This window comes from Bos mutus, chromosome 10 (assembly GCF_027580195.1).
Source record: "Bos mutus isolate GX-2022 chromosome 10, NWIPB_WYAK_1.1, whole genome shotgun sequence".
Lineage (NCBI taxonomy): Eukaryota > Metazoa > Chordata > Mammalia > Artiodactyla > Bovidae > Bos > Bos mutus.
In genome coordinates this window covers 24,341,466-25,448,912 of record NC_091626.1, presented here as the reverse complement: position 1 = coordinate 25,448,912, position 1,107,447 = coordinate 24,341,466, and the positions used below count along the sequence as shown (strand labels likewise).

General features: G+C 44.0%; 2 protein-coding genes and 3 non-coding genes across 19 annotated transcripts; 4 read left to right on the top strand and 1 right to left on the bottom strand.

Annotated features, from left to right (window-relative positions):
• Positions 1 to 163,745: 163,745 nt before the first annotated feature.
• Positions 163,746 to 782,137, top strand: RGS6 (regulator of G protein signaling 6). 15 transcript variants are annotated; one of them, XM_070377599.1, is made up of 19 exons: positions 163,746 to 163,881; positions 191,000 to 191,103; positions 580,149 to 580,248; positions 667,963 to 668,013; positions 671,828 to 671,934; positions 673,540 to 673,591; positions 682,045 to 682,109; positions 685,893 to 685,969; positions 688,521 to 688,602; positions 690,156 to 690,230; positions 692,115 to 692,213; positions 693,272 to 693,333; positions 705,795 to 705,905; positions 718,284 to 718,409; positions 726,787 to 726,973; positions 744,042 to 744,131; positions 748,232 to 748,285; positions 761,442 to 761,508; positions 770,633 to 782,131. In XM_070377599.1, the coding sequence occupies exons 2-19, from the start codon at positions 191,020 to 191,022 to the stop codon at positions 770,797 to 770,799; spliced, it is 1,656 nt and encodes a 551-aa protein (XP_070233700.1). In that variant the 5' UTR covers positions 163,746 to 163,881; positions 191,000 to 191,019; the 3' UTR covers positions 770,800 to 782,131. The 15 variants fall into 15 exon arrangements, with proteins under 15 accessions (XP_070233700.1, XP_070233702.1, XP_070233699.1 ...); XM_070377601.1 differs by lacking the exon at positions 163,746 to 163,881 and adding an exon at positions 164,437 to 164,873 and having other exon boundaries at positions 690,156 to 690,221; positions 770,633 to 782,137; XM_070377598.1 differs by lacking the exon at positions 163,746 to 163,881 and adding an exon at positions 164,437 to 164,873.
• Positions 167,575 to 167,647, top strand: TRNAC-ACA (transfer RNA cysteine (anticodon ACA)). The gene has a single exon. It is a non-coding gene; the product is annotated as a tRNA-Cys (tRNA).
• TRNAE-UUC (transfer RNA glutamic acid (anticodon UUC)) lies at positions 647,632 to 647,703 on the top strand. The gene has a single exon. It is a non-coding gene; the product is annotated as a tRNA-Glu (tRNA).
• A 48,403-nt stretch (positions 782,138 to 830,540) lies between the features above and the next one.
• Positions 830,541 to 1,103,175, bottom strand: DPF3 (double PHD fingers 3). Its single transcript, XM_070377597.1, has 11 exons — positions 1,102,554 to 1,103,175; positions 998,232 to 998,396; positions 978,460 to 978,566; positions 959,217 to 959,344; positions 952,301 to 952,396; positions 942,402 to 942,480; positions 916,480 to 916,617; positions 895,043 to 895,171; positions 840,306 to 840,418; positions 831,793 to 831,874; positions 830,541 to 831,262 (listed from the first exon to the last, which is right to left on the bottom strand). Exons 1-11 carry the CDS (start codon positions 1,102,577 to 1,102,579, stop codon positions 831,192 to 831,194), a joined length of 1,134 nt encoding a protein of 377 aa, XP_070233698.1. The 5' UTR covers positions 1,102,580 to 1,103,175; the 3' UTR covers positions 830,541 to 831,191.
• LOC102283862 (small ribosomal subunit protein uS8) lies at positions 1,011,915 to 1,012,342 on the top strand. The gene has a single exon (XR_001351396.2). It is a non-coding gene; the product is annotated as a small ribosomal subunit protein uS8 (transcript).
• Positions 1,103,176 to 1,107,447: the final 4,272 nt, after the last annotated feature.

Genomic DNA, 1,107,447 nt, shown 5'->3' with positions numbered 1-1,107,447 from the left:
AAGCAAGCAAGAGAAAAAGAAAGGAACAGGAATTACAAAACAGCCAGAAGACAATTAGCAAAATGATAATAGGTACATACATGTCAATGATTACTTTTAACATAGATGGACTAAATTCTCCAAGAAAATACAAGCCCCAACTATATGCTGCCTCCAAGACTCTCACTTCAGATGTAATGAAACAGACAGAATAGGAAGGGATAGAAAAAGATACTCCATGCAAATGGAAGCCAAAAGAAAGCTGGGTTGGGTATCAGACAAAGTGGGTTTTAAAACAAACTTTAATATGAGACAAAGAAGATCCTGACTTAACTCTAAAGGAATCAATTCAACAAAAACATTTCTAAATACTTATGCACCCAACCTGGGAACACTTAAATATATAAGGCAAATACTAAACAGACCCAAAAAGCAAAATGGATAGCAATAAAATAATAGAAAATTTAAAACCCCACTTATATCATTGGGTAGATCATCTAGACAGAAAACTAATATGAAAATCCAAACCTTAAGTGTTGCATTAGACAAGATGGACTTAACAGATACATAAGAATTCATTCAAAAGCAAAAGAATACATGTTCTCTCAAGTGAACATGGAACATTTCTCCAGGATAGGTATGTTGGGCCACAAAGCAAGTCAATAAATTTAAGAAATAGTGAGATCATATCAAGCATCTGTTTCAACTACAAAACTAGAAATCAGTTACAAGAAGAAAATTAGAAAATTTAAATAGATGGAGATTAAACAACATGTTCATAAACAACCAAAGTGCCTAAGAAGAAATCAAATGAGAAATTTTTAAAAATGCTTTGAGACAAGTGAAAATGGGAACATAACATACCAAAATTTGTAGGATGCAACAAATGCAATTCCAAGAGGGAAATTCACAGCCATTAGGGCTATGTCAAAAAAAAAAAAAAGATCTCAAATAAACAACCTCACTTTACATTGCAAGGGACTAGAAAAAGAAGAAATGATGATCAAAGTTTGTAGAAGGAAGGAAATAAATCAGAGCAGAAATAAATGAAATAGAGGCTAAAAAGACAACCAGCAGAAAAGATGCTTCTTTGAAAAGAAACATAATTGACAAACCTATAGCCAGACACATAAAAAAAAAAAAAAAGAGAGAGGACTGAAATAAAATCAGAAATGAAAGAAGAAACTTTACAACTGATACCACAGAAATACAAAGGTTCATAAAAGACTACAATGAGAAATTATACGCTCCAAAAACTGGACACCTAGAAGAAATGGATAAATTCTTAAAAACAAACCACCTACCAAGACTGAATCATCCAAGAAAGAGAAAATGAACAGATCTATTGCTAGTAATGAGACTGAATCAGCAACCACCAACCTCCTAACATATAAAAGTCCAGAACCAGGCAGCTTCCTTCTCAATAATCCCCAAAATAGATGTTCATCAATATCCCTGATGAACATAGATACAAAAAGTCCTCAACAAAACATTAGAAAACAGAATCCAACATTACATTTAAAGGATCATACATCATGATCAAGTGGGATTTATGCCAGGGATGTAAAGACGATTCAACAACGTGATACACCCACAATCTGTCAATCATTGTTATACACCACATTAGCAAAAGGCAGGACAAAAATCATATGATTAACTTAACATATGCAGAGAAAGTCCTTGGAGTTTTCCATGTTCATTAATGATAACTTTCAGCAATGTGATATGGAGGGAACATGCCTCAACATATTAAAGGCCACATATGACAAGCCCACAGTTTGCATACTCAACTTTGAAAAGCTGAAAGTGTCTCCACTAGGATCAGGAACAAGACAAGGATGCCCACTCTCACCACTCATATTTATTATAGTATTGCAAGTTCTTGTTAGATCAATTAGGCAATAAAAAGAAACAAAAGGCATCCAAATTGGAAAGGAAGAAGTAAAACTATCACCATATGAAAATGACATATTACATATAGAAAACACTAAAGACTTCACCAAAAAACTATTAAAACTAATTTAAAAATTTAGTAAAGTTGCAGGACACAAATCAACACACAAAAATTTTGTGGTTCTAATAACACCAACAAATTATCAAAAGATATTAAGAAGACAATCCCACACACAGTTACATAAAAAAAGAATAAAATGTCTCAGAATAAATTTAACCAAGGAGATAAAAGACATGTACACTGGAAAATACAAGATGTTAATGAAAGAAATTGAAGACACAATTGAAAAGATGTTCAATGCTTATGGATTAGAAGAGTATTGTTAAAATTTCCATACCAGCCAAAGCAGTCAACAAATTCAAAGGAATCCCTGTCAAAATTCCAATGGCATTTTTCACAGGAATAGAATAAACAATCCTAAAATTTGTATGGTATCATAAGAGACCCTGAATAGGCAAATCAGGGTTGCTAAAGAATCAAAAAACTGGAGGCATCATGCTGATTTCAAATTTTATTACAGAGCTACAATAACACAGTATGGTATTGGCATAAAACACAAGACACATCAATGAAAAAGAATAAATAGCCCAGAAATAAACCCACACATATATGGTTAACTTATAATAAAGGAGGCAAGAATACACAATGGGGAATGGATAGTTTCTTTAATAGCTGGTGTTAGGAAAACTAATAATCACATGCAAAAGAATGAATCTGTGCCACTATTTTACATCATACACAAAAGTTAACTCATAATGGATAAAAGACTTGAATATAAGACCTGAAACCATAAAACTCCTAGAAGAAAACATACAGGGTAAGCTCCTTGACATCAGTCTCAGTGATGATTTTTTTGGATCTGACGCCAGAAGCAACACTAAGCAAGTGGCACTCTAAACTAAAAAGCTTCTGTACAGCAAAGGAAACCACCTAAAAGTGAAAAGACCACTTCTGAAGCAGAGAAGATATTTGTAAATCATATATCTGATAAGGGATTAATATCCAAAGTATATAAAGAACTCATAAAACTCAATGGGGCTTCCCTTGTAGCTCGGTTGGTAAAGAATCTGCCTGCAACGCAGGAGACCTGGGTTCGATCCCTGGGTCGAGAAGATCCCCTGGAGAAGGAAATGGTAATCCACTCCAGTATTTTTGTCTGGAGAATCCCCTTGGACAGAGGTGCCTGGTGGGTTACAGTTCATGGGGTTGCAAAGAGTCGGACATGACTGAGCGATTAAGCACATCACATCATATACAACTTAACAACAACAAACAAACCAATTAAAAAATGGGCAGAGAATCTTCTGAATAGAAAATTTTCCAAAAAATAATACAGATGGCCAACAGACACATGGATATAATGTTCATCACCACTAATTATTAGAAAAATGCAAATTGAAATCATGAGCTATCACCTCATGTCTGCTTGAACAGCTATTACCAAAAAGTCAAGAAATAACAAGTATTGATGACAATGTGGCAAAAAGGCAACCCTTGTACACTGTTGGTGAGAAGCAACACCAAGAAGAAATCGGTAAAGCCACTATGGAAAACAGTAGGCAGGTTCCCCAAAAAGTAATAGATTAGCACATGATCCAGTTGCCCCACTGCTGGGTTTTTATCCAAAGAGCATGAAAACACCAGTCTGAAAAGATATCTGCACTCCCATGTTTATCATTATTTACAGCCAAGCTGTGGAAACAACCTAAGCACCCATCAATGGGAGAATGGATAAAGGTGGGTGGGGGTGGGGGTGGGTGGGTGGGGGTGGGTGGGTGTGTGTAAAAGTGAAGTTGCTCAGTCATGTCCGACTCTTTGCGACCCCATGGACTATACAGTCTATGGAATTCTCCAGGCCAGAATACTGGAGTGGGTAGCCTTTCCCTTCCCCAGGGATCCTCCCAACCAAAGGATCAAACTCAGGTCTCCCACATTGCAAGCAGATTCTTTACCAGCTGAGCCACAAGGGAAGCCCAAGAATACTGGAGTGGGTAGCTTATCCCTTCTCCAGCGGATCTTCCCAACCCAGGAATCAAACTGGAGTCTCCTGCATTACAGGCAGATTCTTAACCAACTGAGCTATCAGGGAAGCCCCAATATATATATATAGTAATGGAATATTAGCCATAAAAGGATGAAATCTTGCCATTTGCAGCAACACGGATGGACCTCAAGGGTATTATGCTAAGTAAACCAAGATGGAGAAAGACAAATTTTGTATGATTTCACTCATACATGGGATATAAAAAAGTAAAATAAATGAACAAGCCAAACAAACACAAACATGTAGATACAGAAGACAGTAGTGGTTAGCAGAGGGTATGGGTGAAATGGCTAAAAGGGATCAACTGTATGGTGATGAATGGAAACTAAATTTTTGGTGTGATCTGCTCTAGTGTATACAGATATAGAACCATAATGTTATACACATGAAACATAAAACGTTATATACAAATGCTATCTCAACTTTAAAAAATGGGCAGAGGATCTTAATAGACAACTCCCCAAAGAAGATGTACCGATGGTCTACAGGTACATGAAAAGTGCTCAACACCACTAATCAAAGAAATGTAAATCAAAGTGATGAGGTATCGCCTCGCACCTGTTAGAATGGCTATTATCAAAAAGACAACAAACAACAAATATTGACAAGAGTGTCCCACTGTTGGTAGGAGTGTAAACTGGCACAACCACTACGGAAAACAGTATGGAAACTCCTCAAAATACTAAAGATAGAACTACCATATGATCCAGCAATTCTAGTTTTTGGTATTGATTCCAAGGATTTGAAAACAACTCACTTGAAAAGATATACACATCCCCTGCAGCATTATTTACAATAGCCAAGATGCAGAAGCAACCCAAGTGTCCATGGATGGATGAATGGACAAAGAAAAAGTGGTATGTGTGTGCGCACGCATATGGGAATATTCAGTTCAGTTGCTCAGTCATGTCCGGCTCTGCAACCCCATGAATTGCAGCACACCAGGCCTCCTCATCCATCACCAACTCCCAGAGTTTATCCAAACTCATGTCCATCGAGTCAGTGACGCCATCCAGCCATCTCATCCTCTGTCATCCCCTTCTCCTCCTGCCCCAATCCCTCCCAGCGTCAGGGTCTTTTCCAATGAGTCAACTGTTCGCATGTGGTGGCCAAAGTATTGGAGTTTCAAGAATATTACTAGGCCATAAAAAGGAAGGAAATCTTGCCATTGGAGACGAGATGGATGGACCTCTGAAGACATTATGCTGAGTGAAATAAGTCATAAAGAGAAGGAAAAAATAAGATCTATTGATACGTAGAACCTAAAAAAGCAACAAAAAGCCCCCTCCCCCTAAACCTAAACATACAGATACAGAGAACACTTGATGGTTGTCAGATGTGGAGGCTTGTGGGTGGGTGAAAAGGGTCGAGGGGTCAACAGAAATCCCCACTTTCAGTTATGTAATAAATAATATATAATAAATAAGTCATGGGGATGTAGTGTACAGCTTGATAACAGTTAATACTCCCTTACGTATCTGAAAGTTGCTAACAGTAGACCTTAAAAGTTCTTATGACGAGAAAAAAATGTTTAACTCTATGCAGTGATGCCTGTTAACTAGACTTATTGGTAGAGATCATTTTGTAATATACAAATATTGGAACATTATAGTGTATACCCGAACTTAACATAATGTTATATGGTCACTTATTTCTCAATTTAAGTGACCATAAGAAGTTTCATTAGGAGCTGTAAAAAAATAAAAACACGAATACAGACTTCACCTGTGGACAATTCCCTCCCTCCCTCATGTGGTCATGGGGACAAAGGCAGGCCTTTTTCAGTGTCTTTGCTGGACAGAGAGGCCCCATTGCTCCTTCACCACTCTCTCACCACCCCCATCCACATGACTTAGGTTCACCAGTTGATAAACACTGTTTTTTATCCCCAGCTTGGTCCAAGTGCCATGGTGTGCCATCAGAAGAGACTGGCAGAAGATGAGGCTGTCAACCATCACCTCAGCCCCCTTCCCGCTAAGTCCAAGAATCTCCACCCAAACACCCCAGCAAAGTTTGACAGATTGTTGCAGGTCCTAGACTCTGAAGCACCGCGAAAGAGTAGGCTTCCTTGGTCATCCTCATTCCAAGAATGCAGGATTTGCTATATATTTGTGGTAGCCCTTACTTTCATGCGGCTTTCCCATGCGGCTCAGGGGTAAAGAATCCTCCAGCCAAGGCAGGAGATGTAGGAGACTCAGGTTCGATCCCTGGGTTGGGAAGATGCTCTGGAGAAGGAAATGGCCACCCATTCCAGTATTCTTGCCTGGAAAATTCCACAGACAGAGAAGCCTGCAGCCCACGGGGGCCGCAAAGAGTCAGACCCGACAGAGCACGCACGCACGCACACATGAGGATTCAACCTCGAAAAGGCCATCGGAGGACCACCAGAAGGACAAGAGTAAGCAGGGCGGTCAGGAGGTGGCTGACAGGGAAGTGGCACAGTACGGTAAACCCCAGCCAGCAGGCAGCCTGTCTGCCGAGACAGGGAGCCAGTGCCCAGGGCTCCAGGGGAAGTCCCCTAGCTGCCTCTGCAGCACCCGTGACAGCCTCCCTTCTGTTGCCAGGGAAGCGATGCACCAGAATTCCAGTTTGCGGGGCTGCGACACCCTCTGCCTGCTGTCTAGAGGTATGGGAGGCAGCCTGGAGGCCCTGCCTCCTGTGCTTCAAGCCCCGGTGAATTCTGTGTGGGAGATTTGTCAGCTTAATCCCCTAAGTGGTTTCCTCCTGCAAGTCACACGGCCTGTCCGCTGGGCCCCAGTGCTTAACTTGCCAGAGAACTGCCCAGAAGCAGCAGCAGGAAGTGGCATTGAGGGAAGTCCTCAGCTGGGGTGTGGTGAGCCCCCCATCCCAGAGACACACCCCCCAACACGTGACTCTTTATGAAAGAGGCCCTCAGAGGGCACATCCAGGGACATCCACCTCCCCCTGATACCTACATGCCTTTCAACTTCCCAGCCATGTCCATGGTCTCTACCTTCATGGCCGTTAAGCCTCCCTTAGTGGGGGTACCAGGAACCACTGAACTAAGTTCAGGACAGCTTTCCAGGTCCAGCCGTCACCTGTGACTGGCTGTTCTGCAGTGCAGTGGCAGGAGGGACCAAACACAGGTCTTCTCTCAAAGGCAGGGCTAAAGTCTCCCTTGAGGCCAAGAGCGAGACTTGGCATCAGTCTCGCCGGGGCGGCAAAGTACTCAAGAGCATTCCATTCTCAGTACTATAAGCTGCCTGAATGTCCGTAACCTGCCCAAACTGCATTCTGTAGAAGGGATGCTCCCAGGGCTAGAGGATTCTTTTGCATGAAACCCCAAATTGTCCCCCTTGAACTACTACCTAATAGTAAACAAGAAGTACACCCTTTGCAGCCCTTACAATGCTTCTGGTGCTCTGCTGAGCACTTTGTGGCTGTAGTTTGATCCTGTGGGCAGTTCTGGAGCAGAGACAGACCAGCGTCCCTGCTGTACAGCTGAGGTTCAAGGTTCAGAGGGCTAAGGTGATTGCCAGGTCACTCAGCTGGGTTTGCACACAGGTCTGTGGGATGCCCTGCACTGACTCTCCTGCCAGCCTCTTGGGCCTGGCTCTGTCCTCTGAAGCCCCAACGGAAAGCACCACCCCGCTTTCTCTAGGTCTCTCCACACTCCAGTCTTTTCTCCTGGACCAAGCATCCTTGGCCTTCTCATTGCCAGTTACCAACCTTGGCCTCAGTCCCCGTGAGGACATCCTGGCCGCTTGCTTGCCTGGGCTCCCTTCAGGGCAATAGGCGGAAATGGACGCAGTGTTCAGCACTGTAACCACTTCTTCACTCCTGGGTCCCAAATGCCCTGTGATGCAACCTGTGCTATGTACTCAGACACTCAGTTGTGTCTGACTCTTTGCGACCCCCTGGATTGTAGCCTGCCAGGCTCCTCTGTCTATGGGATTCTCCCAGGAAGAATACTGAAGTGGGGTACCATTTCCTCCTCCAGGGGACCCTTCCGTCCCAGGGATTGAACCCGCTTCTGTCTCCTGCTTTGTTTGGCAGGAGGGTTCTTTACACTAGCGTCACCTAGGAAGCCCAATGATACAACCTAAGATTACTCTTTTTTTTGGTCTCTATCCCACGTGAGCACAGAAGCAACTCCAACATCCGATACTTATTCACATGCAGTATTTTAGGTGTTCCTTCTGCATTCAAAATTTTACATTTATCTCAATCACATTTCATCTCATTAGATTTGATTGTTTCAGTCTGTTGAAAACTTTTACAGTGCTGATTCTGTCACTTAGCACAAACGCCATCCCTCAAAGTGTTACCACTCAATGTGGCCTCACGAAGGACAGTGATGACAATGCTGACTGGCTGAGGACAGGGCCTTGGCCACCACATACCATAGTCAGACTGGAGTCCATTGCTTTTCAACAGGGTCCCTTGGGAAGCACCGTTCAGCCGCATGAATCCATCACTGTATTCCACCCGAGTACTCACCCCCTTCCTTCCTGGTTTCCTCCTGGTCTCCGCTGCTGGCTCTGGTTTCTTTGTTAAATATCTGTTGATGTCTGCCCCACATCATGAAGCTGTGTTTTTTTTTTTTTTTTTTACCTGCAGTCTCCCAACAGGAGTTGAAAGTTGTGGAGCAAAGTTGTGGAGTAATGCCCCGGAGAGGATCAGGGTGCAGGTGACTGAGACCTGGATAAACAGCCAAGTTTTTCATCCACCGCCGTGGCTGAAGCAGAGGAAGGGGAGGCAGCTGTCTTGGAAGGTGAAAGCAGAGGCGCTTTTGAAACCCAGAGTCGAACTGCAAGTCCTGATCTCAAAAACTTACAGCACCCTCTGGGAGAGCTCTGTGGGGACCCTGATGGGAGAGGCAAGGAATTCTCAGCGGAGGGAAGGAGGGAAGCGTCCTGGCCCGGCAGAGCCTACAGGCTTCTGGTGGATGGACGCTGCCTCCGCTTCTTTTCTTTACATTTTCCTCCAGAGGCATTTCACCTGGGCTTCGCCGATTGGGTTCAGCCCCTCTTTAAAATGATGTTACTGCATCACAAAGCATAGGGGTCTCACCTGAAGAACATCTTATGCTGCTTAATACTCTGTAACAGCCTAACTGGGAAAAGAATTTGAAAAAGAATAGATACACATGGATGTATAACTGAATTGCTTTCTGTACCCTTGAAATGAATACAACATTGTTAATCCACTATACTCCAATGGAAAATAAAAAGTTTAAAAAGCCAGATAGTTGCCTAAGGGGTTGATTAGCTTCATTACCACAAGGTGTGTCTTCTAGATGATTCAGGGTCCTCAGAGCAAGTTCCCCTGACGCCTTTCCAGGTGTCTATACAGGTTAGCCATTCAAAGAGGACCAGGGGAAAAGAGCCAAATATTTAAGTTCCAGGGGGAGGGAAGGGATTGCCTAATGCACGAGAGTCATAAACGAAGGTAAGTTCCCTCCATAAATCTGAGGGAAAACTAGCCTTAATAGACGAAAGCTGTATTTCTATCTGCTAATAACACAGCAACTGTGAAAAGATGGGTTGAGTTGGGAGAATGACACAGGTGATGAATTTGGAAGGAAACCACGGTGGATCCTCGGGAGGCATTCACTTAAGTCAGCGTGTATTTTCCGGGCGCTCTGGTTCCCAGGGAAAGAGCCAATAAACCCTTGGAATACTTAGCACTCTTCAGAAGCCGGGCCTGGATGCCAACAGCAGGCTGCTGACTCCCTCTGCTGGACAATTTGGAGTTTTGTTCCCAGGGAAGACGAGAGTATCAGCAGAAAATCTGAAGGCACGGACTTGGCCTGGACCCTGGGGCTTTCCCAGGGCTGGTATAGCCCCTGTTCTGGATTTGAGCAGGACCCACAGTCCTGTCAGTGTCTGGACTCATGGGAAGGCTGGGAGTGGCCCACTCATTGACCAGGTGACCCCCAGAGCACAGATTCTTTCAAAACTTTTCTGGGTACCTGGGATGGTGGTGAAGTGGCTGTCTCTGAAAGCAAAGATATCCACAGAGCAAATGATAAAGACATTGCCTCAACCTGAATAGGTTTATTTTTACAAAGCATATGGTTTTGTACATTACATTCGGATGGCTGACAGGCACGTGAAAAGATACTCAGCGTCACTAGCCATCGGAGAAATGTGAATTAAAACCACAGAGGTCACCTCACACCTGTCAGAATGGCCATCATCAAAAAGTCTACAACACATTCTGGCAAGGGTGTGGAGAAAAGGGAACCCTGTACACTGCTGGTGGGAATATAAGTTGGTGCAGCCTCTGTGGAGAACAGTAAGGGAGGTTTCTCAAAAAACTATGGTAGAACTACCATAGGACCTAGAAATACCACTCCTGGGTATATATCCAAAATGACCCAAAACACTAAGTAAAAAAGATACATGCTCCCCAGTGTTAACGGCAGCATTATTTACAACTGCCAGGATATGGAAGAAACCTAAGTGTCCCTCAACAGATGAATAAAGAAGATGTTGTGTACACACACACACACACAATGCAATACTACTCAGCCATAAAAAACAAAATTTTACCATTTGCAACAGCATGAATAGACTTGGAAGGTATTATGCTAAGTGAAATAAGTCAGACAAACACTATATTTATATTATACCACTTGTATGTGGTATCTAAAGTTTTTTAAATGAACCTAACAAATATTATGAAAAAGAAATTGACTCACAGGTATAAAAGAATAAGCTAGTGGTTACTGGAGGGGAGAAGGAGAGATAAGACAGGGGTAAGGGATTAAGGCATACAGACTACTATGTAAAATAAATAAGCTACCAGGATATATTATACAACACAGGGAATATAGTCTGTATTTTGCAATAACTATAAACGGAGTATAAGCTTTAAAATTTTTGGATCACTGTGTTGTATGCCTGAAACTTATTTGGTATTGTACATCAACTGTACCTCAATTTCAAGGAAGACGTAGCTTCAGCCCAGAAGGTGTTCAGAAGACAGAGAACTTCTGCTGATGGCTTTACATACTTTCCTGCCCAGAGTCTCCATTTTCCTCCCTTTTCCCTAGTGGGAAAGCCTCCCTCTCTCCACCAACATCTACAAGGTCGGGGGGATCCAGAGCAACTCTGGGAAGGACAAGGGAGTGAGGCAGGGATGAGTGGCCAGGGCACTGATTTCTCTGGCCAGGAGTTCTCCACAAAGTGGTCTGCTAAGTACCCAGATGCAAAAACACAGATTGCTTTTCCCTGGAAGTAAGTTCCAGAAACATCAAGGGTAGTCCAGCAGGGAAGGCCCTGGAAGCCACCCTTCCCCAGATTCTGAGGTCCCCCCACTTCAAGAGAGAAAATGATGTGAAGAGCGTCAGGATTCACCAAACTTATTCATGATTTTATCGAACAAAATGATGTGTAAGAAATGTCACATTTCTTTCCTTTCTTCTTGATCCAAATCTAGCCTCTCTGCCTTAATCTGGTTATGTTGAAATGGAATTTCAGCTTGGTAATGATCAAGTCTCTCTCCTGTACTCCCAGCATCATATAAGGTCCTAGGGGTCCCACCAGGGAGGTCCCAGGTCTTCTGGTCACCATATCACATTTTTTTTTTAGTAATTTAATTTATGTATTTGTGGCTGTGCTATAAATAGCTTCTAGTCAAAGCTGTGGGTTTTCCAGTGGTCATGAATGGATGTGAGAGTTGGATATAAAGAAAGCTGAGCACCGAAGAATTGATGCTTTTGAACTGTGGTTTTGGAGAAGACTCTTGAGAGTCCCTTGGACTGCAAGGAGATCCAACAAGTCAGTCCTAAAGGAGATCAGTCCTGAACATTCATTGGAAGGCCTGATGCTGAAGCTGAAACTCCAATACTTTGGCCCCCTGATGCGAAGAGCTGAGTCATGGAAAAGACCCTGATGCTGGGAAAGATTGAAAGTGGGAGGAGAAGGGGACGAGGATGAGATGGTTGGATGGCATCACCGACTCGATGGACATGAGTCAGAGTAAGCTCCGGGAGTTGGTGATGGGCAGCGAAGCCTGGCGTGCACGCGTCCATGAGGTCGCAAAGAGTCGGACACGACTGAGCGACTGACCTGAACTGATGGCCGTGCTGGGTCTTCCTTGTTGCATGGATTTCTCTCTGTGCTGAGCTGGGGCTGCTCTTTGTTGCGGTGTGCACGCTTCTCATTGCAGCGTCCTCTCGCTGCGGAGCGTGGGCTCTAGGGTGCACGGCCTTGGTAGTTGCAGCGCGGGGGCTCAGTAGTTTCGGCTCCCAGGCTCTAGAGGACAGGCTCAGTAGTTGTAGTTGTAATGCACGGCCTAGCTGCTCTGCGACATGTGGGATCTTCCCGGATCAGGGATTGAACCCATGTCTCCTGCATTGGCAGGCAGATTCTTTACCACTGAGCCACCAGGGAAGCCCCATATCCTGGTTTGATATGCTCCCTGTTGTCACCTGCTGAGCCAGGGCCTGGAGGTCACTTCCCAGCCAGCAGATACTTCCCCTCAAGGTCCTGCCACATCCCCAGGATGCTCTGCTCAGAGCCTAAGGACTCCTGTCCCCCTCTGGGCCTAGGGGAAGCTCTCAGAATTTCATTCTAGTCTTCCTGTTTCTTCATGCTCAGCATAGCTTGAGGCAGGGGCACCCCCCAAATGGTCCTTCACTCTCAGCACCACCCTTTAAACCTGGGCAAGAAGGGCATCATGCTATATAGGGCCCACAAGTCTTGCATGTATGCACACTACACACACATTCACATACACACATTCACACACACACACTCGATTTGCAATCCCCAGTGCTGGCGCAGAGTCTCCTGTAAACCCTAAACACTCACCTTACTAAAAGCCATCAGGCCTCAGAGAAATGCCTGCCCTTGTCTTTCACTCTATGGCTTCAAAACAAAAGGTGGTGGTGACAGAATGCTTGAAGGGAGCTGGGTGTGTCTGTGACACGGGAAGGAGTTGAGCACTGCGAGTCTGGGGTGGAAAAACACATTGGACTTGCCAAATATGTCCTCTATAGTAGCATCAAAGGAATAGTATGCACAGCAAAGAGTTACTTCTTGGTAGTGCAAAGTGTCCGTCTTCTAGCTTCTCTTCATGATCCGGTTCATGGTTCCAATTCTGCAACATTCACAACAGGTGTGTATGGCAACTGAGGACCATTTTGCACTATTAAACAACTCATATTACTCTTCAGTGTGTGTATGTCAAGGTCTAGGGGTAACACATTTGAAGTAATATACTAAATTCTTTTCATCTTTACATTCATGGTACTTTAAAGTTTTGATAGATATTAAAATTGTGTGCATTTGAGGTTCAATTCCTTTCAATTTTTCTAGATCCTTGAAAATAAGAGAATGAACAAGGATGATGAAAAAATAGAAAATCTGACAGAGGAACTCAGGAAGAGAAAGGAAATAGAAAATCTTTAGAGAAATGGACAGCTTAAATTTTTTAAAAAGCTGGAAACATTGAAGATGAGTAGGTTTTCAGGTCAAAATGTACTCGGGCCATTGTGAAAACAGACAGAAGACTGGATAAGCAGTCAACAGTCAAGGTATTCGACAATGACAAGGAAACAGGTGTCAAGCTTTGAAATATTATAGTCCAATATTTAGCCAAATTGAATGATGCTTTTGATGGCAAGTATAGTGCAATATTTATGGAAAACAAGTTTAATAGAGATGATTTTGAAATGTGATGCTAGAATAGCCAAAACATTCTAGCATTACCTGGGAAGCCCAAAAAGACCCATACATGTATTCAATTCAACTAGATTGAACTGGGGAGGGACGAAATCATGATGCATAACACTTTTATATATATCACTGAGCCACCAGAAGAGAGGGACTTCCCAAGTGGCGCTAGTGGTAAAGAACGCACCTGCCGATGCTGGCAGACGTAAGACATGCGGGTTCGATTCCTGGGTCAGGAAGATCCCCTTGAGGAGGGCATGGCAACCCACTCCAGTATTCATACCTGGAGATTCCCATGAACAGGGGAGCCTGGTGGGCTACAGTTCATAGTGTCACAAAGAGTCGGACACAACCGAAGTGACTTAAGCATGCATCAGAAGAAAAAAAGGAAGTTGAAGTTAACGCTTTTCATTGATTTTGCAAACATTGTAAAAGATAATACTCTTGTTCTAAGAGAAGAGCTAAAAAAGTTTAAGTTTTAGGCACCCATTGAAAGCATAGTTCCACAAACTTTTGATGTAAAGGGCTAGATCATAAATATTTTAGTCTCTCTAGGCTAGATTGTACTTCCAATCCTTCCAACTCTTTCAAGCATAAAGCACAGGTTCCAGTATAAAACTGGGGTCAGCCAGTCCCAGAGGAAAAGCTGTAGGAAATGCTGAAAGAGATCACAGAGTTCCTAACCCAGGATGCCTGGCACAGTTCCTGTTTACAAATGAGCCCCGCTAAGGGACTCCTGCAGACTCAGAGACCCCAATCTCAATTTCTCAACATCCTGTTTACCATCTGCCACTGGAAGGACAAAATTAGACATGTCTGTGGTGCATAATATTTAATAATTTCTTACTAATGCTGCATATTTTCTTTGTGGCTATTTTAGGACTTTTATCATTTAACTGGATTCACATATCTTCTAAGGAATCCCAAGTTATTTGATCGATGAAGTTGTCTTTACATTGCAAATTCAATGTAGAAGAGTTTCCTAGTTCTTTTACATTTTTTAGCTTTCTTTAGGTGGTCCAACCCAGCACTTTCATATTTCTAGAAGAAGGAACATGAAAAAGAAAAAAGCCCTTACAACTTCATAGAGATTTCTAGCAGCACAGCATGCTTAAAGAAAGAAGATAGCAGAGTTCCAGATAAAACTTTAAAAGTTTAGACCATATTTCACTCCATGTTAATAAACAATTTTGTTTTTTTTTTTTCCTCTAACAATACATGCAAAATCTCCTTTGAAGTTATGGAAGGGACTGTGTGTGTGTGTCCTTGCCATTTTTATTTTTCTTAAAGTTCTGATAGGCTGGCCTGGGCTGGGATTGGATCGAGAACTTCAGAGAGCAAGAGTAGAAACCACTGTCTCTTGAAGTTTGCCTGCTGGCCTCCTAGCAATTGCCTTCTTGTTGGAGGTGCAGTCGAGCTGTGTGGGGACTTGGAGCACTGTGAAGGGACGCAGATTTGTTGTTATACTGTGTAATGACATTGTTTGTAATTAACACAAACATTCCATTTAAGACGTCATGAAGGAAAGAGGGAGAGTTTTCAGAATGAGCCTTCTCTTTCTTTCTTTAAATTCTTTTCTATTATGGTTTATTGCAAGATAGAGTTCCTTGTGCTATACAGTATGTCCTTATTAGTGATCTATTTTACATACAGCAGTGTGTGTATGTTATCCTACTTTATCCCTCCTCCTTTCCTCTTTGGTAACCAAAAGTTTGTTTTCTATGTTTATGTTTCTATTTTGTAAATAAGTTGATTTGTTTCATATTTTAGATTCCATATACAAGTGATATCACGTGGATATTTGTCTTTGACTTTTTTTTTCAAAAAAGCATATTTATTTACAAAGAAATATGAGTATACTAAGGAGCAAAGTAAATAAAAAGGTGGGTGTATATATTTACATAGCAAATAGAGGCAAAACTTATCAAGAAGTTTCTTTAAATACTTCTACAATATAACATTTAATGGTGAAATCAGCTTCTAAAAATAATTCTTTATCACTTCAAGAAGCTTTATTAGGAGGTTCAATTTATGATTCACAGTATTACTATCTTAGTGAAAAAATTGTAGTTTTATATTCTTTGGAAATCTCCAAGTTGCTAGAGGCCAAGTAAACCAGATTAGTACCAGTTTTTAAAAGATTCAAAGGTTCTTAAATTCAGAAGTCATAATTGCTTTAAGAAATTGTTTCTTACAACCCAAATGTGCTATCATCAGCTGAGCAGTATAATACAGACTTAGTATGATAAGGTCCATCCATGCCCTTCTTCTGAAGTCTTTATAGAACTGAAGAGTCCAGGGAGGACACAGACTGCAGAGGAAGGGCATATTGAGGGTTTTCACTGGGAGAGGGGAGCGGGGCAGAGTGAGCAGTGGTTTAACCCAGGGCACAAGCAGACTTGTAAAGCTGAGTTCTGCTTCTGAGTGGGCTAGAGTAGGTCATGGTACACCAACTCACTTACTGACAAAGAGCAGAAAAAAACTGGATAAATAACAAAAGTTATACTTTTAATGGCATTAGAAAGTTGAGGAAGCTACAAGGATCAATGGACTAAAATTTCAGAAAGGGGAGAACTGTCTGGAGGTGAGTGGATAACTGGCTGCCCCATGTGTTCCTGGGCCATTTTCTGATTCTGGGCTGAGCTCCATGCCAGGGAGGGAGCAACGAAACTCAGTGGCCCTGTGGGCTGCACTGCTCAAAGCAGGGGTTTTAGGAGTCTTGAACTCACGGCTACAAAAAGCTTTTCTGAATCTGAGGCAGTGGGAGTGATAAATGAGTCAGGTGACATGTTTTAAAAGACAGAATGAAATATCCTATGGTCTGGAGGTCCTGAAGAAACTAAAATGGCCAAGTGGAAATGAACGGAAAACAAAAAAGCCACAGATGAAAGCTATAGGGAGAGGAATATGCTGACACTCCATAGGTCCTTTTAACCCAGGGTCACTTATTAATTCTGGAAGCTACTAGAGCCTGCGAGTCAAGACTTGTCCCTAAGTCTGCTGCTGGAGAGCAAAGAGTGTATGATATTCATGAGAAATTGGAGGGGGGTGGGTGATACAACTGAAGACCAGAGGAACCTCACAAGGACGGCTGGGCGCTCTCTGAGGAAATGTACTAAACTTTGAATTTGTACACTACGAGATGGTACAAAGCTAAGTGGCAAACCTGTGAAGGGCAGAGTTGAATCTCCTTTCGTCTCTGGGCTTGATAGATGGGCTCCAGGCTGGGGATTTACAGCTAGCTTCCTGTTTGCGCTTGGAAATAGAAATAACAACACAAACAGTAAATAGCCAATCTTTGTCTCCTAAGGACACTTTAGGATAACAGTCGTGGCAAAAACAGAGAGGGGCTAAACCTTATTTGAGTAAAAGATCAAGAGGTCATATATTTCCCATCCTTGGGGAAAGGGAGACAGTGCACATGTACATAAAGGCTCCTTGAGGTCAAAAGTGGGGGACACCACCCCAGAATATGCGATGCCAAGGCCACCCCATAGGCCTCTGGACTGGAGTCCATCTTGGAAAACTTTGCACACGTGTATCCAGAAGGATCCTAGGGTAGGTCAGGTGTGGAAAAAGACACCAGATAATTGGCCACAGGTAAATAAAGGCCTGGCAGAACTGTCCTACATGAATTATTTAGCCACCTCTTTACCATGCTTCTCATTAGGGAGGATGCCCACACCCTTCCTCTCTGGGTGTGCATCTCTGCCTGGCTTCGGGTCAACGAGAAGTTTCTCTGTGTGCTCGCTCACTTGTTGTTGTCCTGTGTTTCTAATAATAAACTTTGTACCTGTTTTTTTTTTTTTTTTTTTTTAATAGATTTTACCTCCTTGGGAAATGTAGTTTTCATTGAGAGCAAAAATCCAGGGAAAATTTGCCTCTAGCCTTTAGGCCTTGATGCTCTGGTGGTTAGGATTCCTGATTTTCATCCAGGCTACCCAGGTTCAGTTCCTGAGGAGGAAACGAGAATCCTGGCTCATGCCACCGCTTACTGGTGGCTCTCCAAGAACAGGCTCTAACTGAAAACTTTTCAGAGTTACACCCTTGGCACAGGGGTAAGCTGGAGGTAGACTGAGTCTAACCAAAACAGCTTCCAAAATCACATCCAAGCCCTGATTCAGCTCAATCTGTGATGGACAATCTCCTGCCTGATACCTAGCGGAGGAAAAGGGGAAGCTAACATCATTTGGTGTCTTTCATCAAAATGTCTGGCATAGGATAAAAAATTACCAAATATGTGAAAACCAAGATTGTATCTCAGGTAAGATATTAAAAACTTAGACAATAGAAATAAGCCCATAGATGGTTCAGATATTAGCAAATAAGAATTTTAAAATACCTATGATGAACATATTCAAGAAAGTAGAGGAAAGAGATGACAATTTTACCAGATATTTGGGACATAATCTATAAAAAGAAGAATCAAATGGATATTCTACAATAGGAAAATACAATAGCTAAAAATAAGAACTCAATGAATCAGTTTAGTGGTAGATTGTGAACATAGTTTGCCAACTAGTTGGAAGACAGGCTATTAAAAATGTTTAGTACAAATTATCAGAAGAAAAAATATGAAAAACAAACATTAACAGCATGACAAGTGGGGTCATTGGAATCTCAGAAGAAGCAGAGAGAGGGAATGGAGAGAAGCAATAAAGGGGTTATGCTGGAAATTTCCCCAAAATGATGAAAGACGGATTCCCAGAGATTCAGAAAGCTTAGCAAACCCCGAGCAAGATAAATACAAGCTTGTGGAGCATTTATGTGCTGTTTTTAGATCCTGGACTGAGTACAATAAGAAATAAGGACTTTGACTTAGAGAAAGAGATTTATTCTAGACCATAGACCATCTTTCAGAGAAGGCAATGGCGCCCCACTCCAGTACTCTTGCCTGGAAAATCCCATGGATGGAGGAGCCTGGTGGGCTGCAGTCCATGGGGTCGCTAAGAGTCGGAAACGACTGAGTGACTTCACTTTCACTTTTCACTTTCATGCATTGGAGAAGGAAATGGCAACCCACTCCAGTGTTCTTGCCTGGAGAATCCCAGGGACGGGGAAGTCTGGTAGGCTGCCATCCATGGGGTCGCACAGAGTCGGACACGACTGAAGCGACTTAGCAGCAGCAGCATAGATCATCTTTGGTTAGAAAACTGACATATTTCATAAACTTGAATGATTACTCTCTATTTCCTGTGGCACTTTGAACACTGAAATCTCCCTGCTTGGCTGTTGCTTTGGTCTCTACTTTGAATGGGCTTCCCTAATAGCTCAGTTGGTAAAGAATCTGCCTGCAAGGCAGGAGACCCCAGTTTGATTCCTGGGTTGGGAAGATCTGCTCGGAGAAGGGAAAGGCTACCCACTCCAGTATTCTGGCCTGGAGAATTCCACGGACTGTACAGTCCCTGGGGTCACACAGAGCTGGACACGACTGAGTGACTTTCACTTTTCTACTTGGAATGCTCCCTCTCACCCACCTGTTGAACCTCTGGCCTTCAAGCCCTGTGGCGTGTGATGCTTATCCCTGCGGATCATTTTGGGTTCAAGGGGAGGGCACTCCTGTGGCCTTTGCCAGAGGGAAACTGTGTTGCAGGAAGACAGCTGGCCCTTCTCTTTTCCTTTTGGCTGTATCTCCTATAGAAGGAGGCATGATTCATTTGCCTGGAGAAATTAGACACCCTCCTCCACAGTTATATTTCTCTGTTTGATGAGGCTAACAGGTTAAAATAGTCCCCACCCATGGCCTTTCTCTTTCTTCTGCGCTCATCTTGTGGGTTGCAGTTCACCAGCCCGCCTGCTGCTGGCTCAATCTGCCCTGCTCACCTGGTTTTCTCACGAACTCCCTGTGTGCAGGTCCCAAAGTCTAGACTATGAGAGAAATGTGAAGGTTTTTTTTTTTTCACCCAAAGGCCCACACCTCATTCTCAAATCCAGTTTTACATGCAACATTTCACTCCCTATTCTATGTCTTAATTGGTTCAAACTCCAAGGGGATGAATAAGGTTTATTATCACCCTTAAAACCCCAATAAAACACATCTCAAAAGTTCCACCTTGTTTTAAGCTTTTCTCATCCTTTCTAAGCAGAACACACTACTCCCTTTATGGCTCTGAGGCACTTAACCAGAGTACCATATTGCATGGCAATTATTTCTTAATCTAGTGTCCTTCTCACTGGGCGCAGCCTCTGATTTCCATATCCAATTTCCTCATATCACCTTACACCCCAGGTATTCCACATTTGTTTAAAGAACACAAGTCTGCAACTTCACCAAAGATTCCTCTGTGAGAATCGCTATCATTAGAACTTTGTTCTGCCGTTGTTTTCTGTCTTAGGTTCATTTTATTAATTCAGAGTAACCAGTAATTGGCTGTTTAAAAAGGCTAACTCTTAAATACAATATTTTCTTCTCTAAATGCCAATGTTTAAATTTCTTTTTACCTGTTTGAATGAAACTTTTTCATATATACATAAATATATAATTATTATATTATTTCTCTGCTCTTTGAAATAGAATATCCTGAGGATAACATACTCTTTCCAAGTCTCAGGGCCATGATTTGGAATAGGAATTCTGTTTCTATAGAACAAACTCCCAAGTGCCTATTGAGATATGTTTCTTTGCATCTGCGTTTTTTTAAGTGATAGCTAGGATAGATTAATTAAGTGATAGCTATGATTTTCAAGTTTAGGTTTTCCTACCTTCTCCCTTTCCATTACCAGACGCTTGTAATCTCTGATGGGAGCTTACCTCCATCAATGAGTTAGCTACTTCTAGTATTGTGGTCGGAGAAGGCAATGGCACCCCACTCCAGTACTCTTGCCTGGAAAATCCCATGGACAGAGGAGCCTGGTAGGCTGCAATCCATGGGGTCGCTAAGAGTCGGACATGACTGAGCGACTTCACTTTCACTTTCATGCATTGGAGAAGGAAATGGCAACCCACTCCAGTATTCTTGCCTGGAGAATCCCAGGGACAGAGGAGCCTGGTGGGCTGCAGTCTATGGGGTTGCATAGAGTCGGACACGACTGAAGCAACTTAGCAGCAGCAGCAGCAGTGTTGTGGTGGTGAGAAAACTACATAACTATGTGTTAAAAACAGAGGTTAAAAAAAAAAAACTTTGATTAAGAAGCTCTTTTAAAGAATCAAGAGTCTGCCTTTAGAGCACAGACATGATAGCCACGCACACATAGTGATCTGCTCTGCAGGGTGACTCCTGTCTCTGTTACCAGCCCTCCACCCAAACCAACACCACCCTCCCCACTCCCTTGGAAGGTGAAACTCCTGGCTCTGGAGTAAGCTGATTTCTTAAAGAGATAATAGGTGTGCAGGAAGGGAAGCAGAGAGGGTGAAAAGACAGGTGTTGAAACCACTTCCAGGAGAAAAATTGGATTTGTTTTGCTTTTATTGATGAGCTCACACTTAGCAGCGACTCTGAATTAATTGGAGAAGGAAATGGCAACCCACTCCAGTGTTCTTGCCTGGAGAATCCCAGGGTCGGGGGAGCCTGGTGGTGAATTAACTTACCTTAAACATTTAAAATACAGCACGACAATATAGTTTAGCACCATGAACTGAGCAATCAGCCTTTCCAGCCTGAGCTGGCTTGGGAATTAAGATAGAGTCCTCTAGGGCATTTAATACAGAAGACATTTGTCTTATGCTGTAAAGCAACACAATTTTTAAATTTAGCACTTCTTACTAATTACTAGGGAAATGAAGTATCAGCTTTGGAATCACTCAGGTCGTTTGGGCCAACATCAAATATACACAGATTCCCACCCTGGATTATACGTGCTTTGGGAAAGATGTACACAGGCACTTCCTATCAACAGTGTTAACATACAAAGCAGGGAAATTCGGGAATGATATACAAGATTTATTTCACCTTTATACTTATATAAAAAATGTTTTTTGTTTCATATAAAACTGTTATAGTTTTCTTTGGGATTTTTATTGACAGTGTATTGACAAGTGTAGCTTAATGTGTTTTCATTTGACTGAGAGAAATCATTCTCTTGTGAATCCGTCTTTGTTGTTAAATTATAGAGAAGGTTGGCCTCGTGCATCTAGATTTAGGGACAACAAGATTCCTGAGTTTTTTGAAAGTCGTAGAAAAAGCTACCTTATCCCATGTTAATCAGAGTGGATTTCCAAGGAGGAAATGAACTGATGTAATCATCCTTGTGTTTGCCTTCTTTCTTTCTTTTTTAAAAAATCTATATTGTGATAAGATCACATGCCATATGTTAGTCTGCTCGGGCTGTTATAACAAGATAGATGGGTGGCTTAAACAGCAGATATTTATTTCTCAAAATCCTTGAAGCTAGGAAGAATAATATCAAGGTGCCGAAAGATTTAACTCTTGGTGAAGGCCTCCTCCTGGCTTGTAGACAGCACCTTCTCACCACGTTTGCCCAAGTCCTTTCCTGAGTGAATGCGTGTGTAGCGAGGACCTCGCCGTCTTCCTTATAAGTGCACCAGTCCCATCACAAGGGTCCACCCTCATAACCCAACATAAACCTAATTTTTTCCCAAAGGCCCCACCTCCAAACACTGTTAGGTTGGGGTTAGAATTTCAACATATAAATTTGGGGAAAGATACAAGCATTCACCCCAGAACACCATGCAATTAACCCATCTAGAGTATACAACTGGAGAAGGAAATGGCAACCCATTCCAGTATTCTTGCCTGGGAAATCCCATGGATGGAGGAGGCTGGTGGGCTATAGTCCATGGGGTCACAAAAGAGTCAGACATGCCTTAGCGACTAAACGACAGCAAAGTATAGTATACAACTCAATGAAGTTTCAAATATGCACTGATATGCCCAACCGTTGCTACAGTCAACTGGAACATTTTCCTTATCTCAAAAAGAAACCCAAGGACTTCCCTGGTGGTCCTGCAGTAAAGAATCACCTGCTGATGCAGGGGACACAGGTTCAATCCCTGGTCTGAGAAGATTCCACAGACCATGGGGCAACGAAGCCCACGCACCACAACCACTGAGCCACACTCTGGAGCACAAGTACCACACCTACCGAGGCCCACGCACCCCAGAGCTCGTGCTCCACAATGAGAGAAGCCACCGCAACGAGAAGCCTGCACGCAGCTAGAGAGCAACCCCTGCTTGCTGCAACTAGAGAAAGCCTTCCGAAGCAAAGACCCAGCGCGGCCAAAAGTAAAATAAATACACTGTATACCACCAACGAAGAAAAGGTTATTTTAAAAAAGATAAAATAAAAAGAGACCCCTTCTCTCTAGTTTCCACCCCATTCTCTTCCAATCCCCAGTCCTAAAGCAACTTTCTGTCTCTATGAAAAGTGAAAGTTGCTCAGTCATGTTCAATTCTTTGGGACCCCACGGACCCATTGAATTCTCCAGGCCAGAATACTGGAGTGGGTAGCCTTTCCCTTCTCCAGGGGATCTTCCCAGCCCAGGGATCCAACCCAGGTCTCCCACACTGCAGGTGGATTCTTTACCAACTGAGCTATCAGGGAAGCCCATAAGTTTACCTTCTATACGAATGGACTCCTATAATACGTGGTCACTGGTGACTTAGATGAACGATCTGGTTGAGGGTCTCTCATGAAAGTGCAGTCAAGATGTTGTTGGGGTCTACAGTTATGTGAAGACTTGTTTGTACCTGTCTTGTAGAATGGCTGTCTCACGTGATCACTGGCAGAGGGCCTCCGTTCCTCCTCACGCAGACCTCTCCACAGCCTGCTGGCGTGTCCTCACAGTATGGTAGTTGGGTCCTCCTACAGCAAATGCCCTGAAAGAAAACAGAGGAAACTGAATTCCATTTTAGGACTTAAAGTCTCAGAAGTCACAGCCCATCACTTTCACCTCATTCTATTTGTTAAACAGGGTCATTAAATCTACACTCAAGGGGAGAGGAGTAGGCTGTAATTCTTGAAAGAAGCAGGATTAAAGAATGCGTGTCTGCTAGTCATTCAGTTGTCTCCGACTTTTTGCGACCCCATGGACTGCAGCCCATCAGGCTCCTCTGTCTATGAGATTCTCCAGGCAAGAATACTGGAGTGGATTGCCATTTCCTCCTCCAGGATGATCAAGAAATATGTAGATATATTTATAAATCACCACAGATATATTACTGGGTTAACAATTTAAAAAACTAGCACCATTTTTTATGCCAGCAACAATTAACTAGAAAATGTAAGAACAAAACATGCTATTTACCATAATATCAAAAATAAAAAGTTTCTAAAAATTAATCAAGAATACCAAGTCTGCAACAAGGGTTTATAGAGAAAGATCTGATAAATGGAGAGATATTCTATGTTATAGGATGAAAGTGGTTAATGTAAGCTCCCCTGATGCCAAATGAATTGTCTAGAACCAGTCTAATTCCTGAATTAGTTGCCAGGGGACTCAGCTCCACAAACCTGCACAAAGGAGACTCTCTCTGAGACCTTCCATGTGATGTGGAATCCTACTAATGTAGCCATGGCCATCTGAAATAGTTTGCAATCTGCCAGATGAGTTAACAGAGAGGTTTCCAAGGAGAAGACATCCCTAGCCTTGTTCCATACCTGGATCAGGGTGGGGTGGGCAGGTTTGGTGAGAGGTGGGATAAGGATTTTAGCTGCTGATATACACCATATACCATCTACCATGTCTCCAGGGAAAAGATGGAGCTAAGGGACCATGTCTGGCAGCTATGGAAAGCAACGGGGTGGGAGAGAAATTAAGTGAGTGTTAGTCAATCAGTGGTGTCCAATTCTTTGTGATCCCATGGATTGTAGCCAGCCAGGCTCCTCTGTCCATGGGATTCCCGGTGCAAGAATACTGGAGTGGGTACCCATTCCTTTCTCCAGAAGATATTCCTAACCCAGGGATTGAACCTGGGTCTCTGGCATTGCAGGTGGATTCTTTTCATCAAAGAAGACCTGCGCTTCCCTGGTTGTCTGAGCCATCAGACGTCATTCCCAGGATGCCTGTCATAGCTGGAGTGATCTTCATGATGGACAAGTTCTGATCTATGCTGGGAAGGTCTCCCAGCATGGGCTTTGTTACACTGGGAAATGACAACAGTGATAACAGCAACCGTGATAGCTAAGCTTGACTGAGTACTCTCTAGATGTGAGGCCCTGTTCTAAGGACTAACTCATTAACCCTCCCAATCCCTCCATAATTATCTCTGAATATCTCCACTTTACACAAGAGGAGACAGACACAGACAAGACAGTAACTAGTCCAGGGCAACACAGCTAGTGAGGAGCCTCTGGTTACGTGGACGGACAAACACGGGAAGGACACACAGACTTCAGATTACAGCACCCATGCTGCTTCCACATCTCCCCTCTGCTGGTTGTTAGAAGGGCTGGGGCAGTGAACAGTGTAGTCTGGGGTGAATGAAAGCAAACCGTGGAGCCAGATGGCCTGAGTTCCAGTCCTGGATCTACCACTCATGAGTTGGTCTACCACAAGTTAGGTCCACAGCAACTTAGGCTCTTCAGGCCTCAGCTTCCTCGTCCTTAAAAAGCAGCTGGTTATACTAGCATCTATCTCTTAGGTTGTTATCAGTATTAAACAAGATAATGTGTTAGTTCATTCCAATGATACTGGATATTGGAGCTATAACCCACACGTTGTTTGACTATATTCTATCCATATATCCCTTTATATCCAGACAGCAGGAAGAAGGAAGGTAGGAAGGACTAAAGATGCCTTCTCTTTTTAAAGGAACCCTTCAAGAAGTCCTCCACGACTTGCCTGCTTCCATCTCCTAGGGCAGGTCTTAGCCCCATGGCCACTCTAGGTGCAAAGGAGATTGGGAAATACATCACAGCCCTGGACCCAGGTTCTGAGTCCCAGGAGGAGGGGGATGGATGATGAGTAGGGAGACAGCCATCTCTGCCACACTCTTCCAGATGTGTAAGTTCTCAGAAGAGAATTCATCATGCAAGTGGTGATACATTTGATCTTACATTCGTAATAGAAACTTCTGGTTGCTTACTCAATGACCATTCTCACTGTCTCCCTTTCTAGCAGAATCCCATTTTGCAGGGAGGGGGATGCAATCGTGAGTAAAAAAGGCTGTTTTCTTTACTTCATATGACTCAATCTGATCTACGAGGCATAAGCCAACATCTTCTTAGTATTTCTGGGAAACCCTTTGGTTCTTAGACAGAAATTCTGGAGCTTCCTTTCCTTCTTCCTGCTCAGAATACGGACTTGATGGCTAAAGGCAAAGCACAACCTTGAGACCAAAAGGGAAAGGTCCAGTGAAGAGAGGAGGCCTTAGTTCTAAAATCCTGAAGCCTCTCACCTAACGCTGGTGACCATGCACGCAGACTCCTTGTGTAAGCAGAGAAACCTAAGCCACTGCTGGCTGGCTTTCCATTTCACGCAGGTCATAATACCCTCATAGACACACTTTATCTAGGAAAGAACCAGCCATTGTCAGTTTCATCCATGGGACCAGAACCCTCATCAACAGACACCAAGGCACAAATTTATTCCAAATGCTGTTGCCCTGCTAGTATTCGGTGGAGGGGAAAAAATAAGACTGAGGTGCAAATATTTGCAAGGCACAGAAAGGACTGATAAGATCAAAATGGATGATTTTGGTAGGGAGTCTCGATTTTTGGAAGAAAGAGGGGAAAGGTCAGGGAAGAAGACAACACAGGGTAAAGCACTATAGAGAGATTCACCCTCTGTCTCCTCCTTTCTTTCTACCTTTTTGTCATCTCTGTTTTTCATACCTCCAACCTCTTTCTAGCTGCCATTCTCCTAGTACAGAATTCCTGTAACTTTCTCAAGCCGAGTGTTTTAAATTCATCCCTTAGCCCATTTTTATAAATGGTTTAAATTGCTGTAATATACAAAGGGCCAAATAGTCCAGGTGATTAAGGCAAAGTGCAAAGGAATACATTTAAGAAACTTAAAAATTCCTCTGTGGGGACATGTATAAGACTTGAACAAATGGAAAAGACAAAATATCTCCACAGAAGAAAATTAAGGACATCAATTTTATCTAAAGTCATTTATGCCACCATCCTTGGTTTCAAAAGATATGTTAACTGGATATTATTGAGAAATAGGCAAGCTGGTGACAAAATTCTTTTGGAAAAATAAAAGGGTCATGGAGTTGGACAGGGTTAGGGGAGGAGCCTGGTGGGATACAGTCCATAGAGTCCCAAAGAGTTGGACATGACTGAGCATCTAACATTTTTTTCCTAGACTCCTTCCTGAGGTTTAAGCAGGTTAAGTAACTTTCCCCAATTCATATTAGTTACTATCAGGGCTGGGAATCAAACTAGGCAGCAAGGCATCCCAAGCCTAAGCTCTTTTCTCCACAGCAAGTTACATAATAGAGCTGGGAGGGAACTTAGACCTGACCTAGTTTTACCCTCGACCGTGAAAGGCTTGCAGGCTTTTCCTGGACCAGGCATTGGTCTCTGCTCAATTACATGTACTGCCTCCCTGACAAATGGACTGGCTGATTGTCCTCCATATGAGCAAACTGAAGTCCCAGGCCTCTGAGTAACATGCCTGAGGTCCTGTCCTAGTCAACCGCAGACGTGGAAGGGGCCTGTGTCAGTTTATCGCTCTGTCTCCTAGGCCACCCTGCCACGATCCTCTTCTCTCCTTGATGTGAACTTATACCAAGCCATGAAATCCCTCTTGTCAGAGGGTAAGTCCTTTATCCTTCACTGTGAGGGTTAAATATGACTGGTGGGCAGTTTTACAAGTAGTAGTAACTTCACAGAAAAGTCTGGCTTCTCATAAGAAGTCGTAACTTCTGAAGCCTGACCAGCTACACTTTCTTGTCTTTTTTTTTGTTTTTTTTTTTCACAATATAGACACATTTTTGAAAAAAAAAATTTTTTTTTGGCTACAAGGCATGTGGGATCTTAATTTCCCCCACCAGGGATTGAACCTGAAACCCCCCACCTTGCAAAGACAGCATCTTATCCGCTGGACCACCGAGGAAGTCCTATACTTCCTTCTTGATTACCCCCACTCTAGACAAGAACAAAGTTTTCTCTGGCTTTCCTTCCTCCTGGAATTCAGTTTGGAAACTGCCCTTTTCTCCCAACTCCTCACATCTGGAACTGGTTTCTCTCTCAGCTACTTCTCTCCAAATCTGGACTTTCTCTCTCTCTTTTTTTTTTTTTCAATTAATTATTTCTATTGTGACTGCACTGGGTCTTCATGGCTGCATGTGGGGTGTCTCTTGTTGCAGCGAGCGGGCGCTACTCAATGTTTCTGTGAATGGACTGCTCATTGCAGCGGCTTCTCCTATTGTGGCCCCCAAGCTCTCGGTATGTGGGCTTAGCAGCTGCGGCACACAGGCTTAGTTGCCCCGTGGCATGTGGAATCTTCCCAGACCAAGGACTGAACTTGTGTCCGCTTCACTGACAGGCAGATTCTTAATCACGGGACCACCAGGGAAGTCCTGGGCCCTCTTAAATGGTCATTTCCTTGCACTCCTAATCTGAGGCCAGACCCACTTTTGGAGTAATTCCAAATACCTTCTGCCTGGTAACTAGCCCTTGCCTTCCCTGGCAGTCATGGGGACAATCTGACATTGGGCCAGCTGCGTCGTGAGCTTTCCTGCAGGGCTTTGCCTCCTACGAGAAAACTCTTACCTATTGCTAATTTGCAGCTGTAGAACACCAGCAAACCCCTTACAGACCCCCTACCTCCTTCCTATTTCTGTGGGTTTGTTCTTACCTGCCCCTTAAGACAGATACTTTTATAACACCCCCAGAACCAGAGGGTTCTTCATCACAGCAGACTGAAGCTGGCTTCACTTTCGCCTGTTGGGAATGATTCTCCTGAGGCACAGGACGGAATAGGTTGGTATCAATCATTAGATACAAGAACCAAACCAAAACAACTCATAACCGGAGGCACTGGAGAGCTCTAATTAAAACCTCTTTAAACAGAGTTTTGAGAGGTAATAATTATCTCGCTAAGTAACCTCTATTTAAGGTGGCCTCCAGAGTAGGAAAGTTTTTGTCTGAATAGGCCAACAGCCTTTAAATTTTATATGGATGAAACAAAAGTTATAGAAATGAATAAAAATGGTTCCTCCCACTCATATATTTGACTCTGAAAATAATATCTTTCATTGCAAGTAATATTATGTGATGTCTTAAGGCTCTGGAGTTGGACATTTGGTAGTATAATTATCGATATGTATTGGTATTCACTTTTGTGCGCTCAAATCTTATTTTTGAGAAAAATACTGTATATCCAATTAATCACAATGTAATTAGGCCCTAAAAAAATCTCAATGAACCAGCAACAAACACTGTAACACTTACTATCCAGGATCACATCTTTAGTTAAGCCCTGAAAACAGATCGTAGGCCCGAAAGGACAACCCCTGCTAAAGACTGCAGCTCTCTTTCTACCAGAGGGATGATTAGGGGCCACAGAGCAGCCTTGAAGCCAAATCCAACATCTATGAATTTCCCATCCCAAGCCCTCTGATTATTCCTCTTCCCAGGAAGGAAAGGAAAGTCAGATGTCCTCTTGACAGGAAGTTGGGATGTGAAATTCACCCAAGGTGAGCAGTCAGGGAGGAAGCTCTGTGGTGGGCAGAGAAGATGGAAGAGGCAGAAATCAAAGGTGCTCCCTGGACTCGTGATCAGGGCAAGGTGGCCATGCCAACAACCTGTCATCTGTCTGGAGGCCACTCTCCAGGTGTGAGGGACCAAGGAGAAGAGATAGAAATGCAGGACATGTGGAGGGTGTGTGGCACCTGGCTTGGGAACAGCAATTCCGGGATAGATCACAAGTATGGGGCCAGCACAATGAGGATATGCTGTATTGGAGAAAGAGGCAGGGATAGAGGCAGAGTGAGTGCTGGCTCACTATTTTATTGCAATAAAATAGTGAGTGGAGAAGCCTTTTATAAAAAGGTAGTGTAGTCATGTTCGCGGATTTCCAGCAGCTCCTTGGACAAGCAAGTGCAGTGGGGTGATGGTTTTCATTTCCATAACTTCTCTTGGTCCTTAACCCTCCTGTTAGCATTGATCAGACTTTGTTCTTAGGATAGAGTTGTTAGAGTGATGGGCAAAGGAAAAACCCACCTATTTCTTGGGTTTTTAATCCAAAGGGACATTTACATTTCCAGTTGGAAGCAAACCCAGCTTTTGAGTACCAAAGCCAGTGTTTGTGCCATCCACGATAGGCGTGGGAAGGTGGCCCGAGGCTGTAACAGCCAGTCCTCCTATCCTAGGTCTGAGCTGGGGAGAGAGATAAGAGCCAAGGTGCTGGTATGTGGCCCTGTACTCTTGCCCTGTCCCTGCCCTCTGAGGGCTGAGTCCAGGGGAAAGACCACTTGCAGGTTAGGCATCTAGAAAGAGAGCGGACGCATGTCTTGCTATCCATCTGGTGCTCTACTCGCCTCACAAATGTGTGTGGGGAGGCCACAGGAGGGCTGGATCCTGGCCAACCCTGACAACCCTTCGGACAGCTCTGAAGTGAGTTTCCTTGTGCAGAGACAAAGGGATGGACTCAGAGTGTTAGCAGGAGAAATGGCAATAGAAAGATGCCTAAGGCTGTTCATCTATGCAGGGGTCCGAGTGTGGGCGACAAAAGATGAAAACCCTTTGGGGATTTACTCTTTTCATATCTTCCCGGGATCAGGAATTTTGCAAGTTCATCCGTTCATTGGTGTGATAGTTTGCCTGTTATTATTTCAATTCTTCACTTGTTCTCACAGGTTTTAGCATCTACTATATTTCTAGAATTTAAATCTTGTAGCTCCCAAACCAGCTCTTTCCAGCTTTAAGGCATGTTCCCTTATCTCATCCCGGGAAATGGTGATCAGTTCTGAATGGCCCTGCCCAGACTCTTCATTGGGTTTGGATACTCTGAGCAGACTGACTTTCAGCCTGAAAGGTAAAGTTTCAGAAATCTTAAACAATGGAACAGAACCTTTGCGAGGGCACACTGAAGAGAAGGAAAACACACATTCGCTCTCTTTAGAGTTCTCTACAGCTCTGGAATGACTTCACTTACAAAAAAATAGGAAGGAACATCTAATTTTCAGAAGTCAAAGACATTTAAACTCTTACCTGTCAGGAAGGCAGACATTTAACTTCTTTGTGCGTCTCAAGGTCATACAGGCTCAGAGAAAATCCAAACTTCCTTTTAACTCCAAGCCCCCTGACTTGCTATTAATCCCTTGGCACTGAGATTTTGGAGCAAATAAAGTGGTGGCTATGTTCCAAGCATATGTGAGGAATAAAGTCTTTACAAATGTTGGCGATGCAGTCAGTAAGCTATAGAAATGTAAGTGATCTAGGGACAAAAGTGTAACCCTTCCCGGAGACTGTCAAGAACTGTTTACCTCAAGCTCCCTTTATTCTTAGGATTCTCTGGGAGAAGAATGGGTGGCAGGTGTATTTATAGACCACACCTTGGATGGATCCTCAACCTTGCTATTTCCAGAAGAATCCATTAACATGGCATTAGATACTGCATATATCCTGCCTCCTGTGTGTAGGATAGAAGGCTATTTTCTACACATTTCCAAAGGAGAGTTTGTATTTTTCAATACCTACTTCCTTACTGTAAAGGAAAAGAAAAATAGGGACTTCCCTGGTGGTTCAGTGGTTAAGACTTTGCCTTTCAATGCAGGGGTTTGTGAATGTGATCCCTGGTGGGGAGCTAAGATCTCACATGCCTCAGGGCCCAAAAACCAAAATAAATAAATAAATAAATAAATAAACAATATTGTAACAAATTCAGTAAAGATTTTAAAAATGGTCCACATAAAAATATCTTTAAAAAAGCAAAAGAAGAGTGACTGAGGGGTATTTGTTTTGTCTGTGAAAGGCCATGGATGTCCAGCTAGTTACTGCAGTCATTGGAACAGCAGGAATGAAACCAGCGGTTTGGCCCATACTTCAGCCTGTTAGTTTCGACATCTGACCACAAATCATTCTTCTCACATGATTTGCAAATGCCCCATACTGGTCATGAGAACTGATTAAGAAGTACAGATGGCTCAGTGTGTATCCATCACCCCCAGTGGGAAAGTAATGCCAAGTGCATGCTGTTAGCTCATTCCAGGCAGCAACAAATGGCTTCCTTTCCAGTTATACTGAAAGCCAAAGGTTTTTCTTATTATAAAACAATGCTATTTAAATTATTGTTTGCTTTTGGTCTGACGTGAAGAGAGAGAGGAAAAAAGTGTGGGATTGCAAAGACCTTTTTCCTGCTGAGATGAAATGGAGAGGGATAGGCTGCAAACTGAGAGGGCATATGTGGTCTCTGTTTGGCTCTAGATCCTGGGGTAGCAGAAAGACACCTTCATTCCATTGGAGGGGTGATGCAGATTCAGAAGGGAAGTGCAAAAACCTCCAAGGTCATGGGCTTTCTCTGAGAGGAAAGAAGAGCTAATGAAGGAAGCCACAAAGTGATGGCAAGGGAACCGAGAAGGAATGAATCCGTCAATAGTAATTTGCCATCTGCTTTTGTTATACACAAGACAATTAGGTGACATCTAAGGCTGAGTTCTTCAAGGGCGGTCATAAACAAACAGAGCTTCTTCAAGCATCTGTAGTAGGCGCACAGATTAACTTGGGCAGTGATTTATTTGCAACTCAACTGGTGATCTATGGTCTGGCAGCTGGCTCTCTGGGCTTTGAGGAATTCTTAAAGATATTTAGTAAGTTGAAGAATGATGTTCAGAGAATAGTTGGTGTCAGTTAAGGCAGGGCCCCTCGGCAGAATCTGAGCTTTACCCTGAGCAAATCCACACATTTGATTTTGGTATGTGTGTTCCAAAGTGAGCTGACCCAAGGGACTGACTTATACTAACCAAATGCATAAGCTGCTAAGTTGCTTCTGTGCGACTTAGTGTGACTAAGTCCGACTCTGTGTGACCCCATAGACGGCAGCCCACCAGGCTCCCCTGTCCCTGGGATTCTCCAGGCAAGAATACTGGAGTGGGTTGCCATTTCCTTCTCCAAAATGCATAAGAGGCAGATACAAAAGCCCAGCTGATAATTCATTAATCTTTAGCAAGAAACGTAACAGTTGACATACTGTGCCAATTGGTCAGCATATTGGCTCTCTGGAGGGATGCGAAACTCCAATGTTCATGGGACCAGGCAGGTAAAGAAATGAATTGACCAGGTGTGAGGTAAAAAAAGGGGACATAGGAATTGTGTTGAACAGAGGACCCTATTCCTCTTCTAAACAATGCAGCCAGTATGATCTCCACCCAAAGGCTGCTGTTCAAGCGGTGGTGTGTACAGAACTTCTGATTTTTAAAGAAGATTCAGAGTTATATAAGAAATTTCCTGATTTATAAATATTAGTAATTAATGTTTAAAAGTTTTAAAACCCACGGTATAAGCCAAATATGCCTACACGCTTCTCATTTGTAACTGCTCATTAAATTATAACCAGAATTCTGCTTTGAGAGCCAATTTCAGGTCAAGGGAGTTAGTTGGTTGAGCTCGGTATTTAACATCATCAAACTGTAAAAGCCTGGTGTGTCTGTTTCTATTCAATGCTCAGGCCAAGAAGGGTTTAAGTCTTCTGTGGTCCAGAAATACATATGTCTCATATGTCTCAACTTCACAGGTTTCATTAAAACCATCAACCCCTGTGCTAGCAACATGTGCTTTATTTACACTATGGTGTTTGCCAAGTAAGACCCCACATTTCTGGACATCTTCTGGGTTTACCCCCATCATCTAGAGTTTACCAAGCCCTGCTTTTACCTAAGGATCCAGGAGCACTTTGTCCAAGAGGATACACAATCCTATCCACTAGGTATTGATTTTTTGGTTTAATTTTCCAAAGGAAACAATGATAGTAATAATAGTATTATTTTATTCAACAAGTGTTTACTGAACTCCTGCATTGAACCAAACATTGAGCTGGATACTAGGGAGGGTTGCATGAGCATACAAAAGAGAACTCAAGGAGCTTACATTCTAATTATTGCCAACACTTATCAAGACCTTTCAATGTACCAGGCTCTGCGGGAGACACTTTATGTAATTATCTCATTCAATCTTTAGGTCAACTCAAAAGCCTGTATTATAAATATTTCTGTTTTATGGTTAAGAAATTGTGGCTAATCAAGATCTAATGACCCCACCTCCACTATCCAGAGAGGTAATGTGGGTCCCCATCTGTCAATCTTAGTGGCTTCCTAGGCACTGAGACTCAACTTTCCCCACCATGCTGTCTTGGGACTAGACTTGGTAGATGTGAAGTGGGCAGGGTTTTCTGATGGGAATTCCATGTTATGTGTTAAGTTCAGCTCAGTCGCTCAGTCGTGTCTGACTCTTTGTTGACGCCATGAACCGCAGCATGCCAGGCCTCCCTGTCCATCACCAAATCCCAGAGTCCACCCAAACCCATGTCCATTGAGTTGGTGATGCCATCCAACCATCTTATCCTCTGTCGTCCCCTTCTCCTCCTACCCCCTATCTTTCCCAGCATCAGGGTCTTTTCAAATGAGTCAGCTCTTTGCATCAGGTGGCCAAAGTATTGGAGTTTCAGCTTCAACATCAGTGCTTCCAATGAACACCCAGGACTGATCTCCTTTAGGATGGACTGGTTGAACCTCCTTGCAGTCCAAGGGACTCTCAAGAGTCTTCTCCAATACCACAGTTCAAAAGCATCAATTCTTCGGCGCTCAGCTTTCTTTATAGTTCAACTCTCATATCCATACATGACTACTGGAAAAACCATAGCCTTGACTAGATGGACCTTTGTTGACAAAGTAATGTCTCTGCTTTTGAATATGCTATCTATGTTGGTCATAACTTTCCTTCCAAGGAGTAAGTGTCTTTTAATTTCATGGCTGCAGTCACCATCTGCAGTGATTTGGGAGCCCAGAAAAATAAAGTCAGCCACTGTTTCCACTGTTTCCCCATCTATTTGCCATGAAGTGATGGGCCTGGATGCCGTGATCTTAGTTTTCTGAATGTTGAGCTTTAAGCCAACTTTTTCACTCTCCTCTTTCACTTTCATCAAGAGGCTCTTTAGTTCTTCTTTAGTTTCTGCCAGAAGGGTGGTATCATCTGCATATCTGAGGTTATTGATATTTCTCCCGGCAATCTTGATTCCAGCTTGTGCTTCTTCCAGCCCAGCGTTTCTCATGATGTACTCTGCATATAAGTTAAATAAGCAGGGTGACAATATACAGCCTTGATGAACTCCTTTTCCTATTTGGAACCAGTCTGTTGTTCCATGTCCAGTTCTAACTGTTGCTTCCTGATCTGTATACAAGTTTCTCAAGAGGCAGATCAGGTGGTCTGGTATTCCCATGTCTTTCAGAATTTTCCACAGTTTATTGTGATCCACACAGTCAAGGCTTTGGCATAGTCAATAAAGCAGAAAGGTCTTTCCAATTTAGGAGCTCTGAATACTCATTATTAGAAGAGATACCATTTTCTAGGTGCTTACTTTGTGCTAGGCTCCATGCTAAGTATTTTACATATATTCTTTAAATACTCAAAGATATCCACAAAGTAGGTATTATTGTACCTTTTTTACAGATGAAGAAATGGGAGCTCAGAGAAGTCAATAACCTGTCCAAGGTTACATGGAGGGTAGCTGCACATCGCTGGGCACTGACATTGTAGACTGTGGAGTTAGGCAATACATGACCTAGTCAGTTGTTCACAGAGCTCACAAATGATGGTGATGAGCACTGACCCAGAACAAATACAGTCAGATTGAAACACAGGTGAAGGGACAAGTGGAAAGGAAAGAGAATTCCAGGAGGAATTTGAGAGAAACCCCCAAAAGAAGTGGGAGATGCCACCCACATGTGAGAACAACCTCTCCAACTTCACAGTTTTGCTTGTGGTCAATCCAACCTATTGGAACAGTTGGCTTAACTAATTGGCTAAAAAGACAAGCAACTGGTTTCTTCACTTATAAGAGAGTCTTGCAAAACTGTTGGACTTGTTCGGTTTCTCTGATCTTACCAATCTGGGAATGGAATTGACCTCCTTGACAGATATTTTGGCATTATGTGGACAAGGCGGAATAAACAATCAACCTAAGATCCAAAATGTCTACGTCAAGATAGAGTTAAGAAGAGTCAGAGTGTTTGTAGATCGTGAAGCTTTCCGTTTATGGTTTGTCCTATTGTCCTAGCTGGCTTGAGGAAGGAAACATTCTCCTAAGGTTTAAAAATAAATAAGTAGGAGGCTATCAAAAGTCATCAACTAAAAGAATCCTTGGAGAACAGCCAACAACAGGACTGTTATCAAACAGGGGCAGCTTTCCTGAGCAACTCGTCAGATCCTTGGCATGTCAAAATGGATTGCAAATGGAACTAGTAGTCTTGGAATTCTAGAATGTTAGATCTGGAACAGGCTTTAGGGGCCAGCTAAGCCATCTCTCTTATTTTCTAAATGAGGAAAAACTTAAGGACCACAGAGACAGAATGTCTTACTCAAGGTCACAAAGCCGATGATGGAGGAGCATTAGAGTGAAGGCTTCCTAAAGCTCCAGCATATCCAAATCAACAATTCTTCTTCTTTGAGGACTACTTAGGGTTATTTGGGGAGGGGTCTTTAAATAAATAGTTTATTTATAATGTCACAAATTCAAAAGCCTCTCTAAACTTTTACATTCAATTTACTTATATTTTTACTTATCAAATAGCCCAATTTAACCCAGTTAAAATTCTTTTAAATCTATTCAACATTAATGTAAAGGTAAGATAATTCATTTTCATTTTTAAAGGTTTTTAAGTGCATAACTATATATAAGCAATTTTCTTAAATATTTAACCCTAACAAATCTTATCCAAGAGAACACATCTTTGCCAAGAGATTGCACTGGTCATAGCAAACACTCCCTTCCAACAACACAAGAGAAGACTCTACACATGGACATCACCAGATAGTCAATACCTAAATCATATGGATTACATTCTTTGCAGCCAAAGATGGAGAAACTCTATACAGTCAGCAAAAACAAGACGAGGAGCTGACTGTGGCTCAGACCATGAACTCCTTATTGCCAAATTCAGACTTAAATTGAAGAAAGTAGTGAAAACCACTAGACCATTCAGGTATGACCTAAATCAAATCCCTTATGATTATATAGTGAAAGTGACAAATAGATTCAAGGGATTAGATCTGATAGACAGAGTGCCTGAAGAACTATGGACAGAGGTTCATAACACTGTACAAGACGCAGTGATCAAAAACATCCCCAAGAAAAAGAAATGCAACAAGGCAAAATGGTTGCCTGAGGATGCCTTACAAATAGCTGAGAAAAGAATAGAAGTTAAAGGCAAAGGAGAAAAGAAAAGATATACCCATTTGAATGCAGATTTCCAAAGAATAGCAAGGAAAGATAAGAAATCCTTCCTCAGTGATGAGTTTAAAGAAATAGAGGAAAATAATAGAATGGGAAAGACTAGAGATCTCTTCAAGAAAATTAGATACCAAGGGAATGTTTCATGCAATAATGGACACAATAAAGGACAGAAGAGGTATTGACCTAAAAGAAGCAGAAGATATTAACAAGAGGTGGCAAGAATACACCAAAGAACTATACAAAAAAAGATCTTCATGACCCAGATAACCACGATGGGATGATCACTCCCCTAGAGCCAGGCATCCTGGAATGCAAAGTCAAGTGAACCTTAGGAAGCAACACTATGAACAAAGCTAGTGGAGGTGATGGAATTACAGTTGAGCTATTTCAAATCCTAAAAGATAATGCTGTGAAAGTGCTGCACTCAATATGTCAGCAAATTTGGAAAACTCAGCAGTGGCCACAGGGCTGGAAAAGGTCAGTTTTCATTCTAATCCCAAAAAAAGGTAATGCCAAAGAATGCTCAAACTACCACACAATTGCACTCATCTCACACGCTAGTAAAGTAATGCTCAAAATTCTCCAAGCCAGGCTTCAACAGTACTTGAACCTTCCAGATGTTCAAGCTGGTTTTAGAAAAGGCAGAGGAACCAGAGATCAAATTGCCAACATCTGTTGGATCATCAAAAAAGCAAGAGAGTTCCAGAAAAACATCTACTTCTGTTTTACTGACTACGCCAAAACCTTTGACTGTGTGGATCACAATAAACTGTGGAAAATTCTGAAAGAGATAGGAATACCTTTGTGCTCAGGAGGCAGGTCAGACCACCTGACCTGAGAAATCAGTATGCAGGTCAAGAAGTAACAGTTAAAACTGAACATGGAACAACAGACTCTTTCCAAATTGGGAAAGAAGTCCTTCAAGGCTGTATATCGTCACCCTGCTTATTTAGCTTATATGCAGAGTACATCATGTAAAATGCTGGGTTGGATGAAGCACAAGCTGGAATCAAGATTGCTGGGAGAAATATCAATAACCTCAGATATGCAGATGACACCACCCTTATGGCAGAAAGTGAAGAAGAACTAAAGAGCCTCTTGATGAAAGTGAAAGAGGAGAGTGAAAAAGTTGGCTTAAAACTCAACATTCAGAAAACTAAGATCATGGCATCTGGTCCTATCACTTCATGGCATATAGATGGGGAAACGATGGAAACAGTGACGTTATTTTTCTGAGCTCCAAAATCACTGCAGATGGTGACTGCAGCCTTGAAATTAAAAGACGCCTGCTCTTTGGAAGAAAAGCTATGACCAACCTAGACAGCCTATTAAAAAGCAGAGACATTACTTTGTCAACAAAGGTCCATCTAGTCAAAGCTATGGTTTTTCCAGTAGTCATGTATGGATGTGAGAGTTGGACTATAAAGAAAGCTGAGCACTGAAGAACTGATGCTTTTGAACTGTGTTCTTTGGAGAAAACTCTTGAGAGTTCCTTGGACTGCAAGGAGATCCAACCAGTCAGCCCTAAAGGAAATAAGTCCTGAATATTCATTGGAAGGACTGATTTGAAGCTGAAATTCCAATACTTTGGCTACCTGATACAAATAACTGATTCATTGGAAAAGACCCTGACTCTGGGAAAGATTCAAGGTGGGAGGAGAAGGGACAATAGAAGATGAGATGGTTGGATGGATCCACTGACTCGATGGACATGAGTTTGAGTAAGCTCTGGGAGTTGGTGATGGACAAGGAAGCCTGGCATGCTGCAGTCCATGGGGTCGCAAAGAGTCAGACACAACTGAATGACTGAACTGAACTGGACAAATCTTATAAATCTAGTAGAATCATCAGTGATTATGAATCTTAAATGCTCCATAAAATTGTAAAATTCTCTTAACAACTATGAACTTAAAAAATCACAACCTAAAATTAACTACTCCATTCTTATCTTTTTATTATTTTTTGGCTGCACCATGCGCCATCCAGGGATTGAAACTGTGCTCCCTGCAGTGGAAGCTCGGAGTCCTATCCACTGGACCTCCAGGAAATTCCCATTCCATCTTACTTTTTAAACTGGAATCCCAATGCAGTGTCTTATTCCTTAATATTCCAAATTCTCTTAAACATTTTATCATCAAATATACAAGTTTTTCCAATATTCACAAAATCTACTCTTAAACTGAATCAGATCAGATCAGATCAGTCGCTCAGTCGTGTCTGACTCTTTGCGACCCCATGAATTGCAGCACACCAGGCCTCCCTGTCCATCACCAACTCCTGGAGTTCACTGAGACTCACTTCCATCGAGTCAGTGATGCCATCCAGCCATCTCATCCTCTGTCGTCCCCTTCTCCTCCTGCCCCCAATCCCTCCCAGCATCAGAGTCTTTTCCAATGAGTCAAGTCTTCACATGAGGTGGCCAAAGTACTGGAGTTTCAGCTTTAGCATCATTCCTTCCAAAGAAATCCCAGGGCTGATCTCGTTCAGAATGGACTTGTTGGATCTCCTTGCAGTCCAAGGGTTGATTCTATGAAATGGATGGACTTCACCATCTCCTTAAGACTAAATCTTTTCCAGGCTACGGTTATCATTTCAATGAACTGAGGTTGCTAACTAAGGGCCATGAAGGATTCGGCTGTGATGAGCAGTCTAGACCAGCAGGTATGCAGGGGAGTCATCCCTGGATATGCACTACATTTTGGACTCTTTAAAACTGTTGCACCGATAGATAACGTGGTCTTGTAGCCCAAGGTTCTCTGGTTTGAAATAATTAATTCTCTCTTTTCACTTACATCTTCATTCCCTTTCCACTGTACAAGTGCACTTTGCAGCTTGATTGGATTCTGTTCATCTGTTTACTGCCTTATCGTGTTCCAAAGCTTGTTTCCCTTTGTTCCTGTTTCTCCTTGCCTAGGCCACAACTCTTAGAGATGCTTAATGACATCTGTTTGGATTCTGTATGGATTTCTCAGAGCTTTGTCAGGTTCTGTGGTCACTTAATCCAGTGACAGCTCAGAGGTCTTTCCATCACTTGGCTTTCTCCTGTAACAAGGAGGTCAGCCACTAGGCAGGATGTGGGAGTGGCTTCAGTCTCTCCTTCCTCTCTTCCAGGAAAAATACCCCTACTATATGCTAAAGTGTCTTATAGACCTCTGAGACAGAGCCTGATTCTCCCCAGGGCTCTGGGTCTCAGTTGGATAAAGCCAGACTTATTATGGCAGTACTCTTCTATGGGAGAGATTTCAATGCTGAACTTTTTAAGATAATGAGAGTTCAAGTGTCTCCTAATACTTCATTTGAATATAAAATTTAGTGGGTATGCTTGGGTGACTTAAAAATAAAATAAAAGGGGAATGGTGGGAGGGATGGATAAATTAGGAGTTTGGGATTAACATATATAAACACTGCTGCTGCTAAGTTGCTTCAGTCTTGTCCAACTCTGTGTGACCCCATAGACGGCAGCCCACCAGGCTCCCCCATCTCTGGGATTCTCCAGGCAAGAACACTGGAGTGGGTTGCCATTTCCTTCTCCAATGCAGGAAAGTGAAAAGTGAAAGTGAAGCTGCTCAGTTGTGCCGACTCTTAGCGACCCCATGGACTGCGGCCCACCAGGCTCCTCTGTCCATGGGATTTTCCAGGCAAGAGTACTGGAGTGGGGTGCCATCGCCTTCTCCCTATATACACACTATTATACATAAAATAGATAAACACCAAAGACCTACTGTAAAGCACAGAGAACTCTACTCAATATTCAGTAATAACCCATATGGGAAAGAATCTGAAAAAGAATGGATATATGTATAGTTGAATCACGTTGCTGTATACCTGAAACAAACACTGTAAATCAATTACATTCCAATATGAGACAAAAATTAAATTTTAAAAATAAAAGTTATGTGATTTGTTCCAATTTTACTTTGAAAGGTCCGGGGATGTCCAAAGTGAATGGAAATCAGACTTCAAAGAAGCAGAAACTCGGATATTACTGGAAGCCCAAATAGATTTCTGGTCAGGATTAATCTATGCATTAAGATTCTGTAAACAGAGAAAACAAGCAAGGATTTCAAATAAAAATTCACCTTGAATGACAGGTGTCAGTTTTCAATGAGCTGCTTTTCTCCTGAGCATATGCCTGGGTACAGGGTGACTGGAGAAGAAAGATTAAATACAGCTTTACTGATTCTCCAGCATGATACTGGGTTAGCCTGAATTTATTTTCTGTATATGTGATTATGCATATACACGCCACAGGTATACGTATATATCTTTCAAATTAAAGAAAAGAATTAAACAGAAGTTCCTTAAATTTTTATTTATTTACAAAATATTTAGCTGAGTTTGACAAAACTTCCGAGTGTGTGCAACAGATGTTGTCAAATTGTTCTACTCCGGCAAAGTCCAGCCTGTAGATGGGATTCATTCAGCCTATCAGCAAGAGCTCATGTGGTGTAAGAAAAAAAAGAATCAACATTTAGGCGTAGGCAGGTAGCAGATAAATATCTGGATTTCTTGGCAGTAGGAATGCCTGGATGCACAGCCAGGGTTCCCATGTGGTGACCGTTCTCTCCCCACTGGATAGGGCTTGTACTCTCCTGGCCACGGTCCCCATCTACCCCTATGTCTACCTGACACTGAGTGTCAGTTGCTATTTATCCTCACACCTGCCTTGTTATTTTTCTGAGAGTAGCATTAAGAAGCAGCAGCATCCTTCTAGCAAAAATAGAAAAAGAAAAGACCAAGAGAGTGGCATGTTTCAAGAAAGAAAAGCAGGCATATTTCTATGCAGAAATAAAGGCTTTTCCTATGTTTTTTCACATGCAGGGTTTTCTTAGACCTGGACAGCATGAGGCATTGACTTGGCCTCTGGGGTTCCTACTCGCTTGTGAATATGCAACCCCTGATTCAGCTGTGGTTGCGAGTCCCTGACAAGTGTCACCATGCTGTAACCCACTGAAATACTCATGGCCGGGAGGGTGGGTGAACTTTATAAACTTTAGCAGTTCTCTCTTTAGCTTTTTCCCTAAGGACCTCCTTTCTCACCAAACTTTCAAGCCCGTCACACTAACTCCACTTCACGCAAACATAATTGTCTTCACTGGTACCTTTTCCCTTTCCAATCTCCCTCGAAATAATTGGGTTATAGCACTAGACGTGTTCATGGTCACGAGAGACTTAAAAGCTAATAGAGATATGTAACACAGAAGACTCAGCTCTCCCTTAGGAAATTATTGTGAAGTATAGTTGAAAGGAGAAGATATTAAAATCAAGATTATGTTGAATAAGATTGAAAAGGAAACACTGTAATTGGGGAGAGGGGAAAAGAGGGTAGTTGAAGGGATTTCTTGATTTTAAAATTCATTCTATTAAAAAGGTATTGTCAGTTTAGAATAGGCCCTACGCTTAGCTTTTGATTAAAAGGTCAGGAGAAGAAATGAATATTTCAAACTTTCATATGGGCAGAAATAGCATTACAGATCACTCATTTCAAAGGGGAAAGAAGAATGAATGTTTTCTTGGAGTGGTCCAATGAATGCTAGAAAAGAGGCAATTTTTCAGACAACGAATCTACTTAAATTCAGGGTCTGGAGAAGCATGAAAACATAAAGTCTTAGGGAGTCACTCTTATCATGATCTCCTTTCTTTCCTATACAAGACTTCTATAGGGAATGATAACCTTCCATAACCAATGCTATGAACACAAAGGATTGACCTTTTAAGTTGCAGCCCCAAATAACTTTAGTGGCCCCCCCACCTCCAGGTCCTGGCTCAGATCTGCTCTGTGCAGCTCCTTTCCCTGACTTTGGGATGAGAGCTAGGGTGGGCCAGCCTGTCTTGGTCACCCAAAGATAAGGAAAAACCTTCTGGTCACCTGAAGTCACAAAATCAGGCTCATCTCAGAAATTAGGATATTTGATTCCACGAAGTAGTTAACACTACAAGTACATTTTGAGTTACAAGTTCCTTTCTCCTTGAAGTCAGGCCTGTGCTGTGCTGTGTGTTGTGCTTAACTGCTCAGTCCTGTCCAACTCTCTGCGACCCCATGGACAGTAGCCCAACAGGCTCCTCTGTCCATGGGGATTCTCCAGGCAAGAATACTGGAGTGGTATACTCCCCTGCTCCAGGAGATGGTCCCAACCCAGGGATTGAACCCAGGTCTCCCGCATTGCAAGCATATTCTTTAACATCTGAGCCACCAGGGAAGTCAGGCCTGCCCCGGGAAAAGCAGACCTGATTGGATTCCCCAACCTAGCACTTATACCATCCTCCTTTCTCAGTGTGCTGACCACAGAGTTTGTAATCATTCCAGGAAGTAGAGGAGAAGAGAATTAAGATGCAGGAGAGGTCTCACCTGACATGTATCGATATGGCTGTCATGAAGGCTGGGATTAGGACATAAAATTAAATAGGCTCCCCAAATTAGAAATTGAGATAAATAACATTTTAATCCAACATGTTAAAGAACTAAATACAAAAATCCCTGGTGAACAAAATGTCAATGTTTTAAATACAGAATAAGATTAATTTTAAAATTATTTCAAATAATCACACAAAAGAAATTGCCAAACATAGCAATTCTCTCAAGTGAAAATAAGTTTAAAAAAAAAGCTGATTTTGAAAATATTATTGATGAGTTTGTGTCCATTAAAGCCAGGAAATTAAAATAATAGCAAATCTGTTGGGGGTATAAATAAAATATTTGAATTTAAAGTAATGTGGTTTCAAAACACTCTTCCATTTCTCAATATTTTTTTCAACTATGCTAATGTTCTGGGGAAAATTAACCATTAAAAAGATATATTAAAAATGTATGTATAGGACACACGTCTTTCCTTTCACCTCTGGCTCTAATATGGCTTGCTGCAACACTGTTACCAATTCTGCCTTAATTTAAAATATTAATACTTTGTTCATCATGAGTGCTTTCCCACTAATTTTGATTTTAAAAAATATTATGTCATTGGGGAATGTAAATTAAATCAACAATGAGCGACCACTACATCTTTTTATGTGCTTATTTGCCATCTGTATTTCTACTTTGATGACATATCTGTCAAGTATGACTTCTGGCCCATTTTTTAAGTGGATAGATCATTTTCCTATTGTTGAGTTTAAAGAGTTTTTGGCATGGTTTGGCTAACAGTCCTTTATCAGATATGTCTTCGAAAATATTTTCTCCCACTCTGTGATTTGCCTTCTTGTTCTCTTGACCTAATGTCCTTTTCTTGTTCTAGGCTCCCATCTAGATTACTACATTATATTTGTCATTTCTCCTTAAGCTCCTCTTGGCTATGACAGTTTCTCAGACGTTCCTTTTGGTGATCTTGACTGTTTTGAGGTGTACTGATCAGGTATGTTGTAGGATGTCCCACTACTGGAACTTGTGTTATGTTTTGGTCATGATCACACTGGGGCTATAAATTTTTAGGAGGAATGTAAAAGAGGTAGAATGTCATTTTTATCACAGCATATTAAGGGTATAGATTACCAACATGATTTATGACTGTTGATTTTGAACTTGAACACCTGACTGAAGCAGTGTTTGGCAGATTTATCTACTGTAAAATTACTCTTGCTTATCTTCTTCCCATACTGTACTCTTTGGAAGGCAGTCGTTATATGCAGCCCATACTTAAGGAACAGGGAGTTATGCTTTCCCAGCCACTGCTCCACTTTAGAGTGAAGTATCTACATAATTTATTTAAAATTTTCTACATAGAATATCCGTGATTCACTAATTTATTCAGTAACTTAATTGTATCAGTAGGACTCATGTATATTTATTTATTTATTGTTATATTTTTATTTTTTTAACTTTTTATTTTATATTGGAATATAGCCAATTAACAATGTTGTAATAATTTCGGGTGCACAGCAGAGTGACTCAGCCATACATACACATGTATCCATTTTTCTTTAAAATCCCCTCCCATCCAGGCTGCCACATAACATTGGGCAGAGTTCCCTGTGCTATATAGTAGGTCCTTGTTAGTTATGTGTTTTAAATTAGCAGTGTGTTCATGTATATAATATTTATTTTATTTTTCTTTTGTAATGTAGATGTTTATAGCCATGGATTTCCTTTAAGCACTACTTAACTGCATTCTAAGTGCAAAACTAGTTTTTAACCAACTCCTGAGCAAGTCCTTTAGAGTGACTATTTGCTAGCCATGTCTTGGGGCTGAGCTAAAACTGGACTGAGTGTCTTTTTAACATCCTGGTACACTTACGACAAGGTTCTTTGGCACTTTACGAACAAACTCTTCCTTTTTGAAGTCCATAATAGATTTACATCTATTTTAATTTCTATTATATTGAGCAAAGTCCCAGGGCAAGAAGTATTGTGGGGTTGAGGATTGCCATAGCAGAAAGAATTCTAATGTTCACAAGGGTTACCCTTAGTATGATTTGGGCATATCCTTAGACCAACTGCACAGCTGCAATTAAAAGTTAAGCAGAGTAAACAGACATATTTCTTCTAGATCATCTGGTTAACTTAGACCAGCTTGTGTGTTTACATGTGGAGGAAATATGGATAGAGGGATGGAGAAGTGGAGAAAGTAAATATTTGCAATCACTGAGGTCTGGCTCATAATTCAGAGAGGAGCCCAGACTACAACCAAGGGGCAAAACTCTCAGGCAGTCATAGTGACCTCAGGAGCACGATTGCTTGAAAACTCTCACTGGTACAAAACCAAACGAGTAGCTTATTTGAAATAGGATTATCCTGGTCCACTTCCTTGTGCCTTGGCTCTGAAATAAACCAAGGTTACCCTTGGTTCTTAGAAGACTGACTTCCCAGGAGTAACTCCTGAGAAAGCTGGTATCCCATGGGGAGTGTATTGCCTTTGAGGCTTCCCTGGGCTGTGATATGATCGTGCCATCCGTGGCTGCTCCATAACTTGCTGTGTGACCTTGGGCAAGCCCCCTTAACATCTCTGAGTCTCACTTTCCTTACATAGAAAAATGAGACTGGAAAGATAGAGGAAATGATTATCTAGAGTCTCTTCCAGCTCTAACATTCTATATCAGATTTCCTGGCTGGTGTTGGCCCATCTTCCATGATAAAATGACCCCCAGAGAAACAGAGGACTAGTCCATATTTTCCTCCCCTCCCTTTTTTCTCTCCTCACCCTTGCCCAAACTATTCTTCCCTGTATTTTTCCAAATACCAAAATTTCCCTTGAACTTGAAACTGGGATGGAATTGACAAAAGATGTGATGTTTCCCATATATGTTTAATAAGCTAGAATGACTGCTTCAGTTAGGGAGATAAGACCTCGGCAAGCACAGCACAGCACCAGAAACCCAGTTCCTAAAGGGCACGTCCTCATTATGTTTTCATTCAGCGCTTTTTCAATGAACGAAAGATAGTTAACAATGAAATAGAAGCAAAGCAAATCCATTTGTGCCCATCTGCATCCTCTTCACAGGACAATGTCTAATTCTGGAAGCAATGGTAAAAAATTACAGCAAAGAATGCTGTTGTGATTCAACAGGGAGACAGCACAAGTGAGTTTCTTTCAATATGCAAAAGGTTGAAGCAGGGGTCGAATATGATTAGGTTGCAAGAGGTTTGTTCTGCAAAAGCTCAGGGAACTTTTCATCCATGTTGTAGCTGGGGTTCCTGAAATTCCCTGAAGTATCTATTCTGCTAAAAATGTTTCAGAGAATGTTTTGGGGGGCACAGGGGAGGAGGAGAAGGCAAAAGAGAAACAGTGTCAAGGAAAGGCTCAACAATCTGGTTTATGCCAGAGAAGGCTCGGAATTAGATGTTTCTCAAGGACGACAGTACAGTGTAGTGAGAAGCACATTGGATTTGGAGTCCAAGTCAGAACCTGAGCCTCCTCACTCGCACAGAACTCCACCTAACACTTGCTCACGTGTCTGTTGTAAAGGTCAAAAAGAGATCTGTTTAAGGGCTTGGAAAACAGCAGCTACTCACATTGGCCATTGTCATGAAAAGGTCATGCTCTTTGGAAAGAGAAATGCATTTTAAACTAAGCAGGGTTTGTTGTAAAGGAGGCTATATTTGGGGATGAAGAGGGCTTCAGGGATCTGCACCTGCTCTTTTCCATAGGTGTCTCTTCCTACAGGGACAGATTGCTTGTGGCTGGTGAGGCAGGGCCCTGCGGGGAATTATGCTGGGAGGGCAGGGGAAGCAGCCATGTGGACTCAGGCTGGGGAGTTATCTGGGGACCTTGAGAGGTGCTTGAGAGAAGGGCTAGTGCACCACAGGGAATGGCTGCAGCCCACGTGCTGAGGGCCAGCTCACCCCTCCTTCTAGCTACACCTGTTAGATGGATGATTATCATGATGTGATTTCTTTTGTGCTATGATTCCTACCTCATCTTATGTGAAGCTTGCATGATTTCAACTATATTAAGATATGTTAAATAGTTAAAAATGGAGTCCCAGTGGCCAATGTGAACTTCCATATTTGTTATTTTGAAACATCTGCTCTAGGACTGCACATTTCTTAGGGTGTAAATAAGAGAATTATTTTAGATAAAAAGTACGATGGGCAATGTACGTGCCTGGAACAGAAAGAGGGACTGATAGCCAAGACCCCTTCCCTAGGGTAATGGTTACTCCTTAAAAAGAAACCACTCAGCTGAGGCACTCGATGGCTCTTTGCTGGGGACCTGACTCCACACTGCTGAGAGTTGTTGCAGGCAAAGTCACCCAGGGACCTGCTTAGAAGGTGACTTGCAGCTCACACATCACCAGACCTGCTGCCACAGCAGAGACTGCTGGTCTTGCTGAGATGCCTCCTTCTGGACTCTCCTTGGGGTGGTGCATTACCCTCTTTTTCCTACTTTAACTAACACGTGTGGTGGGCTAATTGTCTATAATGAATCAAGTGATTCATGAGTGGAACGATGGCTTCTGTTCCATCCATCTCCAATTCCAGTAATTTTTACCTGCTCTTCCTGCAATGAGCATTAAACCTTCCCTCTCTGAAGGGTTCAAGTAATCCTCCCATGGAACTACAGATTCAGAGGTCTAGGGGCTGCTGTTCCTCTCAGTTAACTCATTTCCTTCCACTATCTGATGGTCTTGTCTCTTAGCCTTCCAGTATGCTTCAGTTCAGTTCAGTCACTCAGTCATGTCCGACTCTTTGTGACCCCATGAATTGCAGCACACCAGGCTTTCCTGTCCATCACCGACTCCCGGAGTTTACCCAAATTCAAGTCCATTGAGTTGGTGATGCCATCCAGCCATCTCATCCTCTGTCGTCCCCTTCTCCTCCTGCCCCCAATCCCTCCCAGCATCAGGGTCTTTTCTAATGAGTCAACTCTTTGCATGAGGTGGCCAAAGTATTGGAGTTTCAGCTTTAGCATCAGTCCTTCCAAGGAATACCCAGGACTGATCTCCTTTAGGATGGACTGGTTGGATCTCCTTGCAGTCCAAGGGACTCTCAAGAGTCTTCTTCAACACTACAGTTCAAAAACATCAATTCTTTGGCAATCAGCTTTCTTTATAGTCCAACTCTCACATCCATACATGACCACTGGAAAAACCATAGCCTTGACTAGGCGGACATTTGTTGGCAAAGTAGTGTCTCTGCTTTTGAATATGCTATCTAGGTTGGTCATAACTTTCCTTCCAAGGAGTAAGCTTAACTCCTCCCAAATTCATTGCCCTCTATCTCTTTCTTGTTTCAGGTCCTTCCTGTAGGTTCTCTGTCTCTCTTACACACACACATACTGTCATTCCCCAGTCCTTCCTTTTGGGCAGTCTTCCAACCCTCCTAGAGAGCTTCATTCCTTCCTACATAATAAAGAAGTCCTGACCCCATATTCTTGTGTCCTGCAAACTCTGACCACTTGGATTTCAACAGGAGGCTAGTGGATGCTTGCCTGTGTTGACCCTACGTGTGTTGGTAGGTAGGTGGGGGGCAGCAGAAGGGCCAACTGGATATGGAAAGAAAATGTTACATAGTTATGGGATAAGATGTGGTTTTCTAATCCAGTTCTGCTTAGATGCTGCACCAAAGGTGGGCTGAGTCCCCTCCTAAATCAACCCACAAGGAAATACATACCTTGGTATTTCCAGACAAAAGTAGAGAAAGTTGTGAACGTGTGTGTTTGTGTGTGTGTGTAAAAGAGAGAGTGGGGGAGAGAGGAAGAAGGAGAGAGAGAAGGCGAGGGGTTTTAATGACATTCTATTTTTAAGTGGAATACTTTTAAATTTTAATTTTCAAATTTTCAACTTGGAGCCTGGATAGATGGCTAAAAACCATTTAAGATCTTGTAAGCTTTAATGTCCACGTGATAATGAAGGACAGTCAGAGCAAACTGAAGTAAATGATAATTACAGCAGATTTGATATGATCTTGAGGTTTCATAGTGAATCTCCATAATGACTAGCAAAGACAGCAGTACCAAGTATCTATAGCAAGTATTCCACATAGCTCATTAAAAATTTAACTTGACCAAAAAAAGTTTTCAAAACAACACGCTTTCATCCACGTATCATTTAAAATGGAGCAAAACAAGTACACTAAAATGTCAGATTCATTAATGGCTTTAGTTTAATGAGAAGTAAAAACGTGTTGACTTTATTTTAGTCTTTCAGTCAGAGTTCAGGTACGTCTTTTGAACGTATAAAAATGCATCATTTCAGCTTGGCCGTTTCTTCTTGAGCCTAAACCCAGATCCACAATCCACGTCTCTAACAAGTTTTCTCCTATTCAGTGATTCTGAAACTTTGAAAGACACTTCGAGCAATTTTCTTTGTTCCCATCATCTTATTTTTAGCCCAGATGTGTTTTTTGTTAGCCACAAGAATTCTTGAGACTCATTCAAAATTGCATAATTGATTTTTCAATGTTACTATAACAATAGTTCTTTATTGATCAGTTTTATGTGTGACAAAAACTCCTGTGTAGGAGTTTAATTATATAAAAGTTTGTGCTCATTTGCATCTCTACAATTATAAAGCGTAGGTTTAACATAAGCATCTGAGTACCTCCTACACTTTAAAAACTGTCCACAGCTTACTTGTTATGGTTTTGGAAGCACCATCTTCTTTTTCATAAGATTGTACCTAAGAGGTAGTGAGCATGCATTCAACTAGCATATATGTCTACTCACGTCCACATGCAGGCAACACTCAGGAGAATCAGCCCATGCTGAAGCCACTACCATGCACCAACAGTTACACCACAGTGGTTTAGATCATCTTTCCTCAAAGGGTCGGTTTTAGGGTTTTCCAGACAAAAGACCAATAGGAAATACACAGATACATAGAATGAGATTTATTGTTAGGAATTGGCTCAGGCAATTACAGAGGCTGAGAAGTTCCATCTGCTGCCTGCAAGCTGAAGTCCTAGGAAAGCCAGTGGTGTATAGTTCTAGACTGAACCTGAAGATCTGAGAACCAATGGAGCTGATCTAAGTCCCCATCAGAGTCCAAAAGCCTGAGAGTGAGGAGTGCTGATGTCTAAGGGCAGATATCCTGGTGTAGGCAGAGAGCAAATTCACTGTTCCTCTTTTTCTTCTATTCAGACCCTCAACAGATTGGATGACACCCACCTGCGTGGCTGAGGATGCTCTTTCTTATTCAGTCTACTGATAGATACTGGATTCTGTCCAGTGTTAATCTCTCCGGAAACACCCTCACAGACACACTCGGAAATAGTGTTTCACCAGCCATCTGGGCATCCCTTACCCGAGTCAAGTTGACACAGAAAACTAATCATCTCAGGGTCTGAATCTTGATCTTCTCAGTGGCGTCTGTGTTCCCAGTTTCCTCACTGGTAAAAATAGTATGTAAACTCTGTAAAGATTGGTGGTTTGAATACTGACTTTTCCAGAGGAAGTTGAAAGCTAATACCTTCATAAAGACATAGCACATGTCTATATGTCTTTTCAGCTGGGAGAAGGTGCTCATTAAAATTTTCAGGCAAAGAATTAAATGGTTGTTTGTCTTTGTGGCGAAAACGTGACCTTGAGGCAAAGGTAAAAGTGTGACTAGCAAATGACTTTGTCGTTGACCTTGACGATGAAAAGTAACTTGCAAAGTTGCCTTTTTGTGCCAGATACTGTTTTTCATGGCTGACTGAGCATGCTCATTCAACACAAAGGCAAAAATAAATATTTTAAATTGCACTTGATCACAAGTAAAAATGTAGGTTGAGAGTTGGATAAAGGCAGTTGGTTGTAAGGACTATGATCATTTAAGACTGTTTACCGGGCATCAAAAATTACAGCCCTGTTGGTAAAATAAACAACAACATTGGTAGCGATCTTTTATAAAAAGCCACTTAATGATTATTTTCTGGGGTTGTTAAGCCTGATAGAGGCTCCTTCAGAACAAAATGTGACATGAGCGACTTGACCGCTTTAAGATATATTTAAGTTTGCATCAGCTGAGTTTCAGTATCCTGAGAACATTGTCCTGTGTACCTCTCAGTACAATAGCATCTTTCCTCAGAAGTTACTGTGATGTTTAAGTTGTAAAAAAAAAAAAATTGTATCCATCCTGTTTATGTAAATCTGTATTTATAAATATTATGACACAAAGAGAGAGGGGAGAAATTGCAGCGATGGTGAATCTGCTATGTGTCTCTCTCTTGCACCCTAGCCCGCTGTCCTGCCCAGGCAGCTGGTGGTTTTCACTGCTCAGCTCCATTTCCCCTCTGTCTCCTCTTTCTTTCAAACCCCTGGGTAAGCAGGTCGTGTGATGACCACTTCCTCTTTGTGCTGTAGTCAAAGGACTTCTTGACCCAGGGATCTTTGCAAAGTGCCTGTTAAAATCTTTGGGCTCAATTCTCAGTTTATCTGGTAGATACTGTTGAACGTTTGCTGTTGAATGTTGTTCAGCTGTGTTTTGTGGGCTTTCCCATTCGGGGTACTTGGGCTCTCACGCCAGTGTTTGAAAGCATTCTTTTCATTATGGCACTCTCTTTGACTTTGCTGGTTTTGAGTGCCCGGTATTTTTGGTCTTTGGCTCAGTCTTTTTCCTGGGTTTCTAATAAGTGGCTTTTTAAATAGTCTCTAGGCTTCCTGTGGGTTTGCTTGCCTGATTTTTTTTGTTTGTTTTAATTTGTCTTGTAACTCTTCCTTTACAATTTTTTCCCTAACTATCATCCACTAGTGTCAAATTTTCCCTTTTTGACACTGGATATCTATGCAATGGACATGCTTTATTTTCTCTCTCCCTCTGGATAGTAGGAGAGGGTTAGAGTTGGAAATGAAAAGAGAGGACATGTATTATATACACAGTATATATAATTACATGTAATTTTATTTAATCCTCACAAATGCTTATGCCCAAGATTATTTATAATAACTGCCAATATTTACTGAGGATTTAGCACCTTACTAGAGATCAAGCTTTTGTTAAATTGTGTGTATTATCTTACGTGATTCTCATGACAACAATATGAGGTAGATTATATTATTCTCACCATTTTAAGTATAAGGAAGCTGAGGATCAGAAAGTACAAGTGACCTGCCCAAGGTTACACAGCTAGTAAGGGGCAGAAGTGGGCTTCACATTCAGTCCAGAGCTTAGGCAGCTGTGCACCTGAGTACTCTCTTAACCCGTGTTGAAGCTGGGGTTCTCCACCAGAGTTCACAACCAGGTAGGACTAGTTATGATGGCCTTGTTCCTTCTACTACAGCACCCCTGCCTCCTTTGGTATTATTTGCTATTAAATTTAACTCCAGAGTGTGTAATTTAATAGCCTCATGATTTCTGGCCCATTGTGGAAGGTAATATCCCAATGTTGTCTCTAAAGATGTTTGAAACTATGATAAGGCTAAAGCTATGACAAAACTAGACAGCATTATAAAAAAGCAGAGCTTAGCCCACTTAGCCCACAAAGGTCCGTCTAGTCAAAGCTATGGTTTTTCCAGTAGTCACATACAGATGTAAGAGTTGGACTCTAAAGAAGGCTGAGCACCAAAGAATTGATCCTTTCAAACTGTGGTGTTAGAGACAACTCTCGAGAGTCCCTGGGACTGCAAGGAGATCAAACAAGTCTACCCTAAAGGAAATCAGTCCTGAATATTCATTGGAAGGACTGATGCTGAAGCTGAAGCTCCAATACTCTGGCCACCTGATGCAAATGGGGGACCCACTGGCAAAGACCCTGTTGCTGGGAAAGATTGAGGGCAGGAAGAGAAGGGGGTTATAAAGGATGAGATGGTTGGATGGCATCACCTATTCGATGTACACTGAGTTTGAGCAAACTCCAGGAGATAGTGAAGGACAGGGAAGCCTGGCGTACTGCAGCCCATGGGGTCACAAAGAGACATAACTGAATGACTGAAAAACAAAAATGTGCTGTCTTACTTCTCCACGTCTTCCTGCCTAAGTCTGTGATGTGGTAATAGTAATAGTCAATACTTCTCTTGGATCACGGGAGCTGGAAACACTTCTAAGCTTTACTATCTCATCTCATCAATCCTTGTAACAATCCCTCTGCAGTGGGGTCTTCAGTCACATCCTGGTCTAGGTAAGGTGAGCCCCACTTCTGTGCTGGACCTCTGAAGCACCCCGAGCAATCCTCTGTAAGTTTTCACTGAACAAGGTGTGAGAGGAAGTTCAAAATCACGAGAGGAGAAAGCCTCCCAGTTCCTGAACCATTTAGATCATATCACCTGGGTGCATCGATGCCAAACACTTCCCCGTGGACCCTCCTATTTCTGCCCTACTTGATCATGTCTCCTTTTGGGTCTTTTAGTATCTTTATTTTATAACATTTAAAAAATTGAAGTAAAGTTGATTTACAATGTGCTAATTTCTGCTGTACAGCAAAGTGTCTCAGTTATATGCATATATACATTCTTTTTTATATTCTTTTCCATTATGGTTTATCCCAGGATATTGACTCTAGCTCCCTGTGCTATACAGCAAAAACTTGTTTATCCATCCAATATGCAGTCTTTTGGTAACTTTTAAACATTTTCTAGGAGAAGGCAATGGCACCCCACTCCAGTACTCTTGCCTGGAAAATCCTATGAGCTGAGGAGCCTGGTAGGCTGCAGTCCATGGGGTCGCTAAGAGTCAGACACAACTGAGCGACTTCACTTTGACTTTTCACTTTCATGCTTTGGAGAAGGAAATGGCAACCCACTCCAGTGTTTTTGCCTGGAGAATCCCAGGGACAGGGGAGCCTGGTGGGCTGCCGTCTATGGGATTGCACACAGTGGGACACGACTGAAGTGACTTAGCAGCAGCAGCAGCAAACATTTTCTTCATATATCCTTGTATACTTTTTGACCAGAATATTGCTTGTACTATTTCTACTATTTGAAATTTATTGAGGTTTCCTTTGTGGATTTAATATATGATCAATTTTTGTGAAAGTTCCATAGGTACTTGAAAAGAAGGCATATTTTAAATTATTTTTAGGATGCACAGTTTGATATATATCACTTTAGACATATCATTAATTATTTAGGTACTTTATATCTTATTTATTCTTTGCTTTACTTAGTGCTTTTTGGCTTAAATTTTTGCTTACCTTGTATTTAAGACCACAACCTCTGCTTTGTTTGGTTTATTTGTGTTTGCCTAATATGTCTTAGCATAAAGACATCTCTTTGCTGTATAACTCTTTTTTTCAGGTGTGAACTTTGTGTGCTGCATAGAGATAATTTTTGCTTTGTGATCCAACCTGAAAATCTTTTTATCTTAATAGATAAATTAAATCATTTGTATTAATTGATGTGACAAATATGTTTGGCTTAAGTTCTATTATTTTAATTTATGTTTCCTGAATTTGGAAAAGTTGTGTGTTGTTCCCTGGGTAGTATTTCTGATATATAGAAAGGAATCTATTTTCTGTTTTTTTTTTTTTTTTTTAAGAAACAACAACTTATAATTTCTTTTAATGCCCTTAGTTCTTTGTTTCTTTAGGAAATATCCATTTCTTGATGAGAGAAGTGATAAAGTCAACACTCTTCCTTTTACTTCTTCTTTCCTTCTTTTCCTTCATCACCTGATGTTTGCCAATATTTCTCAGCTTTTCTTTTGAATCATTATGTATACTTATACTTTGATTACTTATTAATTTATTTTAAGTGATATCTTTGGCTCTTGTTTTTACAAATGAGACCACCTCTGAACTTTCTCTATTACCTAACAACTTTCCCCCTTTCTCTCCCATTTTTTATTGCATGCTTTTTACACTGTCAGGAATAAAATAAGAGTTTCCCTGACATACAGTGTATCATTTTAACATGTGGATTTAAGAAGGATCAATTTCTTGAATTTTATCTTTGAATGTTCTTCTCTTTCATTGTCTTGATTGTCTTCCTTCTTTCAACTAAAGGTATATTGGTTTTTTTCAACCATTCTCCATGTTTATCACTGTTCTCTTTAATCCTTTTTAGTTATTCTTTTGTTGCTTTTTCATTTCAGTCTTTATTTTTATTTCTACCTTGTGTCTCTTATTATGTTTTTCTGAAATGTCTATGTTTTTTGTGTGCCTTCCAAATGTTATGGCTTTTTTCTTTTATATTTTGAGTTTTTCTTTTTTAAAAAATGGAAGTAAAATTGATTTACAATGTTGTGTTAGTTTTCCTGAGTTTTTATCGTTCATGGTTTTTTTTTTTTAATTGAAGTATGGTTGATGTACTTTTTTTTTTTTTTAATTGAGGCATTTCAGTTCAAGTTTTTGGAGAAGGCAATGGCACCCCACTCCAGTAGTCTTGCCTGGAAAATCCCATGGATGGAGGAGCCTGGTAGGCTGCAGTCCATGGGGTTGCTAAGAGTCGGACACGACTGAGCGAATTCATTTTCACTTTTCACTTTCATGCATTGGAGAAGGAAATGGCAACCCACTCCAGTGTTCTTGCCTGGAGAATCCCAGGGGTGGGGGAGCCTGGTGGGCTGCAGTCCATGGGGTCGCACAGAGTCGGACACGACTGAAGTGACTTAGCAGCAGCAGCAGCAGCAGCAGTTCAAGTTTTATCCCCTCTTGAAGTTTGCTAGCTCTTCCTTGATTTCTTATACCTGTGCTCTGTATTTTCCTTTGTAGAAGCGTTTTTCTGGTGGCAATTATATCTGTTGATAGGTTTTACTGCTCTTTTCCACCATGTTTTTTTTCTTATAGTATCTTTGTATCAATATTGTGTCAGCTTCTTTAAGATTACTTACCTTTGAGTGAAAAGAATTTGGAGGAAGCTCTTTGCAGGAGATTTCTTTGGGGGTAGGGCAGCAGTAACTTTTAAGGCTTCATAATTCAAAGGTTCTCTGCTCTCAGCTGCAATTTTCTGCAAATTTGGCTCATCTGGTGATTCCTTGAACAGTCCGTCTCCACTGCTTCTCTGATGCAGCCAGACCAAGGGGGTCACCTGTCACCAGTGCTGCTCATCTCAGTTTCCATATTTCTAAAGAGAGAGTTTTGCACCTTGGGTGAACCCGTCACTTTCAGGAAGATTATTTGATGACATTTTCAGAGATATGATACCATTGAACCTTCTTGCAATTCTTTATATTTCCTGTCTTCACTTTCTACTCTTAGGTGCTTTGGGGGCATCTTTTAGCATATTTTGAAGGCTGTAAATTGTATTTGTCTCCTAGTATAACTGAAACTGAATTTGTGGGTTTTCTTTTTCATTTTCTCTTTGGTTCTGTATATTTTTCAGGAGAAAGGAAAAGATACTGATTTGCATAACTTTGTTTATATCAGAAGTTCTGAAGAATGATTTTTTTTTTAATTGAAGTATGTGATAGTCGCTCAGTCATGTCTGACTCTCTGTGAACATCATGGATTGTAGCCTGTCAGGCTCCTGTGTCCATGGAATTCTCCAGGCAAGAATACTGGATTACGTAGCCATTCCATTCTCCAGGGGATCTTTCCAACCCAGGGACTGACCCTGGGTCTCCCGCATTGCAGAAGATTCTTTACCATCTGAAGTAAAGCTGATTTATAATGTTGTGTTAGTATCAGTTGTTCTGCAAAGTGATTCAATTATGTATATCTTCTTTAGATTCTTTTCCATTATAGGTTGTCACGAGATATTGAATACAGTTTCCTGTTTTGTAGAGTAGGTCTTTGTTTATCTATTTTATATAAAGTAGTGTTTAAGGAATGAGCTTCTTAGAATAAAAACCAGATCCTGTCATTCCTAGCTTAAAAATTTTTGGTGGTTTCACATTTCACATAGAATAGAATCCAAATTCCTTTGTATTAATAAGTCTCAGGTGATGGTCTAGTCTCTGTTTAGCTTTCCAGACTCACCTGAAGTCTCTCTCCTGCACACCATACTCCAGTCATGCTGATTTTTTCGGGCTCCTTAGAACATGCCAGGTTCTTGCTCGCTAAGGGTTTTGTCCATTAAACACTCCCTTTGCCCTGCCCTCTCTGGCCTCAGCATTCTTTACTTTATTAACAACCTTCTCATTTTATAGGTCCGAGCTTAAATAACACATTTTCAGAGATGCCTTCCTCGGCCATCCTGTTCTAGCCCCTAGCTTGTGAAGGGGAGCAGAACACGTCACGCCCAAACAGACCATTTCTGTTGGTTATGTTGAGCTTTAAATTCCTGAAAAGCAGTTGAGGCAGGCAGACACTTTCTCAGAACTCCCCCTATTTGTCAAATGACAGATCCTCCAAAAGGAACTCACTTGTCCTAGATCGCCTCCCTGGGGTGGGGATGGGGCTTCATTAACTGGGGAAGAGTGACTCTTACCACAGAGGGGACACTGGAGACGGACTGCACACCCAGACAGATTTTATCACAAACGATCATACCTCACATCTATCCTGCTAAGGGCCCTTCATCTTTCCTTAAAACCATTCACCCTCCCCTAAGAGGCCTACATATTCCCTCTCCCTCTTAAGATGCTATTTAATTCTGCTATTTAATCCTGAATTTGAAGTCATTTTGGGGAGTTACTCGGTTTTCCTGGGGGTATCACCCTTGTCTACAAGAGGTATACCTGATAATAAACTTTTGATTATCCTTTTTAAAAATTTTTATTTCATTTTTCAGAAAGTTATCTGACTTCTCCAGGTCTTGGTTGCAGCATGCAGGGTCTTCAGGTGCAGCGTGTAACCTCTTGGTTGCAGCATGCGGAATCTAGTTCTCTGAGCATGGAATCTTAGCCCCTGGAGCACCAGGGAAGTCCCTGTTTTTCTCTTCTTAATCTGTCTTTTACTACAGGAGTCTCAGCTAAGAACTCAGAAAAGTAGAGGGAAAATTATTTTTCCTTCCCTAAACTTTTTCCTTTCATAGTACCTCATATATTTTGTATTTTGTCTCTTTCCTTTTGATGAAATAAAATTCGTAATTTATGGCAAGACAAGAAAAATTTAAATGTACAGTGTTTCTCTGCTTGTTTGGGCCTCCTCCCTCCCCTTCAGTGTGTATGAAGCATCTGCATTAACCAGATCTCTTTAGGAGATACCTTCCTTCTTAATCTTTGGGCATACAGGCCTCAATTGTGAAAACTGTCAACACATCATCTGATGTATAACCCTTTGTCTCGAAGACGTATATTACTGTACTTTGGTGTCAAATGGGTGGAATAGTCTTCAGAGCTTTCTAAAAGACTGTCTCCAGGTTATCAATCCTCAGCTTGACTCGAATAAAATTTTCTAATTCTTTCTTAGATTGACTATTGATCAATTTTTCATTGACACCTTCTTCCCTTCTCTCTCTCTTTCCCTTCTTCCTTCTTTTCCTTATTTCTTCCTCCTTCCTTTATCCTTCTCTCTCTCTTTCTATAACCTTTAGGAATAAAGGAACTGTGATTATCTCATTCTTTACATTCACCACAGTGCCTGTCATTAATATGCGCTCAACAAACACTTGTCAAGAGAGTAAATACATTAGGCAGTGCAGATTGTTTTCACACATGCTGTCATATTTGAATAGGGAAATCAATAGGGTCTGTTGTTTGCCCTGGAGAACAAACAGCTTGGGTGGCGGTCTGGAGAATGATTCTTAGAAGGTTTGATGCTTAGACGGTCTGGTTACAGGAACAAAGGATATTTCATTTTGGAAAAGAGAAAAAAAAATTGAGACAGAAACTAACAGCCTTCAAATATAGGCAGTTTAATCTTGTAGAAAAGTACTTTTCATCAAAAGAATCACCCGAGGAGATTGTTGAAAACATGGAACCCCCGGCTCTTCCCTGATCTTTGAGACATGGGATAGGGAGTAGTGCTAGAAAATCTGGTTTCGTTGTTTTGTTTTTATTTCATTTTTAGGACAAGCGCCTCAGGAAGTTCTTTATATCAGAAAATGTTGGGAAATGCTACTTTATAAGAGGCAGCATTGTCACTGTGGGAAAAACTAGGACTCATGGGCTAAGTTATAGAAAAGCAGACGTTGACTCAACACACGGAAATTGTTTCAAGCTAGAAGGGCACCCAAATGGATGAGGCTGCCTCTCTGGATGAACCCAGTAGAGACTGTCAACCCTCCAGGGGCTAGTCTTGCCGTGGGTCTTGCAGGGTGTGAGTGAGATACAGGCTGAAGTGACTGAAATCTAGGGTTCAAGGAGATGCCAAGTGCTTTAAATACTTGGGGCTAGCAGTTATTCTAAAAGTGAGGAAAAGGAGGAAACAAAAATAACAACAACAAAAAAACCACCACACACACAAAACCATGGGAGATTTCAAAGAAGGAAAAAGGAAGGAAAAGAGTGGATATAATTAAAACCTCAAAGGTCTGGAAGACCAGAGGAAATCTGACATTTATATATATATTTAGACCCACAGTACAAAGAATGAGAACAAAGTGAACTGTATCTTGGTTATTAACTAGATTATCTCCAAGTGCAAGGCCCTCAGCAATGACCATACTGAATCATCACGCTTTTGCAAATGAAAAATTAGGAGGAAATGGACTGTGGACCAGTGGGTTCCAGGCTGCAGAAAGATGAACTTGCTAGAAATTGTTAATCTGTGGTCAGTAATTCCCAGGTAGCCCTGGAGCAGGAGGAAGGTATGTGGCCACTGACTTCCTGCAATGACAAATCAGAAGTCAGAAGCCACCTGATACGTTTCTGGGTGGTGGTGGAGACTGCTATAGAAACAGGGACGAGTTATAGAAACTCACTCTCAACTGGCCTGATGGAGACTCAGAAAAACAGAGGTGAGCATCTTCACTGTTTTTTTTTTTTTTTAATATTTACGGTTTCTCATCTATTGTTATTGTATATAATTTAGTTCTCATAAAAATTAAAATGACAAACTTACTCATCTCCATTTTATGATGAGGAAGTGAAGGCTCTGAGAATTGCGCAACTTGCCCAAATGGACATAGCTATTCCCTTAACAAAAGCTTGTTGAGTATTTTCTAGGGGTAAGTGGAGGAGATTCTAGATTTTTAACTCCTCTAACTCCAAAGCCTACACTTTCTGTCCTTTATAACAAAGGGTGAGTTTTAATAACAAAGTGTTATTACAAACCTATAAGTAAAATCCCAATAATCCAAAAGAAAAATTGGCAAACAACCCCAAAAAATGAACTGTCCATGACCCAATAACGGTCAGGTCACCAAAAAATTAATACCAGTAAGTTTAAAGGACATGAATGAGGACATCGCAGTGAAATGAACGCAGGGAACAAGCGTGGGCATATTTATTGGGGGGTGGGGTGTAAACTAGTGAAGCTAGTTTTGTGAAGCTTTTTAGAGGACAGCCTGGCTATAACCATGAGGATTTTAAATGTACATTCCCTTTGGCCGAGCAGTTCCATTTTAGGATTGTATTGTATATATATGAATTTATATATGTACTCTTGCCTGGAAAATCCCATGGACGGAGGAGCCTGGTGGGCTGCAGTCCATGGGGTTGCTAAGAGTTGGACACGACTGAGTGACTTCACTTTCACTTTTCACTTTCATGCATTGGAGAAGGAAATGGCAACCCACTCCAGTGTTCTTGCCTGGAGAATCCCAGGGACGGGGGAGCCTGGTGGGCTGCCGTCTATGGGGTCGCACAGAGTCGGACACGACTTAAGCGACTTAGCAGCAGCAGCATATATGTTATCTATATATATCTATATATATACACACACAGATACATATAAAGACGTATCTGAAGACACTTAGTGTTGTTTGTAAGACCAAAAGACCAGAAGCAACTCAAATAACCTTTAGTTGAGGATGTGCTAAATACATCATGATAAAACCTAAAATCAAATTTACAAAGCCCACACTTAATTACTGGGTGATTCAGCTCCTTGATAACAACTAGGAGACTCAGAGATAGTCACTGCACCTTCTAGAGAGATGTTAAATTTTGTGATACTTATAGATCACTTGCAAGCAGACTTTATTTTGAGCCTTTCAGCAACCCCAGGAAGCACACAGAGCAGGTATTATCCCATCCTGTGGATGGACAAGGAGACAGAGGCTCTGCGGGGTTAGTTGTTCAATATATTGGTGAGAAATAGCAGAGGCCTGGAAGGCAGATTTTCAGACTCTTTGCTGGGTGGTTTTCCCAACACCTAGTATGTAGACAGTAGGCATCTGTAGAGGAAGAGCCACCATCCTCTAGGAGAAGGGACAAGATGAGTTATGTTTAGAGTTGATGTGGAGAGGGCCCCCTTGGAATGGAGCATGTTTTGCTCTGCTAACAGAATGGTTTCTCCAGTCCCTGGTGAAGCCTGCCCTCCTGTCCCATCCAGGACGTGGACAGCTCTGAACACTCTCACCTGTGGGCTGAATATCCAAAGAAGAGGCCATTTTGGGACAGATACCCTCAAATGTGGAACTTGCCCCTCTGCAAATCCATAGAGGCTTTTCTAGCTTAAGAGCAAACACAAGGAGGAAAGGGAAGTAAAGCTGAGTCAACTCAGAGCAACAGAATCACATCCCGCTTTTCTCTATGTTAGGGCTTCCAACCCTGGCAGCGTATTGGACCCATATCGGAGAAGTGATGCTTTGGAATTGGTATATATTAGCTCACGAAAACCAATTCAGAAAATTTCAGAAATTTTGTGAGCCACTTGTTGGATACACCTGTTATTAAAACTGAATTATATGCAGAACTTCCCTGGTGGTCCAGTGGTTAATAATCTGCCTGCCAATGCAGAAGACACAAGTTCAGTCTCTGGTCTGGGAAGATCTCGCATGTTCCAGAGCAACTAAGCCTGTGCACTGCAACGACTTAGCCTGCACACTGCAAGTACTGAAGCCCGTGTGCCTAGAGCCCGGCTCAGCAACAAGAGAAGCCACCGCAATGAGAAGCCCATGCACCGCCACTGGAGAATAGCCCCTGCTTGCCACAGCTACAGAAAGCCTGTGCAAAGCAACGAAGATTCAGTGGAGCCAAAAATAAACAAATTTTAAAAATTAACTATATGAATGATAATTAACGATATTATATTGAAAATAAAGCCCATCACTTCCTAATTTTTTTACTCTTCTCTGTGCTCTTAAGGTTATTTGTGTCTATTGTACCTATTGAACCTTTTTGCAGGTTGGAAGTACTACATAATTGTTTGCAAGCACTCATCGCTTCCCAACTCCTGTGCTCAGTGATGTCACACTGTTACCTTAAAAGTGACCATTAAGGGAATATTCACACCACGAAAACTGGCAAATACTATAAGCAGTTCTTGATCTACTTTCGTGTTGATTGTCTAGACTTAAGGAAATGATAGGAAAAAAAGTCAATAATGCAGATTAAATGTAAAGGTATGTCCTGTTTATATCTGTTACATTGTGAATAATACAAAAAAATTGTACATTCCTCCAACATTCCAAATTATTATCTGATTAAAGAAGTTACTCATATTATTGACAATTGAGGAAAATTCTGACCTACATCTACATGTTTCATTTTCCTCATTAGCATGAATGAAAATATCAATCAACATTCATGTCCGAACTGTACTCATTTGTCAATTGTAGCAAACACAATTTGCTGAATACAAGAGTTCAGGAAAAATAAATACAAGAGTTCAATAAAAATAAATTAAAGCATTTTGTGAGAATCAAAGGCTAAGTAAAATAGAGTCTTGTGTTTTATTTTTACATGTAAGTGGTGTGCTAGACAGGTTTATGTCATGAAAATTTATAAGCTTCCCAGGTGGTGTAGTTAGTAAAGAATCTGCATGCCAGTGCAGCAGACACAAGAGATGTGGGTTCTATCCCTGGATGGGAAGATCCCCTGGAGGTGGAAATGGTAACCCACTCCGGTATTCTTGCTTGGAAAATTCCATGGACAGAGGAGCCTGGCAGGCTACAGTCCATGGGGTGATAAAAAGTCGGGCATGGCTGAACACACACACACATATGTAAGTATATAGTGACTTTTTTCTATTGGAGAGCTTGTTGTTAAACATTACCACCACACCACTACTGCCTGGGAGCTTTAAAAAAAATCACTATTACCTAGAAAGGTGTCATCAACAAGATGGTGGAGTAGAAGATAGCAGCCTTCAGTCCTCCCATATAAAACCACAGTTAGACAGATAACCATGAACAAAAACAGCTCTGGGAGGGCTCAAGTCCAATTAAGAACATGTGGCAACACAATGGAACATCAACAACATCACATCATCTTCAACAACAACACATGAAGAATAAGTGCACAGAAAGGATTGTTGGGGAGATTTGCATAGCTGAGATGTCTGGAGATGGTCAAGAACAAAGCAGCAGCCTGGAGGCTATCAGTGATACCCACTGACATGGTGGTTCCTAGTGGCCTGCTCTGCTCTGTGATGGACCCCAGCATCCTTTGCCGAAAGAGACTTCAATAGCCCCAGCAACAGCTACAGGCTCCCTGCAGCTTTCACAGCAGAGGAAGGTCTGCTGGCACACACCCCAGTGGCTTGTTCCACAGAGGACTCTTTATTGTAACCTCCACTTTTCTAGGTAACCGACAGTCACCGCAGGCATGGACCCCCGCTGGAGAGGGAGTTGCTACTGCGCTCCTATCACAAGAAGGAGCCACTGTTGTCCCTCCCGGGGTCAGGGCCGACACCCACCTCCCACTCTCATACATGCCCTGGACTCAGGAGCCATGGTTGCACTAGTTCTGGACCCCAGGTTGCGGCCCCTCTGTGAGCACTGTGGAAACCAGGGCGCCGATGCAACAGGTGTGCCGCACCCTGGCCCACAGAGCCACAGGCACTCTGCTCACCCCTGTGCCCTAGATTCTGCCTTCAAAGCCACTCTGTGAGGGCCTGGTGCCACCACCACTGGGAGTACATCCAAAAGCCAGACTTGGTACCAAGGTTCATTCCTTGGCCATAACTTCCCTTGTGGGAGAGAAGAGATCCAGAAAAGCCCAGAAGCCTTTGCCATGAAAGACCCCAATAGCCCTCACTACCGCTCTGGCCACTTACCACACTGACTGCAGAGGATCCCTGTAGTCTTTGCAAAGGCTGACCTCAGCTGATGGACAAGCACAGAGACTACAGCCCTGTGCCCTCCCTGGAGTAGCAGCTGCCACATCCCACCCAGCCAGTGCCCATGCCCATTACCCATCAGCAAAGTCTTTCCCCATTGAAACCAGTCCACAGAGTCTGGTAGAAGTAAATGCCCCATTCAATGCATACATTAACACAAGGATACAATAAATCTGAAAAATCAAGGTAATAGGACACCACCAAGGGAACACAATACTATTCCAGTAAATGACTCCAGAGAAATGAAGATCTACATATTGGTAGACAAATAATTCAAAAGAACTGTTTTCAGGAAGCTCAATGAACTATAAGACAACATAGACAACTCAATGAAATCAAGAAAACAATATAAGGACAAAATAAAAAGTTCAGCAAAGAGGTAGAATCACGAAGGAGAAACAAACAGGAATTCTGGAGTTGAGGGAAACAATGAATGAAATAAAAAGTATGAAAGACAGCATCGGTAGCATACTTGATCAGGCAAAAGAAACAATCTTCAAACTAAATGGTAGGTCATTTGAAATCACCCAGTTAAGAGGAACAAAAAGACAAAAATGAAAAAGAGAGGGAAAAGCCCATGGAGCGTGGGGTACCAGTAAACACCCAACAAAATGAAAAGGCAACTTATAGAATGGAGAAAGTATTTGTAAACCATATATCTGATAATGAATTAATATCCAAATCATCTGGTTTGCAAATGCTATCTCTCATTCTATAAGCTGCCTCTGGTTTTATTCTTCCTTTACACTCTATTTTTTCCGTATCAGTTTCTTTCTTTGATTTTATATGACATCTTACTCATTATTGTGGAAAAGAATCAGAGTAACTACATGTTCTTCCCGAGTCTCCTCAGGGCCAGCAGAATGTCAACAAGCTGGCCAATTATCTCAGGTTGAGGTTCTCAGCCAGGCAGGAAACCAGAGATAGAGGTCTCAAGGAAACAAAAGGGAAAAAGAGTGTTAAAGGGCCAGCCTATGCCAACATCTTCTTATAATCAAACTCAAGTGAAATCCAAAGAGATGTGCAGATTGACTGAAGCCTGTGGGAGATGGGTGGGAGGGATATTGAAAAAAGTCCTGTTCTTTGACTCACAAACCTCAGGGTACTGCAGAGAGCCTAGCAGAAAAATGCAGAGCAGCCTGGATTATTCAACAATAATCCTCTGTCTTCTATAATTCAGTTAGACTTGACTTCAGTTCTGTGTATCTTTAGACATACTTAAGAGATGAGGATCGGAGAAGGCAATGGCACCTCACTCCAGTACTCTTGCCTGGAAAATCCCATGGACAGAGGAGCCTGGTAGGCTGCAGTCCATGGGGTCACAAAGAGTCGGACACGACTGAGCGACTTCACTTTCACTTTTCACTTTCATGCATTGGAGAAGGAAATGGCAACCCACTCCAGTGTTCTTGCCTGGAGAATCCCAGGGACGGAGGAGCCTGGTGGGCTGCCATCTATAGGGTCGCCCAGAGTCGGACACGACTGAAGCGACTTAGCAGCAAGAGATGAGGATTAGAAGAGGAAATTGGAAAGAACTAAAACCAGCTGCTTCAAACAGCGACTGCTACTTATTCCCCAATTTATTAATTCTTGATTCCTTTTTAATACAGACACCATTTCTCATGTAAGCAAATGGCTACCTAAAACAAAACCCCCTCTGTGGTTTGTTGAGAACTTAACGGCAAAGTTCTAAGGGCACGTGAGATTCTAGGGAGTGTCCTTGAAGAGAGGGCATGCGTTCTTTGTCTCTTCCTCCTTCACGTTGGAAATGACTGGAATGTTGGTAGCCATCCCGGACTCCTGAGGAAGGTGAAGAGGAAGAAGGAAGGGGCTGGAGTTCCAGTTTCTGGTAAGATGGAGTAGACACTGTACCTTGTCTCTCCCCCTGAATGCAGCTACATAACCTGGGAAGAATCCTTAGAACTGACATCTGAGGACTCTAAAAAGTAAATGATACCAAGAAGACAAGAATTCGAATAATCACCAAATCACTGATGAACCCCTCCCCACTTTTCCTGCATTATCCCCCAGCCTAGACTCAAGGCAGCCTGAAACCAGTCCATAGGCACCGAGGCAGGAGAAGCCCTCTAGTTCTGGCTTGAAGTGTGGGAAAGGGGAGTCCTAACATATTAAGAAATGCGCCATGTCTCTGTTTTCTCAGTCCTCTTGCACCCTAGCCCCGACAATCCTGTCAGGGTGGGGCAATGGCAATGCAGAGGCAGCAGTGGGGCCCGCAGGCACCGCAGCCTGAGGGATGCGAGGTCACAGGTGCTGTGATCCAAGAGGGTAGGATGCACCTCTATTTTGGTTTGTTTCTCTTTCTACCATTTGTGGCCTCTGTGATAGGTGCGGTTGTGGGAAATACACAACAGGGACCAACGAAAAAGTCCCAGTTTTCTGGCCAAACGACCATAAAGGCCCTAGAGGATTGGAAAGTACCAGAAATGTAACAGAGAGGAAGTGAGTGGGGGAAAAAAATCTATAAGGCTCCTGGGTTCACCTGCATTTTGTGTATCCATAGACCTGACTCTACACAGCACACTATAAGCTTGAAAACGAAGTACCAGACAGACTACCGCCTGAGTCCCTGACTGGCCACTGGGTGGCGCACATGACAGACAGATATGAAAAGCACAGGCAAGACTGAAATCAGAATTGACACTGGAATTACATTCTACAGAAGACTGGTCAGAACTCAAATGCCTGAACCCAAACAGGTCTCTGTCCTGCCACAACAGAAATGTCAACATTCTCTATAGGATTTAAACAAGACTTGGAGTCTCACGACACCATATCCAAAATGTCCAGGACACAATCTAAAATAATTTGACATATTAACAACAAGAAAAATCTCAATTTGTATAGAAAAAGACAATCAACAAATACCATCTGTCGAAACGACGCAGATATGGAGATTATCTGATTAGAATTTTAAAGTAGCTATTACAAATTGCTTCAAGAAGTAAGGGTGAATATTCTTGGAAAGATAGAAAGTTTCAGCGAAAACAAAAACCCAGAAGATATAAGGAAAATATGAATGGAAATTTTAGAACTGAAAAATACAAAATGTGAAATAAAAATTTCAAGGGATGGATTCAATAGCTGAATGATGATGACAAAGGTAAGAGTCAGTAAAGTTGCAGATAAACCAATAGAAATTATCCAACATAGATTAGAAAGAGAAAAAGATTGGGAGAAAAATTAACAGAGCCTCTGGGACCTAGAGGACAATACTAAAAGTGTAACATTTGTGGCATCGGAGTCCTAGAACATGCAGAGGAAGAGTGTGGTACAGAAAAAAATAAGTGAAATAGTGGCTGAAAACGTAGCACACTTCTCAGAAGACATAAAGCTATAGACTCAAGAAGCTCAGTGAACCTCAAAAAAGATATAGGAAAGAAATCTATGTCCAAAGAGGTCATAATTAAACTGCTGAAAAGTGAAGACAAGGGGAAAAGATCTTAAAAGCAGCCTGAGAAAAACAGCACATACTTTCAGTGGGAAACAAGTGGCTATGGATTTTGCAACAGGAGTCATGGGCAGGAGTAAGAAGTGAAACTGCTTTTCAAAGTGCTGAAAGAAAATGTGTCAACCCAGAACTGTACTCCTGGAGTAAACCTAACTTGTTTATGAAGTGGTCTTGATTTTAGGCTTTGCTGGATTTGGTTTGGGAGTATTTTGATTTTTTTCCCATTTGTTCGTGAGAAAGATTGGCTTGTAATTTTCCTTTCTTGTATTTTTCATGTCAAGTTTGGGTTTCAAGATTCTTTTTTCTATACTTGGCAACAGCTTGCATAAGATTGTTATTTTATTCATACTTAAATATCCTTAGTAGAACTAGCTAGGAAGCCATCTGGGACTCAAGTTTTTTTTTTTATGGGATTCAAAAAATTGATTAATTTTCAAAATGGTTTTAGAATATTCAGATTTTCTATTTCTTCTTGAGTCAATTTTGGTAAGTTATTTTTTTCTAAATGTTTACTCATCTAAAGTTTCATATGTATTAGCACAGTTGTTTATAATACCTTGCTATCTTTTAAATGACTGCATCATCTAGAGTTGATGTCTCCCTCTTTATTCCTAACATTATTGATTTTGCCTTTTCTTTCTTTTTTCAGGAATCTTTCTCGAGGGTTTTTTCAATCATGAAGTTTCAAGAAATCAGCTTCTGATTTTGATCCTATTTGCTATTCCATCAATTTCTGTTTGTTTGTTTTCCTTCTTTTGGCCACACCACATGGCATAGGGAATCTTATTTACCTAACCAGGGATTGAGCTCACATCCCCTGGAGTGGAAGCTCGGTGTCTTAAGCACAGGACCACCAGGGAAGTACCAATTCGTGTTTTTTTTTTTTTCCTGTGTTCCATTTCCTTTGAAATGCTAACCTTTTTCTAAATCTTTATCTCATTTTCTAACTATATATATATATATATATATAAGCATGTAAAGTTAAATATCCCTGTAAGTTCTGTTTTGCCCTACACCTTAAGTTTTAATATGTAGTGTTATTTTTATGATTATCCAACTTTAAATAGCTCTAATTTCTTTTACGATGAGAAAGTGTAGAATTTTGATTGTTTGTGGAATACAGGGATTTACTGATTGACGGCAGCACTCCAGGTTGTATGAACTTGGGTAAATCACTTCACTCCTTGGGAGTATTGATTTCTTTGTTTGTAGAAATGAGAGAAAATAATGGCTACCTAAGGTGGATTTTTGTGCAGATTAAATAGAACCTGGCACACAGTAGGAGCAATGTATGTGAAAGCTGTTATGCGTTAGCTGTTATTATTTCTTTGAATCGTTTGTTATCATTCCTTAATTTCCAAATGTTTTTCCTAGGTATCCTTTATAATTTATTTCTAGTTTTATTGCATTGTGATTGGAGAACATTTTCTGTATGATTTCAACTACTGTATGACCCAGTAAATGGTCAAGGCCAGAAAAGCGTGTGCTTGAAAATAAAAATGCATTCTGCAATGTGGAGTGCAGTGCTATCATTTTGTCATTTAGCATCCTCTCAGGGAGATGGAAACCAGGTTAGGTATTTTAAACAGAAAATTTAATACAGTGAATTGATCACAAATTAGTTAGAAGTGCTGCTGCTGCTGCTGCTGCTAAGTCGCTTCAGTCGTGTCTGACTCTGTGTGACCCCATAGACGGCAGCCCACCAGGCCCCGCCGTCCCTGGGATTCTCCAGGCAAGAACACTGGAGTGGGTTGCCATTTCCTTCTCCAATGCAGGAAAGTGAAAAGTGAAAGTGAAGTCGCTCAGTCGTGTCCGACTCTTAGCGACCCCGTGGACTGCAGCCTACCAGGCTCCTCTGTCCATGGGATTTTCCAGGCAAGAGTACTGGAGTGGGGTGCCATTGCCTTCTCTGTAGAAGTGCTAGAAGAAAAAAAAAAAAAAAAAGGGCAGGGGATGGGGCGGGGCGGGAACAGGGAGCTTAGCAAATGCAGAAAACAATTAGCAACCTACCGCCTCAAGGAGAAAAAGTTAGAATGACTATGTCCAGAGCCAGGATCCCTGCACAACTCAGGGTGCTAAAGCACCACTTTGCCATTAGAACCATTGCTGTTCTTTTGTGCAAAGCACGTGACAGATGTTGCAGGAGCCCACCAACCGGAAGTCACGTGGATTGCTGCTGCTGTTGCTGAAGGTGCCATCAGAAACAGAAAACATAAAGGGGCTTCTTTTCTTCTTCTGCCTTATAATCTCTGTCAAGTGCCTCTCATTGGAAGCATATAAATTGAAGCAACTGACCAAGCAGTATGAAGAATGTACTTTTTTTAAGGATTTAAGCCTGTTTTGAGACAAAGTAGTGCTTAGAGCAACTGGAACAAGGCAAGAACAGAAGGTGAATGACTGACCAACCAAAGCGTGTTGTTGAAATCTTCTGTATATTTAGTGATTTTTTTTTTTTTGGTACTGCTGTTTTTTAATCAATTATTGAGATAAGTGGATCATTATATGTCTTCTTACAGTTCTGTCCATTTTTCCTTAATTATTTTGAGGCAGTATTATTGGATGCATACAAATTTAATATTTTCAGAGCTTCCTGGTAAATCGGATCTTTTAAAAAATGATGAACTGACTCTCTTTATCTCAAGTAAGCATTTTTGTCTTAAAGTCCATTAATGTGATATTATTATAGTTTATCTTAGGTTGGGTTCTCTAAGAGCAGAGCAGAGATAGGGATTCTCTGCAAAGTTTACCATTTTCCCATTTGTAAGTGTGTATCTACTGGCGTTAGCATTCACATTGTTGTGTAACCATCATTCTATAGATTTTTTGTAGATGCCCACCGTAACACTAAGGGACTTCACATTTTTTCCCCGGTTTGTGAGAGTTGTTATCATAAATGGGTTTCCCTGATGGATCAGTGGGTAAAGAATCTGCCTGCAAGGCAGGAGACACAGGAGATGTGAGTTTGATTTCTGGGTTGGGAAGGTCCCCCTGGAGAAGGAAATGGCAACCCCCTCCAGTATTCATGCCTGAAAAAATCCCACAGACAGAGGAGCATGGTGGGCTACAGACCAAAGGGTCACAAAGAGTTGGACACAACTGAGTATGGTAAATAATAGTAGGTTATCATAAATGCATGATGAATTTTGTCAAATGTTACTTTTTCTATATCTGTGAGATAATTATGTTTTTCTGTTAGTCTATTAATTTGCTAATTCATACTGCTTTGTTTTAAAATGTTCCATCAAGCTATTTTGGTTAAAACCCACTTGTTCATAGAGGATTACCATTTCACTATATTGACATTCAGGTATTGCTCTGTGGTTTCTCTTTCTTTTAATATCTTTGTTAGTTTTGCTATAGCTATGTTGGTCTCAAAAAACAAGTTGGGGAATATTTCTTCTATTATGTGAGAACTTTTTGCAGTTAAAAACCTTTTCATAAAAATATACTAGGTGTACATGGATTTACTGATGCACTCTATCAAACATTTAAAGAAAAAATATTTCTAATCTTACTAAGAACCAACTTTTGACTTTAAAAATTTTCATTGCTGTTTTTTATTCTCCATTTTAAAATTATTGCTCTTTATCATTTTCTTCCTGTTGCTTGATTTGGGCTTAATTTGTTCTTCTGCATCTAACTCTTAATCTTAGATCATTATATTAAATCTTCCTTTTCTTTTAAAAATCTGCATTTATAAATTTTCCTCTAAGCAGTGCTTAAGCTGCATCTTACAAATTTTGTTGTATTTTCAGTATTCTTCCAGTTAAAATATTTTCTAGTTTAAGATTCCTTCTTTGACTCATGGGTCATTAAGAAGTACATTGTATAATTTTTTAAAATGTAGAGCTTTTATAATAGTTTATTGATTTCTAATTGAACTCCATGTGCTTAGAACACATACTCTGTATGATTTCAATATTATGAATATTTTTATTATTTTATGGCCCAGAAGGTAGTCTCTTTTGGAGGATGTTTCATGCACACTTCAGAGAATATTCTACCATTTTTGGTCATTGTGATCTATAAATATTAATTAGGTTGCATTATTGATAGTGTTTATATTTTCTGTATTCTTACTGATTTTTAAAAATCTACTTGACCTATCGTTGAAAGACGGTGCTAACATTTTCAGCTATGATTGAAAATTTGACTATTTCTACTTTTAGTTATGTCAAATTTTGCATCCTCTGTTTTGAAACTCTATTATGAGGTACAAAACAATTTAGAATTACTATATCTTCCTGGCGAACTAATCCTTTTGTCTTTACAAAATATCCCTGGTCATAGTCCTTGTGATCTTTCCCTGATCCAAGACAGTTGATTTTCCTTATGGTCTCCTCCTTGGGGCAGGATGGCTTAATCTTATACTAACAGTGTAGTTATCTGGGGTTCTGGCTCTACAAGTGGTATAATAGATGCCACTTCTTTTGAGATGAAAAAAGCTAAAATAGAAAAACAGCATTTTGGTGGGAGCAGGGAACAGAGCTCAGATGTAGATATTTTGTGTTTGAATTTTCTAAGAGCTATCCCAGGGACGGGGGAGCCTGGTGAGCTGCCGTCTATGGGGTCGCACAGAGTCGGACACGATTGAAGCGACTTAGCAGCAGCAGCAGCATACAGATACGAGCAGAGATAAATTTTTGAACCTTCTCTATATGACAAGCACAATCATAATCTTACTTTACATGTACTAAGAGATTTAATATTTGTAGCAGCCCTGTGAGGAGGATAACATTGTTATTCTCTTTTTATAGATGGGAAAATGAGACTCAGAGAAATTAAATTGCTTGCAGAGCTAATATAGAAGAAAGAGGTAGAATGTGGACCCAGGCAGTGATGCTCAGGAACCCACCTCTGAACCATGATGGCCATGGGTTCCTTTGTTGTTCAGTTGCTCAGTCATGTCCAACTCTTTGCAACCCCACGGACTGCAACACACCAGGCTTCCCTGTCCTTCACCATCTCCCAGAACTTGATCAAACTCATGTCCATTGAGTCAGTGATGTCATCCAACCATCTCGCCCTCTGTCATCCCCTTCTCCTGCCTCCAGTATTTCCCAGCATCAGGGTCTTTTCTAAAGAGTCAGCTCTTCGCATCAGGTGGCCAAAGGATTGGAGCTCCAGCTTCAGCATCAGTGGGTTCCTATTGCTCAAGAAAGGGCTTGACACATAATGTGCTGGTGCTCACTCAGTTGTATCCGACTCTTTGTGACCCCATGGACTGTAGCCCACCAGACTCCTCTGTCCATGAGATTTTCCAGTCAAGAATACTGGAGTGGATTGCCATTTCCTCCTCCAGGGGATCTTCCTGACTGAGTCTCCCGCATCTCTTGCAGTGGCAGGTAAGTTCTTTACTACTGAGCTTCCTGGGAAGGCCTTGACACATAATAGTCCTACAATAAATATCTTTCAACTGTTTCAGTCCCAGAAGGTAAACTGGCATCTTAGAGACATAGTTCTCTCTCTAGGCACAGATCAGATCAGTCGCTCAGTCGTGTCCGACTCTTTGCGACCCCGTGAATCACAGCACGCCAGGGTCTCTGAGAATTTGGAATATCTTACAAACACTTCAGGCACTATGTAGGGCTCACATCCATTATTTAATTCACTGTCTGAGAGTTTGGTTTGCGTTCTCCTGGGACCAAGCCTCTGAAGATGAGATTTCTGAAACTTCTTGCTTTATGAAGTTAGGGAAGCATTTCTTGTGGTATTTTGACCTCATAGATTCCAGTAACATCTGGAAACAACAAATGCAAAGTCATGTATATTTATGAGAGATAAAAATGGCCAAAGCTATGAAATAATCCTTTTTACAGATTCTAAATAAATTTGTTTTAACCAATGAGAAGAGGGCATAGGGAATATTATTTATACAGAGATTGCCTTAAAGTATGAAATGGATGCCAGCAAATCCCTGGTACCCCAAAGTATTTCCTTGATGCTGCCTCAAATTCCACTTACAGCATTTTGTATAAAGGCAATTGCCTCTTTTGAAATGCAAATATCATCAGGGGTTGAGGGAGGCAGAGCTAAAGGAGATAGCATGATGAGCTGCTTTTAATGTCCATTTGTTCAATTTTCTTTTCACCATTTTGTGTGAATTAGTAAATCATCTCCTTCCCAAACTGGCAGATAAGTTGGGAATAGGCTCTAGGAGGAGTAAAAGAGAAAAAGACAAGAGAAGGAGTTACTGAAGTGCGATCCCTTTTGGAAGTGGGATGGAGAATCCTGAGTACCAAGCAAGCAGGGAATACCATAGAATGCCAGGGAAGGAGAAACACAGCCCTGTAGAGGCAGGAAGGAAGGCTTCAAAGAAGTTGCATCTAGTTCACTGTGTTTCCAGGGACAAGTTTATCAATTTCATTCAGCTTTGTTTAATGACCTGCACATAGCCCTATCTATCTGTGTATTAACTTGAAAAAAGGGATTTGTTTTTTTGAGAAGAGACAGCTTTATTGAAGTATAATTAGCACATGATCAACTGTACATGTGCACTTTAAATTTTATTAAAATAAAGTTTGATATACAAATACACCTATGAAATTATCACCACAATCAAGATACTGAGCATAACCATCACCCGCTAAAGTTACTTCACTCCTCTTTCTAAATCCTTCCTTTTGGCCCTTGCCCCTGTAGAAAACTGATTTTTCTTCTTTTTTGGGGGGTGTTTATCTCTTTTAAAAAATTTTATATTGACGTATAGTTGATTTGCCAACCAAGGTCCATCTAGTCAAAGCTATGGCTTTTCCATTAGTCATGTATGGATGTGAGAGTTGGGCTATAAAAAAAAACTGACTCCCAAAGTATGACTCCTGACACAGTTTTGAATTGTGGTGTTGGAGAAGACTCTAAAGAGTCCCTTGGACTGCAAGGAGATCAAACCTGTCAGTCCTAAAGGAAACCAGTCCTGAATAGTCATTGGAAGGGCTGATGAGGAAGCTGAAATTCCAATACATTGTCCACCTGATGCGAAGAACTGACTCCTTGGAAAAGACCCTGATGCTGGGAAAGATTGAAGGTGGGAGGAGAAGGGGACGACAGAGAATGAGATGGTTGGATGACATCACTGACTCGATGGACGTGAGTTTGAGCAAGCTCCGGGAGTTGGAGCATGTACAGGGAGGCTTGGCATGCTGCAGTCCATGGGGTCGCAAAGAACTGGACATGACTGAGCCACTGGGCTGAACTAAATTGACAGTTGATTTACAGTATTGTGTTAGATGATTTGCTTTCTATCACTATTTATTGAATTTTTCTATAAATAGAATTATACTATGTGTATATACAAATGTGTATTCCTTTCATTTGGCATAATTATTATGAGACTCATCCACGTTGTTTACATTAATACTTTATTGCTTTTTTCATTGTATAGATGTGCTACCATTTGTTTATTCATTTACCTGCTGATGTGCATTTGTATTGCTTCCCAGTTTGATCTATTACAAATAAAGCTGCTATGGACATTCATGGATAATTCTGTATAAGTCTCGTGTGGACGTGTGCTTTTAGTTCTTTTGGGTAAATACAAAGGACTAGAATGACTGAGTGATACATTAGGTATATTTTAACTTTTTAAAGAAACTGCCAAACTCTTTCCAAAGTGATCATATGATTAAGTTCCCATCAGGAGTATAGGAGAGTTCCAGTTTCTCTCCACTCGTGTCACATTTGGAATGGTCACACTTTTTAATTCCAGTCATTCTAACACTGAGCAGTAGTATTTCCTTGAGGTTTTAATTTGTATTTCCTTAAAGACTGATGATGTTGAGCATCTTTTCATGTGCTTATTTGCCATCTGTATATCTTCTCTGGTGATATGCCTATTCAAATTCTTTTCTCATAAAAATTGGATTGTTTTCTTATTTTTGAGTTTTAAGAGTCCTTTATATATCCTAGGTATAAGCCTTTTATAAAATATACTCTGCAAATATTTTCTCAGTCTTTCAGTAGTCTTTTGTTCTCTTAACAGTGTCTTCTAGAGAACAGAAGTTTTAACTCTGATGAAGTGCAATTTACAATTTTTGCTATTATGGACTATGCTTGGGGTATCATGTCTATGAAAGCTTTGAACCAAAGTCACAAAGATTTTCTCCTATGTTTTCTTCTAGAAATGTTATAGTTTGTTTTTGTATTTGGGTCTGTAATCCATTCGAGTTAATTTTTGTGTACGGTAGAGGACTGGACAGGAGCTCTACATTTTGGTTATGGTATCCAGTGGTTCCAGTACCATTTGTTGAAAAGATTAGCCATTCTCCACCTAATTTTCTTAGTAATTTTGTCAAAATATAGCTGTCCATATATGTGTAGGCCTATTTCTGAACTCTATTCTCTGCCATTCATTTATTTTCCCAGTATTTATGCTAATAGCTTATTGTCTTGATTACTGAAGCTTTATCATGTCTTGAAATCAGGTAGTATTAGCCTTCCAAACTTGTCTTTTTCAAAGTTATTTTTGGCTAGTCTAGAACCTTTGCATTACCATGTCAAATTTAAAATCAGCTTGTGAATTTCAACAACAAAAAATCCCTGCCGGGATTTGAATAGGAATTGCATTGAATCTATAGAACAACCTGGGGAAGACTGAAATCTTAACAATTTTGAGTCTTTTCAACCTATGAACAAAGCATATTTCTTTATTCATTTATGGCAAATTTTCCTCAGCTGATTTTATAGCTTCCAATGTACATGTTTTTAATATCTTTTGTCAGATTTATTCCTAGATATTTCACATGTTTGATACTATTATAAATGATAATTTTTTTTAAATTTCAGTTTTTGAATGTTCATTTCTAGGGAATAGAAACATTATTATTTTTAATATGGCTCTACATACTGCAATCTTGCTAAATTCACTTATTAATTCTAGTAGCTTTTAAAAATAGATTCTAACAGATTTTCTAAACAATTGTACCGAATGTTGTCTATAAATAAAGATAATTTTACTTCTCTTTTCTCAGCCTGGATGCCTTTTATTTCCTATTCCTCCCCTGCTATACTGACTTGAATAAACTTACACAATAGTACAATGTTGAAAAGACTTTACAAGAACAGATATGTTTGTTTGTTCTAGATCTTAGGAGAAAAACATTCAGTCTTTCATTATTAAGAATAATATTACCAGTAAGTTCTTCTGGATTACCAATATCTGGCTGAGAAAATTCAATTTTCAATTTGCTGAAGATTTCTTTTTTAAAAATAATAGACTTTAATAATAGACTTTTTAAAAAATAATCGACTTTGTCAGTGCTTTTTCTGCATCTATTTAAATGATCATGTAGTTTTTCTTTTCAAACTAACTTTTTAAAAATTTGCTAATAGGCTGAATTACATCAATTAATTTTCCAGTGTTAAGCCAATCTTTCATTCACGGAGTGAATTCTATTTGGTCATGATGTATTATACTTTTTGTGTCTTGTTGGCTTCAGTTTGATAACATTTTGTTTAGAATATTCGCAAGCATGTTCATAAGAGATTTTGATCTGTAGATTTTTTTTTTTATTGTAATCTGAGTTTTGGTGTCAGAGTAATGCTGACCTTGTAGAATGAGTTGGGATATATTCCTTCCTCTTCTTTTATGGAAGGAAGAGTTTGTATAGAATTGATATTATTTCTTCCTCAAGTATTAAGTAGAACTTCCTTAAATATTCCATGAAGCCACCTGGGCTTTGGATTTTTCTTTGTGAGAAGGTATTTAATTACAAAGTCAAGTTTTCTTTTTTTTTAATAGATAAACAGCTATTCAGTTTGTCTATGTCTTTTTGAGTAGGTTTCGTATTGGTCCATTTTATCTAAATTACTAAATTTATTATCACAAAGTTGTTTATTTCTTTATTAGTTGTTTACTATCTGTAGAATGTTTAATGAAGTAGCTACTCTCACTCTTGATATTGGTAATTTGTGTTTTCTTTTGCAGATCAGTCTTGCTAGATGTTTATCAGTTTTATTGATCATCTCATAGAATTAGCTTTTAGCTTTACAGATTTTCTTTATTGTGTTTCTGTTATCTATTTCACTGATTTTAATATTTGTTTCATTTCTACTAATATTTTTTTCTAGTTTCTTGAGCTGAAAATCAGTCATTGGTATGATACCTTTATTCTTTTCTAACTTAGGCATTTAAAGCTATAAATTTCCCCCTAAGTGACACTTTTGTGACAGTCCCCAAATTTAGGTATGCTGTATTTTCATTTTTGTTCAAACTACTTTTTAGTTTTTCTTTGATTTCTTCTCTGACTCATGGATTATTTAGAAGTATTTAACTTTCAAATAATTGAAGATTTTCCAGAGATCTTGGTAATTTATTCTATTTATGCTACTTTGTTTTCAAAGAGCATCTTTATATGACTTGGATGCTTTTAAATTTATTGAGACATATTTTATGGCCCAGAATTTGGTCTAGCATGGTAGATTTTCCTTGTGCACTTGAAAAGGATGTGAATTCTATTGCTGGGGGCGTGTCAATCAGGTCAAATTGGGGATTGTGTTGTTCAAAGTCTTTACTATTTTTACTGATTTTTATCTCTATTTGTTCTACTAGTTATTGACAAAGGGGCTTTAAGATCTCTGACTATAGTTATGGATTTGTCTATTTCTCCTTGAAGTTCTAACAGTTAAAATCATCATTTACTTATTTATTTTGGGTGGGCCACGCAGTTCATGGGATTTTAGTTTCCCAGTCAGGGATTGAATCTGGGCCCTTGGCAGTGAGAGTTCAGAGTCCTAACCACTTTACTTCCAGGGAATTGCCTCTACAAACTTTTATTTCATGTATTTTGAAGCTCTTTTATTAGATTATGATGCCTTTTTGATGAAATGATCCTTTCATCACTATGAATTGACCTTCTTTACCACTGGTAATATGCTTTGCTGTGAATATTACCGATATTAATCTAGTCACTCAGTTTTCTTTTGATTAGTACAACATGATAAATATTTTCCATCTTTTTACTTTTAACTTTATAGTGGATGTTTTTTATAGGTAGCATATATGCACCTTACTTTTTCCAACCCATCTGACAATTTCTACCTTTTGATTTGAGTTGCATGATGGTTAGTTTAGTCAAGGCTTTCTCACAGCTCATTTTTAAAATTCACTTTTTCTATTTCATTGGTAGCTTCTACTGTTATGCTCAAGTTCAGTCTTTTCTTCTGAAATGTCTAATATGCCATCAATTTCATCCAGCTTTTTTTTTTTTACCATATACATTACAGGGTTTTTTTTGTATTATAGTTCAGTTTGGGCCATTTTATTTCTTCCATATGTCTACCTAACTCTTTGAACATATGGGATGTAGTTATGACTGTTTTAATATCCTTGTTGGCTAATTCTTACTTCTGTGTCAGTTTGGGGTCAGTTTTGATGCACTGATGATTCTTCTTACTATGGATCATATTTCCTGCTTCTTTGTAAAGCTGTTAATTTTTGACTGGATGTTAGACAGTGTGAATTTTACATTGAGTGTGGGATATTTTTGTCTCTCTAAAAATATCCTTGAACTTAGTTTTTAGATGCAAATTACTTGGAAACACTTTGATCCTTTAAGGTTTAGCTTTTAAAATTCTTTAGGTGGGATCAGAGGGGCCCAAGATCCTTCTGAGTAATCAGTCTATTTCCTTATCAGTGCTGAGGTTCTTCACTCTTTCATCTAAGCAGTTCTTTCCCTGGCCTTTAATAGTTTGCTCACATGAATGTGCTGAGTTCTGAAGGCAGACCCTTTGAAGAGCTGCAGGGTTCTGTCTCTCTATAGCTCTCTCCTGTTTGGTTTTGGTACTGTCCTGCAAGCTCTAACTGATCTGGTCTCATCACATGATCAGCTCCATCTCTTCAAATCTGGAGTCTCTGCCAGGCTCTGTTTGGGTTCCCTCTCACTGAGCCACAGCTTGGGAACTCTTTTAGGACGATAATCTGGGGTGACTATAGGGCTCAGCATCTCTTGGGATGACTGTCATTTTCTGATGTACAGTGCCTTGAATATATTTTTTTATATTTGTGTCCATTTTTCTGGTTGTTTTAGGTTGGAGGATTATTCTAGTCCCTGCTACTCTATCTTGTCTGAAGTGAAAGTCCAAGGGATTCCTTTTTAACCTATAACATTAGGTCTTCATACTTGCCTCCTCACGGAGTTCCTAGAGAACAAACTCAAGACAGTCAGATTTAATCGCAAGGAGGTCCTTACATAGGATTGTTTCCAGACCTCAGCTCCTTCATTGTCAAACCTTAGATTTCTGATGGAGATTAGTATTTAGAATCACAAAACAGATTTCTCTACAAGGTCAGGGAAATGCTTTATTTAAATGGGAGTTTTGAGATGAGATGTCAGGGTTATTCCTCAGATTAAGATTAGGAATAATTTTTTTTACTGTTATCCGTTTATTATAAAGGCACGGGAACAGCCAATGGAAGAGATGTGTAAGGAAGGGGATGGGGACGGATGGGGTGTTGGGGGGCTTCCTGCCATCTCTGGACACATCGCCCTCCTGCTCCTGGTGAAATTGAGGTTCTCATTACAGAAATAATGAAAGGGAAAGTGATAGGTAAGAAGTGGATTTATTTAGAGAGAAAAACAGTCCTCAGATAGATAGAGTGGGCCATCTCAGAAGGAGAGTGCAGGAATAAATTTTTAAATGACAGTTTCTTTAGTTATTATAGTTGATTCAAGAGTTTCCTTAATGTATACTTCAGGTTTTCTTTTTAAAATAAGATCCCAAAACTCTTAACAAATTTAGCAATCAATATACAAATTAGGATCACAATCAAAGGTTTTTTTCCTCTCAGTTCTTCTCTGCTAGGCTATTATCTATCTCACACACATTTTTCTCTTTTCGCTCACCCTTCCCTGTGTTTATCTCTAATCCTTTCTCTTTCTTATGACCTTGGGACGCAAGACATATACACTCTATTCCTAGAATTATTACTATGTCCAGGAAACACTGGCTAAGTCACTTCAACCCACGGGCTATTTTTTAAACATTCATTTATTTATTTGGCCATCCGGGATACAGGATCTTAGTTCTCTGACCAGGGATTGAACATGTGCCCCTGCAGTGGAAGCATGGAGTCTTAACCACTGGACCGCCAGGGAAGTCCCTTAATCCATTGGCTTTTAACAAAATAATAAAGGTTAAATTAGTTGCCACCCCTCTATCTGTAGGAATCCTGGTGCTAGGTGATGTAGATAAAGATAGAGGTTCTCAAGTTTAACAGATTTTATGTGTTTAATCCTTCTAGGTAACTGTCTCTTATTAAAAATGCTGACAGGGGCTTAGGGCTGGGGAAGGTGCTACTGGGGTAGTTTTGGGTGGTTCGTAGAAAGAACTATGAAGGGAAAGACACCTCCAGGCGGTTTTTGATCTCATAATGCTATCCTCTTAAGTGCCGATTTTGTTTTGGGCTCTTAGAAGAGTTAGGGCCCATTATAATTGAGTAGTCTTTATTACAAAGAAGGTGCTTTTGTGTGTTTGTGTGTATGTGCAACTGACCTAACATATGTGCATGTAGACACTAAGGAGGTTTTGAATTTTTAGCCAGTCCCTTTGTAGCCATTATACAGAGATTGACCCAGGCTGTCCCAAATGGGTCCAGGATAAATATCTTTGCCTGGCTTTCTGCAGCCACCATTTTCAATTGTTTCTTTCAAATGTAGCAGTCAGATTACATTGGTTTGTTGGTGCTTTAAACTCGGGCAGGGCAAGAACCTCTAAGCTTTTGTTTCTTCTTCTGAAATGTGAGAACATTCTATTTCCTACACAGGGTTGTTGTGGGAATTAAATGAGATGCTGCATGTAAAGCATTTAGGACAGTGCCTGGCATATGGCAAACTCTCAGTTACTGTCAGCTACTACTGTTATTCATGACTGAGTAACAAGTAAGTATGAAGCCCTGGGCTGGGTTCTCAGATGTTCGAGTGAAAAACCATCACCTCTGCACTACAGTCCAGAGCAAGGTCAGGAAAGTTTTCATGAAGGGCCAGAAGGTAAGTATTTTAGGCTTTTGGGGACATACTATCTCTCTCACAACTCCTCAAGTTTGCTGTTATACCTTGAAAGCAGCCATATATAAGATATAAACAAAAGGGCATGGTTGTGTCCCCAAATCTCCAGTAGTTTGCCCACCCCTGGTCTAGAGGGAACACAGATATTCAAAGAGGCCATTACTATACAGTGTGATAAGCGCTCTGACAAAGGAAGCAGGGAATACTGTAATCTCTTACTACTCAGAGAATGGTCCTTAGACCAGCAACATTGCTATAACTACAGAGCTTGTTAGAAATGCAAAATCTCAGGACTTCCCTGCTGGTCATGTGGTTAAAACTCCACACTTCCACTGCAGGGGGCACAGGTTCAATTCCTGTTTGGGGAACTAAGATCCCACATACTGTATGGCACAGCCAGAAAGAAAAAGAAACAAAGGAAAAAAATAGAAATTCAGGATCTCATTCCATGCCCCAGAAGTGTTAAATCAGACTCTGCATTTAATAAGAGAAGCTCTGGTAGGGGCCCACTACATAGAAGGAAGAACATCTGACCTGAAAGCTGGACAAGGTTGGGAACACATTTCAGGCAGAAAGCACTGTAAATGCAAAAGCTTAGAAATGAGAGAGAACATGTTTGAGGAGCTAAAGAAGTTGAAGTCAAACCTTGCTGACGTTGTTTAGATGCTAACATTACTCTTGCTTAGAAGAGATTTAAGCAACCTAATAGTCAAAAGCAGTGACTCGATTTTGTTTAGATCCCGTTTTGAAGAAACCAATGATTAAAAGATTTTTGAGACAATTGGAAATTTGAATATAGCGTGGGTGTTAATACCACTGCTTGTGAAAATGGTTGTGTGTTTATCAAAGAAAATGCCTACTTACTAGGCATACATATAGAAAGATTTAGGGGCAAAATGACCTGATCAGGGGAATCAGAAAAATATTCACAAAAAAGAAGACAGATAAAAAGAAATGGATGAAGCAAGTGGCACAAAAAGTGAGTAACTGTTGAATCAGAGGATGGGCACATGGATTCATTATATTATTCTCTCTTCTTTTGTGTACTTTTGACAACTTTTATAATAAAATGTTAAAAAAAGAATTTTGGACCTTACCAGATCTCTTATCTTTGCTTTTATGTGCAGTTCATGACTAAACCATCCCAAGAGCTGTACACAAAGCAATATTTTCTTTCTTTGAAGACAATTCGGAGGCCCTTGACAGAAGGTCACTTTGAGCCCCAGTGGATCTACATGCATTTTCTTTTGTTGGAAAGATCAGAAAAACAATCACTTTATAGAGGTTTTGACTCCATTTCTTTAAGCCGATGTGCCTGGGCACAGGAGCCTTTGCCCAGAGGTAGCACAGACCTTTACCCAGAGGGTGCTGGTGTAGACACAGATAGAACAGCAGCCTGGTGGGCAGCATTCTGCAATGACCACAAGAATAATGTGCACTTCTGTGTGCCTGGGTTCGGAATCATGTATATATAATAGTGGGTTTCGATGGGAAGGATTATAGATTTTTCAATGAGGGACATTTACTGTATCTCAGAGCAGATCACTAATAAGGAAATGAGAGCAGCTAAAGGGGATGGCTTTGGAGCCACCATTTATCAGCTCTGTAGCCTTGAGACAGCTATTAGGTTTCTCAAGGTCTCATTTCATCATCTGTAAAATTATTTCACCTACTCAATTGGGTTGCTGTGAAGATTTAATGAGATAATTTGTATAAAGGCCTGGTTTTATTTGGAGCTGTAAGAAGTAATCAATAAAAGCATGTTTTTTTTTTTTTTTTTCCTGAGTTGGACTTCTTGGTACTCTCCCTTATTTCTTATGTGGTTTGGAAAGCCTATTTTTGGACCCCAAATTTTACTGTTCCCCTGGTACCCTGTCTTCATCTCTAATGCAAAAAGTGGCCTATTAGCATGCATCTCTTTACCTGGATCTTCTTCCTGCCCGAATGTTGACATGATTCCTAGAAGTGCGGCACCCATCTTGCCATCCTGAGGGTTAGCTTACAACCGAGGGGTGTCAGAGCAGAAGGATCGAAACCGGGGTCCTCCAGGGCAATGTGGGACTGCACCAGGGCGGCACTATCCACAGAATCTCACCTCTAGAACACATGTCCTGGAATTTTAAACTCCAGTTGTCTCTAACATAAGAAAGAAAGAAAATAGGTGTAGGTAAGGAAGTGTGGCAGAATTTTGATAAATGATGAATCCGGAGAATAGATACATGTGTTCACAATGTTTTTCTCTCTACTTTGTGTGTGTGTACACATTTGTGAAAATCTTCATAATAGAAATGTTTTTTAAAAATATGAACTTCAAGAAAATTCCCACCTTTTTGTGACATTTTGTGAAGCTCCAGCTCATAGTTAAGGTCTTCCCAGAGCAGAGCGCAATGGTTTCCTGTTGGTAGAGTTTCCGCTGGCCTCATCCTCTCCAGGCCTGCCTCCATATTCCTGCCACACTGCTGCCCTCTGCAGGCCCTTACCATCATGTGTGCCTGAGGTTAAGCTTTCCTCCATGTCCAGCGGGTCCTGGTTGTAAGCTGTCTCTGCTGAACCTTTTCAGGGAGAGATCGGTCTCTTGATTTCAGATGACATTTAATAAGTGAGTGTTCCTTCTATTCTAAAATTCTTAATGCCTGCTTTTGGCAAGGCAACATGAGTCCCCCAAAATGGCATGTAGGGAGATACAAGAGACATAAAACCCTGCCTTTGAGGTTCATGTTATGGGGACGAGGATTCATAGCTTCCCAATGGAGCTGATGCTCTCCTTTTCATTCTCACTTCTCTGACTTCTTCAATTTTCTACTCATAGAGATGCTCTGGGATATATTTCTGAAACCCCATCCTTTTTATTTACTCTTAGGTTTCATGAATGTGATAGTGGTGAAACATTTGAGAACAAAATGGCTATTTAAGATGGACCAGCTCAAGAAGCAACAGTTAGAACCAGACATGGAACCACGGACTGGTTCTGAATTGGGAAAGGAGTACGTCAAGGCTGTATATTATCACCCTGCTTATTTAACTTATATGCAGAGTACATCATGAGAAATGCTGGGCTGGATGAAGCACAAGCTGGAATCAAAATTGCTGGGAGAATATCAATAACGTCAGATATGCAGATGACACCACCCTTGCGGCAGAAAGTGAAGAAGAACTAAAAAGCCTCTTGATAAAAGTGAAAGAGGAGAGTGAAAAAGCTGGCTTAAAAATCAACATTCAGAAAATGAAGATCATGGCATCCGGTCCCATTACTTCATGGCAAATAGATGGGGAAACAATGGAAACAGTGACAGACTTTATTTTTGGGGGCTCCAAAATCACTGCAGATGGTGACTGCAGCCATGAAATTAAAAGATGCTTGCTCCTTGGAAGAAAAGCTATGACAGACTTAGACAGCATATTAAAAAGCAGAGACATTACTGACAAAGATCCATATAGTCAAAGCTATGGTTTTTCCAGTAGTCATGTATGGATGCGAATTGTACCATAAAGAAAGCCGAGTGCCAAAGAATTGATGCTTTTGAACTGTGGTGTTGGAGAAGACTCTTGAGAGTCCCTTGGACTGCGAGGAGATCCAACCAGTCAATCCTAAAGGAAATCAGTCCTAAATATTCACAGGAAGGACTGATGCTGAAACTGAAGTTCCAATACTTTAGCTACCTGATGTGAAGAGACACCTCATTAGAAAAGAAGGCAGGAGGAAAAGGGGACAACAGAGGATAAGATGGTTGGATGGCATCACCAACTCGATGGACATGAGTTTGAGAAAGCTCCGGGAGTTGGTGATGGACAGGGAAGCCTGGCGTGCTGCAGTCCTTGGGGTTGCAGAGTCAGCCATGACTGAGTGAGCTGAACTGAAAATGGACCAGGAAGAGATAAAGGGCTGGGTATATGTTGCTTCACAAAGAGGCAATGGAATAATTTCTATGATTCCAGAACAAAATAGAAATTGTACCACTAGGTTGACTGGCAAGAGAATGAGGAAGTTTCACTTTCTAGATGAAGAATAAATGGACAAATTCATATCTCCTTAACATTATTAGGTTGTGGAAATTGCCTTGTAGAAAGGAATTTTTGATATGCACTTCATCAAATTTCCCATGGCTTCTGGGTAACTAAAGGGCTTTATGAGCAGGTTGTATTTTCTATGTCCATTCATTCAGGAACAGGTAAAAATACAATTGTTCTGTTATTCATGGCAGATAGAAGCTATCTAATCACTGGAAAAGGTGAGTTTTCATTCCAATCCCAAAGAAAGGCAATGCCAAAGAATGCTCAAACTACTGCACAATTGCACTCATCTCACATATTAGTAAAGTAATGCTCAAAATTCTCCAAGCCAGGCTTCAGCAATACATGAACTGTGAACTTCCAGATGTTCAAGCTGGTTTTAGAAAAGGCAGAGGAACCAGAGATCAAATTGCCAACATCTGCTGGATCACCAAAAAAGCAAGAGAGCTCCAGAAAAACATCTATTTCTGCTTTATTGACTATGCCAAAGCCTTTGACTGTGTGCATCACAAAAATCTGTGGAAAATTCTGAAAGAGATAGAATATCAGACCACCTAACCTGCCTCTTGAGAAACCTGTATGTAGGTCAGGAAGCAACAGTTAGAACTGGACATGGAACAACAGACTGGTTCCAAATAGGAAAAGGAGTACATCAAGGCTGTATATTGTCACCCTGCTTATTTAACTTTTATGCAGAGTACATCATGAGAAACGCTGGGCTGGAAGAAGCACAAGCTGGAATCAAGATTGCTGGGAGAAATATCAATAACCTCAGATATGCAGATGACACTACCCTTATGGCAGAAAGTGAAGAAGAACTAAAGAGCCTTTTGATGAAAGTGAAAGAAGAGAGTGAAAAAGTTGGTTTAAAGCTCAACATTCAGAAAACTAAGATCATGACATCTGGTCCTATCACTTCATGGGAAATAGATGGGGAAACAGTGGAAACAGTGGCTGACTTTATTTTTCTGGGCTCCAAAATCACTGCAGATGGTGACTGCAGCCATGAAATTAAAAGACGCTTACTCCTTGGAAGGAAAGTTATGACCAACCTAGATAGCATATTCAAAAGCAGAGACATTACTTTGCCAACAAAGGTTCGTCTAGTCAAGGCTATGGTTTTTCCTGTGGTCATGTATGGATGTGAGAGTTGGGCTATAAAGAAAGCTGAACGCCGAAGAATTGATGCTTTTGAACTGTGGTGTTGGAGAAGACTCTTGAGAGTCCCTTGGACTGCAAGGAGGTCCAACCAGTCCATCCTAAAGGAGATCAGTCCTGGGTGTTCATTGGTAGGACTGATTTTAAAGCTGAAACTCCAATACTTTGGCCACCTGATGAAAAGACCTGACTCATTTGAAAAGACCCTGATGCTGGGAAAGATTGAGGGCAGGAAGAGAAGGGGATGACAGAGGATGAGATGGTTGGATGGCATCACCGACTCAATGACATGTGTTTGAGTGAACTCCGGGAGTTGGTGATGGACAGGGAGGCCTGGCATGCTGCACTTCATGGGGGCGCAAAGAGTTGGACACGACTGAGCGACTGAACTGAACTGAATTCCTTTTTACTTATGGAAGTGAGGGGGTACATGTTAAAGATAGAGGGGAACTTTCAGAGATGATCTAATTTACAGTTCTCATTTTATAGACATGAAAACAGAGGTCCTTGTCAGAGTGGGGATTTACCAGATGTCCCATTGCTAATTCAGTTTTAGGCAGGCACTGGAGTTTAGCTATCTTTATAAGTACACTTGAAACATTTTCCAGGATAGATTATGTTTTGGATCATAAAAGATACCCTAACCAGATTAAACGGAGAAGGCAATGGCACCCCACTCCAGTACTCTTGCCTGGAAAATCCCATGGACAGAGGAGCCTGGTAGGCTGCAGTCCATGGGGTCGCTAAGAGTCAGATACGACTGAGCGACTTCACTTTCACTTTTCACTTTCATGCATTGGAGAAGGAAATGGCAACCCACTCCAGTGTTCTTGCCTGGAGAATCCCAAGGACGGGGAAGCCTGGTGGGCTGCCATCTCTGGGGTTGCACAGAGTCAGACACAACTGAAGCGACTTAGCAGCGGCAGCAGCAACCAGATTAAAAGAATTGAAATCATACAAGTACATTCTCTAATCATAATGGGTTTAAAGTAGAAATCAATAATAAAAATTTGAAAAATCCCCAAACATTTGAAAAATCAAACCCTTCTGAATAATCCATGTATCAAGGAACGTCTTAAAGTAGGAAATATTTTAAACTGAATAAAAATGAAAATATAACATATTGAGATTTGTTTAATGCCACTAAAGCAGGAGATAAAGGGAAATTTATAGCATTAAATGCTTATATTAGAAAATAAGTGTTTCAGATGAATAATCTCGACTCCTATCTTAAGGAACTGGGAAAACAACAACAAAATAAACCCAAAGCAAGCATAAGGAAAGAAAGAAAGATAAAAGTAGAAGTTACCTGAAAACAGGACAAAACGAAAAATCAATAAAATAAAAAACCTGGTTTTGATAAATATTCATAAACTTGTGGACAAAGAATGTCACCTGCCATATCAGTAAACAAAAGATATGAGGCCATCAAGCCATCAGCCACTGCAGCCACCCTCAGTCATGCAGCGTGAGGATACTCAGATGGAAGAGCATAGGCTACTGGCCCCAGATAGCTAAGGTGCATTCAAGGGAATAATTTCAATAAATCCAGACTCTTGCTGGGTTTATTTCCCATATAAAGACATTGAGTTCATTAATGTGAGATGTCTGATTTTCCTTAATTAAAAGTAAATGTTTGGACTACCTGGTTTCTGTGCAAAAGCTTCAATATATCCTGATACCTCTCTCACCACTTTGAAACAATACCTCTCAGAGCTATCCGAGAGGCTGTCTCCATCACTTAAGACCTCAGTAAATCCATTGAGTAACACATTAATTTTCAACTTTTATATTGCACATTTTTTTTTTCCCATCGACAATCTTACAGTAAGACTGCCAAAAGTGATGGGGAAAAAAGAGGATAATAATCGCTGCCTTTCAGATTTAGCAGTGAAAGTCCTGCATCCCAGGAAACTCCCCATTCATGAGCAATTTGGGATGGTGGGTCACCCTACAACATATTACCTAGGGATGAAAAAGATATCACTGCAGACCCTGCAAAGAATAAGGGAATACTAAAACAACTCTAGAGATAGAAACTCAACCAATTCAGATGAAATGGACTTTTAATAGTTCTTTGAAAATCACAAATTATAAAAACTCACCCAAAATAAAACAACTTGAATAGCCTGATAAGTACTAAATAGATTGAATTTATAGATAATGAATGACCTTCTGGTAAAAGAAATCTCCAGGCCTAAATAGTTTCACTGGCAAATTTTATCAATCATTTAGAGAAGAAATAGCACCAATTTTATACTCTCTCTTTCAAAAAAAAAAAAATTGGAAGGAATATTTCCCATCAATTGTATGATTATTTAATTACTCTGATTTCAAAGCTAGGAAAGAGATTAGAAGAAAACTATAGACCAATATCCCTTATGAACATAGGTGCAAAATTTTCCAGTGAGGTATTATAGAATTAAATCCAGCACATTCTATCTATCCACCACCCATCTGGCTATTTATCTGTCTCATTATGACCAAGTGGATTTTATCCTGGTAATGCAAGAAGACTGATTCAATTTTCAAACAGCAATCAATGTAATCCACCATATTAAAAATATAAAGAAGAAAAACCATATGATCATACAGTCTTTTTTCTTATTGCACTAGCTGAATTTCAGTACCATGTTGACTAGGAATGAGGAGAGTAGATATCCCAGTCTTAGTTCTGATCTTAGAAGGAAAACATTCATTTTTTCACAAGTATGATGTTAGCAGTACAGTTTTTTTCTTATAGCTTTTTCTTATCAGGTTGAAAATATTACTTTCTATTTCTAGTTGATCAAGAATTTGTATCATGATTGAATGCTGCATTTTGTTAAAGTTTTTTTCTTTACCAATTGGTATGATTGTGACTCTTTGTGAGTTCATGGACTGTAGCCTGCCAGGGTCCTCTGTCCATGGAATTTTCCAGGCATGTATACAGGAGCAGATTGCCATGAGCAGGTTGCCATTTCATACTCCAAGGGATCTTCCTGGCCTGGGGATCATACCACATCTCTTGTGCCTCCTACTCTGGTAGGCAGATTCTTTACCACTGTGCCATGACTCCCCGCCAAAAGACAAAGACAGAAAGAAATATTGGTGTACAAATCTAACAAAACATGTAGAGATTTTGTACACTGAAAAACTACAAAACTCATGAAAGAAAAGACCTAAAAAAATGCAGATATAAACCTCAACATAGTAAAAATGTTAGCTCTCTACAAATTAATGTACAAATATAATTCCAATACAAATTTCATATGAACATTTTGTAGATATGGACAGCTTATTCTAAAACTTATATAGAATGCAAAGAAACTAGTCTAACCAAAACAATTTTTCAAAAGAAATAGTTCAACCCTAAAGACTTCACACAAAAACTACTAGAACTGATCAATGATTTCAGCAAGGTAGCAGGATACAAGATTTCTATAAATCTGTCACATTTCTTAACACTAACAATGAAATATGAGAAAGGGAAAGTTAAAAAAAACTTTTAAAATCACAACCAAAAAAAAAAATATTTAGGAATAAGCCTAACCTAAGAGGTAACAGAACACAGGCATAACTATAAAACACTGATAAAGGAAACTGAAGATTATCCAAAGATGGAAAGATATTTCATGCTTTTGGATTGGAAAAGTATTGTTAAAATGGCCATACCACACAAAGCAATCTACAGATTTAATACAATCCTTATCAAGTTACCCATGAAATTTTTCACAGAACTAGAACACATAATCTTAAAATTTATATGGAGCCACAAAAGACCCAGAATTGCCAAAGAAATGCTGAGGAAAATGACAAAACCTGGCAGCATGCCCTCCCAGGCTTCAGGCAGTGCTACAAAACTTCTGTAACCAAACAGCATAGTACTGGCCAAAACCAGATGGGATTCAATGCAAGAGAAGGGAGAGACTGGAAACAAACCCATATACCTACAGTTAATTAGTCTTTGACACAAGAAGCAAGAATATACAATGAAGAAAGACAGTCTCTTCAGCAAGTGGTGTTGGGAAAGCTGGACAGCTGCATGTAAATCAATGAAGTTAGAACACTCCCTCACACCATACACAAAAATAAACTCAAAATGACTTAAAGACTTAAATATAAGACATGATACCATAAAACTCCTAGAAAAGAACTTAGGCAAAACATTCTCTGACATAAATCATGGAAAAAGCAAGAGAGTTCCAGAAAAGCATCTATTTCTGTTTTATTGACTATGCCAACGCCTTTGACTATGTGGATCACAATAAACTGTGGAAAATTCTGAAAGACATTGGAATACCAGACCACCTGATCTGCCTCTTGAGAAACCTATATGCAGGTCAGGAAGCAACAGTTAGAACTAGACATGGAACAACAGACTGGTTCCAAATAGGAAAAGGAATATATCAAGGCTGTATATTGTCACTCTGCTTATTTAACTTCTATGCAGAGTACATCATGAGAAATGCTGGGCTGGAAGAAGCACAGCTGGAATCAAGATTGCTGGGAGAAATATCAATAATCTCAGATATGCAGATGACACCACCCTTATGGCAGAAATTGAAGAGGAACTAAAAAGCCTCTTTGCCGGGGTCCAGCCCGGTGGATCCAGGGAATTCCAAGTGGGGATGGCATCGGTGAACTGGATACAATAGCTTTAATTAAATATTAATTAGAGATATAAAGAGTAATAGAATAAGGATAGCTCAGCAGGAAAATTCAGTGGAGAAAAGAGGCTGAATAACTTGGTTTATGTGGAAAGTTAATAAAATTCCAAGGCAAGGAATTTATGTCACCTAGGTAGGCCGCAGGCATCCTCCCATCCTCCCGAAGGAGAGGAGACACTAAGGCCTCCCTGGTCAGATCTTAGAAGCCCAGGCATAATTAGTAGGCTTGACGAGCCTCCATGCTCCAGATGGGAATTTAGCCAGAAGGTGAGAGAAAGAACAACATGGGGAGACCAAGTTTCAGTGAACAAGGCCCGCACTTTATTTTCCAAAGTAGTTTTTATACCTTAAGTTGTACATAGAGGATAATGGGGAAGGGGTAGAGTCATGCAAGGACAGCAGTCCTTGATCCTAATCAAAGCCAGGCTATCTTCCCGCAAACTTATCATATGCAAAAGTTTAGGTGATTTACATCATCTTCTGGCCAGGGGGCCTGTCAACATTTTAAGATCCTTTCTTCAGAAAACTTATTTTTCTCTAAAGGTGATTATTCTAAAGTCAGGCACCACCCTCGGAAAGCATTAGATGAAGTTGCATTCCTATAGGGCAAAGGTGTGGTGGGCTATAACAAGAAAAAGAATTAACTCAAGGGTCCAAGGTTACAAACATTAAAGCTACTACTTACATTCCTATACACCAATTATATTAATCAATACACTGTCAGGGACACAGTAGGTAAGGGATATGGAAACGTAGCAGCAAACATTGGCCCAACAAGTGCAAAACCCTTCACCAATACAATTTCTAATCAATCTTTTAACTGCTCAAAGGAATCTGTATTTAGACAGTTTAGAACATCTCATGCCTCTCACGGTTGGGAGGCTCTGAACAATCACATGTGGCCAGAAGAACCTATTCAGGCAGGCTAGAGGACTTCCAAAGGAGTTTGTAGGTTGAAACACTCTTGTCACGCCCAGGAACTTTATTAACTGGAGTTATAAGTTAACTCTTTTTCAGAGAGAGGTGGTGGGGGACAGCCCCCCATAAAGTCAGAGGTGTAGGTGAGAGCACAAAGCAGTAAAGTAGGCAGACTCTGGTTTTGGGGGTAGATGCTCGAGAATTTCCAGGGGACTCCTGAGGCTCGATCCCACCTTTGTGTATGCCGAGCCTCCTTCCTCATGACCTTTGCCACAGGCGGAGTTCCTCACGCTGGCTCCCGGCACCTCTTGATGAAAGTGAAAGAGGAGAGTGAAAAAGTTGGCTTAGAGCTCAACATTCAGAAAACTAAGATCATGGCACCTGGTTCCATGACTTCATGGGAAATAGATGGGGAAACAGTGGAAACAGTGGCTGACTTTATTTTTCTGGGCTTCAAAATCACTGCAGATGGTGACTGCAGCCATGAAATTAAAAGACGCTTACTCCTTGGAAGGAAAGTTTTGACCAACCTAGATAGTATATTGAAAAGCAGAGACATTACTTTGCCAACAAAGGTCTGTCTAGTCAAAGGTATGGTTTTTCCTGTGGTCATATATGGATGTGAGAGTTGGACTGTGAAGAAAGCTGAGCGCTGAAGAATTGATGCTTTTGAACTGTGGTGTTGGAGAAGACTCCTGAGAGTCCCTTGGACTGCAAGGAGATCCAACCAGTCCATTCTAAAGAAGATCAGTCCTGGGTGTTCCTTGGAAGGAATGATGCTAAAGCTGAAACTCCAGTACTTTGGTCACCTCATGCGAAGAGTTGACTCATTGGAAAAGACTCTGATGCTGGGAAGGATTGGGGGCAGGAGGAGAAGGGGACGACGGAAGATGAGATGGCTGGATGGCATCACCGACTCGACGGACATGAGTTTGAGTGAACTCCGGGAGTTGGTGATGGACAGGGAGGCCTGGTGTGCTGTGATTCATGGGGTTGCAAAGAGTCGGACACGACTGAGAAACTGAACTGAACTGAATGTTTTCTTATGTCAGTCTCCCAAGGCAATAAAAATAAAAGCAGAAATAAATCAATGGGACCTAAGCAACCTTATAAACAAAGGAAACCACAAATAGAAAAACAACCTATGGACTGGGAGAAAATACTTTTAAGTATTTTTTCTGACAAGGGATTAATTTCCAAAATATACAAACAGCTCATATGGCTCAATAACCAAAAATAAATAAATAAATAAAATAAACAACCTAATCAAAACATGGGCAGAAGACCTAAATAGACAGTTAGATCTCCAAAGACATCCAGATGACCAACAGGCACATGAAAAGATATTCAATACTGCTAATTAGAGCAATGCAAATCAAAACTACAACAAGATACCGTCTCACGTGGGTCAGAATGGTCATCATCAAAATGTCTACAGATAACAAATCCTAGAGAGGGTGTGGAGAAAAGGGAACCTTCCTACACTGTTGGTGGGGAAGTAAATTGATGAAGCCACTATGGAAAACAGTATAGAGGTTACTCAAAAAAACTAAAAATAGAGTTATCATAAGATCCAGCAATCCCATTCCTGGGCATATATCCAGAGAAAACTGTAATTTGAAAATACATGCACCCCAGTGTTCACAGCTACACTATTTACAACAGCCAAGACATGGAGACAAACCACCAACAGATGAATCTATAAGGAAGATGTGGTATACATATACCACAAACAAGAGTCAAGTAATGCCATTTGAAACAACATCAATGGACCTAGAGATTATCATGCTAAGTCAAACAGAGAAAAAAAATATCATATCATTACATGTGGAATCTAAAAAAATGTTACAAATGAACTTATATACAAAACAGAAGCAGACTCACAGACATAGGAATACACTTATGGTTACTAAAGGGGAAAGGTTAAGGGAAAGGAATAATTAAGGGAAAGGATAAATTAGTAGTTTCAGATTAGCAGAAGCAAAATACTCTATACAAAATGAGAAAAACAACAAGGTCCTACTACATAACACAGAAAACTAGTATATAATATTATAAACTATAGTGGAAAAGAATCTGAAAAATAATATATCTCTGTAACTGAGTCAACTTTGTTCTATACCATATACTACACAACATTGTAAATAAACTATACTTCAGTAAAAGTAAATAAAGTTTGAGGAATCACACTATATTATTCTAAGACTTACTATACAGCTATAGAAATCAAGATAGTGTAGTACTGGTGAAGAGGCGCACAACAGAGCAGTGAGACAGCATAGAGAGACCAGAAATAGATTTACGCAAATATGATCCACTGATGTTTGAAGAGGTTCAAAGGCAATACTAAGGAGAAAACATCTTGTCAGCAAATAGTGTTGGAACAACTGGATGTCTATGTGCAAAAAAAAAAAAAAAAAAAATCAAACCTTCACACTTGTATGTGTGTGCTCAGTCATTTAGTTGTGTCCGTCACTTTGTGACCCCATGGATTGTAGCCTGCCAAGCTCCTCTCTCCATGGGATTTTTCCAGGCAAGAATACTGGAGTGGGTTGCCATTTCCTACTCCAGGGGTCTTCCTGACCCTGGGATTGAACCCAACTCTCTTACATCTCCTGCACTGGCAGACGGATTCTTTCCCACTGCACCACATGTGAAGCTCCATAACCTTCACACCTACACAACAATTAAGTCAAATTGATCACAGATCTAAGTGTGAAACATAAAACCATAGAACTTTTATAGGAAAACATTGGAGAAAGTCTTCATGACCTGGGATAGGCAAAGAATCCTGATGTAACACCCAACGCATATACACAATAGAAAATAATGATAAATTAGACTTCAACCAAAATTTAAAAGTTTTGCTCTAATGTTAACAGAATGAAAATACATACCACACACTAGGGTAAAATATTTGTAAATCACATATAAAGGTCTTGTATGCACAGTGTATAAAAAACAGTCACCATCATAGGTATTTTCCCTAGAGAAATAAAAACTTTTGTTCATGCAGCTCTATTGAAAGTTGACCAAAGCTGGAAATAACCCATTAAAAGATGGATCACTAACAAACTATGGTATGTCCACACAATTGAATTTTACTCAGCAACAAAAAAGAACTGAATCTACTGATACATGTAACAACCTGCATATTCTTCAAGACATCATGTTAAATCAAAAAAGCCACTATGAAAAGATTATCCATTGTATTATTCCATTATACGATATTCTTGAAAGGAGTAAAGCATAGTGACAGAACAGATTACAGGTGGTGTGAAGGTGTGATTACAAAGATAACAGAAGCCACTGTTTTGAGGGTGACAGAACTATTCTGTATCTAGACTGTGGTAGCAGCTACTGAAATCAATATATATGTTAAAATCCATAGAACTGTACATACATGTTAATTTGAAAAAATAAACATAATAGACATTATTTAATTGCTTCCAATATATAAATTTGGGTAAAACTCAATCTCAAATGCTGAAAAGATTATAGGATTATTAGAGAGGATCGTGGCATCCAGTCCCATCACTTCATGGTAAACAATGGAAACAGTGACAGACTTTATTTCTGGCTCCAAAATCACTGCAGATGGTGACTATTGTCATGAAATTAAAAGACCCTTGCTCCTTGGAAGAAAAGCTACGATCAACCTAGACAGCATATTAAAAAGCAGAGACATTACTTTGCCAACAAAGGTCCATCTAGTCAAGGCTATGGTTTTTCCAGTGGTCATGTATGGATGTGAGAGTTGGACTGTGAAGAAAGCTGAGCACTGAAGAATTGATGCTTTTGAACTGTGGTGTTGGAGGAGACTCTTGAGAGTCCCTTGGACTGCAAGGAGATCCAACCAGTCCATTCTGAAGGAAATCAGTCCTGAATATTCATTGGAAGGGCTGATGCTGAAGCTGAAACTCCAATACTTTGGCCACCTGATGTGAAGAACTGACTCCTTGGAAAAGACCTTGATGCTGGGAAAGACTGAGGCAGGAGGAGAAGGGGATGACAGGAGGAGATGGTTAGATGGCATCACCAACTCGATAGACATGAGTTTGAGCAAGCTCTGGGAGTTGATGATGGACAGAGAAGCCTGGTGTGCTGCAGTCCATGGGGTCTCAAAGAGTCGGACGTGACTGAGTGACGTAACTGAACTGAGAGAAGAAAGTAGGTGTTAATCACTGTTCAGTTCAGTCACTCAGTCGTGTCCGACTCTTTGCGACCCCATGAATCGCAGCACTCCAGGCCTCCCTGTCCATCACCAACTCCCGGAGTTCACTCAGACTCACGTCCATTGGGTCAGTGATGCCATCCAGCCATCTCATCCTCTGTTGTCCCCTTCCCCTCCTGCCCCCAATCCCTCCCAGCATCAGAGTCTTTTCCAATGAGTCAACTCTTCGCATGAGGTGGCCAAAGTACTGGAGTTTCAGCTTTAGCATCATTCCTTCCAAAGAAATCCCAGGGCTGATCTCCTTCAGAATGGACTGGTTGGATCTCCTTGCAGTCCAAGGGACTCCAACACCACAGTTCAAAAGCATCAGTTCTTCGGTGCTCAGCCTTCTTCACAGTCCAACTCTCACATCCATACATGACCACAGGAAAAACCGTTAACACCTGTTAAAACAGCCATTTTCTTTAACACATGACACAAGAAAAAGATGGAAAAGAGTAAAGAGTCATTCTAAACTTATTAGAACTCATTGGCATTTTAGTTAGGAGCTGTTTTGACCACCATCATTTAAACACAATAAGGACCTCAGCCTTCTATTTTTCTACTCCTTCATCCTTAGCGTACAGTATACATCCTTAGGGTCACCTCCCGGGTCTTAGCTGATGGACTTCCAACCAGTTTGTTTACCTTCCAAAGGAACAAGAACGATGAAGGGGAGGATTTGCAAAAACCTTTCAACTGAATCAAGTCCTTTTAATGAGTTTTCTTTGGGAATGCATATATGCTTCCTCTCATTGGCCAGATCTTAGTCACATGGGTAGCCAAATCTGCAAGGAAAGTTGGGAAATGTAGTTTTTTAGCTGGGCCCAATGCAGCCCAGGGTAAGATTAGAGTTGTCACTAGTGAAGGAGGGGAATGGATGTTGGGTAGCCTCTGCCCTGGTGTAGCAGTAGGTTCTCCCCATGGGAGTGAGGGTTAATTTGATCATGAGGAAGGGTGGGCAGAAAGGCAGTCTGCAATAGCCCAGAGAAGAAATCATCTTTCAGGGGGATTATCTGTTTGAACATGCGGCAGAGAACAATGGTGCCTCAGTAAAAATCCCTTTACTGGGAGGACTGTCAAATGACCAAGAGAAGATCCTCTTCAATCTGTCAGAATTTTAGAATAAGAACAGTCTTCTGTTTCTGAAAGCTTCCAGGAAGAATTACAAGTTGTAGCCCCATGTGACTAGGTCTTGCTTGAGTCAAGGACACATGAGGTCACCTCCTGCCTCGCAGATGAGGTAGGACAACCTAGCAGTCAGGACTAAAGGCTGGGTGGTCACTCAGGATTTGCACACACCAGGGCGAGCATGGGCTTCCAGTAGCTCTTCACTGACCCACTTCTGTGGAATTTGGAACTTCTCTATCATTTCCTCTCCTCTGTGGTGACGCAGCTGGCCTTAGGGAGGGACACAGGCATTTACAGTACTGAACTTTGTTGCTACCTTCCAGGACTCCATTCTTGGGAGTCTGTTAATGCTGTTTCCTGGAAAAGCTGTGTCTCCTGTTTGCATTCTCTTCTCTTCCCCAACTCAGCCTCTCCTTTTCAGTTGTGTCTTTACTTCTAATCTTTTCCCTCCCACTATGCTTTTGTGATGGCAAGTAAAATATGGAAAAATACATGTGTAGTAGGCAGGGTTCTCCAGAGAAACAGAACCAATAGGATATTTATAAATAAATACATATAAATAAATAAATATATTTTAATGTATATACAATTAGACTTCCCTGGTTGTCATTGGTTAAGAATCCACCTACCAAGGCAGGTGACATGGGTTCAAGCCCTGGTCTGGAAGATTCCACATACTTTGGGGCACTAAGCCGTGTGCCTCAACTACTGAACCTGAGCTCTAGAGCCTGTACTCCACAGGAGAAGCCACCGCAATGAGAAGCCCACACGCCACACCTAGCCAGTAGCCTCTGCTTGCTACAACTAGAGAAAGGCTGTGCACAGCAACAGGGACCCAGTGCAGGCAGAATAAAAAAATATTTAAAAAATCTATATATATTAGAAATTGACTCACATGATTATGCAGGCAAGGAGTCCCATAGCTTGCCATCTGGAAGACAAGGGAAGCCAGTGGTGGACATCAGTCCAAGTCTGAAGGCCTGAGAACCAGGAGCACTGACCTCCAAAAGGGGAAAGAGAGAAATATCTGGGCTCAGGCAGAGAGCGAACTCACCCCTCCTCCACCTTTTGGTCTTTTTCAGGTCCTTAAGAGAATTGATGATGCCCAGCTGTGCTGACGAGGCTACCGGTCTGCCAATTCAGATACTAATCTCTTTCAGAAACACCCTCAAGGATGCACAGAGAAATAGTTTTCCCAGCACGCATGGTTACTGCTACCCATAGAAGATGGGGGCCATTAGTTTAGGACAAGCAGCACTGCACACTTCAGGTGGCCCAAGTGCCTCAGTGTTTATAAAATTGTAGACAAACTGTTCTAACTTCGAGATCTTTCTTCTTCATCTGATCTGCTAATCCACTGCCCACTACTGTTGCCCAGGTGTAAACCCTTCTTACTCCTTGCTGGGATCATCAGTAACCATTTATCAGGCCTCTTTAGCATCAGGTTTACCAGTCTTTAATTCGTCCCCACTGCTGTTGCCAGCGGAGAAGGCAATGGCACCCCACTCCAATACTCTCGCCTGGAAAATCCCATGGACAGAGGAGCCTGGTGGGCTGCAGTCAATGGGGTCGCTAGAGTTGGACATGACTGAGCGACTTCACTTTCACTTTTCACTTTCACACATTAGAGAAGGAAATGGCAACCCACTCCAGTGTTCTTGCCTGGAGAATCCCAGGGACGGGGAAGCCAGGTGGGCTGCCGTCTATGGGGTCGCACAGAGTCAGACACGACTGAAGCGACTTAGCAGCAGCAGCGGCAGTTACACTCTTTAATTCGTCCCCACTGCTGTTGCCAGTGGTGAAGGCAATGGCACCCCACTCCAATACTCTCACCTGGAAAATCCCATGGACAGAGGAGCCTGGTAGGCTGCAGTCCATGGGGTCACTAAGAGTCAGACACAACTGAGCGACTTCACTTTCACTTTTCACTTTCGTGCATTGGAGAAGGAAACGGCAACCCACTCCAGTGTTCTTGCCTGGAGAATCCCAAGGACAGGGGAGCCTGGTAGGCTGCCGTCTATGGGGTCGCAAAGAGTCGGACACAACTGAAGCGACTTAGCAGCAGCAGCAGCTGTTGCCAGAGAGATTTTAACATGCGACCAAATTATGCTTAAAATCGTTCAGTAGCAGTATTTCCCAACCAAGGAATGTTGCAAATGTCCTAGGGGGTTATGCCCTTAAAGAATTTTTATTTCCTGTTTCAGATTCTGTTTTTCTGAACTTGAAATATGAAAGTTAGAATTACTTAATTATTTCCACTTGTGAAAGTAGACACATCTGCTCCCCTCTGAGAGGGTGTGCACTGTGGTTAATAAGATGGGAAGAAGGAAAGCTCTCTTGAAGCTAGTATTCTCTGGGATATCAGGGGACCACGGATAGCCACAGTGGGAGTTTTAGCTGGTACACTATTTTAAGTTGTTTGTATTTTTGGTTATATATTTTAAAATTTATACCCATAATGGATTAATGGCTAAAGATGGGAAAAATTTAGGTTCTCATGTCAAAATGCAACAAATGAATTAAAAAAAAAAAAATAAAAAGACATTCTGTAAATCTCTTCAAGATGATTTCATCAGATATAGAAGTTTCAGTAATATAACAACACTTGTTATATAGCATATCAAAGGTTTTCTGATACTTGTAACTGTTACATGTAATCTCGTGTCTAGTTTACTTGGTATAAAGATCATTAATACCTACAAAGTGTTCTTGGTTAGAAGACCTGGGAAAGGGCAGCCTGAAGCCCTTTCCTAATTTCACCATTTAGAAACAAACATGAATGTTTCAAAAATAAACCAGTTGATTTTTTTTTCATAGCAAAGGCAAGCATTCCAACATTAGGTCATGAAAGCAGTTTTAATCTATTTTTGCTACTGTAAAATGTAGTCAAAATCATTCTATATTAGGTGTGCTCAATCTCAAAATACACCCACAATACAAGATATTAATGGTAAATGTACTGGTCAAGAAATTGTACTTTTACTTACATAATTAACAAGGTAAATTAAGAAGCAGGTGTTGCCTATTAGTGGAACAAAGAAGAAACTTGTCCTCTTAAATATTATTAGACAGTTATTAAAAGTGACTCTTGTAATATAGTCTGTAATCTACTGCCCTAAAACTATTTTTTAACTCAAAAATATTTTTTCTTTATCTTATGCCATGTGTAAATGACATTAGATTTTTAAAATCCGCCAAGAGAATTACAAGCTTATCTATTTGAGAGGCATTCAAGGGTCATAACTAGACCTTTTAGTATGACACACTAGCCTTCTGAGACTTGGTTGATAACATTCCTGCCACTCACCAATGCATACTACCTCTTGGCTAATCTCAAACCATAGGAAGTTCTCCCAAACATGTCCTCAAATTCTGGGTTTTTGCATGTGCTTCTTTCTGCCTGAAATGCTCTTCCATCATTGTTGAACCATTTTTGAACCAAAAGAAGCATTTCTTACCTAATCCTTGAGATCAATTTATCTCTAAACATTTCCCTTTCTGAAAGCCAGGAAGAGTTAGGTGTCACTTTCTGTGTTTCCAAACCGTCCTTTTCATAATTCATATAATTATCAGGAAGTTTTGTAAGTAGTTGAGTAATTTTCTGTCTCTCCCACTAGACTATGAGTTCTTGGTGGTGGGGTTTTTGTCTTATTCATGTTTACATCCCCTGGGCACAAAAATTTGACTCTCAATAAGTGTTTAAAATGATGTTTCATAAGGTGACCCCCATCAAGAAAAGGCTTAACTATATTTTTAAAATAATGTTTAGAAAACTGGAAAGTATAAACTGTATTTTGAAAAAAAAAGTCTCAGGTGACTGAAACAGAAACAAAAATGTTGATATTTACAAAGGTGCCCTCTCAAATCTTCAGGGCACTGAGCTTTTTGCAGCTCAGTCCCTAAGGGATCCTGGGTACACAGGCTGTGCTTAGAATCACCCCTTTTTTTCCCCACATGAGCTCAGCTGTGTCTATCTGATGGATGTGTCCCGGGGTTAGTCCTTTTATCCCTTACACTGGCTTTTACTTTCTTTTGGAGTGGGCCCTATCGCTGCGGTGAATGAGGTAAAGGCAGAAAAGGACAAAGGAGCCGGCTGTTATTGTCATGTTATTTTAGTGTCTCACGAGGAAAGAGGCCCTCAGAGGAGTGAATCCCTGTATGTAAGCACGAGAGATAACACGTAATTTCATTTCAGAGAAATCCTGAGAAAAAACTATAGGAAAGCAGTGGTGTATTCTCTCTTTCTAGGCCAGGAATCAAGAAGATGCACGTGAAAGCCTCCTCATTCCTCATAAATCAGGGCCAGGTGGATCTGCTGGGCGTCCTCTATACCTGAAGACTGTCAGGAAACCTCTAATTAATATTCTGAAGGTGCTCTAATTCTTTTTTGGAATCTTGTTTGAGCAAAACCCGAAGGATGAGGAAACAGAAGTCTTCCGAGTGTACCTTCTCTGTTCGAAAGGGCACCAGTGCATTCTGCCAGCTTCACTCTAACACTTCCCTGAAGGGGTGCAGGTTAAGTGGGGTGCCCTTGTACCTTCCAAGAGAGTTCAATTATTTAACCCAGGGGCAGGTAATTTGGCTTTAGGCAGTTGGAACAAAAGCAATCTGATCGGAGGTAATTTGGCCAGTAAGATAACTTTGGTAAAAAATGAACGCTTCTTGACCATTGGTTTTTCATGTATTAATCATTCTGGCAGACTAGGAGGGAGGTCTTGCAACCCTTAATGTATTGTTGGCGCAGTTTTTTGGTCTCCTCTCCCTGTCTTTTTTAAGTGCAGTAAGTTTTTTTTTTCTTATTCTTTGGATATTTTATTTTGGAATTAATTTTCAAAAATTTATTCCAGCTTTGCACTGTATATGATAATGAAAAATTAGAAACATTTTAAACGCCTAGTGAAAGAAAATTAGTTGAAATAAACTCCATGTCCAACAATAGGTGGATTGCTTAAACATGTTACAGTATATTTCAAAGGAGTATGAAAATCCCCAATGATCCCCCAAATTAGCTATTTTTCAGGACTCAGATTCTTATAAAAAAGACATATGGACACACACAGGAAAAAATCTGAAAGTTGTATGCTTTGGTGATTGCTTCTAATAGGTAGATTTATATGGGAATACTTTACAGTTGCCTTTCTATTTTTTCTTTTTAATGAATGGCTGTTGCCTTTTTAATATGAAAAATAATTTGAGAAACTTTCTTAATAAAATAAACTATAAGGATGACCCGGAATTTTTGTGCTTTGGGGGTGTGATGGAGACTTGCAGCTGGCTACATCGTCATCAGGTTATTTGAGGCAGCAGTGCACTCAGCCAGCGGGCTGCCTCTCCCAGCCTCCCCTGTAGCTGCACGGGCCTTGGGACTGGGTTTTGACCTCAGCAGAGGGCCTACGTGATCTTTCCAGAACATCTCCTTAAAAGGGGTGGAGCGGGCCCTTGGCCTTCCCATCTTCTGTCCTCTGCCTGAACTTGAATATGATGGTTGACACTCCAAGAGCTAAGGCCAGGGATAAAGGACTGAAAATGAACTAAACAATTAAGGAAGAAACAGCAAATTCCCTCACCAAAACATGAAAATATTTAGAAAAACAGAAAATCATAGAGGCTGCAAAATCACCCCCACCAAAAGCACTAGAATTGTTAATATTTTTTTTTAAAGTTAGCAACTGGAGATATTTATGTAACAGGATGAAGATAGGTGCCAAGTGGGAGTGTTTTCTCATATTAGTTGGAACTGATAACTAACTTTACTGCTGAAACAAAACCTCAAGTTTCCCCACAATGTAAGAGCAGAGACTGGCCAGCCACTGGGGATGGCGGCTTTGCAGAATGACTGGCTAAGAGGCAATACTTTCAGCAGGTCCCATACCACCACCAACTCCAACCTCCCAGCATCCCTCTGACCCCATCCCAGACGCACACACCATCTCCTAGTATAGGACTTTGAGGGAAGGAGAAGGTGTTTTAAATAGGAAAATATTATGAAGAATAGAGATGTCTCATTTTCCTTATGCCCCTTGTGGGGACTGGGAGTAAGCTCCAAGACAAGTGGAAGGGGCAGGAACTGGAGAGATTCATTTGTACAACTTGGGAGTGTCTTCAAGAAAGGCAGACTGACATCTCTTCTGATTAGGAAGAAAGAGCCCTGGGAGAGATGATGAGAAGAGATGAATGGACCAAGTGGGAACAAGGGCCATCCCTTTAAATGTCCCACTCCTAGAAGTATAGAAAATAGATTCTGCTTGTGTCGGCAGATTCAAGGGTTATGAGCCTCCTTGAAATGATGAGGTGGGGATAGGGCTCACTGGGGAGCGTCAGAGCAAATAGCAAAAGCCTAGGCCTCACATGAGAATAGCTCAGGTTGCCCATGGGGGTCATCCTGAGGATGGGGTCACTCCTCTTTAGGGATCCTGAGAAACTGTTGCACATTACTAAAGCCTGTTGAGATGGTCACCCAATCACCCATCCATACCCAGACCATAGAAAACTCCTTACAACAAACCATGGCAGATGCATACGCCCGCTAGGCCTTTCTGGAAATAGTGTCATTTTCCTGTTCTCTCCTCCCACCCCAGTACTGGAGGGAAAAAAGGAGTGGGTGTGTCAGGGAGAATTGACCATACCCCCATTACATTTCAACTAGCCTGGGCTTGGTGGGGGATGGGGAGGATGGGGAGCTTTGAATTCAGTGTGAGATGGAATCGCTAAGTTGTGTCCAAATCTTTTGTGACCCCATGAATTGTAGCCCACCAGGCTCCTCTGTCCATGAGACTTCAGGCAGGAATACTGGAGTGGGTTGCCATTTCCTTCTCCAGGGGATCTTCCCAACCCAGGGAAGGAGCCTGCATCTCGTGCATTGCAGGCCGATTCTTTACCGCTGAGCCACCAGGGAAGCCCCATGAAATGGAAAATTTCAAATAAACAAGACTGAACTTCAAGAATTAAAAGGAGATGACTTGGAGAATTGAAAGTAATTGAATAGCTAGAGGCTTTAAAGGAAATGTCAGTAAGGAAGTTCACTCCTCCAGTGGGAAGGGGTGTTCCATAGAGCCCGGTAGAGAGCAGGCATGGAAAAGTAGGCCTATTTCATGTTTCCACTCCAGTGTGGGATTTCCCCTCATTAAACCAATTATACTCCTTTTCAAAAAAAAAAAATCCAAATGACTATATTGTTTCATGCCATCCCGAAGGCTAGACAGGATATTGTAATGAGGTGGTCACACAGCACAGGTATGGAAGAAAGTTCTGGAAAGCCACCATGTGGTATGATGTGCTAGATACACTTTTTGAACCATTTTGGATCCTCTTGATCTCACCTGCCCCAGGGACCCTTGACCACTTGACTGTTCCAGGAAACATTTTCTCAGGGCCTCAGTCACCTTCTGGAGAGCCCAAGCCCATAACCTTGTGGCCTTTTGATCTTCTAGACTCTTAACTCCTGCCATGGGGCATCCCTGCTGGTGGGGAGCCCCAACTCTGCCCTGAGGTTTGCTGGGGTGCCAAGGAATGACCCACAGTGGTCACCTAACAGGAGATGGACACATTCTCCCTTCCTCCAGGGACAGGCTGCCTCGAGCTACAGTTTACAGTACCCCTTGGAGGGGGAACCTTTGTGATTAAGCAGTCACATCTGACACCAACAACCCCCACCTTCCGTGCCTCACCCCTCTTCTCCCCACTCCCACTTCCTGGGGATCGTATTCTTTAATAAGGAGCAGTATATTAGCCTTTGCCTCAGGCCCTGCTTCTGGGCAACTCAGACAGGGATAGGTGTGCAAACCTGCCTGGATTTTCAAAGTATTACTCCTCTGGTTCCTGTGCCACATTTGCCTTGAGAATCGGCTTGAACATTGTGTTAGGGCCAAAGATGCTGCCAGCTAGAGGCAGGCGATGGACCAAGTGCCCACTGTCTGCCAGGAGAAAGTGGAATCAGACACGCTGTCAGACACCAACTCCGGTGTGCTTACCACGACTGGACTGCGGTTCCAGGGGAACCTTCCCAAACGGAGGAAAAAAGCATCCTTCACTTTGCAAATGGAGTGAGATGAAGATGACAGCCATGGGGGAAACAAACATGGCCTCTAGACATTGTAGCTATCTCTGGCCCCGCAGAGACTAAAACTGAGCCTGATAGGCTTTCCCAACAATGGAAAATGACTTATCTTTCCATGCGCTAAATTAAAAGCAAAGTATCCACCTTGAAAGCGAGAACAGTGTTCCAGCTACAGAATGCCTCCTAAGGAAATGAGGCAAACCTTTGGCTAAAACCCCCCAAACCATTGGGTCGCCTATCAAAACTTGACCCAGTGTGGTTTTCCAAAAGAAGGAGCTGCTAAACTCCAGGCCAGGGTTTTGGAGAATCACCCAGTCAGTCGGTTGTGCAAGCATACCATGACCACTCCTGGGTAATGAGAGGCAAAACCATCTCTACAGATTTTTAGCTTTTTTTTTTTTTTCCTCATTCAACTATTTGCCCCTTTGCAAACCAAACTAAAGAAAGCTGGGTACGAGTCAGGATAACAATGACATGAGTCTCATTCACCTCCAACGTGGGAGGAAAATAGAATGGAGAGTCCTCAGTGTTAGTAAGGGGAAGTTAACGTCCTTGCTAGGAGATGGCCAAGGCTGTTGGGGAGCAGGGATAGGGGGTGATGGTTGCTGATGACCCTTTAGCACTATCAGGGTAACCAAAGAAGTAGTTTAAGGGGTTGATGCTAGACATCAGGGGAGTCTCAGAATTCACCCAGAGTGGGGGGCTTCATGCCTTCCTCACTGAGTGAGGCGTCAGATATCTCTGTGTATGATTCTGGCTTGGTGTTCAGAAAGGACCCCAAGGCTGCCGAGAGTCCCCAGAAAAATTCCGAGACAGGGGCCTTGGCTGCTATCACTGCCCAGTTCCTGCGGTCCCCTGGCACAGAACATCTGGAGGGAGGCCACTTGCAGGCAGCAATGCCACCCAGCGGCCCAGGGGAGTGGCAGCCAGGGTCCTGCCCCCTCCAGTATGCTCCCAGGACACCAGGACTGTCCCTGCAGATTGCCCAGCTAAGGGCTGCACGAAGGAAGTGAACTCCATTTAGTGGCCTCAGGCCTCCCACCTGGTTACTGCGTAAGGTGGACGTAGCTGGATGCTTGTACCTCTGTGAGGTGGTACAGGTTGTTTACAAGTCCTCCTGGGAAGAGGGACAATGCAGTAGTGAGGCAGAGGCATGGGAGAAGTCAAGTCATCTGCCCACCGGTTCTGCTAGCTTTCCCATGCCCCAGGCCGCCTGCTGACCTCTGGATGGGAAAAGAACAGTGGAGGGAAAACTTTCTCCGCTGAGACCCGGCTCCTGAGGAACATTCTTCCTCCGGGCTGAGGAGCTGGTTGGTGAGTGAGTCTGGGGGTAACCTGAATGGTTGAACCAGACAATATGCTCTCAAAACAATGATGGGGAAAGGGAATGGAGGGAAAATCCCAAACCAGACCATTTCCCCCAGAATCTTCCACTCCTACAAAAGGAGGCCAACCCAAGCTATAGGAGCGGCTGGTAGAAGCCAGTATGCCTGCCGAAGACTCCAAATTCCTTGTCTAGTTAGTTCTGATGACTTCCGTGTTCTTCCCTCCTATCTGTGCCCATTGCCCACCCTCCTTCACGCCACACGCTGTGTATACCCAAGGTTTACTCCTTAGCTCTTGGCCCTGATGTTTTTCTCTCTGAGAGTAATTCTCAAGAAGCTCACTCCTCCATCACCTCTGTGGACTCCTCTAAACCATCTCTAACTCCTGACCACCTGGGACCATTCCCCCTTGGATGCTCCTGAGACCCAAGTGTCACCAACAAACTCCGAACCTGGATGTGCTGGGCCCTGAACACCATCTGCTCCACCCACCACGTTCGGCTGGCCATCAAGGTCAGACGACTTCCTTCTTCCCCTTCCTCTTTCCTCTTCCTACATCTATTGCACTGACCCAGGTCTCCATCCTCTCACACTTGAGTTACTGTCAGGGGACTTAGCCGGCAGCACTCTTTCCTCTCCAGCTCATTTCTCAGCTCGCCGTTGGATGAATCTTCTGGAGCATCTTTTCCCCTGTGCTCTCAGCCACTTAACATCAAAACGTCCAAGCACCACCATTTCCCCGTGCAGCAGATCTGAGTCTGACCTGTTGGGAGCAGAGGGGTTGGGCAGATGAGCGGGGAGGTGAGGGAGCAGGAAGGCAAGCATTCCTCCTCGACAAGCTTTCCCGGAGCTGCCCGTGGGCAGCCGCCAGCAGGGCTCTGGCTCCGGTTTCAGCTGAGGTTTATTCGATTCTAATTACAAGCGAACACAATACCACCCCCATTCCTTAGCCGCTAACTCCTGTACTCTCGCTCAGAGGAGCTGAAAAACGAGCAGTTTGCCACACTCCCGCCCACAGGATCGGATAAAAGAAGAATCGATTCGGTGACTCAGGGCTTCCTTCTCCCACTGACAGTCCCACCCTCTTGCCCGTGGTGCGCACAATTTCCCGGGATTAGGTTTCCGTGATCCGCGTGGCATGGCTGGATTCTCTGATCAGGAGGGAGCAGGAATGATCCCCTTTCTGCCCTGCGCTATGAAATGCGTCCTTTTCTCCTCCTTGAGTCTAATCTGGTTTAAGGGGTGCTCCCGTTAATGGGTGCTCCCGTTAAGGGGTACTCCGCGACGGACTGTCACGGACCCGGAAGTCTCATCATTTCTTTTGTGTGAAAGTCCCAGGGATTTCTTGGTGTTAAGGGGAGTTTTTAATCTCATGCTGTAAGTGAGTAGAACCTAGCAAAACTGAAGAGAAAGTATGTGTAAATGTAGATAATATATTGCAAAACCTAACAGAAATGAGGTTTTCTTTTTTTTTTTTTTAATTCATCAGTTTGTTTTATCCTGGCCATAGCTCCCTTCCCTGAGGGATGCTGATTCAGAATTCTATTTATTAGAGTCCTACCAAAACTTTGCTTCTGTCTGGGTTTGTACCATTTAATCAGACATTTTGGGAACAGCTGTTCATTTTTCTGGATGTCGTCCACTTCACAGGTTATTCTCTTTTCTGCCCTCCAAAGACGCCTTGTCTGGGTTCTTAATTCTTCAGTGAGCCTGAGGCTTAAGAAAAGGGAGAAAAAACTCACTGAGAGCAGGGCTTCAAAGCTGTCGGAGCTCACAGGGCAAAAATTCACTGTGGATTTACGGCACAATGCTACTTTCATTCCCCCTTTTTGAAAGCACAAAATGAAAGAGCTTGGAGATGTAGCAGGTAATTCTAAAAATTACTTTATTATTCACAAGTGAAAGATCTGTGGGGAAAGAAGAGGCAGTAGAGAGGAGTGGTTATGAGCATAGCCTTTGAACGGAGACAGAACTGGCTCTGCTGTATTTCTTAAGGAAACTGACTTAACCTCTCTGAATCACCATAGCTGATCATAAAATAAGCAGATAATCCCCACAATGCTGTGAAGATTAAATGAGTTGCTTAGCACAGCGCCTGGTACATAGTAGCAGACAAAAGTCACAAACCCCAAAACTAAAGGTGAGTCCAATAATTAAACAGCACTTTTCCCTTTCTTTTCTCCCTTCCTTCCTTTTTTATTATGGTAAAATAATACATACCATAAAATTGCCCATTTAACCCTTTTCAAATGTACCATTCAGTGGCTTTAAGTACATTCACATTATTTTCAACTGTCACCACTATCCGTCTCCAGAACTTTTCATCATCTCATGCAAACTCTGTACCCGTTATATTAACTCCCCACTCCTTTCTCCCCCTAGCCTCTGGTAACCACTATTCCACTTTCTGTCTCTATGAATTTGATTATTCTAAGGACCTTGTATAAGTGGAATCAGACAGTGTTTGTCCTTTGTGTCTGGCTGATTTCAATTAGCATGTTGTCCTCAGGTTTCATCATGTTGTAGCATGCATCAAAATTTCATTCCTTTTCATGGCTGAGCGACATTCCACTGTGTGGATATACCACATTTGTTTATTCGTTCATCTGTCAGTGAATATTTAGGTCTACCTTTTGACTATTATGAGTAAAGCTTCTGTGAATATCAGTGGACAAATATCTGAGTCCTTGCTTTCTGGACAGCACTTTTAAAAGATGTGGTTTGTTATTAAAAATTATTCCAAACTTGGAAACAGGCAAAAGGAACGACTGGATGTCCTTTCAGTACAGTGCTGTGTGCTGTTTAATAGTCTAACCTCTGTGGGGATAATCTGATTTTCTAGGAATGTTTAACTTTGTTTGGTTTCCTATTAATGATTGATTCAGTTATTTTACAGCTCTATAAGAGTAGAGGTTAGTATGTTGAAAATCAGCAGAATTACAACTTTGTTTTTCTTTTTTATTCAATTACAATGCAAACAATTTCTGCCCAGGAAGAAAGAAAGTGAACTCTAGGGTTACAGGTCACACCTTGTGAAATATTTTAGCTGGTTTAACAGGTAATGAAAGAAATAGAAAATCTGTACAACTTTAATAAAGATGGTTTTGGCTTCTTGGTCTGTCTTGCTCAGCTTCCCAAAGAGTCCCCAACAGAGTTTGTCTTCTAGACTCGTTCAGTGCTTCATCTGCCTCCCAAGAAGGGTAGCTAGAGGTTAGGGTTTTTTTCCATCCTCTTGACTACTTTTTTGGTCAAGAACTCTTATCCTTCATTGGAGCCTTAATTTCTTATGGAGAATCCTGCTTTCTCTTTGAACAGTAGAGATGTTATTTCCCATTCTAGTTCATTCTATGACTTGTGCTTGTGTCTTACTTTAGTTTGGCAACAGACAGGGTTGTGGGTCAAAATGACAGGTTGGGTATTTGTAACCAGCACTTTTTCTTGCTTTGGGGAAGTATCTCTCTCTCTTTTAAGCCAAGACACACTTTATTCTTCTCAACCAGAGAATGAGGTCTCTATTTTTTTTTTTTTTTTTTTTAAATTTTATTTTATTTTTAAACTTTACATAATTGTATTAGTTTTGCCAAATATCAAAATGAATCCACCACAGGTATACATGTGTTCCCCATCCTGAACCCTCCTCCCTCCCCATACCATCCCTCTGGGTCATCCCAGTGCACTAGCCCCAAGCATCCAGTATCGTGCATCTATTTTTTTTTTAATTTTAATTTTTCTTTCAGTTTTATTGAGGTATAATTGACATATACCTCTCTCTCTAGCACTGAATAGTTTAAGGTGTAGAGCATAATGATTAGACTTCACATACATCATGAATTACTATCACAATGAATTTAGTAAATGTCCAGAACTGTACAGTTAAATATGGTTAAAATGTATGTTTTATATTTTGTGACTTTTCAGTTCATTTCAGTTCAATCACTCATTGTGTCTGACTCTTTGCGACCCCAGGGACTGCAGGACTCCAGGCTTCCCTGTCCATCATCAACTCTTGGAGCTTATTCAAACTCATGTCCATCACGTCAGTGATGCCATCCAACCATCTCATCCTCTGTTGTCCCCTTCTCCTCCTGCCTTCAATCTTTCCCATCATCAGGTCTTTTCCAATGAGTCAGTTCTTCACATCAGGTAGCCAAAGTATTGGAGTATGTGACTTTTACCACAATAAAAAATTTTTTAAATAATTTTTCAGTTGCAAAATAGAGTCACTGGTATGACATGTACAGTGTGAGGAATACAGTCAATAACTATGTAATGCCTTTATAGTGATGTATTATAACTAGATTTATCCTGCTGGTCATTTTGAAATGTATGTGTGCTAAGTCACTTCAGTCTTGTCTGACTCTGTGCGACCCGATGGACTGCAGCCCACCAGGCTCCTCTGTCCGTGGGATTCTCCAGGCAAGAATACTGGAGTGGGTTGCCATTTCCTTCTCCGATGCATGAAAGTGAAAAGTGAAAGTGAAGTCGCTCAGTCACGTCTGACTCTTCACGACCCCATGGACTGCAACCTGCCAGGCTCCTCCGTCCATGGGATTTTCCAGGCAAGAGTACTGGGGTGGGGTAGTTGTGGCTACTGGGCTCTAAAGCACAGGCTAAGTAGTTGCTCTGAGGCATGTGGATCTTCCCAGATCAGGAATCGAACCGTGTTTTCTGCATTGGCGGGCAGATTCTTAATCACTGAGCCACCAGGGAAGCCCAGGCATTTCTCACTAACATAACTAAGCTAATTTTATTTCCTTCACAAAGTTGCCAAACTAACTCAGAATATAAAGACATGTGATATTAGTTTCTAGGATGCCTGAGCTAGGTGATATTATAGCCTTCTCTGGATTTTAGAAATTAAAGGTATCCTTCACTTCAGTTCTTACAAGGATACATGCTTTAAGAAGCAGCTTGCTCTGTTCTTGAAGCTCACATGGTGGAAAGAAGGCAGAGCCCATGTGGAAAGTCTTAGTGATTCTCCCAGGATTCAGGAGAGGTCACTTAGGGAGTCAGTAACCACATCAGAGAACCAGAGGGGATTTGAGGGGTAACAACGATTAGCCTGTTGGAGGGTTTGAAACACAAACGTGCTGCAAAATTCATAAAGTACATTCTTTTGAGCATAGAAGAGCTCAGAGGCTGTTCTCCTGGGGTATTAGCAGTTCTTTCCAGCACCGTCTACTTTCATAAAAGACCCTCCCCCCAGCCTTGTTTCTCTCCTGTGTAGCATTTCTGTTCGGCCAGGGAAGAGGAAGGCTATTTAACAGGGGGGATAAAATTCCTTCTTCTTGCTCTCTCCCTCCCTCCCTTTCTTTTTCTGCCTTTATTTTCTTCAGAAATACATGTAATCCTCAGACGTAGAGCTCAGACTTGTGGACACAGCCAGGAAAGAAGAGGGTGGGATGAATTAAAAAAGCAGCATTGACATATATACACTGCCATGTGTAAAACAGACAGCTAGTGGGAATCTGCTGTATAACACATGGAGCCCAGCCTGGCGCCTAAAGGGGCAGGAGTGGGTGGGGAGAGAGGTTCAAGAGGGAGAGGATATGTATATATATGCGTGTGTGTGTATATATATAATATATATGTATACATATATATTTATGTATGTATGTGTGTGTTAGTCGCTCAGTTGTGTCTGACACTTTGTGACCCTGTGGACTGTAGCCCACCAGGCTCCTCTGTCCGTGGAATTCTCCAGGCAAGAATACTGGAATGGGTTGCCATTTCCTTCTCCAGGGAATCTTCCCAACCCAGGGATCGAACCAGGGTCTCCCACATTGCAGGCAGATTCTTTACCATCTGAGCCACCAGGGAAGTCCACATATGTGTATAGTTACAACTGATTTATGATGTTATAGGGCAGAAACCAACACAACATTGTAAAGCAATTATCCTCCAATTAAAAATTAATTTTTTTTAAAAATTAAGAAAAAGAAATGCATGTAATAGTAAATTCAAAAAAGGAAATTGACCATCTAATTCCTTGCTAGTCTTTAGAAAACAATTAGTTCTCAGAACTTGGACTGTTTAGATTGATGTGATTATGTTGACATACATGTTGATATACTGTCAATAAACTATACTTACATATGGTCTTCCAGGCTTCCCTGCTGGCTCAGATGGTAAAGAATTTGCCTCCAATTCAGGAAACCCAGGTTAGATCTCTGGGTCAGGAAGATCCCCTGGAGAAGGGAATATCAACCCACTCCAGTATTCTTGCCTGGAGAATTACGTGAACAGAGGAGCCTGGTGGCCTACAGTCCATGGAATTGCAGAGCTGGACACAACTGAACGACTAACATACACACACATATGGTCTTCCAGGAATCCCCCAGGTGAAGAAGCTTCTTTGCCTATTATACTTAGCACTATCTGAATTTTTTGTTTAAGAGCTGATTGTCCCTTCCACTAGAAGTTAAGCTCACTGAGGGCAGTGACTGCCTTATGTGTGGAATAAAGATCCTCACTTACTATCACTATGCCCATTCCAGAATAGGCCATTAATATTGGTTAAATGAATGAATAAAATAAGCGTGTGAATGAGTTGCCTTCCAATAATGAGTCATCTAAGTAAGTAGATAATAGTGGGATTTCATTCTCTCATTTGGTCATCATTCTCTCCAGGACACATTTGTAGACATATGCCAGGCAGTGTGCTGGGCACTGAGGTTAAGGCAGTGAGCAAGAACCCCGTGGATCCTGCCTTTATGGAGTTTGGAGTCTAGCGGGAAACACAAGCAGTAAACTTGGGCTTCCCTGGTGGCTCAGCTCGTAAAGAATCTCCTGCAATATGGAAGACCTGGGTTCGATCCCTGGGTTGGGAAGATGCCCTGGAGAAGGGAAAGGCTACCCACTCCAGTATCCTGGCCTGGAGAATTCCATGGACTGTATAGTCCATGGGGTCACAAAGAGTCGGACACAACAGAGTGACTTTCACTCACTCACTCAAATAAGTAACTTTGGTGCACTGCACTTTTTGTAAGGTAGAATTTAATTTTGTTTGTTTGGGAGAAAAACAACTGAAGTATGACTTGAAGGCTATTGGGTACAGTTTGGCAAAATGCGTGAGAGAAACCCCGAGCTTCTGGTGGGGCATATCCGTTAGAGACTGCTTTTGCCTGCACATGACATAGTCCTGACTGTGGAAGTTTAACCAAACTGGGATTTATTTTTCTCCATATAGCAAACAAGTGGCTCCACGATGTAGTCAGTGTTTCAGGAGGTTTCTATCTTCCTGCTCTGCTATCTCAGGCATCTCCTCTCCTCAAGGTTGCAGAATGGCTGTTCCACCTTCAGTCTGATGCTCGCTCTCCATTTACTAAGAAGGAAAGGGAAGTGACGTGGTACCAAGGGAGGTGCCTGTATTGGGAAATGAGAATCTTCCTTCAAGTTACTTCTTTCAAACCTGTGTCATGTGGGCAGCCTCAGACCCAAGGAGTTAGGGAAGTATAGCTTTTAATTTAACCTTGGGCAAAAGCTGTATTGGGTGGGAGGATGGCAAATGCTACTCCATTACAAAAGCAGGTTTCCATTAGTAAGGAAATGAAGGAGAAAAATATTGGGAAACAAGCAGCAATGAGCAGAGTCTTGCATAGACGACTGATTTCCTCTTGAACTTGTTGAGGTAGACGGAGCTGGCCTCACTATGGGTTCATGACTGGAAACAAGAACTTTGTGAGTCACACAGGAGAATACATCTTCGGAATGCTGACACTTCAGCAGGCGGTGACAGCAGACTTCAGCACCAGCAGCAAAAGCAGTGACATGGTCCATAGAGACATCTCTCAGTATGGTGACAGCAGGATTTCAGAGCAGGCAGAGAAAACAAGGAACAGATTAGGTTATATAATCAAAGAGACTTTAAAATACAGAGGCTTGAGCAAGGTGGAAAAGTTACCCCTCTTATGTAGGCCTTATTCCAGAGATAAGCTATCCAGGGTTATCTGAACAACTCTGTCATTTCCAACTTGTGGTTTCTATCTCAAGACAAGGAAGCTACCACAGATTTCTTCAGCTCTTAGCCAGAATGAAGGAGAAAAGGACAAGAGATACATAAACCAATCCTTTTAAATGCAAGACCTGGAAGTCTTCCAGCCTCGAAGAGCTATCCTGATTTCATTAGTGATTCAGGAATATGCAGATCTGGCTCTCTGTAAATTACTAAGCTTTGGAGTGGATGAGAGGAGAAAGAGTCCAGTAAGATTGGCAGACTTTCTATAAACTGGGAGATGGGAGTTCAAGTCTTGCACTTAGTGATACTCCTGGAAAGCTGTTCTTTGTACTCCATTCTATGAAGTGGAACTCCAGGCCTCAATAAAACAGGCTGATTAAAAAGAGAACTATCTTAGCCTGAGCACTCCAGAGCCTGAGGCAAGGATTAAGGTGCTAACCCCCTTTATAGGGAGATGCAAGCACAAAGCGGGAGAGGAAAAGAAAGAGAGACTTGATTCAGGAAGACGGGAAGTGATGTGATGCAAAGCATTACACACTGGTCACCATCCCACAATGAGCCACAGAGAGACAAGGGACACAGCAGCTGTGTTCACTCAGTACATGCAGCATTTTGCCCATGTGGATGGCAAAGAAGGAACCCCACCTGGAGTAGCTAAAAAGTGGAAGAGAGGAGGAAGCATTGATCAGCCTAGCCGCTCCCATTTCCTATTTCTCATTGATGGAGGTTCACCCCACAGAAAGCAAATGCTCCCTCTCTTCCAGGATCACCAGCTAGCCCCTCAGCTGCTCAGACTAGATCTTAAATGGCCAGATCCCTGGGCTTCCTTGTGGGCTCCGTGGTAAAGAATCTGCCTGCCGATGCAGAAGACACAGGTTTGAGTCCTAGTCTGGGAAGATCCCATATACTGCGGAGCAACCAAGCCCATGTACCACAACTACTGAACCTGTGCCCTAGAGCCCAGGAGCCACAACTACCGAAGCCTGCACACCCTAAAGCCCATACTCTGCAACAAAGAAGCCACCACAATGGGAAGCCCGGGTACTGCAATGAAAAGTAGCTGAAGAAAAGCCCGTGCAGCAGTGAAGACCCAGCACAGTCCCTCCTCCCATAAAAAAGCCAGATCTCGTGCTCTACAACTGGGTGTTTAAGTCCTCAAGTAGAGGAGTAACTTGGCACAGGGAGGATACCCGTAAGGACAGAAAAGGAAGGAGGTGGGCAAGGGAATTTAAGAGAGTGTGTGCAGGTGTCTGAACTAATTACAAGGCCATACAGGCTGTGATGGGAAAGCAAATGTTGAAGATTTACTTTGGTCTAAAGGGTCTAAAGGGTCAGCTGAGCTGCCTTGATATCTGCTCAGTTTGGCTCCTAAGGAGCTATATATATATATATATATCTTCCTTAACATTTATATTGGAGAAGGCAATGGCACCCCACTCCAGTACTCTTGCCTGGAAAATCCCATGGATGGAGGAGCCTAGAAAGCTGCAGTCCATGGGGTCGCTGAGGGTCAGACACGACTGAGCGACTTCACTTTCACTTTTCACTTTCATGCATTGGAGAAGGAAATGGCAACTCACTCCAGTGTTCTTGCCTGGAGAATCCCAGGGACGGGAAGCCTGGTGGGCTGCCGTCTATGGGGTCACACAGAGTCGGACACGACTGAAGTGACTTAGCAATTAGCAATAGCAACATTTATATATATATATAAACATTATTATATATATATATAAACATATATACAAATATTTATATATATAAAAATGTTGATATATATATATAAATATATATACATTTATATAAATATGTATATATATACACATATATACTTATATCTTTACATTTATCCCTGAGAGTTACTGCATTTTTGGAAGCAATGGAAAAAGAAAAACCAGCACCAAACTATATACTTGATACAAACTATATGCTATCTACTTGATACTCTTCTCAAAGCTCCCTGGGAAGAACACTAAGTCAGGAGTTTGTGCTGTAGATTTTCTCTTGACAGCATGCATGTTGTCTGATGTAAGTTGAGTGTGGAGCCTGGCATGTCAGAGGTACCAAAGAGACACAATGCTGTCACTGCCCCACATCGAGAGAGAGAAGCAAGTCATAAACAAATGAGTAGCTCTGTGACACCGCAGGGACTAAGGGCCAAATGAGTGATAAAGAATTCAGAGGCGGACACTAGCACCAGGGCTTGGGTTGGGGGAGAAGGCTTCACAGAAATGGTCCGATTTGATCTGAGTCTTAAAGGAAAGCTGGACTTCAGTATGTTTGGAGTGGGAGGAGGGCATTCTGGGTCAAAGGCAAGGAACAGACAAAGATATGGTATTTTGGGGAAAGTACGTGGTGAACAGCAACCAGAAGATAAAGAAGAAGTGATAAATAGTAACTGCCTTTGTCTGGAGAAGGAAAGCATGAGAAACATAGCCATCAAGAGGGGTTGGATCTTATAAACTGTTACTCTTAAATACCAAGATAATGGAGTTTGAGTTTTTTTCCCCAAAGACCTTGGAGGTGTCAGAGAGGGATTTTAGCATTCAGAGAATGGGAAATTGGAGGGACAACTTTTGGAGGGGGAAGAGGAGTTGGAAAAGTCCCATTGTGAAAATTGTCACTTATCAAGGATGGTCAATCAAATAGGTTACATGTACTTGCTCAGAGAGGGGACAGAGAAGTGTATAGGTCAATGGGGGTAGTGTGCTTCAGGGGGTGTAAAGTACAGAAAGGAAAAGCAGAAGGGTAATGAATGTGATTTTTCTATGTTGTGGTTTTGCCAAGTTTTGGCTGTGAGCTGACCAAGAGATTTGGTCAGCCTGATTCATGTTGGGTCCTTTTAATGTTATGTGGGAGGCAAAATCAGTGCAGGAGGGTCTCCATGAAGAACTATAGTAAACAGAAGTCTGATTTTATGGCCCTAAGATAATTTTCCAAGGAAGAGTGTGTGTGTGTGTGAATGAGAGAGAGATCTTATTTTGAGGCTGAACTAGACTCTGCCGGTACTTCACGCTTCCTTCCAATGCCTTATAATTCCAGGGCATCCATCTTCCTGTTGGGCCAATCATCAGATGCTTTTCTGTGAGCATATACCTTTGTTCTACCCTATTCTTTAAAATGTTATTTTCCAGATTATTCCATTTCTAACCATGTACCTGCTGCTAATCCTCAATGCAGTTAATTCTAGGGCTGCCTGCAGATCCTGCCATGGATGTTTTATAACTGTTACAATGTATTTTTCAAAATCATTTGGGATGTTTTCCCTGGAGTAACTTACCCTTCCAGAAAGTCTTTAGCTGCTACCCACACACCACATGAGTCACAACAGATCTTGATTCAGAGCTGGTGAAACCTTTAAGAATAAAGCTGTTATTAGTGAAAAAGGCTTAGTTCAGGAGCAGCTAAGAAGGATTTGATGCAGTTTGATCTTAAAAACAACAAAATACTTAAAAATTTTTTTTTGTTTTTATATCTCAAAAATATATGTTTTGAGAAAATATTTTAGTACTCAGTGGGATTTTTGACATCAAATATGAGAAAATGGCTTATAGAGTGAAGGATAATTTATTTGAGTTTTATTTAATATCTGGAGAAGAAGGGGACTTTTCTGGATCTGGAAAAAAAAGAAGGTGCTACAGTTATTCAGACAGTTTGCCAGAAAAGCCACTTTGACTTTTTCTTTCTTTTTTTAATTTAAATTTATTTATTTTAATTAGAGGCTAATTACTTTACAATATTGTATTGGTTTTGCCATACATCAACATGAATCCGCCACGGGTGTACACGTGTTCCCAATCCTGAACCCCCCTCCCACCTCCCTCCCCATCCCATCCCTCTGGGTCATCCCAGTGCACCAGCCCCAAGCATCCTGTATCCTGCATTGAACCTGGACTGGCGATCGTTTCTTATATGATATTATACATTTTTCAATGCCTTTTTCTTTTTAAAGTTTGCCTGATGCAGTCCCAGAGTATTCTGTCTGTAAAATTCACACTCAGATCTCCCACAGGTCAAGGAATCAGTCTTTGTTTCGGTTACCATTGCTGTAAGTTAAGTTGCCCCAGGGCCAGAAATTCTGAAGGGCTTAGCTGGGAAGTTCTCACTTAGTTCCTGCATGCAATTGCAGTCAGATGTGTCCTGGGTGACAAACATCCAAAGGTTCGACTGGGCTGGACGTGCAAGATGGACCATCCCGTGGCTGGCAGCTGATGCTCCCTGGTGGCTGATAAGGGTCCACACACAACGTCTCCATTAGTCTTAGAAGAGTCAAGACTCTTACATGGTGGCTGGCTTGCAACACAGAACACACATTGCAACAAAACCAGGTGTAAGTTATATGACCATTTCCAACCCAGCCTCAAAAGTCACGTGGTGACTGTACCGGGTGATGCAGTCATAGGCCCGCCCACACTCACAGGGAGGAGGCAAAGACCCACTTTTAATGAGAGGAATATTGGATATTTTGCTGCCGTTTTAAAAAAGCAAACTGTTACAATCCTTTATTCCCAGCCTTAAGATGTCTCTGAGGATCTTTGTAGGGATTCTGACTAAGTTCATGTCTAAGGCTGTTAGCATCCTGATGTCCTATAGACTGTCTTCTCCAGCTTTTCCCCAGTACCTCCTTGTCATACTTGTCTTCCTTTTCTGTCTATCTACTTGGACAAATCACCGTAGGTCTCTCATCTTCAATTTTAAGGATTTTTCTAACTGAATTGGTTCTGATCGGTTAATGGATTCCTAACTTGCACGTAGAATGCCTGTCATAAAATTTATTTTTATATTAATAGCAAAGCAGAGATTTTAATATAATAGCTCATTTTTTGAACTATCTTTCACATGACTACATTACACAGGAATCATTATAAGACACATCATTTCAGTGAAGAGTGTTTTTCATCTTAACAGCATCTAATCGGCCTTCTATCTCAAACAACACAATGGAATTTCTTTATGATAAATTACTGTGGACAGTCCTTTGGAAATAATTATAATGGGTTGGACCCATGTTAGAAAAGGAAAGCTTCTGGGAGCTGGTTGAATGCCTGAGAAATTGTATTCTGTTGAATATTTTCAAGCAATTAGCCACCAATAAGCCTCATAAAAATAGATTCTTCCCTGCCTAAGAAAACTGGATAATTGCCAGTAATATTCAGCCAGATGGGTACAGCCCTCCTACAATCACCTTAAATTTTCCTTTTCAGTCTTCCTAGGTCAGCCTCAGAATTATGCTCACATTAGCTGTTTAATAATGAATGAACTGAGATTGGCAGGATGGAGCTCACCCACTTCTCCTACCTGAGTGAAGGATGGACAAGTGGCTCCTTCTACTGTAGGGGGAAGTTCTGAAGAAGGATGGTGCCAGTGAAGAGGAAGTGTCAGAGTGTAACCTGAGTATGTCACACTGAGCATGTCCAAGGGTGTGAACACGGATTTGCAAGCTATTTAAACTGTTCTCCAGAGCAAAAGGAAATGGTCAATTTAGAAGGAAGAGCATGCCCCTGAGATGGCAGTTCAGTTCAGTCAGTTCAGTCGCTCAGTCGTGTCAGACTCTTTGCAACCCCATGGACTGCAGCACTCCCAGCCTCCCTGTCCATCACCAACTCACAGAGTTTACTCAAATTCATGTCCATGGAGTCGGTGATACCATCCAACCATCTCATCCTCTGTCATCCCCTTCTCCTCCTGCCTTCAATCTTTCCCAGCATCAAGGTCTTTTCCAAGGAGTCAGTTCTTTGCATCAGGTGGCCAAAGTATTGGAGCTTCAGCTTCAGCATCAGTCCTTCCACTGAACATTCAGGACTGATTTCCTTTAGGATGGACTGGTTGGATCTCTTTGCAGTCCAAGGGACTCTCAAGAGTCTTGTCCAACACCACAGTTCAAAAGCAGTAGGGTTATTCAATAAACTATGAAGGTCTTCTTAGAAATTAAACGCAGTTTATCTAAGACAGTGGATTATTAGGGATTTAAAAATATAATATGGTTTCTGTCATACAATGGCATTTTTATGGCTTTTCATGATGATTTTGTATCAATGTTGAATATGCAGTTTTATGTTATAGATTGAGTGTAACAAGACAGTAAAAACATGCTCTATGTACAGATGAATAAGCGACCTAAGCAGACCTCATGGGATGGCAGCGTTCTGTCCAAGGGAATTTATCTGTCATATTGTTTGTACTTTTAAAACATTTCTGTGTAGACACTGTAAAATCTATATTAGTTGCTTTTTATCTACACTTCAGAGGCTGTTAGTTAATATTTGAAGTACTCTAATCAGAAATTATACACTAAAGGGATGGCTAGTTAGCATTTGAAAGTTCTAAAAAGTCTATACTCCTGAGACAGATGATAATGGAGGGAACTCAGCATTCCTTGTCTGTGATCCTCACTAGAAGCTTTGATGAATATAGCGGATCTTAGAATTCTGTCACCAATGAAATGAGTAGTCTTCAAGTGTGTGGATGTGCTAGAAATACTGTGTGGGTGCTCCTACCTTTATATAAACAGGGATCTAGCAAGGCCAATACATTTCACTAGGATTTGATGACAAACTTGTCTTGGGCCCAGATGCTGATGAGATAATTTTTGTGATCATACTTTGACTTGGCAACTGAATTTGCTGCTACAATATTATGACACTGGCTTTAAGAAAAATTTTCATGGAAGTTTCTTTCCCAGTACCCCAAAGGACAGAAAACTGAGACTTCATCATTTATGGAATAGAATGTGTGACTCTTTTTGTGTTTATGTGTTAAAGTAACTTGTCAGGCAAACTAATTGCAACTATACCTCAAAGGTATTTTTCAAACCCACTCCAGAAGAGGCTTATGAACACACTAACTTACGTATTTCTTAATTGATTCATACATTTAGGGAAAAATAGTTTAGATAATCACTACTAGGCTGCATTTTTAAAAAATGTTTGTGCATATACCCTAATGTTGATTATAGCACTTTTTACAACAGCCGGGACATGGAAGTAACCTAAATGTTCATGGATGGAGGAATGGATAAAGAAGATGTGGTACATTTTTACAATAGAATATCACTCAGCCATAAAAAAAGAACAAAATAATGTCATTTGCAGCAACATGGACAGACCTAGAGATTGTCACACTGAGTGAAGTAAGTCAGACAGAAAAAGACAAATATCATATGATATCACTTATATGTGGCGTCTTAAATGAACTTACCTCCAAAACAGAAGTACAGCCCTAGATGTAGAAAACAAACTTATGGTTACCAAGGGGGGAAAAGAGTGAGGGCAGGAGATACACTGGGAAATTGGAATTGATATATACACATTCCTGTATATAAAATAGATAACTAATAAGGGCCTGTTGTATATAGCCCAGGGAACTCTACTGAATACTTTGTGATGGCCTATATGGGAAAAGAATCTAAGGCGGAGTGGGTATATGATTTGTATACCTAACTCACTTTGCTGTACAGCAGAAACTAACAGCTTTGTAAATCACCTGTGTTGTTGCTGTTGTTCACTCGCTAAGTCATGTCCTGCTCTTTGTGACTCGATGAACTGTAGCCTGCCAGGCTCGTCTGTCCTCCAGTATCACCCGAATTTGCTCAAATTCATGTCTATTGAGTCGGTGATGCTATCTAACATCTCATCCTTTGTCACCCCATTGTCCTCTTGCCCTCAATCTTTCCCATTATCAGTCTTTTCCACTGAGCCAGATGGTCAAAATACTGGAGCTTCAGCTTTGGAACAGTTGCTGTCTATGTTTGTCATAGCTTTTCTTCCAAGGAGCAAGTGTCTTTTAAGTTCATGGCTGCAGTCACTGTCTACAGTGATGCCAGTAAAAATTAATTTAAAAAATAAAAAGAATGTTTAAAGATCGTGATACACTCTGGGAGACTGGTCATAGGTTGCTAGACAACTCAAGAAGTTGATGGTGGTTGTGTTTAGATCTTGGTAGAAAGCAAATGGCTCACTCAAAACAGGTGATGTGAAGACAGTTGGAGAGAGGTTGTTTGTTATGCTATGTGTGGGGTTTGGGGATACTAACAAGGGGTATGCCCCTCAGGGCTGGCAACTGTGGAAGCCTTTGGTACTCTTACTTGAAGGGACAAGGCAAGGGAGCTGGCACTAGAGCAGAAGAAGGGAGCTATACAGAAGGTGCCATCTTCCAGAAGCAGAAGCCTTCAGTAGAGGCGTCTAACCAACCCATGGCATCTCTACAGGGAGAGAGAGCCAGGGAGTAGATATCCAGGCTCACTCTCTTTCTGCCCTTTGCCCTCCAGTCTCCTGCTGGTGCTTCTCACTGGCCAAACCCATCCCAAGCTGGAAAGCCAGGGAGCCCAGGAAGCAGTCCATACAGGCTACCTTCCAGGCTCATGAGTGTGGTGAAAGGTATAGAGTGGAGCTGGAGGGACAAACAGAAGACTCTGTGCACAAAATTTTCTAGGCAGGACGCTTGAGCTCATTGAAGTCCAGCAGAAATAGCCTATGTGATTTATCAGAAATGGTAATTACCTCTCCAGAGGAGTAGCTAACTTACATCAGACTACAGAGTTCTGCCCCTTCAGGAAGAATTTTTCTTAGTATGTGTAGCAAAAATTGGTCTGACCTGACTTTTGTTATCGCTTCATCTACTTATAAGCAGGGGCAGCTGTCGGGCAGAGATTAGCATCGTGATACTGACGTTGTGAAGGGCTGGATTGCATTATGTGAACTCAGTTCAGTTCAGTCACTCAGTCATGTCTGACTCTGCGACCCTGTGGACTGCAGTGCACCAGGTTTCCCTGTCCATCACCAACTCCCAGAGCTTATTCAAACTCATGCCCATCGAGTCGGTGGTGCCATCCAACCATCTCATCCTCTGTCGTCCCCTTCTCCTCCTGCCTTCAGTCTTTCCCAGCTTCAGAATCTTTTCTAATGAGTTAGCTCTTCGCATCAGGTGGCCAAAGTATTGGAACTTCAGCTTCAGCATCAGTCCTTCCAATGAATATTTAGGTAAACTCCCTATATCTCTATACTCTGCAGCCTGTTCTTTTCCCTTATTGTACTTGTTGCCATTCAGATTATACATTTATTAGTTTGTTCATTTGTTTGTTGTCTTTCTGTTATCTCACTTCGGTCTCTGAAGGCCAAAGAATATGTCTCTCTACACTGTCTATCATGATACCAGCCACAGGGTAGGTGCTCAATAATTATGTATTGAATGAATGAATACTCTTGGTGATCTGCTAGTAAGACAGCATTAGTGAAGTGGAGAGGATGCACATTCTGGAATAAGGAAAAACTGGGTTTGAATCTTGGTCTAGTTAAGAGTTGAGAGGTCTTAGCAAATTGCTTAATCTCTCAAAGCTGCAATTCCTTCCTCTATAATGCGGTGATTATAAAATTTACTCATGTGGTTATTAATATCTGAATCAGATACACTGTTAAGTGCCCACAAGGACTGGGAACATGAAGGAAATGGACAAATAGAGTGATATGTGCTTCTGGTCTCATCTACCTATTGTTAGGGTTTGTTAAAGAATGTTTACAGAAAGAGAGGACTCATTTCAAGTGAGTAATGCTCGTTAAAACATTTTTTTTTCCTTGAAGGAGGAACCACGGGCTTAGGATATAATATAAAGGCTTTATCTTTTTGAGGGTTTTGGAAATTTCTTTTTAAAATAGTGATAGGTCACTGGGGTTTAGTACAATTTAGTGGATATACTGGAGTTTCCCAGGTGGTGCTAGTGGTAAAGAATCTGCCTGCTAATGGAGGAGCCCCAGGACAAACAGATTCAGTCCCTGGATTGGGAAGATCCCCTGGAGCAGGTGCATGGCAGCCCAGTCAAATATTCTTGCCTGGAGAATCCCATGGACCAAGACTGGCGGGCTATAGTCTGTAGAGTGGCATAGTCAGACACAATTGAAGCAACTTAGCATGCACGCACAGTGGGTATATTGGGTTGGCCAAAAAGTTTGTTTGGGTTTTTCCATAACATCTTACAAAAAAGCCCAAATGAACTTTTTGGCCAATCCAATACTTTCAGTTGAGTCTGAAGCCATTAGCATCTATGAGACAGGGTGTCCTATGGAATTAGCATGGGATAAATGCAATAAAAATGTTCCCCAAAACATGTAAGCATATTTTTGACAATGATGTCATATTTAAATGCATTAGGAATATTTACCCTGTGGAGAATTCTTTTCTAATTCTAAGAGTGGCTCTAATAGTCTTTTTAAAATCCAATTTTCTTTAAGTAATGCTAATGTGGGAAAACCCATATGCTGATGATGTCCTCTAGGCTGACTTTCCAAGTACTTCTCAATAAGGCCCCCTTTTTAAGGTGGCCTTTAAAAAAGTGCTTGGTTTAAGCAACAGAGGCCTCAAACAATCAAAATATGATATTCCCTAGCCACAGAAGTTGACTTGTGGGGGGATCCAATCAGCTTGTATCTTGAGGCTTTTGCTGGGAATTCTGCAAAATAAAGTTTTCTTTTTTGGATATGGAATGTGGGTGTATAATACATTCTAGCCAATACAATATGAGGAAAGCTTTTTTTTTTTTCAGGGCTTCTGGAAAAGAAAACGTTTCTCTTAAAAGGCAAATAGGGATGGAACATTTTGTCCTCTAGCTTTGATGTGTTCATATGTGAACACAGGTGGCTCAGTGGTAAAGAATCTGCCTGTTAGTGCAGGAGATGTGGGTTTAACCCCTGGGTTGAGAAGATTCCCCTGGAGAAGGAAATGATAACCTACTACAGTATTCTTGCCTGGAAAATCCCATGGACAGAGGAGCCTGGTGGGCTACAGCCCATGAGGTTGCAAAAGAGTTGGACACAGCTTAGTGTCTAAACAACAACAGTGTTTGAGGTTACTGCACTCATCTTTCTATTGTAATGTGTCAAGTCCGAGAAGAGAATTAGTGTTCTAAGGAGAAAAGAATCTGGTTTTTGATGGCATTATTGATCTACTGGAAACCAGCCTGCCTCAGACGGCTTGCTGTACAGTTAAGATTAAATCCCTTTATTTTTCAAGCCATTTAGAGATGAGTGTTCTGTTGCTTACATCAATGATTCAACTGTAGAATATGAATAACCTATTTTCTCTTTGTAGATGTTTTTCCTTTTTATTTGGAGAGAAGGAGGCTATGGAAAAACATGAATAGTTCCACTCATTCTGTAGACAAAAAAATTACCAAAGGTTCTTTTGGAAACTATTTTCATATATTCCATATTTTTGAGTGACATCAAGTCTTATTAGGCCTAAAGAAAATGTAAAACCTTTGTTTCCTGTTAGATGTGGAGATTAGGGTACCTCAAAGAGAACTTTGGGTATCTCTTGGGAGGTTTTACTTTACTGGCACAGTTGCAAAATGTCTGAGTGCTCATGAACAATAGTTTTCTTTTGAGGTATGTTCCTCAGGAATAAAATTGTTTGGAAATACAAGATTCAGACAGAGAAAAATCCTCTTCTTAGGGAGAGAAAGAAAAGTTCTTGAAGCTACAACTTCTGGCAAAGTCAATATAGTCAGAGAAATAGAAAGAATAGATGTTTTTGGACCATATTATGACAAAGGAAATAAATCAAATATATAAACTTATTTGCCTTTTGAAAGGAAAGGATTGTGTGGTATTCACTTAAAGGCAGATCAATCCTTCTCCCAGACTAAATGAGGAAGAGATTAATTGAAATCCTAATGAAACATAAAATTGGGCATTGGTGATATTGCCTGCAACCATTGTAGATTGATAAATAATGCAGCCAGTCTGTTTACCTTATTGGAATGAGCCCTGGGGAGGCCATAGATCTGACTCCTAATCTGAGAATCAAATCTTTACTCCTTATTTTCTCTTGACAGGCTAATTTCCTTTCTCACTGGATAAATCAGGTACATTTCCAGCTTCCTTTGTTTCAGCCTAGGGAAGATTTAATGATTTAATGACATTTGTCTACACATGGGGAGGTAAAGTCCAACGCTATGTTAAAAAGAACTGGGGTGCAGGAAAACCTTGCCCTATTAACAGCAGTGCTCCCTTTAAAACAGCAGAAGGGGAATGATGCCTTTTGAATAAAGCCCAAGTTATCACCATCCTCTGCTCTCTACACCAGTCATCTTTACAGTTGCATTGTTGAGCTCTATGAGGGCAAGACTCTTCCCTTGTGAACCTCCTTATCTCCCTCTTCCTGTCATGGTGCTCTGGACATTGTGGATGTTTGAGAAATCCAAGTTGGCTGATAATTGAGCCAACCTGTTCTCCAATCCACAATATGAAGGGTTGGGTTCATTACCACTGAGCCTCTAAATAAAGATGGCTAGGGATTAACAGATTGCACTGATAGGGCCAGACATCCTGGGGTGAAAAAGAAGGTGAGTCTTCTACTTGGATGAGGACAGTTCCTGAGTGAGAAGTCTTGTATCAGATAGTCATAGCATCAGATAGTGAATCTAAAGGGTGCTGAGTGGGAACAAGAGATGGAGCAGAGAATAGGAGGCCAGGAGCCAGAGGAGCAAATGAGCAAGTGGAGTTCACACTCTTCTCTTGAGACCCCTATTACCATTACCATGGAGGTCTGACTTCTGAACTTAGCGAGGGTGTCATTGCCAATCTGTATATCAATACGCAAAATGTTAATAAAGCTTCCTTTTATCCTAAAAAATTAGATAAGAAAAATAACTAAAAAATCTACTATTATCTTCATGCACCACACCTTTTTACACACATCCCACTTTAAGATGGCTTAAAAAGCAAAACAGCTGTCTGGGGAGGCCTTACAAATAGCTGTGAAAAAAAGAGGAGTGAAAAGCAAAGGAGAAAAGGAAAGATATAAGCATCTGAATGCAGAGTTCCAAAGAATAGCAAGGAGAGATAAGAAAGCCTTCCTCAGAGATCAATGCAAAGAAATAGAGGAAAACAATAGAATGGGAAAGACTAGAGATCTCTTCAAGAAAATTAGAGATACCGAGGGAACATTTCATGCAAAGATAGGCTCAATAAAGGACAGAAATGGTATGGACCTAACAGAAGCAGAAGATATTAAGAAAAGATGGCAAGAATACACAGAAGAACTGTACAAAAAAGATCTTCATGACCAAGATAATCACAATGGTGTGATCACTGACCTAGAGCTAGACATCCTGGAATGTGAAGTCAAGTGGGCCTTAGAAAGCATCACTACGAACAAAGCTAGTGGAGGTGATGGATTTTCCAGTTGAGCTATTTCAAATCCCGAAAGATGATGCTATGAAAATGCTGCACTCAATATGCAAGCAAATTTGGAAAGCTTAGCAGTGGCCACAGGACTGGAAAAGGTCAGTTTTCATTCCAATCCCAAAGAAAGGCAATGCCAAAGAATGCTCAAACTACCGCACAATTGCACTCATCTCACATGCTAGTAAAGTAACGCTCAAAATTCTCCAAGCCAGGCTTCAGCAATATGTGAACCGTGAACTTCCAGATGTTCAAGCTGGTTTTAGAAAAGGCAGAGGAACCAGAGATAAAAATGCCAACATCCGCTGGATCATTGAAAAGGCAAGAGAATTTCAGAAAAGCATCTATTTCTGCCTTATTGACTATGCCAAAGCCTTTGACTGTGTGGATCACAATAAACTGTGGAAAATTCTGAACGAGATGGGACTACCAAACCACCTGACCTGCCTCCTGAGAAACCTATATGCAGGTCAGGAAGCAACAGTTAGAACTGGACATGGAACAACAGACTGGTTCCAAATAGGAAAAGAAGTACGTCAAGGCTGTGTTTATTTAACTTATATGCAGAGTACATCATGAGAAACGCTGGGCTGGAAGAAGCCCAAGCTGGAATCAAGATTGCCAGGAGAAATATCAATAACCTCAGATATGCCGATGACACCACCCTTATGGCAGAAAGTGAAAAGGAACTAAAGAGCCTCTTGATGAAAGTGAAAGAGGAGAGTGAAAAAGTTGGCTTAAAGCTCAACATTCAGAATACTAAGATCATGGCATCTGGTCCCATCACTTCATGGCAAATAGATGGGGAAACAGTGGAAACAGTGTCAGGCTTTATTTTTCTGGGCTCCAAAATCACTACAGATGGTGACTGCAGCCATGAAATTAAAAGATGCTTACTCCTTGGAAGAAAAGTTATGACCAACCTAGATAGCATATTGAAAAGCAGAGACATTACTTTGCCAACAAAAGTTCGTCTAGTCAAGGCTATGGTTTTTCCAGTGGTCATGTATGGATGTGAGAGTTGGACTGTGAAGAAAGCTGAGCGCTGAAGAATTGATGCTTTTGAACTGTGGTGTTGGAGAAGACTCTTGAGAGTCCCTTGGACTGCAAGGAGATCCAACCAGTCCATTTTAAAGGAGATCAGTCCTGGGGTTCTTTGGAAGGACTGATGCTAAAGCTGAAACTCCAGTACTTTGGCCACCTCATGCGAAGAGTTGACTCATTGGAAAAGACTCTGATGCTGGGAGGGAGTAGGGGCAGGAGGAGAAGGGGACAACAGAGGATGAGATGGCTGGATGGCATCACTGACTTGACGGACATGAGTTTGAGTGAACTCCAGGAGTTGGTGATGGACAGGGAGGCTTGGCGTGCTGCAATTCATGGGGTCGCAAAGAGTCTGACACAACTGAGTGACTGAAGTGGACTGAATTGTCCACATGGATAAACAAAATAAACATAGTCTCTCCCCTCCTAGGGGTTATAATCCACTGGGGAATATTAATAACAAAACAGATCATTATAATAATAATATAGTACCCATATTCAAATACACACTTTCATATTTTATACGGAGTAATAAGTATGTGAATATTAGCTGATAGTAACATTTTTGTATAGTTAAATAGATGACAATATTTCTCAGCTGCTGTAGTACATAACTGTGACTTCTGCTCCCAACCTCTATTCCCACTTTTTCTGGGAAGAACATCCTAGAGTTTTTTGTTAGGGTAACACCTCCCCTTCCCCATGTACTTAGTCTACCACTCCCTGCCCAGATCTAGGGGTGGAGAAATTATGCAGATCTCAGCAATATGATTTTTTAATCCCTGACCAGAAAGATTGTTTCAGACGTAGTCATGAGATCCATGTAGGCTAGTCCAATCAGAAAAAGTTCTGGGATTTTTTTTTTTTTTTGAGTAACTTAGAGTAGTTCTCTTTTCTAGACTTGGAATCGAGTATGACAGCTTGGGACTCCAGACAGATATCTTCTCCTCAAGAAGAGATATGAAAAGAGAATCAAGACAGAGGAAATGTAACATTCAAGAGGTGAAGGCAGAGGGACTGAGTTTTGATGACATTTGAGCCATGAATCCCTGAAGACCAGATCTACATCTATACCTTCCATTGATGTGAACCAATAGATTCTTGATTTTTTTTTGCTTAATCCAGTTTGAGTTGGGCCTTCTCTCTCCTAACCAAAATTTTACACCAAATTTACAATGTGCAGCTACTTTCAATGACTGCTAAGCTAACCTTGGTCTTATTTGAATGGAGCTCACCTTTTTAACATCCTAATTTTTTCTTGGATTTATACTTTAGCTAATATTTGTCTTTTATCTCTGAGTTTTAACAATGATAATGGCTTCTGAATATCATTATCCTTCCTGGCACCCTCCACTGTGATTTTAGCTGCTTTAGCGCAGTTTTTCCTTCGGCTGCTTTGGAATCATGAGATGCCCATTGAAAAGGCAGATACTGTGAAGGATCTGACAATCAGAATTCTTAAAATGCTCCAAGGTGTGTCCATTATGCACTAGTCTTTGAAACCAAGTTCTAGTACTAGATCCTCATCTATAATTACTTTCTGCTCTCCCTTCCAAACTCTTAGGTGACTCTTTCCCCTTGATCAATTTCTTTTCCCATCCACAGATAGAAAGTGAATGAGAAGCAGAAGAGCTACTTGGACTTCCTATGGGTCAGTGGGACCCTGCCCTTTCTCAGTTGTTCACGTAACTGGGAAAAATTTCCCAGATGAACCATCTCAAAACTCAGCTCTTTGCCCTTTGGAAATCTCAACTTACGTTTCCTAACAAGTGTACTGATTGATGTCTTGTCTTCTGTACTTTTTGCAGCTGTAGTTTTTGCAAGGGGCACAGAATTCCTAAAACTCAGCCCACATCAGAAATGGGAAAACATGTACATAAATAGAACCTAACAAGATATTTAAATTTTTCCATTTTCTTCCCCCTTCTATGAGAGGCAAAAGAGGTCTGAGGCTGAAACCATCCTCTCTTCCGTAAAATGAGCCCGCTTATCTCATGGACTTGTATGGCAGTACCATAACAGGGTCTTTAAACGAAAATATCCAGTGATTTCCTCAAACTTGATGGGACTGTTGATTGTGAAACATGAGGCTGAAGGAAAAGTTATGGGACAGTCATAGAAGCCAACTTTGAACTGGAAGCCTTTCCCATGACCTGTGCCCCCAAAATAGTAGCTCCCTGCCGGTGACCATCTGCAGCCCTGATCTGACCCTGCCCCAAACTTCTGGCATGTGGAAGCTGGCCCAGCTGTCACAGAGCAGGCAGATCCATTTTCCAGTGTTTACAGACTTCCCTTGGCCTTGTGCATATTCTCGCAGTAATCGCTGTTTAAAAACACCCAATAAAACTCGAGAATGTGCCAATAATAACTCCCTCATCACAGGCTGGGCTGAATTTGCAGCGCACCAGATGCTGAATGCTCTTCCTCCAGGAAAGGCCGAGCAGGGGGCTAGTGGTGGTCTCACCCTGGCCCCCATGTCCATCTCACTCTAAACTACAGGCCTGGTCCACTTCAGGTCAGGGAGATGTGGGTGTGGGCAGAGTGGGTGAGGAAGGAAGTCTCAGCTTGTACACCAGCTTTTTTACCCTCCTTTGCCCTGCAGGTCCTATTGCTCATCTCATCATCCCTGTCTCCCCACCTCTCACCCCCTACCATGGAAATAGATGCTTTAAAATCTTCATGTGAGTCACCTCTCCCAACCCTGTAAATTCTCCTTCTGCCCTTCTTCCCTAAATCTCCTCTACAAGTGAGTCCCCAAGACTTTGTCTGCAGTGAGATGTTAAAAGCATGTATTTTTCACTTATGGAGGAAAATGATATGTGAGCTCTACCACTTGAACTGAGAAATTGAGAGAGGCGATGTAAACCACATTTAGGGACCCTTCCTTCAGAAGACCCAGGCAGAAGTCAGCACTTCTGGAAATTCAGGGACCACCTCCTTCCCCATGAATTGTATACAGGAGGTTTCCTGTCAAAAGGACTAAGGTGAGGACAGCAAGGGATAGGAAACCAGGGAGTTCATGGGGGTGGATTGAGGTAAAGGTATAGTTAGATGGGGTGACCCTTTTATTTCTCCTGGGAAGGACCTCTGCAAGAGAGGAAGGCTTGGATCTGCCAGGGTGAACATTTCTATCTTTCAACAAGTATTGATTGTCCCATACTGTGCCAGACAAGGTATTGGATGTGGAGGATACAAGGATGGGTAAAGAGTTGTAGTTCCTGCCTTCACAGAGCTACTGTTGGGAGGGGTAATGCTAGTAATCAATTAATCATTAAATAAACGTGCACATGAGGTAGTGGTAAGTGCTGCTAAGGAGAGGTCTGTTGGGCTAGGAGAGGCAATTTCAGAGAGGATTTGGCCTCTTCTGAGGGGTCAGGGAAAGCTTTCCTAAGAAAGTGCTGACCTGATTGAGAGCTGAATGATGAATAAGAATAAGGCAGCTAAAGAAAGAAGGACGGGGCTGCAGCTGGGGCCCCAAAAGGGGCCTGACAGGCAGGAGGCACCAGAGTGAGGACAGTGGATTGGAGTTAGCAGAGCAGACGGGGTTGGGCTGAGGAGGCCGGAGAGGTTCTCGGGCACGGGTTAGGGAGCACCTCTCTTGTAAACCATGTTGAAGGTTCTTGTCTTTATTATATAAGCAATGAAAAGCCATTGAGCCATTTTTATTGGTGGTGGTGGTGGTGGTGTTCATGGTGTTCATGGTCATGGCAGGGGATGTGTTCAGATTTTGTGTGGGAAAAGGTGGTTTTGGTTACAATGTGATGGGTTGGGGGAGAGGGGATAGATTCAAGATAGAAAGAAGAGGCAGTAGCCAAGGCAAGAGATGACGGTAACTTGGGCTAAGTTGGTGACAGTAATGGCAAGAGAGATTAGAGGCAAAATCAACAGAAATTGGTATGTGTGTGCCCTTATCACCTTCAAGCTTCCTTGAGTGTAAATTTGACAGGAGCCTGAAGGTAGCATGCGCGCTGGTGCATGAGAGAGCAGGTCACAGCTAAATTAGATTTATCTGAACACACAGCTCTGGTGCTGGATCCCAAGGAGTACTTTCCAGCTATCCTGCATCTTCAGCATGAGCAGGCACTGAAAATGAAGTGCTAGCGAAGGAAGCAGGCTCCTGGGTTATTTTTAGCAAGCTCTAGGAAATAGCCAACATTCTCATTTGAATCCCTCTCATTAAAATCCAGAGCCTCACCCCACAGTTCTTGTTGCTAATGTCTGCAAACTTCTCTTTTTTCCAGATAATTGACAATAGGCCCCCATGGAAGTCTTCTCAGCATTTCTGCAAAAATTTAGGAAACATTAGGTTTGACACCATCATCATGTTTGCCAAGACAGCAAAAATCCCAGCCTGCAAAACTTGAAGTGTGATGAAGCGGAAGTACAGGGACAGCACAGAATGACTGATCATCTCAGGATGTTTCCAGTGTTGGCATTTTCCCTTGTCTTTGGAGCAGGAGCAGGAGGCAATCGTGGCTTTGGGGACATGCCGAGGTGACGTAGGTAGGGTTTATCCTCTTCCTTTTCTGCCTTTCCTCTCTGCCCTCAAACAATTCCTGGATTTTAAGTTATCCCCCCACCCCAGATCTGTTTTTTATTAATTGATTTATTTTTTATTGGAGTATAATTGCTTTACAATATTGTGTGGGTTTCTTCCATACATCATCCCCTCTTCATATCTCACTGACTTATTCTATGTAATTTCAACATGTGCGCATGCATGTCGCTTCAGTCATGTCCATCTCTTTGTGATCCTATGGACTGTAACCCGCCAGACTCCTCTGTCCATGGGGATTCTCCAGGCAAGAATACTGGAGTGACTTGCCGTGCCCTTCTCCAGGGGATCGTCCTGAACCAGAGATCAAATCTGCATCTCTCATGTCTCTTGAATGGACAGGCGGGATCTTTACCACTAGCGCTACCTGGGAAGCCCATACTGAATTTTAAAACTGCTTTTACTGTTGTTAAATAAAGCTATTAAAATAACTTTAAGCTAGTTTCAGTTCAGTTCAGTCACTCAGTTGGGTCCAACTCTTTGCGACCCTACGGACTGCAGCACGCCAAGCCTCCCTGTCCATCACCAACTCCTGGAATTTATTCAAATACATGTTCATTGAGTCAGTGATGCCATCCAACCATCTTATCCTCCCCACCTTCAATCTTTCCCAGCATCAGGGTCTTTTTCAAGGAGTTAGCTCTTTGCATCACGTGGCCATAATATTGGAGTTTCAGCTTCAGCATCAGTCCTTCTAATGAATATTCAGGACTGATTTCCTTTAGGATGGACTGGTTGGATCTCCTTGCAGTCTAAGGGACTCTCAAGAATCTTCTCCAACACTCCAACAGTTCAAAAGCATCAATTTTTTGGTGCCCAGCTTTCTTTATAGTCCAACTCTCACATCCATACATGACTGCTGGAAAAACCATAGCTTTGACTAGATGGACCTTTGTTGGCAAAATGTCTCTGCTTTTTAATAAGCTGTCTACTTTGGTCATAAGTTTTCTTCCAAGGAGCAAGTGTCTTTTAATTTCATGGCTGCAGTCACCATCTGCAGTGATTTTGGAGCCCCCCAAAATAAAGTCTATCACTGTTTCCATTTTTTCCCCACCTATTTGCCATGATGGTGGGGAAACAATGGAAACAGTGATAGACTTTATTTTGGGGGGCTCCAAAATAAAGTCTATCACTTTTATCACAATATTTGCCATGAAGTGATGGGACCAGATGCCATGATCTTCGTTTTCTGAATGTTGAAGCCAACTTTTTCACTCTCCTCTTTTACTTTCATCAAGAGGCTCTTTAGTTCTTCTTCACTTTCTGCCATAAGGGTGGTGTCACCTGCATATCTGAGTTTGTTGATATTTCTCCCTGCAATCTTGATTCCAGCTTGTGCTTCTTCCAGCCCAGCGTTCCTCATGATGTACTCTGCATATAAGTTAAATAAGCAGGGTGACAGTTTACAGCCTTGGTGCACTCCTTTCCCAATGTGGAACCAGTCTATTGTTCCATGTCCAGTTCTAACTGTTGTTTCTTGACCTGCATACAGATTTCTCTCGAGGCAGGTCAGGTGGTCTGGTATTCCCATCTCTTTCAGAATTTTCCACATTTTATTGTGATCTACACAAAGGCTTTGGAGTAGTCAATAAAGCAGAAATAGATGTTTTTCTGGAACTCTCTTGCTTTTTCGATCCAACAGATGTTGGCAATTTTATCTCTGGTTCCTCTGCCTTTTCTAAATGCAGTTTGAACATCTGGAAGCTCACAGTTCAAGTACTGTTGAAGCCTGGCTTGGAGAATTTTGAGCATTACTTTGCTAGTGTGTAAGATGAGTGCAATTGTGCAGTAGTTTGAGCATTCTTTGACATTGTTTTTCTTTGGGGTTGGAATGAAAATTGACCTTTTCCAGTCCTGTGGCCACTGCTGAGTTTTCCAAATTTGCTGGCATATTGAGTGCAGCGCTTTCACAGCATCATCTTTTAGGATTTGAAATAGCTCAACTGGAACTCCATCACCTCCACTAGCTTTGTTCATAGTAATGCTTCCTAAGGCCCATTTGACTTTACATTCCAGGATGTCTGACTGTAGGTGAGTGATCATATGATCATGATTATCTGGGTCATGAATATCTTTTTTGTATAGTTCTTCTGTGTATTCTTGCCACCTCTTCTTAATATCTTCTGCTTCTGTTAGGTCCATACCATTTCTGTCCTTCATTGTGCCCATCTTTTCACGACAAGTTCCCTTGGTATCTCTAATAAGTTATTTTAGAACACTTTATTTAAGTTTCTTTTAGAATGGTTAGCACCTGATTCTTACGTTTGCCTTCCAGGCCGTCCATGGGTGTGACCTGTGTTCTTTAGCTTCTTTGGGTCTTAATTCCTTTGCTGGAGATGTGAAGAGCTGCTGCTCCAGGTTGGCATTGCTCCACCTTCAGTCATTCAGGCATCATCCTCATCATTGCATGTTGACTTTTCACTTTCATTATTACTTCATTAAGATTTTTCCTCTAAATTGACATTTTTTGTTTATGTAAATATGTTAAAAAAAAAAAGTCTTGACTATAATGTATGTGAAACTGTAGGACCGATCTGATAATGGTTTTTTAAAAATACACATAAATAAGCATATAATTAAAATAAAAATGTTTCAAACAACATTTCACCATGCTGGTATTTAGACACCACTCTGGGAAATTCTGGGTAAGCTGACTTCTCAGCTCTCTTGCAGTACTAACATATTATTGTTCACATCTGGCCTGACTTACCAGCCTTATTTCCCATGGCTTCCTGAAAGAAAACATCAAGTTTGGCCAAATCGGTGTCCTTGGTGCTCCTTGTAGACAGTGTAAGCATGCTGTTCCCTTCATCTAGAATCAATAATTTACTAAGGAAAGAAAAACTTTGGCCTAAGAAGGAAAAACAAGTTAAGAAAGGTCATGATTGCATGGACAAGCTACCCTTGACCAGTTGGTCAAGAAAATCCTTTTGGGCTGGCTGTTGTTAGATGAAGGTCAAGTGTAAAGAGTTGAAGGATCTGTCATCTGTGGGTTATTTTTTCCTTTTAAAAAGAGGGTTACCATTTACTGGGCAAATTTAATGGACAAAGTTTTGAATGCCCCCCAGGGTTCTTCAACTTCAGGTTGGCATTTTCCAACCCTTCTCTAACAGAGAAGAGAAAATCGTATTTGACTGTTAGTGTGAGTAATCATTATTTGCTCTAGAAATTAATTAGTTCACTTATTTACAATGCATGGTGTTTTATTTCATGCAGTCACTGGATATACAAAGATCAGTAAGACATTTATCTACCCCCAGGAGCTCCAATTTAGGAGGAGACAGAAAGTAAATAGGGGAACATGATAATGCATGTTCAGGCCCCAGAGCAGAAATGTGTCCAGGGGACAGTGTGGCCATTGGAGACACAGTGTCAGCTTTATGGAGGCAAAACTTCCTAGGGGTTGTAAAATGATTTATAAGTTGCGTCTTGACTTATTAGCCACTGTTGGTTAGGTGAATGGGTAGTGAGGACAGAATGCCCTCCCAGGGAAAATAAACACTGTTATAAGCTTATCTGGCATACTCAGTAAAACTGAAACGTGAATGCAATTTAATGGGGGTGGAATGTATATTAACCTGTGTGTGTGTGTGTCTAAGTGACAGAGAGAGAGAGAGAGAGAAACAGAGAGAGAGACAGAGAGACAGAGAAGTTGAACTATAGTCTCTATTCAAGAAGGAACTATTGAAGATTTTTAAGCAAGAGGGTGATGCATTCAGAGCTATATACTGAAAGCTCACTCAGGCAGCTGGGTAGTGAATAATTGGGTTGGGAATTGTTTCCAAAGTACAGGCAAAGAGACCAGTTAAAACGCTATGCAGTGTAAAATACGTAGCTAATGGGAAGTTGGCATATGACACAGGGGGCTCATCCTGGTGCTCTGTGACAACCTAGAGGGATGGGATGGGGTGGCAAGTGGAAGAGAGGTTCAGGAGGGAGGAAACATGTGTATCAGTTCAGTTCAGTTCAGTTCAGTGGCTCAGTTGTGTCCGACTCTTTGCGACCCCATGAACTGCAGCACACCAGGCCTCCCTGTCTATCACCAACTCCCAGAGTTCACTCAAACTCACGTCCATTGAGTCAGCGATGCCATCCAGCCATCTCATCCTCTGTCATCCCCTTCTCCTCCTGCCCCCAATCTTTCCCAGCCTCAGAGTCTTTTCCAATGAGTCAACTCTTCGCATGAGGTGGCCAAGGTACTGGAGTTTCAGCTTTAGCATCATTCCTTCCAAAGAAATCCCAGGGCTTATCTCCTTCAGAATGGACTGGTTGGATCTCCTTGCAGTCCAAGGGACTCTCAAGAGTCTTCTCCAACACCACAGTTTAAAAACATCAATTCTTCGGCACTCAGCCTTCTTCACAGTCCAGCTGTCACATCCATACATGACCACAGGAAAAACCATAGCCTTGACTAGAAGGACCTTTGTTGGCAAAGTAATGTCTCTGCTTTTGAATATGCTATCTAGGTTGGTCATAACTTTCCTTCCAAGGAGTAAGCATCTTTTAATTTCATGGCTGCAATCACCATCTACAGTGATTTTGGAGCCCAGAAAAATAAAGTCTGACACTGTTTGCACTGTTTCCGCATCTATTTCCCATGAAGGGATGGGACTGGATGCCATGATCTTAGTTTTCTGAATGTTGAGCTTTTTCACTCTCCTCTTTCACTTTCATCAAGAGGCTTTTTAGTTCCTCTTCACTTTCTGCCATAAGGGTAGTGTCATCTGCATATCTGAGGTTATTGATAATTCTCCCGGCAATCTTGATTCCAGCTTGTGCTTCTTCCAGCCCAGCGTTTCTCACCATGTACTCTGCATATAAGTTAAATAAGCAGGGTGACAATACACAGCCTTGACGTACTTCTTTTCCTATTTGGAACCAGTCTGTTGTTCCATGTCCAGTTCTAAGTGTTGCTTCCTGACTTGCATATAGGTTTCTCAAGAGGCAGGTCAGGTGGTCTGGTATTTCCATCTCTTTCAGAATTTTCCACAGTTTATTGTGATCCACACAGTCAAAGGCTTTGGCATAGTCAATAAAGCATACCTATGGCTAATTCATGTTGATGTATGTATACAACATTGTAAAGCAATTATCCTCCAATTAAAAATAAATTAATTTTAAAAACCTCTATTACCAGGTTCCAGGTAAGAGAGGATGACAGCAGTAACAGTGTGTAAAGAGGGAGGGAAGTGAGGATGAGAGATCGGATGATGTATATGAAGATGCCAAAATTTCCAGCTTGGGCAATTGGGTTGTGGTGCCACTCAAACCCAGGAAGAAAGATGCAATTTGTGGAAACATGAATTTCCTTTCTTTAAACTTTTAATTTTATACTGGAGTGTTTGCGTGTGTGTGTACTAAATCACTTCAGTTATGTCTGACTCTTTGTAACCCTATGGACTGTAGCCTGCCAGGCTCCTCTGGCCATGGAATTCTCCAGGCAAGAATACTGGAGTGGGTTGCCATGTGTTCCTCCAGGGGACTTCCCGACTCAGGGATCGAACCCATATCTCCTGTGGCTCCTGCATTGCCTGTGGATTCTTTACCACTGAGCCACCAGGGAGACCCGTAGTGGAATATAGTCGATTAACAATATTGTGATAGTTTCAGGTAGAAAGCAGAGGGACTTAGGCATATATATGCATGTATCCATTCTCCCCCAAACTTCCCTCCCATCCAGGCTGCCACATTAACTGTGCTATCTAGTAGGACCTTGTTGGTTTTCCACTTTAAATATGTTAATAGCAGTGTGTATGTGTCTATCTGAAAGTCTGTTCTCTAAGAAAACACGAATTTCTTTTGGAATTATATTCCCTGGGGCTTGCATGAACCAAGTGACAGAGTATAGACTAATTACGCCTAAGTTTTATTTTTTTTTTTCCATCTCTGTTGGTATGAGTGTGTCTGACTTCCCAAGGTCTCTTTGTCCATAAAACACACTACCTGCTCTGCTCTGACTTGATCTGAAGTCTCAAAGAAAAGACATGCGAAAGTGCTTTGTAAATGGCTTCGCAAATGTAAATATTTATGTCTTCAGGGAAGTGCAAGGTGTAAAAGGCAGAGTCATCAGCCCATGTAGCTTATAAATGGGCCCAGTGCAGGGCTGCTTTGCATTGTGATCCAGTATCCAGCAGAGATTTCTCTGTGAAATTGCCAATATCACTGCTTGTTGTCCTGACCACGATGGCTTAATTCCTATGAGACTAAAATGTATTACTTTGCCCTGCAACAGCCCAAGGAACATCACACATTTTATTTTTCTAAACCTTATTAAATTGCTTTTCCATTCCTACTTGCTAGGGTGGCCTAAACATCTATCTTCAGTCAGAATTGAGAGTTGCATTGGATTACATAAAATCATATTTTTCATTAGTGAAATGAGTAGGGTGCAGGGTATGTAGGTAGATTAAGAAATATTGCATAGGAAGCCCCCATCCCTTTCCTTGCATGAACAGGGTAAACTAGTTGTCATAGGTTTAGGTAAATGCCTGACACCTATTAATTCAGGCCCAGGCCTTTGAGATCCATTGCCCATAGAGCTGAGAAGAAAAGCCTGAAGACACACCCAAGACATACCCAAGACAGTTCAGCAGCTTTATCATCCAGACCCCCAAACTAAGCATTTACTTTTGGTTGCTTCTGGGTTCACAGTTTGGTGTGAAATAATCATACTTCTTACAAATGAGGAGAGTTGTAATGTCAACGGGGTGAGGAGGGCCACGCTGGTGGAGGAAGCCCCAAAGTGAATCACTGGGGGCAGACACTGCTGAGGAGGGCAGAGGGTTGAGTGCTCATGATGGAGCTGAGTTTACTAAAGAGAAAGAGGAAGGAAATACAGACTTTATCTGAAAAGAGGCCAGAATGGAGAAAAATAAGAATAAGAAAACATTTTGTGTTCATCGAAAACCTTTCTTATAATTCTTGCAAATTGTTAAACTCTCAACTTAGGGACACTTCCCTTAGAATAAACATTTTTGATCAGAGTATTTTAAATGCTAACTTAACTCCTGGGAAGAGAGAAACCCTCTCCCCACTCTTAGAACAGCGTTTCTAGAGTGAGATACATGGACCACTGGTGGCCTATGAGATGATTGTTGGAATTAAACATGGGAATATTCCCTGACAGCTCAGTTGGTAAAGAATCCACCTGCAATGCAGGAGACCCTGGTTCAATTGCTGGGTTGGGAAGATCCCCTGGAGAAGGGATAGGCTACCCACTCCAGTATTCTTGGGCTTCCTCTGTGGCTCAGCTGGTAAAGAATCTGCCTGCAATGAGGGAGACCTGGGTTCGATCCCTGGGTTGGGAAGATTTTCTGGAGAAGGGAAAGGCTACCCACTCCAGTATTCTGGCCTGGAGAATTCCATGGACTGTACAATTCATGGGGTCACAAAGAGTCAGACATGACTGAGTGACTTTCACTTTCATTCTTCTGTATAATAGTTGTATATTTATTTTGATTATCATATCTTTGGTGACTCATGATAGTTTTTTATTTAAAGCAGTGACACTTTAAAATTTTTTTTATTTTATATTGGAGGGAATGGCAACCCACTCCAGTATTCTTGCCTAGAGAATCCCACGAACAGAGGAGCCTGGCAGGCTACAGTCCATAGAGTCGCAAAGAGTCCAACGTAACTGAGCAACCAAGCATGCACGTGCAGATAGTTGATTACAATGTAATAGTTTTAAGTGTGCAGCAAAGTGATTTAGTTACACATGTACATATATAGTCCATAGTGTTGCAGAGTCAGACAGGACTGAGTGACTTCACTTCTTTCTCCTATACATATGGTGGTACTAGAGGTAAAGAACCCACCTGCCAATGCAGAAGACATAAGAGGAGTGAGTTCGATCCCTGGGTTGGGAAAATACCCTAGACAAGGGCATGGCAACCCACTCCAGTATTCCTTCCTGGAGAATCCTATGGAAGAGGAGCCTGGCAGCCTACAGTTCATAAGCAAAGAGTCAGACACGACTGAAACAAGAGCATGCAGGCATGCGTGCATACATCCATTCTTTTTCAGATTCTTTCCCCATATAGATTATTACAGAATATTGAGTAGAGTTCCCTGTGCTAAACTGTAGCTCCTTGTTGACTATTTTACATAGTATGTATACATTAATTCTAAACTCATAATTTATCTCCCCCTCCACCTTTCGACACTTTCTTTTCAAATAAATTTAAGGAAAAAAAGTGAACTGACTTACAGAAGAAAATATAAGTATTTATTAAAATAAACAGGTGATAGTATGGAAAAAAACAGAAAGTAGTACTAGAATGACCAAAGTTTGGGAAACATCAAAAGTTGTGCTACATTTGGGTGGGGAAGCAGGAAGGAAGTAGCTTACACTGTTTGTGATGACCACAGATAATTTCTCGCCAGGTTACTTCATTGCATCAGCTTTTGTCTCCTGGAGATTGTTGTCTAAAAATGCAAATACTCTGAGAGCATCATATTATAACATATAATAAGCACATTCCTATTTATTTATTTTTTGGATGCCTTACTTGGCCTGTGGGAAATCAGTTCCCTAACTAGGGATTGAACCCAGGCCCGCCGTGGCAGTGAAAGCACTGAATCCTTACGACTGGACGGCCAGGGAACTCGATAAGCGTATTTCTCAATGTTCCGCTTTTACACTCTGGCCGGGACAAATCTGGAGGGAGAAAGGCTGGGCTGCAGCAGGGATGGCGTGGAGTGGACTCCAAGGCAGTTTACCAACCTCATGATTTTGTCCAACACTTGAGCAGAGAGAGTCCTTGGATACTGCCTTGAGCAGTGGCTGATAAGTAGATTGAATTCAAATAACATGAGGTTTAATTTCAAAGTGATGATGACCACCCCTTGAGGGTAGACTTGAGGCATTGTGACATTTTTTTTTAAATATGTAGATCCTGCAGTCTCTAGAAGAGTGCTTGGCGCATACTACATAGATGCTTAATAAATAATTGCTAAATCAAAGAGTGAATGGCTGTGAAAAATGCACAATAGTTTATATTCATACCTGTGAATGAGTAGAGAAATGAGTAGAAAGGTTTGCAATGATACGGACCTGAGTTCATATCCCATTTCTGTCCTTTTCTTGCTGTATATCCTTGGGTAAGTTACTTGACCTCTCTGAATCTCATCTATCAGATGGAACTAATCAGTGATACACCGGCAAATGTTTCACAACTGGCTCTCCAAGAAGAAAAGCTCTGCTTTGTAGTGCTTGCTGATTTCTGGGACATAAATATTCCCATCAAGCTAACAACTGTTAAACAGCTAGCCTGCAAAATCCCCGCAAACCTAAAAATCAACTGTCATAAGTGACAGGATACAGTCCACCACTGGAGGCTACCCCATAGGGGTGTCAGTCATTTTTGGAGCACATGCTACCTGGTAGCCCATGCTTAGATTATTTAGTTCTCATAGCAATGCTATGAGGTAGAAACTATTATCCATATTTTAGGGGTAAAGAATACTGTTGGAGTAATTAAGGGATCTGTGTATGGACACATAGCCTGTATTCTCTCTACTAGACCGTCCCTCTGCTCAGTGAATTGAATCCAAAAAGAGCAAGTACCACAAGGCATGTAATAGATACTTAATTAATATTACTTTCCCTTCCTTCTTTACCATTTCTATGAAAAATATATTGGTAGGAAATGTCCCAGACCAGATCCCAGACATCCCTGGAAAGGTCTGGTCATAGAACAATCCCAGAAATATTTTTTAAAAAGGTATTTTTGAGAATATACACTAGATATTGGGGAAGGAAAAAAAAAAAGAACAGAAAAATTGTGAAGATACAATAAAGAGCAGGTGTAGTTTCAAGTACTTCAGGCATCACATTGTTGTCTAATGACCCATTTAACATCCTTCCTCGGTGGTTCAGCAGATAAAGAATCCGCCTGCAACGCAGGAGACACAGGAGACGTGGGTTCAATCCCTGGGTCAGGAAAATCCCCTGGGGAAGGGAAATGGCAACCCACTCCAGTGTTCTTACCTGGAAAATCCCATGGACAGAGGAGCCTGGCACCCTATGCCAGTCACAAATAGGGTCACAAATCGGACACGGCTGAGTGACTGAGCACGCACGACCCATTTAACAAGACAAGGGTTTAAACATGAATGCTTCCTCCCAAGGAGGGCACAGGCTACCTTCACTAACTTCTTGCCCAGTAAGAGGGCTTTGTCATAATTTACCAGCTAAATGAGAGCCTCTTCCTTCCCTGCTGTTGGTGCACCAGGCAACGTGAAATTCACAGGTGTTTCTAAGAGTTTGATACACAGCTATCATTAAATATTTGGATCTAAGCGGATGGATTATTATACATTTTCTGCCGAAAGAGTATGAGCATTTTTCCTCCTGTGGAAAACTGTGAGCATAACTTGGGTTGGAGGAAACTCGGTCGGGAGGATTTAGCTAAGGCGATTGGGTCTCCTACCTGCTGGTCATTCCCTTCCCACCTTCTCCTGCATGAGAGAGTCGTCTCCATAAGATTTTGGAAACGCCAGGGACTTGCTTATTGGAGAAGAAAATGGCAACCCATCCCAGTGTTCTTGCCTGGAGAATCCCAGGGACGGGGGAGCCTGGTGGGCTGCCGTCTATGGGGTCGCACAGAGTCGGACATGACTGAAGCGACTTAGCATAGCATAGCATAGGGGCTTGCTTGAAGGGAAGATGGCCATGTAACCTACTCAGTTCTGACCAATGAGACTTGAGGGGAAATGTGTGAAGCGGCTTCTAGGAACAATTTTCTTTGGTGAGAAAGTTAGAAGCAAGCATGAATGAATTCCATATCTCCTTAGTTGCTTTTGACCTTGTCATCTGAGGGTGACAGATTTGGAGTCTAACTAGGTAGATAGCCTGGAAAATATCTGCCTCCCTATTTCTTGTTAAGCAAGATAAAGAAATATCCTTATTGTTTAAAGCCTTTTGTCATGTATTCTCTACTTTGCAGCCCAAAGCATCCTATACCAATTAAATGGATTATCAAGTTTACCCACTAGAATTTTAGTGTTAGAACCCATGGTCACCAAAATCCTGTGCGTAAGAAAGCATTCTGCTGCAATTAATTCAAAGTCCTGACTCCAGCAGCTTCATATAGGGAAGTTTACCACTTCAAGTGGCAGGAAGCACAGAGTCAGGACAGGCTTTAGGTGGCAGGCATGCCCCAGCTTTACGTCTCTGAGACTCTCCTATTCTGCCCTCCCTCGTGGCTTTGGTCCTCAGACCAGCTGACTGCCAAGTTCTAGGCACCATAGCCCAACAAGACAGTGCCTGGTTGAAGAGGAAGACTTGTCCATTCCTGTGTCTTTTCAGAGCAGTCAGGACAGTTTCTCTGTCAATAATGGTTCATTTTCCATCCTTTCCTAAGTCATTCTCTGGTAATGGGAACATAAGACCCCCATGGGCTACATCTGGGGTAGTGGGAACATAAGACCCCCATGGGCTACATCTGGGGTAATGGGAACATAAGATCCCCATGGGCTACATCTGGGGTGGCATGGATTTAGAGGAACCCACACCAAAGACCAAGTGTCACTTCTCTTCCCTCTGCTTGGAGATCTTTCATGGACCCTGGGGAGCTTGTTTTCTACTTAGAATCTCTGCAAGTCCTAATTGATCTTTTTTTCCCCTTTCTCTTCTAACTTAGTTTTGAGCTTTAGCTTACTCAGATCGCTCCTAACTGACAAGTGGTTTCTCTTAAAAAAATATTGGATCCTTTCTGTTTCTGGGTCCTGAATCTATGCCTGCAAATGGTAAATGGGTATAGTTTTAAAAAAACAATTTGATACCAATTTCTTCAAAGGAAAAAATCTCGATATACGAACTACTATTTTCATGGATAAAAATGTTTTACCTTGATTTGTTCTTCTGAAACTAATCAGGAACCTGTGATCCTTGCCCCCCAGGCCCATGTCCTCTGCCTGTCTTTTGTCTGTGGAAAAACTTTATCCAGTGAATAAAGTTAACCAGAGAAGTGAGAGAATGCAGAAATAAAGGAAAACAGTCAGAGGAGACTGGCTAATAACAGTTTAGTCATTAACCATAGTCAAGGACCTTTAGTTCCCTCTCAAGGGCTATAGATAATATTCTGAGCCATATTCTATGAGCTGTCTTATAGATACTGAAACCCTCACCACGTGGAGACGTTAACTGCATGATGACCAGACTGTAATCATGACATAAGCTGCCACAGTTTCGAGAACTGGCTTCAAAGAAATGGAAACAAACTGACCCTGGAACTGAAGATTAACTGTACCTAAAACAACTAAGATGACACTGGTCAGACCACCGATGACCAATCTGAAGATGACTGTCAGAGCTAACTGTGCTGTTTCTGCATGGAGTGCCCTCCCTCTGTCTACAAAAGCTCTATCCCCTGATTGCTGGGGTTGGAGTGAGTGGCAGTTGGCCTTCAGATACACCGTCCTCCCTACCCCAGCTGGTAGCCGGCATCCAAAACAAAGAAAACTTTCTTTTCCACCCACCTGGCCTCTTTATTGACTTTTGAGCAGCAAGCAGGCAGTCCCTGCTTTCTGTAACACTTCTTAAGCATATTTTTATACTTACCAAGAAAATAGGCACCATGCCTTTAAGAGGAATTGTCTGTCAGATTTCTTAAGTGATATAAAGTTACTGGAGGAGCCTGGTGGGCTGCAGTCCATGGGGTCACGAAGAGTCAGACACGACTGAGCGACTTTCCTTTCACTTTTCACTTTCCTGCATTGGAGAAGGAAATGGCAACCCACTCAAGTGTTCTTGCCTGGAGAATCCCAGGGATGGTGGAACCTGGTGGGCTGCCGTCTATGGGGTGGGACACGACTGAAGCAACTTAGCAGCAGCAGCAGCAAAGAATAAGAAGAATTAGATGTGAAGTGACTTTTATCTGGGGAAAACTTCAAGATTGAATTTGGAGGCAAGAGTGAGTACAGAAGAGAAACTTGTGTGTTGAACGAACCCTTTCCTCTTTGGATGAAAGCCCTGCTGTTTCCATTACCCCTCACGTCTCCTTCGCCTGTGTTCACAGGTAGCCGATTAGCCACCAAAGACTTATTTTGTGCCTGATTTCTACTGCTTTTAACCAGAGGATCCCCTGGGTGAATTTGGGGCTAGCACTAGCTGTTTCGGTGGTCGTTGTAAGACTACCCTGTACCCCGTTCCTCCCTTCCCCCATCCTAAAGGACCCAGGGTCCACCCCACCCCATACAGCCTATGTTATTGGGGGACCCCATGCCTGTCCCCCCAGCTTTGGGGTCGGGGTAAGTCAACTAGGATTCTGCAGTCATTGGCTCCGAGGAAGCCTGTAACAGACATGGCCTAGTCAGGAGAAAGCGAGGATTATTTTGCTTGAAATGTTATGGCAGACACAGTCTCTCTCCCTCTGTGGATATGGAGTTGGGTGTTGCTTACACTCTGCAAGGCAAAGAGAGATTGAAAACAAAACAAAACAAAGCAAAAACATGGAAAGAAACCGAACCAAGACAGGCTTGAGGCCTGCCCTGGCTCTGGACCTTGCGGTGACCCGGGTCAAGAAATCTCTTTATTGTTGATTGAATTTTCCATTAGCAGCCACCCAAAGGGCCACACGGACGGAATGGCTGATGCCATGGGCTGAGGGAGAAGCTGCTTTCAAGACATTCTAGTAAGTAGGCTTATGTGTTTCATAAGTCTAGGTTCCTCAAGGCAAATAGGCGTATTGCTCAAGAAAGGGAGGAAAATGAATCTTTTGTGTTGGAGGGTTGAAAAGAGAATTAGCCTGATTTCAAGCCTACAGCCACCGGCCTGGGAGATAAAAATGGTTTAGGAATTCTTCAGAGGCAGAGCCCACACCCATTCAGAGGCAGCCAAGGTGTAGGGGGGTCTCCAAGGGGACCAGCTGAGCAGGCGCCTGAAAGGACCAGGGCATCCGGGGCTGGGGTGAGCCTGGCAGAATGGCCATGGAAGAGCCTGTTGCCTAATCAGGAGGCTTGTCTGTGTCCCGATTCAGCATGCGGGGCAAAGGGTGGAGGATCAGTGATCCTCAGTTACACTGTTTGTTAAAATGCAGATTCCCAGGACACTCACCAAAGCCACTGAATCAGAACCCCTGGGAGCACAGCCTGGAAACAAGCATTTCCAAAGGCATCCCAGCTGATTTGGGGATGAACACCATTTGAGAAGGGCTTCCCAGGTGGCTCTGTGGGTAAAGAATCCGCCTTCGATGCTGTAGCTGCAGGTTCAATTCCTGGGTCAGGAAGATCCCCTGGAGGAGGGCATGGCAACCCACTCCGGTATTCTTGCCTGGGAAATCCCACGGACAGAGGAGCTTGGTGGGCTACAGTCCATGGGGTCACAAAGAGTCGGACACGACTGAAGTGACTGAGCACATACCATTTGAGAACCCATCTTAGAGTGTGCCGAGGGTTAAGCTGAGGAAACAGCCCAGTTGTCATCAGCCAGCCAGGAGAATGGCTGAAAAGAAGTGGCAGGAAGCCCAGAGTCAGGGTCCTAGCTGACCAGAAATAGAATGCCATCAGTCACTATTTGGGTCAGATCCTGGGACAGGAGAGGTCTTAAAATCCCTTAGAGTTAATTATCTACACTTCTGCTATTAGGACCACCTTTTGTGTCACCAGTGACCTTAGACGCTTGTCCTGACTGGATCCTCTGCCAGCTTTGAGTGTGGAGATGCAGGTGATGGTCATACTGGCTCTGAGCCTGTCAGAGTGTGGAGATGCAGGTGATGGTCATACTGGCTCTGAGCCTGTCAGAGCTCCCTGACTGGTGTCAGGGTCACATGGTCCCCGTGACGGACTTCACTGCAGACTGGCTACAGCGTTGACGTCATGCAGCCTCTTCTGCTGCTGTTTTAAAAGTACACATAGGGCGGTTTGGCAGGGCAAAGGTTTTTACCGCCACTGTTTACAAAGGAAGAGAGAAGCATGGAATTATTATATTTGTCCAAGGTCAAGCAACAGGGAGTCTGGGGGAGGGGTGGATGGGAACCAGAGTGGTGTCTACCTGTGACCTGATGAGCCCTCAAGTTCGAGGGTAGTAGAGGTCACAGCCTAGGCAGCAGACCCCCACATGGGGCAGCCGCTCCCTCTATCATTATTTGAGTCCTGAGTGTTCTTCAGTTAAACAAGCAACACAAATACAAACAACAGGGAAAACTTTTTAACAAGCACCATTAAGAAGAATGCAGGGCTGGAATCCGGAGAAGGCAATGGCACCCCACTCCAGTATTCTTGCCTGGAAAATCCCATGGACAGAGAGGCCTGGTGGGCTGCAGTCCATGGGGTCGCTAAGAGTTGGACACGACTGAGCGACTTCACTTTCACTTTTCACTTTCATGCATTGGAGAAGGAAATGGCAACCCACTCCAGTGTTCTTGCCTGGAGAATCCCAGGGATGGGGGATCCTGGTGGGCTGCCATCTATGGGGTCGCACAGAGTCAGACACGACTGAAGCAACTTAGCAGCAGCAGCAGCAGCAGGGCTGGAATCAGGAGAATGGAGTTCTGCTCCCAGCTGTAATCCTTTCTGCATTTCATGATCCTTTCTGAGCCTCTTCTTTCATCAGCAGAGTAAATAGCAGGAATTCATGGCAAAATTATCATCTAGGACTTCTAATGGTAGGTGTTTCCTTGTCAAATTAAGCTTCTCTAATAGAATCCAGTGGTCATGTATGGATGTGAGAGTTGGACTATAAAGAAAGCTGAGTGCCAAAGAATTGATGCTTTTGAACTGTGGTGTTGGAGAAGACTCTTGAGAGTCCCTTGGACTGCAAGGAGATCCAACCAGTTATCCTAAAGGAGATCAGTCCTGGGTGTTCATTGGAAGGACTGATGCTGAAGCTGAAACTCCAATACTTTGGCCACCTGATGCAAAGAGCTGACTCATTGGAAAAGACCCTGATGCTGGGAGAGATTGAGAGCATGAGGAAAAGGGGATGACAGAGGATAAGATGGTTGGATGGTATCACCGACTCAATGGACATGGGTTTGGGTGGATTCCGGGAGTTGATGATGGACAGGGAGGCCTGGTGTGCTGTGGTTCATGGGGTTGCAAAGAGTCGGACAAGACTGAGTGACTGAAGAACTGAACTGAACTGAATAGAGTAACTTAGAAGAATGCTCTGTGTACATTTTATTCTGGTGGTTTTTAGATTTTTCAGCTTCAGTTAATCTCCTTTGGACCATACTTCTCATATTCATCAGCACAGTGAAATTAAAGAAGGCTTCATTCACCATTTACAGGCTTGTTTTCACTTGGTACATGAAATCAGTTGCTAAACACTTGATCCCATGAAGGGATTAGCTAAGGATAATAGAAGGGATAGACCCCTTCTCTTAATGTTGCATAATTTCAGAGACCTCCCAAGGGAATGAAAATGCATAGTTTATTAGGATTGGAATTTTATTGCTGAAATTCTTCATTAATTGAGAGGAAAGAGATACAAACAGGGATCTAGTTTACCACCAAATAATTTTGTGTTTCCATTTTATTGGATTCAGTAGTTTAAAAAAAAGAAGCCTCCTACTTAAAAATATTCCCTCAGTGTAAATATTTATGTGTGTATATTTTCTTAAACCTTGATCTTTTTCCATTACATGAGATAGTTTTCATTCTTGGTATGTAATTTTGTTTAACAATCTATCATTCTCAAAACTAAGCACTCTAAGAATTTCCTTGGGGATGAGTAGTTTTTCCTTTGCAACAAGTAAGTAAAATATTTATTGATTCCGAGTCACATCAAATTTACTTTCTTGACCAATGATTGTGCTATTTTGGGTATCAATCAGTGCCTAAAGACACTTCCTCTACAATAAACTGATTTGTGAAGTTGTCGAATTCCTGTGGGAATGAATTCCATTTGGTCATATTAAACTTATTAGTACCATAACTACTGGTATATAATAATACTTGAAAAAAATTTTTATTGAGATATAGTTGATGTATACGGAGAAGGCAATGGCACCCCACTCCAGTGCTCTTGCCTGGAAAATCCTATGGATGGAGGAGCCTGGTGGGCTGCAGTCCATGGGGTCACTAAGAGTCGGGCAGGACTGAGCGACTTCACTTTCACTTTCCACTTTCATGCATTGGAGACGGAAATGGCAACCCAGTCCAGTGTTCTTGCCTGGAGAATCCCAGGGACGGGGGAGCCTGGTGGGCTGCCGTCCATGGGGTCACCCAGAGTCGGACACGACTGAAGCGACTTAGCAGCAGCAGCAGCAGCAGTAGCAGCAGTTGATGTATAATATTATATGTTTCAGGTGTACAACATAGTGATTCACAATTTTTAAAAGTTATACTCCGTTTATATTTATTGTAAAATATTGGTTATCCTTCCTATGCTATACAATGTATCCTTAGTAGTTTATTTATTTTATACATAGTAGCCTTTTTGCCTCTAATCCCTTGCGCCTTCCTTGCCCCTCTCCTCTCCCCACTGGTAATCACTAACATCTATGTCTGTGAGTCTGCTTCTCTGTTATATTCACTAGTTTGTTTTATTTTTTAGGTTCCACATATAAGTGATATGTCTTTCTCTGATTCACTTCACTAAGCATAATACCTTCCAAGTCCATCCATGTTATTGCAAATAGCAAAAGTTCGTTCTTTTTTATGGCTGATTAGTGTGTGTGCATATATATATATATATATATATATATACACACACAAATATATATGTGTGTATATATGTACAAATACATATGTACACCATATCTTCTTTATCCATTCATCTGTTGTCGGATACTCTCTGGAGATTAGTTTTTAATCTTCATCTTAGCTGTTCTATTTTTTAGGAATAGTATAATTTTACTGTATTATTTTAAATGTATAATCTGAGGTATAGAATGGGCTTCCCAGGTGGCGCTAGTGGTAAAGAACCCACCTACCAATGCAGAAGTCCTAAGACAAGTGGGTTCAATCCCTGAGTTGAGAAGATCCCCTGGAGAAGGGAATGGCAACCCACCCCAGTACTCTTGCCTGGAGAATCCCATGGACAGAGGAGCCTGGTGGGCTACAGTCCATAGGGTCGCAAAAGAATTGGACACGACTGAATAGACACAGCACAAGGTACTGTACAACCACGGTTTCTAGGCAGTTGCATTTAAAACATTTAATTCTTCTCCTCTTCTTGGTTAAAGAATAATTTTTCATTTTCCCAGAAAGAGATACTCCTAGTCAAGTCATACACGATCCGCCCTCAGGCTGAGGTAAACCAGAAGGGGACCAAGGGCCCATTTCCTTTATGGTAATGTGCTTGGAAAATCCTGGGAAATTCTGGATAAGAAGTGGGTTCTGTCACCTGCAGCTCATAAATCCTCCAGAATTGCTCCTAACTTCTCTATGGCTACTTGTATTAATACAGTCGCAGCCCCTGAAGGGAGGAAGAATGAGGGTGGGTTCCTCCCTTGGCTCAGTTTCCCAGAGCATGTGCAAGTCGGGGGCAGGGCAGGGCCCCCTCCCCTTTCTCTCTGCCGCAGGAATCCTCAAACTCTAGGGGGCATCAGAACCACTTGAATTACCCACAGCGCCTGGTAAATGGCTGACTTTCAGTCCCCATTGCCAGAGTTTCCAATTCATCAGAACTTTGAGGATGAGGAACCTGCCGTTTAACCCACAGGGCAACAAGATTTTTATGTATTAGATGCATAGGTGGACAGAGAAGCAGACAGTTAATATTTGAAATATCCTAGAGGAATGCCTATTCCGGGAGTAGAGAATTCACAGAGACTGTCATTTAAAGCCCACGTGTGTGCATGTGTGTGGGGGGGTGTTGGGTGGGCTTATTAAACACAGCTTCCATTATCTTTATCACCCATTGCAGAGGATTTGTTAATTAGCACAATGCACATTAGAAATATTTATTTCATGGTGTAATGAGAGGGGTTCAAAATATGTAGATAGGCTTAAAAACACAGAGCCTTCCTTTGCATGAACAGGGTACTGATTGTAATAGTTTTAGGCAAACCTGTGTGTGTGTGCTCATGTGCATACGCATGTGTGTGCCCAGTTGTGTCTAATTCTTTGTGACCCCACGGACTAAGGTCCGCCAGGGTCCTCTGTCCAAATACTGGAGCTGCTTGCCATTTCCTTCTCCAGGGGATCTTCCAGGGATCAAACCCATGTCTCTTGCATCTCCTGCATTGGCAGGTGGGATCTTTACCAGCTGGGCCACCAGGGACCTCAAATAAACCCATAACACCTATTAATTCAGACCCAGGTCTTCGAGATCCATTGCCCATAGAGCTGAGAAGAAGACCGGCCTAAGCTACGCATACCCAAGACAGCTCAGCAGCCTTATCATCTGGACCCCAAAACTGAGGATTTATTTTTAATTGCTGTTGGGTTCACAGTTTGCTGTGGAGTAATCATGTTTCTTATAAATGAGGAGAGTTATACTGTAACAGTGTGGGGAGGGCCAAGATGGCAGAGGAAGCCCGAAAGTGAATCACTGGAGGTGGACACGGCTGAGGAGGGTGGAGGGTTGAGTGCTCATGATGGAACTGAGTTTACTAAAGAGAAAGAGGAAGGAAATAAAGACTTTATCTGAAAAGAGGCCAGAATGGAGAAAAATGGGAGTAAGAAAGTATTTGGGGTTAATTAAAATGAACTCAGAAACTTTCTTATAACTCTTCCTTGCAAATTGTGAAAAGATCAACATGGGGCAATCACCCTTAGAATAGCATTTCTGATTAGGGTATTTTAAATGCTAAGTGCCTGCTTCTGTGTATATTAAACCTAATGGACACACTTATATCTTGCTGAAATGCATGTTAAAATGCATTAGTTTCTGATGCCCCAGTTGGACGCCTCATAAGAGAGACAAAAAAGTGATTTTCAGTGGGAAAGGAAGGCCCGTAGGCTTGTATATGTGTATGTGTGTGTGAGGGTAAGTGTAATTAACACAAATTATAAAGTGAAAGAGGAGAGTGAAAAAGTTGGCTTTAATGCTCAACATTCAGAAAACAAAGATCATGGCATCCGGTCCCATCACTTCATGGCAAATAGATGGAGAAACAATGGAAACGGTGGCTGACTTTATTTTTGGGGGCTCCAAAATCACTGCAGATAGTGACTGCAGCCATGAATTTAAAAGACGCTTACTCCTTGGAAGGGAAATTATGACCAACCTAGACAGCATATTAAAAAGCAGAGACATTACTCTGCCAACAAAGGTCCGTCTAGTCAAGACTTCGGTTTTTCCAGAGGTGATGTATGGATGTGAGAGTTGGACTATAAAGAAAGCTGAGCACTGAAGAATTGATGCTTTTGAACTGTGGTGTTGGAGAAGACTCGTGAGAGTCCCTTGGATTGCAAGGAGATCCAACCAGTCCATCCTAAAGGATATCAGTCCTGAATGTTCATTGGAAGGACTGATGTTGAAGCTGAAACTCCAATACTTTGGCCACCTGAGGCGAAGAGCTGACCCATTTGAAAAGACGCTGATGCTGGGAAAGATTGAAGGCAGGAGGAGAAGGGGATGACAGAAGATGAGATGGTTGGATGGCATCACCAACTCAATGGCCATGAGTTTGAGTGAACTCCAGGAGTTGGTGATGGACAGGGAGGCCTGGCGTGCTGCAGTCCATGGGGTGGAAAAGAGTTGGACATGACTGAGCGACTGAACTGGAGAAGGCAATGGCACCCCACTCCAGTACTCTTGCCTGGAAGGTCCCATGGACGGAGGAGCCTGGTGGGCTGCAGTCCATGGGGTCACTAGGAGTCAGACACGACTGAGCGACTTCACTTTCACTTTTCACTTTCATGCATTGGAGAAGGAAATGGCAACCCACTCCAGTGTTCTTACCTGGAGAATCCCAGGGACAGGGGAGCCTGATGGCCTGCAGTCTGTGGGGTCGCACAGAGTCGGACACGACTGAAGTGACTTAGCAGCAGCAGCAGCAGCAGAGCGACTGAACTGACTGATATGCTTTGAGGATTCTCTCAAGCTTTTTGACCCTGTTTTGCTCTCTGTAGATAATGTCACTGCTACAGGAAATTCTCTAAGTTCCATGACTTTAAATCCCATCCATATTACATCTGCAGCCCTCATTCTTCCCCCAAAGGACAGAAATGAACATACAACTTCCCAGCAGACATGTCAGACCAACACGGTCCTAGTCTGTGTGCTGGTGTCCAGCACACCTGTTCTGTCTCACTGTTCACTTTGGTAAATGGTGCTATCCTTTTTCCTAGTTTGTAAGGTTAGAATCATTCATGACTCTCTTTTTCTCATAATCTTTATTCAGTTTATCAGCGAGTCATCAGTTAAATTATATCCTTGAAGTCAATGATTTCTCATTACTTTCACTCTGTCATTCTAAGCTGAGACAAAACACCATCCTCCCTTACCATACTGATTACTACAATAGCTAGTCCTTGGGCTTTCCCCCCAGAGTCTGTTTAAAACACAGCAGCTAGAATTTCAGTAATAATTATGATTGTTGTTCTCCTACTCAAAGGCCTTTCCCCTCCCAGCGGTTTTCCACTGCACTTAAAATAACATCCAAAGTCTTTATCATGGTCTCAAGGTTTGCCATGATCTGAACCCCAGGTATTTCTCTGAACTTTTCTCCTTCTACTCTTTCTTCCTTGTATTTCTGCTCTTCTTTGAACATGCCAAGCTCATTCTCACCCAGAGCCTTTGCAAAAGCTGTTGCTTCTGTCTCACTAGATTTTACCCTAGATATCTACACGGCTTGCCCACCCTCTTCAAGTCTGTGCTCAAATATCACTTATCATCAGAAAGGCCTTCTGTAACCTCTGGCTGTAAAATTACATTATCCAGCTTTATTTTCTTTATGACATTATTGTTACTGACAATATATTTATTTGATTCTTTCTTTCCCTTTTCTTTCTATTTAACCTTCCTTACTACAAGGCAGGTGCTATGAGGACAGGCTTTATGTCTGTTTTGTACATGATATATTTCTAGCACCTAAATTGTGCCTGATGTTTAGTAAGAACTCAATAAATATTTGTTGAATGAATTAATAAACTCTCAAAGCCACCCTGAACAAATTGAGGTGATGCCTTTTAAGCCATAAATCACAAAAGCCTTATAACTTTCAAAATATCCTATGGACTTAAAATTTTTTTGGAATAATTTTAGAGTTATAGAAAAGTTCCATGATGGCACGGAGTATTTCCATAACTGCTTCACCCTAATGTAATGTTTCCATATACACCTTCCCCTAATGCTAACATCTTACATAACCCTGGTACACTTATCAAAGCTAAGAAACTAACACAGGTGCAATACTGTTAACTGAACTACCAGCTTGATTCAGGTGTCATACGTTTTTCCGCTATTGTCCCTTCTGCATTCCAGATGCAATCCAGGACGCTGCATTGCACTTACTCACATGTTTCCTCTGATTTGTGTCAGTTTCTCATTCTTCCTTTGTTTATCGTGATCACGATAGTTTTGAACAGCACTGGTCAGGTATTTTGGAGAATGTTCCACGTTCTTTTTGTTTGCCACAGAAGTCAACGTAATAGGAATTCACCAAAGGGGAACCCCAACACCCATTGAAAAATTTTGCTCTAGCTTACTTCTTGAAGGCTCCTGTGAGAGCAGGAACTCATTCACATATGTAGGAGATTGTGGGGGCTAGGGAGATCAGGAGAACAGGGATTAAAGGCGAAGAAGCTTTTTTTACAGTAGCTCCCAGCAGATTTTCCATCAGGTCCCTTTTGTCATACGGCCACAGAAATGGAATCACCATGACTAGCTTAGTTTAATGAAGATCCACTCTGGATCTAGATCATCCTTGACTCATGTTGCTAGAAGGGGGAGAAGCCAGCAAAGATGAAGGAGGAAGTTGAGGAGCATCAGCGATTGGGATGGGGCAAGGAATGGGTTTGGTAGACAACAAACTTTCTGTTACAGAGTCAATTTATATGTTCTGTGTGCCCATAAGGCTCAGATAGGTTATGGCCTCCTAGGAATAGAACATATCACAAGCGTGGTGCTTATCAACAGATGGCTGGTGTGAACAAACAAACTATGGTATAAATCGTACAAGGAAACACTAGCCAGCACTAAAACTGAATGGGCTGCTGGTACATGGAACATCATGGGTGAATCGCAAAGGCATTATGCCAACCAAAAGAAGCCTGATAGACAAATGTGTACTGTATGCTTTCAATGATATGACTTCTGGAAAATGCAGAACCACAGGGACAGAAAACATCAGTGGCTGCCCAGTGAAGGTGGAGGGAGGTGATTGGATGCAAAGGGGTATGAGGGAACTTTTGGAGGCTCATGAGAATGTTCTCCAGATTAAAGAGAAAATGGCTATTGGGTCTTGGGTGATGGCACGAAAAGGGGCAAAAGAACATTGTCGAACATTTTGAGCATCGGGTACAGTTCTGTTGTCTTGAGAAATAGTCATCTACCTAGGCTTTGGTTTGGGCAAATGGTACAAATTTCATTTCTGTGTTCTTTGGAACGTCAATTAGGAGTTGGCAAACACAAGACTGCAAGGGCTGAGAATACCCTATGAGCTGAGCTCTGGTTCTTAAATATTTGCAAAAGATCTTAAATTAATTAAAATACAGTTCTATTAAGGAGAAAGCTTTGCCACGTCTGGCAGAGGGGGTTTCACGGAGGGTTTTACAGAGGATGGTATGTGTTCAGTTGAGGGAGATGGGGCTAACTGCTTGTGTGTGCATGCACGCTAAGTCGCTTCAGTTGTGTCTGACTCTTTGCGACCCCATAGACCATACCCTGCCAGGCTCCTCATGTCCATGGGATTCTCCAGGCAAGAATACTGGAGTATGTTGCCATGCCCTCCTCCAGGGGATCTCCCCAACCCAGGGATCGAACCCACTTCTCTTATGTCTTCTCCGTTGGCAGGTGGGTTCTTTACTGCTAGTACCACCTGAGAAGCCCAACTGTCAGTAACTGATGGATTTTGCCTCAATAAAGGATCTTTCTAATTGAAATACAACACTATTTATCAAGGTCCTAACCAGATGTACCTGTAACTGCTTATCAAAAACTGTGGGAATCCCAGAAGCTAGCAGCAGGGGGACAGAGTAGAGGTGAGGGACAGATATTTTTGGCTGAGGTGACCAGTGCAATATTTCAGATCACATCACACAAACAGCTGCCTATTCTGTGATGATTCTGGCCACAAGATCCTAGATGGGGGTGCCTGAAATCATGCTTAGGAGGTGATCTGATGAAGAAGCATGGTCCAAACAACTGATGTGAAGAGAATCCCATGGTTTGTTTGGGGCTGGTGTAGGTTTTCAAAAACTTGTTATTGTTGATGTAAATTTTCTCCTCTGTGCATTGGTTGTATACATACATATCCTGACATCTTGATTACTAGACACTGCTGCTGCTGCTGCTGCTACTGCTGCTAAGTTGCTTCAGTCGTGTCCGACTCTGTGCGACCCCATAGACAGCAGCCCACCAGGCTCCCCCATCCCTGGGATTCTCCAGGCAAGAACACTGGAGTGGGTTGCCATTTCCTTCTCCAATGCATGAAAGTGAAAAGTGAAAGTGAAGTTGCTCAGTCGTGTCTGACTCCTAGTGACCTCATGGACTGCAGCCCACCAGGCCCCTCCGTCCATGGGATTTTCCAAGCAAGAGTACTGGAGTGGGTTGCCATTGCCTTCTCCGGCTACTAAACATTGGGACTTTGTAAATATACGTTCCAATCTGACATAACATTACTTCTGAGTTTCAAAACATTACCATTCCAGCCCCATGATATAAACACATTCCCAGACACACGACGTTCAAAGCCACAGACCAAGTACTAAACTGTGTAGTTGTACTGGAAAGAGAGAAAGAAAATCCTCTTCATATCACAATTAGCTTGCTTGCCAGAGACCCCTCCTGAGAAGGAGATTATGCTGTTAGTAGTAACAGAAATGCTGGGCATTCTATGAACGAAGTGACTCACAGGTTGTGGGTTGGTCACAAGTTGTTGGAGGAGGTCACAGTGAGGATGTGACCTCTGGTTGACTTGTGAGCTGAACCTGGGCGATCAGAGGCTCCTCCCCATCTCCCCATCCTTGGAATGAACATCCTGCCCACATTATTACAGTGTTCCAAGAACTGTCACCTTGACAAAGTAAGGTATTGTTGAGGCCATCCGAATGGTATACATGACTAAACCCAGATAAGACCTCTAGGTAAGATTTCAAGATTCTGGCAGGGTATAGAAATCTGCTTGCCTTACAGCCGCCCAAAGACAAGCCTCTCATGTAAATTCCTTTGCTTGTGACAACTGCCAGCTGCCAATCTGGAATGGTCTGCCTCTTTCTTCAGTCTCTCCCTATCCTCTAGGGTCATTTTTCAAACCAACACAAATGTTTTTTCAATGGCAGAGCCCCAGGTCCCATCACTAGAAATTTCTACTTAGCAGGTGTGAGGAGGTACTCTTTACTGCTAAGCTGTAGTACCTCAGGTGATATGGATGCTGTGGCCTTCTAGAAAGACCCTTTTGAGAAAGACCTCTTTTTAAACTATCTAACCAGGAAATTTATTTTCTTTTAGGGTTTGCTGCTGCTGCTGCTAAGTTGCTTCAGTTGTGTCTGACTCTGTGCGATCCCACAGACAGCAGCCCACCAGGCTCCCCCATCCCTGGGATTCTCCAGGCAAGAACACTGGAGTGGGTTGCCATTTCCTTCTCCAATGCATGAACGTGAAAAGTGAAAGTGAAGTCGCTCAGTCGTGTCCAACCCTTAGCGACCCCATGGACTGCAGCCTTCCAGGCTCCTCTGTCCATGGGATTTTCCAGGCAAGAGTACTGGAGTGGGGTGCCATTGTCTTCTCCAGATCTTTCAGGGTTTAACAGGGGGTAAAATTTAACTCAGAATTTTTTTGTCCTTTTATTGCCAAAGTGCAAAGAAAATCTTCAACGTGTTTAATATCTTACCATTTAAAGGAAAACAAATCCATTACATTAATTTCAGTAAGGCCCACAACTACATATAAAAACTGAAGATTATGATCCAAAAGAAAACAGCTATTAATTCTCAGACAAGAAGACTATACTAAAGAGGTGGGGGGAAGATGAGCACTTGAGGAAAAGCAGCATCAGCTGTCAAGTGTCACAAAATCACAGTCCGCGGAAATAGGCCACGTGGTATCAGACTCATTATCCTCGGAAATCCACTGCCATAAACACGTGCCCCAAATGCACTGATCCCACTGTTTTCCTACCTTTGCCTGCCAATGCAGTTGAGACTAAATTGTCAACTCATTTTCATTCTTCTGTGCAATTTATCACCCTGATTGAGGGCTATGCCACAGTCAATTCTATTACATACTTTCCAGCAACTCCTTACTTGTTAATAAAATAATCAAAGGATTCAGGATTTTATCTATACATATATTTTACTTTATACTTGAGTTTGGGGATGACCCAGATAATCACAATGCTGTGATCACTGACCTAGAGCCAGACATCCTGGAATGTGAAGTCAAGTGGGCCTTAGAAAGCATCACTACGAACAAAGCTAGTGGAGGTGATGGAATTCCAGTTGAGCTATTCCAAATCCTGAAAGATGATGCTGTGAAAGTGCTGCACTCAATATGCCAGCAAATTTGGAAAACTCAGCAGTGGCCACAGGACTGGAAAAAGGTCAGTTTTCATTCCAATCCCAAAGAAAGGCAATGCCAAAGAATGCTCAAACTACCGCACAATTGCACTCATCTCACACGCTAGTAAAGTAATACTCAAAATTCTCTAAGCCAGGCTTCAGCAATATGTAAACCGTGAACTTCCTGATGTTCAAGCTGGTTTTAGAAAAGACAGAGGAACCAGAGATCAAATTGCCAACATCCGCTGGATCATGGAAAAAGCAAGAGAGTTCCAGAAAAGCATCTATTTCCGCTTTATTGACTATGCCAAAGCCTTTGACTATGTGGATCACAATAAACTGTGGAAAATTCTGAAAGAGATGGGAATACCAGACCACTTGATCTGCCTCTTGAGAAATGTGTATGCAGGTCAGGAAGCAACAGTTAGGACTGGACATGGAACAACAGACTGGTTCCAAATAGGAAAAGGAGTACGTCAAGGCTGTATATTGTCATCCTGTTTATTTAACATATATGCAGAGTACATCATGAGAAACGCTGGACTGGAAGAAACACAAGCTGGAATCAAGATTGCCGGGAGAAATATCAATAACTTCAGATATGCAGATGACACCATCCTTATGGCAGAAAGTGAAGAGGAACTCAAAAGCCTCTTGATGAAAGTGAAAGTGGAGAGTGAAAAAGTTGGCTTAAAGCTCAACATTCAGAAAACGAAGATCATGGCATCCGGCCCCATCACTTGATGGGAAATAGATGGGGAAACAGTGGAAACAGTGTCAGACTTTATTTTTCTGGGCTCCAAAATCACTGCAGATGGTGACTGCAGCCATGAAATTAAAAGACGCTTACTCCTTGAAAGGAAAGTTATGACCAACCTAGATAGCGTATTCAAAAGCAGAGACATTACTTTGCCAACAAAGGTCCGTCTAGTCAAGGCTATGGTTTTTCCTGTGGTCATGTATGGATGTGAGAGTTGGACTGTGAAGAAGGCTGAGTGCTGAAGAATTGATGCTTTTGAACTGTGGTGTTGGAGAAGACTCTTGAGAGTCCCTTGGACTGCAGGGAGATCCAACCAGTTCATTCTAAAGGAGAGCAGTCCTGGGTGTTCTTTGGAAGGAATGATGCTAAAGCTGAAATTCCAGTACTTTGGCCACCTCATGCGAAGAGTTGACTCATTGGAAAAGACTCTGATGCTGGGAGGGATTGAGGGCAGAAGGAGAAGGGGACAACAGAGGATGAGATGGCTGGATGGCATCACTGACTCGATGGACGTGAGTATGAGTGAACTCGGGGAGTTGGTGATGGACAGGGAGGCCTGGCGTGCTGAGATTCATGGGGTCGAAAAGAGTTGGACATGACTGAGTGACTGATCTGATCTGATCTGAGTTTGGGGAAAGACCATTATGTGCCGTATGCCCTTAAGAAGTTATTGCTGAGTGAGTGAATGAAATGTTGAGCTGAATCACATTATTGTATATATTCCCAAAGTAGTAAATCAAATTATATTTTCAGTACAGTGAACAGTGAGTTGATTCTTAAAGAAAACTCATGGTGAACATTTTTGAAAAGAGATGATTCTGGTGGGGGCGGGGGGAGGAATGTATCTTTTTTGAAAATCTTTTGTTTTGCAATCATTTTAAATTACAAAAAGTTGCAAAAACATTTCAAAGAGCTCCCTTACACCCTTAGAGTTGTAAACATTTCTGAGTCATCTGAAGGTAAGTTGCAGTTGTGATGTCCCCTTTACTCCCTCATAATTCAGAGTGAATTTTCTAAAAACAAGAAAACTGTCTTAAATAAATGCAGTACAATCTCAACATCAGGAAAATAACATTGATCCAATTTAATTCAACAGAATGCATTGAAGTTTTGCTGTTAATATCATTTACAGGTCTTGGATGCCATTCAAGACTCTTGCATTTAGTTGTCCCTTTAGCGTCCCTCAATCTTAAACAATCTTTAAAGATTATACATTATATCAGGAGACAACGCAGGTTGATTTTTCCCATTACTGTTTTTTGTGTAAACTTTTGCCAGTTGATTAAGATGCTAACTCCCAAGTATTATAGCTGTAATGTTAATAAGTATTTCATGCTTGTTAATTAATAATGAATATATATTAATGATAATTAATGAGTTTTTTAGGAACATGCTTTGAGATTATAAATATTGTCTTGCTTATCAAAAGTTTATCCACTATTTCTAGTATCCATTGATGATTCTGGCCTGAATCAATTATGGTGATTGCAAAGTGGTGATTTTTTAATACTGTCTTTCCTTCTTCTATTAATTGTTTTCCACTGGTGGAACTTCCTTTCTCTCTTTCTATTGGCATGGACGCATTGATTCCTATTTCACACAAAGGTTGCAACCTGTTCCTGTCATTATTTATTTTGATGCTTAAATGGTCCTGGATTTGGTCAGCAGGCACCCCTTCAAGCTGCTTCTATAGTCTTTCATTTATTTTTTTTACAGTAGGATCTTGCTGGTTATCTATTTTAACTACAGCAGGGTGTACATGCTCAATCTCAAACTCCCAATCTATCCCTCCCCTCCTCCTATACTCCCCCCCTCCCCCGGCCCTTATTTTTTTTGACATATCTTTGTAACTCTTTATGGAGAAGGAAATGGCAACCCACTCCAGTATTCTTGCTGGGAGAACCCCATGGACAGTGGAGTTTAGTTGGCTACAGTCCATGGGATCGCAGAGAGTCAGACATGACTTAGAGACTGAATAGCATAGCTCTTTAAGTAGCTTATTTTATTGCTCAACAAAGTATTCCAGTTTCATTCCCTACACATGGAGCCATAGTTCCTCTTGGTGGAGAATGGTATTTAGAAAAGGAGTCTGAGTTCCAGGCGTGTTCACTGTAGTAGCGGTGCTATTGCTCTCTCAGTGGACAGAGCTAGGAAATACATGTATGTTCAGTTGTTCAGTCCTGTCCGACTCTTTGCGACCCCGTGCGAACCTGGCAAAAACACTAGAGTGGGTTACCATTTCCCACACCAGGGGATCTTCCTGACCCAGGGATTGAAACCGCCCCGCCCCGCGTCCCCCTTCTTGTGTCTCCTGCATTGCAGGCGGATTCTTTACCCACCGAGGAAGCTCCTTCTAACATCGATATTGCACACCGACCCCATGGTTACCGTGCGGAACAAACAATCTTGTTTTATTTCCACCTGCAGCTTCCTGAATCCTTAACTAAGCATAAAATTTCAAAGCTCCCACATCAAAGAAGGCCCTCAGTTACCCTTTCTCATTTTCTGTCTCCAGCGTTTTCCTTCTTTCTCCGAGATTATTTGCAGACTTAAGTTTTCTTAAAAGTTCTTTCGTGGCGTACTCGAGAAGATTCATACACCTCTCCAAATGCAGCCTGTGGTGTAAGTGGTGAATCATAAAAATGACGAGGTGAGTAAAACACTATCCCTGACGATCGCGGCGGCCCATTTTAATTTAGAGGGTGCCAGCTACACGTCAACGAGGGATTCAAAAGCTACCAGGCAAACCGCTCCGGACCAGGAATCCCTAAGAGAATCCTGGCGCCACCGAAGTTTCCAGTGGTGGCCAGCTCTCGGAATTGCCGGAAGGAGCCTCCGTCTCTCTGAGCCGCTTCACCAGTGTTCTCGCCGGCGCTCGTGTCAGAAATTTCTAGTTTCCCCCCCCCCTTCCTCGGGCATATCTCCGTCTGGACCTTCCGCAGCGCTGGGAGCAGGTGAGCCGGGCGGCGGCGCGCTGCGGACGCGCCCAGGTGCCTCGGCCCCGCCCCGCGCCTGTCGGGGCCCAGGTGCCGGCGCCCAGGTGCGCGCGGCGCGGGCTGCAGCTCCGCCCGACACCCGACAGCGGGCGCCGCTGCAGCAGCTCCCGAGCGGCGGAGCTGAGCGCCTTCGCGACTTGGGGCAGCTCCTGCGCTCGGCCCTGCTCGGCAGCGAGAGCTCCGCCCGGGCGCCGGGTTCCCGGAGCTGCCGGAGCGGGCGGGAGGGCGCCGAGGGGGCGGACCGAGCTCCGCGGACCTCGCCGGCCTGGAGCGGGAGAGGCGGGCGATCCGGGAGCGCCCGGGAGCGCGGAGAGCGGGGCCAGCCCCTGCGCGCTGGAGACACCCGAGCGCCCCGTGCCTTGGCACGATGCGACCCGCCGCGTCTCTGCGCCGGCCTCGGGCTTCGCTTTCTGCTCGCTGAGCCCCGGCGCTCGCCACCGCGGAAACTCAGAAGGACCGGCGAGACGTGGGAGAGCCGCGCGGAGACGCACCCAGACGGACCCAGACGTCCCCTCTGCCCCCAAGAGGCTGCCGACCCCTCGATTCCTGGGCTCCTCTAGCTTTACCATGAACCTGGCGCACGCTTGGCGTTAGGAGAAATTTCTGAAGCCGGAGTGGGAGTCAAGGAAATTCTTTGGTTGCTAAGGTAATTGTAGTTGTGACAAAAAAAAGGGGCAAGACACAAACGGGGGAAAAAGATGTTTTCCAACGCGATGCCCTCCACCCCTCCGGCTCCTGTGTGTTTTCATTTCGTCTCCCGAGTGTGGATGCTTGTCCATTTCAGATGCGTGACAGGTGCTGGGGTGTGTGTGTGTGTGTGCAGTTTGGGACTGTAGAGGCACGAGCTTACATAAGTGGTTAGGCAAGCTGGCGTGTGGAGTTGTGTGGGGTGGGTGCAGGTCTGCACAGAAATCCTGTTCCTGGGTTTCTGGGTGTGAGGCACTCACCGGCCGGGGCGAGCTTGTAGAGGGTACGTGCTTTTAGGGACTTCCAGCCTTCTAATTCCGCGATCTCAGGTGGGGCAGCTTTACCTCAAAAGCAGTCGTTCATTAACTTTTTCTCTGGATAAGCGCACCCATTTGTGGGTTGGAAGAAAAGAAAGCGGGCGGCGAGGTGTGGAGGAGGGATGGGTGGTGAGGTTGGCTGGTTTGGGGACTGCGGCAGGAGGGGCCGCGTGGATAATTTGCTCCGTGAGGATGGCAACTCGGGTTGCGTGAGGGGATCGTGTTTACAGTCACTGCCAGGCTGCGTAAGAAGTGGCCCAGCGAGACGAAAGGACAGTGACCCAGAACATTTAATTTTGTTCAGAATGGAAGCTGCTGAATTTTATTATTATTATTATTTAATTTGATGGAATAGGAACGTTGTTTCTTTGTCTGTTGTTTCGAGGAGTGGCATTTCTGCGCTACAAATTGAAGATATTTTGGGTCTTGTTCTTGGCCTGAAATTGTTCCCTCAGCATTTATCAATGCTCAGCAGCTGGATCTGCAGGTAGTTTCTGATCAATACCTTTTAGCGGTCCCAGAGTAAAACTGCAAAAATAAGCACTCCTAGGTAAAACCTAACATTGGACCTTTTTCTTAGCAGAGGGTGATGAGAGATGGAAGAATAAAAACTGGGCTTATAAGTGTCGGGATGGAGGGATGGAGTTAGAGACTGAGCTACAAGTTTGTGTGTGTTGTCAAAAAAAAAAAAAAAAAAAAGCTAGCCTGAAAGGAAACTGTCAGATTTGACTTAATAGGTAAGGCTTTTCTAGATCACTTTTCACAGGCAGATAAGTAATTATATGGAGTTGGCACTGGGGAGGTTGGTGGGAAACTTTCTCTGAGCGGTATAGTCATTATAGTCTTGCTTCTTTATTAATTTGTTGTTTTTGCAATGGGTGGGGAAAGCAAGCAGAGAACTGAGGGAAATTGGAGATTCTTCAGAGGGTCCTTGTAAGCAAAGGCTCACATGCTGAACAGTGAAAACCAAGATGGTAAATCTGTTCTGAGTTCTCCAATACTAAGCAGAAATGTTGTGCAGATATGGTGATCTTATGTACTGTAAATGTTGGCATATTACTACATATATGTATATATAGCCTAAATAATTTGTCCTTTCCTGAAAGTGTAAGTTCCAGAAATGTCAGCTGTGGTGAGGTATTTGGATGAACTAGGTAGCCACCGGTGTTTCCTTTTCCATAATAATTACATTTGTTCTTAACTTCACTTTCCTGTCTCCTTTAAGAAACTTTAATTAACACGCACTGAATTTATATTGCTGAGAGTTTCAGTGAAACAATGCTAGATCTTCTTCCAGCAACAAATTTGTCTTATCGAGTGAAACTTTACAACAATGCTTTTGTGGCAGAAATGTCTCTTTAAATGAGACAGCCCTTATTTTGTTAATTTATGATTTATGGAATGAGATAGCCAACATAGTTTTTTTTTTTTTTAAACTGAGCAAACATTTCTTGAGAAAGAAAAAAATAAATTTAAAGGATATTTTGGGCAATGAAATGTGCCAGTAATTTTGAATGTCTTAGTGTCCACAAGGACAGAATTTGACGTGACCGTAGGTTCATTCTCCTTCTTATTTCTCTGGTATTCTCCCATGCATTTTATCCCCAGAACTCCCAAGACTTTGCCAGGAATTGCCAGACCTTCTGTGTTGTGCCAGGGGTTAAACATCAGGGAGATATGAGTAAGGAGCTATGTGTCACATCAACATTTTTCAAAAGAGATGCTCTCAGAGATCTCAGTACTGGGATTAGTTTTTCCTTTAGCTGTACAGTCAGCTTGTCTTAATTCATAGTGCTTTGAACCTAGGGAAGCATTTAACCTCTTCATTTTCAGTGCCAGCTGGAAGGAATGTATTTACAGAATTTCATCTTCATTGTAACATATGGCATGATATAAATAATTACTACACACACACTATCCTGCTGTATGGAAAGAAATAGAATTATAAAATAAACCTTCATGTTGAGTGATATGGATGTAACATTTAAAAAAAAAACAGTTTTACTTTTTTCTTGATTACAAAAGAAATAACCATTGGGAGAATTTCAGAAAAATACACACCCATAAAAGATCATTTGTAATTCTCCCACAAAAGGTGAATCACTGTTGACATTTCGGCATACTGTTATGTTCCTGTAGGCTATGTTCTGATCATATTCTGATCACATTATTCCTTGAATTTTTACCGTTCTTCCTATTCTCCCGCCCCCATTTGTAAATTGTAAATGAAACTTGGATGTGTGTTAGAGGTTTGGGAGATTACTACTAGTTTGATAGATGGCTTTGATAGATCAGGTTTTAATTTTTGTTATTGTCTTTATTTTAAAAAGGAGGAAATTGGCTTCCCTGGTGGCTCAGACGGTAAAAGTGTCTGCCTACAATGCAGGAGACCCGGGTTCGATCCCTGGGTGGGGAAGATCCCTGGAGAAGGAAATGGCAACCCACTCCAGTATTCTTGCCTGGAAAATCCCATGGGCGGAGGAGCCTGATAGGCTACAGTCCATGGGGTCACAAAGAGTCGGACACGACTGAGCGAGTTCACTTCACTTATTTTAAAAAAGAGTAGTTTCTCTTTTTTCTGTCGTCTTTGAAAACCAAGGTTTGCATTTTCGATTGGCAATACTCCCTATGAGATTTAGGGTTTAAAGTATCAGAAAAGAAATAGAGCATTGGCCATGCAGAGTGGGGGTAAGGTTGGTGGTGGGAGACCTGAGTTCTGGTTTCAACTCCTCCACCAACTCATGTGACTTTTGGCCTCTGGGCCTGTTTCCTTAGAGGACAAATGACACTTTCAGATTTAGCTCAATAAGCTAACCCCGTATTTGTCAGTTTGACGTTTGATGAGGGTGATCTTTGTTTGAAGCCGGCTTTTTCAAATGCGGATGGCTAGGATCACCCCTTGAGTTTTGGACTTGGTTGGTCTGGGGTGAGGCCTGAGAATTTACATCTCTAACAGGATGATCTGCAGATGATGCTGATTCTGCTGGACCACCCTGAGAACCAGATAGTAAGCTCCTTGGGGGCGAAACACTGTTGCAGCTGTCTTTGCATCCATCTGCCCCATGCCTAGGAATGTACCTGCCGGTAGGTGCCTAGTAAACATTGTTGAATTCTCTTATCAGTTTTCTGCTTGGGGAAACAACTTTCCGAAGCAGTCTAGATAAAAGAGCTCATCACCCATCATTTGGAACCATTAAATCTGTAATAAGAATAATAATAAGTCATGAAACCCCGATCTTCCAAGTGCAGGGAGAGCAAAAACTGTTCACTAGTAGGCAATTAAAATGCACATTAAACCTAATGAGTTACATTAAGTAACAACTCAGAGTACCTGCTTGAGAAACCACAAAGCTCCTCCAGTGCTTCATGGCTGCCTCCCTGAGACCTGTAAAAGGCAATTCATTTTCTACCACATTCAGATTCCAGTAAGGGGAAGGAAGTTCACTATTAATTATCCCAAGTACCAAGGCAGTGGCTAAAGCAAGCAGTGGTCCAGACTCCACCCCTCACCCCCCAAAAGGCAGACCTCCGCTCCTTAGCTCATTTTGACCAGTCTTCGACCACGTAGGTCTCCCTCTTATGACCGAGGAAACAAGAGAGAAGGGTGGTGAGAATGCGTTTATTAGCTAGGAGGTTCCAGCTGGCTGAACCATCCGTCAGAACTTGTTGATCTTCCTTGTGGCTACTTTGTGGGTAAAATAAATGTATCCTTTTCTTCTACTTCCATGTTAGAAACATAGGGTGCAGAGGACACCCATTTTTAAGGATGGAAATGGAAAAATATGTCAATAGTGAAATACAGACAGAGCAGGTGTTCCTGTGAGTGAGGCTTTTCAAGTGAGTTGTGGTGGAGACAGCTGTTCAAGCTTTTGAAATACTTTGGTAAAACCATTAAAGGAAAAAAATCACTTTTGGCACAAAAAACTCCCTTGTCCGCTGCTATCTGCCCTACCCTGGAGGCTATTTTCTTGCACGGGGGTGGGGGGCAGGGAGACACACACTTCCAGGAGAGCATCCTGAGATGAGAGTGTCCTGTGTGAACCTGGACCGGCGGTGGCAGCTCTTGGAGGTCCCCAGATGCCTGTGTTGCTCTCGATATAGGCCAGCCCTGAGCTCACACAGAGCTACGATCCATAGCTCTTCAAGTAGCACAACAGGCTTTTCACACCCCATTCATTGTGTCCTCGTCTGTAAAATAAAAATAAAGAATATACCCCTTGAATATGTGTGGTTGTGATGAGAAAAATAGGATCCTGGGCAGAGGAGGCCCAGTAGCTGGAGAAGATGGGCCCTGTTACGTCATAGTTGTTGGTTTCTGATAATTTTGATAATGAGTTATTCACAACCCTGGTTGTTCCCTAGGCGAGATCTGAAACCAGCCCCCAGACACGGAGGACACGGAGATGGAGGAAAAGAGGAAAACGCAGCAGATTGGTAGGCGGCAAATGTAATAAGCAAGGGAACTTACATAAGAGGCTTGTCTTAGACACTGCAAGAGGGGTAGCTCCTTGCACCCACCCGCCAGTACCTTCAAAATTATGTTTTTTTCAGGCCTGTGTTTCTGTTTTGAGGCTCTAACTGGGATCAGTCACATCTTTAGTCCAGACGGTCTCAGCAACTTACTGTCTCAAGGTTATGGTCCTTGCAAATGGCTCCCTAGGGGAGGGTGGGCAGAGTGTACATTCCAGGCACAAGGAGGGGTGAGAAGCCTCCAAGTGCCCATTCAGCTTGCAGGTCAACTGAAAGCCACGGCCTCTACATGACCTCCTCCCGTGGGAGTCTGGTGGGAAATTGGTATTTCAGGGCAATGGTTTCCGACTCTTCTGTTCCTGTGGACCTGCTCTATCAGCCGAGTATTGGAGGAACTTCTGAGTTCTTTGGAGCAGCAGTCCCCAACTTTTTTTGGCACCAGGGACCAGTTTCGTGGAAGACAATTTTTCCATAGACTGGAGGTAGGGAGATGGTTTGGGGATGATTCAAGCTTGTTACATTTATTGTGCACTTTTTCTATTATTATTAAATCAGTTTCAGTGCAGATCATCAGGCATTAGATCCTGGAGGTTCCCTACCCCTGCCTCGGAGAATGCTGCTCTGTGATTCTGACCCTGGAGGATGTGGCCCAAACATTCAGGGGAAATGTGGAGTGGAGGATGGCCTTCCCTGTGGCAGCCAAAGATTTCCTTGAGCCTAAAGGTCACTGGTCACCAGCAGGAAGAGAAATGAAACACAGGGGCTGCAGCTGCATTGATATCTCTTGTGCCAGACGAGGCCGTGTGCTGTTTTCCTCTATTTCCTTGGTGTCTCTCACAGCACCTGTGCATGGTAGGGGTTTGGTAAATATTTGCTGAATTGTTGACCTGCAGAGTGACAGGTCTGTAGGGGGGCGGGATGGTGAAAATGGAAGGCAGGATGGACTAATAGTAGTGCAGTGTAGACTGGACCCGGTGTGGGGGCAGAGACCTTTTCAAGGGTGGGTGCATGGACTGGTTTGGGTGCGGGTGCATGGGCAGTTACACAGAAGATGCAAGGTACAAGTGGTTATGATCCTTATTCTTATTGCTTGCTTGATTCTGCCTGGCTAGATTCACCTGAGAGCCACAATATAGTGAGGTCCTCCAACCTAGTTTGCAATTGTACATCCATGTTTGTCTCTCCCACTGGTTTTTTCTTGCCCCACTGCAAGGCAAGACACAGGATATGCTTGAGAGAAATTGGATTCCTAAGCCCAAAGTTGCCCAGCATACAAAGCTGTGGAGCTGTCGTATGGCAGGGGACTGACCTTATAACTGTCAGTACATTAAAGAAGGGGACTACAGAGGATGAGATGGTTGGATGGCACCACCGACTCAGTGGAGATGAGTTTGAGTAAACTCTGGGAGTTGGTGATGGACGGGAAGGCCTGGCGTGCTGTGGTCCATGGGGTTGCGAAGAGTCAGACACGACTGAGCGACTGAACTGAACTGAACCTGTAAAGCCATTGGAGAGCAAAGTTTTTGATAAGAATTAGGTGGTATCACTCCCATTTTACAGATGAAGAAACTGAAATTGAAGAAGTGGTTCAGCCACTTGCCCTTGGTCAGATAGTTATTGAGTTATTAAAACCAAGATTTAAATCCAGATCTTTTCTGACCCAAAATCCCGAGTCTTGCGGATATATCACTAGGTCAGGGATAAACAGAGACCCTTCCCTTGAGATCAGTTCAGTTCTTTTGGAGAGAAATAGAAATGAATAGAAAATAAACAATAAAAGATGTTAATTGATGATTTAGGAGCATAATGCATAGAATTTCATGTCAGATTATGTAGCAAGTAGACGATGAAGCCAGTAAGTACCGTTTAGTTCAGAGAGAACACTGTATAATCAGACCTGGAAGAGAGGCTTTGGGAGAGAGGCAAAAATGTCATAGGTGAACAGAGGGGATAACAGCAAGCTTTTCAGGTAAGAGGTATTAATAATAATAATTAAACCAATTGTTAAGCCAATTATTGTTTGCTTTCAGAGTAAGAGCTAATATTGTAAAATCTTCATTATCATGTCCTCCCAGACCATCGTAGCTAAAATAAAACTCCTGCTTCCCTGCAGTGCTCTTTATTGCCTTATCTTCAGCTTTATCACCATGACATTGCACTATATGTTTTTCATTTGTATAATATTGTCTGTCTCCGTCCACTAAAATGTCCACTCCCTGAGAGCAAGAACTCTGTTTTATTCCCTCTTGTTGCTTCACCATTTGTCAGATTCTGGTTTATAGTAATTGCTTGAGAGCTGATTGTAGAATGAATGAAGGGAGGAAAAAGCCTTAGAAAACGGGTTGCAAACTCAAACACAGAGCCAGTTAGGTAAAGCAGATGAATGAAACAAGTGGGGTTTCTTTCACGTAAGCTTAAGTTGTTGCATTTTTTGACCCATCCAAATCATGCTTTATGTGTGAAACATGTAGAAAGTTTTTACTCCCAGAAAGAAATGTACTTATCCTCAGTTTTCTTGAAACCAGGGGCCCTCTGCCACATTTTTGAAAGAGAGATAGGAGCCGGAAAACAATTTTGCTTTTTTTAAAAGCCCAACAGCCATCCATGTGTGATGATGAATGGCATCTGGTGCTAGACCTCAGGGTTGAGAAGTGTTAGGGTAGGTGAGGACTGTGTTAAAGCAAAGGGTGTGTGCTGCTCAGAAAGCTGTTGTCATCCATTTGTTTCATCCAGTTTTAGTCATTGGCAACTAATTCCAGTTAGAAAAATATTATAGGGATCTACACTGCCCAATCCAAATAGAACACTTGTTTGAGCTGGCGGTTGTTTTTTTGTTTTTTTTTCCTTCTGCTTATGACCTCTGTAGAAGAAAGACAACAACTTAAATATCCTATATATCTTTCTCTGAAGCCACTATGTAAGTGTTAACAGTATTTAGATTCCAAACCGAACAGGAAGCTGCCATTATATTATTTTGCTGACCATACATCCTAAAACAAAGACTGATTCAGCAGCTGGTCAAAATAGAAAGGATGCATTCACAAAGAATACATTTATTGATTATATTTGAGTTTTTTTTTTTTTTTTTAAGGGAAGGCACTTTAACTTTCAGAATGGCAGGTAGTTTAGGGGCTTGACTGCTGGTGACATTAGACAAAACCACTTAATGCTACTGATCTGTGTTCTCCCCAGGTGCAGAACAGGGCTGAAAAATTATGATTGCTTTGAGGGCATTCTTGAAAGGGAGAGTATTCCTGGAAATCTGAGGTTTAGTCAATTCTTAGTTGGGGGCTGGGGGAGGATACAGGTCCCTATCCTAAGTCACTGTTGATCTAAAGTCTCTGGTGTTCTTCTCTGCTCCTTGTCTTGCTTGTTCATCGTGTCAGCGGTCCCACTACTGAAGGCCCTTTTGCAGATGATGATTAATCAGATGTGGCTCTGGTGTTTAGGAAGTTTTAAATTCTGTTGAGGGGGAAAAAGATGGATTAACAGGATGTGGTAAGACAGGCATGCTTACATGGGATGGGGGAGGGAGACTTCACTGAAGAGGCTGAGTGGATGAGCTGGGTGTTGGAGGACCAACGGGTTGGGGGCCTGCAGAGATGTGGCAGAAGACGCAGGTGGCCAAAGTGTGCTTCAGGCAGTTCAGTGTAAGTAAAAGATTAGAGGTGACATAGTGTGCAAAGGATTTTTAATACCTCTCTTTTGAGTCAGGTACTTTCAGTCTGGGTAGATGAGCTTAGAACTTAAGGGGAAATAGGGAAAGGTAATTTAGGTTGTAAGGAAAATTGTTGACTATTTATGTTTACTGCAGGTAAAATGAGAAAGCAAGGCAGACTGAGTGACATTTTCCTCACCTGATGTTGGTAATGGAGGATATGTCACAATGAATTTCTAGTTACTTCTCACTGTTATCAAGGAGTTTGGTCCCCTGCAGTGAAACGAGAGAAAATGGGTTTGCTTTATTACAGTCAATGCACAGCTTCCATGCAAATGGGCATTTCTACCCACTGTGTCAGGCTCACTTTCCAAATGTTCAATGCCTTTTTGACTTTCGGACTGAGAGAGTGACCACTGGCTCCCGGATCGTCCTGTGGCTCAAGGGGAGAGTGGATACATCTTGGGATAAACTTAATTTAACTTGCTTGGCATGACCAGTTAGGAAGTTCTCAGATGTCTCACCCTAACACATAGGGTGTTTAGCTTTATGCCAAAGCATATGCTGTCGATTCTAGGTTTTCCCTTCTTTGGCTTCCTTTAGCTTTCAAAAGCTTCTCTGCAAAAACCACTTACCCAGCCTGCCATCTGCCATACTCCCCCACTTAAAAAAATCCATTTCTAATCCCCAGTTTCTTATATTTTCTAATTGTCCTTAACAGGAATGACCAGTTGACTATCAGAAGTGTTATTTGGAAGTAGGCTTTTTTTTAAGTTGAACTTTGCTTATTGAGAATTCTTGGTTGAGGAAAGTTTCCTGTGGTTGAAATTATTCATATTGTTGGTTATACATGGAGAAATAGTGACTGACAAGACAAGAAGTGAAAATTGGGGCCAGTCTATTGAAGGAATTGAATGCCACATGTATATAATAATAATATATAATAAAGGTAACAGTGATAATGATGATTCAGAGTTCTCTTGGATGTAGACAAAAAACAACTGCACTGAAACAAAATTCAAACCAACTGAAGCAAAAAGGAATTACTCGGACTAGTAAATCTTGGAATTCAGGCATGGCTAGATCCAGGGACTTAAATGATACCATTAGCACCTCTTACTGACACCTCATCATCTTGATATCCTCCTTCTGTGCCACACAAAAAAGGTAGTCATTAATCTCCTTCCCTTCATAGGGTTTCAGACTAATCCCTCATGGGGAAGGGGACTTCTTTCTTCCAGTGTTCTTATCTTACCCCTCAGAGAAGGATCTTGATTGGTCCTGATTAGACTCACATGTCTGTCTTGCTCCAATGAGTGTGCCCTGTGGTATGGCATACTTTGCTGAGGACAGTTCACGGGCCCATCTTTCTCCGACAGAAGAAGTAAACTTTACACACACATACACACACACACACACACACACACACACACACACACATATATATATATATATACTGGGCAAAAAATACAGTAACTCAAACTTCTAAACTGGCTGAAAGACTTTGGATATATTTGCTGGGGAGTAATGGGCTTCCTTGAAAGCTCAGTTGGTAAAGAATCCGCCTGCAATGCAGGAGACCCCAGTTTGATTCCTGGGTCAGGAAGATCCACTGGGGAAGGGATAGGCTACCCACTCCAGTGTTCTTGGGCTTCTCTTGTGGCTCAGCTGGTAAAGAATCTGCCTGCAGTGCAGGGAGACCTGGATTCGATCCCTGGGTTGGGAAGATCCCCTGGAGAAGTTGGGCTATACCCAACTCCAGTATTCTGGCCTGGAGAATTCCATGGACTGTATAGTCCATGGGGTCGCAAAAAATAGGACACGACTGAGCGACTTTCACTTTCAGAAAGTTATTAAGAACAAGTGCAGAGTATTTCAACCACTCTTTGGAAGTTCTGAGATATTTTGTAAGAGTTGGAAGACTTTCGTTATCCAAAATAAAGTCTTTGGGTAATGTGAAGCATTCCTTAAGTAGTGTGTTTCTAATCTTGCTTCACTTCTGTATCACTTCTCTAGTTCTGTGATTGTTGCTCCTGGTCTATGCCTACACACAGAGTAATTGAGTATGTATATAGTCGTGGCAGATACAACCTCTAGCTCCTCCAGCATCCCTGCAACCATATCTCTGCAATGTCATCACTTTTTGCATTGCTTTAGATGATGTGAGTGCTACCTTGAGAATCAGAGATGCTATATCCTTTTCCAAGAATATTTGCGTTCTTCCTCGAAAAGTACACAACTCATTTCTCAGTGAATTTTCAAAGAGTAAATACATCTATATTGTCACTCCCAGGTTAAGAGAGAGAATATTACCATTGCCCCCAAAACTACCTCTTGCACCCTCCCAGTGGTACTACATGTTCTCTTTCCCCAGTGGTGACCACTAACCTGATTTCTAACACCATATCTTTCTCATATTTGAAATATGTGAAATATATATGGAATTATATGTATGTACTCTTTTTGTTTCTTCTTAGGCACAATACTGTTTGAGAGATTCATCCACGATGTGGTATGTAGCAATAGTTTATTTTTGCTGCTGTATCGCAACCCACTCAGTTACATTTCACAGTTTATTCATCTGTTGATGTGTATTTGGGACATTTCCAGTTTAGGGTTACTGTGAATAATGCTTCTGTAATTTTTTGTGTGTGTTTTTTGGCACACGTATGAATGGGTTTTTGTTTGTTACACTCCTAAGACTGGATTTCTGGGACATGTATTCAAATTTAGGAGGGCCTTACAAAGAGATTTTCTAAGTGGTTGTACCAGTTTATGCCTCCATCATCAGTTTAGGAGTGTTTCGATTTCTCCAAATGCTTGTCCACACTTGGAACTGTCAGACTTTTAAATTGTAGCCATTATGGTGGGTGGGTAGTTGTGTCTCATTGTGGTCTCAGTTTGCCTTGGTGACTAATGATGTGCCTTGTTAGTATTTTTTTTTTTTGGTCACTTTTATTTAATCTTTTATAGTCCCTCTTCAAGTTTATTGCCTATTTTTCAGTTGGATTATCTGTTTTTATCAATTTGGGTTTTTAAAACAAATTCTGGTTTGTTTTAAATGGTATCTTTTAAAAACATCCTTTTCTGATGATTTGTTGTGGGTATATAGAAACACAGTTGATTTTTATATATCGACCTTATATCCAGTGATTTTGTTAAATTCACTTGTAAATCCTAGTAAGTCTGATCGGTAGATTATTATGACTTTTCCATAAACATAATTAAATTACATGCAAAAAGTTTTTACTCTTTGTTTTGCAGTCATTGTTGGCTTCCCAGATGGCTTAGTGGTAAAGAATCTGCCTGCAGTGCAGGAGATGCAGGTTCAGTTCCTGGGTGGGGAAGATCCCCTGGAGAAGGCAATGGCAACCCACTCGAGTATTCTTGCTTGGGAATTCCCATGGACAGAGGAGCCTGGTGGACCACAGTCCATTGGGTTGCAAAAGAGTTGGATATGACTGAGTGACTAAACAAACAGAATTGCTGCCTTTGTGCCTTTTATGTCTTTTTCTTGTCTGTTGCATTGGCTGAGACCTCTAATATAGTGGTGAATAGGAGTGGTCATAGTGGGCATCCTTGTCTCATTCCTAATCTCGGTGGGAAAATTTTTGAAGAGTCCCTATATGTGTTTTTAATATATCCCTTATCAAATTAAGCAAATTTCCTCACATTTACATTTTGCTCAGAGTATTTTCATGAATGGATGTTGGACTTGACAAGGTACATTACAGCAATGTTGCAGAAATGTCCACTCCCTTCTAAACTTCCCTCTTCTCCATATGACCTCATTGCATTGGGAGCTCTCTTTTCAAAATTTTATCCAACTTTTCTAGTTGTTCTGGGGGGTGTGTGTATGTTCTGCTATAAGACAGACCTCTAGTGTAGGATATGGTACATTCTGATTGTACTATTTTTGTCTTCCATCTACATAATATGAATAAAATCGTACCCTTAGGAATCTATCTTCTTATTTCTTTGACCTATATTTCTCCTGCCTGATGAGCCTTATGAATAGATCTTTCTTTTGTCAAGTCTTGCTGTCTCCAGAAGGGGAAATGTCTGTACACTCCACGTGTATGCACTGCAGAGTCATGAAAGAGATGGATCCCTTATTTTTCAAAAAAAAAAAAATTTATTTAATGTATTTGCTTTTGCCTGTGCTAGGTCTTGTTGCTATGCTTGGGCTTTCTCTAGCTGTGGTCCACACGCGTCTCACTGCGGTGGCTTCTCTAGTTGTAGACGACGGGCTCTATGGGCTAGAGCTTCTGTAGTTGTGGCGCCTGGGCTTAGTTGCTCTGTAGCAGAGGGACTCTTCCCAGACCAGGGACTGAACCCATGTTCCCTGCAATGGCAGGCAGACTCTTAGCCACTGGACTATCAGCGAAGTCCTGGACCCCATATTTAACTGCCTAGTTTTAGAGTATAAAGATACTGACTTTTACCTGTTCTAAAAATTAAAAAAAGAAGAAAGAAAAGACCCAAATCCCAAGGAGTGAAACTGACATCCTCTAAAAAAAGAAGCCAATTGGAGTGCTTTTCTTCTTGGTCCCCTAGGAACATGTCATCCCCTTCATCTCTCAGTCATCCCCTTCTTGTGCATAGAAGCTGGCAAAGCTTCTCTGTAACCCCTGTTTCTCCTCTGGTCGTCACACTATCTTTCATGTGAAATAAGACAATAATAAAATGTTACTTATGCAGTCCCTAGAGTCAGTAGTATTAGTCAGTAGTATTAGACACTACGATCTTAAAATCTGTACTTACAAAATGTAAGTCCTCTTGGGCACTTGGATCTGAAGACTTGCATTTTCACACTGGCTCTGTTAACTGACCAGGAAAGTGACATTCGAGTGTAATTCTGTCTCCCAGGCCTTGCTTCCAGCCTCTGAAAAATGAAGTGATCAGGCTTGTTCAGGGAACAGAAAAAAAGTTATGTGAAGGATCAAAGAGTAAATACTTTGGGCTCTGTGGGCCACTTCAATGCTGCTACAACTTCTCAGCCCCGCCCTTACAGTATGAAAGGAGCCAAGGCAATAAGTAAACAGGTGGGTGTTGGTAAAACTTTGTTTATGGCACAGAATATTGATTTTATGCAGTTTTCATGTGTCACAAAGTATTCTTCTTCTTTTAACTTTTTTCTACCATCTGAAAAGGTGAAAACCATTCTTAGCTCACAGACCATATGAAAACAGGCAGAAGGCTAGGTTTGTCCCAGGGGCCCTTGTTGGCTGACCCTTGAACTAGTTGATTGTCTGGGGAGGGGGCTACTCCCGAGCTCTGTGTTAGGCACTGATAGGCTAATCTTTAAAAAAGTTTTTTTTTTTTATTTTTCTGGCCAAACTAAATAAAAACCTCATGTGGAAGCCCTGGTTACCTCAGTTCCTGTTACCTGATGCATTGTGTTTGGCTTTCAACAAAAAATCACAAGCCATGCTAAGAGGCAATGAAAAAACACAATCTAGAAAGTCTTACTCTCTTCTTCTAGGTCAATTAAGAATAATAAAATACAAGATTTTATTTCCCTTTATTTCTTCCCTGATGCTTGCTCTTTAATTTGGTAGATCCAAGTTTCTGACCAATAACATTTTCCTCTGCCTGAAGAGCTTTTAGCATTTCTTGCCAGCAAGTCAGCTAGTGATGAACTCTCTCGGTATTTATTGTTTGAGAAAGTTTATTTTTCCTTCCCTTCTGAAGGATCATTTCACTAGATGTAGACTTCCAAGTTGGTGTTTTTTTCTCTCCCAATATTTTTAGTATTCAGTTGCACTCATGTTTGTGAGATTTCTGGTGAGAGGCCCCATGTAATTCTTATCCTTGTTTTTCCATAGCTAAGGTTTTTATTCTTGTTTCTCTCAAGATTTTTCCTTTGTCTTTCATCTTCTGCAGTGTGAATATGGTATGTCTCGGGGTACTGTTCTGTTTTAATGTGTGCTGATTGGTCTCTTATCTTTCTGGATCTGCGTTTTGTGTCAATCATTAACTTTGGAAAATTCTGTCAATATCCCTTTAAATATGTCTTCTTTCTCTTTTTTTTCCTCCTGGTACTGCAGTTATACTTATACCTTTTGATGTGTACCATAGTTTTTGTGTATTCTCTTCCATTAAAATTTTCTCTTCCCGCTCCCCCCCTGTTTTTTCCCCCACTTTTGGAAGTTTCTGTTGACCTCAAGCTCACTGAATCTTTCCCTGGCCATATAGAGTCCACTCGTGAGCCCATTGGAGGCATTCTTCACTTGTTGCAGTGTTTTTGACTTTTAGCATTTCCTTTTTAAGGGTTTTTGGAAGCATTTCTACCTCTCTGCTTTCATTATCATCTATTTTTCTGTTAGAACCTTTAGCATATTTGATCATAGTGATTTTAAATTTCTTGTCTGATAATATCAACTTCTGTGTCATATCTGGTTTTCACAACTGCTTGTCTCTCTAGATTGCGTGTTTTCCTTACTTCAGCATGGATCATGATTTTTTTTTTCTTGAAAGCCGAATATGATGAATCAGGTAATAGACACTGAGGTAACCAGGCCTTCCCCGTGAAGTTTTATTTAACTTGGCCAGGAGTTGGGCTATGCTTAATGTTTGTTGTAGTTGTAGCTGCTAGAAGCTTCAAATTCCCCTGGTCTTCTTGTTTTTGATTTCTCTTGACTTAACATTTCCCTATGACTCAATGGACATGAGTTTGAACAAACTCCAGGAGATAGTGAAGGACAGGGAAGCCTAGCTTGCTGCAATTCATGGGGTCGCAAAGCGTTGGACACAACTTAGCAACTGAATAACAGCAACGATGTTGTTGTCTTACACTTCAGAGAGTAAGTGTCTTGGAGGTCTTTGAGGTGTCATCTGCTGTTATCATATTGGAGCCTGTCAGTGTGGTGAGAGGGTGTAGTTGAGAAGCAATGTGCTATCTATCACCTTCCAGTGAAGAGCAAAAGCAGAGCAACTTCCCTTTAGTAAATGCAGCAACGTTTCTATTGCAGTGGAAAGAAGACCAAGAACTTGGTGGCTTAGGTGAGGCTGTCTCAAGATGAGGGACTTGCCTTCTTGTTGTTGTTCAGTCGCTAAGTCATGTCCGACTTTTTGCGACTCCATGGACTGCAGAACACCAGGCTTCTCTGTCCTTCACTGTCTCCTAGAGTTTGCTCAAACTCATCATGTCTGTTGAGTCAGTGATGTCATCCAACCATCTTATCCTCTGTCATCCCCTTCTCCTCCTGCCTTCAATCTTTCCCAGCATCAAGGTCTTTTTCCAGTGAATCAGCTCGTCCCATCAGGTGGCCAGAGTATTGGAACTTCAGCTTCAGTATCAGTCCATCCAATGAATATTCAGCATTGATCTCCTTTAGGACTGACAGGTTTGATCTCCTTGTTGTCCAAGAGACTCTCAAGAGTCTTCTCTGGCACCACAGTCTGAAAGCATCAATTCTTCGGCTCTCAGCCTTCTTTAAGGTTCAACTCACATCTGTACATGACTACTGGAGAAACCATAGCTTTGACTATATGGACCTTTGTTGGCACAGTGCCTTGCCTTCTGCTGGCTTCCATTTCTTCAGTGGATTTCTAACTGAGCCCATCAACTGAGACCATGAATGAAGCTTGAACAAGGAGAAGTTGTAAGATAGCCAATTCAGAAGGCAAGTTTGGCAGGAAAACCTTTTAGGTTTGGTGAGCAGAATTGACTTGCTTTCTTTTCCTTTTTGTTTTTCCTTCCTCCCTCCCTTCCTTCTTTCCTTTCTTCTCATTGAAATTTTGTGGTCATGAATCTAAACTGCAGCTTGTCAGCCTGGTGGTGTGATTTCCTCCCCACCTTACAGTGTTCACCTGCCCGATGTGAGCTTGGATATTCAGATATTGTGTGGCGGAGAGTTGGGTTCCACCAGTGTTGGAGTTTTGTCAGCAAATATGGCACAGAAAGGGGGACGTGAGGAAGTGGAGGCCATTTGCAAGAGAGTGATGACGAGTGAGTGAAATATTGGAGCCAGGGAGAGAAGAACGTGAAGGCAGAGTGAGGAGCAGTAAGGATGGTGCCAAAGGTGTGGTTGAAATGGATGGAATGTCTAAGGATGAGGAATGTTTGCTGGGAATGTAGAGTAGGTGATCTGAAAAGAGGGGCAGTGGGAAGAGGGTGCCCTCTTGGTTTGTACTGGGACTTGAAATGTTACAGTCACCAGGGATGGCAAGATTCAGCATGTGGCCATGTGAGATGGTCACTGAGGAGGAGGAAGGGAAAGAGTTCAGATGAGGGAAGAGAAGGGCAGACAAACCAGCTCTGGCTCTTAACATTAAAGTCGCTGAGTTGACCAAGGGATGGAGAAAACCTCTGAGACCTGCAAGCTGGAATCTTCAGGAAATGCAAAGGCTTAACAGGAGAGGATGGGTGGCCTCACGCCTTAACAATGGCATGGCTGATGGTCTGAGTGTTGCAAGAGAAGTTTGGGTAGAGCGACAGGAGGGAAATCACTGAAGCAAGAGTGGAGAACAAGGAGGATGCTTGCCTTCCTTCCTGGTCTTGAGATAGGTAGGGTGAGGACCACTACGTGCAGGGCAGGGGATGTTTTGAGGGGAGCCAGATTGCCATGAGGGTCACAGAAGGTTCGAGTTCAGAGAGGAGGTGGAAGGACATAGCGGGTATACTGTTAACAGAAGAAAAGTTCAAAAGGCAAGAGGAGTCAGCTAAGAATTGGCAGGGTCTGCACTGTCCAGAGCTGTGTGGAGTTCACAGCCCCTGGTAAGAGAGGATGCCCTCAACTCCAAGCACAGATTATAGTAACAGAACCAGAGGCATGTCACATGGCCAAGCGCAACCTGCTCTGTGAAGAACTTTCCACTTCTCCCTCCCAGCTTTTTAGGACTTGTATTTAATATAAGGAATGCAAAAATATTTTTCTTTATAAGCAGCTTTGGTTGATTAGTTTGTTTAGGCTGTCAGGCAGCTGAGCAATTTAGGATTGTATTTATGTATATGCCTTCAGGTAGGGTTGATAAGGGGACATCCGCTTCACTGATGTCATTAAGAAAGAGCCACTAATTAGTTGGGAACCTGCTATGTACCAGTTGTATCATGTACCAGAAGTACCTGCTACTGAGCATGCTGTAATTAGTCTATGTGTGCTAAATACTGTATATTTAAGTATATACTGAAATTTTGTGTATTTAAAAATTTTTGTTTTCAATACTTTGTATCAGTGATTTCACTGGAGACCAAGCTGACTTGTTGGAGAAAGTTTGTGGGCCTTGAAGTCTGTGGGATTTAAATTCTAGATTCTTGACTGACAGGCTGTTTACCTTTGGGCAAGTGGCCTATGTTCTTGAGCGTCAGTGTTCTCATCTGTAGTGTGGGAGTGATAACATCCACGTGTTAGAGTTGCCGTGAGTCATTGCCTAAGTGATTCTAATGAGCAGGCAAAGTGGAGACCCACTGGTACAGGTGAGATTAGCCCTGCGATTTCTTTGGAAGGAATGATGCTAAAGCTGAAACTCCAGTACTTTGGCCACCTCACTCGAAGAGTTGACTCATTGGAAGACTCTGATGCTGGGAGGGACTGGGGGCAAGAGGAGAAGGGGATGACAGAGGATGAGATGGCTGGATGGCATCGCTGACTCGATGGACGTGGGTCTCAGTGAACTCCGGGAGTTGGTGATGGACAGGGAAGCCTGGCGTGCTGTGATTCATGGGGTCGCAAAGAGTTGGACACGACTGAGCGACTGATCTGATCTGATCTGATGGAAGAGGAAACCAAGGCTCAACGAGGCTAAATAAGCATAGAAATACGTTGTTTATGGTTGCACGGCTCTTAAGTAGTGTGGCCAGGACTGAGAGCCAGTTCTTTGACTCCAGGATCCTAGCTTTATCCATCACAGTGAGTTTCTGGCAGAATTCAAGGGAAGTTAAAGAAGCCCTACCTTAGCATGGCTGCCCAGCGAGTCAGCAGCATGGGGCAGGATGGGAGTGATCAGGTGAAGAGAAGGCAGACTCCATGGGATCTAAGTCACTAGTTCCCAAATCTGACTGTGCCTCCAAATCACCGGAGGGACGTTTTCATTTATAAGTCTCCAGGGACATCCTTTGAGTTGTAGTGCTGGAGAAGACTCTATAGAGAGTCCCTTGGACTGCAAAAAGCTCAAAGCAGTCAATCCTAAAGGAAATCAACGCTGAATATTCATTGGAAGGCTGAAGCTGAAGCTCCAATGTGTTGGCCACCTGATGCAAACAGCTGACTCATTGGAAAAGACCCTGATGCTGGGAACGATCGAGGGCAAGAGGAGAAGCGAGCAGCAGAGATGAAATGGTTAGATAGCATCACCAACTCAGTAAACTCTGGGAGATGGTGAAGGACAGGGAAGCCTGGTGTGCTGCAGTCCGTGGGGTCAGAAAGAGTTGGACACAATTTAGCGACTGAACAACAACAAAGGGACTGTCCTAGGCCTACAGGATTAGAATTTCTGGAGCATGGGAACCAGGAACATGTATCTTTATCACCGCTCTCCCCCCCCCCTCCCCCTCCCAACCTGGTGATTCTGAGGCTGCTTATCTTGTTCAGGTCCTTGAATCAGCTCTTGGGAATCCTTAAGTTCTAACTGAAGCCCTAAAATGACTTCCTTAAAATGAAGTCCCAAGTGACTACAGCCTAGTAAAATCCTGGGTACCTGGCATGCCAGCAAGATTGACCCCTAAGGGTTGAACTATAGCCTATAGCCCCTTGTTTTCAGATCTTTGGTGCATTACTTGAAACAGACACTCAAGCCGTCATGGAGTAGCTGAACTCTGAGTATATAGGAGACATCAAGTTGGCAGACTCTGCAGTAACAGAAAGCGTTGTTTGTTCTTAAGAGCTGTTGCTCTTCCTTCTTCCCCCTTGAGGTTCCTGCCCACTCAGTCAGATTAGAGCTGTATAAACAAGATTGTACTACCGAGCTAGCACACATCTTGTAATTTTTTTTTTTCTCTAAAGTGCTCAACATTGCTGATGTCAGAAAAGAAATCCATTGGATTTTAATGGGCCGAGGCAAACAATATGAATTGGATATAATATGGGGGAGAGGAAATAACATCAACAGGAGTTCTTATTTGGCAGCATAAATATTTAGACTATATCACAAGCAGGGTTTGATGACCTCTTCTACAAGGTCTTTCCCTGAATAGGGCTCTGAGGGCTGGGCGTTTAGGGGTGGTGGGCACCATATTTCAGGCTTCTTGCTGCTTGTGATGCTGGTTTTAGTGGTGGTGCAGTATAAATGGCAGCCCACTCCAGTGCTCTTGCCTGAAGAATCCCAGGAACGGGGGAGCCTGGTGGGCTGCCGTCTATGGGGTCGCACAGAGACGGACACGACTGAGCGACTTGACTTTCACTTTTCACTTTCATGCATTGGAGAAGGAAATGGCAACCCACTCCAGTGTTCTTGCCTGGAGAATCCCAGGGACAGGGGAGCCTGGTGGGCTGCCGTCTATGGGGTCGCACAGAGTGGGACACGACTGAAGCAACTTAGCAGCAGCAGCAGCAGCAGTATAACTGTAGTGGTCTGCTGTTTAGTTGAGCATCAGGATCACCGGAGAAGCTTGGGAGACTGCTGGTGGCTCCATCTCAGATACTCCGAGGACCTGCTGTGGGGGAAGGCTTTCTCCAGCGATTCTGGTGTCATTAGTCGGGCAGTTTCACTTGGCCAAGCACTGGTCAAAAACAAGACTGCTGGTCAGTTGCTACAATTCATTCTTTGCCAAGGAAATTTGTGTGGCTTGTTTTATTCCTTCTTCAATAGCAACCCCTGCAAAGTACAGGATTCTCTGCTTCCAGGCAAAGACCCGAAAGTGTAGGGTGAAGGAATCAATTGCCAAAGGCCACACACACAACAGCCTTGATGTGGCCAGAGCTGAGACGCAATTCCTGGTATGACTTTACAGCTCCTCCCTTTCCCACATCATCGAGGTCCTTCCTACCTGCCCTGCTCAGCATCAGTGTCTGCTGACCCCTAGGCCACGCTTGCTCTAGAGAGGCCAGCGTACAATGGAAAACAGCTGGCACTGGTTGTAACTGAAGCTACAAATGCATTGTATGTTTGGAATGAATTGCAGTCCTGACTTTCAGAAGATTTACTAATTAGAGTTTGAGTCACAGATGTTCAGTTGTTTTATTATTCACAGGGTCTCTCCTCATATACTTTCTACCCTCCCACATATTCCCTCTGATCTAAATTGCGCATGGATTCCAAAAGTGTATTCCTGAGTTAGGGCGGGCCCATATCAATAAGGAGAAGGCAATGGCACCCCACTCCAGTACTCTTGCCTGGAAAATCCCATGGATGGAGGAGCCTGGTAGGCTGCAGTCCATGGGGTTGCTAAGAGTCAGACACGACTGAGCGACTTCACTTTCACTTTTCACTTTCATGCATTGGAGAAGGAAATGGCAACCCACTCCAGTGTTCTTACCTGGAGAATCCCAGGGACGGGGGAGCCTGGTGGGCTGCCGTCTATGGGGTCACACAGAGTCGGACACGACTGAAGTGACTTAGCAGCAGCAGCATATCAATAAACCTTGGGGAAAGTCTTCATGTGTGATTCCATCCATGGGTCTTTGTGGATAAAGAACCTTCTTTGCTGAGCAGTTTTAATGGCTTGTTAACCAGATGAGTGTTCTTGATGGGATATACTGCATCTTAGTGAAATCTTACCAGTGCTGTCATTCATTTAAAAATATTTAAGTACCTTCTAGATGTCAGGAATTAGAGGGGTCAACCCCACTGACAAAGACTCTGCTCAGGCAGAACTGCCTTTCTAGCAGTGGTGATCCTTGATAGACAAGTGAGCAAAGTCATATGAATTCAGATAGTTGCAAATCCCTGTGATTTCAGTCTCCACATTTGACTGACTCCCACTTAATCTCCTTGACATCACATCACCGTTATGTTTTTTTTTTTTTCCTTTCGAGTGTCTGCCAGTTCTGTGGCTTCAGATGTCCATACCTGTGTTGTGACCCAGGCTGGAAGGACCTCTTCTGCCTCCCCGACTCCTCCTGTTCATCCTTCTGATTGTAGTTGTCACCTCTTCCTGGTCTGTGCGGTCGTAACTGAGCACCCACACATTACAATTTCCTACATTTCTGGACATGTCACCCCTCCTGGACTCTGAACATTTTAAAGAGGGACCATTTGTGTCTGATTTATCTTTATATCTCCAGAACGAAGCATGAAATTTTGTGCCATTGGATGGATGCTCAGTGTTTGCGCCAAGATTAAATGTTGAGTCCTACGGCACCTAGTGGCGGGTGCTGGTATTACAGGAATTGCTTCGTGGGGAGGGGAGCTAAGTCTGGGAGAGGGCACGCTAGCCTATCAGTTGGGTGATTTTTTGAGTTCAGCATGAATATGGCCATGATTAGAGGCGACGAGCTAATACATAGGTAGTGGTGATGGAAGAGAGGCAGCATGGGACATTCTGTGAGTCTCTGAAGAAAAGTTAGAAAGTTGAAGTTCTGAGTTTCTAAGGCGGAACTGGAATCCTAAGGACGTGTAGCTGATGTCCGGTTCAGATCAGATCAGATCAGTCGCTCAGTCATGTCCGACTCTTTGCGACCCCATGAATCGCAGCATGCCAGGCCTCCCTGTCCATCACCAACTCCCGGAGTTCACTCCTACTCATGTCTATCGACTCAGTGATGCCATCCGGCCATCTCATCCTCTGTCGTCCCTTTCTCCTCTTGCCCTCAATCCCTCCCAGCATCAGAGTCTTTTCCAATGAGTCAACTCTTCGCATGAGGTGGCCAAAGTACTGGACTTTCAGCTTTAGCATCATTCCTTCCAAAGAAATCCCAGGGCTGATCTCCTTCAGAATGGACTGGTTGGATCTCCTTGCAGTCCAAGGGACTCTCAAGAGTCTTCTCCAACACCACAGTTCAAAGGCATCAATTCTTCGGCGCTCAGCCTTCTTCACAGTCCAACTCTCACATCCATACATGACCACAGGAAAAACCATAGCCTTGACTAGACGAACCTTTGTTGGCAAAGTAATGTCTCTGCTTTTGAATATGCTGTCTAGGTTGGTCATAACTTTCCTTCCAAGGAGTAAGTGTCTTTTAATTTCATGGCTGCAGTCACCATCTGCAGTGATTTTGGAGCCCAGAAAAATAAAGCCTGACACTGTTTCCACTGTTTCCCCATCTATTTCCCATGAAGTGATGGGGCCGGATGCCATGATCTTCGTTTTCTGAATGTTGAGCTTTAAGCCAACTTTTTCACTCTCCGCTTTCACCTTCATCAAGAGGCTTTTTAGTTTGACCTGGTTCCAGCAGCTAGGTAGTTGCAGATCAGGTGAGGCATCCAGGCTTCTCTGTTTAGAGGGCTTTCAACTATGGTGGGGCTGTGGTTTGTGACAGATAAGAAAACAAAGGCACAGAGAGGTAAAATAACTCACCCCAATCACTCAGCTAGGTGTGGAGCCTGGATTCAGACTTAGATCTGTCCAGTGACAGAGGCCAGCTCGTCACCACTAAGCTAGCATGTCTCTCTTTGGAGATCGTGAAGTGCATGGTGGTAACTCATTTGCCCTTTTTCTCTTTTATTAGCTGAAAATGAGTGTAGAAAAATATTATTATTGACATGTTTTCTTTCTATTGCATGTAGTTGGGTTTTTTTTCAGAAAAACATTCACGAATGTTACAAATTGCTGTGTTTATATACGAGTGTATTTAAGTAACATAAAGAAGGTTTTGTTTTTCTCCACCACTAAATTTAAAAGACTCTTACTTCATTTTATTTAAAAGTAAATTTTATGCTATACTGTAATAAATGAGAACCTAGTTCTTTAATTTTAGGAACTCCAGCTCTATAGTCAGCGATTTAATTAGAACATCCTTACCTACACCTTTCACATCTTGTACTGTCTAACATCTGTTGACATATAGACTAGAAAGTGCTTGCATCACTATTTTAGAAATGATTCTTTCTAGACATAGGAAAGTTAAATGACTTGTCTGAATTTTAAAATGAGTTGATAGGGAATCCAAAAATAGAAGCTTTTCTACTACATATTAGACTCACTAAAGTTCCAAACTAGAGGCTATTTGCATTCACTGAGCAGTCTGAAGTCCAGAGCCTGGTTCACCAGCCGGTTTTAATACATAGGGCTGTTGCTGTTGGGGGTAAGGAGTGGCCAGGGAAAGGCGGAAGGAGGGCTGACACCTTTGTTTTCAGGTCATTTCCAATCTTGCTATTATTGCACAGTTTTTTGGGGCAGAGAGAGAGGGAGGGAGATAATATGCTCATCATAGTGAAAGTGTTCATTTTGAAGTAAAGCGATAGAAACCCACGATGGGTCTGTTACATAGGTAAATGAGATACATAAATAGATTTAGTTTTTGTTTTTAATGCTCAGTCATGTTCTGTGTTCAGATAAAAGAGTAAGTAAGTAGTTGTTTAAACATGAAACTGCGTGTTGTTCATTTAACTGTAAGAGTGACTGATTAGAATAATAATGAGTGTTTCCATGTAGTACAATATTCATAGAAATACTGACATTATAGTGGGTAGAGATAATAGAATGATGTTCTTTATCTCTGCTTGTAATCTAACTGTTAAAATGCAGACTAATTCATAAATGAAGAAGAAAACAAGCAACATTATTCAAATGAGATACTTGGGGCAATTAAATTCTTCACATAAATTGCAAATTCCTGTCTCTTCCCCATCTTCTGCCCAAATTTGTTTTTATGGGATGACCTTTGGTACCAACTTATTTTTGTAATAAATGTTTCCTGAGTTTATATTTTAAATTGAAATGGCCTTTTCTGTCAAGTATGGTATTTATAAAAGTTTTCTTTGATGAAAAGCCTATGAATTTTGTGCAAACAACCCAGGCAGGGTCTTAGATTAGCAATAACATTTGTATAGGACTTTTATGGCTTGATACGATACTTTACACTCGATTTATTTGACCCTTACCTGTGAATACGCAGTGAAATTCACATTTTACTGATGAGAGCAATGTAGGGAAGGTGACTTGGCATGCTTCTGGGCACTAGTGGGCATTCAGCATGTTTGCTTTAAAAGAAAGTTAGCAAAGGAAACCAGTAGGGTATTTAACTTGTTCGAAGTCACCCAGTAAATAGTGCATCATACCAAGAACTGAATTTGCTTCTTTAACTAAAAAATTCCATATGCTCTCATTGTCTACTGCTGTCTTTTCAGGCTGTTTAAAAATAAAAAAAAGGCCAAATTAAAAATATTTATTTTTCTTAATTGAGATGAAATTTGCATAACTTAAAATTAATTTTAAGGTGTACATTTCAGTGGCATTAAGTGCATTCACAGGGTTCTGCAGCCCTTGCCTCTATCTAGTTCAAAAATGTTTCCATCATCCCCAAAGAGACCCTACATCCATTAGACATCCAATCCATTTCCTCCTCCCCTCAACTGCTGGTAACAAGAATCTGCTGTCTTTGTGGTTTCCCTATGCTAGATATTTCATGTAAATGAAATAGGGACTGTCTTAGTCCCTTCAGGCTGCTATAATAGAATACCATAGACCCGGTGACCTATGAACAACAGAAATTTATTTCTCACAGTTCTAGAGACTGGGAAGTCCAAGATCAAGGCTTAAGTAGATTTGATGTGTGATGAGAAATCAATTCCCTCTTCATGGATGGCTTTCTTCTGCTTGGGTCCTCACTTAGTGGAAAGGAACACTCTGGGATCTCTTTGATCAGGACACAAATCCCATCACACTCTCTACCTCTTAGTTCTACCAGATTTGGGATTAGGATTTCAGCGTATAAATTTTAGAGGGACATAAATATTCAGTCCATCTCAGTAACCTTTTTTGTCTGATTTCTTTTACTTAGCATAATGTTTTCAAGGCTGTTCTACGTTGTAGACTGTATCAGTACTTTATTACTTTGGATGGCTGAACTATATTCCATTGTAGAGACAGACCATATTTTGTTTAGCCATTCATCAGTTGAGGGATGTAGAGTTGTTTCCATTTTTCAGTGGATAGTGCTGTTCTGAACATACGTGTTCAAATATTGGTTTGAATGCCTGCTTTTAGCTCTTATGAGTGGAATTTCCAGGTTATATGGTAGATTCTATATTAGACTTTTTGAGGAACTAACAAAATGTTTTCCATAGTGACCGAACCATTTTACATTCCTATCAACACTGTACAAGGGTTCTGATTTCCCTACATCCTTGCCAATGCTTGTTTGAGTTAAAAAATTATTATAACCATGCTGGTGTGTGTAAGTAGTATCTCCTAGTGGTGTTGGTTTGCATTTTCTTTGTAAAATATTCATATTTTAATACCTAGAATTAATCATGAGATTTGATAAGACAAAATAAACATCCAAATGATTGACTTCATCTATCTCCAGGAGATTTTTTAAGATTGCTATCTGATCACCCTTAAAATGTATGATTCTGAGCTGAAAACAAAGCACGCAAACCATGTGGCTTTGGAATGAGAAGCATGTATGTGGATAATCAGACAACAATTACCCCTGACTTGAAAAAAATACCAGTTAAACTAAGGAGGAGCCAAAAGCAATTACATCATGTTTCATTTCCATGCCACCTGCCAACAGATACTTAGTTCTTTGTGTGGCAAAGTTTTCTTTACGTAATTCTTTCCTGTCTTAATGATCTATTCATTTATTTTTGCAGTGTGAGTGAAGACACCCAGGATGGCTCAGGGATCCGGGGATCAGAGAGCAGTGGGGATCGCGGACCCAGAGGAGAGTTCTCCAAATATGATAGTCTACCGCAAAGTAAGGCATCTGGTTCAACGCTGGGGGTGCTGCTGCATGTCTGTAATCTGTGGGGTTGATGGTTGATGGGCGGCTCGACAAATGTTTTCTGCCTAAATGGCCTTGACTGATAATTGAACATAATTTCCTTCTCAGACCCTCTGATTCCCCAAGTTTAAAATTCAAGGAAGCTAGGCTGGTATCGAACATTTGAAAAACATTATGTGGCTTAGTTTTCTTTAAACCAAAGAGTACCTAAAAGTGCAGATGGACATGTATTGTCCTTTCGTGTAAAGGCCTTTGTGTAACATTAATTAATCAAATGTTCTTCAAACCTATAGTACTCATAAGATCTGTTCTGAATGCTAAAAATGCTAAAATGCTAAAAGGACACAGAGGTGTGTTTGTATTTGGTGCTTTACAGCTGATAGGAGACGTAAGATGTATGCAGATCACTGTTATAGAGTCTAAGTGTTTATTTCTGAAAGAGAAGTGCAGGTAGAGTGTTCCATAATCTCAGAGGAGGTGGCCAATTACTTCCAACCTCAGAGATCTGGCATGGGCTGTGGAGGAGAGGCCTTTGAACTCAGTTTTAAAGGCTCCACAGGATTCCTTTACGTGGAAAGCAGAAGGGTAGAGCAATATTCTAGGCAATGAATGAAATGCTTTTGCAAAGGCAAAGAGCGGGAGTCAGTGAAGGGCAACCAGAACCGGTTAGCTTGGGCAAAGGATGACTTGCAAGTAATTGGAGTAAATGGAGGTGAGACTTAGAGCAGAGTCTGGATGGAGCCAAATTTTAGAATTTAATCATAAAAACTTTAGTGCCAGGAGTTGTACAAACAATGTTTTTTGGGGGTTATGATCCTTGCCCCGGTGTGGCTCTTATCCCCAAGTGGACTATCATCAAGGGTGGATTGGAGGCTTTCACAGGGGTGGCGGGGTTGCTTCTATATCCCCCCTTGGAAATGAGCAGGACTGAGCAGGAGGTTTAAAGAGTCTGAATTAACAAAAACTTGGAAACAGAATGAATATAAAATCATAAGGTGAATGGAGAGTCAAAGATGACTGGGTTTTTGCCCTTGGGTGATAGAAGGGCATCAGTGCTGTTAATTCAAATAGAAATATTTGGAAGCATATGTTTTAAAAGAAGGAAAGGTGGCACATTGGTTTTACTTGTGCATTGCTGAATTTGAGAAAATAGTTGCTGTTTCTCATATACCATTTTGATGTTTGCATGTTGGTGCAAACTGAGCTGAACTATGTCATATATATTATTAAAAATAAGGAAAATAAGATCATACTCATTCGTTTCACTGAATATTTGAGCTGTCTGCTGGGTTCTGTGTATTCTGCAAGACTCTGTGTTCTATCTATGTTAATCATATGAATAGTGTTGAACTAGATATTCCTGGATGATCAATATGGTGAATTTTTCTCTTCTCCTTGTAAAAATAGAACTCTCAGAGTACTCTTGCTTTTAGTGCTATATTCCTTAATCCTTTGCTTTACAAAAGAATGCTTGGTTAACCCATCTCTAAGAGAGAGGCTTATTAAGTTGTAGTAAAGAAAAAAATTAGTGAGGCTAACCAAGTTGTGAGACATGTAAAATAACATAAAGAAATTTATTCCTTACCTTCTTAACCCACCTCAGACCAGGAGACCCTGTGCCAAACTTGCAGGAACATGGGGTTTGAAGTCAGACCTGGGTTAAAATGGCAACTCCGCCACTTCCAAGCTGTGTGACCTGAAATCGTTAAATAACTTCTGTGAGTCTCTGTTTTTTTAATCTATAAAAGCGGGGGAAACGGTGGGAGGAAAGATGGTACCTCATGAAGTTATTGTGAAGATTCATTTGGATAAAGTCAATGAAGCATCTCACATCCTGCCTGGCACAGAGGTAGTCCATGATGAAGGCTTCTTTTCCTTTTATCTTTTTTCTCTAGAGACGGTGACACTTGGAGAGGAAATAAATTATGAAATTGTATAAATGTTGGTGCTGTTAAAAAGGTATATTCATACAACAAGTTGCCTTATAAGACACAGGAAAACAATGCAAATATTTTTATATTATTCAGGAGATTGCAAATCAATAGATTATTAAAGGTTAATAGGAGATGTAAAGGTCATGCAATCCAAACACCTTTGCACAAGAACGTTTGGTATTATGTGGAAGGGGATAACTCCCTACAGGTTTGTGGGAACTTGATTTTTACTTTTTGAGTGATACCAAGGCAATGGCACCCCACTCCAGTACTCTTGCCTGGAAAATCCATGGACGGAGGAGCCTGGTAGGCTGCAGTCCATGGGGTCGCTGAGAGTCAGACATGACTGAGCGACTTCACTTTCACTTTCCACTTTCATGCATTGGAGAAGGAAATGGCAACCCACTCCAGTGTTCTTGCCTGGAGAATCCCATGGACAGAGAAGCCTGGTAGGCTGCAGTCCATGGGGTCGCAGAGAGTCGGGACACGGCTAAAGCGACTTAGCAGCAGCAGGGGCCTCTTAATTTTTTAGTGTAATTTAGGGATAAAGTTGTAAAATCCTGTAATTTTTCAGAGAAATGACTACTAGTTATTTGGTTTCTACATTGGAAATCTGTCTTGCTTCCTCATGACAAATCTGTGGTGGGTATTTTTGTGTTCATGTTATTTGCTGTGGTCATTAATTGATATAAAAGAGACATTGGATCTATTCAATCTGTTAGAAAGAAACAGATACACTTATCACCCAGTATGGGTCCAGGACCTGGAATCATTTAAATCTAGTTCATTGGACTAACTTAAGCCCTAGTTGTGCTTGACACATGGGATATCCACCTTGTTCTCTGCTGTAGACTGGCCACTGGCTATGACCACGACTTACCCAATGCAGGACACTATCCTCAAGGTGTGGGTAAAGGTGGAATCGTGAAACCAAGGTTGATTAAAAATATTTTCTATGGAAGTCCTCTTATGTAATGATTAATTCAAGGTCAGAGCTATAAAATCAAACGTTTTCTCAGAGGTCTATAACAGAAATTTACATTTAAAAATGCGCAAGTAGTGCTTTCATTTTAATTTTTGTTCTCTTCCTTGTTTGTTTCTTTCTCTTGTCAGATGTTTTCTGTGTGAAATTTTTGCCTGGACTGTGTTTTGTTGATTCAGATGCTGACATTTAAAAAGCTAAATCTAGAGAAATGGAGCTTTTGAGTAAACCTCCGATTAATAAGTGGGGTGATTATGTCCATAGTGTTGTTGTGACTTTTAAATGCCAGTTAGGAGGGTAACCTTCTGACATATGAGTAATGATGGGTGGGTTTCTTAAGCCTACACTTTTCAGAGTACTCTTCATTTTCTTTTCATGTTTTCTATGTCATTAACTGTGAGAAGTTGGACTTTCCCAAGGCATGGTTTATTTATTGACTTGAGCAGGCTTTCTAATTTAGTTTTTTAAATCCTTCATATTCACATTTTGGATAGGAGGTGTTGCATGAAAAATGTATTGGTCACATTAAAAAATCTATTTAAAAGAAAATATTAATTATTAATTAAGTTGCCTAGACCTGTTAACTTTTTTTTTTTTTTTTTTACTGTTCCTGGATCCAAAAGATCCTGGGGGCCATTGAACATGGCTGTATATCGGATCATTTAGGGGTACTTTATAAAAATACTGGTCCCCAAAGGACCCTTGGGCTTCCCTGGTAGCTCAGTTGGTAAAGAATCTGCCTGCAGTGTGGGAGACCTGGGTTGGATCCCTGGGTTGGGAAGATCACCTGGGGAAGGGAATGGCTACCTACTCCACTGTTCTGGCCTGAAGAATTCCATGGACTGTATAGTCCATGGGATTGCAAAGAGTTGGACGTGGCTGAGCGACTTTCACTTTCAAAGGACCCTCAAGTTGTTTTTGTCTGAGCTGTTAGGTCTGAGCTGGATCCTAGGAATCTGAGTTTTAAAGTGTTCTCAAGAGAATGTGATGCCCAGCTAAGTTTGAAACCCATTTATTTAGTGTCTTTTAATATATCCAGGTGGAGTGTGCATTATAAAGTCATGGATAAGTTGGTATCTTGAAGGGGGTTTTTGATTCTGTAATTATTTGCAGATCTTATAAGATGTAGAAAAAGAAGGCTCTTATTGAGTTAGAATCAAGGAATTTTAGTGACTTCATCTTAAGAGATTTTCTAGTCAATATTCTCATTTTAATAGATGGGAAAACTGAAGTTTAGGAAAGATTTATAACTTGCTGAAGGTTACTTGGTAATTTCCCAGTGAACCTGTGATGGGGTCCTGGTAACTTGACAGGCCCAATTGGTGTCCTCTCTCCCATCGACTTATCAACCACTAACTACCATTTCTACATTGTTGGGGCTGAAAGCCATTAGTTAAACTAATGAAAATATCATGTGGCAGATCTTTGATTTTCGAGGTTATTCTCCACGGTGTGACTGGGGTACCTTTGAACATTTGTAATGCTCAAGCTTCATTCTGCTTGCTAGTGCTCTTGTTTCTTGGGTGAAGAAGTTCTGAAATGTTTGCTTTCTTTAATAACTAGTAATTCTTTTGAGTGAGAGTAGGTTGCTTTCTGATTTTATTTGGTTCCGAGTGGTGTTGATAATGTCTCTTGACAAATTTCCACCTGGGTTGGTCATTTGACTTGGTAGAACTCTGGGAAATTAAATGGTAGGTTTTTGTTGTTTAGTTGCTAAGTTGTGTCTGACTCTTTTACAACTCCATGGACTGTAGCCCACCAGGCTCCCCTGTCCATGGGATTTCCCAGGCAAAAATACTGGATTGGGTTGCCATTTCCTTCTCCAGGGGAGCTTCCCGACTCAGAGATTAAACCCACGTCTTCTGCACTGGCAGGCAGATTCTTTACTGCTGAGCCAACCAGAGAAGCCCCCACATGGTCGGTACACAGAGGAAATTGTGGCTTCTTGTGACCCAGGTTGGGAAAGTCATTATGGTACATTATGTTGGAAGATGCCAAACAGGGAGCTGAGAGCTCTGGCTCACTTAATGCTCTGGTTCTCCCGATGAGGAACTTCATCTTCCTGGCTCTGTTTCTTATTTTGCCTTCCTCCTTCCCAACTAAGAAACACTTCTTACCAAAAAAAAAAAAAACAAGAAAAAAAAATAGTCTACATAAAATAGAAGCTTGATAAAATTAACCCTGTTTACCCACAAGATAAACGTAATAAGTAAACTCAAAAAATAAGATACTGTTTGGCTTCATTTCCTCTTATGCAAAGTGATGGGGTTGGACTAGATAATGTGCACAGAAGGTTTCAGCAGTGATTTCGAGAAAGCTAGCAACAGGACATTGCTTCAGAATTCACTGAAGGCAGTTGTAGAGGTTGTACGACTGAGAGTCGGAACCTGCAGACCCTGGTGACCAAGGCGTGATGAGGGTTTTAAACTATTTAGTTAGCAAATATGTATTGAGTGTCATTTGTGTGCCAGACACAGATGCTAGGAAGGCAGGATGGATGCTGTTCCCTGAAAGAACCCTTTGGCCAGTGGGGCAGAGGTGGTGGATAACTAGACAATTGCAGTGCACAGAGAGGTAAGCTGAGGGGTCCGGGAGGAGATAGAAGGGTCAGGAGGCCCATATCAGAAGAGGGGATGATGATGTCATAGAAGGCATCCAGAGAGTTGGGTTCCTGCCTTAATTCTTGAAAGATAAATAAGAATTAACCTCGCAGACAATGGGAGAAGAAGTGTGGAGGCAGAAGGACTAACACGTGCATAGGGACAGAGTTGGGATATTGTATACTGAGTTCTGGAAGCTACAAGTGCCTGCTTTCTTGGTGCTAGGTTTCTGTGATGAAGTGTTGAGAAATAAGGCTGGCTAGTTAAGTTAGGGCCAGATCATAAAAGAGCATATGCATCAGACAAGGAGTGTGGATGCTCTGTCGGGATCTTCTCTTTGTGTCTCTACACCCACGCTCCACTTGGACTATGTCTAAGGGCTCCCAGAACCTCTGACTTTCAACTCAATGGTCAACAGGGGCCTGGAAAGACATGGGAACAGGAAAGAAGAGGAAGGTCAAGGTATTTCTTCCTTTGACTCCCTCTTGACAAAGTTTGCCATGGACTATGTCCCATGACTGAAAGTCACTGTTTGTTTCTAGGCAGACTGCTCTCCTCCTCTGGGTCCAGACACATTTTTCTTCTGCTCATCCTTTTGGGCCTTGAGATGGTTCCAGTTTGTATTAGTATTTTACAGCTGTATAACAGATTACCCCAACCTCAATGGCTTAAACAAAACATTTATTGCCACAGTTTCTTTGGGTCCATAATCCCAAGTGCAGGTTAGGTGGGTCCTCTGGCTCAGGGTATCTTACAAGCTACAGCCAAGATGTAGCAGGTTCATCTGAAGGCTCAACTGGAGAAAGACCCACATCCAAGCTCACTTACATGGTTGTTGGTGGGATTCAGTTCCTCAAGGGCTTTTGAATGATGGCCTAAGTTCCTCACTGTGTGTTGTCTGGAGGTGACTCTCAAGTTCCTTGCCATATGTGTCTCTTCATAGGATGAGTCACAACGTGGAAGCCTGTTTTATCAGAGCGAGCAAAGAAAAGGTGGAAGGGGGTGGGTGGCAGTGGGAGTCACGCAATTTTAGAACCAAATCTTGGACATGACGCTCCATCTCTTTCATTAGGGACAAGTCATGAGGTCTAGCCCTCAATCAAGGTGAGGGGTTTGCGCAGGAGCACAAATACCCAGAAGTGGAAGCCATTTACTACGTGGTTCTACTTCCACAAGTCAGAGGTTTCTGAATGTGCCCTTATGGTTCCCCTGTGCCCTGCCACTTGTTTATACTTAGTCCTTTTGGAAATAAACCTTGCATGAATTGCCTTATATTCTATGTGCCATCTGTTTACAGATAAGCCTCTGACTCATCTGATCCCCAAAGTGAAGGAACCCACTGAGATCCTATTTTTCTTCATGAGGAAATTCTCCACGAAGTTAAATCAGGGAAGTTTTGTGTTCAGTGTGCAGAATGGGATTGTGGAGGGAGGCTGTAAGAGAAACAGTGGGATTAGTAAGCAGAGGAATAGTTTGGTGCTTTTACAGGAGTTCATGGGAGGAAAAAAGATGATGTCCAAATCAGTGGCAGGGATAATGTAGATGAAGGGAAGTGCTTGAGAGCTGTTTAGGAGGTAGAATCTATAGGACTTGGTGGTGGGTAAGATCCAGGGCAGATTTGAGGATAATGAGGGGGAATGAGAGGGGTTTTTCACTAGGTTATACCTGAGAGTTGTCAGAAGGTCTGGGACCAAGAAAATTTGGAACCAAGTAACTGTGGAACTGGTTTGCCTTCCCCCTCCTTGTATGTGAATAAATCAAGAGTGTCATAGAAAGAGTTTGTAACTGGACCAGCTTATCTGGCTCTTTATCGTCACTGCCCCACTGGTTCACTTTTGGCCGTGCACAAATTGCTTCTATGTTTTATTAAGTTAAGTTTTGTCCTTTGTGAAGTGAAAGGTTAACTGGGCTGAATGATCTCCAAAGTCCTTCCAGTTCTAACATTCCAGGGCTTTGATGATCCATATTACAGAAATCCACATTTTATTATGTTTATTCTTTCATAGCCCCCTTTGCTTTCTTTTTCATTTTCTTTAAAAAGTTAACCCAAGTTAAAATTCAAAAACAAGGAAGCCAGTATGTTTAAAACAAATACTTTTTGGCCTCAAACATAGGCTGTCTTTCATCTATTCTTTTTTTTTTTTAGCATTAAATAAAATTCCCAAGGACAAACTACAGAGAGTGTTCTGGGTAACTAATTTAATTGTTCAATCTGCATTTTAAGATTCCTTTCATTAAATATTTTGAAGGTTCTTAATTGCCTTAGGAAAAAACTGTTCTGTTTTCCTTTTCCCCTAGGATTAAACTTGTGAGGGGAGAAGCTTCCCATCACATTATCTTGGTTGGCAGGAGACAGGAGCGCAGGCAAGTCCCAGACCAGTGGTATCAGTGTCCACAGATGAAAGGGATGGTATTTTTAGTCTGGAGAATAGCTCAGTGTGGTTTAATATGATGTATTTCCCTGAGTATAACTTTCTAATTTGAAAGCCTTTGGTGTATTTAAGGTTTCATTTCATTGTTTTCAAAAATTTCCTCTCACTTCGTTTCAAAGAGCCTAAGATTTTACACTTTGGCAGACAGTTTATTACTCTAACTATTGATATTCCTGTATCGTTACACTATGGAGAACCTTAGTGGTCACAGAATAGATTCCCCATTTGCAAGGTTTTGAACAAGAAAAACTAAAAGCTGATAAATACCTGTGAAAGGAAAATGTGTGTATGTGTTAACTTGCTCAGTCGTGTCCAACTCTTTGTGACCCCATGGACTGTAGCTCACTAGGCTTCTCTCTCCATGGGGTTTTCCAAGCAAGAATACTGGAGTGGGTTGTTATTCCCTTCTCCTGGGTTGCTATTCCCTTCTCCAGGGGATTTTCCCGACCCAGGGATTAAACCCAGGTCTCCCGCATTGGAGGCAGATTTTTTACTGTCTGATCCACCAGTGTATTTAAATCATTGCAGGGTAGGAAGGCTATTTTTAAAAAATCTGTTAGCTTGCCATTACAAATCAAAACTGAAAATGGACAATGAAAGAATGGAAAAAATATACAAAGCTATAAATATAGATATTGACATATAATCACTCCAAAAGAATGTCCATACCTCTTTGGTGAATAATAACCAAAGCTGTAAATAAATCAAATGTCTCTTGAAAGGGGGTTAGTTAAATAGTTATTCATATTTGGCATGACCCCACAGTTAGGTTACTGGACTACTTTTCTGGTAGACCTAATAATTGTCTTGAAAGGGAGATGGTTACTGACATCCCGGGATATGGTCAGATTGACTGTTCTTTATTTTTAAAACCCTAAAAGACTTCACCATTTTTGTTCTATTTGCTAAATATAATAGTTATATAGATGTACTAATATGATTGTTTCCAACTTTTAAATTATTTTCTGCACCTCTGTGCTTACATCTGAAGTCCGTTTTCTTTTGTCTGAAGAACTACCCTTTGTATTTTCTTTAGTACAGTTCTGCTGGACATACCTCCTAGGTTTCTGTTTGTCTAAAAATAACTGTTTCATCTTCGTATTTTGGAGGGTGTTTTTCCTAGATATTGGAATTCTAGTTTGTCAGTTATTTTCTTTCTACACTTTGATAACTTTCATTGTTTCTTGGCTTCTATAATTTTTGTCCAAAAGTTGGTTTTCGTTCATAAGTTACCTATCAGTTTTATTGTTACTTTGTTGACTGTAATCTCTTTTGAATTCTTTGACTGCTTTCAAGATTTCTTTCACTTTGGTTTTTAGCAGTTTTACTGTGAGGTATTATTTTCTTTTTATTATTCTTAAAGTTAGTAGCAATTCTTTATATCTGATCGGTGTTTGGAAAAATTCTCAGCCATTAAATTGTCAAGTATTGTTTATGTCTAGTTTCTCTTTTTACTCTTCTTGAGATTTTGTTCATATATTATGACTTTCTCTTTGTGTTTCATATTCCTTATGCTCCTTTCTGTATTTTTTATTCCTCTTTTTTTCAACATGGATATTTTCTAGTGACTTATTCTCCAGTTTTACAAATTCTTTCCTTAACTGTATCTAATCTGTGGTTAAATCCATTCAGTGGAATTTATAAATTTAACTATTGCTATTTAAATTCTAAAATATCCATTAAATTACTGTTGATAGTTTCTAGCTTCCTGCTAAAATTCTGTTTTGTCATTTAATTCCATAAAAATATTAATCATAGTTATTAAGTGAGTATCTGATATGTCAAAATCTATATCTCTTGCTGGATTGTTTCTATTGTCTTTAAATTTTTTCTAGTTATTTTTTATTAAGTTCAAAACATTGTACAACTAACATTGGAGAGGTAATTTTTAAGGCTCGGGGGGAATATTATCTTATTTCCCCAACCAGGGATCGAACTGGCGCCCCCTACAATGGAAACATGGAGTCTTAGCCATTGGACTGCCAGGGAAGTCTTAGATAGGACCTAGTTCTGTTTTTGTTTTTTTCCTTTTCTGTCAGTCAGGCAAGTGGTAGATTACCTTAATCTAACTCCATACAGAGATTGTGTAAAGCTGGATTTTAGTTCTTGTTAGAGCTAGTATATTTCTAGATCACCTTTTCTCTTGGGTGTGAGCTCTTCTGGTCCCAATAAAAACCCAGGATGTTTGCTCATTTCCTCATCCTTGACTCTGACCTTCAGTTATTGTCCCTTAAGCTCCATGAGACTGCTGAAAGCACCGATCAGCTTCTTGGTCATGCCTTTGGCTCAAGAAATTGGCAGTGTCCTGAGAGGAAAAAGAAACTCTAATTGCCAGGCTCATCTTCTTGGCTCTCCTCTTGCAGATCTTGGTTTAAAGTTCTTATTGCCTTGGTAGTGCTCCAGTACCTTCAAACAAATTTAACAAAACGGTTCTCAGTCTTCCTGGTTGCTCTCAGCTGGAGGGTTATTCTGAAGCATTTAGTCATTGACAGAAGTAGAACCTCAGAGCACTGACTTTGAACATTATCTCTGATAGCCTTGGTTTGCTCTTAAAATGTTTTAGAAAAGACGTTTCCTAAGTGGTTCATTGGTCGAGGGTGACAGTGGTAGAGATGAGAAAAATTTTGGTATGTTTAGGAAGTAGAATTGACTTGAAGGGTGAGAGAGAGGATTGGAGGCTGATGACTCGGATATGGGCCTGGGTGTCTGGTGGCACCAGTCACTGGGGTAGGTAGGAGGAGGAGGAGGATTAGGCTAAAGTATAATACCACTGCAGTACCCAAATGGCATTTATTCACCCCAACCCAGTTCTGCAGAACTCTAGGAAGGGGGACTGTGCTAGGCAAATAACTCTAATATGAAATGGTCCTGAAAAGAAGCTTTATCTCAAGGAAATCTTGTTGTTGTTTAGTCACTAAGTGGTGTCCTACTTTTTTGCGACACCTTGAGCCCACCAGGCTCCTCTGTCCATGGGATTTGCCAGGCAAGAATACTGGAATGGGTTGCCATTTCCTTCTCCAGAGGATCTTCATGACCCAGAGATGAAACCCATGTCTTCTGCTTGGCAGGCAGATTCTTTACCACTGAGCTGCCAGGGAAGCCAAACGAAATCCCACCTGGCTCCAAAGACCTTTTTGGTCTAGAAAACAGGACATAGCTTATATCTGTCAGTATGACACTCCTGAATATTTCTGTGTTAATTTCCTAGGGCTGCTCTAACAAATTACCACAAACTGCGTGGCTTAAACTAATAGAAACTTGTGCCGTCACAGTTCAGGAGGCTAAATGTATAAGGTCAAGTTGTCAGCAGGGCCACACTTCCTCTGAATGCTCTAAGGAAGAATCCTTCCTTGCCTCTTCATAGATTCTGGTGGCTGCCGGTAATCCTGGGTGTCCCTTGGATTGTAGCTGCATCAATCCAATTTAGTTTCCATGTTCACGTGGCCTTCTGCTTCTGTGTCTTCACATGGCCTACTTATGAGGACCCACCCTAATCCAGTCCAATTCAGATCTCATATTCACTTAACTAATTACACCTGCAAAGGCCCCATTCCCAAATAAGGTCTCATACACAGGCACCAGGGCTTAAGATGTCAACAGATCTTTTTGGGGGACACGATTCAACCCATAATAGTTTCTAATTTTTCTCTCCCTGAAGCTTAGTGCTCCTTGCAAAAAGAAAAAACCTGATCAACAAGTAGTGTATATATTGAACATCTGCTTCTGGTAAGGCACTGTGCTTTATTCCCCCACACACTTTTGTAGGGGAATAAAAAGTAGGATACCACATGCTCCCTGTCCTAGACAATTGTACAGTCCATTTGGAGAGCCCAGGAGTGGTGCAAAATTAAGGAAGAAACTAAGCATTTACTGGCTCCTCACTGTATACGACATGCTATCCTGAGTGCGGTACATACACTGAATCATTTACTCATTAGAATAGCTTGTTAGGTAGGTGCTGGTCACCCTATACTCCAGATAAGGAAACCGAGTTTCAGAAGGATTAAATAACTGATATGGGTATTTGAATCTGGGCTTGCTTTATTTTAAAGCATGTGTTTTTTTTTTTAAACAAATAAACTGAATTATGTAGAAAAAGAAAAAAGGGAAATCTCAGGACATTTGTACTTATTTACAGGAGAGTTGGCATGCACAAGATGGGCATACAGAGGAAAAGGCATTTGGAGAGAGATCAGTTGACTTACATCTTTAAGAAAGGGAGGAGTTGGTTTGGTAGAAAAAGAGCCAAGAAATGATTCTAGGTGATGGGTGCTGTATGAGATGATAAGAAACCGTAAGATGTATTTAGGAGATAGTATATTTTATAATACTAAATCCAGGAGTTGTACCTGATGTAATAATAGCCTCAGTCTTCATATGGAGACCCTGAAGCAAGAAATCATAAAACATTTTTAGTTCTGAAACCCACATGGCAAGATATCAGTACAGCTGAGCTTTCCGCCAACTGATTTTCTTTCTCCTCTCCCTCTTAAAAAACAACTTGTTTTCCATTTTAAAAGTAATAACTCAATTTGAAAGAATCAAAGCATGAACTATAGAAAAACATCTACCATGCAAATATGTTAATATTTTGTTAATAACATCTACCACACAATTAATATTTTGGTCTGTTTCCTCCCAGCTTTTAAAATTTGTAACAGCAGCATATATATTACATGTTAACCTAATGGATAATCACAGCACATTAACTATTTTATGTTTCCCTACCGTGTCTTAAGCATTAATCTGTGCTACAATATGTTATCATAATTTTAAAGGTTGCTTAATATTCTAAGCGGATAATGTCCCATAATTTAATTACTTAGTCTCTTGTAATTAATAGCAGAAGTTAGAATTGCGAGGTCAAAAGGCATAAAGTGTATTGTAACTCCTGATCCACAAATACATACACATACTTTTCTCTAGAAGAGCGATCTTAGTTTTTGCATGGATAAACTGGGTTTCCCTGGCCACTATCACAATTCTGTTTCAGCAGACTACAGAAGAGAGTGGAGGGATGTCTACTAATCAGGGTCAGTGTTTTCTTCACTCTCAACCTCTAAGCCAGATTCTCCTAGTCCTGGTTCCGGACTAGCTTTGCAGCCCCACCCTTGTCTCGAAGAGCCCTAGTGCTAAGGGGATTCAGAAACTTTCAACCTGGAACCTTTCCAAGCCATTTGCTATTTTGTCCTCTATTTGTTTTTCTTAAGCAACTAACTAAATAAGAATAACATCTCAGCCTCTTTCCATCCCCCACGGCATTTTCCCTGCCTGCGACCCCTCTGCCTACAGTTTAACCATGGGGTTGCTTCTTATATTTTAAAGCTCAATACAAAAGCACAGTCCTGAGAAGCAGCCAAGTTCTGCAGCCAAGTTTGAAGAATAAAACTTTAAAACAGCTCTTCTGTCACACACTGGAGAGGGGAGGCAGGCTTTGCTATAAATAAGTCACATTCCATTTCTATCTCATCCTTTGCAGTCCTCTTGGGTAATGCTTTTCGTATATAACTACAGTGTTCTCAAACTGCCCACTCAGCCTTTCAACTTGCCATCTTATATCTCATTTTATTTAAATGTTCGGTAGTTCTGGAGTTTAAGGACCCTGCATAAGAGGGGATAGAACTTTTCATCCCCCAGGGATAGGTGTCGAGATAAATTGGCCAACTTGTTAGAAACTATAGTTTACCTGGAACACTTTTTAGTAGCTTCCCGAATCAGCTTTCTACTGCTGCTGTAACACATTATCACAAAACTAGCAGCTTGAAGGGGCTTCTCAGGTGGATCAGTGGTAAAGAATCTATCTGCCTCCAATGCAGGAGATGTGGGTTCTATACCTGGTCAGGAAGATCCCCTGGAGAAGCAAATGGCAGTTTTCTAGCCTGGGAAATCCCATGGACAGAGGAGTCTGAAGGGCCACAGTCCATGGGGTTGCTAGGACTTAGCGACTGAATAATAACAACAAAAACCAAGCAGCTTGAAACAAAAAAGATTTATTCTCTTAGAGTTCTGGAGGTCAGAAGGCAAAAATGATTTGGCCGGGCTTCATTCTCTCTGGGGGCTCTGGGGGAGAATCCATTTCCTTCCTTTCTCTGGAGGCTGCCCACATGCCTCTCCTCAGGACCCCTCATCACTCTGACCTCTGCTTCAGTCACTGTGTCTTTCTCTGACTGTCCCTCCTGCCTCCCTCAAATAGGAACCCTTGATTACATGAAACCCACTCAGATACCCCAAGTTGACCTCCCCATCTCAAACCCTTAAGTTTGTCATATTTGCAAAGTCCGTTGTGCCATGGGAGGTAATGTATTCACAGGTTTTGAGGATGAAGACGTGGATATCTTTGGAAGGGGCATTTATTCGGCTGGTCACACTGTCTGAGGAAAGGGAAGGAAAAATAATTTTGGAATTTTATCTTTTTTTCATAGCTAGGGAGAAGATGTGCTGGGAAGGAAGGATTGTTATTCCTTTCAGTGTTTAGCAGATATGTGGTGGGTTAATTAAGTCTGGGATATCCATTTGTATTGGGTCAAGTCCATTAGAGGGCAGATATGAGAAGTCTTTCAGCAATTAGTGAGGATGGGTGGGTGTTTCAGTCAAAGATCTTCCTTCTTCTTCACTGGGTATTCAGGACACAAACAAGCTCTTACTAGTGGAGGTATATGAAGGAGACTTCCCTGGTGGTCCAGTGGTTAAGAATCCCCCTTGTAATGCAGAAGACATGGGTTTGATCCCTGGTTGGGGAACTAAGATCCCACATGGCATGGGGCAACGAAGACCTTGGGCCTAAGTTACTGAGCCTGTGCACTCTGGAGCTGGTGTGCCTCAATAAAAGATCCTGCGTGTGGCAACTAAGACCCAATGCAGCCAAAGATAGAATTTTTTTTTTTTTTTTTAAGGGAAATGACGAAGTAGGTGCATTCAAAATCAATGAAGGAAAACCTCCTTTATTGTAGCCCCAGATGGTGTGACCTCCTTAGAGGACTGTTTGTCTCCAGTTATTTTCTACTTTAGTACGAGACAGCAAAAGAGACACTGATGTATAGAACAGTCTTATGGACTCTGTGGGAGAGGGAGAGGGTGGGAAGATTTGGGAGAATGACATTGAAACATGTAAAATATCATGTAAGAAACGAGTTGCCAGTCCAGGTTCAATGCACGATACTGGATGCTTGGGGCTAGTGCACTGGGACGACCCAGAGGGATGGTATGGGGAGGGAGGAGGGAGGAGGATTCAGGATGGGGAACACATGTATACCTGTGGTGGATTCATTTTGGTATTTGGCAAAACTAATACAATTATGTAAAGTTAAAAAAAAAAAAAGAATCTATAAAAATTAGGGTACTGAGCAATATAGTGAATAAACACTTTCCTCATGGCTGGCCAGCCAGGAAAGTCTGAAGACCATGACCTCACTTAAAAAAAAACAAAACAAAACACAAGAGGAGTGCTGGCAAAATGCACTTGCCTTAGCCTGAGAGGAATGTCAGCCTGCTGGTGGACTTTCCTGAGGCCTCTCTTTGCACCTTTATCTGGTACTGGCAAGGAGCTGTGACAAGTCATGGCCAACAGCCGGCACACAAGTGCTCATGTTGGCAGTAAAACTGCCCATGGAGAGCATGACCCTGGACACTAGAAGGATTCATGGCAGATGAGCCCCTCCAAGGAGCTAGTCGAAGAAGGGGATTATAGAGCCTAACTGTCAGGAAGGGACTGGACTGAGTGAACTTTTTCTTCCTGAAAGAAATAATTAATATCAGTAGCTTCACTGCCTTCCTGGGAAGGAGAGGTCAGTAGCTGGGGAAAAAAAAAAAAAAGCTGCTGCAACTGATAACATGTTACAACTTTAGGACAGTGGTCAGCAAACTAATCCAGGCCACTTTGTATTCTTTTAAAGCTGTGTCAGGGTCTTAGTTGTGGCATGTGGATCTAGTTCCTTGACCAGGGATCAAACCGAGGCCCCCTGCTTTGGGAGCGTGGAGTCCCAACCTCGGGACCACTAGGGGACATCTTGCCAGGCCAGTTTTTGTGTAGCACTTGAGCTAAGGATGATTTTTACATTTTGAAATGGGTGGGAGGAAACAAAACAGGAACAATACGTGATGTGTGAAAATTATGCAAAATTCCTATTTCAGTGTTCATAAATCGCATTTTATGGAAACCAAGCCCCGCCATTGCTCTGCCAATTGTCTGTGGCCATTTCTGTGCCACGGGGGAGGAGTTGAGTGGTTATGACAAGAGACTGACCATATGACGGGCAGAGCCTAAAATATTTACAAACTGGTCCTTTACGGAGCGTTTGCAGCCTCTGTTGGGGGATCTGGAAGAGACTGAAGAAGCATCTGCCAGCGTCCTTGTTGGGACAATATTTCCATAGGAACCAAGACCCAGAGACGCCGCAGAATGTTGGCTGGTTGCCGGGAACCCACGGAGAGTCGAACTGCAGGATGGACACAGGCAAGAACTCGGGGACCAGGGTGCATTCACGTGTCTCAGGAACACACAGGTCCTGCCATTTTCCCCCAGAATCCTATCCTCCACTTTACTGAGGGGTCACAGACTTTAAACCAGGACTTTATTGAAGAGATTTTGTTTGCCTGGTTGTTTGTTTTTTTAAAATGAAAAAGAGCATATTGAGCCGTTGGAAGTGTTGGGCTGTGCGTTCTGAAGTGTCCTGGTAGGAAAAGCATTAGCTACCTACGTTTCAGATGCAGCGTCCAAATGGCTCTCATTCCTCCAGGATCCACTGTGTCTGGGTGTCTGGCCAGGGCTTTGGCGTGTGATTGCTCACAGTGATAGCACCTCACAAGGTGCACTGTTGTTGTTCCCACTCTGCCTGTGAGGAGAGGGGCTTCTAGAAGGTAAGCGCATGCCTGGAGTTCCACTCAAGGTGTGAAGCCACTTCACAGACCAGGCTGTTGTCACAAGACCTGGAAGAAACTGGCCAACCGCCTAGGGAGTTGGGTAATTCTGGCCTTTTCTCGAGGAAAGCAGAGCTACCACGGGTCATAAGCAAAATGTCCTAATCCCTGAGTTATAGTCTTCAGGGATAATAGTAGCTTCCATTAACAGACACTTGGACTTCCCAGGTGGCTCACTGGGAAAGAATCTGCCTGCCGATGTAGGAGGCCTGGGTTCAGTCCCTGGGTTGAGAATATCCCCTGGAGAAGGTATGGCAACCCACTGCAGTAATTCTTGCCTGGAGGAGCCCATGAACAGAGGAGCCTGGTGGGCTACAGTCCCTGGGGTTACAAGAGAGTTGGACACGACTTAGCTAGCGGCTGAGCAACAACAGCAGCATCAACAGGCACTTAGGTTGTTTCCATGTTTTGGCTGTTGTGACGAACGCTGCTGAGATCCTGATTCTGTTTCGTTTGTATATATACCTAGAAGTGGGCTTGCTGGATCATATGGTAGTTCAATTTTTATTTTTTTGAGGAACCTCCATACTGTTTTTTCACATTAGCTGTACCTACTCAAATTCACCAGCAATGAGCAAGGGTTCCCTTTTCTTCCCATTTTCCGCATTTTTGCCAACACTTGTTGTCTCTTATCTTTTCGATAATGGCCATCCTAACAGGTGTGAGCTGATGTTTCATTGTGTGTGTTTTTTTTAAAATAAGATGACTTGTACTTATTTATGGACAGAGGTCCATAATATTGTACAGGAGGTGGTGAACAAAACCATTCCAAAGAAAAACAAAAGCAAGACAGCAAAGCCTCTGAGGAGGCTTTACGAATGGCAGAAGAATAAAGAGAAGTGAAAAGCAAGGGAGAGAGGGAAAGGCACATCCAATTAAATGCAGACTTTCAAAAAAATAGCTAGAAGAGACAAGAAGGCATTCTTCAATGAACGGTGTTTAATAATAGAAGAAAACAGCAAAAGGGGCAAGCCTAGAGATTTCTTTAGGAAAATTGGAAACATCAAGGGAGCTTTCTGCCCAAAGATGGGCACAATAAAAGATAGAAATGGTAGAGGTTAGTAGAAGCTGAAGAGATCAGGAAGAGATGGAAAGAATACAAGGAAGAACTGTATAGAAAAGATCTTAATGAACATTATGTTTCTAACAGTCCTGAGGTGTTATTTGTCTGTACTTTGTAGATGAGGAAACTGAGGCTCAGAGAAGTTAAGAGACTTGTCTAGTATCAACCAGCTTTTAGTTGGAAGAGCCAGACCTTCTGACCCAGGGTCTGGTGTCCTTATACACTAATTCCTGTGGCTTCTCTATGAAGCAGGGCCTGGCCTGACCACGTCACTGAAACTGATCTTAGCCGAGGACCATGCTAGCCATCTAGCTCAACCTCAATGGTGGTCACCAACAGACCTCCAAAGACAGATTTCACATCCTAGGTATTTTTGGACATTACTTTAAAATTGTGGCTCTGTGGCATACAGTGTGCTGCTGAATCCCATTTTTTTCCCTCATCACCAACATCTGTTGCTTGTGTTTTAGCCCAAACAAAACAAAACAGAATAAAACTGAAAATGGACTCCCATTCCTGTGATCCTTACCGAATGGCATAATACACACGTTCTGCTCAGTAAAAGGCTGAAAAATCAAAGGGGAATGCAGCTTCAAAGAAGGTTTGTGTTCTTTAAGACACAAGGATATATCATTAATCAGAACTGCAACTTAACAGCTGAACAAGTTATAAAGACATCTCATCTTAAGCAAATCTTAAATACTGGCACACATAACAAGCCCTCTGTCCTGGTTTTGCCCCAGTCTCGTGCATTCCTCTCAGTAACTTCCTCCACCCATCCCAGGACTCCTCAGCCCCCTTCTTTCCTGCATGTGGTCTGGGGGCAACCTCCTGTACTCGGTATACTGATCTGGGGATCCCCAAATTGCCGTCCCCTCTCCTAACTCCAAAAACCCTACCTCCAGCTACCAGAAGGACACCTCTGAATTTTCCTTGTTTACTGCGGACTCAACTGATAGAACATAAATATATATTTGTTTGCCCTCCTGAAACCTCTCTCTTGGGTTTAGTGTAGCACCATTCACCAATTAATATCAGAGTAAAAACTCGAACCTGATTCTTTAACAAGAACCATCACTCACCCCTCCGTGCCATGTAAACATTTTAATTTTTGTGTGTGTTACGCTGTGTCTTTCTTGCTTTGATACTGTAAAAGCTTGGCACCAAGTAGGCACTAAAAGAACTGGTGAACAGACCTGTTGATTAAACCTTCCTCCATCATATCCCATTATCTTTCCCAGATGAGACTGAAGGCCAAATGACTTCTTTTACTGGGTGGATCCGGTAACTCAGTCTTTGGTTCTAAGATCAGTAGCATCTCTCCAAGCTTTGCAAACTTATTTCTTAGGAATTATGGGATCTGGCTGCTCTCCATGTCATGTAACTATTCTGCGCTCACATTTCCCTCCTTGCTTGCATTCTTCCCTCCCCCTGATCTTTCACATTCCAGTCTGTGAGAGAGAAAAAGAAGAAGAAGAGAGGAAGACAGAAATACAAATCCATATTTTGCTAACCAGTTAAAAATATCTTTCCAGCTTGTTTTACCATTAAATGTGTTGTCTTCTCTCTGTGTCATAATTAAAACAGTTTCTTCTTACTTTTAAAAAATGTTTTATTATTGCAGAAATAGTTCCAGTTTATTGTAAAAAAAATTAAAAAATTATAGATAAAAGCACAAGAAGAAAATAAAATGTGTAAACCCCCATCTCTTACTCAGAGAGCTATAGGTAACCTCTGATGTACCTGCTTCTATACATTTTTTCTGTATGCATACTTGAACAAAAATGGAGACTTTCTATTCTTGCTTTTGAGAAACTTGTCACTCAATAGATTGAGAACATTTCCCCATGATTTAAATACTCTTCTAGATCAGGGTCAGCAAACTTTTTCTGTAAAGAGTGAATATTTTAGGCTTTGTGGGACATAGTGCTTCTGTTTAAACTACTCAACTCTGCTGTTGTAGTGCAAAAGCATAGATAATATGTCAGTAAATAAGTACAACTATCGCTAGTGGTAAAGAACCTGACTGCCAATTCAGGAGATGTCAGAGATGCCGGTTCGATCCTGGGTGGGGAAGACCTCCTGGAGGAGGGCATGGCAACCCACTCCCATATTCCTGCCTGGGAAATCCCATGGACAGAGGAGCCTGGTGGGCTACAGTCTATAGGATGGCAAAGAGTTGAATACAACTGAGCACACACACATGTGTTCCAGTAAAACTTTATTTACAAACCAGGCAATGAGCCAAGTTTGGCTCATAGGTTGGACTGTAATTTGTGCATGTTAGCTCTGCTGCTGCTGCTGCTAAGTCGCTTCAGTCGTGTCCGACTCTGTGCGATCCCATAGACGGCAGCCCACCAGGCTCCTATGTCCCTGGGATTCTCCAGGCAAGAACACTGGAGTGGGTTGCCATTTCCTTCTCCAGTGCATGAAAGTGAAAAGTGAAAGTGAAGTCGCTCAGTCGTGTCCGACTCTTTGGGACCCTGTGGACTGCAGCCCACCAGGCTCCTCCGTCCATGGGATTTTCCAGGCAAGAGTACTGGAGTGGAGTGCCATTGCCTTCTCCGCATGTTAGCTGTAGAATATCATTTTTAATAGCTAAATAGTATTCTACTTTATCAATATATCATGATTTATTTAACCAATCAGAATGATAGCAACTGTTGTTTGAGGCCTTATGCTGACCTTGGCACACTGCTGGGCTTGCTGTATGTACTCTTACTTTTCTTGCCTATAACCCTGTGAAGTGTAGGTATCATCCTTTTTATTTGACAGATGAGGAAACTTGGCCTCACCTTAGATGGCTAGTAGGTTGAAAAGACAGAATTTAAATTCATTTGATTTTGAGAGGCCAAGCTCTTAACCACTCACTATGTTTCTTTGCATATTGGTGGTTATTTCCTTTAGGATAAATTCCTGGAATTAAAATAGCAAGTGCATTTTAAGGCTTTTGATCTATGTTGCTGGGTTGATGTGTAGGCCATTTCCCAGGTTATATATAACAGGGCTGTGTTCTTCACACCCTTGCCTATAGTGGGGACTCTTAAACCTTTCTGCTATCAGACCTCATTGTTTTAAATCACATTAAAAATTATAAACAAAGATAAACACTAATCTTATGCTTATTTCTCATCTATATATTTTTAATTAAAGTATAGTTGATTTACAATGTTGTAAGAGTTTCAGATGTATAGCAAAATGATTCGGTTTTATATATACACACACACACAGAGTATTTCCCCTTATGAGTTATTACAAAATATTGAGTATAGTTCCCTATGCTATACACTAGGTCCTTGTTGGTTACCTGTTTTATACATGAAGTGAAGTGAAAGTTGTTCAGTTGTGTCTGACTCTTTGTGACCCCATGGACTGTGCCGTCCGTGGAATTCTCCAGGCCAGAATACTGGAGTGGGCAGCCTTGCCCTTCTCCAGGGCCTCTTCCCAACCCAGGAATTGAACCCAGGTCTCCCTCATTGCAGGCGGATTCTTTACCAGCGGAGCCACAGGGAAGCCCAAGAATACTGGAGTGGGTAGCCTATCCCTTCTCTAGTTGATCTTCCTGACCTGGGAATCAAACCGGGGTCTGCTGCATTGCAGGCAGGTTTTTTGCCAACTGAGCTGTTAGTGAAGCCCCCATTTTAGTGTGTATATGTTAATGTGTGTGTGTGTGCTTAGTCACTAAGTTGTGTCCAATTCTTTGTGATCCCTTTGACCATAGCCCGCCAGGCTCTTCTCTCCTTGGGATTTTCCAGGCAAGAGTACTGGAGTGGGGTGCCATTTCCTCCTTCAGGGGATCTTCCCAACCCAAGGATCGAACCCGTGTCTTCTGCATTGACAGGTGGATTTTTTACTCCTGAGTCACCTGGGAAGTAGCATATGTTAACCCCAAACTCCTAATTTATCCTTCCCCTCTATATGTCTTCTTAGGTGAATTTTTCATTCATGTCTTTTCCTCATTGTTTTCTAAGATTGTTTGTGTCTTCTATTGATTTGTTGAAGCCTTTCAAATAAGGGACTCCTTTGGTGTTCAAGTAAATGTTACACTGCTTGGTATGAAAATAGCCTGTTTACTTTGAAGAAATATTAACCTTTACAATTGAAAAGAATTAATGAGAAAAGAATACTGCTGTTAACGTAATAGCACCAGTCAGACTTCTGGAATTAAAAAACAAACAAACAAATATCTATAAGTGAAGAGATAACTTCTTTCTTCTGGGGAACTTGTTCTTTAGTCTCTAACTCTTAAGTCACTAAGGTTTGTGTTCTTCAATTGGAACTACTACTTTTCTGTGGCCATGGCAACACATCTTAGCTGCCATGAACAGCATACACCTTGACAAAATATTTTTTTAGAGAGTGGTTTTCATTATCCAGTGTATTCATGGAGAGTCTAAATGAATTAATGGGTGTAGACCCATCATTGTATAATAATAACAGTCATAAAAATAGCAAAATTAACAGTTACTATCTACTGATCACTTACTGTATTCCAACCACAATGCTAAATGCTTTGTATTGCTTTAATCTGATCTTCACAGTAATCCTAGGTTGTAGCTATTGTTATTTTATACACGAAGAAATTGACACAGCAAAGAGTTAGGTGGCTTGTCCTGGGTTATACAGACGGTAAGTGCTGGAGCTTAACTTCAACTCCGATGCTATACTGAGTCTTTTCGGTTTATTCCAAAAGGATGTTGTTGGGGGTTTGTGTTTATTTAAACAGTGTGAGCATGCATGGCAAATAATCTTGATTGTAAAAGCTGGAGTTAACACTACTAGCCTCTGAGACAGCACTAGGTAGGATCACTGGTCACAGTGACTCTGCCAGGATTTCAGAACCGATGCTCTTATAAAAATCAGAGTTTTGATGTTTCATTAGATTTAAAGAGCTCAAAGGGTAGCTGCTCCAATATATTCTACCCTGGGCTTCTCTTGAGGACCATCAATTTGGAAGAGGGTCTCTGATGGGGAAAATGGGGAAAAAATAGACTTGTAAGGCATCCTAGGCACTAAGACAGAAGAACCACTTTTCTTCTTGCAGTTTGATTGAGGTATAATTGATCAAATTGTGTATGTGTATAAAAAACTCAACGTGATCATTTGATTTGGTTGTACAGTGTGAAGTATTTGCCACAGCAAAATTAATTAAACATCTGTCACCTCACATGGTTACTTTTTATGTGTGATGAGAATGCTTGAGATGTATTCTGTGAGCAAATCTCAGGCGTATCATATAATATTATTTAACTATAGTCATTATGCCATACATAGATCTCCAGAACTTAGTTATTTTATAACGGAGAGTTTGTACCCTTTGACCAATATCTCTTCACTTTCCCCCCGACAGCCACTGTTCTATTCTTTTGTTCTGAGTTCAGATTTCACATATAAGTGATGTCATACAATATTTGTCTTTCTGTGTCTGGCTTATTTCACTTAGTGAAATGTCCTCCAGTTCATTTACGTTGTCACCAACGGCAGGGTTTCCTTCTTTTTATGGCTGAATAATATTGTTTTCTATTTATTTGTTTACATTCCTACTAATAATGTACAAAGGTTTCCTTTTCTCCACATCCTCTTCAGTGCTTGTTATCTCTTTCTTTTTTTTTTTTTTTTGATGCGAGCCATTCTGACAGGTGTTAATTGATTCCTCATTGGGATTTTGATTTGCCTTTCCCTGATAATTAGTGATGTCCAGCATCTTTTCATGTATCCATTGGCCACATGAATGTCTTCTTTGAAAAATGTCTATTTAGGCTCATTGTCCATTTTTAAATTGGATTATTATTATTGCTATTAAGTTGTGTGGGTTCCTTGTATAGTTTAGATATTAGTCCCTTATAAGATATAATTTGTAAATAATTTCTCTTGTTCTGTGGGTTACTTTTTCATTTTATTGACTATTTCCCCGTTGTACAGAGGATTTTTAGTTTGTCATAGTCTCACTTATTTATTTTTGCTGCTATTAACTGTGCTTTTGGTGTCATATCCAAAAAAAATAAAATAAAAATCATTGCCTAGAACAATGTCAAAGAGCATTTCCCCTATATTTTCTTCTGGGATTTTTATGGTTTCAGGTTTTACATTTGTCTTTAATCCATTTCCATTTAATTTTTGTGAGCGGTGTAAGAGAGGGATCGGTTTCATTCTTTGGATGTAGATCCCAGTTTTCCCAGTGCCATTTATTGAGGAGATTATCCTTTACCCATTGTATGCTCCTGGTGCCCTTGTCGATGACTAGTTGACTGTATCTGTGTGGGCTTGCTTCTGGGCTCTCTGTTTTGTTTCATTAGTCTGTGTGTTTGTTGCCGGTACCTGTTCTGATTACTATTATTTTTCTAATGCAGGGTAAAATCAAGAATTGTGATGCCTCCAGCTTTTTCTTCTTTCTCAAGATTGCTTTGAGTCTCCTAGGTCTTTTCTGCTTCCATATGAATTTTAGGATTGTTCTTTCCTAATTCTGTGAAAAATACCATTGGAGTTTTGATAAGGATTGCATTGAATCTGTAAATCATTTTGGGTAGTTGTATATTTTCCAATCCATGAACTTGGAATCTTTTCTTTTCCATTTACTCATGTTTTCCTCCATTGCTTTCATTGATGTCTTATAGTCTTCAGTGTACAGGTCTTTTACTTCTTTTGTTAAATTTATTCCTAGATATTTTATTATATGATATAAACCTATCATAAATGGGTTTGTTTTCTTATTTCTCTTCCAAGTAACTTATTTTTAGTGTATGCAAAATGTAACTGATTTTTGTGTGTTGATTTTATATTCAGCAACTTTTCTGAATGTTTTTATTAATTCTGATAGATTTTAGGTGGAGTCTTTAGAGTCTTCTATATATAAGATTGTGTCAACTGCAAACAGAAACAGTTTTACTTTTTCCTCCCCATTGTGAGTTCCTTTTTATTTATTTGTTTATTTTGCTAATTGTTCTGGTTAGAACAATTGAGGTCCTGTTAGGACCTCAAATACTATGTTGAATAGACTTTTTCTTGACCTTGGAAGGAGTCTTTTCAGCTTTTCACTGGTGAGTATGATGTTAGTTGTGGGCTTGTCATACATGTCCTTTATTATGTTGAGATATATTCCTTTTGTACCTACTTTGTTGAGTTTTTTTTTTTTATCATGAATGAATGTTGAATTTTGTTGAATGTGTCTTCTGCATCTATTGAAATGATCCTATGATTTTATTCTTTATTCTGTTAATGTGTTGTAGCATATTTATTGATTTGCATGTGTTTAGCCATCCTTGCCTCCAGTGATAAATCCCACTTGATTGTGGTGTTTGGTTCTTTCAGTGCGCTTTTGAATTCAGTTTGCTAGTATTATGTTGAGGATTTTTGTATCTATGTTTATGAGGAATATTGGCTTGCCATTTTATTTTCTTGCAGTGTCCTTGTCGGCCTTTGATACTAGGGTAATGGTGCCCTTGTAAAACAATTTTGGGAGGGTCCCCTCTTCTTTAATTTTTTAGAAGAATTTAAGAAGCATTGATATAAATTCTTCAAGTATTTGGTAGAATTCACCAGTGAAACCATCTGATTTTGGGCTTTTTTGTTGGGAAATTTTTGATTATTAATTCAATACCCTGACTCATTACTGGTCTGTTCAGATTTTCTGTTTTTTGTTTTTTTTTTTATGACTCAGTCTTGGAAGGTTGTATGTTTCTATGCATTAATCCTTTACTTCTTGGTTATTCAATTTGTTGGTGTATAACTGCTCACAGTAGTCTCTTATGATCCTTTTGTTTTTGTAGTATCAGTTGTAATGTTTCCTCTTTCATCTCTGATTTTGCTTGTTTGTGCCTCTCCTTTTTTTTTTTTCTTAGTGTCACTAAAGTTTGTCTATTTTGTTCATCTTTTCAAAATACCAGCTTTTCATTTTGTTTATCTTTTCTATTAATGCAGTCTCTGTTTCATTTACTTCCATTCTGATCATTGTTATTCCCTGCCTTCTAACTTTGGACTTAGTTGTTCTTTTTCTATTTTCTTGAGGTATAAAGTTAGGTTGTTTATTTTAAATCTTTCTTGTTTCTTAAGACAGTGTTTGTTACTATAACCTTCTCTCTTAGAACTGCTTTTGCTCCATCCCATAGGTTTTGGTATGTAGTATTTCCATTTTTGTTTGTTTCAAGATTTTTTTTTTGATTCCCCTTTTGAGTTCTTTCATGACCCACTGGCAATTCAGAAATGTGTTAATTTCCATATATTCGTGAATTTTCCAGCTTTACTCCTGTTATTGATTTCTAGTTTCATACCATTGATTTTGGAAGAGATACTAGATATGATACTAATCTTCCTAAATTTCTTAAGGCCTGTTTGTTGTCTAAGATATGATTTGCCTTGGATAATATACGCACTTGAGAAGGTTGCGTATTCTGCTGCTGCCGGCTAGAATATGTATGTATTTTAGGTCTATTTTATTAGGTGTAGTTTAAGTTCAGAATTTGCTTATTGATTTCCTGTCTGTATGATCTATCCGTTGCTGAAAGTGGAGTATTGAAGTCTCCTACTATTACTGTATTGTTGTCTATTATTCCCTTCATATCTCTTAGTGTTTGCTTAATATGTTCACGCACTTTATGTTGGGTGCGTATGTACTTACAGTTATTATATACTCTTGATAAATTGATCCCTTTGTTATTAGCTTATGTTATTAACTTCTTTGTCTCTCTTACAATCTTTGACTTAAACTCCATTTTGTCTGTAAGTGGAGCTTAACAAAACCTGCTCCCTTTTGGTTTCCATTTTTGTGGAATATCTTTTTGCTCCCTTCTCTTTCAGCCTATGTGCATTCTTAAAGCTGACATGAGTTCCTGGTAGGCAGAGTATTCAGTTCAGTTCAGTTCAGTCGCTCAGTCGTGTCCGACTCTTTGCGACCCCATGAATCACAGCATGCCAGGCCTCCCTATCCATCACCAATTCCCTGAGTTCACTCAAACTCATGTCCATCGAGTCGGTGATGCCATCCAGCCATCTCATCCTCTGTCGTCCCCTTCTCCTCCTGCCCCCAATCCCTCCCAGCATCGGGGTCTTTTCCAATGAGTCAACTCTTCACATGAGGTGGCCAAAGTACTGGAGTTTCAGCTTTAGCATCATTCCTTCCAAAGAACACCCAGGGCTGATCTCCTTCAGAATGGACTGGTTGGATCTCCTTGCAGGCAGAGTATAGTTGGGTCTTTTTTTTTTTAACCCATTCAGTTACTCTATGTCTTTTGATTGGAGAATTTAATCCATTTACATATAAGCGATTCATGAATTGGTAAGACTTATTGGGCTTTCCCAGTGGCATTAGTGGTAAAGAACTCACCTGCCAATGCAAGAGACTTAAGAGATGTGGGTTTGATCCCTGGGTCAGGAAGATTCTCTGGAGGAGGGCATGGCAACCCACATCAGTATTCTTGCCTGGAGGATCCATGGACAGAGGAGCCTAGCAGAGGATCCACAGTCCATAGGATCACAAAGAGTTGGATACAACTGAATGACTTAGCTTGCAGGCACACATGCAAGGACTTACTATTGCCATCCTGTTATTATTTTCTGAGCATTTAGTAGTTCCTTTGTTCCTCTCTTGCTGTCTTCCCTTGTGATTTAATGATTTTTCTTTAGTGGTGTGTTTATATTTCTGTTTCTACTTTGTGTATCTATAGTAGGAACCTAGAATGTTAGGTCCATGAATCAAGGTAAATTGGAAGTGGTCAGACAGGAGATGGAAAGAGTGAAAATCGACATTTTAGGAATCAGTGAACTAAAATGGACTGGAATGGGCGAATTTAACTCAGATGACCGTTATATCTACTACTGTGGACGAGAATCCCTTAGAAGAAATGGAGTAGCTCTCATAGTCAATACAAGTCCAAAATGCAGTACTTGGGTGCAATCTCAAAAATGACAGAATGATCTCTGTTCATTTCCAAGGCAAACCATTCAATATTACAGTAATCCAAGTTTATGCCCCAACCAGTAATGCTGAAGAAGCTGAAGTTGAACAGTTCTATGATGACCTACAAGACCTTCTAGAACTAAGACCCCAAAAGATATCCTTTTCATTATAGGGAACTGGAATGCAAAAGTAGGAAGCCAAGAAATACCTGGAGTAACAGGCAAATTTGGTGTTGGAGTACAGAATGAAGCAGGGCAAAGGCTAACAGTTTTGCCAAGAGAACGCACTGGTCATAGCAAACACCCTCTTCCAACAACACAAGAAAAGACTCAACACATGGACATCACCAGATAGTCAATACCAAAATCAAATTGATTATAGTCTTTGCAGCCAAAGATGGAGAAGCTCTATACAGTCAGCAAAAACAAGACTGGGAGCTGACTGTGGCTCAGATCATGAACTCCTTATTGCCAAATTCAGACTTAGACTTAAGAAAGTAGGGAAAACCACTAGACCATTCAGGTATGACCTAAATCAAATCCCTTACGATTTTACAGTGGAAGTGACAAATAGATTCAAGGGATTAGATCTGATAGACAGTGTGCCTGAAGAACTATGGATGGAGGTTCATGACATCATACAGGAAGCAGAGATCAAGACCATCCCTAAGAAAAAGAAATGCAAAAAGGCAAAATGGTCGTCTGAGGAGACCTTACAAATAGCTGAGAAAAGAAGAGAAGTGAAAGGCAGTGGAGAAAAGGAAAGATATACCCATTTGAATGCAGAGTTCCAAAGAATAGCAAGGAGAGATAAGGAAGTCTTCCTCATTGATCACTGCAAAGAAATAGAGGAAAACAATAGAATGGGAAAGACTAGAGATCTCTTCAAGAAAATTAGAGATACTAAGGGAACATTTCATGCAAAGGTGGGCACAATAAAGAAATGGTATGGACCTAACAGAAGCAGAAGGTATTAAGAAGAGGTGGCAAGAATACACAGAAGAACTGTACAAAAAAAGATCTTCATGACCAAGATAATCACAATGGTGTGATCACTCACCTAGAGCCAGACATCCTGGAATGTGAAGTCAAGTGGGCCTTAGGAAGCATCACTATGAGCAAAGCTAATGGAGATGATGGAATTCCAGTTGAGCTATTTCAAATCCTAAAAGAGGATGCTGTGAAAGTGCTGCACTCAATATGCCAGCAAATTTGGAAAACTCAGCAGTGACCACAGGACTGGAAAAGGTGAGTTTTCATTCCAATCCCAAAGAAAGGCTATGCCAAATAGTGTTCAAACTACTGCACAATTGCACTCATCTCACACACTAGCAAAGTAATACTCAAAATCCTCAAAGCCAGGCTTCAGCAATACGTGAACTGTGAACTTCCAGATGTTCAAGCTGGTTTTAGAAAAGGCAGAGGAACCAGAGATCAAATTGCCAACATCTGCTGGATCATTGAAAAAGCAAGAGAGTTCCAGAAACACATCTACTTCTGCTTTATTGACTATGCCAAAGCCTTTGAGTGTGTGGATCACCACGAACTGTGGAAAATTCTGAAAGAGATGGGAATACCAGACCACCTGACCTGCCTCCTGAGAAATCTGTATGCAGGCAAAGAATCAACAGTTAGAACCAGACACTGAACAACAGACTGGTTCCAGATCGGGAAAGGAGTACATGAAGGTTGTATATTGTCACCCTGCTTATTTAACTTATATGCAGAGTACATCATGTGAAATGCCAGGCTGGATGAAGCACAAGCTGGAATCAAGATTGCCAGGAGAAACATCAGTAACCTCAGATACACAGATGACACCACCCTTATGGCAGAAAGTGAAGAACTAAAGAGCCTCTTGACAAAAGTGAAAGAGGAGAGTGCAAAGTAGGCTTAAAATTCAACATTCAGAAAACTAAGATCATGGCACCCGGTCCTATCACTTCATGGGAAATAGATGGGGAAACAGTGGAAACAGTGGCTGACTTTATTTTTTGGGGCTCCAAAATCACTGCAGATGGTGACTGCAGCCATGAAATTAAAAGACACTTATTCCTTGGAAGAAAAGCAATGACCAACCTAGACAGCATATTAAAAAGCAGAGATATTACTTTGTCAACAAAGGTCTGTCTAGTCAAAGCTATGGTTTTTCCAGTAGTCACGTATGGATGTGAAAGCTGGACTATAAAGAAAGCTGAGTGCCGAGGAATTGATATTTTTGAACTGTGGTGTTGGAGAAGACTCTTGAGAGTCCCTTGGGTGGCAAGGAGATCCAGCTGGTCGATCCTAAAGGAAATCAGTCCTGAATATTCATTGGCAAGATTGATGTTGAAGCTGAAACTCCAATACTTTGGTCACCTGATTCGTAGAACTGACTCCCTGGAAAAGACCCTGATGCTGAGAAAGATTGAAGGTGGGAGGAGAAACGACAGAGGATCAGATGGTTGGATGGCATCACTGACTCAGTGGACATGAATTTGAGCAAACTCCGGGAGTTGGTGATAGACAGGGAAGCCTGGCATGCTGCAGTCTATGGGGTTGCAAACAGTCAGAAACGACTGAGTGAACTGAACTGAACTGATAATGGTTTTTTGCCTTGAGGTTACTGTAAGACTTACATAAAACGTCTTATAACAGTGTTTTTTAAAATGATCACATACAGAATCTGTACCATTTTACTAACCCCTCTCCATTTTATGTTTTTGATGTCACAATTTACATCTTCTTATATTACAGTGGATACATGTGTATCCGTTAAATCATTGTGCCTATGGTTGTTTTAAATCATTAAAAAAATTTTATACTAGAATTAAGTAATTTACATATCACCTTTACAGTATTAGAGTATTTTGAATTTGACTATATAATTTCTTTTACCAGGGAATTATATGCTTTCATATGTTTTTATGCTATTAACTAACATCTTTTCATTTCTGCTTGAGAACCCTCTTTAGCATTTATCTTAAGGTATTCCCAGTGGTGACCTTATTTGGAAATAGTCTTTGGTAAATATAATTAGTTAAGAGGAGGTTAGTGCAGGAAAGTGGGCCCCTAATCCAATACCACTGGTGTCCTTATAAAAAGGAACACTTGGACACAGACACATACACAGAGCACCATGTAAAGACTGGATTTATGCTGCCACAAGCCAGGGAGCTAGGAGAAGTTAGGAGGATAGCCTGGAGCTGATGGTTCCCTAGAGCATTCAGAGGAAACAGAAGCCTGCTGACTCCTTGATCTCAGACTTCTGGCCTCCAGAACTGTGAGACAGTCCGTTTCTGACCATCCGTTTGTGGCACTCTGTTACGGCAGCCTCAGGAAACTAACAGCAACCTGGTGTTTTCTCCATCCTCAGAACAAACGAGATGGGGTGTTTAAAAGTATTTTTCCTCCTTTTCTATGTGGAATTGAGGCCTGGGGTAGGGGTGGCCAGATAACAAAGTAACCAGAGCCTTCTCTATTATCTGCATCTCGGGTCCGCAGCTCCAGCCTCAGAGATCTTACTGTCTCCTTGGCAGCTTGAACACCAGAAACTCAGCAGGTCCAAACTAGATATGCAGGCTTTCCCTTCCAAATCTCTTCCTCCGTCTTAAGCGCATCTCAGTTATTGTTATTGTACTCCTCTCAGTCCCTCTGGCTAAAGCATCCTGTGATCCCTCCCTTTCCTCATCTCCACTTTAAAAAAAAATCTAGACTTCCACCTTCTTTTGAAAAATAGGAAGATTTGGGAACAGGTCATTACTGCCTGGTGATAACTGGCCAGACTGAGGGGCTGCCCCTTAACAGGGGGAGTGTGTCTGGTCCTGCCCCTAAACCTCCGTCTTCCTGGGAAAGTCAGAAATCAGGGCAGAGCTGCTCACCCTGGGCTCTGAGTCAGCTCACAGCTTTGCCTCCTGCTGCGTCCCTCACTGGCTGGGGGTGGCGGCGGGGCTCCCAAGGGAGGCTCCTTAATCTCACTGGACCTTTGGACACTAATCTGGAGATGAGATAATAATGATCCTTGCCTCCTAGAAACCTTGAGAAGATTAAATGATTTAATGCATATCAAGAGGTTAGACCCGGGTCCCAAACAGGCACTCCACAATCGTTCACTTGTATTTCATAGATTCAAGAAAATCTTATTGGCACTTATCCAACCTGTTTTATTACTTTTCATGAAGGAGGGTGTGGTTTTTCTTTGGTTTTCTCCCCATCCTCCACCTGTTTCACACAGTAACATGGTTCCCAACATTTTTGGCACCACGGACTGGTTTCGTGGAAGACAGCTTTTCCACGGGTCGGGTGTCGGGGCTAGAGGGGATGGTTTCGGGATGATTCAAGGGCATTGCATTCACTGTGCACTTTGTTTCTATTATGGTTACATCAGCTCCACCTCAGAGCGTCAGGCATTAGATCCCAGAGGTTGGGGACCCCAGCAGTAAGAGAGGTGGGGGTAGTTATGCAGGAAGAAGCAGGGAACTTGGAGTAAAGCTCCCAGGCCTCTCCTGGCAGCCGAGCTCCTGGTGCTTACCTGTCTTCTGTTTTGTTCAGCTTCCAGGGACCAAAGGCCCAGCTTGGTGACTGGCCTCCTGAGGCCCCCAGAGTCACAGGGATGGGGGGAGGTGCCTCTAATTGGGTTCACAGTTGAGCACACCGGTATTTACCCTGGAGGCAGGACAGACTGCTGGGAATAGCTGCTTAACACAAAATGCAGCCAGCAAGTCTGGTGTTAGTTAGAAGCCTGTTACTTATGAGTTGAGGAGTTGGCAGAGCCCAGACAAGCAAAAGGTGAGGAACCTCCCCCATCAACAGACACTGCAGTTGTTTCCATTCTGTTTGCCTTATAGGGCCCCTCCTAAGCAGAACTGACTTTTTCAGCTGATATTCATTGACTGAATCTTCATTAATCAATGGGGATTTACTACGGCAGGGGTCTCCAACCTTTTTGGCCCCAGGGACTAGTTCCATGGAAGACAATTTTTCCATCTGTGGACTAGGGGTTGGGGAGGATAGTTTAGGGATGATTCAAGTGCATTATATGTATTGTGCATTTTGTTTCTACTTTGATTACATCAGCCTCACCTCAGATTGTGAAGCGTTAGATCCTGGAGGTTGGGGACCCCGAAACAATTCCTGGATGCTAGATACAGTACCAGCTGTCAATAATAAATAGAGACAGGTAAGACACAGTCCTGCCTACAAAGAGTTTATAGGCAAAGATGGGGAAGATGGATGACACAAAGGCTGGGGGAGCACAGGTGCGGGTTTTGGATCCCAGAGTGGGAGATCCTACAAGCCTGGGATTGACTGCAAGCAGTTGGGAGATCACCATACTGGTCATTGTTGATCTAATGTCCCAATAAGATTAGCTTTGTCAGGACAAGAATAGTGACTGTGTTTTTATTGCTCTGTCTCTAGGGCTAGCCCTGTGGTTGGCATATAATAGAGGCTCAGTAAACATTTGATGAATAAGGGAATTAAATGACATCTAAGCTGAGAATGGAAGGATGAGGGACTCACCAAGCTGGAGCGTGTGTGTGTGTGTGTGTGTGTGTGTGTGTGCAGAGGCAGGAAGAGATGGAGTAGAAGGGAGTGGCAGTAGGAAATAAAAAGGTGAGGAAGGACATTATGAGGAGGAAGTGGCATGAACTCTTTGGAGGAGGGACAAAGACTGGAACTCTGGGAACTGTGGCTCACGTGGTGGGGCGGAATAGAGACATTTCAGGGAGGCATGGGGCAGGCTGATGGTGAGGCTTTAAACAGAGGACAGGCATAATTAAATTTGCTATACATGTTTTAATGGATTGAAGCGGACAGAGTAGAAGCAGAGAGGCCAATTCGATGCCTTCTGCAACAATCTTGATTAGAGATGGGGGTGGCTGGACAAATTACTGATAACTGAGATGGGGATGCAGATAGATTGAAAAGCAATGAGGGATGTATTAGAATCGTCAGAACCTGGTATTTTTCTATGGAGAAGGAAGGAAAGGTGTCTGAATGATGCCCACACCTTTGGGAGATCTAACATCATTTGCTTACATGTAAATAACAGAGAAAGAAGAGCAGCGAAGAGATAAAAGCACAAGGGGACATGTTGAGTTTGGGTTGCTGGTAAGAAGTGCATACATTAGTCCTAACCTGACAGGAACGATCTGGCTTGAGATACAGGTTTGGACATTCATTGGCATATGAAGGCAAAACCTGGAGGTCCAGAGATATAATTCAACAGGCCCATAAGTCTCAGAAATTTCTTTGAAAATTTAGTGGATGAATGTTACACTGGAGAGTTTGTTTTGTATCAACTTTCCAAAGGTCCTTGTCTCCAAGTAAGTTATCCTTTGATCTGTGTGGTTATTGATGCTGGAAGGAGAGATGAAGCTTTTTAAGCACAGTGGGAAGGGAAGAGAGATGACAGTGGTGCTGAAGGCCTGGGAGGCCCTGTGCTAGGTTGGAAGTGAGCGGGGGCAGAATATGGGGAAGGAGATGAAGACTCCCAGAAAGCATTAGCTTGACTGTTTATAAAGCACGCTCACAGAAATGTTATTCATGCGTCAGTAACTCAGCTAGGTATTTATCACTTGGCTCTGGGTCAGTTAGAGGGCAGTAGAAGACACAGAAACTTGGCTGTGAGTTTTAAACAAGAATGGATTTAATACAGAGAGTTAGGTGCTTAAAAAAAAAACACAGGTCAGCCACATGGAAAGGTTTCCAGAACAGTCTGGACCCATGCTCAGACTGCATGTTCTCCTGCAGCTGCCATCCCAGCACGGGGAACCTGGGACCGGAAAGCCACTATGGCCGCCACTGCTGCTGCTTCTGGACATTCAGGAAGCTGGAGAAGGGGTGCTGGGATGCTGCTGAGGATGAAAGGTCTCATGTTTCCATGACCTTCCTTGACAGCAGTGAGCAGTCAAGAAGGAGTCAGAAATGATCCCCGTCTTACTTATACCTTCTAGAACATCTTCCATGAATATATCTAATTAGTGGAACCTAATGAACTCCTTCCCCTCTCCTCCATCCCACCAATTCAGGAAAATCTGGAAAACATTTCTAACAGTTGCTGTTCAGTTGCTAAGTCGTGTCTGACTCTTGGATCTCATGGACTGCAGCACACCAGGCCTCCCCGTCCTCACTGTCCCTAACTATTCCACCTTAAAAGAGAGCAAAATGGAGGTAGAGGTGGGGGCCTTTGTCTCTAAGGGGCTAGATTGCAAATAATTCGGTCTTAGGGGGCCATGTGCTACTCATCTTTATCTTCATAGTGCAAATCAGCCATTGAAAGTACATACCAAGAAATAGGTGAACATGGTTGTGTTCCAATAAAACTTTATTTCTGAAAGCAAGTGGTGGGTTGGTTTTGGCCTGGGGGCCATAATTTGGCCACCCTTGAGGTAAGAAAGCCAATTCACAGTAATTTTCAGAGTTTTTTTTTTTTTTTTTAACAGATGATGGAACTAGAATTGGAGTGATTCAGGGTCATTTAGCCAGTGCCAGTGTACACACACCCCGGTTATTTTAGTTTCAAAGTTCATGCTCTTTTCAGCAAACCATGATGCTGAGTCTCCCTTTGGGAGACTCATGATCTAAAATAGGAGAGAAAATGTGCACTTCATTGTTGCAGACCGTGGTAAAAGCCCCAGGGATGGTGCAGAATATTTTTGCATATGAGACATTTTTTAACAAGAGGATTCAGGACACATTTCATGGTGAAGTAGTTTAAGCTAGGTGCTGGAGAAAGCTGTGACTTTGACAGGTGGACGTGCTGTGAGGGTAGAGAGGTAGGGACCAGAGAGCATTTTAGATGGAGGGAGAAACTTCAAGGCAAGTTTAGGAAGTTCAGTTCAGGTCAGTTGCTCAGTCGTGTCCGACTCTTTGCACCCCATGAACTGCAGCATGCCAGGCCCTCCCTGTCCATCACCAACTCCCAGAGTCCACCCACACCCATGTCCATTGAGTCAGTGATGCCATCCAGCCATCTCATCCTCTGTCGTCCCCTTCTCCTCCTGCCATCAATCTTTTCCAGTATCAGGGTCTTTTCCAATGAGTCAGCTCTTTGCATCAGGTGGCTTCAACATCAGTCCTAATAAACACCCCAGACTGATCTCCTTTAGGATGGACTGGTTGGATCTCCTTGCAGTCCAAGGGACTCTCAAGAGTCTTCTCCAACACCACAGTTCAAAAGCATCAATTCCTTGGCGCCCAGCTTTCTTTATAGTCCAACTCTTACATCCATGTATGACTACTGGAAAAACCATAGCGTTGACTAGATGGACCTTTGTTGACAAAGTAGTGTCTTGCTTTTTAATATGCTGTCTAGGTTGGTCATAATTTTCCTTCCAAAGAGTCTTTCTATTTCATGGCTGCAATCACCATCTGCAGTGATTTTGGAGGCACAAAAAATAAAGTCTGACACTGTTTCCACTGTTTCCCCATCTATTTCCCATGAAATGATGGGACCAGATGCCATGATCTTAGTTTTCTGAATGTTGAGCTTTAAGCCAACTTTTTCACTCTCCTCTTTCACTTTCATCAAGAGGCTTTTTAGTTCCTCTTCACTTTCTGCCATAAGGGTGGTGTCATCTGTATATCTGAGGTTATTGATATTTCTCCCGGCAATCTTGATTCCAGCTTGTGCTTCCTCCAGCCCAGCGTTTCTCATGATGTGCTCTGCATATAAGTTAAATAAGCAGGGTGACAATATACAGCCTTGACGTACTCCTTTTCCTATTTGGAACCAGTCTGTTGTTCCATGTCCAGTTCTAACTGTTGCTTCCTGATCTGCATACAGATTTCTCAAGGGGCAGGTCAGGTGGTCTGGTATTCCCATCTCTTTCAGAATTTTCCACAGTTTATTGTTCAGGAAGTTTAGGAAGACAAGAATCCAAACTCTTCTGAATACTGTGACTGTAGAGGGTTTTAGCAGAGATAAGGCTAGATTATAGAGAAGCTTAGATGTTAGGATTAGGCATCTAGAAAGGAAATTAGGAATTTCCAGATTAGGAATCTGGAAAGCAGAAGCAGTGACAATTTTTGAACAAGGCTGTGGTAACACACATGGTATTCAGTTGCCCAGTTGTGTCCAACTCTTTGTGACCCCATAGACTGCCGCACACCAGGCCTCCCTGTCCCTCAGCATCTCCCAAAGTTTGCCCAAGTTCATGTCACTTGCATCGGTGATGCCATCCAGCTCTCTCATCCTTTGACGCCCTCTTCTCCTTCTGCTCTCAGTCTTTTCCAGCATCAGGGACTTTTCCAATGAATTGACTGTTTTCATCAGATGACCAAAATACTGGAGCTTCAACTTCAGCATCAGTGATTCCAGTGAGTATTCAGGGTTGATTTCCCTTAGGATTGACTGGTTTGATCTCCTTGCTGTCCAAGGAGATCTTTTCAGGAGTCTTCTCCAGCATCACAGTTGGAAGGCATCAATCCTTTGGCGTTCTGTCTTCTTTAGGGTCCATAACCACCCAGTGGTCACGTAACATACATTACTTCAGGAAGAATTATCTGGTACTGTGATGCAGAATTTTTTGAGAGTCAGAAGATCATGGTAACAAGAATCCACATAAGTTACTGCAACATCTTTGCATAAGGATACAAAGGAAGCAGTGAATATGAGGGACATCTTGAGCCATATCTGGGACTTGGAAACTTTTAAGTGTGGTAGGTCTAAAAGGATGGCTTTTATGAAAATGAGAATAATAATAATTCTAAGAAGAATAACTTAGAAGTCTGGGGACAGGAGTCTGGTTTTTGTAGGAAAGGTGTTAGGTTCCACCTTGGATAAAAAGGGCTGAGGAGATAAATGGGAAAATGGAGCAGGCAAGTGGAAATATGGGCTTGATCTTCACAAGAGAGGTGGTGGGGAAATGTCACATACAGCTGAACAGAGAGCACAGAAGAGCGCAGGTGTCTAAGGGCGTGTGGATAGTGGGTGGTGCACAAAGCAGACTTCAGGGGACTTGGGTCCTCGAGACCCAGAAGAGGGAGTGCTAAGTTGCTTCAGTCATGTCCGACCCTTGGCAACTCTGTGGACTGTAGCCTGCCAAGCTCCTCTGTCCATGGGATTCTTCAGGCAGGAATACTGGAGTGGGTTGCCATTCCCTTCTCCAAGTGATCTTCCCTGCGTTGGCAGACAGGTTCTTTACTACTAGTGCCACCTGGGAAGCCCAGGAGAGGGAGGGGAAGATGGAGCAGGAGGGGAGGTGGAATGCCAGGGTGCGTGGGGCATCAGAGGAGTCGAGAGAAGGGGCTGTCTCCAGGGGAAGGACCCACAGGTGGTGTGGCATGCCATAGGGGCAGAGTAGGGTGAGTAAATGGAGACAGAAGGCTGGGTACTGTTCTCATAAAGAATCTGACACAGGAGGAAAAGAGGAGAAAAGCTGGTAGATTGAAATTTTTGTTTTAAAGTTGATTAATTCTGCACTGCCTATACACCACACGTGATTTAGCGTGTCAGAATGTCTCCTGACTTCTCCACTCCCCCACCAAAGTGGGTGGAACGAGGAATATCATCTACATCTGGATTCCAGGCTTCATTCTTGGGCCCCTTGTTTGTGTCTGAATTGACTATGCCTTTGGCTCTGCTGGTGGTCTCTGCTGACAGCCTGTGAGGTCGCACACAATTGTGGGCAGTTGGTAGGCCTCTGCTTAGAGCCGTGAGACCCGGCTAATACATTTGGAACACGTACTGGTTCCTTTCTCAGTCTCCACTCAGTGGGAAGAAATCAGCCCCTGACTTTGAAATTTCGGAGGTTATACATTTGTGGAATACCAAATCAGTGTGTTGATGATTTTTGTCTTACCTCACAGGATTCCTTTTAAGTCGACTAGAGAATGGCTATGCCTGGCTATGAAAATTTAGTCTCCCCAGGGTTTTGTGTTTTTTTTTCCCCTAGAAAAATACAGGTATGCCCAAACCCCAAGAGGAACTAAATATTTTTACATCAGTGCTTTCTGTGATAATAAACAAAAGCAACACACTCAACAACAAAAATGTCAAGCCAGACAAACTCTGTAGAGTTTCACATGGAAGCGATTTCATCAGTCTAAATCAAGGACATTTTCCCTTATTTCCTTTCACACCTCGGTCTTTGGCTTCTACAGCATAATCAGCTTGGTCTCAAATGAGTTATGAAATGGATGTAAGGAGAGGTGACTTGGATTAATATTTTTGCCTCGGAGGAATTCACTTCCTCGCTCTCATATTTAAACAGCTGTGTTATACTTAAATGGCCCTGAGCAATGTTTCTCCAGAGCTCTTTAGAGATTAGAAGTGTTATAGTACTCTTTCCCATGTTTACAGAACTTCAGTTGTTGAAGTGTTTAGACAGCCATTAATCTCATTTGACCTGACAACAATTTATGAGATAGGCAGTGTAAGTATGACCATGAAGCCCATTATTGCAGATAAAGGAACTGAGATTCAGAGTGGTTAATTAACTAGCCCAGGGTCACACAGGTTGGGGGCAGCAGATTCAAGACTGAAGGTCAAGTTTCCCACCTCCCAATTCATTATTTTTTCCTTTGTGCCTCGGGTGGCATTTTTCACATTAGCATTTTCTTTCATTCTTAAGCACTTCAGAATATAAGGTTTGTGTAACATCAGGTTGGTTTCTGGTAGTACATTGATTGTGGAGGGCCAGAAGCAAGAAACCACAGACTTTAAATGACGGGTACTCTTATTGGAGGTTTGGCCTTTATTGAATGGAGGGCTCTTGTTAAGGGAAGGTATGCATTGATATAAAAGGCTGGCCAATCTTTCAAACAATGGAAACTTCTGGGCTCCTTGGGGATGGCTAATGATGATTATGGAGGAGTCTGCCAGTGTGAAGTACTTTATAAACCCTGGAGGAGTGGCAGGGGACTGTGTACTTCTGGGGAGATAGATTTTTACATCTCTTATTCTCTGGGCACTGCTGCCTTTGGCGTGCACGTGTTCTTATAAATAAGCCTGTTTTGCTTCTCTTTTAGAAATGGTCTGTTATCTAGCTCCATGGTGGTTTTCTGTACGTGTGAGCTTGTGGTTCAGTTAAATTAAACACTCATGCTACTGCAAAACTGAATTTAGTGACATTGCAAATATCTTAGCCCTCCAGTAGTCTTTAAACATTCTTAACCCTGGGAGCTGGCCCAAGCAACAGCTTATTATCTTTCCTGTACCACTCAGCACGAATTACTGCTGACCAAAGATATGTAAAGTACAAATCAATGAGCATTTTGTTTCTGTATTTTAGGGAATGAGATAGTGAGTGAAAGAAAGCCCCTCTATGAGGGCTTAAAAATATTGTCATTGTTCTATGGACTCATGGAGCTGAGGCTGCTCTTTTACTCATTTGTTGACCACCTTGTCTTTACATTGCTCTGGAAAGATTTTTTTAACAGCTTTATTGAGATATAATTCACATATCAACAATTCACTCATTGGTTTTTAATTTTTTTTAATTTTTAAAATTTTAAAAGAGATGGGGTCTTATGCTATTGCCCAGGCTGGAGTGCAGTGGCTATTCACAGGCACTATCGCACTACTGATCATCAAGGGAGTTTTTCCTGCTCCATTTCTGACCTGGGCAGTTCGCTCCTCCTTAGGCAACCTGGTGGTCCCCAGCTCCCAGGAGGTCATCATATTGATGCCAAACTTAGTGCAGATGCCCAATTGGCACAGTGCACTACGGCTCAGAACTCCTAGGCTCAAGTGAGCCTCCAGCCTCAGCCGGCCTGAGCAGCTGGGACTACAGACGCACATCACTGTTCCCAGCCATTCATTTATTTTTTAATTCTATTATTATTTTTTTCTGTGTGTGGAGAACAAGTGGTTTGCCTTATTATTATTATTTTTTTTATTGAAGTAAAATTGGCTTGCAGTACAGTATTAGTTTCAGGTATACAAGATAGTGATTTTTTATTTTTGTACATTATGAAATGATCACCATTATAGGCCTAGTTACTGTCATTATACAAGATTGTTTTCATACTATTGACTGTAATCCCTTTGTTGTGCATTATTTCCCCATGAATTGTTTATTTTATAACTGGAAGTTTTGTTTGTCTTAACCCCCTTCATATGTCACCCAGCTCTCCCCAACCCTTACCCCTCTGGCGAATTCCAGTTTTTTCTCTTTATCTATAAGTCTGATTCTGTCTTGATTTATTTGTTCCTTTTTTAAAATTTCACATATAAGTGAAATCATATGTCATATAGCTTTCTTTGGCTTATTTCATTTAGCATAATACCTTCTAGGTCCAGCCACGTTGGCACAAATGGCAAGATTTCATTCTTTTTTAATGGCTGAGTTCAGTTCAGTTCAGTCGCTCAGTCGTGTCCGACTCTTTGCGACCCCATGAACTGCAGCACACCAGGCCTCCCTGTCCATCACGCCAGGCCTGCCTGTCCATCACCAACTCCCAGAGTCCACCCAAACTCATGTCCATTGAGTCAGTGATGCCATTCAACCATCTCATCCTCTGTCATCTCCTTCTCCTCCCGCCTTCAATCTTTCCTAGCATCAGGGTCTTTTCAAATGAGTCAGTTCTTCACATCAGGTGGCCAAAGTATTGCAGTTTCAACTTCAACATCTGTCCTTCCAATGAATACTCAGGACTGATCTCATTTAGGATGGACTGGTTGGATCTCCTTGAAGTCCAAGGGACTCTCAAAAGTCTTCTCCAACACCACAGTTCAAAAGCATCAATTCTTCAGCACTCAGCTTTCTTTACAGTCCAACTCGCACATCCATGCATGACTACTGGAAAAACCATAGCCTTGACTAGATGGAACTTTGCTGGCAAAGTAATGTTTCTGCTTTTTAATATGCTGTCTAGGTTGGTCATAACTTTCCTTCCAAGGAGTAGGAAGTTCTATATTTGGCTAATTTTTTGGTCAGCTTCATGATACTTAAAATCGAGACGATTAAAAACTTTTAAAATTGTGTGACTCTTGCCGATCCCTGGGTTCTCTCCTTGCCCCCCATACATGTCTCCTCTTCTGCCAGAAAGATGACAGGAGTAACCTGCTGAGCAGTTGCAGAGCCTATGAATGGCTGAGTAATATTGCATTATATATTTATTTACATGTGTACATACGTGTGTGTGTCTGTGTCTGTGTGTGTATGTGGGTGCTTAGGTTGCTTGCATATCTTGGCTGTTATAAATAATGCTGTAATGAATGTCGGGGTGCATATATCTTTTTGAATTAGTGTTTTCATTTTCTTTGGATGAATACCCAGAAGTGGAATTAATGAATGATATGGCTTCCTAGGGAGCACAGTGGTTAGGAATCTGCCTGTCAATGCAGGAAGGAGTTGCAAGTTTGATCCCTGGTTTGGGAAGACCCCCTGGAGGAGGAAACAGCATTCCACTCCAGTACGCTTGTCTGGAAAATTCCATGGACAGAGGAGCCTGGTGGGCTACAGTACCTGGGGTCGCAAAGAGTTGGATATGACTGAGCACACACCTTAGGAAGATTTCAACATGGCTTTTTTTTTTTTTTTCAACTCTGAGTTCTTATTTATGTTCTGCTGATAACATTTTGCTTCCAGGGTGTTAGAAATGTAAATGGTGTGCATCTAGTTAGGAGGGCACTTATAAATCAGTAGAAAAACAGTGAACACTTCCATGAAAATTTGGCAAAAAGCATGGATGTGTAATCACAAAGAAGAAGTTCAAATGATCTTTAAACATTTTAAAGGGTATTATCTTAATGTATTGTTTGTTTGATGTTTGATGATATGAAAGTTAAGACTGCATTAGCTTGTAGTACTCAGAAATGCTGAACGTGGTGGCTGGTGACATTTGTACCCTCTTGGTTAGGGTGTTGGTATAACCCTATGTTATTAGGGTATTGGCGTAACATTTATGGTGGAACATGCAGCAATCTGCATAGAAGTTCTTCAAAAGTGAATTTCTTTTGATATAACATACCTAATTCTAGAGGTTTATCTTGATGAAGTAACTGCTAAGTATGTAAAGGTGTGTGCATAAAGGTATCAACACTGAGCTTTGTTGACAATGATGGAAAATTGGGAGCAGCATAAATGCTCATCTGTAGGGATTGGTTATGTAAGTTATGCTACATACCTATTCTGAAACTCCGTAGTCATTCAGAATATTGCCAGTGTACATGTGTCCACAGAGGAAGATAGCCACCGTATACTTTTAAATGAGAGAAGCAGTTAACAAACCAACATGAGCAATTTTTGCATTAAAATCATATTTGCATGTAATGTGCCTATAAGAAAAAGACTTTGTTGCTGGGAAAGAGTGAAGGCAGGAGGAGAAGAGGGCAGCAGATAGAAGGTTGGATGGCATCACTGACTGAATGAACATGAGTTTGAACAAACTCCAGGAGATAGTAAAGGACAGGGAAGCCTGGCTTGCTGCAGTTCATGAGGTCGCAGAGAGTCAGATATAACTTAGCGACTGAACAACAACAATAAGCAGTGTATTTTTTTCCGACTGGACTTCCCAGATGGCTCAGTGGTAAAGAATCTGCCTGCCAATGCAGGAGACACAGGAGATGTGGGTTTTGATCCCTGAGCTGGAAAGACTCTCTGGAGGAAGAAATGCAACTCGCTCCAGTATTCTTGCTTGGAGAATCCCATGGGCAAAGGAGCCTGCTGGGCTACAATCCATAGGGTCACAGAGAGTCAGACATGACTTAGCTAACTGAGCACAAAAGAATTACAGGTGAATTCTGCTTTCTACCTCACACCTTTCTAGCTTATACTCCTCCATAATATTTAGACTATAAAAAGCACTACCTGGACATGAATTTAATATTTGTGTGTTAATTTTATATTCATGAAAAACATAGAGCAATTTCCAAAATGACATATTTCCAAAGTTACACACACACATATATACATATATGCACATCTATACATACATATATGTGTGTGTGGTATGTGTATGTCTCTCTACCTGTCTATCCAGCAGTCTAAAAAGGTACAATCTATAATCCAATTAGTGGTTATCTCTAGAACTTAGTTATAAAGAATCAATTCCTGGGTTGGGAAGATCCGCTGGAGAAAGGGATAGGCTACCCACTCCAGTATTCTTGGGCTTCCCTTGTGGCTTAGCTGGTAAAGAATCCACCTGCAATGCAGGAGACCTGGGTTCAATCCCTGGGTTGGGAAGATATCCTGGAGAAGGAAAAGGCTACCCACTCCAGTATTCTGGGCCTGGAGAATTCCATGGACTACAGTCCATGGGGTTGCAAAGAACTGGACACGACTGAGTGACTTTCATTTTCACTAGACTTTAAGGTCGTGTGTGACTTTCTTATGCTTATTTACAGATTTTTGTAATAAGAGTGTATCACTTATAATGTTAAAAGAAAAAGTAATTGCAAAGAGTCAGAAATGACTGAGCGACCGAACTGAACTGAACTGAAATGATGCGTGCCTGACCTAGTTTTCATCCACTATTTAAATGGTGCTTTGCATCTGTTTCATGTGAAGGGTCCTTTGGTTAGCATTTCTTTCTTCATCTCTGTCTTTTTTCTTGCCTTCTTATTTAAATAATCACTATTATGTGTTGAAAAGTTATGTAGTTTACCAAATTAGGGGCATTTATTCCAATTTTCACACTTGTTATCAAATGGTGTACTTTCCTTTTATTCACCATATTTCCTCCTTAAGTTTGACCTTTACAAGAGGCATTTCCAAGTACAGCATTTGTCATCGACCATTATGCTTTTGAATCATCTGTTAAAAGGTAATGTGTCCTCCAAAAATATTGATAATAAAGTAAGTTGTTCCATAGCTGCTCTTAGGAAGAGCTTTGGGGTTATTGAATTTACCAAGCAGGTGGGATATGCAAAAAGAGAAATGCATAGGAAGCTTCGAGCAGGCTGAGGCCCTTCCATGTGTCTGACAGATCTCAGTCATCCCTTTCGAGCCCGAAATTACGTCCGCATCACCTCCTCTGGCCCAACAACTTGACTCCTGAGGGTAAGCTGGTGGTAACTTCTCCCATGTGTTTTTTAATGGCCCCTATTAATTTTTTTTGTAAGTAGTTGTTGATGGCTGTCATCCCGTTAGACTTCCAGAAGGCAATGTGCTAGCCATCCACCAAGATGGCCCCCAGTGAGCCTCACCTCCTGGTATTCATTATTTGAAAAATAGATTACGACAGAAGTGATAGTTTCTCATGTCCAAGATTAGGTTATAAGTGACTGAGGTTTCCATCTTGGGCTCTTTGTCTTGGACCACTCATTCTATGGAAAGCCAGCTGCCGTGCTGGGAAGATAGGCAGGCAATGGATGGAGACACACTCAGTCATGTGGCAGCAGCTAATAAGAAACAGGGGCTGCAACGACCACCTGAGTGAGTTTAGAAGCAGATCTTGCCCCTGTTGAACCTTTAAATTTTACAGACACTGCCCATCACCTTGACTGCAACTCATGAAGGACCCTGAGCTGACCATCTGTCTAAATTCAGGCTCCCAAGTTCTGACTCTCAGAAAGCATGTGAAGCTACTGAAGCTATAGATGCTTATTGTTTTAATTGAGGTGGCTTATTCACAGCTATAGGTAACCAGTAAGATTCTGGTAGTAGAAGTGGGGTGCTGATGTAAGAGAACACTAAAATGTGGTAGTGGCCGTGAATCTCGGCAGAGTGCAGTGTAAAAAGCTGTAAGGACTTTGAGGAATAGGTTAATAAAAGCTTAACGTGCCTTGAATACATTGTCTATAGAACTTTGGGCTTTGAGGAGGCTGCTAGTAAAGGCTTACAGGAAAATCATACCAGGAACAGGAAAAGGGAGAGCCTCTGTTATGTGGTGGCAAAAAATTTAGCAGTACTTGTGCCTGCAATAATGTGGAAAGTAGAAAATGTACCTAATGAGCTAGGTGATTTGGTTAAGGAGATTTCTAACCGAGTGTTGAAAGTGCCTTCAATTTTTTTTTTTTTTTCCTGTTGCTTATAGTAAAATTGCAAGAAGAAAGAGAAAAGCTGAAAGCAGAAGCAGTCAGCAAAAAAGAGCCAGGACTAGCTGTTTTTGAAGACTAACAGCAAGAATTGGCTTCTAAGCAAAGATCAAATTTAGGCCACTTTTAGGAAAAACAAGTTCCAAAAGTAAAGCCAAGGGTGTGACTGTAAAATCTTTTCTTAAGATCTGAGGAATCAAAGATGATGTCTCACAGTACCAAGCAGCCAGCCAAAAAGCCCTCCAAAGAGATTAAGGTTTTGCCTTCACAGATCCTCTAGATCAAACCACAGCGTTTCTTGTGGCCTCAAGGACGTGGTACCCCAGCAAAAACCCAAGATGAGGAAGGACCCAATGCAAAGTGATTGGTGGGTGGGCTTTGGTCTAATGGAATAAAGCCTAAAAGGAGTCACAGAAGACCTTCTAAGTTTTTGAGTCATACTTGGAGAGATGCCATCAGATTGAAATGAAAGAAGCATAGGGAGAACGAAATGGAGAGGTCTTTGGACGCCCAGGGATCAACAAGTAGGAGTCAAGCTGAGGACGCTACCCAGCTGCAGATGTGTTCTACCCTTCATGAAAATGGAAGGGTGGCAGAGAGGCCAGAACCAAACGTCCAGAGAGTGGGGTCAAGGGTCACAGAGAATTACTCTCAGACCTTAATTCTAGACCTAATCACGGAACTCAAGACATTTGCTTAGGATTCAGAACTGCTACCCCTGTGTGTTCTCCATCCCACCCCCCCACTTTGTGAGCAGGAGTGTTTATAGGGGTTACCTTGTGCTTGTCCCACCATTGCATGTTGAGTGTGTGTTGCTATCGTGACTCATGTCTACAGATTGAGAAGAACCATATGTTAGGGGCTACAGTGAAGGAGTCTCATCTGTACCTGAGTTAGATGACAAGGGTCTGGACTTGGAACTGATGCTGTGATGGGATGAGACTTTTAGGGACTGTGGGAGGGGTGAGTGTATTTTGCAGGTGGGAGGGATGTGAATCATTGGGAGCCAGAGGCCAGGCTGTGGTAGGCAGCCTCCAAGACAGCCCAGCATGACCCCTGACTCTTGGCACCCCCTCTTCCCACATTGTACTAGACTTGGTCTTTGTGACCAGCAGTGGAAGTGATGCTATGTCACTTTGAGATAAGTTCATTAAACTAGGGCTTCCATTTGCCTCAGGTACTTGCTCTCTTGGATGACTCACCACGGGGAATGCCAGCTGCCATAGGTTGAGGATGTGCAGGCAGCCATGAGGATCCCACAAAAGGGAGAACTTCTAGCCTGTAGCCATGTGTGAGAACTTTCTTATGAGCATACCTCTAGCTCCAGTCAAAACTTCAGATGAGGGCACCCAGCTGACACCTTGACTGCAACCTCATGGGATACTGCGTATAAAAGAATTCACACGGCAGACCTGACAGTGCTATCCTTAGAAAGCTCTGTCTGCAAGATCGGCTCTTGGCTGGCATCTGAGAGCTTGGATTTAGGGAGGGTTTCCGCCGTTCTCTGGGGCTTCCCTGGTGGCTCAGCAGTAAAGAATCTGCCTGCAATGGAGGGGACATGGGTTCGATCCTTGGATAGAGAAGATCCCCTGGAGAAGGAAATGGCAACCCACTCCAGTATTCTTGGCAAAATGATCCCAAGGACAAAGGAGGCTTGTGGGCTCCAGACCATGGGGTTGCAAGAGTGAGACATGACTTAGCGACTACACCACCACCACCACCACCCAGCATTTCCTAATTGACGGTGAGAATGGTTTACTGTGCCTGAACTGTGCAAGCACTATTTTTTATTGTAGACACCTGCTTCTATTAATATCTGGGAGCTTGGAATTTTGGTATGTGTTAGACAGACAGTGGGTATGAGAACAGCCACCAATAAAAACCTCGGGCACTAAGTCTCTAATGAGCTGGTGTGGTAGACAGTATTTCACAAATTGTAGTCACGCTACGATGCTGGGGAATTAAGCTTGTTGGTGGAGAGAAGACTCTCAGAAGCTTGCGCCTGGTTTCCTATGGACTTAACTCCAGACCTTTTTTGCTGATTTAGCTGTAATAAATCAGAGCTGAGAATAATACTATATGAGTCCTGTGCATCCTTCTAGTGATCACTGACCCTGGGGGCTGTTTTGGGGACCCCCAACACAGGGCCCTGAGCCAGAGCTACCTCCTCCAAAACTGTGAGATAACAGTTGTTATTTTTAAGCCACTGAGTCTGAGTAGTTTTAATCCCCACAGCCACAGATAAACTAATACAGGAAGCCAGTCATTTCCCTCCCCCAGCATTTAGCTTAGTGTCTGGGACATAGGTGTTAAAGAAATATTTGTTGAGTGAATTGATATTTCTACCTCTGAAGAAATTTATAGCCCATCTGGCTGCTTTGTGGGAGAAATCGCAATCCTGGCATGGTATAAGGAAGCAGGCTTCCCTTCGTTTTCCTTTGTCTGGAAGAACCAGTCTCAGGGGCAGTCGTCCACCTTATAGTTATCACTTCTGATATCTTCCTTTTTGGAGAAGACCCGTATGTATAAGAATTAGTGTGTGGCCATCAGATCGTGCTTCTTCTCTCTTACTTCTTAGGTCCTCTGATTTTTTTCTGTCTCTCCTGTGCCTTGGTGATGATGACTATTCTCACCATTGAAATAAAACCTTCTTCCTTCTAAAGAATTAATTACCAAGGGTTTCAGGGCCTTATGAGATATTAACATTTCTCTATCCAGTCTCACCTATTCCTCATATTATTGCCTCGACAGAAGTTGAGACAAATGAACTTTTCCTGTTTTACATTGTTCCCTCCTCTGCACACTGTCTCAGAATAGAGTTATACACGGAGATAGCAACCATTTAGGCTAAGGAAGGTTTAATGTGGGAGCGGAACCTAAAATATATACTAGAAGTAGACTTCCTTGAGTTATTTATGGTTTCTTAGAGAAGTATTTTAATCGGAGGGTGTGTGTGTGCTCATATGTGGGTACATGCGGGTACACACACACGCACACACACACATACACACACACCCTCTATTGATTCCTGTGGTCATCATCAGAACCTTTTCCTCTCTTTCAAATCTCCTTCAGTCTTGGCAGATGACCTTGATTCCTATTTCCCTGATAATCTCAAGGTGATCAGATAGGATCTCTCTCATTTGATCTCCTTTCTACCTGATTAAAAAATTCCCCCCTTTTTATGAAAACATCATCTATCCTCCTTTTAAAGGGTTCCCTCTCTAGCCTTTCTTTTTTCTTCTAGAACATTATTTTCTGCTTTTCATTCTTGCATTGCTTCCTCTCTCTACCAGTTTCTATAAGGATGTTCAGATTTCTCCAACACTAAATAGAAGAACTGTCGTTTTCCTTAGACTTGCTTTCTCTTGGAGCTGGAGATCTATGTGTTTCCTTTATTTTCCTGCCAAGCCTAAAGTTAGTCCCTTCTGCTGGCTGCCTCCGCTTCCTCATCACCCATCCACTGCTTCCCACAGAAAACCCACTGTTACCCTTGCCACTCTGAAATTCCCCTCCAGGGTATTTTAGTGACCAAGTCTGTTAATCCTCCACCTACCCCCTCGCCTCCGCCATCATCCCATGCGGATTGTTTACCTTCTGAAAACATTTATTGCTTTCCAGTTGTCAGCGTCTGCCATCTTCCTTTCTGCATGAGGTTCATGTGTATAAGGATTTGAGTGTGGTCATCAGATTTTACATCTATCTCTTTTGTCCCTGAGGCAGTTTTATATGTGATGAAGAGCTTGGACCAGAATTTGTTTCATTTATTTTTACTGGCGTATAGTTGCTTTATACTGCTGTAATAGTTTCTACTGTACAGCAAAGTAAATCAGCTACATGTTTACATATATACCCTCTTTTGGGGGATTTATTCCCATTTAGGCTGCCGCAGAGTATTGAGTAGAGTTTTCTGTGCTGTACCACAGGTTTTCATTAGTTATTTATTTTATGCATGCGTGCTAAGTCGCTTCAGTCAAGTCCAACTCTTTGTGACGCTGTGAACTGTAGCCCCTCAGGCTCCTCTGTCCATGGGATTCTCCAGGCAAGAATACTGGAATGAGTTGCCATGCCCTCCTCCAGGGGATCTTCCCCACCCAGGGATGGAACCTGCGTCTCTTATGTCTCCTGCATTGGCAGGCGGCTTCTTCACCACCGGCGCCATCTGGGAAGCCCCTTTTTGTTTTACACATAGTAGCAACATCAATAGTATGTATATTGTCAACCCCAACCTTTCAATTCATCCCACCTTCGCTTCCCCCTTGGTATCCATATGTTTGTTCTCTTTGTTGGACTAGAATTTGAATTGTGACTTAAATAGTTGCTAGCTGTGTAAGTTTGAGCAGGTTCAAAGCACAATTTATCATCTGTAAACTGGGGATAAATCAATACCCACATGGCTGTATCTTGTGAAACTAAATGAGTTATTATGTAGAAATACTTAATAGTGCTTGGCATAGAGTAAGTAAATAAGAAACTTTAGCATTCTTTGTCAGCGTCTGTCCCTTGTGGAGTAACACAAGTTAATCATCCAATAGCTCCTGTAAAGTTAAGGTGGTTACATTCTTCAGTAAGATAAGTTACATATTAAAGACTCGATTTCCCAGGTCTGATGCCCAGGAACCGTGAACATGGCAATCTCAACATGTGGTCGTTTATAGCAATATTGTGTAATCTTGCAGATTTAAAATGTTAATTGGAGCCCTTTTGTAGGCAGGCCTCTGTCATGACAAATGAGGGGAGAACTAAAGCATTCTTGGAAGAAATGTGTCATTGGTTTTGTGAACAGCGTAGTTAATTTACCCCTGCACTTGATGAGGGTAGGGACATGGCTGTTTGATATCACCATTAGTACATCAGCCTAGCACTCAGCATAGTAGGCAGTCAATAAATGGACTTCTTGGTAGTCCAGTGGCTAAGAATCCACCTTGCAATGCAGGGGATGAGGGTTCCATCCCTGGTGGGGGAACCAAGATCCCACATGCTGGGGCAACTAAGCCTCTGTGCCCCAGAGCCCAGGCAACACCACTAGAGAGTCTGCGTCACACTGAGGGGTCCACACGGTATAGGAAGGATCCCGCATGCGGCAACTAACACCCGGCAGACCTAAATGTACATATTGAGAAAAGATACTCCTGAGCTAAATATTCACGAACAAACGTATCTCTGCTTTGTTGAATGTATTGCACTGTATGTTTTCAATAGAATGCAAGGTTTGTGCTGAACTGGTGATGGACACGGGAACTCTTGTCCGCAGAGTGGGATGGGGGCTTGCAGGCTTTTCTCTTGATTTTTACTGGACTTGAGAATGGACAGCTTCAGAAATCATGCAGTTGCTCTTGGTGCATGGTGCATGCCTCCTTCTAAGCTGATCAAGTTCTCTGGTTCCTCTGACATTCCCTCGTTTTCTCGTGGTGTCTCGTCCTTATCGCAGCTGCTGGATCCGATCTAACTGTGAAAATAGTGTTTCCTTTCTACTGACCCATGGGGTTCAGTGTTTGATTAACAACTTTTCCATTTTCTGTGCAAAATGCCTAAGTAAATCCCCCCTCTGGATGCTGCGAGGATCTGCAATAATTCACAACCACTGCGTGAGCTCTGTGTTGAATGGCATGCTCTTTGTAAGGATATGGTGTTGTTTATAATGCTGGCTCCAACGTTACTTCTAGCTGTGTGATGTGTTGACTCCCATGTTAGGTGACATTGACAGTCAGGAGAGGAGTGACTTTAGTTGCTGCTGCTGAGTTTTAAAAAAATCAGATTTGCAGTGTAAATGGATTTTACTCTCTTCAAAGTAGTGACCTTGGGATAGATGTAATCCTTTGATGCTTCCATTGATGTGGCTATTGCCCCAAACATTTCCGGAATCCTGTTTTTTTTAAGTTGTCTTCTGAGCCCGTGGCATATTCTTGGGAGTATTTTCAAGTCTGACAAATAGTCATCCTTTGTAGGAGGCTTTGATTTTTGGAAAAATGAAAGCGTCGTTGGCCTTGAGTCCAGCACCTACAGTGGGTGATGGGGCCAAGGAGCACTGGTTCTGTCCAAAGCAGCATAGGGTTTTAGATGTCTTTTCATCATGTCCTAAGACTGGTATGTTTTTATTTCAGACAGTGTTTCTTTTATTATTTCTGTTGATAAACATATCAAGCCTGTAGAACACAATGGGACTCTTATATGACAGACAGGTATGTTCCCAGCACTGATGTTGAATGAATGCTATTTTCCCCCCAAGCCAATTAGTAGTGTGAGCTTAAGTTTCAGTGATGCAGGTTAATCATTACCAGCTCAGACCACAAACCAGATGTGAAGATGATCCCAACTGTGCCTGGGTCAGTGTTGCACTGGAAGAAGGGAATCCAAGTGGCTGAGTTTGCATTCTCTGGCTTGGCAGGGAGTTTTCTTAAAGACTTGTATGCCTCCCAAACAAGCTGGGCATAAATTTAATTCTTCATTAAAATAAGGGTTGCTGCTACTGCTGCTAAGTTGCTTTAGTCATGTCCAACTCCATAGACGGCAAGCCCACCAGGCTCCCCCGTCCCTGGGATTCTCCAGGCAAGAACACTGGAGTGGGTTGCTATTTCCTTCTCCAGTGCATGAAAGTGAAAAGTGAAAGTGAAGTCGCTCAGTCATGTCCAACTCTTAGCGACCCCATGAACTGCAGCCCACCAGGCTCCTCCATCCATGGGATTTTCCAGGCAAGAGTACCGGAGTGGGGTGCCATTGCCTTCTCCATAAGATAAGGGCAAAAATTTTCAATTTTTACCTAATTTGCCAATTATGTACACTGTAGATATTCCTTTTTGTGATCAGATGCTAACATTTTGCTCTATTTTTTGTGTTCTTTCTTGTTTTTCTGAAAAAAGAAATGTATTTTAGGCATTCTTAAAACCCTCCCCTGCCCCCCGTGCCCATATGTCACCTACCCTCGCTCTGTGGTCACGCCCTGCCAAATGCAGGGTGTGTTCAGGTTTTTTGGAGGTAGTGTTTTAAAATTGACATGAATCATATTTATTATACTGTATGTGGTTTCCCTCTGACTTTTTTTTCCTTTTTTGGAGGCTTATCCGTGTTGATTGGTTTAACTGCTCTGTGGTATTCCACCTTCAGGATTGTTTTGTCACACCAGGCTCTTTCAAATATATTTGAAATATATTTCAGGAATGTGGAAGCCTTATTTTACTTTGTTGAAATTGCTCAGATGTTTTACAGATACATTATGAAAATTTGTCCTCTTATGATAATGTCTTCTCACCCACAAACATGTTATAGCTGTGTTTATTTAGTTCTTTCTTAATGTCCTTCAATAGAATTTCATGGTTTTTGGTATGCTTTTCTTATATATCTTTATTAAATGAATTTTTAAGTATCCTATACTCTGTATTACTATTGTTAACGGCATCTTTTTATTATGTTTTCCTGTTGTTGCTGGTGTATAGGAACATTGGAGAAGGCAATGGCACCCCACTCCGGTACTCTTGCCTGGAAAATCCCATGGACGGAGGAGCCTGGTGGGCTCCAGTCCTTGGGGTTGCTAAGAGTCGGACACAACTGAGCGACTTCACTCTGACTTTTCACTTTCATGCATTGGAGAAGGAAATGGCAACCCACTCCAGTATTCTTGTGTGGACAATCCCAGGGATGGGGGAGCCTGGTGGGCTGCTGTCTATGGGGTTGCACAGAGTCAGACACGACTGAAGTGACTTAGCGGCAGCAGGAACATTATTTGTTTTTGTATATCTCACTAAACTCTCATTTATTTTCATGGTTTATCTGTAGATACTCTTGCATTTCCTATGCATTCAGATATGTTAACTTTTGATAATGATATATATATTATATATATATATGTATTTATACACACACACACACACATATATATATATATATATAGTTTCTGTGATGAAAGGAAAACTGTCTCTCTACTGACAACACATGTGTGGATTTCCCACATATTTCAATTCTCTGATTTTCAGTGGACCAACTGGATATCCTACAATTTAGTTCAATTCTGGCATTAACTACCTGGAGTTAGCACAGACCCCTCAGAACTGCCCTCTCTTCAGATGCCAATTACAAGTCTGGGCCTCCCATACTTTTGACCAGTAGTTTCCAGTGACCCCCCTTCTGAGTTCAATAATTTGCTAGAATGGTGCTTTTTACTTAAAAAATAATGCACAATGTGAGAGTTGTGAGTTAAGTTTTATTTGGGGGCACAATGAGGACTATAGCCCGGAGACAGCACCTCAGCTACCTCTGAGAAAATGCTTCAAAGAGGCAAGGGAGCAGGCCAGTATATATGTGATTTTGATGAAGGGTGAATACATGCAATCAAGCACATATTTTTTTGCAGAAGATTTCTGCTAGTCATGAGGAGCAGTCATCGTCATAAAGGATTTCAGTGCTTTTCTAGATATGTGGATATACAAGAATTGGGCTCATAAAATTGGCTCCTGAAAATATCTAACTGTCTGAAGACTGTTCTGCCAGTTTTTCCCGGAGCACAGAGTGCCTCATTTCTGCTTCCCTCCCTGGACTCCTTTCATGGAAAGATTGAAAATCAGCAGTTATAAGAGCACATGATTTAATGCTTATAGAGGTAGATGGCTAGTGACAATGAGAAGTGTCAGTTTGTACTTGGCAACATGCAAATCTCAGGAAAGCACTGTACTTACTATAACCGGTTTATCCTAGGGATACAACTTAGGAACAGCCAAATGAAAGAGATATAAGGGCAAGGCATGGGGGGAGGGTGTACATGCGGCTTCCAGGCTCTCCTTAGGCACATCACCCTCCCAGAACCTCCATGTGGTCACCTACCCAGAAGCTCTCCAAACCCTATCCTTTGTGGTTTGCGACTCCATGCCACCAAGCTCCTCTGTCCGTGGGATTCTCCAAGAATTCCCTTCTCCAGAAGATCTTCCCAACCCAGGGATCGAACCCAAGTCTCCTGCATTGCATTGCAGGCATATATATATATATATATTTTTTTTTTTACCATCTGAGCCATCAGGGAAGTCCATGTTGAACATCAGGAGTGATAGTAACCTTTCTCGTCTCATTACTGACTTTACATGGAGAGCTTGTAATGTTGTGCCGTTAAGAGTGATGTTATTGAGACTTCCTTGGTGCTCCAGTGGTTAAGACTTCACCTTCCAATGCATGGAGTGCAGGTTTGATCCTGGTCAGGGAGCTAGGATCCCACATGCCACTTGGCCAAAAAACTAAAACATAAAACAGAAGCAATAGTGTAACAAATTCAGTAAAAGCCCTTAAAAATGGTCCACATTGAAAAAAAAAATCTTAAGAGAATTATGCTATCCATAAGTTGGTTAGCATGCAGCCTTTATTGGGTTAAGAAAATGTCCTTCTAATCTTAGATTTGTGAGAAATATTTTCTTGTTTACTAAATTCTGTTTTCTTTAAGAAATCATAAGTGAATGTTGCATTTTATCAAACATGTGTTTGATGTCTGAGATCTTTTTTTTTTTCCCCCTCCTTTTAAACATACCTAAGATGAAAGTGAAAGTGGAGAGTGAAAAAGTTGGCTTAAAGCTCAACATTCAGAAAACGAAGATCATGGCATCCGGTCCCACCACTTCGTGGCACTGCAGATGGTGACTGCAGTGAAATTAAAAGACACTTACTCCTTGGAAGGAAAGTTATGACCAACTAGATAGCATGTTCAAAAGCAGAGACATTACTTTGCCAGCAAAGGTCTGTCTAGTCAAGGTGATGGTTTTTCCAGTGGTCATGTATGGATGTGAGAGTTGGACTGTGAAGAAGGCTGAGCGCCAAAGAATTGATGCTTTTGAACTGTGGTGTTGGAGAAGACTCTTGAGAGTCTCTTGGACTGCAAGGAGATCCAACCAGTCCATTCTGAAGGAGATCAGCCCTGGGATTTCTTTGGAAGGAATGATGCTAAAGCTGAAAGTCCAGTACTTTGGCCACCTCATGCGAAGAGTTGACTCATTGGAAAAGACTCTGATGCTGGGAGGGATTGGGGGCAGGAGGAGAAGGGGACGACAGAGGATGAGATGGCTGGATGGCATCACTGACTCGATGGACGTGAGTCTGGGTGAACTCCAGGAGTTGGTGATGGACAGGGAGGCCTGGCGTGCTGCAATTCATGGGGTCGCAAAGAATTGGACACGACTGAGCGACTGAACTGAACTGAACTGAATTATATTCTCTCAAATTTTTCTATTATTTCCAGTTCTTGGAGCCCCAATCCTCCTGTTCAGTGTGGTTTTCTCACTTGTGAGTCTCCTGAGTCTGACTTTTCTGTGGGAATAGTCTGCAGCACGGGTTGTGGGTGCCTTGCTCTCATTTTTCCCTTGCCCATTATTGGCCCAGGACCAATTTTTATGCTTATTTCTTAGGTTGGGAATTTCCAAACTGTAGCCTAAATTTATACCCCAAATTTCCAGAGGAGAGATATAAGGTTCAAATTTTGCAGGAAGCTTTTAGTTTTCCTCTCCTGAAGCCAGAGATAGACAAATGAGCTGAGCTGTTAGGGAGATTCTTTTCAGCCCCCCTTGCCTGTGATCACAGCTCTTTGCAGGGCCTCATTTTAGGCAGAACTCTTCTCCAGGGGCAGGACTCTTGGGCTTTGCCTCCTGTTCGCAGGTGTGAGTTGACAGCTACACCCTTCCTCACCCTGGTTCATTGCTATTCTGTTCCTTCCTCCGCCTTGTAGTGCCCCTCAGTCCCAGGAGTGGCTGCCCAGTTTGATTCCCATGCTTATTTCTGGTTTTGTTGTTTTGTTTCTGGCACCCGGTTAATTCCTCTTTATTGCAGGTTCAGGTATGCATTAAAAATATTGTATCTGATATCTCTAGGTGTTTATAGCAGGAGTGTTTGAATGTGTACATCATCTTAGCTCAACATCTTGGTGAAATGAGAGATTGCCATATAAATGCAGTTTCAGCATTTAACACCCAAAAGCAAAACAAAACCCAGTGAAACAAAAATCAAAACCCCAAATCAGATCTCTAAATGAACTGATCATGAACTGGGCAGCATACAAAGTCTTCTGATATTAGCTCGTGTAATCCTTACGAAGACACCATAACTCTTTGCAAATGGAGAACTTGAGTAAACTGGCCTAACAGCTTGTCAGGGGGCAGAGCCAGGTAAGGAACTTGGCTTTCTCTGACATTCCCTCCTTTCAGTGGTCTGAACATCAGTAACACTAAGTATGAAGTGTGCCCCTTCTCAAGGTGACTAATCACCTTGAGATCAACACTCTTTCCCATCTCATATTCCTAATATATTTATGCAATCATCTCACCTGGTAATTCAGGAATAGACTCATGATTGTGTCTGTGTATGAGAATTTGCAATTTTGGGTGCATTTAAATGAAAAATCTGAAAATCAGTTGCCTGAGGGCTTTTAACAGTTGCAAAACGGAACATGAAAACACTTCTCTGAGCACAGTAAAGTGCCAGGGAATTAACAGGGGCCTATTGTTTTCCATGTTGACTTTGGAGAAATGTACCTTACTCTAGCCTGTTAAAACATGTTTTAAGGATGTATTGTCATGCATGTGGTGTCTGGAAGGCCACATACAGGTGAATTTTTATATCCCCTTTTGGTTCATTTACTCATCCTCTGAAATCAAGGCCTCAGCAAAGATAGAGTCAATGGTCATCATGTTTTGTGATTAGGGGTTGTCGGTGGCTGACGTTTTAGTCTTGGTTAATGGCTGAGGACTCCAGGGCACTTCAGCTTGTTCACAGTCTAATTTAGCAGCATCTTAATTTGAGTTGAAAAATCACCTTAAGAATTTGTGCTTGGTGCTTGTACAAGCATTTTGGAACACTGCATGTTACCTGATGCTACCTGAGAGGAGGGACTTGGGCAATCATGGCTTGTCTGAGCCCTGATCTCTTGGGGGAGGTTGAGAAGTGGTAGAAGTTCTATCCTAACCAGCAGCATAGACCCATATCACTATGAAATTGTGTTAATGACTTTGCCAGTAATTTTCTCAATGCACAGTAGGCGTATTTGCTGGAGGAGCTGATCTTGCAATCCCCATATATCTGGAGCAGTCAATTATGAATCTGTTAATTAGCTTGATGTTTGGTCTCCCAGCTAAGTGAGCTCTTGTGAACTCTGCCAGAACCTGAATTTACAAATGATCTGACAAGAGAAAAGGGAAAGACTGGGCCAGAGAGGCCATTACAGGTTAACTTCGTATAATCAGAAGTTTACTCAGCACAAGTGCCAGCCTTTTTTTGTAGCCACAAGATACCCGTTCTCCTTTCATAGCTGCTAACCTGTCCCTGGATGAACTGGTTTTGCCTCCCGTTTTTTTGTTGTTGTGTTTCTCAGTATTAACACTTGTAAAAACCTATGGCCACGTGGTCCAAGGCCTCCCCAGGGGCACTTCTCTTCCCTGCTTTCAAAGGCAGCCCAAATTTCTAATCGTGGAGAGTCTGTTAATTCTTCCTCTTCCTGGTAAGAAAACTGGAGGGACTTTTCCAAGGTTCAGCACTTTCCATCTGCCTTTCTCTTTACAACTTTTGAGATGTTCACCAATAAATGCTAGTATTTACTGAACATGTTTTCTGTGCCAGACACTTTTGAAGCACTTTAATAACAATGCTCATATTACTCAAAGAGTCGGCTTCACTTTCATATTACTGAGCATCTATTGTGTGCCAGGCACTGCTCTAGGCCAAGGATGTGGAACAAACAAAACAAAGGTCATCCCTCCGGGATCTTGCATTTTATTGGGTAGACAGCCAGACAGTACAACTCATCAGTAAACAACACATACTATATCAGACAGTTACTCACAGGCCCTGAAGGAGAAACGGGGGCAAGTGACAGTTTATGTGGGGCTAGCTGGGGAAAGCTTCTTGGGTGGGGAGAGAGCAGAATCTCGGAGGAAACGACAGACCAAGCCGCCTGGGCTTCAGGTCTCTTCCCTGAGTCTTGCTGACTCAGAGCCAGTGGGATTGGGAGTCCTTCCCTTCTCTCTCTGCTCACTGCATCACTTACTTTCCAGATCCTAGTCTCTAGGCTTGAGTCCCAGCCCTTCCCTCCTCTTTCCTTATCCAGTCACCACACGTCTTTGACATTCCCTGGAAGTCTTTGTGGCATCCTTTCCCCTGCCTTTGTGGAAAGGAGACCACTGCTTGGCCGAGAGCCTTTCTGGTCCATTTTAGAATGACGGGAAGTAGAAGTTACTCAGTCATATCCAACTCTTTGCGACCCCATGGACTGTAGCCTGCCAGGCTCCCCTGTCTGTGGGATTCTCCAGGCAAGAATACTGGAGTGGGTTGCTATTTCCTTCTCCAAGGGATCTTCCCGACCCAGGGATTGAACCTGGGTCTCCTGCATTGCAGGCGGATTCTTTACTGTCTGAGCCACCAGGGAAGCCCTGAATGACTGTAAGTGATTTTTAAGCATTCTCTCTGGGCTTCTAGGCTGTCTTCTCACCAATCTGTTATCACCCAAATGCTGGAATATACATGCCATTGTTTGTTTATTCCATAGGGCACTGGATCCCCACAGGAAACTTATGATCATGATTATATTATTATCCCCATTTTACAGATGAGGAAACAGACTCCCTCAGAGTCACTCACTGATCAGTAAACAGTTCAATCAGAATTGACCTCAGGTCCAGCTGAATCCATAGGAGTCTTCTAGCCAGGAGCCCAGGCTGCCTCTCCCCTACCCTTGTGTGTGATCAAGACCCTGCTTTGATCTCTCCTTTGCTTAGAATCTTTCGTGCTTCCCATTATCTGTGGGGGGAAGTTCAAATGTTTTGAAATAGTTTTCAAAGTCTTTCACCACTGGGCCAGGTTTCACTTGTCTCCCAGTTTTATCTCTGAGTTCTCTCCTGTGACAGCTTCTGCCAGGCACACACCGGTGTGTCCCATTGGCAAGCACAGCTACACCCGTGCTCACACAGTGGGCACATTTTCAATTTCTCTGTGTTGACTCACCCTCCACGCACCAGCTCAGACTGCCTCCTCTCTTACCTTCATCTGTGTCCGTCTTTATCTCCAGCCTCAGAAGAAGAGTCCTGTTTTAAGCCAATCCAAACATCCAAGGATGCTCTGGGCCATCCTTTGACCACTGGCAGTCTTAGTTCTGATCACCAACTGGCCATTCCCATTGATTTCCTTAGTACTTTTCTGTGTGTGATCCTAAAATACTGAGAAGACTTATATGTCCAAAGTGAGCATAGCTTTCTAAGGAAAGGTCTTGGGAGATACATACTTATTTCACTCAACCTTTTCAGAGCTCAGAGCACATTTGGAGGAGCCCTGTTTGCTAAATTGCCTTCCAGCTACCCAAGAAAGCCAATTTCCTTCTTTTAATAGCTGAAACTCATTTTTGGACCCATGATGACATGAATCCAGTTCACTCACCCATCTGAATCATCAGTAGGGACTCCATTTAAAAATCTGACAATTTCCCTAAATCACATCCTTCCTCCTGAGATTAAAAGTAGATATTCACTAGACTGTGCCGCAGGAAATTCTGAAATAAGGGTTCTGAAAATGTTGGTTTAAAATGCCAGGGGCCGAAACTAGGAGAAAGGCAGGACTGGAATCTTCCTCTTATTCCTTGATTCACTGTTCCTCACTTACCTGCCTCTTGGCGGAAGGCAGAGAAGGAAACATGGAAGGAAAAGGGGAGCTAATCAAGAGACAGTTTGAATCATGGGGACCAGTTAAAACTCACAAAAAAGAAAATGAACAAAATTTTCTGCTGAATCCAAGCCTTCCTCAGGGGAGGAGGGAGCAGGAAATTTAATTTTGAAAATGGAATGAGGACCTGTCCATTGCAATTGGAAAGATGAATGATAGGAGGAATGAGATAGAAAGGCCTGGATACCCTGGGACAGAGGAGTGCCACTTACTTACAAATAATTCTCTACAGATAAAGGAGAGGATTGCCCGTGGGGTGGGGTGGGGGGCTAAGGAAGAGAGGGCTTGGTCCAGTTTGGATCAAGAGCTTGGTCTTCTTCACTCTCCTCGTTATATGCAACACCACTACTCCACAGTCTTCTCTACAATGAACTCGCTGAGAGCTGCCACTGAATTTTATTCTACTGTGTACATGCAGTACTTAGCACTTGTACTGGGCCCTAGTAAGGACTCAGTGCATATTTGCTGAGTGAATAAATACAGAACACTTGGTTACTTACTGGAAGAGGCTGAGAGGCGACTTCTGCGTTATCATTTCTGATAGTGGCCACCAGGTGGTGCCTTCCGAAGTAAAAGTGGCTCAGTTACATCCGACTCCGCGACCCCAGCAGACTCCGCGAGCCTGTAGTCTGCCAGGCTCCTCTGTCCATGGAATTCTCCAGGCAAGAATACTGGAGTGAGTCACCATTCCCTTCTGCAGGGGATCTTCCCAACTCAGGGATTGAACCCAGGTCTCCTGCATTGCAGGTGGATTCTTTTTGTCTGAGCCACCAGGGAAGCCCTTCTAAGCGCAGGAGCAAATGAGATCTTGAATCTCGGGTGGAAGTTTTGTGAGAAGTCTTGGGTCTCACCTGGAACTTGTGTGGAATGTGTGCCCTCTGGCAATTCATCACACTCTCTTAATCCTCTTGTCGGATGTGCCTGCAGAGTTCAGACAAGTGGCTAGCCCTGAATTTCTTTACTTGGAGTCCGTGTCACAGGAGGCCCACAAGAATCCTTCAGAAAGGTTTCATTTATGGCTAACCTTTGGGACATGAGACCCATCCCACCTGAGGCCACTGTGTCCTGTGGGTTCCTTTTGTTTCCCATTACCCTCCCTGCTCACCCAGAGAACATGTACTCCCATGGATGCTGTATTTTCTCTGACCTCTTCCCCCATAGTCATTTATGGCCTTACACCCAGCTCTGACAGCCTGTGGGTTGAAGCACTGGGCACCTCTGCCTACTTTAAGCTGCTGCCTGGTGGATCTCTGCCCTCTGCCTGTGGTTTATACGTTTACAGTCTCAGAACAGTGCCACAAGACAGGCAAAGCAGAGTGACATGGCCAGTCCTTGGGAGAGGAGATTCAAGCCCAGGGCCAGCTGCCCATGGGTCTTAGTGCATTTCACATGCTGTGAATGCAGTGCCTGTATCAGTATCCGCATGTATCAGTTCATGCAGATCGAGGGCCAATAATGACCTAACAACATCCACATCCCGAGAAGCCAAGTCTTCCAGGAGGATAAGTGTATCAGCAGACACCCTCAGCTCTGGTCAGTGCCTCTTAAACAGTGCCAGAGGCATAAATACTCAGTCTCCTTTGCGCCTATAGACCTAATAAAGGTCCTAGAGGTTTTGACTGGCAAGAGCTGGGGATGGAGATGCTGAGCGAGATTGTATGTGTGCTTGTGTGTGAGAGACAGAGAGAACATTAAATTTTATGAAGACCTAGAAAATGATAATTTTTGCCTGGACTTGATTTGGGCAAAGCCACAGAGTACACGGACTTTATCATGACCCTCCAGCCCCATAGAGTCCTCTGCCTACAAAGAGCCAATTTAGTGTCTGAGCACCCCCTTTAAAACTTAATCCGTCCTGTGTCTCACTGTCTCTAGTTTCTGTTACATAAATTGCAATAAATTGTACAAGGTTAATCAAATAAATAGATCAACATATGTGTGCATGCACTCTCAGTCGTGTCCAACTCTTTGTGACCCCATGGACTGTAGCCCGCCAGGCTCCTCTGTCCATGGGATTTCCCAGAGAAGAATACTGGAGTGGGTGGCCATTTCCTTCTCCAGGAAATCTTCCTAACCCAGGATCGAACCTGGGTCTCCTACATTGGCAGGCGGGTTCTTTCCCAGCTGAGCTACAGAGGAAACCTGGATCAACATAAAGCACTTGCTAAATAGTGGCTCTTTGGGGAGAAAATGATTTAGCTTAAACTATCTCCAGGCAGAGGGGAAGCCACTTTTGGGACTATCAGGAGTGATGGGTCTGTGAGGTGACAGGGGAGTTGGGGGAGGAGGAAGAAGGAAGGCAGAAACCCCAGGGTCATGATGGAGGCCGAGGTGAAGGGCAGACCGGAGGGAAGCGGATGGGAGGAGTTGGGGTCAGGAGTGCCTCTTGGAGTCTTTTATTTTAGACCTTACTCTATGCCTTGTATTGGGCCAAGCATGATCCTTCTGGGTTTTTATGGGCTTCAGTATCTACTTTGAGCCTTTCAGGAACTCTCCACATAGTAATATATGTGATTTATGCCTTTGAACAATTAATGTGCTAGAAACTGGGCATTATTTCCACAATCCTTAGAGAAGCCTTGGGGGAGATACTGTTATTCTTTCCTCCTACCCTTCTTTCAGTGAATGAAATGGAGATTCAGGAAGTCCATAAGCTAGTAACTGTTAGAGCCAAAATTCAAAGCCAGGACTGTGTGATTATAAAGCCATGCACTTAACAGCTATATTGTGCTGTGAGAAAAACATGGCAAATCTTAAAATAGTGCTTATTATGAGTTATCTTGCAACCCCCCCACCCCAACTGATTTACTCATTCAACATGAACGTGCCAGGTGTAGTAGGTACTGGGGGTATAAGATGAATGCAATAGGCAAACCTAATTGCATGGAGTTTACTCTCAGAGAATAATAAAAGTTCCCGCCAACTTAGGAAAACTCTGATTGTTCTGTGACCATGGTAACAAGTAGCTAGCAGAACCAATTTTCAGTCTGTTCATTTGGTCAACAACACTTGTCTTTGTGAAAGCTGGTTTTAAAACCAACTGGTGTCAGTCCTCCACTTCTGAAAGTCAGCTAATCACAGACAGATGCTGTCCAGAAAACTTGCCAATCACCATGAACCTTACCTGAATACCCCCCCATGATGTCAACCCAGCCTCTGAGCATCTGTGAATCACACAGTTCCATGCTTCCAAAACCCTCTGTGATATCAGTCACCTGTTCTGCTTGGAGAGACCTTTTGGCCAGCACAGCTCTTCTTGTTATTTGAGCAATAAATTCAACCTTATGGTTCGATTTCAGATCTTGAGCAGTGTTCTCATTGTCCTGTGACAAAACAGATAGGTACCCACATGTCAGGAGATCTGACTGCAGAGGAAACAGCACTGTAAGAGGTTGGAGCATGACGGGGTGGGAGGCTCTGGAGAGCCGATTTGGTGATAGAAGATTTGCAGAGAGTCCAGAATGAATTAAGAACGGTCCGTGCGTGCGTGTCTGGTCACTCAGTTGTGTCCGACTCCTTGCAACCCCGTGGACTGCAGCTCACCAAGCTCCTCTATCCATGGGGATTCTCCAGGCAAGAATACTGGAGTGGGTTGCCATGCCCTCCTCCAGGGGATCTTTCCAACCCTGAGATTGAACCCAGGTCTCCTACATTGCAGGTGGATTCTTCACCAGCTGAGCTGCCAGGGAAGTCCCAAGAAGGGTCCCAGCGTGTGCAGATCTAGACCTAGAGCTTTTAGAAAGAGGCAAGGGCCCCAGAGGAAGAGAGGATGCCCTGTGCATTGGGAAGAAGGAGAAGAGGCTGGAGTGGAAATGGGTGGAGGCTGATTCTCCAGGGCTTCAGGAGTTTGGACTTTGCTCCAAATATAACGGGAAGGCAGGAAACTACCCGAGAACAGACAGTGTCCTCTGCTTTTAAAAGAATGTGCACACACTTGCACGTGTGTCACACACGCGCGTTCGGGATTGGAAGACCCTTTAGGTCTATCATAGTGGTTATGCCCTGGAACGTGTGAGTCAGAAGGTCCTCTACTGCGTGTTGCTGCCTCTGGCCATGCCCTCCCCTTCGAGTGCCAGACATGGGGTGATTTCTCTACCACTGATGGGGTCCAGTGACAGGCGATCAGTGATGTAAAAAGTATGCGTCTGAGAGGTGGTTGACTTCATTGTAAGGCTGCTGTGTTGTGTCAGGTAAGTAGTCTAAGGCCACAGTAAGGCCCCAAACTACTGAAGCCTTCTCAAGTCCAAGCTGAGGTTGGTGTGCTCCTAAATATATTAGCCAGTTGTTTTTCTTAGTCATTACATGAAAAGCTCTTGTCTGTTTCTCAATTAGGATTTATCCAGATGACCATTGTTATAGAGGGAATAGGGGCCCACGGAAGACTGAAATAGGCTTTGTTTTTATTCCTCTTACATAGTTATTCTTCAGAAGATGGTCCCCTGGTCAGTGACAGGTGGGGGGGGGTGGGGTAGCGGTGGGGTGGCACGCCTTTGTTAATTCATGAAGCCTGACGTCAGTTGCTGCAGGATGTGAATGTCACGTGCTCCTTGTTTTTGTTTGGGGACTGCCGCTGCCCTGGAGGACTGCCTGCGGGTGCTGCGGCTCCTGCTGAGGCTGCCATTGGGTTTATGCCGCTGTGTGACGACAAGGCCAATCTGGCAGTTCTGCGGAGATGGGTAGGGTACTCTTTCATTCCTGGCTGCTTTGTTCTTCCAAAAGCATTAACTCCAATTCAGTTGGAAATCATTCTCCTTTTCATCAGCCCCAACTTCTGAACCCATTCCTCCAGCCACACCTCCAGACTGCTTTGGACACTTTGTGGCGGGGGAGCGGGGGCGGGGGGGAGTGTTTTGCTTATTCTTGCTTGAGTTGCAGCCTGGTTTGTGGACACTCTCTCCCTAGATTGTCAGTTGTTTGCAGAATTCCCAAGTACCAGGAAGTACTTTCTGATACTTGGGAAACTTTCCTGCCCAAGTACCTTCATGGAGTGGCAGGAAATAAAAAGACAAGCAAGGAACTAGTAGAGCTGAGAGCATAGCCCTTTATCATTCTTCCTTAGCTAATACATCTAATAGTTATCTTGGAAAGGAGAATTTATTTAAACATAGTAAATACTGTGGAGAGTGACTTTTATGTTTGTCATAGTAATAACACTGCTAATGCTACACTTCAAGGCACAGTGAATAAACCTTTGAAGAAATATCCTCATAATATGGTGTCAGAGGACATGCATCCTTCTGGGACACATTGCTAAAGTAGAGTTGTTGTTTTTAAAATTAGCATGGAGAGACTCTGTTCTAAGGCTGTATCTGTGCTCCACTGTAATTTGTCTGTAATGGGTATAAAGTCTTGTGTGATTCAACACGGATAGCTGAAATAGCTAGAGAAGACTTAATGCTCGTTTGTTTTTGTGGTTCTGGTGAATTTCTCAGGAGATGAGTTGAAAAATCGACAAGGGTTGACCTCTCATTGTTGCTTTTGGTTGAGTCAAAAGGCATGTACTCTTCTTGAAGTCTTTCTGCCAGTTCCTTATTTATAGATCATGTTATAATTGAAAAGAATCTTCCTGCAACGCAGGAGCCCCAGGTTTGATCCCTGGGTTGGGAAGATCCCCTGGAGAAGGAAATGGCAACCCATTTCAGTATTCTTCCCTGAAAAATCCAATAGACAGAGGAGCCTGGCGTGCTATAGTCCGTGGGGTTGCAGAGTCGGACACGACTGAGCGACTAACACCACTTTCCACTAACATTTAAATAGTTGGAGTCATAAAAAGTAGAATTTCTGTGACACGTGAGCCAGTTTCTAGCATCATACTGATTCTTAAAAAAATAAAAATTATTTATTTATTTATCAGGTCCCAGTGGGGCACTTGGCATCTTCCTTGCATCATAGGGGATCCTCCTTTGGGGTGCATGGACTCAGGTTGTGGTACAGGCTTAGTTGCTCCATGGCATGTGGGATCTTAGTTCCCTGACCAGGAACTGAACCTGCGTCCCTTGCACTGCAAGGTGGACTCTGAACCACTGGACCACCAGGAAAGTCCCATACTGACTGTTGATGTTGGGATTCCACTGATAAGTTGGGCAGAATTATACTTTAAGAATCTCATGGGGAACACATGTATACCTGTGGCGGATTCATTTTGATATTTGGCAAAACTAATACAATTATGTAAAGTTTAAAAATAAAATAAAATTAAAAAAAAAAAGAATCTCATATCACTTGGGTGGATAATGTGTTGGATATGGACATTGCTTACAAGTCGCAATGCACTTGTAAACATTTTTAAGTATTACATGTAGCAGGAACCAATTTTTCATGCTCTGTCTTGCAGAGATTACTCGCTGGGTCTCTGTCATGGAGGCCTGCAGTATAGTTTCAAATAAAGCAGCACCTGCATAATCCTTGTCACCCAAAGCTGGCAGGTCTTGCCAGAAGTTGTGTAATAGTGGCCTTGCTGATAACTGATACACATTCATCTGGTCATATGGCCATGTGAAAAACTGAAGCCATCATTGTGTTTTGATATCTCAGACTCTTGTGTCTTCTGAATGTGATTCAACCCCTGGGTTTCTTGGTCGCAGAGGTCACCTGATCAAGCTCACCTGATGCTCCTTGAACTACCATGAAAGTTCCCAGGCTTATTCTGCTGGGTTTCTAAAGTTTCATCCTTACAGAGATCCCTTCCTCTTGCACAGTTTATGTACAGCATCCATAAGTGCTGTCTTTTGCTGCAGGCTCAGGAACTGAATCGAACTGCAGATGTGGTGGGGAATGGTGTCCTAATTCCTGCTAACTAGTGGTATGATGTGATAAATAAGCTCCAGTGCAATGCCTCTTGGAAGGTCCCCCAAACTCATGTGATAAAAAACATTACTCTCTTTTTCTTTGGATAGAGAGAGGCTCTTTGAATAAGAAAAGACCAATGTTCCTGGGACTGCAGATGGGAAGAAGGTCAAGTGTTTTATTTTTTCTGTGATGAGAATCACCTCATTACAAAACTGAAAGTGAATGGTGGATATCAAATTTAAGCTAATGCTTGTGTTGAAGTCTAAGTAGTGATGGATTTTTTTTTTCCCCTTGAAGAGGCCAGCAGTGTGATCCCAATGATAAAGCTACAGACAAAATATCTAGCCTTTTCTTGTCCTCAATCATTCTGCTGCTGCTGTTGCTGCTAAGTCGCATCAGTCGTGTCCGACTCTGTGCGACCCCATAGACAGAAGCCCACCAGGCTCTTCTGTCCCTGGGATTCTCCAGGCAAGAACACTGGAGTGGGTTGCCATTTCCTTCTCCAAAGCATGAAAGTGAAAAGTGAAAGTGAAGTCACTCAGTTGTGTCCAACTCTTAGCGGCCCATGGACTGTAGCCTACCAGGCTCCTCGGTCCATGAGATTTCCCAGGCAAGAGTACTGGAGTGGGGTGCCATTGCCTTCTCTGCTCAATCATTCTAGAGGATTAAAAATAAGGAGTTTCAAGGTCTTTGCATTATCTTGGAAGAAATATAAATATCAATCAATATTAGTCTTTGATAAGTTAATGACACATGTTGTATTGTTAGAATAACCCCTAAAGAGTAGTAAGAGTATATAATTTCCATGCCAATAGGTTGAAAACAAAATAGTCAAAAATAAGCCAATGGGAATGAAGGAGAAAGAGAATTTGAACATTGGGACAAAAGTACTGCACACAATGGTAGATAAAATCCTAATATTTCAGTAATTATATTACATGTAGTGGACTGAATGTTGCAATTGAAAGACAATGACCATGAGAGTTTAAGTTTTGAAAAAGAAAAAGATGGAAAAATATATCATGCAAATACTAACCCAAGGAGAGCAGGTATCATGTTGATCATATCATGGACATGGTTGATGATGGTATAGATTTGTGCTTTATGTTGTATGAGTTTCTTGTAGGTAGAAAAAAGGATGAATTTTATGATTAATAGAAAACATTTCATAATTATAGCTGATTTCTTTTTGTTTTTGATAAAGATGTAGGTTTTGTTTTGCATCTGAAGAGATCTTTCAACCATTATGTAAACTATGTACCATTATGTAAGATAAGTGGAACAGAATATTTGTTTAAGCCATTGTAATTTAATTGGAAACATCTTGTGTTAACAATATCATTATCTTAATGGTGAAGGGGCAGGGAGAATGCAGTAGAAATCAGATTCCCTGGGGCATAGGCTCTACAGCCAAAGTAGAGTCATTTTTTTCCTGACCAGTGACTTAACTTATTTTTTAGTAAAACAACTCAATGGTGTTCTCTAAATAAAGTAAGATTTAATTGGGTTTCTTTATAGCTGATGTGGATTTGGGTGCCTGAATAGAACTTGGGTATTGAGCTAGGAATCTTGAAAGGATAAGAAATAAGACCTTTAGCGACAAAAAATATCTAGGGTTTGAGATTAGTTACCATAGGATACAAGACACACAGAGTTAGGTTGTAAATTTGTAGATAAGCATAAATATATACTCCATAAATTAAAACATCAGCCCAGTAGCTCCCATTTTCCATGGGGGCATGTTGATATGAAGGGATAATCTCTTCCTTCTGGAAAACTTTCAGTTCGCAAATTTTAAATGATAGAGTTCTGTTCTGAACTTTTTTTGTGTGACTTCCATGCTTTTTAAGGAATGTTATTTTACCCATTAGAGATAATCTATGAATGCATGCTATTTAAAAAACAAAGAGGTAGGAAAATTTCCTACCTATCCATCAAAAGATAATCATTATTAATATTTGGGGGTATATGCTTTTAGTCTTTTTTCTAGGAATAAAATGTAACATATAGATATAGCATATATAATTTTATTGTATTCTTTTATACTAACCATTTAGTGTAATTAGCATCTTTCTGATGGAGTAGAGATACTGTATCAGTCTAGATACTGTGGTGACACAACTCCTGAAATCTTTGTGACTTAACAAAGATTTCATTTTTGCTCTTGTTACATATCTAGTGTGGATCAACAGGGAGACTTTACTCATTCAAATTCAGGAATCTCAGGGATACATGATGACTCTGATGGAGGCTCCGTTTGGACACAAGCATTCACAATTACCAAAGCAAAATAAGAGAATGGGGTCACTCTTGCACTGGCTTTTAAAATCTTCCTAGAAAGGAAACATCACTTGCATTTCATTGATCAAAGCAAGTCACATGGTCATGCTAACCTCAGAAAAGGTGAACTAGTGCAATCTTACTATGTGTCCAGGAGGAAGAGCACTGAAATATTTGGGAACAGCTCTAATAAAAACCCCAAATGGCCATTGAAACACTTTTAAAAAAGTGATTGGGATAATATTCCTGTGAACACCTATGCTGTAGTTTACATTGTAGCCCTTCTATCTACATTTCCAACTCTCATACTTTATTAATATTGCTGAAATGAACATTTTGGTATGTCATCATACCGCCATCCTGCCCCTCTTTTGGGGTACTTGAATTAATCCTTATGGATTACAAACTAGATTAATTTCCCTCTTACAGAGTTTAATGGCCAGTTGTATACCTACTTTGTAGTGCTAAATTTCTGCCTCCACGCTGTAAGTCAGGATCCCTAGATAGGGATCATAACTCTTTTTTCTGTGCTATGTCCTCTCATTGGAACGTAATAAATATAGATATTCATCGATGAAGGAAGGAATAAATTAGGAGAGAGGATGAAATTGTATCCTCAAAGCATAAAATAGTAAAGCTATTTTAAAGATTTTTTTCTGGGTATTGTTAAATTGCTTTCCAAAAAATTAAAGCAATGAATGTGTCAGTCAGCCAGGATTAGTCAACTCACTGCCTGTTGCTGTCATTGGTGATTTTTCTTTGCTAGATGGAAAGGCAAGAAAATAGTATTTAAGCATTTTTTTTGACATTTTAATGGGCATGTTTTTGATTACCAATAAGACAGTATTTTTCATACTTTTTTCCTTGTGGGAAAAATCACATAACGTAAAATTTACCATCTTAATGATATACAGTACAATAGTGTTAACTGTATGTACATTGCTGTGCAACAGATCTCTGGAACTTTTTCATCTTGCAGATTTAAAACTCTATATCCATTTAACACTTTTTCTCGCTCTTCCGAGCCCCAGACAACCACCATTTTGCTTTCTGTTTCTAGGAGTTTAACTATTTTAGATACCGTATATAAAGAGAATCATTCAGTAATTGTCTTTTTCAGTTCAGTTCAGTTGCTTGGTCGTGTCCAACTCTTTGCGACTCCATGAACCTCAGCACGCCAGGCCTCCCTGTCCATCACCAACTCCCGGAGTTCACTCAGACCCACATGCATTGAGTTGGTGATGCCATCCAACCATCTCATCCTCTGTCGTCCCCTTCTCCTCCTGCCCTCAATCTTTCCCAGCATCAGGGTCTTTTCCAATGAGTCAGCTCTTTGCATCAGGTGGCCAAAGGTTTGGAGTTTCAGCTTCAACATTAGTCCTCCCAATGAACACCCAGGACTGATCTCCTTTAGGATGGACTGGTTGGGTCTCCTTGCAGTCCAAGGAACTCTCAAGAGTCTTCTCCAACACCACAGTTCAAAAACATCAATTCTTTGGCGCTCAGCTTTCTTCACAGTCCAACTCTCACATCCATACATGACTACTAGAAAAACCATAGCCTTGACTAGACGGACCTTTGTTGACAAAGTTATGTCTCTGCTTTTTAATATGCTGTCTAGGTTGGTCATAACTTTCCTTCCAAGGAGTAAGCGTCTTTTAATTTCATGGCTACTGTCACCATCTGCAGTGATTTTGGAGGCGCAAAAAATAAAGTCAGCCACTGTTTCCACTGTTTCCCCATCTATTTGCCATGAAGTGATGGGACCAGATGCCATGATCTTCGTTTTCTGAATGTTGAGCTTTAAGCCAACTTTTTCCACTCTCCTCTTTCACTTTCATCAAGAGGCTCTTTAGCTCTTCATTTTCTGCCATAAGGGTGGTGTCATCTGCATATCTGAGGTTATTGTTATCTCTCCCAGTAATTGTCTTTTTATGACTGGCTTATTTCACTTAGCATAATGTCCTCAAGGTTCACCTGTATGGTAGCATATAATAGTATTTTCTTCTCTCTTGAAGCTGAATAATATTCCTTTGCATATATATATATATATATATATATTTTTTTTATCAATTCATCCATTGATAGACATTTACTTTGCTTTTGCCTCTAGGCTGTTGTGAATAATCTGTAATGAATACAAGTGTGTAGCTATCTCTTTAAGGTTCTGTTTTCAATTCATTTGAATATATATGCAAAGTATATAGATGTGTGATTGCTGACTCATATGGTAATTCTATTTTTAATTTTTTGAGGAACCTCCATAGCAGCTGTACCATTTTACATTCCCACCAACAATGAACGAGAGTTCCAATTTCTCTATATCCTTGCCAACACTTGTAGTTTTGTTGTTGTTTTTATAGTGGTTATCCTAATGGATTGAGGGGTGGTAATATCTCATTGTAGTTTTGATGCCCTGATGATTAGTAATAGTGAGCATCTTTTCATATTTGTTGTCTATTTTAATATTGTCTCTGGAAAAATGTCTATTCAAGTCCTTTGCCCATTTTTACTTTTTAAAAACCATTTGGCTGTGCCAGCTCTCAGCTGCGGGCATGCGGATCTTTTAGTTGTGGCATGTGGAATCTATTATATTCTAGTTCCCTGATCAGGAATCAAACTCAGCCCCCCTGCACTGGGAATGCAGAGTCTTAGCCACTGGACCACCAGGGAAGGCTCCTTTTCCTCATTTTAAAGATCAAGTTATTTGTTTGTTACTGAGTTTTAGGAATTATTTATATATTCTGGGTATTCTAGATAACCCTTATCAGGTACATGGTTTGCAAATATTTTCTCCCATTTGGTAGGTTGCCTTTGATTCTGTTAATCATTTCCTTTGCTGCACAGAGTTTTATAGTTTGATGTAGTCTTCTTTGTCTATTTTAGCTTTGGTGATGTATGATTTTGGCATCACATCCCAGAAATCATTGTCAAATCCAGTGTCATATAGCTTTCCTTTATGTCTTCTAGGCATTTTATAGTTTCAGGTCTTATATTTAAGTCTTTAATTTACTTTGAATTAATTATTATATGGGCTTCCCTGATAGCTCAGTTGGTAAAGAATCCGCCTGCAGTGCAGGGAACCCCGGTTCGATTCCTGGGTTGGGAAGATTCCCTGGAGAAGGGTTAGGCTACCCACTCCAGTATTCTTGGGCTTCCCCTGTGGCTCAGCTGGTAAAGAATCTGCCTGCATTGTGGGAGACCTGGGTTCAACCCCTGGGTTGGGAAGATCCCCTGGAGAAGGGAAAGGCTACCCACTCTAGTATTCTGGCCTGGAGAATTCCATGGACTTTGTCGTCCATGGGGTTGCAAAGAATCAGACACAACTGAGTGACTTTCACTTTCAATTATTATCTATAGTATAAGGTAATGGCTCAGTTTTTTTCTTTTGCATGTGGATATCCAGTTTTCCTAGCACAATTTGTTGAAAACACTACTCTTTACCATTTGTGTAGTCATGTAACCTGTGTTGGAAATCATTTGACTGTGTACCATAGGGTTTGTTTCTGGCTTGTCTGTTCTCCTACGTCACTCTATATGTCTGTGTTTATGTGACTACCATATTGCTTTGATTACTGCAGCTATGTAAAGTGATTTCGAATTCAGGACGTATGAAGCCTCCAGCTCTGTTTTTCTTTCTCAAGAATGTTTTGGCTATGTCGGTTCCTTTGAAAGTCCATATGAATTTTAGGTTGTTTTTTCTACATCTGCAAAAATAGCCATTGGAGTTTTGATAGAGATTGCTTTGAATCTCTATAGATCTCTTTGGGTCTTACAGACATTTTAACAATATTTTTTTGTTTAGTCACCAAGTCGTGTCCGACTCTTTTGTGAGTCCATGGACTGTAACCTGCCAGGCTCCTCTGTCTATGGTATTTCCCAGGCAAGAATACTGGAGAGGTTTGCCATTTCCTTCTCCAGGGGATCTTTCTCACCCAGAGATTGAACCCACGTCTCCTGCACTGGCAGGCAGATTCTTTACCACCGAACCACTAGGGAATCCCTTTAATAATATTAAGTCTTCTAGTTCATGAATATGGAATGTCTTCCCATTATTTTCATTGTCTTTAATTTCTTTCAGCAATCTTCTTATAGCTTTCAGTGTATACATTTTTTTTTTTTGCTTCCTTGGCAAAATATTTTATTCCTAAATAAAATGTTCCTAAATATTTTATTGCTCTTAATGCTCTTGTAATTGGGATTTCTTTTTTAATTTCCTTTTTAAATTGTTTATTGTTAGTGTATAGACACACAACTAATTTTTTGTATATTGATTTTGGTATCCTGCAACTTTGCTTAATTTGTTTATTCTAATACATTACCATATTATAGCATTCTGTATTTGTTAACGTATTTAGAGAATTTTATATTTCAATAGAAAACTTCATATTTTTATATGCTTCCATGTTGCTGTTTAGTGTCCTTTGATTTCAACGTGAATTAGCATTTTTTTGTATGGCAGGTCTAGCAGTGATAAATTTCCTCAGCTTCATTTACCTGGGAAAGTTTTTGTTTCTTTTTTATTTTTGAACAACAGTTCTGCCAGATACAGTATTCTTGGTTGGCAGTTTATTTTAGCACTTTGAATATATCACCCCATTCTATTCTAGCTTGTAATGTTTCTGCTTAGTCACTGATAATCTTTTAGGAGCTTCCTGGTACATAATGAGTCACTTCTCACTTGCTGTCTTCATTTCTTTTCTGTTTGTTTTTTATTTTTGATAGTTTGATTATAATGTGTCTCAGTGTGGGCTCTTTAGGCTTATTCTAGTTGGAGTCCATTAAGCTTATTGAATTTGGATGTCTATTTTCTTCCTAATGTGGGAAGTTTTGGGCCATTATTTCTTCAAATAATCTCTCTGCCCCTTTCAATTAGCTTCTTCTGGGACTTTTATAATGTGTTTATTGGTACATCTGACATTATTCCATCAGTTCCTTAAATACTCTTTACTTTTCTTCTTTTAAAAAATTTTTATCATTTTGCTCCTCTAATTGGACACTTACAAATGACCTGTTTTCAAGTTCACTGATTCTTTCTTGTACGTGACTGAATCTGCTATTGAAGCCTGGTGGGCTGCCGTCTATGGGGTTGCACAGAGTCGGACACGACTGAAGCAACGCAGCAGCAGCAGCGAAGTTTTCAATTCAGTTACTGTATTTTCATCTTCAGAATTTGTTTTTTTTTTATGGTTTGCATTTTTAAAAATTTTAGTTGGAGGCTAATTACTTTACAATATTGTGGTGGTTTTTGCCATACATTCACATGAATCAGCCATGGGTGTACATGTGTTCCCCATCCTGAACCCCCCTCTCACCTCCCTCCCCATCGCATCCCTCAGGGTCATCCCAGTGCACCAGCCCCCAGCCCTGAGCACCCTGTCTCATGCATCGAACCTGGACTGGAGATCTATTTCACGTATGATAACATACATGTTTAAATGCTATTCTCTCAAATCATCCCACCCTTGCCTTCTCCCACAGAGTCCAAAAGTCTGTTCTTTACCTCTGTGTCTCTTTTGCTGTCTCGCATATGGGGTCATCGTTATCATCTTTCTAAGTAGTTTCTACCTCTTTGCTAGTATTCTCATTTTGTTCATTCATTATTTTCCTATTTCATTTGCTTGTCTATCTGTGTTCTCTTATTGAACTTTTTTTTTTTTTCCACCATGCTAACTTTTGAATTCCTTTTTAGGTAGTCGATATATCTCTATTTCTTTAAGATCAGTTCTGGAGATTTGTTTTGCACGTTTGATTGAGCTATGCTTCCCTGCTTCTTCCTATACCTTGTTTTTGCTGGGATTTGGTCATTAAAAAACAAATACAAAAACAAAAACCACCTGTCCTAGTCTCTACAGACTGGCTTCATACAGGAGATCTTCCCCAGTCATCCTGTCTAGAGAATCTGGAGACCTCTCCAACATTTTCTGGGATGCATCTTCTCTGGATTGATGTATATAATTTCCCAATTAGAGCTGTTGTTTGGTCGTTATGTTGTGTCTGACTCTTTTGAGACGCTATGGACTGTAGCCCACCAGGCTCCTCTGTCCATGGAATTTCCCAGGTGATGCTAGTGGTAAAGAACCAGTCTGCCAGTGCAGGAGACATAAGAGATGTAGGTTCAGTCTCTGGGTTTGGAAGATCCCCTGGAGAAGGAAATGGCAACCCATTCCAGCATTCTTGCCTGGAGAATCCCATGGACAGAGGAGCCTGGGTGAGGTAACAATCCATAGGGTGTCAAACAGTTGGACACACTGAAGTGATTTAGCAATAGCAAATACTAGAGTGCTTTGCCATGTCCTTCTCCAGGGGATCTTCCTGACCCAGGGATTGCACCCACCTCTCCTGCTTGGTAGAGATTCTTTACCACTGAACCACCCGGGAAGCCCCCCCAATTAAAGAGGTTTGCTTATTTATATTTCTAGAGCTCATGATCGCTTGCTCTCTCTGGTGTTTCTTTGCAGGTTCTTTGTTGCAGTGAGAAGCCACCAAGCTCTCCATTGTTCTTGGTAGTCCCCAGGCATCCTGTTCATGCCAGTTCCCCACTAGTGCTCTGAGCTAGGCCCTCAGGTAGCCCCTTGAAAAGTCAGAATGTTGACTCTACATTTTACTCTCCTCTTTCCCTCCTGAACCACAAGTTGGGTGTTTTCTCTTGACCACACTAAGCTGTGCCAGGGAAGACCTGTTGAGGATGAAATGCAATGGCTTTTTCTTACCCATTTTGATGAGACTGTTTCTGGTTTTGTGCTTTCTTGGGAGTACAGGTTTCTGGAGATCTCATAAAGGTTCCTGAATCATTGATAAGTCAGTATCTCATGGAGAAATAATATATGGGGCTTCCTTTTCTGCCATCTTGCTGACATCATCTCTCAAGAAGATAAAATTTTATACCTCTCAATGTAGGGTAGTGGAAAGGTTTTTGTATTGAAAGTTTCCATGTTTATTTCTGTAACTAATGGTAGAATTACTGCTATCTTATAAGACTTTTAAATGGTGCTAGAATAGAATATCATTTTGTTGAAAATAAAATCTGAAGGATTTTATCACTTATTTTTGCCTATTCTCAGAGTTTTAATAGTAAAAAAAAAATTCCTTTGATAATTTTAGTATTTGGGGGACCTCCTTAGTGGTCCAGTCATTAAGACACAGCACTTCTACTGCAGGAGGCATGAGATCAATCCCTGGTCAGTGAACTAAGGTATGGCGTGTATGGCATATGGGAACTTATTATTATTTTATCTTATATTTTACATTGTGTTTATTCATGGTGCTTTTGCCTTCATCTTCTACTACATTTTTATGTAACATAGTGGACCCAAGACTATCTGTATTTGAGATAAGAAGTGAGGAAGATAAACATATACATTACCATAGTTTACATAGATAGCCAGTAGAAATTTCCTATATGACCCAGGGACCTCAAACCTGGTGCTCTGTGACAATCTAGAGGAGTGGGATGGGATGGGAGGTGGGAGGGAGATTCAAGGCAAGGGGACATATATGTACACCTATGGCTGATTCATGTTGATGTATGGCAGAAATCAACACAACATTGTAAAGCAATTACAATGCTTTACTTTCAATTAAAAAAAAAAAAAAACGACTATCAAGAATTGAGGAAGAAGTGAATCAGAGCAGCTGCATGAATAGTGCCCCATGGAGGTGTGCAACATGACAGCCTTGATTGGAATCCATAGTAACCAAAAGAAAAGAATCTCAATATATTTTAAGAGAAAGTCTAAGGGCTAAGATATAGAAGTCCAGGCAGATATGACCTGGTGAGTCCAGATTTTTCAGAGTCAAAGCCTAGGATACACTGGCTTGGCCCTGAACACCAGATTCCATCCTGAAAAGTTTTCTACTTGACGTTCTTGCACACTCCCCGTGCCTGCCACTGAAGCTTCCTGTGCTGCAGGTAGTACATATCGCTATATCTTTGTGCACACAGCCCTGTCGACCTAGAATTCACTTTTCATTGAGATCCTGGGCTTCTTTCAATTCAGTCCGTAAGTCTTCTCCTATCGAAAGACCTTTCTTATTTATTTCCTTCACCCATACCAAACTAACTTGCCATTTTTGGGTCCCTGTGGTACACATTCCCACCATCTACTGCACATGCATGTATGACTGTGTAGAACTGTGGGACATTCCTCAAGAGATGGGAATACCAGACCACCCTAGCTGCCTCCTGAGAAATCTGTATGCAGGTCAAGAAGCAACAGTTAGAACTAGACATGAAACAACAGACTGGTTCAAAATTGGGAAAGGAGTACATCAAGGCTGTATATTGTCACCCTGCTTATTTAACTTATATGCAGAGTACATCATGAGAAACGTGGGGCTGGATGAAGCACAAGCTGGAATCAAGATTGCCGGGAGAAATATCAATAACCTCAGATATGCAGATGACACTACCCTTATGGCATAAAGTGAAGAAGAACTAAAGTAACTCTTGATGAAAGTGAAAGAGGAGAGTGAAAATGTTGGCTTAAAACTCAACATTCAAAAAACAAAGAACATGGCATCTGGTCCCATCACTTCATGGTAAATAGATGGGGAAACAATGGAAACAGCGGCAGACTTTATTTTTTTGGGCTTCGTAATCACTGCAGCTGGTGACTGCAGCCATGAAATTAAAAGACACTTGCTCCTTGGAAGAGAAGTTATGACCAACTTAGACAGCATATTAAATATCAGAGGCATTACTTTGCCAACAAAGTTCCGTCTAGTCAAAGCTATGGTTTTTCCAGTAGTCATGTATGGATGTGATAGTTGGACTATAAAGAAAGCTGAGTGCTGAAGAATTGATTCTTTTGAACTGTGGTGTTTAAGACTCTTGAGAGTCCCTTGGACTGTAAGGAGGTCCAACCAGTCTATCCTAAAGGAAATCAGTCCTGAATATTCATTGGAAGGACTGATGTTGAAGCTGAAACTCCAATGCTTTGGCCAGCTGATGCGAAGAACTGACTCATTGGAAAAGATTCTGATGCTGGGATAGATTGAAGGCAGGAGGAGAAGGGAACAACAGAGGATGAGATGATTGGATGACATCACTGACTCAATGGATATGAGTTTGAGCAAGTTCTGGGAGTTAGTGATGGACAGGGAAGCCTGGTGTGCTGCAGTCCATGGGGTTGCAAAGAGTTGGACACGACTGAGTGACTGAACTGCACATGAGTGTCTGTCTCTTTTTCCATACTAAATCATGAACTGTGTGATGGTCTAGCTCATTACTAGGTTACATGAGCCCAATACAATGGACTTTCAAATAATCAGCATTTGACAATTTATTTATTGAAACCTACAGTGTTTTGGTACTCTTTTAGCCTCTAGGGTGTCACTGTGAGTCAGACAAAGGTCTTGCCTCACGGGGCAATAACCACACACAAAATAGCATCAGAGAGTAGTAAGCACCTTGAAGAAAAATAAATCCAGATATGGAGATTGAAGGTGATGAGGGCAGGAGAGGGGGTGGTTAGCGGGGAGGAAGGAAGCTTTGGGGTAGGGTGGTCAGCAAAAGACTCTCTTAGGACATGATGTTTGGGTACTCACTGGAGAAACATGAAAGGAAAGTTCAGAAAAAAATAAGAGAAAAATGTTAACTATGGGATTTCTTCTTAGGGAGATTTAATCTATTTGTTTGAAAAAATGTGTTGGTCAGCCAGTTTGAAGTAGCAGATGGGGCCTCCAAAGGGCTGACTCAGAAAGATGAAGAGGGGCTGGTTTGGCCCGGAAGCACAGTGGGAGGAGCAGACACAGGGGAAAGAAGGGGGCCTAGCAGGGGGCAAATGACCCTGTGTGTGGCCCCCACCCCTAGTCTTCAGTGAAGTCTCTGGACCCATGAACTGCTTGGTGGGCACACAGAGAAATAGAAACAGCACATGCAGTTGTAGGAGCCCAGAGTCAGACAGACCTTGGCTGAGACTCAGGCAGGCAGGTGGGTAGCAGGTTATAGAAGGCAGGCAGGTTGAGACATAGGCAACCCAGAAGCAGGTCTAGAGAGTAAATGGAAGACCAGAAAGTAGCGGTGGAAGCTGGGAGGAGGGTCCATGGAAAGTCAGCACTGCCCAGCAGCTCCTGAAAGGGCAATTTCTAAATTTAAACCCAGCCACTCTATCTACTGAAAAGTCTGTAACATTAGTACTCAACTCCAACGTGAACTGCCAACATGCTTCTATCTTGGCTTCTCCTTATCCACATAGCATCTTGACATGTTCTCGGAGATCTTGCTGCTCTAGGGAGTGAAAGCAAATGCTGCTGTCTTAATCTGTGGTGACCATGGTTCTGGGCACATCCTGGAACTTGTGGGGTATGTGCCTTTGTGAGCGTGTGTCTGTGTGTTGGTGGGTGGGTATTGGGAAAGTCAAACTGTCCTCCAAAGAGTCAGGTGGCAGTGAAGTTCTTGGATGTGTTAGGTCTCTCTTTATGCCTTAGAATCTCAGTGACATCATCCATTCTTGGTAACACAGATCAAAATGTTAGTTGACGTTTTCTCTGGAGAGTATCTATTTTTTTTTCCCCCCAAATTGCTAGGCTAGTGTGAGAGACAGCTGAGAGTTGTTTTTTTTTAACCCGATTATGGCTGTAATGGTGAAATTTCAGCTTTGACTTTTAGGTATGGACATATGCACATCTCTTATTTTCTTTAATTGCTTTTTAAATTCCCATGTCCAGTGCCTACTTTTCATCTTATATTTGGTAACTTGAAACGTTTTATTTCTAAAACTGCTTCTCTTAATTATATAGCATTTACATGGCTTATGATAAAGACATTATTAGAAAGAGTCTAGGATCCAAGTCCTAGTGTTTTAAGAGTAAGTGACTTATTTTGGCTGATGTGGGTAGAGGAGGTTGACAAGCTTCAGTATGCACTGCATGTGTGTGTGTCTGTGGACAGTTCCTCCATCCCCCTGTATCCTTCTGCTCTTCCTACTTCTATTCCTTATACCCGCCCCCACCAAGGAGTTATACTGGCATTAGAAATACCCCTTAATGACTATACTTTTCAGATATTATCTCAGAACTTGCTACCTGATTACAGAGAGATTCTAGGACAAATGTCATATGGAATCAGACTCTGAGCTCGGACATGGAAGAAATATATTTCTCTATTGAAATCATACTAACTTTCAGCCATGCTGAGCAACTCATTACTCCTGATATTGACAAATAATAAAAATTGACTGTACATAATAACATCTTTATTTACCTAGTCTCATGGCCATCTGATTTTGTTACATGATCCAGTTGCTGAAAAATGCACCAGGATTAATGTTCAAATAGTAAATCCCTGTTTTCTTTACAGTAGATGCTTTCTATCCCAAATACAAGCTCTAGTAGTCATTTGGATAGGCAGCTGTTCCTATGACCTTATGTTATAATGTAAAGCTAGTGCTGTGGCTGCCCCAGATAATACTCTACTTTGGCAAACTCTGGTATCTGCAATTTCTTCCTAGCTGCTTTCAACTGTTAAGCCAGAAACGTCCATGATCAAATTGTGTTGTTTCTGGAAAGAGTGATGGAATCAACAGAAATGGCTGTTATGAAGTGAACACTTACCATGTGCCAGGTCCTGACCAAGGGCTTCATGTGCCTTTTTTTTTTTTTTTTTTTTAAATCCTCACAACAGACTTGGGAGGTATTATCTCCCCTTTGCGTATGAAGACACAAAGATCAAACAGCTTAATAAGTGGAGCTGGTAATAAGCCCTGTTCTAGCCACTGATACTTATTAACTCCATCCTACAGACACTTTTGTTTAAGTTGTCTAGCCAAGTCACATGATTACTGTTGGAATGAGGCAAAGGAGAGGTAAGTGATGACTGAGCACACAGAGCAGAGAAAGATTCTTTTTTTAAAAAATTTATTAAAAAAAAGTTTTTTTTTGATGTGGACCATTTTAAAAATCTTTATTGAATTTGTTACAGTATTGCTTCTGTTCTATGTTTTGGTATTTTGGTCAAGAGGCATGTGGGGTGGGTCTTAGCTCCCTGACCAGGGATCGAGCCCGCATCCCCTGCGTTGGAAAGCAAGGTCTTAACCACTGTGCAGCCAGGAAATTCCCAGAGAAACATGCATTCCTATAGAAGTGTGAATCTGGAGATAATGCCTAACAGATGTGGCAGCGGCAGTGGTTAAAGGCTTATTCCAAGTGTAATATATGACCTTTGCCTTTCCATCATGGTCTGAGTCTGCAGGCTTCAGATGGGGAGGGTATCGCCTTGTATGTGTGAAGCTCACCATTGAACTAAGCTGACACAAATACCTGGACAAGAATCTCAAATGCTACTGAACCAGGAGTTCTTCAGGCAAAGTGATTTGAACTGAGAAAATGTTGATTCAGATTTTTTCCTGTAGTCACACTTCCAACAGGTCATCACAGTATGTCCTAGGGTAAATAATAGCTAAATTATCCCCCAGCTTTAAATGTGTTCACTTTAATGGGGCTACCAGATGGCACTTTAGCCCTGATTTTCCATCAAGCTTCGGAACTACAGACTTTTTTCTTAGTCTCTGTCTTAGGATTATCTAAGTTAGTGAGGCCCTCAAAACATTTCTTCAGTTATCACAACTCCTGCAGTCTTTTCTTTGCCATAAACGCGTCAATACTGCCTTCTCCTCACACCTTTTTAGTGCCTTCTCTGGTGGCTCAGTTGGTAACCAATCTGCCTGCAATGTAGGAGACCCTGGTTTGATCCTTGGGTTGAGAAGATCCCCTGGAGAAGGAAATGGCAACCCACTCCAGTATTCTTGCCTGGGAAATCCCATGGACAGAGGAGCCTGGTGAGCCACAGTCCGTGGGGTTGCAAACAGTCGGACATGACTTGGTGACTAAATGACTACCACCTGTTTCCCCGAGTTCCCTGCTGCCTGCTGCCTCCCCTGCAGTGCCATAGAAAGATAATCATACGGCAGTATGACACAGGGGACTTTTCTGGGCTGATTGTCCTTTTGAATCAAAATGGAGATTTATGATCATCCTACTTCCCATAAAGTATTTACAAGTTTGAGGCGATTGGCGCTTGTATCAGTGGTTCTTGTAGGTAATATTCGGTTAGCCTGTTCTCCACACAGACCGTCCCTTGTTACAGGGACACTTTTTCTTAAGCAGAAGAAAGAGTTGCAAAATAGTTTCCTCAGTCACTAAAATAACAGACAAAACCATCATCATTCCTATTTTGTTAAACTTTTTATTTAATTTCACCAACAATACAGGGCAATTATAGTCATTTTAAAAAAATAGAGAAAAGCTGAAAGAGAAATAAATCCCTATATAACTGCACTACCCAGGGATAAGGGCTGACCTTATTCACTCATAAGTTCTGTGCAACTATTGCATTCTATGTAGCCTACTCATTAAATATTGAGAGACTAATATTATTTTTATTATAATGGTGATTTGTAAATAATTGCCCAGAGTTAATTCACAGAGATTTGAAATTATGGTCACAATAGAAAGTTAGGATTTTTGTTTTCTCAATTGAAAACTAGATAATAAAAACATGTAACCATGAATTGTTTCCCAGCAAACCCCCAAGGGTTTGGGAAAAACCCAAAGGAGAGTGCCACTGCAATAGCAGGAGGAATGGAAAATAGCAAGTTGAAGGACGTTAATTTGGAAACTGCCATCGTTTGGAACACAGAAGAACTGGCCATGGCATTGGGCTCAGGCTTTACCTCTCTTTACCAGGTTCAAAATCAAGGAGGAGCTTCCAACCACAGGCTAGGATGTCGGAAAAGTTCAGCAAAATTGTGTTAGGTCCCTTATGATACCTAAGTATGATACCTACAACCTTCCTTTGGTAAAAACAGATCTAGTCTTTTGCAAACCTCTTAAGTTCCCACCAGTAGAAAATGAAGAAGTTGATGAGTCAGGAACAGTCAGCCAGGAGCGAACAAACAGGTTTGGACGTGACACTCCAGCAGCTGACATTGAGTGGCCTGCTACTAGACTTGCCCTTTGAATGTCCTTGGTGATCACATTTGAATAGAGTCTCAGCTGTGTCTCTGAGCTTTGTCTTCTTGCCTTCATCTGCCTCATTTGCTGGTGGGTTTCTCTTCTTGAAATTCTAAAAGGGAATTCTGTTGACCCATCCTTAGTTTTCAGACAGAAAAGGACTTGAAATTTTATGTGCTATGCGTTGTTTCTGAAAATTTCTTTGAAGACATCCTGTATCAAAAGGAAAAAAAAAAAACAATTTAAGAAAGTGAAATAGATAGCAAGCAAACAAAAAGTGACACGAATTAAAAAAAAACAAAAAACAAAACTCAAACAGCTGAACTGTAGTCATGTCTAAAGCTGACCAGCTAGATGATCTTGGTGATGGAGTAAAGGCATGTTTAGCCTGTCAAAAAGAGAAAAGAAAGGCAACTAGAAATTCTTGGAAAAAAAAAAAATTTGCAAAGGAAATCCCAATTTAACTATGAAGTAAATTAAACTGTGACAGAATTCTGAGTAATTGATGTATAAAGAGAAAAGAATACATTTGAACTTAATGCTTGGAACTGGTGTAGAGACAAAGGATAATGTCTCATTTAACTGGTCTAGTTTCAATATCTGGATCTGTACTGAATGAAAGTACTTACCTAATTGTAATATTGGACTTCCCTGGTAGCTCAGATGGTAAAGCATCTGTCTACCATGCGGGAGACCCGGGTTCGATCCCTGGGCGGGAAGATCCCCTGGAGAAGGAAATGGCACCCCACTCCAGTACTCTTGCCTGGAAAATCCCATGGACAGAGGACCCTGGTGGGCTGCAGTCCATGGGGTCACTAAGAGTCGGGCACAACTGAGCGACTTCACTTTCACTTTTCACTTTCATGCATTGGAGAAGGAAATGGCAACCCACTCCAGTGTTCTTGCCTGGAGAATCCCAGGGACGGGGGAGCCTGGTGGGCTGCTGTCTACGGGGTCGCACAGAGTTGGACATGACTGAAGCGACTTAGCAGCAACAAGGTAGACTGAAGCATAAAGGCACACAGTTTCTCCTACCTCATGATATGTAATGGACTTACCTTTTCTCTTGATAAGCAGAGAAATAAAGATGTAGCTCTATGATTATGTGATTAAGGTAACCAATAAAAGATTATTTGCATATGAAGGAGACAAAAGGAAAAGATGTCTCCTAGAATCTTTTTCTCTCATAGTGGGGAATCAATATAAATTGCTTAAAGTTTATACAGGCTAAGGGGCAAGGAAAACACATACTTTTCATTCTATGTCCTTGTTCAAGTTAAAAAAAAAATAACCCATATGCATCTTACAAAATTAAAAAACAAGATGAATACATTATCTCTAAGAAACTGTGATAGGAGTTGCAGTAGCAAAACTTGGCTAAACTTCCCTATTAGAAGACACAGGGTCTCAGATACAATGCAGCAGCACAGTCTGCCTCCGTGTTGTCTACTGGACAAACGGGCACCGAGTTTGACCAGAGGTTGACAGGCACAGACTTAGACAAGTGCCAGGCAAAAAGAAAGCAGGGACGATATCGAGGCAAAAAGCACTAATGGACAAGAGGGGATGATTTTTTTGATGGTAAGAGTTCCTGGCCACCAAGAAATTGCTTTAGTCATGATCTTTACATATGGAAAAACAGCAGAAAAGCAAAAACTATTAGCAGATAAAACAATTAGTAAGATCGAGAGAATGTTAGCATGCAGAAAATCAGAATAACAACTAAGTGGCTCAATTTCAGATCAGTCTTGTGGACTCTGTGGGAGAGGGAGAGGGCAGGGAGATTTGGGAGAATGGCATTGAAACATGTGTAATATCATGTATGAGATGAGTCGCCAGTCCAGGTTCGATGCACGATGCTGGATGCTTGGGGCTGGTGCACTGGGACAGCCCAGAGGGAGGGTATGGGGAGGGAGGAGGAAGGAGGGTTCAGGATGGGGAGCACAGGTATACCTGTGGCGGATTCATTTCAATGTTGGGCAAAACTAATACAATATTATACAGTTTAAAAATAAAATAAAATTTAAAAAATAAAAAGAAAAAAACTACAAGAGAATAAATGAATGTTGCTTTAAAAAAAAAAACACAAAATCAGAATATACTTTAAAAAAAAAGTCTGCATCTACAAAGGAATCTTGAAGGCAAGCCTCTGGGGAGTGGGAGGTGTCGAAGTACACAGGCAGTTTATCCTACTCATGGGTTGCAGTCACTTTCTAGAAGAAGGAATGAAAAGTTTTATTTCTGTGACATTTTCTCATGGTAAAATTCCATAAAGTTGAAAACTTTGAGATAAAGGTATTATCAGGAGATACTGTCATGATATTTAGTGTGTGAGCTCTAAATTCTGTTATCACCAGGTCACTGAGAAGCAAGACTGCTGATTTCCCCAACTTAGTAAAACAGAATGACCCAATGAAGAAACGATTCTATTGACCTTCATTCTTCTCCATCCAACCCCAGTGCCCTTCCTGCTTCTATAGATTCTAGTCAATATAGAAATTTTAGTGGCATGGCTCGTTTCCTCTAATAGAAGTGAAGGTTGAAAGCAGAAGAAGGTCTGCTTGGTACCTGTGCAAATGTCAGCGGGAGAGGGAGGCAGGCAGGAGACTAAGAAAGATGTACTTTGAGTACCAGGAAAAGCTCTTCTGGCACCAGAGACTTGGAAGAGAAATTTCCATCTAAGCCCAAAGAATACTTAAAAACAAAAACAAAAACAAAACCCTCCTGGCTCATACCTTTTAATCAAATTGCACTGTTATCTTACTATAATCTGTGGACAATAAATGTTTTCTGCACCTTTGGTCCTAAACATAGAATGTGTTAATGTGCCATTTTATCAGAAACCTTTAAAGGGGTTTATTGCTGCTGCTACTGCTGCTGCTAAGTCACTTCAGTCATGTCAGACTCTGTGTGACCCCATAGATGGCAGCCCACCAGGCTCCCCCGTCCCTGGGATTCTCCAGGCAAGAACACTGGAGTGGGTTGCCATTTCCTTCTCCAATGCATAGAAGGAAAACTGAAAGTGAAGTTGCTCAGTCATGTCTGACTCTTAGGGACCCCATGGACTGCAGCCTACCAGGCTCCTTCGTCCATGGGATTTTCCAGGCAAGAGTACTGGAGTGGGGTGCTATTGCCTTCTCCAAAGGGATTTATTAATGGACAACTATTAATAGATATTCATGACAGAAGTTCTTTACCATCACCTACCCTGTACATACTTTTCATAATTTCCTGATTTGAAACACTTGTGAAATCAATACGGACAAATTAGTGAGTGCCTGCTCCCTGGTGTCTGGCTGCAATGATGAGAAGGTTCTCTGTGGATGGACTTGATACCAGGTGGTATTTGTTGTTTAGGCACTAAGTCATGACTGACTCTTGAGGACTGTAGCACTCCAGGCTCCTCTGTCCTCCACTATCTACTGGAGTTTTCTCAGATTCGTGTCCATTGAGTCCATAATGCTATCTAACCATCTTATTCTCTGCCACCCCCTTCTCCAATTGCCTTCAGTCTTTCCCAGCATCAGGTTTTTTCCAGTGAGACAGCTCTTCACATCAGGTGGCTTATTTCAACACATGGACTGAAAATAGGGCAGATCAGTGATTAAAATCTTACCTGTTTCAGTGTCTTAGTCTTTTAAGATGTCAAGGAACTAGATTCCCTAGCATGAGGAATTTTTCTTACTGGATTTTTAAATGCCCTTATTTGGCTGTGATTTTTTTTGAATTCAAACATCAGGAGAGCTAAGAAAATAGCCTTTTCAAGTGATTAAAACTGGCCTAGCTCTGTATTTTTTTTTTTCCTTCTTGTTTAGTCCTTTAAACATTGCTAGCAGGTTATATGCTGCTGCTGCTGCTAAGTCACGTCAGTTGTGTCTGACTGTGTGACCCCATAGACGGCAGCCCACCAGGCTCCTCTGTCCCTGGGAGTCTCCAGGCAAGAATACTGGAGTGGGTTGCCATTTCCTTCTCCAATGCATGAAAGTGAAAATTGAAAGTGAAGTCGCTCAGTCGTGTCCAACTCTTTGCTACCCCATGGACTGCAGCCTACTAGGCTCCTCCATCCATGGGATTCTCCAGGCTAGAGTACTGGAGTGGGTTGCCATTGCCTTCTCCGAGCAGGTTATATAAGTAAGAAAGAAAGCTGAGACATTTTTGCAAGGGCATTAACTCTCAAAGGCCACGAGAGTATCTTTTTAAATGTATTGATAAAATTGAATGGATACCGTATCAGACCCTCAAGGGTTCTTTCCGTGTGTCTGATGTCCAGGACAAACCATGTGTTTGTTTAGATTTATACTGTAAGTTGTAAGATGATGTTTTCTATGAGGTATGGTCCCGGGTCTAGCTTCCTGGTCCCATGACCCAGATTCTGATTCAGTAGGTCAGGTGATACTTTTAGGAATCTGCATTTTCTCATGGTCTCTGGGAAGTTTGTAGGCATCCCAAATTTGAGAATCACTGCTAAGGGCCATTATTTTTCCACAGGCAAACCTATTTTTCTGTTTTCACTTTATGTCACACGTAAGTAGGAGTTTAAGAATTTATTTTTGGTAAAACTGGAACACGGTCTTTAAATTAATAAGAGCCTTGTTGTGTAGGAGAAAGCATCACTTCAAAATTCCTCTATGAAATTGATCTTAAAAAGACCTGCTGACTCAAATGGTAGACAAATCCGTCCTCTCTCCGACTGCTGCCTGTCAAAATTGCTGACCTTAAGCTTATGTATTCAAATGCTTCCTGAAAGTCAAAACATATTTTCCAAAGTTTCTAATGGAAAAGAACTGAGCCTGTCACTCAGTTTAAAAAGAGAGAAATTGAGATAAGACAAAATGGTTCGGATAAACTTTACATCTCAGGAGTAGAGGGAAGAAAAGAATAAAAATCCCTATAACTGCTATCAGTTATCTCTTGATGGAGGGTGTCATAACTCCTCTCTCCCCAGGCCACAATAAATATTAGATATAGCCATCTGCCTAATGATTCCTGCTGTGTCAGAGATTAAACTACATTAATTTCTCATAGAATGATGAAGAATATAGCCCTTAAAAAGTGGGAATTGTTACATTAGAAATTGGGTGTTTTTTTGTTTTTTTTTTGCTATTGTTTGGGAGATTATTTTCCTTCCTAGTTATTCTCAATTAGCTACACCAAAGGCACCTTTTGCTGGCAAGGAGAAGGTGCCACTGTGCTCAAGGGTGACAGCTCAGTACCACGACCTGACAACCTTGAGATTATTGCTTCTAAAGGGAGACAGAACCTGCAAGACAGAGTGATTCTAGCTTGTGAGTATTTGATTTTAGAATCATTGAAAGTCCCTTGAATTTCCTTCTTCCCGGATTGGGTTCTCTTGTCTTTACTGAGAGAATTTTTTTTTTCCTCTGATTCTTTGGAACTCTAGTGCACAGAATTAGAATGACCTTAATTAGTTCATGACATATACCAACTGTCCATGCATGCCTTCTTTCATTTTACTTATTTTAGAAATGAAGACATTTTAAATATGAACACATTGCTTGATCTAAGAATCAGAACATTGTTAGTTGGTTACATTCATCTCTGCAATTCTCCTTTTCTTATTTTTTTGCCTCTCCATCCTTCGGCCACCAGAGGTAACCCCTATTCTGAGCATTGTTGCAGTCTTGCTTTATCCCCTCTTTATCTACCTGTTTGCCAGAGTGACACATTGTTTCATTTTGCCTGGCTTTGGACTTTATGAAGAGGAGTCATCCCTGGCTTATCTAGTCTAGTGAGACTTGCTTTTTTTCACTCTACATCTTGCTTCTGAGATTCATCCACACAGTCCTTGCTGTGTAATATTTTGTTATTATATTACAGTTCATCCATAAATTACAGTGTGATTTATACCATGACTTTTCTATACTCCCGTCACTGGATGTTTAGGGCATTTCCAGGTTTTGCATCCATGACCAGGCTGCTCTCTGGTATGAGCTTTCTCTTCTAAAGGTAGAACAGCAGCCACTGCCAGGTGGCAAGATGTGAGATTGTTCAACTGTGCATGATAACATAAAAGTGGTTTCCAAAGTCATTATATCAGTTTACACTTCCGTTAGTGGTACAGGGAAGCGAAAAGCAAAGGAGAAAAGGAAAGATACAAGCATCTGAATGCAGAGTTCCAAAGAATAGCAAGGAGAGATAAGAAAGCCTTCCTCAGCGATCAATGCAAAGAAATAGAGGAAAACAATAGAATGGGAAAGACTAGAGATCTCTTCAAGAAAATTAGAGAGACCAAGGGAACACTTCATGCAAAGATGGGCTCAATACAGGACAGAAATGGTAGGGACATAACAGAAGCAGAAGATATTAAGAACAGGTGGCAAGAATACACAGAAGAACTGTACAAAAAAGCTCTTCACGACCCAGGTAATCAGGATGGTGTGATCACTCACCTAGAGCCAGACATCCTGGAATGTGAAGTCAAGTGGGCATTAGGAAGCATCACTACGAACAAAGCTAGTGGAGGTGATAGAATTCCAGTTGAGCTATTTCAAATCCTGAAAGATGATGCTGTGAATGTGCTGCACTCAATATGCCAGCAAAAGTGAAGAAGAACTAAAGAGCCTCTTGATGAAAGTGAAAGAGGAGACTGAAAAAGTTGGCTTAAAGCTCAACATTCAGAAAACAAAGATCATGGCATCTGGTCCCATCACTTCATGGCAAATAGATGGGGAAACAGTGGAAACAGTGGCTGACTTTATTTTTCTGGCCTCCAAAATCACTGCAGATGGTGACTGCAGCCATGAAATTAAAAGACACTGACTCCTTGGAAGGAAAGTTATGACCAACCTAGACAGCATATTAAAAAGCAGAGACAGTGCCAACAAAGGTCCATTTAGTCAAGGCTATGGTTTTTTCAGTGGTCATGTATGGATGTGAGAGTTGGACTGTAAAGAAAACTGAGCACTGAAGAATTGATGCTTTTGAACTGTGGTATTGGAGAAGACTCTTGAGAGTCCCTTGGACTGCAAGGAGATCCAACCAGTCCATCCTAAAGGAGATCAGTCCTGGGTGTTCATTGGAAGGACTGATGTTGAAGCTGAAACTCCAATACTTTGGCCACCTGATGGGAAGAGCTGACTCATTTGAAAAGACTCTGATGCTGGGAAAGATTGAGGGCAGGAGGAGAAGGGGATGACGGAGAATGAGATGGCTGGATGGCATCACCAACTCGATGGACATGGGTTTGGGTGGACTCCGGGAGTTGGTGATGGACAGGGAGGCCTGGCGTGCTGCAGTTCATGGGGTCACAAAGAGTCGGACACGACTGAGCAACTGAACTGAACTGAACTAGTGGTACAGAAATGATTTTGATCTTTGATCCAGATCTTTACCAACCCTTTACATTTTCAGACTTATTTGATTTAGCTAATTTTGTGGGTGTGAATCTACTGACATACTTTTAAAGTAGTGTTCAGTATTTTGTCTATCACTTAGAATAAAGTATGGCATACAATTTGATTCCCTTCATGTATAGAGAACATGGCTAGAGAACATTATATGACCATGCCTGCTTAGTTTAATGGCACCCCAATTTTTCTCCCAATTATCTCACTGTATGTAGTTGACATTTTTTCCCTATACTTGCTAAAAAATATTAAAACCTTGGCTGCACAATGGAATCATTTGGGAAATTGTTAAAAGTACTAAAGCCTAGACCCCACCTCCAGAGACTCTGATTTACTTGGGTTGCAGCCTTGAACATGGAGAGTTTTAAAAGCTTCCCAGCTGACCTGAATGTGCCATCAAGGTTAAGAATCACCGCTTTCAATGATATTAATAGAAATCTGGAAAAGTAAGTGTAAGCGCAGGGTAGCCTGATGCTGTTACTTTTTCAGTTTTCTAAAGTATAAATTTTATGTTGCTTTGGAGTGTCCTCTTACTTGTAATTTGAGAGGGGTGTGTGTGTGTGTGTGTGTGTGTGTGTCTGTGTGGCTAGTAGAAGTAAATAGTAGTTGACATTCAGTGAAAGTTTTTATGGGCTGTCAGTTGTGCTTGTCACTTATTTTATGCTTCCAAATCTGGATCTCAAAGTTCACAGTGCATAAGACTCTGCTAAGACATTATTTTGGTTGTTTTTTAGAATGCAGACTTTGATTCCAAGGTCTGGGTTTGAGCCCAGGAATCTGCCTTCTGATTAGCATGTCAGGTGATGATGACACAGGCAGGTCTGGGAGCACCCTTAGAGGAAAGCTACGTTCTCACTACCCTGCAGTGTGCATTGGGTTCTCATTGTAGATGAGGGAATGAATGGGAAGCTCAGAGGAAGTGAGGAAGCTGGACCAGGTCATGCAGCTGCCGAGGGGTCAGCCTTTGCCCTGTTTGTTGTTAGCCTTGCTTCTACAGCATCTCCAACAAGGCTCCCAGCACATGGGGAAATCTGCCTGAGTTTATTTATTTTTTGATTTTAGTTGCTTTTAGGGTTGATTTTTTTTTTAAATTTTAATATTAAAAATTTTTTTTGGCTCTACCAGAAGGCATGTGGGATCTTGCTTCCCCAACCAGGGATCAAACCCGTGTGCCCTGCAGTAGAAGCATTGAGTCCTAACTTCTGGACTGCCAGGGAGTACCCAGTTGGCTAGAGTTTAGAACATGTGTCATCTTCTCTACATTTAATGTTCTTTTTTTTGATCTGGGCACAATTCTCCCTCCCCAGTCCTCAAATAGCATTTAATGTCCTAGGAAAATTCACCTCATTCCTGTGGGCCATTAGGTCAGCCACACTCTGGACATGGCCCTGGGTGCCCTGGGTGCCTCATTCTATAGGTCTGTGTGTGTGTGTGTGTGTTTTGTCTCCCAGTTTCTAACCAAGAGCAGATGTTTCCTTTGAGACTTAGGTGTGTAAGTTTCATTTACCCTTGTGTTTCGATTCTTTTAGGATAGGTTGGATTGCAAGGGAGAGGGTATCAAAGCGAATAGGCAGAGGGGAACTTATGGGTTGTAACACAGAGCCAGGGTGGGGGGACAGCTGGGGCTCAGGGACCTGTTAGCACTAAGGACCCCACGCCTCTCTCCGTGTCTGCACGATGGTGTCCTTCTGTGACTGGCTCCTCCCACTTCGTGACGGATGTGGCTTTTGAGCAGAGTGCCATCTTGTCCTGCACAGCTTCATGGAAAGGGAGTCCCTCGCTTTCCCAGCTCCCGAGTGTTCACCCTGGGAAGGCTCTGGCCTGGTTTTGGCTGCATGTCTGCCCCAGGATCAGTTAACTGCACAGAAGGTGGGGCAGTATGATTATCAACCTTATGGGGTGAACATAGAGAGGAACAGTTTTCCTGTGAATGGGGTAGGGGTGGGTGTCCCAATAAGGGGCTGGGGGCTGGTGGGCAGTCAGAGTGTCGGAGATCTAATTCAGGTGCCTGTGGCTAATTTTGGAGGGGCAGGGTCACTTCATGGCGTTATGGCCCGTGGCTTTTTGATTAGCGATGGTGTTGAGCATGACCTGTGTATAAGTAACTCTCCAGTGTACCTGTCCCCACAGGTAACCGATGATAAGGCTAAAAATGTGTAGTTGCCTGCCATTGGTTCAGGACGCTTGATTTTGATTTTGAGGTGGATTATATTTTCTGAGGAAACTGTACATAGAGACTTTATTAAAAACTGAGGTCGAAAAAGCAAAAATCAATGTGTTAAATTTTTGTTCTTATTAGGCCCTCAGCAATGGCTGTAGTTGATAGTGACTTCCCTGCAACTTTAAGAATTCCTCCTAAACTCATGCACAAGTGGGTGGAAAGATTTCTGTGCACGTTTTAAAACCTTATATTCCGTGCATGCTCTCCTCCCCAAATTGGGACTTTGCCATGAAATCTGGGCCTTTGGCCTGTGTGTTTTAAATTATATTTGTATTGTACTACATCTGCGACTGTCTATAATACAGCTGTGTATTTCCACAAGAAACACGATGTGCATTTAAGTTTCCATTCCATTTGTGAACGGATGGTAGCTGGTCAAGGAAACATCACGAGGCTGTTTTTGGCCATATTTTGCCATGAAAACCTTATAATCACTCTCAATAATTACATCTGCTTGTGTTACCTGTAATAAATGCAGTGCCATCATATATGCTGGCATTGTGATATAGATTCCTAGTGTGCAAAGAATGTTTGCTACTGTAGGCACATTTGTGTCCGGACTGTGTGAGGTATCAAGGGGGTTTTCTAGTTTGCATCTGTAGCCACTTCAAGAAGGATGTCGAAGGGTCCGTGGTTATGCTCTTGCATGAGCCCCTGACTCTGGCAACCCCCAAACTGTTATTTGTTTCTATGACCTTATTTTTTTCTCCTTTTAAGATTTCACATATAATATACAATATTTGCTTTTCTGTCTCCATCTTAGTTCACTTTGCATAATGCCCATTAGGTCCATCCATGTTGTTGCAAATGACAAGATTTCCTTAATTTTTTATGGCTGAATTATGTTCTTTTGTGTACATATACTGTGTCTTCATCTGTTGATGGACACATTGTTTCCATATCTTGGCCTGTGAATAATTCTGCAGTGAACACAGGGTGTATGTATCTTCTCGAGTTACTGTTTTTGTTTTCTTTAGGTAAATTCTCAGAGGTAGAATTGCTAGATCATATGGCACCCCACTCCAGTACTCTTGCCTGGAAAATCCCATGGACGGAGGAGCCTGGTAGGCTGCAGTCCATGGGGTCACTAAGAGTCGGACACGACCGAGCGACTTCACTTTCACTTTTCACTTTCGTGCATTGGAGAAGGAAATAGCAACCCACTCCAGTGTTCTTGCCTGGAGAATCCCAGGGATGGGGGAGCCTGGTGGGCTGCTGTCTATGGGTCGCACAGGGTTGGACACAACTGAAGTGACTTAGCAGCAGCAGTAGCAATGGCAGTTTCAGTTTAAACTTAGTGAGGAACCGCTATACTGTTTTCCACAGTGACTACACCAGTTTACATTCCCACCAACAGTGCACAAGCGTTCCCTTTTCTCCACATCCCCACCAGTATTGGTTTTCTGTTGTCTTTTTGATAAAACCTATTCTAACAGGTGTGAGGTAATGCCTCATTGTGGTTTTGATTTGCATTTCCGTGATGAGTAGAGTCTCTTTTCATGTACCTTTGGCCATCTGTGTGTCTTAGGAAAAATGTCTATTTAGATCTCTTGCCCATTTTTAAATTGCATTGATTTTTTGTTTTTGCCATTGAATTTCACAGGCAGTGAAATCTTTTCAAATGACTTTTTCAAAAGGCTTCATTCATTCCAAGGCCCCTTTGAGGGTCATTTTGTACTTTTTAATGCTCAAATGTGGTACAGTGTCAACTAGTCAAGAAATACTCCTGTCACCCATGATCTCTCAAAGTTCTCAGTATGGTCAAAAACTTAAGAATTTCATTCTTTGTAGAGTTTACATCTGGCTTGGCAATTCATGCTGTATTAGCTCCGTACAGCTCTCTCCAAGTCTCTTGAAGGAGGTGCTAACGTTTTCACTGGATTCTGCTCAGGATCACAGTGACATCTAGGAGTAACTGCCCCTAGATCTGCTGCCATGATAATGTATGCTTATCCTGGTATTTGATGCTGGTTATCATATTGTCAGTGCATGACTTTTTTTTTTGCTTTTCATCTTCATGTATTTCCAGAGCACAGTCATTGATATGCAGAAGACACGGCTGTAATCAATCTAGTTTTCTGAGATGTGCTGAAGCTTCAGCATGAGTCTTAAAAAGTTGTGTTAGAATACCCATCTTCAGAAAATGTTCTTTGAAGCTGAAGCAGTGAAACAACTGCCAACTGAGCCTGTGTTTTGGAGTGGTTTTCCTTTTGTGGGAGTGTATGCTCATCCTCACTCTCTTTCCGGTATCCTTGGCATGAAAATTTTCAGAACTGGTCAGAATTGGTGGAGAGGTCCTTCTTTGGTCATGAAGTGATGATGACACATTCTAAAATCACATGGCTGTTCATCATTAAAAGCATTTTTAAAAATCCATTAACATATTTATTCTTTATAACAGGCTCTGTGAGGTAGATATAAAAATGTTTTTTGTTTTTGTTGCCAAGTGTTATTTAAAAATAATCATAAAACTTAAGGAAGGAAAACCTAATTAGCAATTACTCAGTCTAATTCTCTTACTTTACAAATGAAGAAACTGAATCCCATAGTGGTGAAGTCACTTGCTTGTGACTCCATATCTATTTAGTGACCTAACAAATTATTTTCCACCTCAAATATGGTTTCATGGATAAAAGTACATTGGTTGAGATCTGATTCTCATATTTTTGACTGGATGATTTTTTTCCCCCAGTTGTCTAACATTTCTTGGTCTCTGTTTTTTCATCTGTAAAATGGATTGTTGTGAATATTATATTAGGCTGCATCTGAAAAAGTAGTTAACCCAGTGCCTAGCAACAAGTAAGTAGTTAATTTATGTTAATTGTTCACAACTGGATTTATATTTTCAATATTCTCTCAGGGTCCTCGGGAGCTAGAGCAGTATAGCAAATTTTCAGCTTTTCCATCTTTGGAAGCCTTGCATTTATGCATCGTTTAAAATTTTCCTCATGCATTTTAGAAGGTTTTCCCCTGAAAGAAGAGCAGGGACATTGTTTGGGAGAGTTTGATGAGAACTTGTTATGTGTTTGGTTCATTCAAAAGCTGAGTTTCTTTCTTTTTGCTTGTGTATCTTCATTTAGCTGTGAAGTACCTTGGCACTTAAAATAGGGTACCATATTGTTTGAAACCTGGAAACCCAGTGATGTGTTTTGAACTCATGCTTCAGAGAAGAGTCTGTGTTTCATTATCACCCAGTCATGCCTTGTGTTATCACTTGTTACAGGCTAAGTAAGCCATCCTCACCCCCACATTCCCCTTCCCCCTAACTCCAGTCACCAGTTGATATGTTAAAACTTTAACCCTCAATGTGATGGTATTTGGAGGTGGGGATGTTGGGGGGTAACACACGTTAGGTCAGGTCATGAGGGTGGGGTCTTCATGGTGGGACACGTGGCTTTATAAAGGGGTGACTGAGGTGGAGGGAGAGAGGGAAAGGGAGACTGAACTCTCCATTTGAGCAGAGGATAGACCTTGTGAAGACTCGGTGAGAAGAAAGCCATCTGCCAGCCAGGAAGAGGGCTCTCACCAGAAACTGAACACTGCCATACTTTGATCTGGACTTTCCAGTTTCCTGAGCTGTGAGAAAAGAAATTTCTGTTGTTTAAAGAGTCGAATCTGCGGGATTTTGTTAGGGCAGCCAAAGCAGATTAAGACATTTCTGCAGACGTGCGTGTTATTCAGCCATCTACTTCCTTGTTTACCTATACAAGGTTTTGAATTGGTCTCCATGATGGAAGAAGTACGACTGTTCAGAGGCACTGAGAATTTTCTCTTTATCCACCAGCGTGGATATACGCCACACTGTGAGGGCACACTGGGCCAGACACTCAAAGGAGCATCAGCCATCAAATCCCTTTCCATCAGGTCTTTGATGATTTAAAATTTCCTGTTAGATAAACCAAGCGGTTGGACAAGTGTAAATGTTCAAAGTTGAAGTATAGAGCACGAAAGCTTTGTAATAAAATTATTTTATATATAAATGGTTTCCTGCAAGTATTTACTCTTCATTTCCATAACTGTTTATAATCTTTTCTTTATATTTAATATTCTTTACACCCCTCCCCACCATATACACACATACTTTTTTCTTTAAAACCACGATCCATATGTTTTTATGTAACCTGAGCTATAAAGACTGGAATACTGAAGTTATTCATCCACTTGCATTTTACCTATTGCATCTGTCATTTTCTTAGGAGGAGTACTTTGTCTGTACAAATCTCTGCAGAGACACCAACACTTTTTGGCTATTCATTAATCTTATCTTGTTCCTTTGGCTTCTGTTTCATCTTTAGCTGAATTTGTAATCATCTGAGGTCAGTGCTTGTTTTTATTTAAATAGATAAGGTGCAGCTAAACCTGTATCATAGCCAAGAAAGAGCTTACATAAAATACCTACAAGATTAGAAGTATTACCAAGGAAGCATCAGCAGAGTTTTGTTTACTTGTGTCTTATTCTTAAGTAAATTTTATGCACTGGTGATATAAGTTTTGGGTTACTATTGTGAACCTCCTAGGAATTTCACTTTAAATTTTTGAAACATGAATTGTTTCCTTCCTTTATTCTAGGGATTTCAGCCTGAGGGGCTGGGGCTATTCATTGCAGGCCGCTTGTGAGTTTACACATGTCACTGGGTAGAATGTATGAAGTAAACAGCAGTGTCTCTACTTGCTACTTTTAAAAAGTTATTATTCCTCTGAGGCGAATGTGGCAATCATCAAGGCTGCAGATATTCTGACAGGATTGTAGAATTTCACCTTCCCTCTTCCTTTAAAGATAGGAAGGAATCATGTGACTTTCTTTGGCTGGTGAAATGTTGGACAATGAGCAAAGTATTGGAGGCCTTAAGAAGTAGTGGATGGCAAGTAGATCATACTTGTAAAACCATAAATGGAAAACATACAGTAGATTCACAAGAACCAAAAAGAAGAAAGTACAAGCATAATATAAAGGGAAACAATCAAACCACAAAGAAAAAAACAGAAAGGAACAAAGAAATACAAAGTCAGTTGGAAAAATTAAGATTTAAAATGGTGATGAATACATATCTATCAATGATTACCTTAAATGTTAATGAACTAAATGCTCCCAGTAAAAGACACAGAATGGCAGGTTGGATTAAAAAAAAAAAGAGCCTGCCTACAAGAGACCCACTTTAGGGCAAAGGACACACATAGACTGAAAGTGAGGAGATGGAAGCAGATATTTCAAGCAAATGCAAATGGCAAGGAAATGGGGGTAGCAATAGTCATATGAGACAAAATAGATTTTAAACTAAAGGCTGTAAAGAAAAATAAGGAAGGATACTATATAACGATAAAAGGATCAATACAAGAAGAAGTTCTTATATTCTAACATATATGTACCCAATATAGGAATATCTAGGGCTTCCCCGGTGGCTCAGATGGTAAAGAATCCACTTGCAATGCAGGAGACCTGGGACATCCAAATACATAAAACAAGTTAACAGACATGAAGGGAAAATTGACAAGAATACATCAATGGTATGAGGCATTAACACCCCACTTACCTCAGTGTACAGATTTTTTCAGACAGAAAATCAATATGGCAACAGAATTCCTAAATGATACTATGAAACAGTCAGACCTAATTGATATTTTCAGGATATTAGCTCCCCCACAATAGAATGACAATTTTTTTTTCAAGTGCACATGGAACATTTTCTAGGACAGACCACATACTAGAATACAAAACAAGTCTCAAAAATTTTAAGAGGATAGAAATTATTTCAAGCATCTTTTCTGACCACAATGACAGGAGACTAGAAATCAATGACAGAAAGAGAAATGAAAAAAAAATCGATTACATGGAGATCAAACAGCATGCTACTAAAAAAACCAATACATCAGTGATGAAATCAACAAGGAAATTAAAAAATATCTTGAGGAAAATGACAGTGAAAACACAACCATACAATATCTATGGGATACAGCAAAAGCAGTTATTAAAGGGAAGTTCATAGCAATACAGGTCTTCCTCCAAAAACAAGAAAAATCTCAAATAAACAACCTATCACCCAAAGGAATTAGTAAGAGAAGAACAACCAAAACCTGAAGTTAGCAGAAGGAAGGAAATAATAAAGATCAGAGAGGAAATAAATAAGATAGACATTAAAAAACAGAAAAAATCAATAAAACCAAGAGCTAGTTCTTGGGATAAACAAAATCAACAAACCTCTGGCCAACCCTACGAAGAAGAAGAGAGGGCCTGAATAAACAAAGTACGAAATGAAATAGATGTAACAACCAATATCGCAGAAATACAAAAAACCATAAGAGAGTACTATGAGCAATTATATGCTAATAATTTGGACAACCTAGGAGAGATGGACAAGTTTCTAGAAACATTCAGCCCACCAAAACTGAATCAAGAAGTAATAAATAATTTGAATGGACATCACTAGAAGTGAAATAGAATCTATAATAGAAAAATTCCCTGCAAACAAAAGTCCAAGACTAGCTTGCCTCACTGTAGAATTCTTTCACACATACAAAGAGGAATTTATACTGATTCATCTTAAACTATTCCAAAAGATTGAAGAGGAGGGAACACTCCCAAAGTCGTTATATGAAGCCATCATCACCCTGATACTAAAACCAGAGACAATGCCAAAAGGAAATTACAGGCCAATATTTTTGATGACTGTAGATGCAGGATTTCTCAATGAAATATTAGCAAATTGAATCCAGCAACACATATAAAAGATCATATGCTGTTTCATCTCCATGTAATGTATGTAGTTGGATTCATCTGAGGATCACAAAATACACAAAATTTAACATGCACATAATTCAACAGACACAGATCAATCAATGTGATACATTATATCAATAAAAGAAAAGACAAAAACCACATGATCATCTCAATAGATGTAGAAAAAAAGCATTCAGTAAAATTCAACATCCATTCATGATAAAAATTCTTACCAAAGTGAGTATAGAACATGTTTCAATATGATAAAAGCTGTTTATGACAAATTCACAGCCGACACAATATTTGTCAGTGAAAACCTGAAAGCCTTCTGGCTAAAGTCTGGAATTAGACAAACACACACTCTCTCACAACCTCTACTCAAGATAGTATTGGAAGTCCTAGCCACAACAATTGGTCAAGGAAAAGAAATAAAAGGTATCCAGCTTGGAAGAGAAGAGGTGAAATTGCCATTATATATAGATGACATGTGGAGAAGGCAATGGCACCCCACTCCAGTACTCTTGCCTGGAAAATCTCATGGGCGGAGGATCCTGGTAGGCTGCAGTCCATGGGGTCTCGAAGAGTCGGATACAACTGAGTGACTTCACTTTCACTTTTCACTTTCATGCATTGGAGAAGGAAATGGCAACCTACTCCAGTGTTCTTTCCTGGAGAATCCCAGGGATGGGGGAGCCTGGTGGGCTGCTGTCTATGGGGTCACACAGAGTCAGACTCGACTGAAGCGACTTAGCAGCAGCAGATGACATGATGTTGACACTATATATAGAGAACCCTAAAGACTCCACAGAAAAACTACTAGAACTGATAAACGAATTCAGCAGGGTAGCAGGATACAAGATTGAGTTACAGAAATTACTTGCATTTCTTTACACTAACAGTGAGAGATAAGAAAGGGAAAGTGAAAAATACCCCCTTTTAAAATTGCATTAAAACATAAACCTGACCAAGGAGGTGAAAGACTTTTATGCTGAGAACTATAAAACACTGATAAAGGAAACCAAAGATGGTTCAAAGAAATGGAAGGATATTCCATGCTTTGGATTGGCAGAATTAATATCTTTAAAATGGCCAAAGCGATCTGCAGATTTAATGTGATCTTCGTTTCCCAGGTAGCACAATGGTAAGGAATCCACCAGTCAATTCAGGAGACGCAAGAGACATGAGTTTGATCCTTAGGTCAGAAAGATCCCTTGGAATAGGAAATGGAATAGGAGATAACACTACAGTATTCTTGCCTCGAAAATTCCATGGGCAGAGGAGCCTAGCGAGCTGCAGTCCATAGAGTCACAGAGTTAGACACACATAAGCGACTGAGCACACCAAATGACCCATGACATTTCTCACAGAACTAGAGCAAATAATCCTAAAATTTATATGGAACCATGAAAGACCCAGAATTGCCAAAGAAATCTCCTGAGGAAAAGAACAAAGCTGGAGCTTTAACCCTTCCAGACTCCAAACAATACTGCAAAGCCACAGTAATCAACATATCATGGTAATGGCACAAAAATAGATTGATCATTGAAATAGAAGAGAGAACCCAGAAATAAACCCACACACCTATGGTCAGTGTTTGACAAAAGAGGTATGAATATACAATGGGGAAAAGACAGTCTCTTCAGCTAGTGATGTTGGGAAAGCTGGATAGCTGCATGTTAATCAGTGAATAAGAACACACCCTCACACCATGCACAAGAATAAATTCAAAATGGCTTAAAGACTTAAATATGTTATGACACCATAAAACTCTTAGAACAGAACATAGGCAAAACCTTGTCTGACATAAATGATAGCAATGTTTTCTTATGTCAGTCTTCAAGGCAATAGAAATAAAAGCAAAAATAAACAAATGGGACCTAACCAAACTTATAAGGTTTTGCCCAGCAATGGAAACCACAAAAAATGAAAATATAACCTATGGATTGGGAAGAATATTTTCAAACAATGCAACTGATGAGGGCTTAATCTCCAAAATATATGAACATCTCATACAACTCAGTAACAACAATAAAAGAAACCCAAACAGCTCAATCATGAAATGAACAGAAGACTTGAAAAGGCATTTCTCCAAAGAAGACTTCAGATGGCCAACAGACACATTAAAAGCCACTCAACATCACTAATTATTCAGTTCATTTCAGTTCAGTCGCTCAGTCGTGTCCGACTCTTTGCGACCCCATGAATTGCAGCACGCCAGGCCTCCCTGTCCATCACCAACTCCCGGAGTTCACTCAAACTCATGTCCATCTAGTTGGTGATGCCCTCCAGCCATCTAATCCTCTGTCGTCCCCTTCTCCTCCTGTCCTCAATCCCTCCCAGCATCAGAGTTTTTTGCAATGAGTCAACTCTTCACATGAGATGGCCAAAGTACTGGAGTTTCAGCTTTAGCATCCATCCTTCCAGAGAACACCCAGGACTGATCTCCTTTAGGATGGACTGGTTGGATCTCCTTGCAGTCCAAGGGACTCTCAAGAGTCTTCTGCAACACCACAGTTTAAAAGCATCAATTCTTCAGCGCTCAGCTTTCTTCACAGTTCAATTTTCACATCCATACATGACCACTGGAAAAACCATAACCTTGACTAGACGGACCTTTGTTGGCAAAGTAATGTCTCTGCTTTTGAATATGCTATCTAGGTTGGTCATAACTTTCCTTCCAAGGAGTAAGCGTCTTTTAATTTCATGGCTGCAGTCACCATCTGCAGTGATTTTGGAGCCCCCCAAAATAAAGTCTGACAGTGTTTCCACTGTTTCCCCATCTATTTCCCATGAAGTGATGGGCACTAATTATTAGAGAAATGCAAATTGAAACTACAATGAGGTATCACCTCACAATGGTCAGAATGGCCGTCAACAAAAAGTGTACAAACAACAAATGCTGGAGAGGGTGTAGAGAAAAGGAACCCTTCCACATTGTTGGTAGGGATGTAAATTGTTGCAGCCACTAATGGAAAACCATATAGAGGTTCCTCAAAAATCTAAAAATAGAGTTGCCGTGTGACCCAGCAATCCCATTCCTAGGGGTGTACCTTAAGGAAGCTCTAATTTGAAAACATACATTACCCCAGTGTTCACAGCAGCACTATTTACAATAGCCAAGACAAGGAAGGAACCTGTCTATTGACAGATGAGTGGATCAGGAACATGTGGTGTAGATGTGCAATGGGATATTACTCACCCATAAAGAGCATGAAGTCTTGTCATTTGCAGCAACATGGATGGAGCTAGAGATGGTCATACTAAGGGAAGTCAGAAAGAGAAAGATAAATACCATATGATGCTGCTTACATGTGGAATCGAAGATATGACAGAAATGAACTTATTTATGAAACATAGACTCACGGACGGAGACACAGAATCACTGCACTGTACACCAGGGACTAATACAACACTGTATCAACTATACTTTGAAAAAGAGAGAAGAAATAGAAAAGAACTGGTACATGGTTCACCGCATCGTTGCCACAGTGATTATGAAAGCAAGTGTTGGGATGGAAACTGTATCTTTCTAGGTCCTGAATTGACCACGATAAATTGAATTGTAGCTGACCTGTATTAGACATGTGTCTTCAGCAATATTATTTTGTTGACATTTTGTTAGGATAAGGGACTATGATTTAGCATACCCATCAAAGCCTATCCTATTCTGACTATTACAGGAGGTCAAAGAAGAACCTTACATGCAGGGAGCCTGTGATCTAGTTGGGCAGAGAAAATGCATTTCCACAGTCAAGAAAGAACTAGACACCTAACTATACCTTTTATTTAGCCACATTTATTACTGAACAAGAGGGAAGTTGACTGTAGCATGAATTGAGCCTTTTAGCATATTCCCGAGACCATAGTTTCAACTGGGAAAAATAACTTTTTAAAATGAGACTTTCAGATCATAATTGATCAAAACACCTATCCAGGGGATTAAGATCTACTTTGATTAGCTAATGGATGCATGATATCTTTCATCTGAGACTAGGGATAAGAAGACCAATTATGAGTTATATCTCTATTGCTCTATCTTGATATTATCTACCTAGGAAATAGAATTAAAATCTTTAAACAACAGATTTGCTTTGATGGCATCTATCAATCAAAATTGTACTTAAGCTTTTTGGTATGTGGGGGCAGCCTGCCTGACTGCACATACTAATGGCTAATATTGGTTAAATTGGTAATTTATTTATTGCTTAAATTTGTAATTCATTCAGCAAACAATTTCTGGGTATCTGGTATGAACCAAGCCCAACACTAGATGCTATGGATACAATAAGGAACAAAACAGAGCCTCTAACGTCATGAATCTTACATTTTAGTGAGGAAGTTGGGGAATAAACAGGTAAACAAATAACATGATATCAGTGAGTGACTGCTGTGGATACAAATAAAGCAGGAGGATGGCATCAGGAATGGCAAGGTGCATGATTTTGGATGCAGTGGACAGAAAAGTCCTCTCTGAGAAGGGGACATTTGAGCAAGACATTAAAGGAAGTGAGAGGAAAAAACCCTGTGTATACCCCAGGGAGGAGTATTCCAGGTGACAGCAATAGCAATTGTGAAGGCTCCAAGGTGGGGACATAGTAGAATGTTCGGAGGCTAGCAGGAAGGACCGGAGAAGGCGATGGCACCCCACTCCAGTACTCTTGCCTGGAAAATCCCATGGACGGAGGAGCCTGGTAGGCTGCAATCTATGGGGTTGCACAGAGTCGGACACAACTGAAGTGACTTAGCAGCAGCTTGGCAGCAGCAGGAAGGACAGGATGGTTAGGGAGGGGTGAGAAAGAAAGAGACTGGGAGGAGTTAAAGTCAAATCAGTCTGTCAGCAGCTAGGTAGCCAGGGCCTCTGGATCTTTTCTCCATCTAATGGGAAGCCATAATGGTTTTGAATGTGGGTGAGCCATGATGTACTTTATGTTTTAAACAGATGACCTCAGAGTAGTAGTATGTAGAGAACAAGAAAACAAACAGGAAGATGAGTTAGGAGGCTTAAGTGTGAGTCCCGGTGGGAGACGATGGGGCTTGGATGCAATTGGTAAGTGGTGGTTGTAAGATGTAGCTGGACTCAATACATATTTTGAAAGTTTTGTTGTTAAGATTTGCTGACCAAATTTGGACTTTGGCTTGAGCATCTGGCTGAATGATGATGCCATTTTCCTAGATGAGGAAAATGTTTGAGATGCCGTTACCTGTTCAAGAGAAGGTGACCACTGCATCTATGAGCCTTGAGTTCAGGGGACAGGTTACTGCTGGAGGAATAAGGTTGGGTGTTCAGCTGGTAGGTAGATTTAAGTCCACAAGACTGGATGAGATCCCTAAGGGAGTGGGTCAAGAAAAGATACCTGAAGACTGAGTCCTGGGGTCCAGCATTTAGAGGCTGAGGAGCTGAAGAGGAACTAGTTAAAGGGGACTGAGAAGGAACAGTCACTGAGGATAGGAGGATGGTCAGGCCAGTGAAATGTTGCAAAGCTCCAAGAAGAGAGTGCAAAAAATGAGAGAGGAGTGAAGAACTACAGGAATGCTACAGAGCGGTCAAAGACACGGACCATGACTTGAACACTGCAGGTAGCAGCATGAGGTCACAGTGATGTTGACAATATCAGTGTCAGCAGTTGGTTGGAGGAAAAAGCCTGATTGCAATTGGTTCAGTTGAAGATGAGGATACGTGGTTCTTGAAGATGAGGATACGGAGGGAGTAGGGGAGAATAGCTATAGAGGATGTGAAGTCAGATGTATTTATCTTCTTTATTTTTAAAGATAGGAAATACTATAACATGTTTGAAAATTGATGGGAGTTTTTTAGTATAGAGGAAAGAATTGACAGAGAGTCTCCTTTAATGGACAATGGGGGGATGAAGCTAAGGCATTGCATATTCTAGATTTGTACAGATTCATATAGATGACTACACATAGTTGTGAGAAGATGCAGTGTTATCTTTTGCGTGCTCCTATTTTCTGAGAAAAATAAGAATCAGCATCATCAGTTGAGTGTGAGGAAGAGGCAGAAAGTATTGCTATAAAATAGTTTTCTAGCAGTAACAGGGGTAAGCTAGTCAGGGAAGGGTGGTAAGACCATTAAGGGGAACTGAAAACCTCTTGAGATTTGTGTCCAGTTTTTAAAGCAAAGCCAGCCAGTATAGTTGTTTATTTTCTCTGTATTGAGTTAGTTTCTCTGGGATAGGGAGAGAATCCAAGGATAATTGTATTTAATCAAGGCTGTAGTTTTGCCAGCTGAGTAATATGAAAGCAGAAAGAGGCCAAGGTGGATTGGGGACAAATGCAGGCGAGTGATTATTGTGTAGTGTGATGGGTCAGGTGGATGGCAAGGAAGGTGAAGCCGCAGGGCTTCATGCAGGGCTGTGATTGACCGTGAAGAGGTCGTCAGGTCAGTGGATTGTGGGGCCACTGACATCGAATTGTTGAAATTGGGGCCTTAGAGGAAATGAGCTGGAAATGCATTTGAAATAAAAAATTGGCAATGTTCCTCAGGCCCAATCTCCAAAAGAAACATTAAAAAAATTACTTACATTTAGCTGCATGGCTGGGGAAAACTGTATTTTTCAAATATGACTTCCAACTGATTTTGTATCAGGATATTCACCCTGATATTCTTGGACAAGTTATGAAAATTAGGCAACTATTTCTGTGTCTTCACTCATAAAAGAAGATGAGTGAGAAGGCAGAACTGAATACTTAGTGATTGTTGGATTCTACTGAATTTCACTGCTTTGTTGCAGTTTAACTGACAGGCTAGAATTGCAGAAATGTCATTTCAGTTAAGCCATCGAGCCTCACATAAGAAGATGAAATTGGAATACAAGGTCGTGGTTGGCACAACAAAAGAAGCTTCAGTGTGTCACAAATGAGAGATCATTGGATAGATGTCATCTATTTGATTGTTAAATAAAGCACATAAAGAAATCTCCTTCCCAAAGATTTGTCATGTGTATTTATCTTGTGAAGCATCAGTGAATAGAAAACTTTCTTCGGAAATATAAAAATGTTCTCATCGAAGATATGGCAGTTGTAAAGTTTGTTATATATATGAAAATATATTTAATGTCAGATGAATCTTGCTATTATTTTTTACAGTATCGGCATAGAACTATTACAATAGTCAGATTCATTTCCCATTTATTGAAAGCTTCTGTAAGCATTCTCACATGCATTGTGTTTTTAGGGGAAATTTTAGATGATTAACATATGTTGCCTAGAAGTAGAGCTTTCTGAATTGAAACTGAAATAAGATAATTGCCACTTTTATTAAATATCCAGCTGGCACACTTTGAAAATGTTATCCCCCAAAGAGAGAAAATGTTATCTCAGCATCTAGCATTGGTTTTATTTTGGATTCCAACTTCCCTATTTATTTTATTCTGTTAGGATAGGGGAGTTAGGGTTACAGATTTTGTGTTTTCCCTGTATGACTGATCAAGATTCCTAGGTCTGTCGACTTTATTCCAGAAATACTGACAACAGTTATTTCTTGAGATAGTTTTAGATTGATTCCTACTTTAATATATGTTTTGAGGTGAGTGAGTGCTACGTAATACCTTTGGTCTTAATATGAACACTGGTTTAATTTGTTAGTGTTAGGATGAGGCTACTCATTGCTTTATTTACCCATCTTTGACTGCCCAATAGAATCTCTCCCATTTAGAATTATCTTTGTATTGCCATATTCTTCTTGTCTTTAAAAAAGAATGAGTGAATTGAGAGATTGGGATCGACATATATACCATGTATGAAGTATGTAACTAATGAGAACCGACTGTAGAGCACAGGGAACTCCAACTCAGTGCTGTGTGGTGACCTGTTATGGAAGGGAAGTCCAAAGAGGGGATATGTGTGTAGCTGATTCACTTTGCTGTATAGCAGAAACTAACACACCACTGTAAAGCAACTATACTGGAAAAAAAAAATGACCTCCAGCAGTAACAAACCCTCAAAAGTCACTGGGATCATCAGGGTGTTTCTTTTCTTTTCAAACCTTTGGCACAGAGTCTCCTGATACTGAGGTTTTCAGACTGACTATTTGCAAAGGAGCAGGGAGTGGAAGGCACTTGTGTATCATGTGGCTTTTGAAAGTAGCCCTCGTCATCAACTCATGTCTCTGCTTGTTGATTAGATGTTAACTGTTGACTGTATGGACTGAGGTTAGAGTATCTGCTGTAAATGTTTGGGAGTAGTCTTCTTTTTTTGTGCAGGTTGAGGTTTAAAAGTCCTCCGTGAAATGCACAGGAATCACAAAAGGAACAAATGTGGCCAAGCCTGATGCGACTGCTTTCTTGATGCCTTCCAGGTGTGTACTTTTAACCTCTGAAGGTGTGTGGTTTGATTGTGGGGAAGGAACAGGTCACTGGAGACCTCACCTTTGCTGTCTCGTCTGTCCAGGTTCTGTGCTTTGTGAATACAAGGTAGATCATTTGGCAAAACCCTATATAGGGCCAAAGATTTTTCTACAAATTTTTAGGTCTGTATTTAGTTCTGTATGTTACTACTTCAGGCTCAGCACCTGGCAGTTTTGGTTTCACTGAGATTGTGTTTTCTTTAAATATACAAGATAATAGCACTTTCATACAAACTACATTATATACATTTATTTAATCTCATCAAGAGGTTTTTTTCTTTAACTAGTTTTAAGCCGATTTTTAATCAGTTTTAAGCTGATTTCTTTAACTAGTTTTAAGCTCTTTTCAAAGAGTAGCATATCCAAGGAAACAGCTCTGCTTGGAAGATGCTCAGTGGCTATCTACTTAAAAGTTGAAATAGTTCAGTATTATTTTGTCTTCAGGTAACAAAAGTGAAACCCCAAGTGAGTAATGACTTGGGATTTTCCTTAAGTACTTAATTTCCTGAAGAAAAGATAGTTTGAGATTGAATAATTATTATGCTACTGAATAAGTACATTTTCTTCTCTGCTCCCAGTGTTCCTAGACTTTAGAGACAAATGTTTGGGTTTTTTTTTTTTTATTTTAAAAAGACCAAAAACACTTCTGGGACAGATGTATTCTGGAATTTGGGTTTTTTTTGGATTTTAGGAGGATCTCATGTGGCACTTTTTAATCAAACACACTAGAATTTCTGCAGCGAACTGTGAATACTCACACTAAGTGAGATAAAGCTGACAGTAACCTCACGTTTGTTCAGGGAAGGCTTTGCCCCCTGTAGAGCCTTGGTGTCAAACTTGAAAAATCAACCAACCAAAACTGTTTTTAAGCACTATGTGCCTGACACATTACCAACTCTGACCTTGAACATTAAATGTTCTGCTTCAGGGTTGTCCAGGACCCTGATGACTGTATGAATTTGTGCTACAAATTTGCATGGGCTTTGGTTTCCTATAATGAAATTTTAGGGTTGATTTATTTTCTTCTTCCATCCATGGCCAAGATTTGAAGCAGGTAGGTTTCCTGGTGTCAGGCCTGTGTTGTTTGTGGTGATGGAGCTAGCTGTGCTGTGCTGGGAGGATCTCCTCTACCTGCGAGCACACAGCTGGTCAAGGCTGCACAGGACAGATTTCAGCTCAGCCCTGTTTGCTGTGGCCTTCCTGATGGGTCTTCAGTCAAAGCTCAGGGAGCCTGGAATTAGCCAAGTGACCTCATGGCAAAAGCCAGTTTTGGAGCTTAGCTTATTTCACAGGAACCATATATCCATATACATATGCAGATATATGGGCTTCCCAGATGGTGCTAGCAGTAAAGAACCCACCTGCCAATGTAGGAGATGTAAGGGACGTGGATTCGACCCCTGGGTTGAGACAATCCCCTGGAGGAGGGCATGGCAACCCACTCCAGTATTCTTGCCTGAAGAATCCCATGGACAGAGAAGCCTGGGGGGCTACAGTCTACAGGTTTGTAAAGAGTCAGACATGACTAGTGACTGAGCATGCACACAGTGCTTGGATTCACACATTTGTTCCTTTAATCAAATGTTCATCCCCCATCCCCTCCATTTTGGGGGAAGAAAGTAAATGTAGGTCTGGGAAGCTTGATGTGTTTTAAATTAGGGTGTAGGAGCTCTGTTCTGAGAAAGCAGTGGTTTACTTACAGTCCTTTCAGGTAATCACCTGTCCTCCACTCAATTAGCAACTTAATATATGATTTGCAGATTAAGTTAGTTTCAAATAGGTGTTAATTTTCATGTCAAAATATATTAAGCAGCTTGCCATCAGAGTGAAGGTGAGCCTAGTAATCAGAGCGATATGGAATCGTGCTGTGGTTCTCATATTTGGCTGCACGTTGGATCTATCTGGGGAACTATAAAAACCTGCAACCTGAGTGTCACTCCCAGAAACTGTGATGTACCTGGTCTGGATGTGGCCTGGGGCATCAGCAGTTTTAAAACTCTCCCAGTGCTTCTAATATGTGTTTAAATTTGAAGATTACTTGGCAGTAGTTAATTATATGGGTGCCACATTCAGACTAATTCAGTTCAAATCTTGGCTCTGCGACTCATGAGGTGTGTGACCTTGGCAAGTTTCCCAATGTCATTGTGGCTCAGTTTCTTCATCTGGAAAATAGAGGTGATGAGACGATGATGGTGTCTCCCTCTCAAAGTGTGGTCATGAGGATAAAATGAGTAAATGCATGTAAAATGCTTAGAGTAGTGGCTGGCACAAAGTAAACCTTGATTGTTGTTCTTTTAAATGTACTGCTGATTCAAAATTACTACTATTGTTGGATATTTTCTGTCTCAAAAGTATTTGGAGCGGGGTACTTTGACCACCTCATGAGAAGAGTTGACTCATTGGAAAAGACTCTGATGCGGGGAGAGATTGGGGGCAGGAGGAGAAGGGGACGACAGAGGATGAGATGGCTGGATGGCATCACTGACTTGATGGACATGAGTCTGGGTGAACTCCAGGAGTTGGTGATGGACAGGGAGGCCTGCGTGCTGTGATTCATGGGGTCGCAAAGAGTCGGACATGACTGAGCTACTGAACTGAACTGAAGAAATTAATTCAAATAAAATTTTATGTAGTACCGACCTGAGTGCCTGGAGAAGGCAATGGCACCCCACTGCAGTACTCTTGCCTGGAAAATCCATGGACAGAGGAGCCTGGTAGGCTACAGTCCATGGGGTCTCGAAGAGTCGGGAACGACTGAGCGACTTCACTTTCATTTTCACTTTCATGCATTGGAGAAGGAAATGACAACCCACTCCAGTGTTCTTGCCTGGAGAATCCCAGGGACGGGAAAGCCTGGTGGGCTGCCGTCTGTGGGGTAGCACAGAGTCGGACACGACTGAAGCGACTTAGCAGCAGCAGCAGCAACCTGAGTGCCCAAGAATTGATGCTTTTGAGCTATGCTGTTGGAGAAGACTCTTGAGAGTCTGTTGGACTGCAAGGGGATCCAACCAGTCCATCCTAAAGGAAATCAGTCCTGAATATTCATTGGAAGGACTGATGCTGAAGCTGAAAGTCCAGTACTTTGGCCACCTGATGTGAAGAACTGACTAATTTGAAAAGACCCTGATGCTTGGGAAGAAGGCTGGAGGAGAAAAGGGCGTCAGAGGATGAGATGGTTGGATGGCATCACCGACTCAATGAACATGAGTTTGAGTAAACTCTGGGAGTTGGTGATGGACAAGGAGGCCTGATGTGCTGCAGTCCATGGGGTCGCAAAGAGTCAGACGTGACTGAGCAACTGAACTGAACCTGACAGTCTGATATCTCCAGTTAGATATCATTAAGAAAATTATCTATTTTCTAATAGTATTTAAAAGTAAACCAGGACTTGTGACATTACACTAATCAAAGCATTTATAAAATATTATTTAATTTCTTGGTTCTCATTGTAAAGTCAGTTTTATTAAGTTGTAAATTCATTTATTCATTATTATTTTTCCTAGCTTTTATTAAATGAGCATAAATGTATTGAAATATCTATATTTTAGAATAGCTTTCTTTTTAATTAATGTATTTCTTAATTGAAGGATAATTCTGCTTTACAGAATTATGTAGGTTTCTGCCAAACATCAACGTGAATCAGCCATAAGTATACATATGTCCCCTCCCTCTTGACCCTCCCTCTCACCTCCCTCCCCATGCCACCCCTCTAGGTTGTTACAGAGCCTCCGTTTGAGTTCCCTGAGTCATACAGCAGATTCCCACTGGCTATCTATTTTACGTGGTAATGTAAGTTTCCATTTTACCCTCTCCATGAAGTGAAGTGAAGTGAAAGTTGCTTAGTCATGTCCAACTCATGGACTATACAGTCCTTGGAATTCTCCAGGCTAGGATACTGGAGTGGGTAGCCTTTCTCTTCCCCAGGGGATCTTCCCAACCCAGGGATTGAACCCAGGTCTCCTGCATTGCAGACAGATTCTTTACCAGCTGAGCTACAAAGGAAGCCATACCTCCCACTCTCCATACCTCCCGCCTGTACCCAACAAGATGATGTGATACAGTCTTGTACTTAAGGATTTTAAGGTCTAGGGAAAACACACACACACATACACACAGCACACACCATGTCTGAAGATATGAACAGATATAAGATGAAGATAAAATTCAATTTTTATATTTGTCAACAAATATATTTGTTTTATTTTTGGCTTTTATATTTTGTCTTTCCCATAAACTAGTTTTTGCTTCTTACTTAAGTAGAATAGATTACTTTTTATTATGAACATAATACATGTTCACTGTAAAAGAGAGGTAATTTAGAAAAGTATATAAAAGAGAAAGTTACCTATGGTCCCACCACCTAGAAGTAAGAACTATTGTTAATGTTTTTGTTATTCATTCTTATAAATTTTTCTGTGTATGCACAGGCTGTCACTTTTTTTTTTTTTTACAGACATATTCTCAGTGTATTCTAGGCTGCTACAATTGTTCCAATGCCATACCAGCCTATGCAGGTCATTAGCATGAGTTCCTACCATTTCTCAGTCCTGGGTACCTTGTATATCCTCCAGACATCAGTACAAGTGTTGGAACTGGTAGGCTGATGGGATTATGCGAAACCTAATTTATTATATTTATACATCTGACTGAAATCAATGAGATGAACAAGTTGGTGATCCCCAGGAGTTCTATACTTGACAGGGCTCAAGGTCGCTTGGATGCATTCCTCAAATTCCTCCTTCGAAGACCTTTGGTTTCTTTGGAGGGCAACAAGCTCCCAAACTCCTACCTAGACCTTGTCTCCAAGAGGTCCTGGCGAGGGCACATGGGAATTTACCTCTGTCTTTCTAGCTTTTGCATTTTGCTTCTTCTTTTTATAAAGCCCTTACTAGAAGGAGAGCAGAGTGCTGTCAGAGAAGCTGGAAGTGATGCTTTACTGTGCAGCCTCCACAGACACCTTGCCCCTGCGTGGTTAAATTCTCATCTCTTCACTGCATTGGGGAAAAAACAGGATAAAGTATGCTGGAGCCATACCCTTTCTGTTCTTGTTTTGTCTTCCTCACTCTAACTTTATTGCTTATCTTACTAGGTTTTTAGTAATTAATTTTTATTTTTTATTAAAAATGTTTTTATTGAAGTATAGCTGATTTGCAATGTTGTGTTAGTTTTAGGGATACAGCAGAGTGATTCAGTTATACTTACATATATATCGGGGTTTTTTTTCATATTCTTTTCCCTTACAGGTTTATACAAAATGTGGAATATAGTTTCCTGTGCTCTATAATAGGTCTTTGTTGGTTATCAGTAGTGTGTACATGTTAATTCCAAACTCCTAATTCATCGCTCTCTCCCTTTTCCCCTTTGGTACCCATAAGCTTGTTTTCTTTGTCTGTGGGTCTATTTCTGTTATGTATATAAGTTCATTTGTATTATTATTTTTTTAGATTCCATATGTAAATGATATCATACGATATTTGTCTTTCTCTGGCTTATTCAAATTGACAAACATTAAAGACAAAGAGAAAATATTAAAAGCAACAAATAACATACAAGGAAATCTCCAAAACTATCAGCCGATTTTTTTAGCCAAAACTTCAGTCTAGAAGGGGGTGGCATGATATATTTAAAGTGATGAAAAGGAAAAATTAGTTTTTAATAGTTATAGACATACCCTTATATAATCAACTACTTGTATAACATTTTCATTATTTTTAGTTTTTCAATATTCTATTTAACTCTACAATGAATATTCTTTTACCTGGGACTTGTTTCTAGATAGAGAATTACTGGATTTTAACATGTGCACATGTAACATATGTGTGTGTGTATGTATTTATATATATATATATATATATCTTCAAATTTTCCCACAGAAGAATTGTGCCAATTTATATTCCTGCAGACAGGGCATTATAGTTTCCTTTTCCAAGAGCCTTGCAAGCAGTGGTTATTTACAATCCTTTCAAGCTTTGTAATTCAAATAAATAAAAGTATATTGATACATAATTATTTAATGGTTGAGTTGAGAATCCTCCCACAGTTTTCTTAGACTTATCATTTCCTCCTATTGTCCTCACTTTTTCGCTGAGTTGTTTTCCTTTGTGATTTATAATGGCTCTGTGTATAATAAAATTAGTCTTTGCCCGTTCTACATAGTGCAAATATTCTTCTCAATTTTCCATCAGTTGTTTAACCTAAGTTTGGTTTCATTCGTCCTTTTGGAATGCCAACTTTATGTAATCCTATTTTTCAGTCTTTTTTTTTTTTAATTGTTTCTGACTTTGACGGCATGGATAGAAAGCCCCTTCCCATCCCAAGGTTATAAAACTACTGGAAAGTGATGTTGAAATGCCACTTTTAATATTTATTAGATGCTCTTGCAAAATCTGGTCTAATTCTTCCTTTAACTTGTCTTTTTTCTGTGTCTGTTCCTCACCATTGTGACTACAGCAGGATATCTATTTATATCTACCTATAAAGCCATATGGGTTCCACAAATACACCTGTTACTCTTTAAATTTTTTTTCAGTCTACTCTTGAATGTTTATTCTTTTAAATGAGTGTTAAACATTTTGTAAAGTTCCAAGAACTTTGGTAGCTGTATTTAGACTACATTAAGTGGTTAGCTAGTTCGTGGGAGAATCAGTATCGTTGTAGTATTAAGTCTTTTGGCCGAAGCTAGCCTACAGGCATTACCTGTCTTTATCCCCTCAGGTTCTTTTTTCCCCAAATTCTCAATGAGGGTGTCAAAATTCTCAAATCCCCCTACAGCAGGATTTCTCTCCCCTAGAGCCCTGTGACAATTAGCCCAGTGAAACGAGCCCAGCCCCACAATGTCAGCCTGCCACTACACTGAGACCACCCCCTCACTCTTCTGCATCCATATCTCAAACTTCATACACCTGTTCCAGTTATAGCTCATGTCTTTCATTATTTCCTCCATCTTCTTTTGTATGTAAGTGTTTCTATTTTTTCCTTTTGTACTTTTACTGAATGTATTAGAATTTGTACATTTCCTTTACCCCTAGTGATTCTTAGCTCAATTAAAAACGTCTATTTTGCCAATGCTTATCTTCCTGTTTTTAACAGTCCTATATCAAACCATATTTCTCCACAGATACACCAAAATTAAAGAACATCTTAGATGTTCTACACCAGCTAAGGTGTTTATTATTAGGTTCTAAACCCACATGGATGTGCACTCAGTCACTTCAGTCCCAGCTCTTTGCAACCCTGTGGACTGTAGCCTGCCAGGCTCTTCTTGTCCATGGGATTCTTCAGGCAAGAATACTGGAGTGGGTTGCCGTGCCCTTCTCCAGGGAATCTTCCGAACCCAGGAATTGAACCTGTGTCTCCTGCATTGCTGGCAGATTCTTTACCCCCTGAGCCACCTGGGAAGCCATTTAACCCACATTCTCTGAATTGAGGAAAGGTATGTACAGGCTTCTGTGTCATTATTTTTTTCCCTCTACTCCTTACTTGAAAATTCTGGGGCTAGTTGAATTAATTTAGAATTGTAGTTTTAAGATAATATTAACTTTTTAACTTTTCTGCAGCATGCTTCTATTGTTTAAAGGATCAAAGCTTTTTAAACATATCACTAGTCACATGTATATTATCTACTTTGACTTAGCTATATTATCATATATTTAACCTATTTTCCTAAAAAAGTACTTCTCAGCACTAATTCTTATATTCTTCATCTTCCCCTTGAGATCTTTGCTTTTGTTTAATTTTTATTTGATGGGGATATACTACCTTAGAGCCCAGTGCTTGTATGCTTTCTTGAGCTTGTTTCCAAAAATATCTTTTTTTTCCCTCAAATATGTATTTTCCTGTTTCATTGGTGTCTGTCATCAGTGTTGCAGATGAGAAGTCCAATGTTGAAATTATTTTTCCTTTTTAAATTACTTGCTCTATCTCTATGGAAGAGTGCAGAATTTTCCCCTTTCCCCTTGAAATTTCTCCAGAATATGTACGGATGACTTTTTTTTCTTATTAAGCCTGAGTAGGATTTGTGAGCCCTTTTATTCTCAAAATGCAAGTCTGTCTTCATCTTAGTAAAGCTTTTCAATCTGAAAACTGAAGTTATAAAGTTGGTGAAGTGTTCTCTTTTTAAAAATGATTATTACCACACCTACTTTTTCTTCTTATATTTGTTAACCTTGAAAAAAAGAAAGAAAACAGTTCAGTAAGTTCTCATTTAGCCCAAGCAAGAGTTAAGTATTAACCTCTTGTTATTATTTTTAATCTTTTTTTAAAAAGTATAAACTATGGTGCTGGAGAAGACTCCTGAAAGTCCCTTGGACAGCAAGGAGATCAAACCAGTCAATCTTAAGGGAAATCACCCCTGAATACTCATTGGAAGGACTGATGCTAAAGCTGAAGCTCCAGTGTTCTGGTCAACTGATGTGAACAGACGACTCATTGAAAAAGTCCCTGATGCTGGGAAAGATTGAGGGCAGAAGGAGAAGAGGGCATCAGAGGATGAGATGGCTGGATGGCATCACCAATGCAATGGACACGAACTTGGGCAAATTTTGGAAGATGGTGAGGGACAGGGAGGCCTGTCGTGCTGCAGTCCATGGAGTTGCAAAGAGCTGGACATGACAGGGAGACTGAACAACAACAAACATATTTTAAAATATTGTCTAGAAGACAGGAGTTACAGCCATTCAGTTATTTCCTAATGGTACTTAGACAATTGTTTGTGATTTAGAGGATGATAACAGGAATGCTTCAAGCAGCAGAAGGAAGTTTTAGGGGGGAAATAAGCATAATGATAGTGTTTTGGAACTTGAATCCTGGATGTCAATATGGTTTTATAAGTATTTGTAAAGGATAGTACAATAGGATATTTTATTAAGATGCCTTTGACTGAAAGTTACAAAAATCCCCAACTCAAATTGGCTTAAAGAAACAATTTCATTCCAGTAACAAGAGCTCGTCAGCTTCACCTCAGGCCAGGTCCTCATGCGGTCACCCTATCTGCCCAGGAGTCACGGGTGTGCTGACACCTGGGTACACGCCTCCGGATGTAACAGTGTCTGCCTTTCACATTTCTTTTTGTTGTTTTTCACTCTGTAAGTCGTGTCTGACTCTTTGCTAGCTCATGGACGGCAGCACACCAGGCTTCCCTGTCCTTCAGCATCTCCCAGAGTTTTCTCAGGTTCATGTCCATTGAGTCTATCTAACCATATCGAACCATCTTATCTGCCGCACTCTCTACTTTTTCCTTCAGTCTTTCCCAGCATCAAGGTCTTTTCCAGTGAGTCATCTTTTCACATTAGGTGGCCAAAGTATTGGAGCTTCAGCTTTAGCATCAGTCCCTCCAATGAATATGTAGGGTTGATTTCCTTTAGGATTGACTGGTTTGATCTCCTTGCTGTCCAAGGGACAGTGAAGATACCTTTTCTAGAATCCCCCTAGAAAACTCATTGTAAAACTGGTCCAATGCTTACTTGTACTGAAGGATGTTGAAAGCTTAATGGCAACGTACTCCAGTATTCTTGCCTGGAGAATCCCAGGGACGGGGGAGCCTGGTGGGCTGCCGTCTATGGGGTCGCACAGAGTCGGACACGACTGAAGCGACTTAGCAGTAGCAGTGACCCAACTTCAAACTTGTATTTCAAGGTAGGAGGGTGAATGAATGACGTTCATTGTTTTTTGGGGGGTGGGGCGTTAGAGAAAGGAGCTTCCCTGGCAGTCCAGTGGTTAAGACACCACAGGGGGCACGGGTTTGATTCCTGGTCGGGCTACTAAGAACCTGCCTACTGCACAGTGCAGCTGAAAAACAAAAAATAAAAACTACAAAAAAGCATCCAGAGAAAAATTGAGGCTCAATTCCATCCCTGTCTCCCAGCCACAACATAACTATATAAAAGAAATACTTAGGTTCTCAGTACTCAGAATTCACTCACATGCTTAAACCAACCTTAAGAAAGAACGAAATTCCCGTAACTGGCATAGAACCAGTGATTCCCAAGCACAGCCGATTTCACCCCCAGGTGACACTTGGCTGGGTGTGGAGACAGCTCTGGTGGTCACAGCTGAGGAGTGCTATTGGCATCTATTGGGTGGAGGCCAGGGAAGCTACCAAACACCCTACAGTACCCAGGGCAGGCCCACAAGAGAGAGGCCTGCAACTCAAACTGTCAGGGGCGCTGAGAAACCCTGACAGACAAACCAGAATTTCACCCCTCAGAGCTGAGGAGACAGCTACTTTCTGCTGAAGTACAAGGCTGAAGAAGGGAGGGTTGGGTGTTGTAGAGACCACCAAGAACCCTCTGCCACCCCTGATGCTCCCTTTTATGAGGCTGGTCTCCTGAGGTATCAGAAAGGACAGCTCCAAGCTGTTGAGTTTTAGACTATTACTAAAAATTAACGGATTGCATTGAATTTCATGCTATTCTCTATTTCATTCCCAGTCTTATTGTTGGCCAGACTTTCTGCTAAAGATATTTCTAATGAATGTAAGCAGGTTCTTATTAAAAAAAAAACAAAACAGATCCAAGAGCCTGTGTATTGCTTGAGCAGGAGCCAGAAGTGACACGTGGGAAAATGGCCTGAATTAGACAGGCTTGCCTGTCCATCTTGTACTTGGGGACTGAGCAGCCTGGAAGACAGGGAGGGAGGTCATTCTAGCTTCACAGTGAAGTTCGTTAGCACCGATACTGCAAAGCATCAGGGTTGAGAATTGTCAGTAATGGCAATGGTCATGTGTTGAAATTCCATGTTGCATAGACCTTTGCCTTTTTTTCCTGCTAAAAACACAGTGGTTTTGGAATGAGTCATAGACTAGAATTTTCTGGACTAAGCACTTAAGGTCTCTCTGCAAGTCTGCAAGACTTGACTGGTTGCAGCTTTGGTACTCATCTATAAAATAAAGAAATTGAATTATAAGATCGAACAGATCCTGTAATTCCCCTTGCCTCAGATGAAAAATAGATCCCTTTCTCAGTTCAGGAGAATGCATGATTGTGATGCAGCTACTGTGAGCATTTGCTTCGCTCTTTTATTGTTTTTGGCAATCAGAGGGAGACTCATTAGGTGAACTGTCTCAGGCCTGCCTATATTGGGTCAAAGCCCGTTTATTGATTTTTTTATGCTGAAACTTGCACATACATAAAAAACTGAAAAACCCAAAGTTAATTTTCAGCAACTCCGTGTCTGGATTGTGGTTACTTGTCTCCCCAAAGCCTGGGTTGTTCTCAAATGGTAAACTAGACTGTAAAATCTTTAAAATATCTAAGCAGGTGGAAAGCATTTCTGGAAGGATCTTCAATCTGAAATCCCCTGGCCTCACCCCTGATTCATTTCCTAAAGAAATCTACCGCATAAGAAGCTCAGTACCTTGGACATCATTAGCTTCAAGGTTAACATGAATTATGCTAATTAGGTTGTTAATTAGTGGGCTTTATTTGGACTCCATACATGCAGAATGACTGAGAGTCATTTTCTTTGCAAAATAAGACATGAGGATAAGGAACTAAGAACATAAAAGGGAAAGGAATTAACATTTATCGAATGTTCTCTTCATGACTCCCACACAGATATCTTAATCATTTATTACATGCTCAGTCATATCTGACTCTTTGCGAGCCCATGGACTGTAGCCTGCCAGGCTCTCCTGGCCCATCATTTCTTAAAAAGATTAATTCCAAGAGTGCAGAAATTGGGACTGTATGTGTCTTTTCCCCCTCCTCTTCTTGTAATGCCAGGCCAATTTGATGTATATTTCTGGTCTTTCCCCTTAGAGACATACCAAAGTCATTTTTTTTATTTTTTAAATCTCAGTAATAAAGTACACTGAATGATCACTGTCTTAGAAAAGGCTCAAATGAAGCTGCCTGTGCATCCAGAGAAGCAACAGGGGAACCAGTTTCTACCTCCCGTTCCCTGCTGATAAGATGCTGTGGGAGATAAAACAGTTTCACCCCTGTGTTCTGGATCACAACATCATAATATTTGCTGGAGGACACCTGTGCATTCTTTTGGACTAAAGGCATCATTTTTTTCCCCACAATGTTTGCCTTTGTTATTTTAATTGTATGGGTTCTTCTCTTTGGTTTGTGCCTCACTCTTTACATCCAGAAGGAGCGGTATAGACATTTTACTCTAGGCTGGGCATTGCTGCTTTGTAACTGTGAAAATGTTCCCAGCGACATTTTGCATTTTCTTAAGGCCTTCTCTAGGCTTTCCCAGTGGCTCAGTGGTAAAGAATCTGCTCGCAGTGCAGGAGACACAGGAGATGTGGGTTCGCTCCCTGGATTGGGAAGATCCTTTGGAGAAGGGAATGGCAACCCACTCCAGTATTCTTGCCTGGAGAATCCCATGGACAGAGGAGCCTGGTGGGTTACAGTCTATGGGGTCACAAAGAGTCGGATGCAACTGAAGCACAAGGTCATCTCTCTTTCTTCTTTGCTCTAACATCTTCTCCTTTTACCTTATTGTACTGTATTAGAGCATATTTTTCTCCCTCTCATCTCTCCCCCTCAAAGGGAACCCTCCTACACTGTTGGTAGGAATGTAGGTTGGTGCAGCCACTATGGAAAATGGTATGGAGATTCCCCAGGAAACTAAAAATAGGATTACCATATGATCCAGAAATCCCACTCCTGGACATATATCCAGACAAAGCTATAATCCAAAAAGATATATGCACCCTTATGTTCATAGTAGCACTATTCACAGTGGCTAAGACATGAAAACAACCTAACCATAAACAGATGAATGGATCTGGAATACTACTCAGCCATAAAAAGAACAGCAGCATTTAAGCAACATGAATGCAATGAGAAATTATCATACTAAGTGAACTGAGTCAGAAAAAAAAATACAAATACTGTATGATATCCACTTATATGTGGCATTTAAAACGTCACACAAAATGAACCAATAGATGAAATAAAAATAGACTCACGGAGAACAGACTGGTGGTTGCCAAGGGGGAGGGAGTTGGGGCTAGCAGAAGTAAACTAGGGTATACAGAGTGGATAAACAGCAAGGTCCTACGGTACAGCACAGAAACTGTATTCAGTATCCTATGATAAACCATAATGGAAAAAAATACTAAAAAAAGAATATATAGGTACAGCTGAGTCACTTTGTGATACAGCAAAAATTAACACAATACCGTAAGTCAACTATATGTCAATTAAAAAAATATTTTTTCTCCACCTCAGAAAAATCTGGAGAAGGGAATGCAAACCACTTCAGTATTCTTGCTTTGAGAACCCCATGAATAGTATGAAAACGCAAAAAGATAGGACACTGAAAGATGAACTCCCCAGGTCGCTAGGTGTCCAATATGCTACTGGAGATGAGTGGAGAAATAGCTCAAGAAAGAATGAACAGATGGAGCCAAAGTGAAAACAACGCCCAGTAGTGGATGTGACTGGTGATGGTGTAAAGAACAGTATTGCATAGGAACCTGGAATGTTAGGTCCATAAATCAAGGTAAATTGGAAGTGTCAAACAGGAGATGGCAAGAGTGAACATTGTCATTTTAGGAACTGGTGAACAAAAATGGACTGAAATGGGCGAATTTAATTCAGATGACCATTATACTACTTCTGTGGGCAAGAATCCCTTAGAAGAAATGGAGTAGCCCTCATTGTCAACAGAGTCCAACATGCAGTACTTGGGTGCAGTCTCAAAAATAACACAATGATCTCTGTTTGTTTCCAAGGCAAACCATTCAATATCACAGTAATCCAAGCCTATACCCAACTAGTAATGCTGAAGAAGCTGAAGTTGAATGGTTCTATGAAGACCTACAAGAACTTATAGAACTAACACACAAAAAAAGATGTCCTTTTGGTCATAGGGGACTGGAATGCAAAAGTAGGAAGTCAAGAGATACTTGGAGTAACAGGCAAATTTGGCCTCAGAGTACAAAATGAAGCAGGGCAAAGGCTCACAGACATTTGCCAAGAAAATACAGTGGTCATAGCAGACACCCTCTTCCACCAACACAAGAGAAGACTTTACACATGGACATCACCAGATGGTCAACACCAAAATCAGATTGATTATATTCTTTGCAGCCAAAGGTGGAGACGCTCTATACAGTCAGCAAAAACAAGACCAGGAGCTGACTATGGCTCAGATCATGAACTCCTTATTGCCAAATTTAGACTTAAATTGAAGAAAGTAGGGAAAACCACTAGACCATTCAGGTATGACCTAAAGCAAATTGCTTACAATTATACAATGAAAGTGACAAAAAAAAAAAAAATGAAAGTGACAAATAGATTCAAGGGATTAAATTTGATAGAGTGCCTGAAGAACTATGGATGGAGGTTCATGACATCGTACAGGAGGCAGTGATCAAGACCATCCCCAAGAAAAAGAAATGCAAAAAGGCAAAATAGTTGTCTGAGGAGGTCTTACAAATAGCTGAGAAAAGAAGAGAAGTTAAAGGCAAAGGAGAAAAGAAAAGATATACCCAATTGAATTTAGAGTTCCAAAGAATAGCATGGAGAGATAAGAAAACCTTCCTCAGTGATCAATGCAAAGACGCAGAGGAAAACAATTGGATGGGAAAGACTAGCGATCTCTTCAAGAAAATTAGAGATATCAAGGGAACATTTCATGCAAAGATGAGCACATGGACCTAACAGAAGCAGAAGGTATTAATAAGAGGTGGCTAGAATGCACAGAAGAACTATACAAAAAAGATCTTCATCACCCAGATAATCATGATGGTGTGATCACTCACCTAGAGCCAGACATCCTGGAATGTGAAGTCAAGTGGGTCTTAGGAAGCATCACTATGAACAAAGCTAGTGGAGGTGATGGAATTCGAGTTGAGCTATTTCAAATCCTGAAAGATGATGCTGTGAAAGTGCTGCACTCAATATGCCAGCAAATTTGGAAAACTCAGCAGTGGCCACAGGACTGGAAAAGGTCAGTTTTCATTCCAATCCCAAAGAAAGGCAATGCCAAAGAATGTTCAAACTATCACACAATTGCATTCATCTCACAAACTAGCAAAGTAATGCTCAAAATCCTCCAAGCCAGGTTTCAACAGTATGTGAACAGTGAACTTCCAGATGTTCAAGCTGGCTTTAGAAAAGGCAGAGGAACCAGAGATCAAATTGCCAACATCTGCTAGATCATCAGAAAAGCAAGAGAGTTCCAGAAAAACATCTATTTCTGCTTTATGGACTCACCAAAGCCTTTGAGTGTGTGGATCATGACAAACTATGGAAAATTCTTAAAGAGATGAGAATACCAGACTACCTTACCTGCCTCTTGAGAAATCTGTATGCAGGTAAAGAAGCAACAGTTAGAACCAGACATGAAACAACAGAGTGGTTCCAAGTTGGGAAAGGAGTACGTCAAAGCTTATATTGTCACCCTGCTTATTTAACTTATATTCAGAGTACATCATGAGAAACGCTGGGCTGGAGAAAGCACAAGCTGGAATCAAGATTGCTGGGAGAAATCAATAACCTCAGATATGCAGATGACACCACCCTTATGGCAGGAAGTGAAGAAGAACTTAAGAGCCTCTTGATGAAAGTGAAAGAAGAGAGTGAAAAAGCTGGCTTAAAACTCAACATTCAAAAAACTAAGATCATGGCATCTGATCCCATCACTTCATGGCAAATAGATGGGGAAACAGTGGAAACAGTGGCTGACTATTTTTGGGGGTTCCAAAATCACTGCAGATGATGATTGAAGCCATGAAATTAGAAGATGCTTACTCCTTGGAAGGAAAGTTATGACCAACCTAGACAGCATAGTTAAAAGCAGAGACATTACTTTGCCAACAAAGGTCCGTCTAGTTAAGGCTATGGTTTTTTCAGTAGTCATGTATCAATGTGAGAGTTGGGCTGTGAAGAAAGCTGAGCTCTGAAGAATTGATGCTTTTGAACTGTGGTGTTGGAGAAGACTCTTGAGAGTCGCTTGGACTGCAAGGAGATCCAACAAGTCAATCCTCAAGGAAATCAGTCCTGAATATTCGTTGGAAGGACTGATGCTGAAGCTGAAACTCCAATATTTGTCCACCTGATGTGAAGAACTGATTCAGTGGGAAAGATCCAGATGCTGGTAAAGATTGAAGGCAGGAGGAGAAGGGAACAACAAAGGATGTGATGGCTGGATGGCATCACCGACTTGATGGACATGAGTTTAGGCAAGCTCCGGGAGTTGGTGATGGACAGGGAGGCCTGGCGTGGTGCAGTCCATGGGGTTGCAAAGAGTTGGACACAACTGAGCAAGTGAACTGACTGAAGGTTTCTAACTGGAAGTTAAAAATAAACATTTTCCTCTTGATTTTTTTTCTAATCAGTCAGCTAAATAGTGTCTGAATATCTGCAGCTAATGAACAAAGCCCCAATTACTCTAGCTGCTAAATATCTAAACCCTAGTTTTCCTGAAGTATTATTATTGTGTGTTCTTAGGACCATAATTATGAAATATAAGTTAGATTATTTTGCTCTGAGTATTTTGCCTCCATCAGATAAGATGAAAACATTTAAAAAAATATGTAACTCAGTGTAGGATTATAAAGACATGAAACGTGAGTGAAGTATAGATACTGTCAACATGGATAAATCTTAATAATGACTGGGAGTTTAAAAGGAATTCCAGAAGAATGTAATGAGTATAAAACTCTTTTCGTTAAATTCAGAAACATCCAACTTAACAATACATTTTTTTTTTAAGTAGGAAGCACAAAATTTGAGATAATGGTTATGTTGGGGAGTGGGATAACTAACTATTAGTAATGTTCTAATTTTTTCAAACTTTTTATTTTATATTGGAGCATAGCCTATTAACAATGTTGTGCTACTTTTGGATGGACTGCAGAGGAACTCAGTCATACATATACATGTATCTATGCTAAGTCGCTTTAGTCGTGTTCAACTCTCTGCGACCATATGGACTGTAGCCCACCAGGTTCCTGTGTCCGTGGGATTCTCCAGGCAAGAATACCGGAGTGGGTTGCCATGCCCTCCTCCAGGGGATCTTCCCACCCCAGAGACTGAACCTGCGTCTCTATGTCTCCTGCATTGGCAGACAGGTTCTTTACCACCAGTGTCAGCTGCAAAGCCCATACATGTATCCGTTCTCCCCCAAGCTCCCCTCTCATCCAGCCTGCCACTGTAATGTTCTAATTTTTCAGATTAAGTCCTAGGTTTATGACTCTCCACCGTATTATTATAACTGATTTTTTTTTAGGCACACATGTGGATTAATGATGATGGTTTCTCCTGATTATGAGCAATCAGTTCTCATCATGCAAGATCTTTTGAAATAGGTCCCATGAATGAGCTCATCCATTCCAATTTTGAGATTTTTCAAGTTTCTGCTGTTCTCTATTTTTTTGTATTCATAGCTATTATCTTCATAGAACAGTGAAAGGAAAAATTATTCAGATACTTATTAAAGGTAGTAAGCAGGACCTTATTTAGGGGGTGGGGGCCTACCACAGTGGTTACATAGAGAGGTCATCAGGTCCAACTCTGAATACAGCGAGGTCAAGTGGGGATTTACAGCCAAGGAGCAGAGTGAGGAGGTTGTGGATGGGAAATTATTAAGGACAGCAGTCCCAAATCTCTTTGGCACCAGAGACTGGTTTCATGGAAGACAGTTTTTCCAGGGACAGGGTGGGAAGGGGGATGGTTTCAGAATGATTCAAGTGCCTTACATTTATTTATTGTGCACTTTATTTCTGTTATTACTCAGATCATCAGGCATTAGATCCTGGAGGTTGGGGGCCTCTGATTAAGAGGAAATGACTTAAGGACTCAACTCGGTGACTGAACAACAACAGCTGACTTACAGAGTTGCATCGTTTCAGGCATACAGCAAAGTGACTCAGTTATCCAAGTACAGATATCCATTCTTTTCCAAATTCTTTTCCCATATAAGTTATTACAGAATATTAGGAAAACTGGACAGCTACACATGAGAGAATGAAACCAGGACATTCTCTAACACCAGCCACAAAAATAAACTCAAAATGGATTAAAGATCTAAATGTGAGACTGGATACTATAAAATTCTTAGAGGGGAACATAGGCAGAACACTCTGACATAAATTGCAGCAAGATCTTTTTGGATTCACTTCCTAGAGGAATGAAGGTAAAAGGAGAGAGTCTTTGTTACAGCAAAGCAGCCTGTAGCTACTAACTCTAATGGCAGAGATACAGATCAGAGAAATTTTGGAATCAGGGGCCAGGTGGGAATGGGCAAGCTGGTAGGTAGGAACTTGTGAGGAGGTGTAGGAGCAAAGAGAAGACTGTCATTTTGAACTGCCTAATTCTCTGTATTTAACAGGAAACTTCATTCTTAAAGGCACCAGTCCTCTGAGTTGCCAGCAGCTGAACTTCCTTTGGTCTCAGAGTTTTGATTAAATAGCATGCTTTTGCTCATCGTTGACCCGTGGGGCACATTTTCTTCCTAAGAAATAAATGTGGGTGGCGTTCATTTGAATCAAGGGTGAAACTGCCAGCTGTGATGCACTCCTGTTTCCGTGATCACATCAGTGGTTCTGAGTGACCGGCTCCTGGATTCTGCAGGCGCTCTCCCCTTCCAGGTGCCGGCTGAGAGAGAGGTTATCTCAGCCCAATGCTCACCATGTATCACTGCCTTTCTAGTAAGGCTTCTGCTGTCTTTGGTGAAACAGGAGTGGGACTTCATTTGAAGTGATTCATTGAAAGGCTATAAAGAGGGGAAGGGGACCATCTAATGTAACAGTTATTGACATCAAGTTACCATCATCTTTTGTCTGAACAGTTGTGAGGCTTGCACAGCTCCCCTGTCTGTTTCTGTCCCCAGCCACTGTGATCTTTAGAAGGATTGAAATAGACCAGATCATTCTCTGGCTTAAAAACTCTCCAGTGATGGAATTGTGGGAGGGACAGGATGAATTGGGGGATCGAGACGGATGTATGTGAACTGATGTGTGTATAACAGCTAGTTGTAAAACAGCTGGTGAGAACCTAAGGTATGGCACAGGGCATGTAGGCTCATTCAGTCATGTCTGACTCTTTGCAACCCCAGGGATTGTAGCCCACCAGGCTCCTCTGTCCGTGAAATTCTCCAGGCAAGAATACTGGAGTGGGTTGCCAGTTCCTTCTCCAGGAGATCTTCCCAACCCAGGAATTGAACCTGCGTGTCTTACATCTCTTGCATTGGCAGGTGGACTCTTTACCATCGTCGCCACCTGGGAAGCCCACATAGCTCAGGGAGCTCAGCTCAGCTCTCTGTGGAGGGGATGGGGTGTGCGGGGGAAGAGGTCCAAGAGGGAGGGGTGTGTGTATGCATGTGGCTGGTTGGCTTCGTTGTGCAGCAGAAGCTGCACGTGGCTGTATGCCAATAAAAAAATTAAAAATGAAAACAAATTGATGATAGGGACCAGGATCACAGTTCTGAGTATGTCAGCACTGAATAAATACTCATTTGATTGATGGCAGACAAAAAGTCCTTTCTAGTGGTTTGCCATTGCCCTTAGAATAGCATCCATGATTTCACTACATGCTGGTGGGACCACACTCTGGCCCCTGCCTGTGTTCCCTACCTCATCTTGTGCTGTTTGGCCCTTTGGTCTCTGGGTTCTTGTTGTTCATTCACTGAATCGTGTCCAACTCTATTCCAGCTCCATGGACTGTAGCCCACCAGGCTCCTCTATCCATGGGGTTCTCCAGGCAAGAATACTGGAGTGGATTGCCATTTCCTCTTCCAGGGGATCTTCCTGACCCAGGAATTGAACTTGAGTCTCCTGCTTGGCAGATGAATCTTTTCCACTGAGCCACCTGGGAAGCCCAGGTTTTTGTTATCCTGGCCTTTTCTCTCTTCCTCAGTCACCCTGAGTTCATTCCCTCCTCAAGGCTTTTGCACATTCTGTTCCCTCCCTAGGATGTTCCTCCTCCAGATCTTTGCAACACTGTCATGACTCACAGAAGGGAACCACTGTGTCTAAAGTAGCCCCCATCCCTGCCCCCCGCTTCAGGGTCACTGTCTCACTGCACCTTCATATTATCTTCATCGTCCTTACTGCTCTCTGAGATTATTCTGGTCACATGTATGTTTATGAGTGCCCCAGTCAGGATTAATTTCCATAGGAATCTTGACTGATTCCCCACTGAATTACTGGCACCCAGGATACTGCCTGGCAAATAGAAAGTGTTCAGGACATGAAAGCAGAATTAAAGATGGAAACTCACTGTTATGTGTTCTGTCTCACAGATCACCTCCAGTGAGCATGGGGGAAAACCTTCCCATGTTTCCAGAGTAAAATCACAAAGCACAGAAAAGAAGAGCACACAGCTGAACCACACTTAATAATGCTGTGACCTGCTAGTGTGCATTTGAATAAATATTGCCAAAAGAATTAGGCCAACATCGGATGATCTGAGTTTATATTCCTACACACTGTGTATTTGTTTCCTGATGATCAAAACTGGGTTAATTAGTCTATGCTGTGTCTTTTCTGTTAGGGATATGAAGATGTCTGCTCTATCCAATTTGTTTTTTCTCAGCTGAGGAATCATTGTTGAATTTTAAAAGCGACTTGCTTGGCCCTGTTTCCTGATCTTTTGATGGAAATGGTTTAGTGGGGAAAGAATGTTTACTAGGACCAGATAATTAAATCGTTTTATGTATTTTTCATATGCTAATACTTCATTCCTTTGAGGGACAGCGCTGTCTGTCTCATCCTTTCTCCCAGCCTCCTCCCTGGGCCAGGTCTGGAACTTCCTGTCTTCCTCAGCTTACAGTTCATCGTCTCAGGTTTCCACCAGACAGTTTTTCACCATTGACACCCCCTCGCACTTCACCAACTGCCATCCACACACAAGGGCTCCAATTCCTAAGTGGGCTGATGGGAAAGGAGATTGGAAACAGCTGTATAGTTAACTGGTGATTTTATGAGGCACATTGCAAGATACTTGCATGCATGCTAAGTCACTTCAGTTGTGTCCCACCCTTTGTGACCCCATGGACTGCAGCCCACCAGGCTCTTCTGTCCATGGAATTTTCCAGACAAGAATACTGGAATGGGTTGCCATGGCCTCCTCCAGGAAATCTTCCCAACCCAGGGATCGAACATGTGTCACTTATGTCCCCTGCATAGGCAGGTGGGTTCTTTACCCCTGGCGCTACCAGGGATTGCAAGATGTGCTGAACTGTAATCAGTATCAAAGCTGCAAAGAACAAAGAGCTTTATTTGGGTTGTTAAGGGTTGCATGAATGGATGTGAGAGTTGGACTGTGAAGAAAGCTGAGCGCCGAAGAATTGATGCTTTTGAACTGTGGTGCTGGAGAAGACTCTTGAGAGTCCCTTGAACTGCAAAGAGATCCAACCAGTCCATTCTAAAGGAGATCAGCTGGGATTTCTTTGGAAGGAATGATGCTAAAGCTAAAACTCCAATACTTTGGCCACCTCATGCGAAGAGTTGACTCATTGGAAAAGACTCTGATGCTGGGAGGGATTGGGGACAGGAGGAGAAGGGGACGACAGAGGGTGAGATGGCTGGATGGCGTCACTGACTCGATGGATATGAGTCTGAGTGAACTCTGGGAATTGGTGATGGACAGGGAGGCCTGGCGTGCTGCGATTCACGGGGTCACAAAGAGTCAGACACGACTGAGCGACTGAACTGAACTGAACAGACTGAAGGGTTGCAGTTTGGGAGACACAGAGTCTGGTCAAACCAAACAAGCGTTCTGGGGAAGAAGAGGGATCAGGTGCTTCCAAAGGCAAAAAGCCACATGGTTGTCCAAGAATTCTGGTTGACCCAGATGCAAGAAAGGAAAGATTTGTCCTTAAGGGATAGGTTGTCATGCGTTGTTTTGGGGTGAAAGGGCCCAATAAGTATCTTCAGTTTTTGGAACATTGGGCAGATGTTCTGGAAGCCTGCATTAAGGCAATCACTAGTCAAAAGGTCAGATTCCAGCCGAGCTGAGATGTGCAAGTCACACTTCCTCAACGGCCTCCTGGCTCCGTTTTGTTTATCTATTTTAGTTCAGTTTTGTTTTTGGCTGCATCATGGAGTACCTTATTAGTCCCCTCACCAGGGATTGAACCCTGCCTCCTGCAGTGGAAGCAGAGTCCTAAGCCCTGGCCCACCAGGGGATTCCTCCTGGTTCCATTTTAGAGAGCTCTCTTTTTAGCAAAACCAACTCCATTTTAAAAAATTTATTTTAAATTGGAGGATGATCGCTTGACAATGTTGTGTTGGTTTCTGCCATACGACAGTGTTAATCAGCCATAAGTATACATATATCCCCTCCGTCTTGAATCTCCCTCCCACCTCAACTTCATTCCAGCCCTCTAGGTGTCACAGAGCACTGGGTTGAGCTCCCTATGTTATACAGCAACCTCTCACTAGCTATTTTACATGTGTTAATGATTTTCCTTTCACACATGATAGATAAATGTAACACAGCAAGTTTTATTAACAATAATAATAATTCTTTAAGAAACTTCGTTTCTGGAGAGTAAATATCTTAGATTTTCTTTAAACCAAAATTTAGGTAAATCTAAAAAGGAATAAATAAGTAAATGGCTAGAGTGGCATCTGGTTGATAATTATCAACCTGGAGCCGGATAACTAGAATATGAGTTCTAAGCAGAGAAGCAAGGAAAAGAGAGCTCATGGGTATTAACAGTGTTTGCCAGCATGCTGGGTGTTTGTATATATCCCAGTTCCTCCTCATGTCTCCATAATTATGGAGATATTATGTGTTCCATTAACAGTCATGCAGACAGAGGCCCAGTGGTTTGATGCAACTTGTTCCCAGTCGCAGTGCTAGCATAGACCCCTGAATTTGCAGGCAGAGTCTATCCTCAGTCCATTCCAGCATCCATTCTCCATCACTTAGTTGAACTTTTTACATGTTAGTTTCCTCAAGTGTGGAAGCAGTAACAATGCTGCGTTACCCACTTTCCAAGGTATTCTGAGAATTGCATGGAATGTGAAACTTTAAAACTTAGGTGCAACTCTGCAAACACAGGGATAAACAGAATGATCACTAGGTTTTATTAGCAAGAGAAGTCAGATCCACATCCCCCACAGTTCCTTCTCCTTTTCCTCTTTGCATTGTCTAACCCCTCTCCCCAATTCATCTCTTCCCTCCTCCTTTCTGTCCATTTAAAATTGTCTGATAGGAGGACTGAGCTTAGACCCTAAATGTCCTCTCTTTCTCTCTTGGTTAGTCTTCAACTCACTGCAGTAGGGCTTTGCCTCCTGCACTCCACTGAAACCACCAGTTTCTTCACCAGAACACGTGGTACCTTTGGCCCAATTAGGAAAAATGCCACCATTCCTCAAAGGGGATGCTTTCATGAGCACAATGCAGGCTGGTGTCCTTTTTCAGTCAATAGCTTGTGCAACCATCTTTGGCCAATGAGCACTGCTTTGGCCATGTCCTCAATGATCTCCTGACTCCAGCAGATGAACTTCATCTTACTGAAGTTCTCTTTATATTTGATGTTGTCGAGAATTCCCTTCCCCAGTGAAGCTGATACTGGTGTTGCTTGATACTCCTCCTGAAGATCTCGTATTTTCTTAGTCTCCTTCAGAGGCTCTTCTTCCCGGAGAGTCTTCTAGGTTCTATCTGTCTTGAGTCCTCTTTTTTTCTCACTCCATCTTCCCCCACCCCAATTTTTTGGAAAGGCTTCAAGAGTGGCTGGACATAAATGCTGAATCTCTTTAGAATTCTTGCAGTGCCTTCAGAGTTCCTTTATACTCTGTGGGTCCTTGTTGGCTCTGGGTCCTTGTTCATTGTTTTTTTATAGGCAGCTCCCCTTTAAATGATCAAACTCATGCACAGACCAGTGAAAAAAGAAGGTCTTCTTAGAGAAGATTAAAGGGAAGGGAGGGCAGTTCCCACAAGTTCCTTTTTTGGAGACCTTCAGGCCATGTCCTTGGTAGAACACCTTCTGCACATGTGCATACATTCTACCTTGGGATTTGGGGCAGGAGGATTTCTGGGTGTCAAGTCTTATCTTTGACAAAACAGTGTATTCATTCATTTAATAAATATGGAGTGAGCACCTAAAATGGGTAAGAAACTCAACTTGGCTCTGGAGGTGAACAGAACAAGAATAATCCCTCCTTCCTCATGGGGCTTATAGTATTATTTGGCAAGACAACCACATTAAAGATTTAATTAAAGATACTTATGAAGTATATAAGTGTGTTATAAAAATATAGAACATTAATTAGTGTTGTGTGCCAGAAAAAAAGATAAAGGTTATTGACAGATGGTGAACCTTAACATTTATCTGGATGTTGTAATTTACCGTAAGAATTCCTGACAAGGGGAGTGCTGCTCTCGTTAATCTATGTACTTCCTTTTATCTCACAAGGGAAGCACTGTGAAGCAAAGAGTTTCCTCTTTTTGCCGTAACCACTAGGAATCTCACATCAAAATGCCCAGTAGTGCCCAGCTGCAGTGACTGGCACATCCCAGGACCTTCAGTGTGTTTACATTTTGGCTTTTTAATAAAGGGTTTTCTTTTATTTTTATATGCCTTGTTTTACATACCACATCATTTTGAAAGTAACCAAGGTAGGTATATATCTTAGAGAGGAGATAAGATGTTGACATCCCCATTTTTAGCTTTTTGTAGATGAGATGGCCTTCTCTTTCTGGAGGCTAAAGGTGTTTTTGTAGGGGTCTCACGGTATTGGCATGCTTGCTTGATTCCAATGTGAATTCTCCAAATTAGTTTATTATCCATCAAGAGGCAGTTTGTTCCCTAAATACTTCACTTAGATGATTCTTCTTTTTAATCACCACCAACACGCACACAAACAGAACTCCTTAGCAATTCCTCTTGGCTCTACTGCTATTTTTAGGAACGTTTGTCTTGTCTTAACTACTCTTCTTATAAAGACATCTAGTTTTTCTGTGACATTGTTTACTTTCATTATGCCTTAATTATGGGATTCTGATAACCATGGAGGAGTAGAGAGACAATAAATGGGGTTTTGTGGGTGATTAAATGCTAAATCAAAGCTGAGGTGTTTGATAACCACAACAGTTGTTTCTGCAAGTATATTCCAAAAAACAGGAATATTATGGCTATTACACAGCAAGCAAGGAAAAAGCCTCCCACAGATCACTCTGCTACTTTTCGCAGCCACCGAGCTTTTGAAAGCCTAATGCTCTTTTGTCTGATTTCTTTTTTTTTTTTTTTGATTGTCAGTCTGAGTAGTTGGCTCTTGGCGGCAAAATGCTATTTAAAGAACAAGTTCTCCGTGTGAATGTGTCACTTATCTAAGTGAGTGGTGGAAGTGGGCAAAAATGTACCTCATCATCAACCATGTGGAGCGTAGTATAGTCTGAGGAAACATTATATTTGAGGATCTGTAATTGAATGCAACCTTACAAGGGCTTACTAGGTTTTAATGAATAACTTAGCATTGTCACAAAAAAATGCATGTGACTGCAGGTAATGGAAAATGGAATCAGTGGCAGTTTTAACAAGTAGGGTTTATTTTTCTCACATGACGAATCTCAAGAGATAGGCAATTTCTAAGATTCATTTAGTTGCTTGGCAGTTCCATCAGAGACCAGGGTTCTTTTTTGCTTTCTGTTCTTCTCTTTGTAATGCGCTGGCATTCATCCTTATGCTTATTGCCTCATGATTGCAAAATGGCTGCTGCAGGTGTCACGTCCATAGTAAAGGAAGGAGATGTGAGGTGGTGATGCTGGCCCTAGTCATCCCCTTTTTATCAGGAGAGCCAAGTTTCATCATAACGCCCCCCCACCCCCAGCAGACTTGCTCTTGATTCTAAATGGCAATAAAGGATTCACGTGGGTATTGGAAAGCTCAGAATGCTGGATATTTAACTGAGACATTAAGGTTTCAAACAAAGTGGAAGGTATCGACAAGGAACACAGAGGGAACGGATACTGGCAGGATAGCTGACAATCATCAGCCTATCACATATTGCACCCGAGAGTTTTGCTGTTAAGCATGTAATGTAAAAATGAATGCCATCATTATGAAAATGGAAAACCGGTACATTTTTATGTCATGCCAGTTCCACAGTTAAAACGGAAAGATAGCAAATCTGTCGCACTGCCTGTATCAATGTATTTGCTTGTTGACTTTACAGCATAAAGGTTGCTGGTGGAGACAACCGGATCTGGCTTTGTTTCCGAAGATTTTGCTTTTATTTTTCCTTTTTGTTTCTGACCTTGAAGATAATTAAGAAAGAAACACAGACATGAAATGCAACCTGTTAATTCCGTTTATATTCTTGGGAAATGCATACTTTTATGCCTTGATTGTCTTCAGGTGGCCACTAGGGAAAGGAAGCAAGAGATAATTATTAACTACATTCAATTAAAAAAGTGAAATTGGGCCACAAATTTCAATCTCATTCACCATGTTGCCACAGGTTACAAAAAACCCACTTTTGAAATGTCAGGCTTCCCTTTGCTGCCCTTGGCCTTCCTCTTCTGGTTGTATCTTGCTGTGTAGTTAGCCACAGCTTTGTGGGTTGATGGGGCCAGCCGAGACCTCTCATGCTCAGGCTCTCTAGTGGCAGCTGGGGCTGGCGTCATCTGAAAACTTGGGCTGAGCAGATGTCCAGGATGGCTCATCACATGGCCTCTTCGTGTGGATTTTTCTCACAGTCTAGTGGCTGGATTCTGAAGCTAAAGGTTCCAAGAGATCAAGGCAGATGCTGCAAGCCTTCTGATCTTGGAAGTCAGGCAGCATCCACCTTGTCAGTTATGAAGGACAGCCCAGACAAAGGCAGAGTGTGAGGCATGGTCAACTGGGGACCATCTTTGGAGACACGGTGCCGCAGTCTTCTTCTTTTCTTCCTCTTGGGGATTGAAAGAGCCATCAGAAGCTAGTCAGACAGAGAAGAAAAGGGTGAGGGTACTGCTGCATGTAACAGGCAATGAAGCCAGGATGCTACAATTTGCCATCCTGGTACCCTAGGGTATCCTTTCCATGCCGTTTTGAAATATGACAGTGGTAATTATGAGTGGAGTTAAAATCTTCAGCTTTTATCTTTTAAATTTTCCATCCCGTTCAGAGGAAAAAGAAGCAAATGTTAACCTTGAAAAAATATTTCTTTTAATACTAACAGTTGCAAATAAAACATAAAACTTACGACAAACCTAAGCTCAAGTCAAAACCAACTCTGAACTTTGTTCTGATGTATGATTTCTAGTCTTGATATGTGAATATTTCCTCTTGTATTGGAGGCCTAGCAGAGAAAATTCTAGTCCAAAATAAATGAGCTCAAAATTGATTTTATTAAGAGCATCGTCTTTCTTTGTGTCAAGACCATAGGGATACAGTTAAATATATCTGCATGTAACATAGGCACTTGAAATCATTGTCTTTATGTTGGCCTTTGGTGATTTTTTCATCTTTGCTGCCTTTGCATGTGAATGAATGGCAAAAGCAGAGCAAGTTTAAAAAATCTATAGGGATCCTCAGAGATTCCTATCTTGCTGAGACACAGGAAGGCCATAATTAACAAACAGACCAAGAATGAAGAGGTGGAAAAGAGGGTGGGTATCTTTGCTGCTATAAACTACTAGCTTTCACCATTCTGAGCCTTGCCTGTGTCGCTGCTGCCACCTGGAACAGCTTTTCTCCCCCTTCTTTGCCTGGCAGGCTCCCACTCACTCCCAGATGCAGCCCAGCTGGTGCTTTCCATATGAAGCCATCTCAGCTGCCTGGACAGGGTGCTCCACAGCTCCAGTCCCCACGTCTGTCACCTAGGCTTATCCCTCTTTGGATCGTGGCTTCTTCTGGGCAGGGACCACCTCTTAGCTTAACACTATCAGTCAAGAAAGCAAAGTTTTCAGGGGCTCGGGAAAAGTTTGAAAGCAGACTACACAGTCAACTACACTGATATACAGGTCATTTTTATGGTGACTGGCAGTCATTGCATTAGTTGGCTTATATCCTGCCCTGACCAAAACAAAATCAACAAGCACTAAAACAATAAACTGACCATACACACTTTTCCAAGGTCGAAGATGAGAGTGACGTTAGAATAACCTGAGACAGTTGTGTGGATGCTCATTTGGTCCCTGTTACTAAAGGTCCGTATAGTTACAGCTATGGTTTTTCAAGTAGTCATGTATGGATGTGAGAGTTGGACCATAAAAAAGGCTGAGCTCCGAAGAATTGATGCTTCCTAAGTGTGGTGCTGGAGATGGCTCTTGAGAGTCCCTTGGAATGCAAGGAGATCGAACTAGTCAATCCTAAAGGAAATCAACCCTGAATATTCATTGGAAGGACTGATGCTGATGCTGAAGCTCCAATACTCCTGCCACCTGCTGTGAAGAACTGACTTTTTGGAAAAAGACTCTGATGCTGGGAAAGATAGATGACAGGAGGAAAAGGGGACAGTGGAGTATGAGATGGTTGGATGATATCACTGACTCAGTGGAGATGAGTTTGAGCAAACTCTGGGAGATAGTGAAGGACAGGGAAGCCTGGCATGCTGCAGTCCACGGGGTCACAAAGAGTCAGACACAACTTAGAGACTGAACAATGACTAGAATGTACTCCTCTATCTCCTCCAAAGGCTCCCTATCATCCTCGTCTAGTTCAAGAGACACCTTCCTTGTGGTCCTCTTGGAGCCCCCAGAACCTTGGAGTCTCCCTTCCCCTAGATCCTTGTGGAGTTTTGAATGGACACCACACAATCGAGCAGTTATAGATAGCCTAACGTTTGCTGTCATTTTACTTGCATGTGTCTGGCTTCTCGACTAAGATATAAATGCCCATCCTTACTTTTTTCTGGTCCCTGAAGACTAGGTAGGGTGGATATGCAGCAGGCACTCACTGTAATTGCCCTTGACTGCCTGGAGCCCAAGCTATGCATGGATATGGCTGAGAACTGAGACTTAACACCTTCATACCTCCAGTGTTCTTACCTGGAGAATCCCAGGGACGGGGGAGCCTGGTGGGCTGCCATCTATGGGGTCGCACAGAGTCGGACACGACTGAAGCGACTTAGCAGCAGCAGCAGCAGCAGCCTGGAGCCCAAGCTATGCATGGATATGGCTGAAAATTGATACTTAACACCTTCATATCTCCTTTTAGTGGGAATTGATTCTTTGGAAGATGTGGCCTGGGAGACATTAGTTTGGGGATATGGTTTTTTATGAGGCAGGGGAGTTATATTTTTCCCTTCAAGCTTAAAGCACATAAACTGTAAGCGGGTTCAGCCAAATTTGTCTCGTAGATATAATTTGATTGACCTGCACAGGGTATTTAAAAATAATTGAAGAGTTGTGAACATACCATTGGGAGATTGCACATAAGAATCCAGAATTATAATTTCTCTTGAAAATTTGGAAGATTTGGCAGAATTGGACCTTGATTCCCAGTTAGCAATTATTGCTTCTAACCAAGCAGCGACTGTTCCCTTCAGACAGAAAATGAGCCTCCCTTCTCTCTTTTCCTCTAAAATTGTACCCCATATTCTCTTTCCTATTTGTGTTACCTGCCTTGTTCTTGGATAAATTATTCTGGGAATTGCCTATTATATGTACTGTTGTTGCTCAGTCACTAAATCATGTCTGACTCTTGGTGACCTCGTGGACTGTAGCACACCAGGCTCCTCTGTCGTCCACTATCTCCCAGAGTTTGCCCAAATTCATATCCATTGAGTAGGTGATGCTATCTAACCATCTCATCCTCTGCTGTCTCCTTCTCCTTTTGCCTTCAATCTGTCTCAGCATCAGGGGCTTTTCCAATAAGTCAACTTTACGGATTAAGTGGCCAAAGTATTGGAGCTTCAGCAATAGACCTTCCAATGAATATTCGGGGTTGACTTCTTTAGGATTAACTTGTTTGACTAAGTGCAAAAAGCCCTAATATACACAAGACTACCAAAAGATGTGCGAACAGCTTACATACAGACTTCTTTCTTTTGTATTGTATATATTTTAAGAGGTGTCAAGGTTCCTGTGCATCCCTTAGAATTGTATAGTGTTTACATCAGTTGGCTTATTTAACAGTGATCATAATAACAGCCTTTTTTATTTGAGGACTTACTGTGTACTAGTTACTCTTCTAAGCACATATTAACTCACTAATCTCCCAATGCCCCTGTGAGATAGGAGCTTGATTACTCTCATTTTCTAGATGAGAAACCAATAACTTAAGCCTCCAGGAATTGACCTAGCCAGCTTCAGACTCAGGCACAAGTGGAGAGAGTTATACATGTTTAAGATTGATTTCTGGGACAGTAAAAATTTCTTAGATGGCTGTTTCATGGGCATTTAAATGTGCTCATGAGCCAGAGCAGGACCCTTTGGTCCTTCCGCATCACCCTCTGCCCCGTGTCCTCCATCTGCCCTTTGTAGAAAAAACTTTAGCCAAAGAATACGCTTAATCAGAGAAGTGAGAAATGTAGAAACAAAGGAAAACTGTCAAATGAGACCAAATAATAGTAGTTTAGTCATTGGATAATGTCAAGGACGTTAATTTCCTCCTCAAAGTCTGTAGATAATATTCTGAGCCATATCCTTTGAGCTATCTTGTAGATACTGAAACCCCCACCAGGCAGAAGAGTTAACTAGGATGACCAGACTGTAGCCATAATATAAGCTGCTACAATTCTGAGAACTGGCCTCAAAGAAATGGGAGCAAACTGACTCTAGAACTAAAGATTAATAGTACTAAAAACAGTCAAGGTGACACTGATCAGACCACCACATGACCAATTTCAAGATGACTTCCAGAGCTAACTATGCTGTTTCTGAGTGTAGCCCCTTCCCTCTACCTATACACCACTGAAACTCCCCTTTCAAAGCTCTTGCCCACTGATTATTGGGGACGGAGTGGGGAGGGGTGGTGGCTATCAGTCTTTGGACACAAGTCATCCTCTAACCATCTGGCCTTCAAAATAAAGTGAACTTTTTTTTCCACCAACCTTCAGTTCAGTTCAGTCACTCTGTCGTGTCCGACTCTTTGCGACCCCATGGACTGCAGCACGCCAGGCCTCCCTGTCCATCACCAACTCCCAGAGCTTGCTCAAACTCATGTCCATCAAGTCAGTGATGCCATCCAACCATCTCATCCTCTGTCGTCCCCTTCTCCTCCTGCTCTCAATCTTTCCCGGCAGTAGGGTCTTTTCTAATGAGTCAGTTCTTTGCATCAGGTGGCCAAAGTATTGGAGTTTCAGCTTCAACATCTGTCCTTCCAATGAACATTCAGGACTGACTTCCTTTAGGACTGACTGGTTTGATCTCCTTGCAGTTCAAGGGACTCTCAAGAGTCTTCTCCAACACCACAGTTCAAAGCATCAATTCTTCAGCGCTCAGTTTTCTTTTATAGTCCAACTCTCACATCCAAACATGACTACTGGAAAAACCATAGCCTTGACTAGACGGACCTTTGTTGGCAAAGTAATGTCTCTGCTTTTTAATATGCTGTCTAGGTTGGTCATAACTTTCCTTCCAAGGAGTAAGCGTCTTAATTTCATGGCTGCAGTCACCATCTGCAGTGATTTTGGAGCCCAAAAATATAAAGTCTCTCCACCAAGTTGTCTTCCACCAACCTTACCTCTGTAGTATTAACTTTAGAGTGGTGAGTGGTGAGCCAGACCACACTTTCAGTAACAAAGTTAGATCTGTTTTGTTGTTAAGCAGTCTGCTCTGAAGAAAGTACCATTGAGCATGGAGAGGGTATCCTAATGTTTAAAGTATGCAGTAGAATTGACCCTCAGAAGCCATAATCTTTTTTTGCAAGACTATAAAAGAGAGATTAGTAGTTAGAGAATTATAGAATGAGGGGTTATCTCTTCTTTGAATCTTTTCTCTGAAGCCACTTACTTGTAGTGCAAACTCCCTACATGCTTGAGACTCTGGGTCTTGTTTTCCCTTCTCTCTCCTCCAGGATCTCCTACTTCCTTTGTTCCTTTTTTTATTCTGCTCTTTTACCTTTCTTCTTTATCTCTGCCAAAAATTTTTACTGAGTGCTAATGCGTCAGGGAAAAATATGATGGTTTCTGCTCTCAGAAGACTTAGTTTTGTGGAGGCAGGCAGACATATAAACAAAAAATCACTTTTTTTTGAAACTTCACATTGTAGTGCATCATTTTTCATCAGTTCTGGGCTCAAGAATACAAACAGAAGAAAGTGATTACTAATGTTGGCAAAAACTAAAATAGAATGCGTCTTCTTGTACATTAACAGAACATATTTGAGAATTTGAAAAGTATGTAATTTTTTTATATCATCCAATGTATTATCAATCAAACTTTCAGAGACTTCAAATATACTTTCTAAAACACAGGTAAAAATACGTTAGTTCCGTGAGACATAGACACACAGCTCATCCTTGAGAAAGCTCCGTGAAGAGAAGGGGGACTCCAAGGTACACCTAAGGTACAATTTTTGTGGGGGATCTTGGACCAAGGTAAGATATTCTGGATGTCTTGAGAAAATTGTGTGTTTCTATAGAGTAGATTTTCCACAGGCGGTATGTAGACAGCAAGGAAATTACAGCGAGTGAATTGAATGAATGCTGAGAGTAGACAGAATGACTTGCTTAGAAAATGACAGATGAAAAGGGATACTCATGCATCTATATAAGAATGCACCTACCAGTGCAGGGGCCACTGGAGACCTGGGTTCGATTCCTGGATCAGCAAGATCCCCTGGAGTAGGAAATGGCAACCCACACCAGTATTCTTGCCTGGAAAATTCCATGAGCAGAGGAGCCTGGCGGGCTACAGTCCATGAGGTCACAAAGAGTCGGACCCAACTGAGCAACTAAGCACACGCATGATGTTCTCATCAAAAGAATCTGACAATCTGTCCAGAGCCATCAGTGCTCCTTCTTTCTGATCCAGTAATGCAACTTCTGGGAATCTAATTTTAGGAAATATTTCAAAATATGGAAAAATCCATATGCATGGAAATTATTCACTTTGGTTCTATTTATAATAACCAAAATGCTCTGTGTGTCCCTCAGTAGAGACATGCTTATGTAAGTTAAAAACATTTTCTTCATGGAATGTTATGCAGCAATTAAATGATGATCTTAAAAGACTGTGAAGTAATTTGAAAAATGCTTAAATAATTCAAAAATAGGATAATAATTGTGCACCATGACCAAAACTATGTAAATGTTCTTGGGGACACGAAAAAGATAGGCAGGAAATAGAGCTAAATGTTTATAAGTATTGTGTTAATGCAGGACTATGGGTGTAAAATTATCATACTGCCTGATTGTATGATGAATTTGTGATTACTTTGACTATGGAAATGGTCCATATTTAAACACTGAACAATCGAAGTAGATGTAGGTGCCTTTCTATGATATGTGAGCAGAGTCAGTGGAGGTTTTCCCTGGGACGTATAGCTATAGTCGAGTCAGGCTTAAGTATTTTGCCAGTCAATCCTAAAGGAAATCAGCCCTGAATATTCATTGGAAGGACTGATGCTGAAGATGAGTCAGGTGAAAAGTATGGCTTAAGCCAGTGGTCTAGGAGATGACACAGAAGGGCCGCAGAGGGAGGCAGAGGTCAGACGAGGCGGTCATGCTGATTTGAGAGTGTCAACTTTAACATGTTATTTGTATCCCAGACATCAGAACCCCATCCTGCCACAGCTGGTTTGCCCAGGGAAATAATGATTTTTTTCTCTGCCTTCTTTGGAGACCTTTTGCCCCACTTGATTGGCTCAGTAGTTCTAGGATTTGCTCTCTTCAGGAGCTATTGATGCCCTAGAAAAAGGTTGAGTCAGATGTATTGATGACTCTGCCACTGTTCTTGTGAGGAATTTGCCTCCTCTCTTTCCTGTAGCTTTAGTTAGAATTATTTGTCTTTGGACTCATTCCTTTTTATGGAAATGATAATAGTGTTCATTATGACAGCAGCCATGACTAACTTTATAAGCGCAAATTATGTCAGATGAAGAAAGCACTCACAAACTCCCCATTTTTAGAGGGACACATGAAGGCTTAGATTGTTTAAGTAACTTACTAGGATTATATAACAGGTGAGTGGTAGAAATACAATTAACTTTTAAAGATGTGTTCATTATCTTTTAAATATCTTTATTGGCTAAAAGTTGGTAACTTAATATCAGTCCCTCAATTATTATTTTTCTCCCCTAAAAGTCCACCTGTTCCTGAAATCACTGGGCCTTGGAAACCCTGGATTATTTTTTGAACCCAAAACTCAGGGCCCGTGATTTGACAGTGGAAGAGAATACTTTAAATAGGAAAAGTGCCAGAAAACCCCAACTACAAGATTGCCATTAGGTTCAGAAGAAGAACCAAAGATTCAGCTTGCTGTTCAGAGTTTAACACTGTGTACAAAACATCCTAAGAAGAATTTGAGAGCTCCATTATTTAAGATGTAGGAAATAGACATTTCTCAGGCCTTGTGCAGGAAATGGTAACCCACTCCAGTACTCTTGCCTGGAGAATCCCATGGATAGTGGAGCCTGGCAGGCTACCGTCCATGGGGTCACAAGAGTTGGACACGACTTAGTGACTAAATCAATCAGGCCTGTGCAATCCTGCCTGTCTCTCCATAAGCAAGGCCACTTCACCATGCATTACAGCCAGCGCCGTGCCATCCTTTCCCATCAGGAATCATCTTTCAAAAGTCTCCAAATTGCAAACGTGTGGCTCTGAGTATCAAGTGTGGCATGCACTGTATTTAAGTACCACTTAGGAAGAAATGCAAAAACCTCAGCACTTTTAAGTGATTTTTAAATTATTATTTAGGGGGAATTTCTGTCTTATCTATGCAACTAAACACCTTTTGTGTAATTTTATTCAAGTCCTTGAAAACACGGCATGAAATCCACTTTCCATTGTCTCCTCTTCCCCGATAGCAGCAATCAGCAAGCTAATGTCTACTGTCTGCTCTTCCGGGGAACTTGCATATCTGTGTACATACAACTTAGGGAAAAAATGAGAAGATAATGTTTTCCCTAAAAAAAATTACAGAAAATTTACATTGAGGGGGAAAGAAAATCAAATTTCAATAAAATTATTTTCCAGGTTGAAATGAATATGCCTAGGCTTGTTCCCATTGTAGAGACTTCTGGGAGTGTGCTATAAGCAGGCAAGGCCACTGGAAGCCTAGACTCAGAAATGACACATTCTACTTCTTCTGAGTTCTATTGGTCAAAGCAATTCATCGAGACCTGCCAGATTCAAAGTGTGGAGAATCAGAATCCATCTATGAGTGAAGGAGTGTGGCCGTTTTTACAGTCCATCAAAGGAGTGGCTTTGTCAGAGGTTATTAATAGAGTTAAGTGAGTTAATGTAGGTAAGAGGCTTAAAAGAATGCCTGACATATAGTGTTACCCATCAGGGTTCTTGACCTCCTTAATTAATAGAAATTGATCAGGAGCCAGACTAGAAAATCAGGCAAGGCTTTACTGGGGCCCCTGCTGCAGAGGTGAGAGAACAAACACCAGATTCCCTTGCTTGCCCCCTCCCCTGAGTCAGGCCAAGCTGGTACCTTATATGGGATGAGGGTAGGGGTGCATCTAGGGGTCTGGCCGGAGGGTTGGCTTAAGTGTTTTGCTAGTCAATCCTGAAAGAAATCAACCCTCAGTATTTGTTGGAAGGACTGAAGCTGAAGCTCCAATACTTTAGCCACCTGATGCGAAGAGCTAACTCATTGGAAAAGACTGATTCTGGGAAAGACTGAGGGTGGGAGGAGAAGGGGATGACAGAGGATGAGATGGTTGGATGCCATCACCAACTCACTGGACATGAGTTTGAGCAAACTCTGGGAGATAGTGAAGGACAGTGAAACCTGGCGTGCTGCAGTCCACAGGGTCGATAAAGTTGGACACGACTTAGCAGTTAAACAACAGCTACAATAGATGGTATTGAGTGCAGTGTGCATGCTCAGTACCCTGCCTTTGTTCTGACACCCAGTTTTTGCTCCAGGCTCTTCAAATTGGCAGTAGGGTTTTTGGTCTCTTTGTATCCCTGGAGTCCAGAATTTGCGCCAGCTGAGCAGGCACACAGTTATCTATAGTCCTATACAGTTTATGTATTAATATTTTGTTGCTCAAGGACTCCCCTGGGAGCTCAGCTGGTAAAGAATCCACCTGCGATGCGGGAGACCCCAGTTCAATTCCTGGGTTGGGAAGATCCCCTGGAGAAGGGATAGGCTACCCACTCCAGTATTCTTGGGTTTCCCTGGTAGCTCAGACAGTAATGAATCCACCTGTAATGAGGGAGACCTGGGTTAGTCCCATATAGTTTATTTGTATTAATATTTTGTTGCTCAAGGAGAAGTGTGTCCAGGTGCAAGCACTGTAGCAAAGGGTCCCAGATCCCAGGACTGTCTCAATAGTAATTGCTGTTTTGCTACTTGTTATTTATATTTTACTCCTATTATCTCTAGACATTTCCATGAGAGCTTATTGCTGCTGCTGCTAAGTCGCTTCAGTTGTGTCTGACTCTGTGCAAACCATAGATGGCAGCCCGCCAGGTTCCCCCGAGCCTGGGATTCTCCAGGCAAGAACACTGGAGTGGGTTGCCATTTCCTTCTCCAATGCATGAAAGGAAAGTGAAAGTGAAGTCACTCAGTTGTGTCTGACTCTTAGCAACCCCATGGACGGCAGCCTACCAGGCTCCTGCATCCATGGGATTTTCCAGGCAAGAGTACTGGAGTGGGGTGCCACTGTCTTCTCTGGAGAGCTTATTGAGTATCCTTTAATTTTACTTTTGTTTTGTTGTTTAAAATATGTGGGAGGAGGAACAGCGGTAACTCTTCATCTAGAAAATGTTAGTTAAGGACTGCTATCCTTTGTCACTGGAAGTGAAGATGTGGGGTAGGAGAGATGTTTCTAAATGGAGTGGTTTCCTGACATCCAGGCATCCTGTTTCTTCCAGCTTTTTCCTTTCTTCTCTGTCAAAATTAATTCCTATCCTTTATTTTAACCACTGTATTGTTTACCAAATCTGAGTGATATTTCCTTTTTAAAGGGAAAGTCTTGTGAAGTCAGGTGTGAATTTATATTTTTATTATAATGTTACTTAACTGTGTACAAACATAAAGCTATATGTAAGCTAATTATGTTTGAGTATAGCTTTTACAATGTACAATGTGTTCAGTCGCTCAGTTGTGTTCGACTCTTTGCAACCCCTTGGACTGTAGCCCTTAGGTTCCTCTGTCCATGGAATTGTCTAGGCAAGAATATTGGAGTGGCTTGCCATTCCCTACTCCAGGGGATCTTCCTGACCCAGGGATCGAACCTGAATCTGTTTCATCTCCTGCATTGACAGGCAGGTTCTTTACCACTAGCACCATCTGGGAAGTTTGTGTATAGCTTTTATGCATCCATAGAATAAAAGATACTTTGAAAATGATTTAAAAATTAAAGGCAAAGCAAGGGAGATATACAGTAGGAGTTTGGGATTAAAATATACATGCTACTATATATAAAATAAACAACAAGGACCTACAGTATAGCAAGGGAACTATACTCAGTATTTTGTAATGACCAGTAGTGGAAGAGAATGTAAAAAAAGAAAATATAGATATCTGTATAGCTGAATCACTTTGCTGTACACCTAAAACTAACACAACATTGTAAATCAACTGTATTTCAATAGATTAAAAAAATAAAGGCAAGAAACACTTCAGAATTTCAAAGTAATGGCATTAATCTAATAATGACAACGTTGCTTTTATAAAACCATTCCTAACTTAAAACTGCCTGCAGTAGTAGATATAATGGTTATCTGAGTTAAATTCACCCATTCCAGTCCATTTCAGTTCGCTGATTCCTAGAATGTCGACCATTATATCTACTACTGCGGACAGGAATCCCTTAGAAGAAATGGAGTAGCCGTCATGGTCAACAAAAGAGTCCAAAATGCAGTACTTGGATGCAATCTCAGAAACGACAGAATGATCTCTGTTTGTTTCCAAGGCAAACCATTCAATATCACAGTAATGCAAGTCTATGCCCCAACTAGTAACGCTGAAGAAGCTGACGCTGAATGGTTCTATGAAGACCTACAAGATCTTTTAGAACTAACATCCAAAAAAGATGTCCTTTTCATTAGAGGGGACTGGAATGCAAAAGTAGGAAATCAAGAAACACCTGGAGTAACAGGCAAATTTGGCCTTGGAATACAGAATGAAGCAGGGCAAAGACTAATAGAGTTTTGCCAAGAAAATGCACTGGTCATAGCAAACACCCTCTTCCAACAACACAAGAGAAGACTCTACACATGGACATCACCAGATGGTCAACACCAAAATCAGATTGATTATATTCTTTGCAGCCAAAGATGGAGAAGCTCTATGCAGTCAGCAAAAACAAGACCAGGAGCCAGCTGTGGCTCAGATCATGAACTCCTTGTTGCCAAATTCAGACTGAAATTGAAGAAAGTAGGGAAAACCACTAGACCATACAGGTATGACCTAAATCAAATCCCTTATGATTATACAGTGGAAGTGAGAAATAGATTTAAGGGCCTATATCTGATAGAGTGCCTGATGAACTATGGTATGAGGCTCGTGACATTGTATAGGAGACAGGGATCAAGATCATCCCCATGGAAAAGAAATGCAAAAAAGCAAAATGGCTGTCTGGGGAGGCCTTACAAATAGCTGTGAAAAGAAGTGAAAAGCAAAGGAGAAAAGGAAAGATATAAGCATCTGAATGCAGAATTCCAAAGAATAGCAAGAAGAGATAAGAGAGCTTTCTTCAGCGATCAATGCAAAGAAATAGAGGAAAACAACAGAATGGGAAAGACTAGAGATCTCTTCAAGGAAATTAGAGATACCAAGGGAACATTTCATGCAAAGATGGGCACAATAAAGGACAAAAATGGTATGGACCTAACAGAAGCAGAAGATATTAAGAAGAGATGGCAAGAATACACAGAAGAACTGTACAAAAGAGATCTTCATGACCCAGATAATCGCAATGGTGTGATCACTGACCTAGAGCCAGACATCCTGGAATGTGAAGCCAAGTGGGCCTTAGAACTCATCACTACGAACAAAGCTAGTGGAGGTGATGGAATTCCAGTTGAGCTATTTCAAATCCTGAAAGATGATGCTGTGGAAGTGCTGCACTCAATATGCCAGCAAATTTGGAAAACTCAGCAGTGGCCACAGGACTGGAAAAGGTCAGTTTTCATTCCAATCCCAAAGAAAGGCAATGCCAAAGAATGCTCAAACTAACACACCATTGCACTCATCTCACGCGCTAGTAAAGTAATGCTCAAAATACTCTAAGCCAGGCTTCAGCAATATGTGAACCGTGAACTTCCTGATGTTCAAGCTGGTTTTAAAAAAGGCAGAGGAACCAGAGATCAAATTGCCAATATCCGCTGGATCATGGAAAAAGCAAGAGAGTTCCAGAAAAGCATCTATTTCTGCTTTATTGACTATGCCAAAGCCTTTGACTGTGTGGATCACAATAAACTGTGGAAAATTCTTCAAGAGATGGGAATACCAGACCACCTGATCTGCCTCTTGAGAAACCTGTATGCAGGTCAGGAAGCAACAGTTAGAACTGGACATGGAACGACAGACTGGTTCCAAATAGGAAAAGGAGTACATCAAGGCTGTATATTGTCACCCTGTTTATTTAACTTCTATGCAGAGTACATCATGAGAAACGCTGGACTGGAAGAAACACAAGTTGGAATCAAGATTGCCGGGAGAAATATCAATAACCTCAGATATGCAGATGACACCACCCTTATGGCAGAAAGTGAAGAGGAACTCAAAAGCCTCTTGATGAAAGTGAAAGTGGAGAGTGAAAAAGTTGGCTTAAAGCTCAACATTCAGAAAATGAAGATCATGGCATCTGGTCCCATCACTTCATGGGAAATAGATGGGGAAACAGTGGAAACAGTGTCAGACTTTATTTTGGGGTGCTCCAAAATCACTGTAGATGGTGACTGCAGCCATGAAATTAAAAGACGCTTACTCCTTGGCAGAAAAATTATGACCAACCTAGCATATTCAAAAGCAGAGACATTACTTTGCCAACAAAGGTTTGTCTAGTCAAGGCTATGGTTTTTCCAGTGGTCATGTATGGATGTGAGAGTTGGACTGTGAAGAAGGCTGAGTGCCGAAGAATTGATGCTTTTGAACTGTGGTGTTGGAAAAGACTCTTGAGAGTCCCTTGGACTGCAAGGAGATCCAACCAGTCCATTCTGAAGGAGATCAGCCCTGGGATTTCTTTGGAAGGAATGATGCTAAAGCTGAAAGTCCAGTACTTTGGCCACCTCATGGGAAGAGTTGACTCATTGGAAAAGACTCTGATGCTGGGAGGGATTGGGGGCAGGAGGAGTAGGGGACGACAGAGGATGAGATGGCTGGATGGCATCACTGACTCGATGGACATGAGTCTGAGTGAACTCTGGGAGTTGGTGATGGACAGGGAGGCCTGGTGTGCTGCGATTCATGGGGTCGCGAAGAGTCAGACACGACTGAGCGACTGAACTGAACTGAACTTAAAACTGCAGTCGCCTTTGATGCCTCGGGTCTCCCTTAGTTTTCTCTGTTCAGATGACTGCAAACTCTTCCGTTGCACAGTGTACTGTGACATCATTTGACCTTTGTTTGGCATGAAAACATCCTTTAGATATCAAGTCCCTCTCTCTTCCTTCTCTTTAGCCCATAAAGATTAGAACAGCGCCACTCGGTATCAACTTGACTGTAAACACTGTAATCGGTGAAGTTACCTGGCAGGGCATGGTTATCAGATGACTGCCTAATTTAGTGCCTTTCGAATTTTAATAGGCAGATGAATCACCTGAGAACCTTGGTAAACTGCAGACTGGTTCAGTACGACTGCGGTAGGGCCCAGGATTCTGTATTTCAGTAAGCTCTCAGGCGATGCTTGTGCTGTGGTCCAGGGACAGTGCTTTGAGTACAAGCCTCTGATTATGCCTCAACAATATCTTTTAGATTATTATTTAAACAAAACATGCAAACATTTAAAGGTTAGTAGAAAATTCACTTGTCTGTGGATATGTCCTGGGTCCCCAACCTAAGAATCACTGTGCTGAAACACAAATGCAGTGAGATTATCAGACTATTATACTGGCCCCATAGGAATCAAATCCTAACATAAGTATGAAACTGCGTGTATTGAATACTAGGCATCAGCCAGTAATGTAAGAGGAAATGAGGCTTGAACAAAGCCTCCTCTGGATATTCCAGACATAACTCATAGATGATTCCTCTGCCAATGGGACAGGCCAACTGTGTTTTTGCCTCTAATAAATCAAATCTCTCTTTTTTTTCTTTTGTACCTCTATTATATGACCACTCACGTTTTGCCTGGTCTTAGAGTTTAAAATTGGTGGAGATTTTTCAACTTTAATGTCCTGAGGGCAAGGATTATGTTCTATTCATTTTTGTACTTTCACATAGCAGGCATATAAACAATTGTAGAATTGAATTTATGAGCTAGATAAATCTCGTGAGTGCCCTTTGATATTGCATAACCAAGGCCTGATTTTCTTAAAATTCTAGGAATTTACTCTCGCCTTTGTATTTTAGGACACTTGTTATTTTATTTACTACTCTTTTTTTTTTTTTTTTCTTTCTAGGAAATATTCTTAAAACTTAAATGACTAAAGCTTAGTTTCTGATATTTGAACTTACATCACATTTTTATTCTTGGCTGTCAGGTACACTTTGCCTTTTGTTCTGGTCTGAGGATGAACATTGAGAGGATAAGAAATGCTTTTAGGTATGTACTTGATAATTTGTGAGACCAGGATTTATCTCTTCTAAATAGTTCCGTAGAAGTCTTCTGGGGAAAAGTCCTGTCAGAAGATGCCGTAGAATGAATTTTTTTTAACAATGAAGTGTAAGATGGTAGAGAGATATCCAGATGTAGGCTTTGTATATACGTCTTTTCTATGAGGAAAAAGAAAATAGTGTCTGACCTTATTAGTAAACCATTATAAAATGTCTTCTACACCAAGAACAGTCCAGTTCTTCTTTGGTTTGGAAAACTTTCAGATAATGATTGAGAAAAAACAGTCCAGAAGTCACAGTGTGATACCTAGCAGAAATAAGCTGTAGCACATTACTAAACAGGGAGCGATCAGGCGTATATGAATGGTAAGGCAATCTTCTCAAGGTATTAATATGATTTTTCCTAGTTCCATTGATTTTGTCTGTCTGTCTGCCTGTCTTTACACCCATCGAATCCATCCACACACCCAACCCACCCAACCAATTCAATCTATTCATCCCATCCATCCATCCGTCCCATCCTTCCATCTATATATCCCATGCATCCCACCCAGCCTATACATCTATCCATCGATCCATTATCCATCCCATCCATCCATCCATCCATCCCATCCATCCCACCCAGTCTATCCATCCAGCCCATCCTTCCATTCATTCACTTAACCTTTTCATTGAAAAATAAAACACAAACTGAAAAAAACACATAAAACAAATATGTCTTAATGCAAAGATTCTTATAGTATGGACTACAGAGCTGCAGCATCAGCTTCAGAAATGCACACGTTTGAGTTTCTGTGGAAGCTTATTAGATCATAAACTATGGAGGTGGGGGGTCTTTTAAAACAGGTTTCCCATGAGTTTGAGAACCCCTGGCTTAGTGAACTAGTATATAGTAGACTGTTTTTGTAACTACCATCTAGGTCAAGAAGTAGAACTTTTCTAGTCACTTCAGAAGCCCTTCTATGTGCGCCTTCCCAACCACAGCTCCTTTCTCCTTCCGACAAAACTGCTGTCTTGAGTTTTATAGTAATATTTTCCTTATCTCTCTATAGTTCTATCACTGAGTTGCATATCCCCAGATACTAAAGTCTAGAGTTTTCCCACTGATATTAACTTTTTGTCTTTCAACCTACAAGTTCCCTTCATTGTCACTTTCTTTATCATACAATGTTTCTGTTGAAGAACCTAGATTGTTTGACTGTTGGAACTTCCCAGAATATAGCTTTTGCTGATTGCATACTTGGTTCAATTCAATGCATTCCTCTGCATTTCCTGCATATTGGCAGCTGGGTATAGAGGCTTTAACAAACCCAAGACTATAGGTGGTACTGAGTCCTTTCAACAGGAGGCACATGATGTCTAGTTTTACTGTTGTTTGATGTTGACAACCACAGATGCTCAATATCTAGATCTATTGGGAGGTGCATATTGGCATATTCTTCCATTTAATTATTTATTAGCTAGATTAATTCCTGTGGAATAAATTTATGTCACTAGATGGCTACTCAGTGACAGGTTTCATACATGAAAGCTGATCAAATGTTCATCTTTCCTTTTATATACCTAGTTTCAAGATGGTGAATTGTTTTCCTTGACATGTCTGTCTATAAGATGACCAATTATATTTTTAAAAAACATTATGAAATATTATGTTTAGATATATTGGAAGGGTATCAAATAATGCAAATGTTATCTTTATTAAATCTCCAACTATTCCATTCATTGACCAGTGGGAGTCTCTTCAACCTGGTTCCTGATTCCTTTTGATATGACTCTAGTACTCTGATTCCTTCTGTGTTCCAGGCTCAATTTGTACATTTCTTGCCTGAGACCATTCTTCAAGAAATCTCTGTCACTCTTAATGGGAAAATGGTTTATCAAGCCCACAAATTAGGCACTCACAGCCATTGCCTCTGTCCTGTTTCTTGCATTAATTTCCGTGATGGAGCTAGGAAATACTATCAGACTGATGTACTACCTACTGCACTAATAAGGCACCTGGACCTAGGAAATGTTTAAAAATATATGAGTTTCTTTTTCTATACCTATATATATATATATATATATATATGTTTTATAGTTAAATATATATTTAACTATATGTTTTTATAGTTAAATATATATTTAACTGTATGTTTTTATAGTTTTTATAGTTAAATATGTATGTTTTTTATAGTTAAATATATATTCAGATATATACAAAGTTAAAATACCTCATATGTTTATTCTGAAATTTACACTTGAGCACTGAGAGTTTTTCATTTAACTTCTCCTGTATGGCTTCTGTAATCTCCTTTCCTCTACCTCAAGAATCTTGGTTCTCAAAGATGTGGAGAATACTAGATTAGAACATTTCATAATTACTCAGTTGCTCTATTCTACATTACACATACAATATTGTTGCTGCTGCTGCTAAGTCACTTCAGTCGTGTCCGACTCTGTGCAACCCCATAGACGGCAGCCCATCAGGCTCCCCCATCCCTGGGATTCTCCAGGCAAGAACACTGGAGTGGGTTGCCATTTCCTTCTCCAATAGCACCAATTATGATTACTAAAAAGAGTTTAAAATTTGGGGGCATATGCTAGTTCTATTCCCCCTAATACTTTATGGTAATATCTAATCTATGTTATCAGATAATAATTTTATATGCTATACTCTCTCCCATTCAACCTTCATTTAATGTTAGTTCTTAATTTTGTATATTTAATGCCACTATCTTTATATCAATGACTGTCTAGGTTTTCTGAAGCTTATTTTCTGGTAGATTCCTTAGGAAGGGCTTATGGTTTCATTTTGCTAGATATAAAATCCTTGGCTTATATTTTTTTTCTTGAGTGCCATAAATATGTTACTCAATTTTCTTCTGACATAAAATATTGCCTATAAAAGTTTTACTATAATTCAGTTTTCTTTCTCTTATTAAACATATTCTCTTTTTGGCCTAGAAGCCTGAAGTTTTTTTCTGAAAGTCTTACAATTTCTAGTAACATATGTCTTGGTACTTTTGGGTCATTATCTCACATATGTGAACCTATAAACACTTTCTTGTTTTACTTTCAAAGTGTTCTGGGCAGCAAATAATAGCCTTCTAACCTCTCTCCTCATCACTGTGGACAGCATGGTCTGTGTCCTCAATCCCCTCCGCTTTCTGCCTCCCTAGAGACATGCATGTGTGTCCATGTGCACACGCATGTACAGGAGAGAAGTGTCCTGAATGATTGTCTTGGGAGGGAGTCTATTCTGTCAAATGGGTCTTTAGGAGGGAGGCAGTCCATTTTGCTTTCTTGCCTTTTCCCTTCCCATTTCCCACCCTGCTCAGCAGTTCATTCACTGAGTATCACAGCATAGATGCGGTGTGCATTCCTTACTCATGCCAACAGCACGTTCATTCTTGTGCCGTATCCTAATGTAAAACTTCTGCTTGAACTCTTTACAACCCCTTGCTTTGATGTCTAGGGCTGTAGAATGAGCAATAACTAAACCCAGAAATGCTTAAAGAAAGAACTTTTTGTCTGATCCTTTATGTCTATTGGTCCAAGCCTCACAAGGACCACACGGAGCCGGGGGACGGGAGACATGCACAGGAGCCTGCACATTGCCAGGCCTCCATCTTTTCCAGGGCTCATCACATCCACTAACTTCCTCACTTGTCTTTTTGTCTTGACCTTTATCTTCCTCAACTCCATCAAATACTTGAACCAACCAAGGCCCCCAGATTCTTCTTTCACCCACTGATAATTTTCTCCTTGTTCCCCAAATCAAATGAAAACTGCTTGACTTTCAAGCCTCTCCCATCGTTCTTCACTGAGCTCTTTACTAGGAGGGCTGGAGGGCTAGAGTTATGATGGTCTGTAATCCTTCTCTTCCTTCCAGACTGCCTCTCTCTGCCCCCTTTTGCTTGTAGTGAGTAACATTTTCTTTTCCATAGTTACTGTAAAAAGAGATCGATTCTTTTCAGCTAAAGCAAATGACATCCAACTCCCCTTACATGGAGGAAAAAAGGCACTAAAGTGCTGACAGATACAATCTCGGGAGTGGATGGATGTTTTTGCTGTTTTCCTTCCAGGATGATGAGAAACAAAATTTAACTGGTGAATGGCCATTTCATATGGAGAACAAGTGGTAACTCATGCTAAATTAGTATACCTCCCAGTAGAATACACAGTATTTCTGTATGATTTGCCACTTACAGATTACAAATATAATAGAATCTCAAATGGAAAGACAGGATGAGTCATATACTCTGTCTACATTTCTCTCTTTAAAATACCTTTTGAATAACAGAGCCACAAAAACATGTTAAAAGGCCTGTTAAAATTTCTAGAACATAGAAGAACTTCAAGAATTCCCTTTACCATTATACATTATTCATGGCACCCCCAACAGGGTTTTGATAACATGCCTTTCCCTGACAGAAGACACTGCCAACACAGATCAAGAGACCTGGGGAAGGACCACACTTGCACGTGTGTGGCCAGCAGCATCCATGGGGTGGAGTGAGGGGGTACATGACTGGATGGAGCTTCAAACATCCGTTCACCAGTTGCTTAAATCTTTGTATGCCCATAAAAAGTGGCAGGCGACAGCTTCAACTAGTGACCTGGTAGTTAATCCATGTCTACAGTGTTTCTTAACTAAAAATGTTAAAGGAGCTGTGTGGACCATTCGCTACTGCCAGTTCTGTTTTGCGCTTCTCCTTGACTACACTGCAGCTTGTGTCTTTGGTATAATCCCTCTGAGAGGTCAGAATCCACTGGCAGGGCTCTGGGTCTTAGCTGTCAAAGGCATGAGGTTTATTCTGCTGGTACTTGTGACGGTGGGCAGATGGTGGCATTTACCATGTTGATCAGCAGGGACTGTCTGCACTCCCAGCCAGATGGGCAGGAGGGCCTCCCGGCAAGATCACACCCACCCCCTCTGACACACCACGGCAGGTAGTTAGCTGCTGCCTCTTTTTGTTTCTTTAGCCCTTGTGCTTGTGTTTCTTTCATGTTACCCATTGGTGGTGGTGATGCCAACCTGTCCTGATGGGTACGCCTCTGAGGCTGTCAAGTCTTCAAGGGCAGGGACCTGGCTTCTGCTCCAGGGCTTAAGCAGTTCTGTACTATGCTCAAGGTCACCAAGCAGCTGAGTGGCAGCCGTGCAGGGTCTCAGCCTCATTCATCAATCTCCAAAGCCCAGGCTCTTAATTAGGCCTGTCATGTCATCGAAACAATAATGGTCCTCTGAGGGCAGAATAATGGGTGTGAAATAGTCCACCGTCCAATAATAATTACAATAGTAATTGTTTATTGGGTTCTTAGAAGCTGTACTAATCATTTTGTAGATAATCATTTCAGTTAATCCTTCCAACAGTCCTATGCCTAGGTAGCATAAACACCATTTTCAGTTGGGGAAGAAGTTAAAAGACTTGCCAACCAGGTCACACAACTAGTAAGTAGGTCCTACTTTAATCCGAATTGGTTGGATTCCAAAGTTCTTTTGTTGTCTGCTAAGCTTTAGTGCCTCTTGGCACAAACGTGGGCCTTGGACAGCTGAGAAAAAACTCCAGCCTGGGAGCCCCTCATCTGTATGTGTCTCTCTTGCTTCACCCAAGTCCAGACTCTACGGATCATTTGTTGTTCCCTTGAGCGTGAGAAAACACACAAAGTGATAATAGGCAAATGTTTATAGACAGATAGATATAACGTGTCACGCACCTGAATCTAATTGTAGAAAATAACATTGTGTAATTTTCAGGTGTACAGCAAAGTGACTCAGTTATACATATTCGTGTCTCTGTTTTTTTTTTTTTCAAATTCTTTTTCCATTTAGGTTGTTATATAATATTGAGCAGAGTTCCCTAAATTATGACCCAGTATAAAATAAAAAATAAAATACACCTGAGTCCAATTTAAAAGGTTGTAGAAAATACTTTTTCTTATCTGTCATCCCATGGTTCATTTGAAGTCAGTGGGGAGCTTGGAGGGACCATTGAAAACTCCCAGCTGCAGCCTCTCTTGAGCTCCCGGACGCACCCTTAGATGTGAAGGGAGTGACTCTGGCGATCCCACCCCACCACGTGGGTGATTATGGAGCGACTGACGGTGGAGATGGCAGCAGTGATATCCTGCATCAGCGTGCCCTGTATTTTTACACGTATTCTTATCTGGTCCGCCTCACAGGTTGGTTGACCAAGTATTACGCGTTATTCTTTTTTTCTCACCTAGGAGGAAACTGGGTCTCAAGGGTGGTTAATTGATCTGGAGTTGGATTTGAACTCAGGACTCCTGTTTTCTGATCTAGTGTGGTTTCTGTTGGAGTCCTTGCTTTCAAGCTGTGGTGTGTGAAGACGCTTCAGAAGCTATCGTGATGGGTGGGGGTGGGGGCTGGGGCTCAAGGACCTACGTCCTGCCTCAAATGGAACAGAGCCCCCTTCACGTGCGTGATTTACAGGACTCTGCATGCAATTTTATTTTATAAAAGGGTTCTGGCATTCTCAGTTTGCTATTTGTATAACAAAGCCCTTCCAAAATATAGGCAGGTTGGCAGAGCCTGCCGTACCTCAGGCTGCAGCAGTGGGGCAGCTCTGCCAGGCCTGTGGGTCAGCCAGGGTGGCTCTCATCCCTCCTGGACCAGTGGGCCAGGCAGACTTAGGCTTGGAACTGGCCTGCCATCCCTTACAAAGCAAATCACATGGCCAAGCCCAAAGTCACGGGGTGGGGCGGTTCATGGCTCACAGTGTGGCTGTGAGCAGGTCATGGGTGCAGAGATGGTTGAAGAGTTGGGGCCAGTAATGCAGTCAACCCCAACCACATTTACAAATTGTAGTATCGTTTAGTGTCTAAATATGAAAATGATGAAAGGTCTTCAAGCCACGTGTACCTATAGGAGCCATAGGAGGTGGCTATATAGTAGAGGACGGGAGATTTGGACCCAGAGATTATCAGGCCTGCAGAACGTTGCCTGTGAGTGACTGCCAGTTTTGGCCCTCATCTTTTCATCACTTGCTCAGGTAGGGTGATGTTTGAGTACATACATGCGAGTGTAAGAGACAAGAGACAGAGACGCAAGGTACATGCGTGCCCCGCCTGCCAACCTCGTCTGCTTCCGTCCTTGTTTGACCTGAAAGCTTTATTCTGGGTTTCACCTTCCCTCCCGCCCCTGCTCCTCTCCCAGCATTCACATGTAAGTAGCCTCCTCTGCCTCCCTCTCCTTGGTTAGTGTCAGCCACATGTCTACGTTCTAAGCTTTACCTTCTGAAAGCCAGTCCTGGGTGGTTTGTGCCTTCTGCCCCTCGACTGGCTAATTTGCCTTCATAAACTGTCAGATTCTGTGAATTCATTTAAATCTGTCTTCTTTGTAATGTGGTTCAAGAAAAATGGCCAAGAGGTCACAAACAATGAGAAATCTGCCCTGAACACGACATGCCAGTGGTGTTCCAATCATCATTGAGAAATATGATGCAGGAGTAACCAAGTAGGATATTTATGACAATGGACTCAAGGAGTTTCTAAGAACAGATGCAAAATATTTTAATCACAAAATAAAAATTAATTCTGGAGGATTAGGACAGACAGACTCTCCCCCATCTTCCTACTGCAGTTTTTTTCCCAGTATGTTTAATTACTTGGGTGACAGTCCTTGAATCACACATTATGCATGCCAAGTGATTCAAAGGCTTTTCACCAAACATATGAGTGGGAGGTTGATCACCTTGGGAGACAAGTGATTATGATAAAGGAAAACAAGTAAATCATCAGATGATACAAAAAGACACGTATCCAGTCTGTTTAGACAAAATCAATTTCAATGACGTTTAAAAAATGGAAAGAATCATAACCATAGGCACTGTGTAAGTACGACCACTTTATCTGAGCTAGCAAGTTATTTTCTAATTATCTGGAGTCACACTGAATGTATCTACATGCTAAAATTCATTTCCTTCTAATAAGATCTCATCCACCTGTGTCTCAATAATGTGACAGTCTTGTCAGTGTGGAACATGTCTCTGATTACAGAAGGAGGTGGGAAGGCCACCAAATTGCCAACCCCTGTGTCTCAGCCAGGATGTGATCAGGGAAGCAGTCACCAGACTTTCTGATCTGGATCTCACCGATGCAGTTGGAGGATCTGGTTAAACAGTCAATAGAAGGTTGTTGTCTCTGTATCTGTCCCTGGTGCCTGAGGTCAGCAGAGCAGGCACTGGGAAGGAAAGATGGAGTGAAGTGGAGGAAGCAAAAAAGTGCTGGGATCCTTAAGGATAAACCAGACTCCGGGGGATGGACTGGAACCCACGTTGGTCTCTTGTTGCCTTTGCGCAGCTTCCATGATGGGGACCACTTCCAGGAGCTTACTGACCTTCACCATGGGACTAGGCAAGCACCTGGCCAGGGGTCAGAGAAGGCAAAGGCAAGTTCCTGAAGTGTTGGACAGACCCACATGCTGTGTCTCAGCAGCTGGATGGTCCACAGACAGATGATAACCCTGTGTGCTACAGTGGCCTCTGGCCACCTGCACTGACTTACTTCTCAAATGCAAAGGCCCCCTCGCTGCTGCTCCGCTTCCTTCTTTCAGCTCTCACAGAAAGGATGTCCCTTGTGGCCCATGTCAACTACACAGGAGAGGGAGGTTTGGGGAACAGTTCCCATTTAGCTGGGTCACATGATACAGATCCACCACAATTAGTCTCACAAGCCCATTGGTCTTGTGTGGCCCACCTGCACTGGAATGACCCCTGTTGGTTCACTGTTTTGTAAGGGCCATTTTTCACCCGGTTTGCCTAGTTAGGGCGCTAGAGTATTGGATGCAAACATCAGTTCTGTACTGCCCGTGAAAGATATACTTGTTGGGTGTTTAGTTACTAAGTCATATCTGACTCTCTTGTGACCCCATGGACTATAGCCTGCCAGGCTCCTCTGTCCATGGGATTTGCCAGGCAAGAATATTACTGGAGTGAATTGTCAGTTCCTTCCTCAGGGGATCTTCCTGACCCAGGGATCAAACCCATGTCTCCTGCATTGGCAGGTGGATATTTTACCACTGACCCACCAGGGAAGCCCCATAAGATCTGCTCTCCTGATGGGAATCTTTTTTTTTAATATATTTGAAGTATAGTTGATTTACAATGTGTTAGTTTCAGGTATACAATAAAGTGATTCAGTTACATATATAGATTATATACATGTATATATACTATATATATTATATAGGTTATTACATATACATTATATTAATATTATAGGTAATTATATATATTCTTTTTCAGATTCTTTCTCATTGTAGGATATTGTAAGATGTTGAATATAGTTCCCTGTGCTGTACAATAGGTCCTTGTTGTTTATCTGTTTTATATTTGGTAGTGCTCAGTTGCTCAGTTGTAACTGACTCTTTACAACCCCACAGACTGTAGCCCACTAGGCTCCTTTGTCCATGGGATTTACCAGGCAAAAACACTGCAGTGGGTTGCCGTTTCCTTTTCCAAGGGATCTTCCTGACCCAGGGATTGAACCTGTGTCTCCTGCATTGGCAGGTGGATTCTTTACCACTGGTGCCACCTGGGAAGCCCATATATAGTAGGGTGTATTCATTAATCTCAAACTCCTAATTTATTCCCTCCCCCCGTGGGACCCTTTTAACTCTTGACTTTGGGATGACATCAGAATGGTTATTTGAGAAAAACTGATAATGCAGTGTGACACACTCCACTGATAGTCATACCCGATGGGGAGATATATAAGCATAAATGGATATGAATATTATATACACGTATCTGCTACAAGTAATATACTGCCATTGGTATAACACAGTGTCCTGAAGATGCCTCACCAGCGAAATCCAGGAACAAGGGTAGCTTAGTCCTTAACAAACATTGAATGAGCACCTACTGTGTGTCAGGTAGTGTTAAAGGCACAGGGGATTCAGCAATTAATAGAGCAATGATGGCGCCAAGGTGTTTCAGTTCTTTTTACAAAAAAATATCAATTAATTTGACTGTGTGGTTTCTCAGTTGTGTCACGCAGGATCTTCACTTGCAGCATGTGAACTCTTAGTTGCAGCATGTGGGATCCAGTTCCCTGACCAAGAATCGAACCTGGGCCCCCTGTATTGACAGCACAGAATCTTAGCCACTGGACCACCAGGAAGTCCCAGGGTGCTTAGGTTTTCTCCCAGGGCATCACAGCCAAGGTGCTATTGACTTTGCTGGCTGGGTAATTCTTTGCTGTGGGAGATTGTTCTGTGTATTGCAGAACATTGAACTGCATTGCTGGCCTGTACTTACCAGATGTCAGTATTCCGCTTGCTCCTCTGCCAGGGGAGCCAAGCAAAAATGTCTTTAGACACTGTCAAATGTCCCCAGGGGGATTCACCCCCAGTTGAGAACTGTTGTTTCAGGGAGAAAGGCAGATAATAGATGCCACTGACATACTTTCAGGCCCTACAAGGTACCATTGAGAGTATAAAGTAGCACAGCATGGTTCCTGACCACGTTCAGGGTGGTTGAAAAGGCCTTGCAGGAGGAAGTTGGCATTTGATTTGAGATGCAGGCAGCCCTTCAGAGATCTGGGAGCAAAACACTTCAGGCAGAAGACAGAGCCAGTGCCCGGACCCTGGGGAGAAACATGCTTGGGGTGTTGGCGGGCAGAAATGCCAGGGGACGTGGAACACCTGGGAAGCGGGGAGAGAAGTGCCTGGCGTGGGGGGCTTGACATAGGGGCTTTGTTGCAGGGGTCATGGTACACAGTCTGCATTTAACCTTGGATACTCTGGGAAGTCCTGGGAGAGATTTGATCAGGGGAATGAGGTAATGTAATTTATTCTTAAAAGGACCACGTCACCACTTTGTGGGGGGTGAACAAACGCCTCGTTGTACTGCAGTGTCATGCCCCCAGTGACCTACAGGGATCCACGATAACCCCCTGCAGCTGGCTGTTCCATCTAATAAGCAAATGGTAGTTTTAAATCTCAGAGTCTGCCAGTGATCAAAATTGGACTTGAAAATCTGGCGCTTTCATCATTGACATTTCTTGAATGCTGGCTGCTTCAGTTTCTGGGCCTTGTGTGTACACATCAGCATTCTTGCTCAAGGGCTTGGCTCCACCCTCACCCCCCTTTTAAAAACAGGCCTTCTGCAGCCTTTGGTGAGCATCAACTTTTCCCTAAGGCTGTGATGGTAACAATGCACATAGATTTTGCATTTGGGTAGAATATGAAAATCTCCTATCTGATTATTTCCTATAATATTCTTTTCTTTTTGATCAGAAAACCTTCACCCTGGGTTATTTCTCTCCATCTGTCTCCCTTCCTCTCTTCCCCAATACCCCATACCCTTGCAAGATTTTACTGTTTTTTAAATTAATGAATTGTTTCTGGCTGCACTGAGTTCTTTGTTGCTGCGAGCAGGCTTTCTCTAGTTGCGGCGACTGGGGGCCACTCTGTAGTTGTAGCGCACGGGCTTCTCCTTGTGGGGACTTCTCTTGTTGCAGCACTCTGGCTCTAGAGCAGGAGCTCAGTAGTTGAAGCACGTGGGCTTAGCTGCCCCACCGAATGTGGTGTCTTAGTTTCTGGATCAGGGATTGAACCACGTCCCCTGCATTGCAAGGCAGATTCTTGGTTATTTGAGAAAATCTGATAGAGTAGTGTCACACACTGCACTGATAGTCATACCCGATGGGGAGATACATAAGCATAGATGGATATGAATATTATATACACATATATGCTACAAGTAATATACTGCCATTGATATAACATGGTGTTGTGAAGATGCCCCATTGGTCAAATCCAGGAACCACCAGGGAAATCCTGATTTTACTGGTTTTATGCCCATTTATATTTGAATTACATGGCATGAGATGTTATACTCTTCATTCAGGAGAGGCACTCTGTCCTGCAAAAATGCTTTACTTTGATTTTGGACCCTATTTAAATACATGATTGTCTGAGTAGAAGCAGTGGAGTAAACGGCAAGAAGAGTCGTGTTCCAGGCTGTGGTGAGATATGGAAATCTGACAGCCGGTGAGCAGGACAGGAGACCCAGGATTCAAAGATGTCTTCCTGAGGTCAGTACAGGGTCATTGGCCCTGACACCACCATAACTAAGTCATCTTGAAGCCTCCTTTGTATGATAGTCCAGCATGGCAATGGATTTCCTAATGAAGATCATGAGACATCAAGATGAAATTAATGTCTTTTTAGTGTAGTCTATCTAGCAATGCAGGGAAATGTTACCCTTTTCAGTTACTCTTTAATTTAAATTGATTAAAAAAAAATAGTGGTTCTGATGCTTAAAGAGTTACTTGAGGAGAAAATTGATTACCCAGAGTGCCTCTGTAAAGGTTACTCCTCAAAATTTTATTATTTGGCGTAGCTTTCAGTAGACTCTTCCAAAAGGCAGCAATCCATTCTCTTGCTTCAGTGCATGTTTTCTTGATGGATATTATCTATTTTCTGTTATGTTGTAAGGTTTCCAGGACACATGAAAGTTGCAGGATATATGGTCAATGCAAAATAATTCTGTAGAGTAATGAGATTGATTTGGGGAGGTAATTTAAAGAATACAGATGCCTTTCTTTCAGTTTTCCAGAGAAGATGTAAAATGAAAGGGAAGGAATAGTATCTGAAGCTAAGGAAAGAAACATTTGAGCTGAAGACTAAATAGGAACATATTGAGCTTTTTAACACAGTTCCAAATAGCAGTTGACTTAGACCAATGGCAAAAACGAGCACTGCAGGCACTTGGGAAGCCTTTTAAAAAATATATTATTGGGCTTGGACAGGAAATCAGACCCCAGTTCTCCTAAAAGAAAATCAGCACTAGTTTCCATGGGCCATTTGTGCCAGTGGTAGTTTTGTGGGAGGCATGATTTACAAAATTGACCACGTATTTGAAAGGTCATTGAGGGAGGTAGCTTTGTGAGTGAATGTTCCATGGATGTCCTTTATGATTTCCCCCTCCTGTGAACAGGCTGAATTTTTACTTGGTTTAAAGATTGAGGGAAATAATAGCTATACATACTCACAAATCACATTTGGCCAGTATTGATTTTAGCCTTATATGAGCAAGGACTATTTTTGGTGGTGTACATGAATCAAAGGAGAGTGAGACAGGGAGAGGGGGAGACTCTCTCTGGCTCTTGAGATTTGGAAGTCAGGATTCAGTTACATGTATAAGAGTACACACTCTCTGATTCCATATATGTGACATCTAAGAACTTGTCAAACTAACCAGTGGGGTGAGGAATTAGACGGTGGTGGCCGGCATGGCAGGAAGGGGGACGGACCCAAAATAGGCACAAAGGGACTTTCTGGAGCGTTGGAAATGTTCTGTATCTTGCTTTGTGTAATGGTTACATTTGTGTATTCACTTGTCAAAACTCATCAAACAAGATGCCAAAGATGTATGCATTTTACTCTATGTTCATTGCACCTTAATTAGTAAAAGTTGAGTTACCAAAGGGTCCTTTTTAGGGAAAGCTGCCCGCTTCCCATGTTACCAGAAAGACTAGTGGCTGGAGCTTAGGTTTCCTGGCTTCCTAGTCCGGTGCTTCTCACCATATCCTCTTCCCTCAGACTCATGCATCCTCTTCACCGATGCATCACCACCTACTCAGCATCACCTGCAACCCCCCTGCCCCCAGTTCACAGACTTCACTGTTGCTGAGACGTATTAACTTGACGGTACTGTAAAATTTCTGACTCAGCTTTTAAGATTTTTCTACAGAGAGACCAGAACTGGCAAACACAGCCACATTTTTCTTAAACCATGCTTCATCGGTATTGCCAACCCACTGACAAGCAGTGTTCTATCCCATAGCCTTGGGGGGCTTGTGTGACTTAGCCATTTTTTGCCAGATGGAAAGGAGGAAGGGGGAGAAGGCGCTGGTGGCTTCCACTGAAGACCTGTCTACCCTGGGGGAAGGTTACCTCTCAAGGCACACCTTGCTGTTGCGTATCCAGAGGCTCACCTACAGAGATGTGCAGTTCAGCTGCATTAGTGATCACCAATCAAGGACAACACGCTACTGTGCTAATTGGCCTAAATGTGAAGAGCATTGTTCTAGGAGAAGACGGTGGGAGGTGGTGAGAGTTTATTACTGCCTTCTTTCTCATGGAAACATCGGACAGCCCCAGTGAGTTTCTGACTGCTTTTCAGGAGGATCTACCTTTTTTTGCGCTCCTGAGCCATTGTTCATAGTCTCTGCCTGCAGTGTGCCAGGCTGAATTTCCCATCCACAATATCACACACATTCACTCTACTGAGAACTTTCCAAAGTCTGGGACTGTGTCTTTATCATCTTTGTGTTCCAAGAACCGACAACAGTGCCTTCGTCTGGAAAGATGGGTCTTAACTAAGAGCTCTTTTGTGCCCATCACCCCAGGGGATATTTTGCAATGTCTAGAGGAGATGTTTTTGGTTGTCAAAAACTGGGGCAGGGTGTTACTGGCATCTGCTGGGTAGAGACCAGAGATGGAGCAAATAATCCTATGGTGTACATCACAGATCTCCATATATGGAGTAAAAAATTTACTCAGCTCAAAATGTCAATAGTGCCAAGGTTGAGAAACCATGATTAAGAATATACTTAATTGTACAAAAGATAACAAGTAAACAACATGGTGAAGTCATTGCTTGTAGCTGTGTCAGAGATTTCCATTATGATAAATGTCTCAGCTTCTGTTACCATTCTTGATTCTCTTAGCATCATGGTCGAACTCTTGGAGATGAAGGAGTGTATGACAAAGTCAGGAAGCCACTTTCCAAATTGGAATAACCGGCCCATCTCAGTCTATCTCTCATTAGTGCCTTGACTCTGGTGGTCCAGTGGTTAAGACTCCATGTTCCTACTGCAGGGGGCACAGCCCTGGTCAGGGAACTAAGATCCTTTATGCTATGTGACATGGCCAAAAAAAAATCAATATTACCTTGATTCAGTTTGGGTATTTCATCCATTAATCTGTAGCCTGATAACAGTGATCTTGGCACAAATCTTGGAGATCTGCCTGCTCTGCTTAGATGGGATCTGTGGGCTTAAAAACGTGGGTTAAATTTACTTGCCTAAGGCCACACTCGGAGAAGGCGATGGCACCCCATTCCAGTACTCTCGCCTGGAAAATCCCATGGACGGAGGGGCCTGATGGGCTGCAGTCCATGGGGTCTCTAGGAGTTGGACACGACTGAGCGACTTCACTTTCACTTTGCACTTTCATGCATTGGAGAAGGAAATGGCAACCCACTCCAGTGTTCTTGCCTGGAGAATCCCAGGGACGGGGGAGCCTGGTGGGCTGCCATCTCTAGGGTCGCACAGAGTTGGACACGACTGAAGCAACTTAGCAGCAGCAGCAGCAGCAAGGCCACACAGCTAGTATGTTTTGCCTTCCAAAGTCATCATTTGCTAATATACATGTTTACTTTTTACTTTCTTGAATTTCACTAAATGTTCCCACCTCTCCTTGATAACAGTGATTTCCCTCGTCCCAGACTCTCTGGGAATCTTGGTCTAGGGCTTAGTCTCTTAAATCAGCACAGAGATTCCACCTTGTTTGTTGGAAGTTGTCGTTTCACCTATTCGGTTCCCAATCAGGCCAGCACTCAGGGTTCTAGTTTATCTTGTTCAGTCTGCACATTTCATAAGAATCTTTTTAAATTTAGGGTAAAAGTTAAAATGTGGGGGAAAATGGAATGAAAGGAAAAAACCAAACAATTTTAGTTAGGTTACTAATTTCATATTACTAAGGGCAAGTCATTTACAAATCTCTCATTTTTTAAGTGACAAATAGGATTTCTTTCTAGATCTTAAAATTTATGATGATAAAGCTAGTTTTTTTAAATTATAACATAACTATTTTCCTTTGTTTAAATTTTAAACAAAATCCACTTTTTTTTTTTTGTTTTTTTGAAGGTCAATTTGGATGAATGATGATTTTTTTTCTTTTTTTTTTTCTTTAATTTTATTTTTAAGATTAAAAAAATTTCAGGTATACACGTGCTCCCCATCCTGAACCCTCCTCCCTCCCCCCTCCCATACCATCCCCTGGGTCGTCCCAGCCCACCAGCCCCAAGCATCCAGCATCGTGCACTGAACCTGGACTGGCATCTCGTTTCATACATGACATTTCACATGTTTCAATGCCATTCTCCCAAATCCTCCCACCCTCTCCCTCTCCCACAGAGTCCACAAGACTGTTCTATACATCAGTGTCTCTTTTGCTGTCTCGTATACAGGGTTATCGTTACCATCTTTCTAAATTCCATATATATGCGTTAGTATACTGTATTTATGTTTTTCCTTCTGGCTTACTTCACTCTGTATAATAGGCTCCAGTTTCATCCACCTCATTAGAACTGATTCAAATGTATTCTTTTTAATGGCTGAGTAATACTCCATTGTGTATATGTACCACTGCTTTCTTATCCATTCATCTGCTGATGGACATCTAGGTTGCTTCCATGTCCTGGCTATTATAAACAGTGCTGCGATGAACATTGGGGTACATGTGTCTCTTTCCCTTCTGGTTTCCTCAGTGTGTATGCCAAGCAATGGGATTGCTGGATCATAAGGCAGTTCTATTTCCAGTTTTTTAAGGAATCTCCACACTGTTCTCCATAGTGGCTGTACTAGTTTGCATTCCCACCAACAGTGTAAGAGGGTTCCCTTTTCTCCACACCTTCTCCAGCATTTATTATTTGTAGACTTATGGATCGCAGCCATTCTGACTGGCGTGAAATGGTACCTCATAGTGGTTTTGATTTGCAATTCTCTGATAAGGAGTGATGTTGAGCATCTTTTCATGTGTTTGTTAGCCATCTGTATGTCTTCTTTGGAAATGTCTGTTTAGATCTTTGGCCCATTTTTTGATTGGGTCATTTATTTTTCTGGAGTTGAGCTGTAGGTGTTGCTTGTATATTTTTGAGATTAGTTGTTTGTCGGTTACTACATTTGCTATTATTTTCTCCCATTCTGAAGGCTGTCTTTTCACCTTGCTAATAGTTTCCTTTGATGTGCAGAAGCTTTTAAGTTTAATTAGGTCCCATTTGTTTATTTTTGCTTTTATTTCCAATATTCTGGGAGGTGGGTCATAGAGGATCCTGCTGTGATGTATGTCAGAGAGTGTTTTGCCTATGTTCTCCTCTAGGAGTTTTATAGTTTCTGGTCTTATGTTGAGATCTTTAATCCATTTTGAGTTTATTTTTGTATATGGTGTTAGAAAGTGTTCTAGTTTCATTCTTTTACAAGTGGTTGACCAGATTTCCCAGCACCACTTGTTAAAGAGATTGTCTTTAATCCACTGTATATTCTTGCCTCCTTTGTCAAAGATAAGCTGTCCATATGTGCGTGGATTTATCTCTGGGCTTTCTATTTTGTTCCATTGATCTATATTTCTGTCTTTGTGCCAGTACCATACTGTCTTGATAACTGTGGCTTTGTAGTAGAGCCTGAAGTCAGGTAGGTTGATTCCTCCAGTTCCATTTTTCTTTCTCAAGATCGCTTTGGCTATTCGAGGTTTAAAAACTCTCCAGAAAGCAGGAATAGAAGGAACATACCTCAACATAATAAAAGCTATATATGACAAACCCACAGCAAACATTATCCTCAATGGTGAAAAATTGAAAGCATTTCCTCTAAAGTCAGGAACAAGACAAGGGTGCCCACTTTCACCATTACTATTCAACATAGTTTTGGAAGTTTTGGCTACAGCAATCAGAGCAGAAAAAGAAATAAAAGGAATCCAAATGGGAAAAGAAGAAGTAAAACTCTCACTATTTGCAGATGACATGATCCTCTACATAGAAAACCCTAAAGACTCCACCAGAAAATTACTAGAACTAATCAATGATTATAGTAAAGTTGCAGGATATAAAATCAACACACAGAAATCCCTTGCATTCCTATACACTAATAATGAGAAAACAGAAAGAGAAATTAAGGAAACAATTCCATTCACCATTGCAACGAAAAGAATAAAATACTTAGGAATATATCTACCTAAAGAAACTAAAGACCTATATATAGAAAACTATAAAACACTGGTGAAAGAAATCAAAGAGGACACTAATAGATGGAGAAATATACCATGTTCATGGATTGGAAGAATCAATATAGTGAAAATGAGTATACTACCCAAAGCAATTTATAGATTCAATGCAATCCCTATCAAGCTACCAACAGTATTCTTCACAGAGCTAGAAAAAATAATTTCACAATTTGTATGGAAATACAAAATCCACTTTTTAACAGATTGCTTGCACACGTACATGCTCAGTCGTGTCTGATTCTTTGTGATCTCATGGACTATAGCCTGCCGGGTTCCTCTGTCCATGGGATTTCCCAGGCAAGAATACTGGAGTGGGTTGCCATTTCCTCCTCCAGGGGATCTTCCCAACCCAGGGATTGAATCCAACTCTCCTGTGGTTCCATCATGTCAGGCAGATTCTTTACCACTGAGCCACCTGGGAAACCCATTTAACAGATTTGTTGTTCAGTCGCTCAGCCATGTCTGACTCTTTGTGACCCCATGGACTGCAGCATGCCAGGCTTCCCTGTCCACCATCTTCCAGAGCTTGCTCAAATTCATGTCCATTGAGTCGGTGATACCATCCAACCATTTCATCCTCTGTCGTCCCCTTATCCTCATGCCTTCAATCTTTCCCAGCACCAGGATCTTTTCTAATGAGTTGGCTCTTCGTATCAGGTGGCCAGAATATTGGAGCTTCGGTTTTAGCATCAATCCTTCCAATGAATATTTAGGACTGATTTCCTTTAGAATTGACTGGTTTGATCTGCTTGCCATCCAAGGGACTTTTAAGAGTCTTCTCTAACACTACATTTCAAAAGCATCAGTTCTTTGGTGCTCAGCCTTCTTTACAGTCAAACTCTCACATCCATACATGACTACTGGAAAAACCATAACTTTGATTAGAGGGACCTTTGTTGGCAAAGTCATGTCTCTGTTTTTTTTAATGCACTGTCTAGGTTTGTCATAGCTTTTCTTCTAAGAGGCAAGCATCTTTTAATTTCATGGCTGCTGTCACCATCAGCAGTGAATTTGGAGCCCAAGAAAATAAAGTCTGTCGCTGTTTTCATTGTTTCTCCATCTATTTGTCATGAAGTGATGGGGCCAGATGCCATGATCTTAGTTTTTTGAATGCTGAGTTTTAAACCAGCTTTTTCACTCTCCTCTTTCACTTTTATCAAGAGGCTTTTTAGTTCCTCTTCTCTTTCTGCCATAAGGGTGGTGTTATCTGCATATCTGAGTTATTGATACTTCTCTTGGCAGTCTTGATTCCAGCTTGTTCTTCACCCAGTCCAGAATTTTGCATGATATACTCTGCATATAAGTTAAATAAGCAGGATGACAATATACAGCCTTGACGTACTCCTTTCTCAGTTTTGAACCAGTCCATTGTTCCATGTCCGGTTCTAACTGTTGCTTCTTGACTTGCATACAGGTTTCTCAGGAGACAGGTAAGGTGGTCAGGTATTCCCATCTCCTTAAAAATTTTCCACAGTTTGTTGTGATCCACACAGTCAAAGGCTTTGGCATAGTCAATGAAGCAGAAGTAGATGTTTTTCTGGAATTCTCTTGCTTTTTTTTAAAGATCCAGCAGATATTGGCAATTTGGTGTCTGGTTCCTAAGCTGTAGGAATTAAGAAAGAAAAACTGTGCTAAAGCAGGAAAGGTAAGGTTTCATGCAATTGGTAGAAATCATGAAATTCAGTTTTAAATGTTGAGTGTGGATTGGGAAAGTATTTATTTCTCTAAGGATACTTTGCTTCTCAGATAATCTGCCTCAGTTTCTGCATGCTTTAATGCGAGGACTAAACAGGGAGTATAATCAAGTGTAATGTGCTCATAATGAACATATGACTGGCACTTTGGAAACCTAGTGTGGCAAAAATCACCTAGAATCAGGTAAATTAGGGATCATCTCTTATTCTTGTGATGAGAAAGTGTTTGCAATGGTGAAGAATTAATAAAAAACATTCTTTAAAATGACAGACCCAAATTTGAATTTTAAGCAATGCAGTTTTCAAAAGTTTGACCTGTACCAAGCCTTTCATAAGCACCTTATGTAAAGCAGGGGTTCTGTGTCTCTACTGGGAAAGAAATATTCTTCAAAACTTTGAAAAACATTCAGATGAAAAACATGGAAATGGAAATGCCCTCTTCTTGACTCCATGACAGATATCCTCAGGGCTTGATCTGCTCAAGGACTGACTTGATCCCAAGCTGGCCAGGGCTTCATTCCTGTGGGTAATGATCACAATGACCCTACAATATCAGTAACAGAATATAGGGGATCTCCATAGATAGCAGCCGTTTAAAACTTCCCCTTAAACTGCTAGGTGAAGCACTAATGAAGATCTGCAGTGGAAGCTGGGTGACATGTGCTTTGCGGTCTCCTGGGGCCAGAGCCCAGGACCAAGCTTTTTTTTTCACTCACTGTCTAATGATAATAGCAGGCACGTATGGGGTCGCTAGGAGTAGGACACAACTGAGCGACTTCACTTCCACTTTGCACTTTCATGCATTGGAGAAGAAAATGGCAACCCACTCCAGTGTTCTTGCCTAGAGAATCCCAGGGATGGGGGAGCCTGGTGGGCTGCCGTCTACGGGGTCGCAGAGTTGGACACGACTGAAGTGACTTAGCAGTAGCAGTAGCAATCTCTTTGCTGATCCAGTCTCTTGCTTTCCAATGTTGTTTATTCCATGTGAGCTTTTGATATTAGTTATAAAAATGTCACTGTGTCTGCAGCTGCATTTGTCATCCTGTAAACTCCCAGGGAACTCATCAATTTAACCTGCTTTGTACAGTATGTGCAAACCACTGCAGGCAAGATAGGCTTAATCAAACTTTTTTCTTTATAATGAACACATTACTCTGGAAAGCATAGCAACGAATGAGCCTGGACTTCTAGGTAAAGACTTACTCTATGAAAATCTATATTTAAATTAAGGGCTTTGCAATAGAATTCTTAACTAACTGTATGAGCGAAATCACCATAGGATGCCTCCGTGTCCTAAGCATTTGAAATAGAATTTAATCTATAAACAGTTTACCCTAGGCTTTAAGCAATTCATTGCTGGTGAAAAAAAGTCTGGATTCTTTAAAGTAGAGATATAAAAGCATTTGTAGTAACTGGCCATTGTTGCAGCTACAGAAATATAATTTTCTTTTGTATAATTTTTGGATTATACATTGCTTGTCTTTCTGTAGTAACTCACTATAGAAAGGACTCTTTCTTGCTCAGTTTACATAAAAGTGTCTGGAACAGTTTGGTGACACAGATGTTAGAGGTTAAGGACTTTCTCTGATAGCTCAGTTGGTAAAGAATTTGCCTGCAATGTAGGAGATCTTGGTTTGATTCCTGGGTCAGGAAGATCCACTGGAGAAGGGATAGGCTACCCACGCCAGTATTCTTGGGCTTTCCTTCTGGCTCTGCTGGTAAGGAATCCACCTTCAATGCGGGAGACCTGGGTTTGATCCCTGGGTTGGGAAGAGCCCCTGGAGAAGGGCAAGGCTACCCACTCCAGTATTCTGGCCTGGAGAATTCCATGGACTGTATAGTCTATGGGGTCTCAAGAGTCGGACATGACCGAGCGACTTGCACTTTACTTTCTTCAGACTGAAGCTTTTTCCCCCTTCCCCTCCCCACCTCCCAGACCTTTATCCAATACTAAGTAGTGTAAAGGCCAAAGTCAGATGAAATGATGTAAAAAGAGAAGGTGACCGCACCAGGGACAAGAGTGAGGCTGCCTGATCTAACGGAGAGACACCAGTTGACATTTTCCAAAGAATTTTAATGATAATCATCTTCAAAGGTTCTCTTTCACTAGTCAACAAATATAAACTTTCGTCAACCCCCTCCAGACACCAAATGTTTGTAATAGAATTAACAGTGCTCCAACCTTTGTTTCCTGCCAGGGAGGTCCTTGTGGGCACCTCAGGCTGGACCATCATAATTCTTCGGAGAGCAAGCATTGCCTGGTTTCAAGGGAGGTGTCCAAGGGGATTTACTCCCATCAGGTGCTGGACAGAGCTTTTCCAGACTGCACTAACCTGGCCGGGTAACGACGGAGCCTGGTCTGCCCCCTCAGCCGTGCTGTAGAAGTGCTGAAGCCTCAGTTTTTGAATTAGGTCTGGGCGTCCGGAATTGCTAGGTGTGCGCTGAGAATGTACAGATGGGCTGCCTCCTCACCTTTCCCAGCACTCCCCAGCACCTTGCCGTGCCTCCACCCTGCTTTCATGAATCATAGGTAATCTGGCTGACAAGTACAGTGAATGAGTAGGATCCAACTATTTCTTGAATCCTTTTCTGAGAAGATTGGGGTGAGAACGTTTCTTCCTCTTCGTTTCCCCTTCAGACAGAAATCCTCGTTTTCCTGACTTGTTCATTAGTCTGCAGTTAGTAGAGAGTTTTAGTGGGTGTATCAGAGAAGGGCTGCCTGACCTCCTAGCAGGAGCCACTGTGCAGTAATGTAGCCATGCCCCCTGGCAGCTGTCAGGTGAGGGACCGAGCCCCTTTCTGGTGGCATAGACTGCTGTTCACAGGAACCACTGGCTCCAGAGCACAGGAAGACATCCAGTTAGATTTGCTGTGTACAGTCATGGTTGTCTCAAGCCTTCTCGAAGGCTTCCCTTGCTTACACAGGGCCTTTGGTAAAGGGATGGTGCTCATTTTCCTCACAGGAGACGTGATGATGGTTTTAGGTCCTGCTTATTAGTCTTTGGACATCATGAGCTTTTGTGTTTCCTTATTGTTTGGTCAGCTGATACCTTTGAATTTCTTCAACCTTTTGGGGTAGGTGCTAGTTAGATAATTCTTACTAAGAACTTAGAAAACACTTGGTTCCCTATTTTGCATGTGGTGATCTTTAAATCAGGGCATTGGAACTGACTGATTGACTGTAGCCAATTCCATGAGGCTTTTTTTTTTTTTTTTAAGTGTAGTTGGTCTACAATGTTGTGTTAGTTACTGGTATATAGCAAAGTGAATCAGATCTTTTTCTGACTCTTTTCCATTATAGGTTACTTCAAGACATTGATTATAGTTCCTATGCTATACAGTAAATCCTTGTTTATCTATTTTATATACTGTAGTTTGTGTCTGTTAAATCCAAGCTCCTCATTTATCCCACCCCCACCCTCTTTATCCTTTGGTAACCATAAGCTTGTTTCCTATGTCTGTGAGTCTGTTTCTGGTTTGTAAATAAATCTGTTTCTGTTTTGTAAATAAATTTATTTGTATCATTTTTTCTAGATTCCAGATGTAAGTGATATCATGTGATACTTGTCTTTGTCTGACTTTCTTAGCTTAGTATAATTTCTAGGTCCATCTGTGTTGCTACAAATGGCATTATTTCATTCTTTTTATGCCTGAGTAATATTCTAGCGTGTGTGTGTGTGTATATATATATATATATGTATGTATGTATATATTTTGTTGTTCAGTTACTCAGTCATGTCTGACTCTTTGTGACCCCATGGACTGCAGCACATCAGGCCTCCCTATCCCTCACCATCTCCTGGAGCTTGCTCAAACTCATGTCCATTGAGTTGGTGATGCCATCCAACCATCTCATCCTCTGTTGTCCCCTTTTCCCCCTGCCTTCAATCTTTCCCAGCATCAAGGTCTTTTCCAATGAGTCGTCTCTTCACATCAGGTGGCCAAAGTATTGGAGCTTCAGTTTCATTATCAGTCCTTCCAATGAATATTCAGGATTGATTTCCTTTAGGAGTGACTATTGATCTCCTTGCTCTCAAGAGTCTTCTCCAACACCACAGTTCAAAAGCATCAATTCTTTGGTGCTCAAACTTCTTTATGGTCCAATTCTCAGATCTGTATATGACTACTGGAAAAACCATAGCTTTGACTATATGGACCTTTGTTCACAAAGTAATGTGTGTGTGTGTATGTATGTGTGTGTATATATATACACATACATTGTATTTATATATACACACATATACACACCTTCTTTATTTACTCATGTATCTATGGACACTTGGTTTGCTTCCATGTCTTGGCTCTTGTAGAGACTGTCTGGATTGGGAGGACATTTGGCCTGCCCAGAAGAGGGTCTTGAGAATATGATTTAAGATTAAAGTGAAAAGGAGGTGATAAAAATAGGAAAAAAATGCTTTGGATTTTTTTTTTTCTTTTAAATTTTATTTTATTTTTAAACTTTACATAATTGTATTAGTTTTGCCAAATATCAAAATGAATCCGCCACAGGCATACATGTGTTCCCCATCCTGAACCCTCCTCCCTCCTCCCTCCCCATACCATCCCTCTGGGTCGTCCCAGTGCACCAGCCCCAAGCATCCAGTATCGCGCATCGAACCTGGACTGGCAACTCGTTTCTTACATGATATTCTACATGTTTCAATGTCACTCTCCCAAATCTTCCCACCCTCTCCCTCTCCCACAGAGTCCATAAGACTGTTCTATACATCAGTGTCTCTTTTGCTATCTCGTACACCAGGTTATTGTTACCATCTTTCTAAATTCCATATATATGTGTTAGTATACTGTATTTATGTTTTTCCCTCTGCTTTGGATTTAAAGTCATCAACCTGTTAAGGCACTTTGATAATGGTGGACAGAAACAGCAATATTACTAAAAAATGTAAGACTTATTACCTGAAGGAAAGTTACATGGCTCAAAATAGCCCAGAGTTAAAACTCCCCTCCAGGTCTTCCCCACCACTCTATATAAAACAAAGAACTCTCTCACTCAAAGAAAAAAATGGACATTAAGGTTGATTACACCCAGCTCCCAGCCGGTCCCGGCCTCTGGACGATCTCCAGAATTCCTTGCCCCAGCCGTTTAAGAGATAACTAATCCAGACAACCTTGGAGAAGAACAGGCCCCCTTGACAGTAGCTTTCCACATATATGCCTACATATACTTACTCTTTTCTTGGGTTAGTGCAGCAGCTCACTAATCTGACTGCTGCCCCTTCTCGCCTCATTAAAGGTGATCTAATGGCACCCCACTCCAGTACTCTTGCCTGGAAAATCCCATGGACAGAGGAGCCTGGTAGGCTGTAGTCCATGAGGTCGCTAAGAATCGGACACAACTGAATGACTTCATTTTGATTTTTCACTCTCATGCGTTGGAGAAGGAAATGGCGACCCACTCCAGTGTTCTTGCCTGGAGAATCCCAGGGACAGAGGAGCCTGGTGGGCTGCCGTCTGTGGGGTCTCACAGAGTCGGACACGACTGAAGCGACTTAGCAGTAGTAGCAGCAGTAGCAGTAGCAGTTCTTGTAAAGTGCTCGTCTCGTTCTTTCTCTGAACCTCTCTTTCTCTAATCCACTTACCCTACATTACCTTTACTTTGAAATTAGTATGGAAAGGAACATTTTGTTTACTCCATTATTCTTTATCTTTAATTTTTTTTTCTGTTAGTTTTATTGAGATATAATTGACATACAGTACTGTACACATTTGAAGAGTGGTTTGACTTAATGTACATCATGAAATGACTCTCAAAGTTTAGTGAATATCTATCATCTTGTATAGATATTAAATAAAAAACTGTCTAGTTATTATTTGTCAACATACAGATATCACATACTTATTGGCTATATTTCTCATGTTCTATATTTCATCCCCAGGACTCACTTATTTTGTAGCAGGAAATTGATTCTCCCTCACCTACTTCTCTCACTCCACAAGCCCCTCCCCGTGGTAACCACCTATTTGTTCTGAGTCTATAATTCTGTTTCTGAATTGTTATGTTTGTTCCTTTGTTTTGTTTCTTAGACTCCACATGTAAGTGAGACCCTAAGTTATTTGTCTTTCTCTGCTGACTTTTTTCACTTAGTGTAATACCTTCTGGGTCCATTCATGTTATTGCTAATGGCAAGGTTCCATTCATTTTTTGTGCCCATCCGTGTTATTGCTAATTCCAAGGTTTCGTTCATTTTTTGTGGCTGAGTAATAGCCCATTGTGTACGTGTCTTCCTTATATCCATGGGTATTTAGGTTGCTTCCATATCTTGGCTACTGTAAATATAGTAACGCTGCTATGACCATCAGGGTGCATGTTATCTTTGCAAATTAGCATTTTTGTTTTATTTGGAAAGTGCTACCTAGAAGTGGAATTGCTGGATCTCATGTTCTATTTTTAATATTTTTGAGGAATCTTCATACTGTTTTTTATAGTGGCTGCAACAATTTCCATTCCCACCAACAGTGCATAAAGGTTTCCTTTTCTCTACATCCTTGCCGTCACTTGTTATCTTTGTGATGCCGTTTTGACAGATGTAGGGTGGTATCTCATTGTGGTTTTGATTTGCATTCTTCTGATAATTAGTGATGCTGAGCATCTTTTCATGTGTCCATTGACCATCTCTATGTCTTCTTGAAAAAATGTCTATTCAGGTTCTCTGCCCATTTTAAAATTGAGTTGTTTATTTTTTTGATATTGAGTTGTATGAGTTCTTATATATTTTGGATATTAACCCCTTATCAGACATAATGTTTGCAAATATCTGGTCTTATTCAGTAAGTGGCATTTTCATTTTGCTCATAGTTTCCTTGGCTATGCTAAAGTTTTTAGTTTGAAGAAGTCCCATTTTTTAATTTTTGCTTTTGCCTCCCTTGCCTAAGGTGACAGATCCTAAAAAATATTGGTAAGAATAATGTCAAAGAGCTTATTGCTTATGTTTTCTCCTAGGAGTTTTATGGTTTCAGGTCTTATATTTAAGCCTTTAATCCACTTTGAATTTATTTTTGTATATGGGATAAGAAAGTGATATAATTTCATCTTTTGCCTGCAGGTGTCCAGTGTTCTCAACATCATCTATTAAAGACACTGTCCTTTCCCCATTGATAGTCTTGCCTCCTTTGTTGTAGATTAATTGACTATATAAATGTGGGTTCATTCCTGGCTCTCTGTTTGGTTACATTTGATCTATGCCTTTTTGGGTGCCAGTTCAATACTGTTTTGGTTACAGTAGATTTGTAGTGTAGTCTGAAATCAGGGAATGCAATACCTCTAGCTATGTTCTACTTTGTCAAGATTGTTTTGGCAATCTGAGGTCTTTTTATGGTTTCATACAAATTTTAGGATTATTTTTTTCTAGTTTGTGAAAAATGCCATTGGTATTCTGATGGGGATTGCATTGAATCTGTATATTGCCTTGAGTGGTATGATCAGTTTAATAATATTAATTCTTCCATGAGCTCATTAATCCATGAGCACAGTATATTTTTCCATTCATTTGTGTTGTCTTCAGTTTCTTTCATCAGTGTCTTGCAGTTTTCCAATTCCAGGTATTTTATCTCCTTAAATTTATTCCTAGGTATTTATTCTTTTTGATGGAATTGCAAATGGGATTATTTCCTTAATGCCTCTTTCTAATAGTTTATTGTTGGTATATAAATGCAAGATTTCTTTAAAGCAAAATTTCCTGTAAAATAAAAACAGAGCATGTAAAGGAGCATTTGGTTTACTATACCATTCTTCATCTTTAATTTTTAAATTGTGAGACTTATGTCATCTGAGTACAGCCTGAATACATTCTAATATTTAATTGTTTAATTTCTCCTTAAACTGTGATTTAACAGCAAGTGATAATTCTTAAGCTGGGTTTCATTACTTTGGGAACAGTGTTTGCTCATAGAACACATTAATGGTTTTTAAATGTGAGGTAATGAAAAATTTGTTTTCACTTAAAGTTGCAGCAGAATTCCAGCACGGGATACAATTAACTAGGACTTTTAAAAAAATAAACTTTTAGTTTTGAGATAATTATAGATTCATGTACAGTTGTAAGAAGTCATACATGGAGATCTCATACTTCCCTTTGCCTTGCTTCCCCCACTTGCCATGATAATGTCTCACAAAACTATAGTACAATATCACAACCAGGAGTGATAATCGGACGATTCACATGGATACAGTGACATATAGAATGGTTAGCAGACATTTGATACTGTCTAAAATGTCCAAAATAAAACATTCAAAAGGTCCTTGAAATCTGGTCCTACCTGAAATGTCCATGCCAAATGGTTATGGACAGGACGAAATGTCAAGAACTTTTTGGCATGGACAAATGTCTCCATGGACATTTTGGATAGGACCAAATATAACCAAATATCAGGTACCTTTTTATGTGGACCAAATGTCTTGGACATTTTGGACAGGACCAGCTGCCCTGCAAGGGTACAGAATGGTTCCATTAACACAAGGCTCCTTTAAGTTGTTATTTACAGTCATACCCCCTCCCTCCAATATCTGATCTCTGGAAATCTGTTGTTTCTGTAATTTGTCATTCCAAGAAGGGAATCATACAGCGTGAAACCTTTTGGTGTAGTTTTCTTTCCTTAGCACAATTGCCTCATGGTTTATCCAAGTTGTTGCATGTGTATTTCATTTCTTTTTCTTTCTGAGTATTATTCCATCATGTGGATGTGCCACAATTTGTTTCTGCAACCACTGAAGGATACCTGGGCTGTTTGCAGGTTTTGCCTATTAGAGAAAAATAAGTAGGACTTTCGAAAAACAGAGGTATAGAGATACTTATGACTGTGTTTTATTACAGAGTATTTTTTGGGCTGGAGAGAGTAAGATTAAAAGCATGGAGTCATTTAGGACTAAGACGTACATTAAAAACTATGACAGTCTAACTCAAAGTAGCTTGATTCCATAAATGTAGTTTGCAGTGTTTAATCAAATTTATTATTGGCCAGTGTCCATCAATACAATTTGTGCCCATATTTTCATTTCTGCTCTCAACCTAAGTGATAGCTCAATGTACATTAGAAATATTTGCTTTTATTAAGCGTTGCTTACACATTGCATTGTTTTTGTTCAACCTGGCAACGTGAAAGCACGTGATTGTGTTGATTTTTTGCTGCCAAGCCCAATAGTTAGATGTTTTAAAAGCATTACATACCCTTATGCACTTGGAGTCCCTGATGAAGGGGCTTAATTAAATAAACATTCCATTATGAATAGAAGTGCCAGCCCAGGCTAAATTCATGAAATGCACTGTCTATTGATGGATACTAGGTAGTCAGTCAAGGGACACTCAGGAACGTGGTTACTATGGTAGGAAGTAGAAGGAGCCTGTCTGCGCCCCATCGGATCCTATAAAGGATCTGTGTGCATTTGCTCATGCGCCACGGTAGCCTTCGCAGGGACAGAAAATCAGATAACTGGCGTCTTGTCTGCCCAGCAGATGATTCTTCCCATGGTCATTTGCTGATGTTGCTTTTAATGCAATTCACAGAATTTCTAGGCAGACATACCTTTGAATGGCCAGTAAAATGTAATCTGTTTAGGAAATTTTTCCTACAAGGTATAAGTTGTAAAAAATATGTCTGCTTTAACCTCATAACAATCTTTTGAAAATATTGTTAACTCCCTTTGGACCTTATTTAAAGTTGGAGAAATTGAACCATAGAAACCAGGTGGGTCTGGGAAAACTTCACAGACAAAAGACAATGAGTTGAGTCTTGCTTGCCCTAGAAAGTAGGGAATCTAAAGAAGAAAATAGTTTCAGAGGATAAAAATTGACAGCTTTGTTGAAGAGGGAGAAAAGCGAATGAGATGATTGGGTTGAAAACTCCCTGAAGGCAAGAATCGTCTTTCATCTGTGCACTCATTACCTACTTAGAGCCCAGCTCCTGGAAAGAGTTCAGTAAATGTTTGTGTGATGCATAAATAAACAAAGGGATGAACAAACAGACTGAAATGATTTTTTATGTTGTTACTAAAAAAGCCTTTCTCAGACTATTCGGTATACCTTGCCCTGATTGTCTTGTTTGTGTTAAGTAGCTATGGCTGCATAGGAAACTACTCCAAAACAGAGTGACTTATACTAACAGCGGTTCTAGAGGTTCACTGGGTTCAAATCCTGGTTATCCAGGGTCTCTCTCTTGCAGTGGGAATGGAGTTTCTGGGAGCTCCATTTGGTTACAGAATATCAAGCCTGTCTCCCTCCGTATGGGTCTCAGGGATTCTCTTCTTCATGTGGCCTTTGCCACAGAGAAACTCTACTCCTGAAGGCGGGGCTGAAGTCTCCTGAGTACAAAGCTGAAAGCTACCAGGCCTTTCAAAGTCTTTGGCCTGAAACTGTCACTGTGCTCCTCCTTTAGCTTCATTTCTTTAAACCATCATGGGGTCCAACTCAGCCTTAAAGGAGTGAAATACACTCCACCTCCTCATGGCTCTCTACCTCTTCACGGGGCTCCATTGTGGTTCCCAACAATCTCTAGTACCAACTGGGTGTCCTGCAGTCCACATCAACTCTGATTCTACCTGGAGTTAGCACAGACCCTACAGGTGAAGGGCTCTGTCCCATAAGATCCCCCTCCAACTGTCACCCACTCCAGGCACCAGCCGCAACTGAGAGAGTCCCAGCTACCCACTCTTCCACCCAGCCCACTGTGAATTTGGGGTTCCCCCAACCCACTCCAGGTTTCATAACTCACTAGAATGATTCATAGAACTCAGCAAAGTACTATATTTAGGATTACAGTTGATTGTAAAGGATATAAATAAACAAGCACACAAAGAGAGACATGGGATGAGGGCCAGAGGATTACTGAGTGCAGGGACCTCTGTCCCCTCAGAGTAGCGTGTTCCTCGTACAGCATGTTCACCCATCAGGAAGCTTCCCAAACCTCATTGTTGGGGAGTATTTATCAAGGCTTCATTGCCTAGACGTGTTGATGATGTCATCCACGGTTGGTGGCTGAACTCAATCTCCAGCTCCTCCCTACTCCCCATAAGCGGGGATACAGCTGAAAGTTCTCACCTGTAATCAGGTGTGGCCAGGCCCTTACCTTGAAACTAGCTAAGGGCCTACTTTGAGTCACCTTGATAAGATAAACTCAGGTGTAATCCAAAGGAGTTCATGATCAAACACATCTCCATCACCCAGGAAACTCTTGACACTCTGTGCCGAGAAAGAAGTGGAACAAAGACAAACCGTATATTTTTATTATACCACAGGGGTGATGACAAAGAGCTTGTGGCCACTTTTAGTCCACCGCACGTCCTCCACGAGCTCAAGTTGGCCTGTTACCGGACACAAAACGGATGACATCTTAAAACTGGCTGTTTTCCTCATTGGCTGGAAAATGGCCCTACTGTGGATTTTCGATGTCACTAGGGCAGGCTCCCAGAGAGCTGGTGCTATGCCTCACCGGCATGCATGTCAGATACATACAGGGATTTATCAGAACCAGCGTGTTGAACTGATAGGCGTGGAGGAGAGGACGGTGACGGGAAGTCCTTGTGACAGGTCTCCGTGTTGGATCCTGGATCCTAGTCACGGCTACTTGGCAGCGTGCTCCTTGAGCACCCAGCTCCCTTGTCTGCTAGGCTCTGTCTGGAGGAGATAGCGAATGATTCTGGTTTCCCTGAACTTGACTGTCTCCATCATTTCCCTCCTCACCCTTGTCTTCCAATCACCCAAGCCTGAATCAGGTGTCCTAGTTTTGACCTTGTTTGTCTTCTTCTGCTCACAGATTATTCTCTTGGACTGGATTTCTGGCCTTCCAACTCAGTCATTTTATTCTGGCCTCTCAAATATTTCTTTCTTTTTTAATCCGATCTTGCTAAAAAGCTATTTTGGGGTTTGACTGCAGCTTTGGAGCATCATTACCTTACCAGGTCTAGCTTGGAGGCTCCCCTGGGGTTTTCTGGCTGGAATCTTGTCTTTTGAGAATTTCCTTGTCTGTGTTAGCTATAAATGTATAATAATTGTTTTGTCCTGAGAAGAACCTTATGATCTCCATTCACATATTTAAAAATCCTTAAATATCTGCATCTCTCTGCATCTAGAGTTTTACTTTTTTTTTTTAAGGGACATTTTCTGATAAGCTGCCAGTGGTAACCTGTGACATGGCCCATCTACCTTTTGAGTTTAATAGTAATCTTGGTGAGAAAATTTTATCCCCTTCTGTCTCACTTTGTAACTGAAATCCTCAAGAAACATTTGTATCTCTCCCACATCCCAGAGCTAGCTTGGAGCATGGCCTCAGGCAGCAACCAACAGACAGTGCCTTGAAGATAATTCTCTGGGGAGTTAATTAGGGTTGACTGAATAATTTAAGAAGCAGTTTTGGTGAATCAAATAGAGACGAGAATTTCAGTGTCAAGGGTGAAAGCATCCCCTCCTCCATCATTTCAGGTCTTAACCTCTATTTTCTTAATAAACATTAAAGAAAAGCATCCCAGTTTTATTTATTTATTTTTGTGTGTGTGTGTTTTCTTGGCAAAACTCTATTAGCATTTGCCCTGCTTCATTCCATATTCCAAGGCCAAATTTGCCTGTTACCCCAGGTGTTTCCTTTTTTTTTTTTGAACTGATATATTTTATTTTATTTTTTAAAAAATTTAATATATATTTTTATTAGTTTTTTCATTTTACAATATTGTATTGGTTTTGCCATACATCACCAGTTTTATACATTTGATACTAGTAATTTGTTTGGGTGCTTACTGTGGGCTCACTGTTGGGCTAGGCTCCATGAAAGTTTGAGTTGTGATTATAAAGAAAAAATTTTTTAAATATATAGTAAGATTCTGGGCAATCTTTAAGACCCATCCTAGAAGCCACCATCTCTTAAAAGTCTGACTGGTATTCTCCAGAATTGGTCATTCTCTCATCCTTACTCCTTATAACTCTTTACACAGCCAGACTATAATTTTTCAGGCATCATATTGTAATTGTTTGCAATTATTTGTTTACCAGCCTGTCTTACCCATCAGACCTACTTAACTCAGTGGTGGAAACTGTCAGCATCATCCTTTTATCCAGTCACCTTAATTAAGCACCTGAAATGTGTCAGGACTGAATTTGGTCCATGTTTAAAAGAAGGAAGGCAGTGCTCATTTTGGTTATTTCTCTATGTTGGTTTCATTTGTCAGTCATTTGGCAGCTGTATATCCACCTGACATGCTGTTTGTCTTATCCACAATTAAAGAAATCTAAGCGCTTTGAAGAATTACTTGACTATGATTGTGGGTGAATGTTCTCTAAGCTTTGTTAACACATCTCCAGTCAAAGGTTTCAAAGCTAGACTTGCTATGTTTATAGACTTGTCTCTGTCAGAAATATCCTGCACCAGTGGCTTCTGATGAACATTTTGGGGCCAGAGACATGACTTTGTTGATCTCAGTTTCTTCAGCAATGTTTTGCTCATTGAGCACATTCAGTGCTAAGTAGACATTTCTCCAAAGAAGACATACAGATGGCCAATAAACACACGAAAAGATGCTCAATACTGCTTATTATTAGAGAAATACACATTAAAACTACAATGAGGTATCACCTCACACCAGCCAAAATGGCCATCATTAAAAGACCTACAAACCATAAATGCTGGGGAGAGTATGGAGAAAAGGGAACCTTCTTGCATTGTTGGCGAGAATGTTAAGTTGAAACATCCAGCATGGAGAAGAGTATGGAGATTCCTTGTTATCATTCAGTTGCTTGTGTCTGACTCTTTGTGACCCCATGGACTGCAGCACACCAGGCTTCCCTGTCCATCACCAACTCCCGGAGCTTACTCAAACTCATGTTTTATTGAGGTATAATTGACATATACCTCTCTCTCTAGCACTGAATATTTTAAGGTGTAGAGCATAATGATTAAACTTCACATACATCATGAATTACTATCACAATGAGTTTAGTAAATGTCCAGAACTGTACAGTTAAATATGGTTAAAATGTATGTTTTATATTTTGTGACTTTTCAGTTTAGTTCAGTTCAGTCACTCATTGTGTCTGAATCTTTGCAACCCCAGGGACTGCAGGACTCCAGGCTTCCCTGTCCATCACCAACTCCTGGAGCTGACTCAAACTCATGTCCATCACGTTGGTGATGCCATCCAACCATCTCATCCTCTGTTGTCCCCTTCTCCTCCTGCCTTCAATCTTTCCCAGCATCAGGGTTTTTTCTAATGAGTCAGCTCTTCACATCAGGTGGCGAAGATTCCTTAAAAAAACTAAAATTAGACCACCATTTGACCCAGCAATCCCACTACTGGGCATATACCCTGAGAAACCATAATTCAAAAAGACACATATACGCTAATGTTCTTCTCCTTCCCAGAAGACCACACCTAGTTGTTCTAGGGTTGCCTGGCATGAAATTTTAATACTTCAAAAATGTTGAGGCTTCAGAGTTAATCCTATGGAGGCTTTTCCATTTTCTCTGGTTCTATGGGAACAAACATAATCATTAATTAGATCTCTTGACACAGAAATTAAAGTGGGAATGTGCCATTTAATATGCTTCCCACGTGTTTTTAAAATAGCTTAATTTCTCATCTGTTTCTTGTATGTGTGCAGTGGTTGAGTTACAATCTTATCCTTTGAGTTTGCCAACCACTAGGGCAGGATCAATGTCTTGCTCTGGATGGCATTTAACACAGTTTCACAAAAACCTTGGCCTTAAGCATTTTTAAATGATAAACTTCACCGTGTCTTGGGGTCTTGAACTTCCTGGCCTGTGGGACAGGAGATTGACTTGGCACAGTGCTAACTGGCTGCTACTGTGGGCTTCACCCAAAGACATGGGCGTCAATTGTTTTAGCCGGAAAATATGAGGATGGACTTGAATCATCACCAAGCTCCCTTTCAGCTCTAAACTTCTCAAAGTCCTCCTTTCTCAGGCCCTGTGTCCTCCACATTCTGGCCTTTCATATCTAATATTATGAATTTGTCCCCACTTTTAAAGCTATTTATAGGATGAGGATTTACAGGCTTCCCTGGTGGCTCAGACGGTAAAGCGTCTACCTGCAATGTGGGAGACCCGGGTTCAATTCCTGGGTCGGGGAGATCCCCTGGAGAAGGAAATGGCAATCCACTCCAGCACTCTTGCCTGGAAAATCCCATGGACGGAGGAGCCTGATAGGCTACAGTCCATGGGGTCACATAGAGTTGGACACGACTGAGCGACTTCACTTCACATCATAGGATGAGAAACAGGTGAGGAATAGTTAACAAAATGGATTCTGAGAAGCCTAATTCTTTTTTTTCCTGCCAAACTTCTCTTTCCACCTCTTCCTCCAACACTTTGAGCTGGGGGCTGTAGGTGGTGGTTGGATGGGTGGGTGGCTGTGGGTGACTGTGGTGATGCTGATAATTCAGAGAGGAGTAGGGAATACAGGATTGCAAGGGTTCATAACAGATGGGTATATGGTGTCATTTTAGGAGGGTTATTAAAATAGCATCTATTTTCCTGACTAGTAGAATGTCTTAAGTGTTTTGGCTTAAAACCACTGTGCAAATAGAAAAAGGAGGAGGAGTCAAGGAAACATAACTAGAACATTTTTACATTGTCTCAATTTTCTAATTGTTCCTGAGTAGTAGTGTTCATACCTACCATATAGGGCTGTAGAAAGGATTTTCCAAAAGAACACAGGTAAGGCCCACAGTATTTAATTTAATTTTGACTGCAAGGAAATTTGTTGCACCGTTTTCTGGCAGTCATTATATTTCCCTCTTCTAAATCCTGCTTTGCTGGAGCTCCTTTTGCCCCTTGCCTGAGAGACTTTGTCTGCCCATGTCACAAAAGCAGTGGGTTGGCGCAACCTGTCTCCTGAGGAATTATATCAGACTTGAGATGGATCCAGTTCATGCTCCCAGTATCCCCCAAAGGAGACACTTTCTGTGTTGATAGCTACAGAATAGGAACTGACCTCATACCTCCAATGCGGAGTGAATATATGGCTTACGTTGGATGTTCAATAAAATATTTTTAACTGAGAGAACTGAAGTGTGAGGAAGTGAAACTTATCAAGCTTGTTTAGGAAAGCTGTCTTTGAACTTTTTTTTCCCCTATTCATTGGAGTATACATGCATGCATGCTAAGTCGCTTCAGTCATACCCGACTCTTTGCAACCCTATGGACTGCAACCCACCAGGCTCCTCTGTCCATGAGATTTTCCAGGCAAGAGTGCTGAAGTGGGTTGCCATGCCCTCATCCTCCAGGGGATCTTCCTGACCCAGGGATGGAACCTGCATCTCTTGTGACTCCTGTATTGGCAGGCGGATTCTTTACCAGTAGTGCCACCTGAGAAGCCCTCATTGGAATATGCCATCCAATTGTCACTTTGGTGGATTATCGTGCAAACATTAAGTTACATTGACCTGTTTTCCTTCCTTCCTTCCTTTCGTGTATCTGTTTTCCTTACATGCTAACTTAAGGACCTACTCTCATGAAAGATGTTATCCTGTGTAGTTTCTATGTGAAATGAACAGAGGCTGTCTTAGACTATGACTTCTCTCATTTTTACATTCCAGCTCCTTTGTCTTTCTAACCCCACCCTGCATTCCTTCCAGTGAAGGGCAGTCATTTGGATGGTACTAGCTCATGGCCCTTGGTGAGGGGCCTGCTGAAACTCTAGCTGCTGCTGCTGCTGCTGCTAAGTCGCTTCAGTCGTGTCCGACTCTGTGCGACCCCATAGACGGCAGCTCACCAGGCTCCCCCGTCCCTGGGATTCTCCAGGCAAGAACAGTGGAGTGGGTTGCCATTTCCTTCTCCAATGCATGAAAGTGGAAAGTGAAAGTGAAGTTGCTCAGTTGTGTCCGACTCTTAGCCATCCCATGGACTGCAGCCCACCAGGCTCCTCCATCCATGGGACTCTCCAGGCAAGAGTACTGGAGTGGGGTGCCATTGCCTTCTCCGGCTGAAACTCTAGAGGATCCCCCAATTCTTAAACACTACAAACTGAGGTGCAAACACTGGCTGTGAAGCCAGATTTCCTCACCGGTTTCATTCCCATTTGTACTGGGGCCTTACTTGTGTTCTTTTGTAAAATCCTTCCTACAGTCCTATATGGTAGGTATGAACACTATTGTAAAGCACCACTACAAGTAAAGGTTACACTGTAAGAACAGGAGACACAATATAGAATCTTCAGATGCCAGGGCCTGCTAAATGCTCTAAATGAGATGGTAACTTATGTCACCTGTTACTGAAAACCAGAATAGCAGTGTGAAACTGACCAAGACCTCTGCAGAAGTGGAGAAGGTTGATTTCTTTCCAACAGCATCATGAAAATGGACACCGAGAGTACACCAAGGGGGAGGGTGGTGCCTTCATCACTCTTCCTGTGATCCAATTACATTTGCATCCTGGCTGGTGGAAACACACTTCATTGTGGTAGGTCTTTACTTGGGTTTTCTTCCTTGGAGGGACAACCCTTCTATCTCAGAAGTTCCATCTCCCTGTGTCCTGGTGGCTAGAGCAGGGATCTGTTACCTGGGCTTAGCCCATCAGGGTTCTGATTCTGGACTTTGCCCCTGAGGATGGTGTTGTAGAGGCCAAGGGACACCTGAGAGAGGTTTAAAGGCAGCAGCATTGCTGCGAGAAGCTGCCTGCAGGCCAGTGGGCCAGTGCCAGCTACCACGCTGTAGACAGGTAGATCTTGGGGCAGCCAGCCTTAGTTTCTGCCTGGGTCTCTAACCCTTCTGTCAGTTCTGTTCTTCAGCTCTTCCCACACATCCCTTTTCTGTTGAAGACAGCCGGATAGAACTTCTGTTGCTCACAACCAGTGACCCTGTGTAATTCAGTCTCAATACTGTGTGGTTTGTGTAGTCGCCTGACATAAACAACCTTCTGCTCACGCAATTTAGCAATGTCTCCGGTCCATGTGCATCTCTATTAATTTAACTTTTATGTTGAAAACTAGTCCCTTGTGGGGAAGCAGGGTTATTTTGGTTTGTGTTTAATAAATAGAAAACAGAGAAATACTATTGGCACTGAGCATTGAAATATAAAGCAATGAAGTTGCTGATAGGTAAAGTCTCAGCTAAGCTCCATAGATTTATTTGTTTATAGTTTCTTCCTATCCATTCAACAGTAAGAACTAGGGAAATCCATGAAAAAGAGAAAATAAAGCAACCAAGAGGATAAATGCTTAAATCTTTCACATTCATTATGAGAGTACTTCACATTTCTCAGGCAAATTTTTTTCCATCGCTTGGTATTATCTGCCTACACTTGCATATTTAAGTAATAATTTAAACACCCAAAAAATTGGTCAGGCTTTTCTTCCCCATTTGATTCTCTGTTATTTCAATTCAGTGAGACTTGTTATGGAAAGCATTTAAGAGTTGTAAATGCTACTAATTCATTCCAAAGTAAAGATGAGAAATTCTCTCACCAATTCTAGGTTAAAAGGTCCTGACATTTCTTGATGAAATTGGCCTTGAGTGATCATTTATTAGTAACTATCTTACTCCATACTGAGCTGCTCCCCCTGGAATGGCTTTATAACAAGGTAGAGAGAAGCTTCATGGGCACCAGTGGCCATAACCAGCTTATTGAAAAGCAAATCAAATTCACCTTTAGCTTGAGTGCTGGGTAAGATCTTTGGTAGGTGAAAAAGGAGCTAGAACCCTAATACTGTTTCAGCTATTAGGCATCAAGTCTTCAGAGTTGAAAAAGGCTTTATAATCATTTTCAGTAGTGGTTTCTCTCCAAAGCCCTGGGTGTGACATGACAGGCACCTTTGTCTAAGAACACTGTGGTTAGTGGGCTGGAATTGCCACAGGATGCTAGGTGGTGATGAGCTGGTGAGAGCATCAGAGTGAGCACTTACTCCATAGTGTGGTAAACCCTGTTGTCTTCTTATTTTTAGAGGCCTAGGTGGGATGGAGGAAAGCAGCTGATGAGTATTATTGTTATAATTTAAATGGGCAGAAATGATTTCTAAAAACATCATTACAAATGTTGACAGAAGTCCATTACAGAATTAAAACAGAGTTAGGACTTCCCTGATGGTTTTAAGATTCTGTGCTTCCAATGCAAGGGGCAAGGGTTCGATCCCTGGTCGAGAAACTAAGAGCCCAAGTGCCACACAGCATGACCAAAATATATATAATAATAACAATGGCAACAAAATGAAAGCAGGGTTTCTCAAAACAGTCACGGACAGAAAAGCATCCCTAATGGTAGTCAACCTCTAGCCAGCGACCAGGATCACATTTGGCTTTGCCCCTTTCCAGAATGGCTGTTTGTACAGGCTTCTTGTCTTGACCTGAGAGTTTGCAGCTGGGCTTTTGAGAAGACTGGACTTTGACCCTGCGAAGAGAGCCCTCTTTGTAGTGGGCTCCTGGCAGGCCTGTCTCCATCCTTCACTCATAAGCATGGACTTCACCCCTGGTGCCTGTTCTTTGACTTGAGAATGGTTATTGGACCATTTTAACTCCTGGGTAACCTACAGTGGTCCTGGTCAAGGCATAGCAAACTATCAGAACGTGCTTTCCTGATTACTGTTGTGTGCAGATGGGAAGCTTTATGAGAGCAAAGACTCTGTTCTTCTCTGTTTACATCGTAAGCCAGCATCCAGAGATGTGGGCTTATTCTGAGTCTGTACTGTTGATCAAAGCCCTCACCTGGAGTTTCTGGGGCCATTCTCCCGCTCAGTAGTTGGGGACATTGGCAAAGGTAGGGGGCAACATTTAGTGAAAGAGCCTGAACACAGGTCTCTAGTGCCATATTCCTCATCTTGCTGACTCATCTGTGACACAGGAAGCCCAGTCATCATGCACATCCCATCACCCTGAGGACTGATTTGAGGAATATTACTCCCCCAGCGTTCTCTTTCTTCTCAGCCACAGCTCTGGAACTGCTGCATCCATCCGCCTCTTCAGTGCTGATGTTTCTCAGTCTTCTCTGGCCGATGCCCAGTCACAGTACCCCCGTGGGCCCAGTAGGGCCAGCTCTGAGTTTCCACCGCTCTTTGCAGGAGCTCATTTTCTAGGCACTATCTTAACCGAGGTCTCTAGGGCTGCAGAGAGACAGAAAGCTCTGATAAGTCTCATTTTGTCACCCTGGTGGTTTTCCTAGAGCTTGTCCTCCACTGGACAGTGAGGAAGAGACAGGCCACGTCCTTGACTCCAGGTGACTTCTCTTGTTCCCAAAGATCTTCCTTTCTGATGAAAAGCCCATCACTTCTCATTGGCTGTGTCCCTGCTTGGGTTCCTCCACGCGTGTTGTCAATCCTGAACACATCTTTGAATATTCCTGCATAGGACCTGGGACTCAGAATAAACGTTAGTGCTAGAAGTAAATGTCAGACACCCATGTTCCATAGGGTTCCTTATGGACTCGAATTACATTCCTAGATTACAGATTTTATATTTAAAAAAATTCCCAAAGGATCCAGGAGCACATTGGATCCTTAATAAATGCTTGTTAACAATGGAGAATCCATTAAATATATGTCCAGGTATTTTTTGCCTCCCCTCATTGCCCTCTCTTGATCCTTACTATTAACTTCCCCACTTTGGGGAGTCACTCAGACAGTACTTTCTAAGAGAGAAGAATGGGTATATTTAGTAGTCATCAGATAGTTACTGTTATGGTGCTGAGTTTTTCAAAACCTGTTAATTGTACTTGCTTAAGGCTAAATTACATGTTCCTCTCTTCATACAGTGGTGATGATTTTATAAATGCTGGTTGGATAGCGCTGTAATTAGTGAGCACCAGCTTCTATTTTGGTTGACAATTTATTCTTATACCACATCGAAGAGGTTTCTTTCCTGTGGTCACAAAGAGGTAAAAAAAAAAGGCATCCTTTCTAATAAGGCATCCCAAGCAGTCTAAGTTCGTATGAATCATAAATGAAAACTTTTCAGTGATTAAAATAAAGATCCTGATGCGCCCATTCTGTGTGTCACTGTTTCTCAAGGCCTACATGCAGATGACTCAGGGAAGTCCCGTGGGTCTCTGAGATCACTTCCATCTGTTTCATGCTTTTTTAAAAAATATATTTAATTGATTGATGATTGCTTAACAGTATTTGTTTGATGTCTATCATACATCAGCATGAATTAGGCGTAAGTGCACATACGCCCCTTCCCTCTGGAACTTCTCTCCCACCCTTTCCCAGCCCTCTAGGTTGTTCCAGAGCCCTAGTTATGGAATCTGGAAAGATGGTACTGACGAACCTATTCACAGGGCAGCACTGGAGCTCAGACACAGAGGACAGACTTACGGATAAGAGCAGGGGAGAGAAGGAGAAGCGAGATGACTGGGGAGGGTAGCACGGAAGCATATATTCTAGTATATGTAAAATAGATAGCCAATGGAAATTTGCTGTATGTTTCATGAGTTTTTATGATGTGAATCAACAGGAATCGAGGGCAGTGGCATTTCAGCTGCTTTGAGGAGAGGGGCTTACTCTTCCCAGCAGAATCAGTAGCCAATTACTGATGGTCAGAGAGCGCCCCTGGGTCCCACTCCTCAGTCTTAGAGTCATGGTCCCCTAATAGAACCCAGTCCCTGTTTTCTTTCCCCAAGAATCAATTTACAACATATAATTTTCAAGGATGATCCCATTCCTTATTTTTTCCCCCACAGGTGAGGCTTCATTTAGTAGTGGCAGTGGCAGGTAAGGGCAGGTGCTGGGACAGATGGTTTCAGGCATTGATAGCTGCAAGAGAGGCTCATACACTGAGAAATCTTGAAGACGGTCACTCTGAAGTAAGAGCTGAACACAGTGTCAGATGGACACAAGTCAATATTAATTCATGTCATTTCTAGGAATTCTTCTTTTCCTTCTCTCAGAGCAAAGCTCTCACTGTCACCAGTGGCCATTGTGTAAAAGATTGGTAGCAGAGGAATAGCCCTCAAAGACCATAGGAGGTGCCAGAGAGAAGGGGGAGGCCTGGGTGAAGAGGGAACATTTCCTAGTTCTACTTCTTCTTCCTTGCCCTCCATTTCCCTTTTATTTGATCAGTTTTTGATTAAATAACATTAATTTCGGTTGCAGAATTGTACGTAAGAGATTATTGGCCTTTTGCTGTTCAAACTGGAAATGAAAAGTGATGAGGGTTGCAGGTCATTGGTTCTAAAATGGCCCATTTTGCCAACATGATGAACAGCTTTGGGGGAGCAATTAACGTCAAGGTGAAAGCAGTGAAGCCTTCATCAAAGGGGAGTGAGCCAAGAGAGTATTCACTTAGCCTTCTGTAGACCTTTCTCTTGCCAGAATATGTCTTTTGTAAGGTCCAATGTCTAACATTTTTGACTTCTTAATTCAAAGTTTTAATGTACTTAAAGTTCTTTTGATAGTTTGTTTACTTGATTAAATCTTTCTTAAACAATGTATGTAACAGTAATGCACGAAGTTGAGTTCAGTTCAGTTGCTCAGTCATGTCTGACTCTTTGCGACCCCATGAACTGCAGCACACATGGCCTCTCTGTCCATCACCAACTCCCGGAGTCTACCCAAACCCATTCCATTGAGTCGGTGATGCCATCCAACCATCTCATCCTCTGTCGTCCCCTTCTCCTCCTGCCCCCAATCCCTCCCAGCATCAGAGTCTTTTCCAATGAGTCAACTCTTTGCATCAAGTGGCCAAAGTATTGGAGTTTCAGTTTCAACATCAGTCTTACCAATGAACACCCAGGACTGATCTCCTTTGGGATGGACCGGTTGGATCTCCGTGCAGTCCAAGGGACTCTCAAGAGTCTTCTCCAACACCACAGTTCAAAAGCATCAATTCTTAGGTGCTCAGCTTTCTTTATAGTCCAACTCTCAAATCCATACGTGACCACTGAAAAAACAATAGCCTTGACTAGAGGGACCTTTGTTGACAAAGTAATGTCTCTGCTTTTTAATATGCTGTCTAGGTTGGTCATAACTTTCCTTCCAAGGAGTAAGCATCTTTTAATTTCATGGCCGCAATCACCATCTGCAGTGGTTTTGGAGCCCAGAAAAATAAAGTCAGCCACCGTTTCCATTGTTTCCCATCTATTTGCCATGAAGTGATGGGACTGGATGCCATGATCTTAGTTTTCTGAATGTTGAGCTCTAAGCCAACTTTTTCACTCTTCTCTTTCACTTTCATCAAGAGGCTCTTTAGTTCCTCTTCACTTTCTGCCATAAGGGTGGTGTCATCTGCATATCTGAGGTTATTGATATTTCTCCCTGCAATCTTGATTCCAGCTTGTCCTTCCTCCAGTCCAGCGTTTCTCATGATGTACTCTGCATATAAGTTAAATAAGCAGGATGACAATATACAGCCTTGATGTACTCCTTTTCCTATTTGGAACCAGTCTGTTGTTCCATGTCCAGTTCTAACTGTTGCTTCCTGACCTGCATACAGATTTCTCAAGGGGCTCGTCAGGTGGTCTGGTATTCCCATCTCTTTCAGAATTTTCCACAGTTTATTGTGATCCACAGTCAAAGACTTTGAACATGGTGCTTAATGAAACCTTTAAGTCAATAATATTTATTATCTCCAAATTAGGACCAAGGTAACATCAGATTAGCAAGCTGCATATCAATCACAGACCTTTTAGGGATGTGAAGTAAACAAGACCAAAGAAGTAGAAGAAACCAATGGCTTCATCTTTGGAGAGTTTCAAAACTATCAGTGAGACATGGACAAAACTGGGAAAATTATTTCTGAATCTAGAACCAATGTTGTCCCATGATCAGACCATTTGGCTATCATGTGTTTAGATAGCCATCATGTTTCTTTGCATTTTTAATCTAAAAAACTTTTATCCTAAAAATTAGAGAAAAACTACAACCACAATAAATTGGTCTCATTTGCATGGATTCATGACACCAGTTTCTTTCCATTTCTTTCTGTATAGTATTGTTTACAATACTGCCCACTTAACAAAATAAGAGTCTGTAAGGGACAAAATAAGTGTCTGTAAAGGAGATCAGCCCTGGGTGTTCATTGGAAGGACTGATGCTGAAGCTGAAACTCCAATACTTTGGCCACCTCATGCGAAGAGTTGACTCATTGGAAAAGACTCTGATGCTGGGAGGGATTGGGGGCAGGAGGAGAAGGGGATGACAGAGGATGAGATGGCTGGATGGAATCACGGACTCGATGGACATGATTTTGGGTAAACTCCGGGAGTTGGTGATGGACACGAAGGCCTGGCGTGCTGTGATTCATGGGGTCACAAATTCGGACACGACTGAGCGACTGAACTGAACTTAAGGGACAAAATACTAAAGCTATTAGGCCCTTAAGGAAAAGTGTGCAAGTTACATCTTCTGTTTTTAAGCCGCTTTCCCCCTTGTCATAATCCCTTGGAGTGTTGCCTTTTAAGAATTCATGGATCAAGAGCTGGAAGACGGTTGTATTTCTGAACTTTGAAGTTCAACTCTTTCTCTTCTAAGCTTTATATGCTGCAGGAACTTTTTGGAGTAATTCAAAATAACCTCACCACTCATTGATAATTTATTGAAAATCTATTTGGAGCAAGGTTTTGAGGTAGATTTAAAGATAGAGGACAAATGGTTCATTCACTCAGCATGTAGATGTTGTGCATACATTATGTGGTTAAGAACTAGGAATAGAGTAGAGAGCAAAAGAAGCCACCATTTCTGCTCTCTTGAATTTGAGTCTAGTAGAGGAGGCACCCATGAATCAAAAAACCACACAGATCAATACTAGTGTAGCATGCAGCATGAGATGTAAATGGAGGAATCTCTTGTCTGGGGCAGAGGGCTTCCTTGAAGAAGGGATATTTAAAAGAAGACCAAAAACTGAAGAGAGATTAACTCAGGGAGGAGTGGGGTGCAGAACTGTATGGCAGGTGCTGGTGCTGATGTTCTGTGGTGAGAACAGCAGGTCATTTAAAAAGGGTCTTGGCCATGGTGCTGGAGTCCAGAGAACAAGAGAGGACTCAGGGTGAGATGAATTTGGAGTAGAGGTGGAGACCAGACCATGTAGGACCTTATAACCACTTTAAGGATTGGGGGTTTGATCCTAAGAGCAGCTGGAAGTCACTGAAGGGTTTTAAGCAGGAGGTAAAGGGAACCCATTTGTGGTTTACGGAAACCACTCTAGTGCCATTGAAATGGAGAGGTAGCGTGCTCAGTTAGAGCACTGTTGCATCCAGGTGAGGGATGACAGTATCTCAAGTGGACGTTGTAGAGAAGGGAGCCATGAATGGATTTTGAACACATGGAAGAGTCAGAAGCAATGGAACTTGGGACTGACTGACTGTGGTTGGAGGAGGGTTGTAAGCATGACCCTTAAGTTTCTAGCTTGCTTATAGGGCGAATGGTGGTCCCAGTCACTGAGACAGAAAACTGGGATAAAATAAGGTTTGGGGGAAAGCTGAATTTTACTTTGGACATGTTGGATTTGATCTGTTATATTGTGTTGTAAAGTAGACTTCTGTTATGTAATCTAAAAACAGTGGATTTTAGAAAGATTGAGATGGCTAGAGGTAAAGTGCTCCAGTTATTTAATGTTGTGTGACAAACACCTAACAGTTAATGGTTTCCAACATTTATTTTGCTCATGAGTCTGGAACACTGGTAGGAATTTTGGAGTTACAGATAGCTCATCTCTGCTCCACTTGGTGTCAGCTGGGGTAACCTGAAGGCCAGGGGGCTGGAATCACTAGAGTTTGCTCAGTCTATGGTGGTGGATACTTGCTGTTGGCTGGTAGATGGAATTAGTTCAGGATCTGGAGATGAAATCATCCTGAGTTTAGGGTGGACCTAAGTCCAGTGACTCCTTTGTGAGGAGAAAGGACCCAGGGACAGAGGGAAGAAGGGCATGCACAAATGCAAAGGCAGAAATAGGAGTTATGCACCTACAAACCAAAGGTTGCCAGGAGCCACCAGAAGGTAGAAGAGGCCAGGAAGGATGCTCCTCTAGAGCCTTCAGAGGGAACATAACCCGGTCAACACCCAGTTTCAGACTTCCTGTTCCCTAGAATTGACAGAATAAATTTCTGTTTTTTTTTTTTTTTTTTTTTTAAGTCAGTATGTGATGATTTATTATGGCAACTCTAAGAACCTAATATCAGGATTTGGAGCCAAGCATAGAAAACATTGATGTTAGTTTGCCAAATGCCAAACAATTTTGAATCTGCTCATAATCGGGTATCATTTTATCACGCTTAGCTTCAGGAAATCAGAGAATTGAGCATATTTCTAAATGTGCTGCCTACGTATGGTAGCCTGGAAGTGGGGATATGAAGTGTAAACCATGGGCTCAACCAAAGCACCCTTGTAAACTTCCGCCTGGCCCTGTAACTGCCCTGGTAGATGGTCAGCATGAAGGGAAATGGTCCCAGGAAGACTCACAGGTGGAAGCTGATGCCCTGCGGTCCATTCAGGGCAGGAGTCTCGGTTGTGTACAAGGAGGTAACCTGGTTCTTTGTCTCTATTATGGTAAATAGAGAAGAAAGCAGGCCTTCCTACAGCAGCAAGGGATTGTTAATGAAGTAAAGGAAACAGAAGAAATGTCCCAGTGGAGAAGGAAGTGTGTCAAAAACAGATTGTGCACGTAATTACTTTCTCAGACCTTCCTGACATTATCAGCAGGAGTGGTGTTTTGATGAGAAAACTTAATTAAAACTTAATTTTTTTTAAGTGGAAAATATTCAGCATGGTTACAGGAGGATTGAAATCAGGATATTGTGTAATTTTAATCGCCTTCAAGAGATGTGCCTCACACAGGTGAGTGTGAGGAGAAAGCAGCCAGAGGGACAGAGGTGAGTGGCCCTGTCACATCTCCAGCATTGGCAGGTGGTGGAGGCCGTGTGCTGGGGTGGAGCTTTCCCTATGCAACCTCAGGTTCCATTGTTGGCACATCTGCCCAGAGCAGGGGAAGTCTTGGGTCTGTTCGGGAGTGTACTGGCAAGGCCCCATTTGGATTACACATTGTAGGAAGAATGTTGATTTTTAAAAAAATTTTTAAATGTATTTATTTGGCTGCGTCAGGTCTTAGCCGCATGATGTGGGATCTTTGTTATGTCACCATGGCGCACGAGCTTAGTCACCCCAAGGCATGTGGAATCTTCCCAGACCAGGGATCAAACCGATGTCCCCTGCATTGGAAGGCAGATTCTTAACCACTGGACCACCAGAGAAGTCCCAGAATGTTGATCTTTAAATTATAAGGTTTGTTCTCCCCAAAAAGGGAAGCTAAAAGTTGAGGAGGTTAATGCTCCACCTGAGGCAATAGTTTTTAAATGCTGATCTCTGAATCAGTTCTGTCAGAATCATCTGGTTCCAGTTCACTAAATCTGCTTGAGAACCTATGTATTTCTGTTTTTAAAATAGATCTTCCCAGGGGATTCTGGGAGTCAGGTGTGGGAACCGCAGGTTTGTAATGAGAGGAGCGTGAACTTTGAAACAAGTAAATGTGGACCATGCCCTTTACTTCTTGTGGAGAGTCAAGCTGATTGCTCGGCTTCCTCCATCAAATGGGAGTAATAAACTTACCTGATGGCATTTTGTGATAATCAAAGATCACACCAGTAAGTGACTGAGACACAGTAAGTGATCTCAAGATGATAAAACTGTATAGGAAGAATTGAATCAGGCTCCTTGCTAAATTTGGGGAGATAAGGCAGCTTTCTTCAAATATTTAGAGGACAGCTGTGTGGAAGGGGTAGGCAACTCATATCTTGTGCCCTTTAGAGGTCATACTCAGGTCCAGCAGGTGGAAGTCAGAAGGAGATAAATTTCAATGCAATATAAAGTGGAACTTTCTAGCGAATGGTTCAAGGATGACCCAGGCTTACTTCAGAGAGCAGTACCTTCCTAATCCCTGGAGCAATTATGTTTGTTTGTTGTTTAGTTGCTAAGATGCGTCCAACTGTTTTGGGTCCCCATGGACTGTAGCCCCCCAGGCTCCTCTGTTCATGAGACTCCCCAGGCAAGAATACTAGAATGGGTTGCCATTTCCTTCTCCAGGGGATCTTCCCGATCCAGGAGCTGAACCTGAGTCTCAGGCTGTGGTAGGCAGATTATTTACCACTGAGTCCACCAGGGAAGCCCCAGAGCAGTTATTACAGCTAGCTGCCATATTGGAGCTGTTGCTAGGTAACCACCTGGATCAGTTCTTGGTGGGATCTCTGATTTCATGAGGAGCAATGGCCAGCATTCCATTGTTTTATAAACTAATAACACTTGCCTGAAGGAAGTTTTAGCAGAAACCATGCACAAATAAGATACACACATGTAGAGATGCTCTTTCAAGTGTTCTCTCCCTGGACATTATTGACACCCTTACCCTGGGTCTTTCAGAAAGGAGGCATATTTAGGTTTCTCTAATGACTAGGATTGCAGCCATGAAATTAAAAGACGCTTAATCCTTGGAAGGAAAATTATGACTGACCTAGACAGCATATTAAAAAGCAGAGATATTACTTTGTCAACAAAGGTCTGTCTAGTCAAGGCTATGGTTTTTCCAGTAGTCATGTGTGGATGTGAGAGTTGGACTGTGAAGAAAGCTGAGCGCTGAAGAATTGATGCTTTTGAACTGTGGTGTTGGAGAAGACTCTTGAGAGTCCCTTGGACTGCATGGAGATCCAACCAGTCCATCCTAAAGCAGATCAGTCCTGGGTGTTCACTGGAAGGACTGATTTTGAAACTGAAACTCCAATACTTTGGCCACCTGGTGCAAAGAGCTGACTCATTTGAAAAGACCCTGATGCTGGGAAAGATTGAAGGCAGGAGGAGAAGGGGATGACAGAGGATGGGATAGTTGGATGGCGTCACCGACTCAATGGACATGAGTTTGAGTAAACTCCGGGAGTTGGTGATGGATAGGGAGGCCTGGCGTGCTGTGGTTCATGGGGTCACAAAAAGTCAGACACGACTGAGTGACTGAACTGAGCTGAATGACTAGAAACTCTAGTAGCATTTTAAAAAGTTCTTTAAAGTTTTTTTTTAAAAAGATTTCTTTTGACATGGACCATTTTAAAAGTCTCTATTGAATTTGTTACAACATTGCTTCTGTTCCATGTTTTGGTTTTTTGGCTGTGAGGCATGTGGGATCTTAGTTCCCCAACCAGGGGTCAAACCTGTACCTCCTGCATTGGAAGTCTTAACTGTTGGACCACCAGGGAAGTCCCTCTGCTAGCATTTTACAGGTAGGGATTAGAGCTATAAATGAGCTGAAAAGATTAAGACAGTCCCCAACAGTAAGACATTATCCCATCCCAAATAGCAACATGGTCTATGGGAAAATGACACCTTATTGAAATCCAGTTGGTCCCCCTAAACCAGCCTCTGAGGGTTGTTTTTGGAGCAGAGGGCTTCCCTGGTGGCTCAGACAGTAAAGAATGAACCTGCAATGCAGGAGACCCAGATTTGATCCCTGGGTTGGGAAGATCCCCGGGAAAAGGGAATGGCTACCCGCCCTAGTATTCTTGCCTGGAGGCTTCTACCTACAGAGGAGCCTGGTGGGCTACAGTCCATGGGGTCGCAAAGAGTTGGACATGACTGAGTGACTAACACTTTTACTTTGGAAGCCTCTGGTGTAGAATGGGCTGGGTTACAGGGCCTTCCCTCTTGGCATTCCCTGGGGCCACAAGTTTAAACCCTAGTGACATAAAGAAGGAGGCCTGGGCCTGGCCTAAAGCAAGAATAATGGGGTGTGAAGTGGCTTATCTCCTTTTCACTGGAGCCTTATGCACTGTATGCTGACTCACTTTTGAGAAGCAGACTTAACCGTTTTCCCAGTCTATCCCTCTTGTTATCAACAAGACATTGGGGGAACCGTTTGATGGGGATGAGGGGAGTAGTTTGTGTTCATGAAGTTTGATCTCCATAGTACTGTGTGAGGAATCTGATATCTGACTTTGGCCTTGGCATCAGACTCCAGCCAACTGACATGAGAGCCATTTGTAATCAATTCCATCCCGGCTAACTGAAGTTTCTGAATCTTTCCTTTCTAAATAGCTGTTCCTTCTGCCTGCCTTATTTTATTTACTTATTTATTTTTGCAAATGCCTGTCACCAACTGTTACGTTGTTTGCTGTGATGGCTATTTTCCCAGTAAGTGGGAGGACCTCGTATCCCTTCTCCGTTGGTGTTCCCTGATGAAGCTGGTTGTTGCAGGGGAACCTTGAGGAGTTACAAGGGCATGACCAAGTTACCAAGCAGCACAATGAGAAAAACACTTCTCAGGGGTGCTCCACAAGCCTAGGAGAGGTGACACAGCCCTTGGCGGTAGAAACTAACAAAAGCCCTAAGTGAATTTGAGCTTCCCTAGGACGGTGATCAGAGGCAGGTAAACATCTCTACATGGCACAGTTCACTCTGCAGCCTTCATTGTTGGCTTTCTGGGAAGCCAGGAAGCAAGGCAGAGAAACAAATTATTCCCTTTGGAGCACAAGTGCTCTTCTCACCCACACTGTCTTCCTGGCTGTCACTTGGAGTCACACCCCCGGCTTTCTGGAACCAGAATGATTGTCTCTGGTCAGCTCATGTCTTGCAGTGATGTCAGATCCAACCTGTGACATTGTCTGAACAGCAGGGCATTCTGTTCCTCCTGGCTTCACTCTGCAGAGCAGAGGAGTGGCCCAAGCAGACTGCAGCTCATTCATTTTCTTCCTAGCATTCTCTAGAACCCTCAGGGCTTGTCACCTGAAATCAAAGACTTCTCAGCACTTAAAGGTCATCTCAGTCAATCTCCTGCCCAGGATATGATCTTCCAGAACTAACCACCCACGTGGCACATTAGTGATACTGTATGTGATTCCTCAATGCAGTTGTGTCATTTCAGGAGAAGTGACTTGTCCCCAGGGTGTCATCAGACGCAGTGTAATGAGCTGGGCTGTGACAGAGGTTGACTCTAGTCTCCAACCTTAATTATGAGTGGTTTGGATCCTGTAAGTTTATGATGGGTTTTCTGATTACCAATTATGATGCACTACATGCCATTTTTTGAATATAACATGAGGCTCTGACCCACTTTCAATAGCACAGCAGCAAATGCCCAGCAACTGGCAATTTCCTCCTCTAATATCAGCTGTCTGGATCGTCCCATCTTCTGCAATGGCTGGGGACCAATTTTATTCATTCCCTGGCTTTGGTGTTACTTTCTGATGCTTGTCATTACCTACCTGGGTGCAGCCGTGTGCCATGCTGAGACCTCAGCTCTGTACCAGTGAGGAAATGGTTCCACTGGGGAAATGGCCTAGAGCCATTGTTCTCAGACTTGACTGCAGAGTAGCCACACGTGGGGACCGTTACAGAAATGCTGATGCTTGGGTTTCACTCCTGGAAATTCTCATATAATTGTCTGGGGGCAGCCTGGGTTTCAGGACTTTTATCATCTCCATGGATAATTCCAGCGTGCAGGCAGGCTTGTGAATCTGTGGTTGGAGGGACTGGCCGTCAAGGAGAGCAGTGCATGTTGGTGGATCGGGGGGCTTAAAAATGGACTGGTGATGGGTAAGAGCCTTGTCACCCTGGAGGTCTAATTAGGCGGTAGCGGGGACAGCAGGGAGAATGTTTGCTCATTAGATTGGGTATGCAGTGGACAGGGACAGGATGTGGCTGCTAAGGATTAGAGTGATGCGAGGATGGGGCGGATTGACAATTCGCTAGTAAATAAGATGGATCTGCAGTTCCTGCAAGAAAAGGTCAGGGTTCAGGATGGGGAACACATGTATACCTGTGGCAGATTCATTTTGATATATGGCAAATAAAGATTTAAAAAAAAAAAAAAAAAAAGGAGCTTGGACACTGGGAGGTGGTGTGGGCTGTGTCCCAAACTGTGCTCAGAGGACATGACTGCAGCTTGCTTGTCGTGCTCACCTTGGGCTGGCTCCTCTGACAGACAGCGAGGCTGCCTCCAAGAGTCTGCCTTCTGGCTGGGTGATGGGGCTCTTCATTTATCTCCAGGCTCAAAGCTGAGCCTGTAGGACAACAAAAACTGGAGTTCTTATGTCATCCAAGACAGAGACAGAGAAAAATCAACTTGGAACCAAGGGAGTTCAGGATAAAAAGGTTGCTCTTAGTCTGTTGTAATGACCAGGGTAGTCATTAGGACTCGCAGGAAAGGTGATGTTCTTGGTTGTCTTGTGAAAGTAATTTCCTCTCCCAAACCAGGCTGGTAAAACACCCTTCAGCTCTCGTGTAGGACGTGTTGAATTAGGTAATATCTCTAAAGCTGTTTCCGGATTCCTTAGAAGAAAGATCATTTGAACACATGTCTAGACAGGAAAGAAAATGCAATTTTCCCAAGTACTGCACCATATCAATCTTCACCTATAAATGGACTTCTGGCAACTCGAAGCCAAAGATTTGATATGAGAAGGCTGGATATTTGTCCGAATAGAAACTGGGATGTAGCTCAGGATTTGAAAGCATTAGAAGTCTGAGAATCTTTTGTTTACCAGATGTGTATGTTACCCGCTTGAAACTAGGGACAGTCTCTTGTGTAGAAAATCTTGCTCCTTGTCCCTTGGCAGCACGGGTGGTCTGTGAGGGCGTAGAATTTCCTCCTTGTTCTGGAAGATGACTGCCCAACTTTCCTTCACCACGACGCCTGTGTGCGCCTGCAGGACGATGTTGCCTGTTCAGTAGCTTAAAAATGACAAGGGAGTTTTCAGGACCCCTTGGTAAGATTTTGGGCTTTTGCCTCAAGACAATGGGGGAGCTGCTGGAGGTGTTTGGCCAGGTGGGCAACATGCTGAAAGAAATATTTTAGGAATATGTACTTGGCAGTCATGTGTAGGTGGGGATAATAATACTTAAATGTTGGCTGTTGTGAAGAGAAAATGAAATGACATGACTGAATGTTCAGATGCAGGACTACCATTCTTTCATCCATTCTATTGCTTCCTCTGAGGCCTGGTGCCCCCCAAGGACAGAATAATCTCTTGACTAGTGTATTAGCTTCCTAGGGCTGCCACAGCCAAATCCCACAGATTGGGTGGCTTAAATGACAGGAATTGCTTTTCTCACACTTTTGGGGGCTGGTTGTCTGAGATCCAGGTCTTGGCACAGTTGGTTCCTTCTGTGGGCCATGAGAGAAGGATATGTTCCAGATCGCTCCACTTGGCTTGTTAATGGCCATCTTCTCATTGTCTTCCCTCTGTGTGTGTGTGTCTCTGTCCAAATTTCCTCTTCTTATAAGGACTCTAGTCCTACTGCACTAGAGTTCATCCTAATGACCTCATTTATATTGACTTACCCTAGAAAGACCTTACCTCTCAATATGGTCACGTTGTGGGGAACTGGGGCTTTAGCACTTTAACATACAAACTAGCGGGGGGAAACACCATTCAACCCATAACACCGAGTCTTTTTGGAGACTTTCTTTTTCAGGATCTTACACTTAGGTAATTACTTAGGTAATTAATTACAGGCTATCTTAAGAGGTATTTCAAGATCCAGGTGCCCCCTCCTCCACCCACCATATGCCCCAAATTATGTTCATCTCTTGACTCCTGTTATTCCATCACTAGAATTACTCAGTGAAATAAAGCAGTGATTTAAGATAATTTCTGTAAGCATGCACTCCTTTTATACCAGAGCAGTGAAAATAGCAGCCAATGAACTACTGGGTGAATTTGTTTACCAAATGGCAAACAAGTACTAATATGTGAGAGCTAGTTTGGGAAGCTATGATGTGCTACACAGTACAGCACATTTGGAACATCCCATGGAATGTCGTGGAAGACTGAAGGCTCTGGAGCCAGGCTGCTGGGGTTTGAATCCCAGCTCTGCCCTGTTGTGCCTCTGTGACCTTAGGTGTATTAATCGCTCTGATTTTTATTTCATCTGAGCAATGGGCACAATAATAGCACCTGCCTGGTTGATTAGAAGATAAATAAGATAAATAAGCTAATATACATAAAGTGCCATGTCCAGAGTCAACTTTCAATAAATATTATCTGCTATTATTGTTATAATTTCATATGAATTACAAAGCACAACCCTTCTTGGCTATTTGTTGATAGAGGCAATCTTTGAATGAGGTGGTTTCCTATATCAGATACGTGGAATCCAGTTGCCTCGAATTTCCCCATCCTATGTCGGTTCTGCCAGGTGACCTACTAGTGTGGGTTTTATGATGTTTTCCGTCCTCAGCATATAGCCTGTGATATATTTTCTAGGACCCCCAATGATAAACTCAATACATTAGAACAGAAAAAAGTTCCTCCCTGTTCTCCAAAGTGTGGTTCTCACCAGGGTACTTATTGCATCCTCAAGCATGCAGTGCTTGCTTGAGGGCAACAAAAATAAATGGGGAGAAATCAGCATTCTCCTAGTGATGAGGCAAGGTTGAAGGATGACATCATTAAAATGACCACGTATCGCCAACTTGGAACTTTGCATGTCTGCAAAGATGGCCGATCTTGCTAATTTCAAATTTTAAATTTCAATTTAAAGCACTTTGTAAAATTATTTTTTATCTTATGAAGTAGGTTTAGTTCTTTATGTATATGTCTTTTACCCATTAAATTATGAACCAACTCGTGGGTAAGCACTAAGACCTACTTTGAATCAGAGCTCAATGATGTCTGGGAAATAGTAGGTGTTAATAAATGACAAATGTTCAATTGAATCAAAAGCTTAGGTATAGTCTGTACCACCTCCCTGGGTAACTAGGAATACCTATATTATGCCTCAGAGCACACTGAATTCAGGTACAAGAATAGAACTGATTTTAACAAACCCAGTGTGCTTTAATAAAGGCAGAATTATAGCTATTTCTTTTCTCTTTGATTATCAAAGCAACCTATGAAATTGGAAGTGCATAAATATATAGGAGAGTCATCAAATGCCATAAGAGAGAACTGCTGTTTTACAAATGATTCCTGTCGTTTCATTGTGTGTGGCAAGGATGGATGGAGGTGGTGTTGGGTAGAGAAAGACTTGCCAGTGAATTATTGACCTTGGCTACTGTTATAGTTGATTTGTGTTCCACCGAATTCATATGTTGAAGTCCTAACCCCCAGTACCTCAGCATGTGACTGCATTTGGAGGGCCGTGGAAGAGGTGATTAAGTTATGACAAGCCCTAATCCAATCTAACTGGTGTCCTTATAAGAGGAAAGGACATTTGAGGACTCAGTGAGAAGGCAGCCGTAGCCAAGTAGAGAGGAGTGAGTTAGTGAAAGTCACTCAGTCATGTCTGACTCTTTGCAACCCCATGGACTATAGGAATTCTCCAGGCCAGAATACTGGAATGGGTAGCCATTCCTTTCTCCAGGGGATCTTCCCAAGCCAGGGACTGAATCCAGGTCTCCCACATTGCAGGCGGATTCTTTACCAGCTGAGCCACCAGGAAGGCCCAAGAGTTCTGGAGTGGGTAGCTTATCTCTTCTCCAGTGGCTCTTCCCGACCCAGGAATTGAACTGTGGTCTCCTGCATTGCATTACAGGTGGATTTTTAACCAGCTGAGCTACCAGGGAAGCCCAAGGAGAGAGGAGACGCCTCCAAAGAAACCCAACCTGCTGACACCTTGATCTCAGATTTGCAGTCTCCAAAGCTGTGAAAAATCTGTTTTCATTGTTTAAGCCACTCCGTCTGTGGTATTTTGTAATGGCAGCCCTAGAGAACAAATATGAACCACCTACTTTGCAGCCTTTGCAGGATCCAAGGATGAGAACATGTAAAATAAAAGGGGAGGGGATGGTAATAGATGTAGACCTTTACTTGTTAATGGAAGTTTTGTAAGTATCACAGTGGACAATGAAAGAGTCTATGTGAATTTTGCTTGTTTCTTTCCATTCTGACCCCAAGGCGTCTTGAAGGAGGCCAAATGGGATCTTCCACCCAGATGCCATGGACTGGGGGCTCAGAAAAAAACACTGTGATGAAGTCATTACTGAAATATTCTGTTTCTATCAGGTTTCTGCCTGTCATTCTGGGTCCTCTGCCTCCAACCATAGCAAAACTACAGGAGTGCTGTGCAGTGATGCCTTCCACCTAGAACTGTGTTTGTGGTCAGCTTTGAATTAAACTGTTTGACCATATCCACCGACTAGAGGGCTGGATAATGAATGAGGAAAATGAAATGTGAGTTATTTTTTCCACTGTATGATGGGGCTTCTGTTTTGTTTTCCTCTTGTTCTTCAGTTCTATGGTAAACCCATGGGAAGTAAGAGGTTCTATCCAGGGTATTTGACTTCAAATCACTTCATCTCTTCTGTTCTTTCTCTCATCTATTCCACTGTGTTTCTATAATATACTCAAGGGCAACATTAATAGCAGAGCAGAATTCCGCTATGAAATTTGAGTGACATGAATTCTTTATCAAAATCTCAAGAATCAAAACTGTGACTACAGTCCAGCCCATAAAACCTTGTATGCACTTGATGTTGTAAACAGACATTAACTGGCGGAAAATGCCGAATGAGTGCAGTAGAAAGGGGAAAACGTTATGTGGGGAAGAAGAAGTGATTGCTCTTCTGTTACTCATTGGAACATTCTGTTACTCATTGGAAGGAAGGACTGGATTTATTTCAATTTGTTATTTAGGTAAATATCATTGATGGACTTTCTGGAGTGTGAAAGGGGTAGACGCTGTTCTGCCTCCATTCCCTGCAGTGTTGTCTGGAAGGATGCTGCAGAATAGACATAAGGCTGAATTACTCTGCAAAATGAAGTTGAAGAATTTAATGAGTTCTGGGGAGTGGAGAGAAGAGGGATGACTTATGATGAGAATGTGGGTCTGGGTGACATGATGTCTGGAGCAGCGGACAGAGAGCTCAGCCAGGAGGTGGTCCCTCAGGCAGGGGACAGGACAGCAAGGAACAGAAATGCCTAATATTATTAATATAATACTAAGCTTTGCTATTCTGTAACCTCTGTTCACTATACTCCCCCCAAACCTCCACAAAAGTCTAGTGTACATACCAGGGACTTGTTTCTTGGTAAGTAAAAACTCCAGTGGATTTTTATGCTAGAGTTCGTTTGAGGTGGCAAAAGAGAATGATGACAAGAGATAAAATGCAGGTGAAATTTAATGGGACCCACAAATCAAAGTCAAGAGATGGCAGAGACTGTAAACCCACCAGGAATCCACAGAATTTCCAAGAGGACTCTGGATCCCTGCAAGTATGTGAGACTGGTGAGGGTTTTGTTTGAGCCATTAAAAATAAATGCTTGAATAGTAATGACCAGAAAGCTGGAGATCTTGGGGAAAACCCAGGCGAGAGATTTGGGTTTAAACAAAACTGCAACTGTAGAAGCTTTGAGATCCCTCCCGTGAAGCTAAGGGAAGAGATTGTTTCTGCTAAAGTACTATTTGAGACATGGGCGATTACTCTTTTCCAGGGGAGAAACAGGAGGAAGGAAATTCCCTGGTGGCTCAGACAGTAAAGAATCTGCCTGCAGTGTGAGAGACCCAAGTTTGATCCCTGGGTCGGGAAGATCCCCTAGATGAGGAAATGGCTACCCACCCCAGTATTCTTGCCTGGGAAATCCCACTGGTAGGCTCCTCTGTCCATGGGATCGCAAAGAGACAGGCACAACTGGACGACTAACAATACTGCTACTAGCAGAAGAGGTGCACAGCAGAAGGTAAATAAGATGAAAATATTCCATGTGTTAGTAATTGGTCACCTAAGAAGGTTTTAGGTAAGAAAAAAAAAAAAGATCTGTTCTAACCAGCAAGCTGATTGATCACACCTGCCCTCCCCTATGTCTCCTTGCCTGCCTTTTCATTTGTAGCATTTTGTATTCTTTTAAGCAAAGAGATTTGAGAGGGAAGATGTTATCAGTCTCTGGGCACAGAGTTTTAGAAGGGTACTGCTCTGGGGTCATAAAAAGAAAACTAAGTCTTTGATTTGCAGGTGGTTTGTTTTGCTCCTTGTATCAAGTGAAACAGATGGAATATTTCATCCTGCATCTCTCTGGATGTTCCCTGCAGCCTCTGGTCTGAGCAGCCCCCCGGGGGGAGGGTGCAGAAAAGGAGAGAGGAAGGAGAGAACAGGACCTGGAAGGAGAGAACAGGACCTGGAATTCATTGCTGGAGACCTTCTGTGTGTCAGGTACCTGGAGTGATCAGCTCCTCAAATCTCTAACACAACCATTGGACAGAGGAATGTTGTTCCATTTTATAGATGAGGAGACCAAACCTCAGTTCAGTTTGACTCAGCAAGTAGCTCACAGTTACCAAGTGGCATGGTGCAGTTATGGGACTGAAACCCAGGGCTCTTTGATCAGAGGTGGGGCATTTCATGACTTAACCCTCCTTCCCTCCATTCCTTCTTCATCCCTTTCCTCTTTTCCTTCCTCCATTTCACCTTCCTTCTTTCCTCTTTTTGTTGTCTTGAGACAAATAGTGATACCTCTTAAGCAGTAGAGGTACATTTTGAATAAGTAATGACTTCAATTTGTAACCATCTTTTATTCCAGAATTTTAACAAAGGCAGCATGTTTGAAGTTGTTTTCCAACAGCCCTGATGAGGTGGTGTGTGGCTGTGACTGTTATTTATTTTCTACTGGTAAAGACAATGTGTGTGTGTGTATGTGTGTTAGTCACTCAGTCGTGCTGACTCTCTGTGACCCCATGGACTGCAACCTGCCAGGTACCTCTGTCCATGGGATTCTCCAGGCAAGGACACTGGAGTGGGTTGCCATTTCCTTCTCCAAAAGACAATGTAAATATGAGGTATACTTGCATATGTCTAAAGAGGACAGGCCTGGGGGAGGGCGTGGCAGCCCACTCCAGTATTCTTATCTGGAGAACCCCATGGACAGAGGAGCCTGGAAGGCTACAGTCCATGGGGTCGCAGAGAGTCAGACATGACTGAAGCGACTTAGCACACAGCGAAGAGGACAGGGTGTGAGCAGCCAGCTAGGGCTGGGGTGGAACCAGGAAGGTAAGATCTCCTAGGTACACGTGTTCTGTTAAGGGGCACCTACTTCAGTGATAGTGTTAGTCACTCAGTCGTGTCTGACTCTTGCAACCCCATGGACTGTAGCCCACCAGGCTCCTGTGTCCATGGGATTCTCCAGGCAAGAACACTGGAGTGGGTTGCCATTCCCTTCTCTAGGGGATCTTCCTGACCCAGAGACTGAATTCGGGTGTCCTGCATTGCAGGCAGATTCTTTACCATCTGAGCCACCAGGGAAGCCCAATTCATACTTTGTGAGTTCTGACAAGGAGCCAGGAACATGCTACGGAGAAGCCAGGGCGCTCGCCTTGCATTGCCCACTGAGCCAAGAACATGAGTCAGGCTCAGGTGAGGAAGAATCCCATTACACGTGATTCTCCAACCTGGAGATGCAAGGATGGTGTTGGAAGGACATCGACCTAATGGGTAGATTCACTCATGGAGAACAGTATGAGGAGCAGGAAAGCAGTTTGGGGGTTGCCTCACCATGAGGACTCGTGTAGTTTTTTTCAGTCTGGCCTCACCTGTGGTGAGCAGGATGGTCTCCTAGCACCTCAGCTGTAAGTGTTCTGCTTTACAGCCAATAGCCTTCTGGGCACTCATGATTTAAGAGTGTTGCCGGGTATCCTTCGGGGCCCTGCTTTCATTTGTTGTGGTCTCGTGGTTTGTTCTGGCACAGTGTCCTGCATGGGTTTTTACAGCTTTCTTAGTGCATGGGCATCTTTCCACCCAGGCAGCATGTTTACAAATGCCAGCCCTTCATTTTCTGAAAATACCGCTGAAAAGAACAACTGCACTGGGCTGAGCCGTGTGTTGGAGGCCAGGCTGCCAGCCACCACCGGCGTGGGCTCTTCCTGGTGGCCGGTATGCTCGCAATCACTCCTCATTTTGCCTCAGTCTCTGGGACTCTACAACCCCGAAATGGGCCTGTCGACTGTTGATGTGCTGTTATATTGGAAAATAAAACCCTTTCTGGCAGTTTCTGCTATGCTTAGTGTAATAAGGCCCTGATGTGAATTTGTCAAACATTGTACAAAACCTCTTTGTATAAACTCCATATATATTAGTGAATGTATCCAAACTCCTTAGCATATTTGAAGAGATCCTAGGTTAATGAACAGTAACTAATCTGAATGTTTTAAGATTTGTGTTTTCTGTGCAAGTCCCTTCAAACCACTCCTCCATCTAGCCTCTTTTTTGAAAGATAGGCAGGAAGGCAGTCAGACCCCACCGTACCTTACTGGTTTTTAACTGATGGTCAGAACTTCCTCCCATTATCTTCCTGCTGTCAGAATCTCCACTTCTATTGTAGTTTGCTCTCTCTCTTACAGTATTTCTTACTTTCAGAGACATGTAGGCGAGTGGAATTCAAAGGCTTCCAGTCATTTGTCGTACTTGTGAGCTCTTTTCTCTGTGTATGTATTTCCTCAATGTTACTCCTGAATACAGATTAGTAAATGTATACGGAAGAGAGAAAGCAGGGAGTTAAGGCTTTTCACACACTCAGGAGTTGACCAATTCGGGGATTGTCTGAATGGGAAAGATTTCACTATATGGTGACACTAACCAGCCAAGGGCGTTATGGAAACCTGTCTGTGACAGACTTCAGAAATAGACCAAACACGGAGGGGGTTTTGAGAAATGTTAAGGAAGCATAAACCCATTCTTAAGGTTTGAGGTCAAAACTGATTGGTAGCTATGAGTCTATCTCACAATTTGAAAATGCTGTCAGGGGAAAAAATGCACTATTCTATAGACCTGTTAATTTTATTTTTGTTTTTATTTCCATTATTCTGGGAGCTGGATCGAAAGAGATGTTGCTGTGGTTTATGTCAGAGAGTATTCTGCCTATGTTTTCCCCTAGGAGTTTTAGTATCTGTTCTCACGTTTAGATCTTTAATCTCTTTTGAGCTTACTTTTGTGTATGGAGTTGAAGAATGATCTAATTTCATTTTTTACATGTGGCTGTCCAGTTTTCCCAGCGCCATTTGTCGAAGAGACTTAGACCCGTGAATCTTGGCGGATATCACACAGATGGTGGGCACAGCAGCCACCCTCCAGACCCCCGACATTCTGTGTTCTTCTTTGTCATGGGTTCTCAATTTACTGTGAATGTTTTTTCCTACCTCATTTTTGGTGGCAATATTAGAGGACTGGTAGTTGGGCTGATTTAATTCTTCTTCATTCATTTGTTTATCAAATCAAATGATTTTGTGTGGGTTTTTGCCAGGTGGTATTTCAAATATTGGGCACAGCTCTAGATACAGTAATTTAACTTCTTTCAATTCCTTACCAGCCCCCCTGGCACATTTCAAATGAATAAGTCATTTTTGAAGGGAGAATTCGTTTTAAAGGGAGAATGTTTGTAGTTTCTACTACTTGTTCTTTGAGGGGAAGTTTGGAGGTGCAAGGAGGGGTTAAAAGCACTGTCTGATAAAGCAAGAGGTGAATCCTAGCATCTCCTCCCCAGCTCAGCTTGAGTTTCTTAATACCGCACACCTAGTCCCCACCCCACCAGAGTTCCTACCTGTGAGACGACAGGGCTAGACCCTCAAGGGGCCCTTTCTTGCAAAGTTAGTGCATCAGACCTAGTGGACTCATGTTTTATTGCCTTAACAATCTGATCCTGGTTAGAAACACAGGATTAACATTCTAAAAATCAGAGTATTTTCTTGGACACACTGTGTTTCTTGTAACAAAATGGTCTCAAATCTATTGTACATTTAAGCTAGATTTTTTTTTAATTTATGAAAATGAAACATGAACACAGCAACAAAGCTAAAATAATACAAAAAGTTATACAAACACAGTGCTTGTATAACTTCTTTTTCTCCCTCTGAATCTTGGTCTCTTTCTCTCAAGGTAATACCTCTTGAGATTTTCTTACTCTAAACATTTTCTATACATGCACACACTTGCATGTGTATATATTAATATGTATGTATACATGCATTTTTATACATTTCAACCAAAACATATTTGCTAACTTTGTTAGCTATGTATTTATAACAAAGTACCACAAACACAGATGCAGATCACACACACTTGTGATCTGACAGTATCTGTTGGTCAGGAGTCTGGGCATGTCTTAGCTGAGTCCTCTGCTTCAGAAGGGTCTCATGAGGTCCTCATCAAGGCATTGTCCAGGACCAAGGTCATGTCTAAAAGCTTGCCTGGGGATGAGCCACATTTAAACTCATTTACATAGTTGTTAGCAGGATGTAGCTCCCTTTGGACTGTTGGACTGAAGTCCCTCAAGTCCTAGCTGGCTGTGGGCCAGAGACCACCCTGATTCTTCACCAAATGGTCCTCCCCATCATGGCAACTTGGCTCATCAAAGGCAGCAAGGAAGGGAGTCTGCTAGCATAACAGGAGTTACAATTTGATATAATGTAGTCACAGAAGTGACAGCCCATCACCTTTGTCATATTCTGTTGGTTAGCAGCAAGTCATAGGTCCTGTCTACACTTGGGGAGGGCATTACATGAGCGTATGAATACCAAGAGGCAGGGATTATTGAAGGCCATCCTAGACTCTGTCTTCTATGCTGTCTGAACACTGAACAGTAATTTTGTGTTAATTATATCTGTCCTTCTACATAAGAGTACTCTGCAGAGGAGAATTCACTGACTGTCAGATGATACCTCTGATTTCCTCTATTCATCTTTCCCCTGCACCCAAACTAACAAAACTTTGGGACATATCAGCAGTAGAACAGAACCCTTATTTAATAGTCAATAGAAATAAGGACCATTTGCTTATTGTGGGTAAACTAAACATCATCACAAGAAAGAGTGGGTTAGAATATGCAAAATACAGTTCAGTTGCTCAGTTGTGTCTGACTCTTTGCGACCCCATGAATCACAAAATACAGTAGCTAATGTTAAATAGTTAGGGGTGATGCTTAGAATAACGAGCAGCCTATATAGCAGGAATTCCCAGGCGGCACTAGTGGTAAAGAATTCACTTGCCAACGCAGGAGATGCAAGAGACGTGGGTTTGATCCCTGGGTTGGGAAAATCACCTGGAATAGGAAGTGGCACCCCCTATAGTATTCTTGCCTGGAAAATTCCATAGACAGAGGAGTCTGGCAGGCTACAGTCCATGGGGTTGCAAAGAGTCAGACATGCCTGAGCACAACACATACAGTAGGGATGTTGATCAGTGGCTCTGGCCTCAGGAGCAGCTGCCTGGAAGAGCCTGGCTGTGCCTAGTGTTCACCCATCAGTTGCTGGATAGTGGGGAGATTTTTAGGGGGGATTCTAGGGAGGGGGATTTGGGGGGATTCTGAGTGCAATAATAGAGGACTCTGAGAGAGCTCAGGACAATTACTATTAAAGACGTATTTTAATAACTTAATAATCAGTATAGCAGAACCAGCACATAGAGCTTGAATATCACTTCTCTTGTTAATAGCCAACCCTTATTGAGCTCTTTCACCATATAGAATATTGGTGACGTACAGAAAGGAATGCAGCCAGTTTTCCCTGTGCCAGTGTCTAAGCCCTGTTAGAGGGTCTAGCAGTGATGTGATCTACAGTTTTCTGTATACAAAGAGCCAGTAGTAGACGGGACAGTTTCTTCGTTCAGCAGATGGCAGAGCTGGGGAGAACCAGCTCCAACCTGAATCCTTCTCCCCTTCTTTTTGCACCCCTGCCCTCCTTCATTGTGCAGTGCCCAGCACACATGCATGGCACCCAGGATACATATTGGAGCTCCACCCACACCCTCTTCAAACAGCTATTCTGTGGTTCCCCTCAGACCTCAGATAATAAGGTCTGGAAAGGTGGCCCTGGGAGTGGACAAGGGATCCTGTGAGGGATTCCAGGGCCTGTGACCCAGAGCCTGGTCTGGGGCTTGCTGCCAGACACAGTCCCCAACATGTGACCATGGAGTGCTGGCTGACATGTGCTATACACGGAAACACACACTGGACTGATCATGAAAAGTGAAGAATGTAAAATATCTCTTTAATATCATTATATTGGCTACATGTTAAAATGATATTTTGCAGATGTTGGGATAAAATATATTGTTATTAATAATTATAAATTATATCAAGTATTATTTAATAATTTTGCCCATTTCTTTTTTAATATACTAAGTAGATTTTTAAAATATATTTATTTTTATTTGTTTGGTTGTATTAGGTCTTAGTTGCGGCATGTGGGATCTTCATTGCATCATGCAGATCTTTTGTTGTGGCCCATGGACTCTCTTAGTTGGAGCATAAGGGCTCCAGAGGGCGTGGGCTTCAGTAGTTTTTGCTGCACTGGCTTAGTTGCTCCACAGCATGTGGGATGTTAGTTCCCTGACCAGGGATCGAGCCCACCTCCCCCTCACGGCAGGGTGGGTTCTTAACCACTGGACCACCAGGGAAGTCACTTCCTGTTTCTTTTTTATTTTCTAATGTGGCTACTTACAACTTAAAAAGTGTGTATGTGGCTCATGTTGTGGCTCCCTTAACATTTCTCTTGGGCAGTGCTGACCTACAAGGAGGACACAGAAGTCTGCTAGGACCCAAGGCCTTTGGAACCTTGGGTTCCTTGTCCTGAGAGGAGAAAGAGCCAGAGTAGAGACCTGTAGAGTGTGGGGCCCCGCGCAGGGGCCCCTCTTGCTCAAAGATGGTTTGGTTTTAAGATCATGTTCATAGTTAATTTGCTTCTCTACCCTCTCACGGCTAAATGATCTCCAAATCTTGCTCCGCTTTTCTCACAGGAGATTTTACTGTGAGATTTCACAGTAAATTTCTCACAGGAGATTTCACAGGCAACAAAAAGGCTTCCCATCCCCCACTGCTACATCACAGTTACTTTTGAATCAGTAGTATCACCAACACAGGAAGTAAAATTGGTATACATTAACCATTATCTTTTGAGAAGCTGTTATTCTTTGCATAAAGTGGAATCCAATCACTAAGCAAATTTTTTGTAGGTTCTTAGCCTCTTCCCTCCCTCTCCCTTTAGTTTGGAGAACACATTAATCTTTCTGAATTGATTCTTCTGGTAGGGTGATGACATAAGGGTCAGGAATACCTTTTTGGGATTCAAGGGGTGAACATTCTGCTGTATGTTTTAACATCATACAATACATATATTAGGACTTCCCTGGTGGCTCAGATGGTAAAGCATCTGCCTACAACATGGGAGACCGCTCACCTGGAGAAGGATATTGCAACCCACTCCAATATTCTTGCCTGGAAAATCCCATGGACAGAGGAGCCTGGTAGCTAGTTGCAGTCCATGGGGTTGCAAACAGTTGGACATGACTGAGCGACTTCACTTTCAATACATATATTTTCTAAGAAGAAAATCTACTTATCCAATCTCTAGAGAAGAAAACTTTAGACAGTCCCTTATGACTTGCTTAAGAAATTCATGGGTAAGGTAAATTGGTTTATGACAGCTTTAAGAATATACAGTGAATGTTTTAGATTTGAGACTTCAGTGTTTCAACAGAAACAATGACTTATTTAGGGGGCTTGTGCCTTTTGCTCCTGAACAAATCTGATTTGAGCTTGCAAATAGAAAGGATGAATGATTTAGATGTTTGAAATCTCTTTAGTTTGTTACTTCTCTTCTTACTGTGGCAGATAGTGGCTAACTGTTAATAACACTGTTTTTCCTCCTGAACACAGAGCTGATTTACATTACCCAAGCTCCCTTGTAGTTAGGTGTGGCCATGTGACTGAGACTGGCCAATGAGGTGTTGATAGAAGGGATAAATACCTGCCTGCACCATCATTTACTCTTTCTCTTTTTCTTCCTCTGTTTGTAGACACAGAGTATCCAGGTGAGAGATTGAGAATGTGCATTTTAATAAGGTCCCCAGGTGATACCTATGCACAGTAACTTTGAGAAACACTGTCCCAGGAGATGACAGAGCCATTAGCAGGAAGGAGCATGGGTTCCTGCCTTGTAGCTCAGAGGAGAGCCACCCAGGAGAGTTGCCCCTGGGAAGAGCCATCTTAGATTGGTATATGTACTAGAAACCACCCTTTATTAGTATTAAACCAGAGGTTTGAGGGTTGTTTGTAATTGCAGAACTCTGTGCACCTCTAATACATCCCCTTCTTACAAATAGCATACCAGAATGATCTCATTATCCAAATTATTTAGTATAAAAGATCAAGGTAGATCTTAAAAAGTGACATGAGTGAAACCCTTGTGGAGAATTTTTAGAAATCACCAGTTACAAGACACTGGAAATTTGCATTTGCCATATAATTTTCCTCTCTTTCCCTTCTTTCCATCTTTTTTTTTTTTTTTCCAACTGCCTCCTTCACTTCCCAGTAGCACCAAAGTTAATGGGTTAAGATTGCCTTTGCATCCATGAATGGGTGAGGAAGCCACTCTTTTGCAAAATCCCCATGGAAGCTGAAAGATAAAAAGATGCAGATGTAAGAATATAAATTTTCATTTCTCTTAATTCCATTGTCTTATTTTCCCTTGATTATCTTTAATTTCTTTAGGCCAACATTGATTTATTTAACTTAAATATAGAACTTAAAATGATAAAATGTATCTTTCTTTAAAGGTACAATTATTTATATATTCATCTATTTATTCATTCATTCCTAGTACAGAGAATAGTCCAATCAAGAATAATCTCTTCTGCCTGTGACAGGTAGACAAAGGCTCCCAGAGATCAGTCTCTAAAGTGTTCATTAGAGATTTACTATTTTTTTTCTCTATGGATCTGGAGATGCAAAATATCCATGAGATGGATGAGTTTATTGGATGTATATGTGAATAGCTGTCATTGGATTATGCAGAGTCAATCTTTTAAAGCTTCATCAGAATTTTTTATATTTATACATTTTAAGAAATCCAGGCAGTTTTTGCTTATTGGCTTACATTATTCCTAGAACTAAATTATTAAAATGCCAGCATGTCTAAGCCTCATTATTTTTCTTAGACACACTATGTAGGCACATACATGTGCATGAATATACACGCATGTGTGTATATATACACACTCACACATTTCCATGCCTTCCCATACACATGTGCTGAAGAAAAAGGAAGCTGAAAGAATTTGTGCACACACATGGACAGCTGTGCATTTGCACACATGCATGAACACACAAATTCTTTCAGCTTCTCTTCTTTCTTTTCAGCCAATTATTGTAGAGAGGGATGACATCTATTGTAAAAATTCAAGCAGAAAAATGTAATATACAGGAACCACTAGCCTAGTGGTAGAGAAAAGATTATTTGAGGCTTTCTGTAGTTGCTCTACACTAACAATAGATCATGTTTCCCAACACCAGGGAATGGGGGATGCGTCACAGTGTTAGGGAGATTAAGTACCATTGTGATAAAGGTTTTATCACATTTGAACTTTCCTTCACCTCTGACCTAAAATATCTTGGGGGTGATATATGGAGATATATGGAGATTTTGTTTTTATGGGTGAGATGTCTCTTTCAGAAACAAGAGGAGAAGGAAACTTGTGTCCTCTGGTTTTTATGATAAGGCTTCATAGCCTAATAGCCCATCTTGGCTTCATTGTTTTTATGTTAGTGGCAGAGAAGGGGAAACAGTAAACAGTACCCACATAATGTGAGTTCATGTAACCTAAGTTTTTATCGAAAATTGAATTATTAACAGTGCTATATGGGCATTTCTCATTTAATCCTTAAACAACAAGCTTATAAGATGTGGACTATCTTTATACCATTTTTCTGAGGCAGAAACTGAGGCACAGAGAAGTTAAATACTGCCCAGCATCTCTTGGGATTCTAATTCAGGTCATCTGGCTCCAGGAGCCAGGGTCTTATTCACGTTCCACTACTGTGGACTTGATGAGCCTACCCATGCCTCATGACCATTCTCTCATTCTTTGTACTTTGATTCTGGGTCTGGGTAACTCACTTAAATGTGGAAGTTTTACAAAGATTCAGGCTGCTCAGGGATACAAAAATGACTCATTGGCAGGGTGGAGCTTTCAATGAAGTCAATTTCATTCCCTTCCTAATGGGCTATGCGAGTTTGCAAAAATCAAGAACTGTGATGATTTAAAATGGGTCTGAACTCTTTTAGATTTCCATAGAACCTCACTCAGCAGTCCTTTTGCAGTGATGTCATAGTTCTTCTCTGTAAGCTAGTAATGCTTCCAGGGGAGGAAGCCAACATATTTTACAAATGTTATCTTATCCTTACAACACCCTTGAGGCTTAGTGAATGGTATTTAGTTACTGTTTGGGGGACTATAAAAATTAGGTTGTGGTTTTTAAAGTTTATTTTTGTATCATGAAGAACTCACACACTTACATGCATGTGCTGTCTATATAATATTCTAGGGACTTCTCTGATGGTCCACTGGTTAAGACTTTCACTTTCAGTGCAGGGGGTGTGGGTTTGATCCCTGGACAGGGACCTAAGATCACACATGCTTCAGGGCCAAAAAATCAAAACATAAAACAGAAGCAATATTGTAACAAACTCAACAAAGACTTTAAAAATGGTCCACATCGAAAAAACTTACAAAATTCTATGTTATGTGTTATATACACACATACATGTACATGTATGCAAATACTTCATGAAACACTCTTAGTATATGTGATACACTTTGGTGCATTGCATTCTGTTCCATTCTATTCCCCTGAGAAGAATGCTGCTTGTGACCTACACAGCTGATTTCATGACCTACCAATGGGAGGCAACCTACAGCTTGAACACCATGGCACTGAGGGATTCCCCAGCATTTATGGACATAACTCAGGAGGTGCCCTGCTGACTCCCTTCTGGTATTTTACCGCTATTACCCACTGTGACTTGAAAACATCAGCTTTTGAAGTAGCTGAAAAGTTAGCAGTGTGGCATTAGCTCTCGTGCTGTTGTAGAATCCCTTTCAGATGCTTGGTGAATATTTATTGAGTGCCACCTGTGTGCCAGGCACTGGCATTACCGCAGTGACTCGCTGAGTCACAGCAATGGAGAACTTGACCACCTAGTGGGCAGAGCCAAAGAGGAAGCAAACTCATCATTAGTTAGGTGATGGTGCCTGCTTCTCCAGAAAAATAAAGTAGGCTGAGCTATAATGACATTGCTGCTTCCCCACTCTCACCTTACCTGAGGCCTTTCTTGCTCTCAAGCAGTGGTTTTCAACCAGGGGTGATCCTGGCCTCCTAGTGTCACCAATTCCAAGCTCTTTCTACTTGCCGCTAGACAGGCTAATAAATACGAGACAAGGTGTTGGGATGAGAAAGGGACTTCGTTCCGGAGCTGGCTGACGGAGAAGATGGCAGGCTAGTGCCTCAAAAGAACCATCTTGTCAGGGCCTAGTTGCCAGGTTCTTTTATGGATCAGAGATGAGGGGGAGATAAGGAAACAGTGAAGTGAAGTGAAAGTCACTCAGTCAAGTCCACCTCTTTGCAACCCCTGGAGTGGGTAGCTGTTCCTTTCTCCAGGAGATCTTCCCAACCCAGGGATCGAACCCGAGTCTCCTGCATCGCAGGCAGATTCTTTACCATCTGAGCCACCAGGGAGGCCCAGGAAATAAAGTACAAAGAGTGTTCAATCCTTGCAGATGTCCCCTAGAACGGCAAGCCTCAGGCAGGGCTCTGTATTCGTTTCACTTCTGTGCAGTCCTTCACAGGTGGGCGGCTCAGGTCACTCCCTGAGGCAGGCCATCAGGTACGCCCACAGGAACAAAAGCTGCAAAAGGAATGTTAAAGTCGAAGAAGCAGATCCAGCATAAAATCAAAATTACCCTTCCTGGTTACACTAAGGGACACTTAGCAATATTTATTGTCACAACTGAGGGGAGGGGGTACTGCTGGTATCTAGTGGGTAGCTCCAGGCATGTGGCTAACATTCTACAATGTACAGGGCAGTCCCCCACAACAAAGAGTTTTTGAGCTCAGAATGTCAGTAGTGCGAAAGTACTCAGGAGACATGCTCAGGGGTCCGGGAGACTTCCTGAAATGAGCATGAAAGGGCACAACTCCTTTTCCTCTGGGATCCCGTTTTCCGGCCCAGGCAAACCTATGCCATAGCCTGTCTCGGTGACAGAATTGTTTTCTGTTGAGTCCCAGTGTTTTGGCATCATAATGCTGCCTTCATATTTAGACTTGCCAACGAGCCTCTCAAATGAAAAGCATGTCCAAGGAGAGACAACATTGTGACGTGGCACGTTTTTCCATTCTTCTCCATCACCTCATGCCTTGAACCAGTGATGGGCATTTCAACAGGGGCTGGTCATCTGGGCTTTGGGTCTTGCATGAATTTTGTTCAAAAATACTCAAATTTAAAAGGAACCTGAGAGTCTTGAAATCAAAACCTATGGACAACCTCTTACCTACTCCTCTCGATATGCTAATTCAATAGAAGCATCTTTGTTAGGGACGTGGCTCTAAAAGAAAAGCAAAACTCATTTCTTCTTCAACAGCACTTTATCAGTTCAGTCAGGTCAGTCACTCAGTCACGTCCCACTCTTTGCAACCCCATGGACTGCAGCACGCCAGGCTTCCCCGTTCATCACCAACTCACAGAGCTTGCTCAAACTCATGTCCATTGAGTTGGTGATGCTATCCAACCATCTCATCCTCTGTCATCCCCTTCTCCTCCTGCCTTCAATCTTTCCCAGCATCAGGGTCTTTTCCAATGAGTCAGCTCTTCGCATCAGGTGGCCAAAGTATTGGAGTTTCAGCTTTAACATCAGTCGTTCCAATGAGTATTCAGGATTGATTTCCTTTAGGATTGACTGGTTTGATTTCCTTGCAGTACGGGGGAATCTCAAGAGTCTTCTTCGGCATCGCAGTTGAAAAGCATCAGTTTTTCAGCGCTTAGCTTTAGACCTTTATACAGCACAAATGGCAACCCACTCTGGTGTTCTTGCCTGGAGAATCCCAGGGATGGGAGAGCCTGGTGGGCTGCCGTCTATGGGGTTGCACAGAGTCGGACACGACCGAAGCAACTTAGCAGCAGTAGTAGCAGCAACAGCACTTTATACCTCTCCCTTTTATACTCTCAGCTGCTGGAATTTCCCATGCACATGTGATTTGAGAAGATACCCAGGCTACCTGGAAGAAAAAATATGCTTTTACTGTCCTAGGGCCCCAGTCTCTTAGGCTGTGTATAGAGTACACCGGCAGGCCCCTTACCTGCACCAAGTGTGCAGTGGGGGCAGTCAGTACGGTGACTCCTCCCTTCTGTTGTGCCTCAGTCCCAGGTGCTCCCGATGGACAGAAGACCAGGCAGGACTGTTAAGCAGCCTGGTACAGAACCAGATGCTCTGGTATCCCATCATTCTTGGGAACAAGCTCTCTGCCTCCCAGCCATAAGGCACGGAAGCTCAAGGATGGTTTTAGGCATAAACTTGAGAAGAGGGTCTCAGGGAAAAAACAAAACAACAAATAAACCCTCAGAATATCCCCTAGAACCTAACTCTTGGGGAAATACCTGTCTCCATCTCATTATCTAGCTAAGCCTGAAGTGGACCTGGTCAGGATGTAGGACTGTTTGCTAAGGCTTCTGTCCTATTCCTCACCCCTCCTGCAGCCCAGGAGCCTCCCTACCACCTGAAGATCGGGAGCAACTTGTCACCTGGACACAACTTAGGTGACCACTCACTCATCAGAGCTGATCCACCAGGTGATGGCATGGCTGTGAGTCAGAGGGGCACAGTGACATCCCGAGATGGCAGTTTTGTTGAAGGCCTTTGCAGAGACCCTTGCACATTAACTGGACCCTATTGCATTTACTCACTGGATAGAAAACAGAAAGGAATACAGGACATGCCATGCTGCCCAGGCAGGGAAGGAGGCAGAAGGGCTCCCAGGCAGGTCTTCTGTCTGGGGAACAGAGTGAGGGGTTGATCTATCCTGCCTGGAGCTGTTCAAGATACTCTGACTGTGCTGTGTGTTGTGGAATTGCCTTCCATAAAGCAGAGCTTTTTTTTTTTTTTTTTAACTATTGCAATTACTAAATGTTTTCCTGGCAATTTCTCTACTTTAACCAAAAGTACCCCCCTCCACCACCACCACCACACCATCCTCTCCAAACCCTGGATAATCCTTTTATTCTGTGCCATTTTCATATCATGTACCTAGAACTCTTGGCATCTGCATTGTCCCAACACAGGAAAGAGGAAGCAAAAGAAGGCAAGAGAGGGTGTCTCTGAACAGACTATGCTTTTTTAAAATTTTCAGTCATAATTATATTTCATGGCCTCTATGTCAATAATCAACTTTTTAAAAAAATAGAGGCAAAGGGAGGAGTGTTGTAACCTGTTATATCTACATGACTGGCTTCGTTTGTTTAGGCATACATGCATTCATTCAACAAAATTTTACTGAGTGCATGTTATGATCTAGGCTTGGGACTAAGCTGACTCTGTGGGAAGTACAAAGATGAAATAAGGCACATTCCTCTCAAGTTTGAGTGGAATGGAGATGATTTGATATTGGTTTAGCAAAGTATAAACTCTCCTAGGAGGCAGTAGTCTAGGATGAAACAAAGAACTGTGCAAATGTTAAATGCATGCTCAGTTAGCAAGACTGGGTCCGGGGTTCCTTGGGGTTGGGGACTGTGCTGAGGAGTTGCTGGGTTGCCTGGTGGCTAGCAAGTGACAAATGAACTCTGTAGAAGTGTAGAGGGGGGTGAAGTGAGAAAGTTGTTTTCTGGCACGATCCATGAAAGACAGGAGTTAATGAGACTGGCTAAGGAAGATGGGCAATGCTGGTCCCCACTCTTTTTAAATCTGATAATGAACAAACTTTCAATGCGTGGGATTTGGCTGAACGTCTCTGTATCTTGAGGTCATGAAATATCATTAACAGAAGTCCGTCCTTGCTCCCCTAGGTTACTGCCAAGGCTCCTGTTCCTCCTCGTCCACATCTTAGGACTAATTGGAAGGACATGGAATCCAGTGGAGGGAACTTTCTGTTGAAAACAAAGACAATAAATTCCAAGTGGTACATCTCATGTGGACCCCAAGTCACTGTGCAGATTCTTCTAATTTACACCTTAGTTAGAATGAAGTGGACTTTAATGATCTATAGCTGCCAGATAAATCAGTTATTTCGAGCAGTGTGCTTGGGTGGTGGGGAAACATCCCTTTTGTAGACCCACATTTGAGGACCTCAGGAATGTGATACATTGTCTCTCCTTCCACCCACCATGGGGAGAGATGACAGGCAAGCTTCCCTGCGTGTTGGCAGTCTGTGCAAGAAGGGGAGAATGGCGTGCTGCTCCTTAACTTAGGTTGCTGAGGATGGACCTGCAGACCTGTTCCTGAGTTACTTTCAGAGTGAGAGGGAAAGACCACAAAAACAGATGCCACCAAAAGGGTGCAGAATTCCAGTCAGCACATGGAGCCGGTTGAGGACATGACCATGAAACAACTGTTCTGTGTTCTGTTTCACTAGCATGCCTTTACCCACATGCCAGACTTTTCTCTGTCTTTGCAGCCAAAAAAGTGCCAAGAGTAAGCCTGAAGTCTGCTGAGAATTCAGATGCGAAGAAATAGGGGGAGAAGGCTGGGAAAGAGCCAATTTAGGGCTGTGAACGGTGATGAGTTAATGAAACTGAATCTGCCTGAAAATTTACCGAGAGCATTGTAAGACAGAAAAGGCTGAAAATATAAAGTGCACTAATCTTTTCTGTCATAGTGAACTTCTACACACATACATACACAGACACACACAGACACGCATACCTCCGTATATAAGCTTCTTTTGTGTCAAGGTATAGAGCTTCCCACCACCCTAGATCGACTGCCTTGTGCTCCTTTTTCTGTCACTATCTCCCCAATGTAACCATTATTCTGACTTCCATCACCACTGATTAATTTGGCCTATTCTTATTCCTGAACGTCACTAAATGAACTCATGTAATATGTACTCTTTTGTGTCTGGCTTCTTCCCCTCAAAAGAATATTTATGAGACTTTTCAGTGTTGCTGTATTTATCAGTATTTTCTCTCTTGAAATTCTGTCTACAATCCATCGAATGAATAAAGAACAATTTGCTTATTTATTCACCTGTCGATGGAAATTTGAATTGTTTCCAATTTTTGGTGCTTTGGAATAGAACTGCTATGAATATCCCTGAGCATATCTTTCAGTGGACAAAGGCACTCATTTCTCTTAGAAATTTATGTAAGACTGGGATTATGCATTGTAAGGTAGGTGTAGGTATAGCTTTCTACCTGGTCTGTTCTATTCTTCAGCCCAGGTCAAAGGTAATAAACAGAGTGTCTGAAAGCAGGGAGGTTGGAAGGGCTTGTGTGAGCAGGGTAAGCTGATGGCTTGTGCAGGGGCAGAGGAGCAGGTGCTGAAAAGACCCCCAGAGGGGGCCTGATGCCAATTCAACAAGAGATTGGGGGGAAGACTCATTAGGAATCAGCTTTAACTTTGTCTAGGCTCAGGGAAAGCTGAGCCAAATGACAGAGGGATAGATTTAAAAAATTGCAAGATTTTTAGTCTGCATTCTAGTTTTGCCCATTAGTGCAACATAAAATAGTTGACCGTGGGCATATAAGGATCCCTCAGATCCTGTTTTCTCATTTCTAAATAAAAAGGTGATCCCTAAATGACTCTTATGAGCTCATAATTGTTTGAATAGTGGCTTCGTTGTCAGTGTAAGAGACAATCACATGGAGATTACTAAGAGAAGCCTTCAGGTACTTCCTTCCATTGTCTTAGCATCTATCCCTGGGTATTAAAAGAATATGAAAATATATTCTCAGGGCTTTCATCATTGACCAGGCCAGCTATGTGCCTTTAGTCCTTCATGGAGAGTGGCTAAGCCTCTCTCCTAGTCCCGCAGTCTTTGTGTCCCATCAGGGAGCACTGGACCTCAACAGCCACCCCTCACAGGTGCTAGTCCATTTCCTCCCCAATCTCTCACTGATTCAGCCACTGCTTCTGGATAGTCTACTGGTAATTCTGTCACACTCACTGAAAAACGCAACTCAGGATGGACGTAGGGAGGTGGACCATTTTCTTTCATTCATTTTTCCAATCACAAAGTAACTCCAGATATGGCCCCTGCAGCCAGCACCTTACACACTGAACTGTCTCTGATACCCATCCCTGCCTGCTCTGAGATACGGCCCAGACCTCTGTCTCCTGTCTTGAGCTAAATCACCAAACAAATCAGTATCCCCCAGAGGACACTCCTGTATCTTAAGACTTCTCCCTCTGTCTTTCAGCTCAGGGACTGAAGGAAACAGATCAACCCCAGCTTTGCTGATGCCTATCAGGTGCTGTAAAATGACTCCCCTGCCAAGATGGGGTGGGGGTGGGGGCTCTGGAAAAATAAGATAAGGCTCTTAGGAATTGCTAATTCACAGCCTCCATGATGGAGCCCACACTTGTGATACCTCAAAATGCTTCCTCCACCCCTACAGCCCAACCTCCTCTAACAGGGAAGCCCTCTTTTTCCTCAATCTGTCCAGGTCCTGGGAATAGGGTATCCCCAGAGGCCATTTGTTCCTGACTCGTCCTACCTGAGAAGTTGTAGATCTCACTAAGTTCTAGTTTGTTGTTTCTTTCAAGAGCTGCATTGAAATATTTTTACAACTTGTGTTTATTGTTTGTTAAAATTTAGCTATTTATAATAAATAATTATACTTGTGATAATGTAAGGGCTATGTCCTCCTGCATGGATCACAGCCTTGTCTTGGTGAGGGGGCTTGCATATCTCAATGAAGCTACAAGCTATGTCGTGCAGCACCACCCAAGATGGACGAATCTGACCAAACATGGTCTGCTGGAGAAGGAAATGGCAACCCACTCCACTATTCTTGCCTGGAGAATTCCATGGACAGTATGAAAAGGGGAAAAGAAAAGACCCCAGATGTCCAGTTCAATGGACATTAATTTGAGCAAACTCTGGGAGACAGTGAAGGACAGAGGAGCCTGGCATGCTACAGTCTATGGGGTCACAGAGTCAGACATGACTTGGCAATTGAACAACAAAAGGCTATATCAGTCCATATTTCTGTTCTTGGTTCCTAGCTTGATATCTAGTGAATACAAACTCTTCATACCGAATAAAGAGAAAGTGGAAAGTAGTTTTGTCAAGAGCCCTACTCAAGGCTGAGATGCTAATATATCATCACCCCCTGGTGACAGATTACCTGAATTGCAGGAATATGCAGCAAACAGAATATTCATAGTGAACGTTTCAGGTAATAACACAGAATTTTTTAAAAAAGAAAAAGTTTTATAATTTCTATAAATAATTCAGAGCTTGTGAGAGCACTTGTGGCCATGCTCTCATAGGTCAAGAAAAAAAATTGAAAGTCCCTTTCTTAAATTTGCTACTATCAGTATATATAATCTTGAAACATTTACATACCACATTTTTTTCATGTGGAATCCAGCACATAGGTCTGATCCAGCGAAAGCTAAGAGAAGCTCCGTCATAAAATTAATCAGAAAATTATAAAATAGAAATCTGGCCCAACACTTTTCTTGGGAAAATAAGATGCTGTTCCAGAAATGAAAAATGAGACCCAGCACTGTAACAGATTATTCAAAAAACTGCAAGCAAAGATCTTTTTCCCTGTTCTGCAAGTTTGTCTCCTTATCTTCTTTTCTAGGGATAAAATATGTGCTTAATCTGCATGTGACTGCTAGTCTCAGGTTGGTGGGCCTGCTGGAATCCCTCAGATCCAGCTGGTGTGATTCACAAGGGCTATCAGGCTAGGTTTCATGTTTTCTTGTTTTAGCCATCTTTGCCTAGCCACCTTGGGCTGGCAGGCACTGCTCAGTTAACAGTGCCTGGCATATGGCAGGTCCAGTGTTGAATGAACTAAGCAGATACTTCCAAGTGATACAGACAACAACCCTGGCAGTTAGCGGTAACATAGCCCCACAGCAGGGACCGGAAAGGCAAGCCTTCTCTGAGCCCCTGCTGCACACAGAGCATGTCTCTGGGCACCCAGGAAGCCAGGGATCTTCAGCCAATTATTTGCACTGATATCTGGCAGCATTTTGTAGGACCCAGGTCTGCACAACCCTGCCCCTACCCCTGCCAGTGTGCTGTACTTTTAGGTTATTTGTGAATTGAGTCCTCTTATAACAGTGATTCCTAAAGATTTGTCCCTGCACCAGTAGGAGCCAGGATCACTGGGAACTTGTTAGAAACACAGGTACTCAGACCCCACCTCAGACCTACTGAATCAAACATTCTGGAGCTGGGACCGGCTATCAGTGTTTAACACGCCCACCAGGTGATTCTAATGCACATTCAAGTTCCTGAACTACAACCATGTAAGCATCACTACCAATAATCTCACATCACTGTCAGAACACGACTATGAACCCATTTGTTCTGATGGATCAAGGGGCTCTCTGTGGCTGGTTCTCGGGCAGGTCTTCTCTGCTGAGAATTATTTGGGTTTTCAGAATTTGAAATGGGAAGCAAATGAGTGGTTAAGAAGGAAGTTTGGACTTTTACTGGGGAGAGAATCATGAGCTCTTTTCTTCTCTGTCACTTATGTAGTGATGAAAACTGCTGAGGACTGCAGCAATCTTTTGAACTTGGGTGTGTTACACTTCTGCTTACCTGTTATTTGCCGTGTTGGGTGTTAGCGCTTAAGCCACAGACACATCCCCCAGGAAATGAAATCTCAGCACCAGAAATCTCAAGTTGGACTAGGCAAAAGCACTTCACATAGCAGCTGTTGTTGGGACCTAATGTAAGAGACGCTCAATCAATGTTCCTTTAATTGAGTAGAATGGATGTAGTCCTTGAGTGGCTCTCTCTAAACTCTATGAAAGACAGATGATGGCAGCTTTGATCTCAGCCTTCATAATCCTTAGCCTTTCTTACTTTTCTTGAGAAAATCTTGGTCTCAGGCCATTACAGACTCAGGCTGTCATAGGAGATTCAGTCTCAGAAATGCTCCAAAGTCTCTTCTGAGGCATATTTTGGCTCATCATCAGTTTTAAAAATGGAAAATTTGCCCCCCTATGTCTTGAAGGGAATGGCTACCCACTCCAGTATTCTTGCCTAGAGAATTCCATGGACAGAGGAAGTTGGTGGGCTATATATAGTCCATGGGCTCGCATGGGTGTCCCAGGTGGCTTAGTAGGTAAAGAACCTGCCTGCAATGCAGGAGACGAAGGAGTTGAGGGGTTGTTTCTTGGGTTGGGAAGATCCCCTGGCGAAGGGAAAGGCTACCCATTCCAGTTTTCTGGCCTGGAGAATTCAATGGACAAAGGAGCCTGGTGGACTATAGTCCATAGAGTTACAAAAAGTCAGACACGACCGAAGTGACTAAGTGCGAGCACATGTCTTGAATAGCCAGGGCAGCCAGAAGGTTAAGAAACCTCCTTTCTCGAAACTCTCTACCTCTGTTTGTATTCGAGTGCTGTCTTAATTCTGGAAAGTCTGGTCAGAGGACAGGAACTTGACCTTGTAGCACATCCCTTTGGTGTCACTACAGTGTTGATTTAATTAAAAACACTGCTTTATTTGTCCCTGTTTGATAATAATCCACCTCTTTAGGAAGCCAGCCTTTGTTGGGGTACTTTGGTCAGTTCAGTGTGGGCAATGGGATTTCCCATCCTTGACCTTCGTGACTAGGTGAATAGCAGGTGCTTGGTGGTTATTATGCCCCTGGGATAACTAAGGCTCAGTTACCTGTTGTTTTGATCCAGGCCCTGGTAATTGCTCTGCAGTGTTCAAAGCCAGATCCTTCCTGACCATGACGTGCTGACACGACACTCATTTTCGCCATCATTCAGAGCTCTGCAAGAGAGCAAATTACTTGTTACTGAAATGTGTTTGCCTTTGATGAATAAAAAGCTGAATTGACACTGCTGAGATCTAAGCCTCCAGGTGTAGGGATTTGGGAAACCTGAGTGTGCCATAGGATGAGGCTTAGCAAGACTATGCTGATTCCTTCAGCATCATGTACTGTATTATTAAACCCATCTGCATTGTGTGGAGTGAAGACCTTTCTTCAAGCAGATTTGGAATTTTCTTGAAAATATCTGGATGATATGATAAAATAATCAGGTTCTCTCTAACCTTGAAACTTAACTAGCTCTTCCCTACTGACAATACGAGGTTCTTTCTAACCAACATTCAGTGCCTTTTATATGCCTAATATAGGGTGCAAGCGTAGCTCACATTACAATTAATTTGAGTTACCAACAGCTTGTCTTTATTATACAAATACAGAGTGGCGACAATAAGAGTGATTGTCAGGCTGCATGTGTGTATACTCGCAGATTACTAAGTGACCAATTTACTATAAAAAATGGAAGGAAAATTACTGAGATTTGTTGCTTTTTGCTTCTTGTTTTGCATTACAGTTCAGTTGGAATTTTCACAATTCAGAAATGAAAATTGTTTTTACGTAATGATACCAGGTTTGAGTTTTTCCCCTATTTTTTTTTCCTTTAGAAAATATACAGCTTATATTTTCCCTTAACTTCAAAAACCCTACGAATTTTAAAATGCTAGGTCAGTGCTGGGGGTACAACCCGGCAGGCAGACTGTGGCTTTTTAATTCACAGAGAGAGAGATGGTGGATGGGGTATTCTGGGAAACCGTCGACAGGACCATTCATCCACATCCAAAGTTGAGTGGAAACATGGTCCAGAGGAGAGCAAATTAAAATATGGATGACGTTTTCAAAGAAGCAAGGAATAAATCAGGGAAGAACACACACTATTTTAGATAAGATCCACAATAATTTTCTAGTGTGTAAAAGGGGAAAATCCATTCTAGGGAACTCTGCCAATGACTGTTTTTGGTTAAAGGTTGGAATGAGCAAAATTTAGCAGAACTTTAAAAAATGTATTTTGAAGCAGTTTAGAAGAACATCTGATGCTCTGGTCATTTTTTCCCCCCCTTCATACTGTGTTTTGTTCAGGATATCTGTGAGTGAATGAATAATGTTGTGTCTGTTCACATCCCAAGCCTACCCTAAGCTAGTACCTTTTTCAACCTTGTGGTAAATTCCCCAAAACATTTGATGGAGACCATGCAGGTCAAAGGTAGAAGCTTCTCTGGCTGTGTTGTGGTAAATGCATTTTCCCTGGCCTTCAGATACACTATTAATTACAGTTCAGCAATCCTCTTCTATCTGATCTGATAGGATAGCCTTGCTTTATGTCACCTTAAAATGAGGTCAAGCTAAGTGCTGCAAGATATCAAGTATTCAGTGGCAGTACTCCTTTCCTGCAGGGGACAAAGCAAGCCTGACTTAGGTAATTGCACTGTAATGCTTGAGCCGGGCTGAATTGTTTCTGCCCCCTGCAAACCACTCCTCTATCTTTTACATTTACAGGCTTACATCTCTTCTGCATGTAGATCTCAGACCCGGTGTAGCCTCTTGTATAATTTGTGTGATTAATGAATTCTGGGTCTGGCCTATTCCTCGCATTGTAGGTCTATAAATTACCATAATAATATAGGCATAATTGCAGGTACATTTTTATATCCATCTGGTTCTGCAGTGGTTTTATCATTCATTCACTGAGAACAATTATTAATCTTCAACCCCAAGGCAGGACACCCAGTTCCAATTTGGCCCGTAAATAGTACATCAGTTTACAATAGGATCGGGGGACAGACAGTGTAGTTTAAAGGGAATAAATAATATACTAAACCTGGGGGTAAGGAGGGGCATGCAGCAAGTGGGGCAAGAGGTTGCAGAGAAGTTTAAAAACAAGGAAAAAGTCAAAATGTCACAGCGAAGGTGCTCATATTTCAAAGAAGCTGTGAAGAATTCTTTTTCCTTCTTCTGTGAATCTGAACTGCCTCTCTCTGACTATGTGGGTCTGGGGATCCAGAGGTTTGTAAGTAATAAAAAAGAAGATTTTTCATCTTAGAAGGTGCATTTGCTTGTGTTGGCTCAACTACGGGTAAGTATCTTAGATGATTGATGGACAAAAGCCTGATAACGCCATTTTTAAGGGATTGTTTATTTGAAGATGATACATTTTTAAGTATTTCTTGCCAGTTTGCACCCTCTGTAATTTCTGTATCATTAGTAGTGTCAGAAATTTGCTTTGATAAGAATTTTCTAATTAAAAGCAAATTTGTTGTCCCTGTGCCTTGTCCCTGCTGCTGCTGCTGCTGCTAAGCCACTTCAGTCGTGTCCAACTCTGTGCAACCCCATAGACGGCAGCCCACCAGGTTCCGCCGTCCCTGGGATTCTCCAGGCAAGAACACTGGAGTGGGTTGCCATTTCCTTCTCCAAGGCATGAAAGTGAAACGTGAAAGTGAAGTCGCTCAGTTGTGTCCGACTCTTTGCGACCCCGTGGACTGTAGCCTACCAGGCTCCTCCATCCATGGGATTTTCCAGGCAAGAGTCCTGGAGTGGGGTGCCATTGCCTTGTCCCTGTTGGAGCCCAATCGAGACATTTGAGCTTTTGAGACACTTCAGATGCTGTTCCTCTCTCAAGGAGTTTCTTAATGGGCAGGAACTGGGCCTCATTCATATTTGTGTTTTATATGAGGCTTGCCACAAATATTTATTGAATAAGTGAGCAATACAATTTTCAAAGAGTCTCTGAGGCTTACAAACACTTTTTTTTGCTGTGACGCTTGTGGGATCTTGTTCCCAGACCAGGGTTCAAACTTGGGCCCTCCACAGTGAGAGTACAGAGTCAACCACTGGACCACCAGGGAATTCCCCCAAAACACTTCTCCAAGGTAGTTAATAAAGCAATAAAAACACTAGCATTTAGTGATTACTTGTTCATATACATACACAAAACCACTCAATCTAGCAACCACTGAAGGGAAACCAATAAAATGATATCATTGTTGCTGGTTACTGAGTTTATAGTTGATTTATGCTTTCCTCTGAGTATATATTATATTCATTATGTAAGAGCTACAAGTAAAGGGTAACCATTTCTATGCCTGTCACAGGTATTCTAGTTTAGAAATGCTCTGTTTGAGCCAATAGGCTGGAGAAGAGGACTTGGTTATATTCCTTTATGTAGTTAAGCCTTGGCTTATTTATTGAGTAGACGCAAAAATGCCAAATTTGCTTTTCTGTCTTTTGGCAAAGTTTATTATTTTCCTAAGACAAGAAGATATATACTTTTCTCCTATTGACACAAAGTTTTTGTTTGTAACAAATCTAGAATTCTGTGAAATATATATATATATATATATATATATATATATATTCCTATCTGAGTGTTTCTGTAAAAAAACATGCTTCATTTTGAGACGAATCCAATCCTATTAAAATACCCTCATAGAAAACTGTTGATAACTGTAATAATTATGTCCAAGTCCTCTCAATAGCAAATTTATTTCTGTCAGTATTTACTACCACAAAATGGCAACCCTACTACAAAGGAAAGATAGGATGTGATTATAATGTGGAATGTGAACTGCTTGGACTAGATTGTAAAGTAGACATAAACACCCTACATGAAAGAAGTCGCAGTAATTATAAGTCATAAAAATGAGCATTTGTAGATGATTTTCTGATGTATCAACCATTTGCCAAGCACTATGTCATTGATCTTCAAAATAGCCCTTGTGAGCATGGTTGTTATCTGTTCTATAAATGAAAGAAATGAGTCTTGAATTCAGTGCTTTTGACTCCAAAACCTATGCCCAGAGATGTCTATCAAGCCTGCCACCCTCTTTTTCAGACACCAAAGCAGGTGTCACCACCTAATCCCGTTTCTTTCTCTCTGAACCAGATGAAATGCACATCTGCCTGCTCTCCTGCCCTGGGTTCTTTCTAGGTGTATTTTGCTGGGCACAGGTGGAGATAAAATGAAGCCCGAGTTTGCGTAAGAACCACAAGATCCTACAAGCTGCCTTTGATCGAAGGAGGTAGAATTCCTGTAAAAAGCTTTGGTATATTTTATCTCCTCTGGGAATTTTGGTCTGTGTCCTTTGGGAGGGGAGAGGTCTTCTGCTCAACACTGACTCCCTTTATTTCTTCCTTCATAAAAACTTTACTCTAATTGGCCAACTTGGAGTGTGCTGAGGTGACCTATTTCTGTCTGGGATAACAAAAACATTCCAGATGACTGACGCCTTTTACTGGGGACAATTTGACCTGATTCTAACCCTCCTGCTCTGTTTGCCAAGGAAGATGATCACTGACAGGTCTTAGCGCCGACCTCTTTTTATTTCTCATCTACAATGTTTTTTCTATTTTCTTGCAAAAATAGCCAACTTGTCCAAGTGCCTAACTACTATGGCAGTAAGTGCTATTTAAATAGATGCTGAATACATGTGTCCCAGCTTCAGTGAGTCAGTGAAAATAGTCGTGGAATCTGATTGCATAAATGCATGGGAATAGTGTTTGTCTCTGGGGAAACAGAAACTCCTTTAGAGACCTTGAGAGGACTGTATGTAGACGCAGAAAGGCTGAGGTAATGATCTTACACATTCAGGTAGAAGAAGGGGTCAAGTCCCTCCCTAAATGGAAAATGTCAAGAAATGCCTATTTGAATTTTCTGCTTTCTAATCATAGCCAATGCCTTAAGAATAAGAGAATGAGCAAGGAAATGTCTCAGAAGTTCTAATAGGCTTGGAAAATGTGTAGCTCTTACAACTGGTTTATGGTCTTTATTTGCCTAAGCAAATGTCCTGGATTATTCCAACATGTAGATTGATATTTTTTTTTAAGTACACAATTGACATTAAGAAACTTGAATCTAAAGAGACGAACCTTGCCTTACAGAACACAGTCGAACACGTCTTGGATAACTGGGGAAACCACACCACTCTGCACAGTTACAAGGGCAGGACTTTGTTGATGCAAAGATGACATTTTTCGAAGAGGCCTTTATCATGTGACTTTCAGTGTGTTATGCTAATTCTACCATCCTGAAATGTTTAGGGCACACAGGTGGTCTGTTAGTGCTAGTCAATTACTAATCCTGCCATAGAGATATGGCGTGGTTCCTAAGATTACATTCTTTCAAAGTTGGCAGTGGAGTTGAGTGCACAGAGATTAGCAGTCTTTTTTTGGTCTTGGCAGTAGGCAAGGAAATAAGGAACAGGCTTGAAATTTCAGTCGAACAAGTTCAACATTAGGAAGTCTTTCTGATTTTTAATATCCTCTGAACTCCCCTTTTAAAAAAAAAAATGGATCTTACAAACTCCCACTCCTCCCTCCTCTCTCCTCCTCTTACCTTTTCCTTTTCTTCAGAGACTCATCATCTATAAAATGGGGGAGATAATAATACATTTTGTCTTCATTATTCACAGATTCCATACTCATGAATTCACTGCTCACTAAAACCTTCATGTGATCCCAAAGTCAGTATTTGCAGCACTTCTGTGATCATTTGCAAACACACAAAAAGCAGAGAAAAATTTGAATCACAAGGTAACACTCCGTCAGCTTGTGGGTGTGTTCTTTTTGCCCTCTATTTGGTGCTACGTTTTTCACATTGGTGTTGCTTTTGGTTGATTTCACTGTTCAAAGTGGCCTCCAAGGCGAGTGCTGAGGCGCTGGCTAGTGTTCCTAAGTGCAAGAAGGTCGGATGTGCCTTATGGAGAAAACGTGTGTGTTAGATAAGCTTTGTCTAGGCATGCGTTACAGTGTTACTGGCTGTGAGTTCAGTGCTAGTGAATCAACAATATACATTACATAAACTAAGGTTTATGTGTTGATTGGCTGATGAAAATGTGACCAGAGGCTGGCAGGAACCTAACCTCGTATTTCTTGTAGGAGCGGTGGTGCAGTATTCGCTGACTCAGGATTCACAGCAACTTTATAGCTCACGGTTACCACAAATGTGAGCACTGACCATACCTACCTCTTAGTGTTGTTGTAAGGATCACCTGAGTGGGTGTCTATGAAATGCATGTTGCCTGACAGCTGTCACTGGTGTCACCATTATTACCAGTTAAAACCTGAGAAAAGAAAACAAGTAGCTCCACTATTTTATCTGAACACCTGGCTTCATTCTGCATCTTCCTCAGCCTTTGTTCCTCCATATTCGCATTTTGACAAAAGTGCATCAAGATGCATGCGATCTCAGGTGATTGTTTTTCACCCACCATACTGTCATATGTTCTGTTCTGTGTTGTGACACAGCCTTCATTTCCCTGGTCTTGTTGACTGAAAGTGTTGAACATTTTCTTCCTGGGATGACTTAAGAGCAATCCTTTTTCAGTGTGAGGCTGATTAATCTCTCACGACCCTGACAAGCTTTAAAATTCTGTGATTAATGCTAAAAAAAAAAAAAAAAAAAAGAACTTAGCAATAGAGAGAAGACTCTTACTGAGCAGGAAAATTTATTATGCAATCTTTTTTTTTTTTTTTTTATCTCCAGTGGAAAACTGCATGTGTTAAGCCAGAGGGTCTAGATCATTATTCAGTGGAACATGAATGAAGTGCTGAGGGTAAACAAAGGAAGAGTAATTCCAATCTTAGTGAGAGTGTTGGTCTAGGACAGGGATGGTACACCTTTTTTATAAGCGGCTGGATATTAACTGTGTTGGATGTTGCAGGCCGTATGGGCTCTGTCACAGCTACTCACGTCTGCGCTGAAGCTAAAAGGTAGGTACAGATAATACATAAGACACACGGCTGTGACTGTGTTCCAGGAAAACCTTGTTTACAGTTGAGGTTCAAATCAAACACAATGTCTGATCACCAAAGAAGGCGGTTCCTTCATTGATTCTGTTCCTTCCACAAGATCTGTAGTATGTGTCAGGTTTTACCCTGGTTGGGAGTAACTTCAGGAAGGGCAGCAAAACAAGACTTTCTGTGTCTTATGAAGTTTACGGTCTGGAGGGGAAGAGAGGGGTCTTAATTGTATAAATTGATGTGCAGTTTACTCAAGTTGATAAATGCCATGAAGGAAGAGATTAGTGGGCAATAAAACTATACAATGTGAGAGATTCAGGCACTAAATTTAGAGAAGGAGCTGTACCTTGAGGCTATCATCAGTGAAATCATAGAGCCTTGCTCATTGTGAACTAAATGATTTTTGTTAACAGGAAATTTAATGATGTACATAACTAGCAGGAAGTAGATGGTAACTCTTAATGTATTTTCAACAGTCAATTGGTCCTTGAACCAGGATGAGGAAAAAAAAAAAAAAGGCAGGGGGCTTTCTACCTTGAACTAATAATCCCACAAATAACCCCTTAATTCATGTGTAGATATAACAATCATGCCATCTGGATTCTTATTACAAAACTCAGATTTTGGGGGTCCTTTTTATGTAACACCCTTTTAAAAGATAATGGTTTTACTTGCCAGCTCCTTATTTGCTGAGTTGGGAATGGATTTATTTATATCAGCCACTTCCTTAGTATTTTATTTTTTTGTATTATTGGTCTTTCTAGGGAGAAATGTACGAGGTTGAGAAATGTACAAGAATCAGGGCAACAGCAGCTGCTCACCAACTCTGATAATTCAAGGGCAATGCGGAGTCAGCAGACCCTAACTCTCCACAGGCAGCACTGGGGCAGAGCCTGGGCATCCTCATGGGCTTCCTGGGATGAAATGTATTTGTGAAGCTATGTGGGAGAAGCCCAGAGACTTCTAGAAGTATGTAGAGGAGAATCTAGGGGGTGCAGTGTAGGGGCTGAGAATTTGAGATGTGTAGCTTATTACCATGAATATGATCTCAGCTTTCCAACAAGATCCCCTGGTGGCTCAATGGTAAAGAATCTGTCTGCCAAGTAGGAGACTTGGTTTCCATCCTTGGGTTGAAGAGACCCCCTGGAGGAGGAAATGGCAACCCACTCCAGTATTCTTGCCTGGGAAATCCTATGGACAGAGGAGCCTGGCGGGCTACAGGCCATGGGGTTGCAAAGAGTCTTAACTTAGCGACTGAGCATACAAGCACACCCGCAACTTTTCAGCAGGCCATGCAGACCCTCAAAGCATGGGTTACCCTATTAACATGCGGGAATTCCTGATTGTGTCTTTTTTCTAGCTGTTCAGTCCTTATATTAGTCCTTTTGAAATCTCCCTAAATCCTTGAGATTAGAAATGTAAGTTGTCCCATATATTGAATTTGGCAAAGTCCTTCTGGGCATTGGTAGAAATAGATTCCTCCCTCCTCACTAGGCAATATGTTTCCTTTATTTGGTGGGTTTTTTACCCTTTGCTAATTTTCCGTGTCAAAGCTCCCTTGTTAACACATTTAAAAGGTTGTCTCATCAATATTATTCCAAGTGAATTTTGCAGTATCCTTTAAAGGGGGGAAAGAAAGTGAAAGTGAAGTCGCTCAGTCATGTCCGACTCTTTGCGACCTTATGGTCTGTAGCCCTCCAGGCTCTTCCAGCCATGGGATTTTCCAGGCAAAAATACTGGCGTGGGTTGCCATTTCCTTCTGCAGGGTATCTTCCCAACTCAGGGGTCGAACTCGGATCTCCTTTGCAGGCAGACTCTTTATGTCTGAGCCACCAGGGAAGGGAGAGGGCAACTATTCATGTGATTCCCTTGCTTAAAACCCTTTGATTCCCCAGTGGTGTTAGGATTAACTGAGCTGGGGCCAGGGCGCCAAGTAAGGGAGTGTCCTGAGTCAGTAATCAAGATTAAAAAATACTGATTGCACTGTTTTCTAAAGATCTCATAGGCATCAATGGCTTACATCTGCATTTGTAAATGAGGTCTTGAGCCACGCTCTTGATGTCTCTGAGAGGCCACCACTGTAGGCTTCATCACATGTCCTGCCTCTCTCCATTCACACTGACCTCTGTGGCCACTTACTTTTCTGGAGCTCAGCATGCTTCCTCTACCTCATCTGCTCTCCAGGCCCTTGCCCAGATTGTTGCCTTTCTAACACCTCCCAGGGCTGGCCCTCCTGCTCATCCTTCAGAACGTGCTCAAGTCCCTTCTCAGGGTCAGCTCCTCTGCTGTGTGTCCTCATGCAAGCGAGTGCCCTTCCCTGAGAGCGTGTGCCCAATGGACACGCATGGGCTCATTTTGTTTACTGACATCTAACTCCTCCAATTGGTTGCAAGTCCCACAAGAGTAGCACCGAGTTTGTTTGTAACTCTCCTAGCACAGTGACTCACACACTGATGATTCATGAACAGTTGATGGACGTTTATCTCACGTCCTTCTGGTGTAAGGCCATGATATTGGACTGGAGACTTTAAGTGTCATAGTTGTTTCCTGGTGGTAGACGTGTCACTGTCACCTGTTCATGGTTGCAGAGTACTGCTCCTTTTCACAGTAAGTCTTGTGTTGTGACCTTTGTTGACAGCATTTGCAAACGACTGCTCTATTTAGAGGAGGGAGTAAAGTGGTTAAAAAAAAAAAAAAATGAAAGCACCCCTCTACAGATGAGGAAAATGGCAGTGAACTCACTTGCCCAGGAGTCTGTAGCACAGCAAGAACTCCTCCTTGGGTTTATGACTCTGAGCTTTGTCCTCATTCTGCTTCCCTAGGCTCCGTCTGTCAGGGGAAAATACAGGAGAAGATTCCCCTTTGCGTTTGCAGCAAAAGGACAAAGGAGATTAGGAACCTTTTCTTAGCATGAACACCTTGCCAATTTCTAGACCTTTACTCACTAATCCCTTAAAACATCCAATTTGCACATCTCTGCTCTTAGAGGCTGAGTGTTTGGTGTAAGTTCCACAGTGGATAAAAGGCAGTGAAATAAATAAATAAAAAGTAATAAAAGGTATCTCCTGGCAGAACAAAATATTCTTTCTCTTGTTCACTCTCTCAGGCTTACTTTATCCTCTTCACCATGAAGGGCTTAATTGGAACTGGCTCTCTTATTAGCCTTCCAGTTAAATCACTGCCACGGAGGGACTTTCCTCCTATTAGACTTGTTTGCTTGACAGACCTTTGCAGGAGTTAAGCAGAGACTGAAGTAGTCACCAGAGTAGGGACCCAACACAGGGTCTGAATGGTTCCATGTGGCCTTGGCTGAAGACCTTGGCTGCTATTTCTACTCCTGCCTGAACCCTGGGCTTCCCTGGTAGCTCAGCTGGTAAAGAATCTGCCTGCAATGCAGGAGACCCCAGTTCGATTCCTGGGTTGGGAAGATCCCCAGGAGAAGGGATAGGCTACCCACTCCAGTATTCTTAGGCTTCCCTTGTGGCTCAGCTGGTAAAGAATATGCCTGCAATGCGGGAGATCTGGGTTTGATCCCTGGGTTGGGAAGATCCTCTGGAGAAGGGAAAGGCTACATAGCTCCAGTATTCTGGCCTAGAGAATTCCATGGACTACAGTCCATGGGGTCACAATTGTACACGACTGAGTGACTTTCACTTCACTTCACTTCCTAAACCCTGCTGTGGTTCAAGGTCAGGCCTTAGAAATAGTCCTTTTGTAGCTGTCACTCTCTAATACAAGGCCACATCCTTTCCTCTATAGAGTGTGCAGGCCTCAGAGAGGATTAAGTGCAACCTCAATGGGTGTTCAGGCACTTAACAAATATACACTGGCCATCCACTCTGTGCTTGGCATTTCTGAACCCCAGAGACACAAACAGCTGAGAGACCCCTGTCCTCTTGGAGTTTGCATCCTCATGAGTCAATGAATAAGTAATCAGATAAGTTTTATTTTCAGTAATAAGTACTATGGAGAAAAATGAATTAGAAGGAATAGGTGTGACATTTAATGCTGGTGGTAGGTGGCAGATGGGGTGGTCAAGGAAGGCCTCTCAGTGGGGCAACATTTGACCAGAGGCCTGAATTAGAGCCATACTAATGTCTGGGGGAAAGTGTGCCAGGAAAGGTATAGAGCTTGTGCAAAGCTCTGAGTCCAGAGGAGGTTGATTGCCCACCAATCAGGAAGAAACCAGTGTGCCTAGAAAGCATGGAAAGAGTGAAAGGAAGTGAGACCAGAGTTGTGGGCAGGGGATAGAGCAGGAGATGTTCTGCAGAACATGTTCCATTATGGAAGGGCACTGCAGAGATTTGAGCTGGGGAGGGTCATGGTCATAATTTATTTGTACGTTAAAGAGGCCATTCTGGCTACTGTGTACAGTGAAGAATGAATTTGAGTGAAGCAAGACAGGAATGGGACAGGGAGATCCGATGAGAGGCTGTTAGAATAATCCAAGTAAAAAGATGAAGGTGACTTGGAACAGGGTGTTACAGTGGAGGTGATAAGAGGTCACATCTTTGTGTGTGTTGAGAGTGGGCTCATTCACAGATGTTGCTGGGCCAGACGCGGGCTATGAAGGAAAGAGATGAGTCAAGCCTCACTTATTAGTTTATTTACAAATGTTTACTGATACCCTCTCAGGGACCAGCCAGTGTTATATGTGCTTGAATATACCTGTGAACAAAATAGAGATTCCTGCGTTTGTAGAACTTACATTCTAGCAGGGGAAAGAAGAAACAGAATAAATGTAAAAGGCAGCACATTATATTGCATGTCTAGAAGATGATGCATGTTATGGTAAAAAGAAAAAATAGAGGAGGGCTACTTGGGAAGGGGAAGCAGTTGCGATTTTAACTACAGTGGTCAGAGCAGGTCTGTTTAAGAAGTCACTGAAGTTTCTGGCCTGAGTAGTTAAATGGAGGATGATGCTATTTAATGAGATGTCTAAAAAGAATAAATAAATAAAACTAGAGGAAGAAGGAGATTGGAGGTTAGCGTGATGTAAATAAGTACAGTTGACTCTCAAACAACATAGGTTTGAATTGTGTGGGTCCACTTATATACAGGTTTTTTCAGTAAATACATATTACAGTGCTACATGATCCGTGGTTGGCTGTATCCATAGATGTGGAACCATGGATAGTGAGGGTGGACTGTAAAGTCATATGGGAACTTTTGGCTACATGGAGAGTGGGAGACCCTAATCCCTGCACTGTTCAAGGGTCAGCTACAGTTGTTGTCTCTAAGTATTGAGCCTGAGTTGCCTCTTAGTGAAGACATTAAGTTGGTGGATATCCAAGTCTGAGCCTGAGGAGAGGTCAGACCTACAGTTGTAAATTTCAGAGTCATCATAGCCTAGAAGGTTTTTAAAGCCAAGGGACCAGTGGGACTTCCCTGGCTGTCCAGTGGTTAGGAATCTGCCGTCCAGTGCAGGGGATGCAGGTTTGATCACTTGTTGGGGAACTAAGATCCCACATGCTGAGGGGCAACTAAGCCCATTTTCAGCAACTATTGAATCCACGTGCCCCAAGGCCCATGCTCTGCAACAAGAGAAGCCTGTGCCCTGCAACTAGAGAAAGCCCAGGTGGCACATCAAAGACCTACTGCATCCCCCCCCACCAAAAAAAAAAACAAATAAATTTAAAAATAAATAAACCCTTGGGACCAGAGGAGCTCTCACAGTGCATGCATGTAGAGACTGAGAAGAGAGTCAAGGGCTAGTGGGTCCTCCAAGGGGAGGAATGAAAAGAGGAGTTAGCAAAGGAGGACCTGAAGTAGCAGTTGGGAAGGCAGGAGAAAGATGAGCAGTGTACGAAAGAAGAGTGTGAAGGGGAGAGAGCAATCCACCTTGTTCAAAGCCTCAAATAAGATATACGAATGGGTCAGGGGAAGGGAACGTGGAGATCATTTTATAGGCTACACCGCTTGAGCTGCCTGCCAGTGATCAAGTCACCAGTTACCAGGTTGTTGCCATTGAACTACAGTGCCTAGAGTCACAGAAAGGTATCACCTCACTGTGCATCCACCAAAAGACCAGGACTAAGAGCCCTCTGTGCTGGCCGGTGTTGATGTGATTGACTTAAGAACGAATACTTCTTCTGCAAGGCAGAGCAGCTGGCGCAGATCATGGAGGCTCTGAGTATCATATAGAATATTATGAACTTAATTTTATAGGGGTGTGTGGGGGTTGAGGTAAGATATTTAAGCCAAAGAGTGACATATCGAAGCCCATTTCATATAGATATTTTGGGGAGCAGAAGGAAAGATGAGTTGAAGTGGGGAGAGTGATAGGGAGACCTGGTAAGGAAAACTGTTTCCCGTTGTTAAGGCATGAGATGGGGTGGGGATGGTGGCCGGCTGAGTCAGAGGAGAAGCAGGGAGAAGGCAAAGGGGAGGACACGTCAGAGAGACACTGAGAAGGTGGATTTCGAGGCATTTGGTAAGCAATCAGGAGAGGACATGAAGGCAGGAAAGCTGGAAAACAACTCCAGAGTTTCTTTCTTGTGTGACTGGGGTGGGGCATAGATCGCACTGTGGATTTTTGCTGGGAGATCAAGGGAAGGAGTTGATGGATTAACCGGTTTATGGATTAATTATTAAGACACAGCAAGGCCCTGGGAGCAACCTTCCTTACTAATTAGTCAGCTGGTAATTAGGCAGCGGCTGATTAATGCTATCGCCTGCCCCCTGGGGGTGGGAGGAGAGGAGTTGGGCCCCCACCCCCTCCCAGAGTGCTGTGCTGCATGAAAGAAGGGGGACCCAGCATCCCTGTCATTATCGGATGTCCCCACCATCCGCCCAGAAATCCAACTGTGAGGGGATATGCTTGACACCAAATTTTCTCTTCCCGTAACCCTTCAGATGTTCTCTGCCTAATGGGGAAAAAGCAGGGAAAGAGGGAAATCTGTGTACCACGAAATTCTCATTCTCAGAAGCGGTGTTTTGCAAAAACGCCATGGCAACCTTCCCCTTCCACTACTCGGGATCTGATTTTCATGCATCTGTCAAATGCACATCAGAGTTTAATTTTCTGCTTTGGAACTACAACGTGGGTTCTGCTTCCCCCATCCTGCGCTTCTGTCCTCCTGAAAAGTGCCTGCTATGACGCGAAATGGAACTTTCCCAAGGCTGACGTAGCAGGTGAATGCTGAGCGTCTGAAGGTAACCCAAAACAGAATTTGGTAAATGCTTTAAAAAAAATCTATAAATTTCCTAGAGACCCAAGTGACTTTAATTCATGAGGCACATCCTGCCCTCCTGTTGGAGCAGTGTGAGAACTAAAGGGGGGATTGTTTAGAATCCCCCCTCCCCAGCCGCCCCCTAAATTCCAAACATTCTCTGATGATTTAGTTCAAGTACTCATGTCTGAGTGCTATTTCAGCGTTCATTAAAAATACCTGTCTCAGGCAGGAGTCCTGCATCTATAAGCTTCTCATCCGGTGATGGACACTTAGCCAGAACTCTTTGCAGATGCAAGAAGCAAAGGTCCAGAGGACCAGAGGGCAAAGAGCAGAGAGTGCCAGGGCAACGGATGGGATAGATGAAGGCTTTATTTATTTTAGTATTTTCAAACATTAAAATGAAGTGCTAAAATTTAGAAATCCATCATTTTTTTTATTTAAAAACTCCAATAAATCCTCCAAATCCCAAGAAATTAGAGGTGTGGGATTAACAAATGCACACTGTTTTTGTTTTTTTTTTTTAAAGTGTCTGACTCTGCGACCCCATGAACTGCAGACTGCTGGGCTCTTCTGTCCATGGGATTTCCCAGGCAAGAATACTAGAGTGGGTTGCTATTTCCTTCTCCAGGGGATCTTCCTGACCCAGGGATTGAACCTGCATCTCCTGCCTTGGCAGGGGGATTCTTTCCCACTGAGTCACTAGGGGAGCCCAAAAAATGCACACTATCATATACAAAATAAATAAACAATAATGTTTTACTGTGTAGCATAAGGAACCAAATTCAATATCTTGTAATAAACTGTAATGGAAAAGAAATACAGAAAGAATATAGATATATATGATTTAGTATATGTATAACCAAATCACTTTGCTGTATACCTGAAACTAACACAATATTATAAATCAAATATACTTCAATTAAAACATTTTTTAAAATTTCAAATACTCAGAAGTCATGGCACATTGGGACCCCAATTTCCATTTGTCAGATGTCAACTAGAGATGAGTTGTGTGCTTCAGAACTCAGGGCATGCGTGGTCCCCAAATGTCACACCTCCCACCATACCTTGCTGTCTCCACAATGCTGAGGAGCCATAGGATTCACTGATGAGTGGTGTTCCTCCAGAAGACTTTATTTTTTTTAATTAATTAATTTATTTTAATAGGAGGCTAATTACTTTACAACATTGTAGTGATTTTTGCCATACATTGACAGGAACCGAAGAGCTGACTCATTTGAAAAGACCCTGATGCTGGGAAAGATTGAGGGCAGGAGGAGAAGGGGACGACAGAGGATGAGATGGTTGGATGGCATCACCAACTCAATGGACATGAGTTTGGGTGGACTCCGGGAGCTGGTGATAGACAGGGAAGCCTGGTGTGCTGCAGTTCATGGGGTCGCAAAGAGTCAGACATGACTGAGCAACTGAACTGAACTGACAGGAACCAGCCATGGGTGTACATGTGCCCCTGTGCTGAAACCCCCTCCCACTTCCCTCCCCATCCCATCCCTCAGGGTTGTCCCAGTGCACCGGCTTGAGTGCCCTGTTTCATGCATCAAACTTGGACTGGTGATCTATTTCACACATAGTAATACACATGTTTCAATGCTGTTTTCTCAAATCATCCCACTCTCGCCTTCTCCCACACAGTCCAAAAGTCTGTTCTTTATATTTGTGTCTCTTTGCTGCAGAAGACTTTCTTGATCCTCCAGGTAAGGGTCAGTTGCCTACCAGTACTTCTAACATAGCCAGAGCAATTTCTATTTATATATATAATATCATATATATATATATTATCTATAGTAAAATACACTATGTGTAGTAAAAATCACACATATAAAATTTATGTTTTAAAAATTTATAATTTATATATATATAAATTTTACTTTTTACTATATTTGTGTATATATAATTTATTACTATTATATTATAATTACTTGCTGATTTATCTCAGTCTCCCCTCACTGTAATTTAGGCTCTGTAAGAGCAAGTATTTTGTCCCATTTGCTATTATACCTGGGTTTCCCAGGTGGCATAGTGGTAAAGAATCTGCCTGCCAGTGCAGGAGATGCAAGATTCATGGGCTTAATCCCTCATTTGGAAAGATCCCTTGGAGTAGGAAATAGCAACCCACTCCAGTATTCTTGCCTGGAAAATTCCATGGAGGGAGGGGCCTGGCAGGCTACCATCCATGGGGTTGCAAAGAATCGGACATGACTGAGCATGCAACACACACGCTATTATATCTCCAACATCTTGCAAAAAGCCTAGCCTAGAGCAGTTACTCTTATATATAAATTTATCAAACAGGAACTGTAGCCTAAATGATCTCCAGGGTCCATTTTAGTAATGTCCTGTTGCTCCCACGTTTCTTTTCAAATGACCAAGTATCCACGTCGTTCCTACTATGGGACACATTTTGCTTGCCTCTGTGAACACCTAGTTACCGATACTGTGCTTTGGTTCAGTTCCCTCTTATATACCTCATAGAAATAGCTACTATAAGAGATGGAAATGCCCTTGGAGTTCAACCACCTAATTTGCAGGTGGGGAAATGGAGGCTCAGTGAAGAGAAGTGACTTTCTTGAAGTCACAGTTATAACTCAGCGTAGAAAAGAGCTGCTACAGAACAGCCCACCTACCTTGTTCTGTAGTCTGGAGGAGCCACTGACCAATGCAGAAGGAAGGAATAAATGCCCCGTGTCACCTGAATGGTGAAAGTAACACATGCTAGAAAGGTTTCAGAATCATCACTAGGTTTAAGGAATTCGGTTTCCATAGCAATAGTTCTCAAACTGGGGTGCTCAAATCCATTCTCAGGGGACTCTGTGTCCTCTCTGCAAGCAGGGATTATGCATACATTCTGATCATCTGCTGCTGAATTTCAGAGCTTTCATTGATTTCCATTAGCAGGTATGAGGCTATCCTGGCCGATGAGGTGGGGAAAGAAGGGGTATTGATTTGTAAATGACACGTACACACCAAGGGAAAACCCAGGGGTGGCAGGATGGTGTTCGGCAGCAGTCAGGGACTGTGGCGGTTTATGACTTTTTTACATTGCAGGCCGTGATTTCACTGCAGCAGGATACCATGACCCATTGCAATATTTTATTTTGGTTTCTGAATTGCATAAGAGCTATAAGCAAAAGCACTTGGTATTGAATTGTGTTAGTTTTATACATATTTAAGCAACATTGCGATAAAAGTAATCTAAAATGATGCTGAAGGTCCAGGAGATGTTATCTTTCTTTTCAAAGGCTCCTATGCATTATTCAAGGGTGTTGTACACTGACTTCCTTTCACATTTGTATTTAAGTTATGAGAATATATTGGCGTGAGCAAAAATTTTTGTGGCATGAGCTCTTTGGCTGTCAGAGCAAATTACTTATAAGGAACTTGGTGTGGGACGTGTGACGTGCTCTATCTGCAGTAAATTACTGTTTCTACAGGCACTTCTGCAATCTAGGAGCTAATTCTGACTACTGTTTGCTAACTTTGAAACCTAATCCTTTGGAAGATGTTATGATGTACATGGTCTGAGAAGTGAGAAGGTGTATCTTCTCGTTGATACACTGTAAGCTGCTTATTTAACTTATATGCAGAGTACATCATGAGAAACACTGGGCTGGAAGAAGCACAAGCTGGAATCAAGATTGCCGGGAGAAATATCAATAACCTCAGATATGCAGATGACACCACCCTTATGGCAGAAAGTGAAGAGGAACTAAAAAGCCTCTTGATGAAAGTGAAAGAGGAGAGTGAAAAAGTTGACTTAAAGCTCAACATTCATAAAACGAAGATCATGGCATCTGGTCCATCACTTCATGGGAAATAGATGGGGAAACAGTGGAAACAGTGTCAGACTTTATTTTTTTAGGCTCCAAAATCATTGCAGATGGTGACTGCAGCTATGAAATTAAAAGATGCTTATTCCTTGGAAGGGAAGTTATGACCAACCTAGATAGCATATTCAAAAGCAGAGACATTACTTTGCCAACAAAGGTCCATCTAGTCAAGTCTATGGTTTTTCCTGTGGTCATGTATGGATGTGAGAGTTGGACTGTGAAGAAGGCTGAGCACCGAAGAATTGATGCTTTTGAACTGTGGTGTTGGAGAAGACTCTTGAGAGTCCCTTGGACTGCAAGGAGATCCAACCAGTCCATTCTGAAGGAGATCAACCCTGGGTGTTCTTTGGAAGGACTGATGCTAAAGCTGAAACTCCAGTACTTTGGCCACCTCATGCGAAGAGCTGACTCATTGGAAAAGACCCTGATGCTGGGAGGGATTGGGGTCAGAAGGAGAAGGGGCGACAGAGGATGAGATGGCTGGATGGCATCACTGACTCGATGGACATGAGTTTGAGTGAACTCCGGGAGTTGGGGATGGACACGGAGGCCTGGCATGCTGTGATTCATGGGGTTGAAAAGAGTTGGACACGACTGAGCAACTGAACTGAACTGAACTGAAGCTAGAGGTCAGCAAGCTATATAGCCCGATGACCAAATTTGACCTGCAGAACCTTTTTGTAAATAAAGTTTAATTGAAACTTAGCCACACCCATTTGCTTACAAATCGCCTCTGACTGCTTTTGCACCGTAATGGCAGAGTTGTGAAATAGAGACCCTGTGGTCTACAAAGCCTAAAATCTTTACTATCTGACAGATCCCTAGGTTACAACACCTTCTACATACCATCATTTCTACACTGTGCTTTCAGCTCAGGTCCATTTCATTTGTTTGATTCTCTAAAGTGTCTTAATTCATCTATTCTGTTTGAGCAATTAGGAAATTCTAGATGGCTGTTGCTTTGTGTCAGATTCCTTGATTTCTCTAATGAAGGCATCTACTGTCCTCTCAATGTTGACTGCTACTTTTCTTAAATTGCTGGGAAATTGGAGGCTGGTGAGATGTTGCTTTAACTGTGGACAGCTACCTGGTGGAGGTGGCCTGGGGCTGAGCTGTGAATTAAATCCTTGTGTTTCTATCTGTCCACCCACCCTCGCTGAGTCTCCCACTTTCATCCTGTCTTTCTCTCACCATCAGCAGTGCCCTCAATTCTTTCTTGCCTCTCAGCCATATCAAGGAAGGCTCAGATACCTCACTTTTATCTCCATTTAAATTCATTTAATTTGTTCACTTCTTAGTTCCTCCAAGGCTATTCAGACTTAAAGCTTTTTGCTCCAACTAATGAATAAGAAGCTTTTGCCTCTGTGGAAGATTTGACCAAGTTAGAGGTGCTGAGGAAGTTTGGAAGGATGGGGGTAGCACCAAGGAGAGTGGGTGGGAACAGAGATTTTCCTGAAAATGGCCAACCCCCGCTTGATGACTATGGTTGGATGCCCTGAATCTTGAGTTTGCTGTGAGGATCAGAGTCTACATCTCCCTCACCCCAAAGCCCCAAATCTTCAGGGGGATCTCAGACTTTAAAAATAAATTCTCTCAGTGTGGTTGGCTTATTTGTGGAACCACCCAAGACAGGCACAAAAAGCAGAAAATTCAAATGCTATTTGGGACATTTGACTGGAGATGACTTCCTTAGCAGTCATGCCTAGGGGCATCATCAAAGATTTAGTAGAGTATTATAGGATTTAGGGACATTTCCTAAAAGAAGCTATCTATTGCTGAATATACTTTGCTAGAGAAATTGAAAGACATCGTTGTTGTGAGTAACCAAAATAAGGGAAGACACTGGAGCTTTCGTAGCCAACTGAGGCTATTCCTGATCATGCCAGCAACCTGTCGTCTGAAGATCAGGTCAACCATGCTGGGCTGGAGCAGAACAATGGTACCTCAAGGGGCCGACAACTGAAGAGCAAAGGCTGGTGGCCACTGAGGTGCTTACTTGATTCTGGTTGTTCAATATGTAGAGATAATAATCCTGTTGTGTCTTTATGTCCACCTGGTGTTCTTACCACGGCAATACCTCCAGACATGTCAGGGATTGAACCCAGGTCTCCCGCATTGCAGGCAGATTCTTTACTGTCTGAGCCACCAGAGAAGCCTGAACATGTCAGAATTGTTGCCAATTCATCGCTTATTCTGGAAACTAGTAGTTTGTCACATATGCCCTGAGAGTTTCTTCAACTAACATTTACTGAGCACCTACTGTATACCAAAAGAATTGGCACAGTTGTGAATAAAGTTTTCCTGTCTTCGAGGAGCTCAGGATCCAGTAAAGGTGACAGGTCTGAAAAATTGCAGTCTAGACCAGCAACATTAAGAACATTCCCCTTAATAGCGTGTTCCTTTCATTTCTTTTACACGGAATTTGATTTTTTTTTTTTTTTTTGCCTTTCATTCTTCATTGGGGTTTGGGGGTAGTTTTTTTGTTTTTATTTATTGAAATATAGTTGATTTACAATGTTGTGTTAGTTCCAAGTGTGCAGCAGAGCGATTCATACATATATATATACGTTCTTTTTCAGATTCTTTTCCCTTATAGGTTATTACGGAATAGTGAAAATAGTCTCCAGTGCCATACAGTAGCTCCTTGCTAGTTATCTATTTTATATATAGCAGTGTGTATATGTTCATTTCAAGCTCCTAATTTATCCCTCCTTCCCACTTTTCCCCCTGGTAACCACAAGTTTGTTTTCTATGCCCGTGGGTCTATTTCTGTTTCATATATAAGTTCACTTGCATCATCCTTTTATTTCAGATGTCGCATATAAGCAACATAATATGATACTTGTTTTTGTCTGGCTTATTAAACTTCCGCGTGGTGATTTCTAGGTCCATCCATGTTGCTGCAAACAGCATTATTTTTCTCTTCTATGGCTGAGCAGTATCCCGTTGTATTTACATAGGCCACGTCTTCTCTGTCCATTCTTCTGTGGACGGACATTCAGGTTGTCTCCATGTCTCAACTATGGCCAATAGCGCTGCAGTGAGCACTGGGGTGCATGTATCTTTCTGAATTTGACTTTTTAAATTCAACAGCAATCAACTGAAGCCTAAGCTGTTTAGCTTTCTAGAAAACATTCCAAGTGAATCTATAAGAATTTTAATTAAAGAAGTGAATTTGAATATGTTCAAATTGTGGCTCATAGAATAACAACTTTTCTGCTATGTATCCTCACCATTCTCACATGCCAAATAAATTTGATGAGGTAGAATAAAAGAGTCGAGACCAGAGGTTGGCAAACTACAGTCTGAGGGCCTTGTTCCTCCTGCTGCCTATTTTGATGAATAAAGTTCTGTTGAAACACAGACATGTCCATTCATTTAGGCAGTATCTGTTGTCTATAACTGCTTTCAAGCTACAATGACTGAGTGGATAGTTTGAACAGATATAGTCTGTGGCCAGTAAAATCTAAAATAATTCCTATCTTGACCTTTACAGAAAAAGTTTGTCAACCCCTGGTCTAGACTATATTAGACACCATATAAAGTGTAAAAATATTCTGCATTTCTGACTGTAAAACAACTTAAGAACTAGTACATTTTTACATTTTAACATTGATTTGAAGTCTAGACAGATTAGGGTTTAAATTGAAATCAAATATCCACTTCTTCTATGGTAAGTATTCACATGGGAAGTATTTAGCACTCATGTACTCTAAGTTTCTCTTGTTTTTGATGTGTCTATTTATACAAATTAAGGATTGCTAAATGCATTTAGGAAGCAAGTCATCTTCACCAACCAGAGAGTCAGTTCAGTTCACTTCAGTTCAGTCACTCAGTCGTGTCTGACTCTTTGCACCCCCATGAATCGCAGCACGCCAGGCCTCCCTGTCCATCACCAACTCCCGGAGTTCACTCAGACTCACGTCCATCGAGTCGGTGATGCAATCCAGCCATCTCATCCTCTGTCATCCCCTTCTCCTCCTGCCCCCAGTCCCTCCCAGCATCAGAGTCTTTTCCAATGAGTCAATTCTTTGCATCAGGTGGCCAAAGTACTGGAGTTTCAACTTTAGCATCAGTCCTTCCAAAGAACACCCAGGGTTGATCTCCTTCAGAATGGACTGGTTGGATCTTCTTGCAGTCCAAGGGACTCTCAAGAGTCTTCTCCAACACCACAGTTCAAAAGCATCAATTCTTCGGTGCTCAGCCTTCTTCACAGTCCAACTCTCACATCCATACATGACCACTGGAAAAACCATAGCCTTGACTAGACGGACCTTTGTTGGCAAAGTAATGTCTCTGCTTTTGAATATGCTATCTAGGTTGGTCATAACTTTCCTTCCAAGGAGTAAGCGTCTTTGAATTTCATGGCTGCAGTCACCATCTGTAGTGATTTTGGAGCCCAGAAAAATAAAGTCTGACACTGTTTCCACTGTTTCCCCATCGATTTCCCATGAAGTGATAGGACCAGATGCCATGATCTTCGTTTTCTGAATATTGAGCTTTAAGCCAAATTTTTCACTCTCCTCTTTCACTTTCATCAAGAGGCTTTTTAGTTCCTCTTCACTTTCTGCCATAAGGGTGGTATCATCTGCATATCTGAGGTTATTGATATTTCTCCCGGCAATCTTGATTCCAGCTTGTGCTTCTTCTAGCCCAGCGTTTCTCATGATGTACTCTGCATATAAGTTAAATAAGCAGGGTTACAATATATAGCCTTGATGTACTCCTTTTCCTATTTAGAACCAGTCTGTTGTTCCATGTCCAGTTTAACTGTTACTTCCTGACCTGCATATAGATTTCTCAAGAGGCAGGTCAGGTGGTCTGGTATTCCCATCTCTTTCAGAATTTTTCACAGTTTGTTGTGATCCACACAGTCAAAGGCTTTGGCATAGTCAATAAAGCAGAAATAGATGTTTTTCTGGAACTCTCTTGCTTTTTCCATGATCCTGCAGATGTTGGCAATTTGATCTCTGGTTCCTCTGCCTTTTCTAAAACCAGCTTGAACATCTGGTAGTTTGTAGTTCACGTATTGCTGAAGCCTGGCTCAGAGAATTTTGAGCATTACTTTACTAGCATGTAGATGAGTGCAATTATGCAGTAGTTTGAGCATTCTTTGGCATTGCCTTTCTTTGGGATTGGAATGAAAACCAACCTTTTCCAGTCCTGTGGCCACTGCTGAGTTTTCCAAATTTGCTGGCATATTGAGTGCAGCACTTTCACAGCATCATCTTTCAGGATTTGAAATAGCTCAACTGGAATTCCATCACCTCCACTAGCTTTGTTCATAGTGATGCTTTCTAAGGCCCACTTGACTTCACATTCCAGGATGTCTGGCTCTAGGTCAGTGATCACACCATCGTGATTATCTGGGTCGTGAAGATCTTTTTTGTATAGTTCTTCTGTGTATTCCTGCCATCTCTTCTTAATTTCTTCTGCTTCTGTTAGGTCCATACCATTTCTGTCCTTTATTGAGCCCATCTTTGCATGAAATGTTCCCTTGGTATCTCTAATTTTCTTGAAGAGATCTCTGCTGCTGCTAAGTTGCTTCAGTCGTGCCCGACTCTGTGCGACACCATGGACTGCAGCCCACCAGGCTTTTCCGTCCATGGGATTCTCCAGGCAAGAACACTGGAGTGGTTGCCATTTCCTTCTCCAATGCATAAAAGTGGAAAGTGAAAGTGAAGTCGCTCAGTTGTGTCTGACTCTTAGTGACCCCATGGACTGCAGCCTACCAGGCTCCTCCATCCATGGGATTTTCCAGGCAACAGTACTGAAGTGGGGTGCCATTGCCTTCTCCGAAGAGATCTCTAGTCTTTCCCATTCTGTTGTTTTCCTCTATTTCTTTGCATTGATCACTGAGGAAGGCTTTCTTATCTCTCCTTGCTATTCTTTGGAACTCTGCATTCAGATGCTTATATCTTTCCTTTTCTCCTTTGCTTTTTGCATCTCTTCTTTTCACGGCTATTTGTAAGGCCTCCCCAGACAGCCATTTTACTTTTTTGCATTTCTTTTCCGTGGGGATGGTCTTGATCCCTGTCTCCTGTACAATGTCACAAACCTCATTCTATAGTTCATCAGGCAGTCTATCTATCAGATCTAGTCCCTTAAATCTATTTCTCACTTCCACTGTATAATCATAAGGGATTTGATTTAGGTCATACCTGAATGGTCTAGTGGTTTTCCCTACTTTCTTCATTTTCAGTCTGAATTTGGCAATAAGAAGTTCATGATCTGAGCCACAGTCAGCTCCTGGTCTTGTTTTTGTTGACTGTATAGAGCTTCTCAATCTTTGGCTGCAAAGAATATAATCAATCTGATTTTGGGATTGACCATCTGGTGATGTCCATGTGTAGAGTCTTCTCTTGTATTTATTAACCAGAGAGTAATAGTAGTCAAATCACTGATGCTGAGGTGAGAAGAAAAAAGACTGAGCATTACTCCTACCACACAGTTAGAGGAAGGGCTGAAAGAGTCAGCCGAGGGCGCAAAATCTCACTGGAAGAGATGGCTTCAGAGGAAGAGTACATGTAACATCTTCCAGTGAAGCTCCCCCTGTCTTCCAGACTCCCCAGTGGGTCTACAAAAAGTTTGCCCTGTAAGAAGGCCTCTCCCTGGATCTGAGAAGCTCAGCCATTCCACAGGCCTTTCTTTCAGGGAGCTAGGGGAGAACTTATACAATAGTCTGTGCCCTGTGTTTCACAGAACAGTTTTAAACAATCAGTTCTCCTAGTTTTATACCTGAACTCAGTATCAGCAAGGTCACTTCCTTTCCCAGAAGAGCAGCAAGGCAAGTGCCCAGATATCCCTGCACAGTGACTTTGCTTCTAGCTTTGCTAAAGGCTGGAAATGCATGTCTCCACAGGAACTGGAGATGCAATCCCCTGGGAGGAAGGAAATGGGGAGAGAAGGTGTTAATTCCCCCATTAACACCTGTTAATGGGGGAATAGGTGGAAGCATATACAGATTGCCTATTTCTGCTGTAATGGCAAGTTGGTCTCCTGATAGGAAGCCAGAGATTATGCAGAAGGGGTCTGTTTAGGAAAAAATAGGCTATTGATACATCACTGTATGTATTGTCCCTAGCATGGTGTATACCTGGTACATAGCACAAATATATATTTGAGTGAATGAATCAATGAATGAATGAAGACCTTAGACTCTGAGGACAGGCAAAATAGGATCTAAATTGTAGTATTGCCAGTAGCTATCAGTTATCAACTGCTGTGTGACAAATTACCCCCAAATTTAGCAATGTAAGTTTTTATCTCACAGCCTACACTGGACAATGCTTATTAGCTCCTATGTTTCCATCATATCACCTCTGGGAATTGGTCCATCCCTTCCCTCAGTTGCTCATGTTTCTGTAATAAGCAATCAGGTCCACTGAGTACCTCAGTGCAGGGTCTTTCCCAAGGCCATAGCCATCTCAAGCCTCAGCTGGAGGAGGACCCATTCCCAACCTTACCTGTGTGGCTGTTGGCAGGCCTCAGATCCTTGATGGCTGCAGCCAGCAGCATCAATCCCTTGCCACCTGACCTTTCCAAAGGGCTGCTTACAGCATGGCAGCTGACTTTCCCCAGAGAGTGGAATCACAGAGAGAATCCCAAGATGAAGCTATAGTGTTTCTTTTGTTTTTTGAACTTCTAAAAATTGTCCATATGTATATTTTTAATTGTAAGTGTATGATTCAGTGGCATTAAGCACATTCACAGCCACTACCATTATCCATGTTCAAAACTTCATCAGCCCAACCAAAGCTCAAAGCTCTAAGGTCTTTACCACCTAATCTCAAAAGTGACATACCATCACTTCTAATCTGCTCCTGAGTTACTAAATCCAGCCCACACTCATGGGAAGAAGATTACACAGGGTGAGAACACCAAGAAAGTGGGTATCCTTGATGACCATCCTAGACGCTGACTACTATAGAAGCTTTGTGATCCTTTTGTTAAGCTTTTTGACTTAACCTCACTAAGCCTCAGTTCTATCCTTTGTAAATCAAGCATGATATCTACATCGTAGAACTATGTTCATGTCCAAGGGAAAAACCACCACACTTTCTGCATGTTAGCATGAGATAAAATGCATGTCCTTCAGCCATGATGTTTGACCACCTTGAACTGTGTCTTTCTGCACAGCCTCTTATGTTCTCTATGATGATTCAGTAACTGTCACATCTTCAGACCCTTGACAGCATGAGAAGAACCCTGGCGATACAGGCAGCAATCTCTAAATATTCATAGTATAATCTTTAGGCAGAGCCAAGCTTCCTCTGAAGAAGCCTATGCTGGACAATACTGCGTTTATATGTTCCCATTGTATTACCTCTGGGAATTGGTTCACCCCATCCCTCAGTTGCTCGTGTTCGCCACCACGATGGTCTCCTTGTTCCATTATGGTGTACTGTCTTTCTTCCATGCAAATTCCCAAACATCCCTTTAATGCATCTCCTCTCTTTCCTGATGAGCTGTCCTGTGCAGTGAATAAAAAGCAGCCAGTACCTCTTCAACTCTCTATGTGGGATTATGCAATGAGCAAGCAGGCTGCTTTTAAAACTATCCTTTAAATTTTTCCAGAATGGCAACATATATTTCCATTTTTGTCCCCTCTCAAGGTTGATCCTAAACAGGTCAGGGATCATTTCAAATACCAGTTTACAGGTGAGTTCTGGGTTTACCATGCATTCAGCCGTGTCTTTATGCATCTTCTGTAGTTCTTTAAGGGACTATCAATTTCGATCCAAAGCTAATCAGCTGTGTATCAATTCCATTGTACTTTTAAGCCAAAGAAGTAAATTAATATTCTGTACCAAGTTTTCCAATGATAAGTATTTTGGGAAGACTATTAAAAACATTTGAAATTAAAATAGTTGACTGGCTAATGCTCAAAAACCAAAAATAATTACTGAGCAGTGTTTTCCAAAGTGTGGGCTGTGGAATGAAATGTTATTTGTTTGCCCACTGACCAAAATTAAATTGATAATCTCTAAAGTGGATGAGAATATGGTGAAGCAGTCATAGATGGTTTGCTGCTGGGAGTATAAATTGGACTTGTCCGTAGGGAGACAAGTTGGCAGCTTCTATCAGAATTGAAAATGTATGTGTCCTTTGACCCAGAAATTCAACTTTTGGAAATTAATCTTAAATCATCCTTGGCTTAGTCCTTTGGCTTAGTCACTTAGTCATGACTGACTCTTTGCGACCCCGTGGACTGTAGCCCACCAGGATCCTGTGGCCATGGGATTCTCCAGGCAAGAATACTGGAGTGGGTTGCCATGTCCTCCTCCAGGGGATCTTCCCAACCCAGGGATTGACCCAGGTCTCCCACATTGCAGGCAGATTCTTTACCATCTGAGCCACCAGGAAAGCCCATAGGTCTCCAAACCGGGGTCTCCTGCACTGCAGATTCTTTATCAACTGAGCTATGAGGGAAGCCCTTAAATCATCCTTGCATATATACAAAAGGGCACATATTCAAGGAGTTTCACTGCTCTATTGTTTGCAGTAGTAAAAAATCAGAAACAAGTCAATGGTCATCAATAATAGACCAGGTAAATCCATTACAGCGTGCCTCTATTTTGGAGCACCATGGAGCAGTCAAAATAATGAAGCAGATTTATGTGCCTGCACCATGAAACATAGACACAATAGTCTGTTACCTGGATGAAGTAAGTCATAGAGAAGTATCTAAGTATGATCCCTTCTGTAGGAAATGTTATGTATATTTGAATGTGATATATGAAATCACACATATGTATACATATGTATACACACACACACACACACACATACCCACCTAGATTTGTGTGAAAGGATACACAGCAAAATGTTAATAGTAATTATTCTTCTCTTGGGAAAGGAATAGAATTTTCTGGAGGACGGGAAGGTTGCTTCCCACTCTACTATATATACTTGCTTATAGTTGTATCTGACTTTTTGTGACGCCATGGACTGCAGCATGCCAGGCTTCCCTCTCCTTCACTATCTCCCAGAGTTTTCTCAAACCCATGTCCATTGAGTCAATGATGCCATCCAACCATCTCATCCTCTGTTGCCCGCTTTTCCTCCGCCCTCAATCTTTCCCAGCATCAGGGTCTTTTCTTTCATAAAGCAATTTTAAAATTACCTTTCAAACTTATTATAGAAGTAACATATATTTATTTTTGAGCAAAGAAGAATTATAGTTTTAAGCAAAGAATTACCCATATCTTTTTCTACACATGTACTTACTGTTTTTTTAAAATGTAATTATTTTACATAGACTGTTTTGTAATCTACGTATTTGAATTTAAAATATGCAATAAACATGACTATTCCCTAAAATACTATATAATCAACATATTTATGTGCCAGTAGATACCAGGGACGGCGGAGCCTGGTAGGCTGCCGTCTGTGGGGTCGCACAGAGTTGAACATGACTGACGTGACTTAGCAGCAGCAGCAGATATTAAATTATAATATGTCTAATGGTTATAATATTATGATTTTTAGGTACATGAGATTGTTGGCAACTAGGAATTCAAAATGGGGCAAGATAAACTTTTAGTACAAGAGCCTTTTACCTGGTTCCTTGCATTCAGGCTTGTCCATCCCTATGACCATAGTGCCCATAGTCTATACCTAAGCTCTGTCAGTGTCTTGAATAAAATCTTCCATGGCCATCCATTGCCCTCATGGTGCAATGTATGGGCCACATACATGGACGCTGTGTGGACTACAGGGTCTCTCATTTTCAGGCTCATGTTTATCCTCCAGCCCATCTTTGGTCCATACCTTTACCTCCAAGACCTGTCAGCCTCCCGCCTCACCCTGACTTAACTCTCATGCCTCCATTGCTAATTCAGTCACTTCTCTGATTCCCCCCGCATCCTGGACTTTCCCTCGGCCCTGGACATCTCTTGCTTTTGCCACCCGACACTTCCTCTCCCTTTTCCTGACATAACAGTTCATCATGTGTGGAGACCTGGAGTGATTAAGGTTATTAACCAATCCTGCTTCAAGCTCATCATCTATTGATGGGATAAAAACAGTCTCAACCTCCTCAGGTCATTAATTAGAGGAAGCTGATGAATACCTCTCAGCAGCTTGGATGTGCCAGACACATGGTAAAGTCTCGCTGTATGTGGCTGCAGGTGCTGGTATTGGAATCACCCATCTTGTACTCAGTCAGTCTGGTTTGGTTGGGATTGGTTCCACTTTCTGCCCTAGAGGTAGATTCCTGATTAGCTAAAGAGATCAATTAATCTCTTCCTCCTAGACTGTGTAATTGATATGCAAGAGGACACAAAACCCAAGTTGAGCCATTAGGAGTCATTATGAAAACTTTTAAATAGAGAACTTTTTTTTCTCTCTCTCTCTAGGCTTGAGCATATTGTAATGAAAGTGAAAGTCACTCAGTCGTGTCCGACTCTTTGTGACCCCACAGACTATACAGTCCACGGAATTCTCCAGGCCAGAATACTGGAGTGGGTAGCCTTTCCCCTCTCCAGGGGATCTTCCCAACCCAGGGATCGAACCCAGGTCTCCCGCATCGCAGGTGGATTCTTTACCATCTGAGCCACCAGGGAAGCCCTTGTGCACATTGTATGCCAGCTTATTGCTGCTGCATGGAGCCAGCACAGAAGCAAGCAGAGCAGAGCTAAGAGAAAGCACTAGAACACTGTGTGGGGCCCTTTCATGAGACCATCGCTGACCAGCTCTTCCTCAGCTTTCAGTCATCTGAGCCAAAATATTCCTTGTTTGCTTAAACCACTTAGGGCTGGATTTTCTGTCCCTTGTGACCCAGAGTTCCAGGGCATGTATCCCATGTCTAACCAATGTACATCGCAGTATAATGCTCTGTCTACTGGTCTTTCCTTCTTGCTAGATTTTAAGTTCTGTGAGGAAAGGGCCTGAGTCATATTCAGCTTTGCATCTGCAGCCCCGAGTGCAGTGCTTGAGAATATTAGAGGTTAAGCATTTGTTAAGTGAATAAAATACCCCAGAGTCTACCTTGAGTGTTTCAACAGAAACTTTTCAGTGCTGCTGGCTTATCCAGGCTTAAAATTCTGCTGATTGACATAATAGGATGGGAGGGGAGAATTAACACTATTGAATGCCTAATTAGGAGCCAGGTAACATATACAATGGGCTTCCCAGACGGTGCAGTGCTAAAGATCCATCTGCCCTTCTGCAAGAGCTGTGGGTTCAGTCCCTGGGTCAGGAAGATTCCCCTGGGATAGAAAATGGCAACTTACTCCAGTATTCTTATTTGGAAAATCCCAGGGACATAGAAGCCTGATGGTTTCAGTCCACGGGGTTGCAAGGAGTCGGACTTGACTGACTAGGTACACACACACACACACACAAAACATATATAATACATTCCCTTGTGTCATTTAATCAAGAAGACTAATTTCTCTTTCTCCTTATCTGCTCTCCAATGATAGGGGAATGATTTTGTCTGTCAGTGAAATAATGTAAAATAATGAAGTAATCATTTGCAAATCAGTGATTTTATCTGTTAATGAAATAACAAAATATGAGCTATCTTCAGGCATCTAATATAAATGAAAAACAAATTAAAAGCATACAAGTTCTATTATTTAAAAGGAAGCAATCATTTGAGTTTTTTGAGTTCAAGATGCTATATTTTATAAACTGTTACTATTGTTTTTGAAAGGAATGATTTCATTAACATATGCCATTTTAATTGCAAAGCATTTATTTCAAAATCCCCTAAGAAACAGAAAGTGAAGTACTTAATTAATTAAGGGAAGTGATGTAGTTGTCTATGTTTAGACAAATTAGAAGGTCATAGGAACCCTCTGACCTCTCCATGTTGCCAGTTTATTGTCCCTTAATTGATGACATTCAATCTGGGGACTCTTGACCAGGACAGAAACACTGAAGAGCCTTCAGTCCAGAAGGTTTTCTGTGCTGATTTTGTCCCTGATTTCACTTGCTCAGAGAGCATTACAGTAAGAATTGTAATGCTTGTCCTCTATCTGTGTGCAGTTTATATTTTTTCAGGTTAGTTTTTCAGAGACTAAGAATGAAGATTTCAGTAGAGCCCATCTCTTTCTTGTGTAATTACTCTTTATAAAGCAATCTATAGAAATATATTGACTGAGTAAAAACAGTTATTAATCATTGAGTTATCTGCATAATGGTACTTAGGAATTATTGACATCAATTATTGCTATGTTTATTCAGTAAATATTTTAAGAGCATCCTTCTATGGACCACACTTTGTTGAATACAAAGATACCTGGATATGGTAGATTGCTTGCCTGCAAGGAGTGATAATCAAGTTGAGTTGTTCTTGAATTGCCTTTTTCTTTTATAGTTGAAATTTTGATGGATGGACAAATTCATCCAAAAAGAATGTTGAAGTAGTTCATCTGCACATGTCAGTGAATTAAGGATTAATATTTAGTGAGAGCCATAGGCAGCCTGAAAGCTTCCCAAGTGGTTCAGTGGTAAAGAATCCACCTACCAAGCAGGAGACTGGGGTTCAATTGTTGGGTTGGGAAGATCCCTTGGAGAAGGAAATGGCAACCCACTCCAATATTCTTGCCTGGGAAATCCCATGGACTGAGGATCCTGGCAGGCTACAGTCCATGGGGTTGCAAACAGTCAGACACGACTAGGTGACTGAACGACAACAGGGAAGGACTTGATAGCATATTATGAGTATTTTTAGGTGGAGAATCTTCAAGGGAAATAACTTTTACATCATTTGAAAGACAGAAGAGTTTTCATTTTGAGTCACTTCAGTTCTTATAAACTGAAGTGATTTTGTCATGTCTGGTCTTTGTCGTGATAACAGATTCAGTCTATTTAAACTCTGTCAGTGAGAATATTCCTGGGTGGGGTGGGAAAATAAGATGCACGTGAGTGGTAGAATGCCCTTTTAGGACTGATCTACTTGATCGTCTGCTTTTACTTTTCTCCATCCTTTTCATCATAAATTCCCAGGTGCTCCATCTCAGAACTTTTCTAACTCTACTGACTGTCCTTCTCTTCTGTCCATTCCTAGTTTAGCTTTTAATTTTTCCCCATCTTACAAAGTGATAGCTCCCAAACACTTGTTAAGTGAGCAATCAGTTCAGTTCAGTTCAGTTCAGTCGCTCAGTCATGTCCGACTCTTTGTGACCCCGTGAATCGCAGCACGCCAGGCCTCCCTGTCCATCACCATCTCCCAGAGTTCACTCAAACTCATGTCCATCGAGTCGGTGATGCCATCCAGCCATCTTATCCTCTGTCATCCCCTTTTCCTCCTGCCCCCAATCCCTCCCAGAATCAGAGTCTTTTCCAACGAGTCAACTCTTTGCATGAGGTGGCCAAAGTATTGGAGTTTCAGCTTTAGCATCGTTCCTTCCAAAGAACACCCAGGGCTGATCTCCTTTAGAATGGGCTGGTTGGATCTCCTTGCAGTCCAAGGAACTCTCAAGAATCTTCTCCAACACCACAGTTCAAAAGCATCAATTCTTCGGCATTCAGCTTTCTTAATAAACCTTTATTTGTATGCACCAATGTTTTCAATCAACATACTTAATAACAAAGTATCAATAGAACATGAACAGTGTCAGATTTTGTTGAAAATCCAAACCCTCTCTTTTACCCTTTTCTTCCAAATATGGGAGAGCCTGAATTCCTAAGAAAATGCTAAACATATCAAAGAAATGGAGACAAATATATGTGAACAGAGAAGGACACTGACACTAATCTTGGCTGCAGCCTGGAGTTACTTGAAAGTATATCAGGAAACAAACCTTGGGGATTTCCAAAGTCGAGAAAGAAAAACCTGGGTATTGGAGGAGGAAGAGGTCAAAGTGTCAAAAGGCTACTAAAATATCAAGTGTGTAGAGAACTGAAAAGTACAGTTTGGATTTAGAAACTTGGAGTTATTAGTGACCTCTACAGAATTGTTTTTGGGAAGTTGTGAGGCTTGAAGTCAAATTGGTAGCCCAAGGAGTGAATGGAAGATAAGGAAACTGTTGTATAGATACGGGTGCTTCCTTCAAATTGATTGTAAAGAGGGTAATAGGATGGTAGCTGGAGGAATGTAGGGACTTGAGGACCAGGAAATGCTTTATTTTATCTGGGAGATACTTGAACAGGTTTAAAAGCTGATGGGAAGGATTCAGTCAGAAGGCAGCGGTTGAACTGAAAGGCCTAAAGAGATGATATAATAGATGATGTTAAGTTCCTGAGATCTACAATGACCCCAAACCCAAGAATCATTTAGAATAGACCTGAAGTTCAAGGTTCACCTAGGAAAGAGTCTACTTTCAGATGGCCTCTGAATTTAGGGCTGAGGTTCAGCAGCCTGTCCTGAAGTGTGGAAGGAAAAAGAGAGCCAAGTTACCATTGGCTTCTCCTCTGACTCTAAGGGACGCAGTTCATGTTCAATGTTACATCAAGCTTTGGAAACTAAGGAAAGGAGTGGGTAGTGAGGACGCATAAAGATTAAAATAAAAAACTAGACACGGCCAGTAATTTCATCACAGGTCAGTCCGGCTTTGCCAGAACCTGAGAAAGCTTGGTTAAGCGGCTTGGTTTTATCTCACGTTGGACTTGCGGATATTGAAAACTGTCACTGAGGAAACCAGTGTGGAATCAACACATTAGTTGGGGAAGAATGCCTAGAGCCATGGCTCTATTACCTAGGAAAGTGAAAGTCGCTCAGTCATATCCGACTCTCTGCGATCCCATGGACTATACAGTCCATGGAATTCTCCAGGCCAGAATACTAGAGTGGGTAGCCTTTCCCTTCTCCAGGGGATCTTCCCAACCCAGGGATCAAACCCAGGTTTCCCATATTGCATGCGGATTCTTTGCCAGCTGAGCCACAAGAGAAGCCTGGGAAAGGCCAGAAATAAAATCATTAAAGTAGCTGTGACCAAACAGCAGTGTCCTCCTGACACCTGCATTGTACATCACTTCTTTGCTGTCCATCCTGAGGGCTCACCATCCAGAGTTCTAAGCCTGAATCACCAGGCAGTGCTTGAGGGATGTGCCAGTGCTAATTATGTTAAATATACATGATTAGCTGTCTAATCTTATAGTTATATTGATAGCTTAACCTAATCAAAGACTCACTTCAGCCAAGCTGACCTTGCTGATTGCCTGTGTTGGCCGCCAACAATTTCATCAGAGAGGAGAGTAATAGGGAAACTGGAGGCAGATTGTATTATGATTTATGTGGGGCCATGAGGGTAGTGTTTGTATCAGCAGGAGCTGTGAATAGATGCTGTGGGTAGCTGGATATGACAGAGATTTTTCAAAAATTGGCAGGCATGTTACTTTTGGAAAATTTCCAGTGAAACAGAGATTTAGTAGTTTTTTTTTCCTTTCTTTTTTTACAGTTTGCTTTCTGTGACATCTCTCTCCTTTATGCTTAATCCATGTTTGTTTCCCAGTATGTGTTTGTCACTGTTCTGAGTTTGGGAAGATGAAAGAAAAACTCCAAATTAATACATGCCATCCAGAAGTGATTCTCTAGGTTTTTTTTCTGTTGGACACAAACCCACAAAATAATCCCTTTTGTAGACTAATACAAGAGTAAAAGAATCCAACTTCCCTGATTGTGGGGGACAGGTTAAATTCCAGTGGATGTCTGTTGGTACCCTGTAGATCAGGAGAGAGACAAGAGCATCTTCCCTGCCCATTTACATGATTTTCTGAACAGAGAGAGAACGTCCAAAGGCAGGACCATACTCAGATCTTTGACTGTTTATCCCTTTTGAAAGCCCCTCCTCTTAGGTCTGTAAACTGATTGGATTCCATTGTCTGGTATACTCCTTGTCTGGGTAAAGGAGTATAGAGGGAAGGGGTGGAGAGGAACCAAGGCTGGTAAGACCAGTGTTCCCCTGGGTTATTTTATAGTTGCTCGTGCTAACCCAGGGAGCTTAACCCTTAGGAGTCAGGCCTGTGGTTATGTAGTTTCTTCTTGGGGGAAAATAGTCTTACCAGCATTTTCGGGCTGCTTTCCCAATTGTTATCACTACTCCTGTATATTACCCTTCAGGAACTGTGAAATGGACAGAATGACTGCTCCACGCTCTCTATGAGGGCCTATTTGATGTCCTGCAATGGGTCAAGAGAGAGACCCTAGAGTCAGGTTGGACGGGAGGGAGAGTCACCTATTCCCGCCCGTCTCAGGTTGCACTCTGTTGTGCTGTCCACCCATGCTGGCCAGAGGGTCCCATGAAGCACCTGGGGTACCAGCACCATCTAGTGGGAAAGTGGGCCCTTCTTCCCCAAAACTTTTGCATCATCACCACATCCTTATGGACAACATACCAAGAGTCAGTGGGTGAGGGTGGATCTTTAGATTAGTGCCCAAACTGTAATATATCGGCAGCTGCAGTTCCCTAAAGTCTGAATATCAATCAGTTCCAGGTAGGTGATGATTAAAATCACAAGAGTGGTTTTGGATTTAAATGAAAATCTTTTTTGTCTGAACTACTGATGGTGTTGAACTTCACCTGTGATTCTGGAAAACAGTGGCAACTAAGAAACAATCTTCCACCCTCTTGTGTTCTGGGACAGTTTCCTGCACAGTCACCTCCCCCACGTGACTCACATAAGACTCATGGATGACCCCCTTGTTTACTTGTGACAAGGCCAGACACAGACCCTCCAAAATCCGAGTCTTGGCCTCCTACCTGATTAAGTGAATGTGTGCCCCTGTGTGCGTGCCCACTGACCTCTGGACAAAATGCCTGTTCATTGAACATGAGGCCAAACTTTAGTTAAGCCCAGAGGTTGAGCAGACCTTGAAGCACACAGCAGTCGCTCCTTGTTGGGCCCTTCCTAAGCTCTGCCAGCTGCAGGTCACGCCCCCTGCTCACCCCAAGCCTGCTCCGCCCAGCCTTGTTGATTCCTCTGTGTTGCAGAAAGGCCCTTTCTGCCTGTACTATGATCAGACAGAGGCGTCTAGGTCTTAGGCCCTGAGCCTTGTCCCCACTACACTAGTTCCCCTCCCTCTTTGAAACAGTCTTTTTAAATAAAATCTTTTCTTATCTAAGTCTGGAATGGTTTTTCCTTGACACTATTTTATTTGTTAATACTGTCTATTGAATTGAACAGACTTTTTCTTAATGACCTGACTTCCTCCTTGAGACTGTGAGTCATGGCATTATGCCCAAGAGGTCGTTCTTGGTGATAAAGCTGATGCTGAGATGTTGGCTCATCTGGAAGTAATGCTGGAGTTGCTGTATTTAAGGGATGAGCAGCTACTTTTCTGTCATGTATCTCTGAGTTACACTGAGCTTATTTGGGTCAAATAACATGGGGACCTTTTACTTGGTCAGGAAAAAAAAAAAAACTAAAACACTGTCTGCAGAGTTTACACTGTACACTAACCCCTGTGTATGTACACAAGCATATGCACACAGGCTTCCCAGGTGGCACTGGTAGTAAAGAACCTACCTGCAAATGCAGGAGACATAAGAGACACGGGTTCGATCCCTGCATCAGGAAGATCCCCTGCAGGAGGAAATGGCAACCCATGCCAGTATTCTTGCCCAGAGAATCCCATTGCCAGAGGAGCCTAGCAGGCTACAGTCCATAGGGTCTCAAAGAGTCAGACACGACTGAAGCGACTTAGCATGCACATGTGCACATTCATATATATATATATATATGAATATATATGTATATATATATACATATATATATATATATATATATCTTGGAGAAGGAAATGGCAACCCACTCCAGTATTCTTGCCTGGAGAATTCCATGGACAGAGGAGCCTGGTGGGCTGCAGTCCATGGGGTCACAGAGAGTCCGACATGACTGAGTGACTAATACACACACACACATATGTATATACATATACACACACATACATGTATAGAACTCTTGTGGCTAATTTCTGAATTAAGTTTGTATTTTATGTAGGTACATATAGGTGTGTGTGTATATATGTGTGTGTATATATATATGCTGCTGCTGCTGTTAAGTCGCTTCAGTCGTGTCCGACTCTGTGCGACCCCATAGACGGCAGCCCACCAGGCTCCCCCATCCCTGGGATTCTCCAGGCAAGAACACTGGAGTGGGTTGCCATTTCCTTCTCCAATGCATGAAAGTGAAAAGTGAAAGTGAAGTCGCTCAGTCGTGTCCAACTCCTAGTGACCCCATGGACTGCAGCCCACCAGGCTCCTCCATCCATGGGATTCTCCAGGCAAGAGTACTGGAGTGGGGTGCCATTGCGTTCTTCAAGTATATTTATATACACACACATATATATTATGAACTCTTATGCTTAGAAATTAGCTATAATAATCAGATAATGTGAGCTAACTTTCTGAAAGGCTATTGAGATATAACGTGGGCATCTGGCTGCCATCTTATTTTTACCCCTCAACACATGAAATGTTAGCAAAAAAAAAAAAAATTAAGTACCAACTGAGAGTATAATTGCTTATTATACCTATAATGTCTGGTAGAACATGTAGGTACAGCCCTTTATCAGAAAGAGGGTGAGGAAATAAGCAGGTAAAAGTAGAAAAAAAAAACATCTTGCCATGAGGCTTTAAGAGCAATGTGATATCAAAACTATTCCCATTTTACACATGAGAAAGATGAGACTTGAGAAACTGTGATTTGCATGAAATCACCTGACCTATAAGAGGCAGAGCCAGGATTGAACTAGGTTATCCTATTTTCTAGCTTAGGGCTCTCACCAGCCCGCCATGAGGGCTGGCTGCTATCCACTCCTTTTCTAGTCAGTGTTCTTATTCAAGCAAGTAGGAGCTTATTGCCTTCCAGCCAATCAGAGGCATGAGACCTATTCTGTCCACTATCTCTTTGGGGCTGTGTCTATTTCTGAGTACTTGGGGGGGCTGCCGCTTTGCCGACAGAGGTGGGAATAGATAAGAGAGGAAATTCTGTGTTCCTTACTCAACTTCCCAGGTCTTCTGAAAATCTTCCTGAGGTTCTAGAAGACAGAAAGTAACCTAGGTACGGAAATAGTACTGTATTCCACTCAGTATCCATCCTGTCATCACAAGAGCTCATGGCAAACAGTGCACGCGAGCATAGTCTGCCCTGTGCAGTGGAGCCAGATTCTCTTTTGAGAGTTACACGGCCTTCAAATCTAGTTTATCCCATGGAAATAGCATTTTCATTTCAAAGAGATTGAGTGATATCCTCAGAGCCTCACTTGTAAGGTGCAATGTCTCACCCAGAGCAGGCTACTGCCTTCAGTCTAGCCAGCCTCACTGGATGCTGCCCGGTATTTTAGCTGTCAGATCAAGCTTTCTGCAAAGGCAAAGGTGTCATGTATATTATGAAGGGACCACAGATGGATTTACAGCATGCAGGTTTTGCCATTTATCTGAACTTCTCCTAATGGTTACTGCAGAGACAGAAAAATAAGAGCAAGATGCAGTCCTGATACAAGGAGTTAATCAATCTTGTTACTGAGGGGAGAGCAGAATCCTTCCATATAGAGTAAATCTCTTTCCAGGCTCTCTAAACGTGAAATGTAATAAGATATTTAAAGATCAATTCACTAACACTTAAAGGAAAATACAAACACGTGCACATTAAATTGCAGGTCTCACAATTTTGGTACTAAGGAAACAGTAATTAAAGTACATTCAAAATGATACTTGCTAACTGGGAACAGATCAATTGAAATAAGGGTAGAAATAACATGGAAGAGCTAATCAGGTTTAATGCCCCTCCACACCTCCCCCCTTTCTCTCTGGCTGTTGCTCATCTCTTGCTTTTACCTTCCACTTGGCTGTTTTCTGTATCTTTCATGAGACACATGGTTTTTACATTGGGCAACAAGTCTACCATTCTCTTTAATAATTACATAGACTGAGAATATATTTGCTTTTAAAGGGAAGAAACATTTGCTTTATAAATGTAGAAAAGAAAGCAAGAAGTCGGACTTTGTGATAAAGATAGCTAAGTCCTTTCTTCAGCGTTGGAAAAGGCTGTACCTTGTACAGGGAACAAGGAGGGTTGTGATTCATTTTATAGTGATGGCTTCTCCTAATCTTCTTAGGCTTCTCCTAAGCTTCGGGCTTCCCTTGTAGCTCTGTTGGTGAAGAATCTGCCTGCAATGCAGGAGACCCAGATTCGATTCCTGGGTTGGGAAGACCTCTGGAGAAGGAAATGGCAATCCACTCCAGTATTCTTCTCTGGAGAATCCCATGGACAGAGGAGCCTGGAAGGCTACAGTCAATGGGGTTGCAAGAGTCTGACACAATTTAGCAATTAAGCCATCTCCTAATACACATCTTAAAAGGAAAATGACAAAGCTGTTGTTTCACAGGGCCAGCAGCAGTCACCTCCCCCAAGAGCTTGAAGAGAAGGAAAATCAAGGTGCCCCCTGAGGGTAAATGAGATAAACCCACACACAGTGGATGTCATTAGCCATCTGTGGTGGGAAAGGAACAGATTCTCAATTAATGCCTGGTTAAGAGTTGGAAAAATACCCAGAACTCCAGTCAAGGTGATCTAGGAACCATCTCATCAAAGTAGAATTGAATGGTGGTTGCATTTAACTCTGACAACCTCATTGGTTGTATTCCCATAGGAAGAGTGTATGGATTAAAAGGTGATGTCAGCCCAGAGCTGGGTTCTCACAGTGTGGCAGGAAGACCACCAGCCTAAGAATCTCCTGAGGTGCCTGTGAAAATGCAGATTCTGGAGCTTCATTGCACAAACACTGAACATTTGATTGGGACAAAATAATCTGCATTTTCTTTATATTCAATTGAATTTTCTTTTTGATATTTTCTCTGTAATTAAAAAATGTGTATATTGTAACAAAGGTTGAAACTATGGTAAAAGAAATCTTACATGTTCAGTTCAGTTCGGTCACTCAGTCATGTCCGACTCTTTGCGACCCCACCATGCACTGCAGCATGCCAAGCTTCCCTATCCATCACCAACTCCCAGAGCTTACTCAAACTCATGTCCATTGAGTCACTGATGGCATCCAGTCATCTCATTCTCTGTCGTCTTCTTCTCCTTCTGCCTTCAATCTTTCCCAGAATCAGGGTCTTTTCCAATGAGTTGGTTCTTTGCATCAGGTGGCTAACGTATTGGAGTTTCAGCTTCAGCATCAGTCCTTCTAATGAATATTCAGGACTGATTTCCTTTAGGATGGACTGGTTGGATCTCCTTGCAGTCCAATGGAATCTCAAGAGTCTTCTCCAACACCGCAGTTCAAAAGCATCAATTCTTTGACACTCAGCTTTCTTTATAGTCCAACTCTCACATCCATACATGACTACTGGAAAAACCATAGCTTTGACTACACGGACTTTTGTTGGTAAAGTAATGTCTCTGCTTTTAAATATCTTACATGACCACTCTGTTTTTTCCTACCCTGAGGTAACAGTATTAGTGGGTGGTAAGCACCATTCTACCCTCTCTGTCCACGATACTCCTTCAAAAATATATACAATTTTAGAAGTGGTGGCGGTGGTGGTGGTTGTTTTACTTTTGCTGTTTATTTTTATAAACTGGGTCATATTATACATATTATTTTGAAATTTGTATTTCTCAAGTCTTAATAGAAAACCCTCCAGGTTGAAAAAAAATATGTATATATGTACACAACACACAGAGTTTGATTGGAAATGCAGGTCAACTCCATCTAACGTGGTAAACTCCATCTAAAGCCAAATAATAGCATGATGGTTACCCACTACCATAAGAAAAAGTTGAAAAAAAAAACCTCTGGAGAAATGTATATATAAATTCTTTAAAATCAGTGTGTAATTTTTCATGGTATGGATATAGTAAGATATTTAAGCATTTGCCCATCAGTGAATGTTCAGGTAATTTCCTAATGTTGTTTTGTTTTGTTGCCATTACAGTAAATTTTCCTATTTTGGGAGGATAGATTTGCAGAAGTGGCCAAAAGCTACATTTGTTCTTAATTTGATTAGTATTGGAATATTAACTTTCCTAAAAGATCGAGGGAGATCATAGTTGATTATCGTTCCACTTAATGTCCTATGAAAATCATTGTGAACCCTAAAGTAGTAAATACTAAATCAAGCTTGTGGTCAACATTTTTGTCAACCAATTTGTAACCTTGTTTTATGTGTTTCTGTTTAAATAATTTTTATCAACCAATTTGTAACCTTGTTTTATGTGTTTCTGTTTAAATATGGCTTATTTATTATATATCATTGATTCATTAACATTGAACTCGCAGCCAACAGCACTGTAACTCATGCCTGCCCCAAGTTTATCTAACACACATATTTTCTCTGGAAGCACGTCACAGCTTTCTTTTGTTTAGAAATGTTAGCTTATACAGCAAAGTCCCTTTTTGCAGGGCAGGAACAGAGATGCAGATGCAGAGAATGCACTTGTGGACACAGCGTGGGAAGGAGAGGGCGGGACGAATTGAGAGAGCAGCACTGGCATATATATGCCACCATGTGTAAAATGGACAGCTAGTGGGGAGCTGCCATATAGCAGAGGGGTGTGATGGGTGGGAAGCAGGGCCAAGAGGCAGGGCATATACTTATGGCCGATTTGTGTTTTGTTGTATGGCAGAAACTGACACAACATTATAAAGCAATTACCCTCCAAGTTAAAAAAACTTACATAGAATTTTATACTCTACAAAAGAATATTTTATACAATAAATATATTCTTGGGTAGCTCAGCTGGTAAAGAATCCACCTGCAATGCAGGAGACCCTGGTTCAATAAATTCTGGGTTGGAAAGTTGCCCTGGAGAAGGGATAGGCCACCCACTCCAGTATTCTTAGGCTCCCCTGGTGGCTCAGATGATAAAGAAACCACCTGCAATGTGGGAGACCTGATTCAATCCCTGGGTTGGGAAGATCCCCTGGAGGAGGGCATGGCAACCCACTCCAGTATTCTTGCCTGGAGAATCCCTATGGACAGAGGAGCTTGGCGGGCTACAGTCCATAGGGTCACAAAGAGTCAGACACTGAAGCAACAGCATGCACGCATACTCTGTAAGAGTGCGGTATAGGGTTTAGCCAGTCCCTACGGGAAGTAGCCAGTCCCCTTCTTTCCTGAAACCAGCTTCTGGTGGGGTTGCAAAGAGTTGTACATGGCTAAGCACAGCACAGCAGCACATACAATAAAATGAACTTGGTTTCCAAAAAATTAAAATGAAAAAGCAAAAATAAAATCAGGAAACTTTCAAACTAAATAGATGCTGAAAAGGACTCTTTATTGTATATGAGCTGAAACAAGAAAACAGAAGATGGCCTTGTTTGACCTCAGTTGGAAATGTACCAATTGAATGACTAATTTTAGTGTTCTGCACATGTCCATGAATGACTCCATATGACTGCAAAAGCAATTCAAGTGTTGATTTTTGGAGTTACAGATATATTTTAGCAAATAGGTGAATTTGTAAATATGGAATCCACAAAATGATAAGGATTGGCTATATGCTCACCAGCAATGTGTTTTTCATGCTCACTGTCCTTCATCTTTACTAAATGTCATTGTTTTTAAAATATTTGTGAAGTTTTTGTGAAAAATATTTCTTTGTTGCTAGTGAGATTGACTATATTTTCTTGCATTTCTTATACATTTTCATGCCATCTGTGACCACTTACCTGTTTCTATCCTTTACCCCTTTTCCTACTAAGTGGCTTATTTTTCTCATCAACTTATGGAAACTTAGGCTATTAGAGATGTCATCCCTTTTTTATATGTTATGCGGATATTTTTCCACTCTATTAGTTTTCTTATATTGGCTTGAGTATCTTTGCCACATTTAATAATCAAGTATGCCTATTTTCCTTTTGTGATGTAAGATCTCCTATCTTATTATATCACTAAGATTACCTAGTCTTCAAATTATTCTTCTAATATTTTTATGGTATAATTTATATTTAAATTTTGAATTACATAATTAAGATCAACCAGCCCATGGAAGAGTAAATAGAAACCTGATAAGCCACAAGTTGGAAGGTCTGATTCAAGCACTGCGTAGGAAAAAGAACACCCTAACTCAAAGACATGATCTGAATGTCTTCCTGCTAAGTATGTCTCTTAAGTCAACTAGGACTCCATGTTGCAAACATTAAACAACAAAATAGACATGGCATAACTAATAACATATTCAATCACTCACCTCACTGGATAATTCAAGGTAGAATGGGTTTTTCAGTTGCTTTCATCTAGTTCAGTTCAGTTCAGTCACTCAGTCGTGTTTGACTCTTTGCAATCACATGGACTACTGCACGCCAGGCTTCCTTGTCCATCACCAACTCCCAGAGCTTGCTCAAACTCATGTCCATCGAGTCGGTGATGCCATCCAACCATCTCATCCTCTGTCATCCCTTTCTCCTTCTGCCTTTAATATTTCCCAGCATCAGGGTCTTTCCCTGTGAGTCAGTTCCACTGAGTCATCAGGTGGCCAAAGTACTAGAGCTTCAGCTTCAGCATCAGTCCTTCCAATGAATATTCAGGACTAATTTCCTTTAGGATTGACTGGTTTGATCTCCTAACAATCCAAGGGACTCTCAAGAGTCTTCTCCAACACCAGAGTTCAAAAGCATCAATTGTTCAGTGCTCAGCTTTCGTTATAGTCCAACTCTCACATCCATACATGACTATTGGAAAAACCATAGCTTTGACTAGATGAGACTTTCATCTAGTAGTTCAATATTTCAAAGAAGCAAATTCTTTCCACTTGTGCTTAGTCTTCCCTAAGGTCAGCTTTAACCTAGGATTGGCTTTCCTTGTGTTCACAAGGTGTTCACCAACAGCAAGAATGAGGGTGACATTCTTTCTTGTTCAGGCAGAGTGGCTGTGGTTGACATGGTTCTTCTGCGGTGGTTGTTACAAGGTTCCTAGGATCTAAAATCAAGTAGCGCTGATGTCTTATAAGGGCGATCAATGTCAGTGTATGATGCGGTGGAGTGTTTTTTCCTATCTGGGTTGTATCTGCAGCATCCAAGTCTGGTTCCCAGGTCCTCCCAGAGATCCTGTGTGCTACTCAGCCTGGTTAAAGTTGATTCTGGTTTCTTCAACTTAATTTTGCAGTGAAGAATAGTAAGTGGTGCTGAAAATGTTTTCACATAACATATTATTAAGGAAATGGGAATCTGAGATTAGTTATTTTATCTAGTTCGGTTTAAAGGCATGTGGAGTGAAGCATTTTCTTAAACATTGGCTGTGGTTAATTAGAGTGAAGTGCCCTCGAAAGATAGGCTTCTGTGGGCTCAAGTGGCTGTTTTCATATACTATTCTAAAGAAATCTGGTTGTACTACTTACATATAATTGGGCTAGAGAGCTTAGAAAAAGAAAACGGGTTTTCAATTCTTGCCTCATTGTCGACTCAGAAAACAAGGCAGTTTCTAGGTCTGACTTAAAAGAATATCATCTCTTATAGCCACTGAATTGATAAAGCCGAGTATCAAATATATGCTCTGATCCTATTGTTGTTCAGTTGCTAAGTCATGTCTGACTCTTTGCGACCCCATGGATTGCGGCACACCAGGCTTCCCTGTCCTTTACTATCTCCCAGAGTTTACTCAAACTCATGTCTATTGAGTTGGTGATGCCATCCAACCATCTCATCCTCTGCTGCTCCCTTCTCCTGCCCTCAATCTTGCCCAGCATCAGGGTCTTTTCCAATGAGTCAGCTCTTCACATCAGGTGATCAAAGTATTAGAGCTTCAGCATCAGTCCTTCCAATGAATATTCAGGGTTGATTTCCTTTAGGATTGACTGGTTTGATCTCCTTGCAGTCCAGGGGACTCTTAAGAGTCTTCTCCAGCACCACCAAATTCAAAAACATCAATTCTTTGGCACTCAGCCTTCTTTAAGGTCTAAATCTTACATCCATACCTGTGAAAATGTGAAAGTGTTAGTCAGTCAAGTCTGACTCTTTGTCACCCCTGTAGCCTGCTACTCTCCTTTGTCCATGGAATTCTCGAGGCAAGAATGCTGGAGTCGGTAGCCATTCCCTTCTCCAGAGGATCTTCCTGACCCAGGGATGGAACCTGGATCTCCTGCATTGTAGGCAGATTCTTTACCATATGCGCCACCAAGGAATGACTACTGGAAAAAGCATAGCTTTAACTATATGGACCTTTGTTGGCAAAGTCTCTGCTTTTTAATATGCTGTCTAGGTTGTCATAGCTTTCCTTCCAAGGAGCAAGCATCTTTGAATTTCATGGCTGCAGTCACCATCTGCAATAATTTTGAAGCCCAAGGAAAGAAAATCTGTCTCTGCTTCCACTTTTTCCACTTCTATTTGCCATGAAGTGATGGAACTGGATGCCATGACCTTGTTTTTTGAATGTTGAGTCTTAAGCCAGCGTTTTCACTCTCCTCTTTCATCCTCATTAAGAGGCTCTTTGATTTCTCTTGTGGTTTGTTGTATTACAACATGGGCTGAATTCACAGACTTGCTGGTTCCTCAAGTGAAAGTTAAAGCATTGGGATGAAGAGAATGTGACCTTGTAAAGGGAAATGGAGACTTTGGGGAGGATTCAGATAACTCATAGCTCACCCACACCTGAAGACCCTGTAAGAAGATTTTCTTTTCTTTTTTTTTTTTTTTTTGGCTATGCCACACAACTTGTCGGATCTTAGTTCCCCAAGCACAAATCAAACTCAGGCCCATAGCAGTGAAAGCAACAAGACTTAACCACTAGACCACCAAGGAATTTCCTATAAGAGAATATTGATTCCTCATTACCCACTCCTATGATCCCCTTCATTTGCTTCGATTTGTCTAACTGAAATCCGACATAAAAGTGTCACAGAGAGTTAATTGTAAACTCATAACTTGGAAGAAAAGCATTTCTTCTATCATTGCTACTCTTATAATTTTTACATGCCAAAAATTATAAGATTTTTCATTTCATATACGCAAAAATCTTTATAGTGTTATCCATCACACACTTTAATTTCCTTTGTAATTAACTGGAACACCTGTTTTTTAACAACTCAGCTGAAATACTACATTCTCCAAACTTCTTGATTAAGTGATGTAGCGAAAGAGACACAAGTGTAAGTCTGCTGATTATTTCTTTAAAAGTTTTGCTTCCCAAAGTGCTGCCCTTTCTTCTTGTACCTTTCTCTTTATTCCCTGGAGATGGTCATAATGTTGAAGCTGTAAAAGTCATCTTATCCTCATGAGGGAAAGGCAAGGAGAATGGCTAAGACTTTAGAACTGACCTTTTTAAGCCCCTGAACAATTCACAGTGGTTACTTTCAACTTTTCTTCTTGATTACTTAATAAAATGGAAAAAGAAACCAAATTTGTTTAAATCATTTAGTTGACTTTACTTTTACATCTAGCCAAACACAATCATGAATAGCTAGTGCAGCAGATAGAAAGCATCTATTTCCCCCTTAAAAAAGGAAAAACCCCTTAGCTTCACTGATTGGGTCAACTTCAGTTGCATATCAACCCTATCTCCAATTACTTTGGCAAGAGAGATGCTGTGTGCTAATTGGTTTAGTTCAGTAAGGACTCACCTTTGGAGGTGGGGTCAGTCCCTTTAAACCAACTTGTTTGCAGCTCCATGGGGTAAGTACAGGAGAAAGAAAGGGAAGTTTGGGTGTGAAGTAGGCAGGGAGCATGTCTGCTCCATCTCTATTGTAGATAAGCCTTTAAAATTTATTACTAATTATTCTTAATCTACTGATCTGCCAGTTAGATTTGACTCCTGTGTAATTTATAACAGAGAGATTGGTGCTGCTGATCTGAGCCATGTGGTCTGACTGGGTTAATACATTCAAATACAAGATTTCATCAATCAGCATCTCTGAGCTTAGTTAAAGGGAATCCTTCATCCTCGCCTCTAAGGTATGGATCTAGTCTACCTGTAATAAACCAGGTCTTGAAGCTGGGAGGTAGGGACGGATCCCAGACCAGGGAATTCTCCAGTTAAATGGCATGTTCTGAGCCATCTGGGCATCCAGCTCGTTGCCTCCTAGGGCCTCCCTCTGCTATGCTCCTCAGCCTCTCCTTGAACCCTTAAAACTGTCATGAGTGCCATGTGCGTTCCATTCTCTTTGTGACAGATTTCAGCAGGACGTTTGCTCTGTCTCCAAGAGAACCCAATATGCAGTGCAGGGTGGGACAGATCCAATTTCTGTCTTCATAGAGTCAGGATGAGTCCAGGATCTTCACCACTGTAAAATGGAATCACTTTGATCAGCTGAAATTCAGTTTACGGGTTCTTGGAAGATATAACCAGGTTTAAATAAATCACAGAAATGTAGAGTGAGTTTGAAAAGAAAAAAAAAGATTGATTCTGTAACCAGAACCCAGCAAAAAAAAAAAAAAAAATGGGCTATAGGTAACTGGCTAATATTTATTGAGTTTAAAAGATATACATCTGACTAATAGTGATCTTAGCAATAGTAATCAATAGGATGAAGGGAGTTCTGGACTGGAAGAGAAGAGCCTTAAGTGCTAATTGATTTAATATGCACTGTGCAGCTGTGAATGAATCACCTCAATAAAATGATCTTCAAGTTTCCTTTCAGTTCCAAAACTGAGTACTCATTAAGGTTAAACATTTCCTGAGCAGTTTTATTTATCTCATTAATTTTCTTAATACAGCTTTCCACAAAAGTTCAAATTTATTGTAATTTTTTAAAACCAATTATAACAAATTCTATGTTTGTGGAATCCAAATTAATGAGGTCTTACTGCATGCTAATTAAAGCTGCTTAGAATTCTATGAAGACATTCCCTTCAAGAGTTCAGATTTGTTGATGAAAATTTCTCATTAGTCTTCATGACGAGCTTGAGAAACAAATGATCAGTCTGTGAACCCTAAAAAGGAAAACTCTGGGATTTTCTTCCCAGTTTTTACTGTGGAAGGCAGTAAGAGAACAGCAAAGAAACTTAGCCTTCTGGTTTTAACATCTTGCAGATAACTCATCTCTTAAAGAGATTCTTGTAATGATCTAAAACCAAACTGTAATGTAGCTGCAAAGCTCAATTAGCAGATTCATTAGTTGGGTCTTGATCACAATTCTGGTTGTCACCCCTAATAGATTAAATTACAGTGTTCATTCACTACGGTCATTAGTCCCTGTCAGTGATAAGAAGAAATCTGTTTGTGTTCAACTTCTAATGAGTGTGTTAAGTGGTGTCTCTGCTTAGAACACGTATCAGTTGTGGTTCAGGGTGGTGTGATCTATTTAAAAGCCATATTCCTGCAGGTAGAGTATAGGAGGTTTAACTGGAACAGCTGAGAAAAGGTAACACTACCCAATCTAGTAGTAATAGAAGGGGATAATTTGGAAGGCCAGATCTTCCAGAGTCAGGAAGGAAGGTAGTTTACACCGGAGGGAGAGGGTAATTGCTTCATCCCACCCAGAAGGGAATTTTGCAATTGAACAAAGGCTTACATTAGGCCAGGTTTTCCCTAGATATAGTAGGAAGACCATTTGCATCAGGATCATTTGGGAAGTTTGTACAAAAAAAAAGAAAAAACAACACTGCCAGCCCTTGGGCCACAGTCCAGGCTACTGGGGATAAGGTCCAGGAATCTGTGTGGTTAATAATAATATTGTTTCCGGGCTGACTAAAGATTGAGATGATGCCTGCAAGAAGAGACAGAGAGGCAAATCAGATGCAACAAAAACATCAGAGCATTTTGTAAGAAAGTATTGAGGAACCTTCTCCCCACTCCAGTATTCTTGCCTGGAAAATCCCACGGACAAGAGGAGCCTGGCTGGCTACACAGAGTCAAACACCATTTAGCAACTAAACAACAGCAACAAGGCCTAACCCAGACCTTCAAATCTTTGGAATTGCCAAAAAAAAGAATTGTTATGCCACAGGAATAGTAGGAACTTAACCCATCTTGGGTGGCATGTTCCAGATTTTTCCCCTATTAGCTTATCAAGGCCTGGTGGAAACCACTTTTAAAGGCAGGTTTGATGCATTTTGTCCTCCCCATTGAGGACCTTGGGCTCTTTGTCAGTTTTAACCTCTGTATTTATATTTTATTACCGTAAATGAAGATGGTGTTTTCTAGCATCTGGGTTTTTCAATCTCAGAGTTTAGTCTAGGGATATGTGAAAATGGCCCATAGCTTAGTCTGGGCCCATTATAAATCAAAAATTTTAAAGACTATTCACTTCAGAAAAAAAGAAAAATCAAGTCTCCTATAACACCACTGCCAAAACCACCAAATATTATTTGGAGTGTGTTACTCTAGCATACATTTTTTTTTTTCCAAAAATAGGATCATACTATATTTAGTGTGATCAAATCTGATTTATTCCCTTAATATATCTTATCTATCTATATAAATAGATACATCTATTTTATTATGTTTACTGACTGCTGGTATTCTGTAATATTTATGCATATACTTTATTTAATGAAGTGCCTGTTAATGAACACTTAGGCTCATTCTGTAAATTGGATTTTCTAGTAGCTTTCGGAGCTTATAGCCATTAAAATTTAGGATTCTTGCTACTGTTATGGCTCATCTTGAAGTCTCTGAAGAAACAAGTGCTTTGTAGAATAGAATCCAATTTTCTTGCTTAAAAAAAGAATTCCTCAGAGTCAAGGGTGGTTTAGATGTAATTTTCACTTTATTCTGGAAAGCTAAGAATAAGTAAAAGTTCAAATCTATAACCAATGCCCACCCCTCTCATGAAAGTAATCAGCCTCTGTCTCTGGAATTTCAAAGGAAAAAATAAAAAGCTGAAAATGTCACTGAAATCATTTTTAATTAGGCATTTAGCAGTTTCTAAAGCAAGTTATAAATTGGCCTTCAAATGTGGTATTTTTTAAAGAAAGGAGCATTTTAATTGGTATGTTCTTGTTTAGCATTTCATGTCAGATGGTAAAGTTTTAAACTTTAGATGTCGTATCTAAGTGTACCAGAGCAAGAATATGATTTCGTCTGTCTTCTAATGAGCTAAACCATGACACCTAAGTGGATGTGTCTACATGGTCTATGGGAGGAAAGGGAAACTTTTCAAGCCGTGACGTCATGGCTTGACGTCAGGTTTGGGGGGCCTGGAACTAACATTTTTATCACGTAAGCACTGTAGAGGCTCTTAAGATGTGGTCCGTGGACCATGGCATCAGCAACACCTAAGAGCTTGTTAGAAGGGGTCCCCCCCCCACCCCTCCTGAATCAGAGTCTTCATCAGTAAGAGCCTCAGGTGACTCCCATATGCTGTAAAGTCTGAGAACTACTGAAGAGGACACCCGATAAATCAGACCAAGCAAATATGTACACAGCCTCCGTCTACTGCTCTCCACTAGATATGCATCATTTCTTTCAAAGGGATTGATTCTTGCAATTGTGTTTGTCAAGCAACTTAAACTATGAAGCTGTTGTTTGACATTAATGTTGGAATGCATCTGTTCAAGTGAATTGACATAAAGGAAAACTTCTATAGAGTGAATCTTATTTCTCATTTTATTTTTATAGTAAAATTAGATGCTTCCAGTTTGAAAAATACCCTGATTTATAATATTATAATTTTAAAAAAAAAGAGTGAATTAAGGTGCTCACCAAATCCCTGGCACTTTGGGTGTCAGTGACCTTAAAAAGCTTGAGTCTCTTCCCAATACCAAACTATTCATAAGCACAAGAGTGTTCCTGGTACTTCACTGGAGAGGAGGGAAAATCAGTTCGTACACCAATAATTATAAAGACAGAGGTGTCCTGGGATTAGAGAGAGCACCTAACTTTGTATGAGGGGGCCAGGAAAGCCAAATGGTGGAAGAGGTGTTTGAACTGAATCTTGCTAGGTAAGGAGGAGTCCCTAGGGGAGCCAGGAAGACAGAACACATCAAGTAACTGAGGATGAATATAAACATACAAAGATAGGTTGCTATGTTAATAATGTGTTCTTCCTCCTGTTGTTAGTAGGGAGCCACTGGCAGATTTTAATCAGAGAAGTGACATAAGATTTTTATTTGATAAAGACAATGCTTGTATTCAGCAGAAATAGAGCAAGGAGAGGTTGGCGGGACATCAACAAGGAAGTTGTGGCAACAGCAGTGGTGGAACTGAGTTCACAGAGATGCTAGAAGCAGAATGGACAGGATTGGAGACAGAGCAAAGAGATAGGACAGGAAAGGAAAAAGACAAAGATTTCCAAGATTCCAGCTGGGCTAATTTGATTGCTGTTGGTGCCATTAAAATGAGATGGAAATTTAAGGTATTTTCCTACTCTTTCTACACTTCTTCTATGGTTGCTCCTGTTGTATCTTCCTTCCTTGTGAGACCAAAGACATAAAGAAAAGATTTGTAGATACATCTGCAGGAAATAATACAGAGAGACCTTTGTATCCATAACCTATTATCTGTGAATGATAGTGTTAACACCTTGCAAAACCACAGTAAAATAAACCCTCCTAAAAATGTTATTATCTTGGGGCAATTTTGAGTCAAAACACCCATATACTTTCATATTTATTTAGTTATTATCTTAAAGGTTTTTTGGCCACACCATGCAGCATATGGGATCTTAGTTTCTCTACCAGGGATCGAACCTGCATCCCCTGCACTGAAAGTGTGGAGTCTTAACCACTAGGGAAGTCCCGTATACTTTCACTTTTAAATAAAAATTAAAATGGTCACTTCACTAATCTCCCCACACCCTCCCTGTCCAGTGCTTCCAGTAGATCTTAATCCTGGTGTGGAAAATCACATCATTTTGTGGTCATTAGTGTCCCTCTGTCCCCAAAGATTGGCACTGGCCTTTGTATGCTGGTGACTCCCAGAGCCACCCTCGGGTATGTGCTTGTAAGGACAGCATTCACAGCATAGCTCTTTACCATGTTGGTAAACATGTGGTATGGCAGGGCATTGATGCTGGCTCTGGCTCTCCCAGATGACGGACAGAATCTCTTAGGTCCTTGTTCAACATTTCCAAAAAACCTGTTCCTATGGTAGTTAGCACTTTGGTATGCCAGTGACAGACCCATGGATCAGATTAACTTAAAACATGAAGTGTATTGTATTCGCTTAATGATCTGGGAAGTTTGGGAATAAGGCTCCTTTCTGAGACTTCTGGGACTCAAACAATATGATCAGGACTGTTTCCCTCTCCCCTTTTCCTTGTGTGTTGAACTCATGGTCTTCATATGGCCACTGGTGGATCCCGATTCATATCCTTACAGCTCAGAGGTTTGTGTGAGGGCTAAGATTTGTACCTCCACCATCAGTATAAAACCCTACTGGGGAAGAGTTCTGTTTGACCTAAGTTACATCCTATGCCAATCCCATGGACCAATCACTTGTTCAGGAGCATGGAGTATATTATGAAGTACTCAACTCTTTATCATCTACTCATGATAACATGAACTTCTTGTTTTCTATCTATGATAAAATGAGCTACTCATTATCTGATGGTCATGGGATTGGGGTATCATGTCGGCAGCTGACAACCAAATGGAAAAGGAGAAATGATTCTTCCAAAGGAAGGGATACTGCTGGACTGGGCAGAACAATGTTCCACTTGCACTGGGCAGCTTCTCTCTAGGTGAGGAGAAAGGGGATGTCACCTGGTACCGATAGCTGTCCCCTCCAGGAATTATGGTCAGTGTTGGGAGAAAAAGACAATGATGACTGCAAGCAGAAAGATGTTCATATGTGTGAAGGTGGAGTTGTAAGGAGTTTAAATCCAATAGCTGTAATTCTTTGTGAAATAGAAAACAGCATCTCCTACTGAAAGAGAGTAGAGCAGAGTGGGGAGTGTGAAGAGCTAGTTGAAGGTTTGAGGGGTGTTGAGAGATGTAATGGATCCGGGACAGTGAAAAGAATTGCTGAGAGGTGTGGAAGACCCAATGAGACTGGAGGTGAAGGCGAGTCAGGGTCCTCTGGAAAAACAGAACAAATAGGATGGATGTACAAAATATGTCTGTGTAATCACAAACACATATATGTACCTACACATCTATAGAAAGAGAATTACTTCAAGGAATCGGTTTACTTGGTTGTGGAAACTGTATCTGTAGAGCAGATGTCCAGGGTGGAAACTCTTAGACACAGGCAGACGCTACAATCCATTAGCATTATTGAGAACAATCTGCTTGGCTTAAAGTCAGCTAGCTGTTGCTGACAGACACATCTACAAAATACCTCACAGCGACAGCTAGGCTATTGCTTGATTGAATCACTGGGTACAGTAGCCTAGTCATAATGGCACGGAAAACCACATCTCACAGAAACCATAAGCTCTGCGAACCAATTTGCATGGTATTCAATTATTGTTTTCCTCTTCAGTTCATCAGAGCTAAGTGTCCAGCATATAGGAGTAGAGGTAAACTGTTAAGTACAAGATGAGGGAACTGTCAGGATAAGAATACTGAAGGCTACAGGGCAGATGATGCAGAAGATGCTGTTGAAGAATGGTGGAGCTATGCCCCTCGGGGCCAAGGCTGCACTGAGAAGTTACTTCCCAACTATAAAGTGTCAATAATAAGAATATCAAGCACATAGGTTAAAATAAATAATGCATGAAATAATGTTGGTCACTGAACTAAGTACCAGATTAATTTTGAATTGTTAGCATTATTGTGGTTTCATTTAACTATCAAGGAATTGATAGTTTCTATAAAGTCAAAAAGGAAAGTTATGATCAACCTAGATAGCATATTGAAGAGCAGAGACATTACTTTGCCAACAAAGGTCCATCTAGTCAAGGCTATGGTTTTTCCAGTAGTCATGTATGGATGTGAGAGTTGGACTGTGAAGAAAGCCGTGAAGAGCGCCAAAGAATTGATGCTTTTGAACTGTGGTGCTGAAGAAGACTCTTGAGAGTCCCTTGGACTGCAAGGAGATCCAACCAGTCCATTCTGAAGGAGATCAGTCCTGGGTGTTCATTGGAAGGACTGATGCTAAAGCTGAAACTCCAATACTTTGGCCACCTCATGCGAAGAGTTGACTCATTGGAAAAGACTCTGATGCTGGGAGGGATTGAGGGCAGAAGGAGAAGGGGACGACAGAGGATGAGATGGCTGGATGGCATCACCGACTCGATGGACATGAGTTTGGGTGAACTCCGGGAGATGGTGATGGACAGGGAGGCCTGGCATGCTGCGATTCATGGGGTCACAAAGAGTCGGACACGACTGAGCGACTGAACTGAACTGAACTGACTGATAAAAGTCAAAACATTTCTCCAAAGAAGACATACAGATGGCTAACAAACACATGAAAAGATGCTCAACATCACTCATTATCAGAGAAATGCAAATCAAAACCACTATGAGGTACCATTTCACACCAGTCAGAATGGCTGCGATCCAAAAGTCTACAAATAATAAATGCTGGAGAGGGTGTGGAGAAAAGGGAACCCTCTTACACTCTTGGTGGGAATGCAAACTAGTACAGCCACTATGGAGAACAGTGTGGAGATTCCTTAAAAAACTGGAAATAGAACTGCCTTATGATCCAGCAATCCCACTGCTGGGCATACACACTGAGGAAACCAGAAGGGAAAGAGACACGTGTACCCCAATGTTCATCGCAGCACTGTTTATAATAGCCAGGACGTGGAAGCAACCTAGATGTCCATCAGCAGATGAATGGATAAGAAAGCTGTGGTACATATACACAATGGAGTATTACTCAGCCATTAAAAAGAATACATTTGAATCAGTTCTAATGAGGTGGATGAAACTGGAGCCTATTATACAGAGTGAAGTAAGCCAGAAGGAAAAACATCAATACAGTATACTAACGCATATATATGGAATTTAGAAAGATGGTAACAATAACCCTGTGTACGAGACAGCAAAAGAGACACTGATGTATAGAACAGTCTTATGGACTCTGTGGGAGAGGGAGAGGGTGGGAAGATTTGGGAGAATGACATTGAAACATGTAAAATATCATGTAAGAAACGAGTTGCCAGTCCAGGTTCGATGCACGATACTGGATGCTTGGGGCTGGTGCACTGGGACGACCCAGAGGGATGGTATGGGGAGGGAGGAGGGAGGAGGGTTCAGGATGGGGAACACATGTATACCTGTGGCGGATTCATTTTGATATTTGGCAAAACTAATACAATTATGTAAAGTTTAAAAAAAAAAAAGGCAGATTTATTGGAGGTAAGAGAGTGAATGTGGTACAATGGAGTTTCTTTATTCTTCCAACAGTGATTCAATAACCATGGTTGGTGAGCACTCTTTTAGGTGCTGGAGATACAGAAGTGAGTAGGCAAAGTCTCCGTGCCCTCATGGGGCTTATGTTCCATTGGTGGGAAGAGGCATCAGCTAATAAATAATTTTAACAAATAAAATAGCTGCTGGTCCAGTGGTACATGTGCTATGAAGTAAAATAAAGTGATTAGACAAGATAGAGCAATGTGGCCAGGCAGGGCAAGAATTGGGATGATATAATCATAAGGAAAGCTTTCTAATAAAGTGACGTTTAAATAGGAACCTGAAGAACTGAAAGGAGGGGGTGTTCAGGGAAAGAAGCCCTGAGGCAGGAGCCTGTTCCTCCCTGTAAGGAGGAGAGAATGGTGGAAGATGGTCCAGGAGGAGAAGGTGCTTCCTCTGTGCTGACCCAGGAGCAGTGGGCGCCTTCGTCTGTTGCTGTCTAAAGGCAAAAACCCTATGTGTCCACAGAGGCCTGCTATAATCGGAGTGACTGACCACTCTGGGTCAATCTGTACTCAAAATGACCTATTTCAACTTTTATTATTTTCTATTTTAATTCTTATTTTCATAAGCTAAAAAGATCAAATCCCAAAACCTTTTGAAATTACAAACCAATTTTCTTCTTAAAAAAAAAAAAGAGAGGAGGCACCAGGACAGGTCAAGCTGGGTGTGGCAGGTCATCATAAATTCTCTGGTGCTCACTCTCAGTGAGGTATGCAGCCAGTGGAGAGTTTTGAGCAGAGAAATGAAGTGATCTGACTTACCTTTTATGGGGGTCATTTTGGAGACATTGTGAGGACTGGACAATAAAGGGATAAAGGTAGAAGGAAACCAGTTAGGACGCTGTTACCATAATCCAGGCAAGACAAATTTATGATCTGAAAGCAGTAACTGGTATGAACAAGGCTGGGTTGTGACCAAAGGGATGTATTACTGAAGTGCTTGCTGGCAAAGATCAAGGTGGCCCAGGACCTTAGAAAGGCATTTATTGTGGGGGAAAGCAGGGGGCGGTGGGAGGGGTCTTCAATGTTGATACAGACCTTGGGGGCAGAACAGGTAGGGGTGGGGAGCAGGACCATGGTCCAGGTTTCAGAGTCCTCCCTGAGTCAGGGAGTAGGACTAAGAGGGTGGGAGCAGACAGTTGCAGAGGGGCATAAAGACTAGGTTTAGCTGAATGTTAGGTAGGCTCTTGACTGAGGACCTTTGCATACATTGCTTTCTTTCCCTGGAACATTCGCTTCCTAATATCCTTGTGATTCACTCTCTTCCTTTCTCCCTTCAGGTTTCTATTTAAAGAGATCTCAAGGCTGTTGATCAGGAAATGGTACATATAAGAACCAGGAAAACGCATGCTCCTCTGGGCCTGCATCACCTAGAATGTGAGAGAATGGGCACCTTCCGCCTGAGAGGCCTGACACGGAAGTAGTGTCCTCAGGGAAGGCTTGGCAGGTCTGGGTTGAGGCCAGAAGGTGGAAGAAGTGTCCTGTGAAAGATGGAAGAAGGCCGGGGACTTCACTGACCACAGGTCAAGGGTTTCAGCAGATATGATGGGGCAGGAGGTATCAGAGGGAGATGAGTGGAGGGGGAAGGATTCAATCAGGGAGAAAGTGATGAGGGGCCTGGAGAAGCCAGTGATGCAGTGAAAGCTGAGGCTGCAGACAGTGGAGCAACTGCCCTTAGAGGTCCTGGCAAGACGGAGGCTGATAGTGTGTGCCGCCTCCACATTTCCTGGGGCACCGAACAGAACATGGGTGCCCATGAGGGGTAAGTGTGTGGTCCGAGGGGGTGTGAGGAGTGATGAGATAGCTCCTGGGATGCATAACTCTTGAATGAGCTGTGGCCTGGGGTGGTATGAAGGCCTGAATCCATCCTGGATGAAATTAGCAGAGAGGAACTCAACCCAAAGAGGTCTCTATCCACAGTAGGCAAACCCTTCATACCATCACACTTCAGGTCCCAACCTTTCCATTTTCGATGCCAACATCTTTGCCCTTATGTTTGTAGAGAAGTGAGTTCCTTGTCATTGAAGGTATGTAAACTATAAAGTAGACGACTTCTGGGAAGGAATATAGAAGATGGAAGCTCAAGCATTTCTTGAGGGCTAAGCCAGATAAATTTTATTTGCCACTTGACCTTTTGCATCGGAGACTCTCTGGCTATCGCACGCTGTCTTAGGATTTATCTCCGTGAGGATAGAGCACAGGCAGTTCTCAGGTGGGTCAATTATTTATGGACTGCAAGGACTGTGGAACTTTAAAAACTGTATATCAATGTGGAAACCATATTAAAAATGAATTGAGATCAGCAGCTCCCACAATCTCTGCCTATGAATCGTCACTTCAGTTTAAATACACATCAAAGGATCTGGGTTGATCCTTTGTGTCCTTGAAATGAGCACAGTTCTTATAATACTGTTTTCAGTAACTGGGTAGTAGCTCAGCAGTAGAGAATCTGCCTACCAATGCAGGAGACACAGGTTTGATCCCTGGGTTGGGAAGATCCTTTGAAGAAGGAAAGGGTAACCCACTCCAGTGTCTTGCCTGGGAAATCCCATAGACAGAGTAGCCTGGCGGGATACAGTCCATGGGGTAGCACAGAGTCAGACACAACTGAGCAACTAAACAACGTTTCTTAGTGCATGCTAGGCACGGATGTTTCTGTATGAGCCCTTAGAGAGAGAGAAGGGACAGCGTGGTGCCTACCTCTGGTTTCACGGTGAGCTGGAAGGGAAAGGATCACGGGCTTGTGTGAGACAGACCAGAGGCTAAAGTTGGGGGGAGCACAATGAGCCTCTCTGCCTGTGATAAGAGCATCAGTTAATCTGGGCTCTGTAGGAGATAAGCACATCTCCAGGACCATGGCTTTTTGCAGTGATGGTGTGAGACATGTGGCAGCTAGACATCTTTCCTGAGTATCCGTAGGCAGGAGGATTTCAACCCCAGCATTCACAGGTGGCGGCTGTGCTTAGGGTTGGTTAAGGGAATGGAGAGGCATGTTTGTGGTTTGCTTGACAGCAAAGTTCTCTGTCTAGAAAGACTGCGAGCTGAATCCTGATAGTGCTGTGTGGCTTGTATATTTTATTGAGCACCTGTTATGCTCCTGTGTTGGTAAGCACTTAGCATACACCACTCTTAATTTCCCCACTCAATTTTGCACTTTGAGTTAGGCAAGAAGTTAAGGCAGGCTGGCCCCCTGACAGGACCCCACATAATGACTGTACCTCTAAAGGGTAATCATTTTCTGAGATCTGGATCTCTACTGGGTAGGTTCAAAATTCTGGTGTGTAACCAGAGATGAATGGAATGTTTAGGAGACTGACACGCTATCTTGACTCATAAAGAACTCATGTATGAAAACAGGACTTCCTGGTGGTATGGTGGGTAAGAATCCACCTGCCAGCGCAAGGGACATGGATTTGATCCCTGGTCTGGGAAGCTTCCACATGCTTCAGAGCCACTAAACCCATGCGCCATACTACTAAGCCTGCACTCTAGAGCCCACGAGCTGCAACTACTGAAGCCTGTGTGCCTAGAACCTGTGCTGCACAGCAAGAGAAGCCACTGCAGTGAGAAGCCCATGCACCGCAACTAGAGAGCAGCCTCTGCTCACCACAAGTAGAGAAAGCCCATGCACAGTGATGAAGACCCAGCACAACCAGAAATAAATTTAAAATAAAAACAGGACTGTTAGCCACTTATCTTACAGTGATAAAGAAAATAACCCTGAGAACAAGATACATGTGTTCTCTGATCAGAGCACCTTCTCCAAAGGCAAGGTGATATGAGAACACCACTTAAGATCAGAAGGTTAACTTTTGAGCATGCAGCAGCCAAGGTTGGATGAGGTAGGAGATCTTACAGGCTGGGCCATAGACCTGTGAGAGTCTGAGGCTGAATGTTACAGCTCCTCCCATGGTGAGGGGACGTCCAGCCTCTCTCAGTCTCTGCTTTCAGGACCTCCAACACTGGTTGGCATCTAATTGAGCTAATACAGGCTTTCTTTAGATATTTTAATACTGGCTCCTAAATCGAGTTGTCATCTTACTTTGAGAGTATGTTTTCTCTTTGTGATGTCTTTGCATATCACTGTTTTAGTCCATTATTTTTGTTTTATGGCTGTAAGATGTTGTTGTTCCATTTCCAGATTTGTGGGGAAGGATAACAACAGTGGGAAAGCATCATACTGTCACCCTTAACTCCCACTGGAAAGAAGGTATTATATTCCCTATCTTAGAGCTGAGTAAACTAGGCCATGCCGACTACAATGCCATCCTGTGTAGTAGGCATTTAGTTGCTTGTTTATTGTCAGTTTCTCCCATTTGGCTGTAAGCTCCACCACAGTGGGATCTCTGTTTTATTCACTGCTATGTTCCCAGCACCTGTAACAGTGCAGGGCACCATGTAGGTACAGGCAAAATAAATATGTTTTGGGCGGATGGATGATCAGACACACGATTCCAGGTCTATCTGGCTCTGGAGAAATGGTGCATGCGTGTGCACTAAGTCACCTGAGTTAGTTGTGTCCAATTCCTTGTGACCCCATGAACACAGCGCACCTGGTCCTCTGTCCACGGGCTTCTCCAGGCAAGAATACAAGAGTGGGTTGCCATGCCCTTCTCCAGGGATTCTTCCCGACCCAGGGATCAAACATCTATCTTTCGTGTCTCCTGCATTGGCAGCTGGGTTCTTAACCACTAGCACCACCTGGGAGCCCTGAAGACGTGAAACCACACCCCAACCCCTAGTGGGGCAGTGGAAGGGACGGAAATCTAACAGTACCTGAGTCAAATGAAAGTCAAGTGAAGACTCAGGGCATTTTCTAGGGGGACTGGTGTTCCTGTGCTGTGTGCTCAGTCGCTTCAGTCATAGCCAACTCTTTGGAACCCTATGGACTGAAGCCCACCAGGTTCCTCTGTCCATGGGATTCTCCAAGCAAGAATACTAGAGTGAATGGCCACACCCTCCTCCAGACGATCTTCCCGATCCATGGATTGAACCCATCTCTCCTGTGTTTTCTGTATTGCAGGCGGATTCTTTACTGCTGAGCCACTGGGGAAGCCCACTGTATTCCTCTTATTAAAGCACCAGGCTAGCCTAGTGGGGACTAGAGCTGGTGACGCACAGTTACACAAGAAGATTGAAGGCTTTTCTTGGGCATGATTGAAATAAACTTTGATGCTAAAGAAGGAAACAATTTGTCCTTCTTTTAATATTTTTTAGATGATAGCTGGAATCATGTATCATTCACAATTTCTACTTCCTTTTTCATTTTTGTTTCAAGTATTTTCATCTATAGTGTCATATCCGAAGGTGACATTGTTTACCTGGTAGAAATCTGCATTTCAGACATTAATATCTAAGAAAAAGAAATTGTCCAAGAGTTGCCTTTTTGTAACCCCAAATCCAGGATGGATTGTATGACTCTAATATACTCTGCTAATTTGCTAGTTGTTAATAACTGGTTAATGGATGTAGATGTATACTCTATATTTTATTCTATGGCTAACCCACAGAACTTTAATTCGTATCCAGTACTTCATACCAGATGAACCTTTGATATAGAGATGCTAAATTATCCTGCATTTATTATATTAGAGAGTAGGATTATTTTCTCTAAAGATTCTTAAAAGCCATTAAAATAATATCTTATTCCAAATCAAATGGAGCTACTTACTGCCAGAATTTTGTACCTTTTTCAATGATTAAAGAAAGCAAGCAAGATTTATAGACAATGCAATTTTCATGACACATCAAAAAATGTGTTCTTATAGCTGTTGTGTATCATACTGTCATTTTATTAATATCTTAAAATTGCTTGGCAAAATGAGAGGGAGGCGAGGGTGGTGATGAACCCTCCCAACATTTTATTAGGATGCTTTTCAAACAAACAGAAAATCTGAAGAAATTGTACAGTGAGTACTCATGTACCTGCCACCTATATTTTACAAGTAACATTTTGCTATATTTGTCACTGTCTATCCATCTGTCCATTTCTCTATTCATCTTATTTTTGATACATTTTAAAGTAAGTTGCAAAAATCGGTATAGTCGGCCCTAAACATGTCAGCATCAACTGGAATTTAATATTGATTTATGGTTTTTATTTAGGTAAAACTTACGTGCAATGACATACACAAATTTAAATTTTCTGTTCAGTGAGTTTTGACAAATGCATAGTCCTGTGTAATCCCTCACAAAGAGGTAACCAGTGTTCTGATTTTTCTCAATAGGCATTAGTTTTGCCTCTTCTTGAGTGTATACTATTTGGGATAATTATATAGATTACACATGTGTAAGCCTTTTGTTCTGCATATTTTTGAGATTCATCATTTTTTTGCATATATCAGTAATTGGTGTCCTTTTTAGTCCTGAGTAGTATCCCACTGTTGGAGAGACCATAATTTGTTTATTCATTCATCTGATGATGGTTACCTGACCTGTATCTGGTTTGAGGTAATTAGGATAAAGCAGTTATGGACTTTCTTATATAAATCTTTTTTTAGACATATGCTTTTTGCTTACTTTGGAAACCCCTGGAATATGTAGCCTAATAGTGACTTTAGCCCCCATCTCCAGTGTCCCTGTAAAACTGGCATTTCCACGGAATCTTGAGTTTTTGGATTGAGGGAATTCTTCCTATTAGTATGATTTTCTGCCTTTACACTTAATGCTGTTAGAGCTCCAGCCCTGATGCTTATCACCTTTTATTCTCATTGACAGCAAACCAGTGAGCAGGCAAATCAACTGTGAGTTAACCAGTGGAAAGATTTACCGAAATTCATTCCTTGGGGATTTTTAAATGCAAGTCTAATGTTTAAATGCAGCTCTGATACGGTTCTTGGCTCTCCGAAGTGACTTCATTTGGACAGGGAGCTTTTTTTACTCAGGGCAAACAGCACAGAATCTGAGCAGCAGCGTAATGCTTTCAAGTGATTCTTCAGTCTATTAAAGTGCAACTCACTTTGTAACTATTGCTCTTAATTAAGTTTACAGCCTCATTACTAGTTCCTGGCTCTGCTACTGTTATTAATTATGTTGATAAAAATTTATGATAGTAGGCAGTTCCTCAGGGAATCTTTTTAAGTTGTATATTAAAATTAGAAATAATAAATATTTAAGTTTCCTTACCAGTATACTAAGAAGCCAGGAATTTTATTTCCAGCACTTTCTACATTAGAAAGATGGTGTGATGATTGGAGAGTTGGATTTTTAATTGTATTTCCTCTCCTTTCTAAAATGTTATCTTTATGGTTTGCAGCAGAAACTTCTGTAACACATCCCTGTGTGGTTTAACATTTTAATGTTTAACCCATTCTGTGATAACTTGTAGTTTATTTCAAGAATGAAAATTTTGTCTTTACAAGAGAAGGAAAAGTAAAAGACGTTGATGGGATTTTATATACAATGGGAACTCAAATTGTGTTGGGCAAATATGAATGTAAACTAGTTTGTTTGTATATTGATAATATTGGGGAGAATTTTCCTCTACTCTTCAAAGGTTCTTTCAGCAGGTCTAATAATCAGATAGACATGAGACAGATTAACAGGAGAAAAACAAATTTAATTTCATACATAGGAGGAACCCACATAAAGAGAGGTTCAAAGACAGAAGGGTAAAATGAAGTGTATATTGCCATCCTGTGCTAAGGAATGGGAGAGGGGCATGGGGTTTCAAAGGGTGCTAGAGGGCAATCCACAGAACAATAAGAACAGATGTTTGGTAATTAGATGTTTGCTTTGCTATATAGGTGGGTCGCTCAGATAAAATATATCTGTGGTAATAATTCTCAATCTGAGAAAGACTGACAATTGAAATTATTCTCAGTAGTTAAGGGAGAGGCAGAAGTTTCTCTTGAGCCTGCAAGTCTCAATTGTCTTTAGCTCAAAATAACCCACATGCCAAAGTGGTGCATTTGGGGGAGGCTTGTTCTGAATCCTCTTCAAATAAAACAGCCCTTTAGTTAACTGTACTGTGCCCTTTATTTTTATTTTTTTATTTTTGAAAAAGCTTTAAGTCCCTGCAATTCCTTGATTCAACTCTCCAGACAGTGTTTACTAACTGGGTCCATAAATAACTATGGTATGTGAAATGAAATATTTCCTGCCATATAAGTGGGCAAAAAATGCCACAGCTGTCACTGATTTTGGGTTGTGACAAATTTATTAGTTGACAGGTATATTTTTGTTGGTTCTTTTACCAAAGCTTGGCCTTTTATTTTTTTATCTTCTGTTAAGAAGAAACAAATCACTCATAATCCTCCATGTTAGAGAAAACAACTATTAGAATTTTTATTATGTATTTCCTTCTAAATGCCTTCCCAAGCATATATATCAAACTAAATTTAGATTATATCCATTTTTTTGTCTTTATTTTACTGCTTAACATTTTATTTAGGTATTCTTTATTATTGGACATTTAAGTTGTTAGTAAGTTTTGACCTTGAAAAATAAATATATATTGTGTTGAGTAGCTCTTTAAGTAAATATTTGAGAACATATCTTATTATCTCCTTAGATGTCTAGAAATGAAAATTTCATGTCTAGAGACACATACATTGTTAAAGCTCTTGGTACTTATTGAAAAATTGCTTTCCAGGAAATTGTATGAATTTCCTGTCCACTGGAAGTATTTTGAGGTCCCTGGTTCACTGGAACCACACCACTTAATACATCTAGTAAGGTAATAATAATATTATCCACTTAAGTTATCCACCAAACTTAAGTCTGCTCGCCTGTGCATAGCAAACCCAATCTACTGTCATGGGCTTGTGGTGAAAGAAAGTACAGCATTTATTACAGGGCGCCAAGTGAAGAGAGTGGACAGCTAATACTCAAAAGGCTTGAACTCCCCAGTGACTTTCAGGAAAGAATTTTTAAGGTAATGTTAGAGGTGAGAGTTGCAGGATGTGTAATCAGTGCATGGAGTTTCTTCTGATTGGTCAGTGATGAGATAATAGAGTGGCGTTTTGGAAATCTTTGTCATCAACCTTCTGCTTCCAAGGAGTCTGTGGTTCTTGTGTTTGTGGTGAGCGTGCTGCCACCACCCTCTACCTGAATGAAGGTCTTAGTTTCTCCAGAACAGCTCAAAGATATGCATCAGGCTATTATGTCTATCCCTAGACGAGAGACTAGGGCTCTGTTTCATCATTGAACTATTGTTTAAGCTATCATTACTTTTCTTGTTGATTGTTTTTGTTTGTTTTTTTCTGCATTTCCTCAGTTCCTTAATTAGTAACTGCCTGAGTTTGCTCTTTGGAACTCAGGGAAGGCCTAAGAGACAAAGCCCTTTTCTACAAACAAGAAATGGGAAACACAGATGGGTCTGTCACCAGGAAGGCCCTTCATGGGTACTTCATGGTTTCAGTATTCACTTATTAACTTAATCGTTTTTGAATTCAGAAATTTCATGAATGAAATGCACTGGAATATCAATTAATATCCAATTTATTTTCAAAAAGGCTTCCCTGATAGCTCAGTTGGTAAAGAATTCGCCTGTAATGCAGGAGACCCTGGTTCTATTCCTGGGTTGGGTAGATCTGCTGGAGAAGGGGTAGGCTACCCACACCAGTATTCTTGGGCTTCACTTGTGGCTCAGCTGGTAAAGAATCTGCCTGAAATGCGGGAGACCTGGGTTTGATCCCTGGATGGGGAAAATCCCCCAGAGAAGGAAATGTCTAACCACTCCAGTATTCTGGCCTGGAGAATTCCATTGATTACAATCCATGGTGTTGCAAAGAGTTGGACATGACTGAAAGAGATGGGAATACCAGACTACCTGACCTGCCTCCTGAGAAATCTGTATGCAGGTCAGGAAGCAACAGTTAGAACTGGACATAGAACAACAGACTGGTTCCAAATAGGAAAAGGAGTACATCAAGGCTGTATATTGTCACCATGCTTATTTAATTTATATGCAGAATACATCATGAGAAACGCTGGGCTGGATGAAGCACAAGCTGGAATCAAGATTACCAGGAGAAATATCAATAACCTCAGATATGCAGATGATGCCACCCTTATGGCAGAAAGTGAAGAAGAACTAAAGAGCCTTTTGATGAAAGTGAAGAGGAGAGTTAAAAAGTTGGTTTAAAGCTCAACATTCAGAAACAAGGATCATGGCATCTGATCCTATCACTTCATGGCAAATAGATGGAGAAACAGTGGAAACAATGGCAGACTTTATTTTTTTGGGCTCTAAAATCACTGCAGATGGTGACTGCAGCCATGAAATAAAAAGACTCCTTTCTTACTCCTTGGAAGAAAAGTTATGACCAACCTAGACAGCATATTAAAAAGACATTACTTTGCCAACAAAGGTCCGTCTAGTCAAGGCTATGGTTTTTCCAGTAGTCAGGTATGGATGTGAGAGTTGGACTATAAAGAAAGCTGAGCACCAAAGAATTGATGCTTTTGAACTGTGGTGTTGGAGAAGACTCTTGAGAGTCCCTTGGACTGCAAGGAGATCCAACCAGTCCATCCTACAGGAAATCAGTGCTGGGTGTTCATTGGAAGGACTGATGTTGAAGCTGAAACTCCAATACTTTGGCCACCTGATGCAAATAGCTGACTCATTTGAAAAGACCCTGGTGCTGGGAAAGATTGAGGGCAGGAGGAGAAGGGGACGACAGAGGATGAGATGGTTGGATGGCATCACCAACTCAATGGACATGAGTTTGAGTGAACTCCGGGAGTTGGTGATGGACAGGGAGGCCTGGCATGTTGCAGTCCATGAGGTCGCAAAGAGTCGGACATGACTGAACGACTGAACTGAACTGAACTAAACTGAGTGAGTTTCATTTTCACTTTATTTTCAAAGCTTCCCTTTGCTCTTGTTGGGAGGAAAATTTTTCCTTTTCAAACTTGGGACCTGCAGTTTGGGTCCTGCAAATTAACTGAAAACAGACAGACTAACAGAAGAAAAGAAAAACTTTATTTACACATGCAATAGAGAGCTGCTGAGCAACTTACCAAATAACCGGAGATAAGTGTTCATATACCATCTTAACAACAGGCATGGGAGTGGGGGTGGAGGGGTGTTAGGGCTTTAGTCGGAAAATATGGAAGGTTCTTTTGGGCTTTTGTGATGCAAATGGAAGGAGGCGCTCAAGTCGCCATGGTGGCTGAATTTGCAGAAAAGTCCCTCAGAGGGAGGTTAATAGCAGCTGTATTTTGGGGAAGCTCTGCTTTAGTCCGATAAAAGAAGTTTAGATAAGATTTTAGATAAGATCTTAGATAAGATCTTCTGTAGCTCAAATGTTTTCATTTAAAAATCATCTTTATACTAACAATGGGAGTCTGAGGGGGGTCACCACAATTTTTATGTTTCTAATATTACAAATGTGCTCAATGATACATTTTCTATCATGAATTTTACTGAGAATTAGTATTAACAGTGTTTTATGCCATTTTATACAGGGTAAAAAGTGCCTGCAAGAGGTGATTTTGAAGGATAAAAGAGGTTTGTTGCAGGAAGAGGGACCCTTTCCAGGGTATTAGAGTGGGCTCTTGTCTAACACTCAGAAATGAATTGTCCAAGGAGGCATGTATACTGACAAAGCAAGAGACTTTACTGGGAAGGGGTGCCCAGTCAAAGAGCAGCAGGGCTGGGGAACCCAGGACAACTGCTCTGCCATGTCGCTTGCAGTCTTGGCTTTTATGGTGATGGGCTTAGTTTCTGGGTTTTCTCTAGCCAATCACTCTGTCTTAGGGTCCTTCCTGGTGGCATGCATGTCACTCAGCCAAGATGGATTCCAGTGAGAAGGATTCTGGGAGAGCACATGGACTGGAGTAGCCTCTCTTCCTTTTGACCATTCCCAAATTCTTCCAGTTGGTTATAGCTTGTTAGTTCCATGTTCCTTATGAGGACCTCCTGTTCTAAGATAACTCGTGCAAGTGGCTACTGTCTTGCCTGGCCAGGGCAAGTGGTTTCAGTTAGTGTTTTCTCTAACAGTTTCGAGGATAATTTTTATCACAAATATGAATATTTGCTTGGAATTGACAACTACTTTCAGAAGAAAATTAGGCAAAAACTGACTCTAGTGTATGGAGATAGGGAGGGATAGTAGTTGTAGGTTTCAAAGAATGTTTGGCATACCCCTTCATACAGAATTACCTGGAGTTCATTTATTTCAGTTTTCAGTCATGGAATATGTTTAAAACTTCTGCGTGACACTGTTTGGAATAAATAGTCATAAATACCAGAGTTGGACAGTTAAATTAGTTCCTCCTCATTCTAATGCTCACCTAGAAAGCAATTTGCTCTATATATATTATTCAAACAAATCTGAATTCCTGAATCTTGGCTTTTGTAGCCCTTGATCTGATGAACATCCATCACATAGTGGGGCTTCCCTGATGGCTCAGTGGTAAAGAAAACACCTGCCAATGCAGGAAACGCAGGAGACATGGATTCAATCCCTGGGTTAGGCAGATCTCCTGGAGAGGAATGGCAGCCCACTCCAGTATTCTTGGCCTGGGGAATCCCTTGGACAGAGGAGCCTGGCAGGCTGCAGGTGGCAGAGTTGGACACAACTGAACGACTGAGCACACACACACACACGCATTATCACACAGCAGCTCTGTGGCATGAGAGACATAATCAGAAGGCTAAACAAGTAATAAAAGGGGTTCATACCTCAAAACAAACCTAGTTATTCATAACATAGAAGGGATGTAAAAATGTTCCCTTCTTCAAGGTTCTTTGGCTGGTCTAATAATTACACTGACATAGATAGATTAACCAGAGAAAAATAGATATTTGTATGCCCAAGAGCCCTGTGAAAGTATAAGACCCAAAGGACAGACAGGTAATTGAGGCTTAAATAACATCCTGAGCTAAGGAAAGGGGTAGGAGTCTGAGGTACAAAGGGATGGAAGGCAGTTCACAGGATGGCAGAGGCACTGTTTGGAAAACAAAGGCTGCCCTGCTACAGAAATTTCTTAGGTTAGAAAGGTATCTCTGATTATAGCTCTTTTCCTGGTATAGGGCCCCATCCAATGTAAATGTAGGCAGTTGAGGGGAGGTGAGGAGCTTTCCCTGAATCTGCTAGAATTTGATTGCCTTTAGCTCAAAATAATCTTCATGCCAAAGTGGCATATTTTGGGGTGACAAATTGTGCTCCCCTTCAATGTTATACACTATACATGTGGATCATTTTGGGCTCTTCACTGCATGCTTGCCACATAGATTCATTGCCTTCCAACTCTTCCCAGATCCTTTTGCAAGTCCTAAAGGCATAAATCACTTGCGTTGGAGGCAGATAAACTCCTTCCCCTTTTTTAGATTTCATATGAAGGCTAAATACATTGTTTACAATGAACCACCTGGTTGCCTTTTATTTTATTGAAGGGGAGGGGTGGTATTTAAGCATTTCCTCTAGGAAAAACACCTTTTTGTCTCTACCTTCATAACCCTGGTATCTAGTGTCACTAATTCAGCTATTCAGCCTAGGACAAAGGGACTTTTAAGTTTCTAGAGCGATGAGGAAGCTATAAAAGGAATGCCATTTACTCTGCTAGAGAAATAACAGCCTGGGAGCTCAGGGACTAGAAATGTTGCTCTCCAAAGGTTTGTTAGAGCTTTACTTTGAATTTTATTCAATATTTTTGTTGGTCTGAACTAGTGACTCTAATTATATGTAGAAGATATAAACAGCAGATATATTTAGCAAGTTAATAGAAAAATCCCTACAGTCTATCCTAGGAGCAGTTAAACATGGGGAGCCAACCTGAGACTCTGAAGACCCTATTAATTCCCTAAGAGATATTGATGGCTTAATAGCCCAGGGAACACAACAGAGCTGAAACACCAGACAAGAAAGGTCATCAAGGGATGACACTAAGAAATCACATCTGACTGTAACCAAACTGAATGAACTTGGGTCCATTCACCCGCAGCATAGCAAAGCCAATCTAATTTACTGACACCGTATTGTGGTAAAAGGAAATTTGGTGTCTATTTGCAGGATACCAAGCAAAGAAAATGGGCAACTCATGCTCAAAAGACCCAAACTCCCTGATGGCTTTCAAGGAAGGTGTTTTGTTGATTTAATAAATAGTCACAACCCAAAAGTTGAGAGTGGGAATTTTTAGGACTTCAAGCCTGAGAGACAGCATCTCAAGTCACGCTGAGAGAGCTGTTCTGAGAGGGCAAGGGGAAGACCCAGGTTATATAGAAGTTTTGTAGCCTGAACATCAAAAGATTATTGTTAAATGAAGGAAGCCAGATATCCCAAGTTAAGGAATTTAGTGCTTTTCTTTGTATGAGAGAGTGTAAGAGCCTGGGCTCACTGATATCATTGCTTTCATAAGCATCTCAGCTATCTGGGCCAGTGTCCTGTGTTGTTCATATCCTGAGCTCCACTGGGGCTCACCATAGGGAGTGGCTGCAGTCTGATGGCTGCCAGATGGCAGGTGTTCTTCTCCTTCCTGTGTGCCCTTAGGGCTCACCAGCTCTTGTTGAGGGTCCAATCACTGATGACTGTCACATCCTTGTTTACTCATATGGCATACAAAACTCCATTTCTCAGTTTTTGAAGGCAACCTTGGGGTAAGGTTTGCAGCTCATGATCTTTCTTCTGATTGGTTGGTGGTGAGGTAACATGGTGATGTTTCTGAAATCTTAATCATCACCCTTCTCGTTCCAACTAGTCTTGGGTGTATATACTTATGGTGAGCATGTAGTCACCATCATCTGTCTGATTGGGGCGGGGTGGGGGGTCTTACTTTCTGCAGAACAACTCAAGGATATGCATCAGATTGTTATATCTATCCCTTGATTAAGAACTAGGACTCTGTTTTATCATTGAACTATAGTTTAAGCTATCATCACTTTTCTTGCCTGATTGCTTTTCCTTTATTTCTGAATTCCCTCTCTTCCCTAACTATATCTTTTCGAGTCTGCTCTTGGGAACTCAGGGGAGACCTGGGAGAAAATCCTTTTTCTGCAAACAATAAATGGGGGACATGGAGAGGCTTTTGTAACCAGAAGGGTCCTGCTTGGTTTCACAGCCAATCCCCTTCTCCTTGAGGGAAAACTGGGAAGCACAGGACAAGGAATAGACAGGACCATAAAGCTTGGGAGCGCTTATCCCCCTTGTAGCCGTTTGCTCGGGAAGTAAGCATGGGTTGTTTGCTTAGAGAGAGGTAGGTAGGATTGATGCTTGAGGAAAGTAATAAAAGGCTGATACAGAAAATATCCAAAATTTAAAACGTAGACAAATAATAAACAAAAGCATGGGGTAGCAGCTGGGAATTCTTCTGGAGGGCTTATTAATGACTTTTGTCCCAGACTGAATAGTTGTTGTCTCTTGAGCCTCCACTGGGAAGTTGCCCCAAGAACAGTCAGTCCCCACATGAAAGCCACTGGTTCCTTTCCTCCCACCAGAAAGCCAGTTACAGTCATGAAGGAACTGAAGGGAAAAAAGATGGGGGGAGCTCTTGTGGGGCCTAGAGTAGGATTTTCCCATCCTGTACCCCACATTCCTACTCTCCCCTTCTATGTTCACTCCTCTGGTGGTAAACCTCAGTGAGGCCACAAGTGCACCTGGCCTCAGATGCAGTAAATAAGGAGTGCATTGTCTGTGGAAGTTTTAAAAACATTAATGAAACTGACTAAAAGTTGATCTGTATTTTGTTTCCTCCATGTTCTAAACAATTCTAAATGAATGTAATATTCCTCCCTAGAAAACTTTTTTTAATTAAAAACTTTTTGTATTGAAATATGGTTGATTTACAATATTATATTGTTTTCAGGAGTACAACGTAGTGATTTGTTATTTATATTCATTATACTTTAAAATAACTTTAAATGGAATATAGTCTCTAGAAATTCTTTTGTTATCTAAGTTCTAAACAATGGCTGCAATGACTGTTGAGTCTTAATAAAATAGCATATTTATGACTTATTCTTTCATAAATATTGTCTTATACTTGGAATTTAATTTGTGGAACTCCCAGTTTTGTCATATGACTCCCTACACATTCAGACTCAGCTATACATAATCAAGTGTGTGTTGGTTAATTTTATGTGTCAGCTTGACTGGCCATGAAGTGCCCAAATTAAATATTATTTCTGGGTATGTCTATGTGAGGGTGTTTCTGGGTGATATTAGTATTTAAATCAGTGGACTGAGTAAAATAGATCACCCTCTTCAGTGTAGGCAGGCATTATCTGATCCAATGAAGGCCTGAGTGGAACAAAAGGCAGAGAACGAGGAATTCAACCCTTTTCTCTGCCTCAGCTTGAGCTGGAACATCTCATCTCATTGTCTACTCCCCTTGGATTAGGATTTATGTCATCAGCTCTCCTGGTTCTCATGCCTTTGGACTTGGTTTAAATTAGCCACTGGCACTTCTGGGTCTCTAGCTTGCAGATGGCAGATCATGGGCCTTCCCAGCCTCCATAATTTCAATCAGGCTTCCCTAGTAGCCCAGCTCGTAAAGAACTCACCTTCAATGCAGGAGACCCTGGTTTGATTCCTGGGTCAGGAAGAGCCACTGAAGAAGGGATAGGCTTCCCACTCCAGTATTCTTGGGCTTCCCTGGTGGCTCAGCTGGTAAAGAATTCGCCTGCAGTGTGGGAGACCTGGGTTTGATCCCTGAGTTGGGAAGATCCCCTGTAGAAGGGAATGGCTACCCACTCCAGTATTCATTCTGGCCTGGAGAATCCCATGGACTGTGTAGTCCACAGGGTCGCAAAGAGTTGGACACGACTGAGCGACTTTCACTTTCAATAATCTCCTATTGGTTCTGTTTCCCTGGAGAATCTTGACAAATACAAAGTGTAAGTTTATAAGGATTGGAATCAATTGAGTTTGCTTCCAGCACAGTCTGTGTCTCTAAGCCCTGGAACACGACATACTTCTGTGTTTCAAGGGTACTGTAAATTCAAAATGAGGAAGGCTAACACAAGAACGGTACGGGCACAGAAACAAGGTTGGGCTTACTGCAACTTTATGTGCGAATCTTTCTCTAACCCTTGTGGAGCTCACTCCTTTCAAAGTGCTTCTTTTCTGTGCCTTTTGAAGAAATACTTTAATTAAAATATTAATCCATGACCTTTCCTTCTTTTTTGTCTTGTAATAATTATGGGCCTCATTATATATACAAAACTTAATAAAAGACAATTTTTTATGTTTGCATTTCTTTTTTGGTCTTTATTATTACTCATTTTATTATAAGATCATTTCTGAACATAATCGTGTTCTGTCGAGGAAGGAGGTCTTCAGACCCACTCTGGAGATGGTCATGCCTCTGTCCCCCTGACCTCATACCTTCCCCTCCCCATTTTCATGCCTCTGTAAATACCTAGCAAAGCTTTATTTCTTCTGTGAAGTCTTGCCCAATTATTCTTCCTCCTTTCTTTCTTCTCTGAATTCTTCTAACATGTCATAGTTTCCCACAAGATGTAACATGTAGTTGTTTGCCAACTTAGACTTGTTTCTAAGATTTTTTTTTCTAAAATAAATTATCAATGCCCTGAAAGCCTGAGTTAGGCCTCCTGTTTCCTCTCTTATGTTCCACTTATCACACCCAAAGAGGCGGCCATGACAGAGCATGCACACATGTGTGCATACACACACACACACACACACACACACAACACACCTCATGGAAATATCTGATTGATTAAGATATCTGCTCTGTAGCACTAACTCAAATCCTTCCAAAACAACTCCTCCACTCTTAAAGACTTCACTGTCTCTCATGACTTTATATCATTTTTTTTTATCACATTTTTCTGAAACCTTGATCTGGGTAACCAAATGCAACCACTTATCTTCATGGAAACATAGCTTGCTTCAGGTATTCATTCTAAAGGCACATGAGGAGACAGAAGGAAAGTCAATAGCAACAGTTAATTTCTGGCTTTACCTCCAAGATAGGTGTTTTTATAACACTGTAGAGGTACTCAGTGAAGAGATGCTAGCAGACTCTATATCCATGAAAGCCATCTTTATATGTATCCCTGTCTTAGGCCAGCAGTTCTCAAAGTATGATCCAGAGACCCCCAGGAGTCCCAGAGACCTTTCCAGAGGTTCTATGAGATCAAACGATTTTCATAACATTGTCCTGACGTTGTTTGCCTTTTTCATCCCCCTCTCACAATCTGAGCAATTAAATTATAATCCAGTATGGACCAGGCACCTCTCCTATATTTTTACAGTTTTGGTGAGGTGATTTTGATGCATAGTGAGGATTAGGAATAGACAATGACACAGTTAAATATCTGATCAGACAACCAAACAAAGCACATAGTTTTTAAGTATATAGATTCAATCATTTATTCATTTAAACTTTATTCAGAGCAGGGACCCACCTGGAGATTTGAACTCAAGTCTTGTTTACTCATAAGTTTTTTACAACCTTATAAATTGATTGCTAACCTTAGTGAGAAACTTGTTGAAGGCGGGGATAATATTTTTAATTCCTCAATTATAGCTTACTCCCTGTGTGAGCAATACTGTTGGAATAAAGACTCTGAACTAAATTAGAAGGAATGTGTTAGACTAGTTTTTGCACTATAGGACTGATTTCCCTGTTTCTTTGGTGCAGTAATCCTGACTCATGGCCAGAGATCCCTGAAGGCTGTGAGTTGTAAGTAATGAAAATCTATCCAAACATCAATAAACCAACCATGTAATGTGATTCACTTACACTTATGTTAACCATTCTTTTTTAAAACGTATGCATGGACTTAATTGTCAGAAAAGATAAAATTTATTTTAAAACATTATAGAACACATGATTCCTTTTATTAATTAGTCCAGAAATATTTAATGAGCATCAACTATGTACTAAGTTCCTAGAATACAGTATTGAACAAGACAGCCTCAAGCCACAGAGACACACAGATTAATGGATGATTGCCATCTAGTGAATTTAGCGCCAGTCCCTTTATAACTATCTGTGGTATAAATTTAGGCATCTGTAATTCTAGAAAAACTGCCTTTAAAGCCATCCTGTCTGCTCCCATCTCCCTATTAGCCTGTACAAATCTTTTCAAGTGTTAATTAGCAATCCCAGAGGAGAAGTCCTGTCATTCATAATTGTCTCAAGATTACCTTTAGATACAGTAAACAGTGACTTGCAGTTGATGAATGTTATGGTTTTAGCCAAAGACATTTTCTCAGTCTATAGTGACTCAAAGTGGTTGTCATGGTGGGGGAAGGAATTGATGTTCAAAATGTGTCAATATGAAAAGGTTGAAAATGGTGATGAAATTTGATTACCTCATTTTATAGAGAAGGACTCTGAGGCTCAGAGAGAGACTTATACTAGATCCATGGTCTTTTAAGAATTTTTTCATAGTGCTGAGCTGACACTTGCACACCAGGATTTCTTGAGATCCTTGAGATCCATTGGTTCTGTTCCCCCCAAAACTGCTCAGCTGATCAGTTGTATAATTGCTCCCACTTACTGTTCTTTCTCTGTGTGAGTATCACACATCCCTGCACATAATCAGGTAACTCACAGAGCCTCCTGTGGTGGAGAGTTCAGTTCTCTCTCCAGTGATGTCAGGCTGGGCCATGTGATTTTCACTGGCCAATAAAACGTGGGCAGAAGTAATGTAACTGTGTACATTCATGGTTAAACTTTAAGAGCCATTGTGAGATTCAGCCATGCTCTTTTCTCTCTGCCACAAGCATGGTATATTCTAATAGGGAATACTTCATCAGTCCATGCAAAAGACCCAAATCAGAGCCACAGCCTTCTCACAACTGATATGTAATGAAAGTGAGAAAGAAACCTTTGTTTTTGTAAGCCCCTGTGATTTGGAAGGTAGTTTGTTATTGCAGCATAACCTAGTGAAAGCCAACTAGCACAGTAGGTCAGAGATCTGCAAACTTTTTCTTAAAGGACCAGATAGTAAATACTTTAGGCTGGTGGGTCATATACAGTCTGTGTCACAGCTACTCAGCGCGATGGCCAATATAGCTACAGACTGTATGTAAACAAATGGATATGGCTATGTTCTAAAAAAGTTTATTGTGGCACAGTCGGTAAAGAATCTGCCTGCAATGCAGGAGACCCGGGTTTAATCCCTGGGTTGGGAAAGTCCTCTGAGGAAGGAAATAGCAACCCACTCCAGTATTCTTGTGGGAAAATTCCATGGACAGAGGAGCCTGATGGGCTACAATCTATGGGGTCACAAAGAGTCGCACACGACTAAATCACTAACACACACACACCAGCATAGTTGGCTGGCCAGTGAGCTATTGTTCGCAAACCCCTACTGTAGCTTTGTATTTTCTTATCTCTTCAAAGTTGGATGTGACCAATGAAATTGGGTGTACACTAGCTGAGGCTGGTTGAATACAAGTCATTTGAAGATCTGGTGCATGTGATGGGTGCTTTGTCAGCTTGCATCTTGGTAGACAATATCAGAAAGCTGAGCACTGGCCAACCCCATTGGATATGTAGTATAACTAAAAATAAACCTCATTGTTTTAAATCACTACGATTTGTGGAATGTTTGTTACCACAGCATAATTGCTTATCTTCCCTGCTGTAGGTCTGTCTGGCCTGACATTTTAGGGAACTTCTATTCCCTTCCCTTCCATTCCCTTCTCCTACCATCCCAGTAGACCCCATGTGATGCTCTAAGTTATTGCTTCTTTCCCATGGCTCAGCTGGTAAAGAATCCACCTGCAATGCGGGAGACACAGGTTCAATCCCTGGGTTGGGAAGATCTCTTGGAGAAAGGAACGGCTACCCAGTCCAGTGTTCTGACCTGGAGAATTCCACGGACTATTCCATGGAGTCACAAAAAGTCGGACATGACTGGGTGACTTTTACTTTCACTTTCACTTTTTTCATAATGGTAGAATTTACTTAGATGATGTTTTGATTATGATAGCAATGTGTAGGATGGATTATTCCAATGAATCAATACAATTTCAAATCTTTGTAAATAGATAAATTAACTGAATGAGTTCTTAAATATTTTCAAAAGTGTGAAATCATCTGAAATAACTTTTAAATTTGTGGCAGATGAAATCTGTTAGCAGTTTGGTTCCCTAGGCTGGGGTCTTTGAAAAAACTCAAATCAGACTGCCATAATATCCATATTTCCCTGGTGTATAATGGTTAATTATCAAATTCATGCTTGGTGATGAAAATGTGAGTTCACTGAAGTCATCACATTACATGACCGGGAGCAGCCCTTATTCCCTACTGTCTGATCCAGGTCTACTGTGTGAGGGTCTGCTTAGACCTGTGGCCTCCTTTTTCTTATCCTCTTTCCATGTCCGAGCTCTGTCTGCTTCTCAGATGGGCATAAACAGAGCTCTCCTTTTCACAGCTCCCATCCCTCTCCGAGGTCTGCCTAATTGCTTCTCTGTGTAACATGTCCAGCTTAAGCTTGCCAGAAACCCATCTGCACTTAACTCTGTGATCTCAACTGTTATTTCTGGAAAACTCCCAATTCACAAGGGGATTTCTGTCTCCCTTCTTTATGCTCAAGGGAAAACAAATCAGAGAGAAGCAAACTACAGTGTCTGTGTCTCAAACTACACCTCCTGGATGGAGCCACAAAACAAAAGGCAGAATCCCATTGTTGCCCAGAGAACATCCAGTCCTGGTGGGTTCGGCGCAACTGGGCCATGATAATGGCTTATGCTTTCCAGACATTCCCTATAGCATCTCCCACAATTAGTCTTAGAGTTTTTGTTTAAAATGAAAGGTAATAGGCTAGGGTTATGATCATATTGCCTTGGATGAATTATGGTGAGGCCAGATGTAGCTCAAGAAAGAGAAACCAAAAAGAGCCTTATAGTCTTGTCACTTACAGTCCCCTGTGAGCGAAGGCACATCACGTAGGGTCACTCTGGGGAAGCAGCAGGGTGGGTCACCAGGCAGGAGGGTGGGAAAGACAGCGGTCAAGTCCATTTATCGTGTGGTTTCCACAGGACGGAAAGGATGAGGCAGAGCTGTAGGTTTGCTGCTGCTGCTGCTAAGTCGCTTCAGTCATGTCCGACTCTGTGCGACCCCATAGACAGCAGCCCACCAGGATCCCCCGTCCCTGGGATTCTCCAGGCAGGAACACTGGAGTGGGTTGCCATTTCCTCCAGTGCATGAAAGTGAAAAGTGAAAGTGAAGTCGCTCAGTCGTGTCCAACTCCTAGTGACCCCATGGACTGCAGCCTACCAGGCTCCTCCGTCCACGGGATTTTCCAGGCAAGAGTACTGGAGTGGGGTGCCATTGCCTTCTCCGGAGCTGCAGGTTTAGGAGTGGCTAACTTGAATAATTTCGGCAGACTATAGAGCAAAGGGGCTGACTCTGGTTGTCTGGGTCCTGGCCCCAGGGTGGTTAGGATGGGGGCACAGTGGCCTGGCATATGAAATATGTTATGGGATGTAGTTGGGAGTGTGGACTTAATTAACTACAAATGAAGTAAAATTGACCAGCCTTTGGCCAAGGCCTCAAAACTGGGTTAAAACAGCACCGAGAAACTATGATATAGCTCGGACAGATACTAAAATGCTGGGGGCCTTGTGCCTGCCTCAATTATGCTACCCACTGAAGTATTATTACATCTAATAAAAATGAGACTAGTGAAACATGAGACTGAAGTCTGTGTTTGTTTAGATGGAGATTCTGACTTTGTTTCTTCATTGGTTCCCAGAGATGGACAGAGACATGTAACTGCCAGGAAAGATATGAATGGGAAACTAACGTTCTTTCTTCACTTGATACTTTTTAGTGAAGGCATCAAAAACACTGGGTTTTTATTACTAAAAATTTCATACTTCTTTCTGAATGTTCACAGTAAGATTTTAATATATACACTATCTATATGTGTGGACTTCGTCGCTCAGACATGTCTGACTCTATGACCCCACGGAAGGTAGCCTGCCAGGCTCCTCTAGCTGTGGGATTTTTTACACAAGAGTATTGGAGTGGCTTGTCATTTTCTCTTCCAGGGCATCTTCGTGACCCAGGAATCGAACCCTTGTCTCTTGTGTCTCCTGCATTGCAGGTGGATTCTTAACCCATTGAGTCATTGGAGAAACATACACTATCTATAAAAGAACATTTACTTATTTGGAAGACTTTTATTTCCATTTCACATTTTGTTCCCACTTCTTACAAACTAGAAGGAGTTGTTCACATTCAGTAGGGATAGAACTAATAACCTACAAAGAAAATTTTATTCAAATATGTAAATTTTTACCTGGCTTGTAAGTCAGTATAGTATTTCCCCTTTTCTTACAACTTTCCTTTGCGATGTATTTTGTAATTTCAGAAATATACATTTTATTTGACATTTACTAAATGTTTTAAAATTTCAATGGTCAAATAAACTGCTTGTTTCTCCCCTTACAGTGTTATCCTATGCTTTATTCAGTTTCAAAATTTCATTTGAGCATAACTGATGACTACAAGTAGCTGTCAACTTACTGATGGTGAGGTTGGGGCAAGGTCTCTAGTAATACTACCCTGTAATATACATGTGTACCCCCAAAACATGCTATATAGACGGGTTGACTCCAGCAAGAGGAGTGCTTTTTTAAAAAAGTCAAAAGAAGATGCTTTATACTTCAGTGGGAGTTTTGCCAGTGATGTTAGAAGTTGCTGTGGAAACCAGAATTAGCTGGTACTATATTTTTGGTTTGTAAATATATTTGGTTTGTACTATATTTTAGTGATGTTGTAATGTCCCTCATAGATTATCACCCAGCATGAACCGTGGTCGATGGAACCCGAAGATTCTCCTAAAGTACTTTAGATGTTTATGCCACACGAAAGCAGGCTCAGTAATAAGATAACAGCTGAGGAGCCCTGAGGGCTGGCCACCCTAGACAAGAGAGGGGAAGGGTCAGGCTGTCTTTAAAACAGCTCTGACCCAAGAAGGGCAGCCCACCACGCCCAGCCTGCAAGCCCCCTCCTAATAGTCACCCAGCCACAGAGACTGGAGTTGCATGAAGTGCTTAGAATAAACAGTTCTACTGCTTAAAAGGTTTAACCACCAAACATTCCTTATGAGAAAAGAAACCAAGAAGAAGAACAATACTGAATCTGAACAACTAATTTCTTAAGACCTAGGAATGTCATGTGCTCATATAGTTATAATTTAATCCAAATACTTTGCAACCATGCTGTGATTCAATTCCAGGCAGAGAACAGAGTTTTGTACATGGCAGATTCATTTTGGAGCCCTCTCTGGGGATTTGGTTATAGGAAAATCCGCAGGCCTTCTTTGTGTTCTCTCCCCCTTAAATCTGCCCCATGGCCTGGATTTGAGAAGCAGCTTTGCAGCGAGGGCCTCTCTACGACAAGCCATGGGAAACACCTCTTTTATCTTCACAAGACACACTTGAATTGTATCCTAGTGTGTACACTTGTTATACTTGCCCAGATTCTATAGCCTAGTTCTCAAACTGGGGTTCCATTTCAGCCCATTAATGTGTTGTTAGCACAGCAGGTTTTAATGCCTTCAGAAACAATGTACTGTATACACTGCACTCAACTCCAGGGGATACCGTTTATATTGTGATCGCCCTATGTGCTAGGGAACTATGCCCATTCATGGTATAGTGGCTCTGGGCGAGGCCCTCTCCAGCTCCTGCTGTACAGTAAGTCCCCTACATGTGAATGAATTCTGTTCTGAGAGTGCGTTTGTAAGTTCAGTTTATTCATAAGTCCAAAAAGTTAGCCTATCTACTCAACTAATACAATCAGCTGTATAGTACCGTAGTACTGTAGGAGGTTTATAATACTTTTCATAGAAATAGTATATAAAAAAACACAAAAAGTAAGGATTTTTTAATCTTACAGTACAGTAGTCCTGTAAGATTAAAATAGCTGGCATACAGGGGCTGGCACTGAGTGGACAGGCAAAAAGAGTTACTGACTGGAGGAGGGAGAGGAGGTGGGACATGGTAGAGCTGAAGGATCGTCTGCAGTGGGAGGTGGAAGGCAAGTTGCCATGTCACTCACACTTGATGGAATGCACATTCACATTTTTCAGAGTTTGCAACTTGAAAGTTCATATGTAGGGAACTTACTGTATCCAAGTCTGGGTTGCATCTAAGTTTGAGATCCTTGTTATGTGACTGCTAGTCAACAGAGTACTGGGAGCCAGAAGACATAGGTTCAGTTCAGTTCAGTTCAGTTCAGTCGCTCAGTCGTGTCCGACTCTTTGCAACCCCATGGACTGCAACACGCCAGGCCTCTCTGTCCATCACCAACTCCCGGAGTTCACTCAGACTCACGTCCATCGAGTCAGTGATGCCATCCAGCCATCTCATCCTCTGTCGTTCCCTTCTCCTCCTGCCCCCAATCCCTCCCAGCATCAGTCTTTTCCAGTGAGTCAACTCTTCGCATGAGGTGGCCAAAGTACTGGAGTTTCAGCTTTAGCATCATTCCTTCCAAAGAACACCCAAGGCTGATCTCCTTCAGAATGGACTGGTTGGATCTCCTTGCAGTCCAAGGGACTCTCAAGAGTCTTCTCCAACACCACAGTTCAAAAGCATCAGTTTTTCAGCGCTCAGCTTTCTTCACAGTCTAACTCTCACATCCATACATGACTACTGGAAAAACCATAGCCTTGACTAGATGGACCTTTGTTGGCAAAGTAATGTCTCTGCTTTTCAATATGCTGTCTAGGTTGGTCATAACTTTTCTTCCAAGGAGTAAGCGTCTTTTAATTTCATGGCTGCAGTCACCATCTGCAGTGATTTTGGAGCCCCCAAAAATAAAGTCTGACACCGTTTCCACTGTTTCCCCATCTATTTGCCATGAAGTGATGGGACCGGATGCCATGATCTTCGTTTTCTGAATGTTGAGCTTTAAGCCAACTTTTTCACTCTCCATTTTCACTTTCATCAAGAGGCTTTTTAGTTGCTCTTCACTTTCTGCCATAAGGGTGGTGTCATCTGCATATTTGAGGTTATTGATATTTCTCCCAGCAATCTTGATTCCAGCTTGTGCTTCTTCCAGCCCAGCGTTTCTCATGATGTACTCTGCATATAAGTTAAATAAGTTAACTTATTCATATAAGTTAAATAAGCATGGTGACAATACACAGCCTTGACGTACTCCTTTTCCTATTTGGAACCAGTCGGTTGTTCCATGTCCAGTTCTAACTGTTGCTTCCTGACCTTCATAGGTTTCTCAAGAGGCAGGTCAGGTGGTCTGGTATTCCCATCTCTTTTAGAATTTTTCACAGTTTGTTGTGATCCACATAGTCAAAGGCTTTGGCATAGTCAATAAAGCAGAAATAGATGTTTTTCTGGAACTCTCTTGCTTTTTTGATGATCCAGCGGACGTTGGCAATTTGATCTCTGGTTCCTCTGCCTTTTCTAAAACCAGCTTGAACATCTGGAAGTTCACGGTTCACGTATTGCTGAAGCCTGGCTTGGAGAATTTTGAGCAGTACTTTACTAGCGTGTGAGATGACTGCAATTGTGCGGTAGTTTGAGCATTCTTTGGCATTGCCTTTCTTTGGGATTGGAATGAAAATGTTGTACTTCCTGATTCATGTGTTAATTATCAAGTCAGTTAACCTTGTGGAGCTTTGGGTTATTGACTTATCAATGAAACCTGTAATATCTATTTCACAGGGGTTGTTGTGAACATCATTTATACCCTGCTTTCCAAAGAGGATTTAGAGTGGACCCATATGGTTTCATAAAATACAGCAAGATAACATAAATTAGAAGTAACTGAGAAAGAAAAAGGAGAAAAAAAATATTCTTCTTACAAATACCTTAACTAAAGGAGACTGCTCTCAAGTATCTGCATAGCAGGGACACTGCATAAAGGAGCCAACAGTATCTGCTACAGAGAGAGGTTGCAGACTGACAGCCCAAAGAGGTCAGCATTTGTAGTGGTTAGTTTGGGTTTGTTTTGGCTTGCTGTCTGAAAAACTTGAATGGAAAAAACTAATGGAATACAACAGTGAAAGAATGGAATACAACTAAAAATTCCCAATGACAAAAGAATATTTAAGAGTGTCATGTTTAGCCATATTATAAAGCCCAAAAGAATAAAACATTGAATTAGGCCACAAAGTTCATTCAGTTTTTTTCTGCCAAACCAGTATGTATTTGTTGATCTTGAAAAAGAATTGTCCTAACAGTTTTCACTGGAAAATCTGATTATAAACTTAATGATCCAACTTCTGTTATTTATACATATGCATAGAATGCAATTCTGATGTCATAAAACAATGCTATAAATAAACAGTATTTCTAGGTTTCTTTTAGGGATACTATTTGTGTTTGTTTTTATATAAAATATTCATGACCTATTCTATAACATCCTTTTTGCAGGTTCAGTAGTGTTTTCTCCTGAGAGGACTGACTGAGAAAATGAATGGGGAAATGCTGGCACATGATAAAACAGTGTACTGCAATGGAAGTGGAAAATATTATTAAAATCACACCACTGAAGGTTAGAGTCCTTAAGTGAATGAGTGAGAAGTAGCTAATTAATGGAATTTCAACAAATTCATGAATTTCCCAGAGTATTCTGCTGTTAGAAAATAGTTTACCCAGAGTATCTGTTCCATTTGCTTTTTAATAAAAATATTTTTTAAGAATTTTTATATTAAAAAAATGGGCTTCCCCTGTGGCTCAATGGTAAAGAATCTGCCTGTCAATGCAAGGAGATACAGGAGATGTGGCTTCAATCCCTGGTCTGAGAAGATTCCCTAGAGGAAGAAATGACAAATATTCTTGCCTAGAGAATCCCATGTACAGAGGAGTCTGGGGCTGCAATCCATAGGGTCAAAAAGAGTCAAACGTGAGTGAATGACTGAGCATGCACACATACATATAAATAAATAAACAGAGCTATATATTTTAATCAGAAAATAGTGTTATAGCAAAGCCATGTTTTAATATGCTTTTCCATGTATAAAGTATGATTGTTAGACTCTATTATATGATTGTAATGGTCATTACTTTTACAGTTGAATCCTAGTAAGGTTGGTATTTAAAGTCAAGATTCACTTCTGACTTGTAGACTCATTGAGTCAAGTAGTGCTCTTAGCACTGAGTTGCTAATTTTCCAGAAACATAATTTGAAGTCAGGATGTTGATGGGACTTTTCCAATTATCAGAAAGAATTAATACTCCAAAGTAGAAAATGAGTGATAATTGTCTAATGTTTCTGAAACGTAATGTTAGACATGGCTACGGAGTCTTTAATAGAAGATATCAGCATCAGTCTAGTGACTCCCAGCCCCCAAGTTCTAGCCCACGTTAGAGACAACTCGTGACCCAGAAGGAGATTAAAGACAGTCATCTCAGGAAAGAGTCACGGGCCTCATCAAGAGTGCTGGGGCGTTCCACCGCTTAGTGCCATGGAGAGAGGAGAGGAGGACTAGGACTCTCCCTGAACCCCAAGTCAAAGGAGAGGACCTCCAATCTAGAGGTTGGGGCCACGGCAGCAGTGAGAGGTTGACCTTTCCTTTCTCTCCCCAGGCAGATGACTGCTGAGCTGCCTCTGGTTCATCCAGGTGGAGCACGGTCAAGACTTTGAGGATGTGTGAATAAGAGACAGGGGCCTGCTTCCCACATGCAGGACTTGGTAGCTGGGAAGTGGTTAAAGCAGCTTATGAAACTGAGACCAGCCGAGGGTTGTCAACACTGAAAAGCTCAGATTCCACCATTTGGTTGGGAAAGATGTGTATATTCTTCTTGAGTCAAGCAGCACTAGGAAAGGTTGAAAGTTTGAGCACTTGTTGCTGGACCTTGCCAAGTAGGTGGACTTTGGAGTGAGCTGACCCAGGCAGGGGACACAGACTGCGAAGTCTATGAGGAGGCTGGAGGTGTATGTGTGTATGTGTGGTGGGAGGGTTCACAAAAGGCCAGTCAAGTGGCTTTTCAAACACATTAGGAAACTGGGCAGGGGAAGTCCCATGTGGCACCTCCAAAGAACCTACAAACACACCCCTTGAGTGTATCAATATATGACTGTCACCTCACACAGACAACTTTGTAGACGGAGGAGAATTGCAAACAGCACAGACTGGTGTCCAAAGTTGCACAGCCCCCTCTGCATCACTTCCTCTTGTGTTGACCCTTGAGGAGCTACAAGCAGCAAGTTGGTGCAGGGAGCAGTGAATGAAGTAGGGCAGATTAAAAGGGAGGGCCATGGGTCCCTCCCTACTCCAGGCCGTGGAGATGGGGCAGGAGGAGAGCAGCTTTGGATTGGTTGAATTTGGATATGAGATCACTAGACCTTCAAAAAAATGAGTGAGTCTTGGTTTTCACAGATAAGGCTGTTCTCATAAGTGAAAGTGATTGAAAACCTACAAGATCTTTGTGAAATGCTCTCCAGCCTCAGGGAAGGGAGCTCCAGCCCGACATACAACAGAATATGCAAAGACAGTGATGAGAGAAAGGTGAGACCATATCCTCAAGTTCCCACCATTCCATAAGCCATAAACTATGCAATTCATATTATTTGATGGGATTCTAATACGAACCTTCCCATGTCTCTTCCCCACCAACTTTATAACCGGCTTTTGTGGCAGTGTTTCTTATTCAAAATTAAATTTTTGTAACCAAAAAGTCAGAATCATAATCTTCTAGGCTTTTCTTAAAAATATTTTCTCTTACAGTTGAATTGGTTGACTTGCTTAATTAGTGTCAAAGGTGAATCTATTCTAGACATCATTTCTGAGTCATGATGTATAATAGTTAGCAACTATTTTGATTTTAATCTTCAGTCACGGTGATTTCAAATGGGATAATTAAATCATTGTAATTTCATGTTTTGTAGAAACTGTGAAGAAATTAATATAAACCATCTTGGATTGCTTCCTTTTTTTGTGTTAATTCATGAGTACCTTCCAGCAGTTCCAGTTTAAAGGGAGGTAGACTCTGGTTTTCTGTTTATCCACCTCATGGTTTTTCCTTTTGGTAGTAGAGAATTCAGGGCTAAGGATAATCCTTACCATGTGACAAAGCCCCCTCTGAAACTTCATACGGAGTTTATTAGCTGGCTTAAGTTGCTATAACAAAATACCACAGGCCAAGTGGCTTAAATAACAGAAATTAATTTTCATGTAATTCTGGAGGTTAGAGGTTCAAGATGGAGGTGTCATCAAGGTTGGTTTCTGATGAGACATCCCTTCCTGGCTTGTACATCGTCACTTTCTTGCTGTGTCCTCACATGGCCTCTTGTCTGTGCAGCCAGAGAGGGAGAGGGAAAGAGAGAGACAAAGAGAGATATGGAGAACAAGCCAGAAGCTCAGGTCTCTCATCCTCTTATTGTAAAAATGCCAGTCCTGTTGGATTAGGGCTCCACCCTGTGACCTCATTTCACCTTAATTACCTCCCTAACGTCAAAGTCAGAGTGTTAGTCACTCATTTGTGTCTGACTCTGTGATCCCATGGACTGTATGTAGCCCACCAGGCTCATCTATCCATGGAATTCTCCAAGCAAGAATACTGGATTGGGTTGCCATTCCCTTCTCCAGGGGATCATCCCAACCCAGGAATCAAACCTGGATCTCCTGCACTGCAGGCATATTCTTTACCATCGGAGCCACCTGGGAAACTAGTTACTTTGACCTTCCTAAAGACCGTAACTCCAAATATAGTCACACTGAGGCTCAGGGTTTTAGCATAGGAATTTGAGGAGAATATAATTCAGTTCATAACAGGGAAGGAGGGAGAGATTCTTTTAAAGTTTTCTCTTCTTAAGATTAATGTTTCTAAAAAAGCAGATTCTTTAATTTCAAATTTAGGAGACTTCTAGGGCCAGTTACCTATGGAATTTTCTTTTATAAGTGTCTGAAACTCTGCTCGAACTAGTCAGAGAAAAACTGGTCATTTTTGGCATATGGCCAAAGGTCACATATGTCAGCCACAGCTGGATCCAGGGCTCCATCGTTAAGTGTCTGTTCTCTGCCCCAGTCCTATTTTCCGCTGGGTTGGCTTCCTCCTCAGGTAGGTGCTCTCTCTGGAGTGGCATTGGTGACCTGGGGCAGCTTCAGGCTGACCCAGTCCTTAATGTTTGTAACTTTAAAAGGAGGGATGCTCTCTCCCAAGGATCAGTTCTAATTGCCCCTGCATGGGGTAGGGATACTTGCTGATGGCCTGGACCCTCGCAGGTGGGAGAGGCCCAGCTCTCAAACAGAGAAGATTCAGGGTAGATTCAACTGGAAGACATGCCACAGTCTTGCCCTTCTAAGTTTCTGAGATAAGACAATTTATTCTTCCTTTTCTAACTTGTATAATTTTGTAATTGCCAGTTCAAGGAAGTTTCCAATTAGTTCATCTTTATCATATTTGAAGAGATTCTATTTTAAGGTTGTTAGAATCTTTTGGAAAGCCACTTGGCATAATGTTGACCTTTGCACGTGTCTCTCTACAGATCCTTCAGCAGATTTGGCTCCTGTGTCTTTGCTACCTGCAGGCTGTCTGCTGGGATGGCCGGAATCTCTGTTCTCTCACCTCAACCTCTCTGCTCCCTTCTGCACACCTGGTGTAGCCCCTCTCATGTGGGTGAACATGCCTGATCCCACATCTGAACTTCTTGGGGTCAGACAGAGCTCTCATTTTAGAAAAGTCACACGGTACATATACTGTAGATATATAGATACTCCCAGCAGGATCTGGGGTAGTACCCAGATTCCATCTCATTAACATTTCTGCAGGGCAACATGTGAATGTTGACACTAAGTGGGAATAATAAAAGTCTACAGTAGCCTTGAGACAGGCTGGGACCTGCGGGCTGGGACCCTTTGCTACAGTGCTTGCGCCCAGACAAATGAAAATGCAAAGAACTTATGAGGGACTAAAAATAACTGTATGTATGCACAGTTGGGGCAAATTATCAACAAGATAGAAAAAAGACCGAAAACCTAACTGCCACTTCTGAAGAGCTGGGAGTAAAAAACAGGGTGTCAGGAGCAAAAGTAGGGTACTGTGCGTGTCCCCTGCTCTCAACACCACCAAAGGGGTGGGCAGACCACCTAAACCAGCCTCTGGTCCAACCCCTGAACCTGCCCCTACCCTCACCCACATATGAGCCAACTCACTGGAGCGGAAGGAGTTCTCACTCCTTCCTGCTGCAGCAGGGGCCCCAATAAAACTTTGCCTGAGTTTCTTGTCTGGCCTCTTATCAATTTCTGTTGATGAAGGAGGCCAAGAAACGTGATCAGCAACAGCCTGGTATCAGTTCAGGCCAGATTTGACCACTAAATAAGTTATGAGAGATTTATTTTCAGGGAACACTTTATGTTTCAGATTTGTAGGCAAGGATTCTGGACCTATGTTTGCATGTATGTAGTAAGTGCTTGTGAGTACCTCTGCTGGAATCTCAGTAGCTCTGACTGGTCTCCATGAAATTTAAAACTTAAGAAGCATTTGAATTTAAAGAACATAAAGTCGTGCTTTCTAGTGTCTTGAGTTTATACGTGTATCTGTTGGGGGTAGATAGCTATAAAGAAAAAACAATTTTGTGCTGATGTCTTTACTTTGAGAGGTTCCTGGTGGGTAAATAGTTAGAAAGGCACGATACTTGAAATTAAAAGTTTTTCATTTATTCATTTTATTTTTAAGTACTACTTACCATCCAGGGGAAGGAAAGCATTCTCACCAAAAATGGTTATTACCAAGTGAACTGAGGTCAGCGTGAAATTCGTTCATAACTTTCTATTTCAAACCCCTTGTGGGGTTTTCACAAGAGGATTTTCCATGTGCTTTTGTCTTTGAGCACAGAAATTAGAGAACACTCTTACCAGGAGTGAAAGCAATTCAAGCAACCAAAAATAAATTATTTTACCATTTGGAACCAAGAAGTTCAAGAGAATTTTTTAAGTTTACAACTCTTGGGCTCTCCCAGGGAGAGACAGAGGGCAAAATTGATTCCAATGTTTGCTAATGTTCCTGCCAGCTTGTGTCAGCCATTTACCATCATGATGCCTCCGTTATCCCATCTGTCAGCACCAAGAGTCTTTGCTGTATTTCAACATGTCATGTTTTCAAGAACTTCTCAATGCTGCATTCTGGTGCCTGGCAAATGTTGTGGGTGAATTTGCTGTACTTCTCTCTGATGCCTGCCGGGAGGGAGCTAGAGGAAGGATTTAGAGCATCTTCTGGTAAATCCAGATGATCACACATACTCTGCCATTGAGGTGAGCAAATGGCGTTAGGGCAGCTCTCTCATTAGAACGGTAAAAACTGACTTTTTAAATGCTCTGTATGATGAGTATGGGGTTGGCTATCTACATAGGAAATATCCTGATCTGGAAAACACTCTAGGATTGATAAAACTAGTGGGTTTTTCAAATGTGATTGGTTAGAATGGTAACACAGGATTCAGCATCTTTGCATTGTAAATGAGGCATCAGAAAGCTGGCACGCCAAGGAACTTTGGCAGCAATGTGACATTTCGGGTTTGCGCCCATTGGCACTGTGTTTCTCTCCACTTCATGGGGAATCTGCCACCTGGTTCAGCCACAGGCCTGGAGGTTCAAATGGAGAATTTCCTGCTGGCTACTGGTCTGGGTACTAGAGGGCAGAGAAGACTTCTTGGAAAGCTTTCCTTTCAGATTCAACCCAGTTTCTTCCCTTTCTATAGCTTTCCCTAAATACTCCAACCCATATTGATCTTTTCCCACTCTAAATTTCAGTCATGCCACTTTTTGCAGGAGAAAGGAGAGGGGAGTGCATCTGTTCATATTTGCTGTTCTGCTTATCTATGCTATGTAACTACCCCCAAAGTTTAGTAGCTTAAAACAGGAAATGTTTTCTCATGTCTCCTGGGTTTGTGGATCAGGAGTTCTGGCAGATCTCAGGTGGGAGTTTCTTTGATCCTTGTGGACCCCAGTCGAGGTCACTCAGTGGTTTGTTGGCAGATGGCTGATCTGGAGGAGGCTAAGCAGCTTCACTTACATGCCCAGTGCCTTGGTGGAGTGGCTGCAAGGTGTACTCAGCTGGGATGTCCCCAGACCACTTACACCTACGCTTGGTGGTCTCAGACTGATTGTATGGCAGCTGATTCCACCCATGGGATCACTTCAAGAAAAGGAAGAAGAAAAAGGAAGTGGAAGCTAAAGTATTCTAAGCCTGGGCCCAGAGTCACTTCTGCTATATTCTAATAGCCAAGCAGTTACAACTCCCAACTTTAAAGGAAGAGACCCTAGTCCCCACCTCCTATAGCATATTTGGCCGCCACCTTTAATCTTCACACTTACCTTTTTTGTTATCCAATTTTCTTCAGTATTGTGCTGCTTTCTCCAAATTAGATTGTCTCATAAATCTTCAGTACGTAGGGCAGGATTCAAGGAATACTGGTTTGAAATGAAAAGAGTTGAAAGTTTCCCTCTCTAATCACTTTCTCAAGAGATGTCCAGGCTTTGGGAAACAATTTAGGGATATCTTTTCTAATCACATCGCTCAGAATGAAGCTCATAGGCATTTCTAGATTTCTTCCCAGGCTAAGGAATATGTTCTTTCTATCTGGGGCTCAACGGTATCAAGGCTGAGCTAGGCTCAGTGAAGGCTCTTTTTCCTGATAGTTCGTTAGTTCAGGGCCCAGCAAGTTTATTTGACACAAGTTTATTTTGTGTCATTCCAGCTCCGTGGAACCTGTGGCTAACTAAACACACTCATTACTTGTACTGCAAAAAGAGTGAAAGACGTCTGTGGCTAGTCTATTCCTGACACTTGAATCTCTTCAAGATTAAGGATTCTTAAGATAAGCAAAAAAAAAAAAAAGGCATTTTTGTCACCATAGCCTATTAATTTCTACCCTGAAGCATAGAATGTGGTTATTTCTATAATGATCTTAGCTTCCGGAGTAATTGATGATGGTTCAGTGACATACATAAGCACACACTCCATGTGAACATTTATCAGAAGAATCTGACTTAGCTTTCAAGAGTGATCATTTCCCCCAATTATTCTATACATGGTGTTTAGAGAATTTGTAGTTTATATAGAATTAGACATGACTTAGTGACTGAACAACAACAAATATTGAAATTTGCTGACATTTAGGCTTGTCTTGTAGATTGTTATTCTAGAGTCCAGGATATCCTAGGAGAAACTCATCATTAAGAATAGCTGCTGTGGTTCCTGGCAAGCCCACCTTTGGGAATATTTCTGTCCCCACCTCACCAAGCCTTGAGTGTCCCTCTCTTGTTAACATAAGGATAACAAGCTGATACTCAAAGGTGAGTTTTTTCCTAAGGTATCATAATTGGAATCTTTCTGTCTCCTCTTTGCCTCTTCTATACTATTTTTTTTTGTTCTTTTAAATTCCATAGCAATTTTGTAAAAACCTCCCCACACAGTTTGATAGGCAATGAACTTTCTCTTCTGGGTGGTTTCTACCTGAGGGAAATGGAATAGCACACCCGTGATATTTCTCTGACTTCCTCCCACTCTGCCTCGCAAATCAACGAAAAAGAGGCTGCTTCGGGGCTCTGAGCTCTGGCTTTGTGGCATGTGAGTGTTCAGTCACTCTTCCCCAAAATAGGATTTCATTCACCAGTTGCTGTAAGTTACTTGTGACTTCTAATAGACTTTGCAGCAGTGATTCATTTAGCCTTGGCTCAGAGAGAGAGAGATTTTAGGTGAGGAGGGATGGCTGGGACAGGGGAGGTGGGTAGGCAGGACAGGTGTGGCAGAATCCCTCCCCAAGGGTGATAACAACCTTCAGCGTTATGCTTTATACCAGGCACGCCACCTTACACGTTATCCTGGTTGAATCTCTCAACAGTTCTGTGGAGTAAAAAGGCATTACTGAATACAGAGGGAAGTTGAGGTTCAGAGGGGTTAAGCGACTTGCCCAGTGATATATAGCTGGTAATTAGACCCAAGCTTCCTGTCACAACATATTCCTTCAGGCTTCTCCATTTCACTGGACGGTACAGCGATGTTCATATTAAACACCTAGCTGCGATGGGACTTTCTCCCTTATTTCTCTCACATCCTGCTTTTGGTGTAGCAGTGAATCCCTGCCAGCTTCACTTTTTCTTTTTTATTGGTTTATGACATCATATAAGTTTGATGTGTACAATACTGTATTTTGACTTCTGTATACCCTCCATCATGTCCATCACCAAAAATTCAGTTTCTATCCATCACCAAACCCTTTTCCCATTTTGCCCTCTCCCGCCCCCTTCCCCTAAGGTGACCACTATTCTGCTTAAATACACCCAGAATCTATCTCCTCTGTCACTCCTACCCTGATCCCAGCCAGCGTCCTCTCTCTGCCTGACCACTGTGAGAGCCTTGGCCCTGGTCTCCCTGCTTCTGCCCTTGTTCCCCTAAAGTCGGTTCCCAGCACCCAGGCAGGGAAGTCTGTACTAGGGCTACAATCTGCCTTCTACCCCCATTATTTCTCTGGCCTGCCTTGCCATCACTGCTCATGCTTGTTCACTTTACTTCAGTCGTGTTGCTATCCTTGCTGTCTCTTCAAAAATCATGGCCTTTGCATTTGCTCTTCCTTCTGCCTGGAATCCTCTTGTCCCAGGGAGCTACATGATTTACTCTCTAACTTTTATGTCTTTGCTGGAATGATGCCTTTTTAATGATGATCCTGTGTAAAAACCTTTCCCATTCCCTCCCCGCACAGCTAGAATTCCTCCTTTCTCCGTAGCACTGTATTTTTTCCCATACCACTATCATAATCTGGCTTACTGAATATTTTACTCATGTATTTGTTTACTGTCTGTCTCCTACTAGAATGTAAGGGCCATGAGGACATGACTTCAGTGCTGGATTCCTGGTAGCTCTCACAATGCCTGGCACATAGTAGATACTCAATAAACTTGAGTGGTAAATGAATGGGTTATTTAATCTTAAGACTTTAAATCCCACCATCTCTGCTCTTTCCAGATGGTCACCATGCTGCTGGTTAATTTTTATATGATTACATTGATAGAAAACAACTCATTTCAGGAAATAGCTGAAGAATGCATGTACAAGAGAGGAAACTGGCCCCTAACTTCTGACATCCATTTGGACTTTGATATTCTGTGATTAAAAGGCTGATTTTGTGATACAAAATTGTTTCTGTGTCCCAGAGGACAGGGTGTCCTTGGGCTGTGGATGTCATCTCTCTGGTCCTTAGCTTTCTTGTCTATAATATATGCAAATTGGTAGATAATCATTACCCTTTTCCCACATTAAATATGATAATTTGGCCCACTGAGTTAAATAAAAGGCCCTACTGCTTAGTTTGTGTTGCCTCCTTCTGAATGTGTTGTTGTTAAGTTGCTAAGCCATATCTGACTCTTGCGTGTGTATCAAAGGCTTAAGCTCTCTGAGAACCAACACTAACTTTTCCTTTAGTTGGTTTATTTCATCACAATCCCTAATGTGATGTTCTATACTCAGCTGCATGTCAACATGCTTTATTGACACAACTAAGAACCAAATCACACTGAGCGCTGAGCTTCCCTGTAATCTGAAGTTCCTTGGTTGATACATTCCACTACATTTCTGCATACATATGATGGCACCCACAGTCACCCTAATCAATGCTTACTTTTATTTGGCAAAGTTAACTCCACATGGAGATCAACAAGCAGGCTATCAAGAAATAGTAGAACTGTATGCATTGAAGATCTTCATGCTGAAACTCTTAGGATTCTGTGGATTGGTATAAGCGTCCAAGTTTAAAATCTGCCTTGAATGAAGGGATGAATGTTGAGTTACCAACTTGGCTTGATCAATACTGACAAGCTATTGCTTGTTGTCTAAGATTGGAAGAGAGTGTATATGGGAGAGGAAATACATTTCAGTGTCCTAAATCCACAGCCTCAAAAAGGTAAAGATATTGGAAATGTTGAAAAGAGTGTTAAAGCTTGATGGACCTCTAATGGCTGTAATCCTGTCCTTAAGATTTTTAAGAAACTCAGGACAGATCTGTTTTAATGTTACCAATCACCACATTTTAGTAAGAACTGGTTGACTTCCCTTTTAGTGTGAGATTTTGAATAATGTGTGTTATTTCAATATATCATTTTATAGATGGACAGGATGTTTTCTCCTTCCAGAGGAGTACTTCCTTAATTTTACAGGGAAAATGCATATTAAAAAGAGCTCATGTTCAAGCACTCTTTCTTTCTCTCCCTTCCTCTTTCTTTCCTTCTCTGACTCCATATACACACATTTTATCTCAATGAAGTGCCGTGTACTTTTAACTTAATACATCAAATATGGACTTAGTCCCTACTGTGTAAACTATTCTGCTGGAATATTAGAGGAAAGAAACGGTGAAATGGTGCACATATCCTACCCTCAGAAGTTTACATTTGGAAAGGGGAGAAAATAAAAAGCTAGCATTCATTGCGCATACGGAAAAAAAAAAAAAAGTTGCAAGTCAAACGCTTTGCAGGGAGAATCTTTTGGCAGAAATACCAAGAGATTTCCTGAAGGAGGGATTCACAGAGGAGACCGAGGTGACGGGATAATTTAGATCAGGTTCCCCTCTGCCACGTGCTGCTCTTTGCATCAAAACGCTTTAGTTTGCAAGATATCAGCTCCTGTGCAACTTTTCTGGGACTCAGGTTCATGCTCACAACGTTGGTCTGTGGAGAAGAATGAGACTGGGTGACAGCCAGAACAAATGGAATCCTCCAAGGCAGGGAGAAATATAGAGAAAGGAAATGAAATGACCTGATCCTAGGAACTGCCACAGGGAAAGGGTGGGAGAGAGGAGAGCGGGCAAAGACTATTCATTGTCAACTGTCCAGCCTTTCAGATGTCACCTGAGGACACGGCCACAATTAGCATGCAACCAGACAGTGCACAATGAATGCACATTTTGGCTTGGTTGGCGGCAATAGTTGAGACTCAGACAAAAGCAGTTTCAGTTGCAGAGCTGGTGCCAGGCTTTCAGAGAGAGAATAAATTAGGCTGCTGTGACAAGCTGTTCCATTGCAGCAACAATAGTTTGGACTTGCAACGCGGCCTGTCAACCAGGCCTCAAAATACATCTTCATTTGTTGTTGGGCAGTTGGGAAAGACGAGTCATTAAAGAATTCTATAATACATCAAAGGCCATGAATTCCAGCTTTCATACAGTCACACCTTACCCCAGCCCTCATTCTGCCAAAAGAAACTCTTCAGTATACCAAAAATTACGTGGAGTCTCTCTCCTTTATTTAGTGCTATTTATAATATGCTGTGTGCCTAGTTCTTTGTGAACTGTGAGAGGAAAAAAAAAAAAAATCAGCCATTCTCTTTAGGATTGAATTTGAGTTCTGCAAACATTCATTGAACACCTACTGTTTCCAAGCATTATGTTGGTTGATGGATTGATGGATGAAAAAGTTGTGGTTGGAAAGCCCAGGCCTATTAGTCAGGCTGTTAACAGCGCAAGAGAAGTAGCACCAGCAATGTGTTGGGTGGTTAGGGGAAGGAGAGGTTATGGTTTGAGAGAGTGAGAATTCATTGAATTGTGGATCTGACCAGGTTCACACCTGGTTAAGAGTCAAAAGGAGCTGGTTGGAGAATGGAGCATTTTAACATGTGATGATTTGTGTGGAGTCATTCCAACTTTGCATTGCTTTTCTGCAGCTACTATAACAAATTGTCACAACACAAATGATTACTTTACAGTTCTGGAGATGAGAAGTCTGACACGGGTCTCAGTGAATTAAGATCAAGGTGTTGACAGTGTATGCTCATTCTGGAGGTTCTGTGGGGAATCTTGCCTCTTCCATCTTCAAGAAGTTGCCCACATTTCTTGGCTCATGGTCCCCTTCCCTCTTCAAACCCAGCAACAGTGAGTTGAGTTCTTCTCCCACGGCATTACCCTTTTTTTTGCCTCTTATGTGTAAGGACTCTTGTGATTACCCTGGGCTCACTTGGATAATGTGGGATAATCTCCCTATTTAAAGGATAACTGATTAACAACCTTAAAAATTCCATTTACAGCCTTAATTCCCTTTGCATATGACCTAATATAGTCACAGGTTCTAGGGCTTAGGATATGGATGTATTCAGTGGGTAGAAGATGGGCATTATTCTGCCTACCACGCTCTCATCCAGCCTCCAAAATCACAGATTGTGGTCAATTGGATAAGGACTCAGGACATGTACTCTGGGCCCAGGAGAGAGGAGGGTTACCTGATCTTTGCTAAGAGTAATCTCATTTCACCATAGCCAGTGCAATTGGGGCTACAGATCCAGAGGAAGAAGGGGCAACATGTTATGTGGGAAGAGCACCTGCCTGGTAATCAGAAGACTTAGATTTTGGTTTTTCTTCTGTAAACTAACTGCTAGCTGACTGTGGCAAGTCACTGGACAAGTCTGGATTTCCACTTCATCCTCTATAAAATGAAGGTGATGGATTGTGCTAGTGTAAATCATTTTAGTCGTGTCCAACTCTTTGTGACCCTATGGACTGCCGCCAGGCTCCTCTGTCCATGGGATTCTCCAGGCAAGAATACTGGAGTGGGTAGCCGTTTCCTATTCCAGAAGGTGGTGGATTAAATGTTCTCAAATCACTGTTCTCAAATGCCCTTTCAGTTTCTAGCTCTCCATGACTCTTTACTAACAAATGTACTGAAAACACAGACAGACTGGCCTGTTGAAAATGTCTTGCCATCACTACAGCATCAAAAAGCTAGACTAGTGTACAAAATATTGTCTATCCACAACTCAGGCTCTGTGCCCCTTTTACTCCATCCTGGGTGCAGCCCCATCATCTTGTTCCCAGTGACTATAATGCGCTGTGTCCATCCCTATTCTATTTTCTTAAACTGGAAATTCTGCCAAAAGAGTCATGCCAGCAAATTAGGTGATTAGAGATAAAACTGGTTCTGCCGGCAATGTGGGAGACCTGGGTTTGATCCCTGGGTTGGGAAGATCCCCTGGAGAAGTGAAAGGCTACCCACTCCAGTATTCTGGCCTGGAGAATTCCATGGACTGTGTGGTCCATGAGCCACAGAGTTGGAGACAACTGAGTGACTTTCACCTTCACAGTTGAAACATGGCTTTAAGGAAATTAAATTGGAGATGTATGAGGTCAGGCTTCCCTGCTGGCTCAGTGGTAAAGAATCTGTCTGCCAATACAGGTCAGGAAGATCCCCTGGAGAAGTAAATGGAACCCACTTCAGTATTTTTGCCTGGGAAATCCCATGAACAGAGGAACCTGGCAGGCTATAGTCCATGGGGTTGCAAAAAGCGTTGGACATGACTTAGCGACTAAACAGGAACATGTATTCATATGAATACATACATATGAATTCATATGAAATACATTCATATGAATTCAAATGAATACATTCGTACATAATTGAAATTGAGCATTCTAGAGAGACTTGAGAAGGTTGGTTCTGCCTTTTAGAGCTTGCATTATGGGCAAGAAACCTGAGCCTAGGAAGAAATAATATATATGTGGGTTATTAGGCAACTTCTTCATTACCTTTTTTCCTTTCATCAAAGAACTATACATATGCAAGTAACTAGATCACCTCCTCTCTTCTTTTTTCCCTTTAATCACAACTGAGAGGGAAGTTTCCAGCTGGGCATTAAATTAGGTCAACAGCTAACACAGCAGGAGTATAGGTGACAGGGACAGCAAGAGGCATATACACAGGAAATAAAGGGCACTGTGTAGCCAGCATGGGTAAGCTATGGAGTAGTGCACGGGCCCCATTAAGATTTAAAGTAAGAAGAGATGAGAGGAAATACGGTTACCAGCCGTTGATAAACACTCCTGCCTTATGAAGGTGTTAATTTCACTCACTGGCTCTTGATGCCTCAAGTATAATCTCTCGTGGCGACCTTTATCCCCCAGCGCAGGCCTAAAGGACACCTAGGAAATGTCACCTTTGTAGTTGCTCGAAGAATAACCTTGGGTAACTGCGGGGAGACCTGAATACTTCAAGTATGGCAGGTGTATGGAGTTTCATCCATTTACAAAATTGTTGATTCAGCTTAAGAAGGTATGAAAAAGATGTCCTTGACCCTGGTATGTGCAGATGGAAGTGGCATTTCATCAGGAGTGTATATGGAAATGTGCCTGGCTGCAAAACGGAAGATATTTTCTGCTCAAATATGTAATCATTTGGAACCATTTATTACTAGTGAACAGCAGTGTTTCCTCCCCGTGAAACCGCTAATATTGGACTAGGACAGCCTGTCCCACCAGGAGCACTGTCCAGATTGTTCCTGGAGGTGAGGGAGGGGGCCATGCCTTCCATGCCATACCCAGTTAGGAGTGTCCCAGGAAGTCATTTTCCCCTGCCAATGGATTGGGGGCAGTTCTAGCGTCAGTCCACGTTGGGTGCAGAAGCATCCTGCCCCTCTGACTTAAGCACAGTCATGCTCTCTTTGAGTCTATCAGGTCAGTCCCAGTTCATATCCTCACCCTCCAGTGCGACTGGAACTCGGGTTCATGTTCATGAGCTCTCAAACCAGAGCCCCATCAGGGTTGCCTCCAGGGCCTGAGGTTCTACTCCCTGCCGTCCAGTCACTGCACGGTTAGCGCAGCTCAGCCTTCACCACCGGTACCACCCCAGACCTTCCAGAGTGAAACCAAAGGCCACGGGAGTTTGTTTTCATCGGGCCAAGGCTCACACAGTAGACAGAACAATGGCCACCGTGGATGTCCACTTCCAAATGCCCAGAGCCTTCGTATTAACTGTCTTGCATGACAGAAGGGACTTTGCACATGTAAGTTCAGGATCTTTAGGTAGGGAGATTACCCCAGATTATCTACATGGGCCAAATGTAATCAATAAAGGGATAATGGCAGGAGGCTCAGGGTCAGAGAAGTGTTGTTGTGATAGAAGCAGAGGTCAGGTTGATGCTACTATTGGCTTTGGAGAAGGGAGAGGCCACACGCCAAAGAATGCAGGCAAACTCAAGAGCTTAAAAAAAAAAAAATAAGCAAGGAAATGAATTTTTCCTTTAGAACCTTCAGAACAATCACAGCCCTACCACCCATTTTAGACTTTGGACATCCAGAAGTGTAAGAGAATTAATTTGTGTTACTTTAAGACCCTGAGTCTGTGATAATTTGTTAATGTAGCAGCAGGAAACAAATGCAGGTTACCAGGTTCCATGACTCTGCATTAACTGCTTTCTGGGTTAATTAACAAGAATACATCTGTTTCCTTTCACAGAAAATTTATCCTCACCCACCAGAGTGAAAGTTTGCTACCTGGATTCCATCAAATCCCAAAAGCACTGTAGCATCAACTGAACAAGTCAACAATTAACAGAATGTCTGTTTTGTGTGGTGATTACAGTTGGATATAGTGAGATGACTACTGTCACTGTTCTGATTTTCTATATGTGTTTAATGACCATGGGTTATTATTTTGCAATTAAATGACTTAATAAGTGAAAATTTTAAAGGAATAGAGAAATTTCTCATTTTTATAGTGCTACAATCTGTTACCTAATTATTCATGAGAACATGAGTGTTGTTTGCCCAACAAAAAGGTAGAAAAACAGTAGAAGAGCACCCCTATGAGTGAAAGCAGTTACCTATATACCAGGAACAGTGCATAAGAGTGAGTCTTACCTGTAGATTTCTAGACCATCATGAGTTTAATAAGGGCACTGTAGTAAGCAGAGTTCTGAGAGCCTCCCAGAGCGTACCTGCTTTGCATAATATCTGGATCTTTGAATGTAGGTCTATCTCTTTATTTCTAGGATCAGATATGTTATACAGCACAGACTTTTATAACATGGGGATCATTTGACTGGGCTTCACCTCCCATGAAGCCTTCAAGAGCAGAGTTTTCTCTGGCTAGTAGCAAAAAAAGAACTCAGCCTTCAAGCACGAGAAGGATTTTTCTGGCTGTCAATGGATATGTAGGGTATATTGGTAAAGCTGCTCTTTCACTTCTGCCCTCTGATTTCACACATGAAGGTCTCTTATGGCCCATTCTAGTCAGAAACATACAGAGCAGGAAATTCTGGGAAAGGTAGTTAGCCTACGCAAGGTGACAGCAGAGTCTCGAAAGAGAAATCGTGTCATGAGTCATGGGGAGATGGGAGCCATTAGCAGACTTAGATGAATGATTGATGGCCCAGAAGCAGACCTACAAAGGGCCAGAGGTATTCCTTAGAAGGAATTGGCTTGTGCAGTTGTAGAGGCTGACAAGTCCCAAGATCTGCAGGGTGAGTCAGCCAGCAGGAGGCCCAGGAGACCTGATGTGTAGTTCCAGTCCAGTGACCCACAGGCTCAAGGCCCAGGAAGAGCCAATGTTGCCAATCAAGACTGGATGGCAGAGGGGAAAATGTTCTATCTCCAAGGGCAATCTGGCAGGGGGAATTCCCACTTAATCAGGGATGGTTGGCCTTTTGTTCTATTCAAGCCTTCACCTGATCGGATGAGATCCACCCACACCCTGCTTTAGTCAATCTACTGACCTAAATGCCAAACTCATCTAAGAGCACCCTCTTAGAAACACTCAGAAGTGTTTGACAAACCATCTGAATACCTTGTAGCCCGCTCAAGCTGATTCATCAAATTAACAGTACAAAGAATGTGAGTGTTCCAGTTAAGTGTCAGTTTTGGCATCCTGACCAGCCTTTTGTAACCTCAGGCTCTTCACATGTAAAGTGGGGGTGATGTATTTATCTCTCTGAACAACTGTGAGGACCAACTGCTAATATAACTACTCAACAAATGTAGTGAGCACCAACTGTATACTAGATGCTGTTCCCCACACTGTAGACACAGTTACGAAGAGAGAAACTACATCCTTGTTCTCATGGAGCTTAAGGTGTAGAGAGAAGAGATGGATCAAAGCAAATCAATCAATAATTATTATTTAATCACCCAATGCTCAACGTAATAGAAGTTCTACATTCATTTGCATCCTGGGAAGTAGTTATGATTTTCCTTTTCTAAATGCTGAAACAGAGGTTACTTGCCTCAGATCTCTTCTACCAAGGGTCAGTTGGAGTCTTCTGACTCCATTCCAGCACTCTTTCTACAAAGCCCTCTTCCAGCAGAAAACATAAGCCTCAAGTTCTCACATCGTTACTAAACTTAAGTGGAGAATCTTATCTCATATGGACAGATGGCTATGACTTTATACACTAAGAAAACCTACTTAGGCAGGTGTTTAGGCTATAACAAGAAGTGGAAACATGACCCTTATCCTAATTTAATGGGTTTGCTGAAAGTTATTGGTTGCTACTAATACAGAGATAGTTATTGGTGTATTAATGCAGAGAGATTGAGACATATGTAACAAGCTAAAAAGTAAGGGATATAACAAGATTCTCGGGGCAAGAGAGACCACTGGGAACTAGACACATTTGTTTCATGAATTTAAATAACATTGAGTTTCTATTACTAGAGTGATAAATGCAATGAAGAAAATAAAAGTAAGTGATGGGATCAAGTGGCTAGGGGAGGGGCCCTCTTGATACAGGTTGGTCAGGCAAGGCTTCTGTGAGCAAGTGACTTCTGAGACAGGACTGCAGAGGCAGATCTGCAAAAACCTAGAGGAAGCTCATTGTAGGAGAGGGATTGCAAGTGCAAAGGCCCTGACGCAGAGCAAGTATGATGTGCTTGAGGAATAGGGAGAAGAGTGGCTGGAGGTTGCTGAGCAACTGGGACGTGGTAACCCATGCATCTGGAAGGATAGAGAAGAGCCAGATCCTACAGGGCAGTATAGCCTACAGTGAGGGATTTGAATTTTATACAATTCAAATTCCAGTGAATTTTATACAATTCAGTTCCAGTTACACTGGAAGCCATTGAAAGATTTTAAGCAGAATTAAAATGATCCCCTTTGTGTTTAAAAAAAAAGAATCACTGTAGCTGACATAAAGGTCTCATCAGTTATATGGTATTTCTAGACAATTTAGCACTTTTTAGAGATTATTGTGTTCTGGATCATTCATGTATTCCAAACTTGAAATGGACAAGAAAAATGAAAAGCTTGTGAAACACCAGTAAAGACTTCTAGGATTCTGGCTGTAATGCAGACCTTTGAGTGGTGGCATCCATGCGAAATGGATGTGGCAGCAGGAAGGGCATGTTTGTCCCTTTTTTCCATCAAACATACCTGACCTTCCTATGACCCTTTTTACTGATTGGTGACTGGGTACCAGTAGATTAGAATTGATTGGTTTTCAGGAATCTATAACGGATAGTTAATGTGTTACCCTTTTCAGGTAATGGGGTTCCTTAAACCATTTGAAATGCCCACATTGCCCGGAAGTCCTTAATATGTGACTGGCTCAGGGTTGGGATTTCCAAACCTGCAATGTGTCATTAGGAGGGGGTCGAAAGACAACACAGACCACAGAGGCAGCCATGGCCACCTGCTCTGCCCATGTCTCTGCTTCCCGGGGTGTAAGACATGAGCCAACTTTCTCTTTAGCTGATGTGGATAGCTATTCCCTTCTCTAGGGGTTCTTCCTAACCCAGGGATCGAACACAGGTCTCCTGCCTTGGCAGGCAGATTGTTTAACATCTGAGCCACCAGGGAAGCACCTTTAGCTGACAGGATAACATAAATGTTATATTTTTTGTTGTTCAGTGACTCAGTCATATCTGACTCTTTGTGACTCCATGAACTGCAGCCCACCAGGCTTCCCTGTCTTTCATCTTCCAGAGCTTGCTCAAACTCATGTCCATTGAGTTAGTGATGCCGTTCAACCATCTCGCCCTCTGTCATCCCCTTCTCCTCCAGCCTTATGTCTTCCCCAGCATCAGGGTCTTTTCCAATGAGTTCACATTGGCTACCTTCACATCAGGTAGCCAAAGTATTGGAGCTTCAGCTTCAGCATCAGTCCTTCCAATGTATATTCATGACTGATTTTCTTTAGGATTGACTGGTTTGCTTTCCTTGCAGTCCAAGGGACTCTCAAGAGTCTTCTCCAACACCACAGTTCAAAAGCATCAATTCTTCAGTTTTCACCCTTCTTTATGGTCCAACTCTCACATCCATACATGACTACTGGAAAAACCAAAGCTAGTTGTTCTTCAAAAGATACTAGAAAACTCAGTTCTTTCTTTCAAGACTCTTTCATTAGTCTGGTGTCTTGGCTTAAGTAATGCCATAATACTGAATTCATTTCATGATGCTATTGAATGAAAGGGATCTGTGGCTGGAAATAGACTTGATATTTGACCAGGTAGGTTAAATACTTGGATAAATTAGCTAGGGGGCTGCTTTCAAGGGTAATAAGCAGAGAAGAAGGTCATATTGGTCTGCTTGGGATGGAAAAGGAATAACCCCAGTGGTCTTCCAGAGTCTCCAAGTCAAAGTGGAAAGATGGAGCTTGCAGGCTGGAGGGAGATCAGAGTCACCATCTAGGGAGAGAGGGTGCGTGTTGAGCAGAGGTGTCTACGTATTGAGCAGACACCACCGTGTCTGCAGTAGTGTATGTAGTGAGGTTTTCTAGACAAGGAGACATAGAGAATGAAGTTAGGAAGGAGGCTTGAGGGCAAAAGAAAGGTCAGATACTTTAGAAGGCTGAGAGTTCTAGAAGCATGGACAAGAGTGTTTGGCAGAAGGATGGCACCTTGAAGGTGGTACATCAGCATGCTTTTGTCACGGATGGCTCACCCTGCTGGAAATGTCTTGCTAAGATGGAAATTTTTAAAGGGAGTTAGTTTCCCTGGCTTTGCTCTCTCTGGGTACCTGAATCTTGATTCTAAGATTTAGGTTAGTTTCCCTCGTCCTACGTATTTACAAATGCCAATAACAAAGGGAATCCTTGAAAATAGTAATATCATGAAGATGACCAAGGGCCCTGTTGAGCCACTAAACTCACACTTTGAAATGAGGATTGTAACCAATGTCTATACAATAAACTAGAAAGGATTATATGGTATTTTCTGATATCAGTCTTTAAATTCTCCCTACCAAAGAATTTGTGTTAATCCTTAATCAGCTGCTCTGGGAAGCATGTCTAGCCCAGTGAGGATCTTCATTGCTCTATCTCCTCTACTGTCTGATGACTGCTTTCTATGCACTTGATCTGGAAAGTGATGGCTGATTCCAGGTCGTGTAACCTACACACTCTCCCACTCTCTTCCCTTTGGCTCCCATGTTCTCCCTTTGAGATTAGCATTTTCTCTTTTTCTGCTGTGGAAGCTTGTTGTCAGAATGAGCCCCTATTACTTAGAATACAATCTACTGATGAATTGCCCTCATGAATGCCATGTGCTGCTTCCTGGCAATACAGTTAAATTGCAATCCCCACCCCTACTCTTATCAAATGTTCCTTAGGGCAGCGTTGTTTAATTGCGCAGTGCCCAATGTCACAGAAGTTATACAGTCCACTTGCATCCTGCTGCTGCTGCTGTGTCTGACTCTGTGCGACCCCATAGACAGCAGCCCACCAGGCTCCCCCGTCCCTGGGATTCTCCAGGCAAGAACACTGGAGTGGGTTGCTGTTGGGGGCCAGCGTGAGGCACTCTGCCCATGGCAAAGGTCATGAGGAAGGAGGCTCGACATACGCAAAGGCGGGATCGAGCCTCAGGAGTCCCCCTGGAAATCCTCGAGTGTCTACCCCCATAGCCAGAGCCTACCTACTTTACTACTTTGTGCTCTCACCTACACCTCTGACTTTACAGGGGGCTGTCCCCCACTACATCTTTCGGAGAAGGAGTTAACTTAGAGCTCCAGTTAATAAAAACTCCTGGGCGTGACAAGAGTGTTTTAACCTACAAACTCCTCTGAAGGTTCTCTAGCCTGCCTGACAGGCTTGTCCGGCCACATGTGATTGCTCACAGCCTCCCAACTGTGAGAGGCACGAGATGCTTTAAACCTTCTAAAAACAGGTTCCTTAGAAAAGTTAGAAAACCATTAGTATAAGTATAATGGGCTGATTAGAAATTGTATTCGTGAAGGGTTTTTCATTTGTTGAGCCAATGTTTGTTGCTAAGTCTCCCCTGCCCTTACACACATTAATGAATATATAGAAGAAATAAGTATTAACCTTTGATATAAATCACGTTAGACCTTAGACTAAGTAAATTCTTTCCTTAACTAAAACCCACTACACCCTCACCCTATAGGAATGTAACTTTATTTGGGTGGCGTCTGTTTTAAGAATAATCACCCCTGGAGAAATAAGTGTCCTGGTTGACTGACCGCTGTCACAAGGAGAGGGTCATAAATTGTCAGCAGGCCCCCTGGCCAGAAGATGATGTAACACCCTTAAGACCTCTGTATACATTTGTATGAAGCACCTGACTTTGATAAAAGTCAGGACTGCTGACCCCGTGTGACTTTTGCATAACATCTCAGTGTATAAAAGTAGACCATGGAAAATAAAGAATTGGGATCAGTTTCTCGAAATACTGGTCTCCCCATGTCCCTCTCTCTCTCAAACTATGGCTGAGTCTCCATCTGGAGTGCGGAACCCACCAAGCTTACTAATTATGCCTGGGCTTCTAAGATCCAACCGGGGAGGCTTCAATGTCTCCTCTCCTTCGGGAGAACGGAAGGACGCCTGCGGCCTACGTAAGTGGTGCAAACTTCTTGTCTTGAAGCTTTATTGATCTCCCGCGTAAACCAAGCTACTCAGCCTCTTTTCTCCACTGAATTTTCCTACTGAGCTATCCTCATTCTATTACTCTTTACATCTCTAATTAATATCTAATTGAAGCTATTGTATCCTGATCCTCGCCGACACCGTCCCCTCTTCAAACTCCCTGGATCAGCCGGGGCTGGACCCTGGCAGGTGGCACCCGAACAGGGATCCTTCTCTAATGCATGAAAGTAAAAAGTGAAAGTGAAGTCGCTTGGTCATGTCTGACTCTTCACGACCCCATGGACTGCAGCCTACCAGGCTCCTCCGCCTGTGGGATTTTCAGGAAATAGTTATTACAAATGCTGAAACAAAGGTCCCTGGCTGGAGACCTCTTTGCTACCAAGTGTCAAAAGTGAGACTCAGCCCACGTTTTCTGACTCCATGTCCAACACTGTTAATGCAGTCAAAGCCCTTTTCTGACAGAAAATATAAGCCTCACATCCTTATAAAACTGAAGCAGTGTATTATCTCATGTGGACAGATGGCTATGACTTTATACACCAAGAAAACCTATTTAGGCAGATGTTTCATTGACGACAAGAAGTGTAAACATGACCCTAATTAATGGATTTGCTAAAAGTTATTGGTTGCTCCTTGTCAGAACTGTTGTTTTTCCTGTCACTCCTCAGATTGGATACATAGAGAAAAATTAAGCATGAAGAAAATTGGCATTTAAAATGTGTTTATTCTTTGCCATCAAGCCAAATAGAACTTTTCATTCAAAAAAAGGAATAAAGAGTTCATTGTGCTATGGAAAATCACATGTGAGAAGACAGAAAAATTCAAGTAAGATTAATACCACTTTTGACAAAATGAGGAAATAGAAGTCTCCTTGCCAAGAATTCTGCAGGAGCATAAAGGCTAAGATTGGACCGATCTCCAAGTTCATGGGTGATCCCAAATCTGTGCACCCTTTGGGTTTATTCTTAAGAAGGCAACATCATCCCCTTGTCTCCTGCCTAGTCCACCAACGATGCAAGCCGTTCTTATTCAGCCCTGGCCACTCCCAAGCGACTCCCTAATGCCTGCATTAACTTCAAACCCAGTAAACGGTCAAGTTTCCTTCAGACTGTCAGCAGGCCCTCTGACCCCCAGCTCTATCCCTTTCTACAACTTCAGCAGAAGGTATTTGCAAGCTCTTTAAACTGATCCTTGCTGAGAAAAGCCGTTTTATGAGTCTTGGGCTTTTAAAAGGTCTTGGAACTCACAGGGCCCCCTCTTTGAGGGCTGACTTGCTGATACATCATTATTGCTTACCCTGCTGCAGAAGCAGGTGGGCGGCTAGGCTTGCAGTGGGAAAATCTGTTAATTAGAAATCGGTCCTCATAGAGGGTCGTAAGGGAAACGTTCAATTTGCACCTCTCTTAGCGGATCCTCCCTAGAGTTAATTAAAAGCTATTGCTCCCACCAGTGAAACCTTCATGGCTGTGCTGAATTCTCTGCAGCTGCCAAACATGTACAAAGGGGAGAAAGGTTTCAAGCTGGATTCCTTCCCAGGAGGAAGGTTCTTTCATTGTGCAAATTCCAGGGAGGTGGCATCTCAGGGGAGAAGACAGGGAGGAGTAGTTGGGGTGAGTTTTCCTCCTGTGTTTGCTCTCCCTTCCCCTCTTCCTCCTGTGCTGAGGTTTGTGCTCCCTATCCCCATCTGTTCTGGCCAGCTTCTCAGTGATCTTCGAAGAGCCAGTGTTTTCAACTTCTCCTTCCCTACTTTGTTATGTTCAAGCTCTGAGCGTGGCATTCTTCTGAGACGTCCCGTGTCCACCTCCACCCCCGTGTCCTTCCATGAGTTTAGGAGGCTAGCCATAGTGGGCAGTGCTTATGTACTCTCTTCCCAGGCCACTGCCCCAGCCAAATTGCCCTTTCTGTCTTCCCCATGTCAGGAAGTTCTATTAATTCACCATGGCTGTGTTCAAATCCACTTCCTCCTCTCCCGGCTAAGAGCTCATTGTTCTTTTTGTCATGCTCCTAAAATACGCCTCTTATTTGTAATGCATTGTAGCCCGCATTTGTCCGCATCTGGGTTACAGGCATTTGTGTGGTTTTCTCCCCATTGAATGCAAAGTTTTCAAGGTTTTGGTCCTCATCTTATTCATCTCTGTAACCTCACAGTACCTAAGAGAGTTCTTTGTACAAACCCAGTGTGCAGAAATGTTTGTTGGATTGAGAACAGCAGGGCAACCTTTCTGATGAGCCAGAAAGATGGAGCAGATTAGCTTTTCTAAAGTTGTGAAGGGCAAGGCTGATGAAAGACTTGTTCTAAGAAAGATTTTCCTTTAGGACCCTCATCACTTCTCCATAGCGGGTTTGAAAAGAAAGTCAGGGCTGAGCACATCAGCACTGCCTATTGAGTGCGCGTCTGTACAGGGCCAAACGTGGACAACAATAGAAAGGCACAAAGAGAAAGAGCACGTGCTTTTGTATCTTAGGAGCTAAGCATTTTCCAATGATTTTCATCTCAGGCCCCAAAGTACATTTTGTTGTTAACCCTGGAATAGCTGTACATGAATGCCCAGCCAAACACACATACAACTGTGTGTATACATGCATGTATATGTGTGTCTACCATAAGTATGTGTTCAGTTCAGTCACTCAGTCAAGTCCGATTCTTTGCAACCCCATGGACTGCAGCACACCAGGCCTCCCTGTCCATCACCAACTCCCCGAGTTTACTCAAACTCATGTCCATTAAGTCGGACATGTGTATTCAGTTTAGTTGCTCAGTCGTGTCTGAATTTTTGTGACCCCATGGACTGCAGCATGCCAGGCCTCCCTGTCCATTACCAACTCCCTGAGTCTACCCAAACTCATGTCCATTGAGTTGGTGATGCCATCCAACCATCTCATCCCCTGTCGTCCCCTTCTCCTCCTGCCCTCAATCTTTCCCAGCATCAGAATCTTTTCCAATAAGTCAGCTCTTGGCATCAGGTGGCCAAAGTATTGGAGTTTCAGCTTCAACATCAGTCCTTCCAATGAACGCTCAGGACTGATATCCTTTAGGATGAACTGGTTGGATCTCCTTGCAGTCCAAAGGACTCTCAAGAGTCTTCTCCAACACTACAGTTCAAAAGCATCAATACTTCGGTGCTCAACTTTCTTTACAGTCTAGCTCTCATATGTGTATATATGTATATATGTGTTTATATATAAGTATGTGTATATATGGGTATTTGTATATGTATGTGTGTGTGTATATTTGTGTCTATTGTGTATGTATTAATATATTTGTGTGTATATGTATATATGTGTGTTACACGTATATGTATTGTGGGTATATGTATGTGTACATATGTGTTTATAATGGGTTGGCTAGAAAGTTCATTTGGGTTTTTTCATACAATATGATGGTATGAAAGAAAAACCCAAATGAACTTTTTGGTCAACCCAATAATGTATAGGTGATGTATGTGTGTATCTATATATCTCTGTATATATGGGTGTATATAAGGGTTTCCCTGGTAAGCTCAGCTGATAAAGAATTCACCTGCAGTGCAGGGGACCCTGGTTTGATTCCTGGGTCAGGAAGATCTGGTGGAGAAGGGATAGGCTACCCACTCCAGTATTCTTGGGTTTCCCTGGTGGCTCAGCTGGTAAAGAATCTGCCTGCAATGCGGGAGACCTGAGTTCAATCCCTGGGTTGGAAAGATCCCCTGGAGAAGGGAAAGGCTACCCACTCCAGTACTCTTGCCTGAGAATTCCATGGACTACACAGTTCATGAAGTCGCAAAGAGTCAGACATGACTGAGCAACTTTCACTTTTATGTATATATACATATATGTATGTATATTGTATATATATGTATTATGTTTATACATATATGTTTTATATGTATGTATATCATGTGCTATGATTATACATATGTATGTGTGTATGTATAAGTGTGTGTCTATGTGGAGATGCACATATGCATCTGTATGAATGTGTGTGTGTATATATATGCCAATCTGCTTTTAAAAAGCTGATGTTAGGTAGCACATTCCAGATGAACCCAAAGCTAAGAGACTCAAGCCTGGGAACTCGACTGGACCCACTGCTACGGAACAGCCTGGTTCACAGCATCCTGAGCAAACGGTAGTGGAGATCCTTACCCCAGGAAATGTGGAGACTGCCTTCCCCAGGTTGCTGGTTTTCTCTGACAGAGTGGCATCAAGTTAATCCCTGCCGGGCTTCAAGCCTTGTATTTAGTAAATTTGTATCCCAGTCACCAGCGCAGATTTGACACTTCGGGGTGGTCAGCTCCGCCTGCCATCTGCCCTGCCCTTCTCTCTTCCGGTGCAGTGGCTGGGATGGGGTCTCAATGTCACCACACTTCACTTTCCCTGACCACAGGCATGAAGGAGGAGGGCAGCCACATCTCCCACTGCCAGGGAAGCAGAGAAGTTGAGACTCCAGGCCAACAGGATGAAGACTGAGCCACGGCGAGGAGGACAGTGGAATTAAAAATCGCCAGGGGAGTTCCTACACTCAGAATTATCCCTGTCTGCAGACTGGGGGAAAAGCAGTTGGTCCGGATAATAAAATAAACCTTTAGTCCCCCTACCCATGTATTTTCCGTTTACTGCAGTTTTCCCCATCACACTGTTTTAACAGTGCGCTCTACAGGCTGTTTCTAAAACTTCAGTGCTCTGCAGGCTTTACTTGTCCACTCGTTCAGGAATGCCTTCTGCCGGGTGGGCTGAACCCAGAGCTTTCTGTTTTTATTTTTCCAAATTAATTTACTTATTTTAATTGAAGGCTAATTGCTTTACAGTATTGTAGTGGTTTTTGCCATACATTCACATGAATCAGCCATGGGTTCTTGATGTAAGAAATATATTTCTAACTTGTAGGTTCTTAAGAGCATAAAAGTGAGCCATCCCATCTAGCTGGAAGGAAGGAGGGGCTCTCATAAGAGATTTCTTTGTGAACATCCACCAGGATTTCAGTCTCACCTCCTCCTGAACTGGGGAGAGAGGCCTGGAGGGGTTCTGAAGACGTGACACGGGAACCCTGACACGGGGTGATGGATTGAGAACACAGTCGCATTTTTTGAACACGTCGCTTTGCTGACAGCCCTTAGTCTCCTGTGAAATGCTCTTTCTCATCTTTGAAGCATACTAGTTTTTCTCTGGTGACGTTTTTATTGTGGTTATTCTGCATCTGTCAACATTTCATCCTCTTTTAACTCATCCCTTGCAAAAAAAAATTACTCTGGGCTTGTTAGTTTCTTCTGCTGCTGCTGCTAAGTCACTTCAGTCGTATCTGACTCTGTGTGACCCCATAGACGGCAGCCCATCAGGCTCCTCCATCCCTGGGATTCTCCAAGCAAGAACACTGGAGTGGGTTGCCATTTCCTTCTCAATGCATGAAAGTGGAAAGTGAAAGGGAAGTCGCTCAGTCGTGTCTGACTCTTCGCGACCCCATGGACTGCAGCCTACCAGGAAACTCCATGGGAGTTTCCAGGCAAGAGTACTGGAGTGGGGTGCCATTGTCTTCTCCGGCCATTGTCTTCTACTTCCTCTTAAAGAAACTCTAAATAAAACCCTACTTATAGTTACAGCCAACAGGTGTTTCTTACTAGATATTCCCACCAGAAGACCACACATATATCTATTTTAGTTCATTCTAAGCCACTATCATGTAACAAACTCAAGAAAATTGTATTTTCATCCCCAGTTATTATTCACGATCTCTCTGCCTATTGAAGATCATTGAAGCAGCACAGAAAAATAGTAAAGCAACAGATGAGGCCTTCTTTCAAAAAACCTGTGAAACTGGTATACAGCATTCCTTGAATTATGATTGGGGTGAGACTTTGAAAGTTTCTTCTGATGGCTTAGAGTTTTGCTTTTCTTCTCTCTCCCCAAACCTTAAATAGAAACAGAATCATATGTATTCTTATAATCAATAAACCTGATTTATCCTGCCAGAGAATACACTGCTCAACCTTTTGTAGGGGGAAATGAACTTATATAGGATTCCAGCATTACATTGTGTTTTTAAGCAAATGTTGACCAAGTGACCCAAGTACCCATTCAGTTCCAGCACTTGAGATGCATTTCCTGTACTCAGTGGTAGATTTATTTCATTATTTACAGTGGATCTTTAGAAAATGAATATCAGATACAGGCTAAGCCTAGGGTCAGTGAACTTTTTCTGTAATAAGTATTTTCAGCTCATGAGCCTTACAATCTCTTTGTTGCAACTTATTAAGTTTGCAGAAGCAGCTCACAAATGGGTATGATTGTGTTCCAGTAAACTTACTCACAGAATTAGGTGGCAGGCTGGATTTGGCCCACAAGCTCTTGTTTGCTGACTCCGGCTCCACTACTGGAAGGCTACTACTGATTGGTGTGGAGGCTGGGCTTTGTCTGATGGAGCCCAGCTAAGGGAGACCCAACATCCCATCCATGCTCTGCTTCTCCCCACCTCTGACCGCAAGGGGCACTTGCTCTAATTCACACAAAGGTACCATCTGCTCAGGCCATGTCCACTCAGGACGAACATCCTTCCTAATGTATTAGTCAAGGTTCTCCAGAGAAACACAGCCAATATGATGTATATAAACAGACAAGATTTATTACAAGGAATTGGCTCACACAATATTAGAGGCTGGCTAGTTCCGAGAGCTGCAGGGTGAGTCAGCAAGCAGGAGACACCGGAGAGCTGATGGATCATTCCCATCAGAGTGTGAAGTCCTGAGAACTAGAAGAGCTTATGTTTTACTTCCTGTCTGAAGGCTAGTGGGCTCAAGACTTAGGAAGAGGCAATGTTCTGTTTTGAGTCTGAAGGCAGGAAAAATTCACCCTTACTCATAGGAGTTGTTGTTATTGATCAGTCGCTAAGTCGTCCAATTCTTTATAATTCCATGGACTGCAGCACACCAGGCTCTGTCCTCCACTAACTCCCAGAGTTTTCTCAAATTCATGTCGATTGAGTTGGTGATGCTATCTAACCATCTCATCCTCTGTCACCCCTTTCTCCTTTTGCCTTCAATCTTTCCCAGCATCAGGGTCTTTTCCAATGGGTTGGCTCTTTGCATCAGGTGGCCAAAGTATTATTGTTTCAGCAACAGTCCTTCCAATGACTATTCAGGTTTGATTTCCTTTAGGATTGACTGGTTTGATCTCCTTGCGGTCCAAGGGACTCTCAGGAGTCTTCTTCAGCACCACAATCAGCCTTTTTGTTCTATTCAGGCCTTCAAATTATTGGATGAGGCCCACTCACATTAGGGAGGGCATTCTGCCTTATTCAGTCTACTGATTCAAATGTTAATCTCATCCAGAAATATCCTCAAAGACTCCAAGAATAGTGTTTGACCGAATATCTGGACACCTCGTGACTCAGTCAAGTTGACACACCAAATTAACCATCACACCTAATTTGCAAAATGATGCCAGATATTCTAACAGTAGTGCTAAGTACTTTGCTTTCTTTGCTGTGCTTTATTTTCAAACGTAGGACCTCACTACGTCTATTTTAGTGTCCACATCCCTTGTTATAAACAAAATTATTGTCCAGACAGTAAATAAGTGGATGCCATCATCAGGACCATAGGACTGCAAGGATTGGAATTTCATTCTAGCCCCCAAGTCAATGGAGGGTCTGAAAAGAATGAGGATACTGAAGCACAGCAAGCTATGTGGCGTAGGAGGTGGGAAAACTGTTTCCTTTCATAGAACCACATGTGGTCCTCACATCCTTGCCTCTCTATTTCTTCATTTTCTCACCCTCTTCTACTTACACATGGTCTGCCCCAGCCCTAGCTCAGTGGATCCTTTCATTTCAGGCATTTGGCTGTCTTACCTCCAGCCATCCAACTGATCTACTACTTGTTTTCACAACCCTAGATCGACGAGAGAGGGACAGAATTCTCCTGGGTTAAGATTAAGTCTCTCATGAATCTAATCGACTGTTACTGAAATGAATAAGGTCAAATGATTCAAATATGACTTCCTTGACTCACACCTAGGGACTCGGAGTGGGCAGCCAGAGAAATTTCAAAATATACAGGCAACTCCTGCAGCTTGACTCCGGAGAAATGAATGACCCAGTCAAAGAATGGGCCGAAGAACTGGGTAGACATTTCTCCAGGGAGGACATGCAGATGGCTAACAAACACCTGAGGGGATGCTCAACATCACTCATTATCAGAGAAATGCAAATCAAAACCACTATGAGGTACCATTTCACACCAGTCAGAGTGGCTGCAGTCCAGGGGTCTACAAGCAATGGGTGCTGGAGAGGGTGTGGAGAAAAGGGAGCCCTCTTACACTGTTGGTGGGAATGCAAACTAGTACAGCCACTATGGAGAACAGTGTGGAGATTCCTTAAAAAACTGGAAATAAAACTACCTTATGATCCAGCAATCCCACTGCTGGGCATGCACACTGAGGAAACCAGAAGGGAAAGAGATGCGTGTACCCCAATGTTCATCACGGCACTGTTTGTGGTGGCCAGGACGTGGAAGCAGCCTAGGTGTCCATCAACAGATGAATGGATAGGAAAGCTGTGGTGCATGTGCACAGTGGAGTATTGCTCAGCCATTGAGAGGAATACATTTGAATCAGTTCTAATGAGATGGATGAAACTGGAGCCTATTATACAGAGTGAAGTAAGCCAGAAAGAAAAACACCAATACAGTATACTAACGCATATATATGGAATTTAGAAAGATGGTAACAATAACCCTGTGTATGAGACAGCAAAAGAGACACTGATGTATAGAACAGTCTTTTGGACTCTGTGGGAGAGGGAGAGGGTGGGAGGATTTGGGAGAATGGCATTGAAGCATGTATAATATCATGTATGGGGCGAGTCGCCAGTCCAGGTTCGATGCACGATGCTGGATGCTTGGGGCTGGTGCACTGGGACGACCCAGAGGGATGGTATGGGAAGGGAGGAGGGAGGAGGGTTCGGGATGGGGAGCACGTGTATACCTGTGGCGGATTCATTTCGATGTTTGGCAGAGCTAACACAATATTGTAAAGTTTAAAAATAAAATAAAATTTAAATGTCAAAAAAAAAAGAGAAATAGACTGGACAAGTACCCTAGGTAAGGGGAACCCTGAAGAATGTGAGTTCATATGGTTAGTTCATATGGTACCTGTGGTCTGAATATTTGTGTCCTAAGCTTCATATGTTGAAAGCTAGCCCCGCAAGGTCATGGTATCAGGAGAGTGGGTATCAAGAGAGGCCTTTGGGAGATGATGAGGTCCTGAAGAGGGAACCCCTTATAAATGAGACTTAAAAACCTAAAGAAAGATCCCTATCCCTTCTGCCATATGAGGCCACAGCAGAAACACAGCCATCAGTGAACAAGGAAGCAGGCTTTCAGTTCAGTTCAATCACTCAGTCGTGTCCGACTCTTTGCAACCCCATGGACTGCAACACGCCAGGCCTCCCTGTCCATCACCAACTCCCGGAGTTTACCCAAACTCATGTCCATTGAGTCAGTGATGCCATCCAACCATCTCATCCTTTGTCGTCCCCTTCTCCTCCTGCCCTCAATCTTTCCCAGCATCAGGGTCTTTTCAAATGAGTTAGCTCTTTGCATTAGGTGGCCAAAGTATTGGAGTTTCAGCTTCAACATCAGTCCTTCCAATGAACACCCAGGACTGATCTCCTTTAGGATGGACTGGTTGGATCTCCTTGCAGTCCAAGGGACTCTCAAGAGTCTTCTCCAACACCACAGTTCAAAAGCATCAATTCTTCGGCACTCAGCTTTCTTTATAGTCCAACTCTCACATCCATACATGACTACTGGAAAAACCATAGCTTTGACTAAACAGATCTTTGTTGGCAAAGTAATGTCTCTGCTTTTTACTATGCTGTCTAGGTTGGTTATAACTTTCCTTCCAAGGAGTAAGTGTCTTTTAATTTCATGGCTTCAGTCACCATCTGCAGTGATTTTGGAGCCCCAAAAAATAAAGTCTGCCACTATTTCCATTGTTTCCCCACTTATTTGCCATGAAGTGATGGGACCAGATGCCATGATCTTAGTTTTCTGAATGTTGAGCTCTAAGCCAACTTTCTCACTCTTCTCTTTCACTTTCATCAAGAGGCTCTTTAGTTCCTCTTCACTTTCTGCCATAAGGGTGGTGTCATCTGCATATCTGAGGTTATTGATATCTCTCCCGGCAGTCTTGATTCCAGCTTGTGCTTCCTCCAGCCCAGCGTTTCTCATGATGTACTCTGCATGTAAGTTAAATAAGCAGGGTGACAATATACAGCCTTGATGTACTCCTTTTCCTATTTGGAATCAGTGTGTTGTTCCATGTCCAGTTCTAACTGTTGCTTCCTGACCTGCATACAGATTTCTCAGGAGGCCAGTCAGGTGGTCTGGTATTCCCATCTCTTTCAGAATTTTCCACAGTTTATTGTGATCCACACAGTCAAAGGCTTTGGCATAGTCAATAAAGCAGAAATAGATGTTTTTTGGGAACTCCCTTGCGTTTTCGATGATCCGGAGGATGTTGGCAATTTGATCTCTGGTTCCTCTGCCTTTTCTAAAACCAGCTAAAGACTTCCCTGGTGGTTCAGATGGTAAAACATCTGCCTACAATCTGGGAGACCCAGGTTCACTCCCTGGGTTGGGAACATCTCCTGGAGAAGGAAATGGCAACCCACCCCAGCATTCTTGCCTGGAAAATCCCATGGATGGAGGAACCTGGTAGGCTTTCCGTGGCTTTCACCAGACACCAAATCTGCCAACACCTTTTTCTTGGACTTTTCCAGCCTCCAGAACTGTGAAAAGTAAATTTCTGTTGTTTATAAGGCAGCCAGTTTATGGTATTTTGTTATAGTAGCCTGAAAGAACTAAAATAGGAATTTTGTTAGTGGTGAAAATTTTGTAGTGAATTGACAAAACCAGAATCCCTTCACAAAGTATGTCCTTGTCCAAAAATTATGATTTAGGCCACCAGGTTCTATCGTAGAATGGTAGAATATTCAAAGTAGGTGGAAACAAAGCATACTTTTTCAAATTTCAACATCAGAATCCTCTTTCTCAAATAAGATCCTATATGGTACTCGAGTATTGATAACTGAGAAAGGGGGCGTTGTCTGGCACAAGTGGGCAAGAAAGATGAAGAGCGGTCCTCATTGTTCATTTCCCTCCTTGGCCTCCCGCCTGGCCCAGAGGTAGCCGCTGAAACTGCTCTAAGGAACCAATTTGAAAACCTTGGCTATCACTCGGAGGTGAAATAATTGGGGGGTAATAATGTCTTCTACCAGCTTTTGTGAGCAGAAAACAACCTTTTCCTTTCAAATTCTTCCACTCTCAATTTTTTTGTTGCACATACATTTAGAATATTTTATAGAGGTTAATATAGAACTGTACGGCTGAATATAATGTTGGTATTTGACATTCGGTTGGATCTAAGCAGCTAGGGGAAGAGGTAAATAAAATTAAAGGAAAGGAAATGGCTATTAGTTTCTGTTGACATGTGCATGAAATAGCATGTCAGCTGGGCATATAAACATCTTGATAGAAGTTTTTTCAGTTATTTGTTTGAGACATGTTTACAGAAAATGAAATGCATAGCTTTTAAGTGCAGTTTGATCTTGTATTAACAAATGCATATAGTTGTGTAATCCTCCACATTATAAAATATACATTTTTGTTGGCTAGGATATGGAGAAAAGGGAACCCTTGTACACTGTTGGTGGGAATGTAAACTGGTACAGCCACTGTAGAAAAGTATCACAGTTGCTAAATAAACTGAAAATAGAACTACCACATGATCCAACAATTCTAGCTCTAGGTGTGTGTTCAAAAAAACAAATATACTAATTTGAAAGGATACATACATCCCAATGTTCCTAGTAGCATTATTTGCAATAGCCAAGACATGAAACAACCTAAGTGTCCATCAAGAAATGAATGGATAAAGAAGGCGTGGTAAATGTATGCCATGGAATACTACTCAACCATAAAAAGAATTTAAAATTTCCATTTATGGCGACATGGGGGACTTGGAGGGCATTATGCTAAGTGAAATAAGCCAGACAGAGAAAGACAAGTCCTGAATTATATTACTGATATGTGAGATATAAATAAATACAACCAACTAGTGAACCTAACAACAGAGAAGCAGACTTACAGATACAGAGAGCAAACTCTTGGCTACCAGCAGGGAGAGGGAAGAGAGGGGGGCAATCAAGGGTAGGGGATTGAGAGGTACAAACTATTATTATAAAATAAACTGCTAAAGTGCAAGGATGTATGGCTCAATGTGGGGAATATAGCAAACATTTTATAATGACTGTAAATGGAGTATAACCTTTTCTGGATCAGTATGTTGTACACCTATAACTTATATAAGATTGTACATCAATTATACTTCAATTAAAGTTTTAATGGAATTAAATGTTATATATATGTATTTTTCATCCTAGAAAGTTCTCTCTTTCCCCTTCCCCCAAATTGAACTCCCCCCCTAGAAACAACCACAGATGTGATTTCTATCATCATGATCAGTTTTCTTTCTTTCTTTTGAATTTAAATGCTTTTATTTAGGAAATGTGCTGTAATACATAAACTAAATAGAGAGGTTAGAATGCCATAATTTGACAGTATAAGAGCAATTGCTTAAATGTTGACTCTATGAAAATGTTGATAACTCTGCCCCAGAAGCTCAAGAGTAAACTGCAATGTCATCCTATTGCACACTCTCCAAAAGAGTTGAAGATAAATGTAAGGAAAATCAACATGGGCTTCTTGATTTGTGTTCTATTCTAGAACATCATGGAAATGGAACCATACCATATACACTCTTCTGTGTCTGGCTCCTTTAACTTAGCATATTATTTTGAAGATTCTTCCATGTTGTAGCATAACATTTCAACAGTACAAATACAAACTAATTTATTTGTCTTGTTCATGATTGGTAGATATTTAGTTTCACTCTTTGGTCTTACAGCACTGCTCTGGTGAATTTCCTTGAACAAAAGTTATCTGATATCTGAAGGAGTGACTATTTAGAAGTTAAAGTGTGGGTCAAAGACTATGCATATTTAAAATTTGGATAAGCATTGCCAACTTGCTCTCCATAAAATATATACCAACATAGACTGTCAGAGGCCACATCTGAGAACCTGTCCCCCACATCCTTGTCAACTAGGATGTCATCAAACTGTCTAATCTTGGCCAAGGTGATAAGTGAAAAATGTCAGGTTGCTGTGCTTTTAGTTTATACTCTTCTTATTAGAAGTGAGTGTAAGTGTCTTTTCATATCCTTAAGATTAGTTTATATTTCTGGTCTTTTTCTTACTGACTTTACGAAGCTTTTTCTATATTAAGTAAATTAGCCCTTTTTTCTATAATATGGAGTTTAAATGCTTGTAGTATATTATTTGACTTTGTAGATTTTGCTGTCCAGCCTTTTTTAAATTTTATTTTATGTTGTTACATTTATTTTCTTACATGGATTCTGTTTTTGTAGATCACACACAGAAAGAGCTTCTCCACTCTACAGTTGTATAAAGAAATTCCCCTGATGTTTCTATGTGGATTGTAACGATTTAGTGGTTACATTTAAATCTTTGATTCATCTATGCTTTTGTGAAGTATAAGATAAAGATCTGCAACTTTTCTTTTTTCAGCTGAACACCTTGTTGTTCAGTCACTAAGTCATGTCCAACTCTTTGCAACCCCATAAATTGCAGCATGCCAGGCTTCCCTGGCCATGAGGCATATGGGATCTTAGTTCCCTGGCCAGGGATCAAACTTGCACCCCCTGCATTGGAAGGCAAAGTCCTAACCCCTGGGCCATCAGGGAAGTCCCTCTATAAGAACTCTTAATGAACTTCCTTGGTAGCTGAGCAGTAAAGACTCCACCTGCCAAGGCAGGAGACCCAGGTTCAATCCCTAGGTCGAGATCACCTAGTGAAGGAAATGGCAACCCACTCCAGTATTCTTGCCTGTAAAATTCCATGGACAGAGGAACCTGGCGGGCTACAGTCCATGGGGTCACAAAGAATCAGACATGACTTAGAGGCTGAACAACAACAATGAACTCTTAACTCATCTTGTCTACAACTCCATGGGTAAATTTTATTGCTATTTTTGTTGAGATTATTATAAACATATATTAAATTGAGAGCAATTAAATCTTTAAGATTCTGAGTTTTCCCATCAAAAGATGTGATACATATTTTATTTCTTTAAAGCTCTTTATGTCCCAAACAATGTTTTAAAGTTTAGTTTATACAGGTATTGTACACTTCTCACTACATTTATTCCTAAATATTTATAGTCTTTTCTTTCTTTGAGATTTTTTAAACTAGTTATAATTTGCAAATATTAAGGCTACTGATTTCCAGATATGAATTTCCCATAGCCATCTAATTCAATTTCATGTTACATGTAATAGGTTTCCAGGTATACAATCACATCATCTCTAAATAATGATGATTTTACTTCCTTGCTTTTCGTTTTTATAGTCCTTATTTATTTTCCCTTGTCTGTTTTGGGCTGGCCTTCACAACAATATTGAGTAAAGGATAAAGGATGCCTTTATCTTATTCTTGACATCAGCTTCTGTGGTTTCACTACACCACACAGGAACAGAGTAGCCACTGTGTTCTGGGCACCAGGATAGAGCAAATCCAGCCGTCATTCAAGACTCAACCCAAACTCACCTTCTTCCAAAGCCCCTTTTGATCATGCAAGCAGAAGCTGTCTTTGTCTCTTCTGAGCTTCACTTATTCCTCCTCTGTCTCCCTTCCTACTGTTTATCCTGTTTCAGAGTTATTTGTACCCTTTTCTTATATAGCTCCCTATAGTTTCTTATATAGTTCCTTTTCTTATATAGTTTTTCTATAAGCTAAAGAAGGCAGGGTCTTTGACTGACCATCCAGTTGTGCTCAGAATTCTGGCCTTGCACATAGCAAATGCCCAACCCTGTGCTGCTTAATTGATTAATGAATGTCAAGGTCTGCTCAAATAAACTCTAAACCTCTGCTGAAATAAAATGTGGGATCTTCATCAGTTCAGTTCAGTCGCTCAGTCGTGTCCGACTCTTTGCGACCCCATGAATCACAGCACGCCAGGCCTCCCTGTCCATCACCAACTCCCGGAGTTCACTTAGACTCATGTCCATCGAGTCAGTGATGCCATCCAGCCATCTCATCCTCTGTCATCCCCTTCTCCTCCTGCTCCCAATCCCTCCCAGCATCAGAGTCTTTTCCAATGAGTCAACTCTTCGCATGAGGTGGCCAAAGTACTGGAGTTTCAGCATCAGCATGTTTCCCTCCAAAGAAATCCCAGGGCTGATCTCCTTCAGAATGGACTGGTTGGATCTCCTTGCAGGCCAAGGGACTCTCAAGAGTCTTCTCCAACAAAAGCAATGCCAAAGAATGCTCAAACTACCACACAATTGCACTCATCTCACATGCTAGTAAAGTCATGCTCAAAATTCTCCAAGCCAGGCTTCAGCAATACGTGAACCGTGAACCTCCTGATGTTCAAGCTGGTTTTAGAAAAGGCAGAGGAACCAGAGGTCAAATTGCCAATATCCGCTGGATCATGGAAAAGGCAAGAGAGTTCCAGAAAAACATCTATTTCCGCTTTATTGACTATGCCAAAGCCTTTGACTGTGTGGATCACAATAAACTGTGGAAAATTCTAAAAGAGATGGGAATACCAGACCACCTGATGTACCTCTTGAGAAATCTGTATGCAGGTCAGGAAGCAACAGTTAGAACTGGACATGGAACAACAGACTGGTTCCAAATAGGAAAATGAGTATGTCAAGGCTGTATATTGTCACCCTGCTTACTTATATGCAGAGTACATCATGCGAAACGCTGGACTGGAAGAAACACAAGCTGGAATCAAGATTGCCAGGAGAAATATCAATAACCTCAGATATGCAGATGACACCACCCTTATGGCAGAAAGTGAAGAGGAACTAAAAAGCCTCTTGATGAAAGTGAAAGTGGAGAGTGAAAAAGTTGGCTTAAAGCTCAACATTCAGAAAACAAAGATCATGGACTCTGGTCCCATCACTTCATGGGAAATAGATGGGGAAACAGTGGAAACAGTGTCAGACTTTATTTTTCTGGGCCCCAAAATCACTGCAGATGGTGACTGCAGCCATGAAATTAAAAGACGCTTACTCCTTGGAAGGAGGGTTATGACCAACCTAGATAGCATATTCAAAAGCAGGCATTACTTTGCCAACAAAGGTCCGTCTAGTCAAGGCTCTGGTTTTTCCAGTGGTCATGTATCGATGTGAGAGTTGGACTGTGAAGAAGGCTGAGCACCGAAGAATTGATGCTTTTGAACTGTGGGGTCTTCATACAGAACACTTAACCAGAAGTAGTAAACATAAGTCTCGCTGACAAAATATGCACGTACATGTTCATATTCATCACTAGCCACAAAGGGCTTCAGAGTTTACCTTTCAGTTGTTACAGAGGAAATAAAATAGGAAGGAGAAGCCATTTGCACCCAGAGAGCTGGGAAGTGTTGAACCTTGATCAGTTCTGTAAATCTAGACAAATACTATAAATCGTCAAATCATTTCATGCCTGTTAGGTTTAACCTCAGAATCTTTTTCCCTAAAAAGCCTCTCTCGCTGGGGATAGTAGAGTAAATGACCTCCGTATCAGTGTTTGCTGTCTTTGTAGTATGCAATTTGGTTTTATCTGGTGTTGATTTTAAACTCCTATTTTTAGCTTCTCCATATTTTGTGTTATGTGTTCACTCTCACTCTCCACCCCCTCACACCAGGGATTTACCCACACACCCTCTGTAAGTCTCTATAAAAAGGCTTCAGGCAGAATTGGAGCTGTCTGGGGTGACCTGTCATCAGCCTGCTGACACCTGGCTCCCCACAACCTCAGGACCTATGTGAGGATGGCATGTGGACGTGGATGTGCAAGCTTGGATTTTCTGACTCCTCTAGTTATAATTCATCATAGGAAGAAAGTGTCTCGAAACCAGGAACCATGATTTAGCTGCTAGAACCTAGCACACTGGCTGGCACACATTTGACTCTTACAAACGTGTGTTCAGTGAATGAACAGCTAAGTGAAAGTCACTCAGTCATGTCCGACTCTTAGTGACCCCTTGAACTATACAGTCCATGGAATTCTCTAGTCCAGAATACTGGAGTGGGTAGCCTTTCCCTTTTCCAGGGGATCTTCCCAACCCAGGGATCGAACCCAGGCCTCCCGCATTGCAGGCAGATTCTTTACCAGCTGAGCCGCAAGGGGTTCAATGAATGAACAACTAAATGGACAGTGAATGAGTGAACACCCTTGAGTCTCAACAGGAGATGAATCACAACCTGATGTTTTCTTTTGACTCTACTCACTTTTAAGATATGATTGAAATTGGCAGCTTGTACATTTACACTTGGTTTAGAAAAGCTCCATTAACCTGGTCCTCCTGCAATGTCGTGAACTTTAGGTTGCTTACTTGACAAATATGGCTCCATTATTAATTCATGCATCTGAAAGAACACACACGTTGGAAGCAACAGCAAATCCTTTTAAGTTCTGTACTCTGGTGAACAGCTTCTTTCTTTCACACTCAGGAGAAAAAAAAAAATCACTGGTGGTGATGGCAGCAGACTGGTGCCTTGAATCTCTGCTCATAGTCCATGGAGGAGAGAGCCCACAGGGGCAGGTTACATGTATGGTCATTTCTGTGATTGGCCAAAATCGTATGCTCAGTATTCAACTCAGATTGGAGACATATTCTGGGAATTGCAGTTGTTAGTTGTCCCAACTTTCTTTTCCAGCAAATCATTCCTTCCTCTCTTCCTTCCTCCAGCATTGGTATAAACTGAGTTTGTGGGTGCACAGCTAGGTGCCTATATCAGTTCCCTGAGAGGACAGCTCCTCCCCTGCCTGCTTCCCCCTCCCTCCCCCTCCACCAGCTCTTCACACCCTACGGGCCATCCATTATTGATGATGCTTCAGCACCTTGTCCCCCCCAGGGTGCCCGAAGGCCTTGTGCACCGCTGAGGAGCGGAGTCCAGTGCAGGATCTGGTGGGGGGCCGGCACTGCTGCTCCAAGGCTGTTGGGACACCTTTCTCTTCCTGCAGCCAGAGAGGACACTTGGCACTAGAGGGGTGACAGTGGTGGCGGCGGGAGCCAGTGCCCAAGGGGGGTCGTTTCTCTCCGTCTCTTCTCTGGGAAGCAAAAGGTTAAGCTGTTCATTTTCAGAGACCTCCTGGGGGTATAAAATCCTGAGCATCATCTTCCTGGAGTGCACTGATTCCTAGGCTCTTGACCTTAACTCCAGCACGTCTGCAGCCCATCCCTTAGAAAGTGGGTTTCTCTCCTATTTGGTCAGGACAAAGGAGGCTCAGGTATGCTGTCAGCTTAGTTACTGGGGACAAGTACTAGCAGCAAAGAAACTGATTCTCTGCCTTTCCCCTGTCTTATTCAGGCAACTTTTAACAAGCTGCACTGGGGTGATAATTTCCACAGCAGATTGTCTGCTCAGGGATTCCTCAGAGAAGGCTGGAGCCCCACTGGACCTGTCTACCTTTTCCCGTTTGTATGCATGATTTACACACTTTGGGCTCCGTCCACACATCCACAGGCGGCCTCCCCGGGGCTTTGAGAGACACAGGCTGCTGTTTCAGAGGATGTTAGAACCAGACCCTCGCAGGGACTCATCTGACTGATTTCTCCCAACATGATTAGATTTCATATTTGAGAATTCAGAATTCCAGGGACCAGGGTCATTTTAGGAAAAGGCAACCAGACCTCTGCTTCCCAGTTCCCAGAAGGTAAATGAAAGTGTTAGTCGCTTAGTCACGTCGGACTCTTTGTGACTCCATAGACTGTAGCCTGCCAGGCCCCTCTGTCCGTGGGATTCTCCAGGCAAGAATACTGGAGTAGGTTGCCATTCCCTTCTCCAGGGGATCTTCCCAACCCAGGGATTGAACCCGGGTGTCCCCCATTGCAGGCAGATTCTTTACCATCTGAGCTACCAGGAAAGCCTTCCCGGAAGGTAAAACAGGTGTTATTCTTGACAGAATAAGGAGAGCAGGACCCTGCTGTGTCCCAGGAGGCGCTAGTGATAAAGAACCCACCTGCCAATGCAGGAGACATAAGAGATGCAGGTTTGATCCCTGGGTCAGGAAGATACACCGGAGAAGGAAATGGCAACCTATTCCAGTATTCTTGTCTGGAAAATCCCATGGATTCAAGAGCCTGGCAGGCTACAGTCCATGGAGTCGCAAAGAGTGGAATGAAATTTAGCATTCGGACACCCAACAGACTTGACTTAGACTTATTCCAGAAAGTAAGGGAGTGATTTCTTTGCTGACCTTAGCTAAGGAGTATGTGGAGAGAAGGGAGGACCATCTTTTTAGTCCTGACCTCCTACCAGGGACTGTGTACTTAACACTTTTCCAGCCTTACTCAGGATTGTATCAAAAAAGGAACAGTTCTTTGCCCCACAAAGTATTTTAATGAAAGTAATACAGGGACTAAGAGCCTCAGGTAATACTGGTCCTGGCTATTTCACACCTTCAAAGGCCTTTAATGACCTCCATTATGTGGTTATGTGATTTTTATCACACAACCTCAGACTCTTTACATTTTTAAAATAATTCACCAGCAAGTACTGATGTCAGAACTAAATGCTAATAAGATTTGGTCTGATTCTTAATGTTTAATGCACTCACATCAAAGTGGGATAATCCTGCTGCCGAAGGTCAAGAGAGCTTTAAAAAAAAAATAGATGAGAAAACACAATTGTAGCTGTTCTATTTTTCTCACTCAAATAAATCTAGTATAAATGTATTATAGCCAGGCCCAGGAGAGACATTTCCTGGCAATCTGGCAATTTCGCTTGTATGGTTCATGTGGTTCATCTATTTCTTCTTCCTCTTTGTTTCTAATGATGATGATGAACAGCATCCCTGGAATATGCCATGCCTCCCAAGTGCTTCTCTCATTGTCACTCAGAAGGACCGCTCTTAGGTTTTATTACAGTCATTGATAGACACAGTTCATTTGCATACAAAATTGTGGTTTGGTTTCAGATCTCTGGTGATGGAAGTTACCACTGCTGATGAGAAAAGGAAGAATGACCTTCAGCCATGCAGTAGGAAATTGCAAAGAGTTCCACTCCTGGTTCCCTTGCTGGATCAAAAGATTACAAGGGTCAAGATCGATTTCTTCATTTTCTTTAGGCAGCATTCTGAAGAGGCCCCCAGCAGAAAACTCCAGCTGTAGGATTTCTAGTAATTGAAAAAATAAGGAAGTGTTCTTGGGGACCATGTGATGCCCATAAAAGGGCACCAGCTCTTGGGGGGCAGCCTGGAGTCACTGGGTTCAGTTTGTGAATGCAAACAGATGTCCCCTGCAGAGTTTCTGTAGGGGCAGGGCACCCTGATGCTCTGTATTAAGATTCCACACAAGCTTATAGAGTTGCTTTATTTGGCTGGTAAATATTTTCTTGGTACTCAGATCTAATTTTCTCTGGCAAATCTTGTTCCCATAGCTTTTTTTAAAATTTATTTTTAATTTTAGGAAAATTACTTTACAACATTGTGTTGGTTTTTGCCATACAACAACGAGAATCAGCCAAAAATTATGCATATATCCCCTCCCCCCTGAGCCTCCCTCCCGAGCCTCCCTCCCATCCCTGCATCTCACCCCTCTAGATCATCACAGAGTGCCAGGCTGAGCTCTCTGTGTTATATAGCAACTTCCTATAGTTTTGAGATAAATGCACCCACTGAAAGCTCTGGGATAAATCCTCATGTAGTTCTATTATCACTCATCATTTTGCCAAGTAACATTGGTGAAAAAAGCTATAAAGTGGTCAATTAAGTTTTTGTGTTTGTTGTTTGTTTCGCCTTTGCATCCTTTTTGTGTTTTAGTAGGGGAAGTATCTTTATCAGATGAAAAATTCAGGTTCTGATTTCAGCTCTGCCCACTAACTTAATGTGCTTCTTTATGCAAAGGTTTGAATCTTTCTGAGAATTAATTTCTTTGTTTGTTAAATGACCTAATAATACCTGCCACAGTTGACCTACAGCATGGTAGTATGGATGAAGTAAAATCACAAATGTGAAAGTGCAATGGCACCCCACTCCAGTACTCTTGCCTGGAAAATCTGAAGGACGGAGGAGCCTGGTTGGCTGCAGCCCATGGGGTCGCTAAGAGTCAGACACAACTAAGCGACTTCACTTTCACTTTTCAGTTTCATGCATTGGAGAAGGAAATGGCAACCCACTCCAGTGTTCTTGCCTGGAGAATCCCAGGGATGGGGGAGCCTGGTGGGCTGCTGTCTATGGGGTCGCACAGAGTTGGACATGACTGAAGCGACTTAGCAGCAGCAGCAGCAGCAGCAAAAAGGTGATTAGGAGGATTGAATGTCAGAAGACTTAGAGGAGACCCTGACACATGAACTGCATGCACCATGTAGATGGCAACTGTAGAGGCAACCAAGCAGAGGGGGTGTTAGCCCTCCAAGGCCCTTCTGTAACTTCCTCTGGGCTTCCCAGGTGGCTCAGTGGTAAAGAATTTGCCTGCAGTGCAGGAAACACAGAGATGCAAGTTCAGTCCCTGGGTCGGAAGATCCCCTGGAAAAGGAAATAGCAATCCACTCCAGTATTCTTGCCTGGAAAATTCCATGGACAGAGGAGCCGGGTGGGCTATAGTCCATGGGGTCACAAGAGAGTCGGACACCCCTGAGCAACAGAGCGTGGTATTGTTTAATCACTAAGTCATGTCCAAATCTTTTGCCACCCCATAGACTGGAGTGGGTTGCTATTTCCTTCCCCGGGGATCTTCCTGACCCAGGGATCAAACCCATATCTCCTGCATCGGCAGGTGGGTTCTTTAGCATTGAGTCACCAGGGATGCCTATTTTTATATATATATACATATATATATATATATATAGAGGAGGAAGAGGAAATGATGGGGAAGGTAAACTGAGGTGATCAAAAAAAGAATAAAGGAAAATAATGGTATTAGGAGAAAATACCTATACTTCATATAGGTTATCATTTTGCTACCATGTGTCTAAGCGCAATTGATGTAGATTAGTTATAAAATCACTTCTAATACTTCTTTCCCCAACTTTTGGCCATATCTGTGAAACAAAGCAACCAAATATTTTCTGAAGGTCTGATTCCCTTGTCTGTGAACTTTCTAATTAACAAAGGATTTTGTTATGCCGTGTTTTATTCAGAATTCACAATATCTGTGTGTTTGGACATGTTATGTCTTCATTTTGTAGAGGAGAAGACAAAGTAACCTTCCAGAGTTACTGGGTCAGTGGGAATATTTTGCTTCTGTGTAGTAGAAAATATGAATTACTCTGTCTGTATTTGGTGGGGAGAGGTCCTCATAATAAGAGTCTTAGAAGCAGACCACCGCCTCAGAGGCTGGACAGCATCAGAGACATCATGGTTCTTTCCTGCTATTCTCCTGGTCTTTCCTTTAAAGTCACAAGATGACTGTTTTAGCTCCAGGCATTACAGACATGGTCAAGAGAAGAAGAAATGTAAGAAGGAGCAGTATCAGCCATCTTATTTTCTTTTCTCCTGAAAGTTAAACTTCCTCAGACGTCCTCTGGTTTGCCTTCTGACATAAGACGTAAGACTGCTGCTCATGTCTAATTGGCTAGAACTATGCCTCATGGAAGTTCTCAGCTACATAAAAGTCTGCTGCTGCTGCTGTTGTTCAATCACTAAGTTGTGTCCGACTCTTTTCGACCCCATGGACTGCAGCACACCAGGCTTCCCTGTCCTTCACTGTCTCCTGGAGTTTACTCAAACTCATGTCCATTTACTCAAACTCATGTGAGATGCTTGGATGGCATGAGTCAGTGATGCCATCCAAGCATCTCACCCTCTGTCACCCCCTTCTCTTGCCTTCAATCTTTCCCAGCATCAGAATCTTTTCCAATGACTCAGCCCTTTGCATCAAGTGGTCAAAGTATTGGAGCTTTAGCTTCAACATCAGTCCTTCCAATTAATATTTAGGATTTATTTCCTTTAGAATTGACTGGTTTGATCTCCTTGCTGTCAAAGGAACTCTCAAGAATCTTCTCTGGCAACACAGTTGAAAAGCATCAATTCTTCAGCACTCAGCCTTCTTTATGGTCCAACTCTCACATCCATACATGACTACTAGAAAAATCATAGCTTTGACTATACAGACCTTTGTCAACAAAGTGATGTCTCTGCTTCTTAATATGCAGTCTAGGTTTGTCATAGCTTTTTTTCCAAGGAGCAAGTGTCTTTTAATTTCATGGCTGCATAAAAGGCTGAGAGCGTGTTTACTTTTCCAGCCTTTGTACTGGTGGTGAGATAAAGGGTGTTGAGACACTTCTTGGGTGAAGCATACAACAGCATAGGCTCTATGACACAGACAGCAAGTGGGAGGGCCAGAGACTGAACTTGAGTCCTCTGAGCCTGAGTTTAGTGATTTTATCACTGTGCCATATTGTACTTCTTTAAAAAAATCTTTCAGCACCATCCCACTTGGATATTTTCTGCTGAGACAAGCAGACAGAAGTCACTCCACATTATGGAAATCTTAAAACAGGGAATATATTTACTATGTCTTGACTTAAGTTTCCTCAAAGAGAAATTCTTCCAAGTTATGTAAAACTGAGAGATAGGTGGCATACAGACAATTTATTCCTCCCCTGAGAAATCCTGTGAGTTTGAAGTTTCAAGGAACTAGTTGTTATATATTTGCAAACATGTAACAGAAACTGTGTAAGATTTCACTTCAGGCTCTGTGCCCTTTCAGCCTTAAGCTGCCCCTCCTCCCACCCTGCCTCAAACCACAACTGACTTGTTTTTTGGTAGGAACTATTTACATATGAAGATCAGATTTGAATGTCCTTAGGAATTTATTAAGACCAGAGTCAAAAACATACATAAATATCAGTTGGAGAGATTAGAAACAAAAACCAAGATTGAATTTCTCCACTATAATCACCACATGCATTTACCACAGCAGGGAAGCTAAGTTAATTCAGTCCAAGGTAGACAAAGAACAGAATCTCGAAATGTAAATATGTTTCTGTTGGAGGTACTTGAAGTCACATTATTGCCAGTTTCTTCTTTCTTTTAGATGGAGAATGTTGTGCGAGGAATTTTTGTTGTATTTTCTTTAAATGCTCCTGGCAGTAAATTGGAAATATAGCACCTGCTAAATGTTTAGTTAGTAGTTGAAACATTGAATAAATCATGAAATCTGTAGGTGAACTGAATAAAAGCTGCCCTGGAGAGAACTGTAATTCAGTGTTGACAAAATAAGTCTCCTTGCATTCTTCTAGGGAATCTTTTGTTTTCAGCGAGGGTTTGTGATACTCCTAAGTCAATTAAGAGTTTTGACAGATTGGAATGTTACTGAACCTGGTGGTAGTGTTTAAGAACTGCCATTTATGTGCTAGGGATCAGGTTAGGCAATTGTGTAAGCATTGGATTTTTTTTTTTGTGTGTGTGTGTAATAAAGTTTTATTAAAGTATAAAGGAGATAGAGAAAGCTTCTGACATAGGTATCAGAAGGGGGCAGAAAGAGTACCCGCTTGCTAGTGTTAACAATGAAGTTATATACTCTCCAGTGAATCCAAAGAATGTCTGGAGGTTGTAAAGACCTCATCAGACCTACTCCCATAATTTACATTTTAAGATAACAGAATTAGCCAGAAGGTTTAATCCAAAGACTGTCCTTAATCCAGAGACTGTCCTCAGGCAGGATACATTATTGTAATTCTCTTCCAGCACTGTATAGTTCTCAGCTCTGTCTCTCTCAATGAATAACCAAGACCCTGAGAGGCTGTGTAAGTAGTCCAAGACCAAGGCTAGGCAGGACAAAATTTTCTGCCACTTCTTCATAAAAAAGTAAGTCCTTTCCAGGATGATTGGTTTATTTAACCCTTGTTACAGCTCATTCTATTTTGTCTGCTCCATCCACAGAGGCCAGAAACCTCAAATTCTCAGGCTTCCTTGTGGCTTGGCTTGGGTAGCTGGTAGACACAGTTCTGTCCAATGATGTGTGGGCAGAATTCCCTAGGGAAACTTCCCTCTCCCCCCTCCCCCAGTAATTAAGTCTCTTTGCCTCTTGCTCTTTGTTCAGGAAAAGAAGATTGGCTCTCTAGGCATTCAGTGCTTACTCTTGACAATGAGAAGGGACGTTGCAGGAAGTCCAGTTCCTTGATGTCATTCTTGACCACTTATACTAGCCCTAGACTACCTGATGTTAGAATCCTTGTCACACAAGAAAAGTAGTAATATCTTCTTGTATTCAGTAGGCCATTGATGGGTGGTCTGTTTCCCTGCCCAGTCCCCACCCACCTACAGCCAAATCAGTGCATCAAGATTTCTCAAAGTGTAGCTCCTGGTGTATAAGTTGCTTCTGAGGTAGGTAACTGAGAAATGTGATGGTGTATGTATGTAGTTAATGTTGCTCTTAGGATGCAATTCCATTAAAATGATAGTATAAACTGGATAACTGATGACTAATAGTGGTTACAGTAAGCCGTGTAGTAGTTGGGTGGGTTCTAGTGCTGGATGGAGCGCTCATCGGTTATGTGACCTTGAACTAGACAGTGAAACTTTCTAAGTCTCAGTTTCTCATGTATGATTGGAAGTATTCAATAATAGTAGCCCCACGTTGTAGGGATTTGGGTCGGGGGGAGCATTTAGCACTGGCTCAGGCATATAATATCCACACAGCTGGTGGTATTATAATTGCTGATAATAATAATAGATTTATTCAAGACATACAGACTGAGGGAAAAGTTATGAAATGTATAACAACCAAGGTAAAAGTATTCTAATTTTCTCTCTGGATTCACCTGTTATGGTCCTCTTTAAAATTCCATCTAACGTTAGTATCCTTCGAGAATTAAATCAATCTTTCTTAAATGTCAATGATTTCTCATCCTAGAGAAGCTTCTTTGGGCCTCTGGGGAATGGGGAAAATGTCTATGTTTGCCCCTTGTCTTTATTTTCATTGTCAAAGGTCTTAGCTACTTTGCCTAATTATTGTAGCCAGCCGCTTCCTGGTACATTTATGACCTCAACTTGATTTGGTTTCTTTTGACACTTAGTCCCCTGTGTTGTGTTGATTTGTAAAACTGAGATTCTAAACCCTAAACCAGAAAGAAGAGCCACGAGTTTTTTATACACTTTGGAGTAGTAAACACAGCATGGTGTCCTTTAAATTTTAAGATTTTATCAAAAGAAAGCTCTTTCCATTTTCTTCTTGAAAGTTATAAAATAAACAACAAAAAAGAGTAAAAAGTATAAATTCGATTTTCAGTAAAGCTAGGAGATTCTGTATCTGTGAACCACAGTCTGTGACATAGAACTGGCCAAACTGAAGATTTCAGGAAGAGCTGAGACAAAATGACTGTGACCAGGCTATCAAGTTCAACGAAGCAAACAGAAAATACAGCTCCAAAATCGGCACTACAGAGTAAGCATATCCTAAAGGATGAAACCAACAACCCTTTGGAAAATGGCAATTGTGCTACAAAGCTGGAAACAAAAGCATCCTTAGACTCTACCTGCTTAGTAGCAGATGAAGCCAAAAAGGAAATGCACAAGCATACCATGTAGATTGGTAAGGCATTGCTGTAGCCTGTTAGCTGAGAAGAAGCACAGCTAAAATAACTCATAAATACTTAAACCTTTGTAATGAGATTCACTGGTGAATCAGGGCAAATTTTTACCGATACACAGTAATGTCCTGCCTCCTCCCCATATGAACTTTTTTCAAGTATCTGGATTAAGAACAAGTCTCCACATTCAAATAACAGTGACAATAAAAAAAGGAACCAGCCCAGAACACTATAACATACTATTTGCTATCACAAAACTGTTGCAATAGAAAGGGAGAGAAAGAACTGGAAAAACAAATGGTAAGAGGAGGACACTGATGACTAGTGATTCTAAAAAAGTAATGTTTGACCATGAACGCAAATTAAAGAAGTCACAGACGAGTTCAAAAGAGATGGAGAGGTCGTGGGTGGTGTGGTAAAATGAGGGTAGAAAAGGAATACTTGATGTAGCTGACTAAAGAGGTGAAGTAGGAAAATCAGCACGGATACGAAGGTGATTTTGAAGCAACACCGAGGAAAATACACACTGCTAAAAACAGAAAAGGAACCCTTACAGGCAGGATTCTCAAAGCAAATAAAGTAAAAAGGAACTAAGAGTTTGAAAGGAGTAGAGATGAAACAGTAGATTTGACTGACAAAGAAGGCCCCACAGATACCTAATAAAATATCGCTGAAGAGAACTAAAAAAATGAAACACAAAGTAGTCAAAGATATAAATCCACACAACTTTGAAAAAAGATGATAAGAATTTATAGATTGAAAGGATCGACTGTGTTCCAGGAAATTTTGCATAAAAGCCATCAATACTAATCTGTGTTTTAGGGGTGTTAATAAACTTTAGAGATAAGTAATCATTTGTCCAAGAATACCAAGTAACCTATATAAAACCAGAAGTTTTTTAAAAGTCAGGCTAATTAAAAAGAATGAAATAATGCCATTTGCAGCAACAGGGATGAACCTAGAGATTGTCATACTGAATGAAGTCAAACAGAGAAGGTGAAATATCATATGACATCCCTTACATGTGTAATCCAAAAAGAAACCATACGAATGAACCTACTTAGAAAACAGAAAGAGACTCACAGAATTTGAAAACAAACTTATGGTTGTGCGATACGGGGGTGGAAGGAGAGGGGATGTGATGGGGAATTTGGGATGGACATGTGCACACTGGGGAATGAGGAAAATGTCTATGTTTGCCCCTTCTCTTTATTTTCATTGTCAAAGGTCTTAGCTACTTTGCCTAATTATTGTAGCCATCTGCTTTTATTTAAAATGGATAATCTACGAGGACCTATTGTATAGCACATGGAACTCTGCTTAATGTTATGTAACAGCCTGGATGGGAGACGAGTGTGGGGTGGGCAGGAAATGGGTCCAGGTATATGTATGGCTTGGAGAAGGCAATGGCACCCCACTCCAGTACTCTTGCCTGGAGAATCCCATGGACAGAGGAGCCTGGTGGGCTGCAGTCCATGGGGTCGCTAAGAGTCGGACACGACTGAGCAACTTCACTTTCACTTTTCACTTTCATGCATTGGACAAGGAAATGGTAACCCACTCCAGTGTTCTTGCCTAGAGAATCCCAGGGATGGGGGAGCCTGGTGGGCTGCCATCTATGGGGTCGCACAGAGTCGGACATGACTGAAGCGACTTAGCAGCAGCAGCAGCAGCAGCAGCATATCTATGGCTATGTCCCTTCACTATTCACTTGAAACTATCATAATATTGTTGATTGGCTATACCCCAATAGAAAATTAAATGTTTGAATTTTAAAAATTCAATAGAATTTTTTAAATGTTTGAATTTAAAAAAAGAACAACAACAACAAAAAAGTCAGACTAACCTAAGGCTTCCTTACAGAAACATTCAAAAATAGTGGAGATAATGCCTACGAATACCTCAGTGAAAGAAAAAAAAGTGGGTGGCCTAAAGATTTTACACAAGCCACTGTCAATCAAAATAAAGATAGCAGATAAAACTTGTCCAACATTTAAGAACCCAGAGAAGTTGGTTCTCATGAGTCATTCTTTTAAAAAACTATTAAAGGAGAGACTGTAGCTGACTAAGAGATGAATGGAGAAAATCTGGCAAAAGAGCTTTCAAGTAAACACTGAATACATTTAGCTTTTGGATTAAGTCTAAAATAAATATGGAAATTTTGGTTGCAGAAAAGCAAGTATAAGTCCTGACTATATGTAGATATTAAGATTAATATAATAAGAATAGAGAAGTCAGAAGGTGACATGTGTTGATTTTTTTCATCATTTACAGATGAAAATCAAAGGCTCTCATTTAAGCATGATCAATCAAGAAACTGCTCTATAAGGATATTAAATATACAAAGGTTAAAAGTATAACATTATATATATGTGTGTGTGTGTGTGTGTGTGTCTATTTGCTGTGCTCAGTCATGTCCAACTCTTTGTGACCCCATGGGCTATAACCTACCAGGCTCCTCTGTCTATGGAATTTTCCAGGCAAGAATTTGGAGTGGGTTGACATTTCCTACTCTGGAGAATCTTCCTGACCAAGGGATCAAACTCATGTCCCTTGTGTCTCCTGATTTGGCAGGTGGATTCTTTACCACTGAGCCATCTGGGAAGCCCGTATGTGTGCTTAGTTATATATATATACATGCACACACACACTCACATATGGTATCCTCCCTGATGGCTCAGACAGTAAAGAACCTGCCTGGAGTGGTTCAATCCTTGGGTCCGTAAGATTCCCTGGAGAAGGGAATGGCTTCTTACCTGGAGAATTCCATGAACACAGGAGCCTGACAGGCTACAACAGTCCATGGAGTCACAATGAGTCAGACACAACTGAGCAACTAACACTCATTTTCACATACATACATATATAAACATATGTATAGTTATACATACATTATATACCTTTACCTATATCTATGCTAGGAGTCAGACACCACTGAGCAACCTCACTTTCATTTTTCACTTTCATGCGTTGGAGAAGGAAATGGCAACCCACTCCAGTATTCTTGCCTGGAGAATCCCAGGGACAGGGGAGCCTGGTGGGCTGCTGTCTATGGGATAGCACTGAGTTGGACATGACTGAAGCGATTTAGCAGCAGCAGCAGCATAGCTGCATATATTTTAAATGAAATTTATTTGATGGAAGGAAGAGAAAATGGAGAACAATTTTTTAAAATTGAGGTTTAGTTGATATACAATATTATATGTTACAAGTATACAACAGTTTTTATTGTTCAGAGTGGGAAGTTAAACATCAGCATTTCAAGAAATAGAGAATTTATATAATTATAAAGTTTAGTTATAAAGGTGATAACTGGAAGAATTAATCATAACACAAACCTGCCCAGATAGTACAGGGAACACTCACAAAAGCAAAACAAATATAGACTTAAGAGTATAAGATTTTAACAAATAAAGCAATAGAAACATAAAAATGACACAAAATGTTGTGAATTAAGAATAAACACATCTGTCATACCAATAAATGTGTAGGCTAAACTCACAATTGAGTAATTAAATAAAACTTAACCATATGTTATATACCAGACACATACCTAAAGCAAAGTGGCTCAGAAACTTGAAAGCAGAAGGATGAACAAAGGAATATCATCAAATGTCAACATAAAAGGCCATGAACTCAGTATAAAACAAGGTTTACTTTAGATCAAAAAGTGTTGGTATTGTTGTTCAGTCTCTAAGTCGTGTCCAACTCTTTGCAGCATGCCAGGCTTCTGTGTCCTTCACTATCTCCCAGAGTTTGCTCAAACTCATGTCCATTGAGTCAGTGATGCCATCCAACCATCTCTTCATCTGTTGCCCCCTTCTCCTCTTGCTTTCAATCTTTCCCAGCATCAGGGTCTTTTCTAATGAATCGGCTCTTCTCATCAGGTGGCCAAAGCTTCATCATCAGTCCTTCCAGTGAATATTCAGGACTGATTTCCTTTGGGACTGACTGGTTTGATCTCCTTGCTGTCCAAGGGACTCTCAAGAGTCTTCTCCAGCACCACTGTTCAAAAGCATCAGTTCTTCAGCACTCAGCCTTCTTTATGGTTCAGATCTCACATCCATACATGACTACTGGAAAAACTATAGTTTGGAGTGTATGGATCTTTGTCAGCAAAGTGATGTCTCTGCTTTTTAATACTCTGTCTAGGTTTGTCATAGCATTAAGCAAAAAGCATTAGACAAGAAAGATAAAGATACTTTGTATGATAAGGTATATGTTCCAACAAGGAAGGTCCAGCAATCATAAGTATTTCTGCACCAACTAAAGTAGCATGAAAAGTTATTAATCAAAGCTATAGAAAGTAAAGGAAAACTAGAAATAGTTTAGCTATAGAAAGTTTAACAAATAAAATGGACCAGCAATACTAATGATATAAATGGCCTCAATAACATAACAAAGCTGTGTGTGTGTGTGTGTGTGTGTGTGTGTGTGTGTGTGTGTGTGTGTGTGACCCTGGTAAAGAATCTGCCTGCAATGTGGGAGACCTGGGTTCAATTCCTGGGTTGGGAAGATCACCTGCAGAAGAGAACTGCTACCCACTCCAGTATTCTGTCCTGGAGAATTCCATGGACTGCATAGTCCATGGAGTCGGAAAGAGTTGGACAGAACTGAGCGACTTCATTCACTCACTCATGTATATATATATATGTGTGTGTGTGTGTGTGTGTGTGTGTGTGTTAAAATAATTTCTAAAAACAGAATACTTCATCCTTTTCTGCATGTCCATAGAACATTACCCCAAACTGACTGTACTTTAGACCACACTGAAGTAGAATTACTTTTTAATGTGCCCCTTCTCTATCTGTTAAATTTCATATGCTGTGTATGTGTCACCTATTCAAAACTTTAATCAACTTAATTTAAATCCCAATTCAAATCCTATGGTCTTCTATTTTCAGCTTTGCGATCTTGTGCAAACCATACCCCCTTTTTCCTCTCTGTGGAGCAAGAATGATCATAATCCCCCTCCCCAGCTTGTGATCAGAGTTACATGAGATTATCATGAGAATGTAGCCAGCACAGAACCTGACTGCTGCTGCTAAGTCGCTTCAGTTGTGTCTGACTCTGTGTGACCCCATAGACGCCAGCCCACCAGGCTCCCCATCCCTGGGATTCTCCAGGCAAGAACACTGGAGTGGGTTGCCATTGCCTTCTCTAATGCATGAAAGTGAAAAGTGAAAGTGAAGTTGCTCAGTCGTGTCTGACTCTTCGCGACCCCATGGACTGCAGCCTACCAGGCTCCTCCGTCCATGGATTTTCCAGGCAAGAGTACTGGAATGGGGTGCCATCACCTTCTCTGACAGAACCTGACAGTTACATGTAATTGCTTAGTAAATACCCTCCACCTTTTTCCCCTGAGAATTCAATTAATTTGCTGTAATCTATTCAGTTCAGTTCAGTCGCTCAGTCGTGTCCGACTCTTTGCGACCCCATGAATCACAGCACGCCAGGCCTCCCTGTCCATCACCATCTCCCCGAGTTCACTCAAACTCATGTCCATCGAGTCGGTGATGCCATCCAGCCATCTCATCCTCTGTCGTCCCCTTCTCCTCCTGCTCCCAATCCCTCCCAGCATCAGAGTCTTTTCCAATGAGTCAGCTCTTCGCATGAGGTGGCCAAAGTACTGGAGTTTCAGCTTTAGCATCATTCCTTCCAAAGAACACCCAGGACTGATCTCCTTTAGAATGGACTGGTTGGATCTCCTTGCAGTCCAAGGGACTCTCAAGAGTTTTCTCCAACACCACAGTTCAAAAGCATCAATTCTTCGGCACTCAGCCTTCTTCACAGTCCAACTCTCACATCCATACATGACCACTGGAAAAACCATAGCCTTGACTAGACGGACCTTTGTTGGCAAAGTAATGTCTCTGCTTTTGAATATGCTGTCTAGGTTGGTCATAACTTTTCTTCCAAGGAATAAGCATCTTTTAATTTCATGGCTGCAGTCACCACCTGCAGTGATTTTGGAGCCCAGAAAAATAAAGTCTGACACTGTTTCCACTGTTTCCCCATCGATTTCCCATGAAGTGATGGAACCAGATGCCATGATCTTCGTTTTCTGCATGTTGAGCTCTAAGCCAACTTTTTCACTCTCCTCTTTCACTTTCATCAAGAGGCTCTTTAGTTCCTCTTCACTTTCTGCCATAAGGTGTCATCCGCATATCTGAGGTTATTGCTTAATAAACTGTATAATTGGGCTTTACTGTAGTTTTACAGCACTCTTTTCTGTAATACACAAATAACTTAAACATCTGCTTTCCTTAGGCACAATTACGTAAGAGGGAAAGCAGTGTATATCATCAATCAGGCAGTCTTTCCTTGTTCTAAAAATAACACTTTTTACTTAAGAGCCAAATCTAGGTGTTAACCAGTCCTTGAAACAACTAGAATAAGGTTAAAAGACTAAAGCTGCCAAAGGATAATTATGTGCTGGCCTTGGATTTCAGAAATCTGTGTTCAAATCCTGCCTCCATCACTCCTGACTGCCCCTTAGGGGCTGTTTATCACTGGAGATATGTTATTACTTCTCTGCCTTTCCATAACATCACTTTAAAATGAGAACAACCACCTCACAGAGGTGCTGTCAGGATTAAAGTCAGTCTGTCTAGAAAATCACCTGATACATACCAGGCACTTAACAGATATTTTTGGAAGAGCATCAAACAGCGACTATGTGCAAGGATGAGGAAATGATTCCTACCTTCACCTTACGCATGAATATGGGGGAGGAAACCATGACTCAGATGCTTACAGGACCAAGCCATTTAGTGGAAGAAAATGAAATGAGAGGGTAAGCACAGCTAATAGGGTCATCGCCAGTGAACCAGTGGTCACTCGGAATACCAGGGAAGAGGAAAACCAGCTTCTGAGGCCAATATATCAAACTTGCAAGCAGAGGAGAGACTCCTTCCCACATGGTGACGTATAAACTCCTTCATGGTATCACATACACTTGTGTTCTCCACAACACCAGACACAGCAGCTGTGCAGTAAGCATTAGCATAGGGCTGACACTGTCCGTGCAAATGTTTCACCAGCATCAGGAGCCTTGCCAGCATCTGCCATCAGGCTCCAGATCCCAGATGATGGTTTTAAACATTCCAGTCCACTTCCCCCAGGTACCAGTCTTTGTTCAGGACTGGTATTAATGCACTGCCAGTCCTTGACAATGCTTTAAATGCCCACCATGTGCGTGTAACACACAGCCAGTGGGTGTTAGGGTGACCCCGCAGAAGGAGCCACACTCTGTCTTGGCGTGCGTGTAATTTCAGCATACTTTGCTGCGTTCTCCTCTGTAAGGGGTCGGCGTAGATAAGGAATGTTTGAGAGCCTGTGTGAGTTCCTCAGGCCACGCACTCTTAACATCATGAACCGGGGAAATGGGGCATCCAAGGAGGATGAATACCCTCTTAGCATATTTTCCCCAGCTCTTGCCAGGGAATTTGTTGACAGGTTGAAAAATCAAGGCTTCTGCCATATTTTTCTGAGTTTGATTCGTCTGCAAGGGCATCAACGTTTCATATGCCTCAGCTAAATGGGATTTTTAAAACCCATGTTTGTGACACGATATTTAATTTCAGATTCACAGGACCCACATCTAAGCTTAATGTTGCAAGCTTGTCAGAACAAATTCCAAACCTTCTCTTAGCAGCTGTCTATGGGACCTAGAGACCCCTGACAGATGAGGGTGTCAGGGGTTCCATCTCAGCTTTCAACTGAATACCTGCAAGGTGAGATGACCTGTCAAAGTTTTTGATGTGGCCTGTCTACCCAGATAGCATTTATGATTCCATCAGTTTTCATGCTTTCCAGGGCCCCAGGTCTGTCATGGAGTGGGGCTTCCCCTGCCCTTGATTAATCAATTTCTTGTAGATGATGCAGACCAGATGCTGGCCCAGGCCACCAAGGGCTTTCAACTGAGACCATCTGGAGGGTGAATCTGGAGAAGGCAGCCAACAGGCCAAGGACTTTGCTGGACAGGGAGAGGAGACTGCTCAGCCAAAGGCAGAGATCAAGAAGACTCGAGGAGAGGTTAAGGGTCCACCCATTACATCCACCTGCGCTGGCTGACTGGGAAACCAGCTCAGGTTGTTCAAGATTAAGCTGTTTGCCTGTGGGCTTTGAAGACCTTCCTTGCTGAGGGTAGCAGTTTGTCAGAGAAGTGACCAGGCATTCATATTTCACTTACAGTCAAGGAGTATGCACAAGGCCAACAGACTGTATATTCTCGAGGGCTCTCTTCATGTCCTCTGCTTGGTGAGATAGGTCTGCCTAGCTAAACTGTGACTGGAGAGGGTTGAACAGGATGAAGTGATCCTTGGCAGACAGCCCACAGAGCTGTATTTTCACTTGATGTCCACAGGGGCTGCCTGACCTGGGGCTCCAAGTCTTTCAGACTAAGATTCCAAGGTCAAGGGTGTTCTGCCCTTTTGTTTTCATCCTTGCTGTCTCCTTTCTACTCACTGTTTCCCCATCCCTTTCTTTCATCACCTCCAGCATTCCCTTTGAAGTAAATCACAACTGGTACCTCCCACCGGCCTTGAGGACCTCTCTGTAAGGCTACTCACCTCCCCTCCAGCCCTAGCAAAGGAGAGTAAAGGGAAATATGTCCAATTTATCATTGTAACAAATGCCCAATTTTGTTTTTTTCCATGGGTTGTCCAGCTGAATGCTTCCTTCAAGTTTGAGTTTGCCATATTTTCTTCCTTAGAGACAAGAAAGCCATTTACGAATGTGAAATTATTCTGATTATCTAATCTCTGTTGCATTCCTTGGCAACGCAAAGAGTTAAATGATGCATGGAATCACATGTCAGCCCCCACTGGACGGGGCTGTGTTTACGTATCCAGAGGTGGCCTGTGAATTATTTAAGCGAAGGGGCTCTTAGCTCTGGGGCCAACTAGACATGGTTCAGCCTGAGTTACTTTGGAGGCGCTGTTTGGGGCCCCAGCTTCCACTTGGCTCAGGAAACTGTCTGACAGACACTGCAGGCTGCTGCCAGCACTGGGTCTCCTTGAGAACAACTTGAACTAAGCTCCTACAGGCTCCAGATGGCTTGCAAGCAACAGCGGAGTTTGCAGAGTCCCCCAAATCTTCACCAAAAAAGAAAGTTGGCGATATTTCAGTTCATGTGGTAGGTTCACCCTCATGCGGTGGACCCGAGGATTATTTCTGGGGCTTCAGAGACTCTGTTTACTAACAGCCCTGACCCCCATCTGCATCTGGAAACAGTGAGAGAGAGAAAGAGAGGAGTGGAGGCAAGTAAAAGTCCAAGTGTCAACTGTAATTAATGTGTGGCTCTACCGATGTGAACTGTCCAGAATAGGGATATTTATATCTGTGTGCTGGGCTTCGTCGCTCAGTTGTGTCCGACTCTTTGCAACCCCATGGACTGTAGCCCGCCAGGCCCCTCTATCCAAGGAATTCTCCAGGCAAGAATACTGGAGTGGGTTGCCATGCCCTCCTCCAGGGGATCTTCCAAACCCAGGGATCAAACCCAGGTCTCCTACATTGCAGGCGGATTGTTTATCATCTGAGCCATCAGGGAAGCCCTTATATATCTATAGAGAAAGTTACTTAGTGGTTGCTTAGGGCTGGCAGACATGGCCGGGTGAGGGAATGATAGGCAAGAACTAGAGGCGCTGCTAATGGTTATCGTATTTCTGATTGGGATGATAAAAATACCAAAATTGATTGTGGCAAGGGGGCTCAGACGGTGGGCTGGTCCTGGTTCCTTTTGCCCCAGAACAGGGAGCAAAAATGAGCCATATTTTCTGTAAGCACCAGGCTCCTAAGAAGCAGCAGCCAGGGACCATTTCTGTGGCCCATAAGCTGACCCTCCATATCAGCAGATTTCTATCCTAGGTTAGTTGAACCCATGGATACAGAGAATTGACTGCACTACACCTTTTTAAGTCCAAGAAAGGGACTTGAGAATCCTCGGGTTTTGTTATCTGTGGGGTCCCAGAGCCAATCCCTTTGGATACCGAGAAATTACTGTACTCATTTTTCAGGTAAGCTTTCTCCACTCTCCTGTTGGGAAGGGGGAAGGTAGAGGCTGTGGCAAGAGACATGTCTGGAGGGGAGCCTTCCCCTGGGGATACAGCATTTCTTGTATGTCCTAAGGGGACGTGTCAAGCTGAAGATTTGGAGCAAGAAGATTATGAGATCTGGAGAGGATTTTGGAAGCCATGGAATGCTTTTATTTGCAGAAGGAAACTGAGAAATAGACTCACCCATGATTATTAGCGAAGAGCAAGGCTGAGCTCTGTGTGGCCCCCTCCCTGGGGTGTGCAAACACCTGCTGGATGGCACAGCAGAGGGCTCTTCACCCCAGAATGAGGAAGATGGGGAGAAGAGGGCACCGCGGAGGCCCCCTACTGCCTCTTGGTCCATGGGGGCTCCACACATGGTGGGTCTCAGGCCACAGACCTATCCCTACACATCTACCCGGCCTCCCCAGAATGGGATATGCATAGAGGATGCACAGTGTAATCTCCCTGCTATTTGAGGCAAATTAAAATGTAGGAAAAAAAGTTTAATATCACGAACTTGAGTCAAATAAAGGTCTTTGCCGATGCTTTGTCCTTGAGCTTTTTCAACTCTGAACAGACAGTTGGGAATGTAATCAGCTCCTGCCTGAGCCATAGGGCAGCTTCGAGGGAGGTAGAAGAGGGGAGGGGACCTAATTGGTATGTCAGTGGGAAGATGCTGTTGCCTCCCAGTCAGACAGGGATGGTCGTCACGCCTGCTTCTGCAAATGCTCAAACCTCCAGGCAGCTCTGCAGCTCCTTTCTGTCTTCTGGACACAGTCCCCGCTGCTCTGTTTACCTCATCGATAGTTCCCACTGTCAAAAATCACATTTCTCCCGGCTGCTCACTGCGTTGCTTGATTTGTGCCTTGTGGTTTGCTGGTGTCCGGGGCTCAAACCCTGAGCTGCTCTGGCTTGGCCTCTGTGGAGCAGCCACGCCGTGTGCTGGAGACACAGGAGGGGGCTTTGTGACCGTGGGGAGGTGACGCCTTTGCCATCACACTCCCCAAGAGCTCTTGTGCTCTCCCTGCCAGAGGAGCCACTGGAATCCAAACACCTACTGGCTGAGTTTTATTTCTAGCCCTGCAAGGTCACAGGATTTTACACACACACACACACACACACACACACACCAGATTTCTGACCTACGTGTGGACAAAGGCTTTTTGTCTGTCAGAATTCATATCAGATGGAAGTTTTCTGTCTTTGCTGCACACACATTATCACAAGTGCAGGTGGTATAATATTTTCTCCATCTCAGCCATTCCCCTCCCCTGAACCTTCTGCACCCTCCACCCCACCCCCAGGCTCTTAAATGTCAGAGGAGAATGTCTGAGGGCAGCACGTAACTGGTGTCCAAAAAGAGGTCTTTGGGGAACAAAAAGGACCTGTTTTAGGGCACTCATCCATATTTTTAAAATATCTTTTTTAAATTGACATACGGTTGACCTACAGTGTTGTGTTAGTATCAGGTATAGAGCAAACTGATTAACATTCTTTTTTCAGATTCTTTTTCATTACAGGTTATTGTAAGATACTGAATACAGTTCCCTGTGCTATAGAGTAGGTCCTTGTAGTTTCTCTCTTTTATATGTGGTAGTGTGTACGTTAATGCAAAACTCCTGATTTATCCCTGCCACCTTTCCCCTTTGGTATCTGTAAGTCTGTGTTCTATGTCTGTGAGTCAGTGTCTGTTTTGTAAATGAAAGTTCATTTGTATCCTTTTTTTTAGATTGCACATATAAGTGATATCATGATATTTGTCTTTCTGTGTCTGACAAGTATGACACTCTCTAGGTCCCTCCATATTGCTGCAAATGGCATTATTTCATGCTTTTTTATGGCTGCTCACCCATACTTTCAATGGTGCTGTCCTTCCCCGTAAGGCCCAGTGCAGGGTAGCCCTCCAATCATGCCAGAGCTCACCCACCCTGAGGCTCAGGCTGGACCTCTCTGCTCTCCAGGGCAGTGGGCATAGAAGCTGGGCCAACAACACCCTCTCCCAGCTTTTGAAAGAGCATCCGTGTACATCTCATCTGAACCCTGCACCAACCCAGGGAAGCAGGCGGGCACAGAGGCAGGCACATGGTGGGCAAGCCAGGGAGTGCTTCTCCTTCCCCCTCCCCTCTCCTGGGAACCATCATTCATCTTGAAGACAGGAGGAAGGACTCCTGGTCTGGAAAGATCCAGAAATCCAAACAGACCCATGGAGACATTTGGATATCAGGGAAATGAGGGATGTCTGTCTTAAACATTGTCTGCAAAAATGAGTTCCATGATGGAGCTTGTCCAATCATTTATGAAAGTGAAAGTCGCTCAGTCATGTCCGACCCTTTGTGACCCCACAGACTATAGCCCGCTAGGCTCCTCTGTCCATGGGGATTCTCCAGGCAAGAATGCTGGAACGAGTTGCCATGCCCTCCTCCAGGGGATCTTCCCAACCCAGGGATCGGACCCAGGTCTCCTGCATTGCAGGCAGATTCTTTACTAACTGAGCCACCAGGGAAGTCCAAGAATACTGGAGTGGGTAGCCTATCCCTTCTCCAGGGGATCTCCCCGACCCAGGAATTGAACTGGGGTCTCCTGCGTTGCAGGTGGATTCTTTACCAGCTGAGCTAGCAGGGAAGCTGAGTCATTTATAAGGAGATTGATACCCTCAGAAGGGGCGTGATTTCCTTGTGACAAAGCAAAGGTAAGAACCACATGCAGCTACTCTGAAAGGCTTTTTGAGATGAGAACGTCACCCTCCCCCTACTCAAGTCAGCATCTTGCCTCTGTCCTGGACACTCTTCCCCTCTGGGGGCCTGGCAATCTCAGGCTTTCCCTGGCTCTGGAGGGGCCCTTCCATGCCACCCTCACCCATCCCCTCTCACACAGCCCACTTTAGAATTCAAGCCTCAGACTCCACCCCTCCTCCTACCCCTCATCTCCCACTGTCCCTAGCCCTTTAGGGGGCCCGGCTCTCTGGCTGTTTCTGGTGATAACTCACTCATCTGATGGACTCACTCATCCCAGGGAGGATGCGAGTAATAGGTTAACAGGTTTCCCTTCCAGGCTGACCTAGTTGCATTTTAAGGAATGGAAGTGACTCCTAAGGGACCAGGGCCTTGGCTCAAGAAGTGATTCTAGAGCTTGGCAGTGATAGATCAAATTCTCTATATAGGAAGGGCCAGGGGCTGCAGGCCTTGTTTGGAAGCTGTGTTTACAGAGCAAACACACTGGTTTTTGAAAATATAGTTGATGTACAATATTATATGTAACAGGTTACAATATAATGATTCATAATTTTTAAAGTTTATACTTCATTTACAGTTACTATAAAATATTGGCTTTATTCCCTATGTTGCATATCCTTATAGCTTATTTTATACCTAATGGTTTGTACCTCTTATGCCCTTACCCTATCTTGCCCCTCCTTCCTCCCCTCTCCCCATTAGTGACCATTAGTTTGTTCTCTAGATCTGTGAATCTGTTTCTTTTTTGTTATATTCACTAGTTTGTTGTATTGTTTAGATTCCACATATCAAATAGTATTTGTCTTTCTCTAACTTATTTCACTTAGCATAATGCCCTCCCAGTCCATCTGTATGCAAATGGCAAAATTTCTTTTTATGGATGAATAGGGCAATGGCACCCCACTCCAGTACTTTTGCCTGGAAAATCCCATGGATGGAGGAGCCTGGTGGGCTGCAGTCCACGGGGTCGCTGAGGGCCAGACACGACTGAGCGACTTCACCTTGACTTTTCACTTTCATGCATTGGAGAAGGAAATGGCAACCCACTCCAGTGTTCTTGCCTGGAAAATCCCAGGGATGGGGGAGCCTGCTAGGCTGCCATCTATGGGGTCGAATGGAGTCGGACACGACTGAAGTGACTTAGCAGCAGCAGCAGTATTCAATTATGTATATAGACCTCATTTTCTTCATTAATTTATCTGTTGATCGATACTTGGTTGCTTCCATACCTTGGCAATTGGAAATAATGTTACTGCAAACATTGGAGTGCATGTGTCTCTTTAAATTAGTACTTTTGTATTTACCAGGAGTGGAATTGCTGGGTCATGTGGTATTTCTATTTTTATTTTTTTGAGAAACCTCCATATTACTTTCTACAGTGGCTGCACCAATTTATATTCAGTGTAGGGGGCTTCCCTCGTGGCTCAGACAGTAATGAATCTGCCAGCAATGTAGAAGATCCAGGTTCGATTCCTGAGTTGGAAAGATCCCCTGGAGAAGGGAATGGCTACCCACTCCAGTATTCTTGCCTGGAGAATTCCATGGACAGAGGAGCCTTGGCAGGCTATGGTCCATAGGATTACAAAGAGCCAGCCACGTCTGAAGTGACTTAGCATGCACACACTCACAGATAGTTTTAGAACAAATAAAAACCAGCTCTGGTAATGCTCCTCACTCCTCATTCTAGGAAGTAACGTTTTGCTGCACCTCTGGTTCTGAATCTAGTCTCAGAACCTGTATTTACTCTCAGCTCTAACATTAGACAAGGTCTTGGCTTTTTAAAAAGGCAGAGTTTTGAAGTAGTATGCTGTGTGGCTTCCTGGGAATTAGACAATATGCAAGATGTCAAATAAGTCAGTCTGGCACATGGCACTTTGTCTGATCTGGAAATAATTAGTCATCGTCTCTTGAAGAGAGAGAGAGAGAGAGAGAGAGAGAGTGTGTGTGTGTGTGTGTGTGTGTGTAGGGAGAGAGCAGTGGAGAGAAGGGACCATGAGAGGAAATTATTTTCACTGCATGCTGAATGGAAGGAGTTGGAAAAATTCATTCCTCTGACCTATAAAGTCACTGAGGAGTGTTAAGTTTGCTAGGGCTGCCATAAGAAGGTATTAGAGATGGAGTGGCCTCAACAGCATAAACTTATTGTCTCAAAGCTCCGTGTCTAGAAGTTTGGGATCCGAAAGTCCACAGGGCTGGTTCCTTCCGAGGGCCGTGAGGGAAGGATGTGTTCCAGGCACTCTCCTGAGCTTGCAGATGACTGTCATCTCTCTGAATCTCCACATGGACTTCCTGTTCCCTGTCTCTGTGTCCGTATCCCTTTTTTGTACCGACAGGGTTGTCAGATTAGGACCCACCCTAATGACCTCATTCTAACATGATGGCCTCTGTAAAGATCCTGTCTCCACATCAGCCCACACTCTGAGTTACTGGCGGGTAAGGATGTGAAGGTAGGACTTTGGGGAGAACAGAATTCAGCCCGCAACAAGCAGATTCACGACAGGCTGTAATAAGAATGTCACAGCGGGAAGCTCCTGTGAAGCCCGTAGAGCTGCTTGTAGAAGTCCCACTGGAGATGTGGCCTTTCTGATGTGATCCTGCTCTGGAACTGATCCAGTTCCCACCAACCATATACCTATTCCACACTCCTGCCAATCATTTGAGGCCCTGTAACAGCCTTTCTTCCTAGATGGCAGTGGGGGCTGTGGGGAGAAAACCTCTCCCTTCCAAACTGCTGTGATCATGGATTCAAATCCAGCAGTTTCTCCCATTTGTGTCCCTCCTCTTCACCTCCAGTTCCATGCAAATCCTCCCACCACAAGCAGAGGAGGGAAAGGGTCATCTTCATTTAGATGGGAGGGGCCAGGTACCCTACTTAAAACTTCTCCTCTCAAGTTCCTCCTAAAGGCTGAGTGGGATAGACTGTAGCATCTCTGTTTAAACTTGAAAAGCTAGGGCATGTGGGCAGCTGAATGACTGTCAAGTTGCAGGACAACTCTCCAACCACCCTGTCTCCCCTGGAGGTGGGGGCTGGGCACCCAGTGGGTGCTCCTAGGTCCTGCCTGATAGGCCTGCAGGCTCCGTCTGACCCTCACTTGCCCTCCTGTTGTAGAAGAGCTGCACGGAGATTGCAAAAATAGTGACTACAAAAGTCACTTAAACCCATGTGGTTAGCAGAAGTCATTGGCAAACGATCCCACTGCCCTCCCAAGGGACGTGCAGGGTTTATTTTCAAGTGTGGGTGGTGGCTCAGATGGTAAAGAATCTGCCTGCAATGGGAGAGACCTGGGGTCAATCCCTGGGTTAGGAAGATCCCCTGCAGAAGGGAATGGCTATCCACTCCAGCACTTTTGCCTGGAGAATTCCATGGACAGAAGAGCTTGGTAGGCCACAGATCATGGGCTCGCAAAGTCAGACACAACTGAGCAACTAACACTTTCACTTCCCTTCAAGGGTGTTTATCCCACAGATTTTCAGTGTGTGGTCAGCAGAGCATCACAAGCTTCCCAGAGTTTCTCCACTCCTTCTTAGATTAAAATTGGAATTACGCCAGGTGGATATATACTGTATTTATCTCATTTTCTTGGGAATAAAAAACAAATTTATCTTTCAGGTCATGATTTCAGAAGTAGGAGGCAAAGGACATAGAAATAAAAAACACCTATTCCTGGGCCTGCAAAGCTTGTCCTTTTCCAGACCTCCCTTGGCAAGGTGCTACCAGTGGCCAGGAAAGTTCTGCTGCTTATCCAGCCACATGGTGGGACTTGGGTTGGAAGGTGGTAAAAGAAAGGCTGCTCACGGAGCCCAGGGGTGATTCAGAGTTGGTTCATGGGCAGACCTCTTCCATGGAGTTGGAAACCTACAGTAAGTGGGCTCATTAGGTAGGAAATGACTTCAGTGACAGCTCTTTGGAAAGCATGGCTCTTCATCTCCAGCTGCCATCTGCTGAGGTTTCTGTAGGGGACTGAAAACAAAGGGTCAATCACATGCATCTGAAGGGAGTGGTAGAATCTTCTGTCGTTACTCATTTCCTTCAGATAGAAGAAGAAATTAAATCTGTTTTGGAGGAGGGGAAATTAACATTTATTGGAAGCAACTATCTATGTGCCAGGGACTGTGCTAAGAGCTTTTGCCTACACCGTCACTTAAATTTTAGAAACAAACTGTAATCCCTTAAAATTAATAAAAAGTAGTTCATGAATATTTTTAAAAGTTGGGGAAATACTATAAAAAGGTGAGTAAAAGTACCCATCATGGCTTAGTCCCTTCTGTTTAATCCTTTGGTGGCTGGATTGAATGAAAGGAGAGACCATTCATTGCAGAAAGAACAGGGGGACCTCGTGCTTCTTTCTTATGTAAGGAAAGAAGGGACGGGGCACTTACAGTGCAGGAACGCAGTGAGGAGAAGGATGTAGACTCTACAGGAGAGACAGCAGCCTCAGAGCATCAGTTACACAGCAGAGAGGGGCACTCTGGCATGACTCAAATGAGTGTTCCAGAAAGCAGTATACCGGGGTGTTCCAAGCAGCATTAATTATCAGCAAGGAGACGCATCAGAGGCTTTCCCAGGTGGCTCAGATGGTAAAGAATCTGCCTGCAATGCAGAGACCTGGGTTCCATCCCTGAGTCAGGAAGATCCCCCTGGAGAAGGAAATGGCAACCCACTCCAGTATTCTTGCTTGGAAAATCCCACGGACAGAGGAGCCTGACGGGCTAAAGTCAATGGGGTCGCAAAGACATGACTGAGCAGCTAACAGTTTCACTCTTCAGATGCATGAGACTCAAAACCCAAAACAAAATCGTTGCTGCTGTCCCTCTGGCAGCACAAGCCAGAGTTGCCCTGGGTCCCACCCAATAGTGTGGGGACCCCAGGTTGCTGAGGGCAGTGCTCAGGGGCACCCTCAGGAGTGGAGGCAGGAATTACCTGAAGTCAGCAGTGTAACTGCCCCTCCTGCATGGCTCCTTTGGGGCTGTTCCTCTGCTTCCTTAGGCTCATGTAAAATCCTTGAGGACCTCTGCACTGAAAGGTAAGTATGGAAGGAAAACCCTTCTGTCTGGTTTTCTAGTGAGCGTACAAATATATTTGGGATCAGTGATGATTCGCCTCCTGTTTCTCCTTTAGGACTGGGCCACCTGGCTTTGCCTACTGGTTTTTCCCAGTCTCCCTTTCCTGGGGGTAACTCTCCTGTGCTCACTGGAGCATCTGGGGACATCAAACCTGAAGAATGATGTCACCAAAGAAGAAAATGCCCCGGAAAGAAAAGCAACAGGATCAGCAGCAGTGGGGCCAGCGCCCAAGGAAATGGTGAAAAGACAGGGTCCCCTCGGGACAGGTGGGGCCGGGCCAGGTGAACCACAAGCCCAGAATCAGAGTCAGAAGGGCTGAGGGGAGTCCTGCAGCATCTCCCTCCCCGCTGGAGGGAAGGGTGCTGTCGTCATCACCAGCAGTGAGCTGTTTAGCACCACGTGGGGGAGCCACCCTGGCTTCTTCTGAGTATGGACGGCAGTTGTTCTGAGCAAATCAGACAGGAGCTTCGGGGGACAGGCAGCTGAGCAGTCTTCAGGCAGCCCTGTTGGAAGAGGTGTGCACAGAAGTGAGAGGGGAGATCGGGGATGCTGGGCCTCAGCTGCAGCCCTGCTTTTTCTTTTTTAATTCTCTAAAACGTCTCTAGGTGTCCTGGGGTTTGCAGTTGCTGAGGAAATTTCATTCTAGCCCTTCTTGATCCATCTGGAAATTCTCTTCTCTCTGAAGCTCTGGGAGACTGAAGGGCTGGCTCTCTCATTATCCTGAGATTAAGGGATGAGTCCTTCCTGTTTGAAGGGCTGACTGTTATCCTCTGTTTTCTTTTTCCATTTGACGGGGCCCAGGTACAGAAGACCAGGTCCTGTCTTCAAAGATGAGAACTGTCTCTCCCCTTCAGAAAGTTATGGTTCAGAGGGAAAGAAGCAAAACTTCAGTAACAGAAAAAAGTCCCAAGTGGAGGCATATGGCACTTACCATTGGAGCAAGGGAGAAACATTATGTTTTGGATCTTACCTCACATCCTTTGAATGGAAAAAGGGAATAAAAAATATAAGCATTCATTTTGTTTATCCATTCTGTATATAATAGCTTACATTTGTTAATCCCAACCTCCTGCTCCATCCCTCCCCAGTCCTCTTCCCCTTGGCAACCAAAAGTCTGTTCTGTATGTCCGGGAGTCTGTTTCTGTTTCATAGACAGGTTCTACATGAGCTATTATATAGAGAATGGATTAAACAACAAAGTCCCACTGCATAGCACAGAGAGCTCTATTCAATATCCTATGATAAACCATAATGGGAAAGAATATTTTTTTAAAAATAATATATATGTATATGTATAACTGGATCACTTTTCTGTACAGAAGAAATCAACACATTATAAGTAAAATGTGTGTGTGTGTGTGTGGGAAGTCGCTCAGTCATGTCCAACTCTTTGCAACCCCAGGGACTATATATAGCCTGCCAGGCTCCTCGGTCCATGGAATTCTCCAGGCCAGAATACTGGAGTGGGTAGCTGTTCCCTTCTCCAGGGGATCTTCTCAACCCAGGGATTGAACCTAAGTCTCCTGCATTGCAAGCAGATTCTTTACTATCTGAGACACAAGGAAGCCAAGTAAAATATACTTCAATAAAAATATAGACATTCTTAATGCATATGTTGGAGAAGGCAATGGCACCCAACTCCAGTACTCTTGCCTAGAAAATCCCATGAATGGAGGAGCCTGGTAGGCTGCAGACCATGGGGTCGTGAAGAGTTGGACACAACTGAGGGACTTCACTTTCACTTTTCACTTTCATGCATTGGAGAAGGAAATGGCAACCCACTCCAGTGTTCTTGCCTGGAGAATCCCAGGAACAGGGGAGCCAGATGGGTCATCGTCTGTGGGGTCGCACAGAGTCGGACATGACTGAATCGACTTAGCACCAGCAATGCATATGTATGCGTATGCTGGAAAAATCAAGTGACATTTCCTAGAGGAGATTTGTACAGGGCCTGGGAGGGTGATGAGGACCCAGTGGGTTTGCAGTGGTGGATGAATTATTACTGCATGAGAATACAGAGAATTGTTTGCAGGTCGGTGTATCCAAGGACCAAAAGTTTGGAGAGCTGATGCTGGAAAGGTAGTTTGATAACAAATCATAGAGGACCTTGAATCCCATAAGAGGAAACTTGGCACTTATTCTGTAGCAGTAGGGAACCACAGCAGATGATTTACATGAATGATTCTAATTCGCTCCAGTGACCAGTTCAGTTGTTCAACTTGAAGTCGGGGAAGGTGTTGAAGAGTCAGAAATGGTGAATGATTCCAGAGTCCAGGATGTCCTTGCGGGGGCGGGGACGGGGGGTAGAGGGGGAACAAGTCTTATGTTTCTTGTTCCCCCTCCAGGAGGAAGAATACATAGTGAGATTCCAAGATACTGGAAGGACCAGTTTTCTTTGGAAACTAAGATATTGACTTCTCCTTACTGAGGGAGGTAAGGGAAAAGTGATGTACATGTTGAACTAGAATCTTTCTGTAGAAGGCTTCATGTTCAAAGTTGGAGCATTTTATGATGCTGACCTAATTATCTACATTGTGTCTCCACTTGATGTTTTTTGTCCAGTTCTCCTTGGTAGGCTAGACTGAAGAATGTGGCAAGGGAAGATTGGAGATGAGAAATAAGAAAGGATATTTGTTTTTCCATGTGTAGATTGTAGTGTTGAAGTTAATTAGTGGGCTGCTGTGACCTATTTAAGAAGCTCCTGGAAATAACCTCTGAGCCACTCATCTAATTGGTCCCAGTAGGCCAAAAACTGAAGCATTTAAAATGTCATGGAAGCAATTACTTTGGGTTAGAGACAGACATCTTCCCTGTCCTCATCCCTGACATCTTCCCCAAGCAGACAGCCACAGTTCCTGGTTGGCCATGGGTTTGGCAGTTAAACTGTGCAGAAAAAGCAGAGAACAGTGGAATGTGGGAAATCTACCCACTTACTCCCCGGAAGGAAAAAATATTAATCTGTTTTGCAATACAGAATAATGCTTTTCCCAAACATTTGTTCTTGAGTAGGGGTCACTGTTGCTTCTGTAACAAATTACACCACAATTTTAGTGGCTTAACCCAACATACATTTGCTATTCTATAGTTCTGGGGCTCAGAAATCTGAAATGGGTCTTTCTGTGCTAAAATCAAGGTGTTGGCAGGATTGCACACCTTTCTGAAGGCTCCAGGGGACAATCTGTTTCCTTGCTTGTTGTAGCCTTTAAAGTCCTCTCACATCTCTTGGACTCTGGCTCCTCCTTCCATCTTCAAAGCCAACGAAGTCAGATTTCTCGGACCTCTTTTCTATAGTCATCTCTCTCTCTCTCTCTCTGTCTGACTACAGCTGGGAAAAGTCTTCATCTTTCAAGAACTCATGTGATTATACTGAACCCACCTGGATAACCCAGGATAACCACTCCATCTCAGAGCCCTAAACCCATTACATCTACAAAGTGTCTTGCCATGTAAGGCAATAGTCACACGTTCCAGTGATGAGGATGAGGACATCTTTTGAAGGGAACATTTTTCTGCCTTCCCCACTGTGTACTAAACTTTTAAGCACAAGATGTGGCCCCATCTTTTGCATCTCCTTGCACTCAGCTAAAGCCTAAGGTTAAGCGAAACCTCCCTGGGAGCTGCCCTGGCACTGGTGTAGAGACCCAGGGAGCCAGCTCTGGATCAAGGCTGCCAGGGTTTCTTATCAATAATCTCACTATTCAAGTCTCATTTGGCCTTGGACAGTTTACCTTCCCTAAGTATCAGTGTGCTTATTTGTGAAAGGGGGATGGTTCCCAATTATAAGCAGATGGCACACTCAAATTACAGTAATTTGAGATTATAATAAAAAGATTTTAGGTCCTCTGACGTCTCTAGAATGTGTCATTGGTCAGTGTCCATTTTCCTCATTTACGTTGTATCTGACCTTCCTCAATCAGAGATTCTTTATTCTGTGGCTTGCCCAAAGCACCAGCTCTGCTCATATTTCCAAACAAACAATAGATTCTTCTACAAGAGAGACGATGCCTTCTAAGGCTTCACTATTCTAGCCAAGCTCAAGGGAAAGTCATTTCCTCTAAAGTATCATCAATAAGCTATTTGTTCACTGACCTAGAACATCATTCTTGCCTACTTTTTCTCTTCAGTGAAATGAAGAACAATGTTTTCCATAAAAGTAATTTATGAAGCAGTACATATGGTAATATTAAAACCATAAAAATAAACTTTCAGGAGACCAAACAGTGCAGTTTCATCTTTCCAGCCTAGCACTGTCCCTGGGTGATGTTAGGCTCAGTATACTGGGTAATTGGCTCCTGGCTTAACTAGTACCTAAATGCCTATTTAGTAATTCCTTGAATGTTGTTGCTAAGGTTCAAGAAATCTTGAAAATTCTACTTATTTAACATATTTCCAAAGCAGAATTATCTTAAAAATGTAAATGCCAAATTTACTTTAAATTCCAGATATCACTACCCCTGAGACCCTAAAATATTAAGTATCCTGTTCAATGCTGGATTCCAAGATAAAGTTGTTTAAGAATATAGCACTCATGTCATTTACTCATTCATTTACTGATGAATACATTTGATTATAGGACTTTCCTGGTGGCTCAGTGGTGAAGAATCTGCCCGCAATGCAGGAGACGCACGTTTGATCCATGGGTCAGGAAGATCCTCTGGAGAAGGAAACGGCAACCCACTCCAGTATTCTTGCCTGGGAAATCCCATGGACAGAGGAGATCTCACAGGCTATAGTCCATGGGGTTGCAAGAGTCAGACACAACTTAGCAACTAAACCACCACTGCCACATTCAATTATTCATTAATATGTATTTACTGAGCACTCACAATTAGGATTAAGTGGTAAGTAAAAAAAAAAAAAAACAAGCTAATAGGAAATGCGAGTACAAATTATGGTGATACAGGCTGCATGCAGAGAACAGATGAGAGATGAATCAAGATCTGCCCAGCAATCCCTCATGAATGTTCTTTAATACGAGGTCTTAGTGGTAGGCAGCATTACTTAGTGAACTGCACCCCATTTCCACTCCCCTCTTCCCTACTTCCATGTGGTGAAGAGGCTGGAAAAGTTAACTGCACTCTTCCCAGCTTTCTTTGCAACCACATGTTGCCATGTGACCCTGTTCTGGTCCATGAGACAAGAGCAGAGATCTGTTGGGATCTTCTGGGAAGGAATATGCTTTTCCAGATAAAAGGAACAAATATGGCTGTACCACTGGTCGCTGGTTCTTCCCACATTTCTACTTCTCTAACGTAGAAGTGATGTCTAGCGCTGGGGTAATCTTCTGGAAACCATGAAGGAATGGCCAAGATGGTGATTCAGGTAGAATTGGATAACTACAGTAATGCCGCAGCCACCCACATGCTGATTGCTTGTTATATGGGAAAAATACAGTAAGTCCCCTACATATGAATGAGTACCAAGCTGAGAGTGCATTCCTAAGTCCAGTTTGTTCGTAAGTCCAACAAATTTAGCCTAGGTGTCCAACCAACACAATCAGCTATATAGTACAGTACTCTAACAGGTTTATAATACTTTTCACACAACACATTAAAAAAACAAAAAATAGAGAAAACATTTTTAATCTTGAAGTACAGTAACTTTAAAAGCACAGTGCAATAACTTCTTAGCAGTGACAGCAACATCTCTGCTGCTTTTATGCTTGCTTCTAGACATCCTGGGCTTGAAAAAAAGATACTGGTCTATTGTTCTCCAGATAGTACTGTACAGTAAAGTATACAAAAGCACAGCCACTTGTGGATGATGCACACATGTGACAATGTATGCCAGGCATGTGAACTAACTTACATGGCTGGACAGGCAAATACATGTTTGCATCTTTGAAAGTTCACAACTTGAAGGTTTGTATGTAGGGGGCCTACTGTATCCCCTGTGTTTGGACTTTAAAAAAAATTTATTGAAGTGTGTATATATATGTGTGTGTGTGTGTGTGTGTATTCTTTTTCAGATGCTTTTCCATTAGAGATTATTATACTGAATATGGTTTCCTGTGCTATACAATAGGACATCTTTGTTTATCTGTTTATAGCAGTATATATGTGTTAATCCCAAACTCATGACTGATCCTCCCTGTCTTTCCCCTTGGTCACCATAAGCTTGTTTTCTATGTCTGTGAGTCAGTGTCTGTTTTGTATGTAAGTCCATTTGTGTCATATTTTAGGTTCCACATACAAGCAATACCATATGACAGTTGTCTTTCTGTCTGATTTACATCACTTAGTGTGATAATCTCTGCAAATTGCATTCATTCTTTTTATGGCTGAGAAACAGTCCACATACATCTGTATGTACACACTGCGTCTTCTCTGTCCATTCTTCTATTGGGGGACAGTTAGTTCGCTTCCATGTCTTGGCTATTGAAAACGGTGCTGCTGTGAACATTGCAGTGCATGTATCTTTTTTAATTATAGTTTTCTCTGAATATATGCCTCGGCATGGGATTGCAAGATCATATGGTAACTCTATTTTTAGTTTTTTGGGGAACCTCCATACTGTTCTGAATTTGGATTTTTAAAAACTTCTTGTCAAAAGCATTCTAGGCTGTGACAGAGGTTCAAAAGTAACTTTAACTGAACACAAATTAGGAGGCACTGCAATCTTGTCGTAAGTAGCACAAGGAATCTCAAATTCTGCTCTTGCCATTGAATGGGATGGAGAAAAAGGGAGGAAGCCTTTATGGTTCCCTTTCTGAGGGCTTCTGAAAGTGATATTCCTTAGTGTTTCCAGCTTTTTTTGGAACTCATACTTGGCTCTGCTATCTCCAACACAGACTAGATCCCTGAATCTTTCTGAAATTTATTAGTCCATGATGAAGAGGAACAGATTTGTCTTTTACCTGCTTTTTATAACCATAGAAACTAGATCAGGGCCTGGCACTCTGTAGATGCTCAATAAATGTTCACTAAACCAGTAGGTGAAGCTGAGAACATTTACAAGTTTAGAACAGCAGTGTTCTGTGTTTTTAAAAGTAAGAGTGAGAAATGGCCTGATCTTATGGAACACATATGGGACAGAGCATGCTCAGTGAAGCATGCCCATTTTGGATTAAGAAATATGATTATCATTTGCCAGCTCTGATTCCTGCCTCCAGGCTGATAAGATGTGTCCAAAGAGTCATTTTCACTCATTCGCAGACACCAAAACAGAAGGGGTTTTTAATGAATGCAGGAGCTGAAGTGACAGTCATTAGTAGCTAGAAATAGACAACTGATTGCAAAGTCAAGATGAAATGCTTCAATAAAAAAGACCCTCGTGCCTGAGGCATGCTCTGTCTTCTTTGCTGAAGTTGGGGTGGACTTTTTTTTTTTTAATAATAGCAGCATAGTTGGCCTATTCTTGAAGTTTTCTAATCTTCCACTGAGGAAGAATTGGAGGAGCTAAATAAATTAGTTTTGGGTAATTAATTTACACAAACAAAACTAATATTGGCCGTTAGTCATTTCTGTTAGGCATGCCATCTATCCAAGTAGAGATGGAGCTGGCCATGAAGGGCAGTGTCAGGGCCTCTTTGGATCATGTCTCTGTCTGGCTTCTGATGCCATCTGTCCAAAATGATTTCTCAAAACATCAAAACTCCCTGGTCCTGCCCAGGGACCTTTCCCTCACCTTGCACTGCTCAGCACAGGGAACGTCAGCACAGGGCAGATGGGCAGAAGGGGAACCCAGCAGCCTGATTGCTGCTCCTAGTCTTTCCTCGCAGACACAGCTTTGTATCTGTCAGGTCAGAGAAGTCTCGCATGTTTTAGAATTAGAAATTTTAGTTTAGCAACCAGGGCTATCACTGTAGAGATGAGGGACCTAAAGTCCAGAGAGGTTAAATAACTTGTCCAAGGTCAACACAGCAAGTCAGTGAAACTGAGGCTGGCATTTCTCTTGGGCCTCAGACCAGTGTTCTTCCTAGCATCCTGCTGTGGCTTCAGTTTGTAAACAGAGGATTGCTTCTCCTCACTCCTCTCTTAACACCGCATGGCTATTTCAGTGAGTTACACCTACAGTCGTCCTAATAGTCCTCATTTCAGAGAAAACCCACTATGGTACAGTGAGTGGCTTCCATTTTTCCTGCTGTTTTACGTGCTTGTCAGTGCTTTGAGCTTTGAGCTCCTTGAAGAGGGGTGTCTGGTTGCTGTGAGCCATCCAGGCAGAACTGGTCGAGCTGGCCATGTGGTTTCTCCGCATGGCTTGGCTGTCAGATAAGGGCCACCTGCTTATTGATTGGCTCAGTGTCACTTAGGTCCAGCATGCTCCCTGGTGACACAGAACGTCATATTAAAGGATGACAGGGAATTGATGTTGCTCTTCTTCAGGAACAAAAGGTACCAGAAGTTAGACGGAACTGAATAGTCAAGAAAACAAAAGTGTATACCTCCCCTCTCCCCACCCCCAACCCGGAAGCTGTGATCTACCAATAGAAGATAAATCCAGTCAAGCCCCTGAGACCAAGAGGGAAAATGCTGAGTAACAAGATACCAGCAGTCGTTGGACCAGAATAAACCCTGAGAGGGTTGAGAATCTGATTATCTGGATCAATTTCTTTTTTCTCCTATACACTCTTAGGCCTGAACTAAACTTTCCCTTCAATGCAAACAGTATTAAGTGCTTTCTATCTACAAAGCATGTTGTCAGGCACTGGTTGAGGATATAAGATGAATCTTAGATTTGATAGAAAGAACTTGGGCATTGGAGATAAGAAGAATTGGGTAAGAAATCCTGGCTTTGCCACTTTCTAGCTATGTGTCCTAGGATAAATCACTTAACCTTTCTGAGTTTTAGTTTCAATATCTTTGTTAAATAAATTTTAAGACAAAGAATATTGATAGTTGATTTTAAATACCTAGGATTGATCATAACATAGATGTTCTGAAAATGTTTGCCATTATAATTTATATAAGCTCCTGGGAACCCACTTTTGAATTTTTGGTGGGTCTGTACTCTTAGCATTTCTCTGTACACAATGAAAAAGAAATTCAAAGACAGTATTATTAGCTGATGTCACAGTGAACCATGCTATGGAATCAAACTCAGCGACCGCAGATTTGCCTGACATAATGCTGGTAGAATTGACCTTAAGAATTTTTAATCACATAATGAATAGGGTAGGTAGAATTTCTACATTCTTTAAAAGGTTTGGATTCTAGGATACTACACCTCTAAAATTTATTGATTCTTGTTACTAGGTATTTGTATGGCTTCATCAATTTTGAAAATGCATGTTTTCCCCAGAGCTCTACGTATCAGTCAGCAATAGCCACAACTTTCCTGCATAGTAAATCACTCCAAACTCAGTGGCACACAACAAGCATGTATTTTTCACTAACAAGTCTACAGCTCAGCTGACTTTTAACCACAGGGAAGTTGGACCACTGTCTTACACGATCTTTGACTGATCTACCTATGTGTTGCATCCCTTCTGCTCTGGATGTCTCTCACCTTCCTTGGAACAACAACCATCTGATGCAGGAGGGTAAGGGAGGAGGGTGAGCATCACCATCCAGGTATATTGAAAGTCTCTGCTCATATCACAGTCAGTAACATTATATTAGCCATGCAAGTCACATGGCTAAGCCCCAAAGTAAAGAAGCAGACTTTTAGCCCATCATGAAGCCAGGGTAAGGATCTGGGTTTACATTAATACTGTGAAGGAATTAGGAACTAGGGACCAATGAAACATTATTCTACACCTCCGATGTTATAAACTATTACTGGAACATTATCCCCTTTCTGGTCACTTAAGGTGATTGTCCTGTCATCTCTGATGAGTGATCTAACCCATGGTACATGGTGGGCCACCATAAGAAGATGGATCTTCTTCTTTAGTAAATAAGTCCTTTTAAGATTCAATGGTGTGATAAAGCCACTAAACAGAGCAGAAGAAAAAGAATCATGGAGATGACCTCTGCCAGTCTTTAAATCCAGTCCATATCACTAAAATGGAACTTTTACCAATTAGTGTCAAGTCAGAGGTCTAATTGAATTGAAATATTGGCTTTCCTCTAATTCCGAGTAATTTTCAAGCCATAAAAGCAATGATGTAACTGATACTTCTGGTTTCACATAGCACACTAAGCCAAAAGCATAGATTATTTTGAAAATACAATCACTTTTCTAGGAATAACTCTCATGGACTATCAATAAGTAGTAAATACTCAAACTATTTTGAATCACTGGGTTGAGTTTATAGGACAGAAGGTGGGGCCCTAGCTGAGACTATGAATAAGACTATGGATGAAAATCCTCCTGTACAGAATACAGGTCTTCAGAGAAGGACCCTTTTTCCTGGTGTTATATATTCAACCACTGCCTAAGGGACCAGGAGCTTAAGTTCTTTCTCACTGTCAGTCCTTCTCAGGGAAATCAAGGAATATCCAGGGGAGAATGGTCTCCTTGTTTGGATTGTTTTCTGAGACTCTTATTGGGTGACGGAGCATCCCAGGGGTCAGAAGCCTGATCTCTGGGGTGTGCAGCTGGATTCAAGTTCAGGGCTACCACCGGGTATCTGTGTGACCTTGGGAAGGTGGTTTAACCTCTAAGGTGGTCACTGATGCTGCTCACAGGTGGTCAGCTCCCCTCCCTTCCTGGCACCCAAAAGACTGTCTCCTTTGTGGTTGGGTGTTGACTCATTTTGTCCAAAGAGCTGTGACATTATTATATTAACGTCTGGGCTATAGCATGTAATAACTCATGCAAGAATCTTCAGAATTCTCTCTTGTCCCTCTAACACAATGACCAGCAACATTCAAGATGATGGCTGCTCCATCAGCCTGGGTCCCAAAGAAACTGCAATGAGCACAGTCCCCCTTTTGACCTCTAATAACTTGTAGCACTAGAGAGAAAAAATTGGTTATATTAAACCATTGTGATTTTGAGAGTTATTTGTTACCACAACTTAGCCTAGTCTAGCCAGATTGATACATCTCACCAAATCTCAATTTCTTTATCTAACAATGAGGATAATAGTGGAATTGAAGTTGTGGAGTACTCAGGGGAATGAAATAGGATAATATGTGTCTAGTACTTAGAAGAGTACTACATAATAAAGTCTAAATATATTTTGGCTATTGTATGTTATTATTACATTATGTCTTATCCTAACTTTGTCTCTATCAAGTTATCTGTTTCTTGCAAATAAGTTATTAGTCATGTGACCTTGAGAAACTCACCCACGAATTGCTATGCTAGTACATTAGACTAGCTAAACTACAGCTTTAAATTCCTAGACTTAAAATTATGTGACTTATATGGAAGTACTCAGAGAATCCATCCTGGTGTTTCAACTACATTCTGTTGCTTAGGGGAACAAAATAAGTGATAAAGCTAAACACTATCTTCTCTTCTTTTCCAGTTGCCCTCCCCTACCACTGGACAAACAAAAAGATCTATGTCCTTGTTACAGGCTGCTCTCCATCCTATTCTGAAGATTTCAGCCCAGGGAATTACATGCCTTGTAAATTCTCAGCTACAGATTGGTTTTCCAAGTTAGACACCTGTATTCTTGGTCGTCCATCTCCTCTCTCTGTTCTTTTTTCAGTATATGTACACAGTATCTGGTTTCATCAATACAATTTCACCTGGCTCCAGGCCATAGCCCACCATGGCCTTTCTCCTGATAGCGTGGTCTTCCCTAGTCCAAAAGGAGAGGATCCTGTTCTTGGCTCGAGGCAACCCCCTTCACACCACCACTCACAACCGTGAGACTTGTCCTCCAACTTCTCCAGATCAGCACTTTCCATGTCTTGATTTGGATACTTTTTCTCCTGTGCCACTCTGGCTGGATTCTTCTCTGGTCCCAAAGGCGGCCCTGCCTATACTTCCAAACAGCTGTGTGTTAATATATTAGAGGAAATTTCCTTTTCTTTAGGTTGAATATGGCAATTTCATGTGATTCAAATTATATATAAATCCAGTCTGGGAAAGAGGAGGAACTTCATCACATACATACTGAATTACACGTTGGATCCCATCAAGAATTTTTTTTCTCCCTACCTTACTGAACTGGGGGCACGGCCTTGTTCTTACAGATCATGCTTTTTGCTCTTTATATATAACCCCCCGGCCTCTGCATCCCCAGCACAAGACCCAAAGCAGATCCTGCTGCTATGTTTATTGACACAGCAGAGGCCTTTCCTGGTATCTCTTGTTGGCGTCCATGTTCCCACATTTTGGCTGTTTATAAAAGTACCATTTGCTATTACTTTGTGAGATGCAATAACACTTCCTTTCTTTAATCTCTTTCAGATTGAAGACATCATTACAAAGATGCAAGATGACAAGACAGGGGGTGTGCCCGTCAGAACAGTGAAGAGCTTTCTCTCCAAAATCCCCAGTGTTGTCACAGGTAAATGTTCTCCTTACAAGGTATTGATGGCAACAAGAAAAGATTGCTGAAGTGTTGTGTAGCCTTGACTGTGACCTGGGAGGCGCCTAATAATTTGTGAATGACAAGCATAATATGTTCAGTGTGCTTCTTACATAAAGTCAAGTTCTCGTCCTGGTTTCTAGGAAGAAGCTACTCTTTGTCAAGTCATTAATATCATCAGTAAGTAATAATATTGAAAAAGAATGGTCTGACCAGCCTATGGTTGAGGCTTCTGGAAAGAAATAAGCTCATTAATAAGCTAGCCATTTGCCCTATGGGATGTGTACAAACATATAGTATTAAAGAAATTATTTTATATTTAAATAAGCTTCAAGAAAGTCTTATATTCTTCTACGAAATGCCTTTAAGTGTTCTAATTGATTGTACTTGAACTTCCAAAAGAAGTGGTTGTAAGTTTTTCTGCATTACTTTGGGGTTTGTGTGTTTTGTGTGCTCAAATATCTCTTTAAAAATTGTTAATTGTAAAATCTATCAAACACATGGGTATAGTTTCAAGAATAGAACTGTCACATGTACCACCTATACCACCATGGCGCTTCATAAATAATGCATAATAGGTATCTTAGAGACCCTGGGGAGCATAGTGGATGGCATCTACCTCCCTTTCCATTGGAGAAACCACTATCTACTTCTATACTAAACATATTGTTGCTCTTCTTCACAATCTTTCCACATATGGGTGTATCCTTTACTATCCAAACAAGTAACCAAATAAATTAAAATAAAATTTTAGATAACTCCCTAACTATTAAAATCTGGCTGTTTGCTTTCCAATCTGGGGGAACCAAAAGGACTAAGTATCTACTGCATACCTAAGAATGGCTAAATAAAAATCCTGACAATACCAAGTGGTGGTGAGTTTTTGGAGCAACTGGAACTCTTGTTGGTGGGAAGATAAAATGATGCAGCTATTCTGAAAGTTTCTTATAAAGTTAAGTATATGCTTACCATATGACCCAGCAATCCCTAGGCACTTATCCAAGAAAAATGAAAACTTGTATTCAGACAAAAACTTGTCAGTATTCATAACGGCTTTATTAATGATCTCCAGACTGGAAACAACCCAGATGCCTTTCAGTGAGTGAATGAATAAACAGACTGTGGTGCATCCAAATCCAGCAATGAAAAGGAGTGGGCTACTAAGATATGCACCAACTTGGATGGATCTTGAAGTTATTTGTCTGAATGGAAAAAAGTCAGTCTCAAAAGATTACATACTATGGTATTCCACTTATAGGACATTCTAAAATATAAACAAACCAAAAAAGCACAAAACCTATAGTGATGGAGAGTGGCTCACTAGTTGAGAAGGACTGGGAGTATGATGGAATTCCATGAATTCCATAGAACAGTTCTGCATTCTGACTGGGTCGGTGGTGATGACACAAATCTAATCATAGGTCAAGGTGCATAAAACAGCACACCAGAAAAGTCTTCATACTATACGTTACTTTAAAAAAGAAATACACTCAGTTGAAGTATCCACAAATATGCCAACTGATTATTTAGACTGTCACTGTCTGAACTCAAGTACCAAGTGGATTTGGATAATGAACAATGCTTGTATTCTTAGTGTTCTCTAATTTTGAAATTTATATAAATGGAATTATGCCCTAATATTGGCCATAATATATTTTTCATACTTTTCTGGATTTTACTTGATAAACTCTTGTTTAGGATGTCTATCTATTTTCGTGGGCAAGATTGGTCTGTTGTTTTTCTTACTTACCCTCCTTGCTGGTTTTGTTACCAAAGTTATGCTAGTTTCAAAAGTCTACAAGCAATAAATGCTGGAGAGGGTGTGGAGAAAAGGGAACCCTCTTACGCTGTTGGTGGGAATGCAAACTAGTACAGCCACTATGGAGCAGTGTGGTGATTCCTTAAAAACTAGAAATAGAACTGCCTTATGACCCAGCAATCCCACTGCTGGGCATACACACTGAGGAAACCATAATTTAAAGAGACATGTGTACCCCAATGTTCATCGCAGCACTGTTTATAATAGCCAGGACGTGGAAGCAACCTAGATGTCCATCAGCAGATGAATGGATAAGAAAGCTGTGGTACATATACACAATGGAGTATTACTCAGCCATCAAAAAGAACACATTTGAATCAGTTCTAATGAGGTGGATGAAACTGGAGCCTATTATACAGAGTGAAGTAAGCTAGTTTCATGAGATGAACCGTGGTGTACATCTCTTTTGTTGACATTCTGTTGTCCTTTGAAAAATAATTTTACCCTTAATCTAGTTTTTAGATATTTCAATTGTTTTATTTTTATTTGTAGATGATGTTCCATCTGGTTCTTCTTTCAATATGTGTTCTCATTCATTCAACAAATATTTACTGAGTATTTACTATTTTCTAAGCATTATTGGCACTGGGAATTTAGAAGTAAATTGAATAGATGAAAATTTCTGCTCTCATGGAATTTATATTCTAGTGGAGGAGACAGCAAAATAATAAGGAAAGTTTTTAGAATTTCAGTAGTGAGAAAGACCAAGGACAAAAATTAAGTATGAAGAGGGGGATAGGAGTGTTAAAAATCTGGAACCAGTGGCCAAGCAAGGACTTCCTGAGTAGGTTACATTTGAGTAAAGATGGAAGGAGATGAGGGGTTGAATTATGTGGATGTTGTGGGAAAAAGCATTCCCAAAAGCCAGAGCTAAAACTCCAAAGTTAGTATGTTCCTGGAGTCTTGAGGAACTAAGAAGAGGGAGCTACAGCAGAGTGAAGAATGAAATGTCCCTGGTGATCCGCTGATTAGGATTCCAGGCTTCCACTGCAGGGGGCATGGGTTCAGCTTCTGGTCAGGGAGCTAAGATTCCGTAAGCTGCATGGCACAGCCGAAAAGGAAAAATGCAGTACAGCGAAGGGAAGAAAGGATAATAGAGATGAAGTCAGAGTGATAATAGTGAGCCAAATCTTGTAGCCTCTAGGTCCTAGGACGCCTGGAGGACTTTGAGCATGAGTGACATGCTCTGACTTATGTTTCAGTAGGATCACTCTGTTTCTTTCTGCTTACTCTGAGGAGTTTGATTGTTGATTGGATTTTTTTTAATATTGAGCTGATTGTATATTTTGAAAATTAATCCCTTGTTGGTCGCACCATTGGCAAATATTTTCTCCCATTCTGTAAGTTGTTTTTTAGTTGTGTTATGGTTTCCTTTGCTGTGCAAAAACTTTTAAGTTTAATTAGGTCCCATTTGTTTATTTTCATTTTTATTCCCATTACTTTAGAAGACAGATCCAAAAAGATATTGTGGTGATTTATGTCAAAGACTGCCCTGCCTATGTTTTCCTCTAGGAGTTTCTATAGTATTTGATCTTACCTTTAGGTCTTTAATCCATTTTGAGTTTATGATGTTAGAGAATGTTCTAATTTCATTCTTTTATATGTAGATGTCTAGTTTCCCCAGCATCACACATTAAAGAGACTGTCTTTTCTTCATTGTATATTTTTTGCCTCCTTTGAGATTAATTGTATGTTTATTTCTGGACTTTCTAACTTGTTCCATTGATCTGCATGTCTGATTTTGCAAAAACTTCATTTTTAGACATACTAAATTTTGGGGACCTATTATACATTCAACTGGAAATAACAAGTAGGCACTTGGGTTTGTGGATGTAGCTTTTTAAGGGAGAGACTGAGCTGAGACATAAGTCATTGGCATATGGATGGTATTTAAAGCCATGGGATTAATGAGCTCACCAAGGGAGTGAGCACAGATAGAAAACATAGTCTGAGTCCCGAAACTTGGTATACACTAGTATACAGAATCTAGTCATGCAGAAAAGAAGAAATCAAAATAAACGGAGAAAGCACAGTTGGAGGTGAGGAATATTAGGAAAATATGTTTTCTTTGAAGCCAAATTTTCTAGCAAGTATTTCCAGCAAGAGTAGATTTGATCTACTATATGAAATGTAGCTGATACTCAAATAAAAACTGAGAATCAACCACTGAATTTAGTAGCATTGGCTCCACTGCTGACCTTGGTAGGTTCATGTTCTATGAAGCATTGAGAGCAAAAAGTCTTATTGGAGGGAGTTCAAGTCAGAATGGGAAGAGAGTGAATCGAGTTTTTTAACCTTTGTAGGAGTTTTTCATAACAGGGAAAAGTGCAAGTAATATCTAAATAGGGAAATGAGATTAGGATATGTAGGTTTTTAAATTAATATGAAAGTCACAGTATGTTTGTATGATGATGGGAATGATTCAATAAAGAGGAAAAATAGTGCAGGGGAAAGAGGGAAAATTCAAGGAGTGATTTCCACAAGAAGGTAAGGGATTGAATGTGATGCACCAGTACGTGGGTAGCTTTAGCCAAAAACATATACAGGGTATTCATAGGAAGAGGAGGGGAGGCATAGCAAATACACAAGGGTACAAATAATTGTTTAAATGTTCTTAGTAATAATGGAAGCAAAAAAGGTAGAGATGTTAGAGGATTGGGGAGAGATTAGAAGTTATGAAATAGTCATTTAGGGGAGTAAAGGGATTGGACGAGGGAAACAGAGTTTTGACTCCTAGGTAGCATTAGGGACCCTCTTGATTGTTATTAATATTTGTGAATTTAAAGAGAGGCAAATCTTTCTCCAGCCACATTCAACTCCCTTGAGTTTGAGCATGTATCAAGTAGAAAATTAGACTTCATTAGAAGTCCTTAAAAGACTATAGCAAGCATCAGAGTGTGATAAATCAAAGAGAGGCAAGAGAATAACTAAAATGATTGACCATTAAATTTTAACTGAGTAAGGGGGAAAGTGAGAATAAGATGGTAAAGAACAGTGAAGAGTAATGATTACAATAAATTTCTAGGTTCCAATGGCAAAGGAGTTTTGGAGCTGGAGGTGTGAGAAAGAGAGCCAGAAATATAAGAGATGGTGATTGGATAGTAGAATATCTGAAACTGAGGTTGTAGAGGTTGCAGTCAATTGGTGATGACAAGATGGAAGGTATGACCATGGGAATAAGTGACTGAGATAGGGTGGGAGTCAAGGAACTAGGAGGTCGTGATTTTGGAAGAGTGAGCTCTCCAGATATTGAAATCACTTCTGAGGAGTGTTAGAGAGGGTACTTGTAAGTCTTTATATAGAATGAGACACAAGGACCCACGAATCAGTATGTGACTGTCACAGCAAGGGCTACAGGTGATTTAATCCAATGTCAAGAGAGTAAAAGCTAAGTGTTCTTTTGAGAAGAGGGAGGGATTGAAGACTGAATGAAACCATGAGAAACAGAGATTGTTTACCTATCTTCAAACCCTATAGAATAACAGGCATGGGGCAGGGAAGATAGCCACCACCTAAGAGGGCTACAGGGAAGCAGGGCTATTGGGTAAGAGCAAGATATAGGAAATATTAACTGAAAAGGCTAAGGATATAAAAAAAAATCTTACCATGTTTTTGAGCATATGTTCCAGAGAGCAGATGAAAGCATTTCAGGAAATGGTGAGTCTGTGACCTGGGCAATAAATGCACATGGTTCCTCTGTACCATGCACTAGGGTGGGCATGGGAGATGTAATGGTGAATAAAAACTTCATCTCTGCTTTTGAAAATTTTTAATCTAGTGAGAGAAACAGATACAGGTAGACCAATAGTTATATGAGCTATGTGCTATTATAGAAGATTACCCACAAAGCCCAGAGGAGAGAATCATGAGTTTTCCTTGAGTATATCTAGGACATTTCCCTAAGGATGTATCAGTTCACTTCAGTTCAGTCGCTCAGTCGTGTCCGACTCTTTGCGACCCCATGAATCGCAGCACGCCAGGCCTCCCTGTCCATCACCAACTCCCAGAGTTCACCCAAACCCGTGTCCATCGAGTCGGTGATGCCGTCGAACCATCTCATCCTCCGTTGTCCCCTTCTCCTCCTGCCCTCAATCTTTCCCAGCATAGGGTCTTTTCCAATGAGTCAGCTCTTCACATCAAGTGGCCAAAGTATTGGAGTTTCAGCTTCAACATCAGTCCTTCCAGTGAACACTCAGGACTGATCTCCTTCAGAATGGACTGGTTGGATCTCCTTGCAGTCCAAGGGACTCTCAAGAGTCTTCTCCAATACCAGTTCAAAAGCATCAATTCTTCAGCGCTCAGCTTTCTTTATAGTCCAACTCTCACATCGATACATGACCACTGGAAAAACCATAGCCTTAACTAGACGGACCTTTGTTGGCAAAGTAATGTCTCTGCTTTTTACTATGCTGTCTAGGTTGGTCATAACTTTCCTTCCAAGGAGTAAGCGTCTTTTAATTTCATGGCTACTATCACCATCTGCAGTGATTTTGGAGCCCAGAAAAATAAAATCTGACACTGTTTCCACTGTTTCCCTATCTATTTGCCATGATGTGATGGGACCAGATGCCATGATCTTAGTTTTCTGAATGTTGAGCTCTAAGCCAACTTTTTCACTCTCCTCTTTCACCTTCATCAAGAGGCTTTTTAGTTCCTCTTCACTTTCTGCCATAAGGGTGGTGTCATCTGCATATCTGAGGTTATTGATATTTCTCCCGGCAATCTTGATTCCAGCTTGTGCTTCCTCCAGCCCAGCGTTTCTCATGATGTACTCTGCATAGAAGTTAAATAAGCAGGGTTACAATATACAGCCTTGATGTACTCCTTTTCCTATTTGGAACCAGTCTGTTGTTCCATGTCCAGTTCTAACTGTTGCTTCCTGACCTGCATACAGATTTCTCAAGAGGCCGGTCAGGTGGTCTGGTATTCCCATCTCTTTCAGAATTTTCCAGTTTATTGTGATCCACACAGTCAAAGGCTTTGGCATAGTCAATAAAGCAGAAATAGATGTTTTTCTGGAACTCTCTTGCTTTTTCCATGATCCAGTGGACGTTGGCAATTTGATCTCTAGTTCCTTTGCCTTTTCTAAAACCAGCTTGAACATCTGGAAGTTCACGGTTCACGTATTGCTGAAGCCTGGCTTGGAGAATTTTAAGCATAACTTTTCTAGCTTGTGCTGCTGCTGCTGCTGCTAAGTCGCTTCAGTCGTGTCCGACTCTGTGCGACCCCAGAGACGGCAGCCCACCAGGCTCCGCATCCCTGGGATTCTCCAGGCAAGAACACTGGAGTGGGTTGCCATTTCTTTCTCCAAAGCATGAAAGTGAAAAGTGAAAGTGAAGTCACTCAGTCATGTCCGACTCTTAGCGACCCCATGGACTGCAGCCCACCAGGCTCCTCCGTCCATGGGATTTTCCAGGCAAGAGTACTGGAGTGGGGTGCCCTTGCCTTCTCCTACTGGCTTGTGAGATGAGTGCAATTGTGCGGTAGTTTGAGCATTGCCTTTCTTTGGGATTTGAATGAAAACTGACCTTTTCCAGTCCTGTGGCCACTGTTGAGTTTTCCAAATTTGCTGGCATATAAAGTGCAGCACTTTCACACTGAGGATGTATATCAGTTATCTATTGCTGTATAACCAGCTACCACAAACCATAAAGATTTTTCATCTTTCACAATTATGATTCTGTGATTAGCAATCCAGGCAGTTCTTCTGCTGGTCTTTCCCATGTGGTCCTAGTCATCCACTGGTTCATTTGAGGCTAGAGGGTCTATGATGGTCTCAACTCACTTGCTTGGCAGCAATGCCTTCTCTTTTCTGAGGCTTCTGTTCATCGCCACATTGCCTTGTATCCCATGGTATGCTACACTGGGCTGCTTCACAGCCTGATGATGTCCAGAGTTTCAAGAGAGAGAGGATGAAAACAGAAAGGCTTCAGACCCAGGCTCCAGAACTCATACAAGGTCAAGTTCACCACTGTCTATTCTTTGAAGCAAGTCACAAGACCAGCCTAGATTGAAGAGGATGGAGAAATCAATTCCATCTGCTGTTGTAGGAGTAGCAATGTCACACTGACATAGGGAGACATGATTCATTGGAGGCCATTATCCTAATGACCTACCACAGGAAATAATTTTAGAACTAAGTGTTACTCAAGAGGAAAAAAATGACCTGGGGAAGGTCATTTCAAGTGGAGGAAATAAAATTTTCATAGGTTCAAATACAGGAAAAGTATGCCAGGTCTCAGCAGGGATGAGCTTGTTTATGTGTTCGGAGTTTAAGATTCAGTTATGTATGTTCAATCCCTGGGTCAGGAAGATCCTCTGGAGAAGGAAATGGCAACCCACTCCAGTACCCTTGCCTGGAAAATCCCATGGACGGAAGAGTGTGGTAGACTACAGTCCGTGGGGTCGCAAAGAGTCGGATACGACTGAGCGACTTTCAATTCACATGTATGTTTGAGGAGAGGAATGCACAGGAAGGACAGCCACAGGAATTAAAAGGATATTAGATTTAACCTTAATAACAGGTTACAAAGAAACCTTGACTTGTGGATTTTATCCTAAAGATAATGGACTGCCATCAGAGGTTTTAAAATAGGAGGATAAATCATAGTTATATATTAGAAGTGTATGAAAGATGGAGCAGGAAGAGATAGGAAATCTGAGACTACTTAGGGGATCTTTAGAAGAGGGGTCTAAGCAAAAACTAAGGAACCACCACCACAGCTCTGCTGAAACAACTTTAGAAAAATCAACTTTAGAGCCACACCTGATTTAATCTTCACAGAAATCCTATAAGAGAATAATTGGTATCTCCATCTTATAATCGAAGAACTGCAAATTCAAAGGCAGACATTACTTTTCCAAGATCACACAGCTAGTTAGTGGCAGGACCTGTGCTTTGAGGGCCCACTGTGAAAGAATGTAAGATTTAAGACATCTGAGGAAAAGGTTGAATATAAGATCCATAGGACTTGGTGACTAGATGTGGGGCATAAAATCCATTTAAAATTGAATCCAAGTTAACATGATGGATTGAATGCATACATCTTTTCTCTTCTGAAATGACACAAAAATCATGATAAAGGAATTTTTTAAAAGATGTAATCCCAAAGTTGGAGGCCATTAGTATAATGATCGAACATGGAAAGTAAACATCATCCTTGGATTAAACAGCGTTGAGAAGATAGTCCAGTAAAAAAAAAAAAAAAGAGGAAATAATGCTTCACTGTCTAGATGCAACACTATGGCAGAGATCCATGGAGAGTTGCTTTCAAACGTAGGAGATAATGACCACAAAATTCAGGAATCTGAAAAGCTTATAGATGAACCATAACTAACAATGCTGAGACAACCTAAACCATCACTAGTCAATGGAGAAAGTTAAGAAACGGCTCTGTTTAAATGATGGAGTCCTCAGAAGACTCACACTAGTAGCGTCAGTAGACCATTCTATCGAGTTAGAATGTATTTTACTAACATACTCACCTTCTGATGAATCACCACCACTTAACCAGACACTAACTTAGTGTCTACTGTCAAGTAAGATCAGGTCCCTTACAGCCAGCACAGCCCAGGCTGGGGTTGAGGTGGCCAGTCAAACCCCAGGATAGGAGGTAAATCTCATACTCGACCTGTCCAAAGTATCAAACATATCATTCAGCCAGGACCTGTCATGGCACAATAAATAATTACCAGTTAGACTACAGGAAATTCATTCGACAACTCCAACCAGTACCCAAGAACTTCAGCCTACACCAATGAAGATTTCCATTACAATTCTTTTGATGGAGCCACAGTTGCAGTCAATCCCAAGAGTGTTATGTTCAGACCCACAGCCTGAGCTAGTACCAGCACAGCAGCTCCAAGCTCTTCACCCCTACCAACCACCTCTAGAGAAAACCCTGGGATGGTATTTCAGGAAATCATTATTCCTCTTCACTCTCCTAACATTGCTTGTAGTAGAGTGGAGAGCCACATACAGAGAAAATCTACATTGCTGAGACTTTTGGATACCAAACCCAGTAGAAATCCACAAATATATGGCCACTCTATTACTATGCCAATGGAGGCTTTATCTACAGAACAGTCATCACCTTTTTCTCCTGCTCAGCAGACTCCCCCAGCCTTTTAACCCTTTGTGAAGTAAGCAGTCTCCCATCACAAACCAGCAAACACCCTTTCAAACATTTCTGGAGTTTTATCACCTCCAGGAGGCAACAGCTGGGAGTAGCCTTATCTCTTCTGTAATGGGAATCCCTTTCCTTACTAAAGATTGGAAGGTAAAGATTAAGAATAGATGTATGTATATGTATTCCTATAACCAAATCACTTTGCTACACAACAGAAATGAACAACTTTGTAAATCAACTATACCTCAGTAAAAATTAGAAAATAAGAAAAACTAAAATGACAGTAACAACGGAAAAGAATGATGAAACTGATTTAACGAGCATAGTGTTTCTCTCTTCCACTGCTAGACAACAAACTGTCCACACCTACGTGCGACCAACCCGTTGGGAAAATAGTGATTTCAGTAGGAGAGAAGAGACAAATAACATGATGACAAAGGGCCTCTGGTGAAAGCTGAGAAGGGCAAGTTTCCTCCCAAAGACTGTGCTACTGAGGAGCAGGTGTGTCCCAGTGCATCCAGGATACCATCACTAACACGAGCTCTAGGAAACGACCGATCACCACTTTCTCAGCAGCCTGGTGGAAATCAACGATGAGAAAAGTACTCGTCAGCAGGAAGTAGCCCTGTTGGAAGACCCATCTTGGTGCTGTCCAGCTATACTGAGTTGAAAACTTCACCAGCTTGTCCAAATCATCCAAAAAGTTAAAAAAAAAAAGAAGCAACTATTATCTACACCAATAAATAAACATGATACACAGAAATATGCAGATATATACATCTGTAGTGGATCAAATGAGTGAGTCTGGGTGAGAAACTCCAAACTGAAGGCATTGACATATAAGAAGAAGGTCCCAGAACAAGAATATATTTGCAAAAAAGAAAAAACAACATTGAAATAAAAGAGGGATATGGACTTTGAAAAATAGAATTAGGGAAGAATGAGGATAGAGGTAAGGGAAAGATATAGTTGTAAGAAGAGCAGAGCATCAAAATAAAGACAGTTTTCTAGAATTCACAGATAGCCATCAAAGGGATCCATGGAACTCAATGACACAAAAAAATCAGAGCTCAGTGGATTTCTTTTTTCAGATGACTCCCTTTTGAAGCAGACTTTGTGGTCCATTTATTTACAATTTTCCTAATGTGTTGGTACCAATCAATTGGAGTCAGTTACACAAGAGACGGTAGGCATTTCTTGATCTTTTACCCTACAAATTAGGTTTATCTGGTGAATTCCTAGAGGACCCATCCAGGGTATTTAGGTGGCATTGTCCAGGAGACAGCTGAAAGTGAGGGACTGAAGTTCTGCAGAACATTTTCTGTAAGACATATGGGTTTGGGAGTCATCAGAGCCTAAGTGGCAGAGGTTTTTCAGAGACATATTGTTGTTGAGTCACTAAGTCGTGTCTGACTCTTTGCAGCCTCACAGACTATAGCCCGCCAGGCTCCTCTGGCCATGGGGTTTCCTAGGCAAGAATACTGGAGTGCATTGCTATTTCCTTCTCCAGGGGATCTTCCTGACCAGAGATCATCTGGTCTCCTGAGTCTCCTGCATTGGCAGGTGGATTCTTTACCACTGAGCCACCTGGAAATCCCTTCCAGGGACATGACTGGGTACTAACATTTGTATCTTCATTTGTAAGCTATGTGCCAGTCTTATTTAGCCTGAGATAATTGCTAACCCACCCCCATCCCCTATGATTTTGATTTAAAATTTCCCTGCTAACATCAAGACATCTCCTTCACCTCTCAGGAACTTACAGGTGAATTCACAGATCTTGGTAAAATGGAGACAGTAAAGGGATGCCCATTGGTTCACCTGGGGACCAGATGTCTTGGAGTTAGGAAGGCCATCCCAGGGAGTAAATACACCAAGGTAAGGAATAAGTATATTTATAGAAGATCAAACATAAGAGCCATTAGAATAGAATTTCTTTCTCAAAAGTGAAAAATTAAGAGCTCTAAGGGGAGGCTTAGCAAATTTTCAGAGAACATAGCTGGAAAATTAGAGAAAGAAAAATAGGGAATTAAGAGAATCCAATATTAGATTAAAAGCCAAGGCTTATTGGCTTTTGAGAGGGAAGCCTCATTCATAAGAAACAAAGTTGCCAACCCATCTCACCTTCCAGAGGCTTGGTATTTCCAGGCAAGGTGCCCACAGAAAGGGCACTTTTCAGGACAGTAGATCAGTCTTCTTGGGCCCTCCTTCCTGAACATTAACTAGGTTTCAGAGATTGTGGTTGGAGCCAAGATGGGGAGGTTTCTGAGTTTCCAGCTTCCAGCCTGCCAGCCCTCTCTACTCCCCACCTGCCCTGCGTGTGACAGACATATCCTGGGCCAAATGCCTGCCAACTCCAGGAAACCAGCCAGCTTGCACGGCCTTGCCCAGCTGTCTTAGACAGTCATTCCAGGATAATTCTCCGTCATCTGAATGTCATAAGGAATTTTCCAGGGACTTTGAAGATTAGTTTCTTCCAGGGCATCATCAGAAAAGCAAATTCCTACCTTGTAAGTGCCATAAGATAAGTAGCACTTAATTTTGCAGACAGGAAAATTGAGTCTCAGAGACATGATGTCATGTGCTCAGAAATCACACAGCTTGTCAGGGTCCAAACCAAGACAGAATCTGGATTCCTTGTTACCGTTACAGTGCTGGTTCCATTACCTTATGGGGAAAATTATAGACTCTTGAATTGGAACAGTTCCTTATAAGTGTCTGATGCATTCCCTGTGAACAAGAATCTCTTAGGTAGCTTATCAAGGATACACATCTAAGAACATCCCTATGTTCCTGGGCTCAGAAATCTTTGCTTTCAGCATCTACCCAGATTATCTGATGCAGCCTGTTTGAATTTGGGAATTAGTACAATCGCCACATTCCTGCCAAGTGCTCTCCAGCTTCAGCTTTAATAACCTCCAATGATGAATGTTATCATGCCTCATTCCCACTTTGGATAACTTTGACTTTTAGAAACTTCTTTTTTGTAGCCAATTGAAACTTATCCACAGCCAGCTTCAACCCATTAGTCCCAATTCTACTTCTCTCTCACAATCAAGAAACAGAGGAATGAATTCAATTAAAAGTATATCTACATAGCTTTCCTTGTGAATTTTTACTATACAGTAATTTTCAGATTGTAATGCTAGGTATATACATGATTTTTATTTTGTTGGTCTGTATATTTCTCACTTCATAGTCCACAAATTTCTTGAGTGACTTTATGGTCACATAAACATTTAAATTATTAATGATGCTATAACAAATTTTATTTATTGAGGTCCTAATATAGTATACTTTTTGGATATTGTAAATAACCCTATTATTCTTATATTTGTGATGATTTAAATTAACCAATTAGTAGTATATAAATATAACTTATTTTTAATTAGCATATCAAAATTTATACATATATAGATGTTATTCCCTTCAAATAGTTTCCCTGAAAAGTTGCATATTTATTTCAAGAATACTGTCATTGATTTGATTATTTCCAGAATTTCTCTCTGACAAGAACTTTTAAAGCTTCTAGAGTTTGTTAAAATATCTTCAGGAGAAGCACAGTCATAAATCCATATATGTATGTATACACACACACACACACACACACACACACACACACCTACATATACTCTGCTTTGGGAACTAAAGTTTTGCATAGGAACATTCTGTGCAAACCAACCATCTAGCTGAGAGCAACCAGAAAAGTTGGGGGTGGGGAGGAATCAAGTTGATACTACTGGAGACCTAGTAAGAGTGAAGAATTATCGGACCAAGGTTTACAATAATATGAACATCCATAGATGGAATCCTGGCTTTAGGAACGGTTTTTATACTCGGGACATTGGACAAGCCAAACAGGTAACTGCAAAGCTGAGGAGTACCTTTGATAACATCATGGGATGAGAGTAACTAAAACTGGAATCTGAAGACCACTGAACATGAAGACCCTGAGAAATTCACCATACTTTCAGACAAGGCTCTGAAAGACTGAAAAGTAAAATGAAAATATTCAATCTTCATACAGGCTGAAGACCAACTTCCAGTAATCAGGATAGGCCAGAAAAATCTAAATTCTTGATTTTGGTGAAAAGTGATTCCAGATCATTAGTACCCATGGGCACTTGGATGCAGCAGATACAAATACTTTCTAGAAGAAGTTAACTTTATTCTAGTCCTCAAATTATTTCCACCAATGACTTTCCAAATATAAAGTTAGTACACAGTCTGAGATAACAGGCACATAAGGGGATAAGTTAACAGGAATGAGAACTAGTAGAAACAATAGATGATTGAAACAAAAGAGCTCCAGATAGTGAAATTACCAACTGTAAAATAACTTTAAAATAACTGTCTTTACTCTGTTTATCACATAGATAGAAAGCAAAAGAGGAAATTTTCAGCAGAGAACTACAAAACCACTAAAAAATAATCATAACACATTTTAATAGAAATTCTAGAGTCAGAAAATTGTAATAACCAAGATTAAGAACTCTGGTGCATGGTTTTAATGGCATACTAAATGTGGCTGAAAAAAGAATTGCTATACTGGAAGGTAATTCAGAAATAATCAGAATTAAGACAAAATGAATAGGATGAGCAATTGAGAATAGAGGATAAAAGGCATAGAAGTATGAGAAATTTAAATGTTTAATGGAGTCATATATGTAGAAGAGAGAATGAGTCAGAACCAATATTTGAAGAGAAATTAAGAATCTTTTCAAAATTAATAGAAGACACCAGCTCACAAAATCAGGAAGCCAAACAATCTTCAAGCAGAAAAAAAAAAATTCACACTTGTACATCATAGAAAAATTATAGAAAGCCAAAGATAAAGATAAAATTTGTAAAGACAGCAAGAAAAGAAAGGACAGATCTAACTTCAAAAAGGCAATAATTAGACTGACATTTAATTTTCTTGAGAAACAGTGGAAGCTGAAAGATAATAAGCTGATAGCAAATAACTGTCAATCTAAAATTCTATACAAAGCAAAAATATCCTTATACCAACAAATTTAACAGCATATATGAAACGTAAAATCCCTTGAAACACAAATTACCAAAACTGACTTATGAAGAATTTTAAAATTAAATAGAACTACCTGTTTAAAGGAATTGAATTTATAGTTAAAATTTTCCCCACAAACAAAACTAGGGTCCCATTTGGTTTCCCATGTAAAGATTTAAAGGAAGAAGTAATATCCACTCTACATTGAGAAGGTGAGAGTACTTCCCAACTCATTTGATGAAGCTAAGATTATCATGATACCAAAAAGAGACCATGGCATTCAAAAAAGAAAAGTGCAATACAATGCATTTCACAAAAATAGATGCAAAATTTTGAAACAAAATATCAGCAAATTGCATCAAGTCATATATGAAAGTCAGAAATTGGCAAACTTTTTCTCTAAAGGCTGGTTAGCAAATAATATAGACTTTGTGAGCCACAAAATCTCTGTTGTGGTTATTGAGCTCTGCAAAAAAAAGCCACAGATAACATGTCAATGAGTGTGTCTGTGTTAATCGCTCAGTTGTGTCCAACTCTTTGCAACCCCATGGACTGTAGCCCACCAGGCTCCCATCTCCATGGAATTCTCCAGGCAAAAATACTGGAGTAGATTGCCATTCCCTTTTCCAGGGAATCTTCCTGACTCAGAGATCAAACCTGGGTCTCCTGCATTGCAGGCAGATTCATTACCACCTGAGCTACCAGAGAAGTCATGTCAACAAGTGGGCATGGCTATGTTCCTATGAAACTGTGTTTTCAAAAATAGATGACAAGGCCATAGTTTGCTTACCCTTACTTTAGATGGATCTAATAAACAAGACATTGAGTAAAGAAGGCAAATGCAGAAGGATATATACTTTATGATTTCATTTATGTAACATGCAAAAACCCAACTATGGAATGATAGCATTGAGGAATATATAACAGGTGATAAAAATGATAGAAAAAGGATGAAAATGACTACTGTTTACCTACAGGGAGGTATTGTGATTGAGGTAAGACAGGCAAGGAACTCCTGGAGTGTCGGGGAAATTTCTTTAACCTCTGTCACAGTAACATGAGTATTTTCTCTAAAGAATTTAAATAGTATATATTGTATGTAATATTTCATGATTAAAATTAAATTTTCTTTTCTTTTTCTTCATTAAAAGGTAGTTTGAGTTCAGTTTGGTGAGTAAAGTCTGTTGTGCTTAGTTATTCAGTTGTGTCTGAGTCTTTGCGACCCCATGAACTGTAGCCTGCCAGGCTCCTCTGTCCACAGAAATTTTCCAGGCAAGAATACTGGATGGCTTCTCATCCAGGGGATCTTCCCAACCCAGGCATCCAACCCAGGTCTCTGACACTGCAGTCAGATTCTTTACTGTCTGAGCCAGCAGGGAAGCAAGGAAGGTCTGGGTAAGGCCAGTTGCTAGGGAAGAATGCCAATTTTGCTTTAAATAAGGAATGATTGAATAAATGAAGCTGGTTTCCTTGTTGTCCTTAGAAACTGGTGCATAAGTTTATTTCTGAAGAGGATTTCCAAAAATATTTGTAGCACAGCCAGTACTGCTTGAAATAAGGATGTAGCCTCCAAGGGGCCAACTCTGAAAAAAGACAATGCTTAATTAAATATTGACTATGCTGTATTTCCCTTAACAAATATAACTCTTCTGAAACACATTTTCCTTCAGAGTGTGCATTTTCACTTCTTCTTCTGAAGTTCACTTCAGCGAACATCCTGAAATCCTGTCAAGTTATCATTGAGAAAGTAAAAGGCATAACTCTGATATTCTTGGCCTTGGTGCCATTAAAATCTTACTCTAAATGTCACATTAATTCATCTTTTCATATTTTTCCTTGTTTGATTTTTTTCCTTCAAGAAGAAATGGTAAGTGGAATGAAAAAGGAAAAGACAGCTCATTTATTAAAAGTGAAAATACACCACCTGATCCTCTAATTTGGACTCTAACATTTCTTTTTTAACACTTCTATTAAAAAGTCTGGTTCAAAGTGGAATAAAATTTAAAGAGAGAATGAAGTCCAGATTTATTTTGGATTAATCTGGAGTCACTGAGTCTTTTTAAAAGAAAGTATCAGAAACTATCATGGGCACTGTGCTTATAACAAGGGGTGGTAGGTTAGCAGCAATTATTGATTTCATGAATCAACTGCTATAGCACAGAACTCTTTACTCTAAGTTGGCTGAATGTGTTGCTGGTAGGTAGACCCTAGCAAAATCATATTGCTGGCAGGAAGTCTATGTAAAGATTGTGAACATTTAGACCATTAACTTTCAGCCAAACTCCTTTTTGCAGTTTATTTTGTTATTCTATTCTACAATGGTAGCAGATAGAACTTTAATTTATGGAAGCATAAAACATTTTACTGGCATATTAAAGTAATTATGGTACATGTTATATATTTTAAAATTTTAAGCCTAATTTAGATGTTGTTATTGTATCATCCACAAAGGCTTTTTTTCCCCTTAAACACATTGACATTAATAAGGCATGGTCTACACAGATAAAGCCTAATTCTACCCACAGTTGCTGCCAGAGGAAAATTGAAATTGTTTTAATATAAAACTTGGATTATGACACTTAGCCTAATTTTGGGTTCTAAGACATCATTTTCTAGGTCCAAGAACCACATCATTGGCTCAGGAACTTCTACAGAATCCAGTTCTACCCTGGATATTGTTTAGATAATATGCCCTTAGGGTATTATTTTCACGAGAATTAATGATAGCGATATTTGTAGAGCGTATCATAGCTAGCCCTTGTTGACTATCTCTAGTGTCTGAAACACTCCCTCCCACCTTTATCCTGATGTATATAAGCAAACTGCTGGGATGGAGAGTGGGCTGGGAAGTCCAAAGAGCGCCCTCTTCAGAGTCGCTGTTGTAGGTTTTTCTAAACAACACTTCCTATATCCAGGTATTTCCCCCTCTAAACCAAGTGAAGCGGGCTCCAAGAGAATCACTGGTGATGATTAGGACTGCCACAAGAAGTGGCACGTTGGATCCTCCGTCTAACTAGGTTCTTACTGAACTCTTGAACCCATGCATGCATGGTAAGTCACTTCAGTCGTTCCAACTCTTTGCAACCCCGTGGACTGTAGCCCACCAGGCTCCACTGTCCATGGGCTTCTGCAGGCAAGAATACTGAAGTGAATTGCCATGCCCTCCTCCTGAGGATCTTCCCAACCCAGGGTTTGAACCCAGGTCTCCCACATTACAGGCAGATTCTTCACCGTTTGGGCCACCAGGAGAGCAAGTTCTTTCTTATTTCTGCCACCAGGAAGAAAAATATGGAAAAATTCATGGGAAGCTTGGCAAGTATCTCTTTGACTTTGTGGATATATATAAACTAAGAGTGATGTCTGCTTCTTGAAGCTAAGAGGCTGGATGGGGCAGTGTCTGCTTCCTGAAGCTAAGAGGCTGGATGGGGCAGCTCACACCAACAGGAAAATAGGGACCATGTGTGGTATGCTATCCAAGGAGAAAGATATGGATCATGGTCCTCAGGATCCCTGTGACCCTTGGAGTCTCAAGGAAGGATCTCCATGAAGACTGAAAAAGAGGGAGAAAGAGGAAATATCAGTGCTCACCCAATTACAAGTCCCTCTCAAAAGTACTGGTAGAAGGAAAAGAAATAAGATTTAAATTGGGATTAAATTTTAAACACAAGTGACCAGAAAGCTAAAGGGTCTACCCAAGATGTCATTGTTGTTGTTCAGTCGCTCAATCACGTCCAACTCTTTGCGACCCCATGGATAGCAGCATGCGACGCTTCCCTATCCTTTACCATCTCCCAGAGTTTGCTCAGGCTCACGTTCCTTGAGTCAATGATGCCATCCAACCATCTCATCCTCTGTCGTCCCCTTCTCCTCCTGCCCTCAATTTTTCCCAGAATCAATGTGGCAAAGGAGATCTGCCTTTACATGTTTGAGGGCAGTGATTAGAGAAAAGTGAAATCATTTCAAGGAAGGATCTGCATGCTGCAGTCCATGGGGTTGCAAAGAGTCGGACACGACTGAGCAACTGAACTGAACTGAAAATCATTTCATGTTTGTCCCTCAGTGAGTTCAGACTGTGCAGTAAACCAGATATAATGTTTAGTGATAAAAGGAATTGGGGACTTCTGTTGCTGGTCACACAGCTAACTAGATGTCAGAAGGACACGCTTTGTTCAGAACACTGAACCGATAAGAAAGTAAGATAAATCTTTCAAGGCTATAATCTAGATAGTGAGAATCCAGAAAAGTCAGCTAGAAGAGGATTAGCCTTTTAGGGGACATCTATCAATCCCAGGTAGTCCAGGACCTGGCTTTTTAGAGCCTATGCATGTGGGTCTTAAGAAATAAAATTGAGTAGGGAGACAGTCACTTTAGAGACCCCTGAAAGGCAATTGCATTTTTGGTTGAACTAGGGTTAAAGAGCTTCAGAAAGGGAGGTGACAGGAATAATCATTTCAGCCTTGGTTATTATTAGAGTGAAAGGAAGAAAGAAAAACATCTCCCTAGATAATTCCAAATCCTAAATCTCACCCTGCTGGTGTGTCTCACCAAACCCCGTATGCCCCACACCCCCGCCCCAAAAAAGACAAGCAAAAAAATATAAAGTTTCTCCATTTCAGTACTGCTCCCAGGTACCTGGCAGAAGCAAACACATCTCCTGTCTGAAGGAACACACTTTAAATATGGACCTCAAAAATTTCCAGAAAAAAAAAAGCAAAAATCTCTAGAAATGTAAGAGAGCAAGCTAGCATGAGTCAGCAGAAAGTGCAAATGGAAGAATCCAACCCATAAAGACTGTGAATGTTGGAATTATCATATATAGACTAGTTGTTAGGTCAGAGAATCCAACCCATGAAGACTGTGAATGTTGGAATTATCGTATATAGACTAGTTGTTAGGTCAGAGAATCCAACCCATGAAGACTGTGAATGTTGAAATTATCATATATAGACTAGTTGTTAGGTCAGAGCATATGAAGTTGTCAATTTTGCAAGTCAAAACTGGTCAATATCTGATATTTCATATATTTTACCTAGTATTTTTAAAGGAATAAGGGAAATTGGAAATATCTTGAAGGAATATGCATTGTGTACTCTCAAAAAGGACTAAGAGCTTTGATAAGGAGCCAAATGAAAATTCTAGAAGTGAAAAATAGAATAATTGAAATTAGAAAGAATAGAAATGTTCAACAGCAGATTTAGCTTAGTTAAAACGAGAAATAATGAACTATGAGATAAAGCAGATGAACGTTCACAGGATATAGTATGGAAAGGCAAACGTAGAAGTAGTATAAAAGAAAGATTGCAGAAAAAAGTGAGAAATCCCAACACCTAATCAAATTTCCAGAAGGAAATAATAGAAAAATGGGAAGGGTCATTCATCCCCATTTGTTCTATTCCTTCTTGATTTCAAGATACTTTGTTGACAATTTTGCAGAGTTGATTAAAAACTTCAGACCTCAGCTTCTAAAACTCAAGCAAATTCCAAGCAGGACAAAAGAAAATAAATTTATATCTAGCTACACTCATTTCACATTGGAGAAACACAAAAATAAAATCTTCAAAACAACTAGAGAGAAAAGACAGACTGTTTATTCAAAAAAATGACTGACAGGTGACCTTTCATATAAAAATGGGAGATACAGGGCAATGGAAGAAAATCTTCCAAGTGTTTAGGGAAAATAACAGCCACTTAAAGATCTACATGTAATGAAGCTATCTTTCAACAAGAGCACAATTATCATATAAAAATGAAGGGAATGTATTATTAGCATACATTGACCAAAGGAATTTCTATAGAATATACTTCAGAAAGAAGGAAAATTACCCCAGAGAAAGTCTAAGATGCAAAAGGAAATAGTAAGTAAGGGACAGAGTGATTAATCTTAAAAACATGAACTACATAAAACAAAATCAATTATCTTCATTCTAAGTACTCAATAGCCACCTGTGGTCAGGACAGTAATACAACATTCCCATAATTGCAGAAATGTATTATTGGATAATACTGCTATGGATGTTAAGATTTATATCTGTATTAGTTTGCCATTGCTACTATAACAAATTAAATTTAATAACAAAATCATTGAATCAACATGTACTTATTATCTTACAATGCTGGGGTCAGAAGTTCAAAATGAGTCTTATGAGGCTAAAATTAAGGTATTTGGTAGGGCTGTGTTCCCTTCTGGACACTCTCTGAAAAAAATGTGTTTTTCGCCTTTTCCAACTTCTAGAGGATACTCACAGTCCTTGACTTATGACCCCTTTCTCGATTTTCAAATCCAGCAACACCTAGCCAAATCAACCACTGAGTTTTCTGTCTCCCTCTTCCATGTTAAAGAGCCCTTGTAATACACTGGGCCCTCCCATCCCCCCAGATAATCCAGGATAATCTCCTCTACCTCAAGATCCCCAATTACATACGCCAAGCCTCTTTTGTCATATAAGGTAATATATTCATATGCTATGCTATGTTAAATCGCTTCAGTCGTGTCCGACTCTGTGCGACACCAGAGACGGCAGCCCACCAGGCTCCCCCGTCCCTGGGATTCTCCAGGCAAGAACACTGGAGTGGGGTGCCCTTTCCTTCTCCAATGCATGAAAGTGAAAAGTGAAAGTGAAGTCGCTCAGCCGTGTCTGACTCCTAGCGACCCCGTGGACTGCAGCGCACCAGGCTCCTCCATCCATGGGATTTTCCAGGCAAGAGTACTGGAGTGGGGTGCCATTGCCTTCTCTCCAGGAAAGGAATGTGAATATCTTTGGTGGGGAGGGAACCGTTATTCTACTCGCTACTGCGTTGTGTCTTAAATTTTCTAGGGAACTTCCAGAAGTACAGAAATAGGATATAAACATCTTCTCCTCAGAGAGAGAAGAAAAACCTCAATCCAACAGGCATGAAAAAGGAAACTGTGTGTGTGTGTGTGTGTTTGTGTGTATACACACACACAAACAGAAAAGGCAAATCAAGAAAATACATAATATATGCTAGTGAGAAATTGGTCTAAATACATGAATAATTGCAATATACATAAATAGTAAGCTCTGCATTTAAAAGAATAGGATTGTGAGACTGTATTTTTTCATAAAGCAAACTATATGCTATTTATAACAGATTTTCCTAAAATACAGTAAAGTGAGAAAAATAGACCAAGTACTAACTAAAAGAAAGCTGGCATGACTATAGTAATATCAGGAAAAAAGTAGAATTTAAGACAAAATAACATAACTAGAAAAAACACAGGTAAGTAAATACAAATAAAAAGTTTTGTTTACCAAAAACATATAAAAATTCTAAATTTGTATATACCTAATAACATCGCTTCAGTGTATTTGTTGTTCAGTCACTCATTCATGTCCAACTCTTTGTGACCCCATGGGCTGCAGAATGGCAGGCTTCCCTGTCTGTCACCAACTCCTGGAGCTTGCTCATACTCATGTCCATTGAGTCAGTGATGCCATCCAACCATCTGGCCTTCTGCTGTACCCTTCTCTTCCTGCCTTCAATCTTTCCCAACATTAGGGTCTTTTCTAATGAGTCAGCTCTTCACATCAGGTGGCCAAAGTATTGGAGTTTTAGCTTCAGCATCAGTCCTTCCAATGAATATTCAGAGTTGATTTCCTTTAGGACTGACTGATCTCCTTGCAGTCCAAGGGACTCCCAAGAGTCTTCTCCAACACTACAGCTCAAAAGCATCAATTCTTCAGCATTCAGCTCTCTTTATGGTCCAACTCTCATATCCATACATGACTACTGGAAAAACCATAGCTTTGACTAGATGAACCTGTGTTGGCAAAGTAATGTCACTGCTTTTTAATACACTGTCTAGGTTTGTCATAACTTTTCTTCCAAGGAGAAAGTGTCTTTGAATTTTGTGGCTGCAGTTACCATCTGCAGTGATTTTGGAGCCCAAGAAAATAAAATCTCTCACATGTTTCCCCATCTATTTGCCATGAAGTGATGGGACCGAATGCTGTAATCTTCTTTTTGTGAATGTTGAGTTTTAAGCCAACTTTTTCACTCTCCTCTTTCACTTTCATCAAGAGGCTCTTTAGTTTTTCTTCACTTCTACAACTTTTTGTAAGAGTGGTATCATCTGCATATCTGAGATTATTGATATTTCACCTGGCAATCTTGATTCCAGCTTGTGCTTCATCCAGCCCAGCATTTCGCATGATGTACCCTGCATATAAGTTAAATAAGCAGGGTGACAATATACAACTTTGACATATTCCTTTCCCAATTTTGAACCAGTCCATTGTCCCATGTCCGTTCTAACTGTTGCTTCTTGACCTGCATACAAGTTACTCAGGAAGCAGATAAGGTGGTCTGTTATACCCATCTCTTTAAGAATTTTTCACAGTCTCAATGTATGAAACACCAAAAATGATAGACCTGCAAAGAGAAATGAACATATCCCTAATTATGATGGAAAATTCTAATACACCTAAGTATAACTGATTAGACAAGCAAAGAGTAAATGAGAAAGTACCATATAGAAGATTTGAACAGCAAAACGAGCAGGCTTGATCAAATGAATATCTATTTAAAACATAGCCAATAACTCAGAATTCACACAGAAAATGTATTATAAACTAACCCCATGGCTCAACGATAAAGAATCTGCCTGCCTATGCAAGAGACTAAGAAGCATGGATTCGATCCCTGGGTTGGGAAAATCTCCTGGAGAAGGAGATGGTAACCCACTCCATGTGAGATCATATGATATTTGTCTTTCTCTATTTCTCTTAGTATAATGCCCTCAAGGTCCATCCATATTGTCCTAAATGATAGGATTTTCACCTTTTTTTGGCTGAATATTATGGCATTGTATATATATGCAAATATACATATGAATATAGACACTATATATATATATATGAAAAACATTTTCTTTATTCATTTATTGACCAATGGGGATTCCTTTTATGCATATTTTGATGTGTTTTACAATGAACTTTTTTAGGTGTTTGCGAGATACCTTATCTATGCATATATTATAGTTACAGCAATATAAAAATTATGTATATATGCACGTGAGCATGTATAGGTTTATGTGGCTAGGAGAGGGGAGAGAGAGAGAGATAGGGATATTTTAAAGGAACATAAAATAAAAGTATGTCATGAGATGGAGGTAAATGAGCATGTTTACTTTTAGAAGATGAATTGGACTTTGCTGTGCTTTGGGATTATACCCTGTCTAATCCATCTAACTTTGGGCTTTTAGAAGGCAGGAGACCATTGAAAATCATTCAAGCTTATATATTTCCAAACTGGCCATTCTACTTTGGGTACTGTATACTTCATCCACAGTGTCAAGATTCTGTAAACAAACCTGGAACATGATCCATCTAACTGACTGCTCCCTAGTCATTATCCAGTTATCACCCATTCCACTTACTTTCAACAGGAGATATTCCTGCCTGCAACTGACACCCTCTTTGATAGGTCCCATGTCCAACTCTAACCAAGACTGTGAAGGAAGTAAGCAGAGTTCATTTTCAAAACCGAGCTCGCACCTATTCCTTCTGTTCTCACACTCTCCAGGGAAGGTCATCAACCCCCCCAGTGGTGAGCCACGGGCGGGTCTGGCTGTAGGAGCCCTCTACTCCAAAGGCAGCCACTGAGGATGTGGGTGTGGGGAAGGGGACACTGTCTGTTATTGTTTTAAAATAATAGTAAAACTGAATGACAGTTGTTCTACTTTATACTTTATCTCCAGTTCTAAATAGTGAAGTCACTCAGTCTGTGTCCAGACTCTCTGCAACCCCAGCAACTATAGGCCACCAGACTCCTCTGTCCATGGGATTTTCCAGGAAGGAATACTGGAGTGGGGAGCCAATTCCTTCTCCAGGGTATCTTCCCAACCCAGGATTTGAACTCAAGTCTCCCACATTGCAGGCAAACTTTTTACCATCTGAGCCACCAGGGAAGCCCCACAATTCTAAATACTGTTGGTGTTGTTATATGCCTGTCCACAAAAGTATTTTTTTTTGATCTAAGAGTTCTTAATTGTAACACTTACTAATGAATAAAATGATATATGTATGTGTATATATATATATATGTAAGCTTCAAGTTAGCACATTTTAATACCTCTTCTTAATAACCTCATATTCTACACAGATGTTAATTTAGAGAACCAGGAGTCTTATAACTCCTAGTATACTTAGCAGCAAGCATTCATTGTGAGAGTAAATGTATGACAGTTTGGTATTAGGTACAGTCCATGTCTTAAACCTCGTTTGGCAGTATTGAAATGACTGGTGAAAATAAGCATTGATAAAACAGAGATGGTAAAGATGAAGAAGCAGAACCTAAGTTATTTCTGTCACTCTATGTGACCACTAGGAATTTATCCTTGTATTTAATACTTTTGTATCTGAAAACAGCGAGAACTGTGGAAACTGCAAAGGGTTGTATTTTTCTTTGGTAAATATAAGTTTCGGTTCATGTATGAAATATACACTGAATTTTAGAAGGAGCTCTAATGATCAAATGTATTCTCTTTTTTGTTGTTTTTTGGGTTTTGAAAGTAAAAACACACACAAATCAAGAAATTAGACTTTATATGACAGAATGGTATGCTGCTACTGCTAAGTCACTTCAGTCATGTCCAACTCTGTGCGACCCCATAGACGGCAGCCCACCAGGCTCCGTCGTCCCTGGGATTCTCCAGGCAAGAACACTGGAGTGGTATGATCTAGCCTAAATTGTGCCCTTTGTGGGTGTTTCTGTTTTATTAAAGTTCATTTCCTGGTCATTGTCAGTAAGCAAAGGGTGTTATGGGGTATTCGATACATAGATGTTGCCTGGAATCCTCTTTTCCTTTCCCCTCCCAAGGAGGTCAGTGGGAAATCTAGAGCTAAGGGCAAGAGGAAGAGGGGTGCCTTAACTGGAGGGGACTTGGTTGGATGTTTTTAGGGGAATATTCAACTTGCACATTTTTTCCCAGAACTTGGCCCACCCGAAAGCATACCTTGTTTGCCATTTCGCTTATACGGTTGTCCTTTTCTGTAAACTGAATGATTCAGATCTCCAAGATCTTGTCAAAAACGTACATCAAGCTTGGATGTCATATCCCTCACACCTGTAATTACATCCTCATAGCCATTTCAATGTCATTCTAAATGTTTAGATGTTATCTTAAAAATACGTAAGGGGGTGCCTCACTTTGCAAAATTCTTTCAAGGATGACTCGGGGAGGAAAATCTGAAGACTGCTGTTATAAAATAGTTCTAGCAGACAGGGCACACATTTACGAGATTTCAGCAGCCAGTAGTCAAGTCTCCTCAGTGTTTGTCATGAAAGAATTCTTAAGAAAGAAATTTCAGGCAATTGACATGTATCCCTTCAATCACGCAGTAGCTCTTGGTGAACCAGCCCTTGATAAATGTCTTCTTATTTAATACTCCAAACAACAAAGGAACACATCGCTGTGGGGCCCTTTTGATGAAGGTGAGGCTGGGGGTCAAGGTTCACTCCTGACTCACTCTGCTGGGGGACCCCAGACTGGTTGGTGATGGGCTGAGATTTTCACCCAGTCACCCACTGGCGTCTTCCTCCATTATACTTTTTATTTACAGGGAGGTGAAAATAAAATGTAAAAGGAAGCATGAGTTGGGGATCTGACAAATCTCTGCTGGAATCCTGGTGCTGTCCTTGTGACCCACTGGGTAGAGGCCCCTCGTCTGTAAGATGTCCTGTGTTTAGACCTGGTTTGGACCTTCAACATGATGCTGGACAAAGGATTTCAATGGGACAAGAGGGGAAGACAGCACTGAGCTGCCCTTTAATTTGTAAACATGGCCCAAATCTCTTTTCAACCTGTCCTCTTTCAGTCATGAGTGATGGTGGAGAAAGTTTCTGTTACGTATTAACCTTTCATTCTGCCGTGGAGAAGCTCCTTGTGAATGTGCTGAAGAATTCGTTTGTGCCAGAGGGCTTGGCAAACCTGGAGAACTTGGTGCTGTCAGATGAGCATTTCTCCTTATGAGAGTAGTCACGGGGTTTTCTTTCTAGGGTCACACCCGTGCAGGCAGCAATGTAAGGAAGCTGACCGGCATCTTGGGCAGCAGGGCTTGCCTGCCTTCTGTTTCCAGTCCTGGCACTGACGGACCCCCTCATGTTTCTGTCTCGCTTCCTCCTACCTGAAAATCTTTACAGAGGCCTATCTGATGGCCACCAACTTAAAAAAATTTTTTTTTATTTTGTACTGGGGTGTAGCCAGTTAACAGGTGGCTCAGCTGTACGAAATCTGCCTGCATTTCAGGAGACAGAGAGACATGGGTTTGATTCCAGGGTCAGGAAGATCCCCTGGAGAGGGAAATGGCAGCCCACTCCAGTATTCATGTAGGATGAAAAAAGAAAGGAACTTAATTTTTGGCTCAAAATTGGCCTAAAACTATGAATATATATATTATATAAATATATATTTATAAAATGTTTATGAATATATATAAATATATATTTATAAATATATATTATTTATATATATGCCCAAACTGTATAGCCTAAATATAGGGTGAGTCTTCAGGTTTGGCACAGGTTTTGAATTCCAAAAAGTCCTGGTCCTCTTGAGGCAATGTCTTTGTGAACAGCAAATACAGGGAACTTGCCCTATTTGTGACCCACTGAAAAACTCAGAGGAAGGGAATTGGTTTTAATCCAGGGCACATCATGTCTGTAAAGAGAACCCACCCACCACTTTCTAAGCAGGTTGTGGATACACATCGAGACAACATCTCACAATCCTGCCCAAGAGGGAGGTGGTGGCAGTAACATCTTACAGACAAGAGGTCTGTGCCCAGCGGGTCACAAGGGCAGCACCAGGATTCCAGCAGAGGTTTTTCAGATCCCTAACTCATGTTTCCTTTTGCATTTTTACCTCCCTGTAAATAAAAAGTATAATTGAATAAAGGGAAACATTGCCTTTTTACTTAATAATCTCAAACATAAAGCTAATATTCCAATTATCTGAAATTCTATTAATAAAAAAGGCAAAACTATCATGAAAGAAAGCAGATCATCGGTTGCCTAGAGCTACAAATGAAATTGGAAAGAGAATCCATGATGAAGGGGCCCCAGGGAACTCTGTTAAGTTTTGAGAACTTCTTTAGCTTGATTGTGATGGTGGTTATACAATTGTATACAGTTACTGATGTTCATCAAATGGTATGTTTAAAATAGTGAATTTATGATACAATTATACATATAATTTTTATGCATAAAAAGTTTATAAATTTTTAAAAAGGTATACATGAAGATCGTGGCATCTGGTCCCATCACTTCATGGGAAATAGATGGGGAAACAGTGGAAACAGTGTCAGACTTTATTTTTTGGGGCTCCAAAATCACTGCAGATGGTGACTGCAGCCATAAAATTAAAAGATGCTTACTCCTTGGAAGGAAAGTTATGACCAACCTAGATAGCATATTCAAAAGCAGAGACATTACTTTGCCAACAAAGGTCTATCTAGTCAAGGCTATGATTTTTCCAGTGGTCATGTATGGATGTGAGAGTTGGACTGTGAAGAAAGCTGAGCGCCAAAGAATTGATGCTTTTGAACTGTGGTGTTGGGGAAGACTCTTGAGAGTCCCTTGGACTGCAAGGAGATCCAACCAGTCCATTCTGAAGGAGATCAGCCCTGGGATTTCTTTGGAAGGAATGATGCTAAAGCTGAAACTCCAGTACTTTGGCCACCTCATGCGAAGAGTTGACTCATTGGAAAAGACTCTAATGCTGGGAGGTATTGGGGTCAGGAGGAGAAGGGGACGACAGAGGATGAGATGGCTGGATGGCATCACTGACTCGATGGATGTGAGTCTGAGTGAAATCCGGGAGTTGGTGATGGACAGGGAGGCCTGGTGTGCTGCGATTCATGGGATCACAAAGAGTCGGACACGACTGAGCTGAACTGAATACATTTTAATAGTTATTTTAAAATATAAATATTTTAATATATACATCTCTTTCTACCCTCCCTCCCCCAAATGTGGGAATGAAAAAAGAATTCTGGTTCCTGGAAACTCATAGAGAGTAAGAACAGTTAAAGATGGCATACTCGTTTGCTCATGCTGCCATAGCCAGGTACCATACGCTAGGTACTTACACAGTAGAAATGTATTTCCTCACAGTTTGGAGGCGGATGTCCCAGCTCAGGAGGCCTCTCTCCTGACCTTGTGGATGGCCATCTTCTCCCTGTGTCTCCACGTCGTCTCCTTCTGTGTGTGTCTGCGTCTAAATCTCTTCTCAGAAGGACATTATTATATTGGATTTCAGCCCACCCTAATGGCCTCATTTTAATTTAACTATCTTTATAAAGTTCCTGTCTCCAAATGCAGTCACATTCTGACATTCTGGGGGTAGGATGTCAACATGCAAATTTGGCAGGAAGGGGACACAGTTCAGCCCACAATAGACAAGGAGTGGTGACTGAGGTCCTTCATTTACTCAACTTGGTCGTCTTTGAATTTTTTTTTTTTTTTAACCAGGAGCATGTGTTTATAACTTAAAGAATATATGTGGCAGAAGCATTTTACATATGTATTTTTTTTTTTCAAACAAAGCAGAGAAACATACGTATGTATTTTCTTTCAAACAAAGTTGGTAGACTGTGCTCATTGGTCTCCATGATTTATACCTCGTAAACTGTTACCTTCCACACGGATGCCATAACTTGTACAGTCCTTACTTGCAGCTATGCAAGAAATATAGCTTTACTCTTCTGTAACTGAACTTTATTTCTGTGTGAGATGCTTTTTCTCAGAGTGGCATCTGAGTTTGTGGGGCAGGGGCACAGTGAGGTCTCCCAATATGGAAGGTGGGCAGCTCTTCTGGACCTTGGCCAGAGTCTGTGGTCATTTCTCCAGGATGGCATCCGTTCGCTAGGCTCCCCTCTTCCTGTCCTCCAAGTCCACGTGTCATTGCTACATCCTCTTTGTCCTAACTCTAAGGCCTCTTCAGTTTTGCCTCTGGAGCTGGATTCCTTAGATTTGCATCCTAGCTCTACTTATTACTGGCTGTGTGTCCTGACCTCTTTACTCAGTCTCTGTGTTTCAGTTTTATAAATTAGAGCTATTTATAGTAGATACCCACTTCATAAGATTGTGGGGATGATTAAAGGAGTTAATATGTAGCAATATTTAAAACAGCATCTGCTACCTAGTAGGAGCTATATTCCATAAAATGTTTGCAGTTGTTTGTACCAGCGGTAGTGATATTTCTTTCTTGCTATTTCATTGCTTCATTGGTCCTTTATTTGGAAGCACACAAAATACCAGATTTACCAGTTAGCTATGAAAACTCTACTGGGAGTCTCGGGCCCATCTGCCAGACACCTTCATTCTGCTCCTGCATTGTGCTGGGAATACAGATTGTGAGGACAGGGGTGCAAAGAGGTGTGGGACCTCACAGATTCACTATATTTCCCTTGGGAGGTTGAGGGATGTGAATTATTTATGTCCCAGATGCCCAAATCTTTGTTCTTTCAACTGTGCAGCTGGGTACCCCTGCCGCTCAGGGGAGGTCGGCCTCTCTGCCTCTTTTCCTTCTCTCCTGGGCCACCAGTCCACACACAGCCTGCTTTTCCTGGGGGCGGCAAAAAATGAATGGGCTGTTGAGACTCAGACTCAGAGATGCTACTCTTGGTCTGCTGGTTCTGCTGAGTCACTCCCTCCCAAGACAATAAGTGAGATTTCCCTGACTGTTCCCTGGGGTTAAGGGCAGGCACCAAGTCATAGTGTGGTGAGGGACAATCACTTAAATTGATGTACAGAAATATTCCCCCCAAAAAATACCAGGGAAACTTTGTAAAGGTCCTTCCAGCATCTGAATGTAAGACTATCACCTGTATCCCGCCACCGGATCCCCAGGGCCTGATGCATGGTCCCGAGGATATTAGAAAACTAAGTGTCGTGAGTTATAATCTCCTCGGTGGTATACTTGTTTACTTCCCAAGATCCATCAATAATTATGGCTGCTTTGTATTTTCCTGTCATTTAGACACAAACTGTTTTTTGAGACTCAGGGAGAAAAAAATCCCACAACAGAACTCTTTGGATGGCTTGTATTCAAGTTTGAATGCTCTGTGCAAATTATTGAAGCTGAAGCCTATCTCATGTGAATAAAAATCTTGGAGTCACATTAATTAAATGAGTCTATTGAATTAATTTTCATAAATTCTTCTGAGTCAATTACACATTCTCAAATTAACAATAAAAGTCAAAGTAGAATTTAAAGTTTGGGTCCAGGGAGAGCACATGCTGAATAAACATACTTGTGTAGTTAAAGACTCAACAGCAGATGGTAGGAACAGCAAAGTGCAGGAAAACTACAAAAAGTTTTCTTAAAAAATTAAATGGGTCCTTAAAATAGATGAATGCTAAACCTCTATTGCTGAATAAAACAGAAGAGTTTAAAGGGCCGTGATTCTTAGTGTAGACTGAAGCCTCTCACATCAGCTATGGCAGTGCCTGGACAAGTCCCAAGTATGGATGTGAAGAAAAGGTTTAGTGGGGAAAAGAAAGAGAATGTTGGGACAATGGTGAAAAGGTTTAATTATAAGCCCATTATCATGGGAAAGATAGAGATAAGTACTAATTTCATAAATTTCCACCAATCTTCCCCAAAGTCATTGTATTTGTCTAATAAAAGTCATTTACCATAATAGCTGTCAGAAAGGGTACATGTAGAATCATAATATACTAGAGTTTAAGGGTCCTTTGTGATCTTCTGCTTAGCTGACTCATTTTACAGGCAAGATAATGGAGACTCGGAGTAGTTGGCTAAGTGGACTCTGCTGGGTCCCATGACGAGTTAGGAGTGGAATCAAGGACTAAACCCAGATGTCTGGCTCTCAGTCCAGTTCTGAGATGTACACTTGATCCTCCAGGTTGCTGGAGACTTCCTTGTGGGGCCACAGATAAGCACTGGTCTTCTAGAACCTTCCAATCAGACTTCATGTGCCAGGGTTGTGTCCAGAGCCAAGGAGGGTGCTTGTCCTGGCGGGAGGCAGGGACCAAAATTCAAACATGCTTTGGCAGATAAAAACACATGGGAAAAATCAGCTGAAATCAAGGCAGAGGGCTTTTCTTCTTTAAATTATCACTGGAAAGAAAGGTGAACACTCAACCGTAATTCATGAATGTGTTCATTTTTTTTTCCCATAGACACTAATTTATTCTGAAAAGGATGATATATTTCATTTCCAAATTCTACTTTTACTTTCAAGAAATTCAGAGTTCAAGAGAAGAAAAAAAAAAGGTTCAACTCTATATAGTGATTGCTTCGATAGTTAGAGATATCAGTGCTCGTGACTTATATTTGGCAAAACTAATACAATTATGTAAAGTTTAAAAATAAAAAAAAGAAAAAAAAGGAAAAATAAATAAATAAAAATACACATGGAATAGTAAAAAAAAAAAAATCATTAGCAAAAATTGGCCATGAAAAAGGGAAATCTGTTTTAGTGCATAACACCCATCCATCTTACATGAGTTAATAATTCCTTATCTCTTGATGGAGAAAAACACAGCAACCAACTGTGGGCCGTCAGGATTGGCCTCCCCACAGTGGCTGACCCTGAAGAACCCCCTGGGCTGGCCGGGCTCCGAGCCTTGCCTTCCGGTACATCTCATCCCTTAGTTGTTTCCTGCTGCTCCTCTGCCATCTTCTTCATCTGCCGAGCATCTTTCATTTATTCATTTATTTCACTGAGATTTCTTGTGCCAGGAAGGGAAGTTAATTGCATGCCAAGCAAGGTATTAGGTGTAAGGAACACACAATGAAAAGGAAAATCGCCCACACCGCCTTCCTGGAGCTTATAATCCAGTGGAGGGAATATTGGGCAAGAAGTCCCACAGATAAATGAACTATTGTGCGTGTGACAACGCTCAGAGGAGAGGGACGTGGTGATGTAAGAAATCACCATGAGAGAATTTCACTAGGCTGACATTTGAGCTAAAGATGTGAAAGATTAAAGCCAGGTAGAGATGGCTAGAAAGAGAGAGCCAGGCAGAGGGGACCACATGTGCAAGATACCACCGCAAGTAGGGGACTAAAACATCATGGAGGTGGGAGCAGAATACGGCAGGGCAGCCTGGCCTGATGGGAGGCTGGAGGGATGCCTAGGGACATTGATCTTGAGAGCAGTGGGAAAACACACTGGAGGTTTTAAATAGGCATGACGTGATCAGATACGAATTTTGAGAAGGTCACTCAGGGCTCAATCAGAGAAACAGAAGCTCTAGAACATAGGACTCTGTGTTTGAATATCACTGAAGTATAAATATGAATATATGTGTTTTTTTTTTTCTTGGCCGCACCACATGGCTTGTGGGATGTTAGTTCCCTGACCAGGGATTGAACCTGTGCCCTCAGCAGTGAAAGCTCAGAGTCCTACCTGTTGGACCACGAGGGAGTTCCCTGAACATATGTATTTGCTACAGGGGTTTGATGTGACCCAATTGTGGTTGCTAGTTGAGCAGTCTCTGTAAGGCTATTGCCTTCCCATCTAGTCACCTGATGTTGGATCTCGGAGTCTGCAGGATGGGCATTCAGGAGGGAAGATGGATGTAAGATGGAGAGAGAGGAATCACTGGGGTCCCCCACACGCTGGAACCCATAAGACTGGAAACATGTTAGTTCTCGTCACCTCCCTTAATGACACAGTAGTCCTGCTGGCCGATGCTCCCATCATCAGAGAGATGATCACTTGGACCAGGAGTCAGAGGAGCTAAAGGAAAATCTAGGGGAATGTGGGAGTTGCAAGCCTGGCTGCTGTCCCCCCTCCTCAATGATGTGCACCCCCAGATAAGGGCCAACGTGTGTGTTCTGCCGCTGCCCTTCCACTCTCAGCACAGGGAGTCCCCACCCTAGCTGGAAACACTGGGGGAAAGCAGCCTGGCTGCAGTGTGGAGACTGTGTGCAAACCTTCTGCCTTCCCCTCTGGCAGCTCCCACCCTGCCTCCTGGGTCAAGTATGCACTTTGAGGGGACATACCTTCTCCATCTGCATGCCAGTTGGTTGGGGGCAAATTCAGAATTCCCAGGTGAGCTGCCAACAGGCAGAGATTGGAAAGAAGCAGCTAATAACATTACAAGTCCATTTGGCAGCAATGCACACTCCCTCCATCACAACGAGAGCAAGTGGAGGGGAAGAGACTCTCTTAATGGCCCAATCAAATAAGGAGTGGCAGCTTCTCAGAAACAGAGACACAGACTAGAGAAAAAAATGTATGGACACCAAAGGGGAAAGGGCGGGGGGCGGACACGAACTGGGAGTCATGCCATGTATATATACTATGTATGTGTATATATTGACGTACACACTATATATAAGATAGATAACTAATGGGAACTACTGTAACACAGAGAACCCTATTCATTGCTCTGTGGTGACCTAAATGGAAAGGAAATCCAAAAAAGAGGGAATACATGTATACGTATGGCTGATTCACTTTGCTGTACAGTAGAAACTGACACACCAGGGTAAATCAACTATACTCCAATTAAAAAAAAAAAAAAAAAAGCAATGACTTCTGAAGATAATACCAAACCTACATGGTATGTCCTTGAAACAAAGAGTCTGATGTCATTCCCCTTTTGGTTTGTCTGATCAGATAGCTAGGGTGATTTTTACCTTCTGCCCGAGGATCTCCAGGCCACACACCACGGGAGAAACTGATACAGTCTGGCCACCTCTTTTCTCAGAGTGTTGGGGAGCCAGGACGGAGCCTGCAGCAGGATAGTCTGTGATGTAAGATGGATATTTTTGATTATCAAGTAACTTAATGGTCCTTGAATCTGACTATATCTTAGAATCACCTGAATAGCTTTATAGACTTTACAGTATCTAAGCTCCCCAGAGCTTGGGATGGGGACAAGACATCACTAATGGGTAAATCCTCCCAGGTGATTTGAACATACAACCAGGGTCAAGAAATTCCAGTCCTCTTGTTTCCAGATAAGGAAACTGAGTCAGAGAAGTTGGGTGTGTTGACCAACAGGGCTACAAGGAATAGAACCCAAGCCTCCTAAGTCCATAACTCATCACTTTTCACTGGGAATCCTGCCATATCTCCTGTCTAAGATAAATTAAAACAGCATTCTCTAATGTGACCTAAGAATGTGGTGATTTTGAAAATATGTTATTTATGAAGATAGGTAGTGAGAGTAATACTCACTCATTCATTCAATTGGGACTTCCCAGGTGGCTCAGTGGTAAAGAATCTGCCTGCCAATGAAGGAGACGTGAGTTCCATCCCTGGGTCAAAAAGATCCCCTGGAGGAGGAAATGACAACCCACTCCAAAATTCTTGCCTGTAGAATTCCATGGACAGAGGAGCCTGGTGGGCTGAAGTCCATGGAGTTGCAAAGAATTGGACACAACTGAGCAACTAAGTATATATTCATTCAAACTCCTAAAACATGTAGACAAACATGTGTGACCCAGTGATCCTAATACTTCCAGGCAGACCCAGGCTATTCATTTACCTTGTCCTTAGCATGAGAAGAGAAAGGAAAAGAGACAAGTCTAGGAACATATTGTTCAGTGGAATGCATTCTGCAATGATTCTATAAATTACAGCCTTAATAGCCAATAATTACATCTCCTAAAAATGCAACCATCTTAACTAGTTTATGGCCACATGCTCAGTCTAAGACAGACCCCAGAGCCTGTGTGCCAGCCTGTTTCAAAAAGAACAGTAGAAATGGTGAATCAGATTAAGACAACTTTCGTGAACCAGCAAAGCAACATTTAACCTACATTCTTTCCTCATAATTGTCATTAATTCTTTCTTTTAAAAGACACAAAACCAAATTTTTGGACATTTTCAATCTGTGGCAATAACATGATATACCAGTATCCACTTTTACTATCATCTTATTTTTGTAACTAAATAAAAATTGCAGTATTGTTTGTATTAAAAAACGTACATACTCCTTCTAAAGATTTCAACAGTTTCTGAAAAGTACAAAGTAAGAAGTAATCTTCCAGATCTCACCACCCAAAAACAGCAGTATTGAACATTAGATAAACATCAGTTTAGAATCTTTCAAAGAGAGGGAGAGAGAATATATATATGCATATACACACAGAAACTGGCTGGATACCTAGACACACATAAAATTGGGATCATATGCTCAAGCCTTTAAAAAATTTAAATATAGATAAATTTTTATATATATTAATATATTAAAAATATATATATATATTCAGATCAATTTTACTTATGTACAGAAGTCAAGGAAAATGAAGTAACACTGGAAAGATTCTGAAACTCATTTAAGTATTTCTTTACTACCTAACATGTTGTTTCCCTAAAGATGCTTTAACAAAAATTATTATAAAAGTCATTGTGGTTATAAAATTTTTCTTAACTACATGGTTCGGTTTTATATAGTATCAATTAACCCCATGCTATGGAAGGATATTAGCTTCTTCCCACTTCTCTAACCCCCTCCTCCCAATTTCTGTAGCAGTTTATCCTCATTTTTTTCATTCAACACATGTTCACTGAGGGTCTGCTTTGTGCAAGTCCCTCTCAAGGTTCTGGGCCAATAGCTATAAGCCGTAGACAGAACAGACAAAATTCTCACCCATCATGATCCTTGCACTTTCATCGAGAGGAAAAAATAAATTGCAATGTTGACATTGTACAGATTCTGTTCACTAGCCATAAGTCCCATGATTGCTCAGTATTGTTTCTATATTCAAGTTCATTTGATGCTTGTATATAGGTGGAAGTCTGGCAGACTAGACAGATAGCCAAAAACACGTTTTTGAAAGTGGGATGATGCTATAAATTCACTTTCGTCCTGGAAAGTCAGCCCTGTCCTTTGTGTGCCTTCTTACATTCATTGCTCACCACATACTTCTCCACTTCTGCCTCTTTGGAAGGGAAAGTCCTCTCCTCTCCAGATTCACGGGGAACACTTCCCCATCATGCTAACTCCCAGGTTTGATTTTCAGGCGCAAGACTGGGCTGGCGGTGGCAGTTGTGGGCTGGGCCTTTCTCCACTGCTTCTCTGCAGAACCGCCCTGACTGCCAATTTGGAAGTAGGTGGCCTTGTATTATGTCCCTTTCCATTTTTGGTTGCTGCTGATAAAAATTTTGACTGGTTTTCACTATTTTTGATGTTGTTGTTTTTCAGTTTATTAAGTATCATTGAATTAGAGAAATATTATGATCGGTTTTAGCTGCCCTGTTTTTACCCAAAGTCTAACTCTTTAAAATACCACAATGAATACAAACCCCTGATATAAAATCTAACCATCCTATGCTTCCTGGAGTAGGCATAGAAAGATATTTAGCTAAATCTTCCTTGTCTGCTTCTTGTTGGATCAACTCCTAAAGAATAATTTATATTCCATCTCTTGTAAGCTTTCCCAGCCCTGGCTTATTCTCCTGAAGAGTTCCAAAGCAGATGGGAGAATCTTTGATAACTGGCAAGGTTCACAAGACTCATTACTGCAACCCACCCCATCATTTGCGAGGGTATCACAGCTAAGTTGTTACTAGAAATAAAGAACAAAAATCACAAGTGAGTTTATATGTGTGAGGTGTTGCCACATGAGAGGACATAGAATGAGAAGAGATTGACTAGGTGACCTCCAAGGACCTTTCCCACCTGGAGATTCTGTGACCGTTTGGGATTTCCAAGTGATTTGAATGAGAAAGAAAAGGAAAAATATCCAAATAAATCACACAGCTATATAGGAAACCCTCTGAAGAGTCCAAATATTAGAAGGATGCATTCAACAAAGCAAGGAAGGTAAAGAAATAAATATGTCTGATCCTGAAAGAATGATATTCAGATAGGCTAAATGCTAAGGAAGGTTGGAGTCTTGCAAACTCTCCCAAGGTCAAAAAATGACAGCAGAAAGAGACATTATTTGGAGTGACAAAAAGGATGAATGAGGGTCTCAGAGGAAGTAATGGTTCACTGACAATATTCAAGGATATTTTAAAGAAAAGATTTTTTTTTAAAGTATGGAAAGAGTTTAGAAAAAATAACATGATATGGAGCGAGTTGGAACCTATTGAGAGTAATTGTTTGAGAAGGGACTCAAGACAGAAGCAGTGGCTGTCAGTGGTAGACCCCAGCCAAACCATGGAATCAGGCAGAGAGTGTGCTGACCCCACCATCTTTGCATTCCCCCACCTCCCTCTGGTGCCACCTCCTTTTGGCTGAAGCCACCCAGAAACCAGAGGGCAAGGGGACCCATTAACACTCCCCATCCAGGATAACTTCTCTAGGCTCAGAACAGGGTGGATAAATGAGATGATTCTGAGACACAAGTTGAAGATATCCAGCAAAAAGGACAGACAAAGATCAGGGTTACTTACTACTGAAAGATATTGAGTTATTGCTGCTGCTAAGTCGCTTCAGTCGTGTCCGACTCTGTGCGACCCCAGAGACGGCAGCCCACCAGGCTCCCCCGTCCCTGGGGTTCTCCAGGCAAAAACACTGGAGTGGGTTGCCATTTCCTTCTCCAGTGTATGAAAGTGAAAGTGAAGTCGCTCAGTTGTGTCTGACTCTTAGCGACCCCATGGACTGCAGCCCACCAGACTCCTCCATCCATGGGCTTTTCCAGGCAAGAGTACTGGAGTGGGGTGCCATTGCCTTCTCCAGATTGAGTTGTTATGGTACCTGATAATAAGAAAGCAGATGAATTCAGTGTCTACTTCATGTTTATCTTGTCTATCAGAGACCGTGATCTAACTAGAAAGAAAGGAACAAGATTGAAGGCAAGGTGAAACCAAAATGATCAGGACCATGAACCAACACTTAGCTATTTCAAACCTGCTCAGTTTGTGGGCCTCTGTGAATTTTTATCTGAGTGCTGAAAAAAGTTATGTTCAATTTTCAGAGTAGTGTATTATTGAATTTAAAATAAAGTTATTGAAATTAAAAGGAATATCTCAAATAGCTTAGGAAAATATTTGATGGCTCCTCTCACGGTCGTTTGGGAATATTGCTGGAGAATGCTGGTGGACAGTAAAGTGGGGTTTACCCCTGGATAAAAGTAGTACACAATGAATAATTATTAGTAGTGATGCGTGCATAACATAGAGGAGAGAGGGCACAGGATCCTCTCTCTGATTCACATTTTTGTAAAGGATATATATATTCATATCAAAGTTATAACTGATTCAAAGAAATGAAAAGCAATTCTGAGCAACTCCCTTAAGATGACTCAGGATATAGGAGGGGAGGAAGTCCTGGGTGGATGGAAAAATACTGCCTGAAGCTTGAGAGGAGGTGTTTGATGACGTTAGTCTATTATGCATTGGGAGGAATCAGAGCCAGAATGACCCTTCTTGGTTGGACTAGCACTGCCCCTGAGCTCCAGATTCTAGCTCCTACAAATGGCTCTACACCCCTCAGGGAAGCCCCCGTTGCCCTTCCCTCTGACACCAACCTGGATGCTGTGTGAACAGTCACCACAAATGCAGAGATGCTTCTAGCAGCCTTACCTGCATCAGGACCCCCCACCCCGCTCTGTGGTCCCATAGGACAAGCATGACAAATAGGCCAAATGAAAAAATTTTAGAAGATCCCAACTGATAGATCACATTAAATGAAATGTTACATAATGGAATTTTATGGTTTATAGAGCTACTTTATCTATCATCTGCTGAAGATGAGCCAGACTGAAGGCTGAAAGTGACAAGGCTGCCGCTGCTATTGCTGCCACAGGTGGAAAAATAGTGTCTAAATTAAGAAAAGTGACAGTCCTCTTGTATTCTGACAAAGCAAGAGTGCACCAGAGGTGCTGTCTAAATGGCAATGAATTCATTTTCAGAGAACAGTGACAAAGCTCAGCGTCTCACTGGAGAGTGACCAGCAGAGTGGTGAGGCTAGAAAGTCTGTCAATGTGAAGACCAGTGAAAGGACCTGCGGACCCCGGAGTAGAGAAAAGCTGAAGGAGATTCACAAGAAGTTGAACCGCCATGAGATGAGGTTGCAGGGAAATAGATTTTAAGATCAGTGAAAGGAAAATCCTTGACAATGAGAGATGTTTCAAAATGGAATCAGCAGTTCTTTGAGATGGCGTCACTACAGTGAGTATGGAGAGAGGGCTGGGTAACACCTGTCAGAAAGGCTGGAATTTATCCCTGCAAGGTCTTGGCTGCCTTCCAGTCCACTTGTTCACAAGCCTCTGAGTCATGAGGGGGTGTGGAAGGTAGCATGGAAAAGAGAGGGAAGAGAACCTTCATCTTCACCCTTCCTTTTCCCCAAAAGATGACTCGTCAGTCTACTCTTAGAAGGATAGACGGCAAACTGACCCAAAACGACTACTAAATAATAATGACAATCCCTTATGTTTGTTTAGCTATTTAAAATCCTGAAAGGACTTTAACAAGACAGAGACAAAAGAACTCACTTTTAGGAGAACTGGGTTCAGGATCTGCTCCACCAAAGACTGTTTCACCTTGGGCAGACACCCAAGTCTTAACTTCCCTCTTGGTACACCAATGCCATCCACCTAGGTTGTCCACTGAGAGCTCACACATGATGACTTAGACTGTATTTGTATATGTATTTATACAGACATGAGCATGTAGAAATGGTTGTTGTTCAGTAGCTAAGTCTTGTCTGCCTCTTTGTGACTCCATGAACTGTACCACCCCAGGCTTCCCTGTCCTTTACTATCTTCTGGAATTTGCTCAAGCTCATGTCCATTGAGTTGGTGATGCCATCCAACCATCTCATCCTCTGATGCCTCCTCCTCCTGTCCTCAATCCTTCCCAACATCAGGGTCCTTTCTAATGAGTCAGCTCTTTGCATCACATGGCCAAAGTATTGGAGCTTTAGCTTCAACATCAGTTCTTCCAGTGACTATTCAGGGTTGATTTCCTTTACGATTGACTGGTTTGATCTCCTTGCTGTTCAAGGGACTCTCAGGAGTCTTCTCCAGCACCTCAATTCGAAAGCATCAATTCTTCCACGCTCAGTCTTCTGTATGGTCCATACATGACCACTGGAAAAACCATAGCTCTGACTATATGGACCTTTGTTGGCAAAGTAATGTCTCTCTTTTTAATATGCTATCTAGGTTTGTCACAGCTTTTCTTCCAAGGAACAAGTATCTTTTAATTTCATGGCTGCAATCACCATCTACAGTGATTTCTCAAAATAAAATAAAATCTGTCACTGTTTCAACTTTTTTTCCATCTATTCACCATAAAGTTGATGGGACTGGATACCATGAGCTTAGTTTTTAGAATGTTGAGTTTCAAGCCAGCTTTTTCACTCTCTTCTTTCACCCTCATCAAGAGGCTCTTTAGTTCCTCTTCGCTTTCTGCCATCAAAGTGGCCATCTCTGATCCCTGCAACCTCATGTTAGCCCAGGTGAACTCACTGAAGCTCCCAGTGACTAGGGTTTGGGGGAAGCACAACCTTACCACTGACATTGGGTCTCCTTGCCTGCCTGCAACCCTCAGCTGAAGGAATCACTGCCAGGGACATCCTTCAGTGATGGGGTTTAATTTTCTATTAATTCTTCCTAAAATGTAATCGGCTTTCACTTCCAGCTGTGATCCTTGCCTTGTAACCTTTCCAAAATCAGAATGTCATTCAATTTTTCAGGGTGACTGTCTTTTTCTACAACATGGCCCTCTGTTTTCCATGTGTCCTTGGGTTGCTGAGGATATATAAGTCCAGGGTCAATAAATGGGAAAGGGAATGGGTTAGGGGTAGAGTTTAAATATATCTGGTGCTGGAAAGCTCAGTCCTATCCAGCTCTTTGCGACCACATGGATTGTAGCTCACCAGCTCCTCTGTCCTTGGGATTTCCCAGACAAGAATAGTAGAGTGGGTTGCCAATTCCTTCTCAAGGGGATCTTCCCAACCCAAGGATTGAACCTGTGTCTCTTGCATCCCCTGCATTGGCAGGTGGATTCTTTACTGCTGAGCCACCTGGGAAGCCATAAATAAATGTATCCAAGGTGTAGGGAGAAGACTCTTGACTGCAAAAGAAATGCTACTTAGCAGAGCATCAGCCAAGCATTTTATTGTACCCATCTGAGTTTTTCTTGTGAAAACTGAGACAGCAGAGGTGGTATGAGGATGTAGGTGACCAGGGACTGGAACAGCACAGACACTGGTGATTGTTTATGAGCGGCACATAGGCTGGGGCTTCCCTTGTGGTTCAGTTAGTAAAGAATCCTCCCACAATGCGGGAAACCTGGGTTTGATCCCTGGGTTGGAAAGATCCCCTGGAGAAAGGAAAGGCTACCCACTCCAGTATTCTGGCCTGGAGAATTCCATGGACTGTATAGTCCATGGGTCGCAAAGAGTCGGACATGACTGAGTGACTTTCACTTTATAAGCTGGGGCATCGTTTCTATCACCGGCTATCAGATTTATCCCAAAGATAGAAAGAGCCCCACCTGTAGTGACAGGTTCCAGTTTGTGTTTTCTTTATGTCTGACACATCTAATCTTTCCTTGTAGTTGAGGTTCAACTATTTGAGTATCTTAACCTGAGTATTTTGGGGCTAAGACTACAGCCAACTACACAAGAAGATGTCCGTTGGTTACGGGTGAACTGGCAGCAGCCACCACCTGGGATTTGCCCAGCAGGGGCCTCCAGTCTTGATTTCATAGTTGGGTTTGTCCATGTTGTTCAGATATCTACAGGCATCATGAACTCGGACTTTATACAAATAACTCATGAGAACGACTGAGGTCACTTCTGGTAATGAAAATTGTATGGAGGTTTCTTCTGTTACCCTGACATTGTTATATACTGTTAATAATCAACTAAAATTGATGTGTAAGTTATCATGTCATATTGTATTGTAGATTCTAATGCCAAGTCTCAAGGTCTTCCTTTCTTCAAGACTGCTGACCACCTTTTAACTCACTGGCACAGCACTGATAGTTCTAGAATGATCCGGGTCCTCTCCGGTATGTTGCATACAGCACAACTCCCCGCCACCTGTGCCAGGCTGCCTGTGTGTGTGTGTGTGTGTGTGTGTGTGTGAGAGAGAGAGAGAGAGAGACTGTCTTAGTCTCTGCTTAGGCATGTGTGCAGGGAACCGTCTTTCAGCAATGAGTCTGTACTGGTTACTGTCTATGGAGACCCTCCGGGACATCCAGCTGCTTTCTGTCCCTGCACCGACTGCTGTATTGCTCCGCTGTCACTCTCACCCCAGCACACTCAGTATTCTTCCAGGCAGTGACCTGGAATAGCTTCCTTTTAAAGTCTCCTATGTCAAGAAACACTACTTCCTGTTAGAAGCTGACTTTGTGTGGAAACACAGATGAGATGCCATGACCTTTCCAATGCAATGGCAGATGAAGCTCAGCAGTTGAAGCTCAAGAGAAAGGACCAGCTCACAACCTCTCAAGAGATGAAGAACGCCACTGCCCTTGTCATTTTCTTAACTTCGGCTCCACTCTTATGTAGTATTTGTTGCAGTCTGTGTTCACTGGAGGTGACCAGTGTACGAAAGGGGGGCCCGGACTTGAAATAGTAGAGGAATATATATATATATATTATATATATATGCATATATATATATATATATATGCACACACACACACATATTAGCTAATACCACCCAAACAACTAAGTGCTGCTGAGGGATTTCAGTATCTGTATTCTCAGTCCTGCAGGTAACTTACACATCATCTAAAATGACATCATTTAACTTTAAATATTTGCAAGGCATATCTGGCTGTCATTTGGTTGACAGCATCCATCTTGTTCTCACTTTATACTGTACTGGAATCTATCACCAGGTGCAGAAGTGAAACTTCTGTTTTGCCATGATATGTACAGTTGAATGACATTTTTATAGACTGGGGGTTCCATTTCTTAGAGCAGTTAATGGATTGATTTGGCATGATGGAAATGACATAGCACATCACAGTCATATACAACTTGAAGTGTCAGTCTAATGATAAAGGACAGAGAGGGGCAGATTAGGTAATTGGTACATTTCTGCTAAATGAAGTCATGGCAAGTTGAGCAAACAGAAGTTTCACAGTAATTTGGAAGGATGAAAATGACGCAGAAATTGAGTCATCACAGGGAGTGTGTCCTGTGGCATCATCCCTGGTTTACCTTGCTAGTGGGTATCTCCTGGGTTCCATCTGAGTATGTAGCATCTTAGCAACAATTACAAAATGACTCTTACTTTGGTTAAACAAAGTTTGGGTTTCTTTCAGTTGAAGTATAGTTAAGTTACAGTGCAGTATCAGTTTCAAATATATAGGAAAGTGATTCAGAGATCAGATCAGATCAGATCAGTTGCTCAGTCGTGTCTGACTCTTTGCGACCCCATGAATCGCAGCACGCCAGGCCTCCCTGTCCATCACCAACCCCCGGAGTTCACTCAGATCACGTCCATTGAGTCAGTGATGCCATCCAGCCATCTCATCCTCTGTCATCCTCTTCTCCTCCTGTCCCCAATCCCTCCCAGCATCAGAGTCTTTTCCAATGAGTTAACTCTTCACATGAGGTGGCCAAAGTACATAGATATGTATAGATATATATCACTGCAGACCATGCAGGGAAACTGCAACCATGAACTTAAGAGATGCTTGCTCCTTGGAAGGAAAACTTGGACAAACCTAGACAGCATATTAAAAAGCAAAGACATTACTTTGCTGACAAAGATCCATATTGTCAAAGCTATGATTTTTCCAGTAGTCATGTACAGATGTGAGAGTTGGGCCATAAAGAAGGCTGAGTGCATGCCAAAGAATTGATGCTTTTGAACTGTGGTGCTGGAGAAGACTCTTGAGAGTTCCTTGGACAGCAAAGAGTCAAACCAGTCAATCCTAAAGGAAATCAACCCAGAATATCCATTGGAAGGACTGAAGCTGAAGCTCCAATACTTTGGCCACCTGATGTGAAGAGCCAACTCATTGGAAAAGACCTTGATGCTGGGAAAGATTGAGGGCAGGAGGAGAAGGGGGTAACGGAGGATGAGATGGTTGTATACCATCACTGACTCAGTGGACATGAGTTTGAGCAAACTCCAGGAGATAGTAGAAGACAGAGGAGCCGGGCGTGCTATAGCCCATGAGGTCAAAAAGAGTCAGATATGACTCAGCAACTGAACAATAACAACATTATATATATATATATATATAAATATGCTTTTTCAGATTCCTTTCCGTTATAGGTTATTGTAGAATAGTGCAGATAGTGTAGTGTCCTGTGCTATACAGTAGGTCCTTGTTGTTTGCCTATTTTATAAATAGTAGTGTGTATCTGTTAATCCCCCTTGGTAACCACAAATTTGTGAAACAAAGTTTTTAAATATGTGTTTCAGGGCACACTTGGATGGGTTCCATGGGAAAAAAAAACTAGTACATTATTTAAAAATAATAACAGGAATAATAATACAGACTCCAGTGAGGCGGTCCATCTTGTTCAGAGTCTAAGAATTGAAGTTAACAAAAATGAAATGCGTAAATTCTTTTTGCCACTGTCACGTATGGTCTACAAAGATGCAGCTGGACTTACTTAGGCCTTTGAAGCACAACGGTGGCAATTTAGTACCAGGGTCCAGCCCCAACAGGATCCAGGGATACCCTCAGGATGAACGGCGTCGGCGAGAGAGAAAGTAAAGGAGAGAGAAAGAGGCTGATATTCCTTGGTTCACACAGAAATCCAATAAAGCCCCTGACACAGGACTTGCTCTGTTCACGGAGGCCACAGGTACCCTCTCGATGAAGCGAAGACACAGAGCGCCTTCTCGAGAGGGTCTTAGAAGCCCGGGCAAAAAAGTGAACTCAGAGGGCCTCTGCACTCCAGGAGATCAGCCTGAAAAAAGAAGAGAGAGAAAAAGAATGACACAGGGAGACCCAGCTTAGGTGGAACGGGTCTGCAGCTTTATTTTCAGAAGGGGCTTTTATACCCTGAGTTACATATTTCCAGAAGTGAAAGATAAAAGTCATGCAGAGTCAGCTCAACATTACATCAGTTTCACCTTTATCAAAACCAGGACATTTTCTGCATAGCTTTTCATAAACAAGGGTCTTATGTTGTGCACATCATCTTCCGGCCCTGTGGCCTGCTAACATTTTATAACTCTTTCTTGATAAAGGTTGGTCAACCAGAAAACCTGCTTTCCCTTTATCTTTCCAGTCTGCAGTCCCCCTCAGGAAACAGAGCTACATTCTTATGGAGCAAAGGTGCAGTGGGTTACAATAAAGAACTTATTAACTCAAGGGTCTTATGTTGCTAATGCCAAGGCTACTGCTTGTTTTTCTTGAATACCAACTATACTACCTAATGCACTCCCAGGCGCACATTGGGTAAAGGACAAGGAAACTCGGTGGCAAACATTGGCTCAACAATGCAGTATTATTCTAATAAAGCTTTTTTATCACTCGAAGGTTATGCTTGGGGTTTTGTGAACAATCATGTGCGTTAGTTGCAAGAGTGTGGATAAACCTGCCAAGCAAGCTAAAATAGTAACAGAGGGGTTAGAATTAAAATGCTCCTTTCAAGCCCAGGAGACTTATTAACTAGAGCCTTAAGTTGATTTTCTTCAGAAAAAGGTGGTCGGGGAGAGCCCCCTGTTAATGTCAGAAGAGTTGGTGAAAGGCATAATATAGTAAACAGTAGACAGACAGACTTTGGTTGGGGGGTCAATGCTTGAGCAGGTCCAGGGAGTCCCTCGAGTCCTGATCCGCCTTGCCTGTCAGGTCTCCTCTGCATGACCTTGTCATGGGTGGGATCTCCTGTGCTGCTTCCTGGCAATTTAGTGTCAGAAAAGCAGGATCCCTCATGAGAATAAATTCCTAATTTGAATTTTACCCACTGAGCGACTTCAGTTTCACTATTCACTTTCATGCATTGGAGAAGGAAATGGCAACCCACTCCAGTGTTCTTGCCTGGGGAATCCCAGGGACGGGGGGGCATGGTGGGCTGCCATCTATGGGGTCACACAGAGTCGGACACGACTGAAGTGACTTAGCAGCAGCAGCAGCAGCAGCAGCAGCAGCAGGGCTTCCCTGGTAGCTCAGATGGTAAAGAATCTGCCTGCAGTGCAGAAGACCCAGGTTTGATCCCTAGGTCAGAAAGATCCCCTGGAGAAGGGAATGGCAACCATACTCCAGTATTCTTGCCTGGAGAATTTCATGGACAGAGGAGCCTGGCAGGCTGCTGTCTATGGGATTGCAAAGAGTTGGACACAACTGAGCAACTAAGACTTTCACTTTCTTTTCGTTTGCATCTCTGTATTTAGTTGTGCATTCACTTGTTGTACATTTGTATAAGAGCTAAAAACATAAGAAGTTTAATCCTAGTATAATGTTTGTAACATTGAAATAAAAATCATGTAAATCAGTGCCAGAGCATTGTAAATTAGCTATCAGTTCAGTTCAGTTCAGTCACTCAGTCGTGTCTGACTCTTTGTGACCCCATGAATCGCAGCACGCCAGGCCTCCCTGACCATCACCAACTCCCAGAGTTCACTCAAACTCACGTCCATCGAGTCAGTGATGCCATCCAGCCATCTCATCCTCTGTCGTCCCCTTCTCCTCCTGACCCCAATCCCTCCCAGCATCAGAGTCTTTTCCAATGAGTCAGCTCTTTGCATGAGGTGGCCAAAGTACTGGAGTTTCAGCTTTAGCATCATTCCTTCCAAAGAACACCCAGGACTGATCTCCTTCAGAATGGACCAGTTGGATCTCCTTGCAGTCCAAGGGACTCTCAAGAGTTTTCTCCAACACCACAGTTCAAAAGCATCAATTCTTCAGCACTCAGCCTTCTTCACAGTCCAACTCTCATATCCATACATGACCACAGGAAAAACCATAGCCTTGACTAGACGGACCTTTGTTGGCAAAGTAATGTCTCTGCTTTTGAATATGCTATCTAGGTTGGACATAACTTTCCTTCCAAGGAATAAGCATCTTTTAATTTCATGGCTGCAGTCACCATCTGCAGTGATTTTGGAGCCCCAAAAAATAATGTCTGACACTGTTTCCACTGTTTCCCCATTTATTTCCCATGAAGTGATGGGACCAGATGCCATGATCTTTGTTTTCTGAATGTTGAGCTTTAAGCCAACTTTTTCACTCTCCTCTTTCACTTTCGTCAAGAGGCTTTTTAGTTCCTCTTCGCTTTCTGCCATATGGGTGATGTCATCTGCATATCTGAGGTTATTGATATTTCTCCTGGCAATCTTGATTCCAGCTTGTGCTTCTTCCAGTCCAGTGTTTCTCATGATGTCCAATCAAAATAATCAGCCCTTTCTTGCGACCCCATGGACTTACAGTCCATGGAATTCTCCAGGCCAGAATACTGGAGTGGGTAGCCTTTCCCTTCTCCAGGGATCTTCCCAACCCAGGGATCGAACCCAGGTCTTCCGAATTGCAGGCGGATTCTTTACCAGCTGAGCCACCAGGGAAGCCCAGGAATACTGGAGTGGGTAGCCTATCCCTTCTCCAGTGGGTCTTCCTGACCCAGGAATTGAACCGGGGTCTTCTGCATTGCAGATGGATTCTTTACCAACTGAGCTATTAGGGAAGCCCCAAATCATGGAGAAAGGGCTGATTAGTATTCTGGCCTGGAGAATTCCATGGACTGTAAAGTCCATGGGGTCGCATGGAGTTGGACATGACTGAGCGACTTTCACTTTCACTTTTTCACTTTCTCCATGATTTATGTTATACATGTGTTCTCCCAGTTGGTCAGTTCCTTTTTTCGCTTTGCTTAATCTTTTTACTATCCAATAATTTTAAAATAGTTATGTAGATGAAAAGTGTCAATTTATCAATATTTTATTTTATTGAATAAAAATTAAGGAGAAATTTAAAAATCGGTGCTGGAGCACCAGGAGCGCTCTAGATACATGACTTGGTTTTGGGAAACCTTGAGTGGAATCTGATTTCGGTATTGACCGTTTGGTGATGTCCATGTGTAGAGTCTTCACTTGTGTCGTTGGAAGAGGGTGTTTGCTATGACCATTACGTTCTCTTGGCAAAACTATTAGCCTTTTCCCTGCTTCATTTTGTACTCCAGGGCCAAATTTGCCTGTTACTCCAGGTATCTCTTGACTTCATACTTTTGCATTCCAGTCCCCTATAATGAAAAGGACATCTTTTTTTGGTGTTAGTTCTTGAAGGTCTTGTAGGTCTTCGTGGAACCATTCAACTTCAGCTTCTTTGGCATTACTGGCCGAGGCATAGACTTGGATTACTGTGATATTGAATGGTTTGCCTTAGAAATGAACAGAGATTGTTTTTGAAATTGCATCCAAGTACTGCATTTCAGACTCTTTTGTTGACCATGATGGCTACTCCATTTCTTCTAAGGGATTCTTGCCCACAGTAGTAGATATATTGATCTTCTGAGTTAAATTCACCCATTCCAGTCCATTTTAGTTCGCTGACTCCTAAAATGTCCATGTTCACTCTTGCCATCTCCTGTTTGACCACTTCCAATTTACCTTGATTCATGGACCTAACATTCCAGGTTCCTATGTAATATTGTTCTTTACAGCATTGGACTTTACTTCCATCACCAGTCACATCCACAACTGGGTGTTGTTTTTGCTTTGGCTCCATGTGTTCATTCTTTCTGGAGTTACTTCTCCACTGTTCTCCTTAGCATATGGGACACCAACCAACCTGGGGATTTCATCTTTCAATGTCTTATCTTTCTGCCTTTTCATATTGTTCATGGGGTTATCAAGGCAAGAATACTGAAGTGGTTTGCCATTCCCTTCTCCAGTGGACCACGTTTTGTCAGAACTCTTCACCATGACCCATCCGTCTTGGGTGACCCTACACAGCATGGCTCATAGCTTCATTGAGTTAGACGAGGCTGTGTCCATGTGATCAGTTTGGTTAGTTTTCTGTTATTGTGCTTTTCATTCTGTCTGCCCCTCTGATTGATAAGGATAAGAGGCTTGTGGAATCCTCCTGATGGGAGATACTGACTGAGGGGGAAACTGGGTCTTGTTCTGATGGGCAGGGCCATGCTCAGTTCAGTCAGTTCAGTCACTCAGTCGTGTCCGACTCTTTGCTACCCCATGGACAGCAGCACGCCAGGCCTCCCTGTCCATCACCAGCTCCCGGAATTTACTCAACCTCACATCCATTGAGTTGGTGATGCCATCCAGGTATCTCATCCTCTGTCATCCCCTTTTCCTCCTGCCCCCAATCCCTCCCAGCATCAGAGTCTTTCCCAATGAGTCAACTCTTCGCACGAGGTAGCCAAAGTACTGGAGTTTCAACTTTAGCATCATTCCTTCCAAAGAAATCCCAGGGCTGATCTCCTTCAGAATGGACTGGTTGGATCTCCTTGCAGTCCAAGGGACTCTCAAAAGTCTCCTCCAACACCACAGTTCAAAAGCATCAATTCTTTGGCGCTCAGCTTCCTTTATAGTCCAACTCTCACATCCATACATGACTACTGGAGAAATATAGCTATAACTAGATGGACTTTTGTTGGCAAACTAATGTCTCTGCTTTTTAATATGCTGTCAAGGCTGGTCATAGCTTTTCTTCCAAGAAGTAAGCATCTTTTAATTTCATGGCTGCAGTCACCATCTGCAGTGATTTTGGAGCCCCCAAAAATAAAGTCTGTCACTATTTCCATTGTTTTGCCATCTATTTGCCATGAAGTGATGGGACTGGATGCCATGATCTTAGTTTTCTGAATGTTGAGCTTTAAGCAACTTTTTCACTCTCCTCTTTCACTTTCATCAAGAGGCTCTTTAGTTCTTCGCTTTCTGCCATAAGGGTGGTGTCATCTGCATATCTAAGGTTTTTGATATTTCTCCTGGTAATCTTGATTCCAGCTTGTGCTTCATCCAACCCAACATTTCATATGATGTATTCTGAATATAAGTTAAATAAGTAAGGTGACAATATACAGCCTAGATGTACTCCTTTCCCGATTTGGAACCAGTCTGTTGTTCCATGTCCAATTCTAACTGTTGCTTCTTGACCTGCATACAGATTTCTCAGGAGGCAGGTCAGGTGGTCTGGTACTCCCATCTCTTGAAGAATTTTCCACAGTTCGTTGTGATCCACACAGTCAAAGACTTTGGTGTAGTTAATAAAGCAGAAGTAGATGTTTTTCTGGAACTCTCTTGCTTTTTCGATGATCCAACGGATGTTGGAAATTTGAGCTCTGGTTACTCTGCCTTTTCTAAATCCAGCTTGAACATCTGGAAGTTCACGGTTCACGTACTGTTGAAGCCTGGCTTGATTTTGAGCATTATTTTACTAGCATGTGAGATGAATGCAATTGTGTGATAGTTTGAACATTCTTTGGCATTGCCTTTCTTTGGGATTCGGAGAAGGCAATGGTACTCCCAATGAAAACTTGCCGGGGTCCAGCCCCGGTGGATCCAGGGAATTCGAAGTGGGGACGGCGTCAGCGAGGATCAGGAAATAACTGCTTAATTAAATGTTAATTAAGGATATAAAAAGTAATAGAATGAGGATAGCTCAGTGAGGAAATTCAGTGGAGAAAAGAGGCTGAAATAAGGATAGCTCAGTAGGAAAATTCAGTGAAGAAAAGAGGCTGAATAATTCAGCCAGAAGGTAAGAGAAAGAATGACATGGGGAGACCAAGTTTCGGTGAACAAGGCCTGCACTTTATTTTCCAAAGTAGTTTTTGTACCTTAAGTTATGCATAGAGGAATAATGGGAAGGGGTAGAGTCATGCAGCAAGCCAGGCTTTCTTCCTGCAAACTTATCATATGCAAAAGCTTAGGTGATTTGCATCATCTTCTGGCCCGGAGGCCTGTTAACATTTTAAGACCCTTTCTTCAGAAAACTTATTTTTCTCTAAAGGTGATAAGTCAAGCGCCACCCTCCAAAAGCATTAGATAAAGTTGCATTCCTACAGAGCAAAGGTGTGGTGGGCTATAACAAGAAAAAGAATTAACTCAAGGGTCCCAGGTTACAAACATTAAAGCTACTATTTACACCAATTATATTAATCAATACACTGCCAGGGACACAGCAGTTAAGGGATATGGAGACTTAGCAGCAAACATTGGCCCAAAAAGTGAAAATCCCTTCACCAATACAATTTCTAATCAATCTTTTAACTGCTCAAAGGAATCTGTATTTAGACAGTTTAGAACATCTCATGCCTCTCACAGTTGGGAGGCTCTGAGCAATCACATGTGGCCGGAAAAACCTATTCAGGCAGGCTAGAGGACTTCCAAAGGAGTTTGTAGGTTGAAACACTGTCACACCCAGAAATTATTAACTGGAGCTGTAAGCTAACTCTTTTTTCAGAGAGAGGTAGTGGGGGACAGCCCCCCATAAAGTCAGAGGTGTAGGTGAAGGCACAAAGCAGAAAATAGGCAGAGATGCTCGAGAATTTCCAGGGGGACTCCTGAGGCTCGATCCTGCCTTTGCATATGCCGAGCCTCCTTCCTCATGACCTTTGTCATGGGTGGAGCTCCTCACGCTGGCTCCCGGCAGTGATAGAATTCTAGTTGAGCTATTCCAGATCCTAGAAAGTGCTGCACTCAATATGCAATATGCACTCAATATGCAATATGCCGGCTCCTGGCAAAAACTGACCTTTTCCAGTCTTGTGGCCACTGCTAAGTTTTCCAAATTTGCTGGCATCTTGAGCACAGCACTTTCACAGCATCATCTTTCAAGATTTGAAATAGCTCAACTGGAATTCCATCACCTCCACTAGCTTTGTTCGTAGTGGTGCTTCTTAAGGCCCACTTGACTTCACATTCCAGGATGTCTGGCTCTAGGTGAGTGATCACACCTTCGTGGTTATCTGGGTCATGAAGATCTTTTTTGTATAGTTATTCTGTGTATTCTTGCCACATCTTCTTAGTATATTCTGCTTCTGTTAGGTCCATACCATTTCTGCCCTTTATTGTGCCCATCTTGGCATCTTCGCTGCTGCTTATGAACAGGGAAAAGAACTTAGCCCTTCAGGCATGGATCAGCATTGCATGCTGATTGTGACATCTGCATAAAGGGAAGAAATGGATTGTAGCAGCCAGTGTTCTGATTTCAGGAATGCTCCCTGCCAACTGAAGTGTGTGATAAGCACCAGGCTCTGAATAAACTGCAAAGATCTATTGCGATATTGATTATGACATTATTAAATAGTTTTTTTTTTTCTGATTTATGGAAAGACCTCCCAACTGGTAAGCCTGGGAAGGTTCAGTTCCTCTATTTATTTATTCATATCCACTCCCTCCTTCAGCCAACAGCTGACCAAGCTTCAGTGCATTTGGGAGAAGGCAGCAGTCAAGCCTGGAAAGACGATTTGGCATTAGGCTAGGAAGGGGCAGAAAATCAGGCTGAAGATCTCAGGTTTATTTGCTTTTTTGTAATCCCTAGGGAGTCTGAGTTCAGAGACTTCTAGATGCTCTAGCACTCTATTTATTAACACTGCTGCTACAAATAAATCACTCATGGGGAGACAGGACCACTCAGTGGAAAGTATGAACTGTGGAATTGGTTCTGGGTTCAAATCCTAGCACTGCCACTCATTAGCCAGACGAACTTGAGCAAATGACTTAGCAAATATGAATGCCGTTTCCTCGCCCATGAAATATACATGAAATACACACACGATAGTACCTCACAGGGGTTGTCGTGAAGCTTAAATGAGTTCTCTGTGTACAACACGTGGAATGGTGCCTGGCACATCAGTGGAGCTGCACTGAGGCTGTTCCTAATCCTCACCTCTTTGGACCTCAATCTCCACACCAGTGATAAGAAGCAAATGGACTGCATACTTTTACCTCCTGTTTTACTTGGGGTTTTGATCAGCAGATCTAAGGCTGTGCTTTCAATTGAATGTGGTGGTCCTAGAGTAGCCAGGAGGAGGTACAAGAGCTTGGAGGCTGCCCCTGCTTTACCGATCTCCCTCCTTCCCTCCATACCCCCCACCCCCAGCCCCAACTTCCCTGCAGAAGGCCTTTTACTGGATCCAGGCAGCGTGGGAGTCATCCAGGGGACATACATCACCTATCTAACAGCACTCCACTGTTTAATGCCAGTGTCTAAACTGAAAAGAAACTTCTTTGTCAGGAAATTGAATCAGGAAGAAGGGGAGAAGGAAATTAGTGCAGGGTCAGAAAGATATCTTTTGGAAGAAAAGCTCTGACAAACCTAGTTAGCATATTAAAAAGCAGAGATATCACTTTGCCGGCAAAGGTCCATCTAGTCAAAGCTATGGTTTTGCCAGCAGTCATGTACAGATGTGAGAATTGAACCTTAAAAACGTTGATTGCTGAAGAATTGATGCTTTTGAACTGAGGTGCTAGAGAAGATTCTTGAGAGTTACTTCCACAGCAAGGAGATCCAACCAATTCTGAAAGGAAATCAACCCTGAATATTCACTGGAAGGACTGATGCTGAAGCTGAAGCTCCAATACTTTGGCCACCTGATGCAAAGGGCTGACTCATTATAAAAGACCCTGATGCTGGGAAAGATTGAGGGCAGGAGGAGAAGGGGGCAACAGAGGATGAGATGGCTGGATGGCATCACCGACTCAGTGGACGTGAGTTTGAGCAAATGGAGACAGGGCAGGACAGGGAAGGCTGGTGCACTGCAGTCCATGGGGTTGCAGAGTCGGACACAACTTGGTGACTGAAGAACAACAACAGAAAGATAAGAAAATGGTTTTTAGTTTTATGTTTGTCTATAATAATAGTGCACCCAGGATGCAGACTGAGCAGGCTCAAGCACAGGGAGGCAGACCAACAGCTGAGAGAGCCTGCAGCCCTCCTTCTCAGGAGACAACTGCAAGCACACTTACTCTGTGGGTTGCTGTTCTTCCTCCCCTCTCTTCATCCCTGGCACCGTCTTCTTCTGTCCTTGAACCTCAGGGGATAAAAGCACAAATCTGCTGAGAGGATGCCTGTCACAGTGGTCGGATGAATGACAGCCACAACTCCACATAGATAAGCACCCAGGTTGGTGCCTCAGCTTGGCCTGGGAGGGGGCAGGCAGTGGCGGTGGGGGGACCCTCACTATTATCAAATTGTGCAGTTTAGCAAATGGGTGGTGGCAGGCTGGAATGATGGTGAGTTAATCTGTTTTCCGTGCACTCAAGGCTTTTGCCAAACAGAGGTTCTCTCTGAAGATGCGAAGCTGGAGCCCACCCAGGGAGCAAGTTGCTGGGGTTGCATTTCCCAGCCCGCTGCAGTGGATGCCATTGGAGCTGGCTGGAGAGATGAGCCGGCATAGGGATAAACACAAGCATTCTTTTTCCTTACTGTGAAAGAGAGATACTGCTAATTGGCAAGAAGTCCTAGGGTGTCTGTATTGTAATTAATAATAATAAAGATACTATTCAAAGCTAGCGTTTATTGACAGCTTGCCTTACATGTGGCACTTTTTCAAGTGTATTACAAGTGCTTGCTGCTTTTATCCTCACAGCATCCATGGAAAGTCACTGCTGTCATTATCTTCAGCACAAGGGTGAGGCCAGGTGGGAGGAGGAGGGGTACTGGTTAGAATCAGAATAGATGCAGAAGTCAGCCAAATGCCTCAGTATACAGATGATGGACCCAGGATTTGGCCAAGTGCCTGGAACAATGCAGTAATTACTGAGTGGTAGAACTCAAGTCTCAAATCTTGAGCTTGCCCCAGATTTTCTTTGTCTTCTTCACCCAGTGCAAACATGTGGGTAACCAGGACCTCACAAAGCCAGAGAAGCATCACTCTCTAATAACCTGTTTTCTCTGACAGTCTCCAGTTACATGGCCTGTGTTTGGAGTTAGTCTTAGCCAAATAGTGCCCAGCGCTGCAGACGAGGATCAGCATCACATACACTGGGAGAAACCGAAGATTTGAGGACTCGAGGTTTGCTGCAGACCCTTTGAAGAAGCTGGGCCTCCGAGCCACTGAAGCCACTGGCTTAATTACACTTCTTTAATGACCAGTCATCACAGTTGCATAATTTACGAGGTCCGGTGTACCGTTTCGTTCCTGTGTGGTTCTGTTCGCTTGGCTTCCCCCTACCACTGTCCCTTAATAAATCTACAACTTTTCTTTCCTGCCCACTCATTTTTCTCCCTTTTATCTTTCGAACCAGCACAATTAGGATGTTAATTTAATCCACAGCAGGTCTAGGAACACTTTTAAACTGATGAAAAACCTTCACAAGCGACTTTTCGCTGTAACCAAGGTTTCCCTTGGCCTTCATTATTTGCCTCTGGAAAATACTATAAGTGACATCAAAAAGATTTCAGATCTTTACCTCTGGAAGTAAGAAATTAAGCAGTTATTCAGAACACCAATGATTATTAATTTAAAAGAAAGAAAATCAATTTCACAATCCCAGATCCTAGCATTTTTTCCCTAACTGGAGAGACAGCCTGCTGAAGCATTGCCGCTTTCAAGAGCAACAGCGCCCCTGTGTGGTCATAATAAACATTGCGCCTCAGGAGTAATGGAGAACTCGGTGCTCAAAATCCTCCCAGCTAGGCTTCAACAGCACCTGAATGGAGAACTTCCAGAAGTTCAAGCTGGATTTAGAAAAGGCAAAGGAACCAGAGATAAAATTGCCAACATCCATTGGGTCATAGAAAAAGCAAGAGAATTCCAGAAAAACATCTACTTCTGCTCCATTGATTATGCTAAAACCTTTGACTGTGTGGATCACGACAAACTGGAAAATTCTGAAAGAGATGGGAGTACCAGACCATCTTACCTGCCTCCTGAGAAACCTGTATGCAGGTCAAGAAGCAACAGTTAGAACCGGACATGGAACAACGGACTGATTCAAAATTGGGAAAGGAGTATGTCAAGGCTGTATATTGTCACTCTGCTTATATAACTTATATGCAGAGTACATCATACAAAATGTCGGGCTGGATGAAACACAAGCTGGAATCAAGATTACCAGGAGAAATATCAATAACCTCAGATATGCAGATGACAGCACCCTTATGGCAGAAAGTGAAGAAGAACTAAAGAGCCTGTTGATGAAAGTGAAAGAGGAGAGTGGAAAAGTTGGCTTAAAGCTCAACATTCAGAAAACTAAGATCATGGCATCCAGTTCCATCACTTCATGGCAGCTAGATGGGGAAACAGTGAGAGACTTTATTTTCTTGGGCTCCAAAATTACTGCAGATGGTGATGGTGTGGCCATGTAGCCATGAAATTAAAAGACGCTTGCTCCTTGGAAGAAAAGCTATGATCAACCTAGACAGCATATTGAAAAGCAGAGACATTACTTTGCTGACAAAGGTCCGTCTAATCAAAGCTATGGTTTTTCCAGTAGTAATTATGGATGTGAGATTTGGACCATAAAGAAGACTAAGCGCCGAAGAATTGATGGTTTTGAACTGCAGTGATGGAGAAGACTCTTGGGCGTCCCTTGGACTGCAAGGAGACCAAACCTGTCATTCCTAAAGGAAATCAATCCTGAATATTCATTGGAAGGACTGATGCCAAAGCTGAAGCTCCAGGATTTTGGCCACCTGATGCAAAGTGTTGACTCATTAGAAAAGACCCTGATGCTGGGCAAAAGACAGGAGCAGAAGGGGACGACAGAGGGCTAGATGGTTGGATGACATCTCTGACTCAATGTACATGAGTTTGAGCAAGCTCCAGGAGATGGTGAAGGACAGGGAAGCCTGGCATTCTCATGGGGTCAGAAAGAGACACAACTGAGTGACTGAACAACAACAAGTTGGAAGAAATGCTGACTTCAAGCAAGGACCCCAGTTTACCCCCCGATAACTTCTGCTTTGAATCTACAGGCTGTTTGTATAAAAGAAAATATGAGTGCAGGTAGATTTTATTGTGCTGATATTCTGTCTTAAAATTTGGAGATTTCTTTTTTTTTTTTTTCCCCTGTGAAACCAGGAACAAAAGCAGAGAGCCACATGGATTGATTGGAATAATTCCCATGATTTGAAAGTGTGGGGTGAGTGGAAGGGATGGGATTGGAGAGAGGGATGAGTTGGCTGGATGGAGGGATGATCAGTGCAGAGATGAGGCGTGGCAGGATGGCCTGGGAGACAAGGAGTGGAGTGGGGATGGGGTGAGGTTTACCTGGTAAGAAGTACGGAACACGTAATCTTTGTATTTTAAACTAAAACAAAAGCTGCACAGAAATGCCTTGCACCCAGAAAGGAGAAGTACTGTCACCAAAATTCAGAATTCCCAGTTATAGTATGATGCCTTCTGACCCCAAGCTGACCCTCCAGCTTTTTTTTTTTAATCTATAGATTTCATCCCCTTAAACTCACCAATAACTAAACTGTAAGGACTATAAATCTGATAGAAGCACATACTTTGAACAGTAAAAGAGGAGACAGCAAATTGCAGCATGTGCTGGGGGCAAGGGCCCGGAGGGTGAGACCACACCTGCCTTTTTTGGATCAGCAGCCCTTCAGGAATAATCAGGAACCTGTAATGTGGGCGCTTGTCTTATTGCTATGATGCCCATCCCAACCCTCAGTCCCAGTTATCTCATTTTAGAAAAGCCTCTGACTCAGGTCCTTCTTGGCCTCCATGAGGGGATGGTAGGAACACCGCCCCTCCAGAGGTGGGGTGAGAAAGGATTGAGAAAGGATGTATAGTTTCTCCTGACTGAGCTGAACGTGTGGGATGCGCCCCTCCAGATGCATCTAAAATCACCTTGCCCTGACCTCTGAGGGGCCACAGAGGAAAGGAAAAGCCCTGGAGTTGAAACTCCAAGGCCGGGTTCTATTCCCACATCAGAGGGGTCCCCAGGGGAGAGATATTCATCACTGATATTCTCATTGTTCTTAAATTCTCTGTGGACAGTACACTCGATTGCCTGTCCCCTGCCTACAACTCCCACTGCCTCCTACCTTAGAGGCCACAGCACTACTTGAAAGCTGGGGCTCCGGTTTCCTCATCTGAAAATTTGAGAATAACACTCCCTGTGGACCTCGCAGTCATGTCAAGGTTAAATGGGCCGTTGAGAATGAAATTCTTGTGTCACTGTAACTGTAATGTGCAATTTTGCATCTGATATGTCAAGTAAATAAATATATAATATAAAAGATACATATCTTTATTGTATATTATAATAAAGGAGTAAAATAACTCAATGTGAGTTTGAGCAAACTCTGGGAGATAATGGAGGACAGAGGAGCCTGGCGTGCTGCAGTCCATGGGGTTGCAAAGAGCTGGACATGACTGAGGGACCTAACACCAGCAAGGTGCAGGAGGCCAAATGCAATGGAGTCACTTATGAAGAATATGAAGAGGATTGGGAGAAAGGCCAGTGTGGGGACAGACGCAGGTGAGAATTGGAGGGATGCAGCTACAAGCCAAGGAACACCGAAGGTTGCCAGAAACCGCCAGAAGCCAGGAGGGAGGCATGGAACAGATTTTTCCCTCCCAGCCTCTAGAAAGAACAACTCTGCCAAAACTCTGATTTCAAACGTCTGGCCTCCAGAAGGTGATCCTTCAGCCATGTTTTAAGTGAGAAAGACAACTTTGGAAGGATTCTTTCAGCAACCATTAGGGTCAGGGCTGGTATAGACCAGATTGTAAAATAGGGAGGATCAGTCTCATTTACAGGGCCTTTGCTTTTCCACCCGTGTTCCATCCATGTAATATTTGCCTGTGTCTCATGCATATGCTGAATGGCCTTGGGCTGGCTTTCTCCTCTCAAGAGTGAATGGCTGCCCTCTAATTCTAAGACATAATATAACATAGAAATAACAGCAATTTATTCATGGCAAAATCCATGATTGCACACAAGTCAGGAGTAGGGCGCTGCTCCTTTCTCCTAGGAATTCATAGACCAGTGGAAAGCTTCATTCCTATCCACTCATTCACTCGGTGCTGAACTGGTCTTATGATGAGCAAAAGTAGAGCCTGTCCCTGTCTTCAGGTGGCTTCCAGTCTCCTGGGGATATTTATTCAGGTGATGAGGCCATACAGATGGCATTTCAGGCATGAGTTGGTTCCAGTAGATAAAGGTGGGAGGTCTTCTTGGGTTGCTGTCTGCTTGGGGCTTTTCCTGGTAGGGCCTGGCGCTCTGTCTGTACCTAGACAAGCCTGTTTATCCCCCACGAAGGCAGACTGAGAGGTCTGTCCTGTACCGTCTTTGCTAGAATGTCCCAAGTACTATGGGCTCGAGTCCTTCATATTTCCTCCAGGGCACTAATTTGGGGGTGAGTCTTCTGAGAATTTATGATGGTTCACTTCCCCCCAAAATTATGAGATCAAAAAATGTAAAGCATAACCAATAAATAGTCTGAGTCTTGCTCAGTTTTGAGATGGCAAACTGAGGACCTTGTGACTTTTCTTGAGTTGATGAGGTCCAGCCAATGGGCAGTCATCCTGAGATGCTGTTTGTTGGACTTTTGCAGTGAAAACCTTCAAACAAAGGGTAGTTCTTTCCTTGTTGAGATTCTGCGATTCAGAGGAACTTGAAAAAGTCCTAGGGCATAGATAATGTCTGCCTTAACAACTTACTAATGAAATGAAAAATTATATCATAGATAATTCTTCCTTGGTATGGACCAAATGCTTTCTTTGGTGTCATTTCAAGCCTTTTCATTCGCAGATGTTCACATACCTATCTCCCTAGCATTATCCTGCTTACATAGATGTTGTTGTTTAGTCGCTAAGTCATGTCCAACTCTTGCAAGTCCATGGACTGTAGCCAGCTGGGCTCCTCTGTTCATGGGATTTCCCAGGCAAGAATACTAGAGTGAGTTGCCATTTCCTTCTCCAGGAGATCTTCCAGAACCAGCAATCGAATGCACGTATCCTGCATTGCAAGCGGATTCTTTACCGCTGAGCCACCAGGGGCACCTATATAGACGTTACTCATCACAAAATGCCCTGAGAGCCAGGAACTGGAGTTCTGGGCAGCATCACTATAATCTCTGCTCAGAGTCGAAATATTCTGTGCAGTTCGTCTTTGAACAGAGTGGGGTGTGTTGGGGGTTTTGTTTATTTCAGTTCATAAACCCTTCTATGACAGATGTTTTCATTCTGAGTTCAGCCCTATGCTTTAGATGATGCTTCCGTGTTTAACAATGCCTGGCATGCAGGAAACATCCAGTAAGTATTTGTGGAGTGCATGAGTTAATGAATTCAACAAAAACTTATAAAAGTTCTTTGTCAAAAAGTCTTGACAATATTGCAAGCACATCAACAAATGCATAAACCATAAAAGAAAGTTGATATATTTGAACATAAAATATTTAAAAGCTCTAACTCTAGAGGCACCTTAAATGTAAATGACAAATTGGAGGAGGGAGAGCTGTGTAGCACAAATTTCAGATAAAATGTTATATCCTTAATACTTAATGAGTTCCTATTGATAGATATAAAAGATAGGTACCCCAACAGAAGATACATATGGTCAATAACTGTATTAGAAACATTGAAATTTCACTTTAAAAAACAGAGTGATTGTCTGAAATGGGCTATCATTTCTCCCAGTCAGGTTGACGGTGATAAACAAGAATACTGGCTAGGGGTAGGGGAACGGGCACGTGTGTGCACTTCCAGAGAGAGGAGAATTGGGTTCAGTGTATCCTGAAGGCCAGTTGTATCGTAGAGTCTGAAGCCTTGAAAGTGATCCAGAAATTTCACTCGTAGAGATTTGTCTAAAGGAAATCATAGGAGGTATGAAAAATTGCTGTTTACTGCTTTATTGCTTATCATTGCCCGCCCCCCAAAAGTGGACAACTATTTCTTTGAAGGGAGCTAGATATAATATAAAACTAGAAAATTTTATTTTTAGAAAGAGATAACAGATGGAGAATCTAAGAGGGAAATTTTATGTGTGATTTTTATTTTCTTCCTTATGCTTAGCTGGCTCTTCTAAGGTTTTCACTGAAATAAAATATTTCACTTTTGTATTCACAAAAACATATTTTTACCTAAAATAAAAAATTAAGACTGCTTAGATAATAATATAATTATTACCAAGTGATATAACCCGTACTACTGAGCCCTTACCATAAGCCTTTGAGTTAACCTTTGATATAACCTTTGAGTTACATCAAGTCCTTACCATAATTCTCAGGGTTAAGCAAGGCAATTAGCCTTATCCCTGAGTGAGTGAGTGAGTGCGTGAAAGTTGCTCAGTCATGTCTGACTCTTTGTGACCTCTTGGACTGTTGCCCGCCAGGCTCCTCTGTCCATGGGCTTCTCCAGGCAAGAATACTGGGGTGGGTAGCCATTCCCTTCTCTAGGGGATCTGCCCGACCCAGGGGTCGAACCTGGGTCTCCTGCATTGCAGGCAGATTCTTTACAATCTGCGCCACCAGGGAAGCCCAGCCCTATCCCTCCATATGACAGAACTGAGGCTCTGAAAATTTAAATGGCTATTTAATATCACAAAGTCAATGAGTGAAGTCCAGGGTGCTGCACCCACAGCTCAGTACGTGCTTCCCCCTCTATGGTCTGTTGATTGCTTTAGAATAAAAATCCAAATGACCGCTAGACTGTTTTTGGTCTCCAAAGGTATAGAGTGAAGTGTTTTGTAGTTTTGGGAACACTTACTCAAGTGTATGCCTATTATATCATTAGTGTCAAGCAGACAAGAAAAACATAATATTCCCATTTTACAGATGGGGAAGCTGAGGCTCAGGGATGTTCCATGACTTTCCCAAGGTTGTACACAGTAATGATGAAGCTTGGATTTAAACATGCTTTTAGTCCAAATCCCTTGCTCTGTCTACTTGAGTTTGGCGTAATAAGCTTTCTCAACATCTCTCAGTCTGTCCAGTTGTGTTTCTAGAGGTTTGTGACTGGCTTAAGTCGTGCTTAAGTGCCCTTTCAATATGGTTGTCATGAGCTAACAAGGCTTTGGGCCTACCTTTGTGTGCCAGGTTGTATTTCTAAAGATGTCTGGAATAATATCTTTGATCCCAGATGATCTTCTAGAACTTTGGTACCACTCCATCCCAAAAGATAGAGCCAGCAGAGTATAACACGGTGCTCATGTTAGCCAAGGCTGAGTCATAACAATGGCACACACCTCTGCCTTGTTTTCATGGGATGTTTGCTATTGGAGTGCAGTCACTATGCTGTAAGAAAGCCCAAGCAGCCCACGGAGAGGCCCACGTGGAAAGGAACTAAAGCCCTCAGCTTACACCCTTGGTTGAACCCCCAGCCATCAGAAAGAGCTAGCTTGCAGCCATTGTTCAGTTTCCACTTGAAACGTGCCCCTAGTAAAGCCACCTCAGCTGAGGCTGCAATGTGCAAAGTGAGTTGAACTCATCAAACTCTGCCCACATTGCAGATTTTCGAGCAAGATAAAAATTATTTTAAGCCATTCACTTTGAGGGCATTTTGTTAAACAGCAATAAAAGGCAGATACATGGAGAACTGAATCACTCTTTTAAAGTTAATTCTGTGTGAAAAACATATTCATATTTTTTAAGTGCCTATGATGTGCCAGATAGTCTTTTCCAGGTGCTTGGGAGTATCAGCAAACAAAAGTGATAAAGATCCTTGCCCCTATGAAGCTTATATTTCAGTGGGGGTGGGGGGGACAAACTAGATAATAAGCATAATAAATAAGTAGCATCTAGTATGTGAAAAGGGATAAATGCTTCTGAAAATTTAAAAGGTGAAACAGAAAGAATCAGGAGAGCAGATTTGGAGCAGTTGCTGTATTTACAGTGTGGTCATTAGTTATCTATGAGAACCATAGTGCAGGGGGAGAAGAGGTATACTCTGTTTGTAGGACAGATATTAAGTTAGCCTTCAAAATGCATTCCAGTACACATCAGGGACTTCCCAGGTGGTGCTAGTCGTGAAGAACCTGCCTGTCAATGCGAGAGATGTAAGAGACACAGGTCAATCCCTGGGTCAGGAAGATCACCTGGAGGAGGGCATGGCAACCCACTCCAGTATTCTTGCCTGGAGAATCCCATGGACAGAGGAGCCTGGTGGTCTGCAGTCCATAGGGTTGCAGTGGCCAACTGCTAGTCCTCAGAAAAGAAATATAAGAAACAAATATAACATGCTGGAAGCAAAGCCATATTATGAAGCAATTTAAGATATAATAGAAGTGACTTAAAGCACAAAGATATAGTGGGTATAATGGGAAAAACACACACAAAATTAAATGTGAACTAAGTCGCTGAAGACGAGGAGTGAGAGATGGAGTGAGAAGTGATGAGGGTCAGGAGTCCACCCTACTTGTCTAGCTTTGGACTTAATGGGTTTTAAAGGCCCATTTTTTCCATGAATGTTTATTGAGTGGCTACAGTCTTGGACACTGAGCTTGGCACAGGAATTTAGAGATGAATAAGACACAGGGCATCTCTACAGGTGGCTTGTGGGTAGTGTGAGGAGCAGGTACCTGGACAGGCAGCACAGTGCAGTGTGACAAGCAGTGTGATAGAGGTAAAAGTGTGTGGGCTGTGGGACCACATGCAGTGGGGTGGGAGTAACATCTGGGCTGGGCCCTGAAGGCGGTCTTAATGGACCAGCATGTGCAAAGGCCCTGGGGTGGGCAGCGAGAGGCTGGAGATGTAGGCTTGGCCCTCTGTAGGTCCTGTTAAGAGTCCTGAACCTTTCCTGTCGAAAATAGGACTGCTCCCACTTGATTGGAGGCTGAAATGTGTTTGGAGAAGATGCGATTTCCTAAGAGGGAAAAGGTGTTTAAGTATTTGCACAACCTTTAACAATCATTACCGTGTATTTTTCTAAATTCTGGGGCCGTGGAACAGAACCCTAGCCACCCTATTCAACTCCGACTCCACCTGGAATCTGTGCAATTTACAAACAGGAGGAGTAAGATGATTTGAATGTGAAGATCATTGGAGTAGAGGACAGGGAATTGAGAAGCCGACATATTCATTAGGTTTCCCACACAGATAATGATGTCATCGAGAATAATAGCAGGATTTCGGGTAGAGAACAAGATGGTGATCCAGGCACCAAAGTCTTCCACAGATGAGAAGAAGTTAATAAGACTAGAGAGAGATGATAGACCAGAGGAGTAGAGAGGAAACTAGTAGTACAGATAAGCCTCAGATAATCAGAAATTTTTACATAAGAAAAGGAGAAATATCATAACAGGCAAGATGATGCCTACTTTCCCTCTGAACCCCAAATTAGGTGGTGGAGGGAAGTGGCAGTAGGAGGAAGGGCACTGGAAACGCGATGATCCATGTAGACCAGGAGATAGAGGGGCCCGTCTGTGCTTCTGTGAAGGTTATGCAGGAGCTTTATTCACCAGTGGAGCCAAAGAACAGAAGTTCCAGATATGGGCATGGGGAATGGGTCAGGGACCAATTAGGGGGAGAGTACGCTCAGATCAACATGGAGATGAGCTGAAAAATTAATGGGTCCCCAAGGCACTAGGGTTTTACCCACTGAGTAAGGATGAGGGGAAAGTAGCTGGTGTCAACATTTCTAATAGCTATAGGTATAAAGTTATAGGTAATCTAACACATATTTGTGAGTTAGTTGGATGGACGGATGGACAGATGGATGGACAGATGAGGGGACTTATTTATCTCTGGAAGGCTCTATCTCACCCTTAAATGATGATGTTTCTAAGAGAACTCTGGCATGATTTGTTCTCTCCCAGGTCCTCATGGCATGGTGGAAGCAATGGATGGTCAAGGGGAGGCCCCCATTGAACATTCTTAGCTCTCCCTGGAGACTGGTTTGTTCTTGAACTTGGCCTTACCAATCCTAGGGCTCTCTTCTGATTTTATATCCTAGGGCTTTCATGGAAGAAAGCCATTTCTCCAATGGTCATTGGAGAAATCCCCCTTGATGTCTTCTCTCAAAGGTGGACTGGGCATTTCAAGTGGAGGGAACCACGGAAACAAAGGCCTGAGGGCAGGAAGCCCAGATGTGTTAAGCAGTGTGTCCAGTCACAGGCTGAAACGGACCAACCTGCCGAGGTAGCTGAGGTCACATTGTGAGGGCCTTGCTTAGCTGTTGGCACCCGTAGCCTTGGAAATTCATTGGTCTCTCGAGAGAGTCAAGCTGCTTGGATTACGATATCTGACCCTACTTATTAAGACTCTCTCCCCCAATAGATTGCAAATTCTTCGTGGGGCCAAAAGTTTACTTCTCTTTGACCCAAATTAATCTGTCTTCAATCTAGTGACATTTCTCATGGTACTAGAGAACTTTGTATTTCTCTTTCTCCCTACCAGATGTTAGCACTTTGAATCCCTTCCAAATGCCTTCAAGTTTCCTGCCACCACTTCTAGGTCCTTCAGTGATTCAGACGGGGCAGGGGGAGGGGGGCTCTCCAAGCAGGTGTCTACCTTGCCCTCCAGTGTTGATCCCAGTTGGGCTACTTTTCCTCCTTTTATGCTGGTGGTGGTCCAGGAAATCTTTCTGCTTTTTTTCCCTTAAGACCTCACCCTGGTCTTGGCCTTGGATTTCCCATTCATGGAAAGAGCAGGAAGCATAAAGGATGTTTGTCATTTATTTTGGCTATCCAGCATCTGAATATCTTGCTTTGATTATGAAACTCCCAAATAATGAATGTCATGGGGCGGCGGGGAGGGGGGCGAAGACTACTCCCAACTATAGACAAAGGAAGTATTAGACATTCTCTTGTCCTGCGCTGGGTGCAGCCAGGACAGATAATGTGTTCCAGGCTCTGCTAGTCAGATGCGCCTCCCTCCCCTTGACTTTTACTTAGGAGCCAGAGATATAGGAGACAGAGTAATTTCCTCCCCAGAGCCTGTTCTGGGCCATGTGGATGGGCATTTTCCAGTTGCCTTGTCTCAGTCTAGTTTTCTAGTCTTCATCAAGGCAGACTCTGTAGAACTCTACATGGTGCAAGGACATGAGGGATGTCATTTAAGGAGAAAGAGACGGCTTTGTCCCTGGCCTCTCACCTTCCTGGGGAAGACATGTCTCAAGAAATGGGCAGCTCTGAGCTGGGGTCACGGCTACAGTACCTAAGGGGAAACCTACTGGAGAAGATAAGACATCCAAGACAGGGGTAATGGAAGAAAGGTCTTGCATCATTGCCTTAACTAGAGCTATTGATCCATTTTAGTCTGTGTCAGGAAATATGGACTAAAACATCTTTCCTTTGTACAGTAACTCCATCATGCATCTCTGAGGACCCCACACTGCCCTTGTTTCTGTCCACACCCACCTTCTCCAGGTGAGCAAAACAGGAGAAATGTCTCCATCTCACTTTGGTTAAAGCATTTCTGCTTCCAGGGAGGGTGAGTGAGTGAGAGTCATAATCCTGAGAAATAAGCTGTGTGCACCCTTTACTGGATTTTGGGTTGTTGCTTACTTTAATGAAATTTATGTGACCCCAGAACCAGGCTTCTAGGAGTAGCCACTTGAAGCAGAGGAAATATTTAGTCACATTCTACAACTGCAACCCAAATATAATGGGAGCCAGTTGGTTACTCTAAAAAGGGAGTGTCACAATTCAATCAGGATGATTGATCATCATTCTACCCTGGCTTATCTGCATCTTCGGAATAGAAGTCTTAGAATATAAGTGTCTCAGGAATTCCCTGGTGGTCCAGTGGTTAGGACTCAGCACTTTCACTGCTGGGATGCAGGTTCAAACCCTGGTTGGGGAACTGAGATCCCTCAAGCTGTCCAGGATCTAAATAAGTAAATAAAGATCTCATTCTTTTCTTTAGCTTTGCACCTGCCAATTCACCACACGTAGCTTGACTGTAAAAGAAGTGTTTACAAGGTAGAGGCTGTTTGCAAGGTGTTTACAAGGCTGAGTCAGAGATGATAAAGTGGTTTTCTGTAATGCAGATACTTTGCCACACTCTGTCTGTTTTCTCTGTTCCCTGTCCTAATTGCCTCTGGACAGATCATAGGTTGAAACTGGAAATGAATTCCTTCTCCCAGGCAGCTTGGGAACTAGCCACTCTATTTCTTATAGTTTGGTATAAGATAGTCCAGGAAGCCAAGCAAAGCCAAACTATAAAAGTCTTTGGGGACAAGAGAGCATCTTAAGTAGGATTTAGAGAAAGGGAAAGTATTAGTTGCTCAGTCGTGTCCGACTCTTTGTGACCGATGGACTGTAGCCCGCCAGGCTCCTCTGTCCATGGGATTCTCCAGGCAGGAATACTGGAGTGGGTAGCCATCCCTTCTCCAGGGGATCTTCCCAACCCAGGGATTGAACTCAGGTCTCCTGGATTGCAGGCAGATTCTTTACCATCTGACAGGATTTAGAAAAACTCACCCTTAAATGGGAGAAGGCAATGGCACCCCACTCCAATACTCTTGCCTGGAAAATCCCATGGGCGGAGGAGCCTGGTGGGCTGCAGTCCATGGGGTCGCTAAGAGTCGGACACGACTGAGCAACTTCACTTTCACTTTTCACTTTCATGCACTGGAGAAGGAAATGGCAACCCACTCCAGTGTTCTTGCCTGGAGAATCCCAGGGACAGAGAAGCCTGGTGGGCTGCCGTCTGTGGGGTCGCACAGAGTCGGACACGACTGAAGCGACTTAGCAGCAGCAGCAGCAGCACCCTTAAATGACCTGTAACTTTCAAGTTCTGGCCCTGCCTGCCTCCTTAATTACGCCCTCCCCTCCTTCCTAACCCTCCCACTGAACGACGCAAAATGACTGACTCTGAGCAATGACCGGAGTCAAAGTGCCTTGGTTCAAGTCCTAACTTCACAGACCATGTGACCTCAGCAAGTACCTACCTGCTCTCTGCCTCACTGTCTTCATCTGCAAAATGGGATAATGACAGTAACTGCTTCATCAGGTTGCTGTGCATATAAATGAGTTAATATCTGTGAAGTGCTTGGAACCATGCCTGGCATATAATAAATGGTATATAAATGTTGATTTCAAGCTATAGCGGCTTACTGTGTGACTTTACCAAGAGGAATTTTAGAGACCAAAGGTCTTACTGATAACTGTGCAAGTTACTTCTCTCAAATTCAAAGCCCTGCTTTAGACTAGAGCCTTCACAGCCGGGCTCAGACACACCTGGTTAGTAAGTTTCAGCTCTTCAGAGAATGTTCTGCCTAAAGAATTACTTGAATCCTCTTTTGAATCAGTGGCCACAAATCCAATGGCACCCCACTCCAGTACTCTTGCTTGGAAAATCCCATGGACAGAGGAGCCTGGTAGGCTGCAGTCCATGGGGTTGCTAGAGTCGGACACGACTGAGCGACTTCCCTTTCACTTTTCACTTTCATGCATTGGAGAAGGAAATGGCAACCCACTCCAGTGTTCTTGCCTGGAGAATCCCAAGGACAGGGGAGCCTGGTGGGCTGCCGTCTATGGGGTCACACAGAGTTGGACACAACTGAAGTGACTTAGCAGCAGCAGCAGCATGTTGCCTTCTAAGGTATGTTTCCTCAATGTGGATTCAATCCTGTTTTGAGAATACTTTTCTGTTCTGCTAAATGTAGAGAACCTTGCATTTGCGTAACAGTCCTGCCTGGCAGTCTGCTATTCCTGACCCCAACATCTATTTTTCCTTTCTGACTCAGTAATATGGTCCCTCTTTTGGCTGAGCATCCTATAACTCAGAATAAAACTATTTCCTAGGTTGTCAGACCACTGAATTCTAGTGTCTGAATCATGTGTGTATTCATTTCCCATCTACAGCTACAACAAATTGAAATGGCTTAAAACAATACAGTGCAGATGTATTAGAGTGCTGGAGGTCAGGAACCTGAAGTGGGTCTTACAGGAGTAAACGTATTAGCAGAGCTATGTTCCTTCTGAAACTCTAGGGGAGAATCTGTGTCTGTGCCCTTTCCAGCTTCTAGAGGTTGCCTGCATTCCTTGGCTCACGGTCACTTCCTCTACTTTCAAAGCCAGTAGCTAACAAGCACTCTCTCCACCCCAACCCCTCTCTCTTCCTCTACCCTTCCCCAAGCACTCCTGTGAATACACACTCATGTGCAAGCCCACCCACACTTCTGCTTCTGGCATCACATCACCTTCTCTCCCTGACATTCCTATCTCTCTCTTATAAACAGCCTTATGACTACATTGGTCCCGCCCGGATAATCTAGGATAATTTCTCCATCTTGAGGGCCTTAATTTCATCTGCAAAGTCCTTTTTGCATGGAAGGTAGATATTCAAGTTCCGGAGACCAGGACATGGACATCTTTGGGGACCCATTATTCTGTGTATCACAATATGTGAACAGAAAAACGGGCTTCCAGGAAATGTGCTTAATGGGAGGGGTCTCACCTGGGAAAGGCACTCTCTAGCTTTCTGCTTTTCCTTCTACCCGCTGCTTGATGCTGAGATGTGATGGCTGGTATTTCAGTAGACATTCTGAAGCATAAGTTGACCTTGGGGGTGAAAACCAAGCACTTGGAGGATGGAAAAGAAATGTCAAACTGTGGATTCCTGAGGATCCTATGGAGCCACCTCCAGACTTCTTTTACCAAATACCTTCTATCTTGTTTAAGCCACTATTATTTCGCTTGTTTATTTTCTGGAATGTAGAACTGAGCATAGTCCCAATTCCCCAAAATTATACATGACTGTCTCCTTAATGAACTCCAAGTATGGGTCTCTCAATCTACTACCCTCCCCAAAGCATGGATATGACCATTGCTGAGAAAATTTTTTAATAAAACAGACAGTGTTTTTTATCACGTTATTTGATCAGACACCAGCCTTTAGTTCAGTCTGTGTTGAGCCATACAACCTCAATAGTTGCCAACAAAGCAACTGACAAGGGATTAATCTCCAAAATAAACAAATAGCTCAAGCAGCTCAGTATTAAAAAAAAAGAATGACACAATCAAAAAATAGGGGGAAGATCTAAATACACATTCTTCCAAAGAAGACATACAGATGGCCAACAAACATGAAAAGATGCTCAACATCATGAACTGTTCAGTTCAGTTAGTCAGTTCAGTCACTCAGTCGTGTCTGACTCATTGCAACCCCATGAATCACAGCACGCTAGGCCTCCCTGTCCATCACCAACTCCCAGAGTTCACTCAAACCCATGTCCATCGAGTTGGTGATGCCATCCAGCCATCTCATCCTCTGTCATCCCCTTCTCCTCTTGCCCTCAATCCCACCCAGCAACAGAGTCTTTTCCAATGAATCAACTCTTCGCATGAGGTGGCCAAAGTACTGGAGTTTCAGCTTTAGCATCATTCCTTCCAAAGACATCCCAGGGCTGATCTCCTTTAGAATGGACTGGTTGGATCTCCTTGCAGTCCAAGGGATTCTCAAGAGTCTTCTCCAACACCACAGTTCAAAAGCATCAATTCTTCGGTGCTCAGCTTTCTTCACAGTCCAACTCTCACATCCATACATGACCACTGGAAAAATCATAGCCTCGACTAGATGGACCTTTGTTGGCAAAGTAATGTCTCTGCTTTTGAATATGCTATCTAGTTGGTAATAACTTTCCTTCCAAGGAGTAAACATCTTTTAATTTCATGGCAGCAATCACCATCTGCAGTGATTTTGGAGCCCCAAAAAATAAAGTCTGACACTGTTTCTACTGTTTCCCGTCTATTTCCCATGAAGTGATGGGACCAGATGCCATGATCTTCATTTTCTGAATGTTGAGCTTTAAGCCAACTTTTTCACTCTCCTCTTTCATTTTCATCAAGAGGTTCTTTAGTTGCTCTTCACTTTCTGCCATAAGGGTGGTGTCATCTGCATATCTGAGGTAACTGATATTTCTCCTGGCAATCTTGATTCTAGCTTGTGCTTCCTCCAGCCCAGAGTTTCTCATGATGTACTCTGCATAGAAGTTAAATAAGCAGGGTGACAATATACAGCCTTGAGGTACTCCTTTTCCTGTTTGGAACCAGTCTGTTGTTCCATGTCCAGTTCTAACTGTTGCTTCCTGACCTGCATATAGGTTTCTCAAGAGGCAGGTCAAGTGGTCTGGTATTCCCATCTTTTGAAGAATTTTCCACAGTTTTTTGTGATCCACACAGTCAAAGGCTTTGGCATAGTCCATAAAGCAGAAATAGATGTTTTTCTGGAACTCTCTTGCTTTTTCCATGATCCAGCAGATGTTGGCAATTTGATCTCTGGTTCCTCTGCCTTTTCTAAAACCAGCTTGAACATCTGGAAGTTCACAGTTCACGTATTGCTGAAGCCTGGCTTGGAGAATTTTGAGCATTACTTTACTAGCGTGTGAGATGAGTGCAATTGTGCAGTTGTTTGAGCATTCTTTGGCATTGCTTTTCTTTGGGATTGGAATGAAAACTGACCTTTTCCAGTCCTGTGGCCACAGCTGAGTTTTCCAAATTTGCTGGCATATTGAGTGCATCACTTTCACAGCATCATCCTTCAGGATTTGAAATAGCTCAACTGGAATTCCATCACCTCCACTAGCTTTGTTCATAGTGTTGCTTTCTAAGGCCCACTTGACTTCACATTCCAGGATGTCTGGCTCTAGATGAGTGCTCACACCATCGTGCTTATCTTGGTCATGAAGACCTTTTTAGTACAGTTCTTCTGTGTATTCCTGCCACCTCTTCTTAATATCTTCTGCTTCTGTTAGGTCCATATCATATCTGTCCTTTATCGAGCTCATCTTTGCCTAAAATGTTCCCTTGGTATCTCTAATTTTCTTGAAGAGATCTGTAGTCTTTCCCATTCTATTGTTTTCCTCTATTTCTTTGCATTGATCTCTGAGGAAGGCTTTCTTATCTCTCCTTGCTATTCTTTGGAACTCTGCATTCAGATGTTTATATCTTTCCTTTTCTCCTTTGCTTTTCACTTCTCTTCTTTTCACAGCCATTTGTAAGGCCTCCTCAGACAGCCATTTTGCTTTTTTGCATTTCTTTTCCATGGGGATGGTCTTGATCCCTGTCTCCTGTACAGTGTCACAAACCTCAGTCCATAGTTCATCAGGCACTCTATCTATCAGATCTAGGCCCTTAAATCTATTTCTCACTTCCACTATATAATCATAAGGGATTTGATTTAGGTCATACCTGAATGGTCTAGTGGTTTTCCCTACTTTCTTCAATTTAAGTCTGAATCTGGCAATAAGGAGTTCATGATCTGAGCCACAGTCAGCTCCCAGTCTTGTTTTTGCTGACTGTATAGAGCTTCTCCATCTTTGGCTGCAAAGAATATAATCAATCTGATTTCGGTGTTGACCACCTGGTGATGTCCATGTGTAGAGTCTTCTCTTGTGTTGTTGGAAGAGGGTGTTTGTCATGACCAGTGTGTTCTCTTGGCAAACTCTATTAGTCTTTACCCTGCTTCATTCTGTATTCCAAGGCCAAATTTGCCTGTTACTCCAGGTGTTTCTTGACTTCCTACTTTTGCATTCCAGTCCCCTATAATGAAAAGGACATCTTTTTTGGGTGTTATTCTAAAAAGTCTTGTAGGTCTTCATAGAACCGTTCAACTTCAGCTTCTTCAGCGTTACTGGTTGGGGCATAGACTTGGATTACTGTGATATTGAATGGTTTGCCTTGGAAACGAACAGAGATCATTCTGTCGTTTTTGAGATTGCACCCAGTACTGCATTTCGGACTCTCTTGCTGAATGGCTACTCTATTTCTTCTGAGGGATTCCTGCCCGCAGTAGTAGATATAATGGTCATCTGAGTTAAATTCACCCATTCCAGTCCATTTTAGTTCACTGATTCCTAGAATGTCGACATTCACTCTTGCCATCTCCTGTTTGATCACTTCCAATTTGCCTTGATTCACGGACCTGACATTCCAGGTTCCTATGCAATATTGCTCTTTACAGCATCGGACCTTGCTTCTATCACCAGTCACATCCACAACTGGGTATTGTTTTTGCTTTGGCTCCATCCCTTCATTCTTTCTGGAGTTATTTCTCCACTGATCTCCAGTAGCATATTGGGCACTTACTGACCTGGGAAGTTCCTCTTTCAGTATCCTATCATTTTGCCTTTTCATACTGTTCATGGGGTTCTCAAGGCAAGAATACTGAAGTGGTTTGCCATTCCCTTCTCCAGTGGACCACATTCTGTCAGACCTCTCCACCATGACCCGCCTGTCCTGGGTGGCCCCACATGGCATAGCTTAGTTTCATTGAGTTAGACAAGGCTGTGGTCCGTGTGATCAGATTGGCTAGTTTTCTGTGATTATGGTTTCAGTGTGTCTGCCCTCTGATGCCCTCTTGGAACACCTACCATCTTACTTGGGTTTCTCTTACCTTGGACGTGGGGTATCTCTTCATGGCTGCTCCAGCAAAGCGCAGCCGCTGCTCCTTACCTTGGACGAGGGGTATCTCCTCACCGCCACCCCTCCTGACCTTGAACATGGAGTAGCTCCTCTTGGCCGTCCTGCGCCCGCACAGCCGCTGCTCCTTGGACGTGAGGTTGCTCCTCTTGGCCGCCACCCCTGACCTTGGGCATGGGGTAGCTCATCTCAGCCTGTTCTCTCACAAACTGTTAGAGAAATGCAAATCAAAACTATAGTGAGGTATCACCTCACACCAGTCAGAATGGCCATCATCAAAAAAACGTACAAACAATAAATGCTGGAAAGGGTGTGGAGAAAAGGGAAACTTCCTACACTGTTGGTGGAAATGTAAATGGTTCACTATGGAGAACAGTATACTCAAAAACAGAATACTCAAAAACTAAAAATAGAACTGCCATATGACCCAGCCACTCCTGGGCACATACCCAAAGAAAACCATAATTCAAAAAGATAACACTCATCCCAGTGTTCACTGTAGCACTCTACGATAGCCAGGACATGGAAGCAACCTAAGTATCCATCAGCAGAGGAATGGATAAAGAAGATGTGGTACATGTATACAATGGACCATTGCTCAGTCAAAAAAAAAAAAAAACAAAATCATGCCATTTGCAGAGACATGGATGGACCTAGAGACTGTCATATAGAGTGAAATAAGTCAGAAAGAGAAAACCAGATGTCGTAGAATTTGGCTTATATGTGGAATCTAGAAAAATGGTACACATGAACTTATTTGCAGAGCAGAAGTAGAGACACAGATGTACAGAAGTGAAAGATTGGATTGATATATCCACTACTATGTATAAAATGGATGGCTGATGAGAACACACTGCGGAGCTCAGGGAACTCTACTGTGCTCCGTGGTGACCTAAATGGGACGGAAATGGAAAAATGGGGGGATACATGTATACATATAACTGATCCACTTTGCTGTACAGCAGAAACTAAGACAACATTGTAAAGCAACCACACGCCTGTAAAAATTAATTGTAAAATTTTTTCTTTATTTTTTGTGCTTGTTTTCTATGTATTATTTGTGTGAAAAGTATTGTAAGCCTATCACAGTACAATTGGCTAACTTTATCTAGGCTAACTAGTTATCTAGGCCAACTAGTTATCTAGGCCAACTTTGTTGGACTTACGAACAAATCAGACTTATGAATGCGCCCTTGGAATGGAACTCATTTGTATGTCAAGAACTTACGGTACAAGGTTTCTCAGTTTGAAACATGTTCTCTGAACAAAAGCCAGCTTCTCTTGGTCTGGAGCTGATGGAAACGAAATGAGGCTTGTCCACTACAAAGACGGCATTCCTCCCCAGAGTCTGTAACCCCGGGTGGGATGTGAAGCTTGACGTCACTCCCGGGCTGTGTTCACCCAGCAGAGCTCAGCCATGGGCCAGCTCCAGAGCCCCCACAAGATGCTTTCGGGGAACTTGGTGACCAAAAAGCCAGAAAGCAAGTTTTTAAACTTAGTTATAAACCAGAAGAGAACACAGGAACCCTTAGCTGCCTCTCTGGCTTGGGCGCTGGGCAGAGCTGTCAGGTGCTGGGGTACTGGGGAGTGTCGACTTTCCCCTGAATCATGACGTGAGCAAGAAAGGGAGGTGGCTGGAAGGGTGGGTTCCAGGAGGAGCCGGCAGAGGGTCCGGAGTTGGAGCTCATTTATCCTGCTGTCTCGCAAGGAAGACGCATCACTGGATAAGTCACATAAGAGAGAAGCCCAGCACTCAGGGTAATAGAAGGCATTCCAGAGCGAGAAAGGGCAGGCTTGGGTCCCCAGTCAGCCATGCCACTGCCAGGCCCAGGGTTTGGTTCCAAAGCCCTCTCTTCTCTGTCTACATGTTCTCCTCCAGTGATCTCACCCAGCCACCCTCCTTGAGGTACATTCTACCCACCAGTGACACCCAAATACAATCCCAGGTCTGCTCTGTCCCTGAAAACTCAGCCTCCTATGTCCACTGACAGACTCAACATCACCACTTGGATGGCTGCTGTATACATCTGATTCAGACAAAACATGGCCAATAATGAACCCGGGTTTCCTCCCCAACCTGCTTCCCCATCTCAGGTAGGCTAAGCTCCACCTGCATCCAGTTAGTCAAGCTAGAAACCAGAAGTCAAGCCTGACTCCTCTTGTTTCCATACTCCAGGTCCCATGCATTCAAAGGGGACCAGGAGCCCTGCTTCTGAAACAGACCCAGGCCCCATTTTGCTCCTCTCCATCTCATTGCCGCTAGGGAGCCCAGCCTGCGTTAGATTTCTTCTCAAAACCATGAAAAATGGCTGCTGGCTGGTCTCCTGCTTCTCCTTCCCCTCTGCAATCCCTTCTCCACGCAGCAGCCAAAGCAGCCTTTAAAAACGCACAGACCGCTCCCCTGCTCCAGCCTTCCAGAGACTTCCAGGGGGTGCAGCCCCTCCGTCTCCCATCACACCTCCAGTTGCCTGCACTTTCTTCTGCTTGTTCCCACCTCACTGCTCTTCATCCAGATGCATCATCTTCCTGCTCTCAGGCCTCCATGTAAATGTCACCTCGCCCACCTCCCAGTCTTCACAGCATCCAGGCCCCTCATTATCTCACTTTTTTCTTACCTAAATGGAGTTAGGGATTTCAGGAGGAAAGACCAGGGCAGGGAAGGTGGGCAGTGTAGCTTGACTGCCACCAGCTTCCCCATGGACTGGTGCTCCTGTTTCTTGCTGACAACTTGTTATCCAAGGCCCTCGCCAGCCCTCAGCAGGGTCAGGACACATAGTCCTCTGCCCAGCTCCTATCACTCCTGCCACTGCTTCTGTTTCATGGTCATCAACACCCACTGCCCGCCGCCCCAGACAGCCCCGCTCTCAGCCCCGAGCACTCAAGGCTGTCCTTCAGGGGAAAGTCAAGGGGGAGTAGTCCGTGGAGGCAAGATGGCAGCAGACCCCAGAGAAGCCCAAGGCGACACCCTTCCCTAAAAGATGATGGCGAGCAGAAACAATGGTGGTGTCCCACACATGAGTCCCTCTGGGTTTGGGGCACCTTGCTGAAGGCAGCTGAGCAGCGATCTGGGATGGTGACCAGCAGCAGAGGCATGAGGGATGCAGGCTGACCCAACAGCATATCACTTCCTGAGGTCAACTGCAGGCAGAGATCAGGGCACCACTGGCAGTGGCCGTGAGGCCCAGGTTGAGGGAGGGATCGAGGGGAAAGGCCAGCATCCTGATGCCAGGAAAGCATGAGCTCATTCCCCGGCAGTTCTGACATCATCTCCCTGCAGCTCTTTAAGCCTGGTTCTTTTGTGATTCACGCGTGACTCTCAGCCCCTGGTGTCTGGCTCAGTGCTTCACATATAAGTGATGCCCGAGCATGTTGTGACTTTTGCCCTTCAAGACTCTGTCCCCTTTCACAGAGACTTGCTGTTCAAGCCTGCATGTAAATGCTAGCTGTCACATGGTACTGATGGTGTGATTGCTCTGGATGGCTTTGTTCTTGGCTCTACATCTAATACTCTCCTCCTTAATCTTTTCTGTTTCTCACTGATGCTAAGCACCTCCTTCTTTGTGAACTGTCTCCTGAAACTGGGTGGGCTGGAATTACATACTCTTTCTGTGGCCTATGAACACTCCCCACCAATACTCTAGTCCGGCCCTTGTAGCCCACGTGTGCACTTTTTTGTTTAAGAACAGAGCCATCTTATAAATCACTGCAGATAAAGGAACGAGAGTGGTCCAATCGGTAGGAATAGCAATAATAATAATGATGATGATGAAGTCAGCCCATGCTGATCATTTCCTCTGTGATGAAGGACACATGTTGAAGCTTCTACAGGAATTATCCCACGCCTCCTTCTCAGACGGTGCTTTTATCATATCCTAGAGAAACTGAAGCCTATAAAGAGTACAGCACATCCCCAAGGTTGCAGAGCTGCTGGGAGGGGGAACCCAGACTCAGACACAGGATTCGGAGTCATGGCCCACCCTGGTGGTAGACGCCAGGATAAGGGCTTGGCTGTAGCTGGGATGGAGGAGAGATGTTGGGGTCCCTTGGGGTTCTGTTTTGCCTCAGGAACTTCAACTTGAACTGGGAGTAGATCTTCTACTGATGGAGAAGTTTCCAGATCAGTTTTTAAAAGTATGGACTCATTCATCTGAATGAAACAGAGAAGCTTGAAAGATGGAAGCTAGAGCCAGCTCTGAACTGTCTAGTCTAGGCCTGCAACACAGGCTGGGGGAGGAGCCAGGAGGAAGGCTTGGTTCCACCTAAGGCTCGCTGCCCAGGAGGTGAGCTCCAGGCCAAACTCCACTCAGGGCAGACGGAGGTGTGCCATCAGCTGTAAGCAGAAAGGAACCAGAACTCCCCATGGATCGGGGTGCCCACCTCCATTTAAATACTCATAACACAGTCTGGGGTGGGTTCTGTGATGGACCCATTTTGCAAGTGGGTAAACTGGGTGTCAAGGTGGTTGAATAACTCATCCAAGGTGATCAGCTAGAAGGGGCAGAGTCAGGATATGAACCCAGGTCTGTCTGATGACAAAAACCAACAGTGCTCCAGGAAGCCAGAGCTCCAGGGCCCCGGAGCTAAAATGAGTGCAACACGGATTCAGTCTTTGCCCAGGCACCTGTGTGTCCCAGACTCCGTTTGAAACCTGGTCTGCTCACACTCCCTGCTGAGCACACCTTGCCCTTCCCGAGGTGATGGCAGGTGTCCAGCAGCACTTTGCAGACGTAAGTCTTAGATCAGTGCTGTGGAAGCGTGTCAGCATTATCCCCAAACAGTGCAGTCAGATGGATCAGATTCCAGGTAAAGTGATTGCAGCCTGCACACCTGGGCGTCACAAAGACTGCTTCTCCTACTCCCTTCCAGAAAGCCTGAGCCTCTTAGATTAATTTCAATATCCTCAGACCACATTTCAGGTTCAAAGGCGCACAGATGAGGTGACCAGTAGACAGCACCTGCCCTGACACCGTCCAGCCTTGGGACCCCTCCAGCCCTCCTGGAAAGGAGCCACAGTCCTCAGAACGTTTGTCACGCTCTCTCCAATGTGGCTAGTGGACACCTGGCATGAGCTCACTTCTCCCTCAAAGCTGCAAATATGCTTGTCTGTTTTTCATTTCTGCCTTCGGATGGGGCGGAAGGCAGGCCTGGGCGGCAGCCACCCTCAGAGAGCAGGGGCTACCCGCCCCCCCACAGAGGCCGAGATCATCCGTCTCCCTGTGCGAAATGTATAATATGTGTAGCACAGCCAGCCTCCCCTTTAATAAGCTGATCGTTGAGCTAAATCCCGGGTGTGCACCTCCGCGCCCTGGACGCTTTTGATTGACAAAACTAATCTCTCCTCCACCCCCACTTCTGCCGCCGCCTGCATCCTCTTGCAAATCATGTACTCGGCGGGTGACAATTAGATAGAAGACTTGGGATTCGGACGCGGAGGGTTATGAGGTTATGAATCAATGGTGGGGGCCCCGGGTGAGATAACAAACCGGGGGGAGCCCGGCTCAGACACCTCACCACAACCCTCAGAGCTTCCCAGTTGATTTATGAGTTGGTAATAACCTCGCCCGGTCTCCTGCCCCCTATTATTTTTCATAATGCATGGGAAGCAAGCGGGGAAGGCGGTCTGAGCCGGGGGGGGGTGGGCGGGGGGGAGGGGGGGGCAGGCAGGAGAAGGCCCACCAGGGGGTTCCCCGTGGCTGGCTGTCTTTCCCACTGTGGGTCGCTGTGGGGCGCAGTTGCCACGTGCCCATGGAGGTGGGCAGGCCTATGTGCCTGGCCTGGAAAGAAGACACCAGGGAGGTGGGCCTGGCCCCGCCCTGGGTTAGGGCTGAAGAAGGCAGTGATGCTTGGGTATTACCGGCTCAAAATCATCGGTCTGTGTGTCTGGATTTAATTGCTCCAAACTGTTCAAGTCAGACTGGCACAAAAGCCTCCTGTTAAGAAGGGAGAATCAGCGCCGATTCGAAGCCGGTCGCAGGCAGTGTGAACTCCGCAGCCAGAGAGCCGGGGGCCCAGCGCAGGGCAAGGACAGAGGAGGGAGGAGGGGGTCTTTCAACCTGAGACGAGCATTGAAGACCACCTTTCCTTCTACTGGTTGTCCTCTCTAAGTGACAGCCAGGGTTGAATGAGGAGAAGGGGGCAGTTCAGATTACTGCCTACTGTTTTGGGTTTTTTATTGAAGTATAGTTGATTTACAACGTTGTGTTAATTTCAGGTATACAGCAAAGTGATTCGGTTATACATATATGTGTATGAATAGGTATCTGTTTTCTTCTTTGGTCCTTTTCCGACTCATTGGAAAAGACCTTGATGCCTGGAAAGATTGAGGGCAGAAGGAGAAGGGGGTAACAGAGGATGAAATGGTTAGATGGCATCACAGACTCAATGAACGTAAGTTTGAGCAAACCCGGGAGATAGTGAAGGACAGGGAAGCCTGGTGTGCTGCAGTCCATGGGGTCACAAAGAGTGGGATAGGATTTAACGACTGAACAATTATAGTTTATTCCAAGATGCTGAATATAGTTCCCTGTGCCAGGCAGCCAATCCTGGTTGTTTATCTATTTACCTAATGTTTTTTAAAGTGTTTGTTGAGATCTTTTTACAGGGAAAAAGGTGGTTTTTGAAAGCAAATGTCAATGGATGAAAAACCTTAAACTTTCCTCTAAAGCAGTAGTTGCAAAATGCCCAACACCACAACTGGTGCTGGCCTGTGATGAAGTTTTTATGTGTCACAAAAAACTGATTAAAAATAATTTTTTAAATGTAATGAATATGTGCAATATGAATGGCGTTGTATTATATGATGCCCATTTGAATGTAACTATTGATCAATAAGCATTAATTAAACCAGCTTCATGACAGGTTTTTGCTTGGTGCCGGAGATGAAAAAATATGAGTCCTGGTCGCTCAGAACGATTGTTATGGGTTGAATTGTGTCACCCCCAAAATTTATACGTCGCGGTCCTAACCTCCAAGCCCTTAGAATGTGACCTGATTTGGACACAAGGTTATTGATGTGTAATTAGTTAAGGTGAACTAGTTTAAGTGGGCCCTCATCCACTATGTCTTTAGAACAAGGAGAAAGTGGGCACAGGGACACGCACACAGGAAGGGGCCGTGTGAAGATGAAGGCAGAGGTGGGGGTGATGCTTCCACAAGACAGACCCACCGAAGACCGCCAGCAAACCTCCAGGAGTGAGGGGAGAGACTGAAACAGCTTCTCTCCCAGCCCTCAGGTGAATGAGCCCTGTCCACGTCTGCGTCCGGGATTTCCCGGCTCCAGAACTGAGAGACGATACATTTCTGTGGTTGAAGCTGCTCTGTTTGTGGTGCTTTGTTAGGTGGTCCCAGGAAACAGATACAGGGGGGAAGCAGACACTGACCAAATCATCACATCGTGAATGTCTAGTTCCAAACTGAGATGAGTACTCCTAGAGAAGGTCCTCCCTGACCCAGAAAATGTCCTCTGAGGAGCAAGGCTACAAAAGCTGCCCGAGCGGGTCCCCCGCCCCCTAGCTCCATGAGGCCCCGCCCCCTAGCTCCATGAGGCCCCGCCAGCCCCGTAAAGCTTGTCTGCTGCAATGCCCTCCCCTTCTGTCCATCAAGAAAACCCTTCCTAAAAAGTATCAGAAGACCTTTGAGATTCTCTGAGGCCTGAAATGAAAAAGCAGGCAGATAACAAGCAGTTCAAGTTGTTGCAAGCCATGCCGATGACTTGGTGAGACGCTTGGCTCCAATGTGAGTGTAAAACACAGACTGCCTCCGTAGCTCACTCGTGTTATGCATATTACATTCCAGGCACTGTGCCGGCATTGTCCATACAGCGTCTCCTTTAACCCCAGAGCCTAAACATCAGGTCCTTTTTATTATCGTCCTCATTTTCATACAAGAAAAAAATGAGGGCACAGAGCAGGTAGGTGACCTAATAAGAAATTTCAGCAAAACCACGGGTCAGGATTTTGGTGAGGGTTTCTCTTGTTTTATCCTGGAAGCAGGCAGAATTTCCCCCAGTTAACCCATGAGTATGGAGATTGGAGTGGGTGGTGGTTAAGGCACCTGCCCAGGGTCATACAATTTGGAAATGATGTACCATGAGTGGAACTCAAGTCTGCCCGACTTTATAAGCAATGTGCTTTATTGCTTCATATGCTTGGGAAGCAAGTATATATCTGTTAAATGTGTCACTATTTTCCTTGGAAAAATCAAGCCCATTGATCAAACAGTACCCCTCAAAAATGCCACTAGGCTTTCCCACACTAGCCCTTCTACCTGCATTTCCTTCTCTCTTACTGCCAGCTAGTCACTGTGTCCACCCAGCAAAGCCCAGGTAAATGTTTCCTCTTAAGCTTTCTCTGATAGCTAACCGTTATATTTTATTGTTTTATAACTAAGTCATAAAAGAATGGCTTAAAACTGTAAAAACTTCTCTACTTATAGAGTGTCCTTCAATTCATCTGCAAAATGGAGATAATAATCTGTTTATATCATGAAATTATTATGGTGCTGGTGGTAAAAGAACCCGCCTGCTAATGCAGGAGAGACAGGTTTGATCCCTGGGTCAAGAAGATCCACTGGAGGAGGGCATAGCAACCCACTCCAGTATTCTTGCCTGGAGAATCCCGTGGACAGAGGAGCGTGGTGGGCTTACAGTTCAAAGAGTCGCAAAGAGTCGGACACAACTAAAGTGACTTAGCGTGCATGCAGTATTATAGTAGAATCATTCCAAAACTTCAAATAGAGAAATCACTCAATAAATTATTAGCTTAATAGCTAAAGCAGTAATTATTATTATGGCTAAACTAGTGTCTCAGCTTCAGGAAGACAGTTGAATATACAAGATAACTTTTCCAGTTGTTCTGTGTACTACTTGGAAAGTTATTCAGAGATAAGAGGAGCAGAACAGTGTAGTGGAAATAATATTAGACATGAGATATTCTGAGTTCCAAACTGGGCTGCATTAAGTACTAACATGTGACCTGGGGCCTCTCTGGGTCTAATCTCTAAAATGGATGTGAGTTACTATATTTTCCATATTGTCAAGGTGACATATGACAACAGGGTTAAGTGTCTAGTGCTGGCCTGGTACAGTGGGCACTGGGGATTGTCATCCTTCTGGGTGGACACTGGCCTGCACATGGCACCTGCATGCATGATGAGATGGCATAGAGCTACGTTCTCACTCAGAGGAGCTGCTGAGACCTTGGCAGTTTCATGAAAATCCAATGGAGGATGGAGTCATATCCTTGCCTAAGGAGTACCATCTTGTCCTTGGTTGGGCTCCAGAAAAAAATAGTTTACTCAAATGGAAGTGTCTTTCCCCAGTGGGCAGGACTGATGAGTAAGTTGTTAATTGCTTCAGTTACCAGAACCATGATATACAAGCTACCAAGTTGCAGGGAACTTGAAATTTGCAGGTGACTAGAACCAGTCTTTTGTCAAGTTTGCATTAGTCTAATTTGGGTTCAGATTGATACAAAACTTTGGGGGAAATGAAAGAAGCGTGTCATCATAGGATCTGCTTGGGTTCTGACTTATTTCAAAAGAAGTTCAATGTATCCCTTGTTCTTTCAGGGAGCTTAAAACACCTGAAGCTGAGCCCAGAACAGAATGCTTTTATAATAAGGGTCTCCCCCACGCCAGAAAGAGAGCTCTCTAAAATCTTGGAAGGTCTTACTAGCTTACTCAAATCCAGTTTATATTGATCTAGACTTAATATGACTTGGGAGGAGGTCACTGAGTCTCACTCTACCCAAGTAAGTAAGTACACAAATGCCAGGGAGCAGGGGCTCACCCTTAGTCCATCCCCATTGGAGTCTACAGAAGGCCACTCTGAGACTCAGGCCCAGCCAGATGGCCAGGGAGCCACTGATCAGAGGCCCATGACAAGCCTCCTGCTCTACTTCCTCCTCAGGAAGTAGACAGATTTGCAAGTCCTGTCTTCATTCCTCTGCCCTTTCTTGTGTGTGTGCTTGGTTGCTCAGTCATGTCCCATTCTTTGCGCTCCATGGACTATAACCCACCAGGCTCCTCTGTCCATGGGATCTTCCAGGCAAGAATACTGGAGTGAGTTGCCATTTCCTCCTCCAGGGGATCTTCCTGACCCAGGGATTGAACCTGCGTCTCCTGCATCTCCTGCTTTTCCTGCATTGGCAGGTGGATTCTTTACCAGTGAGCCACCTGGGAAGTCCTGGGGGGCAGCAAAAGTGCCTGGCCTGGGGCAGCAGGAGGCTGTGCTCCAGACCCGCTCCACTTGGGACTGCAGCTTGACAAAGATAAGAAACAGAGTCCAGTAGTCCAGAGTCCAGATGGTAACAAAAGGCAACCATCAATTTTGGATAGAATAGAAAAATAATCTGCCTTGATTTCTTACTAGAATAAGAAGGGAAGAATGATTGGGAGAAGGGGGAAAGAAGGAAGAAAGAGAGGAGAAAAAAGAAGACTAAAAATGCTTTCCCCTGATAATGATTTGGACTATTTTCGCTTGATTCTACAGTGTAATAATTGTAGCCATCTTAAAGGACATAATATTATGACAGGTTTCCCTTCCTTGTTCCCGAGGCTGAATCTGCCACAAGGCTGAGGCTGGCCCTTCCTGGATTAGCCTGGTGAAGCAATAACCCATGCCCACGAGAATGAGACTGTCCACAGCCCCGGGCATCACTGTGTGTGCTCAGGTCCCCCAGGCAGGGCCCACACGTGTTGAGGATGGCAGTGGGGTGTGTGCTGCTGCAGACTGAGGGTGGTGGCCTCGACACCCAGGGGCAGCAGCTTGGCCCCATGGGGGCCTGAAGATGGTCACCCGGCTCCTCGAATGGAATGATGACGGTCATGATGGCTGCACCATGACAAGAAACCCAGGTCTGTGGTCCCCGCAATGCCAGGGGAGAAGGCCAGGGGCTTTTGTGGTTTTCCTTTCTTTACCAAAATTGTGCTTACATGTGATTCTTGAGCTCTGTGAATGCAAACCGGAGCCTGGTGGACAATTAGGCCGGACATGAGTGCAGAAAGCCAAAGCAGGACAGAAACCCAGACAATAGTGCCGAAGGCCCGGGTAGGGTGGGGGGTGGGGAGCGGATATGATAGCAAGGAAGGAGTTTCAGTGTGAATGAATACTAATTAGTGACATGGATATTAATGATGACAGTAATTAACAGGGGAAAGGAAGGGCTGTCATTGTCCCAGGGTGAGTAATCAATCTTGGCAGGTGATAAATAATGGTTCAGCAAGCTCAGCAGAAAGATAATCCTCCTGCCCGGGGGAGAGCTGTTGCTGATGCTGGAAACCTCTCCGTTTCTAGGCAACCCACACACACAAAAAAAGGACTATTTTTCTTTTGAGGGAAAAACAGGTTGGAGTCTCCCCACCCTACCCCCAACTTGGGATTACAGTTCTTATTTGATTTCTGCTTTGTTCTTCATTTCCGAGGACAAATGTTGAACTTGTATAATTTGGAGGAAGTGGACACACACACATACATACTCACCCTTTCTCTCAAAGAACATGAATGAATAGGAGTGTTTTCAATCCAAAGTTTAGCTCATAGATGCCATCCAGGAGCAAGAGTGGAGCAATGCTTAGAAGTCCTGCTTTTGAGGTTGAAATGCCGGGGACTTGCAGGGCTGTGTCAGTGGAGGCTGGTCGGTGGAGGCTGGAGGGTAGGGTGGTATACAAAGAACCAGACAGTCTACTCTGCAAGATTCCTTCTCCTTCCAGAGAGCAGCAAAATGTCTAGCACTCAGGCCTGTACTGATCTCACTTCTCACCCCCAAATTTCTGAGCAACTTTCCTTTTGGAAAACGGGAACTATTTGTTCAACCCCTCTGCTGGTTCTCTGGTGTTTCAGCTGGGAGTCAATCCGAGGAGAGCTGATGGCAGGCCCTCTCCTCCACTGCACGACTCAGGCCCATGACAAGACTCAGGTCTCTGGAAACACTGCCCCTTTCAGATTGTTTTCCATCTAGCATTTCATCCCAAGGTGATAAAGTACAGACCTTTGAAGATCTGCACTGGTTTAAAGCGAGATATGGAAATGACAATGGTAGATTGTCCAGAAGTTCAAAACCTCCCAGAAAATTGGGCTCCTCTACCCCCACATGAGGGCTTCCCTTGTGTCTCAGAAGGTTAAGAATCTGCCTGCAATGTGGGAGACCCAGGTTTGATCCCTGGGTCAGGAAGATCCCCTGGAGAAGGAAATGGCAACCCACCCCAGTATTCTTGCCTGGAGAATTCCATGGACAGTGGAGCCTGGTGGGCTGCCGTCCATGGGGTCACAAAGAGTGGGACACGACTGAGCGACTGCACTTTCACCTTCACCCCCACATGCACTGCACTTTCCTGAGAACGCTGGTCCTAGGCGCCACATTTAAAGGGAGGCAAACAAAAGCAAATATATTCAGAGAATATTGACCACAATGGTGAGAAACCCCAAATCATATCATGGGAAGAAACAGCTGAGGAATCCAGGCATGTTTCACCTGGAGCAGGGGAAACTCTAGGGTAGCATTGCTAATACACCGAGTGTACTGTCCATATAATTGAAGGACTGTCTCACAGAGTGAGAGGTCTGAGTCCTCTTTATCATCAGAGGGCAAAACTAAGACTGAAGAGAGGAATTCAGAGAAGGGCCAATTTCAGTTCAGAGAAATTGAAGATGACTTAACTGGGACAGGCTTGCCAGGAAGGAATTTGTGAGTTTCCAGGCACCTGGGTTTTTTGTTTGTTTGTTTGTTTTTTTCTTTAATGGAAATTAGAACACCTCTTATCCAGGGTATTGTGGATGATGTTTGGCTAGTGTTGGAGTAGATAAGGTTTAAAAGTCCCTTCTGATTCCCAAGATTTACATTAGTTAAGGTAATACTAGATACTAAAACAGATAACTCTCAAATGCCTGGGTTTCAACATCACAAGTATATTTTTCAATCAGGTCAGAGCCCCAGACGGGCATCAATCTTCATGTCTGTTCAGGATCCCAGGCTCCTTCCACACTGTGGCTCTGCCCTCTCTCCCTTCATCCAGCAGATGGGGATGAAAGGGTGTGGGATGTGGAGGGACAGACAGGAGTTTTTATGGTCCGAGTCTGGAAATGGCATATGGCATTTCCACCCACATTCTTTTGTCAGAACTCAATCCACACGCAACTGCAGGAAGGTCTGGAAGTATAATCTAGTTGTCGCCCAGGAGATGGAGGACAGAGGTTTGGATGAACACACAGAAGTTTCTCCCACAGACACAGGGGCTTATTCATTCAGGATAAGCCCAGGCCAGAAGAAATTAGAGGTTTATTTTTTTTGTTTTTCAGGAACCTGTGTGGTCATCTCTGTTGGGCAGGCCTTGTCAGTTGGGGATAGGGAGATAAAAGAAGTCTCCTCCCTCAGGAAGTGTTCTGGAGTGATAAAACGTCTTCTAGCCTGTCATCAAAATATGTATTCCCAGAAAGTCCCCTCCCGAAGCTCCCTAGAAATGTGGACAAAGATCATCCTGAGTCATCAGACGTGGATTTTTTGAGGAAAAGAATGGGATTGTGACTATGGAAGCATCCTAATGGGTGGAAAGAGTTGGTTAGGATGGAAAAGTATCAGTATTACCTGGCTCTCCAGGTGTGTGCTAATTGGACCTAGGGATCTCTCGGGCAACCATGTTTCCTCTGGCACAGAGTTAAACATCCATGAGGTCTTCAATTGAAATTGCTTTACTGTTGCAGGTACGGACATTGTACAGTGGCTTATGAAGAACCTTTCCATCGAGGACCCAGGTACTTGACCCTCAACCCTGACTTGACCCACATATTAGTGAATAAGCCATACCCAAGTTCCAAACCAGTTTCTCCTACCCTCCTGAGACCTGGGCTTATACAATTGAATTCCAAGATGTGGAATCACTCCCTTTACAAACAAAATTAATTTATTTCCTCCACTGAGTTTCTGTCTTTAAATTTAAATTACCCTTGGAGGAAATGAACAACCATTTAGAATGCCAAAGAGCCCAATACAATAACATGGACTCTGGTTAGCCACAGCAATTAAAGATAAGTTGTAGCACTGTCACGGAACAGCCTTCTATAGCCAGCTCTTAAAATTAGATTGCCTGATCCACAATTAAGAGGTTTAATTATTTGCTAAGACTCCTTCTGTTCTCTGCTTCTGCAAGAAGTGAAGGAGTGATTTTTTTCAACTTTAATTGTGCAATGCAATTAGGAAAACCTCACCAGAAAAACAACAGCAAACCCTGGCCAATAAAGAAGTTTTCAAATCTGTGCTCCCACCAGCAAATAAGCAATAAAATTTGTTTTTACAGCACAATTAGAAAAATGGAGGTGGGGGGGTGGTTCCAGGAAAAAAATAAAAATTCTAGGTAAGTAAACTTTTCTGAAGTTATTATACACTTCCCATCTTAACTAAGTATTCTTGATGCCTGAAAGTCATATTTACAAACATCCAGTAATGTATTCTGATGTTCTTGGGGATTAGATCTAGTTGCCTCAAATTAAATGGCCTTCGATTGCTCTGCTTTTTAAAGATTTTTTTCAAGTGCCCATTCTAGGTGTCTGACCTTCAACTGTGATTCCTTGCTGGGGTCACCATGACAGCTCAAGCATTTCTGTATTTTAATCTGATGCTCTTACTATTAATAGACTATTTTTTTAGTAATTTTTATTTAATTAGTTTTGGGGTGGTGGAGAGCTGTGCTTGGTCTTTGTTGCTAAGAGGGCTTTTTTTTCTCTAGTTGTGGTGTGCAGGCTTCTCACTGTGGTGGCTTCTCTTGATGCAGCTCCCAGGCTCTAGAGCACAGGCTCAATAGTTATGGTATATAGGCTTAGTTGCTCCTTGTCACATGAGATCTTCCTGGGCCAAGAGTCAAACTCATGTGTCCTGCAATGACAGGCAGACTCTTTGCCACTGAGCCACAGGGAAGCCCTTAATAGACCATTGACTATGGAAGTGAAAGCATTAGTCACTCAGTTGTATCCAACTCTACGACTCCATAAACTGTAGCCCACCAGGCTCCTCTGTCCATGGAATTCTCCAGGCATTAATCCTGGAGTGGGTTGCCATTCCCTTCTCCAGGAGATCTTCCTGACCCAGGGATCAAACCCAGGTCTCCTGCACTGCAGGCAGATTCTTTACCATTTGAGACACCAGGGAAGCCCAATTTATAATTTACATAGAATTCAATTAAACATAGTTGCCAAAAATCTGAGTGCCAGAAAAGGTCAGAACAGTGCCAGAAAAGTGCCAAAACATGAACAGAAGTGACACTAGCCTTTCTGTCCATCATGACTAGTGACCACTCTCATGTCAAGTGGAAATTCTTAATTCTATTCAAGTTCTTAAACCACAGGAGAAAACTATAAATGCTAATCCTTTTAAGGGAAAAACCCATATTGACTACCTAAGTGTTTGCCTTATGCAGCCTGGACTTCTGATTATCTGCTTCTGAAAACCAGACTGTGTAAGTCTCTACAAGTTTAGTTACATGATGAAGAGTCACCCTTCTTCATGGTGGGTTTTTTCTCTTCCAAGAGTACTGTTTTCTTTGCCCTTCTGGAATGCTTGTCATACTTCTGACAGGTATTTTATCATTATCTTCAGTGGTAGTAGTAGCAGCAGCAATGGTATATTCTGAGAGCCCTGAACCATGTAGTCGTAGAACATGCTGCGGAATCCTCTGGTCCTGATGAGCAAAGCTTCTGTGAGAGGTCCTGAATGATACAGGTCTTATCTCTCATGGTCTATTATACTTTGATGCCCTTGGGAGGATATCAAGGTCTGGAACCCATCTGGACTTCTGAGAAGTAGTTGAGCAGTAGTTAGGACAATTCACCAGCAGAAATGAGGCCAACAAAAACCCTGGGAAATCAGGTGGCCAAAATCCGCCCTCTCTCCCTTCTTCCTTCCCATCGGCAGCATCTCTAAGCACAAGCCTTTTGAAGAATAAAGTGAGACTTCTAGCTCCAGACTGGTGACATGAAAGTCCCCTTCTTACTGGGTTTTGTTCTTCCTTCTCTGAAGAAGGAGCAGGTGATGAAATGTCCCTTTTCTGCTGGACTCATGGTTCTTGAAGCATATAGATTTCAGAACCAAACTGGTTATCACTAAGCAAGTAAAATACAATTCCATTCATCCCAATTCTACCAGTGATAAATGTATGCAGTCCTTCCAAAGAAAAGTAGCAGATTCTCAATATGCAAAATGACTGGATCATATACAACCTCTTGAAAGTTGTAGCACTGTCACTGAACAGCCTTCTAGAGCCAGCTCTTTTTTTTTTTAATAAAGTTTTATTAAAGTATAAAGGAGATAGAGAAAGCTTCTGACATAGGCATCAGAAGGGGGCAGAAAGAGTACCCCTAGAGCCAGCTCTTAAAATTACATTGCCTGAATCACAATGAAGAGGTTTAATTACTTGCTAAAACTCCCAAAAAGTTTGCAAATAAAGCCAATACAAGTCACTTTAAAAGCTTCAGAACTTATGAAATTAATAATTCCTAGAGACTCCCTGAATATGTCAATAATTTCTACAGTCAAAAATTAATTTTTATTGATAAGAATACTTTTAGACTTGTGAAAGATTATCATGTGGGCTTCCCAGGTGGCTAGTGGTAAAGAACCCACCTGCCAATGCAGAAGACATAAGAGATACAGGTTCAGTCCCTGGGTTGGGAAGATCCCCTGGAGGGGGATCCCCTGGAGGAGGGAATGGCAACCCACTCCAGTATTCTTGCCTGGAGAATCCCATGGACAGAGGAGCCTGATGGGCTACAGTCCATAGGGTCACAAAGAGTTGGACATGACTGAAGCGACTTAGCACGCACACATCATATCTGATAGAAGCATCTAAATTTTTTTTCCTTAGCTCTGCTCAGAGTAAATATAAATTCTTAACTATTTATGTGAATCTACTTACGGCTGGTGCTAAAGTAACAAAACAACAAGTTGTGGCAAAAATATCAATGTTTGTATTAGGTTGGCCTCCCTATGCTACTGCCTTCTCTTCCTCTAATTCCTCTTTATCCATAAGAGAACAGTAATACCCTCCTCATCGCTGGTAGGATTCTCATGTCAGGAAATGCAATGTGAGTCTGAAGACTCTGTGGGCTGCATATTCATTGATGGTGGTGATTAAAAAAAAAGAGAGAATGAAACTAAAACTATGAATCAGGGCTGCCAGCACTTACTGGGCACTTACCATGCACCAGATTCTGCTAAGCACTTTACATGAAGCATCTCACTTGTTTACAGACTTCCACACCAGAGCTCATGATCCTAACTGGAAGCTAAACTTTTTTCTGGAAGTCTTAGGGGGTTAAACGATATCAGACGCTCAGAGCTGGGATCCATAGGCATCTCAGACACGTGTCACCTTCCCAACCATTGATATCTCCACCCAGCCCAGTGCAGTCATTTCAGAAATTATCAACCAATCATGCTGTGATCTGGGGGTGATGACAGTTGACTTCCAGTTGCCTTTCTGCTCACCCTACCCCATCCCACTTACACTTCATCTAAGCAGCCCTGCATTCTGATAGTTTTGCAATAACTTCTCTTTCTTCTTCCCTGTCCCTTCAGTTGAAGCAATACACTTGGGAAGCCTTATAGCTGCCCAGGGCTACGTCTTTCCCATCTCGGACCATGTTCTTACCATGAAGGATGATGGCACCTTTTATCGTTTCCAGGTAGGCCTTCAGTTTCTCCTTTTCTTCTCATCATCTGATCTCAGATTGCTGCTGCTGCTAAGTCGCTTCAGTTGTGTCCGACTCTGTGCGACCCCATAGACGGCAGCCCACCAGGCTCCCCCGTCCCTGGGATTCTCCAGGCAAGAACCCTGGAGTGGGTTGCCATTTCCTTCTCCAATGCATAAAAGTGAAAAGTGAAAGTGAAGTCGCTCAGTCATGTCCGACTCTTAGCGACCCCCTGGACTGCAGCCTACGAGGTTCCTCCATCCATGGGATTTGCCAGGCAAGAGTACTGGAGTGGGGTGCCATTGCCTTCTCCAATCTCAGATTAGAACTACCTAAAAAACTGATGGTATTTAAGGAAGCAACTCCTACCTCCCACCAGCTCTGGGAAAGCAAACTTGTCTGTGCTATTTTTTGCATTCCCCCCACATAATAGTAAAATGCCCTCATGGAGAACTTACCATTCACTTGTTGCTTTACACATATCTCACTTATTCTGAAGAACAAACTTTGGGGGGATAAATATCACCCATTTCACAGTTGCAAAAACTGAGGTACCTGGAGAATTAATGGGACATTTCGTCAATCCAGGGGACAGCCTTGACTGGAACCTAGATCAGCTGGATAGCAAAGTCCTTAATCCTACTGCTATATCATGTTATATATACCTTCTTGGTGTGAAATTTCTATTCACTACCTAGTAACACTTCCCAAACATTTTCCTCTCCTTTTCTCAGATCCTGTCCTACAGTGAATTTGAGCAGAGCATAAGGAGTTGTGTCAAGGTCTAAACCAAAAGGCTTTGGAATGGAGTTCTTCAGACAGGGTCAAAGAATGTCTGAGTTTGCTCAGCCACCATAAGAAAATATCAGTACCATAGACAGGGTGGCTTAAACAGCAGAAATGCATTTCTCATAGCTCTTGAGGCTGAAAGTCTAAGATTAAGCCTCAAGTGGGGTTCAGTTTGTGAGAAGAGCTTTCATCTTGACTTTCAGATGATCAGTTGTCACTGTGTCCTAACATGGTAGAGAGAGGGAGACATAGTGACAGAGGTTTTTAGCTCTCTGGTGTTTCCTCTTACAGGGACACTAATCCTGTGTGATCAGGGCCCCACCCATGTGATCTCATTCAACCTTAATCACTTTGTTACTCCACATCCAGTCACACTGGTATGTGTGGGGGGGAGGGGCAGGTAGTTTAGGGCTTCATCATAGAAATTCAAGAGGGCACCATTCAGTCCATAGCAAAGTGATAAAGGAACTTGAAGCTTGTGCCCCAGTAAACAGTGCTTGTCTGACTCCTACATTAGACTTATATTGTTTCAGGATATGAAGTTTTTGCCCTGCAAACTAAGTTTCTCATTTTTGCATTTATTTGGCTGACCTGAGATTTTCTTTCTCAACACTTAGATTAAAATGTTGACTGGCCTCAGCTATGCTAAGAACAGGAAAGAGTCAGGGTGCAGTGGCAACACAAAGGACGTGCAGACAGGGCCTGTCAGGGAGGAATCCTCCCTGGGCCAGGGGAGGGCTGCCCATGGGCCCCTGGCAGGGGAGGGCACGAGTTGGCATCCTCAGTCCTGACGCCTGTGCTCTTTTGCAGGCCCCATACTTCTGGCCTTCAAATTGCTGGGAACCTGAAAACACGGACTATGGTGAGCACTGAAGCCATGGCCCACACTTACTAGGAATGCAGAAGACACATCTTTGCTGTGTGGATGACTATGATGAATGGGGAGGAGGGCCTTTGCCCTGCTTAGCCCTTTCTCGTATTGTTGACAGGTGCTGTTCCACATACTGATGAAAGGCAGGGCCCACTGAAGGAGGCAGCCATTGGAAGGGAAGGTGGGAGGGGAAGAAAAGTTTTCTCAGGTCTGTCCAACATGCTCATTCTGTGGGGCCATGGAGAACTGGGCCAGTGGCCGTTGACCACTACTTCCTGGGACAGGGTTTCAGGCAGGGCTGGATGCAGGGGCATATCCCCCTGGCCATTTCCTTTCTCACAGACTTGTTAAGACTTTTTAATAATTCATTGGTGTTTTTGATGGTTGGAGGTTAGAGGGGAAGAGTAACAGGCCATGGAGGGATATACAAAAGTTACCCTACCTGAGAAAACGAAGAGTGGGTGAAGCTGGGCCCTGGGTAAGCAGGGAATTACCTCTGTCCAAGCAGGGATTTATTAGACTCTTGCCCTGTATTCTCCATGAAGACTGTTTAATATATCTATGTGTCAGTCTTCTAAAGTTATACTATCCCTGTACTTCAGATACGGCTGAGGCCTAGAGAGGCCACATCCTCGCATCTATCACACTGTACTCGGATTGGATGCCCGGTCAGTCATCAGCTCCATGAGGGCAGGGCTGGTCCACCTCACTCACTTCTATTATCCAGTGCATAGTGCATTCCCAAGCCGTAGTGGGCACTCAGTAAAGATTTGCTGATGGTTCTGGTTCTTTGACTGTGTGGATCACAACAAACTGTGGAAAATTCTTCAAGAGATGGGAATACGGGACCACCTTACCTGTCTCAATTCTTCGGCACTCAGCTTTCTTTATAGTCATGTATGCAAGTCAAGAAGCAACAGTTAGAACCGGACATGGAACCACAGACTGGTTCAAAACTGGGAAAGGAGTACATCAAGGCTGTGCACTGTCACCCTTCTTACTTAACTTATATGCAGAATACAGGGCTTCCCTGGTAGCTCAGTTGGTAAAGAAACTGCCTGTAGTGCAGGAGATGTGGGTTTAATCCCTGGGTCAGGAACATCCCCTGGAGAAGGAAATGGCAATCCACTCCACTATTCTTACCTAGAAAATCCCATGGACAGAGGAGCCTGGTAGGCTACATACAGTCCATGGGGTAACAAGAGTCGGTCCTGACTTAGTGACTAACCCACCACCATGAGAAATGCCAGGCTGGATGAAGCACAAGCTGGAATCAAGATTGCTGGGAAAAATATTAATAACCTTGGATATGCAGATGACACCACCCTAATGGCAGAAAGCTAAGAGAAACTAAAGGGCCTCTTGATGAGTGTGAAAGAGGAAAGCGAAAAAGCTGGCTTAAAACTCAACATTCACAAAAAGAAGATTATGGCATTCAGTCCCATCACTTCCTGGCAAATAGATGGGGAAACAATGGAAACAGTGACAGACTTTATTTTCTTGGACTCCAAAATCACTGAAGATGGTGACTGCAGCCACGAAATTAGAAGGTGCTTGCTCCTTGGAAGGAAAGCTATGACAAACCTAGACAGTATGTTAAAAAGCAGAGACATCACTTTGCTGACAAAGGTATGTCTAGTCAAAGCTATCGTTTTTCCAGTAGTCATGTATGGATGTGAGAGTTGGACTATAAAGAAAGCTGAGTGCCAAAGAGTTGACGCTTTCGAACTGAGGTGTTGGAGAAGACTCCGGAGAGTCCCTTGGACTGCAAAGAGATAGAAGAAGTCAATCCCAAAGGAAGTCAACCCTGAATGTTTATTAGGAAGGACTGATGCTGAAGCTGGAGCTCCATACTTTTCCCCCTGATGTGAAGAGCAGATTCATTGGAAAAGCCCCTGATGCTGGGAAAGATTGACGGCAAGAGGAGAAGGGGGAGACAGAAGATGAGATGGTTGGATGACATCATCAACTCAATGGACATGAGTTTGACCAAACTCCAAGAGATAGGGAAGAATAGGGAAGCCCGGCATGCTGCAGTCCACTGGGTTGCAAAGAGTTGAACACGACTAAACGACTGAACAACAACAACAACTGGTTCTTTATCAAAGGTGATTCACAGACACTCAGTAGAGGCAGCAGAATTTGAACTCAGATGCTCCTTTCATGGTCTGCCCCTCCACACAGCACCCTCATCACTGACTCAGCTGCTGGGGCAGTCCACAGCTGCTCTCCTTGGGACCGGGGCACACAATGAGAACTGTAACTTCTTGGATTCTTTGCGGGATGGTTTTCACAGGAAGGTAGAGCCAGCTGCAGCTGGATGGTACTCCAGGGACCCTGTCCTGAGACCTTGTGATAAGCTACACGCTCTGGATCACACTTCTGAGGGAGGGGAAACCAGAAACTGGAAATAGTTCTGTGGATAGAATCCTGGCAAGCCTCTGCCCTACGAGGCTACAGTGGTTCTGTTTCCAAGTCTGGAGCATGGCCCTGATGTAGGGGGCAGGGCCCTGTGACTGTCTCATCAGCTATCTGCAGGCATCACCACGGGTCCCTCTGGAACTGTGCTGCGCCCTAAATGATGTGATAAGTGGGTCCAGCCAGGTTTCCGGCTTGAAACGGGAGCAGCATTTGGCTGCTCATAAAACAAGTGCTTCTGGGGCTGAAATACTGCTCACAAAACCCAACTCGGAATTTGAATAATTGTAGCTCGGTTCCATGCAGCAGCTGTGTACCCTTGTCAATGTGAAAACCAATATTTTTCCAGGCAATGGAGAGGGTTGGGAGGATGGTGGGACCAGAAAACCTGGGCCCAAGTAAAATTCAAATATTTGCCTGAATATAAACCCGCAACCATCAGCCATCTTACCCTGCATACAGCAGGACACCATTTCCCTTTCTCTACAGATTTTTGTAATTTTAGCTGGGTAGTAAGAACAGGGATAAAAATAACAATTTATATCAGGCTCTCACTGAAGCAAAATTATTTTGAATTCCTGTACCTCCATTTTGGGAAATCAAATGGAGAAGTTAAAGTTCAGGATACAAAATACTCATTGCCTTTTCCTGGTTAATCAGAAAATCAGTATTTACCAAGAGAGAAGTCAGCACAAAGGGCCCATTGTCGACTGGTTCCACTAGCTGTGTGATCTTGGCAAGCTACTTAACCTCTCTGTGCCTCTGAAATCTCATTTTAAAAGCAGAATAGTAATAGTACTTCTTGTGTTGTTGGTTAGGATTAAATTGTTTCATTAATTAGAAATATGTGCAAATTTTGGTGTATGGCACATAATACGGAGCCAATAAAAACCATAGTGGGGGTTGGTATTAGTACTCGCAGGATGATGTTCGATCTTATTTGTTCTGTGGCAGCCCTCTTGCCAGAAAGTATGTGCCACTGGAGCTAAGAATTCAGAATAGGTGTGGCTTGGATTGAGGAAGAACCAGAAACTTCCCTTCTTTCAACATCTACTTTGTGTCAATTGCTCTGTCACAGATTTGAGTGAGTAACAGGCTTGCCCTCCAAGCATCCCAGGCTGAGAGAGAGACCATGATGTGCAAGCAAGAAGAGGATGCTGAGGAATTTGATCCAACTACTCAAAGATTTTATGTTGCTGAAGCATGATAACAAAGGTGGAATACTTTGAGATGGACAAGTGTATGAAAAGGTCCTCGTCGTTGAGGAGAGACATTTAGAATAGGTTCAGCAGCTTCCCAGAGCCACTGTGGGTCTCTGAAAATGGGGAATAACCTGAAAAATTCCCTCACCTATGAAAGGAGGCTAATAACAGAACTCGCCTCATAGGTTATTACGAGGATTAAGTAAGTAGACATCTGGGAAGTCCCTAGACTACTGCCTAACATTCAACAAGCTCCATATATGTGGTAGGTGCTAGTGTGGTGATTTCCCTAGGACCTAAAATATTGCTTGGCACATATGTGAAAGTGTTAGTCGCTCAGTCGTGTCTGACTCTTTGTGACCCTATGGACCGTAGCCTGCCAGGCTCGATCCATGGAATTCTCCAGGCAAGAATCCTGGAGTGGGTTGCCATTTCCTTCTCCAGGGGATCTTTCCAACCCAGGGATCAAACCTGTGTTTCCTGCATTACAGGCGGATTCTTTACTGTCTTAGCTACCAGAGAAGCGGCACTCAAATTTACTTTAATTGGAGTTTAATTGCTTGACAATATTGCATTAGTTTCTGCTGTACAGTGAAGTGACTCAGCTATATGTATACATGTATCCTTTCCCTCTTGGGCCTCCCTCCCACCCCACCAGCATCCTACCCTTCTAGGTCATCGCAGAGCGCCAGGTTCAGCTCCCTGTGCTATATAACAGCCTCCCAGTAGCTGTCACTTATACATGTCAATGCTACTCTCTCAATTCATCCCATCCTCCCTTTCCTCCCTATTTTTTCTTCTTGCCCATTCTATGCATTTTTGTCTCTTTACCCACCCTGAAAATAGGTTCATCCATACCATTTTTCTAGATTCCACATATATACATTGAGGCACTCAGATTTTTAAATGGGAGAATGAATGAGTCAGTGAATAAGTACACGGAGCAGTGAATGTCATAGTGGAAAACTAGACCTCAATTCTAATTCCACCTCTACAACTAACTAGTCCATGAGTAAAGCACTTCAGCTCTCTGAGCCTTTATTTTTCCATCTATTAGTGAGGGGTCCATACTTGATGGTCGCCAAGGTTACTTCCAATGCTAAAATTCCATTGTTCTAAAAAGTAATTAGAAGGTATGGGGGAAATAGAGAAATAAATGATTTGTATGTACCTTAGTTTAGGAGACTGAGATATATTATGATGTCACTAGTAGAGAGACTAGTAGAGACCAACCTAGACATTATATTATAAAGCAGAGATATTACTTTGCTAACAAAGGTCCGTCTAGTCAAAGCTAGAAAGCTGAAGAATTGATGAAGCTGAAGAATTGATGCTTTTGAACTGTGGTGTTGGAAAAGACTCTTGAGAGTCCCTTGGACTGCAAGGAGATCAAACCAGTCAATCCTAAAGGAAATCAGTCCTGAATATTTGTTGGCAGGACTGATGCTGAAGCTGAAACTCCACTAGTCTGTCTATCTGATGCAAAGAACTGACTCATTGAAAAAGACCCTGATGCCGGGAAAGATTGAAGGCGGGAGAAGGGGATGACAGAGAATGAGATGGTTGGATGGCATCATGGACTCAATGGACATGAGTTTGAGCAAGCTTCGGGAGTTGGTGATGGACAGGGAAGCCTGGCGTGCTGCAGTCCATGGGGTTGCCAAGAGTCAGACATGACTGAGCGACTAAACTGAACTGAGTAGAGACAGAAAGTTTGGAAAGGGAGTCAATTTTTAAGGACATTGAAATATGATAGGTTCAATGTTTTTTCAATGTTTAATTGCACATGTAGTACATGAATCTATTGACTGTAAAAATTTTTTATTGCATTCTGTTTTTGTCCTGGTGGGATGCCGGTGAGCTTGAGATGGCAGTGGGTATCCAAGTGATATGCTGGCATGAGGGCAAAATAGACAAGTATTTTTCCAATGAGAAATCACATATCCATAAAAAAAAAGCCAGCATCTGAGCTTAAAGCAAGTCCCCGGATGCCCTGTAAGAGGACTTGGCTTTTGTTGCCAGTGGTCACTTGATGGGTTGGGTATCAGAGGGAACACTGCTGAGCCACTGAGGAAGCACACAAGCCCCAGGGAGGGCCCCTCAACTGCTGCTTGCTGCCTCCCCAGTGGGGTGGACAGACTGCCCAATGCATGACATTCACTGCACAGGAAGGGGCCCAGCATGCCACCATATAACTCATGCTCATCAGGAGAGGTACCTTTGCCTTCTGCGCATGGTACTTTACTTCTCAACTTAGCTGATCCCTTTTGACCCAGATGGGCTGGAAATTTCTTGGGATGATCCCACTTAAATAAAGACCAAATCTGGGTTAGACTTTCCAGAGTTTCTAATTTGGCCAATACGAAATACTGTGAGGGACCTCCCTGGTGGTACAGTGGATAAGAATCCGCCTGCCAATACAGGGGACACAGGTTTGATCCCTGGTCTGGGAAGATCCCACATGCCTTGGGCACCAAAGCCCACATACCACAACTACTGAGCCCTCGTGCTGTAGAGCCCGTGCTCCGCAACAAGAGAAGCCTCTGCAGTGGGAGGCCCGCACACTACAACTAGAGTCGCCCCCACTCGCCTCAGCTGGAGAAAGCCCATGTGCTGCAACAAAGACCAACGCAGGCAAAAATCAATTAAAAAATAACCCCGTCCAAGGCAGTGCTGCCAAAGCAGCTCCAGTTATACTGCTTAAGGACCACTGAGACCAGGGGCGGGTGACAACTTCCCGCTACAAGTTGCCTCCAGTTCCACAGGCCGCCCAGTTGGTGACCCAAGAGACCAAAGGAGGTACCTTTTAACACAGCAGACACCCCTTATCTGACACAGAGCAGAGCTGTGGCTGTTTGTTTCACTGGAAAAGTTGGTTAGGAGAGAATCATGAAAAAGTGATACATGCATACCTTAACCACTTCAAATGAATGGAGAATATACCAAGGAATATTCATTCAAGAGCCTTTTGAGGTAGGACCAAAGATTCTCTTTGATTTTCGGTCCCCATAATTTGAGTTTCTTTCTTAAATAAACCACACTTGAAATAAACCACCCAGTTTTGACCTCCTTAAAGTACATCAAGAATTTAAAAAATACTTTTAAAGCAACTGTATGTTGACCTCTTTCATATTTTTATTCTTTTTTTCATGGTTTTTTTTTTTTCAATTATCTTACCCATACCAAAGTTATCAGCAATTGTCTTAGCTGACTCTCCTTTATCAAGTTGTTCCAAACCATTCAGCTAGGTCTTCATAGAAACAACTGTACTCTCTCTTTTCACATTAATTTCATCAGTGTGTGTAACATTTAGTGAATGTACGTTATTAGAATAACAGGTATGCCTGACATAAGCAGATTCGAGAACAAACACAACTGACCCTCACTCGCAAACTCGAATGATGTGAGAAATGTGGGCATACAGAGGAGACTTCTGCCAGAAGGCTCCAGCATATTGTAGTCTGCATCAGGAAAATTTTCAGACCATGTGAGCAGGTTGGTTAACCCAGCAAGGAGTTGACTAGAGTTCCTGATATAATTAGGTTGTCAAACAGCAGATCAGTCCTGGTCCTCTCTGACCTTCTCTCCTAGTCATCCTATTACTCATTCATACCATTTGTCTATTGTCTCCCCTGGGTCATTCTACTTGGCACTGGAGAGGGAAGGAGATACTGAAGAAGCGGAGGCAGGAGAGGAAGTGATGAAGGCCATGTTGGAGGAAGAATATCCTGACAATTGTAGGCCAATAGCCCTTCCTGAGCTTGGGAAGAGACACCTAAATTGCCTTCCCTTCCCACTGTCCACTCACTCGACCTGGCAGGCCCTGGAGCTTGGTGCAGGGGTCCATGCTGAGTAGGACACAGCCTCTGCCCTAGGAAAGCCTTCAGCCTGGAGCAGGGACAGCTGGTAAACTCACAAGTACTGCACAATTGAATTAGGTCCAATGGTTGAGGATGGATAGATGCGATCAGGAACACCAGGCTGGATCTTCAAAGTGGTAGATGGTTTCCAGATGGAGGGAAATAAGACGGCAGAGGATAAGGTCTCCAGGCAGTGGACACATACACAGAGAAGTGGAACCGAAAGGGTTTGGTAGCCTCACATGCCTGAATACCCATTGGAAGGACTGATGCTGCAGCTGAAGTGCTAATACTTTAGTCACCTAATGCAAAAAGCTGACTCATTGGAAAAGACCCTGATGCTGGGAAAGATTGAATGCAGGAGGCGAAGAGGGCAACAGAGGATGAGATGGTTAGATGACATCACTGATGCATTGGACATGAGTTTGAGCAAAATCCAGGAGATAATGAAGGACAGGGAAGCCCAGTGTGCTGCAGTCCATGCAGTCACAAAGAGTCAGACATGACGGAGCAACAAGAGCAACATGCCTGAATGAGGGAGGGAAGAGGTTGATAAGACAAGCAGAGGCTAGATCTTGAACAAACAAACAAAATGCCGCCTTTAGAAGCCTGACCTTTCTTCGAGGTCGCTAAGGTGTCAATGCAGGAAATTTAGGCAGTAAGGTAACATGGTCATATTTATGAAAGGTCGCACTGATGGAGGATGTTTGGGATGAAGCAGAGTGAGGAGGATGAAGGGAGGTTGTCAGGATCGGATGGGGGGGTCCTCATCCTATCCTGACCTATAGAAATATTCCTAGAGGTCAGATGGCATGCATCCACAGAAAAACATATTCTTCACCACACAGTGCTGGGCATATAGTGAGGGCTGGCTGGCTGGATGAGTGGATGAACAAATGAGTGGGTGGATTATGATTCCACCATACTGCTAGTCTTACATGTGTTGTAATTTCTCTTCCTTCAGCCATCTACCTCTGTAAGAGGACAATGCAGAATAAAGCAAGGCTGGAACTGGCAGATTATGAAGCAGTAAGTATGATTATTTTCCAGGTACGGTGTAGGAGGAGAGTATAAACTACCTTCAGCTCTGACTCAGCTTGCATTTTTCCCTTTTTCTTCCCCCAACTCCTTCAGACAGTGGAAAGGAAGTCTCTTCTATTTCCCTTTTTTTGTTCTCAGCTCTTCTTACCATCACAATATAATCATATCTTTATATAAAGGACTCTCAAATCTCAGCAATAAAAAAACAACTCAGCCTAAAAATTGGCAAAGGACTAGAACAAACACTTCACCAAAGAGGGCTTAAGTATGACAAAGAAGCATATGGAAAGATGTTCAACAGCCATTAGAGAAGTACATACTAAATCCATGATGAGATGCCACTACACATCAGAATGGCTAAAATTAAAAGTACTGATAGTTCAGGTGCTGATAAGGATGTGGTGGGCAACTGGAATTCTCCTATATTGCTGGTGGGAATGCAAAAGGGTGTGGCCACTCTGAAAAATGGTTTGGCAGTTTCTCATTAAGTTCAACGCACACGTACCATATACAACCAAGTAATCCCACTTTAATATAACTACATACATACCCCCAGAGAAATCAGAACTTACAGCAACACAAAAACCTGTACACTAATGTCCATGGTAGCTTTATGTGTGATACCTCAAAGATGAAAACAATCCAAATGCACTTTTACAGATGAATGGTTAAATGAACTACTCTACAGCCTTGGAACAGAATACTATTCTACCCTGAAAAGGAATGAATTATTAATCCAACCACTTGGATGAGTATCAAAGACATTATGTTGAGTGAAAGAAGTCAGTCTCAAAAGATTGCAAACTGTGATGTTCCAGTTATGTGAAAAAGCTGTCATGAGGGAAAACAGATCAGTGGCTGCCAGGATACATGCAGATATAAAGAGATGGCATGAAGGAATTTGTGGGGTGGGGGGCAATGATGGAACCATTCTGTATCCTGATTGTGGTGGTGGTTAACCATGCATATACATGTGTTAAAATTTATATTACTATATACCAAAAGAAGAAAAACAAATTTACTATATGATCTTTTTTTTTAGCTTAATATATGATAATTTTTAAAAATTGCATCTTCAGACCCAATTCACCAGTACTTGGCAGTAGATGCAAAATCTTAGGACCAAATCCAATCCAGAAGACAAGACGGATGTCAGATGGAGATATACACTCCCAACTTTCCTCCTCCGTCTTTCACAAGGCATGATTGCTTGCAGAAACTGGAGACCCCACCGCGCTCATATCCACCCCCATTTAATAGAGCCAAAGCACAGCGAACTTGGAAGAGTCACAGATAATGTTTTAAGTATTTAAAACCTGGGATTGCAAGATCTTTTCCCCCAAACCACTGTTTGTACAGGTCACAGAAAACCTAGAATATTGGCTGGCTTTTCACAGGCCCTCCAGGGGAGGCATTGTGGAGCCATGAAATGACTGAAGGGCTGACAGCCAGGAGACGGGGAACATCAGGGGCAGTGAAGACTCCTCACCCCTGGATACTCCAGCATGAACAGCTCCTTCAGATTCACCCGTCTCCCCATGTCCCTCCCACTCTCATGGCCTCAGTCTTCTGAAGCAAGAGTGAGGCCCTGCTCACCAGACCTTGTCACTCATGGGTACCAGCACCCAAGTCCACCCATCCACTGAGCCACCACTCCCTTCTCTGCAGCCCACGGGGCACGTGCCTGCCCTCAGAGCACATGGGTTCTATGGGTGCATGAGGGCACCTCCCTCCACTCTGTGGTCCCACTGGCATCACAGGACCTGTGGGCTGGCAGGGAGACAGTAGTGCAGGATGCAGAGCAGAAGTTCACCGGAAGCCTTGGGCCCTGGCTAAAGTTGGCTTATCCATGGGAGCCAAGAAACATAAGTGGGTTGGGACTTTATGATCTCCCCAAGCGTCCCCAGCCTGGTAGTTTATGGCTCTGAGCGTCCTAGGCACCCAGTCCCACCCCCCTATCTGCCCTCATGTGCCAGCAACCACCCCTCTCCCAGAAGACCACTGCCTGGCTCTTTGGGCGTCAAGCACCAAGTGCTTTAACTTGGACATGACTACATCCCTTCCAGAGTGCAGAAGCACGTGGCCCCTCCATCCTGTGTCTCCCCTCCCAGTAGTTCCCGTGTTTTTAAAAAAGCTCCTGAATAGAAACACAACAGCACCAACTCCTAACATACTTTACTCTGTTTTCTATTCTCTTGCCCTACAACATTCTGCTTTGGTATTGGTAAAGAATATGGCATTAAGATGTTCTTTCACATTGAAGTTCTGTCTAAAAGTGGTTAGAAACTAAAAAAAAATTTTGTTTTCACAATTCAGTAATTATATTATTTTTATGTATATTATATAATTTCATTATTTTTTCCTGATGGCATAGTATCTTTGTAAAAACAAAAATTTAAACAACAAAGAAAGCAGAGAAAGAATCCTGCAGTCCTTTTTTCTATACATACATTTTTTTATAATAAACTTAGATCACACTGTAAACATTTATTGTGTAAGCTGCTTCTTTCTCCAGTCATATACTGTAAGGATGTTGAGACTTTTCCTATAGCAGCAATAATAATCTACAGTCTCATTTTTAATGGCTGTCTAGTATTCCATGGTATGACTGTATCATGATTTAGGTAACTGCTTCCCAGTTGACTGACATTCAGGCTTTACCAGCTTTGCTTCTTGTGAACAGTGAAAAAAACAAAAGTGGAAAAAAAAGTGAAAGTTGCTCAGTCACATCCAACTCTTTATGACCCCATGGCTATACAGTCAGTCCATGGAATTCTCCATGCCACAGACCTGGAGTGGATAGCCTATCCCTTCTCCAGGGGATCTTCCTAACCCAGGGAATGAACCAGGGTCTCCTGCATTGCAGGCAGATTCTTTACCAACTGAGCTATCAGGGAGAATCAAATGGTTGATTTTTTGAAATGTTTACACAGCAAGCCTTGGTAATAACTGAGTTTACATGCATTGGTCTTCAACCAAAGCTCCTTTTATATTAATAATCCACTAATGAGGGTAATCAATTAGTTTTGGCATGAGCTCTATGAAAACACACAGCATAATGTGGGCTCTTGCCTTGCATTCCATCAGAATTAGGCGAGTCATTAAGGGACCTGTCAGACACCCCGCCTCACTGTCCTATTGTGCCACTAGGTTGAGCAACAGACTTTGCCAAAAGGCTTCTTCCCTCTCCCTCTAAAGGTGACCCAGAATGCCTTTTCTTTCCTATGGTTTTTGTGTTTTCCTTTCATGAACATCACAAACCTGGGCACTCCCTTCTTTCCCACCTTTGAATCTGGACTTTCAAAGTGATTAATGCAAGGCCCTCTGGGTTCTCCTTTTCTGCCACCTTCTAGCCCCCTGATTGCTAGAAGACAAATCTTGAGAATTCCATTCTTGGTCTTGCAGTCAGTTGCAAAGACCCCTCTCGTTCCTTCCCTAAACCCAGCGTGTTTGAACAATCACATCCAGTCTCCCTGTCTTCAGTGGCCTTTATAAATGCTGTGTGAGTCATGTTCCTGTAAAACACACAAGAAAAGAAGAATCGGGGAACCACACAGACTTCAGCCTTAATGGACGTGTAAATGAATATTAATAGTTCTCTGTACAACAGGGTCTGGTGCAATGTCAAACTGGGTTCATGTCCGGTGGATTTAAAGTAGGGCCCTGCTGTTTTGTTGCAAGTAACCAAAATAGATGGCTGCCTTGTAATAAGTATCGATGTGCAAACTCACGATGATTAATGCCTTCTTGTTGATTTTCATTTCTCTTTAGGAAAACTTAGCAAGACTCCAGAGGGCCTTTGCAAGGAAGTGGGAATTCATCTTTATGCAAGCAGAAGCACAAGTCAAGTAGGTGAACTTCACAGGACCCCTTGCAAAGAGAAAAAGACTCTCTGGAATTTAGAGGTGGTGTGAGAGTGAGGTTTCCTTCCATCCAGCCGTGGTTGGTCACTGTCTCTCCATGACAACAACTGGGCAGAAATCAAGGTCAGGATGGATAAGTTGCATTTCTATCACCCACGACACCCTGAAATAATCTCCAAAGTGTGTGTTCCAGCAGGTAATGGGGTCCCTCCCAAATGTATAACTCTGGTTCTAAGAAGCTGTACCTAATTCCCAAGGAGATTTCCAAATCTTCTGTGCTTGGAAGCTGAAAAACACTAGACCCACTTTATTTGTTGGTCTGGAAATTTCATCTTTCTAGGAAAACATACTGGAGTTTTAGGAAAGCCAACAAGCGGCACCTCCTCCATCTCTCCTAAGGGGAAGGGTTCAGAACCAATCAAAAACAAGGCAAAGAAGTCAGACATTTGGAGTCCAAGATGTCAGACTGCTACTCATAAAACTAGTGATGGGACATGATTTTGGATCTATGACCACAAATCATTGCCCTAGAATTACAGTGTCCCATCCAGGGCAGACCTGGGTATCTGTAGTAACACCCCCTGATCTGAGGGCAGAGTCAAGCCTGTAAGTTTACTGCCTGCAGAGAACAGCTGTCCTGAGAACAGACTGACCCAGATGGACCAACCTCAGCTTTCTCTATTTCTTTTTTCAAATGTGCCAATAAGTTAAATCAAGAAGAGATGAGAGGAGGAGAAAGTCAGAGTGTTTTTTCCATATTCTTCCCTCCCAGGGAGTGTAGTGGAAATGCCTTTCTCTGTAAGGAAACAGAAGTGGGCAGTGAATGTCCCCCAGCCCAGAAACATGGTCATCAACCAGATCCTTTTGATTCTGGGAAACGGGCTTGCTCAGGTGGGGTTGTCTCTTGTCCTTTTCGGCAGCAGGCTCTGATTTAGCTGCAAGTGATGATAGAAGAAATGGGACAGAGGAGGGGGTGGGGAAAGGATGCTGAACTGGGAGGAGGTGAGTATCTTTTCTCTGGGCACCACTTGCACCTGAGGAGCCCCCGTGGGTCTTCAAAGGGCCCCTCCCCACACTCTGGGCAGTGTTGCAGCCCACCCTCAGGGCTGTGCTCAGGCTGATGAGCAGTCTGCTTGCAGCTGGAAACGACATGAGGTTCTTGGGTCCCATGAACTGTATCCCTCCTCCCCTCCCCCTGCAACCTCTGCCCCCTACCCATGATTCCACGTGCACGCACCCTGACCTCAGTGCTCCCCACAGCCCCTGAGGAAGGAGAAGGCAGGCGGGTTGGGGAGGGGTGAGAAGGAGGAAGAATTGAGCCAGTGCACTCAGGAACCACTGGGAAGAGAAGGTCTGATTTACACTTTCAGGACCACACAGCATCATCGCACGTTATAAAAGGAGGGGGAAATACCCCTTTGTATATATATAGTATTTCTCGATTCCCTGTTTTGATTAACTCTGTGATTACATTATAATTCTGGGCCGTTTAAGTACACAGCAATTCTCACAAAAATCACAGGGTTATTATGACTTTATTTTAGTCTAGTAAACTAAAGTACTCCCAAGAGAGCCAAGAACCAGGAGTTACACAGCAATTAATTGAAGTTACTTTCTACTTAGATAACATGGAGTAATGCAGGCTGCTTTTTAAGGCTCTTACCTATGCTCCTGATCACAACATGAAAAATCTGTCTGTCTTGCAATTTGTGCCTCCCTCAGCTGAGGCCAGTGATATTTGCCTTCTGGATCTTGTCATACACCAGGGCTATTACTTTGCTTTTAGAGAACCAGATGGTTTATGTAACTTTTAAAACATGTGAAAAGTGTGTTCGTCCCTCAGTCATGTCTGACTCTTTGCGACCGCATGGACTGTAGCCCGCGCCAGGCTCCTCTGTCCACAGAATTTTCCAGGCAAGAGTACTGGGGTGGGTTGCCATTTCCTTCTCCAGGGGATCTTCCCGACCCAGGGATTAAAATCAGGTCTCCTGCATTGCAGGCAGATTCTTTACTATCTGAGCCACCAGAGAAGTACTATTTTAAAACACATAACTGCAGCATTTTGAAGACATTTCTACTGATTCTGAAGCTAAAGCAAACTTTCGGATTTGAGGATGAAAGATTACAAGCCTATGGTTATATTCCTTCTCATAACTTGAATATGCAGTGTCCTTTGATAAGGTGGGGGACGGGGGAGAATGACAACAACTAATGCAGTTCTTAATAATCCAAATCTTAATAATTCAAAAGGACAGCTGCATTCCTGAACACTGGATAGGCTCACCCTATTCATTATACGTAATCAGTAATTTGCACTCTAGCTGAAAACACGCTCTCTTACCATGTGTGGGCTTCTTGAGGGTTCCTTGAGGAACTAGCACCCATATCATACAGCTCTGCAGAGAGCAGGAGCCACACAGGTGCCAAGAGCCCTATGTACACTAAGCTCCTAAAAATGGGACCTAGAGCTGGCACGTGGATCAGGAAGGAAAAACAGAATAAAAAGCCTCTGATTTCCCTTTTTTCACTCTTCCAGGATTGATCGGAAAAAGGATAAAACAGAAAGGAAAATTTTGGATAGTCAAGAACGAGCCTTTTGGGATGTCCACAGGCCAGTGGTGAGAAAGCTCTGCTTGGTTCTCTATTTTTCAATTTTCTCTCTTCCTTCACTTAAAAGAAAAGACTGTCTTTAGCCACGAGGCATCTCACTCTTAAGAAAATTGCTAAGCTTTGTGAAATTGCTTTTGCCATTCACTTGGATCATCTCAGTAGATCTTCTGGTATGTATATCAGTTCCACCTTTTAAAAATGATTCATTCACGAAATATGGAATTGCAAATGGTGGAGCTGTGGGAATTCCACCCAGGGAACTTTGGGCCCCAAAGTTTACAGTCCTAAAATAAGCTTTTCCATTTCTAATGTTATTCAATTCCAACTTCTAGTGTATTCTCTTTCAAATGCAACCGATTGATGTTACTCACAGTCACTGGTCATTGAAAGCACTGAATTAATGGATTCTGAGTCATTATCCTGGGAGAAATACAGGGTTAGTTTCTTGCAAGCCTCCAGTCACATTTTCATCAACCAATCAATACAGAACCTAGTTTAAAGTGTGTTTCAGCTTAAAGCCACCTTATTTAATGTATATTGTTGATCACTGACTTTGAACTCACAGTGCACGCCTGGATGGCACATATCTTACACACCTCTTTTTCCATAAAGCAAACCCCAAGCCTTCGTGCCCTTAGGAACATGAGACAGCACATCAGCACTGGGCTTCGGGGCCATGTTAAACAGCCAAATCACCAACAAAAAACACAAAAATGTGTAAAACACAGTGCTAAGTAGACCATGAAAGGGACACTTGTTTACGGCAGGAGAGGAAACAAGAAGGCGCCTCCCAGGGAACATGCAGGTCAGGCAGCTCAACATTTTTGCTGCTCTGTGCATATGCACCAGTGACCATGAAGTCACCACGAGCATCAGTGTGGGAATTATAAGTAGATTTCAGCAAGTAGGCAGATTCACAAATACAAAATCCATGAATAATGAGATCTGATGCATTTCCAATTTCATGTTATTAAAACAAATTTTGCATTTTCCTCATGAAATGAAACTAAGATGAATAAATTATGTCAGCCTTCCTCAAGTCTGATTAGAAGCAAAACCATAGCCTGCCAGGCTCCTCTGCCCATGGAATTTTCCAGGCAAGAATACTGGGATGGGTTGTCATTTCTACTCCAGGGGATCTTCCCAATACAGGGATCAAACCGGCGTCTCTTGCATTTCCTGAATTGGCAGGCGGATTCTTTACCACTAGTGCCACCTGGGAAGCCCTTACGTGGCTAGGTGTGTGAAATAACAACGGCTCTAATTGAAGCCATCCACTGCTTTGAATAATGAGTTTACTCGTATAAACTGTACACTGTACCGTCTACATATCATCTTTAGATAAAATGAGCTATGTTATTTTATTTCATGTGAGAACTCTGTGGAGGAACACATATTACAGATGGAAACACCTTTGTAAAAACAAATTGTCAATGGCAAAATGGAGGTAATCATGTATTATGTGTAACAGGAAAGACAAAGACTGGTTCTGAGGGTGTCACTTGAGCCAACTTGGAAGGTATGATTGTCACTTAGTAATTTATATGATTTTTTTTCTCAGCCAGGCTGTGTGAACACAACAGAAATGGATATCAGAAAATGTCGACGTTTGAAGAACCCACAAAAGGTTAAAAAGGTTCGCTAGTTTAGCTGAATTAAAATTCTTGATGAGAATTGCCCTTCCATTTTGAATACTGTTCAAATAACAATTTGCTATTTGTAATTCTCCCTGTTTCATCCTTGGAAACCATTTCATTCATTCTACAAGTGTTTATGGAGTGGCAGGTGTGGGCTTGGCTGCAGAAATACAGTGGCAAGTCCTACAAGTGAAAGTGAAAGTCACTTAGTCATGTCTGACTCTTTGGGACCCCATGGACTATACAGTCCATGGAATTCTCCAGGCCAGAATACTGGAATGGGTAACCTTTCCCTTCTCCAGGGGATCTTCCCAACCCAGGGATCAAACCCAGGTCTCCTGCATTGCAGGTGGATCTTTACCAGCTGAGCCACAAGGGAAGCCCAAGAATACTGGAGTGGGTAGCCTGTCCCTTCCCCAGCAGATCTTCCTGACCCAGAAATTGAACTGGGGTCTCTTGCATTGCAGGCAGATTCTTTACCAACTGAGCTATCAGGGAAGTCCCTAGCCCACAGCCTGGTAGGCATGAAGCAAGCCACCAGGCGATGGTGGGAAGTTCAGGATGGTTCAGGAACACCAGGAGGGGGCACCAGACCAGGGGCTTCCCAAGGATTTCCATAGCAGTCTCAAGGGTACAGAGGTCCAAAGTAGCTCTTGACTCTGGGGAGGCAGTGGAGAGGAAAGGACACATAAGGAACCATAAGTAATGAGATCCCACAGGGCCTGGCTTGATACTTTGACACAAGTGAAAGTCTTAGTATAGTTAGATCTCCCCCAAGTCAAACCACCAACTCATCCAGCCATGAATGATCCTGTGGCCATTTGTGTTTCACTGCACTGGAAAAGGCAGTGATTCTCTCTCATCTATATATGTGTCATGATGTATGTATCAACTCCTTCATTTTACTTATATATTTTGTTCTCATTGAGTTATTGGTACCCACTGTATTATTCTTTTTTAAAATCTTACATAAAAGAATCTTTGTTATTATCATTGCAGTCAGGAAAGTATGCAAGTGTGTTGCTGTCATTTCACAATACCAGGGTAATGGAAGGCCAGAATAAACAGATGACAGATTCAACATCTTCATATTTTTATGTTAGTCTTAAAATGTCCTCATTTTATCTTTAAAGACCCCCTAATTCTAATATTCCAGAATTTCATGGAGCCCATGTGCACATTATCTGAGCCTTCCATGATATTATAGATTTCAACTATAAACTGTACCCTTCAAGGTTATTTTTCTTTCCCAGAACAAAGAGTGTCTTTAATGTGTTTCTAACAAAAGGAACAGATTAAAAGTAGCCATACCTGTGATTATGTGGGAAAACTGAGTCCAGAAAACTGGTCAGAAGAAAAGGAACAAATATGAAACCCTCCCATCTCAAGTTTGTACCAAAGAGGCATAACCGATAGAAAGTCTAGAGGGGGTCTCTTTGTGCATAATGTTTAGCTGTTCTTGAACCTTCTTGTGTCTCAGAATCACCTTGAGCATTTGATAAAAGTGCAGGCTCCCCAGCTCTACCCACAAAGATTCTGGTTCAGTGAGTCTGGGCTAGAGTTTGGCAATGTGCATCTTTACCAAGTACCCAAGATAATTTTTTGCAGATAGTCTATGGACCATATTTGGAGAAGCACTGTTATGCAAGGAGACCATCAATGAAAGGAAGGATTTTCTAGCAGTGATAACCCAAAGATGGGACCAGTTGTCTCAAGAGCCAGAGTTCCCATCATTGGAGAAATTCAAGCAGAGGCTGATGACTTATTGTCAGGATGTCACAGAGGAGCACAGAAGCATCAGATGAGTGCTCAAAGTAGCTGACCCTTTGGGCCTCCTTCAGCTCTTGAGGGTGCTTGATTCAATGGTCTCGTTTCTTCTCTAGTCTGTGTACGGTGTGACTGAAGAATCCCAGTCGCAAAGCCCAGTGCACATCCCCAGTCAGCCAATCAGGAAAACTACAAAAGAAGACATCCGGAAACAAGTGAGTGAATTGGTTGCTGCACTTGCAAAGGGAAACATGGCCAGTTTGAAAACCTTTTGAATGTTCACAGGGAGCTTTAAGTTCCCGGAAAGCACAGTAGAAGCAGCTGTGGGTGACTTGAACCTTCGAGCACTGTGTGTGAATAATTTATGGAGGCTCAAGAGTCAGTAGAAAAGGACATAATGAGTTACCATAACACCATGGGCTGACTGCTGTAGTAGGGTTTTCTACAAGATGCTGTAGGAGCTGGGGGGTGGGGGGGTAGGGTGGGGTGGGCAGGGAGCACTCATGTCACAGGGTCCTTAAAATTGTAATGCACTTTCAGAGTAAACCAGCTCAGGACCACCAGCTTCACTGCTCTGATTCAGAAGGAAAGCTGACAAATAGAGCAAGCCCTACTCCCAATGCCATTGCACCATTATTTGGTTCCATGTTATCAGCCTCCATGATGAGGAGTTAACTGGTCAACCCAAGTCAACAGACAGTAGCTGACTAATTACATTACTCCTTTCCAGGCGTTCACTGGTGACTTGAGGGGCTACTTTTTACATTATGCTTTACTGGCTTCTAGGGGGCTCCCAAAGGCATAAACTGTGAGGTGCCTGACCTTGACAAGTTTATTATTGTGTGGGGGAAGGGAAATAGATTATGGAAAATAGCTACTCAGTGATTCCAGGTAGGTACACCAAGCACACAGGTGTGATGTAGGTGTGAAAGTTGGGTAGGAGATCACTGGACAAGAGTCAAACCAAATAGTTAAAGCTTTGTAGAATATAGACTGTCTTTAAGTTAGCAATCACTTCCGGGAATCAAGCCTTAAGCCATAACACAGAACAGGAGAATATGTGATGTAAGCTAAACAGTAAAATGTATTTCTTGAGTGTGGTAAGAATTTCCAAAAGAGGAAAGTAGTTGCTGGAGTGAAACTTAGAGGCCTGGAGAAGTCTGTCCAGAGGATGTGTTTGGCTGTTGGTAGAAATACAGGATTTGGGTTCCTGGGGTGAAAGGGTGAAAATATTCCAGTTTAGTCTTAACGCTTCTGTTCTGTCTTTCCTCAGATAACATTTTTGAATGCACAGATTGACAGACATTGTTTAAAAATGTCCAAAGTGGCTGAAAGGTATGTTTCCCCTTACTGTTATTATTTTTTTCTAATTCAACAAAGGAGAAATGTGCCAGGATTATGGCTGACGAGTGTGTATCAGGAGGCAGACCACAGTCATTTCTTACACTGATGGGTGGAAACACCACAGGCCTGTTTGAGTATAGCTAAGATAGCAGACCTCCCTTGAGTGATGCTAAAAAATGTTCTGTTGCTAAAGCTTTTCAGGAGGGTGGCTGAGAGACCTTGTCAATCAAGGAAGAACCTTAAAAGCTACATAATGCACATTTACCTTCAGCCTCTTGATTAATTCAAATGGAATCGCTCCCTTTTCAGCTGTAAAACGCCCAGATTCACTTTATAGGGGGAAAGAATTATGTGTGCCCTTTGAGGTCCTGGCTGCGCAAACAGGGGGGACTGGACCATCAGGAGGCATTCCACCTCCACACACCATCAACCGCCCAACTGCATCGAATCAGCTGGAAAGAAAATATTTGGCACCTGCAGCCTGGCTTCCGCAGGAGCCTTAGTGCTACAGTCTGCACCAGGAGTCGGTTCCACTCTGTTAACTCATGGGAGACTTGATTTTGTCAATGAAACAGTCTGTTTTTGAATGTTTTTAAAGACGGGAGACCCCCTGGAGAGTCTATATGGAATAAATCTGAGCAGGTAACCCCAAACTAGAGGTTTATTCATCCATATGCTACTGTTAAAGTGGCAACCAGTATCTGAAGACTCAAGGGCTTGAGCTGGGTCTTAGTATTTATTGGTCATCACAGTAAAGTGGGTCCTTTAAGCCCACCTGACACAGAGGACTGGCTGTGTGTTCAACCTGTAAGCCTTTTCTCTGCTGGCCCCTGGGTTCATCCACATCTCCTTTCTAGATAAATAACAGCAAAAAAATCAAGCCAAAGAAAACTCCATACACAAACGCCAAACTGGGATTCACACTTTGCCCTTAAGTGGCCAAGGACATCCTTGGATATGGGCTCATCTCTTTGATGGCATCTCGTATCTATCCCGGGACTTCTCAGTAGTGTCACAATTGACATTCTGGACCAAATACTTGTTGGTGGCAGGAGGCTGTCCTGTACATGACGTTTTGCAGCATCCTTGACCTCTACCCACGTATGTGTGCTGTGACTCAGTCATTTCCTACTCTTTGCAACCCCATGGACTGTCACCTGCCAGGCTTCTCTGTCCATGGGATTTCCCAGGCAAGAATACTGGAGTGGGTTGCCATTTCCTTCTCCAGGGGATCTTCCGGAGCCAGGGATCGAACCCACGTCTCCTGCACTGGCAGGCAGATTCTTTACCTCTGCACCACCTAGGAAGCCCTTGACATCCACCCGCTAGATGCCAAAACCCCACCTCACAGTTTATGACAACAAAAATGTTCTCACACACCATCAAATGTCCCAGGAGGGGGCAAAATCGACCCCACTGAGAATTCCTGATATTCCTATTTTCCCCTAATGCACATGCTTGAGAAGGTTGCCATGGCTGGAGCTCACCTCACATTAGACAAGTGTTCTAGGGGTCACAGTTTTAGCCTGGCAGGCTGGGGAGCCTCCTCACCCCACCCCATCATAATGTGGGGCTTTCGGAGTACCAGGCTCTGAGGTTGCTTTTCAAACCTCGCTGTGGTTGTCTTCATCCCAGCAGAGTGCTTGTGAGTGAAACAGCTGGGAGGACCTGGGCTCCCCTGGTGTCGTAGCCTATGAGGAACTGCAAGCTTCTTTGTCTGTGAATGGGGGACAGTAATGTCTGTCCTGGCTGTCCTAGGATCAGAGCTAGCCGTGGAAGGACACTCTAAAGTTTGCAGACCTGGGAGAGCATGTATGTGGGTGTGTCTTTCCCTTGGTCTGCTTGCTAGGGTCAGTGGTTTTGTGCCTGATCATCCAGGTCGGGGATGGGGTTAAGACTGGAGAGTCTTAAGCCATCGTGCTAGGAATTAGACTCAGTGATTCAGAGTAGACCAGGGAAACTGTGTTTTGAATACCCCATGGTGGACTGACCAGGTCTCTGAGGATTTGGGGAAGCTACTACCCACCACGCACAGAGACCTGAGAGCTCACATCAGAAGGGACACCCAGCCTGGTCTCATCTTTGGGGTGGAGGGAAAGATCCCAACCCCGTCAGCACAAGGGTGGCCAGCTGGGTGGGTGTGCATGGCAGGAAAGGAGACAGCCCTGGCGGGGGCGGGGAGCCTGAGCGGTACATTGTTTGTTTACAGGCCTCACCTGGTACCATCTAATTATGCTTGAGAGCCTGCTCACACCCGAAGAGATTATTCATTCCGACCCTGCCCTCCTCACTCCCCAGCCTGAAGCTTTCACGAGTCTCCGCCCCGCAGAGACTGCATTTTATTCCCAGCAGCAGTAACTGGCAACTTTTCAATGTGACACAAGGGTTTTTCATTAGAGCCACAGGAAACCCCCAGATAGGGAGGAGGAGGGAGAGGAGACGGGTGTTAGCAGGAGATAAAGCAGCCTGGAGCCTTGGTCTGTCAGTGGCTCGGTGGGGGGTGAGAATAGGGAGGTGGTGCTGGCAGCTGGCCTTGGGTGCAACTGCGCTGCTCGCCAGAGGTAGCAGCTGAGCTATCACAGGTGGGCAGACCTGGCTTCCCTGGACCCACTCCAGGCGATCGTGGTCATTAGCCAGAAGCCACAGGGCAAAGGACCGCAGCCCGCCAAGAACAGGCACGTGTGGTTTTCCCCTTAGTTCTCTGAGAACTGAAACTGGGGAGAGGGCAGGAGGGCTGGTGATCATAAAAGTCCAGTTCTGAAAAAGGCAGAAGTCAAGATTGAGTCAAAGGATGCAGCCGACGCAGCTGGGAAGAGAAAAAGGAACCTTTGCAAAGTAAATGAGCAGAACCACAGTGCAGGGGATGGATGTGGAGCCAGCCATCTAGGTTTGGATTCCGCCTCTGCCATTGTCCAACTGTGTGATCTTGGGCAGGTTGCTTCACCTCTCTGTGCCTCGGTTCACCTCTTGAAAGGGGAGACAGCAGTGGTGCGTAACTAACAGGGTTCATGAGTTAATCCTCTTCGAGAGCTTGATCTAGTCCTTGGCACTTGCAACACTTGCAGCGAATATGAACAATTATTATTTTCCAGTGTGATGCTTTGGAAAGGAGCAGAATTCAAGTACATAAAATGGCATGAACCTGCTGTGTGGTGTCCAGAGGGACAGAGGACAGGCCAAGGAAAGAGGCTGGCCCTGCAGATGGCAGTTCTTCCCACCTCTTTCATTTCCACTCTCCAGCACATTGAGTCCTGCAGGCTGCCGAAGGCTGGCCCTGCAGCCTCCAGTCTGTGGGTCTCCCTGGGCTGCCTCCTCTGGTACCATGAACCTGGAACCTTTGAGGAAGGAGGTTGGCTCTTCTGTGCAGATTTTCCTGGGTCATCTTGATTTCACCTCTTCTGTCTCATTGTCCCCGTGAGTGGTCAAATGTCCTAAAATGCCTACATCATGGCCACCAAACTGCATTTCCTGGAAGCGGTACCAAAGCCCATCTGAAATGTCACCCAGTTTTGGCTTTAGAAAATATGGTCCCTGCACACACAAATGAATTTTCCAGACAAATAATGCTTAACACCTTGAGCTTTTCATTTTAAATATTTTGAATGAGAATGTTGCTTTAAAATGCCCTTGCCTTCTTAAAGAAAGAATACTGCCTTTCAGTTAAGTTTTCTGGATAACTCAGGGTCAGTGTTCATATATTATGCTTTAAAATTCTGTCAGTGATCAAGGTCTTACCAAAAGGTTTCCCTTTCCCCTAGTAAAGCAAAAGTGCGGGTCGTTCAGTCATGTCTGATTCTGTGACCCCACGAACTGTAGCCCGCCAGGCTTGTCTGTCCATGGAATTCTCCAGGCAAGAATACTGGAGTGGCTTGCCATTCCCTTCTCCAGGGGATCTTCCTGACCTGGGGATCCAACGTGGGTCTCCTGCATTGCAGGCAGATTCTTTACTGTCTGAGCCATCAGGGCCCCAGACCAGTATGTTCTTTGAGTCTCTGTTTTTGCTTTTTAGTTGCTGCCTTGTTTTCTTATTTCTGTCAGCATGGCTTGTCTCCAGTGGCCCTTCTTCCTCTCTAAACGATTCCCATTTCCAATATGTAGCAGGCCAGGTGTATCAGTTAGCTATTGCTGAGTAACAGACCACCTGAAAGCATAGTGTCTTCAAACAAGTGGCATTTGCTATTGCTCACATGACTACCTGCCAGTCTGTGTGCTCACGTGTCTGTGTACATATGTCTATGTCTGCTGGACCACCCTCATGTCTGTGCGCCTCTGTGGATTCGGTTGGCTGCTCTACTGATCTTGCCTGGGATCTCTCACGTGTTTGGTTCAGCTGGTTTAGGATGACCTCGGCTGGGACCATTGGGCAGAGCTTTGCATGGTCTCCCATCCTCCAGCAGGCCGGTTTGACCTTGTTCGCCTGGGGACAGAAGGATTGCAAGCAAGAGAGCAGAAACGTGCAGAGTTCCTTGAGGCTTGAAACTGGCATTCTGACACTTCTGCTGCCTTTTATTAACAAAAGCAAGTCACAGGCCCAGATCAGATTCAAGGACTGGGGAAATACACTCCATTTTTAAAACAGATCTACCGCACCAGAAAATCAAATAATCAAGTTCTTCAGTCTCCATCCAAAAGCAAGAGGAAAAGAGTCTTCATGAGGTGTGCTCTTCTTAATAACAGGCATTGAGCCTTGGGGCATATGTTATTTCATTGTAGACTCTGCTCTGAGGCCCTTTTGGTCATTTATCTATGTTTCCTCAAGAGGCGAAATTGCCAAATAGATGAGGTCTTGCTCTTCTTTGCAAGAGTGCTCAAGGGGATCCACTTTTTATTCAGCCCAGCTTTATAGCACTAGGCAAACCAACTTTGAGAATGCAAAAATCTATACATTTCAGTTCCAAATTGTTGGAAAGTCTCTATATTTTGCTATGTTTCTCCACCTTTAGTGGCACTGAGCTCTGGCCAGTCACTGCCCGGATCATGCAAAGCTGTCCCACATGGAGAAATAGTGTTGTGTGATTTTTTATCTGCTCCTGCACTTAGCTTATCCTTACCTGATCCTTGGGAGCCATGTGTGCATCACAGCCAACTGCTGAGTTGATTTTTTACCATCACCTTGCCTGCCCATGTCCGAGATCACTGCTGCCCCCTGAAATTATAGCAGGCTCCTCCTCTGCTTCCTGACCCCTCTATGATCATGAAGTGTAATTCATGAAATGAGATAATGAGCAAGGGACTGCAGATCCTAAGGGTCTATTAAAAACCTGCTGAGGTGATAGAAGTCTGTGAACTTACTGTCTAATGACAGTTTCAGGGAGGAAAAAATGGGGACCGAAGAGGTCATTACAACAGTGCTTTTATGTGATTCCAGATGCCTCAGAGTCCTTGCTTCTCGTTCCCAGCTCATGTTAGGTGATAGGAAAGAAAACACCAGAGGTAACACTGTAGACAGGGTGCCTGTATCCAGACCAAGACCTAGAAAGGCCGTGATAGCTGGCCTGGCTTATGCTCTTCTGTCTAAGGGGCCACATTCACCTCCATGGCCCTTCCCTCAACCTGAGTTTCTCTGTTGCATATCTTTTCTCTGGATGGCCCATAATTAAGGAATTCTTTCTTTATATTGTCTTTCCTCCCCATTTTCTCCCACGTGAAGAAAGAGAGATGAATGAATTAATAAGAAGCAACCTTTTTTCTTCTGTGTCTGCTGTGCTGCTCTGCTTTTCATTCCCTTCCCATTCAGATCCTCTTCCTGCCCGGTCCCCCTTTGTGCATCATCATTTTGAAAGTACACGTACCAAAGGGGATGCAAACTCACTCTCCTGTTCACCCTTCTCACATTCTGTCTCCGGCTTTCCTTCCCACAAGAGGCCCTGATCTCCTAGGGAATGCAGCAACACATTTGCGTTGTATTTCTAAAGTCAGAATGATGATCACTCTCCCAGAATGCTTTGTATTCCATGCCCTTGCTCCCCTTGAGTAATCACTTCCCACAGCTGCAAGCCAGCCCTCACTGCCCATTTTCCTTGGAGCCTGACAGCATCTCTCCTTCTTCCCCCTCATATACTATGTACCTATGCCATGTATATACTTCATTCTTGGGATGCTGTGTAGGGAAAAAATACAGTCTTCCTTTCTCTGTGTTTTCCCTTTACTCTCACGCCACCATGGGCTTCCCTGGTGGCTCAGACATTAAAGAGTCTGCCCGCAGTGCAGGAGACCTGAGTTCATTCCCTGGGTCGGGAAGATCCCCTGGAAAAGGGAAAGGGTACCCACTCCAGTATTCTGGCCTGGAGAATTCCATGGACTGTAGAGTCCAAGGGGTCACGAAGAGTCGGACACAACTGAGCAACTTTCACTCACCCCGCTTCAGATGCCAGTCATAACGAGTCCGTAGGTTCCCCACAACTTTTGTCTGACTTGGCTATAAACAGAAGTTCCCATGACCCCTTCCTTGGGTTTGGTTAATTTGTTCAGTGTCTCACAGAACTCTGGGAAACACTTTCACTTACCAGTTTATTAAAGGATACAGATGAACAGCCAGACAAAGAGGTACATAGGGCCAGGTCGGGGAGGGTCCTGAGCCCAGGAGCTCCTGTCCCTGAGGGGCTGGAGTGCATCACCCTGTCTGTCTGGATGTGTTCACCTCAGGAAGCATGAAATTGGCCCATGTGGCAAAGGGATGCCTGCCCTGGGAGCTATCACAGCACCAACTTACCTCTTGATCCCGCTATCACAGTGCTCACTTAGAGCCCCTGTGCCTGTCCATTCTCACCTGAGACGCTGGACGGCTTGTATGGATGAAGCCTCGCCCACACCAAATGTACCACCAGCAAGAGATTTTACAGGACCGTGGGCGTGAACTGCCCATCTTGGTTGCAAGCATCTATCTTATAGTTGTGGGGTAACTGGAGGACTCTTGAAATGCTTTCCTGTTCTCTTATCAAAAGGTCCTGAGGGCTCATCAAAGCCATTAGGTAATATATGGTGAACTTGCCTTATAGCACACCAGGCTCCTCTCTCCACCGAATTCGCCAGGCGAGAATACTGGAGTGGGTTGCCATTCCCTTCTCCAGGGGATCTTCCTGACCCAGGGATCAAACCTGGGTCTCCCCCATCACAGGCAGATTCTTTACCTTCTGTGCTACCAGGACAAAGACCAGTTCAGTGGCTCACCGAAGAACCAGAAACCAAAGCTTTTCAATTTGGTCCACTGCTCCTCCCACCCCCGTGGGGTTACAGTCCGTGCATGAGACAATGTGTTTAAAACTTAAAGTATCACAGGCTCCTTCATCTTCATTTGATGAATAAAACATCCTGAGCCTCTCAGAAAATTGAAGAACGGGATGTGGTGCTTCCCAAACTTGCATATCGTTCACCTGGTGATCTTATTACCAATGCAGATTCTGACTCAGTAGGTCTGGGTGGGACCTGAGCTTCTGCATTTCTTACAAGCTCCCAGTGATACCTGTCCCGCGCTTCATGGACCACGTTTTTGAGTAGCGATGAGATGGAACTGCCAACGAATTTCTTCACATTCTCAGAAGCAAGCTACTTGGCCACGCCTGCTCTTTGCAATTCAGTAGCAGGAATTGTGACTCTGAATCTGCCATTACAGGGGAAGCTGGTGACACTCAAGATGGCAATGCTTACGGGAAAGTTTTATTGTGGATCGATAACCATAAAAAGATTTATACCTGCTGGTCCAATAATTCCACTTATGGATATTAATTCTAAATAAATAACCTAAAAGGCAGAAAAACTTATGTGAACAATGCTGTTTTACTGTAGCCAGAACTATGTATACTAAAAGAAAGAAAAAGTTTATGTCTAATATAAAGGAAATGATTACATAAATTATAATAAATTCATTTAAGATACTAATAATATTGTGGACAAATATTTGTCTTCTCTCTCTCCCCAAAAGTAACATGTCAGTAAAGGAATATAAATAGTATAAACTCACAAGCTCAACAAATGAATGAATGAATAATTTCCACACATTTTTCCAAGATCACAAGTGTATGGAATTAAGGAGCATGACCACAGGCTTCTGTCTCTGTTTGTAATGTTGTGCTTCTTTATATTGGGTGGTGAGTTCAAGGGTGATACTCTTATAATTTTTATGAGAAATGTTTCAAAATTTAATAAAAAATAGATTGAATGGGGACAGAATGAAGAACATCATGACCTCTTTGTTAGGGGTGGGAGAATTATAACAAAACCAGTTTGCCCAGCAAAATCTGGCTTTGGTTCTTAAAGGCACCCAGAACCATGGGAGGCAAGAATGAGGCATGGGGTAACCCCAGAGGAATAGGTAGTCAGTCTCTGGACCTTCTGCATCTGTGATTCCAAGCCCACAAAGAGACCCTCTCTCCCCATTAATGACAAACGCAGGAGGTGGGCACTTAATTCTCTGGAGAAATTGAATCCCATTAGCTCAGAACTCAGACACATCACATCACAAAGGGCAAGCTGAAAGCAAGAGAATTACTGAGTGAGTTGCATACAAGCTCTGGGACCCCTGACTCCTCCCATGCCTTGGTCTCAGGAGCCAGATGTAGATGCCCATAGGCAAGAGACCACTAACTATAACACGCAGGCCAAATCCATTCCACTCCACTCCCTGTGTTTGCAAATAAAGTTTTATTGGAACACAGTCACACACATTTATTCATGAATTATCTGTGGCTGCTTTTGTGCCATAATAGAAGAGCCAAGTAGTTGCAACAGACACCATCTGGTCTGCCAAGCCTAAAATATTAACTATTTCAGTCTTGCAGAACAAGTTTGTCTACCACTACTTTGGCTTTCTCTGGTGGCTCAGAGGTAAAGAATCTGCCTGCCAGTGTAAGAGACTCAGGTTTGATCCCTGGGTTGTGAAGATGCCTTGGAATAGGAAATGGCAACCTGCTCCAATACTCTTGCCTGGAAAATTCCATGGACAGAGGAGCTTAGTGGGCTACAGTCTAGGGGGATGCAAAGAGTCGGACACGACTGAGCACACAATATCCCCAGAAACCTAAGAAGATATTTCATTCATAAAATGAGAACTAGATACCAAGATAAACAAGAGTGAACTCTGGAAATGTAAGAAAGTGATAGTCCATAGTGGAAAAAATAAAGAAAATTTCAGAAGAACCAATAGACAAGAAGACGAGAAAAAAAAATAGAGAAAATTTAGAAATATTGGATTATCAATTCCAACATTTAATTTAAAATAATTATAAAAAGAGAAGACCAAGGAGATGAAGGTTATGAAATTACTGAAGAAATACCATGAGATTTCTGGGAAATATATATATGTGTGTGTGTGTGTGTCTATATATATATATTTTTTTTTTTTTTTTTAACCTATTGATTGCCCATTGTGCACAGTAAATAAAAACTACCAGCAAGGGTCGTGGGGAAATTTGAAAGCACTATAGCAATAAAGGGAGAAGGCAATGGCAACCCACTCCAGTGGTCTTGCCTGGAGAATCCCAGGGACAGAAGATCCTGGTGGGCTGCCATCTATGGGGTCACACAGAGTCAGACACGACTGAAGCAACTTAGCAGCAGCAGCAGCAGCAGCGTAGCAATAAAGAGACGACGCTAAGCTTCCAGAGAGAAAAGAAACCAAACAAAAGAACAAAAATTAAAATGGATTCAGACTTCTCAATAGTATCATAACAAACTGAATATCAAAAGAAATGGAGCGATGCCTTCAAAATTCTGAAAGAAAAATGATTTTTAACTCAGGGTTCTATATCCAGCACTGTGAGTGAAGTATGAAGTAAAAGCAATTTTAGGCCTGCAAAGACTCAAAATATTTAGCTCTTGTGTATCCTTTCTTAGGAAACTGCTAAAGGATGTGCCTCAGCACAGCCAGGGAGTAAAACCAGTAGGCAGGCGTGGAATCCAGGACACCAGGGCTCCCACAGAAGTGAAGGAAGGCCTGAGATGACGGTTTTGCGTCAAGCCTATAGAACAAATGGTTCAGAATAGAGCAAGAGGACTCAAGACTTTGGGAGAGGGCCTCCAGGAGACAGAGAGACAGAACTGATTGATTATCTGATGTGCTGTGGGGAAGTATTGCTAGGTGTTTTTACACATTTGTTAGAACACTTAAAAAATGTAATACACTCCTGAGCCCAGTGGCAAACAATTATTATACAGTTTAATAACATGAACACTGACTGCTGATATAACAAAAGTGTTACATTTGGAGGAAATGGTGGAGGGAGTTGGGGACTGGTAAGTAGAAAGTTAATCTTTGTTTAAAATTGATAATCAAAAGCAGGTATGAAAATGTATAATTTAGGAATATCCGTGGCCACAGGACTGGAAAAGGTCAGTTTTCATTCCAATCCCAAAGAAAGGCAATGCCAAAGAATGCTCAAACTACCGCACAATTGCACTCATCTCACACGCTAGTAAAGTAATACTCAAAATTCTCCAAGCCAGGCTTCAGCAATCGTGAACCGTGAACTTGCAGATGTTCAAGCTGGTTTTAGAAAAAGGCAGAGGAACCAGAGATCAAATTGCCAACATCTGCTGGATCATCGAAAAAGCAGGAGAGTTCCAGAAAAACATCTATTTCTGCTTTATTGACTATGCCAAAGCCTTTGACTGTGTGGATCACAATAAACTGTGGAAAATTCTGAAAGAGATGGGAATACCAGACCACCTGATCTGCCTCTTGAGAAATTTGTATGCAGGTCAGGAAGCAACAGTTAGAACTGGACATGGAACAACAGACTGGTTTCAAATAGGAAAAGGAGTTCGTCAAGGCTGTGTATTGTCACCCTGTTTATTTAACTTAAATGCAGAGTACATCATGAGAAACGCTGGACTGGAAGAAACAGAAGCTGGAATCAAGATTGCTGGGAGAAATATCAATCACCTCAGATATGCAGATGACACCACCCTTATGGCAGAAAGTGAAGAGGAACTAAAGAGCCTCTTGATGAAAGTGAAAGTGGAGAGTGAAAAAGTTGGCTTAAAGCTCAACATTCAGAAAACTAAGATCATGACATCGGGTCCCAACACTTCATGGGAAATAGATGGGGAAACAGTGGAAACAGTGTCAGACTTTATTTTTCTGGGCTCCAAAATCACTACAGATGGTGACTGCAGCCATGAAATTAAAAGACGCTTACTCCTTGGAAGGAAAGTTATGACCAACTAGATAGCATATTCAAAAGCAGAGACATTACTTTGCCAACAAAGGTCCGTCTAGTCAAGGCTATGGTTTTTCCTGTGGTCATGTATGGATGTGAGAGTTGGACTGTGAAGAAGGCTGAGTGCCGAAGAATTGATGCTTTTGAACTGTGGTGTTGGAGAAGACTCTTGAGAGTCCCTTGGACTGCAAGGAGATCCAACCAGTCCACTCTGAAGGAGATAAGCCCTGGGATTTCTTTGGAAGGAATGATGCTAAAGCTGAAACTCCAGTACTTTGGCCACCTCATGCGAAGAGTTGACTCATTGGAAAAGACTCTGATGCTGGGAGGGATTGGGGGCAAGAGGAGAAGGGGACAACAGAGGATGAGATGGCTGGATGGCATCACTGACTCGATGGACGTGAGTCTCAGTGAACTCCGAGAGTTGGTGATGGACAGGGAGGCCTGGCGTGCTGTGATTCATGGGGTCACAAAGAGTCGGACACGACTGAGTGACTGATCTGATCTGATCTGATCTGAGGCCGTCTATGGGGTCGCACAGAGTCAGATATGACTGAAGCAACTTAGCAGCAGCAGTAGCAGCAGCAGGTAAATGCTAAAAATAAATAAATAAAGACAGAAAGTAGGTGCCTCTGTGAGAAGGGATAGGAGAAAAAAACATTGCTGTTGCTTTTTGTACAGGAAAGAGTTTAGCACTATTTTATCATTTTAACTATATGAACTTAAAAAAAATGAAATTCTATTTAAAAAGATTATGATTTTTTAAATTATAACTGTAAAAACTGAGTTACTTTTTGGGAAAATCCTTTATATAGGTTAACTCCTTTTGGTCTGCCAGGACTTTAAAGGCTTTATAGTAAAGAAATCCATCCAGCTGGGAAGGAATACTGGGCTGGCAGCCTTGAAAAAGTGTAGCGTCTGCTGTGTGCCCCAGATGCCCTGAGATCTGCAGTCCCCATGGGAGGGTGATACACAGGCAGGTTTGGACCAGTGTATCAGTAAAGCTAGCATAACCAGGGAGGGATGCACCAAGATTCAGGGAAAGAGTTAGGTGGGGAAAAGATACAAAATTTATGTGTGTACTATGACTGCAATAATGCAGAAACAATATGTCCATCATGGGGAGAGAGCAAGGACAAATGAAAATAGTTTGAGTTGTCAGAAGTGGGAGCGGGGGTCATACTTTTTTCCCTTTAACTTGGAATTATATGAAGATTGATATGATGTTTATGTTAAACAGAATACCTGTTGTTATGGGAAATTGGTGGTATTCTTTGCTCTGCTTTCCTTCTACAGCTTAATTGCTTACACGGAACAGTACATGGAATATGACCCTTTGATCACACCAGCTGAGCCGTCCAATCCCTGGATCAGTGATGATATCGCTTTATGGGACATAGAGATGAGGTAAAAAAAAACAAAAATGTTTTAATGTTTGGAAGTGGGGGGAGGAGCACAGTGCATGAGAATAGGAGATTATTATTGTACCCCATCTTAATTTGACTCTTTTTAATCAACAGAACAGAAACTCCTCCTGTAACCACCCAAATGATTTCCTTGCTCATGGTTTCTACCTCTTTATAGTATTGTATGTGGATCCTTTATGGCTTCCCTCTGACCTCTCTCTGATTCTATGGATGTTATGATAACTGGGACAGTCCGTCATAGTTGCTAGTTCTGACTTCTGGAGGGCAAGAATCTGTGGATCATTTGCTTTTCATACATTAGCAACAACAACAATAATAGCTAGCATTTACTCTGTACTTCAGAGAAGGCAGTGGCACCCCACTCCAGTACTTTTGCCTGGAAAATCCCATGGACGGAGGAGCCTGGTGGGCTGCAGTCCATGGGGCCGCTAGAGTCGGACACAACTGAGCGACTTCACTTTCACTTTTCACTTTCATGCATTGGAGAAGGAAATGGCAACCCACTCCAGTGTTCTTGCCTGGAGAATCCCAGGGACGGGGAAGCCTGGTGAGCTGCCGTCTATGGGGTTGAACAGAGTCTGACACGACTGAAGCGACTTAGCAGCAGCAGCAGCACTCTGTACTTGGCCTCTAGTAAGTATCTTCCAATGAGTCACCACAACAGGTAAACATTATTCTCAGAATTGAACAGATGGAAAATGGGAGTTAATGGACTTGCTCGAGGTCACACAGCAAGAAGGTGGTAGGATTAGGATTAGAACCCAGGCAGAGGGCCCCAGAGCTGTGGTCTTCATCCCTCTGCTCTTCTGGAGTAGCAGGCACAATGGTTCCGTTCAGAAGTTTCCTTCTGGATGAGAGAAAAGTGAAAGTGTTAGTTGCTCAGTCTGACTCTTTGTGACCCCGTGGACTGTAGCCCTCCAGGCTCCTCTGTCCGTGGAATCCTCCAGGCAAGAACACTGGAGTGGGTTGCCATTTCCTTCTCCAGGGGATCTTCCCAACTGCAGGGATCGACCCTAGGCTCCTGCATTGCAGGAGGATTCTTTACTGTCTGAGCCACCAGGGAAGCCCATACAGATGAGAGAAGCTAGTGTGTTTACTTAATAGCTAAGCAACTAAAGCCAGGGGGGTCTTAGACCACATTGGAGATTACGGGAGGAACCCAGTATGTTGTGCCTTTGCACCCTCTGCCCTTGGCTAGACAATTCTTTATTTTGTTCTTCATTTCTTTGTATCTCTCTCATTCACTTTCACCCTTGTCTTTTTTTCTGACTTCTTTTCTTAAGATGGAAACCTTGTAAGAAGGAATAGAAGTCACAGATGCTCATTATAAAAGGTTCAAACTGTCTTTGTGTATGCATGCATGCTCAGTTGCTTCAGCCCCATGGAGTGCACTCTTTGCAGCCCCGTGGAGTGTAGCCCACCAGGCTCCTCTGTCCATGGGATTCTCCCAGGCAAAAATGCTGGAGTGGGTTGCCATGCCCTCCTCCAGGGGACCTTCCCAACCCAGGGATTGAAGCTGCATCTCATGTCTCCTACATTAGCAGGTGGGTTTTTACCACTAAGGACCACCTGGGAAGCCCTTCAAACTGTTAAATGTATATGAGAAAGAAAACTCTCTCTCGCTCCATCCCAATCTCACTTTCCAGAAAGAGCCTTTGTTGATAGTTTAATGCCATGGTTCCCAAACTGCACCCAAGCATTCTGGGCTGCTGCAGGGAACTCACAGGATTCCCGGGAGACATTCTAAATCATTAAGGAAAACACTGATGTTCAACCTATGTCAGATACTGTATAAATGACTAACTTAAGGTGTTCCCTGTTTTCAACGTTAGATCACATTATATTCCTTTCAGTGATGCCATATCTTTGCAAATCCGGGTGTTCGGGGCAGTTGCTATGATAAAAAGGAATTATTGGGCAAAAATCAACACGGAATAGGAAATGAAGGTGGTGGGGTTGAGAAGACGTGCAGCGCTCCACAGCACGTGTGTGCTCATTTAGGAGCAAAGTAAACATACTATATTTTCTTCCAATTTATATATATTTCAAATAACTCTGAAACAACTTAAAAACAACCCAAGCATTATCAATCTTTTTCATCTTTGCAAATCTGACAGATTAAAATAAACATCTCATTTTGCTTATTTTTTTTGTTAAAATACTTGAGGATCTATTCTTATGATTACTAGATACTCATTTTTCTTTGGTGGCTTGCCTGTTTTTTGTGTGTGTGTTCTTTGCCTTTTTTCTAGTGATGTGTTTTGCCTTGGACATGGGGATAGAAAGCAGTCACATTTACTCAGATCACATAGTTAACATTTTTCTCAGCTGTTTGTTTTCTGAATCTAATTTTTCTCCTTGTTTCTTTTTCTCTTCCTTGAGTTTTACTTTATTAGTCGAGTTTTGTGTTAGCTAGTCGTGTGTGTGTGTGTGTGTGTGTGTCCGACTCTTTGTGACCCTATGAACTGTAGTCTGCCAGGCCCCTCTGTCCATGGAATTTCCCATGCAGGAATACTGGAGTGGGTTGCCATTTCCTCCTCCAGTGGGTCTTCCTGACCCAGGGACTGAACCCATGTCCCTTATGTCTCCTGCATTGGTCAGACGGGTTCTTTACCGCTAGTGCTGCCTGGGAAGCCCCATGTAAGAAAGACAACTTCTTTTTAATTATTTCTGACATGCCCTTGGTAGTCCCTTTGATCTGATCCAAGAATTTACATCTTTCTTTAACTTGCTTCTCTTCTCTCTCTCTCCCTCTCCTTTATTGCTACTCTTTTCTCTCCATTCTACCCTCTCTTTTCAGGAAATCCTTTGGTAGGAACTCTGGTCATCTGCGGTGTAGTAGCACCATCTCTTATCTTTTCTCTATTAAAAATTCCATCTCTTAGTCTTTTTCTTCTATATTCAAGAATAGAATCTCTTGAGTTACTCTTCAGAGTCACCAGTCTCAGTGGTACCCATTCTGTGACTTTATACTTTAACGAGTTTTTTTTTTTTTTTTTCCTACTGAGTGCTGGGAAGGGTAGTTGACACTTGTGCTTTTAATTTCCAAGAATTTATAATATTCTTGGACTGCTTTTTCTTCACAGCCTGCTCTGTTCTAGTGATGTATATCCTCTTGAATTGCCCTGGATGGAATTCAGACTTTTTTCATATCTCCCCTCTATTTCTGCCACTTAGTTTATTTCACAGGGCATCATTGATCAGAGAATCATTGTTTCTGTTCATTGTGTCATTAATCCGATCACTGTTCAGAGCAGATCAGTCCTTTCAGACAATTTGGGTACTACTGGTTTTCATAAGTGAAGGTCTTGGCTTTCAACTTTCACTATATGTTAGAACCACCCGGAGAGCTTATTTGAAAAAGTACCAGTGCCTAGTCCCCTCTCTGGGTCAGTTAAGTGCGCCGTTTCTGGCAGCGGTGGATTGCGTGTTTGTTTAATCTTACGCTAATTACAGGCCTGACCTGGAAGCCCAGCCTTTCCTCGGCCTAACGTTCCGGCAGCCAGGTGCGCCACTCTGTTTCGGGCCTGATGCGTTTAAGTCACTCAGTCTCCTCTCCACGGCGCACCCCAAGAAGGACACTCTTCTCCCATCTGTTGAGGGATCTTAGGGGGGCACAGAGAGATCTGCAGAAACCAGTGAGCAGCAGGAGGAAACCTCAGCATCTTTGGAAGTCTCCCTGCCTTGCTGAGATGTTTTCTCATCCATATTAGGTCTACCAGCCTTAGGTTACACAGGCACCACCCTCTGGCTTTACTTCCCATGTGAGAAGCTGGCCAGAAAATGTCCCCCTTTTACTTAGAGACCCTCTTGGCCCAGGGAACCCGTGTCTCATATTTCTGAGTTCCTGCCCTATGCCCCCCCATTCACTACCTGCCAACTGCCCCTACTTCCAGTCTTGCTGCTCAGGGCTTGGGATTTTCCCAGGCTTCTGCTGGTAACACTCAGTCACCTTATTCCCAGATGGCCCCACTGGAAGCCTAGGTGGCCCACGCTCAGCTTTGTCACCAGTTCACCTGCTTCGTAAGTTCCCAAAGTTCCTCAACGTTTGTCCTCTGCTGATAGGAAATTTATTTGCCTCTTACACTCTATGTTTTATTTTGGCTTTGATAATTCACTGAACTCCAGATTCTTATCTGTTCCCTCCTCCTGGACCACTCTCACAGACCCGCACATGACTGGCTTCCCTTTTCATTCAAGCCTCACTCAGCATTGGTGTCTTTTTCTCAGAAAGGTCTTCGGTGACCACTCACTCTGTAGAGGCCACCCAACATCCATCCAGTCTTTCTAGATCACATCCTCCCCCTGGATCTCTTTCTAAATAAGACTTACAGTTATTTTAGCACCTAGACCTGTGTCTGGCATGTAGTAGGTACTCAGAAAGTATAGGTTGGATGGAGGGTGAATGGAGAAGTGACCATTTTGTTGGTAATGCTGTTGGCATTTGGGAAAGGAAGAGAGGTTAAGTGTGTGAATTTAATTCACCTTGATGACATTGGCATTTCCTCCTTCTTTCTTGTAAGTCAGCAAAAAAAAAAAAAAAAAAAAAAAAGCATGATAGTTTGGGAAGATGGTGGCCACCTGGCCTATTGGTTTATTCAAACATATCAGCACTTTGTCCCCAAGGGACTCACTGCCCCCACAGCTAGGTTCTGGCTCTGTTTTTACAGCTCAGGCTTCTACTGTCATCATAACATCTGACCTAACACCTACAGTGTTCTGTTCATCTTCAAGCTAGTTACACAGATACAAGGGAGAATGACAAGAATGTGAGGCCCTCTTTCTTCTCCCAGCAGGACATTCCCACCCAGTCAGACAGCTGGCAGTGATTGGGAACCTGCCTCTGGTGATACAGAGTCAGGGATCAGCGCCAACATACTTGTTCAGTCTAGAGACCAAACAGCCTTTGTGCATGAAGCAAGGGCTGAATGTGACCAGCAAAATAATCCAAGGTCATCTTTTTCTCAGTTTCAGTTTAATTTAGTGTAACTAATAAAGAGTATTGAGACCTGTGCTATCTTCTAAGTAAGAAAGTTTCTCAAGATACCCATGTAGCAAAGTGAATAACATGCTGTCTTACCTCCCGGCTCCAGGATTCCTCCTTTTTGGCAAAGGACATTAATGTCACTCGGGGCACAGAGTCAGGCCCTAAGAACAGGAGTGTTGGCAAAGATTCAACAACAAGTGGAGAGGTTGTGCCCCATAAGAAAATGAGATGAATGTACTTTTTGTCCCCAAGAGGGGAGACCTCAGGGCTGTGAAAAGTGAGGGTGGAAAGAAGAACAGAGAGACAAGAGAGAGCAAGCCTCCATTCAGAGCCATGAAAACCCCTAGTGCTGAGGTGTCCGAGGACTTTTCAAAGTGGAAATACTGAATATGTGATTTCTAAACTGCCGGGGGTTGGATGGTGCAATGTGTACCCCCTTCTCAAGACCCTCCAATTTCAGTAAAGGCTTCTACCCTCTCAGACACTTTATATGAAGTTGGTTTTTGGTGAAGATGGGTGAAGTTGTATGGAAGAGTCGAGGCAGCATGGGAGACAGTAGGGGTCACTTGGGACTTCATGTTCATCTGAGGTGAGCTGTGATTTCTCCTGGGCGTGAGTAAATGGGTACAGACTCTTTCCAATGCCCAGGGCAGAGGTCATCACAGATAACGTCTGGATTCTACAGAGTTGAACATACTGTCTCAGCCATGTAGGGTTTATAGACAAACCAGTCAAAGACAACAACAGGGATTAATAGAATAATTGGCAGGATGAAGCAGGATGTAGCATAAACAGTATGAAATTGTGCTTTAATCCTCTCTCCTTCTCAGACAAACTATTAGATCTAGAAATCCAAGGATGAGAAAAGGAATGTTCAGGGGGCAATACAAGACTGCCTCTTTAAAGGATATACCTGAAGTTTATTCGGTGAAAATTCTGAGAAGTCAAATTTAGATAAAGAAGATAGTGATTGCCAGGGCTCATCACTGAGAAAGAATCAGCCCCAAATTGCCAGATCTCAGTTGGAGAGAGCTCTGTCATCTGAGGGCTTCCCTGGTAGCTCAGTTGGTAAAGAATCTGCCTGCAATGCAGGAGACCCTGGTTCAATTCCTGGGTCAGGAAGATCTGCTGGAGAAGAGATAGGCTACCCACTCCAGTATTCTTGGGCTTCCCTTGTGGCTCAGCTGGTAAAGAATCCACCTGCAGTGTGGGAGACCTGGGTTTGATCCCTGGGTTGGGAAGATCCCCTGGAGAAGGGAATGGCTACCCACTCCAGTATTCTGGCCTGGAGAATTCCATGGACTATATAGTCCATGGAGTCACAAAGGCTGAAGTCTCACTCACGTGACTGAGTGACTTTCACTTCACTTCACTCCACTGTCATTTGAATACCACCAGGAAAGTGTCCCTGGGAAGATGCCATCAGCAAGATAGTGGCTCTAACAAGAACCTGGCATTGCCTGCAGGATTGGGGTTCATGATTTGCCCTCACCACATGGTATTGGTTTGACCTTCTCTCTTTGCTGGGCAACAGGCACATGAGCAAAGAGCTACAAGGAACCAGCTCATCCTACTTGGTCAAAGGCATCCACTCTCAACTAGCCCAATGTGCTGAGGGGCAGAGACGATCACTGAGCTACTCAGCAAGTTTGATAGAACTGTAATCCATGGTATTAGTCGATCTCCCTCCCTGTGGTAGTCAGTCTCCATATATAGCCCCATCAGGGCTTTCCTCTTTGTATACAGGGACTGCTTCTTCTATGGAAAGGGGACACCTCCCCCACTTTTCATCCAGGCTGGCCTTGATGTCTTATTTAACCGACAGAGTATGGCAGGAGTAATATTCTGGGAACAGATCATAAAACAGCTCTTGGTCATTTGAAACATTTGCTCCTAAGACATTCTTTCTTAAAAACCTATTGGTTATGAGAAACCCAAGTGATCAGGGAGATCGTGGAGGTTGAGAGCATTGGCTGAGCTTCTGGCCAAAAACCAGCATCATCTGCCATGTGATGAGCCATCTTGGATGTCCAACCCAGTCCACCCTTCAGATGACACCACCCCCAGCTACTGTCCATCTACAACTCTTGAGAGACCCGAAGTGAGAACCTCCCAGCTGGGCCCAGTCAACTCATGGGATGCTGAGAGAGAAGAATAAGTTGTTGTTTCAAGCCACTGAGTTTGAAGATGGTTTGTTCCAGAGTAACAAACAACAGGACCACTCCTTGTTGAAGTATTAGGACCCTCAGGTTTTCTTGGAGCATTAAGTAATATTGTGATTGTTTCTTCAATAACCTTCATCTTGAGATGGACTCATTGGTTATTCACTCTTTAAGGAACAATCCCTTGTTTCATAATTTTTCCAGTAACTCGAAACCTTTTGAAGATAGCTTGATGTTTTTATAGATAGATGCTTATTCTGAATCTGGCTTTATTGTTCTCAATTTGGGAGAACAGCTGGAATGAAAGACAGACTCCCTGGGAGAGCCACCTGTCTTGGCTGTGTTAATTTGGGCTGCTCAGTGGGAGGCTGGAATTTGGTGAGAAGCAATGGGCATGGAAGAGAAATTAGAGTTGGAAAAAGGCATCTAGCTAGCAAATAGAAATATAAGGACACATCGATGTCAATATAAAGACACATCATCTACATTACTTACTGTACACATTTTCTTACTGATTTCCCTTTAGTGTTAAACACGTGCTGTGTGAAAAGCACTATGATAAATACAGAGATGTGGTCTCTGCCCTCAGAGAGCTCACAAGATAGCTGCAAAGACAGTGGCATAAACCCTTTAAAAGTTAAGTGATGGTACAAAACCATAATTAGAGATGTGTCATGAGAAAGCCTTTCTATACAATGGATGAAAATAGAGGGGCTCTGAGTTCCATGGATTATCTGAGTGAGACCAAGGGAAAGTTATGGTACTAGTCACCTGGGGATGGATGTCCAGAGATAACTTTTCAGAATTATTTTATAACCACAGAGACCATTCCATGGTAGCAACATGTTCACATCTGATCTTGAACCTTCAAAGGGATGGTTCTTCAAATAACCAAGAGGTACAAGAAAGACATGTATAGGAAAGTTATATCCAAGAAGCTTTTAATAGAATAGATCCCAATGACCAGATTATTAGAAGAAAAAGAGCAGATATAGGGTGCCCAGACACAGAAATAGGATTGTGAATAATGAGTAATTGAAGGAACCCAGATGTACTAGGTTGAATAGTGTCACCTAAAAATTCAAGTCCTTCCCAGAATCTCAGAATGTGACTTTATTTGGAAACAGGACCATTAAAGATGCAATTAGTTAAGATGAGGTCACCCTGGGGTAGAGTAAGCTCTTACTCCAATATGTTGCTCTTGTTGTTTAGTTGCTAAGAGTTGTGTTCAACTCTTTTTCAACCCCATGGACTGTAGATCGCCAGGATCCTCTGTCCATGGAATTCCCCAAGCAAGAATATTGGAGTGAGTTGCCGTTTTCTTCTACAGGGGATCTTCCCGACCCAGGGATTGAGCCTGCGTTGACTGCATTGGCAGGCGGATTCTTTACCACTGAGCCACCAATTGGAGGGAAGTCCAATCCAATATGACTGATGTCTTTATAAGGAGAGAAAACAGAAACACTGGCACATACAGAGTAAATGCCATGTGAAAAACCAGATACAGAGGCAGAATACCATGTGATACAGATACAGATACAGAATACCATTCTAACAGAGGCAGAATACCATGTGATGACAGAGGCAGAGATTGGAGTAATGCATGAGCAGGCCATGGATGCCAAGGATTTCTGGCAGCATCAGAAGCTAAGAAGAAGGCATGGAACAGGTTTTCCTCTAGAGCCTTCAGAGAGAGTGTGGCCCAGTTAACACCTTGATTTCAGATTTCTAGCCTCTAGAACTGTGAGAGAATCAATTTCTATTTTAAGCCGTCCAGTTGCTTGTATGTTGGCCAACTAGGAAACCGCCACACCAGGGTAGCCTGTCTCTCCAAAACTCCTTGTTTCTGCTGAAGGCTGAGCTTGCAGCTCCCTGTATATCCAGACATCTGTCCTAGGCCATCTAGAGACACCCCTGGCTCTCTGGCTTACCCCCAAAATGGCCCTTATCCTCCACCACTCTTCCCCCTGCCACCACCAAGGAACCTGGTGGGATGAATACGGCTCACTGCTTGCAAACCAGAAAGTAGTGATGCTGGTGGTGGACGTGTGTCCATAACACAGTCACGACAAAGACTGAGCACCTTCCCACACCTGGCTCTCTGGGCACCGCCACTGATTGGGGTATAGCTGTCATCAGCACCATCCCCGAAGAGCCCTGCAACCTTGTGGCCATCCCAGGTCACAGCACGATCCTGGCAAAAGCAGATGCGTTCCTGCAGCTCGGTGGGGCTTCCATTTGTTGCTTGCCTCAATAGTAACAGCGCTTTTTGTCCTCCGGAAAGCTGTTGAGTTTGATTCTGTGGCTTGAGTTTGAGAGACTCTAGGATCTGTCTTCTTGGCTCATTACAGAAAGCCCAGCCTTGAACACTGGGGGAAAAAAAAAATCTATCTTGGAATTCCTCATTGTTGGTGGCTCAAATGGTAAAGAATCTGCCTGCAATGTGGGAGACCTGGGCTTGATCCCTGGATTGGGAAGATCCCCTAGAGGAGGGCATGGCAACCCACTCCAGTATTCTTGCCTGGGAAATTCCATGGAAGACATCATAAAAAAAGTTTGTGTCTATTTTTAAAAAGAAGGGAAATATGTGGATGTGATCGCTGTGTGTGAGCTGTAGGGCTCACAGCTTAGTGCTTGCAGATAAAATGCACCTTCCTTACATCATTTGCGGAGGCTACAGTGTAGTGGTTCTGAACCCTGTGGGCAAGAGCCTTTTAATGTGGCTAGCATTCATTCCACACCAACACACTTTCTGTTTCCACCTTCCGTCCTTGGCAATAGAGCTGCATGGGGAGCATATGTTTGGACTTGGGGAGTGAAGAGACGACTACTGTTGAGCTCCTGCAAAAAGCCTGAAAATGAATGGAATATTTTCTCCACCGGTTTTTGAAGTTTTCTTGTATCAAGCCAGATGACAATGAAACTGTTCTGTGTTGTGCTTAGTCACTCAGTTGTGCCCGATTCTTTGCAACCCCATGGACTATAACCTGCCCGGTTCCTCTGTCCATGGGGATTCTCCAGGCAAGAATACTGGAGTGGGATGTCATGCCCTCGATGACAATGAAGCTACATACTTCGTTATTTGGCTCTCCAGAGATATACCTTCACCACCCTAGAATTTAATATCATGCTTTTGACTTTTGTTGAAAGCATTTAATTCACAGACACATGCTGTTATCTCCCACTCAAGTGGTGGACCAGCAGTGGGATCTTAGCCCCACCTCAGACACACAGAATTGGAATTCCCAGCTTAACAAGATCCCTGAGTGACTTAAGTGCACATTAAACTCTGAGAAGTTTGCATGTTATGAAAAAACTCAAATGAACTTTTTGGCAATCCAATAGCTGTATGTAAAAGTTTCCTGCACTTTTTTTTTTAAATAAAGGTATCAGAAATATCATTCATTGTGTTTCAATGCTCCTTATGTAAAGACTTGTGAGGCACTTCCTCTTATAATTCAATACTAGAGCAAAAGTTGTCTTTACTGACAAACTTAACATATTACCTCTTTCAAACATTGAAAGTGGTTCAATCCATTCAAATCTCTTTTTATCTTGGCTCCAAGGAAGCTCTAAAAAATGTTTTTGTTCACTGGCAGTAGTTCCCCCAGCCTAGGTTTTCTGGTATAATAACCATCCCCTACTAAGACTTATCATCACTCGTTTTTATTACTATTCTTTTCTATATTGGGGTGTCCCTGGTGGCTCACTGGTAGAGAATCCACCTGCCAATACAGGAGACATGGGTTCGATCTCTGGGTTGGGAAGATCCCCTGAAGGAGGAAATGGCAACCCACTCCAGTATCCTTGCCTGAGAAATCCCATGGACAGTGGAACCTAGTGAGCTACAGTCCATGGGGTTGCAAAAGAGTTGGACGTGACGTAGCAGCTAAACGACAACAACCAAGATTCACCATTACTTGTTCCTATTATCATACTTGCCTATGTTTAAGGGTTTGGGGATTTTGTTATTGTTTTGATTTTGTAATTGTGTGTTCTTGTAAACCTCTGATTCTTTTTGGACCTAAGTTAAACATCAATAAATCAATGGATATCAAAAAAGGGGGGGGAAATAAATATTGGTAGACCAATGTGTCTCAGAGTTTAATGTGCACTTAAATCACCCAGGGATCTTGCTAAGCTGTGGATTTCAATTCCACGGGTCTGAGATGGGTCCTGAAGTTCCACTGCTGGTCCACAGACTACCACTTGAGTGAGAGATAGCAGTATATAGCTCATGAACTAGAAATCTGTTGCTGCTTAAAGAAGTCAGAGGAGTAAATGCAGCAAAGGAACTGTAAATGGAAAGAAGCGGAAGGAAATATTTTCATCTTCCAACACCAAATGAATAAGACCAACTAACTCTCTGTCCCCCCTCCCTGCACTTTGGTTTGGAGAGAGTCCCATGGACGTGAGGCAGCATGGCAAAGCTGAGGGCTGTGTTCTGGAACCGCACAGTCTGGACTTGAGCCTCAACTCCATCCCTTCCTAGTGTGTCTTTGGGTAAATTGTCACCAGGCCTCAGTTTCCCTATCTGCAGAATGGGGACGGTGTTAGTACATTTTTCACAGTAGCTTCAAGGACTCAGTGAGTTAACAGGTGTGAAGGCTGGGAACGATGCCTGGACCATTGTAGACACTGTGCAGGTGGTGGTTAAATCAATGAATGGATGCAACATTCTGCTTCTAAGCACCTGTATGGGGTTTATCCTGGATGAGTTGATGTATTTCTGATCAGTTGAACATCACTTGGTTCTAAACTGGACTCTGTTTTTCCCCTGGGAATTGAGGAAGGGGCAGGAGGTGGGGGCAGCATCTTTGATGAAAGATCAGATTCACAAAGCATCCTCAGTCTTTAAGTGAAAAAAAATAAACGTATGGAGTCAAGAGTTGGACCTATGACTGACAGGAGTGGCCCAGGGAAGCCAAATCAGCAGAGTTGTTGTATGTCCTGTAAGCAGCACTTGGCGAGCATCCCCTCGACGTGGCCCCTTTCAAACACTCTTTAAAGAGACTTTTACCCTTGGCTAGTGTTGGTGTAAAAAAGACCACATTAAGCATTTGTACAGGTTTGATGGAATCTGTCACTTAAATGAGACATTTCCCTTTGGCCTGTGACAGCTAAATAAATTTGAGTTGTTGAAGAAACTGTGCTACAGGTTTCTGCCTGGTATTAATCACCTTTTAAACCTTTGTTCCCTCTCCCAAAGCAAAGAGCCCAGCCAGCAGCGAGTGAAGAGATGGGGCTTCTCTTTCGATGAGATCTTGAAGGACCAGGTGGGGCGGGACCAGTTTCTACGATTCCTGGAGTCGGAATTCAGTTCAGAAAACCTCAGGTACATCTCTCCAAGGTTTGAGTTGTGCGCAGAGTATCTGAAGAAATTTACATCATCAGTTTCCCTCGCCACCTCCCTTTCTCAGTCAAATGCTATGGCTCAAATTCAAATTCCAATTAATGTGGCCAAGGTTGGAGAACAAACTTTATGTTCAAGCTTTATTATCACTGGATGAGCACCCACCAACACCACAGTGTTTGGTTCTTTAAATCCAGATGACATGTGTTCAAGCTATTGGAAACATATCTTCAATAATAAGTCAATGGTCGAATGGATTTAATGACACCATCCTTACACTAAAACCATAAAACCATGGAGCTCCATGGCAGAAAGGGAGCTCAGAGACCTTTCCCTTTAAAACTTTCCAATCTCTGGGGTCCTGAATACTTGACAGGCTAACGAGAAAAAAGAGGGGTCAGTGGGTTCACTTCAGAATTTCAAGAAGTCACAGTTAATACTGTTCAAGAACTGGAGATGTAACTCTAAAAGCTAATCAAAATATACTTTTCTTTTTGGGGGGAGTTCTAGCAACTCCATGTAGTGGTTGCTTTGGTCACTTGATGCCAGTGAAAACATTGATTGTTCTATTGGTCTGTGAGTAATCAAGATGGGGAAAATGTACTAATGTGCTGATAGTTACTGTCTAGTAGAAAAAAAAACTTTTAAAACATGGGGTTCATTGTAAGAGAAAAGAAAGGGAGCTTGTAAAAAGGGGTAGGGATGGTGGTCATGCAAAACTGAGTAACCTGGGATTTATTCAGGCTTTCATTGTATTAGATGTAGAAACAGAGACATACAGAAAATGTGGCTTATCTAAGACCCTGACTCATCTTGGCCAAGTGTTGGCTTCTCAGTGGGTAAGATGGAAATCTCAGTGTTTTCTGGGCACCAGGATCTCTTTTACATACAAGGTTAATTCCCGTCTTCCAATGGCATTTTTCCAAAGAGTGACTTTATTAATTTTTTTTTACTTTAAAAAGACCATATGCTGTGAACAAAAGACTGTGTGCTATAGTGTTAATGCGCAAAATCCATGTTATATATTCGGAGTTGGAGACCATATCAGTTCTGTACATCAATCAAATGATATTTATCACACACCTATGCTGTCTCCAGCCCCCAAGAATCTGCTGAGGGGGTGTAAGAAAGACAAGATGCATGATCTTTGCCTGCAGCAACCTTGTCGGTCCTTGAAGAAAACACACAAGAAATCCTTAAATCATTAAATGAATATAAATGAGTGTAAACTCTGAGAACCATTTTGGTAATGTTTTCAAAACATCCTACCAGACTAGGCACATCATAAGCTGGGCTTTGAAGAGTGTACAAGATACTGATGTAGACAAGAAAGAGGGAGGGGGGCTGCTCTCAGCTGGGAGACCCTGAGAGCGGAGCTGTGGTGGGGGGACCCTCGCACACCACGCAGTCCTGGGAGGATGGGTAGATGCTGATTAACTGGACTAGCGAGGCTGTTCCAGGTGGCTGTGTACCTATTGTAAACCAGATAAGGTTGAATATCTGATTTCAGGTTATAACACAGAAGAGCTCTTTTCTTGTGCTGAGGCATTATTCTACACTTTGCTTCAATTCCTAATTGAGTATTTGTAATAGAAGGCTTGACTCTGGACCACTTTATCAGGATGGTGCTCAGACCAGCCTCCTAGGCCGTGCCTGCAAGTGTCCTGGGTGGGAAACCACCCCCTCTGTGGCCAGCATGCTGTGCCCAGGCAGACTCTGCATGACTAGTTCAGCCTCAAATCCCACCCTCAGCCTGGTCCCCATGAGCTAGCCCTGGGGGTTCTCCCCGTGTTCCCTGCTCATCCCTGTCCACGGGGCCCCAAGATGGAGTGGTGCGTGGTTTGTGGTTTAGTCACGAAGTCATGTCCAACTCTGGGCAACCCCATGGACTGTAGCCAGACTCCTCTGGCGTGTGTTGCCATTTCCTTCTCCAGGGGATCTTCCCCACTCAGGGATCGAACCTGGGTCTCCTGCATCACAGGCGGATGCTTTACCAACTGAGCTACTCCAAAAGCCCGTGGAGCTGTATAGAGGCTCCCTTTACCTGGCTATTTCTCAGCCACCTGCACTATTGTGGAGATGTGGAAGGAGGACCACAGCATCCTGGTCCTTGTGAGGGGCCCTGAGTGAGAACATGAACTGGTTCAGCACTGCCTTGCCCAGTCTGAGTGTAGCCAGGGCCATGAAATCTGCATGCATTTCAGGCCAGGAGCACACAGTGGAGGGTGTCCCTGGCAGGTGTCAGGGCCTCCTCCTGCCTTACCGCCTGTACTCTGCCAGCGCCTCGCTCCAGGAGGGCTGCAGTCAGTCCTGGGTGAGAGAGTGCATGTGAGCGGGTGTGAGTGTGCAGTAACTAATCTCCTCCCCCAGCGTGAATGCATAAATCCAGACTTAAAGAGGGTCCCTTCTGATCTGTGACAGGAGAGCGGATAAAGGAAATAGAACAACCTGAGATAAAAAGTATAGCCCAAGAGCTTCTAAAATCCTCTCTGCAAGCCCAAATTCTACTTGTATGATAGCATAATTGGATATATAGGGGAAGCTTTGGTTTTAAATCACACAACTTTAGGACTCTTGGGTCACCTAGAACCAGGTCCTTTCCTCCGCCTCCATTTGCAGTCATTCCTGTGGCCACAGATACCAGCCTGGCGTCCACTGTGACCCAGGTCCTGAGGGTGCAGAGTTGAATGCATCTCACCCCTCACCCAGGGCATCCTCGGGGGGCCCTGTGGCTGCACCTCCCCTGTGGTCCCTGTGAAGGGTGGATGCCAGGGCCATGCCATGTGGCACAGTTTGAGGACACTGCCCATCTGTGGTGCTGGCCATGCCGGGATGGTCCTTCCTCCCCTGGACTGGTCAAGCCCAGGCAGCTGGCCTTGGAGCAGGGGAGAGAAAGAGACTGACCGGGACTCAACTGGATCCACTGCAAAGGCTTCTCCACGTCTGTCTCCCCAAGCTCCTTTGCATCTCTCCAGTGAAAGGGGTACTTAGAGCGTGATGTTTTTGCATGATGCCTAGAAAAATCTTGCCAGCTCACCAGCCAAGTGGTTCAGTCTCTGCCAGTGCTTCAGAATACAGAGAAGAGGAGCCCCAGAGAGGCATAGGTGTTGCTTTCACCACAGCAAAAGGTCACCCTGGATCCTTTAAGGAAAGAGGTCTATGGTCATACAAGTTGACATCTTCTTTCATCATTTTTTGGGGGGTGAGCCTGTGAGATGAGGGAGGGGCAACACCTCCAAGCACTGGAGGCCACATGGCCAGGGCATCTGCGGCAGACAGCAGGGCTCATGGTTGTGGGCTGCTTGTAGGCTGAGCCCAGGGCTCCATTTGGATAGGGTGGGCACCCCCACGGGAGACAGCTGTTTGCTCAGAGCCTCTAGAACACATGCAAGGTGGGACCTCCTGGTTCTGAAGCAGAGGGTCCCAGGGAGTGGTCTGGCTTGGTCCCTCTCTTTTCTCTGTGTGCTTTCCTAGAAGGGTGACAGGAACCCCTTGCCCCTTGCCACCTTTGCCCCCTCTCTTGCACAGCAAATCTTTTTTGTTTTGTTTTGTTTTTGGTTGTGCCGAGAGGCACGCAGGATCTTAGCTCCTGGGCCAGGGATCGAACCCACACCCCCTGCCGTGGAAGCACAGAGTCTCAGCCACCAGACCACCAGGGAAGTTCTACGACCTGCACAAGTCTTCATCCTCCCTGACTTGACCACCACTGCCTCTCGGCAGGGCACGAGTTAAAAATCAAAACCCGCAGCCAAGAGCATCCCCCTTACATTTTTTATGAGCTGTAACGTCTCCTGAGAGAACGTGGTTGTTCTTCTAACCTGCAGATTGATTATCCTGGTTCCACACAGTGTCAGCTGAAGGGAGAAGCAATTAAAGACAGCGCAGGAGTGTTAGCAGTTTGTCCCGGAGCGCTCCAGCCTCCCAGTTGCCCCAAGTCCTAGGAAGACTCCGGGAGGTGGGCCAGGCCCGGTGGGCTTCCCCGAGAACCGAACACATGGTTCATGGGGACAGAGGTACTCACACGGCACTCAGACAACCTGTGGCATTTGGGCCACTACCTCGTGAATGTCACTCAGCTCGGGTGGTGCTGCTGGTGGTGAGATCCCAGCCCAAGCAGAGACCAAGTCGAGTGACAGCGGTTGTTCCTGAGTCTCTGTTGGCCAGCAGAGGGCACAGAGGCCCTTCCTTCTGCGTGGAGCTGGCTTTTCCCGGGAACAAACGAAAAGCTGGGTTTTTATAACACATGACAATCCTAGTTGATGAGAAGATAGGTAAGCAAAGAACCAGGGCCTGGCCAGACCTCCTGGAAGGACGGAGCGCCGCCCACTGCTTCATGGTTCCCCTTGTTGCAGCCAGCCTTGAGGAGGAGACCCCATTCCATGTTAGCACCCTGGCCCCGCGGGAGACAGAAGGCCAGCTGGAGCAGCCCTGGATGGCCCTCAAGTCCCATCCCCAGCTGCTCGGTATGGGGTTGGGGGGGGCGTTCTGAGCCCAGGCTGCCTCCCCGAGAAGGCCAGTTGCCCCCCCACCAGCATTCCTAAGCCAATGACAGGAATCGGATGTCGGCCCTGGGCTGCCTCCCCCGTCTCTGCTGACTCCGGCAAAGCAGGACAGGTGATCTCCCTGGTACCCGCGCATCTGCCTGGCCTGCCAGTCGTGACAGCCCTTCTGCTGCCAGAAGCCACGGAGGCTAATGCAGGGTGGCTGATCCGGGGCCGCTGACAGTCTCTCCTCCCCGCTGGCGTCCTGGAGAAGCAGTGGTACCTGCGGGCTTGTGATAAGAGCAGGACCGGCGCAGGCCTCAGTGGGCCTCCCATCTGTCTGTAAGAGATGGGCGAGGGGAGCTTCTAGGGCTCTTTCGAGGGGAGGGTGGCCAGGCAGTCGGGGCTCAGAGCCCCCAGCTCAGGTCCATGGGCTCACAGATGGCCAATACAAACCAAGCCTGTGAAAGTGAAAGTCGCTCAGTCATGTCCAACTCTTTGCGACTCCATGGACTATACAGTCCATGGAATTCTCCAGGCCAGAATACTGGAGTGGGTGGGTAGCCTTTCCCTTCCCCAGGGGATCTTCCCAACCCAGGGATCGAGCCCAGGACTCCCACATTTTGGGCGGATTCTTTACCAGCTGAGCCACAAGGGAAACCAAGCCTGTACTGAATTTCAAACTGGCACAAACGTTCTTCAAAGCCAGTGATGGGAAACACGTATGGGATGTCAGGATAGGGTTGTGACAGCATTTTTACTGTCACCTGAGAGAGATAAGGCAGCTCATCTCCAAGGCAGATGGAAGGCCGAGAGGGTCCCCATGCGTGCAGGGAGAGAAGACTGCTGTCTGGGGGGTGTCATCCCTCTTCCTCTCCATCCTCCCCGTCCCCGTCCTCCCCTCAGCTCCTCCTTCTGTTTCTCCTCCTCCAACATGCCTGTTGTTTCTTTTTATACTTTTTTTTTAATTCTTGGTTTTATATGATAAAGGGAACCTTTTGATTTTTTGTGTATAAAAGTTGATTAAATTTGATTCAGAAATTTTCCTTCCCACCCTCCCCAGACTTCTCTATACCCAGCTGAATGATGTGCATTAATGTGGCTCCCAACTCATTCTGCCGAAAGGACCGCTGAGGCCTCAGGAACCATGGGGAGCCTGCGGCTTTCAGAAGCTGCAGGGTCCTCGAGGCCTCCCCAGAGCTCCATCTCAGAGCAGACTGAGACAAAGGACAGAAGGTGATGCCCACATGACCCTGACTGAGGCATCAGGAAATCACCTGGGTGTCCTCATTTGTATGAGAAATTGCAGAGTCCGGTAGGCTTGGGATGGACCCTGGCCCAAAGGAATTGCTTCCAGCCCAGGACTCAGCCAGAGGTGACTCCCTAGGGCTGCCAGGGACTCACCAAGCTGCACGTCAGTCCTCCTTCCAGGCCTTCCAAAAACCAACACTAGCTCCTCTCTTTAGAGCCGATTTCTTAAATTTTACCTGCCCATCAAAAATGGTCCTCTGGGAGAAGAAAGCCTTTGTAGGTTCTGTCTTCACCAGCTGACCATTTTCACTTGAAAGCACTCGGCCACCTCCTTCATTTCATGGCAGACCTTGGTGGGAGTCGGGGGGCAGAGAGTCCAAGGGAACCTTAGGGAATGGCCAAGGGGGTAGAGGAGACCCCCCTCCCAGCTGAGCTTCAAAGACCCTTCTGAACAACTGAACAGTTAACAGCCCCCTTTGAACTCTGCCCAACTCCCTCCCCGCTCCACCACCACCACCAGTCTGGACTCTGGTTAAAGACTGGCTACTGTTTCCCTCACCCTGGGTGGCCAGAGGACATGATTATGAAAGACCTGACGTGAGCAGAAACATAGAGGGCTGCTGTTAAAGGGCAAGTGAAGCCAACGTCAGTGGCAGGAGCCCCAGGCCTTACCATCCAGCCCCTCCTGACCTGTGGTCACCATGAGGCTGCCCCTACAGCACAGCACCCACCCACGGGGCCTGAGAGTATTGCAGAGTTACACCGGGATGGGACGTGCTCAGACCAATCCACATACTCCTCCCCCTGCTCTGTACCCACTGCGCCAGGAGGAAAGAAAGGCCCAGAAAGATACAGCGATGCCAAGAGGGCAGCACAGCTGGGAGCAGGACTTCCTCATCTTCCGGTTGAGTGAAGCCGTCAAGGCTCCTCCCTGCCTCTTGGTCTTGGCGAGGAAACCATGAGGGTTTTCGTTAGCGAGATCATCAGAATCCCAAATGGTACATCAAGGAGAGAGTTGGAGCTCACAGAGCTCTTGTCTCGCACAAACACAGACCCACACGCAGAGACCACTCCCCCGGCCCAGCCCCCCAGTCTTCTTTCCTGGTGGAAATGAAGCTACGTTACCCGAGTTGGCCACTGGGTGGCACCATTAGGCCATGCACATGGCTCCACACACTTCTCTGAACAGCAACAGAAAAACATGCTTAACCTTTAAAAAAAAAAAAGAGTGCCTCTTACTTTGGGTGAAATTCGATGACAGAATGAATGCACCTTCCTCCATGTCATGGTTCAGCTTCTCTTGTTCCTGCCCTTTCGTTGACTTGAGTATGTGTGATTCCCGTGGCTGCAGGAACCACAGAGCCAGGGACCTGTCCTCTCGTCTCATTGATGGGGAAACTGGCCTGTTTTGTTCACAGGACAGAAAATATGCCACCCAGACCTGAGTCCTGCTGAAATCCCTCTCCAGGGTTGCCTTGGGAACCATCGTCACGACCCAGGGAGCTGTTGTCCAAGCCTTGGCCCTGGCTGCTGCTGTTCTCAGCAGAAAAGAGCTCACAGTGCATGCCCAGCCCCTCCAGCACCATGCACCATGCTGAGGGATTCAGGAGAGGCAAATGTAGTCGTGAACAGGAGGCTTCTCTCTCCAGCAGTCCCTGGAGAATCTTTTGTAGAGGGATCCCCGATATATGTCCCTTCAGCTTTGTTCCAGATGAGCCCACCTGAAATCCAACAGACATTTTCTGAGCACCTGTGCTGCGCTGTGCTTAGTCACTCAGTTGTGTCCAACTCTTTGCAACCCCGTGGACAGAGAAGCCTGGTGGGCTACAGTCCAAGTCCAGTCCTTGCCTGGATTCTCCAGGCAAGAATACTGGAGCGGGTTGCCATGCCCTCCTCCAGGGAACGTGCCAAACACCATGCCCACATTGATGCTGCAAATAGGCTCAGTTTCTCCATCAACAGCATGTATGGCTGGGTCCTTCCAGCTCAAATATTCTTAATGGCTCCAAGATACTGTTGCTTCTGGGATCTTTCTTTCATTTGAATACCTCCAACTGATCCCCACCAGATATGGAAAAGGGACTCACATTGTCTGGGTCGTGGCTTCTATGTCAAACAGTGGTTCCCTCCCAAGGGTGAATTTACCTCCCAGAAGACATTCAGTAATGGCCAGAAACTTTCTGGTTGTCACAAGGGCGGAGAGGATGCCCCTGGAATCTGATGGGTCAAACCCAAGGTTGCTGCTACATATCTTTCTATGTACAGGGCGACTCTTACAACAGAGAATTATCCAGCCCAAAATGGCAACAGTACCGAGGCTGAAAAACCTTGAGGTAGAGAGAGTTTTAAAAAATTAAAAAAAAAAAAAAAAAACCTTGAGGTAGAGAGAGAAAAATCTCTTTTTGGTAACCGGAAGCAAGGCGATCTTCTAACATACATTTAGTGCAATGATGGAGCACCTTTGTATTCTCAGCAGTCCCTGCAGCCTTCATGACCTGGGACATGGCTACTGGGACAGCCAGGGGACAAAGAGTGAGTGCCATGGGATGTCAGTTCCAGGACCACGTCCAACAGAGCAGCTACTGATGGAGCCCCTGGAACGAACTGTCCTTGCACTTCTGTTTCAGGTTCTGGTTGGCAGTCCAGGATCTCAAGAAACAGCCCCTGCAGGATGTGGCCAGGAGGGTGGAAGAAATCTGGCAAGAGTTTCTGGCTCCCGGGGCCCCAAGCGCAATCAACCTGGATTCTCACAGCTATGAGATAACCAGTCAGAACGTCAAGGATGGAGGGAGATACACATTCGAAGATGCCCAGGTTTGCTCATCTCATCAAACATTTCTGTCCCAAGATGTTCATGTGTCAGCTCCACTACCCCACTCCTTGAACACACATCTGAGGTGTCGTATGTAGTTATAATCTCAGCCTTTATTTATGAGGCCATCAATGGGGACCATTCCAGGTGGATGCACAGTGCAATTCCAGGAGGACTGCTTTCCTAAATGAGTTATGTTATTACGTAGAAATAGAAATTTACCATTATGTGTATGTCTTTTCCAGGAAAATCTCAGAAGTGTTTTACAAAACCCAAAGTCCTATAGTAAGTCATAGTAAAATCTGGAAAGTAGAGCACAGCATCAGCAAAGTGGGGAGAGTGGGCTGGAGGGCCAGAGGTCAAGACCATGCTCATAACCACCGCCCTGCACTGTGACCGCCAATCCCACAGTGATGTTTGGGGAACACGTCTGAATTCCATGCCGTGTGCCGTGTGATGAGATACCATCAGAAACAGACCAAAGCCCCTGCCCTCGAGGAAGTTAAAGGCTAGTGGGAGAGAAAGGCAGGGAAACAGGCAATGTCACCAATAAGTGAATGAGCTCTGGGGTGTAAGGAACCCATGAGTTGGCGGGCAGGGGGGTGACAGGGAAGGACACACGACTCTGCACGGCACCGTTAGCACACAGATGCTGGTGAAGCTGGTGGAAGAAACAGAAGCCACCCTAAACGGCAAGCTTAACTTGAGGGCTGGGAGACGCCATCTCTAGAGATAAACATCAGATCCATTTCACACTTCCTGGCCGCTAAGTTTTGTTTCCTCCCACCATCCCACACCCGGTGATAGGGCTTAAGGTTTTGCTCTGTCTCCTCAACCCTCTTTATCTCTTGCACCTGTGGGGTCCCCAGGTGAGAACTGCCCTCCCACAGCCATTATCATCTAATTTAGGAAACTCAGTCTCTGGTGCAGATAACGGCATGAGAAGGGAAATGGTGTCCTCATCATCCCAATTTGCCTTGTTATTTGCTCAGAACTTCAGAATGGAAACACTTGGCAGCCTCAACACCACAACTGTCTTTCATGTGACCCCCTGGTCATGAGTTCCACCGAATGCCTGGGCCAGGTAGATTTGGTTTTGTAGAGTTCAGTGACTTAGCTTTATGAAATCCCGAGTCCCTCACACCCTTTGCAGCTTCAAAGTGAAATATTCAAGTCACGAGAAATCCTTTTTTTTTTTCTGATAGATTTTAGTATGTGTGTGTGTGTGTGTGTGTGTGTGTACCAAGCACATAGTGACATTATCCTGGTGAGGAGAATGATGGAGAAGCTTCATAAGTGATGGAGAAGCTTCATAAGTGATGGAGAAGCCCCGTGGGTGATGGGGAAGTCCCCAGATGAACACTCTGAAGCACAATCCTCAACTCTCCATCATTCATGAAACATGTTTCATGTTTTTTGAGATGAGATGTTTCAAAGGTGTATTTGTCAGAGCCATCATACTCCCTGCCCAGTATTATCACTCTGAGCAAGATGTCAGAAAGGATTTATTTTAATGTTTTATTATTGAAACTTGTGGGCGTTTTTCATGGAAAAGTAGAAACTTTGTGAACCCTCATCCAGCCTCAACAATCATCAATATAAGACCGATCTCATTTTATCTGTGTCCCTGCCTACTTTTTCACCATTAGTTTTAAAACAAATCCAAGACTTAACCATTCCATCTGTAAATACTTAGGTATATATCTCTAACAGAAACTGACCCTTTGGTCTTAACATTCCCGCAATACCTTAAGAAATTAGCAATTATCTCTTAATATCATCAAATGTCGTGCAACTGTTCAAGTTCATAGTATTTCCTAAATGCCATTTTTAAATTCTTATTCAAAATCAGAATCCAAATAAGGCCCACACATGTAGCTCGCCTTGTCTTTTAAGTACATTGTAATCTACAGGCTCCTTTTATGTTCTCCTCACCCTTGAAGTTTATTGAAGGAAGAAGTTGGGTCTTTTGTGCTGGAGAGATCCCGCAGTCTGGATTTTTCTGTTTGCAACCTTGTGTTGCTATTTAATGTGTCCTACCATCTGCATTTCCTATAAATTGCTAGTTTGACTTGGATATTTAATCAGATTTTAGCTTGATTTTTGTGGGCAAAACTACTTCCTAGACTGTGCTGTGCTCTCTTGTCAGAAGGCGTATGATGTCTAGCCATCTCCCTTTGCGGTTTTCACAGCCACTGATGCTCATAGTTTAGATCCGTCAGTTAATTAGGGGTTACAAAATGATGTTCTAACCCTGTCATTCTTTCTTCATTTATTAAGTGAAATACAAATAGTCAAATATATCTACTGTTTGATTATTTAGTAATGCAATTCACATAAGATGGATGGAATATATGTTTGAATCATTTCCTCTATTTGCCAATTTTAAAAATAATGAATAGTTTACTGTCATCTTCCAATGATGACCAATTAGGGTGTTTTTGTGTGTTTGTTAGTATCCTTGTAAACCCATGGGTTTAAGCATATTTGCTATGTTTTAACCCATTTTGTTTATTATTGTTATTGCTGCTTGCATTGTGCCATCTCTGGCCAGTTGGCTCCTTCTGACATGACCCTGGTAGTCTTTGATGTGATCCAAATATCAGGAAAGCTAAGATGATCCAGCCCTTCCCCAGATATGGAATCAGCTAGTTCTTCAAGAATCTAAGAATCCCTTGTTTTTGTTAGTGGGAAATATTTTTAGAGACGATAATCTGGGCATTTGGGGGCACTCATTGTTCCTGGGTTGGTTATCAGTTTTAGACTTTTCCAGTGGCCAAAACTAGGAAATAGGTGGTGGTTGTTTCTGATGAAAATACATCATGAATCATACTGATACTCTGCATTCAAATTCAAAACTACAGGGGATTTTATTTAACCTCTTCTTTCTTAGGTCTGTGCCCCTTTTTCTAGAAATCTGATTCTCAAAGGCACTATCGATGACAGCGTTAGTTCTTCATGTTATTCGCTTTATCCTCCATCACCACAGAGCAGCCTCAAACTCACAACGCCAACGAGCAGCAGCAGTATAATCATATCAGTAGTACTCAGTCATTGCCTGGTGGTGGCACTCGTGGTAAAGAACCTGCCTGCCAATGCAGGGGCAGAAGAGATGTAGGTTCGATCCCTGGGCTAAGAAGATCCCTTGGAAGAGGGCATGGCAACCCACTCCAGTATTCTGCCTGGAGAATCCCCACAGACAGAGGAGCCCCATGGGCTACAGACCATAGGGTCGCAGAGAGTCGCACGTGACTTAACACACGCATTTCAAGTGTGGAAGCACCACAGTTTAGTCAACTGACTATTGAAATTTAGTCAATATGCCTATCAAATATTTCTTGACATTTATATTGTTACTAAGTCAAGAAATATTTGATGGGAAAGCTTGGGAAGTCAGCACATCATGCCTTGATGTGCTTCTGGATATACAGCCTCCATTAGCACAGTTCTCTGCCATTTTTCAGGTAAATACTCACAAATATTGGGTTGGCCAAAAAGTTCCTTTGGTTTTCATTAACATTGTACAGAAAATCTCCAATGAACTTTTTGGCCAACCCAATGTATTGTGTCTCCTTACTGAAGTAGACTAGACATGTAGATACCCAAAGAAAGCATTTGTAACCTCCTCATCATCTGTAAGACTGGGATGCTGTGACTTCTAGTAAAGCACTCTTCCTAAACCGGTTTCTCTTTTCAGCACATTCCGTTTTGTTTCTCAAGTGTGCTTTCATCGTAAGTACACCAAGTGCTTCTCCCTAGCACTGTGACCTTGGGCAAGTTCCTTAAACTCTGAGTTTTCTTCCCTCATCTGTACAGAGATACAATGGTACCTATGCTGTGGAAAGGGAATTAGGTGAAATAAAACATATCAACGACTAGCAGTGTCTGGCCCACAGTAAAACATTGCAAGTTTGTCTTATTAATGTCATTAATATTCTTTTCTTATACTTTTGTGTTTAACAAATTTGCTTTAAAAAAAATTCACATAACTGTATGTAACCTTAGTACCCAGAGATAACCCCTGTTCTAGTACTTTTTCCTCTTTCTCAATTCATGTGTATAGACTGGCTGTGCAAATAGGTTGATTCTGTAGCCTGTCTTTTACACTAAGAGTTGGTTTAAAAGGCTGAATTTCTTCTGTGAATGGCCAGACGGTTTAAATTTTGAGCTTTGTAGGTCATAGAGTCTATATTACTGGTACTCAGTTCTGCCATACCAAAACAGCCACACTGTCATAGTGTAACAATGGAAAATACATCAATAAGTGGGCACGGCTGTGTTGAAAACCTTTATTTTTGGACTCTGAAAGCTCATGAAACATTATTCTCCTTTTGAGTTTTCTCAGTCACTTAAAAATATAAAAACCATTCTTAGGACATAAAGAAGTAGACAGCGGGGGCAGAGTTTGAGATCACTGGGCTGAATAATATACCATGAAAATCATTGAAACATTTCAAGAAATCCAGAAAGATAGAAGATAACGGGTTGGGAGCCATTAATCTTTCATTTATATGGGAGAGAGGGTTAGAGGAGACCTTGGTATAGTAACAGTAACCCACCAACCTCCATGAGTGTTTCTGCATTGGGGTTGAGTATTCTAGAGCCCGCGACCAAGGGGAAGTCAGTCGGTAAGTACCATGATCCCCACCCTGCCTGGCCAGCCCTGCTGCCTGCACTGGCTGCACAGGTGTGACTTCAAGGTTTCCAGGTAAGGGGGAGAGGGCTAAAATCCAGCCAGAACTTGCTCTCAGATCTCCCAACTTGCCAGTCAGGTCTACTGCTCAGATAGCACTGCCCCTGGGTTATCAGAGCTGAGGGTCTGGTTGTCATGCAGAGACCTGGAGAAACTCTGGTCCCCAGAGAAAATCCCCAAGCCAGGGAGCAGGCTCTGATCCTAGCCACATGCTCTGTCTAGGCCTGTAGGATTGTTCCTGTAAGCCCTTTACGCTTGCTTGTGGTCACTCAGTTTGCCCATCTGAGAAGTGGGAATGATGACACCTAAGCCCTTTGGAACACCCCCCACTGGGATCAGAAGCCACCCAACAGTGGTCAAAGAACCAATAAACATGTGAATATCTGGGGTCAGTAGCTGGAGTGAAGACTGAGACACGGTTGTGGATTCATTTGAAATGGGCCCCCGGGGAGGGGGTGTAAGCTCTCTCTGAGGGTTCTGTTTTTCCATGTGACCACAGGCATTGTTACAGCAAAGTTAATTGCCTGTGTTTGCTTCCTGTGGAAATATCCCACGAGACGCCCTGTCAGCATGGGCCCAGCATTTGCATTTGTGTTTTGCCTATCCATTTGGCTTCTTTGAAAATTTGGGCCAAGATCAAATCTTCCATAAAGGTCTGTGGGCTGTGACCATAGCCCTCAGCTGTTTGCTGTGTTGTTCCAATTTCACAGATTTAGCTTCGTGAGGGGAGAAAAAGAAGAAAAATGAGCCATGGCTTTTTTTTATGGACTCAGTTCTTTATGCTAGGGATTGAGTTCTGTCTTAATGCTGGGGCATCAGGAGAGCTACATTGCCACCATTTGCCTTGTCGTCTCAGGCAAGGATCTTGACGATTTGTGCCTTAGTTTTCTCATCTGTAAAATGGGGATGATGTCTTCTCTAAGCCCTCTAAGGGTTTTTGAGAAATCAAATGAGCCAATAGCCCTGAAAACTCTTTGAATAAGTGCTATATCCTTATATGTGTGAACTCACAAAAATTAATGGCTTTAGTATTTCCTGAGGTCTCATAATTCCAAGCTAGATCTAAACTCCCAAGATGTCTGCTCTTGGAAGGAGTTCCTTATGGGGAAAAGCAAAAATAAAAGGTATGTAGGAGCCAGATCTGGGGCACCTTGGGTGTCTTCCTAAGGAATTTGAATTTTCTCACCCTGAAGACAGTAGGAAAGCATTGAAGGCTTAGAGCTGAAAGAGGAAGAATCAAACGGTGGTAGGCAGAGCAATAGGAGCCAAGAGAGACCTGAATCTCTGGGCTTGTTGTCTGAAGCACTGCTGGTGGGTTTCGAGGAGAGAATGAAACCACAGGAAGTATCGTGAGCCTAAGGCTTCCTCTTAGGGCTTTCACGTCTTCCCAGAGCCTTTGCAGGTGGCAGGAGGCAGGCGGGAGTCAGCTGGCTGGTACACAGGCTGCCTGGCTTCAGTTTTAAGTCTCAGAGTATCTGAGAATGTTGAAGCCTGGCTTGGAGAATTTTGAGCATTACTTTACTAGCGTGTGAGATGAGTGCAATTGTACAGTAGTTTGAACATTTTTGATGTTTGCCTTTCTTTGGGATTGGAATGAAAACTGACCTTTTCCAGTCCTGTGGCCACTGCTGAGTTTTCCAAATTTTCTGGCATATTGAGGGCAGCACTTTCACAGCATCATCTTTTAAGATTTTAAATAGCTCAACTGGAATTCCATAACCTCCACTAGCTTTGTTCATAGTGAGCTTCCTAAGGCCTACTTGACTTTGCATTCCAGGATGTCTGGCTCTAGGTGAGTGATCACACTATCATGATTAGCTGGGTTGTGAAGATCTTTTTTGTATAGTTCTTCTGTGTATTCTTGCCACCTCTTCTTAATATCATCTGCTTCTGTTGGATCCATACCATTTCTGCCCTTTACTGTGCCCATCTTTGCATGAAATGTTCCCTTAGTATCTCTAATTTTCTTGACAAGATCTCTAGTCTTTCGCATTCTATTGCTTTCTTCTATTTCTTTGCATTGATCACTAAGGAAGGCTTTCTCATCTCTCCTTGCTATTCTTTGGAACTCTGCATTCAGATGGGTATATCTTTCCTTTGCTCCTTTGCCTTTTGCTTCTCTCCTTTTCTCAGCTATTTGTAAGGCCTCCTCAGACAACCATTTTGCCTTTTTGCATTTCTTTTTCTTGGGGATGGTCTTGATCCCTTTCTCCTGTACAATGTCACGAACTTCTGTCCATAGTTCTTCAGGCACTCTGTCTATCAGATCTTCGTGAACTTCCAGATATTCAAGCTGGATTTAGAAGAGGCAGAGAAAAACCAGAGAGTAAATTGCCAACATTTGTTGGATCATCGAAAAAGCAAGAGAGTTCCAGAAAAACATCTACTTCTGCTTTATTGACTACACCAAAGCCTTTGACCACGTGGATCACCACAAACTGTGAAAAATTCTTCAAGAGATGGAAATACCAGACCACCTGACCTGCCTCTTGAGAAATCTGTATGCAGATCAGGAAGCAACAGTTAGAACAGGACATGGAACAACAGACTGGTTCCAAATCAGGAAAGGAGTACGTCAAGGCTGTATATTATCACCCTCTTATTTAACTTATATGCAGAGTACATCATTAGAAATGCTGGGCTGAATGAAGCACAAGCTGAAATCAAGATTGCCGGGAGAAAGATCAATAACCTCAGATATGCAGATGATACCACCCTTATTGTAGAAAGCGAAGAAGAACTAAAGAGCCTCTTGATGAAAGTGAAAGAGGAGAGTGAAAAAGTTGGCTTAAAGCTCAACATTCAGAAAACTAGCATCATGGCATCTGGTCCCATTACTTCATGGCATATAGATGGGGAAACAGTGGGAACAGTGACAGACTTTCTTTTTTGGGGCTCCGAGATCACTGCCGATGGTGACTGCAGCCATGAAATTAAGACACTTGCTCCTTGGAAGAAAAGTTATGACCAACCTAGACAGCATATTAAAAAGAAGAAACATTACTTTGCCAACAAAGGTCCATCTAGTCTAAGCAATGGTTTTTCCAGTAGTCATGTGTGGATGTGAGAGTTGGAGTATAAAGAAAGCTGAGGGCCAAAGAATTGATGCTTTTGAACTGTGGTGTTGGAGAAGACTCTTGAGAGTCCCTTGGACTGCAAGGAGATCCAACCAGTCCATCCTAAAGGAAATCAGTCCTGAATATTCACTGGAAGGACTGATGTTGAAGCTGAAACTCCAATACTTTGGCCACCTGATGCGAAGAACTGACTCATTTGAAAAAACCTGATGCCGGGAAAGACTGAAGGCAGGAGAAGAAGGAGACGACAGAGGATGAGATGGTTGTATGGCATCACCGACTCAACGGACATGAATTTGAGTAACCTCCAGGAGGCTTGGCGTGCTGTAGTCCAAGGGGTCGCAAAGAGTCGGACACAGTTGAGCTACTGAACTGAACTGATCTGAGGATATTCCAAGAACTGTGTCACTGGATCCATTGAGTCACTTGTCCATCTCCCCACCCATCCATTTCATGAACATTCATTCTCCCATTTGAGTTGAGAGACCTTGACCTGTGGGCTGTGAAGTTCTACACCAAGGGAAATGGCAAAGGACGTAAGAGGCCTGGATGACTTTTCACCACTGGGCACAGCTTGTCCAAGAGCACATCATTCTTTACAAACCAAATGAAACAAGCCTAAGAAAATGCTGCATTGAGATTGAATTGGATTGGAAATCTGTCTGGCAGATGGATTGGCAGTTGAATCTGGTGGACCAGTCCAGCCTGTTGACTTTAGTCCCTGCAGGTTCCCATGTAGGTTTCCTAGGTGTTCAAGCCCCTCTGCTTCCCTGACCTGCAGTAGCTACTGAGATGCCCCATCTAGACCTGCAGTGTCTAGGCTTCCAGCACCTCTGGATTTGAAGTTCTTCACTGGGAGCAGTCAATTGGTTTTCCTTACCTTCTATAAATCCCTATGACACTAAAATAATGCTCTGCAAACAGTTGTGGTTTAGAAAAATTTTTTTCTTGACAATTTGGTCCAGAATGATAACAAACTCAGCTGTACCTATCATTAAAAAAAAAAAAAAAAAGGCAATTTGTTCCTTAGCTTTCCATTCGGAAAAGTCTTGCCACACGACCTTGGAAAGTACATAGAGGAGGTGATTGACAAATATCAGTTGAATTCAATTTCTCCAATATGCCAATTCAGCAAAACTTGGAATATCTACTAAGGGTCAAATGTTCTGGACTCTGGGAATATACAGATAAGTAGGCTTTTCTCTTAAGCAGACCCCAGTCTAAGTTACCGAAACTCTACTTGGCCATCATCCATGCATGGAAAGATCAAAGACCAACCTCAAGGTCAAAATGAGGTCAGGGTGATATAAGAGCTGAGAAATACACCATCAAGTTACACCCACTGTGAGCAGACAAAAAGCCTCGAGTCTAGAGTCTCTATTCTTACCTAAATGTAGATGTTTAGAAGCAACTTGATTAAGGAATGAAAGTCTTCTAACGTTTGCTTTGTTGAAACGTCAGAGCCCAGGGAGCCCACGTTTACATTTGCCCCAGATGAGTCAGAAGCAGACGTCTTCCTAGCTTGGTGAAGGCTGTTAATCTTTGCCCCAGTGGTGGAGGTGGTGGCATTGTGTGTCAGTATCACAAGACTGCCCCAAGTTTCCTGATATTAATCCTCATTTGGAGGACACTTCCTGGTAGACTTCCCATGCCAGACATATTTTAATAAAATATGCTATGGAACTGCTTACTCCAGGAATTACTCATTTTATTCTGTGGGTGGTTTTATTTTAGGGAGATGAACAGCAGAGGGAGGCATGCATTTTGAAAAGAACAAATCAGTTGTTTGTGAGAGGATTCTGTTTATTACCACACAGAAGAGTAGTTCCTGAAGAGAAGGCGTCAGAGAACCAAATTCCAAAATTTCTTTGTTGATGCTTCAGAGCAGAGATCTCCTGCACCAAACCGCATGCCCTTGAAGAGGAGAAGGAAACATTTGTCTAAGTTAATACCCATGGTATTCGGGTAGGTGAAAGAAAATATGCAAAGCTGCCTTTGAAGCTACTCTTATCTAAGAACAGGGATTGAACAGCATCACAATACTGTGCCCTTTGGCCAGTTAAATTGAACATGTTTATAAGGATGCTTTAAAGGCAAAAGATAATTCACTCTTACACTCTCTTAGGGCTTGAATGTTGCATTCCGTGTAAACAGTGACTCACACATCCTGCTTAGAAGGATAAAGAAATCCAAATGGGGGCTTCTCATTTAAGATCCACGGGACCCTAGAATATTTTTTTTAAAGAATTTATATATATTGATATGTATGTATACATGTATGGGGCTTCCCAGGGGCACTAGTGGTAAGGAATCCGCCTACCAAGGCAGGAGACATAATGAGCCGCAGGTTCCATCCCTGGGTTGGGAAAATCCCCTGGAGGAGGGCACGGCAATTCACTCCAGTATTCTTGCCTGGAGAATCCTATGGACAGAGGAGCCTGGCGGGCTACAGTCCATAGAGTTGCAAAGCGTCAAATGGGACTGAAGCAACTTGGCACACACATGTATATATGTATAACTGAAGCACTTTGCTATGCATCAAAAATTAACACAACACTGAAAAACAACTCCATTTCAGTTTAAAAATAGAAGGGAAAAACATGGGGAAAAAAAGATTCACAGAATCCTGGGATGATTGTCCAAAGCTGCATCCTGAGGACAAGAGGCTACTGTCTCTCAGTGAAGTGGTTGTTCACATGGCCGTGGAGTCTTTGCTATGTTTATTAAGCAGATAATGACTTAGGATCCCCTTCAATTCTCTACCCTAGTGCAGGCCCACCTTCTGTCCTCCTGCAGGACCCATGATGAGAAAAAAGTGTTCATTTTCCCTAGACTTCAGCAAGCCAGGCATAAGGTCTGAAGGCCTTTGGCTTAAGATATCCTCTTGAAAGATGAGACTCAGGGATCTCTTGGGTGACTTTCTGTGACACAGACTTGCTGCCTATGACTTCTCAGGAGTCTGATCAGCACTCAGAGCTTTGCCAGGTTGGCCCTTCCTGCTGGTGCAGAAGGCAAGCTGGACACGATCTGTGAGGTGAGAAACCAGAACCTGTGTCATCCTGGGTGACTCAGCCGTTGTTGTCACTGACGAGTGGGGCTGGTGAACAGTTCCCAAGAGAATGGTGAGCAGTGGCTGCATCCACCCCTGGGGTGACTCAGATGAAAGCTTGAGAGGAGGCTCCCAACGTTTCTGCTGACCATACGTTGAGGACTTTGTCTCAGCCACACAACCTGGCTCCCTTGAAACCCCAACGGAAGGACCATGAGCAGCAGCAGGTGCCAAGGCAAGAGTGTGAGCTTTGGGGGGATCACAGAACACTGGGCTCAAATCCTGACTCTGCTCAGACAAGGCACTCAAATTTGTAGGGCTTTAGTGTCCTCATCTGTAAAAGGAAGCTGTTTAAACCTAAACACCAATTCTGAGCAAATAACAACAGCAATGAAAGTAAGACAACTTTCCTCCTTCCCCAGGAATCTTTTGGTTTTTGGTCTCCTCCCCAGCATCCTCTCTGGCAAGGGCAGTCCCATCATGTAAGCCAGTTATCATCATTACTTCGCTTGTGTACAGTTTTTGTAATGGGTTCCCCTCTATTTCCTTGGTTAACTGTGTGCTTGGTGGGGCTGGAAAAAGGTGAGTGGGGACCTGAATCCAAGCCTTTGACCACCAGCCTGGTCCCCCTTCCAGCATCTCACGCAGCAACATCACATCTTGCAGCACAATCTTATCTTCCTTCAGGGGACTACAAGGGACTCAACGGTGCCCAAAGCCTGGATGTTGTTCCAGGAAGGGTGGATGTGGAAGACAGAGACAAAGAAAGAAAAATAGGACACTTGAAAATCCCAAGAAGGGCTCTTGGCAGCTGTGCAGTGCTCCAGCTGAGTGGCCTCCCATTCCAGGAGGATGCTCTAAAGCTGGGGAATGAGATTGTAACTGTCTTAGGAAGCCACAGCCAAGAGGAGGACGTAAGGGTGTTCTTAAGTCATCCGGCCGCTCCGGCACGCTCGGGGCCCAAGGCCTGGCATCTGTCCGATTACCTTCCCCAGCACTCGTGAGGGCCACTGGGTTTTGTCCAAAAACAAAGGAGCTTTCCAGCTGAGGACTCTCCCTGCAAAACACTGATTTGTAGCAGGTGTGGTTCTGAGACACTGAGACACTGCTCACCCCCTCCACCTCCTGCATGTGTCTTGGACTCCACCGATTCTGGTCATCTTGAGTTTTGGGGGGTTTTCTATTTTCTTTCTCTCCGTTGCTTTCTTTTCTGAAAGAATCTTTCTTTTTGAGTACCCTTGATTTACAAGATTATATTAGTTTCAGGTGTACAACATAGCGAGTCAGTATTTTTATAGATTATACTCCCTTTAAAGGTTTTATAAAGTGCTGCCCATAGTTCCAGCTGGTTTTGCTTCTGCCTTAGCAGCTCAGGCATGCAAAGCTCCTGTCCCAGGGCCGAGCCCAAGAAGGGAAATGAGGGTGGAGGGTCTCATCAGGGTGACACCCCTGATCTATCACTGTCACCCACCACGAGGGTGTGACCCCCTCCCCGCACGAGAATCGTGGCTGAGATGCTCGGTGTGACTTAGGGCCTTAGAACGTCCGTTTCTCTACCAGTGAGACTGAGCCTCTCCCCGTCTGGAGCAGGTGCCTCCCCACACGGCAGGAAGGCGGATGTGGACCCTGGTAGTTCTGCGTGTTCATAGTTAACTCAATCATCTCTTTTTTTAGACAGAGGGAACAAGGGAGGGGTCTAAGGAGGGAAGAAGGAAGAAAGGAAGGAGAAATAAAGGGGCAGAGAGGAGGGGGAGCGGGGAGGGATGAAGGGAGGAAAATAAGACAAGAAAAAGCAAAGAAGAGAAATGCAAACTTCTTTCTCTCTGGCCCCTTGGGAATTCTCTGGGTGGGGGCTCACTGGTTTTGCCAGCAGCTCCCCTGCTCTTAGCAGATCCTGGATATACATTTTCCTTAAGACTGGTTGTCTGCAAAGCAGGGGAAACAAACCAGAACCCCTCATAAATCAGTCGGGGTCACTGCCAAGAGCTTTGTACACTTGCTGTCCCTGGCAGTGATAAACTCATTGCATCTGGGAACCGGCCAAAGACCCTGAGTCCTATCTTAGTTCTCATTCCCAGAAAAAAAACCTCAGTGCTGCGTTCCCCCACCCCCTGTTTACTGTCTTTGTGTTTCTTAGAAAAAGCTGGCGAGGAGGAAGGAACGGAATTCCATAAGTGGGTACAGCAAAGGCTCTGCTTCTCCGCTTCTTTGCTTGAGGGAGGAGAGGAGGGCAGAGGAGAGTCCTGGATCCATAGACTGTGGGGAAGGAGGCCCCAGCCAGAGGGGCCCGAAGCCACAGTAGGGGGCCTGAGGGATCTGCGTCTTCGATTCCATTTTGCTCAGACCATGACTTCCACCTGCTGTGGTTGTGGTTGTTCCCTCACAGGGAAATTTGAGATGGTCATCGTGATGGCCAAGAGCTAGCAATAGGGTTGGCAGAGTGCGACCACCTCGTGCAGCCCACCTCCAAGAGGCCGTGTTCTCTTTACTGTCTCCCCACATCATCCCTGCCTTGGCTCTGGCCTTGGCAACAAATTGTCAAGATGCCACGTGACATTAGGACAAGAGCAGAGCCCAAACTGTCCCTCTGACCCATGTTGACCCCCGCCACCGAAGAGGGGACCACTGTCTGCTGCGCCTTCCTCCTCAGCCCTGGATCATCCTTCTTCCTCTGGTTGACCAAACCAGGAACTGCGAGACACTTCTTGTCTCCTTAGCTCTTCCTGCCATGACGAGGCTCTTTCTGGTTGTTGGACCAGCATTCCCCACCTCTGGCAGGGAATTCATCTTCAATTTTACCCATTCATAGCACCTTGAACCTGAACTTCTTCCTTGTAGCCCTTAGCTCAGTTAGTCATGCACACCCTTGTGCAATGAAATCCAAGATTTATGACAGCAAGGACCTCTTTTGTCTTGATCATGCTGTGAGCTCAGTGTCTGACACAATGCCAGGCACCTAAGAAATGCTCAACAAATATTTTGGGGAACAAATACTGAGTCATCTGCTTTATTCTGTTCTTTCTCAGTTGACAAATTCTTTCTTTCAATGGGTTTTCTTGCCTATGATGAGTTGGAGGAATTAGCTGGATTGGGGGTGAAATTTGTTCTCAAGGCCAGAAGGGTTGAGCTAGGAGAGGTTTCCTTACTCCTCTTGGGGCAGAAGGGGGAATTTTGTGAGATATTCCTGGGCATTTCAATTCTTGTGACAAATCGGAGCAACAAGCAGGGGGCTGTGGCCTTGGAGAGGGGTTTGGAGAAGGTCCAGGCCTGAGGGACAGGCCTCTCCAGATGACTCAGGAGCCACCTGGCTCTGCTGGCCAGACAGAAGCCATGCCTGAGACAAGAAGAAGGAGACAGTGAGCCATTTTTGCTCTGGGTTAGCATCTGTACCTTGTTGTTCAGCTGCTCAGTCGTGTCCTACTCTGGGAGCCCACGGACTGCAGCATACCAGGCTTCCCTGTCCTTCACCATCTCCCGGAGTTTGCTCCAACTGATGTCTATTGAGTAAATGATGCCATCCAACCATCTCATCCTCTGTCACCCCCTTCTCCTCCTGCCGTCAATCTTTCCTAGCATCAGGGTCTCTTGTAATGAATTGGGTCTTCCATATCAGGTGGCCAAAGTATTGGAGCTTCAGCATCAGTCCTTCCAAGGAATATTCAGGGTTGATTTCCTTTAGGATTGACTGGTTTGATTCCATTGCAGTCCAAGGGACTCTCCAGAGTCTTCTCCATTCATACCTTAGATGTAAATGTTAGGCCACTTTGAAGAGACAAGAAATGCAAAGACCCTGATGTCTCTCGGTCTGGGCTCTGAGACAATTAGGGCTGAATTAAGATGCCCACATAGGGACCTCCTCTGAGTTGAATGTGATCCTCCGTCTCCTTCCATACAGAGAGCAGAAACTGATCTAAACCAAAACAAGTATGGAGCCTGTAAACTTGCTCAGTATTTGCAGGCTCAGACCAGTATTTTGGTGAACCAAAAAGCCGCATAAATTCCGCTAACATTTAACCCCACACTGGATGCTATGCACATAAAAGAGATTAAAAACACATTGTTCCCACAAGGAACTTAAACTAGCGTGGGCTGGATTTTTGTCTGAAATTTGCAGGAAAACACTCACCAACACGTGTTCTCATGAAGCTTATTAACTCAGAACGTATCTGGATCATCAAAGCAGAGTCAGATCGAAGCCAGTGCTTCGCTTCCCTTGGCTCCTTGCAGTGGTCCCATTCCCATGAGGAGTGCTGCACCCTGCTTTTGTAAACATGGGATCATCTGTGCAAGAATGAAGCTGGTGCCCAAACGGGTCCACGTGTGCCCCCACTTAAGATGGCCAGAGAGGGACCCACACGGCACCAAGTTGATGGTTGCTTTCTGCCTTCACTTTCTTTCTGTTTTTTTTTTTTTTTTTTTGGCTGTGCTGGGTCTTATTTGCTGCACATGGGCTTTCTCTAATTGTGAGCGGGGAGTACTCTCTACTGAGACAGGCTGGCTTCTCTTGGGGCGGCTTCTCTCACTGCAGAGCACAGTATTCTCTGTTGTGTGGGCTTCAGTAGTTGTGGTACACAGTCTTACTTGCCCTGCAGCATATGGAATCTTCCCGCAACAGGGATCAAACCAGTGTCCCCTGTATTGGCAGGTGGATTCTTAACCACTGGACCATCAGGGAAGTCCATGCCTTCACTTTCTTTTGAGATGGGTAGGGAGAGGGTTTTAGCAAGCCCTGGATGTAACCCAGCTTCCTCTGGGATGTACCAGCATCTCAAAAATGGCCAGGTACCTCTACAGGGTGCCCCCAACTGAGGAAAGGTCTCTACCTCATCCATCCCCTGGGAAGAATACCCGAGGAAGAGGTCATTAATGACAAGTCCAGCCTTTCCACTGAGCATCCTCTTCACTGGCCAGCTCTTCATTCCTCCAAGCCCTGGGGCCCTTATCCAGCTTCACAGGACGGACAGGAGTGTACATCAGAGAAGATGCTTCCCCGCCTAACAATCACACCCTCTCTAGGGAAAGCCCACCCTCCTTTTAACAGGTCCTCTCTTGGGACAACCAGGCTTTCCCATGCAGCTGTGCTACCTTACATTTCAACTGATAAATAACCCTTTTTCAATCGATAAGCTCCCTCTTGTAATGAACCTGGCTTTCCCTGTCCTTAATGAGGACAGATGTATTAGAAAGGGATCACGAGGCTACAGGAATTAGCTAAAAGTCAAGGGTAAAATCCATTGCCATGGCCAGAATGTAATGGCTCTCGGAGCCCAGGAGGGCACCATGCCACAGCCTCTGGCATATTTGCCCACAAGACCCCATGATCTGGCTCTAAGAGCAGTCTTCCGGGATGGGATGGTGGCCCTGATGTGCATTAACTGACCCAATTGCATCATTGCCTGTGGACTACTTTTTTTAATTAATCTTTTTGAGATACTTTTAGACTCACAAGCACTTATAAGAAATACTATAGAGACATACCATTTACCCAGGTTCTCCTAACAGTAACATCTGCAAAAACCATAGTACAGTATCATGGCCATGATGTTGACGTTGCTACATCCCCTGAGTTTATCAGATTTCCCAGTTTTTCTTGTACTCACATGTACGTGTGTGTGTGTGTGTGTGTGAGGTTCTATACAACTCTATCACATGTGTAAGACGTGTCAAGATACAGAACTGGCCTTTCACCAAAGAACCCTTCCTGTTGTCTGTTATAACCGCACCTCCCTCCCCTCCTGCCCCTCTCCCATCCCTGAAATCTGGCAACCACTCATCTGTTGTCTGTTTCTACAATTTGTCATTTTGAGAATGTCACATCAATGGAATCATATAGTGTGTAAACCTTCTGGGGCTTTTTTTTTTTTTTTTAATTCGTGATAATTCCTTTGGGATTCATCCAAGTGGTTGGATCATCGGTAGTTTCTTCCTTCTTATCGCTGAGCCTGTGGTTTTAATCATTAAGCAACAGTGCATCTCAATGTGGCACCAAGGCCCAATTACAAAGCTTCCGGGACATGATCTTCAAGGATCTTTTAACGCTGAGAAAGAAAATAGGTTTTAGGTGATGTTTTCTGAGTCGGGGAGGCGGGGAGGAGAAACAATGAAGCAAGCATGTTACCTGTTTTTCCAAGTTCACACCAGCATACTTTGGGTTGTTTGTTTCTTTCCTAACAGTGGCCAGTTGGGTTGCAGTTCCCTTTAGTGTTGGGTGACAGTTCTTTCTTGTGTCTTCCCGTCTCCCACCTCCCCAGGAACACATCTACAAGCTGATGAAGAGTGACAGCTACGCCCGCTTCCTCCGGTCCAATGCTTACCAGGACTTGCTGCTGGCCAAGAAGAAGGTATCCCTGGAAGGGCAGCCTTGCCTTTCTTAGCTCTATTGACCTTTGCCTGCTGCTTGCTGCTGGTGTGACGTGAGAATACCATCCCTGGGGTTTTCTTTCTTTTCCCTTTTCTTCTTTCCCTTCTGTCCCTGCTTCCACTCCAATAGAAGACAATTAGGATTGTTACCACCCCGGCCCATCCCGCTGAGGTCCAGGGTGTGGCCTCCTCTCTCCCAGTACCCAGCATCTCCATCTGCCTGTCTGCCCATGGTGGAGGGAGTGACCACCTAAGCGGCCCCTGCAGCTCAGCCCAGGAGCAGAGGGCTGGCTGTGACATCAGCGAACCCCTGAGCAAACCACTGCCGGGTCCAGCCCCCTCCCACAGAATTTCCTGCCCTGATCAGCGCGCAAAGATGAGTGTGAGGCAAGGATTGCAGCAGCCCCCTCTGCATAGAAAGGCTTAGAGTTCTTCTGGGGTGATGGGGCACCAGAAATCCTGCCTGGGGTTGTTGCCCTTTGCTCTCTCCCATCTGCCACCTGTCCCAGAGCATTTGCCTTTTCTTTCAACCAAGAAGAAATGGCATCCTAGCTCCTCCACTCTGAATGAAGTCTTGGTTCCCTGCAGCCCTCGGGGTCTAGATTTGGGGGTGCAGGGACACCCCCCCCCAGCATGCAGGCAGTGAGGGGTGACTGGAACAGGAGTGAATGTGGCTGGATTTCTGGGAGGAGGGAAGGCAGAGCTGGAAGGACAGGGGGTGAGGGAAGGGGGTTGGCTCATGGTTCGTGTGCCAGTGAACACTCTGCACTTTGCGGGTCTGATCTGAGCTCCACGGGGGTTCAGTGTGGCTCTCCTCGCGCCAAACTCCAGGACTCGCGTGCCTCGCTGCTTAAGACCACGTGCATCCCTTTCTTCTCCCTCTTAGCCTCCCGGTGGCAGTCCCCTAGCCTGTGATTGTCCAGCCACACACTGTCCAGTGGCCTCTTTCAGTCATGCAGCCCCTCTTTCTGTGTGCTGTGACCTCATGGGCTGGGAGCCTGTCTGTGTACATGGCTGGTAACCATGTCACTCCCTAGACCAGGAGAGCCCTTGGGTAGCCCTGAGGCCATCCCTGAGAGTCTTAGAAAGAGAAGTAGATTTGGGGGACACCCAGAGTGTCTGAGACCCAGCTTTCTGGGCTTGCATCCTTTCCATCATATGTCACTCCTCTGATGGACAACGTGAAGCCCAGCCTCCAGCCACTCCCTGGCAGGAGGGTGGAGGTGGAGGGGCCCTGATAGAGCGGGCTGACATCCCCCCAAATAATGGTTCTGATACCCAGTTTTTCAAGAAAGGTGAAGACTTTTAGTATCGGCAGCCCAGATCTCAGGGGAGAAGGTCAAAGTGAGCGTTCCTTATTTCCTGCAGCTCGAGACCCTGAACCAATCCCAGTGTGGGAAAATTGTGGGCTCCCGCAGTTGGGGTCACCTGGGCCTGTCCACATGCATGTCCACACACATAGAAGAAGCCAGAGGCCGTTCAGTCTCCTTGTGAGTCTGAGTGCAAAGGGAAAACACACTGCTGCGCAAGGAGTGGGACTGAGAGGTTCCTGTGTCCTCAAGTCCTCCTGTACAAGAAAAGCTTCACAGAGGAGGTCACTCAAGTGAGGCAGGAACAGATGGCCTGCCTGTGACATGTCACCAATGAAATTTATTAGAATTTTCATCTCAGCCCGCTCAAGGGGTGTCCTTGGCAGTTGAAAGCTCTTGTCGAAGCCAATGCCCTTTCAATATTCAGGGGGTAGATGTTTCTAAAAACAGTGACAAGCCTACATTTTCTTCTGTTTCCCCCTGAGCTCCAGGCATAGACTGGAGTTGTAGCTCAGCACTTCCAGGTAGACCCAGAGTGTCTTCTGTTACCAGGGGTGGGCTCACCATGAGATTGACATGTCCAGGTCATGAAGGGATGTGAGCCATAGTCCCAGCTAAGAGGCGGGCTGTAAAGCGGCCTCACTTTTCTGCTCACAAAGTCCCCTGATGCACCGTGGGGGCACAGCCCGCCGATCCTTCCTCCCTAATCCATCCTCTATCCAACTGTCTTAGTCATTCTGATGAGCCAAGTCCTCAGGGGACAGGTGAGCTGGGCTTGGAGGACCCCTCAGGACAATTTGAGGACCCCTCCAGGACAATTTGAGGACCCCCCCAGGACCCCTCCAGCTTCCCTGGTGGCTCAGACGGTAAAGAATCCACCTGCAGCGTGGGAGACTTGGGTTCAATCCCTGGGGTAGGAAGATCCCCTGGAGAAGAAATGGCATCCCACTCCAGTATTCTTGCCTAGAGAATCCCATGGACAGAGGAGCCTGGTAGGCTATAGTCCACGGGGTCTCAAAGAGTCAGACACGACTGAGGGAATAAGCATAGCCAGGAGGCTTAAGTATGATTTTCCAGGGCAGCTCCAAGGGCCTCTGCAAGGCAGAGGAAGCCAAATGAGTCAGGCTGATGGTCCCTGTCTGTGAGTAGCCACTCGATAGCCAGGGAATGAGAAGGACAGGCACAGAATTCCAGCTTTGGGGCCTAGGACCAGCCTGACTTGAGCCACATGGATGGCCCCCAGGTTGCCCACTGGATTGAAGCTGAGTGCTGCCATCCCCGAGTGCAGACTGGGTACGGTGCCAAGCCCAGCACATATCCTTCAGTGCCGTGTCTGAAGGACAAAGACCAGCCTGGCTCTGCTGCTGTGTGTCGTTCGTGTCGCACTCTCCTCCTGCAGTATCCTCTCTGTCTTCAGCAGCCAGCCTAGGGGATAGCACATGATGGCAAGGAAGCCGTCTGACTTTGTCCCCAGTGACACGCAGTGACTGCCTTTTGCCCCCTCGGCTTCCAGCACGTCCTGCAGACCCACAGACCCCCAGCTGCTTCTTCAGCTCTCTAACTTCCATTATTTGCTCTGTGTGTGTCTGTGAGTATGTGTGTGCGTATGAGGGTGTGTGTCTGAGTATGTGTGTCCATGGGAGTGTATGTGTCTGTGAGTGTGTGTTTTGTGTGTCTGAGTATGGTGTCCATGTAAGAGTCTGTGTCTGTGAGTGTGTGTCCATGTGAGTGTGTGTACTCTCCAGATTTCCCAGGCATGGATTCAGGACCCCGGAACTGGGCTCTAGGAAAAACTAGCAGGTATTTGGGATGTAATTCCTCCCCCCTTGGAAAAGCAGGAAACCTGGGGAAAGGGTCAGATACATGCCACGCCCCCTTCTCCATAGAGGAGAGCTGCCTGGCCTGGGGAGTAAGCAGGGCTTTGCCCCCCTTCCTTCTCTGTGTATTGTGGGGGGAGTGGGGGTGGCAGGGAGGGGGTGCCCTCAGCTGAGACTCCCCAGGAGGCTCCTGAGCTGCCTGTCATCTGCCGCCTGCTATGAGTAAACCTTGGAAGGAGTCACCTGCCCAGGTACCGGAAGAGTATTTTCTGTCCAGAATACTCCTTCTGAGACCCGAGACCTCTGGGGTTGCAAAAGACATGGGCAGAGAGAGCCTCCTCGATCTCAGCATACAGAAAGAGCGTCCTTAGGGGGCCTCAAGGATGTCCTGGAAGTTAGCAAACTTTCTGGCTGGAAGATCTCAGAGAAAGTCCTAACCCAGACTCACGGAGGACTTGATGACCTCGCCTTGCGCACGGCCATTTCCTGACATCTCAGTAGCATCCCTCCCGACACCCCACTGGCCCCGGGAGCTGGTCTGGACTGTGTCCCCAGTTGAGGCCCCCAGTTGTTCCCTGCACGGGGGCTTGGCTCTTTGAAAGCAATGATCAGGCATCGCCCAACTGTTCCCAAGGGCCTGGCTCCCAGCTCGGTGGCTCCCACTCCAGCCCAGAAGCAAGATGAATGACTCTTCTAGAAGCAAACAGCCCTCTCCCCTTGCTGCTCTGAGGAGGCAGCCCCATCTCTCCTGGGCTTCTGTTTCTTGTCTCTCCCACTGACTCCTGCATACAGCTCTGGCTGCTTCTCTCTTCCTGTTTTTTTTTTTTTTTCCTCCGCCCTGTTTTGCTTTTGTTTTGGTTCATTAGCTGCGGCTGCTGCTGTTTAGAATCCATGTGTTATCTGAAGAATTTTTTTTTTTCTGTATTTTTCTCCCTATCTTTTTTTTCCCTAAAGCCAGAAAGTGAGCAAGGTCGTAGAACTTCCTTAGAAAAGTTCACTCGCAGTGTGGTAAGTTCAGCTGGTTTTCTTTGGTTTTTTGGCTTTCTTTCCGTTTTTCTCGGTGGTGGTTGTCGTTTCCTTCGGGAGGGGAGGGAGCCCAGTGCTCTTCCCTCAGCACACCCACCCATGGTCTTCTGTGAGTGTCGGTGGCTTCTCTCCTAGGGACCGGTTTGCAAAAGACAAAAGGCCCAGCAGCTCCCCCTGCAGACGGGTGCACGGCCCTCCCCCGCCTCACCCAGCCCCTGGCCCAACATTTGCTCTCCTGTGCAAGGGGGCTTCGAGAAGGAAGGACCACCCCTGCCCCACCCTTGGGGCTGCTCGGTGGATGCACCTTCTGCAGCAGCCCAGGGAGAAGGCCATCTAGCTGGACCATGAAATAAATTGGCTCAGAACTGTAGCTCATAAAAAAAAAATCCAAATTTCCCTCTGGGACTCTGGCAGCCACGCGGGTGTGGGAGGCTAGCTGCTGCTGCTGTGCCGGTGGCTTTTGTGTGTGCAGGAGGCGGCCGTGCTGCATGGGTTCTGGCGGTGAGGTCCAGCTGGCGTGTGTGCGTGTGCGTGTATGTGTGTGTTGGTGGCCTCTGCATGAGTTCCCATGTCCCTGACAGCCCCTTGTTAGCCTCCTTTGCATAGCGTGACAGGGCAGTAGCCAGGGGGTGGCGTGGCCGTGGTGGGGAGATCATCCCCGTGGTGACCGGTGCAGATTCTGAACTGTGGTCTGCAGTCAAGCACAGACTCATCTCCTTTTTCTGTAATGTTCTCTGTAAGATTGGGCTTCCCAGGTGGCTCTAGTGGTAAAGAACTCGCCTACCAATGCAAGAGGCATTGGCAGGTTCCATCCCTGGCTTGAAAAGATCCCCTGGAGGAAGGCATGGCAACCCACTCCAGTATTCTTGCCTGGAGAATCCCATGGACAGAGGAGCTTGGCGGGCTACAGTCCATAGGGTCACAATGAGTCAGACACTGAAGCAACAGCATGCACACATACTCTGTAAGACTGAGGTATAGGGTTTAGCCAGTCCCTACGGGAAGTAGCCAGTCCCCTTCTTTCCTGAAACCAGCTTCTGAGCTCCTACAGCCCAGCTTGCACTGTTCACATGGAACCAGCGAGCAGCCAGGGAGCCAGCATCCCATGCATAGAATTTGTCAAATTTCGCTTCCCAAAGCGTAGAAACCCACTGATGCTAACTTGCCTTTTTCCTCCCTCTGTTGCAGGGGAGAGTCCTTGTAAACCTGACTACTGTGTGATTAGTATCTTTATTTTATCCTTTTAACATAAATTCTAATAATTCTGGGTGGACAGCAACCTGGTCGTTTACCTGGCATAGCTAGATGCATCTTAACCAAATGTAAACAGTTTTGAATTTGCTAGATGTCAGCTTCACAGCAACTCAAGTAGGTGGCAATTACAATATGGGTGCTCATCCCATCTCTTCTTTGGTCTTCTCTCTCTATGGTCTTTCCTCATGAGAAATCAGAACTTGCAGAATGTCAGGCCTGTGATCCCCTGTCTGTCTTCATGGCTGGTTTGCCGCAGCCATACAGCTTCATGCACCAAGAAGCTGCCACGGGCTGTTGGAGGCAAGGCCGTGGGAGTCCCTCCACCCCTGATGGCTGATAGAGAGTGATGGGAACTCATTGCTCCCTCTCTTCTGAGGCCTGGAGGCTGCAAGTGGAGGTCAGGGATTTTGTTGACAAGCCCAGAGTATATTATGGAGAAAGCAAAACTCCTGCAACCCTGGGCAGGCCCTTCAGGTTGACCACGTGGGCTGAGGCTGTGAGAAGAAGCCTGGTCCTCAGATGAGGCATCCAGATCTCGCTAGGCTGCTTTTCATGAGAAGTGGGTGTTGGGAGAGCAAACATGATCTCGATGCAGCTCCGCGAGGAGCATTTATTGACGTCCCTTCTTCCCAGAAGTGGTGTTGGTTCAGTGGTTCTCCAAGGTCTGTTAACAAAGTGTTTGGAATGAGAAAGCACCAGACACCTTCCAAGCATTTGAAGTGTACACCTGGGAGAACTTAGAGAGATGTTTTCAGGGCCAGCTGAAGGAGAAAAATCTCCTAAGCTCCTAAGATTTTTAGAATCTATATGAGAGAAAGCCCAACCTTCCAAACCAAAACGTTCCTAAGTTGCCTGTTATTTTTCTATAAAGACTCTAAAGGGTCATGCATTCTGATTTTTTGTTTCCAGTAGTAGAAATAGAGATGGACTTGTTTCGATCCATCCATCCTCCTTGTGATCTTGGGATAACACCACCTGGGGTAACCAGATGAGGCTGAGTTTGAGGAAATGACCCACAGCTCTAGAGCAGTAGCAACTCTCAGAATACTTGAGGTTTAAGAATGTCATTTTCACAGCCCAGTATTCTAATCAAACAAAATTAACTAGTCAGCCAATATGTCTTGCAATTTGATAGCCATTTTCTGGATCTAATATACATAAAGTGCTTGATTTCTTTGAAAGAAGGTCTACATGAATATTTCATCTTCTGTATACTGTAAACTATAAAACCCAATGAAAGGCTAGTACAATAGCAATAATGGTCCTGGGAAATACATGAAGAAAGACCATCCACGTCATGGGAAAATGAGGGAGTGAAGCTGGGCAGTCCTTGGACCAGGGATGTGAGGCCAGCTGCCATTCAGGACTAACTGGTGACAGGAAATGTTGATCCAGATCGTTCATTATCTTGGTCGGCTAACTTCCTATCAAGACTGAATCTGGGTCCAACATTTCTCCCATGCAGTACTCTTTCTTTTCTTAGTAAAGGAGGAACATTTGGAGAAAGCAAATTGTTCTTTCTAAGACTCCTATATCATGATATGGAGGGATTATCTGTGGAAGGCCACAGAGGCCCTCTTTGACATGGAATCCTAGAAGGGAGTTCAGTATGGTTCATAGAAGCTGCTGGAGCCATGCTAGTTTGAGTGCAGAAGGAGCCTTACGATCCCCAGCAGAGGCATTGTTTTTCACATGGCTCCTTTTAATGGAAGCTTCATTCTGAGTCATGCAGAACTGGAGTAGCAAGTAGCAAATAGGGGTTATGCTGTGCCAAGGCACTGTGTACTTTGGCCACCCAGAGCCATAGAGCTGGCATAAAGGCCTGCTTTTTGATAGGACCAGCCCAAGTTCAGAAGCAAATATCATTCAAAGTCCATGGCATGGTGCAGCCAGCCCATAGTGCATCTTTATCCAGAGCAGAAAACAGGATCCTTCTGATGGGCCCAACCCCACAGATGCCCAGCTGGCCAAGCAAAGTGCAGCTGGATTTCAGCCCCTTCTCAACCCTCATCTGCCCTTGTACAGTGGATGACTCACACCATCATACAGGGGGGCCCTGGTCACAAGAGCCCTGGGCCCGGGAAGAGCTATGACACATAGCAGGTTCTTAAAGTGAGGGGGTGGGGGGCTGCTCAGACCTGGCCTCAGATCAGATGAACGGAGCCTCTTTCCTCCAGCTGTGTGCACTGGGAAGCGTCCTTTCACAATGGCTATAAAATATGAAAGCCATAATAGGAAGCTTCTGTAGACTGTGTTTGCATTGCCTTCCATCTCCTCCTCAGACTCTCTGGTTGGAAGTCCCTTCAGTCTCTAACTGAAGACCACTTCGCACTGCTCAGGACCAACCAGCCTGCCATTCTCTGCCATCTCCCTGGTTTTGCAGTCAACAGGTGACCTCGAGGGTGTGAAGGGGGCCAGAGGGGAAAGACTGTCCATTCCACTGCTCTCTCTTGGGCGTGTTCATTCCTTCACAGTCTACTGCAAAGCAAGGGCCAACTCGGACACAGAGGACAGAAGGATGTGTGGGAGGAAGGCAAGAAGTAGCAAAGGGCCATTAGCCAAGACTCAACAGCAGCAACTGGATTATTCCTCTTCGGGTGGTGGCTGAAGCCATCTGGTGAGAACTCCAGAGGAGGAACTCTGAGGAGGAGAAGATAGAAAAAGTCCTCCGCATCTTTGTACCAGGGACAGCACTTAACTTAGAAGTGGCAGCCCCAAGGGACGGTGGCATCAGCCTCCCTGGACACCTTTGCCTGGGCGCTCAGCTGAAGCCCCAACTGTCCTCTTGAGAGCCTCATCGGCTGTAGCCTCAGGCTCCCAAGATGGACAAAGGAACAGCTGGTGCTGGAGGCCTCAGAGGAGAGCAGAGATGAGAACCAGGTGTTCATCCTTCTCCTAAGAAAACATCACAGTTGGTCTTTGCCAAGGTGCTCCTAGGAATTGAAACAGTAAGGGCCGGGAGCTGAGGGAGCCTTGGCATGCACCAAGCGGCATCTCCATGACAAGCATTTCAGTCCTGCCTGCCAAGGAATGCAGCGGGGAAGTCAGATGGAGACCAGGAAGCCCTAGGAGCCAGCTGTCACCCGCCTTCCATCTCCCTTTCCCCCCGCCCCGCCCAGAAGCCAAGGAAAAGCTCTTGAGAGTAACCTCCCCCCACCTTCTGGGCAGCTCTGCACGCAGAAACCCCCAGCCCCAGGCCCAGGTGTTGAACCGGAAGTGGAAGGCTGAGGCCCTCCAGGCAAGGCAGAGGGCAGGCAGCCAGGGTGATCAGCCCACCCCCTCCACCCACCCACACACAGCAGTGCCTTCTCCCTGCCTGGAAGCGGCTTCCCCTCCCCCTCAGCCTGTCGGGGCAGAGCCTTGGGCTCTGCTGAAATGAGCTCTCAAACACCTAGACAGCAGAGCCCCTAGAGGGCCTTGACCTCAGTTGAACAGATCCTTTCAACAAGGAACGGTCGGCTAAAAATCTTTAGAATTGCTTTTGATTGCACACAGTCCTTGGGCCCCGTTGGGATGTTAGGGTCACAGGCTATATAGTGCCAGCCTGCTCCCATCGGATCTCAGAACCCTGTGATCGAGCAGCAGTGAGACCCGGGTCTGCCTAGAGATGGAGGTGAATTTCACAGCTGTGCTTGGGAGGGAAAGCATGAACTGGTCTTTCCTAGGAAGTGAGGACTTCCCCTAGGACTCTGGGAAACTCTGCAGAGCCGTGCCCAGGGTGACTCCTGCTTCCAGCCTCAGCCTGCTAGCAGTGTGACCTCAGGCCCATCGCTAGCCCTCTCTGAGCCCTGGTTTTGTCCTGTGTACATTGGCATGGACTGAATCATCTCTAGGACCCTTTGAAGCTGGGACGTTCTATTGGTCTGTGCTTCTCTCCGTCCTGCGATTTTCGAGTTGTGCTAATCATCCCCCAGATGAGAGAGGAGCCTGCCCGAAAAGTGGCTGCCCACCCTGGAGGCTGGGAATTAAACCAAGGAGAGAACTGAGTTCGGTGTCCATTTAAAATCCTTTGACAAGGATTTGAGGATCAACACTGGCAGAACTGAGTGCCGCAGCCCCCTGACCCCACAGGCCCCATCCCTCCATCGTTTGGGGCTCATTCCGCACCGTGACCCCTGGACAGCAGGGAGAGAGAAGTTGCAAAGAGCAGGTTAAGCACCGCACATCCTGTCAACCACGCCAGTGCTGCAGTGCCCACCCTTCTGGGACGGATGCCCAGCTGGGTGTGTGTTGGGAGGTGGGGTGAGATCAGTTGGGCAAAAAGGTGGGCCCCATGCGGGTACTGCCACGTCACCCTGGGCATGGGGCAAGGGCATGGGAAAAAATGAAGTGTGAGCATCGGGGGACCTCAGCGTCACGCTGCTGCCCTCCTGCAACCACCCCTTCTGGGTCCCTGGAGACCTCTGGGCTGGCTCGCCACTGTCCTCTCAGAGATGCTCAAAAAGAGGTCACAAGAGGGCGTGTTATCCTGGTCACAGTCAGCCGTAGGTTAAGTCTCTTCCAGTCTCTATTCCTCTGTCTCCATCTTGGGTCCAAGTGAAGTTTGAAAAAGCATGTTTACTCTTTTAGTTTTGTAGCTAGAAAAGGAAAATGTAAAAGTCTGATTTTTGCAAACCAACGATAAAATGTTAAGATGGCTGAATCAGTTTGGCTGGCAGGATACAGAGGCGACAAAGAGATAAAATGGTTCTCCATGAGGGCCCTGGAGAAGGTCTTTCTGAAACCCTGGGGAACGGGGAGACTTTTATTTATCAAAAAGGTCAGAGGTGGTCATTTTTGAGAAACCCAGCCCTAGACCCTGCCACTCCTCTGGGAAGGAGGAGCCCCCAGCTATTGTAGCTGATGGTTCATCTGTCAACCAAAAGCAGCCAAAAACCCTCTCCCTGCGGAGTGCCCACTCGAGCAAAAGTGCACCAGTGACTCAGCCCCCGGACACAGGGGAGAGCTCGGCACTGCAAAAACCGCTCCCTCCTCCTCACTCTCCCCCACCCAGCCAGCTCCTGCCTTCCCCAGACCCCAATGTGCCGAGCAGTCAAGTGAAAGACTCCTGTGAGGCAGAAAGGCACAGCTGTGTGTTTACAGCCACTGATTCCGATCCAAATCGCAGCCCTGCCAGTCTCCCGCAAGGCAGGCTGGGGGCAAGCCGGGGATGGATGCGCCAAGCGGGAAGCTATTTCGGGAGCTGACCTGCAGCCCTTTGCCTTCCTACCACCTCCCCCCAACCCCCCACCAACTCAGGAAAGACGTCCTTCTAGAAGGAGCTCCCACTTGAGAAGCGGCTGATGGGGTTGTGGGATTTCAGCCTGTTCCTTGTCACTTGTGAAGTCAGATTTCTGGCACCTGTCCCCAGGCAGCCACGCGAGGACAGCCCAGGGCTCCCATCTGTCCAGTGAGAAGGCAGAGGGTGAAGGTGACCGACGGCAGGGCGCTTGGCAGGATGAGCAGCAGGGAGGGCAGGCCTGAGTGGGGGACGGGTTGCCTGTTTCTGCCCAGGACAGAATCTGCCTTGGACCTGCCAGGGGAGATGTGGCATCACACAAGGGGCAGGAGAGAAACCTCCGGGCGCTAGCCAGGCTTTGGAGTAGCAGGAACCTAGGAAGCAGACCCGGAGAAGGCAATGGCACCCCACTCCAGTACTCTTGCCTGGAAACTCCCATGGATGGAGGAGCCTGGCGGGCTGCAGTCCGTGGGGTCGCTAAGAGTCAGACACGACTGAGTGACTTCACTTTCACTTTTCACTTTCATGCATTGGAGAAGGAAAGGGCAACCCACTCCAGTATTCTTGCCTGGAGAATCCCAGGGACGGCGGAGCCTGGTGGGCTGCTGTCTTTGGGGTTGCACAGAGTCGGAAATGACTGAAGCGACTTAGCAGCAGCAGTAGCAGGAAGCAGACCAGACTGCCAATGTCAAGGTCAGGGAGAAGAGACCCAATTCTGCTTGTGTCCAAACCGGAGGGTTGGAAGTCAGAGTACTCAAGGTCTAAGGACTTCAAAGGCTGGGAAGTAAGATGGCCGTGGCATTCCTCCAAAATGAGCTCCTGATGAAAAGCAACGTGGGAGTCTTCCCTGTTTGAAGGAGCAAATGAGCACTTTGGTTCTAACTGGGAAGCGCGGTATTCTGGAAGAAAGGCAGGATACAAATCCATAGGAAGGAACAATCCCTAAAATGTTGCTATGAGGCAGAATGCTAACTGGGACACCACAGGGGAGCTGAAAAGAGCTTGGAGCAGTGGGATCTTGAGTTCAGTGATATTACCCGAAGGCCTAGGAGAGAAAGACCCTGGAGTGTTTGTTTTTGGGCTCCCCAAGGGATGAGAGTGGCTCAGACGGTAAAGCGTCTGCCTACAATGCAGGAGACCCGGGTTCGAGAAGGAAATGGCAATCCACTCCAGTACTCTTGCCTGGAAAATCCCATGGGTGGAGGAGCATGGTAGGCTACAATCCATGGGGTCGCAAAAAGTTGGACACGACTGAGCGACTTCACTTCACTTCAAGGGATGGGATGGTAGGACGGGGTGGAGAGTGTATAGCTACCCCGGCAGTGCCAGTGTCCAAATGGCTGGTGAATATATAGATCTATGTCCATGGACATGCAGTTTCTGATTGTGGCCGCAAGGGTCCAGCCACAGCCCTGTCTAGTCCAACATCCTTTTTGATGACTCAGATGAAGAGACAAACATGCCAGTCATATTCAAAGATGCACACCTAGAAGGTAGTGCTCATTTGACAGGTAGTATGGTCTGCCATGTTAAGACCATCTCCTTCAGGTGGAATGATGGGTCCAAACAACCAGGTAAATTTAACCAGATAAAATTTATGTTAAAAAAAAAATTCAGTCTCACAACTACAGGATGACATTCCTAGCCTTCACTGTAATTCAAGTTTTAAAAACTCTGGGGGTTCTAGTTGACTGCAAGCTTGATAGAAGTAAAAGTGGGAGGCAGTCACTTTTTTAAGTATCTTTAGGTTGTAATAACAAAGTGGAACGGTCAGAAGTGCTCCATTGTTCTCTGTGTTGCTCTAGACTGTGTTGAATCGTGTTTCCAAGCTCTCTTATTTTATCAGGAACTTCAACAAACTAGAGACAATTTAGAAAAGAATAGCTGGGGACTCTGGAAGCCCAGTCAGATGAAACTGAAGTAGATAAACATGTCCTGCCCTGGCACTAGTGGTAAAGAACCTGCCTGCCAATGCAGGAGAAATAAGAGACGCAGATTCGATCCCTGGGTGGGGAAGATCCCCTGGAGAAGGGCATGGCAACTCACTCCAGTACTCTTGCCTGGGAAATGCTGTGGACAGAGGAGCCTGGTGGGCTACAGTCACAAAGAGTCAGACGCAACTGAAGCGACTTAGCACGCATGCAAGGAGATTCAGACTCCATCAGGAACTATCTGTGTGTTTGTCTCCCAGAGCGAGTGGGCAGTTCTGGATTGTTTCAGACAGAGCTAGAACAAATGGATAGAAGACATGGGCAGGGTCACTCTACTAATATTCTAACAGTATCAACTTTCCAGGGGTGGAATATGTCACCTCAAGGAACAGGGAGCTTTCTGGAAACAGTCAGATGTTGAATGGCCAGGGATATTGTAGAGCAGGTTCTATACTGGATTACACCCACCTCCTCCAAGGAGAATCCTCAGATGCATTAAATATTTGTGAAACATTGCATGTTATCATAGGTTTATAAATAAACTATGGGAAAGGAGAACAGATCAAATGGAGTGAGTTTGCTGAGACTGGAGAAGAAGGATCCAGAGGAGTCAGGTTTGACTCTACCTCGAAGGAAAAACTAAAGCTAGATTATGGTAAAGTCAGAGCAAGACCACTGTCAAGAAGTGGAATTGCTGCCCTTCAAGCAATTGCAACTCAAGCAATTGCAATTCAAGCAAGACAACATCATCCTTGCCTTTTGTTTTTGGTTGTTTAAGCCAATCACTTGAGCCCTGGGCAACAAGGCTCTCTCCCCAAATGCCTGGGAGGAGATTAGTGAGCGGAGGACACTCGTACCCATGGGCTCAGGGAGGCTGAGCACAGCCGGTGCGTTCCCTGGCTCTGCACTGGAGAAAGCTTGGCCTGACATCATCCCCATCCAGAAAGGGTGTTTTGTTGAGAGCAGAAAAGAAGATCGAGCCGGTCACCTTTACCCGATGGGACTTGCTGGTTCCAGTGGACAAACTGGCAGCCACCTTTCTCAGCCGGGCCAAGAGCAGAACACACCCCTGAGACTTTAGAGCAAGGGAAATTACGCTCATGGGCCCCTCCTCCTGGGCCCAGCCGTAAGGACTCATCTTCAGCCCAACTCGGGGAAGGGACGAGCTATCCTGTCACATTCTTTCCCGCTGTCCTGAGGACCAACCTGATTGCAAATGACACTCCCTCCTCTCCCAGGCTTTGCCAAGGCTGCTTTCCACCTCATCATGGAATTGTATAATCATGGTGATTACAGCTTATGGCTTTTTCCTCTCCTCATCTTTTGCTTTCAAATTCTTTGAGGCCTCTCATTAAACATGGCGATGCCAATAAAGTCAGCGAAGTTTTAATAAGATGCATTTTGAAGCTAAAGAAAGCCCAGTCAGAGTTGATTGTTACTATGTCCCCTCCTGCTGCTGCTGCTGCTAAGTAGCGTCAGTCGTGTCCGACTCTGCGCGACCCCACAGACGGCAGCCCACCAGGCTCCCCCATCCCTGGGATTCTCCAGGCAAGAACACTGGAGTAGGTTGCCGTTTCCTTTTCCAATGCATGCATGCAGGCTGTCGCTTCAGTCGTATCCGACTCCGTGCGGCCCTATGGACAGCAGCCCTCCAGGCTCCTCTGTCCACAGGATTCTCCAGGCAAGAATACTGGAGTGGGTTGCCATTTCCTTCTCCCGTGTCCCCTCATAACAGGCCTTTAAAACTCTATTGTGGGTGATTAATGCCTGGATATCAGAGGTAGGGGAGAGAGAGATATGGAGATCCAGAGTGGGGAGCGTGACTGTACTTTTTCACAGGGCTGGAGAATGGTTTTACTCCCTGCCCCCTGGCCTTTCTCATTTACACCAAGAGCATGGTGCATCTGAATCCCCACCCCTAATGGAAAAAGATGGACTGTCAAGTAAGGATGGAGGACCTGGCATTTACATCATAGCAGGTTAAGTTGGCAAATAGACATGGAGCAGTTGACACAAAACTCAATCAAACCTTAGGAGCTGCAGCAAAAAGTAAAGGGGAACTGCTGGTGGATTCTCTGTCTTCGACAATGGTGGAAGGTTCTAAATATGTAAAGGATCCAACCTTTAGCATTTGACAGGGGTCACCATCCTGTGGTCATATCCTCAAGGATGGTTTCCTTGGTAATGACAGCTTCAGAGCCCATTATTTACTGGCCCTCAATCACAGCTTTGCTGAACTGTTTCTAGATTTGCAGGATGTTAGGAGAAGGATCACCAGGAAGGCATGTGGTAGGGGTGGGGGAGAGACAGGGTGGCCACCAGAGTCCCCAGCTTGCCCTTCAACAGCTTTGTACAGGTGTGATATCTCAGTCCCCTTTATTTCCATCCTCCCCAGGTCTGTGTGGAGAACTACCCAGCAAGGTGCATCTTGCCCTGACAGGAGTCTCTTTTGAGAGGCTCCAACTGTCCCCTGAAAGCTGACTGCCCTGAACCATCACACAGCTCTTTAGCCAGCTGGTAGTTGGCTATCTGGGATATGACTGAGTAGCACCAACCATCTGGGGTTAAATGCTGTTGAAAACCTGGCATTGATATTTCCCCCAACTGCATTCTCATCCCCTACTGAAGATGACCTACTTGCTCTGCCCCCGAGAACAACGTCCCTTTAGTGCCCACCAGAATATGGAGAGTGGGCTCGAGCTGGGGGTTGGGCAGGCCCAGTTGAATTCTATTTCTCCACCTGGAGTTGGGATAAGACCCCAGGCAAGTTGCTCACTTGCCCAAAGGGTACAGTGACGCCTGCTGCCTGGGGTGGATGTTGTCACTAAATGAAAGTGAAGTCTCTCAGTCGTGTCCGACGCTTTGCGACACCACGGTCTATAGCCTATCAGGCTCCTCTGTCCATGGGATTTTCCAGGCAAGAGTGCTGGATTGGATTGCCATTTCCTTCTCCAGGGGATCTTCCGGACCCAGGAATCGAACCCGTGTCTCCCGCATTGCAGGCAGACGCTTTACCGTCTGAGCCACCAGGGAAGCCCGTCACTAAATGAGGGCATGGCAAAAACAGTTGCCGTGTCTTGGGTACTCACAGTGTTGGCATCCGTGTCATGCAGATCTTGGCCTGAGAGGGACTTAGGTTCTCCTCCAGCTCCACCACTTAACTCTGTGACTCAGGCAGCACCTCCAAGCCTAGGTTTCCACACCTTGTAAAAGGGAGATAAGAGGAAATGATCAAGGACTTCCCCGGTGGTTCAGTGGTTAAGGCTCAGCCTTCCAGTGCAGGGGGTGTGAGTTTGATCCCTAGTTGGAGAATTAAGGTCCCACATGCTATATAGGCAGTGGCCAAATTAAAAAAAAAAAAAAAAAAGTAAGTGATGAGGAGGGAAAAAATACATAAGATGCTTAGCATAGTGTTTGCAGTATATAAGCTCGAGCATAACTCTTTGTATTGTTATTATTTTCTATTATGATGATGTTACCTGCAGCCCACGCTTAGCTCTTATTCTTTATCTGATTTCCAACAGTGTTCTGCAAAGTAGGTATTACTGTATTTATTTAGCAGTTGAGGATGGGGACACAGATATCTCAAATACGACAGTATGTGCAAAGCACATCCATTTATTAGAGCAACCAGCTCATGACCCTACTCAATAAATGGTAGCTATTATTACTGTCTTATTTTTAAAGTCAACTCAGAGAGCTGGTTTCTCTGCTTTCCCTCAGAACGGAGGGACTGTGGTACCAAGCAGACCGGCTTCTGCCCTGTGGTCTATTTCCCAGGGCCCCTTTGCTCTTCCCAAGAAGCTGTAGGACTCCGGGGCTTGCAGCAGCATGGTGCCAGGACATGGGGAGGGCCACCAGGGAAGCACTGCCTATGTTGCCAGGATCTGGCATTTGCTCCCGTCCCCTGAGGTGCAGGACCCTAAGAAGCCTCCTGCTTCCAGACCCAGACCAAAGCTAGTTCTCCCCTAGCAGAGCGTGAACTCCAGTTCTCCAGAGGAGGCGCCCTACATGGCAGAGCCTCATTCCCAGAAACCCTCACCTCGCCGCTCGCTGCCCAGCTGGAGCCGCCCTGAGCCACGCAGCCTCCCGTGCGTGGTTGTTTCCTCTGCCAGATAAACAGAGGCTTCTCTTTTTTAAGTGCTGTATTACAAAGAGGGGTTGTCGGAGGAGTTAGGACCAAGTGGCTTTGAAATCCAGGGATGCCTTGAAATCCCTCGTAAACCAGCCCCCTGGGGAGCACACTCCCCCTACTTGTAGTATGGACAGAAACAGAAGCACAGAAGCCATTTCCTCTGACACAAATGGCTTTGTCCTGAGGAAAATCGGGTTTATAGATGTCTCTTAAGGTAAATGCTTTAGATGGGCATCTTAGGAGTCTGAGGTAAAGCTCTACAGCCAAACACGTGGTTGCTTATGAACCTTGCACGAGACGCTCTTGTAAGTGCCTGTGGTGTAAACACGCACATGGGCGTGTGCACGGCTGCGTACACCAGTGCATGTGCTGCCTGGCCGCTGCACGCTTCCGTGTCCAGTGTATGGTGTGTGCAGCACACACGCGGCACACCTGCCTGTGCCTCCGCGGGGGGACCGCCTGCCCGCTGCTGCTGCTGCTGCTGCTGCTGCTGCTGCTGGGTGCGCGTCTGGGCAGGGGCTCCCCTAAAGCCACTGGTCTTCACGGTTTCAGCTGGATAAGTTGTTCTTCACTTCCCTTCCTAAAAACACAATTGCCTAGTGCTGCTGGCGCAGAGTCAGAATGGCCGCTGCATTTCACCCCCGAGGCGGCTTCCTTCCAGCAGTGGGTGAGTGATCCCGGCGTCCGCACGCTCTAACCTTCCTTGGGGGCCTTCTGCAACAGAAGGTGCTCCCCAAACCAGAAGAGACGATCTGTGTGTCCATGGCCTCATCTCCACCCACCCCTCCTGCTCTCGCGCCCTAGTTCCATGGACAGTTAGCAGCATCCTTTTTTTGATGTTCCCTTTTTTTTTACACTATAGTTTTTTGTTTTGTTTTTGTTTTTTCTTCCTGAGAAGCAAGAAGCCAAGGGCTCCAGAAGTGGCAGGGAGATGAGTCTGTTGTCCCAAAGGCAATGTTCAAATAATGTCTTTGGGTGCTGATCCTGCCACTCATTCCTGGGCCCCTAGCAGAAATGCCCACTACCTTTGAAGATGCTTTTAAATCCAACAGCAGCATCCTTAAGCTTAGTCCCCACCTTACCGCTTCCATTACCCTTCATCTGTGGCCCAGGGCCAAGTCCTGTAGGAAACCGGAAAATCTTACCTTTCTACCTGCTAGACCACCAGAGGAGAAGAGGGCTAAGGAACCAACTCATCACCTGTCCAGCATTGCAGGGACATGTGAAAGGGGTTCAGAGGGAAGTAAGAAGGTTCCCGGTGGCTAGGAATTCCATCAACCCAGAGATGTCTTGAAAAATGCTGCTTGACCTGTCCCCTGTTGTACTTTTTCAGATTAGGAATATCTGTCTGATAAATGCCCACCTAATTGCATTCCTGATAATAAGGAGGAGAGAGAAATGAGTCAGCCCTCTTTGCATATGCTTCTAAAAGAACCTGGACATCCCCAGAAAGATGATGCTTTGGGGCGGTGGGAGACAGTCAGCATGTTGACCACCTCTGCCTTCGAAACCCTGCCTTGGCAGCTGGCTTAACCAAGGACCCCAACCCATGGATGTGTTCTGCGTGAATGTGTTCACAGGAGATGAGACGTGCCCTTAGGAGGGTGGGGTGCCCTTGATGTCCTCATGGGTCCTGAGAAGAATCAAATGCACTGCCCAGCCAGTGACCCCCCTGCTGTCTCATCCACTAAGCTTCAGCAGCGCTCTCCCCTGTGGCCGTAGTTGGGTCACTTGAACTTCCTAGTTGGGAAAAAAGTAGAGTCAAGTTGTTGCCAATTGCAACTGAGCCATGTCCCTGTTCCTTGAGTCTTTTGGCCCTTGCCTACCTTGGAGTGAACCAACGCAGAGATGCCAAAGTACATTTAAGGAGGAGGAGGAGAGGAAGAGGCAAGCCCAGAACCAGCTACAGGAAGGCATGCTATTGAGGGGCCTTGTGAACAGAATAGCCGCCTCTGCTCCACCCCTGCGTCCACCGAGAACTTGGGGCAGGCTGCTTATAGAAAGAGCACCGGGGTTATTCAATCAGAGCTAGAGGAAGGAGATAAGAGATCCAGTACTGAAAGAGGGGATTTCTCCTGCCTACAGAGAAAAAAACGCAGCAGGGAAAGTGGAAATGCACAACTTGGACAGGAGGCTGGGGAGTCTGTGCCTGGGCATCGTGCCACCCATGTCGGGCACAGCTGCTGAGCCCCTGTCACTCTCGGCATCCCTCGTGCCTGCCCAGTGGCTGATTTGTCCCTGCACAGATGGGGACTGTGGAGGAAGTTCTCCCATCACCCACCAAAACTAACAGGTAGAGGTCGAACTTTGCAAAAGAGCCCCAGAGGCGATGAGCGTGATGAGGGGACAGGAGTCAGGAACGCCAGGAACAGCAGCTAGGAAGGGCTTCCCCCAGCCAGCCTGCTGCGGGGATTTGGTTCTAACTGGAGTGAAGCATCTGCCTGCCCTTCCTTAGGAAAGGTGAACATCACACCTGCCTTTCTCCTCCCAGGACTGTTGCTATGGAGATCCCAGGGGCATCAGCACCTGTAACACAAGGTCACAAACAGAAGTGGCAGCCTCACTGGCCTGTCCAGCAGCCACCACTTTAAATCCATGAGCACCAAGCAGCAGTGAGCTGTGCCTCAGCTTAGTCCAGCAGCCAAAGTCAAAGGGAAGCCCGTCAGGCAGAGCAGAAATGTCCTGGATGTTCTCAAGTTTATGCCCAAGAGCTGAAGCTTCTTTCTCAGTGAGGTTGAGAAAATCACCTCGGCCTGCCCAGAGAGGTGGCCTGGTATGGGTGGGCCTGGAGGAGTCCCTAGTCCTGAGCATTCCCACCTGTCCCCTTCCTTGGGAGTGATGGTCATGTACCAAGGAGATGGTGGATGAGCCATCAAGGCCACTGACCAGCTGTATATGTTCAGGCTAGTAGCTCAACCTCATGTGTCCAGCAAGTGTTAAAGGGAGACCTAACTGGCAAGGATGCTGTGGACATGGGCGCAGGTGTCTGTCAAAGGCAGAGCGCACTTGACACACAACAGCTGCTCAATGTTTGATCAATGGATGGCCGTGGGTAACTGTCCTTGACAGCTAACCTGTGTCTCTTGTAAGGGGACCGTCCCCATGCTGCTACCATCAAGGTCTGGGCAAGTACAATAGGGGGGCACTTGAAAAAGGAGGGAGCAATGCCACCCCGTGCAAGAATAAAAAATTCAAACAGAAAGTCCCTGGGAGGTAGGACATAGAGGTTGGTCCTCTCACATTTAGTTCAGACAGGAGGGCTGGCAACTCATAGTTGCTAAATTTAAAAAAATAAGTTAAAAAATAAAGCACTGCTAGTTGCCAATACGGAGTAGAGTGAGGTGTCTTAACCTGGTAATTGTTCCAGGAACATTTTGTGGGAATTGCTTTCAGCATGCGTGAGTCCACAGACCCACTGTTGACATGAGAAAATGTGACTACTTATTTATATTACTGTACATAAGATGGTGGGCTGTTACAGAAGAATCCATTGTTTTTATTTTGACCATATTCCTTACTTTTTAAATAGGTTTAATGTGCGGTGCTAGTGGTAAAGAACTTGTCTGCCAAAGCAGGAGATATAAGAAATGAGGTTCGGTCCCTGAGTCAGGAAGATCCCCTGGAGGAGGACATGGTGACCCACTCCAGTATACCTGCTGGAGAATCCCATGGACAGAGGAGCCTGGTGGGCTATAGTCCATAGGGTCACAAAGAGTCGGACATGACTGAAGCGACTTAGCATGCATGCACATTGTGTATTAATTCTTTATCCAGTGAGTTTTTTTTTTTTTAATTAATTCAGTTTCAACCTATCTTTTGATTTGGGGACTTGTTGTTTTATATTTGTGGTATCTGATTTTTAAACAGTTGAATGAAGAAAATATCTTAAAACCAAATAAAATGCCCTTCAGCTCCTGAGAGAGATCAGAAAGCTTAGCAAGGACCCAGGAGTAACACAGACCCCAGGAGAGGATCTTGCCACAGGGGGCCTACCCTCCCCCTCCCCAGCCCCACCCTACTCCCATCCCCTCAAAGAGTGAGAAAGCCAGAAGCAACCTCTCTTCCCCAGATGCTGCTCCAGCCTAGCTCTGCCATGGATCAGCTGTGGGTAACCGTTGGCTAGTTCCCACTTCATCTGCCCATCTTGCTGATGATGGAAGAGGAGAGTCAAAGTGTTTTCAAAGGATTCTCTATCACATGTGGATTTTCCCACAATCCCCTGACAAAGCTTCTCAGCCCTAAACTATCCCGAGCAAATGGCACTCTCGCCCCAATTTTAACCATCATCGAGAAAGGAGATGCCGCAGAATTCCTTACATTTCCTTTTGAAATCATCCCTTTTGCCTTGCTCAATGGAGAAGGGGCACCAGGGTGACCAAGCTCCAGGGAAGTCACCTAGGAAGTCGGGCAGGTCCTTGGCCTCCACCTCCTGATAAACGCAAGCAGGACCTCTCCTTTCTACCCAGCTCTTAGTCAGGGGCTGACCGCTCTCCCCAGTGAGTCCCCTGCAGACCTGTGACTCCACACACACTCCTCGTTTATGGACTTGAGCATCAACTACTCATAGGTAAACTTTCAGTCTCCTTGAAAGGACAGCTTATCTCTGGGGCCTCCTACGTCTTGCCTGCTGAGGTCACCTCATAAGCCCTATTCAGCAAAACACCATTTTTCATTAGCAGGGATGAAAAATGTCTGTGTGTCACCACAAGGTGATCGGCTAGGATCGATGGAGACTAGAAATCATGTTCCAAATTAGTTCTATTGCAAGTTCTAGTTCCTCAAGCAGAGGAATCTGGGTTTCCCCCATACCGGAGTGGGAAGCTTTGAATTCAGCCAAAAGGCAAGGTTGCTGGGACAGCAACTGAAAAAGAGTAAGGGGTGGAGAGTTTCAAAGCAGAGATGTGATAGATGGATTATTTTTAATCTTTTTTTTCTTTTGAGGCATAATTACACGTGGCAAAATCAATAGATCTGAAATGTATGGTTCAATGAATTTAACAAATGTATGTACCAGTGTAACCTACATCCCATCACCCTAGAAAGTTCCCTCATGCCCCTTTTCAGTCAATTACATCCCTCTGCCCTAGAGACGACCGTGGTTGATTTCCATCCCCCTTGTAGCCTGGGTTTGGACTTAGTGGACTTGCAATCTGTAACTGTGGTCTTAGGTCATCTGGACAAATCAGCAAGAAAATCTCATCAGCAGCTCAGATGTCTCCACTTTCTTAGTGCTGCAAAAGGTCCTGCCCCTGAGCTGCCAGTGCTTGGCTCCTCTGTCCCCAGTGTGCCATCTGACCCCCCAGGGCTGCCCTCTGAGCCACAGCCCTTCTCCCAGTCAAAGAGGTTAGCACCTGTCTCCCAGGTAAGTGAGTGGTGAAGCTCTTGGTAATGGTGACGATGCATGCTTTGTTGATTAATACAGGGACGTGCAATGCACAGAGCCACGGCATGTCAAGCAGCATGTTGATTTTTGCTGAAGCACCATACAAAAGGGAGCTCTTCCTTTTGTGCATTTCCTTTTAGAAACAAAGGATTCCATGACCACCTTCTTCCAGGCTTCTAGCCATCAAGATGGCTGCAGAGCTGAAATGATTAGTAAGCGAAGAGACTGGGAATTGAATGTGTGTGGGTGTTTGTGATCCCAGTCCTGAGCCCGTGGTCCATGAAATTGAAGGATCCCAAATTCTATTGGATTAAACTTAGCCAAATGTCTCGAAGGTGAAAAGCGCTTTGTCTGAATGCAAAGCTTTGGTGTCTCTGAAATGTACCTTCTGCAGCTCAGTTCTTAATCACCGTATATTTTTTCACTTGGACAAAGGCTGCCGGCTAATAGCATTTTCAACCACCTTCAGCTGCTTCACTCAACTACGCCAAGGCCTCAGGCTGAGCTGGTAGCAGTTTCCTGGCACCGTGATCCATTCCCAACTGACCAGCATTGAGGAACAGCACACATTCACACCCTGAAAAAAACGCCTTCCCCCTGTAACTATGCAAAATGCCAGGCAGAGGCAGAATGACTGCTCCCCTCCCTCAGTGTCTCCTGCAAACCCATCCAAACTGGAGGATGGGGGTGAATAGGAGGGAGGAAAGAGCCCTAGATGGTGCAGGGCGGGAACTCTTCTCTCTCTCTGGGCAGTGAAGGTAGCTGGGAGCTCCCAGCAAGCCCATAGCAGCACAGACCTTGAAGCAGCTCATCTCTGAACACCTCTGCTGTCAGATTTCACTTTGATCCCTGAAAATTATAAGAACCTCAGCTCTTCAGAAGAGAGGCAGCTGCTGAGCCAGGGTGATTGCAGGATTTCTTTCCCCCAAGCCGGAAGGCAGGCATGTAGCCTTGCCTGCGTCCTGCATGAGTAACCACCTTCCAGCCTCACCTGCGAGGTCGCTGCCTAGTGAACAGATTGCAGTTGGGCTGGGCTTCCCCTGGGCCGCCCTGAACGCTCACGACCTCCTTTAGCAGCAGAACTGGCATTTGGTAAATGCACAGGTGCAAGAGCAGGCAAGGGAGGCAAAAAATGCCAAGGAGCACCACCTGAATGGCTAGAGGTTGGGAACATTCTCCAGGCTGGTCATCTGCACCCCACCCCTCACCCGTGAAGCCCCGAGCCCTGGAAGCAGCTGGGGGAGAGGAGGGGAAGGAGGGATGGGCTGGCCACAGGTCTTTGGAGTCAGAGCTGTGAGGCTGAGCTCCAGGACTTAGGCAGGAAGAGATTAATTAGCGCCTCCCAGCCCAGCCAGCTCTACAGAACAGGGAGGTGTGGAGGGTAGGGATCCTCAGGGCTAAATTCACCTCCAACAGACAGACACACAGTCATCCAGAAATAGAATCTCTAACCTCTCTCAGCCACAGCCCCCTTTCCAGCCAAAATGACCTCACTAATGAGAATGAAGCTGTAATGAGGGTTCGGATGCCTGGTAAACCTTACCTTCTTTGTCTCTGGGCTTTTACCGTACCCACTGGCAACAGACTGTTATAATTCAGAAGCTTTAGTGATTCCTTTTGTTCACAGCCACCAGGTAAATCAGAGCCATGAAGGCCGTTGTATGGCAGACCTACAACATATATATTTGAGTACTCAATACGTAATGTGTGGCCCTGTTGGAGGAGGGATAGAAAGGAAAGGGAGGAGCTGGTATTTGGTGTGTGGATTCCACAGCAGTGAGCAGTACCCAAGAGGAAAGTGACCTTCCTTGGTGCATTTCCTGTAAGCAAGGATGGACAAGGGTGAAAGGGACTAGGGGAGGTTTGGTAGAGCCCCCCGGACTGGAGACCTCTGGACTCATCAGTCCCTATTTCCCTGTGCTTCCTGTCTTCAGGGGAGCTTCCCTGATGGCTCAGCAGTTAAGAATTCACCTGCAATGCAGGAGACACAGGAGACATGGTTTCAATCCCTGAGTCAGGAAGATCCCCTGGAGGAGAAAATAGCAACCTGCTCCAGTATTCTTGCCTGGAAAATCCCAAGAACATAGGAGCCTGGCGGGCTACAGTCCATGGGGTCGCACAGAGTCAGACATGACTGAGCGACTGAGCAGACACGCACGCACCTGCCTTCAGGCCTGCACGGAGAAGCCACAGTCCCAGGTGACCACCTGGATGAGAAATGCCTCCAACTCCGTGTAAGAAAGGGCAGTCAAAAAAGTCTCTGCTACATGTGTGCTTAGAACCAGGCTAGAGGGAGTCCTTGCAGATCAGCCTCTGCCACCTATAAGCTATTGTTGTACCTAACCCACTGCACACAGAGGAGGAACCATCCTTCTTTTAGTGATTTGCAAGAACTGGCACTTGAAACCCTCTAAGATTTTTTTTTTTAATCTGATTTTAAAAATCCTTTAGCCCAGTATAAATGTATCCGGCTGCAGGCTAAGTTTAGTGTATCTGAAGACTCAGATAAGGTTGCTGATGGGGAGATTGTGTGTGTGTGTGTGCGTGTGTGTTAAGACAGAGGAGGAAAAAAAATGAAAAGTGCTGTCCAACGAGCAAAAATGAGGAGTGAAAGGGGGGAAAACAGAGCAAAGGGGAGGTAGATGCAGACTGTCCAACCGTGCCTGAGGGTGTTTCCATTTCTGGACAAGCTCCCATCCATGCCATCGGAATTCTCAAAGTCAAGCTGGCACGTCCTTCTGTGGCAAGCTTAGCCAGATGACACATTGTCTTGTGTCCGGCAAACTCACAGCCCGTATTGTTCGTTTGTTGGAAATGCCCATTATCGGTCAATTCATCAATCAGCAGGTTTATTGAGTACCCTACCAGGCTTCACAAACCTGATCAATTTTTTCTAATTACATCCAGCGGACATGTAGCCAAGCCCAGTAAACAAGACGAGCCCTCACATCCCACTTGGAAATGAACATGAGGAATTGCCGGCCCTTGCAACCTCACGCTGCCAAACGCTGCAGCACATGCTGACGGGCGAGCGCGTGCTACCCTCGCAGATGGCGCTGGTGTCGCTGACCCACTGTCAATAATAAGATGAGTTCTGAGTGCTTTCTCAGACACAACAATCCATTTGCTTAGGTCCAGCCATACTCTCGTCTAGACCCCTCTCTAATGCTATGGATTTCAGTGGAGAGTGAGCAGGGGATGGGTTCAGACTATGGCCGGGAAACAAGCAGGGGACTGAGCCTTGCTCATTGTCCTCCTGGTGTCCAGCCCCACATCAGAGGCTCCTCAGCTGCCTCCTTCTGGGCATGTGGACAACTGGCCTCTCACAGGAGGCCTCTATGCCCCATGTACAGTAAGTCTTTTTTTTTTCCTTCCCAAAAGAACAAGAACGGCTATGTAGTTTGTAAGTGAAGGGCTGGTAAGACTTCCTGAAGTGGAGTCATCAAAGTCAGCCTCTGAGTAACATAGATGGAGACCAACATAGGAGCGCTTTGCCCTGTGTCCTGTAGCTCAGGCCCCAAACCTTGGCGGATACCCCCAGACCTTCCCAGTCCCAGAACTGGTCATCAAGAGGCCCCAAGGAAAGGGAATTCCTTGGGGATCCAGGGATTAGGACTCCGTGGTTCCACTGAGGAAAGGTGGGGGTGGGGGGCCTGGATTCAATCCCTGGTCAGGGAATTAAGATCCTACAAACTGCATAGTGCAGCCAAAATAAGTAAAAAATAAAGTTTCGATTAAAAAAAAAAAAAGGATCAGGGGCTTTCCTAGGGTCTGGTAGCTAAGCGTCCATGCTCCCAATGCAGGGGGCCCAGGTTCAATCCCTGGTCAGGGAACTATTAATAGATTCCACATACTGCAACCAAGACCCAGCACAGCCAAATAAAAATAAATTTTAAAAAAATTTTTAAAGAAGGGATCCAAGGAGAGCTCAATCCTGCATTTCAAATAGAATTCCTTCTTTCTTCTTCAGACTAGTTAATTCGTTAGTTCCAAGTCACCCAGATCCTTAGCCATCGTCTGCTTGGGTCAATCTGACCCCTGGGTCTTACTAGTCCCCCAGCCAACCTTTCCTCCCTCACTTGGATTAAATCAAGTTCAGAGGCAGCTCACAGGCATTAAGAGATACTCCAAGGGTCGAAATCCCTGGTTGGGGAAAGTAAAATCCCCACACACTCAAAAGAAGACCAACAGCACACCCTCACCCTCTAACCTGGCCCCCTGAGTGCTGGTTGTCCAACTGTCTGTGGTTAAGGCTCCCAAACCTGGAGATCAGAGGGGTTGGTGAGCTAAGTGGTTTAGCCTCCGTGGCTCATGCAACAATTAACCCACCTGTCTGGCTCTCTGTGTCTGTCCTGTGCGTGTGTGCGTGCGTGCGTGCCTGTGGTGCCCTCTGTCGCTGTCTCTGCAGGGAAAGTCACTGGCGGGCAAGCGCCTCACCGGCCTGATGCAGTCCTCCTGACGGTCCCCGCCGCAGGGCCCGGGCCCGAGGACCACGCGGGCAGCCGGCGGCGCTCCACGTCTGCGGACAGAGCATCCCTGCGGGGAGATTTGGTCACTGTGAAGGAGAAGGAGTGAGGGCCGGGCCACGGTGGGGAGACGCGGAGCGTGAACCAGAGGGAGGCCAGAGAGAGCCCTCGGAGGCTGGGGTCTGAGGGGCAGAGGCCCCTGTTTACAAACCCCTCTCCTTGTACAGTCGTGCGCCGACGCCTCGCTCTGTAGGAGGCCCCAGTCCCTCCCGTGTTCTGGGGAGAGCGCCCGGCGGGGCTCCTGCCGTGACTGTCCCCTGAGGTTCCATTCTATCATACTCCTCCCCGCTGTCTGGAGGATCACACCTTCCAGCAAACTCGAACTCGAGAGGACCCGCCGCCCCCAAGCACATTCAGTATTACAACCCACCGCCTGTGGTGCACCCGCGGCGCCCGCCCCAGTCACACCACTGTGTCCCAGCTGCCTCCCGCCTGCCCCATCGCTGCGGCCACCGCGTGTAAGGAGCCGAACCGGGCTGCCCTCACACCACGCCCCCGCCCCCCCAAATCACACCGTCAGCACTGAGCCACCTCGTGGATCGCAGCACTTCACGTTCTTCCAACCCCCTTTGAGGCCACCTTCAAAGGGGTCACCACAAGGCACTGGCGGCTGCCCCCTCTCCCGTCAACCGTCTTGAGGATCCAATACCAGAGGAGGCACTGATGTCGATGAAAGAGCTTGTGGTTTAACGGCCCTGAAGGTCCTGACCATCTTTTAAATTTTTTGATTATTTCGTAATTTATTCTGTTGCATCCCCTCACTCCTTGGTGTGTCCCCGCGTGTCTTACTTAAAATAAATGTGGCGGTGAACTTGGGGGCCCTTGGGATCCTCCCCTCTGACAGCCCCACGTGGGAGCTGGGGGATTCAGGCTGGGAGTCCTGGGTGTGGCCGGGCCCCCGGGGCCAGGTCTCAGTTGTATCTGAAGCCGGGGCAGAATCTGTGCCCAGGGGGGAGGCCAGGACCCACTGGTCCTCTGATGGCCTAGCAAAAGCGCTGTCCTCCACAATGCCCGTGATCATGGAGAAATGCAAGCACAGAGCTCAGCCTGCAAACACCTACATAAGATCCACTTGTGTGTGTCAGAACGACCATCTGCCAACTTGGCGGCGAGGGAGTCATGCAGAGCATGGAGTCAGGTGCCTGGCGCACAGTAGGTGCTTGGCAAATGGTAGCTATTACTCTCATTGATGTCACTGTCATTATTGTGACTCCCATGAGCCCTCGGACAGAGCGGTATAAGCCACGTGCTCTTGAATTCAGACACTCACCCACCCCACCCCATACCCTCTCCCCCCCACTACTATGACCATCTTCCTTTGATGTATCTTGGCCAGAGGTAGAAAATATCCTTCGGGATTGTATAAACAGCAAACACAGAAGCAAAACAGCGATCACTGGTATTTCTTTACTTACGTGGGCAGATTCACCAGCTGGTGAGTCTCATAAGCTTGTTTGCAGGCACTGCCTCCTGGGTGCTCCTCTAGGACCACCTTTCCAAGCCCACCTTTGTGCTGTGTCCCCAGGGCACCAGCTTCCATCCCTCACAGCAGGGCCACAGAGGGCATGAGGGGTCGTGATCATGGTGGCACCCCAGCGGATTCTTGAGCCCTGCACCTCAGTTTCCCCCATGGCAGTAGTTGGTCTCTTTTAGAAGTACAGTGGAAATTAGAGACATTCTGTTTCATCCTCAGAGTGTCTCCAAGGGGGTGCTATACACCCAGGTTCCTGGCAGACAGTCCCTGCAACCCTTGCTCGTTCCAGGAGACCTGGACACAAAACCAGGCGCCTGGCAAACATCAGGCAACTGCTTGATGAGGAAATGAGTTCCCTGAAGCCTTTTCCCATGTTGTGAGATCTGCTGACCCCCCTCCTCTCTTCGTCACATGCTTTTGAATCCCCTTGCTTTTCATACCGATCTCCTGTTGCTCAGGCTCCCCTGCACCCAACATTGCCCCAAGGAAGCAGCTCCTGCCAAGGTGCCCCGTCCATGCTGACACTGATGCACAGGGTCTGTGGATACTGGCAGTTCTAGAACAGCAGGTCCCTCTGTGCCCTTAGTTATCCTGGGCAAGATCCTGGCTGCCTCCTGTCCTTCCTCCTGGCTGCAGTCAGGGCCCGGGTGGTCTCCCTGGCCAGGATGTTGGTGCCACCCAGCTGAGGTTCCTGAGGCTTCGCCTACCCTGGAGCTCCCCAGAAGGGTCAGAGACAGGTGGACTGCAGCCCTGAGAAGGAGCGGGCTGAGGGCATCCTGACACCTCTGGGGACATCCCGCAGGCTCGATAGACGTGAAGGCAATTTTGGATGGATTCAAACCCAGAGCAATAACCCCCTCATCCTGCCTCACAACCAAGGCACACTCTGTCTTGTGACCACCATCACGTGCCACCCCCGCCAGCAGGTCACACCCAGAAATGGGGGAGAGAACAGGATTGTGCCACCCAAGTTGGCTAATCCAAGGGCAGCCTACTCGACCTAGTTCACATAGGCTGGGCACTTAGTCCAAGGGCAGTTTACCATGCAGACCTTAGAATGCAACTACATTTAGAGAAAGTTTCCCAGGTGGCGCTAGGTAAAGAACCCAGGCAGTTAAAGAAACTGCCTGCCGGTGCAGGAGACAGAGACACGAGTTCAATCCCTGGGTTGGGAAGATCCCCTGGAGGAGGGCCTGGCAACCCGCTCCAGTATTCTTGCCTGAAAATTCCCATGGACAGAGAAGCCTGGAAGGCCATAGTCCATAGGGTCGCACAGAGTCGGACACAACTGAAGCAACTTAGCACACACACTTGGAAAATCTGGTCTTGGCCAGTTCCCCACTGGCTTGGTTGACACAACCAAAAATTCAGACCTAGATTAAACTTTTGAAGGAGTTCAGTTCAATCACTCAGTCATGTCCGACTCTTTGTGACGCCATGGACTGCAGCATGCCAGGCTTCCCTGTCCATCACCAACTCCTGGAGGTTCTGTAGCAAAACAAACTTCACTTTTTTTTGCCCTGTCTTGCCTTAGGTGCCCTGACTGGGCATGGTCTCTGGGTCTGGAACTCTTCCTGATTTGGGCTCACAGAGCAGAATACCATGTCAGCAGCCCCACAGCCAAAGCATCAGGGCCGTCTTAGAAGTGACCACCCACCCGTTGGGGCAGACACATAGGCGCCAGACACTGGGCATCTGACTAGCATAGACTTTGCCTGTATGGGAAGAGTCAAGCTTGTAGATTGGCATGGGTCAATGCCCAGCAGCAGCCACAGGGCCTGTGCAGAGCAGCAGGAGCTGTCTGGTCAGAGGAGAGAGCTTCTGCTTTTCCAGGAAGGGATGCTCTGTCCTGCTGGGAAGGGGTTGCTATGCCCCAGGAATTTAGCAAAGCTGAGCCCACCAGGGCCATCAGAGGCACTGTGCTCCAGGGCCACCCCTTCCAAGGGTACAGGCCAGCACCTGGGAGGGACCTCTTAGCACTCCAAGTTGCTTCTCTGAGCAGTGAATCACATGGGGACGTGCTCTGGGGGCCTTCCCTATAGCGAGGTTCCTGGTTTGTTCAAACTACCTCACCAACAGGGCATGACCCAGGAGCCTACCACCCATCTGGCTCCTCGGTTGGTTGTAGAAGTTGATGCTTTTCCTAAAACACACCCCTCTCATGATGCTTCAAGTGCATGGGCTTCAAAAGCCGCCACTAGGAAGTTGTTCCAAAAGCCCAGAAAAGACTGAGCGCTGCTGGTCTTTGAGTCTGCAAGGGAGATCTTCCAGCAAAGTCCAGGAGCTGAAAAGTCCCAGGGGGGAAGTAACATGTCACCACCCCCCAAAAGGGCTGGCTGAGCTGAGTATGTAGCAAGGACCGTGTGTGGCACAGTCCAATTGTGGCCAAATGAATCCCTGAGAACTCACCACAGGGCCCTCTGAAGAGAGGGCTGTGCTCATGTAACCATGGCAACAGCAGATGCCAGCAGTCTACTCCTTAGCACCACCCACTGATAAGGCAGCCCCCCTGGGCACAGCCCAGGGGCCATAACGTAGCAAAGTAGCAAATGTAGCAATAAGGGGCCCAGGCAGTAAAGGGACAGGGTCCACACGACCCGGCCTCGGCCCTCCCCTAAGTCCCTCGTGAGGGCTCAGAGCCAGCTGCTGTCAGCTGTCCGAGGAGGGAGGCCCTGCGCCCCGCCGAGCGTGCCCGGTCTATATCTCTGCCCACTCACCGCATGATCACGGACACGTCGGCATGGCCTTCTCATAGTGCATGTGGTTCTCATTAGTTTATTTTTCTGGAATTTGGGGATTGGACCCCAGAACCAAACATGCTGGTACCGTCTACAAATAAATGACTTGAACCCACTATAACCAGTTAACTCTGTGTGGCTCCTTGGTTTGGGGGTTTGTCGGGCAGGATTTACCGCTAGAAAAAAATATCTACCACCCCTCCCCGCTCCTCCCCACCCCCTCCAACACACACACAGCCTGTTTCCCCCTCACTCCCAAGCAGGATGCTGAGAAGCTCTAGGGTGGGGAATACCTCCTAGTAGGTTAGGACAACTGTTTCACGGGAAGGCTAAAATGCCCCTGACTCTGCCGGGATGTCCTTGGCTGCGTGGTCTCTATGCCCCATTGTCTGGGCCCGACCATAAATCCCAGGGGCCTGGTGAGCATCAGCAGTGGCCATTGCTGACTTTCAGTGGCCAATCTGACTTTTTTAACTGAAGTCCCAAGATGGAAGTCTGTTACACACAGATGGGGATCTTTACAGGGAGTCTTGGTTTCCTGAGCGACCAACAATCTCATCTTCCACTCACACCAAAGCAGCAGGGCTCTGAGAACCTGAAGTCAGGCTGACAAGGGGAGGAAGAGAAGGAGGTATAAAAAGGAACCACGGTACTGCAATTCTTTAATGATGAGGCTGGCACCTGTCAGTTTGCTTCATGGCAGAAACTCTGCTCCTGAAAGTAGAAATGATCTCGGAAGTGTGGGAATGGGTCTCCCGTGCCATTGGCGTGGGAAATGAACTTGTCTCCCAACCCCTGAGTCATCTCCCAGAGCAAGACTTCCTGCCCCACAAGGTCAAGACCAAGGTCACACCTGCAACAGCCCCTACAGTGTCGGGTGTGTAGCAGACCCCACTACAGGTCCTGACCCCACCACAAAACAGCCATACTTTCCTGTCCTCCCTGATCATGTCCATCTCGTCCAGAAAACTAGAACTCCTCCTTCCCAGCCCAGCCCTCTGGCTTATTTCCAGATCTTTGTTCAGCAACCTGTCACTGCACACAATCCCACTGACCACCAAGGACAGAGGTCTGCTTGAGGTCCAAGGTGGAGGTGGGCATTTGGGGCTGCCCGTTACAGCACTAAGCTGTGCCCACCCACGATTTTCTGGCTTTCCCCCTGAGTGCCTTCTCTCTCCCCACATCCTCTGGGGGACTTCTGGCTGAACGGGCATGACGCTGTCCCTTGCCTTGGTTGTTGCTCAGTCACTAAGGCGTGTCCGACTGTGAACCCATGGACTGCAGCACGCCAGGCTTCCCCGTCCTTCATTATTACCCTGAGTTTGCTCAGACTCATGTCTGCATTCCTGGTCCCCTTCCCCGGGCTTCCTTTCAGCATTCACAGTGAGGGGTTATAGGATATTTCCCCAACCTGCACAGCGCAGAGCAGGCCAACGAGAGGCTGCTGGCTCTGGCTTGCTTTCAAGAGGCTTCGAGTGGGGTGTGTTCCCCGGTGAGAGCGCCCTCTGGCCTGGAGCTCTCTGTGAGGCTCCTAGCCCTTAAGGCAGGTCTCTATGCCCTCAGAGGCTTGGGCTGGCCCAGCCCCATCTGGCTTATTTCAGCAAAGCGAGTAACATCTCCTGATGGCAGCTGCTGGGACACACACCTCAGTCTGAACACTGGTTTCCTTCACTGTAAACCAGGGAGAAGCATTTCAGAATCCTGTGGTAGTCGTGAATTAATGTAGAGAACTTCGCCTATGCCTGGTACATAGTAAGTACTCACGAAATGAGTGCTGGTATGAACTGTTGCTGCATCTGAGAGATGCTCTGGGAGGCAGAGGCGGTGAAGGTGGAGGGCCTTTGCAACCCCCTGCTAGGCAGCTTCCCAGCCCTTCTTGCCAGAGAGGGGTGTGGGTTTTGTTTGCCTGTGCAGGAGTGGTCTCTCTCTGCCTGTGACAGGCCCCTCGCTCTCTTCTTCCCGGAGAGGGCCTTGTTCCCTCCCTGTGTGTAACCTGAAGGGCCTCAATCAGTAATCCCACATTAGGCCTCAGTAAATAGCAGGGCAGAGACGTGGGGGTGAAGGGGAGAGGGTTTGGGGAGCATTGGGCTGGGGAGGCTTCCTTCTGCAGGCGCTGGAGGAAAACAGAAGCGGAAGTGTGAGTTCACCATCTGCACTCCTGCTTGTCTGACAAGCCTCTGTGGCTGCTTCACTGGGATTTGGATTCTGAGCTCTTGTTCAGAAATATTGCATTTTGTGGTGCTCACTCAGACTTCAGGGGCTTCCCAGCTGGCTCAGTGGTAAAGAGTCCTCCCGCCAATGCAGGAGATGCAGGTTCGATCCCTGGTTGGGAAGATCCCCTGGAGAAGGAAATGGCAACCCACTCCAATATCCTTGTCTGGGAAATCCCATGATTAGAGGAGCCTGGCAGGCTACAGTCTACGGGGTCGCAAAGAGTAGGACATGATTTAGTGACTAAACGGCAATAACAACAACTCAGACCTCAGACCCAGGATGAGTGACTGGCCAGTGCCTCCATCCTCGGAGAACATCCATCAGCCGCATGAACACACCCACCTCCCAGAGGAAGGGCCTTATTCCTAAAACGGCCCAGCACACCAACACAGCCTGTTTTCCCTCTTTCTCCCATTAAGGCAATGAAGACTCTTGAGTTGGAGAGGAGGAGGTGGGATCAGGGAAAAGTTTAAAAACTAGAGAAGGCCCTGGGTATCTCTTGCTGCCACCGTTCCCATGACCACACCCATAGTACAGAATCAGTGAGTATCAGCACTGAGAGTTCCTTGGAGATTTTCTTGTCCAGTTGTGAGTGTGTGTATGTGCGTATGAGTGTATGCATGTGTGTTTTACATTTTGATTGTTTATTGAAGTATAATTACACACCCGTTTTTAGATATAGTTACAAGTTTTGACCAATTTATACAATGATGTAACTAACCACCAGCCCCAAATCCAGAGAGTAATTCTATCATCCCCACAATTCCTTCATGGTTAATCCCCTCTCCCCTACCCCATTCCTGGCAGCTATTGATCTATTTTCTGATCCTGTAGTTCACCTCTTTCAGAAAGACCCATGAAGAGGATCAAACAGTATTGGCCTCTTGTGTCTGGCTTGTGTCACTTTGTACAATTCATGTTATTGCCTAGATCAGTAGTACATTCCTCAATGTTGTTTTTATCCATGAAGAAACTGAGGCCCAGGGAACTTCCCTGGTGATCCAGTGGCTCGGACTCTGCTCTCCCAATGCAGGGGGCCCAGATTCGCTCCCTGATCAGGGAACGAGATCCCACAAGTTGCTGCTAAGAGCGCGAATGCCACAACTAAAGATCGCACGAAGATGGGAGACCCCATGTGCCACAGCTAAGACCTGGTGTGGCCAAATAAATAAATATTGAAAATAAAAAAGAAAGAAACGGAGGCCCAGAGAGGCAAGGCCGAGAGAAGGTGGAAGATCCAGGCCTGCTGTCCAGGCCCTCACTGCCATCCACCCCTCAGGCCCCTTGGCCACAATTTCTTCAGTAAAAAGTTATCTCTTTAATCCCTCAAAGTCCATGAGCCCCTATATGAGGAAGCACATGATCCCAGAACCTGCACCATGAGGACAATGCATGATTCCTCACCTAACAGAAGCAACTTAGTGCTAAATCACTTTAATCGTGTCTCTTTGCGACCCCATGGACTATAGCCTGCTAGGGTCCTCTGTCCATTGAATTCTCCAGGCAAGAATACTGGAATGGGTTGCCATTTCCTCCTTCAAAAAAAGCAGCTTCAGTTCAGTTCAGTTCAGTCACTCAGTCATGTCCGACTCTTTGTGACCCCATGGAACGCAGCATGCCGGGCCTCCCTGTCCATCACCAACTTGAAACAAAGGGGAGCAATAGTGCATATTGGAGCCAGGCATCATTGATTCACTGAGCAAGAAGTGCTTCATGGCCCTTCTGCCTGCATGCATGCTTAGTCACTCAGCTCAGTTGTCCAGCTCTTTGCAATCCTTGGGACTGTAGCCTGCCAGTATTCTCTGTCCATGGGATTCTCTAGGCAAGAATGCTGGAGTGAGTTGCCATACCCTCCTCCAAAAATCTTCCTGACCCAGGGATCGAACCTGAATCTCCTGTGTCTGCTGCATTGCAGGAGGATTCTTTGCCTGCTGAGCCATCAGGGAAGACCCTCATAGATCCCCTACCAACAGGCAAAAGATCTCTATAGACATTCCTCTGAAGAAGATATACAAATGGTCAACCAGGATCATGAAAAGAAAAACTCAGCCTCATTAGCCATCAGAGAAATGGAAATCAAAAACACAATGAGATGCCACTTGGCACCCACTAAGATGGCTATAACTAAAGAGACAGATGATAACAAATGTTGGTGAGGGTGTGGAGAAATTGGAGTTCTCATAGACTGCTGGTGGGACTGTAAAATGCTTCAGCCACTTTAGAAAAGTCTGGCAACTCCTCAAAAAGATAAACATGGAGTTGCATGTGACCCAGCAGTTCCACTCCTAGGTATGTACCTAGGAGAAAAAACTATAGCTATACAAAAATTTGAAGACTAATGTTCATAGCAACATTATTTACAATGACCAAAAAAGTAGAAATAATATAAATTGATAAATGTCAATTGATAAATGCATAAACAAAATGTGACACATCCATACAAGGGAGTATTATTTGGCTATAAAAAGGAACGCAGTACCGATACATGATACAGTGTGAATGAGCCTTGAAAAACATGCTAAGAAAAAGCCAGTCACCAAAGACAATTTCATTTAGATGGAATGTGTGGAATAGACCAATCTATAGATACAGGAAGTAGATTTGTGATTGCCTAGGTTTGGGGGGCGGGTGGTGGTCACTGCTAATGGGTGTGGGGTTTCTATTAGGGGTAATGAAATGTTCTAGAATTGATTGTGGTGAGGTTTGCACAACTCCAACTCTGTGAGTATACTAAAGACGATTGACTTACACACTTAATTGAGTGAATTGTATGGTATGTGAATCATATCCCGGTAAAGCTACTGGGGGAGGAGGGGAGGGGAGAAGAGGAAGGGAAGGAGGAATGAAGGGAGGTGAAATAGCTGTAGACCAGGAAGAGATCCAAGCCTGTTTTTCTAAGTCAGCAAGAGAACAGGGCTGCTCCCTAGAGAGAGCAGGGGAAGGTAGCCACAGACAAATCTGAAGTCCTGCCTAGTGTCAAAGGCAAGGTGAGCAGGTGCCGGGTCGTCCCAGAGAAAGTGGTTCATTTCAGCCATCTCTGCCTGTGCTGAGAATTCAAGCCCCCATGTAGGGAAATAATTAAATTAGGTGGATTAGCAGTCTGCAGGATAAGCCATCCACTCAACACTCTCCTGCATCCAATATGAGCCTTGTTTCCAAAGCTTTAAGCCCCAGGGACATTCAGGCACATTCCGGCAATGTCCTGGATCGAGTCAGAAGACTCCTGTGTTACCCTTGCATTTGCTACCATTTGCTGTGTGGCATTAGGCAGCTCATGGCAGCCCAGCCCCACCCCACCTGGGGAAAAGTTAAAGAGAGTCAGGCCCCACCTCTGGAGGTTCCAAATGAGAAGTTCTGAGAAGAACCCCAGGAATGTCTGTTTTTCATAAATAATCCTATCTGCACAGCAAAGGAAGCTATGAACAAAATGAAAGGCAACCTATGAAATGAGAGGCCACATTTGCACAGCATATATATAGGGAGTTCACAGCCAAAATACATAAAGAACTCATGCAACTCAATAACAAAAAGACAAACGGCCCAATTTAAAAATGGGCGGAGGAGCTGAACAGACATTCCTCCAAAGAAGAAACACAATTGGCCAAAGGGTGCGTGAAAAGACGCTCAACATCACTAGTCATCAGGGAAACTCAAATGAAAACAGCTGTTCTAACAGTGAGATACCTTCTTATACCTGTTAGAGTGGCTATTGTCAAAAAGATAAGAGATAACAAGTGCTACCGAGGATGTGGAGAAAAGGGAACCCTTGTGCACTGTTGGTAGGAAGATAAATTAGTGCAGCCACTATACAAAACAGTATGGAATTGCGCAAAAACTTAACAGAACTACCACAAGATCCAGCAATTCCACTACAGGGAATATATCTAGAGGATATGAAATCACTGTGTTGAAGAGGTACTTGGACTCCCGTGTTTGTTGTTGTTTACAACAACAAGCCCAAATCTCTTGACCCAATGGACTGGAGCCCACCAGGCGCCTCAGTCCATGGGATTTTTCCCAGGCGAGAATACTGGAGTGGGTTGCCATTTCCTACTCCCGGGGATCTGCCCAACCCAGGGATCAAAACCCTGTCTCCTGCATTGACAGGTGGGTTCTGTACCACTGAACCATCAAAGAAGCCCACTCCCATGTTCATTGCAGATTTATTTACAATAGTAAAGATATAGAAACAACCTAAGCTCCCGTCAATGAATGAATGGATGAAGAAAACATGGTGTATATACACAATGGAATATTATTCAGCCATAAAAAAGAAGAAAATCCTACCATTTTAGACAACATGGGTGGAATGAAATGTTAGGCAAAAATACCACATAATCTCACTTACACGTAGAATCTGAAAAAAAAAAAAAAAAAAAACCAAACTTGTAGAAACAGAGAACAGATTGGTGGTTGCCAGATGCAGGGGTAAGGAGTGGGGGACATGGGTGAAGGTGGCCAAAAGGTATGAACCCCGCATTATAAGATAAGTTCTGAGGATCTATCTACAGCATGCAAACTATGGTTAACAATAAATGTGTTATATACTGGAAAGTTCTAAGAGAGTAAATCTCACAAGCTCTCATCATAAGAAAAAACTTGTAAGTATTTGAGGTGATGGATGTTAACTAAACTTATTGTGGTGACCTTTTCACAATATATACATGAATAAAACCATTCTGCTATACACCTTAAACTAACATAATGTTATGTGTCAATTAAATCTCAATAAAACTGGAAAAAATCCCAGGTGATTCTGATACACAGGCAGATAAGAACCACTGGACTAGATGATTTCTATGTTTTCTTCCAGCCTGAGAGCTGTACAGGAAGAGGGTTTGATTGAAGTCCAGAAAAGACATATAACTCCTCTCTACTTCTTCTCCAACCAAAGACACCTCCCTCCATCTTCCCCAGGATGAAGGTCTTTGCACTGCTGTTTGGCTGCACCCAGAATTTTCCTAAACCAACTCCAACACCTTCTGCTGGCTCTCTGCTTGCCACCCTCATAAACCCATCCTGGATTCCCCTCCTGGAAAGCAAGTCCATCATTTGGGGGTTAAGGATGCTCCATGTATACACAAAAAGAGAGAGAGACAGGTACACGCACACGCACTCATATATATGCCCGTGACTATGAGCTAATGTATTGAGTAAATGCTTCTATTCATGCAACGCTTTGCCAAAGTGAACTCACTGAGCCTGCAGATGAATGCATCACATCAGAAACAAAGGGGGAAACGCTGGGATCAAACCAAAAGATAAATTACAAATTGGATCAGAGGCTCTTCCTCTCGCTGTGCTGTGGAGGCACGTTATTAGCTGCCTGGACATGCCAAGTGACTGGCAACACCCACACACACTGACACACACAGCATCCACAAGTCCCCTCCCCTGGTCCGGCACGAAAGCAGAGGTGACCTTGACACTTTTCACTCCTAAGCCTTGAGCACTGAGACTCGTGACTGCACTCAGGACTCCGAGCTTTGGGCAGGAAAAAAATGAACTTTCCTTTTGGCTCTCTCCCACACGGTACCAGCTGGTGAGCCCACAGAACTTCTGCCAGTTCACTCACACAGCGTTCTGTGCAATCCCCGGTCCCTCCTGCCCCCTCCCGCCCCCTCCACAGCCCAGCCTCAGGCTTGGCAGAAGAGGAATGGCCAGCAAGTTGTCCCCACAGAGGAAGGAGTAACTGGCAGAAGGCAGGCATGCATCTGCCCCCAAAGAATGTAGGTGGGAATGAGGCAGGATTTGGTGGCTGACCTGATAAACGACCCAGGGAGCCAGTTCTGATGGAAGGCACGTCCTGGGAAATTTGCGTCTATAAATATTTATTGTGATTGGCCGTGTGGCAGGTGTGGGGCTGGCTGCCAATCTTACACAGTTGAGGAGAAGTGGTTCTGTCCTCGAAGACCACACCTTCTGGTGGGAGGTACAGACATGGAACTAACCAAGTGGCACACAAAGCCAAGGGCATAAGTACAAAAAGCACACACATTGCAAGAAGCAACTGATTCTGTCTGAGAAGAGATGAAGAAGAGGGTGGCTGACCTGTTCAGGGAGCAGTGAGTGGACCCCCATGACTTGGGCGTGCAGAGTATGGAGGACTAGAGCCGGTGTGAAGGAAAAAGAAAGGTCAGAGCTAGACACCAAAGAAAGATGTCGTGATGCCTCAAACCAGGGTAGGGCCTGGCAGTGAGGAGGGAGGGAGCGGACAGACTCACAGGATGCTGTGGTAGACTACAAAGCCCTTGGTGACTCAGTGAATATGGGGGTTGGAAATCAAGAAATGAGTATTAAATACTTCAGAGGATTTAAATCAGAACAGAAGAACAGTGTGGGGTCAGTAGACCTACTGCTGCTGCTGCTGAGTCACTTCAGTCGTGTCCAACTCTGTGCGACCCCATAGATGGCAGCCCACCAGGCTCTCCTGTCCCTAGGATTCTCCAGGCAAGAACACTGGAGTGGGTTGCCATTTCCTTCTCCAACGCATGAAAGTGGAAAGTGAAAGTGAAGTCACTCAGTCGTGTCCGACTCTAGCAACTCCATGGACTGCAGCCCATCAGGCTTCTCTGTCCATGGGATTTTCCAGGCAAAAGTACTGGAGTGGGGTGCCATTGCCTTCTCCACAGTAGACCTAAGGCTGATCCAAAAGGGGACTTCCCTGGTGGCCCAGTGGTTGGATCCCACGCTTCTACTGCAGGGGGTGAGAGTTTGATCTCTAGGCAGGGAACTAAGATACCACATGCCTCACAGCCAAAAAAAAATTTTTTTTAATTTTTTTTTTAGAGACTGATTCTAAAGGGGGAAGCTAGGAGCAGGTTTCCTGGGCATAAAAGCCATGAAGGGAGTGAAATGATAAGAGGTAGTGTTTAGAAATTCTGGAGTCTATTGTATCAGAGCAGGGAACAACTTTGAGGCAGCCAGGGTATGGCTGTAGCTGAAGTGGAGAAGGGCAGGAAGGACATGTGCAAGAGGTAGGGGTCATGCCAGGGATGCTGAGGTCACTTGGAAGGACAACAGAGATGCAGTGGAGGACAAGCCTAGGAGTTGGGGAGTCCTTGTCCCAGGGGAATACAGAGATGTGACCTGGAGGCCCATGGATGCTGTTCCTTCTGCAGGAGAAGGCTCTGGGACAAAGATCACAGCGGGGTAGCCGGACGGCAGCTGTGAGGAGGGTGGGCATGCCTGCCTCCAGGTTCATCCAGTTGCCCACAGAAGTGCACCCAGGGTGAGCCCTTCTCCACACCTCCGTCACTTCCAGCAGTAAGCCAGTCTCCTTGGGAAGCCCTGTGGCATGCGGGGCTTGGCCTAGGGCAGTCCTCAGGCGGGGTGACTTCTGCTCGGGACCTCGTTCCCATCTGCCCAGCTTCTCTCTGGAAAGTCGTCCTGCTGCTGCCCAGGCTCCCCGTCCAGGTCGTCAAGGGCCATCTGTGGGCTTGCCTCTCAGGAAAGCAGTCTGATGACGATATCCCTTTGACTTCTCAGTCATTAGACCCCTCGATAGGGTTCAAGGGGACCTGCCTCATATCCAATCTCAGTCTCGTGAACACAGCTGAGGGAAGAGTCTCAGCTCTTTCCTCAGGGTTGAGGTTCTCCTGTCACCTTTTGCTTTCTCTTCCACACAAGCAGCACATGTTTTTTTCTCCCAGTTTTTCTATGTAAGGCATTTCCTCCAGTCTCTGGCCATGTAAAGGTGGGCATCTATGCACGTAGCCCACCACATGTGGGGCTCCCGGCAACCAAACAAGATGGCGGTGTTCTCCTGCCCAGAGACTGCACACAGAGTCTTCATGGGAAAACATCATCCTGTAATCTGCAACAGAAAGGAAAGAATGATGATAGTTCATAGCAAATGGACCGTGATCTCCAACACAACAATGCCATTCCTTGCAGGAAGCAGCTGCCAGATCAGGTCACACTGGTAATCTCACACAATGCTTACTGCACCTTGAAGCATAAACCCTTTTGCCTGTTTGTTTCAACCATTTGCACCAGAAATGTCACTTCATTTGCAGACATGTCATCAGAGTGAGTATCTGGAACCACATAGGTGGGTGCTACAGGGCTGTCCTTAGACCGTGGTATGGTCTCAACCATGCAAGCAGGCTGGGAGAGGGGGAACCTACCTCCCCTCTTTCTCACTATCAATCGGGGCTTCTCAACGGCCCTGTTCTTGGCCCTCAGTGCCCCCTCAACCTGCTGTCCACTCTGCCTTGGAGAGAATGAGAGATTTTCAGAGGAGATCTGAAATCAAGCAAGTATCATTCATGATAGTAATTTCCACTGAATTCTAAACCAGGGCCCTGGTTTGAGAGCCTAAGGCTCTGACATGCCTTATGTCCTTCGGGTGAAATAAACACATGGGCTTTGCGACAGCGCTGAACTTGGTTTAAACACCACCTCGCTTCTGGAGCCACAGGCATGATCTTAAGAGTGAGGCTGCTGGTGGGCCCCCAGCGTCCTGAGGCTGCCCGCCTTTTGTCTATTAAGGTCACCTTCCTGCATATCTGTACTGAACTTCCCAACACGGGGCTGTAACAGGCAGAGACATTATTGACACTAACAACAGAACCCTAAACTACCCCTGACTCAAGAGCAATTTCTCTTGCCCAGAATTCTATATTCATATGCATATGAAATTCATATCGCTATGAAAATTTTCTGAGCAAATTCATTGAAAGTTTGAAAGAGTGGTCTACTGTGATTAAGTCCCAGATAATTTGAACAAAACCTCCTAAAGAAGAAACCTAATTCTCTACATTTAAATACAGCCAGGAGACTTCCCCAGTGGTCCAGTGGTTAGAATTTGCCTTCCAATGCAGAGGATACAGGTTCAATCTCCAGTCCAGGAGCTCGGATCCCACATGCCCCATGACCAAAAATAAACAACAACCAAAAGAACAAAAACATAAAACAGAAACAATATTGTAACAAATTCAGTAAAGAGTTTTAAAATGGTCCACATCAAAAACAGAGAGAAAAATGCAGCCAGAGTTCTACATCCTTGCAGCGTTGCCAGCTCTTAGAACCTACCTCTTATCTATGTCTCCCCCAGCCTCCCTCCCTCCACAAGTGGCCCGTTTGGGCCCCACCTCTGAAAAACACATGCATTTAGTGCAGCTTCATTTTCCATGACAGGGCAATAGCTGAAATGTCACCAGGAAACATCTAGATGAGCACCATTTGAAGAAAGCTGCGTTAGGTTGCCCGTGTCTGTAATAAAAACTCGCCCAGGGAGAAGTGTTTTCACACCATGCACCCCTCTAAATCATAACCCTGGAGCTCCAGGCACACGTGACATCCGAAGCCCCACCTACCACCCAAGGTTGAAAGATGACTTATGTGTCCCCATGTCCTTGAAAGAAGCCCAGTGCAGCCCCTACAGGAGAAAGCATTTCCTCATGTTGCTGAGCTGTTCCTGCTAGGTCTGAAGGACACAAGAACAGCTCAGATTAGTGGCGGTCTAACTCCAGGCCATCGGCCCCAGTCACAGAGAGATGTTGCTTTCAAACCCCCCAATCATATCTTGATTGAATTAGAAGTTGGAGTGGGTCACCTTCAAGCCAAGCACATAGGCTCAGTGAGTGGTCTGGGAATCGGCACAGGGTAAAAGCCACTCCCATGCCTCCAGGGGCTGGAACTCTTGACCCTCAACCACTCATCCTTTACAGCAAGTGGCTGAAACTAGCTAACTCGCTTGATACCTGGATTCTGACTCATGGCTGGTCTACTCCTTTCTCGGAGCCAATCTACTGCTCTGACCATTAGAATTTAATTTCCCTCATTCGAAAGACACTCATTTTACTCCTTTGGAAAGGAAAGAGCTCTTTGAATTGTTCTTTGGTTTGGGAGGACCTTTGCTATCTTCTGGGACACACCCATGTCCTCCTGTTCTCATAGGAAATGCCTCGATGACAACCACAGACCCCACTTCCTAGCACCTGGGAGTCAGCCTCTGGTGCCCCCTCTCCTTCAGCCTTCACATCCCATCTGATATCCAATCCTGGGAATTCTGCTTCATTCTTTTCTCCCCTGAGGTCCAGAATGAGGCTAGTTGCAGTCACATTTCTGTCTCAGACAGAAGACTTCCAGCACTATCCAAATACATTCATTTCCTGCTTCAAACACCTTGATGGCTCCCATTGGGCATCAGAATTCACTCAGTTCAATTCCGCAAATGTGTATCTTGTACTCACAACATGGCAGCCTAGTGCTTAGGATATAAAGGCACACTAAGCAGGTCCGTGCCCTGAAAGGATTTGCAGCAGTCTGCCAGTGGGATGGGCACTTACAAGAATGTGGCTTCATGTGAAAAGCACTCAAGTGAAAGGAATCATAAAACATCTTGGAATTCTGGGAGTCAGGGATTAGGAGAAACTACAAAAGACTGGGACATTTCAGCTGAGGCTCAGGGGGTAATAGGCATTTGTCGGGAGGACATTGATGAAAGGCATGCTGAGGGATCTTTCAGGAAAAAGAAACGACTTGGGCAAAGCCATCGAATTATGGAAGCCCAAATGGTTCAGGACCTCTGAATGAGCAGTCATTGTCCCTGGCCACCACTGTCACATGTCACATGTCCCATCTTTAGCAGAAAACCATCAAGATTAGGACAGAGTACAGTACTGTCCCAGCTGCCACACCAGGTGGGAAGCCAGTCATTCAAACAGCAAACCCAGTGCAGAACGCTAAAAAGTCCCTACAGACCATCCAAGGGGCTACGGAAAGGCAGAAAGAGGAGGAAATGTCTGGCCCTGATTCTCAGAGACACTGAAGAGAAACCCGTGGATCAGTCTCTGGTGGCATCTCTCTTGGGATGAGGCACTCCTATGGCCCTCGGAGAGTGATATCCAGTGACAATGACCACTGATGCCCTGGAGACTCTTCCCTTAGAATGCTCTGCTCAGCATCAAGCAAGTGCCACAGGAGACCCCTGATGGACAGAATCGGGCCTTGGCCCTGAGCGCAGGATACTCACAATCTCAGTGCAAAGATGAGGCCCATGCAGCACACGGAGTGGGAAGGAGTGTATGAGGATGAAGTGGGTATGTGACAACTGCAGGCCACTGCAGTAACCGACTCTTCGAATAGTCACCGGTGTGGGCTGGCATCATCAGGGTGGGCCCAAGGAGCAGTTGAGTGGGGGTACAGACTGAACCAGGGAGGCTGAGTGGGAAAGAAAGAAATAAAGATGAAGAGCGACCTGAGGGAACACCATCAGCTAATGCACGAACCTGGACCCAAAGCCCCTCAGAACAGGAAGACTTCCTGATGCTCAGCCATCCGAATTCTCGGCCATCACAAAACCCCCCTGCAGAACCCCGACCATCCAGGCTGCTGTCAGGGCACAACAAAGAGAAACTGAATGGAGAGACCAGGCAGCCAACCCGTATCTCCCTGTGCTGCCTCTCCTGATAGAGTTTCCTCCAAGGGGCCAGCATCCTAAATCTCAAAACATCTTGCTCTGGGTCTCAAGGGACAACCCTTCCCCCCCCCAACCCTCTATCTTAGCAAAATTCCAATCCCCACCCCCAACCAGGGTGACAGCTTTGCCCTGCAGGACAGAGGCAATCAGCCTCACCCTCGGCATCCATATTCATGGGAATCACTCAGGCTCTGACCTGTAAAACCCTGTGTGGGCTGTCAGCCGGGGAGCCGGGGCTGATGGTCCCCAGAAGTGCACTTCAGGAATGAGCCCACAGCCATCTGCCTCCCCTCCAAGTAACTCGGGCCCCGGGAGGAATAAACAGCTGTTGTCACTGCCATCCCAGAGAAGCAGGAAATAGGGCAAGGAGGCAGGGGCGGCACCTTTCAGAGCCCACACAGCTCCTGAGAGTGTTGGAAGGTTATTAGTGTGGCTATAATCAGGCCGTTAGCCAAATGCAGGTGGAGAATGAAGTGGCTCTGAAATTGCTTTCCAGAGAAAGCGGAGCCTGCATTGGTATTAATATAATCTATGCATACGATCTCTTTCAAGTAGTTCTTCAGCTTCCTACACAACCAAGAAGCTAGGAGTCGGGTTCCCAGCTAATCTAGGGTGAGAACTGTGCGCTTCTCTGAACTTCAGAAGGAATCAGGGCTTGCCAGCCAAAGCCCTGCCCTCTGTCTCTTCCACCTGCCCCGTGAGAGCCAGTCCGAGCCATGAGGTCCTTCTAGTATGCCCAGTCGGGGGCCAGAGACCCTGGGGGCTCATGCACAGGCAGGCGGTCTCATTCTGTGGGCAGTGTGCTGTGCCCAGTCTGGCCAGCCCAGCCCCTGCAGGCTTCCCAAAGGGACTTAACAGCAGCCTCCTTTCAGGGGACAGTATGCTGATGAGAAGAGGGGGCCCTTAGCATACCCTGTAGACAAAGCCTCCTGGAGCCCAGGGCCTCTTCTTCTGAGCCTGCAAAAAGAGGACAGAGTGTCCCCACCTGCTCCTCCTTGAGGGTCCTTGTCTTCACTCATGGCACCCCCAGCCATCCATGTCACCAAGTCTTAAGGTTGAGTCTCATTCTCTCCGTCATCCTCCTCCACAGCCAATCAGATACAAATTCTATCCGTGTATCAGTTCTGCCCAACCACTCTCCTCCTCCCCGCTTGCCCTCCAGTTGCTTCTGGCTCCCACCACACAGCCTACCTGGGCCCTGTGCATGCAGTTCCATCTCTCTCCAAGCCACTTTTCAGGCTGTAGCCATGATCATCTCCCAGACATTTCAGGGCTGATCCTCCAATACCGCTGATCAATCTTCCATAGCTCTTGTCCTTAGGACATTGTCCAAATGCTTTATGTGACTCTTTCTCTCTCCATGAGCCTGTACTGAGGCCGCCTTGAAAGTGTTCATTGTGCCCCGAAAGGTCTGCTTTTGCTCACCAGCAGGCTGTGCACATGGCTCCATCTTTGCCTGAAATGCTTTCCTTTCTCCTCCCTTCTAGATTAAATCCTCTTCTTCCTTCAGAGCTTGGCTCAGGTGTCCCTTCCCCCACCTTCAAAGCCTTCTCTGATCTCTCCTCCCCGCAAGTTTGGGATAGTTCAGTTCAGTTCAGTCGCTCAGTCGTATCCGACTCTTTGTGACCCCATGAATCACAGCACACCAGGCCTCCCTGTCCATCACCAACTCCTGGAGTTCACTCAAACTCATGTCCATTGAGTCGGTGATGTCATCCAGCCATCTCATTCTCTGTCGTCCCCTTCTCCTCCTGCCCTCAATCCCTCCCAGCATCAGGGTCTTTTCCAATGAGTTAACTCTTTGCATGAGGTGGCCAAAGTATTGGAGTTTCAGCTTCAGCATCATTCCTTCCAAAGAACACCCAGGACTGATCTCCTTTAGGATGGACTGGTTGTCATTTTGCCAGCATTGTATTGAAAACATCTGCCAGCTGTGAAAGAGACCTGGGGAGACCTGGGGGCACTAAAGTGGATCGACAAGGGACTCTCAAGAGTCTTCTCCAACACCACAGTTCAAAAGCATCAATTCTTCGGTGCTCAGCTTTCTTCACAGTCCAACTCTCACATCCATACATGACCACTGGAAAAACCATAGCCTTGACCAGACGGACCTTTGTTGGCAAAGGAATAGCTCTGCTTTTCAGTATGCTGTCTAGGTTGGTCATAACTTTTCTTCCAAGGAGTAAGTGTCTTTTAATTTCATGGCTGCAATCACCATCTGCAGTGATTTTGGAGCCCCAGAAAATAAAGTCTGACACTGTTTCCACTCTTTCCCCATCTATTAAGGACTTGTTGCAGTGGATGGCAGATACACGTCTCTCCCCTGCCTGTCTCTGGGCTCCTTTAGGGCAAGGATGCTCTTGTAGGCAATTTTGTCTCCCTTATGGCTATTACAGCACACAGCACTTAAGAAGCATTTCAAAAGCATCAAATGGTGGAATTCATAAAATAAAATAATGGAAGAGGCTGAAAAATTATTCAGGGACCCAAAGGGCCAATCCCTTGGAATGAGTGTAGCTGGAGATTAAGATGGGAGAATCAGGGGCTTCCCCGGTGGTCCAGTGGCTAAGACTCCACACTCCCAGGACAGGGGGCCCAGGCTTGCTCCCTGGTCAGGGAACCAGATCCCACATGCCACAGCTAAGCGTTCACAAGCTGCAACTAAATATCCTGCGTGGCACACGAGGCCCAAGAGCCCACAACTAAGACCCAGCACAGCCGGACAAATAAATACATATTTTTAAAAAGATGAGAGAATCACACATGCAAACCACACATGCAGAACTAAGAAATGTTTTCAGATGGGGGACCTTCAGCTTCAACTCAAACTTTCCCCTACACTTTTGATGGATGTATCCCACTGGTGTGTGTGCTGTCGCCCAATCGCTCCAACTTTTTGCAACCCTTTGGACTGTGGCCTTCTAGGCTCCTCTGTCCACAGGATTTTTCAGGCAAGAATACTGGAGTGGGTTGCCATTTCTTCCCCCAGGGGACCTTCCTGACCCAGGAACTGAACTTGCATCTCCTGCATTGCAGGCAGATTCTCTACCACTGAGCCATCGGGGAAGCCCTCTAGTCCCATTCAGTCTAACGTGCTGACTCTTGGTTCTGTGAGTCCTATCACTGACCAAGGATGAACCTTCTGTAATTAGCACATAGGTGTAGCCTGACTAGTGTTGGATGAATGACTTGGCCATGATGCCAGGACTAGGATCATAACCATAGCCTCCAGCCCACATAGTCCCCTTACCACATCATATCTGATGTGCTGGGATGTGTTTTTCAACCTTGGGTTGGGTAAAATGACCTTTGACATAGTCACTGTATTCCAAGTAGTCTGATGGAAGTGAACTAAGAAGTCTTCTGAGCCTGTATTTTCTGGTTTCAAGAACAAGTGGAGCCAATTGAATTATACCCTGACTCACAACAGTAGAAACTACTCCGTCTAGCTCAGCCTTTTTCTTGGGCCAGTTTTTCTGTCGATCCACTTTAGTGCCCCCAGGTCTCCCCAGGTCTCTTTCACGAGCTGGCAGATGTTTTCAATACAATGCTGGCAAAATGACATACAGATGGTCACCCATATGGTGCCAGTTTGGATCTGACTCCTGGAGAAAATTCTGGAAGCCCACTCAGCTATGAAGGACACCCACCAGCTTCCTGCACTGCATCCAAAGCTGACGTCTCACAGGGACACAGGTGGGAAGCAGGTGTTTCACATGAATGGACCACCCTCTGCTAATCACCACCAATCAAGCTAGTGGTGCAGGAGAGAACAAAATGAGACAGAATCATCATCCAGGAGATGAAATGAACTGGTAGCCAAAGCATGGGGGGATCTGAAGTCCCAGAACATAAATGGTCATATTTCAGGTAGGTTTTGCTTCCGAGACTTCAGGTTTTGCCAGAAACTTGGAGACAGAGTGTGAGGGTCTTCAGATTTAATTCCAGTTAATGCAATTTCTAGGGGTGTTCAATCAATTACATTCCATCTAGCCAGCATCCGCAACTGCCAAAAACAGACTCAGTCAGCCAATCATTCAATGTTTACTGAGCTTCCGATATGTGCCAGGCACTTACAAGACACCTACCATGTACTAGGCACTATGCTGGGTCTGGGGACAGAGTGGTAAACGATTACCATGAAGGTCATCCTTTTTAGAGACTTACATTACTGTCAGGGGAAGACAGAGAGACAAGCAAACAAATGAGAAAGTGTTACATAAGTAATAAGGATGATGTGATAGAGGATAACTGGTGGCTACTTTAGACTGGGTGACTAAGGGGGTCCTCTGTGAAAAGCTGACACTTGAAACTCTAATCTGAATGACAAAGAGGAACAAACTAGGCACACACGCATCAAAGGAATAGTGTAAGGCTCAAGGTGACACAGGTTGATGCCCAAAGATACTTGGAACAGCAGTATCCTGACAACGAGTGGGGCTACAGAGTAAAATTCTGTTTGACAGTGGGAAGGTCGAGAAAATGATACAGACATGGAGCGAAAGCAGCACCACGTTCAGCCAAGAGAGTCTGGAGAAGGCAGGGATTGACAGTGACTGGCTCAACAATCGGAGAAGGCAATGGCACCCCACTCCAGTACTCTTGCCTGGAAAATCCCATGGACAGAGGAGCCTGGTAGGCTGCAGTCCATGGGGTCGCTGGGAGTCGGACATGACTGAGCGACTCCACTTTCACTTTTCACTCTCATGCATTGGAGAAGGAAATGGCAACCCACTCCAGTGTTCTTGCCTGGAGAATCCCAGGGACGGGGGAGTCTGGTGGGCTGCCGTCTATGGGGTTGCACAGAGTCGGACACGACTGAAGCGACTTAGCAGCAGCAGCAGCAGCTCAACAATATTTACCATTGAGATACTCAGAGTTCTAAAAGGGATTCACACCAAGAGTAGGCTGGGCATTGGATCACGGAGACAGGGAGAAAAGCCAGGTCTTGGGGCATTGGGTCAAGGCTAAAGTGAAGTGGACAAGTATAGGAGAGACTGGAGCTGAGGTCTGAAGGATGGGGTTGAACCAAGCCCAGGGTCAGAATCTAAGGGAGCAGGGCTGACAGCCAGAATAACTCGATGGGTCAGGAATTCAGGATGCAGTCAGGACCCAGACATTAGCCAAATGGGAAGAAACCCAAAGATCATGGCACTTTCATTTCCAGGAAATTTGGTATATGCCCCCTGTTGGGAAAGGCATCAATTCAAGACCTCAGCTAATCTCAGAACACTACTGGTTCCCAAATCTATACTTGCAATGTACACATTTCTTTTGAAATGTAGTCTGAACTTTCCAAAAGTCTCAGGAAGTTCAAGCTCAACATTTCCAAGTTTAAACTCCCTCCTACCCCCTTCGAATCACCTCCTCTTTCTGAATTCCACTCTGCTAACAACCAGGGAGCATGACATCATCCACTACAGGTTTGCATTTTCCAGGAAGCAGCCTCTTAGATGACGGTTGGCATAAGGAGACATACCAGAAAGTGCTCTTGGGATCTTCACCTGTGGAAGGGAAGGTTGAAAAACAGGATTGAGAAAAGAAGATGCTGAACTCCAGTGAAGCCTCAACCATGGTTTCAGAGCCCACCTCTCAGGGGGCTCTGATGCTGGCAAGGCCCTCAGAGTTGTCTCAAGGTGGGTCTGAGATGTTGCTTCTATACCCTAACATTGTCGTTGGATGCAAACTATCTAGGAAAGAGATGTGGATTGTCCAAGAGAACTTGGACAAGGTAACTATTTTCAACTGAGGGCAATTGTCCCCGCAGTTGGAGGACCAAGTCCTTCAGCCCTAGAGTTCCAGGTGGTACATCAAAGCATCTACTTCTTTTTGCCTCACTCCCACCAACACATCAGGGATGAGATGTGCCCAGGAGGTCTACCTTCCATACATGTCTCCCACCCATCCTCATCCTCTTCTCCCCTTCCACCTTGCCACTAGTTCAAGACTCACAGTTTCTCAGCTGGGCTAGGTCTTTATTCTGCTGTCCCTGGCCCTCTCTCATCTATACTCCACATGGCTGCCACATGGCTGTCATATGTTTCCAAGACAAATCTAAGCCCATTACTCTACAGTGTGAAACTCTTCGGCAGTTATCTTCAGAATACAATCCGAGTTCTCTACAGGATTAAATCTGAATTTCAGATCACGGAATTGCAGATCCTTCATGACCTGGCCCCATTGACATCTGTGTCCTCCTTTCTCCACACCCCCACCCCTGGACTCTACCTTCAGTCTTTCTTCATGACGCAGAGTTCCTTAAATGTTTCTTTGGACACGTGGCTCTTTGGGCCAGAAAGGCCTTTCCAGTCTCCACCTCTCTGACTTGTAGGACTCACTGCAAGTGAGTCCAACACCCTCAGCTGAAAATAGTTACCTTGTCCAAGTTCTCTTGGACAATCCACATCTCTTTCCTAGATAGTTTGCATCCAACGACAATGTTAGGGTATAGAAGCAACATCTCAGACCCACCTTGAGACAACTCTGAGGGCCTTGCCAGCATCAGAGCCCCCTGAGAGGTGGGCTCTGAAACCATGGTTGAGGCTTCACTGGAGTTCAACATCTTCTTTTCTCAATCCTGTTTTTCAACCTTCCCTTCCACAGGTAAAGATCCCAAGAGCACTTTCTGGTATGTGTCCTCACTGCAGGGCTCACTCTGTCCTGAAACGATAGAGCCATCGTGATCCATCCACAGCTCCCCCTGACCCCCAGGTCACCTTGGTCTTCCCTCTACCCCAATACTCACAGCTCTCTCACAATGCCCTGATGCCTTGTGCCACTTGCCTGTGACACACTGAGATTCTGAAGAACAAAGACTGTATCATAGTCTTCCTTCCATCCCCTAACCCTGGCACAGTACATGGCACATAATAGGCACTCAGTACATATCTGATAAATGAATCAAGTGGTCAACCAAGGAGAATAAGAGAATAAATTAGTAATGTTATCTATTTAATATCAAAACAAGATGCTTTAAGGACACAGTATAGAGACACAGTAGCCACAAGAAGGGACAGAATGAATCGTCATGCCAGGGCAACAGCTCCCAGAGGGTGTTGGACTGTGTGCAGCCGTGAAGACCCGTCATCCCTGAGCATGGGTTTAACCTAAACAGAGGGTCAGCAGTGTCTGTGTGTTTCTGAGAAGCTGGGTCTATGTCTGTGAGAGGCCTACTGCAAACCACCTAATACTCATGCCAAACCCCTTCTTGCACTTCCTGCACTGCAGAGACTGAAAACCACACCATTTCTAGACCTCACGTGACCTACTTTCCACCAGATAATCAGAAAATGGAAGTGAGTAATGTGAGGCGGCAGCCATGTGCTAGGAGGTCAGAAGGGGTGGCAGAGATGCTGGGTATTTGGAAAAAACTGTGGGGCTCCTATTCACATATATGAATGTACAAAGTTAAATTTATTTTTCCCCTGTTAATGTGTCTTATGTCAATTTAATAATTACATTAGCTAAAGAACTTCGAGGGGAAGAAGGGGAAGTTTTTCTTCGCCTACAACATCCACCTGATTGGCTAAAATTAAAAAGATTGAAAATACGAAAATAAACTCAATTAAAAAAAAAAAAAAAAACTGTAGTGGAAGTTCTACTGCCTGGTCCCTACCTCAGAGAGAGGGGGAAAAAACTGGGTGTAGGTGGACCCAGCATGGGTTTGTGCTCCAACAGTCATTGGGTGTTTTTCCTGGGTGGTTTCCTTACTCTTCAGTAAAACTGATACCACATCTTGTAATAAACCCCTTAACTGAACAATACAACCAGTTATGAGCAAGCCTGCAGATTTTCCTTGGGGAGGGGTTCATCCTGGGGGGAGAAGCAGTGATGTGATAAACTTAGCCCAGCGAGAAATTAGCTAATAGAATTAGCCCAGAAGGCTAATTGTGTCCTTCGGATGTGTCTCTGGCCCAGCCCACCAAGACTCCTATCTGAATCCCAGTAAGAACAGAACTGTCAGTAAAAATAGAAAGAACTGTCGACAAACACCATATAACCCACTGAGGCACAGCCAGCCCAGCTTGGCTACCCTCCAACAGAGGAGAAAAATGGATGCTACCCCACTTGGCTTCAAATGATTCTGCAGCTTTGCCATCCCAAAGGCTCCAAAGGCTTCCACTAGAGGAGGGCATCATCCCCCACCAAGGGATGGCAGTGACCTCATCCAATGTCCAGTGGGAGGCACTAGAGCTCAGGGAGCCCAGATTAGGAGCAACAACCACATTGACGAGGGGAGGTCTTGTTTGTTAACTCAGGAGCAGCTCTCCCGGGGGACTCCCAGGAATACCTGGGCAGGGGAACTTGCTAGGGTACAGAGGTGAGACACCACCTGGGGAACACCATAATACTGGGGGCACTCTTATCTGCAAGATGCTGTGGGAACTTCCCCTGGGAGTTCCCAGAGATACTTGGGGAAGATTTGTTTGTGAACTGATATATGGGGTTCCCTGGGGGCTCTCATAAATGCTGTCAAGGGGTCTCTCATCTGCAAGCACACACAGGGTGCCCTAGGGATTCCCAGAAAGACCTGTCAGTCATGAGCTTCTGGAATCCATCCCTGGGGACTCCCACACCTACATGAGAAACTATTGTGAGAATTAAGTGAGTCACTCCTGGGCTCCCAACATTCAGGCGGCCCTTCGCGGGGCTTAAGACATCCTGCCTGATCAATTTGAGGCAGGATCCAGTGAAATCTGAGGATTACGACCCATGGGACCTTTTTACCCACAGGCCCAGGTGCATTTTGACATCCATTTTGATACTGAAAACAGCGCCCCTCCCCCCACTCTAGGGGGACAAACTTATTATTGAGGCCTGGCAATTCCTTTGTTGAGGTTGCTATCAAAACTTGCTGGCCTGGGGGCCATTGTAACCCTGTCTGGCGACCTTGCCTATCACAGTTGTGCTCCATTAGGCAGAAAGTTATGATTTAAGGCTCAGAAGGCAAGCTTTTGTCCCTCCTTTAGAGGACTACGTTACCCTCTTACTATTTACAGAAATAAAGGCCAGCTTTCACAAAGTGGTTGGTCTGTGTGAAGGAAGGTGTGTGCCGGGTCCCCCGGGGTCCAGGGTGCCCCTCGGAGCCAGCACCCCGCTCTCTGGTCAGCTGCTGGCACATTTCTCTCCTCCCCTGACTCCAGTACTGAACACTCATCTACTGTAAGATCTGTGCAGAGCTGGGAAACCTGACTCAGAAACCCATCTGAAAACAAAAGAGATGAATAAACAATTCACAGAAGAGGAAAGACAAATGACTACCAAACACTTGGAAAGGTATCCAACCACACTAAAAATTTAAGAAATGCAGCTTAAAATCAGCCACCATTACCACCTATTAAGTTAGTAAAAAAATATATTAAAAAAATGTTTTCAAGTAAGGATATTCAGAGCCGGCAGCAGTGGCATAAAGTGTGATTTTCACCTGCCACTGGTGACACTTTAAATTGGTTCAAACTTTTGGGAAGAAATTTGGCAGTAGATAACAAAAGCCCTTAATATGCACTAACTTTTGAACTTGTTACTCTGCTTCCAGGAATCTATCCTAAGGAGAAACCAGCTTTCTGTAAAAGGATACATATTAGAATAATCACAAAATAAAAGTTGAAATAGAAATGTCCAATAAAAAGAGAATGATTTAATAAATAAAGACACATTTGTATGGCAGAATATTAACAAATAATAAATATGTTTTCAAACCAAGTAGTTGCATGGAAAACTGCTTACAATACAATATTAAGTTGGGAAAACACAAGATTCAAAAACACATGGGACTATCTCACAAAAGACTTGACTCCAAAAAAACAAAATTAGAACCAAATGAGACGATAACCCAGTTAAAAAGTGGGCAAAAGATTTGATGACACTTCACAAAGGAAGTTATGCAAATGGCCAATAAGCACATGAAAAAATGCTCAACCTCAGGAATCATCAGAGAAATGCAAACTAAAACAATGAGATACCATCACACACCAACCAGAACGTCTGACACTGAAAAGATGCATAATACTAAGTATCTTGCAAAGACATGGAGCAACTGGAAACTTCATTTATGAATGATAGGAATTAAACATAGTCCAGCTTTGGAGAGCAGTTTGTCAGATTCTCATAAAGTTAAGCATACTCTTACCACAAAACCTAGCAAGTCCGCTCCTCAGTATTTAACCAAGAGAAATAAAAGTATATGTCTACAAAAAAGTACTTGACTATGAACACTCATTATCACTTCATCAAAGCTGACAACAACCCAAATGTTCACCAGTAGATGAATGGATGAACAATTGTGGCATTTACTTACAATGGAATCATCTTTCAGTCGCTAAGTTGTGTCCGACTCTTGAGACCCCATGGACTGTGGCCTGCCAGGTTCCTCTCTCCGTGAGATTCTCCAGGCAAGAATACTGGAGATTCCTTTGCCATTTCCTTCTCCAGGGGAATCTTCCCGACCCAGGAATGGAACCCAGGTCTCCTGCATTGCAGCAGATTCTTCATCGACTGAGCTATGAGGGAAGCCCCATAATGGAATATTACTCGGCCATAAAAATAACACAGTATTGATATGTACAACAACCTGTAAGAATTTCATAAACATGACACCAAGAAAGCGAAGCCAGACACCAAAGTTTACATACAATATGTAAATTACCCTGAACCTAGAATTCTGTACTTGACACAATAATCAATCTACTGTTATGGTAGAAGAGCCAAGGACTCAAAAAATGTACTTGCCTTCACACCAAGTTTTTGGAAGTTACTTGATGTATTGCAACCAAACAGAAACTTAAAAAAAAGGAAAGCAGGCAATCTGTGAAAAAGAGGAAGCGTGTCAGGAAGAGTTTGAGGCTCTCAGCTGGGGCCATGCAGCAGGCTCAGGGGTGGTCAGTCTAGATGGGAGCAGGACAGAAGACCCTGGAGGAGAAAGAGCCTACAGAACAACAAACAACAAACCTCCAAGACAACAAACTGTGGATACTGGTTGGATGGAAAAGTTAGGATGAAATAGGGAATTTGGTAAAGACAGATGAAATAGACAGCAAAAATCTAAGCAAACAGAGCTGTTCAAGCAGCAGATGTATCCCAGGAGCACTGCATGGCTCTGCAGAGAACTCCAGTGACACAGCGCGAACGACATACACACAGTTTACTGAGTTCTACTTTTCCAGATGAATTTATAGGAAAGATGGAAAACGTTATTGTCGTGGACCACCATGAGCATGGATGGTATGGGTGGTTTAGTTGCTGAGTCGTGTCTGACTCTTGCCACCCCATGGACTTGTAGCCCGCCAGGCTCCTCTGTCCACGGGATTTCCCAGTCAAGAACCCTGGAGTGGGTTGCCATTTCCTTCTCCAGCAGATCTTCCCGACCGGGGGATCGCACCCACATCTCCAGCATTGTAGGAGGTTCCCTGCATTGCAGGTGGATTCTTTACCAACTGAGCGCCACCATGTACATGTCGACATGGAAAAAGGCAAAGTACTGTAGACAGAAGTTAATCTATGGAATATAGAGAAGAGAGCTGAAAAAGGGTGTGTGTGTGTGTGTGTGTGTGTTTGGGGGGAGGGGTGTTAATACCCTCCCTGTAGAAAATGAAGGGTCAAAATAACTGTATACAGTTAATAAACCAAGATTAAAAAGATGTAAGTTTGATGCTTACAGTAAAAAGTAACCAACAGAGGAATTCCCACCATGGAGGAGATGAGGCTGGAGACGCCACACTGTGAGAGCAGGAAGTCTAGCAGATAAAGTCTAACACTGATAAGCAGGAAATAGCAGTAGACCCTTGTCAACTGGAGATATGCGCTGACATAACCACCAGAAGAAAATACCACAAGGACAGCTGCCTCTGAGGATCGGAACTGGGGACAGACTTTTCCTCCTAAGCAATTCTATACTTGCCATTTTTATTTAACCATGTGAACAATTAAAACAGAAGTATTTAAAATAAGCTACATGTAACATAGGCTTTCCTGATGGCTCAGTGGTAAAGAATGGGCCTGCAATGCAGGAGACGCAGGTTCGGTCTCTGGGTCGGGAAGATCTTCTGGAGAAGGAAATGGCAACCCACGCCAGTATTCTTGTCTGAAAAATCCTATGGCAAAGGAGCCTGGCGGGCTACAGCCCATGGAGTCAAAAGAGTCAGACACGACTTAGCAACTGAAAACCAACAACACAGAGCATACTATTGCCAATACTGTCAGTGCATATAAACACATTCATAGAAAAAAGACTGGAAGGAAGTACAGTAACTAAGTCTGGGTAAAAGTCTTATGATATTATTTTGCCTGTTGTTTAAACTTTTCCATTTTTCTACATTTTCTATAAGCATCCATTATTTTTATAAACATAAGAAACATTATAGAATCAAAATGACTTTAGGGACAACTTTTAAATGATATTGGAAATGAAGTAAAGGAAACAGATTTGCACATAAAATGAGTATGATTATTTAACAATATACATAAAAGTAGAAATATTTAAGAAAATATTACATTAAATATCTCAGTGGTGAAATATGGGTGATTTTTTTTGTCTTATCTTTCCTTTTTTCCCCACCCAATATGGTTTCTTCATAATAAGCATATTAAACCAGGTTTGACTGGAGAACTAAATTTGATCTCTCCATTGGCTTCAGACCAGAATAACTATGTAATACCTCTGGGGTGGCGCTGACACTTTGAAAGCCCTCACACTTGTGGCATTAATGGAACTAAATGCAAATGGGGTTCTCTGGTGACTGCTTCAATTGAGCCTATTGGCTTCGGTCACCCACTCAGCATTCATCCAGTGCCTACTGTGTCCTTTGACTTGCAGGAGGGGCTGCGTGGTTGTTGCAAACGGGAGGTGCTGGCAGACTCTGGTCTTATGTAGCAGCGGATCTTCCTGACCCAGGAATCAAAGCAGGGTCTCCTGCATTGCAGGTGGATTCTTTACCAACTGAGCTATGAAAGAAGCAAGTGAGTGAAGTCTCTCAGTCTTGTCCAACGCTTTGTGACCCCATGGACTGTAGCCTACCAGGCTCCTCCATCCATGGGATTTTAACCAGGCAAGAATACTGGAGTGGGATGCCATTTCCTTCTCCAGGGGATCTTCCTGACCTAGGAATTGAACCCAGTTCTCCCGCACTGCAGGCAGACGCTTCACTGTCTGAGCCACCAGGGAAGTTCCCCTATGAAAGAAGCAAAGTAAATATAAAAAGATGTTAAGTTGAAAGTTTTGCCAGAAGCACCATGATACAATAGACATGACATCCCAATTTGGTGCCAAAAGAAGCAGCACATTTTTAAGGGAAGATCTAAAAATTTGTTATGGAACTCAAACTTCTCACCTACACCCACATTGAGGGCATAAAATACTCTGGCTTTTAGAAATTGAAGGAGAGAATTTGTAGAGAAGATTAATTTAGGAAAAAAAAAAGCATTGACGTACTGTGAACTTCATTCCTACCAGGAGGAACAGTGAGAAGTTCCCATGTCTCTTCTCAAATACAGTGAAGGGAACTTCAGGGGAAAAGCTTGGTAAGCATCCTTTGTGATTCAGGGGACAGAGTGAACCCGCGTTGGATTCCTGCCTGGAAAGCTAAAAGGCAGGGAGACATGGGCTGGCTGGCTGCTCCCACCATGGCTGGAAGGAGATATTTCTGCAGCTTTGGGACTCACCCACAAACTCCCAGAGTGGGTCTGGGCAGGGACACCTGGGTGTCTCCCTTGGACCAGATGTGAGCCACTGGTGCAAGAGAGAGTTGGTGTGGTCACCTTGGACCAATCCGAGAGAAGCCTTCCCAAGAGGTGAACAGTCCTCAGCAGGGAGAAGCTGAAATGATCACCAGGTCCTGTGAGCTATGGGAAGATTTCTGTGATGAGCTAGAGGAGACTGACTGCCCTGGACAAGAGAGCTGCAGCAGACAGTCCTGGTGATGGAGAGCCTCCTAAGGACCAATCATGAAAGAACATCAGTCTTCCTTACGGCCAGTCAAGCAAGAGCCTCCCTGCCCCTCTCCTCTCTTCTCCCCTGCCTGCTCCATTTCAGGACCTTAATTCTACCTGGGGGACTAGAGGAGGAGGAACAAAGAAAGGAAGAAGAAACTCTCCATTCCCACACTTTTATCACCCACAGGCTTCCCACCTGTAGTAGCCCTGGCTATTGAGCTGTGGGGTTTGGGTAATTGCATGGGTCTCAACATTCTAATTTCTGGGTTGAGACACTATCCGATAACTTAGCATGACTTCAGGAATTTTTATTGTCAAAGAGGGTGCAAAAAAGTCATGGAACTGCATGAGTTCTTGTCTAGGGTAAGGAAAAAATTTTCCTCCATGAGTACGTTTGAAAAGGACAATAGAAATAAAAATAATGTTGCTTTATACTTACATCTCAAGATTCTTGCTCTTTCAAAGTCCATATCACCCATTCTGCCATGGAATCTATGACTTCTCCAAATCCAAAGAGTTCCCTGCCTTACAGCTGAATTCTATTAGAGTCCTTTATATAGAGATATAGGCTAACTACTAAAAATGTTCCAAGGGACAGAAGAGGAGAATGTGAGGAGGATTGTGAATGTGGGAAATCCTACAAAGGAAGATATGAGGCCGTTCAAGCAGCCATTACTGTTCTCAGGATCTGGATATTCTGCAGTACCAAGACAGGGGGTCTAGAAAGTTCTACCAGCTCTACCAGCAGCACCAAAAGGAAACAACCATAGATAGAATTACAATAACAGGGTGGGGGGAAGAAGGAAAGAATGAATCTAGGGTTTTGGTGAGCACTTTACACATACCAGTAACTTTTATAGTCATCTCATTTAATCTTTGGGACTGTCATGAAAAGTAATACATTTATCCCCATTTTGCAGAGGAGATGCGGGGACTCCAGAAGCTAAGTGACTTGCTCTTGGTCATTGTCTGCCTGTAGAGCCCATCTCCCTTCCACCATTTCAGGATACCTCTCATATTGTTATATATTTAGGTAGTGACTCTAATGGGTGATGTAATGCAAGAGGCTATGGAATGCTTGGCTAATGGCTCTATGAGTGATGCCAGAAAACCAATACAGAAAGATAGCCCCTGCTAAAGGACTCCTTCCCACAGTATTTTGCTGAGAGAAGCAGATCCTGGACTACCTGACCTTCATCCCCAGCTACTGTGTGGATTGACCTAAGGGTCAGAGGCCTAGGAAGGAATCTTGTATTAGTCAGGGTTCTCCAGAGAGATAGAACAAATAGGAGATTAGATACAGCTATATGCATTTCAGGCAGATTCTTTACCAACTGAGCTCTCAGGGAAGCCCATATGGAGAGAGAGAGAGAGATTTATTATAAGGAATTGCCTCATGTGATTATGGAGGCCAAGAAACCCCAAAATCTGCAGTCATTAAGCTGGAAACCCAGGAGACCCGTTGTGAGATTAATCCAGTCCATTCATTATCAGAATTTTACAGGTAAGGAAACAAAGACTTTGAAAGCTTGTTGCTGTTGTTCAGTTGCTAAGTCATGTTCAACTCTTTGTGACCCATGGACTGAAGCATGCCAGGCTTCCCTGTCCATCACCAACTCCCGGAACTTGCTCAAACTCATGTCTATCAAACTGGTGATGCCAATCCAACCATTTTATCCTCTGTCATCCACTTCTCTTCCAGGGTTTATTTCCTTTAGGACTGACAGATTTGATCTCCTTGCTGTCCAGGGGACTCTCAAGAGTCTTCTCCAGAACCAGTTTAAAAGCATCAGTTCTTCTGTGCTCAGATTCTTCATGGTCCAACTCTCACATCCATACATGACTACTGGATAAACCATAGCTTTGACTAGATGGACCTGTGTTGGCAAAGTAATGTCTCTGCTTTTTAATATGCTGTCTAGGTTTGACATAGCTTTTCTTCCAAGGAGAAAGCATCTTTTAATTTCATGGCTGTAGTCACCATCTGCAGATGGTGCCCAAGAGCCCAAGAGAATAAAATATGTCACTGTTTCCACTTTTTCCTCAACTATTTGCCATGAAGTAATGGAACTGGATGCCATGATCTTATTTTTTTGAATATTGGTTTTTAAGCCAAATTTTTCACTCTCTTCTATCACCTTCATCAAGAGGTTCTTTGGCTCCTCTTTGCCTTCTGCCATTAAACTGGCATCATCTGCCTATGTGAAGTTGTTGATGTTTCTTCTGGCAATCTTGATTCCAGCTTGTGCTTCATCCAGCCTGGTATTTTGCAAGATATACTCTGCATATAAGTTAAATAAGCAGGGTGACAATATTCAACCTTGATGTGCTTCTTGTCCTGCATACAGGTTTCTCAGGAGACAGGCAAGGTGGCTTAGTATTCTCATCTCTTTAAGAATTTTCCATAGTTTGTTGTGATCCACACAAAGGCTTTAGCATAGTCAACGAAGCAGAAGTAGACTTTTTTTTTAATTCTCTTGCTTTTTCTATGATCCAATAGGTGTTGGCAATTTGATCTCTGGTTCCTCTGCCTCTTCTAAATCCAGCTTCTACATCTCGAAGTTCTTGGTTCACACAGTTGAAGCCTAGCTTGAAGGATTTTGAGCATTAACTTGCTAGCACGTGAAATGAGCGCAATTGTATGGTAATTTGAACATTCTTTGGCATTGCTCTTCTTTGGAATTGAAATAAAAACTGACCTTTTCCAGTCCTGTGGCCACTGCTGAGTTTTCCAAATTTGCTGGCATATTGAGTGCTGCACTTTCACAGCATCTTTTAGGGTTTGAAAGAGCTCAACTGGAATTCCATCACCTCCACTAGTTTTGTTCGTAGTAATGCTTCCTAAGGCCCACTTGACTTCTCTCTCCAGGTTGTCGGCTCTAGGTAAGTGACCACACCATTGTGGTTATCCAGGTCATTAAGACCTTTTTTGTACAGTTCTTCTGTGTATTCTTGCCACTCTTCTTAATCCCTTTTGCTTCTGCTAGGTCCCTACCATTTCTGTCCTTTATTGAGCCCATCTTTGCATGAAATGTTCCCTTGGTATCTCCAATTTTCTTGAAGAGATCTCTAGTCTTTCCCATTCTGGTGTTTTCCTCTATGTCTTTACATTTACACTGTTCACTTAAAAGGCTTTCTTATCTCTCCTTGCTATTCTCTGGAATTCTGCATTCAGTTGGGTATATCTTTCCCTTTCTCCTTTGCCTTTCACTTCTCTTCTTTTCTCAGTTATTTGTAAGGCCTCCTCAGACAATCACTTTGCTTTCTTGCATTTCTTTTTCTTGGGGATGTTCATTAAGCCCAGCTTGTTCCTAAGTCCAACAAAGTTAGCCTAGGTACCCAACTAACACAATCGGCTCTAAGATGCTGTACTGTAATAGGTTTATATACTCCTCACACAAATAGTACGCGAAAACAAACACGAAAATAGGGAAAACATTTTTAATCTTACATTGCAGTACCTTGAAAAGGACAGTGGCACAGTACAACAGCTTGCATACAGGGGCTGACATTGAGTGAACAGAGAAGAAGAGTTACCGACCAGAGGAGGGAGAGGAGGTGAGAGATGGTAGCGTTGAAGGATCAGCGGCAATAGGAGACGAAGGGCAAGTTGCCATTTCCCTCACGCCTGACACTGACGGAACAAGTGTTCTCATCTTTGAAAATTCGCAACTTGGAGGTTCATATGTAGGAGATTTACTGTGGAGCAAAGATTCAAAGCGGGGTCGTCCGGCCCCCAAGTGCAGCCCTCCTCTTCCTCATCCTCTTCCTTTTCCTGCATACTACCTCTCCAACAGGAGGTCCGCTGTGATTCAAACACACCTGGAAAAAGTAAATGCATTTCCCCTTAGCTATCGACTGTGAAGGAAACAAAAAGCCTAGGTCCAACTGTGCCCTTGGGCAAACTCCTGACAGTTCTTCAGTTAGCTGATTGCTTTCCCCAGCCTTCTAGAAAGATCTTAACAAGTTCTATTTATAGCTGACCCAGAGAGCACGGATTCTCTCCTTCTTTGGGCTCCCGAGGCCCCTATCATTAGGCTATCGCAGTTCTGATAGTCTGAGTGTGGGCAGAGTGAGGATTAAAAAAACTTTCTGCTGGTTACCCAAAAGCCTTGATAACATCACACCATCTTTCACCGGGTGTGCTAAGAGGAAACCACTTCCTCCCTCTCCGGAGCTACTTGCATATTTACAAATTAATTGTCCAAACCTCAGTGATGTTGAATTAACTGCTTTTTCATCTGGCCTCTCCTCCTCTGGCCTAGAGTAGGAATATGGAAGAAAGTAAGGCAAAGGACCCCTTCTTATGTGAGGGACCCTCACAGTGTGGGTACCACAACAGGGTGACTCCTGAAAGCCAGCTCCCTCGGGCTCATTCTCCGCCCGCACATTTTCCCTTCCACACTAAATCTTTCCAGTTGCATGCAGGCCCATGTGGTCAGTAGTCATGCTTGAAAGCCATCCAGAAATAGTGACTGAGTTGCCCTTACCAGCCATATTTTCATCGGCTTTGCTAAGCACGGTGTCTTCCATAAATGATTCATGGGGGAACTCTAAGTGCATTTTATTTTCTAATAACCATCTCTCTCTGCCAGTCCATTATAGATGAACTAAGATACGGAAGAGTAGTGAACCCTTATGAAAGATTATGAAAGATTACACCCTGCGTACCCAAAATGACCAGGCTGACCTTAGCAATATTAATCCCTGGTCCAGTTTTGCTGAATATGTCATACACATCATCAGGTCACTGGAACTATGGTTCAGTGTGTACTAAGCATCTGTACTAAGCAACCTGTGTATAAGGTTTAATCATGAGTGCAAATGTGCAGGCTGAAATCATAGTATTTGATCCTAGAATTAAAAGGTGACATATATTATCCAAGGAGGAGGGCATGGCAACTCTGGTATTCTTGCCCGGAGAATCCCAAGGACAGAGGAGCCTGGTGGGCTATGGTCCATAGTGTCACAAAGAGTCAGACATGACTAGAGTGACTTAGTACACACACACACATACTGTCCACGCGTGCATACTACCCAAAGATCATCTAATCCATCCCTTGCATCTCCAAATGTATTGCATAAATCGTTCCAGACAAAGTCCTATGCAACCTCTAGTTTAAATTAAAAATTTAACCCCGGGAAAAAGATGTCCAACCTTTTTCTGTAATCTGTTGTAATCTTTTCAAAATCTGTTTCTGTTTTGTTGCTTATTGGGTCTCATGAAGGTCCTTACACCATTGTGATGGATTTCTTCCTGTCTTTAGTCAGATGGAGAACGGCCCACTGAATGAATAGGCTGATTTACCATCAGTAAATTATGAGATGATGCCTATGTTTACACTTCTATTCCCCATCAAGGCATCTGTTTATTTAATTGATGGCCTCCGGCCTTCTTTAAAGGTTACTCTGATATTTAGCAGGGTTGCTGGGAGAGGCTGAGGAGTGATAAATTACACCTGCATTTACTCTTCTCCATCATCGCCACCATCATACAATCACCAACCTTTGCAGTCTAGACTCCATCCATCCGTCTGTGCTACTTAGATAGCTTGAAAAGTGAAAGTGAAAGTCACTCAGTCATGTCTGACTCTTTGCCACCCCATGGACTATACAGTCCATGGAATTCTCCAGGCCAGAATACTGGAGTGGGTAGCTCTTCCCTTCTCCAGGGGATCTTCCCAACCCAGGGATGGAACCCAGGTCTCTCACATAACAGGAGGATTCTTTACCAACTGAGCCACCAGGGAAGCCTTAGATAGCTTACCTCTTGGGAAAGTCACCACTGAACCAATAACTGCTAAACTTAACAGTCTCTTCTTAGTTCTGATATGGCTTGAACTCTAAAATGTTCACGTGAGGAGCACTTAAAGGAACCAGGGTTGTACAGCCTAGAGGAGAAGACAGGGGAACAAAATGCTGGATTCAAAGATCTGATTTCCTTGGAATGCCCCTGTATTAGCTTTTCTATTCACTATTTCTACTTTCTGTTCTATTTCTATTAGTTTTTCTATAGCTATGACAAACACAATGCCTTATATATGGAATCTAGGAAAACGGTACTGAAGAATTTATTTACAGGGCAGCAGTGGAGAAACAGACATAGAGAACAGACTTATGGACATGGGGAGAGGGGAGGAGAGGGTGAGATTATGGAACGAGTAACATGGAAACTTACATTACCGTATGTAAAACAGATAGCCAACAGGAATTTGCTGTATGGCTCAGGAAACTCAAACAGGGGCTCTGAATCAATCTAGAGGAGTGGGATGGGGCAGGAGATGGGAGGGAGGTTCAAAAGGGAGGGGATATATGTATACTTATGGCTGATTCATTTTGAGGTTTGACAGAAAACAACAAAATTCTGTAAAGCAATTATCCTTCAATAAAATTTTTTTAAAAAAACACATAGATGTATTATCTTTCAGTTCTTAGGGTCAGCGGTCCTAAAATCAAGGTCTCAAGGGCTGCATTCCTTTCCAGAGGTTTTACAGAATCCACTGTCTTGCCTTTTCCAATTTCTAGAGGTTGCCCACAGTCCTTGACTCACAGCCCCTTCTGTCTTCAAAGCCAAGAATGGCCGATTGAGTCTTTCTGACATCATGTCACTTTGAAGCTGACTCTTCCGCCTCCTTCTTCTATCTCATAAGGACCTGTGTGGTTATATTAAACCCATCTCTATTTTAAGGTCAACTGATTCCTTCTTCAGTTCCCCTTTGTCATGTAACATAACAGATTCTGAGACTAGGACGTGAACATCTTTGAGTCATGATTCTGCCTACCATAGCCCCTAACTGATAGAGCTAGGGCCAGTAGATAGAAGTTACTGAGAGTCCAGTTTCATTCTAGTCCAAAAGCTCAGGAAATAAAGAACTTTTTAATAGTCAGGACTGCCTACAGGTAGAATTACCTGCTATTGAAGTTACTGAATCCCCAGTCCCTACAGGACTTCAAGCACTGGCCAAAGAGCCACTTCACCCTAAATAAGTGGTTACTACATGCCAAGCACTCCACCAACCACTGGTCATACCTTACATCACTAATCTTCACAATAGTCCTGCTGAATAGAAGTTACTGTTTTAGAGAAGATAAATCTGATGCTCAGAGAGACTCAGGTGAGAATCTCAGCTGTATAAGCTGCATGACCTTAGGCAAATTATTTAACCTCACCAATCCTCAGGCTCCCCATCTGTAAAATGGGTTGTTGTTGTTCAACCACTAAGTTGTGTCTGACTCTTTGAGACCCCATGGGCTGCAGCACACCAGGCTTCTCTGTCCTCCACTCTCTCCCAGAGTTGGCTCAAATTCATGTCCGTTGAGTAGGTGATGCTATCCAACCATCTCATCCTCTGCCCTCCCTTCTCCTTTTGTCTTCAATCTTTCCCAGCATCAGGGTCTTTTCCAATGAGTCAGCTCTTCCCATCAGGTGGCCAAAGTACTGGAGCTTCAGCTTCAGCATCAGTCCTTCCAATGAATATTCAGGGTTGATTTCCTTTAGAATTGACTGGTTTGACCTCTATACAGTCCAAGGGACTCTCAGGAGTCTTCTCGAGCACCACAATTTGACAGCATCAATTCTTCAGTGCTCAGTCTTATTTATGGTCCAACTCTCACATCCATACATGACTACTGGAAAACCATAACTTTGACTATATGGACCTTTGTTGGCAAAGTGATGTCTCTGCTTTTTAATACATTGCCTAGGTTTGTCATAGCTTTCCTTCCAAGGAGTAAGTAAAATGGGCAGAATAATGAAACCCACTTGCAAGGATAGCTGTAAGGACTAAATGTGATAATAACAACTAATTCACTGGTTTGTTGAACCTTGTAGGAAATGTTTAGCCCAGTGTCTGTCCTATTGTAAAGACTCAGTAGCTCTCACCGTAATCCAGCACTTTATACTTAGTAGGATGTGGTGGACTTCTTTTGTGTCTGCCCAGCCCCTGGAAACCTTCCCTCAGAGTCCGACTATGGGCCTCAGGCAGCCATGTGTTTCCTCCATGTCCCTGGCCTCCTGGCTAATTGGACCAGTGGGATCACCTGATTCAAGCCAGACCATTAGTTGCTCTCTTCTAGGAACCTGGAATCAGATGCCTGATAGACATTTGACTCAGTCTCTGTGAGTTACTCTCCCTGGACTTGGTATTGAGGGATATTCATTTTCATTGAGGAACAGAGAATAATCAGTCTCAAGAAACACAATTAAAGCCGTTGCCCAGAAGAGAGCTAAAAGAAGAGATGGGGGAGACAGTCCTCCCTACCCTACTTCCCCTCCCCTTCTGAACCCGTCATTGCCAGTCCTGTGTACTTGAGACACCCTGTGTCCTCCTAATATGTCACTCTATTTCAGCTCAGTGGCCTTGTGTTGCTATGTGTGTTTTTTACAACCAGACACCCTTAATGCACAGATGTTCACAAACATTTGCAGACTGTTGGAGCCGAAAAGGGCCTTCAGTCCCTCTCTTTGTTTACTCATCGGTGCACTTTGGCACAGAGAGGTTAGGAGGCTGACCTCAGGTAACCTGGAACCAGCGGCAGAACGGGGATCAGCACCTAGAACCTCCTGGCTGCCCAGGTTGAACTCTACCCTCTAATCTTGGTTATCTCCAAATCTGCTTCTTCAGCTCTGATTCCTAGGCTTTGAGAAGCTAACACAATTGGAATGGGCTAGAGCCGGGGCCTGAGGACTGAGAAAGGTACCAGGGACTTAGGAGTTCAAAGGAAATTTCACGTTGGAAGACCAAAAAATACCCTATTCAAGAGGCTTATTTTGATGCAGAATCTGAGGCTCTTCCAACAGCACCTGGGTCTGCCTGGATAACGCTGGAAAACAGAGGAGCCAGGCATCATTTGCATATATGTAAATGAGGCCATCAGCAGCTGCCCAGAAGCCACCTCTGCTTGGAGCACTGGCTCAGCGGCTGGGGCTGTTTTCATCTGTCTACTCAGCCTTGAAAGATAGAGAGACAGGCTTGTCAGAGCATCCCACCAGGCTGACAAGGACACAGAGTCATCCCAACACCCCTGGGTTGGAGGAGCAAAGAGTCTAAACCTCCAGAAGATGAAACTGAAGGTCTCCCTTCCACCCCTGCCCTTTGTCCCCCGACCCTGTTTCCCTGCTGAGCAGGAGCAGAAGGACCCAGGATTCTAGCAGCTGGGCAACGGAGAGAATTTCCCCAGGCTTTGCTGGCAAGAGAGCTGCACTCCTGGCTCTCAGACATCATCCTTTCCCTGGCTTCCAAAACCACCCAGGCCCATCACTTCTCCTCTGCAATGCCTTTCCGGCCTTCAGAAGCCAGGGAGAAGGAAGAGATCAGACAATTGGTCTGAAGTTTGGGAGGCCTGACCTGAAAACCAGCCCAGATTCCCTGTCACCTGCAGCAAGCCTCAACCTTGGTTTCCCTTTCTATAAGGTGTGTGGTGGGGGCAGGGTGGGGGGAGAAGAAGCTTAGAATTCGTGTTTTTTTAGCCAAGGAGCTCTTTCCCCCCACAAAAATGCAGACGGGAGGCCAATTAGGCACAAGTGTGCTTGCTCCAGCTGCACACCTGTTCATCTCAGGGAGCCCCGCGAGGTCTGTCAGAGCTCCACTTTGAAAACCACTGGGCCGGTCCCTCAGGTCCCTTCCTGCTGCCAGAGTCTGCGATTTCAGAGCCAGCAACGGCTGCCCTGTGAGTGTGGGAAAGAAGAGGTGGTGGGACTGAGGGGAGTGAAGAGAATACGAACTAACGGCAAGACCCAGGTTCCAGACAGCAAGCCCTCGTGTTCGTGTTTGTGGAGAATTCTGGTGGTGGAGGCCCTAAGCCTCCCTTCACATCCGTCAGGCCCCAAGGCCCTGGGCAGCAGCAGAGGAGGGCCGCCCACGTCCTGTGCCCCTGGGGTGCCCATCTTTTCCTCCCCTACTCCGCACACTCTCCCCTTGTTGCTGTCTTTAATCTCTCTCCCTTCCCTCCCGCTCTGCCCCACCCCCACTCACCCAGCCCAGTCCATCCCTGGGAAAAAACTTGAACAATACCTGGAGGAGGAGATCAGGTGTCCTGGGGGGACTGGCCCCCACAAAACACACAGATGGTTAATCCCTGGGCAGTTCTGGGCTTTCCTTTCTTCCCTCTCCCCTCTCTCTCTCCTCACTGTTCCCACCCCTGGGTCAGCTCCCAGCACCATGGCTCTCCCGGCTCTCCCAACATACACCCTTTGCAGAAGAAATGGCAAGTGGCCCTGGCTGGCAGTTAACCAGCTGCGGGACCCAGCGAGTCAGGCTCCCTCTCCAGGCCGAAGTTTCCTCATCTGCTTGGACAAGGGGTGCCTCCGCTCTGGGGGGGCTGCAGATCCCGTTGAGAACCTGAGGAAACCAGACAGACAGACACACACATGACTTTACAGCCAAGTTTTGGAAGCCCATCCATGGACTAGAGAAGGGTTATCCAAGGGTCGGACGTGGGGCCCAGCTCCCTGACACCATGAGAGCTACGCCCCTCGTGACCTGGGCTGCAGACCCCAAAGGACTCACAGGAGGGCGAGGCCAGGCCAATGGGACACACCCTGGCCATCCCAGCTCCCTAGCCTTTCCTGTTCCCTTCCCAATCCCAGCAGGGTCTCTGCCCCTGTGTTCCTGGTAGTTTCCAGCCCTCCCCCAGCCTTCAGCAGCTCCAAGAAAGAGAAAGAGAGGAAAGGAAGGGAGGAGGAGGTGTAGAAAGGGCAGAGAGCAAAGGGGCTGCAGCCTCTGGCCCTCCTTCTCAACCCAAACCCCCTGGCTTGGGCACTCCCGCCCACACACCCTTGGCATCTGGCCTTCGCCCAGGAAGTCTGTCCTCCTGTGGTCACCAGCAGGCTCTGACTGACAGGGCCCTGGTCGGAGAACCAGGGGTCTCCCTCATCCCCACCTCAAATGCAGAGCAGTTCACAAATCACAGGGGCAGTTTACACTAATGCCTTCGTACTCAGGGACCTTTAACAGCTTTCCTTCAAAGCTCCCTGCTCCGTCCCCTCACTGAAGGCTTTCCAGGTCAGACTCCAGCCCCAGGCTTCCCTGCCTCAGGTATTAAAACTCCTTATACACTGCTCAGCCTGGACTGCCAGTCACATTTTCTTGTATTTTCTTGTCTCCTCACACATGCCTGGAATGATCTCCCTCTTCTTCCTCCTCCCATCACCTGATGTGTGGAAATGCCACCTCCTCTCTGAAGCCTCCATGGCTTTCTCTCCAGTTGGAAGTCCTCTCCCCTGAACTCTCATGGCACATCGTCTGACAGCTCTGTGACATTTGCCACATTCCCCTCACTTGGTGAGTAATCTTAACCATATGGGACCACACAACTATTTCGTGGGCACCTATCCAGTGCCAGGTACAGACCCAAGATCTCTACCTGAGTAGTCTCATTTCATCTTCTACAAATGCAATATACAAGGTGGAGGTAATTATCTCCATTGAGAGACAAAGGCAAAGCCACCTGTCTCAGACTCCCCAGCCACATATTTTCCTTGGCCCTCTTGTGCCTCCTAAGTTTCTTAAGGGACAAGATCTTATTTACCTTTTCTCCTGGATGGAAGAGATTGTCACATCTGTCATTAAAGTGTGAGAGAGTGGGTGGCAGGAGAAGAGAGAAGAAGGACCCTGTGCACCAGGCACTATACACACGTCACTGTCTTCAACCTTCACAGCAACTCAAAAAGTGGGTTTTTTGTCATCGTACCCATTTTACAGGTAATGCAACTGAGGCTCTCGGAGGTAATGTAACATTCCTGCCAACAGTTACTTCAAGTGGCAATGCCAGCCTTCCTTTCAAGCATTCTCAGGCCCCAAAGCCCCTCCACCAGCAGTTTTGAGTTTCATAGTGTCCACTGAGGCAGCCATGAACTTTCCTGGTGTCTCCTTCCAGTCCACAAATGGGCCTCCAAGTGTTAGAGTCCAGTGACTTTTGTAACTGAAATATATTTTCTCACTGACTTCCATTAAGTAATTGGGACTATATCCCCAGGGGTAATAGTTTTGGCCTCAAAACATAATTAAAAGCATACGGTTCTGAGAACAGTGTATATTTTAAATGGCATAGCTAGAGGAAAGCTAATGATTTTATGACACAACAAAAGCACAAGATCACCCCAGAAGGTGCATCCACCCCTTCTCCAATGTCAGTTCTAGTTGGAGGAAGATTGTGTCCTTTAAAATCAAAGGGTAGTTATAAACCACCAGTTTTAAACCTTGTACATTTAGGTGTTCTTTATCAATGACTTGAGTTTGTGCTTAGATTAGAGGGACTAATCTAACCATCTATTTTTTTTCCAGGGTCCTTTATGAGCTCTTTAAAGAGAAAGCTGGTCTTTTTTACCCCAGAGAAGCATGGAGATCGTTTTCATAATTTATTATTTCTTTAAGTGCAAGTGGATTTCCTTTAAGAGGAACACAGGGTGGCCCACTTAATATAGATCCTGTTAATAATGCAGTTGGAGAATGAAATGGCAACCCACTCCAGTATTCTTGCCTGGAAAATCCCATGGACGAAGGAGCCTGGTAGGCTGCAGTCCATGGGGTCGCTAAGAGTCGGACCTGACTGAGCGACTTCACTCTCACTTTTCACTTTCCTGCATTGGAGAAGGCAATGGCAACCCACTCCGGTGTTCTTGCCTGGAGAATCCCAGGCACGGGGGAGCCTCGTGGGCTGACGTCTATGGGGTCGCACAGAGTCGGACACGACTGAGGTGACTTAGCAGCAGCAGCAATAATGCAGTGGGACTCGAAGGATTCAGGTTTTAAGTGTGCTGCAGGCACCCAGCAGAGAGATGAGTAAACGCTCAGCCACCCAGTCCTTCCCACCCAATAGAGCCACCTTCTCCCAAGAAGGGCAAGTGCCCGTGCAAACCTGCAGCTAATTTTGCCAAGGCCTTTCCCCAGAAGGAAAAATACCTATATCTCTGAAGCCAACTATGCTCCACACCCCTCTACACATACACTTTATTTCCTCTGGTTTGCTCATTCACTCACTCACGTATCCATCCCTCTAATCATCCATGTATCCATTCATTCATTCACTGAACATGTACCAGGGTAGCTGGGATTAAACCATGAATAAGACACAGCCTTTGCCCTTAAAAAGCTCAGCCTGATGGGGGAGTCCAGCAAGAAACCTCACAAATGGGGCAGGGAGTGCCAGGCACTGTAAGAGAGGTGTGTACCAGTCATAGTTGGGACTCTAAGAAAGGCATGGCTGTTCCCGGGGCAAGTCAGAAAAGGTTCCATGAGGACAGAAGGCTGAGTGGAGCCTTTAAAGTGTCTGTGTGGAAAACCCGGGGAGTGACATTCTACGTAGAACCAATTCAGACACATTGACCAAAGACAGAATGGAAGGGTGGAGAAGCTCTGAGTAGCTGTGGGAAATGAAGGTTGAAAGACACCGCCTAGTAAGGAGGCACACTAAGGTTTGAAGAGCTGGGCACAGTATAAGGAGCTGTCCTTAGGGCAGATGCCTAGAGGAAGGGGAGAGGACATACAAGTTACAGGATCCCAGCCCACACGTCAGGTGAAATGATAGGAGAGTTGCTGGAAGACCTCAGACTCATCTCTCACAGGTTAAGGACTCAAAGCCTCCAACACCAGCTCTCAGCCTCTGTGCGGTCTTGACAGCAACTAGGACTCCATGGAAGAGTTTGCCCTAGATCCAAGAGGCAGCCTGGGTCTCAAGACCTACGATACAGGTCTCAGGCCAACCTAAAGTTCCTAGAATAAAGCAGCAGGGGGCGGGGGGTGGGTAGGGGAGGCCTTTGTTCCCATCGTCCTTTCCACTTGGAATTCAGCCCACTGCTGAATCCCAGATCACTGCTGTTGTAGTCCTGAGCATCCCTCCTGGTTCTGCTCCAACGCCCCAACCTTTCTGGACCTGTTCTCCCTTACTGCGTACACTCAGGACCATCACCCCTCATTCCATCCTGAATTAGAACCATTTGTGTACACACTGTCCCCACAGCTGGCAGGTGGTGCTCATGGGAAACCTCTACTGTTGACACCGAGCTCTAGATGACCTCACCCCCAGGCTGCAGCCCACAGTAGACATTGATGTTATATTAATCAGATTGGCTGAGATGACCCCCTCTGAGCATCTCCATGAACACAGAGCACTCAGAGGTGTGAGGACAGCAGAAAGGAGAGATGACCGAAGGGTCTGGGACCCCTGCCAGGCCCTCCTCAGGTCCCTCAGCCCCCCAGGGAGACTCTCTGGAATTGTGTTTTCCCTCTGTTTTGGGGCTGAGCCTCTATTTAGTCCCTGGAGGGGGCTGGCATTATTTTCCTCAAGGTTTCAAGGGGGTTGAGGAACGTTTCATGTTTCTCTGTTTGGCAAATAGTCCGTCCCCTGCCTCAGCTTCCAGCAATCAGGAATCCCAGACACGGAAGCCAGAGGGACTCAGGTTTCTTCCTGAGGAGGGGCCGCCCCAGCAGATGCCAGTCGAGAGAGCCGGGAACTCCCGCCAGGAGGTGGAGGGTGCAGGTGGCGGGGTGTGCACAGGGCCTTGGCTTTTCTCTGAAGGGGTGGGAAGGGAAGAAAGGAACCGCTCTGGATAAAAAGCTCCAGGACGCAGGCAGAAGGCAGGCTCAGGCCTCCTGCTCCCATGAAGACCTCTTTCTTTCTGAGCTGGTCTGGGGGTCACAAGGGCCAGTGGCAGCCATTCTGCTCCCTCCTGAGGGCACGTTTCTCTTTGGATGGAAGAGACTCCGAGCTTGCTGGGCTGGAGAGAGGGGCGGGAGGGGCGAGTCCCAGCTGAGAGCGGCGGGCCGGCCCAGATGCCAGCAGACTCGGCTTCTGAGCAGAGGCTGGGCGCTGGCAGGCGGGCGCGGGTGTGAGGAGCAGCGCTGACACCTGAATCTCTGCTCGCCTCCCCCTGGAGAGCACTTTAATGAGGCTCACAGCTGTAATATCACAGAACGAGCATTAACAATGCTAATTACCTCAAGTTTAGCCCAAACTGGTTCTCAACCCACCCGTCTTGGGAACACACTGTTGTTCTGGCCCCGCTGGAGCACGGCAGGGGCTGCGGCTTGTGACAGGAGGTGACAGGGGAGCGGCCGTCTGAGCCAGGGTGGGGAGGGGCGCGCTGCAGGGACCCCCAGCAGAGGAGGAAGTGAAAGCCCTGGTGGTGAAGGATGTTGCTCCGGCTGTTTAAGACAAACCCAGGGGAGGAGCGTCCAGCGGCAGGCCTCCTTTGGAGAAGGCTGGGACCAAAGGCGGGGTCCAGTCATGTCTGGGCAGAGGGTGGTGGGCCCACAACGGCCTCCTGAAGCCTCAAAGGCTCCTCCTATCATGAAAATCCAAAGATGTTTTTACACGGGTGTGTGTGTGTGTTTAAAGCAGCAAACAGCAATATATGAAATGGATTAAATCAGAACCGTGTGCTAGTGACGGCATGTTAAAAAGCAGAGACATTACTTTGCCAACAAAGGTCCGTCTAGTCAAGGCTATGGGTTTTCCAGTGGTCATGTATGGATGTGAGAGTTGGACTATAAAGAAAGCTGAGCGCCAAAGAATTGATGCTTTTGAACTGTGGTGTTGGAGAAGACTTTTGAGAGTCCCTTGGACTGCAAGGAGATCCAACCAGTCCATCCTAAAGGAGATCAGTCCTGGGTGTTCACTGGAAGAACTGATGTTGAAGCTGAAACTCCAATACTTTGGCCACCTGATGAGAAGAGCTGACTCATTTGAAAAGACCTCGATGTTGGGAAAGATTGAAGGCAGGAGGAGAAGGGGATGATAGAGGATGAGATGGTTAGATGGCATCACCGACTCAATGGACAAGAGTTTGAGTAAACTCCAGGAGTTGGTGATGGACAGGGAGGCCTGTGTGCTGCAGTCCATGGGGTCACAAAGAGTCAGACACAACTGAGCGACTGAACTGAATTGTGTGCTAGTCATCATTTGCTTCAAGTTCGGGGCTTAGGAACCTTTTCTCCACCCCTGCCTCACGACACCTCTGGACATCTCCAAAGTCCCTTCTAGAAGCCTAGGCCCCTGTACTTGAAAACCCAGTGTTGTAGAATGACCCAGCCTTCCAGCTTCCTGGTGTCTGGCATGAAATCATGTCCTTCCCAGGGCTGCTTGGAGTCAGACATTGCAGGACATCCCAGAGCCTCTGACCCAAGCCAGAAGGACAGGCACAAGTTCTCCACATGGGTACTGCCCTGATCTGTTGGCTCCTTCCCCAAGCCTGCCTAAGCTTGGGGCTGGCTTGTATCAGTCTTGGCTATATCTACAAGTCTAAGGTCACCCAGCAAGATAACATGAGACTGAGACCTTCTGACTCCTTTCTGCTCCACCAAGAAGGAGAAGTCACACCATCTCTGTCACCAGCCCACCCCCTTCAACTCTCCAACACCAGGGGTTATCCCACCCGTCCCTTCTCCTTAGCCCCTCGTCCCCATGCTTTCTCCTCTGACCAGGAACAGAACAAAGGAAACCTGTTCTGCTCTGAGTTTGCTTGAGCATAATGTGGGTCCCTCCAGTTTTCCTCTCCTTCCCTCATCCCTGCCACCCTCTGAAGCAACATCAGTGTCTGATCTGTATACTAGGTCACTTTCCCGGGCCCTAAGACCCATTGCCTCCCCAGGAGCCCTCTCTCAGGAAATGGTGGATTGAGTCTGGGATGTAAAGCTGGTTCCCCGGTCTCAGAGTGGAAACATCACATTCCCTACGTGCAGATCCCCTGTGTTTATGCCATCTTTTCCTGCCTGAACTTGGTTACGAACCTGAGTCCCCCAGTCCTGGAATGAGCAGCTCAGCATTACCCGCCCAGCTCCCACCTTAGACCATCCTGGGTGAAGGCCTGGCCTTTCTGCTCGACAGCCTGTGTCTGCAACCATGATCAACGTCCCCTCTGCTAGAAAGAACTGCCCCATACCCCACTTCTGAAAGGAAAGGCTGAAGGTGCGTGATGACATTGCAGGACAGTGGAACATTTAATCATCAGATCCCGTCTTTCCCCACTGCATGTCCTTCTGTGTCTTCCAAAAAACACAATAGACTCCAACTAAAAGCACACTGAGATCAGAAGTCCCTGCTTGTGGTCTGGCTCCCCAGACGTCCCCTGGACTGCATCCCTCTTATGTCATATTATTACCTATGTGGTTTGTAAGCTCCATGGGTGTGGGGTCTTATTTCTCTGCTGTATCCTGAGTGCCTAGCACATAGTAGAAGTTTTACTTACTTATTTACCTTGAATGTGTTTAGACTGATACCCAAGATGTAGCCTCCAAAAACCACTTCTACATGGTTCAGATCCTGCACCCAGAGGCTGTGCCTTTAAGGAGGTTGCTAAGCAGGCTGGGGACTCTGGGCAGACTTGTCTCATGTGAACTTCCTGCCCCTCACCCAGGGCAGCCATCTCACTGCCTACAGGCGACGACCTGACAGGGGAGGAGCAGTGATTCAGCTGGTTTCTAGATTGGTCCTGAGCCTGAGGTCTCTCTTTTCCCCACTGCTGCAACCACCTCAGCTGTGAGTCATCTCTGAATCATCGGCCTTACCTCCCCCGGAAACTTCAGGGGCTTCTTCTCTTCAGGATGCCCTGCCATCTTCTCAGAGGACTCATGAGATGGCGCTCGTGGTGGAGCTGCCTGCTGTGCCCATGAAAGCTACCATGACCGTGTCTTCACTGGAGCTTGTGTGTGATGGGGTCAGAATTCCATCCGCAAGAGCAACTGGGACCTGGAAGACTCCTCGCCTCTGGAGTCTCCTTGCAACCTGGAAGCTCCAGCATTTCCCTGGAGCCTAGCACACATGCACAGGCATGTAGTCCCACTGGACACCCCAGAACGAAAGGGGTCTACTCACACAGGCTCTATACATTTGCAAATGGTTTTTAAAGATGGGGAGCAGCAGGGGGCATGGGAAGGTGGGTGGGGAGAGAAGAACCAAAAATTGCCAAGAGTTTTAAAACCTTTTATTTGTTTACACATTCTCTAAATTGCAGACAAAAAGATTCACTACATAGATCGTCAACACTGCTAACCAACCACAGAACAAGATACAACCACAGCAAGTAAGGGACATGGCCTGTGACTCAGTCTTTGTGGAGGTTCAAGGGCTCCATGGAGGGGCTAGGATGTCCAGGGGTCCCCAAGATAAAGGCTGCTCGATGCCCACTTCCCATTGGCTACGGGACTTGACCTCTCCTTGGCGCCTCTCCCAGAAGCCAGGTCAGGACAGGAGGAAGGCAAGGGGAGAAGGCAGCATCCTGGCTCACAGGCAGCCCTCCCAATGGCCCTCTTCTGAAGGAAGCAGTGGACCCGGCTTCTGGACAAGTCCTTGCCAGTGGATCCAATTCCGGGTGTGGGGTGCTTCCCACCTGGAGATCCTCCCGGACGCTCACAGTACACCCACTCTCTGGGAAGTCACAGAACCTGCGTGTCCTCTTAGGACGCTGGGAGATGTAGCACAGCCTCATCTCCAATACTGAAACACTGAGAGACGTTGTAATATCCCTCAGACAGGGCAGAAACATCACAGCACTGTTCACAGCAGGAGCCACGAGAGTGGGAACTTAACACACAGGAGAAAGGAGCACCCCCAGAAGACAGAGGAGCAGAGTGGGGCACACACATCTACAGCTGAGACGACAATCACATCACACCTGAAAGAGGCTGTGGGGTGGGAGAACGGGGGCTTTTGTCTGTCTGTTGCTGTGGTGGCTTTTTAGAGGTGCCAACGGAGATCTCCTCGGGCCATTGCAACTTCCTAAGTCTGGAGCCCTTCTCTCTAACCTCATGAAAGCTGTGTCTACGTCAATCCTGGACATTGTCTGAGGTACTCAAGTGGCTCAAGGCTGGACAACTCTAAGTTCTCCCATCAAGCAGGAGGTAATGGGTGTTGGATCCCAAGGTCCAATGAGGAGGGAGTTCAAGGGAGCATAAAAGGAAGACCTTTGTTAGCAGGCATTCCTGTTGCTGGAGGTTAACTCTCTTGGCCATTCATTTATGACTAAGAGTTTTGCAAAGAGTTGAGGCAGGGTGAGTAGAAGAGTAGGGCTTCCCAGATGGCTCTAGTGGTAAAGAACCCACCTACCAACTCAGGAGATGTAAGAGATGCGGGTAGAAGAGACTAGAAGGTATTTTGGAATAATGGGCATACACTGTGAAAATGGCCTCCTCTTTTGTGACCACACCTGAAGAAGTGACACCCAGTTTGCCTCTTATCTGTGGGTCTAGAGGTCCAAATGGACCCTTGGCAATTGGAGGTCATTGGAACATCTCCAGGGGCCACCTTTCCAACCACAGCCCAGAGCAATCCGAGGATGGTAAATTCCTGAAGCTGTGAGGCACAAGGGTCTCTTCACCAGCTGGGTCAGGCAGTGTGAAAGCTCGAGGAACCCCTTCCCAGGCTCCTCACGCTCTCTCTTCAACCAGAGCCTGCACAGGCCTGAGCCTCCTCCCACGACACTGGGGCCAGTGTCCCCTCCTGTGGGACCCCCTTCAGCCTTCCTACCCCTGGGGCCACAGCTTATCCAGAGGAATCCCAGGAAGACATCAAAGCTGCCACAATCAGCCTCTCTCTGAGGAGAAACATAGTGGGACTTCAGGCAGCTAGAAGAAAATCAATTTATCTTCATTTCCTGGCAGAGATATTCCGTTTCTTGGCTCTCAAAGGGTAATGTCATCAAAACTGGGCTTTAAAACTGCCCTCGATCTAAACACATTTGGAAAGCGAGATGCAGACCCAATTGAGGACTTGTGACTCTTAATCCAGTGGACTGTGTGATGTGGATGGGACGGTCCCTCCCCCAGACTTCCACTTCCTAATTGGCCCAGCGGGTCACCCTCAGACTGGGAATGGGTCTGAGCAGACTGTATTCTCAGCCTGAGAGTAGACTTGAGTAGAAGAGGAGGGAAGACCATCTCGGGGCTCAGCCCACTGGGCCAGCAGTGTCCACCCTTCATGGAGCCAGGGGTAGGGGTGAGGGTGGGTTGTGGGCTCAGGGTCTGAGGCCGGCTGCCTGGGGGAGGTGCTGCCAGTCTGGCCTAGATGGGATCCAAGTCAGATGGCCTTCCTCTCTCTCCTCCTGCCGGCACAAGACACTGCTGAAACTGGGTCAATAGGAAGAGCCTTGCCCAAAGGCTTTCAAACAGATGGGTAGATCAAGCCCCAGAATGCACTTCGGGTTCTCAAGCACTTTAAAACCAGACCCTCAGCCAAGCATCATGAAAGCCTCGTGTCCCTGACTCTCCACAGAGATCACAAAACCACCTTCTGGGAGCCAGTGCTGTCCAGGGAAGAGCGTTTCCCAGAACCTGCCCAGCGGAGGAAGTGAAGGCTGCTTTAGGCCAACTCTGAGCTGATACCAACCCAGGGGCAGATACGAGCTTTCCCCTTAGCCCAGGTGCTCAGCCTGAAAGCCAGTTTGGGGCGGCTTCTTCAGGGAGTAGCTAGAACTGGAATCTGTCTGTGACGTGTGTAGAGGAAGGACGAGCTGGAACAAATAGCCAATTTCTGATGCTGTCAGACAGTGGGAGTCTAGTGGAGCATGAAGCTCAGATCTGACGAGCACCTGGCCAAAGGAGGACAGAGAAGGTTTACTGAAAACACCTTTGACATGCCCTCCCCCACCTCCAAGCCAGAAATGCTGTGCAGCTGGGACAGCCTGGCTGGGGTCTCCGTGGGAGTCCACCCAACCCACGCATGAGGCCTGCGTCCCACCAATCTTCATCTCTGCTTCCTCCAGTGGGGACTGGACAAGGCCATCGTGAGGGTCCCTTTCGACCTCTGATCAGGCCCTGCCAGTTGCACCTGCCTGCCCATCACCCAGTGGCCCAGAGGCAGCTTCTGGAGGCCCAGGCTCTGAGTCCCTCCAGCTGGCAACACACTCCAGCCCAGGTGCCTTCATCATCTCACTCCCATTCCTGTTAAGGCTGCTCATCTTCCCAGGGCAGCCAGTGCTTCAGAGACTTAAAAGCAACCGGGCTGATGTCAACTGCGCTCCTCTCCCCCAGCCCCAGAGGGTGAGAATAACGGGACGCCTAGGCCTGCTCATCTTCTACTGACCAACATGTGTCCTAAACAGAGAGACCAAACACACTCATACCTTCCCTGATGGCATGCCATCTGACATGTGATCAGGGTGGTTTGAGGGGGTGGAATTTTAAGGCTGAAAAGCAACTGAAAGGTTGGGCCAGGATGTACTTTATTCCTCCAGACCCTGTGGTATCTGGCACACTGCCCAGCCTGTAGTACATACCCCACCAAGTGTTTAGGCCGGTACCAGCCTGCCCAGCAGTCCTTCATGGCAGGCAGGAAATGTGTTCATGCTCCTCTGGAGGAGAGATGCCCAGAGTGGGCAAATGGAGCAGATGAGTGGTGGGCACAAGGATGGACACGTTCCATTCCCTGGTCCAGGGCACGAATGCCCCTTAAGCATCTGAGCATCTCTTGCCAAAGTGTGACTCTCTGCCTTCCCAAATGCCACAGGGGCCAGATGCATTGATGAGCCAGGACCCTGCCTCCCTACCCTGCCTCTCTCCAGCCACCTGCCCCCACCACCTCTGCTCGGGGATAACTGTTTTATGTTTTCATGCTCTCACTCACATATTTGTGTTTTCCTTTTTTTTTCTAGTACCTAATTTAGGCCTTCAACTACATGGTGAAAATGTGCAGGGAGAAAGTGTTTTCCTTTTCTTTTGGGCTACTGTTTCTTTCCACTACCACTCCATCCTGCAGCATCCAGCCTGGCAGGAGGGAAGGGAGGGATGGTGCGGGAAGGGAGAAGGCTGGGTAAGGAAGAGGAGAACCCATGTCTCGGTGGGGAATGATCATAAAAGGGCAAAGTCAACAAAACCACAACCCCAGTGTTACCCAGAAAATCTTCACATCCTTTCAACAGAAAGCAGAATCAAGACTTTTTCCCAGGTCCCCAACTATTGCCAAACATCTCCCCCAAGGAAGCAGAGGAGAGGGACGAGAGAGTCCTCACTGCCAATGACTTTCCAAGTGCAGGGATTCCTTTCCAATTCCCTGTGGTTATGCAGGGGCTGGAAGTTGGGGGAGCTGGCCTGCAGGAACCTCGGGGAAAGAAAGCATCTGGTCTGGTGGCTTCTGGTTACCAGCAGGTTCTCCTTCTCATTCTGGAGCAACATAAAGGTTTGCTTTGGTTCCCTAAGCCACGGGTGTGTGTGTGCATCTGTGTTCTCATCATCCGTACTAATAACATAGATAGGAATTATAGAGATGCAGAGAGACAAGCAAACAGGATGCAGTCTATATGAATACAACCTGAAGACTTGAGGGGTGGTGTTGAGAGAGAACAGAGATCTTAGGGGCTCACACCCCCGCCCCTCATTTCGTACAATGACTGCTTACCCTCTCTCTTCCCCACCACAGCAACATTTTTTTTTTTTTTTGGCCATACTGGGTTGGTGCCGTCCTGAATGGCTGCTTTGCTCGCTGCCTGGGCTAGAGGTCATGATTAGTCATTATATCTCTGTCGAAGAGGGTTCTGGCTGCCGGCCAGTCCCGGTCCCTGCCTTCCTCTGGCCTGCCTGGGAAATGTCACCATCAGCACAAATGCTTCCTTCTCTTGGTGGGGCCAAAGAGGGGGAAGGCCTGCAATGCCTCTCTTTCAAAGCACTGGGGTGAAGAGAGGGAGGCAGTTGGGAACAGATACCATGACCAAGGGTGTTCCTGGGGCCTCTGACCCCTGTTCTGCTCCCCCAAAGCCTCCCACCCAGGACCCTGGGGAGTTACCTCAGTTCTCAGTCATCTGAGGGACACAGGCAGGGCCCCCTGAGAGCCCCGAGGGTGCCTCCTCTGGGAACCTGCCCCCTTCCAAAGCTTTCCCAGCACACAGGGGGCCTCTGTTCCTTCTGGGAAACCACGACCCTCCGCCTGACAGTTTCCTGGAGGTGCTTCCTGTGGCCTCTCCTCCCAGCAGCCTGGGGAGGGCGCCCTGAAGCCACGCCCTGCCCCGAGCAGCTGCTGAGATGCTCAAAGGCCAGCCAGCCCTGCTCCCGCAGCCAGGGCACCTGGGCGGGCGGCACCCAAGGACAGCTTCCTGTCCCTTTGGCCTCCCTCCCAGAACAATTACCTCAGCTGTCCCGCCTCCCTAGAAAGGACCCAGCTCCCCACGGTCAAAGCCCCCTCAAGTTCCCTGGAAGGCCCTGAACTAACCCACCTGCTCTGCTCTTTCTACACCCGGGGCTGGTGGCTGTGGAGAATCGAGACCAGATCCCCAAGCCCTGGGAATGTTCAGGAACGGGGGGAGGGGGGAAGGGGGGAGTCATAACCCCGCTGATAGCTGCAGAGCCCTGCCTCTGACCACTAACCAGTTAGACCTAGGAAAACCCGCAGGGCCATGGGGCTGGGTGGGGAGACCTGAAGGCCTGAGGCAAACGAAAGCATCTGTGCTTCCACCCTCTTCCCGACTCACCTGGTGTCCAGGGGAGACTGGGCTAACGGGGAAACCAAAAGCATCCTTTTGGGGATGGGAGTAAGATCCTCAAAAGGGGAAGCAGACAACAGGAAGAAGAGGAACCCCATCCAGCTTGCTGGGCGGTGGGGAGGACTGGCCAGGTCCCCTCTTTCTTTGGGTCCCAGCTGCTGGCCAGCTGGGCTTGGGGACCGGGTCAGGGAGGGCCTCCCGGGCCTGATGCCTCTGGAGGCCGCACCTGGCAGTCCTCCACTCCCAGGGTGGCAGGCAGTGACCCAGCCTGGCTTTTGCTACCACCGCTTTCTCCACCACGCCTCACCTTCCATCCAGACCAGGAGGACCTCAGCAGCTCATCTCACTAATGAGTGTCAAAGGATGCTTTTTCTATGGGGTTGGGAAAATTCACAGCGATCAACCAGGAGACCCACTGTACCTCCCACCTCCAGCTGGATGAAGGGCATCACTCTTGCCTGCTTTGGTCTCTGAAGCGCCCCACCCCCAACCCAGGGGTCCAGAGGCCAGGGGGTCTCAAAAAAGGTAGAGTCGGCTTGGTGTCCAGAACTGACAGAGGTTGAGCCTTTGGGGAAATAAACAAACAAAAAAACATGTTACCAGAATCTTAGGCCTTTAGGGAGAAAATAATGAGTTATAACGACTCTTTCTTCCCATGCCTTCTAGTTATTTGGGTGCAGGATTTCTTCCTAAGGGGAACCCAGGTTTCTGGCCCCCTCCTCAAAGGCCCTCCCCCAGCCCCAATTCTCTTCATTTTACTTTGCCTAAAGTGAAAATCTTTGACCCTTTCCACTCCTTCCTCAGGGCCGCCTCTTCCTCCCTCTCCAGGGATGTGAGCCTGCTCTAGGTGACACCAGTGTCCAGCTCGGAAAAGGAGGCAAGCAGGGCACCTCCATCAGGAGTGTGAACTCAGCTCTGACCCAGGAAGCCATGTCTCCCGAAGGTTGGGACACAGGCACACCTTGAGCAGGGGCCCACAGTGGGTGGCAGGGGAGAGCCTGGGGGTTCAGGGAGTGAGAGAGGAAGGGGGCTGTGGTCCCAGCACCTGCATTTGGACTGAGAACCTCCTAGGGGGCAGAGAAGGGGGTCCTTAGGGCTCCCCCCTCACCTCCTACACAAGGACTCAAAGAAGATACCAGAGGCCCCTCTTCTCTGAGTCGGGAAGCCTAAGGGTGCCCATAATTTTTCTTCAAGAGCATAGATCTATCTCTTAAATTTGCCCCTATAGGAAGAGTAATAATAATCATCTCATTTTTCTTCCTTAAAATATCTGAACTTTTAAAGGGAAGGGCATAAAGGAATCATGCTGTGTTCAAAGCACAAAGACTCAAATGCAGCATGAGCGTAAACTCTCCAGGGTATCATGAAACCATCACTGTGAAAGCCAAACCCTCCCCCAACCTTAAACCTGCTCTCCTCCCCAGCTCCGAAGGAATCTGGCCTCCCTCCCACGGGCTTGCTATCCTGGTTGCAGACAGACTGAGCCAAGTCCAGGGAAGCAGCTGCCCCCAAGGCCTGTGCAGGCCTCCTACCTGGCTCCGGGGCATTGACAGGAGCAGGGGCGCCTTTGGACTGGCTGGCTCCTGCCTCAGGGGCTCTGAGTCAGTGCGGGGTTGAGAAAAAAAGTCAGAAGGTGAACATCCCACCAGGGGCCTTGTCTCTCTATTTCCTCACTCTGGTGCCTGCACTGGATTTGCTGCAGGCCCCAAAGGCAGCGTTTTGAAAATACCTACAGGAAACAGAGGGTTTCAACTTCCAGCTTGGACCCCACAGCTGCACCTTCTCTCTGGCTAGCGGGAGCCACAGCATCAGGGTGAAGCTGAACCAGGGCACCCTGGCTGTGCCTGGGCTTTGAGCTGAGGGGCAGCAGCATCCTTACCTCCACATGGTGGCCTCTGTGCAGTGACAGGTGCTACCACGGTGCAGGGGAGACCCCCCCTCTGCCCCCCCACCAAGGAACCCAAGCCCCGTGCCAGGATCTTCAGCAACATTGCCTCTAGTCCCTGAAAGAACCCTGCTGGATAGGCCAGATCCCTCTTCTCAGATGTGGAACATGAGGCCCAGAGAGGTTAAGCCATCTCCCCAAGTCATTTCTGCTAGAAACTAGCAGATCTGGGCTTTAAAAACCAAAGTTTTTAAGCGACTGTTACACTGAACTGAATGACGGCCCTCCCCAGAGGTCAGAGCTCCGTTCTAGGCTGCACTGACCTTATAGAAGGGAGTATCTTCATTCTGAAATCCCCAGCCCCAGCATCCTCACCTTTCACCACAGATCCATGCTCAGTCACAATAGTCTTGTCACAGCTTGACCTAGTGACCCTGACCACAGGCAGCCTGTTCCTTAAAACATAAACCCCCTTTGGTCAAAATGGCGATTCCAAGAAGGCGTCTAACCTTGGCTAACTCACACGAGAAAGTGGGTGTGAAAATCATTTTTGGGGGTCCCCACCTGACAAGCCCAGCTTTCCAGTGATGACTTATATAACATTATGCCTTTTAAGACTCCCAATATCACTATGGAACAGGCAGGACACGTATTATCTCCATTTCACAGATGGGCAAACTGAGGTTCAGAGACATTCAGTCCTTTGCCCAGGGTCAAACAGCTACTCAGTGGCAGGGGTAAAACAAAAACCCTGAGCATCCATATGCACCCACGATTCCAGCTCATTCTCTGGGGCTCAAAAAAAGAGCAGTTGTTGACCAACACCTTCCTTTTTTCAATACACAAAGTGATCAGTGTGACCATGATTTTTGCTTGCATTATCCTGCAAGTGCCATCTCATCAGCTGGCTTTGCCATCCCCATTTTCCAGATGGGGGAAACTGAGGTCTCGAAAGAAGGGATTGGGCCCATCCTGCAGGCAGTGAAACTGAAAAGGGAATTCTGGGCTTTCCTGATGTTCAGTGCAGAGTCCTGGCCACCCTCACCCCTGTGGAAGGTTCCAGCACCTTCCTTGCTCTGCAAGACTCAATCACACCTTCATAGCTTCTGTGGCAGCCAGCGTGTCTGGAGAAAGAACACAGTCCCCTCCCCCCCACCCATCAACTGTGTTGAGGTGGGGAACACTCTCCAAAGAGGGTCTGTCACATGCAGGGTCACTGTTTTGGTTTCAGATTTGCTTTTTTAAGCTTTTAAGCCATTTGTGGCTTTTGTGAACAGCTTGATGACTTTTTTCCTAAAATTAAATCAAAGTGACTCTTCAAAACCAATAACCATTCTTTGAGGATGCCCACTTTGGGTTTTGTGGGAGGACAGAGAGCCAGGGCCGTCAGGGGAAGAAATCCGGCCCTCTGATGTGACCCTCTTGGGTAAACGGATGATGGTGTGACCACACGGCAGCTTCCCAAACCCTCCCTGGGCCTCCAGAATCCAAAACGGGTGCACCAACCAACAGGGGGAAGGAAATCCCTCCAGAGGAAGATGGAAATCCAATCTGGTCAGCCCTTTAAACGAGATCATTATGTACCCGTGGAACTCCCTCCAAGGCCGCGGGCCCCTGCAGGGGACTGACCTCCGCCTCTGGCCACAGGTCACCCTGCAAAGGACCCGGGGAGAGATCCACACAGCTTGGCTCCCCGCCAGGCTGCCCCGGGTCCACTGGCCAAGAGCAATTAGCCAGGAAGGAGGGCTCTTGCCAAATCCTGGCGAGAAGGTCGCAGCCGGGCAGAGGTGGCCCAAGTGGCTGGAGCCTCCAGGCCTCTGGAGGGCTTTTTTCAGGAGCTGAAGTTCTAAAAATAACTTGGGTCTTTGTTGTAAGCAGCCAGACCACAGAAATGGAGCTGATTTCAAGGAAGCTGAGCACACGTGAGGCTCCGGCTCACCGAGACCTGCCCTTTGGGCAAATGATTTTTCCAGAAATGTGTCAGTTACTGTGTACTGCTGCTGTTGCCACTGCTGCGGAGATTCAAAGGTGGCCGGGCCTGCTCCAGCCCACGGGGCTGACTCCCAACACAGACTTCTCAGCATCTGAGTGCCTCCCCACCTCTTTCTTCTCGACACATTTTTTTTTTTCAAAGGGAGAATCCAGCATGGACTGGGGACTTTGGAGGCAAGAGCAGCCCTCGAGCTGAAGGTTCTGCGTGATGGTCACCCTGGTCATAAATAATCACATCATCCCAGTTATTTGTTTAGGGAATCATCATTTCTTCCCCCATCCTAAAACTCCCAGAGTCGGGTCTCAGCAGACAATGGCAAACGTACACGATGCAGAAGGAAGGAGTTACTCGGGAAAAGGGATCCGTGGTGCCATGTCAATACTGAAGGGTTTCTCAGAGCTGCAGTCCTCAGGACCAACACTCAGATTCTTGGTCTGGCAGCCTTCACTCACCTTCCCGGGTTCTTGGTCCACCTGGGAAAGCTCCAGACCCAGACCGAGTGGAAGGCAGAGTCTTGACCTCTTCAGAGCTCCGCCTACGCTGTGGCCGGTCTCTCTTCAAGGATGCCCTAGCTCTGACAATCTGGTCCCAGGCAAAGCCATTCCTGATGGACAGCAAATACTGATCGGCTGTGACAGGGCCTCAGAAGTACCTTCATGGCGTTTGCACCCACCTCTCATGGCCTCCCCCACCCTCCCCAGCACCATCTAGAGACCCCCCCCCCCGGCTGTCACTGATATCACTGGATATCTGCTGGGGGTGCAGAAAGCAGCAAAAAGTTCTTCTTCAAAGAGACGGGGGTACCAGGAGGGATTTCAGGGCTTCATCATCTAGATGGCCTCCAGGTCCCGAGTCTAGAAATTTCCAGGGAGGCTTGTAATAAATAAAAACTTCTCTGCAGCCCTTTGTTCCTCTGCTGAGTTCAGGATGGAAAGATGAAGCTGAGGGCAGGGAGGCTGTGTGAAGGTTTCTTGGAACACGATAGATATTACAAAACACCAAACCACACAGGATTGACGGGATGGGTGGTCACAAAATGGGACCTTAAAATGGGGAGCCAGTGAGAGGGCCTGGTGCTAGGATAAATGTGAGGGAGGGTCCACAGGGCTGTGGCTGAGATCATTCTTCAAGAATTTACCATCTTTCTGGCAGAAACAAGGGATGGGGGCTGGCTGAAGAACGGAAACCTGCACATAGGAGGTAAGCAGACACCTCGCCCCTTGATGCCCTGTGTCCGCATGCTCTGTGGTTACTGATTGGTATTCCTCCTTCCAGTTGGTCTGTCTGGATATATGGGAGTAGGGGCTTGATCGGGTTTGAACTGGGCTCTGCTTCAGCCTCTCCAATGGCAAGTCACCTTATATGTGTGACCGGGGACCCTAGGCCTGGCAGCCGAAGGCAGAGGCTTTTTCTTTGAGCAGCTCCCAGCATAAGTGGCAGCTCCAGCTCCCTACAAGAAAAAGATGGCATTACAAGCAGCCTCTCCCCAAGCCTCAAGCCCCGCCCCTTGGCCCTAAACTTTTTATCAGCCCCATTTTATTTTGATTTTCATGATCCAGAGACCTAGTCCCAGTTCCAAAAACGTGCTGAAGTCTGTCGCTCAGCAGAACAACACTGCTCAGAAAATAGTGCACAGAGATTGGCTGAACAGCAGTGAAGACCCTGCTTCCTCGGTTGTGCCTCTTAACCAGCATCACCGGGTCTGGACCAGTTTCCCCTAGAAACTCACACCTCTTCCACCATCTCAGTCATAAGCCAGGGAAACATCTCCTTGGCCTTCAAGCTGGAATTTCAGCTGGTTGAACTGGGCCTCAGTTGCATGATCTGTAAAATGGGAGTGGTCATACCTACTTCGAAAGGTTATGACAATTAAATGAGACAAGATATGTGAAGCCCTTAGCACAAGGCCTGCACTTTAGTGAGGGCTCAGGAAGTGGTAGAAGTAGCTGTTATTGTTATTGGTGATCTCATCATTATTACCTTCTGGGGGCTCAGCCACGGGGGGATTTAAACAGTACATGTGGTAGCCACGGTCACAGTCATCGCAGAAGAGTAGCTGGTCCTGGTGGAACACAGAGTAGAAGGAGAGGAAGAAATATGGAATTATTTAGGTTAATTATTTTTCTGGCCCCAGTGGCCTATGCCACCAGCTTATTTCCATTAATCAAGTTCCCTGGATACCCATTTCCCAGCCCCATTTGGAGTCCTTGCTTCCCTCTGAACAGCCACGTGCTTTGCCCACACCTGGAATTCCCCCATCTGTCTTCTGAACTACGCAAACCCTACTCCCACGTAAGTGTTCTCTTCAAATCATTCCTCCTCCAAGAATCCCCCCTAGCCCACCATCTCACATCCAAGCCTAAAGGGATTCTTTATGCTTCTGAACTCACATCACCAACAATTCTGCCTCCATAAGGATAGAAAATTAATTTAATGCATTTCTGTATTCCTCAGGATATTTGCCTAGTGAATAGACAGTACTTTAAATGTTTGTAAATCTTAGTTGCTCTGGACCTCACTCTTTCCATTTATGAAATGGGCAGCATACTTGCTTGTAACATCCATAACACCTCAGAACCTTTTCAGGGTTTCATTACCAGAGAAATGCAAGTGATATTATGCCACCTGTCAGCTCCTAAAAGCCTCCTTGGAGGCTGGAGGTTGGAGACCAGATGAGAATAGGCCTTTCCGGCACGGTGGTTAACTTCCAAGGACGCAGTTGACATCTTTGCTCATGTAGTTCTCTCTGTTTGAAGGCTCTCCCAGTCCCTGGCCCCTTCTCTTCTGGACTATTCCCTAACCACCCTTCAAGTCTTCAAACACTTCTCTGCTACAAAAACTTCACTAATCTACTCAAATGGAAGTTCTCTGACCCCTCTTGCATCCTCATGTACTTTAGCTTTCTTATGACATTTAACTGCACTTTATGCTGCCAAGCCTGGCATGTGGTAGATGTCTGCACACAGTCCGTTTGGAACACGGCTCTTTTGTCCATGCCTGTACAGGTTGCACAGCCCTTGGGGCAGACCTTGTCTTACTCATCTCCACATCTCCTTCAGAACTTCCATGCATAGGAGCTACTCCGTAGGCGTTTGTGACCTGGACCCCATCCTCCAGGTTCAGCCCTGTTCTATTCAGTTATCTTTGGGTCTGCTTTGATGGCTTATAAAATGTCTGCAAAGTTTTGTATCAAATCTCACCTTGGCTTTCCCCAGTTTAGAGATCCTGGAAAAAGTAGATATAGAAGTTGGAAACCCCTGTGAGCAAGCAGTGAGGCAGGAGAGACCATGAAAGATCTCTTTTTTTATCATGCTAAGACCTTTCAATAGGACACAATGGGAAGCTTTCAAAGGGTTAGCAACAGAGGAGTGACATGGTTAGACTTGCAATTTAGAAAGATCTCACTAGCTGCTGTATCTTATTGTATCAGAATAGATGCCCAGGTGGAGAGAGATTGGTTCTTGAGGCCGGAAGACCACTTAGGAGGCTACTGTAGTCATCAGGTAAGAGATAACATATGATGATGGTCTGAACTAGGGTTGTGGGTTAGGGGAGAGAAAAGGGGCCTGCTTCCATTTGAGAGTCATTGATTAGCTGTAGATAGTGAAAAGGAAGAAATCAAGGGTGTCTCCTAGGTTGTGGTCTTGGTCAGCAAGCCAGATGAGGTAGCCATCCATTAAGCCATGAGCAAAAGAGCAGGCCTGTGGGAGGCAGAAGGCAACTTCAGCTATAAACATGTTCTGTAGATCTACAGATCACCTGGTGAGGATGCCCTGAAGGCAGCTGGAGATCAGGAGAGAGGCCTGAGCACGAGATATGGGTTAGGGAGTCTTTGGTGATGAGATGGCAATTAAGGTCTTGGGAGAGGAAGCCCAGAGTATGTGAAAGCAGATGTTTTTGAACTTGTGCTCATGGAGAGGTATCCATGAACTTCTTGAAATTAAAAGTACAATTTTGCATATAAGTCCAAATGTAGATTTTTCTAAGGAAAAAGTAAATCCATAGCTTTCATTGAATTTTCTGAAAAACCAAGAACTCAAAAAAGTTACTGAGGAGAAGATCAAGAGTAGAGGCTTGGGGAACACCAAAGTTAAGGACAGGCAGACAAAAAAGAGGCTAGGAAGCAGCAGTTGGAAATGTAGGATGAAAATGAGAATCTATTCCAAGGGTTACACCATTATTGTCAGAACTCAAGTAAGCTAAATTGCAATATGATTTAGGGATGATATGAGGGAAAACAAGTTAGAAGAGGGACAAGAAACAGGGAGAGACAAGAAACAATATTACTAATATCTGAAATACACTGACAACTCCTACTTTTATAAGAAGACAGGATATCCTGGTTTAGACTTTCTCAAAGGGAAACCAAGGTATCTGTAGGTTTAAATGTATCATTCATAGGTTGATAATTGTCTAGCACCATAATCTCTTCTTTTCCATTTGCTTCTCAGATAACTGCCTGCCAATATTACAAAAAAAAAAAAACCCAGCCCATGCTATCCCCCATGAGAAACACATTTTAAGGGTTTCTTGCTCCTAAGTATTTAAGAACTAGAATTCATGTATGGCTACAGTTCTAAGTATTTAAGAACAAGAATTCACGTATGGCTACAGTTCCAGTAGAATGGGAATCCTTTTCTGGGATGTACATTCCCACCCACTCTGACAATAACCAGTCACTCTGACAATAACCAGTCTCTCTAGTTTCTTTATCCTTCTTCTATTTCTCTTACACAGTTAAAAAGATATATGTATATTTTCTTATGCCTTTCTTACAAAAATGGCCATGTGCTATAGATAATATTTTTACTTTGCTTTTTTATTTAACAATATATCCTGGAAGTCACTCCATATTAATTCATAAAGATGCTCTTATGTTGTTTTCGCTTTACAGTACTTCATTGTGCCATCCTTTATCCACTCATACTGTGTATGAGCATTTAGGTCATTTCCAATATCTTACAAATATAAGCAATGTGAAGAACCTTATGCATATGGGTGTTTTCACAGTGTTATGGGTGTATCTTTAGGATAGGATAGGTGAGACAGCCCAGTCGAAAGGTAAGTGCATGGTGGTTGTGTTCGGTACTGGTAGGACAGAGGGTGGTACCACTTTGTCTTCCGGCTGACAATGCATAAGGGTGCCAGCTTTCCCACAACTTCATCAACAGAATATACTGTCATACTTTTTTCCCCTAATTTTATGGGTAAGAAAGGATATCTCAATTTTGTTTACAGTTAAATTTCTTTAATTATGAATGTGTTCAAACCATTTTTCCCCACATGTGTAAGGGTCATTTTTATATCTTTTGTGAACTATCTTTCACATTTTCCCCATTTTCTATCAAGTTTATGATCCTTTGCCCTTCAAACATTAAGGGTCCTTTATGTATAATATGTTGCCTCCTTTATCTGTAGTATATGCTGCAAATATTTTCTCCCAGTTTGTCAGTAATCTATTTATGTTATTCTGTTTTTTAGTATGCAGATGTTTATGTGGTCAGATTTGTCAACATTCTCTTTTATTCCTAGCGAATTCTGAATCACAGAAAATCTCACCTTATATTTAGATTAGAGAAGAATTCATCCATGTTTTCTTCTGATACTAATATGGTTTTACTTTTTATATGTATATCCCCAGTTCACATGAAGACTGCTATTCTGTATTACACAAGATATGGACCTAATTTTATCTTTTCCCAAATGGTCATCCTATTGTCCCAGTACCATTCATGAAAATGTCTATCTTTGATCCAATAATTTTAGATACAACTTTTGTGTGTGTGTGTTAGTGTGTTAGCTGCTCAGTTGTGTCCAACTCTTTGTAACCCCATGGACTATAGCTCAGCGAGTTCCTCTGTCCATGGGATTCTCCAGGCAAGAATACTGGAGTGGGTTGCCATTCCCTTCTCCAGCAGGTATTCCCAACCCAGGGATCAAACCTGGATCTCCCACATTGCAGGCAGATTCTTTACCATCTGAGCCACTGGGAATACCAGACTTTTATCTTACACTAAATGTCCATATGTAATTGGGTTGATTTGTGGGTTTTCTATTCCATTCCACTGGTCTTTTTGTCCATATTGTTTTAATCTCAGAGGCATTATAGTGTGTTTTAATGTCTGGTAGGGGTAGACTCCCTTCATAATTTGTTGTCTTTCAGTGTTTCATTGGCTAATCTTGCATTTTTTCCACATGAATTTTAGAATCAACTTGTCTAGTTCCATTAAAAAGCATGTTGATGAATTTATTGGGTTTAAATCAAATTTATAAATTAACTTAGGAAGAACTGAAATCTTTACAATTTGAGGCTTCATTCTTTCCAAGATCGTAAGGAAAGGTAAGTCACTTCAGTCGTGTCCGACTCTGTGCAACCCCATAGACGGCAGCCCACCAGTCTCCCCCGTCCCTGGGATTCTCCAGGCAAGAACACTGGTGTGGGTTGCCATTTCCTTCTCCAATGCATGAAAGTGAAAAGAGAAAGTGAAGTCGCTCAGTCATGTCTGACTCTTTGCGACCCCGTGGACTGCAGCCTTCCAGACTCCTCCGTCCATGGGATTTTCTAGGCAAGAGTACTGGAGTGGGGTGCCATTGCCTTCTCCGAGATCATACCACGTCTTCATTTGTTCAAATCTATTTCTATGTCTTTTCAAAAGCATTTAAAATTTTTCTTTATTTAGGTCTTATGTACTTACAGCTAAGTTTATTTCTAAATATTTCTCCTTTTTTGCTTTTGTAAGTGGAGCTTCTCTACCATAATGTCTTCTAACACAAATAATGTTATTATTTGTGCATATGAGGGCTATTAATTTCTGTATGATAATTCTATATATTGTTACCTTTAATGTTTGAGTTAGCTTTATTGTTGATTCTCTAGAGCTTCCCGGATATACTATCATAGTTTATGAAATAGAGAAAAACTTTCTAATTTGTTACCATTCTTATTGTTACTTATTGTTATCTCAAGTACTTATTGTACTTATTTTTATCTCTTACCTAGTTGCATTAGCTAATATCTCTAGAGTAATGAGTAGTAATAGCATTAGTGGGCATCCTTACCTGGTTCCTGATCTTAGAAATGCCTCTAGCATTTCTCTATTAAATAAGATAATGGCTTTAGTTCTAAGATATGAAAAATTTATCATGTTAAGAAAGTATCCCACAATTTCTATTTTCTTGAGTATTGTGATCATGAATAGGTGTTGAATCCACTCCCTTATTTTGAAAACTGATGAAGGAAAAGAATCAAGTGTTTATCCTGCTTTTTCTAAATAATCTATAGCTGAGGGTAACCAAATACAAGGCTTGGAAGTTTCTCTTTATAGAATTACTCCAGCTATTAAACAAAGAAGAAGAAATCATAGATTAAGAATATCACTATTTACAATCCTTAATAAAATGGCTATCTGGGGAGGCCTTACAAATAGCTGTGAAAAGAAGAGAAGTGAAAAGCAAAGGAGAGAAGGAGAGATATAAGCATCTGAATGCAGAGTTCCAAAGAATAGCAAGGAAAGGTAAGAAACCCTTCCTCAGCAATTAATGCAAAGAAATAAAGGTAAATAACAGAATGGGAAAGACTAGAGATCTCTTCAAGAAAATTAGAGATACGAAGGGAACATTTCATGCAAAGATGGGCTCGATAAAGGACAGAAATGGTATGGACCTAACAGAAGCAGAAGATACTAAAAAGAGGTGGCAAGAATACAGAGAAGAACTATACAAAAAGGATCTTCATGACCCAGATAACCACGATGCTGTGATCACTCACCTAGAGCCAAACATCCTGGAATGTGAAGTCAACTGGGCCTTAGAAAGCATCACTACGAACAAATCTAGTGGAGGTGATGGAATTCCAGTTGAGCTCTTTCAAATCCTGAAAGATGATGCTGTGAAAGTGCTGCACTCAATATGCCAGCAAATTTGAAAAACTCAGCAGTGGCCATAGGACTGGAAAAGGTCAGTTTTCATTCCAATCCCAAAGAAAGGCAATGCCAAAGAATGCTCAAACTAACACACAATTGCACTCATCTCACACTCTAGGAAAGTAATGCTCAAAATTCTCCAAGCCAGGCTTCAGCAATACATGAACCGTGAACTTCCTGATGTTCAAGCTGGTTTTAGAAAAGGCAGAGGAGCCAGAAATCAAACTGCCAACATCCACTGGATCATCGAAAAAGGAAGAGAGTTCTAGAAAAACATCTATTTCTGCTTTATTGACTATGCCAAAGCCTTTGACTGTGTGGATCACAATAAACTGTGGAAAATTCTGAAAGAGATGGGAATACCAGACCACCTGACCTGCCTCTTGAGAAACCTATATGCAGGTCAGGAAGCAACAGTTAGAACTGGACATGGAACAACAGACTGGTTCCAAATAGGAAAAGGAGTACGTCAAGGCTGTATATTGTCACCCTGCTTATTTAATTTATATGCAGAGTACATCATGAGAAACGCTGGGCTGGATGAAGCACAAGCTGGAATCAGGATTGCCAGGAGAAATATCAATAACCTCAGATATGCAGATGACACCACCCTTATGGCAGAAAGTGAAGAGGAACTAAAAAACCTCTTGATGAAAGTGAAAGTGGAGAGTGAAAAAGTTGGCTTAAAGCTCAACATTGAGAAAACGAAGATCATGGCATCTGGTCCCATCACTTCATGGGAAATAGATGGGGAAACCGTGTCAGACTTTATACTTTTGGGCTCCAAAATCACTGCAGATGATGACTGCAGCCATGAAATTAAAAGACGCTTAGTCCTTGCAAGGAAAGTTATGACCAGCCTAGATAGCATATTGAAAAGCAGAGACATTACTTTGCCAACAAAGGTCCTTCTAGTCAAGGCTATGGTTTTTCCAGTGGTCATGTATGGATGTGAAAGTTGGACTGTGAAGAAAGCTGAGCGCTGAAGAATTGATGCTTTTGAACTGTGGTGTTGGAGAAGACTCTTGAGAGTCCCTTGGACTGCAAGGAGATCCAACCAGTCCATTCTAAAGGAGATCAGTCCTGGGTGTTCTTTGGAAGGACTGATGCTAAAGCTGAAACTCCAATACTTTGGCCCTCATGCAAAGAGTTGACTCATTGGAAAAGACTCTGATGCTGGGAGGGATTGAGGGCAGGAGGAGAAGGGGACAACAGAGGATGAGATGGCTGGATGGCATCACCAACTCGATGGACATGAGCTTGGGTGAACTCCAGGAGTTGGTGATAGACAGGGAGGCCTGGCGTGCTACAATTCACTCGGACACGACGGAGTGACTGAACTGAACTGAACGAATAAAATAGTCAATGTTTGAAGATCACCAACAGTTGCTACCTTCACAAAAAGAGAGATACCAGGTATTACGTACCTCGTGATGAAAGTATACACCACTGTTTATTAAGTAGTCTTACTATTTTTATATACTAAAGAGGCAGAGAAAAAGAGAGAACCTGGATGTGATGAAGCCTCTAGCTCTAAGCACCATCGTACAAGAAACAAAAGAGACAGAAGAAAATGTCAGACACCACCATAGGAATACAGTCAGTAAAATAAAATCACGGGAAACTCTATTGAACAAGTAAACTGATTTATTTAACAAAAAAATCAAAGGGGGAAAAAAGAGCAAACTGAAGGGAAACCCTTTGTATTAAAAGAAACTTTAAAGACATACCAATTAACTGGCAATGCATGGGCCTTATTTGAATCCCAATTCAAATAAACCATAATAAAAACATTTGGAAACAATTTAAGATAATTAAGACAATGTTTAAGACAATCAAGGCAATAGAAATATTGACTGGATGTTTGATTATATTAATTATTGATTTCTTAAATCTATGCTAATATTTTGGTTATTTTTGTTAAAAAGTAAATCCTTATATGTTTTCAACTTGTAAAAATTATATTCACAATCTTTTAAAAAGTAGTCTTTATCTTTTTGAGATATGTATGGAATATTGTCAGGTGAAATGATATTATGACTAGCATTATGATTTCATGCAAAAGAGGTGGCAACATTTACAATATAAGAGTGGACATGTACTGATCATTGTTGAAGCTGGTGATGGGGTACACAAGTCTCATTATCTTTTCTATCTTTGTATATGTTTGAAATTTTCCATAAAAAAGTGTGTTTTTTAATTCTGCATTTATTATGCTTAATATTTAGACCAAATGACATGACACATTCCAGAACGTGGTGTAAAAACCCAAGCACATCCCAACAGTAAGCGATGGGCACCATTGTCTACCATTGACCCCTTCAGGGCTAAAGGCCAGCAAGGCAGTCTCTGGCCATTACCTCCTGCACCTGTTTCTAAAGGCACAAAGAGTAGCCAAGGTCATTGTCGCACAAGGGTCCCAAGGGTCCTCAAGGCAAAAGTCAAGGGGGGAAGGGTCCTGATGGATATTTTCCCCAGGAGCCCAGGGATGAGAATCCCACCTTCCTCTCCATCCTCACAGGACTCCCAGCCCCTTGGATTTCCCCTCCCATGTGGGAAACCCACACTCACATCATTCTCCGAGGTCCCACAGAGGATGCAGGACTTGCATTCTATGCACTGCCACTTGTAGGTCTTGACAGCCTCGGTCATGTTCAGGGTGAACTGCAGGCAGGTGGGGTGACCTGGAGGAAGCAGAAATGGCAGCATTAAGGCCAGGGGTCTGACCTGTCACCCCCTCAACACAACATTATGCCTCACTTGGAGGGAGGGTGGGGTAGCATGTGTTGGGAAGCAAACTGGGGGCCTGGACGGGACCCTACCCGCCTTCTTCACCACCACCCACAGTTACAGTAGATCAATGCCCAAAGAGAGGAGTGAGGATTAACCCTTTGCTGGGGGGAGATGTCACCCAAGTCCTCTTGCCCTAAGAGCCGCGTCCCCCCAGAGGTGTAACCAGGTGATGAAGACCGAAAGTGGTGATCATAGAGAATGAGAAAGGAAATCACACAGCACAAGGCGATGCTATGAGAGTCAGCAACATCATCTCCCCAGCATCAGCTGTGGTGGCAGCAACATAAGAGCTATTTGGAGTTGATCCTTCTGACCTGCAAAGTTGTTCATGCTGCCTCAGGGTACAGGGGAAGAGACCAGAGAGAGCGTGTGAGCCTCCCAGGGACAGAGCTCAGGGGCACTGGAAGGCTCTGCACTGCCACCTAAAGTGTCCCTCCGTGCCCACGACCAGGGGACCAGCAGAAGTCCACACCCTGCACAGGAAGAGCAGGGAGGCTGGAAAAGTAGAGCATCGTTGCAAGGATGTCCAGGTCTGTCCTGAACTCTTCTCTTCATCCCAAATATCATGTCAGCCAAGCCAATAGCAAGAGCAGGGAAGGACATTAATGTGACCTTAGAGCCCCAGCCCCAGTGGTCCTACACCAGAGGCTTGGCCTGCAGGGCTGAGCTCTACCCTCAGTTACAGCTCACCCAAAAGACAGAGGCCAGCAGCGAGAGAACAACTGTGAGCCCCAGAATGCGAAGCCTTTGACCTTCTGTTTGACAGGGACGGGAAAACTGGAAGAGGTCCCCAGGTCACTCAGGGTTGTGAATCAGAAGGCAGAACACTCAGGGTGAAGCCTGTTACAGACACTGTCACAAAAGAATGGACAGTTTGCCTATTGCTGGGGGTTCACCCTTCTCCAGAGCTTCCAACTCTGCCAAATCCACCATATCATGAATTGCTTGGCCTCTATCACATGAAGGATTGTAAGCTTCCAAAGGAGAAGAGTATAGATGGGCCTCCAGTTAGAGGCAGTTCTACCAACCCAGTGTCCCCCACAGAGAATCAAGATCTACATGGTAACACCACTCCTTGGCAAAGTCACAACTCAGCAGGAGACCCCCATTTCCCCTTTTCTATATTCTCACAAAGCTGGTTCCATCATGGTCCTTTGGGGGACATTCTGTCCATTCAGTCAACAGACAAACCCTTCAGATCTGGGGCCCCAGCGACACACACCACACCGAGCTATCTCTGAGAGTGAGAGTGGAGACTCGTGTTGAGGGAAGCTGGGGACACTTCACAAACAGCAGGTGGGAACATTGAGGTGGGGAGGAGCCTAAAAGCTTTTCTAGGACTTCTCAGAGGCCATCCAAGGTAGAAACCCCCAAGGCTCTGAACCGATAACTTGCTCAAAGCAACACCATACCAGTGACCCAGGGGAGAGAGACCTTACATTAAAAGATTGGATGAACATCCAGATGATATCTGATGGCTTCTCAAAAATCTAAGGATGCTGGCCAGGGTTGTTCCCTACCCCGCTCTCTCACACGGAGTAGTGGGATGGGAATAGGAGAGAATATACCAGCTTGAGATTCTGAGTGGTCTGCGCCAGAGATGCCCATGTTTGGACACCCAGGAAGTTTGATGATTAATTCATGGAGCAGATACCTAGATTAGCAGGTTGTCATTGCCCAGTTCCACAACCTCAGTGCACACCCAGCCACACCCAGCCAGCTTCATGAACAAAGATTTATTGGACATCTGCTAGAGCAGTCACGGTCCCAGACAGAAAAGATACACTGGTGAGCAAGACCACACACATCCCTACCTCCAGATCCCTCTAGTCTGATCAGAGAGAACTCAAATTAATAAACTACACACATACCTATTTACTTACAGCTGTGTGATAAGTGCCATGAAGGAAAATCATAAGTGGCAATGAAAAATCACAGGAGGTTCGTATCTAGTCTGAGATGTCAAGGAAACCTTCTCTGAGAAAGATCTTGGAGTTGACACCTGGCAGATGAGGAGATTAGCTGGATGGGTGAGGGAGAGGATTCCGTGTGTGGAGGATGGTGCATGGAGGGGCAGGGCACTGAGCCATGGAGGAACTGGGCAAACTCAAAGGAAGGGAAAAGCCAGTAGGCAGAGGCTCACAAGCGAAGCAGGAGGGGAGGCGGATGAGAAGCACCCGGAGACGAGCTAGAGTCAGACTACCCGGGCACGTTGTGCCCCTCATTAAGGATTTGGGGCTTTAAAACATTTAAGCCTTTGGGCAAGGCAGTGACTAGATTACTCTGTGCGTTTTTCTAAGATTATTAGATTTTTCATTTTTTAAAAAATTTTATTGGAGTATTGTTTTACATTGTTGTGTTAGTTTCTGCTGTACAGTAAAGTGAATCAGCTATACGTTTACATATATCCCCTCTTTTTTGGATTTAAAAGAGCATTCCTTCAGCAAGAGGGAAACTTTGGATGGTGAAGCAATTCTGAACCTTGATTGCAGTGGTAGTTATGTATGTGATAAGATTGCATAGAACAATAAACATACATGCATAAACACATGTGTGTGAGTATAAAACCAGTAACACGGATAAGGAGGTCTGTGATTGCATGGCTGTCAATCGCCTGGTTTATAGTGTACTGTGGAACAGAGTGTACTATGGTTCATAGTGTACCTGGTTCATAGTGTACTTACATACCTACAGAAGTACTATGGGTATGTAAGATGTTACCATCAGGGGAAATGAGCAAAGCATGCATGGGACCTCTCAGTAATGTAATTTATAACTTTCCATGTAGTTATAATTATTTCAAAGTAAAAAGTTGAAAAGACCTTTTTAAATAAGGAAAACACACAAAAAAATTGTCATCAAAAAGGAAGAAAGAAAAGGGAGGGAGGGAGGGAGAAAGGAAAGAGATGCTGTCAAAGGAAAGAATTGGGGGTGGAGGCAAAGGGAATATAAAGATGTAAGAATTGTTGCCAGGAAACTAGTTTGAAGACAGATGCTGCTGGCAGGAGAAAGGCAAGCATGATGGAGGTGAAGATTTGAGAAGTATTAAAGAAATCATTGGCAGGACCTGGCTATGATTTGAAGTTTCAGAGTGTGGGAAAGAGAGATGATGAGAAGTAGTCTCAAGATTCCGACGTAAGAAAAGAGGTGGGATGCAGTGAAACTTACACAGATGAGGAAGACTATGGAAAGCACAGAGGGACCAAATGCAAGAGAGAAGCACTCTGTTTTGAGTAGGTTGAATTTGGGAAGTCTGTGATATTTAGGGTGGAAACATCAAGTGGATGAGGTCAAATACAGGGGTTTAAAGCTCAAAAGAGAAGTACAGACCAGACATATAAATTTAGGAGTTTTTGCTAAATGGGTGTGTTAATCGCTCAGTTGTGTCCAACTCTTTGCGACCCCATGGACTGTAACCCACCAGGCTCCTCTGTCCATGGGATTCTGCAGGCAAGAATACTGAAGTGGGTAGCCATTCCCTTCTCCAGGGGATCTTCCCAACTCAGGGATCAAACCCAGGCCCCCTGCATTGCAGACAGATTCTTTATCATCTAAGCCACCAGGGAAGTTTTGCTAAATAGGCAGTCATTAAAACCATGAGAATTAATGAAATTATCTAAGAAAAGAGAAAAGAAGAGGAAAGAAGAGAGAAAAAGATCTAGTACTGAGCTTTAAAGAACTGTTTGAAGATCAAAAGAAAGAACCAACAGAGGAAATTGGAAGGATGGCCAGAGAAAGGTAAGACCAGCAAGTATGGGTCACAGTGTTCCAGAGGAGGAGAGGGTGGTCGGTCAGCTGTGTTGACTGCCAAGGTTCGTGGGTTTGTCATTGTTCAGTAAGGACCCTGAGTGAGGGCGTGTTGCCAGAGCAGAGCAGAAGCTGCTCTACTAATAATAACACCCTAAGTGGTGCTGCCTTCCCTGGAAAGGAAGGTCAGCACATTCCAGAGCGTGACCTGGAGCCCCACAGCCTGCTGGACGCCCCTGAGGGTGGGCGGTGGCGTGGGGGGGTGCAAGCTTCAGGCAGCCAACTGCACTTCACAAGTATCTACTGAACTCCAACTCTGTTCAAGACCTCTGCAACCGGTGTGCTGAGCTCTGAAGACATTTTCTAGAAGAGCTTTGGACCAGTGAACGGTAGCAAGTGGGCTTGAGAAACTCCTGTTGGAAGTCCACCCTCCCCCCCGAAAAAAAAATCCGATGGGCTTTCTCTGTATTCCTGTCTTGAGACAGTCACTAGCCTCCTCGCTAAGACTTTAAACCCAAAGAATGGGAATGGAGCTCACACAGCCTCCACCCTGGGTAAAATTCAAGGCTCCGAGTCTGCTGGTCCATGGGGTTGCAAAGATTCGGACACAACTGAGTGACTCACACTTTTTCACTTTCAGAGTCGCTTCAGCTCTGCCTACAGAGCTCCTTCACTCAGAACTCAGACTCGAGTGGGAGAGGAAAGACAATGATGCAACTTCTCAGCCCGGGAGGGTAAGACGCAAAGAGGTAAGTCACCCAAGCTGCCGTTAGCAGGAGCAAACGCTACACCCAGAACTAGGTTCTGATTTCTGTGCCACCAGAACAGTTGCCTGTCTGTGCCCGTCTCTACAAACTGGAGAAGGCATCTCCTTGATAAAACTGCAAGGATAAGGCTTCTTATCTACCATGGACATGACTGGAATAATGCACACTGTTGGACAAAACAAGAAGTTTCGAGGAAAACTACCAGAAGCCCAAACTTTGACTACTAGAATTCCTTATTTAGGTCAGGACAAATTCCTAAAATCTTTAGAAGTGGGTAATGGTCTTTCCAATTCAAAGCAATAGTGGCTCAGTTGTGTCTGACTCTATGTGACCCCACGGACTATGGAATTCTCCAGGCCAGAATACTGGAGTGGGTAGCCTTTCCCTTCTCCAGGGGATCTTCCCAACCCAGGGATCGAACCTGGGTCTCCTGCATCGCAGGCGGATTCTTTACCAGCTGAGCCACCAGGGAAGCCCTTCCAATTCAAAGGTGGCACAAAATAGAGGCACACTGGCAATAAAGCAAATTATGGTCACTCACTACTTAGGGATTTCCGTCCTTATCTCTTTTGTAAAGTTAACAATCATTCTTTAATGTGCTTCCTTGGAAAATCTGAGTTTTCCATATTTCCAGTCTTCTTAAAGCAAGGAATACCTGCATTGCTATTTGAATATCCTAGTGGAGTGAAGTCGCAAAGAGTCAGACATGACTGAACATGGATGCGCGCCTAGTGGAGTGAAGGGGTAACATCCTTTCCCAGGTCCCCTGGGTGAGATGATTCAACAGGACATTTATAAGATACCAATTACCAAAATGGATTTAGAAGGTGGGGTGGTATGCATGAATCATCTTAGCCAGATCATTAAAAACAAGGCCCTTCCTAAGTGCTCCTCCAAACTGGTTCTATCAGGAGGCTTCGATAAATCTGCCCAGTTGTTTACTTGGTCCAGTGGTGAACTTTGCATAAAGAGACATTCTAAATCCAGCCCTGTGCTGTGCAGGTCACTTCAGCCATGTCCAACTCTTTGCGACTCCATGGACTGTAGCTGGTCAGGCTCCTCTGTCTTTGGGATTCTCCAGGCAAGAATACTCGAGTGGGTTGCCATGCCCTCCTCTAGGGGATCTTCCTGACCCAAGGATCAAACCTGCATTTCTTATATCTCTTGCACTGGCAGGTGGCTTCTTACCACTAGTGCCACCTGGGAAACCCTACCACCTTCCAAAACGGACCTCAATCTTCCCTACAAGCTGAAACAGAAAATGTAACCCCTGACCACCATGTCCAGAGACCTAGCTTCTGGACAGGGGTTTCAGACAACAGAGATTTGGCTTCAGGGTGCTATTTCAGCAGCTGGGTAGAAAACGGAAACCAGTGTGGTGTGAGAAGCTTCTCAGAAAGAAGACTGTTCACGAGATTGGTATGTACGAAATTAGAGTCTCCCTAACTCAGGGGAATAAAGAAGGCAGGAGAGACTATCACACATAGTGAAGTAAGTCATAAAGAGAAAAACAAATATCGTATACTAACGCTACATGTGGAATCTAAGAAAAAAGGGATAGATTATCTTATTTGCAAAACAGAAATAGACACACAAATATAGAGAACAAATTTATGGAAACAAAGAGGGGAAAGAAGAGGTGGGATGAATTGGGAGACTGGGATTGACTTACAGACACTATTGATACTATGCATAAAACAGACAATTAATGAGAACCCACAGTATAGCTCAGGGAACTCTATTCAGTGCTCTGTGGTGACCTAAATGGGAAGGAAATCCAAAAAAGAGGGCATGTATGTATATGTTTAGGTGATTCACTTTGCTGTAGAAACTAATGCAACATTGTAAAGTGACTGGACTCCAATAAAAAGTAATTTTTAAAAAGAGAGAGAGAAGGCAGGCATCTGAAAACAGGAAATGCCCCCTTGCCCCCTGAAGGACACATCTCGTGTCTTTCCAGAGCGCATGTGCATAGACGCAGAGAATGTTCCAGGGACAGTGAACAGGAGCTGTGGTATTTGAGTGCGAAGGCACACAGACAAATATCCAGGCAAAACCAGTGTTAGTTTTATATACACAGCTACCCACACATGCTCATACACAGGATATTTGCAGCATTTTAGGGGTAAAATATGTAAATATACCTTGTTGATTGAGTTCATATTACAATTGTGACTTAGATGCTCACAGAAGTTAACAGTCGGTGTCACTCTACAGGTACTCAGCACAGTGAGAGAAACACAGTTCATTTTCAACAAACCCTGGGCAAAAAGAAATCTACAAACTACTAGGACATGTGTCTCTTACATTATGATCCTTATTAAAAGAGTTTTTTATTTCATTATTGCCAATATTTAATTTGGACTAGGCTAAGCCACATCACTGATTAAATTAGAGCTCCAGGAAAAAAAATTATCTCTCTAGGTATTTGCTGAAAACATAAATAAAATAGATACAAATAACTGTGGAAGTAGCATGGTCTATTATTTATTCATTGTGAAATTATAAACATCCAATTATATTTTATTACCTTATTTATCAATGTTGAACTCTTAAAAATTAATTTCTCAGGAAAGGAAAACCTAAATATCCCTGGTTCTCAGGCAAGTAACTGCAAAATTCAAATTTGTGCTCCTCTGTCTCATGCCTGGTTTATAGAAATCATATTATGTAAAAAATATAGGATCAATTCCAACCTGAAATAGCACCAAAAACAAGTCTCCATAAGTATTCATTAGAAAATACTTTGGCTCAAATTTCTAGCAGTTCTCTATATTCATACACACATACAAGTTCTAATATTTACATATTGCAAAAATACATAAGAAGCTTCAGCTATAGAGAATTCATGCACAGTGCAATCAAATCTGAATCATCCACGCTAAAGAGTAATTTGAGGAGAAAAAATACTACTACCCCACCTGGGGAAACCCTCTCACTCCAATCAGACCCATTCATTTCCCGTTATTCTCTCTCTCTCCTTCCCTGTCTCTCTGTCTCTATCTCTCCCATTCTCTCTTTCTCTCTTTCTCTCCTTCTCTTTCAATCCCCCTCCACTTTGAGACCCAGTTTGTCAAAAGGAGGGAATGTGGCTCTGAGTCTTTATACTTAGTCTGTAAAGGGGGATGGAGACCAATTCTGAGCAGTCAAGAATTCAAACTTTGTGCACCTGTATTGTGACAAGCTTTTACTCAGGCACTGCTTCCCCATCTAGATTACTTCTCCAGCCCTTCTTTGCAAACCTTCTGCAATGGTCTCAGGCTCACCTCTCATCTGCCCCAGATATTACTTCTAACACTAGGACATCTACAAATCTATGACCACAATGGCATTCCAGAGACATCTGCCTGGCTCCCTTTTTCTCATCATTTTGATGTCCTTCAACAAGGATGAAGAGGAGAAAGAAAGTAGAAAGGATAAGACCAAAGTAACAAAAACACACTCAAAATAAATGATGGTGAATGCCACGGCTACCTCTTGCTGGGCTAAAACACTACCATCAGCAAGTTCAACCCATCTTAGAGGTCTGCTTATCCTCTCTCAAAGCTGTCAAACTCAAGGCACACAGGTGCCACACAGGAGGCAAGCCACAGGGATTGTAACTTCAATCACTGTCATCAATAATCATAGAAAACACATTCATGCAAGAACATTGAAAAGTGAAAGTGAAGTTGCTCAGTTGTGTCCGATTCTTTGCGATCCCATGGACTATAGCCTACGAGGTTCCTCCATCCATGGAATTTTCCAGGCAAGAGTACTGGAGTGGATCACCATTTATTAGGAGTGCTTTTAGTGGGCTAAACCATTAAGGGCTTCATATGGTGCCATTCTCAAATGGCCCTAGAAATTCCCCCAAGTTTTCATGGTCAAGTGTGGTCTGAGTAGTCTCATCTATAAACCTGCAGTTGGTCTTTGTAAAGCAAAACCAGGGGGTGGGTGAGCCTTGACCTGGTTTTATATAGCTTACCTGACTGGCCCAGGTTGTGACCAAGGCACCAGAAAGATGTCAATGACCACAGTAATGATCCCAGCGCCTCTAATTAGTCACTGCAACTGAGGACCAAGGATAATTTATTCATTTGCTCATTCCCTCAACAGTATTTGTTGACTAAATAATTGTGGCAGGCACTCTTCTAGGCACTGGGGATACAGCAGTGGGAAAATCAAAACCTGCCCTCATGGAGCAAGTACCACAATTTGAGATATGATGCAGCATCTGAGTCCCTGAGACAAGTCACTTTGTCTCTAGCACATTAGTTTTCCAACATATTAATGAAAGGATAGGACTCTACTATCCAGGAAGCTGTGACTCTGCCTATGCCACTCATCAACACTATTTTTAGAGATATTCTTGATCCAAATTTCGTCCATCTGGTTGGACAAAACAAGCCTTCTAAAGTTTGCCAGCTGATACTCAGAGTAAAAGAAACTAAGAAGGAAATGTAAATAATCAGTTCTGCTACAATTTCTGGCAACTCTTCCACTGAAATAGCCCACTCCTAGCCCACTCCTAGCCCACTCCTAGACCAATACCGTGACAAAAAGCACAAGAAATCTAGACACTGAAAGTGCTCAACTTTTCATTAATTATAACACCCAACTGATGCAATAAGTCTGCTGCTAAGTCACTTCAGTCGTGTCCGACTCTGTGTGACCCCATAGATGGCAGCCCACCAGGCTCTGCCATCCCTAGGATTCTCCAGGCAAGAACATTGGAGTGGGTTGCCATTTCCTTCTCCAATGCATGAAAGTGAAAAGTAAAAGTGAAGTCACTCCGTTGTGTCTGACTCTTCGGGACCCCATGGACTGCAGCCCACCAGGCTCCTCCATCCATGGGATTTTCCAGGCAAGAGTACTGGAGTGGGGTGCCATTGCCTTCTCCAGATGCAATAAGTCGGGCCTGTACAAATGGACTGCCAGTGAATCTGGAGGCAGCCAAGGCCTTGGAAAAGGTTTTACTCATGAGCAATACTAGATCCGGGTTGAGCTGGCTGTGTAGCGGTGGGCAGATATTTCCAGGCAGGGAGTGGAAGAAGAGAGTCACCAACATGAGCAACTCAGACTGACTCTCTTTCTAAATCTTTAGCTGGAACTGTAGACTGTAGGCAATTATCTGCCAAAGTGATGCTTGTCCCACAGCAGTGCACGGAGGCCAGCCTGAATCATCCTCCAGAGCCCAACATCAGTTTCTGCTGTGAATCTCTGACATTGGCTATGCAGTTCAGACCTCTCTGGACATCATGAGCATCCAGCCACGGGTCCTGGCTAAAGACTCTGAATTTTCTTTGGAAAAGTAAACCTGAAGAAGAAATTGTTGTACAGAGTGGAGATCCTAAAACCTTCCTGGAGGATTTTATGGCTTCATTGATGGTAGTAGCAGAAAAGAGCAGTGATTAATCAACACTTGATTATCTGTGATCCTCCAACTGCTGATCTTCCATGAATCAGCAGATGGATTCATGGGTGGTCTAAGTTTTTGAGTTACCTAAGGAAATTTGAGATGGTATTCCATTTCTTTCTTTTGAAAATATTTCAGATCTCTACCAAGTCAAATGGAGTAGCCATCATGGTCAACAAAAGAGTTCAAAATGCAGTACTTGGATGCAATCTCAAATATGACAGAATGATCTCTGTTCATTTCCAAGGCAAACCATTCAATATCACAGTAATCCAAGTCTACACCCCAACCAGTAATGCTGAAGAAGCTAAAGTTGAACGGTTCTATGAAGACCTACAAGACCTTTTAGAACTAACACCCCAAAAAAGATGTCCTTTTCATTATAGGGGACTGGAATGCAAAAGTAGGTAGTCAAGAAACACCTGGAGTAACAGGCAAATTTGGCCTTGGAGTATGGAATGAAGCAGGGCAAAGACTAATAGAGTTTTGCCAAGAAAATGCATTGGTCATAGCAAACACCCTCTTCCAACAACACAAGAGAAGGCTCTACACATGGACATCATCAGATAGTCAACACCGAAATCAGACTGATTATATTCTTTGCAGCCAAAGATGGAGAAGCTCTATACAGTCAACAAAAACAAGACCAGGAGCTGATTGTGGCTCAGATCATGAACTCCTTATTGCCAAATTCAGACTGAAAATGAAGAAAGTAGGGAAAACCACTAGACCATTCAGGTATGACCTAAATCAAATTCCTTATGATTATACAGTGGAAGTGAGAAATAGATTTAAGGGCCTAGATCTGATAGATAGAGTGCCTGATGAACTATGGACTGAGGTTTGTGACATTGTACAGGAAACAGGGGTCAAGACCATTCCCATGGAAAAGAAATGCAAAAAAGCAAAATGGCTGTCTGAGGAGGCCTTACAAATAGCTGTGAAAAGAAGAGAAGTGAAAAGCAAAGGAGAAAAGGAAAGATATAAGCATCTGAATGCAGAGTTCCAAAGAATAGCAAGAAGAGATAAGAAAGCCTTCCTCAGCAATCAATGCAAAGAAATAGAGGAAAACAACAGAATGGGAAAGACTAGAGATCTCTTCAAGAAAATTAGAGATACCAAGGGAACATTTCATGCAAAGATGGGTTCAATAAAGGACAGAAATAGTATGGACCTAACAGAAGCAGAAGATAAGAAGAGGTGGCAAGAATACACAGAAGAACTGTACAAAAAAGTCTTCACAACCCAGATAATCATGATGGTGTGATCACTCACCTAGAGCCAGATATCCTGGAATGTGAAGTCAAGTGGGCCTTAGAAAGTATCACTACGAACAAAGCTAGTGGAGGTGATGGAATTCCAGTTGAGCTATTTCAAATCCTGAAAGATGATGCTGTGAAAGTGCTGCACTCAATATGCCAGCAAATTTGGAAAACTCAGCAGTGGCCACAGGACTGGAAAAGGTCAGTTTTCATTCCAATCCCAAAGAAAGGCAATGCCAAAGAATGCTCAAACTAACACACCATTGCACTCATCTCACACACTGGTACAGTAATGCTCAAATTCTCCAAGCCAGGCTTCAGCAATACGTGAACCGTGAACTTCCAGATGTTCAAGCTGGTTTTAGAAAAGGCAGAGGAACCAGAGATCAAATTGCCAACATCTGCTGGATCATGGAAAAAGGAAGATAGTTCCAGAAAAACATCTATTTCTGCTTTATTGACTATGCCAAAGCCTTTGAGTGTGTGGATCACAATAAACTGTGGAAAATTCTGAAAGAGATGGGAATACCAGACCACCTGACCTGCCTCTTGAGAAACCTATATGCAGGTCAGGAAGCAACACTTAGAACTGGACATGGAACAACAGACTGGTTCCAAATAGGAAAAGGAATATGTCAAGGCTGTATATTGTCACCCTGCTTATTTAACTTATATGCAGAGTACATCATGAGAAACACTGGACTGGAAGAAGCACAAGCTGGAATCAGGATTGCCAGGAGAAATATCAATAACCTCAGATATGCAGATGACACCACCCTTATGGCAGAAAGTGAAGAGGAACTAAAAAACCTCTTGATGAAGGTGAAAGAGGAGAGTGAAAAAGTTGGCTTAAAGCTCAACATTGAGAAAACGAAGATCATGGCATCTGGTCCCATCACTTCATGGGAAATAGATGGGGAAACAGTGGAAATAGTGTCAGACTTTATTTTTCTGGGCTCCAAAATCACTGTAGATGGTGACTGCAGCCATGAAATTAAAAGACGCTTACTCCTTGCAAGGAAAGTTATGACCAGCCTAGATAGCATATTGAAAAGCAGAGACATTACTTTGCCAACAAAGGTCCACCTAGTCAAGGCTATGGTTTTTCCAGTGGTCATGTATGGATGTGAGAGTTGGACTGTGAAGAAAGCTGAGCGCTGAAGAATTGATGCTTTTGAACTGTGGTGTTGGAGAAGACTCTTGAGAGTCCCTTGGACTGCAAGGAGATCCAACCAGTCCATTCTGAAGGAGATCAGAATTTCTGGGATTTCTTTGGAAGGAATGATGCTAAAGCTGAAACTCCAGTACTTTGGCCACCTCATGCGAAGAGTTGACTCATTGGAAAAGACTCTGATGCTGGGAGGGATTGGGAGCAGGAGGAGAAGGGGATGACAGAGGATGAGATGGTTGGATGGCATCACTGACTCGATGGACGTGAGTCTGAGTGAACTCCAGGAGTTGGTGATGGACAGGGAGGCCTGGTGTATTGCAGTTCATGGGGTCGCAAAGAGTCAGACACAACTGAGTCGACTGAACTGAACTGGACTGACCAAGTCAAAAGAAAAATGATGTTTTCTTGCTTTTCTGGCCTTTTCTATGTGAGACTGGCAAGCAATCATAGACATGCCTAGAAATAGAAGACTTAGAGTGTATCCATGACACTTAAACACTGTCTTACATTTTATTTTTTGAAACATTTTTCAGTCTAATTTTGAGAGTTCTTCTGATTTAGCAATTCACTTCATTGTGATGAGGTTTGTACAGAAAAATAGTTCTACTGAATTTGACCTAATTCACTGAGTACTTGCACCTTCCAGGAACTGTACTAGGTGCTGAAATTTCAAACATGAATGAGGCATGGAGCCTACCTTGAGAAGCTCAGGTTAGGGAGGCATGACAGGCAGCCTCTGAGATGACTATCAGCGATCTCACTTTCCTGCTCTTCGTAAGCATATGTAATTCTCTCTCCTTGAGGGTGGGTTGGACTTACTGATTCACCTCTAGCAAGTATGATATGACCAAAGTGATAGGATATCACTCCTAATATTAAGTTTCATCTTTGACACTCTGTCTTGTGCTTTCTCACTCATTTGCTCTTAGGGAAGCCAGCTGCAGTGTTGTGAGATGTCCTTGAAGAGGTTTCAGTCCAATAACCTGGGAGGAAATGAATCCTGCCAAAAACAATGTGAGAGAGCTTAGAATTGGATCCTCTCCCAGTTAATCCTTCAGATGAGACCATAGCCCTGGCTGACAATTTGACTGCAGCTTCGCAAGAGACCTTTATCCAAAGGCACTCAGCTTAAACCACACCTAGACTTCTAACCCAGACTAACTATGAGATAATAAATATTTATGTTTTCAGCTGTTACATTTTGGATTAATTTGTTATACAGCACCAGATAACTATTATAAGTTATATACACACACACATACACACACACACACATATATAAATGGCTATATGCTATGCTGTGCTAAGTCACTTCTGTTGTGTCCTTCTCTTTGTGACCCTATGGACCATAGCCTGCCAGGCTCCTCTGTCCATGGGATTCTGAAGGCAAGTACACTAGAATGGGTTGCCATACCCTCCTCCAGGGGATCTTCCCAACCCAGGGATCAAACTTGTATCTCTTAAGTTTCCTGAATTGGCAGGCAGGTTCTTTACTGCTAGTGCCACCTGGGAAGCCCGTTAATGACTATCATACAATTCAATAAGTACTATAATAGGGGAAGAAATAAAGTGCTTACAGATGGAGTAGCAGTAAATAATAGGGAGCTTGGGGAATGTCACTGAGAGGAGGTAGCATTTAAGCTGGGCCTTGAAGGATGAATAGGAGCTTTCTAAGAAAAAAAATAAAGAGAATTACAGGGAGAGGAAATTGCAAGAAATTTAAAGGGCATGGTTCGTCTAGGCAAAGCAGAGTGTCTCAAGAGGAGCAGGGGAAAAGGGAAATGGCAAAAGATGATGTTAGAGAGGTAAGAGGAAAGATGCATAGGGCCTCTTATACAGATATACAGATCTGAATGTGACCCTGTAAGCAGTGAGAAATCCTCAGTTTTTTAAGCAGGGACCTGATTTGCTTGTACCCATGCTTTAGAGAAGCCACGGGCTTCCCAGGTAGCGTTAGTGGTAAAGAACAAGCCTGCAGGAAACATAAGAGACATGGGTTCAATACCTGGGTCGGAAAGATCCCCTGGAGAAGGAAATGGCAACCTAGCCCAGTATTCTTGCCTGGAGAATCCCATGGACTGAAGCAACTTAGCACACATGCTTTAGAGAGATGATTCTGGTGGCAGGACAGAGGGTGGATATAGTGGAGACAGCTCCAGGTACAATATCCATTTATTCAAAAAGTTTTTTTTGAACACTTGCAATGTGCCAGGCACTGTGAGAGGTGCCAAGCAGTGAGTAACACAAATAAAAGCTCCTACTCCTATGCAGCTTATGTTCTAGTGGGGGCACTAGCCAGGACCAGCCTAGAAACAGTGGTGATAAATGTAGGAAACATTTGAGAGGTAGGATTAATCAATGGGACAGGATACCTGCCTAGACATGGGTGTGAGGAAGAGGGAGAAGTAAAAAGTGACACTGAGATTCTTAGGTTGAGACACAGAGTAAATGATACCCCTGTTAGCTGAGGAGACAGCAGGCTTGCAGAAAGTAACAATAGATTCAATGTTGGCATATTGCATTTGTTGTAATGAGATATTCAATGGAGTTGTCCATGGGTAGCTGAGAAAATGCAGGGCTATACTCAGGAGAGAGGACCAGGCTGCAGATATAGATTTAGGAATCATCAGATGTGGGTGGTAGACAAAGCCTTGGCACTTAGTGAGATACTCAGGGAGGGACTGTGCTGTGCTCAGTCGCATAGTCAGGTCCAACTCTGTGACCCCATGGACTATAGTCCACCAGGCTCCTATGTCATGGGGATTCTCCAGGCAAGAATACTAGAGTGGGTTGCCATGCCCTCCTCCAGGCGATCTTCCCGACCCAGGGATCAAAACCAGGTCTCCTGCATTGCAGGTGGATTCTTTACCAGCTAAGCTACCAGAGAAGCCCCAGGGAGAGACTACAGAGTGAAAAATAAAAAGTGGGGAATGGTGGAGAGAGTAACCACTGGAACTGAAGGCATTAAAGGGCATCAGGAAGAGAACTCAGTGAGAAAGACTGAGACAATGGAGTCACAAAATGAGAAGAACCTGGAGAGAGACCTTCATGGCATCCAAGGAAGAGGATGGGATGGCCACCGACATGAAGGGAGAGGTTCAGCAAGAAAAGAACTGAGTATTACACTGTGAGTCAGTGCTGAATAGAACCAGGTAAAGTGATCCCCAGGAGCAGTGGACCCTCATCCCTCTCTGGATGACTGGGTGGTTTCAGCATTGCAGAGAGAAGAATTCACCAGTAGATAATCTCACAACGTGCTTCTCCTTCCACAGGCTTTGTCCATTAGGCTAAGTTTATAGTGTTTATATGCAAACACCATATAAAACTGTCTTAGGAGTATTGCCTTTATCTGATGCCATTCGTTGATAGCAGGGGTCATTTTTTGATGTAGATTCCATGGCCAAAGTGAGGCCCTGCTAGAATCACTTTCCATCTATGCCCTAGGAGCTGCATCCAGTCTCTGGAAGCCAGTTCATTCCTCCCGACCTTGGATTGAAGCTCTTCAGTCCCGGGTGTCAGAGCCCCACCTGCAAGGCTGGGGCAGATCCTGGCGGAGGCTTCAGAATCTGGTCATGTGGCTGTGCGTGTTCTCTAAGAAAGGTCAGATCCAGGAGGGTTGTTGGCACCACAGGCAGGAGAGCGACTCTGCAAGTCAGACTGAGCAGTGGGGAGGAAGGAAATGATCGCCAGGCAGTAATGTTGGTGACTATGGTGCTTTTTAAAAATACCCTCGAGTTAGTCAATCCTCCTCTTTTCAAGAAATGAAGGCTATTCCCCAATCTCTCAACATGGGCTGACTTGTTTGAACAAATACAGTAAAAAGGAAGTGACAATATGCAACTTTGGAAGCTAAATAATAAAAAAGGCACCCCCCTCTTCCTTCCCTCTGTCCCTCTCTCCCTGTCCCTCCTTGGGAAAAAGTCAGCTGCTATGTTATAAGCAGCCCTATGGAAAGATCCACATGACAAGGAGTTGAGAGCAGCCTCTGACCATCAGCCAGTAAGGAACTGAGGCCCCCAGTCCAACAGCCTGAGATGAGGTGAACCCTACCAACATCACGTGAGCGGGCCTGGAGCAACATCTTCAACCCCAGTGCAGCCTGGAGATGACCACAGCCCCACCCAACATTGTGACCGCCACCTCCTGAGAGAACGCAGTCTTACCGCCCAGCTGAGCCATCCCCAGATTTCTGATCCTCACAAACTGTGACATGAGAAATGTTTGTTGTTCTAAGCTACTGCATTGCAGGGGGATTACACAGGTCACAGATAACTAAAGCAGTGACAAAGGAGAAACAGTAAGAGGTCTGTGGGAAAGCTCTAGAAAACCAGGTACTTGACAGGACTCCCACTTAGGCAAGTCCCCGCCACAGAAGGGCCAGCGCTGGCCTGAACAAGGAAGGGCAGAAGTGGGGTCTGGGGTCTTATCTCACTTCTCCTCCATGTAGGGCTGTTACTTTTTAAATGAATCGTCTTTGAAAGAGCTGATACTAAAAATTAAGACAGTTTATGCGACAATGTGAGGGTGACTAAAAAAAGAAGTAAATAGGTGTGAAACCTCACTGGGCAGCAAGAGCACATCTGCAGCTTCCTGGGCCCAACATGTCTGCTCGGTGTGGGCCAGAGGGGGACTCTCCACCAGAGAGGCTGCCACCTTGGCCTCTGGGCTTGACCTCTAGTCCCCTCTCACCCTCAACCTGCTCCACCCTCCTTCCACCTTCCTGAGCCCCTCTCTCACCTCCAACGAGCTTTCCATGTAGGTTCCCTGGAACAAGGACCCCCCTGCCCTTACTCCCCACCATATTAGAAAGCCAGAGACTCCCCAGAAGTTCCACAAACTGATACGGCCACGTATAGCCAGTGTGTGGGCTAAAGAAAGCAATGCTTAGACATCTTAATGGTAATTCTCATAACACCTTTCTACTCACTGGTCTACTTGGATTCTCCTTGCTGATCATGTGAGGCAGGCGGGACAGATACAAATACGCCTGATTTACAGGTGAGGAAACTGAGGCTCAGAACGGCTCAGGCAGACAGCAAGTTGTGGAGCCAGGGCTAGAAGCCATGTCCTCACAGGCTTGTCCTTTGGACTCTTTCCTTCCCACCTCCACCCCGCGCCATGGTCACCCAACACCAGTGTGGTGGCCCAGCTTGAGTCACCTCCGTACTTGAAGCTGTTAAATCTGACAGCGCATCCCCCTTTTACTCACAAGAAGTTGCCTAAGGCACTGTCAGGTAGGTCACTGAGTTCCTCTTTGCCTCAGTCTCCTCAGTTGATACCACACAAAGGTGACTATTTGTTCCCGAAGACCCTTCTGGGCCTCAGTGTTCCATGCCTCATGCGAAATCCCTCAGGAAGCCAGGCTTGCTCACACAAGGCCAGGCATTGAGTCCTCACCATCTGGCAGTGACTAATCCTGGAAAACCCTGGGGAAGACTTGCTGTGGAGTGAGCCAGTCCAGCCCACGCCAAGAGGGCCTGAAGGCTGCAGGAAACCTGTGGACATTACTGGGCTTCAGCACCCGAGAATCTCAACAGATGTGACCTCACTGGCCACAGCTCCTCGGCTGAGGTGAGGAGGTGTCCTTCCCCTCTCCTCGGCGCACCATCCCATACAGCCTTGCTGGGCCAGCTGTCAGTGGATAGGAATGCTCCTTACTCACCTTATTTAGAAGCACAAAGAGCAGAAAAGGCCCCCCTTTCGCATTCATCAGACTGCATCACAGTCAAGACACCTACAATCCTACCTCCCCACTCTGAAGCCGCAGCAAGTGTTCACCAACTCATCATTTTCTCTCTTCACCTCCCATTTCCTCCATGTCACTAATCTGCTTTCCAAGTCATGATGGCAGGAGAATGAAAAATGAGGGTGATGGTGGTAAGAACCGGGTTCCCTGAAGCCTTTCACCCAGGCTCCTTGAAAGTCCCTGAGGTCCCTGATATCCTTCAACATCCTCAACAAGAAGGAAACAAAAATCATGCAGAACTAACCCTACTTAATGGAGACACATCCTTAGTTTCCATGGGAGTACGGCAAAATCCGGCACCATCTGTCTGGCCTTGCATTAGCTCAGCTAATGCAACCTCCAACACAAAGGCAGCATCAGCTCTGTACTCATCCTGCATCTTTGGGGGGCACTCAGTCCAACTCATAGATCATTTTCCAGCAGCCAAATTCTCATCTTAAGATTAATCTGACTTTTCCTTACAATCAAACAACTATTTATCCAACAAACTCATGAATGAGAATTGATCTCGCTGTTTATTTAGAAAGCTAGAGGGGTTGGATTTACATGGGCTTTATATTTTTCCTCTAGATAAATTAAGGAGTTGTGCTAGAACAAAAGGAAGCAAATCAATGGCTATTTCCAGTGACCAGTGATCTGTCTTCAGATTTAACAGAAATGATGCCCTAAGACACATAGTTTATTCAGTACAAAAACACCCATCGATATTCAGTTAGTCAGTCAGTTCAGTCACTCAGTCATGTCCAACTCTTTGCAACCCTATGAATCGCAGCACACCAGGCCTCCCTGTCCATCACCAACTCCCAAAGTTTACCCAAACTCATCTCCATTGAGTTGGTGATGCCATCCAGCCATCTCATCCTCTGTCGTCCCCTTCTCCTCCTGCCCCCAATCCCTCCCAGCATCAGGGTCTTTTCCAATGAGTCAACTCTTCGCATGAGGTAGCCAAAGTATTGGACTTTCAGCTTCAACATCAGTCCTTCCAGTGAACACCCAGGACTGATCTCCTTTAGGATGGACTGGTTGGATCTCCTTGCAGTCCAAGGGACTCTCAAGAGTCTTCTCCAACACCACAGTTCAAAAGCATCAATTCTTCAGCCCTCAGCTTTCTTCACAGTCCAACTCTCACATCCATACATAACTACTGGAAAAACCATAGCCTTGACTAGAAGGACCTTTTTTGGCAAAGTAATGTCTCTGCTTTTTAATATCGATATTAGAGTAATGCAAAAGAGCCCTTCCTGGTACTTTGCAAATGTAGACAAGAGCCTTGCAAGTATTTGAAGATTCACAAAGTTCTTCTGGTTAGATGGCGATCAACACCATTCCACGACCAGGGGAATTAAGGATTGAGTATCTCTAAAATGGCTCTGGTTCACCTGAGGAATAGGTATGAGGGGATATTCATCACCAGAAATCTGACCTCCCTTCTGAGAGAGCTAAACAGGGGGCAGCATTCCATCCCATGCTGACAGCAGACATCATAAATCATGCAACATTCTCTTCACCACACTGACAGCAGACATCATTAATCAATGCAGCATTCTCTTTACTCTTCATGCCGAGACCCTGGCTCCTTCTCCAGTCCACCATGACCGGCCTGTGAATTCTCATGCAAGAAGAAACCGAGCTGCTACCTCTGAGCGGGAAGCTATTAAGCTTAATAGGTTAAAATCTCATGTGAAAATTAACGATTTGAACCTTCAGGAAGTCACCAGCTATTTAACTCCTGTTTCCCTTTCTGTGAGTCAGAGACCCTAATCAAAACCACTAAGACCGCAAACCAGATGGTGGCCTTGTTCTGTGGTTGGACTAACAGACAGTATTCCTACTGTCGCATACTTCTGTGTGCACAGAAAATCATCGCAAAGACCCTTTTTAAACAGAAAAGGTTTTAAAAGTAGTTCATTTTTTTTTTTCTACTTCATCAGTTATGAGGTACCAACCCACCCCTCCTTAAATAATTCCAGCCTCTCTCATTGCTCACAGTGGGAAGTAAGCTCCTTAGTGTTACAAGCCTCTTTGCTGCCTGGTCACAACTGCCCTTTTTAGACTCGTTTTCTTTCCTGACCACCGACTCGACCACGTCTACACCCTCTGCGACAGTCTCACACGGAAAAGTTTTGCAGTCACCCTCCCTCTCCCCACCCCCATTCCCCAAACTCCCTTCTCTCTTTGCATTTCGCACTTGTGCACACAAAGGTCTCTCTGACCCATCTCTCAACTCCCATTCACAGCCAAACCTGTCAAGCAAGTAGTCTATACTCTGGTTACATGAAGTGTAGGCACATGGACCAGGGGTATGAGAATCACCTGGGGGCTTGTTAGAAACACCCACCCTAGACCTATGAACTTAAAAGCTACATTTTCACAAGACACACTGTCCTAAACTCACTCCCTCCTTTCCTGGGAAACCCCACCCAATCTTCTTTCTCTCTACTCTGACTTCCTCCCTACCTCTCCATCAACAAGACTCTCACCAAATGAGTGGCTCCATCCATTCATATATGAATAAAAGGATCCATTAAATATGACTTCCCCTTGTGCCCACCCTAGGAACTTCTATTCAGCCTTCAAGTCCAGCCCAAATAGTCCACTTCTAGGAAGACATTTCTGCTCTCCAATGCAGACAAGGAAACCAAAGGGCTGAGAGGAGGCTGGGCAAACTGTCCAATCACAGCCAGCGTACCTGCTATGTGCCACCTTTAAGAATGACAGCAGAAAGAATGCTCACAGCCTCCCTACAAGCACCCCGTGGCCACTGTCAAGGGCAGAACTCTGTGGCTGAGATGGGGATGGCAAGTCGAAAGTTGCTTTGTGGATGAGGCCCCAAGCGGGCTGATCTAAACCAGGTTACCTTGTTCGGGTTCTTACCCACCAGGGCGCCCTCTACCCAGTCTCTCAGTCTCCTTGAAGATCATAGTCTGCTCCCTTTCTTCAACACACATTCCGAGAACACACCTCTTTCACTCTCCTGTCCTCAGGGGGAATTTTTCCTTTTTCTTTGGAGAACAAAGAACGCAGAGAGGACATATTAGTTGCTGCTGCTGCTGCTGCTCCAGCAGCTAAGTCGCTTCAGTCGTGTCCCTATAGAAGTGTCCCCAATAGAAGTTCCTAGGGTGGACTCTTCACGACCCCATGGACTGGCCTGCCCAATTTCTCAGGCCACCGCAAGGCCATTCCACTGACCCAGCGGCTCTCCAGCTCCAGAGTACCCTGGAGAGGGCTTAAACACGCAGACCCTGATGCCAGGTCCTTGGGCTGCACTAGATGACCCTCTGCTTTCTAGATTCTCCTTGAGTCTTCCGCACAGGGCAAGCTATGTCATGACGCAGGTATGCAGGACCACAGATAAGTTGACCGGCTACTCTGACCTTGAATCTGTCTTGGTCAAATGAGGGCTCCAAAATCTTTCTGACCACCTCATCTTTCTATTGTGAGGATAGGGTATGTGCTCCTGCTTTACTAAAATGGAAAACATTCTTTCCCAAGGCAAGGTTTTCCCACTCTTTGGCTTTGTCTTGGCACTAACAAATAAACCTCTATTCCCATTCCCAGAAACTCTGTATTTCTCTCAACCTCAGAGCCTACTGTCAACATACTCTTAAGTGTTTCAGGCAGTCCTGTGATTGTTGGATACAAAGGACATCAATTCATACTGGCCAGTGTCCAGACATAAGCTGTCTTCCTGAGAGCATTTCTGTTTGCCACCGACCTGGGGGTCTTGTGCATAAACAGGAGGCCTTAGCCTCCTCCCAGCAGCCAGAAAAAGACAACACACACTCCGTCTCCAAGATAAGGCCTTTCAGGCAGCAACACACTTAGAATATCTCCTTTGTGTTAATGAGAACAAACACAAGTGCCCATCCCAGTGTTTGTGGGACTGATCTGACTGGGGTAGAAAAGACGTAAGATGTCATTTCCACTGTGTCATCATGAATCATTGAGAATCTTTGCAGCCTAATTAAACTGGACTTTTTGAAAGATTAGTGAATCCAACAGCCCTAGAACAAGCATTGCTTTTCACCATTTACTATTTTAGTGTTTATTCAATTATTTTTAAGAGGGATATACCTGAGCTAAAATCAAAAGAGCACAACTAGTAATAACCAGCTTGGTTCTAACTTACTGAGGATGCCATCAATTCATGGGTCAAGGGTGCCAACACATTGACTTCACACTTTGTACTGCTTATCATCCTCTCAGTCACCACCTCTCATAAGCCCATAGCCATCGACCCCATATCCATCCCTGAAATCACACCCTTGCATCTACCTGCTCACCTCTTTCTCCCTCTTTCTTACTCACCCTAACTCCAGATAAGCCCAACCCACCATGGGCTCCATGATGAACCCAGGTATAGAAAATCACACCACTGAGCTAACCAGTCTACACTGAGTGGTGACCACAAAACTTGGCAAACCATTCTCCCACATTGTTCCAGCTTCTCAAATCTCCCAGACCTCATGGCCCTTCCTCACACTCTTCTTGTTGACTTATACATATTAAAAAATACATAAGTGATAAGAATAAAACTTTCTCATCTTCTCCAAGTGCATCCATCCACCTCCTCGCCCCAGTGCCCCTATACTTGTCTCCTTCTTGATACCAGGAGCAACTCTCCCAGATCCTACTTGTGCCTGGAGCCCGACTTCTCACACCTTCCTGGGAACTTTGTTTCTTCTATAATTACCTCTTGAAACATCAATTTATTTCTTTCTAGTCAATCGTTCTGCCAGCATACAAATATGCTGGAAGAATGGGGCCAGGGCAGTGGCGGGGAGAAAGAAAGTACAGGCTGTTTATAGGACATATAATAAGTTAACCTTAAAAATGCATTCCAGTGAAAAACTGAAAGCATTTCTCCTAAAGTCAGGAACAAGACAAGGGTGCCCACTTTCACCATTACTATTCAACATAGTGTTGGAAGTTTTGGCCACAGCAATCAGAGCAGAAAAATAAATAAAAGGAATCCAAATTGGAAAAGAAGAAGCAAAACTCTCACTGTTTGCAGATGACATGATCCTCTACATAGAAAACTCTAAAGACTCCACCAGAAAATTACTAGAACTAATCAATGAATATAGTAAAGTTGCAGGATATAAAATCAACACACAGAAATCCCTTGCATTCCTCTACACAAATAATGAGAAAACAGAAAGAGAAATTAAGGAAACAATTCCATTCACCATTGCAATGAAAAGAATAAAATACTTAGGAATATATCTACCTAAAGAAACTAAAGACCTATATATAGAAAACTATAAAACACTGGTGAAAGAAATCAAAGAAGACACTAATAGATGGAGAAATATACCATGTTCATGGATTGGAAGAATCAATATAGTGAAAATGAGTATACTACCCAAAGCAATTTATAGATTTAATGCAATCCCTATCAAGCTACCAACGGTATTCTTCGCAGAGCTAGAACAAATAATTTCACAATTTGTATGGAAATACAAAAAACCTCGAATAGCCAAAGCAGTCTTGAGAAAGAATGGAACTGGAAGAATCAACCTGACTGGCTTCAAGCTCTACTACAAAGCCACAGTCAGCAAGACAGTATGGTACTGGCACAAAGACAGAAATACAGATCAATGGAACAAAATAGAAAGCCCAGAGATAAATCCACGTACATATGGACACCTTATCTTTGACAAAGGAGGCAAGAATATACAATGGATTAAAGACAATCTCTTTAACAAGTGGTGCTGGGAAAACTGGTCAACCACTTATAAAAGAATGAAACTAGAACACTTTCTAACACCATACAGAAAAATAAACTCAAAATGGATTAAAGATCTAAACATAAGACCAGAAACTATAAAACTCCTAGAGAAGAACATAGGCAAAACACTCTCCGACATACATCACAGCAGGATCCTCTATGACCCACCTCCCAGAATATTGGAAATAAAAGCAAAAATAAACAAATGGGACCTAATTGAACTTAAAAGCTTCTGCACAACAAAGGAAACTATAAGCAAGGTGAAAAGACAGCCTTCAGAATGGGAGAAAATAATAGCAAATGAAGCAACTGACAAATAACTAATCTCAAAAATATACAAGCAACTCCTACAGCTCAATTCCAGAAAAATAAATGACCCAATCAAAAAATGGGCCAAAGAACTAAATAGACATTTCTCCAAAGAAGACATACAGATGGCTAACAAACACATGAAAAGATGCTCAACATCACTCATTATCAGAGAAATGCAAATCAAAACCACAATGAAGTACCATCTCACACCAGTCAGAATGGCTGCAATCCAAAAGTCTACAAGCAATAAATGCTGGAGAGGGTGTGGAGAAAAGGGAACCCTCTTACACTGTTGGTGGGAATGCAAACTAGTACAACCACTATAGAGAACAGTGTGGAGATTCCTTAAAAAACTGGAAATAGAACTGCCTTATGACCCAGCAATCCCACTGCTGGGCATACACACTGAGGAAACCAGAATTGAAAGAGACACGTGTACCCCAATGTTCATCACAGCACTGTTTATAATAGCCAGGACATGGAAGCAACCTAGATGTCCATCAGCAGATGAATGGATAAGAAAGCTGTGGTACATATACACAATGGAGTATTACTCAGCCATTAAAAAGAATACATTTGAATCAGTTCTAGTGAGGTGGATGAAACTGGAGTCTATTATACAGAGTGAAGTAAGCCAGAAAGAAAAACACCAATATAGTATACTAACGCATATATACGGAATTTAGAAAGATGGTTAACAATAACCCTGTATACGAGACAGCAAAAGAGACACTGATGTATAGAACAGTCTTTTGGACTCTGAGAGAGAGGGAGAGGGAGAGGGAGAGGGAGAGTGGGATGATTTGGGAGAATGGCATTGAAACATGTATAATATCATATATGAAACAAGTGGCCAGTCCAGGTTCGATGCATGGTACTGGATTCTTGGGGCTGGTGCACTGGGACGACCCAGAGGGATGGTACGGGGAGGGAGGAGGGTTTAGGATGGGGAACATGTGTATACCTGTGGCGGATTCATGTTGATATATGGCAAAACCAATACAATATTGTAAAGTTAAAAAATAAAATTTAAAAAAATAAAAAATATAAAAAATTTAAAAAAATGCATTCCAATATACATTGCATACATGCCTGCTCAGTCACTTCAGTTGAGTCCAACTCTTTGGGACCCCATGGACTGTCGCCTGCCAGACTCCTCTGTCCGTGGGATTCTCCAGGCAAGAATACTGGAGTGGGTTGCCACGCCCTCTTCCAGGAGATCTTTCCAACTCAGGGATTGAACCTGGGTCTCCCGAATTGCAGGCAGATTCTTTACCATCTTAGCCACCAGGGAAGCACCAATATCCATGAGGTGCAGACAAATACTGTTTGACACCACTTATACAAGATACCTAGACTAGTCAAACTCCTGGAGTCAGAAAGTACACTGGTAGATGCCAGGGGCCAGAGAGTGGAGGCACTGGGGTGGGGGGGAGTGGTTTGGGGACTTAGTGTTTAATGGGGACAGGGTTTCAGGTTAGGAAGGGGAAAAATTCAGGAGACAGATGCTGGTGAAAGTTGCACAACAATGTGGATACACTTAGTGCACTGAACTGTATGCTTAAATGTGGCTAAAATAGTATGTTTTATGTGACTTTTACCACAATAAAAAAAAAAATCTAAAAAATCCAAATATGCTAGAAGAGCACCCATCCCCCAGGGAGACCCTGACCGAGCATCTGCCTCCATCAAGGGCCCAGGTCCTGCTCCTCTTTTTAGCACAGCTCCTTGGCAGGGCCTGTGCTTCCACCTGCCTGGACACTCTCTCCTCAGCACACTCACCTGCCTTCCTCCCGTCTCCCCACTGCCCTTTCTCAGTCTCCTTTGCTGGATCCTCCTCTTTACTCCAGACTCTTCTCTTTATCTAGTTTGACTCAATTCCCTCAAATATCATCTCACACTTGTCATTCCCAAATTGATATCTGCAGCACAGACCTCTCCGCTGAGTTACAGACTCACAAGTCCACTGCCCTGGTAGTGGGGAACCCGAAGAATAGAAAGTAAGAACCAAGATGGCAAAGGACCACTGTGGGAAAATTCTCATCTCCAGGGGGTGGCACAGACCCTGCAGCCAGGAGGGGAGCCCACAGCCAGAGGGCTGCAGTGTCTTCCTGGGGGTGAGAGGTGGAACTCACAGCGAGCAGAAAGGCTGATGGCACCAGCTTTCAGAACTGCCAGGATGCATTTCAGCTCATGAATAAGAAAAGAAGTCATCACGGTTCCAGCATCATGAGAACAGAGAGGAGAAGGAGAGACTGAGAAGTGGAAGAATTAGTCCATGCTGGGGCAAGGACCGGGGAAGGAAGAAAGGAGACACAGAAAGAGGTGAGAGACAATGAAGAAGGGAGGTAGAAGGAACGCGTAAGAGAATGAAAATAAGAACCTAGAAAAGATTTGGGTCCTTGCTGATTCAGGAGACACAATCAAAATTCTAGCTGAATTTTTAACAAGATGCAGAAACTCAATTCTGAGTCTTCCCTAGAGGGATATTAGTATGATTACTACTAATGGCTACCATTTATCAACGTGCTTCCTGGGTGCTAGGCACTCTGAACACAGGTCCTCATTTAATTCTTAAAACGACCTGCGACTCGGGTGTCACTGTCCCCATTTGATGGAAACTAAAGCTCAGTGCAGTGAGGTCATTTATTCAGGACCACCAGAGGCGAGATGCCGACCACATCTTACCCCAACCTCCCCTCAGGCCAAAGGAAACAGGAGTGGGAGAGACCTTCTCCTGACACACAGTCAGGCGGTCGGGGTGCGATGAGGGCCCTCCAGGGTGCACTGACCATCCAGCAGCTCCCCAGGTCAGAGGCTGCCCGCCTGCGCCGAGGTCCTGCTTCCCTCTCCACCACAGGCTGTCCCCTGTCCACTCTGCAGGCTGCTTGGCGAGGGGGGGCCAGGGTGACGGGGTGCGGAGAACCTGAGGGCTCTGCAGGGTGGTGTGAGGATCTGGGGGGACGGCTTGTCCCAGCCTGGCAGCTAATCTAGGATGTGGGATTAAAAGCAGTCCTGAATTACCCTAGGGCAAAACCAGGTCAGGCCCCCTCCAAACCCCACCTTCACAGAGTTAAAGGTGAGGAACTGGAAGGGCTTAAAAGGCAAAGGAGTTAATTAGCTCCCTGAAACCAAAAGGGGGAGAAAACCAAGTCTAAAGAAAGGGGCAGCTGGAGGCTGGGGAGAGAGTGCTCAACTGGGAGTCCAGAGCCTCATGCCCACTGCACCACACCCCCCTTCCCTGGAGCTCTGAGGTCTCTGCAATGACTCTCCCGTGTCTGCACTTCCTCCTCTTTTGGATTAGGTCTGAGGCCTCTGCACCCGACGACAGCCTAAGACAGGGCGACGCTGGGGACCAACACAACTTCGTCTGAAACAGGCCCAGAGGGTGGGGCAGCAGGGCCTGACTCTGGAAGTCAGAGCTGGGAAAACAGCAACGATTCTCAAATCTCGGCAGGTGTGCATTCCGCAGGCGCCCAGACCCACCGGGAAGATGCTTGTCTACCTCTGACCCAGCCGGGTCTCCATCTGCCTCTTCAGCCAGGGATGAGGTAGATGGAGCGGAGGGGCCGGGGGAGTCACGGGGGCGAGTGGACAGAGAGGATGGAGGAGGCGTCTACACCTCCATGATTAGTGGTCATGCTGGGGAGTAGTTGAGAGGGCAGGGATATAAACTGCCACCTCCCCTCCACTGACCCCTGTAACTGTGCCTGAAACTTCCACCACCGAAGCGACCCCAGGGCTTAAAAACCTGACCTCCAAAAGGCCGCAGTTAAAATGCAAACCAATCTCTCAGACAGGAGAGGCGGATGTCACATTTCTGACTTGCTCCACCCAAGCCTCTGACCGTCAGCACCAGAGTGAACTTTGGCCACTTGGTCCAACCCCTTCTTTAAAAAATACAAGGAAACTGAGGTCCAAATTGTGAAACGATGGGCCCTGGGTTGCATGGCATGGCGGCAGCAAGGCTGGGATCCTCACCCAGGCCTACTAAGTCTTCACAGCATGGATGGGCCCCTGGGAGCATCCCCCGGAGGGGGGCTGGCGTCCTGCTTCCTGCTGACCCTCTCTCATTCATTCACCACTGCAAACAAGAGCCCCTGGGACCTCACCAGCTGACTCCTCCCAGACTCTGCCTTCCGGAAGGATGAATGCACATCAGAACCCCGCGGCCAAAATATTCCTGGGTAGCACCCACTCTGCATCCAGCTCCCTTTTCAACAGACTCCTGGAAGGTAGAAGTTTCCAGAAGGGATAGCTCTAAGGCTTTCACAGATGGGGTACTCAACAATGAGAATAAGGCAGGAAGACAGGGGGATGGAGGAAAAACGTAATTTTTTTTAAGGTCACATTCTCACTAAAATGGCACCCTGGAATTTTCAAGATCCTCTGACCAATACCAGGTTGGATTCCTTAGTTAACAAAGATGGAGATTGAGTTTCTTTGGAAGCAGGTCAACCAAATGGGGCCCGGGGGTCTTAAAAAGAAGTAATGAAAGAGAAAGAAGTCCCAGGAAAGGAGAAGTTCCCTGCCTAGAAGAGAGAGAGAACTCTCTGCTCTTCCGACAGGCTCACAGCCACCTAAAATGGTCCTATGGAGCTGCCCGGCACAAGGAGCCTGACCAGGGCAGCTGGCTTTTTGCAACTGCCAGTCTGTCCTTTACTGGGAAACCTGCATTCATTAGCATATGCCTAAACCCGTAGAGCTGGCCAGCCAATGGGTAACAGGACTCCCAGTGAGGATGGATTCGCCCTGGAGCCAATGAGACTCTGGTTTCTACAGAAAAAAGTCAGGTTCCCGGAGGAGGCTGGGGAGAGGAAAAAAGAATGAACAGAAGCCGAAGGAGAGAGGAGGAAGATGCGGGATGGTCTCCCTCCTTGGACAATGGTTAAAAAGGAAAGAAAGAAAGAAAAATGGCAAGAAAGAGCACAGCCTTTGAAATCAAATAGACAAATGCCTTTGCCGAGTTTGGAGCAAATTAGTATTTAACTTTTCTCCACTTCAGTTCCCTCAGCTTGTAAAATGTGCCCAATGTCACAGGTCATTAAAGGAGGTAAGGAAATTAGAGAACCAGGTGGCTCTAATGGTAAAGACTCATCCTGCCATTGCAGGAAATGTGAATTCAATCCTCGGTCAGGTAGATCCGGAAATGGCAACCCACTCCAGTGTGCTTGCCTGGAGAATCCCATGGACAGAGGAGCCTGGCAGGCTGCAGTCCATGGAGTCGCAAAGGGTCAGACACGACTGAGCGCGCACACACAATGACGTGCAGTTGGTGCTCAGTGAGCCTGGTCTCCCTTCTCTCCTTAGCATCCAAAGCCAGCCCCACCTGGTCCCGGGAAAAGCACAAGGGGAGATTCTTGCCCAGTGAGCCCTGGACAAGGCACAGGGGCCTTCCTGGGAGGAGAGTGACGGTCCCAGTGGCGAGGGGCTGACCCATTTGGCCAACCATCCTTCACTTCCTTCTCTTCTGGGAGCCCTGGAGCGCTCTTCCCCCAAATGAGGCATGCAGCAGAAATGAGCTGTGATTAGCACAGCAGAGAGACCAGGACGTTGCAGAAGCAGGGGGAGCAGCTGCAGACTTTCCTGGAATTAATGGAGAGGGAGCAGGGAGGGCAAGTTGCCGTCTCTGATGCTCTGTCTCCCTGCGTCAATCATCAGGCAGAGAGACTTCTCCAGAAGCCAACCTTCTCAGCCTCTGAGGGGCCAAACCCCCTCTCGGCCCTGCCTGTGATAGACCTCACTCACCATTAGAGGCAGGCCTGGGGTGTTCTCTGCGAGGCATACAGCGAAATTTCAAGCCAGTTTGTAGGTTCTATAGGTGGATGCATGAAACTCCAGGAACATCGCACTGCTGCTGCTGCTAAGTCGCTTCAGTGGTGTCCAACTCTGTGTGACCCCATAGACGGCAGCCCACCAGGCTCCTCTGTCCATGGGATTCTCCAGGCAGGAACACTGGAGTGGGTTGCCATTTCCTCCTCCAATGCATGAAAGTGAAAAGTCAAAGTGAAGTCGCTCAGTCGTGTCCAACTCTTAGCGACCCCATGGACTGCAGCCTACCAGGCTCCTCCATCCATGGGATTTTCCAGGCAAGAGTACTGGAGTGGGGTGCCGTTGCCTTCTTGGAACATCACACTAGACGCAGTTAAAACTCAGCCCCAGAACACTGCCTACAACAGATTCCTGGCAATGTTACAGTCTGAAGGCAGATGAAGGGGAGAGCAATTTTGAAAGAGTTTGGTGAGATGGTGTTGTAAGAGGCCCAGGTGCTACATCAACATTGGGGAATGGGAGGGGAAGGGGTAGATCCAGAGGCTGCCATCCAATCATTTTTTCCAGGGAAGGTGGATATTCTTCTATTATGGGTTTCAATTCTGTGCTGTCAGATAAACGGTTTTTTCTTTTTCTTCCCCCCGCCCCACTGTGTGGCATATGGACTCTTAGTTCCCTGACCAGTGATCAAACCTGAGACCCCTGCAGTGGAAGCACAGAGTCTTAACCACTGGACCACCAGAGAAGTCCCAAGATTACACACTTTTTTTTGGTTTTGGCCATACTGCACAACTTGTGTGATCTTAGTTCCCCAAACAGAGATCAAACCTGGACCCTTGGCAGTGGGAGAGCAGAGCCCTAACCACTGAACTGCCAGAGGATTCCCAAACAACCTTTTCAGTCCAGGGCTCTTCCACCTTTAGCTGTGCCTAAAGCCGAGGCAATTGTCACTGAACACTACAGGTGAGTGACAAGCATGCAAATGCACTCATGGAAATATCAGAAAGAAGACCGGGAAGCTCAGTCTGGGCCCTCCCACTTCTGTGTAGATTTGGCCAAGTCATTTAACCCTTCTGAGTTTTGGTCTCTCATCTAAGTGGTCCAGGGCTAACCCTGTCCAGGTTGATAGGAAGATACCATGGAGAATGTAATGGCTGTGGCTTAGGAAGAGCCAGCCATCCTTGGCCACTGTGGCCCATGGTCTTTGGACTCATAATCCATATTCCTCACACCTGGCTACAACTCTTCCGGCCCTGGGGGCCAGTGAGGAGCCCGTCAACAAGACGAAGTGTGGAGTACGAGCCTGGGATAGAGACACTGAAGTGGGGACAGGAGATTGCAGCCTCACAACTTCGTGATCCTCCAACATGTAAATCAGCTAAGGGTATCCAGACAATGGTACCGAAAGGAGCTTCTACACCCAAACAAAAGCCATGGCCAGAACCTAAGCCTGGGTTCCTTGATTTTCCTCACTGACCTTTCAGTCTAAAGGGTACCTATGCAAATAAACCCTTTCTCTAACTTGACTAGCAAGACAAGTACAGATTTTGATCCCAAATTTCAACTGGTCTCTAGATACAAAGCTCTCTTGAGCCAACCAGCCTCTAGGGATATCCCACACTCCTCTCCAAATGCATTGCAAAGCAGTCAGTAGTATAACAGCAAGTTCTCTGGTTTCAGGATATACTTAGTGGAAAATGCCCACAGAACCATTTGATACCAAGCAAGATGAACCTTTCATCAGCTGGACAGTGTCATACAGAAAACAAGATATACTGGGGTTCTGTTACAAGTCCTTTCAAAGGAATTCTGATCGCCTCTTTTCCCCATAAGCGTTAGGATCCTACAATCAGGACAGGGTCAGAGGCAGTCTAGTGGGAAGCGTGTACAAACCCAAACTTCTTGACATGCGTAGGGGGGCTCTGCTCACATAACCATCTTAAACATCACATTCTGCGGCTCAAGAACTCAAAACACCCATGACTTTCTCCCATTCCTGATTTTCATTTGCTGTGGATCAAGCCCCACCACAATGCGGATGCTACTTATATTACCAAGTCTTCTCACTATAGCCCAGGACCTCCCCCATGCCCTTCAGGCTCATCTTTATGGGCTTCAAACCTAGTGTCACTGGCACCTCTGAACTTTTGTTCTGGCATTCCCCACTATTGCCGTCAGCTGCCTGCCTTCTCTTTGCCCACCTGACTCTACTCATCTTTCCTTGAAGACCTACTTCAGCCAGCACTCTGCTGATACTTAGATTTTGCACCAACTTGGCACAAAATTAGGTGGTCTTGTCTTAAATAATATACTAACCACCTGTCTCTCCTCCTCATGAGCAGAAAAGATGTCTTATACAGTGAAGAGAGTCTCAGGGCCAGAAAATCCTCGATTAGAAATAGCAGATGCTACCAGTTGTAACTGCTATATCAATTCCATCTCCCTGAGTTCCAATTTCCATTTCTGTGAAATAGGAATAATAATCTTAAGTTGAAAAGACTAAACATGGCCTTCACAAGCTAACATCTATAAGAAGCCCACTGATGACTAGCACATCAGATCAGATCAGATCAGTTGCTCAGTCGTGTCCGACTCTTTGTGACCCCATGAATCGCAGCACACCAGGCCTCCCTGTCCATCACCAACTCCCGGAGTTCACTCAGACTCACGTCCATCGAGTCAGTGATGCCATCCAGCCATCTCATCCTCTGTTGTCCCTTTCTCCTCCTGCCCCCAATCCCTCCCAGCATCAGAGTCTTTTCCAATGAGTCAACTCTTCACATGAGGTGGCCAAAGTACTGGAGTTTCAGCTTTAGCATCATTCCTTCCAAAGAAATCCAAGTGCTGATCTCCTTCAGAATGGACTGGTTGGATCTCCTTGCAGTCCAAGGGACTCTCAAGAGTCTTCTCCAACACCACAGTTCAAAAGCATCAATTCTTCGGCGCTCAGCCTTCTTCACAGTCCAACTCTCACATCCATATATGACCACAGGAAAAACCATAGCCTTGACTAGACAAACCTTTGTTGGCAAAGTAATGTCTCTGCTTTTGAATATGCTATCATAGTGTTAGTCATTCAGGCGTGTCCAACTCTTTGTGACCCCATGGACTATATAGCCCACCAGGCTCCTCTGTCCATGGAATTCTCTAGGCAAGAATACTGGAGTGTGTTGCCATTCCCTTCTCCAGGGGATCTTCCCAATCCAGGGACTGAACCCAGGTCTCCCGCATTGCAGGCAGATGCTTTACCATCTGAGCCACCAGGGAAGCCCTTACAGCACATAGAAAGTATCCCCCAAAGTTTGTTTCAATTCCCCTTTGCTCATCTTCTATGTCCTGCAAAACCTAGCACAGTATTGCCACACAGAAGGCATTCGATAAATGTTTGATTAATTGATCAGTAGCATAAAACAAGCCAATAACTAGAGAGTCATTATGCAAACTAACAGTATGTGGTCAAAATGCATTGATCTATTTTTCAATTATAGATGAAATGTTGATGTCTAGGGAGGGAAAACAATCTATTTTAACTAAAGAAGTTTTCAAGATTTCAAACCACCAGCCAAGTAGAAGTTTCAGCGTAAGTGTTAATGCTAGCAATTCATCACGCCCCTCCTCCACCCCTTTTTACATAAGTCACCTTCATTTCCAACCTCTTTTATACTTCTGGACCACAGAAAGTTGACTTCATGCACTAAATGCAGTGAACAATCTTTGCTACTTCTTTAAATCAAATACCAAACAAAACTAATCTATAGGCATTCTTGTCTAAGTTTAGAAAGCATCCCGATCACCCCCTCTCCCAAACAGAATTTTTATAGAATACATACAGATATAAAATTAACCTTGTCTTCTAATAAGACCTTTCTTTCCCCACCAGGAGAAGGAAATGGCAATCCACTCCAGTGCTATTGCCTGGAGAATCCCATGGACAGAGGAGCTTGGTAGGCTACAGTCCATGGGGTCGAAAAGAGTTGGACACGACTGAGGGACTTCACTTTCACTTTTCCCCACCAAGCTGGGGAGAAGACAGTACACAACCAGGAATGTCAGCGAGGTCATTCAACCAAAATCCAGCTGAGAATAATTTCCAGACCCCATGAGCAACTATGAAGTCCATGTGCCAAGGGTGACACTGGACATGGTGGGGTCCAAACACATGAGAAATGGGATTCAGATGGAGTTTCAGCAGAACCGTTTCTACTTAGTGGCCTTTTGGCCTTACTATCCCTTTCTGCTGCTTTTCACTTCCTTTTACCCATACTGGGTATTTCTCTGAAGGAAAATGTCTCTTGCCACCACGTGCACTCTCCAGCTGGTGTCTCACACTATCCAAACCAGAAGAGTCCCCATACAGGCTTGGGACATTGCTCCAGGGTGCATAGGAGCAAGCTTAGAAGTGTATTTTAGTTAGTAATCATAATATGCATTCATGAGACTAATTTTTCCCTGGTCTCCCACTCCATGGTGGTGAGTCAGGCACTCTTTCAGGTTGCCCAGCTGCAACTCAAAGCATTGCAGACCCAGGTTGGCCCCCAAGAGGTAATCTGGTCCATGCCCCTAATTCTACGCAGGAGAAATGCTTGACTAGTAGCGAGTTCTATTTCAGCCTCAATTGTCAAAAACCCTTGATGGCAAAAGAAGTTCGTCAATTTGTTTGAAGGCCCAAGGTGTTCCTCTTGTCATCTCTAGAGACCAGAAGCAACTGGTCAGTCTCTTTTTTCTCAATGATACAAATAATGATGGTTATTAAATGACCCATTAATCTCTTCCTCAAGTTAAACAAGCACAAATCCTTTAACCTTTCCTTAAAGGATTTATTTTCCACCCCCTTTAAACATGTTGTTAATAATCTTTTTTGCATCTTTTGATTTTTCCACAGTTCAGTTCAGTCACTCAGTCATGTCCGACTCTTTGTGACCCCATGAACCGCAGCACACCAGGCCTCCCTGTCCATCACCAACTCCCAGAGTCCACCTAAACCCATGTCAATCGAGTCGATGACGCCATCCAGCCATCTCATCCTCTGTCATCCCCTTCTCCTCCTGCCCTCAATCTTTCCCAGCATCAGGGTCTTTTCCAATGAATCAGCTCTTTGCATCAGGTGGCCAAACTATTGGAGTTTTAGCTTCAACATCACTCCTTCCAATGAACACCCAGGACTGATCTCCTTTAGGATGGACTGGTTGGATCTCCTTGCAGTTCAAGGGACTCTCAAGAGTCTTCTCCAACACCACAGTTCAAAAGCATCAATTCTTCGGCCCTCAGATTTCTTTATAGTCCAACTCCCACATCCATACATGACCCCTGGAAAAACCATAGCCTTGACTAGACGGACCTTTACACAGTTATTTTCAGCTAATTTGAACATGGTGGTATCAAATATTAAACAGGGGTGGAAAAGTACTTCCCAGCCTTGCACAGTATTCCCAATATAACACATCCTGGTATCATGCTTACTTAAAAATAAACAACACACTCCTTCAGCTAATGTTCTACTAGGACTTCCAGAGCCATCTCAGCTATGATTATACCTTGCCAGGTGATCACTAATAGCACAGTCAACATAATTGTTATCAGTTAGATTGGTGCTAAACCATGGATGACCACTGTTATCACCTCTCATCAAGTATTTTCTACTCTGGTATAAGGAAATACCTGGTGTAAGCACAAAAGGGAGGGTGCTGCTCACACCATGTTTATGTAAAATATAAACAGAATTTTCTTTTATTTATTCATTTATTTTTAATTGGAGGATAACTGTTTTACAATATTGTGCTGGTTTCTGCCATACATTAACATGAGTCATAATAGGATTTTCTAACTTTTGGTCCGAAGACTCTTTCTCCTTCCAGTCTATGCCCAAAAACTGACAAGTGGGTGAACTCAGATGTGCTCACAGAGCAGAGCTTACAGCAAATGGAGCAAATATACAACCTATCCAACTCAACCCCTGTCTCTTTTAAGGAAACTTGCAAATGATTAGGGGAATTTAGCAATAAGCACCACTAAAAGTTATCCTGAGATCTGAAAGTTATGTATGTTTCCAAACAATTGAGCTTCTTTTAGCAAGGGCTAAAGAGGACATCATGGATAAATTTGACATGGATGCTGCCACTTAGCATGACTAGCTCATAGGCTACCCTTCAGGATAATCTCCTATTCAATTTGTAAGGTTTTAATTCAATAGGATGCCTAGCATCAGGAATCTTCTCCACCATCCAAGGAGGGAAATGATTTCTTATCAGTTCTTAGGGGATGTGAAGTTAAGAAGGTGGGGGAAGTCTCCTGATTCTGAATGACCACGCAGGAGTCTGAATTCTTAGGAATAAAGGTATCACAGTAACATCCTCAATACTCCCACGATGAACAATTTCAGAGAGCCACACAATCACAGAAGAATCGGTAGTCACCAGAGAGAGACCATTTCTCTAACTACAGCCACTCCACGCCTTCCATGTCAGGTTCCACTAAATGCCCTTTATCATTTATCTGATACAGATGACACACCACTGCCTACGCTCACCAGGCCTGTAGGCACCATCTGCACAAATCTAACTATTCTTAAGTTGGCCTTTTTTCCTACTTAAGTTACCAGAGATGAACCATATCAGTCATCATGTCCCCAGAGTCACTATTATATATGACTAGTACACAGGCTGGTTGGATTATTGACAGATTCTTTAGGTAAGCTCTGCACTGTTGTAGTTTATATTCAGCACTCAAACTGGAAATTCTAGTAGACAGCTCTCTAAAATCTTGTGATGGAATTTTTGGCTCTGAAACATTTCTTCACATAGATCTCAATACAGCAGACGTTGCTGACCCTGGAATGCACTCCTAGCCCTTCACCTGATGATTTGAAATTCTTCTTTTCCTCAGTCCTGAGACCTGGAAAATACCTTAAAATTATCACCACCCAACTTAACAGTATAATAGTTGCTTTCTAAATCAGGATCAGCAAACAATGGCCCCTGAGCCAAATCTGGTCAGCTGCCTGTTATTGTAAATAAAGTTTTATTGGAACACAACCATGTCCATTCATTTACGTACTAACTCAGGCAGCTTTCATGCTACAACTCCAGAGCTGAGTAGTTGCAACAGACGTCTGAACTACAAAGTCTGAAATATTCACTGTCTGGGTCTTTATAGAGTAAGTTTTCAAACCCTCCATTATAAACCACAAGGGAAACAAATTGCTTATTCGGAATAACCTTCTTTCCACCCTGACAAAACAAAAACAAAAAACAGCTGTGACCCAAGTGACTAGTTTTTGCATACTGCTTTGCATAAAATGGGCTTCCCTGTGGCTCAGACAGGAAAGAATCTGCCTGCAATGCGGGAGACCTGGGTTTGATCCCTGGGTCAGGAAGATGCCCTGGAGTAGGGATTGGCAACCCGCTCTAGTATTTTTGCCTGGAGAATCCCATGGACAGGGGAGCCTGGTGAGCTAGACAGTCCATGGGGTCGCAGAGCGTAGGACACCACTGAGCAACTAACACAGTTTCTTCACTTTCACTTTGCATAAAATCTGGTTTGACTCTCTTACAAAGTGTCCTCTGAAATAAGATACATAAAAGATATAAAATACAAGAGAAATCTAAATAAAAATTCTAGAATGATAATAATAATATATAAAATACACTTAATATGTTGTTGTTGTTTTTCAGTCTCTGAGTTGAATGCAACTCTTTGCGACCCCATGAACTGCAGCATGCCAGGCTCCTCTGTTCTCTACTATCTCCTGGAATTTGCTCAAATTCATGTCCATTGAGTCGGTGATGCTATCTAACCATCTCATCTTCTGCTGCCCCCTTCATATAAATATAATATAGTATCAATATACATTATATAATACAATATAATTATACATAATATATATATCCCTCCAGAATTTTTGTTATTTAAATTTAAATTTAAAGTATTTTACATCTCATGATATATGATATGAAGTCATTTCAGTCATGTCCAACTCTTTGCAACCCCATAGACTGTAGCCTGCCAGGTTCTTCCATCCATGGGATTTTCCAGGCAAGAATACTGGAGTGGGCTGCCATTTCCTTCTCCAGGGGATCTTTCCGACCCAGGGATCGAACCTGGGTCTCCCACATTGCAGGCAAACCCTTTACTGTCTGAGCCACCAGGGAATCTCATATGTAACTTATTTCAGAAGAAATTTTGTAAGATATCATATATGTATAAATATGTTTTATTTAAATCAAAAGAAGTTGTGAATTTGCTGGTTTGGGGATACAATAAAGTGAATTCAGTTCTAATCATATGGGATAATTTGAAGTTCTTAGAAAAAAAAGGATAAAAGGAATGTGATATAACAGATAACTCATCATCAATAATAATGTGAAATAAAAAACATATCTTTAAACTGACAACTGTGCCCAGAGTTTTAAACAGGAGATCTTTCAGAGGGTTGGATGGGGGAACATTTTTTCATGGAACCACATCCTGAATTCCTAACACATGATGAATAATGACCTAGCTCCATCCAGAGGGCCACCAAACAACCGTTCCCAGCATGTAACAGGTCTAAGTCAGGATACCACCAGACGCACTCACAGGCTAAGTTAAGGATCTGCTGTCGTAATGGAGTTTGGTCCAGGCAACCTAACCTCAACTTCTTCAACTCTCACCACCTGGTAGCCCTTGGCAAGCTACCCCACAGCCTTCAAAGGGTATCTGCTACATGCTCACAGTGTTTTTAATTTACATTAAACATTTTTAAAATAGGGAGATCTCCCAAATATTTAAAAATTTTGGCCCCTCTTGAAAAACCAGAGGACATGGGTACCCTGGGATCATGTTCTTGCAGGCAGCACCACCTTGAGCTGTGGGAGCTGCCTCATTCAGGGCACAGGTGCTCTCAGGAGCTTTCTGGCTCTCCATACCCACCGCCAACCCTCTCTGTTATCCCCCCTGTGCCCAAAGCTGAGCATAAAGGCTGCTCCCTGTCTCCCTGGCACTGTTCATTTTCTCATCCTTGGCCTGTTTTACTCATTAAAGATACCTGCCCTGTAGGCACCTGAATTCAAACCCAGAGCTAACTCTTCAGACAAATTAATATAGTGCGTTGGCAAAAATGCTTGTTCAACTTTTTCCAAAACATCTTACAGAAAAACCCCAACAAATTTTTAGGTCAACTCAATATTTCCAAATGGATGAGGAGAAATGACTTCTTTTTCTCACTCTCTGGCTCACATGTACACGTTCCCCCACCCTCCTGGTCAGTGACCACCAACAGACCGAAAGCATACGCGTACTTTGCCAATAACAAACTGTCAGACATTTAGAAAAGGCAATCTCTGCCTCATGACTTGCCATTAGAGACATTAGATTCTGCGGGGTCTCCTCTGTCCTTATTTACAGCTCCATGCTAGACATCTTGTCCCTACGAGCATCCCAAAGACAGTCTCTACAGAGAAAGCCTTAGTCATGAAGTAAAACACACTTTATATGGGCTTCCCAGGTGGGGCTAGCAGTAAAGAACCTGCCTGCCCATCAGGAGACAAGAGAGACGTAGGTTTGATCTCTGGGTTAGGAAGATCCCCTGGAGAAGGAAATGGCAACCCACTCCAGTAATCTTGCCTGGAGAATCCCATGGACAGAGAAACCTGGTGGGCTAAAGTTGAGGGTTCACAAAGAGTAGGACATGGCTGAAGCGATTTAGCAGTAGCACAAAACACACTTTAGGTAGAAAGTATTTGCCCTTTGGAGGCAAAGTACCCTCTTCCAGGGTACAAAGTAGAAGAATTTCAGGTGCAATCACTTCCCTCCTAAGAAGATATTTAAATCCCTAGGTAACTTCTGAATTTAGGCATCTCAAATCTGAGTCACTGTAGGAAGTGGGTGGGCTTCCCAGGAGCATTAATGGGAAAGAACCTGCCTGCCAATGCAGGAGACATAAGAGATGCAGGTTCAATCGCTGGGTTGGGAAGATCCCCTGGAGAGGGCATAGCAACCCACTCCAGTATTCTTGCCTGGAGAATCCCATGGGCAAGGGAGCCCGGCGGGCTACAGTCCATGGGGTCTCAAAGAGTCGAACACAACTGAAGGGACTTAGCATGCACACACAGGAAGTGGGTAGTGTGTAATAAATGATCAAAACTTCTACTTCAAGTATCTATAAACAGATGAACAGATAAAGAAAATGTAATATATACATGCAATGGAATGGTATTCAATCTGAAAAAAGGAATGAATTTTGACATGTTACAACATGAATGAACTTTGAAGATATGCTAAGAGAAACAAGTCTGGCAAAAAGGACAAATACTGTATGATTGTACTTAGATGAGGTACCTCAAATAATCGAATTCATAGAGACAGAAAGTAGAATGGTGATTGACAGGAGCTGGGGAGGGGAAAATGGACAGTGTTTAATGGATATAGAGCTTCAGTTGAAAAAGACGAAAAAGTTCTGGAGATGGATGGTGGGGATGGTTGCACAACAATGTGAGTGTAGTTAGTGCTACTGACCACACACTTCAAAAAGTTAAAGTGGTAAATATCATGTATATTTCACCCACAGCAAAAAGAAGAAAACCCTAAGGAGGGTATATCGGGGGGAATATCCTTTTTACTGCTAGAGAAATGTATAAAATCCATAATGTCTAAAGGAAGATGGAACGTGCTAACGGCAGCGTCATAGTGTCCTGTTCCATCTCCATCTGGCCTGTGTGTGAGCTGGCAACGCTCAGGGGGCAAACCTGGCCTGAGAGGCTGGCCTGCTTCACTCTGACCTAGAGGACCCATCAGAGAAGTGTCCACCTTCACACTCAAGGAGATACTTATCTTGGGTGGGGGGCAGGTTAACAGCTGTGCCAACTGGCAGCTTGGGGAGGCTACACCACTACCTTCCAAGAAGTGGAAGCATTAACCTCTCAGCTTTTGCCAAGCACACACTACATTGTGCATTATTGTGCAAAACTATCTTAGCACAGGGTGTGACAGCAACATTGGATGGGTATCTTAAGTCAGTACACATAACCAAGCTCTCCATAGCTCCATTTTGGCCATGGAGAGGGTGGCAGTGGCTGTGGTGATGGTGGGTGGGTAACAGCAACTCTGGACTCAAAGCTCGGATGCTGGTACCAACCCTGGACATTGTTCACTTTCCAAGTCACCATCTGTCAGCCAAGCCAGTGGCAGCCTCTGTTCTGGACTGTGCTTCTAAACAAAACAATGGGGCTCAACAGATCCTGGGCATGAGAATGGGCAGAATCCTTTCAGGAGCCCCTACTATAGGCCAGTGTGAAAGTTGAACTCATGGAAGATGAGGATGGAAAAGCAACATTTACAGAGATGCTATAGGAGCATTGGAAACAGACTTTTATTTTAACCGAAACTTACACAAACTTGATACAAACCCTACATTATGCAAAACTTTATCACAATTCTACGCATGTTATAACTTGTGGGAGATGGTTGGAGAGTGGATTATTATAATTATCATTTTGATAAAGGACATTTTCTATCAGAAAATGTCACAGAAAGAACAAAATGATAAAAAAAAAGAAAAAGAAAAAGATACTCTTGGTGATCTCCCCCAGGGACTGGCCTTGAACGGACTGGCAAGAATTCTGTGCCCCTCCAACTCCCCTCGCTAAGGTAAAAGAGATATTCTCGGGCTCGGAACCATCCCACTAACACTGTCACCCAAGACTTTTCCTGAGAGGAATATCCAGTGTTAGATGGTACATTGATTATTATGACTCTGCTCAGCAGTGAGGGAAACTCAAGAGGCTGAATGTATAAGACCGGGAGCAAAGCCCAGTGGCCCAGCCAGTCACCCCAGCTCCTTCCCTAGGCTGCAAGACACAATGTTGAATGTGTTTCATAGGTCACATTCACGTCCACTAACATGGCCATAAAAGGACCGTTCACCCGCCTTTCTCCCCATCAGCAACTGAACATGTGAGCTTTCCATCCGTCAGGCTGGCCTTCCTCACCCTTGGGGACATCTAGAAGCCAGATCAGCAGAAGGCTCCCTTTGCAAGTCTCCTCTAGGAGTTGTCAGGGAATGGACTCAATATCATCCCAGCAAATGCTTATTTTTTGTTCTCTTTTTTTCCTCCTCTTTCTCTTTCTTCACTGGGTTATTTTAAACAAAGCTGTCTGTGTTTAAATCTGTTGAACTTGCAGAGATATATTTAATCGCTAGATGGAATTCCTTTCAGAACTAGGCCTCATCAGACACGATAACCAGGAGGCAGGCTGCTTCTTGACATCAGATAAATGGGGCTTGCCTGGGGTGAGGGGAGAGTTTGTTTGTTTGACTGTTTTAGGGGGGAGCGGAGAGACTGCTGATGGCCCTTGTGGCTAATTTATTTCAGTCAAGTCTTAACACATAATCAAACACTTTCAATAGACTTTTGAAGAAGAAAAAAAAAAACTGATCACTCCTCACTTACCACTTCCAACTTGCAGAAATAAAAATACCTAAAGAACATACATGAATGGCTTTTTAAAAAGCCTGAGAGAGCAGAGTTGATCTTTATTCTCTTATTAAAAATGCGGGGTATTTTTCCTTAGAGTTAATATTCAGTCTTTATTTTACAGTAAGTCCTCTATTGATTTTCATGTCTTCACAAAAATTGCTTTTAACTTTTAAAGTTGAAGGTACTTTAAACAAAAATACTGTGCCAGATCAGCACCTTTTCTTTTAAATATTGAAATAAATAAAATAGTTAACTCTTTTTTTTTTCCCTGTAAGTCTGTTTGTGTTCAGTTCTTTCTACGGTAGAGCGATTCCAGTCTGACCTGGATATTTTCTCACAGACACTTTAAAAAAAAAAAAAAAAATGTAATGGAGAATTAAAAAAAAAAAAAAAAAGTCTTCTTATTGCACAAAGTGAGGCCATTCCCGAGACTTCTCTGAGCCGAGCTGAGTTGCGCTGGAGGCTTGTCCACAATCCAGGCTCCTGTGTTGGCGGAAACGCATGCGCAGGAGGGGGCCAGGCAAGGGAAGAGGAGGAGGAGGAGGAGGAAGAGGAAGAGGAGGTGCTGATTCTCGTGGCTTCTCTCCACCTTCTTCACGGCTTGCTTGAAGGATGCCGGAGTCTCCAGGTCAGAGCGTTGACTGCAGAGGGAAAGGCAATGAAAGATAAAACAAAAAACAACAGCATAGGACAACTGCCTAAAAAAGAAAGATTTCAATTTAAGGAAGTGGTGGAAATGAAATGAATCGGGGCGGGGGGGGGGGGGGGGAGCTGGACGGAAACAACTAACAATTTGCCACACGAATGAGGCCACGCTATGCACAACGAGCACCAGACTAGCTGTCTCTCGTGCCTTCATTCAACACCAGCAGCTCAACATCAGCCAGGAATAGGAGAGATCAGCTGCTCCTGGACAACAGAATGACACGAAAAACAGAGGGCGTGCCTGGATTTTTAATCCCTAGGTGGCGTAGCAGGCAAAACTGGGTATTAGCAAAATGTGGCTCAGACAGTAAAGCGTCTGCTAGCAATGCGGGAGACCCGGGTTCGATCCCTGAGTCGGGAAGATCCCTGGAGAAGGAAATGGCAACCCACTCCATAAAATATCCTTGCCTGGAGAATCCCATGAACGGAGGAGCCTGGTAGGCTACAGTCCACGGGGTTGCAAAGAGTCGGACATGACTGAGCGACTTCACTTTCACTTTACTTTTTTCTCCTCTACTTAGAAATGAAACAATCTTTTCCCTGTTGAAATACTCCAGAAGGACCATTATGATAGAATCTGTCACCTGTCACTTAAATGGAAATGAGTAGTATCTATGCTACAGGACCAGTAGTAGTCACAGCAAAGCCGAACGGGTGCCCCATTTGGTCTAAGGCGAAAAAGACACTGCTTCATTCGCACGCTCTCATCCCCCAATCCTGCCCCAGGGTGTCAGAATTACTCAGAGAGAAAATCAAGCCAAGATATCTGTTCCAGTCCTCAACTAGCCCAGTGATCCCCGGAGTCAGCCTTGGAACATAGCGGCAGTTCAAACCAGGTGGGTCCCTTTAGCCTGGATGGAAACCAGCCGGGCAAGGATTTTGCTTCTAGCTGAAATGAAGTCTGCCAGGTTATTTTGGTCTTTGGAATGGAGTAGTCGGCACAAAGGAATAAGCAATAAAACTAAGAACTATCACATTTCACCCCAAGAAGCAGTTCCTGAGGGCAGAGATGGGTCTCCCCATGGTGTCCAGCTCACTCTGACTGGTGAGAGGAGGAGAGGGGAGGGTTCAACTGTAAAGCGGCCAAGCCAGCAGGGAACAAAGTTCAAAATCTAATGAGCTAAAAAAAAAAAACCCCAAAAAACCAAATGAGCTGCTCAGCCTCTTCCAGGTTTCACCTCCCCTTCCCATCCCCCATCGCTTCTGGTACCCAAGGCATCACTGGTCAGGGGTACAGGACTGGATTTGATGCACTTCCAAAGCCAGGACTCTATCCATCCACCAATGCTTTTAAAGGGAGACTGAGAAGGGCCTCATTTCCACCTGCTGCCAAGCCCTCCCTACACCCCTGTTCCTGAATCTTTCCTCTGCATCCCATCCCATCCCACTGTCCCCTTCTCAGATCTGCTTCTGTGCTGTCCCTTCCCAGGCTCCCCTCCTCACCCTCCCCTGTGCTCATCTCTTCACTGTTCCATCTCCTCCAGCCCCTTCACTCCAGCAACAGAACCAGCTGGCCTCTCTCCAGAGCCCCCAGAGAGCGCTTGCCAAGTTGGGCATCCATCAGACTTTCACCCTCTGCCAGGAGTCTTCCAGTCCCTCCCCCAGTGGCCCAGATCCCCACCCACCCAGCCTTGTTTCATTGCTTGCTTGGTGAGTCTGTCTCATAACCATACCCCACATCCTTTCCATTTCCTCAAATTTCTACCTTTGACCCCCCCAACACACACACACAAACACACTCACACACACATTCTTCTTCTACCCTAATTAAGCCACCTAGAAAGTAGTTGGCTGCTTCTCAACTTTTTGCTCCTACATCCATTTTCTCTTTCTGGGCCAAGTGTGGGCCACTGGGAATGTCCTCTTACATCTCAGTCTTCTGCTCTCAGCCGCCTTAAGGAGACTTACTTTGCATCACTCCACAGATCTCCTACTTGCCCCTCACCCCATCTTCATGTCCTCATTCTCTCTCCCTCCCCACCCCCCACCACTGCCTCTGGCTCTCATTTACCTCCTTCACTTGACCTTAATGCTGTGTCCCGCTATGGCTTCAACTTTTCTGCCAAGAAAATTTCTTGAGCATCCACTGTGTATAGAAGGAGACGCTAAATCCTTCCACTAATTAGCTCAGAAACGTTGCTCAGTTCTGTTTATCTCAACAAACAATTATGGCACAATGGTGTCGGGTACTGTCCGAGGGACATGCATGACATCATTTTGCCCTCAAGGAAACACACCATCTGTTTGATGAGAAAGACTACCAAAAAAATCACAATATGTTTTGATAAGCACTAATGCTAAGGACATGGACAAAATGCTGAAGAACAATACTTAAGCACTTTTTAAAAATACTGTGATTTTTGCCATTTTACATTTCAGGCTGTGATTCCCAGTTTTGCTTTTTATTCAGCACTATCTTCATTCTCTCTCACAATAGACACCCTTGCCTACAGATTAAATAGCAATAGTCAAGCTACAGCTCTTTGTTGATCTGGATGACTTCCTCCAAGAAAATCTCCCTGACTACTGTGATCCACAGCAAAAATACTCACATACCATCCCTTGAAACTCTTATATGTTTTTAACTACTTACTAATATCTAGTTTGCCCAGCTAGATTCCAAATAAATCCACTGACCCTGTGTTTAATTTCATCCTATCCTTCACAAGGCTGAGCTGCTATTACTCAGTCCCTAGCCACTAAATGAATGAAAATATTATACTCTACAAACATACTAGTTTAAACCTCAGCTTAAAGGCAAAATTTCTGAGTCACTCATAATGGAGTAAATCAATCATGAATAGAGTCTATAGATTGTAGTACTGCATCAATTTGGATTCCTTGGTTATGATCATTGTACTGCAGTTAATTGAAGAATCTGGGTGAAGAGTATGTGGAAAATCTTTGTATAATTTGTGCAAGTTTTTAAGTATGAAAACTATTTCAAAACTTAAAAAAAAATTTAAGTCAGTTATTGGCGAAGGGCCAGTGTTAAAACACTTTGAAAACCTAATTGCAAATGCTTTTTAGCCAATAATTTCATTCTGACAAGGATCTTCTGTCATTCTCAGCTGTTTTATAAATCAATCAAGTTGAACGATTTTCCCTATATGGTTTTTCCTATTTTGAGTAAATGGTCAGAAATCACTTTTATTAAGCACAACAGAATCGTATAATTCAGTGTTTCAGTGTTAGAAGTACTTGGGTATGTGACCAAAACAGAGTCTGAGGTCTTCACTCCCTGCCACCTCACCCCTCCACCTACTCCACTCCAATGTCACCACCAGCAATCACACTGACCATCAGTCAACCTCAGTTCTTTGGGGAAGTTCATGAAAACTTAGACACTGCCACCTCTCAACAGGATTCTAAGGGGATAATAGGCTGGGATTTAGGAGTTCAGTTTGGGTTGGGTTGGGTTGATTTGGTTTGGTTTTTACAGCATCAGATGCCTCCTTTCAATCCAGTGAGGTCTTGAGTGAAAGACCTTAAAGCCCTTGACTGATCCTACTCAAGAGAGACCCAGACACCACCTACTGACCCTGGAACTTCAGACCAGTCATTTAACCTGATCAAACCTTAGTTTCCTCATCAGCAAAATGGGTATAAAGAAAATCTATTTTATCTCACGGGGTTGTCTGAAGAATCATGGTTAGGTAATGTTGATTATGTATTGTGATAGGGTAAGGAATGTCCAGGCCTTCCATGGTGGCTCAGATGGTAAAGAATCTGTCCGCAACGCGGGAGACTTGGATTCGATCCCTGGGTTTGGAAGATCCCCTGGAGAAGGGAATGGCTACCCACTCCAGTATTTCTGCCTGGAGAATACTCCAGTATTCATTCCTGGTAAATTCCATGGACAGAGGAGCCTGGCAGGCTACAGTCCATGGGATTGCAAAGAGTCAGACATGACTGAACAAGTAACACACACAAGGAATGTCCATATTCTAGGGATAGAGAAACCATGGCAGAGATTCATGGAAACAAACTCATAAAGGGATTAAGTTCAGACTTTTCTACTCTAGGCTTCTACTCAAAAAATGCCTCACTCAGAAAATACATGGCACAAGTAACTTCATTTCCAGAAGAGTCAACAAAATCCCCCATAGAAAAATTCCTAACACACAAGTCTGCTCAAACTTTAAGTACAAGTTCAAGATGATATTCATCAGACATAACAGGAGGCATATTGGGATAATATTAATTAATTTTATTCCACCATGAAGTGAGAACCTCCAAACAGCCTTTAGTTCTCTCCCTAAGTAATAATCTTGTGTTCCCTCAAGTGCTATATAAAGGCAATACCAGGCTGCAGCCCATTAGGTGCAAAGAGAGATGCAAGGTAAGCAGGAAGACTTAAAGGGATACTATTGATGTGAACATCATGTTTTTATTAAGTCTTTCTCTCTAAAATACCAGTAGCAAATCGCATTAGTGACTTTAAAGTACCTTTAAAAAAATTAAATGCAAATTTCTCACTCCCAGTGTTAATAGTGATTAGAGGGTCTGCTCTCTACATAGTCTCAGTAACAGATGTAAAGGATTAGACTGTCCTAGGTAGGAAAAAACAACAGGTAGACAACAACGATAATCACCTTTACAGAAAGAGTTCCCCCCAGGGGTTTTGTATGTTGCAACAAATTTAGAAGGTTCTACTATCTTTGATTCTCCTATCTTTGGGCTAGGATTCAGAAAATTAGGTGACATTTCTGAAGGATTTGGGGTGACGCTTTACTGAGCTGAGGACAGAGAAAACTAATCAGACCATTTTCATCCTATTGATTCTAATTTATTTTGTACTAATATTTGAGTATCGATACTTAACAAAAGCAACAACAAAACAATAGATATGCTGACTACTCACACAACTCTTGCAGTTTCTGAGGTTGCAAGAAAGTAGATCTTTGTCCCTAATAGGCATCAGGAGGGAATGTCTAGAAATGGTAGTTTAGAAGATGAGCTCTCTATAAAGCTGTGCACAGAATTTTAATTGGAATTATCTTTGGGGGATCTAACTGCTTACTCTTCAGTTTTGAAATTCCTTTTAATAAGACTGATTACCTTTTAAAGTTCTCAGGTGGACCTGAGAAAAAGGAAGAGAGATATATCTATATATACTTATAGTCTATATATGGCACATGCAAGGAGCAATGCAGAATAGTATTAAAAGTAAATAGTATAAGTGCTGGAGTCAGGTTGCCAAGGATCAAAATCTGGCTCCTTATTAGCTCTAGGACTTCAAGTACCTTCCTTAATTACTACCGTTCAGTTTCCTCATCCGTAAACTGTGGGTAATACAAGCACCTACCTTACAGGTAGTCAAGAGGATTAAATGAACAGTTCCAGGGAAAACAGAACAAGGCCTGGCATATAAATGGTTTGCCATTGCTATATAAAGAAAGGAGAATAAACTATAACATCGACCATCAAGGCACTTGGAAAGCCAGGACAGCCAGCTTCCTCCTCCTAAGCTCCCTTTTAGAGTTTTCTTCGTTCCCCTTAAGACATCTGCCTCCCAGCAATGTCCATTTCCTTCTCTCGAATGTAACTCAGTCTCTCTGGGTTGATCTTTCCCAGTGAAAAGTGAAGAACTTGAACCTGATCATCTTCAAAGTCCCTTCCAGTTCTTTTCCTGTTTGTTTGTTTTTTTTAAAAGATTGTAAATTCTGATACTATAAGCAAGATAAGGTACTCAAGTAATGCTAAGAGGCATGATTACATTCACCTTTGCTACACCAACTAAGAAAGATGAGAACATCTACCACCCTAAACAAGAGACACTGAAGATCAAGTTATGCCAGTAAAACTAAAATAGGTGAGCAATAGCCATCCTCAGATAAATCTTTGCATGGGAGTTTGTTTAGACAGTTCATTCATGGCTCCCCTTCAGAACCCCAAGCTAGACTCTGAAATTAGATGAACTTTCATAATTTGCTTTGATTATATGCATTTTTTTTTAATTTCAAGTTCAAAGTCAAGCTGTCACTGAGAATTTCAGGACTACAAGCAACTACAAGATTTCAAATGACCATATAGATTGGTTGGATGCATTTTTATTAGTGTAGAAGCTTCCATTTTACCAGTGGGAGCAAGTTGTAAGTCTATGAATCCAATGCCCAAGTCAAAGTAACAGAACAGATGAAGTAAAGGGGTAAAGAATGACAGCAAGAGCAGGTTGCAAGCCCCTCAGCAGAAATCAATGGTAACCAGCTACATTGGCTTTTTCCCATGTGAGCATGCAGGAATATTACAATGTTGGAGGTTTATGCCATATTTTCTAAGAACAGGGCCACATACAGATCAGGCAGACCATCTCTCAAGTGGGTGAGGTAGTTACCCTCATTCTCTCACAACTGAGCACAAACGCCCAGGAAAGCACTTACATATTTAAAGCAGGAGAAAAGTGGAAGCCCTTTCTGTCTCAGGCTACCAGAAAGGGAAGCATAAAGAGTCCATTTGTGGGTTTCTTTGCTTGGTCCTTGCTTCTGTTGGGTTGGTATATTAGTTTAATGAGAGGTCTAATTCATGAGGCTCTGCAAAGGCTAGATTGTCAAAGCAGATCCTTCCAGACACTTACAGCCTATTGCCTGGGTGGCCTCTTAGGTCTCCCAACCCAAGCCAAGGGGCAGTGCCTACGTCTCTGCACCTACACTTTCATGAAGGCCGGAGACCCTGACCACACTTAGGCGGGAATTCAGAATCTTCACATCAACTGGGTTAAATGTTGTACCTAATCAGAGATCTTCTTTTAATTGGCACCTAGAGCAAAGAATTCCACCCTAGACATGCAGTCCCCTCACTCCTACCCCAGGACAACAGCCAACTCCAACCTCAGTTCCCTGGGTTCTGCTTCCAGGTGTAGCCAAAGGAGACAGTTAGCTAAGCACTCCCCCAGCCATTTCTCTTGCAGTTGAAACCCCCCATTCTCCACATGGAGCCCCCTAGGGTCCAAACAAGACTCATATCCCACACCTGGGCCCGGGCCCACATAAGTATGCATGCACACACAGACAGTAGATGGCTGGGTATAAAGATGCTCCAGGGGCCACTCCCACATGAGTAAGGGGGTCCAAACCCAGAAAACAAAAGACAAGTTAGAAGAGGGGAAAGGAAAAAAAGAAAGAAGGAAAAACACAAAACAACTAGGATGGTATTCCCTCATTATAAGACAAGTCAGCCAGGACATACCTTTGGACAAGGACCGCACAGCCGTTATCCTTGGGACTGGCAACGAGGTGGATGGTCTTCATCACCCCAGGGGCCTTGAGCAAGTGTTGCTTTGGTTTATTTCAGGAGGTGCTATTGGAAACATAAAACAAAGTGCCTGGAGGGCACTATAAAAAACAGAAGAAATATGGGAGACTCGATCATCCAATGGGTATTTATATGTTTTTAGACAGGGGCGAGGGGAGAGGGAACTCTACGGTGAGGTAACGTTCTTTCTTCCATGAGCACAGCCTCAGGTGGTTTTGTCACTGCTGAGTCCATGACTTTCTGCTCAGAGTCCATTCCTGAGTTTGGGAATCGCTCTTTGCCAGGAGGAAGGCGAGGAAAAAACCAGCAACAACAAAACAGCAGCTCTGTTGATGGAGGAAGAGGATCCCGCAGCCACCGCTGGTTGAGGCCCAGGCACTGGACGGAGGCCACACATGGGCGGCCCAGCTTCCCGGGAGCTGCTGACACATTCTTGCAAGCAGGGAGGAAGATGGGAAGGTCGAGGAGGAGAAGTAGGGAGGGGTCTGCTGTGGGGAGCCGCCGACTCCATGGGGTACAGATGGCGCCACCCTCTCCGACCGAGGACCTCCTCCTGATGAGGTCGCCTTGGATCAATCCTCCCCCACAGAGGCTTTCTTCTACATGGAATATTACTTTCATTTATTTGATTTCCCTTCTCTCTCCCTCTCTGTCTCAAAAAAAGGAGGTCTACTAATATTAGCTAGAATATATAAATAATCATTTTTTTTAACATTATTGGTTCTTTGTTTCCAAACCCAATGTTCTTCCTCTCTTCATTTTGCCAATAAATAGGGAAACTGAGGAAATCAACTCTGCTCATGTCAAAAAGATTCTCCCCACCCCCAAAAAAAAAAGCTAATCCACCTAACTTCCCATATCTATGGAAAATAAATAGTACATCACAATGCCATCTCTCTGAAGGACTGTTAATTCTGCTCTTTGTTCTGCTTCCTTTCAGTAGTTTGTGCTTCTGCTGTGCATACCCTAAACAGAGGGAAAGGAGGGGAGGAACGTGTGGAAGGTGAAAGGAATAAGCCAGGATGAAGGGAAAACCTAAACTGTCTTTCACTTAAAAAAAAATACATCAGAACCAGAACAATGACCAAAGTCACAGGGTGATGGCTAATTGCCCAGAGAGTCTGTCCCGTGCGTTTAGCAACTGCCCTTTTTATCAGCTGTGGGCGAACCCCGGCCACTGCGACGTCCTCGGCAGGAGCGAGGCTCTTCCAAATCGTCCTCGTCAAAGCCGTGGAAAGTTGAGGTGTCACTTTCTGACGTGGAACCGAATAAGTCCTCCGTGGTGCGTGCCGCGGCCGCTGCCTCCTTCTCCTTCCTGCCTTCTCCTCCCAAATGAGCTGACATGTATGATGAATATATCAGCACATGGGTTAAGCAACAGACAGCATTATTAATATTCTTATTACATTATTACAGTGTTATTCTTAATAGCAAGACCATACATCATTCCACACCAAAGGGATTAACTGGGAGCGTCACCTGGTGACAGGGGTTTGGGGTAAGAGGACAAAGCCAACATCTCCAAGGAAAAGGGTTCTCCCCTCCCCAGAAAGGCATCGTCTCTACTACAATATATTTGTCCGCAGCTCTGACAGCGCCAGATTCAACCACGATCTTTTTCTTTCTTCTCTTCGGAAGGCACACATTCACATGCACGCTCGCTCCACCCGCCCCAGACAATGAGTTTTCTTGGTGGTTTTTAAGCCTGGTTGGTATTTCTTTGGTGTTTTCAGCTGGCGGTTCTTTGCACAATGTTTGTCCTTCATTTTGACAGTCAGCTTTACAAAGGTATTACTGTCAGATAACCCGGTCAAGGTGGTTAAGCCTCCATCCGTTTTATTTTTATTTTTACCCGTTTCTAATCCCATTCTTCCCAAGCCCTTTCAATTCTGCCCTTACAACATGTAGTTCATTTGCACTGAACGCAAAAAGAAGTTGGAAAGTCTGATAAGTGGTAGGTATTCAAAGAGCCTCTTGCTTTGTTTACCCCTGGAGGACATGTCTGTGTGCTGCACCCACACACATGCACACTCACAATCACACATGTGTGCACACAGGCATGCAGGCACGTGAACGCACGCTCCACGTCTTAAACACGCCCAGGTCTAAGTTACTCCACAAAGTCTGGGGTTGTTCAGTCTAACTCAGAGCACTCAGAAAGTGGGAACTAGGGGTGGCAAAGCTGAATAAAAGACAGTATCCTGAAATCTATAAAACTTGGGTACAAACTCTTTCACGTTCTAAATGGGCCCCAGGACTGCCCCCTATTGAGGTCACAAGGCTCCACTTACAGTGTCAGTTTCAGGAATCTCATTTTTTCTCCCAGGAGAAGTAGGTAGTGGAGTAGATGGGAAGGAAAAGACAGCTTTCCCAAGCTCCACACTCTTCCTTGGAAGGACTCCAGGGAGGCCCTAGAGAAGTATTCACCCACCTGCCTTCACAAAGCATATCCCATGGGCTAATGCCACCTGTTTATTCCCCAGGTGTCAACTATTTCAGGAACATCAGAGTCAGACCTAGACTAAATTATCCACCAAAACTAATCCTTGGCGAATGCAATGAGAACACCTAGGCTGGTATAAAATGGCCCCCTGGGTGACATAGCAGACAGATCCTGGGAAGAATAAGCGAGTTAAGGCTGTGGGAGAGAGAGGCTTTGGGCAGGAAAAACCAGCTCGCCACTTCTGGTCCCCCTCGGATCACATTCAAGTACCCCATCTTTTGTAGGAAAGGAAAAGGGGACATCTCAGCAGTTTTCACTGAGAATTCTGAAGCTGCCCTCTCTAACCCATCTTCAACCCACAGCAGTCCATACAATTCTGACTAGAATATCTCGCCACCAAGTAACTCTGCTTCTGGTGGTAGAGATTTTGCCTGATGGCTTTCTCTTTAAAAATGCTGAACTGAATTTCATTTGCTTCGTTTTCTTTCTGAGTTTGCTTCGTTTTCGAGTGTCTAAATCCCAGAGTCCACTGTCACATGGGCCCCCTCGTCTAAGCTGGCACCAGTAGAATAAAAAGTTCAACATTAAGTATCACATTTGGCAAGTAAAGGAACTGACAGAATTGCACAGATGGGCCACCCTGTCAGGGTCCTTAAGCATTAAATGTGGGGGTTGTGTGCAGTAGAAACCACAATGCTTTTCTAGTTATTGATTTGCCGTCTTAAACCTTAAACAATCCAAAACCAAATATTAAAGGACTAAAAGCTACAGTCTGTGGACAGAGCCAGGGAAGAATTGAGCTGCTATAGTAAAGCCAGGTGTGGTCATCCCAGGCCCTCTCTCAGGACTAGGAGTTGAACAGATGCTGTGTAGAAAGGTGGGAAGGAGCCATGACTCCCAGCTGCTGGAACCAACCATCCAGCAGAACTGAATTTCACCTACTAGTTAGCAGATGATGAGACTAAAGATGAGTCTGAAGCTTTCCTCCCTGCCTTGCACTTGAGCCTCATTACAACACAAAACAATATGAAAAGCCAACCATGATCCAACATGAAACAGCAAAACAAAAGCCTGAAGACTGAACTCATTTTAAGGACGAAAGAACAAAACCAGGTTTAGTCTTTGAATAGATTAAAGATGAAAATTCAAAACATCCCAAGCCTACTCCAGAAGAGTCCTAAGAACACCTGCCCTTTTGCCTCCTTGATCTTCCAGGCTCTCTTTGGTTTTCCACATGAGAAAATGGGATGAGTGGCCAATGGAGGTGGTATTTATGCTGCTACCCAGAAGCCTAGGGGTCTCTGATTCCCCCACAACTCTAGATGTGGCAGCTCTCTCAACATTCATGTCTCCACATTCTTCCGGTTTGCCCCGGGCACTTCCACAGAACAAACACGTCTTTTTGTGACGTGCACATCACCCGATACAAGGAAGCACACTGCTTCTGTCTCCGGCTGTTTCCACACTGTCTCACCGTCGTCCATAACAACACACACCGAGAAATATCCACCTCATGGAAAGGCCGGACAGACACAAGCCCACACCTTCTTCTTTCCCTTTTCCCTAGATCTCAGAACATAGATTTTAGTTCTTAAGACTCAAGAAGGAAAAAAAAATCCCCCTTGCACTTGAAAAATCACCACCATCACTTCTGGACCCACCCTTCAGTCCCTGTCCCCGACAAGATGGCAGAGGAATGAGAGTGGAAGAGGTCCTGGTCTACGGGCACACAATGAGAGAAGGGGCCACACTCACCAGAGCGTCCACAGTCTGCACAGGATACCAGCTCCTCCGGCCTCCCACTCTTCTTGTTCATATTGGAGCCCCCCAAGCAGAAGTCGCAGTAGTTATTGGGAATAACTGTCCCATCCGGTCCTTTCTGGGCTGTGGAAACATTTTTAAAAAAAACCAGTGTTAGACTAAAGTGAGTCTCCACTGGCCCCTCTTCTCCTGCTGGTGTGGCTGAATCTGCTCCAGAAAGAATATGAGGTTTAGAATCTGAGGTTTGGTTACAACCAGGCTGTTTTCTTGGGCCAAGTTTTATGATTCTCCTCAGTTCAATGGTACTAATGTCTTGAAAGCCATTCAGAGCCGAGTTTGATTTTTGCAATATTTGTTAGTTCTGTGTTGGTAGAGAAATAACCCTGCTCCTCTGATTGCATCCCTGGATCACTGAAGCATCCAGAGAGCCTACGAGTCAAGTGAACTTCTCTCATCCCTGAACAACTGGCCCTCAGGGTCCAAACATCAGATGACAACCATCAGTGGTGCTGTGACTACAGGGAAGGAGAAAGACCACTACCTGGGCCTTGCCCTACCTAGGGAAAGAGGCTCCTGTTTAGGAAATAGTCCTTCTGTCTCTGAAAAGGAAAACAAAGAAGCAAGGATGAGGGAATCATTCCAGGAAGGACCCTGAAGATGCTCTTGGGGACTCTGATACACATGTTGGCGGGTAATAGGTGTCCACTCTTGTTCAGCCTATCCATCTCCCTAAAGTCCAGACTCATTGGTTATGGAAAGCACACAGGACTAGTTAATCAGCAGATCCCTAGAATCAGAACTGGACACTTAGCTCAGTCTCATACTGGACATCAACCCTGAATAGTCATTGGAAGGACTGTTGCTGAAGCTGAAGCTCCAATACTTTGGCCACCTGATGCAAAGACTCAGCACAGTGGAAAAGACTCTGATGGTGGGAAAGACCAAAGGCAAAAAGAGGGCAGCAGAGGATGAGATGGTTGGACAGTGTCACCAACTCAATGGACATGAACTGGAGCAAACTCTGGGAGATAGTGGAGGACAGGGAAACCTGGTGTGCTGCAAATCCACAGGGTTGCTAAGAGTCAGACATGACTTAGCAACTGAACAACAGCACACCAGATATGGAGTGAATGGTGAGTTAATGAGCATATCTTGAGGCTTAAGATTTTCACAAGGCACCCTTGCCGAAAGGCCTTACACAAAAGCAAAGGAATATCCTGGGACATGATTTTTCAAAACAAAGCTTGTGAAAACAGCACATGTCCTCGAGCACTGAAATCTCAGTTTCTAAGGGCTGGTTTAAAAGCTTTGGACAGGTTCTTTGTATGAGGAGAAATGTTTTCATTTTCCTTGTTTTTCGATCCCTATTGTGGACACTTCTTTGTCATATTAACACTCTCTGTCTGTGACAAAGAAGAAAAGTCTCTCTGTTTATGGGATCAGCCTAAACCACAAGGGTACCTTCCTCCTCCCCAATTCCAACGTCTGCCACTATCTTTCATTATTCACTGGCTAACATTAATCAGGGTCCCGTAGGGTACAAATCTGTAAAAGGAAGCAGATATGTGAGCAGAAATACCATCCAGACAGTAAGTGATAAACGGATTCACCCTCTTTAATATGATTCCCCCTGGCCTCTGCTTCCTCCATGCCTCTTCTTTGCCTCCAGGAATAGAAAAACTTACCTGGGGAAGGCGGAAGACAAAAGCTCACAGAATTACATTATAGAGGGTTAATCCATTTATCAGTTGCTATTTGGATTGTTCAATCAGTTTCTAAGTCATTGATTTTCATCTTCAGGGAGGCAGACAATTCTCTGCAAGAAAAGTGGGGGCTGACTGGGTAAACAGAGAAGGGGGCCACACCCTGTAGCCTCTGGGAATGTGAGTTTTTCTTCATCAGTCACTGCATCTCAAAGACAGATGTGCATCATACAGAATGGTTTTGCAAATAATCTCCAAAAAGCAGGATGTCCGCAAAAAGTTTACTCTGCCTGTAAAATTCATTGCCCAAATCCAGAAGGAAGTCCCTTTCTTCTTCTTTTTCACTCAATGGCCATCTTAACCATTTTTAGAACTCTCTCAAGGAAATCCAAGTATGTTTATGAAACAAACAAACTCAGGTTTCTTCATTAAGCAACTATCATGGAAATCAGTCAAAAGATGAACAGAAAGAAGTGGGTAATTTCAAATGGAGGTGTTGAGTGTCAACCAAAGCTAAGTTTCATGACTGGTATGAACTAGATATAAAATGTGGAAATGCCAATCACAACTTAGGTAGCTTCCTGAATGGCGAGAGATCAAAGAACTCCATGTACATCTTCACACCGAACCTCTCAGGAGGCCCAGTCTCATCACCCTTTTCTTTCCTGCTCTCTTAGGGACTCCTTTTTATGTCAGACTTCTCCCGTTTCACAAAATCTGTAAGCAACCAAAGGATCTAGTTTTTCTCCAACATACCGTATCCCTTGTGATTTATCAAAATGAAGACATAGAATATAGAGTATAAGAATGCCCAGAAAGGGACTTCCCTGGTCGTCCAGTGATAAAGAATCTGCCTTCCGATGCAGCAGGTGTGGGTTCAGTCCCTGGTTGGGAAGCTAAGATCCCACATGCCACGGGGCAACTAAGCCCATACACCTCAACTAGACAGCCTGTGTACCACCAACTACAGAGCCCACGTGCTCCAGAGCCCACGAACCACAATTAGAGAGAAGCCTCTGAGCACAACAACTAAGACCCTATGCAGCAAAAAAACAAAAAAGAAAGCCCAGATAATTCTTTAGTTTTTACCACCAACAGACCATTGGTAGAACACCGTATTAAACTAGGGACTTGAACCTGGCAAGAAATAAAAAATTCAGAAACAGTCTAGTATAGCATAGCAGACAGTGGTGGAGAAATCAAACCTACAGGGAAAGACCAAAGAGGAGAATTGAATTCATCTGATGAAGCAAAGCTTCCGAGGAAACTGAACCAGAGCAGGGTCTCCACGTATATTTGTGGACTGAGCGACCTCCCTTTCACTTTTCACTTTCATGCATTGGAGAAGGAAATGGTAACCCACTCCAGTGTTCTTGCCTGGAGAATCCCAGGGACGGGGGAGCCTGGTGGGCTTCCATCTATGGGGTCGCACAGAGTCGGACACGACTGAAGCGACTTAGCAGCAGCAGCAGCATACCAGAGAAGGCAATGGCACCCCACTCCAGTACTCCTGCCTGGAAAATCCCATGGATGGAGGAGCCTGGTAGGCTGCAGTCCATGGAGTCGCTGAGGGTTGGACACAACTGAGTGACTTCACTTTCACTTTTCACTTTCACACATTGTAGAAGGAAATGGCAACCCACTCCAGTGTTCTTGCCTGGAGAATCCCAGGGACGGCAGAGCCTGGTGGGCTGCTGTCTCTGGGGTCGCACAGAGTCGGACACGACTGAAGCAACTTAGCAGCAGCAGCAGCATACAAATTCCCAGCCAAAGGGATGAATAAGGTGATAAACTTCTAACTGCAGGCCCTGGTGTGTACAGCTGTGACAGGCCAGGTGGATGGGTACAGTTTTATCCCAGTGAGGGCCCAGTATAGAAAGTGATAGTCAGCAGTTAGACTTCATTTTCCAGTGAAATCCTTTCTACTTCAATTCCTACTCCCCTCTCATGACAGTGAGCTCAAGCTTCCATCCATCTTGGTAAAATGGCATGGGATGGACTAGCCAACAGCTTTCTCATCTGGTTCTCTTCTTACTCTTTGGGGGTCTTTAGGATTAGTTTTACAATGAGGGTTCTCCCATGGAGCGCTCCCAATTCTCTGGCCAGAAATGACCAATCAGGCCTTGGGGAGAGCATGCTGTTGAAGTCACTTCTAGGACCTTCCCCCCGTCTATACATTTGTACACTTGCCTCATCCCCCCATAGTCAATGATTTACTCCTTCCAATAGGGGAGTATACACATCCAACTCATTGTTAGAAAACCAACACGTCCTGCACACAGGAAATGGTTAACAATGATGTGTGAGATGAACAGCTTAGGAAAGGATAGCAGAGAGGTAGGTAAGCAACCCAGGGATGCCTCAGGAGCCCCTCCTAGGGGGACAGAGGCAGAGTTACCAGTCACTCTGAATAGCCCTCTCTGCCTAGGTTATTTCCCTAATCCCCAGAGAGAAGAGCTGGTCGTGTCCAAATGGATTGATCGGTCATCTGGTCTGGGTCATGTCTAGCTAGCTCCCAGAGTACACAAGAGTGGGTAGCCAAGGGCCCTGGGTTGCTGGAAGAGTAACACTAGACTATACCCCCTATTACGGAGAAGGCAATGGCACCCCACTCCAGTACTCTTGCCTGGAAAATCCCATGGACGGAGGAGCCTGGTGGGCTGCAGTCCATGGGGTCGCTAAGAGTGGAACACGACTGAGCGACTTCACTTTTACTTTTCACTTTCATGCACTGGAGAAGGAAATGGCAACCCACTCCAGTGTTCTTGCCTGGAGAATCCCAGGGACGGGGGAGCCTGGTGGGCTGCCGTCTATGGGGTCACAGAGTCGGACACGACTGAAGCGACCTGGCGGCAGCAGCAGTGTACCCCTATTACAGTAGGTACAACGTTGTCCTATACACAGACACACAAGGGAAGTAAAGACCAGGATTGTCTCATGACAAGGGAACAACAGATTGTGCCTACCCACTTAGCCCCCTATTCAACCACTTTTTGAGAAGATAAAGAAGCAGACATATATGACAACTACAAGATGGTAACATGTCTTACCCTGATGCTTTTCATATACTATTTCATTGATTCTCACAACATTTTTGTGAAGTAGGGAGCATCTGACAGATGAGGTAACTGAAGCCCAAAGAGATGAAGGGGCTGGCTTCAGGGCCTAGTTAAGATGTGGAAGAAGCGGGATTCACCCCCTGGGTTGTCAGTATTCCCAGAGACTCTGTCTCTAATCACACTTCTCTGCCTCCAGGAAGTCCAGAGCCAATTCTGCATATAAAATATTTCATAAATCTCTTTAAAGTCAATGTGATTCACCCATTACTTTACTTGGGAAGCCCAAAGCAATAAAAAGTATTGAGATTGGCCTGATAAAAGCGGAAATTCCCTTTGAACTTACATTTAATGTCTCTACCACAGTAATCCATCCTGGTGGCCCTGTTTATTGTCATAGACTCCATGAAAACACTTCTCCAGAGGATTCCAGAGGCTCATGAAGGAATTTTTTAAAGTAAAGCTCACACCATGGCTTTATTGGCCTTTGGCCTGACCCATCCGTGAGCAATTTCCTGGCACCATCTATGAGGTCATTATAAAAAGGATTTTACTATAAATAGGAAGCTTGCCCAGACCTTGCCAGTAGTATTTAAATAGACATTCCGCTTCTGCTTATGGGAAATTGAGTCCCGCTTCATAGAACAGGATGACGGAGAGGCCTACGACCCGAGTGGCATGTCGATGGCAGAGTCTGCAATGATGGATTTGGTTTTCTGTTGATTAATGTTCATGGGCTGAGATCATATAAGTGAGACAAAGAAGCTGCTGAGAAAATAAAGTGAGCTTTGAGAGAGCTTCCTTCATGGCTCAGATGGTAAAGAACCCACCTGCAATGTAGGAGACCCAGGTTCGATCCCTGGGTTGGGAAGATCCCCTAGAGGAGGGCATGGCTACCCACTCCAGTATGCTTGCCTGTAGCATTCCATAGACAGAGGAACCTGGTGGGCTACAGTCCATGGGGTTGCAAAAAGTCAGACATGACAGCGACTAACACTTTCTAACACTTTGAGAGTTCAGGGGTTCACCTAGCGGGTGAGGGGGGGTAACTTTAAAAAGTTCAAAGGAAAAAAAAATGGAAATCAGGAACAAAGTTCATGAAAAAATGCCAAACAATAATAATAACAAAAGGTGGGAGGGAGTATTCAGATAAATCAAGAGAAAGGAAAAGCCAGGTCCCAAACAATCCCACCAGCACCCTGGGGAAAGGGTGAGCCAGCCTTCAGGAAAGGTGTCAGAGCACACCAGCACATCACAGGACTTCTGACTTCAGCCAGGACACATGGCAAGCGCAAGCAAGGCCCCAAACCTTCCACCGATCTACTACCAGGACAGGGCTGTCTGGCCCCTCTCTTGGTCTGATTGCTGCAGTGACGCGTCTGCCACTCAGGAGAAGAATGCATGGAGACCACAGGCTGGCCACCAGCAACAACCCTTCACCTGCTTCCGCCGAGACCAGAGCCTCCTCCCTAGGGTCCTAGGGAAGGAGGAAGCCAGCTGGAAGTTCAGGCTCCTCCATGGCACATCCACAAAAGCATGACTTCACGTCCCGAGCAGATGCTCCGACCGCCTGCCAGGGTGCACAGCCTCGGGGCCGTGTTCCGTGCCCACCACCCAGCCCCACCCCAGCCCAGGCCCGCAGCTGTCTAGCCAGGGCCGGCTAGCAAGACGGTACAGCTGCTCAAGGAACCCAGGGCGGGCAGGGAGAAGAGCCCTCCAGGAGGCGCTGTGCCTCTCCGCGCCCCCCTCCCCAACCCCTCCCTCGTTCCCCCACCACCCTCCACGACTGACAGTTCCCGTCCCTCCACAGGTCTGACATGTTACCATGGCAACCGGAATCCTGGGCTCCGGCAGCCTCTGGTCTTGCCACCTGTTATTACTTCATCTCTCAAGTGTAAAGCATCCTAGCCTGGTGCCATGTGGCTGCACAGAGCACATCTTCAGAGGATGGAGTTAAAGAGAAGCGAGAGGCAAAGAGGGAGAAGGTGGAAGGCAGCCCCAGACTGGCCACACAGGGCACACCGGACAGGCTGGGCTGGCGGAGGAAGCTGCAGAGACGGGGCGGGAGGTGTCGGGGAGAGCCAACGTGCCTTCCGTTCAGAATCAGCGAGCAGGCCTCAGCTGGAGGCCACCGCCGCCGCCTGCTCCCTTCCACCCAGCCTTTAATGAGGGACCTGGGAAGGGAGGGGGAGGCGGCGGAAGGCTGGGGCTGGGAAGAGATCGGTGCTGGGCCCAAGTGGAGCAGAGCCACGAGAGGGTTAAAGTGATGAGATAAAGACTGTGGGGAAGGCTGGACCAGAGGGCACACAGAGCCTCCAAGCCTGGATAAATGGCCTTAATTCTCATGCTCCTGCTCACCCTACTCCTTACGTGTTTACTCATATAAATTATCCCCAAGGCCTGACACCTTTTTTTCATTGCTTCCCTAGAACTGATGAAAAAATAAATCCCACAGATCCCAGGAATAAAAATGTTGGGATTCCATTCAGGCTGGTTCTTCTTGGCCACCTAATAGCAACTCCGGCCCCACCCCAGGACTCCAGAGGGAAGACAAACGATGCCCTCCTCCATGAATGTGGAAGACGGGGCAGCCGGGGAGCCCAGGGGAAAACAGACACCTGGATCCACTCAGCACGTGATCCACTCATGCGCCATCTTGCCACCTGGCATTGAACACAGTGTGAGTGTGTGACAGGGACTTGGGAGACGTGCTGCTAAGGCAGAATGACTCCAGGCCCCCAGAGGAGTCCTTCTGGAGACGAGAAGGCCGAGGGCTGATTTAATAAGTCTTTGGGGTTATAGATAGGCCTAAGTCGCCGACTCCATATTGTCCAGGACAACGGGAGACAGGAGCTGAAACGGCAGCACGCTGCTGTCAGAAAGCTGGACACGAGCGCGGCTCAACAGGTGAAGGCCTGGGTGGAGGAGCAGGCTTCTTGGGAGAGGCCTCTGCACCTGGGAAGATGTCCCTGGCCCAGGTTTGTTTGCATGTGTGCCCATCTAGAGGCAAGAGAATATACGAGATGTCGTCTTAAGGCCCCCTTCCGGCCTACTATCTGAGGATTATAATAGGGTGAAAGAAGAGACAGAAAAGCGAAGTTTTCCAAACCCCAAGGAACTCAGCCTTTCATCCCTGCTTCATGTTTGTGTACGCGTCTCTCTCCACGTTAGCCGTGAGCTCCCTGAGGGCAGGAGCGGTGTCTTTAATCTCTGAATCCCCAGCACCTGACACAGTGATTGACACAGAGCTGACAATAAATACTTAATGAAAGGATGGGCAGATCTTCACAGAGGCTTTTGGGAGGGGAAGAAAACCAACTGCCGGGAAAAGGGAAGTCAAAGATCAGGAACTCAGGGGATGCAAAGTGTCTCCTGAGCACTGACTGACCGTCCTAAGGCACTTCCAGCATCAGTCCTGGCTGTAACGGGGGAAGTAAAGACTGGGGGTGGGGGCATCAGAGAGAATAAAGCAGTGGTGGAGGAAGTCGACAGGTCTGCACTCCTGCGGGAAGCCTCTCCCTTAGGCATTTCTTGGAAAGCCAAGATGGAAGGAGTTAAGAACTCGCAGCCTCAGTTGGCCCCCAGGGCCCCTTAAACCCCATGTTTGCTGTCTTGCCAGGCGCCCTGAAGTAGCCAGTGAGAATATTAGGCCCTGACTTACTATGTGCTCTGGTGGCTGTAGAATCTTCCTGAAAATGTTAAGTATATGCCAGTCATCCCAGCCTTCTTTATATCTGTCTTCTTCCCTCTATCTTTATAAAACATAAGATTCAAACCATTAGACACAGACCTTGCAAATATTTACTCCAAGACACTGTGCTGTAGAATCAGAAAGCACACGTCTGTTCACACTGACGTCTCCCTCTTAATGGATGTGTTTGGTTAGAGTTGCCATTTGCCAGGAGTTTGGACCCCACATCCCCAGTTCTGGGACTGGACGGTCACATGACCCGACAGTAATGTCCTTTGTGCTCCAGCCTCAGGCCAGCAACCGGGGGTCTGTCACTGAGGCTTCGGAAGAGTGAGAAAAAGACGAAGCAAAGCGGATTACTTTTCTCGGTGCTGATAAAGGAAAAGCACAAGGAGATGTTTCCATTTTCCAGCGGCAGGTCATGTGGGTCAGTTCGTGCCCTGGCGTAGCAACTTGTTATTGCCACCAAATGAGTCAGCTGAGGGGAAGAACGTTTCACTTGGGAGGAACAATGTCAGAAAGGCTGTGAATGAAGTGGCGTCGTTCCCCTGAGAGAATGGCAGGCCATCCCGGTGCTGTCGAGCAGGAGAAGCCTGGTCCGCTTGACTCGTCAGGATATTATTATCGTGATGGCAGAACTCGGCAAGCCCCCTTCCTCTCTTCCTCTCTGCCTTGCCCCTCTCCACCCCTCCTCGCCACCACCTCCATGGGACTCAGGCCTGTCAACCCCACTGGTCTGCCAAGGACCAGCATTTTCTGTGTCTTTCAGACTGAAAAACAGTACTCAGGAAAAAGAAAAGGATGAGCCCAAGCATCAGACCTGAGGAGGAGGAGAGAGTCAAGGACCACGGAGCTGATGGGCAGGCCAGCCCCGGGGTAAGGGCCCAGACGAGGACCACACCCAGAAAGCAAGCCGGGAAGCGGGTGCTGGGAGCCACACAGACATTGCCTTCGGTAGGACAGAGTCCTAGGAAAAGGATCAAAACCAAGTTCCCCCTAGATTTAACAGTGCCACATCATTCCTGGTTATGTGACTCAGTGCTTCCAAAAGAAAAAAGAATTAAAGGCAAACACTGATTGCTTAGAGGTTTTTGAAAGCTCTACCTCTCTAAGGCAGTGGTTCACACAGGGACTTCTTAAAAATGCTAATTCTAGGCCTCCACCCCAGACCTATCTAATCCAAAATTCTAGGATGGGATCCAGCAGTGTGTGTGTTTAAGGAACAGGTGTTCCTGACGTGCTCAGGCTGTAGGACCACAGCTCTAACGAGACACGTCACAGACATACCACACTGTGTCATACATATCTTCTGTCAGTGCTGTACTATATACTAATTCACTTATTTCACCATCACATAACCCTGTGGTGGAGATGCATTAGGGCTTCCCTGGTGCCTCAGTGGTAAAGAATCTGCCTGCAATGCCGGAGATGAAGAAGACTCAGGTTCAATCCCTGGATTGGGAAGATCCCCTGGAGGAGGGCATGGCAACCCACTCCAGTATTCTTGCCTGGAGAATCCCATGGACAGAGGAACCTGGCGGGCTACAGTCCACGGGGTTGCAAAGAGTCAGCTAGGACTGAAGCAATTGAGCACAAATAGATGCATAAATGTTCTCATTTCAGACAGGTGATAAGGCAAAAGGAAGCTTGTCTAAGGTCAAGCTACATGGGCCTTGAGCCCAGGCAGTGGGGCTCTTAGCTGGCCCACCTGATACTACCTTGCCACAGGCACACACAACCACACACCCGAGGGAAGTCAAGTCAGAGTGGCTGGCAGTCCCTGGAGGCTAGGGCTTCTCAAATTTGAGTGCGGTGCAAGCAAACCACTTAGGGATCGCATTAAAATTCAGATTAGGATTCATAGGCTCAGGAAGGGCCTGAGAACCCACGTTTCTTATAAGCTCCCCCTCAGGGTAGCCAAGTATCCAGGTGTGCCTGCCACTGAGGTGTTTTCAGGGCACAGAACTTTCAGTCTAAAACTGGGAATGTCCTCAGCCAACCTGGACAAGCTGGTCACCGGAGTCCCAGGTGATACTAAAACTGCTGACCACACTTTGAGAAGCAAAAATGTGGGCCCTCAAGATGAAGAGTTTGGATTGTATTCAAGTATGATGAAAGTTTTGAGAGCATGGCATGGCATAATCTACCTTATACTTTTAAAAGATGACTTTGGCTACTCCATGGAGAAGAGACTATGAGAGGTAAGAATAAACACAGAGAGACCAATAAAGAAGTTGCAATGATCCAAGCAGGAGCTGAAGCTGGTGGTGTTGGAGATGGAGAAAGGGAGCCAATATGGGTGGTGAGCCAATATGGGTGGTGAAGGAAAACAGCGCCAAGGATGAGTCCTAGGGTTTTCACTTCAGGTACAGCATTATCTTTTTAAAGAACAAGGCCAGAAAGAAATAAAAAGAACTTGGAAAGACTGAGCCATAGAATGAGAGAGAAAGATGCAGGAAAATGGTTGAACAGAGAGATGTGTGATTTTTTTTTTCCATAGCAAAACTCATTTACAAGTCTCAAGCAGAATTTGTAAAGGAGGTTCCACATAATGTCATAAATAGCTTAAATTTGTTCTGAAGATTAAATATGCCTGCTATGGTCTAGTCAAGGCTATGGTTTTTCCTGTGGTCATGTATGGATGTGAGAGTTGGACTGTGAAGAAGGCTGAGTGCCGAAGAATTGATGCTTTTGAATTGTGGTGTTGGAGAAGACTCTTGAGAGTCCCTTGGACTGCAAGGAGATCCAACCAGTCCATTCTAAAGGAGATCAGCCCTGGGATTTCTTTGGAAGGAATGATGCTAAAGCTGAAACTCCAGTATTTTGGCCACCTCATGGGAAGAGTTGACTCATTGGAAAAGACTCTGATGCTGGGAGGGATTGGGGGCAGGAGGAGAAGGGGATGACAGAGGATGAGATGGCTGGATGGCATCACTGACTCGATGTACGTGAGTCTGAGTGAACTCCGGGAGTTGGTGATGGACAGGGAGGCCTGGCGTGCTGTGATTCATGGGGTCGCAAAGAGTCGGACACGACTGAGCGACTGATCTGATGGTCTGAATTGTTTCTCCCCTAAAATGCACATATTAAAGTCTTTACCCTTCGTGTGATGGCATCGAGAGATGAGGCCCTCGTGGTGGGGATTAGTGTCCTTATAAGAGACACCAGAGACTTTTCTTCTCTCCACCTACTTGTGGGGCTTTCCAGGTGGTGCCAGTGGTAAAGAATCCACCTGCCAAAGGCAGGAGATATAAGAGACACAGGTTCGATCCCTGGGTCAGGAAGATCCCCTGGAGGAAGGCATGGCAACCCACTCCAGTATTCTTGCCTGGAGAATCCCATGGACAGAGGAGCCTGGTGGGCTGCAGTTCCATCAGAGTCACAAAGAGTCAGACACAACTGAAGGGACTTAGCTCACCTGGCCCTGCAGCAACATGTACCAAGAAAAGGCCATGTGAGGATATAGCAAAGAGATAGCCATCTCCAACCCAAGGAGAGAGTCCCCACAAGACACTGACCATCTAAAAGACACTTTTAGAACTGTGAGGAATAAATTCCTATTGTTTAAGCTACCAGTCTATAGTATTTTGTTATATAACCCAGGCTGACTTCAATATTGCCCATTAATACATTCATTTCTTTTGAAAAGTCACTATGCAATGTGATGCACTTGATAATTGACCTATAGGGGAACATTAAGGGTCATCAGTAGGACCACAACAAACATCCCAGGTTGAGACTGGGATTCATCACTTGAGGTTCCAGTGTCCTGACATAACTGAATGGTGTCCAAATTAAGCACATTCACATCTCAGCTTCTCATCTTGCTGTGTGACCTGGAGCAAGTTCCTAAACCTTTCTGAGCCTCCGTTTCCTCAACCGTAAAAATCAGAGGGAAGCATGTACCTCGTGGACTTGCAGACATCACATGAGATGATGCGTATAAAGTGCCTGGCACCATTAGGTATTCCACCATGTCTTTCTCACTTCTTCTCCTCTGTAAAACAATTTTATTTCTGAAAAGGCAGGAAAAATAGATCACAGTAATAAATAAGTAAGCTTTCCCAAGAAGCGACACATGACTGAAGAATTCACATTCATGCTCCGTGTCCAAGGGCACATCCCTCAGTCTCTGGGTGCCTTGGTGTCCTCTAGGAGACATGACACCTATCTTATAAGGTTACTGTGAGGAATGAATGAGATAAACACAGCACGCCTAGCACAGTGTCTGACACATTCAAGGAATGTCAGCAAGTATTATCATCCTTGTCACTGATCAAGACCATGGGACTCTTCAATCCTGAACATTCTAGGTAATTAGGCCAAAAATGTGAGAGAAATAAGAGGCTCACAGAAAGGCAAGTGGCGGGTAGATGCCCGATCCTGGGGAAACAGGAAGGGAAATTCAGGGCCAGACACCGGCTAGATTCCACCCCACAGCTTCCTCCTACCCGGTGTCTCATATCCGTCTCATTTCCTGGGGCCAAGACTACGTGTTCTCTTTTAGGAGCCCCAGTTACACGTGGCCCCATGAGGGCGTATGCCCAGTAAGTGCTCAGTAAACACTCACATTTAGCTTATGTGGAAGGATTCGTGCACCATGTCTAAGAGTTAGCAAAGGTTGTGCCAGGACTGAGTCAGGCTCTGACAGTTTCGCCTGAGGCCAGTGAGACCCCCATAGGCAGTCAGCTTCTCAGCATCGCATAGCCACAGACAGGCCGTGACTCAGATCGTCCATCTGTGGTCTGCACATGCTCTGCTGGCCCAAAGGGCATGGAGGCGGGATGTAGGCACTCTCATCAAGAGGGCCAGGTGCCAGACACCCACATCGCCTAGAGACTCATAACAACCCCACAGGGGCAGCAAGATGGTTCTCTCTGTTTCATGGATGAGGCAACAAAGGAGCAGAGAAGTGTAACTGACCCACATCCATACACAGAAGATGGCAAGGTGGCCAGGTCATGATTCGCACATGGGCCGGGCCAACTCCAGTGCCATTTTCTCAGCCACAGGGTCCAGAGTGTGGATGATCCACCGGTTTGGAGAGCTGACTCTAAGTATACCTTCGAGGTCAGAGCAACCCCTCAGATTCTTCTTTGCTTTGGAATCTATAAACTGTTCAGTAAAATAATAATTCACCTAAGGAACACCCGTGTTCCAAATTTGCTCTTTAGGGAGTGGGCAGCTCACTTTTTCAGACAGAGCCCTGGATCAAAGCCTGAACTTCCTGTGTCAAGGTTGGGTAAGTGGTGGGGTGGGTTGTGTGGGTTATAAAGCTTCTCAGGCACCTTTCAGAGTGATCCAAAATTCTTAAGCTCATGCAAAACATAACTTTCACTCTCTCTCTTGAAGCTGTATCTGCTGCCCCTGGGCCATATGCTAGAGGACAGAGATGTCAGAAGACTAACATCTGTTCCATCTTCCCCATCAGTGTGGCAATGACATCATATGCTTCTTTTAGATAATTTGCACATTATCAGACTAATTTTCAGATTATCTAATCAGCCGACATTACCCTTAATCAACTCAGCTCTCCTCTTTCAGTTCTGCAGAGTACAGCGTGCCCTCCACAGGCACACTGGGGTGGGGACTTTTCTTCTCTTGACAGATATTGAGAGCCTAGCTATATGCCAGGCCACCGCTATTAAACAGAAGACTGAGCCCTCTTGGGACTGAGGGCAACCCGACTTCCATGCCAGGAACCTGAGACATAGGCTTGGAATAAATTTTATAGATCCATATATTAAAACACATTTCCTTCATAGAAGCTCCAAGTATGTTGTAGAGAGCATTCTACAATCATTTATGCTATTAAATAAGAAAGAGATGCCACACCACCATTAATAATGTGTGTGTATGTGTGTGCACGTGCGTGCATACTGTTGAGTCCAACTCTTTGCAACTCCATGGACTGTAGCCTGCCAGGCTCCTCTGTCCATGAAATTTTCTAGGCAAGACTGCTGGAGTGGGTTGCCATTTCCTTCTCCAGGAGATCTTTCCAACTCAGGGATTGAACCCCCATCTCTTGTGTCTCCAACATTGGCAGGCAGGTTCTTTACCAGCTGAGCCACCACAGAAGCCCAACAGTTAATAATACACCACATATATTTCTCTATAAATCATTTATTCTTACTTCTAGTGATGACTCTCCTTTTCCTTTGTTGTTCAGTCACTAAGTTAAGTCACTAAGTCATGTCCAGCTCTTTACGACCCTGGACTGCAGCAGGCCGGGCTCCTCTGTCCTCCACTGCCTCCTGGAGTTTGCTCAAATTCATGTCTATTGAGTCGGTGATGCTATCTAACCACCTCATCCTCTGCCACCCCCTTCTCCTTTTGCCTTCAATCCTCCCCAGCATCTGAATCTTTTCCAATGAGTCAGCTCTTCACATCAGGTGGCCTACTTCAGCATCAGTCCTTCCAATGAATATTCAGGGTTGATTTCCTTTAGAATTGGCTGGTTTGATCTCCTTGCAGTCCAAGGGACTCTCAAGAGTTTTCCCCAGCGCCGCATTTCAAAAGCATCAATTCTTCAGCCCATAGCGCTCTTTATGGTCCAACTCTCACATCCATACATGACTACTGGAAAAACCAGAGATTTGACTATACAGACCTTTGCTGGCAAAGTGATGTCTCTGCTTTTTAATACGATGTCTAGGTTTGTTATAGCTTTCCTTCCAAGAAGTAAGCATCTTTTAATTTCATGGCTGCAGTCACCATACACAGTGATTTGGGGGCCCAAGAAAATAAAGTCTCCTTTTCCTATAGGATGACAACTACCCAGCCTGGCAGAGAAGATACTTAAAGCTGTGGCCCTTGCCCATGTTTCCACCATTTCTGCAATGCCACTGTCAAACCCAACTACTACTAATTGTCTGAACACAACATGCTACTTCACACCTCTGCCCCTGTGCACACAGTTCCCCGTGCTTGGGAAGCTCTCTCCCACCCAGTCAATTTCTCCTTGTTCTTCAAGGGCTAACTTGAAGGCCACTTCCTCAGGGAAGCCTTTGCAAATCCCCTCATGTTTTTTAAATGTTCTCATGTTCTGAAGCTTTCATTGTCCTGCAGGACTTTTTAAAACCCAGATTGCTGGGGCTTCACTGGTAGCTCAGTGGTAAAGAATCTGCTTGCCAATGCAGGAGACATGGGTTCGATCCCTGATCCGAGAAGAGCTCACGTGCTGTGGAGCAACTAAGGCCGCATGTGCCACAACTGTTGAACCAGTGCTCCAGAGCCCGGGAGCTACAACTACTGAGCCCATACACCCTAGAGGCTGTGTTCTGCAGCAAGAGAAGCCACCAGCAACGAGAAGCCTGCGGCCCCCAACTAGCAAGTAGCCCCTGCTCGTCGCAACTAGAGAAAGCCCACGTGCAGCAACAAAGACCTAACACAGCCAAAACACAAATTAACTAAATAAATAAAATTATTAAAACACACACACACACAGAGTGCTGACCAGCACCCTCAGAGTCTGTTTCTGAAGGTCTGGTGGAGCCAGAAAACTGCATTCCCAGCAAGTTCCCAGGTGATGCTGAAGCCACACTTAGAGCACTGCTGCCCTTGGAGTAGAAAGTGTGCCATGCTCTTGAGCCCTTGGCTTCCTTCACCAGACTCTGTACAAACCCTATTACACATTCCTGCTCACGACTGCGTGCTCTCCAAGGTCGGGGACCAAGACAGTATTTGATACATGATCGTTAAACCAACAGATGGATGGATGGATGGATAGATGGATGGACGGACTGATTAATATACTAGACTGAATTTATTCACACAGCTTTTTCATACAGGTCCATGACCTCAGAAATGCCCATACTCGCACCACCCACAAAGAAAGATACCTTGAAAACATCGTCTATAATAGATTACCACTGTGCAAAGAAGATAAAAAGAAATTCAAGAAGAGCTTTGACATTGTGAGCCTGTGTCAAAGGAGTTTTGAATTGTAACCCAGTGCTGTTTACCAATGGAGAAGGCAATGGCACCCCACTCCAGTACTCTTGCCTGGAAAATCCCAGGGATGGGGGAGGCTGGTGGGCTGCAGTCCATGGGGTCGCTAAGAGTCAGACACAACTGAGCAACTTCACTTTCCCTTTTCGCTTTCATGCATTGAAGAAGGAAATGGCAACCCACTCCAGTGTTCTGGAGAATCCTAGGGACGGCGGAGCCTGGTGGGCTGCCATCTATGGGGTCACACAGAGTCGGACACGACTGAAGCGACTTAGCAGCAGCAGCGGCTGTTTACCAAGGTGGCATTGACGGAGTCACAACAGGACGCCCCTGAGTGGCAGCTGTCAGAGTCCAAACCTGCCCAAACCTTCCCTCCATCTATTCACATAAATACAGTCTATGCATGTGTGTGTGTGTCTGTCTGACTGTCTGTACGCATATAGGCACATATGTGCGAGTGACATTTGTAGAAAGTAGATGAAAGGGTCTAATGGTGGTCTAGTGGCTAAGATGCCTTGCTCCCAAGGCAGGAGGCGTAAGTTCGATTCTTGGTCAGGGAACTAGATCCCACATCAACTAAAGATCATGCCACAGTGAAGATCAAAGATCCTATGTGCCAAAACTAAGACCCAGCACAGCCAGATAAATAAATAAAATATTTTTTTAAAAAGAAGAAGAAAGTAGATGAAGGTGGGCAGAGAAATATTAATAGAAGAAGTAGGAAGAATCCAGCCTCCTACAGGGAGGAGAAGGGTAGCAGCTCAGGCAGGGAGGACCCCATCAGAAAAGTCCTGTCTGTCAAGGAGGGGTGTCTGAGCTCCACACAGCCCTGCACTGCCTGGAGTTTAGGCAGAGAGGGAAGGGCACATAGCAAAGGGGACAGATGTGCGGGGAGGCAAGCAGCATATATCCAGGAGAAAATGCGGGCCCAGGAGAGGAACAAAGGCAGCAGAGCTGGGAGGCGGCGGGAGGCCGGAGAAGCACAGCACAGGGCAGCATGGGGCGGAGGGCAGGGGCAGTCAGAGCCGGTTCCAGCACTCCACTCTGCCCTTTCAGCAGCGGCAGGAGCAGGGATGAGCAATGGGCTTTGCTGGAGACACAGCTGGGGGGAAGCACAAGGGACAGCAGGAGGACCAAAGTCAAAAGGTCTCTGCGGCTGCAGGTGGTGCAAAGGCAGATGCCCGTGACATCTCCAGTGTCTGTAAGGGCAGCTTTTCCCACAGGCCTGTGCTCACAAGCAGCTGGGGTCACCCTGCAGCTCTGCTCAAAGGGGAAAAAGTCAGCATTCCCACCTCGCTGGCATCCAGAACCTTTTCTGGGGGGGAACTGGAGATGAACCTCCCGGATGGAGCGCTCCTGCCTCCCTCCCGCACTCCAAAAGCCTTGCCAAGGGAGGATCACAGGCTGAGACCTTGGAATGCTGCCGAAGCTTGTCACCTTCGATTCCCCGCACAGCCCCTGTAGCATTTAGGGGCAGGATGGGTGTCCCACCACCAAACAGCGGGGGCAGCTAATGACTAGGTATTGATGATGCTGGCAATTAGAGCACATGGGAACATGGTGAGGGGGCCGCTCACCAGGGACGTGTGGGAGGGAGCAGGGCACACACTCGGAGTGGCAAACAGTCAGTGTTTGTGTGCAGGGGGCCCAGGAAGAGAGCTGCTGTCTCTTGGATTCATCCAGAGAAATTGGGGAAGAGGGGAGGGAGGGCTCTGTGGACACTGAGGGTATCTCTGTTGCAGCCCATCTCCCCTATCCCTGCTAGTAAAATTAGAGTTAATCACAGACTTCTCAGAGGCCTTGGGAGGAGATGTTGTCAAAATGGTGCTTGTGAGGGTTCTTGAACCTTCCTCGTATGAGAAGGCCCTGGATGAGCCCAGCAACAGCTGTTGTTTTTCTATGCAGTTTAAACCCCTCCAGTGGTTGCATGATCCTTTATGAAGAACCCAATTTCTCATGACCAGGATGAGAGGAGGGGGATGGAGCAGGGCTGGAACAAGAGTGCTCACTGGCAAACCCCCCGAGAGAGGGGAGCACATGGCTGGATACTCAGGGATTCGTCTCCATCCAGGAGAAAAGATGCAGCTTCCTCCCTAAGCAAGGCTGCCCAGCCTCACGGTGAGGACATAAGGACAATGACCCACAAGACTGCGTGAGGAGATCCCGGTGGACGGAGAATAACAGGGGCCAGTGCCCACCTTGGAAGTCAACAGACAGCTGGGAGGGGCCCGCAGGAACGGCTAAGGAGGAGTCCACTTGGGGCCCATGGTATACCTGGAGGTCACAAGGAACCCTCCTCTGTGGCTGCCATCACCATGCACACACACACAAAAAGATCCAGACCAAAGAGAGGCACGCCTAACCCTGTGGCGTGGGGAACAAAACGGCCTGTCATTTGAGAAGAGATTTAAAGGAGATACCCAGGTGGCTCAGTCGGTAAAGAATCTGCCTGCAATGCAGGAGACCTGGGTTCTATCCCTGGATCAGGGAGATCCCCTAAAGAAGGAAATGGCAACCCACTCCAGTATTCTTGCCTGGCAAATCCCATGAACAGAGGAACCTGGAGGGCTACAGGCCATGGGATCGCAAAGAGTCAGACACGACTTAGCAACTAAACCACCACTACCATAAAGGAGATAAAGTGTCAGTCACTCAGTTGTGTCCAACTCTTTGTGACCCCATGGACTGTGGCCCACCAGGCTCCTCTGTCCTTGGAATTCTCCAGGCAAGAATACTGGAGTGGGTTGCCATTTCTTTCTGCAGGGGATCTTCCCGACCCAGGGATTGAACCCAGGTCTCCCACATTGCAGGCAAACTCTTTACCAACTGAGCCACCAGGGAAGCCCTTAAAGGGGAGATAAGCCAGCGCCAGTTGCTGTTGTTTAGTCACTAAGTCATGTCCAGCTCTTTGTGACCCCATGGACTGTAGCCGCCAGGCTCCTCTGCCCACGAGATTTTCCAGGCAAGAATACTGGAGTGGGTTGTCATTTCCTTCTCCAGGGGGTCTTCCCGACCCAGGGATTAAACTCATGTCTCTTGCTTTGGCAGGTGGATTCTTTACCACTGAGCCACCAAGGAAGCCCACAAGCCAGCACTGGGGGGAGTGGGAAATAACACCAAACGATAAATAGTTTAGAGAGAGCAACCTTTGCTAATCAATGCCTCCCAGATAGCAACCTAAATCAAAGGAAGGCACTCACGGCCTCCTCGAGGCAGGAGACAATAGCTATGCCTTGGCCACTTAGATCAGAGACAGGAGGAGAGGAGAGATGGCAGAATGCAAAACCCAGCTGATTGGTACGGGTCAATGTATATTCCTTTCTGGAAGATAAGGGTGAACCAAGGGAACCTCTCCCCAGGGAGAAGGCAGAGACCTCAGCGTTGTGACTACTCAGAAGCTGACATGCGGAGGAGGGCACCTCCTGCCTGCTTTCAGGTTCTGTCCAGATAACAACAGTTGGTGAGAAAATAAACAGTCGGGCTTGCACCAGAAGAGAGGTTCACGAAGGGCTTGAATTCTTAAAGAGACTGAGAATTAAAGAAGGTGCTATGGTCTGAATCATGTCCCTCCCAAACTCACATGTTGAACTCTAACCCCCAGGATATGACTATATTTGGATCTAAGACCTTTAAAGAGATGATGAAAAAGCACAAGTTAGAATGAGACTGTTAGGATGGGCCCTAATCCAAGCTAACTGGTGTCCTTATAAAAAGAGGAAATCTGGACACACACATAACCTCAGAAGTACATGTGCACAACGGGATGACCACATGAGAGGCAGCAGGAGGGCGGCCACCTGCAAACCAAGGAGAGGGGCCTCCAAGGACACCCACCCTGATGACACCTTGATGTGGGGCTTCTAGCTCCAGAACTGTGAGAAAACAAATCACTGGTAAGCCAGTCAGCCTTTGGTACTTTGTTGGGGCAATCCGAGGAACTAAGACAGAAGGCAATGCTACAAAGGGAAAGTGGGTTGGGGGTTAAGGGAGAACCCAGACTAATCCAAAGAAAGGTTTTGGCCAACATGTGTTCATTGTCTCAAACACTGGCTGAAGGCAGTCAATTCACATCAGTTGACTGAGTTGACTGACTGACTTGCACAGGAGTCATCCTCAAACTCCAGAATCTGAATATTTTTAAAGGTCTGATCCCTTGTATTTCATTGACTTGTTCGCTAAAGGAACCCCTACCACAAAATCTTCTGAACAAAATAGAAAACACTGGCATGTCCACAATTATTCCTCACCCCATCATCCTAGAATGACCCACATTTTGAAGCAAGCCCTAAAGATCCCATCATCCCATCCCATCCTGAGTTTGGGGTGGGTCCAGAAACCTTAAAGAATGTCGTAGAGGGAAGTCACGTGGTGAATGCTAAGCCCTTTGCGACTCTCTAATTCATAAATGGAAGCTGAAGAAGGAAAGAAAGAATAGAAATGGAAACACAAATTTCAGAATCATTTTGGCTCTCCAGAGCCCAGCATCCCCAATGACAAGCACACCCAGGTCATGTTTGCTGATTGAGGGATCAAGAGAAGAGCATGGAAACTCTAGGGTAGTATTTTTTTTACCCAAATTGTCACCTTACGAGAGCCAAGACGATGGATCAAGAATATCCTGTGTCTCTTATGGCCAAGGAGACATTTGGAAGGTCTGTCTGAACTGACACACCCCAGAGCTTTGCCCAACTCAGATTAGCAGCTGTGAATGGATCTTCTAGAGCTGGGGAAAAAGACTGCCAGGTCTGGCATTTGACGATAGCCAGGTAAAGAGGTTTCCCTTGGCCTTAACACTTACCTTCTGTCCTCTGGGAACAGAGCTGGGTGTGCCACCCCTGCTCAGCCCACTCTAAGCCTGGGGCTCCGCTGACCTACAGGGGTATTTGGGAGGCTGAAATAGCCAACTCATCACAAATCATTGAGACCAATCCACAAGTGCCAGCAGACAATCCCACAGGTGAACAGAAAGGAAAGCTTGTAGCCCTGCCCATCCACCTTACCACTCACCCAACCCAACACCTGGGAACTCACGTCTGTGGTTCTCGTTTCTGTGGTTGGGTGGGGACCGGGTCTCCTGGTCTTGGGCCTCATCCCCCTCCTCGCTGGCCAGATGAGTGTGAGCATAGTGGTAGCTGAGTCCTGGCCGGTTCTTGTAGCGCTTGCCGCAGACTAGAGAAGAAAAGAAGAAAGGAAAACAAAAATGTCAGCAACGTCTGCAGCCGCTGCCATCAATCTCCCAGGCAGTGGCTCATCCATCCACCCCAGAGCCAGTTTCCTTGAAAAAGTGTCTCCCACTCCCAACACCCCTCACCCACTGGACAGAACCAACAGCACTATAACAGCACGGACCCAGGTAAAGAAAAACCCCAGAAGTTGAACTGAGTAAGAGCACCATCATTTCCTAGCTGTGAGACCCTGGGAAAGTCACTTGCCCTCTCTGCCTCAGGTTTCTTCAGAGGAAAAATGAGAATCACAATAGTACTTCACTCTTGAGTTGTTATGATGAGTTAATCTCTGTGCAAAGCACTTGAGAACAGAGCTGGGCACACGGGAAGGGTGGTCGTTATTATAACTTTGAAGTTAAAAGGTATTAGGAGTCTATTTTGGCTTCCCAAGTGGCGCTAGTGGTAAAGAACCACCTGCCAATGCAAGAGATGTAGGAGGAGCAAGTCCAATCCCTGGGTCAGGAAGATCCACTGGAGAAGGGCATGGCAACCCACTTCAGTATTCTTGCCTGGAGAATCCCACGGACAGAGGATCCTAGCAGGCTGTAGTCCATAGGGTCACAAAGTGAGACATGACTGAAGCGACTTAGCACGCACAGACTGGAGTCTATTTAATTTAATCCAATGTCCCGTATATGGATGAGGCAAGTGAGGCCCAGCAAGGCTAAGCGATGTGCCTGGGAACACACAGCCAGTTATGGATGAGCCAGCCACCGGAACCCAGGCCTCCTGGACTCCTGTGCAGTTCTCCTTCTGCCACCCTCTGGTTGACTCTGTATGAAGTACAAAAGCTTTATGTGGACCATATTTTTGATGTGATTTTTGTGCCAGAAAAACACATTCCATTTCCACCATGAAAACCATAAATCCAAGGCATCCTTGGTAAATGTGCTAGCCAGGAGCTTGTGTCTTTGATGGCCCAAGGAGTCTCTGATACCCCAAATCTCTAAAAAATGTGTCCCGGCAGGCCCTACTACTCAAGTGGACAGTCGGAGACAAGGGCAACAAGCAACACAAATATGGTTTCTTGGGGCCAAAAAGATGAAAGGGCAGCTCCCTTGGTTGTCTGCTCAGCACATAAATGGCTAAGACTAGACCACTGTCACCCCCCTGCCTACCACAAAGCCCAACATCCCAGCCCCTGGAGGGATGGCACTTCTGGTGGCAGAAGTCTTGAGGGTCTTCAGGTAAAAATCCTGTGCTGACCCTCTCATCTTGCCCCCACCTCTCCCCAGCAGAGCAAACCCCACCCAATCTGCTGGACCAGCTGAAATTGGCAGCTTTAAGAGACTCTCCCTTCACATGCCTGGGTTATAGCTGTGATAGTAAACACTTCACAAGGTGGAAAGAGCACAGGCTTCATCATCAGACATGGGTTCAAATCCCACTTTCAGGGGCCAAAGTTGACCAGCTGCATGACCTCCACAGTATAGAGAAGAGCTGTGACACAATGCTCTTACCAGCCTCCCTTATTATTTCTGGTGGGGTTTCCTTTCTTTCCTCGTGGCTTAGACAGTAAAGAATCCACCTGCAATGCAGGAGACCTGGGTTCGATCCCTGAGTCAGGAAGATCCCCTGGAGAAGGGAATGGCTACTCACTCCAGTGTTCTTGCCTGGAGAATTCCATGGACAGAGGAGCTTCACAGAGTACAGTCCACGGGATCTCAGAGTGGGACATATCCGAGCAACTTTTTTTTTCCTTTCTTACTAGATTCTCTTGGGTTTTTCAAGTATTATAACCTCAGCAAAAATAGATAATGTCATCTCTTCTTTCTCATATTTATACAAACTATTTTATCTTCTTAGCTTAATTCATTTGTAAGAATCACCAAGACCATATTCTAAAACAGCAAAAGTAAGTTTTTCCTATTGTAGTGAAATTGCATTTAGTGATTCGCTGTTTAGAATTCACTGTAAGTGACTAGGCTGTATTCTCTATCAAGTTTAAGTAGTTCGTCTTATTCCTGGGTTAGTTTTATTACAGGAGAATTTTACCAGCTAGCCTTTCAGCATCTACTAATATATGATGCTACTTTAGTTTGTTGATATGGTGAATTACATTGATTTCCTAATGCTTCCAACTATTGAGCCATTCTTGCATTCCTAGAATGTACCCCCTTTGATTGGAGCGTATTATCTTTTTTATATGCTGCTGCATTCTATTTTCTAATTTTACATCTACACTCAGACTTGAGATAGGTCTATAATTTTTCACCTATCTTTTATCTTGCTTTTCAGTCACATAGTTATGTTGACTTCCAAAAACGAATTGAGTTCTCTGTGAAATTGAATAAGACACATAATCCCTACGTGACTTTTTTTTTAATCTGAAAACAACAATAGTACTACCTACCTTGAAGGATTATAAGTAACATTTGTAAAGTATCTCATTCAGTACCCATCACCTAAAAGATGCTCAAGAAACAGTAGTGAGGGGTGAGGGGCTTCAGTGTGGTCTACCACAGGAGACCACAGGAGGCGCCGGACCCTCCTGAAAGAGGGGCTTTCACCTTTACCTCTACTACGGAATCTGGCAATTGTCTGGACTATCTCAACAAGGTGAGAGTCTGAAATTCAAGTGTTGATCAAGTTGTTGACCTAGTAACTATAAATTCAAGTCCTGCAATTGGCTTCCCTCTCTCTCTCTCCTCTTCACGGGCACACATAAATATTGCAAAAAAAATAATAACATGGCACTACACATCTCAATTCCATTTCACTCAGGAAATGGGCCCTAAGGAGACCTCTGAGGCACACTGTGGGCCTGCTTGTGGCTTTTTCTATTTAACCTTTTAAATGATCTAAGGGCAATAAACAGCAAATTACGGGGTCACTGGACATAAATTCATTTTATTACCAAGCATATTACTGGTGAGGAGTAAATGTGTTTATTAAAATAAGGACAATAACATCAGTACTGATACGGGGACACCTCAGCCGCCTCTGCAGCTCTCCCACCACACGCGCCTCCGCATTTTATTTGAGTCGTTTTGTTGTGATTACAGCTTGTTGTTGTTGTTTTAGTCACTAAGTTGTATCTGACTCTTTTGTGACCCATGGACTGTAACCCACCAGGCCCCTCTATCCGGGGGAGTTCCCAGGCAAGAATACTGGAGTGGGTTGCTGTTTCCTTCTCCAGGGGATCTTCCCAACCCAGGGATCAAACCTGGGTCTCCTGCATTGATAGGTGGATTATTATTTTTTTAGTTTATGTATTTATTTTAATTGGAGGCTAATTACTTTACACTATTATAGTGGTTTTTGCCTTATATCAATATCAATCAGCCATGGGTATACATGTGTCCCCCCATCGTGACGCCCCCCCGCCTCCCTCCCCACCCCATCCCTCTGGGTTTCCCAGAGCACCAGTTTTGAGTGCCCAGTCAGGTGGATTCTTTACCACTGAGCCACCATACTGTCTTCCTTAATCACAGAATCCCAGGATCTTAAGAGTCATGTGGTCTAACTAGCTATCCAATTGTTTTATTCCCACGAACATTCTAGATGCTTTTCTGGAACAACTCCACTGATGGGGAACTCACTACCCACCCGAGCGGACATTTCTTCTTTGATTTCCTTAAATTATGGCCAGGACTGCACTGGAGGGCCTCTCCTAGGACCGTTTCATATCAATTTCCTCTTGATGGCAACGACTCTACCTCTCATGCTGCCAAACACATTTTACACCTTCAAAACATACCCACTGAATAGCTGTTGAGTGAACCCAGCAACACTTTGTAGAAAACCAGGAGATCGGGGAAGAGGTAGGTGTGCAGAACCGGCTCCATCTATCCACATTAATCTCACACTGCTAATGCTAATGCTAAGTCACTTCAGTCGTGTCCGACTCTGTGCGACCCCATAGACGGCAGCTCACCAGGCTCCCCAGTCCCTGGGATTCTCCAGGCAAGAACACTGGAGTGGATTGCCATTTCCTTCTCCAATGCAGGAAAGTGAAAAATGAAAGTGAAGTCGCTCAGCCGTGTCCGACTTTTAGCGACCCCATGGACTGCAGCCTACCAGGCTCCTCTGTCCATGGGATTTTCAAGGCAAGAGTACTGGAGTGGGGTGCCATTGCCTTCTCTGAATCTCACACTAATAGTTCTTAAAAGCTACAAAACCAAATCCAAGCAAAAAGCTTCCCTTATCTCCTTCCCCAACATCACAGACAGTAACTGTCTTAGAGCAGATCCTTTTGCTAGAAGAGAGATTCTCAAAGAGTAATCCCCAGACCAGCACCTTCAGCAGCACCTGGGAAGCTGTTAGAGACGCAGATTCTTGGGTTCTGCCCCAGGCCTACCAGATCAGAAAGTCTGGGGTAGAGCCTGGCAATCTGTGTGCTAACAGGCCCTGTAGGTAACTTTGAATACACACTACAGTTTGAGAACCACTGTTAGAAGATTGAATATTTTGAGGCTTGACTCCCACCCTGCGTCTGCCTGCCCTTCTGGATGGATGGTGGTGGCAGGCAGGGGCAGTGGGAGCAGCCCTGAGATCTGTGTTCCACTATTAGAAGTAACAGAACCAGACGGCACATGGAGGTCCTGGAAGCCAGACCCCTTAACCACGATCCCTACATGCAGAGCTTTCCAGGTGGAGCTTCATTTTTTACCACCTGCTTATACAATGTCATCCCTTCGTCACCAGGTCTTCAAGAAAACATTTATTAAACACCTAGTGTGTGCCCAGTCTTGAGGTACCAGAAGAGAAAGATGAATGAGCCCATCTCCTCCCTCCAGGAGTCCGCAGTCTAGCACAGGGGATACACACATCAGCTAGCAAGGAGGGAGGTGGGACCCATGCACCACTGTGAGCCTGTGCATGGCACAGAGGAGGACCCAGTGCCTGGGCTTGAGGCAGGGATGGGGGGATGGCTTCCCGGGGGAGGTGGATGAGCTATGGCATGTGAGATAGCAGGACATCACCAGGCAGACAGAGGACGAGGGCCTGTGGGCGCCAAAGCACATTTCACCAGCACCTCTGGGACCTGCAGGATGTTTAGTAAAGCCGGTGGGAAGCAGGCTTCGGGGTGGGTGTGAGGAGACTAAGGAGAGGAAGGTGGGTGGGACTTTATTCCGACAGTGGGAGGCCAGGGGAGGACTGTGTGTATCCGGAGGACCTACTTAATCAGATTTATATTTTAGAGATACCGCTTAAGACTCTAGTGTGAAAGATGGATTTGGAAATGGCAGGAGGCTATTTTAGGGCTTCCCTGATGTCTCAGATGGTAAAGAATCTGCCTGCAATGCAGGAGACCCAGGTTCGATCCCTGGATGGGAAGATTTTGTGGAGAAGGGAATGGCAACCCATTCCAGATTTGATGTAACTATAAAGACATCCTGAAATCACCTAAATCTAATGTCAAATTGAGTCGGACATGACTGAGCAACAACAACAACAGAGGCTACTCTAATTTTTAATGTGTGAACAATGAGGACTTCAGCATAGGAAGGAGGTTAAAGAGAGAGAATCTGGTAGAAGTGGGAGCAGGTGGGAGGAAGCAGCAAGGAGGAGCCTAAAAAGACTTCGGCCAACTTGGCTTCCTGGCCACGCACCATCCAGCACCCGTCCACCACCCCAGCCTCATCTGGAGCCACATTCCACCTCCTTCTTGGACTTCCTGCCCACTGACCTTTCATTTCTTAAACAGTTTTCTTTCCACCACAGAGCCTTTGCACAAGCCTCTACCCAGAATGTCCCCCAGCCCCAGTTTGCCTGATTAACTTCAGTTAATGATCCTGCATGATCCTTCAGTTCTCCAGTATTTCCAATCACAATTAGGACCCTGGTGTGTTATCTTCCCAGGATGAGTCATGTGTCAGTACTTGTCTCTCCCACTAGCAGCAAGCATGGCAGGCCCTGAGTGTCTGGACACTGATGCAGCCCCAGTGCTCAGCTCGGGGCCTACACTTGATGTCAGCTAAGGGAAGCAAATGCAGATCATGGCATCTGGTCCCATCACTTCATGAGAAATAGATGGGGAAACAGTGGAAACGGTGTCAGACTTTATTTTGGGGGGCTCCCAAATCACTGCAGTTGGTGACTGCAGCCATGAAATTAAAAGACGCTTACTCCTTGAAAGGAAAGTCATGACCAATCTAGACAGCATATTGAAAAGCAGAGACGTTACTTTGCCAACAAAGGTCCATCTAGTCAAGGCTATGGTTTTTCCAGTGGTCATGTATGGATGTGAGAGTTGGACTGTGAAGAAGGCTGAGCTCCAAAGAATTGATGCTTTTGAACTGTGGTGTTGGAGAAGACTCTTGAGAGTCCCTTGGACTGCAAGGAGATCCAACCAGTCTGTCGTAAGGAGATCAGTCCTGGGTGTTCATTGGAAGGAATGATGCTAAAGCTGAAACTCCAGTACTTTGGCCACCTCATGCGAAGAGTTGACTCATTGGAAAAGACTCTGATGCTGGGAGGGATTGGGGGCAGGAGGAGAAGGGGACGACAGAGGATGAGATGGCTGGATGGCATCACTGACTCGATGGACGTTGAGTCTCAGTGAACTCCGGGAGTTGGTGATGGACAGGGAGGCCTGGCGTGCTGCGATTCATGGGGTCGCAAAGAGTCGGACACGACTGAGCGACTGAACTGAACTGAACTGAAGGGAAGCAATAAAAACACCCAGGCTTCTGATTTGGGCAGTGGGGTAGAAGCATGTAGCAGGAAACTCAGATTTAAAGAAGGAAGGGAATGAGTTCAGTCTGGGGTGGAGATTTTGGATTAAGTTATTCCAAACCGCCACCCTCACCATGGAAGAGCTGCCACAGTTAAAGCAGGATTCCCCAGTCTGCGGCTGGCTTGTACACTTGGAGTTTTAGGAAGGAGATGCGGATGTTGGAGCTGGCAGGGTGGGAGTAGGACTTACGGATCAGGAAAGAATGAGGAGAGGAAGAAAAAAGGTGTGGACACAGGACAGAACTCAGAAAACACCAGTATCTTAAGAGTCTGGTGGAGAAAGAGAAACCAACATAAAATTTTTGTTAAGAAAAAGTTACACCCACCAGACTTCCCTGGTGATCCAGTGGCTAAGACTCCACCTTTAAATGCAGGCAGAGGGGTTTGATTTCTGGGTGGGGAACTAAGATCCCACACGCCAAAACTAAGAGTTCGCATGCCCAAACTAAAGATCCACATGATGCAACAAAGACGGAAGAGCCCGTGTGCTGCAACTAAGATCAGGGACAGCCAAATAAATAAAAATAAAGAAGAAGAAAGAAAGACTCACACAGGAGTGAGTAACCTAGGACAGAGGAGCAGGGTTTCCAGGTGACATTAGAGAAGACACCACCAGTCTCGGTTCCTGCTAACAGCTACTGATTGTGTACCACGTGCCAGGCCTGATCTGGGGCTTCGAGGACATTTGCTCACAGCCACACGCATCCTCATTTTCTAGAGGCAGAGCCTGGATAAGGTCAGATGCCCTAGAGGGTCAAGAAGGATGGGGCCTGAGAAGAGACCACCGGGCTATTAGTAGGTCACCTAGTGAGCACGGAACCCACAGACTCCCAGAGGATAAGGTAAGGCTGCAGTGAGCTAGGATGCTTCTGGAAATGAGGAAGTGGTGATGGGGGTGACAGACCATTCCTTCCAGCATGGCTGCAGAAGAGGAAGGAGTCAGCAGGTGGATGGATGGGACTGTGGAGTCCACAGAGACCGAGCAGGGCTTGTCCTTTAACAGAATAGATCCTGAGCAGGCTCGGAGGCTAAGGGGAAAGAGGCAGGAGGCAGAGGGGAGTTTGAAAGGCAGGGTTAGGAGAGACTGGAGTTCATGGGCAAGATGTGCTGTGTGTGCTTAGTCACTCAGTCGTGTCCAACTCTTTGCAACCCCCTGGACTGTAGCCCGCCAGGCTCCTCTGTCCATGGGGATTCTCCAGGCCAGAATAGTGGAATGGGTTGCCATTTCCTCCTGCAGGGGATCTTCCCAACCCAGGGATGGAACCCAGGTCTCCCGCATTGCAGGCAGATTCTTTACCATCTGAGCCACCAGGGAAGCCCATTGAACAAGACGCCTGACCCCAAAACAAAGCTGCTGACCCAAGTCCCAGTCCTTCAGATGACTTCATCCTAGGGCCAAGAGATTTCTAAGATTTATTTTGGCTGAAGTGCATTCTAGATCAGACTGCTGCATCAAGATGAAAAGAAATGCCTTGGAAATCCTGCTTTGACTGGTTTGGAAGAGAAGGAACATACAGCATCGTCTCACCTTCTATATGGATTTCATCACATCTTCCTGCCACTCTGAACACTTGTGAACCAGTTTTGTAAACGGGAGACCAGTGCATTCAGATAGGGTCCCGGGGTCAGGAGGGCCCCACACTTAGTTTAATGTTTTGCTGTCATTAAAGGTAAATGTTTGCTGTCACCTTGAAATTTTTAATACTATGAAATAAAGGGCCCCTTATTTGCATTTTGTACTGATCCCTGCAAATTATGCATCTGGTGGACTTCCCCTGTGGTCCAGTGGTTAAGATGCCACCTTTCAATGCAGGGATCATGGGTTCAATCCTATATGCTGCATGATGTGACAGATAAAAAAAAAAGCATCTGGTCCTGGAAACCTATGGAAGCAGGGGGTGGAGATCTGGGACTGTCATTCCAAACAGCCACCCTGGTCATGTAAGAACTGCCACAGTGAATGCAGGACCCAGCCAGCTCTAGTCAGGAGTAAAGTTCCCCTCTGAGGTAACTATTAATAGGAAACCTGGCCAGAGTGGTTAGTCACTCAACAGTGGGCATTTTAGTGCCAGTGACAGCTCTGGACCTGCTTCTAGGGCAACCCTTCCTTCAGAGAGACAGGATCTGTCTTGGAATATGGGTAAGCTGATCTGAATTGCCTGGGTTCAAATCCAAGCTCTGCTGCTGATTGACTGTGTGATCTTGGGCGAGTGGCTGAATCTCTCTGTGCCTTAGCATCCTCTCGGGAAAACAGGACGATCGCGGCAGCCCACCTACCACACAGCTGGGAGGCTATGTGAGAGAATACATGGAAAGCAGTGCAGGGCTTGCAGTAAGCCTCAGCCGCTGTCAGCCATCGTCCACACTGCGGATCCACAAAGGGAATAAACCCTAAAGGCGAGGTTGAGGGGGGTGAGAGGAACTAGCAGTTTCTCCTCTGAAGTCTGGGGTGAAGGAGTTGCAAGAAAATAGAATGTTGGGAAACATACATTCTGAAAATAAAGTATTAGAACCATCTGCTATCCTTTTATCACGTCAGCAATCTCACTCTGGAATTATCTGTCGTGCAGAATCAGACTGAGCCCCAAGACAGCTGAAGCATTCAGAGAGGGCTTCGCCCCCTCCTCCGGCTCCCATCTCCCTCCCCAGGGCAGGCTCCTTGGCCAGGCGCCTCTGAAGCCAGCACCCTGGGACCAGTCAACTTTGCCTGTGCACAACCTAAGGTCCTTCTTTTCACCTTGGCAGCTCGCACCTGGATCATGTGTTCCCAGCACGGCGCACATGGAGAGGGCCGGTTGTGACAACGAGGAAGGTCTAGCTTGCCTCCCTCTCTCTCCTTCCCCTGGGGCAAATCCATCTGTCAAGCTGCAAAATGAGAGCTTGCCCACTTTCCCTACCAGAGCTGGAGTCTCCAGGCAGGACCTCCTGTCTGGAGTTATGAATACCTTTAGGGCTGCCCCAGAATATTTACAGCACGATGCCACCACCACCTCCCCCAACAGCACTTCAACCCTACATCCCTCACTCCTTCTGAGGATGAGGGAGGATGGGGAGGCAGGGGAGGAGGGAGGAAGAGGAGGAGGAGGAGGAACAATCAAGGGCAGTGTGCGTGAACAAAGCCGGCTGCAGAGACAGCAGAATCCTTCCTGCCGGGGAGAAGCGGCCGCCTTCCCCACTGATAACTTAATGACTCTGGCACATTTTCATCAGCCCAACTTGGAGCACGCAGTGGGTATCTGAGCCAGTGGTTTCCGAGAGCCTGAAAGCAGCGACTGAAAGCAATTACGGGATGAGTGTCCAAGAGACAAAGCCTGGGCCTTGGGAGTCACCAGGCTGCATCTCTTTCCCAGCTCTGCCCCCTGGCACTTCCATACAGCCCTCAGGATGCCACTTCCCTTGCTCTGCAGCTCAACTTCCCCTTCTGTAAAAATTGACCCAGCGGGGCCTGTCACCTGCCAATGCCTCCAAGGCAGCCTGCTTACAGACTATCGGGCAGGCACACATTCTTACACGGAGCCTCACGATAGCTCAGGAGGTAGGGACTGTCACCCCATCTCACGGAGGAGGAAACTGAGTCTGGGGGCACTGAGACCACTCACTGAATGGCAGAGGTGGAATTTGAACTCAGGCCTGTTGAAGCACACAGACCCAAAGATGCGCTATTCAGTCTCCATGCACTGCCCCTCCCAGTGCCCGGAGCTGACCTCTACGGCCTCGTGCCCTCTGCTTCCGGTGGAGTTTGTATTGGGAAGGATGGAGGGTGAGAAGAGAGGCACTGGGGATCTTCTCCATGCCTGTCCCTGCTCAGGCAGCACCCCTGGAGCAGGGTGACCCTCCCCCCACATCCAGTCTCCCCTGTGAGCCAATGTCCTCCCTGCTCCTTGGGATTCAGGATGGGGAGGGTTCCCCCTCCCTTGCTGGTACCTTTATCCTGCCCACACCTCCACAGTCACACCGTCATCAAATTCTCTGCCATTCAGCCCTTCTAAGGTTGAACTCTATGGCCAGCTGGGGCCAGGACATAAAAAAACAGGGGCCATGTAGACAGGGGACTCATACTAGTAGGACCAGGCTGGTGCAGGTGTTTGGGGACACCCACACCTTCCTGACTTCCCCAGTGGTTCAGATGGTGAAGAATCTGCCTGCAATGCAGGAGACCTGAGTTTGATTCCTGGGTCGGGAAGATCCCCTGGAGAAGGGAATGGCAACCCATTCCAGTATTCTTGCCTGGAGAATTCCATGGACAGAGGAGCCTGGTGGGCTACAATCCAAGCAGTCACAGAGAGTCGGACACAACTGAGCAACTAACACTGACATCTTCCTGACAACTGTCAGTGTTCTCTCTGGAGAACCATCAGGGGGTGGTGCAGGAATGTCTACACCAATCCTCCCTACCTCCGCCCAGAGTGAGGAGAAGCACCAAGTGAGAAAAGCCCTGCTGTGAGTGAGCTTGGGACTAAACCCAGGGGACGGCAAAAGCCATTAGCTCAGACTAGTGCATGCAGGGTGGAGTGTTAATCCCTACGACTAAGTTAAACACCCAGTCTTTTCTCAAGAGTCAATAATGGCTGTCTAGAACTCAAGCAATGAAAGTGATGGCTTCACCAATGAATGGCCCAGGTCTTGTAACATTCAGGCACCAAGAATGTCCTCTTGGGCAAGCCCAGGTGGGCTTCCCTCCCCCATCCTCTCGAGCCAGAGGCTGGCAGTGCGGGTGGCCCTCTGCACACCTGGGGTCTGGCCTTGGTGATGACACTAACCCATCATGTACCCTTACACACACACAAAAAAAAAACCTTTCTGGGCTTGGTTTCCCTATTTATAAAACATGGCAGTTGCCTCCGACCATCTCTGAGTCTTCCCATTCTAACACTGCACATCTCTTTGTTTCTCTGGGTCCTCTGGGTCCTCCAACAGCAATGACTCCCTCAACTGTGACAAAAAAATGACGTAGGTTCCCAGCAACAGGATCCACCCAGCAGCTGCCTCCGCCCCTCCCCACCCCACCAAGCCAGGTCGGCAGAGGCCTCTCTGTGGCCTCATGTTTCTTTCAGGCCACCCTTGGCACTTACTTTAAGCTGAACTCTTCTGGACAGAAACACAAGGGTCTGGAGGAGGGGTAGGGTGTAACATCTGGATTTTTCAGAGCCATATTTCCCAGGGCCTGCACTGACCCACGTATTAGGAGAGAGCCCAGAGCCAGGATCTACCAAATGCCAGTGATCCACAAGTCCTGTGTCTGCATCAAGGGAGAACGTTCTGCATATTTGAGGAATTTACTGTATGTGAATGTGGCTACAGGTTTAACAAAATAAAATACAAAAAGAACGGAGATAAGCAGCAGGGCTTCCATTTCAAAATACTCTATAACCTGATTCTGTATCCCCAGCAGAGAAATGCAGAAACTCCCCACACCAAAGCATTAAATGTGTTGGTGGAACTCTTTATTGCACCGTTGAGAAGCAGGGTAACATAATTCTGGTGAACTCTGAGGTGAGTCGTCCTATGCCAGTTAATTGGCTGTATGACCTTGCTGCTAAGTCACTTCAGTCGGGTCCGACTCTGTGTGACCCCATAGACGGCAGCCCACCAGGCTCCCCCGTCCCTGGGATTCTCCAGGCAAGAACACTGGAGTGGGTTGCCATTTCCTTCTCCAATGCATTAAAGTGAAAAGTGAAAGTGAAGTCACTCAGTCGTGTCAGACTCTTAGCGACCCCATGGACTGCAGCCTACCAGGCTCCTCCATCCATGGGATTTTCCAGGCAAGAGTACTGGAGTAGGGTGCCATTGCCTTCTCCGGTATGACCTTGGGCAAGTTACTTAATCTCTCCAAACCTCAGTTTGTTTGACTGTAAAATAGAGATAACAATAGTTTTATACCTCATATGGATATTGTCAGAACTGAATGAAAGTGAAAGAAAGTGAAAGTCGTTCAGTCGTGTCCGACACTTTGTGACCCCATGGACTATAGAGTCTATGGAATTCTCGAGGCCAGAATACTGGAGTGGGTAGCCACTGTTCCCTTCTCCAGGGGATCTACCCAAACCAGGGATTGAACCCAGGTCTCCCACATTGCAGGCAGATCCTTTACCAGAACTGAATGAGTCTGTCCTTTAAAGTACTTAGCACACTGCCTGGCACACAGCAAATGTTTACTAAACACTAGCCATTTCTGATCATGAATTTAGCTCTATCAGAATGCTTCCCTGGACCCTCACAACTCCAGCAGCCAGAGCACAGAACACAACTGGGGACTCAGCCTAAGTGTGAAATAAGTACCCTTTCTTGACCTAGTACAAAAAATAAATATTTATTGAGCGTATTTATGAACCAGGCAGTGAACTAATGGTTTTCACACATAACAGTCTCATTTTACCCTCTTGAAAACACTCTAAAGTCAATCTTATTGTCCTCACTTGACAGAAAAAGAAACTCAGGCACAAAGAGGTTTTCATGATTTGCCCAAGGTCATGGCTAGGTTATGTCGTAGTAAAGATGCAAATCCTGGGCTTCTGATTCAAGAGCCATCTTCTTAGGACCTTATAGAGATGCTGCCTTTGATTCTTTATTCTAGTGAATCATACATTAGCCCATCCTTAGCTTCCTGGTGGCTCAGTGGTAAAGAATCTGCCTGCCAATGCAGGAGACACGATTTCACTCCCTGGGTTGGGAAGATCCCCTGGAGAAGGGCATGCTACCCACTCTAGTATTCTGGCCTGGAGAATCCCATGGACAGAGGAGCCTGGTGGGCTACAGTTTGTAGGGTCGCAAAAGAGTCGAACACAAGTTAGCAACTAAACAGCAACAACGATTAACTTAAAGAGTAAAATATCATTCTTTTTTTAATCTTCATTGAAAATAATTTCAATAATAAATATAACCATCCACAGTTCTGAGGAAGATAAACACAGAAAGGTTAAAAAAAAAATCAGATGCAATATCTTAAAGTGTGGCAGCCCCCAAACATTTGGGAATCTGGCCAGTGTCCTCTCTTATGGGATATCTGGGTGAATATCTGACCTAAATGCTCCCTCAGATGCTTTATTTATGAGACCCAACCTACCGAGTACGTCTCAATGAACCTTACCTGAAGCAGGCCCCACCCACCCATGACATCAGTATAAGTCCCTCACTAACTCTGGGGAAACACGTGTTCATTAGCATCTATGAGACATCCCTGCCTGGATATCCTGCCACGTTACCTCCTCCTCCTCTAGAATATTGCAGTTAAGCCTCCCTCGTGTCTCCACTACTCAGGCTCAAGACTTCAAGAGTTATTCCTGCCACCTCCCTCTCTCTCGCACCCTACACCCTGTCTGTCCTCTGCCAAGTTCTGCGAGTTTCTTTTTCATAAAGGCTCGCCTGTCTGCCCCATCCATTTTGTTCCTGTTGTCACCACCATCCAGACTTCATGTCTTCTCCTTCCCAGAAGAGGCTCCTGTTAGCCACAGGCTTTGGGCTCTCTTCCCTGAACACCTAACCCTAGAGATGAACCGTTCCAGAGATGTCTCCAGGACCATCCACAACTGACCATGGACATACAGGCCAAACTCTAAGCACTTCCACCTGGTGTTTCAAGCATCCTTATCCAACCCTGTACCTCCCAATCTCCCTCCCCAAACACTCTGTGCCAGCCACGCTGGTCTATCTTCTATCCTGGTGTGTGCAACCCACATTCATCAACATTTTGGGAGCAACCACTGGGCTGGGTCTGGGATGCAAGTTGCATATGACACAGCCCCTCTCAGAGGCTCACCGTCCAGCTGGAAGAATGGACAAAGAGACAAACTGTTATCATGCGATGTGAGAGGCAGCCTGTGCAGAGGGAGATATAAGGCAAGGCAGACTCCAGGAGGAGGTGAGTACCAGTGGGGGATAGCGAGATCACAGAGGACAGAGACTGCCCACTGGGATCAAATCTTGGCTCTGCCAGTTACTCACTGTGTAACCTCAGGAAAGTTAAAAAAAACCCTCTCCTCCTCAGAATCCTTATCTGTAGGATGGAGATGATCACACCATCTATCTCCTAGTACTTTCTCAAGGATTAAAGAATTAATATAGATGGGACTTCCCTGGGGGTCCAGTGGTTAAGAATCCACCTGCCAATTGCAGGTGACGCGGGTTCAATTCCTGATTCGGGAACTAAGATCCCACATGCTGCAGAGCAGCTAAGCCCATACACCATGCACCCTGAAGCCGCCCTCTAGAACCTGTGAGCCGAAACTACTGAAGCTGTGCCATCGAGATCCTGTGCTCTGCAACAAGAGAAGTCACCGCAACGAGAAGCCCGTGCACCGCAGCTAGTAGCCCCGGCTTGCTGCAATCAGAGAAAGCTCTGGCATAGCAACAAAAAGTAAATAAATATTTTTAAAATATTTTATTTAAATATGAAAAAAAAGAATTAGGATAGATGAAACCGATGGAACATTCCAGGCCCATAATATAAATCAGCAGACTTTTGCCTTTACTATTACTACCTCCCTGCTGACTCCCACATACCCCTCCATCCCTGGAGACCTCAGTCAATTCAGCATACCCTCACCAAGGACCTGTGTGGCATCCTAGGGAAGCACCCTCTGCCACCTCAGTCCCTGGCCCTGGCCATGCCCTCCCCTGGATTCCTATGGTGCTCACTGTCTTTCTACTCAAAGAAAACTGCCTGTGTTCTCTCCTCCTGTGACAGCAGCCTTCTCTTGCCAACAACACTGGAGACAGAGGAAATGAGGAAAAGGCAAAGGTGGAAGAAACAGTCATTAAGCACATACCATGCATGTGCAAGCATTTTTATAGACATTATCACAGGCAGCTTTCTCAACCGCATCCATCCCCGGTTCACACCTAGGGACAATGGACACTCCCAGCAGCAAGATGATTTTCTTGAAAAATTCCGGATAACAAGCTAACAAGCGGCAGGGCCACAGTCTGACCTCAGGCTTCTCACACCAAAGTCAGCACACCTCCTTCTTCGTGCAGCTCTTGCTAACCCACTTCCCTGAGCCCCAACCAGGACTTGAAATAAGAGAAATCAAAAGGCTGTGCACCAGGCCCTTTGACCCCACAGTTCTGCTTCTGGGAAAAATAAAAGCGTTATGCAAAGATAGAGCTGCAAGACTGTTTCTAATCACAGACAAGTTTTGGTCCAAACATCCCATAAGTGAAACAATGATTGGGCAAACTGGGACATGGCCATATCATGGAACACCATATGGCCCTGAAATGTTGTCATAAAAATGTCCCTATTGACATGAAAGGATGGTCCATGTGTGTTGTTGAGTGGGGGTGGGTTAACGCGGTACATATTATTTATAGGGGAGAGAGGGTGTAGTAGATGGAGACCATAAAGAGAACCCTAAAACAAGATACAACGAAATAAAATTCAAGTTATCTCTGAAGAGTAAGATTATGGGTGATTTTTAGTTTTCCCTTTATGCTTATTTGTAACTTCTGATTTTTCCACAATAAACGTATGCTATTTCTAACTGGATGACAAAGTAATACAAAGGGCTTGCATATAGGTATAAAACAAACTTAAGGTTACCAAAGGGGAAGAGGGGAGGGATAAAATAGGAGGAGTACAGGATTAACAGATGCACAGTACCATATACAAAATAGACAAAACAGCAGGATTCACTATTTAGCACAGGTAACTACTGGGCTTCCCAGGTGGTGCTCGTGGTAAAGAACCCACTTGCCAACGTAGGAGACATAAGAGACGGGGGTTCAATCCCTGAGTCAGGAAGAGCCCCTAGAGGAGGGCATGGCAACTCACTCCAGTGTTCTTGCCTGGAGAATCCCATGGACAGAGGAGCCTGGCAGGCTACAGCCCATAGCATCCCAAAGAGTAGGACACAGAAGCGACTTAGCGCTCATGCATAGGGAACTATATTCAATATCTTGTAATAACCTATAATGAAAACAACTGAAAAGAGAATATATAGGATACATAAATATATAAAACACATGTACATATAATCGAGTCACTTTGCTGTACATTTGAAACTAACACAATACTGTAAATCAACTATTTATACTTCAATAAAATAAAAAGAGGGTGTGGGTTACAGGCAAGGCAACCCTAGGTTTGGTGATCAAGGACACGGTTCTTGAGAGAGTGAGAAGGTCTGAGGGCATGAATGAGAAACTTCAATCACTCCCCAGCCCTGTCTCTGACCAGCCCTGCTGTGACAACCTGCAACCTGAGTCCATGATGCGAGGACACTTAAATATTTAAACAATCCCAGCTTTGCAGGAACAAATGCACAGGGTCTCTAGGGATCAATCCCATGCCATAGGCCCTGCTCCACAAATCACGTTTCTGGGGCATGGAGCCTGTCCCACCCCTCCCCCGCTGCACCCCACACAAGGACCTGCGAGATAATATCCGCAACAACTGAGTGATGAGCCCGGCTTCCCTCCAGCGACAAGGGCAGCCAGCCTGAAGCCCACATTATTGGCTTTTCTGCTGCAGCTCGAAGCTAGAAGCATGTGAGCCTTAGAGAATGTGGGGCCTTAATGCCCTCAGAAAATTTTTAATAAGACTGCAGTGGTCATCTGATTCTTCCTGTGCACTCAGGTACGAGGGGAAACGGCAGTGATTTTTAAGGAGGCTGAGGTCAAGCAGCCCTGGAGGAGCACACGGCAACCCACTCCAGTATTCTTGCCTAGAGAATCGCATGGACAGAGGAGCCTGGCTGGCTGTGGTCCATAGGGTCACAAAGAGTCAGACACAACTGAAGCGACTGAGCACGCACACACACACGCACAAAGTCAAGTAAAGTTTCTGAAACTGTGGGAGCAGCTGGGGCTGCTCTAGGCCCCTGCATGTCGGTTTCCTAATGTCCTATACCCCAACATACTATGTCCCAGGGAAAGAGCCTCGCTATTAAGCCTGGGAAGAAAGGAGCGCATGATGGGGGAAAGGCAACTGACTAAGGAGGTCTAGAGACTCAAGAAAGGAGCTGGGACTTCTGCGGCGGTTTAGTGCTTAAGATTCCGCACGTCCAATGCAGGGGGCCCAGGTCTGATCCCTGGTCAGGGAACTAGATCACGCATGCCACAACTGAGATCCAGCGCAGACAATTTTTTTTTACAAAAGGAGCTCCCAGGGCTTCCCTGGTGGCTGCGTAGTGAAGAATCATCCTGCCAACTCAGGAGGTACAGGTTCAATCCCTGATCCAGGAAGATCCCACACGCCACAGAGCAATGAAACCTGTGTACCACAACTATTAGGTCTGTGCTCTGGAGCCTGGGAGCCACAACTGCAGAAGCCTGAGCACCCTAAAGCCCGTGCTCCACAACGAGAGAAGCCACTTCGATGAAAAGCCTGGGCTCCACAGCCCCTGCTCGCTGCAACTAGAGAATGCCCGTGCAAAGTAATGAAGACCCAGTACAGCAAAAGTGAATACAAAAAATTTTCAAAAGAAAAAAAAAAAGGAGTTCCCCATCATTGACAAATGAGAAAAGTGGTGTCATAGCCACTTGAGGGGTGGAATCAAGGTAGATCAAGGGGGTCTACCCCCAGATCCTGCTTTTTGTCCCAAACATGCTCCCTGGGGTCTATCACCTGGAAGACCCAGGCCCTATTCTGACACTGGCCGAACTGGACAGAGTTACAAGCCCACCAGGTTTCTAGAAGGGAGGCAACACAGTGAAGTTATGCACCACACAATCAAAACTACACTTCAGTGGGGTGAGGGCGGTAGGGGACAAAGTTCTTGCTCATATGGAGACCGAGTTGAGACTGACAAGACTCAGAGGTGAGTCAAGTTCCCAGGAGGGCTTCCATCACATCTGTGTGCCTTCTGTCACTAATCTATCCTAATAACCCAGTTAGGGTGGGAGGTAGAATGATTTTAATAGATTTAAATTGAAAAGGCTCAAAATTATGTAAACTATTCCATTCCACTTCAGCTATAATTACTACCTGATTCCAGCTTGCCAACCTGACACCGGGAAGCCGGCTGTCAACAGTGGACAGGGCTTCACCTCATAAATAAAATGTGCTTGCTCATTCATTTATCGTTAAGGCATGTTGTTTCCTCAGCTTTCAGGAGAACCCACGTCTCTTTCGGTGTGCAGCAGGACATATTTGTTATTGCTGTTGTGTAGTCATTAAGTCACGTCCAAATCTTTGCCACCCCATGGAACGCAGCACACCAAGGCTCCCCGTCCTTCACCATCTCCTGGAGCTTGCTCAAATTCGTGTCCATTGAGTTGATGAAGCTGTCTAACCATCTCATCCTCTGCTGCCCCTGTCTTCTTTTGTCTTCAATCTTCCCCAGCATCAGGGTCTTTTCCAATGAGTTAGCTCTTCGCATCAGGTGGCCAAAGTATTGGAGCTTCAGCATCAGTTCTGCCTATGAATATTCAGGATTGGTTTCCTTTAGGATTGACTGGTTTGATCTCTTGCACTTCAAACGACTCTTAAGAATCTTCTCCAGCACCACAATTTGAAAGCATCAATTCTTCAGCGTTCAGCCTTCTTTATGGTTCAACTCTCACATCCATACCTGACTACTGGAAAAAACCTAGCTTTGACTATACAAACTTTAGTCGGCAAAGTGATGTTTCTGCTTTTTAATACACTGTCTAGATTTGTCATAGCTCTCCTTCCAAGGAGCAAGCGCCTTTTAATTTCATAACTGCAGTCACTGTCTGCAGTGATTTTTGGAGCCTAGGAAAATAGGAAAATAAAATCTGTCACTGTTTCCATTTTTTTTTTCCCCATCTATTTGCCATGAAGTGCTGGGACTGGATGCCATGATCTTCATTTTTTGAATGTTGAGTTTCAAACCAGCTTTTTCACTCTCATCAAGGGGCTCTTTTGTTCCTCTTTGCTGTCTGCCTGTATAGTAGTATCATCTGTATATCTGAGGTTGTTGATATTTCTCCCTGCAATCTTGATTCCAGCTTGTGCTTCATCCAGCCCGGCATTTTGCATGATGTACTCTGCATATAAGTTAAATATGCAGGGTGACAATATACAGCCTTCACGTACTCCTTTCCCAATTTGGAACCAGTCCGTTGTTCCATGTCTGGTTATAACTGTTGCTTCTTGTCCTACATAAAGGCTTCTCAGGAGACAGGTGCAGTGGTCTGGTATTCCCACCTCTTTAAGAATTTTCCACAGTTTGCCGTGAGCCACACAGAACCAAATTCTCTATCAGTGTGGATGAGGGCATATTAGCCAGCAGTCTGTGCGAAGATGTCTTGGGGTGTGTCCGTTCTGGAGCTGGAGAAACAGGATTCACACCCCAGGTTTAGCATTAACTAGCTGTGTGACCTTGGATAAGTCCCCTCACCTCTCTGAGCCTGTTTCTTTTCGGTAAAGTGAGCTCAATTGTCCCTGTCTCTCAAGGTTGGTGCTGGGATTTATAGAAGCAATGTATATAAAATGCTTAGCACCGTGCTCTGCACACATAAGTACCCATTAGCAGATGCTATCACCATAATCAGAAAAGCCTGGGAGCAAAAGACAAGTGTTGGTGAGAATGTGGGGAAGTCGGAGCCCTTGTGCACTGTTGGTGGGAATGCCAAATGGTGCAGCTGCTGTGGAAAACAGTACAGAGATTCCTTAAAAAATTAAAAGTAGAACTACCATATGATCCAGCTGTCCCACATCTGGATATTTATCCAAAAGAGTTGAAATCAATATCTCAAAGAGATATTAGTACTCTGAGGTTTGCAGCATTTTTCTCAGTAGCCAATATGTGGAAGCAACCTAAATGTCCATCAGTGAATGAATGGATACAGAAATGTGGCACACACACACAATGGAGCACTGCTGCTGCTGCTGCTGCTAAGTCGCTTCCGTCGTGTCTGACTCTGTGCGACCCCACAGACAGCAGCCCACTAGACTCCTCTGTCCCTGGGATTCTCCAGGCAAGAATACTGGAGTGGGTTGCCATTTCCTTCTCCAATGCATGAAAGTGAAAAGTGAAAGGGAAGTTGCCCAGTAGTGCCCGACTCTTAGCGACCCCATGGACTAGAGCCTACCAGGCTCCTCCGTCCATGGGATTTTCCAGGCAAGAGTACTGGAGTGGGGTGCCATTGCCTTCTCCGAATGGAACACTAGTCATCCTTTAAAAGGAATATTGCATTATTCAATATATAATAACATAGATGAACCTTAAGAACACTGTGCTAAACAAAATAAGCCAGTTCTAGAGAGACAAATGGGCTTCCCTGATGGCTCAGATGGTAAAGAATCTGCCCACAATGTGGGAGACCTGGGTTCCATCCGTGGGTTGGGAAGATCCCCTGGAGGAGGGCATGGCAACCCACTCCAGTATTCTTGCCTGGAGAATCCCCACGGACAGTGGAGCCTGGCAGGCTACAGTCCATTGGGTCACAGAGTCAGACATGACTGAGCGATTAAGCACAGCACCACACAGAAAGACAGGTATGGCATGATTCTACCTGTATGAGTTATCGAAAGTAGTCAAATCCATAGCATCAAAGACTGGAATGGCAGTGCCAGGGGATGGTGGGGAATGGGTGATAGGAAATAGCTAACTAACGAGTATAAAGTTTCCATCAAGCAAGACGAGCAAGCTCTAAAGACCTGCTGTATGACGATGTGCCCCTATTCAACAGCCTATAATGTTCACTTAAAAATTTAAGAGGGTAGGTCTCAGGCTAAGTGTTTTTCCTACAATGTAATTAAATTTAAATTAACTTTTTTTTAAATTTTTTTAAAAACAGAGAAAGAAAATAATAACTTCACAAATCACTTCTATTGTGCCCCACAGAAGGGCAAATGGGTGCATTGTTCCTCCCTAAATGACTGAAACTTAGAGACAAATATTCTCCCTCTTCCTAAACATCATCCCACCACCACCATCTTCTTTCCCATGATGCTCCTTGAACATGTGAAAGTGAAAGTCGCTCAGTTATGTTCAACTCTTTGTGACCCATGGACTATACAGTCCATGGAATTCTCCAGGCCAGAATACTGGAGTGGGTAGCCTTTCCCTTCTCCAGGGGCTCTTCCCAACCCAGGGATCAAACTCAGGTCTTGCGCATTACAGGCGGATTCTTTTCCAGCTGACCCATGAAGGAAGCCCAAGAATACTGGAGTGGGTAGCCTATCCCTTCTCCAGGGGATCTTCCCAACCCAGAATCGAACCAAGGTCTCCTGCATTGCAGGCAGATTCTTCATTGACTGAGCCATCAGGGAAGCCCCGAGAAAATGGGAAAGTGAGTCTCTCAGCAGGAGTCTGCTGTAGTCATGAAAAGAGAAAATCCAGAGCTGGGAACAGTTAGGAAACAAAGTGGCAAATGCCTGAAATGATCTTTAAAATACTCTAGTGGCTCAAACCCAAGATTTCTCACACAGATCTATCCTCTGTCACCATCCCACCTATAAAAGGGAGTAAATTATATTACTGGGATTTAAAGCTATTGAGTAAATTAAAGTCAACTGCTGGGTTGCTGAATTTTATATTAGACTACTGAGTTTTATAACAATGTTGAAAGAACAGGAAAGACTCTAAAGAGAGCAACTAAAACAGAAATGCCAGCCAGTGACACTCTGCCTGGAGAATTCTTGGAGCCTCCAGGACGTTCAGATGCGAAAAGCAGGGAATAATAAAAGGGCTGATCAGTCACAGGCCAGAAGCCTTCGGATCTGAATGAAGTAGAAGAATCATTCCCAGTATTCCTAAGTATCCCCTGAGAAGCTCTCAAAAGATGCAGGTTTAATAACATCTCAGATATCTTTGCACAGGTCGCCCAGGCCCACACTCTGACCAACACCGATAGCCTTTCCTACAAAGTCTTGTGCAGGTGCTTTACTTGAAGAGATTGAACACTCTCTCCCCTTCAGCAAGAGATTAAAAGGGAAGAAACAGAGCTATAATCCTGAAGCTGGGTAGACTTTCAGGATAATTAATAGAGATTGGTTACTTGCTGGAAAATGAAGGATTGGGTAAAAAATAAATTATGTTTAGATGATTGAATATTTCCCTGAGATGGAATAAATTCAAGGACTGAGTGAAAGGTAACAAGTAAACTATCCATCACCCAAGTTAGCAGGTAAGATAATATTTCAACCACTCATCTTGAAAGGGAACCTTGGACTGAGAACAGAGCAGGATGACTGTATAGGAATAGACACCAGGAAGGGTTAAATACAATCACACCTGAAAAAAACTAGCTACAAGGACTCCACAGAAACCTGAGAAGAGGCGGTGGGGTCCAAGGTGGCCTAATATTTTTATAAATAACTCAAAATATGCAGTGGGGATTATGCAAATCAAACCACACACAATACAAAAATGGCAGGGATTGCGAATCTGTGAAGAATGAAATTTAACTACTGGGCACTGTCTTTAAATTTGCCTTTATTGAATCTTGTATATTGAAGTCACATATTATTGTATCTCTTTATGGAAACTCAATAGGGCTGAATGCAGAGTGATTTATGGAAGCAGGAATAATCAAATGCATAAGTAGAAAAGAGCACACACCTGGAGAGGCATTAGCCCGGGGTCAGGACAGGCACCAAGTAGGAAATGGTTGAGACGGTGCACAGTGCGAGAGGGTGGCCAATTACTTCTGCTCTCTACAGATGCAGGTGGTGGTAAGAGCCAATGTGTAAAATAAACAAGGAAATGTGTCTGTTACTCTTTGAACCACCTGGCCTTGGTACTACTTTCAATGAGAGTACTGAGTTTAAATTAAACCTGGAAGGGGATTCAGAGCAGGGCAGCACAGAAATTATGCGATGTATTCCTAGGTAAACCAAGAATACAAGGAGATGTGAAGAGGGCCTCCAGTACAGATGAAATGCTGAATGTGCCTATTGGTTGGGAAAAGATGCACAAAGCTAAGCGGGCCTGTAGGAAAGAAAAAATTCAGCTCCTATTAAGGGAAAAAAACAATCATTCAAAGCACAGTTGGAATCATGGAAGAAAGGGCAGCTTATGGTAACACCATCCCTGGGGACATTCGAGGAGTTGACCAGACACCTCTCTACTTAGGATGCATTAGAGATTATTAAAAGCATTCCCTGCTCAGATCAGGGGTGGGAGGTGGGCCTTGCGACCTCTCCAAAGGTCATTCCTATCCCAAAGGATCACATGTCTGAAGGGCACCAGATAAAAATAAAGTCTATTAATCACTGAGCTGCCACAGTTTCCTAAGAGAGCCAGACTAGAGAAGGGCAGTTCACTGCGGACCTTGTTCCATCGAGGGAGGAAAAGGGAGCCCTGTGTAGGCACAACCAACTGCAGAGACTTCCAGAAAGCCTGTAATCAGGCCTCCCAAGCACCACAGGGAACACAGGAGGAGGAAGAGACCCCACGGGGAGGGGAAGGAGAACCCGCAAATGGCAATGAGAGCCCCTAAACAAAGCCACAGAAGCTGGGGGAGAGGGTGTGAGCCAGGCCAGGTGGGGACACCCACAAAGGGCACATCCTGGATTTAACGCTAGGGAGGCAGACCTTGGAGACAAAGGAGCGAAGACAGGAACCGAGGGGAGGATGGAAAGGGGTGCACGGGTATGTCTGGGATTATTATGGGCTGGGAACCTGATGAGAGCTGGAGAGACAGAGCAAAAGGTAATCCCACTGTCTGTGGGGGCAGAAAATCACCTAAGAAAATGCAGGCTTTTAAAAGAGCTGCAATGTCCCAGCTCCTAAGCAGCTCTTGGCATTCTTGATAGCTGGGCTGCTCCAGCTAGACACAGCGGGAAAGCCTGCTGCCGGGGCGTCTGAAGCACCCTTCCCAGCCCTGAACCAGTCTCCCGAGGGGCTAGCATGCTTGGGCTTTTATGTGTCAGAACAAAACTGAACACCTTCCAGGAAGCAAAACCCAGAAGGAAGCAAGCACTTCCCGGCACTGCCAAGAGACATCAGACCCCCATGCCCTGCTCCCTCCTCATCCTGAACCTGGGTCCCCTGGGCATGGAGAGGACTCGTCTCAGGACTGTCATCTGCCCGGTGCACTAAACAGTCAAATGGGGGTCATGGAGTTTGAGTTCTTCTAGCAAAATGTTCTCCAACCAGCAGTCACCCCACCAGTCACAGAACAACTTGTGGAAATCAAAAGAGGCCAGCGAAGAGGGAGGAAACACACGCAGCACCCCCGATGCACTGCCTGTGCCCCGCAGGGTGGGTGGGGCGCCCGAGGGACCACTGTGCCCAGCCCAGCCTCAGTGGTCCCACCGCAGTCTCTTCTCACCCATGGCAGAGCTCTGCGTCCTCAGAGAGAAGGCAGGAAGGGAAGATGGTCAGGGAGGGCGGTTTCAAGGGCCGCCCCTGCCATGGAGCGAGCAGATGGTGCCCGATCTGGTGAGGAGACAACTAGGGCAAGGATCTAAACCCACCGTGGCCCAGTGCTCTGGTGGGTGAGAAAGACAAAGCCCTCTCAGGCTGACAGCAGTCCCTCCAAAAGCTGCAGGTCTCCAAGGTCCACCTGCTGCCACTGTTCCCACAGCTCTGCCCTCCTCAGTCCCTCCCCAGCTCTGTCTGCAGACCCTAAACCCCGGAGCCGGGGAGTCACTTGTCCAGAGATGTTCCTGAAGCCAGTGAGGAAGGCTGGAGATGGATCGCAGGCCATTTATTAAACTAAGTCATCGTCAGAGAAAGATTCATAACCTGCCTTACCTAGGACAGGAGAGAGAGAGAAAGGAGAGAGAGGAAATTAAAGGGAAACAAATGAAAAGCCGCTGGAGCCAAGCACCTCTGTTGGAGGATTTTGAGTTATGTTTTTGTTTGTAATTCTCTGAAACAGAAAAAGAAATAGAGGATGAGCCTTACAGAGACAGAGAGAGTGAAAGAGAGGGAGCCAGAGGAAAGCCACGAAGGAGGCCACTTCAGGGAAAGGAGCACAGGGCAGGGAGGCCCCCCAGGCTGGCTTCTCCCTCCTGCAGCAACACCAGGCCTGGGGGAGCGGCCAGAGGAGGTCAGGTGTGACTGCAGTGAGGTAGCAGCCGGCAGGTAAGCTGAGGTCTGGGCCCGAGAGGAGGAGCCAGCAAGCTCCGGGCTGGAGCAGCTCAGGGAATGGTGGGGGCCCCAGCAGGAAGGTGGCATCTACTGTACTTACTGTCACAGACGTAGGGCTTGTCATGGTCTTCCTGCGAGGCAGCGTCATGCCTCCTCCTGCCACCTGCGGAGCCACGGGCCTGGGGAGACACGGGAATATCGGGGTGCTTGTTATGCTGACAATCACTGTGGTTCCCCAGTGTGTGTTCTGTGAGGCCCTGAGCACTTCACCTGGATCTCCTCATTCAACCTTATACTCCACTCGTACCTATACCAACCCCACTTTATGGGCCAGGAAACTGAGGCCCAGAGAGGCTAGGTAACTTGCCCAGATGACTCAGGAACTCACTTGCATCACTTCATTAAATCCTCACAACTCCAAAAAGCAGGTGCAACTATTATCTCCATTTTGCAGATGAGAAGACTGAGGCAACAGAGAGGTGAAGCAGTTCACCCAAGGTCACTTGGTCACTAAGTGCTGAGCCAGGACATAAACTCAAGACAGTCTGACTCCAGAGCCTTGGGCAGTCCGAATTCCCATCCTCTACTGTTGCCCCCAGGACCTCTTTCTCCAACTCCTCAGCCCCCAGGTTTGCTGACACCGCACGCAGATGCCAAACCCGCTCCCCTCGGCAGCCAAGATGGTGGGGAAATGAGAGCAAGCAGCATGAGCGTGCAACTATCACCCCAGACTCCTGTGTTCACACCCCCTCCACCTCAAGTCTCTCAAGAGCGAGCCAGGTCCAGAATTGGGGCAGGAGCCCAGGCCCGTGGGGCACTCCCCTCCCCACTTGCTCAGCCTACTCCACGGGGTGGGCATCTGCTGAGGCCTTCCTGTGTGGTCTGCCTCCAGTCTCCAGCCAGTGGCCAAGACCTTGACACCTCAAAGTCTCCTGGGGCTGGACTCTTGACATCCCCACCGTGTGTGCATCTCCCAGAAAGGGCCAGCATCATCTGGAGGTTGGGGGGCGGCATGCAGGGGTGGGCTCCACCTCCAAGGATTGACAAGAGCAGCCAGAGAGGAAGCTGGCAGCTCGGCAGCCCTGGGACAGTGGCTAAGAGAACATGGCAGGGTTTATTTTTAGACCTTTGTGAGTCCTACAGCGGTCACGTGGGTAGCACCCTAGCCTCCTCCGGGTCATTTTCTGGTAATGAGTAGCACTAAACTCCCAAGCAGGGAAAGGGCCCGCTGGGGTCTTTGGGGACAGAGACAGGAAGGCGCAGTGGAAGAGAAATAAAACATGGCAGCACCTGGTGTGCAGAGCAAATGGGACCTGGCCTGGAAAAGTGGTCCCGGGGGGCTTCACAGTCAAAAGGCCTGAGATGCTCTCTCTCTCTCTCTCTCTCTCTCTCACACACACACACACACACACACACACACTTTCCCTGGGGACATCATAGCGGAAAGGCCTGTACCCCAGTCGCGTGATGTACACCCTCTCCCCAAACACACACAGTTCACAATCAACAACCACCCGCCAAGCTACCGCGGCCACCACCTCCTTGGTTGTCTCTCTCCAAAACAAATTAACAAAATTCCCCCTCCCTCCTCCCCTCCCTCCTCCCCTCCCCTCCAGGGTGCTTTCCCGCCTGGCCTCCCGCCCCCCCACCATCCCTGCACACCCCGCCAGCTAGCAGCCCCCTCCCCTCACCCTCATTACTCAGAGTTGACCCCAAGAGGGAGCTGTGCGGCCCTGGCAGCCACCCTCCCCCAGGCACTGACAGGCCTCCCTCCCTGCCCACGTTGAGGGTGGTCACCCTCAGCTGCCCGCGCCCACCCCCCAACAACGTCCCCTCAGAGAAGCCAGGGACAGCTTGACGTGTGCAGCCCGCAGCCCTGTCACAGCCGCCTCGGAGCAGGTGAAAGCAAGTCAAGCAGAATGACAGAGCCAAAGGCAGACTCGGGGAGGGGGCTCGGGAGACTAAAAATACTTCCCGCCCGCCAGGGAGGAGAGGAGGGGAGCCAGAACTGGGAGCAGCCCGAGAGGGAGGGGGGCCCCCGTCGAGAGCCAGGGCTTGATAACGCTCTCACTCTCTCCCTGCACCTCAGTTTCCTCAACTGCAGACAGGGATCGTGGCTCCAGGGCATCGGGGACACAGGCCAGGGATGCCTGCAGTGGCTGGTATGTATGTATGTGACAGTTGCTCAGTTGTGTCAGACTCTTTGCCACCCCATGGACTATAGAGTCCATGGAATTCTCCAGGCCAGAATACTGGAGTGGGTAGCCTTTCCCTTCTCCAGAGGATCTTCCCAACCCAGGGATCAAACCCAGGTCTCCCACATTGCAGGTGGATTTTTTACCAGCCGAGCCATCAGGGAAACCCAAGAATACTAGAGTGAGTAGCCTATCCCTTCTCCAGGGGATCTTCCCAACCCAGGAATTGAACCAGGGTTTTCTGCATCGCAGGCAGATTCTCTACTAACTGAGCTATCAGGGAAGCACTCTTCCAGTCTCCTCCAACATATCAAGCCTAGAAACTCGGAATCCTACTTGTCTTGCTCACATGTCACCTCCTCAGAGAAGCCCTCCTGACCAATGTATGTTCACGCATGCCTTCCATCCTGCTTCATGTCACAGCACTTGGCATTATCTGGCATTATACTGGGCTTCCCTGGTGGATCCGATGGTAAAGAATCCACCTGCAATGCAGGAGATCCAGGTTCAATCCCTGGGCCGGGAAGATCCCCTGGATGAAGGGAATGACTACCAGTATTCTTAAAGGCTTCCCTGGTAGCTCAGTTGGTAAAGAATCCGCCTGCAACACACAGGAGACCCTGGTTTGATTCCTGCATTGGGAAAATTTGCTGGAGAAGAAAGGATAGGCCACCCACTCCAGTATTCTTGGGCTTCCCTGGCGGCTCAGCTGGCAATAAATCTGCATACAATGTGGGAGACCTGGGTTCATTCCCTGGGTTGGGAAGATCCTCTGGAGAAGGGAAAGGCTACCCACTCCAGTATTCTGGCCTCAAGAATTCCATAGACTCTATAGTCCATGGGGTCACAAAGAGTTGGACACGACTGAGCGACTTTCACTTTCACTTCACTTTTCGCCAGTATTCTTGCCTGGAAAATCACATGGACAGAGAAGCCTGGCAGGTTACAGTCCAAGGGCTCACAAAGAGGTGGACATGACTGAGCAACTAAGCACGTACACACAATGTTATACTATGTATTTGTTGGTGTACTTGCTGGTTTTCTGTTTCCCCCACATAAGTGTGGAAAATGCACTATTTGGGCCACCATTATACTTGGAACCTGGCACAGGGCCAGCCACCTAAACAGCACTTAATAAATGTTTGCTGAATAAATGAATTGGTCCACCAGCCAGTCAGTAAGTTAATTGTCTTTGGTTCTCCTTCATTCTCTGTATCCACCTGGTATTGTCTTCCTTCAAAGGACATCTTAGCCTTTGCATTTCCCTTTTACTCCATATCTTAATCCAGGGGCATCAATTAACCCTTGAGCTGCTCAAAGAACTCACCAGCTAGGGTTCTGCCTCTGTGTTGCCCTACCCAATGCATCCTGCATGATACTCAGACTCATGAGACAAAAGAAGAAAAGGACAGGAGCCCATGGTCATTCATTCAATCACATACTCAGTCACAGCCATCCGAAGTCTACTGATTTATCCAAGGATATCCTAATACCAACCCCACCACGATCACCTCATGCTCATGCTACATCCCAGTCTTTGTTTTGATTGATCCCTGTCATGGATCAGCCCCTACTCTGCCCAGCCATATCTGGTCCACGCTTTAGCCTTGTTAACATGCCACTCCTCCGAGAATCTCCCCCTTGCCACACTAAGGAGTAAAGCATCAGTTTTAAAGTCAGACGGACATATCTTTAAACACTAGCATGTGTTTTTGGACAAGTTACTTGTCTAAGTGTCAGTTTTCTCAGCTGTAAAATGGGCAGAGCAGCATCTTTATTGCAGAGTTGTTACAGAGCTAATAAGGGGGTGTGAAACCACAGGGCACAATACTAGGTCTACAGGAAGTACTCAATAAATTATTTCCCATCCTTGCCCAGTTGATTTCTCTTTCCTCTGAACTCTTATTGCATTTGGTAAGTGCACAGTCAGAAGCCTGCTGCGTTCTAATTGTATCATGACTATTAGCATTTTCTCCTCAATTTAATTCCAAGGTCCCGGAGAGCAAAGATGACACTCCATATTTTATTATAACCCCTGACACTTAGTACTATGCAGGGCACACAGCAACCAAAGTTCTTTCTTATATATTACCTCAGTTAATTCCTACAATACCATCTGAGTTTAACCGACTAATATCATTCCCATTTGGTACTTGAAGAAACAGGTTCAGAAAAGGCTCATGACTTGCCCATAGTCACAGAGCCTATGTGGAAGACGGAGGCCCAGGTTTCCAGAATCTGTTACAGAAGACTGATGTCCAAAAAAACCACCCTCCCACTCTGAGAACTGCCCATCTCACTCCACTCCTCCCCACTCCACCTCCCATTCACACACTGGTGGGCCATGGCAGCCTGATTGCACCACACGACCCTGCCCCACTGGCTACTGTTGATTGGCTGATCAGAAGTAGACACATGACCCAAGCTGGGCCAATCAGATTCTACCTCCAACAGACTTCAAATTGGACAATAGTGACTCTAGTTAGTACAGGTCACTTGAACTAGGGACCCATAAATTCAGGAACTATGGGGCCACATGCACAGAGAAGCAGAAGAGGCAATCTTGTAAGAGAAGAATAAAGGAGGAAGGAATAAAGACCAGAAACTGCCTGGGTTCCTTACTTTTTCCCTGTCCTAAATCCCTGCCACTTTCTGGTCCTTCCTGAATCTTCCAAAATTGCTCAAATCTCGGGCAATAGCTCAGCAGCTTTTCAAATACTTCCCATTTTTGCTTAACTTGTTGAGTTTTCTACAACTAAAAGATTCTCAACTAGGATAGACTCAGTCCCAAGCAGAGAGTTAGTGGCTCTATACCAGTTGTCCTCAAATCGTGGTCCAAGGATCTTTGGGAGTCGCTGAGACCCTTTCAGGGAGTCTCTGATGTCAAAACTATTTTTGTAATAGTACCAAAGTGTTATCTGAAAGTTTTCACTCTCATCCTCCCACAAGTGCACAATGGCGTTTTCCAGGGGCTACACCGCACAATGATGTCATCAGTCTATGCGCTTGTGTACTCTTAAGTTTAACATTTTTCTGTTTGTTTCTAACATGGGACGTATCACTGGTTATGAGCCACCAGAACAACAGCTTTGGGGGCTCTCAGTAATTTTTGAGTAAAGAATCCCTGAGACCAAATAAATATTGAGAACTACTGTTCTACACTCTTGCTATTAAAGTGCAGTGCTCAGAGCAGCAGCACTGACATCATCTGCGATACTGCTAATTGAGCAAGATCTCAGTCGCCACCCACCAGACCTACGGCATCAGAATTTACGCTGGAACAATATCACCAGGTGCTTTATATGCACATTAAAGTTTGAGAAGCACTGGACTACACCATTCTGCATCATAAACACTTACTGATTGATCAACTGATTGATAACACTCACATGGATGACTCACAGGAATTTCATGAATTTTAAAGAGCTTTAATTGTTGGGCTAAAGTTACCATGGACTTATAGTAGGGCTTATTGTTGCATTAAAGCTACCAAAGACTAGGGCCAATTATTAATTGTTGGGCCTAAATTCCCTCTCAGGGAATCTCCATTGTCAAAGTCAGAGAGCTATTCCCTTTGCTTGTCCTCTCCTAATAATATATCACCTTTATTAAGCACTCAAAATCAGTTGTGAATTACTAACTCAATTTTCATGATGAAGAAACTGAGACCCACAGTACTTACATTATTTGGTCAAGGTCACAGGGGCTACATAATTGACCCAAACTCTAGTAAGTGGTAGAGCTAGGATTTGAACTCAGAGTTCAGACAAGGTAGAGACTGTTCTTGCCATCACTACCTCAGCCCTGACTTCTATGAACACACAGAGCATCTGGGGGTCTTGTTAGAGTGCAGACTCCAATTCAGCCCCATGGGGTGGAGTCTGGCATCTGCATTTCTAATGAGCCCCCAGGTGGCACTGATGCTGAAGCCCAGGGACCGCACACTGAGACAGCCTTAGACTGCATCTCAGTCCTGACAACAGAAACGGGAGTGACTGTCCTCCAGGCGCCAGCAGCGGCTTGAATACACATTAAAGGGTAGCCGCATTGAGGTTGTGCATGAAGCAGTCTCCACTCCTTATTCCAGCACAGGCAGGCTCACCTGTAACTTTTAGGTCCTTCCATGGTTCCCACCATGGGTGACACGTCCACCATGTTCCTGCACAATGTAGAGCCATTTGCCCCTCAGCCAGCATGGATGGGCCCAGAGCTAGCCTAGGCCCCATGTAGCTCCCTTGCTGTGTTCAGGCCTTTTCTCAGCTCCCAGAAAGCTCAAATAAGACTTTTTGTTCTTTTCCTATCATTAAACCATTCATTCAACAAACTGGCCAATGGCCACATGCTGGGCACTGGGCCATGCATGACCCAGTGGAAAAGTACAGACCTGTGTTCAAATCCTCACTTCTTCCTTACTGGGTTGGACAACCTTGAACAAGTTCTTAACCCCTCCAGAAGTAATAATACCAACTTATAGAAAAGAAAGAAGCAGTGCTGACCAAGAGAAATACAAAGGGGGTCACATGCCCTTTTAAATTTTCCAATGGCCAAATTTTTGAAAAGAGTGAAAAGAGAAAAAGATGAAATTAATTTTAGTAGTATATTTTATTTAACCCAATCTATCCAAAATATCTTTATTTCAGTATGTAATCAATATAAAATCATTAATGAAATGGTCACTGTTCTTTTTATACTATGTCTTCGAAATCTATGGCTTCCCTGGTAGCTCAATCGGTGAAGTATCTACCTGCAGTGAAGGAGACTCGGGTTTGATCCTTGGTCAGGCAGATCCCTTGGAGAAGGGAATGGCAACCCACTCCAGTATTCTTGCCTGGGAAATCCCACTGACAGAGGAGCCTGGCAGGCTACGGTCCATGGGGTCGCAAGAGTTGGACACGATTGAGCGACTAAACTACCACCTTCAAAATCTGGTGAATATTTTACATCTACATCATATTTCAATTTGCATGAGCAACATGTCAAGTGTTTGGTAGCCACAGGTGGCCAGTGGACAGTGAAGAAATACAGAATGCAGCATAAAGGACCTACCATCACTCTCAGTAAGGTAGTTCTTATTGTGAAGAGCCTTGTCATTGCCTGATGTATAGGAAGTATACAGTCAGTACAGATGACTGTTGCTGCTGCTTCTGATGGTGTTCTTACAGAGAAGACACCCAATTCATATTTGCTGACTGCAAGTTCAATGCCTAGATTTCAGGGAGTAGAGATATTAAAACAACCACTGTCTACCATCTACTAGAGTAAGTTTGCTTTGGGCTAAGAGAAGGGATGGAAACCGGCTTGCAGGCATACAGCAACTGGTTTCACAAAAGGCCCAGAAAGCCCACATTCTAAAGTCTTCTTTAACAATCATTCATTACTTTGTAACCCCCAATGAAGGCATGGGTCCAGGCAAATTTATCAGTGGCCACTAAAAAGACTAGGTAAAAACATGATGAGGCATGTTTTCTAAGGAGAGCTCTAGCTGACAACATCCAAATCCACTGATCAGTTTTACCACCACTGAAATCAGAACCAGTGGACAGCAGACGCCTCCAGATGTGAAGCAATAAGAAACACACATCACTCCTAGGAAAGAATCTAGCCCCACCAAAAAGGTATTTACATACACACACACGAATATCCACAATCTAATTGTCTCTCATCAAAACACTAGTTTTCAGGAAATAAAGAGGATCCAGGGACACATTAGATACCACCAGTCTGCCAACTCTAGAATATGAAAAATTCTACAAGACCAACCACCCAAGTTCTTCAACAAATAAATGGCATGGAGGTGAAAAAAAGTATGTATGTGACAGGGGATAGCAAGGAAGAAGTATGTTATAGAATGCAAAAGGCAAGTTTCAAACTGCCAAAGCCGATTTTGAGAAAATCAGGGGGAAATGATCAGGGACTGGATACCAGAATGGTGGTGGTGTAGTCACTAATTCATGTCCGACTCTTGTGATCCCACGGTCTGTAGCCTACCAGGCTCCTCTGTGCATGGAATTCTCCAGGCAAGAATACTGGAGTGGGCAGCCATTCCCTTCTCCAGGGGATCTTCCTGACCAGGAGTCAAACTCAGGTCTCTTGCATTGCAGGAAGATTCTTTACCGACTGAGCCACCAGGGAAGGTGGAGGATACTAGAATAGTTATTTTTATTAGGTATGATAATGATGCCTGTTAGAGATATACATTAAGATATGGCACAGGTTAAATGAAAAAAAACAAAACAAAACAAAACAAAACATCTAGGACTTGCATTGAAATAACCCATATACAAAAAAAAAAAAAAAAAAAACTACACAGAAAAAAACAAACTTACAAACCAGCCGAAAGTGGGAGCAAAGAAAAGATTAAACAAGAATGTCCAAGCATTGATCATGGAGGAAGCTGAGCTGTGGCATCAGCAGGTGGCCCTGTCCAGACTGAGAAATTCCAGCTCCTGTCCAGGTCAGAGCACCGTAGCTCAGAGTGGGCACTGCTGGGCAGCCTGCACCAGTCACCTAGGAACCTGCTTACAATACAGCCTTCCAGGCCCAACCCCGGACCTCCTAAATCACAACTTCTGGGAGTGGGTCCTGCAAATTTGCATTTCGATAGGCTCTCGCGGTGATTCTGATGTGTGCTCAGACTCAAGAGCCACAGGGAATAGAGAGCCTTGCCATAATCACCACTTGACCCAAGCCCAGAGGACATCTAGGACCAGCCTCTCATCCGGGGAAGGAGTTACCATCCGTGCAGAGCCTGAAGGAGCCAGACTGGCCTCAGAGCACTAATTCTCCAGACGGAAAGTGGCAGCCCCTCCCCACAACACCTGCTCCACCGGGTTATTTTCAGATACTCCTGCAGACCCCTGAAGATGACCACAGACAACCCCTCGGGCCTTGAGCGTGAGGACTCTGGAGGACCACCCCAAACGCCTGAGAGCGCCACTCACATTTGGCTCCCTCCCCCCAAGGGTCAGCCTCATATTTTTATTCCGTCCACCATGGATTTCCCATCTGCTATTCCTCAGGCTTCTGGCCTTTTCTTGCCGCATTCCAGGCCCACACACCTCCAAAACTCTTACCACAGCTGCCATCAGCTATGGCCCCGCCATGCTTTCCCAGTATGCTTCTGCTCTCTGCCTGGTGAAAGGTATGCCAAAGCAGTACCTGTGAGACTGGGACAGCCCTAGGGACAGGACACTTTCAGCCTTCTTCTACGACTGAGGAATGGGGCCGGCAGTCACACTCTCCTCATCTTCTACCCTCGCCCATACCTCACTCTCACCCTCCCCATCCCCTCGCTGTGCCCTCTGCCACTTCTCTCCCTCTGCTGCTGCTGCTGCTAAGTCGCTTCAGTCGTGCCCGACTCTGTGCAACCCCATAGACGGCAGCCTACCAGGCTCCCCCGTCCCTGGGATTCTCCAGGCAAGAACACTGGAGTGGGTTGCCATTTCCTTCTCCAATGCATAAAAGTGAAAAGTGAAAGTGAAGTCACTCAGTCGTGTCCGACTCTTCTCGACCCCATGGACTGCAGCCCACCAGGCTCCTCCATCCATGGGATTTTCCAGGCAAGAGTACTGGAGTGGGTTGCCATTGCCTTCTCCATCTCTCCCTCTAGCCAGCTCTAAACTCTGGAAGGTTACCACCTGGGACCAGAGCTCTTCTGGCGGTTTCCTCTCCGAGTGTTCTGTGAGGAAGACCATGGATACACTCTCTATCCAGCTGCAGCTGGGTTCTGAATCTGGGGTCCAGTTGTCTGACAGGCCCCCCACCTCCCTGATCTCTTCCCTCCCTCCTGGCATCCCCAGCTTACCCGTCCTCTGGTCCGATTCTTCCGCTTGGGAATATCCTCTTCTAAATCCTCTTCTTCATTCCCTTCTTCTACATTTTCATCATTTTCTAAAACCCTCTGAAATAAGAAGAACATAGAAGCATTGAGAAATGAAGCACAAAGGAGAAGATCCTCAGAGGGTAACGAGGAGGGGGTTGTGTTTTGTTGTTATTTTTAGCACAGTGAAGATGCTGCCGTGGCTCGGCCTCCAAAACACTGGCCAGGAGTTGGAGCTCCTGTGTACCGACTCTCTCTCCCAGACCCTTCCAGCCAAGTCCTCCCAGAATACCGACCTTTTCAACACTTTTTGCCCACAAAGTGTTTTCTAAAAAGAGAATACTCTAGTAAGGGTACTCTTCTATGTAGGCCCAAGATGTCTGGTCAAAACTTCAGTTCAGTTCAGTTACTCAGTCGTGTCCAACTCTTTGCGACCCCATGGACTGTAGCACTCCAGGCTTCCCTGTCTGTCACCAACTCCTGGAGCTTACTCAAACTCATGTCCATTGAGTTGGTCATGCCATCCAACCATCTCATCCTCTGTCCTCCCCTTCTCCTCCTGCCTTCAATCTTTCCCAGCATCAGGGTCTTTTCCTAAAGCTTACTTTAATGTAATTTTCCTTTTGTCCCTCAAGGGCCACCTCAAAGATATGAAAATACGTCTCTCCTTTCCCTGGCATTCTGGAATGCTGCCTAGTTTGACGAAAACAAGTAACTTCCTATCCATCTGACCAGAATTTGACATGCATGTGTTATTCCTCATCTCCCATTGTTATTTCTTTTAAGAGAATTGGATTGTCATTACAGCACTTGTAATAGAGCTTCAATTTAATTCTCTCTCTCCAACAGCCCTGCAAGTCATACTGCAGCAGAGAAGCCAACTTCCATCTTACAGGTAAACAAACTGAGGCTGAAAACAGTTTCGACTGCTCAAGATTATGTAGCAGAATCCACAACCAAAGCAAGGTCAGGTTCATCAGCTCAGTGTTTCCATTTCTCTCCTAGCTCTTGTGTCTGAGAATTCCAAGGCATATTATGATACTTCTTAGAGGACCTGAGCACCTCACTCACTTGGTGGGAGACAAGAAAATGGAAACCTGTATCTCCGGGTTTAAGGGAGGGATAAGAGACTATGGCAGAGGACCAGCCTCCCCTCCCCCAGGGTAGAAGTGGGATAAGGGGAAGGGGAGCCCATGGATTCCATGTCAGGGGTCCTAGGAGCTTCTTTGTAAGCTGATTGTGTGACCCTGGGAGAGTCATCATTGCTTCATGCCTCAGTTTCCCCAGTTACAAAATAGGAACTCATTCATTCAGTCAATCAACAGACATTTATCTAGGGCTGACTGCATGGTAGGAGCTGTCCTAGATCAGCCACAGTGTGGCTACAGACCTGGCCCCAGTGGACTCCCCAGCCTAATGCAGGGAAGACAGATTCAAACAGCATACATAATCATATAATTATAACTGCTATGAAAACAGTGGCAAACAAGTTCAAGGCGCTGTGAGAGGCTGTTAGAAAGAAACTTTACCTTATCTGAGGTCAGGTAGGGCTCACCTGGGGAAGTGAACAAAGGGTGTTGAGACGTAAAGGATGAACAGGGACTAACCTTGGGAACAAGGACCAAGGGCAGAAGAGAAGGGAAAGTATTCCAGGCAGAGGCATCAGCATGAGCAGAGGCCCAGAAGCAGGGAGGTGAGCACAGCTTGTCCAGGGAGCACGAGGAGGCCAGTGTGACCAGCGCTCAGCGGCTCAGGGAGACTGGCAAAAGACGATGCTGGAAAGGGGGGCAGCGCCAAGGTATACAGGACACCAGCATCCACCCATCCTGTGGTGATGGTGCGACAATCACACAAGCTATGAAAAGGCTTAGAAGGCAGCATGCACGGTACTGATTTCTAGTGTCACCATCACTGTTCAGGTGGCCTCCTGGGCCATGCCCTTGGCTTGCCCTCAATGCAGGAAGCCCAGGGGTGAATTTCCAGTGACCTTCTCCCACTGCCTTCTTGTCAGAGTGTTCCATTTCCATCACTGTGGTCAGGATATTGCTAATTAACCAAATCTCCCAAAGAACTCAAAACAGGTATAGTAAATCCGTCTCTGGCTTCTCTACCAGGTTCATATGGGAAACCATCAGCTGATAGCACTGAGGCTCTCTGAGCCAACCTTACACCTACAGAGCAGCAGCAGCAGCAACTGGACACAATCTCTGGCCCGCGGCTCCGGGATGCTGGTCTCGGCCCAGCGCAAGCAACCCAGCCTCTCTGCGCCTTGGCTTCCTGAACCATCAGGGGGAAGACCGGTGGGACAGTGACAAGTCAGGTGCTCTGCAGCCTTCAGTGAAAAGATGTAGCATAAATACAAGATGTGCTCTTGCTGTTTGTAGAGCCACCTTGCAAACTTTCTGGGTGTTGAAAGTCATTTAATCATGGTAAGTTCTGAGTGTCTTGACTTTAAAGGTCATTGCCTCTGGCATCTCAGTGCAATTCTGACTCCATTCGAATTTGTTTTATTATGAAGGTGTTTATTACCCACCATATAGACTCTGGGTTAGAAGGCAAAAGCTGGGGAGGGCAGTTGCACTTGTCCCCAGACACACTGCACAGTCTCAACATCTGGGAGGAAACTGACTTCTCCCTCCCTCTTCCCATCAGCCTCCCTGCATCTCTAGAACCTCTGGTCTGAGCTTCGGGCCTCACATGTGACAGCGGCATTTCCCGTGCTTCTGCGTTTCCTGCAACGTGGCCCTGACACCAGAAAGCACAGGAGGAGCCAGGAGCTCTTCACAAACAGAACTCGTATTCAGAGCTCAGGAAGCAGAGGGGGCATCCTGTACCAGGAGAGCAGGGCAGTTGTGTCCAGCTAGGGACGCAGCTCACCCCCCATGACATACCTACATTCCCTGGCCAAGGGTATTACTTGGAAAACAAACACATTTTCAAATAACTTTTCTCCCTGAGACTCTAAACAATGTTTACAGAGATGGTAATGATCATTTGTGATTGTGCTTTTTGGCTTTATTTAAAAAGGAGGAATTTTTTTATTTTTATTTTTTTGCATTTCAGAGGAATTCTTCTTTAAAGACTCCAGTATCACTGGTTGGAACAGTGCAAAATTCTCCTAGTTGATTTCCCTCCTTCCACTGCAGGCCCTGAATCCAGTCTCCTTTCCACACAGCAGCCAGACAGGTCTTCAGGAAACACAAATTCACTGCCCTGGTTAAAACCCCTCGAATGGATTGCTTTTTCATGTCCCATGAAATCATGAGTCTCTTCCAGGTCTGGCCCTGCCCGCCTCTCCAGCCCCATCCTGGGCCCTTCCCTCCCTGGCACCCTGCTCCAGCTGCACCAGCCTCTGTTTTTTTCAATGCAATGAGCTCAGATCTATCATGAGAACTTCAAGAGCACCATTCCTCCTCCCAGAAAGCCCTTCCACAGGTCCCTCGTTTTGCTGACACCTCCTCCTCCCACAGGACTGGGGGAGAGCCCTTGTCTGCCTTAGGACACCACCTAGAATCTGTCCCTCCTTTAGACGGAGCCTTGGCGCTCTGTTCTTTTCATGGCGCTTATCCTGAAAGGCAGCTGTTTGACTCATTTACTTGCTTTCCATCTATACGTCACACTAGAACACAAGCACGAGAGGTGGGGACAGGTCTCTCCTTGGTTTCCCTGTTTGCCCAGAACCCAGCACAATGCCTGCTCAGAGGAGGCCCTCAATAAATTTTGGTGGAATGAATGAAAGAAAAGAAAATGAACAAAACGGTTCCTTTGCCACATGCATACTTTATTTTAACAATCAAAGTCAATAAAAACATGTACACGCATCTGGCTTTTGGACCTGGTTTTGGCTTCTAGCACAGCAGATGGCAGCCCTGTGCTCTGCACACAGTAGGCTTTCAGTTTACAACAGGGATGAGGGCGATGGTGATGATTCAACAATGACAACCTGCACACTGGCCTGATGCTGCCCGAGAAGGACTCACACTCATCTCCAGCTCAAAAAGAAAGGGCTGCCTATCACTGGAGCATCAAGACTTCTGAGCAATGGCTCTGTCCCTCTCACTGACTTGGTCAAATTACACTAACTGTGCAAAAATACTCTTAACCGGCATTACAGATGGGACAGACAGTGACTTCAAAGACCTAAAAGTCCAAAAAATGGGGTATAATACATGAAGAGTAAAAAAAAGCAGAGGAAGAAAAAGAAAATACTAGGTGCTCTAAATGCCAGGGGTAAAAAGAGAACTAGGGGGTGGGTGTGATCAAGAAAGGCTTCACGGGGAAGGTGCTATTGGGGCCGAGCCTAATAGATGGGAGGAATTTGTACACGTGGCGATGGAAGAAAAGGCTCGCCAGATAAAGGGCACAGCATGACCAGAGGCACGGAGGGAAGAAGGCCGGAGAACAGAAGGAGTAAAGGAATCGTGGGAAATAAGCCTGAAAACTAGGTTAGGAGCCAAGAGAGGAGGCCCAAGAAGATCACACTCATCATTTTGCATTTATTTAGCAGGAAACAAAAGCGTGTTAGGCTGAGTTTTTTAAACAAGGGTATGGTACAAGCAGAGTTGCATTTGGGGGTGAAAGGTCAGCTATCAAAGCAGGACATGGAGAGGGGATGGACGGGGGATGGCAACTCACAGGAATCTGTTCACTCGTGCATCCACGCAATGAATATTTATTGTGCGTCTACTGCAGTCCATGGGGTCGCAGAGAGTCAGACACGACTGAGCGACTGAACTGAACGGAATTGAACTACTATGTGCCAGACGCTGTTTAGGCTTTGAGATACAAAAGAGGTGCAGACAAGACAGACAAGAGATTTCTGCCCTCGAAGAGTTTACATTCTGTTGGAAACAAAAACAGAAAACAAACAATAGGATAATAAATTAGTAAACTGTAAGTTATGTTAGATGATAAACCCTTGGGGGGGAAAGAAAAGGAAAGCAGAGTAAGAGAATGGGGACTGCTGGGGGCTGGGGAGGACACAGGATGTGGTATTACATTCAGCGGTCAGGCGAAACTTCACAGAGCAGAAGAGACAGGGGCTGAACTTGAAGAAGGTGAGGGTGAGAGCCGAGCAGACTTCTGGGAAGAGGACTTGGCAGGCAGAGGAAGCAGCCAGAGCACAGCCAGAGGTGCAGCGTGCCTGGTGTAAGAGTGAGTAGCGAAAGATCGGGGTGCCTGGAGCCCAGTGAGCCTGCAGAGGAAGCAGCGAGTCAGAGGGAGGGGACAGGACATGACTTTTACTCGGGAGAACAGGGGCCAGTGCAGGGCTCTGCACACAAGGAAGGCCCCCGTCAGTCATCAGCAGGGGCTACTCAGAAACCAACAGCAACAGTTCAGACAGGAGGTGCGAGAGCCTGGACCAGGGTAGCAGCAGGACATATGGGGAGAAGAGCTACTCTCTGGATTTGCGTTAAGGGAGCAGTGGATAGGACACCTGATGAACGCATACTGGGTGTGGGAGAAAGACAGGGTTGAAGATGACTCCAAGGTATGTCAGACAAATAAAGTTTTGCATCAATAAGGATCTGTAGTAGGGCTGTAACTCTGAGAAGCCATGCTGTGACGACCAATCAGAAGAGACTCGACCATCCAGTATTCTTGCCTGGAGAATTCAATGGACAGAGGAGCCTGGTGATTAATTGCTCAGGCTCTAGATAGAACAGAGCCTGTTCTCTTTTGGGGCTTCCCAGGTGGCGCTAGTGGTAAAGAACCGGTCTGCCAATGCAGAAGACTTAAGACACGGATTTGATTCCTGAGGCTGGAAGATCCCCTGGAGAAGGAAATGGCAGTTCACTCCAGTATTCTTGCCTGGAGAATCCCATGGACAGAGGAGCCTGGCGGGCCACAGTCCATAGGGTCTGCAAAGAGTCAGACACAACTGAAGCGACTTAGCACATATTTACCTGAAAGCAGGAATGGCAGAGGAGGCCACATTCATGGACTCATTCAATGCCTTTATTGTGACCTAACTCTGCTGGACTCATGCAAGGCCCCAAGGGTACAGTGGTGAACACGAAGGCCCCGTCCCCAACTGGACAGAATCCGCATGCTGGCGGTCCTTACAAAGCAGACCAAACATGTAACTGGTAGTCATTTAATTACCATGCTAATAAATTAATACATAAATATTAAATTGAATGCAAAATTAATAATAAAGATGTAATTTTATAGCCATATACATGTACAACATAAAACATCAAATTTTAATGCAAAGTATAAACGTGATTTAATTTTAATAATCTCATTATGCTTAATTATTAAACACTAGTATTTCATATTTGTATTAATATTATTACAATTTGCTGTGCCAACAATGGAGACTCAAGAAACATAAAGAAACAGAGTGCACCATTTTAAGGCTGCCTGGTGACCCTGCCTGGTGACAGCCTTAGCTGGGCTATGCACAGCGGTTGGTGGACGCACGGGGACAGGAGCCACCAACCCCGCCAGGCAGGGGGCGGCGTGACTTCTAAACTGGCCTTGAAGGAGCAGTGGCGGGCTGGGGAAGGACAAGGCAGCCAGTGAACTAGAGCGGAGGAGGATAGGGAGTGAGGCAGGGGTTGGGGGGGAGCTCCCTGGGAGGCTGGCTGCCGTCCACCCAAGCTTTCTGCTGCTGGCGCCCCGCCATGGTGAGGACTCGGTCAGTCTTGCTCATCACTGTGTCCCCAGGGCCTAGCACAGTGCCTGGCACACACAGGCTCCCAAACTCCATTTTGAGTGGATGAACGGGGAGACAGAGGCCAGCTTCCCAGCCACAGTGCCTCGGAGCAGTGGAGACGCGGTCCTGGCCCTGGAGAGGAGGCCCCAACTTGGGACTGCAGTTCTGGAGGCAGGGCGGTGATGCTCGGGCTCACCGCCTCCCCCGCTGGCCCCCGCTACCCCACAAGCACAGAAATACCTGTATTTCCTGGATGTTCTCCTCCTCCCTGGCGTCCACTTTCTTCTCCACCCCCTCACCGCGGAGCAGGGCTTCCAGGGTGGTGCTTTCTGAGGTGAACCCATCCTTCTTCAGGGGCAGCTCCACTTCTGAAAAATAGAAAGGCAGCGTCAGCCCACTCAGGACAGGAGGGACAGGAGGGGGGCAAGCAGGAGCCGCAGCATCTGAGAAGGACTTGAGGCGGCCTGCGTGCTCTCCCCCTGGTCGAACGCAAACACTGGAGTTGGGTCCGGCTTTTCCATCTCCAGTTCCCAGTCTCCTAGTCAGAGCCCAGCCCTGCCTGCTCCCTCAGAGACAGCGGAGGCTGGGTAGGAGGGGCACCTGATGGACACAGGGTCAGACGGGCAGGGTCTCTGTCCTGCTTCTGCCACTCTCCAACCCTGTGACTTTGGGCAAGGCTCTCAAGGACCACCCCCAGCCCTTTTTTGCACATCTACAAGTGAGGATGACAATGCCCAGCCCCCCCACCAGGCCATTTTGTGGAGCATAAATGTGTTCCTTCACATTGAAGCACTTTGAAAACTCTAAAGCGGTGCACCAGTGTTGGCCTCAAGTCTTATTATCCTCTCCCTCCATGCCAACTCTCATCTGTCAACTCCATGACCTCCCCGCGGCCATGCTGGCTGCCCAGCTCCAGTCTGCTCCGTGAAAAGCTATTTCAACCTCAGAGAGGCTGTTCTAATCAACTCACCGGGGAAGTAAAGGCCTCTGAAGCCCAAGGAAGAAACAGAATGAAAGAGCGGATGCCTAACAGGCCCCCAATCAGCAGCCAAGAGCTGCAGTGCCCGCACATCGGGCCGTGTGTTCTGAAGACATCAGAGTTTGATTGGCTTCCTGGGGCTGGAGGTCATGGGGTCACCTGAGCAGTGGCAACCAGAGCCAGCCCTGCCCATGAGAGAAACCAGAGAGAGACACTGAACCCCCTTTCTCGAGAAGTCCTCCCATCTCCTACCCAGAGGATGGGTGGAGGTCTTCTGGTCAGTTTTGTTGTCGTTGTTTCACTAAAAACAGAAACCTTAGGAACAGGTGATCGCACTCAGATTAACCACAAAATATCCTTCCAACCCTCTCTTTGGATCCTGTACCTCATACCCCCAGACCCTGCAATTAGACTCATGGTCCCAACCTTCTATCAGGAAAGATGGTGCAAGACCACAAGGGTGAGGTGCCCCAGAAAATGGTTGGGGGAACGAATGGCCCATCTGTATGGAGTCCAGTGTGGGGACTATTCACAGAAAAGTGGACAGGAATGAGGGGACAGGAATGGGGAAGCACCCAGGAGGAGTTAACAGTAGGGAGTTATGAGCATTGCTATTCCTGGAGGGACAGAGAGAGTGTGTTTGCAAGACCTAGAGAGAGCCTGGGCAAGCTCTTGTGTAGGAGTTCTGTGAGCCTGTGGGCCAGAGAACCCAGGCACACACGCCCAACCGCTCTCTCCTTCCCTGGTCTTCCTGCTCCATCCTTCCGTTGGCCAACCTCAACCGGAAGCCAAAGGTCAAGGGAACCTCACTGAGAAAGCCACTGAGGTCAACTTCCAGGGGCACAGGGCAGTGCAAAGAAGGACAAAAAGCAGATCTGGGGGAGCAAATGGAAAGAGTCAACACAACCAAGCCATGTTCCATTGGGCTTTGTATGGGTGTGCTCAGTCGCTCAGCCACGTCCAACTCTCTGTGACCCTGATGGACTATAGCCCGCCAGGCTCCTCTGTCCATGGGGATTCTCCAGGCAAGAATACTGGAGTGGGTTGCCATGCCCTCCTCCAGGGGATCTTCCCAACCCAGGGATGGAACCCAGGTCTCCCAAACTGCAGGCAGATTCTATACCATCTGAGCCACCAGGGAAGCCCTCGGGCTTTATTCTCCCTCAAATGAAACCCCACGTACCCCTTCTGTCTCTTCCACTAGAACCAAATGCAGGCTGACCAGCCCATAAGGAAGGGCACTCAGGCAGCCCATCAAAACTGAAGAAACTCACACGCACGTGTGATCAGACCCCAGGAGATGATGATGGGAAGGAGAAACAGTATCTAACATTGTGGAAAGGTAAGGTCTTTGGGATTTTTCTTACCAAAAAAGGCAAGCAGAGGGTTCACTTCTATCAAGAAGCACTACCACCAAGCCAACCGCCCCTGAAACTCATTCACCCATCTATTCATTCTGCAAACATTTACTGAGCACCTGCTATGTGACAACCACTGTGCTAGAACAGGTACACAGGCGATGAGCCAAATAATGACCAATCCAGCTTTTACATGGTTTACAATCTAAAAGGACAGACATTAAGTGCTAAATGAAGTGAAGTGAAGTAGCTTAGTCGTGTCCAACTCTTTGCGGCCCCATGGACTGTAGCCTACCAGGCTCCTCGGTCTATGGGATTTTCCAGGCAAGAGTACTGGAGTGGGTTGCCATTTCCTTCTCCAGGGATTCTTTCTGACCCAGGGATCGAACCCGGGTCTCCTGCATTGTAGGCAGACGCGTTACCGTCTGAGCTACCAGGAAAGTACAAAATAAATGTGCAAAGTGTCATGAGTGCTATGGAGGAAAACAACAGGGTAAAATGTGAAGGAAGAATATGGTGCTGGGGGCCGTGGGGGGTGGGGTATCTATTTAAGATCAAGGCTTCAGGGAAGGACTGTGTGATGAAGTTACATCTCAGTGTCAGAAAAATAGCCAACCGTCTGCCTTGATGAGTTCAAAGTGTGCAGCTCTAGAGCCTGCTCCAGTGACACATTAGTCTTTCTCCCAAGTCTTCCAAATGTCTAATCTCAAACAATTAAAATGTGTTGCCTCATGCCCTGTCCTCAGCCAAAAGAGAACAGCTGTTCACCATCCTTCAAACTTATAAGAATCATATATATATATATTTATATATATATACGAAGTTCATATTTTAGTATCCCCCTCAGCCTTCTCAACACTAAATAAATTCTATTTCCAGAACTGCACAGTATTTTACAGTTGAGAAGGCCTTACAGATCGTCTGCTTTAATTATCTCATTTTATAAACGAGTCACCCGAGGCTCAGAAAAGTTAAGTAACTTCACCAGGAGCCACTCAGCAGGACAAGAATGCAGCCAAATGATGTTTCCTAGACGCAGTAAAGACGGTGACGAGAGCCCCACTCATTGAATTAGCAGTAGTCTGCAGGCTCAGCCCCAACGAGCACTGATGTGTTTGTGCACACGCAGAATGCCTGGTGGTCGTGGTTTAGTCGCTAAGTCGTGTCCGACTCTTACAACCCCATGGACTGTAGCCTGCCGGGCTCCTCTGTCCATGGGATTCTCCAGGCAGGAATACTAGAGTGGGTTGCCATTTCCTTCTCCAGGGGATCTTCCTGACCCAGGGATTGAATCCGGGGCTCCTGCATTGCAGGCAGACTCTTTACCGACTGAACTACAAGGGAAGATAAAAACACAATCTACATGTGGCAGAATGCCTGGTAGGTAGTAAACACTCAAACTGTGTCAGCTGTTACTGCCGTGTATCACTTAATCCCCACCACCGCCCGAGAGGTGAGTACAGTTATCATCCCATTTCAAGATAAGGATGCTGCAGCTTAGGGAGACTTAGAACTTGCCCAGTATCAGAAAGCTGGTCAGGGGCAAAATCCCGCCTTATCCCCAATCTGCCTCAGAATCCATTCTTCTAATTGCTAGTCTGTATGAACTTCACCTTGCCTCGATCTGGTCCTTCCATGAAAAGTCTTTTTCCAAACCTTCGTGCATGTTCACTGCATTCCTAGACCCTCTCCACAGTTTTCATATTTCAAGATAAAAGGCAGACCTTTGCTGAGGCCGAGGGCAGAGCTGTGTCAAGGTCTTTGACTGTGTTCTATGTGAACATCTCTATGGGGTGTTCACTCAGCACAACAGTACTGAACTCACAGAATTTTTCATCGCTAGGAAACTTTCTCTTCCTCCTCCCCCTGCTCCTTCTTCCTCCCCCACTAACTATTCCTCCATCCTGCTTTCTGATCACTCAATCCACCCTCTTGGTCTTCTGGTCCTGGCGCTCTGAGATGGGCACAAGGTCAGAAGCAAGAGGGAGAAGAGAAGCAAAATGGGAAGAGTTGAATGGGCTCTCCTACATTTGAAGAGCTAGAAGCGACCCCCCAACAGCATCCAGAGTCCAATCACTTCATGAGAAATGTGGGGCCCAGAAAGACATAGAGACCTTCCCAGGGTCACAGAGAAATTTTCCAAAGTACTTAATCGGCTCATAGATGTTCTGCTTTCAGAAACCCTGAAGTCAATCCCTGGCCCTGCTATGTTTTAGCCAAAGGACCGCAGGCTGGTTACTTCAACCTCTAAGTCTCTTTTTCCTTATATGTTAAATGGAAATTATCATAGTATCTATTTCATAGTATTAGCATGAGAATTAAATGTGGTAGCATACCCCATAAAGAAACTCTGAAAAGATCCCCACAAAAACTAGTGTGTGAAAGAGTGGGGAAGAGAGGCTATCAATTTTTTTCCTCACCCTTTTCCTATTTAAAACTTAAGATTCACACTTAGATCATACATGTAAACAGCCTGGGGTGTTTTAAGTGTCTTACAAATGCTATATGTTATTATCATTGAAGTTTGAATGATTCTGACTTAATGGCACAGCAACACTGTCAAACAGAAATATAATGCAAGCCATTCATGTAATTTTAAATTTTCTAGTAGCCACATTTATAAAAGCAAAGGGCAATAGGTACAATTAGTCTTAAAATACATTTTATCTAACCCAATATATCCAAAACATTATCACTTCAACGTGTAATCCATATTTTTAAATTACCATGATATTTTACATTATTTCACTCACATTAAATCTTGGAAATCTAGTGTGCATTTTACAGTTTCAGCACAACTCAATACAGACTAGCCACGTTTCAAGTGTCCCATGGCCACACGTGACTGGTGGTTACCCTATGAAACACTACAGGTTTATAGCATTAAAAGCAACATTTGCTAAAATTTGGCTTCTCAAAACTGGGAGGACATTTTAAATACAGTTCTTAGCATTGTCTACCTGATACCCATCTGAGAGCCATTCCCAAACAGCATTCTAGCTGACCCCTGGCAAACATGGTTTCAAAGCACTCTGGGTAAGGCCTGCAAGGTCAGAGTGACCGGCTAGACAGTGCCCTCCCCATAAGGCAGCAGAAGGTACACTCCCGGCCTCTGGACCACAGGAGGTCCCAGCATGAAGGCGAAATAAAGTAACAGGTCCAAGCTCCTGCACAATGCATGTCCTAGACACGCTCCCTACGAAGCCCGTAGGGACATCATTGATTCAGTTTTATTCTAATACAGTTCATCTGGATATAGGGTTTAATAATTTTTAAAAAGCATATTCATTTTGATCCTCAAGCAAATTTGGGGACCACATAACCTGACAGGAGCCATCAAACACTTAACATTAAAAGAAAATGGTCTAAAACACACACACATAATTCATCTTTAAATTAGCCTGATTTTATACACATGGATATAAACCCACGGATCGTTACTCTCTCCAGAGCGGCAGCAGCTGTCACCCAAGCCAGCCGCCTCTCCGGGCCCCCATAGGCAGCTTTGCCTCCACTTCTAATTGGGAACAGAGATACTCCTTGGGTGACTTCCAGCACGATCCATCACACCAGAGACAGCTTCTGTGCAAACCGAAGCAAATCGGTTTCCAAATAAGAAAAAACCTCTTAGACAAACAAGGATTGAAGCATAGAAGTCTTTTTAAAAAAGAAAAAGAAAGAAAAGCACAAATAAAAGCAAAACAAAACAAAAAAAATCACCAGTGAAGAGCAGTGACTTCTCTCCAGGGCTGTGGATGGACCAGGCATCCTCTCGGGTAAAGATCAAAGCCACAGACTTTTGACATAGGTGCCCCAAGCCTGCCACCCAATGCACCAAATGCAAGGCTTCCACTGGGTTGTTGGAGCCACTGAGCTCATTAACAGGATGCAGGCAAGACGAACCCGAAAGTGCAACATGGGAGTACAGTGAGTAATTAAATCCCAGGTCATTTAAAAATGCTAACGCTCAGATGTCACGGACTCATGGAGCCTCCGACTCCTCGTGCATTTTTTTTTGGCTCAGGATGGAGGACTGGGAACCTCCAAGTCATATATGGATTATAATAAAATATGCCATATAAAAAAACAGATTAAGACAGTTCTTCTTTGGGGAAATATACAAAGAGGGGAGCTGTCTGTTAGCTGTCGAGTTTGCAAGAGATACCATCTTTGGGGAGGCTGTGCTCTGCCGACAGACAGGCTGCCCCAAGGGAAATCGTGGTGAAACACCCCGACAAGCCACATCCATCCGTCCATCCATCACGGGCTCTCTCTGACGCAGGAGCCTGGAGATAGAGCCATGGTGCAAAGGAGGGAGAAATCCCACAGACAATGGCAGACAGTCCTCCTGCTGCATCATGAGTGCTCAGATTTTTTTTTCCCTCACCTGACTCGTTTCTTTAAAAAATACAAACATGCAGTCTTCTATTCTGGTTGCTTATTATTTTGAGGAGTTAAGGTCATCACATTTCCTTGGATTTATACAAGGAGCAAAATGCTTAAGAGTCATTATTTCATTTATGCCCACCAGACTCTCAGGCTCACAGGGAAGGAGGAGGAGGGGATTGCTATCACTCACCCCACGGGGGAGGAGACTGGAGGGGACTGAAGCCCTGATTTCCTGAGATGGTGGCGGGCCCCCGGAATCCATCTGCTCATTCCTTAGGGGTGCCATTTTCTTGGCTACATTTGACTCCCTGCTTTGTGATTCATAAAGCTCAAAATAGATGAGGTTCACAATGAGGACCCATCACCCAGGCTGCACCCTGCAGGTCCTTGTTACCACTTGTTTTAGAAGCCCAGGATATCCACACCACAGGAGGACTGATCATGCCCCCCAGAAGGCCTGTGGCGCCCACCCTCTGCTCTGCCAACTCCCTCACCCCTTGCCAACATGCAAGGATGAGCCCCTGGAAGCAGCACCCAGAGGTTGGCACCACAGATAAGCAATCTCCCACCTCTGAGACACAGGAAAACACCCACGCTGTTGAAGGAAGCTCACCACTTTGCTGGTTAGTGGACCAACCAAGTTGATAGAACTTAGCGGGAAGGTGCGGAGAAGGCAATGGCACCCCACTCCAGTACTCTTGCCTGGACAATCCCATGGACAGAGGAGCCTGGTGGGCTGAAGTCCATGGGGTCACTGAGTCGGGCACGACTGAGCAACTTCACTTTCATGCATTGGAGAAGGAAATGGCTACCCACTCTGGTATTCTTGGCCTGGAGAATCCCAGGGACGGGGAGCCTGATGGGCTGCCGTATATGGGGTCGCATAGAGTCGGACACGACTGAAGTGACTTAGCAGCAGCAGCAGCAGTAGGAAGGTGAGGGAGGGGAAGGACAGCAGGACTGGATGGAGTGATGAAATGGTTCAAGGGAATACGGATCACTGGAAGGTGCAAGAATACCGATCACTGTCTGGGGTGAAATCTCAGGTCTCGTACCCTCACAGCACACTTGGCCTTGCTCTCCTCATCTGCAGAACACAGTCCACTTCCCAGTGTTGTTATGGGGCCAGATGAGATCACAGACATAGAGGGTCTGCACAGGGAGATGCTCGGTTCATGAGAGCCCCTCTTTTTCACCTCCTAAAGTCTTCCTCTCCTTGCACTTATAAGCAAAACTCCTCCCCTTCTAACACACTCAGACCATCAGATGTGGTGAGACACAGCTACCCCCACCTGGACATGGGCCCAGGGGGAGTGGACGCAAAGAAGCCAAGTATGGAGCAGAGGACAGAGGAGGCTGAGGGTGGGACTCGGCTCGGAGCTGAGATGCTGCTCCAATTTTGGGGTGGAGTGCAAAAGGGGGATGCGTCCAGAAGATTTGGAGGTCACAGCAGAACCACATGGACGAGACTGTGGTTCACTTGACAAGTAATTATTGAGCATTTACTGTGTACCAGGCTCTGTTCTAGGTGCTGAGGACACAGCTATGAACAAGAGACAGAGATTCTTGCCCTCATAGAAGTTATATTCTAGTGGCATAGAAACAAGACAGAAAATAAACAAGCAAGACCCATAGAATGGCAGATAGTAATCATCGTTTTGGAGATAAACAAAGAGGGGGTGGGGGGGACAGCGATAGGGGAATCTGGAACATCAGGAGTGATAGGAGGGTGGGTCCACATTTACATGTGGTCTGGAAAGCACTAACCTGAAGGAGCAGGGAGGGGGCCACACTGCTCATAGGGAAAGGATGTTGTAGGCAAAGGAGCTAGCACAAAAAGGCTCTGAATCTGGGGTCTGTCTGCCCAGAGCACAGTGAGCCAGGGGGGAGAGCAGGAGCCGTTCAGAGAGTGCTGGGGCCTTGAAGGGCTGTGTAGGCCTCTGCAAGAATGCTTACTCCCTTGGACTGCAAGGAGATCAAACCAATCAATCCTAAAGGAAATCAACCCTGAATATTCATTGGAAGGACTGACGCTGAAGCGCCAGTACTTTGGCCACCTGATGCGAAGAGCCGACTCATTGGAAATGACTCTGATGCTGGGAAAGATTGAAGGCAGGAAGAGAAGGGGAAGACAGAGGATAAGATGGTTGGATGGCATCACTGAGTCAATGGACATGAGTTTGAGCAAACTCCAGGAGAGAGTGAAAGACAGGGAAGCCTGGCATGCTGCAGTCCATGGCATCACAAAGAGTCAGACACGACTGAGCAACTGAACAACAGATTCTGAAGACACCGGCAGTTTCGAGCAAAGGGTGACAATATGATGTATATGTCTCAATAGGAACATTCTGAAATTAACTGAAGGAAGGTAGATGTGAGGGGACCACCAATGAGCCAGTGTTTAGGAAAGGGCCCTGTCCTCATGATGCCTACATCTGGTGGCTAGATACATCCAGAGGGCAGTCCCCTGACCCCTGAGCAGGGAACATCCCCACACAGTGAATCAGGATAGAGGCTAGGTGTGGAGAATGGGTGCCCAGTGCCAAGGGGCAAAGGAATGAAGCCACACCAAGGCGAGTCCACAGAGGAGAGGTTCTCGGAGAAGGCAGATTGGCCTAGGCCAAGGGCAGGAGAAAAGACCCAGCCAGTCAGGCCCAGCCTAGCACCATGGGATGACAGGTGTTTGTAAAACAGAGAGGAAGCCTTCCAAGTTTATCTCTGTGCTCCCTGCAGCGGATGCCAGAGGACCGAGTCCTGGGACACAGGGGTGAACTTGGGCAAGCTGTGGTTCTGGGAAAGGCAGATCCCATAACCAGATGCCAGGTCTTCTCAGGACAGAAGGTGCTAGCCTTGGGCTTTTAAAGACTATAAGGCAGAATGTGTTCCCATTCTGGCCACATGGCACACACTCTGCCAGCTGGGCGGTGAGCTGCCTGCAGTGAGCACGCACTGGGGACAGGAACAGCATCAGCTGAGGTCCCCTCAGCCCACCCAGCAGCGCTACATGGGGGTGGCATCAGCGGTGCCTCTTCACATCTGCCGAGCCCTCCAGCCCTACCTTCCAGCGGGACTCTTAGAAAAATCCCAGCAAACAAGCAGAGCAGCTCCCACGATACACATTTCACAGATGGAGAATCAAGGCCAGAGTGGTTAGGTGACAGCTCAAAATCACACAGCCAGGAGTGGAAGGATCGGTACTTGAATGCTGGTCTTGTGATTCCTGTTGGAGGCCTTTTCTCCTGCAGAGCACAGCTGTTCGACATACTGAAGGCCCCTCTGTGAGCTCAAACCAAAGACAGGCAAGATGGTAAAGCCGGGACAGAACCTCCCCACCACTGCCCAGGCCAGTCTGGGCAGTGGACGGGAAGGCCAGGTCAGCTCTAAAGGCTCCCCTTCACCCGCTCGAGCTCCCTCCTCTGTGCAAGGGGCATGATGAGAACCAAGCCACATTCTTCAAGCTCAAGATCAGAGACCAGGAGGCCCTTTTCTTTCCTTCATCCTTTTAATAAATCTTTGCTGTTCACCTACTATGTGCCAAGTCAGGTACTGGGTGTTGGGGATACAGATGAAGTACTGAATGGGCCTCTGAACTCAAACCGTGCACCTTCCAGGAGGGAGAGATACAAGAGCACAGGCCCTGGTGTAACAGGGCGACAGTCTCACAAGCTGTGTTCTAAACGTGGGACCGCCAAGCCCAACTGCAAAATCCAGTCGTGCAATCCCTGCAGCCACTATGCACACAGCCCGGCCGACTCCCAGCGGCTGCCCAATTCCTGGGCCAGCCCCGGCTCCCAGAGCCCTACAGGTCAGTGCCAGAGTCCCAGGCCCCTTTCCCCAAACCTGGCGCCTGTCCCCAGGCTACCAGGAGGGCACGAAGCGGGGGCTGGAGGGGCCTGCCCACCTCTCTCCGGCTCACGAGGCCAACAAGAGCTGAAGAAGCTGCTGTTGCCGGCCTCCAGAATGGATGGCTGCAGCTCTTGACACTGCAGGAAAGAGATAAATGACTGGTCATTTCCCCCGATGCACTTGAAGGCATCCATTCTCTCGGCCGTACCACGCTCAGGCAACCCCCCGCACAGGGACAGATAAGCACTGACAGATGGGGTGGGGAGCCCAGCGTCCTTTCCCCTGCGGAAGGACACAGCCGGACCTCTCTGCAGACCGGGAGAAGGTCACGCTGTCCGTTGGCTCACACCTGGCTGGGGGCTCTACGGGTCCTTCCCCTGCATGCCCCCATCTCGCCCACCGCCCTCCCACCCTCCACCGGCTCATCCCTGTGAGGAGGAGAGGGGGAGGTGGGGGTGGGGTGGGGGGCCAGAGGGAGCCAGCTGACAGGCTCATCAATCTCAGGCTACATGCTTGGCACATCGGCGTTCCGTAAGTTGTTCCCGGGCTGGGAGGGTGCCGGAGGAGTCGGAGGGACTGTCTCGAGGAGAAGAGAAATCGAGCCGAACATCAGAGAGCAAATGGTGGAAGAAGCCCGGAGACTATTAAAATGTGGGCCATGTACAAAAGCAGTAGGGAACTAATTAAGATGCAGGATTTTCAAAAGCTGGGGAAGTTGGCCACGGCCCGCTCCCATCTGTAGAGTTCTGGCAGTTCGGTGCGGCAGGGACAGCACCCCAGGCGGGCGAAGCAGGCTGCTCCATCACTGCCCCCGCAGGCAGGACTCAGGCCTGGACTGTCCCCTTAGGAGGCACCCCCACGAGGGTCCCTGAGACTTGCTTGGTGGCCGGCTGTGGCACACACTGCTTTGGGCCGTACCTTCAACTACCATCCCCCAAGGGTCTCTGCCGGACCATTCATGTTCCCTCAATAACATGTGGGGGAGGTGGTGATTATCCTGGTCAATCATGCCCAGTCATTGAACAGCAGCCAAAAAAAAAAAAAAACCCCAAGAGAAAGAACCAGAACCCTATTCCTGGCTGCCTTCCTTCCCATCACCCTTGGAATCTGCAAGAGATATGCTGGTCCCCAAGGGTCCTGGAGCAGAAGGAGACTGGCCTCGGGTACATTCCAGGAGCCCTACTGAGACCCCAGGGTGGATGTGCCTGTTGAGTCCCAGAGCAACATGGCGCCAGTTCCAACAGGTTCCCCACAGGTTCCTTTCCTTGGCTTCACCACAGGTGCCCCTTGGGAAATTCACTGCCTAATTCCTTGCCACAGTGTCCCAACCTCTAAAACAAAGCCTGTCCTAGACCACGAGGACCTAAAGGTCTGGAACGAGAAGATGCTAAACTGATCTAAGCAAACTATCTGAGCATTTAACCCAGAAGGACACAAGTTTGCTCCCAGCCCTTTTTCCTTATTCAAAAATAAAGTGAAGTTAAAGGCTCTTTCTCAATCAGCTGGCTTTTGCCCAACATCTGCCCCACTCTTCAGGGCCTTCTGATGGATATTTACTATCCACCTTTCTCTCTTGCCAGCTCAGCTTCCCCTTTGCAAGGACAGAGCTCCATTCCTGGGGGCCATGGTCCAGGGGAGGCCCCTCCCCGGCACCAGGCCCCTGCCTGTCTTCACATTGCCTGAACTGCGATGGCTGCGCCATTACACACCTTGCATTTGCCCCTGCAGCCAAACGCAAGATGCAGAGAACACTGAACTCCATTGTCAGTCAGCGGAGAGAAATAATGCTGTGTGTGTTGTCCTTCAGACGCCCAGGCAAGTAGGAGGTTGCAAGATGTTTATTCAAGACTGATTGGAGGGATGATGCTAGGCGTGAGAAACACATAGGTCCAGGGACGCTGAGAATGCTTTCAAATTCCAAAGAGTTCGCCCCAGCTCTCAGCCTCATTCCACCCCCACACAGACACATTTTTATTTTCAGCAAGTAGTAAAGAAACATGGGCAGGATGGCATATTCACAGTGAGGGAGATGGGAAGAGGACAGCAGGCCTGGGGAGTACTCCATCAGCATATAATTTAGCCCAAGAACAAATGACTTCACAGCAGCCACCATCGGCTCCCAACTCCCCACTCCCCACCCTGCGATGTCACGGATGAGCTTTGGGCTGTGTGGGGCTGAACCAGAAGTGGATGGTTCTGCAACCCTGGCTGAGATCTGCTCCGAAGTCCCTCAAATTTCCTGGGTGGATCCCCCGCCCCTTATCCTGACCTGGTTTCCTGACAAAACTCTTAGCTCTGAAGACCTGGGGCCAAGGACAACTCTAAGCCACATTCCACCTTGGCCTTTTTTTTTTTAGCTGAAAGCTGCCCACCGCTGGCTGGACTCAGGCAGGATCACAAAGGAAGACAGGAGGGACAATCCGGGTGCTGGCATGATAAATTGCTTGTGGCAGCTCCTTACCAGTCATGGAAAGGTCTGAGATGGAAGGAAACTCATGCTTTGAGACAATTCCACTCCAGGCCAATGCCCCATCTCTCACAAATCAGGGGAACTCTTTGTCTCTCTCTCCCCAGAGGACTCGACAGGCTGATGGTGGAGCCCAAGGAGGCTCCAAGAATCACAGACATAACTGCATCCCTAGAGCCTGTCGAGCGGAACTCAGGAGAACCCACACCAGGAGGCTGGGAGGGAAGACAGAGGAAAGGATGGGCAGCCATGGGGACTGGGTGGCGGAAGAGTGCCAAGGGTGGTTGGGTCACTCATTCCTTTTTTTCCAACATAAACTCAATCTTCCAGTTTCCACAAATTTAAAGAGATTCAGCCCAGAATGGACAAATTGATTATCAGTTTTCACCAAGGTTTGCCCAAAGAGGATTATACATAATGTTGGGCAATTTGCTTTTTTCTTTCCACTAAACAATATAGCTTGGATGTCTTTCCATTTTTTTCTCCTACTCATTCTCTTAAAGGACAAAATACTATTCTATTTTACGAATGTATTCTATGGTTAACTAGTCCCCTGCCAAAAGACCTACTAGTTGCTTCTATTCTCTGTTTGCTGCTGCTGTTACAAACAATGCCACAATGGACAACCTTACCCACTGGGAGTCCATATTTATTTATAAGATAAAATTCTCTAGCCACAGAATTTGTAGGTCAAAGGGCAGGTGATTTTTAAATACTGACAGGCACTTCGCATGAACCTTCAGACAGGTTAGACTCAGCTCCACTTCTGCGTGTAAAAGAGAGCAGATCCCTAGCTCCTCATCTGTTCCCTTCAACTGCCCCCCATTCCCAGGGAGGTCTGCCTCCATCCACCCAGTTGACTGCCTCCACCTACTAGAAATTTGCAGCAAATTCCCCCAGGAACTCTGGGTTCAGTGGTTCTACCCTGAGTCACACTCGAAAGTACAGACCAAAAAAAAAAAAAAAAAAAAAAAAACCCAGCTCTCTTTGAGACCAAATCAAATGGAATAAAAATAAGAAAGAGTCATTTTGAAATATTGTCCAAGTCGATTCTGTGCTTTGGGAGGACATTCCCCCCCGCCACCATAAAAGGGGAGAGGTCCTCTCAGCTGAGGACTGTGTATTTTATAAATGACGATGGCAGAGCCTCTCAGAGGTGGCATGTGTTACCTACGCAGGGACACCTGCCAAGGGTACAGAAGAGAGCTGAGATCCAGAATGTGCCTCGTAACCCACCAGAAGGGGCATCATTTATAAATGTCTGCCCAGCCAGGGGATCTTTTTCTACTTTTACACAAAGGTGCCATACGGGTGATCTGAGGCTCTGGGTGAAGGACCTTTTCTGAAATGTTGGCTTGTGTGAAAAATTCAAAGGCAAACGTGTGAAGCCTCCAGGAAGAGGGTGGTACATTTTTTTTTTTGATCATGCTGCTTCATGTTCTCTGGATAGGCCCTGACGCTTTGAGGTTCAAGCCGGAGGCTCCTTATCTCTGACTCTCAGATGCTCCCCTGGCATCTTTACTCAAACCTATAGCCGCAGGCTGGTGAGGTGGTACACATCCTGAGAGCCAGGCCTGCCCCGGTGGTACACAATCAGAACTGGATACAGAAATGACTGACATTTGGCCCAAGGTCTTGGGGGTTTTATTTTTGTTTTTAGCAGGCTTAAGAGTAGGTCTGATTACCCAGAGAGGGAACAAATTCACCTGAGATGGATCTCTTGTCATTTGCAAAGTTGTTGATTCCAGCCCTGGATTGTTGAGTTTCTCAACACTTAGGTGCAGGTATGGGGGAGCCATTCTGCCTTGGGCGGGCCTGACTTGCCTGGGGTCTTCTGCCACCTGAGGATATGATTACACCTCTGAGGGCCCATCCTCAACCAGGCTGGTGCTCATCCTTGCAGAGAGGGTCCTCCCCCGGGACCCTGGCCGTCTCTGAGCAGCCACCTTGGCGTCTACTCCAAGCGTGAGGACTGAGCCCCAGGAAACCTCTCGAAGATCACAGATACAGACACGGTACTGCTGGGCACGTGGCTACAGGCCACCCCCCTAGGGGCTCTCCTTTTCCTTTCCCTAGACCCAAGGATGGGGCAAGTCCAAAGTCAGTCGTGACCCCAGCTGCTCTACGTTCAGCTTCCTGGAGACCCACGTGCCTGAGTACATGTCTGTAGCCAGAAGGACCAGACGCTGGTAACGTAGCTTCTTGCCTCAGTCCCACCAACAATGAGACTCTAAGTCCTCAGATATATGAGCAGCATAGTAGATGCTCCTTGGCTTTGCCAGAAACCTGACTTCCCTGACTTATAAAATGGGCTTATAACACTTTTACCTCTCCCTTCCCTCTCTCCCTCCAGGGCTATGGTTAAAGACCAAAGGAAGTGGCAAATGATAAATGAAAACATTTTGTGTGTGTGGGTGCTAGTCGCCCAGTTGTGTCTGACTCTTTGCAACCCTATGAACTTTAACCCACCAGGCTTCTCTGTCCATGGAATCCTCCAGGCAAGGATACTGGAGTGGGTTGCCATTTCCTTCTCCAGGGAATCTTCCCAACCCAGGGGTCAAACCCAGGCCTCCTGTATCGGCAGGCAGATTCTTTACCATCTGAGTCACCAGTGTATTGTTCAGATACTGGCTACAACGATGATTCGACCAGAGCGCTCCATCCGCAGGTGGCTCTGATGGGTGGAGTGAATGTAAACCCAGTCAGCTAATCAGTCCTTCCAGGGATTTCTCCAACACAGATATTGAAGGAGACTGCCTTTCTGCCAGCTGTGTTGAGTGCTGAATCTGGGCTGCTAAGTGGCCACCTTGCATTCCCCGTGAGGAGAAGACAGTGTTAGAGGTGGAAAGAGACACACAGAGCCCCCACTACAACATCTGAGCCCCTGGATGAAGCTGTGCCTGAAGCCCAAATCCACTCTGGGATTCACTTTTCTGTCAACCACTTCCCATTTTTTGCTTAGGCAGATTCAACTTGAATGTCTGGTATTTATGACTGAAGGAATTTCAACTATCTCTTGGATGCATTTTAATAATTAATATATTAGTTTTCTAATCATAAAATAAAGTTTTTAAGGGAAAAATCTTGATAACTTTTAAGTTAGTACACCTATCAGCAACATGAGGAAGCAGAAGAAGCACTGAACAGAGAAATCAAGCAACCTGGATTCTCTGCTGCTTCCCATGAGAATTGCTGTGTAAGTTTGAGCAAATCTCCCAACTTGTCTGAAAGTGAAAGTCACTCATTCATGCCAGCTTTTTGCAGCCCCATGGACTATACAGTCCGTGGAATTCTCCAGGCCAGAATACTGGAGTAGGTAGCCTTTCGCTTCTCCAGGGGAGCTCCCCAACCCAGGGATCGAACTCAGGTCTCCCGTATTGCAGGTGGATTCTTTACCAGCTGAGCCACAAGGGAAGCCCAAGAATACTGGAGTGTCTGGACCTTAATAAAATAAAGAATTGGAGTTAATGATGTCTGACATGTTTACAGTGCTAAACATTTTTGATTCTATAAAAGATAATCCAATTAGTCTGATATAAAGTATTCTTAATAAAGGCTTTTTAAATAAACATTAAGAATAAAGACTTTAAAAAAGAATAAAGACAATTTCAAGTTGATGTCAAGCATTTATAATAAAATCCTTTAACAAATTACATATGAGATGCCCTTATATAGTCCGTGGGATTGCAAAGAGTCAAGATAGGACTGAGCAACTAATACTTTCACTTTCACTATATACATGTAAAATATTCATTGCATCACTGCTTAAATTGGAAAAATATCCCTGGTGGCTCAGACAGTGAAGAATCCGCCTGCAGTGTGGAAGAACTGGGTTTGATCTCTGGGTTGGGAAGATCCCCTGGAGGAAGGCATGGCAACTCACTCCAGTATTCTTGCCTGGAGAATCCCCAAGGACAGAGGACCCTGGCAAGCTATAGTCCACAGGGTCACAAAGAGTTGGACATGACTGAATGACTAAGCACCTGAGAAATGAAAATTGGGAACAGTTTGGGTAGACTCCAGGAGTTGATGATGGACAGGGAGGCCTGGCATGCTGCCATGGGGTCACAAAGAGTCGGATACGACTGAGCAACTGAACTGAACTGAACTGGTTAAATAAGTTGTGGTGCATTCATACAATGGAATATCGTGTAACTGTGGAAAAGAAATGAAGAAATTCTTTACATATTGACATGGCCAGTGCCTGAGGCACATTTTTAAGGGAAAGGGCAAAATGCAAGGTGGTTGTGCTGCATGAAAAAGAGGAAGGGAAAGTCATACAGATGTAATTCCTGTGTGTGCATAACCTGTGTCTTGAAGAATCCCTGAAGACTGGTACCATTGATGCCTCTTTGGAGCCTGGGTCTTATTTTTCACTATAAAACATATCCTTTTATATCTTTGGGATGTGACTGCATTACCTACTCAGTTTTTTTTAATTTTTAATTGAAAGGGTAAGAAATGGCAAATACTATTACATATTGCTTGTTTGATCCTCATGAGGAAGCTGCAAGGCTGGCTAGGAATCCCAAGTACCACTGTGCTATTTACAGATGCAGAAATACACCCAGAGGGTTCACATACTCCAACACAGAGACACCAGCGACAGACACCCGAATAGTCCCCTCACTCAAGTCTACACAGCCGACGGGCATGGGCTCACCCTCTCACTATAGCACCTACTGCAAAGCTCTGCTTAGGGTGGAATTAAAATGGGTCCAGGTAAGGCTCAAGTCAGGGATTACCTCTTCACTCATCAGACCACTTCCAGATCTGGAACAAGAGAGGAGGGAGCCAACACCTCCAAAATAAATTGTTCATATTGATAATTGTTTAATAAAGGCATGTAGATGGTGTGGAGTCATGCCATCCTGACTTGTGGTCCAACCACCTGTACATCTTCAAACCTCAACATGTGTTCTAAGGACGCAGTCCTTGGGATTGGATAAAATGCAAATTCTAACTCAGCAGGTCTGGGGTGAGGACCAAAGGCTCCCAAGTGATGCCTATCCTGATAGTCAAGACCATACTTGGAGTGTAATTCTAGAACCATACCAGCTGACATGGTCACCACTAGCCACGTGTGGCAGTCGAGCTCTGAATGCAGCTAGCTTACAATGAAATGTGTTAAAAGTTTAAGATACACACTGGAATTAAAAAACTATACCAAAAAAAGAAAAATATCTCATTCATAATTTTTATCCTGATAATATGCTAAAATAATATTATTAAGTTAAACAGAATCTATTGTTTAAAATTACTGTCACCAGGTTTCTTTTTCTTTTTTTTTAATGTGGCTACTAGAAAATGTAAAAAGATACATGTGGCTCATAATCCTGCTCCAGGAGACTTGGTTCTCCTATAACCTGCATCTCAGGGAGTTTGGGACCACCTCAGTCATCACCCTGGAGTGTCTGCAAGGGTCTGTAAATGAGGCAAGGCCATTTGAGAACTTGGGTGGAGTACCTACCCCTAACAAATAAAACTTTTTCACAAGTGAAATCTGGGTTAGAGTGAGCAGCTGAAGCATGCTTATCAATGGAACTGTAAGAAAGCATCCAAATAACTGGTTTAGCAGAGATTTTTCAGGAAAAAAACGCAGCCTTGGGAGCCAGTGTGGAAAGGCAGGCGTGAGGTAACTTTGCCAGACAACCACCCCTGCCAGGTCTGTGCTGTTTGGGGCCAGTGGAAGGGGGCAAGTCAGCTCTGCCTTTATTCCACTTAACAGCATTCCTGAGTCACATCCCAGCTCCAGCAGCCCCCAAAGCAGAGGTTCCCTTAAAGCCAAGGACCCAGGGCCATCACTTGGCCTTGCTGCAGCCCACAAGGTCTGAAGACAGCCATCTGTTCAGAAGTGTAATAATAGACCAGTAAAGAAACTAACCAACTCTTTCTGCAGGGCCACAAAGCCATCAGTGTCACCTAGAAGCAAATCCTGAACTCAAACTCTTTTATTTCTATGTCCCAGATGGGTTCCATTTTTAGTGACTGGCCCTTATTGTGTAAGATGCTCCATTAGTTCATTCTCAGTGAGGTGGGAGAAGGTGCATAGGGCACTGTTCTCCTCAGATCACAGTCTGGGACTAGGTTTCTTTACTTGAAACCCCAGGAAGGTATCACCCAGCCCCAGATAGCTGCAACTCCTTCAGCTCTGCTGGAAAGTCGTTCATCCTGGGCCTGTTCCCGCCCTGCACCTGCTTGCTGTCCTCTCCTGGGGTAGCAAGAGAATGACAAAAGGAAGGGGAAGGCCTGAGACCCACCCCCCAGAGGGCGAGAAGTTTGGGGGTGTTGGGTGGGGGGCAGGTGAATGTGTTTATTTCATGAAAGCGCCGTGTGGGCACATGCACTCTCTCGGAAAACTCCGCAGAGCAACTTCGTCCTTGGCCAGCCCAGCACTCCCTGCCTCTCCTGTCTCGGCCCAGCCAAGTTCCACCGGGCACTCACCAGGTTTTATTTCTAGCAGCCGCAGTTTCGGATCCTCAGGCGGGTGCAATCGTCTCTTCTTACGCCAGCAGCGGGCAGGGTATGTGTACAGCTGGCCCGGGCAAGGCCTGTGGACAGAGAAGACATAAAGGTTAAAGGCTCCAGGCTGGATGGGGCCTTGGAAACCACCCTGTCTGACCTTCTCAATCACAGTAAGAATGAGGCCCAGAGAAGTGAAGGGGCGTGTGAAGGTCACACACCTGGTAAATGGTGGAGCCCAGGCAAAATCTAGGTCCCCTGAGCCCAGGACCCTGGGGCTCTGACTGCTCTCCATTGCTGTCTCAGTAGGCACATCCCAAAAGTGAGCCATCATTGTTACCAAAATCAGTTCTGCTCTCTTAGCCTAGGGAGAAGATCAGGAGGACCTCAAACCACAGGAGGGACTTTTCCAGATTTATCCCCATCACGGGGTTTCCAAGGCCGTGTATGTCCAGCTACTTTCCATCAACTGCCCCTCTGCCCAGGCCAAGCAGGTGCCCTTCAAGGTGGGCGGCAGGCGTCATTCTGTCTACCTGCGGACAGTCTGGATGGGGAAACATCTCAAGGAAACAGAGTCAGGCTGCCAGATCTCCTACCCGCTGGCTTCTTCCACCCACTGACAGCTGCTGGCAGCTTGCTGAAGCCGAAGGGAGTCCCTGGCAACCTCCTTCAGAATATAAGCCTTTCCTGGGAGCAGGCTCCACGCCTGCACAGCCGGCATATCTGTACATCCCTGTCTGAAGTGAAGTGAAAGTCGCTCAGTCGTGTCCAACTCTTTGCGACCCCCTGGACTATACGGTCCATGGAATTCTCCAGGCCAGAATACTGGAGCATTTCCCTTCTCCAGGGGATCTTCCCAATCCCCTGGGATCGAACCCAGGTCTCCCACATTGCAGGAGGATTCCTTACCAGCTAAGCCACAAGGGAAGCCCACATCCCTGCCTGGGCTTTACCAAAAAGAAACAGGCTGGAGCCCAGTGCTGGGCTTATGGATCACACAGTCTCCCAACAAGAACCTCCACTTGGATTTGGCCTTTGACACGAAAGCGCCACACCTGTCGTGTGTCAGGCCAAGCACCCCATGAGGAGCCATCCTGCTCATCAGCCAACACTCTTGTGGCTCACGTGGCACACAGTGAACACGGAAGATGTGGCATCCAGAGGCTTGGAAGAACATGGACTTCCCACACTAGACCCTGGTCTGTTTCCAGAGAAGAGGGCAGGGGATGGAGGCTAAGGGCAGAGGAACAGGGCTGAAAACTGGTTAGGTGATCTGCAGATTCAAAAGCCTGCCCGATGCACCCCCAAATAAACCAGCAAGTCAACTGACCCACCCCCACCATTAGAGAGAAAAGCCTGACATCAGAATCCCCAGAACTGGAACCGTGGATGACACAGAGAAGAATCAAATGAAACACTTGCCGAGTGAGTGAGGGAAAGAATATGTTCCAGTTCACGGAAGTCACAACTCCGTCTTCTGTAGATGAACATGGCACGTGACAACTGTTAGAGACAGGCAGCCCCCCTCCCCAACAAAAGGGGCCCTTCCTAGACCTCGGACCATGGGTGCAAAACATCAGGACCCTTTTCCCGTCTTCTGTCTTCCATTTTGGGGCTTTTAAAGTTAAGAGAGGGCCTTCCCTGGAAGTCCAGTGGTTAGATTTCACTTTCCAATGGCAGGGCTTGCAGGTTCAATCCCTGGTCAGGGAGCTAAGGTTTCACATGCCTCAAAGTCAAAAAACCAAAACAGGAAACAAAAATAATATGGTAACAAAGTCAATGAAGATTTTTAAAATGGTCCACATCAAAAAGTCTTTTAAAAATTAAAAATAATAAAAGCTGAGAGAAAAAATGTCTTCATTTTTGCATTTTTTAGAGAAAAACCTACAAAAGTTTCACTGTTATACCTCCATTCATTCATTTTTCATTTGTGTTGTCATCTATACCCATACACTGGTTTAGGTCCAGAGCTGAGGTGACTACTCCAGCATTAAAGGAGACAAAATTTTGTTTTGTTTGAAAAGTGAATGAATTTATGATTCCTATAAATGGGTACATTGAGTTGGAGTCCCTTCCAGATGTTTTGGCCACTGCTGGGGCCGGTGTTCCCCAGGATCCCAGAGAAGGCCAAGTATAAGGGCTGGCCTGCTGCTCCATATCCCAGAACTTGTCCTTAAAATGCCCCCTCATCTTGGATGAGCAATTCTTATTCCAGGCTGAAGCCAAAAATTACCTGGAGAACTTACTACTAACACCAATGCCCCAAACCATGCCAGAGCTACCCCGTCCACATGGAGGTTTGGGGGGAACTGAACACCTCTTTGTTTTAACACACTTTACAGACTGTCATACTGTCTGACAAAGAAACTCTGGATGTCTAAGCACCAAAAAGTTACTACTTGGATATTCCCTCTGATGTACCAAGACCAGTCTAATCATTTTTCCAGTAGGTTCCCAAGGTTTCCTGTAGTTTTCCCAAGCCATTGTCATTAACTGCTTGCTTACTAGACTGTCATCCCCACTGGTTTAATAAGATGCAAGGTGGCAGGAGTCATGTCCATCTCAAGTATCCCCAAAGCTTAGCACAGTGCCTGGCATTCTCAACCAGAATGGTTGAGTTTCAGAAACACAGGAAGTGGATGACCCTTGGCTCCTGCTGTTTCTGACTCCAGGAGACTCCTCCACCCGCCTCCAAACCATCCAAGAGGGACCTGTTGCACTGAACACAAAACCCACCCCACCCACCCCAAGAAGGGAGTCTCTGTGCTGTAGGCTCCTTCTTGCCCCACAGGCTGCTTTCATGGTATTTCCACTCTGACCAAAAACAGGTTCATGAAAAGGAACTGGTCCTGACCAGCACTCTCACAAAGGTCTAAGTGACCGGAGGTTGAAATCATTAGCCCTTGTCCAAGTCATCCACCCTCCTTGAGGCTGCCATCACCACACTGCCTGGTCAGCTGCCTCGGGCCACTCAGCTACAGGTCCATTCTCCCGAGGGAGTCCATTTTAGGAAGTACTTTGAATGCCCAGAAGAAGGGGCTGTCTTTATTTCCTTCTGTAACTTTCTCTGGTGGATGGAGGAGCCCCACGGTGCAGAGGATAAGCAGGAGTCCTCATACCCCGATTCGAGTCGCCTTGGGAATTTCACCATACCTCTCTGAGCCTGTCTCCTTGCCTTAGGATAAAGGTGATAATAATACCTACCTTACAAGGACTGTTGGGGGATTAGCTTATATTCAAGAAGAAGCTCTTTATAGACATGAAGTCTCATACAGACATCAGTTCTTAATTATCAGGAGTTAGCTAACTTAAACAAGCCTGGACTCTGCCCATGTGGCCCCCATCTGGCATGACATGACTGCTCTTTGCTCCTCTAGCCACAAGGGGGGCAACGGGCTCCCCTTTGATGCCTGCTTCAACTCCTATCAACAAGCAAATGCCCCTAAGAGCTCTCTCAGGGCTCCTGCACCCTTCCTTGCCCTCCTCCCTGGGCTGACAAGTACCAGGGTGCCTTTATAGGGCAACACATTCAGCCCTGGAGTTCCACTTACACAGGGATGAGCAGAGCCCCATGAGAATTATGTTGTTTATCTCATTAGAACAGGAGGCACATAACTCAAAGCCCATGTGTCTGTGTGGTAGGATGGAGGAGGGGGTGGGGAAAAGGGAAGCACAGCTGCAGCTGGGGAAATTAACCTGAAGGAGGAAGTCTGGGGATGAGGGAAATGAGATGGATATAGAGGAGAGGAAGGCAGGAGACAAGAGGAGGTGACCAGCCTTCCCAGTAACCAAGACCACAGCAATCCCTCCACTCACACACCCCACTGAGCAAACTGTTTTGCTATTACTTTGAGCTGCAACTCCAGGCACACTTATATACAAGTGTGAGCATGGCAGACACACACACACACATACACACACAGCCACTCAGGAACTCACCCACTGGCTGCGGGAAGAACTGGCTCCATAGGAAGATTCAGCAGGATGAGCTGGGTGCCTGCACATGTAAATTGCTTGTCACATGCATGGCCCACGTTCAGCAGGTGGATCCTGAGTGTTATGAGCCTCTCTGACAGACACAGCATGAGCCATTAAGAATTCAGAAGATGAAATGGGATGGGAACAGATTTGAAAAGAAGAATCAGAATATCTTCCTCTTCCCCAGAACAGAGCTGAGCTGTGGCAGTTCAAGCCCACCCAGAGAAGGGCTCTGCCCACAGCAGCTCAGAGAGTGGCCCGAGGTTCCCTACTCATTGCTTCACAGGACACACTGCCCCACTGTCGGTCACTGTCGATGTGACAGTTTCACCTCGTCCTTATTTGAAATCAAAATCTACCTTCCTGTTGTTTACCTATGCCAGTTTGTCGACCCTTGATCCCAAGAGTGGACAGGTGTCATCTGCATCCCGAACGCCCATCCCACCCACCTGCTTGGGTTCGGAGGAGAGCCAGCTGAGAGAACGAAGAACCAGAGGGCATTAAGAGTAGAGGAAAGAGGCGGTGACTGCACCTGCCCGAGAGCCTGGGACTCTCCACCAAGACAGGGCGTCAGAACTGCAGAAGTCGGTATTGAAAAGGGGTCCAGCCCAATCCTTCCAAGCAGAATAGGAGAGATTCACCAAGGCAGCTGTAGTTTGAAAACCTCCCACATAAGGAACTTGGCACTAGATCAGATCTTACTCATGTTTATTTCCCCAGGGCCCACAGATGATAGGTGCACTGTTTGTGGCTGAAGATGACAATTTGGACCAAGTCTGCAGAGCTGGAAGGATGAGTAATAAGCCCCAGGTAGGGCTTGAGGGGCAGGGAAGATGTATTTCCCAAGCACTTACAGCTGCGTCACTTCTTGGTGCTCTGTCCTCCTCTCTCCTCTTGGCTTATTTAAGAGCTGCCCGGATCGCATGGACTATCTCTTCAGTAAAGCATTCCTGAACTATCCCAGGCCACAGTGCCTTTTCTCTTCCCTGAAAGTCTGGAGTCCTGGGTACCTGGCAGCTCAGCCAGCAGCCAGCATGGCTCTCCATCTGGCTCGCCAAACATCCCCTCCCAGCCTCCCCTCCTATTCTTGGGAGCTCCTCTCTAACATTCAAGTGCAGTGTCCCATGTGACAGGACTGCGCAGGCAAGGTAGACCTCAAATCCAGAATGCTGCCTGCTTCTTCTGGCCCAGAGATCTCCCCAAAGTCCCTCATAACATTCAAGTGCAGTGTCCCATGTGACAGGACTGTGCAGGCAAGGTAGACCTCAAATCCAGAATGCTGCCTGCTTCTTCTGGCCCAGAGATCTCCCCGAAGTCCCTCACTGGTCTCATCACACTCAAAACCTGACACAGCGGAACTTGCCTTGTGCTCCCGTGGTTACAGCTTTGCCTTCCAGTGCAGGGGCGCAGGCTCACTCCCTGGCTGGGGAGCAAAATCCCACACCCATGCCTGTGGCCAAAAAGCCAAAACATAAAACAGAAGCAAAATTGTAACAAAATCAAAAAAGTCTTTAAAAATGGTCCAGGTCAAAAAAAAAAACCTGCCACAGGACAGTAGCTAACATTCACTGAGCTCTTCATCTGTTCCAGGCTAGCATCTCACGGTCACTGCTATCTCACTGTGACAACAGCCATTCCATCGCCGGTCCATACGCAGCAGGCTTGAAACACAGAGCCAAAACGCTCAGGAAAGGAACTCTGGCCCTCCTACCCACCCTCATCAAGCCACTTCTTGTGGAATTTATTTCTTCTTTCCTATCACATCACCAACTAAAATTGCTCATGGGGAAATGCATCTTGGTAATACAAAACATTATAGTAGAGTATATAAAATGTGTGGAGAATCAGATACTGACTAGGACATTCTTTCTAAATTTGTCAGAAATTTTTACAGTATCAACATTATAACATGGAACGGGAGCTTAGAAGTTATTGAATCTGATTCTTACCAGACACAAGAATTGCTTCTACACTATCCCTGACTTGAGTCTCCACTCTGGCCTCTGTTTCAATAATTCTAGTCCTTACCCTTCCACGAAGCAGTCTCCTATGCTGCTGAAATATTTTATTGTTAGAAATATGTCTACCAATCTCATCCACCACTGGTGAGAATGCAAAAGGGCTCAACCCTCTGTCTGAGTTTCTGGTGTCTCAGACAGTAAACAATCCACCTGCAACGCAGGAGACCCACATTTACTCCCTGAGTGGGGAAGATCCCCTGGAGAAAGAAATAGTTACCCACTCCAGTATTTTTGCCTGGAGACTTCCATGGATAGAATATCCTGGAAGGCTACAGCCCATGGAGTCGCAAACAGTAGGACATGACTGAGCAACTAACACTATGAAAGAGAATTTGGCATATCTAACAAAACTGCATACATGTTGCCCTTTGACCCAGCAATTCCACTTCCAGGAATCTCTATCACAGATTCACACACAAAAATACAAAAACATGCATTCATCGTGGTATATTCAATACTAGAAAAAAGGTGAAAGCAATTCAATGTCCATTATAGGGACCTGGTTGAATAAATAATGGTACAGCCTCATAATGGACTATAATGAAGTTATGGAAAGAAGTGGGGGGAGGAGATAGTGGGGGCAGGGGAGTATACACTGCAATGGAATATATCATTAAGTGAAAAATGTAAGGTAGAGAATAGTGTGCATATTATATTATCATTTCTTTAACAAATGGGGATATACACACACAGATGCATACATACTGTGTTTTTACATGGCTTTTTTTTTAATGGAAAGATAAACCAAAAACTATTTTTTAAAGTTGCTTACAGATAGAACAAAAAATAATAATAATAATAGTAACAAGAAGAAAAGAAAGTTGTCTTTTCTTAGAAAAGGAAAAGAAAATAGAAAGAGGAAAGGAACAGGATAAAAGAACAGAGATAGAAGAGGGCTAAACTCTCTGAATATACCATGCTTTGTAGATTTGACTTTAAAACCAGTAAATATTTGATATTATTACAAAGGAAAATTAAAATATAAAAGCAAACTAAGATCATGGGATCTAGTCACATCACTTCATGGCAAATAGGGGAAATATGGAAACAGTGGCAGATTTTATTTTCTTGGGCTCCAAAATCACTGAAGACAGTGACTACAGTGATGAAATTAAAAGACTCTTGCTTCCTGGAAGAAAACTATGACAAACCTAGACAGTATATTAAAAAGCAGAGACATCATTTGGCTGACAAAGGTTCATATAGTCAAAGCTATGATTTTTCCAGTAGTCACATATGGATGTAAGAATTGGATCATAAAAGGGCTGAGCACCAAAGAATTGATGCTTCTTACTATGGTGTTGGAGAAGACTCTTGAGAGTTCCTTGGACTGCAAGGAGATCAAACTAGTCAATCGTAAAGCAAATCAACCCTGAATATTCATTAGAAGGACTGATGCTGAAGCTGAAGCTCCAATCCTTTGGCCATCTGATGTGAAGCGCCTCCTCACTGGAAAAGACCCTGATGCTGGGAAAGATTGAGGGCAGGAGGAGAAGTGGGTGACAGAGGATGAAATGGTTGGATGGCATCAATGTACATGAATTTGAGCAAACTTTGGGAGATAGTGAAGGACAGGGAGGGAAGCCTGGTGTGCTGCAGTCCATGGGGTCACAAAGAGCAGGACACACCTTAGTGATTGAACAAGAAAAGCAAACATCTGCCTCTGGCTAAGATGCATATCAAGGGCCAGGTTTACCTTCCCACCTGAAGCCAAGATAGAAAAAAAATGAAACAAGAGTTTTCAAGATACTGGACATCAGGCGATGAAGGACAGTGATCCTTTAGATACTGAAAATGAGCAAGGTGAGCCCTGTGATTGCCCTAGCTTACTCGCTTGAGAGTCTCCAAAGTGCAGCACATCGAGGAGGAACATGGGTAGAACTCAGCTGACTTCTTGAGTTGAAAAGAAAGAGCTGAGAGTCTGGGAAGACCAAGGTGACTAGAATTTAAGGAAAAGAATAGTCAACAGGGATTTCCCTGGTGGTCCAGTGGTTAAGAACTTGCCTTCCAATGCAGAGCATGTGAATTCAATCCCTCGTTGGGGAACTAAGATTCCACATGCCAAAGAGCAACTAAGTCTGTGTGCCACAGCAAAAGAAAGCCCACGTGCCACAATGCAGAGTCCATGTGTTGCGACAAAGACCTCGTGCGGCCAAAATTTAAATAAATAAATAAACACTTTAAAAATAATTTAAAAAAAAAAGAACAGCAAACACAAGAAAGCTGCTCAGAGAAAGAACTGTGGAGATACACAAAGGGTCTCCTTCAAGTATTCAGCTCAGTATTGATCACAGCATGCTTGTGAGGAACCTACTAAATGCCAAGAGAAGAACCACCTGAAAGAACATAGGTGTGCCTGGTGTGCACTAGGGGCTGGGAACAGTCTGTTCCCACCAGCACACTGGAAACGCCTCATGATTCATGGAGCACTGGGCAGGGTACAGAGAATGGTCTTGCCTTGCTAATGGGGAATCAGCCCTAGATTAAGCACTGTTCAAGTTCAAAGTAAGACAAGAAAAGATCAAACTGTTTCCAAGTAACTTGACAGTGACTCAAAACAAAGTTCCAGAATATCTATAGGAATGAAAAATATATACAGTACCCAGCAAGGTAAAATTCACAATGTTGGGCATCCAATTCAAAATTACAAGGCATGTAAAGAAGCTACAAAATGGCCTACAATGAGAGGGGAAAAAAAAACAATTAAAACCAACCCAGAACTGACACTGATGTTAGAATTAGCAGAAAGACACTAAAACAGTTATTATTTATATTCCACATGTTTAAAAGCTTAAACAGTCTGTTTTAAAAGACTCAAATTTAACTTATAAAAATGAAAACTACAATGTGTGAGATTAAAAACATACCGGATGGAATTAAGGTCAGATTAGATATTAGAGAAGAAAAGATTAGAACACTTAAAAACATAGCAATTAAAATCTAAAATAAAAATCCATGAGAAAATGAGAATTTAAAAAAAAAAAGCAGAACAGCATAGTGAGACAACTTCAAACAACCTACTATGTGTCTAATTAGCATCCCTAAAGAGAAGAGAGGGAAGAAAAAATATTTGTAGAAATAGGGCTGGATATTTTCAGTCTGATGAAAACTATAAACCTGCTGCTCCAACAGAACTAAGTATAAGAAGCATGAAAAAAAAAAACTGTAGCAATGTATATCACAGTCAAAATTGCTCAAAAACAGTGATAAAGAGAAAACATTAAAAGTAGCCAGAGAAAAGAGCTATATTACAAATAAAGGAACAAAGATAAGGATGATTTCTCATCAGAAACTCTGCAAACAAGAAAATAGTAGTTCAATCATTGTAATACTGAAAGGGAAAAAAGAAACGTGTCAATTTAGAGACTATACCCAGCAAAAATAACTTTTAAAAAACTAAAGCAAGCTAAAGATATTTTCAGATACACAAAAGTTGAAAGAATTAATCATCAACAGACCTAGACTACAAGAAATGTTAAAAAACTTTAGGCAGAAGAAAATTGATACTAGATCTAATTAAGGATCTACACAAAGAAATAAAGAACATTAGAAATGGCTTTTAGTATATCAGTAATCATATAAGAAGAACTAAAAAGCCTCTTGATGAAAGTGAGAGAGGAGAGTGAAAAGTTGGCTTAAAGCTCAACATTCAGAAAACGAAGATCATGGCATCTGGTCCCATCACTTCATGGCAAATAGATGGGGAAACAGTGTCAGACTTTATTTTGGGGGACTCCAAAATCAATGCAGATGGTGATTGCAGCCATGAAATTAAAAGACGCTTACTCCTTGGAAGGAAAGTTATGACCAACCTAGACAGCATATTCAAAAGCAGAGACATTACTTTACCAACAAAGGTCCGTCTAGTCAAGGCTATGGTTTTTCCTGTGGTCATGTATGGATGTGGGAGTTGGACTGTGAAGAAAGTTGAGTGCCTTAGAATTGATGCTTTTGAACTGTGGTGTTGGAGAAGACTCTTGAGAGTCCCTTGGACTGCAAGCAGATCCAACCAGTCCATTCGGAAGGAGATCAGCCCTGGGTGTTCTTTGGAAGGAATGATGCTAAAGCTGAAACTCCAGTACTTTGGCCAACTCATGCGAAGAGTTGACTCATTGGAAAAGTCTCTGATGCTGGGAGGGACTGGGGGCAAGAGGAGAAGGGGACAATAGAGGATGAGATGGCTGGATGGCATCACCGACTCGATGGACATGAGTTTGAGTGAACTCCAGGAGTTGGTGATGGACAGGGAGGCCTGGCGTGCTGCGATTCATGGGGTCGCAAAGAGTTGGACACGATTGAGCAACTGAACTGAACTGAACTGAATCATAAATGAAGTTTTTCTTATTATTCAAAATTCTTTAAAAGATGTGGACTAAACAAAATAATGACAATGTAATATGAGGTTTACACCATATATAAAAATAAAATGTATGACAGCAATTGCACAAAGGTCAATAGTCAATACTTTTATGTTAAAGTACACTTGTATTAGTTTCCAAATGCTGCTGCTGTAAAGAATCACCACAGAGAGTCTTAAAACAATATGAATTTATTATTTTATAATTCCAGAGGTCAGAATTCCAAAATTAGTCTTACTGAATGAGCTAACATCATGGTGTGAGCAGAACTGCATCCCTCCTGGAGACTCTGAGGGAGAACCTACTTCCTTGCCTTTTCAGACTTCTAGATGCCACCTACACTCTTTGGATGGTAGCCCCTGCCTCTGTTGCATCGCTTCAACTTCTGCTTCTGCTGTCACATCTCCTACTCTGATTCTGACCATCCTGCCCCCTCTTTTAAAGACCCTTATGATGACATTGGGCCCATTTGAATAATCTAGGATAAGCTCTCTATATCAAGTTCATTAACTTAATCACATTAACACAGTCCTTTTTGCCATGTAAAATAACATGTTCACAGGTTCCAGGGATTAAGCTATGTGCATCTTTGGGGTAGGATAGTATTATTCTGTTTACCACCATACTATTGTAGTCCTTACACTATTCACCAAGCAGTATAATATCACTTAAAGGTAAACTATAATTAGTTAAACGTGCATACTATAAACACCAAGCAAACATTAAAATAACAAAGGAAAGAGTTTTAGTTAATAAGCCAAAAAATGAGAGAAAATGGAGTCAAAAAAATTAATTAATCCCTGAAAGAAAATAAGAAAAAAAAACAAACAGATGGATAAATAGGAAACAAATAGCAAAATGATATTTTTATAGTTAGGATTTAAACCTAACTATAAAAATAAGCACATTAAATTTAAATGGTCTAAATACCCAAATTAACAAAAAAAAGATCATCAAATTACATTTAAAAAGCAAGACATAGCCAAATACTACCTATTAAAAAATCTACTTTTAACATAAAGTCTCAAATAAGTTAAAAGTAAAAGATGAAAAAAATATACCATTTTTTAATGCTAATCAAAGTAGACCTGGAATGGCTATATTAATATTAGAGAAAGCAAATTTCAGAATAAAGAATATTAACATATTTCAAGGGTCATTACAAAATGACAAAGCAATCAATTTATCAAGAGAACATAATAATCCTAAATGTTTATGTATCTAATAATAGAGCTTCAAAATATACAGAGCAAAAACTAAAAGAATCACCAGACAAAATAGTAAAACTCACAATTACAGTCGGAAATTTCAATTTACTCTCTTGATAATTTACAGAACAAATATAAAAATTGGTAAGAATGTAGAAAATTTGAACAGTACTATCAATAACTTGATTTAATTGATACTTATAGGAAAATACACATTCTTTTCCAGATTAAAGAGAACATTTATCCAAGACAGGCCATATTCTGGGTCATAAAACAAGTCTCAGTAAATTTAAAAGGATCCAAGTCATACAGAGCATTCTCTGACCATATGGTATTAAAGTAGAAATAAATAAAAGGCATATCTCTGGAAAATCTCCCAACTGTTTGGAAACTAAATAACATACTTCTAAATAATTTATGGACAAAAGGAGAAATAAAATGGGAAATTAGAAAACATTTCAATTGAATAAAATGAAAACAATACCAAAATTTATGAAACAAGGCTAAAGAATGAGCTAAACCCTCATTCTTAGGGAGAAATTATATCACAAAAGAAGAAAGACTGCAAATCATTTACTTCAGTTTCTACTTTGAGAAATAAGCAGAAGAGCAAATTAAATCCAAAGTAAAATATAAGAAAGGAAAACTAAAGATCAGAACAGAAACTATAAAATATAAAACAGAAAAATTTGAGAAAGTCACTCACACCAAAAGCTATTTCTTTCAAAAAAATCAATAAAATCGATAAACTTCTAATCAGACTGATCAGGTGAAAGAAAAAATTCAAATTTACCAATATAAGGAATAACAGAAGACACACCACAACAGATTCTACACATAATAAAAAGATAATACAACAACAGTATGAACAATCTTATGCAACTCATTTTGCATAACTTAGATGATGTGGACATGTCCCTTTAAGTCACAAACTACCAAGGCTCACTGAAGATAAAATAGCCTGAATAGCCCTATATATCTATTAAAGAAATTAAATTTAGCACTTCCCTAGTGGCACAGTGGGTAAGAATCCACCTGCCAGTGCAGGGGAGACAGGTTCTATCCCTGGTCTGGGAAAAGTCAACATGCTGCCAAGCAACTAAGCCCGTGTGCTACAAATACTCAGCCCAAGTGCCGCAACGCCAAGGGCCATGCGCTCTGGGGCCTGCAAGCCACAGCTACAGAGTCTGCATGCTACAGCTACTAATATCAATTCTACATATAAACTCTTCCAGAAGAATGAAAAGGAGAGAATATTTCCCAACTCATTAAACGAAGCCAACACCAATCCAAATACCTAAACCAGACAGAGACACAACAAGGAGAAGAAAAAAAAACAAACCATAGACCAATATCTGTCATAAAGATAGATGCAAAAGTTCTAATTAAACTTTAGCAAAGTGAATCTGACAATATATAAAAGGATAACATGTCATGACAAAGTAGGGTTTATCCTAGGAATGCAATGTTAGTTTAACATTCAAAAACCAATCAGTATAACTCATCATATTAACAATTAACAAAAGCAAAATCACATGATCATCTTAATAGACTCAGCAAAATCAATTGACAAAACCAATACCAAATACTGATTTAAATAACTGTCAAACTAGAGATAGGAGCATCCTCAATTTGATAAAGAGCAGCTATAAAGAACCTACAGCTGGGACTTTCCTGGCAGTCCAGTGGTTAAGACTCCATGCTTTCAGTGCAAGGGGCCAGGGTTAGATCCATGGTTGGGGAACTAAGATCCTGCATGCCGTGTGGTGCAGCAAAAACAAACAAAACTACAGCTAGCATCGTACTTAAAAATGAAAGAATGAATACTCTCACCTTAGGATCAGGAACAACAAAAGGATGTTCACTCTTAACACGTTTACTTAATATTGTCCTGGACATTCCAGTACAATACTTGTTATTTTACATAGATAGTACTTGTAATTTTACATAGACAATATGTCACTTTACATAGACAAGTAAAATAAATAAAACACATCTATATCAAAAAGCTTTGTTCATTCACTAGCATAATCAACTATAGAGAAAATGCTATGCAATCTATAGAAAGCTACTAGAACTAATAAATGAGTATAGCAAAATTGTAGGACACAAGCGAATACACAAAAATAGTTGCATTTCTGTACACTAGCAAAGAAAAATCAGAAAATTTAAATTAAAAAAAATCTATTTATAATATCATCAAAAATATTAAGTATATAGAGATAAAGCTGACAAAAATGTGAAAGACCTGTACACTGAAAACTAAAAGTGATTGATCAGAAAAATGAAAATAATAATAATAAATGGGGAGATACATTATATCCATGGGTTGGAAGATTCAACATTAAGAAATGTCAGTTTCCCCCAAGTTGATCTATAGACTCCACACAATCTCAATCAAAATTCCACCATGTTTTTTGTAGAAATTGACAAATTGATTATAAAATTCATATGGAAGTGCAAAGAACCTAGAGTAGCCAAAACAACTTCAAAAAAGAAGGACAAATTTGGAGAGGTCTTGAATCTAATATATATAAAGAACTATCTATTTTCATTAATAAGAAAACCAACAAACAACCCAATTTTAAAATGGTCCAAGGGTTTGAACATTTTACCAAAGGATGGTAAAATAAGCACATATAAAGATCTTCAACATCATTAATTAGGGAAATACAAAGTAAAACCACAACGAGATACCACTGTATAAAAATAAGAATAGCTAAAACTTTAAAAAGTTGACCATACCAAGTGTTAGCAAGAATATGAAGGAACTGGAACTCTTGTACATTGTTGGGGTGGATATAAAATGATACAACCACTTTGAAAAACAGCCTGACAGTTTCTTAAAATGTAAAATACAGACCTTCCTTATAGCCAGTACACTCCTAGGTACTTTACCAAGGAGAAATGAAAATATACGTCCATGTGAAGACCTACACACAAATGTTCACAGCAGCTCTATTTATAACAGCCAAAAACTAAAAACAAATCAAAATGTCCACCAACAGATGAATAAACTGTGATGTAGCCATATAATAGAATATTACTCAGCATAAACAACAAATAAATCATTGATACATGCTAGAGCATGGGTGATTTCAAAATAATTATGCTGAGTGAAAGAAGTCAGGACCTTATCCACCAGTCACCAAAAAAAGAAGTACATACTGTATGATTCCAGTATAGAAAGCGTGACTAGGGTTTGGGAGAGGTGACAGGTAGAGGGAGGAGGAAGAAAAGGGGGGATTACAAGTGACACAGGGAAGCTTTGGGGAGTCAGAGATATGTGCATTATATTGATTGTGGTGAGGGTTTCACAGGTATATACATGTCAAAACTTGTCAAATTGCACATGTTAAATATGTGCAGATTGCTGTATGTCAGTTATAATTCAATAAAGTTGTTAACTTTTTTTTTTTTATATATAAAAAGCAACCCAGGGACTTCTGCTTCTGGAAAGACAGAGTAGATATACTCTCCCATATTCCTCCCACTAAGCCCAACTAAAACTCCTAGACATTGTTTATACAACAAAAGTAAGATACTGAAAGGTAAAGAGAATGATCAGCTAGGGACTTTCAGACCCAAGAAACGACAGGGCGGCAAGTTTTGGGTATTTGTTTGTTTTGTTTTATACACACCAGACTGAGTTGTAGAAAAGCTGATTATCCAGAAACACCAACAAAGGTAGACCCAAAAAAGCCCCAAGAAAATCCTGCTCTCTCTAGCTGAAGGACCAGGGAAGAGCCAGTCCAGCAGGGCATCCTAATATCCTTGCTGGTTTAGTGTCAGAGGAGGGCAAGTGACACCCCATGGCGTCAGTGGAGGCTGTGTAGGGACCAGTAATAAGGCATGCTTCCTCCTCCCAACTAGGGAGGCACTGGTGAAGGCTTAGTGGGGAGTCTGAACTCTCACCTCCACCCAGCAATAATGAGGTACTCCTCCCGCTCTGGGGTGTCAACAGAGACTGAATGGGGAACCTGGACCTCCACATCCATCCAACAAGGGGCACCTCTCTTCCCCTGTCGGCACAGTGTCAGAGGAGGTGTGTGAAAATAGATTTAAATAACATCTGGAGTCTCACAACATTACAGCCAAAATGTCCAGGATTCAATCAAAATCACTCCTATGAAGAACCAAGAAAATCTCAACTCGCGTGAGAAAAGACGACAGACTTCAACACGGAAACACCACCACGTGTTAGAATCGTCTGACAAGATTTTTAAAGTCACCATCATAAGAATGTTTCAAACAAATAATTGTTAATGACTGAGACAAATGAAAAACTACAAAGTCCCACAAAGAAATACAAGATACAAAGAAGAACTCAAAATCAATGAGAGAAAAATGACACCTTACTTTCAAGAGAAAATAATTTGAATGACAGCAGATTTCTCATCACAAACTACTGAGGCTGAAAGGAAGAAGCAAGACATTTTTTAAGTGTTAAAATAAAAGGACTCTCATCCCAGAATTTTATATCCAACAACAAAATAAATATCCTTCAAGGAATGAAGGGTGAAGCTCCCTGGTGGCCCAGTGGTTAGGACTCTGTGCGTCACTGCAGGGGGCACAGGTTTGATCCTGGGTCAGGGAACTAAGATCTCATATGTTGTGTGGGCATGGCCCAAAAAAAAGACAAAAAAAAAAAGGGAAAAACAGGAAAATCAGGACACTGTCAGAATAAGGAAAACTAAGAGTTGTTACTATCAGACCTACTTTAAAAGAATGGTTAAAGAAAACACTTAATCAGAAAGGAATTATAAAAGCAGGTGTCTTGGGACATCAGAAAGGAAGACGCGACAACAAAAGAGCAAAGATATGAGGAAATACAATAGACACTTGTCTTAAGTTTTCTAAATTATGTTTCACAGTTGAAGCAAAAATTAGACGTCTGTCTGACGTGGTTTTGAGTGTATGTAGAGGAAATGTTTAAGATACTATACTACAAATGCAAGAGGGTGAAGGGACTTAAATGCAGAGAGAAGAGGTGGGTGTGACCATAAAGGGCAGGACGAGGAAGACCTTTGTGGTGATGGAATAGTTTTGTATCTCAACTGTGGTGGTGGTTCCATAAATCTATACATGTGATAAAATGGCATCGAACTACACACATACATGTCACCAGTGTCAGTTTTCTGGGTTTGATATTCTGCTATAATTCACAAGATATATCCCTTAGGGGACACTGGGTGAAGGGCACAAGGGGCTCTCTCTGTACTACATTTACAACTTCTGTCTATCTACAGTTATTTCAAGATAAAAAGTTAATTTAAAAAAGACAAGGCGATTACATAAAATAAAAAAAAAAGTAAAACCTAATAAGTGAAAGCAAAAATGAAACAAATAAATCCAACTGTGTATTGAGTTAGTACTACAAACACACTGAGGAGCTATTTCAAGCGACCTTAAAACACAGTAATTTGACTCTACATCCTTACAAAGAAATATGCTAAAGACAACAAAAAACTGCAAAGAAAGAAATAAAAACTTAAACCATCTCAGTCACCTTATTGCTGGTAGTCTCATTTTATTCTTATATTGTTGTGGGTCTATTGCAGAATAAAGCAAAAAAACTATGCTGGCATCATGAAGAGCCAGTATTCTTTTCAATGTGGGAGAGAGGAGATAGAGAATGAAGATAGTTAAATTAAAACTGGGTAAAACTGAATTGAATGGGCTATATCAGTAAATTTAACAATGTGTTTTCTCTTAAAAAGAGAAACAAGAAAAAAGAAACAAGAAATCATATTTCTTAGTTCTGCTCACTGAAAAGTCCTAGAATCAACAACCAGCCCAGGAGCAACAGGCGCTACCAGACTGTAGTCTCCAAATAAAAGTCTTTCAAAGAGGAAATGGGGCTTCTTAAAGAAATGGCTGATTCAGGGTCTGGGGCAGGATGTGCATAAGATGAGCCTGAAACATCTGTCCCAGTATTAGGACAGCAAGAATGCTACAGAAACTACTAGGCTGTTTCAGCACACTAGCACTGGACATAAACCCTACTGTCCAAAGTGAAAGTGAAAGTCGCTCAGTCCTGTCCAACTGTTTGTGACCCCATGGACTATACACGGCCCATGGAATTCTCCAGGCCAGAATCCTGGAGTGAGTAGCTTTTCCCTTCTTCAGGGGATCTTCCCAATCCAGGGATCGAACCCAGGTCTCCCACATTGCAGGCAGATTCTTTACCAGCTGAGTCACAAGGGAAGCCCAACAACACCGGAGTGGGTAGCCTATCCCTTCTCCAGCGGATCTTCCCCACCCGGGAATCAAACTGGGGTCTCCTGCATTGCAGGTAGATTCTTCACCAACTGAGCTGTCCAAAGATGGGGGCAATTTAAGCATTGATAAGAATAATAGCTGCAATGGATTAAAATTATCCAGTATGTTTAAGTCTGTGGATTCATGATGGTACTCAAGATAATCATAATAACTTTATTGATCATCTTTGGAGAATACAAGGGAACCAGCTCATTATTTTGAAAACTGATAACTAAAGGGGGGAAATCATTTATCTGTACTTTCATATGTGCACTATAACCCACAATAACCAAAATTTTAATAAGGAGATGCTTCTCTTTATAAATGATGTAGACCCAATAAATGAAGAAATAATGATAGCCTCAAATTGAATGTCATCCTTAATGAAGTAAAGCATCTAGGCAATTTTCATCAAGGGCTGCTAACATCAATAAAAGAGAAATACCCAGAACCCATGAGGCTCCTGATAAAAGCACACACCTCCACTTAGGAACTGTTCTTGCCCCAAAATTGAACCTGAATCTGTTTTTACCAATTCACAGGAATAACACCATGGGGATGCAATCACAAAATCCAGATGCTGGGAAACCCTACAGTGCAAACAACCCAGTTTCTTCCACAAGTAACAAGTGAGAGAGAGAGACCTACAGATTTAAAGAGACTTAAGAGACACATCAGCCAAGTTTAATGCAGAGGTCCTATTTGGATCCTGATTTCAATTACACAGAGAAATAAATGTTGAACAAATATTTGATGCTATTAATGTCTCATTTTTAACTCTGAGTTTTGATAGATATGGCCGGTATGTTTATGTTCTTACCATTTAGAGATACAGACTGAAAATTTTACAGACGAAATAATATTGCTGTCTTGATTTGCTTCCAAATAACCTGGGTTCAAGGAGGAAAGTGGAAGGTGAGTATAAATGAAATGAATGGCTATGAGTTGATCACTGTTGGGGCTGGGTGAACAATACACAGAAATTCATTTTACCCTTCTCTCCACTTTTGCATGGCTTTGAAACCTTTTATAATAATTTTTTTTAATATGCCAATATAGAGCCAGAAAACTGTGTTAAATTACCTCCCTGATCTCCACCCAGGGGTCTTTATTCTGTTCTCTGACGCCTAGAAGACTAGTATCACGGTAATAACAATAATAATAATAATAACATCAACAATAACAGGCAGCATTTTTGGCAAACATACTTCGTTGTTTTGGTCGCTTAATCACTAAGTTGTATCCAACTCTTTTGGGACCCCTGGACTGTGGCTCACCAGACTCCTCTGTCCATGAGATTTCCCAAGCAAGAATACTGGAGTAGATAGCCATTTTCTTCTTCAGGGGATCTTCCCAACCCAAGGATCAAACCCGCATCTCCTGCATTAGCAGGCAAATTCCTTACCACTGAGCCACCAGGGAAGCCTTAGTAATACTATGTGCCCAACACAGGTTATGAGTTGTTTATGAAGGTTTTCATTTAATCCTGACAAGGTCCCAAAGTAGGTACTATTAGTATCCCCATTTTACAGATGAAGACCCTGAGGGCAAGAGGTTTGATGACAAAGCTCAGCCTCAAACCAAAATCTGACTTCAGATTTCCAGCTCAGAACCACTAAGCTATACCAACACACAGAGTGAAAGGTGAAGCAGCTGTCATGGCCTTAGTCTTCCCTTTTAGGGATTAAACATCCCGAATTCTTTCCCTCTGCCCCTTCCTGCCAGTGTGGCTTCAACGTCCTGCATCATCCTCGGGGCACGTGCCAAGAGCTACAGAAGCAGTTGAGTTTCTTGAAAGTACTCCAGGCTCCCTGTACAGCCTGTCCCACCTCCATGCCCACCCAGGCTGCAGGGATTCTGGACAAACTCAGATCAGCCTGCATCCAGGCTGGGAGCCCGAACGTGAGCACATCCCAGGGTGGCATGGCTCACCTGGGCCTCGATGCCTCTTCTCCATCCAGATGTAGCAGTTGTTCTGGGCCACCCCGGTCTGCGAGTCCAGGAATGGGAGGCGCACGCTGCGCTCTGCGCACAGGCGGGAGTTGTAACTCCGGCAGTGTTCAATGGCTTCCTTGTAGAACTGGTCCCCAAGCCTGCAGGGAGACAGAGTGCAGGGGAGGTAATGAGGCCAGGAAAAACCAGAACACACCCAGAAGGAAACTGAAGTCACCCACCCACCTGCCAGGGAAGATTTTGCTATTATGAAGACCAAGACAATGGGGATCAAGAGCTTTGGCAAGCAGCAGAATCCAACTCAGCTTCAGGTCTCCAACAGGTTCTATTTCCTGTACCAAATCCACCAGGGAACTTAGAGACCCCATTAACGGAGAAATTAGGACCCCGAGAATAAACCACCAGTAAAAGTAATATGGGGCTTCCCAGGTGGTGCCAGTGGTAAAGAACCTGCCTGCCAGTGCAAGAGACATAAGAGACTCAGGCTTGATCCCTGGGTCAGGAAGATCCCCCGGAGGAGGGCAACCCACTCCAGTACTCTTGCCTGGAGAATCTCCTGGACAGAGGAGCCTGATGGGCTACAGTCCATGGGGCTGCAAAGAGTTGAACACAACTGAAGAGACTGAGCACACACACAAGAGTAACATGTCCCTGTCCCAGGGAGCATGAGGTCCCCCTCCAGAAAGGAGGTAGCTCTGGTACAACCTTCTGCATGGGGTCTGCTAGGACATTCAGCTTCCAGAGGCCCCTGCCCCTTAACATGCCCCATTAGCCACACTTATTCCTCAGTGGTAACCAGCAAAGACACTCCAGATTGGACTGAAACCACCAGCATGGATACAAAGACTTCCATTACAATAGAAGAGAAACACCCCATAGAAAAGACTAGAGGGTCAGAGGAAACACCCTGTAAACACAGAGCTATTATAGGGGCGAGGAGATGAAGAAGGACACGCACCGATCTTTTAAAGCCACACACTTGAAGAAGAATAACTTTCTGATAGAAAACAAATGAAAGAAGCATTTAAAGCAATAACAGCTGAATTTAGGGACTCAAAATAATTTGATTCCCAGAGTTTAATCCACAAATAGAAAGACCTTTCAGGTTTGCTGGAGTGGTGATCTGATTAAGCCCAGTGAATTTTAGGTTCCTGAATCTTTGGTATCCTTGGGTGATGCTACTAATTTTTAAGATACTGTCCTTTTCAAAGACCAAAAACATAACATTGATATAATCGATCAAATGTAATAAAACACAATCAATAAGATCAAATACCTAACAAACCATAGGCACATGACAGAGGTGAATAAATGGTCCCAGGAATTGCAACTGTAATAACATAATGTCTACCAGGTAAAGGAGAGATTCTTAGAGAAGAAGTGGAGGAAAAGACAGAAGGAGGAGAGCCACAGGACTTGCAGAGCCAAAAGGGAGAATCAGATAGCTCATTTTGAAGGGACATTATGAATGCCCCTTTGTTTTGGTCTCTGGAGACACAGAGACATTAAAATGGGGGGTGGGGGGGTGGGGGGAGGTCTAAGTTTAAAATATTTCTTAACCAAAATATTTAGAGGAGCAAAAAAAAAAAAAAATTTAAGTGGATTCTTCTGTCCTCTTTTATATTGAAGTGTTGTTGATGTATAATATTTTATGTTACAGGTGTGCAATATAGTGATTCACAATTTTTAAAGGTTATATTCCACTTACAAAATATTGGCTACACTCCCTGTATTGTACAGTATAACTCTGCAGTTTATTTTATAAAAGTTTATGCCTCTTAATTCCCTACCCCTGTCTTGCCCCTCTCTCCTCCCCTCTTCCCTCTGGTAACCACTAGCTTGTTCCCTTTATGTGTAAGTCTGCTGCTTTTTTTGTTCCACTCACTAGTTTGTTGTATTTTTTAGATTCCACATATAGGTAGTTATCACATAGTATTTGTCCTCTTACTCTTTTTTAAAAGTCAAAGTGTCAGATTCTACCAAAAAGTTTAAAGCAAATTCCTTATTCTGGGAGGATACAATCACTGAAGCTTCTGAGGCATCTTTTGGAAGCTACTTGTGGACAAACCTCCTTTTCTACCTCTGGGCATCTTCCCTCTCACAAGAACGGCAGAACAGCTCAGAAAGCATCTAGCAGTTGCAAAACCTAACTGTAATCAAATTATAATAGTCACCCAGCTGACAATGAATTGGAAGGGGGAATGAAAGCCCATCAGAATGCCGTAAAACAGAAATGCGCATAAGCTGATGTAATCAAAGTTAGTAACAAGGACCATGAGATTGATCAAAAATGAACAACTGTTTCCTGGGAAGCATTTGCGACTGTGTCCCTCCAGCTTAACTGCCTCCCTCTGCTAAGGCGATGCAGCTCACAGAACTGTTGAGGGCAGCTCGGACACACAGCCTGTCCGGGGTGTCCTGGGGGCTCCAGCTTCCCTCCACGGAACAGAGACCAGCCACATCACACGGATGAGAATTGACAAGAACGCACAACCGAGAGCCGTCCTAAGCAAGGAGCCGCTATCTGGCTTCCCATGATCTTCTGACAGGCTGCCAAAAAAGATGTTAACTCTTCCAACTCCAGAAATTCTGCTGCAAGAGAACCCATGGAAGGAAGGAAGGAAGAGAAAGAAAGGGAGAAAGAAAAAAAAACTGTACACTAAAACTCATCGACTGGAGAGAAGAGGGTTTCCATTTAGAAAAACAAACTTCTGGAAGCCAATACAAAAGAAATGTACAATACGATCCCAGATGAGACTTCTCTCGATGTGCCCGGAACTCATTTCTAACAGCGTCAATCCCAAAAAAGAGAAACAAGGAGGTGAACTTGCTGACAATGAGAAGTGCATTTGGCCAAGTCCATGCCCCACACCGAATGGAACGAAAAAGTCAAACAAAGTGGCTCGCTGGGTGAAAATTAATTTCATCTTAAATACTTTCCACTTTCATAACATGCAATGTTATTAGTAACAGGCATGCTGAGGGGGAATGTGTATTTTTAAATGTAATCTTTGTGTGAATGATACCTCTTTTATGTAAACACAAGAGATTTTCTGAGGACTGGAACAACTGTATTGAAGATTGAAGTTACAAAAATATGACAACCATCACCCTTTGCCATCATCTCCAGGGAAGTCATTTTTAAACAGGCCAGGCGTTGGCAGAGATTCGGAAACAAAAGTTTAAAGCCTTTTTTAAGACACTGGAGGGGAAAAGAGACTTCACCCTTAGATAAATTCAAGCGGCACTTCTCCAAAAGTTAATTAGCCAAATCTGCACAGGGCTTGCTCTGTTCTCTAGAAGAAAATCAATGGCCAGTTCTCCCTAACCTGTGAAAAGCAAGTTAAACAGGAGAAGGGGAAAATGTCCTTTTCCGCACGGTATTTCTTTTTGTTACTGAAGTCCCAGGTGGCACCACTGGTAAAGAACCCACCTGCCAATGCAGGAGACCTAAAGGACACAGGTTCAGTCCCTGGGTTGGGAAGATCCCCTGCAGGAGGCCATGGCAACCTACTCCAGTATTCTTGCCTGGAGAGTCCCATGGCAGAGGAGCCTGGTGGGTTACAGTCCATGAGGTCGCGTAAGAGTCGGATGCAACTGAAACAACTCAGCACTCACAATTTCCGATGTTGTTTACAATGTTGTATTAGTTTTAAGTGTACAGCAAAGTGAGTCAGTTATACAGATACATATATATATATATATATCATAAATATACGTTATATATTTATATATATTCTTCTCCAGATTCTTTTCCATTATAGGTTGTTAGAAGATACTGAGTATAGCTCCCTGTGCTATACAGAAGCTCCTTGTTGTTTACCTCTTTTAAATGTAGTTGTATGTATATGTTAATCTCAGACACCTTATTTATCTCTTTCCCCACCCATATAGCATTTCTTTTTAGGAAAAAAAAAATCCTACTTGATAGGATCCCAGGGGTGGGTGACATTTGCATGAAAGCCGCAAGGGGCAGAGGGAGCAGGGAAAGGCTGACAGTGAATGATTCACTTTGCGGAGTGGTGACCGGCGCACCCCGGGGTGGGTCAGGCATGGCCCAGCCTCAGCCATCACCTGTCTGCCCCAGACCGAGGGGCTAGACTTTCCCCCAGATGATAGATGTCTTGGGCTTGAAGAAGCTGGCACAAGGCACAGGAGAAGGATATTCTCATCAACACTGACTTTGGGCCACTCAAGGCTTCAGTCAGACGCAGGGAAGGCAGGGGGACAAACTGCTGGGCCCTCAGCCAGAGCAGGAACCCCCTGGCCTGAAGATTGGAGCAGAGCTGGCTGCAGTTCCGGGCCTTCGTGAGGGGCTCTGTGGGATCCTGAGCCATCCCTTCTGGAGGGGGAGAGCCATCCTACCTCTGAGAGCTTTCCAGGCGCCCTCCTTGAGCATATCTGTGGAGAAATGGATTCCAGGCGCCAAAGGGGATTCAGAGTGGAAAAAATAAGACTTCTCCAAAATGACTGCCAACGAGGCTCCACGTGTGATTTGCAGAGCCTGCCAGACCCCCTCTAAGACAGCAGCTCCTCATCCTCACGGTTCCACCTCCCTCTCTCGAAAACCACACCTGCTCTCTCCCTCTTTTTTTTTTGGCCATCCTCACGGGTAGATGGGATCTTAGTCCTCCGCGCCCCTGCCCCAACCCCACACCAGGGATTGAATCTGTGCCCCCTGCATCGAAAGCACAGAGTCTTAACCACTGGACCACCAGGAAGTCCCCCACGTGTGCTCTTAGATTCCACGTCCACTGTCCTGAATGGGCTCTCAGCTCCGACCCTCCAACCCAGACCCCTGGGGCCCCCTCCCTCTTCAGGGTGCCCCCCTGTTCCCGTGTGCTGACCCGGGGATGGGTGTCCGGCCCTACCTCACGCCTGTGTCCAAAAGCGAAGTCCTCACGTCGGACCGGAGCCTTGCTCCCTCCCCGGTCTCCAGGCTTTGAGGGGTGGCAGCGGGGACCTGAGAGAGCCCAGCCCTGCTTCTCCCAGGCCCGGTGTCCTTGGCTCTCCCCTGCCCTTGCTCGCGGCCAGCCCCGAATTCTTTCATGTCTCCAGCAGCTCCCCTGTCCTCTCTCCTTCCCTGCTCCATGGCCACGGGTCCCTTCTGGCTGTAAAAATCAGGACCTTGGCCCATCACAGCTATTTGTGCTCAGAAACAGAGATAAGCCAAGATAAGGAGGAGCCCGGGCCATGGCAGGATCGCCGGCACCTGGCCTTTTCCTGCAGGCTCACTCAGCGGCCCACACATCCACAGCCGCCCCCCGCACACACACCCAGTAAAACTCAGCTCTGCCAACTTGCTGCCTTCCTCCTGTTTGCACTGAGACGTGTTTCACTCTGACGGTGGCGTGGAAATCGTCTCCCATTTGTGTCATGTTTTGTAAGAACTAGCGAGCAGGGGACAATCTTTGGCAAGGTGTTGGGGGGAGCCTCTTCGTTTTCCTCACAGTTAACTGTTCCTAAAGCTTCCCTTGAAAGAAAACCAAGTTTAGTGCTTGCTGTGGACTGAACCACATCCCCCTGTCTCTGAAATTCAGGTGTTGATGCCACAATGGATGGGATTTGGAGATGGGACTTTGGGGAGGTAATTAGGTCATGAGAGTAGAGCACCCACGATGGGATTCATGCCCTTATAAGAAGAGACACGAGAGCGCTCACTTCCTCTCCTCTCTCTCCTCTCTCCCTTCTCTCTCCTCTCTCCCCTCTCTCTCTCTCTCTCTCTCTCTTTCTCTCTCGTCTCTCTCTCGTCTCTCTCTCCCCGTCTCTGTATCTCTCTCTCTCCTCTCTCACCTCTCTCTCTCTCTCTCCCTCTCTCTCTCTGTCTCTCCTCTCTCTCTCTCTGTCTCTCCTCTCTCTTACCTCTCTCTCTCCCCTCTCTCCTCTCTCTCCTCTCTGTCTCTCTCTCTCCTCTCTCTCTCCCCTCTCTCCCCTCTCTCCTCTCTTACCTCTCTCTCCCCCCCTCTGTCTCTCTCTGCTCTCTCTCTCTCTCCCCCTCTCTCTGCTCCCTCCTCTCTCTCTCCCCACCCCTCTCTCTCCCCTCTCCCCTCTCACTCTCTCCTCTTTCTCTCTCTCTTCTCTCTCTCCTCTCTCTCTCTCTCCTCTCTCTCTCTCTCCTCTCTCTCTCCATGTCTCCTCTCCCCCAACCCTCCTGTCTCTCTCTGTCCTCTCTCTCTCCCCTCTCTCTCCCCTCCTCCCCCTCTCTCCTCTCTCTCTCCATCTCTCCTCTCCCCCAACCCTCCTGTCTCTCTCTGTCCTCTCTCTCCTCTCTCTCCCTCTGTGTGTGTGTGTGTGTGTGTCTCTCTGTCTCTGCCATGTGAAGACACAGCAAGAAACCAATTATCTGCAGCCTGAAAAGAGGGCCCTCACCAGACCTCACCTAGACCATGCTGCCACCCTGATCTCAGACTTTGCTGCCTCCAGAGCTGTGAGAAATAAATGTCTGTTGTTTAAGCCACCTACTCCATGGTCGTTTTGCTATAGCAGCCCCAGTTAAGACAGAGTTTCTTATATAAAACAAAGACTCAGGACTTCCCTGGTGGTGCAGTGGTTAAGAATACACCTTGCAATGGAGGCTCTGGGAAGGGGCTAGAAGGTAAAGCGTCTGCCTGCAGGGCAGGAGACCCGGGTTCGATCCCTGGGTCAGCAAGATGCCCTGGAGAAGGGAATGGCAACCCACTCCAGTATTCTTGCCTGGGAAATCCCTTGTACCCAGAAGCTTGGCAGGCTACAGTCCATGGGAGTCACAGTCAGACACGACTGACTAACTTTTACTTTCACTTTCACTTTGCAATGGAGGGGACGTGGGTTCCCTCCCCGGTCAGGGAACTAAGATCCCACATGCCACAGGGCAACTAAGCCAGTGCTCCACAACTACCAAGCCCCCGAGCTAAGAGTACTGAGCCTGAGTGCCACAACTAGAGAGAATCCGCAAAGCGCAACAAAGATCCCACATGCTGCAACTAAGACCCAACACAGCCAAATGCAATAAATAAATATTTCAGAATAAATAAATAAAATAGGAAGGGCTACAGAGTTGGATACAACTGAGCACACACTCACACAGAGAGAGAATGAGTAAGAGAGAGAATCAGTCCCCTTCCTCCTCATTCTGTCTTCTTCCAACAAAAATAATAATACTATTAATAATGTCACTTTCAACTCAACTCAGTGTTTAATATTTGTCTCCCCTACTAGACTATAAACTCCATGAGAGCAGGGCCACTACACACAGCCACTTAGTTTTTGCACTAAACCACACAAGGGGGTGCGTTTCATATTAAACTTCAGTGTGAATGGCACTCCCCAGAGCCCTGCATAGCTGGCCTTTTCACCGATTCACTTCCAACATCTGGCATGGAGCCCAGCACACAGTAGGTGCCCAAAACTCCTTGGTTGAATTGCTTTCAACAACTCATATTTCACTCATTTATGGTAGATGTTTCCATCATAGCAGTAAAGTATAGGTTGGTGATTGAGATTATACAACTGTCTACTGGCAACCTTAAAAAATCAAAACAATGTCTGCAGGCACTTTCACTCAGTCCTCAGCATGACCCCCTGGTTATTTCAGCAGTCTACTGAATGCAGTCACTCCAACACTTTTCCTCCCCAGCTGACAAAAAGAAATCTCCCTCATTCTCAGTCTTCAGTTTTGTACTCAGTACAGAAGCCACGTTGGCGCCCAAAGGTCCTAAGTTGCTCCACTGAGCTTCAAGGCCCTTGGAGAGTCTTGATATTGGGGTAGATCAGAGACTTGGAATCAGGCAGGGCTGAGTCCAGCTCCACGGCCCACTGGCTTCACAGCCCTGGGGTAAGTTACTTACCCTCCCTGAGCCTAAATTCTCCTTCCCACAATAAGCTCCTACTTCAGGTCTGAAATGATTATTAATAGATGAGATAGAACCTCTAACTCAGAGGTAACCAATGGTGATTCCTGATCCTTCCATCCAAGAGCAGTGTTCCCTGCCACTCAGGCCTCTGCCTGAGCCAGCTGACTGCCCTCCACGTGACACACACGCACACAACAGTCACACCGCGGCGTCTCTGAGGCTGGCAGGCACCCAGCCAAACCTCCATCCCAAGACATCTGGCAGTGGGGTGGCGAGGCCAGCCTCCAGCATCAAGGAGAGCAGAGTAGACCGCACAAGGATCGCAGGGATCAAAGCCTGCCCCAGGGCAGACACCACACCTGGCTCTGTCCCCAAGCCCAGCACAGAGCTTGCTGTGTTGGGTTGATGACGGAGGAATGAGTGAACGGGTGAATGAATAAATCCTTATCTGACCTTCCTGTGTATATGAAGCAGACAGGCCTTCCCTCAGTTCACTTCAGTCACTCAGTCGTGTCTGACTCTTTGCGACCCCATGAACCGCAGCATGCCAGGCCTCCCTGTCCATCACCAACTCCCAGAGTCCACCCAAACCCATGTCCATTGAGTTAGTGATGCCATCCAACCATCTCATCCTCTGTTGTCCCCTTCTCCTCCCACCTTCAATCTCTCCCAGCATCAGGGTCTTTTCAAATGAGTCAGTTCTTCGCATCAGGTGGCCAAAGTATTGGAGTTTCAGCTTCAACATCAGTCCTTCCAATGAATATTTAGGACTGATTTCCTTTAGGATGGACTGGTTGGATCTCCTTGCAGTCCAAGGGACTCTCAAGAGTCTTCTCCAACACCACAGTTCAAAAGCATCAATTCTTCAGCACTCAGCTTTATTTATAGTCCAACTCTCACATCCTACACATGACTGGAAACACCATAGCCTTGACTAGATGGACCTTTGTTGGCAAAGTAATGTCTCTGCTTTTTAATATGCTGTCTTCTTTAATATGCTGGTCATAACTTTCCTTACTTCCTTCCAATAACTAAGCATCTTTTAATTTCATGGCTGCAGTCACCATCTATAGTGATTTTGGAGCCCAAAAAAATAAAGTCTGACACTGTTTTCACTGTTTCTCTATTTGCCGTGAAGTGATGGGACCAGATGCCATGATCTTCATTTTCTGAATGTTGAGTTTTAAGCCAACTTTTTCACTCTCCTCTTTCACTTTCATCAACAGGCTCTTTAGTTCTTCTTCACTTTCTGCTATAAGGGTGGCATCATCTGCATATCTGAGGTTGATATTTCTCCCAGCAATCTTGATTCCAGCTTGTGCTTCATCCAGCCCAGAATTTCTCATGATATACTCTGCATGTAAGTTAAATAAGCATGGTGACAGTATATAGCCTTGACATACTCCTTTTCCTATTTGGAACCAGTCTGTTGTTCCATGTCCAGTTCTAACTGCTGCTTCCTGACCTGCATACAGATTTCTCAAGAGGCAGGTCAGGTGGTCAGGTCAGGCCTTCCCTGGACTCCAACAAAATACTTTACTCAGAACCCTCCCTCCCCACCTATCTGGAATTTTCTTGCCTCCTGTCCTCGGCCTGGCTGATCTCACCCTATTCAAGGGCTAGCTGAAGTCCTGTGTCTTCCAGGAAGCTTCCCCAGTTATTCCAGCCAGCGGTTCTTGCTCTCTACCTCTCTCAGCTCCTTAATTGTCTCATTCATGTTTGGCCAGTCTCTACCACTGTCCTTCTTTCTCCCCACCCATCTTGAAGACAGGGACTAAGAGGTCTATACTTCTGTGCTATCCCCCACCAAGCACTGTGCTGAGAATGTAGAAGCTTGTGATAACTATGGATTGCTTGATGGAAGCGTCATGCCATTCTTAGCAAGCTCATGAAGTATCACAGCTGAGGGATGCGAGGGGGCCCTCTTTCTCCATATGAAAATGAGGTGAGCCTGAAGTTATGTGGCTTCTCCAGGGCACAGGATTAGGCATCTGAAAACAGAGATCCTGTAAGTTCAAATCCTACTGAATTCTCTTCATCCTCTTTAAAAAGGCCACTTCAGCTCTTGAGATTGTATTTCTCCATCTACAGCATTCACACCAAGATGCAGAACTAACCCTCCTCTTCTCTGAACTCCCTGAGTAGCTCGCTGAATGCCGTGCTGTGCTATCATCAGACCACCCCCAGGAAGACTTGCTCTGGTGATGCGGGAAACACCCCTTCTGTGCTTATCAAGAACGCCATCACCTCGCCTTCCAGAAGAATGATCTAGGGCAGTGGTTCTCAATCTTTGGTTCTGTGTCAGAATCAACACAGGCGGGAGGGTGGGTGGCAGTGTGAAATGTTGATGCCAGAGCGTGCACGTAATCCAGACATCTGGATATTTGACAGATCCCCCAGCGATTCAGAGAACAATGAAAATCGAGTTTTGGGTTTTCTTTAAGTACATTTATACTGTTTCTGTTTGTTTTTTAATTATGTATTTATTTGGCTGCATTGGGTCTTAGTGCGGCACGCAGGATTTCTGTTGGAGGCCCACGGACTCTCCAGTTGCGGTGCACGAGCTTAGTTGCTCCACAGCACGTGGGATCTTAGTTCCCTGACCAGAGATCGAACTCGAGTTCCCTACCTTGCAAGGCAGATTCTTAACCACTGGACCACCAGGGGAGGTCCCAAGACTCGCGGATTGAAGTACAGCTTCCCTAACCTGCAAAGCAAGGGCACGAACAAGGGAGCCCTGTGATACCCTTCAGCCATGTTTTAATAGCAGAGTGCGAAACCCTGGTTAACTGACTTTAACTCAGCTTGTTTTGTTCCTGTGGGAGATGTTTTCAGGCAACAGGCATGGATTAACCTGGCAGCACTCAACTGCAGCCGACGAGTCCCACAGAAGTCCTCATCTCGCACAGAGCACCCACGAGACCTGGTTGAGGCAATTGTACAGAGATTCTGACTTCCTTAGAGTGGTCCCTCTGGAGGTGACCCTGACCTTCCTAACATCACAGGAAAGGCGTCTGGGGGCTGAGGGTATCGCCTTACAAAAGCCAAATCAGACGAAGAATCTGAACCCTAAAACGCCCATCATGGCCTAAAACGCCACTCAGTCTTGACGTTCAGGCCTGCTAGACCCAATAAATCGCTTTTCCGGCATCTACTCTGGTGAAGACTTTTCAGGGACTTATTATGCAAAGCTGCCTAAGCAAGACGGAATTTATATTGAACCTGGCCATGATTTCTGAGCTGCCACTGGGTGTTCTGATGACATACACAACTCAGGGTGGAAGTCAAGGGGCTGCCAAGGACAGGAGACTGGAGGCAGGAGGAAAACAGAGTGATTCCTTCCAGTAAATAATGGGAGGGTGGGGGCGGGGAGTCGGAAGAGGAGGATGCTCTGGGGAGGAAGAAGACCGCCGCTTTTCTGGTGTCCAAGGTTTGCCTTTCAAATGGCATCCAGACGTGACAAAATAAATCTCTCCTCTGGAGCCTAAAGAATGTGTAGAATGCAACCAACTTTCAAAAGTGGGGAGGGGGATGCTTTATTTAGGGTGAAGCATACTTAGAAAACACACACCCATCACATCCTCATTCATTGATTAAGCAAGTATCTTTAGTTTCTCTGGTTCATAGACTGAGTCCTCTCTGAAACCCCAGCTGTGTGCTGGGCACCAGCATGCTGTCTCCCGAGTGTGATTGCCAAGAGAAGCCGACCATGGATTAGAGTCAAGTCTTGGGCAAATACATCCTCAGACCCCATCTTTCCCGCTGGAGTAGAAGAGCCTCAGCGCTGCCCTCCCCAGTAAAAGGAATATTCGTCTGGCATTTAAAATACAGCCACAAAGAACACGTGCTCTGTAGTCAATTCTCAGTGCAGCAGACCAAGTGATCTTTTTAAAATGAAATCTGATCATGGCATTCTCCTCCTTAAATCCCTCCAATGGCCTCAGTGCACTTAGAATATAATGTGAACAACTTCCTGTGGCTATGGGGCTGTGCCCAACTTTCCTCCTTCATCTTGTCTCCTGCCCCCTCGTCCCTGCACTTCTTCTGTCCCTCTAATAAACCAAAATCACCTCACCTCAGGACCTTTGCACATGCTTTTTCCTGTTTCTGGTATATGATTCTTCCAGATCTCGTGGCTGGCTTCTCTTTTATTTAATCTAGGGTAGCCCAACCTACTCTCCTCTTGTGCTAACTCTTACTATCTCATATTCTTTTTTTTTTTTTTTTTCCAAACTATCTATCACTCTCAAAAAAAGTCTTTCTGTTTTCTCTTGGCCTGCTGATCATTGCCACATAACAAAACTGTGAACCCTGGATGAGCAAGGTCTTTATCTCACTGCCTACAGCTGGATCCCCTACACATAACACAGGGTTGGCACATAGGAAATGCTCATCAGATAACGCTGAACAAATACAGAAAGATCCAGGCCAACCTGCAGCAGAGAGTTTGCAGGGTGTGGAAGCCCAGCCTTCTGGGGGACAAGAAGGTCAGTGCTAGGGAGAGGCTCCCAGCAATGCAAGAATCACACCAGCATCTTCTCACTTGTGATCTTCCCAATAGACTCAGCAGGTTAGACAGTGGGGGAGTCTACTATCCATGCCCAAATCCTGCTCATGACCCCACAATGCCACCTACACAACCCAAAGCCTGAAGAGAAGTGGGGCCAAGCGGATAAACGCTGCCATTCATGCCATCAGCCACTCCTTTCTACGCCCGAAAAAGGACATTCCAGGACTGATATCGGCACTGTAAAGCAGCAGTGGCCAGAACATGGTCTCCAGAGTAATTTGCTCCAGTTCCCTGAAAGGGACTCTCTCTGAATTAACCTCCTCTGCATGTTCTTTCTTACAGAGCAGATCCGTGTCCTCGTCCAGAGCCCAGAGCCCACGGGTGGTGGCCGGGGCAGGATCAGCATGGGGGTGGGGAAGCACCACTGGACGGGAAATCAATGGGAACCTGAAGGTCATCTGGAGGGCGCTGTCTCCCCATCATGCACCTGCTGGGATGGGATTTGTGGTCCTGACCCTGCTTGGGGGCCTCTGCCTTCCTGTCAGAGTTGGTTAAAATCAGCCTGCAGAAGCAAACGCCCTGCAGACTGAGTGATCTCTGGGCTGTCCTTCTAAGGGACGTCAAGCCGAACAAAGGAGAACTGAGTCTCATTTAACCTGCTGCAAGGTTGAGAGTCACCCCAATTTCTCTTGGCAGCCCCCTGGGAAAACTGTCTCAGGTCTGCTGTTTTTGGAGGCACAAAGCTGTAAACCTTTTAATAAGGACAGAACGAAGCCAGGCTAATATGATCAGCCTGTCCTGAAATTTAAATTCTCTGGTGGAAGAGGTAGAAATATCTTGAAAACTCAAAACCAAACTGAAAGGTGAGTGCACTCTAGAAATACCTAAATACCTCATGACCTCTACATCCCAGGATAATGACAAAGGACATCAAAACCTCCATCCTGCTTGAAGGAGGTCTGTTTTTCTTCCCATCCCTACAAGAATCAGGAAACATGAATGTGTTTAGAACCTGATTCTCCTTTCCTCATGGACCTATTTTCCCAAGTCCTCTCCCTTCCTTCCCTCCTCGCTACCTCCCTTCCTTCCTTCATTCCTTTTCCCCTCCCTTCCTCTCCTCCCATGCCTTTCCCCATTTTCTTCCCTCAGTCTTTCTACCTCATCAAGAGTCACTTAACATATAGGACGGGAGAAAAGCATTCAGGCCACATCCATAACCCAAAAGTTGAAGATGACTCTGGTATAAAAATGAGAATGAGGGACTCCCATGGCAGTCCAGTGGTTAAGAATCCAAGCTTCCGCTCTTTCCGCCATCTTTGCGTGCTGCCAGAATGGTGCGCATGAATGTCCTGGCTGATGCTCTCAAGAGTATCAACAATGCCGAAAAGAGAGGCAAACGCCAGGTCCTTATTAGGCCGTGCTCCAAAGTCATCGTCAGGTTTCTAACAGTGATGATGAAGCATGGTTACATTGGCGAATTTGAAATCATTGATGATCACAGGGCTGGGAAAATTGTTGTGAACCTCACAGGCAGGCTAAATAAGTGTGGAGTGATCAGCCCTAGATTTGACGTGCAACTCAAAGATCTAGAAAAATGGCAGAATAACCTGCACCCATCCCATCAGTTTGGTTTCATTGTACCGACAACCTCAGCTGGCATCATGGACCATGAAGAAGCAAGACGAAAACATACAGGAGGGAAAATCCTTGGATTCTTTTTCTAGGGATGTAATACATACAAATAAAATGCCTCAGAGCGGGGGAAAAAAAAAAAGAATCCAAGCTTCCACTGCAGAGGGCAATTGGTTTGGTTCCTAGTCAGAGAACTAAGATCCTGCATGCCACACACAGTATGGCCAAAAAATAAAAATAAAAACCCTGAGCTTCTAAAATATCCTTCAAAAAATAAAATAAAATTTTTAAATGAAAAAAATAAAAATGAGGAAGAGACACCCTCTACATATTTACAGAGGAATGACAACATGATAATGATCATGGAAATAACAGGGGCAAGGTTTCCATTTACTGGGCACTCACTATGTATGCCAGGCACTGTTCCAAGCACTTCACACGCATAATCTCATTTCATCCTCACAACAACCCCATCTTAATATTTCCTCTTATTCCACAGGTTAGAAAACTGAGGCACAGAGAGTTTTAAGTGATGTGCCTAGGGTTTTAAGTGGCGCTGTGAAGACAGAAGCCCAGGCAATTTCAGTGCAGAAAACCTCATTCTTGGCCACTACGCTATCGGCTCCAATGGGGACACCGCTACCGCTTCGCAGAGAGTAGAGCCTCCAGAACTAGAATGACTTGAGCAACACTTCCTTTTTGGAGGCATCTGGTTTCTCTAGCATCATCACCAGTTTGCTGGGTAATCTTAGTTGTTTCTCTTTGGGAGCCTCTGCACATAGTCCAGAGGTACCCTCCTGTAACAGAGTCACCCTCAGTAACTCCAGAAGTAAGGCGGGGGCTTTCCTGGTGGCTCAGTGGTGAGGAATCTGCAGGAGACGTGGGTTTGAGCCACCTTCCTGAGTCAGGAAGATCCCACATGCCATGGGGCAACTAAACCCACATGCCTCAATTACCAAAGCCCAAGCCCCCGAGAAGCCCATGCTCCACAACAAGAGAAAGCACCGCAGTGAGAAGCCCGATCACAACAACCAGAGAAAAGCCCTCGCAGCAACAAAGACCCAGAACGGCCAAAAATAAATGATTTTTTTTAAAGAAGTAGGTTTATGATGGGGTTGCCTGAGAAGATGCCATCAGAGAAATACAAAATATTACATATGTGGTCTTCTTGGGTGGTGCGGTAGTGGAGAATCTGACTGCAATGCAGGAGACTTGCGTTCAGTCCCTAGGTCAGGAAGATCCCCTGGAGAAGGAAATAGCAACCCACTCCAGTGTTCTTGCCTGGGAAATCCCATGGACAGAGGAGCCTGGTGGGCTACACAAGAGTGTAGCTCCCCCGCCCCCTACAATGGGGTCACAAGAGTCAGACATGACTTAGCAACTAAACCACCATCACCACCACTGTGTGGTTTAGAAACCAAATGCATCCCAAAGGTAGACAGGTGGTTATGGCCTCTGAGAGGCCCTGTGGTTCTGAACATCCACTGCAGGGAGGAAAAGAAAGATTCCAGGTTATCATAGGCTAGAGTCGGATTTAATACTCAGAGTGTTAGAGATCATCTGGTCTGATGCCTTTGTTCTATTGCAAGGAAAATCAACCACCAGAGAAGTGAGGTGACTTCCTCCAGTCACACAACAGCAGGGCTGAGATTCAATCCTCAGTCTTCAGGCTCCTAGTTTAGGAATTTCTCCTCTGTTTACAGAAGGGCCCTGAAAACTATAGTCCCTGGGCCAAATCTGGCCCACCATGAATTTCTATAAATAAAGTTTTATTGGAAGACAGTCACACCCATTCGGTCATGCATTGTCTGTGGCCACTTTCACACTGTAGTCGTAGAACTGAGGGGTTCCAGTAGAGACCACACAGCCTGCAAAGCCTGAAACAATTACCCTCTGGATCTTTACAGAAGAAGTGTGCCGACTCCTGGTTTATAGCATGAGCCTTGAGTAACGAAAAGACTCCATCTTTGAAATGAAAGAAAATAGAATGGGAACCCTAAGAGTCTTAAGCAGATAGTTTTACAATTATCTCAGCTGGGCACAACTTAATAAAAACCCATAAATACAGTTAATAATAAGGAAAACAAGCACTAGCTCACCCTACCTATTTAATAATTATCGTTAACCACAGTGAGCAAACCTCATCGCTGAAAACTTTTTTTTCCAAGCCTCCCTCAAAAGCCCTTTTTCACTTATGAAGCACTCTGAGTCGAAGGGCAAAATGATGCTTCGTACTGTTGCACAGACCTCATTTCCTTCTGGTGAGCTAAAGGCTGCTGCTGAGACAGCAGAGGGATCAGGAGCAGTGCCCCTACCTGGGGTGCTCTCTGTCAAGGAGGAGGCGTCAAAACTCACTCGTCCCCCATCACTCCAAATAAAATTGCAGGAACAACCAGGCACAGCAGATACTCTCACTCATGCCTCTTCTGCCTCTCGTGCCTCCCTGCCTCACTCATCATCTCTGTCCTCTCCAGAAAGTGATCAGGATCAGTACAAGGCTGACAGAAGCATCCCAGCTCTTGGCCGTTTTGATGAGGATGGTCCATCCCGTCGAACAGAGAGGGATGGGACTTGGCCCCTGATGCCTGAGGTGGAATCAAGGCTGGAACCTCGGTTCCAGGTCAGAGATGGAACTTAGGCCCTGTGGGTAGGCAAGTCTCTCAGCCTGGCTGGGCCCCCAGGTCCTGTCTGTAAAATGGAAGAGACTCACCCTCACATATTGTAAAGGATGGACAACAGGCAGAGCCAAATTAGGGATAAGGCAGGCCAGCCAGGCAGCACCACCACCCGCCCCCCATCACCCCTGTCCAATCTCTAAGTCATACTAAAACACCACCAGGACTGTAGAAAGTTGGAGAGGCTTTTATTTACCAGCATCATCTTAGGCAAAGAACTTCAAGAAGTAGGACCCAGTTTGTATGGAACAGTCCTGGTTCACACTGAGGTCTTTGCGTAAAAGTTAATACCTGCTTTCCCTCTCAAAAGTGCCTTTGCCTTGCTGACAGATGATCAGGTCACCCTATGGATAAGCTGTGTAGAGTCAGAGAACGATAAGGTCCCCCCATTCAGAACTTGTCCGTGATGGCAGTAAGTGGGCTTCTAAGCCAGACAGGTCCAGTTTGGTCAAGAGTCGGGGTGCAGGTCTGGGACTAGAACCGAATTGTTTGGGACAAGAAAGGAGAGACTCCCCCAGCGACCCTGCTTCTCTGGCGGCCCCTTACCCAGCCCTTTGCCTCTTCTTATATTTGTTACATAAATGTTTACAGAATATCAGCCAAAGCCTGGGAGGCCCTGGAGAGAAGAGAGGGCTTCAGAAAGTACTGTAAGAGCAGAGATGTGCCAACGGGTATCTACAACCTGCCTACACTGCTAAGACCTGAGCTGCAATCCCCGGATCAGGTCCGGTCCTGGCCCTTCACAGAGCCTGACCCTGACTCATTCTGGGGGCCCTGACCCAAGTGAAGCTAGAGCCTCCTTCCCATCTTAGAAACTCCTCCTCACGGGGCTGCCCCTCCTCCACCAAGCCTGCTGAAGCCAGGTCTTTCAGGAACTCCGCCATTAAGAGAGCTGAGAGGCAGGCAAAAAGAAAGTTCCAGAAGAGCCAACATGGACCAGAGGCTGAGGTCTGCAGGGAGGAGGGACGGGCAGGGCAGCTGATTAGAGGAAAGGTAACAAAGGAGGAGGTCCTGAATATTCACTGGAGGGACTGATGCTGAAGCTGAAGCTCCAATACTCTGGCCACCTGATGCGAAGAGCCGACTCATTGGAAAAGACCCTGATGCTGGGAAAGACTGAGGGCGGGAGGAGAAGGGGATGACAGAGCATGATGAGATGGTTGGATGACATCACCAACTCAATGGACATGAGTTTGAGTGAACTCCAGGAGTTGGTGATGGACAGGGAGGCCTGGCGTGCTGTGGTTCATGGGGTCACAAAGAGTCGGACACGACTGAGCGACTGAACTGAACTGAACTGAATGAAGGAGAAAGAGGAGAGGGAGGAGGAGGTGGGACAGGAGTCAATATCGCAGAGGGAGCAGCCTGCAGCACAGGCCTGCCCCAGGGCCATCAATATCTCTTCTGAGGACAGGTTATCTGGGGAATTTATGCTCTCTAATAATTACCTTGCAGAGGGTTCCACTTATCTTACCAGAAGAATCTGCCAGTTGCCAGACAACACAGGGTTCTGGCTAATTCCACCCACACTGCCCTCCACCTCCACCCTGGCCCTCCCAGCTTCCCAGCTCCTGTCCTCTGACCTCTAACCTTTCCTTCTCTCTCTGGCCTGAGGGAAGTTGAAAGTAGAAGAGTCTCACAGCGTCCAGCAGGTTGAAGGAGGTTGTGTGTGTCAGGGTGGAGGAGGGGGAGCGGGGGTGGGGGGGGGGGGGGGCAGTGAGCTGGGCCCTATTGATAGACGTGAGAGGGAGGTTGAGGCAGGGCCTGGGGAAGCTGGCAAAGGGCTGCACAGGAAAAGCAAGAGCAGTGCTCTGGGGCAGACCAAGTGGACTATTTTTGTCTTCACCTGACTGATGCCATCAGATCTGGACAGCATTTTTTAAAAAGAAATTTTTGTTGTTGTTGTTATCTTCCCACCTCTCCTTAAAGCCTTCTTGTCCACACCCCCCTGCCCCGCCCCCCAGCCCTCCGATGACACCTCCTCCAGTAATGGTCTGGCTATTCATGCAGTAACCATCATACACTGCCTTGAGGGGCTAGGGTCTCTTTTTTCCCCTTTGGCCTCAGCTTGTGGGATCCTAGTTCCCCAACCAGGGATTGAACCCCCGGCCACAGAGTGAGAGTGTGATGTTCTAACCTAGCCGAGCCAGGGTGCAAGCAGGCAAGTCTGTCTCAGAACTGTGCTCTTCAAACACTCCACTAGCGCTGCCTTGATAGTAAACATTTGCTAATCCATGGGAACGTTTTACATTGTACCCACTGGACTGCAAGGAGATCCAACCAGTCAATCCTAAAGGAAAGCAGTCCTGAATATTCATTGGAAAGACTGATGCTGAAGCTGAAGCTCCAATACTTTGGCCACCTGATGCGAAGAACTGACTCATTGGAAAAGACCCTGATGCTGGGAAAGATTGAGGGCAGAAGGAGAAGGGGACGACAGAGGAAGAGATGGTTGAATGGCATCACCGACTCAATGGGTACGAGTTTGAGTAAGGCCCAGGAGTTGGTGAAGGACAGGGAGGCCTGGCGTGCTGCAGTCCATGGGGTCGCAAAGTCGGACACGACTGAGTGACTGAACTGAACTGAACCTACTTACACCACCCTTTTCTAAAATAATAATATGTATTAAATACTAAGAAAACCAGCTAATGGTCACTGCGCATGTGTAGACGCCAGTCCTCCCCCTCACCCTAGATGGTGACACCATGATCCAACCAGTGCCCAGCTCCCCGCAGCCTGTCTGCCTCGAGACGCCATCCCCCTCCTGGCTGGGGGCCTGCAGCCCCCTCTACAGGCACCCTCTGGTCGTTACAGGGCTGGCTGCTTCTGCTCCTCCTGCTCTGCTCAGCCCACCCCCTCAGAGAGCACCCATTCTTCCCCCATCACTCTGGTTTATGGCCTTTTCAGCACCTTGCCAACTATTAAAACATATTTTATTTATATTTACTTACTAGCTGTCTTCCCCCCGCTTAGATACGTCAGCTCCTTGGAGGAAAGACTGGTCTGGCTTATTCACCCCTGTATGCCCAGTGCCTAAGGCTGGGTACCTGGCAGAGGAGGCACTAAGTATCATGTGGGCACTGGATAAATGATACCCTCTAGGCCTTACACAATACATGGCAGCTGCTCAGCTGGACACTTTCATGTGAACGCAGCTGATCTGTTTGATCTTCATTTACAGTACACAAGGAACCTTGCTGAGTACTTAGTATTTCATTGTACCCCAATGCGGCAGAGACTGTCTTTACCTTTCCCATTTTACAGATGAGGAAACTGAGGCTTGGAGAGCTTACACACTCCCCCAAGACCACACAGAAGTACACTGAGTTCAGCCCCCATCCTGTCTGCCTCCCCGAATCTCTTCCATTGGCCCTTCCGGGTTCTCCCTCTGCCATGCTTCTCCCTGCCAAGTCCCCCCAGGAGTCCTGCACGGTCAGCCACTTGCTCCCTCCCCTCTGCCTCTGGTGGCCTGGGCCAGCCACAGGTGCCAGGGGCAGATCAGAGAGAAGGAAAAGAGTGAGATGGGGTCTGAATACCCTCAGCCACCTCCTCGCTGGGAACTGTTGGGTGGCTGCAGCTTCTACTAAAGGTCCCAGCTCCTGTCGGGCAGCCTCTCCACACACAGCCATCCTCTGCCATCCCAGGGACTGTCCCCTCTCCCCTTGACCTCATCCTGGGGTGCTGCCATCTCCTTGTACTTTCCCCTGTCCACACTTTAATAAATAGCCATCTCCGGGTGAAGCAGCAGCTTTCCGCTGGAACCCCGAGTCTCCAACACGCAAACTCCACCCAGCCTCTGCACCTCCTCCAGACCCCCCACTGCAGTCACTGCCCCCTTGGCTGCCCCTGCTCCCTGCAGCTGCCTCCACCAGGCCCTTCCCCACAGCCTTGGGGCTGTCTCCCTCCAAGACCTATAAATAAATGGTGACTTGCTGGCTGAAGGTTTTCCTGGCAGACTCTGCCCTTTGCCAACCACGGAGGGGGAGAGGGCAGGGACCACAGCCTCTGCCCAGGACTGGAATGGGAAAGCACAGGTGATCGCATCCAGGGCAGGGGTGTCCTTTGCTGGACTGAGGTTCCTTGGTGGCAGCCTGCTGGGGACCCCTCGGATGGTGCGCCGGTAACTCACACAAAGCTGGTGGCCCCCCAGCCTCAGCGATCACACGTGTAATCCTTAAGTGTGGCAGGTATGGGACTCAGCTGCCACGTGTGGACATCCTCCCTGAAACCAACAGATAAGGAGGTTGCAGCTCAAAGAGGACAGGGAACTTAACCAAAGCCACAAAGCTACTAAGTGGCCGAGGAGGGAGATCAAAGTACTTATCAGTCCGTATCCTCAGACTTTAATTTCCCACCAGTCCAGGCGACCTCACAGGCCAGCCCCTTAACTCGGCAAGAAGGTCACAGAATCAAACCCAGTCTGGGGAGGCAGTCCAGAGTCACCAGCCACCCAGGGGCAGAAGGGAGTCAGGTGGAGTGGAGGTATAGGCCAGGGAAGGGAGTGGAGGGCTCCAGGCTGCCTGGAATGACATGCCCCCACCGCTCCTTTCTGCAGAGCCAGCAGGGAGCTGTGTGCTCATCCTGGGGCACACACCAGCATTTCAACAAACCCACCCGCAGGCTCGGACCCTCCGTGTCCATGCTCCAGAGAGTCTCAAGGAAACTCAAGAGGAGGGCGGAGGGACCAAGTGGCAACAAAAAAGGAGAAAGCCTTCCTGCTGTGGGACCTAATATTCCCCATTAACACAATTCAAAGACTAAAGACTTGTTTTCTTTTTTGGAAGGCAATGGCAGAAAAACCACACATTTTTAGTCTTGGGAGTGATTTTTGGAGGATATAGACTCATAATGATGCACACACACACACACACACACCCCAGCTCTGCCACCACACAGCCCAAAATAGTCCAGACTTCAGTCCTGGCTCCTGGGCGCCTGGAGAACCCAGCTCAGCAAAGTCTCCTGACCTTGGTCCACATGACTGCTGGCCGGCTCGTTCCCCAGAGTAACAAAGCACTCCCAGGACCCACAGCAGTGACACCTGCACACCCAGACCATCCCACCCCCACCAGGCCCTGTCTGATGTGTCCTGACAGGACGAGGTCCAATTAGCGAGGACGTTTCCGGTAACCCAGCATGAGATGGGCCCCAAATCTCCAGAGCCTTCCTGAACCTTCTCTCCCCTAGTCCCTCCTAAATCTTAAATCATTGATGTGACGTCTCTAGGTGAATGGCTCCCACAGCATTTTATAGACTGTTTGGAAAACATCCAGAACAGAAAATATTCTTTAAAAAAAAAAGACCATGTTGAAACACAGAACTCAGTTTTAAATCTGTGCACTACTGGAATTTGAATACTTTCACTCTAATCAAAAATATTGCCTGCCCAGGACTTCCCTGGCAGTCCAGTGGTTAAAAGTCTGCGCTCTCAATGCAGGGGGCACAGGTTTGATCCCTGGCCAGGGAACTAAGATCCTGCATGCCACATGGTACTGCCAAAACAAAAAGATTCCCTGATCTTCCCTTTAAATACCAACAATTTAATCTTCCCTGAAGATAGGAGAGGGAGAAGGCAATGGCACCCCACTCCAGTACTGTTGCCTGGAAAATCCCATGGATGGAGGAGCCTGGTAGGCTGCAGCCCATTGGGTTGCTAAGAGTTGGACACAACTGAGCGACTTCACTTTCACTTTCCACTTTCATGCATTGGAGAAGGAAATGGCAACCCACTCCAGTGTTCTTGCCTGGAGAATCCCATGGACGGAGAAGCCTGGTGGGCTGCAGTCCATGGGGTCACACAGAGTCAGCCATGACTGAAGTGACACAGCAGCAAAGATAGGAGAGGGCTTCCCTGGTGGCTCAGCGGTAAAGAATCCACCTACGAATGCAGGAGATTCGGGGTCAATCCCTGGGTCAGAAAGATCGTCTGGAGGAAATGGCAACCCACTCCATTATGTGTGCCTGGGAAATCCCATGGGCAGAGGAGCCTGATGGACTACAGTCCATGGGGTCACAAAGAGTCAGACACAACTTAGCAACTAAACAACAACAGCAAAAGAGCAAAGAGTCAGACGTGACTTAGCGACTGAACAACACAAAAGATAGGAGAATGGCAAACATGATTAGATGGAGTTAATATTCAGAGAAACCGAGAACAAAAGAAGGAAAATCAACATCTTTGCCTTGCTCTGCCCAATGTTGCACATAGAGTAATAAGTTGTGGGAGGCCTGGAGAGGAAGGAAATCAAAACTGTCAGACAGCAGTCATGAGGCAATTTAATGAAGCAGCATCGTCCCATACAAACTGGCTGGGCAAAGACGACCACTAGGGCTGACAAGACATTCCTGGGGATGGCATAGGGCAGAGACAGCTGGGGTCACTTGCCTTGTATTCATTATCTGGCGTGAGGCTCATCAGTGGTAAATTCTCTCTCACAAAAGCAAGATATAAAAGAAACCAAAAGGGAGGAAGCAGCCACACAAGCTGCCAGTTTATTAGGGACGTGGGTAATTTCTAAGCAAGTGAAGGCACGTGGGCTCCCCTCCAGCCTGCAGCTTCACACTAAGTTTAACTCCATCCTCACTCTTTCCTCCCATCTCCCTTCCATACTCGAGAAGGAACAAAGGAAATTAACAAACCCACACTCAACTCCCACCCTAGCTGGGCCATTTGGAGCACCTAAAGACGGGTGAGGGAAGCCCTGGGAAAATAGAGACCTTGAGGGATCGCCACCCCCATTTCCTGCTTGGCGCCTGACATCAGCAAACTCAAGAATTTAGTCAGGTCCACCCACAAGCCCAGGTACAAGATGCTAAGCAAGACAGCCAGCTCCATGCTGTCTGTGCACCTGCAGGAGTAAATTCCTCGCTGTCCAGCTGGGCTTCCTGGAAGCCCCTCAGTCTACTCTGAATCCCCGGATGGGGATTCACAAAGCTGCCCCTGGTTTGCCTGAGTGACGGCCATCCAATCATTGACCTAGTAGGCAGGAGTGCCTGCTCTGGGCATGCCACACCACGGGAGGGGCAGCAAAGCATTTCAGTAAAGGGCTGGGCGCTGGCATTAGGAGGCCAGGTTTGAGTCCTGGCTTCTCATTTATTTGTTGTGTGACCTGTTGACCAGTCTGAGCTTCACTTTCTTCCTCTGTAAAATGGGATAATATACTGTCATCATAGGCCTCTCTGAACAGATGAAATAGCCTCACTCTGAGTGATCAATCCATATTAGCTGTCATTACTATGATGTGGAGGCCCACCTCCACTTGCTTCTACCACCAGTGGCAGAAAAGACAGCTGGGGGTCATTCCCAGACAGTACTATCTGTTTCACAGGCCTCCCCGTCCACAAGGATGCAGAGCAGCAGAATATATTAAAAAATAAAATAGCTCAATGGCTCAGCTAGACTGAGCGATTTCACTTTGACTTTTCACTTTCATGCATTGGAGGAGGAAATGGCAACCCACTCCAGTGTTCTTGCCTAGAGAATCCCATGGACAGAGGAGCCTGGTGGGCTGCCGTCTGTGGGGTCGCACAGAGTCGGACACGACTGAAGCGACTTAGCAGCAGCAGCAGCAGCAGCAGCAGCAGCCCCCTACCACCAGTCAGCTATCTAGCCAATGGGATCCATGCTCAGAAGCACAACTGTATGCGAATGATTCCATGCAAACTAGCCACACCAGCAGGAACCTAACTCATGGCACAGACCTTCCCTAGGGGTGGGTCAAGGGCTTCTAGCCCCTTTCTGATAGGGCACTTGGTCACAAAGGAGGGAAAGCCTTAGCAGGCTGGAACTTCAGACTATCCAACAGGACACGTGGAAAGGTGGTGTAGTGGTTTCCCACTGCTGCTCTAACAAGTGGCCACAAACTTAGTGCCACAAGACAAGGCAGAATCTGACAGTCCTGGAGGGCAGAAGGCCAGAATGAGTCCCAGAGGGTTAAAATCAAGGTGTCAGCCAGGTTGCATTCCCTCTAGAGGCCTTAAGGGAGAACTTGTTTCCTTGCTTTTTTCACCTTCTAGGGCGGCCCACATTCCTTAGCTTGTGACCCCTTCCTCCATTGCATCACTCCGATTTCTGCTTCCACTGTCACATCCCTATGAGAGTCTGAGCCTCCCACCTCCCTCCACCAGGACCCCCGTGATTACATCAAGCCCAGCCACATAATCCAGGATAACCTCCCCTTCTCAAAGTCCTTAATTTAATCACATCCGCCAACTCCCTTTCTCCATATTCAAGGTTCCAGGGGTTAGGGTGTGGACATCTTCAAGGGGCTCCTATTCTGTCTGCCAAAGGTGGGTTCTGCAGCGAAGAGCACTGGAAAACTCTTACAGCAATGGTGAGATTCTGAGGAGTAAGGTTCTGCCCTAAACTAGAGAATATTGAAGGTGTACATTGAAACGTACATACTATTGTATAGCAACTCTACTTCAATTTTTTAATAAATTTGAAGCAAAAATCTAATTCAGGTGGCAGGTGTACAGTGCCTACATGCACAGGACATCCACCTCCCACTCCACAACCTAGTGGCCGTGTCAGCTTCTATTTCCCCAACTAGAAGTACATACTAACTCTCCACTTACAGCATAAGAAATAAAAAATGAAACACACCCTTCTCTCTCTTCTGGGTTCACAATAAATGCTTAGTCAATGGCAACCAGTGAGCTGCCCACTAGTCCACTGGTCAGTTACTCTGCTCTGATCAGGTCCAGTCACTAAATAAACCAGTTTGATATGAACTACTTGACTGTCCACAAACACCAGCAGACCCAGTCAGACCCCAGGAAGCAGAAGGGCCACTCAGCCCAATGCAGACTGATGCTATGAGGCCAGAGGGACCCAGCAGAGACACCCAAAGACTTAAGATTCGTGCTCAGAATTTCCTAGTTGGGATACAGTCCACAAACAGGAAGCTCAGTTTACTTTCTGAAGAAAGAATACATGCACAAAGCCCAAGCACTCTCCTGCACAAACTCATACGCCATTTCCCATGTGTGTTTCTCTTACAGATAATTGAGTATTATTTTAATTTGTATTGTGATTAATCTGGGCCGCAGGTTATAGTCAACAGTTCCCATCATGATTCTTTCTACCTTCCCATTTTGTGGATGAGCAAACTGAGGCAGGGACCAAAGGAAAAAGGATTTTATCTTGCAGCCTCATCCTGGGTTATTTCATTCCATCACTGAAGCATCTCAAATGAGGTTAAAAGAGGTTTAGAAGTTGAATTTCGGAACTCCTGCTAAATTAGCTATGTGATTTCTGGGAAATCATATAACTTATGTGAGCATCACTTTCCTCATCTGTAAAGGAGACAGGAAAACTTGCCTCTCACATGGTTTACTAGTTAAATATCATGTAACACCCTTGGCATGTTGGATTCATAGGGACCTTACCATGTTTTAGACACTATGCAAGGCATTGTGCAAATTAATTCATTTAATCCTTACAACAACTGTATGAGGTAGGCTTTATTATTTCCATTTTCCTAGAAAGTAGACCTCTTTGTGCATGCATGCTAAGTCACTTCATTCATGTCTGACTCTTTATGACCCTATGGACCACAGCCTGCCAGGCTCCTCTGTCCATGGGATTCTCCAAGCATGAACAGTAGAGTGGGTTGCCTTGCCCTCCTCCAGATCTTCCTGACCCAGAGATCGAACTGGCATCTCTTATGTCTCCTGTATTGGTAGGCAGGTTCTTTACAAATATTACCACTTGGGAAGGGTAGGGATACTTTTAACATCTTCAGCCCCTAATTCAAATACCTTGTGAGTGGTATATGCAATGAGTATTATTGCCAATAAAAGGAACTGAGAGGTCAGTTGACTCTACAATCACCTCCAGAAGGTTTTATGAAGGTAGAATCTGAAAGGTAGGTAGGATTAGAGAGAAGGAAAAAGGAGAGAGGGTGGGTCTTCCCAATGGGGTAGGATGAGGTGTGGAGAAGTGACAAGAGAAGCAAGACAGAGGACTAAGCATAGCACCTGGAGAAGATACTGAGTACTGTGTTGGCCCCAAAGTTCATCTCTGGTGGCTCAGACAGTAAAGAATCTGCCAGGAGTGCAGGAGACACAGGTTCAATCCCAGGGTCGGGAAGATCTTCTAGGGAAGGGAATGACTACCCACTCTAGTATGCTTGCCAGGAGAATTCCACGGGCAGAGAAGCCTGGTGGGCTACAGTCCATGGGGTCACAAAGAGTCGGACATGACTGAGCAACTAACAAAAGTTCATCCAGTTTCTTCCATGAGATGGTACAGAAAAACCCAAATGAGCTTTTTGACCAAGCCAATATAATAAAACTGTAGTTGAAGAGTCTGCTAGGATAACCTCATTGACTTGCTTTGACCAGTGGACTACAGTGGCAGCTAGGTAGTGCCGGTTCCAAGCCCCAGCTGCAAGAGGCCTTTCGAGCTTCCACTCTGCTCTCCTGAAAACCTGCCTTGTTGCTTGGGATGTGAACAAGCGTGGACCAGCCTGCTGGGTGAATATAGAGGAGAAGCAGAGATAAGCTGTCCTGGCTGAGGCTATTCTAGTCCAACCAGCCCATAACCTACCCAGCAGCTGACCAGAGACACAGAAGTGAGCCCAGCCCAGATCAGAAGAACCACCCAGCGGAGCCCAGATCAAACTGATAACCCACAGAACAGTAAGCAAGATAAATGGTTGCTCTTTGAAGTCACTAAGCCTTGGGGCATTTTGTTAAGAAGCAAAACTAATAGGAATCAGTGTCTCTTTCATCCTTACGTCCTCAACAGCCAATAAAAGGCCTGGTGTGTAATAGTTGCACAGTAACTGCTTTATGAATAAAGTACTGAATCAATGAATCAATAAAACTGGGAATTAATGAATGCCATCCTGGAAAGTCGAAACTATGTTGGATTGCATAATCCTATTGAGATGCTATGGTTAAACCATTTTAATATTTTTCTGATTTTTTTCAGAATATTTTCATATTTAGTTATGTGATACCTAATAAAAGACTCACTTTCTTTAATATTCTCAGTCAGCATTCTTTTTTTGGAAAGTTTATAGTAAAGTGAAAAAGAAAGTTTCACATGAACTTATAATGTGGTGGTGATGGTTTAGTCACTAAGTCGTGTCCAACTCGTGTTACCCCATGGACTGTAGCCCACCAGGCTCCCCTGTCCCTGGGATTCTCCAGGCAAGAATACTGGAGTGGGTTGTTGTTTCCTCCTCCAGGGGATCTTTCTGACCCAGGGGCTGAACCCAGGTCTCCTGCACTGGCAGGTGGATTCTTTATGGACTGAGCCACCAGAGAAGGGTGTGGTGATTTAAAAAACAGACTAATTGTTTAGAGATTTAAGTTCTAGACTCAACCCTTCAAATACCTGCAAGACTTTGCTAATTTTCTTAATCACCATTTCTACCTCTGTAAAGTGATATTAAAAAGAAAACGACCTTTCCCTGTCATTCCCTCACTGGGTTGTTGTAGCAAACAAGATAGAGTGTCAAGTCTCCTGAGTGCTTTCCGCTATCGATAATTCTACTTCTTAACAGAGTTTTACTTATTGACAGTTTCAAGTGCTTTTATAAATATATCCTTCTATGAGGTCTATTTACCCTTTATCTATCTGCCTTCTCACATTCCGCTGTCTGGTCACCATATTTTCAACAACAACAAAAACAAGGTCGGAAACAGTTAAAGTTATCCTTGATGGCGAGGAGAAAACTGTTGCTCAATCCAAGAGGTGGTATTTCTGGCACTGAGGATTCCATGTGACTAAGGTCGGACCCAACATCAGCCTGACTTACTCTCTGGGACCAAAGTCCCAACGGAGAACTCTGGGTCCTCTCTAGGCTGCACCAGGGGCTGCCAGCTGCTAAGGATACAGCCTGGTCCTGCTCCTCTTCCAGCAGCTTCTGCCCAGGATGGAACCAAAGTCTCCATATTCCTAAGAATGACTCTTCCAACAGCCTCAGTTCCTGCATTGGGCCACGTCATGGGATCAGCCTAGCCAAGTTCTGAGCCCAAATCAAGCACTGCTGAAACCAGTCTCAGCAACTCCTCCTACAACAGCAGGACCAGGTTGGAAGATTACAGAGTGCTCTGAGCACTTTGGGACCCTCTTGGATTACTGCCCTCTTCCAAACTCCAAAACCTTTGGAAGTCATAATTCTGAGGTGAGTACCAGGTTTCCTTGGGCTTCCCAGGTGGCGCAGTGGTAAAGAATCTGCCTGCCAATGCAGGATATGTGGGTTGGATCCCTGGTCTGGGAAGATCCCCTGGAGAAGGAAATGGCAACCCACTCCAGTATTCTTTGGAAAATCCAATGGACAGAGGAGCCTGGCGGGCTACAGTCCATGGGGTCACAAAAAGTCAGACACAACTGAGCACACATGCACACACACACACACACACACACACACATCAGGTTTCCTTAGAGCCAAGAGTCTCAGAGCAGAGGGGAGGCAGAGCAGGAGAGCCGCTGCCCACGAAGCCCAGGGCTACCCTCATCCTGTGCCTGATGAGGGCAGGACAGAAGGGAGGGGTGGCTGCTACTGAAACCAGGGGGCTAGAGCTGAAGGGGCGAGCAGCTCTGGTCCTGCTCAGTGTCCTGAGTCTTGCTTACAGTAAGGGCCCAGTCTGTGCATCAGCCCATCCTCCCTGTCTATGGTGGCCATGGGTTATCTGTTGAGCTGCCATGCCACCTCCTTCCAGTAACAACACCTCAATTTTCCTCCAGTGAACCAGCTCTCCCCACCATCAATTGAGTAAAATCAACTCATTTCCATCCCTCAGCTTTAGGGAGAGGGTTGTGACCCAGCCCTGGCCAATGAGAAAACCACCTCCCCAAGCCTTAGTGGTTGCATCAAAGGTAAATGAACATGTGGTGCAAGGCAGGCAAATTCGAATCGGTCTTGGAATTTCTGAGGGAATGAGGCACTTTCTCTTGGTATGAAAAAAAAGCTAATAAAAATGTGTATCTGATGCTGCTGGGAGACTCCACGAAGCAGGCCTCTCTGCAAAGGAAGTCAGTGTAGAAGAAAGCAGAATTAAGAGAGAAAGGAGAGGTGGAGGGAATCCAGACGACCTTGCTGAGCCCCTAGATTCAGTCCCAAGTGAAGCAGATATACTCCTGAACGTTAGGTACACGAGCCCATACATTCCTCTTTATGCTTAAGCAGTTTGAGTTGAGTTTCTTGCCGTTTGCAGCATTTAAAAGCCCTGACTAGTGCACAGTCCAGGGTTTGGTTTTACCGAAAGACCCTGCACAAGGCTGAGGAAGAAGCCTGGGGCCCCATCCAAACAGATCTAGGCGGACAACCTAAGTGCTTGTGAGATGAGGATGTTCACTGGAGCCATCAGTGTTGCCATACATCAAACCTGAGAGGAGGTCAGAGTCAGGGAATGCTGTATACGGCAGCTCAGTAAACTGCACTCTCCAGCTTACCACAGTCCCCACCACTCCCTTCTGTATCTAACAAGCCCATTTTCCTCTTTGTACTTTACCTTTCTGGTCCCATAAGTTTACCATCCATCACTGGATGGGTGGGCAGATGGATGCATGGACAGATGAATGGATGGATGGATCAGTTAATCAATCAATGGATCAATTAATGGATGGATGAGTGGATGGGGCCGACAGGCAAGTGGCTGCATGTGTAAGTCGCTTCAGTCATGTCCACCTCTGTGCAAGCCTATGAGCCGTAGCCCACCATGCTTCTCTGTCCACAGGATTCTCCAGGCATGAATACTGGAGTGGGTTGCCATGCCCCCCTCCAGGGGATCTTCCTGACCCGGGGATCGAACCCACCTCTTTTACATCTCCTGCATTAGCAGGCAAGTTCTTTACCACTAGCACCACCTGGGAAGCCCTGGCAAGTGGTTATGTGTTTGCAAATTGAGCCTACATACAAACAGGCATGAGACAAATAATACCCTCATGCCACTGCAGTCAGGGATCACTTGATAACACAGGAAAGAAAATAGCCATGGACTTACTTCCATGTGGCTCTGGTCTTTGGAACACTGGGGGACAAGACATTCTGGCACTCACCCCCTAGTTATTCTCCTCTTGGGGAGGATACTTGGGGGCCAGAGTAGTTAACATAATCCCACCAATACTGCTGTACAAGAAGAAACCATTCCTAGCATTCACAGGCACTACATCACGTGAAAAAACCGGCCCAATGCTGTAACTTCCTTCTATTCTCAGCATCCACTGAGATCTGGGCGGCAGCCACAGAATTACTGAGGATGCGGCACTGTGCTCTTATGTCTGGATCTGGAGTCACTGCAGGCAGATGTCCACAAACATATCTATGGGGCTCTGGCCTTGAAACAAGGATATGAGGAGTCCAGATGGCCATGGAGGGACAGTAAGTGGCTCGAAGAACTGAGAAATAGAAACAAAGAGATAGCAGCGAGGGAGAGGATGCTCAGAGCAAGGACAAGGCCTGTTCCTCTGCCACCGGGCTGATGGCATCACCACGACCTTGAGGAGGTAACTGGTGATTCACACAGAATCACACTGTGAACTATTCACTGTGTTGTGCATGCTCACACTTCAGGCAGTCACTTTAAGAAACCATATACCCCACTACGAATCATGGTCCCCCTTTCACGGTCTTTGTGAAGTCACCACCAAGTTCTGAGCAGAAGGACCTTTCCGGGGATTACTGAGGGGTGATCCTATAACCAGGCAGGTTCAGCTGTCTCTTTGTTCGGGATGCAGGTGCTCAGTGGGGACGACCAGGAAACCAGCACCCAAACTCAGCACACTTGGACAAGACTAGGTTGGCCGCCACAAAGACGAGGCACTAACCCAAAATGTGAGGCTCTACATCCCATCTCTCCTTACAGCTGGGAAATGACTGCTTACAAGAGAGAGGGAAGATAAGAGCTGCACACAGAACCACTCCAAGAATGGAAAAGAGGGGTACTTACTGGGGGTAAGAAGTACTAGCTTCCTCAGGAATAACCCCAATGATAGATACCATCCCCAGCCAGCTTCCGCCCTCAGGATGACTCAGAGCCAGAGCCCGGGAACCACAAACATCGGATGAGCCATGGACAAGAAACACCCGCAGAGGAGCAAAGGGGATGGCACCCACGAACGGCAGTGTGTGGGTACCAGCCAGCAAATGTGCTCTCGCTGGTCACAGCTGGTCAGTTCCGAGAGTTCCTGGTTTTCAGACTGGCTCATCTCCAAGGACCTGCCCAGTGGTCACACACTATGCTTTTTAGAATCACATAGAAAGCCAAGTTCAAGTTAACTCCTGGGAATGGGCACAAAGATGCTGAGCCCTCAGCCCCTTGTATCTGTCAGCACCCACTTCTAGGCACACGCCCCCAAGCAGCCGGGGGCCTGAGACACACTTTTGAGCACACAGACTTTCAGCCCTGGGTGTTTGTTTTAACTCACCAGGAGGAAAGAATTTGGGTTCTTTTTAAAATATACACAAAGGGAATACATCTGTTTATTTTATGGAATGTATCTTCAGACATGATTGGATAAGAAGCAAGGCTAAAGACCACTCTTTTTCTCTTGGCTCGTGCAAGTGTGACTTCTCTGTGGTGACTTCTCCAAAGGCCACAAACAGCAGAGACGTTCAGTCTCTTGTCTTCTGATCGATCTCGTTTGATACCTGCCATCACACCACCTTTCAGAACCTCGGGGCTCCAATAACCCCATCCTGCCGTCATCAGCCCCATGGGGAAGCAGAGGCCCTGCCCAACTGCCCACCTTTCCACCCACCCCGTCCTGTAATGTCGCCAGATAAAATAAGCACTCCCAGTTAAAGCTGAATGTTAGATAAAGAGCATACATTTTTAGTATAAATTCACCTTTCCAGGTGGCAAAACTGAGGCAGGTTCCTTCCAAGGATAGAAAAGTGCTTCTCTCTTCTCAGTTTGTTCATAGAACCTCAGCTCAGTGGCCCTCCTTGTGTCCCCTGGCTTCAGTGAAACCTGTCCTTTGCATCTTTAAGAGTGAACTGAGAAGGCCATGGCCTCTGAGGTTCATGGTAACATAGGTAGTCCTCCCATTCAGATGCCAGTGGTGCTTGTGGGTGGACTCCAAAACATTTCTACATGTAACCCCCAGCCCCAGTGCAGAAGAGTCTGGTGAGAGGCGGAGGTAGGAGAGAGGGAGAAATGAGAGGCAGGTATTACCATAAAAATCTCCAAGGGAGATCTCAGTCTGAGAGATCTCACTACCACTTTAAAAAAAAGAAAAGAAAAAAACAGTGTTGCCTGGCCCTGGCTGGCACATGGGCCATGAAGATCTGGTCCTAATTTCTAGCTTCAAGAGTCGATGCCAGCGTGTTGCCCAGCCCTGAATTCCGCAGGGGTCAAGTGGACCTAACGATACCTGCAGACCTTTCACCTGCCTACATGGGCACCTGGAGTGGACGATCCATGAGGGCAGGACTGGTGCCCTTTTCTTCTCATCACTATATACCCACCGCCTAGCCCAGGCACTAGCCTCACAGCGAGCGCTTGGCAAGCTTATGCTGAGTGAGTGAATGAATGAGTGGATAGATATCCAATATGTCCCAGAAGTAACACGAGCTTTGCAGTGCAAGGGCTCTGAACAACTCAGATGTCCAGTGAAAGGGGTTGGCCTGGATGACCTCTGAGGTCATCTGTAACACCACAAGCCCTTGAGCCATCAGACTCGGGTGAATCACTTCACCGTAATAATTTTAAACACTTCCTTCAAACATCCTAGTTCAGCATCTTTGGCTGAAGTCCTCAAACTAGGCCCAGGGATAACCCTAGGAGGGAAGAGTATAGAGCAGCCTAAAATAGGACCTTGGTGAGGGAAATCAGGGATGAATAACTGGGGAAAAGAAGGCACAGGTGGCTAGGGATTCAAAGAATGGAATAAGAAAAATAATTCAAGATCCAGCATGGCTGTCCAGGACACACACACTCACACCAGCACAAAGATCCGCCTTCCAGATCCACGCTGCCCGCCTGCGCCCCCCAGCCCCTTCCCATCACCCTATGACAGTGCTTCTTTGTGGAAGACAACAATAGCTACATTATGCCATTCTGTAATGATCCTAGGAGAAGCGGTTGTGAAGTCAAGGCATTGCGTGAACACTGGGCTACTGCACACCAGCCCACAAGAACAACAGCAAAACAACGACAATCCTCAGAATCCCTAATTTAAATAAAGACTGAACACTGCCCAAGCCACTACCCTCTCACATTTATCTGAGGGCAGGACTTTTTTTTTCCCCCATGTAATTATTTATGTACAAGGCCTTCTTTCACTGCAATTGATAAGGTGTCAGGAGGTTGGTTTTTTGTTGTTTGTTCGTTTTTCAATAAGGAGGCAGAAAGAAGAGGAAGTAGCGGGAAGGGGGCCATGAGGAAGTGCCAAGGCTGGGGGATGACACGCAGGAAACCCTCAAAGGGACCCGAATCTGCTTCTTCTCACTGAATCCATCCTATTAATATAGAGATGTCATTTCACTACTCCAGCGAAACTGTTTCCAGGGACTTTAGTATAAAATACACAGAGCCCTGGATGGTGTCATGGAAAATACAGTGGCCAAAAAAGGAAAAAAAAATCAGAATATCTGAATTCTCGTCACTCTGCCGTAACTAGCTGTTTCCTTGGTTTTTTTCAAGAAACAGAGGTTCTGCGAGGCATCAAGCTAGCAACTGAGGGAAACAAAGATGCAGCCACTTTCCTCCCTGAGCTTAGCTTCCTCCTTCTCCACAGGAGAGCCCCTGACCAGCCCTGAAGACACACACACCTCTGCGTTCACAGCGCAGCTCCCAGCCCCGGCCGGGACCTATTTCCACAGGGAGGAGGAGGATGCCTGAGCAAGGAGAATGCCTGCTGCCTCCAAAGCTGAGACGAAGCCTGAACCTGGAGGAAAGGAGCAGGAGCCACATGATAACGGGCACATGGGGTCATCTTGGTGGGTCCTGGTAACAGCTAAGGTATGGAAAAGATGACCGTCTCTAGTCCCTAAGGAAAAAGTGTCTCTTGTCACCAAAGAAGCCAGTCCCCCTGAACCACAGACCCTGTGTTATGCCTCTCCTGGACTCCAGGCAGGGCTTCCTCCGGCTCAGGCTTCCACACTTCCCAGCCTCCTTTCCTCTCACCTGCCCCACACACTAAGAGGGGGACTGCACGATCACTCTTTGAAATCGTCAAAGGCCCTTCTAGTGATGACCCCACCTCGTTCCTTACATTTCCTGAGAAGCTCCTCAAATACACCATATTCTCGTCTGTCCATTCTGCAGAGCTCCTACCCTTCCCCAGAACTACTTTTTCACAGTCATTAATGCCTCCCTTTTTTGCCACTTCCTGGTCATGATGCTGCCTGACCAACATTTGATAAGTATTAACCGTGTTCTCCTTGAAACCCACAGAACCTTGATTTTAATCTTTCAGTTAGTTCCCTCAATGAAAGTTCCCTCGGCGGGGGCCAGGTTGAGAGGCTCAGGCCATTGTAAGACCCAATCCTTACCTCTCTACCCATCTCTCCACATCCGCCACCCTGGCTCCAACCCTCACCCCACATCACTTCCACGTTCATCACCTTTAGCAACAACAAAGTTCAGCCCTGCAAACTCTGAAAAACATTTTGCATTATAATAATTTCTTTCACTGAGAAAGAGGAGGGGTTGCTCTTGCAAGGAACGCCATTTTGGAAGTGCCGAAAACCTGTAGTGGCCGTGCAACTGTCGCGTGAAAGGGGACCCCTTCCAGGGCCCGAGAGTAGGCTCTTGTCAAAACATTCAGACACTTGCTGACAAAGCAAGAGATTTTATTGGGAAGGGGTACCCAGGAGGAGAGCAGCAAGATAAGGGAAATAGGAGGACGGCTCTGCCACGTGGCCCGCAGTCTCGGGTTCTGTGGTGATGGGGTTAGTTTCTGGGTTGTCTCTGGCCAGTCATTTGATTCAGGGTCCTTCCTGATGGTGTACACATCACTCAGCCAAGATGGATTCCAGCGAGAAGGATTCTGGGAGGACATATGGACTGGTGTCTCCACTCTCCAATTTGACCTTTCCCAATTTCTTCCCATTGGTGATAGCTTGTTAGTTCCATGTTCCTTACCAGGACCTCCTGTTGTAAGATATCTCATGGAAGTGGCTACTATGGTGTCCAGCCAGGGAAGGCGGCTTCAGTCAGTGGTTCTCCTAAAAACCAAGTGACTCCTGAAATATGACATGATTTTGTGTCACTCTCTCCCCAAATTCTCCACTCTCCGAGCCACTGTCCCTTAGCGCACTGTCCTGTGCCTTATTGCAGAATTAATCACGTCAGTCTCATCTACATTGTGAGCTCCTGGAGGACAGGCTGGTCTCTTTTTTGTCCCCATACTGCCCAGTTCAGTTCAGTTCAGTTGCTCAGTCATGTCCAACTCTTTGCGACCCCACGGACTGCAGCACGCTGGGCCTCCCTGTCTATCACCAACTCCCGTAGTTTACTCAAAATCATTGAGTAAATGATCAAACTCAAATAAATCATTGAGTTTTGAGTAAATTTACTCAAAACCATTGAGTCGGTGATGCCATCCAAGCATCTCATCCTCTGTTGTCCCTGCCATACTGCCCGGTGCTTAAATATTAATTAAAATGAAGCAAGATGAGGGAGAAATTCAAAACCAAATCCCATCTCTATCCCATTTGTCTCTTTGGAAAGCTGCTCCCAGGTTTATTTCTAGCATGGCCCAAGGGAGTACTTGCCTACCTACCTACAGGGTTAAGGAGGAGAGTTTTCTCTGATCTTGAGCATTTCAGAGGCTGCCATCACACCGCACCAAGATATCCAAGCAGGCCCACCAGCTGGACATCCACAAGGGGGACCTTGAAGGAAACACTTCACTTATTCAGGACACAAGTGTCCATAATTTTCTAACTGCCTTTCTTACTCACTGTATGCCCTTGAGCAATTGCCTTAAGATGTTTGTTCCTGTTTTCCCACCAATAAAATAAAGATTAAAATATCTGACTCCTAGAGTTGCTGTGAGGATTCGACAATAAGTACTAGAGAAAGTGCCTAATGCCACACTTAATACATAACAAAGGCTCCATAAATGCTTTATTATTATTATTATTGACAGGTTAGAAAGGGGGCATGATACTGACTCCTGCATAACCGTCATACTGCCCTTTGACTTGGCTAGTTTTGACAGAAGGGCCTTTTGTCATTGCCTAAAAAACAAACCACTAAACTTTCAACTTTTAAAAAATACCAGGTAACCTAAGACAAGGAAAATCCCTCTCCCTCCCTGAGGCCATCCTTCTCTGACCTCACAGATGGGAAAAGATAAGCTCAGAGATGGGGTGAGGGATGTAGTGAGGGTTAGAACCAGGGGAAAGGTCTAGGACAGAGTGAGAATTAGGAAAAGGAGTGGGTCAAAGACGGATGGAAGATCTGGAAGCGGGGAGATCAGAAATGGAGTAAGCGTCAGCCTAGGAGGTCAACAGATCGAGGTGAAATCAGGACTATCTGACTGGTGCTTACATTAATCATTTTACCTTTTCACCACCACCCACTAGAAAGTGTCCTGCTTTGTAAAGGAGGAGTGTGTGTGTTGGGGTAGGGGGGTGAGGGGCAGAGGGGAGAACCCTGAACTGAGTGAACATTTTCAAACAAACAAAACATTCTGAACTCAAACAGTAAAAGTCACTGAGCTGGTCAATCCCACTGGTCCTTCCCCACAAGTAGAGCTGGCAAGAAAGTTCTAGAAACTAGCTCTGCCCACAGCATGTAAAAGCCTGGTGAATTTTGCATTCCAAGGACAAGAGTTTTCCAAATTAAAATTTTAAGAGTGTGTGAAAATAGTTCACCATTTACTTTTAGGATGAGGTAGTGTTTACAATGTCAGCCTAGAAATCCAAGTACTGTTTTCAGAGATGCTGTCTATTCTGGGAGGGGGAAAACCCTTCCGAAAAGCTTTTTGCTTCCACCCAAACTTCTGAGATCTTGGACCCAGAAAGACAGAAGGGTCTGAACAGCTTCTTCCACCAAGGAATCAGCCAGAGGTCTCTGGGCTTATAGAATATACTTCAGAAGCCATGGCTTGGATTTTGATAGTCTGGGGAGCTCAGGAACGGTCCTATTGATTTGAGTTCCACCCCCCAGGCCAGACCACCTACTTGCTATGCAAACTCAAGTGAATGATTTCACCTCTCTGAGCCTCTGTTTGCTCTTCTGGCCAAGCTGAACTTGGCAGTGCCTTTCAGCTCTGATATTCATTCGGTTGAAAAGAAAAAAAAAATGTTCACTGAGCACCTCTTACGTTGTCAGACACCTTCTAGACTCTGGGGTACAGTGGGTTCCTGCCATTACAGGGCTTACATTCTAGCTCCAGTGTACTGTGAGCTCCTAAGAGCCTATGAAGAACACACCCTGTATTTTGAGCTTGTATATCTCAGAAAAAGAAATGGGGCAGGGGCTCCACAGGATAGAATGTAAAGCTTATGGGTGATTAATTGCCACTCCGTTAGTAAGTAGGACAACAGTTCATCTTCCTTCTAAAATGTTTTAAGCTGCTAAAATGTACTGAGTTTTTGTGGATTTTGTTTTGGTGCTTTTTTTGTTTGTTTTTGATGGGGGTATATTTTTTGGTAATGGTGTGTTTTTTTCTGATAAGGGGTTGCAAAATCGAACTGTGGATATGGGAGAGAACAAAGAGCCTTGAAGAAGGTCTAATGTGAGCAGAGGACAGATGTGGGACAAAACAGAGGTGCTCAAAGAACCCCACACTTCCACTAAGATCAAAGACTTCACTCCAGAATATTCCCTCTCTTTCAGTCACCGGAAACTTTAATACCATTTCCAAACAGGGTGCAGGGCTGCCTGATGACTCAAGACCCGGTCGCTCCACATGAAGCCTTGGGGCAGAGTGGAGCAGGGGAAGGATACGAAGACATGGGGAAAGAGTCAGACAACAGCAAGTGAGCACAGGTCACCAGCCACCCTCTTTTCCAACCCATATGCAAGCCCGTGTCTGGAAGGAAAATCAGTTCTAGGTTCTTTCGGCTGGTCGAAGAATTACCTTGACACGAGACAAATCAATAGGAGAAAACCAAACAAAAATTTAATAACATGTACACATGGGGGAAACTCAGGAAGACTAAGTAACTCCCCAAAATGGCCAAAGTCCTCACCTTAATTACCATTCTCGGCTAAAGACCGAAGAGAATGCTGGGGGAAGGCGGTTGCGGGGGCGGGAGTCATCTGTGGGAGGTGAGCAGGAAAGTACCGTAAAAAAGGATAAGGTTGTCGCACAGCTTGAGGTCATCGCCTTCCTCGTGGGTAGTGTTTCTGGAGATCTGGTCAGCTTCTTTTTGGTACTGTGAGGGGGAAACCCTTATGAAAGGAAATTTCCCTTATAAATGTAAATATTTCTTACAAAACAGTAACTCCTACTCAGTGTTCAGTTTGTTTTTCTTTTCCCTGTTGGCTGTTTCTCAGAAAATAATCAGCTTAAAATAACTAATATGCCAAAGAGACATATTTGGGGGTGGCAAATTCTGTTCCCCTACACCTGACTGCCCTCTGTCCACCAGAACTTCCAGATGCTCAACCCCAGGGAAGGAGGGAGGGCGTCAGGCTGCAGAGCACAGGTGCCCTGCATTTCAGACCTCAGCTGTGGGGAAGGGCAGGGTCTGGACAGCCAGAGTGGAACCAGAAGCGAAGAAGGCTCTGGAGAGGAAGTAGGACCCTGGGAGGGGTTCTCAGCCCAGGTGTGTACAAGAGTCCCTGGGGAGCCCTTGTCCCACCCCACCCTCTCCTGATTCAGTGGAATAGGGTGGAGACTGGGAGCTTAACTTTTCACTGTGCTCTTCAAAATAATTCTGACGCAAGCAGGCCATTGCCGACCCTTTGAGGACCCCTGTGAATAAAACAGTAAAACTTGAGGTTCTACTTGAGAACTGTATACATCTCTCTTTAGGTGAGTGGTGTGGGAAGTTTGTTGTTGTTCAGTTGCTCAGTCGTGTCCAACTCTTTGCAACCCCATGAAACACAGCACGCCAGGCTTCCCTGTCCATCACCAACTCCCGGAACTTGCTCAAACTCATGTCCACTGAGTCGGTGATGCCATCCAACCATCTCATCCTCTGTCACCCTCTTCTCCTTCCACCTTCAATCTTACCCAGCATCAGGGTCTTCTCAAATGAGTCAGTTCTTCGCATTAAGTGGCCAAAGTATTGAAGTTTCAGCTTCAACATTAGTCCTTCCAATGAGTCTGTGCTTTTTAATATGTTGTCTAGGTTGGTCAGAGTTTTTCTTCCAAGGAGCAAGTGTCTTTTAATTTCATGGCTGCAGTCACCATCTGCAGTGATTTTGGAGCCCAAGGGAATAAAGTCAGTCACTGTTTCCATTGTTTCCCCATCTATTTGCCGTGGACCGGATGCCATGATCTTAGTTTTTCAGATGTTGAGTTTTAAACCAGCTTTTCATTCTCCTCTTTCACTTTCATCCAGAGGCTCTTTAGTTCTTCTTCACTTTCTGCTATAAGGGTGGTGTCATCTACGTATCTAAGATTATTGATATTTCTCCCAGCAATCTTGATTCCAGCTTGTGCTTCATCCAGTCTGGCATTTCGCATGATGTACTCTCCATATAAGTTAAATAAGCAGGGTGACAAAATACAGCCTTGATGTAATCCTTTCCCAATTTGGAACCAGTCTGTTGTTCCATGTCTGGTTCTAACTGTTGCTTCTTGACCTGCATATAGGTTTCTCAGGAGGCAGGTCAGGTGGTCTGGTGGTCTGGTCTGGTCTGGTAGTCTGGTCTGGTCTCAGGAGGCAGGTCAGGTGGTCTGGTCTTCAAATCTCATGAAGAATTTTCCACAGTTTGTTGTGATCCACACAGTCAAAGGCTTTAGCGTAGTCAATAAAGCAGAAGTAGATGTTTTTTCTGGAACTCTCTTGCTTTTTCGATGATCCAACGGATGTTGGCAATTTGATCTCTGGTTCCTCCGCCTTTCCTAAATCCAGCTTGAACATCTGGAAGTTCTAGGTTCACGTACTGTTGAAGCCTGGCTTGGAGAATTTTGAGCATTACTTTGCTAGCGTGGGAAACTGTGGTGGGGGACAAAGAGGATGACAAAGGGAAACAGGAGGGAAGGGGGCAGGGCACAGTCCTTAAAGAATAAATTGGGAATACGACATAAACTAGTTAGAACCAACTAGACCCAAAACAACCACAGATTCAACTTCCAGAGGACTTTGAGCCTCAGTATTTGTTCATTGTACACATTAGCATGTGTAAAATGACACACCCACAGGTGCTATGACAGTTCTGAGGCCAACCATAAATAACCAAAAAGTGGGCAGTGGCCCAATTCCTGGAAATCCCTCCCCCTTCTCCAAAATAGTTGGAAAGATCTGCCTATGAAATTGTTACTGTTTAGTAACTAACTCATGTCTGACTCTATGCAGCCCCATGGACTATAGCCCACCAGGCTCCTTTGTCCATGAGATTTCCCAGGCAAGAATACTGAAGTGGGTTGCCATTTCCTTCTCCAGAGGATCTTCCCAATTCAGGGACTGAACATGCATCTCCTGCACTGGCAGAAGGATTCTTTACCAATGAGTCACCAGGGAAGCCCAGCCTATGAAATTACCCAGCCCATAAAAGCTGCTGCTGCTGCTGCTAAGTCGCTTCAGTCATGTCAGACTCTGTGTGACCCCATAGCCAGCAGCCCACCAGGCTCCCCCATTCCTGGGATTCTCCAGGCAAGAATACTGGAATGGGTTGACATTTCCTTCTCCAATGCATGAAAGTGAAAAGTGAAAGTGAAGTCACTCAGTCGTGTCCGACTCTTCGCGACCCCATGGACTGCAGCCTACCAGGCTCCTCCATCCATGGGATTTTTCCAGGCAAGGGTACTAGAGTGGGGTACCATTGCCTTCTCCACCATAAAAGCTAACCACCCCATACTTCAGGCTGCCCTTGCCTTTTGCAATGAACCTCATCCAGTCTGTGGAATGTATGTCTCTCAAAATAAATTCACTTCTTACATATCACTTTGCCTCTTGCTGAATTCCTTCTGCACTGAGACATAAAGAATCTGAGCTTCATTAAGTCCTCAAACAAAGTGAAAGTGTTAGTCACTCAATTCTCTTTGTGATCCTGTGGACTGTAGCCCACCAGGCTCCTCTGTCTATGAAATTTTCCAGGCAAGAATACTGAAGCGTGTTCTCCAGGGGATCTTCCCGACTCAAGGATTGAACCCAGGTCTCCTGCACTGCAGGCACATTCTTTACCATCTGAGCCACCAAGGAACTTAAAAGTTAATGGGTCCGAGTCCCAGTTCAAGTTTTGGCTGAGTAAAAGTCTCATCCATGGGTTCAAATCCCAATCTGAAAGTTTGGGGCTGGTTTGAATCCCATCTGAGTAGTGTAATTTCAGAAGGAGGAAGGGAAGGGCAGAGAATGGGAACCACATTTACTCAGCAGTGTCCTGCTTTGACACCTGAGCACCCACAATTCCGAGTTGGAAGAAAGATGAGTCTTGCTTGTATGGGGAACAATCCACTTCCCCAAATCTGAGAATGGTAGTATAAAATGGGGTCCCTTACCCAATAAGGCCCTGCCTCTGCATCAGAACTCTTTTCCCAGTCAGGCCTGGCACACTGCCTTGGTCTTCCCTATGCTACGTTGGCCCCTGGGCTCAGAAGATCCCTTGCCTTCCATGTCAGGAAATAGGGCTATTAAAGATGTAATTAGCTAGAAAGAGGTTATGAGGGTGGCTCGTAATCCAACATGTCTGGTATCTTTACATAAAAAGGGGGAATCTGGACACAGAGACATCTGTGAAGATGAAGGCAGAGATAAGGGCAATGCCTCTACAGACCAAGAAACACCGAAAGTTGCCGGCAAACCTCTAGAAGCTAAAACAGACCTAGAACAGAGTCTCCCTCACAAGGAACCAGCCTTGTGGGCACCATCATCTTGGACTTCCGGCCTCCAGAACTATGAGGCAATAAATGTCACCTCAGACCCCTAGTCTGTGATATCTGGTTACAAAAGCCCTAACAAACTAATACACCCATAACCTTACTTCTCTTCACCACACTGACCATCAATGGGCAAGTGAGAAACTTCCAGAAAGTCATCATATTTACTTTCCTATCCAACAAACCAACATGGTGGAAGAAATTCAAAGATAAACAAAACAGAGTCCCTGCCCTCCAGGGGCTCACAGAAATGCAAATGTTTGCCACTATCCAAGCGCTTTCACGTGCATCCTTCTCTCGCACATCCCAGATCTTATCCTGAGGTACGGGTCGGTGGAGGGGTGTGGGAGAGGCATCAGGTCACATGATCCCCTCTACAGATGGAAACAGTGGAGTTCTGGAGAGCTGGTGACTGGCTCCAGAGCCCTCAGCCTTAAGTGGCCGGACAGCCACTGCGGCAAGGTCTTCTGAGTCCAGGAAGATGTCTGGTGGGGCTGTTTCCTTTCACTCTGCCTTGCGGCCTCTTGCCTCTCCTGCAAGCAGAAGCCGCAGCACAGTGGCAACTGGAAATACGCCGCCGGCATCCAAGATCGGTTCCAAGCAAGCTCCAGAAGGCAAGGAGGGAGACCAGCCAAGGAGAAAAGACTGCTGCGCCTACCACCCCAGCCCCCAGGCCCCCCGCCACTTCCAGCTCACAGGCCCTGCAGGTTCCTGGTAACGGTGCCACCCAGCGTTGTCAAAATAGCGAGCAGCTGGAAAGAATTCCAGAATGAAATCTATGTGCCTCTGCAGCTTCCTAAATGGCTGCAACTGTGGCGGCTAAACCCGCTAATGTGCTAAGCATTTTCTGGCAGGGCCGGCAGGCAGGACTGGTATTTTGGGAGCTGGGAGGGGCTTGGAGGCGTCATCCTTGGCAAGTTCTAGAAGGAGGTGGAGGCAAGGAGAACCAACCCAGAACGCTTCCCGTGAAGTCACCGGGAGCCACCAGGAATCCCTGGAGCACTGGGCGCTGGGCGTGGGGGGCAGCACCGGAGGGCACAGAGGCCTCCTGGGGCAACGGGGAGGGGCTCCAGGGTGCAGGTGACAGCGGACGCTCTTTCTGCTGACACAGAGCAGTGTGATGCTGTCCTCGAGGCCAGCAGCCCGGCCAGGCCCTGTCTGTTTGCCTCTGAGGTGACAGGGCAGGGCCCATGGTGACCAGGCAAAGGACAAGAAGCCAATGCCCAGGGCAAGCCAGCAAGGCTCACTGAGAGGGGTCTGAGGATAAGGTCATTCCATGTGGTCGGGACATCAGAACAGGGTCGGAGACAAGGGGAACTTCCATACATGGTGACCTCGGATCTCACCCCAGCCCCTCAAGCAGTAACTTCTCACGGCGCCCTGGTGTTTGAGAGCTCTTTTAAAATATGAGCCTGGGGACTTCTCCCATGGCCCAGTGGTTAAGACTCTGCCTTCCAATGCCGGGGGTATGGTTTCGATCCCTGGTTGGGGAATTATGATCTCATATACCTCAGGGTATGGCCAAAAAAAAAAAATTTAATTTAAATAGATTAAAAAACTTGCAAAATTATTTTTAAAAAATATGATACCAGGAAAAGAAGCAAACCCCCAAATGTGGATCAAAAGTAGGTCCTGGCGTTCCTTTGTCCCTGATGTGCTCAACTTCTTGGAGAAACCAGAGGGTTCTGACAGAGTGACGAGGCGGATGTTGGGGACCAGGAGATGGAGCTGGTGAAGAACCCTTTCCCGAGGAGATACCGGGGACAGGAAGTGGTGAGAGGACAGAGCCGTGCAGCTCAGATGACAGAGACACAGGTCAGTCTGGGAACACAGAAGCCAGTAAAACCCTGACAGGATTCAGTCTGGAGGGAAGAAAATCCCAACTGATAGAAACTGCTGAGAGCTTGCAGCTTTTAAAGCCCTTCTAGCAAAAGGATCTTTGGAAGCTTTGCAAACCCTGACCACACAGCCAGTCAGCCGCAGCCCGGCCCACAGAGCAGAGTGTTTTTGCTAAATCAGAACAAACCCACTCACAAATATCTCATCCTGACCTCCCCATGGCACCCATTCCTTTCCTGTCTGTGTGCCTGCCTTCCTCAGAAATGAAGTCGTCTCCGAGCCGAGGGGGAGAGTGCCGGAGAGGCCAAGGGGAGCTGGGGGCCCGATGGCAATCTCAGCTCCATTACTCACTAGCCACTGACCCTGGCCAAGGCACTGAATCTTTATGAGACTCATTTTTTAATCTGCAAAAGTGGAGATAGAGAAGCTGCGACTGGGGACTTTCCTGGCGGGCCAGTGGTTGGGACTCCTCGCTCTCAGTGCAGGGGACATGGGTTTGATCCCTGGTCAGGGAAATATTAATAAGATCAGGCATGCTGCATGGTATAGCCAATTTTTCTTTTTTTATTTTAAAGCTGTGACTGGAAGGTTGGTGGGAGGACTGAGATTGAGAACGGAGCCAGGAGTGCTCCAGGAGGGCTGGTTCCCCACCTCCCCACCTTCCTCTCCAAGGCCTCCAGAACCTTATTCAATGTGGGGAGGATGCAGATCAGTGAGAGTTAATTTAAAAGTTGGGGAGACAAAAGGATATGTATATAAAACAACCAGTCATGAATTTAATTGAATCCCCTCTAACAGCACCCTTGCCCCCATAGTCTCTCAGCTGGTAGACCTGTTTTAGCAGGGCCTCTATGTTTACAACTCTCGGTGGACACCATCCATGTTCTATTCTGTGAGCCCAGAAGAGAGCATCATTCAACAGACATTACCCCCAGGGGTGAGCAAAGTTGCAGCCCTGCTAAAGCACTTTTTTAGTGTTACCATCTTCAGGAAGGCTTTTCTGAGGCTTCCCATAGCTTCCCTCTTTCTTCTTGCAGTGCCAGAAGCATTTCCTTATTGAGCTCATTAAATTCTGCCTTTATAATACTTGAGGTATGTTTATGTGCATGACTGGAGCAAGGGTTGGATCTGACCTTTATATTCCCTGCAGCACCTAGTAGGATACTAATTCATTTCACAAGGCCAGCATTAACCTGGTACCCTAACTAGTCAAAGGCATTACCAATTTTTTTCATTTTAAAAACCTCAACCCTTACCTCACACCATATATAAACATTAACTCAATACGGATCATACAGCTGAATACAAGAACTGAAACTATGAAACTTCTAGAAGAAAAGGAGGGAGAAAATCACTGTGACTTTGGACTAAGCAAGGATGAGAAAATGGCAACCCACTCCAGTATCCTTGCCTAGAGAATCCCATGGACAGAGGAGCCTGGCAGGCTATAGTCCATAGGGTCACACAGAGTCGAACACGACTGAAGCAATGTAACACAGCACTCAGAAGCACAAAGATTTCTTAGACAGGACGCAAAGTGCATAATCCATAGAAGAAAAAAAATTGATACACTGGACTAGATCAGAATTTAAAACATCTGCTCTTTGAAAGGCACTAATAAGAAAATAAAAACACAAGCCACAGACTTGAAGCAAATATTTGCAAATCATATATCTGATAAAGTCTATGTAGTCAGAATATATAAAGAACTCTTAAAACTCAATAATAAGATAAATGACCCAATTTTTTAATGGCCAAAAGAACTGAATAGACATTTCACAAAAGAAGTGATACAGATAGCCAAAAAGCCTGTGAAAAAAAAAAGTTCAACATCATTAGTCATCAGGAAAATGCAATTAAAATCACAATGAGATATCACTGAACATCTATTATACTGGCTAAAATTAAAAAGACTGGCAATACCACACATTGGCAAGGATATAGAATAACTGGAATTCTCACATACTGCTGGTGGGAATGCACCACTTTGGAAGGCACTTAGCAGTTTTTATAAAATTAAATATACACTTCTGACCCAGCAATCCCACTCCTAGGCGTTTGCTGAAGAGAAATGAAAACATATGTCCGCACAAAGACCTACATATATAAATGTTCAGAGCAGCTTTATTTATAATGCCCCAGACTTGGAAGCAGCCCAGGTGCTCATCAACTGATAAATGAATACACAAGTGGTGAAAATCCATACAGTGGAATGCATCCTCACATGCAATGACTTGGGTGAATCTTAAGCGCATTGTATTAGTTTCCTATTCCTGCTGGAATGAATTATCACAGGCTTAGTGGCTTAAAACACTACACGTTTACTCTCTTATAGTTCTAGAGATTGTAAGTCCAAAATCAGTCCCCTGGGGCTAATGTCAAGGTGTCAACAGAACAAGATCCGTCTAGAGGCTCTGAGGAGAAAACCCCTTTCTGTTTTTCAGTCTCTAGAGACGACCTGCACTCCTTGGTGCATGTCCCTTCCTCGAGGCCACCAGTAGAGCATCTCTCTTCCCCGCCTCCCACCTCTGCTTTGAAGGAGCAGGAGTTTCACCAAAGGCACAGAGGCATAGCAAGTTTCGGGAATTTCAGTATTTCCAGGGTATATGTTACATCTCAAAGATAAGGAAACTAAGATTCAGAGAAATCAAGTATCTCACCCCAGGTCTAGGACATGGTGAAAAACAGAGATCAAGACCCACCCCAAGAAAAAGAAATGCGAAAAAGCAAAATGGCTGTCTGAGGAGGCCTTACAAATAGCTGTGAAAAGAAAAGAAGCAAAAAGCAAAGGAGAAAAGGAAAGATATACCCATTTGAATGCAGAGTTCCAAAGAATAGCAAGGAGCAATAAGGAAGCCTTCCTCAGTGATCAATGCAAAGAAATAGAGGAAAACAATAGAATGGGAAAGACTAGAGATCTCTTCAAGAAAATTAGAGATACCAAGGGAACATTTCATGTAAAGATGGGCTCAATAAAGGACAGAAATGGTATGGACCTAACAGAAGCAGAAGATATTAAGAAGAGGTGGCAAGACTACACAGAAGAACTATACAAAAAAGATCTTCATGACCCAGATAATCACAATGGTGTGATCACTCACACTCACCTAGAGCCAGACATCCTGGCATGTGAAGTCAAGTGGGCCTTAGGAAGCATCACTATAAACAAAGCTAGTGGAGGTGATCGAATTCCAGTTGAGCTATTTCAAATCCTAAAAGATGATGGTGTGAAAGTGCTGCACTCAATATGTCAGCAAATTTGGAAAACTCAGCAGTGGCCACAGGACTGGAAAAGGTCAGTTTTCATTCTAATCCCAAAGAAAGGCAATGCCAAAGAATGCTCAAACTACCGCATAATTGCACTCATCTCACATGCTAGTAAAGTAATGCTCAAACTTCTCCAAGCCAGGCTTCAGCAATACGTGGTGAACCATGAACTTCCAGATGTTCAAGCTGGTTTTAGAAAAGGCAGAGGAACCAGAGATCAAATTGCCAACATCTGCTGGATCATCAAAAAAGCAAGGGAGTTCCAGAAAAACATCTATTTCTGTTTTATTGACTATGCCAAAGCCTTTGACTGTGTGGATCACAATAAACTGTGGAAAATTCTGAAAGCGATGGGAATACCAGACCACCTGACCTGCCTCTTGAGAAACCTGTATGCAGGTCAGGAAGCAACAGTTAGAACTGGACATGGAACAACAGACTGGTTCCAAATCAGGAAAGGAATACGTCAAGGCTGTATATTGTCACCATGATTATTTAACTTATAGGCAGAGTACATCATGAGAAATGCTAGGCCAGAGGAAGCACAAGCTGGAATCAAGACTGCTGGGAGAAATATCAATAACCTAAGATATGCAGATGACACCACCCTTATGGCAGAAAAGGAACGAAAGAGCCTCTTGATGAAGGTGAAAGAGGAGAGTGAAAAAGTTGGTTTAAGGCTCAACATTCAGAAAACTAAGATCATGGCATCCAGTCCCCATCACTTCATGGCAAATAGATGGGGAAACAGTGGCTGACTTTCTTTTTGGAGGCTCCAAAATCACTGCAGGTGGTGACTGCAGCCATGAAATAAAAAGATGCTTACTCCTTGGAAGGAAAGTTATGACCAACGTAGACAACATATTAAAAAGCAGAGACATTACTTTGTCAACAAAGGTCTGTCTAGTCAAGGCTATGGTTTTTCCAGTAGTCGTGTATGGATGTGAGAGTTGGACTATAAAGAAAGCTGAATGCCGAAGAATTGATTCTTTTGAACTGTGGAGTTGGAGAAGACTCTTGAGAGTCCCTTGGACTGCAAGGAGATCCAACCAGTCTATCCTAAAGGAGATCAGTCCTGGGTGTTCATTGGAAGGACTGATGTTGAAGCTGAAACTCCAATACTTTGACCACCTGATGCGAAGAGCTGACTCATTTGAAAAGACCCTGATGCTGGGAAAGACTGAGGGCAGGAGGAGAAGGGGACAACAGAGGATGAGATGGTTGGTAGGCATCACCAACTCAATGGACATGAGTTTGGGTAAACTCCAGGAGTTGGTGATGGACAGGGAGACCTGGCGTGCTGTGGTTCATGGGGAAGCAAAGAGTCAGACATGACTGAGTGATTGAACTGAACTGAACTGAATGTTCAAGCCCAAGGCCTCAGAATCCAAATCCAGAGATTTTCCCAGTACATGTGAGCCGTCAAACATCCCCACACTGACCTTGAAAGCCTCCGGCCTTGGGGGCTGAATGGGTACTTCCACCACGTCTCAGAGCCCTGCGCCCCCTGCCCACTCCATCAAAGATGACCCCTGCCTCCGGACACCTAGAAGCAACTCAGCCTGTGGCATCAGCATGACCTTGGGTCCTTGGCTTTCCCCACCCTGGGGCCAGCTGATCCCCAGCCCCAGTTGGATGAAATTATAACCTGAATAAGATTGATATTTGCATCCTGCTTTTTATATGTCAGCACTCGTTCAAGTAGATTATTTTCCTTGAATTTCCCATTGTGTGAAGCTAAGGGTGCAGCTATTATCAATCTCACTTCATAGATCAGAAAGCTGAGGTGCTGGGGATGGAAGAAGGCTGGCCACACTCACGCGGCAAGTGTGTAAAATCCAAATCAGAATTTACTGCGGGCTTTCTGCTCCCCACGCCATGTACATGCGTGCATGCTAAGTTACTTCAGTCAACCCTACGGACTGTAGCCTCCAGGCTCCTCTGTCCATGGGATTCTCCAGGCAAGAATACTGGAGTAGGTGGCCATGTGCTCCTCCAGGGGATCTTCCCGACCCAGGGGATCAAACCCGTATCTCTCACGTCTCTTGCATTGACGGGAGGGTTCTTTACCCTGGGAAGCTCTCCCACAGCACAAGGGCCTATAGCTCAGAGAACAGAACTGGGGCAAGCCTGCTAACCTCACTGAGCCTCACTTTCCTGACCTGTAGGATGGATAATGGGGTAAAGTCTGCCCTGCCTATCACACAATGCATAAACAAAAACGTTTCAAAAGGTAGAAGAAAGTATATAAAAGTATTTTGGATACTCAAAATGTACAAAAGGTAAGGAACTGTTCTGATTATATCCTCAAGGAATGTCATTTTCTTTGTTTCTTTTATTCCCTCGGAAAGCCAGTTTCTTCTGCCTTCTTTATTTCTGGTTAAAGCAGAGAAGTTCTAACCAACTGCTCATCTTGAATCTCAAGGTCAATGTTTAATTCTACCTTCCAGTGTCACCCTTTCGGGAATCAAGAACTGGCAATTCCCCACCCCCACCCCCATCCCATCCTCTCTTTAAAGCTAGAAATTGCCAGGTCTCACTTTCTGTTCTCATTCCCTCTTGTCTCTCCCCAGTCAGAACCAACCTACACATTGCTAAAGCAACACTCCCATCATAACTCTCAGTGGCTTGCGCCCCCCACCCCAGGGGACAGAGTCTGGGGGTGCTCCACAGGCTGCCGCTGCCCCTGCCAGCCTCTCTGATTTGTCTCCCACAACTACTTCTCAGCAGGCGAGGCCAGGTGGCCCCCATTTCACAAAAGCTCTACCCTCTGCTACCTTATACCCCCACTGTGTGTATCTGTGTGTGCTTAGTTGCTCAGTCGTGTTTGACTCTTCACCACTCCATGGACTATAGCCCAGCAGACTCCTCTGTCCATGGGATTTTTTAGGCAAGAATACTGGAGTGGGTAGCCATTTCTTTCTCCAGGGGATCTTCCTGACCCAGGGATCGAACTTGCGCTTCCTGTGTCTCCTGCATTGACAGGAGGATTCTTTACCTGCTGAGCCAGCAGGGAAGATATATCTCCTGTAAGAACTCCCCTTCCCACTATTCACTCAACTGTTGAGGGAGAATCAAATGAGTCCTTCAACTCTTCACATAAACCTCAACACATTCCAAGTGAATCAAATAATTGAGGTTAAAAAAAAAATTTTAAAGAAAGAATTATATAGGTGATTATCCATCTGATAGCTGAATGGGAGTGTGGAATTTCTAAGATAAACAGCAGTGAAATAAATCAGTGGCTCACAAAAGAAAAACAGTAACATCTACTAAGCTCTACTTGTTTTAAGTGGATATCACTATCAAAAATAAGTAAGTAAAATCAAACTTGACCTCATGTAAATACAGAAAGTAACTCCAAATTGATTATAGAATTAAATTAAGCATTAAGATTATAAAATTTCCAAAAGAAAACATAAAGAGAAATCTTAGTATAGACAAAATTTTCTCAGGACACAAAAGCAAGAAACACAAAAGGAAAAGAATAAGTTGAACTTTATCAAACTTAAAAGTTTCTATTCTTCAAAAGACTCTTAAAGACAGGAATAGCAGTTGTCTCACTGTGTTAGTGAAATTGATGCCACTGAATTGTATATTTAACATGATTAAAATGGCATCTTTTATGTTACATATATTTCACCACAATGGGAAAAAACACTCCGTTAGGAAGATGAATAGGCAAAACACAATCTGAGAGAAATTATTCATCATACATATATGTGGTGAAGGACCTATATCTAGAATACATTAAGAGCCCTAGCATTTCAGTACTGAGAAGACAAACCAATTTTTTTTTTAACGGGCAAAGATTTAAATAGACCCAGGCAGTCAATAAGCACATCAAAATATACTTAATATCATTAGTCCTCAGGAAAATGCAAACTGAAACTATAAGACACTACACCCACTAAAATAATTAAAATTTTAAAAATTGATCATATTAAGTGCTGGTGAAGATGCACAGCAACCAAAATGCTCATACATTTTGGGAATATAAAATGGCTCAGCCACTTCAGAAGAGTGTGGCAGTTGCTTATATAGAAACATGTGCTTGCTACATGACTGAGCGGCTTCATGTCTACGAATTTACCCAAGAGGAAAAAATATGTCTACAAAAAGACTTATACACAGTTGCTAACAACAGCTTTATTCATAGTAGCCAAAAACTGACCACAACCCAAATGTCCATCAACTGGTGAATGGATAAAAAATTGTTGTAAATTCATAGAGTGGAATAAAAAGGAACAAACTACTACCATACACATTAACATGGGTAAATCTTAAAAAAAAAAAGGCTAAGTAAAATAAGCTAGATTCTAAAAAAACACATACAGTATGATTCTATTTACATGAAATTTTAGAATCAACAAAACTAATCTATAGAGTCACAAAGCAGATCAATGGTTGCCTGGGGCAAGAGATGCGGTGGACTGCAAAGAGGCCCAAGGGAATTTGGGGGAACGATAGAAACAGTCTGTCCTGGTTGTGGTTACATGGGAATATACACTTGTCAAAATCCAGAGGAAATATACTTCAATGAGTACAGTTTACTGTGTGTAAATAATACCATAATAAAGTTGGTTTAAAATAATATAAAAGTCAAACCACAAAGTACTAAAAATATTTGCCACACATATGTCAGATATGACAAATCAACATCAGTAAGTGCCCACACAAGTTGGTATAAAAAGCATTGACACCTTAACAGATAAAAGGCCAAAGGACACAGATAAGCTACAAGAGAGGAAATAAGCATAGCTAATAAACAAGTAAAACATTTTAAAAATGAAATGCCATATTTCACATACCAAATTAGCAATACTTTTTGTTTAATGATAAGGCTAGTGTTGTGGGGCAAGATAAGCACTCTTCTGGCAAAAACATAAATTGGTACATCTCTGGAATACAGTTTGGCAATAAGGATCCAGAGACAACAATTTCTTGATTATTTGACTTACTCCTAGGAACCTATGCTAAAAATAATCAAAACTAGAGATCAGTATGCAAGAATTTTCATTACTGACTTAGGACAAGCCACTATGCTGAGTAAATATGAATATCAGTATGATGAAATATCAAATGCTTGTCCAGAGTAGGAACTTAACAAATATTTTTTAAATATACTTTTATATACTATATATGAACTCTTTAAGAAGGAGCTATATAGGTGACTTACACTAGTGGGTAAAGAAATATATATATAATTTTTCTCATTATAGCAAAGATTAGAAATCACCTGAATACCCATCAAGAGAGGTGAAATTAAATAAATCATGGTGTATCCACACAATGAAATACAGTACATCTGTTAAAAATAGGACAGACATATACCTATTGATATGGATCTCTGAAATATATTGTTAAATTGAAAAAGCAAGGTGCAGAACAGGGCATTTAGAATGCAGCTATTTTAAGGGGGAAAAAAGGATCAGTTCAGTTCAGTCGCTCAGTCGTGTCCGACTCTTTGCGACCCCATGAACTGCAGCACGCCAGGCCTCCCTGTCCGTCACCAACTCCCGGAGTCCACCCAAACCCATGTCCATTGAGTTGGTGATGCCATCCAGCCATCTCATCCTCTGTCGTCCCCTTATACACATTTATACTCATAGAGCAACTCCAGAAAGAACAGGGAAGAAACAAAGTGAGTGACAGCGGTTGGCTCTGTGTTAAAGAACGAGGGGGAATTCCCTGGCGGTTCAGTGGTTAGGACGCCAAGCTTTCACTGCCATGCATGTGCACTCAGTCGCTAAGTTGGGTGCAACTCTTTGAGGCTCCTCTATCCATGGAATTTCCCAGGCAAGAATACTGTAGTGGGTTACCATTTCCTCCTCCAGGGGATCTTCCCGACCCAGGGTTTGAACCTGTATCTCTTGCATTGACAGACATATTCTTTACCACTGAGCCACCTGGGAAGCCCTTCATTGCCATGGCCAGGGTTCAATACCTGGTCTGGGAACTAAGATCCTGAAAGCTGACAAGTGCAGCTAAAAAAAAAAAGTAAACTGAAGAACTAAGGTCTGAGGATGGGAGGAGACTTATCTTCCTCTCCTGTTTACTCTCTGTAGCATTTTAATTTTTTTCCACTTTAGAGGTCTTTCTTTTTCAAAAAGTAAAGCCCTCTTTAAAAAAAAAAAAAAAAACGCCATTTTTTAGGAGAAGAAAGGGAAGTATTATGAGTTGAATCATGTCTTCTCAAAAGGCATATGTTAAAGTCCTGACCCCCAGTATCTCAGAATCTGATCTTACTTGGAAACAGGGTCATTGCAGACCTAACTAGTTAAAATGAGGTAGTTAGGGTGGGCCCTAATCCAGTATGGGCTTCCCAGTGGCTCAGCAGTAAAGAATCTGCCTGCCAAAGTAGGAGACAAGGGTTTGATCCCTGGGTTGGGAAGCTCCCTGAAGAAGAGAATGGCTACCCACTCCAGTATCCTTGCCTGGGAAATCCCATGGACAGAGGAGCCTGGCAGGCTACCATCCAAGGTGTCGAAAAAAGAGTTGGGCACCACTTACCGACTGCATAACAACTAATCCAGTATGACTGATGTCCTTATAAAAAGGGGAAATTAGCACACAGAGACAGGCACACAGGGGAAACGCTGTATGAGGATGAAGGCAGAGATGGGGTGATGCTTCTAGAAGCCAAGCATCATCAAAGACTGCCAGCAAACCTCCAGAAGCTAAAAGAGGCCCAAGGAGCTCTCCCTCAAAACTCTCAGAAGGATCCTAGCCCACCAACACCTTGGTCTTGGCTTTCTGGCCTCCAGAACTGTGAAGCAGTAAATTTATGTTGTTTAAGCCTCTCAGTTTGTGGTACTTTATTACAGCAGACTAATATAGGGAGGAATATTAACAAGAAATCAAACAAAAAAATAATAATAAGGTTTACAATGATCAAACCTACCATTCTAGAAACAAACATACCAGCACCTCGTCCCATAACCAATCCACCCATCACCTCACCGCACTCCCACGCCTGTAGCAATGGGTAAATGCTTCACATTCTCTCTCCCTCCCTGCCCCACCCCCTCACACACACCCGTACACACACACACACACACACACACAAACACTTAATTTTTAAAGGTAAACAACACACAAGGGCATGTGGCTTTATTACAATCTCGTGCGTGTGTCAGAACCGTCCCACTCACCTAAAGAGCACTGGGCCATTGTCCAGAGTCACATGATGTTGCATCAAAGACACAGGAAGAGAAGAACATGCTAGAACACCCCTGGTAACTCCAGCTAGTGACTCAGCTTTTGTCTGTGGCATGGAAACTATCCATTCTAACAGTGCCCAAGACCATCTTCACCAAGGATGTTGCGGCTTCCGCAACTACTCTGTAGTTCTGTCAGCCACTGCACCCAGTGTACCACCTGAACAGAGCCGCTCCTGGGGCAAGAGCGCTAACAGCACGGTCCCACGCCATCTGCCTCCCCCAACGCCTCCAGCGCAGGCTCCAGACCACCCCTGCCCTGCCCCCGACAGGACCTCATCAAATTTCCCAGCAGCCCTTGCTCCCATCTTCTAGACTGAAAGGCTAGAATCTTCTTTCCAGGGGCCTTTCCCTTTGTCATCCCTATTTCTGGCCAGGGCAAAAAAAGCAAAACAGAAAGCCACTAAAGCAAAACCAAACACTTGGTCATAAAAAGCAAGTGAGCTGGGGGAGATTTTATAGACAGAGCTCAGAAGTTCAAAAGACCCTTTAGCTGAGATTTCAAAATGGCAGCTAGCTAAATGCCATTTGGTCTAAAGCTGCTTACCCAAACGTCCCTCCCAATCTCCAAGGGGTGTCCATAATTACTAGCACAGCCACCTGCAAACGTGGAATCTGAATCTGCCTTCTTTCAAAGATTAGAGAGGTGGGACCATGAAGCTTAGCTCCCAATGCCAGAGAAGAGGTTGGAAGGGAAGAGAGAAGGGGAGACGGGAGACCTTCACAGCAGCATGCAAGGACATGGCAAGCTCGGCCCATCCCATATCTCAGCTATTATGCATTCCCAACTGGCTTGGCCAAAATCCAGGGAGACTCCAGACTGGTGAGTCTGTGAATGTGAGGAAGAGATAAGCGACACTGAGAGGGAGCCCTCGCCCAGTTACAAATGGGCCGCAGTGCTGCTGGAGCAAGGAGCCAAGGGAATCTTCTATTTCCAAGGCATTTCTGCACTCCGTCCTGCTCCGGGAGATGAAGAATTCTCTTTATTGGTTTTCTCCCACTCTCTGGAAGGTAACTAAGCAGTTACCCTGAGAACACAAAAAATCAGGGGGATTTGGAAGGTTTTTTTTTAATGTGTTAAAACATGTTGACCTTAGATACTTGTTTGGAATAAAAGTGGGACAGTAGGAAGTTCCATTTCTTTCGTTCATCTCTGGGGCAGTCATCCCGTGCCATGCCTCTGATAGACAGGGAGGAGACCCATCGCCAACCTCAGCAGGGGATCTGCTTTGGGAGCTCAGAAAAAAAGATGCATATCCTTCCAGAAGGAGGCTGGGCCTCTGCAGAAGGGTAGATGAAATCGGACAAACAGAAATAAGAGGAAGGCTCTTTTAGAGGCGGGAAGAGCATGAGCAGACCTCAGAAGAGGGTGATGCTTGGCCTAGCCATGAGACTGGCTGGGGGAAGGGCAAAGAGACTTAATGGAAACTGAGGAATCCAGCGCTGGAAGTTTATCCACCCCCTTCACCGACTCTAGGGCATCCCTGAGTGTGTCCTGTGCACCCTCCAAAGAGCAAACTCTGGCAACCTGGGGCCCCTGTGAAGTCTAGAGGACAGGAATGTCTGCCCCAAGCCTTACCCGGGGGTCAGACGCCTGGAAAACATTCCTGGGATTATTTGGTGTTGTCTGAGATGGATCTGGAGCCTCACTGGCTGAAGACAGAAGTGGCTTTTGGTGGGGCTGCCAGGCCTGGTCTGTGGCAAGCTCAAGGCACTGTCATGTATCAAAACGCTGGCACTTGCTGTTTACCAGTCTGGATCTGCTCTCCTTTCTCTTCTTTTATTCACAGCGATCCTTACAAAGCGATCCTCCCGAAGCTCTCCTGATCCCTTCATTTGCAGTTAATCCACTGCCCTTTACACTCCTCCAACAAGCAGAGGTCTCTCTATTCCCATATGTGCTTACCTGCCTTGTCTTATGAGTCTCACTTCCCTCTAGATACAAACACTTGAATGTCAAACAACCAGGTCTTAAACATCTTTTGACGCCCAGCACCAATTCTTCCTGCAGCTGAAGCTCTAATACCTTGGCCACCTGATGTGAAGAGCCGACTCACTGGGAAAGACCCTGATGCTGAGAAAGATTGAGGGCAAAAGGAGAAGGGGGCAGCAGAGGGTGAGATGGTTAGATAGCATCAGTGACTCAATGGACATGAGTTTGAGCAAACTGCAGGAGATAGCAGAGGACAGAGGGGCCTGGTGTGCTGCAGTCCATGGGGTCACAAAGAGTCAGACACAACTGAGCGGCTGAACAACGACAACAACCAACTCTTCCATTGCAGACACTCATCAAACACTTAATGAGTTGAATACACAGCCCCATAACGAGTGACCTGGTTCTGGCTGACGTCCCTCATTCCTGTATCCATCCGTTCTTCTGTCCAAAAAACATGTGAGTGCCCAGGATAGGGCAAGCTAGCTCATCTCTTACAGAGCACACAGGAACTCTTCAACCAATCAGCCGAAAAGTGACTTTCAGTATTCAGGCTTCAGTATGAGGGACTTTTTATCAGGTCCAGGACATAGAACATGCCACAGGATCACAGGACAAAAACCGGGCCACAGCAAGGTGGATGTGGCCTATATCCTGATGCCCGTATCTGTCCAGATGAAATGTCACGCCCTCAAGAACCACCCCTGGAGCAGACAGATTGTCTGGGAGATGGGTGAGGGCCCTCAAGGGCTCTGCCAAGCCCACCCAGGAGAAGGCTAGATATGCCTATCGAAGACGGCAGAGTAAAGATAACCCCGCCACCTAAGTGCACAGCACTCCAGGGGTGCTGGGTCAGGGGCTGGCAATGTGGGGTGTGGGAAGAGTTCTAGGAGCCTTCCCAGCAGAGGAGACATGATCCTGCAGAGAGGAAGATTTGCTGAAAGTCAGAAGGAAAGTTCACCCTGCTCAGAGCTCAATAGGCGCAAGTTCCTTGAGAAGGTGGTGTATCCAGGAACCACTCTGCTCTGGGGAGAAAAACAGGGGCAATGGTAACAGAGGAAGGTGGTAGGTTATGGACAATCGTCTGTCTCAGGTCTCTTCCAGTTCCAGAGTTATAAGGTCCTAATCTGAACCTCTTCCAGCAACAATTTGAAAAAGTTGCCTGAGTCCGGGGACTTCTGGAGAGAAAGTTGCTAGTTGCGTCAAACAATAAACCAAGAAGAAATTCTGAAGGGATAAATTTTCCTTATCGCTCCAAGACATGCATCAAAGCAGCTAGCTGCTGTCTGCCCAGCCTGGGAAGACGATAATGGTTTCTAATGGCCTGTAAACAATAGAAGCGGCCTTTGTAATAAAGATTAACAAATTAATTCCTTAGGCTCCCTCCCTGCACCCTGCAGAGCCCTGCTTCCCTCTGTGCTGGGGCAGAGCAACCTTCAGGGATCTGAGAAGAGGAGGGATCCAAGCCCAGGACTTGATGCCTCTGAGGAAAATCAGACCTGTGGGTCGCAGTGGGGGTGTGTCCCGAAGGAGGGTCACAAATCACCTCATCCTCAATCTGGGTAAAAGGAAAAGAATCCCTCGTCTCGGAAAATATCAGAAACCAGAGAGAGACGAAACACCTGGGAACTGGCACAAGAGGTAAACTTCATTCTGACTCGGTGAGCTCACTCATTCATTCAGCAAACACTTGTGTACACTTACTAGGGTGCCAGGCACCTGCAGAGGGTACAAGAGAATACAAAGAAAACACCTGCCCTGCATGGAGTGACAGTCTGGGGGCTGGTGCAGGAATAAGGGGCCTGTGCAGAGAAGGATAATACAGGCTAACGCAATAATATTTGCAAGGTGTTACCCATGTCCAGACGTCTATTTCCACTTCTTTGCTTCTTCTTTGTTTGATGTACCATGTTCAGTGTCGGTGACTGGGGTGGATGATATTCAGAAAACAGAGGAGTCAGAAAGAGGAGAAAGAAAGGGGGACACAAAAGAAGAAGGAAGCCAAGCCCCTCCTCCCTCCTGCCACTGTCCTCTCTACGCTCAGTCCCAGTTCTGGGAAAGAAGAGGACCTATTGTCACCAGAGGCCCCAAGCAGGCCCAGGCCACCAAGTCACAATCCATGCCATGTCTGTTCCTGCACCAACAAGACATGTTTCTGCTGAACTGTGCAAAATTCTGGCCATCTGGACTTTCCTATTTGACACACCAACTTCCAGCACCCAACAACCTTCACTCTTAGACCTGCTCTGTGTGTGTATGTGTGTGTGTGCACGTGCGTGCGCATAAACACATGTGCATACACATTAATGGTGATATGATGGAGGGAATTCTAAGGTTTTTTCACCCATGGTTCCAAAGTTAACGATGTCACCTTTTGAAACTAATGATGAATACATTCTTTTGCGTCTGCTTAGCCTCTCATTTTTCAGTTCTTCAATAAATATTATCTCATGTTCATGCCACAAGTAACCTTGGGTGGCAACAAAGAATAAACACTGTTATCTCCACTTTAGATTTCTCCTTCTTTCTCCATTTGTTTTCCACTCAGCAACGGTTAAGCACCTATCATGTGCTGGTACCACGCAGGGTGTGAAGTTTACAAGACAGAGCAAAGCTAACGTGGGCCCCCCCTCCATCAGCTTCACAGCATGGTAGGGGAGAGAGATGGATGCGCACTCTGTTCTCTAGGACTTGGGGCAGCTTCCGGAGGAGATGACTGACCTTAGAAGATTTTGCCAAGTGAAAAACAGAAGAAAGGAGATTCCAGGGAGGTGGGCTGCTGTTTGTGCTCAGAGAAGAGTAAGCCACCTGCTGTCTCCAGACTATGGCATGAGTGGGGGTAAAGGGCACAGCCTGAGAAACGAGACTAAAGAGGTGGGCTGGGCCCCTACCACAGAGCCAAGGAGCTTGGACTTTGTCCTGAGGGCAACGAGGAAACCACCGAGGGTTTTAAGCAGAGGCAGGTGATGTGATCAGATTTGTATTTTAGCAAGATTATTCTGGCTGCTGAGTAGAGAATGCACTGGAATAGGAAGAGACTCAGCAGGCTCTGGAGACATTTCCAGAACAGAATCAACAGGACTGGGTGTCCCACTGGAGGCAGGAGGAAAAGGAGGCTTTCTCAGGTGAGCTCAGCCAAGACGGGAAACCAGTAAGAAAGCAAGAGACAGAGAAATTCAGTGCTTTGCCTAAGGTCACATAGCCTACTTGATGACAGACCCACAGCAGGAACCTAAAATTCTTCCCCGTAGAAACCCCTTGCTTTGCCATGTTAGCATCAACCAGTGACTTAGCCATTGTTATCTGCCACGCTGTTTCCTTGTTCCCTGCTTGTTTCATGTGGGTTCGCTGTTCACCCTACAAAGATGACAAACCCGTGAATGCAAACTTCCTTTGACCTCCCAAAGGGCCTGGCACAGTCCTAGGCACCAAGAGGTCAATGAATGTTAGTGAGTCAATCAAATCCAGGAGCCCCAAGGTGGCCTTAGGCATTGCCTTCATTGCAATGTGAGACTGTTTTCTTCTTTAATCCTTAACAAACAGTATTTTTTAAATCACACCTAGGTTGAGCAGTTCTTAGATGCTTGGATTTCAAAGTTCAGGAAACTTTTGAACTGGAAAAAAAAAAATTATAGGGATCACCATAGTCTTGTCAACTTTTTGTACTTTGCCAGCTAAGGACATTCTAAAACCCAACTGCCATCTACTACTCAGGTTCTTAAAAGAAAGGACATTTAATACATATTGCACAGGTCAGAATAATATAGTTTTAAGATTAGGGATAATCCTTCAAATAAAATCAGAGTTCCTTGACTAAGCACAATTGACACTTGGGGCCAGATAAAGCTTTGCTGTGTGGGGGGGAGGGGGCGGGGACGGGGCAGGGATGCAGGGGGGTGTTGTTGGGGAGTCATCCTGTACTCTGTGAGATGGTCTGCAACATCTCCGGCAACTGCTCCGGAGATGCCTGTAGCACTCCCAAATTGTGACAACCAATGTCTCCAGGCATTGCCAAACAGCCCGGGGGACAAGATCATCTCAGCTGAGAACCAGTGAATTAAAAAAAGGAAGCCTTATTAACAAACTAGTTATTAATTTATTACCCTTATATTTTAGAGTGGTGAAAACCTCCTCACAAACTGGCACCAGTCCCTAAACCAGCTTTGAGGAATGAGAGGTTAAGAAGATGGGATTTGACATCAGACTTGACCTCAAATCTCAATTCTGCTTCTTACTCACTGCCTGACCTTGAGCAAGTGCCTGCTCTAAACCTCCCTTTCCTCTCCTGCAGGACCTCCCGTCAGAGTTGGGAGGATTAAGCAGAATCGATGTAACCCACTTAGCAATATGCCTGGCACGTGATTGTCAGGAGAGAGAGGGTATGACAATGACTAATATTATTTCTGTAACTCTAATGTTACTTCTATACCTCTTCGATAGCACATAGCAGAGCATCTGGCACATATGGATGGCGACCCAGATTTAGGATGTTCTGGGTAAAGGGATCTTGCACATAATGTAGAAGGTCTTCAATAAACATTTATTGAAAAAATAGATGAACCCCCAATCACACCCTGCTCTCACCAGTTCCTTTCCCCAATCCCACCACACCTAACCTCTTCCCTCTGTTACGAGAACTTTCTCAAAATCTCCCCATGGGGATTAAACCCATGAATGAAGTCTGGCCGCTCCAGGAATCCTGCTCTGTGGGTAAGAAGTCTGGGGAAATCCTCTAACGATTAGTATCACTATTCATCCACTACCTGGACTTTGACTAGCTCTTGCCCCGCCGAGGATGAGAGTGCAGCCTTGCTCAGGCCCACCATTAAAGTCACCCATTTCATCAACATCATCAGGTTGCTGCCGTCCTCCTTGAGATATTTAAACTGGAGGCAGGCCAGAGACAGAAAAAGGAGGTGGCAATATCCTTGAACAAAAGTAGCCATAAAAGGGTGTGGGAAACAAGGGAGCGACAAATTAAACAAGCAGGCAACCTCAAAGGAAGGGGAGGTGGAGAGACTCTGACAGGGGTCAGAGTTCATGCTGCTTCCTCCACCCCCACCAAGCCCACCTCCTGCCTCAGCAGACAGAGCACTGGTAGCCCTTGCAAGGGGGAAAACAGTCCTTGTTATAAACCAGACATGGTCCTGGCCAAAGCCCAGCCATCATAAATTTCTGGGGCTCACCTCACATGTACATAAAATATCTATCTTCTGACAATTTCCCAAAGGATGAAGGTTTTCTCACCATCACAGGGTCATGGGACAGAATCACAAGGAGGGGACTGAAAGAGCACTTGACCCAAGCTCTCATTTTACAGACAGGGAAACTAAGGTTCGGAGAGAGAACGGAATCTGCTCAGGACCATCCCAGCGTGCTCCAGGCGGCGCTGAGCTGAGAGCTTGAGGCTTCAGTTTCGGCACATGGCTTCACTAGGGGCTCCAAAACATACCCAGAGAAGAGGAAGGTGTGTTATGAACGAAACCTCACCCGTCCTGAAAGCATAGTTGATCACATCTGCAGCCCCAGATGAGGAAAGTCTTAACAAGTTCTCAGAAGGGGCTACCGATCTAGTCTCACGGCTTCTCCATCCATTTGGAAACTGTTAAGAGAATAAATCACTTTGTGCAGGAGAATCTAGCAACTCCCTTCTTTGCTCCATCATGAATCATCTGTCTTCTCCAGACCATTTGATACTATGACCAAAACACAAAGAGAACTGTAAAGACCATTTGGGGGATGGAGGGTGCTGGAGGGAGGGACACATGTGCATATAATGGGAAGAGAGACAGGAAGCCAATGTGGCCAAATGCTAGTAAACGGCAACTCTAAGCAAACAACAGACATGTTCCTTTTACCATTCTTGTAACTTTTCAGAGGGTGTGAAATTTTTCCAAGTAAAAATTTCAGGGAGAGAAAGCACTAGTTCATAATCTAAATTAATTTGTTTTAATGATTTGGAAGGAATCAGGACTCACTCGCTCAGTTTCACAGAGTTTCTCTATCCAAGGACTAACATCCTTAGAAAAAGTTGTAAGACCTCCCAGAGATTAGAGGTGTAGGGCTCCAAAATATATGTGATGCTGGTGCTCAGCAACCTTGGGATCCGTAACTGATTTCAAATATTTTGTCCCATCAGCTCCCCAAATACACATATGCTTGTCACATTATGTATCACGGTGGTTTTGTTTCAGAAAATAACTAGTTACAACAAGTTATGGACGGAGCAAAGTCAGAATCCAAAAGAAGTTCATCCTCTTTTCAATATACTGAGGTTCATTAATACAACAAAATGCAGCTTAATTTCTATTCAGTATGGAAATTCTTTCATATAAATTCTTGAATCAAAATCCACATCTGACCCACAGTCACCATGTTCTCTACTCAAAGTAATTTTTAATTTGGGTCATATGGGATCCCTAAAACTCTACCCTTGACCACACATATGAAACCCATGCCAATACTGTGGCATTCAAGGCATGAAGGTTTGAGAGAATGCAACCCATTCAAGAAACTTGAAAGAATTCCTTATGATCAAAGTAAGAGTTGAAGGGAGAAGGAGCAGAAGAATATGAGATTGGAAAGACATGTAGAGATCAGATCCAGGAGGGCCTGTATGCTGGACAAAGGAACAAGATGTTTATTTCGGGGGTGGGGGTGTGGCAACAGGAAGTACTGGGTTTTAAGATGGGAGGGATATAATTGGATCATTCCAGCAGAGGATGGATGGCTGTAACTCAAAACTAGGGAGTGACAAAGATCTGAACAGTTAGAGTGGGAGTGAAGAACTGAGGACAAATTAGAGAGGGCTATTAAAGAAAGCAAAGGGACAGTCCTTGAGAGGAAGAGGGCAAACGTGCCTGACAGACAGGATTCCAAGGTGACTTCCAGCTCCGCTGACTTGGGAGATGTGGCTGCTGCTCATCCAGGTGGGGAGTCCAGGAGAAGGTTTGGCAGAGGAATGTAGCAAGTTCTGAACATGCTGAGGTTTCACCTGGATATGTAAATGTGGGGCCCCAGAGAGAAGTCTGGGTTAGACATATGCATTTGAGAGTAATCAGCACATATATAGTCATGATGTCATGGGTGTGGATGTGGTCAACTAGAAAGAAACTGAGAGCAAAACAAGAATTGAACTAAGAAACTGGGGAACTGAAGTGTTTTAAGGGGGGGGCAAGGAAGAGGAGCGCTCCCTCACCCCCAAGAACATTGACTGGCCTAAGAAGCAGAGACCTCAGTCTGCTTTTAAGTGACCCACTAAACTCCTTTATCTTCCACAGGCTGGTCACACCATGCTAGAGTTGAGGAAGGAGCAATGATGTATTAAAATAAACTCACTTCTTAACGACAAGAAGACAAACAACCCAATTACAACATGGGCAAAGAATTTGAATGGCTGTTTCTCCAAAGAATATATACAAATGGTCAATAAGCACATGAAAGCACCTAGCATCATTAATCAATAGAGAAATGCAACTCAAAACCACAATGAGGTATCACTTTTTATCTACTAGGATGGGCTATAATCATAAAGATAATTGCAAGTGTCAGCAAGGATGTGGAGAAATTGAGCCCTCATATACCACTGGGAGGAATGTAAAATGGTGCAGCCAGTCTAAAAGAAGTTTGGCAGGACTTCCCTGGTGGCCAAGTGGTTAAGATTCCATCCTCCTTCTGTAGAGGATGTGAGTTCAAGCCCTGGTTGGAGAACTAAGATCCCATGTGCCACATGGTGTGGCCAAAAAAAAATTTCAACAAATTAAAACAACTTTTTTAAATAAATAAAAATAATTTTTAAATGAAAATAGTTTGGCAGTTTCTAAAAATTAAGTATAGAGTTATCATACAACCCAGCAATTCCACTCCTAGGCATATACCCAAGAGAACTGAAAACAGATGCCCACATGAAAACTTATACTTGAATGCTCATATTAGCATTATTCATAATAGCCAAAAAGTGGAAACAGACCACATGTCTATCAACTGATGGATGGATAAATAAAATATTCATACATTGGAATATTATTCTACCATAAAAAGGAAAAACATGCTACAATATGGTTAGACATTGAAAACATGTTAAGTTAAAGACCCCAGACACAAAAGGCCACATATATTGTCTGATTCCATTTATATGACATATTCAAACCAAGGGAATTCATAGATACAGAAAGCAGATTCATGGTTCCCAGGGCCTGGGGGAGGGGAGGATGAGAAGTGACTGTTTTTGGGTAACAGATTTCTTTCTAGAGTAATGAAATGTCCTGAAATTAGATAGTGGTAATGTTTGTACAACACTGAATATACTGAGACCGCTCAACTGCACACTTTAAAATATGAAAAATCAATATTTGAACATTGACTGGATATAAATATAAGAAATTACTTTGTTTTCAGGTAGAAGAATGACATAGTTCTGCTTTTATTCTTTTTTAATCCTTACTGTTTAAATAAATAAATAATTTATAAAATAAAATGCTAAAAGAACCTAATTAATTGTACATGGTTAAAATGGTGAACTTTATATTAGAGGAATTTTATCTCAATAAAAGAAATTTTAGACAATAAACTCACTTTACAAAGTTCCCATAGGCAAGAGGAGCTGGGTAAGCAATTTCTCCAACTTGCCCAGATATTTTGACTAAAGAAGCCGAAACTCCATTTTAACTAAAGATGCCAAAGAGCACACTTCTCAACAGACTCTTAAATGTCTTCAAATGTCCATAGGTTAGGGGTGGGGGCTCTGCTGATGAGTAGAGAAGGAACAGGGCCCTCTTGATAGCTACTCCCGCCTTGGTGAGGCTGCCTCACTTCTAAGACCCTAAAATGCTAAACAAGCAGACCAGACCTATAGACAGACAGCTACGAGGCATGACCTGGGGCATAGTTACTCCACGAAGACAGAAAAGAGAAATGATTTCTGGGCCCAGGGTACCCAGAAGTCCCAGAATGGCAACCTTTTGGTTCCTGCCCCTTATTCAACACCCAACGCCCCTGCACTGCGTTTCCAGACGACCTTGTGGGCCAGCATTCCAAGCTGTCCAGAGCGGCACCATTCGCCGCAAATACAGCAGCCCTCTGTTCACACCGTGCCCCGGGCAGTGGCTCTAAATCTCTTTGGGCTTTGGACACAAGTGATTTTGAAATTAGCATAACTTACATGGTCGACAGCCAGCTCAACACCGTCGGCTGCAGAAGTCAAGGCCCCGAGAAGCCAAGAATGGGACAGAAGACGGACTGTGAGTTTATCAGAGGAGCTCGGAGCCTCCGGGCAGCAGAGCCTGAGGTTGGAGCTCCAGGGTTCCGCAGAACTTCCTGACGATAATTTCATCGCTACTTCCCTCTCCAATGATACGCTCCTCTCTCTCTTTTTACTCCCCCTCTCCCGCCAAACTCCCAGGGTAACACTGGATAATGAAGTGAGAGAATGAAAATGCTTCTAGGTGGCACCCGACCACCCCGGAGAGACCGTCAGAGCAGGGAGGCAGTTCTGGAGTGAAAAGCAAAACCTCTGGCCTCTTCCAGCCCTTGGGTAAGCAACCCTTCCCCCTGCCTCCCTGTCCCTGTCCGCCCAACGAGAAGCAGAGCACAAAGAAACCAGGTCTTCCCTTGGGGTTCTGACCACCTCATGGGGCGATTATGATACCCTGCAGTTGCCATGCCTACTGTGATGTCATTCCTTTTATCATTCCATCAAGGTGGATTTTTTTTTTTTTTTTTTTCTCTAAAGGACATCCTCCGATCCAATGCCTGGGAGCCCACTGGGAGCTCCAGCCCTTGTCTTAATCTAGACCTGGGTAAACTACAGCGTCCGGGACCTCAGAAGACTGTACAGACCTAATGGAGGTAGGGAAGAATTAGGAGTGGCTCCCAGGACACAGAGAAGCTCTCCTCCCAAGCTGGTCAATCTCTCTCTACCTTTACGCAGAACACAGATTTCACCAGCGCTCAGAAATGCAAATAGGACAGGGATGTGTGACAAGGTCCTGTCAGCTCTACTCAACAGGGCAGAAGGCAATCACTTTTTAAGTAAAATGAAGGCAAAGAAGAAAGACGGAGGAAAAGACGTACAAACCCCCTACTTATCATGCACTGAAGAATGCAAAAGAGCAAAGAAAAATATTTCCTAAATGATTGCTTTCCACACTGTCTAGCCATGGAGCTCCAGGGGTTCCATACCAATGAAAAGCATTTCTCTGGGTCCCTACTGTGTGCCAAGCACTGCACCAGGTACTGGAGTCCCAGTCTTCAAAGAACTAATAACAGGATGACTGTTCACAATCATGACAGTTACACAGGCTCATCTTAACGCCTTTGCTCCACTAGAAACCAAAGCTCTAAGAGACCAGGCAGTTTGTCCCCAGCCATGAGGCTCAGTCTACAACCTGTGGGCAGACAGCAAAAACTCGGGCATGGGAGAGCCTTGCCGGAAACCCTCAAGTGAACACAACAGCCGGCTGTATGCTTTCTCCTCTTTTCGTCCTCCGCCGTGGGATCGGCGGGGCTTCTGCCAGGCAGTGAAGGAAGGCGGCAGGCGGCTCGAGCTCCAGCTGCTGCAGCCCCACCAGGGAAATGGCGGCCATCTGCCACGCTGAACGGCAGTAGGGCCCAGGAAGGCCGTTCCTGCAGCCGGCCCACCCTCTGCAGTCAACTTAACCTTTAGGCAACAGGACAGCTCCCGGAGGTCATCACTGACGTTGTTAAGACACAGCACCCTGTACAAAACAGGGGCCCGATAGCGCTGGAAACTTCCAGACTTATTACATAAAACATGGCGCCTGCTGTTGGCGTCAGCAGCACCGCTACTTTCAGCCAAAAACTAACACAGAGAACTGACTTTATCTTACTGGATCTATAACATGTTTTTTGTGTTTTAAAAAAAAAAATTATACATCACAAATATATTCTTTTCATCTTGAGCAGGAAAAAAAATCCAATGCCCATTTTACGAAATGAGGAAACCAAGGTAAAGGACAGAGAAAAGTCATCCCAGGTGACATTAATATGCAGACCCGAGATTTTTATCTGACGTATCCACTTTCAGGGACCCTTGGTGACAGCACAGGCACTAAGGGATTTAGATGGAAGCCACATTACCAAGCCACCAAACAAGCCATTACTGTTAGTTCTTTTGTGTTTAGTGGGGCTGGGGCGGGGTTCCGGGGGGGGGAAAGGCGGGCGGTGAGAAGAAGTAGGAAACAGATCCCCATGAGCCCAAGCATTTATTCCCCAAAACGTTGCTGATATGGTTCGGGGGCCAGATGTCAGACTTGCTAACACTGTCCTCCTTTTAAACAAGCCAGCCTGCCTTTCACCTGTCCTCAGGTAGGTGTCCAGGTGCCCTACTTTTCCATGGAGCCCTGCTCCCCTGGGGACAGAAGCCCGAACAGACTGCTTTGCGCTCGCACAGGTAAGAAATGCTGCCATCCAAAACCAGGCCAGCGAGTGCACACAGGAAACATTCACTAGACGGTGGCTCGGCTGGCTTCAGTTGCGAAACCCATCCTTTAGGACACACATCTGTGAGACGGGCCCTGCAGAAATCTCAGTTCGGATCAAAGCAGGCCGGCCCTGATCATCTCCTTAAAAGCCGCGGGATGTGAACTCCAAGTTGTGATGAGGCCTAAAAGCAGGAGTCCTAGACTCTGACCTGGACTTGAATCTCAGCACCACTCACTCACTATGTGACTGAGAGCGTTTGCTCTCAGTTTTCCTCCTCCATAAAATGGGGATAAAGATAGCTGTGAGACGTTATGAAAATGCCAGTATGTAATAGACTCTTCCAAGATTGTACCTGTAAGTCTCGGTTTGCCAGGCACAGCAGGCTGTCTGTGCTCTGCCACCCACACATTTTCCCTGACCCCTTCTGACCCATGGCCTTCACTTGCAACAGAACTGACCTGGAGGGTAAAGCCTTTGGCCGCAGAACTGAGCTCTCATTCTTGCCAAGCTAACTGACCCATATAGGCTTCACAGCCTTGTTCTTACTGGAACCACTCTTTTGTTTGTTTGAATTTTTTATTTATGCATATACTTTTTATGAGTTTCTTGTGCATATGTGTGTGTATATATAATTTATTCAAATGCGTTTTATCACTTACACTCTTTTCCTGTATTCTGTCTTCCCACATCAGCACCCCAACTCTGACCCTGCTTTCCCCATGCGGCCCATGTTAATATTTTAGTCTGTGTCCTTCCATGTTTTTCCTCATACCATGTAAGTAATTTTACACACACAGACATACATAAATAGGGGTTTCGGGAGAGATATATGCTCTTCTCCCTCTTGTTTATTCTGTCATATGTTGCTCAAATCCTTTTAATGGTTCTGTAATGACCCACAGGATGAAGGTACCATTGCTATCAGACCATTTCCCTACTGACAGGTATTCACTGAGTTTTAATTCTTGGCCATTACATACAAGATAGCAATAAACTCCTTGTACACATGTCCTCACCGAAGATGATTTTCTAACCAGACAAATTGCCCAAGCCCAGGATGTGAAAGTCATCCATCAAAAGACATGGTCATGAGCTCCAGTAGTGTCACATCATCCTTAAAAGTCCCCTCAGAATAGGACCCCTCTGCTCTTAGAAGTGCAAACTGCAGGCTTGGGTCTGACCTCCAACTCTACTGTGTCAACTCTCTAGGTCTTAATTTTCCCATCTGTAAAGTAAAATAATAACTGCCTGGTGGTGCAGAATTCGGGAGTGCTTTTGTGAGGGATCCATGTGTGAAGTGCTATTTTTGCTGTTATTCTATAGGATGTTGCTTCTAGCTTGTTGTTCTGGCAGTCAAGGAAGGGAGGGAGAGCCAAAACTGTTTCAATTCAACTCCCTCTAAGACTTGGAGGTCCTTCTTTAGAAAGTTTCTGGGACTGGATGGGAAGGCCTCTGTCTCTCTGCCTTCCGGAAGCACCTTGCACTGCGATTGTTTACAACCCAAAGTGAGGACTAGCTGGAAGGACTTTTGAGTCTCCACCCGCCAGGCTTTGTCACATTCCGAAGAGGAGCAGCTGTAACTGGAGTTATAAGAGGAATCGTCCAGTGAGCAGATTGTGGAAAATCGGAAATCTCACTGATGTCTGATTTTCACTCAAAGGCTCCCTAAGCTCTAAATTGCATTCAATAAAAAGTGTAAGGTTGTGGGGATGGATGTACTCCTTTTGCAGGGGATGTGGTAATTAGGATTTTCTGTTCCTGAAAAAAGGAGATGCTTTGGGGAGGGGAATCCCTAAAACTTCCATTTCAGGTAGCAGTTCTAAGCCTTTCAAGAACCTTCCTGAAAAGAAGCAGTTTCAGCAACTCAAGTGAATTTGCCGGGTTACCATATGGCTCATAACGCATGAGTTGTTCAGTCGCTCAGTCGTGTCCGACTCTTTGCAACCCCATGGACTACAGCACGCCAGGCTTCCCTGTCCTTCACTGTCTCCTAGAGTTTGCTCAAACTCATGTCCATTGCGTTGGTGATGCCATCCAACCATAACACATCACAGGGGAGCAATAGAAATGATAAAAATCTGCAGAATTAGTATAATGTTATTCTGCTCTAAAACTCAAATCAAATCTGAATGTGGAATACTTTTCTTCATAAAATCAAGCAGATGAGGGACTTCCCTGGTGGTTCAATGGTTAAGAGAAAGCATTTTCACTGCAGGGGGTTGTGGAGGGTGGGGGCAGGTTCGATCCCTGGACAGGGAACTAAGATCCTGTATGCCGGGTGGCTCAGCTTTAAAAAAAAAAATTGAGCAGATGATGGGCACCGCTTGCTCTGAACAAGCTCTTGGCAGCATCTACTGAACACAGCCTACCTGGGACCTAGCCATCCCACTGGCAGGTAGGCACACTTCAGGTCTCCTCACAGCACAACTCAGAGAAATCACAAACCAGAAACCGCTATATGCCCAACGAGAATAGAACCAGCAGCATGACAATATACTACCCAGTACCCAGAATGCAAGACCTACAACTGCAGCCCATACTATGAAGGCATCTCACAATGTTGACAGGGGAATCCAGACACTGAAGTGAACACGCCAGAAGATTCCACCCCATGGGCGGTTACAATCAGGATGGTCACCCTTGGGGATGGGGCAGGAGGTGTGGTAATAACTGGAAGGGACACAGGTGGACTTCTGTCCTCTTGTTTCTTAACATGGACAGTGATATAAGTAAATTTAATTTGTTAGAATGTATTGAGCTGCATAAATGTGTACTTTTCTGTATGTATCCCTGGAGAAGGGCATGGCAACCTACTCCAGTATTCTTGCCTGGAGAATCCCCATGGACAGAGGAGCCTGGCCGGCTATAGCCCATAGGGTTGCAAAGAGTCAAACACGTATGAAGTAACTTAGCATATACACACTGTATGTATGATGTACTTTGAACTTTAAAACTTAAAAAAAAAGACATGGAACAAAAATGAAGGTGAAAGTGAAAGTGAAGTCCCATGGACGGTAGCCTACAAGGCTCCTCCATCCTTGGGATTTTCCAGGCAAGAATACTGGAGTGGGTTGCCATTTCCTTCTCCAGGAGACCTTCCCGACCCAGGGATTGAACCTGGGTCTCCCACATTGTAGGCAGACGCTTTACCATCAGAGCCACCAGGGAAGTCCCTAAGAGTAAAGCAGTCAGGTGGACAAGGGCTCTTGGAGCCAGATTTTGTCTGGCATGCATCATTCCTGGGAGCTCTCCTGTCCATGCAAAGACTGCTTAGCTGAATGTCTCAGAAGAGGCTTCTGTGAGAAGAGATGAAAGAGGCCACAGAGAAACTGGCACTTTCTTTGGAAAGGAGTGGTTTTACAAAATCTAGATGTGCAAACTCCACCCGGGTCATTAATCCACTGCGCTATCCATTTCAGCTGGACCCAGGTTTGCTTCAGAAACATTTGGGGGCTTTGTTTTTTGTTTTTCTTCTCTTTAAAAAATGTTTGGAATGAAGGGAAAAGACATCATTATTTTATATGGAAATCAAATCGATGTTTACAGATAGAGAATGTAAAGAAAAGCTGATCAATGGTGACAAATTAGAAGCCAGAGATGGAAAGAGATTCTCTATAAAGTCCCTAATACCACAGGCAAATGGGGTTTCCATTCAGTTCAATAACGATATTTATAGTAACAGCTAACACGGACGCAGCGTTTACACATGCTAGGCATGGCTCTGAGTGCTCACATGCATTAACTTATTCGATCTCCATCTATAAGGTAAAGATTGTACAACTCCTACTTGGCAGACTGACATCGAGGCCCAGAGAGATTAAGAAACTTGCTCAAACTCACACAGCCAGTAAGTGACAGACTAGGCTGTCTGGCTAGAATCTGCCTTCTTAACCATTATACCATGGAGCTTTGTAACAAGCATTTTGTTGTTGTTGTTTAGTCACTAAGTCATGTCCGACTCATGCGACCCCATGGACTATAGCCCACCAGGCTCCTCTGTGCATGGGATTTCCCAGGCAAGAATACTGGAGTGGATTGCCATTTCTTTCTCCAGGTGATCTTCCCAACCCCAGGAATCGAACCCGTGTTTCCGTTTGCCAAGCCCTTATTATGTGCTGGGCACTATACTGGGCAAGAGGTACTAACATATACAAAACACCAACTCATAGGTTACAGGATTAGTCTGTGCAGTGATAAAGCTCACATAGGCATCCAGAGGTCTAACTCAAGAATGGAAAGTTAGAAAACACTCTCCAAATGGTGGATGTAAGTTTTCAATGACTAAAAAGCACCATCTGTTTTCTCAGTACATTCTAAGAATAAAATTCCTTGATCTTATCTTCTCAGTAAATTATAAGGATCAACATTCCTTGATGCCCCACCCTCTCTTGGGTCATGAAACTCAATAAAACTCTCTTCATTTTGATTGGAGGGGAAAAAAAAAAAAAAGAACCCGTAAATATGCTTGTTTACTTTTCCTGAATTGCCCTCTTGTGTAAAATGGATTGCTCACCACTAATCTAGCAGGCTCCAATACAGGGCCTCTCAGACAGTGCCCAGGTTATTAAAAAATCAAAGAAATGCAAAGCAGGATTGCTACACATACAGCACATTTTTAATGTTTACACAACAAATTCACACTCTTCACATATATACACACACAAACTTAAATACAATGTAAAATAATTATGATCTCAGGAGAATTACAAGATCTGTTTCTTTTAAAATATTGTTAATTCAGAGAGTGCCCCATGGATGCTGTGGTCAAGCCACAGACTGTACAGTGGATGTCTTATGATGAACACCTTGGGACCTACACATAAAACCTCATGCAGAGATAACCCCAAAGTTTCATTTGAGGCCTCCAGGAATGGGAGACCAAGTTTAATCAGGTCCCACTACTGCTCTATCCACTTGATAAGCCTTTCTTAAGGGAAGAAGAATAAAAGATTGATCCCAATGGTAAGGATCGATGAAAGCCTAGCTAGGAACCAGTAATAGGGAAGAAAGGAGGTTCACAGAGCTGAAGACTATGTGGGTAAAAACTCCAGGTTGTGGCCAATAAAGTCACAGGCCAGCCAGGTGTAGGATCTTCATAATACCTAGAGGTCAAATCCAGAAGTTCAACAAAGGTTGTGAGCAACAGGCAGGAACACAACCTCCTGCCTACCTGCCCTTGAACTAGCTCTGACCCAGGCCTCCAGATGCTACACTCATGCCCCTGGCCCATCTTTGCTGGCCTCTCTACAAGGACAGGGGTTCCTAAAAACATGTGAAACTTCCAGGATGTGCTCCCTTCTCCCATGTCCATCCCATTTCCTGGGAGTCAAATGTTTTTAGAGAATCAAAAATGGTGCCCATTGTGACATGGCATCCTATGCTCCTTTCCAGAAGAGTGTGAGGTCCAATTCTAAATAGATCCTGTCTTAGAAAAAGACCTGAAAAAGGTATGAGAGCTCCTCAGACCCAAAGATGAGACAGTACAGAAAGCTGGTTGAAAACCATCTTCCAATGTCTATTTATTTTTAAGCTAAAATCTATTCACTGTGTGAGTTGCCAAGGAAAGTTAAGGCTCTTGTTCTGAAGCAAGAGAGGTTCTCTTTCCACATGACACCTGTAGAAGATGGAAAATGTGATACCCTCTGCGTATCACAGAACACCAGTTCCCGGTAAGAAGATACCCCAATTTCTGCCAGGGCAGTACCCAGTGGGGGCAGCTTTTCCACTTTTCTCCTCTTGCTGAAAGGGCCCTAGAAAGGCCACCAGGGCCTTCCCCAGGGCAAAGTCCTCCCTGGCCCCCAGTGAGGACTCACTATCCCTTTTATTTAGCTAAGCAGCAGAGTTTAAAAATAATTTCTAGAGCTCTTTGATCTTCCCTGGTGGCTCAGACGGTAAAGCGTCTGCCTACAATGCCTACCATGTGGGAGACCCGGGTTCAATCCCTGGGTCGGGAAGATCTCCTGGAGAAGGAAATGGCACCCCACTCCAGTACTCTTCCCTGGAAAATCCCACGGATGGTGGAACCAGGTAGGCTACAGCCCATGGAGTCGCAAAGAGTCGGACACGACTGAGTGACTTCACTTCACTTCACTAGAGCTCTTTACTCAAAGACACACTCAAGAAGAGGTCTGTGGACCATGTACTAAATGCACTGGATCCTACTCAAGCTATGGAAAGCTAAGTGTGACCTTGAAACATCCTCTCTAAATTCTTCCCTTACTTCCAGTCCAGACTAACACAAATTGATTCTATTTTCTCAAAACACCAGCCTGTTCAGATAGCTTTGTTTATCTTCATTAGCATTTCTCCATGATGAGGGGGGGCAAGGGTTCAATGCCCAGTGTTGAATCCAGAGAGACAAGGCCTATGGGAAGATATAAACCTGAAAGAGATGATGAACCCATGGGCAATTCTCCAGACATCCTTCAGTCAAGTGACCTTCTCAAACACATTCCACCCTCACTCCCCCATGGGAACAGTTTATACTTCCTGAGCCCTGGCTTTGGTTCAGACCATCTCCTAAGAGCTTCATGTAGGTTAACATCTAATCCTCACACCAACCCTCTGGGGTAGGTGTCACAGATGAAAGATAAAGCTGGAATTTCAACCTAGAAGTCTGATTCTCAAGCCTAGGCTCCCATGAGGACCACAAGATATTTCCGTACTCAAGGATTATAGCTGGTCCTCTTATGACCTGGATAACCACAATGGTGTGGTCACTCACCTACAGCTGGACATCCTGGAGTATGAAGTCAAGTGAGCCTTACTTACATTACTATGAACAAAGCTAGTGGAGGTGATGGAATTCCAGCTGAACTATTTAAAACCCTAACAAATGATGCTGTTAAAGTGTGGCACTCAATATGTCAACAAATTTGGAAAACTCAGCAGTGGCCACAGGACTGGAAAAGGTCAGTTTTCATTCCAATCCCAAAGAAGGAAATGCCAAGAATGTTCAAACTACCAGACAATTAAACTCATTTCACATGCTAGCAAGGTTATGCTCAAAATCCTTCAAACTAGGCTTCAGCAGTATGTGAACTGAGAACTTCCAGATGTGCAAGCTGAGCTTAGAAAAGGCAGAATAATCAGAGATCAAATTGTCAACATTCATTGGATCATACAGAAAGCAAGGAAATCCTAGAAAAGCATCTACTTCTGCTTCATTGACTATGCTAAAGCTTTTGACTATGTGGATCACAACAAACTATAGAAAATTCTTAAAGAGATGGGAGTACCAGACTACTTTACCTGTCTCCTGAGAAACCTATACGCAGGTCAAGAAGCAACAGTTACAACTGGACATGGAACAACTGACTGGTTCAAAATTGAGAAAGGAATACGACAAGGCTATATATTGTCACCCTGCTTATTTAACTTATATGCAGAATACATTATGCGAAATGCTGGGCTGGATGAAACTCAAGCTGGAATCAAGATTTCCAGAAGAAATATCAACAACCTCAGATATGCAGATGTTACCACTCTAATGGCAGAAAGCGAAGAGGAACTAAAGAGTCTCCTGATGAGGGTGAAAGAAGAGTGTGAAGAAGCTGGCTTGAAACTCAATGTTCAAAAAACTAAGATCATGGCAAACGGTCCCATCACCTCACAGCAAATAGAAGGGGGAAAGTGGAAGCAATGACAGGTTTTATTTTCTTGGGCTCCCAAATCACTGTCGACGGTGACTGCAGCCATGAAATTAAAAGATACTTGCTCTTTGGAAGGAAAACTATGACAAACCTAGACAGTCTAGTAAAAAGCAGAGACATCACTTTGCCAACAAAGACCCATGTAATCAAAGCTGTGGCTTTTCCAATAGTCATGTACAGATGTGAGAGTTGGACCATAAAGAAGGCTGAGCACCGAAAAATTGATGCTTTCAAACTGTGGTTTTGAAGAAGACTCTTCAGAGTCCTTTGACTGCAAGGAGATCAAACGAGTCAACCCTAAAGGAAATCAACCCTGAATATTCATTGGAGGGACAGACGCTGAGCTGAAGCTCCAATACTTTGGCCACCTGATGTGGAAGATTCTTTACCATCTGAGCCACCAGGGAAGCCCTACCCAATCTCAGTAGAAGATCCTTATCCAGGTGGGTACAGTGTCTCCCACGTTCCTAGCAAACAGGCGCTCAGGCCAGAGAATCGATGTTTCAGGAAACATTTGCAGCAGGGGAGGAGTACACCTGTACCGAGTCTGTGTCAGCTCTCTGCTGAGACGACGGATTTTGTGCTTAATCACTAGTTAGCTGAGGTTACTGCTTCATCTCACAATAATGAAGAGCTCAATCTGAGCACTTGCTACAGACCAGGAACTATACTAAGCACGTCACATACATTACAGCATTCGTTTTCACTTAATCCTCATGACAACCCTAAAAGGTAGGAACTTTCATTATCCCCAGATGAGTAAACCAGGCTCAGAAAGAAGTTAAGTAACTTGCCCCAGCCGCATGGCCATAAGTGACAAAGGTCAGATTCAAATCCAAGTTGTTTGAACCCTAAACTTGTTCTCTTCTTACCCACGAGGCTACTCTGCCTCTCTCCATGTATGACAGGCTTTTGTTCCCTACTATGATGACACGTTGGGAGGGCTGGGCCAGGTTTTGTGTTTATCTGAATAGGTGCCTAATGCCCTGAGTTTACCGTGTGGGCGTGACGCTTTTCCTCTGTGCACAGTTGATGACAGGCTGCACACACCCGCAGGGCCACAGCAGGGCAGAGGGCAAACAGCCTCGGCCTGGGGCCCGCCTCGCTCCCTCTTGCTTCCTCTGGCCCTGGACTGCCCTGACCTCTGCACCCACCACCCACGCCACTGCCACCCACAGCCTTTGTCTTTTCCCCTCGGCTGCCTCTCCTGGGTGTGCATCCCTGCCCGCCTCCATGCACACTTCTTGCCAGGCCTTGAAACCCTCCTCCTCGAAGCTGCACGGTCCAGACCTGCCCATCAAGCTTGGTAAGAGTGTGGTCCAGGTTTCACACCCACCTTATCCTCACAGCCATTCTTCACCTCCACCAGCTCCTTCCTCCTCACACCAGCTTTCCTAAGAGGCTGCAAACCTAATGACTATAGGTCAAATGTGGCCCCCAAGTATGTTTTGTTTGGTTTACTATGCTTTCTGAAAATTCAATTACTTATGTCAAGTTGTTAGAGTTTATATACACATTCAGATTTCAAGTGTCTCTGGAAAAATCAGGAGTCCTGGACTTCCTGGGTGGTCCAGTGGTTAAGAATCCACCTGCCAATGCAGGAGACCTAGGTTCGATCCCTGGTCCGGGAAGATCCCCCATACTGCAGGGCTCTAAGCCCATATGCCACAACTATTGAGCCTGTGATCTGCAACAAGAGAAGTCAGTGCAATGAGAAGCCCGCACAGTGCAATGGAGAAAGCCCACTGCAAAGACGCAACCCAGTCAAAAATAAATGCATAATTTTTTTAATTTGAAAAAAGAAAAATCAGGAGTCCTGGCAACAATGGGCCCTGTTTTCCTGTGTGGCAAATGGCTAGAGTTGAATTCAGACATCCTGATGCCTGAGGGTGAATTTCCAGTTTACCACAGTCCACCCCAGTCCCTGCTCTACTTTTCCCATCCAGACATCCGTTCACTCATTTCCACAGCCTGCCGGGCTCCTGTGGGCACTTGTGTCTGCGATGCCTGCTGTAGTGCCTCCATTTCGCTGATGAGGAAACTGAGAAAGTGGGGAGAGAGTGCATTCTTCCAGATCTCCAAGTTGAGTTCATCAGCAAAGCCAGGGCTGGAATCATTAGATACTGTTTATTATCAAGCTCCTGCGTGTCCCGGGAACTGTCCAGAGCATCACAGAGGCTTCAATACAGGTCTGTTGCTGCTGCCTCTCTCGTCACTACCCACCCCCACCGCTATGCCGAACGCATGAACAGGCCAAAGAAAGGCACTGTGCTTTTCAACACACAGATCACAAACACCTCTTTTACCGTGTGCCATGGTAACCTGATTCTCCCCATCTTACCTCCATGCCCGATTAACTTTTCTCAAATCTCTTATTCAGGTTATACACTCTGAACCTGCTGAGATGTAACCTTTCTGTAAGGTAATCCCCTCCGGTCTGGATCCAGGATGGTGTGTGTATGTGTGTGTGTGCATGTGTGTGTGTGTTTGTACATGCATGTGTGCTCACACATGTGTTTCTAGACAAACACACTATCTTCTTATGAACTTCCCACATGGCTGAGAAGCCAACACGTGCCCCAGCTGGTGAGCCAGTGTCCGTCCCACTGCCCCATGAAAAGGGGTGGCAGCTGCTGATGGCACCGTGACAGAACGAAAGTTCAGGGTGGCCCTGTCTTCGATTTTTCAGGAACCTGGGGATATAATTTAGAAACATTGCTTTATCTTAAGAAGACATGTACTGGGGCTTTCCTGTTTGTCCAGTGGCTAAGACTCCACACTCCCAATGCAGGGGGCCCAGGTTCAATCCCTGGTCAGAAAACTAGATCCCACATGCAGCAACTAAAGATTCTGCATGCTACAAAGAAGACTGAAGAGCCCGCAGGCCGCAACTAAGATCTGGCACAGCCAAATAAATAAATTAATTAAATAAATATTTTTTGAAAAAGAAAAAGACCTGTGCTAAGAAACAAACCACCCACTCCTACCCCCTCCTCGCCACCCCCCAACCCCACCCCAGGGGCTTGAGAGACTTTACAAGGATCAGGGGCTAGAGGACTGATAGGCAAGGCTGGCTCCCCTTGAAACGCCCCATTGGAACAGCCAGCAGCAGGTCCCCAATCTCTTGTCCCATGCTGACGCCTGTCCTAGGACCTGGAAGAGGACCCCAGCAGCTTAGCTGGCTTTGCCCTCCAGCTTTGTCCTCCACAACTACAAGACAACTCAGAAGTTTTTGACTGGTTTGTTTTCCTAACTCCTTGTTTGAGCTGTCCTAAAAACAAATCTTTTTTTTTTTTTCTTTTTAACTTTTTTTTATCCATCTTCTCCATGGAACCCTCAGGTTCTTAACTCACACTGCATAATATGGATCTTTCCAATAAGGAGATTGCAGTTTCCATTTCTTCAATTAAACAGTTCCAACAAAGAATTCATTGAGATGAATGTGCTTATCATGAACCAGGTAGCATGCTTTTCCTCCCTAAACCACACACAATTAACATATAAATGGCCTGGCAAAGGGACTTCTTTGGGAAATGGCAGATTATAACTCCACTTGCTCCTTCACTTCTGAAGCTTTTTTTTTTTAAGGAGAGAGAAAAGAACAATTTCCAAAGGAGAAAATGTCACAGATGGCGACAAACTGGCTTCCCGAGGGATGATCATTTTGATGCAAATACTCTTTCTCCAAGTGAAAAAACGTACAATGTACAAAGTGTCCACTTGAGGATCTGCGCCTCCTATTTGGGTAATCGCCTTCGACGGTGGGTACTGAGCAGCCAAATGATATGCCCAGAAAGGCAGCCAATGAGAGAGGTGCACATGCCCTGCATCCTCATTGGCCAGGCTGGGCACCAGCTGGAACCAGGGCCAGCTTTGAGGACAGCAGCGCGACTTGATAGGATTCTCTCTTCAAAGCATAGAGCAAACATCAATTAATCCTCAAAAGACGCTTTCAAGGAGAACATTATCCCTTTTGAGGATGTGGAAGCTAAGAGGGGCCGCAGGTAGTTGAAGGGACAGCGGAGGAGAAAACAGAGCCCTGGGCTCCGAGATCAGTTCTCTGGAGAGAGTCAAGTTGCAGGAGATGGATGAACCTACAGAATCAGGGCGACAGAGGAGGCTGCCAAGGAGCCACTGCTTCTGAGGGTGTCCCCCAAGGCTCCCATTCCAGAGGAAGCTGCAAAGTGAAACAGGGTGAGAGCCCTGATCATGGCTCTGTGTACACCAAGCTGGGAACCAGAGTTCAAATGATTGGACTTGGGCTTAAAACCCCTTCATTAGCACCTAGGTTGAACACGGAGGGGGAAAACTGAAATCTGGATCCAATTTGCCACACCGAGCCGGTTTGGGCACCCCCACCCTGTCTCTTGAAAGGGGGAGGGGTTGGATTTGTGTGTGCACTCCAAGGCCATCCCCCACCTGGCTGGTCTCTCCATCTCAAGAGGACCAGTCCAGAAGTTCCCACAGCTCACATTCGTAAGGATCACAGCCTGTCACTGTGTTTGGCAATAAACATCACACATTCTCACATTACACGTTTATTCAACCTTTAATATTTTGCTGCGAGATACCTGGAAAAGTTGTATGCCACTGATAAAAAAAAAAAACTGTAAAAACACCCCACCATCTCTTCTCCACACACAGGCAATAACCTTACACAGGGATTTCTACGGTCAATGTTTTTAGTTTGTGTTTTGTCAAACACTTCAGTCGCTTTCTTTGCTGTACACAATGTGCTGTATGCATCACTAAACAGAACCCATGCCATGTGCAAAAACAGTCTTGTTGGAGATGCTTAAGTTTTTATAGAAAGGCTTTCCTAAAGAGTCTGAATGAGTTTGGGCTTCCCTGGTGGCCCAGTGGTAAAGAATTTGCCCGCCAATGCAGGAGATGTGGGTTCGATCCCTGGGTCCGGAAGATCCCCTGGAGAAGGAAATGGCAACTCACCCTGGTAGTCTTGCCTGGAAAATCCCATGGACAGAAACTGTCAGGCTACAGTCCATGGAGTTGGGTCACAAAAATGTCAGATACAACTAAACAACAACAAACTGAATGAGTTTGCTCTCAATTTACCATGTAGTCAAAGAAATACAGGAAATCACCCTATGACTGACTTTTTTTTTTATTTAAATACCAACAACTATTCTGACATAGCCTTCTGTATACATGTGTATGCTCTCAGAGCCATAGAAAATATCTGGAAGGAGATACAAAAAGTGTCCTTAACTGTGGGGAGCAGAATGGGTAAGAGGGGAAGAAGTCTTTTTTATTTTTTTTCTGTTCTTTTTTTTTTTCTTCTCATTCCATGTCCTGTACTGTGCATTTTTTACAATCAGTATGTCACTTCTTAAATGTTTAAAATTATGAAATGAAACGTCACTCCAAGATCATTTTTCCCCCATGGGTTGCATTTTGTCCCCATACCCCTGCAAAGTAAGCAAGTAAGTCTTGGAAACAGCTTGCTGTCTTTTACAAAAAATATTACACACCTTCGTCACGATATTGTCAACACGCAGGCTGCTTCATCCAAGCGAAGAAAGGACAGTATCTTGAAACCTACTTCACAGAGGAGGGTGAAGCTGTATCAGACAGAGGCAGAAATGTAGCTCCAACACCTAGGAAACAGCTGAGGCTTCTAGACTTGACTTCCTTAGGGATTATCTGAGAAACAGCTGACAAGCCACCTTTCTGCACAAATCAGACATAGCTCCTGCTCCCAACTCTTAGTCCCTATGAATGGCCAGAACACACAAACTCACAAAACCAACCGATAGGCTAGAATCCCTCTAGTTATTAAAGTCATTTTTTTTTTTCTTCTCTTAAAGAATGGACTTTTCAAATGACACCAACCTCTTTCATCATTTAAGTGTTTATTTAGAGAATACTGCTGTTGGAAGCTTGAGAAATGGAGATCTAAATCTCAAAGGGCCCTTATCATTTGCAAAGTAATTAGAAATGAAGTTTAAAAAAACACAACACCCTGGGGTTGAAGTGATGAGGCCAACAGGAAAATCCAATTCATTTACAAAATTTTCACTTCCATCTGTTTTCCTCACGAATACTGCTAGATACAGTTATTATCAGCAAATCAGTGACAAGGAGGCTGAAATGAAGGAAAATGTACACTCTGGGTCTCTTGAACTCCTGGCATTTGGCAGAGCTGTGCAGCAGGATCAAATTGTCGATTTCAGCCTGACCCTGAAATCAAGACTCTAATAGTCACAGAAGTTCTGCAGCTAATCAGTTACTCTTCACACTTCACTCATCAGAATCCTTAAAGTCACCAGAGGGAGCCTGCATTTGCAGCACACCAGAAAGCATTCCTTGGGGGGCTTAGCCGTCCTTCCAGTTCTACTTTTGCCCTCTCCTTCCAGAGACTGATTTAGAAACGAAGGGAAGAAGGCTAAGAAAACTCTCACCTTTAATATTAATAAGAATTGCGCAGTCCCCGGATGATCAGAGCCCAGACTACACAGGACATGAAAGAACGATTGAGACTTTGATATGAAATATGAAAAAGTAACAGGCAGAAGGGGTGGGGAGACCAAACTGGGAGGCCCAGGGCGCAGCTCCTGAGCTCCAGTCCTGACTCGCCAGCGACGATCACTCTGATTTATTAAGCAAGGATGATGTACACTTACCTCGCCACCTTTTTATCTGTGAGATGAATGAAATGATCTCTCAAATGGCTTATTTGTCATGACAGGAAGAAAAAATACAACACAGTACAATACAAATAAGGGAACTAGGAATTGAGCCCACCCTTTGCCTTCTTTTCAAAGAGATTTCCCATATGCCATCTCATCATTGTCCCTGGTGAGATGTGTTATGTGCTTAGTTGCTTCAGGCATGTTGGACTCTTTGCGACCCCATGGACTATAGCCCACCAGGCTCCTCTGTTCATGGGATTCTTCAGGCAAGAATCCTGGAGTGGGTTACCATGCCCCACTCCAGGGGATCTTCCCAACCCAGGGATCAAATCCAGGTCTCCTACACTGCAGGCAGGTTCTTTACCATCTGAGCCACCGGGGAAGCCTCCCCTGGTAAGATAATAGCCCGTTATTATTAGCCCTGTTTTATAGAAAAAGCAACTGAGGTACAGAGTGGGGAACTGACTAGGGCAGTGTGGTAAGTAGAAGCAGTATTGGTCGATTCAGAACACTGAAATGAATTTCAGTGATATGGGTCTTGGGTTGAGTCTGGAAGGCTCAGCCACCTGAGGGATACAGAACTCAGACCTCCTCTGTACCAGCCTGGAGCTCTCTCCTTGAGCTCGCCCTACTTCTGCACAGAATCTTTTAACTAAGACAGTCTCAGAGTCCCACTGGCCAAGGGGATAGTAGGGAAAGCAAAGGCCTCTACTGACTCTCTTTTTAAAAAAAAATTTATTTATTTGGTTGTGCCTGGTCTTAGTTGCAGGCTTTCCTGATAGCTCAGTTGGTAAAGAATCTGCCTGCAATGCAGGGGGCCCCAGTTCAATTTCTGGGTTGGGAAGATCTGCTACAGAAGGGATAGGCTACCCACTCCAGTATTCTTGGGCTTCCCTTGTGGCTTAGCTGGTAAAGAATCCGCCTGCAATTTGGGAAACCTGGGTTCGATCCCTGGGTTGGGAAGATCCCCTGGAGAAGGGAACAGCTACCCACTCCAGTATTCTGGCCTGGAGAATTCCATGGACTGCATAGTCCATGAGGGTGCAGTCGGACATGACTGAGTGACTCACTAGGTCTTAGTTGCAGCACGTGGGATCTTTAGTTGTGGCATTCAAACCCTTAGTTGTGGCACGTGGGATCTAGTTCCCTGACTAGGCATTGAACACAGGTCCCCAGCTTTGAGAGCATGAAGTTTTAACCACTGGACCACCAGGGAAGTCCCCTCTACTGACACTTTAACCCATGCGTCAGTTTGGTCCAAAGCAAACATGGACATCCTTCAGTGATGAGGCCAAAAGAAGATGTCGAGGCCAGGAGTGAGCACGTGGGTGGTGTCAAACCTCGGGGTCAGGGAGTGGTTAATGGCTCAAGGCATGTGTGGTCAGCAGCAGCCCCAGATAATGATTCCTGCACTCACGTGTAATTTCTATTCTTATGAAATGTCAGGCATTTGAGAATCTAAGGTCAACCACTGCTATCAAAGATCTGGGTGAGTTGGAAGGAAAGACAGAAATAAGTGTTCCATGAGCATCTTCTAAGGCCTGGCCTGTTCTTTGGGTCCTCACAGAGCTCATCTCAAGCAACAGCTCCAGGCAGGCACAACATGGACTGTCTCCCTTGACAGAGCAAGGAAGGGGACATCTCTGGTTCCTCCCAGCCCAGGCACGTTATCGGTCACTGTCCTGTCCCCTCTCCATCACTCAAATTCTTTTCTACCACAGGATGCTGCTGGGCTTCTCTGATGCCACAAAATCTTGTCCCCCCACCCCAGACCCCTCTCTCTGGGGCAGGAAGAGAGCATCATTCCCTCTTCTCTTATCACCCCAACTGTAGCCAGGAGGACCCCTCACCAGAACACCCTCAGTTTACTCAGGGACCCATGAGGCAACACTGGGGGAGGCGAGAGGGGTGAGGAGAGAGAGGAAGAAGGATGAGAGAGCAGCAGCCCGCCACTTCCGGAAGGATGCGAGCACTTCCCAGCATGCTTCGGGAAAGCCCCCCAAAACCAACACCGCTCCAAGAAACTACATCCCAGGAATTGCAGGGGACCGAACAGACCCAGGTGGAGCACGGCTCCCAACCCACCTGAGACAATATTTTGAAAAGAACTCATGTGATCAGGGAAGAAGGAAAGACCATGTTTAAGACCTGCCCCCCACCCCCCGACACACACACATACACGCCTTTTCCTAGCCTCCACTTGGAGCAAACAGTGAAGCCAACCCAAACCCAGAAGTGTGAATAACGCATGGAGCCAGCTCAGGCCTCCCACACAGGAAGGCGTGTCAGGCGGCACAGATGGCCGCCTCACGCACACAGGCCACAGGTCTGCTGTGGGGGCTGAGATGCCAGCACCGCCCCAGTGTTCCTCAGTAACCAGGCAAGAAAACGTGGGGCTCCCCCAGAGAGCTATGAAATGTGAGGCGAGGTCTTACGAGTGAATGGGGACATGCCAGCCGTCCTGGGGCAGACACCAAGAGCTGGAGTGATTTGTGAGCCCTTTTTTCATGAGTTAATTTGCTTCCAGCAGATTCCATTAGTGACCTGACAGACCCTGGGCCTGGAGGAGGGCCTTGGAAGAGCTACTGAGTCAGCAAACTGAAGGGGCGACAGGGAAGGCCAGATGTCTTGCACCCAGCCCTTTGCCCGGCATTTCTATTTGAAGAGCTTAGAATAATTATTTGCGAAGCTCTTGTTAAGGCAGCACCACTAAGCTACCTACAGAGAGAAGACGCACGAACCTTGACCACCAAACGGCCAACCAGAAGCTGATGCAATACAGGAAAAGGATTCCCACATGAAAGAATCTTCGCTTCCCAGTGGCAGGAAGAAAGCAAAAGTCATAGTTATAGTTGAACCGTGAACAAGGTTGCACCGTGTTCGATCTGCAACCAGGAACCTGAGGGGAATGGAGGCGGGAAGAGGGCTGAACTTTCTGAGTTCCAGTTGACAATTCTAGTAGAATAAGAAAATGATGGAACTATTAATACCGCTGCTGCTCTTAGTACAAATAATAATAATTACAGTTAACATTTATTTGGCACCTAGTATGTGCTAAGAGGTCTTCCTTGGTGGCTCAGACAGTAAAGAATCTGCCTACAATGCAGGAGCCCCAGGTTCAATCCCTGGGTTGGGAAGATCCTCTGGAGTAGGAAATGGCAACCCACTCCAATATTCTTGCCTGGGAAATCCCATGGGCAGAGGAGCCTGGAGGGCTACATATAGTCCATGGGGTTGCAAAGAGTCAGACACAACTGAACTGACTTAGCACCATGCATGTGCCAAGAACCATGCTACAGGCTTTTAGGCAATATCTCCTTTACTCTTTGCAACAGCCCTTCGAGGTAGGCAAACTCTGTCGGTAAGAGATGTCTCACAGCCATGAAGTCACGAGAAAGATTCAGAGAAGAACCAAGCCCCAGGTGTGTCTGACTCCACGCTTGTGCACTGGACCACTTTGCTACCACTCACTCAGTCTCATGGACCAGAGACAGGGCATTGAAATGGGACTCTGGCTCCAGCCCTACACGCACCCTAAGTAGCTGTGGGATCTCGGCGAGTGATTTCAACTCATGGGCCATTCTACCCCATAAGATGACTGAGTAATTTCTTAAGGGTCCCCTCAATTCAAACTACAGTCCCTGACCACCAGAATGCCATCTGAGTTGATGGGGGAGGGGATATATAAACATTACTCAGGCACAGCCCTGCCCTCATGGACTCTGCAATCTAGCCCTGCCTTATGCAAAAGCTCAAGATCCTTGGGTGTCCTATTCACTGATTCTTTTTTAATATACCACTAAAAAAGTTTTTCTGACAGTCCATCTTCTATTTGCTCTTCTTTGTACACAGGCATGGAGAGGTATCTAAAAAGACGTTCATCTAATGGATCTGGAGTGATTATTTTTGCTCTCATCTTTTTACATTTTTGCACTGCTTGAAATTTTAGTAACAAATATACATCATTTTTGTAAAAATAATAAATTCATTTTGAAACACCACTAAAACAATAGTATATATGCATGTTTATATGCACATACATATATCTACCAACCTAGACAGCATATTAAAAAGCAGAGACATTACTTTGCCAACAAATGTTCATCTAGTCAAAGCTATGGTTTTTCCAGTAGTCATGTATGGATGTGAGAGTTGGACTATAAAGAAAGCTAAGTGCTTAAGAACTGATGCTTTTGAACTGTGGTGTTGGAGAAGGCTCTTGAGAGTCCCTTGGACTGCAAGGAGATCCAACCAGTCAATCCTAAAGGAAATCAGTCCTGCATATTCATTGGAAGGATTGATGCTGAGGCTGAAACTCCAATACTTTGGCCATCTGATGTGAAGAACCAACTCATTGGAAAACACCTTGATGCTGGGAAAGATTGAAGGTGGGAGGAGAAGGGGACAACAGAAGATGAGATGGTTAGATGGCATCACCAACGCGATGGACACGAGTTTGAGTAGGCTCTGGGAGTTGGTGATGGACAGAGAAGCCTGGAGTGCTACAGTCCATGGGGTCACAAAGGGTCAGACATGACTGAGCAACTGAACTGACTGACATATATACACAGACATATATATTTCAACATTAACTGGATATTTCATAATATTAGGAAATTATGAACTCCAATGAGATTGTGACTATGATTTTATAAAGAATCCTTGTGTTTTGTAGAGACCTACTGAAATATTTACAGATAAAATGACATCTGGGATTTATTTCAAAATATCCCTGGTGTGGGAGGGTCAGGGTAGGCTGTTGGTGAGACTGGCTCTGAGTTGCTAATTGCTGATGCTGAGTTATGAATATATGAGGTTCATTATACCAGTGATCCCCAACCTTTTTGGCACCAGGGACTGGTTTCGTGGAAGACAGCTTTTCCATGGACAGAGTGGGGTGGATGGTTCAGGTAATAATGCGAGCAATGGAGGTGTCGGGGGTTAGGGACCCCTGCACTATATTATGCTTGAAAGTTTTCACAATATACAGCAAAACAGGAACCTCTTTCAAGGACAACAGGGAAGCAATATTTCCCAAAAGCTAGCTAGGTCCCCAGCCAGCAATCTTTCTACCTAAGCTTTTCATCACCCTAGGCTAACTCTTCTCTTTCACTCTTACAGTTTAACTTCATTTTTCCTGTGGCTCTCTTCCACTCCCACACCATTCCCCCAAACTTTCTAAAATCATCCATCAGGTCTGTTGGCATACTCTGGTACCTAAGCCACTGTATCTGATCTTACCCTGCCCAGGGGACAGAAGGGATGTGCCTGAGCAATGCTCCCACACACTGCTGTTCAAAGTCAGCTACTATCAGGCTCTGTTTATTTAGAGGCAGAACAGTTTGACTGGTGCAGGATGGGTTTCACTCATCCATTCAACAAATACTTGCCAATCTCCTACCTTGGGCCAGGCACTGAGTCAGGGGCTGGGGATCAGTGGTGAATGAGACAAGAGTGCCAGAGGGTGAGCTACTGGAGATGTAGTGCCAAGATTTAGGGTCAGGGGTCTATTCTCTAAGACACCCTTGAATCACATGGAATCTTGTCCAAAGTAAAGAAAGACGTGATCTGATGTCAAGAGATAGAATTTCACCCAGCCAAATGTCCTTGATGGCAGTGGTCAGTGCCAGTCTCAGGCATCAGATGACCTTTACCTTGGACTCTATTTATGCTGAGGTTGGAACGTTATATAAAAAGTCCCATAATTGTTCTTCTTCCATGTATCTCACAAAGACATTTCTAAATATTTGTGGAGAGAAAGTGCAACAATACTTGAAAGATAGGTTCTATCAATCTGGATCCTTGGTTCATTCAGATTTTTTCTGTATTAGAACCTTGTTCTTGAAAGGTACGTTATGTCTGAAGCAAGGTTCTGTATCGACCCCTCACTGTATGTAGCAGGCTGCGGGCAAGACACCCACCCCAACCCAGTTCCCGATTTCATGGGACACAAAGACCAGACCAAAGTAATCACTGGGTCAGTAACTGATGGCCAAGGAAAGGGCAGTCAGGCCTCACTGCATGCCACATTCATATCAGATTTTTTATACCCTTTGCTGCCACTTGGGCAAAGTTTTCACATCCATGTTTGATGTTGAACTAGGTAAAGTTTTACTAGCATGCATGACTGTAGCAGTTTTTAAAAACAAAACTTCCCTTCCAGGAATGACTTCTATGACCTCAATAACACAACCAGAGGCCTCCTATGTAAATGCTTGGTCATGGGAAAACGTTTAGCAGTGTTCAGTGAATCACTTACGCCTGCACTCAGGGCACAAAGACTTGCAAATCAAATGTTTTGGCAAGAAAAGCTCAATCTGGAAAACCACAAACATTTTCAAATTTTCTTTTTTTATCACAATAATAGCAATAGAGTGTTATGAGTAAAGGTTTTAATTTATTCATCAAGACAAAGGGTCTATTCTCATATTAACTGTGGATTTACCATTCACTGTTCTAATAAAAATGCATGCTTTGCACACTTTCCCCCACTGACTATAAACTCCAAGAGGAAAAAAACATTTCAATGCTACTTTTATGTTTTATCCTCAGCACCTAACACAATGCCTGGCAAATAGTTAATGCTGGTAAACATTTCTTGAATTCAGTCCAAGTATGATTTAAAGAAATAATTTTTTAAAAATAAAGGGCAATGGTACAGATCCTGAGCAACCAATTTGCATCCAGGTCCCAATAAGACTCCCTGGACCACATCCTACTCTCTTCCCCAGGTGGAGGTCAGCAAGGGCAGGTGCTGGGCCTTCCCTGGTGGTTCAGTGGTCTGTGCTTCCTCTGCAGGGGACTTGGGTCCCACCCTTGGTCAGGGAAATTCCACATGCTGCACACTGCAGCCAGAAAAAAAAAACAAACAGGTGCATCCACACCCTTGCCTATTGGACTTCTTCACCTGGATGTTGACTGAGCATCTCAGGCCTAACAAGGGCAAAGCTGGGCCCACACATGCCCACTGCCCCTCGATCCTCACCATCTCAGCAATTCCATTCTTTTACATGCTCAGGTCTAAAACCTCGAAGTCATCCATAATGCCTCTCTTGTTGTCATACTCCACTTCCAATTTTTCTGCAAAAACTGCCTTCCTATCTATTATATGTATTCCAAATCCAGCCACTTTTTACAACCTTTACAATTGCCACCCTGGTCCCAGCCGCTGCCTCCTTACCCATTTCCCTGCTCAGCCCCTGATTCATCTGTTTACCCTCAGCTGAGCAGCTAGGTTGATGCTGTAAAAACCCTCCAGTAGGTTCCCAACTCCAAAAATAAGCCTAAGTTTTCCCACTACTCTCCCCCTCTCTAATTCTACTCCAGCCACACTGGCATTCTTGCTATTCTGCAAAACATCAGGCAAATTAAGTAAGGACCACCTCAGGACCTCTGCACTCACTGCTCTCTGCCCTGAATCTTCTTCCCCCAGATGACCCTCAAATGTCACTTTTCAGTGAAATCTCCCCTGGCCACCTTAACTGTCCTCCCCAAACCCCCTATTCCATCCCCCTCATAGACTTAATCACCATCCCAGTCATTTACTTACTTAGATCACCATTATCTGCCTCCACTAGAATGTAAGCTAGAAGAAGGCCAGGATTTTGCTCTTGTTTTTCATTGCTGATGTCCGGTACTCAGAATAGTGCTAAGTACTTAGTAAATGGGACTTCCTGCTGGGGACTCTTCCTCAGGGAGGCGCCAGCAATGCAGGAGCCACAGGTCCGATCCCTGGGACAGGAAGATCCCCTGGAGAAGGAAATGGCAACCCACTCCAGTATTCTTGCCTAGGAAATCCCATGGACAGAGGAGCCTGGCGGGCTACAGTCCATGGGGTCGCAGAAGAGTCGGACACGACTTAGCAACTAAACAACAACCCAGTAACTATTCGCTGACTTAATAAATTAATCCCAGGACACCTGGAAATATTCTTAACTCCACATGACAAGGGGAAAAATCTTGGAATCCCCTTACAGACATATGATCCAGTTCATAGCAAAACATAGGTATTTCAGGCCTTTCTCAAGCAAATAAATAAGCTCTAATGAATTTCGAGAGGGGAGGAAACCTCATTTCATTTTTCCTCCCTCTTACCCTTCCTAAATCAGAGACCACCTCCCCTCTTCTCGGGCCCAAAGCTGGAAAACATCTGTGCAAAGTATTCAAAAGGAGGTGCAGGTACCACCAGATCCAAAGGCAGCTCCCGCCTCCAAGTCTGAGGGGGAGATGACTGAGAAAGGGAAGAGAAATTAGCACAGAGATTAGAAACGCATGTTTAAAAACCCCTTCCCAAGCCATGAGTCAGCTGAGTGAAGCTGGCATCAGGGTGACAGATTAATTTCATGACCTTCTTGCTTTCATTAGGAACTGCGGAACTTTAAGTAACTGATGTGTAGAAAGGGGGCATGTATGTCTGCCCATATGTCAATAGAGAGAGGTCTGGTGACAAAACAGGATGCTTTCCAAAACAACACGCATCAAACCACCTACTGTGTGCCCATACAGCGCAAGGTGCTGGGGACCCAGGAAGGTCCAAGATACGGTTCCTTCATGCGAGGAGCTTTAACAGGTGGAAGTGACCAGCCCAGACTCAGCTCACCAGATGTCACTCTGCTAAGTGCTCCACTGGGACCCACAGAGGGGCAACTGATTCTGGTTGGAGGTGGCTGAGTTCTTGAAGGGTGAGTGGGAACCAGATGTTCACCAGGAAGAGGCGTAGGAGACAGAGGAGGCAGAGATGGTCAGAGAAGCAAAGGCCCGGAGGTGGAAAGTCCATGGTCTAGCATGATTCAAGCTCAGAGTTCATGGATAGGTGGTGCAATGTGAGGCTGAATCGTCATGCTAGGGAGTACCTCCTCTGAGGAGTGCCCCGTGGCCCGTCCAGCAGAGCAATTCCTCCCCTCCTTTGTATCTCATCATGCCCTGTACACACTCCCCAAAGCACACTCCCAGCCCAGCAGGGCCTCAGCAAAGGGCATCAGCAGTTCCCTCTGCTAGGAATACTTTTCCCCCAGCTGTATGCACATGCCACTCCTTCTCATCCTGCAGGTCTCTGCTCAAACATCACCCTCTCTATGAAGCCATCTTTGAATACCCTCTCCAGGGGGCAACACACACACATGCGCCCCTCACCCTCACTTTATTTCCCCACAGCATTTATACCTGCATTTCTGTCCACTGCTGGCATGTGGCTTCTACGAAGGCTGGGACCTTGCCTTATGGACTGGCTGTATCCCCAGCACCTGCAGTGTGTGGCACATGGTGGAAACTCAATAAATAGTTGATGAATGAATAAAAAGCACCTGTAACACGTGAAGGTCAAGGTTGTGTATATCTGTCTCCACCTACAAGGTTGAAAATTGATATGAAAGGAAAGACTGTGCTCTCAGTTCTCTACCCAGCACCTCCCACAGTGCACACAATTGGCACTCAGTAAATAGGCAATAGATGGGTGGATGGAAAGGATAGGTGGATGGATGGATGAGTAGTTATATGGATAGATGGATGAATGAATGGATGGATGGAATGGATGGATGGATGGATAGATGGGCAGATGCAGGCATGGATGGATAGACGGTTGGGCAGATGGGCAGATGGATGGATCTACAATCAGTAGGTGCTGGTGCAAGTAAAGAGAAACCAAACAGTGCAGAGCTCTCCCTGTGGGTAGGGACAACTTGACATGGGGAGAGATTACAGGTTGGGAAGTCAATTAGGAAGCTCCTGCCAGCATCCCTGTGAGTGCTTCTGTTGCCTGAATGAGAGGCGAATGGATGAGGGGATGGAGTCCAGAGGTATTGCCAAGGTTAAGTCAACAGGACTTGGGGACTAAGTATATATAGGAGTGAGGAGAGAGAAGAGCCAAAGATGACCCTGAGGTTTTTGTTTAAATGATAGTGAACCCCAAGAGGAACAAGCAGCATAAGGGGAAGAAGAAAATTTTATTTAGAACATAAATTTGAGGAGGGACAACCTGATGGAGTCAAATAGGCAGTAGGACAGTCAGGAGGAGAGAAGAAGATCAACTCATGAGTGCCAGCGGAAGTCATGCGAATCCACTTATTTGTTTCCACGTCTGAGCACCTTCCATTGCTCCAGGCATTTACTATGTGCTGAGACCATGGATGCTGCAGTGCCCAAGACAGGTACGGTCTGTGCTCTCGTGGCACATAAATTCCAAGAGGAAAGGCAAACATAAGACAGGTAAACAAATGCATAAAGATAATTTCTGAGGGTTGTATGCACTGTGAAAAAAATATACCAGGGTAATGGGAGAGGAAGAGGGGTGGGCTAGCGGCGGGGGGTCCTCAGAAGAGGTGGCTTTCATCATGATGAGGCTGAGGGCAAGGATGACAAGGAAGTTCCTTGCCTTTTGGCTTCGATTTTCTTGAACAAGTCTGGGGGAAATGATCTGCTGAGAGGGAGAGGATGGAGAGGGATTTCGGGTAAATGGCAAAATACTGAAACAACTGCTGTCAGGAAGAAACAGAAAGGGGTGAGAAAAGAGAAAAGAGAAGGGGCACCAAGGACCAAGCTGACTCTGTGACTGTGTAAGGGGGCCTGTCGATGCAAAGCACAGGCATACTTCACAGGTATTACATAAGGACGAAGCGCTATGTCCCTGCAGCTCACCTGACACCCTACTTGGTATGAGATGGGTTTGCCGGAGTGTTTATTTGATTTTAATTAAGTTTGATGGGCTGTGAGGATTTTCATTACTCAGTCTGACCAGGCGCATTCCCACCGCCACCCCCTCGTAGACCACAGTCACTTCCTGCCGCAGCTTCCCCACTCACACCATCCTGCAAATTAACCACCCTCAAATGTCCATCCTGCCATACCCTAAATAATGCCCCAACACCTACAGGATCCGCACCACACTCTTCACACAGGGGTCTAGAATAGGTCCTTTGTTACCTGTCCAGCCCTCTCCCTCCCAACTACTCAGCCTGGCTGCTTTTCACACTTCCTTTTTGAACCCAGGTTCATTTGGACGGACAGACCCAGGTCCATGTCTCAGGTCTTGGGCAAGTTGCTTAAACTCTTCAGAGTTTTCTTACCTGTATAAGAGTTAACAGTGCCTGCTTCCTAAGAGGACTAAATGAGTTCATGTGTGCAACCACACAGCACAGGGCTGCCGAGCAGACACAGGTGTTCAAGCTGGAAGGAGCATGACTCTTTAAAAGCCGCCGTGTAACGATGCAGTTATCGCCGCATCTGGACCACAGCCGCACACGCGGAAGACCCCGGGTCCACGGCCATTGATATTCCTACTGCGTGCTGCTTTGTAACTCACCTTCTGGTTTCCACTACACTCTTCTTTAAGCTTATCTTAAAAGTCAACTTGCATCTTAGCGTCTTAGAGTCTCCCACTTATATTAATATTCAGCATATGTCTTGTCCCTCGCCTTGTCCCTCAACTAGACAGAAAGTTCCCGGAGACCAGAAAGCACATTTCCTGCGTCTCAGTAGCCCCCTCACTGTGAAGTACAGATCCTTCCGCTTTAGGGAGTGCTAAAGAATTCCTGGTCCACGTGCAGTGCTGAGAGATTCGTTCCCCTCTTAAAGGAATGGCATCTTTATCCTGAGCTCCCTGACTTCTGCCCATCCATCAATACCCGCCACCATTCCCACCTCCTCCAGGAAGTTGGCCAGTGAAACCATTTCTTCCTTTCTTGAAAGCCTATGACACCTGCTAATTTGTCACATTTTGCTTCAGGGCTTCTAGCATTTCAGGGCAGGCAGAGCTAAGGGAGACTGAGCATATAGTGGGCTCAGTGGGCTTTCACCAGTATGCTACCCCACAGGCTCCACCAAGGCTTTTTTCCCACAAAGAGGAAGCAAAAGCTGAGATGGTCAAATACTAGTATTTCAACCACCAGGGCTCTGGTGGGGTTTCTGTCCCATAACTTCATGCTGGCAAATACTAGAGCAAAGATGTCGAGAGACCCTCAGTGCTGTGTAAGGAAGGCAGGGCTGGAGGACCTGCCTCTTAGTAACTGTGCAGAGCCTGAGGACTGTCCACAGAGCTTGTCTGGCCTCTTATGTCACATCAGACTTGTGAGAGAAACTACCAGTGGTCTCCACGGTATTTCTTAGATCCACAGATCCAAGCACAAGCTCTGTCTACAAGCTGTTCTGTTGACAAACAAATTGAATCAAAAAAAGTTCTGTGCCTCTCCAGCCATTAGCTGGTGGGGTGCTTTGAAAGATGCCTGATCCCCTACCAGGAATTTCGTCCAGTGGACGCAGAAATGAGAGCATCACAAACCTACTGTATAGTACAGGGAACTCTACTGAGTGCTCTGTGGTGACCTAAATCAGGAAGAAACCCCAAAGAGAGGGGATATATGTATACATACAGAGGAGCCTGGCAGGCCACAGTCCACGGGGTCGCAAAGAGTCAGACACAACTGAGCGACTAACACTACTACTACAGCTGATTCACTTTGCTATACAGCAGACACCAATACAACACTGTAAAGCAACTATAATCCCATACAAAAATTTAAATAAATAAGTAAATAAATGAAAAAAGAAATGAGAGTACCACAGAGCAAAGTCTGAACAACTGAAAAGACGCCCACCCTTCTTATGACTGTTAAAGCCAGGCTGGGTGATGGACACACGGAGATTCTTTGTGATATTCCGTGTATTTTTGTACAGGTTTGACATCTTCCATACTAAAAGGTTATAATAAGTATATATATATATATTCATATATATACATATAAATACATACAAATAATAATTATAATAAACTTACCGAATTCCACCCTTTCACATACTAATTGGATATTCACTTTTTAGGTGGCTCCCCTGAGCCCCAAAAAACATATTGGATTTTTTTTTTTTTCTAAAAGGAACTACACCTGGAAATTAGAAGTCAGTCCTTGTTAACCTTGCCTACCCAGAGGTGGGAAGAGAGGAAAGCAAAGGAAAGCACTTGGAATCAGACATCAGTTGGAGCTCCATCCTCCCACCAACGCTATCTGTTAACTGAAGTTACCCGAGCCTTATCTCCTCGAGCACGTTACTGTGGGGCCCAAAGAAGACCTTCTGTGCCTTGAAAGCACTTGGTACCCATCTACCCCCACCCCGGCCCTACCCCCAGCACACACACATTTAAAGCATCATTGCAGTAACTGATGTAATGTTAGTGTGCAGGGCTGGAAGAACAGCAGTTCTCAAACTTTAGAAAAAACAAGAACCAGACTACATGGCCTCACCCCTGAGATTCTGACTTTGAAGGTCCAGGAGGCAGCCCAGGAATCCACCTTTCACCACTCACACCCAGGTCCCTTGTGTACAGGGTCCTCAGGCCACATGTTGAGTTGCTCAAAGGATAGTTGGAGGGAGCAGCAGGCAGAGCAGAGGGAAGGAGACAGCTCCAGACTCTGCCTGGGAGGAAAACAGACCTGTCCCCAGTATCGGAAACCTCCGAGGATGGGGGCGGGCTGTCAGCTCCTGTAAACTACCAAATGGGACTGCGAACAAGTGGAAACAGGGAAGGCAGTTCAAAGGGACGTTCTACTGCCACACGCTTGTCCAGCTCACGCCTTGTCCTTCGTGGACACACACACATCATGTTTTTATTTCCTAAATTTTACCCAGAAAAGCCTTCTTAGAAGCTCACTCATCCCTCCCTTCCCAGGCTCTCCTGCTAAATCTCCCCGTAGCCAGGGGGCAATTTTTAGACTATGAATGGAACTAAGTCACTTCCTGACTTCAACCCTGCCGTGGCTGCTCACTGCTCTTCGGAGAAAGTACACACTCTTAAAATATCCATCAAGGCCCTGCATGCTCTGGTCCCTCCTGACCTCTCTTACCCTATCATTAAGCCGCAGTTTCCCTTTCTCTCTTGCGCTCCAGCCACAGCGGCCTTCCCTGGTTGTCCCAACATGCCACGGGACCCTTGTACATGCTTGTCCCCCTCTGCGTGCAATGAAGCATTGCCTCTTCAAAGAAACTTTCCCTCAACATACCAGACCAGAACAGTTCCCTCGATCACACTCTCTTCTATCCTCCTGGACCTTCCAACATAACACAGATTCAACTTTTATTTACATATTTTTGTGATCAACATCTATCTCCCCAACTGGACCACAAGCTCCACAAAGATGGGGTTTCTATCGGTTTTGCTTATCACTGTATACCCAGTGCCACAATAACTGGTACCTTGTGCACACTTGATTAACTTGAGTGCCAAGTATACCACAGCCTGGAGAGATGTGTGGACGAAAAACAGAAAGGCTGAAGAAATTCACGATGCAAATGGCAGGCCAGTGTGAGATGGTGCCACTTTGTCCTGGGTGTGCAGAGCTGAGACTCTTCTCCAGTGTTATAAGGATGGTGGTCACTCGATGTCACAAGATGTCGGGCACGCTGAAATAACAGCATCTGTCCAGGACTGTCCCCAGAGGACGAGGAGAATGTGACTTACCCCTCGGGGAATGTGGGGGCTGAAAAAGAAGGCCAGAAGAGATTGCATGCCCAACTCCTCAATGCCCTTCCTGTTATCTCTCTGAAAACGTAGCTTTGTCCCTCACTATCAGGACTCCGAGAGAGAGAGCAGGGAGGAGAAGGTCACAGACGGAAGGGATCTGCCTCTCTCCTATCTGGAGCCACAGAAACAGGCGAGCCCAGGTTATCTTGGTGTTCACTTCTGTTCCCTAAAGAGAAGTGGGGGATGGGACGGGTGGGAAGATTTAGACCAGTCAGTTTCGAAACAGTGGTTTTTTGCCTGGTCATCGGACACAGGCCCGTTCAAGGGAGACAAAACAAACTCAAGTTTAGAGTCTCTGACCAGGCTATTGAGTCTCATCAATTACACCTCGTGGAAAAAACTTTGGACAGTTAAAAATAACATAGGGGTCTGGTGTTTGGAAGATCTGGAGTTTGGAATGCCAGCTTGTCAAGCAGAGATCGCTGCCTACAAAAAGCGTGTGCTGGGAACATGTATACACACACCCACCGCGGACAGGAGGGCCGGGATGAGCAAGGTGTCTGACAAAGGGGCGGCAGGCCACACGGGCAAGAAGCACACAGACCCGCTCCCACCCTCACCCGCTTTGGTCTGAAGGCTGTTCAAGCCCTTTTCCAGGGCAGAGCCCATTCAGGCAGGAAGCACTTGCCTCCCCCTTGGAGGAGGCAGCAGTGACTAGAAGCAGGAGCCCAGAGTTCGGTCACAGCACAGCTCACCTCAGCATTTCTGCATCTGTGCAATTCTGTTCCTTCTCAGAAAGACCCAAGATCAGCACCTGTCCAGCAGCATGCAATAACCTGAGCTCCTGGACAAAGCATCCCAGAGATAAATCCCTCTCAAAGTCTCTCCTGGCACATTGGTTCCAAGAGTTACTGACAGTAACACCATTGAATTCTAGAACTTCTTTCTGCTAAGAAAATCGAGCTTCTCCTACTTATTATCTCATTTTCCTTAAGATGCCAGTGTGGGAAAATATCAGCTAGTGTGTCTGCATTTTGCAGATAGAAAAGCAGAGTCACTGCCAACATCTATTAATATTAAGAGGGTAAGATGCCCAACTCTTCTAACCCTGAATGTATATAAACTTGTTTGATTCTTCCAACAACCCTCCAAAGGCAGGCACCATCTCTCCCACTTGACAGATGAGGACTTTGAGGCACAGAGGGGTAAGAGATCCTGCCCACAGTCACCGGGCTTGGATGTGACCCAGACTCTCCAGCCACATGGCCACTGCTCACCACCCTCTCACTCCCTAGGACAGGGAGGACTGGGGTAACACAAGCCTATCAATAAAGCTCCCTGGGGCCCAGGCCTTTCAGCAGGAGGGAGTGGGCATTGGGTGGGCAGTTTGAATGAGTACGGGGGCCTGGGTAGGAGTGGAAAAGAACTACCTTCAAAATAAACTACCTCCATCCCCGGGGGAAGAAACACAGTCTTAGAGACTTGCAGCCTCACTGCCCCCACCCCCACCCCCACCCCACTCCCATTTGAACTGTGAGACTAATCCTCGGAGCACCAGACTGTGATTGTGCTATGAGGGTCAGTGCTTATGTTTTCCTCCCTAGAATGGACTTGTATGTTTTACTTATAACCATTTATGGGCAGTTTTCCTTGTTTTTCTAAAGAAAGGGGGTGGTGATAAAGCATAGAGAAGAGGAAAGACTTCTAGATCCAGCACTTGGATGGGCTTTATCCCATCATCCTGCCTCACTTGGCATACCTGCCTGGATGGCTAACCAAGGCTGTCCTGTACCTGCTGAGGTGGGGGGCTCATACCAGCCCAGGCCCCCTAGAGTCTTCCTCTGCCTTACCTCCTGGGGGTGCCCTGGGAAAAACCCAGAACACATAACCAAGGAACCAAGGGATGAGTGAGACAGAGTCCCTGCAGATGACAATCCTCCTGCTGAGGGACACATAATGACAACCCACTACCTCCCCCTGAAGCTTCTCTTTCAACCTCTGAAGTGTTCAATTCTTCCCAGAAACTGGCTGCCAAACTGTGGCTCCACTCAGACAAACCTGGCCCCAGGCTATTTCCCCTTTTTTACCTTCTATTCATGGACTCCTACTTTCCTGGTAGCTCCGACGGCAAAGAATCCACTTGTAATGCCGGAGAGCCAGGTTCAATCCCTGGGCCAGGAAGATCCCCTGGAGAAGAGAATGGCCCTTCTCTACTTCTTCCACTCCAGTATTCTTGCCTGGGAAATCCCATGGACAGAGGAGCCCAGTGGGTTACAATCCATGGGGTTGCAAAGAGTCGGGGAGGACTGAGTCACAAACACTTTCACTTTCATGGACCCCCACTCCCATCCAGCCAAATGGACCCATTTGCTGTCCTCCACACATTCCTTCTCAACTGGCCCTTCCCCTCCAACTCACACCACCACAAAGGAAGAAGATTCTCTAAAGAGTCACTCAGATGCTTCCCAAATCTTTGTTCACATCCCTTTCGTGCCCGTCCTTCCCCATCCTCACCCTCCACCGCTCCTAAGCCTCACCAGATCCCTCTGCCCCTCCAAACTCAGCTCAAAGCCACCTCCTCCCTGAAACCTTCTCTGACACATCCCCATTGCGGGGCCGCTTTCTCTCCTCCAATTTCACAGACCCCCTCAGAGGCTGAACTGCCCACTGAGCACAGTTCTTCCCACCAGGAAACCTCATGGTCCCTGTTTCCTCTCTCCCGCTTCTCACCATTTGCTGTGTGCAAGCTTCGCCTTTTCCTCCTCCCCACTCCCTGCTCCCCCATTGATGAGAATGAGTGTGCCCTCCCGGGGACTAGATAGAATACTCTTTCCTTCCTTTTGTGCCTCTTCAACACTTTTTGATCAAGGTGTGATGCACAGGGAAAAGGAGAAGGATGTCAGTGGGGTGCAGACGAAGAGGACAAGAGGTCAGAAGGAAATCCAAGCTAGAGGTGCAGAGCTTGGTATGAAGCATCACATTGGTTATTCCTCGATCTAGGGCTCCCAGAGCGCTGGGGAGCCTTAGGTCTGAGTCAAGAAATGAAATAAAAAGCAGAAAGCAAAAGAAAACAAAAGAGTAACCAGTGGGCTTTTCCTTTCTAGGGGCTTCCTTTGTGGCTCAGCTGGTAAAGAATCTGCTTGCAATGCGGGAGACCTGGTTCGATCCCTGGGTTGGGAAGATCCACTGGAGAAGGGAAAGGCTACCCACTTCAGTATTCTTGCCTGGAGAATTCCATGGACTGTATAGTTTATGGGGTCACAAAGAGTAGACTGAGTGACTTTCACTTTCACTTCCTTCCTGGGTATTTGAAAAGCTACCATAGAGCCTGGAGGAGAGATGCCAGGAAGCTGGACTGCCCAAGGCTGCCAGCTCTGGTTTGTGGAGAAAGGTATGGACCTTCCAGAGCTATTGTATTGTCCAGACCAATTCATCTACGTTGCAAAGAAGACAAGGAACTCTTGGAAACACTGGGCAATGTTAGAGACTATTGCATTGATCAGAGCTTCTTTTGTTCTGTATTTCTCAGGAAACTGAACACATACTAGGCAGATAATGAGTGAACACAAATGATCACCAGAAGAGGGACCTATAGAATTGGGTCCTCACAGTTAGCATGAGTGCGTGCATGCTAGGTTGCTTCAATCGTGTCCGACTCTTTGAGACCCTATGGACCGTGGCCCGCCAGGCCCCTCTGTCCATGGGATTCTCCAGGCAAGGATGCTGGAGTACGCTGCCATTTCCTCCTCCAGGGGACCTTCCTGACCCAGGGATCAAACCCGTGTCTCCTGAAGCTCCTGCATGGCAGGCAGATTCTCTACCACTCAGCCACTGGGGAAGCCCCCCTCTCAGTTAAGCTGATCATCAAATAATAAAGGAATCCTGTTTCTCCAAGGATAGCAAAAGCGAGCTCAATCTCAGAAAGGTTCCTACATTCAGACTCATGAACCGGCCAGGCTCCATCCCTCCCCTGCGCTGAATGGGATCTCCAGCCCCTGAGATGGCAAACAATGCCCCCTGGTGTGCTGCGGACCAGGGAACTCTGGGAGCTTCCCGAATTTCATCGAACTCCGTAGATCATTGCTCATCTCAGCTACCCTGTGCATAACTGACCTAAAAGCAAATGATCCAAACCTGTTTCCCATCCCCCAGAGATGTGTGTAATTAGATAAAATGAGGACAGAATATGTATAAGTGTCTGTTACACTGGGATGGCTGCCCAGAAAGGAAATGAGCACGAGGAACTGGACAGGCCCACGTGCGCCCTCTGTACCAAAGGGCTCCACCCAGGATGGAAGGCGAGTTCACTTTCAGAGTAGGTGCTGGTGTGGTGTGACCCCTCTGAATTCACAAACTTTTTGGTAGGATTCTGCTCCTCCAGCCTGTACTTTGTGCACCATCAGCATTTTCTGCCTAGCTCTCCACACTGAAGGATGTCTGGTGGACGAAGACTGATTAAAACTGGACTTGAATAGCCTGTCTCCACCTCTGGCCTTCACCTTCCTCCTGACTCAGAACCAGGCCTCTCCAGGGCCGCAACACTGAATGATCTGGAGGGTGGAAAAGCAGCAAGAGTTATGAGGACAGAGATTTTTCTCTCTCTCAATATGAAGAATAAAGGCCTTCCCATGATCCCCAAGGAGATCAAACCAGTCAATCCTAAAGGAAATCAACCCTGAATAGTCACTGGAAGGACTGATGCTGAAGCTGAAGCCCCAATACTTTGGCCACCTGATACGAAGAGCCAACTCATTAGAAAAGACCCTGATGCTGGGAAAGATTAAAGGCAGGAGAAGAGGATGACAGAGGATGAGCTGGTTGGATGGCATCACCGACTCAACGGACATGGTTTGAGCAAACTCCAGGAGATGGAAGGACAGGGAAGCCTGGGGTGTTGCAGTCCATGGGGTCTCATAGAGTCAGACACAACTGAGCGACTGAACGGCAACAACAACATGATCCCCCAAATAAATTTACCTGCATTGAATATGTTTGGGATAGAGTCATAGGGAAAGTTATATCTACATAGGCATGATTAAAGTACAGGAAAATTTCTTGAAGGATATACACCTGAAAACAGCGGCTGGGCCACAGTCACCTTCAAAGCTCAAGAAGGCAGGCAATAGGCTCTCACGGGACCCCAACTTTGGGTCAAACCACTGTAGTACTAGCACCTCCTGATCTCTTCCATCTTAAAAACCCATAAGAATCCTCAGGTATAAATAAGGCTAAAGGAAATCCCATACACAGCTGAGCACAAAGTAGGCACTTAATAAAAGTACGGTTGATTTATCAGTGGCTACTCGCAAGCCCCGGGTTAGTTAATCCCTGAAAGAAGGCAGAGTAAAAAGACTTGCCTTTAATTCCCAAGACCAAAGAGAAGGAAAGCCAAGTTTTTTAGATCCACAAGGATGAAGTGGTGAAAAATCAAGGGGCTGGAATAAATGACGCTGACAGCCATCACAGCCTCACATGCCACATGCAAGCAAGGTAAGCTTGTGCCTATCTTCCAACTCCTGAAGTTGAAGAATTTGGGGAGAGTAATTCTGCTGCCTCTTCCAAATTCCTGCCAAGGAGAGAATGAGAAACAAGTTGATTTCGAAGAGCTGGAAGCAAATTAGGCGGGAAGAGCCTGCTGGTTTCATTTGCTCGGTCATTCCACACACATTTATCAGACATCCGCTCTGCTAGATCCTGGGCTTCCCTGGTGGCGCAGTGGTAAAGAACCCACCTGCCAATGCAGAAGACACAGGAGATGTAAGTTTGATCCCTGGGTCAGGAACATTCCCTAGAATAGGAAATGGCAACCCACTCCAGTATTCTTGCCTGGAGAATCCCATGGACAGAGGAACCTGGTGAGCCACAGACCATGGGGTCGTAAAAGAGTCAGACACGATTTAGTGACTAAAGAACAACAAGGACAATGTTAGATCCTAGGGACAGAAAGGCCCAGGCAGCCACCCTTCAACCTTCTAGGGCCTTCCATTTTAACTAACCAGCGTTAAGTGTTTCAGTGTCTAGGAGGGACATATCCTTGGGACTATGAGGCAAAGTCAGAGATGGCCATTTCTACCGGAGGGTAGCAAGGGCTTTGCTGGAGAGGAGGGGACTTGGAAGTGTCTGGAAGATGAGCAGGTAGGTGTTCATCATGTGCAACTGGGGCAGAGTGGGGCTGAGGAGGCACGAGCCACTTGGTGAGACTACAGGAGAGGTGGGAAGGGTTAGGGACTTCTCTGAGCAGGGACACAGAAGCAGCCTTTCAGGGTAACAAGCTCACCCACATCTCTCAATCTAAGGTTCTTAACCTGGAGCCAATGGACTCTAGCATCCACTGATGGGCTCCTCAACATCTGTGAACTCATAAAATCAGATGCAGATATGCATTTTTTCTGGGGAGACGATTCAGAACTTTCACAGGATTCTCAAAAGGGCCTGTGATTGCCAAGGAAAAATGAAGAAGAAACACTCAATGGGACACTGAGTAGCCTGAATACCAAACTGTGATATAGAAGCCATGGTTTCTGTCTCTGCATCCCGCAGATAGCTTAGTATCTGACACATCATAGGTTTTCAAAGCTAGCATACCTCAAGGGATAAATACAAGGAGATGGGAAGAAATCACCATTTTCATCACCAGAACAAACACTGTGAGTACAGACACTTGTGTGCCAGTCAGTGGGCTAGGCTTTTACAAAGCAATACCTCTTTCCAGAAAGGCACACGGAAAAATATCTTCTCAACTTCCTATTCGAAGGATTGTAAAGCCAAGTCCCTAAATGTGGATACAAGTCACCCAGGGCAATTCACTGCAATTCCCCAGATCAGACTCAAACTTTAGCTGGCAGTTGCCTAGCAACGAATAACCCCAAAGACACATCACCAAACCGAGATGTCAAAAGGGTATTCTGTGGACAAGTTGGTTCTGAAAACTAGCCCCCATGCAAGTTTGTCTGCCAGGGCCTCTCTGGGAATGTTGGGGGAAGGGGCAGACTTTGCAGCCAAAAGGAAGCTGGAAGTAGGAGGTGGGAAGGTGTTCAGATGGTGGTGTGTAAGAAGTGGGCGCAGAAATGGAGAACCAAGGGTTGAGGGAGCAGGCACTCTCAAACAGAGAAGGCAACTGGTCCCTCTGCAGGCCCTCTTTCAGATCGTACCTACAAGTACTCGTCTTTGCAGTTGCAGAGCAAATTCCAGCCACATCTAAAGACATGGAAAGTGGCATAAAGACTTGACTGCAACCACTTCAGTATTCTTGCCTTGAGAACCCCATGAACAGTAGGAAAAGGCACCTACCTCCAGCTCCGCCCTGAAGTCATCATCCTCCAGGGAGTTCCATTAAACTATGTCAGGTTGGCATGGGCAAGATGACAGACCTCCGGGCCCTGGAAGTTTTTATCCAACCCTCCAGGGCGCTCACTTCCTCATAGAGGCAGCAAACATGGAAGAGGCAAAGAGATTAGAAAATTTTCATTTTCTAAAATTCAGATTTTTTTTCCTTTAATGAGAAGCTCAGAAACTCCTTCAGCTAAGTCAGGTGAGACTGGGATTCCTAAGACAAAAGTTCTCATCCAAACCATGGCAGAGACCAACACTAGGCACCTCTCCCTGTGCTGTGGTAGACAGCTTGGGAAGAGAGGGTGGGTCTTCTTCAGCACCCTTCCTCCTGGAAGGCCTTGGGGGACAGGGGAAAGGGGCACACAAATAGATCAGTCTGGAAGCGATTCAGGAAGAACAAATGCGGAAGTCAAACAACAACAAATAAGGCGGATATAAATCCAGATAAAATATTAAAATCATTAAAGGGCTGCTGCTCCCTGAAGATTGGGAAAAATGAAGAGAGTTAATTAAAAGCAATCTCCATGCACTGCTGAGCCAGCCGGCCCTGATAAATCAACAGCTGGGGCTGCTGTGGAGGGCAGTCAAGGGGCTTCAAGAATGGGGGGCTGGGGGGATGCTGCCCGGGGGAGGGGCACCACTGCCAAAATGGCAGTGACGTGGAATTGAACACAGTGACTTAAGTTTCATATCTTATTAAATATTTTATGACCCCTGAATAAAACTGTTCTTCCAAGGGGGAGACCTTGATCATTTGGATGAACAAAAAGTGAGGAAGAGAGGGATGAAGAGGTATTGTTAAGGCATACTTGGGACCTTGATGTCAGCATCTCTGATCTTGCCCCCAGGACAGAGGCTTTTGCTTTTTTCTCTCTACCTGATCTGCACAGGTAGATGCACCTTCTAAAATCTCTCTGAAAAATTCTGGGCTATGTTTCTTTGGGGGGCTGAGGGAAGTAGTGCCAAGTCAGAGAAAGGAATGAAGAGGAAGAGGAGATAGAAAAGACCTTCAAAATTCTCTTTGCTGATCCAAGCCAGACTTTCAGCACAAAACTAAAGGTCAGTGGAAACTGTGGGAACTTTCTTTTTTCTTTCTTGCTTTCTCTCTCTACCCCCACCCTTTTCTTTCTCTACTTCCTTCCTTCTCCCTTGTCTCTGCAGTCAGATAAAGTTTTTGTTCTTCATTTTAAACAAAAAAGAGCTCAGAATTTTGGGGGCCAATCTAAGCAAAAAAAAAAAAAAAAAACACAGCAATTTTAGAGTGTTACAAAAATGGCCCTTCACTATTCTAAAGGAACCCTCCAGTTCTCTTTTGATGGAAGTATAATCAAGAGAAATGATTGGGAGAAAGTAGGGGTTTTTTCCTCCATAGAATTGGGATTGGAAGGGGAGTGTGTGCATGGGGAAACATAAGGAATTATGCATTTGGATATGCATTTTAATTAGGTGGACAGAAGCAGCCGCCTGTTAATTTTTCTTGCTTGTTTCCACTTAGCATTCATCACAGGCAGAACCACCATAGAGCGCTCCCACGATAATAGATGGTTCTGCATTGGCTAAGTCCTCGGGGAAAATAATTAGCAGGAGAGAATATATTCTCTCCACTTCGACTACCCCATCCACCCTGCCCTCCCCCACCTCTAGCACCACATTGCCTCCCCTCCTCCCCCACCCCCACAAACAACAGTGGCTTCCCTAGACACCTAGGGAACAGTCCGCCTCCTGGTTTACAAGCATTTACTTTGTCCTGTCAAAGATCAAGGATCTGGAAGGAGAAACAGACAGACTGGAGGCCTTCCTTGGAGTGGAAAGTCCTAGATGCCGAGAGGGAGGCTACTACGCTGCTTAGGACTGACGGGCAGACTGGCAGGCAGGACTGGCCAGGACAGGATGAAGAAAGTTCCAAAGAGGGTGAGATAGTTCTCACTGAGCTCAACTAGCAGCCAAACAAAGACAAGTAAAGAGTCCTTAGTTGAGGAGAATGGGAGCAAGGATGACATTTCTCACTTAATTTGCTTTTATAAAGTACAGGAATGCTATGCTTCTGCAGCAAGCTTGAATCTGAAACATTTCCAAGGCTGGCAAATAACTCTGTTATTCTGAGATCTGACCCTCACCACCATGCTGCCCACATCTACTCATATACAAAGAATTAATTCTTGCCATTGACCCCCTTACGCCAACATCGCACCCTCCTTGCTTACTAGCAGATTTAAACCCCAGCCCCACCTTCTCCCCTTCTCTCTCCCTGGAGTCTTCTTGGTAGAAGGAGCCAGAGACTGACGGATGACCACAGCCCAAGTTCCAGGAGAACGCTCCCTCTGCCCGCCAGCTTCTGTTTCCTCTGATTGCGGATGGACTCAGTATGGGGTTGACAATGGAAAATGAAACGAAGTCTTCCCTTCAGCTCCTATTCTCACCTTTTTCAAACCCGGAAGATGGGAAAACCCCACTGAGATTCCAGGGCTATTTACACACAGCTGGACGAGTGAGGCTTTGCATTTCCTAAGAAACAATGGTTAGATAGGATGTGTAATGCCAGGATCTTTTCATTTATTTTAGTTTTAATATAGTAAAGTGATGTTTGATACATGCGATATTGTTGACTCTCTGAGAAGGCCCCCATTAGCTACAGGAAACTTTGCAGCTCTAGTAACACCTTCCGTTTGTGCTTTACACTTTCTGAAGTGTTTTCACATCCATTGTTTCACTGGGGCCCTTCAGGGGGAGGTAAGCAGGGCTGAGTGCAGGGAAGGGAGGCCAAAGGAGATACAAGCCCTTCTCGCCTTATGAAAAGATGGGTCAGATTTACTACCTCCTGACCTTCAAGCTGTCCTGTGTCCAGGCATCCCAGCAGGAACACCTGCTGCCTGATGAGACCTCCACTCTGCCTGGGAAACCTTCGCTCCAGCCCCACCAGGTGACCACGAGTGCCGCAGCCTCTGGGGCCTCCCCAGACCCAGACCCTGACCCCAAGGGGAGTCCCTGCCCTCAATGGGTTGGGGGTGGGGGGTGCTGACAAGATGAAGGCAATCCTCATGGCTGCGGATAAAAGAAGTGAGTCTCTGAGTTCCCGGGGCATTTATCCCCCACCCCCAAAATAGTGGTAGTCCTAAAGGGGGAGGGGGGTAAAGAGGTTGAATTCTATGATGCTATGAGTATTTTTTTTAAGTTCAGAAGAAAGGAGTTGCCTGTACTATCTAGAAATGTACTCCATGAATTTAAATAAGTCTAAAAATGAAGAGGGGGTCTAGGCATATACCCCAAAGAACTGAGAGCAGGGATTCAAACAGATACTTACACATGCATGTTCATAGCAGTATTATTCACAATAGCCACACGGTGAAAACAACCCCATCCCCGGATGCATGGACAAGCAAAATAAGGCATATATGTACAATGGAATATTACTTAGCCATAAAAAGGAAGGAAATCCTGACACATGCTTAACACAGATGAGCATTAAGAACACTATACTAAGTGAAATAAGCCAGTCACGAAAGGACAGATATTGTATGATTCCATTCATATGAGGTGCTTAGAATAGGCAAATTTATACAGACAGAAAGTACAGTGGTGGTTACCAGAAACTGGGATGGGGTGGGAGGAGGACATCCTCATTAAAACAGAGGATGCTATTGTTTAATGGATATAGAGTGTGTTTAGGATGATTTTTTAAATTCTGGAAATGAATACAATGGATAGTTATACAACACTATGAATGTACTTATTGCCAGTGAACTGAACACTTAAAAAAAGGCTAAAATGGTATGTCTACATGCCATACATGCTAAATATACATGTTATATATTGATACATCTTACCACAAGTACAAAAAAATTTAAGGGACTGCCTCTGTAGGCTGGAGGTCAGGGTGACCATTTTGTTTTTTCTTTCATTTTGCCTAACTCTCACAATTCAGGCTTCTGTGAATTCTCTCATGGCTTTAACAACCCCCTCTTCCTCCTTCAGACTTGTAGAAAATTGCCAAGGGAGCTGTCAACCAAAGGAAAGCCTGATAATAACGCCTCCAGAGGAATCTGGGATGTTCTGGAGGCATGTCACTGAAGGAGAGGCAGTGAATTCCACTTTAGACACTGCTAATAGCCACCTGCATAAGGCCAGACTGTGTGTCTACTGAACACCTCCATTTCCTCAGCAGCATCACGGGGTACAACAGAGGAAGTTCATTGAGACATCAGTACAGGCCCACCTACTACAGTTCACTGAATGGTCAGGTATTTGCAAGTGCCCAAATGGAAATGAAATAAGCATTTATTTCCATGTTAACTGGGACGGGTGCCATGTTAGAAGAAGAGTAGATTGAAGGAGACTGTAGATAAATGAAATCCAGAGAAGAAAATCTTTTGCTTGGTTCCCTTTCTTCCACCATACATTTACACAAAACAAGAAGAAAAAGATAGATGTTCTCAATAATTCTAGTCTTTTGCACAACCAAAAACTTAATCTGAGTGCTTGTAAACAGAAAAAATAGGCCAATTAATCTCATTTCTCTTTCCCATCTTCATCCTCTGGTTGGAGTGTTAATGAGGAGAAAAGTGTTCAAAAGGGAGAATCAGAAGAAAAGACCACGTTCTCAATGGGCCACCACCTGGCCCTCAGCCTTGGGCCCTGAGAAGAGAGAGATCAGAGCCCAAGTGGTAACAGAAGGTGGCGAGACTGGACCAGAGACGATGAAACTACAGGAGAGTCTACCAGTCTTAACTCCCTTTTAGAGCCATACTTAAAAAATGAGGAAGAATTCCAACACTGGTCCCTAACTGTCCTCCTCATCCTTCCTAATCAACCATAGTCTAAGAGCCACCAGTTTTTTACTGGAAAGGAATTTGGC

Excerpts from the sequence above, each read along its gene's own strand:
- RGS6 (XM_070377599.1), top strand. The coding sequence starts at position 191,020 with ATGGCTCAGGGATCCGGGGATCAGAGAGCAGTGGGGATCGCGGACCCA. Across the intron at positions 580,249-667,962 it reads AATCCCCAGTGTTGTCACAG|GTACGGACATTGTACAGTGG; the intron begins GTAAATGTTCTC and ends TTACTGTTGCAG. Across the intron at positions 673,592-682,044 it reads ACCTGAAAACACGGACTATG|CCATCTACCTCTGTAAGAGG; the intron begins GTGAGCACTGAA and ends CTCTTCCTTCAG.
- DPF3 (XM_070377597.1), bottom strand. The coding sequence starts at position 1,102,579 with ATGATGACTTCAGGGCGGAGCTGGAG. Across the intron at positions 895,172-916,479 it reads CAGAAACGAGAACCACAGAC|CCCAGAAAGGACCGGATGGG; the intron begins GTGAGTTCCCAG and ends ATGTTTCCACAG. Across the intron at positions 831,263-831,792 it reads CGTGGCTGAGCCCCCAGAAG|GGAGCTGGAGCTGCCACTTA; the intron begins GTAATAATGATG and ends TTTTTCTTGTAG.